Below are 1,144,284 nucleotides of genomic sequence, written 5' to 3'. Positions count from 1 at the left end.
CCATCAACATCTGCAGCTTTAGCAAGATTTTAACTCTTTTACTACCTGGATGAGACTTGCAGATTAATCCTTTTTTTCCAGAGAGAGAGAGAGAGAGGGAGTGATCAACCATCAACCCATCAAAGAGAGTGAAGAAAAAAATTAAATTTAGAGGGGGAAGAGAAATAAGGAGATGCTTTAATAAGCTGAAATAGTTTTCTGTTAAAGCTATGGAGATGGACAGTAGTGTTCTGAAGAAAACTCCTTTAATTCATGACAGAGAATATTGGGAGGAATGGAGTATTTCAAAGTGTGGATTTTGAGCAAATGATGAAGTAGTTGTGACACTGTGAGATGCTGGAACAGAGGGGGAGAAGTAATAGTTGAAGATTTGTGGCTTTTAAGAAGCAAAAAGAAAACTGCTGTTTCCAGGAGGGCTCACAAAAACAGATAATTTTTGCCTTTGAATAACTCATTCATAAAAATGACATCCCTAGACTCATGACCCATAACACACCTCAGAGTGATGTGAAATGGGAGGAGACAACTGATGGCAGATTTCCAGGCAGCTGGCATCAGAGAAATAGAAAGCTATGAAGAAAAAGAGTTTTCTTGTGAAAAACTCCATAGATAGCAGAAGAAGACTTCTGTTTCTCTACAAAGACTGATGAAAAGACTCTAGCAGGAATTGGGACTGTTGTAAACACCAAAGTTCCAAAGTTTTTTGTCTCCATGTTGTCATGTAAACAAGGGAATGGTTGGGTAGTGGGGGAGAAAAGGGTTGTTCTAGAAGTTTTATTCTGGTTTCTTATTCTTGTAGTTTTTGTTAATGAACTTTCTTTATTCCATTTAAATTTTAAGCCTGTTTTGCTCTTGTTCTAATCCATATCTCACAGCAAGAAATAAGTAAGTTTTCTAGTGATTTTTTAGTTGCTGCTTTAAACCACAACAGTCAAGCAGGACACCTTTGAAAATGTAGACTGGGAGATCTTCTAAAATGCTGTTCTAAATAGGCCACGGTTCTCTCCAGTTTTCTCAAAGAATTTGGTTCATTTTCCTTGCCCACTGCAGGTCATCTGACCCGTGTGTTCAGAGGTGCCGATCCTGAGGTGAGTCAGAAAGGAACATTTGATGTTCCTGGTGTTTCAGAATTGTGGAGGGAACTGTGAGCTTTGCCTGTGGCAGTGGAGTGCAGAGGACCAGCTGGGTGGGCTGAAAGAAGATCCATTTCCATGTTTACAACAGCAATAGCAAAGGCATTGTTGGCTATTTCCTAATTTTCCATTGCAGAGCTTTAAAAGAACTCAAAGCTCAGATTTGCAGAGAGAACATTGCTTGCTGATAGTAGCCAGGGTGAACTCTCTAATTCAGAACTATTTGCTGCCTGGCTGAATTAACCCATTTTGATTTAGTTGGAGAGACTTAGAATCCCATTGCTATCAAAGCTGATGATTTGTGCTTGGTAGAGATGGTTGTAGGAATAGAGCTGAATAGAAATGTTGTAAATGATAGGTAGCTGCCTGTCCCTAACTCCACCATCTGTCCACAGAGCCCAGAACCAAGAGCAGACCCTCCTGTGGCTCCCTCTGCTCCTGGAGAAGAGGCCAAAGAGGAGCAAAATGAGCAAAAGGAGCACGAGCCTCCAGCTGTGGTCACAGCCCAGCCTGACCATCCCCAGACAGTAAGTGCCAGTGCTGGGTGCTGCTGTCTTTAGTGCAAGGCAGAGCTGCAAGTTTCTGAGCAGCCAGCACTTGCTGTTGGTGGCTGAGGATGCTGAGTGCTGGAGTCCTGCCAGCACCCAGCCATTCCCCCATCCCGTGGCAGCTGGAAATTGGGCTTTGAGCCGTCGTGCTGAGGCCCCAAAGCGCTGCTGCCTGCGGGTGAGCAGCTGGCTGCTTGGCTCAGGGAAGCTCTGTCTCTTGGCTTCTGCCAAGCCATGGCCAAGGGCTCACACAGCATTTCTGGGGCTCACAGGGCTTGGTTTGTTTGCTTTCCTTTTTTGGAAACCTCTGGATGACCTGGAGAAGTGTTCTGCAGTTTTCTTGAGTAATTCTTCACTTCTGCAGAGTCTTTTAGGCCACCTGTCTTTTGGCTTTTGATAAGCTGCAAGGAGATGATTGTGTTGTCCATGAAGCTGTGGCCAGCCATTCTTGTCCTGTGTGGCCAAAGAAACAAACTGCGTAGTTCTGAACCCTTCTTCTGAGGCAAAATCCACAAGGGGCAAGTTTCTGTTGATACGTTTTGTGGTGAAGTCTGCAGCTTTGGAAACTGCATTGGAGCCTAGTGTGGGGGCAAAGCTGCAGGTCCTTGAGTGCTGTCTTGTGTTGCTAAGAACCCCTTTAGAGATGGTTGTTTTTTTCCCCTTAGAGCTGTTTTCCTCCTCCTGCCTCTTCTGTCCTGACAATCCCAGTTTAACCTATAAATTTCTGCCTGTCCTAGTGAGGTGGGACAATTCCATGTTTTAGGTGGTTTTTGGTGACTTTGGTCATACATGCATTACATGACACATGGCTTCCTTCACTGGCATCCCTAGGGGTGTGTCAATTAATTTGTTGATGGGGCCTTTTGAGGATCTCTGTCACTGCCGCTCAGAATTCTCAGCTGACAAAAGACGGAGGAGAAACACCTTGGTCCTCTTCCATATCCTGAGGTGGCCACAGAGGCTCTCTGACCTGCATCAGAGGATCCAATTGCACACATCCTTGTCTCCTGAATGAGCAGGATTTCTAACAAGAGTGTAGATGTCAGAAGGGCAGGAGTGGCAGTGCAGGCCTGAAAAGAACATGAACTCCAGCAGTGTCTCTCCCAAGGGATGAGCTCACCCAGGAAGGCCCTGCAGAGCCAGGATGGAGCTGTGGGACAGGGCTGGCTGTCAGTCACTATGGAGAGACAAGCAGGACACAGCAGAAGGGAAGGGAGACTCTTGAGAAATGCCCCACATTTCCTGTCAGCTGCCCAAGAGTCTGTTGGAGATTCAGTGCCAGATGGGCCCTGATTGCACTGCCAGGGTCACTTTGGAATCTGTGCTTCCCCACGGGCAGAGAACAAGGCAGGAGAGCAGCAGCACAGAGCTTTGGGAACGTGGGAGCCCATCAGTCTTTGAGTCTTGGCCCACAAATGTTGTATGAGAAGTTGAAGCCCATCTTCTCTTGCTTTCTCTGCAGGGCCTTCCAGAGAAAGAGCAGGAGCAGATTGTTTTATCAGGGAGGCCGTGCCAGACTGAGGGAGAGCTGTTCCCAGCCCAAGAGCAGGAAGAGCAGCTGGGGCAGCAGGTGGAAGAGCCACTGGAGAATGGCCAGGTAAGCCTGACTCAGCAGGGGACAGAGTGAAGGGCAGGAAGAGAGGCATAAAACGCAGCTCTTGGGACTGAGCAGGCCACGAGTGCCAGAGGCCCTGAAAGCAAAGAGCCTCTGCAGAGATCAGCAGCGGGACAGGAGGTTACAGTGGAAGCAGAGGTGGGTAGGGAAGCAGAAAGAAGTGACTGAATGAGTGTGATTTTGAGGCTGAAACTGAGGAAGAAGCTGAGCCTGATGGCAGCTCCCAGGCACTTGCTCTCCATTTGTGTGTGCAGAACATCAAGGCAGAGCCCCAAGCAGAGCTGCCCGAAGCTCAGAGTGCCATCATGGCAGTGAAGAGGAGGCACGAGGAAGACAGGAGAAACATCCAGGAGGAGATGAATCTCCATTGGCAGAGAGGCAGTCAACAAAACCAGGTGAGTGAAAGAGTGGCAGACACTCCACTCACAGAAATTCCTCTCTGTCGTTCTTCACAGGCCTCCGATGAGGAGCTGCTGGCAGAGCTGCAGGAAACTGAGGCTAGGATCAAGGAAAGGGAGAAGAGGCTGGAGGAAGAAAGGAAGATCATCCAAGAGAAATTTCATCTCCTCGTTCAGAAGCAAGAGGCTCTAGAAAATCGAGTGAGTGAAAGAGCGATAGGCACAGCAGTCACTGCAGTCTGGTGCTTTCTGCCCTTCTTGCCTTTCCTCTGCAGAGCAGCAGGGGGGTGGGCTGATGCCTCTCAGTGCCATCCTGCTGTAGTGTCTATCCCAGCTGCTTGGAAGGACATTTCCTGCTGTGCTCAATCTCAGCTGCTGCCCTGGACAGTGGGACCAGTCATTTGCCCCTTTTGCCAGCACTCATCTCAAGGGATTCCTGCTGGCCTGCTCCTGCTCTCCTTGTTTCTTCAGGGCTTTTTGCAAGTGAACAGAGTCCCCCAGATAGATTTGGAATACAAGCTGCAAGCTGTCTGTATCCCTTGGTGAATCTGCTGCTGTCCTGCTCTTTCCCTTTGCTCACAGTCAATGAGCCTTGGCACACAGGGACAAGCTGTGGTCTCTGACTGCTTTGTTCTGTTTGACTTGAGGTGGACGTGTTGATATCTCACCTGGCAGCCTGCGAAGGCTTCCAGCAAATGCCTGGTGATGAAGAGCCCCAAGGTCGGCGGGAGGCACAGGTACTGTCCCAAGCACAAGTGCTGCAGGCTGAGCACCTTCTGAAGATGGTGCAGGAAAAGAGGACTGAGGGGGAGGAGCTCCAACATTAGAACAAGGAGCTGCAAATGTGTCTGCAGCCCTTGGAGGGGGAAAGGGATCCTTGGGAGGAAGTGGAATGGTCATTGTTGCAGTCATCCTTCAGAAAATCCAGGAAAATGGAAAATAAAACTGGCCATGAACTTGATTAAATCCAACCTTGGGTTTTGACCATTTGGTTTCAGAAGTGGGCATCCAAAATAATCCAGTTGATGAGCTTTGCATGTGGCTAACAGCAACTTCCTAAGGGCTTGCATTTGAAAAGGGAACTTGGGGTAATCTCTGCCAGCCAGCTTTCTGACACAAACTCCTTTTTTCTCTCAGATCTACACAGGTTCTTCCATTGAATCTGCTGCTGCTGCAGCAGCAGCAGCATCTAAAGGAGCCTTTGTTCCCCAAGCTGAGCAGTGGAGCCCGGGCAGTTTCTCCATTTCCAGCAGTGACACATCTGCTGCTCAGCTACAGGAGAGCCAGGGAGACTTCCTGGAGCAACTGAGTACGTCTGCTGTATTTCTTGTCTGAGGGACAGTGTATTGTGTGCACGTGCCAGCAGAGCTGGAGCAAATGATCCTCCTCACTTTGGTGTCCCAGAGACATTTAGGACTCCCCACAGGAACTGCTGTGCTCTGAGGCAGCGAGAGAGCGCTCTGGGTGTTCCTGCTGCCTCTGAGGGCAGCTTGGACTGGCTCGGCTTTGCCTGGGATTCCCTTGCCACTAAAGGCAGAAGCAGGAATTGTTCTTGGATCAGCAGAAGGCTGTGGCCTAGCAAATTATCTATGCAAGTCCTGTGTGCTAGTGGCTAAACTCAGCAGAATATTTGATTCCTAAATTCTCCTTAGACTCCAGACTTCCCACCAGTCATCAGAACCAAAAGACTTCAGAGAAATTGATTGGTTTTGGGGTTTTGTCTTTTTGTTGTGGTTCTGTTTTTAGTTTTCAGTTTCTATCCATTTTTGGTTTCGGATTTGGGTTTTTTTTGAAGAGTTTGTTTTTTCTCCATTTTGAAAGACCTGTTCAGCCCCATGTGTCTTACTGCTGTCATTTTTAGGACTGTTTTTACTGCCTCTACTACATCTACAAGGTTTTTATGAGAATGCTGTATTTTTGTCAGTGAGGACTCCTTTGAAAGAACATCAGGTGACAGCAGAAACAGAGAGCAAGAGATGTTTTCATTGGGCCCACAATGAAGAAACAGATATTTGTATAACAATCTGTAATTAATATCCTAGTTTTATTCTTATAAAGATGTGTCCAAGAGACACATCCACGTGGTGTGATCAGATAAAACAGCACTGCAGGCATTTCTCAGGAGCGAGCCTGCAGCCCCTGTGCTGTGTATTCCTCAGATCCATGGCACTTTTTCATACCTGATTCCCAGTCATTCCCATGACTCTTAGAATCCTACCTATTGGCCCAAGCCCTGCTCAGATCAGTCTCTGGGAAAACACATCAAGCCCTTTGTGATTCTGCAGCACAACCCATTTAATCTGCTTCTTGCCCATAACAGCTGCCAGTGCTGTGCTCTCAGAAAAGACCTGGTGGGGCTGAGAAAAGATCCCAGCTGATTTGGTGTCTACCTTCACCTGCTGGGACAAAAAAGGGCCTTGATCTGCACCTGGGTGTGTCTGATCTCCAAGGCAATGCTGTTGTGTCCTGAACAGGGGCCACAGCTTGTCAGGGGCTCAGGCTGGCTGTGTCTTCTTGCCATTGCTTGTCAGTGCTCATGCTTGGCCTTTGCCAGCCTTGTGCTGTGCCCTGCTGTGCTCTCTGCGCTTCATTTCCTTCCAAGGACTGGACAAAATCAGTCTCTCTGCTGGCCATTTGTACTGCACAACTGCCTGTCTTGTTTCTGCTGTGGTTGCTGCCCAGCTGACCACAGAGGGTTCAGAGCCCCAGACAGCGGGGCTGCCTTTGGGATCTCCTGCAAGTTAGGATCTCTGCCTGAAAGTGAGCATCTTGCATTTTGTTTCCCTCAGGCAGAATGGTGAACAAGGAAAATCCCGTCACAAAATACATTGAACTGGAAAGTCTTGGCAGCGGGTGAGTCCAACCACAGTTACTTCTACACAGCCATGGGCCAGGTGTTTCCCTGGTGGAATATCCATCAAGTGGGAAGTCAGACAAGTTGTCCACATGTTTAGACACCGGGCTTAGTCTGCCCCATCTCTCAGTACTGGCCAGAATTTGTCAAGTGTGCTCAGAAGGCATTGTCAAAGACATCTCCATGCTGCCAAGGTCTTGCCTGCAGCAAGGAACAGAACCTGGTAAATCTGCTTGTCTCTCAAGTGTGGGACAGCTCAGGGTTCATTTCCTTCACATTTTTGGATGTCTCCAAATCATCTGGCCACACTAATGAAAGGAGAAGAATCTTGCTTGCCTGAAAGAGCAACCTACCCCCGATGAGAGCTGTCAGGTAACAGTTCTCAGGAACATTTCTTTCCAAGAGTTTGCTAAAGGAAATACTCCATGCTCAGGATTAGAATTGCACAGTTTAGAAACTGATACCTGGGATGAAGGAATAAGCTGCCTTTTGGAGCTGAGGCAGTAAAGCCCAATGCTTCAGGAACAGGCCCAGTGCCCATGCACTTGAGGGGAAAATGCATCATCTGCCTTCTGGCAGACCCCTCCTGCAACCTGCAGCTTTTAGGCATTTACAGCAGAGCTCTCCTGTCTGGACTGGCTTTCAGTGCAAGATCTAAATGGCTTCTCCTTTCTTTGCTGCTGTTTTGTTTCTAGGGGTTTTGGAGAGGTTTCCAGAGCACTTGACATTGCCACAGGAGGAGAGGTAAATGTCAACAGCCCCTGCAGCCTCTGCTGCTCTCCAGGCCTTTCCCCACTGCTGACAGCTGTGGCTGGAGCTTTGAGTAGAGCTGTGCTGAAAAGGCACAAGAAGCACAGACTGGTGCCAGCCTGCAAATTGCACTTGGAACAGGCTTTGTGGACAAGACAAATCGCCAGTGGCCACGTGTCCTGTAACTGGCCCCCAAGGGAGCAGAAAAATGGGCTGTTGGAATGTCACTTCCTAATTACTCCAATGATGAGGTCTAATCACAAGGCACTTTGGCACAGCTTGGCTGTGCCATTCCAAAATCACTTGCTCCATGTGTGTTGTGGTCTCATGCTACCAATTTCCTCAAATTACTCCTTTTCAATGTCCTTTGAGGTGGCCATAAAGAAAATAAGTGTGCAAGGAGTGAGGAGGAAGATACTAACCATGAATGAAATCAGGATCATGGAGAGTAATAGGAGTCCCAGGGTCGTGAATTACTTAGCCAGGTGAGTGGTCACGGTCTTATGCCATGAATGTTTGTTTACATACTACAAGCATGAGAGCTTAAAAACCCACTTTGGTCAGTGGCAGGAAATAGAGCTGTTAATTATTATTTCTCTACTTATCTCCAATGGATGGGAAGAGACTGCATTTTGTCTGCATGAATCCACCCTGGCAAATGCAGACTGAAAATTGTTCAAATACCTGCATCAGCCCTATCTTGAGAATTCAATACCTTGTAAGTTCATTGCCTCCACAGTTCTTTGGGATTGAGTTTTTCAAGTTTCTTAAATGCTGATGAACTGTCCAAGAGAGGATTGCCCTTGCATTGTTGCCCCTCTTTTCCACTGCTGTGCATGCCAGGAAGACTAGGTGCTTATTTGCAGAAATGCCATGCGTGACAGGTTTTTTATCTGGGCTCTTCCTAAACTGCCTTTCTCCTTGAGACAGCACAGACTGCAAACACTGCACAGCCTAGAGGCAATGTCTATTCCTTTTCTTCTGCCCTTGTCTCCAAGGGACCCAGAAACAAGACTCAAGCAAAAAACCAACCTAGCCGTGCATGTTCATCTGCATGGCCTTGTTTCCTTTTTTCAGCTACCTTGTGCATGAGGAACTCTGGCTGGTGATGGAGTACATGGACGGAGGCACTCTGAGAGATCTCATCGACGAGGCTCAAATGTCTGAAGAAGAGATTGCAGCTGTCAGTCGGGAGGTCAGGGATCCCATCTGTGCTTCCAAGGCCTTGAGCTGGATTGTCTGGGACACAGGGGCTCAGAACGGGAGTGATTTCATGGGCCAAGCTTGGTTTCTGTGTTGCTGCTAGGCTATGGGCAAGCAAGAGCATCTCAAGTGAACTGTCTGCCAGAGCCCCTACACTCACTGGACTCACTTCCTGTACTCTTATCCCCTGCTCTTGTATTCTAGCTCTGTCTCTTGCATTGGCATTTGCAGTTCTCCACCTTGCCTAGCTAAACTTTTGCCTGTCTGCACTACATTCCTTGTCTCTAAAGCAAAGGTGTGCTGGCAGGATTTGAAACAAACGGAAAGAAAAAAAGAGAGACCAATTTCTTTTAGTCCTCAGCTGAAAAGGACAGTAGTGCAGCCCAAATGCTCTTTGCTTCTGAGCACATGCACTGCAGCTGCAGTCACCCTGGCTGGTTTGCAGGGGACAGTCTACAACAGCAGTTGCTGGTGCTCTTTCAAAAGCTGACATGCCTTTCCTGAGAAAGGTGCTGCTCTGCTACTGTTGGAGCAGCAGGCTCTTGCTCTCAATGGCGCTGTGTTCTGCCATTCCTCCCCATTCCCCTGCAAAGGGAACCTTCCACAGCTGTTTCCTTCCTTGTGAGATGAACTCACATCACTACTTTTTGCCCCCCTGGTTCTGTTTTCTCTCTCAGTGCCTGCAAGGACTGGATTTTCTTCACTCCAACCACGTGATCCATCGCGATGTGAAGAGCAACAACATCCTGCTCAGAACCGACGGCTCTGTCAAGCTGGGTCAGTGTATTCTTGGTCAGCTTCAGCGTTCCAGGAATGGGGGGTGTGGGGCTGCTTTCAGTGACTGCCAGCTCCCCAAAAATGCTGCTGCTGGCAGTGCAGGGGTCCCCCCTGCTGTGGGCTGAAGGCACGGTTGCAGTGTGCACAGAGCTATGACAAGGAACCACAAGCAGCCAAGAGTGCTATTGCTCTGTGTGTGTCTGTGGGTGTTCCTTCCAGAGGGAGGGAGCTACAATCTAAACCTTCAGGGGAACAAAAGGCACTGCTGGAGGAAGTGTAAAAAATGGGGGGATGTTTGAAGTAGCCAATTCATATTTCCTTGGCTAAAGCCCCAAGGAAACAGAGCAGGGAGTGTTGTCCAGGAAATTCAACTGCACATTCTCAAACTTCTACTGGGGAATTCTTTGCCTTGGTTTCCTAATTGACAGTATTAAAATTAAAACAGTATTTTGCTTTCTCCTCAGCTGATTTTGGCCTTTCTGTTCAGCTCACCCCTGAGAAAAATCAACGGTGCTCAGTGATCGGGACTCCTTGGTGGATGGCACCTGAAGTGGTGAAGCGTCAACCATATGGCCCCAAAGTGGATGTGTGGTCTTTTGGAATTGTGGCAATTGAAATGGCTGAACAAAAAACTCCTTATGACAGTTTCACTGCTCGATCGGTAAGGAGCAAATACTCTCTGATCCCGCTGTCTTTCTCACCTGTCCCGTGTTCTCTGCTCACTGGACAAAATCCCATGGCCATCTGCTGGAAGTACTTCCACCAAGGCCCCTTCTACAAATGTCCCTGCAGCACATCAGCATCTGCTGTAGCTTTGGTTGCAGCAGTGGGGGAACTCAAGCCTTACCTCGCCCAAACCATCTCCATTCTCAGGCAGCATTTTGCTTTGCCTTAGAAGTCATTCCAGCTCTTTTGGCTGTGTAGATGGCCCGAAGAATAGGAAACAAGCATCTCAGAGCTGGTGTTATCTTTCCAGAAATGAAGCAAAGAAACTCAAACCGAACCAAGTTTCTAAAACAGTGCTTCTGAGAGAAGAAGTGCACCCCCATTCTTCTCACAGGGAAACTTGCCTGAAACTTGGAGATGAGGCTGTAAAGCCAGAGTCTCTTCTGCTTCTTGTGCAGTGCTGCTGAGACACTCAGTGACCACCTTCTTTCCTAACCCAAGCCACTTTCTCCATATCACCAAGCTGGAGCCTGGTGATGGGGAGAGCCTGCCAAAACCTCCTGTTTGTTTCCTGGCACCTTCTGGGATGGGCACAGCATTAATGCATTGACTTGAGAATCCAGCGAGCACAGGGTTACCACAGGGGTGACACTTCTGCTTTCACCATGAATATTTTCCTTTTGCCACATAAGGGAACCTGAAATTTTCAGAGTGCTGAGAGACAGAGCTGCAGGTGGTTCCTGTGTGCCCAAATAGGCATTTTCAAGCCAATACATTTGTGGAGGCATCTTAATGTGTCTGTGTTGAAAATGAGATTCCAAATGTTTGTTTCCTTCCCTGAGGAACACCTGCTGCATTTCCACTGCAGAGATGCTTTTCAGATAACAATCCTTGGAAATAGTAGAGTTAGTTAGAATAGCAAAATCCCTCTTCCAAAAAGGCTGCCAAGCTGGTGGGAATCCTCAGAGAAGGAAACATGTATTTGCTGACGTAGTTGCCACTAACTAGATCAGGCAATGAAATCAGCTGCCAAGGCAAGATCTGTTGGATGTTGGCAAAGCTGTGGCTTTGGGGCTTGGGTTTTTTCATGATACAGGAAAGTCGTCATCCAAATGATACAGGAAAGACATCTCTGCCACTGCAGAGTGGAGCTTAAACAATGGGCTCTGGGAGAGCAGTTCCAGATGGGAAAGAAGCAGGTGGAGCCTTGTGTTTCCTTTTTCTCCAGGCTAAATACCACATAGCCACAAAAGGGACCCCACAGCTGCGGCAGCCCGACCAATTCTCGCCTTTGCTGCGTGACTTCCTGAGCTGCTGCCTGCAGAAAGGCGAGGCGCAGCGCTGGTCTGCCAAGGAGCTGCTGCAGGTAAAATGCCAAAAGGGCTGCAGGTGAAACAGTGTCCGAGGGATGGGCTCCTCCTCCACTGAAATCCAAGGCATCAGATGAGCCCCCATCCTCCTCACTTCCAACCCTGGTGCTGTTCAGCTGACAATGGGGAGGAATCCTATACTGGGCTGGGCTGGCAGGGAGTGCTGGGTTTTAGCACTGGCTAAAATCACCAGGGCACTTACTCATTTCTTGCGGGGAGCTATGGATTAGGAGAAGGGCAAAACGGGCTTCAAACTTAATAAGGAATAACAAATTTTATTATCAGGCCCACAAGAATAAGAAAGGTCTCATCTGTGTAGTGAAAGGGTTCAATCTCACCCAGGTTATGGCAGTCACGGTGTTGGATTTCAGGCTGTGCTGGGCCCCTCTCTCTGCCCGGTAGCCGCTGGGAGGGGAGGCTCGGCCTGGAGCCGTCGCTGCACGCCGGGGAGAGGGTTTAGTGTGGGCAAGATGTCAGCAGCCGTGGCCTGGCCCAGCCTGGGGCCGGGGTCCCGCAGCCTCCATCCCCCGCCCGGGAGCCGCTGGGGTCTGGCCCGGCCTCCCCCAGGAGCACAGGCCGTGGGCGAGCAGGGCCGGCCTCACCAGAGCTCCGTTACCTTCGGGGGCCGGAAGCAAAGAGGGCCAGTTCCCGGGCTGGTGGTTTTCAAAATGTGGATCATCACAGAGGCACATCTCATTTCTAAATGGTGCAAAATGTTGTCAGTTCTCAGAACTAGCCAGCCACTGGCCTGTCTCAGGCACAGAGGAAGCTCCCAGCAGCTTCTCTCAAAGAAATCACTTCTGTGGGGGGGTTTCTTACTTCTTTCCCTAAATGTCAATTCATCTCAAACTAACACACAGGGACATGGAAAGGTCATCTAGTCTGTGTCCTGCAATGAGCAGGGACATCTTTCAAGAGATCAGGATACTCACACCTCAGATATTTCCAGGGGTGGGCCTCCTACCAGCTCTTGGGGCAACCTGTGCCACTCTTGCCCCATGCTCCTGACCTAATCTGATTCAATCCCCTTTTCATTTAAAAAGTATTCCCCTGCCTTTGAAGCTCTTAGCTTGGAAAATCATGCTTTCTTGTTGTTTTCTTTTCCTTTCTGCAGCATCAATTTATAACATCGGCCATGCCTGGGTCCAGCCTGGCACCACTCATCATGGCAGTGAAGAAGTGGAAGGAGGAGATATGAATGCACCAATCAATTTCAAACTGTTTTTTCCATGCTCAACTTAGAGTAGGACTGTAGAGTAGGATTGCAGAGTAGGATTGCAGAGTAGGATTGTAGTGTAGGATTGTAGTGTAGGATTGTAGTGCAGGATTGTAGAGTAGGATTATAAATAAAGTTACTGATACCTCAACTCCTTTGGAACTTTTCTCTCCTTCTGACCCTGTGAGAAAGCTCAACATTTCCTCCTGAATTGTCAGTTTTTTCTTAGAGGTGGAAAGTGACATTGATGGCTTCTTTGGTACTGTTTGTAAGGGGGGAAGGCTCCTCTTCATTCATCCTCTCCAGACCACACTGCCTTTGGAATATGGCCAACTGGCCAAGTTTTGCCCAGCTGTGGCATTTTTATTTGAGGCAGAAACAGCAATGGTATTTGCAGGAAAAACCAAAGGAGGAGCGGTGCAACGCAAACATCCTGTGCAGATGCAGGCTGTGCAGATGTGACTCGAGAACATTTGGGTTCCTGCCACTTGGATTTGTATCCCTAAGTGCAATCTCTTTGGCTGGAGGAGAGTCTGGCTGAAGAGAGAAAGCAGAAAGAGCAGTGAGGGTGCTGTGCAAGGTCTCCTGTGGTGCAGAGCTGTCAGCGACTGTGAGGTGAGAGCGGGCCCGGCCTTGGCCAGGCTGGAGCCCCAGCAGAGCCCTGGCAGAGCCCGGAGAAGCCTGAGCCTCGGCAGAGGCAGGCTGGAAGGAGGCCCTTGGAGCTGCAAGAGGCAGCAGCCTGGCCCTGGCTGCCTCTTGCTGGCACCAGGCAAATCCTCCGCTCTCAGAGCCAAGCTGGCAGCTGGCTGCTCCTGAGGGGAAGCGGCGCCGTGCTGGGCACAGCACACACTGGTGCCATGGGCTGTCTGGAGTCTGCACAGGAGGAGAGAAAGGCAAAGAGCAGCCCAGGGCTGGTGCCCTGCCTGACCATTCCTGCTCTTCTGCCGCCTGCCCTGGAACTCCTGGCAATGGTCAGCAGTGTGTGCAGCACTCTGGGCACAGGGGGAGGGAGCCGGGCTGCTCCGCAGGCTCCAGCACAGGGCAGTGTCCTTCAGGCACGGCATTTCTGCCAGGGGAACCGAGCCCAGCGTGAGGCAGTGACAGCAAGTCAGGGCACATCTGCACGAGCCAGTGCCTCACACAGCTCTGGGACCAAGCGCCTGCAATCCTGGAGCTCTGCACTGAGCCAGAGCAAAGGTGTGAAATGCAGAGGGTTTTGCAGAAATATTCAGGGGCACCAGGCCAGCCTGCTTTGTGCTCTCTGGGGCACAGCAAGCACTGTGCAATGCAGCTCAGAGCTGCTGGCAGAGAGGGACTATGGGCATGTGCCTGAGGCTTGTTCTTGAGTAGTGATTTGGGAGGGAGCAGAAGGGTCTCAGTAGGTAATTTGTGTTTGCTTCATTAATTGCTAAATGAAAGACACAATGTGGCCTCACGCAGCAAGAGCACTTGCAGAACTTATTGACTATAAGTTTGTGTCAAATTCCAGAAAAGGAAGGAGAGGTGTTGATGTGTAACAAATAGGGCTCGTGAGTTCCATTAGCTTTAACAGTTTTCTGGGATTGAAAGTCAACAAATCTGCTCTCCCAAAGGAATTCCCACTATTGGTCTGTGTCTCGATGGATGTTCCTGCCCCGGTGTTCATCCAGGTGCCCACAGGGAGCCGTGAAGATGTGGAGCCTCCCAGCCAGGTGTCTTCCCAACACGGATCACCAGGACCACGGATCACCAGGGCTCTGCCCAACGGGGGTCACTGGGGATCATCCAACGCCGATCCTCCCATGGGGGATGGAGCTGGAGCAGCGCACGAAGCTCTTCCCACACTCGGGGCACTCGCAGGGCTTCCCTTACTGGTGCCTCTGTTGGTGTTGGGTCAAGTTAGATCTCTGTGAGAAGCTCTTCCCACACTCAGGACACTCGTAGGGCCTCTCCCCACTGTGGATGCGCCGGTGCCTGACAAAAGTGGAGTTGCGGTTGAAGCTCTTCCCGCAGTCAGGGCAGCGGAAGGGCCTCTCGTCTGTGTGAATCCGCTCATGTCTGATGAGAGTGGAGCTGCGCTGAAACCTCTTCCCACACTCGGGACACTCGTAGGGCCTCTCCCCAGTGTGGATGAGCTGGTGTTTTCTCAGCTCACAGCTCCATCCAAAGCTCTTCCCACATTTCAAGCAGGTGTAGGGCCATTCCCCTGTGTGGCTCCTCTGGTGATTCCTCAGGTTGGAGCTGTACCTGAACCTCTTCCCACATTCCCCACACTCGTAGGGCTTTTCCCCAGTGTGGATGCTCTGGTGTGTCCTTAGGTTGGAGCTGCAGCTGAACCTATCCCCACATTCCCCACACTCGTAGGGGTTTTCCCCAGTGTGGATCATTTGGTGCCGCATGAGGCTGTAGCTGTGGCTGAAGCTCTTCCCACATTCCCCACACTCGTAGGGCATTTCCCCAGTGTGGATCACCTGGTGTCGGATCAGGTGGGAGCTCTTTCTGAAGCCCTTCCCACATTCCAAACACTTGTGGGACTTCTCCCCCTGCACTGAGCTCCGCCTGGATCTCCGGCCGCCCTCCTGGCACTGGTGGGATCTTTCCTCCTTGCAGCTCCCTGGACTGGGTTTGCAGACCCTCCTCGTGTGGGATCTCTGGGGCTTTTCCTCCTCTTCCATCTGGCAACGATGTGGGAATGAAAATCCTGGCTTGGGGAAAAAACAAGAGGAGAGCGCCTTGGGGTGAGGATTCCTCCTTGCCCAAGTTCATCTCAGAAAGTCACTGGGCATCTTGAGTCTGTAAGAATCTCTAAAACACCAAGATTCAGCCCAAACATCCTCCAAACATCAAGATGTTACTATGGAGTTAAATGTTTATGAAAATGTTTCTTAAAATCATGTAGAGGTAGGCCACAAGAATGTTTGGTATCAGGGATGGTCTAGCAAGCTGAAATGTTTACGGTAACGGGAACTGGTACTTGGGGTCTCCAAGATACCCACCCAGAGATAAGATTCGTACATATTTGTACAAGGATGAGCTAACTCTCATGAAGCAATATAGATAAAGTTAATGAAGCAAAATTAATGAAGCAATATTGATAAGGTTGTTACAGTGATTACTGCTACAGCTGAAATTGTAGAAATACGTGCACTTTGGACAAAGACGATGGAGCTAGATTTGGGTTGCTGATGCCCCTAGTTCCTGCACACTTCAGTAAAGCACCTGCACGTAATCAGTCTGTGATTATGTGTGTTCCTGAACACTGACATTTTGGTGACCCAGATGAGACCCTGTGAGTGCTGCTGAGTGAGCTCACGACCCGATCACACTCCAGCCGGCACCGAGGGATTCTCGGGGAGCCCATCCGGCCGCGACCGTCTCCGCCGCTCACAACGTCCCTCTGAGAGAGGTAAGGAGCTTTTCGCTCTGCTCTGGTGCCTGCCGAGAAGACACAGCCAAAGCTTTGCACGGTTGGGCTGGAGGAATTCCTGGTATTGCCCAGGCGCCGTCTGTCAGACAAGTGCAAAAGCGTTGCAGGTTGGGCAGCAGTGGTGTGTGGTGCACTGTAACTGTAACATGGAGAAGCTTAAAGGGATTTGAGGTGGCAATGCCCCTACACCATGTACTTCTCCTTTGGGGTGCTTATTAGCACATTGGAAACAGGGTAACTTTGGGCAAGATTTACGTAAAGTTGATTGATTATTGTAATACATGGTGGCCAGGATATGACCTGGACTGTGGGGAAAAGTGGCCGAGAAATGGATCTTTGCAGTACAACACCATTTTACAGTTGATGTTGTTCTGTAAGCCAGAGGGAAAGTCGGATGAATTTCCATATGTTAATTTCTTTTTCTATTTGTGAGACAAGCCAGAATGGCAGGCTGAGTGTGGACTGATGGCACTTAAGGCACGTGTGAGTGATAAATGTGAGCTTTGTGTAAAAGGAAAAAGTTGTTTAGAGCACCTGGCATTAAAAGAAAGTTTGCTTCAGGGGAAAGAGATGGATGTTGATTTACAAGTGGTTTCAGCAGAACCAAAAGAACCCGATTTTGTTTTGTCTACCTCCACTTCACCCAATCCTATTTCACCTAACCCTATCTCACCTAATCCCACTTCACCTTGCCCTCTTTATCCTCCTCTACTGCCTTCACCTGATCCTTCTTCTCCAAGAGATGATCAAAATCTAACCTTGATACAAGGAAATGTGAAAAATGCTGGGGAGGAAGATAGCAGTAGCGGGGGTGATGATAATAAATCAGCGACACCGGTATCCCATCGGACTCGGTCACAGCTTGCTCCGGTTCTGGGTAGAATGGGAAAAGATTTGGGCAGACAAAGGCAGACTGTGATTGCCCCCTTGAGACAAGGAGTAGGAGTAGAAGGGCTGGTGTTTGTGGAAGTTCCTTTTTCACCCACAGACTTGATAATTTGGAAACAATCAGCTGGAACTTAGAGAGAAAATCCTGATAAAGTAGCAGGGGTGGTAAAAATGATTATGAAAACTCAGATCCAGATTGGGATGATATACAAGTAATAGCGGAGAATTTAATGGACTCTACTGAGAAAGAGATGGTGCTTAGAGCAGCCAAGGAAAAGGTGAGAGAAGATCTCAGAACTGGGGTGGTGATGGCGACTTTAGATGAGAACTTTCCAACCGAGGATCCAGGGTGGGATCCCAATGCCTTTGGGGACATGTGGAGGCTGAAGAGGTATCAAGAGTGGCTCCAGACAGGGGTTTGGAATGCTGTACCTAAGGTTATGAATTGGTCTAAATTGTATGAGATAAGACAGGAAAAGAAAGAATCCCCTGCTGCATTTTTGGAAAGGCTTAAAGAGGCAGCAAGAAAGTATACAGATCTTCAACTAGAAACAGAACAAGCGAATGTTCAGCTTGCGTTCATTTTTCTTGGGCAGTCGCAGGATGATATTAGGAGAAAATTGCAGAAGTCAGAAGGAGAAGATTCAAGGAATTTGAATCAATTACTTGAAGTGGCTTGGAAAGTATACAATAACAGGGAAAAGGAAGCTAGTAAAAAGCAGCAGCAAAATCTTTTGGCAGTGATCCAAGGAAGAGAGAATCCAGGTTTCAGAGGACGAGGCAGAGGTGGTCATGGGCTGGGGAGGGGCGGACTTGGCATAGAACGAGGGGGATGGGTTTTGCCAAGATTGGGGTTAAATCAATGTGATTATTGTAGACAAGAGGGGCACTGAAAAAATGAATGCCCAAATTGGTCTAACCAGGGCAATCAGTTCAATCAGAATCAAGATGCTTCCAAATTAATGGTGCTGGGGGAGTACAGCAGCTGACTAGAATCGGAACAAAAACCAATACAAGAACCTTTAGTAACTATACAGTTGGGAGATAAAGAAGTAAAATTTCTGGTGGATACGGGGGCTACATATTCTGTGCTAAATGATCTAAAAGGGCAAACTGGAGACAAAACAGCAACAACTGTTGGAGCCACAGGGAAGGAGGAGAATTGACCATTCCTGCAACCCCTGGATTTGTGTTTTGGAAACAAAGTGTTAACACATGAATTTTTAGATATGCCTGAGTGTCCAATTCCACTTTGAGGATGAGATTTATTAGCAAAATTTGATGCAGTGATACCTTTTAAAAACAGGGAGCTTTTAATGAAAATACCTGAATCAAAGACAGGACAAATCTTAATGATAAAAGAAAAACCAGTCCCTACTATCCCTCGGGAAGTAGAGGATGCAGCAATTCCCTCTGTATGGGAAACAGACATACCAGGAAAATCTAAGCTGGCACAACCAGTACATGTAGAACGAAAAGAAGGAGCAAAAGCTGTCCAGGTTAAACAGTATCCCATAAAGCCAGAAGCACGGCAAGGAATAGTAAAGATTATTGAAAAGTTTTTGAAGTACCAAATTTTAGAAGAATGTGAATCAGAATTGAATACACCAATATTTCCAGTGAAGAAACCAAACGGTGAGTACAGACTAGTACAGGATTTGAGAGCAATAAATGGAATAACTAAAGATATTTACCCAGTGGTAGCTAATCCTTACACATTGTTGACATCTGTGAAAGGGAAATAGAAATGGTTTACTGTAAGTGATTTAAAGGATGCCTTTTTCTGCATATCCCTTGACAAAGAAAGTAGGAAACTGTTTGCCTTTGACTGGGAAAATCCAGACAATGGAAGGAAAACCCAGCTCACCTGGACACGACTCCCACAAGGATACAAGAACAGTCCAACACTATTTGGAAGCCAGCTGGTGAAGGAGCTGGAGATCTGGAACGAGAATGGGCAAGTACCATGAGAACAATACCTGCTGTTACAGTATGTTGATGATATACTGACAGCTACAGAAGAGAAAATAACCTGCATAAAGGTAACAATTGAAATTTTAAATCAGCTGGGAATGGGAGGATATAAGGTGTCTAAAGAAAAGGCACAAACTGCCTGGCAGACTGTGATTTACCTGGGATGTGAAATCTCACAAGGGCAATGTAAGCTGGGTACTAATCGTATTCAAGCTATTTGTGCTATTCCAGAACCCCAGAACATGCATGAGCTGTGAGTTTTCCTTGGGATGACTTCCCCCCGGGAGATGAAGTGTACATTAGAAGCTGGAAGGAAGAACCATTAAAAGAAAGGTGGAATGGACCCTATCAGGTACTGTTAACTACCTTGACAGCAGTCAAAGGAGCTGGACTGGATCCCTGCATACATTACACCAGAGTGAAGAAGGTTTCCCCTGCACTGTGGACTGCACAAACTGTAGGGCCAACAAAGCTGCAGATAAAGCGGGTTTGATTGTTTCAAATGTCTAGGTTGCTGGTGACTGTAATGGGGATTATTTTATGGCCTTTAGGGCCATCAGCTGGAATCAATGTTACCTTGGGATGTGAAATACAAAAGGATCAGCTGACAACTCTTCATTTTAGAATGAAGAGGGATGTGGGGGTGCAGCCAGAAACACAAGTGCTAAAAGTCTCTAATACTATTCAGGCAGAAAATGGGATGATTGCATTAATTAAAGATTTGGCCAACGTGCAAAACACCAGCAAAATAACTGCCTGTCTGCCAATACCAAAGGCAGCAGGAGACCAAATAAATTGGGGAATTATAACATCAAAATTTCCTGAAATACAAAAGAATAAAAATGAAAATGTGAGCTGTGTATTGCAAATAGATTACAAGTACCCAAATAAGACAGCGTTTGAAAATGCTGAGAAGCCAAAGTATTCATCTACATGGGATTGTCATGAAAATGGAGGAAAGTATGAACCAAAACTAGGCTGGGATGGGAGATCAGGGAATTATGGATGGTGTTATGAAAAGATAGCCAAGGTCATTGAAGACAAGATTCCAGTATCGAAGTGGAAGTGTGAAGGACAGGAAGGAAAAGATCGGGCTGAAGCTTGGGACAGTGCATGGTCAATGAGTGTGCTTCAGAAATTCCAATCTATGGCAGATAGCCCTTGGTGCATTAAGTGGGAAGGCTCTGAAAATGAAACAGATCCAGGGGTATGGAACAATGCAACCAGTAGTAGAATGGAGGCAGACAAAGTGAATTGGTGGGTATGGAACAAAGCTTATGACTGTACTTCTGATGATGAAGAAATAAAACAAATGCCACTGCTAGTGGTAGCTCTGCAAATTGGATGTGCCTGCAGAGGAATCAAACATAAACAAGGGGAAATAAATGACAAGACAGGACAAGTGATCCAAAAGGTAATATGGAGCACAAGTACAATTCAGAGTCCAGGCCAATTTGGATAGGCAGCAAGCAATGGCACCTGGACAACACATCTGCCTGTAGGTGAAAAAGTAAAAGAGATTACTTTAGGCCTCCCCACCTTATGCCCAATTTGGAAAAGGTCCCCATTCAAGGGAGAGCATGAACTTCTGCAAATAATGACGAGACAAGAAGTTCAGGAAAACAAAATTGAAGATAAAGAAAGATGGCAGCAACCCTCCAGTAGTGTAAAATTTAAGTGGGCTCTGGAATCCTTGTTTGGTCCAATAGCAAATTATAACAATAGAAAGATGTTGTACAAACTTACAGGTCAGGTAGAAAGAGATTGGCAAGAGTTACCAAAGAGGAATTTAGAGAGCTAAATGTACAATTACAAGCCACAACTAAAATGACCCTGCAAAACAGATTGGCTTTAGATATGTTATTGTTGAAAGAACACGGAGTATGCAGGTACCTAAAAGGACAAATTGATCACTGCTGCATCCACATCCCAAATGGAACTGCAAATGTAGAACATGACATTAATCAATTAAAACAAACAGAACATGAAGCACAGAAAGAGCAGGAAGATCTCACCACAAGTTGGGTAGATAAAAGTTTTGAGGCGTAAGGATGGAATGTGAGCTCTTGGATCAAATCTATTTTTGAGAGACTGATAATCCTACTAATTGTGTTCTTAGCAATCTGGTTAATCTGTGCAGTTCTGAAAGGAGAGATAAAGAAAAGAGTATCCTGGAACCAGAAGATAATAAAGGCACTGACACGGGACAGAGATCCACATCCACATTTGTCATCTCCAAGTCCTCCAGAGTGTAACAACGCTTACGACAACTGTGGATTCGAAGATGAACATCAAGTATAAACTCAGAAAAAGGACTGTATATAGTGAAAGCATTACACTTATTATAGTAAAGTGAAATACTTTCAAAGAGATGAAATATGTTACTATGGGGTTAAATGTTTCTGAAAATGTTTCTTAAAATCTTGTAGAGGTAGGCCACAAGAATGCTTGGTATTAGGGATGGTCTAGCAAGCTGCAATGTTTACGGTAATGGGAACTGGTACTTGGGGTCTCCAAGATACCCACCCAGAGATAAGATTCGGACATGTTCGTGCAAGGATGAGCTAACTCTCATGAAGCAATATAGATAAAGTTAATCAACCAATATTAATGAAGCAATATTGATAAGGTTGTTACAGTGATTATTGCTACAGCTAAAATTATAGAAATATGTGCACTTTGGACAAAGACAACGGAACTAGATTTGAGTTGCTGATACCCCTAGTTCACCCACGCTTCAATAAAGCACCTGCATATATTCAGTCTGTGATTCTGTGTGTTCCTGAACGCTAACAAAGACAGATCAAAAACTTCCAAAACACCAGAAATCTGATATCACCCCAAAATAGAAAGATTCTGCCCCCACAAAAAAACAAAACACCAACATTCAGCCCAATAAAGCTCAGAAACTCCAAGATTCAGCCCCGTGAAAATCGTCCATCTCCCTGCCCGGGCACTCGCTGCATGGGGGGGTGAGGGGGGCAATGAGGCCGGGCCGGAGCAGGGGGTGCCTGAGAGAGGCCCCGAGCCCGGGGGAAGCCCCTGCAGAGCCATGGAAGTGGCTCCTGGCCGGACTCGGGGATCCCCCTGGCGATCCCCGCTGGAGCAGCCTGCTCCTGAGGGACTCTGGCCCCTGGCAGGGACCCCAGGCTGCAGCAGGACAAGGATTCCTGTCCCTCAGGGGGAGGCACTGACATCACCTGACTGTGACCCCCATCCCTGTGCCTCTGGGCGGGGAGGGGGACGGAGAGGGGCACAAAGTTAAGCCCGGGAAGGAGGGACAGCTGGGGGGAAGATGGATTTCCGGAGGAATTACTTTGCTTCTCGTTTTCTTGTTCTGACATGTTGGATAATAAATTCAATTAATTTCCCCAAGTCAGGTGTGCTGTGCCCGTGACCAAGGACTGAACTGTCCCCACCCTCATCCAGACCCCCGAGCCTTTCCTTGTGTGTTCTGCTCCCCGCCCGGGACAGGAAGGAGAGTCACAGAGTTTTGGCCTCGCTCCGGCATAGCCCTGCTCCATCCCGGACTCACCCCCAGCTCGCAGCGCCCTCAGCTCCCGGGCACCCCGAGCTCCCGGCGCTTCAGCGCAGCGGCGCTTCCTTGGCCTCCTGCCCGGGCCGGGCCCAGCGCCGGGGCCGCTCCTCAGCCCAGGCTAACGAGAAATGGCGGAGCTCAGCCCAAGGCAGGCGAGGCCGTGCCGTGTGCAGAGCCCGCCGCTGGCTGCCATTGGCTGCTTCTGCCGTCACTCGTGGCTCTGGCGCGCGCTGATTGGGCAGAGCGGGGACAAGCCCGGCCCCGCTGGCGCCCCCAGGGCGGCCGTGGGGCAGGAGAGCCGCCATTGCCGGAGCGTCTGTGCGGGCCCGGCAGCGGCGGCAGCAGCGGCCGGAGCCCGGTGAGGCGGCGGCGGAGCTCGGAGGCGGCCCCGGCCATCGCAGGTGGGAGCCGCGCTCGGTTCTGCGGGGCTCGGGGCTCGCTGCGGGCCCGGGAGGTTGTGTAATAAATGGAATTGATTCATGCTGACTAAATTGTAACTATTCGGAATGTTATTATTAGAAGCAACCAATGGAATCAGTGTTATAAGGCAGATGTACCCCTTTGCAGATGTTACATGTTAAAATTTAGGTACAGGATGTAGTTTAGAAGATAAGTGATGTCTCATGACCAAAACGGCCTTGAGATGGACAAAATTAAAACCACTTTAAGCATTGGGCCTAAAAATCAGTAAATATCAGACTAATTAGTAGAGTAACATAACACAACGCTTAGTACGCACACACAAACCTGTAAGGTAATCCAAAGGACAATGAGGAAGAGGAGAAGCCTTCACCAAAAGACCCCCAAAAGAAGACTGAAGACCCCCTAACAACAAATGATGCATGTGCCTTGAAGGAAAGTGACGTAAAGTCAAAAAAATCGGAAATAGGAGGAAACATACGAGAAACATTAATGAATATGTGTAAGCACACAGTATATAAGTTTAGCTTGAAGTGCTTTGTTCTGTACGTGAGGTGGAGTGAGAAGCCCCCCCCCGTACCCCGGTCAGTTTTGCTTATGCCTTAACCATTTGTAACCACTGGCCAATTGTATTCACACATATATATGTATATATATATATATATATATATATATATATATATATATATATAATTGTATCTTTCTTACTAAATTGTATTCTTTTACTAAATTGTATTCTTTTATTATTTTGTATCCAATTTATTAAAGTATATTATCAATTAATTAGATTGATTGTTTGGAAATTTGAAAGTCATTTATAACAATTTGGTGCCAAAACCCAGGAACTCCGATCTAGGGGAGGAACGGCTAATGATGGGAAGGAGCTCCCCACCAATTTTTCAAGGTGGTGCCAAGGTTAGATCGTGCTCCCTTGGAAATAGAAGTTCCACTTAGGATAAAGCATAAGCAGAAGAAGCTGGCTGTAGGAAGCGTGCAGAAGAGCTCCCGTAGAGTGCCGGCCAGAGATAAAGGTGCCTGTAAAACGTCTTGTGCACAAGAAGCGCTGGGCAAACGGAGTGTGTGAGTCCCACGGGGCTGGGCAGGGGGGAGCTGTGTGCCTGTGTGTGTGTGTGCAGTGGCTGAGACGGGGCTGGGCAGCCCGGACCCACAAAGGGAGTGCAGACCTCCGGCCGTACCGCGTTTTCGGCTCTCCGCGAGGAGACCGGCCGGGAAAGGAGGGAAGGGAAAGAGAAGAACGAGTGAAAATCCCCGGCAGGGACGGGAGGGAGAGTCCCAATCTTAAAACCCACGGGAAAGTCCTCGGGGAGAAGGGAGTGATCTGATCGCTGAGTGAAGTGACTCAGGAGGAGAGTGATCGAGTCAGGTTCAACTTCCTTTAAAAAGAGAAAATAGTTGGGAACTTTAGTACGTAGCCAAGAGGGATTGGGAAGAGAAGTAGCCAGAAATGAGCAGTCAAAGAGGGGTAAAAGAAATTGAGAAAGAGAGGAAATTAGACAGGAAGCGAGTAGTTGGCAAAAGACGGGATAGAGCAACAGAGTAATATTGAGGGAGGGGGGAAGTTGAAGCACGGAGTGAGTGAGGGGGATCAAGATTCTCCTGGTACCGGAGATTTCTTGCTTGGTTGCTGCCAGAGATGGGTTCAAGGGACAGTAAGTCCTTGAACCCAGGGGCTGCGAATTATAAGGGGAATTCGCAGGAGCCCGCAATATCTGAGAACCGTGAGGGGGTTTCTCAGGAGGGGAGCATTCCTCAGGACAGTCCACTGAGGATGATGTTATGATTTTGGGATACAAGGGAATCCCGGAGAGGAAAAACAAGCAGAAAATGATTAATTATTGTATGTTTAAATAGACAAAGAAAATGATCTGAAAATATAATTTGAATTGGCCAAAGTTTGGATTGTTTAAAGATTGGATTTGTTAAGCTTTAAATCAGTATGTAAATTCAAAAGAACCTTTTTATCAAGAAGAGAGCGACTATGCTACCCTGCAGCTTCCCCGGGGTGGGGGGAAAGATAAAATTATTACTAAAACACAAGAAAGCAAGAGTTATCTGTTGTATCCTTTACAAACTAATAAGTAGCAGAAAAAAAAAAAAAAAAAAAAAAGGTAAAACTGTTCCTTCATCTAAAGATATTTTGCTGGAAATAGAAACAGCAGCACTACCTAAATCCCATTTAACTGAAAAGGGTGAAGTGCTGGCTGTGCCAAGTGAACTCTAACATATAACACAACTGACCATTTGTTACAACCTGGCATTAATTTGGTTTGGTTTATTATATTTAGACATTCAAAAGACAAATTCTGCCTTGCTTAGAGTCTGTGAAGCACAAACACATTTTATGAATATATAGTATCTAAATGGTGTGTTACAGTTGTGTTATGTGCATTATAAGTGTTAAAAACATGTAGCACAGGTTTTTTTCACAGAACCTTAAATTTTCGTATTTTTAAAATATGTTTGTTTTTCAATATTTTGTATAGTAAATATAAATGGTTTTGACTAAATGTTTTATTTATTTAACAGCAAAAAATGTGCTAAAAGAACCCCCTGTTAATTAAAGTTTTATTAATAAATTGCTAACTGAAGTTGTGGAAAAAGTAACTTTTATTGTAGTTGGCACATCTCTGAAGCTTCAGTAGTTTAAATTAAAAGAAAAAAAATATAACTGACTAAGAGAGAGAGAGAGAGGTAAGACAGTGCTGTGAAATCTGTGCCATCCTTGAAATAAGCAGAGTTGAAGTGGCTCATAGGAACCTTATGAGGCCAAGCAAGGGTAGCAGTGAGACCAAACGTGTCAGTGACCAGACCCCAGGGTATAAACTTTGCTACCAAGAAGAGCGGCACCTCGGCCCTTGGCTGCAGCCCAAGGGGCCTTGAGGAAGGTAGAGAGTGAAAACTCCTGAGGATTATTTTCACTGTGTTCATTAAGATACCCTTGGCAACTGGCCAAAACCATAAAGCAGGATGGGACAGAATGAAAAGAATAAGAAAGAAACAAGCGATATTAAAACAAGCAGTACAAAAGCAAACAATGAGCAAACAAACTATGCAAAAACAAAATCACAATAATTCTGATCCATGTGACAAATGCAAACAAATGTGACAAATACAAAAACAAGATAAAATCTGTGTTTGTGGCACATCCATATGTTAATGCTGCCTGTTACAATCACTGTAATTTTATAAAAGTATAAAAAAATCTCAGGGAAAGAATTAGACAAAATGAATAAGTAGTGTGAACAGTTGAAACAGCAGTATAGCAACTGAGATTGGCCAACCTTAACTAAAATATTTTTGTAAGTTAAATGCAAGAAGTAGTTACAGAACTAAAATTATTTAAATGTTAAATTTGTGAAAGACTTAAAATAGCTAAAAAATAGCTGTGGGAAAGTGAGAGTCTAGCTCCAGACCAATTTTTAAAATGAAATCTTACTCAAACTTCCAAGACATTAAAATGACCTGGAAGATAAATTTTGAATCATCAAATAATTAAAACAGTTTGTATCAGATAACAATACTAAAACCTGGCCACCAAAAACTCCTGCTGGATATTAGAGAATGACAAAAAGAAACTAATTGTAGGATAACCATGTTGATTTGTGCTGGTATAAAAGTTCTGGAGCTAACCCTTACCAATCCATAAGTGACCTAAAATTCTATTTGGAACAACCAGGTACAACAAGTAACAAATGGAAAGCCCCTGATGGAATATATTAAAATTGTGAGTAAAGAGCATACAGTGAATTACCTCAAAAGTGAAAAAGAACCTGTATCTTAAGAGTTATATGACCCTCCTTCTTCGTTATACCGAGGTCCAGGAGCAATATATTAAGAACACCACTTTATGAAACATTAAAGAACAATAAAAGGGACTTGAACCTTGACTTTCCAAAAGCAAGAAGAAACCAGAAATGAAGACAAATGGCCTGCAGAGAGATGACCCAGCCACTTGAGCTGCAGATGGATCTTAGAGATATAGAACCCAAATCTATCTATTGAATCAGTTCATAAAGCTGCAGACAGTAGTTAAAGTTGTTTCAAACCACACCTCTACTGCCCTAAAGCTGCTGGCCAAGCAACATTCACAAATGTGAGCATTTGTTTATGAAAACAGAATTGCCCTGGACTATTTGTTAGCTGAAGAAGGGGGAGTTTGTAGAAAGTTTAACAAATCTGAGTGTTGTATAAAGATAAATGATTATAGAAGAGCCATCACAAAAATTGCTAAAGATATATATACCAGTTCAAAAATAGAATTTTATTTTGAAGACTGATTAGTGAGATAACCTAAGAAGTACTTAGTGGAAAAAGTTAAAATTTATGGCATAATGTTTTATATTAAGATTATTGTTTCCATTTTGTATAATTTCATGCCTGATTAGACTAATCCATTCAGTAATTCAAGGAATACTGAACGAAAAGAAACTATAATAGCTCAAAAAAAAAGTTAACTAAATTTGAAAGAGAGTGCAAAAAGCTTGATACAGCATGAAAAATGTTAAAAAATTAGAAATGAAAATAAAGTAAATGCAAGAAATTAAATTATGGAGAAGATAAAAAAATAAGATCCAAGTTTATGTTTTTTTTTAAAAAAAGGCATGAATAAATGTAATCAAAAGGAGAAATGGGGTATTAAAATAAATGGAATTGATTCGTGCTGACTAAATTGTAACTATTCGGAAAGTTATTATTAGAAGCAACCAAAAGAATCAGTGTTACAAGGCAGATGTACCCCTTTGCAGATGTTACATGTTAAAATTGAGGTACAGGATGTAGTTTAGAAGATAAGTGATGTCTCAAGACCAAAACGTCCTTGAGATGGACAAAATTAGAACACCTTTAGGCATTGGGCCTAAAAATCAGTAAATATCAGACTAATGAGTAGAGTAACATAACACAACGCTTAGTACGCACACACAAACCTGTAAGGTTATCCAAAGGACAATGAGGAAGAGGAGAAGCCTTCACCAAAAGACCCCCAAAAGAAGACTGAAGACCCCCTAACAACAAGTGAAGCATGTGCCGTGAAGAAAAGTGACGTAAAGTCAGAAAAATTTGAAATAGGAGGAAATTTACAGGAAGCATTAATGAATATGTATAAGCATACACTATATCAGTTTAGCTTGAAGTGCTTTGCTCTGTACATGAGGCAGGGTGAGGAAGCCGTACCCCGGTCGGTTTTGCTTATGCTTTAATCATACTTAATTATTGGCAAATTATAGATATAAATTGTAATTTTTTGCTAAATGATATTCTTTTACCAAACTGCATTCTTTTATTATATCAAATTACTATTCAATTTACTAAATTGTATTCATTTTTAATTAAACTACCATTAACCCAAGGGACCTAGCTGTCAAAATTGTAATTTCATTGATAACAACCGGAGAGGCGGCGGCGGAGCTCGGAGGCGGCCCCGGCCATCGCAGGTGGGAGCCGCGCTCGGTTCTGCGGGGGCTCGGGGCTCGCTGCGGGCCCGGGAGGGGGCGGCAGGGGGCTGTGGCGGGTGGCTTGTGCCGTGGCCGGCCCGTGTTGGCCCTGGGCTGAGGGCGCTGCGGGAGCGGCTGCCCGCGGTCTCCTTGCCGCTGGGGCCTCGGCAGGAGGCGGTGGCGGAGCAGCGCTGGCTCGTCCCGCTTCGTGTCGGGAAGCCGGAGGTGGCTGCGCTGTGCCCGGGACGCTGCGCTGGGGCCGCCTCCGAGCTCCGCCGCCGCCTCACCGGGCTCCGGCCGCTGCTGCCGCCGCTGCCGGGCCCGCACAGACGCTCCGGCAATGGCGGCTCTCCCAAGCCACGGCCGCCCTGGGGGCGCCAGCGGGGCCGGGCTTGTCCCCGCTCTGCCCAATCAGCGCGCGCCAGAGCCACGAGTGACGGCAGAAGCAGCCAATCGCAGCCAGCGGCGGGCTCTGCACACGGCACGGACTCGCCTGCCTTGGGCTGAGCTCCGCCATTTCTCGGCAGCCTGGGCTGAGGAGCGGCCCCGGCGCTGGGCCCGGCCCGGGCAGGAGGCCAAGGAAGCGCCGCTGCGCTGAAGCGCCGGGAGCTCGGGGTGCCCGGGAGCTGAGGGCGCTGCGAGCTGGGGGTGAGTCCGGGATGGAGCAGGGTTATGCCGGAGCGAGGCCAAAACTCTGTGACTCTCCTTCCTGTCCCGGGCGGGGAGCAGAAGACACAAGGAAAGGCTCGGGGGTCTGGATGAGGGTGGGGACAGTTCAATCCTTGGTCACGGGCACAGCACACCTGACTTGGGGAACTTATTTGAATTTGTTTTCAAACATTTCAGAGGAAGAAAATGAGAAGTAAAGTAATTCCTCCGGAAATCCATCTTGCCCCCAGCTCTCCCTCCTTCCCGGGCTTAACTTTCTGCCCCTCTCCGTCGCCCTCCCCGCCCAGAGGCACAGGGATGGGGGTCACAGTCAGGTCATGTCAGTGCCTCCCCCTGAGGGACAGGAATCCTTGTCCTGCTGCAGCCTGGGGTCCCTGCCAGGGGCCAGAGTCCCTCAGGACCAGGCTGCTCCAGCGGGGATCGCCAGGGGGATCCCCGAGTCCGGCCAGGAGCCACTTCCATGGCTCTGCAGGGGCTTCCCCCGGGCTCGGGGCCTCTCTCAGGCACCCCCTGCTCCGGCCCGGCCTCATTGCCCCCCTCACCCCCCCATGCAGCGAGTGCCCGGGCAGGGAGATGCACGATTTTCACGGGGCTGAATCTTGGAGTTTCTGAGCTTTATTGGTCTAAACGTTGGTGTTTTGTTTTTTTGTGGGGGCAGAATCTTTGTATTTTGGGGGGATATCAGATTTTTGGTGTTTTGGAAGTTTTTGATCCGTCTTCGTTAGCATTCAGGAAAACACATAATTGTATATTGACTGTATGCAGGTGTTTTATTGAAGCGTGGGGGAACTAGAGGTATCAGCAACCCAAATCTAGTTCCGTTGTCTTTGTCCAAAGTGCACATATTTCTACAATTTCAGCTGTAGCAGTAATCACTGTAACAACCTTATCAATATTGTTTCATTAATATTGCTTCATTAACTTTGTCCATATTGCTTCATGAGAGTTAGCTCATCCTTGCACGAACATGTCCGAATCTTATCTCTGGGTGGGTATCTTGGAGACCCCAAGTACCAGTTCCCATTACCATAAACATTTCAGCTTGCTAGACCATCCCTAATACCAAGCATTCTTGTGGCCTACCTCTACATGATTTTAAGAAACATTTTCAGAAACATTTAACCCCATAGTAACATATTTCCCCCCTTTGAAAGTATTTCACTTTACTATAATAAGTGTAATGCTTTCACTATATACAGTCCTTTTTCTGAGTTTATACTTGATGTTCATCTTTGAATCCACAGTTGTCGTAAGCGTTGTTACACTATGGAGGACTTGGAGATGACAAATGTGGATGTGGATCTCTGTCCTGTGTCAGTGCCTTTATTATCTTCTGGTTCCAGGATACTCTTTTCTTTATCTCTCCTTTCAGAACTGCACAGATTAACCAGATTTCTAAGAACACAATTAGTAGGATTATCAGACTCTCAAGAATAGATTTGATCCAGGAGCTCACATTCCATCCCAACCCTTCAAAAATTTTATCTAATCAACTTGTTGTTAGATCTTCCCTCTCTTTCTGTGCTTCATGTTCTTTTTGTTTTAATGGGCTAATGTTGTGTTCTACATCTGCAGTTCCATTTGGGATGTGGATGCAGCAGTGATTATTGAGAGACCGCCAGCTCTTCACCGGTCTTCACAGAAGTAATTGTGAATGCCACTTTATTTCTATCTTTAGCACACTTTTATAGGGTTCTACAGGGTCTGCAGGCAGAGCAAGTTACTATTGGCTAACACACACAGTTTACATTTTTTCTCTTACACACAGGGATATTGTTTTGCTTTACTCTCTCTTCAGCATGAAGGTTTCAAGGACTTTAGCTCTTAATATCATGACTTATTTCAAAGGCTGGTTTGTGCATACAGGCCTTTACTAATATATAAAATATAGCAACAAGTGATCAATTTGTCCTTTTAGGTACCCGCATACTCCGTGTTCATTCAACAATAACATATCTAAAGCCAATCTGTTTTGCAGGGTCATTTTAGTCGTGGCTTGTAATTGTACATTTAGCTCTCTAAATCCCTCTTTGGTAACTCTTGCCAATCTTTCTACCTGACCTGTAAGTTTGTACAACATCTTTCTATTGTTATAATTTGCTATTGGACCAAACAAGGATTCCAGCGCCCACTCAAATTTTACACTGCTGGAGGTTTCCTGCCATCTTTCTTCATCTTCAGCTTTGTTTTCCTGAAATTCTTATCTTCTCCTTATTTGCAGAAGTTCATGCTCTCCCTTGAATGGGGACCTTTTCCAAGTTGGGCATAAGGTGGGGAGGCCTAAAGTAATCTCTTTTACTTTTTCACCTACAGGCAAATGTGTTGTCCAGGTGCCATCACTTGCTGCCCATCCAAATTGGCCTGGACTCTGAATTGTACTTGTGCTCCATATTACCTTTTGGATCACTTGTCCTATCTTGTCATTTATTTCCCCTTGTTTATGTTTGATTCCTCTGCAGGCACATCCAATTTGCAGAGCTACCACTAGTGGTGGCATTTGTTTTATTTATAAGTATTTGTTTTATTTCATAATAAATATATTTTATTATAAGTATTTGTTTTATTTTATAAGTACAGTCCTAAGTTTTGTTCCATACCCACCAATTGAGTTTGTCTGCCTCCATTCTACTACTGGTTGCAGTGTTCCATACCCCTGGATCTGTTTCATTTTCAGAGCCTTCCCACTTAATGCACCAAGGGCTATCTGCCATAGATTGGAATTTCTGAAGCACACTCACTGACCATGCACTGTCCCAAGCTTCAGCCCGATCTTTTCCTTCCTGTCCTTCACACTTCCACTTTGATACTGAAATCTTTTCTTTAATGACCTTTGCTATCTTTTCATAACACCATCCATAATTCCCTAATCCCCCATCCCAGCCTAGTTTTGGTTCATACTTTCCTCCATTTTCATGACAATCCCATGTAGATGAATACTTTGGCTTCACAGCATTTTCAAACACTGTCTTATTTGGGTACTCGTAATCTATTTGCAATACACAGCTCACATTTTCATTTTTATTCTTTTGTATTTCAGGAAATTTTGATGTTATAATTCTTTAATTTATTGGGTCTCCTGCTGCCTTTGGTATTGGCAGACAGGCAGTTATTTTGCTGCTGTTTTGCATGTTGGCAAAATCTTGAATTAATGCAATCATCCCATTTTCTGCCTGAATAGTATTAGAGACTTTTATCACTTGTGTTTCTGGCTGCACCCCCACATCCCTCTTCATTCTAAAACGAAGAGTTGTCAGCTGATCCTTTTGTATTTCACATCCCAAGGTAACTTTGATTCCAACTGATGGCAGTGAAGGCCATAAAAAAATCACCATTCCAGTCACTAGCAACCTAGACATTTGAAACAATCAAACCCGCTTTATCTGCAGCTTTGTTGTCCCCACAGTTTGTGCAGTCCACAGTGCAGGGGAAACCTTCTTCACTCTGGTGTAATGTATGCAGGGATCCAGTCCAGCTCCTTTGACTGCTGTCAAGGTAGTTAACAGTACCTGATAGGGTCCATTCCACCTTTCTTTTAATGGTTCTTCGTTCCAGCTTTTAACGTACACTTCATCTCCCGGGGGGATGTCATGAACTGGATTCTCAAGAGTCAGCGGCCTGTTCCACACAAGGGTGCTCCGAAGTCGAGCTCGAGCTTTTCCAAGAGGCAGAACATAATTCTACACCTCTTGCTTCCCTGTAACATGTACATTTGGATTAGGTTCAGGGGATTCATATGGTTTCCCATCCAATATCTCATAAGGACTGACTGACATCCCGCTTCTAGGCTTTATCCGAATCCTCAGCAGTGCTATTGGTAAAGCTTGTGGCTGCTGCAATTTAGCCTCTTGGCATATTTTTCTGATTTGCCTCTTCAATGTCTGATTCATCCTCTCCACCTGTCCACTGGATTGGGGTCTCCATGGTGTATGGAGATGCCAAGCTATTCCCAGTTACCTACTCACCTCCCTCACTACTGTGGCTGTGAAATGTGGGCCCCTATCTGATGATATTCCTAGAGGCACCCCAAATCTTGGAATGATTTCTTGCAGTAACCACTTGACTGTCTCTTTTGCTTGATTTGTGCAACAGGGAAGAGCTTCTGGCCATCCTGAAAATGTGTCAACCCCTACCAATAGATATTTGTATTCTCGTGTTCTTGGTAATTCTACAAAATCTACTTGCCAATAATCTCCTGGTTCTACTCCTACCCAAATTTTCCCTAATTGTGCCTGTCGTCTAGCCACTGGATTGTTCTTTAAGCAAATTTCACATTTTGACAGTACTGATTTTGCCATTGTTGACATCTGTACTGAAATTAAACTTTGTTTTAACAATTTCACCAGTGCCTCTGCACTCCAATGACATTTGTTATGTTTAATTTGTAGAACTTCTGTCATTATCGAGGGGGGTACCACTACTTGTCCCTGTGTAGTCACATACCACCCTTCTGAATTCTTCTGTGCATTCAGTGAGCATCCCAATTTCACATCTTTTATTGAACATTTTGGTTCTGGAGGTAAATTGAATTGAGATACATTAGTTTTTAAAGGTATCAATGCCATTGCAGTTTGTACTTCTCGAGCAGTTTGTTGGTCTGTCCAGTCTGCTTTCTGATTTCCCTCATGAATTTTGGAGCTTCCTGATTGGTGAGCTTTGCAGTGCATGATTGCTACTTGCTCAGGCTTTTATACTGCTTTTATTAATTGCAGGACTGCATCTTGATGTTTAATGTGTGTGCCTTGAGAAGACAGCAGTCCTCTTTCTTTCCACAGTGCCCTGTGTACATGCACCACTCCAAAAGCATGTTTTGAATCAGTTCAGATATTTACTTTGTTCCCTTCACTCATCTCTAATGCCCTGGTTAAAGCAACCAGTTCTGCTCGTTGGGCAGATGTGTTTGCTAGTAAGGAAGAAAGCTGGATTCAAAAGGTTAGCTGTCTTTAGTGTGACATCATCCTGCTCGGTTAGGATTACCTGGAATTTCATCATCCTGCTTGGAGATAGCCAATGGCCCCCCTTTTGTTCTAAAACAGTGGTCACCATGTGTGGCACATAGACATCTGTGTGTCTACCATCGAGTTTCCTGGCTTCTTGGATCAGCATCACAGTGGCTGCAACTGCCCGCAGGCATGAAGGCCATCCGGCACTCACGTGGTCAAGTTGTTTGGAAAAGCAACCTACCGGCCTTTTCCAGCTTCCCAAATGTTGGGTCAGCACTCCCAGTGCTGGGTGTGATCTTTCATGCACAAACAGCTGAAAATCTTTGGATAGATCAGGCAATCCTAACGCAGGAGCTGTTGTCAATGCCTCCTTCAGTCTGAGGAAGGTCTCCTTCTGTGGTCTGCCCCAGGTAAGCGGTTGTGTCTTCTGGGCTTCATACAGGGGCTCTGCAATTAGTCCATAGTCCATGATCCACAGGCGGCACCGCTCTGTCATCCCAAGGAAATCTCACAGCTCATGTAGGTTCTGGGGTTCTGGAATGGCACAAATGGCTTGAATACGATTAGTACCCAGCTTACACTGTCCTTGTGAGATTTCACACCCCAGGTAAATCACAGTCTGCTGGGAAATTTGTGCCTTTTCTTTAGACACCTTATATCCTCCCATTCCCAGCTGATTTAAAATTTCAATTGTTACCTTTATGCAGTCTGTTGAGATGTTAAACACATCTCTGCTGAGTGGTGGAAAAGAAACATTAAAATTCCTTTCCCCAAGGCAAAGGCAAACCTAGTGTGACCAGAGAAATAAGTTTTTAAGCCATTTTAAAGTTGGTCTGTTCTGCCAGCAGCTAATCCTGGGCAGGGCAGAGTGTGAGTGTAATTGAGAGGCAGAGTGGAATTGTCCCGGTCCCTTCCCCAGCAGCTGTGGCGAGGGCAGGCACAGAAAGGGCTGAAGCTGCAAGAGTGAGAGCAAGGATTGTCCCGCAGTGGCTGGAGATGGCAAAGGAGGGTGGCCAGGCCGAGGATTTGAGCAGAGGATCTGTGGGCAGGCCCAGGGGCTTCCCCCGCTGGGGAGCCCTGGCTGCTGCTGCGTTGCCTTCAGTGCAGGCTCAGGGGTGGCCTGTTTAATATTCCCTTCCAATTCAGATTTCTGAGTCTGGAAGAGCCATGGCTGGGGCATCAATTATTTTATTTTTTTCATTTTGTTAAGTTTTTTTCTCTTTCTTATGTCCACCCCGTAACATTGAGAATATCTGGGAGTAAAAAAGTCACACAGTGTTGTGGCTAGAAGAGAGAATCCTCAATCCAGCTCCTGCAATTCCCTGTTAATGATAAGAATAATTCCATCTCCATTTTAGTCCTGGGAAATGTTATTTCTGAGATTCCCTGGACCCTCTCAGGGTCAATATACCACAAGCCTTCAGTCAAAATAGGTCTCAAATATTTAATCATTTTCTCCACTATTTGAACTTTTCCGTCAGATACTCAAAGCTGCTTTTTTGCCTGCAAATGAAGCCATTTCACAGAGACTTCCTCTACCTCTTCTCCTTGTCCTCCTGACTGGATCAAGCCATCCACATCCTGCATTAAGCCAGTCCCTGGGGGTGAGGTCAATTCCTTTGATATTTCCTGCAAGGCTTGCCCCAGTCAGGCCGGTGCTTCCGTGCATCCCTGCAGAAGGACCGTCCATGTCTTGAGCATTTTCCCTTCTACCTCTTGTTGCCAGCCCAAGGCAGAATTGTGTTTGCATCCTCTGGAAGTGGGCAGATCCCCAGAAAGCATCTTTTGCATCAAATTGTGAATGGCAGCAGTGTGAGGAGGGCACCTGGTTGAGGATGGTGTAAGGATCTGAGAGTGTGGGGTGCCTCGGTTTCATCATCTCATTTCTTCTTCTTGGGTCCTGCAGCATTCTGTGGATTCCATTGGATTTCTTGTTTGGCAGGATAGGAGCATTCTAGGGAGCCATCCCTGGCTCCCCAAGCCGTGCCTTGAGCAGGACTCCCAGACAGGCTGTGAGCCCTTCCTTCCCTCCCTTGGAACAGGGGATTGCTTTTCGACACCTCTTGTCCTGGTTGCTTCAGGGAAGTTTGGAGAGGCTCCATATCTAATTTTGCCAATTTCCCTGGGGCTGCCCACACTTGTGGGTTCACTTCAGCCTAGGCTCTGCCAGACATTTGACACAGAGGTACAACAGAACCAGCCTCTGTATCACCTTTTGCAATATTAATTTGCATTCTCAATTTAGCCATCAAATCCCTTCCCAGTAAATTATAATCACAATTGTGAGCAAATAAAAGCTCCTGCATTTCAAACCCATGTCCCACATTTGCTAATAGTGGCTGAATAAAACACACCCACTCATCTTTCCCACTTAGTGCCTTAATTAAAATATTCCTTAATAATTTTCCTTCCTTAGGTCTAAGATTCTGAGTGGATGGAGAGGCCTCTGTGTCCATCAGGAAAGGTCTCCTCTGGATCCAGAGCCACCCTGGATGTTCCCAAGGGCTGCAGTGTGGTGGGTCCCTGGTGGAATGGGAGCTGTGAGAGCGCTAAGAATCCGTGTCCATCAAGGGCTGGACTTGCTGGTGCTGAGGGTGCTCCTGTCTGTGCTTGCAGTGTCCTTGTGCCCTGCAGCTGGAAGGCTGATTCCTTGCCAGGGGCTGTTTGGGTGGGCTGTCCCCTGGCCAGGAGGGCAATGCCTGTGCCAGGTGCTTGTGGCCGAGGGTGTCCCCTGGGTGCTGGGGCCCCCTTGGGCCCTGGGCTTGATCCCTCAGGGGCTGTAGGAACTGTGCCATGGCCTTTGCCTTCAGCTTGGCCTTTTGCTCATCCCTTGCTGCATTCAGCTGCTGAGCCTTTGGGAGCAAGTGCTGCAGGGGCTTCTTGTGGCCCTGCTGCAGCCCCCCTCAGTGCCTGTGGGTGCTCATCGTGTGGCAGCTGCTGAGCTTTCTGCAAAATCCTTCCTTTCTCCAGGGACCCAGCACAAAATGCTTTCAAGATCATGTGGATCCTTGCAGGTCTAATCCTCATTTCTGAGCTGTTCCTTCCTGGTGCTGGCTGTGCTGAGGCTCCCCTCCCCAGCCCGTATCCCAGAGCTGGTCCCTGTCCTGCCGCAGTGTCCAAAGGCGGCCCCCCCGGCGGGCAGGGCCGGCAGCTCCACGGGGCCGGGCAGCGGCCGGGGCGTCCCGCAGCCTCCTGGGGGCCGGGGGCCACTGCCGGCCCAGCACCCCCCGGCCCTGCCCGGGGGGTGCTGGGCTCAGGCAGCGCCCGGCGCTGAGCCCCGGCTGCCCCACAGCCCCGGCCCGGCCCCACAGCTCCCCACAGGCCCCCAGCCCGTGCTCCCGGTGCCGCAGCTCTGCGCCCGCTCCTGCCGCTCCCAGCTCAGAGAAACCCCCTGAAATCCTGACCTCCTTCTTTTCCTGTCCTGGAAAACTGGGATACAAAGGATCTGAGTCAGCTGGCAAATTCTGAGGATAAGACCCTTCTGAAAAACATCCCAATCCTCAGTATTTTTTTCTCTTCCTCCTCTTTTCCATCATCCTGTTTCTTACCCCATAGATTGCTCCTGGTGCTTCTTGCCTTAAGCACATTCCTGCACACTCCCCTTCAGCCAATCCCTTCCCAGCACACCAACACCATCCATCCCCTGTGGTCTAAATCCCTTCTGGACTTCCCTTATTGCCCCGCTGGGTGTCCATGTCCCTAGTTAGCTCTGGAAGAATGTGCAAACGACCTCCACATGCTCCCAAGGGACCCTTGAGAGATATTTTGGGGTCATCATCCCTTTGTCCAGGATGCCCCTCTGACATTCCATTTTCTCCCCTCAATGGTCCCAGCTGGAGCCCAGCTGCGCCCCTCCCCCCCGGGCCTTGGCGCCCCCCTTGAGGGGAATTTGGGGAGGTGGGAGGGGGGAGCGCCAAGGCCGGGCCCCCCCGCGCTGTGGTGGCGGGAGCGGCTGCAGTGGGGAGCGAGTGCGGGCGGAAGCGGCCGAGAGCCCAGCGCTGCCCCAGGCCGAGCTGGCCCAGCTCCATCCGTGCCCCTGCGGTGGGATGCTGTGGGACTGGGGGGGAAGAGGGAGGCGGCAGTGGGTGCTGGGCCTGGGGGCAGGAGGAGAAGGGAAGGAGAAGCAGGGTTGAAGACAAAAATGGTCAAAGATGCACATGAGAGGAGAAGGTGGGATTGTGCAGGAGGAGGTGGAAGAGGAGTGTGAGGAAGAGTTGGGACCCAGGAGGGGGAGGAGGAGCAGGAGGAGGAAGCAGCACAAGGTTCCACCGTCCCTGTATGGGCAATCCCAGGAGTGTTGCCCTGTCCACATTCAGTAGGTGACTGAGGAGCGAGATCCGCACTTTTCACAGGGCTGAATCTTGGTCTTTCTGAGCTTTATTGGGCTAAATGTTGGTGCTTTGTCTTTTTCAGGGGCTAAATCTTTCTGTTTTGGAGGGAGTTTTGCCTGATTTTGGTGTTTGGGTAGTTTTTGATCAGTGTTTTGATGTTTGGTGGGTGTTTGGGCTTAATCTTGGTGTTTTGGTTTGTTAAAGACACAAGATGCCCAATGACTTTCTGAGATGAACTTGGGCAAGGAGGAACCCTCAGCCCAAGGTGCTCTCCTCTCTTTTTTTCCTCCTAATCAGGATTTTTCATTCCCAAACTGTGTCCAGATGGAAGAGGAGGAGGAAAAGCCCTGGAGATGCTGCACAAGGAGGGGCTGCAAACCCAGCCCAGGGAGCTGCGAGGAGGAAAAATCCCCCCAGTGCCAGGAACACGGCCAGAGATCCAGCCAGAGCTCAGAGCTGGGGGAGAAGCCCCACAAGTGCTTGGAATGTGGGAAGGGCTTCAGAAGGAGCTCTGACCTGATCCAGCACCAGAGGATCCACACTGGGGAAAAGCCCTACGAGTGTGGGGAATGTGGGAAGAGCTTCAGCCAGAGATCCAGCCTGAGGAATCACCAGAGGATCCACACAGGGGAACGACCCTATGAGTGTGGGAAATATGGAAAGAGCTTCAGCCAGAGCTCCAACCTGAGGAGTCACCAGATGATCCACGCTGGGGAGCGGCCCTATGAGTGTGGGAAATGTGGAAAGAGCTTCAGAGATATCTCTCACCTGATGACACACCAGGTGATCCACACCAGGGAACGGCCCTACACCTGCTTGAAATGTGGGAAGAGATTTGGTCTGAGCTCCACCCTGAGAAAACACCAGCGCATCCACACTGGGGAGAGGCCCTACGAGTGTCCTGAGTGTGGGAAGAGGTTTCAGACCAGCTCCAGTGTCCTCAGACATGAGCGGATTCACACAGAGGAGAGGCCCTTCCGCTGCCCCGACTGCGGGAAGGGCTTCAAGCAGAACGGCCACCTCACCGTCCACCGGCGCATCCACAGTGGGGAGAGGCCCTACGAGTGTCCCCAGTGTGGGAAGAGCTTCTCCAGGAGCTCTCACTTGACCCAACACCAACGGAGGCACCAGTAAGGGAAGCCCTGCGAGTGCCCCGAGTGCGGGAAGAGCTTCGTGCGCTGCTCCAGCTCCATCCCCCATGGGAGGATCGGCGTTGGATGATCCCCAGTGACCCCCGTTGGGCAGAGCCCTGGTGATCCGTGGTCCTGGTGATCCGTGTTGGGAAGACACCTGGCTGGGAGGCTCCACATCTTCCTGGCTCCCTGTGGGCACCTGGGTGAACGCCAGGGCAGGACCATGCATTGGGACACAGACCAACAATGGGAATTCCTTGAGGAGAGTGGATTTGTTGACTTTCAATCCTAGAGAACCTTTTCCTGCTGCCTCAGGAGCTGTGTGGGGAGAGAAAAGGGGGTGACACCGGGCTTGGGGGGCCCGAGGGGAGCACACACGCTCTGTGTGGGGGGGAGGACACGACCCCCGGGACCCCCCCTCATGTTCCTGCGCAGGCAGAAGCCGAGCCCCAGTGCCAGGAAGACGAAGCCCAACATAGAGACTCCAATCCCCATCAGCCTCTTGCTGTGGGCAGCGTTTGACAGCATCCCTGGAGGGTCTGCAGGGGTCAGGACCCACAAAACCTCTCACAGACACCCCAAGCCCCTCCAAGGACCCTCCCAGTCTCCCCCAGCCCACCCAGGACCCTCTGAAACCTCCTTTGGAGTAATTAATTTTAAAAAATTAAGAATTTTAGAAAATTTGGAGATCTCAGCTAGAGACAGGCCTTGCTGGAACTAGTCAGAGTTAATGATTAAGTGAGAAGCAGGATTTGAGATAATCAACTTGGGAGTGAGGTAAAAAATTTCTTGTCATTGTATGTTTGTTCAGCTGTGCTTATAATGAGAAAAGAGAAACTGATCAACGGGTTCAGGAAGATCACAGACCTTACATCTGGAAACCCATTTCAAAGTCACAAGGGAGGAAACTGGAGTTGTACCAAATGTCATTTGTAATATCAACCATTGTAAAGGTAGAAAGGTGAGAGTGAGGAAGGGCGGTTTTCCTTCATCTCTTGATGACCACTCCTCACCAAAACGACCCACTCCTCAAATTAGGGAGCCAACCACGCAGGTGTAATGACATTTTAAACTGATTACAGTGCATTTTAATCCAAAGTGGGGAATGGGAAGTGTTAGCATTATGAGTATGTATTAGTATTTTGGAAATTGAAGACTTTTGTAAATAAATAGACACTGGAATCTTTTGTCAACTTGCAGTGTGTATTAAGGGGTGACTCCCGCACTGGCCCAGTGCTAGGATTAAACATACACTTTGTAACTTTAAACTGTTGGAGAGGTTTTTTGTCCATTAACAGATTGATGTTGATACTGGATCAATATCACTGTTTTGGTAAATCACTGCCAGTCTCTTCCCAGCCTCCCCAGGACACACCAGAGCCCCTCCTGTTCCTCTCAGGATCCCACAGCCCCCTCCCAATTTCCCCCCACTGCCCCAGGACCCCCAAACCCTCTCCCAGTCCCTTCCAGCACCACCAGGACTCATCAAGACTCCTCCCAGTCTCTTCCCAGCACAACCAACCTCATCCCAATCCCTGCTTTCCACTGCCCAATCTCCTTCCAGCTCCTCCAGGCTCACTCAAATCCCTCCCAGTGACACCCAGCACCCCCAAACTCCCTCCCATTGTCCACCAGCACCCCCAGAACCTCATCCCACCCTCCCCAACATCCTTCAAACCCCTTCCCAGCCATTCTTGACCCCCTAACCCCTCTCCGCAGTTTAAACCAGTCTATCTCAAACTCCCTCCCAGTTCCTTCCAGCACACCCCAATCCCCCTCTGGGCCCCCCCAGTGCCTCCCCCGCTGCCCCCGGCGCTGTGGGGGCCGGGCCGTGCCCCAGTGCCGGCTCAGGGGGTGCTCCAGGCTGACGTGCTCCACCTGGCAGCTGGAGCTGAGCCCGCATTGCCGGGGGCGGTTTCCAGCAGCACCAGGAGCTGCTGGCTCCAGTCCCCGCTGGGGAGCACGGCAGTGGCCAACACGTGGCCCGAGAGCTGCTGCTGGCCCTGGGAGCAGCTCAGCTGGATGTGGGCAGGGGAGAAATCCATCAGGGAGCAGAGCAGGCGGCCGGGACCGGGCTGGGAGCTCGAGGCCACCAGCGAGATGGACACGCTGGGGGCCCTGGGAGAGAGTGGAGAGGAGTGGTGTGGCATTGAGAGGGACTGGGAATGGACTGGGAGGGACTGGGGTGGCACTGAAGGAGATGAGAGTGGATACTGGGACACTGGAAGAGTGCGTGGACGTCTGGGAGTGGAGTGGGAATGAACTCGGAAGAGACTGGGAATGGCTAAAAAGGAGTGGGTGGGACTGTGGTGGCACTGGGCGGGACTGTGGTGGCACTGGGCGGGACTGTGGTGGCACTGGGAGGGACTGGGAATGAAGTGCGCGGCACTGGGAGGCCGAGTCCAGCGCGGGGCTCTCGGCTGTGTGGATCTGCCCGGCAACTGATGAGTCATCAGAGAGACGCGCTCTGATTGGCTGAGGGGCGGCAGATCCACGGAGGGGCGAGATGGAGAAGCGGGGTCACTGGGAGTGACTGGGATGGAGTGGGAGAGACTGGGATGGACTGGGAGAGCCATGGGAGCCACTGGGAGGCCCCGGGGATGGGCACATGGAATGCTGAGGGCTCTGGGATTATTCCCAGAGTGGTTTGGGGTGGGCCTCTCCCTGCCCTTGTCTCGACCCACGAGGATTTGGATTTGTTTCAGTTCAGTGGAATTCATGGTGATTTGGGAGGAGCTGGAGCAAAGCAGCTGGAAAGCACAGTGGGCTTGACAGGGACTGAACCAGGGCAGGAGTTGGGGCTGCCTTGAGTGAGCTCTCACAGTGTGAACCTTCATGGGGTCTTTCTAAGGGAATTTTGTTGAATTTTTACATTCATTATTAAAAAGCAGAGTCGCAAGTGGAGCTCCGCTGTCAGCTTGAAATGAGGGGATGGAACGTGGGCACTGGGACTTCTGTAACCTCAAGTTGTTCCTTGATACTGGACACTTTAGCTTTGGCAATCTGAAGCCCTTCAGCAGCAATGGCTCTGCCACCCCCTGGTTTCTGGCTCAGACCCAGCTCCGAGCTTGGACAAGGTCTGGGCTTTGTCCTCTTGAGCTTCGGGAGCCTCCTGGGAAGCACCAGCCCTCCCCAGCCCACCCTTGGTAGGACTTTTTCTTTTCTCTCTCCTGACCATTTTATCCCCAAAACTGCCGTGGGAACGTTGTATCCAAGCACATCCTCCAGCCCTGCACTTTCCTCCTGTGAATTCCCTGTGCAGGGAATGTGTCTGTGCTTTTCCCTGCTCTGTTGACTGACAAACAAACCTGAGCCCGTGGGACTGTCAGAGCTCCTTCATGCAATGAAATCAGGTTGTGTTTCTCATGGCATGTTCTGGAGGAGCTTTTCTTGGTGTGTCTTGTGCTGCTGGAAATGACACAAGAGCCAGGAGGGAACAGAAGCTGCTGCTGCCCGTTGGCTCAGGGCCAGGGAACCAAGTTGTGCTCCCGTGCAGTTGGGCCCTGCTGGAAGCAGAGCCGCCTTTCCCTTGAGCAGCTCAAGCTTGTGACAGCTCCAAACAGGAAACCTCAGCAGAAAACTCTTCCTCCAAACTCAGCTGCTTTCCCTCCTGCAGCTGTTTGGGAAAGAGCCTCAAAGCACAGACTCTGCTGGGAGCCATTGGTGCATTTCCTCCCTCCCGGCAGCAGCAGCAGCTCCTGAGCCCTTCACGGGCTCCTGTCCCTTCACAAACCCTTCAGCTCCCTTTGAACTCTCAGCAGTCACTAACATATGCATTTCTTTCATATTTAAGCTGCATTTAAACTTCTCTTTTTCTCTCCTCTCTATCTGTTTTAGTCTCCTCTTTACCTCCTTTAATCCCGTCAGCACCAGTAGGATGGGGATGGAGTCTTGGGGTGGGTGTGGGATGAACTGAGGATCCAGCAGAGAAGGGCAAGGCAGAGGGGAGAGGACTCAGCCAACCCTTCTCCTGCTCTCTCCTCCCCCAGGGTGCAGCTAAAGCAAGTCAGACTGGAAAGGATCCCACAAATGCTGTGTTCTCCTCCCTCTGAGCTTGGCTGGGGATCCTCAGCTTCAGCCTGGTGCAGTGGCTGAGATTCGCTAATTTGAGTTTTTTGGCTAAAGCACTAAATAATGTGGTGGGTTTAGCGCTGGCTGAAATCTCCAGGGCACTTACTCATTTCTCACTGTGAGATATGGATCAGGAGAAGGGCAAAACAGGCTTAAAACTTACAAGGAATAAAGAAACTTTATTAACAGGACTACAATAAATAAGAAACCAGAATAAGACTTTCAGAACGCCTTTCCTCTCCTGAATAACTTTTTTTTTTTTTAAACTGACAGCATAGAGATAGAACTTGGGATGTTTAAACAATATTCATTACACAATAGTTTTTTATTAGTTTTTGTAGGGAGAGTAGTTTTTTCTTGTTGAATCATGGAGACTTTTTTACAAGAAACAGGTTTTTTGTGGTTTTTTATTTTTACAAATAGCAGCCATCTGGGAAGAAATTTTTCTATTGTGACATTTTTCTCATTTTTACAGCCCTCCTAGAGGTGTGTCTATGGGTTATGAATTCATGGGGTGTTATTTTAAGGATGAGTTGTTTGAAGGCAAATGTTTTGCTTTGTTTGTTTTTGTGTCTTGGGAAACAGAAGTTTTCTTTTTTCTCTCCCTGGGGGCAACGGCCATTTTATTGTTTTGTTTTTTTTTTCTGTTCAAACTTTTTATGGGATTACAGTTACTTTAACATTTGTTTGGTTTCATTAATGGATGCTTTTGTTTAGATTTACAGTTTGAATACTTTATTTTTTTTTCATGAATTAAAGGAGATATTTTACTGCATCATTGTTTATTTCTATGTTTTTACTAAAAGAATATTTTTGTTTCAATTACCATTTTTTCATTACTTTTCGATCTAATGTTTGACTTCTTTTTTTTACTGACTTTGATGTTTTTATGATGTTTTATTGCGTGTTGTTACTCTGTCCTTTTCTGTCTCTGGAGAGATGAACAAGGTTTGTAGGTCTCATCTGTGTATTGAAAGGGTTAACATCTTGCCCAGGCTCATAATCTTCCTAGTGTTCCAAATAAATAGGTACTGTGAGGGATACATATCACAGGTGAGCACCCACTGCACAATCTGCTTTGGATTAAATCCCATCTCCGTCTTCATCAGCTCACAGTCACTGTGACACTATTCCTGCATGGAAGAAACAGGCTGGGGTGGCCCTTTCTGCTTTTGGTCCTTTTATTGGCAAATGAAATATTCTATTTGAAAACATTCAAAGCCTGGAGTTTCTTTGTATTTTCCCCTGCAAATGCTGCCAGCCGAGGTTCCCAAGTGTCTGGTTCGTGTTTGTGTGCACAGAGCAAAGGTGTCAGCCTGTGTCCGTGGCCCGGGTGTCTGTCAATGTCCATTGAAGCAGACGGCTGGAAGGGGGCTCTGCCCGCCCTGCGCTGCTCCGGGGCTGGGGCTGGGCTGGCAGAGGCTGCAGAGCGCTCTGAGAGGCACCGCCTCAGCCCCGGCCGGCATCTTGTGCATGGTGGCACCGCCTCAGCCCCGGCCGCCATCTTGTGCACGGTGGCACCGCCTCAGCCCCGGCCGCCATCTTGTGCATGGTGGCACAGCCTCAGCCCCGGCCGGCATCTTGTGCATGGTGGCACCGCCTGGCCCCGGCCGGCATCTTGTGCACGGTGGCACCGCCTCAGCCCCGGCCGGCATCTTGTGCATGGTGGCAGCTCTGAGGGCTGTGCGAGGGACGCTCTTCCCCAGCGCTGTTTCGCATCCTTTCCTTTCCCGGGATGGCATTTGGAAATGTTTCTTCGGCCCTATCAATACACAACTCACTGTCTTACTCACTTCATGCTTAGAAGGTTTGAAGAAAAAAATGAAAAGCATAGTGTGATTATGATGCAGAATTGTAGCCAAGAAAACAGTACTCCATAGTGTAGGGCCTACAGAGCAGGGATTTGTTTATTCAATGCCAGGAGTGAGGGGGAAAGCTCCACCACAAACTCACTTGTCCATTTTTGCACAGGACAAGCTTTTAAACTTTTTTAACTTAATGGGCACATTCTGCTTTCCTAAGCTTCATATTTTCTAATTCCATGATTATGGAAGCCCTTGTAGCAGGGCTCTGCGTGAGGAGGTTGTCAACGTCATGATGGTCATTTTGGATGAAGGCTCAGAAGCTAACTGAATTTAAAAGCCCTATTTGTTACACTTCAACACTTTCCTTTTCTGGGAATTCAACACAAACTTATAGTCAATAAGTTCTGCAAGTGCTCTTGCTGCGTGATGCCACATTGTGTCTTTCATTCAGCAATTAATGAAGAAAACACAAATTGTCTACTGAGACCCTTCTGCTCCCGTCCAAATCACTACTCAAGAACAAGCCTCAGGCACATGCCCATAGTCCCTCTCTGCCAGCAGCTCCGAGCTGCATTGCACAGTGCTTGCTGTGCCCCAGAGAGCACAAAGCAGGCTGGCCTGGTGCCCCTGAATATTTCTGCAAAACCCTCTGCATTTCACACCTTTGCTCTGGCTCAGTGCAGAGCTCCAGGATTGCAGGCGCTTGGTCCCAGAGCTGTGTGAGGCACTGGCTCGTGCAGATGTGCCCTGACTTGCTGTCACTGCCTCACGCTGGGCTCGGTTCCCCTGGCAGAAATGCCGTGCCTGAAGGACACTGCCCTGTGCTGGAGCCTGCGGAGCAGCCCGGCTCCCTCCCCCTGTGCCCAGAGTGCTGCACACACTGCTGACCATTGCCAGGAGTTCCAGGGCAGGCGGCAGAAGAGCAGGAATGGTCAGGCAGGGCACCAGCCCTGGGCTGCTCTTTGCCTTTCTCTCCTCCTGTGCAGACTCCAGACAGCCCATGGCACCAGTGTGTGCTGTGCCCAGCACGGCGCCGCTTCCCCTCAGGAGCAGCCAGCTGCCAGCTTGGTTCTGAGAGCGGAGGATTTGCCTGGTGCCAGCAAGAGGCAGCCAGGACCAGGCTGCTGCCTCTTGCAGCTCCAAGGGCCTCCTTCCAGCCTGCCTCTGCCGAGGCTCAGGCTTCTCCGGGCTCTGCCAGGGCTCTGCTGGGGCTCCAGCCTGGCCAAGGCCGGGCCCGCTCTCACCTCACAGTCGCTGACAGCTCTGCACCACAGGAGACCTTGCACAGCACCCTCACTGCTCTTTCTGCTTTCTCTCTTCAGCCAGACTCTCCTCCAGCCAAAGAGATTGCACTTAGGGATACAAATCCAAGTGGCAGGAACCCAAATGTTCTCGAGTCACATCTGCACAGCCTGCATCTGCACAGGATGTTTGCGTTGCACTGCTCCTCCTTTGGTTTTTCCTGCAAATGCCATTGCTGTTTCTGCCTCAAATAGAAATGCCAGAGCTGGGCAAAACTTGGCCAGTTGGCCATATTCCAAAGGCAGTGTGGCCTGGAGAGGATGAATGAAGAAGAGCCTTCCCCCCTTACAAACAGTACCAAAGAAGCCATCAATGTCACTTTCCACCTCTAAGAAAAAACTGACAATTCAGGAGGAAATGTTGAGCTTTCTCACAGGGTCAGAAGGAGAGAAATGTTCCAAAGGAGTTGAGGTATTAGTGACTTTATTTATAATCCTACTCTACAATCCTGCACTACAATCCTACACTGCAGTCCTACTTTACAATCCTACACTACAATCCTACACTGCAGTCCTACTCTACAATCCTACTCTACAATCCTACTCTAAGTTGGGCATGGAAAAAATAGTTTGAAATTGATTGGTGCATTCATATCTCCTCCTTCCACTTCTTCACTGCCATGATGAGTGGTGCCAGGCTGGACCCAGGCATGGCCGATGTTATAAATTGATGCTGCAGAAAGGAAAAGAAAACAACAAGAAAGCATGATTTTCCAAGATAAGAGCTTCAAAGGCAGGGGAATGCTTTTTAAATGAAAAGGGGATTGAGTCAGAGTAGGTCAGGAGCATGGGGCAAGAGTGGCACAGGTTGCCCCAAGAGCTGGTAGGTGGCCCACCCCTGGAAATATCTGAGGTGTGAGTATCCTGATCTCTTGAAAGATGTCCCTGCTCATTGCAGGACACAGACTAGAATGACCTTTCCATGTCCCTGTGTGTTAGTTTGAGATGAATTGACACAGAAGTGATTTCTTTGAGAGAAGCTGCTGGGAGCTTCCTCTGTGCCTGAGACAGGCCAATGGCTGGCTAGTTCTGAGAACTGACAACATTTTGCACCATTTAGAAATGAGATGTGCCTCTGTGATGATCCACATTTTGAAAACCACCAGCCCGGGAACTGGCCCTCTTTGCTTCCGGCCCCCAAAGGTAACGGAGCTCTGGTGAGGCCGGCCCTGCTCGCCCACGGCCTGTGCTCCTGGGGGAGGCCGGGCCAGACCCCAGCGGCTCCCGGGCGGGGGATGGAGGCTGCGGGACCCCGGCCCCAGGCTGGGCCAGGCCACGGCTGCTGACATCTTGCCCACACTAAACCCTCTCCCCGGCGTGCAGCGACGGCTCCAGGCCGAGCCTCCCCTCCCAGCGGCTGCCGGGCAGAGAGAGGGGCCCAGCACAGCCTGAAATCCAACACCGTGACTGCCATGACCTGGGTGAGATTGAACCCTTTCACTACACAGGTGAGACCTTTCTTATTCTTGTGGGCCTGATAATAAAATTTGTTATTCCTTTTAAGTTTGAAGCCTGTTTTGCCCTTCTCCTAATCCATAGCTCCCAGCAAGAAATGAGTAAGTGCCCTGGTGCTTTTAGCCAGTGCTAAAACCCAGCACTCCCTGCCAGCCCAGCCCAGTATAGGATTCGTCCCCATTGTCAGCTGAACAGCACCAGGGTTGGAAGTGAGGAGGATGGGGGCTCATCTGATGCCTTGGATTTCAGTGGAGGAGGAGCCCATCCCTCGGACACTGTTTCACCTGCAGCCCTTTTGGCATTTTACCTGCAGCAGCTCCTTGGCAGACCAGCGCTGCGCCTCGCCTTTCTGCAGGCAGCAGCTCAGGAAGTCACGCAGCAAAGGCGAGAATTGGTCGGGCTGCCGCAGCTGTGGGGTCCCTTTTGTGGCTATGTGGTATTTAGCCTGGAGAAAAAGGAAACACAAGGCTCCACCTGCTTCTTTCCCATCTGTAACTGCTCTCCAGAGCCCATTGTTTAAGCTCCACTCCGCAGTGGCAGTTTTTGCCCTGGCAGAGAGGCAGAGATGACTTTCCTGTATCATTTGGATGACGACTTTCCTGTATCATGAAAAAACCCAAGCCCCAAAGCCACAGCTTTGCCAACATCCAGCAGATCTTGCCCTGGCAGCTGATTTCATTGCCTGATCTAGTTAGTGGCAACTACATCAGCAAATACATGTTTCCTTCTCTGAGAAGTCCCACCGGTTTGGCAGCCTTTTTGGAAGAGGGATTTTGCTATTCTAACTAACTCTGCTGTTTCCAAGAATTCTTATATGAAAAGAATCTCTGCAGTGCTTGTTGGTCCCTTAAGCACAGCTGCCATAAAACAAAACTCATCAAGCTTTTTGTCCTGTTCTTGACAATGATGGTAATTGGAAGAAAAAGGAAATCCAGCAGGTGTTCCTCAGAGAAGGAAACAAAAATTTGGAATCTCATTTCCAACACAGACACATTAAGATGCCTCCACAAATGTATTGGCTTGAAAATGCCTGTTTGGGCACACAGGAGCCACCTGCAGCTCTGTCTCTCAGCACTCTGAAAATTTCAGGTTCCCTTATGTGGCAAAAGGAAAATATTCATGCTGAAATCAGAAGCGTCATCCCTGTGGTAACCCTGTGCTCGTTGGATTCTCAAGTCAATGCATTAACGCTGTGCCCATCCCAGAAGGTGCCAGGAAACAAACAGGAGGTTTTGGCAGGCTCTCCCCATCACCAGGCTCCAGCTTGGTGATATGGAGAAAGTGGCTTGGGTTATGAAAGGAGGTGGTCATTGAGTGTCTCAGCAGCACTGCACAAGAAGCAGAAGAGACTCTGGCTTTACAGCCTCATCTCCAGGTTTCAGACAAGTTTCCCTGTGAGAAGAATGGGGGTGCATTTCTTCTCTCAAAAGCACTGTTTTAGAAACTTGGTTCGGTTTGAGTTTCTTTGCTTCATTTCTGGAAAGATAACACCAGCTCTGAGATGCTTGTTTCCTATTCTTGGGGCCATCTACACAGCGACAAGAGCTGGAACGACTTCTAAGGCAAAGCAAAATGCTGCCTGAGAATGGAGATGGTTTGGGCGAGGTAAGGCTTGAGTTCCCCCACTGCTGCAACCAAAGCTACAGCAGATGCTGATGTGCTGCAGGGACATTTGTAGAAGGGGCCTTGGTGGAAGTACTTCCAGCAGATGGCCATGGGATTTTATCCAGTGAGCAGAGAACACGGGACAGGTGAGAAAGACAGCGGGATCAGAGAGTATTTGCTCCTTACCGACTGAGCAGTGAAACTGTCATAAGGAGTTTTTTGTTCGGCCATTTCAATTGCCACAATTCCAAAAGACCACACGTCCACTTTGGGGCCATATGGTTGACGCTTCACCACTTCAGGTGCCATCCACCAAGGAGTCCCGATCACTGAGCACCGTTGATTTTTCTCAGGGGTGAGCTGAACAGAAAGGCCAAAATCAGCTGAGGAGAAAGCAAAATACTGTTTTAATTTTAATACTGTCAATTAGGAAACCAAGGCAAAGAATTCCCCTGTAGAAGTTTGAGAATGTGCAGTTGAATTTCCTGGACAACAGTCCCTGCTCTGTTTCCTTGGGGCTTTAGCCAAGGAAATATGAATTGGCTACTTCAAACATCCCCCCATTTTTTACACTTCCTCCAGCAGTGCCTTTTGTTCCCCTGAAGGTTTAGATTGTAGCTCCCTCCCTCTGGAAGGAACACACACAGACACACACAGAGCAATAGCACTCTTGGCTGCTTGTGGTTCCTTGTCATAGCTCTGTGCACACTGCAACTGTGCCTTCAGCCTACAGCAGGGGGGACCCCTGCACTGCCAGCAGCAGCATTTTTGGGGAGCTGGCAGTCACTGAAAGCAGCCCCACACCCCCCATTCCTGGAACGCTGAAGCTGACCAAGAATACACTGACCCAGCTTGACAGAGCCGTCGGTTCTGAGAAGGATGTTGTTGCTCTTCACATCTCGATGGATCACGTGGTTGGAGTGAAGAAAATCCAGTCCTTGCAGGCACTGAGAGAGAAAACAGAAGCAGGGGGGCAAAAAGTAGTGATGTGAGTTCATCCCACAAGGAAGGAAACAGCTGTGGAAGGTTCCCTTTGCAGGGGAATGGGGAGGAATGGCAGAACACAGCGCCATTGAGAGCAAGAGCCTGCTGCTCCAACAGTAGCAGAGCAGCACCTTTCTCAGGAAAGGCATGTCAGCTTTTGAAAGAGCACCAGCAACTGCTGTTGTAGACTGTCCCCTGCAAACCAGCCAGGGTGACTGCAGCTGCAGTGCATGTGCTCAGAAGCAAAGAGCATTTGGGCTGCACTACTGTCCTTTTCAGCTGAGGACTAAAAGAAATTGGTCTCTCTTTTTTTCTTTCCGTTTGTTTCAAATCCTGCCACCACACCTTTGCTTTAGAGACAAGGAATGCAGTGCAGACAGGCAAAAGTTTAGCTAGGCAAGGTGGAGAACTGCAAATGCCAGTCTGAGAGACAGAGCTAGAATACAAGAGCAGGGGATAAGAGTACAGGAAGTGAGTCCAGTGAGTGTAGGGGCACTGACAGACAGTTCACTTGAGATGCTCTTGCTTGCCCATAGCCTTGCAGCAACACAGAAACCAAGCCTGGCCCATGAAATCACTCCCGTTCTGAGCCCCTGTTTCCCAGACAATCCAGCTCAAGGCCTTGGAAGCACAGATGGGATCCCTGACCTCCCGACTGACAGCTGCAATCTCTTCTTCAGACATTTGAGCCTCGTCGATGAGATCTCTCAGAGTGCCTCCGTCCATGTACTCCATCACCAGCCAGAGTTCCTCATGCACAAGGTAGCTGAAAAAAGGAAACAAGGCCATGCAGGTGAACATGCACGGCTAGGTTGGTTTTTTGCTTGAGTCTTGTTTCTGGGTCCCTTGGAGACAAGGGCAGAAGAAAAGGAATAGACATTGCCTCTAGGCTGTGCAGTGTTTGCAGTCTGTGCTGTCTCAAGGAGAAAGGCAGTTTAGGAAGAGCCCAGATAAAAAACCTGTCACACATGGCATTTCTGGAAATAAGCACCTAGTCTTCCTGGCATGCACAGCAGTGGAAAAGAAGGGCAACAATGCAAGGGCAATCCTCTCTTGGATGGTTCATCAGCATTTAAGAAACTTGAAAAACTCAATCCCAAAGAACTGTGGAGGCAATGAACTTACAAGGTATTGAATTATTAAGATAGGGCTGATGCAGGTATTTGAACAATTTTCAGTCTGCATTTGCCAGGGTAGATTCATGCAGACAAAATGCAGTCTCCTCCCATCCATTGGAGATAAGTAGAGAAATAATAATTAACAGCTCTATTTCCTGCCACTGACCAAAGTGGGTTTTTAAGCTCTCATGCTTGTAGTATGTAAACAAACATTCAAGGGATAGGACCGTGACCACTCACCTGGCTAAGTAATTCACGACCCTGGGACTCCTATTACTCTCCATGATCCTGATTTCATTCATGGTTAGTATCTTCCTCCTCACTCCTTGCACACTTATTTTCTTTATGGCCACCTCAAAGGACATTGAAAAGGAGTAATTTGAGGAAACTGGTAGCATGAGACCACAACACACATGGAGCAAGTGATTTTGGAATGGCAGAGCCAAGCTGTGCCAAAGTGCCTTGTGATTAGACCTCATCATTGGAGTAATTAGGAAGTGACATTGCAACAGCCCATTTCTCTGCTCCCTTGGGGCCAGTTACAGGACATGTGGCCACTGGCGATTTGTCTTGTCCACAAAGCCTGTTCCAAGTGCAATTTGCAGGCTGGCTCCAGTCTGTGCTTCTTGTGCCTTCTCAGCACAGCTCTACTCAAAGCTCCAGCCACAGCTGTCAGCAGTGGGGAAAGGCCTGGAGAGCAGCAGAGGCTGCAGGGGCTGTTGACATTTACCTCTCCTCCTGTGGCAGTGTCAAGTGCTCTGGAAACCTCTCCAAAACCCCTAGAAACAAAACAGCAGCAAAGAAAGGAGAAGCCATTTAGATCTTGCACTGAAAGCCAGTCCAGACAGGAGAGCTCTGCTGTAAATGCCTAAAAGCTGCAGGTTGCAGGAGGGGTCTGCCAGAAGGCAGATGATGCATTTTCCCCTCAAGTGCATGGGCACTGGGCCTGTTCCTGAAGCGCTGGGCTTTACTGCCTCAGCTCCAAAAGACAGCTTATTCCATCATCCCAGGTATCAGCTTCTAAACTGTGCAATTCTAATCCTGAGCATGGAGTATTTCCTTTAGCAAACTCTTGGAGAGAAATGTTCCTGTGAACTGTTATCTGACAGCTCTCATCGGGGGTAGGTTGTGCTTTCAAACAAGCAAGATTCTTCTCCTCTCATTAGTGAGGCCAGATGATTTGGAGACATCCAAAAATGCGAAGGAAATGAACCCTGAGCTGTCCCATACTTGAGAGACAAGCAGATTTACCAGCTTCTGTTCCTTGCTGCAGGCAAGACCTTGGCAGCATGGAGATGTCTTTGACAATGCCTTCTGAGCACACTTGACAAATTCTGGCCAGTACTGAGAGATGGGGCAGACTAAGCCTGGTGTCTAAACATGTGGACAACTTGTCTGACTTCCCACTTGATGGATATTCCACCAGGGAAACACCTGGCCCATGGCTGTGTAGAAGTAACTGTGGTTGGACTCACCCGCTGCCAAGACTTTCCAGTTCAATGTATTTTGTGACGGGATTTTCCTTGTTCACCATTCTGCCTGAGGGAAACAAAATGCAAGATGCTCACTTTCAGGCAGAGATCCTAACTTGCAGGAGATCCCAAAGGCAGCCCCGCTGTCTGGGGCTCTGAACCCTCTGTGGTCAGCTGGGCAGCAACCACAGCAGCAACAAGACAGGCAGTTGTGCAGTACAAATGGCCAGCAGAGAGACTGAGTTTGTCCAGTCCTTGGAAGGAAATGAAGCGCAGAGAGCACAGCAGGGCACAGCACAAGGCTGGCAAAGGCCAAGCATGAGCACTGACAAGCAATGGCAAGAAGACACAGCCAGCCTGAGCCCCTGACAAGCTGTGGCCCCCGTTCAGGACACAACAGCATTGCCTTGGAGATCAGACACACCCAGGTGCAGATCAAGGCCCTTTTTTGTCCCAGCAGGTGAAGGTAGACACCAAATCAGCTGGGATCTTTTCTCAGCCCCACCAGGTCTTTTCTGAGAGCACAGCACTGGCAGCTGTTATGGGCAAGAAGCAGATTAAATGGGTTGTGCTGCAGAATCACAAAGGGCTTGATGTGTTTTCCCAGAGACTGATCTGAGCAGGGCTTGGGCCAATAGGTAGGATTCTAAGAGTCATGGGAAGGACTGGGAATCAGATATGAAAAAGTGCCATGGATCTGAGGAATACACAGCACAGGGGCTGCAGGCTCGCTCCTGAGAAATGCCTGCAGTGCTGTTTTATCTGATCCCACCATGTCGATGTGTCTCTTGGACACATCTTTATAAGAATAAAACTAGGATATTACAGATTGTTATACAAATATCTGTTTCTTCATTGTGGGCCCAATGAAAACATCTCTTGCTCTCTGTTTCTGCTGTCACCTGATGTTCTTTCAAAGGAGTCCTCACTGACAAAAATACAGCATTCTCATAAAAACCTTGTAGATGTAGTAGAGGCAATAAAAACAGTCCTAGAAATGACACCAGTAAGACACATGGGGCAGAACAGGTCTTTCAGGATGGAGAAAAAACAAACTACCAAAAAATCCCAAATGCAAAACCAAAAAAGGATAAAAACTGAAAACTAAAACCAGAACCACAACAAAAAGACAAAACCCCAAAACCAATCAATTTCTCTGAAGTATTTTGGTGCTGACGACTGGTGGGAAGTCTGGAGTCTAAGGAGAATTTAGGAATCAAATATTCTGTTCAGTTTGGCCACTAGCACACAGGACTTGCATAGATAATTTGCTAGGCCACAGCCTTCTGCTGATCCAAGAACAATTCCTGCTTCTGCCTTTAGTGGCAAGGGAATCCCAGGCAAAGCCGAGCCAGCCCAAGCTGCCCTCAGAGGCAGCAGGAACACCCAGAGCGCTCTCTCGCTGCCACAGAGCACAGCAGTTCCTGTGGGGAGTCCTAAATGTCTCTGGGACACCAAAGTGAGGAGGATCATTTGCTCCAGCTCTGCTGGCACGTGCACACAATACACTGTCCCTCAGACAAGAAATACAGCAGACGTACTCAGTTGCTCCAGGAAGTCTCCCTGGCTCTCCTGTAGCTGAGCAGCAGATGTGTCACTGCTGGAAATGGACAAACTGCCCGGGCTCCACTGCTCAGCTTGGGGAACAAAGGCTCCTTTAGATGCTGCTGCTGCTGCTGCTGCTGCTGCTGCAGCAGATTCAATGGAAGAGCCTGTGTAGATCTGCGAGAAGAAAGGAGTTTGTGTCAGAAAGCTGGCTGGCAGAGATTACCCCAAGTTCCCTTTTCAAATGCAAGCCCTTAGGAAGTTGCTGTTAGCCACATGCAAAGCTCATCAACTGGATTATTTTGGATGCCCGCTTCTGAAACCAAATGGTCAAAACCCAAGGTTGGATTTAATCAAGTTCATGGCCAGTTTTATTTTCCATTTTCCTGGATTTTCTGAAGGATGACTGCAACAACGACCATTCCACTTCCTCCCAAGGATCCCTTTCCCCCTCCAAGGGCTGCAGACACATTTGCAGCTCCTTGTTCTAATGTTGGAGCTCCTCCCCCTCAGTCCTCTTTTCCTGCACCATCTTCAGAAGGTGCTCAGCCTGCAGCACTTGTGCTTGGGACAGTACCTGTGCCTCCCGCCGACCTTGGGGCTCTTCATCACCAGGCATTTGCTGGAAGCCTTCGCAGGCTGCCAGGTGAGATATCAACACGTCCACCTCAAGTCAAACAGAACAAAGCAGTCAGAGACCACAGCTTGTCCCTGTCTGCCAAGGCTCATTGACTGTGAGCAAAGGGAAAGAGCAGGACAGCAGCAGATTCACCAAGGGATACAGACAGCTTGCAGCTTGTATTCCAAATCTATCTGGGGGACTCTGTTCACTTGCAAAAAGCCCTGAAGAAACAAGGAGAGCAGGAGCAGGCCAGCAGGAATCCCTTGAGATGAGTGCTGGCAAAAGGGGCAAATGACTGGTCCCACTGTCCAGGGCAGCAGCTGAGATTGAGCACAGCAGGAAATGTCCTTCAAAGCAGCTGGGATAGACACTACAGCAGGATGGCACTGAGAGGCATCAGCCCACCCCCCTGCTGCTCTGCAGAGGAAAGGCAAGAAGGGCAGAAAGCACCAGACTGCAGTGACTGCTGTGCCTATCGCTCTTTCACTCACTCGATTTTCTAGAGCCTCTTGCTTCTGAACGAGGAGATGAAATTTCTCTTGGATGATCTTCCTTTCTTCCTCCAGCCTCTTCTCCCTTTCCTTGATCCTAGCCTCAGTTTCCTGCAGCTCTGCCAGCAGCTTCTCATCGGAGGCCTGTGAAGAACGACAGAGAGGAATTTCTGTGAGTGGAGTGTCTGCCACTCTTTCACTCACCTGATTTTGTTGATTTCCTCTCTGCCAATGGAGATTCATCTCCTCCTGGATGTTTCTCCTGTCTTCCTCGTGCCTCCTCTTCACTGCCATGATGGCCCTCTGAGCTTCGGGCAGCTCTGCTTGGGGCTCTGCCTTGATGTTCTGCACACACAAATGGAGAGCAAGTGCCTGGGAGCTGCCATCAGGCTCAGCTTCTTCCTCAGTTTCAGCCTCAAAATCACACTCATTCAGTCACTTCTTTCTGCTTCCCTACCCACCTCTGCTTCCACTGTAACCTCCTGTCCTGCTGCTGATCTCTGCAGAGGCTCTTTGTTTTCAGGGCCTCTGGCACTCGTGGCCTGCTCAGTCCCAAGAGCTGCGTTTTATGCCCCTCTTCCTGCCCTTCACTCTGTCACCTGCTGAGTCAGGCTTACCTGGCCATTCTCCAGTGGCTCTTCCACCTGCTGCCCCAGCTGCTCTTCCTGCTCTTGGGCTGGGAACAGCTCTCCCTCAGTCTGGCACGGCCTCCCTGATAAAACAATCTGCTCCTGCTCTTTCTCTGGAAGGACCTGCAGAGAAAGCAAGAGAAGATGGGCTTCAACTTCTCATACAACATTTGTGGGCCAAGACTCAAAGACTGATGGGCTCCCACGTTCCCAAAGCTCTGTGCTGCTGCTCTCCTGCCTTGTTCTCTGCCCGTGGGGAAGCACAGATTCCAAAGTGACCCTGGCAGTGCAGTCAGGGCCCATCTGGCACTGAATCTCCAACAGACTCTTGGGCAGCTGACAGGAAATGTGGGGCATTTCTCAAGGGCCTCCCTCCCCTTCTGCTGTGTCCTGCTTGTCTCTCCATAGTGACTGACAGCCAGCCCTGTCCCACAGCTCCATCCTGGCTCTGCAGGGGCTTCCTGGGTGAGCTCATCCTTTGGGAGAGACACTGCTGGAGTTCATGTTCTTTTCAGGCCTGCACTGCCACTCCTGCCCTTCTGACATCTACACTCTTGTTAGAAATCCTGCTCATTCAGGAGACAAGGATGTGTGCAATTGGATCCTCTGCTGCAGGTCAGAGAGCCTCTATGGCCACCTCAGGATATGGAAGAGGACCAAGGTGTTTCTCCTCCCTCTTTTGTCAGCTGAGAATTCTGAGCAGCAGTGACAGAGATCCTCAAAAGGCCCCATCAACAAATTAATTGACACACCCCTAGGGATGCCAATGAAGGAAGCCATGTGTCATGTAATGCATGTATGACCAAAGTCAGCAAAAACCACCTAAAACATGGAATTGTCCCACCTCACTAGGACAGGCAGAAATTTATAGGTTAAACAGGGATTGTCAGGACAGAAGAGGCAGGAGGAGGAAAACAGCTCTAAGGGGAAAAAAAGAACCATCTCTAAAGGGGTTCTTAGCAACACAGGACAGCACTCAAGGACCTGCAGCTTTGCCCCCACACACGGCTCCAATGCAGTTTCCAAAGCTGCAGACTTCACCACAAAACGTATCAACAGAAACTTGCCCCTTGTGGATTTTGCCTCAGAAGAAGGGTTCAGAACTACGCAGTTTGTTTCTTTGGCCACACAGGACAAGAATGGCTGGCCACAGCTTCATGGACAACACAATCATCTCCTTGCAGCTTATCAAAAGCCAAAAGACAGGTGGCCTAAAAGACTCTGCAGAAGTGAAGAATTACTCAAGAAAACTGCAGAACACTTCTCCAGGTCATCCAGAGGTTTCCAAAAAAGGAAAGCAAACAAACCAAGCCCTGTGAGCCCCAGAAATGCCGTGTGAGCCCTTGGCCATGGCTTGGCAGAAGCCAAGAGACAGAGCTTCACTGAGCCAAGCAGCCAGCTGCTCACCTGCAGGCAGCAGCGCTTTGGGGCCTCAGCACGACGGCTCAAAGCCCAATTTCCAGCTGCCACGGGATGGGGGAATGGCTGGGTGCTGTCAGGACTCCAGCACTCAGCATCCTCAGCCACCAACAGCAAGTGCTGGCTGCTCAGAAACTTGCAGCTCTGCCTTGCACTAAAGACAGCACCACCCAGCACTGGCACTTACTGTCTGGGGATGGTCAGGCTGGGCTGTGACCACAGCTGGAGGCTCGTGCTCCTTTTGCTCATTTTGCTCCTCTTTGGCCTCTTCTCCAGGAGCAGAGGGAGCCACAGGAGAGTCTGCTCTTGGTTCTGGGCTCTGTGGACAGATGGTGGAGTTAGGGACAGGCAGCTACCTATCATTTAGAACCTTATTTCTATTCAGCTCTATTCCTACAACCAGCTCTACCAAGCACAAATCATCAGCTTTGATAGCAATGGGATTCTAAGTCTCTCCAAGTAAATTAAAATGGGTTAATTCAGCCAGGCTGCAAATAGCTCTGAATTAGAGAGTTCACCCTGGCTACTATCAGCAAGCAACGTTCTCTCTGCAAAACTGAGCTCTGAGTTCTTTTAAAGCTCTGCAATGGAAAATTAGGAAATAGCCAACAATTCCTTTGCTATTGCTGTTGTAAACATGGAAATGGATCTTCTTTCAGCCCACCCAGCTGGCCCTCTGCGCTCCACTGCCACAGGCCAAGCTCACAGTTCCCTGCACAATTCTGAAACACCAGGAACATCAAATGTTCCTTTCTGACTCACCTCAGGATCGGCACCTCTGAACACACGGGTCAGATGACCTGCAGTGGGCAAGGAAAATGAACCAAATTCTTTGAGAAAACTGGAGAGAACCGTGGCCTATTTAGAACAGCATCTGAGAAGATCTCCCAGTCTACATTTTCAAAGGTGTCCTGCTTGACTGTTGTGGTTTAAAGCAGCAACTAAAAAATCACTAGAAAACTTACTTATTTCTTGCTGTGAGATATGGATTAGAACAAGAGCAAAACAGGCTTCAAACTTAAATGGAATAAAGAAAGTTTATTAACAAAAACTACAAGAATAAGAAACCAGAATAAAACTTCTAGAACAATCCTTTTCTCCCCCACTACCCAACCATTCCCTTGTTTACATGACAACATGGAGACAAAAACACTTTGGAACTTTGGTGTTTACAACAGTCCCAATTCCTGCTAGAGTCTTTTCATCAGTCTTTGTAGAGAAACAGAAGTCTTCTTCTGCAATCTATGGAGTTTTTCACAAGAAAACTCTTTTTCTTCATAGCTTTCTATTTCTCTGATGCCAGCTGCCCGGAAATCTGCCATCAGTTGTCTCCTCCCATTTCACATCACTCTGAGGTGTGTTATGGGTCATGAGTCTAGGGATGTCATTTTTATGAATGAGTTATTCAAAGGCAAAAATTATCTGTTTTTGTGAGCCCTCCTGGAAACAGCAGTTTTCTTTTTGCTTCTTAAAAGCCACAAATCTTCAACTATTACTTCTCCCCCTCTGTTCCAGCATCTCACAGTGTCACAACTACTTCATCATTTGCTCAAAATCCACACTTGGAAACACTCCATTCCTCCCAATATTCTCTGTCATGAATTAAAGGAGTTTTTTTTAGAACACTACTGTCCATCTCCATAGCTTTAACAGAAAAATATTTCAGCTTATTAAAGCATCTCCTTATTTCTCTTCCCCCTCTAAATTTAATTTTTTTCTTCACTCTCTTTGATGGGTTGATGGTTGATCACTCCCTCTCTCTCTCTGGAAACAAAGGATTAATCTGCAAGTCTCATGCAGGTAGTAAAAGAGTTAAAATCTTGCTAAAGCTGCAGATGTTGATGTTGTCAGGTTTGAGTTCAGTGGCAGAAACTGCAAACCAAGTCAGGCCAGGCTGGCTCCGTTTCTCCCCCCACCCCGCCCTCTGCAGCCTTGTCCGGCCTGGAGGGGGGGGAGGAGGCCGAGACAGAGCCCTGTGACCTCGTCAGAAGCCAGAAACCAAAGAGAGCAAGAAATTCCCAGCCTTACATCTTAAGGTGGTGTTCACAGGTTGATCTCACTTCTCAATTGTTAAAACTGCTGCCAATTCTCACAAATAGCCAGTAATTAGTCAGAGAAAAAACTCCCATCAGCCTCCAGCAGGTTCAACTTCCCAAGCTCTCAGAGCTGTCTTAAAAGTAAAGTCACCCCAAGACATTGAGCCAGCAAAGTGAGGAAATGACAGACTCTGCTGCCACAGGCTCTCCCGTGGAGGGAACAGAACCCCTGCAAATGCTGCCCGCAGCCCCCTGGCTACAGACACCCCGTGTTTTGCTGAAGGTGTTGACAGGAGCTTTACCAAACCAGTGGCATCCTCATGGTCTTTCTGTTTCAATAGCAACCCGGTCACTAAGAAAGAGCAGGGAGACCTACAAAAGCCAGCTCAGGTTCCAGCCAGGGAAAACCTCTACTTACGTGCCAGGTTGGTCAGGTAATAGCCGGAATAGCCAATGCCATAAAGGGTGCAAACGGCAGCAGCGAGCTGCTCAATCATTGTAGCACTGCTGTGCCAGTTTGCAGACTGTGCTCAACTCAAGGACAAACAAGGCTCCTGTCAGTGTGCAGCTGCCCACTGACAAACGCCTCAAGCAGGAGGATGCTCCTGCACTGAGCAAGCCCAAGAGCTGCTCTGACACTGAGGCCTTCCGTGCACCAAGGCAACCTTGGGATGTCACCACGACAATGTGGCACCCATGCCCTGACATCACAAAGCCAATGCTCTGCGGTGCTCTGGGAATTGATGCAGAGCAACCTGAGCTTCCCTACAGCAAACACAAAATTGCCTGGGAGGTTCTCCTCTGTCACAAAGTGTCACAAATGCTTTGGTGGGCTGTGGGAAAGGGAAAGACAGAAACTTCCACAGATACTGAAGGGTTTGATTTCCAGCCTTGGAAGGAGCTTGGGTTCATGCAATGCTAAAGGTTCACAGACGTTGAGTCGAGAATTCATAAGTTTATGTTCCTATAGCTGCAAGTAAGAATATGCCATAAGTAAATAAGAAACTGCATTAAGTGAAATGGTGGAGAGTTTTCAAGTGTAATTGTGTGATTTTATAGAGTAAGCTATGAATCTAAATATTATCATAAGAAGCACATGTGTGTACGTGAGCTAGCAGTCTATTGGGTGAAAAGCAGACACAGTGCAGCAGAACTTGGCAAAGGTGAAAGGTGATTAAGTAATAATAAACTCCATGTCAATTGTCCATTGTACCAAAATGTGATATATTGCTGTGTAACAAAGAAACTCATGACTACCTTTGAGCTATGGCCCACTTATACTCCTCCAAAATCTCATGCCTTCAGACTGAGACCTTTTTTGATGTATTTCAGCAATAAATCGACTTCACAGCACCAGTGGTCCCACCCCTGGTTATTTACAGCCTGACAATGGGCCAAACCCTGTTGTTGAAGAGATCCAAGAGTAACTCCAAGATTGCCCTGTGGAGAGAGAAAACAAAGAGAAGTTGTCATAAGACAACAAGGACCGCTCCTCAGTCAAGGCAGGATGGATGGAACAGAGTTTCTAAAATGTAACAAGTAGCAGAAGCAGAGGAGTTTGCAGAAGAAATTGTTTTACAAGTGCTTGCCCTAGGGAAATAAAACTGATGTGGCTAATAGGGAATTAATCATGTCTATTATTCATTAGCAGCCATCTGAACATTTATACTATTGGCTATCCAGGCTCACACTATTCTAACCCAATAGGAAAAAGAGCATGAAAGTTATGTGCACTTGTAATAAATGTTTCCAGATATACCACCTCTGGGGACCATGCATTGTTCATGTGCTGCAGTGCCCCAAGCACCCACATCCTGCACCGCAGCTGAGCTCTGAGATGGGACTAAACCAAAGAAAATTGGGTTTTTGGCCATTGATGCTTGTGACTAAACCCAAGAATGCCTGTTCCTGTACCAAAGGAACTGCACAGCCATCAGCCTGCTGCAGCAGTGCTGGGGCATCTCAAAGAAGCATGTGGGCCTGTGCCTCAGCCCTGGAGCCCCCCTGGGCACTTTTGTGAGCCACAGAGATGAGGCTGCAATGGTCATAAGGAAAGAGAAGAAGAAAGTCACAGAAGAATGGGGGAAGATGTAGAAGATGGTGGGAGGAGGAAGCCAGTGGGAGCAAATGGGTAACTTTCATCCAAATTGGGAGCTACGAGGCAGGGACCCAAGAGATGTGGGATAGAGACCCCATCACCTGTGACTTCCTCTCTCAGCTGAAAAGAAAAAGAACAGAGAAATAGCTGGGCTTTGGCTGTGTGTCTAGATATGAAGCCACGTTACATTTTTGAATGGCTCCACACGAGTTCTTCAAGTTTTCTCCCAGCCTGCAGGTTCCCCTGCCCCAGGACCACCAGTGGCCAGTTTTGTTGGTTTTGCATGGTTTAAATTTTGGTGAGGAGGGAAGAAGCCAGCCATGGGAATGCTATTTCTGCTAAAAGGAGCTGCTAAAAGCTTTCTCCATGCCTGGCAAAACCAATCACTGGCTGGCTCTGAGAACAGGCCCATTGCTAAGCCAATTAGAAAAGCTGGAAACACTTTGATGACAGCAGATTTAAGAGAGGAAAGAAACGTGGGAAGCTCTCTTTCTTTCTGCCCTCCGAGGGGTGGTGAGGGGGCACCGAACCCCTTCCCAGCAAGCCAGCTGTGGTGGTTTGGCATTTTAGAGAAAAAAGTAGAAAACACCCACAGAAGTGATTTCTCTGAGAGAGGCTGCTGGGAGTTTCTCTCTGCTTGAGATCAGGCCAATAGCTGGCCAGTTCTGAGAACTGACAGCATTTTGCAGCACTGAAAAGTGAGATCACCTTTGTGAATAGCACATTTAAAAACTCCAGCTGGGGAAGTTGTCTCTTTTTGTTTGCAGCCTTGAAAGGTATTGGAGCTGTGGTGTGGCTGGCCCCGCTCCCCGCAGCCTGTGTGGCCTGGGGGGGCTGGGCTGGAGCCCAGTGGCTCTGGGCTGGGGGGATGGAGACTGCGGGACTTCCCCCGGCCCCAGGCCAGGCCGGGCTCTGCTGTGGCCCCTCCCGGGAAGCCCTCCCAGTCCCATTCCATGGGGTGGCTGAAGCCCTCCCCAGGGGGACCCCGGCCCTGAGCTGGGCCGGGCCACGGCTGCTGACATCTCGCCGATCCCCACCATGGCCTGCACAGACCGCTCCAAGCTGGAAACCGTCCCCTGCCTTCCAGCAGCTGCTGAGCTGAAATCCCACACCAGGAATGCCTGCCACACCTTGGGCCACATTTAACCCTTCCACTACACAGATGAGACCTGCAGACTTCATCCCCTCTCCAGAGAGCGCAAAGTGGGAGCGATCGACACGTAAAAGACAACATCAAACATCAAGGTCAGTACGAGGAAGAGTCAAGCCTCAGATGGAAGGAGAATGAGGAGATGCTTTAATAAGCTGAAATAGTCTTTTGGTAGGGCCATGGAGATGGACAATAATGTTCTGAAAAATAACTCCTTTCATTAATGAAAGAGTATTGGGAGGAATGAAGGATTCAAAGTGAAAATCTGAGCAAAGGTATCCATTGATGAAGCCAAGCAGGTGGTGGAGTAGCTGTGACCCCATGAGACCCTTGAACAGAGGGAGAGAGAGATGAGAGAGATGAGAGCTGATGAAGACCCTTTGGCCCCAGGGAGAGAAGGAGAAAACTTCTGTTCCCAGAGATGATCACAGAGACAGATGAAGAGAATAACTCTTGAATAACTCATGCTTAAAATAATACCCATTGAGTTCATGGCCCATGAACACACCTCAGAGTGGTGTGGAAATGGGAGGAAGGCACGATGGCAGAGTTTTGCCCTGGGTGGCTGCTATTCATAGAAATGAAAAGGCACGAGAAAACTCTTTTCTTGTAGAGAACTCTCCATGGAATGACAAGAGAAAACTCCTCTCCCTACAGATACTGATGAAAAGACTGTTGTATAGTTGGTACTGCTTTAACATCCTAAGTTTTATCTTTACATTGTTAGTTGAGAAAGGAAAAAGTTGGGTGGGGAGAGAACAGGTTTCTGGAGGTTTTATTCTGGTTTCTTATTTCTTGAAGTCCTGTTAATAAAGTTTCTTTATTCTTTTAAGTTTTAAGCCTATTTTGCCCTTCTCCTAATCCATATCTCACAGTGAGAAATGAGTAAGTGCCCTGGAGATTTCAGCCAGTGCTAAACCCACCACATTATTTAGTGCATTAGCCAAAAACTCAAATTAGCCAATCTAAGCCACTGCACCAGGCTGAAGCTGAGGATCCCCAGCCAAGCTCAGAGGGAGGAGAACACAGCATTTGTGGGATCCTTTCCAGTCTGACTTGCTTTAGCTGCACCCTGGGGGAGGAGAGAGCAGGAGAAGGGTTGGCTGAGTCCTCTCCCCTCTGCCTTGCCCTTCTCTGCTGGATCCTCAGTTCATCCCACACCCACCCCAAGACTCCATCCCCATCCTACTGGTGCTGACGGGATTAAAGGAGATAAAGAGGAGATTAAAAAGATAGAGAGGAGAGAAAAAGAGAAGTTTAAATGCAGTTTAAATATGAAAGAAATGCATATGTTAGTGACTGCTGAGAGTTCAAAGGGAGCTGAAGGGTTTGTGAAGGGACAGGAGCCCGTGAAGGGCTCAGGAGCTGCTGCTGCTGCCGGGAGGGAGGAAATGCACCAATGGCTCCCAGCAGAGTCTGTGCTTTGAGGCTCTTTCCCAAACAGCTGCAGGAGGGAAAGCAGCTGAGTTTGGAGGAAGAGTTTTCTGCTGAGGTTTCCTGTTTGGAGCTGTCACAAGCTTGAGCTGCTCAAGGGAAAGGCGGCTCTGCTTCCAGCAGGGCCCAACTGCACGGGAGCACAACTTGGTTCCCTGGCCCTGAGCCAACGGGCAGCAGCAGCTTCTGTTCCCTCCTGGCTCTTGTGTCATTTCCAGCAGCACAAGACACACCAAGAAAAGCTCCTCCAGAACATGCCATGATCAACACAACCTGATTTCATTGCATGAAGGAGCTCTGACAGTCCCACGGGCTCAGGTTTGTTTGTCAGTGAACAGAGCAGGGAAAAGCACAGACACATTTCCTGCACAGGGAATTCACAGGAGGAAAGTGCAGGGCTGGAGGATGTGCTTGGATACAACGTTCCCACGGCAGTTTTGGGGATAAAATCGTCAGGAGAGAGAAAAGAAAAAGTCCTACCAAGGGTGGGCTGGGGAGGGCTGGTGCTTCCCGGGAGGCTCCTGAAGCTCAAGAGGACAAAGCCCAGACCTTGTCCAAGCTCCGAGCTGGGTCTGAGCCAGAAACCAGGGGGTGGCAGAGCCATTGCTGCTGAAGGGCTTCAGATTGCCAAAGCTAAAGTGTCCAGTATCAAGGAACAACTTGAGGTTACGGAAGTGACAGTGCCCACGTTCCATCCCCTCATTTCAAACTGAAAGCGGAGCTCCACTTGTGACTCTGCTTTTTAATAATGAATGTAAAAATTCAACAAAATTCCCTTAGAAAGTACCCATGAAGATTCACATTTTGAGAGCTCACTCGAGACAGCCACAACTCCTGCCCTGGTTCAGTCCTTGTCAAGCCCACTGTGCTTTCCAGCTGCTTTGCTCCAGCTCCCCCCAAATCACCAGGAATTCCACTGAACTGAAACAAATCCAAGTCCTCGTGGTTCGGGACAAGGGCAGGGAGAGGTCCCTCCAAACCTCCCTGGGAATCACCCCAGAGCCCTCAGCCTTCCTTGTGCCCATCCCTGAAACCTCCTAGTGGCTCCCGTGGCTCTCCCAGTCCATCCCAGCCTCTCCCAGTCCATCCCAGTCACCCCAAATGCCCCCCTGCTCCATCTCGCCTCTCGTGGATCCCCTCGCCCCTCAGCCAATCAGAGCGCGTCTCTCTGATGACTCATCAGTTGCCGGGCAGATCCACAGAGCCGAGAGCCCCGCGCTGGACTCGGCCTCCCAGTGCCGCGCACCTCATTCCCAGTCCCTCCCAGTGCCACCACAGTCCCGCCCAGTCCCACCACAGTCCCGCCCAGAGGCCCCAGAGTCACTCCCATTACTTTTTAGCCCATTCCCATTCTATTCCGAGTTCATTCTCACTTCACTCCCAGACCTACACATTCTCTTCCAGTGTCCCAGTATCTGCTCTCATCTCTTTCAGTGCCACCCCAGTCCCTCCCAGTCCATTCCCAGTCCCTCCCAATGCCACACCACTCCTCACCCATCTCTCCCAGTTGCCCCCAAGCTGATCCCACTCTGTCACCGTTTTCTCCCAATGTCCCCGGCGTGTCCATCTCGCTGGTGCCCTGGAGCTCCCAGCCCGGCCCCGGCCGCCTGCTCTGCTCCCTGATGGATTTCTCCCCTGCCCACATCCAGCTGAGCTGCTCCCAGGGCCAGCAGCAGCTCTCGGGCCACGTGCTGGCCACTGCCGTGCTCCCCAGCGGGGACTGGAGCCAGCAGCTCCTGGTGCTGCTGGAAACCGCCCCCGGCAATGCGGGCTCAGCTCCAGCTGCCAGGTGGAGCACGTCAGCCTGGAGCACCCCCTGAGCCGGCACTGGGGCACGGCCCGGCCCCCACAGCGCCGGGGGCAGCGGGGGAGGCACTGGGGGGGCCCAGAGGGGGATTGGGGTGTGCTGGGAGGAACTGGGAGGGAGTTTGAGATAGACTGGTTTAAACTGGGGAAGGGATTGAGGTGCTTAGGATGGCTGGGAAGGGGATTAAAGGATGTTGGGGAGAGTGGGATGGGGTTCTGGGGGTCCTGGTGGACACTGGGAGGGAGTTTGGGGGTGCTGGGAATCACTGGGAGGGATTTGAGTGAGCCTGGAGGAGCTGGAAGGAGATTGGGCATTGGAAAGGAGGGATTGGGATGAGGTTGGTTGCACTGGGAAGAGACTGGGAGGAGTCTTGATGAGTCCTGGTGGGGCTGGGAAGGGACTGGGAGAGGGTTTGGGGGTCCTGGGGCAGTGGGGGGAAATTGGGAGGGGGCTGTGGGATCCTGAGAGGAACAGGAGGGGCTCTGGTGGGTCCTGGGGAGCCTGGGAAGAGACTGGCAGTGATTTACCAAAATAGCAATATTGATCCAGTATCAATATCAATCTGTTAATGGACAAAAAACCTCTCCAACAGTTTAAAGTTACAAAGTGCATGTTTAATCACAGCACTGGGCGAGTGTGGGAGTCACCCCTTAATACACACTGCAAGTTGACAAAGAATTCCAGTGTCTATTTATTTACAAAAGTCTTGAATATCCAAAATACTAATACATATTTATAATGCTAACACTTCCCATTCCCCACTTCAGATAAAAATGAATGGTAATGTTTTTAAAATGTCATTATGCCTGCGTGGTGGGCTCCCTAATTTGAGGAGGGGGTCATTTTGGCAAGGAGGGGTCATCAAGAGATGAAGGAAAACCGCTCTTCCTCACTCTCACCTTTCTACCTTTACAATGGTTGACATTACAAGTGACATTTGGTACAACTCCAGTTTCCTCCCTTGTGACTTTGAAATGGGTTTCCAGATGTAAGGTCTGTGATCTTCCTGAACCCGTTGATCAGTTTCTCTTTTCTCATTATAAGCACAGCTGAACACACATACAATGAAAAGTAATTTTTTACCTAAGTCTAAGATTCATTATCTCAAATCCTGCTTCTCACTTAAATCATTAACTCTAACTACTTCCAGCAAGGCCTATCTCTAGCTAAGATCTCGAATTTTTCTAAAATTCTTCATTTTTTAAAATTAGTGACTACAAAGGAGGTTTCAGAGGGTCCTGGGCAGGCTGGGGGAGACTTGAAGGGTCTTTGAAGAGGCTTGGGGTGTCTGTGAGAGGTTTTGGGTGACCTGAATCCAGCAGATGCCCCAGGGATGCCGTGAAATGCTGCCCACAGCAAGATGCTGATGGGCATTGGGGGCTCCTTGTTGGGCTTTGTCTTCCTGGTGCTGGGGCTCGGCTTCTATCTGAGGAAGAAGGTGAGGGGGGTACTGGGGATTGTGTCCTCCCTCCCCCAGAGCTTGTGTGCTCCCCTCCAGGGCTCCCAAGCTCCATGTCACCCCATTTTCTCTGCCCACAGAGCTCCTGAGGTGATGGAAAAAGGTTCTCTAGGATTTAAAGTCAACAAATCCACTCTCCTCAAGGCATTCCCATTGTTTATCTGTATCCTGTTGGATTTTCATTCCTTCAATTTCATCCAGGTGCCCACAGGGAGCCAGGAAGATGTGGAGCCTCCCAGCCAGGTGTCTTCCCAACACGGATCACCAGGACCACGGATCACCAGGGCTCTGCCCAACGGGGGTCACTGGGGATCATCCAACGCCGATCCTCCCATGGGGGATGGAGCTGGAGCAGCGCACGAAGCTCTTCCCGCACTCAGGGCACTCGCAGGGCTTCCCTTACTGGTGCCTCCGTTGGTGCCGGGTCAAATGAAAGCTCCTGGAGAAGCTCTTCCCACACTGGGGACACTCGTAGGGCCTCTCCCCACTGTGGATGCGCCGGTGCCTGATGAGGTGGGAGTTACGGTTGAAGCCCTTCCCGCAGTCAGGGCAGCGGAAGGGCCTCTCCTCTGTGTGAATCCGCTCATGTCTGAGGACATCAGAGCTGGTCTGAAACCTCTTCCCACACTCAGGACACTCGTAGGGCCTCTCCCCAGTGTGGATGCGCTGGTGTGCTCTCAGATTGGAGCTCCACCCAAAGCTCTTCCCACATTCCAAGCAGGTGTAGGGCCGTTCCCCTGTGTGGATCACCTGGTGTGTCATCAGGTGAGAGATATCTCTGAAGCTCTTTCCACATTTCCCACACTCATAGGGCTTTTCCCCAGTGTGGATCATCTGGTGCTGGATCAGGTTGGAGCTCTGGCTGAAGCTCTTCCCACATTCCCCACACTCGTAGGGCTTTTCCCCAGTGTGGATCACCTGGTGCCGGATCAATTCAGAGCTCTTTCTGAAGCCCTTCCCACATTCCAAGCACTTGTGGGGCTTCTCCCCCAGCTCTGAGCTCCAGCTGGATCTCTGGCCGTGTTCCTGGAACTGGGGGGATCTTTCCTCCTCGCAGCTCCCTGGGCTGGGCTTGCAGCCCCTCCTTGTGCGGGATCTCTGGGGCTTTTCCTCTTCCTCTTCCATCTGGACACAGCTTGGGAATGAAAATTTCTGGTTAGGAGGAAAAAAAGAGAGGAGAGCGCCTTGGGCTGGGGGTTCCTCCTTGCCCAAGTTCATCTCAGAAAGTCATTTGGCATCTTGTGTCTGTAACAAACCAAAACACCAACATCCAGACCAAACATCCTCCAAACATCAAAACAAAGATCAAGAACTACCCAAACATCAAATTCAGGCAAAACCCGCTCCAGAATACAAAGATTCAGCCCCTGCAAAAAAGCAAACCAGCAACATTTAGCCCAATAAATCTCAGAAACACTAAGATTCAGCCCACTGAAAATTATGGATCACCCTGTCCAGTCACCAACTGACTGTGGGCATGGCAACACTCCTGGGACTGCACATACAGGGAGGGTGGAACCTTGTGTTTCTTCCTCTTCCTGCTCCTGCTCCTCCTACTGTGGCCGTACTCTTCCTCACACTCCTCTTCCTCCTACTTCTCCTTCTCCCGCATAATCCCACCTTCTCCCACGTGCATCCTATGCCCATTTTGTTCCTCAGCCCTGCTTCTCCTTCCCCTCCCCTCCTGCCCCCAGGCCCAGCACCCACTGCCGGCTCCCTCTTCCCCCCCAGTCCCACAGCATCCCACCGCAGGGGCACGGATGGAGCTGGGCCAGCTCGGCCTGGGGCAGCGCTGGGCTCTCGGCCGCTTCCGCCCGCACTCGCTCCCCACTGCAGCCGCTCCCGCCACCACAGCGCGGGGGGGCCCGGCCTTGGCGCTCCCCCCTCCCACCTCCCCAAATTCCCCTCAAGGGGGGCACCAAGGCCCGGGGGGGCACAAGTGGGATCCAGGTAGGACCATTGAGGGGAGAAAATGGAATGTTAGAAGGGCATCCTGGACAAAGGGATGATGACCCCAAAATATCTCTCGAGGGTCCATTGGGAGCATGTGGAGGTCGTTTGCACATTCTCCCAGAGGGAATTAAGGACATGGACACCCAGGGGGGCAATAAGAGAAGTCCAGAAGGGATTTAGACAACAGGGGATGGATGGTGTTGGTGTGCTGGGAAGGAATTGGCTGAAGGGGAGTGTGCAGGAATGTGCTTAAGGCAAGAAGCAGCAGGAGGAATCTATGGGGTAAGAAAAAAGATGATGGAAGAGAAGAGGAAGAGAAAAATACTGAGGATTGGGATGTTTTTCAGAAGGGTCTTATCCTCAGAATTTCCCAGTTTGTATCCCAGTTTTCCAGGACAGGAAAAGAAGGAGGTCAGGATTTCAGGGGGTTTCTCTGAGCTGGGAGTGGCAGGAGCGGGCGCAGAGCTGCGGCACCGGGAGCACGGGCTGGGGGCCTGTGGGGAGCTGTGGGGCCAGGCCGGGGCTGTGGGGCAGCCGGGGCTCAGCGCCGGGCGCTGCCTGACCCCAGCACCCCCCGGGCAGGGCCGGCAGTGGCCCCCGGCCCCCAGGAGGCTGCGGGACGCCCCGGCCGCTGCCCGGCCCCGTGGAGCTGCCGGCCCTGCCCGCCGGGGGGGCCGCCTTTGGACACTGCGGCAGGACAGGGACCGGCTCTGGGATACGGGCTGGGGAGGGGAGCCTCAGCACAGCCAGCACCAGGAAGGAACAGCTCAGAAATGGGGATTAGACCTGCAAGGATCCAGATCATCTTTTAAGCATTTTGTGCTGGGTCCCTGGAGAAAGGAAGGATTTTGCAGAAAGCTCAGCAGCTGCCACACGATGAGCACCCACAGGCACTGAGGGGGGCTGCAGCAGGGCCACAAGAAGCCCCTGCAGCACTTGCTCCCAAAGGCTCAGCAGCTGAATGCAGCAAGGGATGAGCAAAAGGCCAAGCTGAAGGCAAAGGCCATGGCACAGTTCCTACAGCCCCTGAGGGATCAAGCCCTGGGCCCAAGGGGGCCCCAGCACCCAGGGGACACCCTCGGCCACAAGCACCTGGCACAGGCATTGCCCTCCTGGCCAGGGGACAGCCCACCCAAACAGCCCCTGGCAAGGAATCAGCCTTCCAGCTGCAGGGCACAAGGACACTGCAAGCACAGACAGGAGCACCCTCAGCACCAGCAAGTCCAGCCCTTGATGGACACGGATTCTTAGCGCTCTCACAGCTCCCATTCCACCAGGGACCCACCACACTGCAGCCCTTGGGAACATCCAGGGTGGCTCTGGATCCAGAGGAGACCTTTCCTGATGGACACAGGGGCCTCTCCATCCACTCAGAATCTTACACCTAAGGGGGGAAAATTGTTAGGGAATATTTAAATTATTAAGGCACTAAGTGGGAAAGATGAGTGGGTGTGTTTTATTCAGCCACTATTAGCAGATGTTGGGGATGGGTTTGAAATGCAGGAGCATTTTTATTTGCTCACAATTGTGATTGTAATTTATTGGGAAGGGATTTGATGGCTAAATGGGAAATGCAAATTAATTTTGCAAAAGGAGAAACAGAGGCTGGTTCTGTTCTACCTCTGTGTCAAATGTCTGGCAGAGCCTAGACTGGAGTGAACCCACAAGTGTGGGCAGCCCCAGGGAAATTGGCAAAATTAGATATGGAGCCTCTCCAAATTTCCCTCAAGCAACCAGGACAAGAGGTGTCGAAAAGCAATCCCCTGTTCCAAGGGAGGGAAGGAAGGGCTCACAGCCTGTCTGGGAGTCCTGCTCAAGGCACAGCTTGGGGAGCCAGGGATGGCTCCCTAGAATGCTCCTATCCTGCCAAACAAGAAATCCAATGGAATCCACAGAATGCTGCAGGACCCAAGAAGAAGAAATGAGATGATGAAACCGAGGCACCCCACACTCTCAGATCCTTACACCATCCTCAACCAGGGGCCCTCCTCACACTGCTGCCATTCACAACTTGATGCAAAAGATGCTTTCTGGGGATCTGCCCACTTCCAGAGGATGCAAACACAATTCTGCCTTGGGCTGGCAACAAGAGGTAGAAGGGAAAATGCTCAAGACATGGACGGTCCTTCTGCAGGGATGCACGGAAGCACCGGCCTGACTGGGGCAAGCGTTGCAGGAAATATCAAAGGAATTGACCTCACCCCCAGGGACTGGGTTAATGCAGGATGTGGATGACTTGATCAAGTCAGAAAAACAAGAAGAAGAGGTAGAGGTAGCCTCTGTGAAATGGCTTCATTTTCAGGCGAAAAAGCAGCTTTGAGTATCTGAAAAAAAATAAGCAAATGGTGGAGAAAATGTTTAATATTTGGGAACTATTTTGATGGAAGTTTTGTCTTGTATTGACTCAGAGAGGGTTCAGGGAATCTCAGAAATAATATTTCCCTAGACTAAAATAGAGCTGGTACAATTCTTAAAATTAACAGGGAATTGTAGGAGCTGGATTGAGGATTCTCTCTTTTAGCCAGAACATTCTGTGAATTTTTTACCCCCAGATAGCCTCAATGTTATGGGTGGACATATGAAAGAAAACAAAACAAAATGAAAAAATAAAATGATTGATGCCCCAGCCATGGCTCTTCATGTGAAAGTCATGGCTTTCAGTGAAACGACTCAGAAATCTGAATTGGAAGGGAATATTAAACAGGCCACCCCTGAGCCTGCACTGAAGGCAACGCAGCAGCAGCCAGGGCTCCCCAGCGGGGGAAGCCCCTGGGCCTGCCCACAGATCCTCTGCTCAAATCCTCGGCCTGGCCACCCTCCTTTGCCATCTCCAGCCACTGCGGGACAATCCTTGCTCTCACTCTTGCAGCTTCAGCCCTTTCTGTGCCTGCCCTCGCCACAGCTGCTGGGGAAGGCACCAGGACAATTCCACTCTGCCTCTCAATTCCACTCACACTCTGCCCTGCCTGGGATTAGCTGCTGCCAAAATAGACCAACTTTAAAATGGCTTCAAATCTTATTTCTCTGGTCACACTAGGTTTGCCTTTTGTCTTGGGGAAAGGAATTTTAATGTTTCTTTACCAGCACTCAGCAGAGATGTATTTAACATCTCAACAGACTGGGAATAGCCCAAAAAATTCTCCCCAAGATAACGACCATCAACAAAACATCAACACCCAGCAGCAAAGGTCAACCAACATCCACCCCAGACACTGCCCCAGGCACAGCTGGAGACACCTGGTCTGGAAAAGGCTGAGCAGGAAATCCAGGAGTGCCCACCTAATTCACATCACAGGCACAGAAATCCAGCTGCAACAGGAAACCAAATCCTAACAATTCCACACCTTGAAACCAATGAACATTAAACCAAGGGATTTCTACAGGGTCAGAGTGTATAAATTTAGGAAAATCTCGTCAAACTCATGTGTCATGGAATCATTTTCTCTACACACCCAGCCTGAGTGTGCATGAAATTATTCCTGTTGCACATTCTGGCCAGAATTAAGTAATGCCTCATTTATATAAGACATCATTGGAGAGTTTTTGCTTTTCATAGTTTCAGTGAAAAGATTACACTGTTAGAACAATTTTTCGTAATACTTTTACTTCTATATTGTTGGTTCTATTTGGGTAGTGGTGTGAGAATCAGTTTTTAGTCCTAGGAGAAGAAAAAGAAAATATTTGATTGCTTTGTAGTTTTTCTTTTTATGTGTGTGTGGCTCGTAGTGATGGCAAAATGATGGTATGAGTCCTAGGTACCACAACTGAAGAAGGCCCACTGGAACACGATTGTGTGGCAGAGATAGAACACACCTGTTCAGCCAGAGCAGATTTGAAAGACGCCCCACTGGAACAGGCAGACTGGAGCTGTTTACAGATGGAAGCAGTTTTGTGGAGAACAGGACCAGTTACGTTGGATATGGGATAACAACAACAGGTGCAGTGGTGGAGGCAAAGGCCTTGCCAGCAAACACATCTGCCCAATGAGCAGAACTGGTTGCTTTAACCAGGGCATTAGAGATGAGTGAAGTGAACAAAGTAAATATCTGGACTGATTCAAAACATGCTTTTGGAGTAGTGCATGTACACAGGGCACTGGGGAAAGAAAGAGGACTGCTGTCTTCTCAAGGCACACACATTAAACATCAAGATGCAGTCCTGCAATTAATAAAAGCAGTACAAAAGCCTGAGCAAGTAGCAATCACGCACTGCAAAGCTCACCAATCAGGAAACTCCAAAATTCATGAGGGAAATCGGAAAGCAGACTGGACAGCCCGACAAGCTGCTCAAGAAGCGCAAACTGCAATGGCATTGATACCTTTAAAAACTAATGTATCTCAATTCAATTTACCCCCAGAACCAAAATATTCAATAGAGGATGAGAAATTGGGACGCTCACTGAATGCACAAAAGAATTCAGAAGGGTGGTATGTGACTACACAGGGACAAGCAGTGGTACCCCCCTTCATAATGAGAGAAGTTCTAGACATTAGGCATAACAAATGTCATTGGAGTGCAGAGGCATTGGTGAAATTGTTAAAACAAAGTTTAATTTCAGTACAGATGTTAACAATGGCAAAATCAGTAATGTCAAAATGTGAAATTTGCTTAAAGAACAATCCAGTGGCTAGATGACAGGCACAATTAGGGAAAACCAGGAGATTATTGGCAAGTAGATTTTGTAGAATTACCAAGAACTCGAGGATACAAATATCTATTGGTAGGGGTTGACACATTTTCAGGATGGCCAGAAGCTCTTCCCTGTCACACAAATCAAGCAAAGGAGACAGTCAAGTGGTTGCTGCAAGAAATCATTTCAAGATTTGGGGTGCCTCTAGGAATATCATCAGATAGGAGCCCACATTTCACAGCCACAGTAGTGAGGGAGGTGAGTAGGTTACTGGGAATAGCTTGGCATCTCCATACACCATGGAGACCCCAATCCAGTGGACAGGTACAGAGGATGAATCAGACATTGAAGAGGCAAATCAGCAAAATATGCCAAGAGGCTAAATTGCAGCAGCCACAAGCTTTACCAATAGCACTGCTGAGGATTTGGATAAAGCCTAGAAGCGGGATGTCAGTCAGTCCTTATGAGATATTGGATGGGAAACCATATGAATCCCCTGAACCTAATCCAAATGTACATGTTACAGGGAAGCAAGAGGTGTAGAATTATGTTCTGTCTCTTGGAAAAGCTCGAGCTCGACTTCGGAGCACCCTTGTGTGGAACAGGCCGCTGACTCTTGAGAATCCAGTTCATGACATCCCCCCGGAAGATGAAGTGTACGTTAAAAGCTGGAAGGAAGAACCATTAAAAGAAAGGTGGAATGGACCCTATCAGGTACTGTTAACTACCTTGACAGCAGTCAAAGGAGCTGGACTGTATCCCTGCATACATTACACCAGGGTGAAGAAGGTTTCCCCTGCACTGTGGACTGCACAAACTGTGGGGCCAACAAAGCTGCAGATAAAGCGGGTTTGATTGTTTCAAATGTCTAGGTTGCTGGTGACTGTAATGGTGATTATTTTATGGCCTTCACTGCCATCAGTTGGAATCAATGTTACCTTGGGATGTGAAATGCAAAAGGATCAGCTGACAACTCTTCATTTTAGAATGAAGAGGGATGTGGGGGTGCAGCCAGAAACACAAGTGATAAAAGTCTCTAATACTATTCAGGCAGAAAATGGGATGATTGCATTAATTAAAGATTTTGCCAACATGCACCAGCAAAATAACTGCCTGTCTGCCTATACCAAAGGCAGCAGGAGACCAAATAAATTGGGGAATTATAACATCAAAATTTCCTGAAATACAAAAGAATAAAAATGAAAATGTGAGCTGTGTATTGCAAATAGATTATGAGTACCAAAATAAGACAGTGTTTGAAAATGCTGTGAAGCCAAAGTATTCATCTATATGGGATTGTCATGAAAATGGAGGAAAGTATGAACCAAAACTAGGCTGGTATGGGGGATGACAGAATTATGGATGGTGTTATGAAAAGATAGCAAAGGTCATTAAAGAAAAGATTCCAGTATTGAAGTGGAAGTGTGAAGGACAGGAAGGAAAAGATCAGGCTGAAGCTTGGGACAGTGCATGGTCAATGAGTGTGCTTCAGAAATTCCAATCTATGGCAGATAGCCCTTGGTGCATTAAGTGGGAAGGCTCTGAAAATGAAACAGATCCAGGGGTATGGAACACTGCAACCAATAGTAGAATGGAGGCAGATAAAGTGAATTGGTGGGTATGGAACAAAACTTAAGACTGTACTTCTGACGATGAAGAAATAAAACAAATGCCACCACTAGTGATAGCTCTGTGAATTGGATGTGCCTGCAGAGGAATCAAACATAAACAAGGGGAAATAAATGACAAGACAGGACAAGTGATCCAAAAGGTAATATGGAGCACAAGTACAATTCAGAGTCCAGGCCAATTTGGATGGGCAGCAAGCGATGGCACCTGGACAACACATTTGCCTGTGGGTGAAAAAGTAAAAGAGATTACTTTAGGCCTCCCCACCTTATGCCCAATTTGGAAAAGGTCCCCATTCAAGGCAGAGCATGAACTTCTGCAAATAAGGACGAGACGAGAAGTTCAGGAAAACAAAATTGAAGATGAAGAAAGATGGCAGGAACCCTCCAGTAGTGTAAAATTTGAGTGGGCTCTGGAATCCTTGTTTGCTCCAATAGCAAATTATAACAATAGAAAGATGTTGTACAAACTTACAGGCCAGGTAGAAAGATTGGCAAGAGTTACCAAAGAGGGATTTAGAGAACTAAATGTACAATTACAAGCCACGACTAAAATGACCCTGCAAAACAGATTGGCTTTAGATATGTTATTGTTGAAAGAACACGGAGTATGTGGGTACCTAAAAGGACAAATTGATCACTGCTGCATCCACATCCCAAATGGAACTGCAGATGTAGAACACGACATTAATCCATTAAAACCCATAGAACATGAAGCACAGAAACAGAGAGAAGATCTGACCACAAGTTGGGTAGATAAAAGTTTTGAAGGGTTAGGATGGAATGTGAGATCCTGGATCAAATCTATTCTTGAGAGTCTGATAATCCTACTGATTGTGTTCTTAGCAATCTGGTTAATCTGTGCAGTTCTGAAAGGAGAGATAAAGAAAAGAGTATCCTGGAACCAGAAGATAATAAAGGCACTGACACGGGACAGAGATCCACATCCGCATTTGTTATCTCCAAGTCCTCCAGAGTGTAACAACGCTTACGACAACTGTGGATTCAAAGATGAACATCAAGTATAAACTCAGAAAAAGGACTGTATATAGCGAAAGCATTACACTTATTATAGCAAAGTGAAATATATTGAATGTGGGGAAATACATTACTAGAGGGTTAAATGTTTCTGAAAATGTTTCTTAAAATCATGTAGAGGTAGGCCACAAGAATGCTTGGTATTAGGGATGGTCTAGCAAGCTGAAATGTTTACGGTAATGGGAACTGGTACTTGGGGTCTCCAAGATACCCACCCAGAGATAAGATTCGTACATGTTCATACAAGGATGAGTTAAGTCTCATGAAGCAATATGGACAAAGTTAATGAAGCAATATTAATAAAGTAATATTGATAAGGTTGTTATAGTGATTACTGCTACAGCTGAAATTGTAGAAATATGTGCATTTTGGACAAAGATGATGGAGCTAGATTTGGGTTGCTGATAACCCCAGTTCCTGCATGCTTCAATAAAGCACCTGCACATAATCAGTCTGTGATTATGTGTGTTCCTGAACGCTAACAAAGACAGATCAAAAACGTCCAAAACACCAGAAATCTGATATCCCCCCAAAATACAAAGATTCTGCCCCCACAAAAAAAACAAAACTCCAACATTCAGCCCAATAAAGCTCAGAAACTCCAAGATTCAGCCCCGTGAAAATCGTGGATCTCCCTGCCCGGGCACTCGCTGCATGGGGGGGTGAGGGGGGCAATGAGGCCGGGCCGGAGCAGGGGGTGCCTGAGAGAGGCCCCGAGCCCGGGGGAAGCCCCTGCAGAGCCATGGAAGTGGCTCCTGGCCGGACTCGGGGATCCCCCTGGCGATCCCCGCTGGAGCAGCCTGGTCCTGAGGGACTCTGGCCCCTGGCAGGGACCCCAGGCTGCAGCAGGACAAGGATTCCTGTCCCTCAGGGGGAGGCACTGACATGACCTGACTGTGACCCCCATCCCTGTGCCTCTGGGCGGGGAGGGGGACGGAGAGGGGCACAAAGTTAAGCCCGGGAAGGAGGGACAGCTGGGGGGAAGATGGCTTTCCGGAGGAATTACTTTACTTCTCATTTTCTTGCTCTGACATGTTGGATATTAAATACAATTAATTTCCCCAAGTCAGGTGTGCTGTGCCCGTGACCAAGGATTGAACTGTCCCCACCCTCATCCAGACCCCCGAGCCTTTCCTTGTGTGTTCTGCTCCCCGCCCGGGACAGGAAGGAGAGTCACAGAGTTTTGGCCTCGCTCCGGCATAGCCCTGCTCCATCCCGGACTCACCCCCAGCTCGCAGCGCCCTCAGCTCCCGGGCACCCCGAGCTCCCGGCGCTTCAGCGCAGCGGCGCTTCCTTGGCCTCCTGCCCGGGCCGGGCCCAGCGCCGGGGCCGCTCCTCAGCCCAGGCTAACGAGAAATGGCGGAGCTCAGCCCAAGCCAGGCGAGTCCGTGCCGTGTGCAGAGCCCGCCGCTGGCTGCGATTGGCTGCTTCTGCCGTCACTCGTGGTTCTGGCGCGCGCTGATTGGGCAGAGCGGGGACAAGCCCGGCCCCGCTGGCGCCCCCAGGGCGGCCGTGGGGCAGGAGAGCCGCCGTTGCCGGAGCGTCTGTGCGGGCCCGGCAGCGGCGGCAGCAGCGGCCGGAGCCCGGTGAGGCGGCGGCGGAGCTCGGAGGCGGCCCCAGCGCAGCGTCCCGGGCACAGCGCAGCCACCTCCGGCCTCCCGACACGAAGCGGGACGAGCCAGCGCTGCTCCGCCACCGCCTCCTGCCGAGGCCCCAGCGGCAAGGAGACCGCGGGCAGCCGCTCCCGCAGCGCCCTCAGCCCAGGGCCAACACGGGCCGGCCACGGCACAAGCCACCCGCCACAGCCCCCTGCCGCCCCCTCCCGGGCCCGCAGCGAGCCCCGAGCCCCCGCAGAACCGAGCGCGGCTCCCACCTGCGATGGCCGGGGCCGCCTCCGAGCTCCGCCGCCGCCTCTCCGGTTGTTATAAAAGAAATTACAATTTTGACAACCAGGTCCCTTGGGTTAATGGCAGTTTAATTAAAAATGAATACAATTTAGTAAATTGAATAGTAATTTGATATAATAAAAGAATACAGTTTAGTAAAAGAATATAATTTAGGAAAAAATTACAATTTATATCTATAATTTGCCAGTAATTAAGTATGATTAAAGCATAAGCAAAACCGACCGGGGTACGGGTTCCTCACCCTGCCTCACGTACAGAGCAAATCACTTCAAGCTAAACTTATACATATTCATTAATGCTTCCCATAAGTTTCCTCCTATTTCCGATTTTGCTGACTTTACATCACTTTTCTTCACGGCACATGCTTCACTTGTTGTTAGGGGGTCTTCAGTCTTCTTTTGGGGGTCTTTTGGTGAAGGCTTCTCCTCTTCCTCATTGTCCTTTGGATAACCTTACAGGTTTGTGTGTGCGTACTAAGCGTTGTGTTAGGTTACTCTACTAATTAGTCTGATATTTACTGGTTTTTAGGCCCAATGCTTAAAGTCGTTCTAATTTTGTCCATCTCAAGGCCGTTTTGGTCTTGAGACATCACTTATCTTCTAAACTACATCCTGTACCTTAATTTTAATTTTAATGCAAAGGGGTACATCTGCCTCATAACACTGATTCTTTTGGTTGCTTCTAATAGTAACTTTCCAAATAGTTAAAATTTAGTCAGCACAAATCAATTCCATCTATTTTAATGCCCCATTTCTCTTTTTTATTACATTTATTCATGCTTTTTTTAAAAAAAAAAATAAACTTGAATTTTATTTTTTTATCTTCTCCATAATTTCATTTCTTGCATTTACTTTATTTTCATTTCTAATTTTTAAACTTTTTTCATGCTGTATCAAGCTTTTTGCACTCTCTTTCAAATTTAGTTAACTTTTTTTTTGAGCTATTATAGTTTCTTTTCATTCAGTATTCCTTGAATTACTGAATGGATTAGTCTAATAAGGCATGAAATTATACAAAATAGAAACAATAATCTTAATATAAAACACTATGCCATAAATTTTAACTTTTTCCACTAAGTACTTCTTAGGTTATCTCACTAATCAGTCTTCAAAATAAAATTCTATTTTTGAACTGGTATATATATCTTTAGCAATTTTTGTGATGGCTCTTCTATAATCATTTATCTTTATACAACACTCAGATTTGTTAAACTTTCTACAAACTCCCCCTTCTTCAGCTAACAAATAGTCCAGGGCAATTCTGTTTTCATAAACAAATGCTCACACTTGTGAATGTTGCTTGGCCAGCAGCTTTAGGGCAGTAGATGTTTGGTTTGAAACAACTTTAACTACTGTCTGCAGCTTTATGAACTGATTCAATAGATAGATTTGGGTTCTATATCTCTAAGATCCATCTGCAGCTCAAGTGGCTGGGTCATCTCTCTGCAGGCCATTTGTCTTCATTTCTGGTTTCTTCTTGCTTTTGGAAAGTCAAGGTTCAAGTCTCTTTTATTGTTCTTTAATGTTTCATAAAGTGATGTTCCTAACATATTGCTCCTGGACCTCGAAGAAGGAGGGTCATGTAACTCTTAAGATACAGGTTCTTCTCCACCTTTGAGGTAATTCACTATATGCTCTTTACTCACAAATTTAATATATTCTATCAGGGGCTTTCCATTTGTTACTTGTTGTACCTGGTTGTTCCAAATAGAATTTTAGGTCACTTATGGATTGGTAAGGGTTAGCTCCAGAACTTTTATACCAGCACAAATCAACATGGTTATCCTACAGTTAGTTTCTTTTTGTCATTCTCTAATATCCAGCAGGAGTTTTTGGTGGCCAGGTGTTAGTATTGTTATCTGATACAAACTGTTTTAATTATTTGATGATTCAAAATTTATCTTCCAGGTCATTTTAATGTCTTGGAAGTTTGAGTAAGATTTCATTTTAAAAATTGGTCTGGAGCTAGACTCTCACTTTCCCACAGCTATTTTTTTAGCTATTTTAAGTCTTTCACAAATCTAATATTTAAATAATTTTAATTCTGTAACTACTTCTTGCATTAAACCTACAAAAATATTTTAGTTATGGTTGGCCCATCTCAGTTGCTATACTGCTGTTTCAACTGTTCACACTACTTATTTATTTTGTCTAATTCTTTCTTTGGGATCTTTTTTATACTTTTATAAAATTACTGTGATTGTAACAGGCAGCATTAACATATGGATGTGCCACAAACACAGATTTTATCTTGTTTTTGCATTTTTCACTGTCTCATTTTGGACTTTCGGATTTGGGTTCTTTTTCCCTTTGAACTGAAGATTGATGAGAGGGAGGCTGGTTTTTTCTCTCGTTCGGTCTCAGTTGTCTATTTTTTCTTAGCAGCATTACAAGGTACAAGGAGTTATGTGCACTATGATAGAAAAGGGGTAAAATGGCTCACAAAGATCTTCTTCAAGGTCTTTTATATGTCCATTTACCCAATTAACAAATACCAACCAAGCTATTTTCCTTAGTGACCCAATGACCCAACACCTGTGTGCTGCACTGCGGCATTTTCTACCCAATCACCTACTACTACCCAAACACCCCTAGGAGAAGAACATGAAGAAGAAAGAAGAAGGACAAGAGACAACACCCTAAATCCTCCATCTTGTCTCTTGTTCTCTAAACTACTTTTTCACCCAGTGATTTAAGAAACTTTCTAATCTACACACCTACCTTTCCTATCTAACTTTAGCATTTCTTTTCATGTATCACCATGAAAACATGCACATGAATTTCATATTATATGAAATTCAGTGTTTCCTTGAATCCTAGAACTAAAAAAACCAAGGGCACACAGTCTGTATCTCAGACTCCAACACTGAAAGACATCCCACTCTAGAAACCAGAGTGAGAGCTATTCACAGATGGAAGCAGCTTCGTGGAGAACGGGACCAGATACGCTGGATATGCGGTAACAACAGTCAGTACAATAGTGGAGGCAAAAGCATTATCACCAAATACATCTGCCCAGAGGGCAGAACTGGTTGCCTTAACCAGAACACTAGAATTAAGTGAAGGGAAAAGGGTAAACATATGGACTGGCTCAAAGTATGCTTTTGGAGTAGTGCATGTACACAGAGCACTGTGGAAAGAAGGAAGACTGCTGTCTTCTCAAGGTATATACATTAAACATCAAGATGCAATTTTGCAATTGATAAAAGCAGTACAAAACCTGAACAAGTAGCAATTATACACTCTAAAGCACACCAATCAAGAAACTCCAAAATTTGTGAGGAAAATCGAAAAGCAGACTGGATAGCCCGACAAGCTGCTCGAGAAGTGCAAACAACAATGGCATTGATACCTTTAAAAACTAATGTATCTCAATTTAATTTGCCTCCAAAGCCAAAATATTCAATAGGAGATGAGAAACTGGGACATTTGCTAAATGCACAAAAGAATTCAGAAGGGTGGTATGTAACTGCACAAAGACAAATAGTGTTAACCCCCTTGTTAATGAGAGAAGTTCTACAAATTAAACATAACAAATATCATTGGGGTGCAGAGGCATTGGTGAAATTGATGAAACAAAAATTAATCTCGGTACGGATGCTAACAATGGCAAAATCAACTCAGTGGCTAGACACAGGAACAGCTAGGAAGGATTAGGATAGGAATAGAATCAAGATAACACTTGGCAAGAACCCTCTAGTGAAGTGAAATTTAGGTGGGCCCTGGAATCTTTGCTTGGTCCTATAGCAAACTATCAGAATAAAGAAACAGGTCAGGTAGATACATTAGCAAGAGTCACCCAGGAAAGATTTAAAGAACTAAACGTACAATGACAATTTACTACTCCTGAAAGAGCATGGAGTGTGTGAGTTTTTCTAAAGGGATGGATTGATCATTGTTGTGTCCACATCCCAAATGTGACTGCAGATGTAGAATATGACATCTATCAGTTGCAACAAATAGAGCACGAAGCACAGGAAGAGCAAAAGGATTTGTCTACAAGTTGGTCAGGCAAAATCTTCAAAGGGTTAGGGTGGAATGTGAGTTCATGGATTAAATCTATCATTGAGAATGTGATCATCTTACTAATTGTATTCTTAGCAATTTGGTTAGTTGACAGCATCTTCAAGGGAGAAATACAGAAGAAAACGTCCTGGAACCAGAAAATAATAAAGGCACTGACACAAGATCTACACCCACCATCTTCTGGTTCTCCAATTTGTGACAACATCCAGAACAGTGCTTACATCAATCAAGGATTCGAAGAACATCAAGTATAAACTCAGAAACAAAGGACTCTATCAAGTAAAAACATTTGCACTTATGGTGAAGTGAAAATGCTTTCAAAGGGGGGAATGATAGTAAAAGGTCTTAAAATCTTAGAAAATTCGGGGACATAGAAAGAAAGTTAGGTTTGGAAAGCCCAGGGAAAAGTAGGCCCTGGGAAATGTTAGGCCTTGTGCTTGCTAAAGATCAGGTGAAACTGCACCTGTGTAATCAGTAGATGATAAATGATACAATTGTTAGATGTGATTAGATATAATTATTGTTTAAAGAACATGAGGAACAATGTTAGGGGGCTGGGGAGAATCACGAAAAATCCATGCCTGGGTAAAAACAATGCATGCAATAGAACAATGGAAGTTTAATATGTAAGTTATATAACGATAGAGTATAAAACATGTTCAGCTCAAAACCAAGATGGGTCAGATTTGGGTATGTGTACCCCTGACACCCAGAGCTCTTCAATAAAGCACCTTCATATAATCATTCCGTGACTATGTGTGTTCCAGAACACTAACAGCTCTGTTCCTCTCTTCCAGCCCTTGAAGACATGGCACATAACATCAGCCCTGCCATCAGAAGCCTGGCAATTCAAAACCTTTGTATCCTCCAGGCAGTAGAGAGAACTCAATATTCCATCTTTGGAAACCTGCAAGATCAGCTCCACATGGCACAGAGGACACGGTCTCATCTCTCAGGCCTTGACTGGATGCGCTGCTGGAGCTCTGCTGAGAGCTGATCTGGGAGGCTCTGTCTGCTGGGGCCACCTGAGCCAGCCAGGATTTTATTTTTCTACAAAATTGTTCTTTCCTTATTTTTGTTTTTGTGTTAAGTATGTAAATATAGGATATGTTATAAATACACAGACTCCCAGGAGCTTTCTTTTGCTGCCCAAGGTCCACAGGATATCGGGGAAGAGAGGGAAAAGGGTGCTTGTGCTCAGCAACCTGCTGGGGTGTGCAGTGGTGAAGGGAAAATGGCCAGAAGCCCCTTGGCCTTTGGTGGTTTTGCTGAAGCCACAACCCCTGTCCCAGCCAGGAAGTGCCATCTGTGTCCTCGTGCCCGTGTGGTGCTGGCTGGGCTGCTGAGGGCTCCCAGGTGCCTCTTGATCCAGCTCCTCTGGAGCTCCTGTGGGGCTGCGGCGCTGCTGCCGGGCCACGCTGGGGGAGACCCTGAGCGAACAGGGTGCTGGGAGGCCATGAAGGGATGAGGGGCTGTGGAGGCCCTGACGGGACATGGCAGTGGGAAGGCACAAGGGGGATGTGTGAGGGAGTGGATGGCAGGAGGTTCCGAGTGGATAGGAGGCCCCTGAGGGGCCGGGGTGGTGGGAAGACCTGAGGAACTGGGTGTCAGAGGCCATAAGCAGCCCCTGGGCAGCCGCCTGGTTCCTGACACCCGGCTGATCTGGCGCTTCCCCAAAAAGTCTCCCAGGCCTGCAGCAGAAGCCCTCGAGGCTGGGACACCACCCCTCCAGGAGGGTGGGGACAGCCTGAGGTGTGCCCAGGCTGGGCTGGCTGGGGACATGGAGGGCAGGGTGGTGCTGCCAGGCCACGGCCACTGGGTGCCTGCGATAAGGGGCAGTGGGCAGAGGCAGGGCTGGCGGCCAGGCCGGGCCCTCACGGCTGCCCAGGCCACGGTGCTGTGACCAAGGCTCTCCTGACACAGAGCTCGGGGCCCACAGAGCTGCTGCCACCATGGGGAGGGCAGCGATGTCTCCTCCAGCAGGGCTGCCCAGTCACTGCTGCCCAAGCGGCTCTGGAGCCCACAGAAACAGCAGCAGAGTGTGCACAGGAACAGCAGCAGAGTGGGAACAGGAACAGCAGCAGAGTGGGCACAGAAACAGCAGCAGAGTGGGCACAGGAACAGCAGCAGAGTGGGCACAGGAACAGCAGCAGAGTGGGCACAGGAACAGCAGCAGAGTGTGCACAGGAACAGCAGCAGAGTGTGCACAGGAACAGCAGCAGAGTGGGAACAGGAACAGCAGCAGAGTGGGCACAGGAACAGCAGCAGAGTGGGAACAGGAACAGCAGCAGAGTGGGCACAGAAACAGCAGCAGAGTGGGCACAGGAACAGCAGCAGAGTGGGCACAGGAACAGCAGCAGAGTGGGCACAGGAACAGCAGCAGAGTGTGCACAGGAACAGCAGCAGAGTGTGCACAGGAACAGCAGCAGAGTGGGAACAGGAACAGCAGCAGAGTGGGCACAGGAACAGCAGCACCCCGAACGTTGGCACCTGTGCACTGAGGCGTCCGCAGCAGCCGGGTGCCAAACAGGGGGAGGCTGTGGGCACAGCTGCCTTTGGTTTGGCAAAAGGCTTCAGCAGAATTGGCCACAATGGCTTTCTCTTGACTTGCCAGCCTCACAGCAACGCTTGGCAGCTTCAGCTGCAGCCTGTGCCCGTGACTGACTTGGATGGCCGTGCTTGAGGGCGGGCTCGCCTTCCACACTCAGGTGTCCCAAGACAGCGGCCTTGGCGCCGTCGTGACACAGAGAGAGAGACTCAGAACATGAGAACACAGGAACAGCCTGTTTGGCTCTTTCTTGAGTTTGCTGCTCCTGCCTAAAATAATCATCAGGAGTATATGCTGATATAAAAGTATAGCTGAACACCAAGGACTTTTTCTGTACTGTCTAGAACTAAAACCTTCTGTGACTGTTCAGAGACTATAAAATGCAAGGCGAGAATGACAGCTCTGGTTTGTAAGAGTCCTAAAAATTTTGACATGTGATTTTTCTAGTCAAGGATTTTAATTCCAATGTGGAAACTACAAAAATATTAAAATTTGTTTTCATTGGCAACCGCTTTGAAATGGCATCAGCACACCTACAGGTGTACTAAGGACAGTACTTGGCAATTCATGGCTTCAGATGTGGGAGATAAATATTTTCCCCGGTTTCACCTTGAAGTTGAAGTTTTCCCAGGGCTTTGATTGACTGGTCATTGCAGGTAACTTTAATAAATGCAAAAGGATGTGAAAGCACAATTTCTGGAGAATGTGCACTGGGGACAGAGAGAAAACCTTGAAAACAGTCAGCAGGCTCTGGAAAACTTAAAAAAAATTAAAATTACTAATGTAAAAATTACTAATGTAAAAATAGATGTAGCTCTGTGACTGTTCAAGCAGGACTCTGTCTGTGGATGAAATGTTTGCCTTGCATCAGCTGTAACACAGACAGACACACAGCAACTGGAGCCTTGAACATCAGAGACTGGACTAATGTTTGTCCCATGAAAAGAAAGAGAAGATCCCACTGATACAGGACAGTGCCTCTGTACAATCTAGCCATCCTGGGAAACTCAGCAGCTGATGGTGTTTTTGTGCTACTGCAAACCCCTTCCATGAAAAACATCATTCCAGGAAGGAGCAACATCATCTGACAGATAGCAGGAGTGGCCAGCAATAGCTCCACGAGCTCCTGCCAAGACCCCGAAGGAAGGAGCCCAGCCCCCAATGCATGGGGCTTTGGCTTTGGCCCTCTGGCACAGAAGCTCCCCAGGGGCACAGGTCTCTGGGGCAGGAGAAGGGCACCAGCACTGCCAGGGCTCGGCTGGGGTGGCAGGTCTGCCTCGGTGGGGACTCTGCCACACCTGCTGATTTCAGTGCTGCCAGGCCCCTGTACAGATTCTGTGCAAGGCCCCGTGCCCTTCCTGCTGCAGCTGCCTCGGCAGCCCTGGGGGCTCCTTCTGCTGCCCTGAGCCTGCAGAGCAGGGCAGCGTTTGCTGATGGTTGGAGCTGTTCCTAAAGATCCTGTCAGGCTGTCTTAGACACTTTGGGCAAGGGATTCCTTCCATCCTGGGCCACTTTGGGGGGGATGGGGCGGAACCAGGGCAGGTGGCAGGGCATGCAAGGGCCGTTAGTGACACGGCGCAGCCTGGTAACCATGGAATGGAACGGTGGAATGGAGAAGAGCTGGCGGTGACAAGAGCACACCAGAGTGCCTGGTGCATGCGACGGGACAGGACACGCCAGAGTGGTGCTGTGAGGAGCCCCCACACAGCCCACTCGTTAGTGCCTGACCCGGAGCTTTTCTGAGGCGTAACTCCTACAGCTCACGTTGTGAGCAGACTGTGGGTCTTGGTGAGCCGGAGCTTTCCGTTGACATCTCTTTAGAAGGTGCTCCCAAGGCCCGATTTTGTCATGGCGGGCAGATTCTTCAGGCTATTCAGAGTGTTCCGACGGAACAGAAACACCGACCCTGGAGCTGCCCCAGCAGAACACCCTGAAGAGCCAGAGCAGTTCCAGCAAGGGCAGGATGGTGAGTGGCAGAGCTGGGCCGCAGGGCTGAAGCTGCAGCCAGCTGGGCCCTGCACCATCCCATCCCATCCCATCCCATCCCATCCCATCCCATCCCATCCCATCCCATCCCATCCCATCCCATCCCATCCCATCCCATCCCATCCCATCCCATCCCATCCCATCCCATCCCATCCCATGTGGACATTCCCAAGGGCAGGATGGAATATGGGCTGGGTCTGACCCCTGGCAGTGGCCGTGCTCCATCCCCTGAGCCACCCCAGGGCTGTCCCTGCCTGGGGAGTGCAGGGCTGGGCTGTGTTCTCCGGCCTCTCCCGCAGCCCCTCAGCTCTGGCTGCTCTTTGACAGATGCAGCCATGGACAGGACACAAGAGCAGGAGCCTGCCCGTGGCCGCTTCCACAAAATGCTGAAGGTACCTGCAGCCATCCCCACCTGGGCTGGGCCTGCTGTCACTGCTCAGCCCAGCTCTGCACATGGAGCACTCCTTGGAACATGCCTCTCTTCCCTGTCCTTTGTTCATTCTGCACAGAGGTTCCGCCGGTTCCTGCCAATTCGGCATAGAAAGATCAGCCCCATGGGAACTGAGGGCACAGCTGAGCCTGACTCCGGGCTGACCGAGCTCCAGGCAGAGCCTGATGTCAGCCCAGATTCAGCTGCGCCCTCACAAGACTCTGATGCTGCGGTGAGTGATGCCAGGGCAAACTCTGATGTGGCACTGACTGAGGACATGGCCATTCCAAACACTAGAGAGACTCAGGGCATCACAAATACTGACACTACGCCCCCTCCCACAGTGAGTCACGCACCTAATACAGATGTTTTTGAAAGGGGGGTGTTCCTTCTGACCAGCAGGTAGCCAGCCAGGGGCCAGAACTGGAGGTCTGCCACGATCGTGTGCCCCTTCAAGCCACATCCACAGGGCCCCCTCAGCTTTTGAGGCCAGCACAGTGTGGCAGGAAGGGAAGCACTTCTTGGGAGAAGCTGGGGAAGCTGCTGCCTTGGACAGCGCTCCAAGTCTTCCCCATTCCTACTCTAGGTGCCAGCTATTGTACGGAGCATTCACCAGTGTCTTATGTGCTCCGTTACGGTGGATGCCAGGCTGGCCACTAACATCGTGAGGCTGGCTGAAGAACACCCGGACGATGTGGTGCTGACCCTCCTGCGCTGTGCCCCATCGTGTGACAGGTATGGGGCCCACGTGCCTGGAGAGCTCAGGGCTCACCGGCCTTTAGGGCCCATTGCCCTGCACAGCCTGTCCAATGGGCTCTGCCCAACAGGCAGAGAGGTCCAGGAGCCTCGGGCCCCTCTGTTTCCTGAGGCTGCTGCCAATGCTCCCTCCCTGCCCCTCAGGGCACTGGGGCTTTGTCACCTGGGACCCCACAGCTACAGAGGGCATGGCTCTGTGACTCAGACACCCCTGACACAGAGCTCTGATCCCACAGAGCTGCTGCAGTGATGTGGCAAACCATAGCCTCATCAGGACCAGCAATGGAGAAGGTGCTGCCAACTCTGCTCCATGTGATGGAGAACTGGCCACTTTGCAGCATCTGCACCTCTGATGAGGACAACAAGGACGTTTTTGCTCTGGCTGTGAGTTTGTGGAACTGGCCTTGACTGTCCCCTAGGTCGCTTCTCCAGCAGCTCTTCATCCTCTCCTTGCCTCAGGCTGGGCTGAAACCTGGGCTAGGGGCAGGCCCAGGGGGCACCAGGCCCGCTGTTCCCCCTGCATCTCCCCTTGGGCTCTGCCCCATGGACGCCTTGGCACTGAGCGCTGTCTTGCTGTGCTTCTTTTGCAGGCAACTCTGGTGCTCTGGGTGATTCTGCAAGTGCCTCAGCGCCATGAGGCGATGATGCATTATTCCGACTCTCTCTTTACGGCTCTGCTGTTGCACGTTTTCACCACCACACAGCTGATGCCGGCAGAAGTTGATAACTTCTGGAGAGCATGCCAGCAGGAACACCACCTTCCCAAAAAACCCAACAGGTGCCAGTCCTCCTGTCCTTCCCATGCCCTTGTGGCTGACACCAATTCACCCAATGTGACCTGGGCTTTGCTCTGCACACAGGTTTGCAGTGCAGGCCATGAAGGCTCTGCTCTGCTTTCTGCACTATGACAATGAGTTGATGGCCATGGAGCGCAAGTGTGGCTGGGAAACGCTGCTCCGTGCTGACACCCAGCACTATGCCGTGGGTCTGTTGGCCAGGTGAGACCCCTTCTCACCACTGCCTCTGAAATGTGTGCCCTGTGCCCAGGGTGCCCTACCACAGTCCCTGTGGTCCTGGCCAGAGGGCTTTGCCATTGAGGGATGGCTGAGCAGACTGGAGAAGTCTGAGAAGAGGGTGCCCAGAAGGAGCCCCATGGTCCCAAAACACCCACAAGTCCCTCCAGGGATGCTGGGGAAAGGCCAGATCTCTGTGAGTCATTCCTGGGAAAGGTTTGCCCCCCCACCTCATTGTCTTGGTGCCATTTCCCCCCTTCCAGGGTGATGCGCCGTGACTTGATGCCCTTGTGTTACCATGTCGCACACCAATTTATCCGGAGGCTCATCAGGGAGGAGGCACCTTGGGATCTGTCCTCCCTGGCATTCCTTGTGGAGGTGAGCCTGATGGCCAGCACTACCTCGCTGAGCTGCCTGCCAGCCCTGTCCCCTTGCATAGCCACAGCTGCCTGGGACGGTGCCCATGCCCTGTGCTGCTGCCTGGGCCCAGCCCTGCACAGTTCCAGGCTCCTGCCGGCTGGTTCCCCTGTCACTGCCCTGTGCCCTTCAGGTCCTGGATTGCCTACACTTGAGTGACTGTGGGTACTGTGTCCTTGAGATCACGTCAAGGCAGCTGCAGAGCGAGTGCAGGCAGAGGCGTCGCCTGGCGCTCAGAGGCCTCGTGGTGCTCAGCAAGGAACCCTCGCTGGTGAGAACAGGGCAGCGGCTGAAGCTGTGCTGGGGAAAGCAGCCCCTTGGGCTGGCTGTGATTCAGGAGCTGAGGCAGCTGCTCCCAGCTCTCCTGCCTCACCTGCCTGAGTGCTTTGGGACAGGCCTTTGGCCTCTGGGCCCAGCAGCAGCAGGGTGGGGTTGCAGTGCCAGGGCGGTCTTGGCACTGCAGCCGTTCAGGGCTTCCCAGCACAGCCTTGTGTTCCACACAGGCCGCACATACACGCAGACTGTGTCGAAGCTTCCTGCAGCTGCTGAGTGACACAGACGGAGAAGTGGTCAGCATGTCTCTGTCTGTGTTCACAAATCTGCTCAAGAGAAAACATCTTCGTTTATCAAGGAATGCTGCCCCCAAGCTTGCTGAGCCACTTGTGCCTCTCTTTGACCATGTAAGGCTCTGTGCCCCGGCCACGGGCACTGGCTACTGCCCACACAAACTTTGGTCCTGTGGATTTTCAGGCCTTTGCCCAGGTGGGCTGGAGAAGTTGGCGCTGAGATCTTTTCCTCCTTCTTTCCTCCAGGACAAAAGCCACGTGCAGGTGCTCTCCATTCACCTCTTCTGCAAGACCATGAACCTGGTAGTGGAAGAGGGAAAAAAGGCAATGGAGGGAATTGTGAAGCAGAGCCTGCTCCCACTCATTTTGCACTGCCACGATGAGAACCTGCGCGTGGCTGATGTGAGGTTTTGTGTGATGCTGGTTGATCTCTGGCAGGGGGCTCGGCTGCTTCCTGCTCTGCTGCCTCCCAGGCTGCAGCTTCCTCCTGGCCTTGGCACAGGGATGCAACTCCTGTGCCCTGGGCAGCAATGCCATCTCTGCATCTCTCCAGGCCTCTCGGGAAACCCTGCACTGTGCTGCCACCTTCTTGAAGAACACAGAGCTCCTGTGTGTGCTGCCAACAGAGGATCTGTCGAAGATCGCCGAATGTGTGGTAAAGGACGGCCTGGAAACCCCAGCCTCAGCCTGGAGAAGCTCCCTGGCCCCAGTGCTCAGTGTGTGGGGCTGGCAGCTGTGGCCCAGTGCTGCACCCAGGGGAGCCAGCCTGTGCCCCACATGCTGCTCCCTTCCCTGGGCCACACGGGTTCCTCTCCAGGCTCCTGTGGCCCCGAGCCGGGTGTCGATAGAGCCCCAGCCCAGTGGGGCTGCTGGCCGGGCCTCAGGGCTGGGCGGGCACGGGAGGCCGGGGCTGGCCGCAGGCAGCGCCCGGCCGAGGGGCAGAGCCCGCACCAACCCTTCTCTCCTGCCGCTCTCTGCAGCTGGCACAGGACGAGAGGCGAGCGGCCGAGCAGGTGAGCCGGGCCCTGCCATATCTGGACAGCCCACAGGAGTCCCTGCGAGAGGCGGCCGTCAGCTTCATCGGTGAGCCACGAGCCCGGGCTCCCTCCCCGCCCCGCCGCAGCTCGGCCCCAGCCCCGGCTGCTGCCCCGGCAGCGGCACCCGGGCCCGGTGCCCTGGAGCCCCGGCTGCCCTCGGGGCTGCTGCTGCCGGCCTCTGGCAGCCGTGCCCTTGGGCTGAGTCAGGATGCGGCAAGGGCCCGGGCTGAGCCCTGCCGGGGCGGGAGGCCGTGTGGCCACAGGGCTGGCAGCGCCGCTGGCAGGGAGCTGTGCTGCTGGGGCCCTGACAGGCTCTGTGTTCCCAGGCACGGTCAGGATGTTCATGAACAAGGGCGCGCAAGGAAGAGCTGCAGACCCTCAGTGAGGGTGAGTGAGAGCAGCAGGCTGGCACTGGGGGCTGGCGGGGGGCACTTGCAATGCCTGGGCAGGGAGCTGCAATCCCTAGCCCAGCTGCAGAGTGCTTCGTTCCTTGTCTGGGTGAGGGCGGTGTGGGCAGAGAGCAGAGAGATTTCAGGGACATGGGTGGGAGCTGTGGCCAGCACCTTCTGGCTGATCCTGTTGTCTGGTCCACTCTTGTGGCCATTGCAAGAGCCAGGTGGAATGTCCTTGGGAGGAATGTCTCCTAGGATCCCTGCAGATGCATGCCCTGACCGTGCCTCTCCTCCTCTCTCCTCCAGCCACTCAAGCCCCGAGGAAAGACACCGCTCCATCCCACAGCAACCAGAATATCCAAGCTCAGTTTGCCAGTAAACAAGTGTCCCAAGAACAGCAGCAGGAGACACTGAAGAGGACACTACCTCCCAGTGCCACTGGAGACAACTGGCACAGCTGAGCCTGTGGGATTCTCACGGGGCTTCAGCCCTCTCCCAGCCTGTAGATAGCTCCCTCCAGCCCTCAGACTGTGCCCATCCCCTTTTTTCCCTCTATTCTTCCTCCCTTTTGACAGCTCCTTCCCTCCAGCCCTCAGTCCATGCCCATCCCCTTCTTTCCCTTTCCAGTTCATCCCTGTTAATAAACAGTTTGCCTTTTTCACTTAACCTGCATCTCTGTGGAGCTGAAGGGTCACAAATCCAGAGCGCTGTGACACACAGGCCCCTCCTGCCGTTCTCTCCTGCACCGTGTTTTGTGCAGAGACGCAGAGGAAGGAGCGCAGATCAGGCTGGAAAGGTCCCTGTGCTGAAGGCCTGGATCCACAGCATTGTGGAGTTAAAGGTGTTACTGAAGGCCAGTAGTGGGACAAGGAGCCTGTGTGTGTCAGGGAGCAAAGTTGTGTCTAAGGCCCTGCCGTATTTGGTCCTCTGTTGTGCACACCAACAGGATGACAAAGAACAGACTTTGAAGGAAACCTTATGGGTCGACTGCTGGGAATTTGACCCTTAAGAGGAACAATGGATTGATCAATTGATGGGAAGTTAGCCTGTGAAAGAGGAACAGTAACAATGAGGCTGTTATTGGCATGGTGACCTTACCTCCTGTACTGGCCAAGGGTGAGATGACATGGTAACTGGGAAAATTCCACTCCAGGGGAGAAGGTAGGAGGCTTGGTTCTGCAGAGGAGAGGCAAGAAGGACAAAATGCACGCCTTTTTGATGCAGGGCATGCCCTGAAGGTGCATGGCCTGCCTGCCCCTCCCATTGGAGCACCATGCTCCATCTCCTGCCGCTGCTCAGTGGCTTTTCACCAATCCAGAGGTTTGTATGTATTATTTGCAACAGCAACTAATAAAATAAGACTTGCTTTGCAATTTTGTGCACGGGCATCTTCCAGCACCCATGATGTTCTTGGCAACGAGGATGGGATGCCCAGAGCACAAAAACCCATGGTGTTTTGAGCACGTGTGAGTGAAAAATGGACGCATGTTTGAGTGTGGGTAAGCAAACAGGGACAGGGTTTGGGCAGTGGAGTGTATGGTTGTGTAATATATGTTGGTATAATTTGTGTCTTATTGTACACATATAAAATCATGTATAAAAGCATGTTTTATGTAAAACAAAAACCACAAGCAACTTAAGATTTCAAAAGCAGCTGCTGGAAAACCAGGAATTTGCAAGAGAATGACCCAGCAATTAAGATAACACTGAGAAGAGCTGGGTCCACCCAAGCAAGATAAGCGCTCTAACGACTCGGTGATTAACGCCTGATACCGACCTGATCTGATTCTCCAGGACCATACATCTCAATGTCGGTTTCCCAAAAAAAACTACACAGACTAAAAAGAAAACTCACCACGATTCTACATCTCAAAGCCTGCTTCCCGAAAAACCACTCAAACTTCATCTTCTTCTCAGAAAACTTGTTATAAATTTGTATTGTGATATTGGCTTTCGCAGATGAATATTATATGTTAAATACATTTTAGCTATGTATGTACTTTTTTCTTGTTAACAAGTTTTAAGCTTAAAAGAATTTCCTAGGTACAAGGCAAGGAAACCCCAGAGGGCAAGGACAGTTGAGCCAAAGCTGCTTATCAGGAGAACAATAGAGCCCAAACTGTTATCAGCAGAAGATATGAAGCCCAGCTGCCCTCAAAAGGAAGGATGAGAGGCCCAGATGGTTATCAACAAGTGACCATTTGCAAAAGAAAGGAAACCAAACTTCAAATAATGCTGACCAGCTAGAATAATGATGACCAGCAAAAAATATGCTGAACAACAGAAAATAAAAAAATTGTGGAAAAGCATGATCTAAGAAGGCGGAACCAGGGAGGGGACATGTTTGAATATGCATAAAATCCTCACAGCAGGGGGGGATAAAAAGAGTATTCCCAAGATACCAGGTGTGTTCCTGGCAACCCGCCAGGGCACCCGGCCGTTTTAACCCTTTGCTTTATTTCTTTTGTCTCCTAATTGTCTTTTTGTTTATATTAAATTCTTTTTTATAATTTATTAAGTGAATCTCGTTTTTAAGAATAGGGCTGAAGAAACATTTCCAAATGCCATCCTGGGAAAGGAAAGGATGTGAAACAGCGCTGGGGAAGAGCGTCCCTCGCACAGCCCTCAGAGCTGCCACCATGCACAAGATGGCGGCCGGGGCTGAGGCGGTGCCACCATGCACAAGATGGCGGCCGGGGCTGAGGCGGTGCCACCATGCACAAGATGGCGGCCGGGGCTGAGGCGGTGCCACCGTGCACAAGAGGCCGGCCGGGGCTGAGGCGGTGCCACCGTGCACAAGATGCCGGCCGGGGCTGAGGCGGTGCCTCTCAGAGCGCTCTGCAGCCTCTGCCAGCCCAGCCCCAGCCCCGGAGCAGCGCAGGGCGGGCAGAGCCCCCTTCCAGCCGTCTGCTTCAATGGACATTGACAGACACCCGGGCCACGGACACAGGCTGACACCTTTGCTCTGTGCACACAAACACGAACCAGACACTTGGGAACCTCGGCTGGCAGCATTTTCAGGGGAAAATAGAAAGAAACTCCAGGGTTTGAAGGTTTTCAAATAGAATATTTCATTTGCCAAAAAAAGGACCAAAAGCAGAAAGGGCCATCCCAGCCTGTTTCTTCCATGCAGGAATAGTGTCACAGTGACTGTGAGCTGATGAAGACGGAGATGGGATTTAATCCAAAGCAGATTGTGCAGTGGGTGCTCACCTGTGATATGTATCCCTCACAGTACCTATTTATTTGGAACACTAGGAAGATTATGAGCCTGGGTAAGATATTAACCCTTTCAATACAGAGATGAGACCTACAAACCTTGTTCTTCTCTCCAAGGACTGAAAAGGACAGAGTAACAACACAAAAAAGAACAACATAAAAACATCAAAGTCAGTAAAAAAAGTCAAATCTGAGACAGAAAAAAAAATGAAAAAATGACAATTGAAACTAAAATATTCTTAGTAAAGCCATAGAAATATACAATGATATACTAAAATATCTCCTTTAATTCATTAATAAAGTATAAAAAAATTTCAGACTGTAAATCTAAACAAAAGCATCCATTAAAGAAACCAAACAAATGTTAAAGTAACTGTAATCCCATAAAAAGTTTGAACAGAAAAACAAATAAAAACAATAAAATGCCCTTTGCCCTCAGGGAGAGAAGATGAAAACTTCTGTTCCCAGAGATGATCACAAAAACAGATGAAGAAAACCTTTGCCTTCAAACAACTCATCCTTAAAATAACACCCCATGAATTCAAAACCCATAGAAACACCTCTAGGAGGGCTGTAAAAATGAGAAAAATGTCACGATAGCAAAATTTCTTCCCAGACGGCTGCTATTTGTAAATATAAAAAAACACAAAAAAATCTGTTCCTCGTAAAAAATCCTCCATGACGTAACAAGAAAAACTTCTGTCCCTACAAAAACTAATAAAAAACTATCGTGTAATGAATACTGTGTTAACATCCCAAGTTCTATCTCTACGTTGTCAGGTAAAAAAAAAAAAAGGCAGGAGAGAAAAAGCGTTCTGAAAGTTTTATTCTAGTTTCTCATTCTTGTAGTCCTGTTAATAAAGTTTCTTTATTCCTTCTAAGTTTTAAGCCTGGTTTTCCCTTCTCCTAATCCACATCTCACAGTGAGAAATGAGTAAGTGCCCTGGAGATTTCAGACAGCGCTAAACCCACCACATTATTTAGTGCATTAGGCAAAAAACTCAAATTAGTGAATCTCAGCCACTGCACCAGGCTGAAGCTGAGGATCCCCAGCCAAGCTCAGAGGGAGGAGAACACAGCATTTGTGGGATCCTTTCCAGTCTGACTTGCTTTAGCTGCACCCTGGGGGAGGAGAGAGCAGGAGAAGGGTTGGCTGAGTCCTCTCCCCTCTGCCTTGCCCTTCTCTGCTGGATCCTCAGTTCATCCCACACCCACCCCAAGACTCCATCCCCATCCTACTGGTGCTGACGGGATTAAAGGAGATAAAGAGGAGATTAAAAAGATAGAGAGGAGAGAAAAAGAGAAGTTTAAATGCAGTTTAAATATGAAAGAAATGCATATGTTAGTGACTGCTGAGAGTTCAAAGGGAGCTGAAGGGTTTGTGAAGGGACAGGAGCCCGTGAAGGGCTCAGGAGCTGCTGCTGCTGCCGGGAGGGAGGAAATGCACCAATGGCTCCCAGCAGAGTCTGTGCTTTGAGGCTCTTTCCCAAACAGCTGCAGGAGGGAAAGCAGCTGAGTTTGGAGGAAGAGTTTTCTGCTGAGGTTTCCTGTTTGGAGCTGTCACAAGCTTGAGCTGCTCAAGGGAAAGGCGGCTCTGCTTCCAGCAGGGCCCAACTGCACGGGAGCACAACTTGGTTCCCTGGCCCTGAGCCAACGGGCAGCAGCAGCTTCTGTTCCCTCCTGGCTCTTGTGTCATTTCCAGCACCACAAGACACACCAAGAAAAGCTCCTCCAGAACATGCCATGATCAACACAACCTGATTTCATTGCATGAAGGAGCTCTGACAGTCCCACGGGCTCAGGTTTGTTTGTCAGTGAACAGAGCAGGGAAAAGCACAGACACATTCCCTGCACAGGGAATTCACAGGAGGAAAGTGCAGAGCTGGAGGATGTGCTTGGATACAACGTTCCCACGGCAGTTTTGGGGATAAAATCGTCAGCAGAGAGAAAAGAAAAAGTCCTACCAAGGGTGGGCTGGGGAGGGCTGGTGCTTCCCGGGAGGCTCCCGAAGCTCAAGAGGACAAAGCCCAGACCTTGTCCAAGCTCGGAGCTGGGTCTGAGCCAGAAACCAGGGGGTGGCAGAGCCATTGCTGCTGAAGGGCTTCAGATTGCCAAAGCTAAAGTGTCCAGTATCAAGGAACAACTTGAGGTTATGGAAGTCCCAGTGCCCACGTTCCATCCCCTCATTTCAAGCTGAAAGCGGAGCTCCACTTGTGACTCTGCTTTTTAATAATCAATGTCAAACTTCAACAAAATTCCCTTAGAAAGACCCCATGAAGGTTCACACTGTGAGAGCTCACTCGAGGCAGCCCCAACTCCTGCCCTGGTTCAGTCCCTGTCAACCCCACTGTGCTTTCCAGCTGCTTTGCTCCAGCTCCCCCCAAATCACCATGAATTCCACTGAACGGAACCAAATCCAAATCCTCGTGGGTCGGGACAAGGGCAGGGAGAGGCCACTCAGGGATCACCATCAGGGGCACAACAGCCCGACATGGGGAAATGAACTGAACTTAGGACTGAGCAAATCAGACCAGGAGAATGAGGATTGAAATCAATCTTGAGAAACACCTCCTCCCGCTCCTGAACTTTTCTGTCCGGGCCGCTGCTCGCGGGGCACAGAGAGGGACCCGGCCGTGCCCCTCCAAACCTCCCTGGGAATCAGCCCAGAGCCCTCAGCCTTCCTTGTACCCATCCCCGGGGCCCCTTGTCCCTCCCAATGGCTCCCGTGTCTCTCCCAGTCCATCCCAGCCTCTCCCAATCCATCCCAGTCACTCACAGTGACCCCGCCTGTCCATCTCGCTCCTCCGTGGAGCCCCTCGCCCCTCAGCCAATCAGAGCGCACCTCTCTGATGACTCATCAGTTGCCGGGCAGATCGACAGAGCCGAGAGCCCCGCGCTGGACTCGGCCTCCCAGTGCCGCGCACTTCATTCCCAGTCCCTCCCAGTGCCACCACAGTCCCGCCCAGTGCCACCACAGTCCCGCCCAGTGCCACCACAGTCCCGCCTAGAGGCCCCAGAGTCCCTCCCACTCCTTTTTAGCCCATTCCCAGTCTATTCCGAGTTCATTCCCCTTCACTCCCAGGCGCCCACACTCTCTTCCAGTGTCCCAGTATCCACTCTCATCTCTTTCAGTGCCACCCCAGTCCCTGCCAGTCCATTCCCCGTCCCTCTCAATGCCACACCAGTCCTCTCCACTCTCTCCCACTGCCCCGAGCGTGTCCATCTCGCTGGTGCCCTCCAGCTCCCAGCCCGGCCCCGGCCGCCTGCTCTGCTCCCTGATGGATTTCTCCCCTGCCCACATCCAGCTGAGCTGCTCCCAGGGCCAGCAGCAGCTCTCGGGCCACGTGCTGGCCACTGCCGTGCTCCCCAGCGGGGACTGGAGCCAGCAGCTCCTGGTGCTGCTGGAAACCGCCCCCGGCAATGCGGGCTCAGCTCCAGCTGCCAGGTGGAGCACGTCAGCCTGGAGCACCCCCTGAGCCGGCACTGGGGCACGGCCCGGCCCCCACAGCGCCGGGGGCAGCGGGGGAGGCACTGGGGGGGCCCAGAGGGGGATTGGGGTGTGCTGGGAGGAACTGGGAGGGAGTTTCAGATAGACTGGTTTAAACTGGGGAAGGGATTGAGGTGCTTAGGATGGCTGGGAAGGGGTTTGAAGGATGTTGGGGAGGGTGGGATGAGGTTCTGGGGGTCCTGGTGGACCCTGGGAGGGAGTTTGGGGGTGCTGGGTGTCACTGGGAGGGATTTGAGTGAGCCTGGAGGAGCTGGAAGGAGATTGGGGATTGGAAAGCAGGGATTGGGATGAGGTTGGTTGAGCTGGGAAGAGACTGGGAGGGTTCCTGATAAGTCCTGGTGGGCCTGGAAGGGACTGGGAGAGGGTTTGGGGGTCCTGGGGCAGTGGGGAGAAATTGGGAGGGGGCTGTGGGATCCTGAGAGGAACAGGAGGGGCTCTGGTGGGTCCTGGGGAGGCTGGGAAGAGACTGGCAGTGATTTAGCAAAATAGTAATATTGATCCAGTATCAACATCAATCTGTTATTGGACAAAAAACCTCTCCAACAGTTTAAAGTTACAAAGTGGATGTTTAATCACAGCACTGGGCAAGTGCGGGAGTCACCCCTTAATACACACTGCAAGTTGACAAAAGATTCCAGTGTCTATTTATTTAGAAAAGTCTTGAATATCCAAAATACTAATACATATTAATACTAATGCATGTGCATAATGCTAACACTTCCCATTCCCCACTTTGGATTAAAATGCACTGTAATCAGTTTAAAATGTCATTACACCTGCGTGATGGGCTCCCTAATTTGAGGAGGGGGTCGTTTTGGTGAGGAGGGGTCATCAAGAGATGAAGGAAAACCACCCTTCCTCACGCTCACCTTTCTACCTTTACAATGGTTGATATTACAAATGACATTTGGTACAACTCCAGTTTCCTCCCTTGTGACTTTGAAATGGGTTTCCAGATGTAAGGTCTGTGATCTTCCTGAACCCGTTGATCAGTTTCTCTTTTCTCATTATAAGCACAGCTGAACAAACATACAATGACAAGAAATTTTTTACCTCACTCCCAAGTTGATTATCTCAAATCCTGCTTCTCACTTAATCATTAACTCTGACTACTTCTAGCAAGGCCTGTCTCTAGCTGAGATCTCCAAATTTTCTAAAATACCTAATTTTTTAAAATTAGTTAGTCCAAAGGAGGTTTCAGAGGGTCCTGGGTGAGCTGGGGGAGACTGGGAGGGTCCTTGGAGGGGCTTGGGGTGTCTGTAAGAGGTTTTGGGGGTCCTGACCCCTGCAGACCCCCAGGGATGCTGTGAAATGCTGCCCACAGCAAGAGGCTGATGGGGATTAGAGTCTCTGTGTTGGGCTTCGCCTTTCTGGCACTGGGGCTCGGATTCTGCCTGTGCAGGAAGGTGACGGGGGGGGTCCCAGGGGTCGTGTCCTTCCCCCCCACAGAGCCTGTGTGCTCCCCTTGGGCCCCTCAAGTCTGGTGTCACCCCCTTTTCTCTGCCCACACAGCTCCTGAGGCAAAAGGTTCTCGAGGACTGAAAGTCAACAATTCCCATTGTCATTCTGTATCCTGTTGCATTTTCATTCCCCTGGCTTCATCCAGGTGCCCACAGGGAGCCAGGAAGATGTGGAGCCTCCCAGCCAGGTGTCTTCCCAACACGGATCACCAGGACCACGGATCACCAGGGCTCTGCCCAACGGGGGTCACTGGGGATCATCCAACGCTGATCCTCCCATGGGGGATGGAGCTGGAGCAGCGCACGAAGCTCTTCCTGCACTCGGGGCACTCGCAGGGCTTCCCTTACTGGTGCCTCCGTTGGTGTTTGGTCAAGGCTGAGCTCTGTGAGAAGCTCTTCCCACACTGGGGACACTCGTAGGGCCTCTCCCCAGTGTGGATGCGCCGGTGGACGGTGAGGTTGCCGTTCTGCTTGAAGCCCTTCCCGCAGTCGGGGCAGCGGAAGGGCCTCTCCTCTGTGTGAATCCGCTCATGTAGGAGGACATCAGAGCTGGTCCGAAACCTCTTCCCACACTCGGGACACTCGTAGGGCCTCTCCCCAGTGTGGATGCGCTGGTGTTTTCTCAGGGCAGTGCTCCACCCAAAGCTCTTCCCACATTCCAAGCAGGTGTAGGGCCGTTCCCCTGTGTGGATCACCTGGTGTTTCATCAGGTCAGAGATATCTCTGAAGCTCTTCCTACATTTTCCACACTCATAGGGCTTTTCCCCAGTGTGGATCATCTGGTGATTCCTCAGGCTGGAGCTCCGGCTGAAGCTCTTCCCACATTCCCCACACTCGTAGGGCTTTTCCCCAGTGTGGATCCTCTGGTGCCGGATCAGGTGGGAGCTCTTTCTGAAGCCCTTCCCACATTCCAAGCACTTGTGGGGCTTCTCCCCCAGCTCTGAGCTCTGGCTGGATCTCTGGCCGTGTTCCTGGCACTGGGGGGATCTTTCCTCCCTGCAGCTCCCTGGACTGGGTTTGCAGCTCCTCATGTGGGATCTCTGGGGCTTTTCCTCCTCCTCCATCTGGCCAGGGTGAGGGAATGAAAATCCTGGTTTGGGGAAAAAACAAGAGGACAGCGCTTTGGGGTGGGGATTCCTCCTTGCCCAAGTTCATCTCAGGAAGTCATTTGGCATCTTGTGTCTGTAAGAGCCTACTACACACCAAGATTCAGCCCAAACATCCTCCAAACATAAAAACACTGATCAAAAACTACCCAAAAACCAAATTCAGTCAAACCTCCTCCAGAATAAAAAGATTCAGCCCCTGCAAAAAAACAAACCACCAACATTTAGCCCAATAAAACTCAGAAACACCAAGATTCAGCCCAGTGAAAATCATGGATCCCCCTCTGCAGTCACCTGCTGACTGTGGGCAGGGCAACACTCCTGGGACTGCACATACAGGGAGGGAGGAACCTTCTGCTGTTTCCTCTTCCTGCTCCTCCTCCTCATGTCTCCCTATGCATCCTCACACTCCACTTCCTCCTACTACTACTCCTCCTGCACAATCCCACCTTGTCCTCCCACGTGAATTTTTTGACCATTCTGGTCTTCAACCCTGCTTCTCCTTCCCTTCTCCTCCTGCCCCCAGGCCCAGCACCCACTGCCGCCTCCCTCTTCCCCCCCAGTCCCACAGCATCCCACCGCAGGGGCACGGATGGAGCTGGGCCAGCTCGGCCTGGGGCAGCGCTGGGCTCTCGGCCGCTTCCGCCCGCACTCGCTCCCCACTGCAGCCGCTCCCGCCACCACAGCGCGGGGGGGCCCGGCCTTGGCGCTCCCCCCTCCCACCTCCCCAAATTCCCCTCAAGGGGGGCGCCAAGGCCCGGGGGGGAGGGGCGCAGCTGGGCTCCAGCTGGGGAACGCTGGCAGCTGCGCCTCTGCCTGGACACTGATGAGTCATCAGCGCCGCGCGCTCTGATTGCCTCAGCCCTGCCTGAGCCCTGCGCCTGCACCAAGGGGGGACACCCTGCTCCAGGGGGGATGGCCCCAAAACGGGGGAACCCCAGCAAAGGAACAACAACAAAGGCTCTTTACAAACTGATCCCGTCAACCTCATTGCACATAGGGCCAGGGACGTGGACATAAGGAAGTGACAGGAGGAGCCATCAGCTGCACAAAATGTTATTAATTGATGACACAGACTGCTGCTCAGCCAAGGTCCTGCTAAATTCATCAACTTCCAGAAGGACAACAAAGACTTAACACAGCCATCAATATCGTTACCTATACAAAAGTGGGGTGCATATTAAAGGGGTATGTAGGAGGTGCATTGGGAAGTCTGTACCTCTCCAGGACTTCAGCCAATGGGGAAAGGTAGATGTGACCAAGAAAATTAGGATGAAAAGGAGGCTTTGTTCTCCAACAATTGGAGAAATCTCATTAGAAATGTCCCACGGCCTCACCCATTGTTATGAATGAAATTACTCTTGCAGGACTCCTCTGTCTTCCTTGTGGACAGAAACCTCTGGGGATGTCAATTTTTCCACACACCTTGGGGCTCCTCCGCAATTCCTTCCACCGTCCGGGCCGGCGGGCACTGAGTGCAGCTGAAGGTGCCTCACCCAGTTTGGGGGATCGGCTCCCTCGGCTGGCGGCGGCACCGGGGATTGATTGGGTACCCGAGAGTGAGCAGGAGACAGACGAGGGACGGATCAGGGGGGCTCTCAAGAGTCGGCAGGGAGAGAGCACTGAAAATCTCAGCAGTGACTACAGCGGGATCTTCGGGGAGTAAACATGGCAGGGCACCCAGGGAGAGGACAAAAGGGAAAGCCAGAATGGGGTCCCAGCAAAAGGGATGAGGATCCCAAAATATCTCTCAAGGCTCCATTGGGAGCATGTGGAGGTAGTTTGCACATTCTCCCAGAGGGAATTAAGGAAGGACATGGACACCCAGGGGGGCAATAAGGGAAGTCCAGAAGGGATTTAGACAACAGGGGATGGATAGTGTTGGTGTGCTGGGAAGGGACTGGCTGAAGGGGAGTGTGCAGGAATGTGCTTAAGGCAAGAAGCACCAGGAGCAATCTATGGGGTGAGAAAAAGGATGATGGAAATGAAGAGGAAGAGAAAAATACCGAGGACTGGGATGTTTCACTGAAGGGTCTTATCCTCAGAATTTGCCAGCTGACTCAGATCCTTTGTATCCCAGTTTTCCAGGACAGGAAAAGAAGGAGGTGAGGATTTCAGGGGGTTTCTCTGAGCTGGGAGCGGCAGGAGCGGGCGCAGAGCTGCGGCACCGGGAGCACGGGCTGGGGGCCTGTGGGGAGCTGTGGGGCCGGGCCGGGGCTGTGGGGCAGCCGGGGCTCAGCGCCGGGCGCTGCCTGAGCCCAGCACCCCCCGGGCAGGGCCGGCAGTGGCCCCCGGCCCCCAGGAGGCTGCGGGACGCCCCGGCCGCTGCCCGGCCCCGTGGAGCTGCCGGCCCTGCCCGCCGGGGGGGCCGCCTTTGGACACTGCGGCAGGACAGGGACCGGCTCTGGGATACGGGCTGGGGAGGGGAGCCTCAGCACAGCCAGCACCAGGAAGGAACAGCTCAGAAATGGGGATTAGACCTGCAAGGATCCAGATCATCTTTTAAGCATTTTGTGCTGGGTCCCTGCAGAAAGGAAGGATTTTGCAGAAAGCTCAGCAGCTGCCACAGGATGAGCACCCACAGGCACTGAGGGGGGCTGCAGCAGGGCCACAAGAAGCCCCTGCAGCACTTGCTCCCAAAGGCTCAGCAGCTGAATGCAGCAAGGGATGAGCAAAAGGCCAAGCTGAAGGCAAAGGCCATGGCACAGTTCCTACAGCCCCTGAGGGATCAAGCCCAGGGCCCAAGGGGGCCCCAGCACCCAGGGGACACCCTCGGCCACAAGCACCTGGCACAGGCATTGCCCTCCTGGCCAGGGGACAGCCCACCCAAACAGCCCCTGGCAAGGAATCAGCCTTCCAGCTGCAGGGCACAAGGACACTGCAAGCACAGACAGGAGCACCCTCAGCACCAGCAAGTCCAGCCCTTGATGGACACGGATTCTTAGCGGTCTCACAGCTCCCATTCCACTAGGGACCCACCACACTGCAGCCCTTGGGAACATCCAGGGTGGCTCTGGATCCAGAGGAGACCTTTCCTGATGGACACAGGGGCCTCTCCATCCACTCAGAATCTTACACTTAAAGGTGCTAGGGAATATTTTAATTATTAAGGCACTAAGTGGGAAAGATCAGTGGGTGTGTTTTATTCAGCCACTATTAGCAGATGTGGGGGATGGGTTTGAAATGCAGGAATTTTTATTTGCTCACAATTGTGATTGTAATTTACTGGGAAGGGATTTGATGGCTAAATTGGGAAAGCAAATTAATGTTGCAAAAGGTGATACAGAGGCTGGTTCTGTTGTACCTCTGTGTCAAATGTCTGGCAGAGCCTAGGCTGAAGTGAACCCACAAGTGTGGGCAGCCCCGGGGAAATTGGCAAAATTAGATATGGAGTCTCTCCAAATTTCCCTGAAGCAACCAGGACAAGAGGTGTCAAAAAGCAATCCCCTGTTCCAAGGGAGGGAAGGAAGGGCTCACAGCCTGTCTCTGTGTCCTGCTCAAGGCACGGCTTGGGGAGCCAGGGATGGCTCCCTAGAATGCTCCTATCCTGCCAAACAAGAAATCCAATGGAATCCACACAATGCTGCAGGACCCAAGAAGAAGAAATGAGATGATGAAACCGAGGCACCCCACACTCTCAGATCCTTACACCATCCTCAACCAGGTGCCCTCCTCACACTGCTGCCATTCACAACTTGATGCAAAAGATGCTTTCTGGGGATCTGCCCACTCCCAGAGGATGCAAACACAATTCTGCCTTGGGCTGGCAACAAGAGGTAGAAGGGAAAATGCTCAAGACATGGACGGTCCTTCTGCAGGGATGCACGGAAGCACCGGCCTGATTGGGGCAAGCCTTGCAGGAAATATCAAAGGAATTGACCTCACCCCCAGGGACTGGCTTAATGCAGGATGTGGATGACTTGATCCAGTCAGGAGGACAAGGAGAAGAGGTAGAGGAAGCCTCTGTGAAATGGCTTCATTTTCAGGCAAAAAACCAGCTTTGAGTATCTGAAGGAAAAGTTCAAATAGTGGAGAAAATGTTTAAATATTTGAGACCTATTTTGACTGAAGGCTTGTGGTATATTGACCCTGAGAGGGTCCAGGGAATCTCAGAAATAGCATTTCCCAGGACTAAAATGGAGATGGAATTATTCTTATCATTAACAGGGAATTGCAGGAGCTGGATTGAGGATTCTCTCTTCTAGCCACAACACTGTGTGACTTTTTTACTCCCAAATATTCTCAATGTTACAGGGTGGACATAAGAAAGAGAACAAAACTTAACAAAATGAAAAAATAAAATGATTGATGCCCCAGCCATGGCTCTTCCAGACTCAGAAATCTGAATTGGAAGGGAATATTAAACAGGCCACCCCTGAGCCTGCACTGAAGGCAACGCAGCAGCAGCCAGGGCTCCCCAGCGGGGGAAGCCCCTGGGCCTGCCCACAGATCCTCTGCTCAAATCCTCGGCCTGGCCACCCTCCTTTGCCATCTCCAGCCACTGCGGGACAATCCTTGCTCTCACTCTTGCAGCTTCAGGCCTTTCTGTGCCTGCCCTCGCCACAGCTGCTGGGGAAGGCACCGGGACAATTCCACTCTGCCTCTCAATTCCACTCACACTCTGCCCTGCCTGGGATTAGCTGCTGCCAAAATAGACCAACTTTAAAATGGCTTAAAAACTTATTTCTCTGGTCACACTAGGTTTGTCTTTGCCTTGGGGAAAGGAATTTTAATGTTTCTTTTCCGCCACTCAGCAGAGATGTGTTTAACATCTCAACAGACTGCATAAAGGTAACAATTGAAATTTTAAATCAGCTGGGAATGAGAGGATATAAGGTGTCTAAAGAAAAGGCACAAATTGCCCAGCAGACTGTGATTTACCTGGGGTGTGAAATCTCACAAGGACAATGTAAGCTGGGTACTAATCGTATTCAAGCCATTTGTGCCATTCCAGAACCCCAGAACCTGCATGAGCTGTGAGTTTTCCTTGGGATGACAGAGTGGTACCACCAGTGGATCATGGACTATGGACTAATTGCAGAGCCCCTGTATGAAGCCCAGAAGACACAACCGCTTACCTGGGGCAAACCACAGAAGGAGGCCTTCCTCAGACTGAAGGAGGCATTGACAACAGCTCCGGTGTTAGGATTGCCTGATTTATCCAGAGATTTTCAGCTGTTTGTGCATGAAAGATCACACCCAGCACTGGGAGTGCTGACCCAACATTTGGGAAGCTGGAAAAGGCTGGTAGGCTGCTTTTCCAAACAACTTGATAACGTGAGTGCCGGATGGCCTTCATGCCTGCGGGCAGTTGCAGCCACTGTGATGCTGATCCAAGAAGCCAGGAAACTCATGATGGGTAGACACACAGATGTCTATGTGCCACACATGGTGACCACTGTTTTAGAACAAAAGGGGGCCATTGGCTATCTCCAAGCAGGATGATGAAATTCCAGCTAATCCGAACCAAGCAGGATGATGTCACACTAAAGACAGCTAACCTTTTGAATCCAGCTTTCTTCCTTACCAGCAAACACATCTGCCCAACGAGCAGAACTGGTTGCTTTAACCAGGGCATTAGAGATGAATGAAGGGAACAAAGTAAATATCTGGACTGATTCAAAACATGCTTTTGGAGTGGTGCATGTACACAGGGCACTGGGGAAAGAAAGAGGACTGCTGTCTCCTCAAGGCACACACATTAAACATCAAGATGCAGTCCTGCAATTAATAAAAGCAGTACAAAAGTCTGAGCAAGTAGCAATCATGCACTGAAAAGCTCACCAATCAGGAAACTCCAAAATTCATGAAGGAAATCGGAAAGCAGACTGGACAGCCCGACAAGCTGCTCGAGAAGTGCAAACTGCAATGGCATTGATACCTTTAAAAACTAATGTATCTCAATTCAATTTACCCCCAGAACCAAAATGTTCAATAAAAGATGAGAAATTGGGACGCTCACTGAATGCACAGAAGAATTCAGAAGGGTGGTATGTGACTACACAGGGACAAGTAGTGGTACCCTCCTCGATAATGAGAGAAGTTCTGCAAATTAAACATAACAAATGTCATTGGAGTGCAGAGGCATTGGTGAAATTGTTAAAACAAAGTTTAATTTCAGTACAGATGTCAACAATGGCAAAATCAGTAATGTCAAAATGTGAAATTTGCTTAAAGAACAATCCAGTGGCTAGATGACAGGCACAATTAGGGAAAATTTGGGTAGGAGTAGAACCAGGAGATTATTGGCAAGTACATTTTGTAGAATTACCAAGAACATGAGAATACAAATATCTATTGGTAGGGGTTGACACATTTTCAGGATGGCCAGAAGCTCTTCCCTGTAGCACAAATCAAGCAAAGGAGACAGTCAAGTGGTTACTGCAAGAAATCATTCCAAGATTTGGGGGGCCTCTAGGAATATCATCAGATAGGGACCCACATTTCACAGCCACAGTAGTGAGGGAGGTGAGTAGGTTACTGGGAATAGCTTGGCATCTCCATACACCATGGAGACCCCAATCCAGTGGACAGGTAGAGAGGATGAATCAGACATTGAAGAGGTAGATCAGCAAAATATGCCAAGAGGCTAAATTGCAGCAGCCACAAGCTTTACCAATAGCACTGCTGAGGATTCGGATAAAGCCTAGAAGCGGGATGTCAGTCAGTCCTTATGAGATATTGGATGGGAAACCATATGAATCCCCTGAACCTAATCCAAATGTACATGTTACAGGGAAGCAAGAGGTGTAGAATTATGTTCTGTCTCTTGGAAAAGCTCCAGCTCGACTTCGGAGCACCCTTGTGTGGAACAGGCTGCTGACTCTTGAGAATCCAGTTCATGACATCCCCCCGGGAGATGAAGTGTACGTTAAAAGCTGGAACGAAGAACCATTAAAAGAAAGGTGGAATGGACCCTATCAGGTACTGTTAACTACCTTGACAGCAGTCAAAGGAGCTGGACTGGATCCCTGCATACATTACACCAGAGTGAAGAAGGTTTCCCCTGCACTGTGGACTGCACAAACTGTAGGGCCAACAAAGCTGCAGATAAAGCGGGTTTGATTGTTTCAAATGTCTAGGTTGCTAGTGACTGGAATGGTGATTATTTTATGGCCTTTAGGGCCATCAGTTGGAATCAAAGTTACCTTGGGATGTGAAATGCAAAAGGATCAGCTGACAACTCTTCATTTTAGAATGAAGAGGGATGTGGGGGTGCAGCCAGAAACACAAGTGATAAAAGTCTCTAATACTATTCAGGCAGAAAATGGGATGATTGCATTAATTAAAGATTTTGCCAACATGCAAAACAGCAGCAAAATAACTGCCTGTCTGCCAATACCAAAGGCAGCAGGAGACCAAATAAATTGGGGAATTATAACATCAAAATTCCCTGAAATGCAAAAGAATAAAAATAAAAATGTGAGCTGTGTATTGCAAATAGATTACGAGTACCCAAATAAGACAGTGTTTGAAAATGCTGTGAAGCCAAAGTATTCATCTATATGGGACTGTCATGAAAATGCAGGAAAGTATGAACCAAAACTAGGCTGGGATGGGGGATTAGGGAATTATGGATGGTGTTATGAAAAGATAGCAAAGGTTATTAAAGAAAAGATTCCTGTGTTGAAGGGGAAGTGTGAAGGACAGGAAGAAAAAGATCGGGCTGAAGCTTGGGACAGTGCATGGTCAATGAGTGTGCTTCAGAAATTCCAATCTATGGCAGATAGCCCTTGGTGCATTAAGTGGGAAGGCTCTGAAAATGAAACAGATCCAGGGGTATGGAACACTGCAACCAGTAGTAGAATGGAGGCAGACAAAGTGAATTGGTGGGTATGGAACAAAACGTAGGACTGTACTTCTGATGATGAAGAAATAAAACAAATGCCACCACTAGTGGTAGCTCTGCAAATTGGATGTGCCTGCAGAGGAATCAAACATAAACAAGGTGAAATAAATGACAAGACAGGACAAGTGATCCAAAAGGTAATATGTAGCACAAGTACAATTCAGAGTCCAGGCCAATTTGGATGGGCAGCAAGCGATGGCAGCTGGACAACACATTTGCCTGTAGGTGAAAAAGTAAAAGAGATTACTTTAGGCCTCCCCACCTTATGCCCAATTTGGAAAAGGTCCCCATTCAAGGGAGAACATGAACTTATACAAATAAGGATGAAACTAAAAGTTCAGGTAAACAAAGCTGAAGATGAAGAAAGATGGCAGGAACCCTCCAGTAGTGTAAAATTTGAGTGGGCCCTGGAATCCTTGTTTGGTCCAATAGCAAATTATAACAATAGAAAGATCTTGTACAAACTTACAGGTCAGGTAGAAAGATTGGCAAGAGTTACCAAAGAGGGATTTAGAGAGCTAAATGTACAATTACAAGCCACAACTAAAATGACCCTGCAAAACAGATTGGCTTTAGATATGTTACTGTTGAAAGAACACGGAGTGTGCGCGTACCTAAAAGGACAAATTGATCACTTGTTGCTATATTTTATATATTAGTAAAGGCCTGTATGCACAAACCAGCCTTTGAAATAAGTCGTGATATTTAGAGCTAAAGTCCTTGAAACCTTCATGCTGAGGAGAAAGTAAAGCAAAACAATATCCCTGTGTGTAAGAGAAAAAATGTAAACTGTGTGTGTTAGCCAATAGTAACTTGCTCTGCCTGCAGACCCTGTAGAACCCTATAAAAGTGTGCTAAAGATAGAAATAAAGTGGCATTCACAATTACTTCTGTGAAGAGTGGTGAAGAGCTGGCGGTCTCTCAATAATCACTGCTGCATCCACATCCCAAATGGAACCGCAGATGCAGAACACAACATTAGCCCATTAAAACAAATAGAACATGAAGCACAGAAAGAGAGGGAAGATCTGACCACAAGTTAGTTAGATAAAATTTTTGAAGGGTTGGGATGGAATGTGAGCTCCTGGATCAAATCTATTCTTGAGAGTCTGATAATCCTACTAATTGTGTTCTTAGCAATCTGGTTAATCTGTGCAGTTCTGAAAGCAGAGATAAAGAAAAGAGTATCCTGGAACCAGAAGATAATAAAGGCACTGACACGGGACAGAGATCCACATCCGCATTTGTCATCTCCAAGTCCTCCAGAGTGTAACAACGCTTACGACAACTGTGGATTCGAAGATGAACATCAAGTATAAACTCAGAAAAAGGACTGTATATAGTGAAAGCCTTGCACTTACTATAGCAAAGTGAAATATATTGAATGTGGGGAAATATGTTACTATGGGGTTAAATGTTTCTGAAAATGTTTCTTAAAATCATGTAGAGGTAGGCCACAAGAATGCTTGGTATTAGGGATGGTCTAGCAAGCTGAAATGGTTACGGTAATGGGAACTGGTACTTGGGGTCTCCAAGATACCCACCCAGAGATAAGATTAGTACATGTTCGTGCAAGAATGAGTTAAGTCTCATGAAGCAATATGGACAAAGTTAATGGAGCAATATTAATGAAGCAATTTGATAAGGTTGTTACAGTGATTACTGCTACAGCTGAAATTGTAGAAATATGTGCACTTTGGACAAAGATGATTGAGCTAGATTTGGGTTGCTGGTATCCCCAGTTCCTGCACACTTCCATAAAGCACCTGCATATAACCAGTCTGTGATTATGTGTGTTCCTGAATGCTAACAAAGACAAATCAAAAACTTCCAAAACACCAAAATTCTGATATCCACTCAGAATAGTAAGATTCAGCCCCCACAAAAAAACAAAGCACCAACATTTAGCCCAATAAAGCTCAGAAACACCAAGATTCAGCCCCGTGAAAATCGTCCATCTCCCTGCCCTGGCACTCGCTGCATGCGGGGGTGAGGGGGGCAATGAGGCCGGGCCGGAGCAGGGGGTGCCTGAGAGAGACCCCGAGCCCGGGGGAAGCCCCTGCAGAGCCATGGAAGTGGCTCCTGGCCGGACTCGGGGATCCCCCTGGCGATCCCCGCTGGAGCAGCCTGGTCCTGAGGGACTCTGGCCCCTGGCAGGGACCCCAGGCTGCAGCAGGACAAGGATTCCTGTCCCTCAGGGGGAGGCACTGACATGACCTGACTGTGACCCCCATCCCTGTGCCTCTGGGCGGGGAGGGGGACGGAGAGGGGCACAAAGTTAAGCCCGGGAAGGAGGGAGAGCGGGGGGAAAGATGGATTTCCGTAGGAATTACTTTGCTTCTCATTTGCTTGTTCTGATACGTTTGGTAATAAATTCAATTAATTTCCCCAAGTCAGGTGTGCTGTGCCCGTGACCAAGGATTGAACTGTCCCCACCCTCATCCAGACCCCCGAGCCTTTCCTTGTGTGTTCTGCTCCCCGCCCGGGACAGGAAGCAGAGTCACAGAGTTTTGGCCTCGCTCCGGCATAGCCCTGCTCCATCCCGGACTCACCCCCAGCTCGCAGCGCCCTCAGCTCCCGGGCACCCCGAGCTCCCGGCGCTTCAGCGCAGCGGCGCTTCCTTGGCCTCCTGCCCGGGCCGGGCCCAGCGCCGGGGCCGCTCCTCAGCCCAGGCTGCCGAGAAATGGCGGAGCTCAGCCCAAGGCAGGCGAGTCCGTGCCGTGTGCAGAGCCCGCCGCTGGCTCCGATTGGCTGCTTCTGCCGTCACTCGTGGCTCTGGCGCGCGCTGATTGGGCAGAGCGGGGACAAGCCCGGCCCCGCTGGCGCCCCCAGGGCGGCCGTGGGGCAGGAGAGCCGCCATTGCCGGAGCGTCTGTGCGGGCCCGGCAGCGGCGGCAGCAGCGGCCGGAGCCCGGTGAGGCGGCGGCGGAGCTCGGAGGCGGCCCCGGCCATCGCAGGTGGGAGCCGCGCTCGGTTCTGCGGGGGCTCGGGGCTCGCTGCGGGCCCGGGAGGTTGTGTAATAAATGGAATTGATTCGTGCTGACTAAATTGTAACTATTTGGAAAATTATTATTAGAAGCAACCAATGGAATCAGTGTTATAAGGCAGATGTACCCCTTTGCAGATGTTACATGTTAAAATTGAGGTACAGGATGTAGTTTAGAAGATAAGTGATGTCTCATGACCAAAACGGCCTTGAGATGGACAAAATTAAAACCACTTTAAGCATTGGGCCTAAAAATCAGTAAATATCAGACTAATTAGTAGAGTAACCTAACACAACGCTTAGTACGCACATGCAAATCTGTAAGGTTATCCAAAGGACAATGAGGAAGAGGAGAAGCCTTCGCCAAAGACCCCCAAAAGAAGACTGAAGACCCCCTAACAACAAATGATGCATGTGCCTTGAAGGAAAATGACGTAAAATCAGAAAAATTCGAAATATGCGGAAACATACGGGAAACATTCATGAATATGTACAAGCACACAGTATATAAGGTTAGCTTGAAGTGCTTTGTTCTGTACGTGAGGTGGAGTGAGAAGCGCCCCCCGTACCCCGGTTGGTTTTGCTTATGCCTTAACCATTTGTAACCACTGGCCAATTATATTCAGACACACACACAAACATGTATGTATCTGAATATATCTACTAAATTCTATCTTTCTTACTAAATTGTATTCTTTTACTAAATTGTATTATTTTATTATTTTGTATCTAATTTATTAAAGTATATTATCAATTAATTAGATTGACTGTTTGGAAATTTGAAAGTAATTTATAACAGTTTGGTGCCAAAACCTGTGAACTCCAATCTAGGGGAAGAACGGCTAATGATGGGAAGGAGCTCCCCACCAATTTTTTAAGGTGGTGCCAAGGTTAGATCGTGCTCCCTTGGAAATAGAAGTTCCACTTAGGATAAAGCATAAGCAGAAGAAGCTGGCTGTAGGAAGCGTGCAGAAGAGCTCCCGTAGAGTGGCGGCCAGAGATAAAGGTGCCTGTAAAACGTCTTGTGCACAAGAAGCGCTGGGCAAACGGAGTGTGTGAGTCCCACGGGGCTGGGCAGGGGGGAGCTGTGTGCCTGTGTGTGTGTGTGCAGTGGCTGAGACGGGGCTGGGCAGCCCGGAGCCACAAAGGGAGTGCAGACCTCCGGCCGTACCGCGTTTTCGGCTCTCCGCGAGGAGACCGGCCGGGAAAGGAGGGAAGGGAAAGAGAAGAACGAGTGAAAATCCCCGGCAGGGACGGGAGGGAGAGTCCCAATCTTAAAACCCACGGGAAAGTCCTCGGGGAGAAGGGAGTGATCTGATCGCTGAGTGAAGTGACTCAGGAGGAGAGTGATCGAGTCAGGTTCAACTTCCTTTAAAAAGAGAAAATAGTTGGGAACTTTAGTACGTAGCTAAGAGGGATTGGGAAGAGAAGTAGCCAGAAATGAGTAGTCGAAGAGGGGTAAAAGAAATTGAGAAAGAGAGGAAATTAGACAGGAAGCGAGTAGTTGGCAAAAGACGGGATAGAGCAACAGAGTAATATTGAGGGAGGGGGGAAGTTGAAGCACGGAGTGAGTGAGGGGGATCAAGATTCTCCTGGTACCGGAGATTTCTTGCTTGGTTGCTGCCAGAGATGGGTTCAAGGGACAGTAAGTCCTTGAACCCAGGGGCTGCGAATTATAAGGGGAATTCGCAAGAGCCCGGAATATCTGAGAACCGTGAGGGGGTTTCTCAGGAGGGGAGCATTCCTCAGGACAGTCCACTGAGGATGATGTTATGATTTTGGAATACATGGGAATCCAGGAGAGGAAAAACAAGCAGAAAATGATTAATTATTATATGTTTAAATAGACAAAGAAATTGATCCGAAAATATAATTTGAATTGGCCAAAGTTTGGATCGTTTAAAGATTGGATTTGTTAAGCTTTAAATCAGTATGTAAATTCAAAAGAACCTTTTTATCAAGAAGAGAGCGACTATGCTACCCTGTAGCTTCCCCGGGGTGGGGGGAAAGATAAATTCATTACTAAAACACAAGAAAGCGAGAGTTATCTGTTGTATCCTTTACAAACTAAAAAGTAGGGGAAAAAAAAGAGGTAAAACTGTTCCTTCATCTAAAGATATTTTGCTGGAAATAGAAACAGCAGCATTACCTAAATCCCATTTAACTGAAAAGTGTGCAGTGCTGGCTGTGCCAAGTGAACTCTAACATATAACACAACTGACCATTTGTTACAACCTGGCATTAATTTGGTTTGGTTTATTATATTTAGACATTCAAAAGACAAATTCTGCCTTGCTTAGAGTCTGTGAAGCACAAACACATTTTATGAATATATAGTATCTAAATGGTGTGTTACAGTTGTGTTATGTGCATTATAAGTGTTAAAAACATGTAGCACAGGTTTTTTTCACAGAACCTTAAATTTCCGTATTTTTAAAATATGTTTGTTTTTCAATATTTTGTATAGTAAATATAAATGGTTTTGACTAAATGTTTTATTTATTTAACAGCAAAAATTTTGCTAAAAGAAGCCCCTGTTAATTAAAGTTTTATTAATAAATTGCTAACTGAAGTTGTGTTAAAAGTAACTTTTATTGTAGTTGGCACATCTCTGAAGCTTTAGTAGTTTAAATTAAAAGAAAAAAAAAAAATAACTAAGAGAGAGAGAGAGAGGTAAGACAGTGCTGTGAAATCTGTGCCATCCTTGAAACAAGCAGAGTTGAAGTGGCTCATAGGAACCTTATGAGGCCAAGGGTAGCAGTGAGACCAAACGTGTCAGTGACCAGACCCCAGGGTATAAACTTTGCTACCAAGAAGAGCGGCACCTCGGCCCTTGGCTGCAGCCCAAGGGGCCTTGAGGAAGGTAGAGAGTGAAAACTCCTGAGGATAATTTTCACTGTGTTCATTAAGATACCCTTGGCAACTGGCCAAAACCATAAAGCAGGATGGGACAGAATCCAAAAAAATAAGAAAGAAACAAGTGATATTAAAACAAGCAGCAAAAAAGCAAACAATGAGCAAACAAACTATGCAAAACCAAGAACACAATAATTCTGATCCATGTGGCAAATGCAAACAAATGTGACAAATGCAAAAACAAGATAAAATCTGTGTTTGTGGCACATCCATATGTCAATGGTGCCTGTTACAATCACAGTAATTTTATAGAAGTATAAAAAAGATCCCAAAGAAAGAATTAGACAAAATGAATAAATAGTGTGAACAGTTGAAACAGCAGTATAGCAACTGAGATTGGCCAACCTTAACTAAAATATTTTTGTAAGTTAAATGCAAGAAGTAGTTACAGAACTAAAATTATTTAAATGTTAAATTTGTGAAAGACTTAAAATAGCTAAAAAAATAGCTGTGGGAAAGTGAGAGTCTAGCTCCAGACCAATTTTTAAAATGAAATCTTACTCAAACTTCCAAGAGAATAAAATGACCTAGAAGATAAATTTTGAATCATCAAATAATTAAAACAGTTTGTATCAGATAACAATACTAACACTTGGCCACCAAAAACTCCTGCTGGATATTAGAGAATGACAAAAAGAAACTAATTGTAGGATAACCATGTTGATTTGTGCTGGTATAAAAGTTCCAGAGCTAACCCTTACCAATCCATAAGTGACCTAAAATTCTATTGGGAACAACCAGGTACAACAAGTAACAAATGGAAAGCCCCTGATAGAATATATTAAATTTGTGAGTAAAGAGCATAGAGTGAATTACCTCAAAGGTAGAGAAGAACCTGTATCTTAAGAGTTATATGACCCTCCTTCTTCGTTATACCGAGGTCCAGGAGCAATATGTTAAGAACACCACTTTATGAAACATTAAAAAACAATAAAAGAGACTTGAACCTTGACTTTCCAAAAGCAAGAAGAAACCAGAAATGAAGACAAATGGCCTGCAGAGAGATGACCCAGCCACTTGAGCTGCAGATGGATCTTAGAGATATAGAACCCAAATCTATCTATTGAATCAGTTCATGAAGCTGCAGACAGTAGTTAAAGTTGTTTCAAACCACACCTCTACTGCCTTAAAGCTGCTGGCCAAGCAACATTCACAAATGTGAGCATTTGTTTATCAAAACAGAATTGCCCTGGACTATTTGTTAGCTGAAGAAGGGGGAGTTTGTAGAAAGTTTAACAAATCTGAGTGTTGTATAAAGATAAATGATTATAGAAGAGCCATCACAAAAATTGCTAAAGATATATATACCAGTTCAAAAATAGAATTTTATTTTGAAGACTGATTAGTGAGATAACCTAAGAAGTACTTAGTGGAAAAAGTTAAAATTTATGGCATAGTGTTTTATATTAAGATTATTGTTTCTATTTTGTATAATTTCATGCCTGATTAGACTAATCCATTCAGTAATTCAAGGAATACTGAACGAAAAGAAACTATAATAGCTCAAAAAAAAAAGTTAACTAAATTTGAAAGAGAGTGCAAAAAGCTTGATACAGCATGAAAAATGTTAAAAAATTAGAAATGAAAATAAAGTAAATGCAAGAAATGAAATTATGGAGAAGATAAAAAAATAAGATTCAAGTTTATGTTTTTTTAAAAAAAGGCATGAATAAATGTAATCAAAAGGAGAAATGGGGTATTAAAATAAATGGAATTGATTCGTGCTGACTAAATTGTAACTATTTGGAAAGTTATTAGAAGCAACCAAAAGAATCAGTGTTACAAGGCAGATGTACCCCTTTGCAGATGTTACATGTTAAAATTTAGGTACAGGAGGTAGTTTAGAAGATAAGTGATGTCTCAAGACCAAAACGTCCTTGAGATGGACAAAATTAGAACACCTTTAGGCATTGGGCCTAAAAATCAGTAAATATCAGACTAATGAGTAGAGTAACATAACACAACGCTTAGTACGCACACACAAACCTGTAAGGTTATCCAAAGGACAATGAGGAAGAGGAGAAGCCTTCGCCAAAAGACCCCCAAAAGAAGACTGAAGACCCCCTAACAACAAGTGAAGCATGTGCCGTGAAGAAAAGTGACGTAGTCAGAAAAATTTGAAATAGGAGGAAATTTACAGGAAGCATTAATGAATATGTATAAGCATACACTATATCAGTTTAGCTTGAAGTGATTTGCTCTGTACATGAGGCAGGGTGAGGAACCCGTACCCCGGTCGGTTTTGCTTATGCTTTAATCATACTTAATTACTGGCAAATTATAGATATAAATTGTAATTTTTTCCTAAATGATATTCTTTTACTAAACTGTATTCTTTTATTATACCAAATTACTATTCAAATTACTAAATTGTATTCATTTTTAATTAAACTGCCATTAACCCAAGGGACCTAGTTGTCAAAATTGTAATTTCATTGATCACAACCGGTGAGGCGGCGGCGGAGCTCGGAGGCGGCCCCAGCCATCGCAGGTGGGAGCCGCGCTCGGTTCTGCGGGGGCTCGGGGCTCGCTGCGGGCCCGGGAGGGGGCGGCAGGGGGCTGTGGCGGGTGGCTTGTGCCGTGGCCGGCCCGTGTTGGCCCTGGGCTGAGGGCGCTGCGGGAGCGGCTGCCCGCGGTCTCCTTGCCGCTGGGGCCTCGGCAGGAGGCGGTGGCGGAGCAGCGCTGGCTCGTCCCGCTTCGTGTCGGGAGGCCGGAGGTGGCTGCGCTGTGCCCGGGACGCTGCGCTGGGGCCGCCTCCGAGCTCCGCCGCCGCCTCACCGGGCTCCGGCCGCTGCTGCCGCCGCTGCCGGGCCCGCACAGACGCTCCGGCAATGGCGGCTCTCCTGCCCCACGGCCGCCCTGGGGGCGCCAGCGGGGCCGGGCTTGTCCCCGCTCTGCCCAATCAGCGCGCGCCAGAACCACGAGTGACGGCAGAAGCAGCCAATCGCAGCCAGCGGCGGGCTCTGCACACGGCACGGACTCGCCTGCCTTGGGCTGAGCTCCGCCATTTCTCGGCAGCCTGGGCTGAGGAGCGGCCCCGGCGCTGGGCCCGGCCCGGGCAGGAGGCCAAGGAAGCGCCGCTGCGCTGAAGCGCCGGGAGCTCGGGGTGCCCGGGAGCTGAGGGCGCTGCGAGCTGGGGGTGAGTCCGGGATGGAGCAGGGCTATGCCGGAGCGAGGCCAAAACTCTGTGACTCTGCTTCCTGCCCTGGGCGGGGAGCAGAACACACAAGGAAAGGCTCGGGGGTCTGGATGAGGGTGGGGACAGTTCAATCCTTGGTCACGGGCACAGCACACCTGACTTGGGGAAATTAAATTGAATTTATTATCCAACATGTCAGAACAAGAAAACGAGAAGCAAAGTAATTCTTACGGAAATCCATCTTCCCCCCAGCTCTCCCTCCTTCCCGGGCTTAACTTTCTGCCCCTCTCCGTCCCCCTCCCCGCCCAGAGGCACAGGGATGGGGGTCACAGTCAGGTCATGTCAGTGCCTCCCCCTGAGGGACAGGAATCCTTGTCCTGCTGCAGCCTGGGGTCCCTGCCAGGGGCCAGAGTCCCTCAGGACCAGGCTGCTCCAGCGGGGATCGCCAGGGGGATCCCCGAGTCCGGCCAGGAGCCACTTCCATGGCTCTGCAGGGGCTTCCCCCGGGCTCGGGGCCTCTCTCAGGCACCCCCTGCTCCGGCCCGGCCTCATTGCCCCCCTCACCCCCGCATGCAGCGAGTGCCCGGGCAGGGAGATGGACGATTTTCACGGGGCTGAATCTTGGTGTTTCTGGGCTTTATTGGGCTAAATTTTGGTGATTTTTTTTTTTTTTTTTTTTTTTTTTTTTTTTTTTTGTGGGTGCAGAATCTTTCTATTTTGGGGGGATATCAGAGTTTTGGTGTTTTGGAATTTTTTGATCTGTCTTTTTTAGCGTTCAGGAACACACATAATCACAGACTTATTATATGCAGGTGCTTTATTGAAGCATGCAAGAACTAGGGGTATCAACAACCCAAATCTAGCTCCATTGTCTTTGTCCAAAATGCACATATTTATGCAATTTCAGCTGTAGCAGTAATCACTATAACCACGTTATAAATATTGCTTCATTAATATTGCTTCATTAACTTTGTCCATATTGCTTCATGAGAGTTAGCTCATCCTTGCACGAACATGTCCGAATCTTATCTCTGGGTGGGTATCTTGGAGACCCCAAGTACCAGTTCCCATTACCGTAAACATTTCAGCTTGCTACACCATCCCTAATACCAACCATTCTTGTGGCCTACCTCCACATGATTTTAAGAAACATTTTCAGAAACATTTAACCCTATAGTAACGTATTTCCCCACATTCAATATATTTCACTTTGCTATAATAAGTGTAATGCTTTCACTATATACAGTCCTTTTTCTGAGTTTATACTTGATGTTCATCTTCGAATCCACAGTTGTCGTAAGTGTTCTTACACTCTGGAGGACTTGGAGATGACAAATGCAGATGTGGATCTCTGTCCCGTGTCAGTGCCTTTATTATCTTCTGGTTCCAGGATACTCTTTTCTTTATCTCTGCTTTCAGAACTGCACAGATTAACCAGATTGCTAAGAACACAATTAGTAGGATTATCAGACTCTCAAGAATAGATTTGATCCAGGAGCTCACATTCCATCCCAACCCTTCAAAAATTTTATCTAACTAACTTGTGGTCAGATCTTCCCTCTCTTTCTGTGCTTCATGTTCTGTTTGTTTCAATGGATTAATGTCGTGTTCTACATCTGCAGTTCCATTTGGGATGTGGATGCAGCAGTGATCCATTTGTCCTTTTAGGTACCCGCATACTCCGTGTTCTTTCAACAATAACATATCTAAAGCCAATCTGTTTTGCAGGGTCATTTTAGTTGTGGCTTGTAATTGTACATTTAGCTCTCCAAATCCCTCTTTGGTAACTCTTGCCAATCTTTCTACCTGACCTGTAAGTTTGTACAACATCTCTCTATTGTTATAATTTGCTATTGGACCAAACAAGGATTCCAGAGCCCACTCAAATTTTACACTACTGGAGGGTTCCTGCCATCTTTCTTTATCTTCAATTTTGTTTTCCTGAACTTCTTGTCTCGTCCTTATTTGCAGAAGTTCATGCTCTCCCTTGAATGGGGACCTTTTCCAAATTGGGCATAAGGTGGGGAGGCCTAAAGTAATCTCTTTTACTTTTTCACCTCCAGGCAAATGTGTTGTCCAGGTGCCATCGCTTGCTGCCCATCCAAATTGGCCTGGACTCTGAATTGTACTTGTGCTCCATATTACCTTTTGGATCACTTGTCCTATCTTGTCATTTATTTCACCTTGTTTATGTTTGATTCTTCTGCAGGCACATCCAATTTGCAGAGCTACCACTAGTGGTGGCATTTGTTTTATTTCTTCATCATCAGAAGTACAGTCCTAAGTTTTGTTCCATACCCACCAATTCACTTTGTCTGCCTCCATTCTACTACTGGTTGCAGTGTTCCATACCCCTGGATCTGTTTCATTTTCAGAGCCTTCCCACTTAATGCACCAAGGGCTATCTGCCATAGATTGGAATTTCTGAAGCACACTCATTGACCATGCACTGTCCCAAGCTTCAGCCCGATCTTTTCCTTCCTGTCCTTCACACTTCTACTTCGATACTGGAATCTTTTCTTTAATGACCTTTGCTTTCTTCTCATAACACCATCCATAATTCCCTAATCCCCCATCCCAGCCTAGTTTTGGTTCATACTTTCCTCCATTTTCATGACAGTCCCATCTAGATGAATACTTTGGCTTCACAGCATTTTCAAACACTGTCTTATTTGGGTACTCGTAATCTATTTGCAATACACAGCTCACATTTTCATTTTTATTCTTTTGCATTTCAGGAAATTTTGATGTTATAATTCCCCAATTTATTTGGTTTCCTGCTGCCTTTGGTATTGGCAGACAGGCAGTTATTTTGCTGCTGTTTTGCACGTTGGCAAAATCTTTCATTAATGCAATCATTCCATTTTCTGCCTGAATGGTATTAAAGACTTTTATCACTTGTGTTTCTGGCTGCACCCCCACATCCCTCTTCATTCTAAAATGAAGAGTTGTCAGCTGATCCTTTTGCATTTCACATCCCAAGGTAACAGTGATTCCAGCTGATGGCACTAAAGGCCATAACATAATCCCCATTACAGTCACTAACAACCTAGACATTTGAAACAATCAAACCCGCTTTATCTGCAGCTTTGTTGGCTCTACAGTTTGTGCAGTATAACATAATTCTACACCTCTTGCTTCCCTGTAACATGTACATTTGGATTAGGTTCAGGGGATTCATATGGTTTCCCATCCAATATCTCATAAGGACTGACTGACATCCCGCTTCTAGGCTTTATCCGAATCCTCAGCAGTGCTATTGGTAAAGCTTGTGGCTGCTGCAATTTAGCCTCTTGGCATATTTTGCTGATTTGCCTCTTCAATGTCTGATTCATCCTCTCTACCTGTCCACTGGATTGGGGTCTCCATGGTGTATGGAGATGCCAAGCTATTCCCAGTAACCTACTCACCTCCCTCACTACTGTGGCTGTGAAATGTGGGCCCCTATCTGATGATATTCCTAGAGGCACCCCAAATCTTGGAATGATTTCTTGCAGTAACCACTTGACTGTCTCCTTTGCTTGATTTGTGCGACAGGGAAGAGCTTCTGGCCATCCTGAAAATGTGTCAACCCCTACCAATAGATATTTGTATCCTCGAGTTCTTGGTAATTCTACAAAATCTACTTGCCAATAATCTCCTGGTTTTCCCTAATTGTGCCTGTCATCTAGCCACTGGATTGTTCTTTAAGCAAATTTCACATTTTGACATTAATGAGTTTGGATTTTTAACATCCATACTGAAATTAAATTTTGTTTTATCAATTTCATCAGTGCCTCTGCACTCCAATGACATTTGTTATGTTTAATTTGTAGAATTTCCCTCATTATCAAGGAGGGTACCACTACTTGTCCCTGTGTAGTCACATACCACCCTTCTGAATTCTTCTGTGCATTCAGTGAGCGTCCCAATTTCTCATCCTCTATTGAATATTTTGGTTCTGGAGGTAAATTGAATTGAGATACATTAGTTTTTAAAGGTATCAATGCCATTGCAGTTTGCACTTCTCGAGCAGCTTGTCGGGCTGTCCAGTCTGCTTTCCGATTTCCCTCATGAATTTTGGAGTTTCCTGATTGGTGAGCTTTACAGTGCATGATTGCTACTTGCTCAGGCTTTTGTACTGCTTTTATTAATTGCAGGACTGCATCTTGATGTTTAATGTGTGTGCCTTGAGGAGACAGCAGTTCTCTTTCTTTCCACAGTGTCCCATGTATATGCACCACTCCAAAAGCATACTTTGAGCCAGTCCATATGTTTACCCTTTTCCCTTCACTTAATTCTAGTGTTCTGGTTAAAGACAACCAGTTCTGCCCTCTGGGCAGATGTATTTGGTGATAATGCTTTTGCCTCCACTATTGTACTGACTGTTGTTGCCTGGGGGTCCCAGAGCATCTTCCTCTCTGCCTCCTTCTCCTCCATTTGTCTAATGCTTGGGCATGAGAAGTCTGGTTTGGGGGGAAAAAACAAAGGGTGACCACCTAGGATTCAGGGTTCCTCCTGCCCAAGTCCATCTCTAGAAGTCATCGGGTGTCTTGTGTCCATGAAAATCTCCAAAGCATCAGGACTGAGAGGAAAAAATCCCTCCCTGAGGTTCCCCTTCTGTGGGGTCCCCACTTTGGTGTCCCAGGTCTTCCCCCTGTGCAGGCTCATCCCTTCTCCGGGCTGCCCCTTCTCCAGGCTCCCCTCCCTCCCGGCTCTCGGGGTTCCCCCTCTCCAGGTCCCCATTTCAGGCTCCGGGACTCCCGGGGCTCCCCCCTTTTCGCTGCTCCCCTCCCCCTGCCGGTACCGGGCATCTCAGGTCAGCTTTGGAGTCCTGCAAGATCCAAACATCGCTCTGCCCGGCCCGCCCCCAGAAAAAGGAATAGGGGTCCCCAAAGATACTTGGAGTGAGCTCCAAATATCCCTTCCCCTTCAAACAAATCCTGCCAGGACGGCCCAAGACCTTCGGGGCGAGGTTCCCGTCCCCGGTGAGCTGCGGGATGCGGGGCCCGATGCTCCCGGCGCGAAGGGGCTGCAGATCCAGAGAGCGATGGACGAACGTGGGGCCTCCTCTGCTGCTCCTCTTGCAGTTCCTGCTCCTCCTCTACCCCTCCTCTTCCTCCCGCTCCTCCTCCTCCTCCTTCCCCTCCTCCTCCATCTCTCGGCTGCTGGCGAGGAGCTCTGGGGTGAGCGGAGCGGGGCCGGGAGGCGGTGGGGAAGGGCTGGGAGAGGGGGATGAGGGGAGCTGGGACAGGAGGAGAGGGGTTCTCAAGGAGGGGCTGCCATTTAAGCCCAGGAGCCCCCAATGCCCTCCGTGTCCTGGCAGCCCCTGGCGGCGCTGTGGGGGCCGGGCCGTGCCCCAGTGCCGGCTCAGGGGGTGCTCCAGGCTGACGTGCTCCACCTGGCAGCTGGAGCTGAGCCCGCATTGCCGGGGGCGGTTTCCAGCAGCACCAGGAGCTGCTGGCTCCAGTCCCCGCTGGGGAGCACGGCAGTGGCCAGCACGTGGCCCGAGAGCTGCTGCTGGCCCTGGGAGCAGCTCAGCTGGATGTGGGCAGGGGAGAAATCCATCAGGGAGCAGAGCAGGCGGCCGGGGCCGGGCTGGGAGCTCGAGGGCACCAGCGAGATGGACACGCTGGGATGGGCAGGGGGCTTGGGGACCCCCCACTGCGGATCTTCCTCCCCACAAGCCGCAGGGAATCGCTCCAGGGATCGAGTGCTGCAGGACAGGGAACCACATTTCTTTCATCCCAAGCCCACCTTTCCCTCTCCTCTCTCCCCCTTTCTCATCCTTCCCCCAGTCCATTGACCCCTCTCAATGCAATTTGGGTTTCCCAGCACCTTGCCCCACGCTTTGGGGGTTTCAGCCCTCTCTTTTTCCTACTCTTCTTCCACATCCCTTCCCAATCGTCCCTCCAATCTCTAACCCCCTCCCCCGTGCTCAGATTTGGGGGTTCCAAGACCCGCTGCTCAGTCTGGGTGTCCCATCCCCCCTTTCACTCAATTTGGGGAGATCCTAGCAGATTTTTTTCTGGGAGGAATCCCTGAGTTACAGGATTTTTGGGGTGTAGGTTTGAAGGGGGACAGCTCTGTCTGGCATTTTTTTAACCCATGGTCAGCTGGGGAAGCACAAAAACGTTTCCCATTCCCATCCTTTCCTCATTTGGACTGGTTCATGAGCTGCTTTCTTGTTTCCTTTGGTATCTGTTCTGATCTATTTGTCAACAGCAGTTTGAATAATTTACTTTTCCACAAATTCTGCCTCCTTCTGCTAATAGATAATGTGATCCCATCCCATGGTGAAATGTTGTGTTCCTCATCTGAGTGGATTGGCTGGGAGGAAGGTCAGGAGCTGGAGCTGTGTGGTTGGTTATTATTTCAATGGCATCCTGTAATCTGATTATCCCATTGAAATGATAAATGGTTTCTCTGGTATCTGATATCAATTTGTTTGGGTTCCAGGGTCTGGTCCATGGTGTTGCAGGATTTGTTCTGGTGGTTGTTCATCTTTTCCCCATTTTTGGGTGCTCCCTCCAGCCAGGGCTGCATCAATTGTCAGCTTTTCTCTCATTAAATCATCACATACTTGGATTCCCAAGTGATTTCCCTGACCTTGTGGTAGCAAATAAACCCCACTGGTCTGATACACCTTATATAACATAGACAGAGACAGCACATGTTGGAGTGGGGACAGGGATGATTCCCCCCCACTTGTTTTAGTGAAGTTTTCACAACATTCCCTATTTTCTGTTTTCCTTTGCATCTTAACCAATTCCTCTAGCAGAGTCAGATATCCTCACAATGGGCTCTGCCTTTAACTGTGCAAATTCCATCTGTGCAAGCAGGCAGAGCTTGGGCTGAGGGGCAGAGAGAATCAGCCCAATTCCTCCTGCAGGCAGGAAGCCCCTGGGCCATTGTGCAGGCTTTGGGCCATCAGTGTTAATTTGCATTTCTAAAGCTCCTCTCCTGGCTGCCTGGAAGGAAACTTCTCTTCCAGGGCAGCCATGGGATGACTCACATGTGGCCACTCCAAAAGTGACATTTTTGAAGAAAAAAATACTATACTATCTCTTTACAAGTTAAGGAGGTTACCTTTAAAACTCTTAGATTTTAAAACTGAGGCGTAAAGGTGAACATTAAAAAATGCACACCAAAATTTTGCCATCGTAACAGCCACGCACACACATTCCCAAAAAAATCCAAAGCAATCAAGATTTTTTCTACTTCTTGCCCTAAGTCTAAAAACTGATTCTCCCAACCCTGGCCCAGCACTACCAGTCTGAGTAACAATATAGAAGTAGGATTATTAAAGAAAAGCATAATAATGGTGTAGTCTTGTCACCAAAACTGCGAGATGAATAAAAACTCTCCAACAATATAAAATCAAGGCATGACTTGAGTCTGGCCAGAATGTGCAACAGAAATCATTAATTCCTCACTTTGGATGGGTGTGCAGAGAAAATCATTCCAAGACATGTGAATTTAATAGATGTTTCCTAAACTATATACAGTCTGAACCCATAGAAATCCCTTGGTTTAATTGGTTTGAAGGTGTGGAGTTGTTAGAATTTGGTTTCCTGTGGCACCCGGATTTCTGTGCCTGTGATGTGAATTAGGTGGGCACTCCTGGATTTCCTGCTCAGCCTTTTCCAGACCAGGTGTCTCCAGCTGTGCCTGGGGCAGTGTCTGGGGTGAATGTTGGTTGATGTTTGCTGCTGGGTGTTGATGTTTTGATGGTTGTTATCTTGGTTGGAATCTTTTGGGCTATTCCCAGTCTGTTGCGGTGTTAAACACATCTCTGCAGAGTGGTGGAACATCCCTTAAAATAAACATTTAAAATTCCTTTCCCCAAGGCAAAGGCAAATCTAGTGTGACCAGAGAAATAAGATTTGAAGCCATTTTCAAGTTGGTCTATTTTGGCAGCAGCTAATCCCAGGCAGGGCAGAGTGTGAGTGTAATTGAGAGGCAGAGTGGAATTGTCCCGGTGCCTTCCCCAGCAGCTGTGGCGAGGGCAGGCACAGAAAGGGCTGAAGCTGCAAGAGTGAGAGCAAGGATTGTCCCGCAGTGGCTGGAGATGGCAAAGGAGGGTGGCCAGGCCGAGGATTTGAGCAGAGGATCTGTGGGCAGGCCCAGGGGCTTCCCCCGCTGGGGAGCCCTGGCTGCTGCTGCGTTGCCTTCAGTGCAGGCTCAGGGGTGGCCTGTTTAATATTCCCTTCCAATTCAGATTTCTGAGTCTGGAAGAGCCATGGCTGGGGCATCAATCATTTTATTTTTTCATTTTGTTAAGTTTTGTTCTCTTTCTTATATCTACACCATAACATTGAGACTGTCTGGGGCTAAAGAAGTCACAAAATGTGTTGTCTGCAAAAGAGAATCCTCAATCCAGCTCCTGCAATTCCCTGTTAATTGTATGAATTGCTGCAGCTCCATTTTAGTCGTGGGAAACATTATTTCTGAGATTCCCTGGACCCTCTCAGGGTTAATACAAGACAAAGCTTCAGTCAAAATAGGTCTCAAATATTTAACCATTTTCTCTACCATTTGCCCTTTCTTTTATTTTCAGACACTCAAAGCTGCGTTTTAACCTGAAAATGAAGCCATTTCACAGAGGCTTCCTCTACCTCTTCTCCTTCTTTTTCTGACTGGATCAAGTCATCCACATCCTGCATTGAGCCAGTCCCTGGGGGTGAGGTCAATTCCTTTGATATTTCCTGCAAGGCTTGCCCCAGTCAGGCCGGTGCTTCCGTGCATCCCTGCAGAAGGACCGTCCATGTCTTGAGAATTTTCCCTTCTACCTCTTGTTGCCAGCCCAAGGCAGAATTGTGTTTGCATCCTCTGGAAGTGGGCAGATCCCCAGAAAGCATCTTTTGCATCAAGTTGTGAATGGCAGCAGTGTGAGGAAGGCACCTGGTTCAGGATGGTGTAAGGATCTGAGAGTGTGGGGTGCCTCGGTTTCATCATCTCATTTCTTCTTCTTGGGTCCTGCAGCATTCTGTGGATTCCATTGGATTTCTTGTTTGGCAGGATAGGAGCATTCTAGGGAGCCATCCCTGGCTCCCCAAGCCGTGCCTTGAGCAGGACTCACAGACAGGCTGTGAGCCCTTCCTTCCCTCCCTTGGAGCAGGGGATTGCTTTTCGACACCTCTTGTCCTGGTTGCTTCAGGGAAATTTGGAGAGGCTCCATATCCAATTTTGCCAATTTCCCTGGGGCTGCCCACACTTGTGGGTTCACTCCAGTCTAGGCTCTGCCAGACATTTGACAGAGGTACAACAGAACCAGCCTCTGTTTCTCCTTTTGCAACATTAATTTGCATTCCCGATTTAGCCATCAAATCCCTTCCCAGTAAATTACAATCACAATTGTGAGCAAATAAAAATTCCTGCATTTCAAACCCATGTCCCACATCTGCTAATAGTGGCCGAATAAAACACACACGCTTATTTTTCCTGCTTATTGCCTTAATTATTAAAATATTCCTTAACAATTTTCCCCCCTTGGGTGTAAGATTCCGAGTGGATGGAGAAGCCCCTGTGTCCATCAGGAAAGGTCTCCTCTGGATCCAGAGCTACCCTGGATGTTCCCAAGGGCTGCAGTGTGGTGGGTCCCTGGTGGAATGGGAGCTGTGAGAGCGCTAAGAATCCGTGTCCATCAAGGGCTGGACTTGCTGGTGCTGAGGGTGCTCCTGTCTGTGCTTGCAGTGTCCTTGTGCCCTGCAGCTGGAAGGCTGATTCCTTGCCAGGGGCTGTTTGGGTGGGCTGTCCCCTGGCCAGGAGGGCAATGCCTGTGCCAGGTGCTTGTGGCTGAGGGTGTCCCCTGGGTGCTGGGGCCCCCTTGGGCCCTGGGCTTGATCCCTCAGGGGCTGTAGGAACTGTGCCATGGCCTTTGCCTTCAGCTTGGCCTTTTGCTCATCCCTTGCTGCATTCAGCTGCTGAGCCTTTGTGAGCAAGTGCTGCAGGGGCTTCTTGTGGCCCTGCTGCAGCCCCCCTCAGTGCCTGTGGGTGCTCATCGTGTGGCAGCTGCTGAGCTTTCTGCAAAATCCTTCCTTTCTGCAGGGACCCAGCACAAAATGCTTAAAAGTTCATCTGGATCCTTGCAGGTGTAATCCCCATTTGTGAGCTGTTCCTTCCTGGTGCTGGCTGTGCTGAGGCTCCCCTCCCCAGCCCGTATCCCAGAGCCGGTCCCTGTCCTGCCGCAGTGTCCAAAGGCGGCCCCCCCGGCGGGCAGGGCCGGCAGCTCCACGGGGCCGGGCAGCGGCCGGGGCGTCCCGCAGCCTCCTGGGGGCCGGGGGCCACTGCCGGCCCTGCCCGGGGGGTGCTGGGGTCAGGCAGCGCCCGGCGCTGAGCCCCGGCTGCCCCACAGCCCCGGCCCGGCCCCACAGCTCCCCACAGGCCCCCAGCCCGTGCTCCCGGTGCCGCAGCTCTGCGCCCGCTCCTGCCGCTCCCAGCTCAGAGAAACCCCCTGAAATCCTGACCTCCTTGTTTTCCTGTCCTGGAAAACTGGGATACAAAGCATCTGGGTCAGCTGGCAAATTCTGAGGATAAGACGTCTTATATGAAACACATCCCAATCCTCAGTATTGTTTATTTCCTCCTCTTTTCCATCATCATTTTTCTTACCCCATAGATTCCTCCTGCTGCTTCTTGCCTTAAGCACATTCCTGCACACTCCCCTTCAGCCAGTCCCTTCCCAGCACACCAACACCATCCATCCCCTGTTGTCTAAATCCTTTCTGGAGTTCCCTTATTGCCCCCATGCGTGTCCATGTCCTTAATTCCCTCTGGGAGAATGACCTCCACATGCTCCCAGGGGACCCTTGAGAGATATTTTGGGGTCTTCATCCCTTTTGTCCAGGATACCCTTCTAACATTCCATTTTCTCCCCTCAATGGTCCCAGCTGGAGCCCAGCTGCGCCCCTCCCCCCCGGGCCTTGGCGCCCCCCTTGAGGGGAATTTGGGGAGGTGGGAGGGGGGAGCGCCAAGGCCGGGCCCCCCCGCGCTGTGGTGGCGGGAGCGGCTGCAGTGGGGAGCGAGTGCGGGCGGAAGCGGCCGAGAGCCCAGCGCTGCCCCAGGCCGAGCTGGCCCAGCTCCATCCGTGCCCCTGCGGTGGGATGCTGTGGGAGTGGGGGGGAAGAGGGAGGCGGCAGTGGGTGCTGGGCCTGGGGGCAGGAGGAGAAGGGAAGGAGAAGCAGGCTTGAGGAACAAAATGGGCATAGGATGCACGTGGGAGGAGAAGGTGGGATTGTGCGGGAGAAGGAGAAGTAGGAGGAAGAGGAGTGTGAGGAAGAGTAGGGCCACAGTAGGAGGAGGAGGAGCAGGAAGAGGAAGAAACACAAGGTTCCACCCTCCCTGTATGTGCAGTCCCAGGAGTGTTTCCCTGCCCACAGTCAGTTGGTGACTGGACAGGGTCATCCACAATTTTCACTGGGCTGAATCTTAGTGTTTCTGAGATTTATTGGGCTAAATGTTGCTGGTTTGCTTTTTTGCAGGGGCTGAATCTTTGTATTCTGGAGCGGGTTTTGCCTGAATTTGATGTTTGGGTAGTTCTTGATCTTTGTTTTGATGTTTGGAGGATGTTTGGTCTGGATGTTGGTGTTTTGGTTTGTTACAGAAACAAGATGCCAAATGACTTTCTGAGATGAACTTGGGCAAGGAGGAACCCCCAGCCCAAGGCGTTCTCTTCTCTTTTTTTCCTCCTAACCAGGAATTTTCATTCCCAAACTGTGCCCAGATGGAAGAGGAAGAGGAAAAGCCCTGGAGATCCCGCACAAGGAGCGGCTGGAAACCCAGTCCAGGGAGCTGCGAGGAGGAAAGATCCCCCCAGTGCCAGGAACACGGCCAGAGATCCAGCCAGAGCTCAGAGCTGGGGGAGAAGCCCCACAAGTGCTTGGAATGTGGGAAGGGCTTCAGAAGGAGCTCTGACCTAATCCGGCACCAGGTGATCCACACTGGGGAAAAGCCCTACGAGTGTAGGGAATGTGGGAAGAGCTTCAGCCAGAGCTCCAACCTGAGGAGTCACCAGATGATCCACACTGGGGAACGGCCCTATCAGTGTGGGAAATGTGGGAAGAGCTTCAGAAGTATCACTGAACTGATGAGACACCAAGTGATCCACACAGGGGAACGGCCCTACACCTGCTTGGAATGTGGGAAGAGCTTTGGGTGGAGCTCCAACCTGAGTGCACACCAGCTCATCCACACTGGGGAGAGGCCCTACGAGTGTCCCGAATGTGGGAAGAGGTTTCAGACCAGCTCTGATGTCCTCAGACATGAGCGGATTCACACAGAGGAGAGGCCCTTCCGCTGCCCCGACTGCGGGAAGGGCTTCAACCGGAATTCCCACCTCATCAGGCACCGGCGCATCCACAGTGGGGAGAGGCCCTACGAGTGTCCCCAGTGTGGGAAGAGCTTCTCAGACAGCTCAGCCTTGACCCGACACCAATGGAGGCACCAGTAAGGGAAGCCCTGCGAGTGCCCCGAGTGCGGGAAGAGCTTCGTGCGCTGCTCCAGCTCCATCCCCCATGGGAGGATCGGCGTTGGATGATCCCCAGTGACCCCCGTTGGGCAGAGCCCTGGTGATCCGTGGTCCTGGTGATCCGTGTTGGGAAGACACCTGGCTGGGAGGCTCCACATCTTCCTGTGTCCTTGTGGGCACCTGGATGAAAGCAGGGGAATGAAAATCCAACAGGATACAGATAAACAATGGGAATTCCTTGTGGGGAGCAGATTTATTGACTTTCAATCCTAAAGAACCTTTTGTCGTCGCCTCAAGGAGTTCTTTGGACAGAGAAAACAGGGTGACATGGAGCTTGTGAGCCCTGGAGGGGAGCACACACGCTCTGGGGGAGGGAGGACACAATCCCCAGTACCACCCTCACCTTCTTCCTCAGGTAGAAGCTGAGCCCCAGCACCAGGAAGACAAAGCCCAACAAGGAGCCCCTGATGCCCATCAGCATCTTGCTGTGGGCAGTGTTTCACGGCATCCCTGGGGCATCTGCCAGATTTAGAACCCCCAAAACCTCTCACAGACACCCCAAGCCTCTTCAAAGACCCTTCAAGTCTCCCCCAGCCTGCCCAGGACTCTCTGAAACCTCTTTTGGAGTCACTAATTTTAAAAAATGAAGAATTTTAGAAAAATTGGAGATCTTAGCTAGAGATAGGCCTTGCTGGAACTAGTTAGAGTTAATGATTAAGTGAAAAGCAGGATTTGAGATAATGAAGCTTAGACTTAGGTAAAAAATTACTTTTCATTGTATGTGTGTTCAGCTGTGCTTATAATGAGAAAAGAGAAACTGATCAACAGGTTCAGGAAGATCACAGACCTTACATCTGGAAACCCATTTAAAAGTCACAAGGGAGAAAATTTGAGTTGTACCAAATGTCATTTGTAATGTCCACCATTGTAAAGGTAGAAAGGTGAGAGTGAGGAAGAGCAGTTTTTCTTCATCTCTTGATGACCTCTCCTCGCCAAAATGACTCCCTCCTCAAATTAGGGAGCCCACCACGTAGGCATAATGACATTTTAAAAACATTACCATTCATTTTTATCTGAAGTGGGGAATGGGAAGTGTTAGCATTATAAATATGTATTCATATTTTGGATATTCAAGACTTTTGTGAATAAAAACACACTGGAATCTTTTGTCAACTTGCAGTGCGTATTAAGGGGTGACTCCCACACTCGCCCAGTGCTGTGATTAAACATCCACTTTGTAACTTTAAACTGTTGGAGAGGTTTTTTCTCCATTAACAGATTGATATTGATACTGGATCAATATTGCTAGTTTGGTAAATCACTGCCAGTCTCTTCCCAGCCTCCCCAGGATCCACCAGAGCCCCTCCTGTTCCTCTCAGGATCCCACAGCCCCCTCCCAATTTCCCCCCACTGCCCCTGCACCCTAAACCCTCTCCCAGTCCCTTCTCAGTCCCACCAGGACTCATCAAGTCCCCTCCCAGTCTCTTCCCAGCACAACCAACCTCATCCCAATCCCTGCTTTCCAATCCCAAATCTCCTTCCATCCCTTCCAGACTCACTCAAATCCCTCCCAGTGACACTCAGCACCCCCAAACTCCCTCCCAGTGTCCACGGGGACCCCCAGAACCCCATCCCACCCTCCCCAACATCCTTCAAAACCCTTCTCAGCTATTCTTGACCTGCAAACCCCTCTTCCAGTTTAAACCAGTCTAGCTCCCAGTTCCTCCCAGCAGGAGCTGCTGGCTCCAGTCCCCGCTGGGGAACACGGCAGTGGCCAGCACGTGGCCCGAGAGCTGCTGCTGGCCCTGGGAGCAGCTCAGCTGGATGTGGGCAGGGGAGAAATCCATCAGGGAGCAGAGCAGGCGGCCGGGGCCGGGCTGGGAGCTCGAGGGCACCAGCGAGATGGCCACGATGGGGGCACTGGGAGAGAGTGGAGAGGAGTGGGATGAGCTGAGGGAGAACTGGGAGAGATGGGAGACGAGTGATGTTGTTTTGAGGGGGACCGGGAATGGACTGGGAGGGACTGGGGTGGCACTGAAAGAGATGAGAGTGGATACTGGGACACTGGAAAAGAGTGTGGAGGTTGGGGAGTGAAGTGGGAATGAACTCGGAAGAGACTGGGAACGGGCTAAAAAGGAGTGGGAGTGACTCTGGGGCCTCTGGGCGGGACTGTGGTGGCACTGGGAGGGACTGTGGTGGCACTGGGAGGGACTGTGGTGGCACTGGGAGGGACTGGGAATGAAGTGCGCGGCACTGGGAGGCCGAGTCCAGCGCGGGGCTCTCGGCTCTGTGGATCTGCCCGGCAACTGATGAGTCATCAGAGAGACGCGCTCTGATTGGCTGAGGAGCGGCAGATCCACGGAGGGGCGAGATGGACATGGAGGGTCACTGGGAGAGGCTGGGATGGACTGGGAGAGGCTGGGATGGACTGGGAGAGCCACGGGAGCCACTGGGAGGGACAAGGGGCCCCCGGGATGGGCAGAAGGAAAGCTGAGGGCTCTGGGGTGATTCCCAGGGAGGTTTGGAGGGGCACGGCCGGGTCCCTCTCTGTGCCCCGCGAGCAGCGGCCCGGACAGAAAAGTTCAGGAGCGGGAGGAGGTGTTTCTCAAGATTGATTTTAATCCTCATTCTCCTGGTCTGATTTGCTCAGTCCTAAGTTCAGTTCATTTCCCCATGTCGGGCTGTTGTGCCCCTGATGGTGATCCCTGAGTGACCTCTCCCTGCCCTTGTCCCGACCCACGAGGACTTGGATTTGTTTCATTTCAGTGGAATTCATGGTGATTTGGGGGGAGCTGGAGCAAAGCAGCTGGAAAGCACAGTGGGCTTGACAGGGACTGAACCAGGGCAGGAGTTGGGGCTGCCTCGAGTGAGCTCTCACAGTGTGATCCTTCATGGGGTCTTTCTAAGGGAATTTTGTTGAAGTTTGACATTCATTATTAAAAAGCAGAGTCACAAGTGAAGCTCCGCTTTCACCTTGAAATGAGGGGATGGAACGTGGGCGCTGGGACTTCCGTAACCTCAAGTTGTTCCTTGATACTGGACACTTTAGCTTTGGCAATCTGAAGCCCTTCAGCAGCAATGGCTCTGCCACCCCCTGGTTTCTGGCTCAGACCCAGCTCGGAGCTTGGACAAGGTCTGGGCTTTGTCCTCTTGAGCTTCGGGAGCCCCCTGGGAAGCACCAGCCCTCCCCAGCCCACCCTTGGTAGGACTTTTTCTTTTCTCTCTGCTGACGATTTTATCCCCAAAACTGCCGTGGGAACGTTGTATCCAAGCTCATCCTCCAGCGCTGCACTTTCCTCCTGTGAATTCCCTGTGCAGGGAATGTGTCTGTGCTTTTCCCTGCTCTGTTCACTGACAAACAAACCTGAGCCCGTGGGACTGTCAGAGCTCCTTCATGCAATGAAATCAGGTTGTGTTGATCATGGCATGTTCTGGAGGAGCTTTTCTTGGTGTGTCTTGTGCTGCTGGAAATGACACAAGAGCCAGGAGGGAACAGAAGCTGCTGCTGCCCGTTGGCTCAGGGCCAGGGAACCAAGTTGTGCTCCCGTGCAGTTGGGCCCTGCTGGAAGCAGAGCCGCCTTTCCCTTGAGCAGCTCAAGCTTGTGACAGCTCCAAACAGGAAACCTCAGCAGAAAACTCTTCCTCCAAACTCAGCTGCTTTCCCTCCTGCAGCTGTTTGGGAAAGAGCCTCAAAGCACAGACTCTGCTGGGAGCCATTGGTGCATTTCCTCCCTCCCGGCAGCAGCAGCAGTTCCTGAGCCCTTCACGGGCTCCTGTCCCTTCACAAACCCTTCAGCTCCCTTTGAACTCTCAGCAGTCACTAACATATGCATTTCTTTCATATTTAAGCTGCATTTAAACTTCTCTTTTTCTCTCCTCTCTATCCTTTTAATCTCCTCTTTATCTCCTTTAATCCCGTCAGCAAAAGTAGGATGGGGATGGAGTCTTGGGGTGGGTGTGGGATGAACTGAGGATCCAGCAGAGAAGGGCAAGGCAGAGGGGAGAGGACTCAGCCAACCCTTCTCCTGCTCTCTCCTCCCCCAGGGTGCAGCTAAAGCAAGTCAGACTGGAAAGGATCCCACAAATGCTGTGTTCTCCTCCCTCTGAGCCTGGCTGGGGATCCTCAGCTTCAGTCTGGTGCAGTGGCTGAGATTCGCTAATTTGAGTTTTTTGGCTAAAGCACTAAATAATGTGGTGGGTTTAGCGCTGGCTGAAATCTCCAGGGCACTTACTCATTTCTCACTGTGAGATATGGATTAGGAGAAGGGCAAACCAGGCTTAAAACTTAGAAGGAATAAAGAAACTTTATTAACCGGAGTACAAGAATGAGAAACTAGAATAAAACTTTCAGAACGCTTTTTCTCTCCTGACTTTTTTTTTTTTTTTACCTGACAACATAGAGATAGAACTTGGGATGTTAACACAGTATTCATTACACGATAGTTTTTTATTAGTTTTTGTAGGGACAGGAGTTTTTCTTGTTATGTCATGGAGGATTTTTTACGAGGAACAGATTTTTTGGTGGTTTTTTATTTTTACAAATAGCAGCCGTCTGGGAAGAAATTTTGCTATCATGACATTTTTCTCATTTTTACAGCCCTCCTAGAGGTGTTTCTATGGGTTATGAATTCATGGGGTGTTATTTTAAGGATGAGTTGTTTGAAGGCAAAGGTTTTCTGCATTTGTTTTTGTGATCATCTTTGGGAACAGAAGTTTTCTTCTTCTCTCCCTGAGGGTAAAGGGCATTTTATTGTTTTTATTTATTATTCTGTTCAAACTTTTTATGGGATTACAGTTACTTTAACACTTGTTTGGTTTCTTTAATGGATGCTTTTGTTTAGATTTACAGGTTGAATGTTTTTTATACTTTATTAATGAATTAAAGGAGATATTTTAGTATATCATTGTTTATTTCTATGGTTTTACTAAAAGAATATTTTAGTTTTAACTGGCATTTTATAATTTCTTTTCTATCTGAGATTTAACTCTTGTTTTTACTGACTTTGATGTTTTTATGTTGTTTTTTTTTGTGTTGTTACTCTTTCCTTTTCAGTCCTTGGAGAGAAGAACAAGGTTTGTAGGTCTCATCTGTGTATTGAAAGGGTTAATATCTTGCCCAGGCTCATAATCTTCCTAGTGTTCCAAATAAATAGGTACTGTGAGGGATACATATCACAGGTGAGCACCCACTGCACAATCTGTTTTGGATTAAATCCCATCTCCGTCTTCATCAGCTCACAGTCACTGTGACACTATTCCTGCATGGAAGAAACAGGCTGGGATGGCCCTTTCTGCTTTTGGTCCTTTTTTTGGCAAATGAAATATTCTATTTGAAAACCTTCAAACCCTCTAGTTTCTTTGTATTTTCCCCTGCAAATGCTGCCAGCCGAGGTTCCCAAGTGTCTGGTTCGTGTTTGTGTGCACAGAGCAAAGGTGTCAGCCTGTGTCCGTGGCCCGGGTGTCTGTCAATGTCCATTGAAGCAGACGGCTGGAAGGGGGCTCTGCCCGCCCTGCGCTGCTCCGGGGCTGGGGCTGGGCTGGCAGAGGCTGCAGAGCGCTCTGAGAGGCACCGCCTCAGCCCCGGCCGGCATCTTGTGCATGGTGGCACCGCCTCAGCCCCGGCCGGCATCTTGTGCATGGTGGCACCGCCTCAGCCTCGGCCGCCATCTTGTGCATGGTGGCACCGCCTCAGCCCCGGCCGCCATCTTGTGCATGGTGGCACCGCCTCAGCCCCGGCCGCCATCTTGTGCATGGTGGCAGCTCTGAGGGCTGTGCGAGGGACGCTCTTCCCCAGCGCTGTTTCGCGTCCTTTCCTTTCCCGGGATGGCATTTGGAAATGTTTCTTCAGCCCTATTCTTAAAAACGAGATTCACTTAATAAATTATAAAAAAGAATTTAATATAAACAAAAAGACAATTAGGAGACAAAAGAAATAAAGCAAAGGGTTAAAACGGCCGGGTGCCCTGGCGGGTTGCCAGGAACACTCCTGGTATCTTGGGAATACTCTTTTTATCCCCCCCTGCTGTGAGGATTTTATGCATATTCAAACATGTCCCCTCCCTGGTTCCGCCTTCTTAGATCATGCTTTTCCACAATTTTTTTATTTTCTGTTGTTCAGCATATTTTTTGCTGGTCATCATTATTCTAGCTGGTCAGCATTATTTGAAGTTTGGTTTCCTTTCTTTTGCAAATGGTCACTTGGTGATAACCATCTGGGCCTCTCATCCTTCCTTTTGAGGGCAGCTGGGCTTCATATCTTCTGCTGATAACAGTTTGGGCTCTATTGTTCTCCTGATAAGCAGCTTTGGCTCAACTGTCCTTGCCCTCTGGGGTTTCCTTGCCTTGTACCTAGGAAATTCTTTTAAGCTTAAAACTTGTTAACAAGAAAAAAGTACATACATAGCTAAAATGTATTTAACATATAATATTCATCTGCGAAAGCCAATATCACAATACAAATTTATAACAAGTTTTCTGAGAAGAAGATGAAGTTTGAGTGGTTTTTCGGGAAGCAGGCTTTGAGATGTAGAATCGTAGTGAGTTTTCTTTTTAGTCTGTGTAGTTTTTTTTGGGAAACTGACATTGAGATGTATGGTCCTGGAGAATCAGATCAGGTCGGTATCAGGCGTTAATCACCGGGTCCTTAGAGCGCTTATCTTGCTTGGGTGGACCCAGCTCTTCTCAGTGTTATCTTAATTGCTGGGTCATTCTCTTGCAAATTCCTGGTTTTCCAGCAGCTGCTTTTGAAATCTTAAGTTGCTTGTGGTTTTTGTTTTACATAAAACATGCTTTTATACATGATTTTATATGTGTACAATAAAACACAAATTATACCAACATATATTACACAACCATACACTTCACTGCCCAAACCCTGTCCCTGTTCGCTTACCCACACTCAAACATGCGTCCATTTTTCACTCACACGTGCTCAAAACACCATGGGTTTTTGTGCTCTGGGCATCCCATCCTCGTTGCCAAGAACATCATGGGTGCTGGAAGATGCCCGTGCACAAAATTGCAAAGCAAGTCTTATTTTATTAGTTGCTGTTGCAAATAATAGCTACAAACCCCTGGATTGGTGAAAAGCCACTGAGCAGCGGCAGGAGATGGAGCATGGTGCTCCAACGGGAGGGGCAGGCAGGCCATGCATCTTCAGGGCATGCCCTGCATCAAAAAGGCGTGCATTTTGTCCTTCTTGCCTCTCCTCTGCAGAACCAAGCCTCCTATCTTCTCCCCTGGAGTGGAATTTTCCCAGTTACCATGTCATCTCACCCTTGGCCAGTACAGGAGGTAAGGTCACCATGCCAATAACAGCCTCATTGTTACTGTTCCTCTTTCACAGGTTAACTTCCCATCAATTGGTCAATCCGTTGTTCCTCTTAAGGGTCAAATTCCCAGCAGTCGACCCATAAGGTTTCCTTCAAAGTCTGTTCTTTGTCATCCTGTTGGTGTGCACAACAGAGGACCAAATACGGCAGGGCCTTAGACACAACTTTGCTCCCTGACACACACAGGCTCCTTGTCCCACTACTGCCCTTCAGTAACACCTTTAACTCCACAATGCTGTGGATCCGGGCCTTCAGCACAGGGACCTTTCCAGCCTGATCTGCGCTCCTTCCTCTGCGTCTCTGCACAAAACACGGTGCAGGAGAGAACGGCAGGAGGGGCCTGTGTGTCACAGCGCTCCGGATTTGTGACCCTTCAGCTCCACAGAGATGCAGGTGAAAAAGGCAAACTGTTTATTAACAGGGATGAACTGGAAAGGGAAAGAAGGGGATGGGCATGGACTGAGGGCTGGAGGGAAGGAGCTGTCAAAAGGGAGGAAGAATAGAGGGAAAAAAGGGGATGGGCACAGTCTGAGGGCTGGAGGGAGCTATCTACAGGCTGGGAGAGGGCTGAAGCCCCGTGAGAATCCCACAGGCTCAGCTGTGCCAGTTGTCTCCAGTGGCACTGGGAGGTAGTGTCCTCTTCAGTGTCTCCTGCTGCTGTTCTTGGGACACTTGTTTACTGGCAAACTGAGCTTGGATATTCTGGTTGCTGTGGGATGGAGTGGTGTCTTTCCTCGGGGCTTCAGTGGCTGGAAGAGAGAGGAGGAGAGGCACGGTCAGGGCATGCATCTGCAGGGATCCTAGGAGACATTCCTCCCAAGGACATTCCACCTGGCTCTTGCAATGGCCACAAGAGTGGACCAGACAACAGGATCAGCCAGAAGGTGCTGGCCACAACTCCCACCCATGTCCCTGAAATCTCTCTGCTCTCTGCCCACACCGCCCTCACCCAGACAGGGAACGAAGCACTCTGCAGCTGGGCCAGGGATTGCAGCTCCCTGCCCAGGCATTGCAAGTGCCCCCCACCAGCCCCCAGTGCCAGCCTGCTGCTCTCACTCACCCTCACTGAGGGTCTGCAGCTCTTCCTTGTGCGCCCTTGTTCATGAACATCCTGACCGTGCCTGGGAACACAGAGCCTGTCAGGGCCCCAGCAGCACAGCTCCCTGCCAGCGGCGCTGCCAGCCCTGTGGCCACACGGCCTCCCGTCCCGGCAGGGCTCAGCCCGGGCCCTTGCCGCATCCTGACTCAGCCCAAGGGCACGGCTGCCAGAGGCCGGCAGCAGCAGCCCCGAGGGCAGCCGGGGCTCCAGGGCACCGGGCCCGGGTGCCGCTGCCGGGGCAGCAGCCGGGGCTGGGGCCGAGCTGCGGCGGGGCGGGGAGGGAGCCCGGGCTCGTGGCTCACCGATGAAGCTGACGGCCGCCTCTCGCAGGGACTCCTGCGGGCTGTCCAGATATGGCAGGGCCCGGCTCACCTGCTCGGCCGCTCGCCTCTCGTCCTGTGCCAGCTGCAGAGAGCGGCAGGAGGGAAGGGTTGGTGCGGGCTCTGCCCCTCGGCCGGGTGCTGCCTGCGGCCAGCCCCGGCCTCCCGTGCCCGCCCAGCCCTGAGGCCCGGCCAGCAGCCCCACTGGGCTGGGGCTCTATCGACACCCGGCTCGGGGCCACAGGAGCCTGGAGAGGAACCCGTGTGGCCCAGGGAAGGGAGCAGCATGTGGGGCACAGGCTGGCTCCCCTGGGTGCAGCACTGGGCCACAGCTGCCAGCCCCACACACTGAGCACTGGGGCCAGGGAGCTTCTCCAGGCTGAGGCTGGGGTTTCCAGGCCGTCCTTTACCACACATTCGGCGATCTTCGACAGATCCTCTGTTGGCAGCACACACAGGAGCTCTGTGTTCTTCAAGAAGGTGGCAGCACAGTGCAGGGTTTCCCGAGAGGCCTGGAGAGATGCAGAGATGGCATTGCTGCCCAGGGCACAGGAGTTGCATCCCTGTGCCAAGGCCAGGAGGAAGCTGCAGCCTGGGAGGCAGCAGAGCAGGAAGCAGCCGAGCCCCCTCCCAGAGATCAACCAGCATCACACAAAACCTCACATCAGCCACGCGCAGGTTCTCATCGTGGCAGTGCAAAATGAGTGGGAGCAGGCTCTGCTTCACAATTCCCTCCATTGCCTTTTTTCCCTCTTCCACTACCAGGTTCATGGCCTTGCAGAAGAGGTGAATGGAGAGCACCTGCACGTGGCTTTTGTCCTGGAGGAAAGAAGGAGGAAAAGATCTCAGCGCCAACTTCTCCAGCCCACCTGGGCAAAGGCCTGAAAATCCACAGGACCAAAGTTTGTGTGGGCAGTAGCCAGTGCCCGTGGCCGGGGCACAGAGCCTTACATGGTCAAAGAGAGGCACAAGTGGCTCAGCAAGCTTGGGGGCAGCAGTCCTTGATAAACGAAGATGTTTTCTCTTGAGCAGATTTGTGAACACAGACAGAGACATGCTGACCACTTCTCCGTCTGTGTCACTCAGCAGCTGCAGGAAGCTTCGACACAGTCTGCGTATATGTGCGGCCTGTGTGGAACACAAGGCTGTGCTGGGAAGCCCTGAACGGCTGCAGTGCCAAGACCACCCTGGCACTGCAACCCCACCCTGCTGCTGCTGGGCCCAGAGGCCAAAGGCCTGTCCCAAAGCACTCAGGCAGGTGAGGCAGGAGAGCTGGGAGCAGCTGCCTCAGCTCCTGAATCACAGCCAGCCCAAGGGGCTGCTTTGCCCAGCACAGCTTCAGCCGCTGCCCCGTTCTCACCAGCGAGGGTTCCTTGCTGAGCACCACGAGGCCTCTGAGCGCCAGGCGACGCCTCTGCCTGCACTCGCTCTGCAGCTGCCTTGACGTGATCTCAAGGACACAGTACCCACAGTCACTCAAGTGTAGGCAATCCAGGACCTGAAAGGCACAGGGCAGTGACAGGGGAACCAGCCAGCAGGAGCCTGGAACTGTGCAGGGCTGGGCCCAGGCAGCAGCACAGGGCGCGGGCACCGTCCCAGGCAGCTGTGGCTATGCAAGGGGACAGGGCTGGCAGGCAGCTCAGCGAGGTAGTGCTGGCCATCAGGCTCACCTCCACAAGGAATGCCAGGGAGGACAGATCCCAAGGTGCCTCCTCCCTGATGAGCCTCCGGATAAATTGGTGTGCGACATGGTAACACAAGGGCGTCAAGTCACGGCGCATCACCCTGGAAGGGGGGAAATGGCACCAAGACACTGAGGTGGGGGGTGGGGGGGCAAACCTCTCCCAGGGATGACTCACGGAGATCTGGCCTTTCCCCAGCATCCCTGGAGGGACTGTGGGTGTTTTGGGACCATGGGGCTCCTTCTGGGCACCCTCCTCTCAGACTTCTCCAGTCTGCTCAGCCATCCCTCAATGGCACAGCCCTCTGGCCAGGACCACAGGGACTGTGGTAGGGCACCCTGGGCACAGGGCACACATTTCAGAGGCAGTGGTGAGAAGGGGTCTCACCTGGCCAACAGACCCACGGCATAGTGCTGGGTGTCAGCACGGAGCAGCGTTTCCCAGCCACACTTGCGCTCCATGGCCATCAACTCATTGTCATAGTGCAGAAAGCAGAGCAGAGCCTTCATGGTCTGCACTGCAAACCTGTGTGCAGAGCAAAGCCCAGGTCACATTGGGTGAATTGGTGTCAGCCACAAGGGCATGGGAAGGACAGGAGGACTGGCACCTGTTGGGTTTTTTGGGAAGGTGGTGTTCCTGCTGGCATGCTCTCCAGAAGTTATCAACTTCTGCTGGCATCAGCTGTGTGGTGGTGAAAACGTGCAACAGCAGAGCCGTAAAGAGAGAGTCGGAATAATGCATCATCGCCTCATGGCGCTGAGGCACTTGCAGAATCACCCAGAGCACCAGAGTTGCCTGCAAAAGAAGCACACCAAGACAGCGCTCAGTGCCAAGGCGTCCATGGGGCAGAGCCCAAGGGGAGATGCAGGGGGAACAGCGGGCCCGGTGCCCCCTGGGCCTGCCCCTAGCCCAGGTTTCAGCCCAGCCTGAGGCAAGGAGAGGATGAAGAGCTGCTGGAGAAGCGACCTAGGGGACAGTCAAGGCCAGTTCCACAAACTCACAGCCAGAGCGAAAACGTCCTTGTTGTCCTCATCAGAGGTGCAGATGCTGCAAAGTGGCCAGTTCTCCATCACATGGAGCAGAGTTGGCAGCACCTTCTCCATTGCTGGTCCTGATGAGGCTATGGTTTGCCACATCACTGCAGCAGCTCTGTGGGATCAGAGCTCTGTGTCAGGGGTGTCTGAGTCACAGAGCCATGCCCTGTGTAGCTGTGGGGTCCCAGGTGACAAAGCCCCAGTGCCCTGAGGGGCAGGGAGGGAGCATTGGCAGCAGCCTCAGGAAACAGAGGGGCCCGAGGCTCCTGGACCTCTCTGCCTGTTGGGCAGAGCCCATTGGACAGGCTGTGCAGGGCAATGGGCCCTAAAGGCCGGTGAGCCCTGAGCTCTCAAGGCACGTGGGCCCCATACCTGTCACACGATGGGGCACAGCGCAGGAGGGTCAGCACCACATCGTCCGGGTATTCTTCAGCCAGCCTCATGATGTTAGTGGCCAGCCTGGCATCCACCGTAACGGAGCGCATAAGACACTGGTGAATGCTCCGTACAATAGCTGGCACCTAGAGTAGGAATGGGGAAGACTTGGAGCGCTGTCCAAGGCAGCAGCTTCCCCAGCTTCTCCCAAGAAGTGCTTCCCTTCCTGCCACACTGTGCTGGCCTCAAAAGCTGAGGGGGCCCTGTGGATGTGGCTTGAAGGGGCACACGATCGTGGCAGACCTCCAGTTCTGGCCCCTGGCTGGCTACCTGCTGGTCAGAAGGAACACCCCCCTTTCAAAAACATCCGTATTAGGTGCATGACTCACCGTGGGAGGGGGCGTAGTGTCAGTATTTGTGATGCCCTGAGTCTCTCTAGTGTTTGGAATGGCCATGTCCTCAGTCAGTGCCACATCAGAGTTTGCCCTGGCAGCACTCACCGCAGCATCAGAGTCTTGTGAGGGCACAGCTGAATCTGGGCTGACATCAGGCTCTGCCTGGAGCTCGGTCAGCCCCGAGTCAGGCTCAGCTGTGCCCTCAGTTCCCATGGGGCTGATCTTTCTATGCCGAATTGGCAGGAACCGGCGGAACCTCTGTGCAGAATGAACAAAGGACAGGGAAGAGAGGCATGTTCCAAGGAGTGCTCCATGTGCAGAGCTGGGCTGAGCAGTGACAGCAGGCCCAGCCCAGGTGGGGACGGCTGCAGGTACCTTCAGCATTTTGCGGAAGCGGCCACGGGCAGGCTCCTGCTCTTGTGTCCTGTCCATGGCTGCATCTGTCAAAGAGCAGCCAGAGCTGAGGGGCTGCAGGAGAGGCCGGAGAACACAGCCCAGCCCTGCACTCCCCAGGCAGGGACAGCCCTGGGGTGGCTCAGGGGATGGAGCACGGCCACTGCCAGGGGTCAGACCCAGCCCATATTCCGTCCTGCCCTTGGGAATGTCCACATGGGATGGGATGGGATGGGATGGGATGGGATGGGATGGGATGGGATGGGATGGGATGGGATGGGATGGGATGGGATGGGATGGTGCGGGGCCCAGCTGGCTGCAGCTTCAGCCCTGTGGCCCAGCTCTGCCACTCACCATCCTGCCCTTGCTGGAACTGCTCTGGCTCTTCAGGGTGTTCTGCTGGGGCAGCTCCAGGGTCGGTGTTTCTGTTCCGTTGGAACACTCTGAATAGCCTGAAGAATCTGCCCGCCATGACAAAATCGGGCCTTGGGAGCACCTTCTAAAGAGATGTCAACGGAAAGCTCCGGCTCACCAAGACCCACAGTCTGCTCACAACGTGAGCTGTAGGAGTTACGCCTCAGAAAAGCTCCGGGTCAGGCACTAACGAGTGGGCTGTGTGGGGGCTCCTCACAGCACCACTCTGGCGTGTCCTGTCCCGTCGCATGCACCAGGCACTCTGGTGTGCTCTTGTCACCGCCAGCTCTTGTCCATTCCACCGTTCCATTCCACGGTTACCAGGCTGCGCCGTGTCACTAACGGCCCTTGCACACTCTGCCACCTGCCCTGGTTCCGCCCCCATCCCCCCCAAAGTGGCCCAGGATGGAAGGAATCCCTTGCCCAAAGTGTCTAAGACAGCCTGACAGGATCTTTAGGAACAGCTCCAACCATCAGCAAACGCTGCCCTGCTCTGCAGGCTCAGGGCAGCAGAAGGAGCCCCCAGGGCTGCCGAGGCAGCTGCAGCAGGAAGGGCACGGGGCCTTGCACAGAATCTGTACAGGGGCCTGGCAGCACTGAAATCAGCAGGTGTGGCAGAGTCCCCACCGAGGCAGACCTGCCACCCCAGCCGAGCCCTGGCAGTGCTGGTGCCCTTCTCCTGCCCCAGAGACCTGTGCCCCTGGGGGGCTTCTGTGCCAGAGGGCCAAAGCCAAAGCCCCATGCACTGGGGGCTGGGCTCCTTCCTTTGGGGTCTTGGCAGGAGCTCGTGGAGCTATTGCTGGCCACTCCTGCTATCTGTCAGGTGATGTTGCTCCTTCCTGGAATGATGTTTTTCATGGAAGGGGTTTGCAGTAGCACAAAAACACCATCAGCTGCTGAGTTTCCCAGGATGGCTAGATTGTACAGAGGCACTGTCCTGTATCAGTGGGATCTTCTCTGTCTTTTTCTGGGACAAACATTAGCCCAGTCTCTGATGGTCAAGGCTCCAGTTGCTGTGTGTCTGTCTGTGGTACAGCTGATGCAAGGCAAACATTTCATCCACAGACAGAGTCCTGCTTGAACAGTCACAGAGCTACATCTATTTTTACATTAGTAATTTTTACATTAGTAATTTTAATTTTTTTTTAAGTTTTCCAGAGCCTGCTGACTGTTTTCAAGGTTTTCTCTGTGTCCCCAGTGCACATTCTCCAGAAACTGTGCTTTCACATCCTCTTGCATTTATTAAAGTTACCTGCAATGACCAGTCAATCAAAGCCCTGGGAAAACTTCAACTTCAAGGTGAAACCGGGCAAAATATTTATCTCCCACATCTGAAGCCATGAATTGCCAAGTACTGTCCTCAGTATACCTGTAGGTGTGCTGATGCCATTTCAAAGCGGTTGCCAATGAAAACAAATTTTAATAGTTTTGTAGTTTCCACATTGGAATTAAAATCCTTGACTAGAAAAATCACATGTCAAAATTTTTAGGACTTTTACAAACCAGAGCTGTCATTCTCGCCTTGCATTTTATAGTCTCTGAACAGTCACAGAAGGTTTTAGTTCTAGACAGTACAGAAAAAGTCCTTGGTGTTCAGCTATACTTTTATATCAGCATATACTCCTGATCATTATTTTAGGCAGGAGCAGCAAACTCAAGAATGAGCCAAACAGGCTGTTCCTGTCTTCTCATGTCCTGAGTCTCTCTCTCTCTGTGTCACGACCTGAGTGTGGAAGGCGAGCCCGCCCTCAAGCACGGCCATCCAAGTCAGTCACGGGCACAGGCTGCAGCTGAAGCTGCCAAGCGTTGCTGTGAGGCTGGCAAGTCAAGAGAAAGCCATTGTGGCCAATTCTGCTGAAGCCTTTTGCCAAACCAAAGGCAGCTGTGCCCACAGCCTCCCCCTGTTTGGCACCCGGCTGCTGCGGACGCCTCAGTGCACAGGTGCTGACGTTCGGGCTGCTGCTGTTCCTGTGCCCACTCTGCTGCTGTTCCTGTGCCCACTCTGCTGCTGTTCCTGTGCACACTCTGCTGCTGTTCCTGTGCCCACTGCTGCTGTTCCTGTGCACACTCTGCTGCTGTTCCTGTGCCCACTCTGCTGCTGTTCCTGTGCCCACTCTGCTGCTGTTCCTGTGCACACTCTGCTGCTGTTCCTGTGCCCACTCTGCTGCTGTTCCTGTGCCCACTCTGCTGCTGTTCCTGTGCACACTCTGCTGCTGTTCCTGTGCCCACTCTGCTGCTGTTCCTGTGCCCACTCTGCTGCTGTTCCTGTGCCCACTCTGCTGCTGTTCCTGTGCACACTCTGCTGCTGTTTCTGTGGGCTCCAGAGCCGCTTGGGCAGCAGTGACTGGGCAGCCCTGCTGGAGGAGACATCGCTGCCCTCCCCATGGTGGCAGCAGCTCTGTGGGCCCCGAGCTCTGTGTCAGGCGGGCCTCGGTCACAGCAGCGTGGCCTGGGCAGCCGTGAGGGCCCGGCCTGGCCGCCAGCCCTGCCTCTGCCCACTGCCCCTCATCGCAGGCACCCAGTGGCCATGGCCTGGCAGCACCCCCCTGCCCTCCATGTCCCCAGCCAGCCCAGCCTGGGCACCTTGGGCTGTCCCCACCCTCCTGGAGGGGTGGTGTCCCAGCCTCGAGGGCTTCTGCTGCAGGCCTGGGAGACTTTTTGGGGAAGCGCCAGATCAGCCGGGTGTCAGGAACCAGGCGGCTGCCCAGGGGCTGCTTATGGCCTCTGACACCCAGTTCCTCAGGTCTTCCCACCACCCCGGCCCCTCAGGGGCCTCCTATCCACTCGGAGCCTCCTGCCATCCACTCCCTCACACATCCCCCTTGTGCCTTCCCACTGCCTTGTCCCGTCAGGGCCTCCACAGCCCCTCATCCCTTCATGGCCTCCCAGCACCCTGTTCCCTCAGGGTCTCCCCCAGCGTGGCCCGGCAGCAGCGCCGCAGCCCCACAGGAGCTCCAGAGGAGCTGGATCAAGAGGCACCTGGGAGCCCTCAGCAGCCCAGCCAGCACCACACGGGCACGAGGACACAGATGGCACTTCCTGGCTGGGACAGGGGTTGTGCCCTCAGCAAAACCACCAAAGGCCAAGGGGCTTCTGGCCATTTTCCCTTCACCACTGCACACCCCAGCAGGTTGCTGAGCACAAGGACCCTTTTCCTTCTCTTCCCCGATATCCTGCGGACCTTGGGCAGCAAAAGAAAGCTCCTGGGAGTCTGTGTATTTATAACATATCCTATATTTACATACTAAACAAAAACAAAAATAAGGAAAGAACAATTTTGAAGAAAAATAAAATCCTGGCTGGCTCAGGTGGCCCCAGCAGACAGAGCCTCCCAGATCAGCTCTCAGCAGAGCTCCAGCAGCGCATCCAGTCAAGGCCTGAGAGATGAGACCGTGTCCTCTGTGCCATGTGGAGCTGATCTTGCAGGTTTCCAAAGATGGAATATTGAGTTCTCTCTACTGCCTGGAGGATACAAAGGTTTTGAATTGCCAGGCTTCTGATGGCGGGGCTGATGTTATGTGCCATGTCTTCAAGGGCTGGAAGAGACAAACAGAGCTGTTAGTGTTCTGGAACACACATAGTCACGGAATGATTATATGAAGGTGCTTTATTGAAGAGCTCTGGGTGTCAGGGGTACACATACCCAAAGCTGACCCATCTTGGTTTTGAGCTGAACATGTTTTATACTCTATCGTTATATAACTTACATATTAAACTTCCATTGTTCTATTGCATGCATTGTTTTTACCCAGGCATGGATTTTTCGTGATTCTCCCCAGCCCCCTAACATTGTTCCTCATGTTCTTTAAACAATAATTATATCTAATCACATCTAACAATTGTATCATTTATCATCTACTGATTACACAGGTGCAGTTTCACCTGATCTTTAGCAAGTACAAGGCCTAACATTTCCCAGGGCCTACTTTTCCCTGGGCTTTCCAAACCTAACTTTCTTTCTAAGTCCCCGAATTTTCTAAGATTTTAAGACCTTTTACTATCATTCCCCCCTTTGAAAGCATTTTCACTTCACCATAAGTGCAAATGTTTTTACTTGATAGAGTCCTTTGTTTCTGAGTTTATACTTGATGTTCTTCGAATCCTTGATTGATGTAAGCACTGTTCTGGATGTTGTCACAAATTGGAGAACCAGAAGATGGTGGGTGTAGATCTTGTGTCAGTGCCTTTATTATTTTCTGGTTCCAGGACGTTTTCTTCTGTATTTCTCCCTTGAAGATGCTGTCAACTAACCAAATTGCTAAGAATACAATTAGTAAGATGATCACATTCTCAATGATAGATTTAATCCATGAACTCACATTCCACCCTAACCCTTTGAAGATTTTGCCTGACCAACTTGTAGACAAATCCTTTTGCTCTTCCTGTGCTTCGTGCTCTATTTGTTGCAACTGATAGATGTCATATTCTACATCTGCAGTCACATTTGGGGTGTGGATGCAGCAATGATCAATCCGTCCCTTTAGAAAAACTCACACACTCCATGCTCTTTCAGGAGTAGTAAATTGTCATTGTACGTTTAGTTCTTTAAATCTTTCCTGGGTGACTCTTGCTAATGTATCTACCTGACCTGTTTCTTTATTCTGATAGTTTGCTATAGGACCAAGCAAAGATTCCAGGGCCCACCTAAATTTCACTTCACTAGAGCGTTCTTGCCAAGTGTTATCTTGATTCTATTCCTATCCTAATCCTTCCTAGCTGTTCCTGTGTCTAGCCACTGAGTTGATTTTGCCATTGTTAGCATCCGTACCGAGATTAATTTTTGTTTCATCAATTTCACCAATGCCTCTGCACCCCAATGATATTTGTTATGTTTAATTTGTAGAACTTCTCTCATTAACAAGGGGGTTAACACTATTTGTCTTTGTGCAGTTACATACCTGCCTTCTGAATTCTTTTGTGCATTTAGCAAATGTCCCAGTTTCTCATCTCCTATTGAATATTTCGGCTTTGGAGGCAAATTAAATTGAGATACATTAGTTTTTAAAGGTATCAATGCCATTGTTGTTTGCACTTCTCGAGCAGCTTGTCGGGCTATCCAGTCTGCTTTTCGATTTTCCTCACAAATTTTGGAGTTTCTTGATTGGTGTGCTTTAGAGTGTATAATTGCTACTTGTTCAGGTTTTGTACTGCTTTTATCAATTGCAAAATTGCATCTTGATGTTTAATGTATATACCTTGAGAAGACAGCAGTCTTCCTTCTTTCCACAGTGCTCTGTGTACATGCACTACTCCAAAAGCATACTTTGAGCCAGTCCATATGTTTACCCTTTTCCCTTCACTTAATTCTAGTGTTCTGGTTAAGGCAACCAGTTCTGCCCTCTGGGCAGATGGATTTGCTGATAATGCTTTTGCCTCCACTATTGTACTGACTGTTGTTACCGCATATCCAGCGTATCTGGTCCCGTTCTCCACGAAGCTGCTTCCATCTGTGAATAGCTCTCACTCTGGTTTCTAGAGTGGGATGTCTTTCAGTGTTGGAGTCTGAGATACAGACTGTGTGCCCTTGGTTTTTTTAGTTCTAGGATTCAAGGAAACACTGAATTTCATATAATATGAAATTCATGTGCATGTTTTCATGGTGATACATGAAAACAAATGCTAAAGTTAGATAGGAAAGGTAGGTGTGTAGATTAGAAAGTTTCTTAAATCACTGGGTGAAAAAGTAGTTTAGAGAACAAGAGACAAGATAGAGGATTTAGGGTGTTGTCTCTTGTCCTTCTTCTTTCTTCTTCATGTTCTTCTCCTAGGGGTGTTTGGGTAGTAGTAGGTGATTGGGTAGAAAATGCCGCAGTGCAGCACACAGGTGTTGGGTCATTGGGTCACTAAGGAAAATAGCTTGGTTGGTATTTGTTAATTGGGTAAATGGACATATAAAAGACCTTGAAGAAGATCTTTGTGAGCCATTTTACCCCTTTTCTATCATAGTGCACATAACTCCTTGTACCTTGTAATGCTGCTAAGAAAAAATAGACAACTGAGACCGAACGAGAGAAAAAACCAGCCTCCCTCTCATCAATCATCAGTTCAAAGGGAAAAAGAACCCAAATCCGAAAGTCCAAAATGAGACAGTGAAAAATGCAAAAACAAGATAAAATCTGTGTTTGTGGCACATCCATATGTTAATGCTGCCTGTTACAATCACAGTAATTTTATAAAAGTATAAAAAAGATCCCAAAGAAAGAATTAGACAAAATAAATAAGTAGTGTGAACAGTTGAAACAGCAGTATAGCAACTGAGATGGGCCAACCATAACTAAAATATTTTTGTAGGTTTAATGCAAGAAGTAGTTACAGAATTAAAATTATTTAAATATTAGATTTGTGAAAGACTTAAAATAGCTAAAAAAATAGCTGTGGGAAAGTGAGAGTCTAGCTCCAGACCAATTTTTAAAATGAAATCTTACTCAAACTTCCAAGACATTAAAATGACCTGGAAGATAAATTTTGAATCATCAAATAATTAAAACAGTTTGTATCAGATAACAATACTAACACCTGGCCACCAAAAACTCCTGCTGGATATTAGAGAATGACAAAAAGAAACTAATTGTAGGATAACCATGTTGATTTGTGCTGGTATAAAAGTTCTGGAGCTAACCCTTACCAATCCATAAGTGACCTAAAATTCTATTTGGAACAACCAGGTACAACAAGTAACAAATGGAAAGCCCCTGATAGAATATATTAAATTTGTGAGTAAAGAGCATATAGTGAATTATCTCAAAGGTGGAGAAGAACCTGTATCTTAAGAGTTACATGACCCTCCTTCTTCGAGGTCCAGGAGCAATATGTTAAGAACACCACTTTATGAAACATTAAAGAACAATAAAAGAGACTTGAACCTTGACTTTCCAAAAGCAAGAAGAAACCAGAAATGAAGACAAATGGCCTGCAGAGAGATGACCCAGCCACTTGAGCTGCAGATGGATCTTAGAGATATAGAACCCAAATCTATCTATTGAATCAGTTCATAAAGCTGCAGACAGTAGTTAAAGTTGTTTCAAACCACACCTCTACTGCCCTAAAGCTGCTGGCCAAGCAACATTCACAAATGTGAGCATTTGTTTATGAAAACAAAATTGCCCTGGACTATTTGTTAGCTGAAGAAGGGGGAGTTTGTAGAAAGTTTAACAAATCTGAGTGTTGTATAAAGATAAATGATTATAGAAGAGCCATCACAAAAATTGCTAAAGATATATATACCAGTTCAAAAATAGAATTTTATTTTGAAGACTGATTAGTGAGATAACCTTTTTAGAAGCACTTAGTGGAAAAAGTTAAAATTTATGGTATAGTGTTTTATATTAAGATTATTGTTTCTATTTTGTATAATTTCATGCCTTATTAGACTAATCCGTTCAGTAATTCAAGGAATACTGAATGAAAAGAAACTATAATAGCTCAAAAAAAAGTTAACTAAATTTGAAAGAGAGTGCAAAAAGCTTGATACAGCATGGAAAAAGTTTAAAAATTAGAAATGAAAATAAAGTAAATGCAAGAAATGAAATTATTGAGAAGATAAAAAAAATAAGATTCAAGTTTGTTTGTTTTTTTTTTTTTTTAAAGCATGAATAAATGTAATAAAAAAGAGAAATGGGGCATTAAAATAAATGGAATTGATTTGTGCTGACTAAATTTTAACTATTCGGAAAGTTATTATTAGAAGCATATTAGAAGCAATTATATTATTTTACTAAACTGTATTCTTTTATACCAAATTACTATTCAATTTACTAAACTGTATTTATTTTTAATTAAACTGCCATTAACCCAAGGGACCTAGTTGTCAAAATTGTAATTTCTTTTATAACAACCGGTGAGGCGGCGGCGGAGCTCGGAGGCGGCCCCGGCCATCGCAGGTGGGAGCCGCGCTCGGTTCTGCGGGGGCTCGGGGCTCGCTGCGGGCCCGGGAGGGGGCGGCAGGGGGCTGTGGCGGGTGGCTTGTGCCGTGGCCGGCCCGTGTTGGCCCTGGGCTGAGGGCGCTGCGGGAGCGGCTGCCCGCGGTCTCCTTGCCGCTGGGGCCTCGGCAGGAGGCGGTGGCGGAGCAGCGCTGGCTCGTCCCGCTTCGTGTCGGGAGGCCGGAGGTGGCTGCGCTGTGCCCGGGACGCTGCGCTGGGGCCGCCTCCGAGCTCCGCCGCCGCCTCACCGGGCTCCGGCCGCTGCTGCCGCCGCTGCCGGGCCCGCACAGACGCTCCGGCAATGGCGGCTCTCCTGCCCCACGGCCGCCCTGGGGGCGCCAGCGGGGCCGGGCTTGTCCCCGCTCTGCCCAATCAGCGCGCGCCAGAGCCACGAGTGACGGCAGAAGCAGCCAATCGCAGCCAGCGGCGGGCTCTGCACACGGCACGGCCTCACCTGCCTTGGGCTGAGCTCCGCCATTTCTCGTTCGCCTGGGCTGAGGAGCGGCCCCGGCGCTGGGCCCGGCCCGGGCAGGAGGCCAAGGAAGCGCCGCTGCGCTGAAGCGCCGGGAGCTCGGGGTGCCCGGGAGCTGAGGGCGCTGCGAGCTGGGGGTGAGTCCGGGATGGAACAGGGCATGCCGGAAAGAGGCCAAAACTCTGTGACTCTCCTTCCTGCCCCGAGCGGGGAGCAGAAGACACAAAGAAAGGCTCGGGGGTCTGGATGAGGGTGGGGACAGTTCAGTCCTTGGTCACGGGCACAGCACACCTGACTTGGGGAAATTAATTGAATTTATTATCCAACGTGTCAGAGGAAGAAAATGAGAAATTAAGTAATTCCTACGGAAATCCATCTTCCCCCCAGCTCTCCCTCCTTCCCGGGCTTAACTTTGTGCCCCTCTCCGTCCCCCTCCCCGCCCAGAGGCACAGGGATGGGGGTCACAGTCAGGTCATGTCAGTGCCTCCCCCTGAGGGACAGGAATCCTTGTCCTGCTGCAGCCTGGGGTCCCTGCCAGGGGCCAGAGTCCCTCAGGACCAGGCTGCTCCAGCGGGGATCGCCAGGGGGATCCCCGAGTCCGGCCAGGAGCCACTTCCATGGCTCTGCAGGGGCTTCCCCCGGGCTCGGGGCCTCTCTCAGGCACCCCCTGCTCCGGCCCGGCCTCATTGCCCCCCTCACCCCCCCATGCAGCGAGTGTCCGGGCAGGGAGATGCACGATTTTCACGGGGCTGAATCTTGGAGTTTCTGAGCTTTATTGGGCTGAATGTTGGTACTTTGGTTTCTTGTGAGGGCTGAACATTTCTGTTTTGGAGGGGATTTTGACTGAATCTTGTTTGATTAGTTTTTGATCTGTTTTGATGTTTGGAGGGTGTTTGGGCTGAATCTTGGTGTTCTGGAGATTCTTACAGGCACAAGATGCCCAGTGATTTTCTGAGATGAACTTGGAGAAGGAGGAACCCCCAGCCCAAGGCGCTCTCCTGTTGTTTTTTTCTCCCCAGCCAGGATTTTACATTCCCAAACCGTGTCCAGATGGAGGAGGAGGAGGAAAAGCCCTGGAGATGCCGCACAAGGAGGGGCTGCAAACCCAATCCACGGAGTTGTGAGGAGGAAAGATCCCCCCAGTGCCAGGGACACGGCCAGAGATCCAGCCAGAGCTCAGAGCTGGGGGAGAAGCCCCACAAGTGCTTGGAATGTGGGAAGGGCTTCAGAAAGAGCTCCCACCTGATCCTACACCAGAGGATCCACACTGGGGAAAAGCCCTACGAGTGTGGGAAATGTGGGAAGAGCTTCAGCCGGAGCTCTGACTTTTGGAAACACCAGACGATCCACACTGGGGAAAAGCCCTATGAGTGTGGGAAATGTGGGAAGAGCTTCAGAGATATCTCTGAACTGATGAGACACCAGGTGTCCACACAGGGGAACGGCCCTACACCTGCTTGGAATGTGGGAAAAGCTTTCGGTGGAGCTCCTACCTGAGGGCACACCAACGCATCCACACTGGGGAGAGGCCCTATGAGTGTCCTGAATGTGGGAAGAGGTTTCAGACCAGCTCTGATGTCCTCAAACATGAGCGGATTCACACAGAGGAGAGGCCCTTCCGCTGCCCCGACTGCGGGAAGGGCTTCCAGCAGAACGGCAACCTCACCGTCCACCGGCGCATCCACAGTGGGGAGAGGCCCTACGAGTGTCCCCAGTGTGGGAAGAGCTTCTCCACCAGCTCTAACTTGACCCGACACCAACGGAGGCACCAGTAAGGGAAGCCCTGCGAGTGCCCCGAGTGTGGGAAGAGCTTCGTGCGCTGCTCCAGCTCCATCCCCCATGGGAGGATCAGCGTTGGATGATCCCCAGTGACCCCCGTTGGGCAGAGCCCTGGTGATCCGTGGTCCTGGTGATCCGTGTTGGGAAGACACCTGGCTGGGAGGCTCCACATCTTCCTGGCTCCCTGTGGGCACCTGGATGAAAGCAGGGGAATGAAAATCCAACAGGATACAGAATGACAATGGGAATTGTTGACTTTCAGTCCTTGAGAACCTTTTGCCTCAGGAGCTGTGTGGGCAGAGATAAGGGGGTGACACCGGTCTTGGGGGGCCCAGGGGGAGCACACAGGCTCTGTGGAGGGGGAGGACACGACCCCTGGGACCCCCCCTCACCTTCCTGCACAGGCAGAAGCCGAGCCCCAGTGCCAGGAAGATGAAGCCCAACACAGAGACTCCAATCCCCATCAGCATCTTGCTGTGGGCAGCGTTTGATGGCATCCCTGGGCGGTCTGCAGAGGTCAGGACCCCCAAAACCTTTCACAGACACCTCAAGACCCTCCAAGGACCCTCCCAGTCTCTCCCAGCCCATCCAGGACCCTCTGAAACCTTCATTGGACTCACTAATTTTGAAAAAGGATGAATTAAAGAAAAACTAGAGATCTTAGCTAGAGACAGGTTTTGCTAGAACTAGAGTTAATGATTAAGTGAGAAGCAAGATTTGAGATAATGAATCTCGGACTTAGGTAAAAAATTACTTGTCATTGTATATTTGTTTAGATGTGCTTATAATGAGAAAAGAGAAACTGATAAACAGGTTCAGGAAGATCACAGACCTTACATCTGGAAACCCATTTCAAAGTCACAATGGAGGAAACTGGAGTTGTACCAAATGTGATTTGTAAAGTCAACCATTGTAAAGGTAGAAAGGTGAGAGTGAGGAAGAGCGGTTTTCCTTCATCTCTTGATGACTCCTCCTCACCAAAACCACCCCCTCCTCAAATTAGGGAGCCCATCACGTAGGCAGAATGACTTTTTAAACTCATTACTGTGAATTTTAATCCAAAGTGGGGAATGGGAGGTGTTAGAATTGTGAATATGTATTAGTAATAATATATATTCATCTTTTGGAAATTCAAGATTTTTTAAATAAATAGACGCTGGAAGCTTTTGTCAACTTGCAGTGTGTATTAAGGGGATGACTCCCGCACTCGCCCAGTGCTGTGATTAAACATCCACTTTGTAACTTTAAACTGTTGGAGAGGTTTTTTGTCCATTAACAGATTGATGTTGATACCAGATCAATATTGCTATTTTGGTAAATCACTGCCAGTCTCTTCCCAGCCTCCCCAGCACCCACCAGAGCCCCTCCTGTTCCTCTCAGGATCCCAGGAGAATTGGGCCCCCTCCCAATTTCTCCCCACTGCTCCAGGACCCCCAAACCCTCTCCCAGTCCCTTCCCAGCCCCACCAGGACTCATCAGGACTCTTCCCAGTCTCTTCCCAGCACAACCAACCTCATCCCAATCCCTCCTTTCCAATGCCCAATCTCCTTCCAGCTCCTCCAGGCTCACTCAAATCCCTCCCAGTGACACCCAGCACCCCCAAACTCCCTCCCAGTGTCCACCAGGACCCCCAGAACCCCATCCCACCCTCCCCAACATCCTTCAAACCCCTTCCCAGCCATCCTAAGCACCTCAATCCCTTCCCCAGTTTAAACCAGTCTATCTCAAACTCCCTCCCAGTTCCTCCCAGCACACCCCAATCCCCCTCTGGGCCCCCCCAGTGCCTCCCCCGCTGCCCCCGGCGCTGTGGGGGCCGGGCCGTGCCCCAGTGCCGGCTCAGGGGGTGCTCCAGGCTGACGTGCTCCACCTGGCAGCTGGAGCTGAGCCCGCATTGCCGGGGGCGGTTTCCAGCAGCACCAGGAGCTGCTGGCTCCAGTCCCCGCTGGGGAGCACGGCAGTGGCCAGCACGTGGCCCGAGAGCTGCTGCTGGCCCTGGGAGCAGCTCAGCTGGATGTGGGCAGGGGAGAAATCCATCAGGGAGCAGAGCAGGCGGCCGGGGCCGGGCTGGGAGCTCGAGGGCACCAGCGAGATGGACACACTGGGGGCACTGGGAGGGAGTGGGGACAGACTGGGATCAGCTGGAGGGAAACTGGGAGAGAGTGGAGATGAGTTGTGTAGCATTGGGAGGGACTGGGAATGGACTGGCAGGGACTGGGGTTGCGCTGAGAGACATGAGAGTGGATACTGGGACACTGGATGAGGGGGTAGAGGTATGGCATTGAAGTGAGAATGAACTAGGAATAGACTGGGAATGGGCTAAAAAAAAGTGGGAGGAACTGTGGTGGCACTGGGCGGGACTGGTGGCACTGGGAGGGACTGTGGTGGCACTGGGAGGGACTGTGATGGCACTGGGCGGGACTGTGGTGGCACTGGGAGGGACTGTGGTGGCACTGGGAGGGACTGGGAATGAAGAGCGCAGCACTGGGAGGCCGAGTCCAGCGCGGGGCTCTCGGCTCTGTGGATCTGCCCGGCAACTGATGAGTCATCAGGGAGACGCGCTCTGATTGGCTGAGGGGCGGCAGATCCGCGGACGAGTGAGATGGAGTAGAGGGGCATTAGGAGTGATTGGGATAGGCTGGGGTGGACTGGGAGAGCTAGAGGAGCCACTGGGAGGACCCGGAGATGGGCACATGGAAGGCTGAGGGCTCTGGGGTGATTCCCAGGGAGGTTTGGAGGGACCTCTCCCTGCCCTTGTCCCGACCCACAAGGACTTGGATTTGTTTCAGTTCAGTGGAATTCATGGTGATTTGGGGAGAGCTGGAGCAAAGCAGCTGGAAAGCACAGTGGGCTTGACAAGGACTGAACCAGGGCAGGAGTTGAGGCTGTCTCGAGTGGGCTCTCACAATGTGAATCTTCATGGGTACTTTCTAAGGGAATTTTGTTGAAGTTTGACATTCTTTATTAAAAAGCAGAGTCACAAGTGAAGCTCTGCTTTCAGCTTGAAATGAGGGGATGGAACGTGGGCACTGGGACTTCTGTACCCTCAAGTTGTTCCTTGATACTGGACACTTTAGCTTTGGCAATCTGAATCCCTTCAGCAGCAATGGCTCTGCCACCCCCTGGTTTCTGGCTCAGACCCAGCTCGGAGCTTGGACAAGGTCTGGGCTTTGTCCTCTTGAGCTTCGGGAGCCTCCTGGGAAGCACCAGCCCTCCCCAGCCCACCCTTGGTAGGACTTTTTCTTTTCTCTCTGCTGATGATTTTATCCCCAAAACTGCCGTGGGAACGTTGTATCCAAGCACATCCTTCAGTGCTGCACTTTCCTCCTGTGAATTCCCTGTGCAGGGAATGTGTCTGTGCTTTTCCCTGCTCTGTTGACTGACAAACAAACCTGAGCCCGTGGGACTGTCAGAGCTCCTTCATGCAATGAAATCAGGTTGTGTTTCTCATGGCATGTTCTGGAGGAGCTTTTCTTGGTGTGTCTTGTGCTGCTGGAAATGACACAAGAGCCAGGAGGGAACAGAAGCTGCTGCTGCCCGTTGGCTCAGGGCCAGGGAACCAAGTTGTGCTCCCGTGCAGTTGGGCCCTGCTGGAAGCAGAGCCGCCTTTCCCTTGAGCAGCTCAAGCTTGTGACAGCTCCAAACAGGAAACCTCAGCAGAAAACTCTTCCTCCAAACTCAGCTGCTTTCCCTCCTGCAGCTGTTTGGGAAAGAGCCTCAAAGCACAGACTCTGCTGGGAGCCATTGGTGCATTTCCTCCCTCCCGGCAGCAGCAGCAGCTCCTGAGCCCTTCACGGGCTCCTGTCCCTTCACAAACCCTTCAGCTCCCTTTGAACTCTCAGCAGTCACTAACATATGCATTTCTTTCATATTCAAGCTGCATTTAAACTTCTCTTTTTCTCTCCTCTCTATCCTTTTAATCTCCTCTTTATCTCCTTTAATCCCGTCAGCACCAGTAGGATGGGGATGGAGTCTTGGGGTGGGTGTGGGATGAACTGAGGATCCAGCAGAGAAGGGCAAGGCAGAGGGGAGAGGACTCAGCCAACCCTTCTCCTGCTCTCTCCTCCCCCAGGGTGCAGCTAAAGCAAGTCAGACTGGAAAGGATCCCACAAATGCTGTGTTCTCCTCCCTCTGAGCTTGGCTGGGGATCCTCAGCTTCAGCCTGGTGCAGTGGCTGAGATTGGCTAATTTGAGTTTTTTGGCTAAAGCACTAAATAATGTGGTGGGTTTAGCGCTGGCTGAAATCTCCAGGGCACTTACTCATTTCTGGCTGTGAGATATGGATTAGGAGAAGAGCAAAACAGGCTTAAAACTTAGAAGCAATAAAGAAACTTTATTAACTGGAGTACAAGAATAAGAAACCAGAATAAAACTTTCAGAACACCTTTCCTTTCCTGAATAACTTTTTTTTGTTTTATCTGACATTGTCGAGATAAAACTTGTGATTTTAAAACAGTATTAATTATGCAATAGTTTTTATTAGATTTTGTTATGTCATGGAGACTTTTTTACAAGGAACAGGTTTTTTGTGTTTTTTTATTTTTATAAATAGCAGCCGCCAGGGAAGAAATTTTGCTATTGTGACGTTTTTCTCAGTTTTACAGCCCTCTGAAAGGTGTTTCTATGGGTTATGAATTCATGGGGTATTATTTTAAGGATGAGTTGTTTGAAGGCAAATGTTTTCTTCATCTATTTTTGTGATCATCTCTGGGAACAGAAGTTTTCTTCTTCTCTCCCTGGGGGAAAAGGTTTTTTATTGTTTTTATTTATTTTTCTGTTCAAACTTTTTATGGGATTACAGTTATTTTAACATTTGGTTGGTGTCATTAATGGATGTTTTTGTTTAGATTTACAGTTTGAATATTTTTTTATACTTTTTTCATTAATTAAAGGAGATATTTTCATACATCATTTTTTATTTCTATGGCTTTACTAAAAGAATATTTTCGTTTTAATTTACATTTTTTAATTTTTTTTCTATCAGAGGTTTGACTTTTTTTTTACTGACTTTGATGTTTTTATGTTGTTTTTTTGCGTGATGTTACTCTGTCCTTTTCTGTCCCTGGAGAGATGAACAAGGTTTGTAGGTCTCATCTGTGTATTGAAAGGGTTAATATCTTGCCCAGGCCTGTGGCTGGTTACTCGCTCTGTGCTGGGGCAGCTGCCGGAGCTGTTCCTGCTGGATGATTTTCCCGTGGCTGCACTGGGATCTCAGCAGCCAGGCCAGCACTCAGAGGCCGCTTCCGCTCCCCCTGCCCGGCAGCTTCTGCAGAAACTCAGTGGCAGCAGAATTTCAGCCGAGCCGGGGGCTGGCCCGGCCCGGCAGCGCCGCTGGAAGGGGCTGGGCGGGTTCCCCGGGAAGGGCTCGGCCCCCCGGGAACGGGACCCAGAGGGATTCCCGGGAGGGGCCAGCGCTGCAGCAGAGCCCGGCCCGGCCCCGCCAGGGCCCAACAGGGGCCGGATCCCCGTTACCTGCTCAGGGACAGAAGAAAAACAGAAAGAGGTTCCCAGGCTTGGGTTTTTGAAATGTGGTACTCACACAAGCAGATCTAATTTTGAATGGTAAAAAATGTTGTCAGTTCTCAGAATGAGCCAAATATTCTCACCCTGCAGAATCTCAATAAGAAGAACCTAAAGCACAGTGGATATCCTGCTGCAGTTTGGTGGTTTTTTTCATTCCTACATAGTCTACATAATGTTTGAAATAAGTAGTGTTATAAATGACTTTCAAATTTCCAAATAATCAATCTAATTAATTGATAAAATACTTTAATAAATTGGAAACAAAATAATAAAAGAATACAATTTAGTAAAAGAATACAATTTAGTAAGAAAGATACAATTTAGTAAATATATTCAGGTATATCTATTTCTATATATATGTGCTGTTGAAGAATGGCTCTCTTCTCGAGGCCATAGCTCCTTGGAAGGCCTGCACAACCCTGACTTTGGGCTAGCATAAGTCCTTGGAAAAATATTGTATCAAAGAAATGAAGAAGACTAAGTGTTAATAAGACAATGAAGAATAAGAATTTAGGATGAGAAATCTGCTAAATGTATCTTAATAAGCTTTACTAAAAGGTATCTTATAGAGCTTGGGTGTTATGAGCTGGACCAATAGAAATGTAGAAATTAACATGTGAAAAACAGCAATTATTCAATCATAGTAGAATACAGATCGCAGGTTACCTTTTCAAAATACTATAAAAATGTAGCTAAGATTGTAATAAATTTGGAACAAGCTGCTAACTCACACTGGGTCGTCTCTTGATTCCCAAACCCGTCTCCTACATTTTGTCGCCCAAAACAGGGACCCAGGGATTACAAATAAAGCCAGCACGCAGCCTGAGGACCTTGTCAAGAGGCTCAGTATTGCAGAAATGCAGTAAAAGAATCCAGTGGATTCTGGAATAAGGAGAGAAGGCGATTCGGCACAAAGCGCCTGGAGAGGTTAAGAGGATCTGACGGCCGTCCTCCGAAGTGCCGGTAGCAGCGCTATCTCGGGAAATGGAGAGAGAAGCGGCATTATCGCTGCTGGCAGAATTTCTCGCTAAGTGAGAGCCCGGTGTAAGCACAAAAAAACTCCAAGAGCTATGTAAATGGGCAAAAGAGAAGGGATTTATGCAAGATTCCATGGAAATCTTTAACCGAACAGAGTGGCAAAAAATTGGAGATGCCTTATGGGATGCCACTATTGATGGCAGTAAATCTGCTAGAGACCTTGCTACCACTTGGAGAGAAATTATTCATGCCCTAAATCAATACCAAGCTGAAAAACGTATGGCATTAGCTGCACAAAAAATGTTAGGAGGGGAAGATATAGAAGTGTCAGCAAAATCAAGTTCTCATTTATTCACTGACCCTAGTCCTGCAAAAGGTATTAAAGTGCCTGTCAAAACAAGTGCAAAAGAAATTGCCAATCAAGAGACAGGACTGACCTCAGTAACTCCGAATGCATCCCCCTTATCTCCTGTGAACAAACAACACAACACAGAAACAGGAGGCAAAGACTGTACAATTTCCCAATTCCGTACAACTAGTGCAAAAAACTCTGGGGATGAAAGCTCAGCTGACAAAGCTGACGGAACACCCTCTGATATTACAGTTCCAAAACATAAGAGGCCATCAAGAAAAAGTAATCAAGAAAATGAGCAATCTAAATCCTCATGGTAGGCAGCCAGTAGGTGACATGATAATTATCACTTCAGGGGGAATGCAGATACGACCAGTTGAATCTCACAGTCGCTGGTCTGCAGTAATCAGGGATGCTATTTTAGAAGGACAATGCGAAGCTGCAGCTGCCTGTTCTCCACATGCCTATCCAGTACAGCAAGGAACTCTTGCTAATGGCCAGCCTGGAGCACAATATACACCTTTTGAATGGAAATTAATGCAGCAATTACAAAATACAGTTACTCAATATGGACTACATTCAGAGCCCTCTAAGCAAATGATTAATTATATTTTTGCATCTAATGTTTTGTCACCTGACGATTGTATGGCCATAGCAAAACTATTACTCACTCCCTCACAGTATGTATTGTGGGAGTGAGAATGGGAATCTGGCTGTAAGAGAATTATAAATACACCACGACAGCCAATTGATCCTCTTCATGGTGCCACTATCGATCTGTTAATGGGCAAAGGTATCTATGCATCAGCAGCACAGCAATTACAATTTCCAGCAGATTTGCATAATGCATCTGCTGAGGAAGCAAAGCAAGCCCTGTGGAGGATTCCAGCTGATAAAAGAGCACCAAGCTACACCACTATCAAACAGGGAATGAATGAGTCTTTTGACTCTTTTATTAACAGACTTGTCATTTCACTCGATCAGGCAACAGACCTAACTCCTGAAGTACGAGAACAATTGACAAGGACTTTTGCATTTGAGAATGCAAATCCAAAAGCTAAAATGATACTAGCTACTCTCCCAGGCACAGCTGACTTGGGAACAATGTTAGAACGTATGGCCAATGCAGTGTATCAACAGCAAGCTGCTTTTATGTCAGAGGCTGTAGCTAGTGCTGTGAAAACACAAAATGAAACAATGTTAAATGTAATAATCACCCAAAACCAAGCTTTTGCTGCGGCTTTAAAACCTCTTGTAAAAGGAGGACGCTCCTGACCGACAAATATTTGCTTTCGGTGTGGAAAAACTGGGCATTTACAAAAGCAATGTGTAGGCAATGTAAGGTGTAATAATTGCCAATCTAATACTCATGCTACCATGAGTATTAGATTGATGCCTACCATGACTGCGAAAGGCAGTCGCGTGCGGATAACAGCAACTGCCCCCGAGACCCAGAGTTATGCCCTGCAACCGCAGGAAGCCTGGGAATCGACTTGGAAACAGCAGTAGGAGTTACCCTTATAGACAATCAGCCGCAAAAGATACCTACAACTTTCAAAGGTCCAATTCATTCCTCTAAACACGATGTAGGAGCATTATTGCTAGAACGTTCATCGGCAGGCTTAAAAGGTATCTTGGTGATACCAGGACTCATTGATGCAGATTACACGGGAGTTATTCAAATTGTTGCATATACACTGCATCCGCCTTTGTTTATACCTCAAGGCAGTAAAATTGCACAATTAATTCCCTTTCAAAATCTTGTATCTGCAATGATGAAAGGATCCAAGCCTATGTGACCCATGAGAGGAGATGCTTGCTTTGGTTCAACAGGACCAGTTACATACCTAACACTACGAATGCATGATCGTCCTGTTCAAAACACAACCATCATAAATGGAAAAGAACAGATAAATATACAAGCACTGTTAGATACAGGTGCAGATATTACCATCATTTCTAGTAAAATTTGGCCACCCTGTTGGCCATTGCAAACAACCACAACTGCTGTGGATGGAGTTGGAGGAGTGTCTGCAGCTGCTTCAGTCACACCTAATCCTCTAACATTTGTGCTTGAAGAAAGGCCTGTGCAGTTGCAACAGTAATACCTTTGCCAGAAGGAACATTTGCCCTCATTGGTCGAGAATGTTTAACACAATGGGGAGTGGTACTAACTACCCCAGATTCGGTTTTCTCACCGCGGTCCCTGCAGTGCAGCCAGCCCCATGACAACTGACCTGGAAAAGTAATGATCCTGTGTGGGTGGAGCAGTGGCCGCTAAGTGAGGAACGGCTGCAAAAAGCACATGAATTGGTTAATGCAAAACATATTAAACCATCAGTAAGTCCATGGAGTACACCTATTTTTGTTATACCCAAGAAATCAGGAAAATGGAGACTTTTGCATGATTTACGAAAAGTTAATGAACAAATGCAGCCCATGGGAGCTTTACAACCGGGATTACCTTTACCTGCAATGTTACCACAAAAGTGGCCACTGTTAATTGTTGGTTTAAAAGACTGTTTTTTCACTATTCCACTACATCCAGATGATACAAAACGGTTTGCATTCACATTACCTGCAATTAATAAAGAGAAACCTAGTGAGAGATATGAATGGATTGTACTGCCTCAAGGAATGCGCAATAGTCCCACCATGTGTCAGCTGTTTGTGTCCACAGCTTTGCAGCCAATACATGAACAATGGCCACAAGCTATCATCTATCATTATATGGATGATATTCTCATTGCACAGGAACACCCTTTTACAGATGAACAATTAAAGGTGCTCACACAAGTATTGTCTAATGCTGGATTACAAATTGTTCCTGAGAAAACCTAAAAAACTGCCCCATGGAAATACTTAGGGTGGCAAATTAGTGACAGCATAATACATCTACTGAAAGCAACACTGAATTACAAAATACAAAATCTTACAGATGTACAAACTTTAAGGGGTGATTTACAATGGGTCCACACTGTTGTTGGAATTACTAATGAAGATCTTGCCCCCTTGTGACCTTTATTAAAAGGAACTAACCCTGCTGCTCCAATTGTTCTCACAGAAACACAGCAACAATGTATTTAATATCTTGCTTCTTTACTTGTTACCAGATGGCCATCACAGCGTGTAATAAATTTACCTCTTTGTTTGCTTGTTATTTCACAGCCTTCTTCAGTGTGTGCCATCATTGCTCAATGGCAAAAGAAAACCAGGGGAGAGTATCTGGTTTACATAATTGAGTGGGTCTTTGTATCAATGCAACCTAAGCGTAGCTTACAGACCCGGATGGAACAAGTGGGAGAGACAATTAAAAAAGGTTGTGATCATACAATTGCTTTTTCAGGAAATGGACCAGTGAGTATTCATATCCCAATGACTGCTGCTGATCTTGAACGGACAATGCGTCACTCTTATCCTCTTCAGCTTGCATTATTGGCATACAATGGGCAAGTAACTAATGAAATTCCAAAAAGTAAAATTATTCAAATATTGAAAGATCATAATTGGATTCAATTGCCTAAACATTCATTAATTCCTTTAAAAGAGGGACATACAGTTTTTACAGATGCTGGTAAAACAAGCAGACGAGCAGCAATTGTCTGGCAGCAACAGGGATCTTGGACTTACCATATTTTGCACACTGAGCAGGGAGACTCATTACAGATGCTTGAACTAGCAGCAGTTTGTTGGGCTATGTGTCGGTGGATAAAATGTCCCCTTCATGTGGTTACAGATTCATTGTATGTTGCAGGTATTTTGAAAAGGATTGAGGATGCTTTTATTAAGGAAACTCAAAATAAACAGTTAATGCAGTTGTTTCAACAAATACAACAAGCTACATGATTAAGATCAGCACCATATTGTCTAATACATATTAGAAGTCATACATTTCAAGAAGGCCTTGGTCTTGGCAATCATATTGCAGATCAATTAGTTAGTTGGGTGCAGGGGAGAGTTCCTCTCAATCAGCTTGAGTTTGCTCGTATGGCTCATGAAGTTTCATCAAAATGCAAAGGGCCTACAAAGACAGTTCTCATTATCAATTTCAGAAGCACAAGGAATTGTACAAGCATGTCCACAATGTAGTCATCATGGTCCTGGGTTAGGGATAGGAGTCAACCCTAGAGGGTTAAAAGCCCTAGAGATATGGCAGATGGATGTTACCCATGTTTCTGAATTTGGCAGATTAAAAGATGTACATGTTACTGTAGATACCTATTCAAAATTTGTATGGGCTACAGCCCAGACAGGAGAAAAGAGTTTGTAAAATGTAAAGAAACATTTAACCCAATGTTTTGCTATTATGGGGGTCCCAGAGTGAATTAAGACTGATAATGGCCCTGCATATGCCATTGACAATATTAGAAAATTCATGCAGCAATGGGGAGTTGAGCATATTGAAGGGATTCCAAACTCTCCTACAGGACAAGCCATAGTGGAACGAACTAAGAGAACCTTAAAGAAATATCTTAACAAATTCAAAGATATCTCTGACCCAAAAGAAAAATTAGATGAAGTTCTTTTTGTAATTAACCATTTGTGTGTTTTTGCAGATTGTCAAGATCCTCCAGCTGTCATACACAATGAATGTGTAAAATCAAGTGTTGTAACTAATGAAGTATTTGTTCCTTACAGAGAGCCTAAAACAGGACATTGGATAGGACCAGCTAAAGTCCTATTTAATGGCCGAGGCTACGTGTGTGTTGATACCCCTACAGGACTGTTATGGGTGCCGAGTAAATGGACACGAGCCACGATCAACCACATCAACAGTGGGATATCACAGCCAGACTGCAAGGAAGTAGATGGTGGCGAGAAAGTAAACAGTGGCAACTTGCCCTTGAGCCATTAGTGAGAGAAGTCAATTATCTATTAGGTGTACAAGTTGATTATAGAACTCCCTATATAGAAAGCGTTTATTTTTCTGTTTATCTACAATGGGTTAAAGAAAAATTAGAAGGTATAAGGTGTTGGTATTGTAAAACCACAGAAAAATTGTGGATAAGAATTGTGTGTGAAGGTTGTAAAAGAGATTTGTGAGAATATCAGAGATCAGAACCTCACAGAGGCTGTCTTAGGTGTTATAGAGAAATTCACCATTTAACTCCACTTGCTGCATTGACAAAATACTTACATTGTTCTTTAACACAGGCAGAAGCCGTATCATTATGGGAAAATGTGGGTGCATTAGATAGAGCCAATCTAATATTTAGAATTCAGAAAATAGCAACATTTACAAAACTTGCTCAGAAAACAAATATAATTGCAGCACAGTGCAAAAACTGTACTATTTCATGTAGACAGTGGGAAAGAGTTCAAAATGGCAACTGGCATTTTCATTCTCATAATTTTACCTTTAATAACAGGCATGTTAACTAGAGAGACCATAGATCCATGGGAAAATGTATGGGTTTCACTTGCTCGTAGTTTAAATACTACGACCTTCTGTGCTAGTCTGTCGACACCTCAGTCTCCTTTCATTATTTGTCTGATTGGTGTTCCAGTCAATGAATCAAGGTGGACTTTGTTAGACAAGGCAATGAAAGAGACTCAGGACATTTTTAAGACAAAGCATCTAAGGAATGGATATAAGAATTTTTCACAATGTATGGAGAATTATGATGTTTGGAATGATCATCTTCCAGAAGGCCCTGAGCCACAAGAAATTGATCTAGCAGATTCATTAGATGCTGCTTATTGTATTTATCTAAATGCTAGCAACAAATTGTGTGCAAAAGGTACTGATCAAAGATGTGAACAATCCAATATCATCACATTGACAAGTCCAACTGGCAATTTTTTGCAGTGGTGTGCTAAAATGGTGAGGAATGCATCAAACCCTGTATTTGGGACTCAATCCCCTCGTAGACTACCAACAGGTTATTTTCTAATTTGTGGTAACAGAGCATGGGCAGGTATCCCATCACAACCTGTTGGAGGTCTTTGCACAATTGGACAACTCAGCGTGGCGCTTCCACACCACCATCCTAATAGCACACATCGTGTCAGATGGAAAAGAGATCTTTGTCAAATTTTGAGTTCTGACTGTGATGATAATTTGGATTTATGGAACAGATGGCAAGTGGTTTTTGCTTCTACCTTCTACTTTTTTGCCAGGTGCTGCTGCTGCTAGAGCTCATCACAATTTAAAGAAACTTAGTTGTTGGGTTGTAAAACAAGCAAACGGTACTAGCAGAGTACTTTCTGAATTAGCAATTGATATGTCACAAGTTCAGCATGCAGTACTGCAAAATCGAGCAGGCATTGATTTTTTGTTGTTAGCACATGGTCATGGATGTGAAGACTTTGATGGTATGTGTTCTATGGACTTACAAGATCATTCAGAATCCATCCACAAGGAAATTCAAGAACTCATGCAACATACACAGAAGATCAAAGAAGATGTGGGATTCTTTGGGATTGATGAACTGGCTGATTGGCTTGGACTGACAGGATGGGTTAAGAGTTTATGTAAAACAGGATTATTAATTATCTGTGTTATGATCATTGGATTGTTATGTGTCAGTTGTGCAATATCCTTTGCAATTTTGTTGGATATTGCAATATCCTTTGCAATATCCAACAAAATCAAGTGTTTGTTTGTTAAGGTAACCAAAGTCATGGTTGTGCAGACGGAAAACGGGGGAATTGTTGAAGAATGGCTCGCTTCTCGAGGCCATAGCTCCTTGGAAGGCCTGCACAACCTTGACTTTGAGCTAGCATAAATCCTTGGCAAAATATTGTATCAAAGAAATGAAGAAGACTAAGTGTTAATAAGACAATGAAGAATAAGAATTTAGGATGAGAAATCTGCTAAATGTATTTTAATAAGTTTTACTAAAAAGTATCTTATAGAGCTTGGGTGTTATGAGCTGGTCCAATAGAAATGTAGAAATTAATGCGTGAAAAATAGCAATTATCCAATCATAGTAAAATACAGATCACATGTTAGCTTTTCAAAATACTATAAAAATGTAGCTAAGATTGTAATAAATTTGGAACAAGCAACTAACTCACATTGGGTCGTCTCTTGATTCCCGAACCTGTCTCTTACAATGTGCATACAATTGGGCAGTGGTTACAGATGGTTAAGGCATAAGCAAAACCGACGGGGGTACAGGGGGTGCTTCTCACCTCACCTCACGTACAAAATAAAGCACTTCAAGCTAAACTTATATACTGTATGCTTATAAATATTCATTCATATTTCCCGTAAGTTTCCTCCTATTTCTGATTTTGCTGACTTTACGTCACCTTTCTTCAATGGCGCATGCTTCACTTGTTGTTAGGGGGTCTTCAGTCTTCTTTTGGGGGTCTTTTGGCAAAGGCTTCTCCTCTTCCTCATTGTCCTTTGGATAACCTTACAGGTTTGCATGTGTTGCATTCCTAAGCATTGTGTTATGTTAGTCTACTAATTAGCCTTATATTTACTAATCTTTAGGCGCAATGCCTAGATTCATTATAATTTTGGTCCATCTCAAGGCCATTTGGGTCTCGAGACACCATTTATCTTCTAAACTACATCCTGTACCTTAATTTTGCTATGTAACATCTGCAAAGGGGTACATCTGCTTTAAAACACTGATTCTTGATAGTTTCCAATGATAACTTTAATAACAGTTACAATTTAAGTAGCACGAATCAGTTCCATTTATTACACTGGGAATGGGGAACCCCTGCACTTCCATTTCCGGGCGAACCCCCCTTCCTGGGCACAGAGACCCCCTTGAACGTTCATTTCAGGGCCCTGGGACCCCCTGGTACCCCCTTCCCCAACCCTGAAAACCCCTTGCACCCCCTTATCTGGAACCTGAAATCCCCTGAACCCCCATTCTCGGGAATGGAAACCTCCCAGAACCCCCATTCCTGGGCACCAGGACCCCCCTGAACCTCCATTTTCAGACACCGGGACCCCTTGAACCCCAGAACAGAGGAAGGGACCCCCCTGAACTCCCATTCCGCTGCAGCAGGACCCCCATGCACCCCTGTATCCAGGACTGGAACCCTCCCAAACCCTCCATCCTCACACCCTGGGACCCCCCTGCAGCTGAGCCAGGGACCTGCCAAAATGAGAATGGATCCCCCAAAACCACAGCTCTTCCTTTTAATCAGAAATGGGGGAGATGTTGTGGTGTGATTTTGTTTAATTTAAAGTTTGAAGCTGTTTCTATAAGTGGTTTGTTCTGTTACCCCCCTGCTTTGTTGGTTTAACCCAAAGTTATCTCCTCCCCTGCCCTGCCCATCATTGTATCCCAACCCCTTTTTCCAGCACCTTCCCTATCAATCTTGTCCACCCTGCCCCTTGTTCCTGAATGTTCCCTGTCAATCCTGCCTTATGCCAACCCCCTGCTTGGACGTCCCCTTTGGAAATCCCCTAATCCACAGCACCCCATTGGTCCATGTGTCCTATTCCCCTCCCCAGGATATCCCTCACTGGTTGAAGTTTTGTATCCACCCCTGGACCCTCCCCCTATATAAATTGCTGTACACTTGTATTGTGTGTCTTCTGCTCCTGGACCCTTGGGAGATTAAAGCTTTCACTGAAATACAATACCAAAACCCCCCCAAAAAAATACCATCCCCCCATTCTTTCCTCCACACTGTGTCTGACAGCTGTTAAGTGCTGTAGAGCATTGCTCTAAGCCACACCTCGGGTCATCCTGCTCCCGAGGTGTGTCCCACTCCTGGCGTGGAGCTGAGGAAGAGCTGAGCGGCCTTGGCACCACGTCACACCCAGCTGATCCCAGTGTGTCCCCACTCTCTCCCAGTGCCCATCCCTGCGTGTCCATCTCGCTGGTGCCCTTGAGATGGAGCCAGCAGCTCCTGGTGCTGCTGGAAACCGCCCCCGGCAATGCGGGCTCAGCTCCAGCTGCCAGGTGGAGCACGTCAGCCTGGAGCACCCCCTGAGCCGGCACTGGGGCACAGCCCGGCCCCCACAGCGCCGGGGGCAGCGGGGGAGGCACTGGGGGGGCCCAGAGGGGGATTGGGGTGTGCTGGGAGGAACTGGGAGGGAGTTTGAGATAGACTGGTTTAAACTGGGGAAGGGATTGAGGTGCTTAGGATGGCTGGGAAGGGGTTTGAAGGATGTTGGGGAGGGTGGGATGGGGTTCTGGGGGTTCTGGTGGACACTGGGAGGGAGTTTGGGGGTGCTGGGTGTCACTGGGAGGGATCTGAGTGAGCCTGGAGGAGCTGGAAGGAGATTGGGGATTGGAAAGCAGGGATTGGGATGAGGTTGGTTGAGCTGGGAAGAGACTGGGAAGAGTCTTGATGAGTCCTGGTGGGGCTGGGAAGGGACTGGGAGAGGGTGTGGGGGTCCTGGGGCAGTGGGGAGAAATTGGGAGGGGGCTGTGGGATCCTGAGAGGAACAGGAGGGGCTCTGGTGGGTCCTGGGGAGGCTGGGAAGAGACTGGGAGTGATTTAGCAAAATAGCAATATTGATCCAGTATCAATATCAATCTGTTAATGGAGAAAAAACCTCTCCAACAGTTTAAAGTTACAAACTGGATGTTTAATCACAGCACTGGGTGAGTGAGGGAGTCATCCCCTTAATACACACTGCAAGTTGACAAAAGATTCCAGTGTCTATTTATTTACAAAAGTCTTGAAATTCCAAAATACTAGTACATATTAATACTAATAGATATGCATAATGCTAAACACTTCCCATTCCCCACTTTGGATTAAAATGCACAGTAATGAGTTTAAAAAGTCATTATGCCTGCATGGTGGGCTCCCTAATTTGAGGAGGGGGTCGTTTTGGCAAGGAGGGGTCATCAAGAGATGAAGGAAAACCGCTCTTCCTCACTCTCACCTTTCTGCCTTTACAATGGTTGACTTTACAAATGACATTTAGTACAATTCCAATTTCCTCCCTTGTGACTTTGAAATGGGTTTCCAGATGTAAGGTCTGTGATCTTCCTGAACCCGTTTATCAGTTTCTCTTTTCTCATTATAAGCACAGCTGAACAAACATACAATGAAAAGGAATTTTTTACCTCAGTCCGAGATTCATTATCTCAAATCCTGCTTCTCACTTAATCATTAACTCTAACTAATTCCAGCAAGGCCTATCTCTAGCTAAGATCTCCAATTTTTCTAAAATACCTGATTTTTTAAAATTAGTGACTCCAAAGGAGGTTTCAGAGGGTCCTGGATAGGCTGGGAGGGACTGGGAGGGTGCTTGGAGGGGCTTGGGGTGTCTGTGAGAAGTTTTGGGGGTCCTGACCTCTGTAGACCCCCCAGGGATGCCATCAAACGCTGCCCACAGCAAGATGCCGAGGGGGATTGGAGTTTCCGTATTGGGCTTCATCTTCCTGGCACTGGGGCTCGGCTTCTGCCTGTGCAGGAAGGTGAGGGGGGGTCCCGGGGGTGGTGTCCTCCCCCCCCATAGAGGGTGTGTGCTCCCCTTGGCCCCCCAAGTCCGGTGTCACCCCCTTTTCTCTGCCCACACAGCTCCTGAGGCAAAAGGTTCTCAAGGACTGAAAGTCAACAATTCCCACTGTCGGTCTGTATCCTGTTGGATTTTCTTTCCCCTGCTTTCATCCAGGTGCCCACAGGGAGCCAGGAAGATGTGGAGCCTCCCAGCCAGGTGTCTTCCCAACACGGATCACCAGGACCACGGATCAGCAGGGCTCTGCCCAACGGGGGTCACTGGGGATCATCCAACGCCGATCCTCCCATGGGGGATGGAGCTGGAGCAGCGCACGAAGCTCTTCCTGCACTCGGGGCACTCGCAGGGCTTCCCTTACTGGTGCCTCCGTTGGTGTTGGGTCAAGTTAGAGCTCTGTGAGAAGCTCTTCCCACACTGGGGACACTCGTAGGGCCTCTCCCCACTGTGGATGCGCCGGTGGACGGCGAGGTTGCCGTTCTGCTTGAATCCCTTCCCGCAGTCGGGGCAGCGGAAGGGCCTCTCCTCTGTGTGAATCCGCTCATGTAGGAGGACATTGGAGCTGGTCTGAAACCTCTTCCCACACTCAGGACACTCGTAGGGCCTCTCCCCAGTGTGGATGCGCTGGTGTTTTCTCAGGCCAGAGCTCTGCCCAAAGCTCTTCCCACATTCCAAGCAGGTGTAGGGCCGTTCCCCAGTGTGGATCACCTGGTGTCTCATCAGTTCAGAGATATCTCTGAAGCTCTTCCCACATTTCCCACACTCATAGGGCTTTACCCCAGTGTGGATCATCTGGTGATTCCTCAGGTTGGAGCTGCGGCTGAAGCTCTTCCCACATTCCCCACACTCATAGGGCTTTTCCCCAGTGTGGATCCTCTGGTGCTCAAACAGGTGGGAGCTCTTTCTGAAGCCCTTCCCACATTCCAAGCACTTGTGGGGCTTCTTCCCCAGCTCTGAGCTCCGGTTGGATCTCTGGCCGTGTTCCTGGTGCTGGGGGGATCTTTCCTCCTCGCAGCTCCCTGGGCTGGGTTTGCAGCCCCTCCTTGTGCGGGATCTCTGGGGCTTTTCCTCCTCCTCTTCCATCTGGACACAGTTTGGGAATGAAAATTCCTGGTTAGGTGGAAAAGGAGAGGAGAGAGCCTTAGACTGGGGGTTCCTCCTTGCCCAAGTTCATCTCAGAAATTCATTGGGCATCTTGTGTCTGTAACAAAGCAAAGGACCAAGATTCAGCCCAGACATCAAAACAATGATGAAAAACTACCCAAGCACCAAATTCAGGCAAAACCCCCTCCAGAATAGAAAGATTCAGCCCCTGCAAAAAAATAAAGCACCAATATTTAGCTCAATGAAGTTCAGAAACACCAAGATTCAGCCCCATCAGAATCATGGGTCCCCTCCCCAGTCACCTCCAGGGCAACACTCTTGGGACTGCACATACAGGGAGAGTGGAACCTTGTCCTGCTTCCTCTTCCTGCTCCTCCTCCTCCTCCTGTAGCCCTATTCTTCCTCACACTCCTCTTCCTCCTACTATTTCTCCTTATCCTGCACAGTCCCACCTTGTCCTCCCATGTGCATCCTTTGACAATTTTGGTCTTCAGCCCTTCTTCTCCTTCCCCTCCCCTCCTGCCCCCAGGCCCAGCACCCACTGCCGCCTCCCTCTTCCCCCCCAGTCCCACAGCATCCCACCGCAGGGGCACGGATGGAGCTGGGCCAGCTCGGCCTGGGGCAGCGCTGGGCTCTCGGCCGCTTCCGCCCGCACTCGCTCCCCACTGCAGCCGCTCCCGCCACCACAGCGCGGGGGGGCCCGGCCTTGGCGCTCCCCCCTCCCACCTCCCCAAATTCCCCTCAAGGGGGGCGCCAAGGCCCGGGGGGGAGGGGCGCAGCTGGGCTCCAGCTGGGGAACGCTGGCAGCTGCGGCTCTGCCTGGACACTGATGAGTCATCAGCGCCGCGCGCTCTGATTGCCTCAGCCCTGCCTGAGCCCTGCGCCTGCACCAAGGGGGGACACCCTGCTCCAGGGGGGATGGCCCCAAAACGGGGGAACCCCAGCAAAGGAACAACAACAAAGGCTCTTTACAAACTGATCCCGTCAACCTCACTGCACATAGGGCCAGGGACGTGGACATAAGGAAGTGACAGGAGGAGCCATCAGCTGCACAAAATGTTATGAATTGATGACACAGACTGCTGCTCAGCCAAGGTCCTGCTAAATTCATGAACTTCCAGAAGAACAACAAAGACTTAACGCAGCCATCAATATCGTTAGCTATACAAAAGTGGGGTGCATATCAAGGGGGTATGTAGGAGGTGCATTGGGAAGTCTGTACCTCTCCAGTACTTCAGCCAATGGGGAAAGGGAGAGGGAGATGTGGCCAAGAAAATTAGGATGAAAAGGAGGCTCTGTCTGCCAACAACTGGAGAAATCTCATTAGAAATGTCTCATGGCCTCACCCTTTTTTATGAATGAAATGACTTTTACAGGACTCCTCTGTCTTACCTGTGGACAGAAACCTCTGGGGATGTCAATTTTTCCACACACCTTGGGGCTCCTCCGCAATTCCTTCCACCGTCCGGGCCGGCGGGCACTGAGTGCAGCTGAAGGTGCCTCACCCAGTTTGGGGGATCGGCTCCCTCGGCTGGCGGCGGCACCGGGGATTGATTGGGTACCCGAGAGTGAGCAGGAGACAGACGAGGGACGGATCAGGGGGGCTCTCAAGAGTCGGCAGGGAGAGAGCACTGAAAATCTCAGCAGTGACTCCAGTGGGATCTTCGGGGAGTAAACATGGCAGGGCACCCAGGGAGGGGACAAAAGGGAAAGCCACAATGGGGTCCCAGCAAAAGAGATGAGGATCCCAAAATATCTCTCAAGGGTCCCTTGGGAGCATGTGGAGGTCGTTTGCACATTCTCCCAGAGGGAATTAAGGACATGGACAGCCAGGGGGGCAAAAAGGGAAGGCCAGAAGGGATTTAGACAACAGGGGATGGATGGTGTTGGTGTGCTGGGAAGGGATTGGCTGAAGGGGAGTGTGCAGGAATGTGCTTAAGGCAAGAAGCAGCAGGAGGATTCTATGGGGGAAGAAAAAGGATGATGGAAAAGAGGAGGAAGAGAAAAAAATACTGAGGATTGGGATATTTTTCAGAAGGGTCTTATCCTCAGAATTTCCCACCTGACTCAGATGCTTTGTATCCCAGTTTTCCAGGACAGGAAAAGAAGGAGGTGAGGATTTCAGGGGGTTTCTCTGAGCTGGGAGCGGCAGGAGCGGGCGCAGAGCTGCGGCACCGGGAGCACGGGCTGGGGGCCTGTGGGGAGCTGTGGGGCCGGGCCGGGGCTGTGGGGCAGCCGGGGCTCAGCGCCGGGCGCTGCCTGACCCCAGCACCCCCCGGGCAGGGCCGGCAGTGGCCCCCGGCCCCCAGGAGGCTGCGGGACGCCCCGGCCGCTGCCCGGCCCCGTGGAGCTGCCGGCCCTGCCCGCCGGGGGGGCCGCCTTTGGACACTGCGGCAGGACAGGGACCGGCTCTGGGATACGGGCTGGGGAGGGGAGCCTCAGCACAGCCAGCACCAGGAAGGAACAGCTCAGAAATGGGGATTAGATCTGACAGGATCCAGATGAACTTTTAAGCATTTTGTGCTGGGTCCCTGCAGAAAGGAAGGATTTTGCAGAAAGCTCAGCAGCTGCCACACGATGAGCACCCACAGGCACTGAGGGGGGCTGCAGCAGGGCCACAAGAAGCCCCTGCAGCACTTGCTCCCAAAGGCTCAGCAGCTGAATGCAGCAAGGGATGAGCAAAAGGCCAAGCTGAAGGCAAAGGCCATGGCACAGTTCCTACAGCCCCTGAGGGATCAAGCCCAGGGCCCAAGGGGGTCCCAGCACCCAGGGGACACCCTCAGCCACAAGCACCTGGCACAGGCATTGCCCTCCTGGCCAGGGGACAGCCCACCCAAACAGCCCCTGGCAAGGAATCAGCCTTCCAGCTGCAGGGCACAAGGACACTGCAAGCACAGACAGGAGCACCCTCAGCACCAGCAAGTCCAGCCCTTGATGGACACGGATTCTTAGCGGTCTCACAGCTCCCATTCCACCAGGGACCCACCACACTGCAGCCCTTGGGAACATTCAGGGTGGCTCTGGATCCAGAGGAGACCTTTCCTGATGGACACAGGGGCCTCTCCATCCACTCGGAATCTTACACTTAAGGGGGGTAAATTGCTGGGAATATTTTAATAATTAAAGCACTAAGTGGGAAATATGAGTGGGTGTGTTTTATTCAGCCACTATTAGTAGATGTGGGGGATGGGTTTAAAATGCAGGAAGTTTTATTCGCTCACAATTGTGACTGCAATTTACTGGGAAGGGATTTGATGGCTAAATGGGAAATGCAAATTAATGTTGCAAAAGGTGATACAGAGGCTGGTTCTGTTGTACCTCTGTGTCAAATGTCTGGCAGAGCCACGGCTGAAGTGAACCCACAAGTGTGGGCAGCCCCAGGGAAATTGGCAAAATTAGATATGGAGCCTCTCCAAATTTCCCTGAAGCAACCAGGACAAGAGGTGTCGAAAAGCAATCCCCTGTTCCAAGGGAGGGAAGGAAGGGCTCACAGCCTGTCTGTGAGTCCTGCTCAAGGCACGGCTTGGGGAGCCAGGGATGGCTCCCTAGAATGCTCCTATCCTGCCAAACAAGAAATCCAATGGAATCCACAGAATGCTGCAGGACCCAAGAAGAAGAAATGAGATGATGAAACCAAGGCACCCCACAGTCTCAGATCCTTCCACCATCCTGAACCAGGTGCCCTCCTCACACTGTAGCCATTCAGAGCTTGATGCAAAAGATGCTTTCTGGGGATCTGCCCACTTCCACAGGATGCAAACAGAATTCTGCCTTGGGCTGGCAACAAGAGGTAGAAGGGAAAATGCTCAAGACATGGACGGTCCTTCTGCAGGGATGCACGGAAGCACCGGCCTGACTGGGGCAAGCCTTGCAGGAAATATCAAAGGAATTGACCTCACCCCCAGGGACTGGCTTAATGCAGGATGTGGATGACTTGATCCAGTCAGGAGGACAAGGAGAAGAGGTAGAGGAAGCCTCTGTGAAATGGCTTTATTTTCAGGCTAAAAACCAGCTTTGAGTATCTGAAAATAAAGAAAGGGCAAATGGTGGAGAAAATGCTTAAATATTTGGGACCTATTTTGACTGAAGGCTTGTGGTGAATTGACTCAGAGAGGGTCCAGGGAATACCAGAAATAATGTTTCCTAGGACTAAAAAGGTGCTGGAACAATTCTTACAATTAACAGGGAATTGCTGGAGCTGGACTGAGGATTCTTTGCTCTAGCCTGAGCATTGTATGAGTTTTTTAGCCCCAGATAGCCTCAATGTTATGGAGTGGACACAAGAAAGAAAACAAAACTTAACAAAATGAAAAAATAAAATGATTGATGCCCCAGCCATGGCTCTTGCAGACTCAGAAATCTGAATTGGAAGGGAATATTAAACAGGCCACCCCTGAGCCTGCACTGAAGGCAACGCAGCAGCAGCCAGGGCTCCCCAGCGGGGGAAGCCCCTGGGCCTGCCCACAGATCCTCTGCTCAAATCCTCGGCCTGGCCACCCTCCTTTGCCATCTCCAGCCACTGCGGGACAATCCTTGCTCTCACTCTTGCAGCTTCAGCCCTTTCTGTGCCTGCCCTCGCCACAGCTGCTGGGGAAGGCACTGGGACAATTCCACTCTGCCTCTCAATTACACTCACACTCTGCCCTGCCTGGGATTAGCTGCTGGGAAAGTAGACCAACTTTAAAATGGCTTCAAATCTTATTTCTCTGGTCACACTAGGTTTGCCTTTGCCTTGGGGAAAGGAATTTTAAAGGTGTCTTTTAAGGGATGTTCCACCACTCAGCAGAGATGTGTTTAACATCTCAACAGACTGGGAATAGCCCAAAAGATTCCCACCCAGATAACGACCATCAACAAAACATCCACACCCAGCAGCAAACATCAACCAACATCCACCCCAGACACTGCCCCAGGCACAGCTGGAGACACCTGGTCTGGAAAAGGCTGAGCAGGAAATCCAGGAGTGCCCACCTAATTCACATCACAGGCACATAAATCCGGCTGCAACAGGAAACCAAATCCTAACAACTCCACACCTTCAAACCAATGAACATTAAACCAATGGATTTCTATGGGGTCAGTCTGTATAAATTTAGAAAAATCTAGTCAAACTCACGTGTCATGGAATGATTTTCTCTGCACACCCAGCCTAAGTGTGCATGAAATTATTCCTGTTGCACATTCTGACCAGAATCAAGTAATGCCTTATTTCTCTAAGGACACTGTTGAAGAGTTTTTGCTTTTCACAGTTTCACTGAAAAGATTACACTCTTAGACTAATTTTTTGTAATAATTTTACTTCTATATGGTTGGTTCTGTTTGGGCCAGTGGTGTGAGAATCAGTTTTTAGTCCTAGGAGAAGAAAAAGAAACCACTTGACTGCTTTGTAATTTCTCTTTTTATGTTTGTGTGTGGCTCGTAGTGATGGCAAAATGATGGTATGGGTTATCTTATGTTCACCTCTAAGCTGCACTTTGAAAACTAGAAGAGCTTTAAAGTTGGAGCTTTTACACATAAACAATTAATAAAATATTGTTTAAAAAAAAATAAAATAGCAGACTCTGTGGCGGGGCACATGTGAGTCACGGGATGTCTGCCCTGGAAGAGAAGCTTTGTTCCAGGCAGCCAGGAGAGGAGCTTTAGAAATGCAAATTAACACTGATGGGACAAAGCCTGCACAATGGCCCAGGGGCTTCCTGCCTGCAGGAGGAATTGGGCTGATTCCCTCTGCCCCTCAGCCCAAGCTCTGCCTGCTTGCACAGATGGAATTTGCACAGATAAAGGCAGAGCCCATTGTGAAGATATCTGACTCTGCAAAAAAAAACCAGAAAATAGGGAATGTTGTGGAAACTTCACTAAAACATGTGGGAGAGAATCATCCCTGTCCCCACTCCAACGTGTGCTGTCACTATCTATGTTATATAGGGTGTATCAGACCATTGGGGTTTTCTGCTACCACAATTTGAGAAAAATCAGTTGGGAATTCAAGTATGTGATGATTTAATGAGAGAAAAGCTGACAATTGATGCAGCCCTGGCTGGAGGGAGCACCCAGAAATGGGGAAAAGATGAACAACCACCGGAACAAATCCTGCAATACCATGGACCAGACCCTGGGAACCCTGATGAATTCATATCAGATACCAGAGAAACCATTTATCATTTCAATGGGATAATTAGATTACAGGATGCCATTGAAATAATAACCAACCACACAGCTCCAGCTCCTGACTTTCCCCCCAGCCAATCTACTCAGATGAGGAACACAACATTTCACCATGGGATGGGATCACATTATCTATTAGCAGGAGGCAGAATTTGTGGAAGAGTAAATGATTCAAACTGCTGTTGGCAAATAGATGAGAACAGATACCAAAGGAAACAAGAAAGCAGCTCATGAACCAGTGCAAATGAGGAAAGGATGGGAATGGGAAACGTTTTTCTGCTTTCCCGGCAGACCATGGGTTAAACTAATGCCAGACAGAGCTGTCCCCCTTCAAACCTACACCCCAAAAATCCTGTAACTCAGGGATTCCTCCCAGAAAAAAATCTGCTAGGATCTTCCCAAACTTTGTGAAAGTAAGGATGAGACACCCAGACTGAGCAGGAGGGGCCTGGTAACCCCAAATCGAAGCATGGAGGAGGGGGTTGGAGATTGGAGGGATGATTGGGAAGGGGCAAAAGTGGGGAAAAAGAGAGGGCTGAAACCCCCAAAGTGTGGGGGAAGGTACTGGGAAACCCAAATTACATTGAGAGGGGTGAATGGATTGGGGGAACAATGAGAAAGGGGGAGAGAGGAGAGGGAAAGGTGGGATTGGGATGAAAGAAATATGGTTCCCTGTCCCGCAGCACTCGATCCCTGGAGCGATTCCCTGCGGCTTGTGGGGAGGAAGATCCACATTGGGGGGGTCCCCAAGCCCCCTGCCCATCCCAGCGTGTCCATCTCGCTGGAGCCCTGGAGCTCCCAGCCCGGCCCCGGCCGCCTGCTCTGCTCCCTGATGGATTTCTCCCCTGCCCACATCCAGCTGAGCTGCTCCCAGGGCCAGCAGCAGCTCTCGGGCCACGTGCTGGCCACTGCCGTGCTCCCCAGCGGGGACTGGAGCCAGCAGCTCCTGGTGCTGCTGGAAACCGCCCCCGGCAATGCGGGCTCAGCTCCAGCTGCCAGGTGGAGCACGTCAGCCTGGAGCACCCCCTGAGCCGGCACTGGGGCACGGCCCGGTCCCCACAGCATCGGCAGGGGCTGCCAGGACACGGAGGGCATCTGGGGCTCCTGGGCTTAACTGGCAGCCCCTCCTTGAGAACCCCTCTCCCCCTGTCCCAGCTCCCCTCATCCCCCTCTCCCAGCCCTTTCCCACCGCCTCCCGGCCCCGCTCCGCTCACCCCACAGCTCCTCGCCAGCAGCCGAGAGATGGAGGAGGAGGGGAAGGAGGAGAAGGAGGAGCGGGAGGAAGAGGAGGGGTAGAGGAGGAGCAGGAACTGCAAGAGGAGCAGCAGAGGAGGCCCCACGTGCGTCCATCGCTCTCTGGATCTGCAGCCCCTTCGCGCCGGGAGCATCGGGCCCCGCATCCCGCAGCTCACCGGGGACGGGAACCTCGCCCCGAAGGTCTTGGGCCGTCCTGGCAGGATTTGTTTGAAGGGGAAGGGATATTTGGAGCTCACTCGAAGTATCTTTGGGGACCCCTGTTCCTTTTTCTGGGCACGGGCCGGGCAGAGCGATGTTTGGATCTTGCAGGACTCCAAAGCTGACCTGAGATGCCCGGTACCGGCAGGGGGAGGGGAGCAGCGAAAAGGGGGGAGCCCCGGGAGTCCCGGAGCCTGAAATGGGGGCCTGGAGAGGGGGGACCCCGAGAGCCGGGAGGGAGGGGAGCCTGGAGAAGGGGCAGCCCGGAGAAGGGATGAGCCTGGAGAGGGGGAAGCCCTGGGACACCAAAGTGGGGACCCCACAGAAGGGGTACCTCAGGGAGGGATTTTTTCCTCTCAGTCCTGATGCTTTGGAGATTTTCATGGACACAAGACACTTGATGACTTCTAGAGATGGACTTGGGCAGGAGGAACCCTGAATCCTAGGTGGTCACCCCTTGTTTTTTCCCCCCAAACCAGACTTCCCATGACCAAGCATAAGACAAATGGAGAAGTCGGCAGAAAGGAAGATGCTCTGGGACCCCCAGGCAACAACAGTACAATAGTGAAAGCAAAAGCATTATCACCAAATCCATCTGCCCAGAGGGCAGAACTGGTTGTCCTTAACCAGAACACTAGAATTAAGTGAAGGGAAAAGGGTAAACATATGGACTGGCTCAAAACATGCTTTTGGAGTGGTGCATATACATGGGACACTGTGGAAAGAAAGAGGACTGCTGTCTCCTCAAGGTACACACATTAAACATCAAGATGCAGTCCTGCAATTAATAAAAGCAGTACAAAAGCCTGAGCAAGTAGCAATCATGCACTGCAAAGCTCACCAATCAGGAAGCTCCAAAATTCGTGACGGAAATCGGAAAGCAGACTGGACAGCCCGACAAGCTGCTCAAGAAGTGCAAACTGCAATGGCATTGATACCTTTAAAAACTAATGTATCTCAATTCAATTTACCCCCAGAACCAAAATATTCAATAGAAGATGAGAAATTGGGACGCTCACTGAATGCACAGAAGAATTCAGAAGGGTGGTATGTGACTACACAGGGACAAGAAGTGGTAGCCTCCTTGATAATGAGGGAAATTCTACAAATTAAACATAATGAATGTCATTGGGGTGCAGAGACATGGTGAAATTGTAAAAACAAAATTTAATTTTAGTATGGATGTTAAGAATGGCAAAATCAGTAATGTCAAAATGTGAAATTTGCTTAAAGAACAATCCAGTGGCTAGACGACAGGCACAATTAGGGAAAACCAGGAGATTATTAGCAAGTAGATTTTGTAGAATTACCAAGAACACGAAGATTCAAATATCTATTGGTAGGGGTTGACACATTTTCAGGATGGCCAGAAGCTCTACCCTGTTGCACAAATCAAGCAAAGGAGACAGTCAAGTGGTTACTGCAAGAAATCATTCCAAGATTTGGGGTGCCTCTAGGAATATCATCAGATAGGGGCCCACATTTCACAGCCACAGTAGTGAGGGAGGTGAGTAGGTTACTGGGAATAGCTTGGCATCTCCATACACCATGGAGACCCCAATCCAGTGGACAGGTGGAGAGGATGAATCAGACATTGAAGAGGCAAATCAGCAAAATATGCCAAGAGGCTAAATTGCAGTAGCCACAAGCTTTACCAATAGCACTGCTGAGGATTCAGATAAAGCCTAGAAGCGGAATGTGAGTCAGTCCTTATGAGATATTGGATGGGAAACCATATGAATCCCCTCAACCTAATCCAAATGTACATGTTACAGGGAAGCAAGAGGTGTAGAATTATGTTCTGTCTCTTGGAAAAGCTCGAGCTCGACTTCGGAGCACCCTTGTGTGGAACAGGCCGCTGACTCTTGAGAATCCAGTTCATGACATCCCCCCGGGAGATGAAGTGTACGTTAAAAGCTGGAAGGAAGAACCATTAAAAGAAAGGTGGAATGGACCCTATCAGGTACTGTTAACTACCTTGACAGCAGTCAAAGGAGCTGGACTGGATCCCTGCATACATTACACCAGAGTGAAGAAGGTTTCCCCTGCACTGTGGACTGCACAAACTGTAGGGCCAACAAAGCTGCAGATAGAGCGGGTTTGATTGTTTCAAATGTCTAGGTTGCTGGTGACTGCAATGGTGATTATTTTATGGCCTTCACTGCCATCAGTTGGAATCAATGTTACCTTGGGATGTGAAATGCAAAAGGATCAGCTGACAACTCTTCATTTTAGAATGAAGAGGGATGTGGGGGTGCAGCCAGAAACACAAGTGATAAAAGTCTCTAATACTATTCAGGCAGAAAATGGGATGATTGGATTAATTAAAGATTTTGCCAACATGCAAAACAGCAGCAAAATAACTGCCTGTCTGCCAATACCAAAGGCAGCAGGAGACCAAATAAATTGGGGAATTATAACATCAAAATTCCCTGAAATACAAAAGAATAAAAATGAAAATGTGAGCTGTGTATTGCAAATAGATTGCAAGTACCCAAATAAGACAGTGTTTGAAAATGCTGTGAAGACAAAGTATTCATCTATATGGGACTGTCATGAAAATGGAGGAAAGTACGAACCAAAACTAGGCTGGGATGGGGGATTAGGGAATTATGGATGGTGTTATGAAAAGATAGGAAAGGTCATTAAAGAAAAGATTCCAGTATCAAAGTGGAAGTGTGAAGAACAGGAAGGAAAAGATCGGGCTGAAGCTTGGGACAGTGCATGGTCAATGAGTGTGCTTCAGAAATTCCAATCTATGGCAGATAGCCCTTGGTGCATTAAGTGGGAAGGCTCTGAAAGTGAAACAGATCCAGGGGTATGGAACACTGCAACCAGTAGTAGAATGGAGGCAGACAAAGTGAATTGGTGGGTATGGAACAAAACTTAGGACTGTACTTCTGATGATGAAGAAATAAAACAAATGCCACCACTTGTGGTAGCTCTGCAAATTGGATGTGCCTGCAGAGGAATCAAACATAAACAAGGGGAAATAAATGACAAGATAGGACAAGTGATCCAAAAGGTAATATGTAGCACAAGTACAATTCAGAGTCCAGGCCAATTTGGATGGGCAGCAAGCAATGGCACCTGGACAACACATCTGCCTGTAGGTGAAAAAGTAAAAGAGATTACTTTAGGCCTCCCCACCTTATGCCCAATTTGGAAAAGGTCCCCATTCAAGGCAGAGCATGAACTTCTGCAAATAAGGATGAGACGAGAAGTTCAGGAGAAAAAAACTGAAGATGAAGAAAGATGGCAGGAACCCTCCAGTAGTGTAAAATTTGAGTGGGCCCTGGAATCCTTGTTTGGTCCAATAGCAAATTATAACAACAGAAAGATGTTGTACAAACTTACAGGTCAGGTAGAAAGATTGGCAAGAGTTACCAAAGAGGGATTTAGAGAGCTAAATGTACAATTACAAGCCACAACTAAAATGACCCTGCAAAACAGATTGGCTTTAGATATGTTATTGTTGAAAGAACACGGAGTGTGCGCGTACCTAAAAGGACAAATTGATCACTGCTGCATCCACATCCCAAATGGAACTGCAGATGTAGAAAATGACATTAATCAATTAAAACAAATAGAACATGAAGCACAGAAAGAGAGGGAAGATCTAACGACAAGATGGGTAGATAAAAGTTTTGAAGAGTTAGGATGGAATGTGAGCTCCTGGATCAAATCTATTCTTGAGAGTCTGATAATCCTACTAATTGTGTTCTTAGCAATCTGGTTAATCTGTGCAGTTCTGAAAGGAGAGATAAAGAAAAGAGAATCCTGGAACCAGAAGATAATAAAGGCGCTGACACGGGACAGAGATCCACATCCGCATTTGTCATCTCCAAGTCCTCCAGAGTGTAACAACGCTTACGACAACTGTGGATTCCAAGATGAACATCAAGTATAAACTCAGAAAAAGGACTGTATATAGTGAAAGCATTACACTTATTATAGTAAAGGGAAATACTTTCAAAGGGGGGAAATATGTTACTATGGGGTTAAATGTTTCTGAAAATGTTTCTTAAAATCATGTAGAGGTAGGCCACAAGAATGCTTGGTATTAGGGATGGTCTAGCAAGCTGAAATGTTTACGGTAACAGGAACTGGTACTTGAGGTCTCCAAGATACCCACCCAGAGATAAGATTCGTACACGTTCGTGCAAGGATGAGCTAACTCTCATGAAGCAATATAGATAAAGTTAATGAAGCAATATTAATGAAACAATATTGATAAGGTTGTTACAGTGATTACTGCTACAGCTGAAATTGTAGAAATATGTGCACTTTGGACAAAGACAATGGAGCTAGATTTCGGTTGCTGGTACCCCTAGTTCACCCACGCTTCAATAAAGCACCTGCATATATTCAGTCTGTGATTCTGTGTGTTCCTGAACGCTAACAAAGACAGATCAAAAACTTCCAAAACACCAAAATTCTGATATCCTCTCAGAATAGTAAGATTCAGCTCCCAAAAAAAACCAAAGCACCAACATTTAGCCCAATAAAGCTCAGAAACTCCAAGATTCAGCCCCGTGAAAATCGTCGATCTCCCTGCCCGGGCACTCGCTGCATGGGGGGGTGAGGGGGGCAATGAGGCCGGGCCGGAGCAGGGGGTGCCTGAGAGAGGCCCCGAGCCCGGGGGAAGCCCCTGCAGAGCCATGGAAGTGGCTCCTGGCCGGACTCGGGGATCCCCCTGGCGATCCCCGCTGGAGCAGCCTGGTCCTGAGGGACTCTGGCCCCTGGCAGGGACCCCAGGCTGCAGCAGGACAAGGATTCCTGTCCCTCAGGGGGAGGCACTGACATGACCTGACTGTGACCCCCATCCCTGTGCCTCTGGGCGGGGAGGGGGACGGAGAGGGGCAGAAAGTTAAGCCCGGGAAGGAGGGAGAGCGGGGGGAAAGATGGATTTCCGTAGGAATTACTTTACTTCTCATTTTCTTGCTCTGACATGTTGGATATTAAATACAATTTATTTCCCCAAATCAGGTGTGCTGTGCCCGTGACCAAGGATTGAACTGTCCCCACCCTCATCCAGACCCCCGAGCCTTTCCTTGTGTGTTCTGCTCCCCGCCCGGGGCAGGAAGGAGAGTCACAGAGTTTTAGCCTCGCTCCGGCATAACCCTGCTCCATCCCGGACTCACCCCCAGCTCGCAGCGCCCTCAGCTCCCGGGCACCCCGAGCTCCCGGCGCTTCAGCGCAGCGGCGCTTCCTTGGCCTCCTGCCCGGGCCGGGCCCAGCGCCGGGGCCGCTCCTCAGCCCAGGCGAACGAGAAATGGCGGAGCTCAGCCCAAGGCAGGCGAGGCCGTGCCGTGTGCAGAGCCCGCCGCTGGCTGCCATTGGCTGCTTCTGCCGTCACTCGTGGCTCTGGCGCGCGCTGATTGGGCAGAGCGGGGACAAGCCCGGCCCCGCTGGCGCCCCCAGGGCGGCCGTGGGGCAGGAGAGCCGCCATTGCCGGAGCGTCTGTGCGGGCCCGGCAGCGGCGGCAGCAGCGGCCGGAGCCCGGTGAGGCGGCGGCGGAGCTCGGAGGCGGCCCCAGCGCAGCGTCCCGGGCACAGCGCAGCCACCTCCGGCCTCCCGACACGAAGCGGGACGAGCCAGCGCTGCTCCGTCACCGCCTCCTGCCGAGGCCCCAGCGGCAAGGAGACCGCGGGCAGCCGCTCCCGCAGCGCCCTCAGCCCAGGGCCAACACGGGCCGGCCACGGCACAAGCCACCCGCCACAGCCCCCTGCCGCCCCCTCCCGGGCCCGCAGCGAGCCCCGAGCCCCCGCAGAACCGAGCGCGGCTCCCACCTGCGATGGCTGGGGCCGCCTCCGAGCTCCGCCGCCGCCGCCTCTCCGGTTGTTATAAAAGAAATTACAATTTTGACAACTAGGTCCCTTGGGTTAATGGCAGTTTAATTAAAAATGAATACAATTTAGTAAATGGAATAGTAATTTGGTATAATAAAAGAATACAGTTTAGTAAAATAATATAATTTAGGAAAAAATTACAAATTATATATATAATTTGCCAGGAATTAAGTATGATTAAAGCATAAGCAAAACCGACCGGGGTACGGGTTCCTCACCCTGCCTCATGTACAGAGCAAATCACTTCAAGCTAAACTTATAAACTGTGTGCTTATACATATTAATTACTACTTCCTGTAAATTTCCTCCTATTTCAAATTTTGCTGACTTTACGTCACTTTTCTTCACGGCACATGCTTCACTTGTTGTTAGGGGGTCTTCAGTCTTCTTTTGGGGGCCTTTTGGTGAAGGCTTCTCCTCTTCCTCATTGTCCTTTGGATAACCTTACAGGTTTGTGTGTGCGTACTAAGCTTGTGTTATGTTACTCTACTAATTAGTCTGATATTTACTGGTTTTTAGGCCCAGTGCTTAAAGTCGTTCTAATTTTGTCCATCTCAAGGCCGTTTTGGTCTTGAGACATCACTTATCTTCTAAACTACATCCTGTACCTTCATTTTAATTTTAATGCAAAGGGGTACATCTGCCTCATAACACTGATTCTTTTGGTTGCTTCTAATAATAACTTTCCGAATAGTTACAATTTAGTCAGCACAAATCAATTCCATTTATTATAATCCCCCATTTCTCTTTTTGATTACATTTATTCGTACTTTTAAAAAAAAAAAAAATAAACTTGAATCTTATTTTTTTTATCTTCTCAATAATTTCATTTCTTGCATTTACTTTATTTTCATTTCTAATTTTTTAACATTTTTCATGCTGTATCAAGCTTTTTGCACTCTCTTTCAAGTTTAGTTAACTTTTTTTTTTTGAGCTGTTATAGTTTCTTTTTGTTCAGTATTCCTTGAATTATTGAATGGATTAGTCTAATAAGGCATGAAATTATACAAAATAGAAACAATAATCTTAATATAAAACACTATACCATAAATTTTAACTTTTTCCACTAAGTACTTCTAAAAAGGTTATCTCACTAATCAGTCTTCAAAATAAAATTCTATTTTTGAACTGGTATATATATCTTTAGCAATTTTTGTGATGGCTCTTCTATAATCATTTATCTTTATACAACACTCAGATTTGTTAAACTTTCTACGAATTGCCTTTTCTTCAGCTAACAATTAGTCCAGGGCAATTCTGTTTCCATAAACAAATGCTCACATTTGTGAATGTTGCTTGGCCAGCAGCTTTAGGGCAGTAGAGGTGTGGTTTGAAACAACTTTAACTACTGTCTGCAGCTTTATGAACTGATTCAATAGATAGATTTGGGTTCTATATCTCTAAGATCCATCTGCAGCTCAAGTGGCTGGGTCATCTCTCTGCAGGCCATTTGTCTTCATTTCTGGTTTCTTCTTGCTTTTGGAAAGTCAAGGTTCAAGTCCCTTTTATTGTTCTTTAATGTTTCATAAAGTGGTGTTCTTAACATATTGCTCCTGGACCTTGGTATAACGAAGAAGGAGGGTCATGTAACTCTTAAGATACAGGCTCTTTTTCACTTTTGAGGTAATTCACTCTATGCTCTTTACTCACAAATTTAATATATTCTATCAGGGGCTTTCCATTTGTTACTTGTTGTACCTGGTTGTTCCAAATAGAATTTTAGGTCACTTATGGATTGGTAAGGTTGGCTCCAGAACTTTTATACCAGCACAAATCAACATGGTTATCCTACAATTAGTTTCTTTTTGTCATTCTCTAATATCCAGCAGGAGTTTTTGGTGGCCAGGTGTTAGTATTGTTATTTGATACAAACTGTTTTAATTATTTGATGATTCAAAATTTATATTCCAGGTCATTTTAATGTCTTGGAAGTTTGAGTAAGATTTCATTTTAAAATTTGGTCTGGAGCTAGACTCTCACTTTCCCACAGCTATTTTTTTAGCTATTTTAAATCTTTCACAAATTTAACATTTAAATAATTTTAGTTCTGTAACTACTTCTTGCATTAAACCTACAAAAATATTTTAGTTAAAGTTGGCCAATCTCAGTTGCTATACTGCTGTTTCAACTGTTCACACTATTTATTCATTTTGTCTAATTCTTTCTTTGGGATCTTTTTTATACTTCTATAAAATTACTGTGATTGTAACAGGCAGCATTAACATATGGATGTGCCACAAACACAGATTTTATCTTGTTTTTGCATTTGTCACATTTGTTTGTGCTTGTCACATGGGTCAGAATTATTGTGATTTTGTTTTTGCATAGTTTGTTTGCTCATTGTTTGCTTTTGTGCTGCTTGTTTTAATATCGCTTGTTTCTTTCCTTTTTTTTGGATTCTGTCCCATCCTGCTTTATGGTTTTGGCCAGTTGCCAAGGGTATCTTAATGAACACAGTGAAAATAATCCTCAGGAGTTTTCACTCTCTACCTTCCTCAAGGCCCCTTGGGCTGCAGCCAAGGGCCGAGGTGCCGCTCTTCTTGGTAGCAAAGTTTATACCCTGGGGTCTGGTCACTGACACGTTTGGTCTCACTGCTACCCTTGGCCTCATAAGGTTCCTATGAGCCACTTCAACTCTGCTTGTTTCAAGGATGGCACAGATTTCACAGCACTGTCTTATCTCTCTCTCTCTCTTAGTCAGTTATATTTTTTTTCTTTTAATTTAAACTACTAAAGCTCCAGAGATGTGCCAACTACAATAAAAGTTACTTTTTCCACAACTTCAGTTAGTAATTTATTAATAAAGCTTTAATTAACAGGGTGTTCTTTTAGCACAGTTTTTGCTGTTAAATAAATAAAACATTGAGTCAAAACCATTTATATTGACTATACAAAATACTGAAAAACAAACATATTTTAAAAATACGGAAATTTAAGGTTCTGTGAAAAAAAAACTGCTACATGTTTTTAACACTTATAATGCACATAACACAACTGTAACACACCATTTAGATACTATATATTAATAAAATGTGTTTGTGCTTCACAGACTCTGAGCAAGGCAGAATTTGTCTTTTGAATGTGTAAATATAGTAAACCAAACCAAATTAATGCCAGGTTGTAACAAATGGTCAGTTGTGTTATGTTAGAGTTCACTTGGCACAGCCAGCACTGCACACTTTTCAGTTAAATGGGATTTAGGTAGTGCTGCTGTTTCTATTTCCAGCAAAATATCTTTAGGTGAAGGAAGAGTTTTACCTCTTTTTTTTTTTTCCTACTGTTTAGTTTGTAAAGGATACAACAGATAACTCTCGCTTTCTTGTGTTTTAGTAATGAATTAATCTTTCCCCCCACCCCGGGGAAGCTACAGGGTAGCATAGTCGCTCTCTTCTTGATAAAAAGGTTCTTTTGAATTTACATACTGATTTAAAGCTTAACAAATCCAATCTTTAAACGATCCAAACTTTGGCCAATTCAAATTATATTTTTGGATCATTTTCTTTGTCTATTTAAACAAATAATAATTAATCATTTTCTGCTTGTTTTTCCTCTCCGGGATTCCCATGTATTCCCATGTATTCCCCTAGATTGGAGTTCCTGGGTTTTGGCATCGAATTGTTATAAATTACTTTCAAATTTCCAAATAATCAATCTAATTAATTGATAATATACTTTAATAAATTGGATACAAAATAATAAAAGAATATAATTTAGTAAAAGAATACAATTTAGTAAGAAAGACAAAATTTAGTAGATATATTCAGATATATATTTATATATATATATGTGTGAATATAATTGGCCAGTGGTTACAGATGGTTAAGGCATAAGCAAAACCGACCCGGGGTACGGAGGGGGTTCCCCACCCTGCCTCACGTACAGAACAAAGCACTTCAAGCTAACCTTATATACTGTATGCTTATACATATTCATTTATGTTTCCCGTATGTTTTCTCCTATTTCCGATTTTGCTGACTTTAGGTCACTTTTCATCACGGCACATGCTTCACTTGTTGTTAGGGGGTCTTCAGTTTTCTTTTGGGGGTCTTTTGGCGAAGGCTTCTCCTCTTCCTCATTGTCCTTTGGATAACCTTACAGGTTTGTGTGTGCGTACTAAGCGTTGTGTTATGTTACTCTACTAATTAATCTGATATTTACTGTTTTTTAGGCCCAATGCTTAAAGTCGTTTTAATTTTGTCCATCTCAAGGCCGTTTTGGTCTTGAGACACCATTTATCTTCTAAACTACATCCTGTACCTCAATTTTAACATGTAACATCTGCAAAGGGGTACATCTGCCTTATAACACTGATTCCATTGGTTGCTTCTAATAATAACATTCCGAATAGTTACAATTTAGTCAGCATGAATCAATTCCATTTATTACACAACCTCCCGGGCCCGCAGCGAGCCCCGAGCCCCCGCAGAACCGAGCGCGGCTCCCACCTGCGATGGCCGGGGCCGCCTCCGAGCTCCGCCGCCGCCTCACCGGGCTCCGGCCGCTGCTGCCGCCGCTGCCGGGCCCGCACAGACGCTCCGGCAATGGCGGCTCTCCTGCCCCACGGCCGCCCTGGGGGCGCCAGCGGGGCCGGGCTTGTCCCCGCTCTGCCCAATCAGCGCGCGCCAGAGCCACGAGTGACGGCAGAAGCAGCCAATGGCAGCCAGCGGCGGGCTCTGCACACGGCACGGCCTCGCCTGCCTTGGGCTGAGCTCCGCCATTTCTCGTTAGCCTGGGCTGAGGAGCGGCCCCGGCGCTGGGCCCGGCCCGGGCAGGAGGCCAAGGAAGCGCCGCTGCGCTGAAGCGCCGGGAGCTCGGGGTGCCTGGGAGCTGAGGGCGCTGCGAGCTGGGGGTGAGTCCGGGATGGAGCAGGGCTATGCCGGAAAGAGGCCAAAACTCTGTGACTCTCCTTCCTGCCCTGGGCGGGGAGCAGAACACACAAGGAAAGGCTCGGGGGTCTGGATGAGGGTGGGGACAGTTCAATCCTTGGTCACGGGCACAGCACACCTGACTTGGGGAAATTATTTGAATTTGTTTTCAAACGTGTCAGAGTGAAGCCATAAAATAGATAGCCTTCGAGAAATAATGGGTTAAAACATAGAATATGAAGGGAACATCTGGAAGTAATAAACACAACGACAGGAGGGAAAGAGAAGGATAAAAAAAATCACCGGACTAAGCGTAATTTAAGCCGAAGCTAAAGCATGCCTAATGTCAATATGATAAGTTGGCCCTAGGAGGTTGGGAACTCGGCCAACTACACCGGGAAAGGACCAAATTTGGAAAGAAGTTCAAAAGTTTAAGGAGGAAGACTCCTCGGAGACCCTCGCCCACGATGAAGGCCGACCGGAACGACCCCCGAAAAGATCCTCAAAATAGAAGTTTCCGCCCACGCCCCGCCTACGGCACGCCCCATATGAATATGCATGGATATGATGTAATTCCAAACCTAAAACTATATAAAAGGCACGCTTTTGTTGTAAGACTTTGGAAAACTCCCTTTAGAGATTTCCCCAACGTGCACGTTGCTAATAAAATACCTCCTGTCTATCTGACTTAAACTGCGTCTCTTAGACAGTTATTTATCGCCTTTTGGGGCAAAATTCGGCATCAGTTCTGGCGACCCAGATGGGACGAAACAGGAGACTCAGACTTTGAGGGGTTCCCTCCGAAGAGCCGGTCCGGGGCCGGGACCCTCTGGGGCCCCTGACGGATTTTTGTCAGAAGAGACTCCCCTCCCGGACCAGCGCTCTTCGGCAGAGGAAGGATTCCCTGCATCTCCTGCTCCAATTAAGAGGTATTTTTAATTGTTTATTTGTTTTGGTTTAAAGCGCTTTATTGGGACACGGGGGTCAGACGTGACCACCGAAGGGTAAACCAGGGGACGCCCTGGTAAAAATCCCTAATTGGTACCATTTGTGTTCGATATCTCGGACATCATAGGTTTTGGTACCATTGGTGTTTGTCCCTAATTGGTACCATTTGTGTTCGATATCTCGGACATCATAGGTTTTGGTACTATTGGTGTTTGTCCCTAATTGGTACCATTTGTGTTCGATATCTCGGACATCATAGGTTTTGGTACTATTGGTGTTTGTCCCTAATTGGTACCATTTGTGTTCGATATCTCGGACATCATAGGTTTTGGTACTATTGGTGTTTGTCCCTAATTGGTACCATTTGTGTTCGATATCTCGGACATCATAGGTTTTGGTACCATTGGTGTTTGTATGTGTTTTGTGTGTTCGTTTTATGTGTTTGTTGCAAAGTTTTATAGGAGACATCTTGTCACTCTTTATGTAATAGATTGAAACGCGCATTGTGCTGTCTACGTGCCTTGAATTTGGGAAGCCGGTACTTCACAGTTTGAGGGCGACTTTTTTTATGACCAAACCTGGTAAAACAATTTTATTTTATAAGTGTGTGTTGTATGTGAGGGTGAGTGAGACGCAGCGTAGCTGCGAAGCGAGAGGGAGTCCTGCTCCGCATTTCCTGTTCTTCGCGAGAAGCCAGGTCGGAAACGGACAAAGCGATTGAGATTGTGTGCATGAAGTGTTAAAATATATCAGCATATCGTGGTTGCGAGAGAGGGACTGTTTCGGTTAACAGAAAACGCAGATACAGGGGATAGTCATGGGAGGTCAACAGAGTAAGGACGTAAATATGAAAACCCCCTTAGGGTGCATCCTAAAGCATTGGAAGGACCTGGGAGGGAGTCCGGGGTTGGAAGGAGGGCAGCCCATTAAAATCAGAGATTGACGGGAGAAAAAACAGCCCTCAGGGACTAGATAGTCCACAGGGGTCAGGGAGCTACATGAATGCTGACAGCCCACCCACACTGGAGGTTGAGGGGGAGGAAGGCAGTGGGTCAGAAGCAGAGAGCCGAAGGGAGGCACGTAGCATACCCGAGCTCAGTCCATATGGAGATAGCAACACCTCCAGAAATGGAGGCGTCTGTAGAATGGAAACCAGTGCACCAAGGACTGGGGATAAAAGCAATTCACCGGGAGGCGACGTCCCTAAATTGAGATACAGCAAGAAGAATGATAATGAGGCATGCGAAAGGGAGGCAGAGAGTAACTCACAGAAACTGAACATAGTAATTCAGATAGAGGATAAGAGAAGTGGAGGGGGAGCAGAGGATGAGAGGAACCGCAGCCCGGGACAGGATAAGAGCTGGCAGATACAAAAGAGGCGACAGACGCAGGATGAGAATCGGATGGATTGTGTGATAGAGATAGGAGAGGAAAATGAAGAGCAGGAAGGGGGAAAGAAGAAAGAGAAGAGAAAGAATAGGGAAGGCATTGAGGCACAGGAAGAAGATCCCGGGGAGGGAACCATTCACTCGTATTACACCAGATCTGTGGCACGGGGGGAAGCAAAGCAAGAGGAGAAAGGGAATCACACGATAGCTCCTCTCCGACAAGTTATGCCAATAGTAGGGGAAAAGACTAGAGTAAAGGTGCCATTCTCGACGAGTGATTTGAACAATTGGAGGGATGAGGCAAGGAACTTCAGGAGGAATCCAGAGGGAGTAGCAAAGAGGTTTGAACTAATGGCAAAGAACTTAGATATTGATTGGGAGGATATAGAAGTGATGTTGTCAGAGTTGACAGATACGGAAAGGGAACTCGTATTGGAAACGGGGAGGCGACATGCCCAACTATTATCGGGGAGACTAGAAGATAATTTTCCCAGCAGTAAACCAGAGTGGGACCCGGGCAACGCGGAACACTATCAACGGCTAGTGCAGTATTGAGCTAGGGGAGGGTAAAAAGGAATTAGACTTTTTGATTGATACGGGAGCAACCTTTTCGGTTTTAAATCAAGAATTTGTACCTAAAAGTGATGAATTTGTGCAAGTTGTGGGAGCAACAGGCCAACCAGAAAAGGCTTACTTTTTGAAACCCATTAAATACAAAATTGGGAAGCAAATGGGAATTCATCAGTTCCTGTATTTACCAAATTCACCAAAACCCCTACTAGGGAGAGACTTATTGGAGAACTTGGGGGCCGTAATAAAGTTTAACAAAGACCAATTGGAGTTTCAAGTAAATGAAGAACAACTGATTACAGCTCTAAGCCTAACGATCAGTTGTGTAGAGCCTAAACCTGAAAGCCACAATTTCGAGCAAATCCTGAGCAAGACGTACCCATTGGTGTGGGCTACTGATATACCTGGAAAATCAAAGCAAACAGCACCGATTGTCGTTGAACTTAAAGCTGGGACAAAACCGGTGAGAAAGAAACAGTACCCTCTGAGGATAGAAGATAGGAAAGGGATTGAGCCCACAATCAGAAGGTTTATGGAACTGGGGTTATTGGTAGAATGCGAATCAGATTTTAATACACCAATCCTGCCAGTCAAGAAACCTAATGGAACCTATAGGTTAGTCCAGGATCTGAGAGCAGTAAATGAAATAACTAAGGCATTGCATCCGGTAGTTGCTAACCCATACACGCTTTTGACCAGACTGAAGGAGAATTTGGCCTGGTTCACCGTATTAGATTTAAAAGACGCGTTCTTTTGCCTCCCCTTAGCTCTCGAGAGTCAAAAGATTTTTGCCTTTGAGTGGGAATCTGTAGATAGTGGAAGAAAGACCCAACTCACCTGGACAGTGTTGCCCCAAGGGTGGTGCAATTCCCCTACGATTTTTGGGAATCAGTTAGCCAAGGAACTAGAACAGTGGGAAAGGCCGCTGGGAGATGGCACCCTTCTGCAGTACGTAGACGACCTCCTAATAGCAACAGTGACAGAGGAAGAATGCATTGAATGGACCATTTCCTTGCTGAATTTCCTGGGTTTAAATGGATATCGAGTCTCTCGACAGAAAGCACAGCTGGTACAGACACAAGTGGTGTACCTGGGATACGAAGTCTCCAGAGGACAGCGATCCCTGGGAGCAGCTAGGAAAGAGGCCATCTGCCAGATGCCCAAACCAGAGACGGTGAGAGATCTGCGCGCCTTTTTGGGGATGACAGGTTGGTGTCGGTTATGGATCTACCAGTACGGGATACTCGCTAAACCACTGTATGATTTGTTGAAGGAGGCTAAGAGCATCCTAGTTTGGACTCCCGAGGCAGAAGAAGCCTTCAAGAAGCTGAAGATGGAACTAATGAGAGCACCAGCCTTAGGTCTCCCAGACGTATCAAAACCATTCTGGCTGTTCTCCCACGAACGACAAGGGATGGCCTTAGGAGTCCTAGCACAGCAGCTGGGACCGCACAAGAGAGCTGTGGCCTACTTCTCTAAGCGATTGGATGAAGTAAGCAAAGGATGGCCAGGCTGTCTGAGGGCAGTGGCCGCAGTGATAATTAACATAGAAGAGGCCAGGAAGCTCACGCTGGGCCAAAAGGTGACTGTACTAGTATCCCACACCGTGTCAGCTGTGCTGGAACAGAAAGGCAACCATTGGTTGTCGCCTTCCAGATTCCTAAAATACCAGGCCGTTCTGGCTGAATCAGATGACGTAACCATTCAGGTAACTAACATTGTGAACCCAGCTTCATTTCTAGAAGGAAGAGCCCCGGCAGAACCCATCGAACACGACTACCTGGAGACAATTGAAGCTGTCTATTCCAGTCGCCCGGACCTCAAAGAAGAGCCGTTCGAAGATGCGGACAACTGGTTCTCAGATGGCAGCAGCTTCGTGAAGCAAGGAGTAAGAATGGCTGGTTATGCGGTCACTACTACAGAAAGGGTAATTGAGTCGAACCCCTTACCCACAGGAACTTCAGCCCAGAAGGCAGAACTGATAGCTCTGACTCGAGCTCTGGAATTGGCAGAGAATATGCAAATCAATATATGGACAGACTCTAAATATGCCTTTTCTGTTGTACATGCTCATGGGGCCATCTGGAAAGAAAGAGGACTGTTGACTACACAAGGAAAAACAGTCAAACATGCAGAAGAGGTTCTGCGATTGCTAGAGGCGGTCCAACTCCCAGCTCAAGTGGCCATAATGCATTGTAAGGGACATCTGAAAGGCAATACTATTCCAGAAATAAGAAATAGAAAGGCAGATACAGAGGCCAAATTGGCTGCCACAAAGTCTAGGGAAGTGGCCCTAATACCAGGAGACCTGGATATCAGTATCAAGCCAGATTACCAGGAATCAGACCATAAATGGATTCAAAGAAATAAGGGCAAAATATTAGAAAATGGTTAGGGTCAATTGGAAACAGGACAGTTAGTAGTACCAGGAAATGTGATGTGGCAGTTTGTAAAAGCAGAACATGAGAAGGCCCATTGGGGTTTAGATCCGCTTTACCAATATTTGCAAACCAGGATAGTAGGACCGAAATTATTTACTACTATAAAGCACGTAACATCCCAGTGCGAACGGTGCCTGAGAAATAACCCGAATACGAGAACCAAGATACACCAAGGAGCCATAAGTCGAGGTAAATTCCCAGGTGAAGTATGGCAAATTGATTTTTCTGAGCTCCCAAGAAAAGGGGGGCTCCGATATTTGTTGGTATTAACTGATACATTTTCTGGGTGGCCTGAAGCATTCCCTTGCGGGACAAACAAGGAAAGAGAAGTGACCGAAATACTGTTGAATGAAATCATTCCGCGGTTTGGGGTACCGAAGAGTATTTCCTCGGATAGGGGTACACACTTCGGTGCGAAAGTGGTGAGAGCAATAAGCAAAGCATTACAAATCAAATGGCAATTACATACACCTTATTATCCACAGGCCAGTGGACAAGTAGAAAAAAATGAATCATCTTATTAAGCAGCAAATTGCCAAAATATGCCAAGAGACTAATTTGCAATGGTATCAAGCCTTGCCTATTGCTCTGCTGAGGCTGAGAGTCAAACCAAGGTCAAAAGAGAAGCTAAGCCCATTCGAAATCCTGTATGGTAGACCTTATGCTATGCAAGTTGTAAACGGGGATGCCATAGGCCAAATCGGTAACCAGTACATTTATGATTATATAATTACAGTGGGGAAACAATTGGATAAGAATGCTACCGTGGTAATAGAGCACCAACCTAAACAACCTGATTGTAAATTGCATCCGTTTAACCCCGGTGATTGGGTGTATGTTAAGAATCTTTTAGGAAAACCCCTACAAGAGAAGTGGGAAGGACCTTTCCAAGTGCTGCTGACTACCTTCACCGCGTCCGGATCAAGGAGCGACCTACGTGGATTCATTACTCGCGGGTCAAGAAAGCTCCAGAGAGTAAACAAGAGGAACGGACATCATGACCTTGACTTCACCTCAAGCCCTTTCAACCCTGATCATTGGACTCTCGATAAGTATAGTTCTTCCCCGAGACTCTGACCCGATAGATCCATGGTCTCACGCACACCAGTGTATCCACCCGGAATGGGGAGCGAAGGGACCCTATTTCGAGGTATATGCCCTACGTAACAATCAGCCATACGCAAGTAAATTATGGCATCAACCTTCCATGGTAGCATACAAGGGAGACCAAATCCAAATTGAGTGTCGAGAGCTTAACTCAGTAGAAGGAAAAAACAAGGCAGCTAGTATTAACAATTCGATCCTTGAGGAAATCAGCATCCGAACATAACCTAATTACCTTTAGTCCAGTGAAAATGGGCAAGCCCACTATTTGGAGGCAGCAAAAGGGCCCAATTTCATGTCGGTGGAGTGATTTCCGGGAAGATCCAACCGGATCACAGCCCCAAAGACTTGCCCCAAGAAACCACTCCACCAGCGGAATGCAAACAATGTTTGGGCCAGTTATGATTATATCAAAAATAAGTGCAATCGGTTAGCACAGAGGCATGTATTCCTAGAGGACAGCTAGGTTATGTTTGCGAAAACGCTGTAGTAGAAGCAGAAGATTTATGCTTAGATGCTGAAAATAGAGTGTGCACCTTTGAAGTGCTTTTGCATAATAGAACACAGTCACAAGTTTACTATATAGGGAATGGGTGTGCTTGCGTACGGACAGCCTGTGACAATGTCACTATAGATAATTGCCAAGAGGAAACTAACAATACTAACTTTTGTGTACGCAACTTTACCAAAATAGTGGGTTGCGATTTTCATTATACTGTCCCAATAACTACTCAACAGCTAATTAACACAGATTTTAACCTGTATCGAGAAATACCAGAATTGCAAATAGGGATGGATGTCAAAATTCTCAAAGCAATGCTCGCACACCCTAAAGTAAAGGAACTGGTGCAAAGAGTGAATCAAACAACTACACGGATGGTATGGCAGGTAGAACATGATTCAGAAAGAATAAAGAATGTCCTCACCGAAGTAGAACAAGTAGGCCAGCATCATTGGTGGGATATCTTCACAGGATTTTCCCCAACAGCCACACAGGTTTTCAATTACCTGGTGCACCCAATGATATTGGTAGTTGGAGCCCTGTTGGTTTTAACTTTTACAAATATTTTTATGTGGTGGAAGCTAAGGATCATAATGAAAAGGACCCAAATGGTTTGGGGTATGGTACGAGCGCATCAGCGCTCTTAGGATTAGACATCAGCACTCTTAGGATCAGACCTTGACGAAAGAATTCGTAAGTCATAAGAAAAGGGGGGAATGAAGCCATAAAATAGATAGCCTTCGAGAAATAATGGGTTAAAACATAGAATATGAAGGGAACATCTGGAAGTAATAAACACAACGACAGGAGGGAAAGAGAAGGATAAAAAAAATCACCGGACTAAGCGTAATTTAAGCCGAAGCTAAAGCATGCCTAATGTCAATATGATAAGTTGGCCCTAGGAGGTTGGGAACTCGGCCAACTACACCGGGAAAGGACCAAATTTGGAAAGAAGTTCAAAAGTTTAAGGAGGAAGACTCCTCGGAGACCCTCGCCCACGATGAAGGCCGACCGGAACGACCCCCGAAAAGATCCTCAAAATAGAAGTTTCCGCCCACGCCCCGCCTACGGCACGCCCCATATGAATATGCATGGATATGATGTAATTCCAAACCTAAAACTATATAAAAGGCACGCTTTTGTTGTAAGACTTTGGAAAACTCCCTTTAGAGATTTCCCCAACGTGCACGTTGCTAATAAAATACCTCCTGTCTATCTGACTTAAACTGCGTCTCTTAGACAGTTATTTATCGCCTTTTGGGGCAAAATTCGGCATCAAGAGCAAGAAAATGAGAAGTAAAGTAATTCCTCCGGAAATCCATCTTCCCCCCAGCTGTCCCTCCTTCCCGGGCTTAACTTTGTGCCCCTCTCCGTCCCCCTCCCCGCCCAGAGGCACAGGGATGGGGGTCACAGTCAGGTCATGTCAGTGCCTCCCCCTGAGGGACAGGAATCCTTGTCCTGCTGCAGCCTGGGGTCCCTGCCAGGGGCCAGAGTCCCTCAGGAGCAGGCTGCTCCAGCGGGGATCGCCAGGGGGATCCCCGAGTCCGGCCAGGAGCCACTTCCATGGCTCTGCAGGGGCTTCCCCCGGGCTCGGGGCCTCTCTCAGGCACCCCCTGCTCCGGCCCGGCCTCATTGCCCCCCTCACCCCCCCATGCAGCGAGTGCCCGGGCAGGGAGATCCACGATTTTCACGGGGCTGAATCTTGGAGTTTCTGAGCTTTATTGGGCTAAATGTTGGTGTTTTGGTTTTTTGTGAGGGCTGGATCTTTCTATTTTGAGGGGATATCAGATTTTTGGTGTTTTGGAAGTTTTTGATCTGTCTTTGTTAGCGTTCAGGAACACAAATAATCACAGACTGATTTATATGCAGGTGCTTTACTGAATTGCGCAGGAACTAAGGGTATCAGCAACCCAAATCTAGCTCCATTGTCTTTGTCCAAAGTGCGCATATTTCAACAATTTCAGCTGTAGCAGTAATCACTATAACAGCCTTATCAATATTGTTTCATTAATATTGCTTCATTAACTTTGTCCATATTGCTTCATGAGACCTAGCTCATCCTTGTATGAACATGTCCGAATCTTATCTCTGGGTGGGTATCTTGGAGACCCCAAGTACCAGTTCCCATTACCGTAAACATTTCAGCTTGCTAGTCCATTCCTAATACCAAGCATTCTTGTGGCCTACCTCTACATGATTTTAAGAAACATTTTCAGAAACATTTAACCCCATAGTAACATATTTCCCCCCTTTGAAAGTATTTCACTTTTCTATAATAAGTGTAATGCTTTCACTATATACTGTCCTTTTTCTGAGTTTATACTTGATGTTCATCTTCGAATCCACAGTTGTCGTAAGCGTTGTTACACTCTGGAGGACTTGGAGATGACAAATGCGGATGTGGATCTCTGTCCCGTGTCAGCGCCTTTATTATCTTCTGGTTCCAGGATTCTCTTTTCTTTATCTCTCCTTTCAGAACTGCACAGATTAACCAGATTGCTAAGAACACAATCAGTAGGATTATCAGACTCTCAAGAATAGATTTGATCCAGGAGCTCACATTCCATCCTAACCCTTCAAAACTTTTATCTACCCATCTTGTGGTCAGATCTTCCCTCTCTTTCTGTGCTTCATGTTCTATGGGTTTTAATGGATTAATGTTGTGTTCTACATCTGCAGTTCCATTTGGGATGTGGATGCAGCAGTGATCAATTTGTCCTTTTAGGTACCTGCATACTCCGTGTTCTTTCAACAATAACATATCTAAAGCCAATCTGTTTTGCAGGGTCATTTTAGTTGTGGCTTGTAATTGTACATTTAGCTCTCTAAATCCCTCTTTGGTAACTCTTGCCAATCTTTCTACCTGACCTGTAAGTTTGTACAACATCTTTCTATTGTTATAATTTGCTATTGGACCAAACAAGGATTCCAGAGCCCACTCAAATTTTACACTACTGGAGGGTTCCTGCCATCTTTCTTCATCCTCAATTTTTTTTTCCTAAACTTCTTGTCTCGTCCTTATTTGCAGAAGTTCATGTTCTCCCTTAAATGGGGACCTTTTCCAAGTTGGGCATAAGGTGGGGAGGCCTAAAGTAATCTCTTTTACTTTTTCACCTACAGGCAAATGTGTTGTCCAGGTGCCATCGCTTGCTGCCCATCCAAATTGGCCTGGACTCTGAATTGTACTTGTGCTACATATTACCTTTTGGATCACTTGTCCTGTCTTGTCATTTATTTCACCTTGTTTATGTTTGATTCCTCTGCAGGCACATCCAATTTGCAGAGCTACCACTAGTGGTGGCATTTGTTTTATTTCTTCATCATCAGAAGTACAGTCCTAAGTTTTGTTCCATACCCACCAATTCACTTTGTCTGCCTCCATTCTACTACTGGTTGCAGTGTTCCATACCCCTGGATCTGTTTCATTTTCAGAGCCTTCCCACTTAATGCACCAAGGGCTATCTGCCATAGATTGGAATTTCTGAAGCACACTCATTGACCATGCACTGTCCCAAGCTTCAGCCCGATCTTTTCCTTCCTGTCCTTCACACTTCCACTTCGATACTGGAATCTTTTCTTTAATAACCTTTGCTATCTTTTCATAACACCATCCATAATTCCCTAATCCCCCATCCCAGCCTAGTTTTGGTTCATACTTTCCTCCATTTTCATGACAATCCCATCTAGATGAATACTTTGGCTTCACAGCATTTTCAAACACTGTCTTATTTTGGTACTCATAATCTATTTGCAATACACAGCTCACATTTTCATTTTTATTCTTTTGTATTTCAGGTAATTCTGATGTTATAATTCTTTAATTTATTTGGTCTCCTGCTGCCTTTGGTATTGGCAGACAGGCAGTTATTTTGCTGGTGTTTTGCATGTTGGCAAAATCGTGAATTAATCCAATCATCCCATTTTCTGCCTGAATAGTATTAGAGACTTTTATCACTTGTGTTTCTGGCTGCACCCCCACATCCCTCTTCATTCTCAAATGAAGAGTTGTCAGCTGATCCTTTTGCATTTCACATCCCAAGGTAACATTGATTCCAACTGATGGCAGTGAAGGCCATAAAATAATCCCCATTACAGTCACTAGCAACCTAGACATTTGAAACAATCAAACCCGCTTTATCTGCAGCTTTGTTGGCCCTACAGTTTGTGCAGTCCACAGTGCAGGGGAAACCTTCTTCACTGTGGTGTAATGTATGCAGGGATCCAGTCCAGCTCCTTTGACTGCTGTCAAGGTAGTTAACAGTACCTGATAGGGTCCATTCCACCTTTCTTTTAATGGTTCTTCGTTCCAGCTTTTAACGTACACTTCATCTCCCGGGGGGATGTCATGAACTGGATTCTCAAGAGTCAGCGGCCTATTCCACACAAGGGTGCTCCGAAGTCGAGCTCGAGCTTTTCCAAGAGACAGAACATAATTCTACACCTCTTGCTTCCCTGTAACATGTACATTTGGATTAGGTTGAGGGGATTCATATGGTTTCCCATCCAATATCTCATAAGGACTGACTGACATCCCGCTTCTAGGCTTTATCCGAGTCCTCAGCAGTGCTATTGGTAAAGCTTGTGGCTACTGCAATTTAGCCTCTTGGCATATTTTGCTGATTTGCCTCTTCAATGTCTGATTCATCCTCTCTACCTGTCCACTGGATTGGGGTCTCCATGGTGTATGGAGATGCCAAGCTATTCCCAGTAACCTACTCACCTCCCTCACTACTGTGGCTGTGAAATGTGGGCCCCTATCTGATGATATTCCTAGAGGCACCCCAAATCTTGGAATGATTTCTTGCAGTAACCACTTGACTGTCTCCTTTGCTTGATTTGTGCTACAGGGAAGAGCTTCTGGCCATTCTGAAAATGTGTCAACCCCTACCAATAGATATTTGTATTCTCATGTTCTTGGTAATTCTACAAAATGTACTTGCCAATAATCTCCTGGTTCTACTCCTACCCAAATTTTCCCTAATTGTGCCTGTCATCTAGCCACTGGATTGTTCTTTAAGCAAATTTCACATTTTGACATTACTGATTTTGCCATTGTTGACATCTGTACTGAAATTAAACTTTGTTTTAACAATTTCACCAATGCCTCTGCACTCCAATGACATTTGTTATGTTTAATTTGCAGAACTTCTCTCATTATCAAGGGGGGTACCACTACTTGTCCCTGTGTAGTCACATACCACCCTTCTGAATTCTTCTGTGCATTCAGTGAGCGTCCCAATTTCTCATCTTTTATTGAATATTTTGGTTCTGGGGGTAAATTGAATTAAGATACATTAGTTTTTAAAGGTATCAATGCCATTGCAGTTTGCACTTCTCGAGCAGCTTGTCGGGCTGTCCAGTCTGCTTTCCGATTTCCTTCATGAATTTTGGAGTTTCCTGATTGGTGAGCTTTTCAGTGCATGATTGCTACTTGCTCAGACTTCTGTACTGCTTTTATTAATTGCAGGACTGCATCTTGATGTTTAATGTGTGTACCTTGAGAAGACAGCAGTCCTCTTTCTTTCCCCAGTGCCCTGTGTACATGCACCACTCCAAAAGCATGTTTTGAATCAGTCCAGATATTTACTTTGTTCCCTTCATTCAGCTCTAATGCCCTGGTTAAAGCAACCAGTTCTGCTCGTTGGGCAGATGTGTTTGCTGGTAAGGAGCAAAGCTGGATTCAAAAGGTTAGCTGTCTTTAGTGTGACATCATCCTGCTTGGTTCGGATTACCTGGAATTTCATCATCCTGCTTGGAGATAGCCAATGGCCCCCCCTTTTGTTCTAAAACAGTGGTCACCATGTGTGGCACATAGACATCTGTGTGTCTACCCATCGTGAGTTTCCTGGCTTCTTGGATCAGCATCACAGTGGCTGCAACTGCCCGCAGGCATGAAGGCCATCCGGCACTCACGTGGTCAAGTTGTTTGGAAAAGCAGCCTACCAGCCTTTTCCAGCTTCCCAAATGTTGGGTCAGCACTCCCAGTGCTGGGTGTGATCTTTCATGCACAAACAGCTGAAAATCTTTGGATAGATCATGCAATCCTAACACCGGAGCTGTTGTCAATGCCTCCTTCAGTCTGAGGAAGGCCTCCTTCTGTAGTCTGCCCCAGGTAAGCGGTTGTGTCTTCTGGGCTTCATACAGGGGTTTTGGAATTAGTCCATAGTCCATGATCCACAGGCGGCACCGCTCTGTCATCCCAAGGAAATCTCACAGCTCATGTAGGTTCTGGGGTTCTGGAATGGCACAAATGGCTTGAATACGATTAGTACCCAGCTTACACTGTCCTTGTGAGATTTCACACCCCAGGTAAATCACAGTCTGCTGGGAAATTTGTGCCTTTTCTTTAGACACCTTATATCCTCCCATTCCCAGCTGATTTAAAATTTCAATTGTTACCTTTATGCAGTCTGTTGAGATGTTAAACACATCTCTGCTGAGTGGTGGAAAAGAAACATTAAAATTCCTTTCCCCAAGGCAAAGGCAAACCTAGTGTGACAAGAGAAATAAGTTTTTAAGCCATTTTAAAGTTGGTCTGTTCTGCCAGCAGCTAATCCTGGGCAGGGCAGAGTGTGAGTGTAATTGAGAGGCAGAGTGGAATTGTCCCGGTGCCTTCCCCAGCAGCTGTGGCGAGGGCAGGCACAGAAAGGGCTGAAGCTGCAAGAGTGAGAGCAAGGATTGTCCCGCAGTGGCTGGAGATGGCAAAGGAGGGTGGCCAGGCCGAGGATTTGAGCAGAGGATCTGTGGGCAGGCCCAGGGGCTTCCCCCGCTGGGGAGCCCTGGCTGCTGCTGCGTTGCCTTCAGTGCAGGCTCAGGGGTGGCCTGTTTAATATTCCCTTCCAATTCAGATTTCTGAGTCTGGAAGAGCCATGGCTGGGGCATCAAGCATTTTATTTTTTCATTTTGTTAAGTTTTATTCTCTTTCTTATGTGCACTCGATAACATTGAGGCTATCTGGGGCTAAAGAAGTGGCAAAATGTGTTGTCTGGAAAAGAGAATCCACAATCCAGCTCCTGCAATTCCCTGTTAATGATAAGAATAATTCCATCTCCATTTTAGTCCTGGGAAATGTTATTTCTGAGATTCCCTGGACCCTCTCAGGGTCAATATATCACAAGCCTTCAGTCAAAATAGGTCCCAAATATTTAAACATTTTCTCCACTATTTGAACTTTTCCGTCAGATACTCAAAGCTGCTTTTTTGCCTGCAAATGAAGCCATTTCACAGAGACTTCCTCTACCTCTTCTCCTTGTCCTCCTGACTGGATCAAGCCATCCACATCCTGCATTAAGCCAGTCCCTGGGGGTGAGGTCAATTCCTTTGATATTTCCTGCAAGGCTTGCCCCAATCAGGCCGGTGCTTCCGTGCATCCCTGCAGAAGGACCGTCCATGTCTTGAGCATTTTCCCTTCTACCTCTTGTTGCCAGCCCAAGGCAGAATTGTGTTTGCATCCTCTGGGAGTGGGCAGATCCCCAGAAAGCATCTTTTGCATCAAGTTGTGAATGGCAGCAGTGTGAGGAGGGCCCCTGGTTGAGGATGGTGTAAGGATCTGAGAGTGTGGGGTGCCTCGGTTTCATCATCTCATTTCTTCTTCTTGGGTCCTGCAGCATTGTGTGGATTCCATTGGATTTCTTGTTTGGCAGGATAGGAGCATTCTAGGGAGCCATCCCTGGCTCCCCAAGCCGTGCCTTGAGCAGGACTCCCAGACAGGCTGTGAGCCCTTCCTTCCCTCCCTTGGAACAGGGGATTGCTTTTCGACACCTCTTGTCCTGGTTGCTTCAGGGAAGTTTGGAGAGGCTCCATATCTAATTTTGCCAATTTCCCTGGGGCTGCCTACACTTGTGGGTTCACTTCAGCCTAGGCTCTGCCAGACATTTGACACAGAGGTACAACAGAACCAGCCTCTGTATCACCTTTTGCAATATTAATTTGCATTCTCAATTTAGCCATCAAATCCCTTCCCAGTAAATTATAATCACAATTGTGAGCAAATAAAAGCTCCTGCATTTCAAACCCATGTCCCACATCTGCTAATAGTGGCTGAATAAAACACTTCCACTCATCTTTCCCACTTAGTGCCTTAATTAAAATATTCCTTAATAATTTTCCTTCCTTAGGTCTAAGATTCTGAGTGGATGGAGAGGCCCCTGTGTCCATCAGGAAAGGTCTCCTCTGGATCCAGAGCCACCCTGGATGTTCCCAAGGGCTCCAGTGTGGTGGGTCCCTGGTGGAATGGGAGCTGTGAGACCGCTAAGAATCCGTGTCCATCAAGGGCTGGACTTGCTGGTGCTGAGGGTGCTCCTGTCTGTGCTTGCAGTGTCCTTGTGCCCTGCAGCTGGAAGGCTGATTCCTTGCCAGGGGCTGTTTGGGTGGGCTGTCCCCTGGCCAGGAGGGCAATGCCTGTGCCAGGTGCTTGTGGCCGAGGGTGTCCCCTGGGTGCTGGGGCCCCCTTGGGCCCTGGGCTTGATCCCTCAGGGCCTGTAGGAACTGTGCCATGGCCTTTGCCTTCAGCTTGGCCTTTTGCTCATCCCTTGCTGCATTCAGCTGCTGAGCCTTTGGGAGCAAGTGCTGCAGGGGCTTCTTGTGGCCCTGCTGCAGCCCCCCTCAGTGCCTGTGGGTGCTCATCGTGTGGCAGCTGCTGAGCTTTCTGCAAAATCCTTCCTTTCTGCAGGGACCCAGCACAAAATGCTTTCAAGATCATGTGGATCCTTGCAGGTCTAATCCTCATTTCTGAGCTGTTCCTTCCTGGTGCTGGCTGTGCTGAGGCTCCCCTCCCCAGCCCGTATCCCAGAGCCGGTCCCTGTCCTGCCGCAGTGTCCAAAGGCGGCCCCCCCGGCGGGCAGGGCCGGCAGCTCCACGGGGCCGGGCAGCGGCCGGGGCGTCCCGCAGCCTCCTGGGGGCCGGGGGCCACTGCCGGCCCTGCCCGGGGGGTGCTGGGGTCAGGCAGCGCCCGGCGCTGAGCCCCGGCTGCCCCACAGCCCCGGCCCGGCCCCACAGCTCCCCACAGGCCCCCAGCCCGTGCTCCCGGTGCCGCAGCTCTGCGCCCGCTCCTGCCGCTCCCAGCTCAGAGAAACCCCCTGAAATCCTGACCTCCTTCTTTTCCTGTCCTGGAAAACTGGCATACAAAGGATCTGAGTCAGCTGGCAAATTCTGAGGATAAGACCCTTCTGAAAAACATCCCAATCCTCAGTATTTTTTTCTCTTCCTCCTCTTTTCCATCATCCTGTTTCTTACCCCATAGATTGCTCCTGCTGCTTCTTGCCTTAAGCACATTCCTGCACACTCCCCTTCAGCCAATCCCTTCCCAGCACACCAACACCATCCATCCCCTGTGGTCTAAATCCCTTCTGGACTTCCCTTATTGCCCCGCTGGGTGTCCATGTCCCTAGTTAGCTCTGGAAGAATGTGCAAACGACCTCCACATGCTCCCAAGGGACCCTTGAGAGATATTTTGGGATCCTCATCCCTTTTGCTGGGACCCCATTCTGGCTTTCCCTTTTGTCCCCTCCCTGGGTGCCCTGCCATGTTTACTCCCCGAAGATGCCACTGGAGTCACTGCTGAGATTTTCAGTGCTCTCTCCCTGCTGACTCTTGAGAGCCCCCCTGATCCGTCCCTCGTCTGTCTCCTGCTCACTCTCGGGTACCCAATCAATCCCCGGTGCCGCCGCCAGCCGAGGGAGCCGATCCCCCAAACTGGGTGAGGCGCCTTCAGCTGCACTCAGTGCCCGCCGGTCCGGACGGTGGAAGGAATTGCGGAGGAGCCCCAAGGTGTGTGGAAAAATTGACATCCGCAGAGGTTTCTGTCCACAAGGAAGACAGAGGAGTCCTGTAAAAGTCATTTCATTCATAAAAAAGGGAGAGGCCATGGGACAATTTCCATAGTGTCTCTCCTGTTTTTGGCAGACAGAGCCTCCTTTTCATCCTAATTTTCTTGGCCACATCTCCCTCTCCCTTTCCCCATTGGCTGAAGTACTGGAGAGGTACAGACTTCCCAATGCACCTCCTACATACCCCCTTAATATGCACCCCACTTTTGTATAGCTAAGGATATTGATTGCTGTGTTAAGTCTTTGTTGTTCTTCTGGAAGTTGATGAATTTAGCAGGACCTTGGCTGAGCAGCAGTCTGTGTCATCAATTAATAACATTTTCTGCAGCTGATGGCTCCTCCTGTCACTTCCTTATGTCCAGGTCCCTGGCCCTCTGTCCAGTGAGGCTGACAGGATCAGTTTGTAAAGAGCCTTTGTTGTTGTTCCTTTGCTGGGGTTCCCCCGTTTTGGGGCCATCCCCCCTGGAGCAGGGTGTCCCCCCTTGGTGCAGGCGCAGGGCTCAGGCAGGGCTGAGGCAATCAGAGCGCGCGGCGCTGATGACTCATCAGTGTCCAGGCAGAGCCGCAGCTGCCAGCGTTCCCCAGCTGGAGCCCAGCTGCGCCCCTCCCCCCCGGGCCTTGGCGCCCCCCTTGAGGGGAATTTGGGGAGGTGGGAGGGGGGAGCGCCAAGGCCGGGCCCCCCCGCGCTGTGGTGGCGGGAGCGGCTGCAGTGGGGAGCGAGTGCGGGCGGAAGCGGCCGAGAGCCCAGCGCTGCCCCAGGCCGAGCTGGCCCAGCTCCATCCGTGCCCCTGCGGTGGGATGCTGTGGGACTGGGGGGGAAGAGGGAGGCGGCAGTGGGTGCTGGGCCTGGGGGCAGGAGGAGAAGGGAAGGAGAAGCAGGGTTGAAGACAAAAATGGTCAAAGATGCACATGAGAGGAGAAGGTGGGATTGTGCAGGAGGAGGAGGAAGAGGAGTGTGAGGAAGAGTTGGGACCCAGGAGGGGGAGGAGGAGCAGGAGGAGGAAGCAGCACAAGGTTCCACCGTCCCTGTATGGGCAATCCCAGGAGTGTTGCCCTGTCCACATTCAGTAGGTGACTGAGGAGCGAGATCCGCACTTTTCACAGGGCTGAATCTTGGTCTTTCTGAGCTTTATTGGGCTAAATGTTGGTGCTTTGTCTTTTTCAGGGGCTAAATCTTTCTGTTTTGGAGGGAGTTTTGCCTGATTTTGGTGTTTGGGTAGTTTTTGATCAGTGTTTTGATGTTTGGTGGGTGTTTGGGCTGAATCTTGGTGTTTTGGTTTGTTAAAGACACAAGATACCAATGACTTTCTGAGATGAACTTGGGCAAGGAGGAACCCTCAGCCCAAGGTGCTCTCCTCTCTTTTTTTCCTCCTAATCAGGATTTTTCATTCCCAAACTGTGTCCAGATGGAAGAGGAGGAGGAAAAGCCCCAGAGATGCCGAACAAGGAGGAGCTGCAAACCCAGCCCAGGGAGCTGCGAGGAGGAAAAATCCCCCCAGTGCCAGGAACACGGCCAGAGATCCAGCCAGAGCTCAGAGCTGGGGGAGAAGCCCCACAAGTGCTTGGAATGTGGGAAGGGCTTCAGAAGGAGCTCTGACCTGATCCAGCACCAGAGGATCCACACTGGGGAAAAGCCCTACGAGTGTGGGGAATGTGGGAAGAGCTTCAGCCAGAGATCCAGCCTGAGGAATCACCAGAGGATCCACACAGGGGAACGACCCTATGAGTGTGGGAAATGTGGAAAGAGCTTCAGCCAGAGCTCCAACCTGAGGAGTCACCAGATGATCCACGCTGGGGAGCGGCCCTATGAGTGTGGGAAATGTGGAAAGAGCTTCAGAGATATCTCTCACCTGATGACACACCAGGTGATCCACACCAGGGAACGGCCCTACACCTGCTTGAAATGTGGGAAGAGATTTGGTCTGAGCTCCACCCTGAGAAAACACCAGCGCATCCACACTGGGGAGAGGCCCTACGAGTGTCCCGAGTGTGGGAAGAGGTTTCGGACCAGCACCCATGTCCTCAGACATGAGCGGATTCACACAGAGGAGAGGCCCTTCCGCTGCCCCGACTGCGGGAAGGGCTTCAAGCAGAACGGCCACCTCACGGTCCACCGGCGCATCCACAGTGGGGAGAGGCCCTACGAGTGTCCCCAGTGTGGAAAGAGCTTCTCCAGGAGCTCTCACTTGACCCAACACCAACGGAGGCACCAGTAAGGGAAGCCCTGCGAGTGCCCCGAGTGCGGGAAGAGCTTCGTGCGCTGCTCCAGCTCCATCCCCCATGGGAGGATCGGCGTTGGATGATCCCCAGTGACCCCCGTTGGGCAGAGCCCTGGTGATCCGTGCTCCTGGTGATCCGTGTTGGGAAGACACCTGGCTGGGAGGCTCCACATCTTCCTGGCTCCCTGTGGGCACCTGGGTGAACGCCAGGGCAGGACCATGCATTGGGACACAGACCAACAATGGGAATTCCTTGAGGAGAGTGGATTTGTTGACTTTCAATCCTAGAGAACCTTTTCCTGCTGCCTCAGGAGCTGTGTGGGGAGAGAAAAGGGGGTGACACCGGGCTTGGGGGGCCCGAGGGGAGCACACACGCTCTGTGTGGGGGGGAGGACACGACCCCCGGGACCCCCCCTCATGTTCCTGCGCAGGCAGAAGCCGAGCCCCAGTGCCAGGAAGATGAAGCCCAACACAGAGACTCCAATCCCCATCAGCCTCTTGCTGTGGGCAGCGTTTGACAGCATCCCTGGAGGGTCTGCAGGGGTCAGGACCCACAAAACCTCTTACAGACACCCCAAGCCCCTCCAAGGACCCTCCCAGTCTCCCCCAGCCCACCCAGGACCCTCTGAAACCTCCTTTGGAGTAATTAATTTTAAAAAATTAAGAATTTTAGAAAATTTGGAGATCTCAGCTAGAGACAGGCCTTGCTGGAACTAGTCAGAGTTAATGATTAAGTGAGAAGCAGGATTTGAGATAATCAACTTGGGACTGAGGTAAAAAATTTCTTGTCATTGTATGTTTGTTCAGCTGTGCTTATAATGAGAAAAGAGAAACTGATCAACGGGTTCAGGAAGATCACAGACCTTACATCTGGAAACCCATTTCAAAGTCACAAGGGAGGAAACTGGAGTTGTACCAAATGTCATTTGTAATATCAACCATTGTAAAGGTAGAAAGGTGAGAGTGAGGAAGGGCGGTTTTCCTTCATCTCTTGATGACCACTCCTCACCAAAACGACCCCCTCCTCAAATTAGGGAGCCAACCACGCAGGTGTAATGACATTTTAAACTGATTACAGTGCATTTTAATCCAAAGTGGGGAATGGGAAGTGTTAGCATTATGAGTATGTATTAGTATTTTGGAAATTGAAGACTTTTGTAAATAAATAGACACTGGAATCTTTTGTCAACTTGCAGTGTGTATTAAGGGGTGACTCCCGCACTCGCCCAGTGCTGTGATTAAACATACACTTTGTAACTTTAAACTGTTGGAGAGGTTTTTTGTCCATTAACAGATTGATGTTGATACTGGCTCAATATCACTGTTTTGGTAAATCACTGCCAGTCTCTTCCCAGCCTCCCCAGGACACACCAGAGCCCCTCCTGTTCCTCTCAGGATCCCACAGCCCCCTCCCAATTTCCCCCCACTGCCCCAGGACCCCCAAACCCTCTCCCAGTCCCTTCCAGGCCCACCAGGACTCATCAAGACTCCTCCCAGTCTCTTCCCAGCTCAACCAACCTCATCCCAATCCCTGCTTTCCACTGCCCAATCTCCTTCCAGCTCCTCCAGGCTCACTCAAATCCCTCCCAGTGACACCCAGCACCCCCAAACTCCCTCCCATTGTCCACCAGCACCCCCAGAACCTCATCCCACCCTCCCCAACATCCTTCAAACCCCTTCCCAGCCATTCTTGACCCCCTAACCCCTCTCCGCAGTTTAAACCAGTCTATCTCAAACTCCCTCCCAGTTCCTCCCAGCACACCCCAATCCCCCTCTGGGCCCCCCCAGTGCCTCCCCCGCTGCCCCCGGCGCTGTGGGGGCCGGGCCGTGCCCCAGTGCCGGCTCAGGGGGTGCTCCAGGCTGACGTGCTCCACCTGGCAGCTGGAGCTGAGCCCGCATTGCCGGGGGCGGTTTCCAGCAGCACCAGGAGCTGCTGGCTCCAGTCCCCGCTGGGGAGCACGGCAGTGGCCAGCACGTGGCCCGAGAGCTGCTGCTGGCCCTGGGAGCAGCTCAGCTGGATGTGGGCAGGGGAGAAATCCATCAGGGAGCAGAGCAGGCGGCCGGGGCCGGGCTGGGAGCTCGAGGCCACCAGCGAGATGGACACGCTGGGGGCCCTGGGAGAGAGTGGAGAGGAGTGGTGTGGCATTGAGAGGGACTGGGAATGGACTGGGAGGGACTGGGGTGGCACTGAAGGAGATGAGAGTGGATACTGGGACACTGGAAGAGTGCGTGGACGTCTGGGAGTGGAGTGGGAATGAACTCGGAAGAGACTGGGAATGGCTAAAAAGGAGTGGGAGGGACTGTGGTGGCACTGGGCGGGACTGTGGTGGCACTGGGCGGGACTGTGGTGGCACTGGGAGGGACTGTGGTGGCACTGGTTGGGACTGGGAATGAAGTGCGCGGCACTGGGAGGCCGAGTCCAGCGCGGGGCTCTCGGCTCTGTGGATCTGCCCGGCAACTGATGAGTCATCAGAGAGACGCGCTCTGATTGGCTGAGGGGCGGCAGATCCACGGAGGGGCGAGATGGAGAAGCGGGGTCATTGGCAGTGACTGGGATGGAGTGGGAGAGGCTGGGATGGACTGGGAGAGCCATGGGAGCCACTGGGAGGCCCCGGGGATGGGCAGATGGAATGCTGAGGGCTCTGGGATTATTCCCAGAGTGGTTTGGGGTGGGCCTCTCCCTGCCCTTGTCTCGACCCACGAGGATTTGGATTTGTTTCAGTTCAGTGGAATTCATGGTGATTTGGGAGGAGCTGGAGCAAAGCAGCTGGAAAGCACAGTGGGCTTGACAAGGACTGAACCAGGGCAGGAGTTGGGGCTGCCTCGAGTGAGCTCTCACAGTGTGAACCTTCATGGGGTCTTTCTAAGGGAATTTTGTTGAATTTTTACATTCATTATTAAAAAGCAGAGTCGCAAGTGGAGCTCCGCTGTCAGCTTGAAATGAGGGGATGGAACGTGGGCACTGGGACTTCTGTAACCTCAAGTTGTTCCTTGATACTGGACACTTTAGCTTTGGCAATCTGAAGCCCTTCAGCAGCAATGGCTCTGCCACCCCCTGGTTTCTGGCTCAGACCCAGCTCGGAGCTTGGACAAGGTCTGGGCTTTGTCCTCTTGAGCTTCGGGAGCCTCCCGGGAAGCACCAGCCCTCCCCAGCCCACCCTTGGTAGGACTTTTTCTTTTCTCTCTCCTGACCATTTTATCCCCAAAACTGCCGTGGGAACGTTGTATCCAAGCACATCCTCCAGCCCTGCACTTTCCTCCTGTGAATTCCCTGTGCAGGGAATGTGTCTGTGCTTTTCCCTGCTCTGTTCACTGACAAACAAACCTGAGCCCGTGGGACTGTCAGAGCTCCTTCATGCAATGAAATCAGGTTGTGTTGATCATGGCATGTTCTGGAGGAGCTTTTCTTGGTGTGTCTTGTGCTGCTGGAAATGACACAAGAGCCAGGAGGGAACAGAAGCTGCTGCTGCCCGTTGGCTCAGGGCCAGGGAACCAAGTTGTGCTCCCGTGCAGTTGGGCCCTGCTGGAAGCAGAGCCGCCTTTCCCTTGAGCAGCTCAAGCTTGTGACAGCTCCAAACAGGAAACCTCAGCAGAAAACTCTTCCTCCAAACTCAGCTGCTTTCCCTCCTGCAGCTGTTTGGGAAAGAGCCTCAAAGCACAGACTCTGCTGGGAGCCATTGGTGCATTTCCTCCCTCCCGGCAGCAGCAGCAGCTCCTGAGCCCTTCACGGGCTCCTGTCCCTTCTCAAACCCTTCAGCTCCCTTTGAACTCTCAGCAGTCACTAATATATGCATTTCTTTCATATTTAAGCTGCATTTAAACTTCTCTTTTTCTCTCCTCTCTATCTGTTTTAGTCTCCTCTTTACCTCCTTTAATCCCATCAGCACCAGTAGGATGGGGATGGAGTCTTGGGGTGGGTGTGGGATGAACTGAGGATCCAGCAGAGAAGGGCAAGGCAGAGGGGAGAGGACTCAGCCAACCCTTCTCCTGCTCTCTCCTCCCCCAGGGTGCAGCTAAAGCAAGTCAGACTGGAAAGGATCCCACAAATGCTGTGTTCTCCTCCCTCTGAGCTTGGCTGGGGATCCTCAGCTTCAGCCTGGTGCAGTGGCTGAGATTCGCTAATTTGAGTTTTTTGGCTAAAGCACTAAATAATGTGGTGGGTTTAGCGCTGGCTGAAATCTCCAGGGCACTTACTCATTTCTCACTGTGAGATATGGATCAGGAGAAGGGCAAAACAGGCTTAAAACTTACAAGGAATAAAGAAACTTTATTAACAGGACTACAATAAATAAGAAACCAGAATAAGACTTTCAGAACGCCTTTCCTCTCCTGAATAACTTTTTTTTTTTTTAAACTGACAGCATAGAGATAGAACTTGGGATGTTTAAACAATATTCATTACACAATAGTTTTTTATTAGTTTTTGTAGGGAGAGTAGTTTTTTCTTGTTGAATCATGGAGACTTTTTTACAAGAAACAGGTTTTTTGTGGTTTTTTATTTTTACAAATAGCAGCCATCTGGGAAAAAATTTTTCTATTGTGACATTTTTCTTATTTTTACAGCCCTCCTAGAGGTGTGTCTATGGGTTATGAATTCATGGGGTGTTATTTTAAGGATGAGTTGTTTGAAGGCAAATGTTTTGCTTTGTTTGTTTTTGTGTCTTGGGAAACAGAAGTTTTCTTTTTTCTCTCCCTGGGGGCAACGGCCATTTTATTGTTTTGGTTTTTTTTTCTGTTCAAACTTTTTATGGGATTACAGTTACTTTAACATTTGTTTGGTTTCATTAATGGATGCTTTTGTTTAGATTTACAGTTTGAATACTTTATTTTTTTTTCATGAATTAAAGGAGATATTTTACTACATCATTGTTTATTTCTATGTTTTTACTAAAAGAATATTTTTGTTTCAATTACCATTTTTTCATTACTTTTCGATCTAATGTTTGACTTCTTTTTTTTACTGACTTTGATGTTTTTATGATGTTTTATTGCGTGTTGTTACTCTGTCCTTTTCTGTCTCTGGAGAGATGAACAAGGTTTGTAGGTCTCATCTGTGTATTGAAAGGGTTAACATCTTGCCCAGGCTCATAATCTTCCTAGTGTTCCAAATAAATAGGTACTGTGAGGGATACATATGACAGGTGAGCACCCACTGCACAATCTGCTTTGGATTAAATCCCATCTCCGTCTTCATCAGCTCACAGTCACTGTGACACTATTCCTGCATGGAAGAAACAGGCTGGGGTGGCCCTTTCTGCTTTTGGTCCTTTTTTTGGCAAATGAAATATTCTATTTGAAAACATTCAAAGCCTGGAGTTTCTTTGTATTTTCCCCTGCAAATGCTGCCAGCCGAGGTTCCCAAGCGTCTGGTTCGTGTTTGTGTGCACAGAGCAAAGGTGTCAGCCTGTGTCCGTGGCCCGGGTGTCTGTCAATGTCCATTGAAGCAGACGGCTGGAAGGGGGCTCTGCCCGCCCTGCGCTGCTCCGGGGCTGGGGCTGGGCTGGCAGAGGCTGCAGAGCGCTCTGAGAGGCACCGCCTCAGCCCCGGCCGGCATCTTGTGCATGGTGGCACCGCCTCAGCCCCGGCCGGCATCTTGTGCATGGTGGCACCGCCTCAGCCCCGGCCGCCATCTTGTGCATGGTGGCACCGCCTCAGCCCCGGCCGCCATCTTGTGCATGGTGGCACCGCCTCAGCCCCGGCCGCCATCTTGTGCATGGTGGCAGCTCTGAGGGCTGTGCGAGTGTGAAAAACGAAGTTCACTCCTGTAAAATTTTAAAACAGTTTAATAAAGACAATAAGAGACATAAAGTAAAGCAAAGAGTTACGGCCGGGTGCCTTGGCGCGCTGCCAAGAGCACACCTGGTATCTCAGGGACCCTCTTTTTATCTTCCCCTGCTGTGAGGGGTTAATGCATATTCATACATATCCCCTCCCTGGTTCTGCCTTCTTAGATCATGCTTTTGCACAACTTCATTTTCTGCTGGTCAGCACTATTTTTGCTGATCATCATTATTTTGGATTTTGGTTTCCTTTCTTCTGGAAATGGTCAATTATCGATAAGAGCATAAGCCCCTCATCCTTCCTTTGAGGGTAGCTGGTCTTCCTGTCTTCCCCCCTTGCCAGCGTCCTGGTACCGGCTTCTTGATAACCATTTGCTCTCCTTTTCCTGCTGTTGATAATAGCCTGTTTTCCACAGCTTGATCCTCCCATTGTCTTGCTTGTTTATCTTGCCTTGTCCAGATGAAACATATCCTTACCATTCAGAATTCCTATCTAAGCCTATAACTTGCTAAGAGAGAAAAGAATATAGTGAAAGCATATAATATATATTTATCAGAATAATTGTGAAAAGCCAATATTTACAACACGAATTCACAACAATCCCTCCTTTTATCTTTTTTATAAACCATTTGGCTTGAGCAATAATTCTTGTTTTCTAGCTTCTAGCACTCGTTCATTTTTTTCACAAATCAATTTAGCTTCTTCCAACGGATCTTTCACATTATTTTGTTTTCTTAATACCATGATTTTTTGTGCCGTTCCAGATGTAGCCAATTTTGGGTCTGTAGGCATTGCTACTATTTGCATGCCCTGCACCACTTTGGTGATTAGTTGGATGAAACAGGGGATTAGACAAGGAAGGAATATTAAACCAGCTGTAGCGCATAGGAGGAAGAAACCTAGCTTCTTCCACCATTCTGTCCCCAACAAGTTATTCCACCAATTAGTGGTCATCACTGACTCCCATTTTTGGACTGGTACATGGGCTATTTTTCTGATGTTCTTGGCGATATCTAGAACAGCATTTCCATTGTCATCAATTTGTAAACAACAATCTGATGTATTAAATTTCCCGCAAACACCCCCTTCTTCAGCCAATAGATAGTCCAAAGCGAGTCTATTCTGATATATTGCAGCTCTGGCTTGGCGTTGCTGGCTGACTATTAATTCCATAGCTCCAGCTGTTTCATTGGTTATGATTTCTACTACAGCTTGGAGTCTTATAATACGATTTAGCATGTAAATTGGGGTTCGATATCCCCAACTTCCATCTTGTGCCCAAGTAGCTGGCCCATATGTTTCCAGTATGCGTTCAGGGGGCCATTCCTCATCTCCCCATTTTTGGGGTCCTCCAAACAATTCCCTTTTGTTTCTTTTTAGGTCCTCATAAACCGGTACTCCCAATTGATCTCCATCTGGTCCTGGCAAAAGGAAGAATCCTGGTTGAATGATTCCCAGAGTACAACTCCCTTTCCATTGTGAAGGGAGCTTTGGGTATGCCCTTTTCCCACATATCCAAAATAAGCCATCTGGTGCCTTCCAATAGTCATTTTTCTGTTGATTTATATTTTCCCAAAATTTAGATATTTCTGGGATTCCAGAGTAAGGATTTTTCCCTTTACCATTACATCTGAACAGTCTGGTTCGATTATCATACACACAATTCTTTTCTTTTACTTTTCCTTGAGTCCAATACAGAGTTGGTTCCTCTGGGATCCACCATGTAGAAGTTCCATTGCTAACCTTATACCTTTTACAGGGAGTTTTCCCTATTTCTTTAAGAAACTCCTTACCAGTTCGCCATAAACATTCTTCCCCTATCACTGTTGAACTTAGAATCCATCCTTCTGGTCGAGTCCCCCCTCTTATATTGGTCCGGTTCCACTTAAGGAGTTCCACTGGGCCTATGCTACTACCTTTCCATGGCCATTCCTCCGTCATCAAGGCTCCTCCACAGACCCAACAGTTCGTTATATTAAGTTCTTTACTTATCCTCTCCCCTAAATCCACAAACAGGTTTTTCCCTAGTCTTGAGATATCTATTTCCCCTTTTAATTGCTCTTTGAGCCTTGCATACAGATCCTGACGTGAGGTTAAGATAGGTTTAGGTTGCTGTGTTGGTTTTGTGTTTTTTCTTATCACTTGCTCGTTTATCAAATCTTGGGTCTTTCCCTTGGCCGCCCCTGTGAAGCAAATCTATTTTTCCCCTTTTGGGCAAGTGCTTCCCAATCTAGTGCCACTGACTCCTAAGTTTTCTGTGATCCAGTATTTTTCCTCTTTATGTATACAGGTACTTAACTTGGATGGGTTATAGCAGTGACTATTGATATTGGTGTGGGTAATGAGAAAGAAACCCCGGCGTCTTTCCATGTAAAGTTTTCGATAGCATTTGTAACATGGCTTTGCTGGTGTCCCAAAAGGGAAAAGGATAAGTGACAGAAGAAGGAATAATAGGGGTCCAGTATGGCTTACACCCCCACCAATCCTGCCTATGAGGTTGCAGCTCACAGCAGGTGTTTATATTCTTCTTGGTGGCGAGTTGTAGTGGTCAGTCTGGTCTTGCCCCCTATTTCCTTGTCACTTCCTCTTTTGTAATTTCCAAGCAAATCTCTTTTGACACCTTTTAATAGTAGTATCCCTCCGTTCTTCAGGTATTTCCCACTCAACAGGCACTAGCAATTCCCATCCACAGAGCAGAGTTATTATTTCAGTTGCCTGCAATCTGTTTGGATAGAAGATCGATTATGTGTTCGACACTCCCTACAGCAAGAACGCCGGTTGTGTGAGCTGCAATACCAACTTTTCTAATTAATTTAATTTTCTAAGTTAATTAAACACTTATATTTAACCCAGCTAGCATGTCCTGTATTGGGATGGTTTATACAAGGTATATGGTGTGGCACTGATGGAAGTTGTGATTCTCCCCCTTCTTTATACAGATCACAGGCCAAAGCAAAAATATGAGGATTTCCCGACCGAAACAGCCCCGATCCTCCTGTTTGGAGTGGGAGTATCCCCCCTCAAGGTGGATATCGAAGGTGTCTCAGAACTTGTCCAGGCAGGACTTGAAACCACTGATACAGGCTTGGTCTCACTTCCCAATTAGTCGTGATTCTTTGCTCATTCCTTGGATCCTGTGGATTGTCCCAGTTCATTACCACCCGGCCCCCGCTTTAGAGTCAATTTGGTATCACCTGGTTCAGAAGTTACAGTCCACTCCTCAGGTTTTTTCACAGGTCCCTTGATTCTGCTGGCGTGGATCCAACCTCGCTCCCTGGTCCGGATTGCAGCCTCCGTTGTCAGCAATACCTGAAAAAGGACCTTCCCATTGAGGAGTTAAAGATTGTTCCTTCCATGTCTTTACCAGTACCCATTCTCCTGGATGAATATTATGAATTTTGAACTCTAAAGGGGTGGTTTGGGGGATCATTCCTTTTAGCCTTAAGTTTTCAAGTGTTTTAGCAATTGTGGTGACATACTTTCTGACACCTATTTCCCCTACTTCATAAGTGGCAGTTTCATGTCGGGTGGTAAGGAAGGGTAGTCTAAACATCATTTCATAGGGTGACACTCCCAGGTCTGACCTGGGTTGTGTTCGGACCCTTAATAGAGCCAGAGGTAAACATTTTACCCAGGACATCTGGGTTTCAATCATTAATTTTGTTAAGGTCTTCTTTAAAGTTTGATTCATTCTTTCCACCCGGCCTGAACTTTGTGGGTGCCAGGGGGTATGCAATTCCCATTTTATTCCCAAGGCTTGGGTTATTTGCTGTAAGACTTTAGATGTAAAATGTGTTCCTCTATCTGAGTCTATTTTATTAACCATTCCATACCTGGGAATAATCTGTTCTAAAAGAGTTTTACACACCACATTAGCTGTGGCCCTGGCAGCGGGAATAGCTTCCACCCAGTGAGTTAAGTGGTCTACTATTACCAATAGGAACTTCCATTTTTGCACTTGGGGAAGTTCAGTGAAATCCACTTGAATACTTTGGAATGGCCGTAAGGCTAATTCACGGCCACCTAATGGTGTTTTTCTCATTATTTTTCTATTTACCTTTTGGCAAGTTATGCAGTTTTCAGTTATTTGTTTTGCTACCCCAAAAATTCCAATGCATCCAAAATCCCTTAGAAAGTGATCACACAAAGCCTGAGTACCCCAATGAGTTTCCTGATGCATATCTTCTAATATTTTTCTGGTGAGTGGCTTATTAAGTAACTGTCTCCCATCAGGGAGTTTCCACTTTCCAGATTGATCCCATTCTCCCCCTATCTTAAGTAATTCTTTTTCTTCTTTCTCACTAAATTTAGGGATTTCCAATTCTTCCCTGCCTGGGGTTAAAATTGACATTACTCGTTTGTCCCCATTTTCTGCCGCCTCTTTAGCCTCCTGATCCGCCAAGTTATTCCCTCTTATTTCGGGTGTCATTCCCTTTTGGTGTCCTTTGATATGTACTACAGCTATCTCCTCAGGTAGTTTTAATGCTTCTAAAACTTCTAAAATAAGTCCCTCATGCACTAGCCCTTTCCCTTTTGAGTTTAGTAACCCCCTCTCTTCCCAAATTTTCCTAAAGGTATGAATTACTCCAAAGGCATACTTTGAGTCAGTGTAGATGGTCCCCTTTTTATGTGCTAGATGCTCCAGTGCTCTTTTTAGAGCATATAATTCACAAGATTGAGCAGACCAGTTTGAAGGTAGACTTCCTTTCTCAATGGTCTGCATATTTTCCCCATCAACTACAGCATATCCTGACATTCTTTTTCCTTGCAAGCATCTGGATGAACCATCAACGTATATTTTTTTTCCCTCCAAAAGGGCTTGTTCTGCTAAATCTTCCCGAACTTTAGTTTGGCATTGTATGATTTCCAGACAATTATGTGCCAAATCATCTTTTGGTTCCCCATACAGAAATTGGGCCGGATTGAGACTCCTGCTTGTTTCTATTGTCAAATCATTATTGTCAATTAAGATTGCTTCATATTTTAACATCCTGGAGTCTGTTAACCATTTCTCAGCTTTTTGATTTAGCACATTTCGGACAGCATGGGGTGTGCATACAATTAATTTACTTCCAAAGGTGAGCTTACGGCTTTCCTCCACTAAAATAGCAGTAGCTGCTATTGCCTGAATACATACTGGCCAGCCATGGCTCACCGGATCTAATAATTTGGATAAAAAGGCTATTGGTTTCTTCACCCCCCCCCATTCTTGAACTAAAACCCCGTGAGCTACTCCATTTTCCACATTCACATATAAATGAAAGGGTTTTTCTAAGGAGGGTAGGCTCAGGGCTGGTACTGAGGCTAGTTTCGATTTCAATTTTTCTAATTTATCATCATCATCTTTAGTCCATCTTATATTGTCTCCCCCTGTCAATTTCTCATACAAAAATTTTACTGCTTGTGTGTATCCTTCAATCCACAATCTGCAATATCCCAGCAGTCCTAGTAGTTTCCTAACCTCTTTCTTTGAAGAGGGAGGAGGAAGGGATAGGATCCCTGCAATTCTTTCAGGATTTAATTTCCTGCTACCCTTGCTTATCAGGTGACCAAGATATTTTACCTCTGATTCCACAAACTGTAATTTTCCTTTTGATACTCTGAGTCTCTTTTCCCCAAGAAAATTCAGAAGTTTTATAGTAGCTTCTCTTACTTCAGCTTCTATTTCTCCTGATATTAGGAGATCATCCACATATTGGATGATTTGTATTCCTACAGGAGTGGGGAAAGTTTGTAGTATCTCTTCTAAGGCTTGCCCGAATAGATTTGGGGATTCTGTGAATCCTTGTGGTAATTTTGTCCATCTTAATTGCTGTTTTCTCCCGGTATTTGGATCTTCCCATTCAAAGGCAAAAATATCTCGGCTTTCTTCCGCTAGTGGGCAGGCCCAGAAAGCATCTTTAGGGTCCACTACACTGAACCACTGATGTTGAGGTGGGACTTTACTTAAAAGAGTATAAGGATTAGGAACCACAGGGTAACGGGCCCGTGTTCTTTTATTTACCTCCCTTAAATCCTGCACTAATCTGTAATTTCCATCAGGTTTCTTTACTGGGAGTATAGGGGTGTTATGAGGAGATTTACACGGTTCCAATGTCCCATCCTTTATCAATTCTTCTATTACTGGCTTTAAGCCTTCTCTCCCCTCCAAAGAAATAGGATACTGACGTACACGTATGGGACATTCTTCCCTTTCAATAGTGACCCTTATGGGGTCAATATTCAATCCACCCCTATTTCCTTTTCCAGCCCAAACCTCTTTGTTAATTTTCTCTTCATCTTCTTGGCCAAGTTTTAACACTTTGGCTGTCATTTTCCCTTCTTCTGGGATAACCCCAATTCCTAATTGTATCTGTAAATCCCTTCCCAATAAATTGCTGCCCGCCCCAGGAACTAGTAAAACATCTCCTATTCCTACTTTTGTTTCTCCTTCTATGACCACATTTTTAATGACAGGAACTTTAAACCCTTCCCCTTTTGCCCCTGTTACTTTTACAGTATCATTACTTATATCACATCCCTTTGGAATATTAACAACACAAGTCCTTTCTGCCCCAGTATCAACTATGAATTCTAATGTCTCCTCTTGGGGGCCCACTTTTAAAGTTATCAAAGGCTCCAGATGGTATTTGTCCCCCAGAAAATAGAGCCCGTGACTTCCCTATTCTTCCTCTGGAGGGGTTTCTTGAAATATCTTTAGATCCCTCCTTAAGTGAGGGCATTCTCGTTTAAAATGCCCTTCCTTTTTGCAGTAAAAACAGGTATTCCTGGGTTGTCCCGGGAATCTTGATTGTGCTTGATTTTTATTTCTTCCCTTTTCCCCACTTCTAACCCCTGAGTGTTTAGGAGGAATTCCTGAGGGTTTTTGATTCATATTCTTCTGGAAAGTGTTTTCCCTCATAGTGGCTATCATGATTTTTGCTTCCACTTTAGCTTTTTCTTCATCTCTCCGTACATAAACCCTTTGAGCTTCTCTTAATAAGTCATTTAAGGGTTTGTCGTGCCAGTCCTCCAATTTTTCTAGTTTTTTCCTAATATCTGGCCATGCCCGGGTGACAAAATTGACCCTTAGCAGGGCTTGTCCTGCTAGGGACTCAGGGTCTATTCCAGAGTATTGTTTCATATTTTTTCGGAGCCTTTCCAGCCATTCAGTTGGGGTTTCCTCTTTTCCCTGTTGTCCCTCAAAGGCTTTTCTAACATTTTGCCCTCGGGGCGCTCCCTCCTTTATCCCTTTGATTATCAAATTACGATAATCATTCATACTTCCCCTCCCAGCTTCATCATTCTGGTTCCAGTCAGGAGCTGCAGTTGGCAATTTCTGTTCTCCTGGTGGGCCTTGTGGGTTTTCTTTTTCCCATATTTTTATCCCAGCAGTTCTAATCATATCTCTTTCCTCTTGGGAAAATATTATTTTCATTATTGATTGCATTTCTTCCCAAGTGAAAATATTGGGCTCTAGGAATTGATCCAATTGTTCAGCTGTACCTATAGGGTCTTCTAATAGCCCTTTAATTTCCTTTTTGAAATTCCTAACTTCTGTAGAAGTCAAAGGAGCATTCACAAATCCCGTTCCCCCTTGGACTCCTCCCATAGGTACTTCTCGTAATGGGAATAAATTGATTTCTTGGTTCCACTCTCCCTGTCTATCTGTTTTTACACCCCCCTTCCCTTGTTTTGTATTAGTGTTGGTAACATAGAGATTATCAGGCTGCTTTTGAGCTTTAATTGCTCCCCTTGTGTTCTGATATGGTGCCCCTTCATTAAGAAGAGATGTTATCTGGGCGGCAGGCGCTGAACCCTCCAAAGGAAAATAGTCAGGAACAGAGTCTAGCAGGGAAGCTGGGATCCCTAGCGCAGAAGGAGTGAGGGCGGGGCCTGGCAGTGAAGCCAGGGCCGCCTGTGCAGAGCTGCTGATGGTTGGCAGTGAAGCCTGAGCTGCTGCAGTTGGAGTTCTGGTGTCCGGCAGTGGAGCCGGGGCTGCTGCAGTTGGAGTTCTGGTGTCCGGCAGTGAAGCCGGGGCTGCCAGGGCAGGGATGCTGAAGCCCGGCAGTGAAGCCGGGGCCGCCAGGGCGGGTGGAGCAGAAGCCAAAGTCGGGACACCCAGCACACTCCCCGGTTCGAAGGGGGGGGCAGGAGTTCCCGGGATGGGTGGAATTCCCAGCATCAGAGGGGGTGGGAGGATTCCCGGCGCCATTGGAGGCGGAGGAATTCCCGGAGGCTGGGGAACCCCTGCTGCTGGCTGCAGCGGGGGAGCTCCCTGTGCCAGCGGTGGAGGTAAGACATTCAGGGGATCCCATTTTTTTTTGTTTTCTGTTTGCTCAACCTCTGGAGTTTTAGATACTTTAAAAACTCTGTCTCCCAGAGGTTCTGTGCTTCCTAACCAGCAAGAGGCATATTCTCTTTCTTCTGGATTAAATGGCTCTTTTGAATTCACAAATATATTCAGAGCCTGGCAGATCCAAGCCTCAGAGGACCCGTATTTTGGCCAGTAAACATGATCAAGTCTAATTTCCTTTTTTACCCACTCCTTCATGAAAAATTGGATCATTTTTACTTTGTCTTTCCCCTTTGTATCGGGATCTGTATCCCAATTTGCTAGCTTAATCCCTAGGGGACTATCTTGAGGTATATCCTCTGGTATTTTGTTAATTCTTTTTTCTCTTAAGGCCAGCTTACTGGTTCTCTGTCCCATTTTTCCAAGTGTTCTCTGTTTCAACCTACTCCTTTAAGCACCACTATTTAGAACACCAATTGTACTATTTTAGAATACCAATTCCACTCCTCTAGAACACCAGTTCACTTCTTTGAAATACCTATTTCAACTCCCTAAAAAAACCAAAAAAAACCCACGAGTTCACTTCTTTAAGACACTAATCACTCTTCACAGCACCACCAACAAAAACCACAAACCCCAAATCCCTCTCTCAGTGTTCTTGTTACAGTCCACCTTCCCCCCTTCAGGATACAGTTATACACGATCTCTCATTCACACATGCATTCTCATTTCTTTAATAGGTTTTCTTCACTCATTTTCACTCACACCAAGACAATACAATAATAAGGTACCTTCAATGTTGCTGGCCAACCCCCCAGATTCTCTTGGGTACTGTATCCCACACTTCCCGTGGTTTGCACCCTCAACCTGGCAATATTCCCGGGGATTTATTATTTTTTTCCCCTTTTTGTCCCGTCTCCTAGTGCACTGAACTTAGGAGAACTCCCGGCTCCTTCCCTTCCAGGGGTCCAACCCCTCCCTGAGACCCCAGTCCCAGTAACCCCGGGGGGATTCTTTCACTCCTTTTTCATTCGCTTCGTCCAATTCCCGGCCTATTTTCTCGCGAAATATAGGAAACGCGGTACTATGGACTCCGCTCTCACTCCGCAGGTCTGGGGTAACCAGCTTGCGTCTCATTCACACACATTCATCCCCCCGTTTCCACCCCCTTGGTCAGTTACTTACCAATTCCTGTTCAGGTCCTGAAAGATTAGGGGGTTTTGAAGGAGCGCTTTATGTCTTTATTTTTTTCTTTGCTTTACTTGTCTCTCTCTTGTCCTCCGGGTGTTGCCCTGCTACCACCGATGACACCAGAAGAGCCAAAGTGGATTACCAAAGCTGGCAGGGAGGCGCCTTCCTCCGCCTGGAATCTCCTGGTTTCCCCGGGGTGAGGTGCTTGATCCCGGACGAGAGCCCCCAATTTCTGTGAAAAACGAAGTTCACTCCTGTAAAATTTTAAAACAGTTGAATGAAGACAATAAGAGACATAAAGTAAAGCAAAGAGTTATGGCCGGGTGCCTTGGCGCGCTGCCAAGAGCACACCTGGTATCTCAGGGACCCTCCCTTTTATCTTCCCCTGCTGTGAGGGGTTAATGCATATTCAAAGCGTGTTCCCTCCCTGGTTCCGCCTTCTTAGGATATGTTCTTGTACAATTTTATTTTCTGCTGGTCAGTACTATTTTTGCTGGTCATCATGATTCATGCTGTTCAGCATTTTTTTGGTTTCTTTTCCTCTGGAAATGTTCGATAAGGGCATAGGCCCCTCATCCTTCTTTTGAGGGTAGCTGGTCTTCATATCTTCCCCCCCTGCCAGCGTCCTGGTACTTTTTGATAACCATTTGTTCTCCATAGCCTGTTTTCCACAGCTTGATCTTCCCATTGTCTTGCTTGTTTATCTTGCCTTGTCCAGATGAAACCTATCCTTACCATTCAGCATTCCTATCTATAACTTGCTAAGAGAAAAAAGAATATAGTGAAAGCATATAATATCTATATTTATCAGAATAATTGTGAAAAGCCAATATTTACAGCATGAATTCTCAACAGTGCTGGAAGATGCCCGTGCACAAAATTGCAAAGCAAGTCTTATTTTATTAGTTGCTGTTGCAAATAATACCTACAAACCCCTGGATTGGTGAAAAGCCACTGAGCAGTGGCAGGAGATGGAGCATGGTGCTCCAATGGGAGGGGCAGGCAGGCCATGCACCTTCAGGGCATGCCCTGCATCAAAAAGGCGTGCATTTTGTCCTTCTTGCCTCTCCTCTGCAGAACCAAGCCTCCTATCTTCTCCCCTGGACTGGAATTTTCCCAGTTACCATGTCATCTCACCCTTGGCCAGTACAGGAGGTAAGGTCACCATGCCAATAACAGCCTCATTGTTACTGTTCCTCTTTCACAGGTTAACTTCCCATCAATTGATCAATCCGTTGTTCCTCTTAAGGGTCAAATTCCCAGCAGTCGACCCATAAGGTTTCCTTCAAAATCTGCTCTTTGTCATCCTGTTGGTGTGCACAACAGAGGACCAAATACGGCAGGGCCTTAGACACAACTTTGCTCCCTGACACACACAGGCTCCTTGTCCCACTACTGGCCTTCAGTAACACCTTTAACTCCACAATGCTGTGGATCCAGGCCTTCAGCACAGGGACCTTTCCAGCCTGATCTGCGCTCCTTCCTCTGCGTCTCTGCACAAAACACGGTGCAGGAGAGAACGGCAGGAGGGGCCTGTGTGTCACAGCGCTCTGGATTTGTGACCCTTCAGCTCCACAGAGATGCAGGTTAAGTGAAAAAGGCAAACTGTTTATTAACAGGGATGAACTGGAAAGGGAAAGAAGGGGATGGGCATGGACTGAGGGCTGGAGGGAAGAAGCTGTCAAAAGGGAGGAAGACTAGAGGGAAAAAAGGGGATGGGCACAGTCTGAGGGCTGGAGGGAGCTATCTACAGGCTGGGAGAGGGCTGAAGCCCCGTGAGAATCCCACAGGCTCAGCTGTGCCAGTTGTCTCCAGTGGCACTGGGAGGTGGTGTCCTCTTCAGTGTCTCCTGCTGCTGTTCTTGGGACACTTGTTTACTGGCAAACTGAGCTTGGATATTCTGGTTGCTGTGGGATGTGTCTTTCCTCGGGGCTTCAGTGGCTGGAAGAGAGAGGAGGAGAGGCACGGTCAGGGCATGCATCTGCAGGGATCCTAGGAGACATTCCTCCCAAGGACATTCCACCTGGCTCTTGCAATGGCCACAAGAGAGGACCAGACAACAGGATCAGCCAGAAGGTGCTGGCCACAGCTCCCACCCATGTCCCTGAAATCTCTCTGCTCTCTGCCCACACTGCCCTCACCCAGACAGGGAACGAAGCACTCTGCAGCTGGGCTAGGGATTGCAGCTCCCTGCCCAGGCATTGCAAGTGCCCCCCGCCAGCCCCCAGTGCCAGCCTGCTGCTCTCACTCACCCTCACTGAGGGTCTGCAGCTCTTCCTTGTGCGCCCTTGTTCATGAACATCCTGACCGTGCCTGGGAACACAGAGCCTGTCAGGGCCCCAGCAGCACAGCTCCCTGCCAGCGGCGCTGCCAGCCCTGGGGCCACACGGCCTCCCGCCCCGGCAGGGCTCAGCCCGGGCCCTTGCCGCATCCTGACTCAGCCCAAGGGCACGGCTGCCAGAGGCCGGCAGCAGCAGCCCCGAGGGCAGCCGGGGCTCCAGGGCACCGGGCCCGGGTGTCGCTGCCGGGGCAGCAGCCGGGGCTGGGGCCGAGCTGCGGCGGGGCGGGGAGGGAGCCCGGGCTCGTGGCTCACCGATGAAGCTGACGGCCGCCTCTCGCAGGGACTCCTGTGGGCTGTCCAGATATGGCAGGGCCCGGCTCACCTGCTCGGCCGCTCGCCTCTCGTCCTGTGCCAGCTGCAGAGAGCGGCAGGAGGGAAGGGTTGGTGCGGGCTCTGCCCCTCGGCCGGGCACTGCCTGCGGCCAGCCCCGGCCTCCTGTGCCCGCCCAGCCCTGAGGCCCGGCCAGCAGCCCCACTGGGCTGGGGCTCTATCGACACCCGGCTCGGGGCCACAGGAGCCTGGAGAGGAACCCGTGTGGCCCAGGGAAGGGAGCAGCGTGTGGGGCACAGGCTGGCTCCCCTGGGTGCAGCACTGGGCCACAGCTGCCAGCCCCACACACTGAGCACTGGGGCCAGGGAGCTTCTCCAGGCTGAGGCTGGGGTTTCCAGGCCGTCCTTTACCACACATTCGGCGATCTTCGACAGATCCTCTGTTGGCAGCACACACAGGAGCTCTGTGTTCTTCAAGAAGGTGGCAGCACAGTGCAGGGCTTCCCGAGAGGCCTGGAGAGATGCAGAGATGGCATTGCTGCCCAGGGCACAGGATTTGCATCCCTGTGCCAAGGCCAGGAGGAAGCTGCAGCCTGGGAGGCAGCAGAGCAGGAAGCAGCCGAGCCCCCTCCCAGAGATCAACCAGCATCACACAAAACCTCACATCAGCCACGCGCAGGTTCTCATCGTGGCAGTGCAAAATGAGTGGGAGCAGGCTCTGCTTCACAATTCCCTCCATTGCCTTTTTTCCCTCTTCCACTACCAGGTTCATGGCCTTGCAGAAGAGGTGAATGGAGAGCATCTGCACGTGGCTTTTGTCCTGGAGGAAAGAAGGAGGAAAAGATCTCAGCACCAACTTCTCCAGCCCACCTGGGCAAAGGCCTGAAAATCCACAGGACCAAAGTTTGTGTGGGCAGTAGCCAGTGCCCATGTCCGGGGCACAGAGCCTTACATGGTCAAAGAGAGGCACAAGTGGCTCAGCAATCTTGGGGGCAGCATTCCTTGATAAACGAAGATGTTTTCTCTTGAGCAGATTTGTGAACACAGACAGAGACATGCTGACCACTTCTCCGTCTGTGTCACTCAGCAGCTGCAGGACGCTTTTGCACAGTCTGCGTATAGGTCTGGCCTGTGTGGAACACAAGGCTGTGCTGGGAAGCCCTGAACGGCTGCAGTGCCAAGACCGCCCTGGCACTGCAACCCCACCCTGCTGCTGCTGGGCCCAAAGGCCAAAGGCCTGTCCCAAAGCACTCAGGCAGGTGAGGCAGGAGAGCTGGGAGCAGCTGCCTCAGCTCCTGAATCACAGCCAGCCCAAGGGGCTGCTTTGCCCAGCACAGCTTCAGCCGCTGCCCCGTTCTCACCAGCGAGGGTTCCTTGCTGAGCACCACGAGGCCTCTGAGCGCCAGGCGACGCCTCAGCCTGCACTCGCTCTGCAGCTGCCTTGACGTGATCTCAAGGACACAGTACCCACAGTCACTCAAGTTTAGGCAATCCAGGACCTGAAAGGCACAGGGCAGTGACAGGGGAACCAGCCGGCAGGAGCCTGGAACTGCGCAGGGCTGGGCCCAGGCAGCAGCACAGGGCACGGGCACCGTCCCAGGCAGCTGCGGCTATGCAAGGGGACAGGGCTGGCAGGCAGCTCAGCGAGGTAGTGCTGGCCATCAGGCTCACCTCCACAAGGAATGCCAGGGAGGACAGATCCCAAGGTGCCTCCTCCCTGATGAGCCTCCGGATAAATTGGTGTGCGACATGGTAACACAAGGGCGTCAAGTCACGGCGCATCACCCTGGAAGGGGGGAAATGGCACCAAGACAATGAGGTGGGGGGTGGGGGGGCAAACCTCTCCCAGGGATGACTCACGGAGATCTGGCCTTTCCCCAGCATCCCTGGAGGGACTTGTGGGTGTTTTGGGACCATGGGGCTCCTTCTGGGCACCCTCCTCTCAGACTGCTCCAGTCTGCTCAGCCATCCCTCAATGGCAAAGCCCTCTGGCCAGGACCACAGGGACTGTGGTAGGGCACCCTGGGCACAGGGCACACATTTCAGAGGCAGTGGTGAGAAGGGGTCTCACCTGGCCAACAGACCCACGGCATAGTGCTGGGTGTCAGAACGGAGCAGCGTTTCCCAGCCACACTTGCGCTCCATGGCCATCAACTCATTGTCATAGTGCAGAAAGCAGAGCAGAGCCTTCATGGCCTGCACTGCAAACCTGTGTGCAGAGCAAAGCCCAGGTCACATTGGGTGAATTGGTGTCAGCCACAAGGGCATGGGAAGGACAGGAGGACTGGCACCTGTTGGGTTTTTTGGGAAGGTGGTGTTCCTGCTGGCATGCTCTCCAGAAGTTATCAACTTCTGCTGGCATCAGCTGTGTGGTGGTGAAAACGTGCAACAGCAGAGCCGTAAAGAGAGAGTTGGAATAATGCATCATCGCCTCATGGCGCTGAGGCACTTGCAGAATCACCCAGAGCACCAGAGTTGCCTGCAAAAGAAGCACACCAAGACAGCGCTCAGTGCCAAGGCGTCCATGGGGCAGAGCCCAAGGGGAGATGCAGGGGGAACAGCGGGCCTGGTGCCCCCTGGGCCTGCCCCTAGCCCAGGTTTCAGCCCAGCCTGAGGCAAGGAGAGGATGAAGAGCTGCTGGAGAAGCGACCTAGGGGACAGTCAAGGCCAGTTCCACAAACTCACAGCCAGAGCAAAAACGTCCTTGTTGTCCTCATCAGAGGTGCAGATGCTGCAAAGTGGCCGGTTCTCCATCACATGGAGCAGAGTTGGCAGCACCTTCTCCATTGCTGGTCCTGATGAGGCTATGGTTTGCCACATCACTGCAGCAGCTCTGTGGGATCAGAGCTCTGTGTCAGGGGTGTCTGAGTCACAGAGCCATGCCCTGTGTAGCTGTGGGGTCCCAGGTGACAAAGCCCCAGTGCCCTGAGGGGCAGGGAGGGAGCATTGGCAGCAGCCTCAGGAAACAGAGGGGCCCGAGGCTCCTGGACCTCTCTGCCTGTTGGGCAGAGCCCATTGGACAGGCTGTGCAGGGCAATGGGCCCTAAAGGCCAGTGAGCCCTGAGCTCTCAAGGCACGTGGGCCCCATACCTGTCACACGATGGGGCACAGCGCAGGAGGGTCAGCACCACATCGTCCGGGTGTTCTTCAGCCAGCCTCACGATGTTAGTGGCCAGCCTGGCATCCACCGTAACGGAGCGCATAAGACACTGGTGAATGCTCCGTACAATAGCTGGCACCTAGAGTAGGAATGGGGAAGACTTGGAGCGCTGTCCAAGGCAGCAGCTTCCCCAGCTTCTCCTAAGAAGTGCTTCCCTTCCTGCCACACTGTGCTGGCCTCAAAAGCTGAGGGGGCCCTGTGGATGTGGCTTGAAGGGGCACACGATCGTGGCAGACCTCCAGTTCTGGCCCCTGGCTGGCTACCTGCTGGTCAGAAGGAACACCCCCCTTTCAAAAACATCCGTATTAGGTGCGTGACTCACCATGGGAGGGGGCGTAGTGTCAGTATTTGTGATGCCCTGAGTCCCTCTGGTGTTTGGAATGGCCATGTCCTCAGTCAGTGCCACATCAGAGTTTGCCCTGGCATCACTCACCGCAGCATCAGAGTCTTGTGAGGGCGCAGCTGAATCTGGGCTGACATCAGGCTCTGCCTGGAGCTCGGTCAGCCCGGAGTCAGGCTCAGCTGTGCCCTCAGTTCCCTTGGGGCTGATCTTTCTATGCCGAATTGGCAGGAACCGGCGGAACCTCTGTGCAGAATGAACAAAGGACAGGGAAGAGAGGCATGTTCCAAGGAGTGCTCCATGTGCAGAGCTGGGCTGAGCAGTGACAGCAGGCCCAGCCCAGGTGGGGATGGCTGCAGGTACCTTCAGCATTTTGCGGAAGCGGCCACGGGCAGGCTCCTGCTCTTGTGTCCTGTCCATGGCTACATCTGTCAAAGAGCAGCCAGAGCTGAGGGGCTGCGGGAGAGGCCGGAGAACGCAGCCCAGCCCTGCAGTCCCCAGGCAGGGACAGCCCTGGGGTGGCTCAGGGGATGGAGCACGGCCACTGCCAGGGGTCAGACCCAGCCCATATTCCGTCCTGCCCTTGGGAATGTCCACATGGGATGGGATGGGATGGGATGGGATGGGATGGGATGGGATGGGATGGGATGGGATGGGATGGGATGGGATGGGATGGGATGGGATGGGATGGTGCGGGGCCCAGCTGGCTGCAGCTTCAGCCCTGCGGCCCAGCTCTGCCACTCACCATCCTGCCCTTGCTGGAACTGCTCTGGCTCTTCAGGGTGTTCTGCTGGGGCAGCTCCAGGGTTGGTGTTTCTGTTCCGTTGGAACACTCTGAATAGCCTGAAGAATCTGCCCGCCATGACAAAATCGGGCCTTGGGAGCACCTTCTAAAGAGATGTCAACGGAAAGCTCCGGCTCACCAAGACCCACAGTCTGCTCACAACGTGAGCTGTAGGAGTTACGCCTCAGAAAAGCTCCGGGTCAGGCACTAACGAGTGGGCTGTGTGGGGGCTCCTCACAGCACCACTCTGGCGTGTCCTGTCCCGTCGCATGCACCAGGCACTCTGGTGTGCTCTTGTCACCGCCAGCTCTTGTCCATTCCACCGTTCCATTCCACGGTTACCAGGCTGCGCCGTGTCACTAACGGCCCTTGCACGCCCTGCCACCTTCCTGGTTCTGCCCCCATCCCCCCCAAAGTGGCCCAGGATGGAAGGAATCCCTTGCCCAAAGTGTCTAAGACAGCCTGACAGGATCTTTAGGAACAGCTCCAACCATCAGCAAACGCTGCCCTGCTCTGCAGGCTCAGGGCAGCAGAAGGAGCCCCCAGGGCTGCCGAGGCAGCTGCAGCAGGAAGGGCACGGGGCCTTGCACAGAATCTGTACAGGGGCCTGGCAGCACTGAAATCAGCAGGTGTGGCAGAGTCCCCACCGAGGCAGACCTGCCACCCCAGCCGAGCCCTGGCAGTGCTGGTGCCCTTCTCCTGCCCCAGAGACCTGTGCCCCTGGGGGGCTTCTGTGCCAGAGGGCCAAAGCCAAAGCCCCGTGCATTGGGGGCTGGGCTCCTTCCTTCGGGGTCTTGGCAGGAGCTCGTGGAGCTATTGCTGGCCACTCCTGCTATCTGTCAGATGATGTTGCTCCTTCCTGGAATGATGTTTTTCATGGAAGGGGTTTGCAGTAGCACAAAAACACCATCAGCTGCTGAGTTTCCCAGGATGGCTAGATTGTACAGAGGCACTGTCCTGTATCAGTGGGATCTTCTCTGTCTTTTTCTGGGACAAACATTAGCCCAGTCTCTGATGGTCAAGGTTCCAGTTGCTGTGTGTCTGTCTGTGGTACAGCTGATGCAAGGCAAACATTTCCTCCAGAGTCCTGCTTGAACAGTCACAGAGCTACATCTATTTTTACATTAGTAATTTTTACATTAGTAATTTTCTTTTTTTTTACGTTTTCCAGAGCCTGCTGACTGTTTTCAAGGTTTTCTCTCTGTCCCCAGTGCACATTCTCCAGAAATTGTGCTTTCACATCCTTTTGCATTTATTAAAGTTACCTGCAATGACCAGTCAATCAAAGCCCTGGGAAAACTTCAACTTCAAGGTGAAACCGGGCAAAATATTTATCTCCCACATCTGAAGCCATGAATTGCCAAGTACTGTCCTCAGTACACCTGTAGGTGTGCTGATGCCATTTCAAAGCGGTTGCCAATGAAAACAAATTTTAATATTTTTGTAGTTTCCACATTGGAATTAAAATCCTTGACTAGAAAAATCACATGTCAAAATTTTTAGGACTCTTACAAACCAGAGCTGTCATTCTCGCCTTGCATTTTATAGTCTCTGAACAGTCACAGAAGGTTTTAGTTCTAGACAGTACAGAAAAAGTCCTTGGTGTTCAGCTATACTTTTATATCAGCATATACTCCTGATGATTATTTTAGGCAGGAGCAGCAAACTCAAGAATGAGCCAAACAGGCTGTTCCTGTGTTCTCATGTCCTGAGTCTCTCTCTCTCTGTGTCACGATGGCGCCAAGGCCGCTGTCTTGGGACACCTGAGTGTGGAAGGCGAGCCCGCCCTCAAGCACGGCCATCCAAGTCAGTCACGGGCACAGGCTGCAGCTGAAGCTGCCAAGCGTTGCTGTGAGGCTGGCAAGTCAAGAGAAAGCCATTGTGGCCAATTCTGCTGAAGCCTTTTGCCAAACCAAAGGCAGCTGTGCCCACAGCCTCCCCCTGTTTGGCACCCGGCTGCTGCGGACGCCTCAGTGCACAGGTGCCGATGTTCGGGGTGCTGCTGTTCCTGTGCACACTCTGCTGCTGTTCCTGTGCCCACTCTGCTGCTGTTCCTGTGCACACTCTGCTGCTGTTCCTGTGCCCACTCTGCTGCTGTTCCTGTGCCCACTCTGCTGCTGTTCCTGTGCACACTCTGCTGCTGTTCCTGTGGGCTCCAGAGCCGCTTGGGCAGCAGTGACTGGGCAGCCCTGCTGGAGGAGACATCGCTGCCCTCCCCATGGTGGCAGCAGCTCTGTGGGCCCCGAGCTCTGTGTCAGGAGAGCCTTGGTCACAGCAGCGTGGCCTGGGCAGCCGTGAGGGCCCGGCCTGGCCGCCAGCCCTGCCTCTGCCCACTGCCCCTTATCGCAGGCACCCAGTGGCCATGGCCTGGCAGCACCCCCCTGCCCTCCATGTCCCCAGCCAGCCCAGCCTGGGCACACCTCAGGCTGTCCCCACCCTCCTGGAGGGGTGGTGTCCCAGCCTCGAGGGCTTCTGCTGCAGGCCTGGGAGACTTTTTGGGGAAGCGCCAGATCAGCCGGGTGTCAGGAACCAGGCGGCTGCCCAGGGGCTGCTTATGGCCTCTGACACCCAGTTCCTCAGGTCTTCCCACCACCCCGGCCCCTCAGGGGCCTCCTATCCACTCGGAGCCTCCTGCCATCCACTCCCTCACACATCCCCCTTGTGCCTTCCCACTGCCATGTCCCGTCAGGGCCTCCACAGCCCCTCATCCCTTCATGGCCTCCCAGCACCCTGTTCCCTCAGGGTCTCCCCCAGCGCGGCCCGGCAGCAGCGCCGCAGCCCCACAGGAGCTCCAGAGGAGCTGGATCAAGAGGCACCTGGGAGCCCTCAGCAGCCCAGCCAGCACCACACGGGCACGAGGACACAGATGGCACTTCCTGGCTGGGACAGGGGTTGTGGCTTCAGCAAAACCACCAAAGGCCAAGGGGCTTCTGGCCATTTTCCCTTCACCACTGCACACCCCAGCAGGTTGCTGGGCACAAGCACCCTTTTCCCTCTCTTCCCCGATATCCTGCGGACCTTGGGCAGCAAAAGAAAGCTCCTGGGAGTCTGTGTATTTATAACATATCCTATATTTACATACTAAACAAAAACAAAAATAAGGAAAGAACAATTTTGAAGAAAAATAAAATCCTGGCTGGCTCAGGTGGCCCCAGCAGACAGAGCCTCCCAGATCAGCTCTCAGCAGAGCTCCAGCAGCGCATCCAGTCAAAGCCTGAGAGATGAGACCGTGTCCTCTGTGCCATGTGGAGCTGATCTTGCAGGTTTCCAAAGATGGAATATTGAGTTCTCTCTACTGCCTGCAGGATACAAAGTTTTTGAATTGCCAGGCTTCTGATGGTGGGGCTGATGTTATGTGCCATGTCTTCAAGGGCTGGAAGAGAGGAACAGAGCTGTTAGCGTTCTGGAACACACATAGTCATGGAATGATTATATGAAGGTGCTTTATTGAAGAGCTCTGGGTGTCAGGGTTACACATACCCAAAGCTGACCCATCTTGGTTTTGAGCTGAACATGTTTTATACTCTATCGTTATATAACTTACATATTAATTATTAAACTTCCATTGTTCTATTGCATGCATTGTTTTTACCCAGGCATGGATTTTTCGTGATTCTCCCCAGCCCCCTAACATTGTTCCTCATGTTCTTTAAACAATAATTATAGCTAATCACATCTAACAATTGTATCATTTATCATCTACTGATTACACAGGTGCAGTTTCACCTGATCTTTAGCAAGCACAAGGCCTAACATTTCCCAGGGCCTACTTTTCCCTGGGCTTTCCAAACCTAACTTTCTTTCTATGTCCCCGAATTTTCTAAGATTTTAAGACCTTTTACTATCATTCCCCCCTTTGAAAGCATTTTCACTTCACCATAAGTGCAAATGTTTTTACTTGATAGAGTCCTTTGTTTCTGAGTTTATACTTGATGTTCTTCGAATCCTTGATTGATGTAAGCACTGTTCTGGATGTTGTCACAAACTGGAGAACCAGAAGATGGTGGGGGTAGATCTTGTGTCAGTGCCTTTATTATTTTCTGGTTCCAGGACGTTTTCTTCTGTATTTCTCCCTTGAAGATGCTGTCAACTAACCAAATTGCTAAGAATACAATTAGTAAGATGATCACATTCTCAATGATAGATTTAATCCATGAACTCACATTCCACCCTAACCCTTTGAAGATTTTGCCTGACCAACTTGTAGACAAATCCTTTTGCTCTTCCTGTGCTCCATGCTCTATTTGTTGCAACTGATAGATGTCATATTCTACATCTGCAGTCACATTTGGGATGTGGACACAACAATGATCAATCTGTCCCTTTAGAAAAACTCACACACTCCATGCTCTTTCAGGAGTAGTAAATTGTAATTGTACGTTTAGATCTTTAAATCTTTCCTGGGTGACTCTTGCTAATGTATCTACCTGACCTGTTTCTTTATTCTGATAGTTTGCTATAGGACCAAGCAAAGACTCCAGCGCCCACCTAAATTTCACTTCACTAGAGGGTTCTTGCCAAGTGTTATCTTGATTCTATTCCTATCCTAATTTTCCCTAGCTGTTCCTGTGTCTAGCCACTGAGTTAATTTTGTCTTTGTTAGCATCCGTACCGAGATTAATTTTTGCTTTAGCAATTTCACCAATGCCTCTGCACCCCAATGACATTTGTTTTGTTTAATTTGTAGAACTTCTCTCATTATCAGTGGGGTTAACACTATTTGTCATTGTGCAGTTACATACCACTCTTCTGAATCCTTTTGTGCATTTAGCAAATGTCCCAATTTCTCATCTTCTATTGAATATTTCAGTTTTGGAGGCAAATTAAATTGAGATGCATTAGTTTTTAAAGGTATCAATGCCATTGTTGTTTGCACTTCTTGAGCAATCTGTCGAGATGTCCAATCTGCTTTTCAATTTTCCTCACAAATTTTGGAGTTTCTTGATTGGTGTGCTTTGCAGTGTATAATTGCTACTTCTTCAGGTTTTTGTATTGCTTTTATCAATTGCAAAATTGCATCTTGATGTTTAATGTGTGCCTTGAGAAGACAGTAGTCTTCCTTCTTTCCACAGTGCTCTGTGTACATGCACCACTCCAAAAGCATACTTTGAGCCAGTCCATATGTTTACCCTTTTCCCTTCACTTAATTTTAGTGCTCTGGTTAAGGCAACCAGTTCTGCCCTCTGGGCAGATGGATTTGGTGATAATGCTTTTGCCTCCACTATTGTACTGACTGTTGTTACCACATATCCAGCGTGTCTGGTCCTGTTCTCCACGAAGCTGCTTCCATCTGTGAATAGCTCTCACTCTGGTTGCTCCAGTGGGATGTCTCTCAGGTCTTCTCTTGCCGAATAGGTGTACTCTATTACCTCTACACAGTCATGCTCTAATGGGCCTTCTTCAGTTGTGGTACCTAGGAACAAAGCTGGATTCCAGAGGTTAGTTGTCTTTAGTGTGACATCATCTTGCTCAGTCAGGATTACCTGGAATTTCCTCATCCTGCTTGGAGATAGCGTATGGAGAATACGTATTCTGTCTCTGACTCGTGAGGCAGACGCCCGTACTCCTCCCCCTTTTTTTTTTCTTTTTTTTTTTCCCTTTTTTCTATTTTTAGTGGTTATGTGCGGATCAAGATTTTCATCATGGATATAATTATATTCTGTTTTAATTAGAGGTTTCAAACTAGGACAGCAGTGTTCCCCACAATTTTATCCAAGTTAGCTCTTTTTGAGGGTAAATTTGATTAATGAGAGGGGTTTCCCTCTCTTGTTTCTTTTAGCAAGACAGCATTTTGTGAATGTTATTATGGAGGGCTGCTTGCAACAGATTGATCTTACTTCTTTCTTCATCCAATTGTTTTTGCAAAGTTTTAACTAGGTTTTGGAGGGAGTCTGTTGATGTTTTTTCCTCACTTCTTTACTTACAGCGAGTTTCTATAGCTGCTGTAAGACAAGCTCCCAAAACTGAGCAGTGTACAGTTTTATTTTTGCCCCGTTTAAATTTTGTTTCATGTTGTAAAGAGCATACACTGTCAATCACATTTTCCAGATTAAACCAATTATTAAGCACCAACTTTTCCCTCCTGGAGAAGGTCTGGCATTGTGTTTTGCTAAGAGAGCATAACATGCATAAAATGCAGCTTTAACTTCTGCACTGCTGTTTTCAGTCATTTTACAAAGGGAAAAACCACTACAGGGAAGCATAAACTTAAATTATACACACACACACAGAGCTTTTTGCTTCCCTGTATGGGTGAGAAGACCAAATCTGCTTGGGAGGCACTCCTTCAGTTTAAAATTCTGGTTTTCTTTCTGCTACACCAAGCAGTCAAAATTCATACACACAACAAGAACAAAAACAGTCCCGCCCTTTTTCACTAAGAGATCTTTTGTGAAATTCTGCAGACAGAGCCCTCAAGTGAGTGTGGGGTGCTTTTCACCTCGGTGTGTGCAGTTTGTGGGAAATTCGAGTCGCCCCCCTTGCTTTCTAGACACCGCTCACTCTTTTGGGAGTGTCGGGCTGGGTGCGGCTGGAGCGAGACGTCCTTCCCCTAATACAGACTGCACAACAAACCTGCAGCCCCTTCTGTCTGTCAGAAATCCTGTCCGTGACTCCAGTTTAAATGTCAGGATTCAATTACGTGAGTGGGACTCATGAGAGGTTTGCTTGATCTCAGAGTGCAAAAAGGACACAAAGTGATTTCAGTTTAAATCATAACAACAATAATGTACTTTTATTTTAGTGCCAACAACAAGGGTTATATGATAGAGAAGAGGGGGAGAGAGAGAGAGAGAGATAAAGAAAACAAAGTAAAGAGAGAGAGAAGAGGGGGGTTATAGCTACCAACAGATGAGACGGGGTCGCTGGGGTCTTCTTCTGTGGGAGATCTTGCATAAATTAACTTAGTCTTATGTAATTCTTCCCCAAAGTTACCTTGTTTTCAATGTGCTAATAAGCACCCCAAAGGAGAAGTACCCGGTATGGGAGCATTGCAGCCCAGAACCCTGCTCCATGTCACAACTACAATACACCAAATGCCGAACCTGCGACGCTTTCGCAGTCGTCTGACAGACGGCGCCTGGGCAATACCAACAGGAATTCCTTTAGCCCAACCACGCGCAGCTTTCGCTGTGTCTAACTGGCAGGCACCCAAACCAAAGTAAAGCACCTTACCTTTCTCTCCCGGGGACGTTGTGAGCAGCGGAGACGGTCGCAGCCGGATGGGCTCCCCAAGAATCCCTCGGTGCCGGCTGGAGCGTGATCGGGTCATGAGCGAGCTCAGCAGCACTCACAGGGTCCCATCTGGGGTGCCAAAATATTAGAGCTCAGGAACACACATAATCACAGAATGATTATATGGAGGTGCTTTCTTGAAGAGCTCTGGGTGTCAGGGGTACACATACCCAAATCTGACCTGACTTGGTTTTGAGTTGAACATGTTTTTACACTCCATCCTTATATAACTTACATATTAATTATTAAACTTATATTGTTCTATTGTACGCATTGTTTTAATCCAAGCATGGATTTCTCGTGATCTCCCCCAGCCCCCTAACATTGTTCCTCATGTTCTTTAAACAATAATTATATCTAATCATATCTAACAATCGTATCATTTATCATATACTGATTACACAGGTGCAGTTTGACCTGATCTTTAGCGAGCACAAGGTCTAACATTTCCCAGGGCCTACTTTTCCCAGGGCTTGGCAAACTTAACTTTCTTTCTAAGTCTCCAAATTTTCTAAGATTTTAGAACCTTTTACTATCACCCCCATCGTGTCCATCTCGCTGGTGCCCTCGAGCTCCCAGCCCGGCCCCAGCCGCCTGCTCTGCTCCCTGATGGATTTCTCCCCTGCCCACATCCAGCTGAGCTGCTCCCAGGGCCAGCAGCAGCTCTCGGGCCACGTGCTGGCCACTGCCGTGCTCCCCAGCGGGGACTGGAGCCAGCAGCTCCTGGTGCTGCTGGAAACCGCCCCCGGCAATGCGGGCTCAGCTCCAGCTGCCAGGTGGAGCACGTCAGTCTGGAGCACCCCCTGAGCCGGCACTGGGGCACGGCCCGGCCCCCACAGCGCCGGGGGCAGCGGAGGAGGCACTGGGGGGGCCCAGAGGGGGCTGTGGGATCCTGAGAGGAACAGGAGGGGCTCTGGTGGGTCCTGGGGAGGCTGGGAAGAGACTGGCAGTGATTTAACAAAATAGCGATATTGATCCAGTATCAACATCGATCTGTTAATGGACAAAAAACCTCTCCAACAGTTTAAAGTTACAAAGTGGATGTTTAATCACAGCACTGGGCGAGTGCAGGAGTCACCCCTTAATACGCACTGCAAGTTGACAAAAGATTCCAGTGTCTATTTATTTACAAAAGTCTTAAATATCCAAAATACTAATACATATTAATACTAATACATATTCATAATGCTAACACCTCCCATGCTCTACTTCGGATTAAAATTCATGTTAATGATTTTAAAATGTCATTATGCCTGCATGGTGGGCTCCGTAATTTGAGGAGGGGGTTGTTTTGGTGAGGAGTCGTCATCAAGAGAAGAAGGAAAACCACTCTTCCTCACTCTCACCTTTCTACCTTTACAATGGTTGACACTACAAATGACATTTGGTACAATTCAAATTTCCTCCCTTGTGACTTTTAAATGGGTTTCCAGATGTAAGGTCTGTGATCTTCCTGAACCTGTTTATCAGTTTCTCTTTTCTCATTATATGCACAGCTGAACAAACATACAATGACAAGCAATTTTTTACCTCAGTCCAAGATTCATTATCTCAAATCCTGCTTCTCACTTAATCATTAACTCTAGTTCCAGCAAAACCTGTCTCTAGCTAAGATCTCTACTTTTTCTCTAATTCATCATTTTTCAAAATTAGTGAGTCCAAAGAAAGTTTCAGAGGGTCCTGGGTGGAGCTTGAGGTGTCTGTGAAAGGTTTTGGGGGTCCTGACCTCTGTAGACCCCCCAGGGACACTGTCAAATGCTGCCCACAGCAAGATGCTGACAGGGATTGGAGTCTCCGTGTTGGGCTTTGTCTTCCTGGTGCTGGGACTCAGCTTCTGCCTGTGCAGGAAGGTGAGGGGGGGTCCTGGGAGTCGTGTCCTCCCCCCACAGAGCATGTGTGCTCCCCTTGGGCCCCCCAAGCCCGGTGTCACCCCCTTTTCTCTGCCCACACAGCTCCTGACGCAAAATGTTCTGAAGGACTGAAAGTCAACAATTCCCATTGTCATTCTGTATCCTGTTGGATTTTCATTCCCCTGCCTTCATCCAGGTGCCTACAAGGAGCCAGGAAGATGTGGAGCCTCCCAGCCAGGTGTCTTCCCAACACGGATCACCAGGACCACGGATCACCAGGGCTCTGCCCAACGGGGGTCACTGGGGATCATCCAACGCCGATCCTCCCATGGGGGATGGAGCTGGAGCAGCGCACGAAGCTCTTCCCGCACTCGGGGCACTCGCAGGGCTTCTCTTACTGGTGCCTCCGTTGGTGTTTGGTCAAGTTAGATCTCTGTGAGAAGCTCTTCCCACACTGGGGACACTCGTAGGGCCTCTCCCCACTGTGGATGCGCCGGTGGAGAGTGAGGTTACCGTTGCGGTTGAAGCCCTTCCCGCAGTCGGGGCAGCGGAAGGGCCTCTCCTCTGTGTGAATCCGCTCATGTTGGAGGACATTGGAGCTGGTGTGAAACCTCTTCCCACACTGGGGACACTCGTAGGGCCTTATCCCAGTGTGGATGCGCTGGTGTGCCCTCAGGTAGGAGCTCCATCCAAAGCTCTTCCCACATTCCAAGCAGGTGTAGGGCCGTTCCCCAGTGTGGATCACCTGGTGTGTCAGCAGGTGAGAGATCTCTCTGAAGCTCTTCCCACATTTCCCACACTTGTAGGGCTTTTCCCCAGTGTGGGTCATCTGGTGCCGGAGCAGCTCAGAGCTCCACCTGAAGCCCTTCCCACATTCCAAGCACTTGTGGGGCTTCTCCCCCAGCTCTGAGCTCTGGCTGGATCTCTGGCCGTGTTCCTGGCACAGGGAGGGTCTTTTCTCCTCGCAGCTCTGTGAATTGGGTTTGCAGCCCCTCCTTGTGCGGCATCTCCGTGGCTTTTCCTCCTCCTCCTCCATCTGGACATGGTTTTGGGAACGTAAAATCCTGGCTGGGGAGAAAAAAACAACAGGAGAGCGCCTTGGGCTGGGGGTTCCTCCTTCTCCAAGTTCATCTCAGAAAGTCATTGGGCATCTTGTGTCTGTAAGAATCTCCAGAACACCAAGATTCAGCTCAAACACCCTCCAAACATCAAAACAGATCAAAAACTAATCAAACAAGATTCAGTCAAAATCCCCTCCAAAATAGAAATGTTCAGCCCTCACAAGAAACCAAAGTACCAACATTCAGCCCAATAAAGCTCAGAAACTCCAAGATTCAGCCCCGTGAAAATCGTGGATCTCCCTGCCCGGGCACTCGCTGCATGCGGGGGTGAGGGGGGCAATGAGGCCGGGCCGGAGCAGGGGGTGCCTGAGAGAGGCCCCGAGCCCGGGGGAAGCCCCTGCAGAGCCATGGAAGTGGCTCCTGGCCGGACTCGGGGATCCCCCTGGCGATCCCCGCTGGAGCAGCCTGGTCCTGAGGGACTCTGGCCCCTGCCAGGGACCCCAGGCTGCAGCAGGACAAGGATTCCTGTCCCTCAGGGGGAGGCACTGACATGACCTGACTGTGACCCCCATCCCTGTGCCTCTGGGCGGGGAGGGGGACGGAGAGGGGCACAAAGTTAAGCCCGGGAAGGAGGGAGAGCTGGGGGGAAGATGGATTTCCGTAGGAATTACTTACTTCTCGTTTTCTTGTTCTGACATGTTGGATAATAAATTCAATTAATTTCCCCAAGTCAGGTGTGCTGTGCCAGTGACCAAGGACTGAACTCTCCCCACCCTCAGCCAAACCCCCGAGCCTTTCCTTGTGTATTCTGCTCCCCGCCCAGGGCAGGACGCAGAGTCACAGAGTTTTGGCCTCGTTCCGGCATAGCCCTGCTCCATCCCGGACTCACCCCCAGCTCGCAGCGCCCTCAGCTCCCGGGCACCCCGAGCTCCCGGCGCTTCAGCGCAGCGGCGCTTCCTTGGCCTCCTGCCCGGGCCGGGCCCAGCGCCGGGGCCGCTCCTCAGCCCAGGCTGCCGAGAAATGGCGGAGCTCAGCCCAAGGCAGGTGAGGCCGTGCCGTGTGCAGAGCCCGCCGCTGGCTGCCATTGGCTGCTTCTGCCGTCACTCGTGGCTCTGGCGCGTGCTGATTGGGCAGAGCGGGGACAAGCCCGGCCCCGCTGGCGCCCCCAGGGCGGCCGTGGCTTGGGAGAGCCGCCATTGCCGGAGCGTCTGTGCGGGCCCGGCAGCGGCGGCAGCAGCGGCCGGAGCCCGGTGAGGCGGCGGCGGAGCTCGGAGGCGGCCCCAGCCATCGCAGGTGGGAGCCGCGCTCGGTTCTGCGGGGGCTCGGGGCTCGCTGCGGGCCCGGGAGGGGGCGGCAGGGGGCTGTGGCGGGTGGCTTGTGCCGTGGCCGGCCCGTGTTGGCCCTGGGCTGAGGGCGCTGCGGGAGCGGCTGCCCGCGGTCTCCTTGCCGCTGGGGCCTCGGCAGGAGGCGGTGGCGGAGCAGCGCTGGCTCGTCCCGCTTCGTGTCGGGAGGCCGGAGGTGGCTGCGCTGTGCCCGGGGCTGGGCGGGAAAATTCCCGGCGCCAGAGGTTTGTGTGGCCCAAGGAGCCAGAGGAGTGGTGTGCGAGTGACTTTATTGCTGCCCAAAGGGAGAGGCCATGGGCCATTTGCCGTGCGCTCTCTCCACTTGTTGGAGGACGCGGCCTCGTTTTTGTCCTGATTTTCCCGTCCGCATGTCCCTGTCCCTTTGCCCAACACTGGCGGAGGTGCTTGGAAGGTTCAGCCTTCCCGATCCGCCTGCTGCATGTCCTTTTTGTATAACACCCGATATTCCTGGCTCTGGGAAGTGTTTGTTCTTCTGGAAGTTCAGGAATATGTTGGGACTTGGTCTGAGCAGCAGTCCTTGTCAATTAGTAACATTTTCTGAAACTGGTGATTTCTCCCATTGTTGCCTTATGTACAAGTTCCTGGCCCTATCTCCAAGCAGATTCACTCATTGCCTGTGTTTTTTCTTCCTGAGTGTTCTTTGGTTTTGGGATTGCTCTCAGTGCCCTCATTCTCTGTCCTTTTGTAGCCCTTTGTGGCTCAGGAGGCCTGGCTGCCACCTGCATCCCCTTGCTCAGCTGCTGAATGAGCTGCACTCAGCAAGGTGTGGTGCATGGTAAAAAGATGAGAGTTGCTGTAGCACATGAGAGGAGAAACAGCATTTGTTTAACCCATGGTCTGCCAGGGAAGCACAAAACTGTGTCCCATTCCCATCCTTTCCACGTTTGGACAAGTACATGAGCTGCTTTGCTGTTTCCTTTGTTATCTGTTTTACTACTTTTCTATTGCTATCTATCTGCCAAGAGTAGTTTGAGTTACTTAACTTTTCCACAAACTCTGCCTCGATTTTCTGCTAAAAGATAATGTGATCCCATCTCATGGTGAAATGTTGTGTTCCTCACGTGGGTGGATTGGTTGGGAGGAAGGTCAGGAGCTGGAGCTGTCTGGTTGGTTATTATTTCAATGACATCCTGTTATCTAATTATGCTGTTGAAATGATAAACTGATTCTTTGGTACCTGATATGAATTCATCAGCGTTCCCAGGGTCTGGTCCATGGTGTTGCAGGATTTGTTCTGGTGATCGTTCGTCTTTTCCCCATTTTTGGGTGCTCCCTCCTGATATGCGAAATAAAAAGAGCTCTATAACTCGCAGAGTAGTTATAAGAGTAGGTATGAATTTATTCAGCACTGAGATGCATGGGGGATATCTCCTCCGAAAAGCACGCACACCTTTTTGATTTGGTTTTCTCTTTTTATCTTTTACAGACTAGGTTTACAAGATACACCTAAAACATATTCTTTTTGTAACTCTGCTTGTCCTCACTTCATATTACAATTAACTCCATGCCTCTTTCATTCCTCTGGCCACCTTTTGGAACTTTAAATCTGTTCTTTCCGGTTTAGGGTCTGAAGAATCTCCTTTGTCTTGTGGTGCCTTTGTCTTTGCACCTTGTTTGTGTATTCTGGCTCCTTATCTTACCTTGCAGTCTGACTCTTTTCTTGTTCTTGTGGATCAGACTGTCAGGGTATGGTTTTTGTCAAACCCCCCTTTTAGTCAAGCATTTCTTTGTGTTTATTTCCTACTTTTTAATTTCTGTTTCACTCCAGCCAGGGCTGCATCAATTGACAGCTTTTCTCTCATTAAATCATCACATACTTGGATTCCCAACTGTCAGGAAAATTAATCCACAAACACTAGAGGTTTATGTCCAAAAAGGAGACAGAGGAGTCCTTTTTCTTTATTCGAATAAAGGGAGAGGCCATGGGGCATTCCCCTGGGGTCTCTCAAATTTTTGGAGGGCGCAGCCTCCTTTTTATCCTAATTCCCGGCCGCTTGTCCCTTCTCTCTTTCCCCATAGGCTGAGGTACTTGAGAGGTACAGGCTTCCCGGAACGCCTGATACCGGCGGTGATACCTTTCTCCCCCCCCCCCCATGCATAATCCCTTCTTAACTTTTATGGAATTCATAGTGTTCTGTTAGTGCCCCTTTGATCTTCTACTGGAATCCATCCCATTGTTTCTGTCGTCTCTCACTGATAGTACATCTTATCAACTGACCCACAGCTTGTTTGTAAAGACAAACCCATCATTCCTCTCAGTTTGAAGGGGGAAAGGATATTTGGAGCTCACTCGAAGTATCTTTGGGGACCCCTGTTCCTTTTTGTGGGCACGGGCAGGGCAGAGCGATGTTTGGATCTTGCAGGACTCCAAAGCTGACCTGAGATGCCCGGTACCGGCAGGGGGAGGGGAGCAGCGAAAAGGGGGGAGCCCCGGGAGTCCCGGAGCCTGAAATGGGGACCTGGAGAGGGGGGACCCCGAGAGCCGGGAGGGAGGGAGGGGAGCCTGGAGAAGGGGCAGCCCGGAGAAGGGATGAGCCTGCACAGGGGGAAGCCCTGGGACACCAAAGTGGGGACCCCAGGGAAGGGGAACCTCAGGGAGGGATTTTTTCCTATGATGTTTTGATGTTTTCTGATGTTTTGGAGGTTTTCATGGACACAAGATACCTGATGACTTCTAGAGATGGACTTGGGCAGGAGGAACCCTGAATCCTAGGTGGTCACCCCTTGTTTTTCTCCCCAAGCCAGACTTCTCATTCCCAAGCATTAGACGAATTGAGGAGGAGGAGAAGGCAGAGAGGAAGATGCTCTGGGACCCCCAGGCAGGTGAGGTGGAAGTCACTGCCCCTTTCCCCCTCTCTTCTGCTCCATCTCCCAGCCCAGGATGGCCCCCGACTGAAGGACAACCCTGCTGCAGATGCCTTCCTGCCAGGGACAGACTGGGCAGAGCTCCTTCCCCTTCCCTGTGGCTTGGAGACAAATCCCATCCCCTCCTTTTCCTTCCTTCCTTCCTTCCTTCCTTCCTTCCTTCCTTCCTTCCTTCCTTCCTTCCTTCCTTCCTTCCTTCCTTCCTTCCTTCCTTCCTTCCTTCCTTCCTTCCTTCCTTCCTTCCTTCCTTCCTTCCTTCCTTCCTTCCTTCCTTCCTTCCTTCCTTCCTTCCTTCCTTCCTTCCTTCCTTCCTTCCTTCCTTCCTTCCTTCCTTCCTTCCTTCCTTCCTTCCTTCCTTCCTTCCTTCCTTCCTTCCTTCCTTCCTTCCTTCCTTCCTCCCTTCCTCCCTCCCTCCCTCCCTCCCTCCCTCCCTCCCTCCCTCCCTCCCTCCCTCCCTCCCTCCCTCCCTCCCTCCCTCCCTCCTTCCTTCCCTCCTTCCTTCCCTCCTTCCTTCCCTCCTTCCTTCCCTCCTTCCCTCCCCTTGTTCCTTCCTCTTCTTGTTTCTCTTCCTTCTTGATCCCTTTCTTTTTCCCTTTTTTCTTACTGTCCCTTCCTCTCCTTCATCCTTCTCTACCCTCCTTCTTCTCCTTGTTCTTCCCTTCTTCCTTCCTCACTCCTTCCTCCCCTTGTCCTTCCTCCCCCAGGCACTGAGCTGCAGAGGGAGACCAGGGAGGACAAATCCCCGCAGCAGAACCTCGTGGACGAGGCCGTTTTGAGCAGCTCCAAGGGGGAGGAAATGCCAAAGGGATCCCCCACAGGGAGGGGCTCCAAACCCATCCCAGGGTGCTCTGAGGAGAAAAGACCCCCCCTGTGCTTCATCCAGAGATCCAACCTGGTGGTCCATGAGCAGCTTCACGCCGGGGAGAAGCCCTACAGGTGCTTGGAATGTGGGAAGAGCTTCAGCCACACCTCCCACCTCTTCATCCACCACCAAGTACACACGGGGCAATGGCCCTACCAGTGCTTGGAATGTGGCAAGAGCTTCAACTGCACCTCCCATCTCATCCCCCACATGCGGCAGCACACAGGGGAACGGCCCTACGAGTGTGGGGAATGTGGGAAGAGCTTCAGCCTGAGCTCTGTCCTGGTCCAGCACCAGAAGCTCCACTCTGGGGAACGGCCCTACAAGTGCTTCAGGTGTGGCAAGAGCTTCTGCCAGAAATCCAGCCTGATCAGCCACCAGAAGAGCCACAGTGAGGAACGGCCCTACGAGTGTCCTGAGTGTGGGAAAGGATTTCAGACCAGGTCAAATCTCCTGAGGCATCAAAAAACACACACGGAGGAGAGGCCCTTGTGCTGCTGACTGCAGGAAGGGCTTCAAAGACAACTCCACCCTCACCGTCCACCAGCGCATCCACACTGGGGAGAGGCCCTACGAGTGTCCCCAGTTTGGGAAGAGCTTCTCCACCACATCTAACTTGACCCAGCACCAACCAGCAGTAAGGGTGGACTCACTGATTGCACAATTTTGATTTCCTATTGCCCAAGGGTGTCTTCCACAGCCAAATGGTGATGAAGTGGGGCAAAGATCAAGGTTTTGGAGACAGTGGGGTGGAAACGCCTCCAAAAAATCTTCTTTCCTCCCACTCAATCACAGGGATGCTCAGCCAGCAGAAAGAAATCCTTTTGTTTTGGCCTTGATTTGCTTATCATTTCTTTCCTTTAAAATATCTAATTTTGTGGTAGAAATAAAGACATTGAATCAAGACACGGGTGAGAACATTGTGGGACATGGAGAGTGACATGGTGACACATGGACATGGATGTGGCCTTTCATGAGGACATGGGGGGACACGGGCACAGATGGAGACGTGGGGGACAATTCCAGGGATGGAAACATGGTGGGGACACAGCCCTGGGTGAGGACATGGTGGGCCATGGCCAGTGACATGTGGGGACATGGCTGTGGCCGCTGCCATGGGGGGAACTGGCAGGGGCTGTGGGGGATGCTGGGTTTGAGGGAGTTGAGGGTTCCTGGCAGGGACTTGGGGCTTGCTGAGGGCTTTGGGGAGCCCAGGCCGAGCGGCTGCGGCTGCGCTGGGAGCCCCTGGCAGAGGTTCTGGGGCAGCTGCTCAAGGACCCCCTGGCCTGGAGCTCCAGCCGGGCATTGGGCTCCTGGAAGGGAATGAAGGTCCTTGTGCCCAGGAGGGAAATCCCAGCACCCCCAGGGTGTGGGGGGCAGCTGAGAGGCCACAGCAGACAGCACTGTCTTCCTCTGTGGGGCCCAAAGAACCGGCCAGCTCAGAGATTTTGGCTCTCCCCTGGAGAGCTTCTCCCTAGGTGAGACACTTTGCTCCCATGAATAGAAAAAGTGTCACTCCCAGAGGCCTTTGAGTTGAACATGTTAATTTGTTACACCCCATTGGTTTTCCTCCCTATCAATCCACCCCGATACATGTATCCCAGTTTCCCCCGCCCCTCTCCTCTATAAATACCCTGGTTTTTCCCCAGTTCAGGCAGCTGCTGTCACTGGCTCCCTTCACTGAGGGCCCTGCTATAATAAAGGCTGGTTCTCCATGGAATGCCATACAGCTCTCTAGTCTCTCTCTCCGTGTCGCCTGCACGCTGCCGCTGAGCTGAGATCACTCGCCGGGCAGAGGACGTGCCTGTTCCCCTGGACAGTCCTTTTCAGGACGGCTTCTTCAGGGTAGTCACGGAACCCCTGCCATCGACACTGCTGCGGCGCTCCTCCAGAACTGCACCTCAAAAATTCCCAAACTCTGGGATTCTGCCCAGGAAACGGCTGCCAGAAGCTGCCAGAATTGAGTGAAAGGGGGGATGGGAGCCCCAGATTGAGCAGGAGGGACCTGGAACACCCAAAACCAAGCAGAGGGGTGGGGTGGTGGATTGAGTGGCAGTGAGGCAGGGGTGGAAGTGCAGAGGACAAAGGGGCGCATGGGAGCTCCATATTGGGTTTGGATGAGTCTCGCTCCTCCTTCTTCTTCATCCTGCCTCCTTCTCCTCTCCGGCCCTTCTCCCGCTACTTCCTCTGCCCTCCTCCTCCTCATCCTCCATCTCTTCTGCTCCCCTGAGCCCAGCGCCCAGCCTTGGATCCCCATTTTTCCAATTCCTTCGCATCCCACGGGAGCAGCTGGGATGGAACCAGGGCAGATCGAGCTGGGGCAGTGCTGGGCTCTTGGCATGGTTTGGGCACCACCCATGCACCCCCTCCCCAAATTTCCCTGGTGGCTTCAGGGGTCCCAGTGCTTTTTAGGGTTTGCTGGGTGCCATGCTGGAGTTTGGTGTCTCCCAAGGAGTCCCCAGAACAGGATGACACATGGGGAGGACACACGGGGGTCCTGATCCATCACAGGGCAGGGTCTGTCCCTGCCACAGCCCCCCACAGGGTCTCCCTGAGTCCCTCCCCACTGCCCCCCATAAACGGGACAGGGGTGAACTGGGAAGCTTTACTGGGAACACTGGGAGCAGCCGGGTGAGGGCAGAGTGACAGCGGGGCTGGGGGGACACACGACCCCTCCAGAATCACTGCAGGGATGGAGTGGGGGTTCCTGGCCAGGCAGGAGGCCACAGGGAGGGGCTGCGACTACCAGCAGCTCAGGAGCTCTGTGGGCAGAAAAAAGGGGGTGACATCAGGCTGGGGGCCCTGGGGGAGCACACACATTCCAGGAGAGGGAGGATATGACCCCCAGGACCCCCCTCACCTTCTTGCACAGGTAGAAACTGAGCCCCCGATCCCCATCAGCATCTTGCTGTGGGCGGCGTCCGGTGGCATCTCTGGGGGGTCTGCAGGGGTCAGGATCCCCCCTAAAACCTCACACGGACACCCCAAGCCCTTCCAAGCACTCTCCCAGTTTCTCCAAGCCCACCCAAGACCCCCAAACCCTCTCCCAGTCCCTTCCCAGCCCCACCAGGACTCATCAGGAACCCTTTCAGTCTCTTCCCAGCACAATGAACCACATCCCAACCCCTGCTTTCCAATCCCCAATCTCCTTCCAGCCCCTCCAGTCTCACTCAAATCCCTCCCAGTGACACCCAGCACGCCCAAACTCCTTCCCAGTGTCCACCAGGACCCCCAGAACCCCATCCCACCCTCCCCAACAACCTTTAATCCCCTTCTTAGCCATTCTAAGCACCTCAATCCCTTCCCCAGTTTAAACCAGTCTATCTCAAACTCCCTCCCAGTTACTCCCAGTGTCGCTCTATTGGGAACAGCAAGAACGACACAGACTCTCTTGTGAGTTGAACAGGAGAGCTCTTAAGGTTTATTACCTAAGATCTTCTTTTATAGACCGCTACGTGAAAGTATAGAAAAGTAAAACTCTTACTGGTCAGTGAACTAACACATCACCATCATTGGTCAGTGGGGTACACCACCCCTCGACCTTCTCTTGCAAGAAAACAAGAAACTGACAAACAGCACCTGCAGGGCTGTTCTCTGCCTCTGAGGATTGTTTTAATTCCTCCTTATGATTTCCCAGGCCACTTTCTCAGGCGAGACTGAGAAAGTTATGCGGCCTGCTATTCCACAGGCACTGTGCTCCCTACTTTTGCTCATAGTTAACATCCATACTCCCAGCACACCCCAATCCTCCTCCCAGCCCCTCCAGTGCCTCCCCCGCTGCCCCCGGCGCTGTGGGGGCCGGGCCGTGCCCCAGTGCCGGCTCAGGGGGTGCTCCAGGCTGACGTGCTCCACCTGGCAGCTGGAGCTGAGCCCGCATTGCCGGGGGCGGTTTCCAGCAGCACCAGGAGCTGCTGGCTCCAGCTCAAGGGCACCAGCGAGATGGACATGCTGGAGGGCACTGGGAGAGAGTGGGGACACACTGGGATCAGCTGGGTGTGACACAGTGCCCGACCCGGTTAACTCTTCATCCACTCCACGCTGGAAGTGGGACACACCTCGGGAGCAGGATGACCTGAGGTGTGGCTTAGAGCAATGCTCTACAGCAATTAACAGCTGTCAGACACAGTGTGGAGGCAAGAATGGGGGGAAGGTATTTTATATTGGGTTTGAGGGAAAGTTTTAACCGCCCAAGGGTCCAGGGACAAAAGACACAGAATACAAGCGTACAGCAATTTATATATGGGGAGGGTCCAGGGGTGGATACAAAACTTCAACCAGTGAGGGATATCCTGGGGAGGGGAATAGGACACATGGACCAATGGGGTGCTGTGGATTAGGGGATTTCCAAAGGGGACGTCCAAGCAGGGGGTTGGCATAAGGCAGGATTGACAGGGAACATTTGGGAACAAGGGGCAGGGTGGACAAGATTGATAGGGAAGGTGCTGGAAAAAGGGGTTGGGATACAATGATGGGCAGGGCAGGGGAGGAGATAACTTTGGGTTAAACCAACAAAGCAGGGGGGTAACAGAACAAACCAATTATACAAACAGCTTCAAACTTTAAATTAAACAAAAACACAGCACAACATCTCCCCTTTTCTGTTTAAAAGGCAGAGCTGTGGTTTTGGGGGATCCATTCTCATTTTGGATACACGTCTCCCCAGCAGGGCTGGTCACTTGGCACTTCTCCCTGATTGACCTCTGCAGTGGGAGAGCCCTGGGAGGGCTCGCTGAGCCTTGTCCAGCGGGGCCTGCGGGGCCAGGCCGGTCCCTGGCTCGGCTGCAGGGGGGTCCCAGGGTGTGAGGATGGAGGGTTTGGGAGGGTTCCAGTCCTGGATACAGGGGTGCACGGGGGTCCTGCTGCAGCGGAATGGGAGTTCAGGGGGGTCCCTTCCTCTGTTCTGGAATTCAAGGGGTCCCAGTGCCTGAAAATGGAGGTTCAGTGGGGTCCCCGTGCCCAGGAATGGGGGTTCTGGGAGGTTTCCATTCCCAAGAATGGGGGTTCAGGGGGTTCCAGGTTCCAGATAAGGGGGTGCAGGGGTTTTTGGGGCTGGGGAAGGGGGTACCAGGGGGTCCCGGTGCCCCGAAATGAACGTTCAAGGGGGTCTCTGTGCCCAGGAAGGGGGATTCGCCCAGAAATGGAAGTGCAGGGGTTCCCCATTCCCAGTGTAATAAATGGAATTGATTCGTGCTAACTAAATTGTAACTGTTATTAAAGTTATTATTAGAAACGATCAAGAATCAGTGTTACAAAGCAGATGTTACACGTCAAAATTAAGGTACAGGATGTAGTTTAGAAAATAAATGGTCAGTAAAATCAGAAAAAGGAGGAAACTTACAGGAAACATTAATGAATATGTAATAGCATACAGTATATAAGTTTACCTTGAAGTGCTTTGTTCTGTACATGAGGTGAGGTGAGAAGCACCCCCGTCCCCCGGTTGGTTTTGCTTATGCCTTAACCATTTCTAACCACTGGCCAATTATATTCATATATATATATATATATATATAAAAATATGTATCTGAATATATCTACTAAATTGTATCTCTTTTTTACTAAATTGTATTCTTTTAATAGATTGTATTCTTTTATTATTTTGTATCCAATTTATTAAACTATATTATCAATTAATTACATTTGATAGTCTGGAAATTTGAAAGTCATTTATAACACTACTATCTCAAAAGAAGTTAAAAGTGATTACAAACTGTGCTATATCAAAATAGTTGTGATTATAATAATTTGGAAAAGCCAGCACATAATAGCAAAGGGCAACAACAACATAGTTATTTATCACAAACACAGGGCAGGTTTTTCCCTTGCATGGAGCACTTGGGCCTTCCCCGGGCCCCTTCTGCCCTCCCGCAGAACCAGAGGCATTTTCCAGCGCACACAGTTTGTAAGCAAGAGCCGGCTGCAGCCCAGAAGGCTCCAAGCGCCTCCTTCCAGGCTGACTCTGCAGATGCCCGAGGCTGCTCTGGGCTCTGCCAGGCTCTGCTGGGGCTCAGCTCTGGGCGAGGCTGGGCCCGCTCTCCCCTCGCAGTGCTCCGGGCAGCTGAGTCACAGCGGGAGAAGGACAGGACACCTCAAGGGACTTGAGATTTAACAGAGATTTTATTCAAATAACTGCCATAACAAACAGGCTGTCCTAACTACCCTAACTAACTAGCAGTGCTAACTACCATAACTAACTACTTTTCCTAACTACTATAACGAAAAGCTGGCCTCCTGTGCTTCATGTCCTCCTCTGCTCCCTCAGTTGCTTTGCTGCAGTGATCAGAGGGGTCAGGCTGGAGAGAGGCTTGGCTGATGACAAAAATGGGTGCTGCCCAAGGGATAAAAAAGAAAGAAATTAACTGTTACTTTCCAGACTCAAGTTCCTCACAGGCTCTGTTGCAACAGGACAAAGGGGAATGGTTTGAAAGTCAAGAGAGGGAAGCAGGCTCAGATTAGATCTAAAGAAGAATTGTTGTAGCAGGAGAGTGGGGAAACACTGACAGAGGGAGCCCAGAGATGTGGGAGGTGCCTCCTCCCTGGAAACATCCAGGCTCAGGTCAGGCAGGGCTCTGAGCCACCTGATGTGCTTGAAGATGTCCCCGCTCGTGGCGGGGCACCAGGTCCAGATGAGCTCGACAGGAGCCTGCCAAGCCAAAGCAGGCGAGGATTCTGCTTGCTTTGCGTGTGAAAAGCAGCGGGACTGGAGATGATGGGAGGGGGGCCCCACAAGAAAAGCCCTCCCTGGCGCTGCCGTTTCCCCCGCAGCCGCTTGGCATTCACCTGCAGCAGCTCCTGGGCAGAGTAGCGCCGCTCCTCGTCCGGCTCCAGGCTGCACTCGAGGAAGTCCCGCAGCAGAGCCGACAGGCGCCTGGGCTCCTGCAGCTGCGGGGTCCCGTTCTGCCGGATCAGAGCGCGAGCCTGCAGGAAAAGCAAACACAGCGCTCTGACAGCTTCCTCCACACCCACAAGTGCTCACATCCAGCCCGCTTGCTCTGCCCCAGCTCCCCGGGCACTTTCCTCCCTGGCAGAGATGCTGCTGCTCACAGCTCATTCTTCTGGGCCAGCCAAAAAACCCAAACCTTGGTGCAGCCACAGCCATTGCAACATCCAAATGATCTTGCCTTCAGAGCCGATTGCATTGGCTGACTTTGTCAGTAGCAACCTCCATCAGAAATAGCCCATTTTGCTTCTCCAAATACAGACACCAGCTTTACAGGCCATTTTCAAGAGTCAGGGTGGTCTGCCTGTGTTATTTCAAAGGATTCTTACATCAAATGCATCTCTGCAGTGCCACTGACACTCAAGTAAAAGCATTCCTGATGCCCCATGCCAGAAACTGCCAGGCAAGGAACAGCAGGTTTGTGTGGCTGAAAGCTCAGGCTTGGTGACACAGAGAAAGTAGCTTGGACTAGGAAAGAAATATGTTAGACTGTGGGGATGTTAAACAATCATCTTCATGTTTTAGACAAGTTTCCCAGTTAGAAGAGCCAGGGGGGAGTTCATCTCACAAAACCTCTTTTAGAAACTCCTTCAGAAAACTTGTTGGGTTTGGGTGTAGGTGTTGGGGTTGGTTTGGGGTTTTCTACAAGACAACATTAGAGCTGATGCACTTGCTTCATGTATTTGGGTCATCCTCACAAGAGCTGCAAGAACTTAAATCCCAAAGCAAACTGTTGCTGGAGACTGCAGAATATTTGTCTGTGTTCAGTCTCAGGTGCTGTGGGAATTCCCTTCGCGATGTGCAGAAACCTCCAGCTGCTCCTCCCAGTGCAGGGTCACCCTGTGCTCACAGGCCTCTGCAAAGCCTGGAGAATTTGCCTCTTACCATGGCCCCCGTTTGCTGGAAGTAAGGAGGTTCTCCTTCCACCATCTCGATGGTCACAATGCCAAAGGACCAGATGTCCACCTTGGGGCCGTAAGGAGAACTGGTCACAACTTCTGGGGCCATCCAGTGAGCAGTGCCCACCATGGAGCTGCACTGGTCCTGCTCAGGGCTGAGCTGAGCGCAGAGGCCAAAATCAGCTGAGGACAGAAACAAGCACTGTCAAAGGCAGCTGCAATGAGGAAACCAAGCACAAAGATTCCCCACTCTCAGTCTGAGAATGCAGTGCTGAATCCAGCTGGAAAAGTCCTCAGGGCTGGAGGCAAGGAAAGATGGAACTGGACCCTTAAAGAAGCCCTCAGCTTTCATGCTTGGCTTTTACTGATTTCCTTTGAAGCTTTAGATTGCAACTCCTGCCCCTCTGGGAGGGCCATACCCAGAGCAAAGGCACTCCTGACACCCTGCTCCTCTCCTGAGCTCTCTGCACGGGGCAGCCGCTCTCAGCTGGCAGCAGGGGCCGGGCAGTGCCACCAGCAGCACTTGTGGGGCTCTGGCCCTCACTGGGAAGCAGCCCCACAGCCGCACCCCGGGAGCGCCGTGCCTGGCCAGGAACACCCACCCAGCTTGACAGAGCCGTCCATTCCCAGAAGGATGTTGGAGCTCTTCAGATCTCTGTGGATCACCCGGATGGAATGGAGGAAATCCAGGCCCTGCAGACACTGAGAGACAACAAGAAACACGAGGGAAAAAATCAGTGTCTGGAATATATCACACAAGAAAGGACAGTTTAGAATTCTGCCAGCAGCAACTTTGCTGTGACAGCCCAGGAGTGCAGTGCAGACAAGCTCCAGGCAAAAGGTTCAAGACAAAGCTGAGAGCAGCAAAATCAGATCCAAAAAAGACAGAGTACAACAACAGCAGGAAAGGAGACAAGAACAGAGTAGAAATGCAGTGACATTTGCAGGCCATTCACTTCAGAGGCTCTTTCCTCTCCAGCTCATAAAAACAACACAGAAACAAAGGCCTGAGCATGGAGCCACCCTGTTCCCACACCCTCCTTGGAAGGACCATGGTGTCCCAGCCATGGGAAGCACAAGCAGGATCCCTCACCTCCTGACTGACAGCTGCCATCTCTCCTTCAGCCATGCGTGTCCGTCTGACAACGTCCTGCAAAGTTCCTCCATCCATGTATTCCATCACCAGCCAGAGATCTCCATCAACAAGGAAGCTGGAAGAGGAGAACAATGGCACAGAGATGAATGTGCATTGCTCAATTCCCCCAGGGAAAAGCCTGGAGTGGATTTTTGTTCCCAGGTCACTTGTCAATGAGGACAGAATCAGATGGAGAGACATTCCTGCCAGGCTGCACAGGCCTTGGAATCTGCACAGGCTAAAGGAGAAGGAGGCACCCGGGAGAAAGGAGAGGCCTTAGATGGCAAGCAGGTGAAAAATGCACTTCAGCAACAGCCCAGTTCAATGTGGAACCACAACACTTGCCCCCAGCTGCTTCAGCATCTGAACTCATCAGTTCCACCATTCCCTCCAGAACAAGGCAACACAACTTGCAGAGTTATCCAGGGGAGGAGGCCATGCAGCACTTGGGGCAAAAGCAGTCAAATGCTTGGAAAACCTTGCACAAAGTCCCTTCAGAAATAGGCAAGGCCATTGAAAAATGGGCAAATGAGGCATTTCTGGAAACAAGAACCTGGTCTTCCAGTCATCTGCAGCAATGGGAAAGGGCTGAGAAGAAGAAGCCAAGGAAAATAATTTCTACCAGGGTTTATCAGCACTTGCTGTAAAACACAGCAAATGAGGTCAACTTGAAGAAAAAGCCAAAGCAAAGCAACAAAAGCACATGGAAGGAGTGAAGTGCCAGGCTGTTGTTCTGGGAAGATATGGCTGGGTCAGGCATTTTCAGAACAGGCTTCAGACTGGGGATGCCAGGAAAGATGAATGCAGGGCCTGTGCACGGGAGAAGACCTGAAGCACTCACCTGTCCAGAGAGTTGACAATGTTGGGGTTCTTCTTGTCCTTCAGGACCACGACCTCATTCACAGCTCGTTCCCTGTTCTGCCCTCTCAGACTCATTTTCTTGATGGCCACCTGAAGGGACATTGCAGACCTTGAACTGGAGGAGTCTGTGGCAGGAGGCCACAGCAAACACGGAGCGAGTCTTTTTGGAGCGACCAAGCCGGGCTGTGCCAAACTGCCTTGGGATGGGACAGCAGAGCTCAGCAAGTGCCATTCCCACAGCCCATTGCTCTGCTCGCTGGGGGCTGTTACAGGACTCATGGCCAGAGACATTTGGCTCTGTAAGCTCTGCAGAAATGGTGCCTCAGCTGTCAGCCTCAGAGCTCTAACAACATTCTCTGCACCTACAGTCTTCTCAAATGACCTCAGCACTCTTAGGATTATTATTCCAGCACATTTTGCAAGCAGGAGGTAATTCTGTTTCTGTGCACACAGAGCAAAACAGCCGGGAACCCTTTAGCAATTCTATGGCATTTGGCCATGATTTCAAATGTCCCTGCTCTGTTTGGGATAGCACAACAAAGCAAACGTGCACATCCATTGCTCAGATAATCCCTGTCACAGCTGCCACTGACACCAGACCCAAACACAGCTGCAGGGTTTAGGAGAGAGCTTTGCTCTGGACATCCATCTTCTCATTTCTCTCCCTGTCTCTGTGGGAACAGCTGCAGTAGGACTAAAACCCCAAACTGAGCCCAAGCAGGATCTCTCCTTAATTAGGCCTTGAGGTATCCTGATGAAACTCAGGATGGTAAAACTGCTAAATAGTGTTCCTGTCCGAGGCTGGGATGAAGGTAAATTTGGCCTCAGTCTCCAGCAGCTGATGCATTCACACTTTCAGACATGAAGACCAAGCCAGCGTGTCCTGCTCTGACAGACACCACTGCCCTCCTTGCCTTCCTTTGGGCACTTCAGAAGGACCAAGTCTGTCCCAGCTGTGCTCTGCAGGCTGACACTGCTCTGCCTTCAGAGGAGCAGCCTGTGCAGGAAAGCTCTGCTGGGCCCCACAGCTCCAGCCACAGCTCCCAGCAGAGGGGAAAGGCCTCGAGAGCTGCCAGACGTGCTGGGCGTGTTGACACTGACCTCTCCTCCAGTGGCCCTGTCGAGTCCTTTGGAAACGGTTCCAAAAGCCCTGGAGACAAAACAGCAGAGAAGAAAGAAGCAGCGCTTTAGGCCCTGGCAGTGAAAGCCAGCCCAGACAGGAGATCTCTGCTGCCTGCAGCGTTCACAAAACACCCGAGTGCATCCACCCTTCAAACAACAGCACAGCAGCCACCAGCCCTCTGCCATGCAAGGTGTGCAAGAGAAAACTGAGGCCCAACATGAAGGAAAAGGGCTGGAGGAAATCCCAAATGTCCACATTGAATTCCTTCAGTTCAAAACCTGAGGTGGGTGGGTGGGTGTCTGAAAAACTGGAAAAGAATGTGTTTCATCCTTTATATATTTCCTGCCTTCACACCTGCAGGATCCCCAAGGGCCCTGCCAGCAGGCAGGTGATGCATTTTCCCCTCAAGTGCAGCAGCTCTGTGTCTGTTACTGAATGTATGGGCTCTGCTACCTGTGCTGAAAAGAGCACTTATTAGTTCATCTCTGGTTTCTGTTTCTAAACCATTATGTTGATAATCCTGACTGATGGATGTTTTTGGAAACAAAATATTTGAAAGAAATCTTCTTGAGAACTGTTTTCTGACAGTCACAGTCACCACATGGTGAGTTGCTCTTTTAGGCAATCCAATTCCAGGGACAGAAGATCTTCCACGTCCCACTCCTTGCTGCAGACAGGACACTGCCAGCCTCAGGGGCCTTTGACGGTGCCTTCTGACCACAGTTATCAATTCTGATCAGCACTGAGAGACAGCAGCATTGTACCCCAGTGTCTGAAGGTGTTTGGGGCTCTCCTGACTTCTCACAGGATCCTGCACCAGCAAAATACCTGGGCCCTGCTTGTGCAGAAGTAACTGCCTTGCACTTACCCTTGGCCAATCTGCTCCAGTTCCAGGTATTTCTCGGCAGGCTCCCCCACGCTCACGGTGTTCCCTGAAAGAAACCACGTGGAAGATGCTCCCTCTCAGATGAGAGCCAGAATGCAGCCCCATTCCCTGGGGCCAGGAGCCCCTTGCTCTCAGCTGGGGAAGGACAATAAATGACCCTGTGCCATTCAGCTGCAGAGCAACACTGGGTGCAGCTGATGCTGAGACACACACACAGCACCCTGCTCTGGCACACAGGAACAGAGCAGACGTACTCAGCTGCATCAGGCTCCACTCCCTGCTCCCCTCTGGCTGCAGGGCTGTGCTGCTGTCAGAATGTTCAGCCCAGGATCCTGCAGCACAGGGAGCTTCAGTGTCTTCTTCAAGAGCAGAGGGAGGTTCCTCGTCCTCATCCCAAAGCACTGCAGCTTCTCCGTCCTCTTCCCAAAATGCTGCAGGTTCATCATCATCTTTCCAAGCCACGGGACTTTCTCTGTCCGCTTCCCATGCTGGAAGATGTTCACCCTCCTCTTCCCAAGCCACAGGATGTCCTCTGTCCTCATCCCACACCGGGAGATGTCCACTGTCCTTGTCACACACCGCGGGAGCCTCGCCGTTGTATTCCCAAACCGCGGGGTGTTCGCCCTCATCTCCCAGAACAGCGGGAAGTTCACTGCTCTCTTCCTCCTCTTTGGCCTCCTCTTTGCAAGCAGAGGGAGCCAGAGGAGGTGCTGATGCTGCTTTGGTGCCCTGTGGACAGACGGGAGCGTGAGGGACGGGAAGTTCTATCTCAATTATCACCTTCTTTATCCTCAGCTACACATCCAGCTGCACTAAGCAGAAATAGGGTTCAGAGCTGTTCAAACTAACAATGGGCTCAAGTCGACATTGCCACTTATTGTTGGGAATTCCATATTCCACCATGGCTAAAGCCAGCAAGCAATCTTCTGCCTACAAAGCCAGTCCTGCAGCTCTTCAAAAGCTCTTCAGCAGAAACAGAGAAAACTGCCAGGGATCTCTTTGCTGCTGCTGCTGCTGCTGCTGCTTAAAAGACACTGACAGGAACTTTCCTTCAGCCTCCCAGGCTGGCACTCAGCTGCCACACGCTGAGCTCACAACTCGCTGCACAATTCTGAACACCAAAGCTTCCTTTGCCACTCACCGAAGGAGGAGCTGCTCGGGATCCACGCGTGAGGTGCCCTGCAACGGGAGAGGGAACATGAACCAGATGTTGTTAGGAAAACACTGCCTGTGGTGGGAAATGAGCAAGGCAAGCCTGAGAGAGCATTTTGCTTTCACAGCATCCCTCCAGGAGCCACAGGCCCTTCACACAGCAAGCAAGAGAGCAGCACAAAAGACTGGGCTGTGTCAGCTCTTGGCTGGAGCAGCAAACGGAGGGAGTTCCAGGCTCCGCTGCCACAGACTCCCCGCTTGAGGGAACAGAACCCCCCAGGCCTCATTGCAAATGCTGTGCACGCCCCGCTGGCTGCAGACACCCCCTTTTTCAGCTGCAGCTGCTGGCAGGAGCTCTCCCAAACCAACCGTGTCCTCATGGCAATTTGGTTACAGAGTCAACTCAGTCCCAGTGGAAGAACAGAAAGCACACAGCAAGCCCAAAGCCACAGATGCTGCACCGAGGGAAAACCTCAACTTACGTGCCAAGTGGGTTAAAAAATACCCCGAATAAGCCACAGAGAACAGAGTGCCAACTGCAGCAACCACTTGCTGCATCATTTTGGCTGCACTGCACACGTCTGCAGACTGTACCCCTGCAAGCACAGAAGGACACCCGTCAGGGGCTGGGCTGGCTGCTGAGAATGCCTCGGGCAGGAGGATCCTCTGGCAACGAGCAGGCGCCCAGAGCCGCTCTGGACACTGAGGCCTCCGTGTCCCACAGCAACGGGAACACCACGGGGACGTGGCAACGTTCCTGTGACACCACAGCAGCCGCTCACGCAAAAACCGCCTGGAAGCTTCTCCTGTGTCACAAAGGAGCACAAAGAATCCTCCCAGGGCACAGCCTATTGCCCAAAGGATCCAAGAGGAACTCTGAAAATGCAGCAAACAAGGACACCCCATAGGCCAGCCTGAGCACTGAGGAGGAACGAGGACAGGACCAAACCAAAGCAAACACGACCTGTAGTCACTGATACTGCTGAGTAAAACCAGCAAGGCTTGTTCCATCTGGAATCTTTGTTCTAGTTCTAAAAACAAGCAAGATTCTCCACTCTAAATATACAGAAGGCAGGAACTGGGGAGGAGGTGGGATTAGGAAGGAGGAGGAGCAGGAGGAGGGAGAAAGGAAAAGGAGGAGCAGGAACAGGAATAGAAGGAGAAGCTGGAGGTTCCAGTGCCCCCTGTGTCCGCAGCACCCCGGCCACGGGCCCATCGCCCCCACCTCATCCTGCAGGTGAGCAGGGAGGGGGAGCTGGTCCCAAATCTGTCAGGGGGTCCCTGAGAGGGTCTTTTTATTGGGGTGTGTTTGGAACTTGCAGATTGAGGAATTGAGCCCAAAATATTGCCTCGCGCCCCTGGGAGGTTTTTTTCTCTTTGTGTGTAGGTTTGGATCTTGCAGGACCCCAAAGCTGAGCCCCTTGGGGGATCTTTGGGGTCCACGTGGCCATTGCCCAGTATTGGCTGGGGGAGGACATTGGTCCAGGGGACCCCCAGGAGCGCAGAGGAGAGGAACCCCAGGGACCCCCAGAGTGGGGAGAGCAGAGAGGGACGATCCCAGAGCTGGGGGACCCTGGCAGCTTGGAGAGGTGGGAGCCTGGAGAGGAGAGACTCCTGGGATCCCTGGGATCTCAAAGCAGAGCATCAGGGGAGAAGGGACCCCATGGACCCCCAAAAGCCCCTGGATCATTGTTAAGGAGGACCCCAGAGAAGGGGGAACCCCTGGAGCCCTTGGACCCCCATCATCCCAGGGAACTGAAACCTCTGGAAGCCCAGAAGTGGAAAGACAAGAGATGGGGAACTCCTGGGAGATTTTTTGGGGCTGAATCTTGATATTTTGGAGATTATCATGGACACAAGACTCCTGCTGAGCTCTAGACATGGACTTGGGCAGGAGGAGCCTCTACTCCAAGGCACTCCCACTTTGGTTTTCCCCAAACCAGGATTTGTCATTCCCAAGCCATGGCCAGATGGAGGAGGAGGAAAATTCCCAGAGATCCTGCATGAGGAGGGGCTGCAAACCCAGCCCAGGGAGCTGTGAGGAGGAAAGATCCCCCCTGTGCCAGGAAGGTGGCCAGAGATCCTGCCGGAGCTCAGAGCTGGGGGAGAGAGTTCATGGCAGGGAGAAGCCCCACAAATGCTTGGAATGAGGGAAGAGCTTCAGCTGGAGCTTCCAGCTAAGGGAACACCAGAGGATCCACCCTGGGGAATGGCTCTGGGAGTGAGGGGAATGTGGGAAGGGCCTCAAGAATAGCTCCCATCTGATCTGGCACCAGGTGATTCACACTGGGGAGAGCCCCTAGGAGTGTCAGGAGTGCGGGAAGAGGTTCAGGAAGATCTCTGTCCTGATTAACCACCATAGGATCCACACAGGGGAAAAGCCTGGAAAGTGCTTGGAATGTGGGAAGAGCTTCAGTCACAACTCCCACGTGATCTGGTGCCAGAACATCCACACAGGAGAATGCCCCAGTGAGTGTGGGGAATGTGGGAAGAACTTCATTGAGATGTCCAATCTTATTTGTCACCAGAAGATCCACACAGGGGAGAAGCCCTACACATGTGGGGAGTGTGGAGAGGGCTGCAGCTGGAGCTCCAGCCTCGGGGCACACCAGTGCATCCTGAGTGTGGGAAGAGATTTCCAAGGAACTCAGGTCTCATCAAACATCAGTGGATTCACACAGACGAGAGGCTCTTCTGCTGCCCTGACTGCGGGAAGGGTTTCACAAAACTGCACCCTCATCAGGCACCGGCACATCCACAGTGGGGTGAGGCCCTACGAGTGTCCTCAGTGTGGGAAGAGCTTCTCACAGAGATAAACCTTGACCAAACAGATCTTCCTGACTCCCTGTGGGCACCTGGATGAACACAGGGGCAGGAACATGCATCAGAACACAGATGAACAATGGGAATTGCAGACTGACTGGCCCTGGAGAGCTGTTGGGGTGCAGATATAAACCTGCAGCCCCTGGAGAAGCCCATGCCTGAGCAGGGGAATGCCTGAGATGAGGCTGTGACCCTGGGGGACACCTGTGGGACAGAGGGGCCCCCGCTGGAGCCGCCTGTCCTGGAAGGACTGACCCCGTGGCAGAGTGACCCACGCTGCAGCACTGTGAGGGGGCTGCTCCCCATGGAATGGACTCAGGTGGGAGAAGATCCTGGAGACATCTCTGGTGGGAGAGATCCCAGAGTGCAGCAGGGGAATGACTCCTGTCCCTGAACAGAAGGAAAAGCCATGGGAGATAAACTGACCATGGCTCCATTCCCTGTATCCCTGCACTGCCAGGTTAGGATGCAGAGCTGGAAGGAGGGAGGGGTGGAAAGAAGGTGCTTTTAAGGGTCTTCTTATTCTCCTGCTCTGAGCTTATTGGCAATAAATTCAATTTATATCTCCTGTTTTGCCCATAACTGTGTTTGATGAGGAAAGGTCCAGGGTCCTTAACTCATGAACCCTTGGTTAAATTTTCTCTCCCTGTGTGGCTGTGGAGGGCAGTGAGAGAGCGGCTGTGGTGGGTGCCTGGACTCGGGCCAGCATCACCCCACTGCAGTGGGACATGTCCTTGTGTGGCCCTGTGCTATGGTGCCACAGCTGCTGTTGCTTTTGTCTCCCTTATGATTTTATATTTTGCATTAAATGCTTGTGAAGCGCCCCCGGTGTCCCTCGTGTTCCCTCGGCACCGGTAGCCCTGTCCCTTCCCCTGCTCCCTGTCCCACGTTCCATCCCAGCTGGCAGAGCCTTGGAGCTGCCGTGGGGGCCGTGGGGCTGCCCCGGGGGCTGCGCCCCGAGCCGGGGCCCCTTCCCAGTGCTCCCAGTGCTGGATCCAGCCTGGAGCAGCCAGCGAGGGCTTCAGCTGGGACGGCAGAGAGGCGCTGCTGGGGGGTCCCGGCTCACTTCGCTTTGGTTTTGGTATTTTTGGGAGTTTTGTGCAGGAAATCTCTCCTCCACTCAGCAGAAGGGGTTTGGTGCAGTTTTCCCTTTTGGGGGGAAATCAAAGCAATGCATCAGTTCTCCTAATTAGACGTAGGAGAAGTGAGGCTCCAGGGCTTCCCGCTGAGCCGGAGGCACCCAGCAGCCAGGGCTGGGCAAGGCGGGCCGGGAGCTGCGGAGAACTTTGTTTGTGTTGGGAGCTCAATGGCGGCTCGGGCCGGGCCCGTTCCAGGGCTGTTCCTCATCCCCGCCTTTCCCCTCACGCAGCCCGGGGCGGGCCCTGAGAGCGCGGGGCGGGGCTGTGCCGTGTGCAGAGCCCGCCGCTGGCTGCGATTGGCTGCTTCTGCCGTCACTCGTGGCTCTGGCGCGCGCTGATTGGGCAGAGCGGGGACAAGCCCGGCCCCGCTGGCGCCCCCAGGGCGGCCGTGGGGCAGGAGAGCCGCCATTGCCGGAGCGTCTGTGCGGGCCCGGCAGCGGCGGCAGCAGCGGCCGGAGTCCGGTGAGGCGGCGGCGGAGCTCGGAGGCGGCCCCGGCCATCGCAGGTGGGAGCCGCGCTCGGTTCTGCGGGGGCTCGGGGCTCGCTGCGGGCCCGGGAGGGGGCGGCAGGGGGCTGTGGCGGGTGGCTTGTGCCGTGGCCGGCCCGTGTTGGCCCTGGGCTGAGGGCGCTGCGGGAGCGGCTGCCCACGGTCTCCTTGCCGCTGGGGCCTCGGCAGGAGGCGGTGGCGGAGCAGCGCTGGCTCGTCCCGCTTCGTGTCGGGAGGCCGGAGGTGGCTGCGCTGTGCCCGGGGCTGGGCGGGAAAATTCCCGGCGCCAGAGGTTTGTGTGGCCAAAGGAGCCAGAGGAGTGGTGTGCGAGTGACTTTATTGCTGCCCAAAGGGAGAGGCCATGGGCCATTTGCCGTGCGCTCTCTCCGGTTGTTGGAGGACGCGGCCTCGTTTTTGTCCTGATTTTCCCGGCCGCATGTCCCTGTCCCTTTGCCCAACACTGGCGGAGGTGCTTGGAAGGTTCAGCCTTCCCGATCCGCCTGCTGCATGTCCTTTTTGTATAACACCCGATATTCCTGGCTCTGTTAATTGTTTGTTCTTTTGGAAGTTCAGGAATGTGTTGGGACTTGGTCTGAGCAGCAGTCCTTGTCAATTAGTAACATTTTCTGAAACTGGTGATTTCTCCCATTCCTTCCTTATGTACAAGTCCCTGGCCCTATCTCCAAGCAGATTCACTCATTGCCTCTGTTTTTTCTTCCTGGGTGTTCTTTGGTTTTGGGATTGCTCTCAGTGCCCTCATTCTCTGTCCTTTTGTAGCCGTTTGTGGCTCAGGAGGCCTGGCTGCCACCTGCATCCCCTTGCTCAGCTGCTGAATGAGCTGCACTCAGCAAGGTGTGGTGCATGGTAAAAAGATGAGAGTTGCTGTAGCACATGAGAGGAGAAACAGCATTTGTTTAACCCATGGTCTGTGAGGGAAGCACAAAACTGTGTCCTATTCCCATCCTTTCCACGTTTGGACAAGTACATGAGCTGCTTTGCTATTTCCTTTTTTATCTGTTTCTGCATCTTTTCCTATCTGATCTGTTTTCCAACAGCAGTTTGAGTCATTTAACTTTCCACAAACCACTACTTTTTCTGCTAAAACAACGTGATCCCATCCCATGGTGAAATGTTGTGTTCCTCATGTGAGAGGATTGGTGTGGGGGAAGGTCAGGAGCTGGAGCTGTCTGGTTGGGTGTTATTTCAAGGACATCCTGTAATGTAATTAGGCCATTGAAATGATAAATGGTTTCTCTGGTACCTGATATGAATTCATCAGGGTTCCCGGGGTCTGGTCCATGGTATTGCAGGATGTGTTCTGGTGGCCGTTCATCTTTTCCCCAGTTTTGGGTGCTCCCTCCTGATATGCGAAATAAAAAGAGCTCTATAACTCGCAGAGTAGTTATAAGAGTAGGTATGAATTTATTCAGCGCTGAGATGCATGGGGGATATCTCCTCTGAAAAGCATGCTCACCTTTTTGATTTGGTTTTCTCTTTTTATCTTTTTCAGACTAGGTTTACAAGATATGCCTAAAACGTATTCTTTTTGTAACTCTGCTTGTCCTCACTTCATATTACAATTAACTCCATGCCCCTTTCAGTCCTTTCGCCACCTTTTGTAACTTTAAATCTGTTCTTTCCGGCTTAGGATATGAAGAATCTCCTTTATCTTGTGGTGCCTTTGTCTTTGCATCTTGTTTGTGTATTCTGGCTCCTTATCTTAACTTGCAGTCTGACTCTTTTCTTGTTCTTGTGGATCAGCGTGTCAGGGTATGGTTTTGTCAAACCCCTCTTTTAGTCAAGCATTTCTTTGTGTTTATTTCCTAATTTTTAATTTCTGTTTCACTCCAGCCAGGGCTGCATCAATTGTCAGCTTTTCTCTCATTAAATCATCACATACTTGGATTCCCAACTGATTTCCCTGAACTTGTGGTAGCAAATAAACCCCAGTGGTCTGATACACCCTATATAACACAGACAGTGACAGCACATGTTGGAGTGGGGACAGGGATGATTCCCCCCAATTTGTTTTAGTGAAGTTTTCACAACATTCTCCATTTTCTGTTTTCCTTTGAAGTTTAACTAATTTCTGCTGCAGAGTCAGATATCCTCACAATGGGCTCTGCCTTTAGCTGTGCAAATTCCATCTGTGCAAGCAGGCAGAGCTTGGGCTGAGGGGCAGAGGGAATCAGGTCAATTCCTCCTGCAGGCAGGAAGCCCCTGGGCCATTGTGCAGGCTTTGTCCCATCAGTGTTAATTTGCATTTCTAAAGCTCCTCTGCTGGCTGCCTGGAACAAAGCTTCTCTTCCAGGGCAGACATCCCGTGACTCACATGTGGCCACCCCACAGAATCTGCTATTTATTTTTTTTTTTAACAATATTTTATTAACTGTTTATGTGTTAAAGCGCCAACTTTTAAGCTCTTCTAGATTTCAAAGTGCAGCTTAAAGGTGAACATTGAAAAACTCATACCATCATTTTGTCATGACTAAGAGTCAAGTACAAATATAAAACAAAAATGAGAAAGCAATCAAGTGTTTTCTTTTTATTCTCCTACGACTAAAATCTGATTCTCACACCACTGGCCCAAACAGAACCGACAATATAGAAATAAAATTATTACAAAAAATTATTCTCATGGTGTAATCTTTTTACTGAAACTGTGAAAAGCAAAACCTCTTTAACAGTGTCTTTAGAGAAATAAGCCATTAATTGATTCTGGCCAGAATGTGCAACAGGAATAATTTCATGCACACTTAAGCTGGGTGTGCAGAGAAAATCATTCCATGACACATGAGTTTGACTAGATTTTTCTAAATTTATACACTCTGACCGCATAGAAATCCCTTGGTTTAATGTTCATTGGTTTGAAGGTGTGGAGCTGTTAGGATTTGGTTTCCTGTTGCAGCCGGATTTCTGTGCCTGTGATGTGAATTAGGTGGGCACTCCTGGATTTCCTGCTCAGCCTTTTCCAGACCAGGTGTCTCCAGCTGTGCCTGGGGCAGTGACTGGGGTGGATGTTGGTTGATGTTTGCTGCTGGGTGTTGATGTTTTGTTGATGGTCGTTATCTTGGTTGGAATCTTTTGGGCTATTCCCAGTCTGTTGAGGTGTTAAACACATCTCTGCAGAGTGGTGGAACATCCCTTAAAAAAAACCCTTTAAAATTCCTTTCCCCAAGGCAAAGGCAAACCTAGTGTGAGCAGAGAAATAAGATTTGAAGCCATTTTAAAGTTGGTCTATTTTGGCAGCAGCTAATCCCAGGCAGAGCAGAGTGTGAGTGTAATTGAGAGGCAGAGTGGAATTGTCCCGGTGCCTTCCCCAGCAGCTGTGGCGAGGGCAGGCACAGAAAGGGCTGAAGCTGCAAGAGTGAGAGCAAGGATTGTCCCGCAGTGGCTGGAGATGGCAAAGGAGGGTGGCCAGGCCGAGGATTTGAGCAGAGGATCTGTGGGCAGGCCCAGGGGCTTCCCCCGCTGGGGAGCCCTGGCTGCTGCTGCGTTGCCTTCAGTGCAGGCTCAGGGGTGGCCTGTTTAATATTCCCTTGCAATTCAGATTTCTGAGTCTGGAAGAGCCATGGCTGGGGCATCAATCATTTTATTTTTTCATTTTGTTATATTTTGTTTTCTTTCTTATGTCCACTCCATACCATTGAGACTATCTGAGGTAAAAAAGCCTCACAATGTTCTGGGTGCAAAAGAGAATCTTCAGTTCAGGTCTTCTAATTCCTTAATTATCCTAAGAATTGCTGCAAATCCTTTATGGCCCTGGGAAAAATTATTTCTGAGATTCCCTTGACTTTGTCAGGGTCAATACACCACAAGCCTTCAGTCAAAATAGGTCCCAAATATTTAACCATTTTCTCTACCATTTGCTCTTCCTTTTTTTTTCAGGTACTGAAATATGCTTCTCTGCCTGAAAATGAAACCATTTCACAGAGGCTTCCTCTACCTCTTCTCCTTGTTTTTCTGACTGGATCAAGTCATCCACATCCTGCATTAAGCCAGTCCCTGGGGGTGAGGTCAATTCCTTTGATATTTCCTGCAGGGCTTGCCCCAGTCAGGCCGGTGCTTCCGTGCATCCCTGCAGAAGGACCGTCCATGTCTTGAGCATTTTCCCTTCTACCTCTTGTTGCCAGCCCAAGGCAGAATTGTGTTTGCATCCTCTGGAAGTGGGCAGATCCCCAGAAAGCATCTTTTGCATCAAGTTGTGAATGGCAGCAGTGTGAGGAGGGCACCTGGTTGAGGATGGTGTAAGGATCTGAGAGTGTGGGGTGCCTCGGTTTCATCATCTCATTTCTTCTTCTTGGGTCCTGCAGCATTGTGTGGATTCCATTGGATTTCTTGTTTGGCAGGATAGGAGCATTCTAGGGAGCCATCCCTGGCTCCCCAAGCCGTGCCTTGAGCAGGACTCCCAGACAGGCTGTGAGCCCTTCCTTCCCTCCCTTGGAACAGGGGATTGCTTTTCAACACCTCTTGTCCTGGTTGCTTGAGGGAAATTTGGAGAGGCTCCATATCTAATTTTGCCAATTTCCCTGGGGCTGCCCACACTTGTGGGTTCACTTCAGCCGTGGCTCTGCCAGACATTTGACACAGAGGCACAACGGAACCAGCCTCTGTATCACCTTTTGCAACATTAATTTGCATTCCTGATTTAGCCATCAAATCCCTTCCTAGTAAATTACAATCACAATTGTGAGCAAATAAAAATTCCTGCATTTTAAACCCATCCCCCATATCTGCTAATAGTGGCTGAATAAAACACACACGCTTATTTTTCCTGGTTATTACCTTAATAATTAAAATATTCCTTAAAAATTTTTCCCCCTTTAGGTGTACGATTCTGAGTGGATGGAGAGGCCCCTGTATCCATCAGGAAAGGTCTCCTCTTGACCCAGAGCCACCCTGAATGTTCCCAGGGGCTGCAGTGTGGTGGGTCCCTGGTGGAATGGGAGCTGTGAGAGCGCTAAGAATCCGTGTCCATCAAGGGCTGGACTTGCTGGTGCTGAGGGTGCTCCTGTCTGTGCTTGCAGTGTCCTTGTGCCCTGCAGCTGGAAGGCTGATTCCTTGCCAGGGGCTGTTTGGGTGGGCTGTCCCCTGGCCAGGAGGGCAATGCCTGTGCCAGGTGCTTGTGGCCGAGGGTGTCCCCTGGGTGCTGGGGCCCCCTTGGGCCCTGGGCTTGATCCCTCAGGGGCTGTAGGAAGTGTGCCATGGCCTTTGCCTTCAGCTTGGCCTTTTGCTCATCCCTTGCTGCATTCAGCTGCTGAGCCTTTGGGAGCAAGTGCTGCAGGGGCTTCTTGTGGCCCTGCTGCAGCCCCCCTCAGTGCCTGTGGGTGCTCATCGTGTGGCAGCTGCTGAGCTTTCTGCAAAATCCTTCCTTTCTGCAGGGACCCAGCACAAAATGCTTAAAAGATGATCTGGATCCTTGCAGGTCTAATCCCCGTTTCTGAGCTGTTCCTTCCTGGTGCTGGCTGTGCTGAGGCTCCCCTCCCCAGCCCGTATCCCAGAGCCGGTCCCTGTCCTGCCGCAGTGTCCAAAGGCGGCCCCCCCGGCGGGCAGGGCCGGCAGCTCCACGGGGCCGGGCAGCGGCCGGGGCGTCCCGCAGCCTCCTGGGGGCCGGGGGCCACTGCCGGCCCTGCCCGGGGGGTGCTGGGGTCAGGCAGCGCCCGGCGCTGAGCCCCGGCTGCCCCACAGCCCCGGCCCGGCCCCACAGCTCCCCACAGGCCCCCAGCCCGTGCTCCCGGTGCCGCAGCTCTGCGCCCGCTCCTGCCGCTCCCAGCTCAGAGAAACCCCCTGAAATCCTGACCTCCTTCTTTTCCTGTCCTGGAAAACTGGGATACAAAGGATCTGAGTCAGCTGGCAAATGCTGAGGATAATACCCTTCAGAGAAACATCGCAATCCTCAGTATTTTTTTGTCTTCCTCCTCTTTTCCATCATCCTGTTTCTTACACCATGGATTGCTCCTGCTGCTTCTTCCCTTAAGCACATTCCTGCACACTCCCCTTCAGCCAATCCCTTCCCAGCACACCAACACCATCCATCCCCTGTTGTCTAAATCCCTTCTGGACTTCCCTTATTGCCCCTCTGGGTGTCCATGTCCTTAATTCCCTCTGGGAGAATGAGCAAACGACCTCCACATGCTCCCAAGGGAGCCTTGAGACATATTTTGGGATCCTGATCCCTTTTGCTGGGACCCCATTCTGGCTTTCCCTTTTGTCCCCTCCCTGGGTGCCCTGCCGTGTTTACTCCCCGAAGATGCCACTGTAGTCACTGCTGAGATTTTCAGTGCTCTCTCCCTGCCGACTCTTGAGAGCCCCCCTGATCCGTCCCTCGTCTGTCTCCTGCTCACTCTCGGGTACCCAATCAATCCCCGGTGCCGCCGCCAGCCGAGGGAGCCGATCCCCCAAACTGGGTGAGGCACCTTCAGCTGCACTCAGTGCCCGCCGGCCCGGACGGTGGAAGGAATTGCGGAGGAGCCCCAAGGTGTGTGGAAAAATTGACATCCCCAGAGGTTTCTGTCCACAAGGAAGACAGAGGAGTCCTGTAACAGTAATTTCATTCATAAGAAAAGGGATGATGCCATGGGACATTTCCCATGGGGTCTCTCCAGTTGTTGGCAGACACAGCCCCCTTTTCATTCTAGTTTTCTTGGTCACATCTCCCTCTCCCTTTCCCCTTTGGCTGAAGTCCTGGAGAGGTACAGACTTCCCAATGCATCTACTACACACCCCCTTAATATGCACCCCACTTTTGTATAGCTAACGATATTGATGGCTGTGTTAAGTGTTTGTTGTTCTTCTGGAAGTTGATGAATTTAGCAGGACCTTGGCTGAGCAGCAGTCTGTGTCATCAATTAATAACATTTTGTGCAGCTGATGGCTCCTCCTGTCACTTCCTTATGTCCACGTCCCTGGCCCTATGTGCAGTGAGGTTGACGGGATCAGTTTGTAAAGAGCCTTTGTTGTTGTTCCTTTGCTGGGATTCCCCCGTTTTGGGGCCATCCCCCCTGGAGCAGGGTGTCCCCCCTTGGTGCAGGCGCAGGGCTCAGGCAGGGCTGAGGCAATCAGAGCGCGCGGCGCTGATGACTCATCAGTGTCCAGGCAGAGCCGCAGCTGCCAGCGTTCCCCAGCTGGAGCCCAGCTGCGCCCCTCCCCCCCGGGCCTTGGCGCCCCCCTTGAGGGGAATTTGGGGAGGTGGGAGGGGGGAGCGCCAAGGCCGGGCCCCCCCGCGCTGTGGTGGCGGGAGCGGCTGCAGTGGGGAGCGAGTGCGGGCGGAAGCGGCCGAGAGCCCAGCGCTGCCCCAGGCCGAGCTGGCCCAGCTCCATCCGTGCCCCTGCGGTGGGATGCTGTGGGACTGGGGGGGAAGAGGGAGGCGGCAGTGGGTGCTGGGCCTGGGGGCAGGAGGAGAAGGGAAGGAGAAGCAAGGCTGAGGAACAAAATAGTCAAAATATGTACCTGGGGTTGTGCAGAAGGACGAGGAGGAATGTGAGATAGAGTAGGGATGCCAGAGGAGGATAAGTAGGAAGAGGAAGCAGCACAAAGTTCATCCCTGAATCTGCATCTCACCCAGCCCCAGGAGCGTTGCCTCCTCACATGCAGCAGGTGACTGTGGAGGGGATCCACGATTGTCTTGGGGCTGAATGTTGGTGTTTTTGAGCTTTATTGGGCTAAATGTTGGAGCTTTGGTTTCTTGCAGGGGCTGAACCTTTATATTGTGCGGGGGGTTTTCTCCGAATCTTGCTGTTTGGTTACCTAGTGATCTATTTTGATGTTTGGAGGATGTTTGTGCTGGATGTTGGTGTTTTGGAGATTCTTACAGACACAAGATCCCCGATGACTTTCTGAGATGAACTTGGGCAAGGAGGAACCCCCAGCCCAAAGTGCTGTCCTCTTGATTTTTTTCCTCCCAACCAGGATTTTACATTCCCGAACTGTGTTGAGATGGAAGAGAAGAGAAAGCCCTGGAGATCCCTTACAAGGAGGGGCTGCAAACCCAGTCCAGGGAGCTGCGAGGAGGAAGGATCCCCCCTGTGCCGGAAACATGGCCAGAGATCCAACCGGAGCTCAGAGCAGGGGGAGAAGTCTCATGGTGGGGAGAAGCCCCACAAGTGCTTGGAATGTGGGAAGGGCTTCAGAAAGAGCTCCCACCTGATCCAGCACCAGATGACCCACACTGGGGAAAAGCCCTATGAGTGTGGGAAATGTGGGAAGAGCTTCAGAGGTATCTCTGACCTGATGAGACACCAGGTGATCCACACAGGGGAACGGCCCTACACCTGCTTGGAATGTGGGAAGAGCTTTGGATGGAGCTCCTACCTGAGAAAACACCAGCGCATCCACACTGGGGAGAGGCCCTACGAGTGTCCCCAGTGTGGGAAGAGGTTTCAGACCAGCTCCAATGTCCTCCTACATGAGCGGATTCACACAGAGGAGAGGCCCTTCCGCTGCCCCAACTGCGGGAAGGGCTTCAAGCAGAACGGCAACCTCACCGTCCACCGGCGCATCCACAGTGGGGAGAGGCCCTACGAGTGTCCCCAGTGTGGGAAGAGCTTCTCCAGGAGCTCTCACTTGTCCCGACACCAACAGAGTCACCAGTAAGTGAAGCCCTGCGAGTGCCCCGAGTGTGGGAAGAGCTTCGTGCGCTGCTCCAGCTCCATCCCCCATGGGAGGATCGGCGTTGGATGATCCCCAGTGACCCCGTTGGGCAGAGCCCTGGTGATCCGTGGTCCTGGTGATCCGTGTTGGGAAGACACCTGGCTGGGAGGCTCCACATCTTCCTGGCTCCCTGTGGACACCTGGATGAAAGCAGGGAAATGAAAATCCAACAGGATACAGAATGACAATGGGAATTGTTGTCGTTATATGCTCAAGAACCTTTTTCCTCAGGAGCTGTGTGGGCAGAGAAAAGGGGGTGACATCAGGATTGGGGGCCCAAGGGGAGCACACACGCTCTGTGGGAGAGAGGACACCACCCCCGGGACCCCCCCTCACCTTCCTGCACAGGCAGAAGCTGAGCCCCAGTGCCAGGAAGACAAAGCCCAACACGGAGACTCCAATCCCTGTCAGCCTCTTGCTGTGGGCAGCGTTCGACAGCATCCCTGGGGGGTCTGCAGAGGTCAAGACCCCCAAAACCTTTCACAGACACCTCAAGCCCCTCCAAAGTCCCTCCCAGTCTCCCCCAGCCCACCCAGGACCCTCTGAAACCTCCTTGGGAGTCACTAATTTTGAAAAATGATGAATTAGAGAAAAATTGGAGATCTTAGCTAGAGACAGGTTTTGCTTGAACTAGAGTTAATGATTAAGTGAGAAGCAGGATTTGAGAAAATCAGTCTTGGACTTAGGTAAAAAATTACTTGTCACTGTATGTTTGTTTAGATGTGCTTATAATGAGAAAAGAGAAACTGATAAAGGGGTTCAGAAAGATCACAGACCTTTCATCTGGAAACCCATTTAAACGTCACAAGGGAGGAAACTGGAGTTGTACCAAATGTCATTTGTAATGTCAACCATTGTAAAGGTAGAAAGGTGAGAGTGAGGAAGGGCAGTTGTCCTTCATCTCTTGATGACCTCTCCTCACCAAAACGACCCCCTCCTCAAATTACGGAGCCAACCACGCAGGCATAATGTCATTTTAAAATCATTACCATGAATTTTAATCCAAAGTGGGGAATGGGATCTGTTAGCATTATGAATATGTATTAGTACTTTGGATATTTAAGACTTTTGTAAGTAAATAGACACTGGAATCTTTTGTCAACTTGCAGTGCATATTAAGGGAATCACTCCCGCACTTGCCCAGTGCTGTGATTAAACATCCACTTTGTAACTTTAAACTGTTGGAGAAGTTTTTTGTCCATTAACAAACTGATGTTGATACTGGATCAATATTGCTATTTTGTTAAATCACTGCCAGTCTCTTCCCAGTCTCCCCAGGACCCACCAGAGCCCCTCCTGTTCCTCTCAGGATCCCACAGCCCCCTCCCAATTTCTCCCCACTGCCCCTGGACCCCGAAACCCTCTCCCAGTCCCTTCCAGCCCCAACAGGACTCATCAAGACTCTTCCCAGTCTCTTCCCAGTGCAACCAACCTCATCCCAATCCCTGCTTTCCAATGCCCAATCTCCTTCCAGCTCCTCCAGGCTCACTCAAATCCCTCCCAGTGACACCCAGCACCCCCAAACTCCCTCCCAGTGACACCCAGCACCCCCAAACTCCCTCCCAGTGTCCACCAGGACCCCCAGAACCCCATCCCACCCTCCCCAACATCCTTCAAACCCCTTCTCAGCCATCCTAAGCACCACAATCCCTCTCCCAGTTTAAACCGGTCTACCCCAAACTCCCTCCCAGTTCCTCCCAGCACACCCCAATCCCCCTCTGGGCCCCCCCAGTGCCTCCCCCGCTGCCCCCGGCGCTGTGGGGGCCGGGCCGTGCCCCAGTGCCGGCTCAGGGGGTGCTCCAGGCTGACGTGCTCCACCTGGCCGCTGGAGCTGAGCCCACATTGCCGGGGGCGGTTTCCAGCAGCACCAGGAGCTGCTGGCTCCAGTCCCCGCTGGGGAGCACGGCAGTGGCCAGCACGTGGCCCGAGAGCTGCTGCTGGCCCTGGGAGCAGCTCAGCTGGATGTGGGCAGGGGAGAAATCCATCAGGGAGCAGAGCAGGCGGCCGGGGCCGGGCTGGGAGCTCGAGGGCGCCAGAGAGAGGGACACGCTGGGGACACTGGGAGAGAGTGGAGAGGTGTGGTGTGGCATTGGGAGGGACTGGGGTGGCACTGAAAGAGATGAGAGTGGATACTGGGACACTGGAAGAGAGTGTGGAGGTCTGGGAGTGAAGCGGGAATTAACTCGGAATAGAGTGGGAATGGGCTAAAAAGGAGTGTGGGGGACTCTGGGGCCTCTGGGCGGGACTGTGGTGGCACTGGGAGGGACTGTGGTGGCACTGGGCGGGACTGTGGTGGCACTGGGAGGGACTGGGAATGATGTGCGCGGCACTGGGAGGCCGAGTCCAGCGCGGGGCTCTCGGCTCTGTGGATCTGCCCGGCAACTGATGAGTCATCAGAGAGGCGCGCTCTGATTGGCTGAGGGGCGGTGTTGGCGTTCAGGAATACACAATCATGGAATGATTATATGCAGGTGCTTTATTGAAGAGCTCTGCGTGTCAGGGGTACACATACCCAAATCTGACCCATCTTGGTTTTGGGCTGAACATGTTTTATGATCTATCATTATACAACTTTCCTATGAATTATTAAACTGACATTGTTCTATTGTATGCATTGTTTTTACCCAAGCATGGATTTCTCATGATCCCCCTCAACCCTCTAACATTGTTCCTCATGTTCTGTAAACAATAATTATATCTAATCACATCTAACAATTGTATCATTTATCATCTACTGATTACACAGGTGCAGTTTCACCTGATCTTTAGCAAGCACAAGGCCTAACATTTCCCAGGGCTTTCCAAACCTAACTTTCTTTCTATGTTCCCGAATTTTCTATGATTTCAAAACCTTTTACTATCATTCCCGCCTTTGAAAGCATTTTCACTTCACCATAAGTGCAAATGTTTTCACTTGATACAGTCCTTTGTTTCTGAGTTTATACTTGATGTTCTTTGAATCCTTGATTGATGTAAGTGTTGTCCTGGATGTTGTCACAAATTGCAGAACCAGAAGATGGTGGGTGTGGATCTCACATCAGTGCCTTTATTATTTTCTGGTTCCAGGACATTTTCTTCTGTATTTCTCCCTTGAAGAGGCTATAAACTAACCAAATTGCTAAGAATACAATTAGTACGATGATCACAACCTCAATGATAGATTTAATCCATGAACTCACATTCCACCCTAACCCTTTGAAGATTTTGCCTGACCAACTTGTGGTCAAATCCTTTTGCTCTTCCTGTGCTTTGTGCTCTATTTGTTGCAACTGATTGATGTCATATTCTACATCTGCAGTCACATTTGGGATATGGAGGCAGCAATGATCAATCCGTCCCTTTAAAAAAACTCACACACTCCATGCTCTTTCAGGAGCAGTAAATTGTAATTGTACGTTTAGTTCTTTAAATCTTTCTCAGGTCACTCTTGCTAATTTATCTACCTGACCTGTAAGTTTGTACAACATTTCTTTATTCTGATAGTTTGCTATAGGACCAAGCAAAGACTCCAGGGCCCACCTAAATTTCACTTCACTAGAGGGTTCTTGCCAAGTGTTATCTTGATTCTATTCCTATCCTAATCTTTCCTAGCTATGCCTGTGTCTAGCCACTGAGTGAATTTTGCAATTGTTAGCATCCGTACCGAGATTAATTTTTGCTTTAGCAATTTCACCAATGCCTCTGCACCCCAATGACATTTGTTTTGTTTAATTTGTAGAACTTCTCTCATTATCAAGGGGGTTAACACTATTTGTCTTTGTGCAGTTACATACCACTCTTCTGAATCCTTTTGTGCATTTAGCAAATGTCCCAATTTCTCATCTTCTATTGAATATTTCAGTTTTGGAGGCAAATTAAATTGAGATGCATTAACTTTTAAAGGTATCAATGCCATTGTTGTTTGCACTTCTCGAGCAATCTGTCGAGATGTCCAATCTGCTTTTCAATTTTCCTCACAAATTTTGGAGTTTCTTGATTGGTGTGCTTTACAGTGTATAATTGCTACTTCTTCAGGTTTTGTACTGCTTTTATCAATTGCAAAATTGCATCTTGATGTTTAATGTGTGCCTTGAGAAGACAGCAGTCTTCCTTCTTTCCACAGTGCTCTGTGTACATGCACTACTCCAAAAGCATACTTTGAGCCAGTCCATATGTTTACCCTTTTCCCTTCACTCAATTTTAGTGCTCTGGTTAAGGCAACCAGTTCTGCCCTCTGGGCAGATGTATTTGCTGATAATGCTTTTGCCTCCACTATTGTACTGACTGTTGTTACCACATATCCAGCCTATCTGGTCCCGTTCTCCACGAAGCTGCTTCCATCTGTGAATAGCTCTCACTCTGGTTGCTCCAGTGGGATGTCTTTCAGGTCTTCTCTTGCTGAATAGGTGTACTCTATTACCTCTACACAGTCGTGCTCTAATGGGCCTTCTTTAGTTGTGGTACCTAGGAACAAAGCTGGATTGAAGAGGTTAGTTGTCTTTAGTGTGACATCATCCTGCCCAGTCAGGATTACCTGGAATTTCCTCATCCTGCTTGGAGATAGCCAATGGCCCCCTTTTGTTCTAAAACAGTGGTCACCATGTGTGGCACATAGACATCTGTGTGTCTACCCATCGTGAGTTTCCTGGCTTCTTGGATCAGCATCACAGTGGCTGCAGCTGCCCACAGGCATGAAGGCCATCCGGCACTCACGTTGTCAAGTTGTTTGGAAAAGCAGCCTACCGGCCTTTTCCAGCTTCCCAAATGTTGGGTCAGCACTCCCAGTGCTGGGTGTGATCTTTCATGCACAAACAGCTGAAAATCTTTGGATAGATCAGGCAATCCTAACGCCGGAGCTGTTGTCAATGCCTCCTTCAGTCTGAGGAAGGTCTCCTTCTGTGGTTTGCCCCAGGTAAGTGGTTGTGTCTTCTGGGCTTCATACAGGGGCTCTGCAATTAGTCCATAGTCCATGATCCACAGGTGGTACCACTCTGTCATCCTGAGGAAAACTCACAGCTCATGCAGGTTCTGGGGTTCTGGAATGGCACAAATAGCTTGAATACGATTAGTACCCAGCTTACATTGCCCTTGTGAGATTTCACATCCCAGGTAAATCACAGTTTGCTGGGCAATTTGTGCCTTTTCCTTAGACACCTTATATCCTCCCATTCCCAGCTGATTTAAAATTTCAATTGTTACCTTTATGCAGGTTGTTTTCTCTTCTGTAGCTGTCAGTATATCATCAACATACTGTAACAGCAGGTATTGTTCTCTTGGTACTTGCCCATTCTCAGTTCAAATCTCCAGCTCCTTCGCCAGCTGGCTTCCAAATAGGGTTGGACTGTTCTTGTATCCTTGTGGGAGTCGTGTTCAGGTGAGCTGGGTTTTCCTTCCATTGTCTGGATTTTCCCTTTCAAAGGGAAAAGTTTCCTACTTTTTTTGTTAAGGGGTATGCAGAAAAAGGCATCTTTTAAATCAATTCCAGTAAACCATTTCTATTTCCCTTTCACAGATGTCAACAATGTGTAAGGATTAGCTATCACTGAGTAAATATCTTTAGTTATTCCATTTATTGCTCTTAAATGCTGTACTAGTCTGTACTCACCATTTGTTTTCTTCACTGGAAATATTGGTGTCTTAAATTCTGATTCACATTCTTCTAAAATTTGGTACTTCAAAAATTTTTCATGAATCTTTACTATTCCTTGCCGTGCTTCTGCCTTTATGGGATACTGTTTAACCTGGACAGCTTTTGCTCCTTCTTTTCGTTCTACATGTACTGGTTGTGCCAGCTTAGATTTTCCTGGTATGTCTGTTTCCCATACAGAGGGAATTACTGTATCCTCTACTTCCCGAGGGATAGTAGGGACTGGTTTTTCTTTTATCATTAAGATTTGTCCTGTCTTTGATTCAGGTATTTTCATTAAAAGCTCCCTGTTTTTAAAAGGTATCACTGCATCAAATTTTGCTAATAAATCTCATCCTCAAAGTGGAATTGGACACTCAGGCATATCTAAAAATTCATGTGTTAACACTTTGTTTCCAAAGCACAAATCCAGGGGTTGCAGGAATGGTCAATTTTCCTCCTTCCCTGTGGCTCCAACAGTTGTTGCTGTTTTGTCTCCAGTTTGCCCTTTTGGATCATTTAGCACAGAATATGTAGCCCCCGTATCCACCAGAAATTTTACTTCTTTATCTCCCAATTGTATAGTTACTAAAGGTTCTTGTGTTGGTTTTTGTTCCGATTCTAGTCAGCTGCTGTACTCCCCCAGCACCATTAATTTGGAAGCATCTTGATTCTGATTGAACTGATTGCCCTGGTTAAACCGATTTGGGCATTCATTTTTCCAGTGCCCCTCTTGTCTACAATAATCACATTGATTTAACCCCAATCTTGGCAAAACCCATCCCCCTCGTCCTCTGCCAAGTCCGCCCCTCCCCAGCCCATGACCACCTCTGCCGTGACCTCTGAAACCTGGATTCCCTCTTCCTTGGATCACTGCCAAAAGATTTTGCTGCTGCTTTTTACTAGCTTCCTTTTCCCTGTTATTGTATACTTTCCAAGCCACTTCAAGTAATTGATTCAAATTCCTTGAATCTTCATCCTTCTAACTTCTGCAGTTTTCTCCTAATATCATCCTGCAACTGCCCAAGAAAAATGAATGCAAGCTGAACATTTGCTTGTTCTGTTTCTAGTTGAAGATCTGTATACTTTCTTGCTGCCTCCTTAAGCCTTTCCAAAAATGCAGCAGGGGATTCTTTCTTTTCCTGTCTTACCTCATACAATTTAGACCAATTCATAGCCTTAGGTACAGCATTCCAAACCCCTGTCTGGAGCCACTCTTGATATCTCTTCAGCCTCCGCATGTCCCCAAAGGCATTGGGATCCCACCCTGGATCCTCGGTTGGAAAGTTCTCATCTAAAGTCGCCATCACCACCCCAGTTCTGAGATCTTCTCTCACCTTCTCCTTGGCTGCTCTAAGCACCATCTCTTTCTCAGTAGAGTCCATTAAATTCTCCACTATTACTTGTATATCATCCCACTCAGGATCTGAGTTTTCATAATAATTTTTACCACCCCTGCTACTTTATCAGGATTTTCTCTCTAAGTTCCAGCTGATTGTTTCCAAATTATCAGGTCTGTGGGTGAAAAAGGAACTTCCACAAACACCGGCCCTTCTACTCCTACTCCTTGTATTAAGGGGGCAATCACAGTCCGCCTTTGTCTGCCCAAATCTTTTCCCATTCTACCCAGAACCGGAGCAAGCTGTGACCGAGTCCGATGGGATACCGGTGTCGCTGATTTATTATCATCACCCCGCTACTGCTATCTTCCTCCCCAGCATTTTTCACATTTCCTTGTGTCAAGGTTAGATTTTGATCATCTCCTGGAGAAGAAGGATCAGGTGAAGGCGGTAGAGGAGGATAAAGAGGGCAAGGTGAAGTGGGATTAGGCGAGATAGGGTTAGGTGAAATAGGATTGGGTGAAGTGGGGGCAGACAAAACAAAATCGGGTTCTTTTGGTTCTGCTGAAACCACTTGTAAATCAACATCCATCTCTTTCCCCTGACACAAACTTTCTTTTAATGCCAGGTGCTCTAAACAACTTTTTCCTTTTACACAAAGCTCACATTTATCACTCACACGTGCCTTAACTGCCATCAATCCACACTCAGCCTGCCATTCTGGCTTGTCTCGCAAATAGAAAAACAAATCAACGTACGGAACTTCATCCGACTTTCCCTCTGGCTTACAGAACAACATCAACTGTAAAATGGTGCTCTACTGCAAAGATCCATTTCTCGGCCACTTTTCCCCACTGTCCAGGTCATATCCTGGCCACCATGTATTACAATAATCAATCAACTTTACGTAAATCTTGCCCAAAGTTTCTCTGTTTCCAATGTGCTAATAAGCACCCCAAAGGAGAAGTACGTGGTATAGGGGCATTGCCACCTCAAATCCCTTTAAGCTTCTCCATGTTACAGTTACAATGCACCACACACCACTGCTGCCCAACCTGCAACGCTTTCACACTTGTCTGACAGACGGCGCCTGGGCAATACCAGGAATTCCTCCAGCCCAACCGTGCAAAGCTTTCGCTGCGTCTTCTCGGCAGGCACCAGAGCAGAGCGAAAAGCACCTTACCTCTCTCAGAGGGATGTTGTGAGCGGCGGGGACGGTCGCGGCCGGATGGGCTTCTGGAGAATTCGTGGCTCTGTTAAGTCTTTGTTCTTCTGGAAGTTGAGGAATGTAGCGGGACTTGGTCTGAGCAGCAGTCCTTGTCAATTAGTAACATTTTCTGAAACTGGTGATTTCTCCCATTTTTTCCTTATGTACAAGTCCCTGGCCCTATCTCCAAGCAGATTCACTCATTGCCTGTGTTTTTTCTTCCTGGGTGTTCTTTGGTTTTGGGATTGCTCTCAGTGCCCTCATTCTCTGTCCTTTTGTAGCCCTTTGTGGCTCAGGAGGCCTGGCTGCCACCTGCATCCCCTTGCTCAGCTGCTGAATGAGCTGCACTCAGCAAGGTGTGGTGCATGGTAAAAAGATGAGAGTTGCTGTAGCACATGAGAGGAGAAACAGCATTTGTTTAACCCATGGTCTGTGAGGGAATCACAAAACCGTGTCCCATTCCCACCATTTCCACATTTGGACTGGTATATGAGCTGCTTTTTTATTTCTTTTGTTGTCTCTTTTACTAGTTCTTCATTAACATCTGTTTGCCATCAGCATTTTGAATAATTTAACTTTTCCCAATCCTCTCCTTTTTCTGCCAAAAGATAATGTAATCCCATCCCATGGTGAAATGTTGTGTTCTTCATCTCAGCGGATTGGTTGGGAGGAAGGTCAGGAGCTGGAGCTGTGTGGTTGGTTATTATTTCAATGACATCCTGTAATCTAATTATGCCACTGAAATGAGAAATGGTTCCTCTGGTATCTGATATGAATTCATCAGGGTTCCCAGGGTCTGGTCCATGGTATTGCAGGATTTGTTCTGGTGGTCGTTCATCTTTTCCCCATTTTTGGGTGCTCCCTCCAGCCAGGGCTGCATCAATTGTCAGCTTTTCTCTCATTAAATCATCACATACTTGGATTCCCAACTGATTTCTCTGAACTTGTGGTAGCAAATAATCTCCAGTGGTCTGATACACCCTATATAACATAGACAGTGACAGCACATGTTGGAGTGGGGACAGGGATGATTCTCCCCCACTTGTTTCAGTGAAGTTTTCACAACATTCTCCATTTTGTGTTTTCCTTTGCAGCTTAACCAATTTGTGTTGCAGAGTCAGATATCCTCACAATGGCTCTGCCTTTAGCTGTGCAAATTCCATCTGTGCAAGCAGGCAGAGCTTGGGCTGAGGGGCAGAGAGAATCAGCCCAATTCCTCCTGCAGGCAGGAAGCCCCTGGGCCATTGTGCAGGCTTTGTCTCATCAGTGTTAATTTGCATTTCTAAAGCTCCTCTCCTGGCTGCCTGGAACAAAGCTTCTCTTCCAGGGCAGCTGTGGGTGATTCAAGTGTTCTTCCCACTTCCCTGCTGGTGCCTTCTTTGCTGATCTTTTTTTGGCACAAAAAAATATTCTATTAAAGGTTTACAAGTTGTTATAAATGCAAAGGCAATTTTTGGATAAAATTAAAGAGAAATTTATTAATAAACAACATAGGAAAAAAAACAGAGAGAAAAACCACAATAAAAATGATCAGCGCAGCGCTGGGTGGACAGGGGTCTACACCAGAGGTATAGGTTTCCCAAATCCACGTCTGAGCGCTCTCAGGCTTGGGGTTTTATAGGATTTTTAAGTCCTCAGGCTAAAATTCCAGGCCGGTTCCATTCACCAAGTGTCCTTGATTGTCCAGTGAATGGATTTCCTGGCATAGAATAAAGACATTAACTACTGTCCGGCCAGAATCTCCTCATATGTAAAGGAGACTCTGTGTGTTGCAATGTTAGGTTTTTCATGACAGGGTGGTGGAATCCGGGCTGGTGCCGATGGGTATCTCGGCCGGGTTTTCTCCTTTGTCTCCCCTGATTGCTTTTTCAATACAGAAATGTTTAAGTCTGGCGAAGTCTTTCTTTTTGGAACTTGTCTTTTTCACTGATCAGTTTCTGTACCCACTGGAATCTGCAGGGCGTTGCTTGGGTCCGGAGGTAGATAATTTCCCGAGCCAGTTCCATTGTCTTCTTGATGGTCCGTGTCCTGTCTGTTTGTTTGAGTTGATGGGCCGGTTTGGGTTAGTTATCTTGGGCGTTGCTGGCAATCAGCAACTCCTTGGAGAAAAGCCTCATCCTACTTTGAGGAGAGGCTTTTCTATGCTTTATATTTTGTTTTGTTCCTACAAAACATATCTTTCTTATATACACTCCGAATTTTTAATACAACAATAATTTATTACAGTCCCCCACCTAATAATTTATCACATTTAAAAATTCGTTACTTTCACACTTTCTTTTAAAGAAAAGTATCCTTTTCTTACTCTTTTTCATTATCATTTTTTTTCTTTTATTTTACTTTCTGGGTCTAATCCTTCTTCATCTTTTTGAAAAACAGAACACTGGGTTAAATTGAAGACACGAGTTCTCGTCATCTGACTTCAATAGTTCCAAAATTATGGGTTCATTATTGAATGTCAGCTTTGCCTCGTGTTTCACATTCTTCCCTTCCCAGTACAATTTTCCCCCCATCATGCATGGTTTTAAGTTTGCTTTACTGTAGCAGGTAGGGTTATCTCGGTGGTAAGCCAGAAATGTCGAGTGTTTCTTTCCCCCAATTCAGACAGTTTTATTACACTGTTCACAGACTTCGATTGGGGGAGTTCCCTTTATTTCTCTTTTGTTTCGGAAGTGGGTCATTGCAACCCCTATTTCTTCCAAGTTCCGAATGGGTTTTTCCTTGATACTTGCTCTCGAATTCGAGCACCAGATTTTCTCTTTTGATTTACACAATTTGAACTGAGTGCCGTTTAACTAACAAATACCTGCGTGTAGTTCTAAAGGGCACTCGGTCAAGAGCTCGTTTTCTGTGGCAGTCTGACACTGCTCACACTTCCCCTGGGGAACCTCCCCTGGGGGTACCTCGGGCTCTATTTCCTTGATTGAGCACATGACTAGGCTCAGGGACATCAGGATTCCCCACAATTGCATCCCTCTGCCATTCCCTCCGCCCGTACAAAAGTATACGGCGGGGATAACCATCTTCCCGGCAGCAAGGACTGTCTTCAGGGGCCCTTGATGTCCTGATGGCAAACCTCCGCTTCAAGGTTGCCCACCGAGACGCTTTAACCGGTTCAAATCTGCACGGTACTTTCACGGTCTTACGGCACTCAATTTCCAAGGGTTCTGCTTTGCAATCAAGCTGACCCCCTAATCCTTTTTGATAAAACAAGAACCACTCCGGAGAGTCTAGTTCTAAAAGGCCCGCTCGAGTTGCAAGTATCAGGAATCTGTTTGTCTGGTCTAGTTCTTTCTCGTGGCACCTAGAGCACAATTCCCTCGGTTTATTACCCCTTATGCAATGAGCTACCCAAATCTGCTTACAGCAAGCACACTTAAAATGTATAATTTTGACAATTGTGATTTTAATGTTTGATTCATCCTTTCTACCTGTCCCGAGCTTTGAGGATGCCAGGGAGTGTGATATTGCTATCTGATTCCCAATGCTTCTGACAGTTGTTTAATGATTTTTGAGGTAAAGTGAGTACCTTGATCTGTCTTCCAATCTTCGGTAATTCTGTGAAATCCACCTGGATTCTCTCAAATGGCCTATACGAAAGCGGTCGGCCACCCCAATTTGTTTGTTTTGAATTTGAACGGTTTACTTTCTGGCATATCACATACCCCTGTACCTCTTGCTTGGCAAGTTCAAAAATTCCTTTACATCCGAAAAATTTTAAAAATTGTTCAGCCAGTGCTCTGGTTCCCCAGTGGGTTTGTTCATGCAATCTCCGGAGTATTCCTCTTGCTATACTTTTTGGAACCAGCTCCCTCCCGTCTGGCAACCATCATTTATTTTCTTTGAAATATCCACCTACCTTCTTGAAGTCTTCTCGCTCCTTCTCCGAAGGAAGCACGGATACTTCTGGGGGTTCCTTGGGACTAATCTCAGGAATACTTACCGCCAGCAATGCAGCTCGTTTCGCCTCTTTGTCCGCTAAGTTGTTTCCCCTGGTGTGAAACTGCCACCCAGTTTGGTGTCCTTTTACATGGACTACCGATATCTCCTGGGGCTCCCTGACAGCTTCTAAAATTTGTTTAATTATCTCTCCATGTATTAATCTTTTTCCCTTGGTATTTATTAAACTTCTTTCTTCCCATATTTTTCCGAAAGTATGCACTACTTCAAATGCATACTTTGAATCCGTGAAAATCGTTCCCCTTTTTCCCTTCAGGCTTTTGAGGGCTCTTAAGAGTGCAAATAGTTCACAGGCTTGAGCCGACCAGCATGCCTGCAAGGGACCTGATTCTATGATCTGTCCGGTCATACCATTTATGATGGCATAACCTGACTTTCTTTTTACTTCTACTATTTTTGATGAACTATCAATGAACCATTTCTCCCCCCCTTCTAACTCTTGATCTTCCAGGTCCGGTCTTACCTTAGTTTGCAATTCTACCGCTCCAATGCAATTATGAAGTAGCTCACCTGTTGGTTCCCCAAACAAAAACTGCGCCGGGTTTTGGGCAGTAGTTGTCCTTAACTTGAGGCCTGGCAAACTGATTAGCATGGCTTCGTATTTCAGAAGTCTTGAATCAGTTAGCCATTTCTCGGCCTTTTGTTGTAAGATATTCCTTACATCGTGTGGGGTGTAGACTGTTAGAGAGACTCCAAAAGTTATCTTTTTTTTGCTTCCTCAACTAACAGAGCTACTGCAACAATTGCTTGCAAGCAAGTAGGCCACCCTCGACTGACTGGCTCTAGGATTTTTGATAAAAATCCTATGGGCTTCTTCTTTTCTGCCCACTCCTGGGTCAGAACTCCTTGGGCTGTTTGTCCACTTACATCGACAAATAGCTGGAATTCTTTGCTAGTGTCTGGCAAGGTTAGAACAGGCGCAGTTATGAGTGCAGTTTTCAATTCCTGAAACTTGCTTTCATCCTGAGTAGTCCATTTCAATCTATCCGTGTTTAATCTTTCATACAAAAAAATTTTACTTTTTCGCTGTATCCTTCAATCCACTGTCTGCAATATCCCAGGAGCCCTAAAAATTGCCTGATTTGTCTTTTTGTTTTTGGGGCTGGGAGTACTAGAATCCCGGCCACTCTGTCAGGGTCTAACCTCTTTTTTCCCTGAGAAATCCAATGTCCCAGATATTTTACCTCGGGCTCTGTGAACTGCAGTTTGGATTTTGATACTTTCAAACCCTTTTTTCCCAAAAAATTCAGCAACGATATTGTACTCTTTCTGACCTGTTCTTCCATGGTTCCGGCAATTAGCAAATCATCTACGTATTGCAAGAGCTTTGTCCCTTCCTCTGGAATGAATTCAGTAAGTAATTGCTCCAATGCCTGTCCGAATAAATTTGGTGATTCTACGAATCCCTGGGGGAGGACCGTCCACCTTAACTGTTGATTTCTGTTCGTGTCAGGATCCTCCCACTGAAAGGCAAAGAAATTCCTACTCCCTTCATCCAAAGGACAAGTCCAGAATGCATCTTTTAGATCAATTACACTGTACCATACATCCTCAGGTGAGAGTCTGTTAAGTAAAGTATAAGGATTTGCCACCACCGGAAACCTGGTTCGGGTTCTAGCATTTACTGCCCTGAGATCCTGAACCAGTCGGAAGCTCCCATCCGCTTTCTTTACTGCCAGGATGGGGGTGTTATGTTGGGACATGCAGGGTTCGAGGGTACCCCCTCTAAGGAGGTCCTCAATTACTAATTTTAAACCTCTTCTCTCTTCTATTGGGATGGGATATTGTTTGATCCTTATCGGATCCTCTGGGTTTTCTATTTCAATTTTGATGGGGGTAATATCTAATTTCCTTACCTCCCCTTTCGAATGCCATACTTTGGGATCAATTTCCCTTTCATCTTTTGGAGTCAAATGGAATATCTTTATTACTAATTCAGAATTCTTTACAACAATGTTTATACTTAATGCAACAATCATATCTCTTCCCAATAAATTGTAATCAGCTTCTTCTACTAATAATAAATTTCTTAAACATATCTTATTTTGAGACTCAATTTCCACATCTTTTATTACAGAAACTTTGAAGGGATCTCCTTTAGCACTAATTACAACTACTTTTTCTTTACTTGCCACGCATCCCCTGGGTAATTTCTGCAGGGTGCTTCTCTCAGCTCCCGTGTCAACCAAAAATTCTATTTCTTGGTGATGGGGACCTACTTTTAATTTTATCAAGGGCTCTTTTGCTGTTACCATTCCCATCTGAAAGAGCCCAAGACTTCTCTAATCTTCTTGAAATACTTGTTTATCTTTTAATTTCTGACGGCAGTTCCGCTGAATGTGTCCTACTTTCTTACAGTAAAAACATTCTGGGGAATCCTTCCGCGGGGCGGAGCCGTCCTTTTGAGACTCCTGCGGCTTTTTCGGCGCTGTTTTAAATTTGCCCTGTGCCTGTTCCTGTTTCTGAGCCTCCTTTACTGCAGCCACTAGTATTTTGGCCTGGAGTTTCTGTTTCTCATCCTCTCTCCTCATGTAAATCTTTTGAGCTTCCCTTAGAAGCTCTTGGAGACTTTTCTCTTGCTACCCTTCAATCTTTTCTAATTTCTTTCTAATATTCTCTTATGACTTTGCCCCAAATTGGTTTTTGAGCAAAACTTCCCCCACTGAAGGGCTAGGATCAGTCCCAGAATATATCTGCAGACTTTGCCTTAATCTCTCTAACCACTCAGTGGGTGATTCCTCTTTTCTTTGGCATTCCCCAAATACTTTGCTAATATTCTGTCCTCGGGGGACTGCTTCTCTTATTCTTTGTACAATCATATTCTTTAGATTCACCATGCTTCTCCTACCTTCCTCTGTCTGGCCATTCCAGCTCGGGTTTACGCTAGGCCATTTTTGGCTGCCTGGCATCCCCTGTGGGTTACGCCGTTCCCAATCCCTGATACCAACTTGCTTAATCATCTCTCTCTCTTCCTGACTGAACAGCGATCTCAGGATAGCCATGAGATCTTCATACATATAAATACTACTTGCAAAAAATCATCCAACCTCTCAGCTACCTCAAACGGGTCATCTAACAATCGTCTCATCTCTTTCTTAAACGCTCGCACATCCCCTGAGTTTAGGGGTACATTCACAAACCCAATCACTCCTGGAGCGGTAGGCACCTCCCTGAGAGGGAACATTCTGTGCCTACTCTCATTCTCTTCCCATCCTTCACTCATCTGTCTAGACTTAAAACGAGTCCTGCTTGCGGGGGGGGGGAATTGGGGATTTTTGAGAGTCTGCTCCTTTATTATTGATGTAACCTGTTGCCACCAGGTTACTATGAAGGATTCCCTCTGCCAAATTCGAGGGGCCTGGCTGTGGCATTGGGACGGGCAATGGGGATAAGGAGATCCCCGACCTCGCACCACCATAGATTCTGGAGAAGCGGCGGCGGCTGCGGTCCCCACAGGAGGAGCCAGAGGGGGGGCCACCGGAACCACTGCTGGTGCCGGCTCCCCTGTTCGCGATGTGTGTGCTTCACCTGGTTGTGCCGGCGAGCCCGTGGGAGCTGATGGCACCACTTGATCCACCGCGGGAGGCCCTGCCGGCCCGTGGTATGGAGGGGGTAAATGATCAAGGGGTTCCCAGGTTTCTGTTTTTGTTTCACTTCTTAGTTTTATTGGAAATAGCCCTACTCTGGCCTTTAGCCAGAGCTTGGCATATTCCTTTTCCTCGGAGTCCGAGGAAACTCTGCTCTCTACATAAGAGAGTAATTCACTACACGTCCACCTTTCAAATGTTCCTAATATTGGCCAAATGAGATGGGGTCTCAATTCCTGCCCACCCCAATCCTCGGCACAATAGTAGATCATTTTTGCCTTGGACTTCTTTTTCCTTTCAGGGCAATTTTCCCAATATTTTAACAACCAACCTAAAGGACTTTCTGGTGGGATGTCTAACAATTCCTTCGTTGTTTTGGAAGGGTTTTTCTTATCAACTGGCTTTTGTATTTTACTCTTTCTCTGTCCCATGGTGAAAAGGGAGTCTTACCTGTTTCTCTGCGTTGTGTTCGTGTTTGGAGAGTCAAAAGTCTGCTAATACTCACCTTCGCGGTTTGCTGTACCGGGGTTTTTCTTAGCGCTTCGATCTCTCCTCCGGACCTCCCTCTGGGTCCTTGTTGCTGGAAGAGTTTACTAATTCCCGAGCTCAACTGGACGTCCTCTTCCTCTTCCAGCCCCTTGTGATCGGTCCCCCAGAGCACCCCTTTGGCCCCAGGCTTTACAAACGCATAGAGAGAGTCCTCTCACACCGACTCGCTTCCTCCGTGGCCGGCCAATTCCCTCGCGGGAGGATGGAACCGCGGCTTTGGAGTCCGCTCTCGCTCCGTGATCAGATCACGTCTCACACACACTCGCCCAATCACCCGCTCAACCTCGCAGTACTTACAGCAATTTTCTTGCGAGGATGTCTTCGTGCACGACTGACTTTTTATGAGCTACCAAGCCGCAGCTTCTCTTCCCGAGCTCCTTTTGGATCCGTGTTCCCTTTTATTGTGGTTTTTACCTCAGCCTAAATTTGGTTCGGATGTCGGAGTGAACTGCGGAGGTTCTCGGCTTCCCAGGCCGCTGAAATCAGCGGGGGTACCCCCCTGGACAGCGAGGTTCTCCCACAGTTTTCCGATCCGAGTCACGGCACCAATCTGTTATAAATGCAAAGGCAATTTTGGGATAAAATAAAAGAGAAATTTATTAATAAACAATAATAAGTAGAAACAGCGATAAAAACCCACAATAAAAAGAACAGCGCAGCGCTGGGTGGACAGGGGTCTACACCAGAGGTATAGGTCTCCCAAATCCACGTCTGAGCGTTCTCAGGATTGGGGTTTTATAGGATTTTTAAGTCCTCAGGCCAAAATTCCAAGCAGGTTCCATTCACCAAGTGTCCTTGATTGTCCAGTGAATGGATTTCCTGGCATAGAATAATGACATTAACTAGTGTCCGGACAGAATCTCCTCATATGTAAAGGAGATTCTGTATGTGTTGCAATGTTAGGTTTTTCATGGCAGGGTGGTGGAATCCGGGCTGGTGCCGATGGGTATCTCGGCCGGGCTTTCCCTTTTGTCTCTCCTGATTGCCTTTTCAACACCGAGATGTTCAGGTCTGGCGAAGTCTTTCTTTTGGAGCTTGTCTTTTTTCACCGATCAGTTTCTTTTCCCACTGAAATCTGCAGGGCGTTGCTCGGGTCCGGAGGTAGATAATTTCCCGAGCCAGCTCCATTGTCCTTCTGATGGTCCGTGTCCTGTCTGTTTGTTCGAGTTGATGGGCCAGCCTGAGTTCGTTATCTGGGCGTTGCTGGTAATCAGCGACTTTTTGGAGAAAAGCCTCGTCCTGCTCTGAGGAGAGGCTTTTATACATTTTATATTTTTATGTCCTTGCAAAACACATTTGTCCTGTTGATATACTTCGAATTTTTAATACAACAATAATTTATTACACTCTTAAGGGTCAAATTCCCAGCAGTCGACCCATAAGGTTTCCTTCAAAGTCTGTTCTTTGTCATCCTGTTGGTGTGCACAACAGAGGACCAAATACGGCAGGGCCTTAGACACAACTTTGCTCCCTGACACACACAGGCTCCTTGTCCCACTACTGGCCTTCAGTAACACCTTTAACTCCACAATGCTGTGGATCCGGGCCTTCAGCACAGGGACCTTTCCAGCCTGATCTGCGCTCCTTCCTCTGCGTCTCTGCACAAAACATGGTGCAGGAGAGAACGGCAGGAGGGGCCTGTGTGTCACAGTGCTCTGGATTTGTGACCCTTCAGCTCCACAGAGATGCAGGTTAAGTGAAAAAGGCAAACTGTTTATTAACAGGGATGAACTGGAAAGGGAAAGAAGGGGATGGGCATGGACTGAGGGCTGGAGGGAAGGAGCTGTCAAAAGGGAGGAAGAATAGAGGGAAAAAAGGGGATGGGCACAGTCTGAGGGCTGGAGGGAGCTATCTACAGGCTGGGAGAGGGCTGAAGCCCCGTGAGAATCCCACAGGCTCAGCTGTGCCAGTTGTCTCCAGTGGCACTGGGAGGTGGTGTCCTCTTCAGTGTCTCCTGCTGCTGTTCTTGGGACACTTGTTAACTGGCAAACTGAGCTTGGATATTCTGGTTGCTGTGGGATGGAGCGGTGTCTTTCCTCGGGGCTTCAGTGGCTGGAAGAGAGAGGAGGAGAGGCACGGTCAGGGCATGCATCTGCAGGGATCCTAGGAGACATTCCTCCCAAGGACATTCCACCTGGCTCTTGCAATGGCCACAAGAGTGGACCAGACAACAGGATCAGCCAGAAGGTGCTGGCCACAACTCCCACCCATGTCCCTGAAATCTCTCTGCTCTCTGCCCACACCGCCCTCACCCAGACAGGGAATGAAGCACTCTGCAGCTGGGCCAGGGATTGCAGCTCCCTGCCCAGGCATTGCAAGTGCCCCCCGCCAGCCCCCAGTGCCAGCCTGCTGCTCTCACTCACCCTCACTGAGGGTCTGCAGCTCTTCCTTGTGCGCCCTTGTTCATGAACATCCTGACCGTGCCTGGGAACACAGAGCCTGTCAGGGCCCCAGCAGCACAGCTCCCTGCCAGCGGCGCTGCCAGCCCTGTGGCCACACGGCCTCCCGCCCCGGCAGGGCTCAGCCCGGGCCCTTGCCGCATCCTGACTCAGCCCAAGGGCACGGCTGCCAGAGGCCGGCAGCAGCAGCCCCGAGGGCAGCCGGGGCTCCAGGGCGCCGGGCCCGGGTGCCGCTGCCGGGGCAGCAGCCGGGGCTGGGGCCGAGCTGCGGCGGGGCGGGGAGGGAGCCCGGGCTCGTGGCTCACCGATGAAGCTGACGGCCGCCTCTCGCAGGGACTCCTGTGGGCTGTCCAGATATGGCAGGGCCCGGCTCACCTGCTCGGCCGCTCGCCTCTCGTCCTGTGCCAGCTGCAGAGAGCGGCAGGAGGGAAGGGTTGGTGCGGGCTCTGCCCCTCGGCCGGGCGCTGCCTGCGGCCAGCCCCGGCCTCCCGTGCCCGCCCAGCCCTGAGGCCCGGCCAGCAGCCCCACTGGGCTGGGGCTCTATCGACACCCGGCTCGGGGCCACAGGAGCCTGGAGAGGAACCCGTGTGGCCCAGGGAAGGGAGCAGCATGTGGGGCACAGGCTGGCTCCCCTGGGTGCAGCACTGGGCCACAGCTGCCAGCCCCACACACTGAGCACTGGGGCCAGGGAGCTTCTCCAGGCTGAGGCTGGGGTTTCCAGGCCGTCCTTTACCACACATTCGGCGATCTTCGACAGATCCTCTGTTGGCAGCACACACAGGAGCTCTGTGTTCTTCAAGAAGGTGGCAGCACAGTGCAGGGCTTCCCGAGAGGCCTGGAGAGATGCAGAGATGGCATTGCTGCCCAGGGCACAGGAGTTGCATCCCTGTGCCAAGGCCAGGAGGAAGCTGCAGCCTGGGAGGCAGCAGAGCAGGAAGCAGCCGAGCCCCCTCCCAGAGATCAACCAGCATCACACAAAACCTCACATCAGCCACGCGCAGGTTCTCATCGTGGCAGTGCAAAATGAGTGGGAGCAGGCTCTGCTTCACAATTCCCTCCATTGCCTTTTTTCCCTCTTCCACTACCAGGTTCATGGCCTTGCAGAAGAGGTGAATGGAGAGCACCTGCACGTGGCTTTTGTCCTGGAGGAAAGAAGGAGGAAAAGATCTCAGCGCCAACTTCTCCAGCCCACCTGGGCAAAGGCCTGAAAATCCACAGGACCAAAGTTTGTGTGGGCAGTAGCCAGTGCCCGTGGCCGGGGCACAGAGCCTTACATGGTCAAAGAGAGGCACAAGTGGCTCAGCAAGCTTGGGGGCAGCAGTCCTTGATAAACGAAGATGTTTTCTCTTGAGCAGATTTGTGAACACAGACAGAGACATGCTGACCACTTCTCCGTCTGTGTCACTCAGCAGCTGCAGGAAGCTTCGACACAGTCTGCGTATATGTGCGGCCTGTGTGGAACACAAGGCTGTGCTGGGAAGCCCTGAACGGCTGCAGTGCCAAGACCGCCCTGGCACTGCAACCCCACCCTGCTGCTGCTGGGCCCAGAGGCCAAAGGCCTGTCCCAAAGCACTCAGGCAGGTGAGGCAGGAGAGCTGGGAGCAGCTGCCTCAGCTCCTGAATCACAGCCAGCCCAAGGGGCTGCTTTGCCCAGCACAGCTTCAGCCGCTGCCCCGTTCTCACCAGCGAGGGTTCCTTGCTGAGCACCACGAGGCCTCTGAGCGCCAGGCGACGCCTCTGCCTGCACTCGCTCTGCAGCTGCCTTGACGTGATCTCAAGGACACAGTACCCACAGTCACTCAAGTGTAGGCAATCCAGGACCTGAAAGGCACAGGACAGTGACAGAGGAACCAGCCGGCAGGAGCCTGGAACTGCGCAGGGCTGGGCCCAGGCAGCAGCACAGGGCACGGGCACCGTCCCAGGCAGCTGTGGCTATGCAAGGGGACAGGGCTGGCAGGCAGCTCAGCGAGGTAGTGCTGGCCATCAGGCTCACCTCCACAAGGAATGCCAGGGAGGACAGATCCCAAGGTGCCTCCTCCCTGATGAGCCTCCGGATAAATTGGTGTGCAACATGGTAACACAAGGGCATCAAGTCACGGCGCATCACCCTGGAAGGGGGGAAATGGCACCAAGACACTGAGGTGGGGGGTGGGGGGGCAAACCTCTCCCAGGGATGACTCACGGAGATCTGGCCTTTCCCCAGCATCCCTGGAGGGACTTGTGGGTGTTTTGGGACCATGGGGCTCCTTTTGGGCACCCTCCTCTCAGACTTCTCCAGTCTGCTCAGCCATCCCTCAATGGCAAAGCCCTCTGGCCAGGACCACAGGGACTGTGGTAGGGCACCCTGGGCACAGGGCACACATTTCAGAGGCAGTGGTGAGAAGGGGTCTCACCTGGCCAACAGACCCACGGCATAGTGCTGGGTGTCAGCACGGAGCAGCGTTTCCCAGCCACACTTGCGCTCCATGGCCATCAACTCATTGTCATAGTGCAGAAAGCAGAGCAGAGCCTTCATGGTCTGCACTGCAAACCTGTGTGCAGAGCAAAGCCCAGGTCACATTGGGTGAATTGGTGTCAGCCACAAGGGCATGGGAAGGACAGGAGGACTGGCACCTGTTGGGTTTTTTGGGAAGGTGGTGTTCCTGCTGGCATGCTCTCCAGAAGTTATCAACTTCTGCTGGCATCAGCTGTGTGGTGGTGAAAACGTGCAACAGCAGAGCCGTAAAGAGAGAGTCGGAATAATGCATCATCGCCTCATGGCGCTGAGGCACTTGCAGAATCACCCAGAGCACCAGAGTTGCCTGCAAAAGAAGCACACCAAGACAGCGCTCAGTGCCAAGGCGTCCATGGGGCAGAGCCCAAGGGGAGATGCAGGGGGAACAGCGGGCCTGGTGCCCCCTGGGCCTGCCCCTAGCCCAGGTTTCAGCCCAGCCTGAGGCAAGGAGAGGATGAAGAGCTGCTGGAGAAGCGACCTAGGGGACAGTCAAGGCCAGTTCCACAAACTCACAGCCAGAGCAAAAACGTCCTTGTTGTCCTCATCAGAGGTGCAGATGCTGCAAAGTGGCCAGTTCTCCATCACATGGAGCAGAGTTGGCAGCACCTTCTCCATTGCTGGTCCTGATGAGGCTATGGTTTGCCACATCACTGCAGCAGCTCTGTGGGATCAGAGCTCTGTGTCAGGGGTGTCTGAGTCACAGAGCCATGCCCTGTGTAGCTGTGGGGTCTCAGGTGACAAAGCCCCAGTGCCCTGAGGGGCAGGGAGGGAGCATTGGCAGCAGCCTCAGGAAACAGAGGGGCCCGAGGCTCCTGGAGCTCTCTGCCTGTTGGGCAGAGCCCATTGGACAGGCTGTGCAGGGCAATGGGCCCTAAAGGCCGGTGAGCCCTGAGTTCTCAAGGCACGTGGGCCCCATACCTGTCACACGATGGGGCACAGCGCAGGAGGGTCAGCACCACATCGTCCGGGTGTTCTTCAGCCAGCCTCACGATGTTAGTGGCCAGCCTGGCATCCACCGTAACGGAGCACATAAGACACTGGTGAATGCTCCGTACAATAGCTGGCACCTAGAGTAGGAATGGGGAAGACTTGGAGCGCTGTCCAAGGCAGCAGCTTCCCCAGCTTCTCCCAAGAAGTGCTTCCTTTCCTGCCACACTGTGCTGGCCTCAAAAGCTGAGGGGGCCCTGTGGATGTGGCTTGAAGGGGCACACGATCGTGGCAGACCTCCAGTTCTGGCCCCTGGCTGGCTACCTGCTGGTCAGAAGGAACACCCCCCTTTCAAAAACATCCGTATTAGGTGCGTGACTCACCGTGGGAGGGGGCGTAGTGTCAGTATTTGTGATGCCCTGAGTCTCTCTGGTGTTTGGAATGGCCATGTCATCAGTCAGTGCCACATCAGAGTTTGCCCTGGCATCACTCACCGCAGCATCAGAGTCTTGTGAGGGCACAGCTGAATCTGGGCTGACATCAGGCTCTGCCTGGAGCTCGGTCAGCCCCGAGTCAGGCTCAGCTGTGCCCTCAGTTCCCATGGGGCTGATCTTTCTATGCCGAATTGGCAGGAACCGGCGGAACCTCTGTGTAGAATGAACAAAGGACAGGGAAGAGAGGCATGTTCCAAGGAGTGCTCCATATGCAGAGCTGGGCTGAGCAGTGACAGCAGGCCCAGCCCAGGTGGGGATGGCTGCAGGTACCTTCAGCATTTTGTGAAAGCGGCCACGGGCAGGCTCCTGCTCTTGTGTCCTGTCCATGGCTGCATCTGTCAAAGAGCAGCCAGAGCTGAGGGGCTGCGGGAGAGGCCGGAGAACACAGCCCAGCCCTGCACTCCCCAGGCAGGGACAGCCCTGGGGTGGCTCAGGGGATGGAGCACGGCCACTGCCAGGGGTCAGACCCAGCCCATATTCCGTCCTGCCCTTGGGAATGTCCACATGGGATGGGATGGGATGGGATGGGATGGGATGGGATGGGATGGGATGGGATGGGATGGGATGGGATGGGATGGGATGGGATGGGATGGGATGGGATGGGATGGGATGGGATGGGATGGGATGGGATGGGATGGGATGGGATGGTGCAGGGCCCAGCTGGCTGCAGCTTCAGCCCTGCGGCCCAGCTCTGCCACTCACCATCCTGCCCTTGCTGGAACTGCTCTGGCTCTTCAGGGTGTTCTGCTGGGGCAGCTCCAGGGTTGGTGTTTCTGTTCCGTTGGAACACTCTGAATAGCCTGAAGAATCTGCCCGCCATGACAAAATCGGGCCTTGGGAGCACCTTCTAAAGAGATGTCAATGGAAAGCTCTGGCTCACCAAGACCCACAGTCTGCTCACAACGTGAGCTGTAGGAGTTACGCCTCAGAAAAGCTCCGGGTCAGGCACTAACGAGTGGGCTGTGTGGGGGCTCCTCACAGCACCACTCTGGCGTGTCCTGTCCCGTCGCATGCACCAGGCACTCTGGTGTGCTCTTGTCACCGCCAGCTCTTGTCCATTCCACCGTTCCATTCCACGGTTACCAGGCTGTGCCGTGTCACTAACGGCCCTTGCACGCCCTGCCACCTGCCCTGGTTCCGCCCCCATCCCCCCCAAAGTGGCCCAGGATGGAAGGAATCCCTTGCCCAAAGTGTCTAAGACAGCCTGACAGGATCTTTAGGAACAGCTCCAACCATCAGCAAACGCTGCCCTGCTCTGCAGGCTCAGGGCAGCAGAAGGAGCCCCCAGGGCTGCCGAGGCAGCTGCAGCAGGAAGGGCACGGGGCCTTGCACAGAATCTGTACAGGGGCCTGGCAGCACTGAAATCAGCAGGTGTGGCAGAGTCCCCACCGAGGCAGACCTGCCACCCCAGCCGAGCCCTGGCAGTGCTGGTGCCCTTCTCCTGCCTCAGAGACCTGTGCTCCTGGGGGGCTTCTGTGCCAGAGGGCCAAAGCCAAAGCCCCGTGAATTGGGGGCTGGGCTCCTTCCTTCGGGGTCTTGGCAGGAGCTCGTGGAGCTATTGCTGGCTACTCCTGCTATCTGTCAGGTGATGTTGCTCCTTCCTGGAATGATGTTTTTCATGGAAGGGGTTTGCAGTAGCACAAAAACACCATCAGCTGCTGAGTTTCCCAGGATGGCTAGATTGTACAGAGGCACTGTCCTGTATCAGTGGGATCTTCTCTGTCTTTTTCTGGGACAAACATTAGCCCAGTCTCTGATGGTCAAGGCTCCAGTTGCTGTGTGTCTGTCTGTGGTACAGCTGATGCAAGGCAAACATTTCCTCCAGAGTCCTGCTTGAACAGTCACAGAGCTACATCTATTTTTACATTAGTAATTTTTACATTAGTAATTTTAAATTTTTTTTAAGTTTTCCAGAGCCTGCTGACTGTTTTCAAGGTTTTCTCTCTGTCCCCAGTGCACATTCTCCAGAAATTGTGCTTTCACATCCTTTTGCATTTATTAAAGTTACCTGCAATGACCAGTCAATCAAAGCCCTGGGAAAACTTCAACTTCAAGGTGAAACCGGGCAAAATATTTATCTCCCACATCTGAAGCCATCAATTGCCAAGTACTGTCCTCAGTACACCTGTAGGTGTGCTAATGCCATTTCAAAGCGGTTGCCAATGAAAACAAATTTTAATAGTTTTGTAGTTTCCACATTGGAATTAAAATCCTTGACTAGAAAAATCACATGTCAAAATTTTTAAGACTCTTACAAACCAAAGCTGTCATTTTCGCCTTGCATTTTATAGTCTCTGAACAGTCACAGAAGGTTTTAGTTCTAGACAGTACAGAAAAAGTCCTTGGTGTTCAGCTATACTTTTATATCAGCATATACTCCTGATGATTATTTTAGGCAGGAGCAGCATACTCAAGAATGAGCCAAACAGGCTGTTCCTGTGTTCTCATGTCCTGAGTCTCTCTCTCTCTGTGTCACGACGGCGCCAAGGCCGCTGTCTTGGGACACCTGAGTGTGGAAGGCGAGCCCGCCCTCAAGCACAGCCATCCAAGTCAGTCACGGGCACAGGCTGCAGCTGAAGCTGCCAAGCGTTGCTGTGAGGCTGGCAAGTCAAGAGAAAGCCATTGTGGCCAATTCTGCTGAAGCCTTTTGCCAAACCAAAGGCAGCTGTGCCCACAGCCTCCCCCTGTTTGGCACCCGGCTGCTGCAGACGCCTCAGTGCACAGGTGCTGATGTTCGGGGTGCTGCTGTTCCTGTGCCCACTCTGCTGCTGTTCCTGTTCCCACTCTGCTGCTGTTCCTGTGCCCACTCTGCTGCTGTTCCTGTGCACACTCTGCTGCTGTTCCTGTGCCCACTCTGCTGCTGTTCCTGTGCACACTCTGCTGCTGTTCCTGTGCACACTCTGCTGCTGTTCCTGTGCACACTCTGCTGCTGTTCCTGTGCACACTCTGCTGCTGTTCCTGTGCCCACTCTGCTGCTGTTCCTGTGCACACTCTGCTGCTGTTCCTGTGCACACTCTGCTGCTGTTCCTGTGCCCACTCTGCTGCTGTTCCTGTGCACACTCTGCTGCTGTTCCTGTGCACACTCTGCTGCTGTTCCTGTGCCCACTCTGCTGCTGTTCCTGTGCCCACTCTGCTGCTGTTCCTGTGGGCTCCAGAGCCGCTTGGGCAGCAGTGACTGGGCAGCCCTGCTGGAGGAGACATCGCCACCCTCCCCATGGTGGCAGCAGCTCTGTGGGCCCCGAGCTCTGTGTCAGGGGGCCCTCGGTCACAGCAGCGTGGCCTGGGCAGCCGTGAGGGCCCGGCCTGGCCACCAGCCCTGCCTCTGCCCACTGCCCCTTATCGCAGGCACCCAGTGGCCATGGCCTGGCAGCACCCCCCTGCCCTCCATGTCCCCAGCCAGCCCTGCCTGGGCACACCTCAGGCTGTCCCCACCCTCCTGGAGGGGTGGTGTCCCAGCCTCGAGGGCTTCTGCTGCAGGCCTGGGAGACTTTTTGGGGAAGCGCCAGATCAGCCGGGTGTCAGGAACCAGGCGGCTGCCCAGGGGCTGCTTATGGCCTCTGACACCCAGTTCCTCAGGTCTTCCCACCACCCCGGCCCCTCAGGGGCCTCCTATCCACTCGGAGCCTCCTGCCATCCACTCCCTCACACATCCCCCTTGTGCCTTCCCACTGCCTTGTCCCGTCAGGGCCTCCACAGCCCCTCATCCCTTCATGGCCTCCCAGCACCCTGTTCCCTCAGGGTCTCCCCCAGCGTGGCCCGGCAGCAGCGCCGCAGCCCCACAGGAGCTCCAGAGGAGCTGGATCAAGAGGCACCTGGGAGCCCTCAGCAGCCCAGCCAGCACCACACGGGCACGAGGACACAGATGGCACTTCCTGGCTGGGACAGGGGTTGTGCCCTCAGCAAAACCACCAAAGGCCAAGGGGCTTCTGGCCATTTTCCCTTCACCACTGCACACCCCAGCAGGTTGCTGGGCACAAGCACCCTTTTCCTTCTCTTCCCCAATATCCTGCGGACCTTGGGCAGCAAAAGAAAGCTCCTGGGAGTCTGTGTATTTATAACATATCCTATATTTACATACTAAACAAAAAAAAAAATAAGGAAAGAACAATTTTGAATAAAAAAAAAATCCTGGCTGGCTCAGGTGGCCCCAGCAGACAGAGCCTCCCAGATCAGCTCTCAGCAGAGCTCCAGCAGCGCATCCAGTCAAGGCCTGAGAGATGAGACCGTGTCCTCTGTGCCATGTGGAGCTGATCTTGCAGGTTTCCAAAGATGGAATATTGAGTTCTCTCTACTGCCTGCAGGATACAAAGTTTTTGAATTGCCAGGCTTCTGATGGTGGGGCTGATGTTATGTGCCATGTCTTCAAGGGCTGGAAGAGAGGAACAGAGCTGTTAGTGTTCTGGAACACATATAGTCATGGAATGATTATATGCAGGTGCTTTATTGAAGAGCTCTGGATGTCAGGGGTACACATACCCAAAGCTGACCCATCTTGGTTTTGAGCTGAACATGTTTTATACTCTATCCTTATATAACTTACATATTAATTATTAAACTTCCATTGTTCTATTGCATGCATTGTTTTTACCCAGGCATGGATTTTTCGTGATTCTCCCCAGCCTCCTAACATTGTTCCTCATGTTCTTTAAACAATAATTATATCTAATCACATCTAACAATTGTATCATTTATCATCTACTGATTACACAGGTGCAGTTTCACCTGATCTTTAGCAAGTACAAGGCCTAACATTTCCCAGGGCCTACTTTTCCCTGGGCTTTCCAAACCTAACTTTCTTTCTAAGTCCCCGAATTTTCTAAGATTTTAAGACCTTTTACTATCATTCCCCCCTTTGAAAGCATTTTCACTTCACCATAAGTGCAAATGTTTTTACTTGATACAGTCCTTTGTTTCTGAGTTTATACTTGATGTTCTTCGAATCCTTGATTGATGTAAGCACTGTTCTGGATGTTGTCACAAACTAGAGAACCAGAAGATGGTGGGGGTAGATCTCGTGTCAGTGCCTTTATTATTTTCTGGTTCCAGGACATTTTCTTCTGTATTTCTCCCTTGAAGATGCTGTCAACTAACCAAATTGCTAAGAATACAATTAGTAAGATGATCACATTGTCAATGATAGATTTAATCCATGAACTCACATTCCACCCTAACCCTTTGAAGATTTTGCCTGACCAACTTGTAGACAAATCCTTTTGCTCTTCCTGTGCTTCATGCTCTATTTGTTGCAACTGATAGATGTCATATTCTACATCTGCAGTCACATTTGGGATGTGGACACAACAATGATCAATCTGTCCCTTTAGAAAAACTCACACACTCCATGCTCTTTCAGGAGTAGTAAATTGTAATTGTACCTTTAGTTCTTTAAATCTTTCTCAGGTCACTCTTGCTAATTTATCTACCTGACCTGTTTCTTTATTCTGATAGTTTGCTATAGGACCAAGCAAAGACTCCAGGGCCCACCTAAATTTCACTTCACTAGAGGGTTCTTGCCAAGTGTTATCTTGATTCTATTCCTATCCTAATCTTCCCTAGCTATGCCTGTGTCTAGCCACTGAGTTGATTTTGCCATTGTTAGCATCCGTACCGAGATTAATTTTTGTTTTAGCAATTTCACCAATGCCTCTGCACCCCAATGACATTTGTTTTGTTTAATTTGTAGAACTTCTCTCATTATCAGTGGGGTTAACACTATTTGTCTTTGTGCAGTTACATACCACTCTTCTGAATCCTTTTGTGCATTTAGCAAATGTCCCAATTTCTCATCTTCTATTGAATATTTCAGTTTTGGAGGCAAATTAAATTGAGATGCATTAGTTTTTAAAGGTATCAATGCCATTGTTGTTTGCACTTCTTGAGCAATCTGTCGAGATGTCCAATCTGCTTTTCAATTTTCCTCACAAATTTTGGAGTTTCTTGATTGGTGTGCTTTGCAGTGTATAATTGCTACTTCTTCAGGTTTTTGTATTGCTTTTATCAATTGCAAAATTGCATCTTGATGTTTAATGTGTGCCTTGAGAAGACAGCAGTCTTCCTTCTTTCCACAGTGCCCCATGTACATGCACCACTCCAAAAGCATACTTTGAGCCAGTCCATATGTTTACCCTTTTCCCTTCACTTAATTCTAGTGTTCTGGTTAAGGCAACCAGTTCTGCCGTCTGGGCAGATGGATTTGGTGATAATGCTTTTGCCTCCACTATTGTACTGACTGTTGTTACCACATATCCAGCGTATCTGGTCCCGTTCTCCATGAAGCTGCTTCCATCTGTGAATAGCTCTCACTCTGGTTGCTCCAGTGGGATGTCTTTCAGGTCTTCTCTTGCCGAATAGGTGTACTCTATTACCTCTACACAGTTGTGCTCTAATGAGCCTTCTTCAGTTGTGGTACCTAGGAACAAAGCTGGATTGAAGAGGTTAGTTGTCTTTAGTGTGACATCATCCTGCCCAGTCAGGATTACCTGGAATTTCCTCATCCTGCTTGGAGATAGCGTATGGAGAATACGTATTCTGTCTCTGACTCGTGAGGGAGACGCCCGTACTCCCCCCCCTTTTTTTTTTTCTTTTTTTTTTTTTCCTTTTTTCTATTTTTAGTGGTTATGTGCGGATCAAGATTTTTATCATTGATATAATTATATTCTGTTTTAATTAGAGGTTTCAAACTAGGACAGCAGTGTTCCCCACAATTTTATCCAAGTTAGCTCTTCTTGAGGGTAAATTTGAGAGGGGTTTCCCTCTCTTGTTTCTTTTAGCAAGTCAGCATTTTTTGAATTTTATTATGGAGGGCTGCTCGCAACAGATTGATCTTAATTCTTTCTTCATCCAATTGTTTTTGCAAAGTTTTAACTTGGTTTTGGAGGGAGTCTGTTGATGTTTTTTCCTCACTTCTTTACTTACAGCGAGTTTCTATAGCTGCTGTAAGACAAGCTCCCAAAACTGAGCAGTGTACAGTTTTATTTTTGCCCCGTTTAAATTTTGTTTCATGTTGTAAAGAGCATACTCTGTCAATCACATTTTCCAGATTAAACCAATTATTAAGCACCAACTTTTCCCTCCTGGAGAAGGTCTGACATTGTGTTTTGCTAACAGAGCATAACATGCATAAAATGCAGCTTTAACTTCTGCACTGCCGTTTTCAGTCATTTTACAAAGGGAAAAACCACTACAGGGAGGTATAAACTTTAATTATACACACACACACAGAGCTTTTTGCTTCCCTGTATGGGTGAAAAGACCAAATCTGCTTGGGAGGCACTCCTTCAGTTTAAAATTCTGGTTGTCTTTCTGCTACACCAAGCAGTCAAAATTCATACACACAACAACAACAAAAACATTCCCGCCCTTTTGCACTAAGAGATCTTTTGTGAAATTCTGCAGACAGAGCCCTCAAGTGAGTGTGGGGTGCTTTTCACCTCGGTGTGTGCAGTTTGTGGGAAATTCGAGTCGCCCCCCCTTGCTTTCTAGACACCGCTCACTCTTTTGGGAGTGTCGGGCTGGGTGCGGCTGGAGCGAGACGTCCTTCCCCTAATACAGACTGCACAACAAACCTGCAGCCCCTCCTGTCTGTCAGAAATCCTGTCCGTGACTCCAGTTTAAATGTCAGGATTCAATAACGCCAGTGGGACTCGTGAGAGGTTTGTTTGATCTCAGAGTGCAAAAAGGACACAAAGGGATTTCAGTTTAAATCACAACAGCAATAATGTACCTTTATTTTAGTAAAAACAACAAGGGTTATGTGATAGAGGAGAGAGAGAGAGAGAGAGAGAGATAAAGAAAACAAAGTAAAGAGAGAGAGAAGAGGGGGGTTATAGCTACCAACAGATGAGACGGGGTTGCTGGGGTCTTTTTCTGTGGGAGATCTCGCATAAATTAACTTAGTCTTATGTAATTCTTCCCCCAAAGTTACCTTGTTTCCAATGTGCTAATAAGCACCCCAAAGGAGAAGTACCCAGTATGGGAGCATTGCAGCCCAGAACCCTGCTCCATGTCACAACTACAATACACCAAATGCCGAACCTGCGACGCTTTCGCACTCGTCTGACAGACGGCGCCTGGGCAATACCAACAGGAATTCCTTTAGCCCAACCACGCGCAGCTTTCGCTGTGTCTAACTGGCAGGCACCCAAACCAAAGTAAAGCACCTTACCTTTCTCTCCCGGGGACGTTGTGAGCAGCGGAGACGGTCGCAGCCGGATGGGCTCCCCGAGAATCCCTCGGTGCCGGCTGGAGCGTGATCGGGTCGTGAGCGAGCTCAGCAGCACTCACAGGGTCCCATCTGGGGTGCCAAAATATTAGAGCTCAGGAACACACATAATCACAGAATGATTATATGGAGGTGCTTTATTGAAGAGCTCTGGGTGTCAGGGGTACACAGACCCAAACCTGACCCGACTTGGTTTTGAGTTGAACATGTTTTTACACTCCATCCTTATATAACTTACATATTAATTATTAAACTTATATTGTTCTATTGTACTCATTGTTTTTATCCAAGCATGGATTTCTCGTGATCTCCCCCAGCTTCCTAACATTGTTCCTCATGTTCTTTAAACAATAATTATATCTAATCATATCTAACAATCGTATCATTTATCATATACTGATTACACAGGTGCAGTGTGACCTGATCTTTAGTGAGCACAAGGTCTAACATTTCCCAGGGCCTACTTTTCCCAGGGCTTGGCAAACTTAACTTTCTTGCTAAGTCTCCAAATTTTCTAAGATTTTAGAACCTTTTACTATCACCCCCATCGTGTCCATCTCGCTGGTGCCCTGGAGCTCCCAGCCCGGCCCCGGCCGCCTGCTCTGCTCCCTGATGGATTTCTCCCCTGCCCACATCCAGCTGAGCTGCTCCCAGGGCCAGCAGCAGCTCTCGGGCCACGTGCTGGCCACTGCCGTGCTCCCCAGCGGGGACTGGAGCCAGCAGCTCCTGGTGCTGCTGGAAACCGCCCCCGGCAATGCGGGCTCAGCTCCAGCTGCCAGGTGGAGCACGTCAGCCTGGAGCACCCCCTGAGCCGGCACTGGGGCACGGCCCGGCCCCCACAGCGCCGGGGGCAGCGGGGGAGGCACTGGGGGGGCCCAGAGGGGGCTGTGGGATCCTGAGAGGAACAGGAGGGGCTCTGGTGGGTCCTGGGGAGGCTGGGAAGAGACTGGCAGTGATTTACCAAAATAGCGATATTGATCCAGTATCAACATCAATCTGTTAATGGACAAAAAACCTCTCCAACAGTTTAAAGTTACAAAGTGGATGTTTAATCACAGCACTGGGTGAGTGTGGGAGTCATCCCTTTAATACTCACTGCAAGTTGACAGAAGATTCCAGTGTCTATTTATTTACAAAAGTCTTAAATATCCAAAATACTAATACATATTAATACTAATACATATTCATAATGCTAACACCTCCCATGCTCCACTTCGGATTAAAATTCATGTTAATGATTTTAAAATGTCATTATGCCTGCATGGTGGGCTCTGTAATTTGAGGAGGGGGTTGTTTTGGTGAGGAGGGGTCATCAAGAGATGAAGGAAAACCGCTCTTCCTCACTCCCACCTTTCCACCTTTACAATGGTTGACATTACAAATGACATTTGGTACAATTCAAATTTCCTCCCTTGTGACTTTTAAATGGGTTTCCAGATGTAAGGTCTGTGATCTTCCTGAACCTGTTTATCAGTTTCTCTTTTCTCATTATATGCACAGCTGAACAAACATACAATGACAAGAAATTTTTTACCTCAGTCCAAGATTCATTATCTCAAATCCTGCTTCTCACTTAATCATTAACTCTAGTTCCAGCAAAACCTGTCTCTAGCTAAGATCTCTACTTTTTCTCTAATTCATCATTTTTCAAAATTAGTGAGTCCAAAGAAAGTTTCAGAGGGTCCTGGGTGGAGCTTGAGGTGTCTGTGAAAGGTTTTGGGGGTCCTGACCTCTGTATACCCCCCAGGGATGCTGTCGAATGCTGCCCACAGCAAGATGCTGACAGGGATTGGAGTCTCCGTGTTGGGCTTCGTCTTCCTGGTGCTGGGGCTCAGCTTCTGCCTGTGCAGGAAGGTGAGGGGGGGTCCTGGGAGTCGTGTCCTCCCCCCCCATAGAGCGTGTGTGCTCCCCTTGGGCCCCCCAAGCCCGGTGTCACCCCCTTTTCTCTGCCCACACAGCTCCTGACACAAAATGTTCTGAAGGACTGAAAATCAACAATTCCCATTGTCATTCTGTATCCTGTTGGATTTTCATTCCCCTGCTTTCATCCAGGTGTCCACAGGGAGCCAGGAAGATGTGGAGCCTCCCAGCCAGGTGTCTTCCCAACACGGATCACCAGGAGCACGGATCACCAGGGCTCTGCCCAACGGGGGTCACTGGGGATCATCCAACGCCGATCCTCCCATGGGGGATGGAGCTGGAGCAGCACACGAAGCTCTTCCCGCACTCGGGGCACTCGCAGGGCTTCTCTTAGTGGTGCCTCCGTTGGTGTTTGGTCAAGTGAGAGCTCTGTGAGAAGTTCTTCCCACACTGGGGACACTCGTAGGGCCTCTCCCCACTGTGGATGCGCCGGTGGACGGTGAGGTGGCCGTTGCGGTTGAAGCCCTTCCCGCAGTCGGGGCAGCGGAAGGGCCTCTCCTCTGTGTGAATCCGCTCATGTTGGAGGACATTGGAGCTGGTCTGAAACCTCTTCCCACACTCGGGACACTCGTAGGGCCTCTCCCCAGTGTGGATGCGCTGGTGTGTTCTCAGGTCAGAGCTCCACCCAAAGCTCTTCCCACATTCCAAGCAGGTGTAGGGCCGTTCCCCAGTGTGGATCACCTGGTGTGTCAGCAGGTGAGAGATCTCTCTGAAGCTCTTCCCACATTTCCCACACTTGTAGGGCTTTTCCTCAGTGTGGATCACCTGGTGCCGGAGCAGCTCAGAGCTCCACCTGAAGCCCTTCCCACATTCCAAGCACTTGTGGGGCTTCTCCCCTTGCTCTGAGCTCCAGCTGGATCTCTGGCCGTGTTCCTGGCACAGGGAGGGTCTTTTCTCCTCGCAGCTCTGTGAATTGGGTTTGCAGCCCCTCCTTGTGCGGCATCTCCGTGGCTTTTCCTCCTCCTCCTCCATCTGGACACAGTTTGGGAACGTAAAATCCTGGCTGGGGAGAAAAAAACAACAGGAGAGCTCCTTGGGCTGGGGGTTCCTCCTTGCCAAAGTTCATCTCAGAAAATCACTGGGCATCTTGTATCTGGAAGAATCTCCAGAACACCAAGATTCAGCCTAAACACCCTCCAAACATCAAAACAGATCAAAAACTAATCAAACAAGATTCAGTCAAAATCCCCTCCAAAATAGAAATGTTCAGCCCTCACAAGAAACCAAAGTACCAACATTCAGCCCAATAAAGCTCAGAAACTCCAAGATTCAGCCCCGTGAAAATCGTGCATCTCCCTGCCCGGGCACTCGCTGCATGGGGGGGTGAGGGGGGCAATGAGGCCGGGCCGGAGCAGGGGGTGCCTGAGAGAGGCCCCGAGCCCGGGGGAAGCCCCTGCAGAGCCATGGAAGTGGCTCCTGGCCGGACTCGGGGATCCCCCTGGCGATCCCCGCTGGAGCAGCCTGGTCCTGAGGGACTCTGGCCCCTGGCAGGGACGCCAGGCTGCAGCAGGACAAGGATTCCTGTCCCTCAGGGGGAGGCACTGACATGACCTGACTGTGACCCCCATCCCTGTGCCTCTGGGCGGGGAGGGGGACGGAGAGGGGCACAAAGTTAAGCCCGGGAAGGAGGGAGAGCTGGGGGGAAGATGGATTTCCGTAGGAATTACCTAATTTCTCATTTTCTTGTTCTGACACGTTGGACAATAAATTCAATTAATTTCCCCAAGTCAGGTGTGCTGTGCCCGTGACCAAGGACTGAACCGTCCCCACCCTCATCCAGACCCCCGAGCCTTTCCTTGTGTGTTCTGCTCCTAGCCCAGGGCAGGAAGGAGAGTCACAGAGTTTTGGCCTCGCTCCGGCATAACCCTGCTCCATCCCGGACTCACCCCCAGCTCGCAGCGCCCTCAGCTCCCGGGCACCCCGAGCTCCCGGCGCTTCAGCGCAGCGGCGCTTCCTTGGCCTCCTGCCCGGGCCGGGCCCAGCGCCGGGGCCGCTCCTCAGCCCAGGCTAACGAGAAATGGCGGAGCTCAGCCCAAGGCAGGCGAGGCCGTGCCGTGTGCAGAGCCCGCCGCTGGCTGCGATTGGCTGCTTCTGCCGTCACTCGTGGCTCTGGCGCGCGCTGATTGGGCAGAGCGGGGACAAGCCCGGCCCCGCTGGCGCCCCCAGGGCGGCCGTGGCTTGGGAGAGCCGCCATTGCCGGAGCGTCTGTGCGGGCCCGGCAGCGGCGGCAGCAGCGGCCGGAGCCCGGTGAGGCGGCGGCGGAGCTCGGAGGCGGCCCCGGCCATCGCAGGTGGGAGCCGCGCTCGGTTCTGCGGGGGCTCGGGGCTCGCTGCGGGCCCGGGAGGGGGCGGCAGGGGGCTGTGGCGGGTGGCTTGTGCCGTGGCCGGCCCGTGTTGGCCCTGGGCTGAGGGCGCTGCGGGAGCGGCTGCCCGCGGTCTCCTTGCCGCTGGGGCCTCGGCAGGAGGCGGTGGCGGAGCAGCGCTGGCTCGTCCCGCTTCGTGTCGGGAGGCCGGAGGTGGCTGCGCTGTGCCCGGGGCTGGGCGGGAAAATTCCCGGCGCCAGAGGTTTGTGTGGCCCAAGGAGCCAGAGGAGTGGTGTGCGAGTGACTTTATTGCTGCCCAAAGGGAGAGGCCATGGGCCATTTGCCGTGCGCTCTCTCCACTTGTTGGAGGACGCGGCCTCGTTTTTGTCCTGATTTTCCCGGCCGCATGTCCCTGTCCCTTTGCCCAGCACTGGCGGAGGTGCTTGGAAGGTTAAGCCTTCCCGATCCGCCTGCTGCATGTCCTTTTTGTATAACATCCTGTGAAAAACGAGGTTCACATAATTTTTATAGAATTTAAAAGTTTAATAAAAAAACGATTAGGAGGAAAAAATAAAGTAAAGTATACAGATACGGCCGGGTGTCTCTGCATTCAGCCAAGACTGCACCCCTTACTAACAAAGGATTGTCCCTTAAAAACAGAATCCTACTACATATCCATAAATTCTCATACATATTCATACATTCTTTTTAGGATCTTTGGTGTTCTTCTGTTTAGTTTTCTCTTGCCCCCTTCTCAATAGATCAATCTTCTTGGCACCATCGAGATTTACATTCCCTGATACCAGAAATGCAATAAATTCCTCCCCCCAGAGTTCTGGTCACTGCTGTCTTCATCTGGATAAGATAGTTTATAAAAGAAAAAAAGATCTCCAGCTATCTTTTTCAGTCTTTGGGTTACACAAACAAAAGTAGTTTTTGTTTTAATGCTATGTCATAGCTTAACATACATGTATTATACCACTATTTCTAAGTTTCATTAATAACAGAAATAAAGAAGACTGTATTATTACAGCGAAATTTTTTAATCTTATACGTATAATATTCATTATAATACTTGTGAAAAGCCAATAATATGATACGCATTTATAACAATATCCCCCTTTTTTCTTTTCATGAATCATTTGGCTTGAGCAATATTTCTTGTCCTCTAGCCTTCATTATTCGCTCGTTTTTTTTCCAAATTAATCTTGCTTCTTCAAGAGTATCTTCTATGTTGTTCTGTTTCTTTAACACCATAATTTTTTGTGCCACTCTAGATGTAGTCAATTTTGGATCTATAGGCATTGTTATCACTTGCATACTCTGAACTACTCTGGTGATTAGCTGAATAAAGCAGGGGATTAAACAAGGAAGAAATATCAAGCCAGTTGTAGCACACAAAAGGAAGAAGCCTGACTTTTTCCACCATTCTATTTCCAATAGATTATCCCACCAACTGCTTTTTAGTATTGGGTCCCATTTTTGAACTGGTACATGTGCTGTTTTTCTGATATCATTGACTATATCTAGAATGGCATCCCCATTGTCATCTATTTTTAAACAACAATCTGATGTATTAAATTTCTCACAAACACCTCCTTCTTCAGCTAACAAATAGTCTAAAGCCAACCTATTCTGATATATTGCAGCTCTGGCTTGACGTTGCTGAGTGGATATTAATTCTATTACCCGAGCAGTTTTATTTGTTATTACTTCTACAACTGCCTGGAGTCTTATGATGCGATTTAGTATAAATTGGGGTTCGGTATCCCCAACTCCCATCTTGTGCCCAGGTGGCTGGCCCATAGGTTTCCAATATGTGCTCAGGGGGCCATTTCTCATCTCCCCATTTTTGAAATCCTCCAATCTCCTCCCTTTTGCTTCTTTTTACGTCCTCATATACTGGCACTCCTAGTTTGTCTCCATTTGGTCCTGGCAGAAGAAAAAATCTTTGCTGTATAATTCCCAAAGTACAACTCCCTTTCCATCGTGGGGGGAGTTTTGGGTATGCTCTTTTTCCACATATCCAAAATAAGCCATCTGGTGCTTTCCAAAAATCAATTTTCTGTTGATTTAAGTTGTCCCAGAGTTTGGAGATTTCAGGTATACTAAAGTAAGGATTCTTGCCTTTATTCTTACATTGAAACAGTTTAGTTTCATTATTATATTTGCAATCCCCTTCCTTTATTTTTTTGGGAGCCCAGTACCAAGTTGGTTCATCTGGGATCCACCATGTGGAAGTTCCATTACTAACTTTATATCTCTTACAGGGAGTATTTCCTACTTCATTAAGGAAATTCCTCCCCGTGCGCCAGAGACATTCTTCTCCTATCACTGTTGAGCTTAAAATCCACCCTTCAGGACGGTTTTCTCCCTTTGTAATTGTCTGGTTCCATTTTAGGAGTTCATTTGGACCTAAGCTGCTGCCTTTCCGTGGCCATTCTTCTGATGTCAAAGCCCCTCCACATACCCAACAGTTAGTGATGTTAAGTTCCTTACTGATTCTCTCTCCCAACTCCACAAACTGTTTTTTTCCCAGTCTTGAGATATCTATTTCTTTTTCTAATTGTTGTTCCAGTTTTGTATACAAATCTTGAAGTGAAACTGACACAGGATTAGATTGCTGTGCTGGTTTTGCCTTTTTGCTTATCAGTTGTTCCTTTTCTATATCTTGGGTTTTGCTCTCAATAACATATGTAAAACAAATCCATCTCTCCCCTTTTGGACATTCACTTCCTAACCTATTACCACTTGCTCCCAAATTTTCTGTAACCCAATATTTTTTCCCATTATGCATACAGTTACCTAGTTTGGATGGGTTATAACAGTGACTGTTGATACGGGTATGAGTGACAAAAAAGGAACCTCGATGTCTTTGCATATACAGCTTTTGGTAGCATTTATGGCTCGTGTTTGCTGGTATTCCAAAAGAGAAAAGACAAAAAATGAGTGCAAAAAAAGGAGTAACAGAGGTCTGGTTTGGCTTGTATTCCCACCTCCCATGCCTATGGGGTTGCTACCCATAGCAGGTGTATTGTATCTTCTTGGTGGCGACTACAGCGGCCAAGCCGGTCTTGCCCTCTATTTCCTTATCAACTCCTTTTTGTCAGTTTCCAGGCAAATAGCTTTTGGCACTTCCTCTTTTTTAATTTCTCAGTAAATCCTTTTTGACACCTTTTAACAGTAGTTTCTCACCGTTTCTTAGGTATTTCCCACTCAACAGGCACTAGTAATCTCCCATCTGTAAAGCGAAAGTTATCATTTAAGTTATTCTTAATAGATTTGGTACACAGCACTTTCTGCAATGAGAGGCTTAACTTTGTGAACTACAATACTTATTTTTCTCTAATTTAAGTACTTATATTTAATCCAGCTAGCATGTCTCATACTGGGATGATTTAGACAAGGTATATGATGTGGCACTGATGGAAGTTGTGATTTTCTCCCCTCCTTTATACACATCACAGGCAAAAGCAAAAATAGATGAGGATTTCCCGACCAAAACAGCCCCAGTCCTCCTGTTTGGGGTGGGAATTTCCCCCCCCCCCCCCAAGGTGGATATCGAAGGTGTCCCAGAACTTGTCCAGGCAGGACTTGAAATTACTGATACAGGCTTGCTCTTACTTCCCAGTTAGGCGTAATTCTTAGCTCATCCCTTGGATCATTTGGATTGTTTCAGTTCACTACCGCCGGTCTCTGTTCAAGAGTCCATTTGGTATCACTCGGTTTCGGTGTTATAGTCCGATCTTATTGGTGTGAATCCAACTTTACTCTTTGGTCCAGATTGCAGCTTCGCTGCCTTAGTTATCAGTAGTACCTGAAAGGGATTTCTTAGCAACACAGGGAAAGTGAAAACATCACATCAAACAAAATTTAACAGTAAACATAGGAGCTAATCTCTTTCTGTGAGTTCAAATTAGTTAAACAAGAAAGGCTAGGTTAGTTTTGACTTCAAATCCTTTTAGCTCTTTTTTTAAAATCTCTGACTTCTGAGGAAGTCAAAGGGGCATTTACAAATCCCGTATTTCCCCCTCCCATTGGGACTTCTCGTAATGGGAATAAACTAGTAGCCTTTCTGTATTGTTTTGGGGAGGAGTCAGGGGAAACCTTCTTTTGAACTAAGCTTCTTGTATTTTGGTATGGTACCTCTCCGTTACGGGAGAAATTCTTTAGGACCTCTGCGTCCGTGGCAGAGGTTGATGGGATGGTGAAGGCAGGGATCCGTCCCGCCGCTGAGTCCTCCAAGGGGGGCCGTAGGCAGGAACTGGTACCGGAACCACCGAGAGAGCGGAGTCTCTCGGCAGAAACCAAAGCGGGGCGTGGACAGTCTGCAGGTGTCTGCTGGGGCAGGAGCAGCGGTGCCCAGCGCAGCCGGCACGGACACAGCCACCGGGGCCGGGATGGCCGGGGCAGCTGCGGGAAAAGTGACTGAGGATGGGACAGCGGGGGTGCCCAGTGCGGGCACAGCAGCCGGGGCTGGGGCAGATGGAACCCCCGGCAGGGCCGGCGGGGTGCCCAGTGCGAGCCACGCGGCTGCAGCCGGGGCAGGCGGGACCCCCAGCGGGACATCTGCAGCAGGCGGGGGCCAAGCAGGAGAGGAGGGGGGAACACTTCTAAAGGGTCCCAGCTTTTCTCTTTCTTTTTTTCTTCTTGTTTTATCTTTGAGATTTCTGATATTTCTAGAATTTTTACTCTCTCAGAGTTTGTGTCCCCCATCCAGCATGCTGCATATTCTTTCTCCTCTGCATTAAACGGTTCTTTTGAATTTACAAACACGTTTAAAGCCTGACAAATCCAAGTTTCAAAAGAACCATATCTAGGCCAACAAACGTGGTCAGATCTTACTTCCTTGTTTGCCCATTCAATCATGCAAAAATTAATCATCTTTACTCTATCCTTTTCTCTTGTACTTGGGGTAATATCCCAATTAGCTAACATAACTCCCAAAGGGCTATCTTGGGGTATTTCTTCTAGCAATTTCTTTTTACCTTTGTTTTTCCCCAAACCCGACTTACTGGTTTTCTGCCCCTTTTTTTTTTTTTTTTTTTTTTTTTTTTTTTTTTTTTTTAATCAATTTATTTCTACCAACCCAAACACTACCTTCTTCCCCACCTCTTCCCAGGCACTGAAAACCCTTTTTCTTAACAATACAATATTATACAATACCATACAACACAATAAACTTTTCCCCCCCCCCAAAAAAATAAAATTAAACATAGATTCAACAACATTTTCCTTCCTCCATTTCCACCCGCTCTTTTTATTTCTTTGTCTCTTCTCTGCTCTTCCTGAAATCTTACACTTTAAACCAGAAAAAAAACCAAAACAGCTCACTATCACAAATGCTTACTCACAATCTCACAAAAAAATTGTCTTGGGGCTTAACAAAACAAAAGCTATAACTACAGGGTGCCCCCCCCCATTCCCCTTTAATTGCGACTAACCCCAGCACCACTCTGCATTCTACTTGCACATCTGGCTTTAGAAAGAGCTCTCTGATAGCCTCACACCAGTCCTTAACCCCTCACCACAACACAAACAACCTAATACAGTCCACTTCCTTCTGAACAAACTAAAATCAACTATTTAAAATAACAATTACACATTTATTTACTCACATTCACTCACGTCTATTTTACTCACTCTCACTCATTTTTACTCAAAGCTAAACAACAATAAAATACGTTTTATTTTCAAGTTACTGATATCTTCCCATGGGTATTATAAGGCCTTGGATGTTTTAGGTTTCTTTGCTGTACCCCTCAATCCAGCACTGTTAACCCTGGATGCTCTTGGCTGTACCCCTCAATCCAGCACTGTTAACCCTGGATGCTCTTGGCTGTACCCCTCAATCCAGCACTGTTAACCCCGGATGCTCTTGGCTGTACCCCTCAATCCAGCACTGTGTTGGGGATCCCCGCTTTTATCCCGTTTTCCCAGTGGATTGTGCCAGGAAAACCCTCGGCTCCCTTTCCCGAGGGGCTCACCCCTCCCCTGAGACCCAGTCCCAGTGACCCCGGGGATATTTTGCAACCCCCCGCTTTCCGCTCCCCCAAAGATTACTTACAATCCCTTTTCTTCTTTGGGTCTTCGTGCACAAGAATTATGGAGCAAATACCGCGGTTTACGGAGCCTTTTCCCTTTCCTTTGCTTTATTTCTTCTCCTTCTTGTCCTCGGGGTATTTACCTGCAGCCACTGCTGACTCACACCAGGGGAAACGGAGCGGGGTCCGCTGAACTCAGCAGGGTGCGCGCTTTTTCCCACTCAGGATCCCTCGGTGCTCTTCAGAGGCGAGGTGTTTATCCCGGACAAAGAGCCCCCAGTTGTGAAAAACGAGGTTCACATAATTTTTATAGAATTTAAAAGTTTAATAAAAAAACAATTAGGAGAAAAAAATAAAGTATACAGATACGGCCGTGTGTCTCTGCATTCAGCTAAGAGAGCACACCTTACTAACAAAGGATTGTCCCTTAAAAACAGAACCCTACTACATATCCATAATTTCTCATACATATTCATACATTCTTCTTAGGATCTTTGGTGTTCTTCTGTTTAGTTTTCTCTTGCCCCCTTCCCAATAGATCAGTCTTCTTGGCAGCATTGAGATTTACATACTCTGATACCAGGAATGCAATAAATTCCTCCTCCTCAGACCTCTGGTCACTGCTGTCTTCATCTGGATAAGATAGTTTACAAATGCAGGAGTTCTCTAGCTATTTTTCCTCAGTCTTTGGGTTATACAAACAAAAGCAGTTTTTATTTTAATACTATGCCATAACCTAACATATATGTATTATACTACTATTTCTAAATTTCATCAATAACAGAAAAAAAGAAAACTATATTAATACAACAAAATTTCTCATTCTTATACACATAACATTCATTTTAATATTTGCGAAAAGCCAACAATATAAAATGTATCTATAACACTGGGCAAGATATTAACCCTTTCAATACAGAGATGAGACCTACAAACCTTGTTCATCTCTCCAGGGACAGAAAAGGACAGAGTAACAACATGCAAAAAAACCCAACATTAAAACATCAAAGTCAGTAAACAAAAAAGACAAACCTTAGATAGAAAAGAAATGAAAAAATGGCAAGTGAAACTAAAATATTATTATAGTAAAGCCATAGAAATAAACAATGATATACTAAAACATCTCCTTTAATTCATGAAAAAAAGTTGTCGTGGTTTTAAACCAGTAATTAACAAAAAGGGGAAAAAAAGGAATTATTTATTTCTTGCTGTGAGATATGGATTAAAATAAGAGCAAACTAGGCATAAAACTTAAAAGGAATAAAGAAGAGTTTATTGACAAACTACAAGAATAAGAACACCAGAATAAACTTTTAGAAAAACCTTTTCATTTCTCACTGCTCACTATTCTTTTGTTTACATGATAACAGAGACAAAAACTGTATAATTTTGATGGTTTAAACAGTTCTAATTCTTTCTATAGTCTTTTCCTCAGTTTCTGTAGAGAAACAGAAGTTCCTTTCTGTTAATTTATGGAGTTTGTCACAAGAAAACTATTTTTGTTATAGTTTCTCGTTTCTCTGATATCAGCTGCTCAGAGCTACTGTTATTAAAGCCCACCCCTCCCATTCTACATCACTGAAAATGTGTTATGGGTCATGAGTTTGAAGATAGCATTTTTAAGGATAAGTTAGTCAAAGGCAAAAAAGTATTCTTCATCTGCTTCTGTGAGCTTCACTAAGAAACAGTTTTTCTCATTGCCTCTCAAGGCTTCAAATTTCTCAGCACTTCACTATACCACAATTACTTCACTTATTACTTAAATTTACACTTTGAACACCTTATTCCTCTCCATACTCTATTATGAATTAAAGGGGTTTTTCTCAAGACTTCATTGTCCATTTCCATAGTTTTAACAGAAAGATATTTCAGCTTAATTAAAGCATCTCCTTAATTCTCTACCTTTCTTGAAGTCTCTTTTCTTTCTTGCCACTAGTAGTTTATAAAGTCTCTTTTCATGTTGATTACTTTCCTTTTCTCTCTCTGGATGAAAAGATTAATCTGCAAGTCTCATCTGGATAAGAAAGAGTTAAAATCTTGCCCAAGCTTTTTGTAGATGGTTCGGTGATCTCTGCTGAACAGGAGCTGGAGCCGTCTGCGCTGGAAAGTTCTTCATAGCTGCTTTTAGAGAGCGTGGTCTCTGTCTTTGCTTGCTGCAGGCTCAGAGTTTCTTTCCTCTTTCACTCAGCAGTTTTCTAGTGAATGTAGTTACAGCAAAACCTCCAGCTGAACCAGAGATCGGGCCGAGCCCGGCCCAGCCCGACCTAGCTCGGGGCAAGCCTCATCTCCCGGCCGGGAGACGAGAGACGCGGCGGGCCCGGCTCGGCCCCGGCCCGGCCCCTGCCCAGCCACATGGCTTGGGCAGGGAACCGGAGGCCAGCCGGAGCTCCGCCACGCTTTACAGTCAGGAAAACAAAGGAGCACCACAGACTTCTGGGTGTACACTTTAAGGTGGGGTTCACGAGTTGATTCTACTTTTCAATGGCTAAAACTGCTGTCAATTCTCAGCAATGACCGATAATTGGTCAAGAGAAAAGACTCCCAGGAGACCCCAGCAACTTTAACTTTCTTAAAGGTAAAGGAACTTTATGACAAAAGTATAAAAAAATAAAGTATACAAATTGTAAGGAAAAGCATCCATTAATGAAACCAAACAAATGTTAAAGTAACTGTAATCCCATAAAAAGTTTGAACAGAAAAATAACTAAAAACAATAAAATGTCCTTTGCCTCCAGGGAGAGAAGAAGAAACCTTCTGTTTCCAAAGATGATCACAAAAACAGAAGAAGAAAACATTTTCCTTCAAACAACTCATCCTTAAAATAACACCCCATGAATTCATAACCCATAGACACACCTCTAGGAGGGCTGTAAAAATGAGAAAAATGTCACGATAGAAAAATTTTTTCCCAGATGGCTACTCTTTGTAAAACTAAAAAACCACAAAAAACCTGTTTCTTGTAAAAAGGTCTCCATGATACAATAAGAAAAGACTCCTCTCCCTACAAAATCTAATAAAAAACTCTTGTGTAATGAATACTGTTTAAACATCCCAAGTTCTATCTCTATGCTGTCAGTTAAAAAAAAAAAACAACCACAAAAGTTATTCAGGAGAAGAAAGGCGTTCTGAAAGTTTTATTCTCGTATCTCATTCTTGTAGTCCTGTTAATAAAGTTTCTTTAATCCTTTTAACTTTTAAGCCTGTTTTGCCCTTCTCCTAATCCATATCTCACAGTGAGAAATGAGTAAGTGCCCTGGAGATTTCAGCCAGCGCTAAACCCACCACATTATTTAGTGCATTAACCAAAAACTCAAATTATCCAATCTAAGGCACTGCACCAGGCTGAAGCTGAGGATCCCCAGCCAAGCTCAGAGGGAGGAGAACACAGCATTTGTGGGATCCTTTCCAGTCTGACTTGCTTTAGCTGCACCCTGGGGGAGGAGAGAGCAGGAGAAGGGTTGGCTGAGTCCTCTCCCCTCTGCCTTGCCCTTCTCTGCTGGATCCTCAGTTCATCCCACACCCACCCCAAGACTCCATCCCCATCCTACTGGTGCTGACGGGATTAAAGGAGATAAAGAGGAGATTAAAAAGAGAGAGAGGAGAAGAAAGAAGTTTAAATGCAGTTTAAATATGAAAGAAATGCATATGTTAGTGACTGCTGAGAGTTCAAAGGGAGCTGAAGGGTTTGTGAAGGGACAGGAGCCCGTGAAGGGCTCAGGAGCTGCTGCTGCCGGGAGGGAGGAAATGCACCAATGGCTCCCAGCAGAGTCTGTGCTTTGAGGCTCTTTCCCAAACAGCTGCAGGAGGGAAAGCAGCTGAGTTTGGAGGAAGAGTTTTCTGCTGAGGTTTCCTGTTTGGAGCTGTCACAAGCTTGAGCTGCTCAAGGGAAAGGCGGCTCTGCTTCCAGCAGGGCCCAACTGCACGGGAGCACAACTTGGTTCCCTGGCCCTGAGCCAACGGGCAGCAGCAGCTTCTGTTCCCTCCTGGCTCTTGTGTCATTTCCAGCAGCACAAGACACACCAAGAAAAGCTCCTCCAGAACATGCCATGATCAACACAACCTGATTTCATTGCATGAAGGAGCTCTGACAGTCCCACGGGCTCAGGTTTGTTTGTCAGTGAACAGAGCAGGGAAAAGCACAGACACATTCCCTGCACAGGGAATTCACAGGAGGAAAGTGCAGCGCTGGAGGATGTGCTTGGATACAACGTTCCCACGGCAGTTTTGGGGATAAAATCGTCAGCAGAGAGAAAAGAAAAAGTCCTACCAAGGGTGGGCTGGGGAGGGCTGGTGCTTCCCGGGAGGCTCCCAAAGATCAAGAGGACAAACCCCAGACCTTGTCCAAGGTCCGAGCTGGGTCTGAGCCAGAAACCAGGGGGTGGCAGAGCCATTGCTGCTGAAGGGCTTCAGATTGCCAAAGCTAAAGTGTCCAGTATCAAGGAACAACTTGAGGTTACGGAATTCCCAGGGCCCACGTTCCATCCCCTCATTTCAAGCTGAAAGCAGAGCTCCACTTGTGACTCTGCTTTTTAATAATGAATGTAAAAATTCAACAAAATTCCCTTAGAAAGACCCCATGAAGGTTCACACTGTGAGAGCTCACTCGAGGCAGCCCCAACTCCTGCCCTGGTTCAGTCCTCGTCAAGCCCACTGTGCTTTCCAGCTGCTTTGCTCCAGTTCCTCCCAAATCACCATGAATTCCACTGAACTGAAACAAATCCAAGTCCTCGTGGTTCGGGTCAAGGGCAGGGAGAGGTCCCTCCAAACCTCCCTGGGAATCACCCCAGAGCCCTCAGCCTTCCTTGTGCCCATCCCTGAGACCTTCTAGTAGCTCCCGTGGCTCTCCCAGTCCATCCCAGCCTCTCCCAGTCCATCCCCGTCACCCCAAATGCCCCCCTGGTCCATCTCGCCTCTCGTGGAGTCCCTCGCCCCTCAGCCAATCAGAGCGCGTCTCTCTGATGACTCATCAGTTGCCGGGCAGATCCACAGAGCCGAGAGCCCCGCGCTGGACTCGGCCTCCCAGTGCCGCGCACTTCATTCCCAGTCCCTCCCAGTGCCACCACAGTCCCGCCCAGTGCCACCACAGTCCCGCCCAGTGCCACCACAGTCCCGCCCAGAGGCCCCAGAGTCACTCCCATTACTTTTTAGCCCATTCCCAGTCTATTCCGAGTTCATTCCCACTTCACTCCCAGACCTCCACACTCTCTTCCAGTGTCCCAGTATCTGCTCTCATCTCTTTCAGTGCCACCCCAGTCCCTCACAGTCCATTCCCAGTCCCTCCCAATGCCACACCACTCCTCACCCATCTCTCCCAGTTCCCCTCCAGCTGATCCCAGTCTGTCTCTGCTCTCTCCCAGTGCCCCCACAGTGTCCATCTCGCTGGTGCCCTCGAGCTCCCAGCCCGGCCCCGGCCGCCTGCTCTGCTCCCTGATGGATTTCTCCCCTGCCCACATCCAGCTGAGCTGCTCCCAGGGCCAGCAGCAGCTCTCGGGCCACGTGCTGGCCACTGCCGTGCTCCCCAGCGGGGACTGGAGCCAGCAGCTCCTGGTGCTGCTGGAAACCGCCCCCGGCAATGCGGGCTCAGCTCCAGCTGCCAGGTGGAGCACGTCAGCCTGGAGCACCCCCTGAGCCGGCACTGGGGCACGGCCCGGCCCCCACAGCGCCGGGGGCAACGGGGGAGGCATTGGGGGGGCCCAGAGGGGGATTGGGGTGTGCTGGAAGGAACTGGGAGGGAGTTTGAGATAGACTGGTTTAAACTGGGGAAGGGATTGAGGTGCTTAGGATGGCTGGGAAGGGGATTGGATGATGTTGGGGAGGGTGGGATGGGGTTCAGGAGGTCCTGGTGGACACTGGGAGGGAGTTTGGGGGTGCTGGGTGTCACTGGGAGGGATTTGAGTGAGCCTGGAGGAGCTGGAAGGAGATTGAAGATTGGAAAGCAGGGATTGGGATGAGGTTGGTTGAGCTGGGAAGAGACTGGGAGGAGCCTTGATGAGTCCTGGTGGGGCTGGAAGGGACTGGGAGAGGGTCTGGGTGTCCTGGGGCAGTGGGGGGAAATTGGGAGGGGGCTCTGGTGGGTCCTGGGGAGGCTGGGAAGAGACTGGGAGTGATTTACCAAAATAGCGATATTGATCCAGTATCAACATCAATCTGTTAATGGACAAAAAAACCTCTCCAACAGTTTAAAGTTACAAAGTGGATGTTTAATCACAGCACCGGGTGAGTGTGGAAGTCACCCCTTAATACGCACTGCAAGTTGACAAGATACTCCAGTTTCTATTTATTTACAAAAGTCTTGAATATCCAAAATATGAACACATATTCACAATGCTAACACTTGACATTCCCCACCTTGGATTAAAATGCACGGCAGTGATTTTAAAAAGTCATTACGCCTGCATGGTGGGCTCCCTAATTTGAGGAGGGGTTGCTTTGGCAAGAAGGGGTCATCAAGAGATGAAGGAAAACCGCTCTTCCTCACTCTCACCTTTCTATCTTTACAATGGTTGACGTTACAACTGATACTTGGTACAACTCCACTTTCCTCCTTTGTGACTTTGAAATGGGTTTCCAGATGTAAGGTCTGTGATCTTCCTGAACCTGTTTATCAGTTTCTCTTGTCTCACTATAAGCACAGCTGTACAAACATACAATGAAAAGTAATTTTTTACCTCAGTCCAGGATTGATTATCTCAAATTGTGCTTCTCACTTAATCATTAACTACTTCCAGCAAGGCCCATCTCTAGCCAAGATCTCTAATTTTTCTCTAATTCTTAATTGTTTAAAATTAGTGACTCCAAAGGAGGTTTTAGAGGGTCCTGGATGGGCTGGGAGAGACTGGGAGGGTCCTGGGTGGAGCTTGAGGTGTCTGTGAAAGGTTTTGGGGGTCCTGACCTCTGCAGACCCCCAGGGATGCCATCAAACGCTGCCCACAGCAAGATGCTGATGGGGATTGGAGTCTCCGTGTTGGGCTTCGTCTTCCTGGCACTGGGGCTCGGCTTCGGCCTGTGCAGGAAGGTGAGGGGGGGTCCCAGGGGTCGTGTCCATCCCCCCCACAGAGCGTGTGTGCTCCCCTCTGGGCCCCCAATCCTGATGTCACCCCCTTTTCTCTGCCCACACAGCTCCTGAGGCAAAAGGTTCTCTAGGATTTAAAGTCAACAATTCCCATTGTCATTCTGTATCCTGTTGGATTTTCATTCCCCTGCTTTCATCCAGGTGCCCACAGGGAGCCAGGAAGATGTGGAGCCTCCCAGCCAGGTGTCTTCCCAACACGGATCACCAGGACCACGGATCACCAGGGCTCTGCCCAACGGGGGTCACTGGGGATCATCCAACGCCGATCCTCCCATGGGGGATGGAGCTGGAGCAGCGCACGAAGCTCTTCCCGCACTCGGGGCACTCGCAGGGCTTCCCTTACTGGTGCCTCCGTTGGTGTCGGGTCAAGGCTGAGCTCTGTGAGAAGCTCTTCCCACACTGGGGACACTCGTAGGGCCTCTCCCCACTGTGGATGCGCCGGTGGACGGCGAGGTTGCCGTTCTGCTTGAAGCCCTTCCCGCAGTCGGGGCAGCGGAAGGGCCTCTCCTCTGTGTGAATCCGCTCATGTACGAGGACATGGGAGCTGCGCTGAAACCTCTTCCCACACTCGGGACACTCGTAGGGCCTCTCCCCAGTGTGGATGCGCTGGTGTGCCCTCAGGTTGGAGCTCTGACCAAAGCTCTTCCCACATTCCAAGCAGGTGTAGGGCCGTTCCCCTGTGTGGATCACCTGGTGTTTCATCAGGTCGGAGATCTCTCTGAAGCTCTTCCCACATTTCCCACACTCATAGGGTCGTTCCCCAGTGTGGATCCTCTGGTGATTCCAAAGGCTGGAGCTGTGGCTGAAGCTCTTCCCACATTCCCCACACTCGTAGGGCTTTTCCCCAGTGTGGGTCACCTGGTGCCGGATCAGGCTAGACCTGTAGCTGAAACCCTTCCCACATTCCAAGCACTTGTGGGGCTTCTCCCCCAGCTCTGAGCTCTGGCTGGATCTCTGGCTGTGTTCCTGGCACTGGGGGGATCTTTCCTCCTCGCAGCTCCTTGGACTGGGTTTGCAGCCCCGACTCGTGCGGCATCTCTGGGGCTTTTTCTCCTCCTCTTCCATCTGGACCGAGTTTGGGAATGAAAATTCCAGATTAGGAGGAAAAAAAGAGAGGAGAGTGCTTTGGGCTGGGGGTTCCTCCTTGCCCAAGGTCATCTAAGAAAGTCAATGGGCATCTTGTGTCTGTAACAAACCAAAACACCAAGATTCAGCCCAAACATCCTCCAAACATCAAAACAAAGATGAAAAACTACCCAAACACCAAATTCAGGCAAAACCCCCTGCAGAAGAGATAGATTCAGCCCCTGCAAAAAGACAAAGCACCAACATTTAGCCCAATAAAGCTCAGAAACACCAAGATTCAGACCTGTGAAAACTGCGGCGGATCCCCCTCCACAGTCACCTGCTGACTGTGGGCAGGGCAACGCTCCTGGGACTGCACACACAGAGAGGGTGGAAACTTGTGCTGCTTCCTCTTCCTGCTCCTCCTCCTCCTGTGTCCCAACTCTTCCTCACACTCCTCTTCCTCCTATGCCTGCACAATCCCACCTTCTCCTCCCAAGTGCAACCTTTGACCATTTTGTTCTTACTCTGCTTCTCCTTCCCTTCTCCTCCTGCCCCCAGGCCCAGCACCCACTGCCGCCTCCCTCTTCCCCCCCAGTCCCACAGCATCCCACCGCAGGGGCACGGATGGAGCTGGGCCAGCTCGGCCTGGGGCAGCGCTGGGCTCTCGGCCGCTTCCGCCCGCACTCGCTCCCCACTGCAGCCGCTCCCGCCACCACAGCGCGGGGGGGCCCGGCCTTGGCGCTCCCCCCTCCCACCTCCCCAAATTCCCCTCAAGGGGGGCGCCAAGGCCCGGGGGGGAGGGGCGCAGCTGGGCTCCAGCTGGGGAACGCTGGCAGCTGCGGCTCTGCCTGGACACTGATGAGTCATCAGCGCCGCGCGCTCTGATTGCCTCAGCCCTGCCTGAGCCCTGCGCCTGCACCAAGGGGGGACACCCTGCTCCAGGGGGGATGGCCCCAAAACGGGGGAACCCCAGCAAAGGAACAACAACAAAGGCTCTTTACAAACTGATCCCGTCAACCTCATTGCACATAGGGCCAGGGACGTGGACATAAGGAAGTGACAGGAGGAGCCATCAGCTGCACAAAATGTTATTAATTGATGACACAGACTGCTGCTCAGCCAAGGTCCTGCTAAATTCATGAACTTCCAGTAGAAAAACAAAGACTTAACACAGCCATCAATATCCTTAGCTATACAAAAGTGGTGTGCATATTAAGGGGGTATGTAGGAGGTGCATTGGGAAGTCTGTACCTCTCCAGTACTTCAGCCAATGGGGAAAGGGAGAGGGAGATGTGGCCAAGAAAATTAGGATGAAAAGGAGGCTGTGTCTGCCAAAAACAGGAGAGACACCATGGAAATTGTCCCATGGCCTCTCCCTTTTTTATGAATGAAATTACTGTTACAGGACTCCTCTGTCTTCCTTGTGGACAGAAACCTCTGGGGATGTCAATTTTTCCACACACCTTGGGGCTCCTCCGCAATTCCTTCCACCGTCCGGGCCTGCGGGCACTGAGTGCAGCTGAAGGTGCCTCACCCAGTTTGGGGGATCGGCTCCCTCGGCTGGCGGCGGCACCGGGGATTGATTGGGTACCCGAGAGTGAGCAGGAGACAGACGAGGGACGGATCAGGGGGGCTCTCAAGAGTCGGCAGGGAGAGAGCACTGAAAATCTCAGCAGTGACTACAGTGGGATCTTCGGGGAGTGAACATGGCAGGGCATCCAGGGAGGGGACAAAAGGGAAAGCCACAATGGGGTCCCAGCAAAAGGGATGAGGATCCCAAAATATCTCTGAAGGGTCCCTTGGGAGCATGTGGAGGTCGTCTGCACATTCTCCCAGAGGGAATTAAGGACATGGACACCCAGGCGGGCAAATAAGAGAAATTGAGAAAGGATTTAGACAACAGGGGATGGATGGTGTTGGTGTGCTGGGAAGGGATTGGCGGAAGGGGAGTGTGCAGGAATGTGCTTAAGGCAAGAAAGAGCAGAAGGAATCTATGGGGTAAGAAAAAGGATGATGGAAAGGAAAAGGAAGAGAAAAATACTGAGGATTGGGATATGTTTCAGAAGGGTCTTATCCTCAGAATTTGCCAGCTGACTCAGATCCTTTGTATCCCAGTTTTCCAGGACAGGAAAACAAGGAGGTGAGGATTTCAGGGGGTTTCTCTGAGCTGGGAGCGGCAGGAGCGGGCGCAGAGCTGCGGCACCGGGAGCACGGGCTGGGGGCCTGTGGGGAGCTGTGGGGCCGGGCCGGGGCTGTGGGGCAGCCGGGGCTCAGCGCCGGGCGCTGCCTGACCCCAGCACCCCCCGGGCAGGGCCGGCAGTGGCCCCCGGCCCCCAGGAGGCTGCGGGACGCCCCGGCCGCTGCCCGGCCCCGTGGAGCTGCCGGCCCTGCCCGCCGGGGGGGCCGCCTTTGGACACTGCGGCAGGACAGGGACCGGCTCTGGGATACGGGCTGGGGAGGGGAGCCTCAGCACAGCCAGCACCAGGAAGGAACAGCTCACAAATGGGGATTAGACCTGCAAGGATCCAGATGATCTTGAAAGCATTTTGTGCTGGGTCCCTGCAGAAAGGAAGGATTTTGCAGAAAGCTCAGCAGCTGCCACAGGATGAGCACCCACAGGCACTGAGGGGGGCTGCAGCAGGGCCACAAGAAGCCCCTGCAGCACTTGCTCCCAAAGGCTCAGCAGCTGAATGCAGCAAGGGATGAGCAAAAGGCCAAGCTGAAGGCAAAGGCCATGGCACAGTTCCTACAGCCCCTGAGGGATCAAGCCCAGGGCCCAAGGGGGCCCCAGCACCCAGGGGACACCTTCGGCCACAAGCACCTGGCACAGGCATTGCCCTCCTGGCCAGGGGACAGCCCACCCAAACTGCCCCTGGCAAGGAATCAGCCTTCCAGCTGCAGGGCACAAGGACACTGCAAGCACAGACAGGAGCACCCTCAGCACCAGCAAGTCCAGCCCTTGATGGACACGGATTCTTAGCGGTCTCACAGCTCCCATTCCACCAGGGACCCACCACACTGCAGCCCTTGGGAACATCCAGGGTGGCTCTGGATCCAGAGGAGACCTTTCCTGATGGACACAGGGGCCTCTCCATCCACTCGGAATCTTACACCTAAAGGTGTTAGGGAATATTTTAATTATTAAGGCACTAAGTGCGAAAGATGAGTGGGTGTGTTTTATTCAGACACTATTAGCAGATGTTGGGGATGGGTTTGAAATGCAGGAATTTTTATTTGCCCACAATTCTGATTGTAATTTACTGGGAAGGGATTTGATGGCTAAATTGGGAATGCAGATTAATGTTGCAAAAGATGATACAGAGGCTGGTTCTGTTGTACCTCTGGGTCAAATGTCTGGCAGAGCCACGGCTGAAGTGAGCCCAGAAGTGTGGGCAGCCTCAGGGAAATTGGCAAAATTAGATATGGAGCCTCTCCAAATTTCCCTCAAGCAACCAGGACAAGAGGTGTTGAAAAGCAATCCCCTGTTCCAAGGCAGGGAAGGAAGGGCTCACAGCCTGTCTCTGAGTCCTGCTCAAGGCACAGCTTGGGGAGCCAGGGATGGCTGCCTAGAATGCTCCTATCCTGCCAAACAAGAAATCCAATGGAATCCACAGAATGCTGCAGGACCCAAGAAGAAGAAATGAGATGATGAAACCGAGGCACCCCACACTCTCAGATCCTTACACCATCCTCAACCAGGTGCCCTCCTCACACTGCTGCCATTCAGAGCTTGATGCAAAAGATGCTTTCTGGGGATCTGCCCACTCCCAGAGGATGCAAACAGAATTCTGCCTTGGGCTGGCAACAAGAGATAGAAGGGAAAATGCTCAAGACATGGACGGTCCTTCTGCAGGGATGCACGGAAGCACCGGCCTGATTGGGGCAAGCCTTGCAGGAAATATCAAAGGAATTGATCTCACCCCCAGGGACTGGCTTAATGCAGGATGTGGATGACTTGATCCAGTCAGGAGGACAAGGAGAAGAGGTAGAGGAAGCCTCTGTGAAATGGCTTCATTGTCAGGCAAAAAAACAGCTCAGAGTATCTGAAAAAAAAGAAAGAGCAAATGGTAGAGAAAATGGTTAAATATTTGAGACCTATTTTGACTGAAAATTTGTCTTGTATTGACCCTGAGAGGGTTCAGGGAATCTCAGAAATAATGTTACCCAGGACTAAAATGCAGCTGGAACAATTCTTAGGATAATTAAGGAAATGCAGGAGCTGGACTGAGGATTCTCTCTTCTAGCCTGAACATTGTATGACTTTTCTAGCCCCAGATAGCCTCAATGTTATGGAGTGGACACAAGAAAGAAAACAAAACTTAACAAAATGAAAAATATAAAATGATTGATGCCCCAGCCATGGCTCTTCCAGACTCAGAAATCTGAATTGCAAGGGAATATTAAACAGGCCACCCCTGAGCCTGCACTGAAGGCAACGCAGCAGCAGCCAGGGCTCCCCAGCGGGGGAAGCCCCTGGGCCTGCCCACAGATCCTCTGCTCAAATCCTCGGCCTGGGCACCCTCCTTTGCCATCTCCAGCCACTGCGGGACAATCCTTGCTCTCACTCTTGCAGCTTCAGCCCTTTCTGTGCCTGCCCTCGCCACAGCTGCTGGGGAAGGCACCGGGACAATTCCACTCTGCCTCTCAATTCCACTCACACTCTGCCCTGCCTGGGATTAGCTGCTGCCAAAATAGACCAACTTGAAAATGGCATTAAATCTTATTTCTCTAAAGGGACATGGTTTGCCTTTGCCTTGGGGAAAGGAAATTTAAAGGTGTCTTTTAAGGGATGTTCCAGCACTCAGCAGAGATGAAATTAACATCTCAACAGACTGGGAATAGCCCAAAAGATTCCCACCAAGATAACGACCATCAACAAAACATCCACACCCAGCAGCAAACATCAACCAACATCCACCCCAGACACTGCCCCAGGCACAGCTGGAGACACCTGGGCTGGAAAAGGCTGAGCAGGAAATCCAGGAGTGCCCACCTAATTCACATCACAGGCACAGAAATCCGGCTGCAACAGGAAACCAAATCCTAACAACTCCACACCTTCAAACCAATGAACATTAAACCAAGGGATTTCTATGGGGTCAGACTGTATAAAGTTTTGGAAAAATCTAGTCAAACTCATGTGTCATGGAATGATTTTCTCTGCACACCCAGCCTATGTGTGCATGAAATTATTCCTGTTGCACATCCTGACCAGAATCAAGTAACACCTTATTTCTCTAAAGACACTGTTAAAGAGGTTTTGCTTTTCACAGTTTCAGTGAAAGGATTACACTGTTAGAATAATTTTTCATAATAATTTTACTTCTATATTGTTCGTTCTGTTTGGGACAATGTTGTGAGAATCACATTTTAATTTTAGCAGAAGAAAAAGAAAACACTTGATTGCTTTGTAATTTTTCTTTTTATGTTTGTGTGTGATTCGTAGTGATGGCAAAATGATGGTATGAGTTATCTTATGTTCACCTTTAAGCTGCACTTTGAAAAACTAGAAGAGCTTTAAAGGTGACCCTTTAACTCGTAAACCATTAATAGAATATTTTTTGTCACAAAAAGAAAAGGACTAAAAGCACCAGCAGGGAATTGGGGAGAACACTTGAATCACCCACAGCTGCCCTGGAAGAGAAGCTTTGTTCCAGGCAGCCAGGAGAGAAGCTTTAGAAATGCAAATTAACACTCCTGGGACAAAGCCTGCACAATGGCCCAGGGGCTTCCTGCCGGCAGGAGGAATTGGAACAATTCCCTCTGTCCCTCAGCCCAAGCTCTGCCTGCTTGCACAGATGGAATTTGCACAGCTAAAGGCACAGCCCATTGTGAGGATATCTGACTCTGCAACACAAATTGGTTAAGCTGCAAAGGAAAACAGAAAATAGAGAATGTTGTGAAAATTTCAGTAAAACAAGTGGGGGGGAATCATCCCTGTCCCCACTCCAACATGTGCTGTCTCTGTCTATGTTATATAGGCTGTATCAGACCACTGGGGTTTATTTGCCACCACAAGTTCAGGGAAATCAGTTGGGAATCCAAGTATGTGATGATTTAATGAGAGAAAAGCTGACAATTGATGCAGCTGTGGCTGGAGTGAAACAGAAATTAAAAATTAGGAAATAAACACAAAGAAATGCTTGACTAAAAGGGGGGTTGGACAAAAACCATACCCTGACAGTCTGATCCACAAGAACAAGAAAAGAGTCAGACTGCAAGTTAAGATAAGGAGCCAGAATACACAAACAAGATGCAAAGACAAAGGCACCACAAGATAAAGGAGATTCTTTAGACCCTGTGCAGGAAAGAAGGGATTTAAAGTTCCAAAAGGTGGCCAGAGGAATGAAAGCGGCATGGAGTTAATTGTAATATGAAGTGAGGACAAGCAGAGTTAAAAAATGAATATGTTTTAGGCATATCTTGTAAACCTAGTCTGTAAAAGATAAAAAGAGAAAACCAAATCAAAGAGGTGTGCATGCTTTTCAGAGGAGATATCCCCCATGCATCTCAGCGCTGAATAAATTCATACCTACTCTTATAACTACTCTGCGAGTTATAGAGCTCTTTTTATTTCGCATATCCGGAGGGAGCACCCAAAACTGGGGAAAAGACGAACGATCACCAGAACAAATCCTGCAACACCATGGATTAGACCCTGGGAACGCTGATGAATTCATATCAGGTACCAGAGAAACCATTTATCATTTCAATGGCATAATTAGATTACAGGATGTCATTGAAATAATAACCAACCAGACAGCTCCAGCTCCTGACCTTCCCCCACACCAATCCACTCAGATGAGGAACACAACATTTCACCATGAGATGGGATCACATTATCTTTTAGCAGAAAATCGAGGCAGAGTTTGTGGAAAAGTTAAGTAACTCAAACTACTCTTGGCAAATAGACAGCAATGGAAAAGTAGTAAAACAGATAACGAAGGAAACAGCAAAGCAGCTCATGTACTTGTCCAAACGTGGAAAGGATGGGAATGGGACACGGTTTTGTGCTTCCCTCACAGACCATGGGTTAAACAAATGCTGTTTCTCCTCTCATGTGCTACAGCAACTCTCATCTTTTTACCATGCACCACACCTTGCTGAGTGCAGCTCATTCAGCAGCTGAGCAAGGGGATGCAGGTGGCAGCCAGGCCTCCTGAGCCACAAACGGCTACAAAAGGACAGAGAATGAGGGCACTGAGAGCAATCCCAAAACCAAAGAACACCCAGGAAGAAAAAACACAGGCAATGAGTGAATCTGCTTGGAGACAGGGCCAGGGACTTGCACATAAGGAAGGAATGGGAGAAATAATCAGTTTCAGAAAATGTTACTAATTGACAAGGACTGCTGCTCAGACCATGTCCCAACACATTCCTGAACTTCCAGAAGAACAAACACTTCACAGAGCCAGGAATATCGGGTGTTATACAAAAAGGACATGCAGCAGGCGGATCGGGAAGGCGGAACCTTCCAAGCACCTCCGCCAGTGTTGGGCAAAGGGACAGGGACATGCGGCCGGGAAAATCAGGACAAAAACGAGGCCGCGTCCTCCAACAACTGGAGAGAGCGCACGGCAAATGGCCCATGGCCTCTCCCTTTGGGCAGCAATAAAGTCACTCGCACACCACTCCTCTGGCTCCTTGGGCCACACAAACCTCTGGCGCCGGGAATTTTCCCGCCCAGCCCCAGGCACAGCGCAGCCACCTCCGGCCTCCCGACACGAAGCGGGACGAGCCAGCGCTGCTCCGCCACCGCCTCCTGCCGAGGCCCCAGCGGCAAGGAGACCGCGGGCAGCCGCTCCCGCAGCGCCCTCAGCCCAGGGCCAACACGGGCCGGCCACGGCACAAGCCACCCGCCACAGCCCCCTGCCGCCCCCTGCCGCCCCCTCCCGGGCCCGCAGCGAGCCCCGAGCCCCCGCAGAACCGAGCGCGGCTCCCACCTGCGATGGCCGGGGCCGCCTCCGAGCTCCGCCGCCGCCTCACCGGGCTCCGGCCGCTGCTGCCGCCGCTGCCGGGCCCGCACAGACGCTCCGGCAATGGCGGCTCTCCTGCCCCACGGCCGCCCTGGGGGCGCCAGCGGGGCCGGGCTTGTCCCCGCTCTGCCCAATCAGCGCGCGCCAGAGACACGAGTGACGGCAGAAGCAGCCAATGGCAGCCAGCGGCGGGCTCTGCACACGGCACGGACTCGCCTGCCTTGGGCTGAGCTCCGCCATTTCTCGTTAGCCTGGGCTGAGGAGCGGCCCCGGCGCTGGGCCCGGCCCGGGCAGGAGGCCAAGGAAGCGCCGCTGCGCTGAAGCGCCGGGAGCTCGGGGTGCCTGGGAGCTGAGGGCGCTGCGAGCTGGGGGTGAGTCCGGGATGGAGCAGGGCTATGCCGGAGCGAGGCCAAAACTCTGTGACTCTCCTTCCTGCCCTGGGCGGGGAGCCGAACACACAAGGAAAGGCTCGGGGTTTGGATGAGGGTGGGGACAGTTCAATCCTTGGTCACGGGCACAGCACACCTGACTTGGGGAAATTAATTGAATTTATTGTCCGACATATCAGGACAAACAAATGAGAAGTAAAGTAATTCCTACGGAAATCCATCTTCCCCCCCGCTCTCCCTCCTTCCCGGGCTTAACTTTCTGCCCCTCTCCGTCCCCCTCCCCGCCCAGAGGCACAGGGATGGGGGTCACAGTCAGGTCATGTCAGTGCCTCCCCCTGAGGGACAGGAATCCTTGTCCTGCTGCAGCCTGGGGTCCCTGGCAGGGGCCAGAGTCCCTCAGGACCAGGCTGCTCCAGCGGGGATCGCCAGGGGGATCCCCGAGTCCGGCCAGGAGCCACTTGCATGGCTCTGCAGGGGCTTCCCCCGGGCTCGGGGCCTCTCTCAGGCACCCCCTGCTCCGGCCCGGCCTCATTGCCCCCCTCACCCCCCATGCAGCGAGTGCCCGGGCAGGGAGATCCACGATTTTCACGGGGCTGAATCTTGGTGTTTCTGAGCTTTATTGGGCTAAATGTTGGTACTTTGGTTTCTTGTGAGGGCTGAACATTTCTATTTTGGAGGGGATTTTGAGTGAATCTTGTTTGATGAGTTTTTGATCTGTTTTGATGTTTGGAGGGTGTTTGGGCTGAATCTTGGTGTTCTGGAGATTTTTCCAGATACAAGATGCCCAGTGATTTTCTGAGATGAACTTGGACAAGGAGGAATCCCCAGCCCAAGGCGCTCTCCTGTTGTTTTTTTCTCCCCAGCCAGGATTTTACGTTCCCATACTGTGTCCAGATGGAGGAGGAGGAGGAAAAGCCCCGGAGATGCTGCACAAGGAGGGGCTGCAAACCCAATCCAAGGAGCTGCGAGGAGGAAAGACCCTCCCTGTGCCACGAACACGGCCAGAGATCCAGCCGGAGCTCAGAGCTGGGGGAGAAGACCCACAAGTGCTTGGAATGTGGGAAGGGCTTTAGCTACAGCTCTGACCTGATCCAGCACCAGGTGATCCACACTGGGGAAAAGCCCTACAAGTGTGGGGAATGTGGGAAGAGCTTCAGCCAGAGCTCCACCCTGAGGAGTCATCAGGTGATCCACACAGGGGAACGGCCCTACACCTGCTTGGAATGTGGGAAGAGCTTTGGGTGGAGCTCTGGCCTGAGAAAACACCAGCGCATCCACACTGGGGAGAGGCCCTACGAGTGTCCCGAGTGTGGGAAGAGGTTTCAGACCAGCTCCAATGTCCTCATACATGAGCGGATTCACACAGAGGAGAGGCCCTTCCGCTGCCCCGACTGCGGGAAGGGCTTCAAGCAGAACGGCAACCTCGCCGTCCACCGGCGCATCCACACTGGGGAGAGGCCCTACGAGTGTCCCCAGTGTGGGAAGAGCTTCTCACAGAGATCTAACTTGACCCGACACCAACGGAGGCACCATTAAGGGAAGCCCTGCGAGTGCCCCGAGTGCGGGAAGAGCTTCGTGCGCTGCTCCAGCTCCATCCCCCATGGGAGGATCGGCGTTGGATGATCCCCAGTGACCCCCGTTGGGCAGAGCCCTGGTGATCCGTGGTCCTGGTGATCCGTGTTGGGAAGACACCTGGCTGGGAGGCTCCACATCTTCCTGGCTCCCTGTGGGCACCTGGGTGAAAGCAGGGGAATGAAAATCCAACAGGATACAGAATGACAATGGGAATTGTTGACTTTCAGTCCTTGAGAACCTTTTGCCTCAGGAGCTGTGTGGGCAGAGAAAATGGGGTGACACCGGGCTTGGGGGGCCCAGAGGGGAGCACACAGGCTCTGTGGGGGGGATGACACCACTCCCGGGACCCCCCCTCACCTTCCTGCACAGGCAGAAGCCGAGCCCCAGTGCCAGGAACACGGAGACTCCAATCGCCGTCAGCCTCGTGCTGTGGGCAGCGTTTGACAGCATCCCTGGGGGGTCTGCAGGGGTCAGGGGTCCCAAAACCTTTCACAGACACCCGAAGCCCCTCCAAGGACGCTCCCAGTCTCCCCCAGTCCACTCAGGACCCTCTGAAACCTCCTTTGGAGTCACTAATTTTAAACAATTAAGAATTAGAGAAACATTAGAGATCTTGGCTAGAGATAGGCCTTGCTGGAACTAGTTAGAGTTAATGATTAAGTGAGAAGCAGGATTTGAAATAATGAATCTCGGACTTAGGTAAAAAATTACTTGTCATTGTATGTTTGTTCAGCTGTGCTTATAATGAGAAAAGAGAAACTGATAAACGGGTTCAGGAAGATCACAGACCTTACATCTGGAAACCCATTTAAAAGCCTCCCCAACATCCTTCAAACCCCTTCCCAGCCATTCTTGAGCCCCCCAAACCACTCTACCAGTTTAAACCAGTCCATCTCAAACTCCCTCCCAGTTCCTCCCAGCACACCCCAATCCCCCTCTGGGCCCCCCAGTGCTTCCCCCGCTGCCCCTGGCGGCGCTGTGGGGGCCGGGCCGTGCCCCAGTGCCGGCTCAGGGGGTGCTCCAGGCTGACGTGCTCCACCTGGCAGCTGGAGCTGAGCCCGCATTGCCGGGGGCGGTTTCCAGCAGCACCAGGAGCTGCTGGCTCCAGTCCCCGCTGGGGAGCACGGCAGTGGCCAGCACGTGGCCCGAGAGCTGCTGCTGGCCCTGGGAGCAGCTCAGCTGGATGTGGGCAGGGGAGAAATCCATCAGGGAGCAGAGCAGGCGGCCGGGGCCGGGCTGGGAGCTCGAGGGCACCAGCGAGATGGACACGGTGGGATGGGCACTGGGAAAGAGTGGAGACACACTGGGATCAGCTGCGGGGGAACTGGGAGAGATGGGTGAAGAGTGGTGTGGCATTGGGAGGGACTGGGAATGGACTGGGAGGGCCTGGCGTGGCAGTGAAACAGATGGGAGTGGATACTGGGACACTGGATAAGGGCGTAGAGGTCTGGGAGTTGAAGTGGGTATGAATTCGAAATGGACTGGGAATGGGCTGAAAGGAGTGGGAGAGACTCCGGAGCGTCTGGGCGGGACTGTAGTGGCACTGGGAGGGACTGTGGTGGCACTGGGCGGGACTGTGGTGGCATTGGGCGGGACTGGTGGCACTGGGAGGGACTGGGAATGAAGTGCGCGGCACTGGGAGGCCGAGTCCAGCGCGGGGCTCTCGGCTCTGTGGATCTGCCCGGCAACTGATGAGTCATCAGAGAGACGCGCTGTGATTGGCTGAGGGGCGGCAGATCCACGGAGGGAAGAGATGGCCCGGATGGCATTTGGGGTGACTGGGATGGACTGGGAAAGCCACAGGAGCCATTGGGAGGCCCCGGGGATGGGCAGAAGGAAGGCTGAGGGCTCTGGGGTGAATCCCAGGGAGGTTTGGAGGGACACGGCTGGGCCCCTCTCTGTGCCCCGCGAGCAGCGGCCCGATTAGAAAAGTTCAGGAGCGGGAGGAGGTGTTTCTAAAGATTGATTTTAATCCTCATTCTCCTGGTCTGATTTGCTCAGTCCTAAATTCAGTTCATTTCCCCGTGTCGGGCTGTTGTTCCCCTGATGGTGATCCCTGAGTGACCTCTCCCTGCCCTTGTCCCGACTCACGAGGATTTGGATTTGTTTCACTTCAGTGGAATTTATGGTAATTTGGGAGGAGCTGGAGCAAAGCAGCTGGAAAGCACAGTGGGCTTGAGAGGGACTGAACCAGGGCAGGAGTTGGGGCTGCCTCGAGTGAGCTCTCACAGTGTGAACCTTCATGGGGTCTTTCTAAGGGAATTTTGTTGAAGTTTGACATTGATTATTAAAAAGCAGAGTCAGAAGTGGAGCTCTGCTTTCAGCTTGAAATGAGGGGATGGAACGTGGGCACTGGGACTTCCGTAACCTCAAGTTGTTCCTTGATACTGGACACTTTAGCTTTTGCAATCTGAAGCCCTTCAGCAGCAATGGCTCTGCCACCCCCTGGTTTCTGGCTCAGACCCAGCCCCGAGCTTGGACAAGGTCTGGGCTTTGTCCTCTTGAGCTTCGGGAGCCTCCCGGGAAGCACCAGCCCTCCCCAGCCCACCCTTGGTAGGACTTTTTCTTTTCTCTCTCCTGACGATTTTATCCCCAAAACTGCCGTGGGAACGTTGTATCCAAGCACATCCTCCAGCGCTGCACTTTCCTCCTGTGAATTCCCTGTGCAGGGAATGTGTCTGTGCTTTTCCCTGCTCTGTTCACTGACAAACAAACCTGAGCCCGTGGGACTGTCAGAGCTCCTTCATGCAATGAAATCAGGTTGTGTTGATCATGGCATGTTCTGGAGGAGCTTTTCTTGGTGTGTCTTGTGCTGCTGGAAATGACACAAGAGCCAGGAGGGAACAGAAGCTGCTGCTGCCCGTTGGCTCAGGGCCAGGGAACCAAGTTGTGCTCCCGTGCAGTTGGGCCCTGCTGGAAGCAGAGCCGCCTTTCCCTTGAGCAGCTCAAGCTTGTGACAGCTCCAAACAGGAAACCTCAGCAGAAAACTCTTCCTCCAAACTCAGCTGCTTTCCCTCCTGCAGCTGTTTGGGAAAGAGCCTCAAAGCACAGACTCTGCTGGGAGCCATTGGTGCATTTCCTCCCTCCCGGCAGCAGCAGCAGCTCCTGAGCCCTTCACGGGCTCCTGTCCCTTCACAAACCCTTCAGCTCCCTTTGAACTCTCAGAAGTCACTAACATATGTATTTCTTTCATATTTAAACTGCATTTAAACTTCTCTTTTTCTCTCCTCTCTATCCTTTTAATCTCCTCTTTATCTCCTTTAATCCCGTCAGCACCAGTAGGATGGGGATGGAGTCTTGGGGTGGGTGTGGGATGAACTGAGGATCCAGCAGAGAAGGGCAAGGCAGAGGGGAGAGGACTCAGCCAACCCTTCTCCTGCTCTCTCCTCCCCCAGGGTGCAGCTAAAGCAAGTCAGACTGGAAAGGATCCCACAAATGCTGTGTTCTCCTCCCTCTGAGCTTGGCTGGGGATCCTCAGCTTCAGCCTGGTGCAGTGGCTTAGATTGGCTAATTTGAGTTTTTTGGCTAAAGCACTAAATAATGTGGTGGGTTTAGCGCTGGCTGAAATCTCCAGGGCACTTACTCATTTCTCACTGTGAGATATGGATTAGGAGAAGGGCAAACCAGGCTTAAAACTTAGAAGGAATAAAGAAAGTTTATTAACAGGACTACAAGAATGAGAAACTAGAATAAAACTTTCAGAACGCTTTTTCTCTCCTGACTTTTTTTTTTTTTTTACCTGACAACATAGAGATAGAACTTGGGATGTTAACACAGTATTCATTACACGATAGTTTTTTATTAGTTTTTGTAGGGACAGGAGTTTTTCTTGTTATGTCATGGAGGATTTTTTACGAGGAACAGATTTTTTGGTGGTTTTTTATTTTTACAAATAGCAGCCGTCTGGGAAGAAATTTTGCTATCATGACATTTTTCTCATTTTTACAGCCCTCCTAGAGGTGTTTCTATGGGTTATGAATTCATGGGGTGTTATTTTAAGGATGAGTTGTTTGAAGGCAAAGGTTTTCTGCATTTGTTTTTGTGATCATCTTTGGGAACAGAAGTTTTCTTCTTCTCTCCCTGAGGGTAAAGGGCATTTTATTGTTTTTATTTATTATTCTGTTCAAACTTTTTATGGGATTACAGTTACTTTAACACTTGTTTGGTTTCTTTAATGGATGCTTTTGTTTAGATTTACAGGTTGAATGTTTTTTATACTTTATTAATGAATTAAAGGAGATATTTTAGTATATCATTGTTTATTTCTATGGTTTTACTAAAATAATATTTTAGTTTTAACTGGCATTTTATAATTTCTTTTCTATCTGAGATTTAACTCTTGTTTTTACTGACTTTGATGTTTTTATGTTGTTTTTTTGTGTGTTGTTACTCTGTCCTTTTCTGTCCCTGGAGAGATGAACAAGGTTTGTAGGTCTCATCTGTGTATTGAAAGGGTTAATATCTTGCCCAGGCTCATAATCTTCCTAGTGTTCCAAATAAATAGGTACTGTGAGGGATACATATCACAGGTGAGCACCCACTGCACAATCTGCTTTGGATTAAATCCCATCTCCATCTTCATCAGCTCACAGTCACTGTGACACTATTCCTGCATGGAAGAAACAGGCTGGGATGCCCCTTTCTGCTTTTGGTCCTTTTACTGGCAAATGAAATATTCTATTTGAAAACATTCAAACCCTGGAGTTTCTTTGTATTTTCCCCTGCAAATGCTGCCAGCCGAGGTTCCCAAGTGTCTGGTTCGTGTTTGTGTGCACAGAGCAAAGGTGTCAGCCTGTGTCCGTGGCCCGGGTGTCTGTCAATGTCCATTGAAGCAGACGGCTGGAAGGGGGCTCTGCCCGCCCTGCGCTGCTCCGGGGCTGGGGCTGGGCTGGCAGAGGCTGCAGAGCGCTCTGAGAGGCACCGCCTCAGCCCCGGCCGCCATCTTGTGCATGGTGGCACCGCCTCAGCCCCGGCCGGCATCTTGTGCATGGTGGCACCGCCTCAGCCCCGGCCGGCATCTTGTGCAGGGTGGCAGCTCTGAGGGCTGTGCGAGAGACGCTCTTCCCCAGCGCTGTTTCACGTCCTTTCCTTTCCCGGGATGGCATTTGGAAATGTTTCTTCAGCCCTATTCTTAAAAACGAGATTCACTTAATAAATTATAAAAAAGAATTTAATATAAACAAAAAGACAATTAGGAGACAAAGGAAATAAAGCAAAGGGTTAAAACGGCCGGGTGCCCTGGCGGGTTGCCAGGAACACTCCTGGTATCTTGGGAACACTCTTTTTATCCCCCCCTGCTGTGAGGATTTTATGCATATTCAAACATGTCCCCTCCCTGGTTCCGCCTTCTTAGATCATGCTTGAGAGGAATGACAGGTTTGTCTTTACAAACAAGCTGTGGGTCAGTTGATAAGGTGTACTATCAGTGAGAGACGACAGAAACAATGGGATGGATTCCAGTAGAAGATCAAAGGGACACTAAAAGAACACTATGAATTCTATAAAAGTTAAGAAGGGATTATGCATGGGGGGGGGGGGAGGAAAGGTATCACCGCCGGTATCAGGCGTTCCGGGAAGCCTGTACCTCTCAAGTACCTCAGCCTATGGGGAAAGAGAGAAGGGACAAGCGGCCGGGAATTAGGATAAAAAGGAGGCTGCGCCCTCCAAGAATTTGAGAGACCCCAGGGGAATGCCCCATGGCCTCTCCCTTTATTCGAATAAAGAAAAAGGACTCCTCTGTCTCCTTTTTGGACATAAACCTCTGGCGTTTGTGGATTTAATTTTCCTGACAATTTTGGGGGCTCGTCCGGGATATTTCCACCGTCCGGGGCGGCAGGCAGTGAGTGGAGCTGAAGGCGCGCCTCACCCAGTTTCGGTGATCAGCTCCCCTTGGTGGCGGCCGGCACCGGGCGATTGATTGGGTTCCCGAGACTGTCCAGGAGACAGATGAGTGGCGGACCAGGGGGGTCCGTGAAGAGTCCACAGGGAAGGACCACTGAAAATCTCACCGGTGAGTAAAATGGGATCTTCGGGGAGCAAGCCTGGGAGGGCACCCAGGGAGGGTAGCACAGGCAAGCCTGGGAGGGCACCCATGGAGGGTAGCACAGGCTAAACAGGGCACCCATGGAGGGTTGCAAAGGTACAGCCGGGAAGGGGTCTCGGCAAAAGGGATGACGATCCCACAATACCCCCGGAGAGTCCCTTGAGGAGAATGCTGAAATCTTGGGACAGATTATGCATTCACACAGAAGTAACTACAGAGATGATGGTGAAATATTGTTATTATGTATGGCCAGAGTATAAGTTGCCAAATGGACTTATATGGCCACCTTAGAAAACAGAATTCATTTGTGTTGAGTTCTGTGAAGGTGTCTAGAGGAGAGCTGGAAAAGATGGATTGAAAGAGAATGTGGATTAATGTGATTTGTACGGGCAGCAGGAGATGGATGAATTGTGTTAGTGTGCTGGAACAGAATTGGTTAATGAAGAGTGTAGAGAGATGTGGTTGAAGCAGGAACCAGGAGTGGAGGAGCAGGACCAGGAGCACAGGCTGGGGGCCTGTGAGGCTGCTGAGACTCAGCACTGGGCAGTGCCTGACCCCACCGGCCCCGGGCAGGGGCAGCAGCAGCTGCCGGCCCTTTGAGGCTGCAGGACGCCCCGGCCGCCTGTGGTGCTGCCGGCCGTGCCCGCCGGGAACACTGGAGTGGGGAGGAGCTGTTTGGACAATGTGGCAGGACAGGAACTGGCTCGGGTATTCGGTGTGTGGTAAATAGAGTGAGCACAAGGAGGAAAGGCGAAGGTGATGGCCTTTTTCAGGCCAAAGAGGGAAAAACCGAAAGGTCCAAGGGGTCCCCCGGGACAGAGAGGACGGGATCAGGCACAAGGAAGTAGCAGAAGCTTTCTCTCCCCAGCAGGGGAGACCCAAGCCAAACAGCGGCTGGGAAAAGATCAGCGTGCTGTCTTCAGGGCGTAAGACACTGAAAACGGCAATGTCTGCAAAATAGCCAAAAACAGCTGGACTGTCGAGAAAGTCCAGAAGATAAAATAAATGAATTGTTAAGAGTGTCAAAAGCTCTCATTATATCCACCAACCTAGAGCCGTTGTCAACTTTTAAAGTGAGTCTGGATCGAGGAGAGGTGTGTGTCTTAGTAAAAACAAAGACCTCTCGATTCACCTTAATTTTTATCCCCGAGGGGGAAAATTAAAGAATTTTTTTGATCATTCAAAAGAGTTGTGAGCATTGTGGTTTCTTCTGTGTGCTCAGAAGTTTGAACACATCTTTCTCTGAAAGAATTGTAAAAATTGTAGTAAATTAATTTGAAGATTTAATTAATTTGTCTACATGAAGTTTTGTGCAGAATGGCTCCAGTTTGGAGGGGATCACACCCCTCTGCTTTTTGTATGTTTTGTTGTAAAAAGCCAGAATTGGCAAATTTCAGTTATAAAGCCAATGCTGCAAGTCATACCTTGTGGGGAACACGCCCACCACTCTGTAGTTTGTTGTAGCCTTAAAGCAAATTCTGTAGCTACAACCTTGTGAAAATAGTGTCCTATGGAAGGCCTGGGTATTTGTCATGCACTTCCTCGGTGGAAGTTATGGGAAAACATTAAAGGAAAGTATCTTGTTTCTTTCCTTAATAAAAGTTTTAAATGTTAAAGGTTAAAAAATGTTATAAATATTAGAGTTTCCTTAATAGAAGTTAATTTGTTAGTCACCTCCATACACCTAGGATGAACTTGATGCAAAAAATTGAGATGGAGAGTGGTTAGTTACTAAAAAATAGAGAAATGTAATGTAATTAGCTTGAAACAGTGGCATTACTTGCTACTGAACTAAATCATGTTTATACAAAGTCACCTGTTTGCGCAAACTTCACAAAAGAAAAATGTTAAGAGAGTTTGCTCCACCCTCAGAAGTTAAGTTGTTGCGGTATGTAGATGATTTATTGTTATCAGGAGAACAAGAAGAAATGGTTGAAAGAGCTACTGTGAAACTGCTTAATTTTCTTGCTAAAAAAGGACTTAGAGTGTCTAAAAAGAAAGCACAGTTAGTAGAGAAACAGGTCAAATATTTAGGGCATATTTTAACTGGAGGGTTACGGTGTATTGATCCAGAAAGGATACAAGGAATTCTACAAGTACCATTACCCCAAACAAAAAGGGAATTGCGGCAGTTTTTAGGGTTGGTAGGATACTGCCGAGTGTGGATAGAAGATTTTTCTGTTGTGGCCAGACCTTTATATAGCTTTTTAACACAAGACAGTCCTAATGTTGTAGTATGGACACCAGAAGGAGAACAAAGTTTTAAAAAGTTAAAAGACAAATTGGTTAAAGCCCCAGTCCTAGCTCTTCCAGATATAGAAAAAGATTTTGAATTATATGTAGATGTTACACAAGGCCATGCAAAAGGAATTTTAGTTCAAGAGCATGGGGGAACACAAAGACCTGTTGCCTATTTTTCAAAAATGTTAGACCCGGTGGCCAGAGGCTGGCCCCATTGTTTGCAAAACTGTGCAGCCACAGCTCTGATGGTCGCTGAGGCTAGAAAGCTGACAAGGGGGGGTTATGTGATTGTTAAAGTTTCACACCAGATTAAAGCTTTGTTAACTGAAAGAGCCTCTAAGTGGATGACCAGCTCTCGGTTGTTACAATATGAGATGTGTCTATTAGAACAGGAGGATTTAAAATTTAAAAGCAGAGAAAGTTTTAACCCAGCCTCCTGTTTGAATGGCCCTGAGGAGAGGAGCCAAGGCAAATTCCATGATTGTATTCAAGTAATAGATCTACAAACTAGGGCAAGGAATAATTTGCGAGACATTCCATGGCCTGAAAGAGAAAACGTGTTTATTGATGAGTCTTCAAAAGTGATAGAAGGAAGACGCAGAGCTGTGTGCTCTTGTGAGTGGCTGTGAATTATACCGAGACAAGACAGTAAATGTTTTTACTGATTCTAAATATGTATATAAAGTGATACATGCATTTAAGAAACTGTGAGAAGAAAGAAGTTTATTAACCTGCAAAGGAAGGACGTTGGTTCGTGAGAGTTTAATCTCCTGCCTGTTAGAGGTGGTGAATTTGCCAAAAGAAGTAGCAATGATGCACATTAGAGGGCACCGGGCAGAGTGCTCGGGGGAGGCAAGGAGAAGCGGACTAGTTGATGGAGAGGCGGGGAGCTGCATTGTTGCTGGAGGTTTCTGAGATGTTTCCCTTGCTCCCGGTGACTGCCCCCTTGCCAGAAAGGTTGTCTTTTTCACTGAAGGACCTTGAGATAGTTGTGGAGAGTGAGGCAGAGAGAAAGAGAGGTGGTTAGTTTGCAAGGGATAGTGAGCGGATGCCGAGAGTTCCGACATCGCAGTTGTTAAAGCAGCTTCATGGGGGAGGTGCCGAGGCTCCCGAGGGATGGCAAAGACCTTCCTCAAGATGTATACTGCTGTGGGTCTTTTTGTTCTAGCAAAACGAGCTGTTGATAGTTGTTTGATTTGTGCTAAGACAAATAACAAAGCTACAAAGAAACTGGCCAGGGGTGGAAAGCCTTGGGCCGTACGTCCCTTCCAAAGATGCCAGGTAGATTTTACTGAGATGCCCCGGGTGGAGAAATTTAAATATCTTTTGGTAATAATATGTCAATTAACAGGATGGCCAGAAGCCTTCCCTGCTGTTTCAGCAACCACAGGGTCAGTTATTAAAGTATTCTTGGAACAAATAATTCCAAGATATGGGATGGTAGAAGCAATAGACTCAGATAGAGGAACTCATTTTACTGGAAAAATTCTTAAAAGAGTAATGACTGCTTTAGGGATACAATGGAACCTCCACACTCCCTGGCATCCCCAAAGCTCAGGCCAAGTTGAAAGGATGAATGGAGAGATAAAAAAACATCTTCTGAAGCTAGTGATAGAAACCAAAATGCCATGGCTGCGGCTCTTACCACTGGCTTTAGCAAGAATAAGAGCCAGACCTAGGGAAGATATTCAACTATCTCCCTTTGAATTGATGTTTGGAATTCCTTATCCTTGTAATTCTCAGCCTGGGGCGGGGGTAGAGATAAGTGATGTATATCTAAAACAGTATGTGGCTCGGATACTGTCTCTTGTGAAATCTCTTCGACAGGAAGCTCAGCTGACACAGACCCTGCCTTTGGACTTTGCTGTGCATAATATCCAACCAGGAGACTGGGTCCTAGTTAAGGAGTGGAAAGAAGCACCCCTGGTGCCTAAGTGGCGTGGACCTTTCCAGGTGTTACTGACTACAGAAACAGCCGTCAAGACAGCTGAACACGGGTGGACACATCACACTCGAGTCAAGGTCTCTAAAGCTCCAGAGATTTGGACATCTCAGCTGGAGGAGAAGGATGGGAAGCCGCGACTGACACTCCGCAGGAGTGGCCCGGAGCAGTAGCTGGTGCGTCGACATCGGGGGAAGCCCTGAGTGCCTACCCACAGACTGACTGCTGAAATAGTCTGTATGGGCATCCCTACTCTCAAATCTCCAGACACTAGGAGCCAATCCATGCTGTCATTGCTTTCTTTATGCTAAACTGTTTCTGTGCTTTCACTTGCCACAGGTGGTGTAGAAGACAACGTGAAATTGAAAATTAGAAATTAGATTGTAACACTATTAGAATGTCTCTCTTAATAATTTTACCTTTATATTTTCAGTTAAGTTGGAGTCTAAAGTGAGAAAATAATTTTTTTACTTTAGGAGAACAAGTAGCAAAAACCTTTAACCTTAAGAACTGTTGGGTCTGCGGGGGGCCGGGGGGATCTGAAAGCTGGCCATGGGTAGCCAGCCCAGTCGAGCCTAAATGGTGGGTTAGCACCCTGAGTGAAGTCCATAATGAAACAGGATTTTGGGACAAAGAAGGAAGTCCATGGCAGCTTCATTCTTCTGAAAGAGGCATTTATTGCCTAAACAGAACAGAGAGCACATATGTAGGAAAGAGCGTTTGTGACTGGACTTTATCTTTGGGTTTAGATTGTTAGACCCCCAACTGCCCTCCTTATGACTGTTCCAGATATCAAGGCAGATGGAATCAAACACGTTAAGCTCACTAATGGTAGCTGGGTAAGGTGTTCCTTCCATAATTACCAAAAAGATTTTGAAGGCTGTAAAGCAGTGGGGAAGGATAAGTTTTTTGACCCTTTATTTTTAAGCTGCCCCCGAGATAATTCCACAAGTCCGACACATGTTGTCCGAGACTATCAGTGGAAATGGCAACACCGGAATGGAACTCGAACCCTTTTCAGTAAGTTCTGGTCCAGATCTAATAAAACAAATCTGGGATGTGATTGCAAGTGGAAGCCTCATGTAGGAGCTTGGAAATGTAAATATTGTGATTCTTATGGCGAGGCAACTATTGTTGGTGGACCACTAGGCCCTGGAAGCAAGCTGTATTTTGACCCACCAGTTGATGATAAAAATTGGAAAGGTCCCTTCGCTAATGGGACCTGGGCTCTAAAGGGGCATTACTGGATTTGTGGCCAAAATGCTTACCGCAGGCTACCCCCAAACTGGTCAGGAATATGTTATGTAGGGTATATCAGACCATTGTTCTTTCTGCTACCACAAGTTCAGGGAAATCAGTTAGGAATCAAAGTATATGATGATCTAATTAGAGAAAAGCGGTCCATTGATACATCCCTGGTTGGAAAGAGCACCCAAAAGTGGGGAAAAGATGAATGGCCACCTGAACGAATCATACAACACTATGGACCAGCTACCTGGAACCCAAATGAATTAATATCAGGTGCCAGAGAACCCATTTATAATCTAAATCGGATAATTAGGTTGCAAGCTGTCTTTGAAATAATAATCAACCAGACAGCTACAGCTCTTGACCTTCTTGCTGACCAGTCTACTCAGATGAGAAATGCAATATTTCAACATCGGATGGTATTAGACTACTTATTAGCAGAAGAAGGGGGGGTGTGTAGAAAATTTAATGACTCAAACTGCTGTTTGCAAATAGATGACAATGGAAAGGTAGTGAAACAAATAACAAAAGAAATAAGAAAGTTAGCCCATGTACCGGTCCAAACATGGAAAGGATGGGAATGGGACATGTTTTCATAGTTACCTGGTGGCCTATGGGTCAAACAAATGCTTTTTTTCTCTTATGTGTTGTAGCAACTCTAATCTTTTTACCATGCATGATCCCTTGCTTCATACAACTCATTCAACATGTGATCAAAAGAATGCAGGTAGTAGCAGTGCCTACTGACCCAGAGATGGCTACAAAAGGGCACAGAGTGATGCCCCTGCAAATAATTGCAAAGCCAAAAAAGACTCAAGAACAAGAAATTAAGTCAATGATAACTAAAGTTTGTAAAGACAATTATTAACAAAAATTAAAAGAGGAGGGATTGAGAGGAATGACAGGTTTGTCTTTACAAACAAGCTGTGGGTCAGTTGATAAGGTGTACTATCAGTGAGAGACGACAGAAACAATGGGATGGATTCCAGTAGAAGATCAAAGGGACACTAAAAGAACACTATGAATTCTATAAAAGTTAAGAAAGGATTATGCATGGGGGGGGGGGGGAAGGTATCACCGCCGGTATCAGGCGTTCCGGGAAGCCTGTACCTCTCAAGTACCTCAGCCGATGGGGAAAGAGAGAAGGGACAAGCGGCCGGGAATTAGGATAAAAAGGAGGCTGCGCCCTCCAAAAATTTGAGAGACCCCAGGGGAATGCCCCATGGCCTCTCCCTTTATTCGAATAAAGAAAAAGGACTCCTCTGTCTCCTTTTTGGACATAAACCTCTGGCGTTTGTGGATTTAATTTTCCTGACACCCACACTCGTAGGGCCGTTCCCCTGTGTGCTACCGCATGTGGGGGATGAGATGGGAGGTGCAGTTGAAGCTCTTCACACATTCTAAGAACTTGTAGGGCCATTTCCCCGTGTGTACTTGGTGGTGGATGAAGAGGTGGGAGGTATGGCTGAAGCTCTTCCCACATTCCAAGCACCAGTAGGGCTTCTCCCCGGCGTGAAGCTGCTCATGGACCACCAGGTTGGATCTCTGGATGAAGCACAGGGGGGGTCTTTTCTCCTCAGAGCACCCTGGGATGGGTTTGGAGCCCCTCCCTGTGGGGGATCCCTTTGGCATTTCCTCCCCATTGGAGCTGCTCAAAACGGCCTCGTCCACGAGGTTCTGCTGCGGGGATTTGTCCTCCCTGGTCTCCCTCTGCAGCTCAGTGCCTGGGGGAGGAAGGACAAGGGGAGGAAGGAGTGAGGAAGGAAGAAGGGAAGAACAAGGAGAAGAAGGAGGGTAGAGAAGGATGAAGGAGAGGAAGGGACAGTAAGAAAAAAGGGAAAAAGAAAGGGATCAAGAAGGAAGAGAAACAAGAAGAGGAAGGAACAAGGGGAGGGAAGGAGGGAGGGAAGGAGGGAGGGAGGGAGGGAGGGAGGGAGGGAGGGAGGGAGGGAGGGAGGGAGGGAGGGAGGGAGGGAGGGAGGGAGGGAGGGAGGGAGGGAAGGAAGGAGGGAAGGAGGGAAGGAGGGAAGGAGGGAGGGAAGGAGGGAAGGAGGGAAGGAAGGAAGGAAGGAAGGAAGGAAGGAAGGAAGGAAGGAAGGAAGGAAGGAAGGAAGGAAGGAAGGAAGGAAGGAAGGAAGGAAGGAAGGAAGGAAGGAAGGAAGGAAGGAAGGAAGGAAGGAAGGAAGGAAGGAAGGAAGGAAGGAAGGAAGGAAGGAAGGAAGGAAGGAAGGAAGGAAGGAAGGAAGGAAGGAAGGAAGGAAGGAAGGAAGGAAGGAAGGAGAAGGAAGGGATGGGAATTGTCTCCAAGCCACAGGGAAGGGGAAGGAGCTGTGCCCAGTCTGTCCCTGGCAGGAAGGCATCTGCAGCAGGGTTGTCCTTCAGTCGGGGGCCATCCTGGGCTGGGAGATGGAGCAGAAGAGAGGGGGAAAGGGGCAGTGACTTCCACCTCACCTGCCTGGGGGTCCCAGAGCATCTTCCTCTCTGCCTTCTCCTCCTCCTCCATTCGTCTAATGCTTGGGAATGAGAAGTCTGGTTTGGGGAGAAAAACAAGGGGTGACCACCTAGGATTCAGGGTTCCTCCTGCCCAAGTCCATCTCTAGAAGTCATCAGGTATCTTGTGTCCATGAAAACCTCCAAAACATCAGAAAACATCAAAACATCATAGGAAAAAATCCCTCCCTGAGGTTCCCCTTCCCTGGGGTCCCCACTTTGGTGTCCCAGGGCTTCCCCCTGTGCAGGCTCATCCCTTCTCCGGGCTGCCCCTTCTCCAGGCTCCCCTCACTCCCGGCTCTCGGGGTCCCCCCTCTCCAGGCCCCCATTTCAGGCTCCGGGACTCCCGGGGCTCCCCCCTTTTCGCTGCTCCCCTCCCCCTGCCGGTACCGGGCATCTCAGGTCAGCTTTGGAGTCCTGCAAGATCCAAACATCGCTCTGCCCGGCCCGTGCCCAGAAAAAGGAACAGGGGTCCCCACAGATACTTCGAGTGAGCTCCAAATATCCCTTCCCCTTCAAACAAATCCTGCCAGGATGGCCCAAGACCTTCGGGGCGAGGTTCCCGTCCCCGGTGAGCTGCGGGATGCGGGGCCCGATGCTCCCGGCGCGAAGGGGCTGCAGATCCAGAGAGCGATGGACGCACGTGGGGCCTCCTCTGCTGCTCCTCTTGCAGTTCCTGCACCTCCTCTACCCCTCCTCTTCCTCCCGCTCCTCCTCCTCCTTCCCCTCCTCCTGCATCTCTCGGCTGCTGGCGAGGAGCTCTGGGGTGAGCGGAGCGGGGCCGGGAGGCGGTGGGAAAGGGCTGGGAGAGGGGGATGAGGGGAGCTGGGACAGGGGGAGAGGGGTTCTCAAGGAGGGGCTGCCAGTTAAGCCCAGGAGCCCCAAATGGCCTCCGTGTCCTGGCAGCCCCTGGCGGCGCTGTGGGGGCCGGGCCGTGCCCCAGTGCCGGCTCAGGGGGTGCTCCAGGCTGACGTGCTCCACCTGGCAGCTGGAGCTGAGCCCGCATTGCCGGGGGCGGTTTCCAGCAGCACCAGGAGCTGCTGGCTCCAGTCCCCGCTGGGGAGCACGGCAGTGGCCAGCACGTGGCCCGAGAGCTGCTGCTGGCCCTGGGAGCAGCTCAGCTGGATGTGGGCAGGGGAGAAATCCATCAGGGAGCAGAGCAGGCGGCCGGGGCCGGGCTGGGAGCTCGAGGGCACCAGCGAGATGGACACGATGGGGGTGATAGTAAAAGGTTCTAAAATCTTAGAAAATTTGGAGACTTAGCAAGAAAGTTAAGTTTGCCAAGCCCTGGGAAAAGTAGGCCCTGGGAAATGTTAGGCCTTGTGCTCACTAAAGATCAGGTCAAACTGCACCTGTGTAATCACTATATGATAAATGATACAATTGTTAGATATGATTTGATATAATTATTGTTTAAAGAACATGAGGAACAATGTTAGAAAGCTGGGGGAGATCACAAGAAATCCATGCTTGGATAAAAACAATGCTTACAATAGAACAATATAAGTTTAATAATTAATATGTAAGTTATATAAGGATGGAGTGTAAAAACATGTTCAACTCTAAACCAAGTCGGGTCAGATTTGGGTATGTGTACCCCTGATACCCAGAGCTCTTCAATAAAGCACCTCCATATAATCATTCTGTGATTATGTGTGTTCCTGAGCTCTAATATTTTGGCACCCCAGATGGGACCCTGTGAGTGCTGCTGAGCTCGCTCACGACCCGATCACGCTCCAGCCGGCACCGAGGGATTCTCGGGGAGCCCATCCGGCTGCGATCGTCTCCGCTGCTCACAACATCCCCGGGAGAGAAAGGTAAGGTGCTTTACTTTGGTTTGGGTGCCTGCCAGTTAGACACAGCGAAAGCTGTGCGTGGTTGGGCTAAAGGAATTCCTGTTGGTATTGCCCAGGCGCCGTCTGTCAGACGAGTGCGAAAGCGTCGCAGGTTCGGCATTTGGTGTATTGTAGTTGTGACATGGAGCAGGGTTCTGGGCTGCAATGCTCCCATACTGGGTACTTCTCCTTTGGGGTGCTTATTAGCACATTGGAAACAAGGTAACTTTGGGGAAGAATTACATAAGACTAAATTAATTTTGGTGAGATCTCCCACAGAAAAAGACCCCAGCGACCCCATTTCATCTGTTGGTAGCTATAACCCCCCTCTTCTCTCTCTCTTTACTTTGTTTTCTTTCTCTCTCTCTCTCTCTCTATCTCCTCTATCGTATAAGCCTTGTGGTTGGCACTAAAATAAAGGTACATTATTGTTGTTATTATTTAAACTGAAATCCCTTTGTGTCCTTTTTGCACTCTGAGATCAAACAAACCTCTCACGAGTCCCACTCACGTTATTGAATCCTGACATTTAAACTGGAGTCACGGACAGGATTTCTGACAGACAGAAGGGGCTGCAGGTTTGTTGTGCAGTCTGTATTAGGGGAAGGACGTCTCGCTCCAGCCGCACCCAGCCCGACACTCCCAAAAGAGTGAGCGGTGTCTAGAAAGCAAGGGGGGCAACTCGAATTTCCCACAAACTGCACACACTGAGGTGAAAAGCACCCCACACTCACTTGAAGGCTCTGTCTGCAGAATTTCACAAAAGATCTCTTAGTGCAAAAGGGCAGGACTGTTTTTGTTCTTGTTGTGTGTATGAATTTTGACTGCTTGGTGTAGCAAAGAGACAACCAGAATTTTAAACTGAAGGAGTGCCTCCCAAGCAGATTTGGTCTTTTCACCAATACAGGGAAGCAAAAAGTTGTGTGTGTGTGTGTATAATTTAAGTTTATACCTCCCTGTCGTGGTTTTTCCCTTTGTAAAATGACTGAAAACAGCAGTGCAAAAGTTAAAACTGCATTTTTTGCATGTTATGCTCTGTTAGCAAAACACAATGCCAGACCTTCTCCAGGAGGGAAAAGTTGGTGCTCAATAATTGGTTTAATTTGGAAAATGTGATTGACAGAGTATGTTCTTTACAACATGAAACAAAATTTAAACTGGGCAAAAATAAAATTGTACTCTGCTCAATTTTGGGAGCTTGTCTTACAGCAGCTATAGAAACTCGCTGTAAGTAAAGAAGTGAGGAAAAAACTACAATAGACTCCCTCCAAAACCTAGTTAAAACTTTGCAAAAACAATTGGATGAAGAAAGAAGTAAGATCAATCTGTTGCAAGCAGCCCTCCATAAAAAAATTCAAAAAATACTGACTTGCTAAAAGAAACAAGAGAGGGAAACCCCTCTCATTATTCAAATTTACCCTCAAAAAGAGCTAACTTGGATAAAATTGTGGGGAACACTGCTGTCCTAGTTTGAAACCTCTAATTAAAACAGAATATAATTATATCAATGATGAAAATCTTGATCCACACATAACTACTAAAAATAGAAAAAAGGAAAAAAAAGAAGAAAAAAGAAAAAAAAAGAGAAAAAAAAGGGAGTACGGGCGTCTCCCTGACGAGTCAGAGACAGAATACGTATTCCCAGTGTCTCTCACTAGAGGTGATCAAATTCGATTGAGGGAACTGGAATCCAGTGGGCACTGGGGACATGAAGTCTTCTTAACAGCAGGAGACAGACGTAACCCATGGTCCCCAACTCAGCACACAGCTTATTGGGCAGAGGGGCTTCACCCCTTGGAAAGGGGGGACCCTATAGCTATAGTGAGTACCCCAAACCAACTCCTGAAAACATTCACAAAGCTGCCTGCTTGCAAATGATACACAAAAGAAAATTAATTGCTGGCTATGAATCACCAATGTTGTTACCTGTGAAAACTGAAATTATGACCCCTTTCATTCAAGGCCTTCCAGAATCACTTAAACCTACAGCAATTTTCCTAAAAAACCAAACCAAACCGAACCAAAATAAAACATAGCAGCTATAACCTCTGTGGATAGACAGATTTCTTGGGAACCCGACTGCTCAACCTGGTTCCACTGATCCTGGGTTTACTCCCTTCACCACCCCCTCTCAGCCCACAGGTTCACAATTGTGTTCTCCTGCTAGGAACCATAAAATTTGGACATGGAGAAAAGTTGCAAAAGATCTAATTAATTACAGTAGCAATTATGGACCTGTAAAAATCCCAGAAGAAAAATCAGAGAAAGCAAAGGGTGTTAGATACATTGGTTCTGTTAATGAAAACCCAGAAAAGAGAAAACAAATCTCTAACCGCCCATATTGGTGGTCACTAGAGATAAAGAAAGGGGTCCCCAGAAACATAATGGATGGCTTATCACTTAAAAGTTGAGTAAAGTAGTTTTTAATTGGCACTGTCCCACTGTTCATTGTATCGAATGCCCCATTGTATAACCCAGCACAGCTCCACAGGCTCTGGGCTGGGAGCCAAAGCAGTCTCCTTCTCAGCCTCTGGGAGTGGAGCCCAAACAGCTTTAGAATCAGGGAAACTGGTAACTCTGCCTCTCATGGGTGAGCAGAGAGGCAGAGGTTGGTTGTATTTAAAATGCTCACTAGAAATAACAAAACTGGAGATGTACTGATTATAACAATAGTGGGTCCTAAACGTGCACCTATTGCTTCTGTAGTTAACACTCGAGCCCAAATTTCTGTGTTGACCAATACAGACTAGTACAGGATTTGAGAGCAATAATAGAATAACTAAAGGTATTTAGCCAGTGGTAGCTAATCCTTGCACATTGTTAACATCTGTAAAAGAGAAATAGAAATGGTTTACTGGAATTGATTTAAAAGATGCCTTTTTCTGCATACCCCTTGACAAAGAAAGTAGGAAACTGTTTGCCTTTGAATGGGAAAATCCAGACAATGGAAGGAAAACTCAGCTCACCTGGACACGACTCCCACAAGGATACAAGAACAGTCCAACCCTATTTGGAAGCCAGCTGGCGAAGGAGCTGGAGATTTGGACTGAGAACGGGCAAGTACCAGAGAACAATACCTGCTGTTACAGTATGTTGATGATATACTGACAACTTCAGAAGAGAAAACAACCTGCATAAAGGTAACAATTGAAATTTTAAATCAGCTAGGAATGGGAGGAGATAAGGTGTCTAAAGAAAAGGTACAAATTGTCCAACAGACTGTGATTTAGCTGGGATGTGAAATCTCACAAGGACAATGTAAGCTGGGTACTAATCGTATTCAAGCTATTTGTGCTATTCCAGAACCCCAGAACCTGCATGAGCTGTGAGTTTTCCTCGGGATGACAGAGTGGTACCACCTGTGGATCATGGACTATGGACTAATTGCAGAGCCCCTGTATGAAGCCCAGAAGACACAACCGCTTACCTGGGGCAAACCACAGAAGGAGGCCTTCCTCAAACTGAAGGAGGCATTGACAACAGCTCCAGTGTTAGGATTGCCTGATTTATCCAAAGATTTTCAGCTGTTTGTGCATGAAAGATCACACCCAGCACTGGGAGTGCTGACCCAACATTTGGGAAGCTGGAAAAGGCTGGTAGGCTGCTTTTCCAAACAACTTGACAACGTGAGTGCTGGATGGCCTTCATGCCTGCGGGCAGTTGCAGCCACTGTGATGCTGATCCAAGAAGCCAGGAAACTCACGATGGGGAGACACACAGATGTCTATGTGCCACACATGGTGACCACTGTTTTAGAACAAAAGGGGGCCATTGGCTATCTCCAAGCTGGATGATGAAATTCCAGGTAATCCTGACTGAGCAAGATGATGTCACACTAAAGACAACTAACCTTTTGAACCCAGCTTTGTTCCTAGGTACCACAACTGAAGAAGGCCCATTAGAGCACGACTGTGTAGAGGTAATAGAGTACACCTATTCGGCAAGAGAAGACCTGAGAGACATCCCACTGGAGCAACCAGAGTGAGAGCTATTCACAGATGGAAGCAGCTTCGTGGAGAACGGGACCAGATAGGCTGGATATGTGGTAACAACAGTCAGTACAATAGTGGAGGCAAAAGCATTATCACCAAATCCATCTGCCCAGAGGGCAGAACTGGTTGCCTTAACCAGAACACTAGAATTAAGTGAAGGGAAAAGGGTAAACATATGGACTGACTCAAAGTATGCTTTTGGAGTAGTGCATGTACACAGAGCACTGTGGAAAGAAGGAAGACTACTGTCTTCTCAAGGTACACACATTAAACATCAAGATGCAATTTTGCAATTGATAAAAGCAGTACAAAACCTGAAGAAGTAGCAATTATACACTGCAAAGCACACCAATCAAGAAACTCCAAAATTTGTGAGGAAAATTGAAAAGCAGATTGGACATCTCGACAGATTGCTCAAGAAGTGCAAACAACAATGGCATTGATACCTTTAAAAACTAATGCATCTCAATTTAATTTGCCTCCAAAACTGAAATATTCAATAGAAGATGAGAAATTGGGACATTTGCTAAATGCACAAAACGATTCAGAAGAGTGGTATGTAACTGCACAAAGACAAATAATGTTAACCCCCTTGATAATGAGAGAAGTTCTACGAATTAAACAAAACAAATGTCATTGGGGTGCAGAGGCATTGGTGAAATTGCTAAAGCAAAAATTAATCTCGGTACGGATGCTAACAATGGCAAAATCAACTCAGTGGCTGGACACAGGCATAGCTAGGGAAGATTAGGATAGGAATAGAATCAAGATAACACTTGGCAAGAACCCTCTAGTAGAGTGGAATTTGGGTGGGCCCTGGAGTCTTTGCTTGGTCCTATAGCAAACTATCAGAATAAAGGAATGTTGTACAAACTTACAGGTCATGTAGATAAATTGGCAAGAGTGACCTGAGAAAGATTTAAAGAACTAAAGGTACAATTACAATTTACTGCTCCTGAAAGAGCATGGAGTGTGTGAGTTTTTCTAAAGGGACAGATTGATCATTGCTGCATCCACACCCCAAATGTGACTGCAGATGTAGAATATGACATCAATCAATTGCAACAAATAGAGCACGAAGCACAGGAAGAGCAAAAGGATTTGACTACAAGTTGGTCAGGCAAAATCTTCAAAGGGTTAGGGTGGAATGTGAATTCATGGATTAAATCTATCATTGAGAGTGTGATAATCTTACTAACTGTATTCTTAGCAATTTGGTTAGTTGACAGCATCTTAAAAGGAGAAATACAGAAGAAAATGCCCTGGAACCAGAAAATAATAAAGGCACTGACACGAGATCTACCCCCACCATCTTCTGGTTCTCCAATTTGTGACAACATCCAGGACAATGCTTACATCAATCAAGGATTCGAAGAACATCAAGTATAAACTCAGAAACAAAGGACTGTATCAAGTGAAAACATTTGCACTTATGGTGAAGTGAAAATGCTTTCAAAGGGGGGAATGATAGTAAAAGGTTTTGAAATCATAGAAAATTCGGGGACATAGAAAGAAAGTTAGGTTTGGAAAGCCCTGGGAAATGTTAGGCCTTGTACTTGCTAAAGATCAGGTGAAACTGCACCTGTGTAATCAGTAGATGATAAATGATACAATTATTAGATGTGATTAGATATAATTATTGTTAAAAGAACATGAGGAACAATGTTAGGGGGTTGAGGATGATCACGAGAAATCCATGCTTGGGTAAAAACAATGCATACAATAGAACAATGTCAGTTTAATAATTCATATGTAAGTTGTATAATGACAGAGCATAAAACATGTTCAGCCCAAAACCAAAATGGGTCAGATTTAGGTATGTGTACCCCTGACACCCAGAGCTCTTCAATAAAGCACCTGCATATAATCATTCCAGGATTGTGTAATCCTGAACGCCAACACCGCCCCTCAGCCAATCAGAGCGCGCATCTCTGATGACTCATCAGTTGCCGGGCAGATCCACAGAGCCGAGAGCCCCGCGCTGGACTCGGCCTCCCAGTGCCGCGCACTTCATTCCCAGTCCCGCCCAGTGCCACCACAGTCCCGCCCAGTGCCACCACAGTCCCGCCCAGTGCCACCACAGTCCCTCCCAGTGTCACCAAAATCCCGCCCAGTGCCACCACAGTCCCGCCCAGAGGCCCCAGAGTCCCTCACACTCCTTTTTAGCCCATTCCCATTCTATTCCGAGTTAATTCCCGCTTCACTCCCAGACCTCCACACTCTCTTCCAGTGTCACAGTATCTGCTCTCATCTCTTTCAGTGCCACCCCAGTCCCTCCCAATGCCACACCACACCTCTCCACTCTCTCCCAGTGTCCCCAGCGTGTCCCTCTCTCTGGCGCCCTCCAGCTCCCAGCCCGGCCCCGGCCGCCTGCTCTGCTCCCTGATGGATTTCTCCCCTGCCCACATCCAGCTGAGCTGCTCCCAGGGCCAGCAGCAGCTCTCGGGCCACGTGCTGGCCACTGCCGTGCTCCCCAGCGGGGACTGGAGCCAGCAGCTCCTGGTGCTGCTGGAAACCGCCCCCGGCAATGCGGGCTCAGCTCCAGCTGCCAGGTGGAGCACGTCAGCCTGGAGCACCCCCTGAGCCGGCACTGGGGCACGGCCCGGCCCCCACAGCGCCGGGGGCAGCGGGGGAGGCACTGGGGGGGCCCAGAGGGGGATTGGGGTGTGCTGGGAGGAACTGGGAGGGAGTTTGAGATAGACTGGTTTAAGCTGGGAGAGGGATTGTGGTGCTTAGGATGGCTGGGAAGGGGGTTGAAGGATGTTGGGGAGGGTGGGATGGGGTTCTGGGGGTCCCCGTGGACACTGGGAGGGAGTTTGGGGGTGCTGGGTGTCACTGGGAGGGATTTGAGTGAGCCTGGAGGAGCTGGAAGGAGATTGGGCATTGGAAAGCAGGGATTGGGATGAGGTTGGTTGCACTGGGAAGAGACTGGGAAGAGTCTTGATGAGTCCTGTTGGGGCTGGAAGGGACTGGGAGAGGGTTTCGGGGTCCTGGGGCAGTGGGGAGAAATTGGGAGGGGCTGTGGGATGCTGAGAGGAACAGGAGGGGCTCTGGTGGGTCCTGGGGAGACTGGGAAGAGACTGGCAGTGATTTAACAAAATAGCAATATTGATCCAGTATCAACATCAGTTTGTTAATGGACAAAAAACTTCTCCAACAGTTTAAAGTTACAAAGTGGATGTTTAATCACAGCACTGGGCAAGTGCGGGAGTGATTCCCTTAATATGCACTGCAAGTTGACAAAAGATTCCAGTGTCTATTTACTTACAAAAGTCTTAAATATCCAAAGTACTAATACACATTCATAATGCTAACAGATCCCATTCCCCACTTTGGATTAAAATTCATGGTAATGATTTTAAAATGACATTATGCCTGCGTGGTTGGCTCCCTAATTTGAGGAGGGGGTCGTTTTGGTGAGGAGAGGTCATCAAGAGATGAAGGAAAACTGCCCTTCCTCACTCTCACCTTTCTACCTTTACAATGGTTGACATTACAAATGACATTTGGTACAACTCCAGTTTCCTCCCTTGTGACTTCTAAATGGGTTTCCAGATGTAAGGTCTGTGATCTTCCTGAACCCCTTTATCAGTTTCTCTTTTCTCATTATAAGCACATCTAAACAAACATACAGTGACAAGTAATTTTTTTACCTAAGTCCAAGACTGATTTTCTCAAATCCTGCTTCTCACTTAATCATTAACTCTAGTTCCAGCAAAACCTGTCTCTAGCTAAGATCTCCAATTTTTCTCTAATTCATCATTTTTCAAAATTAGTGACTCCCAAGGAGGTTTCAGAGGGTCCTGGGTGGGCTGGGGGAGACTGGGAGGGACTTTGGAGGGGCTTGAGGTGTCTGTGAAAGGTTTTGGGGGTCTTGACATCTGCAGACCCCCCAGGGACGCTGTCGAACGCTGCCCACAGCAAGATGCTGACAGGGATTGGAGTCTCCGTGTTGGGCTTTGTCTTCCTGGCACTGGGGCTCGGCTTCTGTCTGTGCAGGAAGGTGAGGGGGGGTCCCGGGGGTGGTGTCCTCTCTCCCATAGAGCGTGTGTGCTCCCCTTGGGCCCCCAATCCTGATGTCACCCCCTTTTCTCTGCCCACAGAGCTCCTGAGGAAAAAGGTTCTTGAGCATATAACGACAACAATTCCCATTGTCATTCTGTATCCTGTTGGATTTTCATTTCCCTGCTTTCATCCAGGTGCCCACAGGGAGCCAGGAAGATGTGGAGCCTCCCAGCCAGGTGTCTTCCCAACACGGATCACCAGGACCACGGATCACCAGGGCTCTGCCCAACGGGGGTCACTGGGGATCATCCAACGCCGATCCTCCCATGGGGGATGGAGCTGGAGCAGCGCACGAAGCTCTTCCCGCACTCGGGGCACTCGCAGGGCTTCCCTTACTGGTGACTCTGTTGGTGTCGGGACAAGTGAGAGCTCCTGGAGAAGCTCTTCCCACACTGGGGACACTCGTAGGGCCTCTCCCCAGTGTGGATGCGCCGGTGGACGGTGAGGTTGCCGTTCTGCTGGAAGCCCTTCCCGCAGTCGGGGCAGCGGAAGGGCCTCTCCTCTGTGTGAATCCGCTCATGTAGGAGGACATTGGAGCTGGTGTGAAACCTCTTCCCACACTCGGGACACTCGTAGGGCCTCTCCCCAGTGTGGATGCGCTGGTGTTTTCTCAGGTAGGAGCTCCATCCAAAGCTCTTCCCACATTCCAAGCAGGTGTAGGGCCGTTCCCCTGTGTGGATCACCTGGTGTCTCATCAGGTCAGAGATACCTCTGAAGCTCTTCCCACATTTCCCACACTCGTAGGGCTTTTCCCCAGTGTGGGTCATCTGGTGCTGGATCAGGTGGGAGCTCTTTCTGAAGCCCTTCCCACATTCCAAGCACTTGTGGGGCTTCTCCCCACCATGAGACTTCTCCCCCTGCTCTGAGCTCCGGTTGGATCTCTGGCCATGTTTCTGGCACAGGGGGGATCCTTCCTCCTCGCAGCTCCCTGGACTGGGTTTGCAGCCCCTCCTTGTAAGGGATCTCCAGGGCTTTCTCTTCTCTTCCATCTCAACACAGTTCGGGAATGTAAAATCCTGGTTGGGATGAAAAAAATCAAGAGGACAGCACTTTGGGCTGGGGGTTCCTCCTTGCCCAAGTTCATCTCAGAAAGTCATCGGGGATCTTGTGTCTGTAAGAATCTCCAAAACACCAACATCCAGCACAAACATCCTCCAAACATCAAAATAGATCACTAGGTAACCAAACAGCAAGATTCGGAGAAAACCCCCCGCACAATATAAAGGTTCAGCCCCTGCAAGAAACCAAAGCACCAACATTTAGCCCAATAAAGCTCAAAAACACCAACATTCAGCCCCAAGACAATCGTGGATCCCCTCCACAGTCACCTGCTGCATGTGAGGAGGCAACGCTCCTGGGGCTGGGCGAGATGCAGATTCAGGGATGAACTTGGTGCTGCTTACTCTTCCTACTCATCCTCCTCTGGCATCCCTACTCTACCTCACATTCCTCCTCGTCCTTCTGCACAACCCCAGGTACATATTTTGACTATTTTGTTCCTCAGCCTTGCTTCTCCTTCCCTTCTCCTCCTGCCCCCAGGCCCAGCACCCACTGCCGCCTCCCTCTTCCCCCCCAGTCCCACAGCATCCCACCGCAGGGGCACGGATGGAGCTGGGCCAGCTCGGCCTGGGGCAGCGCTGGGCTCTCGGCCGCTTCCGCCCGCACTCGCTCCCCACTGCAGCCGCTCCCGCCACCACAGCGCGGGGGGGCCCGGCCTTGGCGCTCCCCCCTCCCACCTCCCCAAATTCCCCTCAAGGGGGGCGCCAAGGCCCGGGGGGGAGGGGCGCAGCTGGGCTCCAGCTGGGGAACGCTGGCAGCTGCGGCTCTGCCTGGACACTGATGAGTCATCAGCGCCGCGCGCTCTGATTGCCTCAGCCCTGCCTGAGCCCTGCGCCTGCACCAAGGGGGGACACCCTGCTCCAGGGGGGATGGCCCCAAAATGGGGGAACCCCAGCAAAGGAACAACAACAAAGGCTCTTTACAAACTGATCCCGTCAACCTCACTGGACATAGGGCCAGGGACGTGGACATAAGGAAGTGACAGGAGGAGCCATCAGCTGCACAAAATGTTATTAATTGATGACACAGACTGCTGCTCAGCCAAGGTCCTGCTAAATTCATCAACTTCCAGAAGAACAACAAACACTTAGCACAGCCATCAATATCGTTAGCTATACAAAAGTGGGGTGCATATTAAGGGGGTGTGTAGTAGATGCATTGGGAAGTCTGTACCTCTCCAGGACTTCAGCCAAAGGGGAAAGGGAGAGGGAGATGTGACCAAGAAAATTAGGATGAAAAGGAGGCTGTGTCTGCCAACAACTGGAGAGACCCCATGGGAAATGTCCCATGGCATCATCCCTTTTCTTATGAATGAAATTACTGTTACAGGACTCTTCTGTCTTCCCTGTGGACAGAAACCTCTGGGGATGTCAATTTTTCCACACACCTTGGGGCTCCTCCGCAATTCCTTCCACCGTCCGGGCCGGCGGGCACTGAGTGCAGCTGAAGGTGCCTCACCCAGTTTGGGGGATCGGCTCCCTCGGCTGGCGGCGGCACCGGGGATTGATTGGGTACCCGAGAGTGAGCAGGAGACAGACGAGGGACGGATCAGGTCGGCTCTCAAGAGTCGGCAGGGAGAGAGCACTGAAAATCTCAGCAGTGACTCCAGTGGGATCTTCGGGGAGTAAACATGGCAGGGCACCCAGGGAGGGGACAAAAGGGAAAGCCACAATGGGGTCCCAGCAAAAGGGATGAGGATCCCAAAATATCTCTCAAGGCTCCCTTGGGAGCATGTGGAGGTCGTTTGCTCATTCTCCCAGAGGGAATTAAGGACATGGACACCCAGAGGGGCAATAAGGGAAGTCCAGAAGGGATTTAGACAACAGGGGATGGATGGTGTTGGTGTGCTGGGAAGGGACTGGCTGAAGGGGAGTGTGCAGGAATGTGCTTAAGGCAAGAAGCAAGAGGAGCAATCCATGGGGTAAGAAACAGGATGATGGAAAAGAGGAGGAAGACAAAAAAATACTGAGGATTGCGATGTTTCTCTGAAGGGTATTATCCTCAGCATTTGCCAGCTGACTCAGATCCTTTGTATCCCAGTTTTCCAGGACAGGAAAAGAAGGAGGTCAGGATTTCAGGGGGTTTCTCTGAGCTGGGAGCGGCAGGAGCGGGCGCAGAGCTGCGGCACCGGGAGCACGGGCTGGGGGCCTGTGGGGAGCTGTGGGGCCGGGCCGGGGCTGTGGGGCAGCCGGGGCTCAGCGCCGGGCGCTGCCTGACTCCAGCACACCCCGGGCAGGGCCGGCAGTGGCCCCCGGCCCCCAGGAGGCTGCGGGACGCCCCGGCCGCTGCCCGGCCCCGTGGAGCTGCCGGCCCTGCCCGCCGGGGGGGCCGCCTTTGGACACTGCGGCAGGACAGGGACCGGCTCTGGGATACGGGCTGGGGAGGGGAGCCTCAGCACAGCCAGCACCAGGAAGGAACAGCTCACAAATGGGGATTAGACCTGCAAGGATCCACATGATCTTTTAAGCATTTTGTGCTGGGTCCCTGCAGAAAGGAAGGATTTTGCAGAAAGCTCAGCAGCTGCCACACGATGAGCACCCACAGGCACTGAGGGGGGCTGCAGCAGGGCCACAAGAAGCCCCTGCAGCACTTGCTCCCAAAGGCTCAGCAGCTGAATGCAGCAAGGGATGAGCAAAAGGCCAAGCTGAAGGCAAAGGCCATGGCACAGTTCCTACAGCCCCTGAGGGATCAAGCCCAGAGCCCAAGGGGGCCCCAGCACCCAGGGGACACCCTCGGCCACAAGCACCTGGCACAGGCATTGCCCTCCTGGCCAGGGGACAGCCCACCCAAACAGCCCCTGGCAAGGAATCAGCCTTCCAGCTGCAGGGCACAAGGACACTGCAAGCACAGACAGGAGCACCCTCAGCACCAGCAAGTCCAGCCCTTGATGGACACGGATTCTTAGCGCTCTCACAGCTCCCATTCCACCAGGGACCCACCACACTGCAGCCCTTGGGAACATCCAGGGTGGCTCTGGATCCAGAGGAGACCTTTCCTGATGGACACAGGGGCCTCTCCATCCACTCACAATCTTACACCTAAATGGGGAAAAATTTTTAAGGAATATTTTAGTTATTAAGGTAATAAGCAGGAAAAATAAGCGTGTGTGTTGTATTCAGCCACTATTATCAGATATGGGGGATGGGTTTAAAATGCAGGAAGTTTTATTTGCTCACAATTGTGATTGTCATTTACTGGAAAGGGATTTGATGGCTAAATCAGGAATGCAAATTAATGTTGCAAAAGGTGATACAGAGGCTGGTTCTGTTCTACCTCTGTGTCAAATGTCTGGCAGAGCCTAGGCTGAAGTGAACCCACAAGTGTGGGCAGCCCCAGGGAAATTGGCAAAATTAGATATGGAGCCTCTCCAAATTTCCCTCAAGCAACCAGGACAAGAGGTGTCGAAAAGCAATCCCCTGTTCCAAGGGAGGGAAGGAAGGGCTCACAGCCTGTCTGGGAGTCCTGCTCAAGGCACGGCTTGGGGAGCCAGGGATGGCTCCCTAGAATGCTCCTATCCTGCCAAACAAGAAATCCAATGGAATCCACACAATGCTGCAGGACCCAAGAAGAAGAAATGAGATGATGAAACCGAGGCACCCCACACTCTCAGATCCTTACACCATCCTCAACCAGGTGCCCTCCTCACACTGCTGCCATTCACAACTTGATGCAAAAGATGCTTTCTGGGGACCTGCCCACTTCCAGAGGATGCAAACACAATTCTGCCTTGGGCTGGCAACAAGAGGTAGAAGGGAAAATGCTCAAGACATGGACGGTCCTTCTGCAGGGATGCACGGAAGCACCGGCCTTATTGGGGCAAGCCTTGCAGGAAATATCAAAAGAATTGACCTCATCCCCAGGGACTGGCTTAATGCAGGATGTGGATGACTTGATCCAGTCAGGAGGACAAGGAGAAGAGGTAGAGGAAACCTCTGTGAAATGGCTTCATTTTCAGGCTAAAAAGCATATTTCAGTACCTGAAAAAACAAAGAAAGAGCAAATGGTAGAGAAAATGGTTAAATATTTGGGACCTATTTTGACTGAAGGCTTGTGGTGTATTGACCCTGACAAAGTCAAGGGAATCTCAGAAATAATTTTTCCCAGGGCCATAAAGGATTTGCAGCAATTCTTAGGATAATTAAGGAATTAGAGGACCTGAACTGAAGATTCTCTTTTGCACCCAGAACATTGTGAGGCTTTTTTACCTCAGATAGTCTCAATGTTATGGAGTGGACATAAGAAAGAGAACAAAACTCAACAAAATGAAAAAATAAAATGATTGATGCCCCAGCCATGGCTCTTCCAGACTCAGAAATCTGAATTGGAAGGGAATATTAAACAGGCCACCCCTGAGCCTGCACTGAAGGCAACGCAGCAGCAGCCAGGGCTCCCCAGCGGGGGAAGCCCCTGGGCCTGCCCACAGATCCTCTGCTCAAATCCTCGGCCTGGCCACCCTCCTTTGCCATCTCCAGCCACTGCGGGACAATCCTTGCTCTCACTCTTGCAGCTTCAGCCCTTTCTGTGCCTGCCCTCGCCACAGCTGCTGGGGAAGGCACCGGGACAATTCCACTCTGCCTCTCAATTCCACTCACACTCTGCCCTGCCTGGGATTAGCTGCTGCCAAAATAGACCAACTTTAAAATGGCTTCAAATCTTATTTCTCTGGTCACACTAGGTTTGCCTTTGCCTTGGGGAAAGGAATTTTAAAGGGTTTTTTTTAAGGGATGTTCCAGCACTCAGCAGAGATGAAATTAACATCTCAACAGACTGGGAATAGCCCAAAAGATTCCCACCAAGATAACGACCATCAACAAAACATCAACACCCAGCAGCAAACATCAACCAACATCCACCCCAGACACTGCCCCAGGCACAGCTGGAGACACCTGGTCTGGAAAAGGCTGAGCAGGATATCCAGGAGTGCCCACCTAATTGACATCACAGGCACAGAAATCCAGGTGCAACAGGAAACCAAATCCTAACAACTCCACAGCTTCAAACCAATGAACATTAAACCAATGGATTTCTATGGGGTCAGACTATATAAATTTAGAAAAATCTAGTCAAACTCATGTGTCATGGAATGATTTTCTCTGCACACCCAGCCTAAGTGTGCATGAAATTATTCCTGTTGCACATTCTGGCCAGAATCAAGTCATGCCTTATTTCTCTAAAGACATCGTTGAAGAGCTTTTGCTTTTCTCAGTTTCAGTGAAAAGATTACACCATAAGAATAATTTTTTGTAATAATTTTATTTCTATATTGTCGGTTCTGTTTGGGCCAGTGGTGTGAGAATCAGATTTTAGTCGTAGGAGAATAAAAAGAAAACACTTGATTGCTTTCTCATTTTTGTTTTATATTTGTACTTGACTCTTAGTCATGACAAAATGATGGTATGAGTTTTTCAATGTTCACCTTTAAGCTGCACTTTGAAAACTAGAAGAGCTTTAAAGTTGGCGCTTTAACACATAAACAGTTAATAAAATATTGTTAAAAAAAAAAAAATAGCAGATTCTGTGGGGTGGCCACGTGTGAGTGATGGGATGTCTGCCCTGGAAGAGAAGCTTTGTTCCAGGCAGCCAGGAGAGGAGCTTTAGAAATGCAAATTAACACTGATGGGACAAAACCTGAAAAATGGACCAGGGGCTTCCTGCCTGCAGGAGGAATTGGAATGATTCCCTCTGCCCCTTGTTGTAGTTTAGGGCCTGGCGATGCGGAAGAATTCGGGATGTTACGGAAAGTTATCCGACCCCCTCTGTTAGGATAGCTAGGCCTCTAGCAATTAGCCAATAGCACTTAGGTGTGACGTATGCAGATGGGAGTAACACAGTGACCCCAGACTATAAAATGTTAAGTTTCCCTGCAATAAATCGCCATATTCGCCATCCATCACATTGATGCAGTGGGATATGGACCGCGCGGCTGAGGATAGCCGCCCGTGCTGGTTCCAGCCAGGGTATCAGCCTTGCTTGGACACCCACAAATGGTGCCCGAAACCCGGGAGGAAGAAAAGTGGGACAAGAAGAAAGCAAGGATACCCTGAGTCAAGGAACAGCGGTCAAGATAGTGAGTCTATTCTTGACGGGAGAGCCTGGGCCCAGAAGGATGATGGAATCATCGAAAAGGTTAGATTGTAAGTTGTAAATTAATTAAGTTGTAAACCTAATTCGCTTGTTATTGCAAGGTTTTGGGTTGTAGAAGTCGTAAATGAGTTTGTAAGGTTTATCCACCCTAAGGTGTGGGACAGATGTACTAAAACGCTTGCCAAAGAGATCTGGGGAACAACAAGGAACTGTATGCTGGCTACCCTGAAATTTAGGGTTAGACCTTTACAGCCCCCAGACGGGAGAAGCTCAACTGAGCCGGGAGAGGGGCCGGGAGTCCCCTCAGTCCCTAAATTCTTATCTGCTCTCAGAGAAACAGCGAAGAGCAGAAGATTTTTGGAAAAAGTTAACAGAAATAGCCAGAGGTGTGGCAGAAAAAATAAGAAGAAAACATCCCTCCAAAGACATAAAGATGGCGCAGAGAAAGAAGTTGTAGCGCGGGAAAAATATGTCTCTAACAAAGAAAGAGGAACGTGGTCGGGGGGATGGGAAAGAAAAAGAATGTGAAGAAGAAAGATAAGGAATGTGAAAGAGATAAGACGCGGGAGGATGGGCACCTCTGCACAGAGATTGGAATGCAAGAAAGGGGGGAGGGCAGGAGCCAGAACGGAGTGGAACCAGGGGCGGAGGGAAAGGTGGGATGGAAGCGGAGTGGAACCAGGGGGGAGGGAACAGCCTGCCCACGGGGGTGGTAGCGAGGCCGGGGCCCGAGAAAAGGCACGGCAAACAGGAAGCAACCGACCAGTTTTGACTTTGACTGAGATACGAGAGGTTCGCACACCCCCCCCCCCCCCCCCCCACTCCCTCTCTGAGAAGCGGCAGGACAATACCGAGTTTGTTACAAAGTCATAATTTACTGAGTTTTTAAAAGGTGTTTATGTACCCTTTTGGAGTTAATTTTGTGTTTTAAGTAATTATGAGTTTATGCAGTTGGAGTTTTCAGAGTTTTTCTCAGATTTAAAAAGTGGCCCGGCGCAGACGGCTTTAGAAAACACACGGCAGAACGCTGTTGCCATGGCAACCACCAGCGAAACAAGTAACAGCGACTTCAATGAAACCGCGGAAAGTAAAGCAATAAAACAACAATAAACAACAGAAAGCTGGACATTTTTGAGAAGGATAAGAAAAAGAGAGAGTTTTAATCAGACAATTTAAAAATTAGAAGTTTTGTAAATTGTATTGCTTATAAATTAGCAAATTGTTGTAATTAAAATTGAGATTTAAAAATAAGTTTCTATTGAATTAAGTGCCTTTAAAAATAGATTAAAAGGTTTAAATGTATTTTTGCATCCCAAGAAACTTAAAAGATTCTTGTTTTGTTTCAGTGATTTTAAAGTTATGTTAATTATATATTACCCATTTGTTGAGTTTTTGACAATTCTAATAAGGTAATTTTAATGTAAGTTCTTTTGTTATATAAAATACATATAACTGCATATATATCAATTTGGATTTTAGATTTTAATTTAAAAATTAGACTTGATGTTCCTGAAAAGTACTACAAAAGCTAAATGACAACTTGCCCAATCCTGTGTTGTGACTTTTTTTTAGAGAGGCTGCACTTTGGAATCTTAGCTAATTTGATCATATACTAGGCAAATTCTTGTTGTGAATGAGTGTTTTCAGTAACATTTGCAGTTATTATGGGTTATTCTCAAAGCTAGATGACATGGAATTGTGATGTATTTGTTAAATTTTTATAATTTTATAGTAAATCCATGTTACCGTTGGCTTAAATGTTTTCAAGTTAAGCTGTATAACTTGGATATTCTTTTAAAGTTAGGTTTTGTTATTTTCTTTTGTTATAAATAATTATTGTTAAGTTTAAATTTTGTTTAATTTGAATTGTTTTATGTTTTATTAGAAACACTTGTTTAAATTGCAAAGTATAGTTATTTTCCTAGAAATATGAAGACAGCTACAACTGAAGCAACTGTGATAAACCACTGATGAACACCTGCTTGTGGACAGAAATGAATGCAGACTGTGACACCCTAGACTTCATTGGGAGTTCTATTTAGTTGTTGTAATTTTTGCAGTTTTGTTTGCTATAACTTTTTATTTTTCAGTGTTTTCAGAATTTTAAAAAGATGTACCATTGCTGAAAATCAGCTGCCATAAAAGAAGCTTCAAATTAAACCAACTGCTGAATGATTTAATTAGTCTGGTACCTAAGGTTTTTAATCATTTGCTTTGTACAAATGCATTTTAACAGTTTGCTGTGCTGTAAGCATCTTATAGCCGCTACTATTGAGAACCTTGTTTTAGAAATGAGTTAAGAGGCATCTTTCCAGTTTAAAGCCAGGCCCTGGCCAAGCCTTGACTTTACCTGGGTGGAATGTTTGCCAACAGATCCAGATATTTTCTGTCCCAAATCAGTATTTGAGTCACTTTTTGACTTTGCAATTTAACCCTATTAATATGACAGCTGGATCAATTTTAAAGTGAGCTTGGAGAATCATTTCCGGAGATGATGATCCAATCCTTCACTGATAATTTTTGGTTTTGTTTGTTTATTAACTATGGGATGCTGGTGCAGTGTTTTAATAATTAACAGTACCTTCATATTAATTGATTTTTAACTGTTATAGGTTCTTACTAATTGTATATAAGGTTTTATGTTAATGTTGAACAGAAATACATCTCATTTTTATTTTTTAGAAAACGGGGGAAATTGATTCCCTAAAAGCAATTTGATTAGTGTATTTCATTAACTTCAAGGAGAGAAGTGCCTGTGTTTTGTTGACAGATTCAGAAAGGTCACCTGTTCATCTGACCAGACTGTCTGCCTCTGAACACATGAGATCCAGTGAACAGAGATGTCATCACACAGCCTTGGTACTCCAGACTTGGATCAGAAGTGGAGCTGTCAGGACACAGTTGTGACTGAACACTATACAGACAGCTGCCAACAGAAATTTTATACTGTTATTATGATGATTATATGTGTTATTATGATTTTTCAGTTATCCTTTGTTTTAAGATTTAAAGGGGTTTGAAGAACAACTTGAACATCAAAGCCCTCAGTCACCGATCAGCTGCCATTTGACATCACAGGAGCAGTGAACATTCCAGGACTGAATCGTGTTGGAGAAATTCTGTAGAAGATTTGGGAGGTGTAGAGACTCCATTTAACTATATATAAAGCAAATTGTAATTGTGTGTTTATCCTTTTAGCAAATTGCTTTCATGCTTAGACTATATATATATAGAGCACGTGTGTTAAAAGTAGTTAAATAATAGTTTAAGATAAAGTGTTTAGCCTGTGTAATAATTGTTATGTTAGTATAAAATATAAGTATTTTCCTTTAAGAGGTAGTGTAAGTATCTTTGAAAGTTCATTTAACGTTAAAGTTTTAGCTGTAAGTTTGTAAGTATAGTGTCATTTACATGGTAAACTGTTTATAGTAATTGTGCTATTTATAGTCATAACACCTGAAGCAGTGAGCCCCAATTTTGTGGTACAAGCTGAAAACCCATGATCTAATAGTCAAGCCCTTGCATTTATACCCAAAGCTTTAACTCCTCTGTTGACTTTTGTGTATTAGCTGTTATCATCCCCAGAGTCCTGTACCACCTGGATAAAGAGTGGAGCCTGCAAGTAGAGAGACTCACCCGACTTCAGAAAAGAGAAGTGGTGACAGGTGTAACCATAGCGATGCTGCTTAACCTGAGAGCAACAGGTGCTGCCACAGGTGTCTCTGCCATGGTGACCCAACAACAGAGACTGTTTTAGCTACAGATGACTGTAGATGAAGATCTACAGAAAATTGAGAAATCCATATCCTTTCTAGAAAAATCAGTCTCCTCACTCTCTGAAGTTGTTTTACAGAACAGGCGAGGTCTCGACCTTCTATTCATGCAGCAAGGAGGCCTCTGCATTGCCCTGAACAAATAGTGCTGCTTCTACGCTGACCACACCGGAGTAGTGAGAGACACGATGGCAGAGCTACAAGACAGGCTGTCTCAACGAAAAGCAGAGAGAGAAGCCCAGCAAAGCTGGTTCCAATCCTGGTTCGATCAATCTCCATGGCTAACCACCCTAGTGTCTATCCTGATTAGACCAGTTGTGATGATTTCACTTGTGTTAATCTTTGAACTCAATTTTATATTATCCATTTTCAATACTTTTATATTTTAGCAAATTAATTATTCATAGAGAGAGGGGAATATGTTGTAGTTTAGGGCCTGGCGATGCGGAAGAATTCGGGATGTTACGGAAAGTTATCCGACCCCCTCTGTTAGGATAGCTAGGCCTCTAGCAATTAGCCAATAGCACTTAGGTGTGACGTATGCAGATGGGAGTAACACAGTGACCCCAGACTATAAAATGTTAAGTTTCCCTGCAATAAATCGCCATATTCGCCATCCATCACATTGATGCAGTGGGATATGGACCGCGCGGCTGAGGATAGCCGCCCGTGCTGGTTCCAGCCAGGGTATCAGCCTTGCTTGGACACCCACAGCCCCTCAGCCCAAGCTCTGCCTGCTTGCACAGATGGAATTTGCACAGCTAAAGGCAGAGCCCATTGTGAGGATATCTGACTCTGCAGCAGAAATTGGTTGAGCTGCAAAGGAAAACAGAAAATGGAGAATGTTGTGAAAACTGCACTAAAACAAATTGGGGAGAATCATCCCTGTCCCCACTCCAACATGTGCTGTCACTGTCTATGTTATATAGGGTGTATCAGACCACTGAGGTTTATTTGCTACCACAAGTTCAGGGAAATCACTTGGGAATCCAAGTATGTGATGATTTAATGAGAGAAAAGCTGACAATAGATGCAGCCCTTGCTGGAGTGAAACAGAAATTAAAAATTAGGAAATAAACACAAAGAAATGCTTGACTAAAAGAGGGGTTTGACAAAAACCATACCCTGACACGCTGATCCACAAGAACAAGAAAAGAGTCAGACTGCAAGATAAGATAAGGAGCCAGAATACACAAACAAGATGCAAAGACAAAGGCACCACAAGATAAAGGAGATTCTTCAGACCCTAAGCCGGAAAGAACAGATTTAAAGTTCCAAAATGTGGCCAGAGGAATGAAAGAGGCATGGAGTTAATTGTAATATGAAGTGAGGACAAGCAGAGTTACAAAAAGAATATGTTTTAGGCATATCTTCTAAACCTAGTCTGTAAAAGATAAAAAGAGAAAACCAAATCAAAAAGGTGTGCATGCTTTTCGGAGGAGATATCCCCCATGCATCTCAGTGCTGAATAAATTCATACCTACTCTTATAACTACTCTGCGAGTTATAGAGCTCTTTTTATTTCGCATATCCGGAGGGAGCACCCAAAACTGGGGAAAAGATGAACGACCACCAGAACAAATCCTGCAACACCATGGACCAGACCCTGGCAACCCTGATGAATTCATATCAGGTACCAGAGAAACCATTTCTCACTTCAATGGCATAATTACATTACAGGATGTCCTTGAAATAACACCCAACCACACAGCTCCAGCTCCTGACCTTCCCCCACACCAATCCACTCAGATGAGGAACACAACATTTCACCATGGGATGGGATCACATTATGTTTTAGCAGAAAAAGTAGTGGTTTGTGGAAAGTTAAATGACTCAAACTGCTGTTGGAAAACAGATCAGATAGGAAAAGATGCAGAAACAGATAAAAAAGGAAATAGCAAAGCAGCTCACGTACTTGTCCAAACATGGAAAGGATGGGAATTGGACACAGTTTCCCTGCTTCCCTGGCAGACCATGGGTGACACAATTGCTGTTTCTCCTCTCATGTGCTACAGCAACTCTCATCTTTTTACCATGCACCACACCTTGCTGAGTGCAGCTCATTCAGCAGCTGAGCAAGGGGATGCAGGTGGCAGCCAGGCCTCCTGAGCCACAAACGGCTACAAAAGGACAGAGAATGAGGGCACTGAGAGCAATCCCAAAACCAAAGAACACCCAGGAAGAAAAAACACAGGCAATGAGCGAATCTGCTTGGAGATAGGGACAGGGACTTGTACATAAGGAAGGAATGGGAGAAATCACCAGTTTCAGAAAATGTTGCTAATTGACAAGGACTGCTGCTCAGACCAAGTCCCAACACATTCCTGAACTTCCAGAAGAACAAACACTTCACAGAGCCAGGAATATCGGGTGTTATACAAAAAGGACATGCAGCAGGCGGATCGGGAAGGCTGAACCTTCCAAGCACCTCCGCCAGTGTTGGGCAAAGGGACAGGGACATGCGGCCGGGAAAATCAGGACAAAAACGAGGCCGCGTCTTCCAACAACTGGAGAGAGCGCATGGCAAATGGCCCATGGCCTCTCCCTTTGGGCAGCCATAAAGTCACTCGCACACCACTCCTCTGGCTCCTTGGGCCACACAAACCTCTGGCGCCGGGAATTTTCCCGCCCAGCCCCGGGCACAGCGCAGCCACCTCCGGCCTCCCGACACGAAGCGGGACGAGCCAGCGCTGCTCCGCCACCGCCTCCTGCCGAGGCCCCAGCGGCAAGGAGACCGCGGGCAGCCGCTCCCGCAGCGCCCTCAGCCCAGGGCCAACACGGGCCGGCCACGGCACAAGCCACCCGCCACAGCCCCCTGCCGCCCCCTCCCGGGCCCGCAGCGAGCCCCGAGCCCCCGCAGAACCGAGCGCGGCTCCCACCTGCGATGGCTGGGGCCGCCTCCGAGCTCCGCCGCCGCCTCACCGGGCTCCGGCCGCTGCTGCCGCCGCTGCCGGGCCCGCACAGACGCTCCGGCAATGGCGGCTCTCCTGCCCCACGGCCGCCCTGGGGGCGCCAGCGGGGCCGGGCTTGTCCCCGCTCTGCCCAATCAGCGCGCGCCAGAGCCACGAGTGACGGCAGAAGCAGCCAATCGCAGCCAGCGGCGGGCTCTGCACACGGCACGGACTCGCCTGCCTTGGGCTGAGCTCCGCCATTTCTCGGCAGCCTGGGCTGAGGAGCGGCCCCGGCGCTGGGCCCGGCCCGGGCAGGAGGCCAAGGAAGCGCCGCTGCGCTGAAGCGCTGGGAGCTCGAGGTGCCCGGGAGCTGAGGGCGCTGCGAGCTGGGGGTGAGTCCGGGATAGAGCAGGGTTATGCCGGAGCGAGGCCAAAACTCTGTGACTCTCCTTCCTGTCCCGGGCTGGGAGCAGAACACACAAGGGAAGGCCCGGGGGTCTGGATGAGGGTGAGGACAGTTCAGTCCTTGGTCACGGGCACAGCACACCTGACTTGGGGAAATTAATTGAATTTATTATCCAACATGTCAGAACAAGAAAACGAGAAGCAAAGCAATTCTTACGGAAATCCATCTTTCCCCCAGCTCTCCCTCCTTCCCGGGCTTAACTTTCTGCCCCTCTCCGTCCCCCTCCCCGCCCAGAGGCACAGGGATGGGGGTCACAGTCAGGTCATGTCAGTGCCTCCCCCTGAGGGACAGGAATCCTTGTCCTGCTGCAGCCTGGGGTCCCTACCAGGGGCCAGAGTCCCTCAGGACCAGGCTGCTCCAGCGGGGATCGCCAGGGGGATCCCCGAGTCCGGCCAGGAGCCACTTCCATGGCTCTGCAGGGGCTTCCCCCGGGCTCGGGGCCTCTCTCAGGCACCCCCTGCTCCGGCCCGGCCTCATTGCCCCCCTCACCCCCCCATGCAGCGAGTGCCCGGGCAGGGAGATGGACGATTTTCACGGGGCTGAATCTTGGAGTTTCTGAGCTTTATTGGGCTGAATGTTTTTTTGTGGGGGCAGAATCTTTCCATTTTGGGTGATATCAGATTTTTGGTGTATTGGAAGTTTTGCATCTCTTTTGATGTTTGGAGGATGTTTGTGCTGAATCTTGGTGTCCTGGAGGTTCTTCCAGACACAAGATGCCCGGTGACTTCCTGAGAGCACCTTGGGCAAGGAGGAACCCCCAGCCCAAGGCACTCTCCTCTTGTTTTTTCCCCCAAACCAGGATTTTTCATTCCTAAGCCGGGGCTGGATGGAGGAGGAGGAAAAGCCCTGGAGGAGCCACACAAGGAGGGTCTGCAAACCCAGCCCAGGGAGCTGCGGGGAAGAAAGATCCCCCCAGTGCCAGGAACACGGCCAGAGATCCAGCTGGAGCTCGGAGCTGGAGGAGAAGCTCCACAAGTGCTTGGAATGTGGGAAGGGTTTCAGGTACAGGTGCGAGCTGATCCAGCACCTGGTGATTCACACTGGGGAAAAGCCCTATGAGTGTGGGGAATGTGGGAAGTGCTTCAGCAAGAGATCCCACCTGAGGGCACACCAGGTGATCCACACAGGGGAACGGCCCTACACCTGCTTGGAATGTGGGAAGAGCTTTGGGAGGAGCTCTGACCTGAGAAAACACCAGCGCATCCACACTGGGGAGAGGCCCTACGAGTGTCCCGAGTGTGGGAAGAGGTTCCAGCAGAGCTCCACTGTCATCAGACATGAGCGGATTCACACAGAGGAGAGGCCCTTCCGCTGCCCTGACTGCGGGAAGGGCTTCAAGCAGAACGGCCACCTCACCGTCCACCGGCGCATCCACAGTGGGGAGAGGCCCTACGAGTGTCCCCAGTGTGGGAAGAGCTTCTCACAGAGCTCTCACTTGACCCAACACCAACGGAGTCACCAGTAAGGGAAGCCCTGCGAATGCCCCGAGTGCGGGAAGAGCTTCGTGCGCTGCTCCAGCTCCATCCCCCATGGGAGGATCAGCGTTGGATGATCCCCAGTGACCTCCGTTGGGCAGAGCCCTGGTGATCCGTGGTCCTGGTGATCCGTGTTGGGAAGACACCTGGCTGGGAGGCTCCACATCTTCCTGGCTCCCTGTGGGCACCTGGATGAACACCGGAGCAGAAGCATCCACTGGGACACAGACCAACAATGGGAATTCCTTGAGGAGAGTGGATTTGTTGACTTTCAATCCTCAAGAACCTTTTGCCGCAGCCTCAGGAGCTCTGTGGGCAGAGAAAAGGGGGTGACACCGGGCTTGGGGGCCCCGAGGGGAGCACACACACTCTGGGTGAGGGAGACACAACCCCCAGAACCCCCCCCTCACCTTCCTGCGCAGGCAGAAGCTGAACCCCATTGCCAGGAAGATGAAGCCCAACACAGAGACTCCAATCCCCATCAGCCTCTTGCTGTGGGCAGCATTTGACAGCATCCCTGGGGGGTCTGCAGGGGTCAGGACCCCCAAAACCTCTCACAGACACCCCAAGCCCCTCCAAGCACCCTCTGAAACCTCCTTTGGAGTCACTAATTGTAAACAATTAAGAATTTTAGAAAAATTAGGGATCTTGGCTAGAGATCAGCCTTGCTGGAACTAGTTAGAGTTAATGATTAAGTGAGAAGCAGGATTTGAGATAATGAATCTCGGACTTAGGTAAGAAATTACTTTTCATTGTATGTTTGTTCAGCTGTGCTTATAATGAGAAAAGAGAAACTGATAAACAGGTTTAGGAAGATCACAGACCTTACATCTGGAAACCCATTTCAAAGTCACAAAGGAGGAAACTGGAGTTGTACCAAATGTCATTTGTAATGTCAACCATTGTAAAGGTAGAAAGGTGAGAGTGAGGAAGAGCGGTTTTCCTTCATCTCTTGATGACCCCTTATTGCCAAAACGACCCCCTCCTCAAATCACGGAGCCCACCATGCAGGCATAATGACTTTTTAAACTCATTACCATGCATTTTAATCCAAAGTGGAGCATGGGAGATGTTAGCATTATGAATATGTATTCATATTTTGGATATTCAAGACTTTTGTAAATAAATAGACACTGGAATCTTTTGTCAACTTGCAGTGCGTATTAAGGGGTGACTCCCGCACTCGCCCAGTGCTGTGATTAAACATCCACTTTGTAACTTTAAACTGTTGGAGAGGTTTTTTTGTCCATTAACAGATTGATATTGATACTGGATCAATATCACTGATTTGCTAAATCACTGCCAGTCTCTTCCCAGCCTCCCAGGACCCTCCAGAGCCCCTCCTGTTCCTCTCAGGATCCCACAGCCCCCTCCCAATTTCCCCCCACTGCCCCAGGACCCCCAAACCCTCTCCCAGTCCCTTCCCAGCCTTACCAGGACTCATCAGGAACCCTCTCAGTCTCTTCCCAGCACAATGAACCACATCCCAACCCCTGCTTTCCAATCCCCAATCTCCTTCCAGCCCCCCCAGTCTCACTCAAATCCCTCCCAGTGACACCCAGCACCCCCAAACTCCCTTCCAGTGTCCACCAGAACCCCCAGAAGCCCATCCCACCCTCCCCAACATCCTTTAATCCCCTTCCCAGTTATCCTAAGCACCTCAATCCCTTCCCCAGTTTAAACCAGTCTATCTCAAACTCCCTCCCAGTTCCTCCCAGCACACCCCAATCCCCCTCTGGGCCCCCCCAGTGCCTCCCCCGCTGCACCCTGCGCTGTGGGGGCCGGGCCGTGCCCCAGTGCCGGCTCAGGGGGTGCTCCAGGCTGACGTGCTCCACCTGGCAGCTGGAGCTGAGCCCGCATTGCCGGGGGCGGTTTCCAGCAGCACCAGGAGCTGCTGGCTCCAGCTCAAGGGCACCAGCGAGATGGACACGCTGGAGGGCACTGGGAGAGAGTGGGGACACTGGGATCAGCTGGGTGTGATGTGGTGCCAAGGCCGCTCAGCTCTTCCTCAGCTCCACACTGGGAGTGGGACACACCTCGGGAGCAGGATGACCTGAGGTGTGGCTTAGAGTAATGCTCTACAGCACTTAACAGCTGTCAGGCACAGTGTGGAGGCAAGAATGGGGGGAAGGTATTTTTTTGGGGGGGGGGTTTGGTATTGTATTTCAGGGAAAGCTTTAATCTCCCAAGGGTCCAGGAGCAGAAGACACAGAATACAAGTGTACAGCAATTTATATATGGGGAGGGTCCAGGGGTGGATACAAAACTTCAACCAGTGAGGGATATCCTGGGGAGAGGAATAGGACACATGGACCAATGGGGTGCTGTGGATTAGGGGATTTCCAAAGGGGACGTCCAAGCAGGGGGTTGGCATAAGGCAGGATTGACAGGGAACATTTGGGAACAAGGGGCAGGGTGGACAAGATTGATAGGGAAGGTGCTGGAAAAAGGGGTTGGGATACAATGATGGGCAGGGCAGGGGAGGAGATAACTTTGGGTTAAACCAACAAAGCAGGGGGGTAACAGAACAAACCACTTATACAAACAGCTTCAAACTTTAAATTAAACAAAACCACATCACAACATCTCCCCTTTTCTGATTAAAAGGAAGAGCTGTGGTTTTGGGGGATCCATTCTCATTTTGGCAGGTCCCTGGCTCGGCTGCAGGGGGGTCCCAGGGTGTGAGGATGGAGGGTTTGGGAGGGTTCCAGTCCTGGATACAGGGGTGCACGGGGGTCCTGCTGCAGCGGAATGGGAGTTCAGGGGGGTCCCTTCCTCTGTTCTGGGGTTCAAGGGGTCCCGGTGTATGAAAATGGAGGTTCAGGGGGGTCCCGGTTCCCAGAAATGGGGGTTCTGGGAGGTTTCCATTCCCGAGAATGGGGGTTCAGGGGATTCCAGGTTCCAGATAAGGGGGTGCAAGGGTTTTTGGGGCTGGGGAAGGGGGTACCAGGGGTTCCCAGTGCCCCGAAATGAACATTCAAGGGGGTCTCTGTGCTCAGGAAGGGGGGTTTACCTGGAAATGGAAGCACAGAGGTTCCCCATTCCCAGTGTAATAAATGGAATTGGTTTGTGCTAACTAAATTGCAGCTGTTATTAAAGTCATTATTAGAAACTATCAAGAATCAGTGTTATAAAGCAGATGTACCCCTTTGCAGATGTTGCATGTCAAAATTAAGGCACAGGATGTAGTTTAGAAGATAAATGGTGTCTCAAGACCAAAATGGCCTTGAGATGGACAAAATTAGGATGAATCTAGGCATTGGGCCTAAAGATTAGAAAATATAAGAGTAATTAGTAGACCAACATAACACAACGCTTAGTACACACAGGCAAACCTGTAAGGTTATCCAAAGGACAATGAGGAAGAGGAGAAACCTTCGCCAAAAGACCCCCAAAAGAAGACTGAAGACCCCCTAACAACAAGTGAAGCATGCGCCATTGAAGAAAGGTGACGTAAAGTCAGCAAAATCAGAAATAGGAGGAAACTTACGGGAAACATGAATGAATATTTATAAGCATACAGTATATAAGTTTAGTTTGAAGTGCTTTATTTTGTACGTGAGGTGAGGTGAGAAGCACCCCCTGTACCCCAGTCGGTTTTGCTTATGCCTTAACCATCTGTAACCACTGCCCAATTGTATGCACATTGTAAGAGACAGGTTCGGGAATCAAGAGACGACCCAATGTGAGTTAGTTGCTTGTTCCAAATTTATTACAATCTTAGCTACATTTTTATAGTATTTTGAAAAGCTAACATGTGATCTGTATTTTACTATGATTGGATAATTGCTATTTTTCATGCATTAATTTCTACATTTCTGTTGGACCAGCTCATAACACCCAAGCTCTATAAGATACTTTTTAGTAAAACTTATTAAGATACATTTAGCAGATTTCTCATCCTAAATTCTTATTCTTCATTGTCTTATTAACACTTAGTCTTCTTCATTTCTTTGATACAGTATTTTGCAAAGGATTTATGCTAGCTCAAAGTCAGGGTTGTGCAGGCCTTCCAAGGAGCTATGGCCTCGAGAAGCGAGCCATTCTTCAACAATTCCCCCGTTTTCCGTCTGCACAACCATGACTTTGGTTACCTTAACAAACAAACACTTGATTTTGTTGGATATTGCAAAGGATATTGCAATATCCAACAAAATTGCAAAGGATATTGCACAACTAACACATAACAATCCAATGATCATAACACAGATAATTAATAATCCTGTTTTACATAAACTCTTAACCCATCCTGTCAGTCCAAGCCAATCAGCCAGTTCATCAATCCCAAAGAATCCCACATCTTCTTTGATCTTCTGTGTATGTTGCATGAGTTCTTGAATTTCCTTGTGGATGGATTCTGAATGATCTTGTAAGTCCATACAACACATACCATCAAAGTCTTCACATCCATGACCATGTGCTAACAACAAAAAATCAGTGCCTGCTCGATTTTGCAGTACTGCATGCTGAACTTGTGACATATCAATTGCTAATTCAGAAAGTACTCTGCTAGTACCGTTTGCTTGTTTTACAACCCAACAACTAAGTTTCTTTAAATTGCGATGAGCTCTAGCAGCAGCAGCACCTGGCAAAAGGTAGAAACAAAAACCACTTGCCATCTGTTCCATAAATCCAAATTATCATCACAGTAAGAACTCAAAATTTGACAAAGATCTCTTTTCCATCTGACACGATGTGTGCTATTAGGATGATGGTGTGGAAGCGCCACGCTGAGTTGTCCAATTGTGCAAAGACCTCCAACAGGTTGTGATGGGATACCTGCCCATGCTCTGTTACCACAAATTAGAAAATAACCTGTTGGTAGTCTACGAGGGGATTGAGTCCCAAATACAGGGTTTGATGCATTCCTCACCATTTTAGCACACCACTGCAAAAAATTGCCAGTTGGACTTGTCAATGTGATGATATTGGATTGTTCACATCTTTGATCAGTACCTTTTGCACACAATTTGTTGCTAGCATTTAGATAAATACAATAAGCAGCATCTAATGAATCTGCTAGATCAATTTCTTGTGGCTCAGGGCCTTCTGGAAGATGATCATTCCAAACATCATAATTCTCCATACATTGTGAAAAATTCTTATATCCATTCCCTAGACACCTTGTCTTAAAAATGTCCTGAGTCTCTTTCATTGCCTTGTCTAACAAAGTCCACCTTGATTCATTGCCTGGAACACCAATCAGACAAATAATGAAAGGAGACTGAGGTGTCGACAGACTAGCACAGAAGGTCGTAGTATTTAAACTACGAGCAAGTGAAACCCATACATTTTCCCATGGATCTATGGTCTCTCTAGTTAACATGCCTGTTATTAAAGGTAAAATTACGAGAATGAAAATGCCAGTTGCCATTTTGAACTCTTTCTCACTGTCTACGTGAAATAGTCCATTTTTTGCACTGTGCTGCAATTATATTTGTTTTCTGAGCAAGTTTTGTAAAAGTTGCTATTTTCTGAATTCTAAATATTAGATTGGCTCTTTCTAATGCACCCACATTTTCCCATAATGATACGGCTTCTGCCTGTGTTAAAGAACAATGTAAGTATTTTGTCAATGCAGCAAGCGGAGTTAAATGGTGAATTTCTCTATAACACCTAAGACAACCTCTGTGAGGTTCTGATCTCTGATATCCCCACAAATCTCTTTTACAACCTTCACACACAATTCTTATCCACAATTTTTCTGTGGTTTTACAATACCAACACCTTATACCTTCTAATTTTTCTTTAACCCATTGTAGATAAACAGAAAAATAAACGCTTTCTATATAGGGAGTTCTATAATCAACTTGTACACCTAATAGATAATTGACTTCTCTCACTAATGGCTCAAGGGCAAGTTGCCACTGTTTACTTTCTCGCCACCATCTACTTCCTTGCAGTCTGGCTGTGATATCCCACTGTTGATGTGGTTGATCGTGGCTCGTGTCCATTTACTCGGCACCCATAACAGTCCTGTAGGGGTATCAACACACACGTAGCCTCGGCCATTAAATAGGACTTTAGCTGGTCCTGTACAATGTCCTGTTTTAGGCTCTCTGTAAGGAACAAATACTTCATTAGTTACAACACTTGATTTTACACATTCATTGTGTATGACAGCTGGAGGGTCTTGACAATCTGCGAAAACACACAAATGGTTAATTACAAAAAGAACTTCATCTAATTTTTCTTTTGGGTCAGAGATATCTTTGAATTTGTTAAGATATTTCTTTAAGGTTCTGTTAGTTCGTTCCACTATTGCTTGTCCTGTAGGAGAGTTTGGAATCCCTTCAATATGCTCAACTCCCCATTGCTGCATGAATTTTCTAATATTGTCAATGGCATATGCAGGGCCATTATCAGTCTTAATTCACTCTGGGACCCCCATAATAGCAAAACATTGGGTTAAATGTTTCTTTACATGCAAACTCTTTTCTCCTGTCTGGGCTGTAGCCCATACAAATTTTGAATAGGTATCTACAGTAACATGTACATATTTTAATCTGCCAAATTCAGAAACATGGGTAACATCCATCTGCCATATCTCTAGGGCTTTTAACCCTCTAGGGTTGACTCCTATCCCTAACCCAGGACCATGATGACTACATTGTGGACATGCTTGTACAATTCCTTGTGCTTCTGAAATTGATAATGAGAACTGTCTTTGTAGGCCCTTTGCATTTTGATGAAACTTCATGAGCCATACGAGCAAACTCAAGCTGATTGAGAGGAACTCTCCTCTGCACCCAACTAACTAATTGATCTGCAATATGATTGCCAAGACCAAGGCCTTCTTGAAATTTATGACTTCTAATATGTATTAGACAATATGGTGCTGATCTTAATCATGTAGCTTGTTGTATTTGTTGAAACAACTGCATTAACCGTTTATTTTGAGTTTCCTTAATAAAAGCATCCTCAATCCTTTTCAAAATACCTGCAACATACAATGAATCTGTAACCACATGAAGGGGACATTTTATCCACCGACACATAGCCCAACAAACTGCTGCTAGTTCAAGCATCTGTAATGAGTCTCCCTGCTCAGCGTGCAAAATATGGTAAGTCCAAGATCCCTGTTGCTGCCAGACAATTGCTGCTCGTCTGGTTGTTTTACCAGCATCTGTAAAAACTGTATGTCCCTCTTTTAAAGGAATTAATGAATGTTTAGGCAATTGAATCCAATTATGATCTTTCAATATTTGAATAACTTTACTTTTTGGAATTTCATTAGTTACTTGCCCATTGTATGCCAATAATGCAAGCTGAAGAGGATAAGAGTGATGCATTGTCCGTTCAAGATCAGCAGCAGTCATTGGGTTATGAGTACTCACTGGTCCATTTCCTGAAAAAGCAATTGTATGATCACAACCTTTTTTAATTGTCTCTCCCACTTGTTCCATCCGGGTCTGTAAGCTATGCTTAGGTTGCATTGATACAAAGACCCACTCAATTATGTAAACCAGATACTCTCCCCTGTTTTTCTTTTGCCATTGAGCAATGATGGCACACACTGAAGAAGGCTGTGAAATAACAAGCAAACAAAGAGGTAAATTTATTACACGCTGTGATGGCCATCTGGTAACAAGTAAAGAAGCAAGATATTAAATACATTGTTGCTGTGTTTCTGTGAGAACAATTGGAGCAGCAGGGTTAGTTCCTTTTAATAAAGGTCACAAGGGGGCAAGATCTTCATTAGTAATTCCAACAACAGTGTGGACCCATTGTAAATCACCCATTAAAGTTTGTACATCTGTAAGATTTTGTATTTTGTAATTCAGTGTTGCTTTCAGTAGATGTATTATGCTGTCACTAATTTGCCAGCCTAAGTATTTCCATGGGGCAGTTTTTTAGGTTTTCTCAGGAACAATTTGTAATCCAGCATTAGACAATACTTGTGTGAGCACCTTTAATTGTTCATCTGTAAAAGGGTGTTCCTGTGCAATGAGAATATCATCCATATAATGATAGATGATAGCTTGTGGCCATTGTTCATGTATTGGCTGCAAAGCTGTGGACACAAACAGCTGACACAATGTGGGACTACTGCGCATTCCTTGAGGCAGTACAATCCATTCATATCTCTCACTAGGTTTCTCTTTATTAATTGCAGGTAATGTGAATGCAAACCGTTTTGTATCATCTGGATGTAGTGGAATAGTGAAAAAACAGTCTTTTAAACCAACAATTAACAGTGGCCACTTTTGTGGTAACATTGCAGGTGAAGGTAATCCTGGTTGTAAAGCTCCCATGGGCTGCATTTGTTCATTAACTTTTCGTAAATCATGCAAAAGTCTCCATTTTCCTGATTTCTTGGGTATAACAAAAATAGGTGTACTCCATGGACTTACTGATGGTTTAATATGTTTTGCATTAACCAATTCATGTGCTTTTTGCAGCCGTTCCTCACTTAGCGGCCACTGCTCCACCCACACAGGATCATTACTTTTCCAGGTCAGTTGTCATGGGGCTGGCTGCACTGCAGGGACCGCGGTGAGAAAACCGAATCTGGGGTAGTTAGTACCACTCCCCATTGAGTTAAACATTCTCGACCAATGAGGGCAAATGTTCCTTCTGGCAAAGGTATTACTGTTGCAACTGCACAGGCCTTTCTTCAAGCACAAATGTTAGAGGATTAGGTGTGACTGAAGCAGCTGCAGACACTCCTGCAACTCCATCCACAGCAGTTGTGGTTGTTTGCAATGGCCAACAGGGTGGCCAAATTTTACTAGAAATGATGGTAATATCTGCACCTGTATCTAACAGTGCTTGTATATTTATCTGTTCTTTTCCATTTATGATGGTTGTTTTTTGAACAGGATGATCATGCATTCGTAGTGTTAGGTATGTAACTGGTCCTGTTGAACCAAAGCAAGCATCTCCTCTCATGGGTCACATAGGTTTGGATCCTTTCATCATTGCAGATACAAGATTTTGAAAGGGAATTATTTGTGCAATTTTACTGCCTTGAGGTATAAACAAAGGCGGATGCAGTGTATATGCAACAATTTGAATAACTCCCGTGTAATCTGCATCAATGAGTCCTGGTATCACCAAGATACCTTTTAAGCCTGCCGATGAACGTTCTAGCAATAATGCTCCTACATCGTGTTTAGAGGAATGAATTGGACCTTTGAAAGTTGTAGGTATCTTTTGCGGCTGATTGTCTATAAGGGTAACTCCTACTGCTGTTTCCAAGTCGATTCCCAGGCTTCCTGTGGTTGCAGGGCATAACTCTGGGTCTCGGGGGCAGTTGCTGTTATCCGCACACGACTGCCTTTCGCAGTCATGGTAGGCATCAATCTAATACTCATGGTAGCATGAGTATTAGAATGGCAATTATTACACCTTACATTGCCTACACATTGCTTTTGTAAATGCCCAGTTTTTCCACACCGAAAGCAAACATTTGTCGGTCAGAAGCGTCCTCCTTTTACAAGAGGTTTTAAAGCCGCAGCAAAAGCTTGGTTTTGGCTGGTTATTACATTTAACATTGTTTCATTTTGTGTTTTCACAACACTAGCTACAGCCTCTGACATAAAAGCAGCTTGCTGTTGATACACTGCATTGGCCATGTGTTCTAACATTGTTCCCAAGTCAGCTGTGCCTGGGAGAGTAGCTAGTATCATTTTAGCTTTTGGATTTGCATTCTCAAGTGCTAAAGTCCTTGTTAATTGTTCTCGTACTTCAGGAGTTAGGTCTGTTGCCTGATCGAGTGAAATGACAAGTCTTAATAAAAGAGTCAAAAGACTCATTCATTCCCTGTTTGATAGTGGTGTAGCTTGGTGCTCTTTTATCAGCTGGAATCCTCCACAGGGCTTGCTTTGCTTCCTCAGCAGATGCATTATGCAAATCTGCTGGAAATTGTAATTGCTGTGCCGCTGATGCATAGATACCTTTGCCCATTAACATATCGATAGTGGCACCATGAAGAGGATCAATTGGCTGTCGTGGTGTATTTATAATTCTCTTACAGCCAGATTCCCATTCTCACTCCCACAATACATACTGTGAGGGAGTGAGTAATAGTTTTGCTATGGCCATACAATCATCAGGTGACAAAACATTAGATGCAAAAATATAATTAATCATTTGCTTAGAGGGCTCTGAATGTAGTCCATATTGAGTAACTGTATTTCGTAATTGCTGCATTAATTTCCATTCAAAAGGTGTATATTGTGCTGCAGGCTGGCCATTAGCAAGAGTTCCTTGCTGTACTGGATAGGCATGTGGAGAACAGGCAGCTGCAACTTCCCATTGTCCTTCTAAAATAGCATCCCTGATTACTGCAGACCAGCGACTGTGAGATTCAACTGGTCATATCTGCATTCCCCCTGAAGTGGTAATTATCATGTCACCTACTGGCTGTCTTCCATGAGGATTTAGATTGCTCATTTTCTTGATTACTTTTTTTACAAGTTTATCTGATGGCCTCTTGTGTTTTGGAACTGTAATATCAGAGGGTGTTCCGTCAGCTTCATCAGCTGAGCTTTCATCCCCAGAGTTTTTTGCACTAGTTGTACGGAATTGGGAAATTGTACAGTCTTTGCCTCCTGTTTCTGTGTTGTGTTGTTTGTTCACAGGAGATAAGGGGGATGCATTCGGAGTTACTGAGGTCAGTCCTGTCTCTTGATTGGCAATTTCTTTTGCACTTGTTTTGACAGGCACTTTAATACCTTTTGCAGGACTAGGGTCAGTGAATAAAAAAGAACTTGATTTTGCTGACACTTCTATATCTTCCCCTCCTAACATTTTTTGTGCAGCTAATGCCATATGTTTTTCAGCTTGGTATTGATTTAGCGCATGAATAATTTCTCTCCAAGTGGTAGCAAGGTCTCTAGCAGATTTACTGCCATCAATAGTGGCATCCCATAAGGCATCTCCAATTTTTTGCCACTCTGTTTGGTTAAAGATTTCCATGGAATCTTGCATAAATCCCTTCTCTTTTGCCCATTTACATAGCTCTTGGAGTTTTTTTGTGCTTACACCGGGCTCTCACTTAGCGAGAAATTCTGCCAGCAGCGATAATGCCGCTTCTCTCTCCATTTCCCGAGATAGCGCTGCTACCGGCACTTCGGAGGACGGCCGTCAGATCCTCTTAACCTCTCCAGGCGCTTTGTGCCGAATCGCCTTCTCTCCTTATTCCAGAATCCACTGGATTCTTTTACTGCATTTCTGCAATACTGAGCCTCTTGACAAGGTCCTCAGGCAGCGTGCTGGCTTTATTTGTAATCCCTGGGTCCCTGTTTTGGGTGACAAAATGTAGGAGACGGGTTCGGGAATCAAGAGACGACCCAGTGTGAGTTAGCAGCTTGTTCCAAATTTATTACAATCTTAGCTACATTTTTATAGTATTTTGAAAAGCTAACATGCCATCTGTATTCTACTATGATTGAATAATTGCTGTTTTTCACACATTAATTTCTACATTTCTATTGGTCGAGCTCATAACACCCAAGCTCTATAAGATACTTTTTAGTAAAACTTATTAAGATACATTTAGCAGATTTCTCATCCTAAATTCTTATTCTTCATTGTCTTATTAACACTTAGTCTTCTTCATTTCTTTGATACAATATTTTGCCAAGGACTTATGCTAGCTCAAAGTCAGGGTTGTGCAGGCCTTCCAAGGAGCTATGGCTTCGAGAAGCGAGCCATTCTTCAACAGCACATATATATAGAAATAGATATACCTGAATATATTTACTAAATTGTATCTTTCTTACTAAATTGTATTCTTTTACTAAATTGTATTCTTTTTTTATTTTGTTTCCAATTTATTAAAGTATTTTATCAATTAATTAGATTGATTGTTTGGAAATTTGAAAGTCATTTATAACACTACTTATTTCAAACATTATGTAGACTATGTAGGAATGAAAAAACCACCAAACTGCAGCAGGATATCCACTGTGCTTTAGGTTCTTCTTATTGAGATTCTGCAGGGTGAGAATATTTGGCTCATTCTGAGAACTGACAACATTTTTTACTATTCAAAATTAGATCTGCTTGTGTGAGTGTTGCAGTCTGCAACCTCAGGATCTCGTCCAGAGAAGCAGCAGGGTTCTGGGGACCAGCATGAAACACCAACGAGACGGGCTCCTGTTCATGAAACCATTTATTCAGCATGAGAACAAACTCAGGTCCAGAACAGAGAGCCCCGAACAGAGGCACAGCAGGGGTTTTTGAGGGACAGAACCGAGGGTTTACACCTTTGAGGGTGGAGTTCAGGGTCAGGGACCATTAGAAACACACCAAGGGAGAACCCCCCAGGGACTCAAACCCAATCAGAACTCCTGGGCCGCCCTTAACAAGGGGTTTGGGGTGGGACAATATAACTCTTTGTCTCCCTGAGGCCGCTGCAACATCTGCTCCTTTTTTATTATTATTTTTTTTTTTTTTTCAAATTTTAATTAGGAGCTTAAAATGTTTCCAAACATACACTTTAAAATCTCACCTCTTCCACAGAGCACCCACTTTGCTTTGTGGGACACCAATAGCTCAATAACAAAACACATTAAGCAAACAGAAAAAACAAAATTGAAAACAAACACTCAAATCTCGGACTACGCCGGGCAAATTAAACTGTGATGGCACTTAATGCAAACATAATGATTTTTTAGTTCAGTCTCTTCCACTTTAGGATTCTCTTTTCGGAAGGGTGCAGCTCTTAGATCTCTTACGAGGGGCCGAATTCTTCGATCTCCAGCTTCGGCTCCGGCTCCCATGTGGGCGTCGCCTCTTTAGATGATCTCGGTGAAACACCGGCTTTCGGAGCTCGGTTACAGTTTCGATTTCCCCGGAGGAGGTGTTGCCCACGATGGAACAAGCACAGCCCCCAGGGGTGGAGCACCGAACAAAGGGATGGGGCCAAGCAGGAGTTACTGGGAGGTTCGGGAAGGGAAGGTTTGGGACCGGAAAAGAAGGAGCAAGGCGGGAAACAAGGGATCCCAGACCGCGTGGCCGGCGCCATCTTGGGATGGGGGGGGAGGCCGGGACAGGCTTTCCCGGACAGGGAACGGGGAATATGGAGAGACAGGGGGTGAAGGAGGACACGGAACGGCGGGCAGACGGCAGCAGACCCGCATCACTCTGGATGTTCTCCGTCCCTTGCCTGCCTTCAGGAAAACAGGGGATGGGATGGCAGAAAGACACTGGGGTGACGGGGAGTCGGCAGCAACCCCGAGCCATCTTAGCTTTTTTCACCCTTTGTCCTGCCCTTAGGAACAGAGGAAAGGGGAAGGTACAGGAAGGTATACACCAAAAAAGGAACTCCACAGAAGACAAAAACAGTCCACTGGAAGAGCCATACCGTACATAATCGTCCATAATGTTGATATCGTCCATAGTGTTGATATCGTCCATAATACGTCTCGTTGGGTGATGTTAGGTGCTTGTCCCAGCGTCTGGTCTCGGCTCCCACACCTCCGTAATCCCTTTTCTTCCCCATGCCTGAGGCACTCTCAACCCAGTCTCCCTGCCAGGTACTCTCGAGTCCTCCTTTCCAAGGCGGGGGTCTCGCCGGCTCTCAAGCCATCAGCCGGGGACTTACGAGGTGTCCATGGAGCTGGGTCCTGCTGTTCTCCTGGTGCTTCGCTGGATGCCCGCATTCTCTCACCATTTGTTGCAGTCAGCAACCTCAGGATCTCGTCCAGAGAAGCAGCAGGGTTCTGGGGACCAGCATGAAACACCAACAAGACGGGCTCCTGTTCATGAAACCATTTATTCAGCATGAGAACAAACTCAGGTCCAGAACAGAGAGCCCCGAACAGAGGCACAGCAGGGGTTTTTGAGGGACAGAACCGAGGGTTTACACCTTTGAGGGTGGAGTTCAGGGTCAGGGACCATTAGAAACACACCAAGGGAGAACCCCCCAGGGACTCAAACCCAATCAGAGCTCCTGGGCCGCCCTTAACAAGGGGTTTGGGGTGGGACAATGTAACTCTTTGTCTCCCTGAGGCCGCTGCAACATGTGAGTACCACATTTCAAAAACCCAAGCCTGGGAACCTCTTTCTGTTTTTCTTCTGTCCCTGAGCAGGTAACGGGGATCCGGCCCCTGTTGGGCCCTGGCGGGGCCGGGCCGGGCTCTGCTGCAGCGCTGGCCCCTCCCGGGAATCCCTCTGGGTCCCGTTCCCGGGGGGCCGAGCCCTTCCCGGGGAACCCGCCCAGCCCCTTCCAGCGGCGCTGCCGGGCCGGGCCAGCCCCCGGCTCGGCTGAAATTCTGCTGCCACTGAGTTTCTGCAGAAGCTGCCGGGCAGGGGGAGCGGAAGCGGCCTCTGAGTGCTGGCCTGGCTGCTGAGATCCCAGTGCAGCCACGGGAAAATCATCCAGCAGGAACAGCTCCGGCAGCTGCCCCAGCACAGAGCGAGTAACCAGCCACAGGCCTGGGCAAGATATTAACCCTTTCAATACACAGATGAGACCTACAAACCTTGTTCATCTCTACAGGGACAGAAAAGGACAGACTAACAACACGCAAAAAAACAACATAAAAACATCAAAGTCAGTAAAAAAAAAGTCAAACCTCTGATAGAAAAAAAAAAGAAAAAATTTAAATTAAAACAAAAATCCTTTAATTAATGAAAAAAGTATAAAAAAATATTCAAACTGTAAATCTAAACAAAAAAAAAAACATTAATGAAACCAACCAAATGTTAAAATAACTGTAATCCCATAAAAAGTTTGAACAGAAAAATAAATAAAAACAATAAAAAACCGTTGCCCCCAGGGAGAGAAGAAGAAAACTTCTGTTCCCAGAGATGATCACAAAAACAGATGAAGAAAACATTTGCCTTCAAACAACTCATCCTTAAAATAACACCCCATGAATTCATAACCCATAGACACACATCTCAGAGGGCTGTAAAAATGAGAAAAACGTCACAATAGCAAAATTTCTTCCCAGGCGGCTGCTATTTATAAAAATAAAAAAACACAAAAAACCTGTTCCTTGTAAAAAAGTCTCCATGACATAACAAAATCTAATAAAAACTATTGCATAATTAATATTGTTTTAAAATCACAAGTTTTATCTCGACAATGTCAGATAAAACAAAAAAAAGTTATTCAGGGGGAGGAAAGGTGTTCTGAAAGTTTTATTCTGGTTTCTTATTCTTGTACTCCAGTTAATAAAGTTTCTTTATTGCTTCTAAGTTTTAAGCCTGTTTTGCCCTTCTCCTAATCCATATCTCACAGCCAGAAATGAGTAAGTGCCCTGGAGATTTCAGCCAGTGCTAAACCCACCACATTATTTAGTGCATTAGCCAAAAAACTCAAATTAGCTAATCTAAGCCATCACTGCACCAGGCTGAAGCTGAGGATCCCCAGCCAAGCTCAGAGGGAGGAGAACACAGCATTTGTGGGATCCTTTCCAGTCTGACTTGCTTTAGCTGGAGCCTGGGGGAGGAGAGAGCAGGAGAAGGGTTGGCTGAGTCCTCTCCCCTCTGCCTTGCCCTTCTCTGTTGGATCCTCAGTTCATCCCACACCCACCCCAAGACTCCATCCCCATCCTACTGGTGCTGACGGGATTAAAGGAGATAAAGAGGAGATTAAAAGGATAGAGAGGAGAGAAAAAGAGAAGTTTAAATGCAGCTTAAATATGAAAGAAATGCATATGTTCGTGGCTGCTGAGAGTTCAAAGGGAGCTGAAGGGTTTGCGAAGGGACAGGAGCCCGTGAAGGGCTCAGGAGCTGCTGCTGCTGCCGGGAGGGAGGAAATGCACCAATGGCTCCCAGCAGAGTCTGTGCTTTGAGGCTCTTTCCCAAACAGCTGCAGGAGGGAAAGCAGCTGAGTTTGGAGGAAGAGTTTTCTGCTGAGGTTTCCTGTTTGGAGCTGTCACAAGCTTGAGCTGCTCAAGGGAAAGGCGGCTCTGCTTCCAGCAGGGCCCAACTGCACGGGAGCACAACTTGGTTCCCTGGCCCTGAGCCAACGGGCAGCAGCAGCTTCTGTTCCCTCCTGGCTCTTGTGTCATCTCCAGCAGCACAAGACACACCAAGAAAAGCTCCTCCAGAACATGCCATGAGAAACACAACCTGATTTCATTGCATGAAGGAGCTCTGACAGTCCCACGGGCTCAGGTTTGTTTGTCAGTGAACAGAGCAGGGAAAAGCACAGACACATTCCCTGCACAGGGAATTCACAGGAGGAAAGTGCAGCGCTGGAGGATGTGCTTGGATACAACGTTCCCACGGCAGTTTTGGCGATAAAATCGTCAGGAGAGAGAAAAGAAAAAGTCCTACCAAGGGTGGGCTGGGGAGGGCTGGTGCTTCCCGGGAGGCTCACGAAGCTCAAGAGGACAAAGCCCAGACCTTGTCCAAGCTGCGAGCTGGGTCTGAGCCAGAAACCAGGGGGTGGCAGAGACATTGCTGCTGAAGGGCTTCAGATTGCCAAAGCTAAAGTGTCCAGTATCAAGGAACAACTTGAGGTTACAGAAGTCCCAGCGCCCACGTTCCATCCCCTCATTTCAAGGTGAAAGCGGAGCTCCACTTGTGACTCTGCTTTTTAAGAATCAATGTCAAACTTCAACAAAATTCCCTTAGAAAGACCCCATGAAGGATCACACTGTGAGAGCTCACTCGAGGCAGCCCCAACTCCTGCCCTGGTTCAGTCCCTCTCAACCCCACTGTGCTTTCCAGCTGCTTTGCTCCAGCTCCCCCCAAATCACCATGAATTCCACTGAACTGAAACAAATCCAAGTCCTCGTGGTTCGGGACAAGGACAGGGAGAGGTCACTCAGGGATCACCATCAGGGGCACAACAGCCCGACATGGGGAAATGAACTTAACTTAGGACTGAGCAAATCAGACCAGGAGAATGAGGATTAAAATCAATCTTGAGAAACACCTCCTCCCGCTCCTGAACTTTTCTGTCCGGGACGCTGCTCGCGGGGCACAGAGAGGGACCCGGCCGTGCCCCTCCAAACCTCCCTGGGAATCACCCCAGAGCCCTCAGCTTTCCTTCTGCCCATCCCGGGGGCCCCTTGTCCCTCCCAGTGGCTCCCGTGGCTCTCCCAGTCCATCCCAGCCTCTCCCAGTGATCCTCCATGTCCATCTCGCCCCTCCGTGGATCTGCCGCTCCTCAGCCAATCAGAGCGCGTCTCTCTGATGACTCATCAGTTGCCGGGCAGATCCACAGAGCCGAGAGCCCCGCGCTGGACTCGGCCTCCCAGTGCCGCGCACTTCATTCCCAGTCCCTCCCAGTGCCACCACAGTCCCGCCCAGTGCCACCACAGTCCCTCCCAGTGCCACCACAGTCCCGCCCAGTGCCACCACAGTCCCGCCCAGTGCCACCACAGTCCGCGCCCAGAGGCCCCAGAGTCACTCCCACTCCTTTTTAGCCCGTTCCCAGTCTCTTCCGAGTTCATTCCCACTTCACTCCCAGACCTCCACACTCTCTTCCAGTGTCCCAGTATCCACTCTCATCCCTTTCAGTGCCACCCCAGTCCCTCCCAGTCCATTCCCGGTCCCCTCCAACACCACATCACTCGTCTCCCATCTCTCCCAGTTCTCCCTCAGCTCATCCCACTCATCTCCACTCTCTCCCACTGTCCCCATCGTGTCCATCTCGCTGGTGCCCTCGAGCTCCCAGCCCGGCCCCGGCCGCCTGCTCTGCTCCCTGATGGATTTCTCCCCTGCTCACATCCAGCTGAGCTGCTCCCAGGGCCAGCAGCAGCTCTCGGGCCACGTGCTGGCCACTGCCATGCTCCCCAGCGGGGACTGGAGCCAGCAGCTCCTGCTGGGAGGAACTGGGAGCTAGACTGGTTTAAACTGGAAGAGGGGTTTGCAGGTCAAGAATAGCTGAGAAGGGTTTTGAAGGATGTTGGGGAGGGTGGGATGGGGTTCTGGGGGTCCCCGTGGACACTGGGAGGGAGTTTGGGGGTGCTGAGTGTCACTGGGAGGGATTTGAGTGAGTCTGGAAGGGATGGAAGGAGATTTGGGATTGGAAAGCAGGGATTGGGATGAGGTTGGTTGTGCTGGGATAAGACTGGGAGGGGACTTGATGAGTCCTGGTGGGACTGAGAAGGGACTGGGAGAGGGTTTAGGGTGCAGGGGCAGTGGGGGGAAATTGGGAGGGGGCTGTGGGATCCTGAGAGGAACAGGAGGGGCTCTGGTGGGTCCTGGGGAGGCTGGGAAGAGACTGGCAGTGATTTACCAAACTAGCAATATTGATCCAGTATCAATATCAATCTGTTAATGGAGAAAAAACCTCTCCAACAGTTTAAAGTTACAGAGTGGATGTTTAATCACAGCACTGGGCGAGTGTGGGAGTCACCCCTTAATACGCACTGCAAGTTGACAAAAGATTCCAGTGTGTTTTTATTCACAAAAGTGTTGAATATCCAAAATATGAATACATATTTATAATGCTAACACTTCCCATTCCCCACTTCAGATAAAAATGAATGGTAATGTTTTTAAAATGTCATTATGCCTATGTGGTGGGCTCCCTAATTTGAGGACGGAGTCATTTTGGCGAGGAGAGGTCATCAAGAGATGAAGGAAAACCGCTCTTCCTCACTCTCACCTTTCTACCTTTACAATGGGTGACATTACAAATGACATTTGGTACAACTCAAATTTTCTCCCTTGTGACTTTTAAATGGGTTTCCAGATGTAAGGTCTGTGATCTTCCTGAACCCGTTGATCAGTTTCTCTTTTCTCATTATAAGCACAGCTGAACACACATACAATGAAAAGTAATTTTTTACCTAAGTCTAAGCTTCATTATCTCAAATCCTGCTTTTCACTTAATCATTAACTCTAACTAGTTCCAGCAAGGCCTATCTCTAGCTAAGATCTCCAATTTTTCTAAAATTCTTCATTTTTTAAAATTAGTGACTCCAAAAGAGGTTTCAGACGGTCCTGGGTGGGCTGGGGGAAACAGGGAGGGTCTTTGGAGGGGCTTGGGGTGTCTGTGAGAGGTTTTGGGGGTTCTAAATCTGGCAGTTGCCCCAGGGATGCCGTGAAACACTGCCCACAGCAAGATGCTGATGGGCATCAGGGGCTCCTTGTTGGGCTTTGTCTTCCTGGTGCTGGGGCTTGGCTTCTACCTGAGGAAGAAGGTGAGGGGGGTACTGGGGATTGTGTCCTCCCTCCCCCAGAGCGTGTGTGCTCCCCTCCAGGGCTCCCAAGCTCCATGTCACCCCATTTTCTCTGCCCGCAGAGCTCCTGAGGTGACGGAAAAAGGTTCTCTAGGATTTAAAGTCAACAAATCCACTCTCCTCAAGGCATTCCCATTGTTTATCTGTATCCTGTTGGATTTTCATTCCCTTGATTTCATCCAGGTGCCCACAGGGAGCCAGGAAGATGTGGAGCCTCCCAGCCAGGTGTCTTCCCAACACGGATCACCAGGACCACGGATCACCAGAGCTCTGCCCAACGGGGGTCACTGGGGATCATCCAACGCCGATCCTCCCATGGGGGATGGAGCTGGAGCAGCGCACGAAGCTCTTCCCGCACTCGGGGCACTCGCAGGGCTTCCCTTACTGGTTCCTCCGTTGGTGTCGGGTCAAGGCTGAGCTGTCTGAGAAGCTCTTCCCACACTGGGGACACTCGTAGGGCCTCTCCCCACTGTGGATGCGCCGGTGGATGGTGAGGTGGGAGTTGTACTTGAAGCCCTTCCCGCAGTCGGGGCAGCGGAAGGGCCTCTCCTCTGTGTGAATCCGCTCATGTACGAGGACACTGGAGCTGCGCTGAAACCTCTTCCCACACTCAGGACACTCGTAGGGCCTCTCCCCAGTGTGGATGAGCTGGTGTTTTCTCAGGTCAGAGCTCCACCCAAAGCTCTTCCCACATTCCAAGCAGGTGTAGGGCCGTTCCCCAGTGTGGATCACCTGGTGTGTCATCAGGTGAGAGATCTCTCTGAAGCTCTTCCCACATTTTCCACACTCATAGGGCTTTTCCCCAGTGTGGATCCTCTGGTGATTCCTCAGGCTGGAGCTCCGGCTGAAGCTCTTCCCACATTCCCCACACTCGTAGGGCTTTTCTCCAGTGTGGATCACCTGGTGGCGGAGCAGCTCAGAGCTCCACCTGAAGCCCTTCCCACATTCCAAGCACTTGTGGGGCTTCTCCCCCAGCTCTGAGCTCTGGCTGGATCTCTGGCCGTGTTCCTGGCACTGGGGGGATCTTTCCTCCTCGCAGCTCCCTGGACTGGGTTTCCAGCCTTTCATTGTGCGGGATCTCCAGGGCTTTTCCTCCTCCTCTTCCATCTGGACACAGTTTGGGAATGAAAATTCCTGGTTTGGGGGAAAAAACAAGAGGAGAGATCCTTGGGCTGGGGTTCCTCCTTGCCCAAGTTCATCTCAGGAAGTCATTGGGCATCTTGTGTCTGTAAGAATCTCTAAAACACCAAGATTCAGCCCAAATATCCTCCAAACATCAAAACACTGATCAAAAACTACCCAAACACCAAATCCAGGCAAAACCCCCTCCAAAATAGAAAGATTCAGCCCCTGCAAAAAAACAAAGCACCAACATTTAGCCCAATAAAGCTCAGAAACACCAAGATTCAGCCCAGTGAATATTGTGGATCACCCTCCCCAGTCACCTGCTGACTGTGGGCAGGGCAACACTCCTGGGACTGCACATACAGGGAGGGTGGAACCTTGTGCTGCTCCCTCTTCCTGCTCCTCCTCCTCCTCCATGTCCCTACTCTTCCTGACACTCCTCTTCCCCCTTCTCCTGCACAGTCCCACCTTCTCCTCCCACATACATCCTTTGAACATTTTGTTCTTCAGCCCTGCTTCTCCTTCCCTTCTCCTCCTGCCCCCAGGCCCAGCACCCACTGCCGCCTCCCTCTTCCCCCCCAGTCCCACAGCATCCCACCGCAGGGGCACGGATGGAGCTGGGCCAGCTCGGCCTGGGGCAGCGCTGGGCTCTCGGCCGCTTCCGCCCGCACTCGCTCCCCACTGCAGCCGCTCCCGCCACCACAGCGCGGGGGGGCCCGGCCTTGGCGCTCCCCCCTCCCACCTCCCCAAATTCCCCTCAAGGGGGGCACGGGGGCCTAGGGGAGCACAGGCAGTCTCCAGGTAGGACCAATGTGGGGAGAAAATGGAATGCCAGAGGGGCATCCTGGAGAAAGGGATAATGACCCCAAAATATCTCTCAAGGGTCCCTTGGGAGCCTGTGGAGGTAGTTTGCACATTCTCCCAGAGGGAATTAAGGACATGGACACCCAGGGGGGGTGGAGGCCGGGGAACCAGGCAGTTCAGAAATCTTGGCTCTCCCCTGGAGAGCTTCTCCCTAGGCAAGACACTTCTATGTCATGCAGAGAAAAAGTGTCACTCCCAGAGGCCCTAGAGTTGAACATGTTAATTTGTTACACCCCATTGGTTTCCCTCCCTATCAATCCACCCCGATACATGTATCCCAGTTTCCCCCGCCCCTCTCCTCCTCTATAAATACCCTGTTTTTTCCCCAGTTTGAGGAGCTACTGTCACTGGCTCCCTTCACTGAGGGCCCTGCTATAATAAAGGCTATTTCTCAGTGGAATGCCATACAGCTCTCTAGTCTCTCCGCGTCGCCTGCACGCTGCCGCTGAGCCCTGTTCAGGACGGCTTTTTCAGGGTAGTCGCGGCACCCCTGTCATCGACACCGCCGCGGCAAGGGGGGACAATAAGGGAAGTCCAGAAGGGATTTAGACAACAGGGGATGGATGGTGTTGGTGTGCTGGGAAGGGATTGGCTGAAGGGGAGTGTGCAGGAATGTGCTTAAGGCAAGAAGCAGCAGGAGCAATCTATGGGGTAAGAAAAGGGATGATAGAAAAGAGGGGGTAGAGAAAAATACTGAGCATTGGAAATGTTTTTCAGAAGGGTCTCATCCTCCAAATTTGCCAGCTCTGATGGGTTGGCATTTAAGAAAAAAAGTCGCAAACATCCACGAATACGATGGCTCTGAGAGAGGCTGCTGGGAGTTTCTTCTCTGCCTGAGACCTGGCCAATAGCTGGCCAGTTCTGGCAGTATTTTTGACCACTGAAAAGTGAGATTACCTTTGTGAATACCACCTTTTAACCCTAAAGCCAGGAGCTTTTGGGTCTTTTGTGTTTCTGGCTTTAAAACATAACAGAGCTCTGGTGCAGCCGGGCCCCCCCCTCCCCGCTTTCCCCACAGCCTGTACGGCCTCGGGGTGGGGGCGTGGGGCCAGAGCCCAGCAGCTCCCGGGAAGGGGATGGAGAATGGCAGGAGCCCTTTCCCAGAGTGGCTGAGCCCCTCGGGAAGCCCGCCGAGCCCTGAACAGCAGCACTGCCGGGCCAGGCCGGTCCCTGGCTCAGCTGAAATTTCTGCTGCCGCTGGATTTCACCAGAAACTGCCGAGTACGGGCAGGGGAAGCCATCGGCCTGCAGCGTGCTGAGATGCTGGCCACCCTCCCCCAGCACAGCCACTGAAAAATCACCCATCAAAAACAGCCCCAGCCTCTGCCCGTGAGCATCCACAAGACTTGGGCCAGATTTAAACCACTTCACTACCCAGATGAGACCTGCAGATTTAATCCTTTTCCAGAGAGAGGAAAGGGAGAGTGATCATCATGTAAAGAGACAACATAAACCATCCAAGTCAGTGAAGGAAGGAATCAAGCCTCAGATGGAAGGAGAATGAGGACATGCTTTAATAAGCTAAAATACTCTTTTGATAAGGCCATGGAGATGAACAATGTTTCTGAATAACTCCTTTAATTCATGAAAAGAGTATAAGGTGGAATGAACTATTCAAACCATGAACTCTGAGCAAAGGTATCCACTGATGAGCTAAGCAGATGGGAGAGTAGCTGTGATCCCATGATATGCTGGAACAGAGAATGAAAAGTGAGAGTTGATGGAGATACTTGAGCACCCAGGAAGAAAAAGAGAAAACCTCTGTTCCCAGAGATGATCACAGGGAGAAATGAAGAGAACCTTTGCCTTTGAATAACTCATCCTTAAAATAATACTCCTTGAGTTCATGGCCCATGAACGCACCTCTGAGTGGTGTGAAATGGGAAGGGGTTCATGAAGGCAGAGTTTTTTCTGGGCAGCTGCCAATCAAGAGACATGAAAAGCCACGAGAAACTGTTTTTCTTAAGGAAAACTCTCCATGGAATGACAAGAGAGAACTCTCTCTACAAAGACTGATGAAATGATGAATGATGAAATTGCATAGCTGGGACAGCTTTAAACATCAGATTTTCTCTCTATATTGTCAGTTGGGCAAGGCAAAAGGTGGGATGGAAAGAAAAGGTGTCTGGAGGTTTTATTCTGGTTTCTTAATTTTGCAGTTCTAGTAAAAAAATTTCTTTATTCCTTTTATGTTTTAAGCCTGCTTTGCCCTTCTGCAAATCCATAACTCATAGCAACAAATGACTAAGTATTCTAGTGATTTTTAGCTAGTGCTTAAAGCACCACACCAGCTGATCCAGATCCTCTGTACCTCCAGATTCCAGGAAGAGGAAAAACAAGGAGGTCAGGATTTCAGGGGGTTTCTCTGAGCTGGGAGCGGCAGGAGCGGGCACAGAGCTGCGGCACCCGGAGCACGGGCTGGGGGCCTGTGGGGAGCTGTGGGGCCGGGCCGGGGCTGTGGGGCAGCCGGGGCTCAGCGCCGGGCGCTGCCTGACCCCAGCACCCCCCGGGCAGGGCCGGCAGTGGCCCCCGGCCCCCAGGAGGCTGCGGGACGCCCCGGCCGCTGCCCGGCCCCGTGGAGCTGCCGGCCCTGCCCGCCGGGGGGGCCGCCTTTGGACACTGCGGCAGGACAGGGACCGGCTCTGGGATACGGGCTGGGGAGGGGAGCCTCAGCACAGCCAGCACCAGGAAGGAACAGCTCAGAAATGGGGATTAGACCTGCAAGGATCCAGATCATCTTTTAAGCATTTTGTGCTGGGTCCCTGCAGAAAGGAAGGATTTTGCAGAAAGCTCAGCAGCTGCCACACGATGAGCACCCACAGGCACTGAGGGGGGCTGCAGCAGGGCCACAAGAAGCCCCTGCAGCACTTGCTCCCAAAGGCTCAGCAGCTGAATGCAGCAAGGGATGAGCAAAAGGCCAAGCTGAAGGCAAAGGCCATGGCACAGTTCCTACAGCCCCTGAGGGATCAAGCCCAGGGCCCAAGGGGGCCCCAGCACCCAGGGGACACCCTCGGCCACAAGCACCTGGCACAGGCATTGCCCTCCTGGCCAGGGGACAGCCCACCCAAACAGCCCCTGGCAAGGAATCAGCCTTCCAGCTGCAGGGCACAAGGACACTGCAAGCACAGACAGGAGCACCCTCAGCACCAGCAAGTCCAGCCCTTGATGGACACGGATTCTTAGCGGTCTCACAGCTCCCATTCCACCAGGGACCCACCACACTGCAGCCCTTGGGAACATCCAGGGTGGCTCTGGATCCAGAGGAGACCTTTCCTGATGGACACAGGGGCCTCTCCATCCACTCGGGAATCTTACACCTAAAGGTGTTAGGGAATATTTTAATAATTAAGGCATTAAGTCGGATAGATGAGTGGGCGTGTTTTATTCAGCCACTATTAGAAGATGTGGGGGATGGGTTTGAAATGCAGGAATTTTTATTTGCTCACAATTGTGATTGTAATTTACTGGGAAGGGATTTGATGGCTAAATTGGGAATTCAGATTAATGTTGCAAAAGGTGATACAGAGGCTGGTTCTGTTGAACCTCTGTGTCAAATGTCTGGCAGAGCCTAGGCTGAAGTGAACCCACAAGTGTGGGCAGCCCCAGGGAAATTGGCAAAATTAGATATGGAGCCTCTCCAAATTTCCCTCAAGCCACCAGGACAAGAGGTGTCGAAAAGCAATCCCCTGTTCCAAGGGAGGGAAGGAAGGGCTCACAGCCTGTCTGGGAGTCCTGCTCAAGGCACGGCTTGGGGAGCCAGGGATGGCTCCCTAGAATGCTCCTATCCTGCCAAACAAGAAATCCAATGGAATCCACAGAATGCTGCAGGACCCAAGAAGAAGAAATGAGATGATGAAACCGAGGCACCCCACACTCTCAGATCCTTACACCAGCCTGAACCAGGTGCCCTCCTCACACTGCTGCCATTCACAACTTGATGCAAAAGATGCTTTCTGGGGATCTGCCCACTCCCAGAGGATGCAAACAGAATTCTGCCTTGGGCTAGCAACAAGAGGTAGAAGGGAAAATGCTCAAGACATGGACGGTCCTTCTGCAGGGACCCATGGAAGCACCGGCCTGATTGGGGCAAGCCTTGCAGGAAATATCAAAGGAATTGACCTCACCCCCAGGGACTGGCTTAATGCAGGATGTGGATGACTTGATCCAGTCAGGAGGACAAGGAGAAGAGGCAGAGGAAGCCTCTGTGAAATGGCTTCATTTTCAGGCTAAAAGGCAGCTTTCTGTACCTGGAAAAAAAGAAAGGGAAATGGTAGAGAAAATTTTTAAATATTTGAGACCTATTTTGACTGAAGCTTTGTCATGTATTGACCCTGAGAGGTTTCAGGGAATCTCAGAAATAATGTTACCCAGGACTAAAATGGAGCTGCAGCAATTCTTATGATTAACAGGGAATTGCAGGAGATGGACTGAGGATTGTCTTTTCTAGGCAGAAAATTGTGTGACTTCTTTAGCCCCAGATAGTCTCAATGTTATCGAGTGGACAAAAGAAAGAAAACAAAACTTAACAAAATGAAAAAAATAAAATGATTGATGCCCCAGCCATGGCTCTTCCAGACTCAGAAATCTGAATTGGAAGGGAATATTAAACAGGCCACCCCTGAGCCTGCACTGAAGGCAACGCAGCAGCAGCCAGGGCTCCCCAGCGGGGGAAGCCCCTGGGCCTGCCCACAGATCCTCTGCTCAAATCCTCGGCCTGGCCACCCTCCTTTGCCATCTCCAGCCACTGCGGGACAATCCTTGCTCTCACTCTTGCAGCTTCAGCCCTTTCTGTGCCTGCCCTCGCCACAGCTGCTGGGGAAGGCACCGGGACAATTCCACTCTGCCTCTCAATTACACTCACACTCTGCCCTGCCTGGGATTAGCTGCTGGCAAAATAGACCAACTTTAAAATGGCTTAAAAACTTATTTCTCTGGTCACACTAGGTTTGTCTTTGCCTTGGGGAAAGGAATTTTAATGTTTCTTTTCCGCCACTCAGCAGAGATGTGTTTAACATCTCAACAGACTGCATAAAGGTAACAATTGAAATTTTAAATCAGCTGGGAATGGGAGGATATAAGGTGTCTAAAGAAAAGGCACAAATTGCCCAACAGACTGTGATTTACCTGGGGTGTGAAATCTCACAAGGACAATGTAAGCTGGGTACTAATCGTATTCAAGCCATTTGTGCCATTCCAGAACCCCAGAACCTACATGAGCTGTGAGTTTTCCTTGGGATGACAGAGTGGTACCACCTATGGATCATGGACTATGGACTAATTGCAGAGCCCCTGTATGAAGCCCAGAAGACACAACCGCTTACCTGGGGCAAACCACAGAAGGAGACCTTCCTCAGACTGAAGGAGGCATTGACAACAGCTCCGGTGTTAGGATTGTCTGATTTTATTCAAAGATTTTCAGCTGTTTGTGCATGAAAGATCACACCCAGCACTGGGAGTGCTGACCCAACATTTGGGAAGCTGGAAAAGGCTGGTAGGCTGCTTTTCCAAACAACTTGACAACGTGAGTGCCGGATGGCCTTCATGCCTGCGGGCAGTTGCAGCCACTGTGATGCTGATCCAAGAAGCCAGGAAACTCACGATGGGTAGACACACAGATGTCTATGTGCCACACATGGTGACCACTGTTTTAGAACAAAAGGGGGGGCATTGGCTATCTCCAAGCAGGATGATGAAATTCCAGTTAATCCCAACTGTGCAGGATGATGTCACACTAAAGACAGCTAACCTTTTGAATCCAGCATTCTTCCTTACTAGCAAACACATCTGCCCAACGAGCAGAACTGGTTGCTTTAACCAGGGCATTAGAGATGAGTGAAGGGAACAAAGTAAATATCTGAACTGATTCAAAACATGCTTTTGGAGTGGTGCATGTACACAGGGCACTGTGGAAAGAAAGAGGACTGCTGTCTTCTCAAGGCACACACATTAAACATCAAGATGCAGTCCTGCAATTAATAAAAGCAGTATAAAAGCCTGAGCAAGTAGCAATCATGCACTGCAAAGCTCACCAATCAGGAAGCTCCAAAATTCATGAGGGAAATGGGAAAGCAGACTGGACAGCCCGACAAGCTGCTCGAGAAGTACAAACTGCAATGGCATTGATACCTTTAAAAACTAATGTATCTCAATTCAATTTACCCCCAGAACCAAAATGTTCAATAAAAGATGTGAAATTGGGATGCTCACTGAATGCACAGAAGAATTCAGAAGGGTGGTATGTGACTACACAGGGACAAGTAGTGGTACCCCCCTCAATAATGAGAGAAGTTCTACAAATTAAACATAACAAATGTCATTGGAGTGCAGAGGCACTGGTGAAATTGTTAAAACAAAGTTTAATTTCAGTACAGATGTCAACAATGGCAAAATCAGTAATGTCAAAATGTGAAATTTGCTTAAAGAACAATCCAGTGGCTAGACGACAGGCACAATTAGGGAAAATTTGGGTAGGAGTAGAACCAGGAGATTATTGGCAAGTAGATTTTGTAGAATTACCAAGAACACGAGAATACAAATATCTATTGGTAGGGCTTGACACATTTTCAGGATGGCCAGAAGCTCTTCCCTGTTGCACAAATCAAGCAAAAGAGACAGTCAAGTGGTTACTGCAAGAAATCATTCCAAGATTTGGGGTGCCTCTAGGAATATCATCAGATAGGGGCCCACATTTCACAGCCACAGTAGTGAGGGAGGTGAGTAGGTTACTGGGAATAGCTTGGCATCTCCATACACCATGGAGACCCCAATCCAGTGGACAGGTAGAGAGGATGAATCAGACATTGAAGAGGCAGATCAGCAAAATATGCCAAGAGGCTAAATTGCAGCAGCCACAAGCTTTACCAATAGCACTGCTGAGGATTTGGATAAAGCCTAGAAGCGGGATGTCAGTCAGTCCTTATGAGATATTGGATGGGAAACCATATGAATCCCCTGAACCTAATCCAAATGTACATGTTACAGGGAAGCAAGAGGTGTAGAATTATGTTCTGTCTCTTGGAAAAGCTTGAGCTCGACTTCAGAGCACCCTTGTGTGGAATAGGCCGCTGACTCTTGAGAATCCAGTTCATGACATCCCCCCGGGAGATGAAGTGTACGTTAAAAGCTGGAAGGAAGAACCATTAAAAGAAAGGTGGAATGGACCCTATCAGGTACTGTTAACTACCTTGACAGCAGTCAAAGGAGCTGGACTGGATCCCTGCATACATTACACCAGGGTGAAGAAGGTTTCCCCTGCACTGTGGACTCCACAAACTGTGGGGCCAACAAAGCTGCAGATAAAGTGGGTTTGATTGTTTCAAATGTCTAGGCTGCCAGTGACTGTAATGGTGATTTTTTTATGGCCTTCACTGCCATCAGTTGGAATCACTGTTAGCTTGGGATGTGAAATACAAAAGGATCAGCTGACAACTCTTCATTTGAGAATGAAGAGGGATGTGGGGGTGCAGCCAGAAACACAAGTGATAAAAGTCTCTAATACTATTCAGACAGAAAATGGGATGATTAGATTAATTAAAGATTTTGCCAACATGCAAAACAGCAGCAAAATAACTGCCTGTCTGCCAATACCAAAGGCAGCAGGAGACCCAATAAATTGGGGAATTATAACATCAAAATTCCCTGAAATACAAAAGAATAAAAATGAAAATGTGAGCTGTGTATTGCAAATAGATTACGAGTACCCAAATAAGACAGTGTTTGAAAATGCTGTGAAGCCAAAGTATTCATCTACATGGGATTGTCATGAAAATGGAGGAAAGTATGAACCAAAACTAGGCTGGGATGGGGGATTAGGGAATTATGGATGGTGTTATGAAAAGATAGCAAAGGTCATTAAAGAAAAGATTTCAGTATCAAAGTGGAAGTGTGAAGGACAGGAAGGAAAAGATCGGGCTGAAGCTTGGGACAGTGCATGGTCAGTGAGTGTGCTTCAGAAATTCCAATCTATGGCAGATAGCCCTTGGTGCATTAAGAGGGAAGGCTCTGAAAATGAAACAGATCCAGGGGTATGGAACACTGAAACCAGTAGTAGAATGGAGGCAGACAAAGTGAATTGGTGGGTATGGAACAAAACTTAGGACTGTACTTATAAAATAAAACAAATACTTATAATAAAATACATTTATTATAAAATAAAACAAATACTTATAAATAAAACAAATGCCACCACTAGTGGTAGCTCTGCAAATTGGATGTGCCTGCAGAGGAATCAAACATAAACAAGGGGAAATAAATGACAAGATAGGACAAGTGATCCAAAAGGTAATATGGAGCACAAGTACAATTCAGAGTCCAGGCCAATTTGGATGGGCAGCAAGCGATGGCACCTGGACAACACATTTGCCTGTAGGTGAAAAAGTAAAAGAGATTACTTTAGGCCTCCCCACCTTATGCCCAACTTGGAAAAGGTCCCCATTCAAGGAAGAGCATGAACTTCTGCAAATAAGGAGAAGATAAGAATTTCAGGAAAACAAAGCTGAAGATGAAGAAAGATGGCAGGAAACCTCCAGCAGTGTAAAATTTGAGTGGGCGCTGGAATCCTTGTTTGGTCCAATAGCAAATTATAACAACAGAAAGATGTTGTACAAACTTACAGGTCAGGTAGAAAGATTGGCAAGAGTTACCAAAGAGGAATTTAGAGAGCAAAATGTACAATTACAAGCCACGACTAAAATGACCCTGCAAAACAGATTGGCTTTAGATATGTTATTGTTGAAAGAACACGGAGTATGCGGGTACCTAAAAGGACAAATTGATCACTTGTTGCTATATTTTATATATTAGTAAAGGCCTGTATGCACAAACCAGCCTTTGAAATAAGTCATGATATTAAGAGCTAAAGTCCTTGAAACCTTCATGCTGAAGAGAGAGTAAAGCAAAACAATATCCCTGTGTGTAAGAGAAAAAATGTAAACTGTGTGTGTTAGCCAATAGTAACTTGCTCTGCCTGCAGACCCTGTAGAACCCTATAAAAGTGTGCTAAAGATAGAAATAAAGTGGCATTCACAATTACTTCTGTGAAGACTGGTGAAGAGCTGGCGGTCTCTCAATAATCACTGCTGCATCCACATCCCAAATGGAACTGCAGATGTAGAACACAACATTAGCCCATTAAAACAAATAGAACATGAAGCACAGAAAGAGAGGGAAGATCTAACAACAAGTTGATTAGATAAAATTTTTGAAGGGTTGGGATGGAATGTGAGCTCCTGGATCAAATCTATTCTTGAGAGTCTGATAATCCTACTAATTGTGTTCTTAGCAATCTGGTTAATCTGTGCAGTTCTGAAAGGAGAGATAAAGAAAAGAGTATCCTGGAACCAGAAGATAATAAAGGCACTGACACAGGACAGAGATCCACATCCACATTTGTCATCTCCAAGTCCTCCATAGTGTAACAACGCTTACGACAACTGTGGATTCCAAGATGAACATCAAGTATAAACTCAGAAAAAGGACTGTATATAGTGAAAGCATTACACTTATTATAGTAAAGTGAAATACTTTCAAAGGGGGGAAATATGTTACTATGGGGTTAAATGTTTCTGAAAATGTTTCTTAAAATCATGTAGAGGTAGGCCACAAGCATGCTTGGTATTAGGGATGGTCTAGCAAGCTGAAATGTTTACGGTAACGGGAACTGGTACTTGGGGTCTCCAAGATACCCACCCAGAGATAAGATTCGGACATGTTCGTGCAAGGATGAGCTAACTCTCATGAAGCAATATGGACAAAGTTAATGAAGCAATATTAATGAAACAATATTGATACGGTTGTTACAGTGATTACTGCTACAGCTGAAATTGTAGAAATATGTGCACTTTGGACAAAGACAACGGAACTAGATTTGGGTTGCTGATACCTCTAGTTCACCCACGCTTCAATAAAACACCTGCATACAGTCAATCTACAATTATGTGTTTTCCTGAATGCTAACGAAGACAGATCAAAAACTTCCAAAACACCAAAAATCTGATATCCCCCCAAAATACAAAGATTCTGCCCCCACAAAAAAACAAAACACCAACGTTTAGACCAATAAAGCTCAGAAACACCAAGATTCAGCTCCGTGAAAATCGTCCATCTCCCTGCCCGGGCACTCGCTGCATGGGGGGGTGAGGGGGGCAATGAGGCCGGGCCGGAGCAGGGGGTGCCTGAGAGAGGCCCCGAGCCCGGGGGAAGCCCCTGCAGAGCCATGCAAGTGGCTCCTGGCCGGACTCGGGGATCCCCCTGGCGATCCCCGCTGGAGCAGCCTGCTCCTGAGGGACTCTGGCCCCTGCCAGGGACCCCAGGCTGCAGCAGGACAAGGATTCCTGTCCCTCAGGGGGAGGCACTGACATGACCTGACTGTGACCCCCATCCCTGTGCCTCTGGGCGGGGAGGGGGACGGAGAGGGGCACAAAGTTAAGCCCGGGAAGGAGGGAGAGCTGGGGGAAAGATGGATTTCCGGAGGAATTACTTTGCTTCTCGTTTTCTTGTTCTGACATGATGGATAATAAATTCAATTAATTTCCCCAAGTCAGGTGTGCTGTGCCCGTGACCAAGGATTGAACTGTCCCCACCCTCATCCAGACCCCCGAGCCTTTCCTTGTGTGTTCTGCTCCCCGCCCAGGGCAGGAAGGAGAGTCACAGAGTTTTGGCCTCGCTCCGGCATAGCCCTGTTCCATCCCGGACTCACCCCCAGCTCGCAGCGCCCTCAGCTCCCGGGCACCCCGAGCTCCCGGCGCTTCAGCGCAGCGGCGCTTCCTTGGCCTCCTGCCCGGGCCGGGCCCAGCGCCGGGGCCGCTCCTCAGCCCAGGCTGCCGAGAAATGGCGGAGCTCAGCCCAAGGCAGGCGAGTCCGTGCCGTGTGCAGAGCCCGCCGCTGGCTGCGATTGGCTGCTTCTGCCGTCACTCGTGGCTCTGGCGCGCGCTGATTGGGCAGAGCGGGGACAAGCCCGGCCCCGCTGGCGCCCCCAGGGCGGCCGTGGGGCAGGAGAGCCGCCATTGCCGGAGCGTCTGTGCGGGCCCGGCAGCGGCGGCAGCAGCGGCCGGAGCCCGGTGAGGCGGCGGCGGAGCTCGGAGGCGGCCCCAGCGCAGCGTCCCGGGCACAGCGCAGCCACCTCCGGCCTCCCGACACGAAGCGGGACGAGCCAGCGCTGCTCCGCCACCGCCTCCTGCCGAGGCCCCAGCGGCAAGGAGACCGCGGGCAGCCGCTCCCGCAGCGCCCTCAGCCCAGGGCCAACACGGGCCGGCCACGGCACAAGCCACCCGCCACAGCCCCCTGCCGCCCCCTCCCGGGCCCGCAGCGAGCCCCGAGCCCCCGCAGAACCGAGCGCGGCTCCCACCTGCGATGGCTGGGGCCGCCTCCGAGCTCCGCCGCCGCCTCACCGGTTGTTATAAAAGAAATTACAATTTTGACAACTAGGTCCCTTGGGTTAATGGCAGTTTAATTAAAAATGAATACAATTTAGTAAATTGAATAGTAATTTTGGGTAATAAAAGAATACAGCTTAGTAAAAAAATATCATTTAGGAAAAAATTACAATTTATATCTATCATTTGCCAGGAATTAAGTATGATTAAAGCATAAGCAAAACCGACCGGGGTACGGGTTCCTCACCCTGCCTCATGTACAGAGCAAATCACTTCAAGCTAAACTGATATAGTGTATGCTTATACATATTCATTAATGCTTCCTGTAAATTTCCTCCTATTTCAAATTTTTCTGACTTTATGTCACTTTCCATCACAGCACATGCTTCACTTGTTGTTAGGGGGTCTTCAGTCTTCTTTTGGGGGTCTTTTGGCGATTGCTTCTCCTCTTCCTCATTGTCCTTTGGATAACCTTACAGGTTTGTGTGTGCGTACTAAGCTTGTGTTATGTTACTCTACTAATTAGTCTGATATTTACTGGTTTTTAGGCCCAATGCCTAAAGTTGTTCTAATTTTGTACATCTCAAGGCCATTTTGGTCATGAGACATCATTTATCTTCTAAACTACATCCTGTACCTTCCTCAAGGCCCCTTGGGCTGCAGCCAAGGGCCGAGGTGCCGCTCTTCTTGGTAGCAAAGTTTATACCCTGGGGTCTGGTCACTGACACGTTTGGTCTCACTGCTACCCTTGGCCTCATAAGGTTCCTATGAGCCACTTCAACTCTGCTTGTTTCAAGGATGGCACAGATTTCACAGCACTGTCTTATCTCTCTCTCTCTTAGTCAGTTATTTTTTTTTCTTTTAATTTAAACTACTAAAGCTTCAGAGATGTGCCAACTACAATAAAAGTTACTTTTTACACAATTTCAGTTAGTAATTTATTAATAAAGCTTTAATTAACAGGGGGTTCTTTTAGCACAATTTTTGCTGTTAAATAAATAAAACATTTAGTCAAAACCATTTATATTGACTATACAAAATATTGGAAAACAAACATATTTTAAAAATACGGAAATTTAAGTTTCTGTGAAAAAAAAAACTGCTACATGTTTTTAACACTTATAATGCACATAACACAACTGTAACACACTATTTAGATACTATATATTAATAAAATGTGTTTGTGCTTCACAGACTCTAAGCAAGGCAGAATTTGTCTTTTGAATGTCTAAATATAATAAACCAAACCAAATTAATGCCGGGTTGTAACAAATGGTCAGTTGTGTTATATGTTAGAGTTCACTTGGCACAGCCAGCACTGCACACTTTTCCAGTTAAATGGGATTTAGGTAGTGCTGCTGTTTCTATTTCCAGCAAAATATCTTTAGATGAAGGAACAGTTTTACCTCTTTTTTTTTTTTCTCCTACTTTTTAGTTTGTAAAGGATACAACAGATAACTCTCACTTTCTTGTGTTTTAGTAATGAATTTATCTTTCCCCCCACCCGGGGAAGCTACAGGGTAGCATAGTCGCTCTCTTCTTGATAAAAAGGTTCTTTTGAATTTACATACTGATTTAAAGCTTAACAAATCCAATCTTTAAACGATCCAAACTTTGGCCAATTCAAATTATATTTTCGGATCATTTTCTTTGTCTATTTAAACATACAATAATTAATCATTTTGTGCTTGTTTTTCCTCTCCGGGATTCCCATGTATTCCCATGTATTCCATGTATTCCCCTAGATTGGAGTTCCTGGGTTTTGGCATCGAATTGTTATAAATGACTTTCAAATTTCCAAATAATCAATCTAATTAATTGATAATATACTTTAATAAATTGGATACAAAATAATAAAAGAATACAATTTAGTAAAAGAATACAATTTAGTAAGAAAGATAAAATTTAGTAGATATATTCAGATATATATTTATATATACATATGTGTGAATATAATTGGCCAGTGGTTACAAATGGTTAAGGCATAAGCAAAACCGACCCGGGGTACGGAGGGGGTTCCCCACCCTGCCTCACGTACAGAACAAAGCACTTCAAGCTAACCTTATATACTGTATGCTTATATATATTCATTTATGTTTCCCATATGTTTTCTCCTATTTCCGATTTTGCTGACTTTAGGTCACTTTTCATCACGGCACATGCTTCACTTGTTGTTAGGGGGTCTTCAGTTTTCTTTTGGGGGTCTTTTGGTGAAGGCTTCTCCTCTTCCTCATTGTCCTTTGGATAACCTTACAGGTTTGCATGTGCGTACTAAGCGTTTTGTTAGGTTACTCTACTAATTAATCTGATATTTACTGGTTTTTAGGCCCAATGCTTAAAGTCGTTCTAATTTTGTCCGTCTCAATGCAGTTTTGGTCTTGAAACATCACTTATCTTCTAAACTACATCCTGTACCTTAATTTTAATTTTAATGCAAAGGGGTACATCTGCCTTATAACACTGATTCTTTTGGTTGCTTCTAATAGTAATTTTCCAAATAGTTACAATTTAGTCAGCACAAATCAATTCCATTTATTACACTTCCTCCCGGGCCCGCAGCGAGCCCCGAGCCCCCGCAGAACCGAGCGCGGCTCCCACCTGCGATGGCCGGGGCCGCCTCCGAGCTCCGCCGCCGCCTCACCGGGCTCCGGCCGCTGCTGCCGCCGCTGCCGGGCCCGCACAGACGCTCCGGCAATGGCGGCTCTCCTGCCCCACGGCCGCCCTGGGGGCGCCAGCGGGGCCGGGCTTGTCCCCGCTCTGCCCAATCAGCGCGCGCCAGAGCCACGAGTGACGGCAGAAGCAGCCAATCGCAGCCAGCGGCGGGCTCTGCACACGGCACGGACTTTCCTCCCTTGGGCTGAGCTCCGCCATTTCTCGTTCGCCTGGGCTGAGGAGCGGCCCCGGCGCTGGGCCCGGCCCGGGCAGGAGGCCAAGGAAGCGCCGCTGCGCTGAAGCGCCGGGAGCTCGGGGTGCCCGGGAGCTGAGGGCGCTGCGAGCTGGGGGTGAGTCCGGGATGGAGCAGGGCATGCCGGAGCGAGGCCAAAACTCTGTGACTCTCCTTCCTGTCCCGAGCGGGGAGCAGAACACACAAGGAAAGGCTCGGGGGTCTGGATGAGGGTGGGGACAGTTCAATCCTTGGTCACGGGCACAGCACACCTGACTTGGGGAAATTATTTGAATTTGTTTTCAAACGTGTCAGAGCAAGAAAATGAGAAGTAAAGTAATTCCTCCGGAAATCCATCTTCCCCCCAGCTGTTCCTCCTTCCCGGGCTTAACTTTGTGCCCCTCTCCGTCCCCCTCCCCGCCCAGAGGCACAGGGATGGGGGTCACAGTCAGGTCATGTCAGTGCCTCCCCCTGAGGGACAGGAATCCTTGTCCTGCTGCAGCCTGGGGTCCCTGCCAGGGGCCAGAGTCCCTCAGGAGCAGGCTGCTCCAGCGGGGATCGCCAGGGGGATCCCCGAGTCCGGCCAGGAGCCACTTGCATGGCTCTGCAGGGGCTTCCCCCGGGCTCGGGGCCTCTCTCAGGCACCCCCTGCTCCGGCCCGGCCTCATTGCCCACCTCACCCCCCCATGCAGCGAGTGCCCGGGCAGGGAGATCCACGATCTTCACGGGGCTGAATCTTGGTGTTTCTGAGTGTTATTGGGCTGAATGTTGGTGTTTTGTTTTTTTGTGGGGGCTGAATCTTTCTATGTTGGGGGGGATATCAGATTTTTGGTGTTTTGGAAGTTTTTGATCTGTTTGGAGGATTTTTTGGGCTGAATCTTGGTGTCCTGGAGGTCCTTCCAGACACTAGATGCCCAATGACTTCCTGAGATGAACTTGGGAAAGGAAAAACCCTCAGCCCAAGGCTTTTTCCTTTCTTTTTTTCCCCCAAACCAGGATTTTTCATTCCCAAGCTGTGGTCAGATGGAGGAGGAGGAGGAAAAGCCCTGGAGATCTCACACAAGGAGAGGCTGCAAACCCAGCCCAGGGAGCTGTGAGGAGGAAAGATCCTCCCTGTGCCGGGAAGGTGGTCGGAGATCCAGCCGGAGCTCAGAGCAGGGGGTGAAGCCCCACAGGTGTTTGGAATGTGGGAAAGATTTCAGCCGCAGCTCCAGCCTGCTCCGGCACCAGGTGATCCACACTGGGGAAAAGCCCTACGAGTGTGGGGAATGTGGGAAGAGCTTCAACCAGAGCTCCAACCTGAGGGCACACCAGGTGATCCACAGTGGGGAAAGACCCTATGAGTGTGGGAAATGTGGGAAGAGCTTCAGAGATACCTCTGACCTGATGAAACACCAGGTGATCCACACAGGGGAACGGCCCTACACCTGCTTGGAATGTGGGAAGAGCTTTGGGTGGAGTTCCAATCTGAGGAAACACCAGCGCATCCACACCAGGGAGAGGCCCTACAAGTGTCCCAAGTGCGGGAAGAGTTTTCGGACCAGCTCTGATGTCCTCCTACATGAGCGGATTCACACAGAGGAGAGGCCCTTCCGCTGCCCCGACTGCGGGAAGGGCTTCAAGCACAGTTCCCACCTCACTGTCCACCAGCGCATCCACAGTGGGGAGAGGCCCTACGAGTGTCCCCAGTGTGGGAAGAGCTTCTCACAGAGATCTGACTTGACCAAACACCAACGGAGGCACCAGTAAGGGAAGCCCTGCGAGTGCCCCGAGTGCGGGAAGAGCTTCGTGCGCTGCTCCAGCTCCATCCCCCATGGGAGGATCGGTGTTGGATGATCCCCAGTGACCCCCGTTGGGCAGAGCCCTGGTGATCCGTGCTCCTGGTGATCGGTGTTGGGAAGACACCTGGCTGGGAGGCTCCACATCTTCCTGGCTTCCTGTGGGCACCTGGATGAACACCTGGGCAGGAACAACATTGGGACACAGACCAACAATGGGAATTCCTTGTGGGGAGTGGATTTGTTGACTTTCAATCCCAGAAAATCTTTTGCATTCAATCCACCTATCTTCTGGTGGCATCAAGGAGGTCTTGGAGGTCTTGTCCAACCTCAGTGATTCCACAATTTTCATTTCCTATTGCCCAGAGGTGTCTTCCACAGCCAGATGTTGATGAAATGGGTCAAAGACCAAGGTTTTGGAGACAGTGGTCTGGAAAGCCTTCCAAAAAATGTTGTTCCCTTCCACCCAAGCACAGGGATCCTCAGCTGGCAGAAATCCTTTCAATATGGCCTGATGGGCTTTTCATTTTTCTTTATTCCTTCAAAATATCCAACTTTGGGGTGAAAATAATGACATTGAACTAAGACATGGGTGAGGACATTGAGACACATAGACATGGTGGGACATGGACAGTGATGTGGGGACACATGGACAGGGACATGGACATTCATGGGGACATGGGGGGACACAGGCATAGATGGAGACATGGGGGACAATGCCAGGGATGGAAACATCGTGGGGACACAGCCATGGGTGAGGACATGGTGGGCCATGGCCAGTGACATGTGGGGACATGGCTGTGGCCACTGCCATGGGGGGAACTTGCAGGGGCTGTGGGGGATGCTGGGTTTGAGGGAGTTGAGGGTTCCTGGCAGGGACTTGGGGCTTGCTGAGGGCTTTGGGGAGCCCAGGCCGAGCGGTTGTGGCTGCGCTGGGAGCCCCTGGCGGAGGTTCTGGGGCAGCTGCTCAAGGACCCCCTGGCCTGGAGCCCCAGCTGGGCATTGGGCTCCTGGAAGGGAATGAACATCCTTGTGCCCAGGAGGGAAATCCCAGCACCTCCAGGGTGTGGGGGGCAGCTGAGAGGCCACAGCGGGGAGGGGAAAGCCAGACAGAGCTGTCCTCCTCCAGAACTGCACCCCAAAAATCCCCAAACTCAGGAATTGCTCCCAGGAGAAAGCTGCCAGCATCTGCTTGAATTGAGTGAAAGGGGGGATAAGAGAGGTGGGGTGGTGGATTGGTTGGCAGTGGGGCAGGGGTGGAGGAGCAGGGGAAAAGAGGGGCATGGGAGCCCCATATTGGGTTTGGATGAGTCTCGCTCTTCCTTCATCCCGCCTCCTTCTCCTCTCTGGCCCTTTTTCTCTTCCTCCATCTCTTCTCCTGTTCACCCCCGGCCCAGTGCCCACCCTTGGACCCCCTTTTTTCCAATTCCTTCAGGCCCCACGGGAGGAGCCAGGATAGAGCCGGGGCAGGTTGGGCTGTGGCAGCGCTGGGCTCTTGGCATGGTCCAGGTACTACCCATTCACCCCCTCCCTAAATTTCCCTGGCAGCTTCAGGGGTCCCAGTGCTTTTTAGGGTTTGCTGGGTGCCATGCTGGAGTTTGGTGTCTCCCAAGGAGTCCCCAGAACAGGGTGACACATGGGGGGGACACACGGGGGTCCTGATCCATCACTGCACAGGGTCTGTCCCTGCCAGGGTCCCCCCACGGGGTCTCCCCATGTCCCTCCCCACTGCCCCCCATAAATGGGAGAGGGGCGAACTGGGAAGCTTTGCTGGGAACACTGGGAACAGCCGGGCGGGGGCAGAGTGACAGTGGGGCTGGGGGGACACACGACCCCTCCAAAATCAGGGTGGGGATGGAGCGGGGGGTCCCAGCCAGGCCTGAGGCCACGTGGAGGGGCTGCGACCGCCAGCAGCTCAGGAGCTCTGTGGGCAGAGAAAAGGGAGTGACACCGGGCTGGGGGTCATGGGGAAGCACACACGCTCCAGGGGAGGGGAGACATGACCTCCGGGACACCCCCTTACCTTCTTGTACAGGTAGAAGCCAATTTCCAGCACCAGGAAGACAAAGCCCAACAAGGAGCCCCCGATCCCTGTCAGCATCTTGCTGCGGGTAGAGTCTGGCGGCATCTCTGGGGGGTCTGCAGAGGTCAGGATCTCCCCCAAAAACTGTCTCAGACACCCCAAGCCCTTCCAAGCACCCTTCCACTCTCGTCCACCCCACCCAGGACCTCTGAAACCTCCTCCCAGTCCCTTCCCAGCCTCCCCAGGACCACGAAAGAACCTTCTGTCCCTATCAGGATCCCACAGCCCCCTCCCAGTTGCCCCCCACTGCCCCAGGACCCCCAAACCCTCTCCCAGTCTTTTCCCAGCCCCACCCGGACTCTCAGTCTCTTCCCAGCACAATGAACCTCATCCCAACCCCTGCTTTCCAATGCCCAGTCTCCTTCCAGCCTTTCCAGGCTCACTCAAATCCCTCCCAGTGACACCCAGCACCCCTAAACTCCCTCCCAGTTTCCACCAGGACCCCCAGAACCCCATCCCACCCTCCCCAACGTCCTTTAATCCCTTTCTCAGCCATTCTTGACTCTCAAACCCCTTCCCCAGTTTAAACCAGTCTATCTCAAACTCCCTCCCAGGTACTCCCAGCACACCCCAATCCCCCTCTGGGCCCCCCAGTGCCTCCCCCGCTGCCCCCGGTGCTGTGGGGGCCGGGCCGTGCCCCAGTGCCGGCTCAGGGGGTGCTCCAGGCTGACGTGCTCCACCTGGCAGCTGGAGCTGAGCCCGCATTGCCGGGGCCGGTTTCCAGCAGCACCAGGAGCAAAAAACACAGAATACAAGTGTACAGCAATTTACATATGGGGAGGGTCCAGGTGTGGATACAAAACTTCAACCAGTGAGGGATATCCTGGGGAGGGGAATAGGACACATGGACCAATGGGGTGCTGTGGATTAGGGGATTTCCAAAGGGGACGTCCAAGCAGGGGGTTGGCATAAGGCAGGATTGACAGGGAACATTTGGGAACAAGGGGCAGGGTGGAAAAGATTGATAGGGAAGGTGCTGGAAAAAGGGGTTGGGATACAATGATGGGCAGGGCAGGGGAGGAGATAACTTTGGGTTAAACCAACAAAGCAGGGGGGTAACAGAACAAACCAATTATACAAACAGCTTCAAACTTTAAATTAAACAAAAACACAGCACAACATCTCCCCTTTTCTGTTTAAAAGGCAGAGCTGTGGTTTTGGGGGATCCATTCTCATTTTGGATACACGTCTCCCCAGCAGGGCTGGTCACTTGGCACTTCTCCCTGATTGACCTCTGCAGTGGGAGAGCCCTGGGAGGGCTCGCTGAGCCTTGTCCTGCGGGGCCAGGCCGGTCCCTGGCTCGGCTGCAGGGGGGTCCCAGGGTGTGAGGATGGAGGGTTTGGGAGGGTTCCAGTCCTGGATACAGGGGTGCACGGGGGTCCTGCTGCAGCGGAATGGGAGTTCAGGGGGGTCCCTTCCTATGTTCTGGGGTTCAAGGGGTCCCGGTGTCTGAAAATGGAGGTTCAGGGGGGTCCCTGTGCCCAGAAATGGGGGTTCTGGGAGGTTTCCGTTCCCGAGAATGGGGGTTCAGGGGATTCCAGGTTCCAGATAAGGGGGTGCAGGGGTTTTTGGGGCTGGGAAGGGGGTACCAGGGGGTCCTGGTGTCCCGAAATGAACGTTCAAGGGGGTCTCTGTGCCCAGGAAGGGGGGTTTGCCCGGAAATGGAAGTGCAGGGGTTCCCCATTCCCAGTGTAATAAATAGAATTGATTCGTGCTACTTAAATTGTAACTGTTACTAAAGTTATCATTAGAAACTATCAAGAATCAGTGTTATAAAGCAGATGTACTCCTTTGCAGATGTTACATATCAAAATTAAGGTACAGGATGTAGTTTAGAAGATAAGTGGTGTCTCAAGACCAAAATGGCCTTGAGATGGACCAAAATTATAATGAATCTAGGCATTGGGCCTAAAGATTAGTAAATATAAGGCTAATTAGTAGACTAACATAACACAATGCTTAGGAATGCAACACGTGCAAACCTGTAAGGTTATCCAAAGGACAATGAGGAAGAGGAGAAGCCTTCGCCAAAAGACCCCCAAAAGAAGACTGAAGACCCCCTAACAACAAGTGAAGAAAGGTGACGTAAAGTCAGCAAAATCAGAAATAGGAGGAAACTTATGGGAAACATGAATGAATATTTATAAACATACAGTATATAAGTTTAGCTTGAAGTGCTTTATTTTGTACGTGAGGTGAGGTGAGAAGCACCCCCTGTACCCCCATTGGTTTTGCTTATGCCTTAACCATCTGTAACCACTGCCCAATTGTATGCACATTGTAAGAGACAGGTTCGGGAATCAAGAGACGACCCAGTGTGAGTTAGTTGCTTGTTCCAAATTTATTACAATCTTAGCTACATTTTTATAGTATTTTGAAAAGCTAACATGCCATCTGTATTTTACTATGATTGGATAATTGCTATTTTTCATGCATTAATTTCTACATTTCTATTGGACCAGCTCATAACACCCAAGCTCTATAAGATACTTTTTAGTAAAACTTATTAAGATACATTTACCAGATTTCTCATCCTAAATTCTTATTCTTCATTGTCTTATTAACAATTAGTCTTCTTCATTTCTTTGATACAGTATTTTGCCAAGGATTTATGCTAGCTCAAAGTCAGGGTTGTGCAGGCCTTCCAAGGAGCTATGGCCTCGAGAAGCGAGCCATTCTTCAACAGTTCCCCCATTTTCCGTCTGCACAACCATGACTTTGGTTACCTTAACAAACAAACACTTGATTTTGTTGGATATTGCAAAGGATATTGCAATATCCAACAAAATTGCAAAGGATATTGCGCAACTAACACATAACAATCCAATGATCATAACACAGATAATTAATAATCCTGTTTTACATAAACTCTTAACCCATCCTGTCAGTCCAAGCCAATCAGCCAGTTCATCAATCCCAAAGAATCCCACATCTTCTTTGATCTTCTGTGTATGTTGCATGAGTTCTTGAATTTCCTTGTGGATGGATTCTGAATGATCTTGTAAGTCCATACAACACATACCATCAAAGTCTTCACATCCATGACCATGTGCTAACAACAAAAAATCAATGCCTGCTCGATTTTGCAGTACTGCATGCTGAACTTGTGACATATCAATTGCTAATTCAGAAAGTACTCTGCTAGTACCGTTTGCTTGTTTTACAACCCAACAACTAAGTTTCTTTAAATTGCGATGAGCTCTAGCAGCAGCAGCACCTGGCAAAAAGGTAGAAACAAAAACCACTTGCCATCTGTTCCATAAATCCAAATTATCATCACAGTCAGAACTCAAAATTTGACAAGGATCTCTTTTCCATCTGACATGATGTGTGCTATTAGGATGATGGTGTGGAAGCGCCACGCTGAGTTGTCCAATTGTGCAAAGACCTCCAACAGGTTGTGATGGGATACCTGCCCATGCTCTGTTACCACAAATTAGAAAATAACCTGTTGGTAGTCTATGAGGGGATTGAGTCCCAAATACAGGGTTTGATGCATTCCTCACCATTTTAGCACACCACTGCAAAAAATTGCCAGTTGGACTTGTCAATGTGATGATATTGGATTGTTCACATCTTTGATCAGTACCTTTTGCACATAATTTGTTGCTAGCATTTAGATAAATACAATAACCAGCATCTAATGAATCTGCTAGATCAATTTCTTGTGGCTCAGGGCCTTCTGGAAGATGATCATTCCAAACATCATAATTCTCCATACATTGTGAAAAATTCTTATATCCATTCCCTAGACACCTTGTCTTAAAAATGTCCTGAGTCTCTTTCATTGCCTTGTCTAACAAAGTCCACCTTGATTCATTGCCTGGAACACCAATCAGACAAATAATGAAAGGAGACTGAGGTGTCGACAGACTAGCACAGAAGGTCGTAGTATTTAAACTACGAGCAAGTGAAACCCATACATTTTCCCATGGATCTATGGTCTCTCTAGTTAACATGCCTGTTATTAAAGGTAAAATTACGAGAATGAAAATGCCAGTTGCCATTTTGAACTCTTTCCCACTGTCTACATGAAATAGTATAGTTTTTGCACCGTGCTGCAATTATATTTGTTTTCTGAGCAAGTTTTGTAAATGTTGCTATTTTCTGAATTCTAAATATTAGATTGGCTCTTTCTAATGCACCCACATTTTCCCATAATGATACGGCTTCTGCCTGTGTTAAAGAACAATTTAAGTATTTTGTCAATGCAGCAAGCGGAGTTAAATGATGAATTTCTCTATAACACCTAAGACAACCTCTGTGAGGTTTTGATCTCTGATATTCCCACAAATCTCTTTTACAACCTTCACACACAATTCTTATCCACAATTTTTCTGTGGTTTTACAATACCAGCACCTTATACCTTCTAATTTTTCTTTAACCCATTGTAGATAAACAGAAAAATAAACGCTTTCTATATAGGGAGTTCTATAATCAACTTGTACACCTAATAGATAATTGACTTCTCTCACTAATGGCTCAAGGGCAAGTTGCCACTGTTTACTTTCTCACCACCATCTACTTCCTTGCAGTCTGGCTGTGATATCCCACTGTTGATGTGGTTGATTGTGGCTCGTGTCCATTTACTCGGCACCCATAACAGTCCTGTAGGGGTATCAACACACACGTAGCCTCGGCCATTAAATAGGACTTTAGCTGGTCCTATCCAATGTCCTGTTTTAGGCTCTCTGTAAGGAACAAATACTTCATTAGTTACAACACTTGATTTTACACATTCATTGTGTATGACAGCTGGAGGGTCTTGACAATCTGCAAAAACACACAAATGGTTAATTACAAAAAGAACTTCATCTAATTTTTCTTTTGGGTCAGAGATATCTTTGAATTTGTTAAGATATTTCTTTAAGGTTCTGTTAGTTCGTTCCACTATTGCTTGTCCTGTAGGAGAGTTTGGAATCCCTTCAATATGCTCAACTCCCCATTGCTGCATGAATTTTCTAATATTGTCAATGGCATATGCAGGGCCATTATCAGTCTTAATTCACTCTGGGACCCCCATAATAGCAAAACATTGGGTTAAATGTTTCTTTACGTGCAAACTCTTTTCTCCTGTCTGGGCTGTAGCCCATACAAATTTTGAATAGGTATCTACAGTAACATGTACATATTTTAATCTGCCAAATTCAGAAACATGGGTAACATCCATCTGCCATATCTCTAGGGCTTTTAACCCTCTAGGGTTGACTCCTATCCCTAACCCAGGACCATGATGACTACATTGTGGACATGCTTGTACAATTCCTTGTGCTTCTGAAATTGATAATGAGAACTGTCTTTGTAGGCCCTTTGCATTTTGATGAAACTTCATGAGCCATATGAGCAAACTCAAGCTGATTGAGAGGAACTCTCCTCTGCTCCCAACTAACTAATTGATCTGCAATATGATTGCCAAGACCAAGGCCTTCTTGAAATTTATGACTTCTAATATGTATTAGACAATATGGTGCTGATCTTAATTGTGTAGCTTGTTGTATTTGTTGAAACAACTGCATTAACCATTTATTTTGAGTTTCCTTAATAAAAGCATCCTCAATCCTTTTCAAAATACCTGCAACATACAATGAATCTGTAACCACATGAAGGGGACATTTTATCCACCGACACATAGCCCAACAAACTGCTGCTAGTTCAAGCATCTGTAATGAGTCTCCCTGCTCAGTGTGCAAAATATGGTAAGTCCAAGATCCCTGTTGCTGCCAGACAATTGCTGCTCGTCTGGTTGTTTTACCAGCATCTGTAAAAACTGTATGTCCCTCTTTTAAAGGAATGAATGAATGTTTAGGCAATTGAATCCAATTATGATCTTTCAATATTTGAATAACTTTACTTTTTGGAATTTCATTAGTTACTTGCCCATTGTATGCCAATAATGCAAGCTGAAGAGGATAAGAGTGACGCATTGTCCGTTCAAGATCAGCAGCAGTCATTGGGATATGAATACTCACTGGTCCATTTCCTGAAAAAGCAATTGTATGATCACAACCTTTTTTAATTGTCTCTCCCACTTGTTCCATCCGGGTCTGTAAGCTATGCTTAGGTTGCATTGATACAAAGACCCACTCAATTATGTAAACCAGATACTCTGCCCTGTTTTTCTTTTGCCATTGAGCAATGATGGCACACACTGAAGAAGGCTGTGAAATAACAAGCAAACAAAGAGGTAAATTTATTACACGCTGTGATGGCCATCTGGTAACAAGTAAAGAAGCAAGATATTAAATACATTGTTGCTGTGTTTCTGTGAGAACAATTGGAGCAGCAGGGTTAGTTCCTTTTAATAAAGGTCACAAGGGGGCAAGATCTTCATTAGTAATTCCAACAACAGTGTGGACCCATTGTAAATCACCCATTAAAGTTTGTACATCTGTAAGATTTTGTATTTTGTAATTCAGTGTTGCTTTCAGTAGATGTATTATGCTGTCACTAATTTGCCAGCCTAAGTATTTCCATGGGGCAGTTTTTCAGGTTTTCTCAGGAACAATTTGTAATCCAGCATTAGACAATACTTGTGTGAGCACCTTTAATTGTTCATCTGTAAAAGGGTGTTCCTGTGCAATGAGAATATCATCCATATAATGATAGATGATAGCTTGTGGCCATTGTTCATGTATTGGCTGCAAAGCTGTGGACACAAACAGCTGACACATGGTGGGACTACTGTGCATTCCTTGAGGCAGTACAATCCATTCATATCTCTCACTAGGTTTCTCTTTATTAATTGCAGGTAATGTGAATGCAAACCGTTTTGTATCATCTGGATGTAGTGGAATAGTGAAAAAACAGTCTTTTAAACCAACAATTAACAGTGGCCACTTTTGTGGTAACATTGCAGATGAAGGTAATCCTGGTTGTAAAGCTCCCATGGGCTGCATTTGTTCATTAACTTTTCGTAAATCATGCAAAAGTCTCCATTTTCCTGATTTCTTGGGTATAACAAAAATAGGTGTACTCCATGGACTTACTGATGGTTTAATATGTTTTGCATTAACCAATTCATGTGCTTTTTGCAGCTGTTCCTCACTTAGCGGCCACTGCTCCACCCACACAGGATCATTACTTTTCCAGGTCAGTTGTCATGGGGCTGGCTGCACTGCAGGGACCGCTGTGAGAAAACCGAATCTGGGGTAGTTAGTACCACTCCCCATTGAGTTAAACATTCTCGACCAATGAGGGCAAATGTTCCTTCTGGCAAAGGTATTACTGTTGCAACTGCACAGGCCTTTCTTCAAGCACAAATGTTAGAGGATTGGGTGTGACTGAAGCAGCTGCAGACACTCCTCCAACTCCATCCACAGCAGTTGTGGTTGTTTGCAATGGCCAACAGGGTGGCCAAATTTTACTAGAAATGATGGTAATATCTGCACCTGTATCTAACAGTGCTTGTATATTTATCTGTTCTTTTCCATTTATGATGGTTGTGTTTTGAACAGGACGATCATGCATTCGTAGTGTTAGGTATGTAACTGGTCCTGTTGAACCAAAGCCAGCATCTCCTCTCATGGGTCACATAGGTTTGGATCCTTTCATCATTGCAGATACAAGATTTTGAAAGGGAATTATTTGTGCAATTTTACTGCCTTGAGGTGTAAACAAAGGCGGATGCAGTGTATATGCAACAATTTGAATAACTCCCGTGTAATCTGCATCAATGAGTCCTGGTATCACCAAGATACCTTTTAAGCCTGCCGATGAACGTTCTAGCAATAATGCTCCTACATCGTGTTTAGAGGAATGAATTGGACCTTTGAAAGTTGTAGGTATCTTTTGCGGCTGATTGTCTATAAGGGTAACTCCTACTGCTGTTTCCAAGTCGATTCCCAGGCTTCCTGTGGTTGCAGGGCATAACTCTGGGTCTCGGGGGCAGTTGCTGTTATCCGCACGCGACTGCCTTTCGCAGTCATGGTAGGCATCAATCTAATACTCATGGTAGCATGAGTATTAGATTGGCAATTATTACACCTTACATTGCCTACACATTGCTTTTGTAAATGCCCAGTTTTTCCACACCGAAAGCAAACATTTGTCGGTCAGGAGCGTCCTCCTTTTACAAGAGGTTTTAAAGCCGCAGCAAAAGCTTGGGTTTGGGTGGTTATTACATTTAACATTGTTTCATTTTGTGTTTTCACAACACTAGCTACAGCCTCTGACATAAAAGCAGCTTGCTGTTGATACACTGCATTGGCCATACGTTCTAACATTGTTCCCAAGTCAGCTGTGCCTGGGAGAGTAGCTAGTATCATTTTAGCTTTTGGATTTGCATTCTCAAATGCAAAAGTCCTTGTTAATTGTTCTCGTACTTCAGGAGTTAGGTCTGTTGCCTGATCGAGTGAAATGACAAGTCTGTTAATAAAAGAGTCAAAAGACTCATTCATTCCCTGTTTGATAGCGGTGTAGCTTGGTGCTCTTTTATCAGCTGGAATCCTCCACAGGGCTTGCTTTGCTTCCTCAGCAGATGCATTATGCAAATCTGCTGGAAATTGTAATTGCTGTGCCGCTGATGCATAGATACCTTTGCCCATTAACATATCGATAGTGGCACCATGAAGAGGATCAATTGGCTGTCGTGGTGTATTTATAATTCTCTTACAGCCAGATTCCCATTCTCGCTCCCACAATACATACTGTGAGGGAGTGAGTAATAGTTTTGCTATGGCCATACAATCGTCAGGTGACAAAACATTAGATGCAAAAATATAATTAATCATTTGCTTAGAGGGCTCTGAATGTAGTCCATATTGAGTAACTGTATTTCGTAATTGCTGCATTAATTTCCATTCAAAAGGTGTATATTGTGCTCCAGGCTGGCCATTAGCAAGAGTTCCTTGCTGTACTGGATAGGCATGTGGAGAACAGGCAGCTGCAGCTTCCCATTGTCCTTCTAAAATAGCAGCCCTGATTACTCCAGACCAGCGACTGTGAGATTCAACTGGTCGTATCTGCATTCCCCCTGAAGTGGTAATTATCATGTCACCTACTGGCTGCCTTCCATGAGGATTTAGATTGCTCATTTTCTTGATTACTTTTTCTTGATGGCCTCTTATGTTTTGGAACTGTAATATCAGAGGGTGTTCCGTCAGCTTTGTCAGCTGAGCTTTCATCCCCAGAGTTTTTTGCACTAGTTGTACGGAATTGGGAAATTGTACAGTCTTTGCCTCCTGTTTCTGTGTTGTGTTGTTTGTTCACAGGAGATAAGGGGGATGCATTCGGAGTTACTGAGGTCAGTCCTGTCTCTTGATTGGCAATTTCTTTTGCACTTGTTTTGACAGGCACTTTAATACCTTTTGCAGGACTAGGGTCAGTGAATAAATGAGAACTTGATTTTGCTGACACTTCTATATCTTCCCCTCCTAACATTTTTTGTGCAGCTAATGCCATATGTTTTTCAGCTTGGTATTGATTTAGCGCATGAATAATTTCTCTCCAAGTGGTAGCAAGGTCTCTAGCAGATTTACTGCCATCAATAGTGGCATCCCATAAGGCATCTCCAATTTTTTGCCACTCTGTTTGGTTAAAGATTTCCATGGAATCCTGCATAAATCCCTTCTCTTTTGCCCATTTACATAGCTCTTGGAGTTTTTTTGTGCTTACACCGGGCTCTCACTTAGCGAGAAATTCTGCCAGCAGCGATAATGCCGCTTCTCTCTCCATTTCCCGAGATAGCGCTGCTACCGGCACTTCGGAGGACGGCCGTCAGATCCTCTCAACCTCTCCAGGCGCTTTGTGCCGAATCGCCTTCTCTCCTTATTCCAGAATCCACTGGATTCTTTTACTGCATTTCTGCAATACTGAGCCTCTTGACAAGGTCCTCAGGCTGCGTGCTGGCTTTATTTGTAATCCCTGGGTCCCTGTTTTGGGCAATTTTGTAGGAGACAGGTTCGGGAATCAAGAGACGACCCAGTGTGAGTTAGCAGCTTGTTCCAAATTTATTACAATCTTAGCTACATTTTTATAGTATTTTGAAAAGCTAACATGCGATCTGTATTCTACTATGATTGAATAATTGCTGTTTTTCACACATTAATTTATACATTTCTATTGGACCAGCTCATAACACCCGAGCTCTATAAGATACCTTTTAGTAAAGCTTATTAAGATACATTTAGCAGATTTCTCATCCTAAATTCTTATTCTTCATTGTCTTATTAACACTTAGTCTTCTTCATTTCTTTGATACAATATTTTGCCAAGGATTTATGCTAGCCCAAAGTCAGGGTTTTGCAGGCCTTCCAAGGAGCTATGGCCTCGAGAAGCGAGCCATTCTTCAACAGCACATATATATAGAAATATATATACCTGAATATATTTACTAAATTGTATCTTTCTTACTAAATTGTATTCTTTTACTAAATTGTATTCTTTTTTTATTTTGTTTCCAATTTATTAAAGTATTTTATCAATTAATTAGATTGATTGTTTGGAAATTTGAAAGTCATTTATAACACTACTTATTTCAAACATTATGTAGACTATGTAGGAATGAAAAAAACCACCAAACTGCAGCAGGATATCCACTGTGCTTTAGGTTCTTCTTATTGAGATTCTGCAGGGTGAGAATATTTGGCTCATTCTGAGAACGGACAACATTTTTTACCATTCAAAATTAGATCTGCTTGTGTGAGTACCACATTTCAAAAGCCCAAGCCTGGGAACCTCTTTCTGTTTTTCTTCTGTCCCTGAGCAGGTAACGGGGATCCGGCCCCTGTTGGGCCCTGGCGGGGCCGGGCCGGGCTCTGCTGCAGCGCTGGCCCCTCCCGGGAATCCCTCTGGGTCCCGTTCCCGGGGGGCCGAGCCCTTCCCGGGGAACCCGCCCAGCCCCTTCCAGCGGCGCTGCCGGGCCGGGCCAGCCCCCGGCTCGGCTGAAATTCTGCTGCCACTGAGTTTCTGCAGAAGCTGCCGGGCAGGGGGAGCGGAAGCGGCCTCTGAGTGCTGGCCTGGCTGCTGAGATCCCAGTGCAGCCACGGGAAAATCATCCAGCAGGAACAGCTCCGGCAGCTGCCCCAGCACAGAGCGAGTAACCAGCCACAGGCCTGGGCAAGATATTCACCCTTTCAATACACAGATGAGACCTACAAACCTTGTTCATCTCTCCAGGGACAGAAAAGGACAGAGTAACAACATGCAAAAAAACAACATAAAAACATCAAAATCAGTAAAAAAAAACCAAACCTCTGATAGAAAAAAAAATGAAAAAATGTAAATTAAAACGAAAATATTCTTTTAGTAAAGCCATAGAAATAAACAATGATGTATGAAAATATCTCCTTTAATTAATGAAAAAAGTATAAAAAAATATTCAAACTGTAAATCTAAACAAAAAAAAAACATTAATGAAACCAACCAAATGTTAAAATAACTGTAATCCCATAAAAAGTTTGAACAGAAAAATAAATAAAAACAATAAAAAACCTTTGCCCCCAGGGAGAGAAGAAGAAAACTTCTGTTCCCAGAGATGATCACAAAAACAAATGAAGAAAACATTTGCCTTCAAACAACTCATCCTTAAAATAACATCCCATGAATTCATAACCCATAGACACACCTCTCAGAGGGCTGTAAAAATGAGAAAAACGTCACAATAGCAAAATTTCTTCCCCGGCGGCTGCTATTTATAAAAATAAAAAAGCACAGAAAACCTGTTCCTTGTAAAAAAGTCTCCATGACATAACAAAATATAATAAAAACTATTGCATAATTAATACTGTTTTAAAATCACAAGTTTTATCTCAACAATGTCAGAAAAAACAAAAAAAAGTTATTCAGGGGGAAGAAAGGTGTTCTGAAAGTTTTATTCTGGTTTCTTATTCTTGTACTCCAGTTAATAAAGTTTCTTTATTGCTTCTAAGTTTTAAGCCTGTTTTGCCCTTCTCCTAATCCATATCTCACAGCCAGAAATGAGTAAGTGCCCTGGAGATTTCAGCCAGTGCTAAACCCACCACATTATTTAGTGCATTAGGCAAAAAACTCAAATTAGCGAATCTAAGCCACTGCACCAGGCTGAAGCTGAGGATCCCCAGCCAAGCTCAGAGGGAGGAGAACACAGCATTTGTGGGATCCTTTCCAGTCTGACTTGCTTTAGCTGCACCCTGGGGGAGGAGAGAGCAGGAGAAGGGTTGGCTGAGTCCTCTCCCCTCTGCCTTGCCCTTCTCTGCTGGATCCTCAGTTCATCCCACACCCACCCCAAGACTCCATCCCCATCCTACTGGTGCTGACGGGATTAAAGGAGATAAAGAGGAGATAAAAAGATAGAGAGGAGAGAAAAAGAGAAGTTTAAATGCAGTTTAAATATGAAAGAAATGCATATGTTAGTGACTGCTGAGAGTTCAAAGGGAGCTGAAGGGTTTGCGAAGGGACAGGAGCCCGTGAAGGGCTCAGGAGCTGCTGCTGCTGCCGGGAGGGAGGAAATGCACCAATGGCTCCCAGCAGAGTCTGTGCTTTGAGGCTCTTTCCCAAACAGCTGCAGGAGGGAAAGCAGCTGAGTTTGGAGGAAGAGTTTTCTGCTGAGGTTTCCTGTTTGGAGCTGTCACAAGCTTGAGCTGCTCAAGGGAAAGGCGGCTCTGCTTCCAGCAGGGCCCAACTGCACGGGAGCACAACTTGGTTCCCTGGCCCTGAGCCAACGGGCAGCAGCAGCTTCTGTTCCCTCCTGGCTCTTGTGTCATTTCCAGCAGCACAAGACACACCAAGAAAAGCTCCTCCAGAACATGCCATGATCAACACAACCTGATTTCATTGCATGAAGGAGCTCTGACAGTCCCACGGGCTCAGGTTTGTTTGTCAGTGAACAGAGCAGGGAAAAGCACAGACACATTCCCTGCACAGGGAATTCACAGGAGGAAAGTGCAGCGCTGGAGGATGTGCTTGGATACAACGTTCCCACGGCAGTTTTGGGGATAAAATCGTCAGCAGAGAGAAAAGAAAAAGTCCTACCAAGGGTGGGCTGGGGAGGGCTGGTGCTTCCCGGGAGGCTCCTGAAGCTCAAGAGGACAAAGCCCAGACCTTGTCCAAGCTCTGAGCTGGGTCTGAGCCAGAAACCAGGGGGTGGCAGAGACATTGCTGCTGAAGGGCTTCAGATTGCCAAAGCTAAAGTGTCCAGTATCAAGGAACAACTTGAGGTTACGGAAGTCCCAGTGCCCACGTTCCATCCCCTCATTTCAAGCTGAAAGCGGAGCTCCACTTGTGACTCTGCTTTTTAATAATGAATGTCAAACTTCAACAAAATTCCCTTAGAAAGACCCCATGAAGGTTCACACTGTGAGAGCTCACTCGAGGCAGCCCCAACTCCTGCCCTGGTTCAGTCCCTGTCAAGCCCACTGTGCTTTCCAGCTGCTTTGCTCCAGTTCCTCCCAAATCACCATGAATTCCACTGAACTGAAACAAATCCAAGTCCTCGTGGTTCGGGACAAGGGCAGGGAGAGGTCCCTCCAAACCTCCCTGGGAATCATCCCAGAGCCCTCAGCCTTCCTTGTGCCCATCCCTGAGACCTCCTAGTGGCTCCCGTGGCTCTCCCAGTCCATCCCAGCCTCTCCCAGTCCATCCCCGTCACCCCAAATGCCCCCCTGGTCCATCTCGCCTCTCGTGGATCCCCTCGCCCCTCAGCCAATCAGAGCGCGTCTCTCTGATGACTCATCAGTTGCCGGGCAGATCCACAGAGCCGAGAGCCCCGCACTGGACTCGGCCTCCCAGTGCCGCGCACTTCATTCCCAGTCCCTCCCAGTGCCACCACAGTCCCTCCCAGTGCCACCACAGTCCCGCCCAGTGCCACCACAGTCCCGCCCTGAGGCCCCAGAGTCACCACCACTACTTTTTAGCCCATTCCCAGACTATTCCGAGTTCATTCCCACTTCACTCCCAGACCTACAAACCCTCTTCCTGTCTCCCAGTGTCCACTCTCATCTCTTTCAGTGTCACCCCAGTCCCTCCCAGTCCATTCCCAGTCCCTCCCAATGCCACACCACTCCTCACCCATCTCTCCCAGTTCCCTTCCAGCTGATCCCAGTCTGTCTCTGCTCTCCCCCAGTGCCCCCATCGTGTCCATCTCGCTGGTGCCCTCGAGCTCCCAGCCCGGCCCCGGCCGCCTGCTCTGCTCCCTGATGGATTTCTCCCCTGCCCACATCCAGCTGAGCTGCTCCCAGGGCCAGCAGCAGCTCTCGGGCCACGTGCTGGCCACTGCCGTGCTCCCCAGCGGGGACTGGAGCCAGCAGCTCCTGGTGCTGCTGGAAACCGCCCCCGGCAATGCGGGCTCAGCTCCAGCTGCCAGGTGGAGCACGTCAGCCTGGAGCACCCCCTGAGCCGGCACTGGGGCACGGCCCGGCCCCCACAGCGCCGGGGGCAGCGGGGGAGGCACTGGGGGGGCCCAGAGGGGGATTGGGGTGTGCTGGGAGGAACTGGGAGGGAGTTACAGATAGACTGGTTTAAACTGGGGAAGGGATTGAGGTGCTTAGGATGGCTGGGAAGGGGTTTGAAGGATGTTGGGGAGGGTGGGATGGGGTTCTGGAGGTCCTGGTGGACCCTGGGAGGGAGTCTGGGGGTGCTGGGTGTCACTGGGAGGGATTTGAGTGAGCCTGGAGGAGCTGGAAGGAGATTGGGGATTGGAAAGCAGGGATTGGGATGAGGTTGGTTGTGCTGGGAAGAGACTGGGAGGAGTCTTGATGAGTCCTGGTGGGCCTGGAAGGGACTGGGAGAGGGTCTGGGGGTCCTGGGGCAGTGGGGAGAAATTGGGAGGGGGCTGTGGGATCCTGAGAGGAACAGGAGGGGCTCTGGTGGGTGCTGGGGAGGCTGGGAAGAGACTGGCAGTGATTTACCAAAATAGCAATATTGATCCAGTATCAACATCAATCTGTTAATGGACAAAAACCTCTCCAACAGTTTAAAGTTACAAAGTGGATGTTTAATCACAGCACTGGGCGAGTGCAGGAGTCACCCCTTAATACACACTGCAAGTTGACAAAAGGTTCCAGTGTCTATTTATTTACAAAAGTCTTAAATATCCAAAATACTAATACATGTGCATAATGCTAACACTTCCCATTCCCCACTTTGGATTAAAATGCACTGTAATGATTTTAAAATGTCATAACTTCTGCCTGGTTGGCTTCATAATTTGAGGTGGGGGTCGTTTTGGTGAGGAGTCATCAAGAGATGAAAAAAAATTGCTCTTCCTCACTGATCCTTTACAATGACCTTTACAATGGTTGACTTTACAAATGACATTTGGTACAACTCCAATTTCCTCCCTTGTGACATTTAAATGGGTTTCCAGATGTAAGGTCTGTGATCTTCCTGAACCTGTTTATCAGTTTCTCTTCTCTCATTATAAGCACAGCTGAACACACATACAATGAAAACAAATTTTTTACCTCAGTCTGAGATTCATTATCTCAAAGCCTGCTTCTCAATCATTAACTGTAGTTCCAGTAAGGCCTATCTCTAGCTAAGATCTCTAACTTTTCTCTAATTCTTAATTTTCTAAAATTAGTGACTTCAAAGAAGGTTTCAGAGGGTCCTGGGTGGTCTAGGGGAGACTGGGAGGGTACTTTGAGGTACCTGGGAGTTCAGTGAGAGGTTTTGGGGGTCCTGACATCTGCAGACCCCTCTGGGATGCAGTGAAATGTCACCTGCAGCAAGATGATGACGGGGATCGGGGGCTCCTTGTTGCGTTTTGTCTTCCTGGCACTGGGGCTTGGCTTCTACCTGAGGAAGAATGTGAGAGGGGGTCCCTAGGTTCAGATATCCCCTCCCCTAGAGTGTGTGTCTTCCCTCAGGGCCCCCAAGCCCGGTGTCACCCCATTTTCTCTGCCCACACAGCTCCTGAGGCAGTGAGGAAAGGTTCTCTATGATTGAACGTCAACAAATCCAATCTCCTCAAGGAATTCCCATTGTTGGTCTGTGTCCTGATGGACTTTGATTCCCTTGCTTTCATCCAGGTGCCCACAGGGAGCCAGGAAGATGTGGAGCCTCCCAGCCAGGTGTCTTCCCAACACGGATCACCAGGACCACGGATCACCAGGGCTCTGCCCAACGGGGGTCACTGGGGATCATCCAACGCCGATCCTCCCATGGGGGATGGAGCTGGAGCAGCGCACGAAGCTCTTCCTGCACTCGGGGCACTCGCAGGACTTCCCTTACTGGTGCCTCCGTTGGTGTTGGGTCAAGTGAGAGCCCCTGGAGAAGCTCTTCCCACACTGGGGACACTCGTAGGGCCTCTCCCCACTGTGGATGCGCCGGTGGACGGTGAGGTTGGAGTTTTGCTTGAAGCCCTTCCCGCAGTCGGGGCAGCGGAAGGGCCTCTCCTCTGTGTGAATCCACTCATGTACGAGGACATCGGAGCTGCGCTGAAACCTCTTCCCACACTCGGGACACTCGTAGGGCCTCTCCCCAGTGTGGATGAGCTGGTGGTCCCTCAGGTAGGAGCTCCACCCAAAGCTCTTCCCACATTCCAAGCAGGTGTAGGGCCGTTCCCCCGTGTGGATCACCTGGTGTCTCATCAGGCCAGAGACATCTCTGAAGCTCTTCCCACATTTTCCACACTCATAGGGCTTTTCCCCCGTGTGGATCCTCTCGTGATTCCTCAGGCTGGAGCTCCGGCTGAAGCTCCTCCCACATTCCCCACACTCGTAGGGCTTTTCCCCAGTGTGGATCCTCTGGTGTAGGATCAGGTGGGAGCTCTTTCTGAAGCCCTTCCCACATTCCAAGCACTTGTGGGGCTTCTCCCCCAGCTCTGAGCTCTGGCTGGATCTCTGGCCGTGTTCCTGGCACTGGGGGGATCTTTCCTCTCTGCAGCTCCCTGGACTGGGTTTGCAGCCCCTCCTTGTGCGGCATCTCCGGGGCTTTTCCTCCTCCTCTTCCATTTGGATAGTTTGGAAAGGAAAATTCCTGGTTAGGAGGAAAAAAAGAGAGGAGAGCGCCTTGGGCTGAGGGTTCCTCCTTGCCCAAATTCATCTCAGAAATTCATTGGGCATCTTGTGTCTGTAACAAAGCAAAGGACCAAGATTCAGCCCAAACATCAAAACAATGATGAAAAACTACCCAAACACCAAATTCAGGCAAAACCCCTCCAGAATACAAAGATTCAGCCCCTGCAAAAAAAACAAAGCACCAACATTTAGCCCAATAAAGTTCAGAAACACCAAGATTCAGCCCCATCAAAATCGTGGAGCCCCCTCCCCAGTCTCCTGCATGGCAACACTCCTGGGACTGCACATACAGGGAGGGTGGAACTTTCTCCTGCTTCCTCTTCCTGCTCCTCCTCCTGTGGCCCTACCGTTCCTCACACTCCTCTTCCTCCTACTATTTCTCTTGTTGCACAATCCAACCTTCTCCTCCCACGTGCAGCCTTTCACCATTTTGTTCTTCAACTCTGCTTCTCCTTCCCTTCTCCTCCTGCCCCCAGGCCCAGCACCCACTGCTGGCTCCCTCTTCCCCCCCAGTCCCACAGCATCTGTCATGGGGTTACTTTACCTTTAAGAAAGTTAAAGTTGCTGGGGACTGCCGGGAGTCTTTTCTCATGACCAATTATCGGTCATTGCTGAGAATTGACAGCAGTTTTAGCCATTGAAAAGTAGAATCAACTTGTGAACCCCACCTTAAAGTGTACAACCAGAACTCTGTGGTTCTCTTTGTTTTTCTGGCTGTGAAAGGTAGCAGAGCTTCGGCCTCTCGCTCTCTGCCCAGCCACGTGGCCGGGCGGGGGCCGGGCTGGGCCTGCCGTTCTCCCGGCCGGGAGATGGGGCCTGCGGGAGCTTGCTCCGAGCCAAGCCGGGCCAGGCCGGTTCCTGGCTTGGCTGCAGGTTTTGCCGTGATGGAATTTACCAGAAAACTGCCGAGTGAAGAAGAAGAGGAGCTCTGGGCCTGCAGCAAGCAGAGACACCGACTGCACTCTCTACAGCAGCTATGAGGAACTTTCTATCACAGACAGCTCCAGCTCCTGTTCAGCAGAGATCGCCAAACCATCTACAGAAGCTTGGGCAAGATTTTAACTCTTTCTTATCCAGATGAGACTTGCAGATTGGTCTTTTTGTCCAGAGAGAGAAAGGGAGAGTGATTATCATGAAGAGAGACTTTATAAACTATTAGTGGCAAGAAGGAAAAGGGGCATCAGGAAAGGTGGAGAATTAAGAAGATGCTTTGGTTGAGCTGAGGTGTCTTTCTGTTGGAACTATGGGGATGGACAGTGGGGTCCTGAGGGGAACTCCTTTAATTCATGATGGAGTATGGGGAGGAATGGAGTGTTCAAAGTGTAAATTTGGGTAAAGAGTCGAGTAATTGTGGTATAGTGAAGTGCTGAGAGATTTGAGGCCTTGCGAGGCAATGAGAAAAGTGTTTTCTGGTGAGGCTCACAGAAACAGATGAAGAATACTTTTTGCCTTTGACTAACTTATCCTTAAAAATACTATCCCTAAACATCATGACCCATAACACATTTCAGAGTGATGTGGAATGGGAGGAGTGGGCTTTGATAACAGCAGCTCTGGGCAGCTGATATCAAGGAAACAGAAAACTATAACAAAAATAGCTTTCTTGTGAGAAACTCCATAAATTAACAGAAAGGAACTTCTGTTTCTTTACAGAAACTGATGGAAAGACTGTAGAAAAAATTGAGATTATTTAAACCATCAAAATTATAAAGTTTTTATCTCTGTTGTCATGTGAACAAAAAAATGGTAGGCAGTGAGAAATGAAAAGGTTTTTCTAAAAGTTTACTCTGGTGTTCTTATTCTTGTAGTTTGTCAATAAACTTTCTTTATTCCTTTTAAGTTTTATGCCTGGTTTGCTCTTGTTTTAATCCATATCTCACAGCAAGAAATAAATAATTCATTTTTTCCCCTTTTTGTTAATTACTGGTTCAAAACCACGACAAAAAGGAAATAGCAAAGCAGCTCATGTACTTGTTCAAACGTGGAAAGGATGGGAAGGGGACACAGTTTTATGGTTCCCTCACAGACCGTGGGTTAAACAAATGCTGTTTCTCCTCTCATGTGCTACAGCAACTCTCATCTTTTTACCATGCACCACACCTTGCTGAGTGCAGCTCATTCAGCAGCTGAGCAAGGGGATGCAGGTGGCAGCCAGGCCTCCTGAGCCACAAACGGCTACAAAAGGACAGAGAATGAGGGCACTGAGAGCAATCCCAAAACCAAAGAACACCCAGGAAGAAAAAACAGAGGCAATGAGTGAATCTGCTTTGAGATGGGGCCAGGGACTTGTACATAAGGCAACAATGGGAGAAATGACCAGTTTCAGAAAATGTTACTAATTGACAAGGACTGCTGCTCAGACCAAGTCCCAACACATTCCTGAACTTCCAGAAGAACAAACACTTCACAGAGCCATGCATTCTCCAGAAGCCCATCCGGCTGCGACCGTCCCCGCCGCTCACAACATCCCTCTGAGAGAGGTAAGGTGCTTTTCACTCTGCTCTGGTGCCTGCCGAGAAGACGCAGCGAAAGCTTCGCACGGTTGGTCTGGAGGAATTTCTGGTATTGCCCAGGCGCCGTCTGTCAGACAAGTGTGAAAGCGTTGCAGGTTGGGCAGCAGTGGTGTGTGGTGCATTGTAACTGTAACATGGAGAAGCTTAAAGGGATTTGAGGTGGCAATGCCCCTGTACCACGTACTTCTCCTTTGGGGTGCTTATTAGCACATTGGAAACAGGGAAACTTTGGGCAGGATTTACGTAAAGTTGATTGATTATTGTAATACATGGTGGCCAGGATATGATCTGGACAGTGGGGAAAAGTGGCCGAGAAATGGATCTTTGCAGTACAACACCATTTTACAGTTGATGTTGTTCTGTAAGCCAGAGGGAAAGTGGGATGAAGTTCCATACGTTAATTTCTTTTTCTATTTGCGAGACAAACCAGAATGGCAGGCTGAGTGTGGACTGATGGCAGTTAAGGCACGTGTGAGTGATAAATGTGAGCTTTGTGTAAAAGGAAAAAGTTGTTTAGAGCACCTGGCATTAAAAGAAAGTTTGTGTCGGGGGAAAGAGAGGGATGTTGATTTACAAGTGGTTTCAGCAGAACCAAAAGAACCCGATTTTGTTTTGTCTGCCTCCACTTCACCCAATCCTATTTCACCTAACCCTATCTCGCCTAATCCCACTTCACCTTTCCCTCTTTATCCTCCTCTACCACCTTCACCTGATCCTTCTTCTCCAGGAGATGATCAAAATCTAACTGTGACACAAGGAAATGTGAAAAATGCTGGGAAGGAAGATAGCAGTAGCGGGGTGATGATAATAAATCAGCGACACCGCTATCCCATCGGACTCGGTCACAGCTTGCTCCGGTTCTGGGTAGAACAGGAAAAGATTTGGGCAGACAAAGGCGGACTGTGATTGCCCCCTTGAGACAAGGAGTAGGAGTAGAGGGGTTGGAGTTTGTGGAAGTTCCTTTTTCACCCGCAGACCTGATAATTTGGAAACAATCAGCTGGAACTTAGAGAGAAAATCCTGATAAAGTAGCAGGGGTGGTAAAAATGATTATGAAAACTCAGAATCCAGATTGGGATGATATACAAGTAATAGTGGAGAATTTAATGGACTCTGCTGAGAAAGAGATGGTGCTTAGAGCAGCCAAGGAAAAGGTGAGAGACGATCTCAGAACTGGGGTGGTGATGGCGACTTTAGATGAGAACTTTCCAACCGAGGATCCAGGGTGGGATCCCAATGCCTTTGGGGACATGCGGAGGCTGAAGAGATATCAAAAGTGGCTCCAGACAGGGGTTTGGAATGCTGTACCTAAGGCTGTGAATTGGTCTAAATTGTATGAGGTAAGGCAGGAAAAGAAAGAATCCCCTGCTGCATTTTTGGAAAGGCTTAAGGAGGCAGCAAGAAAGTATACAGATCTTCAACTAGAAACAGAACAAGCGAATGTTCAGCTTGCGTTCATTTTTCTTGGGCAGTCGCAGGATGATATTAGGAGAAAATTGCAGAAGTTAGAAGGAGAAGATTTAAGGAATTTGAATCAATTACGTGAAGTGGCTTGGAAAGTATACAATAACAGGGAAAAGGAAGCTAGTAAAAAGCAGCAGCAAAATCCTTTGGCAGTGATCCAAGGAAGAGAGAATCCAGGTTTCAGAGGTCACGGCAGAGGTGGTCATGGGCTGGGGAGGGGCGGACTTGGCAGAGGACGAGGGGGATGGGTTTTGCCAAGATTGGGGTTAAATCAATGTGATTATTGTAGACAAGAGGGGCACTGGAAAAATGAATGCCCAAATTGGTTTAACCAGGGCAAGCAGTTCAGCCAGAATCAAGATGCTTCCAAATTAATGGTGCTGGGGGAGTACAGCAGCTGACTAGAATCGGAACAAAAACCAACACAAGAACCTTTAGGAACTATACAATTGGGAGATAAAGAAGTAAAATTTCTTGTGGATACAGGGGCTACATATTCTGTGCTAAATGATCTAAAAGGGCAAACTGGATACAAAACAGCAACAATAGTTGGAGACACAGGGAAGGAAGAGAATCGACCATTCCTGCAACCCCTGGATTTGTGCTTTGGAAACCAAGTGTTAACACATGAATTTTTAAATATGCCTGAGTGTCCAATTCCACTTTGAGGATGAGATTTATTAGCAAAACTTGATGCAGTGATAACTTTTGAAAACGGGGAGCTTTTCATGACAAATCTTAATGATAAAAGAAAAACCAGTCCCTACTATCCCTCGGAAAGTAGAGGATGCAGTAATTCCCTCTGTATGGGAAACAGACATACCAGGAAAATCTAAGTTGGCACAACCAGTACATGTAGAACGAAAAGAAGGAGCAAAAGCTGTCCAGGTTAAACAGTATCCCATAAAGCCAGAAGCACGGCAAGGAATAGTAAAGATTATTGAAAAATTTTTGAAGTACCAAATTTTAGAAGAATGTGAATCAGAATTGAATACACCAATATTTCCAGGGAAGAAACCAAATGGTGAGTACAGACTAGTACAGGATTTGAGAGCAATAAATGGAATAACTAAAGATATTTACCCAGTGGTAGCTAATCCTTACACATTGTTGACATCTGTGAAAGAGAAATAGAAATGGTTTACTGGAATTGATTTAAAAGATGCCTTTTCTGCATATCCCTTGACAAACAAAGTAGGAAACTGTTTGCCTTTGAATGGGAAAACCAGACAATGGAAGGAAAACCCAGCTCACCTGGACACGACTCCCACAAGGATACAAGAACAGTCCAACCCTATTTGGAAGCCAGCTGGTGAAGGAGCTGGAGATTTGGACTGAGAATGGGCAAGTTCTGAGGGAGCAATACCTGCTGTTACAGTATGTTGATGATATACTGATAGCTACAGAAGAGAAAACAACCTGCATAAAGGTAACAATTGAAATTTTAAATCAACTAGGAATGGGAGGATATAAGGTGTCTAAGGAAAAGGCACAAATTGCCCAACAGACTGTGATTTACCTGGGGTGTGAAATCTCACAAGGGCAATCTAAGCTGGGTACTAATCGTATTCAAGCTATTTGTGCCATTCCAGAATCCCAGAACCTGCATGAGCTGTGAGTTTTCCTTGGGATGACAGAGTGGTACCACCTGTGGATCATGGACTATGGACTAATTGCAAAACCCCTGTATGAAGCCCAGAAGACACAACCGCTTACCTGGGGCAAACCACAGAAGGAGACCTTCCTCAAACTGAAGGAGGCTTTGACAACAGCTCCGGCATAAGGATTGCCCGATTTGTCCAAAGATTTTCAGCTGTTTGTGCATGAAAGATCACACCCAGCACTGGGAGTGCTGACCCAACATTTGGGAAGCTGGAAAAGGCCGGTAGGCTGCTTTTCCAAACAACTTGACAACGTGAGTGCCGGATGGCCTTCATGCCTGCGGGCAGTTGCAGCCACTGTGATGCTGATCCAAGAAGCCAGGAAACTCACGATGGGTAGACACACAGATGTCTATGTGCCACACATGGTGACCACTGTTTTAGAACAAAAGGGGGCCATTGGCTATCTCCAAGCAGGATGATGAAATCCCAGGTAATCCTGACTGGGCAGGATGATGTCACACTAAAGACAGCCAACCTTTCAAATCCAGCTTTGTTCCTTACCAGCAAACACATCTGCCCAACGAGCAGAACTGGTTGCTTTAACCAGGGCATTAGAGATGAGTGAAGGGAACAAAGTAAATATCTGGACTGATTCAAAACATGCTTTTGGAGTGGTGCAGGTACACAGGGTACTGTGGAAAGAAAGAGGACTGCTGTCTTCTCAAGGCACACACATTAAACATCAAGATGCAGTCCTGCAATTAATAAAGGCAGTATAAAAGCCTGAGCAAGTAACAATCATGCACTGTAAAGCTCACCAATCAGGAAACTCCAAAATTCATGAGGGAAATCAGAAAGCAGACTGGACAGCCCGACAAGCTGCTCGAGAAGTGCAAACTGCAATGGCATTGATACCTTTAAAAACTAATGTATCTCAATTCAATTTACCCCCAGAACCAAAATATTCAATAGAAGATGAGAAATTGGGACGCTCACTGAATGCACAGAAGAATTCAGAAGGGTGGTATGTGACCACACAGGGACAAGTAGTGGTAGCCTCCTTGATAATGAGGGAAATTCTACAAATTAAACATAATGAATGTCATTGGAGTGCAGAGACACGGTGAAATTGTAAAAACAAAATTTAATTTTAGTATGGATGTTAATAATGGCAAAATCAGTAATGTCAAAATGTGAAATTTGCTTAAAGAACAATCCAGTGGCTAGACAACAGGCACAATTAGGGAAAACCAGGAGATTATTAGCAAATAGATTTTGTAGAATTACCAAGAACACGAGGATTCAAATATCTATTGGTAGGGGTTGACACATTTTCAGGATGGCCAGAAGCTCTTCCCTGTCACACAAATCAAGCAAAGGAGACAGTCAAGTGGTTGCTGCAAGAAATCATTCCAAGATTTGGGGTGCCTCTAGGAATATCATCAGACAGGGGCCCACATTTCACAGCCACAGTAGTGAGGGAGGTGAGTAGGTTACTGGGAATAGCTTGGCATCTCCATACACCATGGAGACCCCAATCCAGTGGACAGGTAGAGAGGATGAATCAGACATTGAAGAGGCAAATCAGCAAAATATGCCAAGAGGCTAAATTGCAGCAGCCACAAGCTTTACCAATAGCACTGCTGAGGATTTGGATAAAGCCTAGAAGCGGGATGTCAGTCAGTCCTTATGAGATATTGGATGGGAAACCATATGAATCACCTGAACCTAATCCAAATGTACATGTTACAGGGAAGCAAGAGGTGTAGAATTATGTTCTGTCTCTTGGAAAAGCTCGAGCTCGACTTTGGAGCACCCTTGTGTGGAATAGGCCGCTGACTCTTGAGAATCCAGTTCATGACATCCCCCCGGGAGATGAAGTGTATGTTAAAAGCTGGAACGAAGAACCATTAAAAGAAAGGTGGAATGGACCCTATCAGGTACTGTTAACTACCTTGACAGCAGTCAAAGGAGCTGGACTGGATCCCTGCATACATTACACCAGAGTGAAGAAGGTTTCCCCTGCACTGTGGACTGCACAAACTGTGGGGCCAACAAAGCTGCAGATAAAGCGGGTTTGATTGTTTCAAATGTCTAGGTTGCTGCTGACTGTAATGGGGATTATTTTATGGCCTTCACTGCCATCAGTTGGAATCAATGTTACCTTGGGATGTGAAATGCAAAAGGATCAGCTGACAACTCTTCATTTTAGAATGAAGAGGGATGTGGGGGTGCAGCCAGAAACACAAGTGATAAAAGTCTCTAATCCTATTCAGGCAGAAAATGGGATGATTGGATTAATGAAAGATTTTGCCAACATGCAAAACAGCAGCAAAATAACTACCTGTCTGCCAATACCAAAGGCAGCAGGAGACCAAATAAATTGGGGAATTATAACATCAAAATTCCCTGAAATGCAAAAGAATAAAAATGAAAATGTGAGCTGTGTATTGCAAATAGATTACAAGTACCAAAATAAGACAGTGTTTGAAAATGCTGTGAAGCCAAAGTATTCATCTAGATGGGACTGTCATGAAAATGGAGGAAAGTATGAACCAAAACTAGGCTGGGATGGGGGATTAGGGAATTATGGATGGTGTTATGAAAAGATAGCAAAGATTATTAAAGAAAAGATTCCAGTATCGAAGTGGAAGTGTGAAGGACAGGAAGGAAAAGATCGGGCTGAAGCTTGGGACAGTGCATGGTCAAGGAGTGTGCTTCAGAAATTCCAATCTATGGCAGATAGCCCTTGGTGCATTAAGTGGGAAGGCTCTGAAAATGAAACAGATCCAGGGGTATGGAACACTGCAACCAGTAGTAGAATGGAGGCAGACAAAGTCAATTGGTGGGTATGGAACAAAACTTAGGACTGTACTTCTAATGATGAAGAAATAAAACAAATGCCACCACTAGTGGTAGCTCTGCAAATTGGATGTGCCTGCAGAGGAATCAAACATAAACAAGGGGAAATAAATGACAAGACAGGACAAGTGATCCAAAAGGTAATATGGAGCACAAGTACAATTCAGAGTCCAGGCCAATTTGGATGGGCAGCAAGCGATGGCACCTGGACAACACATTTGCCTGTAGGTGAAAAAGTAAAAGAGATTACTTTAGGCCTCCCCACCTTATGCCCAATTTGGAAAAGGCCCCCATTCAAGGGAGAACATGAACTTCTGCAAATAAGGACGAGATGAGAAGTTCAGGAAAACAAAATTGAAGATAAAGAAAGATGGCAGGAACCCTCCAGTAGTGTAAAACTTGAGTGGGCTCTGGAATCCTTGTTTGCTCCAATAGCAAATTATAACAATAGAAAGATGTTGTACAAACTTACAGGTCAGGTAGAAAGATTGGCAAGAGTTACCAAAGAGGGATTTAGAGAGCTAAATGTACAATTACAAGCCACGACTAAAATGACCCTGCAAAACAGATTGGCTTTAGATATGTTATTGTTTAAAGAACACGGAGTATGCAGGTACCTAAAAGGACAAATTGATCACTGCTGCATCCACATCCCAAATGGATCTGCAGATGTAGAACACGACATTAATCAGTTAAAACAAATAGAAAATGAAGCACAGGAAGAGAGGGAAGATCGGACCACAAGTTGGTCAGATAAAAGTTTTGAAGGGTTAGGATGGAATGGGAGCTCCTGGATCAAATCTATTCTTGAGAGTCTGATAATCCTACTGATTCTGTTCTTAGCAATCTGGCTAATCTGTGCAGTTCTGAAAGGAGAGATAAAGAAAAGAGTATCCTGGAACCAGAAGATAATAAAGGCACTGACACAGGACAGAGATCCACATCCACATTTGTCATCTCCAAGTCCTCCAGAGTGTAACAACGCTTACGACAACTGTGGATTCGAAGAAGAACATCAAGTATAAACTCAGAAAAAGGACTGTATATAGTGAAAGCATTACACTTATTATAGTAAAGTGAAATACTTTCAAAGGGGGGAAATATGTTACTATGGGGTTAAATGTTTCTGAAAATGTTTCTTAAAATCATGTAGAGGTAGGCCACAAAAATGCTTGGTATTAGGGATGGTCTAGCAAGCTGAAATGTTTACGGTAATGGGAACTGGTACTTGGGGTCTCCAAGATACCCACCCAGAGATAAGATTCGGACATGTTCATACAAGGATGAGCTAGCTCTCATGAAGCAATATGGACAAAGTTAATGAAGCAATATTGATAAGGTTGTTACAGTGATTACTGCTACAGCTGAAATTGTAGAAATATGTGCACTTTGGACAAAGACGATGGAGCTAGATTTGGGTTGCTGATACCCCTAGTTCCCCCACGCGCTTCAATAAAGCACCTGCATATAACCAGTCTGTGATTATGTGTGTTCCTGAACGCTAACAAAGACAGATCAAAAACTTCCAAAACACCAAAAATCTGATATCCCCCCAAAATAGAAATATTCTGCCCCAACAAAAAAAAAAAAAAAATCACCAAAATTTAGCCCAATAAAGGTCAGAAACACCAAGATTCAGCCCCGTGAAAATCGTGGATCTCCCTGCCCGGGCACTCGCTGCATGGGGGGGTGAGGGGGGCAATAAGGCCGGGCCGGAGCAGGGGGTGCCTGAGAGAGGCCCCGAGCCCGGGGGAAGCCCCTGCAGAGCCATGCAAGTGGCTCCTGGCCGGACTCGGGGATCCCCCTGGCGATCCCCGCTGGAGCAGCCTGGTCCTGAGGGACTCTGGCCCCTGGCAGGGACCCCAGGCTGCAGCAGGACAAGGATTCCTGTCCCTCAGGGGGAGGCACTGACATGACCTGACTGTGACCCCCATCCCTGTGCCTCTGGGCGGGGAGGGGGACGGAGAGGGGCACAAAGTTAAGCCCGGGAAGGAGGGAGAGCTGGGGGGAAGATGGATTTCCGGAGGAATTACTTAATTTCTCATTTTCTTCCTCTGACACGTTGGATAATAAATTCAATTAATTTCCCCAAATCAGGTGTGCTGTGCCCGTGACCAAGGACTGAACTGTCCCCACCCTCATCCAGACCCCCGAGCCTTTCCTTGTGTATTCTGCTCCCCGCCCAGGGCAGGAAGCAGAGTCACAGAGTTTTGGCCTCGCTCCGGCATAGCCCTGCTCCATCCCGGACTCACCCCCAGCTCGCAGCGCCCTCAGCTCCCGGGCACCCCGAGCTCCCGGCGCTTCAGCGCAGCGGCGCTTCCTTGGCCTCCTGCCCGGGCCGGGCCCAGCGCCGGGGCCGCTCCTCAGCCCAGGCTGCCGAGAAATGGCGGAGCTCAGCCCAAGGCAGGCGAGGCCGTGCCGTGTGCAGAGCCCGCCGCTGGCTGCGATTGGCTGCTTCTGCCGTCACTCGTGGCTCTGGCGCGCGCTGATTGGGCAGAGCGGGGACAAGCCCGGCCCCGCTGGCGCCCCCAGGGCGGCCGTGGGGCAGGAGAGCCGCCATTGCCGGAGCGTCTGTGCGGGCCCGGCAGCGGCGGCAGCAGCGGCCGGAGCCCGGTGAGGCGGCGGCGGAGCTCGGAGGCGGCCCCGGCCATCGCAGGTGGGAGCCGCGCTCGGTTCTGCGGGGGCTCGGGGCTCGCTGCGGGCCCGGGAGGGGGCGGCAGGGGGCTGTGGCGGGTGGCTTGTGCCGTGGCCGGCCCGTGTTGGCCCTGGGCTGAGGGCGCTGCGGGAGCGGCTGCCCGCGGTCTCCTTGCCGCTGGGGCCTCGGCAGGAGGCGGTGGCGGAGCAGCGCTGGCTCGTCCCGCTTCGTGTCGGGAGGCCGGAGGTGGCTGCGCTGTGCCCGGGGCTGGGCGGGAAAATTCCCGGCGCCAGAGGTTTGTGTGGCCCAAGGAGCCAGAGGAGTGGTGTGCGAGTGACTTTATTGCTGCCCAAAGGGAGAGGCCATGGGCCATTTGCCGTGCGCTCTCTCCAGTTGTTGGAGGACGCGGCCTCGTTTTTGTCCTGATTTTCCCGGCCGCATGTCCCTGTCCCTTTGCCCAACACTGGCGGAGGTGCTTGGAAGGTTCAGCCTTCCCGATCCGCCTGCTGCATGTCCTTTTTGTATAACATCCGATATTCCTGGCTCTGTGAAGTGTTTGTTCTTCTGGAAGTTCAGGAATGTGTTGGGACTTGGTCTGAGCAGCAGTCCTTGACAATTAGTAACATTTTCTGTAACTGATGGTTTCTCCCATTGTTGCCTTATGTACAAGTCCCTGGCCCTATCTCCAAGCAGATTCACTCATTGCCTGTGTTTTTTCTTCCTGGGTGTTCTTTGGTTCTGGGATTGCTCTCAGTGCCCTCATTCTCTGTCCTTTTGTAGCCGTTTGTGGCTCAGGAGGCCTGGCTGCCACCTGCATCCCCTTGCTCAGCTGCTGAATGAGCTGCACTCAGCAAGGTGTGGTGCATGGTAAAAAGATGAGAGTTGCTGTAGCACATGAGAGGAGAAACAGCATTTGTTTAACCCATGGTCTGCCAGGGAAGCACAAAACCGTGTCCCATTCCCATCCTTTCCACGTTTGGAGAAGTACATGAGCTGCTTTTTTATTTCCTTTTTAATCTGTTTTACTACTTTTCCATTGCTGTCTATTTGCCAAGAGTAGTTGGAGTTACTTAACTTTTCCACAAACTCTGCCTCGATTTTCTGCTAATAGATAATGTGATCCCATCCCATGGTGAAATGTTGTGTTCCTCATCTGAGTGGATTGGTTGGAGGGAAGGTCAGGAGCTGGAGCTGTGTGGTTGGTTATTATTTCAATGACATCCTGTAATCTAATTATGCCATTGAAATGATAAATGGTTTCTCTGGTACCTGATATGAATTCGTCAGGGTTCCCAGGGTCTGGTCCATGGTGTTGCAGGATTTGTTCTGGTGATCGTTCGTCTTTTCCCCATTTTTGGGTGCTCCCTCCGGATATGCGAAATAAAAAGAGCTCTATAACTCGCAGAGTAGTTATAAGAGTAGGTATGAATTTATTCAGCACTGAGATGCATGGGGGATATCTCCTCCGAAAAGCATGCACACCTTTTTGATTTGGTTTTCTCTTTTTTTCTTTTACAGACTAGGTTTACAAGATACGCCTAGTACATATTCATTTTTTAACTCTGCTTGTCCTCGCTTCATATTACAATTAACTCCATGCCCCTTTCATTCCTCTGGCCACCTTTTGGAACTTGAAATCTGTTCTTTCCGGCTTAGGGTCTGAAGAATCTCCTTTATCTTGTGGTGCCTTTGTCTTTGCATCTTGTTTGTGTATTCTGGCTCCTTATCTTATCTTGCAGTCTGACTCTTTTCTTGTTCTTGTGGATCAGAGTGTCAGGGTATGGTTTTTGTCCAACCCCCCTTTTAGTCAAGCATTTCTTTGTGTTTATTTCCTACTTTTTAATTTCTGTTTCCCTCCAGCCAGGGCTGCATCAATTGTCAGCTTTTCTCTCATTAAATCATCACATACTTGGATTCCCAACTGATTTCCCTGAACTTGTGGTAGCAAATAAACCCCAGTGGTCTGATACACCCTATATAACATAGACAGTGACAGCACATGTTGGAGTGGGGACAGGGATGATTCCCCCCCACTTGTTTTAATTAAGTTTTCACAACATTCTCCATTTTCTGTTTTCCTTTGCAGCTTAACCAATTTGTGTTGCAGAGTCAGATATCCTCACAATGGGCTGTGCCTTTATCTGTGCAAATTCCATCTGTGCAAGCAGGCAGAGCTTGGGCTGAGGGACAGAGGGAATTATTCCAATTCCTCCTGCAGGCAGGAAGCCCCTGGGCCATTGTGCAGGCTTTGTCCCAGGAGTGTTAATTTGCATTTCTAAAGCTCCTCTCCTGACTGCCTGGAACAAAGCTTCTCTTCCAGGGCAGCTGTGGGTGATTCAAGTGTTCTCCCCAATTCCCTGCTGGTGCCTTTGGTCCTTTTCTTTTTGTGACAAAAAATATTCTATTAATGGTTTACGAGTTAAAGGGTCACCTTTAAAGCTCTTCTAGTTTTCAAAATGCAGCTTAAAGGTGAACATAAGATAACCCATACCATCATTTTGCCATCACTACGAACCACACACAAACATAAAAAGAAAAATTACAAAGCAATCAAGTGTTTTCTTTTTCTTCTGCTAAAATTAAAAAGTGATTCTCACAACATTATCCCAAACAGAACGAACAATATAGAAGTAGAATTATTATGAAAAATTATTCTAACATTGTCATCTTTTCACTGAAACTGTGAAAAGCAAAACCTCTTTAACAGTGTCTTTAGAGAAATAAGGTGTTACTTGATTCTGGTCAGGATGTGCAACAGGAATAATTTCATGCACACATAGGCTGGGTGTGCAGAGAAAATCATTCCATGACACATGAGTTTGACTAAATTTTTCCAAAACTTTATACAGTCTGACCCCATAGAAATCCTTTGGTTTAATGTTCATTGGTTTGAAGGTGTGGAGTTGTTAGGATTTGGTTTCCTGTTGCAGCCGGATTTCTGTGCCTGTGATGTGAATTAGGTGGGCACTCCTGGATTTCCTGCTCAGCCTTTTCCAGACCAGGTGTCTCCAGCTGTGCCTGGGGCAGTGTCTGGGGTGGATGCTGGTTGATGTTTGCTGCTGGGTGTTGATGTTTTGTTGATGGTCGTTATCTTGGTTGGAATCTTTTGGGCTATTCCCAGTCTGTTGAGATGTATATTTCATCTCTGCTGAGTGGTGGAACATCCCTTAAAAGACACCTTTAAATTTCCTTTCCCCAAGGCAAATGCAAACCAAGTCCCTTTAGAGAAATAAGATTTGAAGCCATTTTAAAGTTGGTCTATTTTGGCAGCAGCTAATCCCAGGCAGGGCAGAGTGTGAGTGGAATTGAGAGGCAGAGTGGAATTGTCCCGGTGCCTTCCCCAGCAGCTGTGGCGAGGGCAGGCACAGAAAGGGCTGAAGCTGCAAGAGTGAGAGCAAGGATTGTCCCGCAGTGGCTGGAGATGGCAAAGGAGGGTGGCCAGGCCGAGGATTTGAGCAGAGGATCTGTGGGCAGGCCCAGGGGCTTCCCCCGCTGGGGAGCCCTGGCTGCTGCTGCGTTGCCTTCAGTGCAGGCTCAGGGGTGGCCTGTTTAATATTCCCTTCCAATTCAGATTTCTGAGTCTGGAAGAGCCATGGCTGGGGCATCAATCATTTTATTTTTTTCATTTTGTTAAGTTTTTTTCTCTTTCTTATGTCCACCCCGTAACATTGAGAATATCTGGGAGTAAAAAAGTCACACAGTGTTGTGGCTAGAAGAGAGAATCCTCAATCCAGCTCCTGCAATTCCCTGTTAATGATAAGAATAATTCCATCTCCATTTTAGTCCTGGGAAATGTTATTTCTGAGATTCCCTGGACCCTCTCAGGGTCAATATACCACAAGCCTTCAGTCAAAATAGTTCCCAAATATTTAACTATTTTCTCTACCATTTGCCCTTTTCCTTCAGATACTCAAAGCTGTTTTTTGCCTTAAAATGAAGCCATTTCACAGAGGCTTCCTCTACCTCTTCTCCTTGTCCTCCTGACTGGAGCAAGCCATCCACATCCTGCATTAAGCCAGTCCCTGGGGGTGAGGTCAATTCCTTTGATATTTCCTGCAAGGCTTGCCCCAATCAGGCCGGTGCTTCCGTGCATCCCTGCAGAAGGACCATCCATGTCTTGAGCATTTTCCCTTCTACCTCTTGTTGCCAGCCCAAGGCAGAATTGTGTTTGCATCCTCTGGAAGTGGGCAGATCCCCAGAAAGCATCTTTTGCATCAAGTTCTGAATGGCAGCAGTGTGAGGAGGGCACCTGGTTGAGGATGGTGTAAGGATCTGAGAGTGTGGGGTGCCTCGGTTTCATCATCTCATTTCTTCTTCTTGGGTCCTGCAGCATTCTGTGGATTCCATTGGATTTCTTGTTTGGCAGGATAGGAGCATTCTAGGGAGCCATCCCTGGCTCCCCAAGCCGTGCCTTGAGCAGGACTCCCAGACAGGCTGTGAGCCCTTCCTTCCCTCCCTTGGAACAGGGGATTGCTTTTCGACACCTCTTGTCCTGGTTGCTTCAGGGAAATTTGGAGAGGCTCCATATCTAATTTTGCCAATTTCCCTGGGGCTGCCCACACTTGTGGGTTCACTTCAGCCTAGGCTCTGCCAGACATTTGACACAGAGGTACAACAGAACCAGCCTCTGTATCCCCTTTTGCAACATTAATTTGTACTCCAAATTTAGCCATCAAATCCCTTCCCAGTAAATTACAATCACAATTGTGAGCAAATAAAAATTCCTGCATTTTAAACCCATCCCCCACATCTGCTCATAGTGGCTGAATAAAACACACCTGCTCATCTTTTCCACTTAGTGTTTTAATAATTATAATATTCCCTAGCACCTTTAGGTGTAGGATTCCGAGTGGATGGAGAGGCCCCTGTGTCCATCAGGAAAGGTCTCCTCTGGATCCAGAGCCACCCTGGATGTTCCCAAGGGCTGCAGTGTGGTGGGTCCCTGGTGGAATGGGAGCTGTGACAGCGCTAAGAATCTGTGTCCATCAAGGGCTGGACTTGCTGGTGCTGAGGGTGCTCCTGTCTGTGCTTGCAGTGTCCTTGTGCCCTGCAGCTGGAAGGCTGATTCCTTGCCAGGGGCTGTTTGGGTGGGCTGTCCCCTGGCCAGGAGGGCAATGCCTGTGCCAGGTGCTTGTGGCCGAGGGTGTCCCCTGGGTGCTGGGGCCCCCTTGGGCCCTGGGCTTGATCCCTCAGGGGCTGTAGGAACTGTGCCATGGCCTTTGCCTTCAGCTTGGCCTTTTGCTCATCCCTTGCTGCATTCAGCTGCTGAGCCTTTGTGAGCAAGTGCTGCAGGGGCTTCTTGTGGCCCTGCTGCAGCCCCCCTCAGTGCGTGTGGGTGCTCATCCTGTGGCAGCTGCTGAGCTTTCTGCAAAATCCTTCCTTTCTCCAGGGACCCAGCACAAAATGCTTAAAAGATCATCTGGATCCTTGCAGGTCTAATCCCCATTTCTGAGCTGTTCCTTCCTGGTGCTGGCTGTGCTGAGGCTCCCCTCCCCAGCCCGTATCCCAGAGCCGGTCCCTGTCCTGCCGCAGTGTCCAAAGGCGGCCCCCCCGGCGGGCAGGGCCGGCAGCTCCACGGGGCCGGGCAGCGGCCGGGGCGTCCCGCAGCCTCCTGGGGGCCGGGGGCCACTGCCGGCCCTGCCCGGGGGGTGCTGGGGTCAGGCAGCGCCCGGCGCTGAGCCCCGGCTGCCCCACAGCCCCGGCCCGGCCCCACAGCTCCCCACAGGCCCCCAGCCCGTGCTCCCAGTGCCGCAGCTCTGCGCCCGCTCCTGCCGCTCCCAGCTCAGAGAAACCCCCTGAAATCCTCACCTCCTTCTTTTCCTGTCCTGGAAAACTGGGATACAAAGGATCTGGGTCAGCTGGCAAATTCTGAGGAGAAGACCCTTCTGAAAATCATTCCAATCCTCAGTATTTTTTTCTATTCCTCTTCTTTTCCATCATCACTTTTTCTTACCCCATAGATTGCTCCTGCTGCTTCTTGCCTTAAGCACATTCCTGCACACTCCCCTTCAGCCAATCCCTTCCCAGTACACCAACACCATACATCCCCTCTTGTCTAAATCCCTTCTGGACTTCCCTTACTGCCTTGCTGGGTGTCCATGTCCTTAATTCCCTCTGGGAGAATGTGCAAACAACCTCCACATGCTCCCAAGGGACCCTTGAGAGATATTTTGGGATCCTCATCCCTTTGGCTGGGACCCCATTGTGGCTTTCCCTTTTGTCCCCTCCCTGGGTGCCCTGCCATGTTTACTCCCCGAAGATGCCACTGTAGTCACTGCTGAGATTTTCAGTGCTCTCTCCCTGCCGACTCTTGAGAGCCCCCCTGATCCGTCCCTCGTCTGTCTCCTGCTCGCTCTCGGGTACCCAATCAATCCCCGGTGCCGCCGCCAGCCGAGGGAGCCGATCCCCCAAACTGGGTGAGGCACCTTCAGCTGCACTCAGTGCCCGCCGGCCCGGACGGTGGAAGGAATTGCGGAGGAGCCCCAAGGTGTGTGGAAAAATTGACATCCCCAGAGGTTTCTGTCCACAAGGAAGACAGAGGAGTCCTGTAACAGTAATTTTATTCATAAAAAAGGATGAGGCCATGGGACATTTCTAATGAGATTTCTCCTGTCGTTGGAGGACACAGCCTCCTTTTCATCCTAATTTTCTTGGTCACATCTCCCTCTCCCCATTGGTTGATGTACTGTAATGGTACAGACTTCCCAATGCACCTCCTACACACCCCCTTAATATGCACCCCACTTTTGTATAGCTAAGGATATTGATGGCTGCGTTAAGTGTTTGTTGTTCTTCTGGAAGTTGATGAATTTAGCAGGACCTTGGCTGAGCAGCAGTCTGTGTCATCAATTAATAACATTTTGTGCAGCTGATGGCTCCTCCTGTCACTTCCTTATGTCCACGTCCCTGGCCCTATGTGCAGTGAGGTTGACGGGATCAGTTTGTAAAGAGCCTTTGTTGTTGTTCCTTTGCTGGGGTTCCCCCGTTTTGGGGCCATCCCCCCTGGAGCAGGGTGTCCCCCCTTGGTGCAGGCGCAGGGCTCAGGCAGGGCTGAGGCAATCAGAGCGCGCGGCGCTGATGACTCATCAGTGTCCAGGCAGAGCCGCAGCTGCCAGCGTTCCCCAGCTGGAGCCCAGCTGCGCCCCTCCCCCCCGGGCCTTGGCGCCCCCCTTGAGGGGAATTTGGGGAGGTGGGAGGGGGGAGCGCCAAGGCCGGGCCCCCCCGCGCTGTGGTGGCGGGAGCGGCTGCAGTGGGGAGCGAGTGCGGGCGGAAGCGGCCGAGAGCCCAGCGCTGCCCCAGGCCGAGCTGGCCCAGCTCCATCCGTGCCCCTGCGGTGGGATGCTGTGGGACTGGGGGGGAAGAGGGAGGCGGCAGTGGGTGCTGGGCCTGGGGGCTGGAGGAGAAGGGAAGGAGAAGCAGGGCTGAAGAGCAAAATGATCAAAATATGCACCTAGTAGGAGAAGGTGGGATTGTGCAGGAGGAGAAATAATAGGAGGAGTGGAGTGTGAGGAAGAGTAGGGCCACAAGAGGAGGAGGAGCAGGAAGAGGAAGCAGCACAAGGTTCCACCCTCTGTGTGTGTGCAGTCCCAGGAGCGTTGCCCTGCCCACAGTCAGCAGGGGACTGGGGAGGGGGATCCGCAGTTTTCACAGGTCTGAATCTTGGTGGTTCTTAGCTTTATTGGGCTAAATGTTGGTGCTTTGTCTTTTTGCAGGGGTTGAATCTATCTCTTTTGCAGGGGGTTTTGCCTGAATTTGGTGTTTGGGTAGTTTTTCATCTTTGTTTTGATGTTTGGAGGATGTTTGGGCTGAATCTTGGTGTTTTGGTTTGTTACAGACACAAGATGCCCAGTGACTTTCTGAGATGACCTTGGGCAAGGAGGAACCCGCAGCCCAAAGCACCCTCCTCTCTTTTTTTCCTCCTAACCAGGAATTTTCATTCCCAAACTCGGTCCAAATGGAAGAGGAGGAGGAAAAGCCCCGGAGATGCCGCACAAGGAGGGGCTGCAAACCCAGCCCAGGGAGCTGCGAGGAGGAAAGATCCCCCCAGTGCCAGGAACACGGCCAGAGATCCAGCCGGAGCTCAGAGCTGGGGGAGAAGCCCCACAAGTGCTTGGAATGTGGGAAGGGCTTCAGAAAGAGCTCCCACCTGATCCAGCACCAGAGGATCCACACTGGGGAAAAGCCCTACGAGTGTGGGGAATGTGGGAAGAGCTTCAGCCGGAGCTCCAACCTTTGGAAACACCAGATGATTCACACTGGGGAACGGCCCTATGAGTGTGGGAAATGTGGAAAGAGCTTCGGAACTATCTCTAACCTGATGACACACCAGGTGATCCACACAGGGGAACGGCCCTACACCTGCTTGGAATGTGGGAAGAGCTTTGGTCAGAGCTCCAACCTGAGGGCACACCAGCGCATCCACACTGGGGAGAGGCCCTACGAGTGTCCCCAGTGTGGGAAGAGCTTCTCACAGAGATCTACCTTGACCCAACACCAACGGAGGCACCAGTAAGGGAAGCCCTGCGAGTGCCCCGAGTGCGGGAAGAGCTTCGTGCGCTGCTCCAGCTCCATCCCCCATGGGAGGATCGGCGTTGGATGATCCCCAGTGACCCCCGTTGGGCAGAGCCCTGGTGATCCGTGGTCCTGGTGATCCGTGTTGGGAAGACACCTGGCTGGGAGGCTCCACATCTTCCTGGCTCCCTGTGGGCACCTGGATGAACACAGGGGAATGAAAATCCAACAGGATACAGAATGACAATGGGAATTGTTGACTTTCAATCCTCCAGAACCTTTTGCCCCTGCTTCAGGAGCTGTGTGGGCAGAGAAAAGGGGGTGACACCGGGCTTGGGGGGCCCGAGGGGAGCACACACGCTCTGTGGGGGGAGGACACCACCCCCAGGACCCCCCCTCACCTTCCTGCACAGGAAGAAGCCGAGCCCCAGTGCCAGGAAGACGAAGCCCAACACGGAAACTCCAATCCCCCTCGGCATCTTGCTGTGGGCAGCGTTTCACGGCATCCCTGCGGCATCTGCAGGGATCAGGACTCCCAAAACCTCTCACAGACGTCCCAAGCCCCTCCAAGGACCCTCCCAGTCTCTCCCAGCCCACCCAGGACCCTCTGAAACCTCCTTTGGAGTCATTAATTTTAAACAATTAGGTATTTTAATAAAATTAGAGATCTTAGCTAGAGGCAGGCCTTGCTGGAATTAGTTAATGATTAAGTGAGAAGCAGGATTTGAGATAATGAATCTTGGACTCAGGTAAAAAATTACTTGTCACTGTATGTTTGTTCAGCTGTGCTTATAATGAGAAGAGAAACTGATAAACGGGTTCAGGAAGATCACAGACCTTACATCTGGAAACCCATTTCAAAGTCACAAGGGAGGAAACTGGAGTTGTACCGAATGTCATTTGTAATGTCAACCATTGTAAAGGTAGAAAGGTGAGAGTGAGGAAGAGCGGTTTTCCTTCATCTCTTGATGACCCCTCCTCACCAAAACAACCCCCCTCTTCAAATTATGGAGCCAACCACAAAGGCATAATGACATTTTAAATTCATTACCATGAATTTTAATCCGAAGTGGAGCATGGGAAGTGTTAGCATTATGCATATGTATTAGTATTAATATGTATTAGTATTTTGGATATTTAAGACTTTTTTAAATAAATAGACACTGCAATCTTTTGTCAACTTGCAGTGAGTATTAAGGGGATGACTCCCAAACTCACCCAGTGCTGTGATTAAACATCCACTTTGTAACTTTAAACTGTTGGAGAGGTTTTTGTCCATTAACAGATTGATGTTGATACTGGATCAATATTGCTATTTTGGTAAATCACTGCCAGTCTCTTCCCAGCCTCCCCAGGACCCACCAAAGCCCCTCCTGTTCCTCTCAGGATCCCACAGCCCCCTTCCAATTTCTCCCCACTGCCCCAGGACCCCCAAACCCTCTCCCAGTCTCTTCCCAGCCCCACCAGGACTCATCAAGACTCTTCCCAGTCTCTTCCCAGCACAACCAACCTCATTCCCAATCTCCTTCCAGCTCCTCTAGGCTCACTCAAATACCTCCCAGTGACACCCAGCACCCCCAAACTCCCTCCCAGTGTTCACCAGGACCCCCAGAACCCCATCCCACCCTCCCCAACATCCTTTAAACCCTTTCCCTGCCATCCTAAGCACCTCAATCCCTTCCCCAGTTTAAACCAGGCCATCTCAAACTCCCTCCCAGTTCCTCCCAGCACACCCCAATCCCCCTCTGGGCCCCCCCAGTGCCTCCCCCGCTGCCCCCGGCGCTGTGGGGGCCGGGCCGTGCCCCAGTGCCGGCTCAGGGGGTGCTCCAGGCTGACGTGCTCCACCTGGCAGCTGGAGCTGAGCCCGCATTGCCGGGGGCGGTTTCCAGCAGCACCAGGAGCTGCTGGCTCCAGTCCCCGCTGGGGAGCACGGCAGTGGCCAGCACGTGGCCCGAGAGCTGCTGCTGGCCCTGGGAGCAGCTCAGCTGGATGTGGGCAGGGGAGAAATCCATCAGGGAGCAGAGCAGGCGGCCGGGGCCGGGCTGGGAGCTCCAGGGCACCAGCGAGATGGACACGCCGGGGACATTGGGAGAAAACGGTGACAGACTGGGATCAGCTTGGGGGCAACTGGGAGAGATGGGTGAGGAGTGGTGTGGCATTGGGAGGGACTGGGAATGGACTGGGAGGGACTGGGGTGGCACTGAAAGAGATGAGAGCAGATACTGGGACACTGGAAGAGAATGTGGAGGTCTGGGAGTGAAGTGAGAATGAACTCGGAATAGAATGGGAATGGGCTAAAAAGTAATGGGAGTGACTCTGGGGCCTCTGGGCGGGACTGTGGTGGGACTGGGAAGGACTGTGGTGGGACTGGGAAGGACTGTGGTGGCACTGGGCGGGACTGTGGTGGCACTGGGCGGGACTGTGGTGGCACTGGGCGGGACTGTGGTGGCACTGGTTGGGACTGGGAATGAAGTGCGCGGCACTGGGAGGCCGAGTCCAGTGCGGGGCTCTCGGCTCTGTGGATCTGCCCGGCAGCTGATGAGTCATCAGAGAGACGCGCTCTGATTGGCTGAGGGGCGAGGGGATCCACGAGAGGCGAGATGGACCAGGGGGGCATTTGGGGTGACGGGGATGGACTGGGAGAGCCACGGGAGCCACTAGGAGGTCTCAGAGATGGGCACAAGGAAGGCTGAGGGCTCTGGGGTGATTCCCAGGGAGGTTTGGAGGGACCTCTCCCTGCCCTTGTCCCGACCCACGAGGACTTGGATTTGGTTCAGTTCAGTGGAATTCATGGTGATTTGGGGAGAGCTGGAGCAAAGCAGCTGGAAAGCACAGTGGGCTTGACAAGGACTGAACCAGGGCAGGAGTTGGGGCTGTCTCGAGTGAGCTCTCACAATGTGAATCTTCATGGGTACTTTCTAAGGGAATTTTGTTGAATTTTTACATTGATTATTGAAAAGCAGAGTCACAACTGGAGCTCCACTTTCAGCTTGAAATGAGGGGATGGAACGTGGGCACTGAGAATTCCGTAACCTCAAATTGTTCCTTGATACTGGACACTTTAGCTTTGGCAATCGGAAGCCCTTCAGCAGCAATGTCTCTGCCACCCCCTGGTTTCTGGCTCAGACCCAGCTCGCAGCTTGGACAAGGTCTGGGCTTTGTCCTCTTGAGCTTCAGGAGCCTCCCGGGAAGCACCAGCCCTCCCCAGCCCACCCTTGGTAGGACTTTTTCTTTTCTCTCTCCTGACGATTTTATCCCCAAAACTGCCGTGGGAACGTTGTATCCAAGCACATCCTCCAGCGCTGCACTTTCCTCCTGTGAATTCCCTGTGCAGGGAATGTGTCTGTGCTTTTCCCTGCTCTGTTCACTGACAAACAAACCTGAGCCCGTGGGACTGTCAGAGCTCCTTCATGCAATGAAATCAGGTTGTGTTGATCATGGCATGTTCTGGAGGAGCTTTTCTTGGTGTGTCTTGTGCTGCTGGAAATGACACAAGAGCCAGGAGGGAACAGAAGCTGCTGCTGCCCGTTGGCTCAGGGCCAGGGAACCAAGTTGTGCTCCCGTGCAGTTGGGCCCTGCTGGAAGCAGAGCCGCCTTTCCCTTGAGCAGCTCAAGCTTGTGACAGCTCCAAACAGGAAACCTCAGCAGAAAACTCTTCCTCCAAACTCAGCTGCTTTCCCTCCTGCAGCTGTTTGGGAAAGAGCCTCAAAGCACAGACTCTGCTGGGAGCCATTGGTGCATTTCCTCCCTCCCGGCAGCAGCAGCAGCTCCTGAGCCCTTCACGGGCTCCTGTCCCTTCACAAACCCTTCAGCTCCCTTTGAACTCTCAGCAGTCACTAACATATGCATTTCTTTCATATTTTAGCTGCATTTAAACTTCTTTCTTCTCCTTTCTCTCTTTTTAATCTCCTCTTTATCTCCTTTAATCCCGTCAGCACCAGTAGGATGGGGATGGAGTCTTGGGGTGGGTGTGGGATGAACTGAGGATCCAGCAGAGAAGGGCAAGGCAGAGGGGAGAGGACTCAGCCAACCCTTCTCCTGCTCTCTCCTCCCCCAGGGTGCAGCTAAAGCAAGTCAGACTGGAAAGGATCCCACAAATGCTGTGTTCTCCTCCCTCTGAGCTTGGCTGGGGATCCTCAGCTTCAGCCTGGTGCAGTGCCTTAGATTGGATAATTTGAGTTTTTGGTTAATGCACTAAATAATGTGGTGGGTTTAGCGCTGGCTGAAATCTCCAGGGCACTTACTCATTTCTCACTGTGAGATATGGATTAGGAGAAGGGCAAAACAGGCTTAAAAGTTAAAAGGATTAAAGAAACTTTATTAACAGGACTACAAGAATGAGATACGAGAATAAAACTTTCAGAACGCCCTTCTTCTCCTGAATAACTTTTGTGGTTTTTTTTTTTTTTTTAACTGACAGCATAGAGATAGAACTTGGGATGTTTAAACAGTATTCATTACACAAGAGTTTTTTATTAGTTTTTGTAGGGAGAGGAGTCTTTTCTTATCCTATCATGGAGACCTTTTTACAAGAAACAGGTTTTTTGTGGTTTTTTATTTTTACAAAGAGTAGCCATCTGGGAAAAAATTTTTCTATCGTGACATTTTTCTCATTTTTACAGCCCTCCTAGAGGTGTGTCTATGGGTTATGAATTCATGGGGTGTTATTTTAAGGATGAGTTGTTTGAAGGAAAATGTTTTCTTCTTCTGTTTTTGTGATCATCTTTGGAAACAGAAGGTTTCTTCTTCTCTCCCTGGAGGGAAAGGGCATTTTATTGTTTTTAGTTATTTTTCTGTTCAAACTTTTTATGGGATTACAGTTACTTTAACATTTGTTTGGTTTCATTAATGGATGCTTTTCCTTACATTCATAATTTGTATACTTTATTTTTTTATACTTTTTTTTCATTAATTAAAGGAGATGTTTTAGTATATCATTGTTTATTTCTATGGCTTTACTATAATAATATTTTAGTTTCAGTTGCCATTTTTTCATTTCTTTTCCATCTAAGGTTTGTCTTTTTTGTTTACTGACTTTGATGTTTTAATGTTGGGTTTTTTTGCATGTTGTTACTCTGTCCTTTTCTGTCCCTGGAGAGATGAACAAGGTTTGTAGGTCTCATCTCTGTATTGAAAGGGTTAATATCTTGCCCAGTGTTATAGATACATTTTATATTGTTGGCTTTTCGCAAATATTAAAATGAATGTTATGTGTATAAGAATGAGAAATTTTGTTGTATTAATATAGTTTTCTTTTTTTCTGTTATTGATGAAATTTAGAAATAGTAGTATAATACATATATGTTAGGTTATGGCATAGTATTAAAATAAAAACTGCTTTTGTTTGTATAACCCAAAGACTGAGGAAAAATAGCTAGAGAACTCCTGCATTTGTAAACTATCTTATCCAGATGAAGACAGCAGTGACCAGAGGTCTGAGGAGGAGGAATTTATTGCATTCCTGGTATCAGAGAATGTAAATCTCAATGGTGCCAAGAAGATTGATCTATTGGGAAGGGGGCAAGAGAAAACTAAACAGAAGAACACCAAAGAGCCTAAGAAGAATGTATGAATATGTATGAGAAATTATGGATATGTAGTAGGGTTCTGTTTTTAAGGGACAATCCTTTGTTAGTAAGGTGTGCTCTCTTAGCTGAATGCAGAGACACCCGGCCGTATCTGTATACTTTACTTTATTTTTTTCTCCTAATTGTTTTTTTATTAAACTTTTAAATTCTATAAAAATTATGTGAACCTCGTTTTTCACAATTGGGGGCTCTTTGTCCAGGATAAACACCTCGCCTCTGAAGAGCACCGAGGGATCCTGAGTGGGAAAAAGCGCGCACCCTGCTGAGTTCAGCGGACCCCGCTCCGTTTCCCCTGGTGTGAGTCAGCAGTGGCTGCAGGTAAATACCCCGAGGACAAGAAGGAGAAGAAATAAAGCAAAGGAAAGGGAAAAGGCTCCCTAAACCGCGGTATTTGCTCCATAATTCTTGTGCATGAAGACCCAAAGAAGAAAACGGATTGTAAGTAATCTTTGGGGGAGCGGAAAGCGGGGGGTTGCAAAATATCCCCGGGGTCACTGGGACTGGGTCTCAGGGGAGGGGTGAGCCCCTCGGGAAAGGGAGCCGAGGGTTTTCCTGGCACAATCCACTGGGAAAACGGGATAAAAGCGGGGATCCCCAACACAGTGCTGGATTGAGGGGTACAGCCAAGAGCATCCGGGGTTAACAGTGCTGGATTGAGGGGTACAGCCAAGAGCATCCGGGGTTAACAGTGCTGGATTGAGGGGTACAGCAAAGAAACCTAAAACATCCAAGGCCTTATAATACCCATGGGAAGATATCAGTAACTTGAAAATAAAACGTATTTTATTGTTGTTTAGCTTTGAGTAAAAATGAGTAAGAGTGAATAAAATAGACATGAGTGAATGTGAGTAAATAAATGTGCAATTGTTATTTTAAATAGTTGATTTTGGTTTGTTCGGAAGGAAGTGGACTGTATTAAGTTGTGTTGTGGTGAGCGGTTAAGGACTGGTGTGAGGCTATCAGAGAGCTCTTTCTAAAGCCAGATGTGCAAGTAGAATGCAGAGTGGTGCTGGTGTTAGTCGCAATTAAAGGGGAATGGGGGGGGGGGCACCCTGTAGTTATAGCTTTTGTTTTGTTAAGCCCCAAGACAATTTTTTTGTGAGATTGTGAGTAAGCATTTGTGATAGTGAGCTGTTTTGGTTTTTTTCTGGTTTAAAGTGTAAGATTTCAGGAAGAGCAGAGAAGAGACAAAGAAATAAAAAGAGCGGGTGGAAATGGAGGAAGGAAAATGTTGTTGAATCTATGTTTAATTTTATTTTATTTTGGGGGGGGGAAGTTTATTGTGTTGTATGGTATTGTATAATATTGTATTGTTAAGAAAAAGGGTTTTCAGTGCCTGGGAAGAGGTGGGGAAGAAGGTAGTGTTTGGGTTGGTAGAAATAAATTGATTAAAAAAAAAAAAAATGGGGCAGAAAACCAGTAAGTCGGGTTTGGGGAAAAACAAAGGTAAAAAGAAATTGCTAGAAGAAATACCCCAAGATAGCCCTTTGGGAGTTATGTTAGCTAATTGGGATATTACCCCAAGTACAAGGGAAAAGGATAGAGTAAAGATGATTAATTTTTGCATGATTGAATGGGCAAACAAGGAAGTAAGATCTGACCACGTTTGTTGGCCTAGATATGGTTCTTTTGAAACTTGGATTTGTCAGGCCTTAAACGTGTTTGTAAATTCAAAAGAACCGTTTAATGCAGAGGAGAAAGAATATGCAGCATGCTGGATGGGGGACACAAACTCTGAGAGAGTAAAAATTCTAGAAATATCAGAAATCTCAAAGATAAAACAAGAAGAAAAAAAGAAAGAGAAAAGCTGGGACCCTTTAGAAGTGTTCCCCCCTCCTCTCCTGCTTGGCCCCCGCCTGCTGCAGATGTCCCGCTGGGGGTCCCGCCTGCCCCGGCTGCAGCCGCGTGGCTCGCACTGGGCACCCCGCCGGCCCTGCCGGGGGTTCCATCTGCCCCAGCCCCGGCTGCTGTGCCCGCACTGGGCACCCCCGCTGTCCCATCCTCAGTCACTTTTCCCGCAGCTGCCCCGGCCATCCCGGCCCCGGTGGCTGTGTCCGTGCCGGCTGCGCTGGGCACCGCTGCTCCTGCCCCAGCAGACACCTGCAGACTGTCCACGCCCCGCTTTGGTTTCTGCCGAGAGACTCCGCTCTCTCGGTGGTTCCGGTACCAATTCCTGCCTACGGTCCCCCTTGGAGGACTCAGCGGCGGGACGGATCCCTGCCTTCACCATCCCATCAACCTCTGCCATGGACGCAGCGGTCCTAAAGAATTTCTCCCGTAACGGAGAGGTACCATACCAAAATACAAGAAGCTTAGTTCAAAAGAAGGTTTCCCCTGACTCCTCCCCAAAACAATACAGAAAGGCTACTAGTTTATTCCCATTACGAGAAGTCCCAATGGGAGGGGGAAATATGGGATTTGTAAATGCCCCTTTGACTTCCTCAGAAGTCAGAGATTTTAAAAAAAGAGCTAAAAGGATTTGAAGTCAAAACTAACCTAGCCTTTCTTGTTTAACTAATTTGAACTCACAGAAAGAGATTAGCTCCTATGTTTACTGTTAAATTTTGTTTGATGTGATGTTTTCACTTTCCCTGTGTTGCTAAGAAATCCCTTTCAGGTACTACTGATAACTAAGGCAGCGAAGCTGCAATCTGGACCAAAGAGTAAAGTTGGATTCACACCAATAAGATCGGACTATAACACCGAAACCGAGTGATACCAAATGGACTCTTGAACAGAGACCGGCGGTAGTGAACTGAAACAATCCAAATGATCCAAGGGATGAGCTAAGAATTACGCCTAACTGGGAAGTAAGAGCAAGCCTGTATCAGTAATTTCAAGTCCTGCCTGGACAAGTTCTGGGACACCTTCGATATCCACCTTGGTGGGGGGGAAAATTCCCACCCCAAACAGGAGGACTGGGGCTGTTTTGGTCGGGAAATCCTCATCTATTTTTGCTTTTGCCTGTGATGTGTATAAAGGAGGGGAGAAAATCACAACTTCCATCAGTGCCACATCATATACCTTGTCTAAATCATCCCAGTATGAGACATGCTAGCTGGATTAAATATAAGTACTTAAATTAGAGAAAAATAAGTATTGTAGTTCACAAAGTTAAGCCTCTCATTGCAGAAAGTGCTGTGTACCAAATCTATTAAGAATAACTTAAATGATAACTTTCGCTTTACAGATGGGAGATTACTAGTGCCTGTTGGGTGGGAAATACCTAAGAAACAGTGAGAAACTACTGTTAAAAGGTGTCAAAAAGGATTTACTGAGAAATTAAAAAAGAGGAAGTGCCAAAAGCTATTTGCCTGGAAACTGACAAAAAGGAGTTGAGAAGGAAATAGAGGGCAAGACCGGCTTGGCCGCTGTAGTCGCCACCAAGAAGATACAATACACCTGCTATGGGTAGCAACCCCATAGGCATGGGAGGTGGGAATACAAGCCAAACCAGACCTCTGTTACTCCTTTTTTTGCACTCATTTTTTGTCTTTTCTCTTTTGGAATACCAGCAAACACGAGCCATAAATGCTACCAAAAGCTGTATATGCAAAGACATCGAGGTTCCTTTTTTGTCACTCATACCCGTATCAACAGTCACTGTTATAACCCATCCAAACTAGGTAACTGTATGCATAATGGGAAAAAATATTGGGTTACAGAAAATTTGGGAGCAAGTGGTAATAGGTTAGGAAGTGAATGTCCAAAAGGGGAGAGATGGATTTGTTTTACATATGTTATTGAGAGCAAAACCCAAGATTTAGAAAAAGAACAACTGATAAGCAAAAAGGCAAAACCAGCACAGCAATCTAATCCTGTGTCAGTTTCACTTCAAGATTTGTATACAAAACTAGAACAACAATTAGAAAAATAAATAGATATCTCAAGACTGGGAAAAAAACAGTTTGTGGAGTTGGGAGAGAGAATCAGTAAGGAACTTAACATCACTAACTGTTGGGTATGTGGAGGGGCTTTGACATCAGAAGAATGGCCACGGAAAGGCAGCAGCTTAGGTCCAACTGAACTCCTAAAATGGAACCAGACAATTACAAAGAGAGAAAACCGTCCTGAAGGGTGGATTTTAAGCTCAACAGTGATAGGAGAAGAATGTCTCTGGCGCACGGGGAGGAATTTCCTTAATGAAGTAGGAAATACTCCCTGTAAGAGATATAAAGTTAGTAATGGAACTTCCACATGGTGGATCCCAGATGAACCAACTTGGTACTGGGCTCCCAGAAAAACAAAGGAAGGAGATTGCAAATATAATAATGAAACTAAACTGTTTCAATGTAAGAATAAAGGCAAGAATCCTTACTTTAGTATACCTGAAATCTCCAGACTCTGGGACAACTTAAATCAACAGAAAATTGATTTTTGGAAAGCACCAGATGGCTTATTTTGGATATGTGGAAAAAGAGCATACCCAAAACTCCCCCCACGATGGAAAGGGAGTTGTACTTTGGGAATTATACAGCCAGGATTTTTTCTTCTGCCAGGACCAAATGGAGACAAACTAGGAGTGCCAGTATATGAGGACCTAAAAAGAAGCAAAAGGGAGGAGATTGGAGGATTTCAAAAATGGGGAGATGAGAAATGGCCCCCTGAGCACATATTGGAAACCTATGGGCCAGCCACCTGGGCACAAGATGGGAGTTGGGGATACCGAACCCCAATTTATACTAAATCGCATCATAAGACTCCAGGCAGTTGTAGAAGTAATAACAAATAAAACTGCTCGGGTAATAGAATTAATATCCACTCAGCAACGTCAAGCCAGAGCTGCAATATATCAGAATAGGTTGGCTTTAGACTATTTGTTAGCTGAAGAAGGAGGTGTTTGTGGGAAATTTAATACATCAGATTGTTGTTTAAAAATAGATGACAATGGGGATGCCATTCTAGATATAGTCAATGATATCAGAAAAACAGCACATGTACCAGTTCAAAAATGGGACCCAATGCTAAAAAGCAGTTGGTGGGATAATCTATTGGAAATAGAATGGTGGAAAAAGTCAGGCTTCTTCCTTTTGTGTCCTACAACTGGCTTGATATTTCTTCCTCGTTTAATCCCCTGCTTTATTCAGCTAATCACCAGAGTAGTTCAGAGTATGCAAGTGATAACAATGCCTATAGATCCAAAATTGACTACATCTAGAGTGGCACAAAAAATTATGGTGTTAAAGACACAGAACAACATAGAAGATCCTCTTGAAGAAGCAAGATTAATTTGGGAAAAAAACAAGCGAATAATGAAGGCTAAAGGACAAGAAATATTGCTCAAGCCAAATGATTCATTAAAAGAAAAAAGGGGGATATTGTTATAAATACATATCATATTATTGGCTTTTCGCAAGTATTATAATGAATATTATATGTATAAGATTGGAAAATTTAGCTGTAATAATATAGTCTTCTTTATTTCTGTTATTAATGAAACTTAGAAATAGTGGTATAATACATGTATGTTAAGCTATGACATAGCATTAAAACAAAAACTACTTTTGTTTGTGTAACCCAAAGACTGAAAAAGATAGCTGGAGATCTTTTTTTCTTTTATAAACTATCTTATCCAGATGAAGACAGCAGTGACCAGAACTCTGGGGGGGAGGAATTTATTGCATTTCTGGTATCAGGGAATGTAAATCTCGATGATGCCAAGAAGGGGCAATAGATCTCGATGATCTATTGAGAAGGGGGCAAGAGAAAACTAAACAGAAGAACACCAAAGATCCTAAGAAGAATGTATGAATATGTATGAGAATTTATGGATATGTAGTAGGATTCTGTTTTTAAGGGACAATCCTTTGTTAGTAAGGTGTGCTCTCTTAGCTGAATGCAGAGACACCCGGCCGTATCTGTATACTTTACTTTATTTTTTTCTCCTAATTGTTTTTTTATTAAACTTTTAAATTCTATAAAAATTATGTGAACCTCGTTTTTCACAGGATGTTATACAAAAAGGACATGCAGTAGGCGGATCGGGAAGGCTGAACCTTCCAAGCACCTCCGCCAGTGTTGGGCAAAGGGACAGGGACATGCGGCCGGGAAAATCAGGACAAAAACGAGGCCGCGTCCTCCAACAAGTGGAGAGAGCGCACGGCAAATGGCCCATGGCCTCTCCCTTTGGGCAGCAATAAAGTCACTCGCACACCACTCCTCTGGCTCCTTGGGCCACACAAACCTCTGGCGCCGGGAATTTTCCCGGCCAGCCCCGGGCACAGCGCAGCCACCTCCGGCCTCCCGACACGAAGCGGGACGAGCCAGCGCTGCTCCGCCACCGCCTCCTGCCGAGGCCCCAGCGGCAAGGAGACCGCGGGCAGCCGCTCCCGCAGCGCCCTCAGCCCAGGGCCAACACGGGCCGGCCACGGCACAAGCCACCCGCCACAGCCCCCTGCCGCCCCCTCCCGGGCCCGCAGCGAGCCCCGAGCCCCCGCAGAACCGAGCGCGGCTCCCACCTGCGATGGCCGGGGCCGCCTCCGAGCTCCGCCGCCGCCTCACCGGGCTCCGGCCGCTGCTGCCGCCGCTGCCGGGCCCGCACAGACGCTCCGGCAATGGCGGCTCTCCTGCCCCACGGCCGCCCTGGGGGCGCCAGCGGGGCCGGGCTTGTCCCCGCTCTGCCCAATCAGCGCGCGCCAGAGCCACGAGTGACGGCAGAAGCAGCCAATCGCAGCCAGCGGCGGGCTCTGCACACGGCACGGCCTCGCCTGCCTTCGGCTGAGCTCCGCCATTTCTCGTTAGCCTGGGCTGAGGAGTGGCCCCGGCGCTGGGCCCGGCCCGGGCAGGAGGCCAAGGAAGCGCCGCTGCGCTGAAGCGCCGGGAGCTCGGGGTGCCCGGGAGCTGAGGGCGCTGCGAGCTGGGGGTGAGTCCGGGATGGAGCAGGGCTGTGCCGGAGCGAGGCCAAAACTCTGTGACTCTGCTTCCTGCCCTGGGCGGGGAGCAAAACACACAAGGAAAGGCTCGGGGGTCTGGATGAGGGTGGGGACAGTTCAATCTTTGTTCACGGGCACAGCACACCTGACTTGGGGAAATTAATTGAATTTATTATCAAACATGTCAGAACAAGAAAATGAGAAGCCAAGTAATTCCTCCGGAAATCCATCTTCCCCCCGCTCTCCCTCCTTCCCGGGCTTAACTTTGTGCCCCTCTCCGTCCCCCTCCCCGCCCAGAGGCACAGGGATGGGGGTCACAGTCAGGTCATGTCAGTGCCTCCCCCTGAGGGACAGGAATCCTTGTCCTGCTGCAGCCTGGGGTCCCTGCCAGGGGCCAGAGTCCCTCAGGACCAGGCTGCTCCAGCGGGGATCGCCAGGGGGATCCCCGAGTCCGGCCAGGAGCCACTTCCATGGCTCTGCAGGGGCTTCCCCCGGGCTCGGGGCCTCTCTCAGGCACCCCCTGCTCCGGCCCGGCCTCATTGCCCCCCTCACCCCCCCATGCAGCGAGTGCCTGGGCAGGGAGATCCACAATCTTCACGGGGCTGAATCTTGGTGTTTCTGAGTGTTATTGGGCTGAATGTTGGAGTTTTGTTTTTTTGTGGGGGCTGAATCTTTCTATCTTGGGGGGGATATCAGATTTTTGGTGTTTTGGAAGTTTTTGATCTGTCTTGATGTTTGGAGGATATTTTGGGCTGAATCTTGGTGTCCTGGAGGTCCTTCCAGACACTAGATGCCCAATGACTTCCTGAGATGAACTTGGGAAAGGAGAAACCCTCAGCCCAAGGCTTTTTCCTTTCTTTTTTTCCCCCAAACCAGGATTTTTCATTCCCAAGCTGTGGTCAGATGGAGGAGGAGGAGGAAAAGCCCTGGAGATCTCACACAAGGAGAGGCTGCAAACCCAGCCCAGGGAGCTGTGAGGAGGAAAGATCGTCCCTGTGCCGGGAAGGTGGTCGGAGATCCAGCCGGAGCTCAGAGCAGGGGGAGAAGCCTCACAAGTGTTTGGAATGTGGGAAAGATTTCAGCCACAGCTCCAGCCTGCTCCGGCACCAGGTGATCCACACTAGGGAAAAGCTCTACGAGTGTGGGGAATGTGGGAAGAGCTTCAGCCAGAGCTCCAACCTGAGGGCACACCAGGTGATCCACAGTGGGGAAAGACCCTATGAGTGTGGGAAATGTGGGAAGAGCTTCAGAGATACCTCTGACCTGATGAAACACCAGGTGATCCACACAGGGGAACGGCCCTACACCTGCTTGGAATGTGGGAAGAGCTTTGGGTGGAGTTCCAATCTGAGGAAACACCAGCGCATCCACACCAGGGAGAGGCCCTACGAGTGTCCCGAGTGTGGGAAGAGTTTTCGGACCAGCTCCCATGTCCTCCTACACGAGCGGATTCACACAGAGGAGAGGCCCTTCCGCTGCCCCGACTGCGGGAAGGGCTTCAAGCACAGTTCCCACCTCACTGTCACCAGCGCATCCACAGTGGGGAGAGGCCCTACGAGTGTCCCCAGTGTGGGAAGAGCTTCTCCAGGGGCTATCACTTGACCCAACACCAACGGAGGCACCAGTAAGGGAAGCCCTGCGAGTGCCCCGAGTGCGGGAAGAGCTTCGTGCGCTGCTCCAGCTCCATCCCCCATGGGAGGATGGGCGTTGGATGATCCCCAGTGACCCCGTTGGGCAGAGCCCTGGTGATCGGTGGTCCTGGTGATCCGTGTTGGGAAGACACCTGGCTGGGAGGCTCCACATCTTCCTGGCTCCCTGTGGGCACCTGGATGAACACCGGGGCAGGAACATCCATTGGGACACAGACCAACAATGGGAATTCATTGTGGGGAGCAGATTTGTTGACTTTCAATCCCAGAAAATCTTTTGCATTCAATCCTATCTTCTGGTGGCATCAAGGAATACTGAATGGTCTTGGAGGTCTTTTCCAACCTCACTAAATGCACAATTTTGATTTCCTATTGCCCAAGGGTGTCTTCCACAGCCAAATGGTGATGAAGTGGGGCAAAGATCAAGGTTTTGGAGACAGTGGGGTGGAAACCCCTCCAAAAAAGCTTCTTCCCTCCCACTCAGTCACAGGAATGCTCAGCCAGCACAAAGAAATCCTTTTGTTTTGGCCTTGATTTGCTTATCATTTCTCTTCTTTCCTTTAAAATATCTAATTTTGGGGTAAAAATAAAGACACTGAATTAAGACACAGGTGAGAACACTGAGGGACATAGACATGGTGGGCCACAGACATGGGGAGTGACATGGTGAGACATGGACAGGGATGGGGATGTGGCCATTCATGGGGACATGGGGAGACACTGGCACAGATGGAGACGTGGGGGACATTGCCAGGGATGAAAACATGGTGGGGACACAGCCATGGGTGAGGACATGGTGGGCCATGGCCAGTGATATGTGGGGACATGGCTGTGGCCGCTGCCATGGGGGGAACTTGCAGGGGCTGTGGGGGATGCTGGGTTTGAGGGAGTTGAGGGTTCCTGGCAGGGACTTGGGGCTTGCTGAGGGCTTTGGGGAGCCCAGGCCGAGTGGCTGCGACTGCGCTGGGAGCCCCTGGCAGAGGTTCTGGGGCAGCTGCTCAAGGACCCCCTTGCCTGGAGCCCCAGCCGGGCATTGGGCTCCTGGAAGGGAATGAAGGTCCTTGTGCCCAGGAGGGAAATCCCAGCACCTCCAGGGTGTGGGGGGCAGCTGAGAGGCCACAGCAGGGAGGGGAAAGCCAGACAGAGCTGTCCCCCTCCAGAACTGCACCCCAAAAATCCCCAAACTCAGGACTTGCTCCCAGGAAAAAGGTGCCAGCATCTGCTTGAATTGAGTGAAAGGGGGGATAAGAGAGGTGGGGTGGTGGATTGGTTGGCAGTGGGGCAGGGGTGGAGGAGCAGGGGAAAAGAGGGGCATGGGAGCCCCATATTGGGTTTGGATGAGTCTCGCTCCTCCTTCTTCATCCCGCCTCCTTCTCTTCTCTGGCCGTTTTCCTCTTCCTCCATCTCTTCTGTTCACCCCCGGCCCAGTGCCCACCCTTGGACCCCCTTTTTTCCAATTCCTTCACGCCCCACGGGAGGAGCCAGGATAGAGCCGGGGCAGGTTAGGCTGTGGCAGCGCTGGGCTCTTGGCATGGTCCAGGTACCACCCATGCACCCCCTCCCCAAATTTCCCTGGTGGCTTCAGGGGTCCCAGTGCTTTTTAGGGTTTGCTGGGTGCCATGCTGGAGTTTGGTGTCTCCCAAGGAGTCCCCAGAACAGGATGACACATGGGGGGGGGCACATGGGGGTCCTGATCCATCACTGCACAGGGTCTGTCCCTGCCAGGGTCCCCCCACGGGGTCTCCCCATGTCCCTCCCCACTGCCCCCCATAAATGGGAGAGGGGCGAACTGGGAAGCTTTATTGGGAGCACTGGGAGCAGCCGGGTGGGAGCAGAGTGACAGCAGAGCTGTCCAAAATCACGACCACACAATCCCTCCAAAATCAGGGTGGGGATGGAGCGGGGGGTCCCAGCCAGGCCTGAGGCCATGTGGAGGGGCTGCGACCGCCAGCGGCTCAGGAGCTCTCTGGGCAGAGAAAAGGGAGTGACACCGGGCTGGGGGTCATGGGGAAGCACACACGCTCGAGGGGAGGGGAGACATGACCTCCGGGACACCCCCTTACCTTCTTGTACAGGTAGAAGCCAATTTCCAGCACCAGGAAGACAAAGCCCAACAAGGAGCCCCCGATCCCTGTCAGCATCTTGCTGCGGGTAGAGTCTGGCGGCATCTCTGGGGGGTCTGCAGAGGTCAGGATCTCCCCCAAAACCTGTCTCAGACACCCCAAGCCCTTCCAAGCACCCTTCCACTCTCGTCCACCCCACCCAGGACCTCTGAAACCTCCTCCCAGTCCCTTCCCAGCCTCCCCAGGACCACGAAAGAACCTTCTGTCCCTATCAGGATCCCACAGCCACCTCCCAGTTGCCCCCCACTGCCCCAGGACCCCCAAACCCTCTCCCAGTCCTTTCCCAGTCCCACCCGGACTCTCAGTCTCTTCCCAGCACAATGAACCTCATCCCAACCCCCGCTTTCCAATGCCCAGTCTCGTTCCAGCCTTTCCAGGCTCACTCAAATCCCTCCCAGTGACACCCAGCACCCCTAAACTCCCTCCCAGTTTCCACCAGGACCCCCAGAACCCCATCCCACCCTCCCCAACATCCTTTAATCCCTTTCTCAGCCATTCTTGACCCTCAAACCCCTTCCCCAGTTTAAACCAGTCTATCTCAAACTCCCTCCCAGTTCCTCCCAGCACACCCCAGTCCCCCTCCGGGCCCCCCCAGTGCCTCCCCCGCTGCCCCCGGCGCTGTGGGGGCCGGGCCGTGCCCCAGTGCCGGCTCAGGGGGTGCTCCAGGCTGACGTGCTCCACCTGGCAGCTGGAGCTGAGCCCGCATTGCCGGGGGCGGTTTCCAGCAGCACCAGGAGCTGCTGGCTCCAGTCCCCGCTGGGGAGCACGGCAGTGGCCAGCACGTGGCCCGAGAGCTGCTGCTGGCCCTGGGAGCAGCTCAGCTGGATGTGGGCAGGGGAGAAATCCATCAGGGAGCAGAGCAGGCGGCCGGGGCCGGGCTGGGAGCTGGAGGGCACCAGCGAGATGGACACGCTGGGATGGGCACTGGGAGAGAGTGGAGAGGAGTGGTGTGGCATTGAGAGGGACTGGGAATGGCCTGGGAGGGACTGGGTGGAACTGAAAGAGATGAGAGTGGATACTGGGACACTGGAAGAGAGTGTGGACGTCTGGGAGCGAAGTTGGAACGAACTCGGAAGAGACTGGGAATGGGCTAAAAAGGAGTGGGAGGAACTATGGTGGCACTGGGCGGGACTGTGGTGGCACTGGGAGGGACTGTGGTGGCACTGGGAGGGACTGTGGTGGCACTGGTTGGGACTGGGAATGAAGTGCGCGGCACTGGGAGGCCGAGTCCAGCGCGGGGCTCTCGGCTCTGTGGATCTGCCCGGCAACTGATGAGTCATCAGAGAGACGCGCTCTGATTGGCTGAGGAGCGGCAGATCCACGGAGGGGCGAGATGGACAGGCGGGGTCACTGGGAGTGACTGGGATGGACTGGGAGAGGCTGGGATGGACTGGGAGAGTCACGGGAGCCATTGGGAGGAACAAGGGGCCCCGGGGATGGGCACAAGGAAGGCTGAGGGCTCTGGGGTGATTCCCAGGGAGGTTTGGAGGGACACGGCCGGGCCCCTCTCTGTGCCCCGCGAGCAGCGGCCCGGACAGAAAAGTTCAGGAGCGGGAGGAGATGTTTCTCAAGATTGATTTTAATCCTCATTCTCCTGGTCTGATTTGCTCAATCCTAAATTCAGTTCAGTTCCCCATATCGGGCTGTTGTGCCCCTGATGGTGATCCCTGAGTGGCCTCTCCCTGCCCTTGTCCCGACCCACGAGGACTTGGATTTGGTTCAGTTCAGTGGAATTCATGGTGATTTGGGGGGAGCTGGAGCAAAGCAGCTGGAAAGCACAGTGGGGTTGAGAGGGACTGAACCAGGGCAGGAGTTGGGGCTGCCTCGAGTGAGTTCTCACAGTGTGAACCTTCATGGGGTCTTTCTAAGGGAATTTTGTTGAAGTTTGACATTCATTATTAAAAAGCAGAGTCACAAGTGGAGCTCCGCTTTCAGCTTGAAATGAGGGGATGGAACGTGGGCACTGGGAATTCCATAACCTCAAGTTGTTCCATGATACTGGACACTTTAGCTTTGGCAATCTGAAGCCCTTCAGCAGCAATGTCTCTGCCACCCCCTGGTTTCTGGCTCAGACCCAGCTCAGAGCTTGGACAAGGTCTGGGCTTTGTCCTCTTGAGCTTCGGGAGCCTCCCAGGAAGCACCAGCCCTCCCCAGCCCACCCTTGGTAGGACTTTTTCTTTTCTCTCTGCTGACGATTTTATCCCCAAAACTGCCGTGGGAACGTTGCATCCAAGCACATCCTCCAGTGCTGCACTTTCCTCCTGTGAATTCCCTGTGCAGGGAATGTGTCTGTGCTTTTCCCTGCTCTGTTCACTGACAAACAAACCTGAGCCCGTGGGACTGTCAGAGCTCCTTCATGCAATGAAATCAGGTTGTGTTGATCATGGCATGTTCTGGAGGAGCTTTTCTTGGTGTGTCTTGTGCTGCTGGAAATGACACAAGAGCCAGGAGGGAACAGAAGCTGCTGCTGCCCGTTGGCTCAGGGCCAGGGAACCAAGTTGTGCTCCCGTGCAGTTGGGCCCTGCTGGAAGCAGAGCCGCCTTTCCCTTGAGCAGCTCAAGCTTGTGATAGCTCCAAACAGGAAACCTCAGCAGAAAACTCTTCCTCCAAACTCAGCTGCTTTCCCTCCTGCAGCTGTTTGGGAAAGAGCCTCAAAGCACAGACTCTGCTGGGAGCCATTGGTGCATTTCCTCCCTCCCGGCAGCAGCAGCAGCTCCTGAGCCCTTCACGGGCTCCTGTCCCTTCACAAACCCTTCAGCTCCCTTTGAACTCTCAGCAGCCACGAACATATGCATTTCTTTTATATTTAAACTGCATTTAAACTTCTCTTTTTCTCTCCTCTCTATCTGTTTTAATCTCCTCTTTATCTCCTTTAATCCCATCAGCACCAGTAGGATGGGGATGGAGTCTTGGGGTGGGTGTGGGATGAACTGAGGATCCAGCAGAGAAGGGCAAGGCAGAGGGGAGAGGACTCAGCCAACCCTTCTCCTGCTCTCTCCTCCTCCAGGGTGCAGCTAAAGCAAGTCAGACTGGAAAGGATCCCACAAATGCTGTGTTCTCCTCCCTCTGAGCTTGGCTGGGGATCCTCAGCTTCAGCCTGGTGCAGTGGCTGAGATTCGCTAATTTGAGTTTTTTGGCTAAAGCACTAAATAATGTGGTGGGTTTAGCGCTGGCTGAAATCTCCAGGGCACTTACTCATTTCTCACTGTGAGATATGGATTAGGAGAAGGGCAAAACAGGCTTAAAACTTAGAAGGAATAAAGAAACTTTATTAACCGGAGTACAAGAATAAGAAACCAGAATTAAACTTTCAGAACACCTTTCCTTTCCTGAATAACTTTTTTTTGTTTTATCTGACATTGTCGAGATAAAACTTGTGATTTTAAAACAGTATTAATTATGCAATAGTTTTTATTATATTTTGTTATGTCATGGAGACTTTTTACAAGGAACAGGTTTTTTGTGTTTTTTTATTTTTACAAATATCAGCCGCCAGGGAAGAAATTTTGCTATTGTGACGTTTTTCTCATTTTTACAGCCCTCTGAAAGGTGTTTCCATGGGTTAAGAATTCATGGGGTATTATTTTAAGGATGAGTTGTTTGAAGGCAAATGTTTTCTTCATCTGTTTTTGTGATCATCTCTGGGAACAGAAGTTTTCTTCTTCTCTCCCTGGGGGCAACGGTTTTTTATTGTTTTTATTTATTTTTCTGTTCAAACTTTTTATGGGATTACAGTTATTTTAACATTTGTTTGGTGTCATTAATGGATGTTTTTGTTTAGATTTACAGTTTGAATATTTTTTTATACTTTTTTCATTAATTAAAGGAGATATTTTCATACATCATTGTTTATTTCTATGGCTTTACTAAAAGAATATTTTCGTTTTAATTTACATTTTTTCATTTTTTTTTCTATCAAAGGTTTGATATTTTTTTTACTGATTTTGATGTTTTTGTGTTGTTTTTTTGCATGTTGTTACTATGTCGTTTCTGTCCCTGTAGAGATGAACAAGGTTTGTAGGTCTCCTCTGTGTATTGAAAGGGTTAATATCTTGCCCAGGCCTGTGGCTGGTTACTCGCTCTGTGCTGGGGCAGCTGCCGGAGCTGTTCCTGCTGGATGATTTTCCCGTGGCTGCACTGGGATCTCAGCAGCCAGGCCAGCACTCAGAGGCCGCTTCCGCTCCCCCTGCCCGGCAGCTTCTGCAGAAACTCAGTGGCAGCAGAATTTCAGCCGAGCCGGGGGCTGGCCCGGCCCGGCAGCGCCGCTGGAAGGGGCTGGGCGGGTTCCCCGGGAAGGGCTCGGCCCCCCGGGAACGGGACCCAGAGGGATTCCCGGGAGGGGCCAGCGCTGCAGCAGAGCCCGGCCCGGCCCCGCCAGGGCCCAACAGGGGCCGGATCCCCGTTACCTGCTCAGGGACAGAAGAAAAACAGAAAGAGGTTCCCAGGCTTGGGTTTTTGAAATGTGGTACTCACACAAGCAGATCTAATTTTGAATGGTAAAAAATGTTGTCAGTTCTCAGAATGAGCCAAATATTCTCACCCTGCAGAATCTCAATAAGAAGAACCTAAAGCACAGTGGATATCCTGCTGCAGTTTGGTGGTTTTTTTCATTCCTACATAGTCTACATAATGTTTGAAATAAGTAGTGTTATAAATGACTTTCAAATTTCCAAACAATCAATCTAATTAATTGATAAAATACTTTAATAAATTGGAAACAAAATAATAAAAGAATACAATTTAGTAAAAGAATACAATTTAGTAAGAAAGATACAATTTAGTAAATATATTCAGGTATATCTATTTCTATATATATGTGCTGTTGAAGAATGGCTCGCTTCTTGAGGCCATAGCTCCTTGGAAGGCCTGCACAACCCTGACTTTGAGCTAGCGTAAGTCCTTGGCAAAATATTGTATCAAAGAAATGAAGAAGACTAAGTGTTAATAAGACAACGAAGAATAAGAATTTAGGATGAGAAATCTGCTAAATGTATCTTAATAAGCTTTACTAAAAGGTATCTTATAGAGCTCGGGTGTTATGAGCTGGACCAATAGAAATGTAGAAATTAACATGTGAAAAACAGCAATTATTCAATCATAGTAGAATACAGATCGCAGGTTACCTTTTCAAAATACTATAAAAATGTAGCTAAGATTGTAATAAATTTGGAACAAGCTGCTAACTCACACTGGGTCGTCTCTTGATTCCCGAACCTGTCTCCTACATTTTGTCGCCCAAAACAGGGACCCAGGGATTACAAATAAAGCCAGCACGCTGCCTGAGGACCTTGTCAAGAGGCTCAGTATTGTAAAAATGCAGTAAAATAATCCAGTGGATTCTGGAATAAGGAGAGAAGGCGATTCGGCACAAAGAGCCTGGAGAGGTTGAGAGGATCTGACGGCCGTCCTCCGAAGTGCCGGTAGCAGCGCTATCTCGGGAAATGGAGAGAGAAGCGGCATTATCGCTGCTGGCAGAATTTATTGCTAAGTGAGAGCCTGGTGTAAGCACAAAAAAACTCCAAGAGCTATGTAAATGGGCAAAAGAGAAGGGATTTATGCAAGATTTCATGGAAATCTTTAACCAAACAGAGTGGCAAAAAATTGGAGATGCCTTATGGGATGCCACTATTGATGGCAGTAAATCTGCTAGAGACCTTGCTACCACTTGGAGAGAAATTATTCATGCGCTAAATCAATACCAAGCTGAAAAACATATGGCATTAGCTGCACAGAAAATGTTAGGAGGGGAAGATATAGAAGTGTCAGCAAAATCAAGTTATTTTTTATTCACTGACCCTAGTCCTGCAAAAGGTATTAAAGTGCCTGTCAAAACAAGAGCAAAAGAAATTGCCAATCAAGAGACAGGACTGACCTCAGTAACTCCGAATGCATCCCCCTTATCTCCTGTGAACAAACAACACAACACAGAAACAGGAGGCAAAGACTGTACAATTTCCCAATTCCGTACAACTAGTGCAAAAAACTCTGGGGATGAAAGCTCAGCTGACAAAGCTGACGGAACACCCTCTGATTACAGTTCCAAAACATAAGAGGCCATCAAGAAAAAGTAATCAAGAAAATGAGCAATCTAAATCCTCATGGAAGGCAGCCAGTAGGTGACATGATAATTATCACTTCAGGGGGAATGCAGATACGACCAGTTGAATCTCACAGTCGCTGGTCTGCAGTAATCAGGGATGCTATTTTAGAAGGACAATGCGAAGCTGCAGCTGCCTGTTCTCCACATGCCTATCCAGTACAGCAAGGAACTCTTGCTAATGGCCAGCCTGGAGCACAATATACACCTTTTGAATGGAAATTAATGCAGCAATTACGAAATACAGTTACTCAATATGGACTACATTCAGAGCCCTCTAAGCAAATGATTAATTATATTTTTGCATCTAATGTTTTGTCACCTGACGATTGTATGGCCATAGCAAAACTATTACTCACTCCCTCACGGTATGTATTGTGGGAGCGAGAATGGGAATCTGGCTGTAAGAGAATTATAAATACACCACGACAGCCAATTGATCCTCTTCATGGTGCCACTATCGATATGTTAATGGGCAAAGGTATCTATGCATCAGCGGCACAGCAATTACAATTTCCAGCAGATTTGCATAATGCATCTGCTGAGGAAGCAAAGCAAGCCCTGTGGAGGATTCCAGCTGATAAAAGAGCACCAAGCTACACCACTATCAAACAGGTGTAATAAATTATGTGTAAATAAAAATTCGTAAAGATATAAATAAGATGTATATATTGAAATAATAAAAAACCAAAGATGTGTTTGCAAAAAGAAAGAAACCCTCCTCCCAAGCCTGGCTGGGAGCTCTTCTCCGAAAGCAAAGGATTGTAGCCAACACCCAGATAACAAACATTAACTCGAAAAATAGACAGGATGGGAGCCATCAAGGACAACAAAAGGACTAGCTCGGAGGAGGAACCCAACTCCGGACCTGACCAACGTCTCTGCAGACCTCGATTGTGAAACAATCAAAGTCGACAAAGATGGGCCTCAGAAAAGTATCCGCCGCTAGTCCTGAATCGCCCACCTGTCAGACCAGTGTTGGAGATACAATCACTGGAAACAAAGGGGGAGGCTCCGCCGAGATTTCCATCGGCACCAACCCCGGATCACGTCACTTCAGCCTTGATAACCCAAAATTAAAATACATACAGAGTCTCTTTGCATATGAGGAGACTCTGTCCGGACTCAAGTTAGGTCTATTCTTCCAAGCCAGGAAATCTATTCACCGAGCAATCAAGAACACTACAGGTGAATGTAGCCTGCTTGGAATTTTAGCCTGAGGACTCAAAAATCCTATAAAACTCCAATCCTGAGAGCGCTCGGACGTGGATTTGGGAACACCTATACCTTTGGTATAGACCCTGTCCACCCAGCGCTGCGCTGCTTATTTTATTGTGGTTTTTTTCTCGTTGCTGTTTCTTATCAAAATTGTTTTATAATAAATCTTTTATTTTTCATTTTAATCCAAAATTGCCTTTGCATTTATAACAGATTGGTGCCGTGGACTCGGATCGGGAAAACTGTGAGAGAGTCTCGCTGTCCAGGACGGGTACCCCCGCTGATTTTAGCGGCCTGGGGAGCCGAGAACCTCCGCAGTTCACTCCGACATCCGAACCAAATTTAGGCTGAGGTAAAAACCACAATAAAAGGAGGAACGGATCCAAAGAGTTCGGGAAGGCACGGAGCCTTCAAGACAGCCGCGGCTAGGTAGCTCGGAAAAAGTCAATCGTGCACGAAGACATCCTCGCAGGAAAATTGCTGTAAGTACTGTGAGGTTGAGCGGGCGATTGGGCAAGTGTGTGTGAGACGTGATCTGATCACGGGGCGAGTGCGGACTTCAAGGCCGCGGTTCCATCCTCCCGCGAGGGAATTGGCCGGCCGCGAAGGAAGCGATTCTGTGTGAGAAAGACTCTCTCTCCACGCTTGTAAAACCTGGGACTAAAGGGAGTCCCGGAGGACCGATCGCAAAGGGGTTGAAAGGGGAAGAGGACGTCCCATCGAGCTCGGGAATTAGTAAACCCTTTCAACCAAAGAACCTAGGGAAGGTTCAAAGGGAAAGGTCAAAGCGCTAAGAAAAACCCCGGTGCAGCAAACCGCGAAGGTGAGTATTAGCAGACTTTGACTTTCCAAATATAGTCAGACGAACACAACGCAGAAAACAGGTAAGATTTTTTCTTCACTATGGGGCAGAGAAAGAGTAAGATGCAAAAGAAAAATAACGAGAAAGACCCTTCTGAGAAAACGAAGGGATTGTTAGACATCCCACCAGAAAGCCCCTTGGGATGGATGTTGAAAAATTGGGAAAATTGTCCAGAAAGGAAAAAGAAATCAAAAGTGAAAATGATTTATTACTGTGCCGAAGTTTGGGGAGGTCAGGAACTGAGAAACCATCTCATTTGGCCAGTACTAGGGACATTTGAAAGGTGGACGTGTGGTGAATTAATCTCTCACGTAGAGCGTAAGGTTTCCTCGGACTCCGAGGAGAAAGAATATGCCAGGCTCTGGTTAACTACCAGAGTCGGGTTGTTCCTGGTAAAACAGAAAGGTGAAACAAAGACAGAAAACTGGGAACCCCTGGATCACTTACCCCCACCATACCACGGGCCGGCAGGACCTCCTGCAGCAGATCAGGTGGTGCCGTCAGCACCCGCAGGTTCCCCAGGGCAACCAGCCGAAGCACACACATCGCGAACAAGGGAATCCGCACCGGCAGAAGTTCCGGCAGCCCTCCCTGTGTCCCCGCCTGTGGAAACCCCGGCTGCCACAGCCTCCTCAGAGTCTAGGTTGATGCAAGGCTGGGGAACACCCTATCCCCCGTTGCCAGTCCGGCCACCACTGCCAGGACCCTCGAACGTAACAGAGGAGGTCTCGTTTGGTAATTTAGTTGCAGCGGAGTTTCCGCAAACAATAAAAGAACAGATTTTCAAAAACCCCAATTCCCCCCCTGCGAGCAGGACTCGTTTTAAGGCGAAATTAATGAATGAGAAGTGGGAAGAGAATGAGAGTAGACACAGAATGTTCCTTCTCAGGGAAGTGCCAACTGCCCCTGGAGTAATTGGGTTCGTGAATGTACCCCTTAACTCAGGGGATGTGCGAGCGTTCAAGAAAGAGATGGGTCGATTGTTAGATGATTCGTTTGAAGTAGCTGAGAGATTGGATGAGTTTTTAGGTAGCAGTATTTATACATATGAGGATCTCATGGCTATCCTGAGATCATTGTTTAGTCAAGAGGATGAGAAACAAAAACTCCAGGCCAAAATATTAGTGGCCGCAGTAAAAGAGGCTCAAAAACAAGAACAGGCACGGGGCAAATTTAAAACAGCGCCGAAAAAGCCGCAAGAGTCTCAAAAGGATGGCTCCGCCCCACGGAAGGATCCCCCAGAATGTTTTTACTATAAGAAAGTAGGACACATTCAGCGGAACTGCCGTCAGAAATTAAAAGATGAACAAGTATTTCAAGAAGATTAAGGAAGTCTTAGGCTCTTTCAGATGGAGATGGTAACAGCAAAAGAGCCCTTGATAAAATTAAAAGTAGGTCCCCATCACCAAGAAATAGAATTTTTGGTTGACACGGGAGCTGAGAGAAGCACCCTGCAGAAATTACCCAGGGGATGCGTGGCAAGTAAAGAAAAAGTAGTTGTAATTGGTGCTAAGGGAGATCCTTTCGATGTTTTTGTAATAAAAGATGTAGAAATTGAGTCTCAAAATAAGATATGTCTAGGAAATTTATTATTAGTAGAGGAAGCTGATTGCAATTTATTGGGAAGAAATATGATTGTTGCATTAGGTATAAACATTGTTGTAAAGAATTCTGAATTAGTAATAAAGATATTCCATTTGACTCCAAAAGATGAAAGGGAAATTGATCCCAAAGTATGGCATTCAAAAGGGGAGGTGGGGAAATTAGATATTACCCCCATCAAAATTGAAATAGAAAACCCAGAGGATCCGATAAGGGTCAAACAATATCCCATCCCGATAGAAGGGAGAAGGGGTTTGAAATTAGTAATTGATGACCTCCTTAGAGGGGGTACCCTCGAACCCTGCATGTCCCAACATAACACCCCCATCCTGGCAGTAAAGAAAGCGGATGGGAGCTTCCGACTGGTTCAGGATCTCAGAGCAGTAAATGCTAGAACCCGAACCAGGTTTCCGGTGATGACGAATCCTTATACTTTACTAAATAGACTCTCACTGGAGGATATATGGTATAGTGTAATCGATTTGAAAGATGCTTTCTGGACCTGCCCTTTAGATGAAAAGAGTAGAAACTTCTTTGCCTTCCAATGGGAAGATCCGGACACTAACAGAAAGCAACAGCTAAGGTGGACTGTCCTCCCTCAGGGGTTTGTAGAATCTCCAAAACCTGTTTGGGCAGGCTTTGGAGCAGCTACTCACCAAATTTATTCCAGAAGAGGGGACAAAATTATTGCAATATGTGGATGACTTACTGATTGCTGGGGCATTGGAAGAAAAGGTAAAAAGGAGTACAATTTCGTTGTTGAATTTTCTAGGAAAAAAGGGTTTGAAGGTATCCAAATCCAAACTGCAATTCACAGAGCCCAAGGTAAAATATCTTGGACGTTGGATATCTCAGGGGAAAAAGAGATTGGACCCTGACAGAGTGGCTGGGATCCTCGTGCTCCCGGCCCCAAAAACAAAAAGACAAATCAGGCAATTTTTAGGGCTCCTGGGATATTGCAGACAGTGGATTGAAGGATTCAGTGAAAAAGTAAAATTTTTGTATGAAAGATTAAACACTGACAGATTGAAATGGACAATGCAAGATGAAACAAAATTTCAAGAATTAAAGAATGCCCTCATAACAGCTCCGGTATTAACCTTACCGGACACAAATAAAGAATTTCAGCTGTTTGTGGATGTAAGCGGACAAACAGCACAGGGAGTCCTGACCTAGGAATGGGCAGGAAAAGAAAGCCTGTAGGATTTTTGTCAAAAATCCTAGACCCAGTCAGTCGAGGCTGGCCTACTTGCCTGCAAGCAATTGTGGCAGTAGCCTTACTGGTTGGTGAAGCCAAAAAGGTAACTTTTGGAGCCCCTGTGACAGTATCTACCCCACATGATGTAAGAAATATCTTACAACAAAAAGCAGAAAAATGGTTAACTGATTCCAGGCTTCTGAAGTATGAAGCCATGTTAATCAGCTCACCAGACTTGGAACTGAAAACAACTGCTGCACAGAATCCAGCACAATTTCTGTTTGGGGAACCCACAGGAGAGTTACTTCATAATTGCATTGAGACAGTAGAACTGCAAACGAAGGTAAGGCCTGATCTAGAGGATCAGGAATTGGAAGGAGGAGAAAAATGGTTCATTGATGGCTCCTCAAGAATGGCGGAAGGGAAACGAAAATCAGGTTATGCTATTATAGATGGCATAACGGGACAAATTATAGAATCAGGCCCTCTGAAAGCAAACTGGTCGGCTCAGGCCTGCGAGCTGTTTGCTCTCTTAAGAGCACTTCAGGGCCTGAAAGGGAGAAGGGGGACCATTTTCACAGACTCAAGGTATGCATTTGGAGTAGTGCATACCTTTGGAAAAATATGGGAAGAGAGGGGGTTGATCAACACAAAAGGAAAAGATTTAATACATGAAGAAATAATCAGGCAAATTTTAGAAGCAGTCAGAGAGCCAAAAGAGATATCAGTTGTTCATGTAAGGGGACACCAAACGGGGTGGCAGTTCCATACAAGGGGAAACAATTTAGCGGACAAAGAAGCTAAACGAGCTGCTTTGTTGATGGTAAGTATTCCTGAGATAACTCCGGGAAAACCACCAGAAGTCTCCCTGCTTCCGTCCGAGAAGGAGCTGGAAGATTTCAAAAAGGTAGGAGGTTACCAGAGAGAAGGGAAATGGTGGTTACCCGACGGGAGGGAGCTAGTCCCGAAGGGGGTAGCAAAGGGAATACTTAAAAGGCTACACGAACAAACGCATTGGGGGACCAGGGCATTGGCGGAACAATTTTTAAAATTTTTCGGGTGTAAAGGAATTTTCGAACTCGCAAAACAAGAGGTGCAGGGCTGTGTGATATGCCAGAAAGTAAATCGATCAAATTTTAAACAATCAAATTGGGGAGGTCGGCCACTCTCGTACCGACCATTCGAAAGAATTCAAGTAGACTTCACGGAATTGCCAAAAATTGGTAGGAATAAATTCTTATTAGTGATAGTGGATAAGCTGACACATTGGGTGGAAGCTTTTCCCAGGACAAAAGCAACGGCTCAAACAGTATCTAAGATTCTACTTGAAGAAATAATTCCAAGATATGGGATCGTAGACCATATCGACTCGGATCAAGGCACTCATTTTACCTCAAAAATTATTAAACAATTATCGGAAGCATTAGGAATTAGGTGGCAATATCACACTCCCTGGCATCCTCAAAGTTCGGGACAGGTGGAAAGAATGAATCAGACTCTAAAATCACAACTATCAAAATTAATTATTGAAACAAAAATGCCCTGGACCAAATGTCTCCCCTTGGCACTGCTGAATATCAGAACGATGCCACATTCTGAAACAGGTTTGTCCCCGTTCGAGATGCTATATGGAATGCCATATAAGCACGGGATGCCGGTGGCACATCCCCGAATTGAGGATGTGCAACTGCAACCCTATCTCATTTCTATAAATAAAGATTTACAGGAATTAAGGAAAAGAGGACTGATTCCTCAGAGCACCCCTCTCGGATTCCCCATCCACAAAATCCAACCAGGAGATCGGGTCCTGATCAAGACGTGGAGGGAGATCCCCCTGAGCCCTCATTGGGAAGGCCCGTTCCTCATCCTCCTGACAACAGACACCGCTGTGCGAACGGCCGAGAAAGGTTGGACTCACTTTTCTCGGGCAAAAAAGGTTCCGAATTGCAACGACACTGAGTGGAAGGTCACCACCCCGCCGGGAGAGTTGAAAATCAAGCTCCGGAGACAACACAAATGAACAGTGACGAAAGGATAAGTTGTAATATCCATGATTGTTACTGTTTTCCGTTTGTGCATTTTAAGTGTGCTTATTGCAAGCAGATCTGGGTGGCTCATTGTATAAGGGGGTATAAACCAAAGGGATTGTGCACTAGGTGCTACGAAAAGGAATTAGATCAGACCAACAGGTTCCTAATACTTGCAACCCGGGCGGGCCTTTTGGAACTTGACTCTCCGGAGTGGTTCCTGTTTTTTTAAAAAAGGATTGAGGGGTCAGCTTGATTGCAAAGCGGAACCCTTGGAAATTGAGTGTCGTAGAACCATAAAAGTACCGTGCAGGTTCGACCCGGTCAAAGCGTCTCGGTGGGCAACCTTTAAGCGAAGGTTTGCCATCAGGACTTCAAGGGCCCCTGAAGACAGTCCTTGCTGCCGAGAAGATGGTTATCCCCGCCGTATACTTTTATACGGGCGAAGGGAATGGCAGAGGGATGCAATTGTGGGGAATCCTGATGTTCCTGAACCCAGTCATGTGCTCGATCAAGGGAATGGAGCCCGAGGCGCCCCCAGGGGAGGGTCCCCTGGGGAAGTGTGAGCAGTGTCAGACTGCCACAGAAATCGAGCGTTTGACCGAGTGTCCTCCAGAATTACACACAGGGGTATGTTGGTTAAACGATACTCGGTTCAAATTGTGTAAATTAAAAGAAAAAATTTGGTGCTCAAGCCCAGGGGCAAGTATTAAGGAAAAACCCATTTGGACCTCGGAAGAATTACGGGTTACAATGGCCCACTTCCGGAATAAAAGAGAAATAAGGGGAATTTCCTCAATCTCGGTCTGTGAAAAGTGTGATAAAACTGTCTGGATTGGGGGAATGAAACAATCAACATTTTTGGCTTATCACCGAGTCAACCCGGTATGCTACAATAAGGCAAACTTAAAACCGTGTGTGATGGGTGGGAATGTACCGGGAAGAAAAAACTGGAAACATGAGACGAAACAGCCCTTCTCTCTAAATTAATAATATTAGAAGAAGAGAAAGAAAGTGAAAATGCATTAAAAGCCTTAGAGGAATTTGAAAGCAAACACATGTTGTCAACAGAAATTAATGATTGGGTGACAGATAAAGAAAAAGGTGAAAAAAGATAAGAAGAAATACCCTTCTTCCAAAAAGAAATTGGTTTTAAAATAACGAATTTTTAAATGTGATAAATTATTAGGTGGGGGACTGTAATAAATTATTGTTTGTATTAAAAATTCGAAGGTTATAACTAAGACAAATGTGTTTGCAATGACATAAAAATATGAAATGTAAAAAGCCTCTCCTTGCTGGGGGGGGGGAACGGGATTCTCTCCGGAAAATCACTGATTGCCACCAACACCCAGATAACGAACTCAGGCAGGCCCATCAACTCGGACAAACAGACAGGACACGGATCATCAAGACGACAATGGAGCTGGCTCGGGGAAATTACCTGCCTCCGGACCCGAGCAACGCCCTGCAGATTCCTGTAGGGAACAATCTGATCGACGAAAGAAAGACAAGCTCCAAAAGATAGGCCTTGCCAGACCTGAACATCCCGGTGTTGCAAAAGCAATCATTGGAAAACAAAGGGGAAGACTCCGCCGAGATTTCCATCGGCACCAACCCCGGATCACATCACTTCATCCTTGATAACTCAGAATTAAAATACATACAAGAGTCTCTTTGCATATGAGGAGACTCTGTCCGGACACAAGGTAGGTCTATTCTTCCAAGCCAGGAAATCTATTCACCAAACAATCAGAAACACTTGGTGAATGGAGCCTGCTCGGAATTTTAGCCTGAGGACTTAAAAATCCTATAAAACCCCAAGCCTGAGAGCGCTCAAACGTGGATTTGGGAAACCTACACCTCGGGTGTAGGCCCTGTCCACCCAGCGCTGCGCTGACCATTTTTATTGTGGTTTTTCTCTCTGTTTTTTTCTATGTTGTTTATTAATAAATTTCTCTTTGATTTTATCCCAAATTTGCCTTTGCATTTATAACACCCCTAACATTGTTCCTCATGTTCTTTAAACAATAATTATATCTAATCACATCTAACAATTGTATCATTTATCATCTACTGATTACACAGGTGCAGTTTCACCTGATCTTTAGCAAGCACAAGGCCTAACATTTCCCAGGGCCTACTTTTCCCTGGGCTTTCCAAACTTAACTTTCTTTCTATGTCCCCGAATTTTCTAAGATTTTAAGACCTTTTACTATCATTCCCCCCTTTGAAAGCATTTTCACTTCACCATAAGTGCAAATGTTTTTACTTGATACAGTCCTTTGTTTCTGAGTTTATACTTGATGTTCTTCGAATCCTTGATTGATGTAAGCATTGTCCTGGATGTTGTCACAAATTGGAGAACCAGAAGATGGTGGGTGTGGATCTCACATCAGTGCCTTTATTATTTTCTGGTTCCAGGACATTTTCTTCTGTATTTCTCCCTTGAAGATGCTGTCAACTAACCAAATTGCTAAGAATACAATTAGTAAGATGATCACATTCTCAATGATAGATTTAATCCATGAACTCACATTCCACCCTAACCCTTTGAAGATTTTGCCTGACCAACTTGTAGACAAATCCTTTTGCTCTTCCTATGCTTCGTGCTCTATTTGCTGCAACTGATAGATGTCATATTCTACATCTGCAGTCACATTTGGGATGTGGACACAACAATGATCAATCTGTCCCTTTAGAAAAACTCACACACTCCATGCTCTTTCAGGAGTAGTAAATTGTAATTGTACGTTTAGATCTTTAAATCTTTCCTGGGTGACTCTTGCTAATGTATCTACCTGACCTGTTTCTTTATTCTGATAGTTTGCTATAGGACCAAGCAAAGACTCCAGGGCCCACCTAAATTTCACTTCACTAGAGGGTTCTTGCCAAGTGTTATCTTGATTCTATTCCTATCCTAATCTTTCCTAGCTGTGCCTGTGTCTAGCCACTGAGTTAATTTTGCCATTGTTAGCATCCGTATCGAGATTAATTTTTGCTTTAGCAATTTCACCAATGCCTCTGCACCCCAATGACATTTGTTTTGTTTAATTTGTAGAACTTCTCTCATTATCAGTGGGGTTAACACTATTTGTCTTTGTGCAGTTACATACCACTCTTCTGAATCCTTTTGTGCATTTAGCAAATGTCCCAATTTCTCATCTTCAATTGAATATTTCAGTTTTGGAGGCAAATTAAATTGAGATGCATTAGTTTTTAAAGGTATCAATGCCATTGTTGTTTGCACTTCTCGAGCAATCTGTCGAGATGTCCAATCTGCTTTTCAATTTTCCTCACAAATTTTGGAGTTTCTTGATTGGTGTGCTTTGCAGTGTATAATTGCTACTTCTTCAGGTTTTTGTATTGCTTTTATCAATTGCAAAATTGCATCTTGATGTTTAATGTGTGCCTTGAGAAGACAGCAGTCTTCCTTCTTTCTACAGTGCTCTGTGTACATGGACCACTCCAAAAGCATACTTTAAGCCAGTCCATATGTTTACCCTTTTCCCTTCACTTAATTCTAGTGTTCTGGTTAAGGCAACCAGTTCTGCCCTCTGGGCAGATGTATTTGGTGATAATGCTTTTGACTCCACTATTGTACTGACTGTTGTTACCACATATCCAGCGTATCTGGTCCCGTTCTCCACGAAGCTGCTTCCATCTGTGAATCGCTCTCACTCTGGTTACTCCAGTGGGATGTCTTTCAGGTCTTCTCTTGCTGAATAGGTGTACTCTATTAACTCTACACAGTCGTGCTCTAATGAGCCTTCTTCAGTTGTGGTACCTAGGAACAAAGCTGGATTCAAGAGGTTAGTTGTCTTTAGTGTGACATCATCCTGCTCGGTTAGGATTACCTGGAATTTCCTCATCCTGCTTGGAGATAGCATATGGAGAATACGTATTCTGTCTCTGACTCGTGAGGAAGATGCCCGTACTCCCCCCCCTTTTTTTTTCTTTTTTTTTTTCCCTTTTTTCTATTTTTAGTGGTTATGTGCGGATCAAGATTTTTATCATTGATATAATTATATTCTGTTTTAATTAGAGGTTTCAAACTAGGACAGCAGCGCTCACCACAATTTTATCCAAGTTAGCTCTTTTTGAGGGTAAATTTGATTAATGAGAGGGGTTTCCCTCTCTTGTTTCTTTTAGCAAGTCAGCATTTTTTGAATTTTATTATGGAGCGCTGCTTGCAACAGATTGATCTTACTTCTTTCTTCATCCAATTGTTTTTGCAAAGTTTTAACTTGGTTTTGGAGGGAGTCTGTTGATGTTTTTTCTTCACTTCTTTACTTACAGCGAGTTTCTATAGCTGTTGTTTTTTTTTCTATCTGAGATTTGACTTTTTTTACTGACTTTGATGTTTTTATGTTGTTTTATTGTGTGCTGTTACTCTGTCGTTTTCTGTCCCTGGAGAGATGAACAAGGTTTGTAGGTCTCATCTGTGTATTGAAAGGGTTAATATCTTGCCCAGGCTCATAGTCTTCCTAGTGTTCCAAATAAATAGGTACTGTGAGGGATACATATCACAGGTGAGCACCCACTGCACAATCTGCTTTGGATTAAATCCCATCTCCGTCTTCATCAGCTCACAGTCACTGTGACACTATTCCTGCATGGAAGAAACAGGCTGGGATGCCCCTTTCTGCTTTTGGTCCTTTTTTTGGCAAATGAAATATTCTATTTGAAAACATTCAAACCCTGGAGTTTCTTTGTATTTTCACCTGCAAATGCTGCCAGCCGAGGTTCCCAAGTGTCTGGTTCGTGTTTGTGTGCACAGAGCAAAGGTGTCAGCCTGTGTCCGTGGCCCGGGTGTCTGTCAATGTCCATTGAAGCAGACGGCTGGAAGGGGGCTCTGCCCGCCCTGCGCTGCTCCGGGGCTGGGGCTGGGCTGGCAGAGGCTGCAGAGCGCTCTGAGAGGCACCGCCTCAGCCCCGGCCGGCATCTTGTGCACGGTGGCACCACCTCAGCCCCGGCCGGCATCTTGTGCACGGTGGCACCGCCTCAGCCCCGGCCGCCATCTTGTGCATGGTGGCACCGCCTCAGCCCCGGCCGCCATCTTGTGCATGGTGGCACCGCCTCAGCCCCGGCCGCCATCTTGTGCATGGTGGCAGCTCTGAGGGCTGTGCGAGGGACGCTCTTCCCCAGCGCTGTTTCGCATCCTTTCCTTTCCCAGGATGGCATTTGGAAATGTTTCTTCAGCCCTATTCTTAAAAACGAGATTCACTTAATAAATTATAACAAAGAATTTAATATAAACAAAAAGACAATTAGGAGACAAAGGAAATAAAGCAAAGGGTTAAAACGGCCGGGTGCCCTGGCGGGTTGCCAGGAACACACCTGGTATCTTGGGAATACTCTTTTTATCCCCCCCTGCTGTGAGGATTTTATGCATATTCAAACATGTCCCCTCCCTGGTTCCGCCTTCTTAGATCATGCTTTTCTACAATTTTTTTATTTTCTGCTGGTCAGCATATTTTTTGCTGGTCATCATTATTCTAGCTGGTCAGCATTATTTGAAGTTTGGTTTCCTTTCTTTTGCAAATGGTCACTTGTTGATAACCATCTGGGCCTCTCATCCTTCCTTTTGAGGGCAGCTGGCCTTCATATCTTCTGCTGATAAAAGTTTGGGCTCTATTGTTCTCCTGATAAGCAGCTTTGGCTCAACTGTCCTTGCCCTCTGGGGTTTCCTTGCCTTGTACCTAGGAAATTCTTTTAAGCTTAAAACTTGTTAACAAGAAAAAAAGTACATACATAGCTAAAAAGTATTTAATATATAATATTCATCTGCTAAAGCCAATATAAGAATACAAATTTATAACAAGTTTTCTGAGAAGAAGTTTGAGTGGTTTTTTGGGAAGCAGGCTTTGAGATGTAGAATCGTGGTGAGTTTTCTTTTTAGTCTGTGTAGTTTTTTTTGGGAAACCGACATTGAGATGTATGGTCCTGGAAAATCAGATCAGGTCGGTATCAGGCGTTAATCACCGGGTGGATAGAGCGCTTATCTTGCTTGGGTGGACCCAACTCTTCTCAGTGTTATCTTAATTGCTGGGTCATTCTCTTGCAAATTCCTGGTTTTCCAGCAGCTGCTTTTGCAATCTTAAGTTGCTTGTGGTTTTTGTTTTACATAAAACATGCTTTTATACATGATTTTATATGTGTACAATAAGACACAAATTATACCAACATATATTACACAACCATACACTCCACTGCCCAAACCCTGTCCCTGTTCTCTTACCCACACTCAAACATGCGTCCATTTTTCACTCACACATGCTCAAAACACCATGGGTTTTTGTGCTCTGGGCATCCCATCCTCGTTGCCAAGAACATCATGGGTGCTGGAAGATGCCCGTGCACAAAATTGCAAAGCAAGTCTTATTTTATTAGTTGCTGTTGCAAATAATACCTACAAACCCCTGGATTGGTGAAAAGCCACTGAGCAGCGGCAGGAGATGGAGCATGGTGCTCCAATGGGAGGGGCAGGCAGGCCATGCACCTTCAGGGCATGCCCTGCATCAAAAAGGCGTGCATTTTGTCCTTCTTGCCTCTCCTCTGCAGAACCAAGCCTCCTATCTTCTCCCCTGGAGTGGAATTTTCCCAGTTACCATGTCATCTCACCCTTGGCCAGTACAGGAGGTAAGGTCACCATGCCAATAACAGCCTCATTGTTACTGTTCCTCTTTCACAGGTTAACTTCCCATCAATTGATCAATCCGTTGTTCCTCTTAAGGGTCAAATTCCCAGCAGTCGACCCATAAGGTTTCCTTCAAAGTCTGCTCTTTGTCATCCTGTTGGTGTGCACAACAGAGGACCAAATACGGCAGGGCCTTAGACACAACTTTGCTCCCTGACACACACAGGCTCCTTGTCCCACTACTGGTCTTCAGTAACACCTTTAACTCCACAATGCTGTGGATCCAGGCCTTCAGCACAGGGACCTTTCCAGCCTGATCTGCGCTCCTTCCTCTGCGTCTCTGCACAAAACACGGTGCAGGAGAGAACGGCAGGAGGGGCCTGTGTGTCACAGCGCTCCGGATTTGTGACCCTTCAGCTCCACAGAGATGCAGGTTAAGTGAAAAAGGCAAACTGTTTATTAACAGGGATGAACTGGAAAGGGAAAGAAGGGGATGGGCATGGACTGAGGGCTGGAGGGAAGGAGCTGTCAAAAGGGAGGAAGAATAGAGGGAAAGAAGGGGATGGGCACAGTCTGAGGGCTGGAGGGAGCTATCTACAGGCTGGGAGAGGGCTGAAGCCCCGTGAGAATCCCACAGGCTCAGCTGTGCCAGTTGTCTCCAGTGGCACTGGGAGGTAGTGTCCTCTTCAGTGTCTCCTGCTGCTGTTCTTGGGACACTTGTTAACTGGCAAACTGAGCTTGGATATTCTGGTTGCTGTGGGATGGAGCGGTGTCTTTCCTCGGGGCTTCAGTGGCTGGAAGAGAGAGGAGAGGCACGGTCAGGGCATGCATCTGCAGGGATCCTAGGAGACATTCCTCCCAAGGACATTCCACCTGGCTCTTGCAATGGCCACAAGAGTGGACCAGACAACAGGATCAGCCAGAAGGTGCTGGCCACAACTCCCACCCATGTCCCTGAAATCTCTCTGCTCTCTGCCCACACCGCCCTCACCCAGACAGGGAACGAAGCACTCTGCAGCTGGGCCAGGGATTGCAGCTCCCTGCCCAGGCATTGCAAGTGCCCCCCGCCAGCCCCCAGTGCCAGCCTGCTGCTCTCACTCACCCTCACTGAGGGTCTGCAGCTCTTCCTTGTGCGCCCTTGTTCATGAACATCCTGACCGTGCCTGGGAACACAGAGCCTGTCAGGGCCCCAGCAGCACAGCTCCCTGCCAGCGGCGCTGCCAGCCCTGTGGCCACACGGCCTCCCGCCCCGGCAGGGCTCAGCCCGGGCCCTTGCCGCATCCTGACTCAGCCCAAGGGCACGGCTGCCAGAGGCCGGCAGCAGCAGCCCCGAGGGCAGCCGGGGCTCCAGGGCACCGGGCCCGGGTGTCGCTGCCGGGGCAGCAGCCGGGGCTGGGGCCGAGCTGCGGCGGGGCGGGGAGGGAGCCCGGGCTCGTGGCTCACCGATGAAGCTGACGGCCGCCTCTCGCAGGGACTCCTGTGGGCTGTCCAGATATGGCAGGGCCCGGCTCACCTGCTCGGCCGCTCGGCTCTCGTCCTGTGCCAGCTGCAGAGAGCGGCAGGAGGGAAGGGTTGGTGCGGGCTCTGCCCCTCGGCCGGGCGCTGCCTGCGGCCAGCCCCGGCCTCCTGTGCCCGCCCAGCCCTGAGGCCCGGCCAGCAGCCCCACTGGGCTGGGGCTCTATCGACACCCGGCTCGGGGCCACAGGAGCCTGGAGAGGAACCCGTGTGGCCCAGGGAAGGGAGCAGCATGTGGGGCACAGGCTGGCTCCCCTGGGTGCAGCACTGGGCCACAGCTGCCAGCCCCACACACTGAGCACTGGGGCCAGGGAGCTTCTCCAGGCTGAGGCTGGGGTTTCCAGGCCGTCCTTTACCACACATTCGGCGATGTTCGACAGATCCTCTGTTGGCAGCACACACAGGAGCTCTGTGTTCTTCAAGAAGGTGGCAGCACAGTGCAGGGTTTCCCGAGAGGCCTGGAGAGATGCAGAGATGGCATTGCTGCCCAGGGCACAGGAGTTGCATCCCTGTGCCAAGGCCAGGAGGAAGCTGCAGCCTGGGAGGCAGCAGAGCAGGAAGCAGCCGAGCCCCCTCCCAGAGATCAACCAGCATCACACAAAACCTCACATCAGCCACGCGCAGGTTCTCATCGTGGCAGTGCAAAATGAGTGGGAGCAGACTCTGCTTCACAATTCCCTCCATTGCCTTTTTTCCCTCTTCCACTACCAGGTTCATGGCCTTGCAGAAGAGGTGAATGGAGAGCACCTGCACGTGGCTTTTGTCCTGGAGGAAAGAAGGAGGAAAAGATCTCAGCGCCAACTTCTCCAGCCCACCTGGGCAAAGGCCTGAAAATCCACAGGACCAAAGTTTGTGTGGGCAGTAGCCAGTGCCCGTGGCCGGGGCACAGAGCCTTACATGGTCAAAGAGAGGCACAAGTGGCTCAGCAATCTTGGGGGCAGCATTCCTTGATAAACGAAGATGTTTTCTCTTGAGCAGATTTGTGAACACAGACAGAGACATGCTGACCACTTCTCCGTCTGTGTCACTCAGCAGCTGCAGGACGCTTTTACACAGTCTGCGTATAGGTCTGGCCTGTGTGGAACACAAGGCTGTGCTGGGAAGCCCTGAACGGCTGCAGTGCCAAGACCGCCCTGGCACTGCAACCCCACCCTGCTGCTGCTGGGCCCAGAGGCCAAAGGCCTGTCCCAAAGCACTCAGGCAGGTGAGGCAGGAGAGCTGGGAGCAGCTGCCTCAGCTCCTGAATCACAGCCAGCCCAAGGGGCTGCTTTGCCCAGCACAGCTTCAGCCGCTGCCCCGTTCTCACCAGCGAGGGTTCCGTGCTGAGCACCACGAGGCCTCTGAGCGCCAGGCGACGCCTCTGCCTGCACTCGCTCTGCAGCTGCCTTGACGTGATCTCAAGGACACAGTACCCACAGTCACTCAAGTTTAGGCAATCCAGGACCTGAAAGGCACAGGGCAGTGACAGGGGAACCAGCCAGCAGGAGCCTGGAACTGTGCAGGGCTGGGCCCAGGCAGCAGCACAGGGCATGGGCACCGTCCCAGGCAGCTGTGGCTATGCAAGGGGACAGGGCTGGCAGGCAGCTCAGCGAGGTAGTGCTGGCCATCAGGCTCACCTCCACAAGGAATGCCAGGGAGGACAGATCCCAAGGTGCCTCCTCCCTGATGAGCCTCCGGATAAATTGGTGTGCGACATGGTAACACAAGGGCGTCAAGTCACGGCACATCACCCTGGAAGGGGCGAAATGGCACCAAGACAATGAGGTGGGGGGTGGGGGGGCAAACCTCTCCCAGGGATGACTCACGGAGATCTGGCCTTTCCCCAGCATCCCTGGAGGGACTTGTGGGTGTTTTGGGACCATGGGGCTCCTTTTGGGCACCCTCCTCTCAGACTTCTCCAGTCTGCTCAGCCATCCCTCAATGGCAAAGCCCTCTGGCCAGGACCACAGGGACTGTGGTAGGGCACCCTGGGCACAGGGCACACATTTCAGAGGCAGTGGTGAGAAGGGGTCTCACCTGGCCAACAGACCCACGGCATAGTGCTGGGTGTCAGCACGGAGCAGCGTTTCCCAGCCACACTTGCGCTCCATGGCCATCAACTCATTGTCATAGTGCAGAAAGCAGAGCAGAGCCTTCATGGCCTGCGCTGCAAACCTGTGTGCAGAGCAAAGCCCAGGTCACATTGGGTGAATTGGTGTCAGCCACAAGGGCATGGGAAGGACAGGAGGACTGGCACCTGTTGGGTTTTTTGGGAAGGTGGTGTTCCTGCTGGCATGCTCTCCAGAAGTTATCAACTTCTGCTGGCATCAGCTGTGTGGTGGTGAAAACTTGCAACAGCAGAGCCGTAAAGAGAGAGCTGGAATAATGCATCATCGCCTCATGGCGCTGAGGCACTTGCAGAATCACCCAGAGCACCAGAGTTGCCTGCAAAAGAAGCACACCAAGACAGCGCTCAGTGCCAAGGCGTCCATGGGGCAGAGCCCAAGGGGAGATGCAGGGGGAACAGCGGGCCTGGTGCCCCCTGGGCCTGCCCCTAGCCCAGGTTTCAGCCCAGCCTGAGGCAAGGAGAGGATGAAGAGCTGCTGGAGAAGCGACCTAGGGGACAGTCAAGGCCAGTTCCACAAACTCACAGCCAGAGCAAAAACGTCCTTGTTGTCCTCATCAGAGGTGCAGATGCTGCAAAGTGGCCAGTTCTCCATCACATGGAGCAGAGTTGGCAGCACCTTCTCCATTGCTGGTCCTGATGAGGCTATGGTTTGCCACATCACTGCAGCAGCTCTGTGAGATCAGAGCTCTGTGTCAGGGGTGTCTGAGTCACAGAGCCATGCCCTGTGTAGCTGTGGGGTCCCAGGTGACAAAGCCCCAGTGCCCTGAGGGGCAGGGAGGGAGCATTGGCAGCAGCCTCAGGAAACAGAGGGGCCCGAGGCTCCTGGAGCTCTCTGCCTGTTGGGCAGAGCCCATTGGACAGGCTGTGCAGGGCAATGGGCCCTAAAGGCCAGTGAGCCCTGAGCTCTCAAGGCACGTGGGCCCCATACCTGTCACACGATGGGGCACAGCGCAGGAGGGTCAGCACCACATCGTCCGGGTGTTCTTCAGCCAGCCTCACGATGTTAGTGGCCAGCCTGGCATCCACCGTAACGGAGCGCATAAGACACTGGTGAATGCTCCGTACAATAGCTGGCACCTAGAGTAGGAATGGGGAAGACTTGGAGCGCTGTCCAAGGCAGCAGCTTCCCCAGCTTCTCCCAAGAAGTGCTTCCCTTCCTGCCACACTGTGCTGGCCTCAAAAGCTGAGGGGGCCCTGTGGATGTGGCTTGAAGGGGCACACGATCGTGGCAGACCTCCAGTTCTGGCCCCTGGCTGGCTACCTGCTGGTCAGAAGGAACACCCCCCCTTTCAAAAACATCCGTATTAGGTGCGTGACTCACCATGGGAGGGGGCGTAGTGTCAGTATTTGTGATGCCCTGAGTCCCTCTGGTGTTTGGAATGGCCATGTCCTCAGTCAGTGCCACATCAGAGTTTGCCCTGGCATCACTCACCGCAGCATCAGAGTCTTGTGAGGGCGCAGCTGAATCTGGGCTGACATCAGGCTCTGCCTGGAGCTCGGTCAGCCCCGAGTCAGACTCAGCTGTGCCCTCAGTTCCCTTGGGGCTGATCTTTCTATGCCGAATTGGCAGGAACCGGCGGAACCTCTGTGCAGAATGAACAAAGGACAGGGAAGAGAGGCATGTTCCAAGGAGTGCTCCATGTGCAGAGCTGGGCTGAGCAGTGACAGCAGGCCCAGCCCAGGTGGGGATGGCTGCAGGTACCTTCAGCATTTTGCGGAAGCGGCCACGGGCAGGCTCCTGCTCTTGTGTCCTGTCCATGGCTGCATCTGTCAAAGAGCAGCCAGAGCTGAGGGGCTGCGGGAGAGGCCGGAGAACGCAGCCCAGCCCTGCACTCCCCAGGCAGGGACAGCCCTGGGGTGGCTCAGGGGATGGAGCACGGCCACTGCCAGGGGTCAGACCCAGCCCATATTCCGTCCTGCCCTTGGGAATGTCCACATGGGATGGGATGGGATGGGATGGGATGGGATGGGATGGGATGGGATGGGATGGGATGGGATGGGATGGGATGGGATGGGATGGGATGGGATGGGATGGGATGGGATGGGATGGGATGGGATGGGATGGTGCAGGGCCCAGCTGGCTGCAGCTTCAGCCCTGCGGCCCAGCTCTGCCACTCACCATCCTGCCCTTGCTGGAACTGCTCTGGCTCTTCAGGGTGTTCTGCTGGGGCAGCTCCAGGGTTGGTGTTTCTGTTCCGTCGGAACACTCTGAATAGCCTGAAGAATCTGCCCGCCATGACAAAATCGGGCCTTGGGAGCACCTTCTAAAGAGATGTCAACGGAAAGCTCCGGCTCACCAAGACCCACAGTCTGCTCACAACGTGAGCTGTAGGAGTTACGCCTCAGAAAAGCTCCGGGTCAGGCACTAACGAGTGGGCTGTGTGGGGGCTCCTCACAGCACCACTCTGGCGTGTCCTGTCCCGTCGCATGCACCAGGCACTCTGGTGTGCTCTTGTCACCGCCAGCTCTTGTCCATTTCACCGTTCCATTCCACGGTTACCAGGCTGCGCCGTGTCACTAACGGCCCTTGCACGCCCTGCCACCTTCCTGGTTCCGCCCCCATCCCCCCCAAAGTGGCCCAGGATGGAAGGAATCCCTTGCCCAAAGTGTCTAAGACAGCCTGACAGGATCTTTAGGAACAGCAACCAAACGCTGCCCTGCTCTGCAGGCTCAGGGCAGCAGAAGGAGCCCCCAGGGCTGCCGAGGCAGCTGCAGCAGGAAGGGCACGGGGCCTTGCACAGAATCTGTACAGGGGCCTGGCAGCACTGAAATCAGCAGGTGTGGCAGAGTCCCCACCGAGGCAGACCTGCCACCCCAGCCGAGCTCTGGCAGTGCTGGTGCCCTTCTCCTGCCCCAGAGACCTGTGCCCCTGGGGGGCTTCTGTGCCAGAGGGCCAAAGCCAAAGCCCTGTGCATTGGGGGCTGGGCTCCTTCCTTTGGGGTCTTGGCAGGAGCTCGTGGAGCTATTGCTGCTATCTGTCAGATGATGTTGCTCCTTCCTGGAATGATGTTTTTCATGGAAGGGGTTTGCAGTAGCACAAAAACACCATCAGCTGCTGAGTTTCCCAGGATGGCTAGATTGTACAGAGGCACTGTCCTGTATCAGTGGGATCTTCTCTGTCTTTTTCTGGGACAAACATTAGCCCAGTCTCTGATGGTCAAGGCTCCAGTTGCTGTGTGTCTGTCTGTGGTACAGCTGATGCAAGGCAAACATTTCCTCCAGAGTCCTGCTTGAACAGTCACAGAGCTACATCTATTTTTACATTAGTAATTTTTACATTAGTAATTTTAATTTTTTTTTAAGTTTTCCAGAGCCTGCTGACTGTTTTCAAGGTTTTCTCTCTGTCCCCAGTGCACATTCTCCAGAAATTGTGCTTTCACATCCTTTTGCATTTATTAAAGTTACCTGCAATGACCAGTCAATCAAAGCCCTGGGAAAACTTCAACTTCAAGGTGAAACCGGGCAAAATATTTATCTCCCACATCTGAAGCCATCAATTGCCAAGTACTGTCCTCAGTACACCTGTAGGTGTGCTGATGCCATTTCAAAGCGGTTGCCAATGAAAACAAATTTTAATAGTTTTGTAGTTTCCACATTGGAATTAAAATCCTTGACTAGAAAAATCACGTCAAAATTTTTAGGACTCTTACAAACCAGAGCTGTCATTCTCGCCTTGCATTTTATAGTCTCTGAACAGTCACAGAAGGTTTTAGTTCTAGACAGTACAGAAAAAGTCCTTGGTGTTCAGCTATACTTTTATATCAGCATATACTCCCGATCATTATTTTAGGCAGGAGCAGCAAACTCAAGAAAGAGCCAAACAGGGTGTTCCTGTGTTCTCATGTCCTGAGTCTCTCTCTCTCTCTGTGTCACGACGGCGCCAAGGCCGCTGTCTTGGGACACCTGAGTGTGGAAGGCGAGCCCGCCCTCAAGCACGGCCATCCAAGTCAGTCACGGGCACAGGCTGCAGCTGAAGCTGCCCAGCGTTGCTGTGAGGCTGGCAAGTCAAGAGAAAGCCATTGTGGCCAATTCTGCTGAAGCCTTTTGCCAAACCAAAGGCAGCTGTGCCCACAGCCTCCCCCTGTTTGGCACCCGGCTGCTGCGGACGCCTCACTGCACAGGTGCCGACGTTCAGGGTGCTGCTGTTCCTGTGCACACTCTGCTGCTGTTCCTGTGCCCACTCTGCTGCTGTTCCTGTTCCCACTCTGCTGCTGTTCCTGTGCACACTCTGCTGCTGTTCCTGTGCACACTCTGCTGCTGTTCCTGTGCCCACTCTGCTGCTGTTCCTGTGCACACTCTGCTGCTGTTCCTGTGCCCACTCTGCTGCTGTTTCTGTGCACACTCTGCTGCTGTTCCTGTGCCCACTCTGCTGCTGTTTCTGTGGGCTCCAGAGCTGCTTGGGCAGCAGTGACTGGGCAGCCCTGCTGGAGGAGACATCGCTGCCCTCCCCATGGTGGCAGCAGCTCTGTGGGCCCCGAGCTCTGTGTCAGGAGAGCCTCGGTCACAGCAGCGTGGCCTGGGCAGCCGTGAGGGCCCGGCCTGGCCGCCAGCCCTGCCTCTGCCCACTGCCCCTTATCGCAGGCACCCAGTGGCCATGGCCTGGCAGCACCCCCCTGCCCTCCATGTCCCCAGCCAGCCCTGCCTGGGCACACCTCAGGCTGTCCCCACCCTCCTGGAGGGGTGGTGTCCCAGCCTCGAGGGCTTCTGCTGCAGGCCTGGGAGACTTTTTGGGGAAGCGCCAGATCAGCCGGGTGTCAGGAACCAGGCGGCTGCCCAGGGGCTGCTTATGGCCTCTGACACCCAGTTCCTCAGGTCTTCCCACCACCCCGGCCCCTCAGGGGCCTCCTATCCACTCGGAGCCTCCTGCCATCCACTCCCTCACACATCCCCCTTGTGCCTTCCCACTGCCTTGTCCCGTCAGGGCCTCCACAGCCCCTCATCCCTTCATGGCCTCCCAGCACCCTGTTCCCTCAGGGTCTCCCCCAGCGTGGCCCGGCAGCAGCGCCGCAGCCCCACAGGAGCTCCAGAGGAGCTGGATCAAGAGGCACCTGGGAGCCCTCAGCAGCCCAGCCAGCACCACACGGGCACGAGGACACAGATGGCACTTCCTGGCTGGGACAGGGGTTGTGCCCTCAGCAAAACCACCAAAGGCCAAGGGGCTTCTGGCCATTTTCCCTTCACCACTGCACACCCCAGCAGGTTGCTGAGCACAAGCACCCTTTTCCCTCTCTTCCCCGATATCCTGCGGACCTTGGGCAGCAAAAGAAAGCTCCTGGGAGTCTGTGTATTTATAACATATCCTATATTTACATACTAAACAAAAACAAAAATAAGGAAAGAACAATTTTGAAGAAAAATAAAATCCTGGCTGGCTCAGGTGGCCCCAGCAGACAGAGCCTCCCAGATCAGCTCTCAGCAGAGTTCCAGCAGCACATCCAGTCAAGGCCTGAGAGATGAGACCGTGTCCTCTGTGCCATGTGGAGCTGATCTTGCAGGTTTCCAAAGATGGAATATTGAGTTCTCTCTACTGCCTGGAGGATACAAAGTTTTTGAATTGCCAATTCTGATGGCGGGGCTGATGTTATGTGCCATGTCTTCAAGGGCTGGAAGAGAGGAACAGAGCTGTTAGCGTTCTGGAACACACATAGTCATGGAATGATTATATGAAGGTGCTTTATTGAAGAGCTCTGGGTGTCAGGGGTACACATACCCAAATCTGACCCATCTTGGTTTTGAGCTGAACATGTTTTATACTCTATCGTTATATAACTTACATATTAATTATTAAACTTCCATTGTTCTATTGCATGCATTGTTTTTACCCAGGCATGGATTTTTTGTGATTCTCCCCAGCCTCCTAACATTGTTCCTCATGTTCTTTAAACAATAATTATATCTAATCACATCTAACAATTGTATCATTTATCATCTACTGATTACACAGGTGCAGTTTCACCTGATCTTTAGCAAGCACAAGGCCTAACATTTCCCAGGGCCTACTTTTCCCTGGGCTTTCCAAACCTAACTTTCTTTCTATGTCCCCGAATTTTCTAAGATTTTAAGACCTTTTACTATCATTCCCCCCTTTGAAAGGATTTTCACTTCACCATAAGTGCAAATGTTTTTACTTGATAGAGTCCTTTGTTTCTGAGTTTATACTTGATGTTCTTCGAATCCTTGATTGATGTAAGCATTGTCCTGGATGTTGCCACAAACTGGAGAACCAGAAGATGGTGGGGGTAGATCTTGTGTCAGTGCCTTTATTATTTTCTGGTTCCGGGACGTTTTCTTCTGTATTTCTCCCTTGAAGTTGCTGTCAACTAACCAAATTGCTAAGAATACAATTAGTAAGATGATCACATTCTCAATGATAGATTTAATCCATGAACTCACATTCCACCCTAACCCTTTGAAGATTTTGCCTGACCAACTTGTAGACAAATCCTTTTGCTCTTCCTGTGCTTCGTGCTCTATTTATTGCAACTGATAGATGTCATATTCTACATCTGCAGTCACATTTGGGATGTGGACACAACAATGATCAATCCATCTCTTTAGAAAAACTCACACACTCCATGCTCTTTCAGGAGTTGTAAATTGTAATTGTACGTTTAGTTCTTTAAATCTTTCCCGGGTGACTCTTGCTAATGTATCTACCTGACCTGTAAGTTTGTACATTTCTCTCTTCTGATAGTTTGCTATAGGACCAAGCAAAGACTCCAGGGCCCACCTAAATTTCACTTCACTAGAGGGTTCTTGCCAAGTGTTATCTTGATTCTATTCCTATCCTAATCTTCCCTAGCTATGCCTGTGTCTAGCCACTGAGTTAATTTTGCCATTGTTAGCATCCGTACCGAGATTAATTTTTGCTTTAGCAATTTCACCAATGCCTCTGCACCCCAATGACATTTGTTTTGTTTAATTTGTAGAACTTCTCTCATTATCAAGGGGGTTAACACTATTTGTCTGTGCAGTTACATACCACTCTTCTGAATCCTTTTGTGCATTTAGCAAATGTCCCAATTTCTCATCTTCAATTGAATATTTCAGTTTTGGAGGCAAATTAAATTGAGATGCATTAGTTTTTAAAGGTATCAATGCCATTGTTGTTTGCACTTCTTGAGCAATCTGTCGAGATGTCCAATCTGCTTTTCAATTTTCCTCACAAATTTTGGAGTTTCTTGATTGGTGTGCTTTGCAGTGTATAATTGCTACTTCTTCAGGTTTTTGTATTGCTTTTATCAATTGCAAAATTGCATCTTGATGTTTAATGTGTGCCTTGAGAAGACAGCAGTCTTCCTTCTTTCTACAGTGCTCTGTGTACATGCACCACTCCAAAAGCATACTTTGAGTCAGTCCATATGTTTACCCTTTTCCCTTCACTTAATTTTAGTGCTCTGGTTAAGGCAACCAGTTCTGCCCTCTGGGCAGATGTATTTGCTGATAATGCTTTTGCCTCCACTATTGTACTGACTGTTGTTACCACATATCCAGCGTATCTGGTCCTGTTCTCCACGAAGCTGCTTCCATCTGTGAATAGCTCTCACTCTGGTTTCTAGAGTGGGATGTCTTTCAGTGTTGGAGTCTGAGATACAGACTGTGTGCCCTTGGTTTTTTTAGTTCTAGGATTCAAGGAAACACTGAATTTCATATAATATGAAATTCATGTGCATGTTTTCATGGTGATACATGAAAACAAATGCTAAAGTTAGATAGGAAAGGTAGGTGTGTAGATTAGAAAGTTTCTTAAATCACTGTGTGAAAAAGTAGTTTAGAGAACAAGAGACAAGATGGAGGATTTAGGGTGTTGTCTCTTGTCCTTCTTCTTTCTTCTTCATGTTCTTCTCCTGGGGGTTTTTGGGTAGTAGTAGGTTATTGGGTAGAAAATGCCGCAGTGCAGCACACAGGTGTTGGGTCATTGGGTCACTAAGGAAATTAGCTTGGTTGGCATCTGTTAATTGGGTAAATGGACATATAAAAGACCTTGAAGAAGATCTTTGTGAGCCATTTTACCCCTTTTCTATCATAGTGCACATAACTCCTTGTACCTTGTAATGCTGATAAGAAAAAATAAACAACTGAGACCGAATGAGAGAAAACCGCCTCCCTCTCATCAATCTTCAGTTGAAAGGGAAAAAGAACCCAAATCCAAAAGTCCAAAATGAGACAGTGAAAAATGCAAAAACAAGATAAAATCTGTGTTTGTGGCACATCCATATGTTAATGCTGCCTGTTACAATCACAGTAATTTTATAAAAGTATAAAAAAGATCCCAAAGAAAGAATTAGACAAAATAAATAAGTAGTGTGAACAGTTGAAACAGCAGTATAGCAACTGAGATTGGCCAACTTTAACTAAAATCATTCTGTAGGTTTAATGCAAGAAGTAGTTACAGAATTAAAATTATTTAAATATTTAATTTGTGAAAGACTTAAAATAGCTAAAAAAATAGCTGTGGGAAAGTGAGAGTCTAGCTCCAGACCAATTTTTAAAATGAAATCTTACTCAAACTTCCAAGACATTAAAATAACCTGGAAGATAAATTTTGAATCATCAAATAATTAAAACAGTTTGTATCAGATAATAATACTAACACCTGGCCACCAAAAACTCCTGCTGGATATTAGAGAATAACAAAAAGAAACTAATTGTAGGATAACCATGTTGATTTGTGCTGGTATAAAAGTTCTGGAGCTAACCCTTACCAATCCATAAGTGACCTAAAATTCTATTTGGAACAACCAGGTACAACAAGTAACAAATGGAAAGCCCCTGATAGAATATATTAAATTTGTGAGCAAAGAGCATATAGTGAATTACCTCAAAGGTGGAGAAGAGCCTGTATCTTAAGAGTTACATGACCCTCCTTCTTCGAGGTCCAAGAGCAATATGTTAAGTACACCACTTTATGAAACATTAAAAAACAATAAAAGAGACTTGAACCTTGACTTTCCAAAAGCAAGAAGAAACCAGAATTGAAGACAAATGGCCTGCAGAGAGATGACCCAGCCACTTGAGCTGCAGATGGATCTTAGAGATATAGAACCCAAATCTATCTATTGAATCAGTTCATAAAGCTGCAGACAGTAGTTAAAGTTGTTTCAAACCACACCTCTACTGCCCTAAAGCTGCTGGCCAAGCAACATTCACAAATGTGAGCATTTGTTTATGAAAACAGAATTGCCCTGGACTATTTGTTAGCTGAAGAAGGGGGAGTTTGTAGAAAGTTTAACAAATCTGAGTGTTGTATAAAGATAAATGATTATAGAAGAGCCGTCACAAAAATTGCTAAAGATATATATACCAGTTCAAAAATAGAATTTTATTTTGAAGACTGATTAGTGAGATAACCTTTTTAGAAGCACTTAGTGGAAAAAGTTAAAATTTATGGTATAGTGTTTTATATTAAGATTATTGTTTCTATTTTGTATAATTTCATGCCTGATTAGACTAATCCATTCAGTAATTCAAGGAATACTGAATGAAAAGAAACTATAATAGCTCAAAAAAAAAATAGTTAACTAAATTTGAAAGAGAGTGCAAAAAGCTTGATACAGCATGAAAAATGTTAAAAAATTAGAACTGAAAATAAAGTAAATGCAAGAAATGAAATTATTGAGAAGATAAAAAAATTAAAATTTAAGTTTATGTTTTTTTTAAAAAAAGCACCAATAAATGCAATAAAAAAGAGAAATGGGGGATTATAATAAATGGAATTGATTCGTGCTGACTAAATTGTAACTATTTGGAAAGTTATTATCAGAAGCAACCAAAAGAATCAGTGTTACGAGGCAGATGCATCCCTTTACAGATGTTACATGTTAAAATTGAGGTACAGGATGTAGTTTAGAAGATAAGTGATGTCTCATGACCAAAACGTCCTTGAAATGGACAAAATTAGAACGACTTTAAGCATTGGGCCTAAAAATCACTAAATATCAGGCTAATGAGTAGAGTAATGTAGCACAACGCTTAGTACGCACACACAAACCTGTAAGGTTATCCAAAGGACAATGAGGAAGAGGAGAAGCCTTCGCCAAAAGACCCCCAAAAGAAGACTGAAGACCCCCTAACAACAAGTGAAGCATGTGCCGTGAAGAAAAGTGACGTAGTCAGAAAAATTTGAAATAGGAGGAAATTTACCGGAAGCATTAATGAATATGTATAAGCATACACTATATCAGTTTAGCTTGAAGTGATTTGCTCTGTACATGAGGCAGGGTGAGGAACCCGGTTGGTTTTGCTTATGCTTTAATCATACTTAATTACTGGCAAATTATATATATAATTTGTAATTATTTCCTAAATGATATTCTTTTACTAAACTGTATTCTTTTATTATATCAAATTACTATTCAATTTACTAAATTGTATTCATTTTGAATTAAACTGCCATTAACCCAAGGGACCTAGCTGTCAAAATTGTAATTTCTTTTATAACAATCGGAGAGGCGGCGGCGGAGCTCGGAGGCGGCCCCGGCCATCGCAGGTGGGAGCCGCGCTCGGTTCTGCGGGGGCTCGGGGCTCGCTGCGGGCCCGGGAGGGGGCGGCAGGGGGCTGTGGCGGGTGGCTTGTGCCGTGGCCGGCCCGTGTTGGCCCTGGGCTGAGGGCGCTGCGGGAGCGGCTGCCCGCGGTCTCCTTGCCGCTGGGGCCTCGGCAGGAGGCGGTGGCGGAGCAGCGCTGGCTCGTCCCGCTTCGTGTCGGGAGGCCGGAGGTGGCTGCGCTGTGCCCGGGACGCTGCGCTGGGGCCGCCTCCGAGCTCCGCCGCCGCCTCACCGGGCTCCGGCCGCTGCTGCCGCCGCTGCCGGGCCCGCACAGACGCTCCGGCAATGGCGGCTCTCCTGCCCCACGGCCGCCCTGGGGGCGCCAGCGGGGCCGGGCTTGTCCCCGCTCTGCCCAATCAGCGCGCGTCAGAGCCACGAGTGACGGCAGAAGCAGCCAATCGCAGCCAGCGGCGGGCTCTGCACACGGCACGGCCTCGCCTGCCTTGGGCTGAGCTCCGCCATTTCTCGTTAGCCTGGGCTGAGGAGTGGCCCCGGCGCTGGGCCCGGCCCGGGCAGGAGGCCAAGGAAGCGCCGCTGTGCTGAAGCGCCGGGAGCTCGGGGTGCCCGGGAGCTGAGGGCGCTGCGAGCTGGGGGTGAGTCCGGGATGGAGCAGGGTTATGCCGGAGCGAGGCTAAAACTGTGTGACTCTCCTTCCTGTCCCCGGCGGGGAGCAGAACACACAAGGAAAGGCTCGGGGGTCTGGATGAGGGTGGGGACAGTTCAATCCTTGGTCACGGGCACAGCACACCTGATTTGGGGAAATAAATTGTATTTAATATCCAACATGTCAGAGCAAGAAAATGAGAAGTAAAGTAATTCCTACGGAAATCCATCTTCCCCCCAGCTCTCCCTCCTTCCCGGGCTTAACTTTGTGCCCCTCTCCGTCCCCCTCCCCGCCCAGAGGCACAGGGATGGGGGTCACAGTCAGGTCATGTCAGTGCCTCCCCCTGAGGGACAGGAATCCTTGTCCTGCTGCAGCCTGGGGTCCCTGCCAGGGGCCAGAGTCGCTCAGGACCAGGCTGCTCCAGCGGGGATCGCCAGGGGGATCCCCGAGTCCGGCCAGGAGCCACTTCCATGGCTCTGCAGGGGCTTCCCCCGGGCTCGGGGCCTCTCTCAGGCACCCCCTGCTCCGGCCCGGCCTCATTGCCCCCCTCACCCCCCCATGCAGCGAGTGCCCGGGCAGGGAGATGGACGATTTTCACGGGGCTGAATCTTGGAGTTTCTGAGCTTTATTGGGCTAAATGTTGGTGCTTTGTTTTTTTGTGGGGGCTGGATCTTTCTATTTTGAGGGGTAATCAGAATTTTGGTGTTTTGGAAGTTTTTGATCTGTCTTTGTTAGCATTCAGGAACACACATAATCACAGACTGAATATATGCAGGTGCTTTATTGAAGCGTGGGTGAACTAGGGGTACCAGCAACCGAAATCTAGCTCCATTGTCTTTGTCCAAAGTGCACATATTTCTACAATTTCAGCTGTAGCAGTAATCACTGTAACAACCTTATCAATATTGTTTCATTAATATTCCTTCATTAACTTTATCTATATTGCTTCATGAGAGTTAGCTCATCCTTGCACGAACGTGTACGAATCTTATCTCTGGGTGGGTATCTTGGAGACCCCAAGTACCAGTTCCCGTTACCGTAAACATTTCAGCTTGCTAGACCATCCCTAATACCAAGCATTCTTGTGGCCTACCTCTACATGATTTTAAGAAACATTTTCAGAAACATTTAACCCCATAGTAACATATTTCCCCCCTTTGAAAGTATTTCCCTTTACTATAATAAGTGTAATGCTTTCACTATATACAGTCCTTTTTCTGAGTTTATACTTGATGTTCATCTTTGAATCCACAGTTGTCGTAAGCGTTGTTACACTCTGGAGGACTTGGAGATGACAAATGCGGATGTGGATCTCTGTCCCGTGTCAGCGCCTTTATTATCTTCTGGTTCCAGGATTCTCTTTTCTTTATCTCTCCTTTCAGAACTGCACAGATTAACCAGATTGCTAAGAACACAATTAGTAGGATTATCAGACTCTCAAGAATAGATTTGATCCAGGAGCTCACATTCCATCCTAACCGTTCAAAACTTTTATCTACCCAACTTGTCGTTAGATCTTCCCTCTCTTTCTGTGCTTCATGTTCTATTTGTTTTAATTGATTAATGTCATTTTCTACATCTGCAGTTCCATTTGGGATGTGGATGCAGCAGTGATCAATTTGTCCTTTTAGGTACGCGCACACTCCGTGTTCTTTCAACAATAACATATCTAAAGCCAATCTGTTTTGCAGGGTCATTTTAGTTGTGGCTTGTAATTGTACATTTAGCTCTCTAAATCCCTCTTTGGTAACTCTTGCCAATCTTTCTACCTGACCTGTAAGTTTGTACAACATCTTTCTGTTGTTATAATTTGCTATTGGACCAAACAAGGATTCCAGGGCCCACTCAAATTTTACACTACAGGAGGGTTCCTGCCATCTTTCTTCATCTTCAGTTTTTTTCTCCTGAACTTCTCGTCTCATCCTTATTTGCAGAAGTTCATGCTCTGCCTTGAATGGGGACCTTTTCCAAATTGGGCATAAGGTGGGGAGGCCTAAAGTAATCTCTTTTACTTTTTCACCTACAGGCAGATGTGTTGTCCAGGTGCCATTGCTTGCTGCCCATCCAAATTGGCCTGGACTCTGAATTGTACTTGTGCTACATATTACCTTTTGGATCACTTGTCCTATCTTGTCATTTATTTCCCCTTGTTTATGTTTGATTCCTCTGCAGGCACATCCAATTTGCAGAGCTACCACAAGTGGTGGCATTTGTTTTATTTCTTCATCATCAGAAGTACAGTCCTAAGTTTTGTTCCATACCCACCAACTGACTTTGTCTGCCTCCATTCTACTACTGGTTGCAGTGTTCCATACCCCTGGATCTGTTTCATTTTCAGAGCCTTCCCACTTAATGCACCAAGGGCTATCTGCCATAGATTGGAATTTCTGAAGCACACTCATTGACCATGCACTGTCCCAAGCTTCAGCCCGATCTTTTCCTTCCTGTTCTTCACACTTCCACTTTGATACTGGAATCTTTTCTTTAATGACCTTTGCTATCTTTTCATAACACCATCCATAATTCCCTAATCCCCCATACCAGCCTAGTTTTGGTTCATACTTTCCTCCATTTTCATGACAGTCCCATATAGATGAATACTTTGGCTTCACAGCATTTTCAAACACTGTCTTATTTGGGTACTTGCAATCTATTTGCAATACACAGCTCACATTTTCATTTATATTCTTTTGTATTTCAGGGAATTTTGATGTTATAATTCCCCAATTTATTTGGTCTCCTGCTGCCTTTGGTATAGGCAGACAGGCAGTTATTTTGCTGCTGTTTTGCATGTTGGCAAAATCGTGAATTAATGCAATCATCCCATTTTCTGCCTGAATAGTATTAGAGACTTTTATCACTTGTGTTTCTGGCTGCACCCCCACATCCCTCTTCATTCTAAAATGAAGAGTTGTCAGCTGATCCTTTTGCATTTCACATCCCAAGGTAACATTGATTCCAACTGATGGCCCTAAAGGCCATAAAATAATCATCATTACAGTCACCAGCAACCTAGACTTTTGAAACAATCAAACCCGCTTTATCTGCAGCTTTGTTGGCCCTACAGTTTGTGCAGTCCACAGTGCAGGGGAAACCTTCTTCACTCTGGTGTAATGTATGCAGGGATCCAGTCCAGCTGCTTTGACTGCTGTCAAGGTAGTTAACAGTACCTGATAGGGTCCATTCCACCTTTCTTTTAATGGTTCTTCCTTCCAGCTTTTAACGTACACTTCATCTCCCGGGGGGATGTCATGAACTGGATTCTCAAGAGTCAGCGGCCTATTCCACACAAGGGTGCTCCGAAGTCGAGCTCAAGCTTTTCCAAGAGACAGAACATAATTCTACACCTCTTGCTTCCCTGTAACATGTACATTTGGATTAGGTTCAGGGGATTCATATGGTTTCCCATCCAATATCTCATAAGGACTGACTGACATTCCGCTTCTAGGCTTTATCCAAATCCTCAGCAGTGCTATTGGTAAAGCTTGTGGCTGCTGCAATTTAGCCTCTTGGCATATTTTGCTGATTTGCCTCTTCAATGTCTGATTCATCCTCTCTACCTGTCCACTGGATTGGGGTCTCCATGGTGTATGGAGATGCCAAGCTATTCCCAGTAACCTACTCACCTCCCTCACTACTGTGGCTGTGAAATGTGGGCCCCTGTCTGATGATATTCCTAGAGGCACCCCAAATCTTGGAATGATTTCTTGCAGTAACCACTTGACTGTCTCCTTTGCTTGATTTGTGTGACAGGGAAGAGCTTCTGGCCATCCTGAAAATGTGTCAACCCCTACCAATAGATATTTGAATCCTCGTGTTCTTGGTAATTCTACAAAATCTACTTGCCAATAATCTCCTGGTTTTCCCTAATTGTGCCTGTCGTCTAGCCACTGGATTGTTCTTTAAGCAAATTTCACATTTTGACATTACTGATTTTGCCATTATTAACATCCATACTAAAATTAAATTTTGTTTTTACAATTTCACCATGTCTCTGCACCCCAATGACATTCATTATGTTTAATTTGTAGAATTTCCCTCATTATCAAGGAGGCTACCACTTCTTGTCCCTGTGTAGTCACATACCACCCTTCTGAATTCTTCTGTGCATTCAGTGAGCGTCCCAATTTCTCATCTTCTATTGAATATTTTGGTTCTGGGGGTAAATTGAATTGAGATACATTAGTTTTTAAAGGTATCAATGCCATTGCAGTTTGCACTTCTTGAGCAACTTGTCGGGCTGTCCAGTCTGCTTTCCGATTTCCCTCATGAATTTTGGAGCTTCCTGATTGGTGATCTTTACAGTGCATGATTGCTACTTGCTCAGGCTTTTGTACTGCTTTTATTAATTGCAGTACTGCATCTTGATGTTTAATGTGTGTACCTTGAGAAGACAGCAGTCCTCTTTCTTTCCACACTGCCCCATGTATATGCACCACTCCAAAAGCGTGTTTTCAATCAGTCCAGATATTTACTTTGTTCCCTTCACTCATCTCTAATGCCCTGGTTAAAGCAACCAGTTCTGCTCGTTGGGCAGATGTGTTTGCTGGTAAGGAACAAAGCTGGATTCAAAAGGTTAGTTGTCTTTAGTGTGACATCATCCTGCTCGGTTAGGATTACCTGGGATTTCATCATCCTGCTTGGAGATAGCCAATGGCTCCCTTTTGTTCTAAAACAGTGGTCACCATGTGTGGCACATAGACATCTGTGTGTCTACCCATCGTGAGTTTCCTGGCTTCTTGGATCCGCATCACAGTGGCTGCAACTGCCCGCAGGCATGAAGGCCATCCAGCACTCACGTTGTCAAGTTGTTTGGAAAAGCAGCCTACCAGCCTTTTCCAGCTTCCCAAATGTTGGGTCAGCACTCCCAGTGCTGGGTGTGATCTTTCATGCACAAACAGCTGAAAATCTTTGGATAGATCAGGCAATCCTAACACCGGAGCTGTTGTCAATACCTTCTTCAGTTTGAGGAAGGCCTCCTTCTGTGGTCTGCCCCAGGTAAGCGGTTGTGTCTTCTGGGCTTCATACAGGGGCTCTGCAATTAGTCCATAGTCCATGATCCACAGGCGGCACCGCTCTGTCATCCCAAGGAAAACTCGCAGCTCATGCAGGTTCTGGGGTTCTGGAATGGCACAAATAGCTTGAATACGATTAGTACCCAGCTTACATTGCCCTTGTGAGATTTCACATCCCAGGTAAATCGCAGTCTACTGGGCAATTTGTGCCTTTTCCTTAGACACCTTATATCCTCCCATTCCTAGTTGTTTTAAAATTTCAATTGTTACCTTTATGCAGGTTGTTTTCTCTTCTGTAGCTGTCAGTATATCATCAACATACTGTAACAGCAGGTATTGTTCTCTTGGTACTTGCCCATTCTCAGTCCAAATCTCCAGCTCCTTCACCAGCTGGCTTCCAAATAGGGTTGGACTGTTCTTGTATCCTTGTGGGAGTCGTGTCCAGGTGAGCTGGGTTTTCCTTCCATTGTCTGGATTTTCCCAGTCAAAGGCAAACAGTTTCCTACTTTCTTTGTCAAGGGCTATGCAGAAAAAGGCATCTTTTAAATCAATTCCAGTAAACCATTTCTATTTCTCTTTCACAGATGTCAACAATGTGTAAGGATTAGCTACCACTGGGTAAATATCTTTAGTTATTCCATTTATTGCTCTCAAATCCTGTACTAGTCTGTACTCATCATATGGTTTCTTCCCTGGAAATATTGGTGTATTCAATTCTGATTCACATTCTTCTAAAATTTGGTACTTCAAAAATTTTTCAATAATCTTTACTATTCCTTGCCATGCTTCTGGCTTTATGGGGTAGTGTTTAACCTGTACAGCTTTTGCTCCTTCTTTTCATTCTACATGTACTGGTTGTGCCAACTTAGATTTTCCTGGTATGTCTGTTTCCCATACAGAGGGAATTACTGCATCCTCTACTTTCCGAGGGATAGTAGGGACTGGTTTTTCTTTTATCATTAAGATTTGTCCTGTCTTTGATTCAGGTATTTTCATGAAAAGCTCCCCGTTTTCAAAAGTTATCACTGCATCAAGTTTTGCTACTAAATCTCGTCCTCAAAGTGGAATTGGACACTCAGGCATATCTAAAAATTCATGTGTTAACACTTTGTTTCCAAAGCACAAATCCAGGGGTTGCAGGAATGGTCGATTCTCTTCCTTCCCTGTGTCTCCAACTATTGATGCTGTTTTGTCTCCAGTTTGCCCTTTTAGATCATTTAGCACAGAATATGTAGCCCCTGTATCCACCAGAAATTTTACTTCTTTATCTCCCAATTGTATAGTTACTAAAGGTTCTTGTATTGGTTTTTGTTCTGATTCTAGTCAGCTGCTGTACTCCCTCAGCACCATTAATTTGGAAGCATCTTGATTCTGATTGAACTGATTGCCCTGGTTAAACCAATTTGGGCATTCATTTTTCCAGTGCCCCTCTTGTCTACAATAATCACATTGATTTAACCCCAATCTTGGCAAAACCCATCCCCCTCGTCCTCTGCCAAGTCCGCCCCTCCCCAGTCCACGACCACCTCTGCCGTGACCTCTGAAACCTGGATTCTCTCTTCCTTGGATCACTGCCAAAAGATGTTGCTGCTGCTTTTTACTAGCTTCCTTTTCCCTGTTATTGTATACTTTCCAAGCCACTTCAAGTAATTGATTCAAATTCCTTGAATCTTCATCCTTCTAACTTCTGCAATTTTCTCCTAATATCATCCTGCGACTGCCCAAGAAAAAGGAACACAAGCTGAACATTTGCTTGTTCTGTTTCTAGTTGAAGATCTGTATACTTTCTTGCTGCCTCCTTAAGCCTTTCCAAAAATGCAGCAGGGGATTCTTTCTTTTCCTGTCTTACCTCATACAATTTAGACCAATTCACAGCCTTAGGTACAGCATTCCAAACCCCTGTCTGGAGCCACTTTTGATATCTCTTCAGCCTCCGCATGTCCCCAAAGGCATTGGGATCCCACCCTGGATCCTCGGTTGGAAAGTTCTCATCTAAAGTCCCCATCACCACCCCAGTTCTGAGATCTTCTCTCACCTTTTCCTTGGCTGCTCTAAGCACCATCTCTTTCTCAGTAGAGTCCATTAAATTCTCCACTATTACTTGTATATCATCCCAATCTGGATTCTGAGTTTTCATAATCATTTTTACCACCCCTGCTACTTTATCAGGATTTTCTCTCTAAGTTCCAGCTGATTGTTTCCAAATTATCAGGTCTGTGGGTGAAAAAGGAACTTCCACAAACACCGGCCCTTCTACTCCTACTCCTTGTCTCAAGGGGGCAATCACAGTCCGCCTTTGTCTGCCCAAATCTTTTCCCATTCTACCCAGAACCGGAGCAAGCTGTGACCGAGTCCGATGGGATACCGGTGTCTCTGATTTATTATCATCACTCCCGCTACTGCTATCTTCCTCCCCAGCATTTTTCACATTTCCTTGCATCACAGTTAGATTTTGATCATCTCTTGGAGAAGAAGGATCAGGTGAAGGCGGTAGAGGAGGATAAAGAGGGCAAGGTGAAGTGGGATTAGGCGAGATAGGGTTAGGTGAAATAGGATTGGGTGAAGCGGAGGCAGACAAAACAAAATTGGGTTCTTTTGGTTCTGCTGAAACCACTTGTAAATCAACATCCATCTCTTTCCCCTGAAGCAAACTTTCTTTTAATGCCAGGTGCTCTAAACAACTTTTTCCTTTTACACAAAGCTCACATTTATCACTCACACGTGCCTTAACTGCCATCAGTCCACACTCAGCCTGCCATTCTGGCTTGTCTCACAAATAGAAAAAGAAATTAACATATGGAAATTCATCCGACTTTCCCTCTGGCTTACAGAACAACATCAACTGTAAAATGGTGTTGTACTGCAAAGATCCATTTCTCGGCCACTTTTCCCCACTGTCCAGGTCATATCCTGGCCACCATGTATTACAATAATCAATCAACTTTACGTAAATCTTGCCCAAAGTTTCCCTGTTTCCAATGTGCTAATAAGCACCCCAAAGGAGAAGTACGTGGTATAGGGGCATTGCCACCTCAAATCCCTTTAAGCTTCTCCATGTTACAGTTACAATGCACCACACACCACTGCTGCCCAACCTGCAACGCTTTCACACTTGTCTGACAGACGGCGCCTGGGCAATACCAGGAATTCCTCCAGCCCAACCGTGCGAAGCTTTGGCTGCGTCTTCTCGGCAGGCACCAGAGCAGAGCGAAAAGCACCTTACCTCTCTCAGAGGGACATTGTGAGCGGTGGAGACGGTCGCACCCGGATGGGCTTCCAGAGAATTCGTGGCTCTGTTAAGTCTTTGTTCTTCTGGAAGTTGAGGAATGTAGCGGGACTTGGTCTGAGCAGCAGTCCTTGTCAATTAGTAACATTTTCTGAAACTGGTGATTTCTCCCATTGTTTCCTTATGTACAAGTCCCTGGCCCTATCTCCAAGCAGATTCACTCATTGCCTGTGTTTTTTCTTCCTGGGTGTTCTTTGGTTTTGGGATTGCTCTCAGTGCCCTCATTCTCTGTCCGTTTGTAGCCATTTGTGGCTCAGGAGGCCTGGCTGCCACCTGCATCCCCTTGCTCAGCTGCTGAATGAGCTGCACTCAGCAAGGTGTGGTGCATGGTAAAAAGATGAGAGTTGCTGTAGCACATGAGAGGAGAAACAGCATTTGTTTAACCCGTGGTCTGTGAGGGAAGCACAAAACCGTGTCTCATTCCCATCCTTTCCACGTTTGAACAAGTGCATGAGCTGCTTTGCTATTTCCTTTTTTGTCTGTTTCTGTACCTTTTCCTTGCTGATCTGTTTTCCATCAGCAGTTTGAATCATTTAACTTTCCCCAAACCTCTCCTTTTTCTGCTAAAAGGTAATCTGATCCCATCCCATGGTGAAACGTTGTGTTCCTCATCTGAGTGGATTGGTTGGGGGGAAGGTCAGGAGCTGGAGCTGTGTGGTTGGTTATTATTTCAGTGACATCCTGTATCTTATTATGCCATTGAAATGATAAATGGTTTCTCTGGTACCTGATATGAATTCATCAGGGTTCCCGGGGTCTGGTCCATGGTGTTGCAGGATTTGTTCTGGTGGCCGTTCATCTTTTCCTCATTTCTGGGCGCTCCCTTCAGCCAGGGCTGCATCAATTGTCAGCTTTTCTCTCATTAAATCATCACATACTTGGATTCCCAAGTGATTTCCCTGAACTTGTGGTAGCCAATAAACCCCAGTGGTCTGATACACCCTATATAACATAGACAGTGACAGCACATGTTGGAGTGGGGACAGGGATGATTCCCCCCCACTTGTTTTAGTGAAGTTTTCACGACATAGCCTATTTTCTGTTTTCCTTTGCAGCTCAACCAGTTTCTGCTGCAGAGTCAGATATCCTCACAATGGGCTGTGCCTTTAGCTGTGCAAATTCCATCTGTGCAAGCAGGCAGAGCTTGGGCTGAGGGGCAGAGGGAATCAGCCCAATTCCTCCTGCAGGCAGGAAACCCCTGGGCCATTGTGCAGGCTTTGGGTCATCAGTGTTAATCTGCATTTCTAAAGCTCCTCTCCTGGCTGCCTGGAACAAAGCTTCTCTTCCAGGGCAGCCATGGGATGACTCACATGGGGCCACTCCAAAAGTGACATTTTTGAAGAAAATAATAATATACTATCTTTTTACAAGTTAAGGGCGTCACCTTTAAAGCTCTTAGTTTTTAAAACTGAGGCATAAAGGTGAACATTAAAAAATGCATACCAAACTTTTGCCATCATAACAGCCATGCACAGACATTCCCAAAAAAATCCAAAGCAATAAAGATTTTTTCTACTTCTTGCCCTAAGTCTAAAAACTGATTCTCCCAACCCTGGCCCAGCACTACCAGTCTGAGTAACAATATAGAATTAGGATTATTAAGGAAAAGCATAATAATGGTGTAGTCTTGTCACCAAAACTGCGGGATGAATAAAAACTCTCCAACAATATAAAATCAAGGCATGACTTGAGTCTGGCCAGAATGTGCAACAGAAATCATTAATTCCTCACCTTGGCTGGGTGTGCAGAGAAAATCATTCCAAGACATGTGAATTTAATAGATGTTTCCTAACTGTATACAATCTGAACCCATGGAAATCCATTGGTTTAATGTTCATTGGTTTGAAGGTGTGGAGTTGTTAGGATTTGGTTTCCTGTGGCACCCGGATTTCTGTGCCTGTGATGTGAATTAGGTGGGCACTCCTGGATTTCCTGCTCAGCCTTTTCCAGACCAGGTGTCTCCAGCTGTGCCTGGGGCAGTGTCTCGGGGAGATGTTGGTTGATGTTTGCTGCTGGGTGTTGATGTTTTGTTGATGGTTGTTATCTTGGGGGGGAATCTTTTGGGATATTCCCAGTCTGTTGAGATATTAATTTCATCTCTGCTTAGTGGTGGAAAAGAAACATTAAAATTTCTTTAAAAGAAAGATTAAAATTCCTTCCTCCAAGGCAAAGGCAAACCTAGTGTGAGCAGAGAAATAAGATTTGAAGCCATTTTCAAGTTGGTCTATTTTGGCAGCAGCTAATCCCAGGCAGGGCAGAGTGTGAGTGTAATTGAGAGGCAGAGTGGAATTGTCCCGGTGCCTTCCCCAGCAGCTGTGGCGAGGGCAGGCACAGAAAGGGCTGAAGCTGCAAGAGTGAGAGCAAGGATTGTCTGGCAGTGGCTGGAGATGGCAAAGGAGGGTGGCCAGGCCGAGGATTTGAGCAGAGGATCTGTGGGCAGGCCCAGGGGCTTCCCCCGCTGGGGAGCCCTGGCTGCTGCTGCGTTGCCTTCAGTGCAGGCTCAGGGGTGGCCTGTTTAATATTCCCTTGCAATTCAGATTTCTGAGTCTGGAAGAGCCATGGCTGGGGAATCAATCATTTTATTTTGTTCATTTTGTTAAATTTTGGTTTTTTTCTCATGTCCACTCCATAACACTGACACTATCTGCAGCTAAAGAAGCACACAATGTTCTGGCTAGAAGAGAGAATCCTCAATCCAGCTCCTGCAATTCCCTGTTAATTGTAAGAATTGTACCTTTTTAGTAATGGAAAAGGTTATTTCTGAGATTCCCTGGACCCTCTCAGAGTCAATAAAACACAAAGATTCAGTGAAAAATGTCACAAATATTTAAACCACTTTCTCCACGATTTGCACGTTTTTTTCAGATACTCAAAGCTTCTTTTTAGCCTGAAAATGAAGCCATTTCACAGAGGCTTCCTCTACCTCTTCTCCTTGTCCTCCTGACTGGATCAAGTCACCCACATCCTGCATTAAGCCAGTCCCTGGGGGTGAGGTCAATTCCTTTGATATTTCCTGCAAGGCTTGCCCCAGTCAGGCCGGTGCTTCCGTGCATCCCTGCAGAAGGACCGTCCATGTCTTGAGCATTTTCCCTTCTACCTCTTGTTGCCAGCCCAAGGCAGAATTGTGTTTGCATCCTCTGGAAGTGGGCAGATCCCCAGAAAGCATCTTTTGCATCAAGTTCTGAATGGCAGCAGTGTGAGGAGGGCACCTGGTTGAGGATGGTGTAAGGATCTGAGAGTGTGGGGTGCCTCGGTTTCATCATCTCATTTCTTCTTCTTGGGTCCTGCAGCATTCTGTGGATTCCATTGGATTTCTTGTTTGGCAGGATAGGAGCATTCTAGGGAGCCATCCCTGGCTCCCCAAGCCGTGCCTTGAGCAGGACTCCCAGACAGGCTGTGAGCCCTTCCTTCCCTCCCTTGGAACAGGGGATTGCTTTTCGACACCTCTTGTCCTGGTTGCTTCAGGGAAATTTGGAGAGGCTCCATATCTAATTTTGCCAATTTCCCTGGGGCTGCCCACACTTGTGGGTTCACTTCAGCCTAGGATCTGCCAGACACTTGACACAGAGGTACAACAGAACCAGCCTCTGTATCACCTTTTGCAACATTAATTTGCATTCCCAATTTAGCCATCAAATCGCTTTCCAGTAAATTACAATCACAATTGTGAGCAAATAAAAATTCCTGCATTTCAAACCCATCCCCAACATCTGCTAATAGTGGCTGAATAAAACACTTCCACTCATCTTTCCCACTTAGTGCCTTAATTAAAATATTCCTTAATAATTTTCCTTCCTTAGGTCTAAGATTCTGAGTGGATGGAGAGGCCCCTGTGTCCATCAGGAAAGGTCTCCTCTGGATCCAGAGCCACCCTGGATGTTCCCAAGGGCTGCAGTGTGGTGGGTCCCTGGTGGAATGGGAGCTGTGAGAGCGCTAAGAATCCGTGTCCATCAAGGGCTGGACTTGCTGGTGCTGAGGGTGCTCCTGTCTGTGCTTGCAGTGTCCTTGTGCCCTGCAGCTGGAAGGCTGATTCCTTGCCAGGGGCTGTTTGGGTGGGCTGTCCCCTGGCCAGGAGGGCAATGCCTGTGCCAGGTGCTTGTGGCCGAGGGTGTCCCCTGGGTGCTGGGGCCCCCTTGGGCCCTGGGCTTGATCCCTCAGGGGCTGTAGGAAGTGTGCCATGGCCTTTGCCTTCAGCTTGGCCTTTTGCTCATCCCTTGCTGCATTCAGCTGCTGAGCCTTTGGGAGCAAGTGCTGCAGGGGCTTCTTGTGGCCCTGCTGCAGCCCCCCTCAGTGCCTGTGGGTGCTCATCGTGTGGCAGCTGCTGAGCTTTCTGCAAAATCCTTCCTTTCTCCAGGGACCCAGCACAAAATGCTTTCAAGATCATGTGGATCCTTGCAGGTCTAATCCCCATTTCTGAGCTGTTCCTTCCTGGTGCTGGCTGTGCTGAGGCTCCCCTCCCCAGCCCGTATCCCAGAGCCGGTCCCTGTCCTGCCGCAGTGTCCAAAGGCGGCCCCCCCGGCGGGCAGGGCCGGCAGCTCCACGGGGCCGGGCAGCGGCCGGGGCGTCCCGCAGCCTCCTGGGGGCCGGGGGCCACTGCCGGCCCTGCCCGGGGGGTGCTGGGGTCAGGCAGCGCCCGGCGCTGAGCCCCGGCTGCCCCACAGCCCCGGCCCGGCCCCACAGCTCCCCACAGGCCCCCAGCCCGTGCTCCCGGTGCCGCAGCTCTGCGCCCGCTCCTGCTGCTCCCAGCTCAGAGAAACCCCCGGAAATCCTGACCTCCTTCTTTTCCTGTCCTGGAAAACTGGGATACAAAGGATCTGAGTCAGCTGGCAAATTCTGAGGATAAGACCCTTCTGAAAAACATCCCAATCCTCAGTATTTTTTTCTCTTCCTCCTCTTTTCCATCATCCTGTTTCTTACCCCATAGATTGCTCCTGCTGCTTCTTGCCTTAACCACATTCCTGCACACTCCCCTTCAGCCAATCCCTTCCCAGCACACCAACACCATCCATCCCCTGTGGTCTAAATCCCTTCTGGACTTCCCTTATTGCCCCGCTGGGTGTCCATGTCCCTAGTTAGCTCTGGAAGAATGTGCAAACGACCTCCACATGCTCCCAAGGGACCCTTGAGAGATATTTTGGGATCCTCATCCCTTTTGCTGGGACCCCATTCTGGCTTTCCCTTTTGTCCCCTCCCTGGGTGCCCTGCCATGTTTACTCCCCGAAGATGCCACTGTAGTCACTGCTGAGATTTTCAGTGCTCTCTCCCTGCCGATTCTTGACAGCCCCCCTGATCCGTCACTCGTCTGTCTCCTGCTCACTCTCGGGTACCCAATCAATCCCCGGTGCCGCCGCCAGCCGAGGGAGCCGATCCCCCAAACTGGGTGAGGCACCTTCAGCTGCACTCAGTGCCCGCCGGCCCGGACGGTGGAAGGAATTGCGGAGGAGCCCCAAGGTGTGTGGAAAAATTGACATCCCCAGAGGTTTCTGTCCACAAGGAAGACAGAGGAGTCCTGTAACAGTAATTTCATTCATAAAAAAGGGTGAGGTCATGGGACATTTCTAATGAGATTTCTCCTGTTGTTGGAGGACGCAGTCTCCTTTTTATCCTAATTTACTTGGTCACATCTCCCTCTCCCCCATTGGTTGATGTACTGTAATGTTACAGACTTCCCAATGCACCTCCTACATACCCCCTTAATATGTACCCCACTTTTGTATAGCTAACGATATTGATGGCTGTGTTAAGTCTTTGTTGTTCTTCTGGAAGTTGATGAATTTAGCAGGAGCTTGGCTGAGCAGCAGTCTGTGTCATCAATTCATAACATTTTGTGCAGCTGATGGGTCCTCCTGTCACTTCCTTATGTCCACGTCCCTGGCCCTATGTGCAGTGAGGTTGACGGGATCAGTTTGTAAAGAGCCTTTGTTGTTGTTCCTTTGCTGGGGTTCCCCCGTTTTGGGGCCATCCCCCCTGGAGCAGGGTGTCCCCCCTTGGTGCAGGCGCAGGGCTCAGGCAGGGCTGAGGCAATCAGAGCGCGCGGCGCTGATGACTCATCAGTGTCCAGGCAGAGCCGCAGCTGCCAGCGTTCCCCAGCTGGAGCCCAGCTGCGCCCCTCCCCCCCGGGCCTTGGCGCCCCCCTTGAGGGGAATTTGGGGAGGTGGGAGGGGGGAGCGCCAAGGCCGGGCCCCCCCGCGCTGTGGTGGCGGGAGCGGCTGCAGTGGGGAGCGAGTGCGGGCGGAAGCGGCCGAGAGCCCAGCGCTGCCCCAGGCCGAGCTGGCCCAGCTCCATCCGTGCCCCTGCGGTGGGATGCTGTGGGACTGGGGGGAAGAGGGAGGCGGCAGTGGGTGCTGGGCCTGGGGGCAGGAGGAGAAGGGAAGGAGAAGCAGGGTTGATGAACAAAATGGTCAAAATATGTACCTGGGGTTGTGCAGAAGGAGGAGGAGGAATGTGAGGTAGAGTAGGGACACAGGAGGAGGAGGAGGAGGAGGAGGAGCAGGGAGAGGAAGCAGCACAAAGTTCATCCCTGAATCTGCATCTCCCCCAGCCCCAGGTTCGTTGCCTCCCCACATGCAGCGGGTGACCAGAGTGGGCGATCCACGATTTTGATGGGGCTGAATCTTGGTGTTTCTGAGCCTTATTGTGGTAAACGTTGGTGCTTTGGTTTCTTGCAGGGGCTGAACCTTTCTATTGTGCAGGGGGTTTTGGCTGAATCTTGTTGTTTGGTTAGTTTTTGATCTGTGTTTTGTTGTTTGGGCTGAATCTTGGTGTTTTTGAGGTTCTTACAGACGGAAGATGCCCATTGTCTTTCTGAGACGAACCTGGGCAAGGACGCATGTAGGAAACGCTTCGGGGGTGGATGGTCTGAGACACGGCAGAGACCTCTATAGTCGAGTTAGATGTTAGTAGTTTATTTCAGGGTGTGGGAGAGAGAGAGAGAGAGAGAGCCTGCTATGAGCCAACAGGGCACAAAGCAGGCTCAGAGAGAAGAATACAAAAGGGGGTAAAATATGAATACATGAGTTCAAGACTTTACGATTGTTAAGAAAGAGAGTAACAGAACAGAAGTGAGAGAGACGGGAAAAAGGGATAAAGAAGAGCAGGAAAAAGAGAGCAGCAAGAGTGTAGAAAGCCTGAGGCAAGAAGGCTAAGAGAAACAAGAGAGCAGAGAGAGAGCCAAGAGAGAGTAGCAAGAGAGCCAAGAGTTAAGAGAGACTAAGAGAGCCAAGAGAGCCAAGAGAGAGAACTCTCTTTTACAATTACTTATATAACCTATACATTGAATATTCTATTCCTTTACTAACCAATCTTTCTAAGTATACTAATACAGTAACATTTGTGTGCGACCTATAGAAATCGCTGTTTTATCTCAGGGTCCTTCAGACCTTTCCTTATACGGCTGGGAAGAGGGGTCTCAGCTTAGTTTTACTGGGGGAAAGAACGTGTTCTGGCACACCAGCCTGGTTTATTTGAATTATTCAAACCGTGCTTTCATTTGTATTTCTCCTTTAGCCTTTCTGGCTAAAGAGTCATATTTATAATTTCTTTCTAATTCTACCTTCCCAACAGAGGCACCCCCAGCCCAAGGTGCTCTCCTCTCTTTTTTTTTCTCCTAACCAGGAATTTTCATTCCCAAATTTTTTCCAGATGGAAGAGAAGGAGGAAAAGCCCTGGAGATGCCGCACAAGGAGGGGCTGCAAACCCAGTCCAGGGAGCTGCAAGGAGGAAAGATCCCCCCAGTGCCAGGAACACGGCCAGAGATCCAGCCAGAGCTCAGAGCTGGGGGAGAAGCCCCACAAGTGCTTGGAATGTGGGAAGGGCTTCAGAAAGAGCTCCCACCTGATCCAGCACCAGAGGATCCACACTGGGGAAAATCCCTATGAGTGTGGGAAATGTGGGAAGAGCTTCAGAGAGATCTCTGGCCTGATGACACACCAGGTGATCCACACAGGGGAACGGCCCTACACCTGCTTGGAATGTGGGAAGAATTTTGGTCAGAGCTCCAGTCTGAGAAACCACCAGCGCATCCACACTGGGGAGAGGCCCTACGAGTGTCCTGAGTGCGGGAAGAGGTTTCAGCGCAGCTCCCATGTCCTCCTACATGAGCGGATTCACACAGAGGAGAGGCCCTTCCGCTGCCCCGACTGCGGGAAGGGCTTCAAGCGCAACTCCACCCTCATCAGGCACCGGCGCATCCACAGTGGGGAGAGGCCCTACGAGTGTCCCCAGTGTGGGAAGAGCTTCTCACAGAGCTCTCACTTGTCCCAACACCAACGGAGGCACCAGTAAGGGAAGCCCTGCGAGTGCCCCGAGTGCAGGAAGAGCTTCGTGCGCTGCTCCAGCTCCATCCCCCATGGGAGGATCGGCGTTGGATGATCCCCAGTGACCCCCGTTGGGCAGAGCCCTGGTGATCCGTGCTCCTGGTGATCCGTGTTGGGAAGACACCTGGCTGGGAGGCTCCACATCTTCCTGGCTCCCTGTGGGCACCTGGATGAACACCGGGGCAGGAACAATATTGGGACATAGACCAACAATGGGAATTCCTTGGGGAGAGTGAATTTGTTGACTTTCAATCCTAGTGAACCTTTTCCTGCTGCCTCAGGAGCTCTGTGGGCAGAGAAAAGGGGGTGACACCAGAGTGGGGGTCCCTGGAGGGAACACACACGTTATGGGGGAGGGAGGACACGACCCCCGGGGCCCCCCCTCACCTTTTTGCTCAGGCAGAAGCCGAGCCACTAGCACCAGGAAAACAAATCCCAGCAAAAAGCCCCCGATCCCCATCAGCTGTGAGCGGTGTCCGACAGCATCCCTGGGGGGTCTGCAGAGGTCAGGACCCCCAAAAGCTTTCACAGACACCTCAAGCCCCTCCAAGCACCCTCCCAGTCTCCCCCAGCCCACCCAAGACCCTCTGAAACCTCCTTTGGAGTCACTAATTTTAAAAAATGAAGAATTTTAGAAAAGTTAGAGATCTTAGCTAGAGATTGGCCTTGCTGGAAGTAGTTAATGATGAAGTGAGAAACAGGATTTGAGATAATGAATCTTGGACTTAAGCAAAAAATTACTTTTCATTGTATGTTCAGCTGTGCTTGTAATGAGAAAAGAGAAACTGATAAACAGGTGCAGGAAGATCACAGACCTTACATCTGGAAACCCATTTAATAGTCACAAGGAAGGAAATTGGAATTGTACCAAATGTTATTTGTAATGTCAACCATTGTAAAGGTAGAAAGGTGAGAGTGAGGAAGAGCAGTTTTCCTTCATCTCTTGATGACCCCTCCTCACCAAAACCACCCCCTCCTCAAATTAGGGAGCAAACCACGCAGGCATAATGACATTTTAAATCATTACAGTGCATTTTAATCCAAAGTGGAGCATGGGAAGTGTTAGCATTATGAATATGTATTAATATTAATATGTATTAGTATTTTGGATATTTAAGATTTTTGTAAATAAATAGACACTGAAATCTTTTGTCAACTTGCAGTGTGTATTAAGGGGATGACTCCTGCACTCGCCCAGTGCTGTGATTAAACATCCACTTTGTAACTTTAAACTGTTGGAGAGGTTTTTTGTCCGTTAACAGATTGATATTGATACTGGATCAATATTGCTATTTTGGTAAATCACTGCCAGTCTCTTCCCAGCCTCCCCAGGACCCACCAGAGCCCCTCCTGTTCCTCTCAGGATCCCACAGCCCCCTCCCAATTTCTCCCCACTGCCCCAGGACCCCCAGACCCTCTCCCAGTCCCTTCCAGGCCCACCAGGACTCATCAAGACTCCTCCCAGTCTCTTCCCAGCACAACCAACCTCATCCCAATCCCTGCTTTCCAATCCCCAATCTCCTTCCAGCTCCTCCAGGCTCACTCAAATCCCTCCCAGTGACACCCAGCACCCCCAAACTCCCTCCCAGGGTCCACCAGGACCCCTGGGACCCCATCCCACCCTCCCCAACATCCTCTAATCCTTTTCTCAGCCATTTTGGACCCCCAAACCCCTTCCCCAGTTTAAACCAGTCCATCTCAAACTCCCTCCCAGTTCCTCCCAGCACACCCCAATCCCCCTCTGGGCCCCCCCAGTGCCTCCCCCGCTGCCCCCGGCGCTGTGGGGGCCGGGCCGTGCCCCAGTGCCGGCTCAGGGGGTGCTCCAGGCTGACGTGCTCCACCTGGCAGCTGGAGCTGAGCCCGCATTGCCGGGGGCGGTTTCCAGCAGCACCAGGAGCTGCTGGCTCCAGTCCCCGCTGGGGAGCACGGCAGTGGCCAGCACGTGGCCCGAGAGCTGCTGCTGGCCCTGGGAGCAGCTCAGCTGGATGTGGGCAGGGGAGAAATCCATCAGGGAGCAGAGCAGGCGGCCGGGGCCGGGCTGGGAGCTCCAGGGCACCAGCGAGATGGACACGGTGGGGGCACTGGGAGAGAGTGGGGACAGACTGGGATCAGCTGCGGAGGAACTGGGAGAGATGGGTGAAGATCGGTGTGGCATTGGGAGGGACTGGGAGTGGACTGGGAGGGACTGGGGTGGCACTGAAAGAGATGAGAGTGGATACTGGGACACTGGAAGAGAGTGGGGAGGTCTGGGAGTGAAGTGGGAATGGGCTAAAAAGGAGTGGGAGTGACTCTGGGGCCTCTCGGCGGGACTGTGGTGCCACCGGGAGGGTCTGTGGTGCCACCGGGAGGGACTGTGGTGGCACTGGGCGGGACTGTGGTGGCACTGGGCAGGACTGTGGTGGCACTGGGCGGGACTGTGGTGGCACTGGGAGGGACTGGGGGGCACTGGGAGGGACTGTGGTGGCACTGGGAGGGACTGTGGTGGCACTGGGAGGGACTGTGGTGGCACTGGGAGGGACTGGGAATGAAGTGCGCGGCACTGGGAGGCCGAGTCCAGCGCGGGGCTGTCGGCTCTGTGGATCTGCCCGGCAACTGATGCGTCATCAGAGAGGCGCGCTCTGATTGGCTGAGGGGCGGCAGATCCACGGAGGGGCGAGATGGACAGGCGGGGTCACTGGGAGTGACTGGGATGGACTGGGAGAGGCTGGGATGGACTGGGAGAGCCACGGGAGCCACTGGGAGGTCCCAGGGATGGGCACATGGAAGGCTGAGGGCTCTGGGATGATTCCCAGAGTGGTTTGGGGTGGATCTCTCCCTGCCCTTGTCCCGACCCACGAGGACTTGGATTTGGTTAGGTTCAGTGGAATTCATGGTGATTTGGGAGGAACTGGAGCAAAGCAGCTGGAAAGCACAGTGGGCTTGACAGGGACTGAACCAGGGCAGGAGTTGGGGCTGCCTCGAGTGAGCTCTCACAGTGTGAACCTTCATGGGGTCTTTCTAAGGGAATTTTGTGAAGTTTGACATTCATTATTAAAAAGCAGAGTCACAAGTGGAGCTCCGCTTTCAGTTTGAAATGAGGGGATGGAACGTGGGCACTGGGACTTCCGTAACCTCAAGCTGTTCCTTGATACTGGACACTTTAGCTTTGGCAATCTGAAGCCCTTCAGCAGCAATGGCTCTGCCACCCCCTGGTTTCTGGCTCAGACCCAGCTCAGAGCTTGAACAAGGTCTGGGCTTTGTCCCCTTGATCTTTGGGAGCCTCCCGGGAAGCACCAGCCCTCCCCAGCCCACCCTTGGTAGGACTTTTTCTTTTCTCTCTCCTGACGATTTTATCCCCAAAACTGCCGTGGGAACGTTGTATCCAAGCACATCCTCCAGCACTGCACTTTCCTCCTGTGAATTCCCTGTGCAGGGAATGTGTCTGTGCTTTTCCCTGCTCTGTTGACTGACAAACAAACCTGAGCCCGTGGGACTGTCAGAGCTCCTTCATGCAATGAAATCAGGTTGTGTTGATCATGGCATGTTCTGGAGGAGCTTTTCTTGGTGTGTCTTGTGTTGCTGGAAATGACACAAGAGCCAGGAGGGAACAGAAGCTGCTGCTGCCCGTTGGCTCAGGGCCAGGGAACCAAGTTGTGCTCCCGTGCAGTTGGGCCCTGCTGGAAGCAGAGCCGCCTTTCCCTTGAGCAGCTCAAGCTTGTGACAGCTCCAAACAGGAAACCTCAGCAGAAAACTCTTCCTCCAAACTCAGCTGCTTTCCCTCCTGCAGCTGTTTGGGAAAGAGCCTCAAAGCACAGACTCTGCTGGGAGCCATTGGTGCATTTCCTCCCTCCCGGCAGCAGCAGCAGCTCCTGAGCCCTTCACGGGCTCCTGTCCCTTCACAAACCCTTCAGCTCCCTTTGAACTCTCAGCAGTCACTAACATATGCATTTCTTTCATATTTAAACTGCATTTAAACTTCTCTTTTTCTCTCCTCTCTATCTTTTTAATTTCCTCTTTATCTCCTTTAATCCCATCAGCACCAGTAGGATGGGGATGGAGTCTTGGGGTGGGTGTGGGATGAACTGAGGATCCAGCAGAGAAGGGCAAGGCAGAGGGGAGAGGACTCAGCCAACCCTTCTCCTGCTCTCTCCTCCCCCAGGGTGCAGCTAAAGCAAGTCAGATGGAAAGGATCCCACAAATGCTGTGTTCTCCTCCCTCTGAGCTTGGCTGGGGATCCTCAGCTTCAGCCTGGTGCAGTGGCTTAGACTGGCTAATTTGACTTTTTTGGCTAAAGCACTACATTGAAGAGGTTTATTATTACTTAATCACCTTTCACCTTTGCCAAGTTCTGCTGCACTGTGTCTGCTTTTCACCCAATACACTGCTAGGTCACGTACACACATGTGCTTCTTATGATAATATTTAGATTCATAGCTTACTCTATAAAATCACACAATTACAGTTGAAAACTCTCCACCATCTCACTCAATGCAGTTTCTTATTTACTTCTGGCATATTCTTACTTGCAGCTATAGGAACATAAGTTTATGAATTCTTGACTCAGTGTCTGTGAACTTTTAGCATTGCATAAACCCAAGCTCCTTCCAAGGCTGCAAATCAAACCCTTCAGTATCTGTGGAAGTTTCTGTCTTTCCATTTCCCACAGCCCACCAAAGGATTTGTGACACTTTGTGACAGAGGAGAACCTCCCAGGCAATTTTGTGTTTGCTGTAGGGAAGGTTGGGTTGCTCTGCATCAATTCCCAGAGCACCACAGAGCATTGGCTTTGTGATGTCAGGGCATGGATGCCACATTGTCGTGGTGACATCCCAAGGTTGCCTTGGTGCACGGAAGGCCTCAGTGTCAGAGCAGCTCTTGGGCTTGCTCAGTGCAGGAGCATCCTCCTGCTTGAGGCGTTTGTCAGTGGGCAGCTGCACACTGACAGGAGCCTTGTTTGTCCTTGAGTTGAGCACAGTCTGCAAACTGGCACAGCAGTGCTACAATGATTGAGCAGCTCGCTGCTGCCGTTTGCACCCTTTATGGCATTGGCTATTCCGGCTATTACCTGACCAACCTGGCACGTAAGTATAGGTTTTCCCTGGCTGGAACCTGAGCTGGCTTTTGTAGGTCTCCCTGCTCTTTCTTAGTGACCGGGTTGCTATTGAAACAGAAAGACCATGAGGATGCCACTGGTTTGGTAAAGCTCCTGTCAACACCTTCAGCAAAACACGGGGTGTCTGTAGCCAGGGGGCTGCGGGCAGCATTTGCAGGGGTTCTGTTCCCTCCACGGGAGAGCCTGTGGCAGCAGAGTCTGGCATTTCCTCACTTTGCTGGCTCAATGTCTTGGGGTGACTTTACTTTTAAGACAGCTCTGAGAGCTCGGGAAGTTGAAACTGCTGGAGGCTGATGGGAGTTTTTTCTCCTGACTAATTACTGGCTATTTGTGAGAATTGGCAGCAGTTTTAACAATTGAGAAGTGAGATCAACCTGTGAACACCACCTTAAGATGTAAGGCCGGGAATTTCTCGCTCTCTTTGGTTTCTGGCTTCTGACGAGGTCACAGGGCTCTGTCTCAGCCTCCTCCCCCCCTCCAGGCCGGACAAGGCTGCAGAGGGCGGGGTGGGGGGAGAAACTGAGCCAGCCCAGCCTGACTTGGTTTGCAGTTTCTGCCACTGAACTGAAACCTGACACCATCAACATCTGCAGCTTTAGCAAGATTTTAACTCTTTTACTACCTGGATGAGACTTGCAGATTAATCCTTTTTTTCCAGAGAGAGAGAGGGAATGATCAACCATCAACCCATCAAAGAGAGTGAAGAAAACAATTAAATTTAGAGGGGGAAGAGAAATAAGGAGATGCTTTAATAAGCTGAAATAGTTTTCTGTTAAAGCTATGGAGATGGACAGTAGTGTTCCGAAAAAAACTCCTTTAAATCATGACAGAGTATATTGGGAGGAATGGAGTGTTTCAAAGTGTGGATTTTGAGCAAATGATGAAGTAGTTGTGACACTGTGAGATGCTGGAACAGAGGGGGAGAAATAATAGATGAAGATTTATGGCTTTTAAGAAGCAAAAAGAAAACTTCTGTTTCCAGGAGGGCTCACAAAAACAGATAAAGAGAACTTTTGCCTTTGAATAATTCATTCATAAAAATGACATCCCTAGACTCATGACCCATAACACACCTCAGAGTGATGGGAAATGGGAGGAGACAACTGATGGCAGATTTCCAGCCAGCTGGCATCAGAGAAATAGAAAGCTATGAAGAAAAATCATTTTCTTGTGAAAAACTCCATAGATAGCAGAAGAAGACTTCTGTTTCTCTACAAAGACTGATGAAAAGACTCCAGCAGGAATTGGGAGTGTTTGGAACACCAAAGTTCCCAAGTTTTTTGTCTCTATGTTGTCATGTAAACAAGGGAATGGTTGGGTAGTGGGGGAGAAAAGGATTGTTCTGGAAGTTTTATTCTGGTTTCTTATTCTTGTAGTTTTTGTTAACAAACTTTCTTTATTCCATTTAAGTTTGAAGCCTGTTTTGCTCTTGTTCTAATCCATATCTCACAGCAAGAAATAAGTAAGTTTTCTAGTGATTTTTCAGTTGCTGCTTTAAACCACACCAGTCAAGAGGGACACCTTTGAAAATGTAGACTGGGAGATCTTCTCAGATGCTGTTCTAAATAGGCCACGGTTCTCTCCAGTTTTCTCAAAGAATTTGGTTCATTTTCCTTGCCCACTGCAGGTCATCTGACCCGTGTGTTCAGAGGTGCCGATCCTGAGGTGAGTCAGAAAAGAACATTTGATGTTCCTCGTGTTTCAGAATTGTGGAGGGAACTGTGAGCTTGGCCTGTGGCAGTAGAGTGCAGAGGGCCAGCTGGGTGGGCTGAAAGAAGATCCATTTCCATGTTTACAACAGCAATAGCAAAGACATTGTTGGCTATTTCCTAATTTTCCATTGCAGAGCTTTAAAAGAACTCAAAGCTCAGATTTTTCAGAGAGAACATTGCTTGCTGATAGTAGCCAGGGTGAACTCTGTAATTCAGAACTATTTGAAGTATGGCTGAATTAACCCATTTTAATTTAGTTGGAGAGACTTAGAATCCCATTGCTATCAAAGCTGATGATTTGTGCTTGGTAGAGCTGGTTGTAGAAATCGAGCTGAATAGAAATAAGGTTCTAAATGATAGGTAGCTGCCTGTCCCTAACTCCACCATCTGTCCACAGAGCCCAGAACCAAGAGCAGACTCTCCTGTGGCTCCCTCTGCTCCTGGAGAAGAGGCCAAAGAGGAGCAAAATGAGCAAAAGGAGCACGAGCCTCCAGCTGTGGTCACAGCCCAGCCTGACCATCCCCAGACAGTAAGTGCCAGTGCTGGGTGCTGCTGTCTTTAGTGCAAGGCAGAGCTGCAAGTTTCTGAGCAGCCAGCACTTGCTGTTGGTGGCTGAGGATGCTGAGTGCTGGAGTCCTGACAGCACCCAGCCATTCCCCCATCCCGTGGCAGCTGGAAATTGGGCTTTGAGCCGTCGTGCTGAGGCCCCAAAGCGCTGCTGCCTGCGGGTGAGCAGCTGGCTGCTTGGCTCAGTGAAGCTCTGTCTCTTGGCTTCTGCCAAGCCATGGCCAAGGGCTCACACGGCATTTCTGGGGCTCACAGGGCTTGGTTTGTTTGCTTTCCCTTTTTGGAAACCTCTGGATGACCTGGAGAAGTGTTCTGCAGTTTTCTTGAGTAATTCTTCACTTCTACAGAGTCTTTTAGGCCACCTGTCTTTTGGCTTTTGATAAGCTGCAAGGAGATGATTGTGTTGTCCATGAAGCTGTGGCCGGCCATTCTTGTCCTGTGTGGCCAAAGAAACAAACTGCATAGTTCTGAACCCTTCTTCTGAGGCAAAATCCACAAGTGGCAAGTTTCTGTTGATACGTTTTGTGGTGAAGTCTGCAGCTTTGGAAACTGCATTGGAGCCGTGTGTGGGGGCAAAGCTGCAGGTCCTTGAGTGCTGTCTTGTGTTGCTAAGAACCCCTTTAGAGATGGTTGTTTTTTTCCCCTCAGAGCTGTTTTCCTCCTCCTGCCTCTTCTGTCCTGACACTCCCAGTTTAACATATAAATTTCTGCCTGTCCTAGTGAGGTGGGACAATTCCATGTTTTAGGTGGTTTTTGGTGACTTTCGTCATACATGCATTACATGACCCATGGCTTCCTTCATTGGCATCCCTAGTGGTGTGTCAGTTAATTTGCTGATGGGGCCTTTTGAGGATCTCTGTCACTGCTGCTCAGAATTCTCAGCTGACAAAAGACGGAGGAGAAACACCTTGGTCCTCTTCCATATCCTGAGGTGGCCATAGAGGCTCTCTGACCTGCATCAGAGGATCAAATTGCACACATCCTTGTCTCCTGAATGAGCAGGATTTCTAACAAGAGTGTAGATGTCAGAAGGGCAGGAGTGGCAGTGCAGGCCTGAAAAGAACATGAACTCCAGCAGTGTCTCTCCCAAGGGATGAGCTCACCCAGGAAGCCCCTGCAGAGCCAGGATGGAGCTGTGGGACAGGTCTGGCTGTCAGTCACTATGGAGAGACAAGCAGGACACAGCAGAAGGGAAGGGAGGCCCTTGAGAAATGCCCCACATTTCCTGTCAGCTGCCCAAGAGTCTGTTGGAGATTCAGTGCCAGATGGGCCCTGACTGCACTGCCAGGGTCACTTTGGAATCTGTGCTTCCCCACGGGCAGAGAACAAGGCAGGAGAGCAGCAGCACAGAGCTCTGGGAACGTGGGAGCCCATCAGTCTTTGAGTCTTGGCCCACAAATGTTGTATGAGAAGTTGAAGCCCATCTTCTCTTGCTTTCTCTGCAGGTCCTTCCAGAGAAAGAGCAGGAGCAGATTGTTTTATCAGGGAGGCCGTGCCAGACTGAGGGAGAGCTGTTCCCAGCCCAAGAGCAGGAAGAGCAGCTGGGGCAGCAGGTGGAAGAGCCACTGGAGAATGGCCAGGTAAGCCTGACTCAGCAGGGGACAGAGTGAAGGGCAGGAAGAGGGGCATAAAACGCAGCTCTTGGGACTGAGCAGGCCACGAGTGCCAGAGGCCCTGAAAGCAAAGAGCCTCTGCGGAGATCAGCAGCGGGACAGGAGGTTACAGTGGAAGCAGAGGTGGGTAGGGAAGCAGAAAGAAGTGACTGAATGAGTGTGATTTTGAGGCTGAAACTGAGGAAGAAGCTGAGCCTGATGGCAGCTCCCAGGCACTTGCTCTCCATTTGTGTGTACAGAACATCAAGGCAGAGCCCCAAGCAGAGCTGCCCGAAGCTCAGAGGGCCATCATGGCAGTGAAGAGGAGGCACGAGGAAGACAGGAGAAACATCCAGGAGGAGATGAATCTCCATCAGCAGAGAGGCAGTCAACAAAACCAGGTGAGTGAAAGAGTGGCAGACACTCCACTCACAGAAATTCCTCTCTGTCGTTCTTCACAGGCCTCCGATGAGGAGCTGCTGGCAGAGCTGCAGGAAACTGAGGCTAGGATCAGGGCAAGGGAGAAGAAGCTGGAGGAAGAAAGGAAAATCATCCAAGAGAAATTTCATCTCCTCGTTCAGAAGCAAGAGGCTCTAGAAAATCGAGTGAGTGATAGAGCGATAGGCACAGCAGTCACTGCAGTCTGGTGCTTTCTGCCCTTCTTGCCTTTCCTCTGCAGAGCAGCAGGGGGGTGGGCTGATGCCTCTCAGTGCCATCCTGCTGTAGTGTCTATCCCAGCTGCTTGGAAGGACATTTCCTGCTGTGCTCAATCTCAGCTGCTGCCCTGGACAGTGGGACCAGTCATTTGCCCCTTTTGCCAGCACTCATCTCAAGGGATTCCTGCTGGCCTGCTCCTGCTCTCCTTGTTTCCTCAGGGCTTTTTGCAAGTGAACAGAGTCCCCCAGATAGATTTGGAATACAAGCTGCAAGCTGTCTGTATCCCTTGGTGAATCTGCTGCTGTCCTGCTCTTTCCCTTTGCTCACAGTCAATGAGCCTTGGCACACAGGGACAAGCTGTGGTCTCTGACTGCTTTGTTCTGTTTGACTTGAGGTGGACGTGTTGATATCTCACCTGGCAGCCTGCGAAGGCTTCCAGCAAATGCCTGGTGATGAAGAGCCCCAAGGTCGGCGGGAGGCACAGGTACTGTCCCAAGCACCAGTGCTGCAGGCTGAGCACCTTCTGAAGATGGTGCAGGAAAAGAGGACTGAGGGGGAGGAGCTCCAACATTAGAACAAGGAGCTGCAAATGTGTCTGCAGCCCTTGGAGGGGGAAAGGGATCCTTGGGAGGAAGTGGAATGGTCGTTGTTGCAGTCATCCTTCAGAAAATCCAGGAAAATGGAATATGAAACTGGCCATGAACTTGATTAAAACCAACCTTGGGTTTTGACCATTTGGTTCCAGAAGCGGGCATCCAAAAAAATCCAGTTGATGAGCTTTGCATGTGGCTAACAGCAACTTCCTAAGGGCTTGCATTTGAAAAGGGAACTCGGGGTAATCTCGGCCAGCCAGCTTTCTGACACAAACTCCTTTCTTCTCTCAGATCTACACAGGCTCTTCCATTGAATCTGCTGCAGCAGCAGCAGCAGCAGCAGCAGCAGCAGCATCTAAAGGAGCCTTTGTTCCCCAAGCTGAGCAGTGGAGCCCGGGCAGTTTGTCCATTTCCAGCAGTGACACATCTGCTGCTCAGCTACAGGAGAGCCAGGGAGACTTCCTGGAGCAACTGAGTACGTCTGGTGTATTTCTTGTCTGAGGGACAGTGTATTGTGTGCACGTGCCAGCAGAGCTGGAGCAAATGATCCTCCTCACTTTGGTGTCCCAGAGACATTTAGGACTCCCCACAGGAACTGCTGTGCTCTGAGGCAGCGAGAGAGCGCTCTGGGTGTTCCTGCTGCCTCTGAGGGCAGCTTGGACTGGCTCGGCTTTGCCTGGGATTCCCTTGCCACTAAAGGCAGAAGCAGGAATTGTTCTTGGATCAGCAGAAGGCTGTGGCCTAGCAAATTATCTATGCAAGTCCTGTGTGCTAGTGGCCAAACTGAACAGAATATTTGATTCCTAAATTCTCCTTAGACTCCAGACTCCCCACCAGTCATCAGAACCAAAAGACTTCAGAGATATTGATTGGTTTTGGGGTTTTGTCTTTTTGTTGTGGTTCCGTTTTTAGTTTTCAGTTTTTATCCTTTTTTGGTTTTGGATTTGGGGTTTTTTGGAAGAGTTTGTTTTTTCTCCATCCTGGAAGACCTGTTCTGCCCCATGTGTCTTACTGCTGTCATTTTTAGGACTGTTTTTATTGCCTCTACTACATCTACCAGGTTTTTATGAGACTGCTGTATTTTTGTCAGTGAGGACTCCTTTGAAAGAACATCAGGTGACAGCAGAAACAGAGAGCAAGAGATGTTTTCATTGGGCCCACAATGAAGAAACAGATATTTGTATAACAATCTCTAATTAATATCCTAGTTTTATTTTTATAAAGATGTGTCCAAGAGACACATCAGTGTGGTGTGATCAGATAAAACAGCACTGCAGGCATTTCTCAGGAGCGAGCCTGCAGCCCCTCTGCTGTGTATTCCTCAGATCCATGGCACTTTTTCATACCTGATTCCCAGTCATTCCCATGACTCTTAGAATCCTACCTATTGGCCCAAGCCCTGCTCAGATCAGTCTCTGGGAAAACACATCAAGCCCTCTGCGATTCTGCAGCACAACCCATTTAATCTGCTTCTTGCCCATAACAGCTGCCAGTGCTGTGCTCTCAGAAAAGACCTGGTGGGGCTGAGACAAGATCCCAGCTGATTTGGTGTCTACCTTCACCTGCTGGGACAAAAAAGGGCCTTGATCTGCACCTGGGTGTGTCTGATCTCCAAGGCAATGCTGTTGTGTCCTGAACGGGGGCCACAGCTTGTCAGGGGCTCAGGCTGGCTGTGTCTTCTTGCCATTGCTTGTCAGTGCTCATGCTTGGCCTTTGCCAGCCTTGTGCTGTGCCCTGCTGTGCTCTCTGCGCTTCATTTCCTTCCAAGGACTGGACAAACTCAGTCTCTCTGCTGGCCATTTGTACTGCACAACTGCCTGTCTTGTTGCTGCTGTGGTTGCTGCCCAGCTGACCACAGAGGGTTCAGAGCCCCAGACAGTGGGGCTGCCTTTGGGATCTCCTGCAAGTTAGGATCTCTGCCTGAAAGTGAGCATCTTGCATTTTGTTTCCCTCAGGGAGAATGGTGAACAAGGAAAATCCCGTCACAAAATACATTGAACTGGAAAGTCTTGGCAGTGGGTGAGTCCAACCACAGTTACTTCTACACAGCCATGGGCCAGGTGTTTCCCTGGTGGAATATCCATCAAGTGGGAAGTCAGACAAGTTGTCCACATGTTTAGACACCGGGCTTAGTCTGCCCCATCTCTCAGTACTGGCCAGAATTTGTCAAGTGTGCTCAGAAGGCATTGTCAAAGACATCTCCATGCTGCCAAGGTCTTGCCTGCAGCAAGGAACAGAACCTGGTAAATCTGCTTGTCTCTCAAGTGTGGGACAGCTCAGGGTTCATTTCCTTCACATTTTTGGATGTCTCCAAATCATCTGGCCACACTAATGAGAGGAGAAGAATCTTGCTTGCCTGAAAGCACAACCTCCCCCTGATGAGAGCTGTCAGATAACAGTTCTCAGGAATGTTTCTTTCCAAGAGTTTGCTAAAGGAAATACTCCGTGCTCAGGATTAGAATTGCACAGTTTAGAAGCTGATACCCGAGATGAAGGAATAAGCTGCCTTTTGGAGCTGAGGCAGTAAAGCCCAACGCTTCAGGAACAGCCCCAGTGCCCATGCACTTGAGGGGAAAATGCATCATCTGCCTTCTGGCAGACCCCTCCTGCAACCTGCAGCTTTTAGGCATTTACAGCAGAGCTCTCCTGTCTGGACTGGCTTTCAGTGCAAGATCTAAATGGCTTCTCCTTTCTTTGCTGCTGTTTTGTTTCTAGGGGTTTTGGAGAGGTTTCCAGAGCACTTGACATTGCCACAGGAGGAGAGGTAAATGTCAACAGCCCCTGCAGCCTCTGCTGCTCTCCAGGCCTTTCCCCACTGCTGACAGCTGTGGCTGGAGCTTTGAGTAGAGCTGTGCTGAAAAGGCACAAGAAGCACAGACTGGTGCCAGCCTGCAAATTGCACTTGGAACAGGCTTTGTGGACAAGACAAATCGCCAGTGGCCACGTGTCCTGTAACTGGCCCCCAAGGGAGCAGAAAAATGGGCTGTTGGAATGTCACTTCCTAATTACTCCAATGATGAGGTCTAATCACAAGGCACTTTGGCACAGCTTGGCTGTGCCATTCCAAAATCACTTGCTCCATGTGTGTTGTGGTCTCATGCTACCAATTTCCTCAAATTACTCCTTTTCAATGTCCTTTGAGGTGGCCATAAAGAAAATAAGTGTGCAAGGAGTGAGGAGGAAGATACTAACCATGAATGAAATCAGGATCATGGAGAGTAATAGGAGTCCCAGGGTCGTGAATTACTTAGCCAGGTGAGTGGTCACGGTCTTATGCCATGAATGTTTGTTTACATACTACAAGCATGAGAGCTTAAAAACCCACTTTGGTCAGTGGCAGGAAATAGAGCTGTTAATTATTATTTCTCTACTTATCTCCAATGGATGGGAAGAGACTGCATTTTGTCTGCATGAATCCACCCTGGCAAATGCAGACTGAAAATTGTTCAAATACCTGCATCAGCCCTATCTTGAGAATTCAATACCTTGTAAGTTCATTGCCTCCACAGTTCTTTGGGATTGAGTTTTTCAAGTTTCTTAAATGCTGATGAACTGTCCAAGAGAGGATTGCCCTTGCATTGTTGCCCCTCTTTTCCACTGCTGTGCATGCCAGGAAGACTAGGTGCTTATTTGCAGAAATGCCATGCGTGACAGGTTTTTTATCTGGGCTCTTCCTAAACTGCCTTTCTCCTTGAGACAGCACAGACTGCAAACACTGCACAGCCTAGAGGCAATGTCTATTCCTTTTCTTCTGCCCTTGTCTCCAAGGGACCCAGAAACAAGACTCAAGCAAAAAACCAACCTAGCCGTGCATGTTCATCTGCATGGCCTTGTTTCCTTTTTTCAGCTACCTTGTGCATGAGGAACTCTGGCTGGTGATGGAGTACATGGACGGAGGCACTCTGAGAGATCTCATCGACGAGGCTCAAATGTCTGAAGAAGAGATTGCAGCTGTCAGTCGGGAGGTCAGGGATCCCATCTGTGCTTCCAAGGCCTTGAGCTGGATTGTCTGGGACACAGGGGCTCAGAACGGGAGTGATTTCATGGGCCAAGCTTGGTTTCTGTGTTGCTGCTAGGCTATGGGCAAGCAAGAGCATCTCAAGTGAACTGTCTGCCAGAGCCCCTACACTCACTGGACTCACTTCCTGTACTCTTATCCCCTGCTCTTGTATTCTAGCTCTGTCTCTTGCATTGGCATTTGCAGTTCTCCACCTTGCCTAGCTAAACTTTTGCCTGTCTGCACTACATTCCTTGTCTCTAAAGCAAAGGTGTGCTGGCAGGATTTGAAACAAACGGAAAGAAAAAAAGAGAGACCAATTTCTTTTAGTCCTCAGCTGAAAAGGACAGTAGTGCAGCCCAAATGCTCTTTGCTTCTGAGCACATGCACTGCAGCTGCAGTCACCCTGGCTGGTTTGCAGGGGACAGTCTACAACAGCAGTTGCTGGTGCTCTTTCAAAAGCTGACATGCCTTTCCTGAGAAAGGTGCTGCTCTGCTACTGTTGGAGCAGCAGGCTCTTGCTCTCAATGGCGCTGTGTTCTGCCATTCCTCCCCATTCCCCTGCAAAGGGAACCTTCCACAGCTGTTTCCTTCCTTGTGAGATGAACTCACATCACTACTTTTTGCCCCCCTGGTTCTGTTTTCTCTCTCAGTGCCTGCAAGGACTGGATTTTCTTCACTCCAACCACGTGATCCATCGCGATGTGAAGAGCAACAACATCCTGCTCAGAACCGACGGCTCTGTCAAGCTGGGTCAGTGTATTCTTGGTCAGCTTCAGCGTTCCAGGAATGGGGGGTGTGGGGCTGCTTTCAGTGACTGCCAGCTCCCCAAAAATGCTGCTGCTGGCAGTGCAGGGGTCCCCCCTGCTGTGGGCTGAAGGCACGGTTGCAGTGTGCACAGAGCTATGACAAGGAACCACAAGCAGCCAAGAGTGCTATTGCTCTGTGTGTGTCTGTGGGTGTTCCTTCCAGAGGGAGGGAGCTACAATCTAAACCTTCAGGGGAACAAAAGGCACTGCTGGAGGAAGTGTAAAAAATGGGGGGATGTTTGAAGTAGCCAATTCATATTTCCTTGGCTAAAGCCCCAAGGAAACAGAGCAGGGAGTGTTGTCCAGGAAATTCAACTGCACATTCTCAAACTTCTACTGGGGAATTCTTTGCCTTGGTTTCCTAATTGACAGTATTAAAATTAAAACAGTATTTTGCTTTCTCCTCAGCTGATTTTGGCCTTTCTGTTCAGCTCACCCCTGAGAAAAATCAACGGTGCTCAGTGATCGGGACTCCTTGGTGGATGGCACCTGAAGTGGTGAAGCGTCAACCATATGGCCCCAAAGTGGATGTGTGGTCTTTTGGAATTGTGGCAATTGAAATGGCTGAACAAAAAACTCCTTATGACAGTTTCACTGCTCGATCGGTAAGGAGCAAATACTCTCTGATCCCGCTGTCTTTCTCACCTGTCCCGTGTTCTCTGCTCACTGGACAAAATCCCATGGCCATCTGCTGGAAGTACTTCCACCAAGGCCCCTTCTACAAATGTCCCTGCAGCACATCAGCATCTGCTGTAGCTTTGGTTGCAGCAGTGGGGGAACTCAAGCCTTACCTCGCCCAAACCATCTCCATTCTCAGGCAGCATTTTGCTTTGCCTTAGAAGTCATTCCAGCTCTTTTGGCTGTGTAGATGGCCCGAAGAATAGGAAACAAGCATCTCAGAGCTGGTGTTATCTTTCCAGAAATGAAGCAAAGAAACTCAAACCGAACCAAGTTTCTAAAACAGTGCTTCTGAGAGAAGAAGTGCACCCCCATTCTTCTCACAGGGAAACTTGCCTGAAACTTGGAGATGAGGCTGTAAAGCCAGAGTCTCTTCTGCTTCTTGTGCAGTGCTGCTGAGACACTCAGTGACCACCTTCTTTCCTAACCCAAGCCACTTTCTCCATATCACCAAGCTGGAGCCTGGTGATGGGGAGAGCCTGCCAAAACCTCCTGTTTGTTTCCTGGCACCTTCTGGGATGGGCACAGCGTTAATGCATTGACTTGAGAATCCAGCGAGCACAGGGTTACCACAGGGGTGACACTTCTGCTTTCACCATGAATATTTTCCTTTTGCCACATAAGGGAACCTGAAATTTTCAGAGTGCTGAGAGACAGAGCTGCAGGTGGTTCCTGTGTGCCCAAATAGGCATTTTCAAGCCAATACATTTGTGGAGGCATCTTAATGTGTCTGTGTTGAAAATGAGATTCCAAATGTTTGTTTCCTTCCCTGAGGAACACCTGCTGCATTTCCACTGCAGAGATGCTTTTCAGATAACAATCCTTGGAAATAGTAGAGTTAGTTAGAATAGCAAAATCCCTCTTCCAAAAAGGCTGCCAAGCTGGTGGGAATCCTCAGAGAAGGAAACATGTATTTGCTGATGTAGTTGCCACTAACTAGATCAGGCAATGAAATCAGCTGCCAAGGCAAGATCTGTTGGATGTTGGCAAAGCTGTGGCTTTGGGGCTTGGGTTTTTTCATGATACAGGAAAGTCGTCATCCAAATGATACAGGAAAGACATCTCTGCCACTGCAGAGTGGAGCTTAAACAATGGGCTCTGGGAGAGCAGTTCCAGATGGGAAAGAAGCAGGTGGAGCCTTGTGTTTCCTTTTTCTCCAGGCTAAATACCACATAGCCACAAAAGGGACCCCACAGCTGCGGCAGCCCGACCAATTCTCGCCTTTGCTGCGTGACTTCCTGAGCTGCTGCCTGCAGAAAGGCGAGGCGCAGCGCTGGTCTGCCAAGGAGCTGCTGCAGGTAAAATGCCAAAAGGGCTGCAGGTGAAACAGTGTCCGAGGGATGGGCTCCTCCTCCACTGAAATCCAAGGCATCAGATGAGCCCCCATCCTCCTCACTTCCAACCCTGGTGCTGTTCAGCTGACAATGGGGAGGAATCCTATACTGGGCTGGGCTGGCAGGGAGTGCTGGGTTTTAGCACTGGCTAAAATCACCAGGGCACTTACTCATTTCTTGCGGGGAGCTATGGATTAGGAGAAGGGCAAAACGGGCTTCAAACTTAATAAGGAATAACAAATTTTATTATCAGGCCCACAAGAATAAGAAAGGTCTCATCTGTGTAGTGAAAGGGTTCAATCTCACCCAGGTTATGGCAGTCACGGTGTTGGATTTCAGGCTGTGCTGGGCCCCTCTCTCTGCCCGGTAGCCGCTGGGAGGGGAGGCTCGGCCTGGAGCCGTCGCTGCACGCCGGGGAGAGGGTTTAGTGTGGGCAAGATGTCAGCAGCCGTGGCCTGGCCCAGCCTGGGGCCGGGGTCCCGCAGCCTCCATCCCCCGCCCGGGAGCCGCTGGGGTCTGGCCCGGCCTCCCCCAGGAGCACAGGCCGTGGGCGAGCAGGGCCGGCCTCACCAGAGCTCCGTTACCTTCGGGGGCCGGAAGCAAAGAGGGCCAGTTCCCGGGCTGGTGGTTTTCAAAATGTGGATCATCACAGAGGCACATCTCATTTCTAAATGGTGCAAAATGTTGTCAGTTCTCAGAACTAGCCAGCCACTGGCCTGTCTCAGGCACAGAGGAAGCTCCCAGCAGCTTCTCTCAAAGAAATCACTTCTGTGGGGGGGTTTCTTACTTCTTTCCCTAAATGTCAATTCATCTCAAACTAACACACAGGGACATGGAAAGGTCATCTAGTCTGTGTCCTGCAATGAGCAGGGACATCTTTCAAGAGATCAGGATACTCACACCTCAGATATTTCCAGGGGTGGGCCTCCTACCAGCTCTTGGGGCAACCTGTGCCACTCTTGCCCCATGCTCCTGACCTAATCTGATTCAATCCCCTTTTCATTTAAAAAGTATTCCCCTGCCTTTGAAGCTCTTAGCTTGGAAAATCATGCTTTCTTGTTGTTTTCTTTTCCTTTCTGCAGCATCAATTTATAACATCGGCCATGCCTGGGTCCAGCCTGGCACCACTCATCATGGCAGTGAAGAAGTGGAAGGAGGAGATATGAATGCACCAATCAATTTCAAACTGTTTTTTCCATGCTCAACTTAGAGTAGGACTGTAGAGTAGGATTGCAGAGTAGGATTGCAGAGTAGGATTGTAGTGTAGGATTGTAGTGTAGGATTGTAGTGCAGGATTGTAGAGTAGGATTATAAATAAAGTTACTGATACCTCAACTCCTTTGGAACTTTTCTCTCCTTCTGACCCTGTGAGAAAGCTCAACATTTCCTCCTGAATTGTCAGTTTTTTCTTAGAGGTGGAAAGTGACATTGATGGCTTCTTTGGTACTGTTTGTAAGGGGGGAAGGCTCCTCTTCATTCATCCTCTCCAGACCACACTGCCTTTGGAATATGGCCAACTGGCCAAGTTTTGCCCAGCTGTGGCATTTTTATTTGAGGCAGAAACAGCAATGGTATTTGCAGGAAAAACCAAAGGAGGAGCGGTGCAACGCAAACATCCTGTGCAGATGCAGGCTGTGCAGATGTGACTCGAGAACATTTGGGTTCCTGCCACTTGGATTTGTATCCCTAAGTGCAATCTCTTTGGCTGGAGGAGAGTCTGGCTGAAGAGAGAAAGCAGAAAGAGCAGTGAGGGTGCTGTGCAAGGTCTCCTGTGGTGCAGAGCTGTCAGCGACTGTGAGGTGAGAGCGGGCCCGGCCTTGGCCAGGCTGGAGCCCCAGCAGAGCCCTGGCAGAGCCCGGAGAAGCCTGAGCCTCGGCAGAGGCAGGCTGGAAGGAGGCCCTTGGAGCTGCAAGAGGCAGCAGCCTGGCCCTGGCTGCCTCTTGCTGGCACCAGGCAAATCCTCCGCTCTCAGAGCCAAGCTGGCAGCTGGCTGCTCCTGAGGGGAAGCGGCGCCGTGCTGGGCACAGCACACACTGGTGCCATGGGCTGTCTGGAGTCTGCACAGGAGGAGAGAAAGGCAAAGAGCAGCCCAGGGCTGGTGCCCTGCCTGACCATTCCTGCTCTTCTGCCGCCTGCCCTGGAACTCCTGGCAATGGTCAGCAGTGTGTGCAGCACTCTGGGCACAGGGGGAGGGAGCCGGGCTGCTCCGCAGGCTCCAGCACAGGGCAGTGTCCTTCAGGCACGGCATTTCTGCCAGGGGAACCGAGCCCAGCGTGAGGCAGTGACAGCAAGTCAGGGCACATCTGCACGAGCCAGTGCCTCACACAGCTCTGGGACCAAGCGCCTGCAATCCTGGAGCTCTGCACTGAGCCAGAGCAAAGGTGTGAAATGCAGAGGGTTTTGCAGAAATATTCAGGGGCACCAGGCCAGCCTGCTTTGTGCTCTCTGGGGCACAGCAAGCACTGTGCAATGCAGCTCAGAGCTGCTGGCAGAGAGGGACTATGGGCATGTGCCTGAGGCTTGTTCTTGAGTAGTGATTTGGGAGGGAGCAGAAGGGTCTCAGTAGGTAATTTGTGTTTGCTTCATTAATTGCTAAATGAAAGACACAATGTGGCCTCACGCAGCAAGAGCACTTGCAGAACTTATTGACTATAAGTTTGTGTCAAATTCCAGAAAAGGAAGGAGAGGTGTTGATGTGTAACAAATAGGGCTCGTGAGTTCCATTAGCTTTAACAGTTTTCTGGGATTGAAAGTCAACAAATCTGCTCTCCCAAAGGAATTCCCACTATTGGTCTGTGTCTCGATGGATGTTCCTGCCCCGGTGTTCATCCAGGTGCCCACAGGGAGCCGTGAAGATGTGGAGCCTCCCAGCCAGGTGTCTTCCCAACACGGATCACCAGGACCACGGATCACCAGGGCTCTGCCCAACGGGGGTCACTGGGGATCATCCAACGCCGATCCTCCCATGGGGGATGGAGCTGGAGCAGCGCACGAAGCTCTTCCCACACTCGGGGCACTCGCAGGGCTTCCCTTACTGGTGCCTCTGTTGGTGTTGGGTCAAGTTAGATCTCTGTGAGAAGCTCTTCCCACACTCAGGACACTCGTAGGGCCTCTCCCCACTGTGGATGCGCCGGTGCCTGACAAAAGTGGAGTTGCGGTTGAAGCTCTTCCCGCAGTCAGGGCAGCGGAAGGGCCTCTCGTCTGTGTGAATCCGCTCATGTCTGATGAGAGTGGAGCTGCGCTGAAACCTCTTCCCACACTCGGGACACTCGTAGGGCCTCTCCCCAGTGTGGATGAGCTGGTGTTTTCTCAGCTCACAGCTCCATCCAAAGCTCTTCCCACATTTCAAGCAGGTGTAGGGCCATTCCCCTGTGTGGCTCCTCTGGTGATTCCTCAGGTTGGAGCTGTACCTGAACCTCTTCCCACATTCCCCACACTCGTAGGGCTTTTCCCCAGTGTGGATGCTCTGGTGTGTCCTTAGGTTGGAGCTGCAGCTGAACCTATCCCCACATTCCCCACACTCGTAGGGGTTTTCCCCAGTGTGGATCATTTGGTGCCGCATGAGGCTGTAGCTGTGGCTGAAGCTCTTCCCACATTCCCCACACTCGTAGGGCATTTCCCCAGTGTGGATCACCTGGTGTCGGATCAGGTGGGAGCTCTTTCTGAAGCCCTTCCCACATTCCAAACACTTGTGGGACTTCTCCCCCTGCACTGAGCTCCGCCTGGATCTCCGGCCGCCCTCCTGGCACTGGTGGGATCTTTCCTCCTTGCAGCTCCCTGGACTGGGTTTGCAGACCCTCCTCGTGTGGGATCTCTGGGGCTTTTCCTCCTCTTCCATCTGGCAACGATGTGGGAATGAAAATCCTGGCTTGGGGAAAAAACAAGAGGAGAGCGCCTTGGGGTGAGGATTCCTCCTTGCCCAAGTTCATCTCAGAAAGTCACTGGGCATCTTGAGTCTGTAAGAATCTCTAAAACACCAAGATTCAGCCCAAACATCCTCCAAACATCAAGATGTTACTATGGAGTTAAATGTTTATGAAAATGTTTCTTAAAATCATGTAGAGGTAGGCCACAAGAATGTTTGGTATCAGGGATGGTCTAGCAAGCTGAAATGTTTACGGTAACGGGAACTGGTACTTGGGGTCTCCAAGATACCCACCCAGAGATAAGATTCGTACATATTTGTACAAGGATGAGCTAACTCTCATGAAGCAATATAGATAAAGTTAATGAAGCAAAATTAATGAAGCAATATTGATAAGGTTGTTACAGTGATTACTGCTACAGCTGAAATTGTAGAAATACGTGCACTTTGGACAAAGACGATGGAGCTAGATTTGGGTTGCTGATGCCCCTAGTTCCTGCACACTTCAGTAAAGCACCTGCACGTAATCAGTCTGTGATTATGTGTGTTCCTGAACACTGACATTTTGGTGACCCAGATGAGACCCTGTGAGTGCTGCTGAGTGAGCTCACGACCCGATCACACTCCAGCCGGCACCGAGGGATTCTCGGGGAGCCCATCCGGCCGCGACCGTCTCCGCCGCTCACAACGTCCCTCTGAGAGAGGTAAGGAGCTTTTCGCTCTGCTCTGGTGCCTGCCGAGAAGACACAGCCAAAGCTTTGCACGGTTGGGCTGGAGGAATTCCTGGTATTGCCCAGGCGCCGTCTGTCAGACAAGTGCAAAAGCGTTGCAGGTTGGGCAGCAGTGGTGTGTGGTGCACTGTAACTGTAACATGGAGAAGCTTAAAGGGATTTGAGGTGGCAATGCCCCTACACCATGTACTTCTCCTTTGGGGTGCTTATTAGCACATTGGAAACAGGGTAACTTTGGGCAAGATTTACGTAAAGTTGATTGATTATTGTAATACATGGTGGCCAGGATATGACCTGGACTGTGGGGAAAAGTGGCCGAGAAATGGATCTTTGCAGTACAACACCATTTTACAGTTGATGTTGTTCTGTAAGCCAGAGGGAAAGTCGGATGAATTTCCATATGTTAATTTCTTTTTCTATTTGTGAGACAAGCCAGAATGGCAGGCTGAGTGTGGACTGATGGCACTTAAGGCACGTGTGAGTGATAAATGTGAGCTTTGTGTAAAAGGAAAAAGTTGTTTAGAGCACCTGGCATTAAAAGAAAGTTTGCTTCAGGGGAAAGAGATGGATGTTGATTTACAAGTGGTTTCAGCAGAACCAAAAGAACCCGATTTTGTTTTGTCTACCTCCACTTCACCCAATCCTATTTCACCTAACCCTATCTCACCTAATCCCACTTCACCTTGCCCTCTTTATCCTCCTCTACTGCCTTCACCTGATCCTTCTTCTCCAAGAGATGATCAAAATCTAACCTTGATACAAGGAAATGTGAAAAATGCTGGGGAGGAAGATAGCAGTAGCGGGGGTGATGATAATAAATCAGCGACACCGGTATCCCATCGGACTCGGTCACAGCTTGCTCCGGTTCTGGGTAGAATGGGAAAAGATTTGGGCAGACAAAGGCAGACTGTGATTGCCCCCTTGAGACAAGGAGTAGGAGTAGAAGGGCTGGTGTTTGTGGAAGTTCCTTTTTCACCCACAGACTTGATAATTTGGAAACAATCAGCTGGAACTTAGAGAGAAAATCCTGATAAAGTAGCAGGGGTGGTAAAAATGATTATGAAAACTCAGATCCAGATTGGGATGATATACAAGTAATATTGGAGAATTTAATGGACTCTACTGAGAAAGAGATGGTGCTTAGAGCAGCCAAGGAAAAGGTGAGAGAAGATCTCAGAACTGGGGTGGTGATGGCGACTTTAGATGAGAACTTTCCAACCGAGGATCCAGGGTGGGATCCCAATGCCTTTGGGGACATGTGGAGGCTGAAGAGGTATCAAGAGTGGCTCCAGACAGGGGTTTGGAATGCTGTACCTAAGGTTATGAATTGGTCTAAATTGTATGAGATAAGACAGGAAAAGAAAGAATCCCCTGCTGCATTTTTGGAAAGGCTTAAAGAGGCAGCAAGAAAGTATACAGATCTTCAACTAGAAACAGAACAAGCGAATGTTCAGCTTGCGTTCATTTTTCTTGGGCAGTCGCAGGATGATATTAGGAGAAAATTGCAGAAGTCAGAAGGAGAAGATTCAAGGAATTTGAATCAATTACTTGAAGTGGCTTGGAAAGTATACAATAACAGGGAAAAGGAAGCTAGTAAAAAGCAGCAGCAAAATCTTTTGGCAGTGATCCAAGGAAGAGAGAATCCAGGTTTCAGAGGACGAGGCAGAGGTGGTCATGGGCTGGGGAGGGGCGGACTTGGCATAGAACGAGGGGGATGGGTTTTGCCAAGATTGGGGTTAAATCAATGTGATTATTGTAGACAAGAGGGGCACTGAAAAAATGAATGCCCAAATTGGTCTAACCAGGGCAATCAGTTCAATCAGAATCAAGATGCTTCCAAATTAATGGTGCTGGGGGAGTACAGCAGCTGACTAGAATCGGAACAAAAACCAATACAAGAACCTTTAGTAACTATACAGTTGGGAGATAAAGAAGTAAAATTTCTGGTGGATACGGGGGCTACATATTCTGTGCTAAATGATCTAAAAGGGCAAACTGGAGACAAAACAGCAACAACTGTTGGAGCCACAGGGAAGGAGGAGAATTGACCATTCCTGCAACCCCTGGATTTGTGTTTTGGAAACAAAGTGTTAACACATGAATTTTTAGATATGCCTGAGTGTCCAATTCCACTTTGAGGATGAGATTTATTAGCAAAATTTGATGCAGTGATACCTTTTAAAAACAGGGAGCTTTTAATGAAAATACCTGAATCAAAGACAGGACAAATCTTAATGATAAAAGAAAAACCAGTCCCTACTATCCCTCGGGAAGTAGAGGATGCAGCAATTCCCTCTGTATGGGAAACAGACATACCAGGAAAATCTAAGCTGGCACAACCAGTACATGTAGAACGAAAAGAAGGAGCAAAAGCTCTCCAGGTTAAACAGTATCCCATAAAGCCAGAAGCACGGCAAGGAATAGTAAAGATTATTGAAAAGTTTTTGAAGTACCAAATTTTAGAAGAATGTGAATCAGAATTGAATACACCAATATTTCCAGTGAAGAAACCAAACGGTGAGTACAGACTAGTACAGGATTTGAGAGCAATAAATGGAATAACTAAAGATATTTACCCAGTGGTAGCTAATCCTTACACATTGTTGACATCTGTGAAAGGGAAATAGAAATGGTTTACTGTAATTGATTTAAAAGATGCCTTTTTCTGCATATCCCTTGACAAACAAAGTAGGAAACTGTTTGCCTTTGACTGGGAAAATCCAGACAATGGAAGGAAAACCCAGCTCACCTGGACACGACTCCCACAAGGATACAAGAACAGTCCAACACTATTTGGAAGCCAGCTGGTGAAGGAGCTGGAGATCTGGAACGAGAATGGGCAAGTACCATGAGAACAATACCTGCTGTTACAGTATGTTGATGATATACTGACAGCTACAGAAGAGAAAATAACCTGCATAAAGGTAACAATTGAAATTTTAAATCAGCTGGGAATGGGAGGATATAAGGTGTCTAAAGAAAAGGCACAAACTGCCTGGCAGACTGTGATTTACCTGGGATGTGAAATCTCACAAGGGCAATGTAAGCTGGGTACTAATCGTATTCAAGCTATTTGTGCTATTCCAGAACCCCAGAACATGCATGAGCTGTGAGTTTTCCTTGGGATGACTTCCCCCCGGGAGATGAAGTGTACATTAGAAGCTGGAAGGAAGAACCATTAAAAGAAAGGTGGAATGGACCCTATCAGGTACTGTTAACTACCTTGACAGCAGTCAAAGGAGCTGGACTGGATCCCTGCATACATTACACCAGAGTGAAGAAGGTTTCCCCTGCACTGTGGACTGCACAAACTGTAGGGCCAACAAAGCTGCAGATAAAGCGGGTTTGATTGTTTCAAATGTCTAGGTTGCTGGTGACTGTAATGGGGATTATTTTATGGCCTTTAGGGCCATCAGCTGGAATCAATGTTACCTTGGGATGTGAAATACAAAAGGATCAGCTGACAACTCTTCATTTTAGAATGAAGAGGGATGTGGGGGTGCAGCCAGAAACACAAGTGCTAAAAGTCTCTAATACTATTCAGGCAGAAAATGGGATGATTGCATTAATTAAAGATTTGGCCAACGTGCAAAACACCAGCAAAATAACTGCCTGTCTGCCAATACCAAAGGCAGCAGGAGACCAAATAAATTGGGGAATTATAACATCAAAATTTCCTGAAATACAAAAGAATAAAAATGAAAATGTGAGCTGTGTATTGCAAATAGATTACAAGTACCCAAATAAGACAGCGTTTGAAAATGCTGAGAAGCCAAAGTATTCATCTACATGGGATTGTCATGAAAATGGAGGAAAGTATGAACCAAAACTAGGCTGGGATGGGAGATCAGGGAATTATGGATGGTGTTATGAAAAGATAGCCAAGGTCATTGAAGACAAGATTCCAGTATCGAAGTGGAAGTGTGAAGGACAGGAAGGAAAAGATCGGGCTGAAGCTTGGGACAGTGCATGGTCAATGAGTGTGCTTCAGAAATTCCAATCTATGGCAGATAGCCCTTGGTGCATTAAGTGGGAAGGCTCTGAAAATGAAACAGATCCAGGGGTATGGAACAATGCAACCAGTAGTAGAATGGAGGCAGACAAAGTGAATTGGTGGGTATGGAACAAAGCTTATGACTGTACTTCTGATGATGAAGAAATAAAACAAATGCCACTGCTAGTGGTAGCTCTGCAAATTGGATGTGCCTGCAGAGGAATCAAACATAAACAAGGGGAAATAAATGACAAGACAGGACAAGTGATCCAAAAGGTAATATGGAGCACAAGTACAATTCAGAGTCCAGGCCAATTTGGATAGGCAGCAAGCAATGGCACCTGGACAACACATCTGCCTGTAGGTGAAAAAGTAAAAGAGATTACTTTAGGCCTCCCCACCTTATGCCCAATTTGGAAAAGGTCCCCATTCAAGGGAGAGCATGAACTTCTGCAAATAATGACGAGACAAGAAGTTCAGGAAAACAAAATTGAAGATAAAGAAAGATGGCAGCAACCCTCCAGTAGTGTAAAATTTAAGTGGGCTCTGGAATCCTTGTTTGGTCCAATAGCAAATTATAACAATAGAAAGATGTTGTACAAACTTACAGGTCAGGTAGAAAGAGATTGGCAAGAGTTACCAAAGAGGAATTTAGAGAGCTAAATGTACAATTACAAGCCACAACTAAAATGACCCTGCAAAACAGATTGGCTTTAGATATGTTATTGTTGAAAGAACACGGAGTATGCAGGTACCTAAAAGGACAAATTGATCACTGCTGCATCCACATCCCAAATGGAACTGCAAATGTAGAACATGACATTAATCAATTAAAACAAACAGAACATGAAGCACAGAAAGAGCAGGAAGATCTCACCACAAGTTGGGTAGATAAAAGTTTTGAGGCGTAAGGATGGAATGTGAGCTCTTGGATCAAATCTATTTTTGAGAGACTGATAATCCTACTAATTGTGTTCTTAGCAATCTGGTTAATCTGTGCAGTTCTGAAAGGAGAGATAAAGAAAAGAGTATCCTGGAACCAGAAGATAATAAAGGCACTGACACGGGACAGAGATCCACATCCACATTTGTCATCTCCAAGTCCTCCAGAGTGTAACAACGCTTACGACAACTGTGGATTCGAAGATGAACATCAAGTATAATCTCAGAAAAAGGACTGTATATAGTGAAAGCATTACACTTATTATAGTAAAGTGAAATACTTTCAAAGAGATGAAATATGTTACTATGGGGTTAAATGTTTCTGAAAATGTTTCTTAAAATCTTGTAGAGGTAGGCCACAAGAATGCTTGGTATTAGGGATGGACTAGCAAGCTGCAATGTTTACGGTAATGGGAACTGGTACTTGGGGTCTCCAAGATACCCACCCAGAGATAAGATTCGGACATGTTCGTGCAAGGATGAGCTAACTCTCATGAAGCAATATAGATAAAGTTAATCAACCAATATTAATGAAGCAATATTGATAAGGTTGTTACAGTGATTATTGCTACAGCTAAAATTGTAGAAATATGTGCACTTTGGACAAAGACAACGGAACTAGATTTGAGTTGCTGATACCCCTAGTTCACCCACGCTTCAATAAAGCACCTGCATATATTCAGTCTGTGATTCTGTGTGTTCCTGAACGCTAACAAAGACAGATCAAAAACTTCCAAAACACCAGAAATCTGATATCACCCCAAAATAGAAAGATTCTGCCCCCACAAAAAAACAAAACACCAACATTCAGCCCAATAAAGCTCAGAAACTCCAAGATTCAGCCCCGTGAAAATCGTCCATCTCCCTGCCCGGGCACTCGCTGCATGGGGGGGTGAGGGGGGCAATGAGGCCGGGCCGGAGCAGGGGGTGCCTGAGAGAGGCCCCGAGCCCGGGGGAAGCCCCTGCAGAGCCATGGAAGTGGCTCCTGGCCGGACTCGGGGATCCCCCTGGCGATCCCCGCTGGAGCAGCCTGCTCCTGAGGGACTCTGGCCCCTGGCAGGGACCCCAGGCTGCAGCAGGACAAGGATTCCTGTCCCTCAGGGGGAGGCACTGACATCACCTGACTGTGACCCCCATCCCTGTGCCTCTGGGCGGGGAGGGGGACGGAGAGGGGCACAAAGTTAAGCCCGGGAAGGAGGGACAGGTGGGGGGAAGATGGATTTCCGGAGGAATTACTTTGCTTCTCGTTTTCTTGTTCTGACATGTTGGATAATAAATTCAATTAATTTCCCCAAGTCAGGTGTGCTGTGCCCGTGACCAAGGACTGAACTGTCCCCACCCTCATCCAGACCCCCGAGCCTTTCCTTGTGTGTTCTGCTCCCCGCCCGGGACAGGAAGGAGAGTCACAGAGTTTTGGCCTCGCTCCGGCATAGCCCTGCTCCATCCCGGACTCACCCCCAGCTCGCAGCGCCCTCAGCTCCCGGGCACCCCGAGCTCCCGGCGCTTCAGCGCAGCGGCGCTTCCTTGGCCTCCTGCCCGGGCCGGGCCCAGCGCCGGGGCCGCTCCTCAGCCCAGGCTAACGAGAAATGGCGGAGCTCAGCCCAAGGCAGGCGAGGCCGTGCCGTGTGCAGAGCCCGCCGCTGGCTGCGATTGGCTGCTTCTGCCGTCACTCGTGGCTCTGGCGCGCGCTGATTGGGCAGAGCGGGGACAAGCCCGGCCCCGCTGGCGCCCCCAGGGCGGCCGTGGGGCAGGAGAGCCGCCATTGCCGGAGCGTCTGTGCGGGCCCGGCAGCGGCGGCAGCAGCGGCCGGAGCCCGGTGAGGCGGCGGCGGAGCTCGGAGGCGGCCCCGGCCATCGCAGGTGGGAGCCGCGCTCGGTTCTGCGGGGCTCGGGGCTCGCTGCGGGCCCGGGAGGTTGTGTAATAAATGGAATTGATTCATGCTGACTAAATTGTAACTATTCGGAATGTTATTATTAGAAGCAACCAATGGAATCAGTGTTATAAGGCAGATGTACCCCTTTGCAGATGTTACATGTTAAAATTGAGGTACAGGATGTAGTTTAGAAGATAAGTGATGTCTCATGACCAAAACGGCCTTGAGATGGACAAAATTAAAACCACTTTAAGCATTGGGCCTAAAAATCAGTAAATATCAGACTAATTAGTAGAGTAACATAACACAACGCTTAGTACGCACACACAAACCTGTAAGGTTATCCAAAGGACAATGAGGAAGAGGAGAAGCCTTCACCAAAAGACCCCCAAAAGAAGACTGAAGACCCCCTAACAACAAATGATGCATGTGCCTTGAAGGAAAGTGACGTAAAGTCAAAAAAATCGGAAATAGGAGGAAACATACGAGAAACATTAATGAATATGTGCAAGCACACAGTATATAAGTTTAGCTTGAAGTGCTTTGTTCTGTACGTGAGGTGGAGTGAGAAGCCCCCCCCGTACCCCGGTCAGTTTTGCTTATGCCTTAACCATTTGTAACCACTGGCCAATTGTATTCACACATATATATGTATATATATATATATATATATATATATATAATTGTATCTTTCTTACTAAATTGTATTCTTTTACTAAATTGTATTCTTTTATTATTTTGTATCCAATTTATTAAAGTATATTATCAATTAATTAGATTGATTGTTTGGAAATTTGAAAGTCATTTATAACAATTTGGTGCCAAAACCCAGGAACTCCGATCTAGGGGAGGAACGGCTAATGATGGGAAGGAGCTCCCCACCAATTTTTCAAGGTGGTGCCAAGGTTAGATCGTGCTCCCTTGGAAATAGAAGTTCCACTTAGGATAAAGTATAAGCAGAAGAAGCTGGCTGTAGGAAGCGCGCAGAAGAGCTCCCGTAGAGTGGCGGCCAGAGATAAAGGTGCCTGTAAAACGTCTTGTGCACAAGAAGCGCTGGGCAAACGGAGTGTGTGAGTCCCACGGGGCTGGGCAGGGGGGAGCTGTGTGCCTGTGTGTGTGTGTGCAGTGGCTGAGACGGGGCTGGGCAGCCCGGACCCACAAAGGGAGTGCAGACCTCCGGCCGTACCGCGTTTTCGGCTCTCCGCGAGGAGACCGGCCGGGAAAGGAGGGAAGGGAAAGAGAAGAACGAGTGAAAATCCCCGGCAGGGACGGGAGGGAGAGTCCCAATCTTAAAACCCACGGGAAAGTCCTCGGGGAGAAGGGAGTGATCTGATTGCTGAGTGAAGTGACTCAGGAGGAGAGTGATCGAGTCAGGTTCAACTTCCTTTAAAAAGAGAAAATAGTTGGGAACTTTAGTACGTAGCTAAGAGGGATTGGGAAGAGAAGTCGCCAGAAATGAGTAGTCGAAGAGGGGTAAAAGAAATTGAGAAAGAGAGGAAATTAGACAGGAAGCGAGTAGTTGGCAAAAGACGGGATAGAGCAACAGAGTAATATTGAGGGAGGGGGGAAGTTGAAGCACGGAGTGAGTGAGGGGGATCAAGATTCTCCTGGTACCGGAGATTTCTTGCTTGGTTGCTGCCAGAGATGGGTTCAAGGGACAGTAAGTCCTTGAACCCAGGGGCTGGGAATTATAAGGGGAATTCGCAGGAGCCCGGAATATCTGAGAACCGTGAGGGGGTTTCTCAGGAGGGGAGCATTCCTCAGGACAGTCCACTGAGGATGATGTTATGATTTTGGGATACATGGGAATCCCGGAGAGGAAAAACAAGCAGAAAATGATTAATTATTGTATGTTTAAATAGACAAAGAAAATGATCCGAAAATATAATTTGAATTGGCCAAAGTTTGGATCGTTTAAAACTGGATTTGTTAAGCTTTAAATCAGTATGTAAATTCAAAAGAACCTTTTAATCAAGAGAGCGACTATGCTACCCTGCAGCTTCCCCGGGGTGGGGGGAAAGATAAATTTATTACTAAAACACAAGAAAGCGAGAGTTATCTATTGTTGCTATATTTTATATATTAGTAAAGGCCTGTATGCACAAACCAGCCTTTGAAATAAGTCGTGATATTAAGGGCTAAAGTCCTTGAAACCTTCATGCAGAAGAGAGAGTAAAGCAAAACAATATCCCTGTGTGTAAGAGAAAAAATGTAAACTGTGTGTGTTAGCCAATAGTAGCTTGTTCTGCCTGCAGACCCTGTAGAACCCTATAAAAGTGTGCTAAAGATAGAAATAAACTGGCATTCACAATTACTTCTGTGAAGACTGGTGAACAGCTTGGGGTCTTTCAATAATCTGTTGTATCCTTTACAAACTAATAAGTAGCAGAAAAAAAAAAAAAAAAAAAAAAAAGAGGTAAAACTGTTCCTTCACCTAAAGATATTTTGCTGGAAATAGAAGCAGCAGCACTACCTAAATCCCATTTAACTGAAAAGTGTGCAGTGCTGGCTGTGCCAAGTGAACTCTAACATATAACACAACTGACCATTTGTTACAACCTGGCATTATTTTGGTTTGGTTTATTATATTTACACATTCAAAAGACAAATTCTGCCTTGCTCAGAGTCTGTGAAGCACAAACACATTTTATGAATATATAGTATCTAAATGGTGTGTTACAGTTGTGTTATGTGCATTATAAGTGTTAAAAACATGTAGCAGTTTTTTTTCACAGAAACTTATATTTCCGTATTTTTTAAATATGTTTGTTTTCCAATATTTTGTATAGTAAATATAAATGGTTTTGACTAAATGTTTTATTTATTTAACAGCAAAATTTTTTCTAGAAGAACCCCCTGTTAATTAAAGCTTTATTGATAAATTGCTAACTGAAGTTGTGTAAAAAGTAACTTTTATTGTAGTTGGCACATCTCTGGAGCTTTAGTAGTTTAAATTAAAAGAAAAAAAACATAACTGACTAAGAGAGAGAGAGATAAGACAGTGCTGTGAAATCTGTGCCATCCTTGAAACAAGCAGAGTTGAAGTGGCTCATAGGAACCTTATGAGGCCAAGGGTAGCAGTGAGACCAAACGTGTCAGTGACCAGACCCCAGGGTATAAACTTTGCTACCAAGAAGAGCGGCACCTCGGCCCTTGGCTGCAGCCCAAGGGGCCTTGAGGAAGGTAGAGAGTGATAACTCCTGAGGATTATTTTCACTGTGTTCATTAAGATACCCTTGGCAACTGGCCAAAACCATAAAGCAGGATGGGACAGAATCCAAAAAAATAAGAAAGAAACAAGCGATATTAAAACAAGCAGCACAAAAGCAAACAATGAGCAAACAAACTATGCAAAAACAAAATCACAATAATTCTGATCCATGTGACAAATGCAAACAAATTGACAAATACAAAAACAAGATAAAATCTATGTTTGTGGCACATCCATATGTTAATGCTGCCTGTTACAATCACAGTAATTTTATAAAAGTATAAAAAAAATCTCAGGGAAAGAATTAGAGAAAATTAATAAGTAGTGTGAACAGTTGAAACAGCAGTATAGCAACTGAGATTGGCCAACCTTAACTAAAATATTTTTGTAAGTTAAATGCAAGAAGTAGTTACAGAACTAAAATTATTTAAATGTTAAATTTGTGAAAGACTTAAAATAGCTAAAGTGAGAGTCTAGCTCCAGACCAATTTTTAAAATGAAATCTTACTCAAACTTCCAAGACATTAAAATAACCTGGAAGATAAATTTTGAATCATCAAATAATTAAAACGGTTTGTATCAGATAACAATACTAACACCTGGCCACCAAAAACTCCTGCTGGATATTAGAGAATGACAAAAAGAAACTAATTGTAGGATAACCATGTTGATTTGTGCTGGTATAAAAGTTCTGGAGCTAACCCTTACCAATCCATAAGTGACCTAAAATTCTATTTGGAACAACCAGGTACAACAAGTAACAAATGGAAAGCCCCTGATAGAATATATTAAATTTGTGAGTAAAGAGCATATAGTGAATTACCTCAAAGGTGGAGAAGAACCTGTATCTTAAGAGTTACATGACCCTCCTTCTTCATTATACCGAGGTCCAGGAGCAATATGTTAAGTACACCACTTTATGAAACATTAAAAAACAATAAAAGAGACTTGAACCTTGACTTTCCAAAAGCAAGAAGAAACCAGAAATGAAGACAAATGGCCTGCAGAGAGATGACCCAGCCACTTGAGCTGCAGATGGATCTTAGAGATACAGAAACCAAATCTATCTATTGAATCAGTTCATAAAGCTGCAGACAGTAGTTAAAGTTGTTTCAAACCACACCTCTACTGCCCTAAAGCTGCTGGCCAAGCAACATTCACAAATGTGAGCATTTGTTTATCAAAACAGAATTACCCTGGACTATTTGTTAGCTGAAGAAGGGGGAGTTTGTAGAAAGTTTAACAAATCTGAGTGTTGTATAAAGATAAATGATTATAGAAGAGCCATCACAAAAATTGCTAAAGATATATATACAAGTTCAAAAATAGAATTTTATTTTGAAGACTGATTAGTGAGATAACCTAAGAAGTACTTAGTGGAAAAAGTTAAAATTTATGGCATAGTGTTTTATATTAAGATTATTGTTTCTATTTTGTATAATTTCATGCCTGATTAGACTAATCCATTCAGTAATTCAAGGAATACTGAACGAAAAGAAACTATAATAGCTCAAAAAAAAAGTTAACTAAATTTGAAAGAGAGTGCAAAAAGCTTGATACAGCATGAAAAATGTTAAAAAATTAGAAATGAAAATAAAGTAAATGCAAGAAATGAAATTATGGAGAAAAAAAATAAGATTCAAGTTTATGTTTTTTTTTAAAAAAGGCATGAATAAATGTAATCAAAAGGAGAAATGGGGTATTAAAATAAATGGAATTGATTCGTGCTGACTAAATTGTAACTATTTGGAAAGTTATTATTAGAAGCAACCAAAAGAATCAGTGTTACAAGGCAGATGTACCCCTTTGCAGATGTTACATGTTAAAATTTAGGTACAGGAGGTAGTTTAGAAGATAAGTGATGTCTCAAGACCAAAACGTCCTTGAGATGGACAAAATTAGAACACCTTTAGGCATTGGGCCTAAAAATCAGTAAATATCAGACTAATGAGTAGAGTAACATAACACAACGCTTAGTACGCACACACAAACCTGTAAGGTTATCCAAAGGACAATGAGGAAGAGGAGAAGCCTTCACCAAAAGACCCCCAAAAGAAGACTGAAGACCCCCTAACAACAAGTGAAGCATGTGCCGTGAAGAAAAGTGACGTAAAGTCAGAAAAATTTGAAATAGGAGGAAATTTACAGGAAGCATTAATGAATATGTATAAGCATACACTATATCAGTTTAGCTTGAAGTGCTTTGCTCTGTACGTGAGGCAGGGTGAGGAAGCCGTACCCCGGTCGGTTTTGCTTATGCTTTAATCATACTTAATTACTGGCAAATTATAGATATAAATTGTAATTTTTTGCTAAATGATATTCTTTTACTAAACTGTATTCTTTTATTATATCAAATTACTATTCAATTTACTAAATTGTATTCATTTTTAATTAAACTACCATTAACCCAAGGGACCTAGCTGTCAAAATTGTAATTTCATTGATAACAACGGGAGAGGCGGCGGCGGAGCTCGGAGGCGGCCCCAGCCATCGCAGGTGGGAGCCGCGCTCGGTTCTGCGGGGGCTCGGGGCTCGCTGCGGGCCCGGGAGGGGGCGGCAGGGGGCTGTGGCGGGTGGCTTGTGCCGTGGCAGGCCCGTGTTGGCCCTGGGCTGAGGGCGCTGCGGGAGCGGCTGCCCGCGGTCTCCTTGCCGCTGGGGCCTCGGCAGGAGGCGGTGGCGGAGCAGCGCTGGCTCGTCCCGCTTCGTGTCGGGAGGCCGGAGGTGGCTGCGCTGTGCCCGGGACGCTGCGCTGGGGCCACCTCCGAGCTCCGCCGCCGCCTCACCGGGCTCCGGCCGCTGCTGCCGCCGCTGCCGGGCCCGCACAGACGCTCCGGCAATGGCGACTCTCCTGCCCCACGGCCGCCCTGGGGGCGCCAGCGGGGCCGGGCTTGTCCCCGCTCTGCCCAATCAGCGCGCGCCAGAGCCACGAGTGACGGCAGAAGCAGCCAATCGCAGCCAGCGGCGGGCTCTGCACACGGCACGGACTCTCCTTGGGGTGAGCTCCGCCATTTCTCGGCAGCCGGGGCTGAGGAGCGGCCCCGGCGCTGGGCCCGGCCCGGGCAGGAGGCCAAGGAAGCGCCGCTGCGCTGAAGCGCCGGGAGCTCGGGGTGCCCGGGAGCTGAGGGCGCTGCGAGCTGGGGGTGAGTCCGGGATGGAGCAGGGCTATGCCGGAGCGAGGCCAAAACTCTGTGACTCTCCTTCCTGTCCCGGGCGGGGAGCAGAACACACAAGGAAAGGCTCGGGGGTCTGGATGAGGGTGGGGACAGTTCAATCCTTGGTCACGGGCACAGCACACCTGATTTGGGGAAATTAATTGAATTTATTATCCAACATGTCAGAGCAAGAAAATGAGAAGTAATTCCTCCGGAAATCCATCTTCCCCCCAGCTGTCCCTCCTTCCCGGGCTTAACTTTGTGCCCCTCTCCGTCCCCCTCCCCGCCCAGAGGCACAGGGATGGGGGTCACAGTCAGGTCATGTCAGTGCCTCCCCCTGAGGGACAGGAATCCTTGTCCTGCTGCAGCCTGGGGTCCCTGCCAGGGGCCAGAGTCCCTCAGGACCAGGCTGCTCCAGCGGGGATCGCCAGGGGGATCCCCGAGTCCGGCCAGGAGCCACTTCCATGGCTCTGCAGGGGCTTCCCCCGGGCTCGGGGCCTCTCTCAGGCACCCCCTGCTCCGGCCCGGCCTCATTGCCCCCCTCACCCCCCCATGCAGCGAGTGCCCGGGCAGGGAGATCCACGATTTTCACGGGGCTGAATCTTGGAGTTTCTGAGCTTTATTGGTCTAAACGTTGGTGTTTTGTTTTTTTGTGGGGGCAGAATCTTTGTATTTTGGGGGGATATCAGATTTTTGGTGTTTTGGAAGTTTTTGATCTGTCTTCGTTAGCATTCAGGAAAACACATAATTGTAGATTGACTGTATGCAGGTGTTTTATTGAAGCGTGGGGGAACTAGAGGTATCAGCAACCCAAATCTAGTTCCGTTGTCTTTGTCCAAAGTGCACATATTTCTACAATTTCAGCTGTAGCAGTAATCACTGTAACAACCTTATCAATATTGTTTCATTAATATTGCTTCATTAACTTTGTCCATATTGCTTCATGAGAGTTAGCTCATCCTTGCACGAACATGTCCGAATCTTATCTCTGGGTGGGTATCTTGGAGACCCCAAGTACCAGTTCCCGTTACCGTAAACATTTCAGCTTGCTAGACCATCCCTAATACCAAGCATTCTTGTGGCCTACCTCTACATGATTTTAAGAAACATTTTCAGAAACATTTAACCCCATAGTAACATATTTCCCCCCTTTGAAAGTATTTCACTTTACTATAATAAGTGTAATGCTTTCACTATATACAGTCCTTTTTCTGAGATTATACTTGATGTTCATCTTGGAATCCACAGTTGTCGTAAGCGTTGTTACACTATGGAGGACTTGGAGATGACAAATGTGGATGTCGATCTCTGTCCTGTGTCAGTGCCTTTATTATCTTCTGGTTCCAGGATACTCTTTTCTTTATCTCTCCTTTCAGAACTGCACAGATTAACCAGATTTCTAAGAACACAATTAGTAGGATTATCAGACTCTCAAGAATAGATTTGATCCAGGAGCTCACATTCCATCCCAACCCTTCAAAAATTTTATCTAATCAACTTGTTGTTAGATCTTCCCTCTCTTTCTGTGCTTCATGTTCTTTTTGTTTTAATGGGCTAATGTTGTGTTCTACATCTGCAGTTCCATTTGGGATGTGGATGCAGCAGTGATTATTGAGAGACCGCCAGCTCTTCACCGGTCTTCACAGAAGTAATTGTGAATGCCACTTTATTTCTATCTTTAGCACACTTTTATAGGGTTCTACAGGGTCTGCAGGCAGAGCAAGTTACTATTGGCTAACACACACAGTTTACATTTTTTCTCTTACACACAGGGATATTGTTTTGCTTTACTCTCTCTTCAGCATGAAGGTTTCAAGGACTTTAGCTCTTAATATCATGACTTATTTCAAAGGCTGGTTTGTGCATACAGGCCTTTACTAATATATAAAATATAGCAACAAGTGATCAATTTGTCCTTTTAGGTACCCGCATACTCCGTCTTCATTCAACAATAACATATCTAAAGCCAATCTGTTTTGCAGGGTCATTTTAGTCGTGGCTTGTAATTGTACATTTTGCTCTCTAAATCCCTCTTTGGTAACTCTTGCCAATCTTTCTACCTGACCTGTAAGTTTGTACAAGATCTTTCTATTGTTATAATTTGCTATTGGACCAAACAAGGATTCCAGCGCCCACTCAAATTTTACACTGGTGGAGGTTTCCTGCCATCTTTCTTCATCTTCAGCTTTGTTTTCCTGAAATTCTTATCTTCTCCTTATTTGCAGAAGTTCATGCTCTCCCTTGAATGGGGACCTTTTCCAAGTTGGGCATAAGGTGGGGAGGCCTAAAGTAATCTCTTTTACTTTTTCACCTACAGGCAAATGTGTTGTCCAGGTGCCATCACTTGCTGCCCATCCAAATTGGCCTGGACTCTGAATTGTACTTGTGCTCCATATTACCTTTTGGATCACTTGTCCTATCTTGTCATTTATTTCCCCTTGTTTATGTTTGATTCCTCTGCAGGCACATCCAATTTGCAGAGCTACCACTAGTGGTGGCATTTGTTTTATTTATAAGTATTTGTTTTATTTCATAATAAATATATTTTATTATAAGTATTTGTTTTATTTTATAAGTACAGTCCTAAGTTTTGTTCCATACCCACCAATTCACTTTGTCTGCCTCCATTCTACTACTGGTTGCAGTGTTCCATACCCCTGGATCTGTTTCATTTTCAGAGCCTTCCCACTTAATGCACCAAGGGCTATCTGCCATAGATTGGAATTTCTGAAGCACACTCACTGACCATGCACTGTCCCAAGCTTCAGCCCGATCTTTTCCTTCCTGTCCTTCACACTTCCACTTTGATACTGAAATCTTTTCTTTAATGACCTTTGCTATCTTTTCATAACACCATCCATAATTCCCTAATCCCCCATCCCAGCCTAGTTTTGGTTCATACTTTCCTCCATTTTCATGACAATCCCATGTAGATGAATACTTTGGCTTCACAGCATTTTCAAACACTGTCTTATTTTGGTACTCGTAATCTATTTGCAATACACAGCTCACATTTTCATTTTTATTCTTTTGTATTTCAGGAAATTTTGATGTTATAATTCCCCAATTTATTGGGTCTCCTGCTGCCTTTGGTATTGGCAGACAGGCAGTTATTTTGCTGGTGTTTTGCATGTTGGCAAAATCTTTCATTAATGCAATCATCCCATTTTCTGTCTGAATAGTATTAGAGACTTTTATCACTTGTGTTTCTGGCTGCACCCCCACATCCCTCTTCATTCTAAAACGAAGAGTTGTCAGCTGATCCTTTTGTATTTCACATCCCAAGGTAACAGTGATTCCAACTGATGGCAGTGAAGGCCATAAAATAATCACCATTACAGTCACTAGCAACCTACACATTTGAAACAATCAAACCCGCTTTATCTGCAGCTTTGTTGGCCCTACAGTTTGTGCAGTCCACAGTGCAGGGGAAACCTTCTTCACTCTGGTGTAATGTATGCAGGGATCCAGTCCAGCTCCTTTGACTGCTGTCAAGGTAGTTAACAGTACCTGATAGGGTCCATTCCACCTTTCTTTTAATGGTTCTTCCTTCCAGCTTTTAACGTACACTTCATCTCCCGGGGGGATGTCATGAACTGGATTCTCAAGAGTCAGCGGCCTGTTCCACACAAGGGTGCTCCGAAGTCGAGCTCGAGCTTTTCCAAGAGACAGAACATAATTCTACACCTCTTGCTTCCCTGTAACATGTACATTTGGATTAGGTTGAGGGGATTCATATGGTTTCCCATCCAATATCTCATAAGGACTGACTGACATCCCGCTTCTAGGCTTTATCTGAATCCTCAGCAGTGCTATTGGTAAAGCTTGTGGCTGCTGCAATTTAGCCTCTTGGCATATTTTTCTGATTTGCCTCTTCAATGTCTGATTCATCCTCTCCACCTGTCCACTGGATTGGGGTCTCCATGGTGTATGGAGATGCCAAGCTATTCCCAGTAACCTACTCACCTCCCTCACTACTGTGGCTGTGAAATGTGGGCCCCTATCTGATGATATTCCTAGAGGCACCCCAAATCTTGGAATGATTTCTTGCAGTAACCACTTGACTGTCTCTTTTGCTTGATTTGTGCAACAGGGAAGAGCTTCTGGCCATCCTGAAAATGTGTCAACCCCTACTAATAGATATTTGTATTCTCGTGTTCTTGGTAATTCTACAAAATCTACTTGCCAATAATCTCCTGGTTCTACTCCTACCCGAATTTTCCCTAATTGTGCCTGTCGTCTAGCCACTGGATTGTTCTTTAAGCAAATTTCACATTTTGACATTACTGATTTTGCCATTGTTGACATCTGTACTGAAATTAAACTTTGTTTTAACAATTTCACCAGTGCCTCTGCACTCCAATGACATTTGTTATGTTTAATTTGTAGAACTTCTGTCATTATCGAGGGGGGTACCACTACTTGTCCCTGTGTAGTCACATACCACCCTTCTGAATTCTTCTGTGCATTCAGTGAGCATCCCAATTTCACATCTTTTATTGAACATTTTGGTTCTGGGGGTAAATTGAATTGAGATACATTAGTTTTTAAAGGTATCAATGCCATTGCAATTTGTACTTCTCGAGCAGTTTGTTGGGCTGTCCAGTCTGCTTTCTGATTTCCCTCATGAATTTTGGAGCTTCCTGATTGGTGAGCTTTGCAGTGCATGATTGCTACTTGCTCAGGCTTTTATACTGCTTTTATTAATTGCAGGACTGCATCTTGATGTTTAATGTGTGTGCCTTGAGAAGACAGCAGTCCTCTTTCTTTCCACAGTGCCCTGTGTACATGCACCACTCCAAAAGCATGTTTTGAATCAGTTCAGATATTTACTTTGTTCCCTTCACTCATCTCTAATGCCCTGGTTAAAGCAACCAGTTTTGGTTGGGCAGATGTGTTTGCTAGTAAGGAAGAAAGCTGGATTCAAAAGGTTAGCTGTCTTTAGTGTGACATCATCCTGCAAAGTTGGGATTAACTGGAATTTCATCATCCTGCTTGGAGATAGCCAATGGCCCCCCTTTTGTTCTAAAACAGTGGTCACCATGTGTGGCACATAGACATCTGTGTGTCTCCCCATCATGAGTTTCCTGGCTTCTTGGATCAGCATCACAGTGGCTGCAACTGCCCGCAGGCATGAAGGCCATCCGGCACTCACGTGGTCAAGTTGTTTGGAAAAGCAGCCTACCAGCCTTTTCCAGCTTCCCAAATGTTGGGTCAGCACTCCCAGTGCTGGGTGTGATCTTTCATGCACAAACAGCTGAAAATCTTTGGATAGATCAGGCAATCCTAACACCTGAGCTGTTGTCAATGCCTCCTTCAGTCTGAGGAAGGCCTCCTTCTGTGGTCTGCCCCAGGTAAGCGGTTGTGTCTTCTGGGCTTCATACAGGGGCTCTGCAATTAGTCCATAGTCCATGATCCACAGGCGGCACCGCTCTGTCATCCCAAGGAAATCTCACAGCTCATGTAGGTTCTGGGGTTCTGGAATGGCACAAATGGCTTGAATACGATTAGTACCCAGCTTACACTGTCCTTGTGAGATTTCACACCCCAGGTAAATCACAGTCTGCTGGGAAATTTGTGCCTTTTCTTTAGACACCTTATATCCTCCCATTCCCAGCTGATTTAAAATTTTCAATTGTTACCTTTATGCAGTCTGTTGAGATGTTAAACACATCTCTGCTGAGTGGTGGAAAAGAAACATTAAAATTCCTTTCCCCAAGGCAAAGGCAAACCTAGTGTGACGAGAGAAATAAGTTTTTAAGCCATTTTAAAGTTGGTCTGTTCTGCCAGCAGCTAATCCTGGGCAGGGCAGAGTGTGAGTGTAATTGAGAGGCAGAGTGGAATTGTCCCGGTGCCTTCCCCAGCAGCTGTGGCGAGGGCAGGCACAGAAAGGGCTGAAGCTGCAAGAGTGAGAGCAAGGATTGTCCCGCAGTGGCTGGAGATGGCAAAGGAGGGTGGCCAGGCCGAGGATTTGAGCAGAGGATCTGTGGGCAGGCCCAGGGGCTTCCCCCGCTGGGGAGCCCTGGCTGCTGCTGCGTTGCCTTCAGTGCAGGCTCAGGGCTGGCCTGTTTAATATTCCCTTGCAATTCAGATTTCTGAGTCTGGAAGAGCCATGGCTGGGGCATCAATTATTTTATTTTTTTCATTTTGTTAAGTTTTTTTCTCTTTCTTATGTCCACCCCGTAACATTGAGAATATCTGGGAGTAAAAAAGTCACACAGTGTCGTGGCTAGAAGAGAGAATCCTCAATCCAGCTCCTGCAATTCCCTGTTAATGATAAGAATAATTTCATCTCCATTTTAGTCCTGGGAAATGTTATTTCTGAGATTCCCTGGACCCTCTCAGGGTCAATATACCACAAGCCTTCAGTCAAAATAGGTCTCAAATATTTAAACATTTTCTCCACTATTTGAACTTTTCTGTCAGATACTCAAAGCTGCTTTTTTGCCTGCAAATGAAGCCATTTCACAGAGACTTCCTCTACCTCTTCTCCTTGTCCTCCTGACTGGATCAAGCCATCCACATCCTGCATTAAGCCAGTCCCTGGGGGTGAGGTCAATTCCTTTGATATTTCCTGCAAGGCTTGCCCCAATCAGGCCGGTGCTTCCGTGCATCCCTGCAGAAGGACCGTCCATGTCTTGAGCATTTTCCCTTCTACCTCTTGTTGCCAGCCCAAGGCAGAATTGTGTTTGCATCCTCTGGGAGTGGGCAGATCCCCAGAAAGCATCTTTTGCATCAAGTTCTGAATGGCAGCAGTGTGAGGAGGGCCCCTGGTTCAGGATGGTGTAAGGATCTGAGAGTGTGGGGTGCCTCAGTTTCATCATCTCATTTCTTCTTCTTGGGTCCTGCAGCATTCTGTGGATTCCATTGGATTTCTTGTTTGGCAGGATAGGAGCATTCTAGGGAGCCATCCCTGGCTCCCCAAGCCGTGCCTTGAGCAGGACTCACAGACAGGCTGTGAGCCCTTCCTTCCCTCCCTTGGAACAGGGGATTGCTTTTCGACACCTCTTGTCCTGGTTGCTTCAGGGAAGTTTGGAGAGGCTCCATATCTAATTTTGCCAATTTCCCTGGGGCTGCCCACACTTGTGGGTTCACTTCAGCCTAGGCTCTGCCAGACATTTGACACAGAGGTACAACAGAACCAGCCTCTGTATCACCTTTTGCAATATTAATTTGCATTCTCAATTTAGCCATCAAATCCCTTCCCAGTAAATTATAATCACAATTGTGAGCAAATAAAAGCTCCTGCATTTCAAACCCATGTCCCACATCTGCTAATAGTGGCTGAATAAAACATTTCCACTCATCTTTCCCACTTAGTGCCTTAATTAAAATATTCCTTAATAATTTTCCTTCCTTAGGTCTAAGATTCTGAGTGGATGGAGAGGCCTCTGTGTCCATCAGGAAAGGTCTCCTCTGGATCCAGAGCCACCCTGGATGTTCCCAAGGGCTGCAGTGTGGTGGGTCCCTGGTGGAATGGGAGCTGTGACAGCGCTAAGAATCCGTGTCCATCAAGGGCTGGACTTGCTGGTGCTGAGGGTGCTCCTGTCTGTGCTTGCAGTGTCCTTGTGCCCTGCAGCTGGAAGGCTGATTCCTTGCCAGGGGCTGTTTGGGTGGGCTGTCCCCTGGCCAGGAGGGCAATGCCTGTGCCAGGTGCTTGTGGCCGAGGGTGTCCCCTGGGTGCTGGGGCCCCCTTGGGCCCTGGGCTTGATCCCTCAGGGGCTGTAGGAAGTGTGCCATGGCCTTTGCCTTCAGCTTGGCCTTTTGCTCATCCCTTGCTGCATTCAGCTGCTGAGCCTTTGTGAGCAAGTGCTGCAGGGGCTTCTTGTGGCCCTGCTGCAGCCCCCCTCAGTGCCTGTGGGTGCTCATCGTGTGGCAGCTGCTGAGCTTTCTGCAAAATCCTTCCTTTCTCCAGGGACCCAGCACAAAATGCTTTCAAGATCATGTGGATCCTTGCAGGTCTAATCCTCATTTCTGAGCTGTTCCTTCCTGGTGCTGGCTGTGCTGAGGCTCCCCTCCCCAGCCCGTATCCCAGAGCCGGTCCCTGTCCTGCCGCAGTGTCCAAAGGCGGCCCCCCCGGCGGGCAGGGCCGGCAGCTCCACGGGGCCGGGCAGCGGCCGGGGCGTCCCGCAGCCTCCTGGGGGCCGGGGGCCACTGCCGGCCCTGCCCGGGGGGTGCTGGGGTCAGGCAGCGCCCGGCGCTGAGCCCCGGCTGCCCCACAGCCCCGGCCCGGCCCCACAGCTCCCCACAGGCCCCCAGCCCGTGCTCCCGGTGCCGCAGCTCTGCGCCCGCTCCTGCTGCTCCCAGCTCAGAGAAACCCCCTGAAATCCTGACCTCCTTCTTTTCCTGTCCTGGAAAACTGGGATACAAAGGATCTGAGTCAGCTGGCAAATTCTGAGGAGAAGACCCTTCTGAAAAACATCCCAATCCTCAGTATTTTTTTCTCTTCCTCCTCTTTTCCATCATCCTGTTTCTTACCCCATAGATTGCTCCTGCTGCTTCTTGCCTTAAGCACATTGCTGCACACTCCCCTTCAGCCAATCCCTTCCCAGCACACCAACACCATCCATCCCCTGTGGTCTAAATCCCTTCTGGACTTCCCTTATTGCCCCGCTGGGTGTCCATGTCCCTAGTTAGCTCTGGGAGAATGTGCAAACGACCTCCACATGCTCCCAAGGGACCCTTGAGAGATATTTTGGGATCCTCATCCCTTTTGCTGGGACCCCATTCTGGCTTTCCCTTTTGTCCCCTCCCTGGGTGCCCTGCCATGTTTACTCCCCGAAGATGCCACTGGAGTCACTGCTGAGATTTTCAGTGCTCTCTCCCTGCTGACTCTTGAGAGCCCCCCTGATCTGTCACTCGTCTGTCTCCTGCTCACTCTCGGGTACCCAATCAATCCCCGGTGCCGCCGCCAGCCGAGGGAGCCGATCCCCCAAACTGGGTGAGGCACCTTCAGCTGCACTCAGTGCCCGCCGGCCCGGACAGTGGAAGGAATTGCGGAGGAGCCCCAAGGTGTGTGGAAAAATTGACATCCCCAGAGGTTTCTGTCCACAAGGAAGACAGAGGAGTCCTGTAACAGTAATTTCATTCATAAAAAAGGATGAGGCCCTGGGACATTTCTAATGAGATTTCTCCAGTTGTTGGCAGACAGAGCCTCCTTTTCATCCTAATTTTCTTGGCCACATCTCCCTCTCCCTTTCCCCATTGGCTGAAGTACTGGAGAGGTACAGACTTCCCATTGCACCTCTTTCATACCCCCTTAATATGCACCCCACTTTTGTTTAGCCAACGATATTGATGGCTGTGTTAAGTCTTTGTTGTTCTTCTGGAAGTTCATGAATTTAGCAGGACCTTGGCTGAGCAGCAGTCTGTGTCATCAATTAATAACATTTTCTGCAGCTCATGGTTCCTCCTGTCCCTTCCTTATGTCCACGTCCCTGGCCCTATGTGCAATGAGGTTGACGGGATCAGTTTGTAAAGAGCCTTTGTTGTTGTTCCTTTGCTGGGGTTCCCCCGTTTTGGGGCCATCCCCCCTGGAGCAGGGTGTCCCCCCTTGGTGCAGGCGCAGGGCTCAGGCAGGGCTGAGGCAATCAGAGCGGCGCTGATGACTCATCAGTGTCCAGGCAGAGCCGCAGCTGCCAGCGTTCCCCAGCTGGAGCCCAGCTGCGCCCCTCCCCCCCGGGCCTTGGCGCCCCCCTTGAGGGGAATTTGGGGAGGTGGGAGGGGGGAGCGCCAAGGCCGGGCCCCCCCGCGCTGTGGTGGCGGGAGCGGCTGCAGTGGGGAGCGAGTGCGGGCGGAAGCGGCCGAGAGCCCAGCGCTGCCCCAGGCCGAGCTGGCCCAGCTCCATCCGTGCCCCTGCGGTGGGATGCTGTGGGACTGGGAGGGAAGAGGGAGGCGGCAGTGGGTGCTGGGCCTGGGGGCAGGAGGAGAAGGGAAGGAGAAGCAGGGTTGAAGACAAAAATGGTCAAAGATGCACATGAGAGGAGAAGGTGGGATTGTGCAGGAGGAGGAGGAAGAGGAGTGTGAGGAAGAGTTGGGACCCAGGAGGGGGAGGAGGAGCAGGAGGAGGAAGCAGCACAAGGTTCCACCGTCCCTGTATGGGCAATCCCAGGAGTGTTGCCCTGTCCACATTCAGTAGGTGACTGAGGAGCGAGATCCGCACTTTTCACAGGGCTGAATCTTGGTCTTTCTGAGCTTTATTGGGCTAAATGTTGGTGCTTTGTCTTTTTCAGGGGCTAAATCTTTCTGTTTTGGAGGGAGTTTTGCCTGATTTTGGTGTTTGGGTAGTTTTTGATCAGTGTTTTGATGTTTGGTGGGTGTTTGGGCTGAATCTTGGTGTTTTGGTTTGTTAAAGACACAAGATGCCCAATGACTTTCTGAGATGAACTTGGGCAAGGAGGAACCCTCAGCCCAAGGTGCTCTCCTCTCTTTTTTTCCTCCTAATCAGGATTTTTCATTCCCAAACTGTGTCCAGATGGAAGAGGAGGAGGAAAAGCCCTGGAGATGCTGCACAAGGAGGGGCTGCAAACCCAGCCCAGGGAGCTGCGAGGAGGAAAAATCCCCCCAGTGCCAGGAACACGGCCAGAGATCCAGCCAGAGCTCAGAGCTGGGGGAGAAGCCCCACAAGTGCTTGGAATGTGGGAAGGGCTTCAGAAGGAGCTCTGACCTGATCCAGCACCAGAGGATCCACACTGGGGAAAAGCCCTACGAGTGTGGGGAATGTGGGAAGAGCTTCAGCCAGAGATCCAGCCTGAGGAATCACCAGAGGATCCACACAGGGGAACGACCCTATGAGTGTGGGAAATGTGGAAAGAGCTTCAGCCAGAGCTCCAACCTGAGGAGTCACCAGATGATCCACGCTGGTGAGCGGCCCTATGAGTGTGGGAAATGTGGAAAGAGCTTCAGAGATATCTCTCACCTGATGACACACCAGGTGATCCACACCAGGGAACGGCCCTACACCTGCTTGAAATGTGGGAAGAGATTTGGTCTGAGCTCCACCCTGAGAAAACACCAGCGCATCCACACTGGGGAGAGGCCCTACGAGTGTCCCGAGTGTGGGAAGAGGTTTCGGACCAGCACCCATGTCCTCAGACATGAGCGGATTCACACAGAGGAGAGGCCCTTCCGCTGCCCCGACTGTGGGAAGGGCTTCAAGCAGAACGGCCACCTCACGGTCCACCGGCGCATCCACAGTGGGGAGAGGCCCTACGAGTGTCCCCAGTGTGGAAAGAGCTTCTCCAGGAGCTCTCACTTGACCCAACACCAACGGAGGCACCAGTAAGGGAAGCCCTGCGAGTGCCCCGAGTGTGGGAAGAGCTTCGTGCGCTGCTCCAGCTCCATCCCCCATGGGAGGATCGGCATTGGATGATCCCCAGTGACCCCCGTTGGGCAGAGCCCTGGTGATCCGTGGTCCTGGTGATCCGTGTTGGGAAGACACCTGGCTGGGAGGCTCCACATCTTCCTGGCTCCCTGTGGGCACCTGGGTGAACGCCAGGGCAGGACCATGCATTGGGACACAGACCAACAATGGGAATTCCTTAAGGAGAGTGGATTTGTTGACTTTCAATCCTAGAGAACCTTTTCCTGCTGCCTCAGGAGCTGTGTGGGGAGAGAAAAGGGGGTGACACCGGGCTTGGGGGGCCCGAGGGGAGCACACACGCTCTGTGTGGGGGGGAGGACACGACCCCCGGGACCCCCCCTCATGTTCCTGCGCAGGCAGAAGCCGAGCCCCAGTGCCAGGAAGACGAAGCCCAACACAGAGACTCCAATCCCCATCAGCCTCTTGCTGTGGGCAGCGTTTGACAGCATCCCTGGAGGGTCTGCAGGGGTCAGGACCCACAAAACCTCTCACAGACACCCCAAGCCCCTCCAAGCACCCTCCCAGTCTCCCCCAGCCCACCCAGGACCCTCTGAAACCTCCTTTGGAGTAATTAATTTTAAAAAATTAAGAATTTTAGAAAATTTGGAGATCTCAGCTAGAGACAGGCCTTGCTGGAACTAGTCAGAGTTAATGATTAAGTGAGAAGCAGGATTTGAGATAATCAACTTGGGACTGAGGTAAAAAATTTCTTGTCATTGTATGTTTGTTCAGCTGTGCTTATAATGAGAAAAGAGAAACTGATCAACGGGTTCAGGAAGATCACAGACCTTACATCTGGAAACCCATTTCAAAGTCACAAGGGAGGAAACTGGAGTTGTACCAAATGTCATTTGTAATATCAACCATTGTAAAGGTAGAAAGGTGAGAGTGAGGAAGGGCGGTTTTCCTTCATCTCTTGATGACCACTCCGCACCAAAACGACCCCCTCCTCAAATTAGGGAGCCAACCACGCAGGTGTAATGACATTTTAAACTGATTACAGTGCATTTTAATCCAAAGTGGGGAATGGGAAGTGTTAGCATTATGAGTATGTATTAGTATTTTGGAAATTGAAGACTTTTGTAAATAAATAGACACTGGAATCTTTTGTCAACTTGCAATGTGTATTAAGGGGTGACTCCCGCACTCGCCCAGTGCTGGGATTAAACATCCACTTTGTAACTTTAAACTGTTGGAGAGGTTTTTTGTCCATTAACAGATTGATGTTGATACTGGATCAATATCACTGTTTTGGTAAATCACTGCCAGTCTCTTCCCAGCCTCCCCAGGACACACCAGAGCCCCTCCTGTTCCTCTCAGGATCCCACAGCCCCCTCCCAATTTCCCCCCACTGCCCCAGGACCCCCAAACCCTCTCCCAGTCCCTTCCAGCACCACCAGGACTCATCAAGACTCCTCCCAGTCTCTTCCCAGCACAACCAACCTCATCCCAATCCCTGCTTTCCACTGCCCAATCTCCTTCCAGCTCCTCCAGGCTCACTCAAATCCCTCCCAGTGACACCCAGCACCCCCAAACTCCCTCCCATTGTCCACCAGCACCCCCAGAACCTCATCCCACCCTCCCCAACATCCTTCAAACCCCTTCCCAGCCATTCTTGACCCCCTAACCCCTCTCCGCAGTTTAAACCAGTCTATCTGAAACTCCCTCCCAGTTCCTCCCAGCACACCCCAATCCCCCTCTGGGCCCCCCCAGTGCCTCCCCCGCTGCCCCCGGCGCTGTGGGGGCCGGGCCGTGCCCCAGTGCCGGCTCAGGGGGTGCTCCAGGCTGACGTGCTCCACCTGGCAGCTGGAGCTGAGCCCGCATTGCCGGGGGCGGTTTCCAGCAGCACCAGGAGCTGCTGGCTCCAGTCCCCGCTGGGGAGCACGGCAGTGGTCAGCACGTGGCCCGAGAGCTGCTGCTGGCCCTGGGAGCAGCTCAGCTGGATGTGGGCAGGGGAGAAATCCATCAGGGAGCAGAGCAGGCGGCCGGGACCGGGCTGGGAGCTGGAGGCCACCAGCGAGATGGACACGCTGGGGGCCCTGGGAGAGAGTGGAGAGGAGTGGTGTGGCATTGAGAGGGACTGGGAATGGACTGGGAGGGACTGGGGTGGCACTGAAGGAGATGAGAGTGGATACTGGGACACTGGAAGAGTGCGTGGACGTCTGGGAGTGGAGTGGGAATGAACTCGGAAGAGACTGGGAATGGGCTAAAAAGGAGTGGGTGGGACTGTGGTGGCACTGGGCGGGACTGTGGTGGCACTGGGCGGGACTGTGGTGGCACTGGGCGGGACTGTGGTGGCACTGGGAGGGACTGTGGTGGCACTGGGAGGGACTGGGAATGAAGTGCGCGGCACTGGAAGGCCGAGTCCAGCGCGGGGCTCTCGGCTCTGTGGATCTGCCCGGCAACTGATGAGTCATCAGAGAGACGCGCTCTGATTGGCTGAGGAGCGGCAGATCCACGGAGGAGCGAGATGGAGAAGCGGGGTCACTGGGAGTGACTGGGATGGAGTGGGAGAGGCTGGGATGGACTGGGAGAGCCATGGGAGCCACTGGGAGGCCCCGGGGATGGGCAGATGGAATGCTGAGGGCTCTGGGATTATTCCCAGAGTGGTTTGGGGTGGGCCTCTCCCTGCCCTTGTCTCGACCCACGAGGATTTGGATTTGTTTCAGTTCAGTGGAATTCATGGTGATTTGGGAGGAGCTGGAGCAAAGCAGCTGGAAAGCACAGTGGGCTTGACAGGGACTGAACCAGGGCAGGAGTTGGGGCTGCCTCGAGTGAGCTCTCACAGTGTGAACCTTCATGGGGTCTTTCTAAGGGAATTTTGTTGAATTTTTACATTCATTATTAAAAAGCAGAGTCGCAAGTGGAGCTCCGCTGTCAGCTTGAAATGAGGGGATGGAACGTGGGCACTGGGACTTCTGTAACCTCAAGTTGTTCCTTGATACTGGACACTTTAGCTTTGGCAATCTGAAGCCCTTCAGCAGCAATGGCTCTGCCACCCCCTGGTTTCTGGCTCAGACCCAGCTCGGAGCTTGGACAAGGTCTGGGCTTTGTCCTCTTGAGCTTCAGGAGCCTCCCGGGAAGCACCAGCCCTCCCCAGCCCACCCTTGGTAGGACTTTTTCTTTTCTCTCTGCTGACGATTTTATCCCCAAAACTGCCGTGGGAACGTTGTATCCAAGCACATCCTCCAGCCCTGCACTTTCCTCCTGTGAATTCCCTGTGCAGGGAATGTGTCTGTGCTTTTCCCTGCTCTGTTCACTGACAAACAAACCTGAGCCTGTGGGACTGTCAGAGCTCCTTCATGCAATGAAATCAGGTTGTGTTGATCATGGCCTGTTCTGGAGGAGCTTTTCTTGGTGTGTCTTGTGCTGCTGGAAATGACACAAGAGCCAGGAGGGAACAGAAGCTGCTGCTGCCCGTTGGCTCAGGGCCAGGGAACCAAGTTGTGCTCCCGTGCAGTTGGGCCCTGCTGGAAGCAGAGCCGCCTTTCCCTTGAGCAGCTCAAGCTTGTGACAGCTCCAAACAGGAAACCTCAGCAGAAAACTCTTCCTCCAAACTCAGCTGCTTTCCCTCCTGCAGCTGTTTGGGAAAGAGCCTCAAAGCACAGACTCTGCTGGGAGCCATTGGTGCATTTCCTCCCTCCCGGCAGCAGCAGCAGCTCCTGAGCCCTTCACGGGCTCCTGTCCCTTCACAAACCCTTCAGCTCCCTTTGAACTCTCAGCAGTCACTAACATATGCATTTCTTTCATATTTAAGCTGCATTTAAACTTCTCTTTTTCTCTCCTCTCTATCTGTTTTAGTCTCCTCTTTACCTCCTTTAATCCCGTCAGCACCAGTAGGATGGGGATGGAGTCTTGGGGTGGGTGTGGGATGAACTGAGGATCCAGCAGAGAAGGGCAAGGCAGAGGGGAGAGGACTCAGCCAACCCTTCTCCTGCTCTCTCCTCCCCCAGGGTGCAGCTAAAGCAAGTCAGACTGGAAAGGATCCCACAAATGCTGTGTTCTCCTCCCTCTGAGCTTGGCTGGGGATCCTCAGCTTCAGCCTGGTGCAGTGCCTTAGATTCGCTAATTTGAGTTTTTTGGCTAAAGCACTAAATAATGTGGTGGGTTTAGCGCTGGCTGAAATCTCCAGGGCACTTACTCATTTCTCACTGTGAGATATGGATCAGGAGAAGGGCAAAACAGGCTTAAAACTTACAAGGAATAAAGAAACTTTATTAACAGGACTACAATAAATAAGAAACCAGAATAAGACTTTCAGAACGCCTTTCCTCTCCTGAATAACTTTTTTTTTTTTTAAACTGACAGCATAGAGATAGAACTTGGGATGTTTAAACAATATTCATTACACAATAGTTTTTTATTAGTTTTTGTAGGGAGAGTAGTTTTTTCTTGTTGAATCATGGAGACTTTTTTACAAGAAACAGGTTTTTTGTGTTTTTTTATTTTTACAAAGAGCAGCCATCTGGGAAAAAATTTTTCTATTGTGACATTTTTCTCATTTTTACAGCCCTCCTAGAGGTGTGTCTATGGGTTATGAATTCATGGGGTGTTATTTTAAGGATGAGTTGTTTGAAGGCAAATGTTTTGCTTTGTTTGTTTTTGTGTCTTGGGAAACAGAAGTTTTCTTTTTTCTCTCCCTGGGGGCAACGGCCATTTTATTGTTTTGTTTTTTTTTTCTGTTCAAACTTTTTATGGGATTACAGTTACTTTAACATTTGTTTGGTTTCATTAATGGATGCTTTTGTTTAGATTTACAGTTTGAATACTTTATTTTTTTTTTCATGAATTAAAGGAGATATTTTACTACATCATTGTTTATTTCTATGTTTTTACTAAAAGAATATTTTTGTTTCAATTACCATTTTTTCATTACTTTTCGATCTAATGTTTGACTTCTTTTTTTACTGACTTTGATGTTTTTATGATGTTTTATTGCGTGTTGTTACTCTGTCCTTTTCTGTCTCTGGAGAGATGAACAAGGTTTGTAGGTCTCATCTGTGTATTGAAAGGGTTAACATCTTGCCCAGGCTCATAATCTTCCTAGTGTTCCAAATAAATAGGTACTGTGAGGGATACATATCACAGGTGAGCACCCACTGCACAATCTGCTTTGGATTAAATCCCATCTCCGTCTTCATCAGCTCACAGTCACTGTGACACTATTCCTGCATGGAAGAAACAGGCTGGGATGGCCCTTTCTGCTTTTGGTCCTTTTATTGGCAAATGAAATATTCTATTTGAAAACATTCAAAGCCTGGAGTTTCTTTGTATTTTCCCCTGCAAATGCTGCCAGCCGAGGTTCCCAAGTGTCTGGTTCGTGTTTGTGTGCACAGAGCAAAGGTGTCAGCCTGTGTCCGTGGCCCGGGTGTCTGTCAATGTCCATTGAAGCAGACGGCTGGAAGGGGGCTCTGCCCGCCCTGCGCTGCTCCGGGGCTGGGGCTGGGCTGGCAGAGGCTGCAGAGCGCTCTGAGAGGCACCGCCTCAGCCCCGGCCGGCATCTTGTGCATGGTGGCACCGCCTCAGCCCCGGCCGCCATCTTGTGCATGGTGGCACCGCCTCAGCCCCGGCCGGCATCTTGTGCACGGTGGTGTTGCCATTTAATTCAATAAAATGCAATATTAAGATAGTAGCAAACGTTAACAGTTAGCATTAGTTGACATTAGTAGTAGTCATGCTAAGGCTTGGTAGGCCGCATGTAACCTGCAGATGAACTGTATAGCAGATATTGCAATGTAAGCAGTGTAACTAGGAGATAATCTAAGGAATGTACCTGTTGGCAGAATTTAAAGGTTAAAGAGATAATCGTACCAAGTAGTGAAAGTTTGTGATGATGAAGAAATCATGTAGAAAACATATAAAAACCCTGTGATTTTTCTGTGAAATGGGGCTCTGTCTTTGGACGCTAGTCCACAGGCTCCCGGGCCCTCAATAAAGCACCGCATAAACGACTTCGGTTGTTTGTGTTTTCTTCGGATCGGGCAACAGTTTTCTGGCGACCGCGGCAGGACTCCGAAGGTGACTGGGGCGGTTCGCGTTCTGATCCACTCCACGCCGGCACCGAGTGATTCTCGGGGAGTCATCGGTTCGTGCCCGGCCCCCGCACCTGGCGGACGACTGCGAAAGGTAAGCCCGAAGGTGCTTTATTTTCTGGTTCTGGTTTGGGTGCCTGCTCGTAAGACGAGGCTGCGATCCTCGCAGGGTTGGGCTAAGACGTCTGGGTGGTCTGGGGAGCCTAGGCGCCGGCTGTCAGACGCGGCGAAAGCTGCGCAGGTCCGGCACTTGCCCCTCGCGGCATCGGGTAGCGGCAAGTGGGATTGGTCTGGTATTTATCTGGTATTAAGTCTCTTTTGTCACTGTATGTGGTTTGCTTAAAATTTGTTAAACTGTAAATATTGATTGTGGTTTTGTATATTGCTGCTTGTTGGTTGATATGAGAGTGTGGTGTTGAATTATTGTTTAGGTGTCTGTAAGTTGTTGCTGCTAAAAGTGAAACTACCTCAGTATTGGAGAGATTGTGTGTGAGTGTGTGGTATGATAGATTTTGTTGGGCTGTCAGTATTGATTGTGGTTTTTATTATTTCGTATATTGCTGCATATTGGTTGTTGCTATTGGTTACCGAGTTTTTGTACGGCTGTAAGGTTTAAAATGGCATTTAAGGCACTTAAGTTTATGGTTCAGTCAGATAAGTCTATGGTTCAATCTGATAAAGGTATCCCAGAAAACACCCCTCTGGGATGTTTACTGAAGAGGTGGAAAAGTGAAGGGTTTTTCCAGGAGATGAGTAAAGATAAAATGATTGATTATTGTAATCATTGGTGGCCTGAATATAAGCGAGAAGGGCCGTCATGGCCAGAGAATGGTACTGTGGACTTTGACACCATAAATTCGTTAATGCGCTATTTGGAGGACAGTGAAAAATGGGATGAAATACAGTATTTAGACTTGTTCCATTTACTGCGTCGTAAAAAGGAGTGGCAAACCGAGTGCGGAATAATGGTACTGGAGATGAAAGAATCCGAGTGCGGGGGGGAGAGGTGCTGTAAAAAGGAATCTAAATGTGTGCGGTGTTTAGCTTTAAAATCCCGGACAGAAGAAGATTTGTCTTTTCTGGTGTCACCAGGCGCGCCTTCCACTGCACCCCTCCCTTCTGCTTCACCCCTTCCTACCGTTTCACCCCTCCCTTCTGCCTCACTTCGTCCCTCGTTGTATCCGCCGTTACCTGAAAGTAGTTCGGAGGAGGAGGATGGGGAGGATGAGGAGGCGACAAACATTACAGTGGCACCAGGGAATGCTAAAAAGGTTGCTATACGTCTTCCAATCCCTTCCCCGCGAAATACTCCCCTCGCAGCACGAACTAGACAGGGACGTAAAAATCATGGGGGACCCCAGTTAATCGCCCCTTTAAGGCAAGCGGTGGGACCCCAGAAAGAGAAAGTGCTTGTGAAAGTACCCTTCTCCCCAGGAGATTTGGTGATTTGGAAGCAGTCAGCAGGAAATTACCGTGAGAATCCTGAAAGAGTGGCACGGGTGGTTAAGATGATTGTTAGAACTCAGAACCCGGACTGGAATGACATGCAGGTTTTATTAGATACCCTAATGGATTCTACTGAGAAAGGGATGGTGTTGCGGGCCATGAAAGAGCGTGCTCGGGAAATGATTAGACTGTATCGAGTCGGGGAAACCGTGGATGACTTGGTTCCGAGTGATGATCCGGGATGGGACCCGGAAAAGGCTGAAGGGATGGAATCTATCAGGGCTTACCAGGAGTTGTTGGTGGACGGAATCAGGACCGGGATGCCTAAAACACTAAATTGGTCGAAGTTGTATTCGGTCAAGCAGGATAAGAATGAATCTCCTTCGGCATTTTTAGAACGCCTTAAGGAGACTGCTAGTCGCTTCACTGATTTGGATATCGACAGTGAAGCAGGAAAGTTGCAGCTTGCTTTAATCTTTTTGGGTCAGGCACAGGAAGATATACGTAAGAAACTGCAAAAATTAGAGGGTCAGGATACTCGGGACTTAGATAAAATACTAGAAGTGGCTTGGAAGGTTTATAATAACAGAGAAAAAGAAACGGCCAAGAAACAGCAGGCAAATCTATTAGCTATAATGCAGCAAGCCGGTAATAGAGGAAGAGGCAGAGGTGGTTTTGGGCGCGGTTGTAGCTCTGGATGTGGCAGGGCAGGATTCCAGAATGTCAATTTCGGGGGACGGGGGATGGCCCCTCCTGGTCCCCAGCAAGGAGGGATTGCTCCCAATCAATGCGCGTTCTGTCGTCAGATAGGACATTGGAAAAATGAGTGCCCAGTGAAAGCTGGACTGGGAGGAATGCCAGTGAATGGATCAACAGGTTACCCCGTGACTCCGGAAGGTGGTGCCCAAGCATTTGTGTTAGGGAATTATCAGAATCAAAGCTGACTAGACCAGGACTTAAAGGTCAGGATTGATATTGATGGGAAAGAACAAGAATTTATTGTGGATACGGGGGCAACACATTCAGTTCTAAACAAAAGGTTGGGACCTATTAGTGATACTACCATACAGGTGGTGGGGGCAACGGGACAATTAGAAGAAAGACCCTTCTTACAACCATTAAATTTGAGATTTGGAGGAAAAGAATTAGACCATCAGTTTTTGTATATGCCTAATTGCCCCAAGCCATTGCTTGGCCGAGATTTGTTGTCATCCTTAAATGTCAGAATTATATTTGAAAATGGGAGAGTAAAATTAGAGGTTCCGGGAGAAGAAATTGCTAAATTGTTTGTAATAAAAGAAATTGATCCTTCTCCTATTCCTATTGAAGTAGATCACGCTGTGGTACCTTGGGTATGGGAGTCGGGGAACCCGGGGAAATCAAAAGCTGCCCAGCCGGTGGTAGTAGAATTAAAAGAAGGTGCTCAGCCAGTGAGAATAAAACAATACCCAATCAAATTAGAAGCTAAACAGGGTGTCGCTCCTTTGATAACTCAGTTTTTAGTACAGGGAATTTTGCAGGAATGCGAATCAGATTTTAACACTCCTATTTTTCCAGTTAGGAAACCGAATGGTAAGTATCGGCTAGTGCAAGATTTAAGGGCAATTAATAATATTGTCAAAGACATTCACCCAGTGGTTGCCAATCCATATACTCTATTAACATCTGTGTCAGAAAAATTTAAATGGTTCTCTGTTATTGATTTGAAAGATGCTTTCTTCTGCATCCCTCTGGCATTGGAGAGTAGGAAATATTTCGCATTTGAATGGGAAAATCCTGACACTGGAAGGAAGAGACAGCTCACCTGGTCTCGACTGCCGCAAGGATTCAAAAACAGCCCTACAATATTTGGAAATCAATTAGCAAAGGAATTAGAAGAGTGGAAAACTGCTGAGGTAAGAGAGTTACCCTCCTCTTATGTTGTTCTCCAGTATGTGGATGATATCTTTTTGGCAACAGCAGAAAAAGGATTGTGCCTGAAATTGACTATTGCTCTGTTGAATATGTTGGGCCAGGCTGGCTACCGAGTGTCAAAAGAAAAGGCACAGCTGATAAAGGAGAGTGTAATATACTTGGGATGTGAGATCACCCAAGGTCAGAGACGATTGGGAGTCAATCGAGTGGAAGCTATTTGTGCTATTCCCCTTCCCAGGAACCATCAGGAACTAAGGTCTTTTCTGGGAATGGTAGGATGGTGCAGGCTGTGGATTCTGAATTTTGGACTTCTAGCTAAACCATTATATGAAGCTCTGAAGGAACCGCAGTTGAGCTGGGATCGACAGAGGAAAAAGGCCTTTGAAGACTTGAAACAAGCCTTGAGAGAAGCTCCGGCATTAGGCCTTCCCGATTTAAATAAAGACTTTCAGTTGTATGTAAATGAAAGACAGAAACTGGCACTGGGAGTGCTAGCTCAGAGACTTGGTTCATGGAAACGCCCGGTAGGGTATTTTTCGAAACAACTAGACACGGTAAGTGCTGGCTGGCCGTCATGCTTGCGGGCAGTTACGGCCACAGTGATCCTCATCCAGGAAGCCAGGAAATTAACTTTGGGCAGGAAAATAGAGGTATTTGTACCTCACATGGTACTGGCGGTCCTGGAACAAAAGGGGGGTCACTGGCTTTCATCCAGCAGGATGCTGCAATACCAAGCAATCCTGAGAGAACAAGATGATGTGGATCTAAAAGTGACTAATCATGTTAACCCAGCAGAATTTCTCCGCAGTGAGCAGGAAGAAGGAGAGTTAGCACATGACTGCATGGAGGTGATTGAACAAGTGTATGCCAGCCGAATGGATTTGAAAGACGTTCCAATGGAAGACCCGGATTGGGAACTGTTTACCGACGGGTCCAGCTACGTAGAAAACGGTACCAGGTATGCGGGATATGCAGTGGTAACAGTTGCCACTGTAGTGGAAGCAAAGGCCTTGGTCCCTGGAACGTCAGCTCAGCGAGCTGAGATCATTGGACTCACTAGAGCCCTAATATTAAGTTCCGGGAAGAAAGTGAATATTTGGACTGATTCTAAATATGCTTTCGGGGTTGTACACATTCATGGTGCCTTGTGGAAAGAACGAGGGTTATTGAACTCTCAGGGAACTACCATCAAATATAGAACTGAAATTCTAGCCTTGCTAGATGCAGTACACCGACCTGAAAAGGTTGCAATAATGCATGTGAGAGGTCACCAGAAGGAAGAAGGAAAAATATATCGAGGAAACAGATTGGCTGATGTTACAGCACGAGAAGTGGCCAGAGAAGTGTGGACCCAAATGGCCCTGATACCCACTAAGGTGAGTCCTGTAACTCCACATTTGGCTCAAGAACCGAAGTACTCCCCGGATGATGAAAAACTAGCATCACTGCTGAGAGCACAGAAGAATGCAACTGGATGGTATGTAACAGCCATGGGACAAGTTGTGATCCCCACCCGAATCATGAGAGCCATTTTAGAAACCGAACATAATAAATGCCATTGGGGAGCAGAAGCATTGGTAAAATTTCTAAAAAGAGAAGTAATTTCTAACCAGATGTTAACATTGGCAAAACGGGTGAATGCCATGTGTCCCACTTGTTTGAAGAATAATCCAATAGTTAGGAAGCAGATCCAGTTGGGGAAATTACAAGTGGGACCAGAACCAGGAGACTACTGGCAAGTAGATTTTTCAGAATTACCAAAAGCACAGAACTTCAAGTATCTTTTAGTGTATGTATGCACTTTCTCAGGATGGCCTGAAGCCTTTCCTTGTCGAACCAATCAGGCAAAGGAAGTAGTCAAAACACTGTTGAAAGAAATCATTCCAAGATTTGGGGTACCGCTAGGACTGTCATCAGATAGAGGCCCACACTTTGTAGCAGGAATAGTACAAGAGGTGGCCAAGATGTTAGGTATATCTTGGGACTTACACACCCCTTGGCGACCTCAGTCAAGTGGCCAGGTAGAGCGGATGAATCAAACAATTAAGGGACAAATCAAGAAAATTTGCCAAGAGGCAAAAATACAGTGGCCACAGGCACTGCCATTGGCATTGCTCAGAATCAGAATCAAACCCAGGGAGCGAGTGGGTGTCAGTCCATATGAAATTCTATATGGGAAACCGTACCATGCAAATGTGATGAAAGGAGATTTGCACGTGCAGGGTGATCAGACAATATTTGGTTATGTCATGTCGCTAAACAAAACTCTTAATGCTTTAAGGGGAACCTTGCAGTGGAACCGACCTTTACCACTGGAAAATCCGGTGCATGACATTCAACCAGGAGACCAAGTCTATGTGAAGAATTGGTCCACCCACCCTTTGAAGGAGACATGGGACGGGCCCCGCCAAGTGATCCTGACAACCTACACTGCAGTAAAGGTCGAAGGAATCGACTCATGGATCCACTACACCCGAGTCAAGAAAGTCCCTGTACAATGGGAGACTCAAATAGTCTCTCCAACACGGGTGATACTTCGCAAAAAGTAGCCCTCTTGATTAAAGCAGACCTCTTGATTGTATTGTTATTGGTAATAACGAAACCCATTCTTGTTAACAGCTCTATTGTAGTTGCAGTTACCAAACCAGTGGTTGGTGTTATGGAGAGAATGGATGTGAACCTGACCTGTTCTGTAATGAATGACCAGAAAACTGAAGTCCGGAATATACAGGCAACCTGGAAGAAAGGTCCTGATTATCCAGAAGCAAATATTGTCACAGTTTGGGATAAGGATGCACAGAAAGGAAAATTGGAATTGTACTAAAGTTATTACATGTGATACCCCTGAAAATCAAATTAGCCTGGCTCCTCTTAGAGTACTACTCAAGTGGGGATGTGAATGTAAAAAATTTAATCATACAATTACAGGAGAAGCACCCGGAAGCAGTGGAATCAGACGTGCGGTAAGTTGTAGAGTTACTACTGTCAAAAGTCCAGGGAATTTAGTCTGGGTAATGGGACATGGACAATGGACTACGCACATTCCTATAGATGGGCCTGTGACACAAATCACTCTGGGAGTCCCGACCCTCTGCCCCCTTTGGAAACAATCGAAATTAAAATCGAAACGAAAGAAAAGAGAAGTAGATGAATTTGCTGAATTAGAAGATGAATGGCATGAACCTGATGGTGGAGTTAAATTTGGGTGGGCTTTAGAATCACTATTTGCACCTATAGCTTCCTATAGGAACAGAGAAATGCTATACAAATTGCTAGGGCAAACCGAGAGATTGGCAGCAGCCACTAAGAAAGGATTTAAAGACATGAATCTGCAATTACAAGCCACATCCCGAATGACCTTACAAAACAGGATGGCACTAGATATGCTATTGTTAAAAGAGCATGGGGTGTGTCAGTATCTAAAAAGGAAAATTGACCATTGCTGCATCCATATTCCAAACGTGACCATTGAAGTAGAAAAAGACATTTCTCAATTGGAAGCGATTGAATCCAAAACAAAAGAAATTGAAAAAGAAGCACAACATAATTGGATCGGAGCAATATTTGAGTCTTTAGGACTTCAGGTTTCTGGATGGGTTTCGTCAGTGATACAGTATATTCTGTTATTTGCCGTCTTGTTACTAATCATTTGGTTAGTTTATAAGTGTGTTCTAGGAGTCATCGAAAAAGAAACAAGACGCACCAGAAGAGTGATAAAAGCCTTGGCAAGAACCAATGAGATACGTCTCAATGAAAGACGCCGACCTCCCCCGAAATATGAAGATGTCGTTGGGCAAGATAATCCAGCATTTGAGAGAACCCACGAAGACTAAGAGTTGAGCATTCTTGCAGAAGATTGAAGAATGCTCAAAAGGGGGGAAATTGTTGCCATTTAATTCAATAAAATGCAATATTAAGATAGTAGCAAACGTTAACAGTTAGCATTAGTTGACATTAGTAGTAGTCATGCTAAGGCTTGGTAGGCCGCATGTAACCTGCAGATGAACTGTATAGCAGATATTGCAATGTAAGCAGTGTAACTAGGAGATAATCTAAGGAATGTACCTGTTGGCAGAATTTAAAGGTTAAAGAGATAATCGTACCAAGTAGTGAAAGTTTGTGATGATGAAGAAATCATGTAGAAAACATATAAAAACCCTGTGATTTTTCTGTGAAATGGGGCTCTGTCTTTGGACGCTAGTCCACAGGCTCCCGGGCCCTCAATAAAGCACCGCATAAACGACTTCGGTTGTTTGTGTTTTCTTCGGATCGGGCAACAGTGGCACCGCCTCAGCCCCGCCCGGCATCTTGTGCACGGTGGCACCGCCTCAGCCCCGGCCGCCATCTTGTGCATGGTGGCACCGCCTCAGCCCCGGCCGCCATCTTGTGCATGGTGGCAGCTCTGAGGGCTGTGCGAGGGACGCTCTTCCCCAGCGCTGTTTCGCGTCCTTTCCTTTCCCAGGATGGCATTTGGAAATGTTTCTTCAGCCCTATTCTTAAAAACGAGATTCACTTAATAAATTATAAAAAAGAATTTAATATAAACAAAAAGACAATTAGGAGACAAAAGAAATAAAGCAAAGGGTTAAAACGGCCGGGTGCCCTGGCGGGTTGCCAGGAACACTCCTGGTATCTTGGGAATACTCTTTTTATCCCCCCCTGCTGTGAGGATTTTATGCATATTCAAACATGTCCCCTCCCTGGTTCCGCCTTCTTAGATCATGCTTTTCCACAATTTTTTTATTTTCTGTTGTTCAGCATATTTCTTGCTGGTCATCATTATTCTAGCTGGTCAGCATTATTTGAAGTTTGGTTTCCTTTCTTTTGCAAATGGTCACTTGGTGATAACCATCTGGGCCTCTCATCCTTCTTTTTGAGGGCAGCTGGCCTTCATATCTTCTGCTGATAACAGTTTGGGCTCTATTGTTCTCCTGATAAGCAGCTTTGGCTCAACTGTCCTTGCCCTCTGGGGTTTCCTTGCATTGTACCTAGGAAATTCTTTTAAGCTTAAAACTTGTTAACAAGAAAAAAGTACATACATAGCTAAAATGTATTTAACATATAATATTCATCTGCGAAAGCCAATATCACAATACAAATTTATAACAAGTTTTCTGAGAAGAAGATGAAGTTTGAGTGGTTTTTCGGGAAGCAGGCTTTGAGATGTAGAATCGTGGTGAGTTTTCTTTTTAGTCTGTGTAGGTTTTTTTGGGAAACCGACATTGAGATGTATGGTCCTGGAGAATCAGATCAGGTCGGTATCAGGCGTTAATCACCGAGTCGTTAGAGCGCTTATCTTGCTTGGGTGGACCCAGCTCTTCTCAGTGTTATCTTAATTGCTGGGTCATTCTCTTGCAAATTCCTGGTTTTCCAGCAGCTGCTTTTGAAATCTTAAGTTGCTTGTGGTTTTTGTTTTACATAAAACATGCTTTTATACATGATTTTATATGTGTACAATAAAACACAAATTATACCAACATATATTACACAACCATACACTCCACTGCCCAAACCCTGTCCCTGTTCGCTTACCCACTCTCAAACATGCGTCCATTTTTCACTCACACGTGCTCAAAACACCATGGGTTTTTGTGCTCTGGGTATCCCATCCTCGTTGCCAAGAACATCATGGGTGCTGGAAGATGCCCGTGCACAAAATTGCAAAGCAAGTCTTATTTTATTAGTTGCTGTTGCAAATAATACCTACAAACCCCTGGACTGGTGAAAAGCCACTGAGCAGCGGCAGGAGATGGAGCATGGTGCTCCAATGGGAGGGGCAGGCAGGCCATGCACCTTCAGGGCATGCCCTGCATCAAAAAGGCGTGCATTTTGTCCTTCTTGCCTCTCCTCTGCAGAACCAAGCCTCTGTCAGGAAAATTAATCCACAAACACCAGAGGTTTATGTCCAAAAAGGAGACAGAGGAGTCCTTTTTCTTTATTCGAATAAAGGGAGAGGCCATGGGGCATTCCCCTGGGGTCTCTCAAATTCTTGGAGGGCGCAGCCTCCTTTTTATCCTAATTCCCGGCCGCTTGTCCCTTCTCTCTTTCCCCATAGGCTGAGGTACTTGAGAGGTACAGACTTCCCGGAACGCCTGATACCGGCGGTGATACCTTTCCCACCCCCCCCCATGCATAATCCCTTCTTAACTTTTATAGAATTCATAGTGTTCTTTTAGTGTCCCTTTGATCTTCTACTGGAATCCATCCCATTGTTTCTGTCGTCTCTCACTGATAGTACACCTTATCAACTGACCCACAGCTTGTTTGTAAAGACAAACCTGTCATTCCTCTCAATCCCTCCTCTTTTAATTTTTGTTAATAATTGTCTTTACAAACTTTAGTTATCATTGACTTAATTTCTTGTTCTTGGGTCTTTTTTGGCTTTGCAATTATTTGCAGGGGCATCACTCTGTGCCCTTTTGTAGCCATCTCTGGGTCAGTAGGCACTGCTACTACCTGCATTCCTTTGATCACATGTTGAATGAGTTGTATGAAGCAAGGGATCATGCATGGTAAAAAGATTAGAGTTGCTACAACACATAAGAGGAAAAAAAGCATTTGTTTGACCCATAGGCCACCAGGTAACCATGAAAACATGTCCCATTCCCATCCTTTCCATGTTTGGACCAGTACATGGGCTAATTTTCTTATTCCTTTTGTTATTTGTTTCACTACCTTTCCATTGTCATCTATTTGCAAACAGCAGTTTGAGTCATTAAATTTTCCACACACCCCCCCCTTCTTCTGCTAATAAATAGTCTAATACCATCCGATGTTGAAATATTGCATTTCTCATCTGAGTAGACTGGTCAGCAAGAAGGTCAAGAGCTGTAGCTGTCTGGTTGATTATTATTTCAAAGACAGCTTGCAACCTAATTATCCGATTTAGATTATAAATGGGTTCTCTGGCACCTGATATTAATTCATTTGGGTTCCAGGTAGCTGGTCCATAGTGTTGTATGATTCGTTCAGGTGGCCATTCATCTTTTCCCCACTTTTGGGTGCTCTTTCTAACCAGGGATGTATCAATGGACCGCTTTTCTCTAATTAGATCATCATATACTTTGATTCCTAACTGATTTCCCTGAACTTGTGGTAGCAGAAAGAACAATGGTCTAATATACCCCACATAACATATTCCTGACCAGTTTGGGGGTAGCTTGCGGTAAGCATTTTGGCCACAAATCTAATAATGCCCCTTTAGAGCCCAGGTCCCATTAGCGAAGGGACCTTTCTAATTTTCATCATCAACTGGTGGGTCAAAATACAGCTTGCTTCCAGGGCCTAGTGGTCCACTAACAATAGTTGCCTCGCCATAAGAATCACAATATTTACATTTCCAAGCTCGTATATGAGGTTTCCACTTGCAATCACATCCCAGATCTGTTTTATTAGATCTGGACCAGAACTTACTGAAAAGGGTTCGAGTTCCATTCCGGTGTTGCCATTTTCACTGATAGTCTCGGACAACATGTATCGGACTTGTGGAATTATCCCGGGGGCAGCTTAAAAATAAAGGGTCAAAAAACTTATCCTTTCCCACTGCTTTACAGCCTTCAAAATCTTTTTGGTAATTATGGAAGGAACACCTTACCCAGCTACCATTAGTGAGTTTAACATGTGTTTGATTCCATCTGCCTTGATATCTGGAACAGTCATAAGGAGGGCAGTTGGGGGTCCAACAATCTAAACTCAAAGATAAAGTCCAGTCACAAACGCTCTTTCCCACATATGTGCTCCCTGTTCTGTTTAGGCAATAAATGCCTCTTTCAGAAGAATGAAGCTGCCATGGACTTCCTTCTTTGTCCCAAAATCCTGTTTCATTATGGACTTTACTCAGGGTGCTAACCCACCATTTAGGCTCAACTGGGCTGGCCACCCATGGCCAGCTTTCAGATCTCCCCGGCCCCCCGCAGACCCAACAGTTCTTAAGGTTAAAGGTCTTTGCTACTTGTTCTCCTAAAGTAAAAAAAATTATTTTCTCACTTTAGACTCCAACTTAACTGAAAATATAAAGGTAAAATTATTAAGAGAAACATTCTAATAGTGTTACAATCTAATTTCTAATTTTCAATTTCACGTTGTCTTCTACACCACCTGTGGCAAGTGAAAGCACAGAAACAGTTTAGCATATAGAAAGCAGTGACAGCCTGGATTGGCTCTCAGTGTCTGGAGATTTGAGAGTAGGGATGCCCATACAGACTATTTCAGCTGTCAGTTTGTGGGTAGGCACTCAGGGCTTCCCCCGATGTCGACGCACCAGCTACTGCTCCAGTCCACTCCTGCGGAGTGTCAGTCGCAGCTTCCCATCCTTCTCCTCCAGCTGAGATGTCCAAATCTCTGGAGCTTTAGAGACCTTGACCCGAGTGTGATGTGTCTACCCGTGTTCAGCTGTCTTGACGGCTGTTTCTGTAGTCAGTAACACCTGGAAAGGTCCACGCCACTTAGCCACCAGGGGTGCTTCTTTCCACTCCTTAACTAGGATCCAGTCTCCTGGTTGGATATTATGCACAGCAAAGTCCAAAGGCAGGGTCTGTGTCAGCTGAGCTTCCTGTCGAAGAGATTTCACAAGAGACAGTATCCGAGCCACATACTGTTTTAGATATACATCACTTATCTCTACCCCCGCCCCAGGCTGAGAATTACAAGGATAAGGAATTCCAAACATCAATTCAAAGGGAGATAGTTGAATATCTTCCCTAGGTCTGGCTCTTATTCTTGCTAAAGCCAGTGGTAAGAGCCGCAGCCATGGCATTTTGGTTTCTATCACTAGCTTCAGAAGATGTTTTTTTTATCTCTCTATTCATCCTTTCAACTTGGCCTGAGCTTTGGGGATGCCAGGGAGTGTGGAGGTTCCATTGTATCCCTAAAGCAGTCATTACTCCTTTAAGAATTTTTCCAGTAAAATGAGTTCCTCTATCTGAGTCTATTGCTTCTACTATCCCATATCTTGGAATTATTTGTTCTAAGAATACTTTAATAACTGACCCTGTGGTTGCTGAAACAGCAGGGAAGGCTTCTGGCCATCCTGTTAATTGACATATTATTACCAAGAGATATTTAAATTTCCTCACCCGGGGCATCTCAGTAAAATTTACCTGGCATCTTTGGAAGGGACGTAAGGCCCAAGGCCTTCCACCCCTGGCCAGTTTCTTTGTAGCTTTGTTATTTGTCTTAGCACAAATTAAACAACCATCAACAGCTCGTTTTGCTAGAACAAAAAGACCCACAGCAACATACATCTTGAGGAAGGTTTCTGCTATCCCTCGGGAGCCCCAATGACTCCCTTCGTGGAGCTGTTTTAGCAGTTGTAAGGCTAAAGCTTTCGGTATCCACTGCTTACCATCTCTTGTAAACCAATTACCCCCTCTTTCTTCTGCCCCACTCTTTTTGACTGTCTCAAGTTCTTCTGGTGGAAAAGACAGTTTTTCTGGCAAGGGGGTAATTACTGGGAGCAAGGGAAGTAACTTAGAGATTTCTGGCAACAGTGCAGCTTTTCGAGCTTCTTCATCAGCCAGTCTGTTTCCTATTGCCTCTTCCGAGCACCCTGCCTGGTGTCCCTTGATGTGTATTATTGCTACCTTTTTTTGGTAAATTCACCACCTCCAATAGGCGGGAGATTAAGTTCTCATGAGCTAACGTTTTTCCTCTGCAGGTTAATAAACCTCTCTCTTCTCACAGTTTCTCAAATGCATGTATCACACCATATGCATATTTAGAATCAGTAAAAACATTTACTGTCTTGTCTCGGTATAACTCACAGGCTCTCACGAGTGCATAGAGCTCGGCTGTCTGAGCTGACCAGGTGGGCGGTAGCCTCCCCCCTTCCTTTAATTGCTTTCCATTCACAACAGAGTACCCTGTAAACCGTCTTCCTTCTATTACTCTTGAAGACCCATCAATAAACACATTTTCTCCTTCAGGCCACGGAATGTCTCGCAAATCATTCCTTGCCCTAGTCTGCAGATCTATTACTTGAATACAATCATGGACTTTGCCTTGGCTCTCCTCCTCGGGGCCATTCAAACAGGAGGCTGGGTTAAAACTTTCCTTGCTTCTAAATTCTAAATCCTCCTGTTCTAATAAACACATCTCATATTGTAACAACCGAGAGCTGGTCATCCACTTAGAGGCTCTCTCAGTTAACAAAGCTTTAATCTGGTGTGAAACTTTAACAATCAGGTAACCCCCCCTTGTCAGCTTTCTAGCCTCAGCGACCATCAGCGCTGTGGCTGCACAGTTTTGCAAACAATGGGGCCAGCCTCTGGCCACCGGGTCTAACATTTTTGAAAAATAGGCAACAGGTCTTTGTGTTCCCCCATGCTCTTGAACTAAAATTCCTTTTGCATGGCCTTGTGTAACATCTACATATAATTCAAAATCTTTTTCTATATCTGGAAGAGCTAGGACTGGGGCTTTAACCAATTTGTCTTTTAACTTTTTAAAACTTTGTTCTCTTTCTGGTGTCCATACTACAACATTAGGACTGTCTTGTGTTAAAAAGCTATATAAAGGTCTGGCCACAACAGAAAAGTCTTCTATCCACACTCGGCAGTATCCTACCAACCCTAAAAACTGCCGCAATTCCCTTTTTGTTTGGGGTAATGGTACTTGTAGAATTCCTTGTATCCTTTCTGGATCAATACACCGTAACCCTCCAGTTAAAATATGCCCTAAATATTTGACCTGTTTCTCTACTAACTGTGCTTTCTTTTTAGACACTCTAAGTCCTTTTTTAGCAAGAAAATTAAGCAGTTTCACAGTAGCTCTTTCAACCATTTCTTCTTGTTCTCCTGATAACAATAAATCATCTACATACTGTAACAACTTAACTCCGGAGGGTGGAGTAAATTCTCTTAGTATTTTTTTTGCAAAGCTTGTCTAAACAATACAGGTGACTCTGTATAAACATGATTTAGTTCAGCAGCAAGTAATGCTACTGCTTCAAGCTAATTACATTACATTTCTCTATTTTTTTAGTAACTAACCACTCTCCATCTCAATTTTTTTTTGCATCAAGTCCATCTTAGGTGTATGGAGGTGACTAACAAATTAACTTCTATTAAGGAAACTTTAATATTTATAACATTTTATAACCTTTAACATTTAAAACTTTTATTAAGGAAAGAAACAAGATACTTTCCTTTAAAGTTTTCCCATAACTTCCACAGAGGAAGTGCATGACAAATACCCAGGCCTTCCATAGGACACTATTTTCACAAGGTTGTAGCTACAGAATTTGCTTTAAGGCTACAACAAACTACAGAGTGGTGGGCGTGTTCTCCACAAGGTATGACTTGCAGCATTGGCTTTATAACTGAAATTTGCCAATTTTGGCTTTTTACAACAAAACATACAAAAAGCAGAGGGGTGTGGTCCCCTCCAAACTGGAGCCATTCCGCACAAAACTTCATGTAGACAAATTAATTAAATCTTCAAATTAATTTACTACAATTTTTACAATTCTTTCAGAGAAAGATGTGTTCAAACTTCTGAGCACACAGAAGAAACCACAATTCTCACAACTCTTTTGAACGATCAAAAAAATTCTTTAGACAATTTTCCCCCTCAGGGATAAAAATTAAGGTGAATCGAGAGGTCTTTGTTTTTACTAAGACACACACCTCTCCTCGATCCAGACTCACTTTAAAAGTTGACAACGGCTCTAGGTTGGTGGATATAATGAGAGCCTTTGACACTCTTAACAATCCATTTATCTTATCTTCTGGACTTTCTCGACAATCCAGCTGTTTTTGGCTTTTTTGCAGACATTGCCGTTTTCAGTGTCTTACGCTCTGAAGACAGCACACTGATCTTTTCCCAACCGCTGTTTGGCTTGGGTCTCCCCTGCTGGGGAGAGAAATCCTCTGCCACTTCCTTGTGGCCGATCCCGTCCCCTCTGTCCCGGGGGACCCCTTGGACCTTGCGGTTTTTCCCTCTTTGGCCTGAAAAAGGCCATCACCTTCGCCTTTCCTTCTTGTGCTCACTCTATTTACCACACACCAAATACCAGAGCCAGTTCCTGTCCTGCCACATTGTCCAAACAGCTCCTCCCCACTCCAGTGTTCCCGGTGGGCACGGCCGGCAGCACCACAGGCGGCCAGGGCGTCCCGCAGCCTCAAAGGGCCGGCAGCTGCTGCTGCCCCTGCCCGGGGCTGGTGGGGTCAGGCACTGCCCAGTGCTGAGTCCCAGCAGCCACACAGGCCACCAGCCCGTGCTCCTGGTCCTGCACCTCCACTCCTGGTCCCTGCTTCAACCATATCTCTCCACACTCCTCATTAACCAATTCTGTTCCAGCACACCAACACAATCCATCCATCTCCTGCTGCCCGTACAAACCACATTAATCCACATTCTCTTTCAATCCATCTTTTCCAGCTCTCCTCTAGACACCTTCACAGAACTCAACACAAATGAATTCTGTTTTCTAAGGTGGCCATATAAGTCCATTTGGCAACTTATACTCTGGCCATACATAATAACAATATTTCACCATCATCTCTATAGTTACTTCTGTGTGAATGCATAATCTGTCCCAAGATCTCAGCATTCTCCCCAAGGGACTCTCCGGGGGTATTGTGGGATCGTCATCCCTTTTGCCGAGACCGCTTCCCGGCTGTACCCTTGCAACCCTCCCTGGGTGCCCTGTTTAGCCTGTGCTACCCTCCATGGGTGCCCTCCCAGGCTTGCCTGTGCTACCCTCCCTGGGTGCCCTCCCAGGCTTGCTCCCCGAAGATCCCATTTTACTCACCGGCGAGATTTTCAGTGGTCCTTCCCTGTGGACTCTTCACGGACCCCCCTGGTCCGCCACTCGTCTGTCTCCTGGACAGTCTCGGGAACCCAATCGATCGCCCGGTGCCGGCCGCCAACAAGGGGAGCTGATCACCGAAACTGGGTGAGGCGCGCCTTCAGCTCCACTCGCTGCCTGCCGCCCCGGACGGTGGAAATATCCCGGACCGAGCCCCCAAAATTGTCAGGAAAATTAATCCACAAACACCAGAGGTTTATGTCCAAAAAGGAGACAGAGGAGTCCTTTTTCTTTATTCGAATAAAGGGAGAGGCCATGGGGCATTCCCCTGGGGTCTCTCCAATTCTTGGAGGGCGCAGCCTCCTTTTTATCCTAATTCCCGGCCGCTCGTCCCTTCTCTCTTTCCCCATAGGCTGAGGTACTTGAGAGGTACAGACTTCCCGGAACGCCTGATACCGGCGGTGATACCTTTCCCCCCCCCCCCATGCATAATCCTTTCTTAACTTTTATAGAATTCATAGTGTTCTTTTAGTGTCCCTTTGATCTTCTACTGGAATCCATCCCATTGTTTCTGTCGTCTCTCACTGATAGTACACCTTATCAACTGACCCACAGCTTGTTTGTAAAGACAAACCTGTCATTCCTTTCACCTCCTTCCCTCCTTCCCTCCTTCCCTCCTTCCCTCCTTCCCTCCTTCCCTCCCTCCCTCCCTTCCCTCCTTCCCTCCTTCCCTCCCCTTGTTCCTTCCTCTTCTTGTTTCTCTTCCTTCTTGATCTCTTTCTTTTTCCCTTTTTTCTTACTGTCCCTTCCTCTCCTTCATCCTTCTCTACCTTCCTTCTTCTCCTTGTTCTTCCCTTCTTCCTTCCTCACTCCTTCCTCCCCTTGTCCTTCCTCCCCCAGGCACTGAGCTGCAGAGGGAGACCAGGGAGGACAAATCCCCGCAGCAGAACCTCGTGGACGAGGCCGTTTTGAGCAGCTCCAATGGGGAGGAAATGCCAAAGGGATCCCCCACAGGGAGGGGCTCCAAACCCATCCCAGGGTGCTCTGAGGAGAAAAGACCCCCCCTGTGCTTCATCCAGAGATCCAACCTGGTGGTCCATGAGCAGCTTCACGCCGGGGAGAAGCCCTACTGGTGCTTGGAATGTGGGAAGAGCTTCAGCCACACCTCCCACCTCTTCATCCACCACCAAGTACACACAGGGCAATGGCCCTACCAGTGCTTGGAATGTGGCAAGAGCTTCAACTGCACCTCCCATCTCATCCCCCACATGCGGCAGCACACAGGGGAACGGCCCTACGAGTGTGGGGAATGTGGGAAGAGCTTCAGCCTGAGCTCTGTCCTGGTCCAGCACCAGAAGCTCCACTCTGGGGAACGGCCCTACAAGTGCTTCAGGTGTGGCAAGAGCTTCTGCCAGAAATCCAGCCTGATCAGCCACCAGAGGAGCCATAGTGAGGAACGGCCCTACGAGTGTCCTGAGTGTGGGAAAGGATTTCGGACCAGGTCAAATCTCCTCAGGCATCAGAAAACACACACGGAGGAGAGGCCCTTGTGCTGCTGACTGTGGGAAGGGCTTCAAAGACAACTCCCACCTCACCGTCCACCAGCGCATCCACACTGGGGAGAGGCCCTACGAGTGTCCCCAGTGTGGGAAGAGCTTCTCCAGGAGCTCTAACTTGACCAAACACCAACGGAGGCACCAGTAAGGGAAGCCCTGTGAGTGCCCCGAGTGCAGGAAGAGCTTCGTGCGCTGCTCCAGCTCCATCCCCCATGGGAGGATCGGCGTTGGATGATCCCCAGTGACCCCCGTTGGGCAGAGCCCTGGTGATCCGTGGTCCTGGTGATCGGTGTTGGGAAGACACCTGGCTGGGAGGCTCCACATCTTCCTGGCTCCCTGTGGGCACCTGGATGAACACCGGGGCAGGAACATCCATTGGGACACAGACCAACAATGGGAATTCATTGTGGGGAGCAGATTTGTTAACTTTCAATCCCAGAAAATCTTTTGCATTCAATCCTATCTTCTGGTGGCATCAAGGAATACTGGATGGTCTTGGAGGTCTTTTCCAACCTCACTGAATGCACAATTTTGATTTCCTATTGCCCAAGGGTGTCTTCCACAGCCAAATGGTGATGAAGTGGGGCAAAGATCAAGGTTTTTGGAGACAGTGGGGTGGAAATCTCCAAAAAAGCTTCTTCCCTCCCACTCAGTCACAGGGATGCTCAGCCAGCAGAAAGAAATCCTTTTGTTTTGGCCTATATTTGCTTTTCATTTCTCTTCTTTCCTTTAAAATATCTAATTTTGGGGTAAAAATAAAGACACTGAATTAAGACATGGGTGAGAACATTGAGGGACATAGACATGGTGGGCCATAGACATGGAGAGTGACATGGGGACACATGGATAGGGATGGGGACGTGGCCATTCATGGGGACATGGGGAGACACTGGCACAGATGGAGACGTGGGGGACAATGCCAGGGATGGAAACATGGTGGGGACACAGCCCTGGGTGAGGACATGGTGGGACATGGCCAGTGACATGTGGGGACATGGCTGTAGCCACTGCCATGGGGGGAACTGGCAGGGGCTGTGGGGGATGCTGGGTTTGAGGGAGTTGAGGGTTCCTGGCAGGGACTTGGGGCTTGCTGAGGGCTTTGGGGAGCCCAGGCCGAGCGGCTGCGGCTGCGCTGGGAGCCCCTGGCAGAGGTTCTGGGGCAGCTGCTCAAGGATCCCCTGGCCTGGAGCCCCAGCCGGGCATTGGGCTCCTGGAAGGGAATGAACGTCCTTGTGCCCAGGTGGGAAATCCCAGCACCCCCAGGGTGTGGGGGGCAGCTGAGAGGCCACAGCAGGGAGGGGAAAGCCAGACAGAGCTGTCCTCCTCCAGAACTGCACCCCAAAAATCCCCAAACTCAGGAATTGCTCCCAGGAGAAAGCTGCCAGCATCTGCTTGAATTGAGTGAAAGGGGGGATGGGAGAGGTGGGGTGGTGGATTGGTCGGCAGTGGGGCAGGGGTGGAGGAGCAGGGGAAAAGAGGGTCATGGGAGCCCCATATTGGGTTTGGATGAGTCTCGCTCCTCCTTCTTCATCCCACCTCCTTCTCCTCTCTGGCCCTTTTTCTCTTCCTCCATCTCTTCTCCTGTTCACCCCCGGCCCAGTGCCCACCCTTGGACCCCCTTTTTTCCAATTCCTTCATGCCCCATGGGAGGAGCCAGGATGGAGCCAGGGCAGGTTGGGCTGTGGCAGCGCTGGGCTCTTGGCATGGTCCAGGTACCACCCATGCACCCCCTCCCCAAATTTCCCTGGCGGCTTCAGGGGTCCCAGTGCTTTTTAGGGTTTGCTGGGTGCCATGCTGGAGTTTGGTGTCTCCCAAGGAGTCCCCAGAACAGGATGACACATGGGGGGGACACACGGGGGTCCTGATCCATCACTGCACAGGGTCTGTCCCTGCCAGGGTCCCCCCACGGGGTCTCCCCATGTCCCTCCCCACTGCCCCCCATAAATGGGAGAGGGGCGAACTGGGAAGCTTTATTGGGAGCACTGGGAGCAGCTGGGTGGGGGCGGAGTGACAGCAGGGCTGGGGGGACACACGACCCCTCCAAAATCAGGGTGGGGATGGAGCGGGGGGTCCCAGCCAGGCCTGAGGCCACGTGGAGGGGCTGCGACCGCCAGCGGCTCAGGAGCTCTGTGGGCAGAGAAAAGGGAGTGACACCGGGCTGGGGGTCATGGGGAAGCAGACACGCTCCAGGGGAGGGGAGACACGACCTCCGGGACACCCCCTTACCTTCTTCTACAGGTAGAAGCCAATTTCCAGCACCAGGAAGACAAAGCCCAACAAGGAGCCCCCGATCCCTGTCAGCATCTTGCTGCGGGTAGAGTCTGGCGGCATTTCTGGGGGGTCTGCAGGGGTCAGGATCTCCCACAAAAACTCTCTCAGACACCCCAAGCCCTTCCAAGCACCCTTCCACTCTTGCCCACCCCACCCAGGACCTCTGAAACCTCCTCCCAGCCCCTTCCCAGCCTCCCCAGGACCACGAAAGAACCTTCTGTCCCTATCAGGATCCCACAGCCCCCTCCCAGTTGTCCCTCACCACCACAGGACCCCCAAACCCTCTCGCAGTTCTTTCCCAGCCCCACCCGGACTCTCAGTCTCTTCCCAGCACAATGAACCTCATCCCAATCCCTGCTTTCCAATGCCCAGTCTCCTTCCAGCCTTTCCAGGCTCACTCAAATCCCTCCCAGTGACACCCAGCACCCCCAAACTCCCTCCCAGTGACCCCATCCCACCCTCCCCAACATCCTCCAATCCTTTTCTCAGCCATTTTTGACCCCCAAACATCTCTCCCAGTTTTAAACCAGTCTATCTCAAACTCCCTCCCAGTTCCTCCCAGCACACCCCAATCCCCCTCTGGGCCCCCCCAGTGCCTCCCCCGCTGCCCCCGGCGCTGTGGGGGCCGGGCCGTGCCCCAGTGCCGGCTCAGGGGGTGCTCCAGGCTGACGTGCTCCACCTGGCAGCTGGAGCTGAGCCCGCATTGCCGGGGGCGGTTTCCAGCAGCACCAGGAGCTGCTGGCTCCAGTCCCCGCTGGGGAGCACGGCAGTGGCCAGCACGTGGCCCGAGAGCTGCTGCTGGCCCTGGGAGCAGCTCAGCTGGATGTGGGCAGGGGAGAAATCCATCAGGGAGCAGAGCAGGCGGCCGGGGCCGGGCTGGGAGCTGGAGGGCACCAGCGAGATGGACACGCTGGGGGCACTGGGAGAGAGTGGAGAGGAGTGGTGTAGCATTGAGAGAGACTGGGAATGGACTGGCAGGGACTGGGGTGGCACTGAAGGAGATGAGAGTGGATACTGGGACACTGGAAGAGAGTGTGGGCGCCTGGGAGTGTAGTGGGAATGAACTCGGAATAGACTGGGAATGGGCTAAAAAGGAATGGGAGGGACTCTGGGGCCTCTAGGCGGGACTGTGGTGGCACTGGGAGGGACTGTGGTGGCACTGGGCGGGACTGTGGTGGCACTGGGAGGGACTGGGAATGAAGTGCGCGGCACTGGGAGGCCGAGTCCAGCGCGGGGCTCTCGGCTCTGTGGATCTGCCCGGCAACTGATGAGTCATCAGAGAGACGCGCTCTGATTGGCTGAGGAGCGGCAGATCCACGGAGGGGCGAGATGGACAGGCGGGGTCACTGGGAGTGACTGGGATGGACTGGGAGAGGCTGGGATGGACTGGGAGAGCCACGGGAGCCATTGCGAGGGACAAGGGGCCCCGGGGATGGGCACAAGGAAGGCTGAGGGCTCTGGGGTGATTCCCAGGGAGGTTTGGAGGGACACGGCCGGGCCCCTCTCTGTGCCCCGCGAGCAGAGGCCCGGACAGAAAAGTTCAGGAGCGGGAGGAGGTGTTTCTCAAGATTGATTTTAATCCTCATTCTCCTGGTCTGATTAGCTCAGTCCTAAGTTCAGTTCATTTCCCCATTTCGGGCTGTTGTGCCCCTGATGGTGATCCCTGAGTGGCCTCTCCCTGCCCTTGTCCCGACCCACGAGGACTTGGATTTGGTTCAGTTCAGTGGAATTCATGGTGATCTGGGGGGAGCTGGAGCAAAGCAGCTGGAAAGCACAGTGGGCTTGACAGGGACTGAACCAGGGTCGGAGTTGGGGCTGCCTCGAGTGAGCTCTCACAGTGTGAACCTTCATGGGGTCTTTCTAATGGAATTTTGTTGAATTTTTACATTCATTATTAAAAAGCAGAGTCACAAGTGGAGCTCTGCTTTCAGCTTGAAATGAGGGGATGGAACGTGGGCACTGGGACTTCTGTAACCTCAAGTTGTTCCTTGATACTGGACACTTTAGCTTTGGCAATCTGAAGCCCTTCAGCAGCAATGTCTCTGCCACCCCCTGGTTTCTGGCTCAGACCCAGCTCGCAGCTTGGACAAGGTCTGGGCTTTGTCCTCTTGAGCTTCGGGAGCCTCCCGGGAAGCACCAGCCCTCCCCAGCCCACCCTTGGTAGGACTTTTTCTTTTCTCTCTGCTGACGATTTTATCCCCAAAACTGCCGTGGGAACGTTGTATCCAAGCACATCCTCCAGCGCTGCACTTTCCTCCTGTGAATTCCCTGTGCAGGGAATGTGTCTGTGCTTTTCCTTGCTCTGTTCACTGACAAACAAACCTGAGCCCGTGGGACTGTCAGAGCTCCTTCATGCAATGAAATCAGGTTGTGTTGATCATGGCATGTTCTGGAGGAGCTTTTCTTGGTGTGTCTTGTGCTGCTGGAAATGACACAAGAGCCAGGAGGGAACAGAAGCTGCTGCTGCCCGTTGGCTCAGGGCCAGGGAACCAAGTTGTGCTCCCGTGCAGTTGGGCCCTGCTGGAAGCAGAGCCGCCTTTCCCTTGAGCAGCTCAAGCTTGTGACAGCTCCAAACAGGAAACCTCAGCAGAAAACTCTTCCTCCAAACTCAGCTGCTTTCCCTCCTGCAGCTGTTTGGGAAAGAGCCTCAAAGCACAGACTCTGCTGGGAGCCATTGGTGCATTTCCTCCCTCCCGGCAGCAGCAGCAGCTCCTGAGCCCTTCACGGGCTCCTGTCCCTTCACAAACCCTTCAGCTCCCTTTGAACTCTCAGCAGTCACTAACATATGCATTTCTTTCATATTTAAACTGCATTTAAACTTCTCTTTTTCTCTCCTCTCTATCTTTTTAATCTCCTCTTTATCTCCTTTAATCCCATCAGCACCAGTAGGATGGGGATGGAGTCTTGGGGTGGGTGTGGGATGAACTGAGGATCCAGCAGAGAAGGGCAAGGCAGAGGGGAGAGGACTCAGCCAACCCTTCTCCTGCTCTCTCCTCCCCCAGGGTGCAGCTAAAGCAAGTCAGACTGGAAAGGATCCCACAAATGCTGTGTTCTCCTCCCTCTGAGCTTGGCTGGGGATCCTCAGCTTCAGCCTGGTGCAGTGATGGCTTAGATTGGATAATTTGAGTTTTTTGGCTAATGCACTACATAATGTGGTGGGTTTAGCGCTGGCTGAAATCTCCAGGGCACTTACTCATTTCTGGCTGTGAGATATGGATTAGGAGAAGGGCAAAACAGGCTTAAAACTTAGAAGGAATAAAGGAAATTTATTAACAGGACTACAAGAACTAGAATCTGGAATAAAACTTTCAGAATGCCTTTTCTCTCCTGAATAACTTTTTTTTTTGTTAAACTGACAATGTCGAGATAAAACTTGGGATGCTAAAACAGTATTCATTACGCAATAGTTTTTTATTAGTTTTAGTAGGGAGAGGAGTTTTTTCTTGTTGAATCATGGAGACGTTTTTACAAGAAACAGGTTTTTTGTGGGTTTTTATTTTTACAAATAGCAGTCGTCTGGTAAGAAATTTTTCTATTGTGACATTTTTCTCATTTTTACAGCGCTCCTAGAGGTGTGTCTATGGGTTATGAATTCATGGGGTGTTATTTTAAGGATGAGTTGTTTGAAGGCAAATGTTTTCTTCTTTTGTTTTTGTGATCATCTTTGGAAACAGAAGTTTTCTTTTTTGTCTCCCTGGGGGCAAAGGGCATTTAATTGTTTATATTTTTTTTTCTGTTCATACTTTTTATGGGATTACAGTTACTTTAACATTTGTTTGGTTTCATTAATGGATGCTTTTGTTTAGATTTACAGTTTGAATATTGTATTTTTTTTTTTCATGAATTAAAGGAGATATTTTACTCCATCATTGTTTATTTCTATGGTTTTACTAAAAGAATATTTTAGTTTTAACTGGCATTTTATAATTTCTTTTCTATCTGAGATCTAACTCTTGTTTTTACTGACTTTGATGTTTTTATGTTGTTTTTTTGCATGTTGTTACTCTGTCCTTTTCTGTCCCTGGAGAGATGAACAAGGTTTGTAGGTCTCCTCTCTGTATTGAAAGGGTTAATATCTTGCCCAGGCTCATAATCTTCCTAGTGTTCCAAATAAATAGGTACTGTGAGGGATACATATCACAGGTGAGCACCCACTGCACAATCTGCTTTGGATTAAATCCTGTTATAAATGCAAAGGCAAATTCGTGATACGAATTAAAAAAGAGAAATTTATTAACAAACAACAAAGAGAGAAACAACGATAAAAACCCACAATAAAAAGATCAGTGCAGCGCTGGGTGGACAGGGTCTACACCAGAGGTATAGGTTTCCCAGATCCACCCTTGAGGGTTCCCAAGCCTCGGTTTTTATAGGGATTTTATGTCCTTAGGCGAAATTTCCAAGCAGGTTCCATTCACCAAGTGTCCTTGATTTTCCAGTGAATGGATTTCCTGACATGGAATAATGAAGTTAACTGGTGTCCGGACAGAATCTCCTCATATGTAAAGGAGATTCTGTATGTATTTCAACTTGTGTCATCATGGCAGAGTGGTGGAATCCGGGCTGGTGCCGATGGGTATCTCGGCCGTGCTTTCCCCTTTGTCCTTCTTGATTACTTTTCCAACACCGGGATGTTCAGGTCTGGCAAGGCCTATCTTTTTGGAGCTTGTCTTTCTTTGTCGATCAGATTGTTCCCCACAGAAATCTGTAGGGCGTTGTTCAGGTCTGGAGGCAGATAATTTCCCCGAGCCAGCTCCATTGTTGCTCTGATGATCCTTGTCCTGTCTATTTGTCCGAGTTGATGGGCCTGCCTGAGTTCGTTATCTGGGTGTTGGTAGTAATCAGTGGTTTTCCGGAGGGAATCCCGACCAGACCCGAGGAGAGGTTTTTACATTTCATACTTTTTTATCATTGCAAACACATTTGTCTTATTTATAACCTTCAAATTTTTAATACCTACAATAATTTATTACAGTCCCCCACCTAATAATTTATCACATTAAAAATTCGTTATTTTAAAATCAATTATTCTTTGGAAGAGGAATATTTGCATTCCTCTTACCCTTTTTCACCTTTTTCTTTATCTGTCACTGAATCATCAATTTCTGTTGACAACATGTGTTTGCTTTCAAATTCCTCTAAGGCTTTTAATGCATTTTCACTTTCTTTCTCTTCCTCTAATATCATTAATTTAGAGAGAAGGGCTGTTTTATCTTGTGCCTTTTCTGGATCTATTGGGAGGGTGGCAATTTGCATTCCTTGGACCACAGAGTGTATTAATCTAATCAGGCAAGGAATCAGACAGGGTAGAAAGATGACCCCGGCAACTGAACATCCTATAAAGAATACTAGCTTTTTCCACCAAGCCCCCTGCCCAAAAATTTGGTCCCACCAGGAGGCTTGTATGATGGAATTCCATTTCTGGACTGGCACATGTGCTACCTTCTTTATCTCTGCGGCTAGTCCCTTTATAGTCTCCCCTGATGTGGGTAGACAGGGAACCCCGGTCGGAAGATCTCGCGTTGTACGCAAAGATAGGGTCCCTCCTTCTACAATGTTCTATAACCCATAATACTACGGTGATTACATCATCTTATCTCGGTGATATAAAACCTAGCTCACCGGAAATAAAGGCTTTTCACCGTCCACCACATTGGTGTTTGCACGTGATTTGCCCGACAGGCCTGTAAGTTCAGCCGTCGTGTCACCCACGAACCGGGTCGCTACGCCTCACCCCGAGGCGACAAGTGGTGCCGAAACCCGGGACCGCTCCCCGATACACGCGGGTTCGAGCGGCCGGAGTTCGGGAGTCTCGCCGGACGCTGAGTGACGGCTGGAGCGGCAGGACCGACTCCAGCGGGGAGGACGCTCCCGTACCGCCGAGATGCAGTCGATCGGCAAGGTAGTTATGCAGCTGCACAAGCAGTGAGATATAGACTGCAAATCAGGGGACTTTGAACGCGCGATTACTAGATTGCTAGAATTATGTATCATTGATGATCCGGTAGATATATTACACCCAGATTGCTGGGTCAGGAGTACCGAGGCGCTCACGAATGACGTGTTGCGCTTTAAGTCCAGCAAGTGCCTTAAAAGCTGGGCGAGAGTTATGGAAGCGCTGAGAAAAGCGCTTCACGAGCAGAAAGTTTGGAAGGCAGCTCAAAGCTTTTTAAGGGTTACACCACGGGTGGGGGTAGGAGCTGCCACTCAGACCACGTGTATTGATTGCCCCACCGATTCTAACGAGCCATCTAATGATGACGGGCGACCCGAGTCGCCATCCCGCCTGCCCGACTCTAACGCGGGTTTGGCCGCGGAACACACTTTGCCGCCGGGGCGTACCGATGCCGCGGAGCCGCGGGGCGCGCCCGACACCGCGGGCCCTGGAGATGTTGGGGAAAGGCCCCCACCGTACGCGCCGCGAAATGGCGCCGGGGACACGAGCAAGGGGCGGAGCGATGGGTGTCTAGCGTGCGCGGACATTCGCGATCGGGAGTCTAAGGGGAGGCGGGCGGACAGCGCCGAGAGTGAATGGGAGGAGAGCTCACGGTCCAGTCGGAGAGCGTGCTGTAGGTTGTCTCCTTGTAAGGAGAAGAACCTGCTGGAAAGAAGGCGGGGAAAGGGAGGAGAAAAACCAGTCCCTGGGAAAGGGAGAGGGCGGAGTCCCACCAAAAAGCACCGCAGCCCGGAAGCCCACTACCATTCGGCTTCCTCCTCCGACTCGGAGAGGGACTGGGGCCGCAGGCGGCACGCGCGGGTGGCAGAGCGGCGTGCATTTAGACATGCATCCGGCTCGAGCTCTGACTCGGACTCAAACTGTGAGAGCATGCAAATAAATTTCGTTAAGCCCGAAAGACCGGTGGCTTCATTCCCACAAAAATCCATGCCACTCACGGACTGGAAGGAGATCCAAATGGCATGTGCTGAATGGGCTTCTCCCACAGTGTTAGCTTTTCCTGTCCGAGAAGTGAATGGTCAAAGGACCTATTCCCCTGTTAACCCCAAGGATGTACAAGCAATTGTCAAAGCAATTTCTGAGAGAGGGATAAATTCTGCCATGGTTTCTACCTTGATTGATGGGCTCTTTGGTAACGACGACATGTTGCCCTTTGATATCAAACAGACTTGCAGGATGATTTTTGATGGTGCTGGAATGATTGTATTTAGGCAAGAATGGGAGGACAATTGCGCAAGAGAGCTAGCAAGAATAGCAGGGGACAACCATCCACTACAGGGGTCCAGCTTACAACGGCTGACAGGCAGGGATCCAACAATGGTCACTCCACAAGCTCAAGCACAGAACTTGAGAGCCCCAGAGGTCGCAGCCACAACTCGTGCGGCCCGAGAAGCCATTCGCACAGCCTGCAGGGTAGTTGCCAAACCTGCCTCATGGTCAACAATGAGGCAGAAACAGAGTGAAAGTTTTACTCAGTTTGTAGACAGGCTTCAAGCTGCTGTAGATGCTTCCAACCTGCCAGCAGAGGCCAAAGGCCCAGTCGTCGCCGACTGTCTGCGCCAGCAATGTAATCTAACAACTAAAGAAATTTTACGCTCACTGCCACCTGACTCGAGTATAGCGGCGATGATCAAACATGGGGCTAGGGAGGAATACCTAAGTTCAGTCCACGCTGCAGTCGCAGAGGTCATGGCTGTTCAGAGCCAGCACAGCCGCAGTGGAGAAAGATAACATCATTAAGTGGTGTCCATTGAAATCATTAAAGTCTGTGTTGTATAGCTTAACTAATGAAACCTCAGAGTTTCTTTTGGCAGGTTTACCACTATAGTCCTCCACATCGACCTCGCTTCTCGTTCTCAACATGAACATCGGCAGTTTCACAACGTCTGTGCCTTTGTGCTTTCCTGTTTCTAAGCCTGCCTCGCAGTGGACAGGGAGAACCGGATGTGCCCAACTTAGAGCGATCCCTCAACTCCCTTGCAGAGGTTGTGCTGCAAAACAGACGAGGACTGGACATTTTACTCATGCATCAAGGAGGTTTGTGTGCTGCCTTGGATGAGAAGTGTTGTTTCTATGCCAATTACTCAGGGCCAATCAAGCAGTCCATGGCAGAGCTACAACAGAGACTCGAACAATGTAGCCGGCAACGTTCCCAACAAAACTGGTTTAATTCAATGTTCAGCCAATCCCCTTGGATTATCACCCTTATTTCTACGTTAGCAGGACCAGTTATCGTTGTTGTGTTCGTACTTATTTTCGGTCCTTGTCTTCTTAATAAGTTAGCCCAGTTCATAAAAACCCGTTTAGATAAGATAGACATTTTATATTTAGAGCAGAGACAGTTAACCTAAGTTTGCATGACAGTTCATACTAACACACCGCGGTTTTGTTTCGCGTTTGTTACTAACAAGTTCACGGTTTATTGTTAATTATGTAAGTCATTTGTTATAAAGTTCTGTTCATGGAGAGGGGGGGAGATGATGTGGGTAGACAGGGAACCCCGGTCGGAAGATCTCGCGTTGTACGCAAAGATAGGGTCCCTCCTTCTACAATGTTCTATAACCCATAATACTACGGTGATTACATCATTTTATCTCGGTGATATAAAACCTAGCTCACCGGAAATAAAGGCTTTTCACCGTCCACCACATTGGTGTTCGCACGTGATTTGCCCGACAGGCCTGTAAGTTTAGCCGTCGTGTCACCCACGAACCGGGTCGCTACGCCTCACCCTGAGGCGACACTCCCCGTAATCATCTATCTCCATGCAACACTCAGATTCGTTATATCTTCCGCACACTCCTCCCTCCTCGGCTAGCAAGTAGTCGAGAGCTAATCTGTTTTGGTAAACAAAAGCTCTCATCTGGGAATGCTGCTTTGCTAGGAGTTCCAGGGCTTCTGAAGTGTGGTTTGAGACGACTTCCACTACCGCCTGCAGTCTGATGAGCCGATTAAGGAGGTAAATGGGGGTTCTATAACCCCAACTGCCATCATTTGCCCAAGTGGCTGGACCATAATATTGTATGATCCTTTCGGCAGGCCATTCCTCCTCTGTCCAATTTTGGCTCCCTCCTGCCATTGGTAGTACCTTTTTTAGATCCCTCTTTTGTCGAGCTAGAGTTTCAAAGAGGGGAGCACCTAAAGACTTACTTTCATCTTAAGGTAATGTAAAGAAAAACGGCCGAATTAATCCGAGTGTGCATGACCCTTTCCATTTCCGTGGTAATTCACTGTATGCTTTCTTTCCGCATACCCAGTAAATTCCATCGGGTGCTTCCCAACCTTTAATAGTTTTTTGCCGGATCCTCCCAATAGTCCCTCAGGCCTATGAATGAATGGAAGGGATTGGCCCCCGGTTTTTTGTTCCAACAAAGCCCAATAGTTTCTATCCACTCGCAGTTATTTTCCCGATAGGGAATCCAATACCCCTCGGGTGGTTCCGGTTGCCAGATTTTTGTTTTCTTATCTGAGTTTACCGTGAGGGTATTTATACACGGAGTGTACCCTACTAGATCAGTAAACTCCTTTCCCTCCCGGCTGATGCAGAAAGTTACAATTATTCTCTTGTCGATTACCCATCCCTCTGGTCTCCGGGTTGTTTCTGAAAATTTTAATCCTGTCCATTTTAGCAATTGTTCCGGGGTCAATCCCTCTCCTTTCCATGGCCACCTTTCCGCTGATTTCAAGCCACCGCATATCCAGCAGTTGGATAAACCCAATTCAGTGGCTATCTCTTGCATTAAATCTATAAATAGATTTTGATTTGGGCTAGGTAATTTCCAGTTGTCATATTGTTTTTCCAATAGTTCATATTGTTTACTGAGAGAGTTTAACCTCTCTTGCTCCAATCTTTTCTTTTTATTTTCCATTTCCTGCCGTTTCATTTCTATGGTTAGTTGTTTTATTTTACTCTCTGGGTCTAACCCTTCCTCATCCTTAGAGAAACAGAACACTGGGTCAAATTGAAGACACACTCTTTCGTCATCTGATTTCAATAGATCCAAAACTATTGGTTCATTATTGAATGTCAGTTTCGTTTCGTGTTTCAAATTTTTCCCTTCCCAATACATTTTCCCACCCATCATACACGGTTTTAAGTTTGCCTTATTGTAGCATACCGGGTTGACACTGTGATAAGCCAAAAATGTTGATTGTTTCATTCCCCCAATCCAGACAGTTTTATTACACTGTCCACAGACCGAGATTGGGGGAATTCCCCTTATTTCTCTTTTATTCCGGAAGTGGGTCATTGTAACCCGTAATTCTTCCGAGGTCCGAATGGGTTTTTCCTTAATACTCGCCCCTGAGCTTGAGCACCAGATTTTTTCTTTTAATCTACATAATTTGAACCGAGTATCGTTTAACCAACATACCCCTGTGTGTAATTCTGGAGGACACATGGTCAAATGCTCAATTTCTGCGGCAGTCTGACACTGCTCACACTTCCCCAGGGGACCCTCCCCTGGGGGCGCCTCGGGCTCCATTCCCTTGATCGAGCACATGACTAGGTTCAGGAACATCAGGATTCCCCACAATTGCATCCCTCTGCCATTCCCTTCGCCCGTATAAAAGTATACGGCGGGGGTAACCATCTTCTCGGCAGCAAGGACTGTCTTCAGGGGCCCTTGAAGTCCTGATGGCAAACCTTCGTTTAAAGGTTGCCCACCGAGACGCTTTGACCGGGTCGAACCTGCATGGTACTTTTACGGTTCTACGACACTCAATTTCCAAGGGTTCTGCTTTGCAATCAAGCTGACCCCCTAATCCTTTTTGAAAAAAAAGGAACCACTCCGGAGAGTCAAGTTCCAAAAGGCCCGCCCGGGTTGCAAGTATCAGGAATCTGTTGGTCTGGTCTAATTCTCTTTCGTAGCACCTAGTGCACAATCCCTTTGGTTTATACCCCCTTATACAATGAGCCACCCAGATCTGCTTACAATAAGCACACTTAAAATGCACAAACGGAAAACAGTAACAATCATGGATATTGCAACTTATCCTTTCGTCACTGTTCATTTGTGTTGTCTCCGGAGCTTGATTTTCAACTCTCCTGGCGGGGTGGTGACTTTCCACTCAGTGTCGTTGCAATCCGGAACTTTTTTTGCCCGAGAAGAGTGAGTCCAACCTTTCTCGGCCGTTCGCACAGCGGTGTCTGTTGTCAGAAGGACGAGGAACGGGCCTTCCCAGTGAGGGCTGAGGGGGAGTTCCCTCCACACTTTGATTAATACTTTGTCGCCTGGTTGAATTTTGTGGATGGGAAATCCCAATGACGTGCTTTGGGGGATCAATCCTCTTCTCCTGAGCTCCTGTAAATTTTTATTTACAGAAATAAGATACGGTTGTAATTGCACATCCTCTATTTGAGGATGTGACACAGGCATCCCATGCTTATATGGCATTCCATATAGCATTTCAAAGGGGGACAAGCCGGTTTCCGAATGAGGCATGGTCCTGATGTTTAACAGTGCCAAAGGAAGACATCGGACCCAAGTCATTTTTGTCTCTATTATTAATTTGGACAATTGTGATTTTAATGTTTGATTCATCCTTTCTACCTGCTCCGAACTCTGAGGATGCCAAGGAGTGTGATATTGCCATCTGATTCCCAATGCCTCTGACAATTGTTTAATGATTTTTGAGGTGAAGTGAGTGCCTTGGTCTGAATCGATATGGTCTACTATCCCATATCTAGGAATTATTTCTTCTAGTAGAATTTTAGACACCGTTTGGGCTGTAGCCTTTGCTCTCGGAAATGCCTCTACCCAATGTGTCAGTTTATCTACTATAACCAGTAAATATTTATTTCTCCCAATTTTTGGTAATTCAGTGAAATCCACTTGGATTCTTTCAAATGGCCTGTATGAAAGTGGCCGACCACCCCAATTTGTTTGTTTTGAATTTGATCGATTAACTTTCTGGCATATCACACACCCCTGCACCTCTTGTTTGGCAAGTTCAAAGATCCCTTTGCATCCGAAAAATTTTAAAAATTGCTCAGCCAATGCTCTGGTTCCCCAATGAGTTTGTTCATGCAGTCTCCGGAGTATTCCTTTTGCTAGACTTTTTGGAACTAGCTCCCTCCCGTCTGGCAACCACCATTTATTTTCTTTGAAATATCCACCTACCTTTCTGAAATCTTCCAGCTCCTTCTCCGAAGGAAGCACGGATACTTCTGGTGGTTCCTTGGGACTAATCTCAGGAATACTTACTGCCAGTAAAGCAGCTCGTTTCGCCTCTTTGTCTGCTAAATTGTTCCCCCTTGTGTGAAACTGCCACCCAGTTTGGTGTCCTTTTACATGGACAACCGATATCTCTTGTGGCCCTCTGACTGCTTCTAAGATTTGTCTAATGATTTCCCCATGTATTAATCCTTTTCCTTTTGTATTGATCAAACCCCTTTCTTCCCATATTTTTCCGAAAGTGTGCACTACCCCAAATGCATACTTTGAATCCGTGAAAATGGTTCCCCTTTTTCCCTTCAGGCCCTTGAGGGCTCTTAAGAGTGCAAATAGTTCACAGGCTTGAGCTGACCAGCTTGCCTGCAGGGGACCCGATTCTATGATTTGTCCGGTCATACCATTTATGATGGCATAACCTGATTTTCTTTTTCCTTCTACCATTTTTGATGAACCATCAATGAACCATTTTTCCCCACCCTCTAACTCTTGATCCTCCAGGTCCGGTCTTACCTTAGTTTGCAATTCTACTGCTTCAATGCAATTATGGAATAGCTCGCCTGTTGGTTCCCCAAACAAGAACTGCGCCGGGTTCTGGGCAGTCGTCGTTCTTAACTCGAGTCCTGGCGAACTGATTAGCATGGCTTCGTATTTCAGAAGTCTTGAATCAGTTAGCCATTTCTCGGCCTTTTGTTGTAAGATATTTCTTACATCATGTGGGGTGTAGACTGTTAAAGAGGCTCCAAAAGTTATCTTTTTTGCTTCCCCAACCAACAGAGCTACTGCAACAATTGCCTGTAAGCAAGTAGGCCAACCTCGACTGACTGGATCTAGGATTTTTGATAAAAATCCTATGGGCTTTTTCTTTTCTGCCCATTCCTGGGTCAGAACTCCTTGGGCTGTTTGTCCGCTTACATCGACAAACAGCTGGAATTCCTTGTTAGTGTCTGGCAAGGTTAGAACTGGGGCAGTTATGAGTGCATTTTTAAGTTCCTGGAACTTTCTTTCATCCTGAGTTGTCCACTTTAACCTGTCTGTATTTAATCTTTCGTATAGGAATTTTACTTTTTCGCTGAATCCTTCAATCCATTGCCTGCAATATCCCAGAAGCCCTAAAAACTGTCTGATTTGTCTTTTTGTTTTTGGGGCAGGAAGTATGAGAATTCCTGCCACCCTGTCAGGGTCCAATTTCTTCTTTCCCTGAGAAATCCAATGTCCAAGGTATTTTACTTCGGGCTCTGTGAACTGCAGCTTAGACTTTGATACTTTCAAACCTTTCTGTCCCAGAAAATTCAACAAGGAAATTGTACTCTTTTTCACCTGTTCTTCTGTTGTCCCGGCAATTAATAAATCGTCTACGTATTGTAATAGCTTTGTCCCTTCCTCCGGAATGAATTCAGTAAGTAATTGTTCCAATGCCTGTCCAAATAAGTTTGGTGATTCTACGAATCCCTGGGGGAGGACCGTCCACCTTAACTGTTGATTTCTGTTCGTGTCAGGATCCTCCCACTGAAAAGCAAAGAAATTCCTGCTCCCCTCATCCAAAGGACAAGTCCAGAATGCATCTTTTAGATCAATTACACTATACCATACATCCTCAGGTGAGAGTCTGTTAAGTAAAGTGTAAGGGTTTGCCACGACCGGGAACCTGGTTCGGGTCCTAGCATTTACTGCTCTCAGATCCTGAACCAGTCTGAAACTCCCATCTGCTTTCTTTACTGCAAGGATGGGGGTGTTATGTTGGGACATGCAAGGTTCAAGGGTACCTCCTTTGAGAAGATCATTGATTACCAATTTCAGACCCCTTCTCCCTTCTATCGGGATGGGATACTGTTTGATCCTAATTGGATCTTCCGGGTTTTCTATTTCAATTTCGATGGGGGTAATATTTAATTTCCCCACTTCTCCCTTTGAATGCCACACTCGCGGATCAATTTCCTTTTCATCCTTTGGAGTCAAATGGAATATCTTTATTACTAATTCAGAATTTTTCACGACAATGTCTATGCCCAATGCCACAATCATGTCTCTTCCTAATAAATTATAATCTGCTTCCTCCACTAACAACAAATTCCCTAAACAAACTTTATTCTGAGATTCAATTTCCACATCTTTTATTACAGAGACCTTGAAAGGATCTCCCTTAGCACCAATCACAACCACCTTTTCTTTGCTTGCCATACATCCCATGGGTAATTTCTGTAGGGTGCTTCTTTCAGCTCCCGTGTCAACCAGGAATTCTATTTCCTGGCGATGGGGACCCACTTTTAATTTTATCAAGGGCTCCTTAGCTGTTAATTTCCCCATCTGAAAGAGCCCAAGACTTCCCTAATCTTCCTGAAACACCTTTTCATCTTTTTGCTTCTGTCGGCAATCCCGTTGGATGTGCCCCACCTTTTTACAGTAAAAACATTCTGGCAGATTCTTTCGAGGAGCGGGACTGTCCTTCTGGGACCCCTGTTGCTTGTTCGGTATTGTTTTACCTTGTTTTTGTTCTTGTTTTTGTACTTCTTTTACTGCGGCCACTAGTATTTTGGCCTGAAGCTTTTGTTTTTCATCTTCTCTTCGCATATATACCTTTTGAGCTTCTCTTAGAAGCTCTTGTAAACTTTTCTCTTGCCACCCATCAATCTTTTCTAGTTTCTTTCTGATATCCTCCCAAGATTTTGCCACAAATTGTGTTTTGAGCAAAACTTCTCCCACTGGAGAGTTAAGATCAGTCCCAGAGTATATCTGCAGACTTCGCCTTAACCTCTCTAACCACTCAGTGGGTGATTCCTCTTTTCCTTGGCATTCCCCAAATGCTTTGCTAATATTTTGCCCCCGGGGAACTGCCTCCCTTATTCCTTGTACAATCATATTCCTTAGATCCACCATGTTTCTTCTACCTTCTTCCGTCTGAGCGTTCCAGCTCGGGTTTACACCAGGCCATTTTTGACTGCCTGGCATTCCCTGTGGGTTACGCCGTTCCCAATCCCTGATACCTGCTTGCTTAATCATCTCTCTCTCCTCCTGACTGAACAGCGATCTCAGGATAGCCATGAGATCCTCATATGTATAAATACTACTTCCTAAAAATTCATCCAATCTCTCAGCCACCCCGAACGGGTCATCCAACAATCGTCCCATCTCCTTCGTGAACGCCCGCACATCCCCTGAGTTAAGGGGTACGTTTACGAACCCAATAACTCCTGGGGCAGTTGGCACTTCCCTGAGGGGAAACATTCGATGCCCAGTCTCGTTTTCTCCCCATTCCTCATTCGTCAATCTTGCCTTATAGCGAGTTCGACTCGAGGGAGGGGAACTGGGATTCTTAGAAATTGAATCTTTTATTTGCGGATATTCCGCGGTAACTAAATTACCAAATGATGCCTCCTTAGTTTTGTTCGAGGGTCCCGGCAGTGGTGGCCGGACTGGCAACGGGGGATGAGGCATTCCCCAGCCTTGCATCCCCCTGGCCCTTAAAGAGGCCGTGACAGCCGGGGCTTCAGCCGGTGGAGACACAGGGGGGGCTGCCGGAACTTCTGCCGGCGCCGATTCCCTTGTTCGCGATGGGTGTGCTTCGGCTGGTTGCCCTGGGGAACCTGCGGGTGCTGACGGCACCACCTGATCTGCTGCAGGAGGTCCTGCCGGCCCGTGGTATGGTGGGGGTAAGTGATCCAGGGGTTCCCAGCTTTCTGCTTTTGTCTCACTTTTCTGTTTTACCGGGAACAACCCGACTCTGGTAGTTAACCAGAGCCTGGCGTATTCTTTCTCCTCAGGGTCTGAGGAAACTTTACGCTCCACATGGGCGATTAATTCACCACATGTCCATCTTTCAAATGTCCCTAGTACTGGCCAAATGAGATGGTCTCTCAGTTCCTGACCTCCCCAAACTTCGGCACAGTAATAAATCATTTTAGCTTTGGATTTTCCTTTCCTTTCGGGACAATTTTCCCAATTCCTCAACATCCATCCCAGAGGACTTTCTGGTGGGATGTCTAACAATCCCTTCGTTTTCTCGGAAGGGTTTTTCTCATCAACTGTCTTTTGCACTTTACTCTTTCTCTGTCCCATGGTGAAGAGAGAGTCTTACCTGTTTTTCTGCGTTGTGTTCGTCCGACTATATTTGGAGAGTCAAAAGTCGGCTAATACTCACCTTCGCGGTTTGCTGTACCGGGGTTTTTCTTAGCGCTTCGACCTCTCCCTTTGAACCCTTCCCAGGTTCTTTTGGTTGAAAGGGTTTACTTATTCCCGATCTCGCTGGGACGTCCTCTTCCCCTTTCAACCCCTTTGCAATCGGTCCTCCGGGACTCCCTTTAGTCCCAGGCTTGACAAACGTGGAAAGAGAGTCTCACACGGAATTGCTTCCTTCGTGGCCGGCCAATTCCCTCGCGGGAGGATGGAAACGCGGCCTTGAAGTCCACACTCGCTCCGTGATCAGATCACGTCTCACACACACTTGCCCAATCGCCCACTCAACCTCACAATACTTACAGCAATTTTCTTGCAAGGATGTCTTCGTGCACTTCAGACTTTTTACAAGCTACCAAGCCGCGGCTTTTCTCAAAGGCCCCTCACCTTCCCGAGCTCTCAGTATCCGTTTCTCTTTTATTGTGGTTTTTATCTTTTTGCCTAAATTTGGTTCGGATGTCGGAGTGAACTGCGGAGGCTCTCGGCTTCCCAGGCCGCCGAAATCGGCGGGGGTACCCCCCTGGACAGCGAGATTCTCCCACAGTTTTTCCCGATCCGAGTCACGGCACCAATCTGTTATAAATGCAAAGGCAAAATTGGGATAAAATCAAACAGAGAAATTTATTAATAAACAACAAAGAAAAACAGAGAGAAAAACAGAGAGAAAAACCACAATAAAAATGGTCAGCGCAGCGCTGGGTGGACAGGGTCTACACCCGAGGTGTAGGGTTCCCAAATCCACGTCTGAGCGCTCTCAGGCTTGGGGTTTTATAGGATTTTTAAGTCCTCAGGCTAAAATTCCAAGCAGGCTCCATTCACCAAGTGTTTCTGATTGTTTGGTGAATAGATTTCCTGGCTTGGAAGAATAGATCTAACTTGTGTCCAGACAGAGTCTCCTCATATGCAAAGAGACTCTGTATGTATTTTAATTCTGAGTTATCAAGGATGAAGTGATGTGATCCGGGGTTGGTGCCGATGGAAATCTCGGCGGAGTCTTCCCCTTTGTTTCCAATGATTGCTTTTTCAACACCGGGATGTTCAGGTCTGGCAAGGCCTATCTTTTGGAGCTTGTCTTTCTTTCGTCGATCAGATTGTTCCCTACAGGAATCTGCAGGGCGTTGCTCGGGTCCGGAGGCAGGTAATTTCCCCGAGCCAGCTCCATTGTCGTCTTGATGATCCGTGTCCTGTCTGTTTGTCCGAGTTGATGGGCCTGCCTGAGTTCGTTATCTGGGTGTTGGTGGCCATCAGTAGTTTTCCGGAGAGAATCCCGTTCCCCCCCCCAAGGAGAGGCTTTTTACATTCCATATTTTTATGTCATGGCAAACACATTTGTCTTAGTTATAACCTTCGAATTTTTAATACAAACAATAATTTATTACAATGGGGTTCTGGGAGTCCTGGTGGACACTGGGAGGGAGTTTGGGGGTGCTGAGTGTCACTGGGAGGGATTTGAGTAAGACTGGGGGGGCTGGAAGGAGATTGGGGATTGGAAAGCAGGGATTGGGATGTGGTTCATTGTGCTGGGAAGAGACTGGGAGGAGTCTTGATGACTCCTGGTGGGCCTGGAAGGGACTGGGAGAGGGTGTGGGGGTCCTGGGGCAGTGGGGAGAAATTGGGAGGGGGCTGTGGGATCCTGAGAGGAACAGGAGGGCTCTGAAGGGTCCTGGGAGGCTGGGAAGAGACTGGCAGTGATTTACCAAAATAGCAATATTGATCCAGTATCAACATCAATCTGTTAATGGACAAAAAACCTCTCCAACAGTTTAAAGTTACAAAGTGGATGTTTAATCACAGCACTGGGCGAGTGCAGGAGTCATCCCCTTAATACGCACTGCAAGCTGACAAAAGATTCCAGTGTCTATTTATTTACAAAAGTCTTAAATATCCAAAATACTAATACATATTAATACTAATACATATTCATAATGCTAACACCTCCCATGCTCCACTTTGGATTAAAATTCATGGTAATGAGTTTAAAAACTCATTATGCCTGAGTGGTGGGCTCCCTAATTTGAGGAGGGGGTCGTTTTGGTGAGGAGGGGTCATCAAGAGATGAAGGAAAACTGCTCTTCCTCACTCCCACCTTTCCACCTTTACAATGGTTGACATTACAAATGACATTTGGTACAACTCCAGTTTCCTCCCTTGTGACTTTGAAATGGGTTTCCAGATGTAAGGTCTGTGATCTTCCTGAACCTGTTTATCAGTTTCTCTTTTCTCATTATAAGCACAGCTGAACAAACATACAATGAAAAGGAATTTTTTACCTAAGTCCAAGATTCATTATCTCAAATCCTGCTTCTCACTTAATCATTAACTCTAACTAGTTCCAGCAAGGCCTATCTCTAGCTAAGATCTCCAATTTTTCTAAAATACCTGATTTTTTAAAATCAGTGACTCCAAAGGAGGTTTCAGAGGGTCCTGGGAGGGCTGAGAGATATTGGAAGGGTCCTTGGAGGGGCTTGGGAGGTCTGTGAGAAGTTTTGGGGGTCCTGACCTCTGCAGACCCCCTAGGGATGCTGTCAAACGCTGCCCACAGCAAGAGGCTGATGGGGATTGGAGTCTCCGTGTTGGGCTTCGTCTTCCTGGCGCTGGGGCTCGGCTTCTACCTGTGCAGGAAGGTGAGGGGGGGTCCCGGGGGTTGTGTTGTCTCTCCCACAGAGCGTGTGTACTCCCCTCGGGGCCCCCCAAGCCCGGTGTCATCCCCTTTTCTCTGCCCACACAGCTCCTGAAGCAGGGGCAAAAGGTTCTGGAGGATATAAAGTCAACAATTCCCATTGTCATTCTGTATCCTGTTGGATTTTCATTCCCCTGTGTTCATCCAGGTGCCCACAGGGAGCCAGGAAGATGTGGAGCCTCCCAGCCAGGTGTCTTCCCAACACCGATCACCAGGACCACGGATCACCAGGGCTCTGCCCAACGGGGGTCACTGGGGATCATCCAACGCCGATCCTCCCATGGGGGATGGAGCTGGAGCAGCGCACGAAGCTCTTCCTGCACTCGGGGCACTCGCAGGGCTTCCCTTACTGGTGCCTCCGTTGGTGTTGGGTCAAGTGAGAGCTGGTGAAGAAGCTCTTCCCACACTGGGGACACTTGTAGGGCCTCTCCCCAGTGTGGATGCGCCGGTGCCTGATGAGGTGGGAGTTACGGTTGAAACTCTTCCCGCAGTCGGGGCAGCAGAAGGGCCTCTCCTCTGTGTGAATCCGCTCATGTACGAGGACATCAGAGCTGGTCTGAAACCTCTTCCCACACTGGGGACACTCGTAGGGCCTCTCCCCAGTGTGGATGCGCTGGTGTTTTCTCAGGCCAGAGCTCCACCCAAAGCTCTTCCCACATTCCAAGCAGGTGTAGGGCCGTTCCCCTGTGTGGACCACCTGGTGTGTCATCAGGTCAGAGATATCTCTGAAGCCCTTCCCACATTTCCCACACTCATTGGGCTTTACCCCAGTGTGGATCATCTGGTGTTTGCACAGGCTGGAGCTGTGGCTGAAGCTCCTCCCACATTCCCCACACTCGTAGGGCTTTTCCCCAGTGTGGATCACCTGGTGCTGGATCAGGTGGGAGCTCTTTCTGAAGCCCTTCCCACATTCCAAGCACTTGTGGGGCTTCTCCCCCAGCTCTGAGCTCTGGCTGGATCTCTGGCCGGGTTCCTGGCACAGGGGGGATCTTTCCTCCTCGCAGCTCCCTGGGCTGGGTTTGCAGCCCCTCCTTGTTCGGCATCTCCAGGGCTTTTCCTCCTCCTCTTCCATCTGGACACAGTTTGGGAAGGAAAATTCCTGGTTAGGAGGAAAAAAAGAGAGGAGAGCGCCTTGGGCTGGGGGTGCCTCCTTACCCAAGTTCATCTCAGAAAGTCATTGGACATCTTGTGTCTCTAACAAAGCAAAGCACCAAGATTCAGCCCAAACATCAAAACAATGATGAAAAAGTACCCAAGCACCAAATTCAGGCAAAACCCCATCCAGAATACAAAGATTCAGACCCTGCAAAAAACCAAAGCACCAACATTTAGCCCAATGAAGTTAAGAAACACCAAGATTCAGCCTCATCAAAATCGTGGATCCCCTCCCCAGTCACCTCCAGGGAAACACTCCCGGGACTGCACATACAGGGAGGGTGGAACCTTGTCCTGCTTCCTCTTCCTGCTCCTCCTCCTCCTCCTGTGGCCCTACTCTTCCTCACACTCCTCTTCCTCCTACTATTTCTCCTTCTCCTGCACAGTCCCACCTTGTCCTCCCATGTGCATCCTTTGACAATTTTGGTCTTCAACCCTGCTTCTCCTTCCCTTCTCCTCCTGCCCCCAGGCCCAGCACCCACTGCCGCCTCCCTCTTCCCCCCCAGTCCCACAGCATCCCACCGCAGGGGCACGGATGGAGCTGGGCCAGCTCGGCCTGGGGCAGCGCTGGGCTCTCGGCCGCTTCCGCCCGCACTCGCTCCCCACTGCAGCCGCTCCCGCCACCACAGCGCGGGGGGGCCCGGCCTTGGCGCTCCCCCCTCCCACCTCCCCAAATTCCCCTCAAGGGGGGCGCCAAGGCCTGGGGGGGCACAGGTGGGAACCAGGTAAGACCATTGAGGGGAGAAAATGGAATGTTAGAAGGGCATCCTGGACAAAGGGATAATGACCCCAAAATATCTCTCAAGGGTCTCTTGGGAGCATGTGGAAGTCGTTTGCACATTCTCCCAGAGGGAATTAAGGACATGGACACCCAGAGGGGCAAGAAGGGAAGTCCAGAAGGGATTTAGACAACAGGGGATGGATGGTGTTGGTGTGCTGGGAAGGGATTGGCTGAAGGGGAGTGTGCAGGAATGTGCTTAAGGCAAGAAGCAGCAGGAGGAATCTATGGGGTAAAAAAAAGGATGATGGAAAAGAGGAGGAAGACAAAAAAATACTGAAGACTGGGATGTTTTCAGAAGGCTCTTATCATCAGATCCTTTGTATCTCAGTTTTCCAGGACAGGAAAACAAGGTGAGGATTTCAGGGGGTTTCTCTGAGCTGGGAGCGGCAGGAGCGGGCGCAGAGCTGCGGCACCAGGAGCACGGGCTAGGGGCCTGTGGGGAGCTGTGGGGCCGGGCCGGGGCTGTGGGGCAGCCGGGGCTCAGCGCCGGGCGCTGCCTGACCCCAGCACCCCCCGGGCAGGGCCGGCAGTGGCCCCCGGCCCCCAGGAGGCTGCGGGACGCCCCGGCCGCTGCCCGGCCCCGTGGAGCTGCCGGCCCTGCCCGCCGGGGGGGCCGCCTTTGGACACTGCGGCAGGACAGGGACCGGCTCTGGGATACGGGCTGGGGAGGGGAGCCTCAGCACAGCCAGCACCAGGAAGGAACAGCTCAGAAATGGAGATTAGACCTGCAAGGATCCACATGATCTTGAAAGCATTTTGTGCTGGGTCCCTGGAGAAAGGAAGGATTTTGCAGAAAGCTCAGCAGCTGCCACACGATGAGCACCCACAGGCACTGAGGGGGGCTGCAGCAGGGCCACAAGAAGCCCCTGCAGCACTTGCTCACAAAGGCTCAGCAGCTGAATGCAGCAAGGGATGAGCAAAAGGCCAAGCTGAAGGCAAAGGCCATGGCACAGTTCCTACAGCCCCTGAGGGATCAAGCCCAGGGCCCAAGGGGGCCCCAGCACCCAGGGGACACCCTCGGCCACAAGCACCTGGCACAGGCATTGCCCTCCTGGCCAGGGGACAGCCCACCCAAACAGCCCCTGGCAAGGAATCAGCCTTCCAGCTGCAGGGCACAAGGACACTGCAAGCACAGACAGGAGCACCCTCAGCACCAGCAAGTCCAGCCTTTGATGGACACGGATTCTTAGCGCTCTCACAGCTCCCATTCCACCAGGGACCCACCACACTGCAGCCCTTGGGAACATTCAGGGTGGGGCTGGATCCAGAGGAGACCTTTCCTGATGGACACAGGGGCCTCTCCATCCACTCGGAATCTTACACCTAAAGGTGCTACGGAGTATTTTAATAATTAAGGCACTAAGTGTGAAATATGAGTGGGTGTGTTTTATTCAGCCACTATTAGCAGATGTTTGGTATGGGTTTGAAATGAAGGAATTTTTATTTGCTTACAATTGTGATTGTAATTTATTGGGAAGGGATTTGATGGCTAAATTGGGAATGCAAATTCATGATACAGAGGCTGGTTTTGTTGTACCGCTGGGTCAAATGTCTGGCAGAGCCTAGGCTGAAGTGAACCCACAAGTGTGGGCAGCCCCAGGGAAATTGGCAAAATTAGATATGGAGCCTCTCCAAATTTCCCTCAAGCCACCAGGACAAGAGGTGTCGAAAAGCAATCCCCTGTTCCAAGGGAGGGAAGGAAGGGCTCACAGCCTGTCTGGGAGTCCTGCTCAAGGCACGGCTTGGGGAGCCAGGGATGGCTCCCTAGAATGCTCCTATCCTGCCAAACAAGAAATCCAATGGAATCCACAGAATGCTGCAGGATCCAAGAAGAAGAAATGAGATGATGAAACCGAGGCACCCCACAGGCTCAGATCCTTACACCATCCTCAACCAGGGGCCCTCCTCACACTGCTGCCATTCACAACTTGATGCAAAAGATGCTTTCTGGGGATCTGCCCACTTCCAGAGGATGCAAACACAATTCTGCCTTGGGCTGGCAACAAGAGGTAGAAGGGAAAATGCTCAAGACATGGACGGTCCTTCTGCAGGGATGCACGGAAGCACCGGCCTGATTGGGGCAAGCCCTGCAGGAAATATCAAAGGAATTGACCTCACCCCCAGGGACTGGCTTAATGCAGGATGTGGATGACTTGATCCAGTCAGGAGGACAAGGAGAAGAGGCAGAGGAAGCCTCTGTGAAATGGCTTCATTTTCAGGCTAAAAAAGCAGCTTAGAGTATCTGAAAAAAAAGTGCACATGGTAGAGAAAATGGTTAAATATTTGAGACCTATTTTGACTGAAGCTCTGGCTTGTATTGACCCTGAGAGAGTCCAGGGAATCTCAGAAATAATGTTACCCAGGACTAAAATGGAGCTGGTAAAATTCTTACAATTAGCAGGGAATTGTAGGAGCTGGATTGAGGATTCTCTTTTGCAGACAACACATTTTGCCACTTCTTTAGCCCCAGATAGTCTCAATGGTATGGAGTGGACAGAAGAAAGAAAACAAAACTTAACAAAATGAAAAAAATCAAATGATTGATGCCCCAGCCATGGCTCTTCCAGACTCAGAAATCTGAATTGGAAGGGAATATTAAACAGACCACCCCTGAGCCTGCACTGAAGGCAACGCAGCAGCAGCCAGGGCTCCCCAGCGGGGGAAGCCCCTGGGCCTGCCCACAGATCCTCTGCTCAAATCCTCGGCCTGGCCACCCTCCTTTGCCATCTCCAGCCACTGCGGGACAATCCTTGCTCTCACTCTTGCAGCTTCAGCCCTTTCTGTGCCTGCCCTCGCCACAGCTGCTGGGGAAGGCACCGGGACAATTCCACTCTGCCTCTCAATTACACTCACACTCTGCCCTGCCTGGGATTAGCTGCTGCCAAAATAGACCAACTTTAAAATGGCTTCAAATCTTATTTCTCTGGTCACACTAGATTTGCCTTTGCCTTGGGGAAAGGAATTTTAAAGGTTTTTTTTTAAGGGATGTTCCAGCACTCAGCAGAGATGAAATTAACATCTCAACAGACTGGGAATAGCCCAAAAGATTCTCTCCCAGATAACGACCATCAACAAAACATCAACAGCCAGCAGCAAACATCAACCAACATCAACCCCAGACACTGCCCCAGGCACAGCTGGAGACACCTGGTCTGGAAAAGGCTGAGCAGGAAATCCAGGAGTGCCCACCTAATTCACATCACAGGCACAGAAATCTGGGTGCCACAGGAAACCAAATCCTAACAACTCCACACCTTCAAACCAATGAACATTAAACCAATGGATTTCTATGGGGTCAGACTATATAAATTTAGAAAAATCTAGTCAAACTCATGTGTCATGGAATGATTTTCTCTGCACACCCAACCTAAGTGCATGAAATTATTCCTGTTGCACATTCTGGCCAGAATCAAGTAATGGCTTATTTCTCTAAAGACATTGTGGAGAGTTTTTGCTTTTCACAGTTTCAGTAAAAAGATTACACCATGAGAATAATTTTTTGTAATAATTTTATTTCTATATTGTCGGTTCTGTTTGGGCCAGTGGTGTGAGAATCAGATTTTAGTCGTAGGAGAATAAAAAGAAAACACTTGATTGCTTTCTCATTTTTGTTTTATATTTGTACGTGACTCTTAGTGATGACAAAATGATGGTATGAGTTTTTCAATGTTCACCTTTAAGCTGCACTTTGAAAACTAGAAGAGCTTTAAAGTTGGCGCTTCAACACATAAACAGTTAATAAAATACTGTTAAAAAAAAAAAAAAAAGCAGATTCTGTGGGGGCCACATGTGAGTCACGGGATGTCTGCCCTGGAAGAGAAGCTTTGTTCCAGGCAGCCAGGAGAGGAGCTTTAGGAATGCAAATTAACACTGATGGAACAAAACCTGAAAAATGGACCAGGTGCTTCCTGCCTGCAGGAGGAATTGACCTGATTCCCTCTGCCCCTCAGCCCAAGCTCTGCCTGCTTGCACAGATGGAATTTGCACAGCTAAAGGCAGAGCCCATTGTGAGGATATCTGACTCTGCAACAGAAACTGGTTAAGCTGCAAAGGAAAACAGAAAATGGAGAATGTGAAAAATGCACTAAAACAAGATGGGGGGGGAATCATCCCTGTCCCCACTCCAACATGTGCTGTCTCTGTCTATGTTATATAGGGTGTATCAGACCACTGGGGTTTATTTGCTACCACAAGTTCAGGGAAATCAGTTGGGAATCCAAGTATGTGATGATTTAATGAGAGAAAAGCTGACAATTGATGCAGCCCTGGCTGGAGTGAAACAGAAATTAAAAAGTAGGAAATAAACACAAAGAAATGCTTGACTAAAAGGGGGGTTTGACAAAAACCATACCCTGGCACGCTGATCCACAAGAACAAGAAAAGAGTCAGACTGCAAGTTAAGATAAGGAGCTGGAATACACAAACAAGATGCAAAGACAAAGGCACCACAAGATAAAGGAGATTCTTCAGACCCTAAGCCGGAAAGAACAGATTTAAAGTTACAAAAGGTGGCCAGAGGAATGAAAGGGGCATGGAGTTAATTGTAATATGAAGTGAGGACAAGCAGAGTTACAAAAAGAATATGTTTTAGGTGTATCTTGTAAACCTAGTCTGAAAAAGATAAAAAGAGAAAACCAAATCAAAAAGGTGTCCATGCTTTTCGGAGGAGATATCCCCCATGCATCTCAGTGCTGAATAAATTCATACCTACTCTTATAACTACTCTGCGAGTTATAGAGTTCTTTGTATTTCGCATATCAGGAGGGAGCACCCAAAACTGGGGAAAAGATGAACGATCACCAGAACAAATCCTGCAACACCATGGACCTGACCCTGGGAACGCTGATGAATTCATATCAGGTACCAAAGAATCAGTTTATCATTTCAACAGCATAATTAGATAACAGGATGTCATTGAAATAATAACCAACCAGACAGCTCCAGCTCCTGACCTTCCTCCCAACCAATCCACTCAGATGAGGAACACAACATTTCACCATGGGATGGGATCACATTATCTTTTAGCACAAAATCGAGGCAGAGTTTGTGGAAAAGTTAAGTAACTCAAACTACTCTTGGCAGATAGATGGCAATGGAAAAGTAGTAAAACAGATAACAAAGGAAACAGCAAAGCAGCTCATGTACTTGTCCAAACGTGGAAAGGATGGGAATGGGACACGGTTTTGTGCTTCCCTCACAGACCATGGGTTAAACAAATGCTGTTTCTCCTCTCATGTGCTACAGCAACTCTCATCTTTTTACCATGCACCACACCTTGCTGAGTGCAGCTCATTCAGCAGCTGAGCAAGGGGATGCAGGTGGCAGCCAGGCCTCCTGAGCCACAAACGGCTACAAAAGGACAGAGAATGAGGGCACTGAGAGCAATCCCAAAACCAAAGCACACCCAGGAAGAAAAAACACAGGCAATGAGTGAATCTGCTTGGAGATAGGGCCAGGGACTTGTACATAAGGAAACAATGGGAGAAATCACCAGTTACAGAAAATGTTACTAATTGACAAGGACTGCTGCTCAGACCAAGTCCCAACACATTCCTGAACTTCCAGAAGAACAAACACTTCACAGAGCCAGGAATATCGGGTGTTATACAAAAAGGACATGCAGCAGGCGGATCGGGAAGGCTGAACCTTCCAAGCACCTCCGCCAGTGTTGGGCAAAGGGACAGGGACATGCGGCCGGGAAAATCAGGACAAAAACGAGGCCGCGTCCTCCAACAACTGGAGAGAGCGCACGGCAAATGGCCCATGGCCTCTCCCTTTGGGCAGCAATAAAGTCACTCGCACACTGATAGTAAAAGGTCTTAAAACTTTAGAAAATTCGGGGACTTAAGTTTGGAAAGCCCTGGGAAAAGCAGGCCCTGGGAAACAGTAGGTCTTGTGCTTGCTAAAGACCAGGTCAAGCTGCACCTGTGTAGTCAGTATGTGATAAATGATACAATTGTTAGATGTGGTTAGATATAATTATTGTTTAGAGAACATGGGGAACCATGTTAGGGGGCTAAGGGGGAATCACGAGAAATTCATGCTTGGGTAAAAACAATGCATACAATAGAACAATGTAAGTTTAATAATTAATATGTAAGTTGCATAATGATAGAGTATAAAATATGTTCAACTCGAAAACTCAAATCGGGTCAGATTTGGGTATGTGTACCCCTGACACCCAGAGCTCTTTAAATAAAGCACCTTCATATAACCATTCGTGGTTGTGTGTGATCCTGAACGCTAACATTTTGGCGACCCAGATGGGACCTTGTGAGTGCTGCTGAGCTCGCTCGCGACCCGATCACGCTCCAGCCGGCACCGAGGGATTCTCGGGGAGCCCATCCGGCTGCGACCGTCTCCACTGCTCACAACGTCCCCGGGAGAGAAAGGTAAGGTGCTTTAATTTGGTTTTGGTGCCTGCCAGTTAGACACAGCGAAAGCTGCGCGTGGTTGGGCTAAAGGAATTCCTCTTGGTAAAGCCTAGGCGCCGTCTGTCAGACGACTGCGAAAGCGTCGCGGGTTCGGCATTTGTGGTATATTATAGTTATAGTTATAATATGGAGAAGCTTAAAGGGATTTTGGGCAGCAGTGCTCCCATACCAAGTACTTCTCCTTTGGGGTGCTTATTAGCACATTGGAAACAAGGTAATTTTGGGGAAGAATTACATAAGGCTAAGTTAATTGATTATTGTAATACATGGTGGCCAGGATATGTCCTGGATAGTGGAGAAAAGTGGCCAAAGAATGGATCTTTGCAATATAATACTATTTTACAGTTGATGTTGTTTTGTAAGCGAGAGGGAAAGTGGGATGAAGTTCCGTATGTTGACTTATTTTTCTATCTGCGAGACAAGCCAGAATGGCAAGCTGAGTGTGGATTGATGGTGGTTAAAGCGTGTGTGAGTGATAAATGTGAGGTTTGTGTAAAAGAGAAATGTTTAAAACACCTGGCATTAAAAGAAAGTTTGCGTCGGGGAAACGATATGGATGTTGATTTACAAGTGGCTTTATCAACACCAAAAGAACCTGACTCTGTCTTGTCTGCCCCCATTTCACCCAACCCCATTACACCTAATTCTAGTCCACTTAATCCTACCTCACCCTTCCCTCTTTACCCTCCTCTCCCGCCTTCACCAGATCCGTCTTCCCCAGGAGATGATCAAAATTTAACCGTAATACAAGGAAATGTGGAAAATGCTGGGGGGGAAAATAGTAGTAATGGATGTAATGATAATAAATCAGCGACACCGGTATCTCACCGGACACGGTCTAAGTTTGCCCCGGTCCCGTATAAAATGGAAAAAGACTTGGGCAGACAAAATCAGACTGTGATTGCCCCCTTGAGACAAGGAGTAGGAGTAGAGGGGCCGGTGTTTGTAAAGGTGCCTTTCTCTCCTGCAGATTTAGTAATTTGGAAACAGTCAGCTGGAACTTATAGAGAAAATCCTGATAAAGTGGCAAGGGTGGTAAAAATGGTTATGAAAACTCAGAACCCAGATTGGGATGATATACAAGTAATATTAGATACTTTAATGGATTCTACTGAAAAAGAGATGGTGCTTAAGGCAGCCAAGGAGAGAGCGAGAGAAGATCTCAGAACTGGGTTAATAACAGGGACTTTAGATGAGAACTTTCCTACCGAGGATTCAGGGTGGGACCCTAATGTATTTAGGGATATGCGGAGGCTGAAGAGATACCAAGAATGGGTTCAGATAGGGGTTCAGAATGCTGTGCCTAAAACTATGAATTGGTCTAAACTGTATGAGATAAGGCAGGAAAAGAAAGAATCCCCCACTGCATTTTTGGAAAGGCTTAAAGAAGCCGCAAGAAAATATACAGATCTGCAAATAGAAACAGAACCAGCAAAAGTTCAGCTCGCTCTTATTTTCCTTGGGCAGTCGCAGGATGATATCAGGAGAAAATTACAGAAGTTAGAAGGATAGGAATTAAGGAATTTGAATAAATTACTTGAAGTAGCTTGGAAGGTATACAATAACAGGGAAAGGGAAGCTAGTAAGAAGCAGCAGCAGAATCTTTTGGCAGTATTACAAGGGAGAGAAAATTCAGGACGTGGCAGGGGTGGTCGTGAATTTGGGAGGGGCGGACTTGGCAGAGGACGAGGGGGATCGGTTTTGCCAAGATCAGGGTTAAACCAATGTGCATATTGCAAGCAGGAGGGGCATTGGAAAAAAGCATGCCCAAACAACCCGAAGAACCAGTTTAACCAGGGCAATCAGTTCCAGCAGGAAGATGTTGCCAAGGCTATGGTATTGGGAGAGTACAGCAGCTGACTAGAATCGGAACAGAAGTTAGTACAGGAACCTTTAGTAACTATACAATTGGGAGATAAAGAAGTAAAATTCTTGGTGGATACGGGAGCTACATATTCTGTACTAAATTACCTGAATGGGACAATTGGGGACAAAACAACAACAATAGTTGGGGCCACAGGGAAGGAAGAGAATCGGCCATTCCTGCAACCCCTAGATTTGTGTTTTGGAAACAAAGTTTTAACACATGAATTTTTATATATGCCTGAGTGTCCAATTCCACTTTTAGGACGAGATTTATTGGCAAAACTTGATGCAGTAATAACTTTTGAGAATGGAGAACTATTAATGAAAATACCTGAATCAAAGACAGGACAAATTTTAATGATAAAAGAAAAACCTGTCCCTACTATCCCTAAGGAAGTAGAGGATGCAGTAATTCCCTCTGTATGGGAAACAGATATACCGGGAAAATCTAAACTAGCACAACCGATACATGTGGAATTAAAAGATGGGGTAAAACCTGTGCGGGTCAAACAGTATCCTATAAAACCAGAAGCACGGCAAGGAATAGTAAAGACCATTGATAAATTTTTGAAGTACCAAATTTTAGAAGAATGTGAATCAGAATTTAATACACCAATATTCCCAGTGAAGAAACCAAATGGTGAGTACAGACTAGTACAGGATTTAAGAGCAATAAATGAAATAACTAAAGATATTTACCCAGTAGTAGCTAACCCTTATACATTGTTGACATCAGTGAAAGAGAAATATAGATGGTTTACTGTAATTGATTTAAAAGATGCCTTTTTCTGCATACCTCTTGACAAAGAGAGTAGGAAACTGTTTGCCTTTGAATGGGAAAATCCAGAAAATGGAAGGAAAACTCAGCTCACCTGGACACGACTCCCACAAGGATACAAGAACAGTCCAACCCTATTTGGAAGCCAGCTGGCGAAGGAGCTGGAGATTTGGACCGAAAACGGGCAAGTACCAAGAGAACAATACCTGCTGTTACAGTATGTTGATGATATACTGACAGCTACAGAAGAAAAGGCAACCTGCATAAAGGTAACAATTGAAATTCTAAATCAGCTGGGAATGGGAGGATATAAGGTGTCTAAAGGAAAGGCACAAATTGGCCAGCAGACTGTGATTTACCTGGGGTGTGAAATCTCACGAGGGCAACGAAAGCTGGGTATTAATCGTATTCAAGCTATTTGTGCTATTCCAGAACCCCAGAACCTGCATGAGCTGCGAGTTTTTCTTGGGATGACAGGGTGGTGTCGCCTGTGGATCATGGACTATGGACTGATTGCAAAACCCCTGTACGAGGCCCAGAAGACGCAGCCATTTACCTGGGGCAAATCACAGAAGGAGACCTTCCTCAAACTGAAGAAAGCATTGACAACTGCTCCAGCATTAGGATTGCCTGATTTATCCAAAGATTTTCAGCTGTTTGTGCATGAAAGATCACACCCAGCACTGGGAGTGCTGACCCAACATTTGGGAAGCTGGAAAAGGCTGGTAGGCTGCTTTTCCAAACAACTTGACAACGTGAGTGCCGGATGGCCTTCATGCCTGTGGGCAGCTGCAGCCACTGTGATGCTGATCCAAGAAGCCAGGAAACTCAGGATGGGTAGACACACAGATGTCTATGTGCCACACATGGTGACCACTGTTTTAGAACAAAAGGGGGGCCATTGGCTATCTCCAAGCCGGATGATGAAATTCCAGGTAATCCTGACTGAGTAGGATGATGTCACACTAAAGATAACTAACCTTTTGAACCCAGCCTTGTTTTTAGGTACAACAACTGAAGAAGGCCCACTGGAACACGATTGTGTGGCAGTGATAGAACACACCTGTTCAGCTAGAGCAGATTTGAAAGATGTCCCACTGGAACAGGCAGACTGGAGCTGTTTCCAGATGGAAGCAGTTTTGTGGAGAACGGGACCAGATACGTTGGATATGCGGTAACAACAACAGGTGCAGTGGTGGAGGCAAAGGCCTTGCCAGCAAACACATCTGCCCAACGAGCAGAACTGGTTGCTTTAACCAGGGCATTAGAGCTGAGTGAAGGGAAGAAAGTAAATATCTGGACTGATTCAAAATACGCTTTTGGAGTGGTGCATGTACATGGGGCACTGTGGAAAGAAAGAGGACTGCTGTCTTCCCAAGGCACACACATTAAACATCAAGATGCAGTCCTGCAATTAATAAAAGCAGTGCAAAAGCCTGAGCAAGTGGCAATTATGCACTGCAAAGCACACCAATCAGGAAATTCCAAGATTTGTGAAGAGAATCGGAAGGCAGACTGGACAGCACGACAGGCTGCCCGGAAAATGCAAACCACAATGGCATTGATACCTTTAAAAGTTAATGTATCTCAATTTAATTTGCCCCTAAAACCAAAATATTCAGTAGAAGATGAGAAATTAGGACGTTTGCTAAATGCACAAAAGAATTCAGAAGGGTGGTATGTAACTGCACAAGGACAAATAGTGTTACCCCCCTTGATAATGAGAGAAGTTCTACAAATTAAACATAACTAATGTCATTGGGGTGCAGAGGCATTGGTAAAACTGCTAAAACAAAAGTTAATCTCAGTACGGATGCTAACAATGGCAAAATCAGTAATGTCAAAATGTGAAATCTGCCTGAAAAACAACCCGGTGGCTAGACGCCAAGCACAGCTAGGGAGGATTAGGATGGGAATAGAACCAGGAGACTATTCCAGGTAGATTTTGTAGAATTGCCAAGGACTCGAGGATACAAATATCTGTTAGTAGGGGTTGACACATTTTCAGGATGGCCAGAAGCCCTTCCCTGTCGCACAAATCAAGCAAAGGAAACGGTTAAGTGGTTATTACAGGAGATCATTCCCAGGTTTGGGGTACCCTTAGGGATATCATCAGATAGGGGGCCTCATTTTATATCAACAATAGTAAAAGAAATAAGTAGATGGCTGGGAGTAACCTGGGACCTCCACACGCCATGGAGACCCCAATCAAGTGGACAGGTAGAGAAAATGAATCAAACACTAAAGAGGCAAATCAGCAAAATATGCCAAGAAGCCAAATTGAAGTGGCCCCAGGCTTTGCCAATAGCATTGTTAAGGATTCGGATAAAACCAAGGAGTGGAATGTCAGTTAGTCCCTATGAGATATTGTATGGGAAACCATATGAATCTCCTGAACCCAACCCAAATGCACATGTCACAGCGAAACAAGAGGTGTAGAATTATGTTCTTTCTCTTGGGAAAACTTTAGCCCGGCTCCGGAGCACCCTCGTGTGGAACAGACCACTGACCCTCGAGAATCCAGTTCATGATATACATCCAGGAGACGAGGTGTACATTAAAAATTGGAATGAAGAACCACTGAAAGAAAAGTGGACTGGGCCCCATCAGGTACTGTTGACCACCTTCACAGCAGTGAAAGTAGCTGGTGTGGACCCCTGGATTCACTATACCCGAGTGAAGAAAATTCGTTCCAGATTACAGACTGTGTAAACTGTAGGACCAACAAAGCTGCAGATAAGATGCATTTAATTGCTTTAAGGGTGTTAATAGTAGTTGTGCCAACGCTCATTTTATGGTTATTGATGTCTTTGAGATGTGGAATGCAAAAAGGTCAAATAATCACTCTTCATTCTAGAATGAAGAGAGAAATGCAAGCAAAAACACAAGTGATAAGAATTTCCAATGAAATTCGGGCTGAGAATGTGATGATTGGATTAGTTAAAGACTTTGCCAAAATACAAAACACTAGCAGAATAACTGCCTGTCTGCCAATACCGAAGGCAGCAGGAGACCCAATAAGTTGGGGAATTATAACATCAAAATTACCTAAAGTACAAAAGAACAAAACAATTATTTGTAAACAAGTACCAGAATCAAGGCAAGTAGTCAAAGAGGCCTGGAAAATAACAGAAGAGTGGATGAGGCCTCTGAGGAAACGGGATTGCATCTTAAGTCATGGCAGAGTAGGACAAATCATAGAGTGGTGGGTTGAAAAACAAGACATCGCAAATTGGGAATGCTTTTTGCCACATTATGAAAAGATCAGAGAAAACATTACAGAAACCACTCTGATATGGAAATGTGAGGCCAAAAATAAGAAAGGTCAGATAGAGCCTTGGGACAGTGTTTGGTCCATGGGTATACTTCAAAAATTCCAATACATGGCAAGCAGCCCTTGGTGTATTAAGTGGGAAGCCTCTGAGAACGAAACAGATCCAGCAGTAATGAATACAGCCACTAGTAGCCGAACAAAGGCAGATAAGGTAAGCTGGTGGGCATGTAATAAAACTTATGATTGTACTTCGGATGCCCTAGAGGTAAAACAAATGCCAGCTCTGGTAACAGCTCTACAAATTGGTTGTGCTTGCAGAGGTATTAAACATAAACAAGGTAAAGTGGATTATCAAGTAATTGTAGGATGTACCAAGAGTACAATCCGAAGTCCAGGACCATTTGTATGGGCAACAAGTGATGGTACTTGGACAACACATTTGCCTGTAGATGGGAAAGAAATTACTTTGGGCCTCCCTACCTTATGTCCAATTTGGAAAAAGTCCCCATTTAATGGAAAGCATGAACTTCTGCAGATAAGAGCCAGACGAGAAGTTCTAGACAACGAGAATCAGGATGACATTTGGCAAGAACCCTCTAGTGGAGTGAAATTTGGGTGGGCCCTAGAGTCCTTTCTCGGTCCTATAGCGAACTATCGGAATAGGGAAATGTTGTATAAACTTACAGGTCAGGTAGATAGATTGGCAAGAGTCACTCGGGAAGGATTTAAAGAACTAAACATACAATTACAAGCCACCACAAAAATGACTTTACAAAATCGATTGGCATTAGATTTGCTACTCCTGAAAGAGCATGGAGTGTGTGGTTTTCTAAAGGGACAGATTGATCATTGTTGTGTCCACATCCCAAATGTAACAGAAGATGTAGAATATGACATCAATCAGTTGCAACAAATAGAGCACGAAGTACGAGAAGAGCAAAAGGATTTGATCACAAGTTGGTTAGACAAAGTCTTCAAAGGGTTAGGGTGGAATGTGAATTCATGGATTAAATCTATTATTGAGAATGTGATAATTTTACTAATTGTATTTTTAGTAATTTGGTTAGTTTACAGCATCTTAAAAAGAGAAATACAGAAGAAAACGTCCTGGAACCAGAAGATAATAAAGGCACTGACGCGAGACCCACACCCACCATCTTCCGGTTCTCAATTTTGTGACAACATCCAGGACAACGTTTACATCAATCGAGGATTTGAAGAACATCAAGTATAAACTCAGAAACAAAGGACTGTATCAAGTGAAAACATTTGCACTTATGGTGAAGTGAAAATGCTTTCAAAGGGGGGGAATGATAGTAAAAGGTCTTAAAACTTTAGAAAATTCGGGGACTTAAGTTTGGAAAGCCCTGGGAAAAGCAGGCCCTGGGAAACAGTAGGTCTTGTGCTTGCTAAAGACCAGGTCAAGCTGCACCTGTGTAGTCAGTATGTGATAAATGATACAATTGTTAGATGTGGTTAGATATAATTATTGTTTAGAGAACATGGGGAACCATGTTAGGGGGCTAAGGGGGAATCACGAGAAATTCATGCTTGGGTAAAAACAATGCATACAATAGAACAATGTAAGTTTAATAATTAATATGTAAGTTGCATAATGATAGAGTATAAAATATGTTCAACTCGAAAACTCAAATCGGGTCAGATTTGGGTATGTGTACCCCTGACACCCAGAGCTCTTTAAATAAAGCACCTTCATATAACCATTCGTGGTTGTGTGTGATCCTGAACGCTAACAACACCACTCTGGCTCCTTGGGCCACACAAACCTCTGGCGCCGGGAATTTTCCCGCCCAGCCCCGGGCACAGCGCAGCCACCTCCGGCCTCCCGACACGAAGCGGGACGAGCCAGCGCTGCTCCGCCACCGCCTCCTGCCGAGGCCCCAGCGGCAAGGAGACCGCGGGCAGCCGCTCCCGCAGCGCCCTCAGCCCAGGGCCAACACGGGCCGGCCACGGCACAAGCCACCCGCCACAGCCCCCTGCCGCCCCCTCCCGGGCCCGCAGCGAGCCCCGAGCCCCCGCAGAACCGAGCGCGGCTCCCACCTGCGATGGCCGGGGCCGCCTCCGAGCTCCGCCGCCGCCTCACCGGGCTCCGGCCGCTGCTGCCGCCGCTGCCGGGCCCGCACAGACGCTCCGGCAATGGCGGCTCTCCTGCCCCACGGCCGCCCTGGGGGCGCCAGCGGGGCCGGGCTTGTCCCCGCTCTGCCCAATCAGCGCGCGCCAGAGCCACGAGTGACGGCAGAAGCAGCCAATCGCAGCCAGCGGCGGGCTCTGCACACGGCACAGCCCCGCCCCGCGCTCTCAGGGCCCGCCCCGGGCTGCGTGAGGGGAAAGGCGGGGATGAGGAACAGCCCTGGAACGGGCCCGGCCCGAGCCGCCATTGAGCTCCCAACACAAAGTTCTCCGCAGCTCCCGGCCCGCCTTGCCCAGCCCTGGCTGCTGGGTGCCTCCGGCTCGGCGGGAAGCCCTGGAGCCTCACTTCTCCTACCTCTAATTAGGAGAATTGGTGCATTGCTTTGATTTCCCCCCAAAGGGGAAAACAGCCCCAAACCCCTTTAACTGAATGGAGAAGAGATTTCTTGCACAAAACTCCCAAAATCGTTTCTCCCCAGGTTGGGAAGAGCCAACCAAAACGAAGTGAGCCGGGACCCCCCAGCAGCGCCTCTCTGCCGTCCCAGCTGAAGCCCTCGCTGGCTGCTCCAGGCTGGATCCAGCACTGGGAGCACTGGGAAGGGGCCCCGGCTCGGGGCGCAGCCCCCGGGGCAGCCCCACGGCCCCCACGGCAGCTCCAAGGCTCCACCAGCTGGGATGGAGCCATGGTCAGTTCATCTCCCGTGGCTTTTCTCACTTCTCAGGGACAGGAGTCATTCCCCTGCTGCACTCGGATCTCTCCCACCAGAGAGGTCTCCAGGAACTTCTCCAACCTGAGTCCATTCCATGGGGAGCAGCCCCCTCACAGTGCTGCAGCGTGGGTCACTCTGCCACGGGGTCAGACCTTCCAGGACAGGCAGCTCCAGCAAGGTCCCCTCTGTCCACAGGTGTCCCCCAGGGTCACAGCCTCATCTCAGGCATTCCCCTGCTCAGGCATGGGCTTCTCCAGGGGCTGTGGGGGGATCTCTGCATCCTGGTGAATCTTCAGGGCCAGTCAATCTGCAATTCCCATTGTTGGTCTGTTCTGATGGATGTTCTGCCCCTGTGTTCATCCAGGTGCCCACAGGGAGCCAGGATGATCTGTTTGGTCAAGGTTTATCTCTGTGAGAAGCTCTTCCCACACTGAGGACACTCGTAGGGCCTCACCCCAGTGTGGATGTGCCGGTGCCTGATGAGGGTGCAGTTTTGTGAAGCCCTTCCCAGTCAGGGCAGTGGAAGGGCCTCCCCTCTGAGTGAATCCACTGACGTTTGATGAGACCTGAGCTCCTTGGAAATCTCTTCCCACACTCAGGATGCACTGGTATGCCCCAAGGCTGGAGTTCCAGCTGAAGCCCTTTCCACACTCCCCACACGTGTAGGGCTTTTCCCCTGTGTGGATCTTCTGGTGAAAAATCAGATTGGAAATCTCAATGAAGCTCTTCCCACATTCCCCACACTCATAGGGGCATTCTCCTGTGTGGATGTTCTGGTGCCAGATCAGGTGGGAGCTGTGACTGAAGCTCTTCCCACATTCCATTTGTGGGGCTTCTCCCCGCCATGAGGCTTCTCCTGTAGCTCTGAGCTCTGGCTGGATCTCCGGACGCCTTCCTGGCACAGGGGGGATCTTTCCTCCTCACAGCTCCCTGGGCTGGGTTTGCAACCCCTCCGCATGCAGGATCTCCAGGGCTTTTCCTCCTCCTCCTCCATCTGGCCATGGCTTGGGAATGACAAATCCTGCTTTGGGGGAAACCAAGGTTGGAGTGCCTTGGAGTAGAGGCTCCTCCTGCCCAAGTCCATGTCTAGAGCTCAGCAGGAGTCTTGTGTCCATTATAATCTCCAAAATATCAAGATTCAGCCCCAAAAAAGTCTCCCAGGATTTCCCCATCTCTCGTCTTTCCTATTTGGTCTTCCAGAGGTTGCACTTCCCTGGGATGATGGGGGTCCAAGGGCTCCAGGGGTTCCCCCTCCTCTGGGGTCCTCCTTAACAATGATCCAGGGGCTTTTGGGGGTCCATGGGGTCCCTTCTCCCCTGATGCTCTGCTTAGAGATCCTAGGCATCCCAGGAGTCTCTCCTTTTCAGGCTCCCACCTCTCCAAGCTGCCAGGGTCCCCCAGCTCTGGGATCACCCCTCTCTGCTCTCCCCACTCTGGGGGTCCTGGGGTTCCTCTCCTCTGCTCTCCCGGGGGTCCCCAGGACCAATGTCCTCCCCCAGCCAATACTGGGCAATGGCCACGTGGACCCCAAAGATCCCCCAAGGGGCTCGGCTTTGGGGTCCTGCAAGATCCAAACCTACACACCCAGAGGAAAAAAACCTCCCAGGGGCGCGAGGCAATATTTTGGGCTCAATTCCGCAATCTGCAAGTTCCAAACACACCCAATAAAAAGACCCTCTCAGGGCCTCCCCAACAGATTTGGGACCAGCTCCCCCTCCCTGCTCACCTGCAGGATGAGGTGGGGGCGATGGGCCCGTGGCCGGGAGTGCTGCGGACACAGGGGGCACTGGAACCTCCAGCTTCTCCTTCTATTCCTGTTCCTGCTCCTCCTTTTCCTTTCTCCCTCCTCCTGCTCCTCCTCCTTCCTAATCCCACCTCCTCCCCAGTTCCTGCCTTCTGTATATTTAGAGTGGAGAATCTTGCTTGTTTTTAGAACTAGAACAAAGATTCCAGATGGAACAAGCCTTGCTGGTTTTACTCAGCAGTATCAGTGACTACAGGTCGTGTTTGCTTTGGTTTGGTCCTGTCCTCGTTCCTCCTCAGTGCTCAGGCTGGCCTATGGGGTGTCCTTGTTTGCCGCATTTTCAGAGTTCCTCTTGGATCCTTTGGGCAATAGGCTGTGCCCTGGGAGGATTCTTTGTGCTCCTTTGTGACACAGGAGAAGCTTCCAGGCGGTTTTTGCGTGAGCGGCTGCTGTGGTGTCACAGGAACGTTGCCACGTCCCCGTGGTGTTCCCGTTGCTGTGGGACACGGAGGCCTCAGTGTCCAGAGCGGCTCTGGGCGCCTGCTCGTTGCCAGAGGATCCTCCTGCCCGAGGCATTCTCAGCAGCCAGCCCAGCCCCTGACGGGTGTCCTTCTGTGCTTGCAGGGGTACAGTCTGCAGACGTGGGCAGCGCAGCCAAAATGATGCAGCAAGTGGTTGCTGCAGTTGGCACTCTGTTCTCTGTGGCTTATTCGGGGTATTTTTTAACCCACTTGGCACGTAAGTTGAGGTTTTCCCTCGGTGCAGCATCTGTGGCTTTGGGCTTGCTGTGTGCTTTCTGTTCTTCCACTGGGACTGAGTTGACTCTGTAACCAAATTGCCATGAGGACACGGTTGGTTTGGGAGAGCTCCTGCCAGCAGCTGCAGCTGAAAAAGGGGGTGTCTGCAGCCAGCGGGGCGTGCACAGCATTTGCAATGAGGCCTGGGGGGGTTCTGTTCCCTCAAGCGGGGAGTCTGTGGCAGCGGAGCCTGGAACTCCCTCCGTTTGCTGCTCCAGCCAAGAGCTGACACAGCCCAGTCTTTTGTGCTGCTCTCTTGCTTGCTGTGTGAAGGGCCTGTGGCTCCTGGAGGGATGCTGTGAAAGCAAAATGCTCTCTCAGGGTTGCCTTGTTCATTTCCCACCACAGGCAGTTTTTTCCTAACAACATCTGGTTCATGTTCCCTCTCCCGTTGCAGGGCACCTCACGCGTGGATCCCGAGCAGCTCCTCCTTCGGTGAGTGGCAAAGGAAGCTTTGGTGTTCAGAATTGTGCAGCAAGTTGTGAGCTCAGAGTGTGGCAGCCGAGTGCCAGCCTGGGAGGCTGAAGGAAAGTTCCTGTCAGTGTCTTTGCAGCAGCAGCAGCAGCAGCAAAGAGATCCCTGGCAGTTTTCTCTGTTTCTGCTGAAGAGCTTTTGAAGAGCTGCAGGACTGGCTTTGCAGGCAGAAGATTGCTTGCTGGCTTTAGCCATGGTGGAATATGGAATTCCCAACAATAAGTGGCAATGTTGACTTTTGCCCGTTGTTAGTTTGAACAGCTCTGAACCCTATTTCTGCTTAGTGCAGCTGGATGTGTAGCTAAGGATAAAGAAGGTGATAACTGAGATAGAACTTCCCGTCCCTCACGCTCCCGTCTGTCCACAGGGCACCAAAGCAGCATCAGCTCCTCCTCTGGCTCCCTCTGCTTGCAAAGAGGAGGCCAAAGAGGAGGAAGAGAGCAGTGAACTTCCCGCTGTTCTGGGAGACGAGGGCGAACACCCCGCGGTTTGGGAATACAACGGCGAGGCTCCCGCGGTGTGTGACAAGGACAGTGGACATCTCCCAGTGTGGGATGAGGACGGTGGATGTCCCCTGGTGTGGGATGAGAATGGCCGAGCTCCCATGGCATGTGACGAGGATGACGGCAATCTCCCAGTGTGGGATGAGGACAGAGAACGTCCTGTGTCTTGGAAAGAGGAGGGAGAACATCTTCCAGCATGGGAAGCAGACAGAGAACCTGCAGAGTTTTGGGAAGAGGACAGGGAACCTGCAGTGCTTTGGGAAGAGGATGAGGAACCTCCCTCTGCTCCTGAAGAGGACACTGAAGCTCCCTGTGCTGCAGGATCCTGGGCTGAACATTCTGACAGCAGCACAGCCCTGCAGCCAGAGGGGAGCGGGGAGTGGAGCCTGATGCAGCTGAGTACGTCTGCTCTGTTCCTGTGTGCCAGAGCAGGGTGCTGTGTGTGTGTGTCTCAGCATCAGCTGCACCCAGTGTTGCTCTGCAGCTGAATGGCACAGGGTCATTTATTGTCCTTCCCCAGCTGAGAGCAAGGGGCTCCCAGCCCCAGGGAGTGGGGCTGCATTCTGGCTCTCATCTGAGAGGGAGCATCTTCCACGTGGTTTCTTTCAGGGAACACCGTGAGCGTGGGGGAGCCTGCCGAGAAATACCTGGAACTGGAGCAGATTGGCCAAGGGTAAGTGCAAGGCAGTTACTTCTGCACAAGCAGGGCCCAGGTATTTTGCTGGTGCAGGATCCTGTGAGAAGTCAGGAGAGCTCCAAACCCCTTCAGACACTGGGGTACGATGCTGCTGTCTCTCAGTGCTGATCAGAATTGATAACTGTGTTTTCTCTTGCACACCTTGCATAGCAGAGGGCTGGTGGCTGCTGTGCTGTTGTTTGAAGGGTGGATGCACTCGGGTGTTTTGTGAACGCTGCAGGCAGCAGAGATCTCCTGTCTGGGCTGGCTTTCACTGCCAGGGCCTAAAGCGCTGCTTCTTTCTTCTCTGCTGTTTTGTCTCCAGGGCTTTTGGAACCGTTTCCAAAGGACTCGACAGGGCCACTGGAGGAGAGGTCAGTGTCAACACGCCCAGCACGTCTGGCAGCTCTCGAGGCCTTTCCCCTCTGCTGGGAGCTGTGGCTGGAGCTGTGGGGCCCAGCAGAGCTTTCCTGCACAGGCTGCTCCTCTGAAGGCAGAGCAGTGTCAGCCTGCAGAGCACAGCTGGGACAGACTTGGTCCTTCTGAAGTGCCCAAAGGAAAGCAAGGAGGGCAGCGGTGTCTGTCAGAGCAGGACACGCTGGCTTGGTCTTCATGTCTGAAAGTGTGAATGCATCAGCTGCTGGAGACTGAGGCCCAATTTACCTTCATCCCAGCCTTGGACACGAACACTGTTTAGCAGTTTTACCATCCTGAGTTTCATCAGGTTACCTCAAGGCCTAATTAAGGAGAGATCCTGCTTGGGCTCAGTTTGGGGTTTTAGTCCTACTGCAGCTGTTCCCACAGAGACAGGGAGAGAAATGAGAAGATGGATGTCCAGAGCAAAGCTCTCTCCTAAACCCTGCAGCTGTGTTTGGGTCTGGTGTCAGTGGCAGCTGTGGCAGGGATTATCTGAGCAATGGATGTGCACGTTTGCTTTGTTGTGCTATCCCAAACAGAGCAGGGACATTTGAAATCATGGCCAAATGCCATAGAATTGCTAAAGGGTTCCCGGCTGTTTTGCTCTGTGTGCACAGAAACAGAATTACCTCCTGCTTGCAAAATGTGTTGGAATAATAATCCTAAGAGTGCTGAGGCCATTTGAGAAGGCTGTAGGTGCAGAGAATGTTGTTAGAGCTCTGAGGCTGACAGCTGAGGCACCATTTCTGCAGAGCTTACAGAGCCAAATGTCTCTGGCCATGAGTCCTGTAACAGCCCCCAGCGAGCAGAGCAATGGGCTGTGGGAATGGCACTTGCTGAGCTCTGGTGTCCCATCCCAAGGCAGTTTGGCACAGCCCGGCTCGGTCGCTCCAAAAAGACTCGCTCCGTGTTTGCTGTGGCCTCCTGCCACAGACTCCTCCAGTTCAAGGTCTGCAATGTCCCTTCAGGTGGCCATCAAGAAAATGAGTCTCAGAGGGCAGAACAGGGAACGAGCTGTGAATGAGGTCGTGGTCCTGAAGGACAAGAAGAACCCCAACATTGTCAATTCTTTGGACAGGTGAGTGCTTCAGGTCTTCTCCCGTGCACAGGCCCTGAGTTCATCTTTCCTGGCATCCCCAGTCTGTAGCCTGTTCTGAAAATGCCTGACCCAGCCATATCTTCCCAGAACAACAGCCTGGCACTTCACTCCTTCCATGTGCTTTTGTTGCTTTGCTTTGGCTTTTTCTTCAAGTTGACCCCATTTGCTGTGTTTTACAGCAAGTGCTGATAAACCCTGGTAGAAATTATTTTCCTTGGCTGCTTCTTCCCAGCCCTTTCCCATTGCTGCAGGTGCCTGGAAGACCAGGTTCTTGTTTCCAGAAATGCCTCATTTGCCCATTTTTCAATGGCCTTGCCTATTTCTCAAGGGACTTTGTGCAAGGTTTTCCAAGCATTTGACTGCTTTTGCCCCAAGTGCTGCACGGCCTTCTCCCCTGGATAACTCTGGAAGTTGTGTTGCCTTGTTCCAGAGGGAATGGTGGAAATGGTGAGTTCAGATGCTGAAGCAGCTGGGGGCAAGTGTTGTGGTTCCACATTGAGCTGGGCTGTTGCTAAAGTGCATTTTTCACCTGCTTGCCATCTAAGGCCTCTCCTTTCTCCCAGGTGCCTCCTTCTCCTTTAGACTGTGCAGATTCCAAGGCCTGTGCAGCCTGGCAGGAATGTCTCTCCATCTGATTCTGTCCTCATTGACAAGTGACCAGGGAACAAAACTCCACTCCAGGCTTTTCCCTGGGGGCATTGAGCAATGCACATTCATCTCAAGGGTGCCATTGTCTCCTCTTCCAGCTTCCTTGTTGATGGAGATCTCTGGCTGGTGATGGAATACATGGATGGAGGAACTTTGCAGGATGTTGTCAGACGGACACGCATGGCTGAAGGAGAGATGGCAGCTGTCAGTCAGGAGGTGAGGGATCCTGCTTGTGCTTCCCATGGCTGGGACACCACGGTCCTTCCAAAGAGGCTGTGAGAACAGGGTGGCTCCATGCTCAGGCCTTTGTTTCTGTGTTGTTTTTATGAGCTGGAGAGGAAAGAGCCTCTGAAGTGAATGGCCTGCAAATATCACTGCATTTCTACTCTGTTCTTGTCCCTCTTTCCAACTGTTGTGGTACTCTCTGTCTTTTTTGGATCTGATTTACTGTTCTCAGCTTTGCCTTGAACCTTTTGCCTGGAGCTTGTCTGCACTGCACTCCTGGGCTGTCACAGCAAAGTTGCTGCTGGCAGAATTCTAAACTGTCCTTTCTTGTGAGATATATTCCAGCTATTGATTTTTTCCCTTGTGTTTCTTGTTGTCTCTCAGTGTCTGCAGGGCCTGGATTTCCTCCATTCCATCCGGGTGATCCACCGAGATCTGAAGAGCTCCAACATCCTTCTGGGAATGGACGGCTCTGTCAAGCTGGGTGGGTGTTCCTGGCCAGGCACGGCGCTCCCGGGGTGCGGCTGTGGGGCTGCTTCCCAGTGAGGGCCAGAGCCCCACAAGTGCTGCTGGTGGCACTGCCCGGCCCCTGCTGCCAGCTGAGAGCGGCTGCCCCGTGCAGAGAGCTCAGGAGAGGAGCAGGGTGTCAGGAGTGCCTTTGCTCTGGGTATGGCCCTCCCAGAGGGGCAGGAGTTGCAATCTAAAGCTTCAAAGGAAATCAGTAAAAGCCAAGCATGAAAGCTGAGGGCTTCTTTAAGGGTCCAGTTCCATCTTTCCTTGCCTCCAGCCCTGAGGACTTTTCCAGCTGGATTCAGCACTGCATTCTCAGACTGAGAGTGGTTGGTTTCCTCATTGCAGCTGCCTTTGACAGTGCTTGTTTCTGTCCTCAGCTGATTTTGGCCTCTGTGCTCAGCTCAGCCCTGAGCAGGACCAGTGCAGCTCCATGGTGGGCACTGCTCACTGGATGGCCCCAGAAGTTGTGACCAGTTCTCCTTACGGCCCCAAGGTGGACATCTGGTCCTTTGGCATTGTGACCATCGAGATGGTGGAAGGAGAACCTCCTTACTTCCAGCAAACGGGGGCCATGGTAAGAGGCAAATTCTCCAGGCTTTGCAGAGGCCTGTGAGCACAGGGTGACCCTGCACTGGGAGGAGCAGCTGGAGGTTTCTGCACATCGCAAAGGGAATTCCCACAGCACCTGAGCCTGAACACAGACAAATATTCTGCAGTCTCCAGCAACAATTTCCTTTGGGATTTAAGTTGTTGCAGCTCTTGTGAGGATGACCCAAATACATGAAGCAAGTGCATCAGCTCTAATGTTGTCTTGCAGAAAACCCCAAACCAACCCCAACACCCAAACCCAAACCCATCAAGTTTTCTGAAGGAGTTTCTAAAAGAGGTTTTGTGAGATGAACTCCCCCCTGGCTCTTCTCACTGGGAAACTTGTCTACAACATGAAGATGATTGTTTAACATCCCCACAGTCTAATGTATTTCTTTCCTAGTCCAAGCTACTTTCTCTGTGTCACCAAGCCTGAGCTTTCAGCCACACAAACCTGCTGTTCCTTGCCTGGCAGTTTCTGGGATGGGGCATCAGGAATGCTTTTACTTGAGTGTCAGTGGCACTGCAGAGATGCATTTGATGTAAGAATCCCTTGAAATAACACAGGCAGACCACTCTGACTCTTGAAAATGGCCTGTAAAGCTGGTGCCTGTATTTGGAGAAGCAAAATGGGCTATTTCTGATGGAGGTTCCTACTGACAAAGTCAGCCAATGCAATCGGCTCTGAAGGCAAGATCATTTGGATGTTGCAATGGCTGTGGCTGCACCAGGGTTTGGGTTTTTTGGTTGGCCCAGAAGAATGAGCTGTGAGCAGCAGCATCTCTGCCAGGGAGGAAAGTGCCCGGGGAGCTGGGGCAGAGCAAGCGGGCTGGATGTGAGCACTTGTGGGTGTGGAGGAAGCTGTCAGAGCGCTGTGTTTGCTTTTCCTGCAGGCTCGCGCTCTGATCCGGCAGAACGGGACCCCGCAGCTGCAGGAGCCCAGGCGCCTGTCGGCTCTGCTGCGGGACTTCCTCGAGTGCAGCCTGGAGCCGGACGAGGAGCGGCGCTACTCTGCCCAGGAGCTGCTGCAGGTGAATGCCAAGCGGCTGCGGGGGAAACGGCAGCGCCAGGGGGGGCTTTTCTTGTGGGGCCCCCCTCCCATCATCTCCAGTCCCGCTGCTTTTCACACGCAAAGCAAGCAGAATCCTCGCCTGCTTTGGCTTGGCAGGCTCCTGTCGAGCTCATCTGGACCTGGTGCCCCGCCACGAGCGGGGACATCTTCAAGCACATCAGGTGGCTCAGAGCCCTGCCTGACCTGAGCCTGGATGTTTCCAGGGAGGAGGCACCTCCCACATCCCTGGGCTCCCTCTGTCAGTGTTTCCCCACTCTCCTGCTACAACAATTCTTCTTGAGATCTAATCTGAGCCTGCTTCCCTCTCTTGACTTTCAAACCATTCCCCTTTGTCCTGTTGCAACAGAGCCTGTGAGGAACTTGAGTCTGGAAAGTAACAGTTAATTTCTTTCTTTTTTATCCCTTGGGCAGCACCCATTTTTGTCATCAGCCAAGCCTCTCTCCAGCCTGACCCCTCTGATCACTGCAGCAAAGCAACTGAGGGAGCAGCGGAGGAGGAGATGAAGCCCTTGACGAGAGCTTTTTGTTATAGTATTTAGGAAAAGTAGTTAGTTATGGTAGTTAGCACTGTGAGTTAGTTAGGGTAAGTTAGGACAGCCTGTTTGTTATGGCAGTTATTTGAATAAAATCTCTGTTAAAGCTCAAGTCCCTTGAGGTGTCCTGTCCTTCTCCCGCTGTGACTCAGCTGCCCGGAGCACTGCGAGGGGAGAGCGGGCCCAGCCTCGCCCAGAGCTGAGCCCCAGCAGAGCCTGGCAGAGCCCAGAGCAGCCTCGGCATCTGCAGAGTCAGCCTGGAAGGAGGCGCTTGGAGCCTTCTGGGCTGCAGCCGGCTCTTGCTTACAAACTGTGTGCGCTGGAAAATGCCTCTGGTTCTGCGGGAGGGCAGAAGGGGCCCGGGGAAGGCCCAAGTGCTCCATGCAAGGGAAAAACCTGCCCTGTGTTTGTGATAAATAACTATGTTGTTGTTGGCCTTTGCTATTATGTGTTGGCTTTTGCAAATTATTATAATCACAACGATTTTGATATAGCACAGTTTGTAATCACTTTTAACTGCTTTTGATATAGTAATGTTATAAATGACTTTCAAATTTCCAAACAATCAAATTTAATTAATTGATAACATAGTTTAATAAATTGGATATTAAATGATGAACGAATACAGTTCAGTAAAAGAATACAATTTAGTAAAAAAGAGATACAATTTAGTAGATATATTCAGATACATATTTTTTATATATATATATATGTGAATATAATTGGCCAGTGGTTACAAAAGGTTAAGGCATAAGCAAAACTGACCGGGGAACGGGGGGCGCTTCTCACCTCACCTCACGTACGAAACAAAGCACTTCAAGCTGAAATTACATACTGTATGGTTATACGTATTCATTAATGTTTCCCATAAGTTTCCTCCTTTTTCTGATTTTGCTGACCATTTATTTTCTAAACAACATCCTGTACCTTAATTTTGACGTGTGACATCTGCAAAGGGGTACATGTGCTTTATAACACTTATTCTTGATCGTTTCTAATAATAACTTTAATAACAGTTACAATTTAGTTAGCACGAATCAATTCCATTTATTACACTGGGAATGGGGAACCCCTGCACTTCCATTTCTGGGCGAACCCCCCTTCCTGGGCACAGAGACCCCCTTGGATGTTCATTTCGGGGCACCGAGACCCCCTGGTACCCCCTTACCCAGCCCCAAAAACCCCTGCACCCCCTTATCTGGAACCTGGAACCCCCAGAACCCCCATTTCGGGACACCGGGACCCCACTGAACCTCCATTTTCAGGCACTGGGACCCCTTGAACCCCAGAACAGAGGAAGGGACCCCCTGAACTCCCATTCCGCTGCAGCAGGACCCCCGTGCACCCCTGTATCCAGGACTGGAACCCTCCCAAACCCTCCATCCTCACACCCTGGGACCCCCCTGCAGCCGAGCCAGGGACCAGCCAAAATGAGAATGGATCCCCCAAAACCACAGCTCTTCCTTTTAAACAGAAAAGGGGAGATGTTGTGGTGTATTTTTGTTTAAAGTTTGAAGCTGTTTGTATAAGTGGTTTGTTCTGTTACCCCCCTGCTTTGTTGGTTTAACCCAAAGTTATCTCCTCCCCTGCCCCGCCCATTATTGTATCCCAACCCCTTTTTCCAGCACCTTCCCTATCAATCTTGTCCACCCTGCCCCTTGTTCCCAAATGTTCCCTGTCAATCCTGCCTTATGCCAACCCCCTGCTTGGACGTCCCCTTTGGAAATCCCCTAATCCACAGCACCCCATTGGTCCATGTGTCCTATTCCCCTCCCCAGGATATCCCTCACTGGTTGAAGTTTTGTATCCACCCCTGGACCCTCCCCATATGTAAATTGCTGTACGCTTGTATTCTGTGTCTTTTGTCCCTGGACCCTTGGGCGGTTAAAACTTTCCCTCAAACCCAATATAAAAGACCTTCCCCCCACTATTGCCTCCACACTGTGTCTGACAGCTGTTAAGTGCTGTAGAGCATTGCTCTAAGCCACACCTCGAGTCATCCTGCTCCCGAGGTGTGTCCCACTTCCAGCGTGGAGCGGATGAAGAGTTAACCGGGTCGGGCACTGTGTCACACCCAGCTGATCCCAGTGTGTCCCCACTCTCTCCCAGTGCCCTCCAGCATGTCCATCTCGCTGGTGCCCTTGAGCTGCAGCCAGCAGCTCCTGGTGCTGCTGGAAACCGCCCCCGGCAATGCGGGCTCAGCTCCAGCTGCCAGGTGGAGCACGTCAGCCTGGAGCACCCCCTGAGCCGGCACTGGGGCACGGCCCGGCCCCCACAGCACCGGGGGCAGCGGGGGAGGCACTGGAGGGGCTGGGAGGAGGATTGGGGTGTGCTGGGAGTATGGATGTTAACTATGAGCAAAAGTAGGGAGCACAGTGCCTGTGGAATAGCAGGCCACATAACTTTCTCAGTCTCGCCTGAGAAAGTGGCCTGGGAAAACATAAGGAGGAATTAAAACAATCCTCAGAGACAGAGAACAGCCCTGCAGGTGCTGTTTGTCAGTTTCTTGTTTTCTTGCAAGAGAAGGTCGAGGGGTGGTGTACCCCACTGACCAATGATGGTGATGTGTTAGTTCACTGACCAGTAAGAGTTTTACTTTTCTATACTTTCACGTATCGGTCTATAAAAGAAGATCTTAGGTAATAAACCTTAAGAGCTCTCCTGTTCAACTCACAAGAGAGTCTGTGTCGTTCTTCTTGCTGTTCCCAATAGAGCAACACTGGGAGTAACTGGGAGGGAGTTTGAGATAGACTGGTTTAAACTGGGGAAGGGATTGAGGTGCTTAGGATGGCTAAGAAGGGGATTAAAGGTTGTTGGGGAGGGTGGGATGGGGTTCTGGGGGGTCCTGGTGGAAACTGGGAAGGAGTTTGGGCGTGCTGGGTGTCACTGGGAGGGATTTGAGTGAGTCTGGAGAGGCTGGAAGGAGACTGGGCATTGGAAAGCAGGGATTGGGATGTGGTTCATTGTGCTGGGAAGAGACTGAGAGGGTTCCTGATGAGTCCTGGTGGGGCTGGGAAGGGACTGGGAGAGGGTTTGGGGGTCTTGGGTGGGCTTGGAGAAACTTGGAGAGTGCTTGGAAGGGCTTGGGGTGTCCGTGTGAGGTTTTACGGGGGATCCTGACCCCTGCAGACCCCCCAGAGATGCCACCGGACACCGCCCACAGCAAGATGCTGATGGGGATCGGGGGCTCAGTTTCTACCTGTGCAAGAAGGTGAGGGGGGTCCTGGGGGTCATATCCTCCCTCTCCTGGAATGTGTGTGCTCCCCCAGGCCCCCCAGCCTGATGTCACCCCCTTTTCTCTGCCCAGAGAGCTCCTGAGCTGCTGGTGTTCGCAGCCCCTCCCTGTGGCCTTGCACCCGGCCAGGAGCCCCTGCTCCATCCCTGCAGTGATTCTGGAGGGGTCGTGTGTCCCCCCAGCCCCGCTGTCACTCTGCTCCCACCCAGCTGCTACCAGTGTTCCCAGTAAAGCTTCCCAGTTCACCCCTGTCCCGTTTATGGGGGTCAGTGGGGAGGGACATGGGGTGACCCCGCGGGGGGGCTGTGGCAGGGACAGACCCTGCCCCGTGATGGATCAGGACCCCCGTGTGTCCCCCCCATGTGTCATCCTGTTCTGGGGACTCCTTGGGAGACACCAAACTCCAGCATGGCACCCAGCAAACCCTAAAAAGCACTGGGACCCCTGAAGCCACCAGGGAAATTTGGGGAGGGGGTGCATGGGTGGTGCCCAAACCATGCCAAGAGCCCAGCACTGCCCCAGCTCGATCTGCCCTGGTTCCATCCCAGCTCCTTCCGTGGGATGCGAAGGAATTGGAAAAATGGGGATCCAAGGCTGGGCGCTGGGCTCAGGGGAGCAGAAGAGATGGAGGAGGAGGAGGAGGGCAGAGGAAGTAGCGGGAGAAGGGCTGGAGAGGAGAAGGAGGCAGGATGAAGAAGGAGGAGGAGCGAGACTCATCCAAACCCAATATGGAGCTCCCATGCGCCCCTTGTCCTCTGCACTTCCACCCCTGCCCCACTGCCACTCAATCCACCACCCCACCCCTCTGCTTGGTTTTGGGTGTTCCAGGTCCCTCCTGCTCAATCCGGGCCTCCCATCCCCCCTTTCACTCAATTCTGGCAGCTTCTGGCAGCCTTTTCCTGGGCAGAATCCCAGAGTTTGGGAATTTTTGAGGTGCAGTTCTGGAGGAGCGCCGCAGCAGTGTCGATGGCAGGGGTTCCGTGACTACCCTGAAGAAGCCATCCTGAAAAGGACTGTCCAGGGGAACAGGCACGTCCTCTGCCCGGCAAGTGATCTCAGCTCAGCAGCAGCGTGCAGGCGACGCAGAGAGAGAGACTAGAGAGCTGTATGGCATTCCATGGAGAACCAGCCTTTATTATAGCAGGGCCCTCGGTGAAGGGAGCCAGTGACAGCAGCTGCCTGAACTGGGGAAAAACCAGGGTATTTATAGAGGAGAGGGGCGGGGGAAACTGGGATACATGTATCAGGGTGGATTGATAGGGAGGAAAACCAATGGGGTGTAACAAATTAACATGTTCAACTCAAAGGCCTCTGGGAGTGACACTTTTTCTATTCATGGGAGCAAAGTGTCTCACCTAGGGAGAAGCTCTGCAGGGGAGAGCCAAAATCTCTGAGCTGGCCGGTTCTTTGGGCCCCACAGAGGAAGACAGTGCTGTCTGCTGTGGCCTCTCAGCTGCCCCACACACCCTGGGGGTGCTGGGATTTCCCTCCTGGGCACAAGGACCTTCATTCCCTTCCAGGAGCCCAATGCCCGGCTGGGGCTCCAGGCCAGGGGGTCCTTGAGCAGCGGCCCCAGAACCTCCGCCAGGGGCTCCCAGCGCAGCCGCAGCCGCTCAGGCTGGGCTCCCCAAAGCCCTCAGCAAGCCCCAAGTCCCTGCCAGGAACCCTCAACTCCCTCAAACCCAGCATCCCCCACAGCCCCTGCAAGTTCCCCCCATGGCAGTGGCCACAGCCATGTCCCCACATGTCACTGGCCACGGCCCACCATGTCCTCACCCAGGGCTGTGTCCCCACCATGTTTCCATCCCTGGCATTGTCCCCCACATCTCCATCTATGCCTGTGTCCCCCCATGTCCCCATGAATGTCCATGTCCCTGTCCATGTGTCCCCACATCACTGTCCATGTCCCACCATGTCTATGTGTCTCAATGTCCTCACCCATGTCTTAGTTCAATGTCTTTATTTTCACGCCAAAGTTGGATATTTTGAAGGAATAAAGAAAAATTAAAAGCCAATCAGGCCATATTGAAAGGATTTCTGCCAGCTGAGGATCCCTGTGCTTGGGTGGAAGAGAACAACATTTTTTGGAAGGCTTTCCAGACCACTGTCTCCAAAACCTTGGTCTTTGACCCATTTCATCAACATCTGGCTGTGGAAGACACCTCTGGGCAATAGGAAATGAAAATTGTGGAATCACTGAGGTTGGACAAGACCTCCAAGACCTCCTTGATGCCACCAGAAGATAGGTGGATTGAATGCAAAAGATTTTCTGGGATTGAAAGTCAAAAAATCCACTCCCCCCAATGAATTCCCATTGTTGGTCTGTGTCCCAATGGATGTTCCTGCCCAGGTGTTCATCCAGGTGCCCACAGGAAGCCAGGAAGATGTGGAGCCTCCCAGCCAGGTGTCTTCCCAACACGGATCACCAGGACCACGGATCACCAGGGCTCTGCCCAACGGGGGTCACTGGGGATCATCCAACGCCGATCCTCCCATGGGGGATGGAGCTGGAGCAGCGCACGAAGCTCTTCCCGCACTCGGGGCACTCGCAGCGCTTCCCTTACTGGTGCCTCCGTTGGTGTTGGGTCAAGTGATAGCCCCTGGAGAAGCTCTTCCCACACTGGGGACACTCGTAGGGCCTCTCCCCACTGTGGATGCGCCGGTGGACGGTGAGGTGGGAACTGTGCTTGAAGCCCTTCCCGCAGTCGGGGCAGCGGAAGGGCCTCTCCTCTGTGTGAATCCGCTCATGTAGGAGGACATGGGAGCTGGTCCGAAAACTCTTCCCACACTTGGGACACTTGTAGGGCCTCTCCCTGGTGTGGATGAGCTGGTGTTTCCTCAGATTGGAACTCCACCCAAAGCTCTTCCCACATTCGAAGCAGGTGTAGGGCCGTTCCCCCGTGTGGATCACCTGGTGTTTCATCAGGTCAGAGGTATCTCTGAAGCTCTTCCCACATTTCCCACACTCATAGGGTCTTTCCCCACTGTGGATCACCTGGTGTGCCCTCAGGTTGGAGCTCTGGTTGAAGCTCTTCCCACATTCCCCACACTCATAGGGCTTTTCCCCAGTGTGGATCACCTGGTGCCGGAGCAGGCTGGAGCTGCGGCTGAAATCTTTCCCACATTCCAAACACTTGTGGGGCTTCTCCCCCTGCTCTGAGCTCTGGCTGGATCTCCGACCACCTTCCCGGCACAGGGAGGATCTTTCCTCCTCACAGCTCCCTGGGCTGGGTTTGCAGCCTCTCCTTGTGTGAGATCTCCAGGGCTTTTCCTCCTCCTCCTCCATCTGACCACAGCTTGGGAATGAAAAATCCTGGTTTGGGGGAAAAAAAGAAAGGAAAAAGCCTTGGGCTGAGGGTTTCTCCTTTCCCAAGTTCATCTCAGGAAGTCATTGGGCATCTAGTGTCTGGAAGGACCTCCAGGACACCAAGATTCAGCCCAAAAAATCCTCCAAACATCAAAAGAGATGCAAAACTTCCAAAACACCAAAAATCTGATATCACCCCCAACATAGAAAGATTCAGCCCCCACAAAAAAACAAAACTCCAACATTCAGCCCAATAACACTCAGAAACACCAAGATTCAGCCCCGTGAAAATCGTCGATCTCCCTGCCCGGGCACTCGCTGCATGGGGGGGTGAGGGGGGCAATGAGGCCGGGCCGGAGCAGGGGGTGCCTGAGAGAGGCCCCGAGCCCGGGGGAAGCCCCTGCAGAGCCATGGAAGTGGCTCCTGGCCGGACTCGGGGATCCCCCTGGCGATCCCCGCTGGAGCAGCCTGGTCCTGAGGGACTCTGGCCCCTGGCAGGGACCCCAGGCTGCAGCAGGACAAGGATTCCTGTCCCTCAGGGGGAGGCACTGACATGACCTGACTGTGACCCCCATCCCTGTGCCTCTGGGCGGGGAGGGGGACGGAGAGGGGCACAAAGTTAAGCCCGGGAAGGAGGGAGAGCTGGGGGGAAGATGGATTTCCGGAGGAATTACTTTACTTCTCATTTTCTTGCTCTGACACGTTTGAAAACAAATTCAAATAATTTCCCCAAGTCAGGTGTGCTGTGCCCGTGACCAAGGATTGAACTGTCCCCACCCTCATCCAGACCCCCGAGCCTTTCCTTGTGTGTTCTGCTCCCCGCTCGGGACAGGAAGGAGAGTCACAGAGTTTTGGCCTCGCTCCGGCATGCCCTGCTCCATCCCGGACTCACCCCCAGCTCGCAGCGCCCTCAGCTCGCAGCGCCCTCAGCTCCCGGGCACCCCGAGCTCCCGGCGCTTCAGCGCAGCGGCGCTTCCCTGGCCTCCTGCCCGGGCCGGGCCCAGCGCCGGGGCCGCTCCTCAGCCCAGGCTGCCGAGAAATGGCGGAGCTCAGCCCAAGGCAGGCGAGTCCGTGCCGTGTGCAGAGCCCGCCGCTGGCTGCGATTGGCTGCTTCTGCCGTCACTCGTGGCTCTGGCGCGCGCTGATTGGGCAGAGCGGGGACAAGCCCGGCCCCGCTGACGCCCCCAGGGCGGCCGTGGGGCAGGAGAGCCGCCATTGCCGGAGCGTCTGTGCGGGCCCGGCAGCGGCGGCAGCAGCGGCCGGAGCCCGGTGAGGCGGCGGCGGAGCTCGGAGGCGGCCCCGGCCATCGCAGGTGGGAGCCGCGCTCGGTTCTGCGGGGGCTCGGGGCTCGCTGCGGGCCCGGGAGGGGGCGGCAGGGGGCTGTGGCGGGTGGCTTGTGCCGTGGCCGGCCCGTGTTGGCCCTGGGCTGAGGGCGCTGCGGGAGCGGCTGCCCGCGGTCTCCTTGCCGCTGGGGCCTCGGCAGGAGGCGGTGGCGGAGCAGCGCTGGCTCGTCCCGCTTCGTGTCGGGAGGCCGGAGGTGGCTGCGCTGTGCCCGGGACGCTGCGCTGGGGCCGCCTCCGAGCTCCGCCGCCGCCTCACCGGGCTCCGGCCGCTGCTGCCGCCGCTGCCGGGCCCGCACAGACGCTCCGGCAATGGCGGCTCTCCTGCCCCACGGCCGCCCTGGGGGCGCCAGCGGGGCCGGGCTTGTCCCCGCTCTGCCCAATCAGCGCGCGCCAGAGCCACGAGTGACGGCAGAAGCAGCCAATCGCAGCCAGCGGCGGGCTCTGCACACGGCACGGCCTCGCCTGCCTTGGGCTGAGCTCCGCCATTTCTCGTTAGCCTGGGCTGAGGAGCGGCCCCGGCGCTGGGCCCGGCCCGGGCAGGAGGCCAAGGAAGCGCCGCTGCGCTGAAGCGCCGGGAGCTCGGGGTGCCCGGGAGCTGAGGGCGCTGCGAGCTGGGGGTGAGTCCGGGATGGAGCAGGGCTATGCCGGAGCGAGGCCAAAACTCTGTGACTCTCCTTCCTGCCCTGGGCGGGGAGCAGAACACACAAGGGAGGGCTCGGGGGTCTGGATGAGGGTGGGGACAGTTCAATCCTTGGTCACGGGCACAGCACACCTGACTTGGGGAAATTAATTGAATTTATTACCAAACGTATCAGAACAAGAAAATGAGAAGCAAAGTAATTCCTCCGGAAATCCATCTTCCCCCCAGCTCTCCCTCCTTCCCGGGCTTAACTTTCTGCCCCTCTCCTTCCCCCTCCCCGCCCAGAGGCACAGGGATGGGGGTCACAGTCAGGTCATGTCAGTGCCTCCCCCTGAGGGACAGGAATCCTTGTCCTGCTGCAGCCTGGGGTCCCTGCCAGGGGCCAGAGTCCCTCAGGACCAGGCTGCTCCAGCGGGGATCGCCAGGGGGATCCCCGAGTCCGGCCAGGAGCCACTTCCATGGCTCTGCAGGGGCTTCCCCCGGGCTCGGGGCCTCTCTCAGGCACCCCCTGCTCCGGCCCGGCCTCATTGCCCCCCTCACCCCCCCATGCAGCGAGTGCCCGGGCAGGGAGATCGACGATTTTCACGGGGCTGAATCTTGGTGTTTCTGAGCTTTATTGGGCTAAATGTTGGTGCTTTGTTTTTTTGTGGGAGCTGAATCTTACTATTCTGAGTGGATATCAGAATTTTGGTGTTTTGGAAGTTTTTGATCTGTCTTTGTTAGCGTTCAGGAACACACAGAATCACAGACTGAATATATGCAGGTGCTTTATTGAAGTGTGTGGGAACTAGGGGTATCAGCAACCCAAATCTAGCTCCATTGTCTTTGTCCAAAATGCACATATTTCTACAATGTCAGCTGTAGCAGTAATCACTGTAACAACCTTATCAATATTGCTTCATTAATATTACTTCATTAACTTTATATTGCTTCATGAGAGTTAGCTCATCCTTGCACAAACATGTCCGAATCTTATCTCTGGGTGGGTATCTTGGAGACCCCAAGTACCAGTTCCCATTACCGTAAACATTTCAGCTTGCTAGACCATCCTTAATACCAAGCATTCTTGTGGCCTACCTCTACATGATTTTAAGAAACATTTTCAGATACATTTAACCCCATAGTAATGTATTTCCCCACTTTGAAAATATTTCACTTTACTATAATAAGTGTAATGCTTTCACTGTATACAGTCCTTTTTCTGTGTTTATACTTGATGTTCATCTTTGAATCCACAGTTGTCGTAAGCGTTGTTACACTCTGGAGGACTTGGAGATGACAAATGCGGATGTGGATCTCTGTCCCGTGTCAGTGCCTTTATTATCTTCTGGTTCCAGGATACTCTTTTCTTTATCTCTCCTTTCAGAACTGCACAGATTAACCAGATTGCTAAGAACACAATTAGTAGGATTATTAAATTCTCAAGAATAGTTTTGATCCATGCGCTCACGTTCCATCCTAACCCTTCAAAAATTTTATCTACCCAACTTGTGGTGAGATCTTCCCTCTCTTTCTGTGCTTCATGTTCTATGGGTTTTAATGGATTAATGTCGTGTTCTACATCTGCAGTTCCATTTGGGATGTGGATGCAGCAGTGATTATTGAGAGACCGCCAGCTCTTCACCAGTCTTCACAGAAGTAATCGTGAATGCCACTTTATTTCTATCTTTAGCACACTTTTATAGGGTTCTACAGGGTGTGCAGGCAGAGCAAGTTACTATTGGCTAACACACACAGTTTACATTTTTTCTCTTACACACAGGGATATTGTTTTGCTTTACTCTCTCTTCAGCATGAAGGTTTCAAGGACTTTAGCTCTTAATATCATGACTTATTTCAAAGGCTGGTTTGTGCATACAGGCCTTTACTAATATATAAAATATAGCAACAAGTGATCAATTTGTCCTTTTAGGTACCCGCATACTCCGTGTTCTTTCAACAATAACATATCTAAAGCCAATCTGTTTTGCAGGGTCATTTTAGTCGTGGCTTGTAATTGTACATTTTGCTCTCTAAATCCCTCTTTGGTAACTCTTGCCAATCTTTCTACCTGACCTGTAAGTTTGTACAAGATCTTTCTATTGTTATAATTTGCTATTGGACCAAACAAGGATTCCAGCGCCCACTCAAATTTTACACTGCTGGAGGGTTCCTGCCATCTTTCTTCATCTTCAGCTTTGTTTTCCTGAAATTCTCATCTTCTCCTTATTTGCAGAAGTTCATGCTCTCCCTTGAATGGGGACCTTTTCCAAATTTGGCATAAGGTGGGGAGGCCTAAAGTAATCTCTTTTACTTTTTCACCTACAGGCAAATGTGTTGTCCAGGTGCCATCGCTTGCTGCCCATCCAAATTGGCCTGGACTCTGAATTGTACTTGTGCTCCATATTACCTTTTGGATCACTTGTCCTATCTTGTCATTTATTTCCCCTTGTTTATGTTTGATTCCTCTGCAGGCACATCCAATTTGCAGAGCTACCACTAGTGGTGGCATTTGTTTTATTTCTTCATCATCAGAAGTACAGTCCTAAGTTTTGTTCCATACCCACCAATTCACTTTGTCTGCCTCCATTCTACTACTGGTTGCAGTGTTCCATACCCCTGGATCTGTTTCATTTTCAGAGCCTTCCCACTTAATGCACCAAGGGCTATCTGCCATAGATTGGAATTTCTGAAGCACACTCATTGACCATGCACTGTCCCAAGCTTCAGCCCGATCTTTTCCTTCCTGTCCTTCACACTTCCACTTTGATACTGGAATCTTTTCTTTAATGACCTTTGCTATCTTTTCATAACACCATCCATAATTCCCTAATCCCCCATCCCAGCCTAGTTTTGGTTCATACTTTCCTCCATTTTCATGACAGTCCCATATAGATGAATACTTTGGCTTCACAGCATTTTCAAACACTGTCTTATTTGGGTACTCGTAATCTATTTGCAATACACAGCTCACATTTTCATTTTTATTCTTTTGTATTTCAGGAAATTTTGATGTTATAATTCTTTAATTTATTGGGTCTCCTGCTGCCTTTGGTATTGGCAGACAGGCAGTTATTTTGCTGGTGTTTAGCACGTTGGCAAAATCTTTAATTAATCCAATCATCCCATTTTCTGCCTGAATAGTATTAGAGACTTTTATCACTTGTGTTTCTGGCTGCACCCCCACATCCCTCTTCATTCTCAAATGAGGAGTTGTCAGCTGATCCTTTTGCATTTCACATCCCAAGGTAACAGTGATTCCAACTGATGGTAGTGAAGGCCATAAAATAATCACCATTACAGTCACTAGCAACCTAGACATTTGAAACAATCAAACGCGCTTTATCTGCAGCTTTGTTGTCCCCACAGTTTGTGCAGTCCACAGTGCAGGGGAAACCTTCTTCACCCTGGTGTAATGTATGCAGGGATCCAGTCCAGCTCCTTTGACTGCTGTCAAGGTAGTTAACAGTACCTGATAGGGTCCATTCCACCTTTCTTTTAATGGTTCTTCGTTCCAGCTTTTAACGTACACTTCATCTCCCGGGGGGATGTCATGAACTGGATTCTCAAGAGTCAGCGGCCTGTTCCACACAAGGGTGCTCCGAAGTCGAGCTCGAGCTTTTCCAGGAGGCAGAACATAATTCTACACCTCTTGCTTCCCTGTAACATGTACATTTGGATTAGGTTCAGGGGATTCATATGGTTTCCCATCCAATATCTCATAAGGACTGACTGACATCCCGCTTCTAGACTTTATCCGAGTCCTCAGCAGTGCTATTGGTAAAGCTTGTGGCTACTGCAATTTAGACTCTTGGCATATTTTGCTGATTTGCCTCTTCAATGTCTGATTCATCCTCTCTACCTGTCCACTGGATTGGGGTCTCAATGGTGTATGGAGATGCCAAGCTATTCCCAGTAACCTACTCACCTCCCTCACTACTGTGGCTGTGAAATGTGGGCCCCTATCTGATGATATTCCTAGAGGCACCCCAAATCTTGGAATGATTTCTTGCAGCAACCACTTGACTGTCTCCTTTGCTTGATTTGTGTGACAGGGAAGAGCTTATGGCCATCCTGAAAATGTGTCAATCCCTACCAATAGATATTTGTATCCTCGAGTTCTTGGTAATTCTACAAAATCTACTTGCCAATAATCTCCTGGTTTTCCCTAATTGTGCCTGTCATCTAGCCACTGGATTGTTCTTCAAGCAGATTTCACATTTTGACATTACTGATTTTGCCATTGTTAACATCCGTACTGAAATTAAACTTTGTTTTAACAATTTCACCAATGCCTCTGCACTCCAATGACATTTGTTATGTTTTATTTGTAGAACTTCTCTCATTATCGAGGGGGGTACCACTACTTGTCCCTGTGTAGTCACATACCACCCTTCTGAATTCTTCTGTGCATTCAGTGAGTGTCCCAATTTCTCATCTTTTATTGAACATTTTGGTTCTGGAGATAAATTGAATTGAGATACATTAGTTTTTAAAGGTATCAATGCTATTGCAGTTTGCGCTTCTCGAGCAGCTTGTCGGGCTGTCCAGTCTGCTTTCTGATTTCCCTCATGAATTTTGGAGTTTCCTGATTGGTGAGCTTTGCAGTGCATGATTGTTACTTGCTCCGGCTTTTGTACTGGTTTTATTAATTGCAGGACTGCATCTTGATGTTTAATGTGTGTGCCTTGAGGAGACAGCAGTCCTCTTTCTTTCCACAGTGCCCTGTGTACATGCACCACTCCAAAAGCGTGTTTTGAATCAGTCCAGATATTTACTTTCTTCCCTTCACTCATCTCTAATGCCCTGGTTAAAGCAACCAGTTCTGCTCGTTGGGCAGATGTGTTTGCTGGTAAGGAACAAAGCTGGATTCAAAAGGTTAGCTGTCTTTAGTGTGACATCATGCTGCTCTGTTAGGATTACCTGGAATTTCATCATCCTGCTTGGGGATAGCCAATGGCCCCCTTTTGTTCTAAAACAGTGGTCACCATGTGTGGCACATAGACATCTGTGTGTCTACCCATCGTGAGTTTCCTGGCTTCTTGGATCAGCATCACAGTGGCTGCAACTGCCCGCAGGCATGAAGGCCATCCGGCACTCATGTGGTCAAGTTGTTTGGAAAAGCAGCCTACCAGCCTTTTCCAGCTTCCCAAATGTTGGGTCAGCACTCCCAGTGCTGGGTGTGATCTTTCATGCATAAACAGCTGAAAATCTTTGGATAGATCAGGCAATCCTAACGCAGGAGCTGTTGTCAATGCCTTCTTCAGTCTGAGGAAGGCCTCCTTCTGTGGTTTGCCCCAGGTAAGCGGTTGTGTCTTCTGGGCTTCATACAGGGGCTCTGCAATTAGTCCATAGTCCATGATCCACAGGCAGCACCGCTCTGTCATCCCGAGGAAAACTCGTAGCTCATGTAGATTCTGGGGTTCTGGAATAGCACAAATAGCTTGAATACGATTAGTACCCAGCTTACATTGCCCTTGTGAGATTTCACATCCCAGGTAGATCACAGACTGTTGGGCAATTTGTGCCTTTTCTTTAGACACTTTATATCCTCCCATTCCCAGCTGATTTAAAATTTCAATTGTTACCTTTCTGCAGGTTGTTTTCTCTTCTGTAGCTGTCAGTATATCATCAACCTACTGTAACAGCAGGTATTGTTCTCTTGGTACTTGCCCATTCTCAGTTCAAATCTCCAGCTCCTTCACCAGCTGGCTTCCAAATAGGGTTGGACTGTTCTTGTATCCCTGTGGGAGTCATGTCCAGGTGAGCTGGGTTTTCCTTCCATTGTCTGGATTTTTCCCTTTCAAAGGCAAACAGTTTCCTACTTTCTTTGTCAAGGGGTATGCAGAAAAAGGCATCTTTTAAATCAATTCCAGTAAACCATTTCTATTTCTCTTTCACAGATGTCAACAATGTGCAAGGATTAGCTACCACCGGGTAAATATCTTTAGTTATTCCATTTATTGCTCTCAAATCCTGTACTAGTCTGTACTCACCATTTGGTTTCTTCCCTGGAAATATTGGTGTATTCAATTCTGATTCACATTCTTCTAAAATTTGGTTCTTCAAGAATGTTTCAATAATCTTTACTATTCCTTGCCGTGCTTCTGGCTTTATGGGATACTGTTTAACCTGGACAGCTTTTGCTCCTTCTTTTCATTCTACATGTACTGGTTGTGTCAACTTATATTTTCCTGGTATGTCTGTTTCCCATACAGAGGGAATTACTGCATCCTCTACTTTCCGAGGGATAGTAGGGACTGGTTTTTCTTTTATCATTAAGATTTGTCCTGTCTTTGATTCAGGTATTTTAATTAAAAGCTCTCCATTTTCAAAAGTTATCACTGCATCAAGTTTTGCTAATCTCATCCTCAAAGTGGAATTGGACACTCAGGCATATCTAAAAATTAATGTGTTAACACTTTGTTTCCAAAGCACAAATCCAGGGGTTGCAGGAATGGTCAATTCTCCTCCTTCCCTGTGGCTCCAACTGTTGTTGCTGTTTTGTCTCCAGTTTGCCCTTTTAGATCATTTAGCAGAGAATATGTAGCCCCTGTATCCACCAGAAATTTTACTTCTTTGTCTCCCAACTGTATAGTTACTAAAGGTTCTTGTATTGGTTTTTGTTCTGATTCTAGTCAGCTGCTGTACTCCCCCAGCACCATTAATTTGGAAGCATCTTGATTCTGATTGAACTGATTGCCCTGGTTAAACCAATTTGGGCATTCATTTTTCCAGTGCCCCTCTTGTCTACAATAATCACATTGATTTAACCCCAATCTTGGCAAAACCCATCCCCCTCGTCCTCTGCCAAGTCCGCCCCTCCCCAGCCCATGACCACCTCTGCCGTGACCTCTGAAACCTGGATTCTCTCTTCCTTGGATCACTGCCAAAAGATTTTGCTGCTGCTTTTTATTAGCTTCCTTTTCCCTGTTATTATATACTTTCCAGGCCACTTCAATTCAAATTCCTTAAGTCTTCTCCTTCTAACTTCTGCAATTTTCTCCTAATATCATCCTGCGACTGCCAAAGAAAAATGAACACAAGCTGAACATTCGCTTGTTCTGTTTCTAGTTGAAGATCTGTATACTTTCTTGCTGCCTCCTTAAGCCTTTCCAAAAATGCAGCAGGGGATTCTTTCTTTTCCTGTCTTACCTCATACAATTTAGACCAATTCATAGCCTTAGGTACAGCATTCCAAACCCCTGTCTGGAGCCACTCTTGATATCTCTTCAGCCTCCGCATGTCCCCAAAGGCATTGGGATCCCACCCTGGATCCTCGGTTGGAAAGTTCTCATCTAAAGTCGCCGTCACCACCCCAGTTCTGAGATCTTCTCTCACCTTCTCCTTGGCTGCTCTAAGTACCGTCTCTTTCTCAGCAGGGTCCATTAAATTCTCCACTATTACTTGTATATCATCCCAATCTGGATTCTGAGTTTTCATAATCCTTTTTACCACCCCTGCTACTTTATCAGGATTTTCTCTCTAAGTTCCAGCTGATAGAGGTTCCAGGCGGTAGAGGAGGATAAAGAGGGCAAGGTGAAGTGGGATTAGGTGAGATAGGGTTAGGTGAAATAGGATTGGGTGAAGCGGAGGCAGACAAAACAAAATCGGGTTCTTTTGGGTCTGCTGAAACCACTTGTAAATCAACATCCATCTCTTTCCCCTGACGCAAACTTTCTTTTAATGCCAGGTGCTCTAAACAACTTTTTCCTTTTACACAAAGCTCACATTTATCACTCACACGTGCCTTAACTGCCATCAATCCACACTCAGCCTGCCATTCTGGCTTGTCTCTCAAATAGGAAAACAAATCAACATACGGAACTTCATCCCACTTTCCCTCTGGCTTACAGAACAACATCAACTGTAAAATGGTGTTGTACTGCAAAGATCCATTTCTCGGCCACTTTTCCCCACTGTCCAGGTCATATCCTGGCCACCATGTACTACAATAATCAATCAACTTTACGTAAATCTTGCCCAAAGTTTCCCTGTTTCCAATGTGCTAATAAGCACCCCAAAGGAGAAGTACGTGGTACAGGGGCATTGCCACCTCAAATCCCTTTAAGCTTCTCCATGTTACAGTTACAGTACACCACACACCACTGCTGCCGAACCTGCAACGCTTTCGCACTTGTCTGACAGACGGCGCCTGGGCAACACCAGGAATTCCTCCAGCCCAACCGTGCGAAGCTTTCGCTGCGTCTTCTCGGCAGGCACCAGAGCAGAGTGAAAAGCTCCTTACCTCTCTCAGAGGGATGTTGTGAGAGGCGGAGACGCTCGGGGCTGGATGGGCTTCTGGAGAATTCGTGGCTCTGTTAAGTCTTTGTTCTTCTGGAAGTTCAGGAATGTAACGGGACTTGGTCTGAGCAGGAGTCCTTGTCAATTAGTAACATTTTCTGTAACTGGTGATTTCTCCCATTGTTTCCTTATGTACAAGTCCCTGTCCCTATCTCCAAGCAGATTCACTCATTGCCTGTGTTTTTTCTTCCTGGGTGTTCTTTGGTTTTGGGATTGCTCTCAGTGCCCTCATTCTCTGTCCTTTTGTAGCCGTTTGTGGCTCAGGAGGCCTGGCTGCCACCTGCATCCCCTTGCTCAGCTGCTGAATGAGCTGCACTCAGCAAGGTGTGGTGCATGGTAAAAAGATGAGATTTGCTGTAGCACATGAGAGGAGAAACAGCATTAGTTTAACCCATGGTCTGCCAGGGAAGCACAAAACCGTGTCCTATTCCCATTGTAATAAATTATTGTTGTATTAAAAATTCGGAGTGTATATAAGAAAGATATGTTTTGTAGGAACATGAAAAAAAATATAAAGCATAGAAAAGCCTCTCCTCAAAGTAGGATGAGGCTTTTCTCCAAGAAGTTGCTGATTGCCAGCAACGCCCAAGATAACTAACCCAAACCGGCCCATCAACCCAAACAAACACACAGGACACGGACCATCAGGAAAACAATGAAACTGGCTCGGGAAATTATCTACCTCTGGACCCAAGCAACGCCCTGCGGATTCCAGTGGGTAGAGAAACCGATCAGTGAAAAAGACAGGTTCCAAAAGAAAGACTTCGCCAGACTTAAACATCTCTGTGTTGAAAAAGCAATCAGGGGAAACAAAGGAGAAAACCGGCCGAGATACCCATCGGCACCAGCCCGGATTCCACCACCCTGCCATGAAAAACCTAACATTGCAACACACACAGAATCTCCTTTACATATGAGGAGATTCTGGCCGGACACTAGTTAATGTCTTTATTCTATGTCAGGAAATCCATTCACTGGACAATCAAGGACACTTGGTGAATGGAACCTGCCTGGAATTTTGGCCTGAGGACTTAAAAATCCTATAAAACCCCAATCCTGAGGATGCTCAGACGTGGATTTGGGAAACCTATACCTCTGGTGTAGACCCCTGTCCACCCAGCGCTGCGCTGATCTTTTTATTGTGGGTTTTTATCGCTGTTTTTACTTACTATTGTTTATTAATAAATTTCTCTTTGATTTTATCCCAAAATTGCCTTTGCATTTATAACAGATTGGTGCCGTGACTCGGATCGGAAAAACTGTGGGAGAACCTCGCTATCCAGGGGGGTACCCCCGCTGATTTCAGCGGCCTGGGAAGCCGAGAACCTCCGCAGTTCACTCCGACATCCGAACCAAATTTAGGCTAAGGTAAAAACCACAATAAAAGAGGATACGGATCCAAGAAGAGCTCGGGAAAAGAAGCCGCGGCTTGGTAGCTCATAAAAAGTCAGTTGTGCACGAAGACATCCTCGCAAGAAAATTGCTGTAAGTACTGCGAGGTTGAGCGGGGTGATTGGGCGAGCGTGTGTGAGACGTGATCTGATCACGAAGCGAGTGCGGACTCCAAAAGCCGCGGTTCCATCCTCCCGCGAGGGAATTGGCCGGCCACGGAGGAAGCGAGTCGGGGTGAGAGGACTCTCTCTACGCGTTTGTAAAGCCTGGGGCCAAAGGGGTGCTCTGGGGGACCGATCACAAAGGGCTGGAAGAGGAAGAGGACGTCCAGTAGAGCTCGGGAAAGAGTAAACTCTTCTAGCAATTAGGATCCAGGAGAGGTCCGAAGGAGAGATCAAAGCGCTAAGAAAAACCCCGGAACAGCAAACCGCGAAGGTGAGTATTAGCAGACTTTTGACTCTCAAAACACAAACAGAACGCAGAGTACTAGGTAAGACTCCTTTTTTTCACCATGGGACAGAAAAAGAGTAAAATACAAAAGCCAGTAGATAAGAGAAACCCTTCCATAGAAACGAAGGAATTGTTAGACATCCCACCAGAAAGTCCTTTAGGTTGGTTGTTAAAATATTGGGAAAATTGCCCTGAGAGGAAAAAGAAGTCCAAGGCAAAAATGATCTACTATTGTGCCGAGGTTTGGGGTGGGCAGGAACTGAGACCCCATCTCACTTGGCCAATATTAGGAACGTTTGAAAAGTGGACGTGTAATGAGTTACTCTCTTATGTAGAAAGCAAGGTTTCCTCGGACTCCGAGGAAAAGGAATACGCCAGACTCTGGCTAAAGGCCAGAGTAGGACTATTTCCGATGAAACTAAAAAGTGAAATAAAAACAGAAACCTGGGAGCCCCTTGATCATTTACCCCCTCCATACCACGGGCCGGCAGGGTCTCCCGTGGTGGATCAAGTGGTGCCATCAGCTCCCACGAGCTCGCCAGCGCAACAAGGTGAAGCACACACATCGCGAACAGGGGAACCGGCGCCAGCAGTGGTTCCGGTGGCCCCCCCACTGGCTCCTCCTGTGGGGACCGCAGCCGCCGCTGTTTCCCCAGAAACCATGGTAGCGCAAAGTGGGGGATCTCCGTATCCCCCATTGCCCGTCCCGCTGCCCCAGCCAGGTTCCTCGAATTTGGCAAGGGGAATCCTTCATAATAACCTAGTGGCGACTGATTTTACATCAGCAATAAAGGAGCAAACTCTCAAAAACCCCTATCCCCCCCCCGCAAGCAGGACTCGGTTTAAGTCTAGGCAGATGAGTGAAGGATGGGAAGAGAATGAGAGTAGGCACAGAATGTTCCCTCTCAGGGAAGTGCCTACTGCTCCGGGAGTGATTGGGTTTGTGAATGTACCCCTAAATTCAGGGGATGTGCGAGCGTTTAAGAAAGAGATGGGACGATTGTTAGATGATCCGTTTGGAGTAGCAGAGAGATTGGATGAATTTTTAGGCAGTAGCATTTATACATATGAGGATCTCATGGCTATCCTGAGATCTCTGTTTAGTCAGGAGGAAAGAGAAATGATTAAACAGGCTGGTATCAGAGACTGGGAGCGGCGAAACCCTCAGGGAACGCCAGGCGACCAGAAGTGGCCGAGCGTAAGCCCGAGTTGGAGCGCCCAAACAGAGGATGGCAGAAGAAGTATGAATGATTTAAGGAATATAATTGTGCAAGGAATAAGGGAAGCGGTTCCCCGGGGCCAAAATATTAGTAAGGTGTTTGGGGAATGTCAGGGGAAGGAGGAATCCCCCACCGAGTGGTTGGAGAGATTGCGGCGAAGTCTGCAGATTTATTCTGGGACAGACCCTAGCTCTCCGGTGGGAGAAGTGTTACTCAAAACCCAATTCGTGGCAAAATCATGGGAGGATATTAGAAAGAAACTAGAAAAGATTGAAGGGTGGCAAGAGAAAGGTCTCCAAGAGCTTCTAAGGGAAGCTCAAAAGATTTACATGAGGAGAGAGGACGAGAAACAGAAACTTCAGGCCAAAATACTAGTGGCCGCAGTAAAAGAAGCTCAGAAACAAGAACAGGCGCACGGCAAGTTTAAAACGGCGCCGAAAAAGCCGCAGGAGCCACAGAAGGATGGCTCCGCCCCGCGGAAAGATCCCCCAGAATGTTTTTACTGTAAGAAAGTAGGACACTTACAACGGAATTGCCGCCAGAAAATAAAAGATGAACAAGTATTTCAAGAAGATTAGGGAAGTCTTGGGCTCTTTCAGATGGGGACGATAACAGCTAAAGAGCCCTTGATAAAGTTAAAAGTAGGTCCCCATCGCGAGGAAATAGAATTTTTGGTTGACACGGGAGCTGAGAGAAGCACCCTGCAAAAATTACCCAGGGGATGCGTAGCAAGTAAAGAAAAGGTAGTGGTAATCGGTGCGAAGGGAGATCTCTTCAAAGTTTCTGTAATAAAAGATGTGGAAATCGAATCTGAAAATAAAATATGCCTAGGAAATTTATTATTAGTAGAAGAAGCCGATTACAATTTATTAGGAAGAGATATGATTGTCACATTAGGTATAAACATTGTTGTAAAGAATTCTGAATTAGTAATAAAGATATTTCATTTAACTCCAAGAGATGAAAGGGAAATTGATCCCAAAGTGTGGCACTCAAAAGGGGAGGTGGGGAAATTAGATATTACCCCCATCAAAATTGAAATAGAAAACCCAGAGGACCCGATAAGGGTAAAACAATATCCCATCCCGATAGAAGGGAAAAGGGGTTTGAAACTAGTAATTGATGACCTCCTTAGAGGGGGTACCCTCGAACCCTGCATGTCCCAACATAACACCCCCATCCTGGCAGTAAAGAAAGCGGATGGGAGCTTCCGACTGGTTCAGGATCTCAGGGCAGTAAATGCTAGAACCCGAACCAGGTTTCCGGTAGTGGCAAATCCTTATACTTTACTTAACAGACTCTCACCCGAGGATGTATGGTACAGTGTAATTGACACCGCCCGCTCTCAGGCCACTGGTGTTCTGGCTAGCTGTTGGCCGATGGCAGTGCCAGGAGTGGGGAACCACGTGGGGACTATGTTTCCCAGCGTGGAACCTCCAGAGCTGTACATACACCAGGCTCTGTAGCTCTCAGGGTGTCAGCGGTCGTGGCGAAAGGATCTGAGAGGACTCAGTTTCTTCCAAATTCCCAGGAACAAGTTTATTATAAGGGCGAGGGAGTGATGACAAGGGACAGGGCTGGGACTGCAGGGAAGAGGTCTGAGCCGAGACTCCTCGAGCACCTCTGTGCGTCAGGTTATAAGGACAGTGGGCGGTCAGAACATCAACCAATGGGAAGATCGCGAGGGAGAAGTTGGGGGAGTGGAATACAATATTAAGGACCAATGGTAAGGACGCAGGGGAGGGGCGGCAATTGTACAAGCAATGGGGCATCGAGGAAAGGGTGATGAGCAGGGAAAGGACTAGAACAAAAGGTGGGGTTTACATTGACTGATAGGGCTTGGGGGTAGGATAAAGGTGATGGATGGGGAACACTCTGGAAAAAGGGGAGGGGCTTACAATGATTGAGAACTGGGGACAAACCATTCAGGGAAAACAGGGGAGCAACTGGGGCGAACCAACTTGAACTTAACAACATCAAACAAACATCAAACCAACAGGCGGCAACATGTAATTGATTTAAAAGATGCATTCTGGACTTGTCCTTTGGATGAAGGGAGTAGGAATTTCTTTGCCTTTCAGTGGGAGGATCCGGACACGAATAGAAATCAACAATTAAGGTGGACGGTCCTCCCCCAGGGGTTTGTAGAATCACCCAATTTATTTGGACAGGCATTGGAACAATTACTTACTGAATTCATTCCAGAGGAAGGGACAAAGCTCTTACAATACGTGGATGATTTATTGATTGCTGGAACCATGGAAGAACAAGTCAGAAAAAGTACAATTTCATTGTTGAATTTTTTGGGGAAAAAGGGTTTGAAAGTATCAAAATCCAAACTGCAGTTTACAGAGCCCGAGGTAAAATATCTGGGACATTGGATTTCTCAGGGGAAAAAGATGTTAGATCCTGACAGAGTGGCTGGGATTCTCGTGCTCCCAGCCCCAAAAACGAAAAGACAAATCAGGCAATTTTTAGGGCTCCTGGGATATTGCAGACAGTGGATTGAAGGATACAGCGAAAAAGTAAAATTTTTGTATGAGAGATTAAACACAGATAGATTGAAATGGACCACTCAGGATGAAAGCAAGTTTCAGGAACTGAAAACTGCACTCATAACGGCCCCTGTTCTAACCTTGCCAGACACAAGCAAAGAATTCCAGCTATTTGTCGATGTAAGTGGACAAACAGCCCAAGGAGTTCTGACCCAGGAGTGGGCAGAAAAGAAAAAGCCCATAGGATTTTTATCAAAAATCCTAGATCCAGTCAGTCGGGGGTGGCCTACTTGCTTGCAAGCAATTGTTGCAGTAGCTCTGTTAGTTGGGGAAGCAAAAAAGATAACTTTTGGAGCCTCTTTAACAGTCTACACCCCACACGATGTAAGAAATATCTTACAACAAAAAGCCGAGAAATGGCTAACTGATTCAAGACTTCTGAAATATGAAGCCATGCTAATCAGTTCACCAGGCCTCGAGTTAAGAACAACTACTGCCCAAAACCCGGCGCAGTTTTTGTTTGGGGAACCAACAGGTGAGCTATTGCATGATTGCATTGAAGCAGTAGAATTACAAACTAAGGTAAGACCGGACCTGGAAGATCAAGAGTTAGAAGGGGGGGAAAAATGGTTCATTGATGGTTCATCAAAAATGGTAGAAGGAAAAAGAAAGTCAGGTTATGCCATCATAAATGGTAAGACCGAACAAATCATAGAATCAGGTCCCTTGCAGGCATGCTGGTCGGCTCAAGCCTGTGAACTATTTGCACTCTTAAGAGCCCTCAAAGGCCTGAAGGGAAAAAGGGGAACTATTTTCACGGATTCAAAGTATGCATTTGGGGTAGTGCATACTTTCGGAAAAATATGGGAAGAGAGAGGTTTAATAAACACCAAGGGAAAAAGATTAATACATGGAGAGATAATTAAACAAATTTTAGAAGCTGTCAGAGAGCCCCAGGAGATATCCGTAGTCCATGTAAAAGGACACCAAACTGGGTGGCAGTTTCACACCAGGGGAAACAATCTAGCGGACAAAGAGGCGAAACGAGCTGCGTTACTGGCGGTAAGTATTCCCGAGATCAGTCCCAAAGAAACCCCAGAAGTGTCCGTGCTTCCTTCAGAGAAGGAGCGAGAAGATTTCAAGAAGGTAGGTGGATATTTTAAAGAAAATAAATGGTGGTTGCCAGACGGGAGGGAGCTGGTTCCAAAAAGTATAGCGAGAGGAATACTCAGGAGATTGCATGAACAAACCCACTGGGGGACCAGAGCACTGGCTGAACAATTTTTAAAATTTTTCGGATGTAAAGGAATCTTTGAACTTGCCAAGCAAGAGGTACAGGGGTGCGTGATATGCCAGAAAGTAAATCGTTCCAATTCAAAACAAACAAATTGGGGTGGCCGACCACTTTCGTATAGGCCATTCGAGAGAGTCCAGGTAGATTTCACGGAATTACCAAAGATTGGGAGAAATAAATATTTACTAGTGATAGTAGATAAACTGACACATTGGGTCGAGGCATTTCCCAGAGCAAAGGCTACGGCCCAAACTGTGTCTAAAATTCTACTAGAGGAAATAATTCCTAGATATGGGATAATAGACCATATCGATTCGGATCAAGGGACTCACTTCACCTCCAAAATCATTAAACAACTGTCAGAAGCATTGGGAATCAGATGGCAATATCACACTCCCTGGCACCCTCAAAGCTTGGGACAGGTAGAAAGGATGAATCAAACATTAAAATCGCAATTGTCCAAATTAATAATCGAAACAAAAATGACTTGGGTCCGATGTCTTCCTTTAGCTTTGTTAAACATCAGGACCATGCCTCATTCTGAAACCGGTTTATCCCCTTTTGAAATGCTATATGGAATGCCATATAGGCATGGGATGCCGGTGGCACACCCCCAAATAGAGGATGTGCAATTACAACCTTATCTCATTTCTATAAATAAAAATCTACAGGAACTCCGGAAGAAAGGACTGATTCCCCAAAGCACGACATTGGGATTTCCAATTCACAAAATCCAGCCGGGCGACAAAGTATTGATTAAAGTGTGGAGGGAACTTCCCCTCAGTCCTCATTGGGAAGGTCCCTTCCTCGTTCTCCTGACCACGGACACCGCTGTACGAACGGCCGAGAAAGGTTGGTCTCACTTTTCTCGGGCCAAGAAAGTTCCGGATTGCAAAGCCCCCGAGTGGAAGATCACCACCCCGCCAGGAGATTTGAAAATCAAGCTCCGGAGGCACCACAAATGAACAATAGCGAAAGGATAAGTTGCAATATCCGCGATTGTTATTGTTTCCCGTTTGTACATTTTAAGTGTGCTTATTGTAAGCAGATTTGGGTAACTCATTGCATAAGGGGTTATAAACTGAGGGGATTGTGCACTAGGTGCCACGAGAGGGAGTTAGACCAGACCAATCGATTCCTGATACTTGCAACTCGAGCGGGCCTTTTGGAACTTGACTCTCCGGAGTGGTTCCTGTTTTATCAAAAAGGATTAGGGGGTCAGCTTGATTGCAAAGCAGAACCCTTGGAAATTGAGTGTCGGAGGACCGTAAAAGTACCTTGCAGATTTGAACCAGTTAAAGCATCTCGGTGGGCAACCTTTAAGCGGAGGTTTGCCATCAGGACATCAAGGGCCCCTGAAGACAGTCCTTGCTGCCGAGAAGATGGTTATCCCCGCCGTATACTTTTGTACGGGCGGAGGGAATGGCAGAGGGATGCAATTGTGGGGAATCCTGATGTCCCTGAGCCTAGTCATGTGCTCGATCAAGAGAATAGAGGCCGAGGTCCCCCCAGGGGAGGTTCCCCAGGGGAAGTGTGAGCAGTGTCAGACTGCCACAAAAATCGAGCGCTTGACCGAGTGCCCTTTAGAACTACACGCAGGTATTTGTTGGTTAAACGGCACTCAGTTCGAATTGTGTAAATCAAAAAAGAAAATCTGGTGCTCGAATTCGAGAGTAAGTATCAAGGAAAAACCCATTCGGAACTTGGAAGAAATAGGGGTTGCAAGGACCCACTTCCGAAACAAAAGAGAAATAAAGGGAATTCCCCCAATCGAGGTCTGTGGACAGTGTAATAAGACTGTCTGGATTGGGGGAAAGAAGCACTCGACGTTTTTGGCATACCACCGAGTTAACCCTACATGCTACAATGAAGCAAACTTAAAACCATGCATGATGGGGGGAAAATTGTACTGGGAAGGGAAAAATGTGAAACACGAGGCAAAGCTGACATTCAATAATGAACCCATAATTTTGGAACTATTGAAGTCAGATGATGAGAACTCGTGTCTTCAATTTGACCCAGTGTTCTGCTTTTCAAAGGATGAAAAGGGATTAGATCCAGAGAGTAAAATAAAACAAATAGCTATAGACATAAAACGACAAGAAATGGAAAATAAAAAGAAAAGGCTGGAGCAAGAGAGATTAAACTCTCTCAGTGAACAATATGAACTATTAGAAAGACAATACGATAATTGGAAATTACCCAGCCCCGACCAAAACCTGTTTGTTGATCTAATGCAGGAAATAGCCACCGAATTAGGTATATCCAACTGCTGGATATGCGGTGGCTTAAAATCAGCCGAGAGATGGCCATGGAAAGGAGAGGGATTGACCCCGGAACAGATATTAAAAGGGACAGAATTAAAATTTTCAAAAACAACCCGGAGGCCAGAAGGATGGGTCATAGATGATCGAATAATTGGGACTTTTTGCATTAGCCGGGAGGGAAAAGAGTTTACCGATTTGGTAGGATACACTCCGTGTGTGAATACCCTCACGGTAAACTCTGAAAAGAAAACAAAAATCTGGCACCCAGAATCACCCGAAGGATATTGGATCTCCTATCGGGAAAACAATTGCGAGTGGATAGAGACTATCGGATTATGTTGGAACAAGAAACCGGGGGCCAATCCCTTCCATACTTTCATAGGCCTGAGGGATTATTGGGAGGATCCGGCAAAAACTAATAAAAACTGGGAAGCTCCCGATGGAATTTACTGGATATGCGGGAAAAAGGCATACAGTGAATTACCTCGGAAGTGGAAAGGGTCATGCACACTCGGACTAATTCGGCCATTTTTCTTTACACTACCAAAAGGTGAAAGTAAGTCCCTAGGGGCTCCCCTCTTTGAAACCTTAGCTCGACAAAAGAGGGACCTAAAAAAGATATTACCGATAGCAGGAGGGAGCCAGAAATGGAACGAGGAGGAATGGCCGGCCGAGAGAATCATACAATACTATGGTCCGGCCACTTGGGCGAATGATGGCAGTTGGGGTTATAGAACCCCCATTTATCTCCTCAATCGGCTCATTCGACTGCAAGCGGTAATGGAGGTAGTTTCAAATCACACCTCAGAAGCCCTGGAACTCCTAGCAAGGCAACATTCTCAAATGAGAGCCTTTGTTTACCAGAACAGACTGGCTCTCGACTACTTGCTAGCTGAGGAGGGAGGGGTGTGTGGAAGATTTAATGAATCAGAGTGTTGCATGGAAATAGATGATTATGGCGAGACTATAAAGGGACTAGCTGCGGAAATCAAGAAAGTGGCACATGTGCCAGTTCAAAAATGGAATTCTATTCTACAAGCCTCTTGGTGGGACCAAATTTTCGGGCAAGGGGCTTGGTGGAAAAAGCTAGTATTCTTTATAGGATGTTCAATAGCCGGAATCATCTTTTTGCCTTGTTTAATTCCTTGTCTGATTAGGCTAATACAATCTGTAGTGCAAGGAATGCAAATTGCCGCCCTCCCAATAGATCCGGAAAAATCACAAGATAAAAATGCCCTTCTTTCTAAATTACTGATTTTAGAAGAAGAGAAAGAGAGTGATAAGGCATTAAAGGCCTTAGAAAAATTTGAAAACGAACATATGCTGACCACTGAAATTGACAATTATAATGAAAAAGAGTAAGAAAAGGATACTTTCCTTTAAAGGAAAGTGTGAAAGTAACGAATTTTTAAATGTAATAAATTATTAGGTGGGGGACTGTAATAAATTATTGTTGTATTAAAAATTCGGAGTGTATATAAGAAAGATATGTTTTGTAGGAACAAAACAAAATATAAAGCATGGAAAAGCCTCTCCTCAAAGTAGGATGAGGCTTTTCTCCAAGGAGTTGCTGATTGCCAGCAACGCCCAAGATAACTAACCCAAACCGGCCCATCAACCCAAACAAACACACAGGACACGGACCATCAGGAAAACAATGAAACTAGCTCGGGAAATTATCTACCTCCGGACCCAAGCAACGCCCTGCGGATTCCAGTGGGTAGAGAAACCGATCAGTGGGAAAAGACAAGTTCCAAAAGAAAGACTTCGCCAGACTTAAACATTTCTGTGTTGAAAAAGCAATCAGGGGAGACAAAGGAGGAAACCGGCCGAGATACCCATCGGCACCAGCCCGGATTCCACCACCCTGTCATGAAAAACCTAACATTGCAACACACAGAGTCTCCTTTACATATGAGGAGATTCTGGCCGGACACGAGATAATGTCATCATTCTATGTCAGGAAATCCATTCACTGGACAATCAAGGACACTTGGTGAATGGAACCTGCCTGGAATTTTGGCCTGAGGACTTAAAAATCCTATAAAACCCCAATCCTGAGGATGCTCAGACGTGGATTTGGGAAACCTATACCTCTGGTGTAGACCCCTGTCCACCCAGCGCTGCGCTGATCTTTTTATTGTGGGTTTTTATCGCTGTTTTTACTTATTATTGTTTATTAATAAATTTCTCTTTGATTTTATCCCAAAATTGCCTTTGCATTTATAACAAGGGCAAACCAGGCTTAAAACTTAGAAGGAATAAAGAAACTTTATTAACCGGAGTACAAGAATGAGAAACTAGAATAAAACTTTCAGAACGCTTTTTCTCTCCTGACTTTTTTTTTTTTTTTACCTGACAACATAGAGATAGAACTTGGGATGTTAACACAGTATTCATTACACGATAGTTTTTTATTAGTTTTTGTAGGGACAGGAGTTTTTCTTGTTATGTCATGGAGGATTTTTTACGAGGAACAGATTTTTTGGTGGTTTTTTATTTTTACAAATAGCAGCCGTCTGGGAAGAAATTTTGCTATCATGACATTTTTCTCATTTTTACAGCCCTCCTAGAGGTGTTTCTATGGGTTATGAATTCATGGGGTGTTATTTTAAGGATGAGTTGTTTGAAGGCAAAGGTTTTCTGCATTTGTTTTTGTGATCATCTTTGGGAACAGAAGTTTTCTTCTTCTCTCCCTGAGGGTAAAGGGCATTTTATTGTTTTTATTTATTATTCTGTTCAAACTTTTTATGGGATTACAGTTACTTTAACACTTGTTTGGTTTCTTTAATGGATGCTTTTGTTTAGATTTACAGGTTGAATGTTTTTTATACTTTATTAATGAATTAAAGGAGATATTTTAGTATATCATTGTTTATTTCTATGGTTTTACTAAAAGAATATTTTAGTTTTAACTGGCATTTTATAATTTCTTTTCTATCTGAGATTTAACTCTTGTTTTTACTGACTTTGATGTTTTTATGTTGTTTTTTTGTGTGTTGTTACTCTGTCCTTTTCTGTCCCTGGAGAGATGAACAAGGTTTGTAGGTCTCATCTGTGTATTGAAAGGGTTAATATCTTGCCCAGGCTCATAATCTTCCTAGTGTTCCAAATAAATAGGTACTGTGAGGGATACATATCACAGGTGAGCACCCACTGCACAATCTGCTTTGGATTAAATCCCATCTCCATCTTCATCAGCTCACAGTCACTGTGACACTATTCCTGCATGGAAGAAACTGGCTGGGATGGCCCTTTCTGCTTTTGGTCCTTTTTTTGGCAAATGAAATATTCTATTTGAAAACATTCAAACCCTGGAGTTTCTTTGTATTTTCCCCTGCAAATGCTGCCAGCCGAGGTTCCCAAGTGTCTGGTTCGTGTTTGTGTGCACAGAGCAAAGGTGTCAGCCTGTGTCCGTGGCCCGGGTGTCTGTCAATGTCCATTGAAGCAGACGGCTGGAAGGGGGCTCTGCCCGCCCTGCGCTGCTCCGGGGCTGGGGCTGGGCTGGCAGAGGCTGCAGAGCGCTCTGAGAGGCACCGCCTCAGCCCCGGCCGGCATCTTGTGCACGGTGGCACCGCCTCAGCCCCGGCCGGCATCTTGTGCATGGTGGCACCGCCTCAGCCCCGGCCGCCATCTTGTGCATGGTGGCACCGCCTCAGCCCCGGCCGCCATCTTGTGCACGGTGGCACCGCCTCAGCCCCGGCCGGCATCTTGTGCATGGTGGCAGCTCTGAGGGCTGTGCGAGGGACGCTCTTCCCCAGCGCTGTTTCACGTCCTTTCCTTTCCCGGGATGGCATTTGGAAATGTTTCTTCAGCCCTATTCTTAAAAACGAGATTCACTTAATAAATTATAAAAAAGAATTTAATATAAACAAAAAGACAATTAGGAGACAAAGGAAATAAAGCAAAGGGTTAAAACGGCCGGGTGCCCTGGCGGGTTGCCAGGAACACACCTGGTATCTTGGGAACACTCTTTTTATCCCCCCCTGCTGTGAGGATTTTATGCATATTCAAACATGTCCCCTCCCTGGTTCCGCCTTCTTAGATCATGCTTTTCCACAATTTTTTTATTTTCTGCTGGTCAGCATATTTTTTGCTGGTCATCATTATTCTAGCTGGTCAGCATTATTTGAAGTTTGGTTTCCTTTCTTTTGCAAATGGTCACTTGTTGATAACCATCTGGGCCTCTCATCCTTCCTTTTGAGGGCAGCTGGGCTTCATATCTTCTGCTGATAACAGTTTGGGCTCTATTGTTCTCCTGATAAGCAGCTTTGGCTCAACTGTCCTTGCCCTCTGGGGTTTCCTTGCCTTGTACCTAGGAAATTCTTTTAAGCTTAAAACTTGTTAACAAGAAAAAAGTACATACATAGCTAAAAAGTATTTAACATATAATATTCATCTGCGAAAGCCAATATCACAATACAAATTTATAACAAGTTTTCTGAGAAGAAGATGAAGTTTGAGTGGTTTTTCGGGAAGCAGGCTTTGAGATGTAGAATCGTAGTGAGTTTTCTTTTTAGTCTGCGTAGTTTTTTTTGGGAAACCAACATTGAGATGTATGGTCCTGGAGAATCAGATCAGGTCGGTATCAGGCGTTAATCACAGGGTCCTTAGAGCGCTTATCTTGCTTGGGTGGACCCAGCTCTTCTCAGTGTTATCTTAATTGCTGGGTCATTCTCTTGCAAATTCCTGGTTTTCCAGCAGCTGCTTTTGCAATCTTAAGTTGCTTGTGGTTTTTGTTTTACATAAAACATGCTTTTATACTTGATTTTGTACAAGTATAAAATATGCTTTGATACTTGATTATATTTTTGTACAATAAAACACAAATTATACCAACATATATTACACAACCATACACTCCACTGCCCAAACCCTGTCCCTGTTCTCTTACCCACACTCAAACATGCGTCCATTTTTCACTCACACGTGCTCAAAACACCATGGGTTTTTGTGCTCTGGGCATCCCATCCTCGTTGCCAAGAACATCATGGGTGCTGGAAGATGCCCGTGCACAAAATTGCAAAGCAAGTCTTATTTTATTAGTTGCTGTTGCAAATAATACATACAAACCTCTGGATTGGTGAAAAGCCACTGAGCAGCGGCAGGAGATGGAGCATGGTGCTCCAATGGGAGGGGCAGGCAGGCCATGCACCTTCAGGGCATGCCCTGCATCAAAAAGGCGTGCATTTTGTCCTTCTTGCCTCTCCTCTGCAGAACCAAGCCTCCTATCTTCTCCCCTGGACTGGAATTTTCCCAGTTACCATGTCATCTCACCCTTGGCCAGTACAGGAGGTAAGGTCACCATGCCAATAACAGCCTCATTGTTACTGTTCCTCTTTCACAGGTTAACTTCCCATCAATTGATCAATCCGTTGTTCCTCTTAAGGGTCAAATTCCCAGCAGTCGACCCATAAGGTTTCCTTCAAAGTCTGCTCTTTGTCATCCTGTTGGTGTGCACAACAGAGGACCAAATACGGCAGGGCCTTAGACACAACTTTGCTCCCTGACACACACAGGCTCCTTGTCCCACTACTGGCCTTCAGTAACACCTTTAACTCCACAATGCTGTGGATCCAGGCCTTCAGCACAGGGACCTTTCCAGCCTGATCTGCGCTCCTTCCTCTGCGTCTCTGCACAAAACACGGTGCAGGAGAGAACGGCAGGAGGGGCCTGTGTGTCACAGCGCTCTGGATTTGTGACCCTTCAGCTCCACAGAGATGCAGGTTAAGTGAAAAAGGCAAACTGTTTATTAACAGGGATGAACTGGAAAGGGAAAGAAGGGGATGGGCATGGACTGAGGGCTGGAGGGAAGGAGCTGTCAAAAGGGAGGAAGAATAGAGGGAAAAAAGGGGATGGGCACAGTCTGAGGGCTGGAGGGAGCTATCTACAGGCTGGGAGAGGGCTGAAGCCCCGTGAGAATCCCACAGGCTCAGCTGTGCCAGTTGTCTCCAGTGGCACTGGGAGGTGGTGTCCTCTTCAGTGTCTCCTGCTGCTGTTCTTGGGACACTTGTTTACTGGCAAACTGAGCTTGGATATTCTGGTTGCTGTGGGATGGAGCGGTGTCTTTCCTCGGGGCTTCAGTGGCTGGAAGAGAGAGGAGGAGAGGCACGGTCAGGGCATGCATCTGCAGGGATCCTAGGAGACATTCCTCCCAAGGACATTCCACCTGGCTCTTGCAATGGCCACAAGAGAGGACCAGACAACAGGATCAGCCAGAAGGTGCTGGCCACAGCTCCCACCCATGTCCCTGAAATCTCTCTGCTCTCTGCCCACACCGCCCTCACCCAGACAGGGAACGAAGCACTCTGCAGCTGGGCCAGGGATTGCAGCTCCCTGCCCAGGCATTGCAAGTGCCCCCCGCCAGCCCCCAGTGCCAGCCTGCTGCTCTCACTCACCCTCACTGAGGGTCTGCAGCTCTTCCTTGTGCGCCCTTGTTCATGAACATCCTGACCGTGCCTGGGAACACAGAGCCTGTCAGGGCCCCAGCAGCACAGCTCCCTGCCAGCGGCGCTGCCAGCCCTGTGGCCACACGGCCTCCCGCCCCGGCAGGGCTCAGCCCGGGCCCTTGCCGCATCCTGACTCAGCCCAAGGGCACGGCTGCCAGAGGCCGGCAGCAGCAGCCCCGAGGGCAGCCGGGGCTCCAGGGCACCGGGCCCGGGTGCCGCTGCCGGGGCAGCAGCCGGAGCCGGGGCCGAGCTGCGGCGGGGCGGGGAGGGAGCCCGGGCTCGTGGCTCACCGATGAAGCTGACGGCCGCCTCTCGCAGGGACTCCTGTGGGCTGTCCAGATATGGCAGGGCCCGGCTCACCTGCTCGGCCGCTCGCCTCTCGTCCTGTGCCAGCTGCAGAGAGCGGCAGGAGGGAAGGGTTGGTGCGGGCTCTGCCCCTCGGCCGGGCGCTGCCTGCGGCCAGCCCCGGCCTCCCGTGCCCGCCCAGCCCTGAGGCCCGGCCAGCAGCCCCACTGGGCTGGGGCTCTATCGACACCCGGCTCGGGGCCACAGGAGCCTGGAGAGGAACCCGTGTGGCCCAGGGAAGGGAGCAGCATGTGGGGCACAGGCTGGAACCCCTGGGTGCAGCACTGGGCCACAGCTGCCAGCCCCACACACTGAGCACTGGGGCCAGGGAGCTTCTCCAGGCTGAGGCTGGGGTTTCCAGGCCGTCCTTTACCACACATTCGGCGATCTTCGACAGATCCTCTGTTGGCAGCACACACAGGAGCTCTGTGTTCTTCAAGAAGGTGGCAGCACAGTGCAGGGTTTCCCGAGAGGCCTGGAGAGATGCAGAGATGGCATTGCTGCCCAGGGCACAGGAGTTGCATCCCTGTGCCAAGGCCAGGAGGAAGCTGCAGCCTGGGAGGCAGCAGAGCAGGAAGCAGCCGAGCCCCCTGCCAGAGATCAACCAGCATCACACAAAACCTCACATCAGCCACGCGCAGGTTCTCATCGTGGCAGTGCAAAATGAGTGGGAGCAGACTCTGCTTCACAATTCCCTCCATTGCCTTTTTTCCCTCTTCCACTACCAGGTTCATGGCCTTGCAGAAGAGGTGAATGGAGAGCACCTGCACGTGGCTTTTGTCCTGGAGGAAAGAAGGAGGAAAAGATCTCAGCGCCAACTTCTCCAGCCCACCTGGGCAAAGGCCTGAAAATCCACAGGACCAAAGTTTGTGTGGGCAGTAGCCAGTGCCCGTGGCCGGGGCACAGAGCCTTACATGGTCAAAGAGAGGCACAAGTGGCTCAGCAATCTTGGGGGCAGCATTCCTTGATAAATGAAGATGTTTTCTCTTGAGCAGATTTGTGAACACAGACAGAGACATGCTGACCACTTCTCCGTCTGTGTCACTCAGCAGCTGCAGGACGCTTTTACACAGTCTGCGTATAGGTCTGGCCTGTGTGGAACACAAGGCTGTGCTGGGAAGCCCTGAACGGCTGCAGTGCCAAGACCGCCCTGGCACTGCAACCCCACCCTGCTGCTGCTGGGCCCAGAGGCCAAAGGCCTGTCCCAAAGCACTCAGGCAGGTGAGGCAGGAGAGCTGGGAGCAGCTGCCTCAGCTCCTGAATCACAGCCAGCCCAAGGGGCTGCTTTGCCCAGCACAGCTTCAGCCGCTGCCCCGTTCTCACCAGCGAGGGTTCCTTGCTGAGCACCACGAGGCCTCTGAGCGCCAGGCGACGCCTCTGCCTGCACTCGCTCTGCAGCTGCCTTGACGTGATCTCAAGGACACAGTACCCACAGTCACTCAAGTGTAGGCAATCCAGGACCTGAAAGGCACAGGGCAGTGACAGGGGAACCAGCCAGCAGGAGCCTGGAACTGTGCAGGGCTGGGCCCAGGCAGCAGCACAGGGCATGGGCACCGTCCCAGGCAGCTGTGGCTATGCAAGGGGACAGGGCTGGCAGGCAGCTCAGCGAGGTAGTGCTGGCCATCAGGCTCACCTCCACAAGGAATGCCAGGGAGGACAGATCCCAAGGTGCCTCCTCCCTAATGAGCCTCCGGATAAATTGGTGTGCGACATGGTAACACAAGGGCATCAAGTCACGGCGCATCACCCTGGAAGGGGGGAAATGGCACCAAGACAATGAGGTGGGGGGTGGGGGGGCAAACCTCTCCCAGGGATGACTCACAGAGATCTGGCCTTTCCCCAGCATCCCTGGAGGGACTTGTGGGTGTTTTGGGACCATGGGGCTCCTTTTGGGCACCCTCCTCTCAGACTTCTCCAGTCTGCTCAGCCATCCCTCAATGGCACAGCCCTCTGGCCAGGACCACAGGGACTGTGGTAGGGCACCCTGGGCACAGGGCACACATTTCAGAGGCAGTGGTGAGAAGGGGTCTCACCTGGCCAACAGACCCACGGCATAGTGCTGGGTGTCAGCACGGAGCAGCGTTTCCCAGCCACACTTGCGCTCCATGGCCATCAACTCATTGTCATAGTGCAGAAAGCAGAGCAGAGCCTTCATGGCCTGCGCTGCAAACCTGTGTGCAGAGCAAAGCCCAGGTCACATTGGGTGAATTGGTGTCAGCCACAAGGGCATGGGAAGGACAGGAGGACTGGCACCTGTTGGGTTTTTTGGGAAGGTGGTGTTCCTGCTGGCATGCTCTCCAGAAGTTATCAACTTCTGCTGGCATCAGCTGTGTGGTGGTGAAAACTTGCAACAGCAGAGCCGTAAAGAGAGAGCTGGAATAATGCATCATCGCCTCATGGCGCTGAGGCACTTGCAGAATCACCCAGAGCACCAGAGTTGCCTGCAAAAGAAGCACACCAAGACAGCACTCAGTGCCAAGGCGTCCATGGGGCAGAGCCCAAGGGGAGATGCAGGGGAAGCAGCAGGCCTGGTGCCCCCTGGGCCTGCCCCTAGCCCAGGTTTCAGCCCAGCCTGAGGCAAGGAGAGGATGAAGAGCTGCTGGAGAAGCGACCTAGGGGACAGTCAAGGCCAGTTCCACAAACTCACAGCCAGAGCAAAAACGTCCTTGTTGTCCTCATCAGAGGTGCAGATGCTGCAAAGTGGCCAGTTCTCCATCACATGGAGCAGAGTTGGCAGCACCTTCTCCATTGCTGGTCCTGATGAGGCTATGGTTTGCCACATCACTGCAGCAGCTCTGTGAGATCAGAGCTCTGTGTCAGGGGTGTCTGAGTCACAGAGCCATGCCCTGTGTAGCTGTGGGGTCCCAGGTGACAAAGCCCCAGTGCCCTGAGGGGCAGGGAGGGAGCATTGGCAGCAGCCTCAGGAAACAGAGGGGCCCGAGGCTCCTGGAGCTCTCTGCCTGTTGGGCAGAGCCCATTGGACAGGCTGTGCAGGGCAATGGGCCCTAAAGGCCGGTGAGCCCTGAGCTCTCAAGGCACGTGGGCCCCATACCTGTCACACGATGGGGCACAGCGCAGGAGGGTCAGCACAACTTCGTCCGGGTATTCTTCAGCCAGCCTCACGATGTTAGTGGCCAGCCTGGCATCCACCGTAACGGAGCGCATAAGACACTGGTGAATGCTCCGTACAATAGCTGGCACCTAGAGTAGGAATGGGGAAGACTTGGAGCGGTGTCCAAGGCAGCAGCTTCCCCAGCTTCTCCCAAGAAGTGCTTCCCTTCCTGCCACACTGTGCTGGCCTCAAAAGCTGAGGGGGCCCTGTGGATGTGGCTTGAAGGGGCACACGATCGTGCCAGACCTCCAGTTCTGGCCCCTGGCTGGCTACCTGCTGGTCAGAAGGAACACCCCCCTTTCAAAAACATCCGTATTAGGTGCGTGACTCACCATGGGAGGGGGCGTAGTGTCAGTATTTGTGATGCCCTGAGTCCCTCTGGTGTTTGGAATGGCCATGTCCTCAGTCAGTGCCACATCAGAGTTTGCCCTGGCATCACTCACCGCAGCATCAGAGTCTTGTGAGGGCGCAGCTGAATCTGGGCTGACATCAGGCTCTGCCTGGAGCTCGGTCAGCCCCGAGTCAGGCTCAGCTGTGCCCTCAGTTCCCTTGGGGCTGATCTTTCTATGCCGAATTGGCAGGAACCGGCGGAACCTCTGTGCAGAATGAACAAAGGACAGGGAAGAGAGGCATGTTCCAAGGAGTGCTCCATGTGCAGAGCTGGGCTGAGCAGTGACAGCAGGCCCAGCCCAGGTGGGGATGGCTGCAGGTACCTTCAGCATTTTGCGGAAGCGGCCATGGGCAGGCTCCTGCTCTTGTGTCCTGTCCATGGCTGCATCTGTCAAAGAGCAGCCAGAGCTGAGGGGCTGCGGGAGAGGCCGGAGAACGCAGCCCAGCCCTGCACTCCCCAGGCAGGGACAGCCCTGGGGTGGCTCAGGGGATGGAGCACGGCCACTGCCAGGGGTCAGACCCAGCCCATATTCCGTCCTGCCCTTGGGAATGTCCACATGGGATGGGATGGGATGGGATGGGATGGGATGGGATGGGATGGGATGGGATGGGATGGGATGGGATGGGATGGGATGGGATGGGATGGGATGGGATGGGATGGGATGGGATGGGATGGGATGGGATGGGATGGGATGGTGCAGGGCCCAGCTGGCTGCAGCTTCAGCCCTGCGGCCCAGCTCTGCCACTCACCATCCTGCCCTTGCTGGAACTGCTCTGGCTCTTCAGGGTGTTCTGCTGGGGCAGCTCCAGGGTCGGTGTTTCTGTTCCGTCGGAACACTCTGAATATCCTGAAGAATCTGCCCGCCATGACAAAATCGGGCCTTGGGAGCACCTTCTAAAGAGATGTCAACGGAAAGCTCCGGCTCACCAAGACCCACAGTCTGCTCACAACGTGAGCTGTAGGAGTTACGCCTCAGAAAAGCTCCGGGTCAGGCACTAACGAGTGGGCTGTGTGGGGGCTCCTCACAGCACCACTCTGGCGTGTCCTGTCCCGTCGCATGCACCAGGCACTCTGGTGTGCTCTTGTCACCGCCAGCTCTTGTCCATTTCACCGTTCCATTCCACGGTTACCAGGCTGCGCCGTGTCACTAACGGCCCTTGCACGCCCTGCCACCTTCCTGGTTCCGCCCCCATCCCCCCCAAAGTGGCCCAGGATGGAAGGAATCCCTTGCCCAAAGTGTCTAAGACAGCCTGACAGGATCTTTAGGAACAGCAACCAAACGCTGCCCTGCTCTGCAGGCTCAGGGCAGCAGAAGGAGCCCCCAGGGCTGCCGAGGCAGCTGCAGCAGGAAGGGCACGGGGCCTTGCACAGAATCTGTACAGGGGCCTGGCAGCACTGAAATCAGCAGGTGTGGCAGAGTCCCCACCGAGGCAGACCTGCCACCCCAGCCGAGCCCTGGCAGTGCTGGTGCCCTTCTCCTGCCCCAGAGACCTGTGCCCCTGGGGGGCTTCTGTGCCAGAGGGCCAAAGCCAAAGCCCCGTGAATTGGGGGCTGGGCTCCTTCCTTTGGAGTCTTGGCAGGAGCTCGTGGAGCTATTGCTGCTATCTGTCAGATGATGTTGCTCCTTCCTGGAATGATGTTTTTCATGGAAGGGGTTTGCAGTAGCACAAAAACACCATCAGCTGCTGAGTTTCCCAGGATGGCTAGATTGTACAGAGGCACTGTCCTGTATCAGTGGGATCTTCTCTGTCTTTTTCTGGGACAAACATTAGCCCAGTCTCTGATGGTCAAGGCTCCAGTTGCTGTGTGTCTGTCTGTGGTACAGCTGATGCAAGGCAAACATTTCATCCACAGACAGAGTCCTGCTTGAACAGTCACAGAGCTACATCTATTTTTACATTAGTAATTTTTACATTAGTAATTTTAATTTTTTTTTAAGTTTTCCAGAGCCTGCTGACTGTTTTCAAGGTTTTCTCTCTGTCCCCAGTGCACATTCTCCAGAAATTGTGCTTTCACATCCTTTTGCATTTATTAAAGTTACCTGCAATGACCAGTCAATCAAAGCCCTGGGAAAACTTCAACTTCAAGGTGAAACCGGGCAAAATATTTATCTCCCACATCTGAAGCCATGAATTGCCAAGTACTGTCCTCAGTACACCTGTAGGTGTGCTGATGCCATTTCAAAGCGGTTGCCAATGAAAACAAATTTTAATATTTTTGTAGTTTCCACATTGGAATTAAAATCCTTGACTAGAAAAATCACATGTCAAAATTTTTAGGACTCTTACAAACCAGAGCTGTCATTCTCGCCTTGCATTTTATAGTCTCTGAACAGTCACAGAAGGTTTTAGTTCTAGACAGTACAGAAAAAGTCCTTGGTGTTCAGCTATACTTTTATATCAGCATATACTCCTGATGATTATTTTAGGCAGGAGCAGCAAACTCAAGAATGAGCCAAACAGGCTGTTCCTGTGTTCTCATGTCCTGAGTCTCTCTCTCTCTGTGTCACGATGGTGCCAAGGCCGCTGTCTTGGGACACCTGAGTGTGGAAGGCGAGCCCGCCCTCAAGCACGGCCATCCAAGTCAGTCACGGGCACAGGCTGCAGCTGAAGCTGCCAAGCGTTGCTGTGAGGCTGGCAAGTCAAGAGAAAGCCATTGTGGCCAATTCTGCTGAAGCCTTTTGCCAAACCAAAGGCAGCTGTGCCCACAGCCTCCCCCTGTTTGGCACCCGGCTGCTGCGGACGCCTCAGTGCACAGGTGCCGACGTTCGGGCTGCTGCTGTTCCTGTGCCCACTCTGCTGCTGTTCCTGTGCCCACTCTGCTGCTGTTCCTGTGCCCACTCTGCTGCTGTTCCTGTGCACACTCTGCTGCTGTTCCTGTTCCCACTCTGCTGCTGTTCCTGTTCCCACTAGGCTGCTGTTCCTGTTCCCACTCTGCTGCTGTTCCTGTGCCCACTCTGCTGCTGTTCCTGTGCACACTCTGCTGCTGTTCCTGTGCCCACTCTGCTGCTGTTCCTGTGCCCACTCTGCTGCTGTTCCTGTGCCCACTCTGCTGCTGTTCCTGTGCACACTCTGCTGCTGTTTCTGTGGGCTCCAGAGCTGCTTGGGCAGCAGTGACTGGGCAGCCCTGCTGGAGGAGACATCGCTGCCCTCCCCATGGTGGCAGCAGCTCTGTGGGCCCCGAGCTCTGTGTCAGGGGGGCCTCGGTCACAGCACCGTGGCCTGGGCAGCCGTGAGGGCCCGGCCTGGCCGCCAGCCCTGCCTCTGCCCACTGCCCCTCATCGCAGGCACCCAGTGGCCGTGGCCTGGCAGCACCCCCCTGCCCTCCATGTCCCCAGCCAGCCCAGCCTGAGCACACCTCAGGCTGTCCCCACCCTCCTGGAGGGGTGGTGTCCCAGCCTCGAGGGCTTCTGCTGCAGGCCTGGGAGACTTTTTGGGGAAGCGCCAGATCAGCCGGGTGTCAGGAACCAGGCGGCTGCCCAGGGGCTGCTTATGGCCTCTGACACCCAGTTCCTCAGGTCTTCCCACCACCCCGGCCCCTCAGGGGCCTCCTATCCACTCGGAGCCTCCTGCCATCCACTCCCTCACACATCCCCCTTTTGCCTTCCCACTGCCTTGTCCCGTCAGGGCCTCCACAGCCCCTCATCCCTTCATGGCCTCCCAGCACCCTGTTCCCTCAGGGTCTCCCCCAGCGTGGCTCTGCTGCAGCGCCGCAGCCCCACAGGAGCTCCAGAGGAGCTGGATCAAGAGGCACCTGGGAGCCCTCAGCAGCCCAGCCAGCACCACACGGGCACGAGGACACAGATGGCACTTCCTGGCTGGGACAGGGGTTGTGGCTTCAGCAAAACCACCAAAGGCCAAGGGGCTTCTGGCCATTTTCCCTTCACCACTGCACACCCCGGCAGGTTGCTGAGCACAAGGACCCTTTTCCCTCTCTTCCCCGATATCCTGTGGACCTTGGGCAGCAAAAGAAAGCTCCTGGGAGTCTGTGTATTTATAACATATCCTATATTTACATACTAAACAAAAACAAAAATAAGGAAAGAACAATTTTGAAGAAAAATAAAATCCTGGCTGGCTCAGGTGGCCCCAGCAGACAGAGCCTCCCAGATCAGCTCTCAGCAGAGCTCCAGCAGCGCATCCAGTCAAGGCCTGAGAGATGAGACCGTGTCCTCTGTGCCATGTCGAGCTGATCTTGCAGGTTTCCAAAGATGGAATATTGAGTTCTCTCTACTGCCTAGAGGATACAAAGTTTTTGAATTGCCAGGCTTCTGATGGCGGGGCTGATGTTATGTGCCATGTCTTCAAGGGCTGGAAGAGAGGAACAGAGCTGTTAGCGTTCTGGAACACACATAGTCATGGAATGATTATATGAAGGTGCTTTATTGAAGAGCTCTGGGTGTCAGGGGTATACACACACAAATCTGACCCATCTTGGTTTTGAGCTGAACATGTTTTATACTCTATCATATAATATCTATTACATATTAAACTTCCATTGTTCTATTGCATGCATTGTTTTTACCCAGGCATGGATTTTTCGTGATTCTCCCCAGCCCCCTAACATTGTTCCTCATGTTCTTTAAACAATAATTATAGCTAATCACATCTAACAATTGTATCATTTATCATCTACTGATTACACAGGTGCAGTTTCACCTGATCTTTAGCAAGCACAAGGCCTAACATTTCCCAGGGCCTACTTTTCCCTGGGCTTTCCAAACCTAACTTTCTTTCTATGTCCCCAAATTTTCTAAGATTTCAAAACCTTTTACTATCATTCCCCCCTTTGAAAGCATTTTCACTTCACCATAAGTGCAAATGTTTTCACTTGATACAGTCCTTTGTTTCTGAGTTTATACTTGATGTTCTTCGAATCCTTGATTGATGTAAGCATTGTCCTGGATGTTGTCACAAATTGGAGAACCAGAAGATGGTGGGGGTAGATCTTGTGTCAGTGCCTTTATTATTTTCTGGTTCCAAGACGTTTTCTTCTGTATTTCTCCCTTGAAGATGCTGTCAGCTAACCAAATTGCTAAGAATACAATTAGTAAGATGATCACATTCTCAATGATAGATTTAATCCATGAACTCACATTCCACCCTAACCCTTTGAAGATTTTGCCTGACCAACTTGTAGACAAATCCTTTTGCTCTTCCTGTGCTCCATGCTCTATTTGTTGCGACTGATTGATGTCATATTCTACATCTGCAGTCACATTTGGGGTGTGGATGCAGCAATGATCAATCCATCCCTTTAAAAAAACTCACACACTCCATGCTCTTTCAGGAGTAGTAAATTGTAATTGTACCTTTAGTTCTTTAAATCTTTCTCAGGTCACTCTTGCTAATGTATCTACCTGACCTGTTTCTTTATTCTGATAGTTTGCTATAGGACCAAGCAAAGACTCCAGGGCCCACCTAAATTTCACTTCACTAGAGGGTTCTTGCCAAGTGTTATCTTGATTCTATTCCTATCCTAATCTTCCCTAGCTATGCCTGTGTCGAGCCACTGAGTTAATTTTGCCATTGTTAGCATCCGTACCGAGATTAATTTTTGTTTTAGCAATTTCACCAATGCCTCTGCACCCCAATGACATTTGTTTTGTTTAATTTGTAGAACTTCTCTCATTATCAGTGGGGTTAACACTATTTGTCTTTGTGCAGTTACATACCACTCTTCTGAATTCTTTTGTGCATTTAGCAAATGTCCCAATTTCTCATCTCCTATTGAATATTTCGGCTTTGGAGGCAAATTGAATTGACATCCATTAACTTTTAAAGGTGTCAATGCCATTGTTGTTTGCACTTCTCGAGCAGCTTGTCGGGCTGTCCAGTCTGCTTTTCGATTTTCCTCACAAAATTTTGGAGTTTCTTGATTGGTGTGCTTTAGAGTGTATAATTGCTAATTCTTCAGGTTTTTGTATTGCTTTTATCAATTGCAAAATTGCATCTTGATGTTTAATGTATATACCTTGAGAAGACAGTAGTCTTCCTTCTTTCCCCAGTGCCCCGTGTACATGCACTACTCCAAAAGCATACTTTGAGTCAGTCCATATGTTTACCCTTTTCCCTTCACTTAATTCTAGTGTTCTGGTTAAGGCAACCAGTTCTGCCCTCTGGGCAGATGGATTTGGTGATAATGCTTTTGCCTCCACTATTGTACTGACTGTTGTTACCGCATATCCAGCCTATCTGGTCCCGTTCTCCACGAAGCTGCTTCCATCTGTGAATAGCTCTCACTCTGGTTGCTCCAGTGGGATGTCTCTCAGGTCTTCTCTTGCTGAATAGGTGTACTCTATTAACTCTACACAGTCGTGCTCTAATGGGCCTTCTTCAGTTGTGGTACCTAGGAACAAAGCTGGATTCAAAAGGTTAGTTGTCTTTAGTGTGACATCATCCTGCCCAGTCAGGATTACCTGGAATTTCATCATCCTGCTTGGAGATAGCCAATGGCCCCCCTTTTGTTCTAGAACAGTGGTCACCATGTGTGGCACATAGACATCTGTGTGTCTACCCATCGTGAGTTTCCTGGCTTCTTGGATCAGCATCACAGTGGCTGCAACTGCTCGCAGGCATGAAGGCCATCCAGCACTCACGTTGTCAAGTTGTTTGGAAAAGCAGCCTACCAGCCTTTTCCAGCTTCCCAAATGTTGGGTCAGCACTCCCAGTGCTGGGTGTGATCTTTCATGCACAAACAGCTGAAAATCTTTGGATAGATCAGGCAATCCTAACACTGGAGCTGTTGTCAATGCCTCCTTCAGTTTGAGGAAGGCCTCCTTCTGTGGTCTGCCCCAGGTAAGCGGTTGTGTCTTCTGGGCTTCATACAGGGGCTCTGCAATTAGTCCATAGTCCATGATCCACAGGTGGTACCACTCTGTCATCTCAAGGAAAACTTGTAGCTCATGTAGGTTCTGGGGTTCTGGAATGGCACAAATAGCTTGAATACAGTTAGTACCCAGCTTACACTGCCCTTGTGAGATTTCACACCCCAGGTAAATCACAGTTTGCCAGGCAATTTGTGCCTTTTCTTTAGATACCTTATATCCTCCCATTCCCAGCTGACTTAAAATTTCAATTGTTACCTTTCTGCAGGTTGTTTTCTCTTCTGTAGCTGTCAGTATATCATCAACATACTGTAACAGCAGGTATTGCTCCCTCAGAACTTGCCCATTCTCAGTTCAAATCTCCAGCTCCTTCACCAGCTGGCTTCCAAATAGGGTTGGACTGTTCTTGTATCCTTGTGAGAGTCGTGTTCAGGTGAGCTGGGTTTTCCTTCCATTTTCTGGATTTTCCTACTCAAAAGCAGTTTCCTACTTTCTTTGTCAAGGGGTATGCAGAAAAAGGCATCTTTTAAATCAATTCCAGTAAACCATTTCTATTTCTCTTTTATGGATGTTAACAATGCGCAAGGATTAGCTACCACTGGCTAAATATCTTTAGTTATTCCATTTATTGCTCTCAAATCCTGTACTAGTCTGTATTGGTCAACACAGAAATTTGGGCTCGAGTGTTAACTACAGAAGTAATAGGTGTACGTTTAGGACCCACTATTGTTATAATCAGTACATCTCCAGTTTTGTTATTTCTAGTGAGCATTTTAAATACAACCAACCTCTGCCTCTCTGCTCACCCATGAGAGGCAGAGTTACCAGTTTCCCTGATTCTAAAGCTGTTTGGGCTCCACTCCCAGAAGCTGAGAAGGAGACTGCTTTGGCTCCCAGCCCAGAGCCTGTGGAGCTGTGCTGGGTTATACAATGGGGCATTTGATACAATGAACAGTGGGACAGTGCCAATTAGAAACTGCTTTACTCAACTTTTAAGTGATAAGCCATCCATTATGTTTCTGGGGACCCCTTTCTTTATCTCTAGTGACCACCAATATGGGCGGTTAGAGATTTGTTTTCTCTTTTCTGGGTTTTCATTAACAGAACCAATGTATCTAACACCCTTTGCTTTCTCTGATTTTTCTTCTGGGATTTTTACAGGTCCATAATTGCTACTGTAATTAATTAGATCTTTTGCAACTTTTCTCTGTGTCCAAATTTTATGGTTCCTAGCAGGAGAACACAATTGTGAACCTGTGGGCTGAGAGGGGGTGGTGAAGGGAGTAAACCCAGGATCAGTGGAACCAGGTTGAGCAGTCGGGTTCCCAAGAAATCTGTCTATCCACAGAGGTTATAGCTGCTATGTTTTATTTTGGTTCGGTTTGGTTTGGTTTTTTAGGAAAATTGCTGTAGGTTTAAGTGATTCTGGAAGGCCTTGAATGAAAGGGGTCATAATTTCAGTTTTCACAGGTAACAACATTGATGATTCACAGCCAGCCATTAATTTTCTTTTGTGTATCATTTGCAAGCAGGCAGCTTTGTGAATGTTTTCAGTAGTTGGTTTGGGGTACTCACTATAGCTATAGGGTCCCCCCTTTCCAAGGGGTGAAGCCCCTCTGCCCAATAAGCTGTGTGCTGAGTTGGGGACCATGGGTTACGTCTGTCTCCTGCTGTTAAGAAGACTTCATGTCCCCAGTGCCCACTGGATTCCAGTTCCCTCAATCGAATTTGATCACCTCTAGTGAGAGACACTGGGAATACGTATTCTGTCTCTGACTCGTCAGGGAGACGCCCGTACTCCCTTTTTTTTCTCTTTTTTTTTCTTTTTTCTTTTTTTTTTTCCTTTTTTCTATTTTTAGTAGTTATGTGTGGATCAAGATTTTCATCATTGATATAATTATATTCTGTTTTAATTAGAGGTTTCAAACTAGGACAGCAGTGTTCCCCACAATTTTATCCAAGTTAGCTCTTTTTGAGGGTAAATTTGAATAATGAGAGGGGTTTCCCTCTCTTGTTTCTTTTAGCAAGTCAGTATTTTTTGAATTTTTTTATGGAGGGCTGCTTGCAACAGATTGATCTTACTTCTTTCTTCATCCAATTGTTTTTGCAAAGTTTTAACTAGGTTTTGGAGGGAGTCTATTGTAGTTTTTTCCTCACTTCTTTACTTACAGCGAGTTTCTATAGCTGCTGTAAGACAAGCTCCCAAAATTGAGCAGAGTACAATTTTATTTTTGCCCAGTTTAAATTTTGTTTCATGTTGTAAAGAACATACTCTGTCAATCACATTTTCCAAATTAAACCAATTATTGAGCACCAACTTTCCCTCCTGGAGAAGGTCTGGCATTGTGTTTTGCTAACAGAGCATAACATGCATAAAATGCAGTTTTAACTTTTGCACTGCTGTTTTCAGTCATTTTACAAAGGGAAAAACCACGACAGGGAGGTATAAACTTAAATTATACACACACACACGCAACTTTTTGCTTCCCTGTTTGGGTGAGAAGACCAAATCTGCTTGGGAGGCACTCCTTCAGTTTAAAATTCTGGTTGTCTTTCTGCTACACCAAGCAGTCAAAATTCATACACACAACAAGAACAAAAACAGTCCTGCCCTTTTGCACTAAGAGATCTTTTGTGAAATTCTGCAGACAGAGCCCTCAAGTGAGTGTGGGGTGCTTTTCACCTCGGTGTGTGCAGTTTGTGGGAAATTCGAGTTGCCCCCCTTGCTTTCTAGACACCGCTCACTCTTTTGGGAGTGTCGGGCTGGGTGCGGCTGGAGCGAGACGTCCTTCCCCTAATACAGACTGCACAACAAACCTGCAGCCCCTTCTGTCTGTCAGAAATCCTGTCCGTGACTCCAGTTTAAATGTCAGGATTCAATAACGCCAGTGGGACTCGTGAGAGGTTTGTTTGATCTCAGAGTGCAAAAAGGACACAAAGGGATTTCAGTTTAAATCATAACAACAATAATGTACCTTTATTTTAGTGCCAACCACAAGGGTTGTGCAATAGAGGAGAGGGAGAGAGAGAGAGATAAAGAAAACAAAGTAAAGAGAGAGAGAAGAGGGGGGTTATAGCTACCAACAGATGAAATGGGGTCGCTGGGGTCTTTTTCTGTGGGAGATCTCACCAAAATTAACTTAGTCTTATGTAATTCTTCCCCAAAGTTACCTTGTTTCCAATGTCCTAATAAGCACCCCAAAGGAGAAGTACCCAGTATGGGAGCAGTGCAGCCCAGAACCCTGCTCCATGTCACAACTACAATACACCAAATGCCGAACCTGCGACGCTTTCGCAGTCGTCTGACAGACGGCGCCTGGGCAATACCAACAGGAATTCCTTTAGCCCAACCACGAGCAGCTTTCGCTGTGTCTAACTGGCAGGCACCCAAACCAAAGTAAAGCACCTTACCTTTCTCTCCCGGGGACGTTGTGAGCAGCGGAGACGGTCGCAGCCGGATGGGCTCCCCGAGAATCCCTCGGTGCCGGCTGGAGCGTGATCGGGTCGTGAGCGAGCTCAGCAGCACTCACAGGGTCCCACCTGGGGTGCCAAAATATTAGAGCTCAGGAACACACATAATCACAGAATGATTATATGAAGGTGCTTTATTGAAGAGCTCTGGGTGTCAGGGGTACACAGACCCAAATCTGACCCGATTTGGTTTTGAATTGAACATATTTTTATACTCTATCCTTATATAACTTACATATTAATCATTAAACTGACATCGTTCTATTGTAAGCATTATTTTTACCCAAGCATGGATTTCTCATGATCCCCCCCCAGCCCCCTAACATTGTTCCTCATGTTCTTTAAACAATAATTATATCTAATCACATCTAACAATTGTATCATTTATCATCTACTGATTACACAGGTGCAGATTGAACTGATCTTTAGCGAGCACAAGGTCTAACATTTCCCAGGGCCTACTTTTCCCAGGGCTTGGCAAACTTAACTTTCTTGCTAAGTCTCCAAATTTTCTAAGATTTTAAGACCTTTTACTATCACCCCCATCGTGTCCGTCTTGCTGGTGCCCTCGAGCTCCCAGCCCGGCCCCGGCCGCCTGCTCTGCTCCCTGATGGATTTCTCCCCTGCCCACATCCAGCTGAGCTGCTCCCAGGGCCAGCAGCAGCTCTCGGGCCACGTGCTGGCCACTGCCGTGCTCCCCAGCGGGGACTGGAGCCAGCAGCTCCTGGTGCTGCTGGAAACCGCCCCCGGCAATGCGGGCTCAGCTCCAGCTGCCAGGTGGAGCACGTCAGCCTGGAGCACCCCCTGAGCCGGCACTGGGGCACGGCCCGGCCCCCACAGCGCCGGGGGCAGTGGGGGAGGCACTGGGGGGGCCCAGAGGGGGATTGGGGTGTGCTGGGAGGAACTGGGAGGGAGTTTGAGATAGACTGGTTTAAACTGGGAGAGGGATTCAGGTGCTTAGGATGGCTGGGAAGGGGTTTGAAGGATGTTGGGGAGGGTGGGATGAGGTTCTGGGGGTCCTGGTGGACACTGGGAGGGAGTTTGGGGGTGCTGGGTGTCACTGGGAGGGATTTGAGTGAGCCTGGAGGAGCTGGAAGGAGATTGGGCATTGGAAAGCAGGGATTGGGATGAGGTTGGTTGTGCTGGGAAGAGACTGGGAAGAGTCTTGAGGAGTCCTGGTGGGGCTGGGAAGGGACTGGGAGAGGGTTTGGGGGTCCTGGGGCAGTGGGGGGAAATTGGGAGGGAGCTGTGGCATCCTGAGAGGAACAGGAGGGGCTCTGGTGGGTCCTGGGGAGGCTGGGAAGAGACTGGGAGTGATTTACCAAAATAGCGATATTGATCCAGTATCAATATCAATCTGTTAATGGAGAAAAAACCTCTCCAACAGTTTAAAGTTACAAAGTGGATGTTTAATCACAGCACTGGGCGAGTGTGGGAGTCACCCCTTAATACACACTGCAAGTTGACAAAAGATTCCAGTGTCTATTTATTTACAAGTCTTAAATTTCCAAAATACTAATACATATTAATATTAATAGATATGCATAATTCTAACACTTCCCATTCTCCAGGTTTGGTGAAAATGCACGGTAATGATTTAAAAAGTCATTATGCTTGCATGGTGGGCTCTGTAATTTGAGGAGGGGGTCATTTTGGCATGTAGGGGTCATCAAGAGATGAAGGAAAACCGCTCTTCCTCACTCTCACCTTTCTACCTTTACAATGGTGGACATTACAAATAACATTTGGTACAATTCCAATTTCCTTCCTTGTGACTTTTAAATGGGTTTCCAGATGTAAGGTCTGTGATCTTCCTGAACCCGTTTATCAATTTCTTTTTTCACATTATAAGCACAGCTGAAGAAACTTACACTGAAAAGTAATTTTTTACCTAAGTCTGAGATTCATTATCTCAAATCCTGCTTCTCACTTAAATCATTAGCTCTAACTAGTTCCAGCAAGGCCTATCTCTAGCCATAATCTATAATTTTTCTCTAATTCTTAATTGTTTAAAATTAGTGACTCCAAAAGAGGTTTCAAAGGGTCCTGGGTGGGCTGGGGGAGACTGGGAGGGTCCTTGGAGGAGGTTGGGGTGTCTGTGAGAGGTTTTGGGGGTCCTAACGCTGGCAGGTGCCCCAGGGATGCGTGAAATGCCACCTGCAGCAAGAGGCTGACGGGAATGGGCGGCTCCATGTTGGCCTTCATCTTCCTGGCACTGGGGCTCGGCTTCTGCCTGTGCAGGAAGGTGACGGGGGGTCGTGTCCTCCCCCCCCACAGAGCGTGTGTGCTCCCCTCTGGGCCCCAATGTCCGGTGTCACCCCCTTTTCTCTGCCCACACAGCTCCTGAGGCAAAATGTTCTGAAGGATTGAAAGTCAACACTTCCCATTGTCATTCTGTATCCTGTTGGATTTTCATTCCCCTGCTTTCATCCAGGTGCCCACAGGGAGCCAGGAAGATGTGGAGCCTCCCAGCCAGGTGTCTTCCCAACACGGATCACCAGGAGCACGGATCACCAGGGCTCTGCCCAACGGGGGTCACTGGGGATCATCCAACGCCGATCCTCCCATGGGGGATGGAGCTGGAGCAGCGCACGAAGCTCTTCCTGCACTCGGGACACTCGCAGGGCTTCCCTTACTGGTGCCTCCGTTGGTGTCGGGTCAAGGCTGAGCTGGTGGAGAAGCTCTTCCCACACTGGGGACACTCGTAGGGCCTCTCCCCACTGTGGATGCGCCGGTGGACGGTGAGGTGGGAGTTGTGCTTGAAGCCCTTCCCGCAGTCGGGGCAGCGGAAGGGCCTCTCCTCTGTGTGAATCCGCTCATGTTTGAGGACATGGGAGCTGGTCTGAAACCTCTTCCCACACTCAGGACACTCGTAGGGCCTCTCCCCAGTGTGGATGAGCTGGTGTGCCCTCAGGTAGGAGCTCCACCCAAAGCTCTTCCCACATTCCAAGCAGGTGTAGGGCCGTTCCCCTGTGTGGATCACCTGGTGTCTCATCAGGTCAGAGATACCTCTGAAGCTCTTCCCACACTTCCCACACTCATAGGGCTTTTCCCCAGTGTGGATCGTCTGGTGTTTCCAAAAGTCGGAGCTCCAGCTGAAGCTCTTCCCACATTCCCCACACTCGTAGGGCTTTTCCCCGGTATGAATCACCTGGTGCTGGATCAGCCTGGAGCTCCACCTGAAACCCTTCCCACATTCCAAGCACTTGTGGGGCTTCTCCCCCAGCTCTGAGCTCCGGCTGGATCTCTGGCCGTGTTCCTGGCACTGGGGGGATCTTTCCTCCTCAGAGCTCCCTGGACTGGGTTTGCAGCCCCTCTTCGTGTGGGATCTCTGGGCCTTTTTCTTCTCTTCCATCTCAACACAGTTTGGGAACGTAAAATCCTGGTTGGGGGGGAAAAAAAACAACAGGAGAGCGCCTTGGACTGGGGTTTCCTCCTTGCCCAAGTTCATCTCAGAAATTCATTGGGCATCTTGTGTCTATAATAACCTCCAGGACACAAAGATTCGGCCCAAACATCCTCCAAACATCACAACAGATCCATAGCTAATCAAACAAGTCAACAATTCCCATTGTCATTCTGTATCCTGTTGGATTTTCATTCCCGTGATTTCATCCAGGTGCCCACAAGGAGCACCTTGTGGCACAAGAGCAATCTTGTGGCACAAGATTCAGCCAAAAACCCCTGCAGAATAGAAAGGTTCAGCCCTCACAAGAAACCAAAGCACCAACATTTAGCCCAATAAAGCTCAGAAACACCAAGATTCAGCCCCATAAAAATCGTGGATGCCCCTCCCCAGTCACCTGCTGCATTTATCAGGAGGGAGAAATGCTACTGGGGCTGGGGCAGCTACAGATACAGGGAGGAACTTTGTGTTGCTTCCTCTTCCTACTCCTCCTCATCCTGTGGCCCTACTCTACACCTCACACTCCGCCTCCACCTTATGCACAACCCCAGGTACATATTTTGACCATTTTGTTCTTCAGCCCTGCTTCTCCTTCCCTTCTCCTCCAGCCCCCAGGCCCAGCACCCACTGCCGGCTCCCTCTTCCCCCCCAGTCCCACAGCATCCCACCGCAGGGGCACGGATGGAGCTGGGCCAGCTCGGCCTGGGGCAGCGCTGGGCTCTCGGCCGCTTCCGCCCGCACTCGCTCCCCACTGCAGCCGCTCCCGCCACCACAGCGCGGGGGGGCCCGGCCTTGGCGCTCCCCCCTCCCACCTCCCCAAATTCCCCTCAAGGGGGGCGCTGGGGCCTGGGGGGGGCACAGGCGGTCTCCAGGTAGGACCAATGTGGGGAGAAAATGGAATGCCAGAGGGGCATCCTGGAGAAAGGGATAATGACCCCAAAATATCTCTCAAGGGTCTCTTGGGAGCATGTGGAGGTTGTTTGCACATTCTCCCACAGGGAATTAAGGACATGAACACCCAGGGGGTGTGGAGACTGGGGAACCAGCCAGTTCAGAAATCTTGGCCCTCCCCTGGAGAGCTTCTCCCTAGGCAAGACACTTCTATGTCATGCAGAGAAAAAGTGTCACTCCCAGAGGCCCTAGAGTTGAGCATGTTAATTTGTTACACCCCATTGGTTTCCCTCCCTATCAATCCACCCCGATACATGTATCCCAGTTTCCCCCGCCCCTCTCCTCCTCTATAAATACCCTGGTTGTCCCCAGTTCAGGCAGCTGCTGTCACTGGCTCCCTTCACTGAGGGCCCTGCTATAATAAAGGCTGGTTCTCCATGGAATGCCATACAGCTCTCTAGTCTCTCTCTCCGCGTCGCCTGCACGCTGCCGCTGAGCTGAGATCACTCACCGGGCAGAGGACGTGCCTGTTCCCCTGGGCAGTCCTTTTCAGGATGGCTTCTTCAGGGTAGTCGTGGCACCCCTGTCATCGACACCGCCGCGGCAAGGGGGGACAATAAGGGAAGTCCAGAAGGGATTTAGACAAGAGGGGATGGATGGTGTTGGTGTGCTGGGAAGGGATTGGCTGAAGGGGAGTGTGCAGGAATGTGCTTAAGGCAAGAAGCAGCAGGAGCAATCCATGGGGTAAGAAAAGGGATGATAGAAAAGAGGGGGTAGAGAAAAATACTGAGCATTGGAAATGTTTTTCAGAAGGGTCTCATCCTCCAAATTTGCCAGCTCTGATGGGTTGGCATTTAAGAAAAAAAGTCAGAAACATCCACGAATACGATGGCTCTGAGGGAGGTTGCTGGGAGTTTCTTCTCTGCCTGAGACCTGGCCAATAGCTGGCCAGTTCTGACAGTATTTTTGACCACTGAAAAGTGAGATTACCTTTGTGAATACCACCTTTTAAACCTAAAGCCAGGAGCTTTTGGGTCTTTTGTGTTTCTGGCTTTAAAACATAACAGAGCTCTGGTGCAGCCGGGCCCCCCCCTCCCCGCTTTCCCCACAGCCTGTACGGCCTCGGGGTGGGGGCGTGGGGCCAGAGCCCAGCAGCTCCCAGGAAGGGGATGGAGACTGGCAGGAGCCCTTTCCCAGAGTGGCTGAGCCCCTCGGGAAGCCCGCCGAGCCCTGAACAGCAGCGCTGCCGGGCCAGGCCGGTCCCTGGCTCAGCTGAAATTTCTGCTGCCGCTGGATTTCACCAGAAACTGCCGAGTACGGGCAGGGGAAGCCATCGGCCTGCAGCGTGCTGAGATGCTGGCCACCCTCCCCCAGCACAGCCACTGAAAAATCACCCATCGAAAACAGCCCCAGCCTGTGCCCGTGAGCATCCACAAGACTTGGGCCAGATTTAAACCACTTCACTACCCAGATGAGACCTGCAGATTTAATCCTTTTCCAGAGAGAGGAAAGGGAGAGTGATCATCATGTAAAGAGACAACATAAATCATCCAAGTCAGTGAAGGAAGGAATCAAGCCTCAGATGGAAGGAGAATGAGGACATGCTTTAATAAGCTAAAATACTCTTTTGGTGAGGCCATGGAGATGAACAATGTTTCTGAATAACTCCTTTAATTCATGAAAAGAGTATAAGGTGGAATGAACTATTCAAACCATGAACTCTGAGCAAAGGTATCCACTGATGAGCTAAGCAGATGGGAGAGTAGCTGTGATCCCATGAGATGCTGGAACAGAGAATGAAAAGTGAGAGTTGATGGAGATACTTGGGCACCCAGGAAGAAAAAGAGAAAACCTCTGTTCCCAGAGATGATCACAGGGAGAGATGAAGAGAACCTTTGCCTTTGAATAACTCATCCTTAAAATAATACTCCTTGAGTTCATGGCCCATGAACGCACCTCTGAGTGGTGTGAAATGGGAAGAGAATGATGGCAGAGTTTTTTCCGGGCAGCTGCCAATCAAGAGAAAGGAAAAGCCACAAGAAACTGTTTTTCTTGTGGAAAACTCTCCATGGAATGACAAGAGAGAACTCACTCTACAAAGACTGATGAAATGACCATTGTATAGCTGGGACTGCTTTAACCACCAGATTTTGTCTCTATGCTGTCAGTCGGGCAAGGAAAAAGGTGAGATGGGAAGAAAAGGTGTCTGTAAGTTTTATTCTGGTTTCTTATTTTTGTAGTTTGAGTAATAAAATTTCTTTAATCCGTTTAAGTTTTAAGCCTGTTTTGCCTAATCCACAATTCACAACAAGAAATGGATAAGTATTCTAGTGATTTTTAGCTACTGCTAAAACCACCACACCAGCTGATCCTGATCCTCTGTACCTCCAGATTCCAGGAAGAGGAAAACGAGGAGGTCAGGATTTCAGGGGGTTTCTCTGAGCTGGGAGCGGCAGGAGCGGGCGCAGAGCTGCGGCACCGGGAGCACGGGCTGGGGGCCTGTGGGGAGCTGTGGGGCCGGGCCGGGGCTGTGGGGCAGCCGGGGCTCAGCGCCGGGCGCTGCCTGACCCCAGCACCCCCCGGGCAGGGCCGGCAGTGGCCCCCGGCCCCCAGGAGGCTGCGGGACGCCCCGGCCGCTGCCCGGCCCCGTGGAGCTGCCGGCCCTGCCCGCCGGGGGGGCCGCCTTTGGACACTGCGGCAGGACAGGGACCGGCTCTGGGATACGGGCTGGGGAGGGGAGCCTCAGCACAGCCAGCACCAGGAAGGAACAGCTCAGAAATGGGGATTAGACCTGCAAGGATCCAGATCATCTTTTAAGCATTTTGTGCTGGGTCTCTGGAGAAAGGAAGGATTTTGCAGAAAGCTCAGCAGCTGCCACACGATGAGCACCCACAGGCACTGAGGGGGGCTGCAGCAGGGCCACAAGAAGCCCCTGCAGCACTTGCTCACAAAGGCTCAGCAGCTGAATGCAGCAAGGGATGAGCAAAAGGCCAAGCTGAAGGCAAAGGCCATGGCACACTTCCTACAGCCCCTGAGGGATCAAGCCCAGGGCCCAAGGGGGCCCCAGCACCCAGGGGACACCCTCGGCCACAAGCACCTGGCACAGGCATTGCCCTCCTGGCCAGGGGACAGCCCACCCAAACAGCCCCTGGCAAGGAATCAGCCTTCCAGCTGCAGGGCACAAGGACACTGCAAGCACAGACAGGAGCACCCTCAGCACCAGCAAGTCCAGCCCTTGATGGACACAGATTCTTAGCGGTCTCACAGCTCCCATTCCACCAGGGACCCACCACACTGCAGCCCTTGGGAACATTCAGGGTGGCTCTGGATCCAGAGGAGACCTTTCCTGATGGACACAGGGGCCTCTCCATCCACTCACAATCTTACACCTAAGGGGAGTAAATTGTTAGGGAATATTTTAACTGTTAAAGCACTAAATGTGAAAGATGAGTGGCTGTGTTTTATTCAGCCACTATTAGCAGATGTGGGGGATGGGTTTAAAATGCAGGAATTTTGATTTGCTCACAATTGTGATTGTAATTTACTGGGAAGGGATTTGATGGCTAAATGGGGAATGCAAATTAATGTTGCATAAGTTGATACAGAGGCTGGTTCTGTTGTACCTCTGTCAAATGTCTGGCAGCGCCCAGGCTGAAGTGAACCCAGAAGTGTGGGCAGCCCCAGGGAAATGGGCAAAATTAGATATGGAGCCTCTCCAAATTTCCCTCAAGCAACCAGGACAAGAGGTGTCGAAAAGCAATCCCCTGTTCCAAGGGAGGGAAGGAAGGGCTCACAGCCTGTGTGGGAGTCCTGCTCAAGGCACGGCTTGGGGAGCCAGGGATGTCTCCCTAGAATGCTCCTATCCTGCCAAACAAGAAATCCAATGGAATCCACAGAATGCTGCAGGACCCAAGAAGAAGAAATGAGATGATGAAACCGAGGCACCTCACACTCTCAGATCCTTACACCATCCTGAACCAGGTGCCCTGCTCACAGAAGAAGAAGAGGTAGAGGAAGCCTCTGTGAAATGGCTTCATTTTCAGGTTAAAAAGCAGCTTTGAGTACCTGGGAAAAAATGAAAATAGTGGAGAAAATGGTTAAATACTTGGGACATTTTTTGACTGAAGCTTTGTGTTTTATTGACCCATAAATGGTCCAGGGAATCTCAGAAATATTGTAACCCAGGACTAAAAAGGACCTGCAGCAATTCTTAGGATTAACAGGGAACTGCAGGAGCTGAATTGAGGATTCTCTTTTCCAGCCAGAACATTGTACGACTTGTTGAGCCCCAGATAGCCTCAATTTTACGGAGTGGACATAAGAAAGAGAACAAAATTTAACAAAATGAAAAAAATAAAATGATTGATTCCCCAGCCATGGCTCTTGCAGACTCAGAAATCTGAATTGGAAGGGAATATTAAACAGGCCACCCCTTAGCCTGCACTGAAGGCAACGCAGCAGCAGCCAGGGCTCCCCAGCGGGGGAAGCCCCTGGGCCTGCCCACAGATCCTCTGCTCAAATCCTCGGCCTGGCCACCCTCCTTTGCCATCTCCAGCCACTGCGGGACAATCCTTGCTCTCACTCTTGCAGCTTCAGCCCTTTCTGTGCCTGCCCTCGCCACAGCTGCTGGGGAAGGCACCGGGACAATTCCACTCTGCCTCTCAATTCCACTCACACTCTGCCCTGCCTGGGATTAGCTGCTGCCAAAATAGACCAACTTTAAAATCACTTAAAATCTTATTTCTCTAAATGGACTTGGTTTGCCTTTGCCTTGGGGAAAGGAATTTTAAAGGGTTTTTTTTAAGGGATGTTCCAGCACTCAGTAGAGATGAAATTTACAACAGACTGGGAATAGCCCAAAAGATTCTCCCCCAGATAACAACCATCAAAACATCCACACCCAGCAGCAAACATCAACCAACATCTCCCCCAGACACTGCCCCAGGCACAGCTGGAGACACCTGGTCTGGAAAAGGCTGAGCAGGAAATCCAGGAGTGCCCACCTAATTCACATCACAGGCACAGAAATCCGGCTGCAACAGGAAACCAAATCCTAACAACTCCACACCTTCAAACCAATGAACATTAAACCAATGGATTTCTATGGGGTCAGACTGTATAAATTTAGAAAAATCTAGTCAAATTCATGTGTCATGGAATGATTTTCTCTGCACACCCAGCCTAAGTGTGCATGAAATTATTCCTGTTGCACATTCTGGCCAGAATCAAGTAACACCTTATTTCTCTAAAGACATTGTGGAGAGTTTTTACTTTTTACAGTTTCAATGAAAGGATTACACTGTTAGAATAAAGTTCCATAGTAATTTTACTTCTATATTGTCGCTTCTGTTTGGGCCAGTGGTGTGAGAATCAGTTTTTAGCCATAGGAGAATAAAAAGAAAACACTTGATTGCTTTCTCATTTTTGTTTTATATTTCTACGTGACTCTTAGTCATGACAAAATGATGGTATGGGTTATCTTATGTTCACCTTTAAGCTGCACTTTGAAAAATAGAAGAGCTTTAAAGTTGGCACTTTAACACATAAACAGTTAATAAAATATTGTTAAAAAAAAAAAACAAAACAAAAGCAGATTCTGTGGGGGCCACCTGTGAGTCAGGGGATGTCTGCCCTGGAAGAGAAGCTTTGTTCCAGGCAACCAGGAGAGGAGCTTTAGAAATGCAAATTAACACTGATGGGACAAAGCCTGCACAATTGCCCAAGGGCTTCCTGCCTGCAGGAGGAATTGGAATGATTCCCTCTGCCCCTCAGCCCAAGCTCTGCCTGCTTGCACAGATGGAATTTGCACAGCTAAAGGCAGAGCCCATTGTGAGGATATCTGACTCTGCAGCAGAAACTGGTTAAGCTGCAAAGGAAAACAGAAAATGGAGAATGTTGTGAAAACTTCACTAAAACAAATTGGGGGGAATCATCCCTGTCCCCACTCCAACATGTGCTGTCTCTGTCTATATTATATAGGGTGTACCATAAATAAATCCACTGTGCTTTATTTGCCACCACAAGTTCAGAGAAATCAGTTGGGAATTCCAAGAATGTGATGATTTAATATGAGAAAAACTGACAATTGATGGAGGTGTGGCTGGAGTGAAACAGAAATTAAAAATTAGGAAATAAACACAAAGAAATGCTTGACTAAAAGGGGGGTTTGACAAAAACCATACCCTGACACGCTGATCCACAAGAACAAGAAAAGAGTCAGACTGCAAGGTAAGATAAGGAGCTGGAATACACAAACAAGATGCAAAGACAAAGGCACCACAAGATAAAGGAGATTCTTCAGACCCTAAGCCGGAAAGAACAGATTTAAAGTTCCAAAAGGTGGCCAGAGGAATGAAAGAGGCATGGAGTTAATTGTAATATGAAGTGAGGACAAGCAGTTAAAAAATGAATATGTACTAGGCGTATCTTGTAAACCTAGTCTGTAAAAGATAAAAAGAGAAAACCAAATCACAAAGGTGTGCATGCTTTTCAGAGGAGATATCCCCCATCCACCTCAGCGCTGAATAAATTCATACCCACTCTTATAACTACTCTGCGAGTTATAGAGCTCTTTTTATTTCGCATATCCGGAGGGAGCACCCAAAAATGGGGAAAAGACGAACGATCACCAGAACAAATCCTGCAATACCATGGACCAGACCCCAGGAACCCTGATGAATTCATATCAGGTACCAGAGAAACCATTTATCATTTCAATGCGATAATTAGATTACAGGATGTCATTGAAATAATAACCAACCAGACAGCTCCAGCTCCTGACCTTCCCCCCAACCAATCCAGTCAGATGAGGAACACAACATTTCACCATGGGATGGGATCACATTATCTTTTAGCAGAAAATCGAGGCAGAGTTTGTGGAAAAGTTAAGTAACTCAAACTACTCTTGGCAAATAGACAGCAATGGAAAAGTAGTAAAACAGATTAAAAAGGAAATAAAAAAGCAGCTCATCTACTTGTCCAAACGTGGAAAGGATAGGAATGGGACACGGTTTTGTGCTTCCCTCACAGACCATGGGTTAAACAAATGCTGTTTCTCCTCTCATGTGCTACAGCAACTCTCATCTTTTTACCATGCACCACACCTTGCTGAGTGCAGCTCATTCAGCAGCTGAGCAAGGGGATGCAGGTGGCAGCCAGGCCTCCTGAGCCACAAACGGCTACAAAAGGACAGAGAATGAGGGCACTGAGAGCAATCCCAAAACCAAAGAACACCCAGGAAGAGAAAACACAGGCAATGAGTGAATCTGCTTGGAGATGGGGCCAGGGACTTGCACATAAGGAAGCAGTGGGAGAAATCACCAGTTTCAGAAAATGTTACTAATTGACAAGGACTGCTGCTCAGACCAAGTCCCGACACATTCCTGAACTTCCAGAAGAACAAACACTTCACAGAGCCAGGAATATCGGGTGTTATACAAAAAGGACATGCAGCAGGCGGATCGGGAAGGCTGAACCTTCCAAGCACCTCCGCCAGTGTTGGGCAAAGGGACAGGGACATGCGGCCGGGAAAATCAGGACAAAAACGAGGCCGCGTCCTCCAACAACCGGAGAGAGCGCACGGCAAATGCCCCATGGCCTCTCCCTTTGGGCAGCAATAAAGTCACTCGCACACCACTCCTCTGGCTCCTTGGGCCACACAAACCTCTGGCGCCGGGAATTTTCCCGCCCAGCCCCGGGCACAGCGCAGCCACCTCCGGCCTCCCGACACGAAGCGGGACGAGCCAGCGCTGCTCCGCCACCGCCTCCTGCCGAGGCCCCAGCGGCAAGGAGACCGCGGGCAGCCGCTCCCGCAGCGCCCTCAGCCCACGGCCAACACGGGCCGGCCACGGCACAAGCCACCCGCCACAGCCCCCTGCCGCCCCCTCCCGGGCCCGCAGCGAGCCCCGAGCCCCCGCAGAACCGAGCGCGGCTCCCACCTGCGATGGCCGGGGCCGCCTCCGAGCTCCGCCGCCGCCTCACCGGGCTCCGGCCGCTGCTGCCGCCGCTGCCGGGCCCGCACAGACGCTCCGGCAATGGCGGCTCTCCTGCCCCACGGCCGCCCTGGGGGCGCCAGCGGGGCCGGGCTTGTCCCCGCTCTGCCCAATCAGCGCGCGCCAGAGCCACGAGTGACGGCAGAAGCAGCCAATCGCAGCCAGCGGCGGGCTCTGCACACGGCACGGACTCGCCTGCCTTGGGCTGAGCTCCGCCATTTCTCGTTAGCCTGGGCTGAGGAGCGGCCCCGGCGCTGGGCCCGGCCCGGGCAGGAGGCCAAGGAAGCGCCGCTGCGCTGAAGCGCCGGGAGCTCGGGGTGCCCGGGAGCTGAGGGCGCTGCGAGCTGGGGGTGAGTCCGGGATGGAGCAGGGCTATGCCGGAGCGAGGCCAAAACTCTGTGACTCTCCTTCCTGTCCCGGGCGGGGAGCAGAACACACAAGGAAAGGCTCGGGGGTCGGGATGAGGGTGGGGACAGTTCAATCCTTGGTCACGGGCACAGCACACATGACTTGGGGAAATTAATTGAATTTATTATCAAACATGTCAGAACAAGAAAACGAGAAGCAATTTAATTCCTACGGGAATCCATCTTTCCCCCAGCTGTCCCTCCTTCCCGGGCTTAACTTTGTGCCCCTCTCCGTCCCCCTCCCCGCCCAGAGGCACAGGGATGGGGGTCACAGTCAGGTCATGTCAGTGCCTCCCCCTGAGGGACAGGAATCCTTGTCCTGCTGCAGCCTGGGGTCCCTGCCAGGGGCCAGAGTCCCTCAGGACCAGGCTGCTCCAGCGGGGATCGCCAGGGGGATCCCCGAGTCCGGCCAGGAGCCACTTCCATGGCTCTGCAGGGGCTTCCCCCGGGCTCGGGGCCTCTCTCAGGCACCCCCTGCTCCGGCCCGGCCTCATTGCCCCCCTCACCCCCCCATGCAGCGAGTGCCCGGGCAGGGAGATGGACGATTTTCACGGGGCTGAATCTTGGAGTTTCTGAGCTTTATTGGGCTGAATGTTGGTGCTTTGGTTTCTTGTGAGGGCTGAACATTTCTATTTTGGAGGGGATTTTTACTGAATCTTGTTTGATTAGTTTTTGATCTGTTTTGATGTTTGGAGGGTGTTTGGGCTGAATCTTGGTGTTCTGGAGATTCTTCCAGATACAAGATGCCCAGTGATTTTCTGAGATGAACTTGGAGAAGGAGGAACCCCCAGCCCAAGGCGCTCTCCTGTTGTTTTTTTTCTCCCCAGCCAGGATTTTCCTTCCCAAACTGTGTCCAGATGGAGGAGGAGGAGGAAAAGCCCTGGACATGCCGAACAATGAGGGGCTGCAAACCCAATCCAGGGAGCTGCGAGGAGGAAAGTTCCCCCCAGTGCCAGGAACACGGCCAGAGATCCAGCCGGAGCTCAGAGCTGGGGGAGAAGCCCCACAAGTGCCTGGAATGTGGGAAGGGCTTCAGGTGGAGCTCTGAGCTGCTCCGGCACCAGGTGATCCACACTGGGGAAAAGCCCTACGAGTGTGGGAAATGTGGGAAGAGCTTCACCAGCACATCTTACCTGATGAGACACCAGGTGATCCACACTGGGGAACGGCCCTACACCTGCTTGGAATGTGGGAAGAGCTTTGGGTGGAGCTCCTACCTGAGAAAACACCAGCGCATCCACACTGGGGAGAGGCCCTACGAGTGTCCCGAGTGTGGGAAGAGGTTTCAGACCAGCTCCCATGTCCTCCTACATGAGCGGATTCACACAGAGGAGAGGCCCTTCCGCTGCCCCGACTGCGGGAAGGGCTTCAAGCAGAACGGCCACCTCACGGTCCACCGGCGCATCCACACTGGGGAGAGGCCCTACGAGTGTCCCCAGTGTGGGAAGAGCTTCTCACAGAGATCTAACTTGACCCAACACCAACGGAGGCACCAGTAAGGGAAGCCCTGCGAGTGCCCCGAGTGCGGGAAGAGCTTCGTGCGCTGCTCCAGCTCCATCCCCCATGGGAGGATCGGCGTTGGATGATCCCCAGTGACCCCCGTTGGGCAGAGCCCTGGTGATCCGTGGTCCTGGTGATCCGTGTTGGGAAGACACCTGGCTGGGAGGCTCCACATCTTCCTGGCTCCCTGTGGGCACCTGGATGAAATCAGGGGAATGAAAATCCAACAGGATACAGAATGACAGTGGGAATTGTTGACTTTCAGTCCTTCAGAACCTTTTGCCTCAGGAGCTCTGTGGGCAGAGAAAAGGGGGTGACACCGGGCTTGGAGGTCCCGAGGGGAGCACACACGCTCTGTGGGGGGAGGACACCACCCCCGGGACCCCCCCTCACCTTCCTGCACAGGAAGAAGCTGAGCCCCAGTGCCAGGAAGACAAAGCCCAACATGGAGACTCCAATCCCTGTCAGCATCTTGCTGTGGGCAGCATTCGACAGCGTCCCTGGGGGGTCTACAGAGGTCAGGACCCCCAAAACCTTTCACAGACACCTCAAGCTCCGCCCAGGACCCTCTGAAACCTTCTTTGGACTCACTAATTATTGAAGAACCCCCGAGCAATTCACCAGTCTTCACAGAAGTAATTGTGAACGCCAGTTTATTTCTATTATCAGCACACTTTTATAGGGTTCTACAGGGTTTGCAGGCAGAGTGAGCTACTATTGGTTAACACACACAGTTTACATTCTTGTCTTATTACACAAGAACATTGTTTTACTTTCTGCAGGTAAGTTTCAAGGATTTTAGCCCTTAATATCACGACTTATTTCAAAGGCTGGTTTGTGCATACAGGCCTTTACTAATATATAAAATATAGCAACAAATCCCCCTTTCTCTTTTGCACAAACCAGGCTTTGGATAAGATAACATACAACCTAGACTGTCATCTCAATTAACATTATAAGTAAAGTCTGTCCCCCTTCTAGCATAAGAGACTTCAACCATCTAGTGATGCCTCAGCTGGCGAACCAACTTTCAATGGGATCACTATCTTCTTTCAGGGCATGTAACCCATCCTGTAGCTGTTGTAGTTGCTCATGGATGGAAGCTGAATGATCAGCAAGATCCAAGTAGCACATGCCTTCAAACTCTCCACAACCATGTCCTTGTGCTAAGAGCAAAAAGTCAATTGCAACTTGATTTCATAATACTGCATGATACACACTACTCACATCAGCTGAAAGCTCACTTAACATTGTGGATGTTAAGTTTAATTCTTTCCTAGTCCAGCAAGCGAGCCTTTTTAAAGTGGCTAAACTTTAATTCATTCAGGCTTCGCTTTGACTGTTTGATGTTCTTCATTTTGCTAGCTATATTCAACAATTGATGTAAGCTTGGGTGGAACAAAGTGAGTTTCCCAAGATAACAGGGTCTTCCATGTGGATTAGCAGGAATCTAATTCCATGCTCTATCTCCACAGATTAGGAATATGGAACTAGGTAATCGCTTTGGTAATTGTTCTGTGAGATTGCACCATGAATAAAGGCTTTACTTACAGTGGTAGTAACGAGATCAGCTATAGGGTTGACTGCAACCCAGTGCTGCATTACTTTGTTAGAATGACCTTTTGTCGGGGGTTCAAACATTATCCATCCACCTGAGGTATTGGTGGAACATAACAAATCTAATTCTTCTGAGGGTTGTAACATTAAGAACTTTGGTAATTTTTTTGTTTGCTAACAGGCTTCAAGTTGTCTTAATGTGAAGCCAACAGTGCGACTGCACTCTTGCAACACTGCCAATCGATTCATTTGAGTCTCATTACTAATTAAACTTTAAATGCTGGAGGATCCCATTTAGGGACTCCTACGAGACAGGTGCGAAAGGATCTCCAGGTGTGGCTGGGCTCAAACACATTGACCTTTGGCCAGTTCAATGTGCCAGAGTGACCCATATGTTCTGTCGCTTTTGGATGTTAGTTAGCAGACAGTTGGTCATGACTATACACAACACAATTACCATAAGCATTTTATCATGTAAATGACACCATATTTGCAAACTCATAGCTAGAACTTCAATCGTTAAATGAACTTTCAAAGATGCTTACACTACCTCTTGAAGAGGGAATGCTTATACTTTATACTAACATAACAATTATTACACAAGCTAAACACTTAAACTATTGTCTAACTACTTTTAACACACGTGCTCTGGTATATATGTAGTCTAAGCGTGAAAGCAATTTGCTGAAAGGATAAACACACAACTACAGTTTGCTTTATATACAGTTAAATGGAGTCTCTACATTTCTTAGATCTTCTACAAAATTTCTCCAGCACGATTTAGTCCTGGAACGTTCACTGCTTTCGTGATGTCAGCTGGCAGTTGATCGGTGACTGAGGGCTTTGATGTTCAAGTTGTTCTTCAGATCCTTCTAAATCTTAAAACAAAGGATACCTGAAAGATTAGTAGAGACACAACATCATAATAACAACACAAAATCTCTGTTGACAACTGTCTGTATAGTGTTCAGACACAACTGTGTCCTGACAGGTCCACTTCTGATCCATGGCTGGAGTACCACGGCTGTGTGATGACATCTCTGTTCACTGGATCTCATGTGTTCAGAGGCACACAGTCTGGTCAGATGGACAGGTGACCTTTTTGAACCTGCCAACAAAACACAGACACTTCTCTCCTTGAAGTTAATGAATTACACTAATTAAATGCTTTTAGGGCATCAATCTCCCCCGTTTTCTTAAAAAAAGATAAAAATGAGATGTACTTCTGTTATAAGCAACAACATCAACACAAAACCATATACACAATTAATAAAAACTTATACTAGTTAAAAATTAATTAAATTTTAAACATTATTAATAACATATATAATATAAAACTGCTATTAATTACTAAAACACTGCACTAGCATCCCATAGTTAGCAAACAAACAAAAACAAAAATCAGTAAAGGATTGGATAATCACCTCTAGAAAATGATTCTCCAAGCCCACTTCAGAATTGATCCAGCTGTCATATTAATAGGGTCAAATTGCTGAGTCAAAAAGTGACTCAAATACTGATTTGGGACAAAAAATATCTGGATCTGTTGGCAAACATTCTGTCCAGGTAAAGTCAAGGCTTGGCCAGGGCCTGGCTTTAAACTGGAAAGATGCCTCTTAACTCATTTCTAAAACAAGGTTCTCAACAGTAGCAGCTATGAGATGCTTACAGCACAGCAAACTGTTAAAATGCATTTATACAAAGTAAATGATCAGAAGCCTTAGGTACCAGACCAATTAAACCATGCAGCAGTTGGTTTAATCTGAAGCCTGTCCCATGGCAGCTGATCCTCAACAATGGCACATCTTCTTAAAATTCTGGAAACACTGTAAAATAAGAAAGCTATGACAAACAAAACTGCAGAAATTGCAACAACCAATAGAACTCCTGATAAAGTCAAGGGTGTCACAGACTGCATTCACTTTCATCCACAAGCAGGTGTTCACCAGTGTTCCATCACAGCTGTCTCAGCTGTGGCCGTCCTCTTCTCTCTAGGAAAACAACTATACTTTGCAGTTTAAACAAGTGTCTTTAACAAAACATAAACAATTTAAATTAAACAATATTTAAACTCAACAATAATTACATATAACAAAAGGAAATAACAAACTTAACCTTAAAAAAATATCTAAGTTAGAAAACTTAACTTAAAAACATTCAAGCCTAAACATTATAAAACTTGACTATCCTTAATTTTATTAACACTTAATCTATATTAAATGAAAACTTAACTTAATCTTATTCTGTTACTACAAAAAAGCAACTAAAAGTTTAATATATACCTTTTAAACACAATATAACAATAACATAAATTCACTATAATGATTATAAAAATGTACCAAACATGTCACAATTTTATGTTATCTAGCTTTAAAAATAACCTATAATAACTGCAAATGTTACTAATAATACTTATTCATAATAGAAATTTACCTAGTATATGCTTAAATTGGTTAGAATGTTAAAGTGCAGTTTTTCTAAAGAAAAACCACCACAACAACATGGGATTTGGCAAGTTGCCATCCAGCTTTTGTAGCACTTTTCAAAAACATTAAGTCCAGTTTTTAAACTAAAACCCAAAATCCAAATTGGTAAATATACAGTTATATGTGTTTTATATAGCAAAAAAAAACTTACATTAAAACTACCTTATTAAAATTGTGGAAAAAACCGAACAAATGGATAATATATACTTTAACTTAGCTTTGTCTTATACAGTAAAATTCTCTTAACTAATTATTGTTTAAACCACAAATCTCTTCTGTAAATAACATTAATTAAAAGGTTTTCCTAGAAGCTGTAAATCACACCATGTTTTAACCTTGGGTTCTAAAACCAATTATTGCAAGGCAACTTCTATTAGTATTTACCTTAAACACTTTTTTTTTTTTTTTTTTTCTTAACTTTTAAAAAACCACAATAATTTCTATAGTAAAATCCTAAAAACTGCAATTGCATAAACTCATAATTACTTAAAACACAAAATTAACTCTACAATGGTATATAAAAACATTTTAAAAACTCAATAAATCACGACTCTGCAACAAGCCAGGCACCATCCCAGTGCCCCCCCCGAGAGAGGGAGCGGGGGGGTGGACTGCCCGCCCCGCCGCTGCTGCAGCTCTGCTCTTATCTTTCTTCACATTCTCCACATACTCTTGTAGCGAGGAAAAACGGAGAGAAAGAAGAAAAAAAAACCTCACAAAGTTAACTTTAACAAATGCAGTTTTTCTCTCAATCTCTCTTGTTGTTTGCTGATAGAGGAAAAAGGCATACTTTTGCAAAAGCAGGCGATTTTACACGAAAAGTCTCTCACGGCCAGGTGCTAGCAACGGTGATCATTGCGGTTTATCAGCTTCTAATTACAAGGATGAATTTTGAACTAGATACCATTTAGTTTGAAATTTTTTGACTAGTTTGTCTCTTTTTGAAGCTGTCTGAGCCACCTGTTTTTGCTCAGTTGTTTCCATAATTGTTCAGAGTGGCCTTGGAACTTTTCTTGCGCTGCTTCTACCCCCAGGGTGCCTTTGTTCTTTGCGCTCACCTCGCTGCTCCCTCATTTCTTCCTGGTTCGGGTGGAAACCAATTTAAATTTGGCTTCTTTTCTTCCAGGGTGGTAAAGATGGAACTTAAATAAGGTTATAGTGCTAAAAGTGACTCCAAAAATGAAGCAAATAGTTCTGGATGTATCACATCCTGCCATAACTGAACAGATTCTGTTCGTTGTTTCAGCGTTCCCTGTGGAACTTTTTTCTCATTATTTTCTTTTCCCTAACTCTCTCTCCCTCTCTCCATGGGCAGTATAGATAGGAGAGCTTGCCCAGCAGTGGGAGGTAAAGGCATCTGCCGCTGTGACGCAGGTAGAACCACGGAGCTCACAGCTTCAGCATATCTCACTTTTCTGTTTTTTAGGGTATTAATTACAATCTGCCAAGTTCGACCGAGAAACACAGTGTCCTTGCTCTTTTCCGTAATTGCCGTTTCCCATATCAAAGCCGAGATATCAGTCCGTTCTTGCCCCGCAAGAAGCAGTGAGCACTGCAAATGCTCAAGACAATTAGCCCATATAATGAGCATATCCAGGTCCTTTTCCTGGGCTGCTTCGCCTCGTTTAACGAGGATGCAGAGAAGCAGTTTTTTAGCCGCCGCAAACTCTGTCTCCATGCCAACGGCTCACCGCAAGGCGGAAGGTCGCTATCCCTCTCACACGCACTTGCCTCCTGGGTCCCCCCCAGCAGCCCTACTTCCACGTCTAACCGCTCCGCGTCTCACCGCGCTCAGGCTGCCTATCTGGTGCCGATCCGAGCCCGCGACGATTAATGCCCAGATCCACTCCGCTGACTCCAAAGCCCCTCTGCCTGCAGGGGAGTCCTTGGTCGGAGCGCCAAATATTGAAGAACCCCCGAGCAATTCACCAGTCTTCACAGAAGTAATTGTGAACGCCAGTTTATTTCTATTATCAGCACACTTTTATAGGGTTCTACAGGGTTTGCAGGCAGAGTGAGCTACTATTGGTTAACACACACAGTTTACATTCTTGTCTTATTACACAAGAACATTGTTTTACTTTCTGCAGGTAAGTTTCAAGGATTTTAGCCCTTAATATCACGACTTATTTCAAAGGCTGGTTTGTGCATACAGGCCTTTACTAATATATAAAATATAGCAACAACTAATTTTGAAAAATGATGAATTAGAGAAAAAGTAGAGATCTTAGCTAGAGACAGGTTTTGCTGGAACTAGAGTTAATGATTAAGTGAGAAGCAAGATTTGAGATAATGAATCTCGGACTTAGGTAAAAAATTACTTATTGTATGTTTGTTCAGCTGTGCTTGTAATGAGAAAAGAGAAACTGATAAACGGGTTCAGGAAGATCATAGACCTTACATCTGGAAACCCATTTCAAAGTCACAAGGGAGGAAATTGGAGTTGTACCAAATGTCATTTGTAATATCAACCATTCTAAAGGTAGAAAGGTGAGAGTGAGGAAGAGCGGTTTTCTTTCATCTCTTGATGACGAATCCTCACCAAAACGACCTCCTCCTGAAATTACAGAGCCCACCATGCAGGCATAATGACATTTTAAAAACATTACCATGAATTTTAATCCGAAGTGGAGCATGGGAGATGTTAGCATTATGAATATGTATTAGTATTAATATGTATTAGTATTTTGGATATTTAAGACTTTTTTAAATAAACAGACACTCGAATCTTTTGTCAACTTGCAGTGAGTATTAAGGGGATGACTCCCACACTCACCCAGTGCTGTGACTAAACATCCACTTTGTAACTTTAAACTGTTGGAGAGGTTTTTTGTCCAGTAACAGATTGATATTGATACTGGATCAATATCGCTATTTTGGTAAATCACTGCCAGTCTCTTCCCAGCCTCCCCAGGACCCACAAGAGCCCCTCCTGTTCCTCTCAGGATCCCACAGCCCCCTCTGGGCCCCCCCAGTGCCTCCCCCGCTGCCCCCGGCGCTGTGGGGGCCGGGCCGTGCCCCAGTGCCGGCTCAGGGGGTGCTCCAGGCTGACGTGCTCCACCTGGCAGCTGGAGCTGAGCCCGCATTGCCGGGGGCGGTTTCCAGCAGCACCAGGAGCTGCTGGCTCCAGTCCCCGCTGGGGAGCACGGCAGTGGCCAGCACGTGGCCCGAGAGCTGCTGCTGGCCCTGGGAGCAGCTCAGCTGGATGTGGGCAGGGGAGAAATCCATCAGGGAGCAGAGCAGGCGGCCGGGGCCGGGCTGGGAGCTGGAGGGCACCAGCGAGATGGACACGCTGGGGACACTGGGAGAGGGTGGGGACAGACTGGGATGAGCTGGGAAGGAACTGGATGAGAGAGGAGTGGTGTGGCATTGAGAGGGTCTGGAAATGAAGTGGGAGGGACTGGGGTGGCACTGAAAGAGAATGGATCCTGGGACACTGGAAGAGAGTGTGGACGTCTGGGAGTGAACTGGGAATGAACTCGGAAGAGACTGGGAATGGGCTAAAAAAGGAGTGGGAGGGACTCTGGGGCTTCTGGGCGGGACTGTGGTGGCACTGGGCGGGACTGTGGTGGCACTGGGCGGGACTGTGGTGGCACTGGGAGGGACTGGGAATGAAGTGCGCGGCACTGGGAGGCCGAGTCCAGCGCGGGGCTCTCGGCTCTGTGGATCTGCCCGGCAACTGATGAGTCATCAGAGAGGCGCGCTCTGATTGGCTGAGGGGCGTTGTTAGCGTTCGGGAATACACAATCATGGAATGATTATATGAAGGTGCTTTATTGAAGAGCTCTGGATGTCAGGGGTACACATACCCAAATCTGACCCAGCTTGGTTTTGGGCTGAACATGTTTTATGCTCTATCATTATACAACTTACATATTAATTATTAAACTGACATTGTTCTATTGCATGCATTGTTTTTACCCAAGCATGGATTTCTCGTGATCATCCTCAACCCCCTAACATTGCTCCTCATGTTCTTTAAACAATAATTATATCTAATCACATCTAACAATTGTATCATTTATCATCTACTGATTACACAGGTGCAGTTTCACCTGATCTTTAGCAAGTACAAGGCCTAACATTTCGCAGGGCCTACTTTTCCCAGGGCTTTCCAAACCTAACTTTCTTTCTATGTCCCCGAATTTTCTATGATTTCAAAACCTTTTACTATCATTCCCCCCTTTGAAAGCATTTTCACTTCACTATAAGTGCAAATGTTTTCACTTGATACAGTCCTTTGTTTCTGAGTTTATACTTGATGCTCTTCGAATCCTTGATTGATGTGTTGTCCTGGATGTTGTCACAAATTGGAGAACCAGAAGATGGGTGTGGATCTCACATCAGTGCCTTTATTATTTTCTGGTTCCAGGACGTTTTCTTCTGTATTTCTCCCTTGAAGATGCTGTCAACTAACCAAATTGCTAAGAATACAATTAGAAAGATGATCACATTCTCAATGATAGATTTAATCCATGAACTCACATTTCACCCTAACCCTTTGAAGATTTTGCCTAACCAACTTGTAGACAAATCCTTTTGCTCTTCCTGTGCTTCGTGCTCTATTTGTTGCAACTGATAGATGTCATATTCTACATCTGCAGTCACATTTGGGATGTGGACACAACAATGATCAATCCGTCCCTTTAAAAAAACTCACACACTCCATGCTCTTTCAGGAGTAGTAAATTGTAATTGTACGTTTAGTTCTTTAAATCTTTCCTGGGTGACTCTTGCTAATGTATCTACCTGACCTGTTTCTTTATTCTGATAGTTTGCTATAGGACCAAGCAAAGACTCCAGCGCCCACCTAAATTTCACTTCACTAGAGGGTTCTTGCCAAGTGTTATCTTGATTCTATTCCTATCCTAATTTTCCCTAGCTGTTCCTGTGTCTAGCCACTGAGTTAATTTTGCCTTTGTTAGCATCCGTACCGAGATTAATTTTTGCTTTAGCAATTTCACCAATGCCTCTGCACCCCAATGACATTTGTTTTGTTTAATTTGTAGAACTTCTCTCATTATCAGTGGGGTTAACACTATTTGTCATTGTGCAGTTACATACCACTCTTCTGAATCCTTTTGTGCATTTAGCAAATGTCCCAATTTCTCATCTTCTATTGAATATTTCAGTTTTGGAGGCAAATTAAATTGAGATGCATTAGTTTTTAAAGGTATCAATGCCATTGTTGTTTGCACTTCTTGAGCAATCTGTCGAGATGTCCAATCTGCTTTTCAATTTTCCTCACAAATTTTGGAGTTTCTTGATTGGTGTGCTTTGCAGTGTATAATTGCTACTTCTTCAGGTTTTTGTATTGCTTTTATCAATTGCAAAATTGCATCTTGATGTTTAATGTGTGCCTTGAGAAGACAGTAGTCTTCCTTCTTTCCCCAGTGCCCCGTGTACATGCACTACTCCAAAAGCATACTTTGAGTCAGTCCATATGTTTACCCTTTTCCCTTCACTTAATTTTAGTGCTCTGGTTAAGGCAACCAGTTCTGCCCTCTGGGCAGATGTATTTGGTGATAATGCTTTTGCCTCCACTATTGTACTGACTGTTGTTACCGCATATCCAGCGTATCTGGTCCCGTTCTCCACGAAGCTGCTTCCATCTGTGAATAGCTCTCACTCTGGTTGCTCCAGTGGGATGTCTCTCAGGTCTTCTCTTGCTGAATAGGTGTACTCTATTACCTCTACACAGTCGTGCTCTAATGGGCCTTCTTCAGTTGTGGTACCTAGGAACAAAGCTGGATTCAAAAGCTTAGTTGTCTTTAGTGTGACATCATCCTGTTCGGTTAGGATTACCTGGAATTTCATCATCCTGCTTGGAGATAGCCAATGGCCCCCTTTTGTTCTAAAACAGTGGTCACCATGTGTGGCACATAGACATCTGTGTGTCTACCCATCGTGAGTTTCCTGGCTTCTTGGATCAGCATCACAGTGGCTGCAACTGCCCGCAGGCATGAAGGCCATCCAGCACTCACGTTGTCAAGTTGTTTGGAAAAGCAGCCTACCAGCCTTTTCCAGCTTCCCAAATGTTGGGTCAGCACTCCCAGTGCTGGGTGTGATCTTTCATGCACAAACAGCTGAAAATCTTTGGATAGATCAGGCAATCCTAACACTGGAGCTGTTGTCAATGCCTCCTTCAGTTTGAGGAAGGCCTCCTTCTGTGGTCTGCCCCAGGTAAGCGGTTGTGTCTTCTGGGCTTCATACAGGGGCTCTGCAATTAGTCCATAGTCCATGATCCACAGGTGGTACCACTCTGTCATCTCAAGGAAAACTTGTAGCTCATGCAGGTTCTGGGGTTCTGGAATAGCACAAATAGCTTGAATACGATTAGTACCCAGCTTACACTGCCCTTGTGAGATTTCACATCCCAGCTAAATCACAGTTTGCCAGGCAATTTGTGCCTTTTCTTTAGATACCTTATATCCTCCCATTCCCAGCTGACTTAAAATTTCAATTGTTACCTTTCTGCAGGTTGTTTTCTCTTCTGTAGCTGTCAGTATATCATCAACATACTGTAACAGCAGGTATTGCTCCCTCAGAACTTGCCCATTCTCAGTTCAAATCTCCAGCTCCTTCACCAGCTGGCTTCCAAATAGGGTTGGACTGTTCTTGTATCCTTGTGAGAGTCGTGTTCAGGTGAGCTGGGTTTTCCTTCCATTTTCTGGATTTTCCTACTCAAAAGCAGTTTCCTACTTTCTTTGTCAAGGGGTATGCAGAAAAAGGCATCTTTTAAATCAATTCCAGTAAACCATTTCTATTTCTCTTTTATGGATGTTAACAATGCGCAAGGATTAGCTACCACTGGCTAAATATCTTTAGTTATTCCATTTATTGCTCTCAAATCCTGTACTAGTCTGTATTGGTCAACACAGAAATTTGGGCTCGAGTGTTAACTACAGAAGTAATAGGTGTACGTTTAGGACCCACTATTGTTATAATCAGTACATCTCCAGTTTTGTTATTTCTAGTGAGCATTTTAAATACAACCAACCTCTGCCTCTCTGCTCACCCATGAGAGGCAGAGTTACCAGTTTCCCTGATTCTAAAGCTGTTTGGGCTCCACTCCCAGAAGCTGAGAAGGAGACTGCTTTGGCTCCCAGCCCAGAGCCTGTGGAGCTGTGCTGGGTTATACAATGGGGCATTTGATACAATGAACAGTGGGACAGTGCCAATTAGAGACTGCTTTACTCAACTTTTAAGTAATAAGCCATCCATTATGTTTCTGGGGACCCCTTTCTTTATCTCTAGTGACCACCAATATGGGCAGTTAGAGATTTGTTTTCTCTTTTCTGGGTTTTCCTTAAGAGAACCAATGTATCTAACACCCTTTGCTTTCTCTGATTTTTCTTCTGGGATTTTTACAGGTCCATAATTGCTACTGTAATTAATTAGCTCTTTTGCAACTTTTCTCCGTGTCCAAATTTTATGGTTCCTAGCAGGAGAACACAATTGTGAACCTGTGGGCTGAGAGGGGGTGGTGAAGGGAGTAAACCCAGGATCAGTGGAACCAGGTTGAGCAGTCGGGTTCCCAAGAAATCTACCTAGTGTATCCACAGAGTTTATAGCTGCTATGTTTTTGGAGGAAAATTGCTGTAGGTTTAAGTGATTCTGGAAGGCCTTGAATGAAAGGGGTCATAATTTCAGTTTTCACAGGTAACAACATTGGTGATTCAGAGCCAGCAATTAATTTGCTTTTGTGTATCATTTGCAAGCAGGCAGCTTTGTGAATGTTTTCAGTAGTTGGTTTGGGGTACTCACTATAGCTATAGGGTCCCCCCTTTCCAAGGGGTGAAGCCCCTCTGCCCAATAAGCTGTGTGCTGAGTTAGGGACCATGGGTTACGTCTGTCTCCTGCTGTTAAGAAGACTTCATGTCCCCAGTGCCCACTGGATTCCCGTTCCCTCAATCGAATTTGATCACCTCCAGTGAGAGACACTGGGAATACGTATTCTGTCTCTGACTCGTGAGGCAGACGCCCGTACTTCCTTTTTTTTCTTTTTTTTTTCTTTTTTCTTTTTTTTTTCCTTTTTTCTATTTTTAGTGGTTATATGCGGATCAAGATTTTTATCATTGATATAATTATATTCTGTTTTAATTAGAGGTTTCAAACTAGGACAGCAGTGTTCCCCACAATTTTATCCAAGTTAGCTCTTTTTGAGGGTAAATTTGAGAGGGGTTTCCCTCTCTTGTTTCTTTTAGCAAGTCAGCATTTTGTGAATTTTTTTTATGGAGGGCTGCTTGCAACAGATTGATCTTACTTCTCTCTTCATCCAATTGTTTTTGCAAAGTTTTAACTAGGTTTTGGAGGGAGTCTATTGTAGTTTTTTCCTCACTTCTTTACTTACAGCGAGTTTCTATAGCTGCTTTAAGACAAGCTCCCAAAACTGAGCAGTTTTATTTTTGCCCCGTTAAAATTTTGTTTCATGTTGTAAAGAACATACTCTGTCAATCACATTTTCCAAATTAAACCAATTATTAAGCACCAACTTTTCCCTCCTGGAGAAGGTCTGGCATTGTGTTTTGCTAATAGAGCATAACATGCATAAAATGCAGCTTTAACTTCTGCACTGCTGTTTTCAGTCATTTTACAAAGAGAAAAACCACTACAGGGAGGTATAAACTTAAATTATACACACACACAGAGCTTTTTGCTTCCCTGTTTGGGTGAGAAGACCAAATCTGCTTGGGAGGCACTCCTTCAGTTTGAAATTCTGGTTGCCTTTCTGCCACACCAAGCAGTCAAAATTCATACACACAACAACAACAAAAACAGTGCTGCCCTTTTGCACTAAGAGACCTTTTGTGAAATTCTGCAGACAGAGCCCTCAAGTGAGTGTGGGGTGCTTTTCACCTCGGCGTGTGCAGTTTGTGGGAAATTCGAGTCGCCCCCCTTGCTTTCTAGACACCGCTCACTCTTTTGGGAGTGTCGGGCTGGGTGCGGCTGGAGCGAGACGTCCTTCCCCTAATACAGACTGCACAACAAACCTGCAGCCCCTTCTGTCTGTCAGAAATCCTGTCCGTGACTCCAGTTTAAATGTCAGGATTCAATAACGTGAGTGGGACTCGTGAGAGGTTTGTTTGATCTCACAGTGCAAAAAGGACACAAAGGGATTTCAGTTTAAATCACAACAGCAATAATGTACCTTTATTTTAGTGCCAACAACAAGGCTTATACGATAGAGGAGATAGAGAGAGAGAGAGAGAAAGAAAACAAAGAGAGAAGAGGGGGGTTATAGCTACCAACAGATGAGACGGGGTTGCTGGGGTCTTTTTCTGTGGGAGATCTCGCATAAATTAACTTAGCCTTATGTAATTCTTCCCCAAAGTTACCTTGTTTCCAATGTGCTAATAAGCACCCCAAAGGAGAAGTACCCAGTATGGGAGCAGTGCAGCCCAGAACCCTGCTCCATGTCACAACTACAATACACCAAATGCCGAACCTGCGACGCTTTCGCAGTCGTCTGACAGACGGCGCCTGGGCAATACCAACAGGAATTCCTTTAGCCCAACCACGCGCAGCTTTCGCTGTGTCTAACTGGCAGGCACCCAAACCAAAGTAAAGCACCTTACCTTTCTCTCCCGGGGACGTTGTGAGCAGCGGAGACGGTCGCAGCCGGATGGGCTCCCCGAGAATCCCTCGGTGCCGGCTGGAGCGTGATCGGGTCGTGAGCGAGCTCAGCAGCACTCACAGGGTCCCATCTGGGGTGCCAAAATGTTAGAGCTCAGGAACACACATAATCACAGAATGATTATATGGAGGTGCTTTATTGAAGAGCTCTGGGTGTCAGGGGTACACATACCCAAATCTGACCCATCTTGGTTTTGAGTTGAACATGTTTTTACACTCCATCCTTATATAACTGACATATTAATTATTAAACTTATATTGTTCTATTGTACGCATTGTTTTTATCCAAGCATGGATTTCTCATGATCTCCCCCAGCTTCCTAACATTGTTCCTCATGTTCTTTAAACAATAATTATATCTAATCATATCTAACAATTGTATCATTTATCATATACTGATTACACAGGTGCAGTTTTTGACCTGATCTTTAGTGAGCACAAGGCCTAACATTTCCCAGGGCCTACTTTTCCCAGGGTTAGGCAAACTTAACTTTCTTGCTAAGTCTCCAAATTTTCTAAGATTTTAGAACCTTTTATTATCACCCCCATCGTGTCCATCTCGCTGGTGGCCTCCAGCTCCCAGCCCGGCCCCGACCGCCTGCTCTGCTCCCTGATGGATTTCTCCCCTGCCCACATCCAGCTGAGCTGCTCCCAGGGCCAGCAGCAGCTCTCGGGCCACGTGCTGGCCACTGCCGTGCTCCCCAGCGGGGACTGGAGCCAGCAGCTCCTGGTGCTGCTGGAAACCGCCCCCGGCAATGCGGGCTCAGCTCCAGCTGCCAGGTGGAGCACGTCAGCCTGGAGCACCCCCTGAGCCGGCACTGGGGCACGGCCCGGCCCCCACAGCGCCGGGGGCAACGGGGGAGGCACTGGGGGGGCCCAGAGGGGGATTGGGATGAGCTGGGAGGAACTGGGAGGGAGTTTGAGATGGCCTGGTTCACACTGGGGAAGGGATTCAGGTGCTTAGGATGGCGGGGAAGGGGTTTGAAGGATGTTGGGGAGGGTGGGATGGGGTTCTGGGGGTCCTGGTGGACACTGGGAGGGAGTTTGGGGGTGCTGGGTGTCACTCGGAGGGATCTGAGTGAGCCTGGAGGAGCTGGAAGGAGATTGGGGATTGGAAAGCAGGGATTGGGATGAGGTTGGTTGCGCTGGGAAGAGACTGGGAGGAGTCTTGATGAGTCCTGGTGGGCCTGGAAGGGACTGGGAGAGGGTTTGGGGGTCCTGGGGCAGTGGGGAGAAATTGGGAGGGGGCTGTGGGATCCTGAGAAGAACAGGAGGGGCTCTGGTGGGTCCTGGGGAGGCTGGGAAGAGACTGGCAGTGATTTACCAAAATAGCGATATTGATCCAGTATCAACATCAATCTGTTAATGGACAAAAAACCTCTCCAACAGTTTAAAGTTACAAAGTGGATGGTTAATCACAGCACTGGGTGAGTGCAGGAGTCACCCCTTAATACACACTGCAAGTTGACAAAAGGTTCCAGTGTCTACTTATTTACAAAAGTCTTAAATATCCAAAATACTAATACATGTGCATAATGCTAACACTTCCCATTCCCCACTTTGGATTAAAATGCACTGTAATGATTTTAAAATGTCATAACTCCTGCCTGGTTGGCTTCATAATTTGAGGAGGAGGTCGTTTTGGTGAGGAGTCATCAAGAGATGAAAAAAAATTGCTCTTCCTCACTGATCTTTCTACCTTTACAATGGTTGACTTTACAAATGACATTTGGTACAACTCCAATTTCCTCCCTTGTGACATTTAAATGGGTTTCCAGATGTAAGGTCTGTGATCTTCCTGAACCCGTTGATCAGTTTCTCTTTTCTCATTACAAGCACAGCTGAACAAACATACAATGAAAACAAATTTTTTACCTCAGTCTGAGATTCATTATCTCAAAGCCTGCTTCTCACTTAATCATTAACTCTAGTTCCAGTAAGGCCTATCTCTAGCTAAGGTCTCTAACTTTTCTCTAATTCTTAATTTTCTAAAATTAGTGACTTCAAAGGTTTCAGAGGGTCCTGGGTGGTCTAGGGGAGACTGGGAGGGTACTTTGAGGTACCTGGGAGTTCAGTGAGAGGTTTTGGGGGTCCTGACCACTGCAGACCCCCCAGGGATGCAGTGAAATGTCACCTGCAGCAAGATGATGACGGGGATCGGGGGCTCCTTGTTGCGTTTTGTCTTCCTGGCACTGGGGCTTGGCTTCTACCTGAGGAAGAATGTGAGAGGGGGTCCCTAGGTTCAGATATCCCCTCCCCTAGAGTGTGTGTCTTCCCTCAGGGCCCCCAAGCCCGGTGTCACCCCCTTTTCTCTGCCCACACAGCTCCTGAGGCAGTGAGGAAAGGTTCTCTATGATTGAACGTCAACAAATCCAATCTCCTCAAGGAATTCCCATTGTTGGTCTGTGTCCTGATGGACTTTGATTCCCTTGCTTTCATCCAGGTGCCCACAAGGACACAGGAAGATGTGGAGCCTCCCAGCCAGGTGTCTTCCCAACACGGATCACCAGGACCACGGATCACCAGGGCTCTGCCCAACGGGGGTCACTGGGGATCATCCAACGCCGATCCTCCCATGGGGGATGGAGCTGGAGCAGCGCACGAAGCTCTTCCCGCACTCGGGGCACTCGCAGGGCTTCCCTTACTGGTGCCTCCGTTGGTGTCGGGTCAAGTGAGAGCTGTCTGAGAAGCTCTTCCCACACTGGGGACACTCATAGGGCCTCTCCCCAGTGTGGATGCGCCGGTGGACGGTGAGGTTGGAGTTTTGCTTGAAGCCCTTCCCGCAGTCGGGGCAGCGGAAGGGCCTCTCCTCTGTGTGAATCCGCTCATGTTGGAGGACATCGGAGCTGCGCTGAAACCTCTTCCCACACTGGGGACACTCGTAGAGCCTCTCCCCAGTGTGGATAAGCTGGTGTTTTCTCAGGGTGGAGCTCCACCCAAAGCTCTTCCCACATTCCAAGCAGGTGTAGGGCCGTTCCCCTGTGTGGATCACCTGGTGTTTCATCAGGCCAGAGACATCTCTGAAGCTCTTCCCACATTTCCCACACTCATAGGGCCGTTCCCCAGTGTGGATCACCTGGTGATTCCTCAGGCTGGAGCTCCGGCTGAAGCTCCTCCCACATTCCCCACACTTGTAGGGCTTTTCCCCAGTGTGGATCCTTTGGTGCAGGAGCATGGTAGAGCTCTTTCTGAAGCCCTTCCCACATTCCAAGCACTTGTGGGGCTTCTCCCCCAGCTCTGAGCTCTGGCTGGATCTCTGGCCGTGTTCCTGGCACTGGGGGGATCTTTCCTCTCTGCAGCTCACTGGGCTGGGTTTGCAGCCCCTCCTTGTGCGGCATCTCCAGGGCTTTTCTACCTCCTCCTCCTCCATCTGGACACAGTTTGGAAGGGAAAATTCCTGGTTAGGAGGAAAAAAAGAGAGGAGAGCGCCTTGGGCTGAGGGCTCCTCCTTGCCCAAGTTCATCTCAGATATTCATTGGGCATCTTGTGTCTGTAACAAAGCAAAGGACCAAGATTCAGCCCAAACATCAAAACAATGATGAAAAACTACCCAAATACCAAATTCAGGCAAAACCCCTCCAGAATACAAAGATTCAGCCCCTGCAAAAAAAACAAAGCACCAACATTTAGTCCAATAAAGTTCAGAAACACCAAGATTCAGCCCCATCAAAATCGTGGAGCCCCCTCCCCAGTCCCCTGCAGGGCAACACTCCTGGGACTACACATACAGGGAGGGTGGAACCTTGTCCTGCTTCCTCTTCCTGCTCCTCCTCCTCCTGTAGCCCTACTCTTCCTCACACTCCTCTTCCTCCTACTATTTCTCCTTCTCCTGCACAGTCCCACCTTGTCCTCCCACGTGCATCCTTTGACAATTTTGTTCCTCAGCCCTGCTTCTCCTTCCCTTCTCCTCCTGCCCCCAGGCCCAGCACCCACTGCCGGCTCCCTCTTCCCCCCCAGTCCCACAGCATCCCACCGCAGGGGCACGGATGGAGCTGGGCCAGCTCGGCCTGGGGCAGCGCTGGGCTCTCGGCCGCTTCCGCCCGCACTCGCTCCCCACTGCAGCCGCTCCCGCCACCACAGCGCGGGGGGGGCCCGGCCTTGGCGCTCCCCCCTCCCACCTCCCCAAATTCCCCTCAAGGGGGGCGCCAAGGCCCGGGGGAGAGGGGCGCAGCTGGGCTCCAGCTGGGACCATTGAGGGGAGAAAATGGAATGTCAGAGGGGCATCCTGGACAAAGGGATGATGACCCCAAAATATCTCTCAAGGGTGCCTTGGGAGCATGTTGAGGTAATCTGCACATTCTCCCAGAGGGAATTAAGGACATGGACACCCAGGGGGGCAAGAAGGGAAGTCCAGAAGGGATTTAGACAACAGGGGATGGATGATGTTGGTGTGCTGGGAAGGGATTGGCTGAAGGGGAGGGTGCAGGAATGTGCTTAAGACAAGAAGCAACAAGACCAATCTATGGGGTAAGAAAAAGTGATGATGGAAAAGAAGAGAAAGAGAAAAATACTGAGGACTGGGATGTGTTTCAGAAGGGTCTTATCCTCAGAATTTGCCAGCTGACTCAGATCCTTTGTATCCCAGTTTTCCAGGACAGGAAAAGAAGGAGGTGAGGATTTCAGGGGGTTTCTCTGAGCTGGGAGCGGCAGGAGCGGGCGCAGAGCTGCGGCACCGGGAGCACGGGCTGGGGGCCTGTGGGGAGCTGTGGGGCCGGGCCGGGGCTGTGGGGCAGCCGGGGCTCAGCGCCGGGCGCTGCCTGACCCCAGCACCCCCCGGGCAGGGCCGGCAGTGGCCCCCGGCCCCCAGGAGGCTGCGGGACGCCCCGGCCGCTGCCCGGCCCCGTGGAGCTGCCGGCCCTGCCCGCCGGGGGGGCCGCCTTTGGACACTGCGGCAGGACAGGGACCGGCTCTGGGATACGGGCTGGGGAGGGGAGCCTCAGCACAGCCAGCACCAGGAAGGAACAGCTCAGAAATGGGGATTAGATCTGACAGGATCCAGATGATCTTTTAAGCATTTTGTGCTGGGTCCCTGGAGAAAGGAAGGATTTTGCAGAAAGCTCAGCAGCTGCCACACGATGAGCACCCACAGGCACTGAGGGGGGCTGCAGCAGGGCCACAAGAAGCCCCTGCAGCACTTGCTCACAAAGGCTCAGCAGCTGAATGCAGCAAGGGATGAGCAAAAGGCCAAGCTGAAGGCAAAGGCCATGGCACACTTCCTACAGCCCCTGAGGGATCAAGCCCAGGGCCCAAGGGGGTCCCAGCACCCAGGGGACACCCTCGGCCACAAGCACCTGGCACAGGCATTGCCCTCCTGGCCAGGGGACAGCCCACCCAAACAGCCCCTGGCAAGGAATCAGCCTTCCAGCTGCAGGGCACAAGGACACTGCAAGCACAGACAGGAGCACCCTCAGCACCAGCAAGTCCAGCCCTTGATGGACACGGATTCTTAGCGCTCTCACAGCTCCCATTCCACCAGGGACCCACCACACTGCAGCCCTTGGGAACATCCAGGGTGGCTCTGGATCCAGAGGAGACCTTTCCTGATGGACACAGGGGCCTCTCCATCCACTCACAATCTTACACCTAAAGGTGTTAGGGAATATTTTAATAATTAAGGAACTAAGTGGGAAAGATGAGTGGGAGTGTTTTATTCAGCCACTATTAATCAATGTGGGGGATGGGTTTGAAATGCAGGAATTTTTATTTGCTCACAATTGTGATTGTAATATACTGGGAAGGGATTCGATGGCTAAATTGGGTATGCAAATTAACAAAGCAAAAGGTGATACAGAGGCTGGTTCTCTGTGTCAAATGTCTGGCAGAGCCACGGCTGAAGTGAACCCACAAGTGTTGGCAGCCCCAGGGAAATTGGCAAAATTAGATATGGAGCCTCTCCAAATTTCCCTGAAGCAACCAGGACAAGAGGTGTCGAAAAGCAATCCCCTGTTCCAAGGGAGGGAAGGAAGGGCTCACAGCCTGTCTGGGAGTCCTGCTCAAGGCATGGCTTGGGGAGCCAGGAATGGCTCCCTAGAATGCTCCTATCCTGCCAAACAAGAAATCCAATGGAATCCACACAATGCTGCAGGACCCAAGAAGAAATGAGATGATGAAACCGAGGCACCCCACACTCTCAGATCCTTACACCATCCTCAACCAGGTGCCCTCCTCACACTGCTGCCATTCACAACTTGATGCAAAAGATGCTTTCTGGGGATCTGCCCACTTCCACAGGATGCAAACAGAATTCTGCCTTGGGCTGGCAACAAGAGGTAGAAGGGAAAATGCTCAAGACATGGACGGTCCTTCTGCAGGGATGCACGGAAGCACCGGCCTGATTGGGGCAAGCCTTGCAGGAAATATCAAAGGAATTGACCTCACCCCCAGGGACTGGCTTAATGCAGGATGTGGATGACTTGATCCAGTCAGAAAAACAAGGACAAGAGATAGAGGAAGCCTCTGTGAAATGGCTTCATTCTCAGGCAAAAAAGCAGCTTTGAGTACCTGGAAAAAAAGGAAGAGCAAATGGTAGAGAAAATGGTTAAATATTTGGGACATTTTTTGACTGAGGGACTGTGGTGTATTGATTCAGAGAGGGTCCAGGCAATCTCAGAAATAATGTTTCCCAGGACAAAAATGGAGTTGGAACAATTCGTAGGATAACTAAGGAACTGCAGAAGCTGGACTGAAGATTCTTTGTTCTAGCCTGAGCATTGTGTGACTTTCTTAGCCCCAGATAGCCTCAATGTTATGGAGTGGACATAAGAAAGAGAACAAAACTTAACAAAATGAAAAAAATAAAATGATTGATGCCCCAGCCATGGCTCTTCCAGACTCAGAAATCTGAATTGGAAGGGAATATTAAACAGGCCACCCCTGAGCCTGCACTGAAGGCAACGCAGCAGCAGCCAGGGCTCCCCAGCGGGGGAAGCCCCTGGGCCTGCCCACAGATCCTCTGCTCAAATCCTCGGCCTGGCCACCCTCCTTTGCCATCTCCAGCCACTGCGGGACAATCCTTGCTCTCACTCTTGCAGCTTCAGCCCTTTCTGTGCCTGCCCTCGCCACAGCTGCTGGGGAAGGCACCGGGACAATTCCACTCTGCCTCTCAATTCCACTCACACTCTGCCCTGCCTGGGATTAGCTGCTGCCAAAATAGACCAACTTTAAAATGGCTTCAAATCTTATTTATCTGGTCACACTAGGTTTGTCTTTGCCTTGGGGAAAGGAATTTTAATCTTTCTTTTCCACCACTCAGCAGAGATGTGTTTAACATCTAAACAAACTGCATAAAGGTAACAATTGAAAATTTAAATCGCTGGGAATGGGAGGATATAAAGTGTCTAAAGAAAAGGCACAAATTGCCTGGCAGACTGTGATTTACCTGGGGTGTGAAATCTCACAAGGGCAATGTAAGCTGGGTACTAATCGTATTCAAGCCATTTGTGCCATTCCAGAACCCCAGAACCTGCGTGAGCTGTGAGTTTTCCTTGGGATGACAGAGCGGTGCTGCCTGTGGATCATGGACTATGGACTAATTGCAAAACCCCTGTATGAAGCCCAGAAGACACAACCACTTACCTGGGGCAGACCACAGAAGGAGACCTTCCTCAGACTGAAGGAGGCATTGACAACAGCTCCGGTGTTAGGATTGCCTGATCTATCCAAAGATTTTCAGCTGTTTGTGCATGAAAGATCACAGCCAGCACTGGGAGTGCTGACCCAACATTTGGGAAGCTGGAAAAGGCTGGTAGGCTGCTTTTCCAAACAACTTGACAACGTGAGTGCCGGATGGCCTTCATGCCTGTGGGCAGTTGCAGCCACTGTGATGCTGATCCAAGAAGCCAGGAAACTCACGATGGGTAGACACACAGATGTCTATGTGCCACACATGGTGACCACTGTTTTAGAACAAAAGGGGGGCCATTGGCTATCTCCAAGCAGGATGATGAAATTCCAGGTAATCCTAACCAAGCAGGATGATGTCACACTAAAGACAGCTAACCTTTTGAATCCAGCTTTGTTCCTTACCAGCAAACACATCTGCCCAATGAGCAGAACTGTTTGCTTTAACCAGGGCATTAGAGATGAGTGAAGGGAACAAAGTAAATATCTGGACTGATTCAAAACATGCTTTTGGAGTGGTGCATGTACACAGGGCACTGGGGAAAGAAAGAGGACTGCTGTCTCCTCAAGGTACACACATTAAACATGAAGATGCAGTCCTGCAATTAATAAAAGCAGTACAAAAGCCTGAGCAAGTAACAATCATGCACTGTAAAGATTACCAATCAGGAAACTCCAAAATTCATGAGGGAAATTGGAAAGCAGACTGGACAGCCCGACAAGCTGCTCGAGAAGTACAAACTGCAATAGCATTGATACCTTTAAAGACTAATGTATCTCAATTCAATTTACACCCAGAACCAAAATGTTCAATAAAAGACGAGAAATTGTAACGCTCACTGAATGCACAGAAGAATTCAGAAGGGTGGTATGTGACTACACAGGGACAAGTAGTGGTACCCCCTCGATAATGAGAGAAGTTCTACAAATTAAACATAACAAATGTCATTGGAGTGCAGAGGCATTGGTGAAATTGTTAAAACAAAATTTAATTTCAGTACAGATGTCAACAATGGCAAAATCAGTAATGTCAAAATGTGAAATTTGCTTAAAGAACAATCCAGTGGCTAGACAACAGGCACAATTAGGGAAAATTTGGGTAGGAGTAGAACCAGGAGATTATTGGCAAATAGATTTTGTAGAATTACCAAGAACACGAGGATTCAAATATCTATTGGTAGGGCTTGACACATTTTCAGGATGGCCAGAAGCTCTACCCTGTAGCACAAATCAAGCTAAGGAGACAGTCAAGTGGTTACTGCAAGAAATCATTCCAAGATTTGGGGTGCCTCTAGGAATATCATCAGATAGGGGCCCACATTTCACAGCCACAGTAGTGAGGGAGGTGAGTAGGTTACTGGGAATAGCTTGGGATCTCCATACACCATGGAGACCCCAATCCAGTGGACAGGTAGAGAGGATGAATCAGACATTGAAGAGGCAAATCAGAAAAATATGCCAAGAGGCTAAATTGCAGCAGCCACAACCTTTACCAATAGCACTGCTGAGGATTTGGATAAAGCCTAGAAGCGGGATGTCAGTCAGTCCTTATGAGATATTGGATGGGAAACCATATGAATCCCCTGAACCTAATCCAAATGTACATGTTACAGGGAAGCAAGAGGTGTAGAATTATGTTCTGTCTCTTGGAAAAGCTCAAGCTCGACTTCGGAGCACCCTTGTGTGGAACAGGCCGCTGACTCTTGAGAATCCAGTTCATGACATCCCCCCGGGAGATGAAGTGTACGTTAAAAGCTGGAAGGAAGAACCATTAAAAGAAAGGTGGAATGGACCCTATCAGGTACTGTTAACTACCTTGACAGCAGTCAAAGGAGCTGGACTGGATCCCTGCATACATTACACCAGAGTGAAGAAGGTTTCCCCTGCACTGTGGACTGCACAAACTGTAGGGCCAACAAAGCTGCAGATAAAGCGGGTTTGATTGTTTCAAATGTCTAGGTTGCTGGTGACTGTAATGGGGATTATTTTATGGCCTTTAGTGCCATCAGCTGGAATCAATGTTACCTTGGGATGTGAAATGCAAAAGGATCAGCTGACAACTCTTCATTTTAGAATGAAGAGGGATGTGGGGGTGCAGCCAGAAACACAAGTGATAAAAGTCTCTAATACTATTCAGGCAGAAAATGGGATGATTGCATTAATTCAAGATTTTGCCAACATGCAAAACACCAGCAAAATAACTGCCTGTCTGCCAATACCAAAGGCAGCAGGAGACCAAATAAATTGGGGAATTATAACATCAAAATTTCCTGAAATACAAAAGAATAAAAATGAAAATGTGAGCTGTGTACTGCAAATAGATTACGAGTACCCAAATAAGACAGTGTTTGAAAATGCTGTGAAGCCAAAGTATTCATCTAGATGGGATTGTCATGAAAACGGAGGAAAGTATGAACCAAAACTAGGCTGGGATGGGGGATTAGGGAATTATGGATGGTGTTATGAAAAGATAGCAAAGGTCATTAAAGAAAAGATTCCAGTATCGAAGTGGAAGTGTGAAGGACAGGAAGGAAAAGATCGGGCTGAAGCTTGGGACAGTGCATGGTCAATGAGTGTGCTTCAGAAATTCCAATCTATGGCAGACAGCCCTTGGTGCATTAAGTGGGAAGGCTCTGAAAATGAAACAGATCCAGGGGTATGGAACACTGCAACCAGTAGTAGAATGGAGGCAGACAAAGTGAATTGGTGGGTATGGAACAAAACTTAGGACTGTACTTCTAATGATGAAGAAATAAAACAAATGCCAACACTAGTGGTAGCTCTGCAAATTGGATGTGCCTGCAGAGGAATCAAACATAAACAAGGTGAAATAAATGACAAGATAGGACAAGTGATCCAAAAAGTAATATGGAGCACAAGTACAATTCGAGTCCAGGCCAATTTGGATGGGCAGCAAGCGATGGCACCTGGACAACACATTTGCCTGTAGGTGAAAAAGTAAAAGAGATTACTTTAGGCCTCCCCACCTTATGCCCAATTTGGAAAACGTCCCCATTCAAGGGAGAACATGAACTTCTGCAAATAAGGATGAGACGAGAAGTTCAGGAAAACAAAATTGAAGATAAAGAAAGATGGCAGGAACCCTCCAGCAGTGTAAAATTTGAGTGGGCTCTGGAATCCTTGTTTGGTCCAATAGCAAATTATAACAATAGAAAGATGTTGTACAAACTTACAGGTCAGGTAGAAAGAGACTGGCAAGAGTTACCAAAGAGGGATTTAGAGAGCTAAATGTACAATTACAAGCCACAACTAAAATGACCCTGCAAAACAGATTGGCTTTAGATATGTTATTGTTGAAAGAACACGGAGTATGCGGGTACCTAAAAGGACAAATTGATCACTGCTGCATCCACATCCCAAATGGAACTGCAGATGTAGAACACGACATTAATCAGTTAAAACAAATAGACCATGAAGCACAGAAAGAGAGGGAAGGTCTCACCACAAGTTGGTCAGATAAAATTTTTGAAGGGTTAGGATGGAATGTGAGCTCCTGGATCAAATCTATTATTGAGAGTCTGATAATCCTACTAATTGTGTTCTTAGCAATCTGGTTAATCTGTGCAGTTCTGAAAGGAGAGATAAAGAAAAGAGTATCCTGGAACCAGAAGATAATAAAGGCACTGACACGGGACAGAGATCCACATCCGCATTTGTCACCTCCAAGTCCTCCAGAGTGTAACAACGCTCACGACAACTGTGGATTCAAAGATGAACATCAAGTATAAACTCAGAAAAAGGACTGTATAGAGTGAAAGCCTTGCACTTATTATAGCAAAGTGAAATATATTGAATGTGGGGAAATACGTTACTATAGGGTTAAATGTTTCTGAAAATGTTTCTTAAAATCATGTAGAGGTAGGCCACAAGAATGCTTGGTATTAGGGATGGTCTAGCAAGCTGAAATGTTTACGGTAACGGGAACTGGTACTTGGGATCTCCAAGATACCCACCCAGAGATAAGATTCAGACATGTTCATACAAGGATGAGTTAAGTCTCATGAAGCAATATGGAAAATGTTAATGAAGCAATATTAATGAAGCAATATTGATAAGGTCGTTATATTGATTACTGCCACAGCGGAAATTGTAGAAATATGTGCACTTTGGACAAAGACAATGGAGATAGATTTGGGTTGCTGATACCCCTAGTTCCTGTGCACTTCAATAAAGCACCTGCACATAATCAGTCTGTGATTATGTGTGTTCCTGAACGCTAACAAAGACAGATCAAAAACTTCCAAAACACCAAAAATTTGATATCACCCCAAAATAAAAAGATTCTGCCCCCACAAAAAAACAAAACTCCAACATTCACCCAATAAAGCTCAGAAACACCAAGATTCAGCCCCGTGAAAATCGTGGATCTCCCTGCCCGGGCACTCGCTGCATGGGGGGGTGAGGGGGGCAATGAGGCCGGGCCGGAGCAGGGGGTGCCTGAGAGAGGCCCCGAGCCCGGGGGAAGCCCCTGCAGAGCCATGGAAGTGGCTCCTGGCCGGACTCGGGGATCCCCCTGGCGATCCCCGCTGGAGCAGCCTGCTCCTGAGGGACTCTGGCCCCTGGCAGGGACCCCAGGCTGCAGCAGGACAAGGATTCCTGTCCCTCAGGGGGAGGCACTGACATGACCTGACTGTGACCCCCATCCCTGTGCCTCTGGGCGGGGAGGGGGACGGAGAGGGGCACAAAGTTAAGCCCGGGAAGGAGGAACAGCTGGGGGGAAGATGGATTTCCGTAGGAGTTACTTACTTCTCGTTTTCTTGTACTGACATGTTGGATAATAAATTAAATTAATTTCCCCAAGTCAGGTGTGCTGTGCCCGCGACCAAGGACTGAACTGTCCCCACCCTCATCCAGACCCCCGAGCCTTTCCTTGTGTGTTCTGCTCCCCGCCCGGGACAGGAAGGAGAGTCACAGAGTTTTGGCCTCGCTCCGGCATAGCCCTGCTCCATCCCGGACTCACCCCCAGCTCGCAGCGCCCTCAGCTCCCGGGCACCCCGAGCTCCCGGCGCTTCAGCGCAGCGGCGCTTCCTTGGCCTCCTGCCCGGGCCGGGCCCAGCGCCGGGGCCGCTCCTCAGCCCAGGCTAACGAGAAATGGCGGAGCTCAGCCCAAGGCAGGCGAGTCCGTGCCGTGTGCAGAGCCCGCCGCTGGCTGCGATTGGCTGCTTCTGCCGTCACTCGTGGCTCTGGCGCGCGCTGATTGGGCAGAGCGGGGACAAGCCCGGCCCCGCTGGCGCCCCCAGGGCGGCCGTGGGGCAGGAGAGCCGCCATTGCCGGAGCGTCTGTGCGGGCCCGGCAGCGGCGGCAGCAGCGGCCGGAGCCCGGTGAGGCGGCGGCGGAGCTCGGAGGCGGCCCCGGCCATCGCAGGTGGGAGCCGCGCTCGGTTCTGCGGGGGCTCGGGGCTCGCTGCGGGCCCGGGAGGGGGCGGCAGGGGGCTGTGGCGGGTGGCTTGTGCCGTGGCCGGCCCGTGTTGGCCCTGGGCTGAGGGCGCTGCGGGAGCGGCTGCCCGCGGTCTCCTTGCCGCTGGGGCCTCGGCAGGAGGCGGTGGCGGAGCAGCGCTGGCTCGTCCCGCTTCGTGTCGGGAGGCCGGAGGTGGCTGCGCTGTGCCCGGGGCTGGGCGGGAAAATTCCCGGCGCCAGAGGTTTGTGTGGCCCAAGGAGCCAGAGGAGTGGTGTGCAAGTGACTTTATTGCTGCCCAAAGGGAGAGGCCATGGGCCATTTGCCGTGCGCTCTCTCCAGTTGTTGGAGGACGCGGCCTCGTTTTTGTCCTGATTTTCCCGGCCGCATGTCCCTGTCCCTTTGCCCAACACTGGCGGAGGTGCTTGGAAGGTTCATCCTTCCCGATCCGCCTGCTGCATGTCCTTTTTGTATAACATCCTGTGAAAAACGAGGTTCACATAATTTTTATAGAATTTAAAAGTTTAATAAAAAAACAATTAGGAGAAAAAAATAAAGTAAAGTATACAGATACGGCCGTGTGTCTCTGCATTCAGCTAAGAGAGCACCCCTTACTACCAAAGGATTGTCCCTTAAAAACAGAATCCTACTACATATCCATAAATTCTCATACATATTCAGACATTCTTCTTAGGATCTTTGGTGTTCTTCTGTTTAGTTTTCTCTTGCCCCCTTCTCAATAGATCAATCTTCTTGGCATCATCGAGATTTACATTCCCTGATACCAGAAATGCAATAAATTCCTCCCCCCCAGAGTTCTGGTCACTGCTGTCTTCATCTGGATAAGATAGTTTATAAAAGAAAAAAAGATCTCCAGCTAGCTTTTTCAGTCTTTGGGTTACCCAAACAAAAGTAGTTTTTGTTTTAATGCTATGTCATAGCTTAACATACATGTATTATACCACTATTTCTAAGTTTCATTATTAACAGAAATAAAGAAGACTATATTATTACAGCTAAATTTTCCAATCTTATACATATAATATTCATTATAATACTTGCGAAAAGCCAATAATATGATATGTATTTATAACAATATCCCCCTTTTTTCTTTTAATGAATCATTTGGCTTGAGCAATATTTCTTGTCCTTTAGCCTTCATTATTCGCTTGTTTTTTTCCCAAATTAATCTTGCTTCTTCAAGAGGATCTTCTATGTTGTTCTGTTTCTTTAACACCATAATTTTTTGTGCCACTCTAGATGTAGTCAATTTTGGATCTATAGGCATTGTTATCACTTGCATACTCTGAACTACTCTGGTGATTAGCTGAATAAAGCAGGGGATTAAACAAGGAAGAAATATCAAGCCAGTTGTAGGACACAAAAGGAAGAAGCCTGACTTTTTCCACCATTCTATTTCCAATAGATTATCCCACCAACTGCTTTTTAGCATTGGGTCCCATTTTTGAACTGGTACATGTGCTGTTTTTCTGATATCATTGACTATATCTAGAATGGCATCCCCATTGTCATCTATTTTTAAACAACAATCTGATGTATTAAATTTCCCACAAACACCTCCTTCTTCAGCTAACAAATAGTCTAAAGCCAACCTATTCTGATATATTGCAGCTCTGGCTTGACGTTGCTGAGTGGATATTAATTCTATTACCCGAGCAGTTTTATTTGTTATTACTTCTACAACTGCCTGGAGTCTTATGATGCGATTTAGTATAAATTGGGGTTCGGTATCCCCAACTCCCATCTTGTGCCCAGGTGGCTGGCCCATAGGTTTCCAATATGTGCTCAGGAGGCCATTTCTCATCTCCCCATTTTTGAAATCCTCCAATCTCCTCCCTTTTGCTTCTTTTTAGGTCCTCATATATTGGCACTCCTAGTTTGTCTCCATTTGGTCCTGGCAGAAGAAAAAATCCTGGCTGTATAATTCCCAAAGTACAACTCCCTTTCCATCGTGGGGGGAGTTTTGGGTATGCTCTTTTTCCACATATCCAAAATAAGCCATCTGGTGCTTTCCAAAAATCAATTTTCTGTTGATTTAAGTTGTCCCAGAGTTTGGAGATTTCAGGTATACTAAAGTAAGGATTCTTGCCTTTATTCTTACATTGAAACAGTTTAGTTTCATTATTATATTTGCAATCCCCTTCCTTTGTTTTTCTGGGAGCCCAGTACCAAGTTGGTTCATCTGGGATCCACCATGTGGAAGTTCCATTACTAACTTTATATCTCTTACAGGGAGTATTTCCTACTTCATTAAGGAAATTCCTCCCCGTGCGCCAGAGACATTCTTCTCCTATCACTGTTGAGCTTAAAATCCACCCTTCAGGACGGTTTTCTCTCTTTGTAATTGTCTGGTTCCATTTTAGGAGTTCAATTGGACCTAAGCTGCTGCCTTTCCGTGGCCATTCTTCTGATGTCAAAGCCCCTCCACATACCCAACAGTTAGTGATGTTAAGTTCCTTACTGATTCTCTCTCCCAACTCCACAAACTGTTTTTTTCCCAGTCTTGAGATATCTATTTCTTTTCTTAATTGTTGTTCTAGTTTTGTATACAAATCTTGAAGTGAAACTGACACAGGATTAGATTGCTGTGGTGGTTTTGCCTTTTTGCTTATCAGTTGTTCTTTTTCTAAATCTTGGGTTTTGCTCTCAATAACATATGTAAAACAAATCCATCTCTCCCCTTTTGGACATTCACTTCCTAACCTATTACCACTTGCTCCCAAATTTTCTGTAACCCAATATTTTTTCCCATTATGCATACAGTGACCTAGTTTGGATGGGTTATAACAGTGACTGTTGATACGGGTATGAGTGACAAAAAAGGAACCTCGATGTCTTTGCATATACAGCTTTCGGTAGCATTTATGGCTCGTGTTTGCTGGTATTCCAAAAGAGAAAAGACAAAAAATGAGTGCAAAAAAAGGAGTAACAGAGGTCTGGTTTGGCTTGTATTCCCACCTCCCATGCCTATGGGGTTGCTACGCATAGCAGGTGTATTGTATCTTCTTGGTGGCGACTACAGCGGCCAACCCGGTCTTGCCCTCTATTTCCTTATCAACTCCTTTTTGTCAGTTTCCAGGCAAATAGCTTTTGGCACTTCCTCTTTTTTAATTTCTCAGTAAATCCTTTTTGACACCTTTTAACAGTAGTTTCTCACCGTTTCTTAGGTATTTCCCACTCAACAGGCACTAGTAATCTCCCATCTGTAAAGCGAAAGTTATCATTTAAGTTATTCTTAATAGATTTGGTACACAGCACTTTCTGCAATGAGAGGCTTAACTTTGTGAACTACAATACTTATTTTTCTCTAATTTAAGTACTTATATTTAATCCAGCTAGCATGTCTCATACTTGTTGCAGCGGCCTCAGGGAGACAAAGAGTTACATTGTCCCACCCCAAACCCCTTGTGAAGGGCGGCCCAGGAGTTCTGATTGGGTTTGAGTCCCTGGGGGGTTCTCCCTTGGTGTGTTTCTAGTGGTCCCTGACCCTGAACTCCACCCTCAAAGGTGTAAACCCTCGATTCTGTCCCTCAAAAACCCCTGCTGTGCCTCTGTTCGGGGCTCTCTGTTCTGGATCTGAGTTTGTTCTCATGCTGAATAAATGGTTTCATGAACGGGAGCCCGTCTCGTTGGTGTTTCATGCTGGTCCCCAGAATCCTGCTGCTTCCCTGGACGAGATCCTGAGGTTGCAGGCTGCAACAAATGGTGAGAGAATGCGGGCATCCAGTGAAGCACCAGGAGAACAGCAGGACCCGGCTCCATGGACACCTCGTAAGTCCCCGGCTGATGGCTTGAGAGCCGGCGAGACCCCCGCCTTGGAAAGGAGGACTCGAGAGTACCTGGCAGGGAGACTGGGTTGAGAGTGCCTCGGGCATGGGGAAAGAAAAGGGATTACGGAGGTGTGGGAGCTGAGACCAGACGCTGGGACAAGCACCTAACATCACCCAACGAGACGTATTATGGACGAGACGTATTATGGACGATATCAACACTATGGACGATATCAACATTATGGACGATTAACATTATGGACGATTATGGACGGTATGGATCTTCCGGTGGACTGTTTCTGTCTTCTGTGAAGTTCCTTTTTTTTTTTTTTTTTTTTTTTTTTTGGTGTATACCTCCCTGTACCTTCCCCTTTCCTCTGTTCCTAAGGGCAGGACAAAGGGTGAAAAAAGCTAAGATGGCTCGGGGTTGCTGCCGTCTGCCCGCCGTTCCGTGTCCTCCTTCACCCCCTGTCTTTCCATATTCCCCGTTCCCTGTCTGGGAAAGTCCATCCCGGACCCCCCCCCCATCCCAAGATGGCGCCGGCCACGCTGCCTGGGATCCCTGGTTTCCCGCCTCGCTCCTTCTTTTCCGGTCCCAAACCTTCCCTTCCCGAACCTCCCAGTAACTCCTGCTTGGCCCCATCCCTTTGTTCGGTGCTCCACCCCTGGGGGCTGTGCCTGTTCCATAGTGGGCAACACCTCCTCTGGGGAAATCGAAACTGTAACCGAGCTCCGAAAGCCAGTGTTTCACCCAGATCATCTAAAGGGCGACGCCCACATGGGAGCCGGAGCCGAAGCTGGAGATCGAAGAATTCTGCCCCTCGTCAGAGGAGATCTAAGAGCTGCACCCTTCCTAACAGAGAATCCTAAAGTGGAAGAGACTGAACAAAAGAAAAAAAAATTATGTTTGCATTAAGTACCATCACCGTTTAATTTGCCCGGCGTAGTCCGAGATTTAAGTGTTTGTTTTCAATTTTGTTTTTTCTGTTTGCTTAATGTGTTTTGTTATTGAGCTATTGGTGTCCCACAAAGCAAAGTGGGTGCTCTGTGGAAGAGGTGAGATTTTAAGGTGTATGTTTGGAAACATTTTAAGCTCCTAATTAAAATTTGAAAAAAAAAAAAAAAAAAAAAAAAAAGGAGCAGATGTTGCAGCGGCCTCAGGGAGACAAAGAGTTACATTGTCCCACCCCAAACCCCTTGTGAAGGGCGGCCCAGGAGTTCTGATTGGGTTTGAGTCCCTGGGGGGTTCTCCCTTGGTGTGTTTCTAGTGGTCCCTGACCCTGAACTCCACCCTCAAAGGTGTAAACCCTCGATTCTGTCCCTCAAAAACCCCTGCTGTGCCTCTGTTCGGGGCTCTCTGTTCTGGATCTGAGTTTGTTCTCATGCTGAATAAATGGTTTCATGAACGGGAGCCCGTCTTGTTGGTGTTTCATGCTGGTCCCCAGAATCCTGCTGCTTCCCTGGACGAGATCCTGAGGTTGCAGGCTGCAACACATACTGGGATGATTTAGACAAGGTATATGATGTGGCACTGATGGAAGTTGTGATTTTCTCCCCTCCTTTATACACATCACAGGCAAAAGCAAAAATAGATGAGGATTTCCCGACCAAAACAGCCCCAGTCCTCCTGTTTGGGGTGGGAATTTCCCCCCCCCCCAAGGTGGATATCGAAGGTGTCCCAGAACTTGTCCAGGCAGGACTTGAAATTACTGATACAGGCTTGCTCTTACTTCCCAGTTAGGCGTAATTCTTAGCTCATCCCTTGGATCATTTGGATTGTTTCAGTTCACTACCGCCGGTCTCTGTTCAAGAGTCCATTTGGTATCACTCGGTTTTGGTGTTATAGTCCGATCTTATTGGTGTGAATCCAACTTTACTCTTTGGTCCAGATTGCAGCTTCGCTGCCTTAGTTATCAGTAGTACCTGAAAGGGATTTCTTAGCAACACAGGAAAAGTGAAAACATCACATCAAACAAAATTTAAGAGTAAACATAGGAGCTAATCTCTTTCTGTGAGTTCAAATTAGTTAAACAAGAAAGGCTAGGTTAGTTTTGACTTCAAATCCTTTTAGCTCTTTTTGTAAAATCTCTGACTTCTGAGGAAGTCAAAGGGGCATTTACAAATCCCGTATTTCCCCCTCCCATTGGGACTTCTCGTAATGGGAATAAACTAGTAGCCTTTCTGTATTGTTTTGGGGAGGAGTCAGGGGAAACCTTCTTTTGAACTAAGCTTCTTGTATTTTGGTATGGTACCTCTCCGTTACGGGAGAAATTCTTTAGGAGCGCTGCGTCCATGGCAGAGGTTGATGGGATGGTGAAGGCAGGGATCCGTCCCGCCGCTGAGTCCTCCAAGGGGGGCCGTAGGCAGGAACTGGTACCGGAACCACCGAGAGAGCGGAGTCTCTCGGCAGAAACCAAAGCGGGGCGTGGACAGTCTGCAGGTGTCTGCTGGGGCAGGAGCAGCGGTGCCCAGCGCAGCCGGCACGGACACAGCCACCGGGGCCGGGATGGCCGGGGCAGCTGCGGGAAAAGTGACTGAGGATGGGACAGCGGGGGTGCCCAGTGCGGGCACAGCAGCCGGGGCTGGGGCAGATGGAACCCCCGGCAGGGCCGGCGGGGTGCCCAGTGCGAGCCACGCGGCTGCAGCCGGGGCAGGCGGGACCCCCAGCGGGACATCTGCAGCAGGCGGGGGCCAAGCAGGAGAGGAGGGGGGAACCCTTTTCTAAAGGGTCCCAGCTTTTCTCTTTCTTTTTTTCTTCTTGTTTTATCTTTGAGATTTCTGATATTTCTAGAATTTTTACTCTCTCAGAGTTTGTGTCCCCCATCCAGCATGCTGCATATTCTTTCTCCTCTGCATTAAACGGTTCTTTTGAATTTACAAACACGTTTAAGGCCTGACAAATCCAAGTTTCAAAAGAACCATATCTAGGCCAACAAACGTGGTCAGATCTTACTTCCTTGTTTGCCCATTCAATCATGCAAAAATTAATCATCTTTACTCTATCCTTTTCCCTTGTACTTGGGGTAATATCCCAATTAGCTAACATAACTCCCAAAGGGCTATCTTGGGGTATTTCTTCTAGCAATTTCTTTTTACCTTTGTTTTTCCCCAAACCCGACTTACTGGTTTTCTGCCCCTTTTTTATTTTTTTTTTTTTTAATCAATTTATTTCTACCAACCCAAACACTACCTTCTTCCCCACCTCTTCCCAGGCACTGAAAACCCTTTTTCTTAACAATACAATATTATACAATACCATACAACACAATAAACTTTCCCCCCCCCCAAAAAAAATAAAATTAAACATAGATTCAACAACATTTTCCTTCCTCCATTTCCACCCGCTCTTTTTATTTCTTTGTCTCTTCTCTGCTCTTCCTGAAATCTTACACTTTAAACCAGAAAAAAAACCAAAACAGCTCACTATCACAAATGCTTACTCACAATCTCACAAAAAAATTGTCTTGGGGCTTAACAAAACAAAAGCTATAACTACAGGGTGCCCCCCCCCATTCCCCTTTAATTGCGACTAACCCCAGCACCACTCTGCATTCTACTTGCACATCTGGCTTTAGAAAGAGCTCTCTGAGAGCCTCACACCAGTCCTTAACCCCTCACCACAACACAAACAACCTAATACAGTCCACTTCCTTCTGAACAAACTAAAATCAACTATTTATAATAACAATTACACATTTATTTACTCACGTTCACTCACGTCTATTTTACTCACTCACTCATTTTTACTCAAAGCTAAACAACAATAAAATACGTTTTATTTTCAAGTTACTGATATCTTCCCATGGGTATTATAAGGCCTTGGATGTTTTAGGTTTCTTTGCTGTACCCCTCAATCCAGCACTGTTAACCCCGGATGCTCTTGGCTGTACCCCTCAATCCAGCACTGTTAACCCCGGATGCTCTTGGCTGTACCCCTCAATCCAGCACTGTGTTGGGGATCCCCGCTTTTATCCCGTTTTCCCAGTGGATTGTGCCAGGAAAACCCTCGGCTCCCTTTCCCGAGGGGCTCACCCCTCCCCTGAGACCCAGTCCCAGTGACCCCGGGGATATTTTGCAACCCCCCGCTTTCCGCTCCCCCAAAGATTACTTACAATCCCTTTTCTTCTCTGGGTCTTCGTGCACAAGAATTATGGAGCAAATACCGCGGTTTAGGGAGCCTTTTTCCTTTCCTTTGCTTTATTTCTTCTCCTTCTTGTCCTCGGGGTATTTACCTGCAGCCACTGCTGACTCACACCAGGGGAAACGGAGCGGGGTCCGCTGAACTCAGCAGGGTGCGCGCTTTTTCCCACTCAGGATCCCTCGGTGCTCTTCAGAGGCGAGGTGTTTATCCTGGACAAAGAGCCCCCAATTGTGAAAAACGAGGTTCACATAATTTTTATAGAATTTAAAAGTTTAATAAAAAAACAATTAGGAGAAAAAATAAAGTAAAGTATACAGATACGGCCGGGTGTCTCTGCATTCAGCTAAGAGAGCACACCTTACTAACAAAGGATTGTTCCTTAAAAACAGAACCCTACTACATATCCATAATTTCTCATACATATTCATACATTCTTCTTAGGATCTTTGGTGTTCTTCTGTTTAGTTTTCTCTTGCCCCCTTCCCAATAGATCAATCTTCTTGGCAGCATTGAGATTTACATACTCTGATACCAGGAATGCAATAAATTCCTCCTCCTCAGACCTCTGGTCACTGCTGTCTTCATCTGGATAAGATAGTTTACAAATGCAGGAGTTCTCTAGCTATTTTTCCTCAGTCTTTGGGTTATACAAACAAAAGCAGTTTTTATTTTAATACTATGCCATAACCTAACATATATGTATTATACTACTATTTCTAAATTTCATCAATAACAGAAAAAAACAAAACTATATTAATACAACAAAATTTCTCATTCTTATACACATAACATTCATTTTAATATTTATGAAAAGCCAACAATATAAAATGTATCTATAACACTGGGCAAGATATTAACCCTTTCAATACAGAGATGAGACCTACAAACCTTGTTCATCTCTCCAGGGACAGAAAAGGACAGAGTAACAACATGCAAAAAAACCCAACATTAAAACATCAAAGTCAGTAAACAAAAAAGACAAACCTTAGATAGAAAAAAGATGAAAAAATGGCAACTGAAACTAAAATATTATTATAGTAAAGCCATAGAAATAAACAATGATATACTAAAACATCTCCTTTAATTCATGAAAAAAAAGTATAAAAAAATAAAGTATACAAATTGTAAATGTAAGGAAAAGCATCCATTAATGAAACCAAACAAATGTTAAAGTAACTGTAATCCCATAAAAAGTTTGAACAGAAAAATAAATAAAAACAATAAAATGCCCTTTGCCTCCAGGGAGAGAAGAAGAAACCTTCTGTTTCCAAAGATGATCACAAAAACAGAAGAAGAAAACAGTTTCCTTCAAACAACTCATCCTTAAAATAACACCCCATGAATTCATAACCCATAGACACACCTCTAGGAGGGCTGTAAAAATGAGAAAAATGTCACGATAGAAAAAATTTTTCCCAGATGGCTGCTCTTTGTAAAAATAAAAAACCACAAAAAACCTGTTTCTTGTAAAAAGGACTCCATGATACAATAAGAAAAGACTCCTCTCCCTACAAAAACTAATAAAAAACTCTTGTGTAATGAATACTGTTTAAACATCCCAAGTTCTATCTCTATGCTGTCAGTTTAAAAAAAAAAAAAAACCACAAAAGTTATTCAGGAGAAGAAAGGCGTTCTGAAAGTTTTATTCTCGTATCTCATTCTTGTAGTCCTGTTAATAAAGTTTCTTTAATCCTTTTAACTTTTAAGCCTGTTTTGCCCTTCTCCTAATCCATATCTCACAATAAGAAATGAGTAAGTGCCCTGGAGATTTCAGCCAGCGCTAAACCCACCACATTATTTAGTGCTTTAGCCAAAAAAGTCAAATTAGCCAATCTCAGCCACTGCACCAGACTGAAGCTGAGGATCCCCAGCCAAGCTCAGAGGGAGGAGAACACAGCATTTGTGGGATCCTTTCCAGTCTGACTTGCTTTAGCTGCACTCTGGGGGAGGAGAGAGCAGGAGAAGGGTTGGCTGAGTCCTCTCCCCTCTGCCTTGCCCTTCTCTGCTGGATCCTCAGTTCATCCCACACCCACCCCAAGACTCCATCCCCATCCTACTGGTGCTGACGGGATTAAAGGAGATAAAGAGGAAAAACCCAAAAATGTAGAGAGGAGAGAAAAAGAGAAGTTTAAATGCAGCTTAAATATGAAAGAAATACATGTGTTAGTGACTGCTGAGAGTTCAAAGGGAGCTGAAGGGTTTGCGAAGGGACAGGAGCCCGTGAAGGGCTCAGGAGCTGCTGCTGCTGCCGGGAGGGAGGAAATGCACCAATGGCTCCCAGCAGAGTCTGTGCTTTGAGGCTCTTTCCCAAACAGCTGCAGGAGGGAAAGCAGCTGAGTTTGGAGGAGGAGTTTTCTGCTGAGGTTTCCTGTTTGGAGCTGTCACAAGCTTGAGCTGCTCAAGGGAAAGGCGGCTCTGCTTCCAGCAGGGCCCAACTGCACGGGAGCACAACTTGGTTCCCTGGCCCTGAGCCAACGGGCAGCAGCAGCTTCTGTTCCCTCCTGGCTCTTGTGTCATTTCCAGCAGCACAAGATACACCAATAAAAGCTCCTCCAGAACATGCCATGATCAACACAACCTGATTTCATTGCATGAAGGAGCTCTGACAGTCCCACGGGCTCAGGTTTGTTTGTCAGTCAACAGAGCAGGGAAAAGCACAGACACATTCCCTGCACAGGGAATTCACAGGAGGAAAGTGCAGCGCTGGAGGATGTGCTTGGATACAACGTTCCCACGGCAGTTTTGGGGATAAAATCGTCAGGAGAGAGAAAAGAAAAAGTCCTACCAAGGGTGGGCTGGGGAGGGCTGGTGCTTCCCGGGAGGCTCCTGAAGCTCAAGAGGACAAAGCCCAGACCTTGTCCAAGCTCCGAGCTGGGTCTGAGCCAGAAACCAGGGGGTGGCAGAGCCATTGCTGCTGAAGGGCTTCAGATTGCCAAAGCTAAAGTGTCCAGTATCAAGGAACAACTTGAGGTTACGGAAGTCCCAGCGCCCACGTTCCATCCCCTCATTTCAAGCTGAAAGCAGAGCTCCACTTCTGACTCTGCTTTTTAATAATGAATGTAAAAATTCAACAAAATTCCATTAGAAAGACCCCATGAAGGTTCACACTGTGAGAGCTCACTCGAGACAGCCACAACTCCTGCCCTGGTTCAGTCCTCGTCAAGCCCACTGTGCTTGCCAGCTGCTTTGCTCCAGTTCCTCCCAAATCACCATGAATTCCACTGAACTGAAACAAATCCAAGTCCTCGTGGTTCGGGACAAGGGCAGGGAGAGGTCCCTCCAAACCTCCCTGGGAATCACCCCAGAGCCCTCAGCCTTCCTTCTGCCCATCCCTGAGACCTCCTAGTGGCTCCCGTGGCTCTCCCAGTCCATCCCAGCCTCTCCCAGTCCATCCCCGTCACCCCAAATGCCCCCCTGATCCATCTCGCCTCTCGTGGAGTCCCTCGCCTCTCAGCCAATCAGAGCGCGTCTCTCTGATGACTCATCAGTTGCCGGGCAGATCCACAGAGCCGAGAGCCCCGCGCTGGACTCGGCCTCCCAGTGCCGCGCACTTCATTCCCAGTCCCTCCCAGTGCCACCACAGTCCCTCCCAGTGCCACCACAGTCCCGCCCAGTGCCACCACAGTCCTTCCCAGTCCCACCACAGTGCCGCTCAGAGGCCCCAGAGTCACTCCCATTACTTTTTAGCCCATTCCCATTCTATTCCGAGTTCATTCTCACTTCACTCCCAGACCTACACACTCTCTTCCAGTGTCCCAGTATCTGCTCTCATCTCTTTCAGTGCCACCCCAGGCCCTCACAGTCCATTCCCAGTCCCTCACAATGCCACACCACTCCTCACCCATCTCTCACAGCTCCCCTCCAGCTGATCCCAGTCTGTCTCTGCTCTCTCCCAGTGCCCTCACCGTGTCCATCTCGCTGGTGCCCTCCAGCTCCCAGCCCGGCCCCGGCCGCCTGCTCTGCTCCCTGATGGATTTCTCCCCTGCCCACATCCAGCTGAGCTGCTCCCAGGGCCAGCAGCAGCTCTCGGGCCACGTGCTGGCCACTGCCGTGCTCCCCAGCGGGGACTGGAGCCAGCAGCTCCTGGTGCTGCTGGAAACCGCCCCCGGCAATGCGGGCTCAGCTCCAGCTGCCAGGTGGAGCACGTCAGCCTGGAGCACCCCCTGAGCCGGCACTGGGGCACGGCCCGGCCCCCACAGCGCCGGGGGCAGCGGGGGAGGCACTGGGGGGGCCCAGAGGGGGCTGTGGGACCCTGAGAGGAACAGGAGGGGCTCTTGTGGGTCCTGGGGAGGCTGGGAAGAGACTGGCAGTGATTTACCAAAATAGCGATATTGATCCAGTATCAATATCAATCTGTTATTGGATAAAAAACCTCTCCAACAGTTTAAAGTTACAAAGTGGATGTTTAATCACAGCACTGGGTGAGTGTGGGAGTCATCCCTTAATACTCACTGCAAGTTGACAAAAGATTCGAGTGTCTGTTTATTTAAAAAAGTCTTAAATATCCAAAATACTAATACATATTAATACTAATACATATTCATAATGCTAACACCTCCCATGCTCCACTTCGGATTAAAATTCATGGTAATGATTTTAAAATGTCATTACGCCTGCATGGTGGGCTCTGTAATTTGAGGAGGGGGTCATTTTGGTGAGGATTCGTCATCAAGAGATGAAAGAAAACCGCTCTTCCTCACTCTCACCTTTCTACCTTTAGAATGGTTGATATTACAAATGACATTTGGTACAACTCCAGTTTCCTCCATTGTGACTTTGAAATGGGTTTCCAGATGTAAGGTCTGTGATCTTCCTGAACCCGTTTATCAGTTTCTCTTTTCTCATTATAAGCACATCTAAACAAATATACAATGACAAGTAATTTTTTACCTAAGTCCGAGATTCATTATCTCAAATCTTGCTTCTCACTTAATCATTAACTCTAGTTCTAGCAAAACCTGTCTCTAGCTAAGATCTCTAGTTTTTCTTTAATTCATCCTTTTTCAAAATTAGTGAGTCCAATGAAGGTTTCAGAGGGTCCTGGATGGGCTGGGAGAGACTGGGAGGGTCCTTGGAGGGTCTTGAGGTGTCTGTGAAAGGTTTTGGGGGTCCTGACCTCTGCAGACCGCCCAGGGATGCCATCAAACGCTGCCCACAGCAAGATGCTGATGGGGATTGGAGTCTCTGTGTTGGGCTTCATCTTCCTGGCACTGGGGCTCGGCTTCTGCCTGTGCAGGAAGGTGAGGGGGGGTCCCAGGGGTCGTGTCCTCCCCCTCCACAGAGCGTGTGTGCTCCCCCTGGGCCCTCCACCCCTGGTGTCACCCCCTTTTCTCTGCCCACACAGCTCCTGAGGCAAAAGGTTCTCAAGGACTGAAAGTCAACAATTCCCATTGTCATTCTGTATCCTGTTGGATTTTCATTCCCCTGATTTCATCCAGGTGCCCACAGGGAGCCAGGAAGATGTGGAGCCTCCCAGCCAGGTGTCTTCCCAACACGGATCACCAGGACCACGGATCACCAGGGCTCTGCCCAACGGGGGTCACTGGGGATCATCCAACGCCGATCCTCCCATGGGGGATGGAGCTGGAGCAGCGCACGAAGCTCTTCCCACACTCGGGGCACTCGCAGGGCTTCCCTTACTGGTGCCTCCGTTGGTGTCGGGTCAAGTTAGAGCTGGTGGAGAAGCTCTTCCCACACTGGGGACACTCGTAGGGCCTCTCCCCACTGTGGATGCGCCGGTGGACGGTGAGGTTGCCGTTCTGCTGGAAGCCCTTCCCGCAGTCGGGGCAGCGGAAGGGCCTCTCCTCTGTGTGAATCCGCTCATGTTTGAGGACATCAGAGCTGGTCTGAAACCTCTTCCCACATTCAGGACACTCATAGGGCCTCTCCCCAGTGTGGATGCGTTGGTGTGCCCTCAGGTAGGAGCTCCACCGAAAGCTCTTCCCACATTCCAAGCAGGTGTAGGGCCGTTCCCCAGTGTGGATCACCTGGTGTCTCATCAGGTCAGAGATATCTCTGAAGCTCTTCCCACATTTCCCACACTCATAGGGCTTTTCCCCAGTGTGGATCGTCTGGTGTTTCCAAAAGTCAGAGCTCCGGCTGAAGCTCTTCCCACATTTCCCACACTCGTAGGGCTTTTCCCCAGTGTGGATCCTCTGGTGTAGGATCAGGTGGGAGCTCTTTCTGAAGCCCTTCCCACATTCCAAGCACTTGTGGGGCTTCTCCCCCAGCTCTGAGCTCTGGCTGGATCTCTGGCCGTGTCCCTGGCACTGGGGGGATCTTTCCTCCTCACAACTCCGTGGATTGGGTTTGCAGCCCCTCCTTGTGCGGCATCTCCAGGGCTTTTCCTCCTCCTCCTCCATCTGGACACGGTTTGGGAATGTAAAATCCTGGCTGGGGAGAAAAAAACAACAGGAGAGCGCCTTGGGCTGGGGGTTCCTCCTTCTCCAAGTTCATCTCAGAAAATCACTGGGCATCTTGTGCCTGTAAGAATCTCCAGAACACCAAGATTCAGCCCAAACACCCTCCAAACATCAAAACAGATCAAAAACTAATCAAACAAGATTCAGTCAAAATCCCCTCCAAAACAGAAATGTTCAGCCCTCACAAGAAACCAAAGTACCAACATTCAGCCCAATAAAGCTCAGAAACTCCAAGATTCAGCCCCGTGAAAATCGTGGATCTCCCTGCCCGGGCACTCGCTGCATGGGGGGGTGAGGGGGGCAATGAGGCCGGGCCGGAGCAGGGGGTGCCTGAGAGAGGCCCCGAGCCCGGGGGAAGCCCCTGCAGAGCCATGGAAGTGGCTCCTGGCCGGACTCGGGGATCCCCCTGGCGATCCCCGCTGGAGCAGCCTGGTCCTGAGGGACTCTGGCCCCTGGCAGGGACCCCAGGCTGCAGCAGGACAAGGATTCCTGTCCCTCAGGGGGAGGCACTGACATGACCTGACTGTGAACCCCCATCCCTGTGCCTCTGGGCGGGGAGGGGGACGGAGAGGGGCAGAAAGTTAAGCCCGGGAAGGAGGGACAGCTGGGGGGAAGATGGATTTCCGGAGGAATTACTTTACTTCTCGTTTTCTTGCTCTGACACGTTTGAAAACAAATTCAATTAATTTCCCCAAATCAGGTGTGCTGTGCCCGTGACCAAGGATTGAACTGTCCCCACCCTCATCCAGACCCCCGAGCCTTTCCTTGTGTGTTCTGCTCCCCGCCCGGGACAGGAAGGAGAGTCACAGAGTTTTGGCCTCGCTCCGGCATAGCCCTGCTCCATCCCGGACTCACCCCCAGCTCGCAGCGCCCTCAGCTCCCGGGCACCCCGAGCTCCCGGCGCTTCAGCGCAGCGGCGCTTCCTTGGCCTCCTGCCCGGGCCGGGCCCAGCGCCGGGGCCCCTCCTCAGCCCAGGCTAACGAGAAATGGCGGAGCTCAGCCCAAGGCAGGCGAGTCCGTGCCGTGTGCAGAGCCCGCCGCTGGCTGCGATTGGCTGCTTCTGCCGTCACTCGTGGCTCTGGCGCGCGCTGATTGGGCAGAGCGGGGACAAGCCCGGCCCCGCTGGCGCCCCCAGGGCGGCCGTGGGGCAGGAGAGCCGCCATTGCCGGAGCGTCTGTGCGGGCCCGGCAGCGGCGGCAGCAGCGGCCGGAGCCCGGTGAGGCGGCGGCGGAGCTCGGAGGCGGCCCCAGCGCAGCGTCCCGGGCACAGCGCAGCCACCTCCGGCCTCCCGACACGAAGCGGGACGAGCCAGCGCTGCTCCGCCACCGCCTCCTGCCGAGGCCCCAGCGGCAAGGAGACCGCGGGCAGCCGCTCCCGCAGCGCCCTCAGCCCAGGGCCAACACGGGCCGGCCACGGCACAAGCCACCCGCCACAGCCCCCTGCCGCCCCCTCCCGGGCCCGCAGCGAGCCCCGAGCCCCCGCAGAACCGAGCGCGGCTCCCACCTGCGATGGCCGGGGCCGCCTCCGAGCTCCGCCGCCGCCTCACCGGTTGTTATAAAAGAAATTACAATTTTGACAGCTAGGTCCCTTGGGTTAATGGCAGTTTAATTAAAATGAATACAATTTAGTAAATTGAATAGTAATTTGGTATAAAAGAATACAGTTTAGTAAAAGAATATCATTTAGCAAAAAGTTACAATTTATATATATATTTGCCAGTAATTAAGTAGGATTAAAGCATAAGCAAAACCAACCGGGTTCCTCACCCTGCCTCATGTACAGAGCAAATCACTTCAAGCTAAACTTATATACTGTATGCTTATACATATTCATTAATACTTCCCATAACTTTCCTCTTATTTCCGATTTTTCTGTCTTTATGTCACTTTTCTTCACGGTACATGCTTCACTTGTTGTTAGGGGGTCTTCAGTCTTCTTTTCATGGTCTTTTGGCGAAGGCTTCTCCTCTTCCTCATTGTCCTTTGGATAACCTTACAGGTTTGTGTGTGCGTACTAAGCGTTGTGTTATGTTACTCTACTCATTAGCCTGATATTTAGTGATTTTTAGGCCCAATGCTTAAAGTCGTTCTAATTTTGTCCATTTCAAGGCCGTTTTGGTCATGAGACATCACTTATCTTCTAAACTACATCCTGTACCTCAATTTTAACATGTAACATCTGTAAAGGGGTACATCTGCCTCGTAACACTGATTCTTTTGGTTGCTTCTGATAATAACTTTCCAAATAGTTACAATTTAGTCAGCACGAATCAATTCCATTTATTTTAATCCCCCATTTCTCTTTTTTATTGCATTTATTGGTGCTTTTTTAAAAAAAACCATAAACTTAAATTTTAATTTTTTTATCTTCTCAATAATTTCATTTCTTGCATTTACTTTATTTTCAGTTCTAATTTTTTAACATTTTTCATGCTGTATCAAGCTTTTTGCACTCTTTCAAATTTAGTTAACTTTTTTTTTTTGAGCTATTATAGTTTCTTTTCGTTCAGTATTCCTTGAATTACTGAATGGATTAGTCTAATAAGGCATGAAATTATACAAAATAGAAACAATAATCTTAATATAAAACACTATACCATAAATTTTAACTTTTTCCACTAAGTGCTTCTAAAAAGGTTATCTCACTAATCAGTCTTCAAAATAAAATTCTATTTTTGAACTGGTATATATATCTTTAGCAATTTTTGTGACGGCTCTTCTATAATCATTTATCTTTATACAACACTCAGATTTGTTAAACTCTCTACAAACTCCCCCTTCTTCAGCTAACAAATACTCCAGGGCAATTCTGTTTTCATAAACAAATGCTCACACTTGTGAATGTTGCTTGGCCAGCAGCTTTAGGGCAGTAGAGGTGTGGTTTGAAACAACTTTAACTACTGTCTGCAGCTTTATGAACTGATTCAATAGATAGATTTGGGTTCTATATCTCTAAGATCCATCTGCAGCTCAAGTGGCTGGGTCATCTCTCTGCAGGCCATTTGTCTTCATTTCTGGTTTCTTCTTGCTTTTGGAAAGTCAAGGTTCAAGTCCCTTTTATTGTTCTTTAATGTTTCATAAAGTGGTGTTCTTAACATATTGCTCCTGGACCTCGGTATAACGAAGAAGGAGGGTCATATAACTCTTCAGATACAGGTTCTTTTTCACTTTTGAGGTAATTCACTGTATGCTCTTTACTCACAAATTTAATATATTCTATCAGGGGCTTTCCATTTGTTACTTGTTGTACCTGGTTGTTCCCAATAGAATTTTAGGTCACTTATGGATTGGTAAGGGTTAGCTCCAGAACTTTTATACCAGCACAAATCAACATGGTTATCCTACAATTAGTTTCTTTTTGTCATTCTCTAATATCCAGCAGGAGTTTTTGGTGGCCAGGTGTTAGTATTGTTATCTGATACAAACTGTTTTAATTATTTGATGATTCAAAATTTATCTTCTAGGTCATTTTATTCTCTTGGAAGTTTGAGTAAGATTTCATTTTAAAAATTGGTCTGGAGCTAGACTCTCACTTTCCCACAGCTATTTTTTTAGCTATTTTAAGTCTTTCACAAATTTAACATTTAAATAATTTTAATTCTATAACTACTTCTTGCATTAAACCTACAGAATGATTTTAGTTTAAGTTGGCCAATCTCAGTTGCTATACTGCTGTTTCAACTGTTCACACTACTTATTCATTTTGTCTAATTCTTCCCCTGAGATTTTTTTATACTTTTATAAAATTACCGTGATTGTAACAGGCAGCATTAACATATGGATGTGCCACAAACACAGATTTTATCTTGTTTTTGCATTTGTCATATTTGTTTGCATTTGTCACATGGATCAGAATTATTGTGATTTTGTTTTTGCATAGTTTGTTTGCTCATTGTTTGCTTTTGTGCTGCTTGTTTTAATATCACTTGTTTCTTATTTTTTTGGATTCTGTCCCATCCTGCTTCATGGTTTTGGCCAGTTGCCAAGGGTATCTTAATGAACACAGTGAAAATAATCCTCAGGAGTTTTCACTCTCTGCCTTCCTCAAGGCCCCTTGGGCTGCAGCCAAGGGCCGAGGTGCCGCTCTTCTTGGTAGCAAAGTTTATACCCTGGGGTCTGGTCACTGACACGTTCGGTCTCACTGCTACCCTTGGCCTCATAAGGTTCCTATGAGCCACTTCAACTCTGCTTGTTTCAAGGATGGCACAGATTTCACAGCACTGTCTTATCTCTCTCTCTCTTAGGCAGTTTTTTTTTTTTTTTCTTTTAATTTAAACTATTAAAGCTCCAGAGATGTGCCAACTACAATAAAAGTTACTTTTTCCACAACTTCAGTTAGCAATTTATTAATAAAGCTTTAATTAACAGGGGGTTCTTTTAGCACAATTTTTGCTGTTAAATAAATAAAACATTTAGTCAAAACCATTTATATTGACTATACAAAATATTGGAAAACAAACATTTTAAAAATACGGACATATAAGTTTCTGTGAAAAAAAAACCTGCTACATGTTTTTAACACTTATAATGCACATAACACAACTGTAACACACCATTTAGATACTATATATTCATAAAATGTGTTTGTGCTTCACAGACTCTGAGCAAGGCAGAATTTGTCTTTTGAATGTCTAAATATAATAAACCAAACCAAATTAATGCCAGGTTGTAACAAATGGTCAGTCGTGTTATATGTTAGAGTTCACTTGGCACAGCCAGCACTGCACACTTTTCAGTTAAATGGGATTTAGGTAGTGCTGCTGTTTCTATTTCCAGCAAAATATCTTTAGATGAAGGAACAGTTTTACCTCTTTTTTTTTTTTCTTTCTTTTTTTTTTTTTTCTGCTACTTATTAGTTTGTAAAGGATACAACAGATAACTCTCGCTTTCTTGTGTTTTAGTAATGAATTTATCTTTCCCCCCACCCCGGGGAAGCTACAGGGTAGCATAGTCGCTCTCTTCTTGATAAAAAGGTTCTTTTGAATTTACATACTGATTTAAAGCTTAACAAATCTAATCTTTAAACGATCCAAACTTTGGCCAATTCAAATTATATTTTCGGATCATTTTCTTTGTCTATTTAAACATACAATAATTAATCATTTTCTGCTTGTTTTTCCTCTCCTGGATTCCCATGTATTCCAAAATCATAACATCATCCTCAGTGGACTGTCCTGAGGAATGCTCCCCTCCTGAGAAACCCCCTCACGGTTCTCAGATATTCCGGGCTCTTGCGAATTCCCCTTATAATTCCCAGCCCCTGGGTTCAAGGACTTACTGTCCCTTGAACCCATCTCTGGCAGCAACCAAGCAAGAAATCTCCGGTACCAGGAGAATCTTGATCCCCCTCACTCACTCCGTGCTTCAACTTCCCCCCTCCCTCAATATTACTCTGTTGCTCTATCCCGTCTTTTGCCAACTACTCGCTTCCTGTCTAATTTCCTCTCTTTCTCAATTTCTTTTACCCCTCTTCGACTACTCATTTCTGGCTACTTCTCTTCCCAATCCCTCTTAGCTACGTACTAAAGTTCCCAACTATTTTCTCTTTTTAAAGGAAGTTGAACCTGACTCGATCACTCTCCTCCTGAGTCACTTCACTCAGTGATCAGATCGCTCCCTTCTCCCCGAGGACTTTCCCGTGGGTTTTAAGATTGGGACTCTCCCTCCCGTCCCTGCCGGGGATTTTCACTCGTTCTTCTCTTTCCCTTCCCTCCTTTCCCGGCCGGTCTCCTCGCGGAGAGCCGAAAACGCGGTACGGCCGGAGGTCTGCACTCCCTTTGTGGGTCCGGGCTGCCCAGCCCCGTCTCAGCCACTGCACACACACACACAGGCACACAGCTCCCCCCTGCCCAGCCCCGTGGGACTCACACACTCCGTTTGCCCAGCGCTTCTTGTGCACAAGACGTTTTACAGGCACCTTTATCTCTGGCCGGCACTCTACGGGAGCTCTTCTGCACGCTTCTTTCAGCCAGCTTCTTCTGCTTATGCTTTATCCTAAGTGGAACTTCTATTTCCAAGGGAGCACGATCTAACCTTGGCACCACCTTGAAAAATTGGTGGGGAGCTCCTTCCCATCATTAGCCGTTCTTCTCCTAGATTGGAGTTCCCGGGTTTTGGCACCAAATTGTTATAAATGACTTTCAAATTTCCAAACAATCAATCTAATTAATTGATAATATACTTTAATAAATTGGATACAAAATAATAAAATAATACAATTTAGTAAAAGAATACAATTTAGTAAGAAAGATACAATTTAGTAGATATATTCAGACATATATTTTTATATATTTATATTTATATTTATATTTATAGATATAGATATAGATATAGATATATAGATATAGATATAGATATGTGTATGTGTGTGTTTGAATATAATTGGTCAGTGGTTACAAATGGTTAAGGCATAAGCAAAACCGACCGGAGTACGGGGGGCGCTTCTCACTCCACCTCACGTACAGAACAAAGCACTTCCAGCTAACCTTATATACTGTGTGCTTGTACATATTCATGAATGTTTCCCGTATGTTTCCTCCTATTTCCGATTTTGCCGGCTTTAGGTCACTATTCTTCACGGTACATGCTTCACTTGTTGTTAGGGGGTCTTCAGTCTTCTTTTGGGGGTCTTTTGGCGAAGGCTTCTCCTCTTCCTCATTGTCCTTTGGATAACCTTACAGGTTTGTGTGTGCGTACTAAGGGTTGTGTTATGTTACTCTACTCATTAGTCTGATATTTACTGATTTTTAGGCCCAATGCTTAAACTCGTTTTAATTTTGTCCATCTCAAGGCCGTTTTGGTCTTGAAACATCACTTATCTTCTAAACTACATCCTGTACCTCAATTTTAACATGTAACATCTGCAAAGGGGTACATCTGCCTTATAACACTGATTCCATTGGTTGCTTCTAATAATAACATTCCGAATAGTTACAATTTAGTCAGCATGAATCAATTCCATTTATTACACAACCTCCCGGGCCCGCAGCGAGCCCCGAGCCCCCGCAGAACCGAGCGCGGCTCCCACCTGCGATGGCCGGGGCCGCCTCCGAGCTCCGCCGCCGCCTCACCGGGCTCCGGCCGCTGCTGCCGCCGCTGCCGGGCCCGCACAGACGCTCCGGCAATGGCGGCTCTCCTGCCCCACGGCCGCCCTGGGGGCGCCAGCGGGGCCGGGCTTGTCCCCGCTCTGCCCAATCAGCGCGCGCCAGAGCCACGAGTGACGGCAGAAGCAGCCAATCGCAGCCAGCGGCGGGCTCTGCACACGGCACGGACTCGCCTGCCTTGGGCTGAGCTCCGCCATTTCTCGTTAGCCTGGGCTGAGGAGCGGCCCCGGCGCTGGGCCCGGCCCGGGCAGGAGGCCAAGGAAGCGCCGCTGCGCTGAAGCGCCGGGAGCTCGGGGTGCCCGGGAGCTGAGGGCGCTGCGAGCTGGGGGTAAGTCCGGGATGGAGCAGGGCTATGCCGGAAAGAGGCCAAAACTCTGTGACTCTGCTTCCTGTCCCGGGCGGGGAGCCGAACACACAAGGAAAGGCTCGGGGGTCTGGATGAGGGTGGGGACAGTTCAATCCTTGGTCACGGGCACAGCACACCTGACTTGAGGAAATTAATTGAATTTATTATCAAACATGTCAAAACAAGAAAACGAGAAGTAAAGTAATTCCTCCGGAAATCCATCTTCCCCCCAGCTGTTCCTCCTTCCCGGGCTTAACTTTCTGCCCCTCTCCGTCCCCCTCCCCGCCCAGAGGCACAGGGATGGGGGTCACAGTCAGGTCATGTCAGTGCCTCCCCCTGAGGGACAGGAATCCTTGTCCTGCTGCAGCCTGGGGTCCCTGCCAGGGGCCAGAGTCCCTCAGGACCAGGCTGCTCCAGCGGGGATCGCCAGGGGGATCCCCGAGTCCGGCCAGGAGCCACTTCCATGGCTCTGCAGGGGCTTCCCCCGGGCTCGGGGCCTCTCTCAGGCACCCCCTGCTCCGGCCCGGCCTCATTGCCCCCCTCACCCCCCCATGCAGTGAGTGCCTGGGCAGGGAGATCCACGATCTTCACGGGGCTGAATCTTGGTGTTTCTGAGTGTTATTGGGCTGAATGTTGGTGCTTTGTTTTTTTGTGGGGGCAGAATCTTTCTATGTTGAGGGGGATATCAGATTTTTGGTGTTTTGGAAGTTTTGCATCTCTTTTGATGTTTGGAGGATTTTTTGGGCTGAATCTTGGTGTCCTGGAGGTCCTTCCAGACACTAGATGCCCAATGACTTCCTGAGATGAACTTGGGAAAGGAGAAACCCTCAGCCCAAGGCTTTTTCCTTTCTTTTTTTCCCCCAAACCAGGATTTTTCATTCCCAAGCTGTGGTCAGATGGAGGAGGAGGAGGAAAAGCCCTGGAGATCTCACACAAGGAGAGGCTGCAAACCCAGCCCAGGGAGCTGTGAGGAGGAAAGATCGTCCCTGTGCCGGGAAGGGCGTCGGAGATCCAGCCGGAGCTCAGAGCAGGGGGAGAAGCCCCACAAGTGTTTGGAATGTGGGAAAGATTTCAGCCGCAGCTCCAGCCTGCTCCGGCACCAGATGATCCACACTGGGGAAAAGCTCTACGCGTGTGGGGAATGTGGGAAGAGCTTCAACCAGAGCTCCAACCTGAGGGCACACCAGCTGATCCACAGTGGGGAAAGACCCTATGAGTGTGGGAAATGTGGGAAGAGCTTCAGAGATACCTCTGACCTGATGAAACACCAGGTGATCCACACAGGGGAACGGCCCTACACCTGCTTGGAATGTGGGAAGAGCTTTGGGTGGAGTTCCAATCTGAGGAAACACCAGCTCATCCACACCAGGGAGAGGCCCTACGAGTGTCCCGAGTGTGGGAAGAGGTTTCGGACCAGCTCCCATGTCCTCCTGCATGAGCGGATTCACACAGAGGAGAGGCCCTTCCGCTGCCCCGACTGCGGGAAGGGCTTCAAGCACAGTTCCCACCTCACTGTCCACCGGCGCATCCACAGTGGGGAGAGGCCCTACGAGTGTCCCCAGTGTGGGAAGAGCTTCTCCAGGGGCTATCACTTGACCCAACACCAACGGAGGCACCAGTAAGGGAAGCCCTGCGAGTGCCCCGAGTGCGGGAAGAGCTTCGTGCGCTGCTCCAGCTCCATCCCCCATGGGAGGATCGGCGTTGGATGATCCCCAGTGACCCCCGTTGGGCAGAGCCCTGGTGATCCGTGGTCCTGGTGATCCGTGTTGGGAAGACACCTGGCTGGGAGGCTCCACATCTTCCTGGCTTCCTGTGGGCACCTGGATGAACACCTGGGCAGGAACATCCACTGGGACACAGACCAACAATGGGAATTCCTTGGGGGGAGTGGATTTTTTGACTTTCAATCCCAGAAAATCTTTTGCATTCAATCCACCTATCTTCTGGTGGCATCAAGGAGGTCTTGGAGGTCTTGTCCGACCTCAGTGATTCCACAATTTTCATTTCCTATTGCCCAGAGGTGTCTTCCACAGCCAGATGTTGATGAAATGGGTCAAAGACCAAGGTTTTGGAGACAGTGGTCTGGAAAGCCTTCCAAAAAATGTTGTTCTCTTCCACCCAAGCACAGGGATCCTCAGCTGGCAGAAATCCTTTCAATATGGCCTGATTGGCTTTTAATTTTTCTTTATTCCTTCAAAATATCCAACTTTGGCGTGAAAATAAAGACATTGAACTAAGACATGGGTGAGGACATTGAGACACATAGACATGGTGGGACTTGGACAGTGATGTGGGGACACATGGACAGGGACATGGACATTCATGGGGACATGGGGGGACACAGGCATAGATGGAGATGTGGGGGACAATGCCAGGGATGGAAACATGGTGGGGACACAGCCCTGGGTGAGGACATGGTGGGCCATGGCCAGTGACATGTGGGGACATGGCTGTGGCCGCTGCCATGGGGGGAACTTGCAGGGGCTGTGGGGGATGCTGGGTTTGAGGGAGTTGAGGGTTCCTGGCAGGGACTTGGGGCTTGCTGAGGGCTTTGGGGAGCCCAGGCCGAGCGGCTGCGGCTGCGCTGGGAGCCCCTGGTGGAGGTTCTGGGGCAGCTGCTCAAGGACCCCCTGGCCTGGAGCCCCAGCCGGGCATTGGGCTCCTGGAAGGGAATGAAGGTCCTTGTGCCCAGGAGGGAAATCCCAGCACCCCCAGGGTATGGGGGACAGCTGAGAGGCCACAGCAGACAGCACTGTCTTCCTCTGTGGGGCCCAAAGAACCGGCCAGCTCAGAGATTTTGGCTCTCCCCTGCAGAGCTTCTCCCTAGGTGAGACACTTTGCTCCCATGAATAGAAAAAGTGTCACTCCCAGAGGCCTTTGAGTTGAACATGTTAATTTGTTACACCCCATTGGTTTTCCTCCCTATCAATCCACCCTGATACATGTATCCCAGTTTCCCCCGCCCCTCTCCTCTATAAATACCCTGGTTTTTCCCCAGTTCAGGCAGCTGCTGTCACTGGCTCCCTTCACTGAGGGCCCTGCTACAATAAAGGCTGGTTCTCCATGGAATGCCATACAGCTCTCTAGTCTCTCTCTCCGCGTCGCCTGCACGCTGCCGCTGAGCTGAGATCACTCGCCGGGCAGAGGACGTGCCTGTTCCCCTGGACAGTCCTTTTCAGGATGGCTTCTTCAGGGTAGTCACGGAACCCCTGCCATCGACACTGCTGCGGCGCTCCTCCAGAACTGCACCTCAAAAATTCCCAAACTCTGGGATTCTGCCCAGGAAAAGGCTGCCAGAAGCTGCCAGAATTGAGTGAAAGGGGGGATGGGAGCCCCAGATTGAGCAGGAGGGACCTGGAACACCCAAAACCAAGCAGAGGGGTGGGGTGGTGGATTGAGTGGCAGTGAGGCAGGGGTGGAAGTGCAGAGGACAAGGGGCGCATGGGAGCTCCATATTGGGTTTGGATGAGTCTCGCTCCTCCTTCTTCATCCTGCCTCCTTCTCCTCTCTGGCCCTTCTCCCGCTACTTCCTCTGCCCTCCTCCTCCTCCTCCTCCATCTCTTCTGCTCCCCTGAGCCCAGCACCCAGCCTTGGATCCCCATTTTTCCAATTCCTTCGCATCCCACGGGAGCAGCCGGGATGGAACCAGGGCAGATCGAGCTGGGGCAGTGCTGGGCTCTTGGCATGGTTTGGGCACCACCCATGGGCCCCCTCCCCAAATTTCCCTGGTGGCTTCAGGGGTCCCAGTGCTTTTTAGGGTTTGCTGGGTGCCATGCTGGAGTTTGGTGTCTCCCAAGGAGTCCCCAGAACAGGGTGACACATGGGGGGGACACACGGGGGTCCTGATCCATCACGGGGCAGGGTCTGTCCCTGCCACAGCCCCCCCACAGGGTCTCCCCGAGTCCCTCCCCACTGCCCCCCATAAACGGGACAGGGGTGAACTGGGAAGCTTTACTGGGAACACTGGGAGCAGCCAGGTGAGGACAGAGTGACAGCGGGGCTGGGGGGACACACGACCCCTCCAGAATCACTGCAGGGATGGAGCGGGGGCTCCTGGCTGGGTGCAAGGCCACAGGGAGGGGCTGCGACTACCAGAGGCTCAGGAGCTCTCTGTGCAGAGAAAAGGGGGTGACATCAGGCTGGGGGCCCCGAGGGAGCACACACATTCCAGGAGAGGGAGGATATGACCCCCAGGGCCCCCCTCACCTTCTTGCACAGGTAGAAGCTGAGCCCCCGATCCCCATCAGCATCTTGCTGTGGGCGGCGTCCGGTGGCATCTCTGGGGGGTCTGCAGGGGTCAGGATCCCCCCTAAAACCTCACACGGACACCCCAAGCCCTTCCAAGCACTCTCCCAGTCTCTCGAAGCCCACCCAAGACCCCCAAACCCTCTCCCAGTCCCTTCCCAGCCCCACCAGGACTCATCAGGAACCCTCTCAGTCTCTTCCCAGCACAATGAACCACATCCCAATCCCTGCTTTCCAATCCCCAATCTCCTTCCAGCCCCTCCAGTCTCACTCAAATCCCTCCCAGTGACACCCAGCACGCCCAAACTCCTTCCCAGTGTCCACCAGGACCCCCAGAACCCCATCCCACCCTCCCCAACAACCTTTAATCCCCTTCTTAGCCATTCTAAGCACCTCAATCCCTTCCCCAGTTTAAACCAGTCTATCTCAAACTCCCAGTTACTCCCAGTGTCGCTCTATTGGGAACAGCAAGAAGAACGACACAGACTCTCTTGTGAGTTGAACAGGAGAGCTCTTAAGGTTTATTACCTAAGATCTTCTTTTATAGACCGATACGTGAAAGTATAGAAAAGTAAAACTCTTACTGGTCAGTGAACTAACACATCACCATCATTGGTCAGTGGGGTACACCACCCCTCGACCTTCTCTTGCAAGAAAACAAGAAACTGACAAACAGCACCTGCAGGGCTGTTCTCTGTCTCTGAGGATTGTTTTAATTCCTCCTTATGATTTCCCAGGCCACTTTCTCAGGCGAGACTGAGAAAGTTATGCGGCCTGCTATTCCACAGGCACTGTGCTCCCTACTTTTGCTCATAGTTAACATCCATACTCCCAGCACACCCCAATCCTCCTCCCAGCCCCTCCAGTGCCTCCCCCACTGCCCCCGGCGCTGTGGGGGCCGGGCCGTGCCCCAGTGCCGGCTCAGGGGGTGCTCCAGGCTGACGTGCTCCACCTGGCAGCTGGAGCTGAGCCCGCATTGCCGGGGGCGGTTTCCAGCAGCACCAGGAGCTGCTGGCTCCAATTCAAGGGCACCAGCGAGATGGACATGCTGGAGGGCACTGGGAGAGAGTGGGGACACTGGGATCAGCTGGGTGTGACACAGTGCCCGACCCGGTTAACTCTTCATCCGCTCCACGCCGGGAGTGGGACACACCTCGGGAGCAGGATGACCCAAGGTGTGGCTTAGAGCAATGCTCTACAGCAATTAACAGCTGTCAGACACAGTGTGGAGGCAAGAATGGGGGGAAGGTATTTTATATTGGGTTTGAGGGAAAGTTTTAACCGCCCAAGGGTCCAGGGACAAAAGACACAGAATACAAGCGTACAGCAATTTATATATGGGGAGAGACCAGGGGTGGATACAAAACTTCAACCAGTGAGGGATATCCTGGGGAGGGGAATAGGACACATGGACCAATGGGGTGCTGTGGATTAGGGGATTTCCAAAGGGGACGTCCAAGCAGGGGGTTGGCATAAGGCAGGATTGACAGGGAACATTGGGGAACAAGGGGCAGGGTGGACAAGATTGATAGGGAAGGTGCTGGAAAAAGGGGTTGGGATACAATGATGGGCGGGGCAGGGGAGGAGATAACTTTGGGTTAAACCAACAAAGCAGGGGGGTAACAGAACAAACCAATTATACAAACAGCTTCAAACTTTAAATTAAACAAAAACACACCACAACATCTCCCCTTTTCTGTTTAAAAGGAAGAGCTGTGGTTTTGGGGGATCCATTCTCATATTGGCAGGTCCCTGGCTCGGCTGCAGGGGGGTCCCAGGGTGTGAGGATGGAGGGTTTGGGAGGGTTCCAGTCCTGGATACAGGGGTGCACGGGGGTCCTGCTGCAGCAGAATGGGAGTTCAGGGGGGTCCCTTCCTCTGTTCTGGGGTTCAAGGGGTCCCAGTGTCTGAAAATGGAGGTTCAGGGGGGTCCTGGTTCCCAGAAATGGGGGTTCTGGGAGGTTTCCATTCCCGAGAATGGGGGTTCAGGGGATTCCAGGTTCCAGATAAGGGGGTGCAGGGGTTTTGGGGGCTTGGGAAGGGGGTACCAGGGGTTCCCGGTGCCCTGAAATGAACATTCAAGGGGGTCTCTGTGCCCAGGAAGGGGGGTTCGCCCAGAAATGGAAGTGCAGGGGTTCCCCATTCCCAGTGTAATAAATGGAATTGATTCGTGCTTACTAAATTATAACTGTTATTAAAGTTATTAACAGAAACGATCAAGAATCAGTGTTACAAAGCAGATGTACTCCTTTGCTGATGTTACATGTCAAAATTAAGGTACAGAATGTAGTTTAGAAGATAAATGGTCAGAAAAATCGGAAATAGGAGGAAACTTATGGGAAACATGAATGAATATGTATAAGCATACAGTATATAAGTTTAGCTTGAAGTGCTTTGTTTCGTACGTGAGGTGGGGTGAGAAGCTCCCCCCATACCCGGATCGTTTTTGCTTATGCCTTAACCATTTGTAACCACTGGCCAATTATATTCACATATATATAATTTATAAATATATATATATATAACTGAATATATCTACTAAATTGTATCTCTTTATACTAAATTGTATTCTTTTAATAAATTGTATTCTTTTATTATTTTGTATCCAATTTATTAAACTATATTATCAATTAATTAAATTTGATTGTTTGGAAATTTGAAAGTCATTTATAACACTACTATATCAAAAGCAGGTAAAAGTGATTACAAACTGTGCTATATCAAAATCGTAGTGATTATAATAATTGGCAAAAGCCAACACATAATAGCGAAGGTCAACAACAACACAGTTATTTATCACAAACACAGGGCAGGTTTTTCCCTTGCATGGAGCACTTGGGCCTTCCCCGGGCCCCTTCTGCCCTCCCGCAGAACCAGAGGCATTTTCCAGCGCACACAGTTTGTAAGCAAGAGCCGGCTGCAGCCCAGAAGGCTCCAAGCGCCTCCTTCCAGGCTGACTCTGCAGATGCCGAGGCTGCTCTGGGCTCTGCCAGGCTCTGCTGGGGCTCAGCTCTGGGCGAGGCTGGGCCCGCTCTCCCCTCGCAGTGCTCCGGGCAGCTGAGTCACAGCGGGAGAAGGACAGGACACCTCAAGGGACTTGAGCTTTAACAGAGATTTTATTCAAATAACTGCCATAACAAACAGGCTGTCCTAACTACCCTAACTAACTCACAGTGCTAACTACCATTGCTAACTACTTGTCCTAACTACTATAACAAAAAGCTGGCCTCCTGTGCTTCATCTCCTCCTCTGCTGCTCCCTCAGTTGCTTTGCTGCAGTGATCAGAGGGGTCAGGCTGGAGAGAGGCTTGGCTGATGACAAAAATGGGTGCTGCCCAAGGGATAAAAAAGAAAGAAATGAACTGTTACTTTCCAGAGTCAAGTTCCTCACAGGCTCTGTTGCAACAGGACAAAGGGGACTGGTTTGAAAGTCAAGAGAGGGAAGCAGGCTCAGATTAGATCTAAAGAAGAATTGCTGTAGCAAGAGAGTGGGGAAACACTGACAGAGGGAGCCCAGGGATGTGGGAGGTGCCTCCTCCCTGGAAACATCCAGGCTCAGGTCAGGCAGGGCTCTGAGCCACCTGATGTGCTTGAAGATGTCCCCGCTCGTGGCAGGGCACCAGGTCCAGATGAGCTCGACAGGAGCCTGCCAAGCCAAAGCAGGCGAGGATTCTGCTTGCTTTGCGTGTGAAAAGCAGCGGGACTGGAGATGATGGGAGGGGGGCCCCACAAGAAAAGCCCTCCCTGGCGCTGCCGTTTCCCCCGCAGCCGCTTGGCATTCACCTGCAGCAGCTCCTGGGCAGAGTAGCGCCGCTCCTCGTCCGGCTCCAGGCTGCACTCGAGGAAGTCCCGCAGCAGAGCCGACAGGCGCCTGGGCTCCTGCAGCTGCGGGGTCCCGTTCTGCCGGATCAGAGCGCGAGCCTGCAGGAAAAGCAAACACAGCGCTCTGACAGCTTCCTCCACACCCACAAGTGCTCACATCCAGCCCGCTTGCTCTGCCCCAGCTCCCCGGGCACTTTCCTCCCTGGCAGAGATGCTGCTGCTCACAGCTCATTCTTCTGGGCCAACCAAAAAACCCAAACCTTGGTGCAGCCACAGCCATTGCAACATCCAAATGATCTTGCCTTCAGAGCCGATTGCATTGGCTGACTTTGTTAGTAGGAACCTCCATCAGAAATAGCCCATTTTGCTTCTCCAAATATGGACACCAGCTTTACAGGCCATTTTCAAGAGTCACTGTGGTCTGCCTCTGTTATTTGAAGGGATTCTTACATCAAATGCATCTCTGCAGTGCCACTGACACTCAAGTAAAAGCATTCCTGATGCCCCATGCCAGAAACTGCCAGGCAAGGAACAGCAGGTTTGTGTGGCTGAAAGCTCAGGCTTGGTGACACAGAGAAAGTAGCTTGGACTAGGAAAGAAATATGTTAGACTGTGGGGATGTTAAACAGTCATCTTCATGTTGTAGACAAGTTTCCCAGTGAGAAGAGCCAGGGGGGAGTTCATCTCACAAAACCTATTTCAGAAACTTCTTCAGAAAACTTGTTGGGTTTGGGTTTGGGTGTTGGGATTGGTTTGTGGTTTTGTACAAGACAACATTAGAGCTGATGCACTTGCTTCATGTATTTGGGTCATCCTCACAAGAGCTGCAACAACTTAAATCCCAAAGCAAATTGTTGCTGGAGACTGCAGAATATTTGTCTGTGTTCAGGCTCAGGTGCTGTGGGAATTCCCTTTGTGATGTGCAGAAACCTCCAGCTGCTCCTCCCAGTGCAGGGTCACCCTGTGCTCACAGGCCTCTGCAAAGCCTGGAGAATTTGCCTCTTACCATGGCCCCCGTTTGCTGGAAGTAAGGAGGTTCTCCTTCCACCATCTCGATGGTCACAATGCCAAAGGACCAGATGTCCACCTTGGGGCCGTAAGGAGAACTGGTCACAACTTCTGGGGCCATCCAGTGAGCAGTGCCCACCATGGAGCTGCACTGGTCCTGCTCAGGGCTGAGCTGAGCACAGAGGCCAAAATCAGCTGAGGACAGAAACAAGCACTGTCAAAGGCAGCTGCAATGAGGAAACCAAGCACAAAGATTCCCCACTCTCAGTCTGAGAATGCAGTGCTGAATCCAGCTGGAAAAGTCCTCGGGGCTGGAGGCAAGGAAAGATGGAACTGGACCCTTAAAGAAGCCCTCAGCTTTCATGCTTGGCTTTTACTCATTTCCTTTGAAGCTTTAGATTCCAACTCTGGCCCCTCTGGGAGGGCCATACCCAGAGCAAAGGCACTCCTGACACCCTGCTCCTCTCCTGAGCTCTCTGCACGGGGCAGCCGCTCTCAGCTGGCAGCAGGGGCCGGGCAGTGCCACCAGCAGCACTTGTGGGGCTCTGGCCCTCACTGGGAAGCAGCCCCACAGCCGCACCCCGGGAGCGCCGTGCCTGGCCAGGAACACCCACCCAGCTTGACAGAGCCGTCCATTCCCAGAAGGATGTTGGAGCTCTTCAGATCTCTGTGGATCACCCGGATGGAATGGAGGAAATCCAGGCCCTGCAGACACTGAGAGACAACAAGAAACACGAGGGAATAAATCAATAGCTGGAATATATCACACAAGAAAGGACAGTTTAGAATTCTGCCAGCAGCAACTTTGCTGTGACAGCCCAGGAGTGTTATGCAGACAGGCTCCAGACAAAAGCTTCAAGGCAAAGCTGAGAACAGCAAATCAGAACCAAAAAAGACAGAGTACCACAACAGCAGGAAAGAAGACAAGAAAAGAGTAGAAATGCAGTGATACTTGCAGACCGTTCACTTCAGAGGCTCTTTGCTCTCCAGCTCATAAAAACAACACAGAAACAAAGGCCTGAGCATGGAGCCACTCTGTTCTCTCAGCCTCTTTGGAAGGACCATGGTGTCCCAGCCATGGGAAGCACAAGCAGGATCCCTCACCTCCTGACTGACAGCTGCCATCTCTCCTTCAGCCATGCGTGTCTGTCTGACAACGTCCTGCAAAGTTCCTCCATCCATGTATTCCATCACCAGCCAGAGATCTCCATCAACAAGGAAGCTGGAAGAGGAAAACAATGGCACAGAGATGAATGTGCATTGCTCAATTCCCCCAGGGAAAAGCCTGGAGTGGAGTTTTGTTCCCAGGTCACTTGTCAATGAGGACAGAATCAGATGGAGAGACATTCCTGCCAGGCTGCACAGGCCTTGGAATCTGCACAGTCTAAAGGAGAAGGAGGCACCTGGGAGAAAGGAGAGGCCTTAGATGGCAAGCAGGTGAAAAATGCACTTTAGCAGCAGCCCAGCTCAATGTGGAACCACAACACCTGCCCCCAGCTGCTTCAGCATCTGAACTCATCATTTCCACCATTCCCTCCGGAACAAGGCAACACAACTTCCAGAGTTATCCAGGGGAGGAGGCCGTGCAGCACTTGGGGCAAAAGCAGTCAAATGCTTGGAAAACCTTGCACAAAGGCCCTTCAGAAATAGGCAAGGCCATTGAAAAATGGGCAAATGAGGCATTTCTGGAAACAGGAACCTGGTCTTCCTGGCATCCGCAGCAATGGGAAAGGGCTGGGAAGAAGCAGCCAAGGAAAATAATTTCTACCAGGGTTTATCAGCACTTGCTGTAAAACACAGCAAATGGGGTCAACTTGAAGAAAAAGCCAAAGCAAAGCAACAAAAGCACATGGAAGGAGTGAAGTGCCAGGCTGTTGTTCTGGGAGATATGGCTGGGTCAGGCATTTTCAGAACAGGCTACAGACTGGGGATGCCAGGATAGATGAACTCAGGGCCAGTGCACGGGAGAAGACCTGAAGCACTCACCTGTCCAGAGAGTTGACAATGTTGGGGTTCTTCTTGTCCTTCAGGACCACGACCTCATTCACAGCTCGTTCCCTGTTCTGCCCTCTCAGACTCATTTTCTTGATGGCCACCTGAAGGGACATTGCAGACCTTGAACTGGAGGAGTCTGTGGCAGGAGGCCACAGCAAACACGGAGCGAATCTTTTTGGAGCGACCGAGCCGGGCTGTGCCAAACTGCCTTGGGATGGGACACCAGAGCTCAGCAAGTGCCATTCCCACAGCCCATTGCTCTGCTCGCTGGGGGCTGTTACAGGACTCATGGCCAGAGACATTTGGCTCTGTAAGCTCTGCAGAAATGGTGCCTCAGCTGTCAGCCTCAGAGCTCTAACAACATTCTCTGCACCTACAGTCTTCTCAAATGGCCTCAGCACTCTCAGGATTATTATTCCAACACATTTTGCAAGCAGGAGGTAATTCTGTTTCTGTGCACACAGAGCAAAACAGCCGGGAACCCTTTAGCAATTCTATGGCATTTGGCCATGATTTCAAATGTCACTGCTCTGTCTGGGATAGCACAACAAAGCAAACGTGCACATCCATTGCTCAGATAATCCCTGTCACAGCTGCCACTGACACCAGACCCAAACACAGCTGCAGGGTTTAGGAGAGAGCTTTGCTCTGGACATCCATCTTCTCATTTCTCTCCCTGTCTCTTTGGGGACAGCTGCAGTAGGACTAAAACCCCAAACTGAGCCCAAGCAGGATCTCTCCTTAATTAGGCCTTGAGGTATCCTGATGAAACTCAGGATGATAAAACTGCTAAATAGTGTTCCTGTCCAAGGCTGGGATGAAGGTAAATTGGGCCTCAGTCTCCAGCAGCTGATGCATTCACACTTTCAGACATGAAGACCAAGCCAGCGTGTCCTGCTCTGACAGACACCGCTGCCCTCCTTGCCTTCCTTTGGGCACTTCAGAAGGACCAAGTCTGTCCCAGCTGTGCTCTGCAGGCTGACACTGCTCTGCCTTCAGAGGAGCAGCCTGTGCAGGAAAGCTCTGCTGGGCCCCACAGCTCCAGCCACAGCTCCCAGCAGAGGGGAAAGGCCTCGAGAGCTGCCAGACGTGCTGGGCGTGTTGACACTGACCTCTCCTCCAGTGGCCCTGTCGAGTCCTTTGGAAACGGTTCCAAAAGCCCTGGAGACAAAACAGCAGAGAAGAAAGAAGCAGAGCTTTAGGGCCTGGCAGTGAAAGCCAGCCCAGACAGGAGATCTCTGCTGCCTGCAGCGTTCACAAAACACCCGAGTGCATCCACCCTTCAAACAACAGCACAGCAGCCACCAGCCCTCTGCCATGCAAGGTGTGCAAGAGAAAACTGAGGCCCAACACGAAGGAAAAGGGCTGGAGGAAATCCCAAATGTCCACACTGAATTCCTTCAGTTCAAAACCTGAGGTGGGGGGTGGGTGTGTAAAGAACTGGAAAAGAATGTATTTCATCCTTTATATATTTCCTGCCTGAGACCTGCAGGATCCCCAAGGGCCCTGCCAGCAGGCAGGTGATGCATTTTCCCCTCGAGTGCAGCAGCTCTGTGTCTGTTACTGAATGTATGGGCTCTGCTACCTGTGCTGAAAAGAACACTTATTAGTTCATCTCTGGTTTCTGTTTCTAAACCATTATGTTGATAATCCTGACTGATGGATAGTTTTTGAAACAAAATATTTGAAAGAAATCTTCTTGAGAACTGTTTTCTGACAGTCACAGTCACCTCATGGTGAGTTGCTCTTTTAGGCAATCCAATTCCAGGGACAGAAGATCTTCCACGTCCCACTCCTTGCTGCAGACAGGACACTGCCAGCCTCAGGGGCCTTTGACGGTGCCTTCTGACCACAGTTATCAATTCTGATCAGCACTGAGAGACAGCAGCATCGTACCCCAGTGTCTGAAGGTGTCTGGAGCTCTCCTGACTTCTCACAGGATCCTGCACCAGCAAAATCCCTGGGCCCTGCTTGTGCAGAAGTAACTGCCTTGCACTTACCCTTGGCCAATCTGCTCCAGTTCCAGGTATTTCTCGGCAGGCTCCCCCACGCTCACGGTGTTCCCTGAAAGAAACCACGTGGAAGATGCTCCCTCTCAGATGAGAGCCAGAATGCAGCCCCACTCCCTGGGGCCAGGAGCCCCTTGCTCTCAGCTGGGGAAGGACAATAAATGACCCTGTGCCATTCAGCTGCAGAGCAACACTGGGTGCAGCTGATGCTGAGACACACACACAGCACCCTGCTCTGGCACACAGGAACAGAGCAGACGTACTCAGCTGCATCAGGCTCCACTCCCTGCTCCCCTCTGGCTGCAGGGCTGTGCTGCTGTCAGAATGTTCAGCCCAGGATCCTGCAGCACAGGGAGCTTCAGTTTCCTCTTCAGGAGCAGAGGGAGGTTCCTCGTCCTCATCCCAAAGCACTGCAGCTTCTCCGTCCTCTTCCCAAAATGCTGCAGGTTCTCTGTCCACTTCCCATGCTGGAAGATCTTCACCCTCCTCTTCCCAAGCCACAGGATGTCCTCTGTCCTCATCCCACACTGGGAGATTGTCGTCATCCTCGTCACTTGCCATGGGAGCTTGGCCATTCTCATCCCACTTCAGGGGACATCCACTGTCCTCGTCCCACACCGGGAGATGTCCACTGTCCTTGTCACACACCGCGGGAGCCTCGCCGTTGTATTCCCAAACCGCGGGGTGTTCGCCCTCGTCTCCCAGAACAGCGGGAAGTTCACTGCTCTCTTCCTCCTCTTTGGCCTCCTCTTTGCAAGCAGAGGGAGCCAGAGGAGGAGCTGATGCTGCTTTGGTGCCCTGTGGACAGACGGGAGCGTGAGGGACGGGAAGTTCTATCTCAGTTATCACCTTCTTTATCCTCAGCTACACATCCAGCTGCACTAAGCAGAAATAGGGTTCAGAGCTGTTCAAACTAACAATGGGCTCAAGTCGACATTGCCACTTATTGTTGGGAATTCCATATTCCACCATGGCTAAAGCCAGCAAGCAATCTTCTGCCTGCAAAGCCAGTCCTGCAGCTCTTCAAAAGCTCTTCAGCAGAAACAGAGAAAACTGCCAGGGATCTCTTTGCTGCTGCTGCTGCTGCTGCAAAGACACTGACAGGAACTTTCCTTCAGCCTCCCAGGCTGGCACTCGGCTGCCACACGCTGAGCTCACAACTTGCTGCACAATTCTGAACACCAAAGCTTCCTTTGCCACTCACCGAAGGAGGAGCTGCTCGGGATCCACGCGTGAGGTGCCCTGCAATGGGAGAGGGAACGTGAACCAGATGTTGTTAGGAAAAAACTGCCTGTGGTGGGAAATGAGCAAAGCAACCCCAAGAGAGCATTTTGCTTTCACAGCATCCCTCCAGGAGCCACAGGCCCTTCACACTGACTCGATCTTCTCGAGTGGCCCGGCTAGCTCAGTGATGAGGTTTCTCTTCACTCGAGTTTCGAGCCAGCATATGTTTGTGGGGTTCACTGATTTTCTTCAAGAATTCAAGTCTATAGAGCGAGTAAAGAAATCAGGGGGGGGACTCTCTCTCTGGTTTGCATTCCACAGTTTATTTCTGTGAAGGGGAATCCAAAGGACGAGAGACAAAGGATTTGGGGTCTGGGGGGTTTCTTTTAACAGGGTTTCTCGGAGGGTGGGAACATCAGAGAAAGAACCAATTATTTTTCTCAGTTAGTACATCTTACAAACTTTCTACAAATCAAGGTTACACACACCAAGATAAGAAATAACAGACACCAACTTCTTCAAATGCCCACAAAGGTGTACGAGTATTCTCCACAGAGGGACAGAGGGGGAGAGAGGGGGGGCTTGGTTTCCTGGCAACACAGGGGGGAAAGAAAGGGAAGGTAAGCATGCCCTCTCAGCTTCCATAGCTCAGAGGCATTCTGGGACAGGAAAAACAGAGTTACAAACTTCCGTGTTGGAAAGAAGGGTCTCTCTTCTCCCAACCCCGTGCTTTCCTGGGCTAAAGAAACTTCAAGCAGCTGGAAATGCCAGCACGGTCTTCTCTTTATCCGGCCTCTCACCGTGGTGCTGAGGAGAGAAACTTCAGTAACCATGGTAACTTGACGCCAGGTAAACAATTAGGAGAAAGAGAAGCTGGGGGGGGAAATCACAACTAAAAGATGAGAAAAATGCATTTCAAGCTATCAACTACAACATCACACAGCAAGCAAGAGAGCAGCACAAAAGACTGGGCTGTGTCAGCTCTTGGCTGGAGCAGCAAACGGAGGGAGTTCCAGGCTCTGCTGCCACAGACTCCCCGCTTGAGGGAACAGAACCCCCCAGGCCTCATTGCAAATGCTGTGCACGCCCCGCTGGCTGCAGACACCCCCTTTTTCAGCTGCAGCTGCTGGCAGGAGCTCTCCCAAACCAACCGTGTCCTCATGGCAATTTGGTTACAGAGTCAACTCCATTCCAGTGGAAGAACAGAAAGCACACAGCAAGCCCAAAGCCACAGATGCTGCACCGAGGGAAAACCTCAACTTACGTGCCAAGTGGGTTAAAAAATACCCCGAATAAGCCACAGAGAACAGAGTGCCAACTGCAGCAACCACTTGCTGCATCATTTTGGCTGCGCTGCACACGTCTGCAGACTGTACCCCTGCAAGCACAGAAGGACACCCGTCAGGGGCTGGGCTGGCTGCTGAGAATGCCTCGGGCAGGAGGATCCTCTGGCAACGAGCAGGCGCCCAGAGCCGCTCTGGACACTGAGGCCTCCGTGTCCCACAGCAACGGGAACACCACGGGGACGTGGCAACGTTCCTGTGACACCACAGCAGCCGCTCACGCAAAAACCGCCTGGAAGCTTCTCCTGTGTCACAAAGGAGCACAAAGAATCCTCCCAGGGCACAGCCTATTGCCCAAAGGATCCAAGAGGAACTCTGAAAATGCAGCAAACAAGGACACCCCATAGCCCAGCCTGAGCACTGAGGAGGAACGAGGACAGGACCAAACCAAAGCAAACACGACCTGTAGTCACTGATACTGCTGAGTAAAACCAGCAAGGCTTGTTCCATCTGGAATCTTTCTTCTAGTTCTAAAAACAAGCAAGATTCTCCACTCTAAATATACAGAAGGCAGGAACTGGGGAGGAGGTGGGATTAGGAAGGAGGAGGAGCAGGAGGAGGGAGAAAGGAAAAGGAGGAGCAGGAACAGGAATAGAAGGAGAAGCTGGAGGTTCCAGTGCCCCCTGTGTCCGCAGCACCCTCGGCCACGGGCTCATTGCCCCCACCTCATCCTGCAGGTGAGCAGGGAGGGGGAGCTGGTCCCAAATCTGTTGGGGAGGCCCTGAGAGGGTCTTTTTATTGGGGTGTGTTTGGAACTTGCAGATTGAGGAACTGAGCCCAAAATATTGTCTGGTGTCCCTGTGAGGTTTTTTTCTCTGTGTGTGTAGGTTTGGATCTTGCAGGACCCCAAAGCTGAGCCCCTTGGGGGATCTTTGGGGTCCACGTGGCCATTGCCCGGTATTGGCTGGGGGAGGACATTGGTCCTGGGGACCCCCGGGAGAGCAGAGGAGAGGAACTCCTGGGACCCCCAGAGTGGGGAGAGCAGAGAGGGACGATCCCAGAGCTGGGGGACCCCGGCAGCTTGGAGAGGTGGGAGCCTGGAGAGGAGAGACTCCTGGGATCCCTGGGATCTCAAAGCAGAGCATCAGGAGAGAAGGGACCCCATGGACCCCCAAAAGCCCCTGGATCATCGCTAAGGTGATCCCCCAGAGAAGGGGGAACCCCTGGAGTCCTTGGACCCCCATCATCCCAGGGAACTGAAACCTCTGGAAGCCCAGAAGTGGAAAGACAAGAGATGGGGAACTCCTGGGAGATTTTTTTGGGCTGAATCTTGATATTTTGGAGATTATCATGGACACAAGACTCCTGCTGAGCTCTAGACATGGACTTGGGCAGGAGGAGCGTCTACTCCAAGGCACTCCCACTTTGGTTTCTCCCAAACCAGGATTTGTCATTCCCAAGCCATGGCCAGATGGAGGAGGAGGAAAATTCCCAGGGATCCTGCATGAGGAGGGGCTGCAAACCCAGCCCAGGGAGCTGTGAGGAGGAAAGATCCCCCCTGTGCCAGGAAGGTGGCCGGAGATCCAGCCGGAGCTCAGAGCTGGGGGAGAGAGTTCATGGCAGGGAGAAGCCCCACAAATGCTTGGAATGTGGGAAGGGCTTCAGCTGGAGCTTCCAGCTAAGGGAACACCAGAGGATCCACCCTGGGGAATTGCTCCGGGAGTGTGGGGGAGTGTGGGAAGGGCCTCAAGAATAGCTCCCATCTGATCTGGCACCAGGTGATTCACACTGGGGAGAGCCCCTAGGAGTGTCAGGAGTGCGGGAAGAGGTTCAGGAAGATCTCTGTCCTGATTAACCACCATAGGATCCACACAGGGGAAAAGCCTGGAAAGTGCTTAGAATGTGGGAAGAGCTTCAGTCACAACTCCCACGTGATCTGGTGCCAGAACATCCACACAGGAGAATGCCCCAGCGAGTGTGGGGAATGTGGGAAGAGCTTCATTGAGATGTCCAATCTGATTTGTCACCAGAAGATCCACACAGGGGAGAAGCCCTACACATGTGGGGAGTGTGGAGAGGGCTGCAGCTGGAGCTCCAGCCTCGGGGCACACCAGTGCATGCTGAGTGTGGGAAGAGATTTCCAAGGAGTTCAGGTCTCATCAAACATCAGTGGATTCACACAGACGAGAGGCTCTTCTGCTGCCCTGACTGTGGGAAGGGTTTCACAAAACTGCACCCTCATTAGGCACCTGCACATCCACACTGGGGTGAGGCCCTACGAGTGTCCTCAGTGTGGGAAGAGCGTCTCACAGAGATAAACCTTGACCAAACAGATCTTGCTGACTCCCTGTGGACACCTGGATGAACACAGGGGCAGGAACGTCCATCAGAACACAGATGAACAAAGGGAACTGCAGATTGACTGGCCCTGAAGATTCACCAGAATGCAGAGATACACCCACAGCCCCTAGAGAAGCCCATGCCTGAGCAGGGGAATGCCTGAGATGAGGCTGTGACCCTGGGGGACACCTGTGGACAGAGGGGCCCCTGCTGGAGTCGCCTGTCCTGGAAGGTCTGACCCTGTGGCAGAGTGACCCATGCTGCAGCACTGTGAGGGGGCTGCTCCCCATGGAATGGACTCAGGTTGGAGAAGTTCCTGGAGACCTCTCTGGTGGAAGAGATCCCAGAGTGCAGCAGGGGAATGACTCCTGTCCCTGATCAGCAAGAAAAGCCACGGGAGATAAACTGACCATGGCTCCATTCCCTGTATCCCTGCACTGCCAGGTTAGGATGCAGAGCTGGAAGGAGGGAGGGGTGGAAGGAAGGTGCTTTTAAGGGTCTTCTTATTCTCCTGCTCTGAGCTTATTGGCAATAAATTCAATTTATATCTCCTGTTTTGCCTGTGACTGTGTTTGATGAGGAAACGCTCCCGGGTCCTTAACTCATGAACCCTTGGTTAAATTATCTCTCCCTGTGTGGCTGTGGAGGCCAGTGAGAGAGCAGCTGTGGTGGGTGCCTGGACTCTGGCCAGCATCACCCCACTGCAGTGGGACATGTCCTTGTGTGGCCCTGTGCTATGGTGCCACAGTTGCTGTTGCTTTTGTCTCCCTTATGATTTTATATTTTGCATTAAATGCTTGTGAAGCGCCCCCGGTGTCCCTCGTGTTCCCTCGGCACCGGTATCCCTGTCCCTTCCCCTGCTCCCCGTCCCACGTTCCATCCCGGCTGGCAAAGCCTTGGAGCTGCCGTGGGAGCCGTGGGGCTGCCCCGGGGGCTGCGCCCCGAGCCGGGGCCCCTTCCCAGTGCTCCCAGTGCTGGATCCAGCCTGGAGCAGCCAGCGAGGGCTTCAGCTGGGACGGCAGAGAGGCGCTGCTGGGGGGTCCCGGCTCACTTCGCTTTGGTTTTGGTATTTTTGGGAGTTTTGTGCAGGAAATCTCTCCTCTCCTCCACTCAGCAGAAGGGGTTTGGTGCGGTTTTCCCTTTTGGGGGGAAATCAAAGCAATGCATCAGTTCTCCTAATTAGACGTAGGAGAAGTGAGGCTCCAGGGCTTCCCGCTGAGCCGGAGCCACCCAGCAGCCAGGGCTGGGCAAGGCGGGCCGGGAGCTGCGGAGAACTTTGTTTGTGTTGGGAGCTCTATGGCGGCTCGGGCCGGGCCCGTTCCAGGGCTGTTCCTCATCCCCGCCTTTCCCCTCACGCAGCCCGGGGCGAGCCCTGAGAGCGCGGGGCGGGGCTGTGCCGTGTGCAGAGCCCGCCGCTGGCTGCGATTGGCTGCTTCTGCCGTCACTCGTGGCTCTGGCGCGCGCTGATTGGGCAGAGCGGGGACAAGCCCGGCCCCGCTGGCGCCCCCAGGGCGGCCGTGGGGCAGGACAGCCGCCATTGCCGGAGCGTCTGTGCGGGCCCGGCAGCGGCGGCAGCAGCGGCCGGAGCCCGGTGAGGCGGCGGCGGAGCTCGGAGGCGGCCCCGGCCATCGCAGGTGGGAGCCGCGCTCGGTTCTGCGGGGGCTCGGGGCTCGCTGCGGGCCCGGGAGGGGGCGGCAGGGGGCTGTGGCGGGTGGCTTGTGCCGTGGCCGGCCCGTGTTGGCCCTGGGCTGAGGGCGCTGCGGGAGCGGCTGCCCGCGGTCTCCTTGCCGCTGGGGCCTCGGCAGGAGGCGGTGGCGGAGCAGCGCTGGCTCGTCCCGCTTCGTGTCGGGAGGCCGGAGGTGGCTGCGCTGTGCCCGGGGCTGGGCAGGAAAATTCCCGGCGCCAGAGGTTTGTGTGGCCAAAGGAGCCAGAGGAGTGGTGTGCGAGTGACTTTATTGCTGCCCAAAGGGAGAGGCCATGGGCCATTTGCCGTGCGCTCTCTCCAGTTGTTGGAGGACGCGGCCTCGTTTTTGTCCTGATTTTCCCGGCCGCATGTCCCTGTCCCTTTGCCCAACACTGGCGGAGGTGCTTGGAAGGTTCAGCCTTCCCGATCCGCCTGCTGCATGTCCTTTTTGTATAACACCCGATATTCCTGGCTCTGTGAAGTGTTTGTTCTCCTGGAAGTTCAGGAATGTGTTGGGACTTGGTCTGAGCAGCAGTCCTTGTCAATTAGTAACATTTTCTGAAACTGGTGATTTCTCCCATTCCTTCCTTATGTGCAAGTCCCTGGAACTATCTCCAAGCAGATTCACTCATTGCCTGTGTTTTTTCTTCCTGGGTGTTCTTTGGTTTTGGGATTGCTCTCAGTGCCCTCATTCTCTGTCCTTTTGTAGCCGTTTGTGGCTCAGGAGGCCTGGCTGCCACCTGCATCCCCTTGCTCAGCTGCTGAATGAGCTGCACTCAGCAAGGTGTGGTGCATGGTAAAAAGATGAGAGTTGCTGTAGCACATGAGAGGAGAAACAGCATTTGTTTAACCCATGGTCTGCCAGGGAAGCACAAAACTGTGTCCCATTCCCATCCTTTCCACGTTTGGACAAGTACATGAGCTGCTTTGCTATTTCCTTTGTTATCTGTTTTACTACTTTTCCATTGCCATCTATCTGCCAAGAGTAGTTTGAGTTACTTAACTTTTCCACAAACTCTTCCTCGATTTTCTGCTAAAAGATAATGTGATCCCATCTCATGGTGAAATGTTGTGTTCCTCATGTGGGTGGATTGGTTGGGGGGAAGGTCAGGAGCTGGAGCTGTCTGGTTGGTTATTATTTCAATGACATCCTGTAATCTAATTATGCCATTGAAATGATAAATGGTTTCTCTGGTACCTGCTATGAATTCATCAGGGTTCCCAGGGTCTGGTCCATGGTGTTGCAGGATTTGTTCTGGTGATCGTTCGTCTTTTCCCCAGTTTTGGGTGCTCCCTCCTGATATGCGAAATAAAAAGAGCTCTATAACTCGCAGAGTAGTTATAAGAGTAGGTATGAATTTATTCAGCACTGAGATGCATGGGGGATATCTCCTCCGAAAAGCATGCACACCTTTTTGATTTGGTTTTCTCTTTTTTTCTTTTACAGACTAGGTTTAAAAGATATGCCTAAAACATATTCATTTTTTAACTCTGCTTTTCCTCACTTCATATTACAATTAACTCCATGCCTCTTTCATTCCTCTGGCCACCTTTTGGAACTTTAAATCTGTTCTTTCCAGCTTAGGGCCTGAAGAATCTCCTTTATCTTGTGGTGCCATTGTCTTTGCATCTTGTTTGTGTATTCTGGCTCCTTATCTTATCTTGCAGTCTGACTCTTTTCTTGTTCTTGTGGATCAGAGTGTCAGGGTATGGTTTTTGTCCAACCCCCCTTTTAGTCAAGCATTTCTTTGTGTTTATTTCCTACTTTTTAATTTCTGTTTCACTCCAGCCAGGGCTCCATCAATTGTCAGCTTTTCTCTCATTAAATCATCACATACTTGGATTCCCAACTGATTTCCCTGAACTTGTGGTGGCAAATAAAGCACAGTGGATTTATTTATGGTACACCCTATATAACATAGACAGAGACAGCACATGTTGGAGTGGGGACAGGGATGATTCCCCCCAATTTGTTTTAGTGCAGTTTTCACAACATTCTCCATTTTCTGTTTTCCTTTGCAGCTTAACCAATTTCTGTTGCAGAGTCAGATATCCTCACAATGGGCTCTGCCTTTAGCTGTGCAAATTCCATCTGTGCAAGCAGGCAGAGCTTGGGCTGAGGGACAGAGGGAATCATTCCAATTCCTCCTGCAGGCAGGAAGCCCCATGGCCATTGTGCAGGCTTTGTCCCATCAGTGTTAATTTGCATTTCTAAAGCTCCTCTCCTGGCTGCCTGGATCAAAGCTTCTCTTCCAGGGCAGACATCCCAGGACTCACACGTGGCCCCCACTGATCTGCTATTTTTTTTTTTTTAAACAATATTTTATTAACTCTTTATGTGTTAAAGCGCCAACTTTAAAGCTCTTCTAGTTTTCAAAGTGCAGCTTAAACGTGAACATTGAAAACTCATACCATCATTTTGCCATCACTAAGAGTCACGTAGAAATATAAAACAAGAATGAGAAAGCAATCAAGTGTTTTCCTTCTCCTAGGACTAAAAAGTGATTCTCACACCACTGGCCCAAACAGAACCGACAATATAGTAGTAAAATTACTATGAAAATTTATTCTAACTGTGTAATCTTTTCACTGAAATTGTGAAAAAGAAAAACTCTCCACAATGTCTTTAGAGAAATAAGGCATTACTTGATTCTGGCCAGGATGTGCAACAGGAATAATTTCATGCACTCTTAGGCTGGGTGTGCAGAGAAAATCATTCCATGACACATGAGTTTGACTAGATTTTTCTAAATTTATACAGTCTGACCCCGTAGAAATCCTTTGGTTTAATGTTCATTGGTTTGAAGGTGGGGAGTTGTTTGGATTTGGTTTCCTGTTGCAGCCGGATTTCTGTGCCTGTGATGTGAATTAGGTGGGCACTCCTGGATTTCCTGCTCAGCCTTTTCCAGACCAGGTGTCTCCAGCTGTGCCTGGGGCAGTGTCTGGGGTAGATGTTGGTTGATGTTTGCTGCTGGGTGTTGATGTTTTGTTGATGGTCGTTATCTTGGTGGGAATCTTTTGGGCTATTCCCAGTCTGTTGAGGTGTTAATTTCATCTCTGCTGAGTGGTGGAAAAGAAACATTAAAATTCCTTTCCCCAAGGCAAAGGCAAACCTGGTGTGACCAGAGAAATAAGATTTGAAGCTATTTTAAAGTTGGTCTATTTTGGCAGCAGCTAATCCCAGGCAGGGCAGAGTGTGAGTGTAATTGAGAGGCAGAGTGGAATTGTCCCGGTGCCTTCCCCAGCAGCTGTGGCGAGGGCAGGCACAGAAAGGGCTGAAGCTGCAAGAGTGAGAGCAAGGATTGTCCCGCAGTGGCTGGAGATGGCAAAGGAGGGTGGCCAGGCCGAGGATTTGAGCAGAGGATCTGTGGGCAGGCCCAGGGGCTTCCCCCGCTGGGGAGCCCTGGCTGCTGCTGCGTTGCCTTCAGTGCAGGCTCAGGGGTGGCCTGTTTAATATTCCCTTCCAATTCAGATTTCTGAGTCTGCAAGAGCCGTGGCTGAAGCATCAATAATTTTTATTTTTTTCATTTTGTTAAGTTTTGTTCTCTTTCTTATGTCCACCCCGTAAAATTGAGAATACCTGGGAGTAAAATGTCACACAATGTTCTGGCGAGAGGAGAGAATCCTCAATCCAGCTCCTACAATTCCCTGTTAATCCTAAGAATTGCTGCAGTTCCTTCTTAGTCCAGGGAAACATTATTTCTGAGATTCCCTGAACCCTCTCATGGTTAATGCAAGACAAAGCTTCAGTCAAAATAGTTCCCAAATATTTAACTATTTTCTCTACCATTTGCCCTTTTTTTTCAGATACTCAAAGCCGCTTTTTAGACTGAAAATGAAGCCATTTCACAGAGGCTTCCTCTACCTCTTCTCCTTGTCCTCCTGACTGGAGCAAGTCATCCACATCCTGCATTAAGCCAGTCCCTGGGGGTGAGGTCAATTCCTTTGATATTTCCTGCAAGGCTTGCCCCAATCAGGCTGGTGCTTCCGTGCATCCCTGCAGAAGGACCGTCCATGTCTTGAGCATTTTCCCTTCTACCTCTTGTTGCCAGCCCAAGGCAGAATTGTGTTTGCATCCTCTGTGAGTGGGCAGATCCCCAGAAAGCATCTTTTGCATCAGGTTCTGAATGGCAGCAGTGTGAGGAGGGCACCTGGTTCAGGCTGGTGTAAGGATCTGAGAGTGTGGGGTGCCTCGGTTTCATCATCTCATTTCTTCTTCTTGGGTCCTGCAGCATTCTGTGGATTCCATTGGATTTCTTGTTTGGCAGGATAGGAGCATTCTAGGGAGCCATCCCTGGCTCCCCAAGCCGTGCCTTGAGCAGGACTCCCAGACAGGCTGTGAGCCCTTCCTTCCCTCCCTTGGAACAGGGGATTGCTTTTCGACACCTCTTTTCCTGGTTGCTTCAGGGAAATTTGGAGAGGCTCCATATCTAATTTTGCCAATTTCCCTGGGGCTGCCCACACTTGTGGGTTCACTTCAGCCTAGGCTCTGCCAGACATTTGACACAGAGGTAAAACAGAACCAGCCTCTGTATCACCTTTTGCAACATTAATTTGCATTTCCCATTTAGCCATCAAATCCCTTCCCAGTAAATTGCAGTCACAATTGTGAGCAAATAAAACTTCCTGCATTTTAAACCCATCCCTCACAACTGCTAATAGTGGCTGAATAGAGTACACCCACTCATATTTCCCACTTAGTACCTTAATTATTAAAATATTCCCAGCAATTTACCCCCCTTAGGTGTAAGATTCTGAGTGGATGGAGAGGCCCCTGTGTCCATCAGGAAAGGTCTCCTCTGGATCCAGAGCCACCCTGGATGTTCCCAAGGGCTGCAGTGTGGTGGGTCCCTGGTGGAATGGGAGCTGTGAGAGCGCTAAGAATCCGTGTCCATCAAGGGCTGGACTTGCTGGTGCTGAGGGTGCTCCTGTCTGTGCTTGCAGTGTCCTTGTGCCCTGCAGCTGGAAGGCTGATTCCTTGCCAGGGGCTGTTTGGGTGGGCTGTCCCCTGGCCAGGAGGGCAATGCCTGTGCCAGGTGCTTGTGGCCGAGGGTGTCCCCTGGGTGCTGGGGCCCCCTTGGGCCCTGGGCTTGATCCCTCAGGGGCTGTAGGAACTGTGCCATGGCCTTTGCCTTCAGCTTGGCCTTTTGCTCATCCCTTGCTGCATTCAGCTGCTGAGCCTTTGGGAGCAAGTGCTGCAGGGGCTTCTTGTGGCCCTGCTGCAGCCCCCCTCAGTGCCTGTGGGTGCTCATCGTGTGGCAGCTGCTGAGCTTTCTGCAAAATCCTTCCTTTCTGCAGGGACCCAGCACAAAATGCTTTCAAGATCATGTGGATCCTTGCAGGTCTAATCCCCATTTCTGAGCTGTTCCTTCCTGGTGCTGGCTGTGCTGAGGCTCCCCTCCCCAGCCCGTATCCCAGAGCCGGTGCCTGTCCTGCCGCAGTGTCCAAAGGCGGCCCCCCCGGCGGGCAGGGCCGGCAGCTCCACGGGGCCGGGCAGCGGCCGGGGCGTCCCGCAGCCTCCTGGGGGCCGGGGGCCACTGCCGGCCCTGCCCGGGGGGTGCTGGGGTCAGGCAGCGCCCGGCGCTGAGCCCCGGCTGCCCCACAGCCCCGGCCCGGCCCCACAGCTCCCCACAGGCCCCCAGCCCGTGCTCCCGGTGCCGCAGCTCTGCGCCCGCTCCTGCCGCTCCCAGCTCAGAGAAACCCCCTGAAATCCTCACCTCCTTGTTTTCCTGTCCTGGAAAACTGGCATACAAAGGATCTGAGTCAGCTGGGAAAATCTGAGGATAAGACCCTTCTGAAAAACATCCCAATCCTCAGTGGTTTTCTATTCCTCTTCTTTTCCATCATCTTTTTTCTTACCCCATAGATTGCTCCTGCTGCTTCTTGCCTTAAGCACATTCCTGCACACTCCCCTTCAGCCAATCCCTTCCCAGCACACCAACACCATCCATCCCCTTTTGTCTAAATCCTTTCTGGATTTCCCTTATTGCCTTCCTCGGTGTCCATGTCCTTAGTTAGCTCTGGGAGAATGTGCAAACGACCTCCACATGCTCCCAAGGGACTCTTCTGAGATATTTTGGGATCCTCATCCCTTTTGCTGGGACCCCATTGTGGCTTTCCCTTTTGTCCCCTCCCTGGGTGCCCTGCCATGTTTACTCCCCGAAGATCCCACTGGAGTCACTGCTGAGATTTTCAGTGCTCTCTCCCTGCCGACTCTTGAGAGCCCCCCTGATCCGTCCCTCGTCTGTCTCCTGCTCACTCTCGGGTACCCAATCAATCCCCGGTGCCGCCGCCAGCCGAGGGAGCCGATCCCCCAAACTGGGTGAGGCACCTTCAGCTGCACTCAGTGCCCACCGGCCCGGACGGTGGAAGGAATTGCGGAGGAGCCCCAAGGTCTGTGGAAAAATTGACATCCCCAGAGGTTTCTGTCCACAAGGAAGACAGTGGAGTCCTGTAACAGTAATTTCATTCATAAAAAGGGTGAGGCCATGGGACATTTCTAATGAGATTTCTCTAATTGTTGGAGGACACAGCCTCTTTTTCATCCTAATTTTCCCGGCCACATCTACCTCTTCTTTTTCCCATTGGCTAAAGTGCTGGAGAGGTACAGACTTACCAATGCAACTACTACCTACCCCCTTAATATGCACCTTACTTTTGTATACCTAACGATATTGATGGCTGTGTTAAGTCTTTGTTCTTCTGGAAGTTCTTGAATTTAGCAGGACCTTGGCTGAGCAGCAGTGTCTGTCATCAATTCATAACATTTTGTGCAGCTGATGGGTCCTCCTGTCACTTCGTTATGTCCACGTCCCTGGCCCTATGTGCCGTGAGGTTGACGGGATCAGTTTGTAAAGAGCCTTTGTTGTTGTTCCTTTGCTGGGGTTCCCCCGTTTTGGGGCCATCCCCCCTGGAGCAGGGTGTCCCCCCTTGGTGCAGGCGCAGGGCTCAGGCAGGGCTGAGGCAATCAGAGCGCGCGGCGCTGATGACTCATCAGTGTCCAGGCAGAGCCGCAGCTGCCAGCGTTCCCCAGCTGGAGCCCAGCTGCGCCCCTCCCCCCCGGGCCTTGGCGCCCCCCTTGAGGGGAATTTGGGGAGGTGGGAGGGGGGAGCGCCAAGGCCGGGCCCCCCCGCGCTGTGGTGGCGGGAGCGGCTGCAGTGGGGAGCGAGTGCGGGCGGAAGCGGCCGAGAGCCCAGCGCTGCCCCAGGCCGAGCTGGCCCAGCTCCATCCGTGCCCCTGCGGTCGGATGCTGTGGGACTGGGGGGGAAGAGGGAGGCGGCAGTGGGTGCTGGGCCTGGGGGCTGGAGGAGAAGGGAAGGAGGAGCAAGGTTGAAGAACAAAATGGTCAAAATATGTACCTAGGGTTTTGCAGAAGGAGGAAGAGGTGGAGTGTGAGGAAGAGTAGTGACACAGGAGAAGGAGGAGGAGCAGGGAGAGGAAGCAGCACAAAGTTCATCCCTGTATCTGCATCTCCCCCAGCCCCAGGTTCGTTGCCTCCCCACATGCAGCGGGTGACCAGAGTGGGCGATCCACGATTTTGATGGGGCTGAATCTTGGTGTTTCTGAGCCTTATTGTGGTAAACGTTGGTGCTTTGGTTTTTTGCAGGGGCTGAACCTTTCTGTTGTGCAGGGGGTTTTGGCTGAATATTGTTTGGTTAGTTTTTGATCTGTGTTTTGATGTTTGGGCTGAATCTTGTTGTTTTTGAGGTTCTTAAAGATGCAAGATGCCCAATGTCTTTCTGAGATGAACCCGGGCAAGGGGGTATGTAGGAGACGCTTTGGGGGTGGATGGTCTGAGACACGGCAGAGACCTCTATAGTCGAGTTAGATGTTAGCAGTTTATTTCAGGGTGTGGGGGAGAGAGAGAGCCTGCTATGAGCCAACAGAGCGCAAAGCAGGCTCGGAGAGAACAATACAAAAGGGGGTAAAATATGAATACATGAGTTCAAGACTTTGAGATTGCTAAGAAAGAGAGTAACAGATCAGAAGCGAGAGAGCCGGGAAAAAGGGATAAAGAAGAGCAGGAAAAAGAGAGCAGCAAGAGTGTAGAAAGCCTGAGGCAAGAAGGCTAAGAGAAACAAGAGAGCTAAGAGAGAGCCAAGAGAGAGTAGCAAGAGAGCCAAGAGTTAAGAGAGACTAAGAGAACCAAGAGAGCCAAGAGAGAGAACTCTCTTTTACAATTACTTATGTAACCTATACATTGAATATTCTATTCCTTTACTAACCAATCTTTCTAAGTATCCTAATACAGTAACATTTGTGTGTGACCTATAGAAATCACTGTTTTATCTCAGGGTCCTTCAGACCTTTCCTTATAAGGCGGGGAAGAGGGGTCTCAGCTTAGTTTTACTGGGGGAAAGAACGTGTTCTGGCACACCAGCCTGGTTTATTTGAATTATTCAAACCGTGCTTTCATTTGTATTTCTCCTTTAGCCTTTGTGGCCAAAGAGTCATATTTATAATTTCTTTCTAATTCTACCTTCCCAACAGAGGCACCCCCAGCCCAAGGCGCTCTCCTCTCTTTTTTTCCTCCTAACCAGAAATTTTCATTCCCAAATTTTGTCCAGATGGAAGAGGAGGAGGAAAAGCCCCAGAGATCCCGCACAAGGAGGGGCTGCAAACCCAGTCCAGGGAGCTGCGAGGAGGAAAGATCCCCCCAGTTCCAGGAACACGGCCAGAGATCCAGCCAGAGCTCAGAGCTGGGGGAGAAGCCCCACAAGTGCTTGGAATGTGGGAAGGGCTTCAGAAAGAGCTCCCAACTGATCGAGCACCAGAGGATCCACACTGGGGAAAAGCCCTACGAGTGTGGGGAATGTGGGAAGAGCTTCAGCCAGAGGTCCAGCCTGAGAAATCACCAGGTGATCCACACGGGGGAACGGCCCTACGAGTGTGGGAAATGTGGGAAGAGCTTCACCAGCACATCTTACCTGATGAGACACCAGGTGATCCACACAGGGGAACGGCCCTACACCTGCTTGGAATGTGGGAAGAGCTTTGGGTGGAGCTCCAACCTGAGAACACACCAGCGCATCCACACTGGGGAGAGGCCCTACGAGTGTCCGGAGTGTGGGAAGAGGTTTCAGACCAGCTCCAATGTCCTCAAACATGAGCGGATTCACACAGAGGAGAGGCCCTTCCGCTGCCCTGACTGCGGGAAGGGCTTCAAGCAGAACGGCCACCTCACGGTCCACCGGCGCATCCACAGTGGGGAGAGGCCCTACGAGTGTCCCCAGTGTGGGAAGAGCTTCTCAGACAGCTCAGCCTTGACCCGACACCAACGGAGTCACCAGTAAGGGAAGCCCTGCGAGTGCCCCGAGTGCGGGAAGAGCTTCGTGCGCTGCTCCAGCTCCATCCCCCATGGGAGGATCGGCGTTGGATGATCCCCAGTGACCCCCGTTGGGCAGAGCCCTGGTGATCCGTGTTCCTGGTGATCCGTGTTGGGAAGACACCTGGCTGGGAGGCTCCACATCTTCCTGGATCCCTGTGGGCACCTGGGTGAAAGCAGGGGAATGAAAATCCAACAGGATACAGACCGATAGTGGGAATTGTTGACTTTAAATCCTCAAGAACTGTTGCAGTCAGCAACCTCAGGATCGTCCAGGGAAGCAGCAGGATTCTGGGGACCAGCATGAAACACCTACGAGCCGGGCTCCCGGTTCATGAAACCATTTAATCAGCATGGGAACAAACTCAGGTCCAGGACAGAGAGCCCCAAACAGAGGCCGAGCAGGGGTTTTTGAGGGACAGAACCCCCGAGGGTCTCCACCCATGAGGGTGGAGTTCAGGGTCATGGACCAGTAAAAGCACAGCAAGGGAGAACCTCCCAGGGACACAAACCGAATCAGAACCTCTGGGCCGCCCTTCACAAGGGGTTTGGGGTGGGACAATGGAACCCTTTGTTGTTCCTGAGGCACACTGCCGCATCTGCTTCTTTTTTATTATCTTTTTTTTTTTTCAAATTTTGATTAGGAGCTTAAAATGTTTCCAAACGTATGCCTTAAAATCACCTCCTGCACAGAGCACCCGCTTTGCTTTGTTGGACACCAAAAACTCAGTAATAAAACACATTAAGCAAACAGAAAAAACAAAATTAAAAACAAACACTTAAATCTCGGACCACGCCAGACAAATTAAACGGTGATGGTACTTAATACAAACATAATGGTTTTTTAGTTCAGTCTCTTTGAGTTTAGGATTATCTTTTAGGAAGGGTGCAGCTCTTAGATCTTCTCTCACAAGGGGCAGAATTCTTCGATCTCCAGTTTCGGCTCTGATCTCCAGCTTCACCTTTGGCTCCAGCTCCCATGTGGGAGTCGCCCCTTTAGATGTTCTCAGTGAAATGCTGGCTTTGGGAGCTCAGGTTACAGTTTCGATTTCCCCGAGGGGGTGTTGCCCACGATGTCAAAGGCAGAGCCCCCAGGGTGGAGCAGCTGAACAAAGGGGTGGGACCGGAGCAGGAGTTACTGGGGGAAGGGAAGGTTCAGGACCGGAAAAGAAGGAGCAAGGCGGGAAACAAGAGATCCCAGACTGCATGGCTGGCGCCATCTTGGGATGTGGGGGGTCCGGGACGGACTTTCCCGGACTGGGAATGGGGAATATGGAAAGACAGGGGGTGAAGGAGGACACGGAACGGCGGGCAGATGGCAGCAGACCGGCATCACTCTGGATGTTCTCTGTCCCTTCCCTATCTTCAGGAAAACAGGGGATGGGATGGCAGAAAGACACTGGGGTGACGGGAGACGGCAGCAGCCCCGAGCCATCTTGGCTTTTTTCACCCTTTGTCCTGCCCTTAGGAACAGAGGAAAGGGGAAGGTACAGGGAGGTATACACCAAAAAAGAAAAGGGAACTTCACAGAAGACAAAAAACAGTCCACCGGAAGAGCCATACCGTCCATAATCATCCATAATGTTAATATAATCGCCCATAATGTTAATATCATCCATAATACGTCTCGTTGGGTGATGTCCCAACATCTCCTCATGGGCGTTTGTCCCAGCGTCTGGTCTTGGCTCCCACACCTCCGTAAGCCCTTTTCTTCCCCATGCCCGAGGCACTCTCAACCCAGCCTCCATGGAGCTGGTCCTGCTGTTCTCTTGCTTCACTGGATGCCACGCATGCTCCACCATTTGTTGCAGTCAGCAACCTCAGGGTCTCGTCCAGGGAAGCAGCAGGATTCTGGGGACCAGCATGAAACACCAACCGAGACGGGCTCCCATTCATGAAACCATTTATTCAACATGGGAACAAACTCGAGTCCAGAACAGAGAGCCCCGAACAGAGGCACAGCAGGGGTTTTTGAGGGACAGAACTCTCAAGGGTCCCCACCTTTGAGGGTGGAGTTCAGGGTCAGGGACCAGTAAAAGCACACCAAGGGAGAACCCCCCAGGGACTCGAACCCAATCAGAACACCTGGGCTGCCCTTCACAAGGGGTTTGGGGTGGGACAATGTAACTCTTTGTCTCACCTGAGGTTGCTGCCACAGTTTCTTATCATAAAACAAACAGTCCATTTCATTCTAAAATACAACATGATAAAATAATTAACCTCATAGTCACTATAGCCCGTTATTTATTGTAGTGCCTGTGTAGTTTGTCGCGTGTCAATAACCTTAGGGGCATGGACATCACGTGAAACACCAACCATGTTATGTGCATTCGTTATAGAAGTCAATTGTGTCAACCGCCTCATCATCCTCCAATTCATGATGTACAAAATTGCTGATAGAACAAAACTGTTGGAGTCTGGAATACAGACTGTGTGCCCTTGTTTCTGTTACTTAGTTAAAAGATCCAGAAAAACACTGAATTTCATATCATATGAAATTCATGAGCATGTTTTCATGGTGATACATGAAAACAAATGTTAAAGTTAGATAGAAAAAGCTAAAAGTCTAAGTGTGTAGATTAGAGAGTTTTCTTAAGTCACTGGGTGAAAAAGTTAGTTTAGAGAACAGGAGACAAGATGGAGGATTTAGGGTGTTGTCCCTTGTCCCTTCTTTCTTCTTCGTGTTCTTCTCCTAGAGGTTTTTGGGTAATAGTGAGTGATTGGTTAGAAAATGCCGCGGTACAGCACACAGGTGATGGGTCATTGGGTCATTGGGTCATTAAGAAAAATAATATATGTGTCTATTGTTAATTGGGTAAAAATAGGTATAAAGATAAAAGAACTGCGTAGTTCGGGGCCATTTTGTGCATCAGACACGAAGTGTGCCACAAGGCCTTGTTTGTACCATCAGAAGAAAGAAATGTACCAGATTGCAAAGATTAGCCTTGTGTAACCAGCCTAGAAAGACCTGTTAAGTTTTGTGATGGCCTTCTAATAAACACGAGAAACAAGATTCTAACGAGCTTGGGAGTTTTCTTCGAATCATAAGAACCGAGATAAGCAGGGCTCCCCACAAGGGAGGATCCCAAAAGAATTCAGTCCAAAGGAGGCTGAGAAATCCAAGAATAAAAAGAAAAATACAGAAGAAATGCAGCAGAAACAGAGAAACAGAAAAAGGATTTTTTAGAGAAAAGTTACAAAAACCAAGTAAAACTAAAACAAAGAGGATGATGATGGGATGACACAATTTGTTCAGAACACCTGTAGCAGTCAGTGACCATCCAAAAAGAGTGTCCCATCACTCATGTTCAGCATCTTTCCTTATTCTTTCCAAAACACGATGTATTCCTTTCACATTGTGGTGAACCGTAACTAAGGTCTTTTGTCCATCCTTTTTGATCTTTTCCAAAATTTCGATTAAATCCTGGTGAAGCAACAATTGCCTCACCAGAGTCAAGTTCATTCCAATTGGAGCAGGCACTAAATGATGAATCAAAGTGTGATTATACTGCAAAAGATAATATGAAGTAACTGGAGCTAAATAAGAAAAGTCACATCCAATAATTTCAGTAAAATTGCATACACAAAAATTTGAATGATTCTTAGTATCCACTACTATGTTTTCTACAAGCATACTCTCACAAGCAGTTCTCAAGCATACACATCCATTGCCTACATACACAAGCACTGTTTCAGAAGTCTCATTAGGATGGATTCCAAAATGACAGATATTCTGTTCTGTGTCTAAACAAATGTCTTGAGTTTTGATTGCATTACTTTCACAGATACACCCTTGTTGTTCCTGGACAATTCAATTTTCTAAACCAACAGTTTGTCATTTCCCACCAATCTGACAGGCCCATTCCCCATGCTCTAAAGGATAGAGAACAGCTCCATCATGATTCAGCCCCAGTGCAATGATAGGAAAAATTGAATGTACTGAAGCATTACGTATTGTCAGCACAAAAGCTGTGGCTCTGTTTGTGGTGGGATCGTAGGTGAAATTCACCAAATTCCACCAAGATTGAAATTATTTTTCAAAATCCTTGGCATTGTCCCAGACTATTTTCCGAATTTCAGTGGGAAAGGTGCCTTCTTCACCCTCTGATAATTGATGCAGCAACTGACTGCATCCACAACTGGGCTTGAATACAGCTAAGGGCCAGAGAAACATGTTTTGGGTAGCACTGAGTGCATCAATTATTAATTTGTGATCATTTACATTTACCAATATTACATATTGGTAAATGGTAATATTACATATTACCAATTTGGTAATATGTTTGATAGCACCCACTGTTGGGTTCCCAAAGCTGTTAAAGATGACCTCAGTGGTTGTTGTATTTTGGTCAAATCTTTAGTTGCCACAGCCAATTTATTCGTTCTGAACATTCTGAACACTTCTGAATCAATACTATTCAAAATTCCTAGTCCTGATCCCACAGCACCGGTTATATCTCTTGTCATCTGTTTGTGAAAAGAATTGCGCTTTCGCAACCAGGTTGTCCGCCCCTCAAAGGAAGTCTGTAAAAAAAGGTGAACAAGCTGGCTGAATCTCTGAGACATTGTTTTGCATTAGTAATTTGACCTGTTTGATAGACCATGCTGGATTAAATAGCATTTGTTGTTGGCCAGTTTTCCTGATTACATAGGGTCCAATTTCAGAAATTTTTGGAGTCAGTCTAATTGGTGGTTGTGTGGTAGGTAGTACAACCTGAACATTAAGCTCTCCCAATATTTGGTATTGTTTTTACCACACACAACTTTGGAGGACAATTGTACAGCCATTAAATTCAGCCAACAATCTTGATTCCGAGTTTCACAAGATATAACCTGGCCACGAGATCCGGTGACTTGACTGTGTACAGGCTCAGTGTGGGATCCGGTACCCAGTCTGCAGCGTGTTGAAACATCATCACCTTGAGTTAACAGGAAAGAAGGGAAAACGTTAGTTTTGCCATTCAGCACAAAAGGGGTGTTCACACCATGGTATGTGATTATTACACTTAATACAGGCCTTGCCACAGCATTTATCTTAAACCTGTGAATTAAACCTGTAAATCCTGATTGACCAGCTGGGTTATTTTGCCAATTGCAGGTCACGTGAACTGGTCTGGTTAAGGTAAAATTGTACCAGCAGTCATTGGGCTCCCTTCTACAGAGCTTTGTGCTTTCGACATTGTTGGTGCTAGGATCTAGTGTGTAGTTTCCAATGTTCTTTGGGTGGTAACACAATATGAGGGGATCATATTTGTCACATTTCCAATCTTCTGTGAAACAAAGTTTTGCTGAAATATTAGGGTGCAAACTGCTTGTTAAATTCAGTTCAAGAAGGTTACCAGCAATTGTAATGGTGGAGGCTTTCTCATAACGAGATTTTTCTATTTTCCTACATCCTAATTTCCTCTCCAATTGTTCCTGTTAGCATTCTAACCCAATCCTTTTGATCCCACTCCCAGTCACCCGGGCAGTACACTTCAGAGTTATGCAGTACTACGATTGCTAGATTCTGCTGATGGTCTCCTGTTGCTCTATTAGGAACGGCGAAAGAACGACACAGACTCTCTTGGGAGTCCATCAGGAGAATTTCCCTCTGGTTTATTACCTCAGGTCTTTTTTATAGACCGATATGTGAAAAGTACAGAAAAGAAAACTCTTACTGGTTAGTAAACTAACACATCACCATCATTGGTCAGTGGGGTTCACCACCCCTCAACCTTCTCTTGCCAGAAAACAAGGAACAGACAAATAGCACCTGCAAGGCTGTTCTCTATCTCTGAGGATTGTTTTAATTCCTCCTTATGAATTCTTAGGCCACTTTCCCAGGCAAGACTGAGAAAACTATGTGGCCTTCAATTTCCACAGGCACCGTGCTCTCTATTTCAGTTAGCATCCATGGTCTCCAGGGTAATGTCCTATGGCATAGTTGCTGGTGACTGCTTTGGACCACGGCCACTCAGTTGGGTTTTGGCCATGATATTGCGGCAGGATGAAAAGAAGGAAATGAAAGAAGGAATGAAAAGATGTTATCATGGCTTATTCAATTTTCATGTCCCTCGGAGTTCTTCTGTGAAAGTAAAAGAAACAACAGATTCTGCCACATTGGGGCAGGAGATTAAAATGAAGGAATTTTCCAGCGTGTGTTTATCCGATGCTCCTTCCCCAGGGCATCAGATGCTACCCACACATACTTGTTCAAGGGAACTTTCAGTATCAGTGGCACTTCCCCTACTGTGGGGAGGTCCATCAAAACTGGCTGACCAGGGTAGTGCGCTGGATTCTTAGAATCATCTGGCCCCCATGATGCAGGGATGATGCTAGGAGCTTTTGGGCAAAAGGCAGTGATTTTAGGACATCCATTCACCCCCCATCTATCATTTACAGTTTTGACAGCTTTCCATAATCGAACATCCCAATTCCCTTCATGTGGTTTCAGGAGTGGCTTAAGGAGACCATTGGTTCTCTCTACAATCCCGTTAGCTTGGGGGTAGTAAGGGGTGTGAAAGGTCCATTTAATTCCCTCATCCTTTGCCCAGTCTTGCACAACTTTAGCAGTAAAGTGAGAACCATTATCAGATTGAATTTCCTGTGGTTTTGGGAAAGTTCCAAACCATCCCTGCAAAGCCTTAACAGTGTTGTCACCAGTGGCTCTGTTAAAAGCATCAGCCTGAACTAACCTGGACACAATTTCTACCCCTACCAGCACAAAGTGTTTACCTCTTGACTGTTTGAAAGGGCCGATATAATCGACTTGCCATGCATCCCAAAGTCCTTTGCCTGTTCTTAAATGCAAAGGATCATCTTTTAGAGGGTGCCTTTCCAGCCGTTTGAGGCATTGCTCACAGGCTGATATACATGTTTTGCACATTTCTCTGGTAACAGGCACCCACGGGCAAAAGCTTCTTTATACAAATCCTTTACACCTGTGTGTTGTCTTTTTACATGTAGCCACTCTAATAAGTGATCCCAGTCATCTGTAACAAGTTCCTCCTTTAGAGAACTTATTCTTGCTAGTCCATCAACTGCATTGTTCAGGTTACCAGCTGAATCTCCATTTGTTTGATGTGAAGCCACCCATCCTACAGCAAAATTTCCTTGGGTTGCAATACTTAGAATTTCTTGCCATTTTTCCTTCTGCCACACTGGAATCCTATTTACTTCCCAATCATTTTGTTGCCAAAAAGAGAGCCACTCTGTACACCCTTTAAACACAGCATAGGAGTCAGTGTAAATATAAACTACAGAGGTATTCTGTGCTTCACGTTTGAAAACGCTCCAAACAGCTATTAATTCACCCACTTGAGCACTACCTTCTCCTTCAGTAACTATTTGTTCACCTGAGGAAGTGTGGAGAGCTACTGCCCGGTACCTCCATACCTTCCCCTCTCGCTTGGCAGAAGCATCAGTGAACCAAGAGTTTGTTGATTTTTTGGGGGAGAAAGGAGGGGCTACCTTAATTACAGAAACAGGTTTTTCATGGCCGTCAGCCAAGCTCTCGGTTTCTTGTATGGCCAGATTTTTTATAGCTCCTTCAGTGATTGAAAAGATGTTACAGTAATGTTCGATCTGGGCATACCATTTTCTTACTCAAGCCCTCTGTGCCACCCCGTCAGGGGGGGGAGTCCCAGTAGTGACTGTTTTTATAACTTTAAAAGGGCCTCTCAGCACTATGGGTTGTTGTCATGTAATTTTCTCCACTTCTATGAGAGCTATGCTAACCACAATCAGTCCCTTTTCCCAGGTGGTGTATCTCTTCTCAGCATCTTTAAAGCCACGGGAGAAAAACCCAACAGGTCTTGTAGGGCCCTCTGGACCCCGTTGCCATATGTGAACTGACAGTGCTGAAGCAGCAAACCCCCATTCTACTTGGAAAGGATCTGTGGGATGTATGGGGCCCAGTGCTTGATAGGCTATTGCTTCAAAGATTAATAATTGCAATGCCTCTTCCTGGGAAGGGGTCCATTCCCATTGCATCCCTTTTCTTAACAAATCATAAAGGGGTCTGGCAATTATTGAAAAATCTGGGATGTGTTTTCTCCAAAACACTAACAAGCCTAAAGCTTGTTGAAGCTCTTTCTTGGATTCAGGCATTTTAATCTGATCTAGAGTGGTTAGGGTATCAGGTGGTATACATGTCATACCTCCCTTCCACCAGATTCCCAAAAACTTCACTTCTTGTGATGGTCTCTGAATTTTTTCTGAGGGGATTTGTAGGTCAAGGCTTTCTAGGTGAGATATTATTTTTTGCTGAACCTCCCCCACTACTTCTTTTTCCTCTCCCCCCACAAGAATGTCATCAATGTATTGATAAACAGCTATATCCTCAGGCTTGGATATCTTGTCTAATTCTTGTGCCAAAGCATGGTGAGCTAAGGTGGGAGAGTGTTTGTACCCTTGTGGTAATCTGGTGAAGGTGTATTGCTGACCGTCCCAAGTAAAAGCAAAACGGTCCATGTCCTCTGGCTGTATAGGTATCATAAAGAACATGTCTTTGACATCTATAGTTGCCATCAATGGGTGAGCTTTTTCTTGAATTGATATTATTAATTCAGCTAAATTTGGAACGGCTGCAGTGAGGGAATCAGTGTTGGCATTTAGCCTGCGAAAGTCAATGGTAAGTCTCCACTTTCCATTAGGTTTCTGCAATGGCCACACTGGAGAGTTAAAAGGGGAATGAGTGTTAACTATTACCCCTTGATCTCGTAAATCCTGAATTACAGTTTTGATACCTTCCTTGGCACCAGAAGGGAGAGGATATTGTTTAACATTAGTGATTTTGCTGTACGGCAGGGAAGGTGCTACTTGGAGCAAGTTAATGTTAAGATGTGATGTGCCAAAAGACCACAATAGGCCGTCCTGATCTTCCCACTGCCTTCCAGCCAAAACATCCATGCCCAATAAATCATTTGGGATATCTCCAAGCACTACTTTGATAGTTAATTGTTCTTCCTCTCCAGGTAATAAGATTTTTACAAAAGCTATTTTCATAGCTTCTGAAGTTCCCAAAGCATTCAGGACACAATATCTTTTCTTTATTGGAACAATTCCACACTTTTGGGCAGTTGTATTTGTTAATGCAGAAATTTGGGCTCCAGTGTCTATTACAAAAGTGACCAGTGTTTGCTTGGGACCAACTATTGCTGTTATTAATAAATCTCCAGTTTGTCGATTGCGGGTGAGCTGTCCAAGATATATCCAATTGCTCCCCCCATCTCTATGCTCACCTTCAATTAGAGACGGGGGTTCAAGTTTCCCTGCTTCTGAAAATGTTTCAATTCCATTGCTAAACTTTGGGGTTGTTTCTGCTCCCTGTCCAGAGCTTGTGAGTGATTTTGCTTTGACCCACTGCTCAGAAACTGATTGTTTCTGCTCACTGTCCAGAACCTGTGAGTGATGTTGCTTTGGCCCACTACCCAGATACTGTGCATAAGGCTGTGTTGGCTCACTCTCTGGGGAAGGTGGAATGGGTACAATGTACATCTTGGTACAATGGGGCTGGAATCCTGCCACCGAGAAACCAGTTTACTTAATTTTTCAAATGGTAGGTTATCCATTAACCCCTTTGGTATCCCCTTTTTCAGCCCCAAGTTCCACCAATACTGTCGGCTAGAAATTTGCCTACCCTTTTCTGTTTTTATGTTGGGAGGGGCAATGTGCCTAACACCCTTTGTTCTTTCTAGCTTTTCCTCTGGGGTTTTTAGAGGACCATATTTTCTGTTATAATTTAGTAACTCTTCTGCAACTTCACTCCATGTCCAAATTTTGTGATTTCCAGCAACTAAACTGAGTTGTGAGTTCGTATGTGGTGAAGGATTCCTGTACGGAGAAAATCCAGGATCAACAGATCTACTTTTATTTTTTGGGTTTTCCAGAAGCCTGTCCAGTCTTTCTATTGGGCTTATGGCAGCTATCATTTTCTGGAGAAGGATAGCAGTGGGTTTAAGCGATTCTGGAAGGCCACAAATTAAAGGGGTCATAATTTCAGCCTTCACAGGTAACAACATTGGTGATTCAGAACCAGTAATTAATTTTCTTTCGTGAATCAGTTGTAGACAAGCTGCCTTATGAATGTTTTCTAGAATTTGATCTGGGGAGCCAGTCAGAGCTACAGGATCTCCCCTTTCCAGGGGGTTAAGTCCCCCTGCCCAATATGCAGCTCGCTGGGTTAGGGACCATGGGTTGTGGTTATCTCCCGTTGTTAAGAAAACACCATGTCCCCAGTAACCACTTGCTTCTTGTTCTGTTAATTGAATTTGATCTCCCCCTGTGAGAGACACTCGGAATACGTATTCTGTCTCTGACTCGTGAGGGAGACGCCCGTACTCCTTTTTTAACTTAGCCAATTCAGTAGCAGTGTACGGGATTTCTTTAGTGGTTATATGTGGATCAAAATCTTCATCATTGATGTAGTTATATTCTGTTTTAATCAAAGGTCTTATTTGGGAGCAACAGTTTTCACCACCATTTTTTACCAAATGTAATTCTGCTTGAGGATATATGTGATTTATCTGAGGAGTTTCTTTTTCCAGTGACTCCTTACAGGAATCAGCACACTGTGAATTTTTGGCACACTCCTCACTCAGAGCAGGTCATAAGAAATAAATTTCATTTTGCAAACTTTCAACTAAATTTTGTAAGGATTGTATAATTACATTCTCTTTTTGCCTTCATCTCGTGCGAGCCTCTACAGCTGATGTAAGGCAAGCTCCCAGTACAGAATAAATTATGGTTTTATTACGGCCAAATTTGAACTTTGACTCATGTTGCAGGGAGCAAATTCTATCAGTTACATTTTCCAGGTTGAACCAATTATTTTGAGCCCATTCTTCCCCAGCTGGGGAGGGCTTAGCATTGTGTTTTGCTAACAAAGCAAAGAATGCAGCTTTATCTTTTATACTAGAGTTTTCAGAGTGTTCACTCATCTTTGTGTGTGAAGGGTCCAGTACCACTACAGGGAGGTAAAACTTAAGTTACGCACAAACGCAGCCTTTGCCACGTCACCCTTCGCGTCCCTGTATGGATGAAGAGACCAAATCTGCTTGGGAGGCACTCCTTTAATTCAAAATTCAGGCTGTCTCTTCACTACACCAAGCAGTCAGAATTCATCAAAAACACACAACACTGCACAGAACCACTACAGGGAGGTAAAACTCAGTCACACTACATCAGACACAGCCAACGCTGTGTTCCTCCCTGCCGTGGGTGGAGAGACCAAATCTGCTTGGGAGGCATTCCTTTAGTTCAAAATTCAGGTTGTCTCTCCACTACACCAAGCAGTCAGCATATAAAAAATCAGTAAGTCCCACCTTTTGTACTCAAAGGTCCTGTGTAAAATTCTGCAGACAGAGCCCTCAAATGAGTAGGGGTGCTTTTCACCTGGGCGTGTGCAGTTTGTGAGAAATTCGAGTCACCTCCCTTGCTTTCTAGACACTGCTCACCAGCATGGCAGGCTAGGGGCGGCTGAAGCGAAATGTCCTTCCCCTGATCCAGACTGCACAACAACCTGCAACCCCTTCTGTCTCTCAGAATCCTGTCCGTGACGCCAATTTATGTCACGATCCGCAAGGTGGGATTCGTGATGTGGTTCTTTTAGTCGGTCTTAGAGTACAAAAGATTATCAGCAAACCAAGGACTTAAACAGCAAAACACACTTTATTGAGTGCTCATCAGCACTAATATGTGATAGAGAGAAAAGAGGAGAAAGCAAAGCATAAGGAAAAGAGAGTAAGGGGATTATAGCTACCAACATCGAAGTCCACTCAGCCGTCCAACGACGCAGAGTCTTCTGTCCGCTGGGGAGATCTCAAAGGAAGGTAAATTTGGGATATAATTTTATAGTCTTTTGCAAAGCGAGGGGCACAGGGCCAAAAACAGAGGAGATTAATGATCATTGTGATGAATTCCATTGCATAGGCAGCAGGTGTAGGGTACAGAGCGATCCATGTCTTGCAAGTCTTTGCTCACCAGCAGGAACGAGGGTAATGTGTCGTAGAAAACCCATTGCACTGGGTACCACGCAAAAACCTCTGCTCACCAGCAGGAACAAGGGCAGTGTACCATGCAACCATCTGCAAACAATCACTTAGCAAACATCCACCTCAGCTAGGCCCAAACCCCCAAGCCAAGTCCCTTGTGATATTCAGGGTCTCAGTCTCTGTCCTTGAGACGGCTGTGAGACAGATGAGAGAATCTTCAGACCGTTTCTTACAAGGTTACAGAAGTCCCAGTGCCCATGTTCCATCCCCTCATTTCAAGTTGAAAGCAGAGCTCCATTTGTGACTCTGCTGCTTAATAAAGAATGTAAAAATTCAACAAAATTCCCTTAGAAAGACCCCAGGAAGGTTCACACTGTGAGAGCTCACTCGAGGCAGCCCCAACTCCTGCCCTGGTTCAGTCCCTCCCAAGCCCACTGTGCTTTCTAGCTGCTTTGCTCCAGCTCCCCCCACATCACCATGAATTCCACTGAACTGAACAAAATCCAAATCCTCGTGGGTCAGGACAAGGGCAGGGAGAGGTCCCTCCAAACCTCCCTGGGAATCACCCCAGAGCCCTCAGCCCTCCATCTGCCGATCCCCAGGGCCTCCCAGTGGCTCCCGTGGCTCTCCCAGTCTATCCCAGCCTCTCCCAGTCCATCCCAGCCTGTTCTAGCTCATCCCAGTCACCCCAAATGCCCCCGGGTCCATCTCGTCCCTCCGTGGATCCCCTCGCCCCTCAGCCAATCAGAGCGCGTCTCTCTGATGACTCATCAGTTGCCGGGCAGATCCACAGAGCCGAGAGCCCCGCTCTGGACTCAGCCTCCCAGTGCCGCGCACTTCATTCCCAGTCCCTCCCAGTGCCACCACAGTCCCTCCCAGTGCCACCACAGTCCCGCCCAGTGCCACCACAGTCCCGCCCAGTGCCACCACAGTCCCGCCCAGAAGCCCCAGAGTCACTCCCACTCCTTTTTAGCCCATTCCCAGTCTCTTCCGAGTTCATTCCCACTTCACTCCCAGACCTCCACACTCTCTTCCAGTGTCCTAGCATCCACTCTCATCTCTTTCAGTGCCACCCCAGTCCCTGCCAGTCCACTCCCAGTCCCTCCCAATGCCACACCACTCTTCACCCATCTCTCCCAGTTCCCCTCCAGCTGATCCCACTCTGTCACCGTTTTCTCCCAATGTCCCCGGCGTGTACATCTCGCTGGTGCCCTCCAGCTCCCAGCCCGGCCCCGGCCGCCTGCTCTGCTCCCTGATGGATTTCTCCCCTGCCCACATCCAGCTGAGCTGCTCCCAGGGCCAGCAGCAGCTCTCGGGCCACGTGCTGGCCACTGCCGTGCTCCCCAGCGGGGACTGGAGCCAGCAGCTCCTGGTGCTGCTGGAAACCGCCCCCGGCAATGCGGGCTCAGCTCCAGCTGCCAGGTGGAGCACGTCAGCCTGGAGCACCCCCTGAGCCGGCACTGGGGCACGGCCCGGCCCCCACAGCGCCGGGGGCAGCGGGGGAGGCACTGGGGGGGCCCAGAGGGGGATTGGGGTGTGCTGGGAGGAACTGGGAGGGAGTTTGAGATAGACTGGTTTAAACTGGGGAAGGGATTGAGGTGCTTAGGATGGCTGGGAAGGGGTTTGAAGGATGTTGGAGAGGGTGGGATGAGGTTCTGGGGGTCCTGATGGACACTGGGAGGGAGTTTGGGGGTGCTGGGTGTCACTGGGAGGTATTTGAGTGAGCCTGGAGGAGCTGGAAGGAGATTGGGCATTGGAAAGGAGGGATTGGGATGAGGTTGGTTGTGCTGGGAAGAGACTGGGAGGAGTCTTGATGAGTCCTGGTGGGGCTGGGAAGGGACTGGGAGAGGGTTTGGGGGTCCTGGGGCAGTGGGGAGTAATCGGGAGGGGGCTGTGGGATCCTGAGAGGAACAGGAGGGGCTCTGGTGGGTCCTGGGGAGGCTGGGAAGAGACTGGCAGTGATTTAACCAAAAAATTGAGATATTGATCCAGTATCAGTATCAATCTGTAATTGGACAAAAAACCTCTCCAACAGTTTAAAGTTACAAAGTGGATGTTTAATCACAGCACTGGGTGAGTGCAGGAGTCACCCCTTAATACGCACTGCAAGCTGACAAAAGATTCCAGTGTCTATTTATTTACAAAAGTCTTAAATATCCAAAATACTAATACATATTAATACTAGTACATATTCATAATGCTAAAACCTCCCATGCTCCACTTTGGATTAAAATTCATGGTAATGAGTTTAAAAAGTCATTATGCCTGCGTGGTGGGCTCTCTAATTTGAGGAGGGCGTTGTTTTGGTGAGGAGGGGTCATCAAGAGATGAAGGAAAACTGCTCTTCCTCACTCTCACCTTTCTACCTTTACAGTGGTTGACATTACAAATGACATTTGGTACAACTCCAGTTTCCTCCCTTGTGACTTTTAAATGGGTTTCCAGATGTAAGGTCTGTGATCTTCCTGAACCTGTTGATCAGTTTCTCTTCTCTCATTATAAGCACAGCTGAACAAACATACAATGACAAGGAATTTTTTACCTAAGTCCGAGATTCATTATCTCAAATCCTGCTTCTCACTCAATCATTAACGCTAACTAGTTCCAGCAAGGCCTATCTCTAGCTAAGATCTCCAATTTTTCTAAAATACCTGATTTTTTAAAATCAGTGACTCCAAAGGAGGTTTCAGAGGGTCCTGGGAGGGCTGGGAGATATTGGAAGGGTCCTTGGAGGGGCTTGGGAGGTCTCTGTGAAAGGTTTTGGGGGTCCTGACCTCTGCAGACCCCCAGGGATGCTGTCAAACGCTGCCCACAGCAAGATGCTGATGGGGATTGGAGTCTCCGTGTTGGGCTTCGTCTTCCTGGAGATGGGGCTCAGCTTCTTCCTGTGCAGGAAGGTGAGGGGGGATCCCGGGGGCGGTGTCCTCTCTCCCAGAGAGCGTGTGTGCTCCCCTTGGGCCCCCCAAGCCTGGTGTCATCCCCTTTTCTCTGCCCACACAGCTCCTGAAGCAGGGGCAAAAGGTTCTGGAGGATTGAAAGTCAACAATTCCCATTGTCATTCTGTATCCTGTTGGATTTTCATTCCCCTGTGTTCATCCAGGTGCCCACAGGGAGCCAGGAAGATGTGGAGCCTCCCAGCCAGGTGTCTTCCCAACACGGATCACCAGGAACACGGATCACCAGGGCTCTGCCCAACGGGGGTCACTGGGGATCATCCAACGCCGATCCTCCCATGGGGGATGGAGCTGGAGCAGCGCACGAAGCTCTTCCCGCACTCGGGGCACTCGCAGGGCTTCCCTTACTGGTGCCTCCGTTGGTGTCGGGTCAAGTGAGAGCTCCTGGAGAAGCTCTTCCCACACTGGGGACACTCGTAGGGCCTCTCCCCACTGTGGATGCGCCGGTGGAGAGTGAGGGTGGAGTTACGGTTGAAGCCCTTCCCGCAGTCGGGGCAGCGGAAGGGCCTCTCCTCTGTGTGAATCTGCTCATGTAGGAGGACATGGGAGCTGCGCTGAAACCTCTTCCCACACTCGGGACACTCGTAGGGCCTCTCCCCAGTGTGGATGCGCTGGTGATTTCTCAGGTTGGAGCTCCGCCCAAAGCTCTTCCCACATTCCAAGCAGGTGTAGGGCCGTTCCCCTGTGTGGATCACCTGGTGTGTCATCAGGTGAGAGATCTCTCTGAAGCTCTTCCCACATTTCCCACACTCATAGGGCTTTTCCCCCGTGTGGATCCTCTGGTGTTTCCAAAGGTTGGAGCTCTGGCTGAAGCTCTTCCCACATTCCCCACACTCGTAGGGCTTTTCCCCAGTGTGGATCCTCTGGTGCCGGATCAATTCAAAGCTGTACCTGAAGCCCTTCCCACATTCCAAGCACTTGTGGGGCTTCTCCCCCAGCTCTGAGCTCTGGCTGGATCTCTGGCCGTGTTCCTGGCACTGGGGGGATCTTTCCTCCTCGCAGCTCCCTGGACTGGGTTTGCAGCCCCTCCTTGTTCGGCATCTCTGGGGCTTTTCCTCTTCCTCTTCCATCTGGGCACAGTTTGGGAATGAAAAATCCTGGTTGGGGGGAAAAAAACAACAGTAGAGCACCTTGGACTGGGGGCTCCTCCATGCCCAAGTTCATCTCAGAAAGTCATTGGGCATCTTGTGTCTGTAAGAATCTCCAAAACACCAACATTCACCCCAAACATCCTCCAAACATCAAACACAGATCAAAAACTAATCAAACAAGATTCAGCCAAAACCTCCTGAAGAACAGAAAGATTCATTCCTCACAAGAAACCAAAGCACCAACATTTAGGCCAATAAAGCTCAGAAACACCAAGATTCAGCCCCAAGAAAATCGTGGATCCCCCTCCCCAGTCACCTGCTGAAAGGGCAGGGGGGGACAACGTTCCTGGTGCTGGGGGAGCTGAAGATACAGGGATGAACTTTGTGCTGCTTCCTCTTCCTACTCCTCCTCCTCCTGTGCTCCTGCTCTACGTCACACTCCTCCTCCTCCTTCTGCAAAACCCCAGGTACATATTTTCACCGTTTTGTTCCTCAGCCCTGCTTCTCCTTCCCTTCTCCTCCTGCCCCCAGGCCCAGCACCCACTGCCGCCTCCCTCTTCCCCCCCAGTCCCACAGCATCCCACCGCAGGGGCACGGATGGAGCTGGGCCAGCTCGGCCTGGGGCAGCGCTGGGCTCTCGGCCGCTTCCGCCCGCACTCGCTCCCCACTGCAGCCGCTCCCGCCACCACAGCGCGGGGGGGCCCGGCCTTGGCGCTCCCCCCTCCCACCTCCCCAAATTCCCCTCAAGGGGGGCGCCAAGGCCCGGGGGGGAGGGGCGCAGCTGGGCTCCAGCTGGGGAACGCTGGCAGCTGCGGCTCTGCCTGGACACTGATGAGTCATCAGCGCCGCGCGCTCTGATTGCCTCAGCCCTGCCTGAGCCCTGCGCCTGCACCAAGGGGGGACACCCTGCTCCAGGGGGGATGGCCCCAAAACGGGGGAACCCCAGCAAAGGAACAACAACAAAGGCTCTTTACAAACTGATCCCATCAACCTCACTGCACATAGGGCCAGGGACGTGGACATAAGGAAGTGACAGGAGGAGCCATCAGCTGCACAAAATGTTATGAATTGATGACACAGACTGCTGCTCAGCCAAGGTCCTGCTAAATTCATGAACTTCCAGAAGAACAACAAAGACTTAACGCAGCCATCAATATCGTTAGCTATACAAAAGTGGGGTGCATATCAAGGGGGTATGTAGGAGGTGCATTGGGAAGTCTGTACCTCTCCAGTACTTCAGCCAATGGGGAAAGGGAGAGGGAGATGTGGCCAAGAAAATTAGGATGAAAAGGAGGCTCTGTCTGCCAACAACTGGAGAAATCTCATTAGAAATGTCTCATGGCCTCACCCTTTTTTATGAATGAAATGACTTTTACAGGACTCCTCTGTCTTACCTGTGGACAGAAACCTCTGCGGATGTCAATTTTTCCACACACCTTGGGGCTCCTCCGCAATTCCTTCCACCGTCCGGGCCGGCGGGCACTGAGTGCAGCTGAAGGTGCCTCACCCAGTTTGGGGGATCGGCTCCCTCGGCTGGCGGCGGCACCGGGGATTGATTGGGTACCCGAGAGTGAGCAGGAGACAGACGAGGGACGGATCAGGGCGGCTCTCAAGAGTCGGCAGGGAGAGAGCACTGAAAATCTCAGCAGTGACTCCAGTGGGATCTTCGGGGAGTAAACATGGCAGGGCACCCAGGGAGGGGACAAAAGGGAAAGCCACAATGGGGTCCCAGCAAAAGAGATGAGGATCCCAAAATATCTCTCAAGGGTCCCTTGGGAGCATGTGGAGGTCGTTTGCACATTCTCCCAGAGGGAATTAAGGACATGGACAGCCAGGGGGGCAAAAAGGGAAGGCCAGAAGGGATTTAGACAAAAGGGGATGGATGGTGTTGGTGTGCTGGGAAGGGATTGGCTGAAGGGGAGTGTGCAGGAATGTGCTTAAGGCAAGAAGCAGCAGGAGGATTCTATGGGGGAAGAAAAAGGATGATGGAAAAGAGGAGGAAGAGAAAAAAATACTGAGGATTGGGATATTTTTCAGAAGGGTCTTATCCTCAGAATTTCCCACCTGACTCAGATGCTTTGTATCCCAGTTTTCCAGGACAGGAAAAGAAGGAGGTGAGGATTTCAGGGGGTTTCTCTGAGCTGGGAGCGGCAGGAGCGGGCGCAGAGCTGCGGCACCGGGAGCACGGGCTGGGGGCCTGTGGGGAGCTGTGGGGCCGGGCCGGGGCTGTGGGGCAGCCAGGGCTCAGCGCCGGGCGCTGCCTGACCCCAGCACCCCCCGGGCAGGGCCGGCAGTGGCCCCCGGCCCCCAGGAGGCTGCGGGACGCCCCGGCCGCTGCCCGGCCCCATGGAGCTGCCGGCCCTGCCCGCCGGGGGGGCCGCCTTTGGACACTGCGGCAGGACAGGGACCGGCTCTGGGATACGGGCTGGGGAGGGGAGCCTCAGCACAGCCAGCACCAGGAAGGAACAGCTCAGAAATGGGGATTAGATCTGACAGGATCCAGATGAACTTTTAAGCATTTTGTGTTGGGTCCCTGGAGAAAGGAAGGATTTTGCAGAAAGCTCAGCAGCTGCCACACGATGAGCACCCACAGGCACTGAGGGGGGCTGCAGCAGGGCCACAAGAAGCCCCTGCAGCACTTGCTCACAAAGGCTCAGCAGCTGAATGCAGCAAGGGATGAGCAAAAGGCCAAGCTGAAGGCAAAGGCCATGGCACACTTCCTACAGCCCCTGAGGGATCAAGCCCAGGGCCCAAGGGGGTCCCAGCACCCAGGGGACACCCTCGGCCACAAGCACCTGGCACAGGCATTGCCCTCCTGGCCAGGGGACAGCCCACCCAAACAGCCCCTGGCAAGGAATCAGCCTTCCAGCTGCAGGGCACAAGGACACTGCAAGCACAGACAGGAGCACCCTCAGCACCAGCAAGTCCAGCCCTTGATGGACACGGATTCTTAGCGGTGTCACAGCTCCCATTCCACCAGGGACCCACCACACTGCAGCCCTTGGGAACATTCAGGGTGGCTCTGGATCCAGAGGAGACCTTTCCTGATGGACACAGGGGCCTCTCCATCCACTCGGAATCTTACACTTAAGGGGGGTAAATTGCTGGGAATATTTTAATAATTAAAGCACTAAGTGGGAAATATGAGTGGGTGTGTTTTATTCAGCCACTATTAGTAGATGTGGGGGATGGGTTTAAAATGCAGGAAGTTTTATTCGCTCACAATTGTGACTGCAATTTACTGGGAAGGGATTTGATGGCTAAATGGGAAATGCAAATTAATGTTGCAAAAGGTGATACAGAGGCTGGTTCTGTTGTACCTCTGTGTCAAATGTCTGGCAGAGCCACGGCTGAAGTGAACCCACAAGTGTGGGCAGCCCCAGGGAAATTGGCAAAATTAGATATGGAGCCTCTCCAAATTTCCCTGAAGCAACCAGGACAAGAGGTGTCGAAAAGCAATCCCCTGTTCCAAGGGAGGGAAGGAAGGGCTCACAGCCTGTCTGGGAGTCCTGCTCAAGGCACGGCTTGGGGAGCCAGGGATGGCTCCCTAGAATGCTCCTATCCTGCCAAGCAAGAAATCCAATGGAATCCACAGAATGCTGCAGGACCCAAGAAGAAGAAATGAGATGATGAAACCAAGGCACCCCACACTCTCAGATCCTTACACCATCCTGAACCAGGTGCCCTCCTCACACTGTTGCCATTCAGAGCTTGATGCAAAAGATGCTTTCTGGGGATCTGCCCACTTCCACAGGATGCAAACAGAATTCTGCCTTGGGCTGGCAACAAGAGGTAGAAGGGAAAATGCTCAAGACATGGACGGTCCTTCTGCAGGGATGCACGGAAGCACCGGCCTGACTGGGGCAAGCCTTGCAGGAAATATCAAAGGAATTGACCTCACCCCCAGGGACTGGCTTAATGCAGGATGTGGATGACTTGCTCCAGTCAGGAGGACAAGGAGAAGAGGTAGAGGAAGCCTCTGTGAAATGGCTTTATTTTCAGGCTAAAAACCAGCTTTGAGTATCTGAAAATAAAGAAAGGGCAAATGGTGGAGAAAATGCTTAAATATTTGGGACCTATTTTGACTGAAGGCTTGTGGTGAATTGACTCAGAGAGGGTCCAGGGAATACCAGAAATAATGTTTCCTAGGACTAAAAAGGTGCTGGAACAATTCTTACAATTAACAGGGAATTGCTGGAGCTGGACTGAGGATTCTTTGCTCTAGCCTGAGCATTGTATGAGTTTTTTAGCCCCAGATAGCCTCAATGTTATGGAGTGGACACAAGAAAGAAAACAAAACTTAACAAAATGAAAAAATAAAATGATTGATGCCCCAGCCATGGCTCTTGCAGACTCAGAAATCTGAATTGGAAGGGAATATTAAACAGGCCACCCCTGAGCCTGCACTGAAGGCAACGCAGCAGCAGCCAGGGCTCCCCAGCGGGGGAAGCCCCTGGGCCTGCCCACAGATCCTCTGCTCAAATCCTCGGCCTGGCCACCCTCCTTTGCCATCTCCAGCCACTGCGGGACAATCCTTGCTCTCACTCTTGCAGCTTCAGCCCTTTCTGTGCCTGCCCTCGCCACAGCTGCTGGGGAAGGCACTGGGACAATTCCACTCTGCCTCTCAATTACACTCACACTCTGCCCTGCCTGGGATTAGCTGCTGGGAAAGTAGACCAACTTTAAAATGGCTTCAAATCTTATTTCTCTGGTCACACTAGGTTTGCCTTTGCCTTGGGGAAAGGAATTTTAAAGGTGTCTTTTAAGGGATGTTCCACCACTCAGCAGAGATGTGTTTAACATCTCAACAGACTGGGAATAGCCCAAAAGATTCCCACCCAGATAACGACCATCAACAAAACATCCACACCCAGCAGCAAACATCAACCAACATCCACCCCAGACACTGCCCCAGGCACAGCTGGAGACACCTGGTCTGGAAAAGGCTGAGCAGGAAATCCAGGAGTGCCCACCTAATTCACATCACAGGCACAGAAATCCCCGTGCAACAGGAAACCAAATCCTAACAACTCCACACCTTCAAACCAATGAACATTAAACCAATGGATTTCTATGGGGTCAGACTATATAAATTTAGAAAAATCTAGTCAAACTCACGTGTCATGGAATGATTTTCTCTGCACACCCAGCCTAAGTGTGCATGAAATTATTCCTGTTGCACATTCTGACCAGAATCAAGTAATGCCTTATTTCTCTAAGGACACTGTTGAAGAGTTTTTGCTTTTCACAGTTTCACTGAAAAGATTACACTCTTAGACTAATTTTTTGTAATAATTTTACTTCTATATGGTTGGTTCTGTTTGGGCCAGTGGTGTGAGAATCAGTTTTTAGTCCTAGGAGAAGAAAAAGAAACCACTTGACTGCTTTGTAATTTCTCTTTTTATGTTTGTGTGTGGCTCGTAGTGATGGCAAAATGATGGTATGGGTTATCTTATGTTCACCTCTAAGCTGCACTTTGAAAACTAGAAGAGCTTTAAAGTTGGAGCTTTTACACATAAACAATTAATAAAATATTGTTTAAAAAAAAATAAAATAGCAGACTCTGTGGCGGGGCACATGTGAGTCACGGGATGTCTGCCCTGGAAGAGAAGCTTTGTTCCAGGCAGCCAGGAGAGGAGCTTTAGAAATGCAAATTAACACTGATGGGACAAAGCCTGCACAATGGCCCAGGGGCTTCCTGCCTGCAGGAGGAATTGGGCTGATTCCCTCTGCCCCTCAGCCCAAGCTCTGCCTGCTTGCACAGATGGAATTTGCACAGATAAAGGCAGAGCCCATTGTGAAGATATCTGACTCTGCAAAAAAAAACCAGAAAATAGGGAATGTTGTGGAAACTTCACTAAAACATGTGGGAGAGAATCATCCCTGTCCCCACTCCAACGTGTGCTGTCACTATCTATGTTATATAGGGTGTATCAGACCATTGGGGTTTTCTGCTACCACAATTTGAGAAAAATCAGTTGGGAATCCAAGTATGTGATGATTTAATGAGAGAAAAGCTGACAATTGATACAGCCCTGGCTGGAGGGAGCACCCAAAAATGGGGAAAAGATGAACAGCCACCAGAACAAATCCTGCAACACCATGGACCAGACCCTGGGAACCCCGATGAATTCATATCAGATACCAGAGAAACCATTTATCATTTCAATGGGATAATTAGATTACAGGATGCCATTGAAATAATAACCAACCACACAGCTCCAGCTCCTGACCTTCCCCCCAGCCAATCTACTCAGATGAGGAACACAACATTTCACCATGGGATGGGATCACATTATCTATTAGCAGGAGGCAGAATTTGTGGAAGAGTAAATGATTCAAACTGCTGTTGGCAAATAGATGAGAACAGATACCAAAGGAAACAAGAAAGCAGCTCATGAACCAGTGCAAATGAGGAAAGGATGGGAATGGGAAACGTTTTTCTGCTTTCCCGGCAGACCATGGGTTAAACTAATGCCAGACAGAGCTGTCCCCCTTCAAACCTACACCCCAAAAATCCTGTAACTCAGGGATTCCTCCCAGAAAAAAATCTGCTAGGATCTTCCCAAACTTTGTGAAAGTAAGGATGAGACACCCAGACTGAGCAGGAGGGGCCTGGTAACCCCAAATCGAAGCATGGAGGAGGGGGTTGGAGATTGGAGGGATGATTGGGAAGGGGCAAAAGTGGGGAAAAAGAGAGGGCTGAAACCCCCAAAGTGTGGGGGAAGGTACTGGGAAACCCAAATTACATTGAGAGGGGTGAATGGATTGGGGGAACAATGAGAAAGGGGGAGAGAGGAGAGGGAAAGGTGGGCTTGGGATGAAAGAAATATGCTTCCCTGTCCCGCAGCACTCGATCCCTGGAGCGATTCCCTGCGGCTTGTGGGGAGGAAGATCCACATTGGGGGGGTCCCCAAGCCCCCTGCCCATCCCAGCGTGTCCATCTCGCTGGAGCCCTGGAGCTCCCAGCCCGGCCCCGGCCGCCTGCTCTGCTCCCTGATGGATTTCTCCCCTGCCCACATCCAGCTGAGCTGCTCCCAGGGCCAGCAGCAGCTCTCGGGCCACGTGCTGGCCACTGCCGTGCTCCCCAGCGGGGACTGGAGCCAGCAGCTCCTGGTGCTGCTGGAAACCGCCCCCGGCAATGCGGGCTCAGCTCCAGCTGCCAGGTGGAGCACGTCAGCCTGGAGCACCCCCTGAGCCGGCACTGGGGCACGGCCCGGTCCCCACAGCATCGGCAGGGGCTGCCAGGACACGGAGGGCATCTGGGGCTCCTGGGCTTAACTGGCAGTCCCTCCTTGAGAACCCCTCTCCCCCTGTCCCAGCTCCCCTCATCCCCCTCTCCCAGCCCTTTCCCACCGCCTCCCGGCCCCGCTCCGCTCACCCCACAGCTCCTCGCCAGCAGCCGAGAGATGGAGGAGGAGGGGAAGGAGGAGAAGGAGGAGCGGGAGGAAGAGGAGGGGTAGAGGAGGAGCAGGAACTGCAAGAGGAGCAGCAGAGGAGGCCCCACGTGCGTCCATCGCTCTCTGGATCTGCAGCCCCTTCGCGCCGGGAGCATCGGGCCCCGCATCCCGCAGCTCACCGGGGACGGGAACCTCGCCCCGAAGGTCTTGGGCCGTCCTGGCAGGATTTGTTTGAAGGGGAAGGGATATTTGGAGCTCACTCGAAGTATCTTTGGGGACCCCTGTTCCTTTTTCTGGGCACGGGCAGGGCAGAGCGATGTTTGGATCTTGCAGGACTCCAAAGCTGACCTGAGATGCCCGGTACCGGCAGGGGGAGGGGAGCAGCGAAAAGGGGGGAGCCCCGGGAGTCCCGGAGCCTGAAATGGGGGCCTGGAGAGGGGGGACCCCGAGAGCCGGGAGGGAGGGGAGCCTGGAGAAGGGGCAGCCCGGAGAAGGGATGAGCCTGCACAGGGGGAAGACCTGGGACACCAAAGTGGGGACCCCACAGAAGGGGTACCTCAGGGAGGGATTTTTTCCTCTCAGTCCTAATGCTTTGGAGATTTTCATGGACACAAGACACTTGATGACTTCTAGAGATGGACTTGGGCAGGAGGAACCCTGAATCCTAGGTGGTCACCCCTTGTTTTTTCCCCCCAAACCAGACTTCCCATGACCAAGCATAAGACAAATGGAGGAGAAGTCGGCAGAAAGGAAGATGCTCTGGGACCCCCAGGCAACAACAGTCAGTACAATAGTGGAGGCAAAAGCATTATCACCAAATCCATCTGCCCAGAGGGCAGAACTGGTTGTCCTTAACCAGAACACTAGAATTAAGTGAAGGGAAAAGGGTAAACATATGGACTGGCTCAAAACATGCTTTTGGAGTGGTGCATATACATGGGACACTGTGGAAAGAAAGAGGACTGCTGTCTCCTCAAGGTACACACATTAAACATCAAGATGCAGTCCTGCAATTAATAAAAGCAGTACAAAAGCCTGAGCAAGTAGCAATCATGCACTGCAAAGCTCACCAATCAGGAAGCTCCAAAATTCATGACGGAAATCGGAAAGCAGACTGGACAGCCCGACAAGCTGCTCAAGAAGTGCAAACTGCAATGGCATTGATACCTTTAAAAACTAATATATCTCAATTCAATTTACCTCCAGGCCCAAAATATTCAATAGAGGATGAGAAATTGGGACGCTCACTGAATGCACAGAAGAATTCAGAAGGGTGGTATGTGACTACACAGGGACAAGTAGTGGTACCCCCTTGATAATGAGAGAAGTTCTACAAATTAAACATAACGAATGTCATTGCAGTGCAGAGGCACTGATTAAATTGATAAAACAAAATTTAATTTCAGTATGGATGTTAAAAATCCAAAATCATTAATGTCAAAATGTGAAATTTGCTTGAAGAACAATCCAGTGGCTAGATGACAGGCACAATTAGGGAAAACCAGGAGATTATTGGCAAGTAGATTTTGTAGAATTACCAAGAAGTCAAGGATACAAATATCTATTGGTAGGGGTTGACACATTTTCAGGATGGCCAGAAGCTCTTCCCTGTTGCACAAATCAAGCAAAGGAGACAGTCAAGTGGTTACTGCAAGAAATCATTCCAAGATTTGGGGTGCCTCTAGGAATATCATCAGATAGGGGCCCACATTTCACAGCCACAGTAGTGAGGGAGGTGAGTAGGTTGCTGGGAATAGCTTGGGATCTCCATACACCATGGAGACCCCAATCCAGTGGACAGGTAGAGAGGATGAATCAGACATTGAAGAGGCAAATCAGCAAAATATGCCAAGAGGCTAAATTGCAGCAGCCACAAGCTTTACCAATAGCACTGCTGAGGATTTGGATAAAGCCTAGAAGCGGGATGTCAGTCAGTCCTTATGAGATATTGGATGGGAAACCATATGAATCCCCTCAACCTAATCCAAATGTACATGTTACAGGGAAGCAAGAGGTGTAGAATTATGTTCTGTCTCTTGGAAAAGCTCGAGCTCGACTTCGGAGCACCCTTGTGTGGAACAGGCCGCTGACTCTTGAGAATCCAGTTCATGACATCCCCCCGGGAGATGAAGTGTACGTTAAAAGCTGGAACAAAGAACCATTAAAAGAAAGGTGGAATGGACCCTATCAGGTACTGTTAACTACCTTGACAGCAGTCAAAGGAGCTGGACTGGATCCCTGCATACATTACACCAGAGTGAAGAAGGTTTCCCCTGCACTGTGGACTGCACAAACTGTAGGGCCAACAAAGCTGCAGATAAAGCGGGTTTGATTGTTTCAAATGTCTAGGTTGCTGGTGACTGTAATGGTGATTATTTTATGGCCTTTAGGGCCATCAGTTGGAATCAATGTTACTTTGGGATGTGAAATGCAAAAGGATCAGCTGACAACTCTTCATTTTGGAATGAAGAGGGATGTGGGGGTGCAGCCAGAAACACAAGTGATAAAAGTCTCTAATACTATCCAGGCAGAAAATGGGATGATTGGATTAATTAAAGATTTTGCCAACATGCAAAACACCAGCAAAATAACTGCCTGTCTGCCTATACCAAAGGCAGCAGGAGACCAAATAAATTGGGGAATTATAACATCAACATTACCTGAAATACAAAAGAATAAAAATGAAAATGTGAGCTGTGTATTGCAAATAGATTACGAGTACCCAAATAAGACAGTGTTTGAAAATGCTGTGAAGCCAAAGTATTCATCTAGATGGGATTGTCATGAAAATGGAGGAAAGTATGAACCAAAACTAGGCTGGTATGGGAGATTAGGGAATTATGGATGGTGTTATGAAAAGATAGCAAAGGTCATTAAAGAAAATATTCCTGTGTTGAAGCGGAAGCGAGAAGGACAGGAAGGAAAAGATCGGGCTGAAGCTTGGGACAGTGCATGGTCAATGAGTGTGCTTCAGAAATTCCAATCTATGGCAGATAGCCCTTGGTGCATTAAGTGGGAAGGCTCTGAAAATGAAACAGATCCAGGGGTATGGAACAATGCAACCAGTAGTAGAATGGAGGCAGACAAAGTGAATTGGTGGGTATGGAACAAAACTTAGGACTGTACTTCTGATGATGAAGAAATAAAACAAATGCCACCACTAGTGGTAGCTCTGCAAATTGGATGTGCCTGCAGAGGAATCAAACATAAACAAGGTGAAATAAATGACAAGATAGGACAAGTGATCCAAAAGGTAATATGTAGCACAAGTACAATTCAGAGTCCAGGCCAATTTGGATGGGCAGCAAGCGATGGCACCTGGACAACACATTTGCCTGTAGGTGAAAAAGTAAAAGAGATTACTTTAGGCCTCCCCACCTTATGCCCAATTTGGAAAAGGTCCCCATCCAAGGGAGAACATGAACTTCTGCAAATAAGGATGAGATGAGAAGTTCAGGAAAACAAAGCTGAAGATGAAGAAAGATGGCAGGAACCCTCCAGTAGCGTAAAATTTAAGTGGGCTCTGGAATCCTTGTTTGGTCCAATAGCAAATTATAATAATAGAAAGATGTTGTACAAACTTACAGGTCAGGTAGAAAGAGACTGGCAAGAGTTACCAAAGAGGGATTTAGAGAGCTAAATGTACAATTACAAGCCACAACTAAAATGACCCTGCAAAACAGATTGGCTTTAGATATGTTATTGTTGAAAGAACACGGAGTATGCGGGTACCTAAAAGGACAAATTGATCACTGCTGCATCCACATCCCAAATGGAACTGCAGATGTAGAACACAACATTAGCCCATTAAAACCCATAGAACATGAAGCACAGAAAGAGAGGGAAGATCTAACAACAAGTTGATTAGATAAAATTTTTGAAGGGTTGGGATGGAATGTGAGCTCCTGGATCAAATCTATTCTTGAGAGTCTGATAATCCTACTGATTGTGTTCTTAGCAATCTGGTTAATCTGTGCAGTTCTGAAAGGAGAGATAAAGAAAACAGAATCCTGGAACCAGAAGATAATAAAGGCGCTGACACGGGACAGAGATCCACATCCGCATTTGTCATCTCCAAGTCCTCCAGAGTGTAACAACGCTTACGACAACTGTGGATTCCAAGATGAACATCAAGTATAAACTCAGAAAAAGGACAGTATATAGTGAAAGCATTACACTTATTATAGAAAAGTGAAATACTTTCAAAGGGGGGAAATATGTTACTATGGGGTTAAATGTTTCTGAAAATGTTTCTTAAAATCATGTAGAGGTAGGCCACAAGAATGCTTGGTATTAGGGATGGTCTAGCAAGCTGAAATGTTTACGGTAATGGGAACTGGTACTTGGGGTCTCCAAGATACCCACCAGAGGTAAGATTCGGACATGTTCATGCAAGGATGAGCTAACTCTCATGAAGCAATATAGATAAAGATAATGAAGATTTATTAATGAAGCAATATTGGTAAGGTTGTTATAGTGATTACTGCTACAGCTGAAATTGCAGAAATATGTGCACTTTGGACAAAGACAACAGAGATAGATTTGAGTTGCTGATACCCCCAGTTCCAGCGCGCTTCAATAAAGCACCTGCATATAATCAGTCTGTGATTATGTGTGTTCCTGAATGCTAACAAAGACAGATCAAAAACTTCCAAAACACCAAAAATCTGAAATCCCCCCAAAATAGAAAGATTCAGCTCCCACAAAAAACCAAAACACCAACATTTAGCCCAATAAAGCTCAGAAACTCCAAGATTCAGCCCCGTGAAAATCGTGCATCTCCCTGCCCGGGCACTCGCTGCATGGGGGGGTGAGGGGGGCAATGAGGCCGGGCCGGAGCAGGGGGTGCCTGAGAGAGGCCCCGAGCCCGGGGGAAGCCCCTGCAGAGCCATGGAAGTGGCTCCTGGCCGGACTCGGGGATCCCCCTGGCGATCCCCGCTGGAGCAGCCTGCTCCTGAGGGACTCTGGCCCCTGGCAGGGACCCCAGGCTGCAGCAGGACAAGGATTCCTGTCCCTCAGGGGGAGGCACTGACATGACCTGACTGTGACCCCCATCCCTGTGCCTCTGGGCGGGGAGGGGGACGGAGAGGGGCACAAAGTTAAGCCCGGGAAGGAGGGAGAGCTGGGGGGAAGATGGATTTCCGGAGGAATTACTTTACTTCTCATTTTCTTGCTCTGACACGTTCCATAATAAATTCGATTAATTTCCCCAAATCAGGTGTGCTGTGCCCGTGACCAAGGACTGAACTGTCCCCACCCTCATCCAGACCCCCGAGCCTTTCCTTGTGTGTTCTGCTCCCCGCCCGGGCCAGGAAGCAGAGTCACAGAGTTTTGGCCTCGCTCCGGCATAGCCCTGCTCCATCCCGGACTCACCCCCAGCTCGCAGCGCCCTCAGCTCCCGGGCACCCCGAGCTCCCGGCGCTTCAGCACAGCGGCGCTTCCTTGGCCTCCTGCCCGGGCCGGGCGCAGCGCCGGGGCCGCTCCTCAGCCCAGGCTAACGAGAAATGGCGGAGCTCAGCCCAAGGCAGGCGAGGCCGTGCCGTGTGCAGAGCCCGCCGCTGGCTGCGATTGGCTGCTTCTGCCGTCACTCGTGGCTCTGGCGCGCGCTGATTGGGCAGAGCGGGGACAAGCCCGGCCCCGCTGGCGCCCCCAGGGCGGCCGTGGGGCAGGAGAGCCGCCATTGCCGGAGCGTCTGTGCGGGCCCGGCAGCGGCGGCAGCAGCGGCCGGAGCCCGGTGAGGCGGCGGCGGAGCTCGGAGGCGGCCCCGGCCATCGCAGGTGGGAGCCGCGCTCGGTTCTGCGGGGGCTCGGGGCTCGCTGCGGGCCCGGGAGGTTGTGTAATAAATGGAATTGATTCGTGCTGACTAAATTGTAACTATTTGGCAAGTTATTATTAGAAGCAACCAAAAGAATCAGTGTCATAAGGCAGATGTACCCCTTTGCAGATGTTACATGTTAAAATTGAGGTACAGGACGTAGTTTCGAAGATAAATGGTGTCTCAAGACCAAAACGGCCTTGAGATGGACAAAATTAAAACGACTTTAAGCATTGGGCCTAAAAATCAGTAAATATCAGACTAATTAGTAGAGTAACATAACACAACGCTTAGTACGCACATGCAAACCTGTAAGGTTATCCAAAGGACAATGAGGAAGAGGAGAAGCCTTCGCCAAAGACCCCCAAAAGAAGACTGAAGACCCCCTAACAACAAGTGAAGCATGTGCCGTGATGAAAAGTGACCTAAAGTCAGCAAAATCAGAAATAGGAGAAAACATATGGGAAACATAAATGAATATGTATAAGCATACAGTATATAAGGTTAGCTTGAAGTGCTTTGTTCTGTACGTGAGGCAGGGTGGGGAACCCCCTCCGTACCCCGGGTCAGTTTTGCTTATGCCTTAACCATTTGTAACCACTGGCCAATTATATTCACACATGTGTATATATAAATATATATCTGAATATATCTACTAAATTTTATCTTTCTTACTAAATTGTATTCTTTTACTAAATTATATTCTTTTATTATTTTGTATCCAATTTATTAAAGTATATTATCAATTAATTAGATTGATTATTTGGAAATTTGAAAGTCATTTATAACAATTCGATGCCAAAACCCAGGAACTCCAATCTAGGGGAATACATGGAATACATGGGAATCCCGGAGAGGAAAAACAAGCAGAAAATGATTAATTATTATTAGTTTAAATAGACAAAGAAAATGATCCAAAAATATAATTTGAATTGGCCAAAGTTTGGATCATTTAAAGATTGGATTTGTTAAGCTTTAAATCAGTATGTAAATTCAAAAGAACCTTTTTATCAAGAAGAGAGAGACTATGCTACCCTGCAGCTTCCCCGGGGTGGGGGGAAAGATAAATTTATTACTAAAACACAAGAAAGCGAGAGTTATCTGTTGTATCCTTTACAAACTAAAAAGTAGGAAAAAAAAAAAAAAAAGAGGTAAAACTCTTCCTTCACCTAAAGATATTTTGCTGGAAATAGAAACAGCAGCACTACCTAAATCCCATTTAACTGAAAAGTGTGCAGTGCTGGCTGTGCCAAGTGAACTCTAACATATAACACAACTGACCATTTGTTACAACCTGGCATTAATTTGGTTTGGTTTATTATATTTACACATTCAAAAGACAAATTCTGCCTTGCTCAGAGTCTGTGAAGCACAAACACATTTTATGAATATATAGTATCTAAATGGCGTGTTACAGTTGTGTTATGTGCATTATAAGTTTTAAAAACATGTAGCAGGTTTTTTTTTCACAGAACCTTAAATTTCCGTATTTTTAAAATATGTTTGTTTTTCAATATTTTGTATAGTAAATATAAATGGTTTTGACTAAATGTTTTATTTATTTAACAGCAAAAATTGTGCTAAAAGAACCCCCTGTTAATTAAAGTTTTATTAATAAATTGCTAACTGAAGTTGTGTAAAAAGTAACTTTTATTGTAGTTGGCACATCTCTGGAGCTTTAGTAGTTTAAATTAAAAGAAAAAAAAAATAACTAAGAGAGAGAGAGAGAGAGGTAAGACAGTGCTGTGAAATCTGTGCCATCCTTGAAACAAGCAGAGTTGAAGTGGCTCATAGGAACCTTATGAGGCCAAGGGTAGCAGTGAGACCAAACGTGTCAGTGACCAGACCCCAGGGTATAAACTTTGCTACCAAGAAGAGCGGCACCTCGGCCCTTGGCTGCAGCCCAAGGGGCCTTGAGGAAGGTAGAGAGTGAAAACTCCTGAGGATTATTTTCACTGTGTTCATTAAGATACCCTTGGCAACTGGCCAAAACCATAAAGCAGGATGGGACAGAATCCAAAAAAATAAGAAAGAAACAAGCGATATTAAAACAAGCAGCACAAAAGCAAACAATGAGCAAACAAACTATGCAAAAACAAAATCACAATAATTCTGATCCATGTGACAAATGCAAACAAATGTGACAAATGCAAAAACAAGATAAAATCTGTGTTTGTGGCACATCCATATGTCAATGCTGCCTGTTACAATCACAGTAATTTTATAGAAGTATAAAAAAGATCCCAAAGAAAGAATTAGACAAAATGAATAAATAGTGTGAACAGTTGAAACAGCAGTATAGCAACTGAGATTGGCCAACCTTAACTAAAATATTTTTGTAAGTTAAATGCAAGAAGTAGTTACAGAACTAAAATTACTTAAATGTTAAATTTGTGAAAGACTTAAAATAGTTAAAAAAATAGCTGTGGGAAAGTGAGAGTCTAGCTCCAGACCAATTTTTAAAATGAAATCTTACTCAAACTTCCAAGACATTAAAATAACCTGGAAGATAAATTTTGAATCATCAAATAATTAAAACAGTTTGTATCAGATAACAATACTAACACCTGGCCACCAAAAACTCCTGCTGGATATTAGAGAATGACAAAAAGAAACTAATTGTAGGATAACCATGTTGATTTGTGCTGATATAAAAGTTCTGGAGCTAACCCTTACCAATCCATAAGTGACCTAAAATTCTATTTGGAACAACCAGGTACAACAAGTAACAAATGGAAAGCCCCTGATAGAATATATTAAATTTGTGAGTAAAGAGCATATAGTGAATTACCTCAAAGGTGGAGAAGAACCTGTATCTTAAGAGTTACATGACCCTCCTTCTTCGAGGTCCAGGAGCAATATGTTAAGTACACCACTTTATGAAACATTAAAGAACAATAAAAGAGACTTGAGCCTTGACTTTCCAAAAGCAAGAAGAAACCAGAAATGAAGACAAATGGCCTGCAGAGAGATGACCCAGCCACTTGAGCTGCAGATGGATCTTAGAGATATAGAACCCAAATCTATCTATTGAATCAGTTCATAAAGCTGCAGACAGTAGTTAAAGTTGTTTCAAACCACACCTCTACTGTCCTAAAGCTGCTGGCCAAGCAACATTCACAAATGTGAGCATTTGTTTATCAAAACAGAATTACCCTGGACTATTTGTTAGCTGAAGAAAAGGGAATTTGTAGAAAGTTTAACAAATCTGAGTGTTGTGTAAAGATAAATGATTATAGAAGAGCCGTCACAAAATCTGCTAAAGATATATATACCAGTTCAAAAATAGAATTTTATTTTGAAGACTGATTAGTGAGATAACCTTTTTAGAAGTACTTAGTGGAAAAAGTTAAAATTTATGGTATAGTGTTTTATATTAAGATTATTGTTTCTATTTTGTATAATTTCATGCCTTATTAGACTAATCCATTCAGTAATTCAAGGAATACTGAACAAAAAGAAACTATAACAGCTCAAAAAAAAAAGTTAACTAAACTTGAAAGAGAGTGCAAAAAGCTTGATACAGCATGAAAAATGTTAAAAAATTAGAAATGAAATAAACTAAATGCAAGAAATGAAATTATAGAGAAGATAAAAAAAATAAGATTCAAGTTTATTTTTTTTTTTTAAAAGTACGAATAAATGTAATCAAAAAGAGAAATGGGGTATTAAAATAAATGGAATTGATTCGTGCTGACTAAATTGTAACTATTTGGCAAGTTATTATTAGAAGCAACCAAAAGAATCAGTGTTATGAGGCAGATGTACCCCTTTGCATTAAAATTAAAATTAAGGTGCAGGATGTAGTTTAGAAGATAAGTGATGTCTCAAGACCAAAACGGCCTTGAGATGGACAAAATTAGAACGACTTTAAGCATTGGGCCTAAAACCCAGTAAATATCAGACTAATTAGTAGAGTAACCTAACACAACGCTTAGTACGCACATGCAAACCTGTAAGGTTATCCAAAGGACAATGAGGAAGAGGAGAAGCCTTTGCCAAAAGACCCCCAAAAGAAGACTGAAGACCCCCTAACAACAAGTGAAGCATGTGCCGTGAAGAAAAGTGACGTAAAGTCAGAAAAATTTGAAATAGGAGGAAATTTACAGGAAGCATTAATGAATATGTATAAGCATACACTATATCAGTTTAGCTTGAAGTGCTTTGCTCTGTACATGAGGCAGGGTGAGGAAGCCGTACCCCGGTCGGTTTTGCTTATGCTTTAATCATACTTAATTACTGGCAAATTATAGATATAAATTGTAATTTTTTGCTAAATGATATTCTTTTACTAAACTGTATTCTTTTATTATATCAAATTACTATTCAATTTACTAAATTGTATTCATTTTTAATTAAACTACCATTAACCCAAGGGACCTAGCTGTCAAAATTGTAATTTCATTGATAACAACGGGAGAGGCGGCGGCGGAGCTCGGAGGCGGCCCCGGCCATCGCAGGTGGGAGCCGCGCTCGGTTCTGCGGGGGCTCGGGGCTCGCTGCGGGCCCGGGAGGGGGCGGCAGGGGGCTGTGGCGGGTGGCTTGTGCCGTGGCCGGCCCGTGTTGGCCCTGGGCTGAGGGCGCTGCGGGAGCGGCTGCCCGCGGTCTCCTTGCCGCTGGGGCCTCGGCAGGAGGCGGTGGCGGAGCAGCGCTGGCTCGTCCCGCTTCTTGTCGGGAGGCCGGAGGTGGCTGCGCTGTGCCCGGGACGCTGCGCTGGGGCCGCCTCCGAGCTCCGCCGCCGCCTCACCGGGCTCCGGCCGCTGCTGCCGCCGCTGCCGGGCCCGCACAGACGCTCCGGCAATGGCGGCTCTCCTGCCCCACGGCCGCCCTGGGGGCGCCAGCGGGGCCGGGCTTGTCCCCGCTCTGCCCAATCAGCGCGCGCCAGAGCCACGAGTGACGGCAGAAGCAGCCAATCGCAGCCAGCGGCGGGCTCTGCACACGGCACGGACTCTCCTTGGGGTGAGCTCCGCCATTTCTCGTTAGCCTGGGCTGAGGAGCGGCCCCGGCGCTGGGCCCGGCCCGGGCAGGAGGCCAAGGAAGCGCCGCTGCGCTGAAGCGCCGGGAGCTCGGGGTGCCCGGGAGCTGAGGGCGCTGCGAGCTGGGGGTGAGTCCGGGATGGAGCAGGGCTATGCCGGAGCGAGGCCAAAACTCTGTGACTCTCCTTCCTGTCCCGGGCGTGGAGCAGAATACACAAGGAAAGGCTCGGGGGTCTGGATGAGTGTGGGGACAGTTCAATCCTTGGTCACGGGCACAGCACACCTGACTTGGGGAACTTATTTGAATTTGTTTTCAAACATTTCAGAGGAAGAAAATGAGAAGTAAAGTAATTCCTCCGGAAATCCATCTTCCCCCCAGCTGTCCCTCCTTCCCGGGCTTAACTTTGTGCCCCTCTCCGTCCCCCTCCCCGCCCAGAGGCACAGGGATGGGGGTCACAGTCAGGTCATGTCAGTGCCTCCCCCTGAGGGACAGGAATCCTTGTCCTGCTGCAGCCTGGGGTCCCTGCCAGGGGCCAGAGTCCCTCAGGAGCAGGCTGCTCCAGCGGGGATCGCCAGGGGGATCCCCGAGTCCGGCCAGGAGCCACTTCCATGGCTCTGCAGGGGCTTCCCCCGGGCTCGGGGCCTCTCTCAGGCACCCCCTGCTCCGGCCCGGCCTCATTGCCCCCCTCACCCCCCCATGCAGCGAGTGCCCGGGCAGGGAGATGCACGATTTTCACGGGGCTGAATCTTGGAGTTTCTGAGCTTTATTGGTCTAAACGTTGGTGTTTTGTTTTTTTGTGGGAGCAGAATCTTTGTATTTTAGGGGGATATCAGATTTTTGGTGTTTTGGAAGTTTTTGATCTGTCTTCGTTAGCATTCAGGAAAACACATAATTGTATATTGACTGTATGCAGGTGTTTTATTGAAGCGTGGGGGAACTAGAGGTATCAGCAACCCAAATCTAGTTCCGTTGTCTTTGTCCAAAGTGCACATATTTCTACAATTTCAGCTGTAGCAGTAATCACTGTAACAACCTTATCAATATTGTTTCATTAATATTGCTTCATTAACTTTGTCCATATTGCTTCATGAGAGTTAGCTCATCCTTGCACGAACATGTCCGAATCTTATCTCTGGGTGGGTATCTTGGAGACCCCAAGTACCAGTTCCCGTTACCGTAAACATTTCAGCTTGCTAGACCATCCCTAATACCAAGCATTCTTGTGGCCTACCTCTACATGATTTTAAGAAACATTTCAGAAACATTTTTAAGAAACATTTTCAGAAACATTTAACCCCATAGTAACATATTTCCCCCCTTTGAAAATATTTCACTTTACTATAATAAGTGTAATGCTTTCACTATATACAGTCCTTTTTCTGAGATTATACTTGATGTTCATCTTTGAATCCACACTTGTCGTAAGCGTTGTTACACTATGGAGGACTTGGAGGTGGCAAATGCGGATGTCGATCTCTGTCCTGTGTCAGTGCCTTTATTATCTTCTGGTTCCAGGATACTCTTTTCTTTATCTCTCCTTTCAGAACTGCACAGATTAACCAGATTGCTAAGAACACAATTAGTAGGATTATCAGACTCTCAAGAATAGATTTGATCCAGGAGCTCACATTCCATCCCAACCCTTCAAAAATTTTATCTAATCAACTTGTTGTTAGATCTTCCCTCTCTTTCTGTGCTTCATGTTCTTTTTGTTTTAATGGGCTAATGTTGTGTTCTACATCTGCAGTTCCATTTGGGATGTGGATGCAGCAGTGATTATTGAGAGACCGCCAGCTCTTCACCGGTCTTCACAGAAGTAATTGTGAATGCCACTTTATTTCTATCTTTAGCACACTTTTATAGGGTTCTACAGGGTCTGCAGGCAGAGCAAGCTACTATTGGCTAACACACACAGTTTACATTTTTTCTCTTACACACAGGGATATTGTTTTGCTTTACTCTCTCTTCAGCATGAAGGTTTCAAGGACTTTAGCTCTTAATTTCATGACTTATTTCAAAGGCTGGTTTGTGCATACAGGCCTTTACTAATATATAAAATATAGCAACAAGTGATCAATTTGTCCTTTTAGGTACCCGCATACTCCGTCTTCATTCAACAATAACATATCTAAAGCCAATCTGTTTTGCAGGGTCATTTTAGTCATGGCTTGTAATTGTACATTTTGCTCTCTAAATCCCTCTTTGGTAACTCTTGCCAATCTTTCTACCTGACCTGTAAGTTTGTACAACATCTTTCTATTGTTATAATTTGCTATTGGACCAAACAAGGATTCCAGCGCCCACTCAAATTTTACACTGCTGGAGGTTTCCTGCCATCTTTCTTCATCTTCAGCTTTGTTTTCCTGAAATTCTTATCTTCTCCTTATTTGCAGAAGTTCATGCTCTCCCTTGAATGGGGATCTTTTCCAAGTTGGGCATAAGGTGGGGAGGCCTAAAGTAATCTCTTTTACTTTTTCACCTACAGGCAAATGTGTTGTCCAGGTGCCATCGCTTGCTGCCCATCCAAATTGGCCTGGACTCTGAATTGTACTTGTGCTCCATATTACCTTTTGGATCACTTGTCCTGTCTTGTCATTTATTTCCCCTTGTTTATGTTTGATTCCTCTGCAGGCACATCCAATTTGCAGAGCTACCACTAGTGGTGGCATTTGTTTTATTTATAAGTATTTGTTTTATTTTATAATAAATATATTTTATTATAAGTATTTGTTTTATTTTATAAGTACAGTCCTAAGTTTTGTTCCATACCCACCAATTCACTTTGTCTGCCTCCATTCTACTACTGGTTGCAGTGTTCCATACCCCTGGATCTGTTTCATTTTCAGAGCCTTCCCACTTAATGCACCAAGGGCTATCTGCCATAGATTGGAATTTCTGAAGCACACTCATTGACCATGCACTGTCCCAAGCTTCAGCCCGATCTTTTCCTTCCTGTCCTTCTCACTTCCACTTTGATACTGAAATCTTTTCTTTAATGACCTTTGCTATCTTTTCATAACACCATCCATAATTCCCTAATCCCCCATCCCAGCCTAGTTTTGGTTCATACTTTCCTCCATTTTCATGACAATCCCATATAGATGAATACTTTGGCTTCACAGCATTTTCAAACACTGTCTTATTTTGGTACTCGTAATCTATTTGCAATACACAGCTCACATTTTCATTTTTATTCTTTTGTATTTCAGGAAATTTTGATGTTATAATTCTTTAATTTATTGGGTCTCCTGCTGCCTTTGGTATTGGCAGACAGGCAGTTATTTTGCTGCTGTTTTGCATGTTGGCAAAATCTTTAATTAATCTAATCATCCCATTTTCTGTCTGAATAGTATTAGAGACTTTTATCACTTGTGTTTCTGGCTGCACCCCCACATCCCTCTTCATTCTAAAACGAAGAGTTGTCAGCTGATCCTTTTGTATTTCACATCCCAAGGTAACAGTGATTCCAACTGATGGCAGTGAAGGCCATAAAATAATCACCATTACAGTCACTAGCAACCTAGACATTTGAAACAATCAAACCCGCTTTATCTGCAGCTTTGTTGGCCCTACAGTTTGTGCAGTCCACAGTGCAGGGGAAACCTTCTTCACTCTGGTGTAATGTATGCAGGGATCCAGTCCAGCTCCTTTGACTGCTGTCAAGGTAGTTAACAGTACCTGATAGGGTCCATTCCACCTTTCTTTTAATGGTTCTTCCTTCCAGCTTTTAACGTACACTTCATCTCCCGGGGGGATGTCATGAACTGGATTCTCAAGAGTCAGCGGCCTGTTCCACACAAGGGTGCTCCGAAGTCGAGCTCGAGCTTTTCCAAGAGACAGAACATAATTCTACACCTCTTGCTTCCCTGTAACATGTACATTTGGATTAGGTTGAGGGGATTCATATGGTTTCCCATCCAATATCTCATAAGGACTGACTGACATCCCGCTTCTAGGCTTTATCTGAATCCTCAGCAGTGCTATTGGTAAAGCTTGTGGCTGCTGCAATTTAGCCTCTTGGCATATTTTGCTGATCTGCCTCTTCAGTGTCTGATTCATCCTCTCTACCTGTCCACTGGATTGGGGTCTCCATGGTGTATGGAGATGCCAAGCTATTCCCAGTAACCTACTCACCTCCCTCACTACTGTGGCTGTGAAATGTGGGCCCCTATCTGATGATATTCCTAGAGGCACCCCAAATCTTGGAATGATTTCTTGCAGTAACCACTTGACTGTCTCTTTTGCTTGATTTGTGCAACAGGGAAGAGCTTCTGGCCATTGTGAAAATGTGTCAACCCCTACCAATAGATATTTGTATCCTCGAGTTCTTGGTAATTCTACAAAATCTACTTGCCAATAATCTCCTGGTTCTACTCCTACCCAAATTTTCCCTAATTGTGCCTGTCGTCTAGCCACTGGATTGTTCTTTAAGCAAATTTCACATTTTGACATTACTGATTTTGCCATTGTTGACATCTGTACTGAAATTAAACTTTGTTTTAACAATTTCACCAGTGCCTCTGCACTCCAATGACATTTGTTATGTTTAATTTGTAGAACTTCTGTCATTATCGAGGGGGGTACCACTACTTGTCCCTGTGTAGTCACATACCACCCTTCTGAATTCTTCTGTGCATTCAGTGAGCATCCCAATTTCACATCTTTTATTGAACATTTTGGTTCTGGGGGTAAATTGAATTGAGATACATTAGTTTTTAAAGGTATCAATGCCATTGCAGTTTGTACTTCTCGAGCAGTTTGTTGGGCTGTCCAGTCTGCTTTCTGATTTCCCTCATGAATTTTGGAGCTTCCTGATTGGTGAGCTTTGCAGTGCATGATTGCTACTTGCTCAGGCTTTTATACTGCTTTTATTAATTGCAGGACTGCATCTTGATGTTTAATGTGTGTGCCTTGAGAAGACAGCAGTCCTCTTTCTTTCCACAGTGCCCTGTGTACATGCACCACTCCAAAAGCATGTTTTGAATCAGTTCAGATATTTACTTTGTTCCCTTCACTCATCTCTAATGCCCTGGTTAAAGCAACCAGTTCTGCTCGTTGGGCAGATGTGTTTGCTAGTAAGGAAGAAAGCTGGATTCAAAAGGTTAGCTGTCTTTAGTGTGACATCATCCTGCAAAGTTGGGATTAACTGGAATTTCATCATCCTGCTTGGAGATAGCCAATGGCCCCCTTTTGTTCTAAAACAGTGGTCACCATGTATGGCACATAGACATCTGTGTGTCTCCCCATCGTGAGTTTCCTGGCTTCTTGGATCAGCATCACAGTGGCTGCAACTGCCTGCAGGCATGAAGGCCATCCGGCACTCATGTGGTCAAGTTGTTTGGAAAAGCAGCCTACCAGCCTTTTCCAGCTTCCCAAATGTTGGGTCAGCACTCCCAGTGCTGGGTGTGATCTTTCATGCACAAACAGCTGAAAATCTTTGGATAGATCAGGCAATCCTAACCCCGGAGCTGTTGTCAATGCCTCCTTCAGTCTGAGGAAGGCCTCCTTCTGTGGTCTGCCCCAGGTAAGCGGTTGTGTCTTCTGGGCTTCATACAGGGGTTTTGCAATTAGTCCATAGTCCATGATCCACAGGTGGTACCACTCTGTCATCCCAAGGAAATCTCACAGCTCATGTAGGTTCTGGGGTTCTGGAATGGCACAAATGGCTTGAATACGATTAGTACCCAGCTTACACTGTCCTTGTGAGATTTCACACCCCAGGTAAATCACAGTCTGCTGGGCAATTTGTGCCTTTTCTTTAGACACCTTATATCCTCCCATTCCCAGCTGATTTAAAATTTCAATTGTTACCTTTATGCAGTCTGTTGAGATGTTAAACACATCTCTGCTGAGTGGTGGAAAGGAAACATTAAAATTCCTTTCCCCAAGGCAAAGGCAAACCTAGTGTGAGCAGAGAAATAAGATTTTAAGTGATTTTAAAGTTGGTCTATTTTGGCAGCAGCTAATCCCAGGCAGGGCAGAGTGTGAGTGGAATTGAGAGGCAGAGTGGAATTGTCCTGGTGCCTTCCCCAGCAGCTGTGGCGAGGGCAGGCACAGAAAGGGCTGAAGCTGCAAGAGTGAGAGCAAGGATTGTCCCGCAGTGGCTGGAGATGGCAAAGGAGGGTGGCCAGGCCGAGGATTTGAGCAGAGGATCTGTGGGCAGGCCCAGGGGCTTCCCCTGCTGGGGAGCCCTGGCTGCTGCTGCGTTGCCTTCAGTGCAGGCTCAGGGGTGGCCTGTTTAATATTCCCTTGCAATTCAGATTTCTGAGTCTGCAAGAGCCATGGCTGGGGCATCAATCATTTTACTTTTTCATTTTGTTAAGTTTTGTTCTCTTTCTTCTGTCCACCCCGTAACATTGAGAATATCTGGGAGTAAAAAAGTCACACAGTGTTGTGGCTAGAAGAGAGAATCCTCAATCCAGCTCCTGCAATTCCCTGTTAATGATAAGAATAATTCCATCTCCATTTTAGTCCTGGGAAATGTTATTTCTGAGATTCCCTGGACCCTCTCAGGGTCAATATACCACAAGCCTTCAGTCAAAATAGGTCTCAAATATTTAAACATTTTCTCCACTATTTGAACTTTTCCTTCAGATACTCAAAGCTGCTTTTTTTGCCTGAAAATGAAGCCATTTCATAGAGGCTTCCTCTACCTCTTCTCCTTGTCCTCCTGACTGGATCAAGTCATCCACAACCTGCATTAAGCCAGTCCCTGGGGGTGAGGTCAATTCCTTTGATATTTCCTGCAAGGCTTGCCCCAGTCAGGCCGGTGCTTCCGTGCATCCCTGCAGAAGGACCGTCCATGTCTTGAGCATTTTCCCTTCTACCTCTTGTTGCCAGCCGAAGGCAGAATTGTGTTTGCATCCTGTGGAAGTGGGCAGATCCCCAGAAAGCATCTTTTGCATCAAGTTGTGAATGGCAGCAGTGTGAGGAGGGCACCTGGTTGAGGATGGTGTAAGGATCTGAGAGTGTGGGGTGCCTCGGTTTCATCATCTCATTTCTTCTTCTTGGGTCCTGCAGCATTCTGGGGATTCCATTGGATTTCTTGTTTGGCAGGATAGGAGCATTCTAGGGAGCCATCCCTGGCTCCCCAAGCCGTGCCTTGAGCAGGACTCCCAGACAGGCTGTGAGCCCTTCCTTCCCTCCCTTGGAACAGGGGATTGTTTTTTGACACCTCTTGTCCTAGTTGCTTCAGGGAAATTTGGAGAGGCTCCATATCTAATTTTGCCAATTTCCCTGGGTCTGCCCACACTTCTGGGTTCACTTCAGCCGTGGCTCTGCCAGACATTTGACACAGAGGTACAACAGAACCAGCCTCTATATCACCTTTTGCAACATTAATTTGCTTTCCCAATTTAGCCATCAAATCCCTTCCCAGTAAATTACAATCACAATTGTGAGCAAATAAAAATTCCTGCATTTCAAACCCATCCCCAACATCTGCTAATAGTGGCTGAATAAAACACACCCACTCATCTTTCCCACTTAGTGCCTTAATAATTAAAATATTCCCTAGCACCTTTAGGTGTAAGATTCCGAGTGGATGGAGAGGCCCCTGTGTCCATCAGGAAAGGTCTCCTCTGGATCCAGAGCCACCCTGAATGTTCCCAAGGGCTGCAGTGTGGTGGGTCCCTGGTGGAATGGGAGCTGTGACACCGCTAAGAATCCGTGTCCATCAAGGGCTGGACTTGCTGGTGCTGAGGGTGCTCCTGTCTGTGCTTGCAGTGTCCTTGTGCCCTGCAGCTGGAAGGCTGATTCCTTGCCAGGGGCTGTTTGGGTGGGCTGTCCCCTGGCCAGGAGGGCAATGCCTGTGCCAGGTGCTTGTGGCCGAGGGTGTCCCCTGGGTGCTGGGGCCCCCTTGGGCCCTGGGCTTGATCCCTCAGGGGCTGTAGGAAGTGTGCCATGGCCTTTGCCTTCAGCTTGGCCTTTTGCTCATCCCTTGCTGCATTCAGCTGCTGAGCCTTTGGGAGCAAGTGCTGCAGGGGCTTCTTGTGGCCCTGCTGCAGCCCCCCTCAGTGCGTGTGGGTGCTCATCCTGTGGCAGCTGCTAAACTTTCTGCAAAATCCTTCCTTTCTGCAGGGACCCAGCACAAAATGCTTAAAAGATCATGTGGATCCTTGCAGGTCTAATCCTCATTTCTGAGCTGTTCCTTCCTGGTGCTGGCTGTGCTGAGGCTCCCCTCCCCAGCCCGTATCCCAGAGCCGGTCCCTGTCCTGCCGCAGTGTCCAAAGGCGGCCCCCCCGGCGGGCAGGGCCGGCAGCTCCACGGGGCCGGGCAGCGGCCGGGGCGTCCCGCAGCCTCCTGGGGGCCGGGGGCCACTGCCGGCCCTGCCCGGGGGGTGCTGGGGTCAGGCAGCGCCCGGCGCTGAGCCCCGGCTGCCCCACAGCCCCGGCCCGGCCCCACAGCTCCCCACAGGCCCCCAGCCCGTGCTCCCGGTGCCGCAGCTCTGCGCCCGCTCCTGCTGCTCCCAGCTCAGAGAAACCCCCTGAAATCCTCACCTCCTTCTTTTCCTGTCCTGGAAAACTGGGATACAAAGCATCTGAGTCAGCTGGCAAATTCTGAGGATAAGACCCTTCAGTGAAACATCCCAGTCCTCGGTATTTTTCTCTTCCTCTTCATTTCCATCACCCTTTTTCTCACCCCATAGATTGCTCCTGGTGCTTCTTGCCTTAAGCACATTCCTGCACACTCCCCTTCAGCCAGTCCCTTCCCAGCACACCAACACCATCCATCCCCTGTTGTCTAAATCCCTTCTGGACTTCCCTTATTGTCCCCCTGGCTGTCCATGTCCTTCCTTAATTCCCTCTGGGAGAATGTGCAAACTACCTCCACATGCTCCCAATGGAGCCTTGAGAGATATTTTGGGATCCTCATCCCTTTTGCTGGGACCCCATTGTGGCTTTCCCTTTTGTCCTCTCCCTGGGTGCCCTGCCATGTTTACTCCCCGAAGATCCCACTGTAGTCACTGCTGAGATTTTCAGTGCTCTCTCCCTGCCGACTCTTGAGAGCCGCCCTGATCCGTCCCTCGTCTGTCTCCTGCTCACTCTCGGGTACCCAATCAATCCCCGGTGCCGCCGCCAGCCGAGGGAGCCGATCCCCCAAACTGGGTGAGGCACCTTCAGCTGCACTCAGTGCCCGCCGGCCCGGACGGTGGAAGGAATTGCGGAGGAGCCCCAAGGTGTGTGGAAAAATTGACATCCCCAGAGGTTTCTGTCCACAGGGAAGATAGAGGTGTCCTGTGAAAGTAATTTCATTCATAAAAAGGGATGATGCCGTGGGACATTTCCCATGGGGTCTCTCCTGTTGTTGGCAGACACATCCTCCTTTTCATCCTAATTTTCTTGGTCACATCTACCTTTCCCCATTGGCTGAAGTCCTGGAGAGGTACAGACTTCCCAATGCACCTCCTACATACCCCCTAATATGCACCCCACTTTTGTATAGGTAACAATATTGATGGCTGTGTTAAGTCTTTGTTGTCCTTCTGGAAGTTGATGAATTTAGCAGGACCTTGGCTGAGCAACAGTCTGTGTCATCAACTCATAACATTTTGTGCAGCTGATGGCTCCTCCTGTCACTTCCTTATGTCCACGTCCCTGGCCCTATGTGCAGTGAGGTTGACGGGATCAGTTTGTAAAGAGCCTTTGTTGTTGTTCCTTTGCTGGGGTTCCCCCGTTTTGGGGCCATCCCCCCTGGAGCAGGGTGTCCCCCCTTGGTGCATGCGCAGGGCTCAGGCAGGGCTGAGCCAATCAGAGCGCGCGGCGCTGATGACTCATCAGTGTCCAGGCAGAGCCGCAGCTGCCAGCGTTCCCCAGCTGGAGCCCAGCTGCGCCCCTCCCCCCCGGGCCTTGGCGCCCCCCTTGAGGGGAATTTGGGGAGGTGGGAGGGGGGAGCGCCAAGGCCGGGCCCCCCCGCGCTGTGGTGGCGGGAGCGGCTGCAGTGGGGAGCGAGTGCGGGCGGAAGCGGCCGAGAGCCCAGCGCTGCCCCAGGCCGAGCTGGCCCAGCTCCATCCGTGCCCCTGCGGTGGGATGCTGTGGGACTGGGGGGGAAGAGGGAGGCGGCAGTGGGTGCTGGGCCTGGGGGCAGGAGGAGAAGGGAAGGAGAAGCAGGGTTGAAGACCAGAATGGTCAAAAAATTCACGTGGGAGGACAAGGTGGGATTGTGCAGGAGGAGTAGTAGTAGGAGGAAGTGGAGTGTGAGGATGCATAGGGAGACATGAGGAGGAGGAGCAGGAAGAGGAAGCAGCAGAAGGTTCCTCCCTCCCTGTATGTGCAGTCCCAGGAGTGTTGCCTTGCCCACAGTCAGCAGGTGACTGGACAGGGTGATCCATAATTTTCACTGGGCTGAATCTTGGTGTTTCTGAGTTTTATTGGGCTAAATGTTGGTGGTTTGTTTTTTTGCAGGGGCTGAATCTTTTTATTCTGGAGGAGGTTTGACTGAATTTGGTTTTTGGGTAGTTTTTGATCAGTGTTTTTATGTTTGGAGCATGTTTGGGCTGAATCTTGGTGTGTAGTAGGCTCTTACAGACACAAGATGCCAAATGACTTCCTGAGATGAACTTGGGCAAGGAGGAATCCCCACCCCAAAGCGCTGTCCTCTTGTTTTTTCCCCAAACCAGGATTTTCATTCCCTCACCCTGGCCAGATATAGGAGGAGGAAAAGCCCCAGAGATCCCACATGAGGAGCTGCAAACCCAGTCCAGGGAGCTGCAGGGAGGAAAGATCCCCCCAGTGCCAGGAACACGGCCAGAGATCCAGCCAGAGCTCAGAGCTGGGGGAGAAGCCCCACAAGTGCTTGGAATGTGGGAAGGGCTTCAGGTGGAGCTCCCAACTGATCCTACACCAGAGGATCCACACTGGGGAAAAGCCCTACGAGTGTGGGGAATGTGGGAAGAGCTTCAGCCGGAGCTCCAGCCTGAGGAATCACCAGATGATCCACACTGGGGAACGACCCTATGAGTGTGGGAAATGTAGGAAGAGCTTCAGAGATATCTCTGACCTGATGAAACACCAGGTGATCCACACAGGGGAACGGCACTACACCTGCTTGGAATGTGGGAAGAGCTTTGGGTGGAGCTCCAACCTGAGAGCACACCAGCTCATCCACACTGGGGAGAGGCCCTACGAGTGTCCCCAGTGTGGGAAGAGGTTTCGGACCAGCTCCGATGTCCTCCTACATGAGCGGATTCACACAGAGGAGAGGCCCTTCCGCTGCCCCGACTGCGGGAAGGGCTTCAAGCAGAACGGCAACCTCACCGTCCACCGGCGCATCCACAGTGGGGAGAGGCCCTACGAGTGTCCCCAGTGTGGGAAGAGCTTCTCACAGAGCTCTTACTTGACCAAACACCAACGGAGGCACCAGTAAGGGAAGCCCTGCGAGTGCCCCGAGTGCAGGAAGAGCTTCGTGCGCTGCTCCAGCTCCATCCCCCATGGGAGGATCAGCGTTGGATGATCCCCAGTGACCCCCGTTGGGCAGAGCCCTGGTGATCCGTGGTCCTGGTGATCCGTGTTGGGAAGACACCTGGCTGGGAGGCTCCACATCTTCCTGGCTCCCTGTGGGCACCTGGATGAAGCCAGGGGAATGAAAATGCAACAGGATACAGAATGACAGTGGGAATTGTTGACTTTCAGTCCTCGAGAACCTTTTGCGTCAGGAGCTGTGTGGGCAGAGAAAAGGGGGTGACACCAGACTTGAGGGGCCCAAGGGGAGCACACAGGCTCTGTGGGGGGGAAGGACACGACCCCTGGGACCCCCCCTCACCTTCCTGCACAGGCAGAATCCGAGCCCCAGTGCCAGGAAGACGAAGCCCAACACAGAGACTCTAATCCCCATCAGCCTCTTGCTGTGGGCAGCATTTCACGGCATCCCTGGGGGGTCTGCAGGGGTCAGGACCCCCAAAACCTCTTACAGACACCCCAAGCCCCTCCAAGGACCCTCCCAGTCTCCCCCAGCCCACCCAGGACCCTCTGAAACCTCCTTTGGACTAACTAATTTTAAAAAATTAGGTATTTTAGAAAATTTGGAGATCTCAGCTAGAGACAGGCCTTGCTAGAAGTAGTCAGAGTTAATGATTAAGTGAGAAGCAGGATTTGAGATAATCAACTTGGGAGTGAGGTAAAAAATTTCTTGTCATTGTATGTTTGTTCAGCTGTGCTTATAATGAGAAAAGAGAAATTGATAAACGGGTTCAGGAAGATCACAGACCTTACATCTGGAAACCCATTTCAAAGTCACAAGGGAGGAAACTGGAGTTGTACCAAATGTCATTTGTAATATCAACCATTGTAAAGGTAGAAAGGTGAGCGTGAGGAAGGGTGGTTTTCCTTCATCTCTTGATGACCCCTCCTCACCAAAACGACCCCCTCCTCAAATTAGGGAGCCCATCACGCAGGTGTAATGACATTTTAAACTGATTACAGTGCATTTTAATCCAAAGTGGGGAATGGGAAGTGTTAGCATTATGCACATGCATTAGTATTAATATGTATTAGTATTTTGGATATTCATGACTTTTGTAAATAAATAGACACTGGAATCTTTTGTCAACTTGCAGTGTGTATTAAGGGGTGACTCCTGCACTTGCCCAGTGCTGTGATTAAACATCCACTTTGTAACTTTAAACTGTTGGAGAGGTTTTTTGTCCAATAACAGATTGATGTTGATACTGGATCAATATTACTATTTTGGTAAATGACTCCCAGTCTCTTCCCAGCCTCCCCAGGACCCACCAGAGTCCCTCCTGTTCCTCTCAGGATCCCACAGCCCCCTCCCAATTTCCCCTCACTGCCCCAGGACCCCCAAACCCTCTCCCAGTCCCTTCCCAGCCCCACCAGGACTCATCAGGAACCCTCCCAGTCTCTTCCCAGCACAACCAACCTCATCCCAATCCCTGCTTTCCAATGCCCAATCTCCTTCCAGCTCCTCCAGGCTCACTCAAATCCCTCCCAGTGACACCCAGCACCCCCAAACTCCCTCCCAGGGTCCACCAGGACCCCCAGAACCTCATCCCACCCTCCCCAACATCCTTCAAACCCCTTCCCCGCCATCCTAAGCACCTCAATCCCTTCCCCAGTTTAAACCAGTCTATCTGAAACTCCCTCCCAGTTCCTCCCAGCACACCCCAATCCCCCTCTGGGCCCCCCCAGTGTCTCCCCCGCTGCCCCCGGCGCTGTGGGGGCCGGGCCGTGCCCCAGTGCCGGCTCAGGGGGTGCTCCAGGCTGACGTGCTCCACCTGGCAGCTGGAGCTGAGCCCGCATTGCCGGGGGCGGTTTCCAGCAGCACCAGGAGCTGCTGGCTCCAGTCCCCGCTGGGGAGCACGGCAGTGGCCAGCACGTGGCCCGAGAGCTGCTGCTGGCCCTGGGAGCAGCTCAGCTGGATGTGGGCAGGGGAGAAATCCATCAGGGAGCAGAGCAGGCGGCCGGGGCCGGGCTGGGAGCTCCAGGGCACCAGCGAGATGGACACGCTCGGGGCACTGGGAGAGAGTGGAGAGGAGTGGTGTGGCATTGAGAGGGACGGGGAATGGACTGGCAGGGACTGGGGTGGCACTGAAAGAGATGAGAGTGGATACTGGGACACTGGAAGAGAGTGTGGGCGCCTGGGAGTGAAGGGGAATGAACTCGGAATAGACTGGGAGGGACTCTGGGGCCTCTAGGCGGGACTGTGGTGGCACTGGGCGGGACTGTGGTGGCACTGGGCGGGACTGTGGTGGCACTGGGAGGGACTGGGAATGAAGTGCGCGGCACTGGGAGGCCGAGTCCAGCGCGGGGCTCTCGGCTCTGTGGATCTGCCCGGCAACTGATGAGTCATCAGAGAGGCGCGCTCTGATTGGCTGAGGGGCGAGGGGATCCACGGAGGGGCGAGATGGACAGGCGGGGTCACTGGGAGTGACTGGGATGGATTGGGAGTGACTGGGATGGACTGGGAGAGCCACGGGAGCCATTGGGAGGGACAAGGGGCCCCGGGAATGGGCAGAAGGAAAGCTGAGGGCTCTGGGGTGATTCCCAGGGAGGTTTGGAGGGACACGGCCGGGCCCCTCTCTGTGCCCCGCGAGCAGCGGCCCGGACAGAAAAGTTCAGGAGCGGGAGGAGGTGTTTCTCAAGATTGATTTCAATCCTCATTCTCCTGGTCTGATTTGCTCAGTCCTAAGTTCAGTTCATTTCCCCATGTCGGGCTGTTGTGCCCCTGATGGTGATCCCTGAGTGACCTCTCCCTGCCCTTGTCCCGACCCACGAGGACTTGGATTTCGTTCAGTTCAGTGGAATTCATGGTGATTTGGGGGGAGCTGGAGCAAAGCAGCTGGAAAGCACAGTGGGCTTGACAGGGACTGAACCAGGGCAGGAGTTGGGGCTGCCTCGAGTGAGCTCTCACAGTGTGAACCTTCATGGGGTCTTTCTAAGGGAATTTTGTTGAAGTTTGACATTGATTATTAAAAAGCAGAGTCACAAGTGGAGCTCCACTTTCAGTTTGAAATGAGGGGATGGAACGTGGGCACTGGGACTTCCATAACCTCCAGTTGTTCCTTGATACTGGACACTTTAGCTTTGGCAATCTGAAGCCCTTCAGCAGCAATGGCTCTGCCACCCCCTGGTTTCTGGCTCAGACCCAGCTCGGAGCTTGGACAAGGTCTGGGCTTTGTCCTCTTGAGCTTCAGGAGCCTCCCGGGAAGCACCAGCCCTCCCCAGCCCACCCTTGGTAGGACTTTTTCTTTTCTCTCTGCTGACGATTTTATCCCCAAAACTGCCGTGGGAACGTTGTATCCAAGCACATCCTCCAGCTCTGCACTTTCCTCCTGTGAATTCCCTGTGCAGGGAATGTGTCTGTGCTTTTCCCTGCTCTGTTCACTGACAAACAAACCTGAGCCCGTGGGACTGTCAGAGCTCCTTCATGCAATGAAATCAGGTTGTGTTGATCATGGCATGTTCTGGAGGAGCTTTTCTTGGTGTGTCTTGTGCTGCTGGAAATGACACAAGAGCCAGGAGGGAACAGAAGCTGCTGCTGCCCGTTGGCTCAGGGCCAGGGAACCAAGTTGTGCTCCCGTGCAGTTGGGCCCTGCTGGAAGCAGAGCCGCCTTTCCCTTGAGCAGCTCAAGCTTGTGACAGCTCCAAACAGGAAACCTCAGCAGAAAACTCTTCCTCCAAACTCAGCTGCTTTCCCTCCTGCAGCTGTTTGGGAAAGAGCCTCAAAGCACAGACTCTGCTGGGAGCCACTGGTGCATTTCCTCCCTCCCGGCAGCAGCAGCTCCTGAGCCCTTCACGAGCTCCTGTCCCTTCGAAAACCCTTCAGCTCCCTTTGAACTCTCAGCAGTCACTAACATATGCATTTCTTTCATATTTAAACTGCATTTAAACTTCTCTTTTTCTCTCCTCTCTACCTTTTTTATCTCCTCTTTATCTCCTTTAATCCCATCAGCACCAGTAGGATGGGGATGGAGTCTTGGGGTGGGTGTGGGATGAACTGAGGATCCAGCAGAGAAGGGCAAGGCAGAGGGGAGAGGACTCAGCCAACCCTTCTCCTGCTCTCTCCTCCCCCAGGGTGCAGCTAAAGCAAGTCAGACTGGAAAGGATCCCACAAATGCTGTGTTCTCCTCCCTCTGAGCTTGGCTGGGGATCCTCAGCTTCAGCCTGGTGCAGTGATGGCTTAGATTTGCTAATTTGAGTTTTTTGGCTAATGCATTAAATTGAAGAGGTTTATTATTACTTAATCACCTTTCACCTTTGCCAAGTTCTGCTGCACTGCATCTGCTTTTCATCCAATAGACTGCTAGCTCATGTACACACATGTGCTTCTTAGGATAATATTTAGATTCATTGCTTACTCCAGAAACTCATGCAATTACAGTTGAAAACTCTCCACCATCTCACTCAATGCAGTTTCTTATTTACTTATGGCATATTCTTACTTGCAGCTATAGGAACATAAGCTTATGATTTCTCGACTCAATGTCTGTGAACCTTTAGCATTGCATGAACCCAAGCTCCTTCCAAGGCTGTAAATGAAACCCTTCAGTATCTGTGGAAGTTTCTGTCTTTCCCTTTCCCACAGCCCACCAAAGGATTTGTGTCACTTTGTGACAGAGGAGAACCTCCCAGGCAATTTTGTGTTTGCTGTAGGGAAGCTCAGGTTGCTCTGCATCAATTCCCAGAGCACCGCAGAGCGTTGGCTTTGTGATGTCAGGGCATGGATGCCACATTGTCGTGGTGACATCCCAAGGTTGCCTTGGTGCATGGAAGGCCTCAGTGTCAGAGCAGCTCTTGGGCTTGCTCAGTGCAGGAGCATCCTCCTGCTTGAGGCGTTTGTCAGTGGGCAGCTGCACACTGACAGGAGCCTTGTTTGTCCTTGAGTGGAGCACAGTCTGCAAACTGGCACAGCAGTGCTACAATGATTGAGCAGCTCGCTGCTGCCGTTTGCACCCTTTATGGCATTGGCTATTCCGGCTATTACCTGACCAACCTGGCACGTAAGTAGAGGTTTTCCCTGGCTGGAACCTGAGCTGGCTTTTGTAGGTCTCCCTGCTCTTTCTTAGTGACCGGGTTGCTATTGAAACAGAAAGACCATGAGGATGCCACTGGTTTGGTAAAGCTCCTGTCAACACCTTCAGCAAAACACGGGGTGTCTGTAGCCAGGGGGCTGCGGGCAGCATTTGCAGGGGTTCTGTTCCCTCCACGGGAGAGCCTGTGGCAGCAGAGTCTGTCATTTCCTCACTTTGCTGGCTCAGTGTCTTGGGGTGACTTTACTTTTAAGACAGCTCTGAGAGCTCGGGAAGTTGAAACTGCTGGAGGCTGATGGGAGTTTTTTCTCCTGACTAATTACTGCCATTTGTGAGAATTGGCAGCGGTTTGAACTATTGAGAAGTGAGATCAACCTGTGAACTCCACCTTAAGATGGAAGGCCGGGAATTTCTTGCTCTCTTTGGTTTCTGGCTTCTGACGAGGTCACAGGGCTCTGTCTCGGCCTCCTCCCCCCCCTCCAGGCCGGACAAGGCCGCAGAGGGCGGGGTGGGGGGAGAAACGGAGCCAGCCCAGCCTGACTTGGTTTGCAGTTTCTGCCACTGAACTGAAACCTGACACCATCAACATCTGCAGCTTTAGCAAGATTTTAACTCTTTTACTATCTGGATGAGACTTGCAGATTAATCCTTTTTTTCCAGAGAGAGAGAGAGAGGGGGAGTGATCAACCATCAACCCATCAAAGAGAGTGAAGAAAAAAATTAAATTTAGAGGGGGAAGAGAAATAAGGAGATGCTTTAATAAGCTGAAATAGTTTTCTGTTAAAGCTATGGAGATGGACAGTAGTGTTCTGAAGAAAACTCCTTTAATTCATGACAGAGTATATTGGGAGGAATGGAGTGTTTCAAAGTGTGGATTTTGAGCAAATGATGAAGTAGTTGTGACACTGTGAGATGCTGGAACAGAGCTGTGGCTTTTAAGAAGCAAAAAGAGAAAACTTGTGTTTCCAGGGAGGTCACAAAAACAGATAAAGAGAACTTTTGCCTTTGAATAGCTCATTCATAAAAATGACATCCCTAGACTCATTTGACCCATAACACACCTCAGAGTGATGTGAAATGGGAGGAGACAACTGATGGCAGATTTCCGGGCAGCTGGCATCAGAGAAATGGAAAGCTATGAAGAAAAATAGTTTTCTTGTGAAAAACTCCATAGATAGCAGAAGAAGACTTCTGTTTCTCTACAAAGACTGATGAAAAGACTCTAGCAGGAATTGGGACTGTTGTAAACACCAAAGTTCCAAAGTTTTTTGTCTCCATGTTGTCATGTAAACAAGGGAATGGTTGGGTAGTGGGGGAGAAAAGGGTTGTTCTAGAAGTTTTATTCTGGTTTCTTATTCTTGTAGTTTTTGTTAATGAACTTTCTTTATTCCATTTAAATTTTAAGCCTGTTTTGCTCTTGTTCTAATCCATATCTCACAGCAAGAAATAAGTAAGTTTTCTAGTGATTTTTTAGTTGCTGCTTTAAACCACAACAGTCAAGCAGGACACCTTTGAAAATGTAGACTGGGAGATCTTCTCAGATGCTGTTCTAAATAGGCCACGGTTCTCTCCAGTTTTCTCAAAGAATTTGGTTCATTTTCCTTGCCCACTGCAGGTCATCTGACCCGTGTGTTCAGAGGTGCCGATCCTGAGGTGAGTCAGAAAGGAACATTTGATGTTCCTGGTGTTTCAGAATTGTGGAGGGAACTGTGAGCTTTGCCTGTGGCAGTAGAGTGCAGAGGACCAGCTGGGTGGGCTGAAAGAAGATCCATTTCCATGTTTACAACAGCAATAGCAAAGGCATTGTTGGCTATTTCCTAATTTTCCATTGCAGAGCTTTAAAAGAACTCAAAGCTCAGATTTGCAGAGAGAACGTTGCTTGCTGATAGTAGCCAGGGTGAACTCTCTAATTCAGAACTATTTGCTGCCTGGCTGAATTAACCCATTTTGATTTAGTTGGAGAGACTTAGAATCCCATTGCTATCAAAGCTGATGATTTGTGCTTGGTAGAGCTGGTTGTAGAAATAGAGCTGAATAGAAATAAGGTTCTAAATGATAGGTAGCTGCCTGTCCCTAACTCCACCATCTGTCCACAGAGCCCAGAACCAAGAGCAGACTCTGCTGTGGCTCCCTCTGCTCCTGGAGAAGAGGCCAAAGAGGAGCAAAATGAGCAAAAGGAGCACGAGCCTCCAGCTGTGGTCACAGCCCAGCCTGACCATCCCCAGACAGTAAGTGCCAGTGCTGGGTGCTGCTGTCTTTAGTGCAAGGCAGAGCTGCAAGTTTCTGAGCAGCCAGCACTTGCTGTTGGTGGCTGAGGATGCTGAGTGCTGGAGTCCTGCCAGCACCCAGCCATTCCCCCATCCCGTGGCAGCTGGAAATTGGGCTTTGAGCCGTCGTGCTGAGGCCCCAAAGCGCTGCTGCCTGCGGGTGAGCAGCTGGCTGCTTGGCCCAGTGAAGCTCTGTCTCTTGGCTTCTGCCAAGCCATGGCCAAGGGCTCACACGGCATTTCTGGGGCTCACAGGGCTTGGTTTGTTTGCTTTCCCTTTTTGGAAACCTCTGGATGACCTGGAGAACTGTTCTGCAGTTTTCCTGAGTAATTCTTCACTTCTACAGAGTCTTTTAGGCCAGCTGTCTTTTGGCTTTTGATAAGCTGCAAGGAGATGATTGTGTTGTCCATGAAGCTGTGGCCGGCCATTCTCATCCTGTGTGGCCAAAGAAACAAACTGTGTAGTTCTGAACCCTTCTTCTGAGGCAAAATCCACAAGGGGCAAGTTTCTGTTGATACGTTTTGTGGTGAAGTCTGCAGCTTTGGAAACTGCATTGGAGCCGTGTGTGGGGGCAAAGCTGCAGGTCCTTGAGTGCTGTCTTGTGTTGCTAAGAACCCCTTTAGAGATGGTTGTTTTTTTCCCCTCAGAACTGTTTTCCTCCTCCTGCCTTTTCTGTCCTGACACTCCCAGTTTAACATATAAATTTCTGCCTGTCCTAGTGAGGTGGGACAATTCCATGGTTTAGGTGGTTTTTGCTGACTTTGGTCATACATGCATTACATGACACATGGCTTCCTTCACTGGCATCCCTAGGGGTGTGTCAATTAATTTGTTGATGGGGCCTTTTGAGGATCTCTGTCACTGCTGCTCAGAATTCTCAGCTGACAAAAGACGGAGGAGAAACACCTTGGTCCTCTTCCATATCCTGAGGTGGCCACAGAGGCTCTCTGACCTGCAGCAGAGGATCAAATTGCACACATCCTTGTCTCCTGAATGAGCAGGATTTCTAACAAGAGTGTAGATGTCAGAAGGGCAGGAGTGGCAGTGCAGGCCTGAAAAGAACATGAACTCCAGCAGTGTCTCTCACAAGGGGTGAGCTCACTCAGGAAGGCCCTGCAGAGCCAGGATGGAGCTGTGGGACAGGGCTGGCTGTCAGTCACTATGGAGAGACAAGCAGGACACAGCAGAAGGGGAGGGAGGCCCTTGAGAAATGCCCCACATTTCCTGTCAGCTGCCCAAGAGTCTGTTGGAGATTCAGTGCCAGATGGGTCCTGATTGCACTGCCAGGGTCACTTTGGAATCTGTGCTTCCCCACGGGCAGAGAACAAGGCAGGAGAGCAGCAGCACAGTGCTTTGGGAACGTGAGAGCCCATCAGTCTTTGAGTCTTGGCCCACAAATGTTGTATGAGAAGTTGAAGCCCATCTTCTCTTGCTTTCTCTGCAGGTCCTTCCAGAGAAAGAGCAGGAGCAGATTGTTTTATCAGGGAGGCCGTGCCAGACTGAGGGAGAGCTGTTCCCAGCCCAAGAGCAGGAAGAGCAGCTGGGGCAGCAGGTGGAAGAGCCACTGGAGAATGGCCAGGTAAGCCTGACTCAGCAGGTGACAGAGTGAAGGGCAGGAAGAGGGGCATAAAACGCAGCTCTTGGGACTGAGCAGGCCACAAGTGCCAGAGGCCCTGAAAGCAAAGAGCCTCTGCAGAGATCAGCAGCGGGACAGGAGGTTACAGTGGAAGCAGAGGTGGGTAGGGAAGCAGAAAGAAGTGACTGAATGAGTGTGATTTTGAGGCTGAAACTGAGGAAGAAGCTGAGCCTGATGGCAGCTCCCAGGCACTTGCTCTCCATTTGTGTGTACAGAACATCAAGGCAGAGCCCCAAGCAGAGCTGCCCAAAGCTCAGAGGGCCATCATGGCAGTGAAGAGGAGGCACGAGGAAGACAGGAGAAACATCCAGGAGGAGATGAATCTCCATCAGCAGAGAGGCAGTCAACAAAACCAGGTGAGTGAAAGAGTGGCAGACACTCCACTCATGGAAATTCCTCTCTCTGGTTCCTCACAGGCCTCCGATGAGAAGCTGCTGGCAGAGCTGCAGGAAACTGAGGCTAGGATCAAGGAAAGGGAGAAGAGGCTGGAGGAAGAAAGGAAGATCATCCAAGAGAAATTTAATCTCCTCGTTCAGAAGCAAGAGGCTCTAGAAAATCGAGTGAGTGAAAGAGCGATAGGCACAGCAGTCACTGCAGTCTGGTGCTTTCTGCCCTTCTTGCCTTTCCTCTGCAGAGCAGCAGGGGGGTGGGCTGATGCCTCTCAGTGCCATCCTGCTGTAGTGTCTATCCCAGCTGCTTGGAAGGACATTTCCTGCTGTGCTCAATCTCAGCTGCTGCCCTGGACAGTGGGACCAGTCATTTGCCCCTTTTGCCAGCACTCATCTCAAGGGATTCCTGCTGGCCTGCTCCTGCTCTCCTTGTTTCTTCAGGGCTTTTTGCAAGTGAACAGAGTCCCCCAGATAGATTTGGAATACAAGCTGCAAGCTGTCTGTATCCCTTGGTGAATCTGCTGCTGTCCTGCTCTTTCCCTTTGCTCACAGTCAATGAGCCTTGGCAGACAGGGACAAGCTGTGGTCTCTGACTGCTTTGTTCTGTTTGACTTGAGGTGGACGTGTTGATATCTCACCTGGCAGCCTGCGAAGGCTTCCAGCAAATGCCTGGTGATGAAGAGCCCCAAGGTCGGCGGGAGGCACAGGTACTGTCCCAAGCACAAGTGCTGCAAGCTGAGCACCTTCTGAAGATGGTGCAGGAAAAGAGGACTGAGGGGGAGGAGCTCCAACATTAGAACAAGGAGCTGCAAATGTGTCTGCAGCCCTTGGAGGGGGAAAGGGATCCTTGGGAGGAAGTGGAATGGTCGTTGTTGCAGTCATCCTTCAGAAAATCCAGGAAAATGAAACTGGCCATGAACTTGATTAAAACCAACCTTAGGTTTTGACCATTTGGTTTCAGAAGCGGGCATCCAAAATAATCCAGTTGATGAGCTTTGCATGTGGCTAACAGCAACTTCCTAAGGGCTTGCATTTGAAAAGGGAACTTGGGGTAATCTTGGCCAGCCAGCTTTATGACACAAACTCCTTTCTTCTCTCAGATCTACACAGGCTCTTCCATTGAATCTGCTGCAGCAGCAGCATCTAAAGGAGCCTTTGTTCCCCAAGCTGAGCAGTGGAGCCTGGGCAGTTTCTCCATTTCCAGCAGTGACACATCTGCTGCTCAGCTACAGGAGAGCCAGGGAGACTTCCTGGAGCAACTGAGTACGTCTGGTGTATTTCTTGTCTGAGGGACAGTGTATTGTGTGCACGTGCCAGCAGAGCTGGAGCAAATGATCCTCCTCACTTTGGTGTCCCAGAGACATTTAGGACTCCCCACAGGAACTGCTGTGCTCTGAGGCAGCGAGAGAGCGCTCTGGGTGTTCCTGCTGCCTCTGAGGGCAGCTTGGACTGGCTCGGCTTTGCCTGGGATTCCCTTGCCACTAAAGGCAGAAGCAGGAATTGTTCTTGGATCAGCAGAAGGCTGTGGCCTAGCAAATGATCTATGCAAGTCCTGTGTGCTAGTGGCCAAACTGAACAGAATATTTGATTCCTAAATTCTCCTTAGACTCCAGACTCCCCACCACTCATCAGAACCAAAAGACTTCAGAGATATTGATTGGTTTTGGGGTTTGTCTTTTTGTTGTGGTTCTGTGTTTAGTTTTCAGTTTTTATCCCTTTTTGGTTTCAGATTTGGGTTTTTTTGGTAGAGTTTGTTTTTCTCCATCCTGGAGGACCTGTTCTGCCCCATGTGTCTTACTGGTGTAATTTTTATTTTTTATGACTGTTTCATTTTTATGACTGTTCTTATTGCCTCTACTACATCTACAAGGTTTTTATGAGAATGCTGTATTTTTGTCAGTGAGGACTCCTTTGAAAGAACATCAGGTGACAGCAGAAACAGAGAGCAAGAGATGTTTTCATTGGGCCCACAGTGAAGAAACAGATACTTGTATAACAATCTGTAATTAATATCCTAGTTTTATTCTTATAAAGATGTGTCCAAGAGACACATCCACGTGGTGTGATCAGATAAAACAGCACTGCAGGCATTTCTCAGGAGCGAGCCTGCAGCCCCTCTGCTGTGTATTCCTCAGATCCATGGCACCTTTTCATACCTGATTCCCAGTCATTCCCATGACTCTTAGAATCCTACCTATTGGCCCAAGCCCTGCTCAGATCAGTCTCTGGGAAAACACATCAAGCCCTTTGTGATTCTGCAGCACAACCCATTTAATCTGCTTCTTGCCCATAACAGCTGCCAGTGCTGTGCTCAGCACCTTGTGGGGCTGAGAAAAGATCCCAGCTGATTTGGTGTCTACCTTCACCTGCTGGGACAAAAAAGGGCCTTGATCTGCACCTGGGTGTGTCTGATCTCCAAGGCAATGCTGTTGTGTCCTGAACGGGGGCCACAGCTTGTCAGGGGCTCAGGCTGGCTGTGTCTTCTTGCCATTGCTTGTCAGTGCTCATGCTTGGCCTTTGCCAGCCTTGTGCTGTGCCCTGCTGTGCTCTCTGCGCTTCATTTCCTTCCAAGGACTGGACAAACTCAGTCTCTCTGCTGGCCATTTGTACTGCACAACTGCCTGTCTTGTTGCTGCTGTGGTTGCTGCCCAGCTGACCACAGAGGGTTCAGAGCCCCAGACAGTGGGGCTGCCTTTGGGATCTCCTGCAAGTTAGGATCTCTGCCTGAAAGTGAGCATCTTGCATTTTGTTTCCCTCAGGCAGAATGGTGAACAAGGAAAATCCCGTCACAAAATACATTGAACTGGAAAGTCTTGGCAGCGGGTGAGTCCAACCACAGTTACTTCTACACAGCCATGGGCCAGGTGTTTCACTGGTGGAATATCCATCAAGTGGGAAGTCAGACAAGTTGTCCACATGTTTAGACACCGGGCTTAGTCTGCCCCATCTCTCAGTACTGGCCAGAATTTGTCAAGTGTGCTCAGAAGGCATTGTCAAAGACATCTCCATGCTGCCAAGGTCTTGCCTGCAGCAAGGAACAGAACCTGGTAAATCTGCTTGTCTCTCAAGTGTGGGACAGCTCAGGGTTCATTTCCTTCACATTTTTGGATGTCTCCAAAGCATCTGGCCACACTAATGAGAGGAGAAGAATCTTGCTTGCCTGAAAGCACAACCTACCCCCATGAGAGCTGTCAAATAACAGTTCTCAGGAACATTTCTTTCCAAGAGTTTGCTAAAGGAAATACTCCGTGCTCAGGATTAGAATTGCACAGTTTAGAAACTGATACCTGGGATGAAGGAATAAGCTGCCTTTTGGAGCTGAGGCAGTAAAGCCCAGCGCTTCAGGAACAGCCCCAGTGCCCATGCACTTGAGGGGAAAATGCATCATCTGCCTTCTGGCAGACCCCTCCTGCAACCTGCAGCTTTTAGGCATTTACAGCAGAGCTCTCCTGTCTGGACTGGCTCTCACTGCAAGATCTAAATGGCTTCTCCTTTCTTTGCTGCTGTTTTGTTTCTAGGGGTTTTGGAGAGGTTTCCAGAGCACTTGACATTGCCACAGGAGGAGAGGTAAATGTCAACAGCCCCTGCAGCCTCTGCTGCTCTCCAGGCCTTTCCCCACTGCTGAGAGCTGTGGCTGGAGCTTTGAGTAGAGCTGTGCTGAAAAGGCACAAGAAGCACAGACTGGAGCCAGCCTGCAAATTGCACTTGGAACAGGCTTTGTGGACAAGGCAAATCGCCAGTGGCCACGTGTCCTGTAACTGGCCCCCAAGGGAGCAGAGAAATGGGCTGTTGGAATGTCACTTCCTAATTACTCCAATGATGAGGTCTAATCACAAGGCACTTTGGCACAGCTTGGCTCTGCCATTCCAAAATCACTTGCTCCATGTGTGTTGTGGTCTCATGCTACCAATTTCCTCAAATTACTCCTTTTCAATGTCCTTTGAGGTGGCCATAAAGAAAATAAGTGTGCAAGGAGTGAGGAGGAAGATACTAACCATGAATGAAATCAGGATCATGGAGAGTAATAGGAGTCCCAGGGTCGTGAATTACTTAGCCAGGTGAGTGGTCACGGTCCTATCCCTTGAATGTTTGTTTACATACTACAAGCATGAGAGCTTAAAAACCCACTTTGGTCACTGGCAGGAAATAGAGCTGTTAATTATTATTTCTCTACTTATCTCCAATGGATGGGAAGAGACTGCATTTTGTCTGCATGAATCCACCCTGGCAAATGCAGACTGAAAATTGTTCAAATACCTGCATCAGCCCTATCTTAAGAATTCAATACCTTGTAAGTTCATTGCCTCCACAGTTCTTTGGGATTGAGTTTTTCAAGTTTCTTAAATGCTGATGAACCATCCAAGAGAGGATTGCCCTTGCATTGTTGCCCCTCTTTTCCACTGCTGTGCATGCCAGGAAGACTAGGTGCTTATTTCCAGAAATGCCATGTGTGACAGGTTTTTTATCTGGGCTCTTCCTAAACTGCCTTTCTCCTTGAGACAGCACAGACTGCAAACACTGCACAGCCTAGAGGCAATGTCTATTCCTTTTCTTCTGCCCTTGTCTCCAAGGGACCCAGAAACAAGACTCAAGCAAAAAACCAACCTAGCCGTGCATGTTCATCTGCATGGCCTTGTTTCCTTTTTTCAGCTACCTTGTGCATGAGGAACTCTGGCTGGTGATGGAGTACATGGACGGAGGCACTCTGAGAGATCTCATCGACGAGGCTCAAATGTCTGAAGAAGAGATTGCAGCTGTCAGTCGGGAGGTCAGGGATCCCCTCTGTGCTTCCAAGGCCTTGAGCTGGATTGTCTGGGAAACAGGGGCTCAGAATGGGAGTGATTTCATGGGCCAGGCTTGGTTTCTGTGTTGCTGCTAGGCTATGGGCAAGCAAGAGCATCTCAAGTGAACTGTCTGCCAGTGCCCCTGCACTCACTGGACTCACTTCCTGTACTCTTATCCCCTGCTCTTGTATTCTAGCTCTGTCTCTTGCATTGGCATTTGCAGTTCTCCACCTTGCCTAGCTAAACTTTTGCCTGTCTGCACTGCATTCCTTGTCTCTAAAGCAAAGGTGTGGTGGCAGGATTTGAAACAAACGGAAAGAAAAAAAGAGACCAATTTCTTTTAGTCCTCAGCTGAAAAGGACAGTAGTGCAGCCCAAATGCTCTTTGCTTCTGAGCACATGCACTGCAGCTGCAGTCACCCTGGCTGGTTTGCAGGGGACAGTCTACAACAGCAGTTGCTGGTGCTCTTTCAAAAGCTGACATGCCTCTCCTGAGAAAGGTGCTGCTCTGCTACTGTTGGAGCACCAGGCTCTTGCTCTCAATGGCGCTGTGTTCTGCCATTCCTCCCCATTCCCCTGCAAAGGGAACCTTCCACAGCTGTTTCCTTCCTTGTGGGATGAACTCACATCACTACTTTTTGCCCCCCTGGTTCTCTTTTCTCTCTCAGTGCCTGCAAGGACTGGATTTTCTTCACTCCAACCACGTGATCCATCGAGATGTGAAGAGCAACAACATCCTGCTCAGAACCGACGGCTCTGTCAAGCTGGGTCAGTGTATTCTTGGTCAGCTTCAGCGTTCCAGGAATGGGGGCTGTGGGGCTGCTTTCAGTGACTGCCAGCTCCCCAAAAATGCTGCTGCTGGCAGTGCAGGGGTCCCCCCTGCTGTGGGCTGAAGGCACAGTTGCAGTGTGCACAGAGCTATGACAAGGAGCCACAAGCAGCCAAGAGTGCTATTGCTCTGTGTGTGTCTGTGTGTGTTCCTGCCAGAGGGAGGGAGCTACAATCTAAACCTTCAGGGGAACAAAAGGCACTGCTGGAGGAAGTGTAAAAAATGGGGGGATGTTTGAAGTAGCCAATTCATATTTCCTTGGCTAAAGCCCCAAGGAAACAGAGCAGGGAGTGTTGTCCAGGAAATTCAACTGCACATTCTCAAACTTCTACAGGGGAATTCTTTGCCTTGGTTTCCTAATTGACAGTATTAAAATTAAAACAGTATTTTGCTTTCTCCTCAGCTGATTTTGGCCTTTCTGCTCAGCTCACCCCTGAGAAAAATCAACGGTGCTCAGTGATCGGGACTCCTTGGTGGATGGCACCTGAAGTGGTGAAGCGTCAACCATATGGCCCCAAAGTGGACGTGTGGTCTTTTGGAATTGTGGCAATTGAAATGGCCGAACAAAAAACTCCTTATGACAGTTTCACTGCTCGATCGGTAAGGAGCAAATACTCTCTGATCCCGCTGTCTTTCTCACCTGTCCCGTGTTCTCTGCTCACTGGACAAAATCCCATGGCCATCTGCTGGAAGTACTTCCACCAAGGCCCCTTCTACAAATGTCCCTGCAGCACATCAGCATCTTCTGTAGCTTTGGTTGCAGCAGTGGGGGAACTCAAGCCTTACCTCGCCCAAACCATCTCCATTCTCAGGCAGCATTTTGCTTTGCCTTAGAAGTCGTTCCAGCTCTTTTGGCTGTGTAGATGGCCCCAAGAATAGGAAACAAGCATCTCAGAGCTGGTGTTATCTTTCCAGAAATGAAGCAAAGAAACTCAAACCGAACCAAGTTTCTAAAACAGTGCTTTTGAGAGAAGAAGTGCACCCCCATTCTTCTCACAGGGAAACTTGCCTGAAACCTGGAGATGAGGCTGTAAAGCCAGAGTCTCTTCTGCTTCTTGTGCAGTGCTGCTGAGACACTCAATGACCACCTTCTTTCATAACCCAAGCCACTTTCTCCATATCACCAAGCTGGAGCCTGGTGACGGGGAGAGCCTGCCAAAACCTCCTGTTTGTTTCCTGGCACTTTCTGGGATGGGCACAGCGTTAATGCATTGACTTGAGAATCCAACGAGCACAGGGTTACCACAGGGGTGATGCTTCTGATTTCACAATGAATATTTTCCTTTTGCCACGTAAGGGAACCTGAAATTTTCAGAGTGCTGAGAGACAGAGCTGCAGGTGGCTCCTGTGTGCCCAAACAGGCATTTTCAAGCCAATACATTTGTGGAGGCATCTTAATGTGTCTGTGTTGGAAATGAGATTCCAAATTTTTGTTTCCTTCTCTGAGGAACACCTGCTGGATTTCCTTTCTTTTCTTCCAATTGCCATCATTGTCAAGAACAGGACAAAAAGCTTGATGAGTTTTCTTTTGTGGCAGCTGTGCTTAAGGGACCAACAAGCACTGCAGAGATGCTTTTCATATAAGAATCCTTGGAAATAGTAGAGTTAGTTAGAATAGCAAAATCCCTCTTCCAAAAAGGCTGCCAAGCTGGTGGGAATCCTCAGAGAAGGAAACATGTATTTGCTGATGTAGTTGCCACTAACTAGATCAGGCAATGAAATCAGCTGCCAAGGCAAGATCTGCTGGATGTTGGCAAAGCTGTGGCTTTGGGGCTTGGGTTTTTTCATGATACAGGAAAGTCGTCATCCAAATGATACAGGAAAGACATCTCTGCCTCTCTGCCAGGGCAAAAACTGCCACTGCAAAGTGGAGCTTAAACAATGGGCTCTGGGAGAGCAGTTCCAGATGGGAAAGAAGCAGGTGGAGCCTTGTGTTTCCTTTTTCTCCAGGCTAAATACCACATAGCCACAAAAGGGACCCCACAGCTGCGGCAGCCCGACCAATTCTCGCCTTTGCTGCGTGACTTCCTGAGCTGCTGCCTGCAGAAAGGCGAGGCGCAGCGCTGGTCTGCCAAGGAGCTGCTGCAGGTAAAATGCCAAAAGGGCTGCAGGTGAAACAGTGTCCGAGGGATGGGCTCCTCCTCCACTGAAATCCAAGGCATCAGATGAGCCCCCATCCTCCTCACTTCCAACCGTGGTGCTGTTCAGCTGACAATGGGGAGGAATCTGGGCTGGGCTGGCAGGGAGTGCTGGGATTTAGTGCTGGCGAAAATCACCAGGGCACTTCCTCATTTCTTGCTGGGAGCTATGGATTAGGAGAAGGGCAAAACAGGCTTCAAACTTAAAAGGAATAACAAATTTTATTATCAGGCCCACAAGAATAAGAAAGGTCTCACCTGTGTAGTGAAAGGGTTCAATCTCACCCAGGTCATGGCAGTCACGGTGTTGGATTTCAGGCTGTGCTGGGCCCCTCTCTCTGCCCGGTAGCCGCTGGGAGGGGAGGCTCGGCCTGGAGCCGTCGCTGCACGCCGGGGAGAGGGTTTAGTGTGGGCAAGATGTCAGCAGCCGTGGCCTGGCCCAGCCTGGGGCCGGGGTCCCGCAGCCTCCATCCCCCGCCCGGGAGCCGCTGGGGTCTGGCCCGGCCTCCCCCAGGAGCACAGGCCGTAGGTGAGCAGGGCCGGCCTCACCAGAGCTCCGTTACCTTCGGGGGCCGGAAGCAAAGAGGGCCAGTTCCCGGGCTGGTGGTTTTCAAAATGTGGATCATCACAGAGGCACATCTCATTTCTAAATGGTGCAAAATGTTGTCAGTTCTCAGAACTAGCCAGCCATTGGCCTGTCTCAGGCACAGAGGAAGCTCCCAGCAGCTTCTCTCAAAGAAATCACTTCTGTGTCAATTCATCTCAAACTAACACACAGGGACATGGAAAGGTCATCTAGTCTGTGTCCTGCAATGAGCAGGGACATCTTTCAAGAGATCAGGATACTCACACCTCAGATATTTCCAGGGGTGGGCCTCCTACCAGCTCTTGGGGCAGCCTGTGCCACTCTTGCCCCATGCTCCTGACCTAATCTGACTCAATCCCCTTTTCATTTAAAAAGCATTCCCCTGCCTTTGAAGCTCTTAGCTTGGAAAATCATGCTTTCTTGTTGTTTTCTTTTCCTTTCTGCAGCATCAATTTATAACATCGGCCATGCCTGGGTCCAGCCTGGCACCACTCATCATGGCAGTGAAGAAGTGGAAGGAGGAGATATGAATGCGCCAATCAATTTCAAACTGTTTTTTCCATGCCCAACTTAGAGTAGGATTGTAGAGTAGGATTGTAGAGTAGGATTGTAGAGTAGGACTGTAGTGTAGGATTGTAGTGTAGGATTGTAAAGTAGGACTGCAGTGTAGGATTGTAGTGCAGGATTGTAGAGTAGGATTATAAATAAAGTTACTGATACCTCAACTCCTTTGGAACATTTCTCTCCTTCTGACCCTGTGAGAAAGCTCAACATTTCCTCCTGAATTGTCAGTTTTTTCTTAGAGGTGGAAAGTGACATTGATGGCTTCTTTGGTACAGTTTGTAAGGGGGGAAGGCTCTTCTTCATTCATCCTCTCCAGACCACACTGCCTTTGGAATATGGCCAACTGGCCAAGTTTTGCCCAGCTCTGGCATTTCTATTTGAGGCAGAAACAGCAATGGCATTTGCAGGAAAAACCAAAGGAGGAACGGTGCAACACAAACATCCTGTGCAGATGCAGGCTGTGCAGATGCGACTCGAGAACATTTGGGTTCCTGCCACTTGGATTTGTATCCTTAAGTGCAATCTTTTTGGCTGGAGGAGAGTCTGGCTGAAGAGAGAAAGCAGAAAGAGCAGTGAGGGTGCTGTGCAAGGTCTCCTGTGGTGCAGAGCTGTCAGCGACTGTGAGGTGAGAGCGGGCCCGGCCTTGGCCAGGCTGGAGCCCCAGCAGAGCCCTGGCAGAGCCCGGAGAAGCCTGAGCCTCGGCAGAGGCAGGCTGGAAGGAGGCCCTTGGAGCTGCAAGAGGCAGCAGCCTGGCCCTGGCTGCCTCTTGCTGGCACCAGGCAAATCCTCCACTCTCAGAGCCAAGCTGGCAGCTGGCTGCTCCTGAGGGGAAGCGGCGCCGTGCTGGGCACAGCACACACTGGTGCCATGGGCTGTCTGGAGTCTGCACAGGAGGAGAGAAAGGCAAAGAGCAGCCCAGGGCTGGTGCCCTGCCTGACCATTCCTGCTCTTCTGCCGCCTGCCCTGGAACTCCTGGCAATGGTCAGCAGTGTGTGCAGCACTCTGGGCACAGGGGGAGGGAGCCGGGCTGCTCCGCAGGCTCCAGCACAGGGCAGTGTCCTTCAGGCACGGCATTTCTGCCAGGGGAACCCAGGCCAGCGTGAGGCAGTGACAGCAAGTCAGGGCACATCTGCACGAGCCAGTGCCTCACACAGCTCTGGGACCAAGCGCCTGCAATCCTGGAGCTCTGCACTGAGCCAGAGCAAAGGTGTGAAATGCAGAGGGTTTTGCAGAAATATTCAGGGGCACCAGGCCAGCCTGCTTTGTGCTCTCTGGGGCACAGCAAGCACTGTGCAATGCAGCTCAGAGCTGCTGGCAGAGAGGGACTATGGGCATGTGCCTGAGGCTTGTTCTTGAGTAGTGATTTGGACGGGAGCAGAAGGGTCTCAGTAGGCAATTTGTGTTTGCTTCATTAATTGCTAAATGAAAGACACAATGTGGCCTCATGAAGCAAGAGCACTTGCAGAACTTATTGACTATAAGTTTGTGTCAAATTCCAGAAAAGGAAGGAGAGGTGTTGATCTGTAACAAATAGGGCTCGTGAGTTCCATTAGCTTTAACAGCTTTCTAGGATTGAAAGTCAACAAACCTGCTCTCCCAAAGGAATTCCCACTATTGGTCTGTGTCCCGATGGATGTTCCTGCCCCGGTGTTCATCCAGGTGCCCACAGGGAGCCAGGAAGATGTGGAGCCTCCCAGCCAGGTGTCTCCCCAACACGGATCACCAGGACCACGGATCACCAGGGCTCTGCCCAACGGGGGTCACTGGAGATCATCCAATGCCGATCCTCCCATGGGGGATGGAGCTGGAGCAGCGCACGAAGCTCTTCCCGCACTCGGGGCACTCGCAGGGCTTCCCTTACTGGTGACTCCGTTGGTGTTGGGTCAAGTGAGATCTCTGTGAGAAGCTCTTCCCACACTGGGGACACTCGTAGGGTCTCTCCCCAGTGTGGATGCGCCGGTGGATGGTGAGGGTGGAGTTGCGGTTGAAGCTCTTCCCGCAGTCAGGGCAGTGGAAGGGCCTCTCGTCTGTGTGAATCCGCTCATGTCTGATGAGAGTGGAGCTGCGCTGAAACCTCTTCCCACACTCGGGACACTCGTAGGGCCTCTCCCCAGTGTGGATGACCTGGTGTTTTCTCAGGTCAGAGCTCCTCCCAAAGCTCTTCCCACATTTCAAGCAGGTGTAGGGCCATTCCCCTGTGTGGCTCCTCTGGTGTGCCCTTAGGTTGGAGCTGTAGCTGAACCTCTTCCCACATTCCCCACACTTGTAGGGCTTTTCCCCAGTGTGGATGCTCTGGTGTGCCCTCAGGTTGGAACTGTAGCTGAACCTATCCCCACATTCCCCACACTCGTAGGGCTTTTCCCCAGTGTGGATCATTTGGTGCCGCATGAGGCTGTAGCTGTGGCTGAAGCTCTTCCCACATTCCCCACACTCGTAGGGCTTTTCCCCAGTGTGGATCACCTGGTGCCGGATCAGGTGGGAGCTCTTTCTGAATCCCTTCCCACATTCCAAGCACTTGTAGGCCTTCTCACTCTGCTCTGAGCTTCGGCTGGATCTCCGGCCGCCTTCCTGGCACTGGGGGGATCTTTCCTCCTTGCAGCTCCCTGGGCTGGGTTTGCAGATCGTCCTTGTGTGGGATCTCTGGGGCTTTTCCTCCTCCTCCATCTGGCCACGGTGCAGGAATGAAAATCCTGGTTTGGGGAAAAAAAAAGAGGAGACTGCCTTAGGGTGGGGATTCCTCCTTGCCCAAGTTCATGTCAGGAAGTCATTGGGCATCTTGTGTCTGTAAGAACCTCCAGGACACCAAGATTCAGCACAAACATCCTCCAAACATCAAGATGTTACTATGGGGTTAAATGTTTCTGAAAATATTTCTTAAAATCATGTAGAGGTAGGCCACAAGAATGTTTGGCATTAGGGATGGTCTAGCAAGCTGAAATGTTTACGGTAATGGGAACTGGTACTTGGGGTCTCCAAGATACCCACCCAGAGATAAGATTCGGACATGTTCATACAAGGATGAGCTAACTCTCATGAAGCAAAACTGACAAAGTTAATGAAGCAATATTAATGAAGCAATATTGATAAGGTTGTTATAGTGATTACTGCTACAGCTGACATTGTAGAAATATGTGCACTTTGGACAAAGACAACGGAACTAGATTTGGGTTGCTGATACCCCTAGTACCCGCACACTTCAGTAAAGCACCTGAATATAATCAGTCTGTGATTATGTGTGTTCCTGAACTCTAACATTTTGGGGACCCAGATGGGACCCTGTGAGTGCTGCTGAACGAGCTCATGACCCGATCACACTCCAGCCGGCACCGAAGGATTCTCGGGGAGCCCATCCGGCCGCGACCGTCTCCGCCGCTCACAACGTCCCTCTGAGAGAGGTAAGGTGCTTTTCGCTCTGCTCTGGTGCCTGCCGAGAAGACGCAGCCAAAGCTTTACACGGTTGGGCTGGAGGAATTCCTGGTATTGCCCAGGCGCCGTCTGTCAGACAAGCGTGAAAGCGTTGCAGGTTGGGCAGCAGTGGTGTGTGGTGCATTGTAACTGTAACATGGAGAAGCTTAAAGGGATTTGAGGTGGCAATGCCCCTACACCATGTACTTCTCCTTTGGGGTGCTTATTAGCACATTGGAAACAGGGAAACTTTGGGCAAGATTTACGTAAAGTTGATTGATTATTGTAATACATGGTGGCCAGGATATGACCTGGACAGTGGGGAAAAGTGGCCGAGAAATGGATCTTTGCAGTATAACACCATTGTACAGTTGATGTTGTTCTGTAAGCCAGAGGGAAAGTGGGATGAAGTTCCATACGTTGATTTGTTTTTCTATTTGCGAGACAAGCCAGAATGGCAGGCTGAGTGTGGATTGATGGCAGTTAAGGCACGTCTGAGTGATAAATGTGAGCTTTGTGTAAAAGGAAAAAGTTGTTTAGAGTACCTGGCATTAAAAGAAAGTTTGTGTCGGGGGAAAGAGATGGATGTTGATTTACAAGTGGTTTCAGCAGAACCAAAAGAACCCGATTTTGTTTTGTCTGCCCCCACTTCACCCAATCCTATTTCACCTAACCCTATCTCACCTAATCCCACTTCACCTTTCCCTCTTTATCCTCCTCTACCGCCTTCACCTGATCCTTCTTCTCTGGGAGATGATCAAAATCTAACCGTGATGCAAGGAAATGTGAAAAATGCTGGGGAGGAAGATAGCAGTAGTGGGGTGATGATAATAAATCAGCGACACCGGTATCCCATCGGACTCGGTCACAGCTTGCTCCGGTTCTGGGTAGAACGGGAAAAGATTTGGGCAGACAAAGGCGGACTGTGATTGCCCCCTTGAGACAAGGAGTAGGAGTAGAAGGGCCGGTGTTTGTGAAAGTTCCTTTTTCACCCGCAGACTTGATAATTTGGAAACAATCAGCTGGAACTTAGAGAGAAAATCCTGATAAAGTAGCAGGGGTGGTAAAAATGATTATGAAAACTCAGAATCCAGATTGGGATGATATACAAGTAATATTGGAGAATTTAATGGACTCTACTGAGAAAGAGATGGTGCTTAGAGCAGCCAAGGAGAAGGTGAGAGAAGATCTCAGAACTGGGCTGGTGACGGCGACTTTAGATGAGAACTTTCCAACCGAGGATCCAGGGTGGGATCCCAATGCCTTTGGGGACATGCGGAGGCTGAAGAGATATCAAAAGTGGCTCCAGACAGGGGTTTGGAATGCTGTACCTAAGGCTATGAATTGGTCTAAATTGTATGAGGAAAGACAGGAAAAGAAAGAATCCCCTGCTGCATTTTTGGAAAGCCTTAAGGAGGCAGCAAGAAAGTATACAGATCTTCAACCAGAAACAGAACAAGCGAATGTTCAGCTTGCGTTCATTTTTCTTGGGCAGTCGCAGGATGATATTAGGAGAAAATTGCAGAAGTTAGAAGGAGAAGATTCAAGGAATTTGAATAAATTACTTGAAGTGGCTTGGAAAGTATACAATAACAGGGAAAAGGAAGCTAGTAAAAAGCAGCAGCAAAATCTTTTGGCAGTGATCCAAGGAAGAGAGAATCCAGGTTTCAGAGGTCACGGCAGAGGTGGTCGTGGGCTGGGGAGGGGCAGACTTGGCAGAGGACAAGGGGGATGGGTTTTGCCAAGATTGGGGTTAAATCAATGTGCTTCTTGTAGACAAGAGGGGCACTGGAAAAATGAATGCCCAAATCGGTTTAACCAGGGCAATCAGTTCAATCAGAATCAAGATGCTTCCAAATTAATGGTACTGGGGGAGTACAGCAGCTGACTAGAATCAGAACAAAAACCAATACAAGAACCTTTAGTAACTATACAATTGGGGGATAAAGAAGTAAAATATCTGGTGGATATGGGAGCTAAATATTCTGTGCCAAATGATCTAAAAGGGCAAACTGGAAACAAAACAGCAACAATAGTTGGAGCCACAGGGAAGGAGGAGAATCGACCATTCCTGCAACCCCTGGATCTGTGCTTTGGAAACAAAGTGTTAACACATGAATTTTTAGATATGCCTGAGAGTTCAATTCCACTCTGAGGATGAGATTTATTAGCAAAACTTGATGCAGTGATAACTTTTGAAAACAGGGAGCTTTTCATGAAAATACCTGAATCAAAGACAGGACAAATCTTAATGATAAAAGAAAAACCAGTCCCTACTATAACTCGGGAAGTAGAGGATGCAGTAATTCCCTCTGTATCGGAAACAGACATACCAGGAAAATCTAAGTTGGCACAACCAGTACATGTAGAATGAAAAGAAGGAGCAAAAGCTGTCCAGGTTAAACAGTATCCCATAAAGCCAGAAGCACGGCAAGGAATAGTAAAGATTATTGAAAAGTTTTTGAAGTACCAAATTTCAGAAGAATGTGAATCAGAATTTAATACACCGATATTTCCAGTGAAGAAACCAAATGGTGAGTACAGACTAGTACAGGATTTAAGAGCAATAAATGGAATAACTAAAGATATTTACCAGTGGTAGCTAATCCCTACACATTGTTGACATCTGTGAAAGAGAAATGGTTTACTGTAATTGATTTAAAGGATGCCTTTTTCTGCATACCCCTTGACAAAGAAAGTAGGAAACTGTTTGCCTTAGAATGGGAAAATCCAGACAATGGAAGGAAAACCCAGCTCACCTGGACACGACTCCCACAAGGATACAAGAACAGTCCAACCCTATTTGGAAATCAGCTGGTGAAGGAGCTGGAGATTTGGACTGAGAATGGGCAAGTACCAAGAGAACAATACCTGCTGTTACAGTATGTTGGTGATATACTGACAGCTACAGAAGAGAAAACAACCTGCAGAAAGGTAACAATTGAAATTTTAAATCAGCTGGGAATGGGAGGATAGAAGGTGTCTAAAGAAAAGGCACAAATTGCCTGGCAGACTGAGATTTACCTGGGGTGTGAAATCTCACAAGGGCAATGTAAGCTGGGTACTAATCGTATTCAAGCTATTTGTGCTATTCCAGAACCCCAGAACCTGCATGAGCTGTGAGTTTTCCTTGGGATGACAGAGTGGTACCACCTGTGGATCATGGACTATGGACTAATTGCAGAGCCCCTGTATGAAGCCCAGAAGACACAACCACTTACCTGGGGCAGACCACAGAAGGAGGCCTTCCTCAAACTGAAGGAGGCATTGACAACAGCTCCGGTGTTAGGATTGCCTGATCTATTCAAAGATTTTCAGCTGTTTGTGCATGAAAGATCACACCTAGCACTGGGAGTGCTGACCCTGCATTTGGGAAGCTGGAAAATGCTGGTAGGCTGCTTTTCCAAACAATCCAGTGGACAGGTAGAGAGGATGAATCAGACATTGAAGAGGCAAATCAGCAAAATATGCCAAGAGGCTAAATTGCAGTAGCCACAAGCTTTACCAATAGCACTGCTGAGGATTCGGATAAAGCCTAGAAGCGGGATGTCAGTCAGTCCTTATGAGATATTGGATGGGAAACCATATGAATCCCCTGAACCTAATCCAAATGTACATGTTACAGGGAAGCAAGAGGTGTATAATTATGATAATTATGTTCTGTCTCTTGGAAAAGCTCGAGCTCGACTTCGGAGCACCCTTGTGTGGAACAGGCCGCTGACTCTTGAGAATCCAGTTCATGACATCCCCCCGGGAGATGAAGTGTACGTTAAAAGCTGGAAGGAAGAACCATTAAAAGAAAGGTGGAATGGACCCTATCAGGTACTGTTAACTACCTTGACAGCAGTCAAAGGAGCTGGACTGGATCCCTGCATACATTACACCAGAGTGAAGAAGGTTTCCCCTGCACTGTGGACTGCACAAACTGTAGGGCCAACAAAGCTGCAGATAAAGCGGGTTTGATTGTTTCAAATGTCTAGGTTGCTAGTGACTGTAATGGTGATTATTTTATGGCCTTCACTGCCATCAGTTGGAATCACTGTTCCTTTCGGATGTGAAATGCAAAAGGATCAGCTGACAACTCCTCATTTTAGAATGAAGAGGGATGTGGGGGTGCAGCCAGAAACACAAGTGATAAAAGTCTCTAATACTATTCAGACAGAAAATGGGATGATTGCATTAATTAAAGATTTTACCAACACGCAAAACACCAGCAAAATAACTGCCTGTCTGCCAATACCAAAGGCAGCAGGAGACCAAATAAATTGGGGAATTATAACATCAAAATTTCCTGAAATACAAAAGAATAAAAATGAAAATGTGAGCTGTGTATTGCAAATAGATTACGAGTACCCAAATAAGACAGTGTTTGAAAATGCTGTGAAGCCAAAGTATTCATCTAGATGGGATTGTCATGAAAATGGAGGAAAGTATGAACCAAAACTAGGATGGTATGGGAGATCAGGGAATTATGGATGGTGTTATGAAAAGATAGCCAAGGTCATTGAAGACAAGATTCCAGTATCAAAGTGGAAGTGTGAAGGACAGGAAGGAAAAGATCGGGCTGAAGCTTGGGACAGTGCATGGTCAATGAGTGGGCTTCAGAAATTCCAATCTATGGCAGATAGCCCTTGGTGCATTAAGTGGGAAGGCTCTGAAAATGAAACAGATCCAGGGGTATGGAACACTGCAACCAGTAGTAGAATGGAGGCAGACAAAGTCAATTGGTGGGTATGGAACAAAGCTTAGGACTGTACTTCTGATGATGAAGAAATAAAACAAATGCCACCACTAGTGGTAGCTCTGCAAATTGGATGTGCCTGCAGAGGAATCAAACATAAACAAGGTGAAATAAATGACAAGACAGGACAAGTGATCCAAAAGGTAATATGCAGCACAAGTACAATTCAGAGTCCAGGCCAATTTGGATGGGCAGCAATCGATGGCACCTGGACAACACATTTGCCTGTAGGTGAAAAAGTAAAAGAGATTACTTTAGGCCTCCCCACCTTATGCCCAATTTGGAAAACGTCCCCATTCAAGGGAGAACATGAACTTCTGCAAATAAGAACAAGACGAGAAGTCCAGGAAAACAAAGCTGAGGATGAAGAAAGATGGCAGGAACCCTCCAGTAATGTAAAATTTGAGTGGGCGCTGGAATCCTTGTTTGCTCCAATAGCAAATTATAACAATAGAAAGATGTTGTACAAACTTACAGGACAGGTAGAAAGAGACTGGCAAGAGTTACCAAAGAGGGATTTAGAGAGCTAAATGTACAATTACAAGCCACAACTAAAATGACCCTGCAAAAGAGATTGGTTTTAGATATGTTATTGTTGAAAGAACACGGAGTATGCGGGTACCTAAAAGGACAAATTGATCACTGCTGCATCCACATCCCAAATGGAACTGCAGATGTAGAACACAACATTAGCCCATTAAAACAAATAGACCATGAAGCACAGAAAGAGAGGGAAGATCTAATGACAAGTCGGGTAGATAAAAGTTTTGAAGGCTTAGGATGGAATGTGAGCTCCTGGATCAAATCTATTCTTGAGAGTCTGATAATCCTACTAACTGTGTTCTTAGCAATCTGGTTAATCTATGCAGTTCTAAAAGGAGAGATAAAGAAAAGAGTATCCTGGAACCAGAAGATAATAAAGGCGCTGACACGGGACAGAGATCCACATCCGCATTTGTCATCTCCAAGTCCTCCAGAGTGTAACAACGTTTACGACAACTGTGGATTCGAAGATAAAAATCAAGTATAAACTCAGAAAAAGGACTGTATAGAGTGAAAGCATTACACTTATTATAGCAAAGTGCAATATATTGAATGTGGGGAAATACGTTACTATGGGGATAAATGTTTCTGAAAATGTTTCTTAAAATCATGTAGAGGTAGGCCACAAGAATGCTTCGTATTAGGGATGGTCTAGCAAGCTGAAATGTTTACGGTAACGGGAACTGGTACTTGGGGTCTCCAAGATACCCACCCAGAGATAAGATTCGGACATGTTCATGCAAGGATGAGTTAAGTCTCATGAAGCAATATGGACAAAGTTAATGAAGCAATATTAATAAAGCAATACTGATAAGGTTGTTATAGTGATTACTGCTACAGCTGAAATTGTAGAAATATGTGCACTTTGGACAAAGATGATTGAGCTAGATTTGGGTTGCTGGTACCTCTAGTTCCCCCACGCTTCAATAAAGTACCTGCATATAATCAGTCTGTGATTATGTGTGTTCCTGAACGCTAACAAAGACAGATCAAAAACTTCCAAAACACCAAAAATCTGATATCACCCCAAAATACAAAGATTCTGCCCCCACAAAAAAACAAAACACCAACATTTAGCCCAATAAAGCTCAGAAACACCAAGATTCAGCCCCGTGAAAATCGTGGATCTCCCTGCCCGGGCACTCGCTGCATGGGGGGGTGAGGGGGGCAATGAGGCCGGGCCGGAGCAGGGGGTGCCTGAGAGAGACCCCGAGCCCGGGGGAAGCCCCTGCAGAGCCATGGAAGTGGCTCCTGGCCGGACTCGGGGATCCCCCTGGCGATCCCCGCTGGAGCAGCCTGGTCCTGAGGGACTCTGGCCCCTGCCAGGGACCCCAGGCTGCAGCAGGACAAGGATTCCTGTCCCTCAGGGGGAGGCACTGACATGACCTGACTGTGACCCCCATCCCTGTGCCTCTGGGCGGGGAGGGGGACGGAGAGGGGCACAAAGTTAAGCCCGGGAAGGAGGAACAGCTGGGGGGAAGATGGATTTCCGGAGGAATTACTTTACTTCTCATTTTCTTGCTCTGACACGTTTGAAAACAAATTCAAATAATTTCCCCAAGTCAGGTGTGCTGTGCCCGTGACCAAGGATTGAACTGTCCCCACCCTCATCCAGACCCCCGAGCCTTTCCTTGTGTGTTCTGCTCCCCGCTCGGGACAGGAAGGAGAGTCACAGAGTTTTGGCCTCGCTCCGGCATGCCCTGCTCCATCCCGGACTCACCCCCAGCTCGCAGCGCCCTCAGCTCCCGGGCACCCCGAGCTCCCGGCGCTTCAGCGCAGCGGCGCTTCCTTGGCCTCCTGCCCGGGCCGGGCCCAGCGCCGGGGCCGCTCCTCAGCCCAGGCGAACGAGAAATGGCGGAGCTCAGCCCAAGGCAGGCGAGTCCGTGCCGTGTGCAGAGCCCGCCGCTGGCTGCGATTGGCTGCTTCTGCCGTCACTCGTGGCTCTGGCGCGCGCTGATTGGGCAGAGCGGGGACAAGCCCGGCCCCGCTGGCGCCCCCAGGGCGGCCGTGGGGCAGGAGAGCCGCCATTGCCGGAGCGTCTGTGCGGGCCCGGCAGCGGCGGCAGCAGCGGCCGGAGCCCGGTGAGGCGGCGGCGGAGCTCGGAGGCGGCCCCGGCCATCGCAGGTGGGAGCCGCGCTCGGTTCTGCGGGGGCTCGGGGCTCGCTGCGGGCCCGGGAGGTTGTGTAATAAATGGAATTGATTCATGCTGACTAAATTGTAACTATTCGGAATGTTATTATTAGAAGCAACCAATGGAATCAGTGTTATAAGGCAGATGTACCCCTTTGCAGATGTTACATGTTAAAATTGAGGTACAGGATGTAGTTTAGAAGATAAGTGATGTCTCATGACCAAAACGGCCTTGAGATGGACAAAATTAAAACCACTTTAAGCATTGGGCCTAAAAACCAGTAAATATCAGACTAATTAGTAGAGTAACATAACACAACCCTTAGTACGCACACACAAACCTGTAAGGTTATCCAAAGGACAATGAGGAAGAGGAGAAGCCCTCACCAAAAGACCCCCAAAAGAAGACTGAAGACCTCCTAACAACAAATGATGCATGTGCCTTGAAGGAAAGTGACGTAAAGTCAAAAAAATCGGAAATAGGAGGAAACATAGGAGAAACATTAATGAATATGTATAAGCACACAGTATATAAGTTTAGCTTGAAGTGCTTTGTTCTGTACGTGAGGTGGAGTGAGAAGCCCCCCCCCGTACCCCGGTCAGTTTTGCTTATGCCTTAACCATTTGTAACCACTGGCCAATTGTATTCACACATTATTCACACATATATATGTATATATATATATATATATATATATATATATAATTGTATCTTTCTTACTAAATTGTATTCTTTTACTAAATTGTATTCTTTTATTATTTTGTATCCAATTTATTAAAGTATATTATCAATTAATTAGATTGATTGTTTGGAAATTTGAAAGTCATTTATAACAATTTGGTGCCAAAACCCATGAACTCCGATCTAGGGGGAGAACGGCTAATGATGGGAAGGAGCTCCCCCCCAATTTTTCAAGGTGGTGCCAAGGTTAGATCGTGCTCCCTTGGAAATAGAAGTTCCACTTAGGATAAAGCATAAGCAGAAGAAGCTGGCTGTAGGAAGCGTGCAGAAGAGCTCCCGTAGAGTGCCGGCCAGAGATAAAGGTGCCTGTAAAACGTCTTGTGCACAAGAAGCGCTGGGCAAACGGAGCGTGTGAGTCCCACGGGGCTGGGCAGGGGGGAGCTGTGTGCCTGTGTGTGTGTGTGCAGTGGCTGAGACGGGGCTGGGCAGCCCGGACCCACAAAGGGAGTGCAGACCTCCGGCCGTACCGCGTTTTCGGCTCTCCGCGAGGAGACCGGCCGGGAAAGGAGGGAAGGGAAAGAGAAGAACGAGTGAAAATCCCCGGGAGGGACGGGAGGGAGAGTCCCAATCTTAAAACCCGCGGGAAAGTCCTCGGGGAGAAGGGAGTGATCTGATCGCTGAGTGAAGTGACTCAGGAGGAGAGTGATCGAGTCAGGTTCAACTTCCTTTAAAAAGAGAAAATTGTTGGGAACTTTAGTACGTAGCTAAGAGGGATTGGGAAGAGAAGTAGCCAGAAATGAGTAGTCGAACAGGGGTAAAAGAAATTGAGAAAGAGAGGAAATTAGACAGGAAGCGAGTAGTTGGCAAAAGACGGGATAGAGCAACAGAGTAATATTGAGGGAGGGGGGAAGTTGAAGCACGGAGTGAGTGAGGGGGATCAAGATTCTCCTGGTACCGGAGATTTCTTGCTTGGTTGCTGCCAGAGATGGGTTCAAGGGACAGTAAGTCCTTGAACCCAGGGGCTGAGAATTATAAGGGGAATTCGCAAGAGCCCGGAATGTCTGAGAACCGTGAGGGGGTTTCTCAGGAGGGGAGCATTCCTCAGGAAAGTCCACTGAGGATGATGTTATGATTTTGGGATACATGGGAATCCCGGAGAGGAAAAACAAGCAGAAAATGATTAATTATTGTATGTTTAAATAGACAAAGAAAATGATCCGAAAATATAATTTGAATTGGCCAAAGTTTGGATCGTTTAAAGATTGGATTTGTTAAGCTTTAAATCAGTATGTAAATTCAAAAGAACCTTTTAATCAAAAGAGTGACTATGTTACCCTGTAGTTTTGCGGGGTGGGGGGGGTCGGGGGGGGAAAGATAAATTTATTACTAAAACACAAGAAAGCGAGAGTTATCTGTTGTATCCTTTACAAACTAATAAGTAGCAGAAAAAAAAAAAAAAAAAAAAGAGGTAAAACTGTTCCTTCATCTAAAGATATTTTACTGGAAATAGAAACAGCAGCACTACCTAAATCCCATTTAACTGAAAAGTGTGCAGTGCTGGCTGTGCCAAGTGAACTCTAACATATAACACAACTGACCATTTGTTACAACCTGGCATTAATTTGGTTTGGTTTATTATATTTAGACATTCAAAAGACAAATTCTGCCTTGCTTAGAGTCTGTGAAGCACAAACACATTTTATGAATATATAGTATCTAAATGGCGTGTTACAGTTTTGTTATGTGCATTATAAGTGTTAAAAACATGTAGCACAGTTTTTTTTCACAGAACCTTAAATTTCCGTATTTTTAAAATATGTTTGTTTTCCAATATTTTGTATAGTCAATATAAATGGTTTTGACTAAATGTTTTATTTATTTAACAGCAAAAATTGTGCTAAAAGAACCCCCTGTTAATTAAAGCTTTATTAATAAATTACTAACTGAAGTTGTGGAAAAAGTAACTTTTATTGTAGTTGGCACATCTCTGGAGCTTTAGTAGTTTAAATTAAAAGAAAAAAAATATAACTGACTAAGAGAGAGAGAGATAAGACAGTGCTGTGAAATCTGTGCCATCCTTGAAACAAGCAGAGTTGAAGTGGCTCATAGGAACCTTATGAGGCCAAGGGTAGCAGTGAGACCAAACGTGTCAGTGACCAGACCCCAGGGTATAAACTTTGCTACCAAGAAGAGCGGCACCTCGGCCCTTGGCTGCAGCCCAAGGGGCCTTGAGGAAGGTAGAGAGTGAAAACTCCTGAGGATTATTTTCACTGTGTTCATTAAGATACCCTTGGCAACTGGCCAAAACCATAAAGCAGGATGGGACAGAATCCAAAAAAATAAGAAAGAAACAAGCGATATTAAAACAAGCAGCACAAAAGCAAACAATGAGCAAACAAACTATGCAAAAACAAAATCACAATAATTCTGATCCATGTGACAAATGCAAACAAATGTGACAAATACAAAAACAAGATAAAATCTATGTTTGTGGCACATCCATATGTTAATGCTGCCTGTTACAATCACAGTAATTTTATAAAAGTATAAAAAATCTCAGGGAAAGAATTAGAGAAAATTAATAAGTAGTGTGAACAGTTGAAACAGCAGTATAGCAACTGAGATTGGCCAACCTTAACTAAAATATTTTTGTAAGTTAAATGCAAGAAGTAGTTACAGAACTAAAATTATTTAAATGTTAAATTTGTGAAAGACTTAAAATAGCTAAAAAATAGCTGTGGGAAAGTGAGAGTCTAGCTCCAGACCAATTTTTAAAATGAAATCTTACTCAAACTTCCAAGACATTAAAATAACCTGGAAGATAAATTTTGAATCATCAAATAATTAAAACAGTTTGTATCAAATAACAATACTAACACCTGGCCACCAAAAACTCCTGCTGGATATTAGAGAATGACAAAAAGAAACTAATTGTAGGATAACCATGTTGATTTGTGCTGGTATAAAAGTTCTGGAGCTAACCCTTACCAATCCATAAGTGACCTAAAATTCTATTGGGAACAACCAGGTACAACAAGTAACAAATGGAAAGCCCCTGATAGAATATATTAAATTTGTGAGTAAAGAGCATATAGTGAATTACCTCAAAGGTGGAGAAGAACCTGTATCTTAAGAGTTACATGACCCTCCTTCTTCGAGGTCCAGGAGCAATATGTTAAATACACCACTTTATGAAACATTAAAAAACAATAAAAGAGACTTGAACCTTGACTTTCCAAAAGCAAGAAGAAACCAGAAATGAAGACAAATGGCCTGCAGAGAGATGACCCAGCCACTTGAGCTGCAGATGGATCTTAGAGATACAGAACCCAAATCTATCTATTGAATCAGTTCATAAAGCTGCAGACAGTAGTTAAAGTTGTTTCAAACCACACCTCTACTGCCCTAAAGCTGCTGGCCAAGCAACATTCACAAATGTGAGCATTTGTTTATCAAAACAGAATTGCCCTGAACTATTTGTTAGCTGAAGAAGGGGGAGTTTGTAGAAAGTTTAACAAATCTGAGTGTTGTATAAAGATAAATGATTACAGAAAAGCCATCACAAAAATTGCTAAAGATATTAAAAATGTAGCACATGTACCAGTTCAAAAATAGAATTTTATTTTGAAGACTGATTAGTGAGATAACCTTTTTAAAAGCACTTAGTGGAAAAAGTTAAAATTTATGGTATAGTGTTTTATATTAAGATTATTGTTTCTATTTTGTATAATTTCATGCCTTAATAGACTAATCCGTTCAGTAATTCAAGGAATACTGAATGAAAAGAAACTATAATAGGTCAAAAAAAAGTTAACTAAATTTGAAAGAGAGTGCAAAAAGCTTGATACAGCATGGAAAAAGTTTAAAAATTAGAAATGAAAATAAAGTAAATGCAAGAAATGAAATTATTGAGAAGATAAAAAAATAAGATTCAAGTTTATGTTTTTTTTAAAAAAAGGCATGAATAAATGTAATCAAAAAGAGAAATGGGGTATTAAAATAAATGGAATTGATTCGTGCTGACTAAATTGTAACTATTTGGAAAGTTATTATTAGAAGCAACCAAAAGAATCAGTGTTATAAGGCAGATGTACCCCTTTACAGATGTTACATGTTAAAATTGAGGTACAGGATGTAGTTTAGAAGATAAGTGATGTCTCAAGACCAAAACGGCCTTGAGATGGACAAAATTAGAACACCTTTAGGCATTGGGCCTAAAAATCAGTAAATATCAGACTAATTAGTAGAGTAACCTAACACAGCGCTTAGTACGCACATGCAAACCTGTAAGGTTATCCAAAGGACAATGAGGAAGAGGAGAAGCCTTCACCAAAAGACGCCCAAAAGAAGACTGAAGACCCCCTAACAACAAGTGAAGCATGTGCCGTGAAGAAAAGTGACGTAGTCAGAAAAATTTGAAATAGGAGGAAATTTACAGGAAGCATTAATGAATATGTATAAGCATACACTATATCAGTTTAGCTTGAAGTGCTTTGCTCTGTACATGAGGCAGGGTGAGGAACCCGTACCCCGGTCGGTTTTGCTTATGCTTTAATCATACTTAATTACTGGCAAATGATAGATATAAATTGTATTTTTTTGCTAAATGATATTCTTTTACTAAACTGTATTCTTTTATTATATCAAATTACTATTCAATTTACTAAATTGTATTCATTTTTAATTAAACTGCCATTAACCCAAGGGACCTAGTTGTCAAAATTGCAATTTCGTTGATCACAACCGGAGAGGCGGCGGCGGAGCTCGGAGGCGGCCCCGGCCATCGCAGGTGGGAGCCGCGCTCGGTTCTGCGGGGGCTCGGGGCTCGCTGCGGGCCCGGGAGGGGGCGGCAGGGGGCTGTGGCGGGTGGCTTGTGCCGTGGCCGGCCCGTGTTGGCCCTGGGCTGAGGGCGCTGCGGGAGCGGCTGCCCGCGGTCTCCTTGCCGCTGGGGCCTCGGCAGGAGGCGGTGGCGGAGCAGCGCTGGCTCGTCCCGCTTCGTGTCGGGAGGCCGGAGGTGGCTGCGCTGTGCCCGGGACGCTGCGCTGGGGCCGCCTCCGAGCTCCGCCGCCGCCTCACCGGGCTCCGGCCGCTGCTGCCGCCGCTGCCGGGCCCGCACAGACGCTCCGGCAATGGCGGCTCTCCTGCCCCACGGCCGCCCTGGGGGCGCCAGCGGGGCCGGGCTTGTCCCCGCTCTGCCCAATCAGCGCGCGCCAGAGCCACGAGTGACGGCAGAAGCAGCCAATGGCAGCCAGCGGCGGGCTCTGCACACGGCACGGACTCGCCTGCCTTGGGCTGAGCTCCGCCATTTCTCGTTAGCCTGGGCTGAGGAGCGGCCCCGGCGCTGGGCCCGGCCCGGGCAGGAGGCCAAGGAAGCGCCGCTGCGCTGAAGCGCCGGGAGCTCGGGGTGCCCGGGAGCTGAGGGCGCTGCGAGCTGGGGGTGAGTCCGGGATGGAGCAGGGCTATGCCGGAGCGAGGCCAAAACTCTGTGACTCTCCTTCCTGTCCCGGGCGGGGAGCAGAACACACAAGGAAAGGCTCGGGGGTCTGGATGAGGGTGGGGACAGTTCAATCCCTGGTCACGGGCACAGCACACCTGACTTGGGGAAATTAATTGAATTTATTATCCAACATGTCAGAACAAGAAAACGAGAAGCAAAGTAATTCCTCCGGAAATCCATCTTCCCCCCAGCTCTCCCTCCTTCCCGGGCTTAACTTTGTGCCCCTCTCCGTCCCCCTCCCCGCCCAGAGGCACAGGGATGGGGGTCACAGTCAGGTCATGTCAGTGCCTCCCCCTGAGGGACAGGAATCCTTGTCCTGCTGCAGCCTGGGGTCCCTGCCAGGGGCCAGAGTCCCTCAGGAGCAGGCTGCTCCAGCGGGGATCGCCAGGGGGATCCCCGAGTCCGGCCAGGAGCCACTTCCATGGCTCTGCAGGGGCTTCCCCCGGGCTCGGGGCCTCTCTCAGGCACCCCCTGCTCCGGCCCGGCCTCATTGCCCCCCTCACCCCCCCATGCAGCGAGTGCCCGGGCAGGGAGATGCACGATTTTCACGGGGCTGAATCTTGGTGTTTCTGAGCTTTATTGGGCTGAATGTTGGTGTTTTGTTTTTTTGTGGGGGCTGAATCTTTGTATTTTGGGGTGATATCAGATTTTTGGTGTTTTGGAAGTTTTTGATCTGTCTTTGTTAGCATTCAGGAACACAAATAATCACAGACTGATTATATGCAGGTGCTTTATTGAAGCATGCAAGAACTAGGGGTATCAACAACCCAAATCTAGCTCCATTGTCTTTGTCCAAATGGACATATTTATGCAATTTCAGCTGTAGCAGTAATCACTATAACCACCTTATAGATATTGCTTCATTAACTTTATCTATATTGCTTCATGAGACTTAACTCATCCTTGCACTAACATGTCTGAATCTTATCTCTGGGTGGGTATCTTGGAGACCCCAAGTACCAGTTCCCATTACCGTAAACATTTCAGCTTGCTAGTCCATCCCTAATACCAAGCATTCTTGTGGCCTACCTCTACATGATTTTAAGAAATATTTTCAGAAAGATTTAAACCCATAGTAACATATTTCCCCACATTCAATGTATTTCACTCTGCTATAATAAGTGTAATGCTTTCACTGTATACAGTCCTTTTTCTGAGTTTATACTTGATATTCATCTTTGAATCCACAGTTGTCGTAAGCGTTGTTACACTCTGGAGGACTTGGAGATGACAAATGCGGATGTGGATCTCTGTCCCGTGTCAGTGCCTTTATTATCTTCTGGTTCCAGGATACTCTTTTCTTTACCTCTCCTTTCAGAACTGCACAGATTAACCAGATTGCTAAGAACACAATTAGTAGGATTATCAGACTCTCAAGAATAGATTTGATCCAGGAGCTCACATTCCATCCCAACCCTTCAAAAATTGTATCTAACTAACTTGTGGTGAGATCTTCCCTCTCTTTCTGTGCTTCATGTTCTATTTGTTTTAACAGATTAATGTCATGTTCTACATCTGCAGTTCCATTTGGGATATGGATGCAGCAGTGATCAATTTGTCCTTTAGGTACCTGCACACTCCGTGTTCTTTCAACAATAACATATCTAAAGTCAATCTGTTTTGCAGGGTCATTTTAGTTGTGGCTTGTAATTGTACATTTAGCTCTCCAAATCCCTCTTTGGTCACTCTTGCCAATCTTTCTACCTGACCTGTAAGTTTGTACAACATCTTTCTATTATTATAATTTGGTATTGGACCAAACAAGGATTCCAGGGCCCACTCAAATTTTACACTGCTGGAGGTTTCCTGCCATCTTTCTTCATCTTCAGATTTGTTTTCCTGAACTTCTCGTCTTGTCCTTATTAGCAGAAGTTCATGTTCTCCCTTGAATGGGAACCTTTTCCAAATTGGGCATAAGGTGGGGAGGCCTAAAGTAATCTCTTTTACTTTTTCACCTACAGGCAAATGTGTTGTCCAGGTGCCATCGCTTGCTGCCCATCCAAATTGGCCTGGACTCTGAATTGTACTTGTGCTCCATATTACCTTTTGGATCACTTGTCCTGTCTTGTCATTTATTTCCCCTTGTTTATGTTTCATTCCTCTGCAGGCACACCCAATTTGCAGAGCTACCACTAGTGGTGGCATTTGTTTTATTTCTTCATCATCAGAAGTACAGTCCTAAGTTTTGTTCCATACCCACCAATTCACTTTGTCTGCCTCCATTCTACTACTGGTTGCAGTGTTCCATACCCCTGGATCTGTTTCATTTTCAGAGCCTTCCCACTTAATGCACCAAGGGCTATCTGCCATAGATTAGAATTTCTGAAGCACACTCATTGACCATGCACTGTCCCAAGCTTCAGCCCAATCTTTTCCTTCCTGTCCTTCACACTTCCACTTCAATACTGGAATCTTTTCTTTAATAACCTTTGCTATCTTTTCATAACACCATCCATAATTCCCTAATCTCCCATACCAGCCTAGTTTTGGTTCATACTTTCCTCCATTTTCATGATAATCCCATATAGATGAATACTTTGGCTTCACAGCATTTTCAAACACTGTCTTATTTCAGTACTCATAATCTATTTGCAATACACAGCTCACATTTTCATTTATATTCTTTTGTATTTCAGGAAATTTTGATGTTATAATTCCCCAATTTATTAGGTCTCCTGCTGCCTTTGGTATTGGCAGACAGGCAGTTATTTTGCTGCTGTTTTGCATCTTGGCAAAATCTTGAATTAATCTAATCATCCCATTTTCTGCCTGAGTAGTATTAGAGACTTTTATCACTTGTGTTTCTGGCTGCACCCCCACATCCCTCTTCATTCTAAAATGGAGAGTTGTCAGCTGATCCTTTTGCATTTCACATCCGAAGGTAACTTTGATTCCAACTGATGGCCCTAAAGGCCATAAAATAATCCCCATTACAGTCACTTGCAACCTAGACATTTGAAACAATCAAACCCGCTTTATCTGCAGCTTTGTTGGCCCTACAGTTTGTGCAGTCCACAGTGCAGGGGAAACCTTCTTCACTCTGGTGTAATGTATGCAGGGATCCAGTCCAGCTCCTTTGACTGCTGTCAAGGTAGTTAACAGTACCTGATAGGGTCCATTCCACCTTTCTTTTAATGGTTCTTCGTTCCAGCTTTTAACGTACACTTCATCTCCCGGGGGGATGTTATGAACTGGATTCTCAAGAGTCAGCGGCCTGTTCCACACAAGGGTGCTCCGAAGCCGAGCTCGAGCTTTTCCAAGAGACAGAACATAATTCTACACCTCTTGCTTCCCTGTAACATGTACATTTGGATTAGGTTCAGGGGATTCATATGGTTTCCCATCCAATATCTCATAAGGACTGACTGACATTCCGCTTCTAGGCTTTATCTGAATCCTTAGCAGTGCTATTGGTAAAGCTTGTGGCTACTGCAATTTAGCCTCTTGGCATATTTTGCTGATTTGCCTCTTCAATGTCTGATTCATCCTCTCTACCTGTCCACTGGATTGGGGTCTCCATGGTGTATGGAGATGCCAAGCTATTCCCAGTAACCTACTCACCTCCCTCACTACTGTGGCTGTGAAATGTGGGCCCCTATCTGATGATATTCCTAGAGGCACCCCAAATCTTGGAATGATTTCTTGCAGTAACCACTTGACTGTCTCCTTTGCTTGATTTGTGCAACAGGGAAGAGCTTCTGGCCATCCTGAAAATGTGTCAACCCCTACCAATAGATATTTGTATCCTCGAGTTCTTGGTAATTCTACAAAATCTACTTGCCAATAATCTCCTGGTTTTCCTTAATTGTGCCTGTCATCTAGCCACTGGATTGTTCTTTAAGCAAATTTCACATTTTGACATTAATGATTTTGCATTTTTAACATCCATACTGAAATTAAATTTTGTTTTATCAATTTAATCAGTGCCTCTGCACTCCAATGACATTCATTATGTTTAATTTGTAGAATTTCCCTCATTATCAAGGAGGATACCACTACTTGTCCCTGTGTAGTCACATACCACCCTTCTGAATTCTTCTGTGCATTCAGTGAGCGTCCCAATTTCTCATCCTCTATTGAATATTTTGGTTCTGGAGGTAAATTGAATTAAGATACATTAGTTTTTAAAGGTATCAATGCTAATGTAGTTTGCGCTTCTCGAGCAGCTTGTCGGGCTGTCCAGTCTGCTTTTCGATTTCCCTCATGAATTTTGGAGCTTCCTGATTGGTGAGCTTTGCAGTGCATGATTGCTACTTGCTCAGGCTTTTGTACTGCTTTTATTAATTGCAGGACTGCATCTTGATGTTTAATGTGTGTGCCTTGAGAAGACAGCAGTCCTCTTTCTTTCCACAGTGCTCTGTGTACATGCACCACTCCAAAAGCATACTTTGAGTCAGTCCATATGTTACCCTTTTCCCTTCACTTAATTCTGGTGTTCTGAATAAACCCTCTGGGCAGATGTATTTGGTGATAATGCTTTTGCCTCCACTATTGTACTGACTGTTGTTGCCTGGGGGTCCCAGAGCATCTTCCTCTCTGCCTTCTTCTCCTCCATTCATCTAATGCTTGGGCATGAGAAGTCTGGTTTGGGGAGAAAAACAAGGGGTGACCACCTAGGATTCAGGGTTCCTCCTGCCCAAGTCCATCTCTAGAAGTCATCAGGTGTCTTGTGTCCATGAAAATCTCCAAAGCATCAGGACTGAGAGGAAAAAATCCCTCCCTGAGGTTCCCCTTCTGTGGGGTCCCCACTTTGGTGTCCCAGGTCTTCCCCCTGTGCAGGCTCATCCCTTCTCCGGGCTGCCCCTTCTCCAGGCTCCCCTCACTCCCGGCTCTCGGGGTCCCCCCTCTCCAGGCCCCCATTTCAGGCTCCGGGACTCCCGGGGCTCCCCCCTTTTCGCTGCTCCCCTCCCCCTGCCGGTACCGGGCATCTCAGGTCAGCTTTGGAGTCCTGCAAGATCCAAACATGGCTCTGCCCGGCCCGGCCCCAGAAAAAGGAACAGGGGTCCCCAAAGATACTTCGAGTGAGCTCCAAATATCCCTTCCCCTTCAAACAAATCCTGCCAGGACGGCCCAAGACCTTCGGGGCGAGGTTCCCGTCCCCGGTGAGCTGCGGGATGCGGGGCCCGATGCTCCCGGCGCGAAGGGGCTGCAGATCCAGAGAGCGATGGACGCACGTGGGGCCTCCTCTGCTGCTCCTCTTGCAGTTCCTGCTCCTCCTCTACCCCTCCTCTTCCTCCCGCTCCTCCTCCTCCTCCTTCCCCTCCTGCTCCATCTCTCGGCTGCTGGCGAGGAGCTGTGGGGTGAGCGGAGCGGGGCCGGGAGGCGGTGGGAAAGGGCTGGGAGAGGGGGATGAGGGGAGCTGGGAGAGGGGGAGAGGGGTTCTCAAGGAGGGGCTGCCAGTTAAGCCCAGGAGCCCCAAATGCCCTCCGTGTCCTGCCAGCCCCTGCCGGTGCTGTGGGGGCCGGGCCGTGCCCCAGTGCCGGCTCAGGGGGTGCTCCAGGCTGACGTGCTCCACCTGGCAGCTGGAGCTGAGCCCGCATTGCCGGGGCCGGTTTCCAGCAGCACCAGGAGCTGCTGGCTCCAGTCCCCGCTGGGGAGCACGGCAGTGGCCAGCACGTGGCCCGAGAGCTGCTGCTGGCCCTGGGAGCAGCTCAGCTGGATGTGGGCAGGGGAGAAATCCATCAGGGAGCAGAGCAGGCGGCCGGGGCCGGGCTGGGAGCTCGAGGGCACCAGCGAGATGGACACGCTGGGATGGGCAGGGGGCTTGGGGACCCCCAATGCGGATCTTCCTCCCCACAAGCCGCAGGGAATCGCTCCAGGGATCGAGTGCTGCAGGACAGGGAACCACATTTCTTTCATCCCAAGCCCACCTTTCCATCTCCTCTCTCCCCCTTTCTCATCCTTCCCCCAATCCATTGACCCCTCTCAATGCAATTTGGGTTTCCCAGCACCTTCCCCCACGCTTTGGGGGTTTCAGCCCTCTCTTTTTCCTACTCTTCTTCCACATCCCTTCCCAATCGTCCCTCCAATCTCTAACCCCCTCCCCCGTGCTCGGATTTGGGGGTTCCAAGACCCCCTGCTCAGTCTGTGGGTCCCATCCCCCCTTTCACTCAATTTGGGGAGATCCTAGCAGATTTTTTTCTGGGAGGAATCCCTGAGTTACCGGATTTTTGGGGTGTAGGTTTGAAGGGGGACAGCTCTGTCTGGCATTTGTTTAACCCATGGTCAGCTGGGGAAGCACAAAAACGTTTCCCATTTCCATCCTTTCCTCATTTGGACTGGTTCATGAGCTGCTTTCTTGTTTCCTTTGGTATCTGTTCTCATCTATTTGTCAACAGCAGTTTGAATCATTTACTTTTCCACAAATTCTGCCTCCTTCTGCTAATAGATAATGTGATCCCATCCCATGATGAAATGTTGTGTTCCTCATCTGAGTGGATTGGCTGGGAGGAAGGTCAGGAGGTGGAGCTGTGTGGTTGATTATTATTTCAATGGCATCCTGTAATCTAATTATCCCATTGAAGTGATAAATGGTTTCTCTGGTATCTGATATCAATTTGTTTGGGTTCCAGGGTCTGGTCCATGGTGTTGCAGGATTTGTTCTGGTGGTTGTTCATCTTTTCCCCATTTTTGGGTGCTCCCTCCAGCCAGGGCTGCATCAATTGTCAGCTTTTCTCTCATTAAGTCATCACATACTTGGATTCCCAACTGATTTCCCTGAACTTGTGGTAGCAAATAAACCCCACTGGTCTGATACACCCTATATAACATAGACAGAGACAGCACATGTTGGAGTGGGGACAGGGATGATTCTCCCCACTTGTTTTAGTGAAGTTTTCACAACATTCCCTAATTTGTTTTCCTTTGCATCTTAACCAATTCCTCTAGCAGAGTCAGATATCCTCACAATGGGCTGTGCCTTTAGCTGTGCAAATTCCATCTGTGCAAGCAGGCAGAGCTTGGGCTGAGGGGCAGAGGGAATTATTCCAATTCCTCCTGCAGGCAGGAAGCCCCTGGGCCATTATACAGGCTTTGTCCCATCAGTGTTAATTTGCATTTCTAAAGCTCCTCTCCTGGCTGCCTGGAAGGAAACTTCTCTTCCAGGGCAGCCATGGGATGACTCACATGTGGCCACTCCAAAAGTGACATTTTTGAAGAAAAAAATACTATACTATCTCTTTACAAGTTAAGGAGGTCACCTTTAAAACTCTTAGTTTTTAAAACTGAGGCATAAAGGTGAACATTCAAAAATGCACACCAAAATTTTGCCATCGTAACAGCCACGCACACACATTCCCAAAAAAATCCAAAGCAATCAAGATTTTTTCTACTTCTTGCCCTAAGTCTAAAAACTGATTCTCCCAACCCTGGCCCAGCACTACCAGTCTGAGTAACAATATAGAAGTAGGATTAAAGAAAAGCATAATAATGGTGTAGTCTTGTCACCAAAACTGCGAGATGAATAAAAACTCTCCAACAATATAAAATCAAGGCATGACTTGAGTCTGGCCAGAATGTGCAACAGAAATCATTAATTCCTCACTTTGGCTGGGTGTGCAGAGAAAATCATTCCAAGACATGTGAATTTAATAGATGTTTCCTAAACTATATACAGTCTGAACCCATAGAAATCCCTTGGTTTAATGTTCATTGGTTTGAAGGTGTGGAGTTGTTAGGATTTGGTTTCCTGTTGCAGCCGGATTTCTGTGCCTGTGATGTGAATTAGGTGGGCACTCCTGGATTTCCTGCTCAGCCTTTTCCAGACCAGGTGTCTCCAGCTGTGCCTGGGGCAGTGTCTGGGGTGAATGTTGGTTGATGTTTGCTGCTGGGTGTTGATGTTTTGTTGATGGTCGTTATCTTGGGGGGACTCTTTTGGGCTATTCCCAGTCTGTTGAGGTGTTAAACACATCTCTGCAGAGTGGTGGAACATCCCTTAAAATAAACATTTAAAATTCCTTTCCCCAAGGCAAAGGCAAATCTAGTGTGACCAGAAAAATAAGATTTGAAGCCATTTTAAAGTTGGTCTATTTTGGCAGCAGCTAATCCCAGGCAGGGCAGAGTGTGAGTGTAATTGAGAGGCAGAGTGGAATTGTCCCGGTGCCTTCCCCAGCAGCTGTGGCGAGGGCAGGCACAGAAAGGGCTGAAGCTGCAAGAGTGAGAGCAAGGATTGTCCCGCAGTGGCTGGAGATGGCAAAGGAGGGTGGCCAGGCCGAGGATTTGAGCAGAGGATCTGTGGGCAGGCCCAGGGGCTTCCCCCGCTGGGGAGCCCTGGCTGCTGCTGCGTTGCCTTCAGTGCAGGCTCAGGGGTGGCCTGTTTAATATTCCCTTCCAATTCAGATTTCTGAGTCTGGAAGAGCCATGGCTGGGGCATCAATAATTTTATTTTTTCATTTTGTTAAGTTTTGTTTTCTTTCTTGTGTCCACTCCATAACATTGAGGCTATCTGGGGCTAAAAAACTCATACAATGCTCAGTCTAGAACAAAGAATCCTCAGTCCAGCTCCAGCAATTCCCTGTTAATTGTAAGAATTGTTCCAGCACCTTTTTAGTCCTAGGAAACATTATTTCTGGTATTCCCTGGACCCTCTCTGAGTCAATTCACCACAAGCCTTCAGTCAAAATAGGTCCCAAATATTTAAACATTTTCTCCACCATTTGCCCTTTCTTTATTTTCAGATACTCAAAGCTGAAAATGAAGCCATTTCACAGAGGCTTCCTCTATCTCTTCTCCTTGTTTTTCTGACTGGATCAAGTCATCCACATCCTGCATTAAGCCAGTCCCTGGGGGTGAGGTCAATTCCTTTGATGTTTCCTGCAAGGCTTGCCCCAGTCAGGCCGGTGCTTCCGTGCATCCCTGCAGAAGGACCGTCCATGTCTTGAGCATTTTCCCTTCTACCTCTTGTTGCCAGCCCAGGGCAGAATTGTGTTTGCATCCTGTGGAAGTGGGCAGATCCCCAGAAAGCATCTTTTGCATCAAGTTGTGAATGGCAGCAGTGTGAGGAGGGCCCCTGGTTCAGGCTGGTGTAAGGATCTGAGAGTGTGGGGTGCCTCGGTTTCATCATCTCATTTCTTCTTCTTGGGTCCTGCAGCATTGTGTGGATTCCATTGGATTTCTTGTTTGGCAGGATAGGAGCATTCTAGGGAGCCATCCCTGGCTCCCCAAGCCGTGCCTTGAGCAGGACTCCCAGACAGGCTGTGAGCCCTTCCTTCCCTCCCTTGGAACAGGGGATTGCTTTTCCACAGCTCTTGTCCTGGTTGCTTGAGGGAAATTTGGAGAGGCTCCATATCTAATTTTGCCAATTTCCCTGGGGCTGCCCACACTTGTGGGTTCACATGAGCCTAGACTCTGCCAGACATTTGACCCAGAGGTAAAACAGAACCAGCCTCTGTATCACCTTATGCAACATTAATTTGCATTCCCAATTTAGCCATCAAATCCCTTCCCAGTAAATTGCAGTCACAGTTGTGAGCAAATAAAACTTCCTGCATTTTAAACCCATCCCTCACAACTGCTAATAGTGGCTGAATAGAGTACACCCACTCATATTTCCCACTTAGTGCCTTAATTATTAAAATATTCCCAGCAATTTACCCCCCTTATGTGTAAGATTCTGAGTGGATGGAGAGGCCCCTGTGTCCATCAGGAAAGGTCTCCTCTGGATCCAGAGCCACCCTGGATGTTCCCAAGGGCAGCAGTGTGGTGGGTCCCTGGTGGAATGGGAGCTGTGAGAGCGCTAAGAATCCGTGTCCATCAAGGGCTGGACTTGCTCGTGCTGAGGGTGCTCCTGTCTGTGCTTGCAGTGTCCTTGTGCCCTGCAGCTGGAAGGCTGATTCCTTGCCAGGGGCTGTTTGGGTGGGCTGTCCCCTGGCCAGGAGGGCAATGCCTGTGCCAGGTGCTTGTGGCCGAGGGTGTCCCCTGGGTGCTGGGGCCCCCTTGGGCCCTGGGCTTGATCCCTCAGGGGCTGTAGGAACTGTGCCATGGCCTTTGCCTTCAGCTTGGCCTTTTGCTCATCCCTTGCTGCATTCAGCTGCTGAGCCTTTGTGAGCAAGTGCTGCAGGGGCTTCTTGTGGCCCTGCTGCAGCCCCCCTCAGTGCCTGTGGGTGCTCATCGTGTGGCAGCTGCTGAGCTTTCTGCAAAATCCTTCCTTTCTCCAGGGACCCAGCACAAAATGCTTAAAAGATCATCTGGATCCTTGCAGGTGTAATCCCCATTTGTGAGCTGTTCCTTCCTGGTGCTGGCTGTGCTGAGGCTCCCCTCCCCAGCCCGTATCCCAGAGCCGGTCCCTGTCCCGCCGCAGTGTCCAAAGGCGGCCCCTCCGGCGGGCAGGGCCGGCAGCTCCACGGGGCCGGGCAGCGGCCGGGGCGTCCCGCAGCCTCCTGGGGGCCGGGGGCCACTGCCGGCCCTGCCCGGGGGGTGCTGGGGTCAGGCAGCGCCCGGCGCTGAGCCCCGGCTGCCCCACAGCCCCGGCCCGGCCCCACAGCTCCCCACAGGCCCCCAGCCCGTGCTCCCGCTGCCGCAGCTCTGCGCCCGCTCCTGCCGCTCCCAGCTCAGAGAAACCTCCTGAAATCCTGACCTCCTTGTTTTCCTGTCCTGGAATCTGGATGTACAGAGGATCTGGATCAGCTGGTTTGGTGGTTTTAGCAGTAGCTAAAAATCACTAGAATACTTATTCATTTCTTGTTGTGAGTTGTGGATTTGGAGAAGGGCAAAACAGGATTAAAACTTAAAAGGAATAAAGAAATTTTATTACTCGAACTACAAAAGTAAGAAACCAGAATAAAACTTCCAGACACCTTTTCTTCCCATCTCACCTTTTTCCTTGCCCGACTGACAGCATAGAGACAAAATGTGGTGGTTAAAGCAGTCCCAGCTCTACAATGGTCATTTCATCAGTCTTTGTAGAGAGAGTTCTCTCTTGTCATTCCATGGAGAGTTTTCCACAAGAAAAACAGTTTCTTGTGGCTTTTCCTTTCTCTTGATTGGCAGCTGCCCGGAAAAAACTCTGCCATCATTCCCTCTTCCCATTTCACACCACTCAGAGGTGCGTTCATGGGCCATGAACTCAAGGAGTATTATTTTAAGGATGAGTTATTCAAAGGCAAAGGTTCTCTTCATTTCTCCCTGTGATCATCTCTGGGAACAGAGGTTTTCTCTTTTTCTTCCTGGGTGCCCAAGTATCTCCATCAACTCTCACTTTTCATTCTCTGTTCCAGCATCTCATGGGATCACAGCTACTCTCCCATCTGCTTAGCTCATCAGTGGATACCTTTGCTCAGAGTTCATGGTTTGAATAGTTCATTCCACCTTATACTCTTTTCATGAATTAAAGGAGTTATTCAGAAACATTGTTCATCTCCATGGCCTCACCAAAAGAGTACTTTAGCTTATTAAAGCATGTCCTCAATCTCCTTCCATCTGAGGCTTGATTCCTTCCTTCACTGACTTGGATGGTTTATGTTGTCTCTTTACATGATGATCACTCTCCCTTTCCTCTCTCTGGAAAAGGATTAAATCTGCAGGTCTCATCTGGGTAGTGAAGTGGTTTAAATCTGGCCCAAGTCTTGTGGATGCTCACGGGCAGAGGCTGGGGCTGTTTTCGATGGGTGATTTTTCAGTGGCTGTGCTGGGGGAGGGTGGCCAGCATCTCAGCACGCTGCAGGCCGATGGCTTCCCCTGCCCGTACTCGGCAGTTTCTGGTGAAATCCAGCGGCAGCAGAAATTTCAGCTGAGCCAGGGACCGGCCTGGCCCGGCAGTGCTGCTGTTCAGGGCTCGGCGGGCTTCCCGAGGGGCTCAGCCACTCTGGGAAAGGGCTCCTGCCATTCTCCATCCCCTTCCTGGGAGCTGCTGGGCTCTGGCCCCACGCCCCCACCCCGAGGCCGTACAGGCTGTGGGGAAAGCGGGGAGGGGGGGCCTGGCTGCACCAGAGCTCTGTTATGTTTTAAAGCCAGAAACACAAAAGACCCAAAAGCTCCTGGCTTTAGGTTTAAAAGGTGGTATTCAGAAAGGTAATCTCACTTTTCAGTGGTCAAAAATACTGTCAGAACTGGCCAGCTATTGGCCAGGTCTCAGGCAGAGAAGAAACTTCCAGCAGCCTCTCTCAGAGCCATCGTATTCGTGGATGTTTCCAACTTTTTTTCTTAAATGCCAACCCATCAGAGCTGGCAAATTTGGAGGATGAGACCCTTCTGAAAAACATTTCCAATGCTCAGTATTTTTCTCTACCCCCTCTTTTCTATCATCCCTTTTCTCACCCCATGGATTGCTCCTGCTGCTTCTTGCCTTAAGCACATTCCTGCACACTCCCCTTCAGCCAATCCCTTCCCAGCACACCAACACCATCCATCCCCTCTTGTCTAAATCCCTTCTGGACTTCCCTTCTTGTCCCCCCTTGCCGCGGCGGTGTCGATTACACGGGTGCCTCGACTACCCTGAAGAAGCCGTCCTGAAAAGGACTGTCCAGGGGAACAGGCACGTCCTCTGCCCAGCGAGTGATCTCAGCTCAGCGGCAGCGTGCAGGCGACGCGGAGAGACTAGAGAGCTGTATGGCATTCCACTGAGAAATAGCCTTTATTATAGCAGGGCCCTCAGTGAAGGGAGCCAGTGACAGCAGCTGCCTGAACTGGGGAAAACCGGGGTATTTATAGAGGAGGAGAGGGGCGGGGGAAACTTGGATACATGTATTGGGGTGGATTGATAGGGAGGGAAACCAATGGGGTGTAACAAATTAACATGCTCAACTCTAGGGCGTCTGGGAGTGACACTTTTTCTCTGCATGACATAGAAGTGTCTTGCCTAGGGAGAAGCTCTCCAGGGGAGAGCCAAGTTTTCTGAACTGGCTGGTTCCCTAGTCTCCACACCCCCTGGGTGTCCATGTCCTTAATTCCCTCTGGGAGAATGTGCAAACGACCTCCACAAGCTCGCAAGAGACCCTTGAGAGATATTTTGTGGTCATCATCCCTTTGTCCAGGATGCCCTTCTAACATTCCATTTTCTCCCCACATTGGTCCTACCTGGAGACCGCCTGTGCCCCCCCGGGCCTTGGCGCCCCCCTTGAGGGGAATTTGGGGAGGTGGGAGGGGGGAGCGCCAAGGCCGGGCCCCCCCGCGCTGTGGTGGCGGGAGCGGCTGCAGTGGGGAGCGAGTGCGGGCGGAAGCGGCCGAGAGCCCAGCGCTGCCCCAGGCCGAGCTGGCCCAGCTCCATCCGTGCCCCTGCGGTGGGATGCTGTGGGACTGGGGGGGAAGAGGGAGGCAGCAGTGGGTGCTGGGCCTGGGGGCAGGAGGAGAAGGGAAGGAGAAGCAGGGCTGAGGAACAAAATGTTCAAAGGATGCACGTGGAAGGAGAAGGTGGGATTGTGCAGGAGGAGGAGAAATAGTAGGAGAAAGAGGAGTGTGAGGAAGAGTAGGGCCACAGGAGGAGGAAGAGGAGCAGGAAGAGGAAGTAGCACAAGGTTCCACCCTCCCTGTATGTGCAGTCCCAGGAGCATTGACCTGCCCGCAGTCAGAAGGTGACTGGGGAGGGGAATCCACGATTTTCATGGGTCACAATCTTGGTGTTTCTGAGCTTTATTGGGCTAAATGTTGGTGCTTTGTTTTTGCAGGAGCTGAATCTTTGTATTCTGGAGGCGGTTTTACCTAAATTTGTTGTTTGATTAGTTTTTGATCAGTGTTTTAATGTTTGGAGGATGTTTGCGGTGAATGTTGGTGTTTTAGAGATTCTTAGAGACACAAGATGCCCAATGACTTTCTGAGATGAATTTGGGCAAGGAGGAACCCCCAGCCCAAGGCGCTCTCCTCTCTATTTTTCCTCCTAACCAGGAATTTTCATTCCCAAACTGTATCCAAATGGAAGAGGAGGAGGAAAAGCCCCAGAGATCCCGCACGAGGAGGGGCTGCAAACCCAGCCCAGAGAGCTGCGAGGAGGAAAGATCCCCCCAGTGCCAGGAACACGGCCAGAGATCCAGCCAGAGCTCAGAGCTGGGGGAGAAGCCCCACAAGTGCTTGGAATGTGGGAAGGGCTTCAGGTGGAGCTCCCAGCTGATCCAGCACCAGGTGACCCACACTGGGGAAAAGCCCTACCAGTGTGGGGAATGTGGGAAGAGCTTCAGCTGGAGCTCCAGCCTGAGGAATCACCAGGTGATTCACACTGGGGAACGGCCCTATGAGTGTGGGAAATGTGGGAAGAGTTTCAGAGATATCTCTGACCTGATGAGACACCAGGTGATCCACACAGGGGAACGGCCCTACACCTGCTTGGAATGTGGGAAGAGCTTTGGGTGGAGCACCGCCCTGAGGGCACACCAGCTCATCCACACTGGGGAGAGGCCCTACGAGTGTCCTGAGTGTGGGAAGAGGTTTCGGACCAGCTCCCATGTCCTCCTACATGAGCGGATTCACACAGAGGAGAGGCCCTTCCGCTGCCCCGACTGCGGGAAGGGCTTCAAGCACAACTCCACCCTCACCATCCACCGGCGCATCCACACTGGGGAGAGGCCCTACGAGTGTCCCCAGTGTGGGAAGAGCTTCTCACAGAGCTCAGCCTTGACCCAACACCAACGGAGGCACCAGTAAGGGAAGCCCTGCGAGTGCCCCGAGTGCGGGAAGAGCTTCGTGCGCTGCTCCAGCTCCATCCCCCATGGGAGGATCGGCGTTGGATGATCCCCAGTGACCCCCGTTGGGCAGAGCCCTGGTGATCCGTTCTCCTGGTGATCCGTGTTGGGAAGACACCTGGCTGGGAGGCTCCACATCTTCACGGCTCCCTGTGGGCACCTGGATGAACACCGGGGCAGGAACATCCATCGAGACACAGACCAATAGTGGGAATTCCTTTGGGAGAGCAGATTTGTTGACTTTCAATCCCAGAAAACTGTTAAAGCTAATGGAACTCACGAGCCCTATTTGTTACACATCAACACCTCTCCTTCCTTTTCTGGAATTTGACACAAACTTATAGTCAATAAGTTCTGCAAGTGCTCTTGCTGCGTGAGGCCACATTGTGTCTTTCATTTAGCAATTAATGAAGCAAACACAAATTGCCTACTGAGACCCTTCTGCTCCCTCCCAAATCACTACTCAAGAACAAGCCTCAGGCACATGCCCATAGTCCCTCTCTGCCAGCAGCTCTGAGCTGCATTGCACAGTGCTTGCTGTGTCCCAAAGAGCACAAAGCAGGCTGGCCTGGTGCCCCTGAATATTTCTGCAAAACCCTCTGCATTTCACACCTTTGCTCTGGCTCAGTGCAGAGCTCCAGGATTGCAGGCACTTGGTCCCAGAGCTGTGTGAGGCACTGGCTCGTGCAGATGTGCCCTGGCTTGCTGTCACTGCCTCACACTGGCCTGGGTTCCCCTGGCAGAAATGCCGTGCCTGAAGGACACTGCCCTGTGCTGGAGCCTGCGGAGCAGCCCGGCTCCCTCCCCCTGTGCCCAGAGTGCTGCACACACTGCTGACCATTGCCAGGAGTTCCAGGGCAGGCGGCAGAAGAGCAGGAATGGTCAGGCAGGGCACCAGCCCTGGGCTGCTCTTTGCCTTTCTCTCCTCCTGTGCAGACTCCAGACAGCCCATGGCACCAGTGTGTGCTGTGCCCAGCACGGCGCCGCTTCCCCTCAGGAGCAGCCAGCTGCCAGCTTGGCTCTGAGAGCGGAGGATTTGCCTGGTGCCAGCAAGAGGCAGCCAGGGCCAGGCTGCTGCCTCTTGCAGCTCCAAGGGCCTCCTTCCAGCCTGCCTCTGCCGAGGCTCAGGCTTCTCCGGGCTCTGCCAGGGCTCTGCTGGGGCTCCAGCCTGGCCAAGGCCGGGCCCGCTCTCACCTCACAGTCGCTGACAGCTCTGCACCACAGGAGACCTTGCACAGCACCCTCACTGCTCTTTCTGCTTTCTCTCTTCAGCCAGACTCTCCTCCAGCCAAAGAGATTTCTCTTAGGGATACAAATCCAAGTGGCAGGAACCCAAATGTTCTCGAGTCACATCTGCACAGCCTGCATCTGCACAGGATGTTTGCGTTGCACCGCTCCTCCTTTGATTTTTCCTGCAAATGCCATTGCTGTTTCTGCCTCAAATAAAAATGCCACAGCTGGGCAAAACTTGGCCAGTTGGCCATATTCCAAAGGCAGTGTGGCCTGGAGAGGATGAATGAAGAGGAGCCTTCCCCCCTTACAAACTGTACCAAAGAAGCCATCAATGTCACTTTCCACCTCTAAGAAAAAACTGACAATTCAGGAGGAAATGTTGAGCTTTCTCACAGGGTCAGAAGGAGAGAAATGTTCCAAAGGAGTTGAGGTATCAGTAACTTTATTTATAATCCTACTCTACAATCCTGCACTACAATCCTACACTGCAGTCCTACTCTACAATCCTACACTACAGTCCTACTCTACAATCCTACTCTAAGTTGGGCATGGAAAAAACAGTTTGAAATTGATTGACGCATTCATATCTCCTCCTTCCACTTCTTCACTGCCATGATGAGTGGTGCCAGGCTGGACCCAGGCATGGCCGATGTTATAAATTGATGCTGCAGAAAGGAAAAGAAAACAACAAGAAAGCATGATTTTCCAAGCTAAGAGCTTCAAAGGCAGGGGAATACTTTTTAAATGAAACAGGGATTGAGTCAGATTAGGTCAGGAGCATGGGGCAAGAGTGGCACAGGTTGCTCCAAGAGCTGGTAGGAGGCCCACCCCTGGAAATATCTGAGGTGTGAGTATCTTGATCTCTTGAAAGATGTCCCTGCTCATTGCAGGACACAGACTAGATGACCTTTCCATGTCCCTGTGTGTTAGTTTGAGATGAATTGACATTTAGGGAAAGAAGTAAGAAACCCCGCATGGAAGTGATTTTTTTGAGAAAAGCTGCTGGGAGCTTCCTCTGTGCCTGAGACAGGCCAGTGGCTGGCTAGTTCTGAGAACTGACAACATTTTGCACCATTTAGAAATAAGATGTGCCTCTGTGATGATCCACATTTTGAAAACCACCAGCCCAGGAACTGGCCCTCTTTGCTTCCGGCCCCCGAAGGTAACGGAGCTCTGGTGAGGCCGGCCCTGCTCGCCCACGGCCTGTGCTCCTGGGGGAGGCCGGGCCAGACCCCAGCGGCTCCCGGGCGGGGGATGGAGGCTGCGGGACCCCGGCCCCAGGCTGGGCCAGGCCACGGCTGCTGACATCTTGCCCACACTAAACCCTCTCCCCAGCGTGCAGCGACGGCTCCAGGCCGAGCCTCCCCTCCCAGCGGCTACCGGGCAGAGAGAGGGGCCCAGCACAGCCTGAAATCCAACACCGTGACTGCCATGACCTGGGTGAGATTGAACCCTTTCACTGCACAGATGAGACCTTTCTTATTCTTGTGGGCCTGATAATAAAATTTGTTATTCCTTTTAAGTTTGAAGCCTGTTTTGCCCTTCTTCTAATCCATAGCTCCCCGCAAGAAATGAGTAAGTGCCCTGGTGATTTTAGCCAGCGCTAAATCCCAGCACTCCCTGCCAGCCCAGCCCAGTCTAGGATTCCTCCCCATTGTCAGCTGAACAGCACCAGGGTTGGAAGTGAGGAGGATGGGGGCTCATCTGATGCCTTGGATTTCAGTGGAGGAGGTGATGAGTTCAGCAGGAGAATTGCAGCACTCAATATGAATGATCAGCAAGTCTCATTTATTGCTAACTCTAAAACCACTTATATAACATCAATAAGGCTCATACATAGTGCAAAAGCAAGCTCATTATTGGATATTTTCATTTAAGGTCAACTTCACCTAGTTTCACATTCCTGTGATCGCTCATCTATGCTGAATTCACATTCTTCTGATCACAGCATCCTGTTCTCAGTTAACAGTTATCACCAAGGTCTTCCTGACTTTGCAACATCTCACACTAACTGTACTCTATTGTCTAATTCTTTCTCAGCTAATTGCTGCATGGGAACATGACCTTTGCTAGCTAACCATTCCTCTGTAATTCCCCTCTTTTCTTTTTGTACTAACAAAACTGTAGAAGTAGCCTTTTTTACCATGTTTTGCAAGCATTGCAGTATTCAAGGAATAAACAGTAACATAATCACAATGATCTATATAACAACAACTGCCCTTTGTGCCAAAATTTTTAACCATCCTGTGAGACCTAGGGATTGAAACCATTCCTCTAATGGATTTGTTTCTATGGTTAATTTTTTCATATTGTTCTGTAGTTGTTGAAGACGAGCCTGAATAGACACTGAATGATCAGAAAGATTCATGCAGCACATTCCATCAAAGTCTTCACAGCCATGGCCCTGTGCTAATAGCAAAAAATCAATAGCAGCTCTATTCTGCAATACAGCATGCCTAACACTGTTCATATCCAAAAGCAAATCAGACAAAACCTTTGATGTAACATTAAACTGTTTTCCTGTCCAACATGCCAATCGTCGTAACTGTGTTAAGGCTTGAGCACTAGATACTCCAGGTGTAAAAATAGATGACACAATCACTGTAGGACGTTCCCAAAGTTCAACCTTATCTTTGCATTCTGGCCCTAACTGGAACACACTTCTCTTTGTTCGTAACCTGGTTCTCTTGGCTCCTAATAGCTGCTGTATAGTGGGTGCAAACAATGTCAATTTCCCAAAATAACAAGGCCCTCCATAAATGTTTGCTGGCAGTCCTTGCCATGCACGATCTCCACAAATTAGAAAAATACCAGGTGGTAATTGTAGAGGTGTACTGCTAGAATTTACTTTGTGAGACCAATTGCCACAGTATGCATCATTATTTTGCAAATATAGCAAATTTTGTGGAGAAATATTTGTACCATTTGGCCCATGAGACTTTTTTGCATGATTGTTCCTAGCCCAATTGACAAAAGTTAAACAATAATTGCTAGGGGCTGAACCTAACAGTCTTAACTCTTGTGGTTCTGACCCAGTACCGTTTAAACCTGTAGCAATGTACCAATTTTGAGCACCAATGAGATTTGCTGGAATTAAACCTGTGTCACAGATATTGATCATGAATTTACCTGATGGAATTTCACATAATGTTTTGTTTGCTTCCTTGGGTGTTTTCCAATTCTTTGTCCAATTTTTAAACATCGTGGCATTGAATGAATCATCTAAAGGTGCGCCCACTAAACAAGTTCGAAAAGGATCCGAAGGGGTAGCCATTGAAAGGCAAAAATTATCCTGTCCAGTTTGATTAGCCCACGTTACCCACATATTTTGTCTTTCATCCATGTCAATAAAAAACCCTTCATTTCCCTTTATACAACAACTTGATCAGAGATAGTCCTCTAAGGACTTTAAAAGGATTGTGGCAGTTCAGCCAGCATCTTGGCTGGATCCCATGCGAGATCTTGCTTCCCTTTTCTTTTACCCCTCTGCCTCGCCCGTCGATTTGGTTGCTTCGAACCACGGGGTGTTCCATCTTCTCGGCAGCAGGGATAACTTTCAAGGAAAGACCCTTTTTCTCGAGACTGCCGTTTTAAGAATTGCTCCCAATTTTTATTTTTTACCCCTGGAATATCATACCTGACTTGTGTCAGTGTCTTACGACAACGTATTGTGGTTATTTCAATAATATACGGTAAAGGGGTATTAGGATGGTAACAATAATTTTCTGGAATTATTCCAAAAGCAAAAATCTCCCACCATCTATCAGATCCTTTTTCAAATTGTCCTGTTTGCACACCTTCCTGTAATGCAATCTCAGTTAAATTTCTTTCAAAGTTGTAACACTCTGTACAAATCCCTCTTGGAGATCGACCCCACTTAGAATGTATCCACCACTTTTCTTTACACACTTCACAAATGTAACATACAAAAGGATAACATTCACAATTTGGTACTGTACACAAGATTTGCATGTGAGAGTTCATCAGATCCCGTCTCTATGTTGATGGTAGAGAGCGAGAAGTATCTGCTAAATTTTCTGGATCAGCTGAAGGTAAATCACTGGGATCAGCAGGTTTAGTCCATCGGCTCGGCACCCAGACAGGCCCTGTGGGGGTAGACACACAAAGATAACCACGTCCCCAATATAGTACCTTGCTAGGACCTCCCCACAGACCTGTTTTTGGATCCTTATAGCGAACCCATATTGGATTTTGAGTTTTCTCTGCTTCAGGTGCACTATGACGTATTGCTGCAGGCAAATCACTGTTTCCAAAAATACACAGAAAATTTAAAACAAATAAACAACGCAATAATCATTCTTGTGGATCTTTGATCTCCCTAAATTTATTCAGATATTGTTTTAGGGTACCATTTGCTCGTTCTACTATTGCCTGACTCGTGGGGGAATGTGGAATCCCTGTTATGTGTTTGATTCCCCATGATTGCATCACCTGCTTAATTCTACTACTACAATAAGCAGGTCCATTGTCTGTTTTAATAGAACGTGGAACTCCCATGACTGCAAAACAACTTACTAAATGTCGCTCAACATTCCATGCTTTCTCACCAGATTGAGCTGTAGCCCAGATGTAATGACTATAAGTATCGATGGTGACATGTACATATTTAACTCTCCCAAACTCTGCAACATGAGTAATATCCATTTGCCACAACTCATTAGCCTGTAATCCTCTAGGGTTTACCCCAAGACCCAATCCACTGCCTTGATTATGAAAACTACAAATAGGACATGCTTTGACAATAGCCCGAGCCTCCTCCAAAGGTATCTGAAACTCTCAATGGAGACCTTTTGCATTTTGATGAAAGATGGCATGAGCTTCTCTAGCTAATGTCTGTGGTGGGACAGGGCTATTTTGCGACAATGACACCAATCGGTCTGCCCTAGCATTTCCTTCTCCTAAACCCACATCCCATTTGTGGCTACGAATATGGATAATAGCAAAGGCTGCAGTCCTCAACTTTATTGCTCTTTGAAGCTGCAAAAACAGTTCATATAAACGAGGGTTTTTTACTTCCTTTATGTCTGCATTTTCAATACATTCACTCACTCCTGCAACATATAAAGAATCAGTTACGACATTAACAGGACCCTTAAACTGCACCAAAACCCAAACAACAGCAACTAATTCCAGAGTTTGTAATGTGTCCTCCTTTTGAGCTGGAATAATATGATGATTCCATTGTCCTTGTGAATCTTGCCATGTCGCAGCAGCTGTGCGAGACTTCTTTCCAGCATCAGTGAACACAGTTGATGCCCCTGGTAATGGCACAAATGATCGTTTGGGCTTTTCAATCCAATTCTGCTGGCCTATCCATCCTAGTGGTATTCGAGGCACTTCCTCAGTACTGACTACACTGCTGTTGTCAAGCAATGCTTCTTGCAGTGTGGAACTGTGAATTAAATACCAATCTAAAGTGTCCTTTTTTATTAGCATCTGAATTACAGCTGGATCTGCACCCATAATTTGCCACAATCGCTTCCGCCCTTGTTTTATCAAATTTGCTAAAATTTCAATTTTTTGAATTAAGGTATGTCTCTGTTGTAGCGGTGGCAACAACCACTCTAATACCCATATCTCCCCTGTTTTCTTTTGTTGCTGCGTTAAAGCACCGATGAGATGTTGAGGTCCGAACCATACAGTAAGGTTAATGTCCAAGTCTGGATCTCGCCTATGAACAACACCTGTCTGGATACAGTCCATTATTTTATTGAGAGCTTCTTGTTCACCGGTGACCTGTATGGGTGCTGTAGGATCAGTACCTTTTAACAAAGGTCGTAAGGATTGTAAAAGTTCATTAGGAATACCCACAACAGGTTTAAGCCATTGTAAATCTCCTAGCAATCGCTGAGCATCATGAACAGTATGAAGTGACATGTTTAATGACAGTTTCTGAGGGGCAACAGACTGCTCAGTTAAAGTCCACCCGAGATATTTCCATGGGGATGACTGCTGTATTTTCTCAGGTGCAACCACCAGTCCATTCTGAAGTAGTTGTGTTTGAATGTCTTTAACTTGTTTATCTGCAAAAGGTTGTGACTGAGCAAAAAGAATATCGTCCATATAATGATAAATAATGGTTGTAGGCCATCGAACACGTAGTGGCTGCAAAGCATTATCAACGTCAAGCTGGCACAAGGTAGGAGAATTACGCATACCCTGTGGTAAAACTGTCCATTCAAATCTTTTGTCTGGTTCTGCTTGATTTAATGAAGGCAAGGTAAAAGCAAATCTGCAAGTATCCTGTTCATGCAGTGAGATAGTGAAAAAACAGTCCTTTAAATCAATTATTAACAAGGGCCAATCTTTTGGTAACATTGCAGGATTGGGCAAACCAGGTTGTAGCGCCCCCATTGGTTCCATTTGTTCATTGACTGCACGTAAGTCATGCAGCAATCAATATTTCCCAGATTTCTTTTTTATAACAAAAATAGGAGTATTCCAAGGACTTGTTGACAACTTTGAATGTCCTTGTTGATATTGTTCCAGCACTAATTGATGAGCGTATTGCAGACTTTCCCTTTTTAAAGGCCACTGTTCAACCCATACTGGTTCCTGAATTATCCATTTAAGTGGGAGTGGGAAAGTCCAAACAATGGCCTCTATTCTAAAGGGTGTTCATTGGTCAAAATAACACCAAGTTGTGACAAAATATCTCGCCCAATTAGACATTGAACCTTGTCTGGTAATGGGACAATTGACAAAACAGAATTGATGACCTTCCCATCTAATTGAATCTGGATTTGTGGAGACCTTTTTGCTAAAGTTAAGCCTCCCATCCCTGTAACAGTAACCATACTAGGCAACAAAGGCCATTCCTGAGGCCAATACTGTGGAGCAACAATACTTGAGTCCCCCCCAGTATCCAATAGTCCTTCTAATTGGTGGGATTCTCCGTTATAATTGAGAACAACTGTTCGCCTGGGTCGAGTGTTTAAGTCCAGAGTAAGTAATGTAAGTTCTCCTGTAGAACCAAATCCACCCGTACCCCGTGATTGATTTTTCAATGGTGTCAATTGATGGGTATATTGCGGTAATGGCACCAATTGTGCAATTCGCTGTCCCTTATCAATTCTGGCTGGTGGTGCCAGTGTATATGCCATGATATATATTTCACCAGAATAGTCCACATCAATTACTCCAGGTAAAATAAACAGTCCCATTAGACTAGCAGATGAATGTCCCAACACTATTGCACCCATAGCTTTTCCATTTATCATCACTGGTCCAGTAATTCCCGTGGGAATCTTGTAGGGCTGTGATGTCAATAAATCCACAGTCACTGAGGCTGCCAGGTCCAGGCTGAGGCTCCCTGCTGTGGCAGGCTGGAGGGAAGTTGCACTGATGTTCCGGCAGCTGCTATTTGTGTCCTGGCGCGGCGGCTCCTCGCGCTGGCTTTCCCGTTTCCCGATCTCCAGCGGCAGACATTATCAGCGTGGGTATTGGACCAACACTGATTGCACCAAACAGATGGTACAGTACATTCCTTCCGAATATGTCCAAGGTTGCCACAGCGAAAACATTTGAGTCAGGAGGCTGGAATCCTGCCACTGTTGGTTGTAGCTGCTTGTAGGGGTGCAAGAGCTGCTAAAACCTGACTCTGATTAGATGCTAGTTCTTTAATTGCCTGGACTAACATTGCCTGTGAGCCCACTGGTATATTAGACATCCTCTCTAATGTCTCTTCAATAGTCCAGTTAGCATTTAGGGAATTTAAACCTGACCTGGTTGCTGGATTACAATTTTGTAATGCACACTGTTTTAATAATGCTCCCCTCATATATTCAGGAACACCTGCTTGCTCTATAGCTGCAGACGCTTTATCAATAAATGCTCCAAATAGCTCATCTCGCCCCTGTTTAATACCCATATAAGATGGAATACCTCCTGGCTCTTTAATCTGGTGAAATGCAGCTCGCACTAACCGCATTCCTTCCCTCAACTTATCTGGTCCCAAAATAGCTTGTGCTTCCACTTGACTATATGCCCCTAAGCCCATAAGTTCTTCCAAAGTTAGTCCATGCAGTGGATCACCTGACTGTCTTTGCACATTTACACTTTCTTGACAATAAGCTTGCCAGTGTGCATTAAACAACTGCTGATGCTGACTAAGAATCAATTTCATAATACTCCTACAATCTGCAGGCAACAAAATCTGTGTACCCCACAAATAACAAATCATCTGTCTAACCGGTTCACTGGTCACTCCAAACTGACTGTAGACCGCAACTGTGATAACCATTTCCAATCTAAAGCTGTAATTTGAGCTTGTATTCCTCCCCTTTGCATCGGTGCAAAGGTTATGGGACATGCTAATTCCAATACAGCGTCTGCTATTTCCTGATCTCTCTCTTGCAAAATATTCCGTGCCAACGCAGCCCATGTCTCCCTTCTTCCCGTGCAAGTCTCACCTAACTCACGCCCTTCCCCAGGGACAGATTTATTTCCTATAGGGGAGGATGGTAATGGTGCCGAAGGCTCCGTTCCAGAATCCAGGTTAGTAGGTGAAGGAATTGGAGATGGCACAAGAGGATTAATAGCTGTGGCAGGGGTCAGTGACTGCGTGGGGGGGGTCAAAATTACTGTATTCGTGGCGGGTGGCAATGGACACTCATTAATTCCCTCTAATAATCTATTTTTTGACGTAGCTGCAGATGCCTTTGTGGCAGCTGCCTGTTCAGCCTGATACTGCAAAAAAACATTATGAACTGTCCGCCACAGTTTTCCCAATTTTTTAGCAGTTTTATCATCATCTAAAGTAGCTTCCCAACAATTTATCTCCAAATTTTCACCACTCACTTAATTCATGGACTGTATGGGGATTCTGAAAACAACCCTGAGCATACCCATAAGCAAGAAGTCCAGGAAGCTCCTTGCGCAAATCAAAGTCTTTAACCTGTCGCTTTTCTAAAAAGCAGGTAAATAAATCATATGCTGCTTGCCTTTCCATCTTACCATCAGCACGCGCTGTTGCAGCCCCTACAAGGTTTCGGCAGCACGTTACGGCCAGGACTCTACTCCGAGGTTGCCTGGGGTGCGGCACCGTTGCTGTGTGATCAGGACTCTCCTCCGAGGTTGTCTGGAATGCAGCACAGCTGTTGCGTTTCGCCGTCCTTGCTGCAAAGGACCCGTCCCCTGTCGCCGACTCCCTTGGCCGACTCCGACTCCTTTTTAAGGTCCAAAAGGCTCCAAAGGTCCCAAAGGCTCTGAAGGTTCCAAAGGTTCCAAGGGTCCCTAGGGTCCCAAAGGTCCCCAGGGCCCCTGCTGTTCAGGCGCCATTTGTCGAGTTCGGCGGGAGAAATGCAGCACTCAATATGAATGATCAGCAAGTCTCATTTATTGGTAACTCTAAAACCACTTATATAACATCCATAATTGGGCTCATACATAGTGCAAAAGCAAGCTCATTTTTGGATATTTCATTTAAGGTCAACTCCACCTAATTCCACATTCCTGTGATCGCTCATTTATGCTGAATTCACATTCTTCTGATCACAGCATCCTGTTCTCAGTTAACAATTATCACTAAGGTCTTCCTAACTTTGCAACATCTCACACTGACTGTACTCTATTGTCTAATTCTTTCTCAGCTAACTGCTGCATGGGAACATGACCTTTGCTCTCTAGCCATTCCTCTATACTTCTCACTTCATCATTAACTCTAACTAGTTCCAGCAAGGCTTATCTCTAGATAAGATCCCTAATTTTTCTAAAATACCTAATTTTTTAAAATTAGTGACGCCAAAGGAGGTTTCAGAGGGTCCTTGGAAAGGCTTGGGGTGTCTGTGAGAGATTTTGGGGGTCCTGACCTGTGCAGACGCCCCTGGGATGCTGTCAGACGCCACCCACAGCAAGATGCTGATGGGGACTGAAGTTTCTGGGTTGGGCTTCATCTTCCTGGCACTGGGGCTCGGCTTCTGCCTGCGCAGGAAGGTGAGGGGGGGTCTCAGGGGTCGTGTCCTCCCCCCCCATAGAGCGTGTGTGCTACCCTGGGACCCCCCAAGCTCGGTGTCACCCCCTTTTCTCTGCCCACAGAGCTCCTGAGGCAAAAGGTTCTCTAGGATTTATACTCAACAATTCCCACTGTCATTCTGTATCCTGTTGGATTTTCATTCCCCTGTTTTCATCCAGGTGCCCACAGGGAGCCAGGAAGATGTGGGGCCTCCCAGCCAGGTGTCTTCCCAACACCGATCACCAGGACCACGGATCACCAGGGCTCTGCCCAACGGGGGTCACTGGGGATCATCCAACGCCGATCCTCCCATGGGGGATGGAGCTGGAGCAGCACACGAAGCTCTTCCCGCACTCGGGGCACTCGCAGGGCTTCCCTTACTGGTGACTCTGTTGGTGTTTGGTCAAGTGAGAGCTCCTGGAGAAGCTCTTCCCACACTGGGGACACTCGTAGGGCCTCTCCCCAGTGTGGATGCGCCGGTGGACAGTGAGGTGGGAGTTGCGGTTGAAGCCCTTCCCGCAGTCGGGGCAGCGGAAGGGCCTCTCCTCTGTGTGAATCCGCTCATGTTGGAGGACATGGGTGCTGGTCTGAAACCTCTTCCCACACTCAGGACACTCGTAGGGCCTCTCCCCAGTGTGGATGCGCTGGTGTGCCCTCAGGGCGGCGCTCCACCCAAAGCTCTTCCCACATTTCAAGCAGGTGTAGGGCCGTTCCCCTGTGTGGATCACCTGGTGTCTCATCAGTTCAGAGATATCTCTGAAACTCTTCCCACATTTCCCACACTCATAGGGCCGTTCCCCAGTGTGGATTCTCTGGTGTTTCCAAAGGTTGGAGTTCTGGCTGAATCTCTTCCCACATTCCCCACACTCGTAGTGCTTTTCCCCGGTATGAATCACCTGGTGCTGGATCAGGTGGGTGCTGTACCTGAAGCCCTTCCCACATTCCAAGCACTTGTGGGGCTTCTCCCCCAGCTCTGAGCTCTGGCTGGATCTCTGGCCGTGTTCCTGGCACTGGGGGGATCTTTCCTCCTCGCAGCTCCCTGGGCTAGGTTTGCAGCCCCTCCTCGTGCGGGATCTCTGGGGCTTTTCCTCCTCCTCTTCCATCTGGACACAGTTTGGGAATGAAAATTCCTGGTTAGGAGGAAAAAAAGACAGGAGAGCGCCTTGCGCTGGGAGTTCCTCCTTGCCCAAGTTCATCTCAGAAAGACACTGGGCATCTTGTGTCTGTAACAAACCAAAACAGCAAGATTCAGCAAAAACATCCTCCAAACATAAAAACACTGGTCAAAAACTACCCAAACACCAAATTCTGGCAAAACCCCCGCCAGAATAGAAAGATACAGCCCCTGCAAAAAGACAAAGCACCAACATTTAGCCCAATAAAGCTCAGAAACACCAAGATTCAGCCCAGTGAAAATTGTGGATCCCCTCCCCAGTCACCTCCAGGGCAACACTCCTGGGACTGCACATACAGGGAGGGTGGAACCTTGTCGTGCTTCCTCTTCCTGCTCCTCCACCTCCTGTGTCCCTACTCTTCTTCACACTCCTCTTCCTCCTACTATTTCTCCTCCTACACAATCCCATCTTCTCCTTCCACGTGAATTCTTTGACCATTTTGGTCCTCAGCCCTGCTTCTCCTTCCCTTCTCCTCCTGCCCCCAGGCCCAGCACCCACTGCTGCCTCCCTCTTCCCCCCCAGTCCCACAGCATCCCACCGCAGGGGCACGGATGGAGCTGGGCCAGCTCGGCCTGGGGCAGCGCTGGGCTCTCGGCCGCTTCTGCCCGCACTCGCTCCCCACTGCAGCCGCTCCCGCCACCACAGCGCGGGGGGGCCCGGCCTTGGCGCTCCCCCCTCCCACCTCCCCAAATTCCCCTCAAGGGGGGCGCCAAGGCCCGGGGGGGAGGGGCGCAGCTGGGCTCCAGCTGGGACCATTGAGGGGAGAAAATGGAATGTCAGAAGGGCATCCTGGACAAAGGGATGATGAACCCAAAATATCCAGGAAGGGTCCCTTGGGAGCATGTGGAGGTCGTTTGCACATTCTCCCGGAGGGAATTAAGAACATGGACAACAAGGGGGACAACAAGGGAAACTGAGAAAGGATTTAGACAACAGGGGATGGATGGGGTTGGTGTGCTGGGAAGGGATTGGCTGAAGGGGAGTGTGCAGGAAAGTGCTTAAGGCAAAAAGCAGCAGGAGGAATCTATGGGGTAAGAAAAAGGATGATAGAAAAGAAGAGGAAATAAAAAATACTGAGGATTGGGATGTGTTTCAGAAGGGTCTTATCCTCAGAATTTGCCAGCTGACTCAGATCCTTTGTATCCCAGTTTTCCAGGACAGGAAAAGAAGGAGGTGAGGATTTCAGGGGGTTTCTCTGAGCTGGGAGCGGCAGGAGCGGGCGCAGAGCTGCGGCACCGGGAGCACGGGCTGGGGGCCTGTGGGGAGCTGTGGGGCCGGGCCGGGGCTGTGGGGCAGCCGGGGCTCAGCGCCGGGCGCTGCCTGACCCCAGCACCCCCCGGGCAGGGCCGGCAGTGGCCCCCGGCCCCCAGGAGGCTGCGGGACGCCCCAGCCGCTGCCCGGCCCCGTGGAGCTGCCGGCCCTGCCCGCCGGGGGGGCCGCCTTTGGACACTGCGGCAGGACAGGGACCGGCTCTGGGATACGGGCTGGGGAGGGGAGCCTCAGCACAGCCAGCACCAGGAAGGAACAGCTCACAAATGGGGATTAGACCTGCAAGGATCCAGATGATCTTTTAAGCATTTTGTGCTGGCTCCCTGGAGAAAGGAAGGATTTTGCAGAAAGCTCAGCAGCTGCCACACGATGAGCACCCACAGGCACTGAGGGGGGCTGCAGCAGGGCCACAAGAAGCCCCTGCAGCACTTGCTCACAAAGGCTCAGCAGCTGAATGCAGCAAGGGATGAGCAAAAGGCCAAGCTGAAGGCAAAGGCCATGGCACACTTCCTACAGCCCCTGAGGGATCAAGCCCAGGGCCCAAGGGGGCCCCAGCACCCAGGGGACACCCTCGGCCACAAGCACCTGGCACAGGCATTGCCCTCCTGGCCAGGGGACAGCCCACCCAAACAGCCCCTGGCAAGGAATCAGCCTTCCAGCTGCAGGGCACAAGGACACTGCAAGCACAGACAGGAGCACCCTCAGCACGAGCAAGTCCAGCCCTTGATGGACATGGATTCTTAGCGGTCTCACAGCTCCCATTCCACCAGGGACCCACCACACTGCAGCCCTTGGGAACATCCAGGGTGGCTCTGGATCCAGAGGAGACCTTTCCTGATGGACACAGGGGCCTCTCCATCCACTCACAATCTTATGCCTAAAGGTGCTAGGGAATATTTTAATAATTAAGGCACTAAGTGGGAAAGATGAGTGGGTGTGTTTTATTCAGCCACTATTAACCAATGTGGGGGATGAGTTTGAAATGCAGGAATTTTTATTTGCTCACAATTGTGATTGTAATTTACTGGGAAGGGATTTGATGGCTAAATTGGGAATGCAAATTAATGCTGCAAAAGGTGAAACAGAGGCTGTTTCTGTTGTACCTCTGTGTCAAATGTCTGGCAGAGCCACGGCTGAAGTGAACCCACAAGTGTGGGCAGACCCAGGGAAATTGGCAAAATTAGATATGGAGCCTCTCCAAATTTCCCTCAAGCAACCAGGACAAGAGGTGTCGAAAAGCAATTCCCTGTTCCAAGGGAGGGAAGGAAGGGCTCACAGCCTGTCTGGGAGTCCTGCTCAAGGCACGGCTTGGGGAGCCAGGGATGGCTCCCTAGAATGCTCCTATCCTGCCAAACAAGAAATCCAATGGAATCCACAGAATGCTGCAGGACCCAAGAAGAAGAAATGAGATGATGAAACCGAGGCACCCCACACTCTCAGATCCTTACACCAGCCTGAACCAGGGGCCCTCCTCACACTGCTGCCATTCACAACTTGATGCAAAAGATGCTTTCTGGGGATCTGCCCACTTCCACAGGATGCAAACAGAATTCTGCATTGGGCTGGCAACAAGAGGTAGAAGGGAAAATGCTCAAGACATGGACGGTCCTTCTGCAGGGATGCACGGAAGCACCGGCCTGATTGGGGCAAGCCTTGCAGGAAATATCAAAGGAATTGACCTCACCCCCAGGGACTGGCTTAATGCAGGATGTGGATGACTTGATCCAGTCAGAAAAACAAGTAGAAGAGGTAGAGGAAGCCTCTGTGAAATGGCTTCATTTTCAGGCAAAAAAGCAGCTTTGAGTACCTGAAAAAAATACGCAAATGGTGGAGAAAATGGTTAAATATTTGTTACCTATTTTGACGGAAGTTTTGTCTTGTATTAACCCTGAGAGGGTTCAGGTAACCTCAGAAATAGTGCTGCCCAGGACTAAAAAGGAGCTGCAGCAATTCTTAGGATTAACAGGGAATTGTAGGAGCTGGATGGAGGATTCTCGCTTCTAGCCAGAACATTCTGTGAATTTTTTACCCCCAGATAGTCTCAATGTTATGGGTGGACATATGAAAAAAACAAAACAAAACGAAAACATAAAATGATTGATGCCCCAGCCATGGCTCTTCCAGACTCAGAAATCTGAACTGGAAGGGAATATTAAACAGGCCACCCCTGAGCCTGCACTGAAGGCAACGCAGCAGCAGCCAGGGCTCCCCAGCGGGGGAAGCCCCTGGGCCTGCCCACAGATCCTCTGCTCAAATCCTCGGCCTGGGCACCCTCCTTTGCCATCTCCAGCCACTGCGGGACAATCCTTGCTCTCACTCTTGCAGCTTCAGCCCTTTCTGTGCCTGCCCTCGCCACAGCTGCTGGGGAAGGCACCGGGACAATTCCACTCTGCCTCTCAATTCCACTCACACTCTGCCCTGCCTGGGATTAGCTGCTGGGAAAATAGAACAACTTTAAAATGGCTTCAAATCTTATTTCTCTAAATGGACTTGGTTTGCATTTGTCTTGGGGAAAGGAATTTTAATCTTTCTTTTAAAGGAATTTTAATATTTCTTTTCCACCACTCATTAGAGATGAAATTAACACCTCAACAGACTGGGAATAGTCCAATAGATTCCCACCAAGATAACGACCATCAACAAAACATCAACACCCAGCAGCAAACATCAACCAACATCTCCCCCAGACACTGCCCCAGGCACAGCTGGAGACACCTGGTCTGGAAAAGGCTGAGCAGGAAATCCAGGAGTGCCCACCTAATTCACATCACAGGCACAGAAATCCGGCTGCAACAGGAAACCAAATCCTAACAACTCCACACCTTCAAACCAATGAACATTAAACCAAGGGATTTCTATGCGGTCAGACTGTATAAATATAGAAAAATCTAGTCAAATTCATGTGTCATGGAATGATTTTCTCTGCACACCCAGCCTAAGTGTGCATGAAATTATTCCTGTTGCACATTCTGGCCAGAATCAAGTAATGCCTTATTTCTCTAAGACATCATTGGAGAGTTTTTCAGTTTCAGTGAAAACATTACACCATTAGAATAATTTTTCATAATAATTTTACTTCTATATTGTCAATTCTGTTTGGGCCAGTGGTGTGAGTATCAGATCTTAGTCCTAGGAGAATAAAAAGAAAACACATGATTGCTTTCTCATTTTTGTTTTATATTTGTACATAACTCTTAGTGATAACAAAATGATGGTATGAGTTTTTCGATGTTCACCTTTAATCTGCATTTTGAAAACTAGAAGAGCTTTAAAGTTGGCGCTTTAACACATAAACAGTTAATAAAATATTGTTAAAAAAAAAAATAACAGATTCTGTGGGGGACGCGTGTGAGTCACGGGATGTCTGCCCTGGAAGAGAAGCTTTGTTCCAGGCAGCCAGGAGAGGAGCTTTAGAAATGCAAATTAACACTGATGGCCCAAAGCCTGCACAATGGCCCAGGGGCTTCCTGCCTGCAGGAGGAATTGGAATAATTCCCTCTGCCCCTCAGCCCAAGCTCTGCCTGCTTGCACAGATGGAATTTGCACAGCTAAAGGCAGAGCCATTGTGAGGATATCTGACTCTGCAGCAGAAATTGGTTAAGCTGCAAAGGAAAACAGAAAATGGGGAATGTTGTGAAAACTTCACTAAAACAAGTGGGGGGGAATCATCCCTGTCCCCACTCCAACATGTGCTGTCTCTGTCTATGTTATATAGGGTGTATCAGACCACTGGGGTTTATTTGCCACCACAAGTTCAGGGAAATCAGTTGGGAATCCAAGTATGTGATGATTTAATGAGAGAAAAGCTGACAATTGATGCAGCCCTGGCTGGAGGGAGCACCCAAAAATGGGGAAAAGATGAACAACCACCAGAACAAATCCTGCAACACCATGGACCAGACCCTGGGAACCCTGATGAATTCATATCAGGTACCTGAGAAACCATTTCTCATTTCAATGGGATAATTAGATTACAGGATGTCATTGAAATAACACCTAACCACACAGCTCCACCTCCTGATCTTCCTCCCAACCAATCCAGTCAGATGAGGAACACAACATTTCACCATGGGATGGGATCACATTATCTATTAGCAGAAGGAAGCAGAATTTGTGGAAAAGTAAATGATTCAAACTGCTGTTGACAAATAGATGAGAACAGATACCAAAGGAAACAAGAAAGCAGCTCATGAACCAGTCCAAATGAGGAAAGGATGGGAATAGGAAACGTGTATGTGGGTCCCCGGCAGACCATGGGTTAAACAAATGCCACACAGAGCTATCCCCCTTCAAACCTACACCCCAAAAATCCCATAACTCAGGGGTTCCTCCCAGAAGAAATCTGCCAGGATCTCCCCGAATTAAGTGAAAGGGGGGATGGGACCCCCCAGACTGAGCAGGAGGGGCCTGGAACCCCCAAATCCAAGCACGGGTGAGGAGGCTGGAGATTGAAGGGACGATTGGGAAGGGGCAAGACTGGGAAAAGGAGAGGGCTGGGACCCCCAAAGCGTGGGGGAGGGTGCTGGGAAACCCAGATTGCATTGAGAGGGGTCAATGGACTGGGGGAAGGATGAGAAAGGGGAAGAGGAGAGGGAAAGGTGGGCTTGGAATGAAAGAAATGTGGTTCCCTGTCCCGCAGCACTCGATCCCTGGAGCGATTCCCTGCGGCTTGTGGGGAGGAAGATCCGCATTGGGGGGTCCCCAAGCCCCCTGCCCATCCCAGCGTGTCCATCTCGCTGGTGCCCTCGAGCTCCCAGCCCGGCCCCGGCCGCCTGCTCTGCTCCCTGATGGATTTCTCCCCTGCCCACATCCAGCTGAGCTGCTCCCAGGGCCAGCAGCAGCTCTCAGGCCACGTGCTGGCCACTGCCGTGCTCCCCAGCGGGGACTGGAGCCAGCAGCTCCTGGTGCTGCTGGAAACCGGCCCCGGCAATGCGGGCTCAGCTCCAGCTGCCAGGTGGAGCACGTCAGCCTGGAGCACCCCCTGAGCCGGCACTGGGGCACGGCCCGGCCCCCACAGCGCCGCCAGGGGCTGCCAGGACACGGAGGCCATTTGGGGCTCCTGGGCTTAACTGGCAGCCCCTCCTTGAGAACCCCTCTCCCCCTCTCCCAGCTCCCCTCATCCCCCTCTCCCAGCCCTTTCCCACCGCCTCCCGGCCCCGCTCCGCTCACCCCACAGCTCCTCGCCAGCAGCCGAGAGATGCAGGAGGAGGGGAAGGAGGAGGAGGAGGAGCGGGAGGAAGAGGAGGGGTAGAGGAGGAGCAGGAACTGCAAGAGGAGCAGCAGGGGAGGCCCCACATGCGTCCATCGCTCTCTGGATCTGCAGCCCCTTCGCGCCGGGAGCATCGGGCCCCGCATCCCGCAGCTCACCGGGGACGGGAACCTCGCCCCGAAGGTCTTGGGCCGTCCTGGCAGGATTTGTTTGAAGGGGAAGGGATATTTGGAGCTCACTCGAAGTATCTTTGGGGACCCCTGTTTCTTTTCCTGGGCACGGGCAGGGCAGAGCGATGTTTGGATCTTGCAGGACTCCAAAGCTGACCTGAGATGCCCGGTACCGGCAGGGGGAGGGGAGCAGTGAAAAGGGGGGAGCCCCGGGAGTCCCGGAGCCTGAAATGGGGGCCTGGAGAGGGGGGACCCCGAGAGCTGGGAGTGAGGGGAGCCTGGAGAAGGGGCAGCCCGGAGAAGGGATGAGCCTGCACAGGGGGAAGCCCTGGGACAGCAAAGTGGGGGCCCCACAGAAGGGGAACCTCAAGGAGTGATTTTCTGCTCTCAGTCCTGATGCTTTGGAGATTTTCATGGACACAAGACACCTGATGACTTCTAGAGATGGACTTGGGCAGGAGGAACCCTGAATCCTAGGTGGTCACCCCTTGTTTTTTCCCCCCAAACCAGACTTCTCATGCCCAAGCATAAGACAAATGGAGGAGAAGTCGGCAGAAAGGAAGATGCTCTGGGACCCCCAGGCAACAACAGTCAGTACAATAGTAAAGGCAAAAGCATTATCACCAAATACATCTGCCCAGAGGGCAGAACTGGTTGTCCTTAACCAGAACACTAGAATTAAGTGAAGGGAAAAGCGTAAACATATGGACTGGCTCAAAACATGCTTTTGGAGTGGCGCATATACATGGGACACTGTGGAAAGAAAGAGGACTGCTGTCTCCTCAAGGTACACACATTAAACATCAAGATGCAGTCCTGCAATTAATAAAAGCAGTACAAAAGCCTGAGCAAGTAGCAATCATGCACTGCAAAGCTCACCAATCAGGAAGCTCCAAAATTCATGACGGAAATCAGAAAGCAGACTGGACAGCCCGACAAGCTGCTCGAGAAGTGCAAACTGCAATGGCATTGATAAATTTAAAAACTAATATATCTCAATTCAATTTACCTCCAGGCCCAAAATATTCAATAGAGGATGAGAAATTGGGACGCTCACTGAATGCACAGAAGAATTCAGAAGGGTGGTATGTGACTACACAGGGACAAGTAGTGGTACCCCCTTGATAATGAGAGAAGTTCTACAAATTAAACATAACGAATGTCATTGCAGTGCAGAGGCACTGATTAAATTGATAAAACAAAATTTAATTTCAGTATGGATGTTAAAAATCCAAAATCATTAATGTCAAAATGTGAAATTTGCTTAAAGAACAATCCAGTGGCTAGATGACAGGCACAATTAGGGAAAACCAGGAGATTATTGGCAAGTAGATTTTGTAGAATTACCAAGAACACGAGAATACAAATATCTATTGGTAGGGGTTGACACATTTTCAGGATGGCCAGAAGCTCTTCCCTGTCACACAAATCAAGCAAAGGAGACAGTCAAGTGGTTACTGCAAGAAATCATTCCAAGATTTGGGGTGCCTCTAGGAATATCATCAGATAGGGGCCCACATTTCACAGCCACAGTAGTGAGGGAGGTGAGTAGGTTACTGGGAATAGCTTGGCATCTCCATACACCATGGAGACCCCAATCCAGTGGACAGGTAGAGAGGATGAATCAGACACTGAAGAGGCAAATCAGCAAAATATGCCAAGAGGCTAAATTGCAGCAGCCACAAGCTTTACCAATAGCACTGCTGAGGACTCGGATAAAGCCTAGAAGCGGGATGTCAGTCAGTCCTTATGAGATATTGGATGGGAAACCATATGAATCCCCTCAACCTAATCCAAATGTACATGTTACAGGGAAGCAAGAGGTGTAGAATTATGTTCTGTCTCTTGGAAAAGCTCGAGCTCGACTTCGGAGCACCCTTGTGTGGAACAGGCCGCTGACTCTTGAGAATCCAGTTCATGACATCCCCCCAGGAGATGAAGTGTACGTTAAAAGCTGGAACAAAGAACCATTAAAAGAAAGGTGGAATGGACCCTATCAGGTACTGTTAACTACCTTGACAGCAGTCAAAGGAGCTGGACTGGATCCCTGCATACATTACACCAGAGTGAAGAAGGTTTCCCCTGCACTGTGGACTGCACAAACTGTAGGGCCAACAAAGCTGCAGATAAAGCGGGTTTGATTGTTTCAAATGTCTAGGTTGCTAGTGACTGTAATGATGATTATTTTATGGCCTTTAGGGCCATCAGCTGGAATCAATGTTACTTTGGGATATGAAATGCAAAAGGATCAGCTGACAACTCTTCATCTTGGAATGAAGAGGGATGTGGGGGTGCAGCCAGAAACACAAGTGATAAAAGTCTCTAATACTATCCAGGCAGAAAATGGGATGATTGGATTAATTAAAGATTTTGCCAACATGCAAAACACCAGCAAAATAACTGCCTGTCTGCCTATACCAAAGGCAGCAGGAGACCAAATAAATTGGGGAATTATAACATCAACATTACCTGAAATACAAAAGAATAAAAATGAAAATGTGAGCTGTGTATTGCAAATAGATTACGAGTACCCAAATAAGACAGTGTTTGAAAATGCTGTGAAGCCAAAGTATTCATCTAGATGGGATTGTCATGAAAATGGAGGAAAGTATGAACCAAAACTAGGCTGGTATGGGAGATTAGGGAATTATGGATGGTGTTATGAAAAGATAGCAAAGTTTATTAAAGAAAAGATTCCTGTGTTGAAGCAGAAGCGAGAAGGACAGGAAGGAAAAGATCGGGCTGAAGCTTGGGACAGTGCATGGTCAATGAGAGTGCTTCAGAAATTCCAATCTATGGCAGATAGCCCTTGGTGCATTAAGTGGGAAGGCTCTGAAAATGAAACAGATCCAGGGGTATGGAACAATGCAACCAGTAGTAGAATGGAGGCAGACAAAGTGAATTGGTGGGTATGGAACAAAACTTAGGACTGTACTTCTGATGATGAAGAAATAAAACAAATGCCACCACTAGTGGTAGCTCTGCAAATTGGATGTGCCTGCAGAGGAATCAAACATAAACAAGGTGAAATAAATGACAAGATAGGACAAGTGATCCAAAAGGTAATATGTAGCACAAGTACAATTCAGAGTCCAGGCCAATTTGGATGGGCAGCAAGCGATGGCACCTGGACAACACATTTGCCTGGAGGTGAAAAAGTAAAAGAGATTACTTTAGGCCTCCCCACCTTATGCCCAATTTGGAAAAGGTCCCCATCCAAGGGAGAACATGAACTTCTGCAAATAAGGATGAGATGAGAAGTTCAGGAAAACAAATCTGAAGATGAAGAAAGATGGCAGGAACCTTCCAGTAGCGTAAAATTTAAGTGGGCTCTGGAATCCTTGTTTGGTCCAATACCAAATTATAATAATAGAAAGATGTTGTACAAACTTACAGGTCAGGTAGAAAGAGACTGGCAAGAGTTACCAAAGAGGGATTTAGAGAGCTAAATGTACAATTACAAGCCACAACTAAAATGACCCTGCAAAACAGATTGGCTTTAGATATGTTATTGTTGAAAGAACACGGAGTATGCGGGTACCTAAAAGGACAAATTGATCACTGCTGCATCCACATCCCAAATGGAACTGCAGATGTAGAACACAACATTAATCCATTAAAACCCATAGAACATGAAGCACAGAAAGAGCAGGAAGATCTGACCACAAGTTGGGTAGATAAAATTTTTGAAGGGTTAGGATGGAATGTGAGCTCCTGGATCAAATCTATTCTTGAGAGTCTGATAATCCTACTAATTGTGTTCTTAGCAATCTTGTTAATCTGTGCAGTTCTGAAAGGACAGATAAAGAAAAGAGTATCCTGGAACCAGAAGATAATAAAGGCGCTGACACGGGACAGAGATCCACATCCGCATTTGTCATCTCCAAGTCCTCCAGAGTGTAACAACGCTTACGACAACTGTGGATTCGAAGATGAACATCAAGTATAAACACAGAAAAAGGACTGTATATAGTGAAAGCATTACACTTATTAAAGTGAAATACTTCCAAAGAGGGGAAATACGTTACAATGGGGTTAAATGTTTCTGAAAATGTTTCTTAAAATCATGCAGAGGTAGGCCACAACAATGCTTGGTACTAGGGATGGTCTAGCAAACTGAAATGTTTACGGTAACAGGAACTGGTACTTGGGGTCTCCAAGATACCCACCAGAGGTAAGATTCGTACATGTTCATGCAAGGATGAGCTAACTCTCATGAAGCAATATAGATAAAGATAATGAAGATTTATTAATGAAGCAATATTGGTAAGGTTGTTATAGTGATTACTGCTACAGCTGAAATTGCAGAAATATGTGCACTTTGGACAAAGACGATGGAGCTAGATTTGAGTTGCTGATACCCCCAGTTCCAGCGCGCTTCAATAAAGCACCTGCATATAATCAGTCTGTGATTATGTGTGTTCCTGAATGCTAACAAAGACTGATCAAAAACTTCCAAAACACCAAAAATCTGAAATCCCCCCAAAATAGAAAGATTCAGCTCCCACAAAAAACCAAAACACCAACATTTAGCCCAATAAAGCTCAGAAACTCCAAGATTCAGCCCGGGCACTCGCTGCATGGGGGGGTGAGGGGGGCAATGAGGCCGGGCCGGAGCAGGGGGTGCCTGAGAGAGGCCCCGAGCCCGGGGGAAGCCCCTGCAGAGCCATGGAAGTGGCTCCTGGCCGGACTCGGGGATCCCCCTGGCGATCCCCGCTGGAGCAGCCTGGTCCTGAGGGACTCTGGCCCCTGGCAGGGACCCCAGGCTGCAGCAGGACAAGGATTCCTGTCCCTCAGGGGGAGGCACTGACATGACCTGACTGTGACCCCCATCCCTGTGCCTCTGGGCGGGGAGGGGGACGGAGAGGGGCACAAAGTTAAGCCCGGGAAGGAGGGAGAGCTGGGGGGAAGATGGATTTCCGGAGGAATTACTTTACTTCTCATTTTCTTGCTCTGACACGTTCCATAATAAATTCGATTAATTTCCCCAAATCAGGTGTGCTGTGCCCGTGACCAAGGACTGAACTGTCCCCACCCTCATCCAGACCCCCGAGCCTTTCCTTGTTTGTTCTGCTCCCCGCCCGGGCCAGGAAGCAGAGTCACAGAGTTTTGGCCTCGCTCCGACATAGCCCTGCTCCATCCCGGACTCACCCCCAGCTCGCAGCGCCCTCAGCTCCCGGGCACCCCGAGCTCCCGGCGCTTCAGCGCAGCGGCGCTTCCTTGGCCTCCTGCCCGGGCCGGGCCCAGCGCCGGGGCCGCTCCTCAGCCCAGGCTGCCGAGAAATGGCGGAGCTCAGCCCAAGGCAGGCGAGTCCGTGCCGTGTGCAGAGCCCGCCGCTGGCTGCCATTGGCTGCTTCTGCCGTCACTCGTGGCTCTGGCGCGCGCTGATTGGGCAGAGCGGGGACAAGCCCGGCCCCGCTGGCGCCCCCAGGGCGGCCGTGGGGCAGGAGAGCCGCCATTGCCGGAGCGTCTGTGCGGGCCCGGCAGCGGCGGCAGCAGCGGCCGGAGCCCGGTGAGGCGGCGGCGGAGCTCGGAGGCGGCCCCAGCGCAGCGTCCCGGGCACAGCGCAGCCACCTCCGGCCTCCCGACACGAAGCGGGACGAGCCAGCGCTGCTCCGCCACCGCCTCCTGCCGAGGCCCCAGCGGCAAGGAGACCGCGGGCAGCCGCTCCCGCAGCGCCCTCAGCCCAGGGCCAACACGGGCCGGCCACGGCACAAGCCACCCGCCACAGCCCCCTGCCGCCCCCTCCCGGGCCCGCAGCGAGCCCCGAGCCCCCGCAGAACCGAGCGCGGCTCCCACCTGCGATGGCCGGGGCCGCCTCCGAGCTCCGCCGCCGCCTCACCGGTTGTTATAAAAGAAATTACAATTTTGACAGCTAGGTCCCTTGGGTTAATGGCAGTTTAATTAAAAATGAATACAATTTAGTAAATTGAATAGTAATTTGATATAATAAAAGAATACAGTTTAGTAAAAGAATATCATTTAGCAAAAAATTACAAATTATATATATAATTTGCCAGGAATTAAGTATGATTAAAGCATAAGCAAAACCGACTGGGGTACGGGTTCCTCACCCTGCCTCATGTACAGAGCAAAGCACTTCAAGCTAAACTGATATAGTGTATGCTTATACATATTCATTAATGCTTCCTGTAAATTTCCTCCTATTTCAAATTTTGCTGACTTTACGTCACTTTTCTTCACGGCACATGCTTCACTTGTTGTTAGGGGGCCTTCAGTCTTCTTTTGGGGGTCTTTTGGTGAAGGCTTCTCCTCTTCCTCATTGTCCTTCGGATAACCTTACAGGTTTGTGTGTGCGTACTAAGCGTTGTGTTAGGTTACTCTACTAATTAGTCTGATATTTACTGATTTTTAGGCCCAATGCCTAAAGGTGTTCTAATTTTGTCCATCTCAAGGAAGTTTTGGTCTTGAGACATCACTTATCTTCTAAACTACCTCCTGTACCTAAATTTTAACATGTAACATCTGCAAAGGGGTACATCTGCCTTATAACACTGATTCTTTTGGTTGCTTCTAATAATAACTTTCCGAATAGTTACAATTTAGTCAGCACGAATCAATTCCATTTATTTTAATACCCCATTTCTCCTTTTGATTACATTTATTCATGCCTTTTTTTAAAAAAAACATAGACTTGAATCTTATTTTTTTATCTTCTCCATAATTTCATTTCTTGCATTTACTTTATTTTCATTTCTAATTTTTAAACTTTTTTCATGCTGTATCAAGCTTTTTGCACTCTCTTTCAAATTTAGTTAACTTTTTTTTTGAGCTATTATAGTTTCTTTTCGTTCAGTATTCCTTGAATTACTGAATGGAATAGTCTAATAAGGCATGAAATTATACAAAATAGAAACAATAATCTTAATATAAAACACTATACCATAAATTTTAACTTTTTCCACTAAGTACTTCTTAGGTTATCTCACTAATCAGTCTTCAAAATAAAATTCTATTTTTGAACTGGTATATATATCTTTAGCAATTTTTGTGATGGCTTTTCTATAATCATTTATCTTTGTACAACACTCAGATTTGTTAAACTTTCTACAAACTCCCCCTTCTTCAGCTAACTAATACTCCAGGGCAATTCTGTTTTGATAAACAAATGCACACATTTGTGAATGTTGCTTGGCCAGCAGCTTTAGGGTAGTAGAGGTGTGGTTTGAAACAACTTTAACTACTGTCTGCAGCTTCATGAACTGATTCAGTAGATAGATTTGGGTTCTGTATCTGTAAGATCCATCTGCAGCTCAAGTGGCTGGGTCATCTCTCTGCAGGCCATTTGTCTTCATTTCTGGTTTCTTCTTGCTTTTGGAAAGTCAAGGTTCAAGTCTCTTTTATTGTTTTTTAATGTTTCATAAAGTGGTGTACTTAACATATTGCTCCTGGACCTCGAAGAAGGAGGGTCATGTAACTCTTAAGATACAGGTTCTTCTCTACCTTTGAGGTAATTCACTATATGCTCTTTACTCACAAATTTAATATATTCCATCAGGGGCTTTCCATTTGTTACTTGTTGTACCTGGTTGTTCCAAATAGAATTTTAGGTCACTTATGGATTGGTAAGGGTTAGCTCCAGAACTTTTATACCAGCACAAATCAACATGGTTATCCTACAATTAGTTTCTTTTTGTCATTCTCTAATATCCAGCAGGAGTTTTTGGTGGCCAGGTGTTAGTATTGTTATCTGATACAAACTGTTTTAATTATTTGATGATTCAAAATTTATCTTCTAGGTCATTTTATTCTCTTGGAAGTTTGAGTAAGATTTCATTTTAAAAATTGGTCTTGAGCTAGACTCTCACTTTCCCACAGCTATTTTTTTAGCTATTTTAAGTCTTTCACAAATTTAACATTTAAATAATTTTAATTCTATAACTACTTCTTGCATTAAACCTACAGAATGATTTTAGTTAAAGTTGGCCAATCTCAGTTGCTATACTGCTGTTTCAACTGTTCACACTACTTATTCATTTTGTCTAATTCTTCCCCTGAGATTTTTTTATACTTTTATAAAATTACAGTGATTGTAACAGGCAGCATTAACATATGGATGTGCCACAAACACAGATTTTATCTTGTTTTTGCATTTGTCATATTTGTTTGCATTTGTCACATGGATCAGAATTATTGTGATTTTGTTTTTGCATAGTTTGTTTGCTCATTGTTTGCTTTTGTGCTGCTTGTTTTAATATCGCTTGTTTCTTTCTTATTTTTTTGGATTCTGTCCCATCCTGCTTCATGGTTTTGGCCAGTTGCCAAGGGTATCTTAATGAACACAGTGAAAATAATCCTCAGGAGTTTTCACTCTCTACCTTCCTCAAGGCCCCTTGGGCTGCAGCCAAGGGCCGAGGTGCCGCTCTTCTTGGTAGCAAAGTTTATACCCTGGGGTCTGGTCACTGACACGTTTGGTCTCACTGCTACCCTTGGCCTCATAAGGTTCCTATGAGCCACTTCAACTCTGCTTGTTTCAAGGATGGCACAGATTTCACAGCACTGTCTTATCTCTCTCTCTCTTAGGCAGTTTTTTTTTTTTTTCTTTTAATTTAAACTATTAAAGCTCCAGAGATGTGCCAACTACAATAAAAGTTACTTTTTCCACAACTTCAGTTAGCAATTTATTAATAAAGCTTTAATTAACAGGGGGTTCTTTTAGCACAATTTTTGCTGTTAAATAAATAAAACATTTAGTCAAAACCATTTATATTGACTATACAAAATATTGGAAAACAAACATTTTAAAAATACGGAAATATAAGTTTCTGTGAAAAAAAAACCTGCTACATGTTTTTAACACTTATAATGCACATAACACAACTGTAACACACCATTTAGATACTATATATTCATAAAATGTGTTTGTGCTTCACAGACTCTGAGCAAGGCAGAATTTGTCTTTTGAATGTGTAAATATAATAAACCAAACCAAATTAATGCCAGGTTGTAACAAATGGTCAGTCGTGTTATATGTTAGAGTTCACTTGGCACAGCCAGCACTGCACACTTTTCAGTTAAATGGGATTTAGGTAGTGCTGCTGTTTCTATTTCCAGCAAAATATCTTTAGATGAAGGAACAGTTTTACCTCTTTTTTTTTTTTCTTTCTTTTTTTTTTTTTCTGCTACTTATTAGTTTGTAAAGGATACAACAGATAACTCTCGCTTTCTTGTGTTTTAGTAATGAACTTATCTTTCCCCCCACCCCGGGGAAGCTACAGGGTAGCATAGTCGCTCTCTTCTTGATAAAAAGGTTCTTTTGAATTTACATACTGATTTAAAGCTTAACAAATCCAATCTTTAAACGATCCAAACTTTGGCCAATTCAAATTATATTTTTGGATCATTTTCTTTGTCTATTTAAACTAATAATAATTAATCATTTTCTGCTTGTTTTTCCTCTCCGGGATTCCCATGTATTCCCATGTATTCCATGTATTCCCCTAGATTGGAGTTCCTGGGTTTTGGCATCGAATTGTTATAAATGACTTTCAAATTTCCAAATAATCAATCTAATTAATTGATAATATACTTTAATAAATTGGATACAAAATAATAAAAGAATACAATTTAGTAAAAGAATACAATTTAGTAAGAAAGATAAAATTTAGTAGATATATTCAGATATATATTTATATATACATATGTGTGAATATAATTGGCCAGTGGTTACAAATGGTTAAGGCATAAGCAAAACCGACCCGGGGTACGGAGGGGGTTCCCCACCCTGCCTCACGTACAGAACAAAGCACTTCAAGCTAACCTTATATACTGTATGCTTATACATATTCATTTATGTTTCCCGTATGTTTTCTCCTATTTCCGATTTTGCTGACTTTAGGTCACTTTTCATCACGGCACATGCTTCACTTGTTGTTAGGGGGTCTTCAGTTTTCTTTTGGGGGTCTTTTGGTGAAGGCTTCTCCTCTTCCTCATTGTCCTTTGGATAACCTTACAGGTTTGCATGTGCGTACTAAGCTTGTGTTATGTTACTCTACTAATTAGTCTGATATTTACTGATTTTTAGGCCCAGTGCTTAAAGTCGTTTTAATTTTGTCCATCTCAAGGCCGTTTTGGTCTTGAGACACCATTTATCTTCGAAACTACATCCTGTACCTCAATTTTAACATGTAACATCTGCAAAGGGGTACATCTGCCTTATAACACTGATTCTTTTGGTTGCTTCTAATAGTAACTTTCCAAATAGTTACAATTTAGTCAGCAGGAATCAATTCCATTTATTACACAACCTCCCGGGCCCGCAGCGAGCCCCGAGCCCCCGCAGAACCGAGCGCGGCTCCCACCTGCGATGGCCGGGGCCGCCTCCGAGCTCCGCCGCCGCCTCACCGGGCTCCGGCCGCTGCTGCCGCCGCTGCCGGGCCCGCACAGACGCTCCGGCAATGGCGGCTCTCCTGCCCCACGGCCGCCCTGGGGGCGCCAGCGGGGCCGGGCTTGTCCCCGCTCTGCCCAATCAGCGCGCGTCAGAGCCACGAGTGACGGCAGAAGCAGCCAATGGCAGCCAGCGGCGGGCTCTGCACACGGCACGGCCTCGCCTGCCTTGGGCTGAGCTCCGCCATTTCTCGTTAGCCTGGGCTGAGGAGCGGCCCCGGCGCTGGGCCCGGCCCGGGCAGGAGGCCAAGGAAGCGCCGCTGCGCTGAAGCGCCGGGAGCTCGGGGTGCCCGGGAGCTGAGGGCGCTGCGAGCTGGGGGTGAGTCCGGGATGGAGCAGGGCTGTGCCGGAGCGAGGCCAAAACTCTGTGACGCTCCTTTCTGCCCCGGGCGGGGAGCAGAACACACAAGGAAAGGCTCGGGGGTCTGGATGAGGGTGGGGACAGTTCAATCCTTGGTCACGGGCACAGCACACCTGACTTGGGGAAATTAATTGAATTTATTATCAAACATGTCAGAACAAGAAAACGAGAAGCAAAGTAATTCTTACGGAAATCCATCTTCCCCCCAGCTCTCCCTCCTTCTCGTGCTTAACTTTGTGCCCCTCTCCGTCCCCCTCCCCGCCCAGAGGCACAGGGATGGGGGTCACAGTCAGGTCATGTCAGTGCCTCCCCCTGAGGGACAGGAATCCTTGTCCTGCTGCAGCCTGGGGTCCCTGCCAGGGGCCAGAGTCCCTCAGGACCAGGCTGCTCCAGCGGGGATCGCCAGGGGGATCCCCGAGTCCGGCCAGGAGCCACTTCCATGGCTCTGCAGGGGCTTCCCCCGGGCTCGGGGCCTCTCTCAGGCACCCCCTGCTCCGGCCCGGCCTCATTGCCCCCCTCACCCCCCCATGCAGCGAGTGCCCGGGCAGGGAGATGGACGATTTTCACGGGGCTGAATCTTGGTGTTTCTGAGCTTTATTGGGCTAAATGTTGGTGTTTTGTTTTTTTGTGGGAGCTGAATCTTACTATTCTGAGAGGATATCAGAATTTTGGTGTTTTGGAAGTTTTTGATCTGTCTTTGTTAGCGTTCAGGAACACACAGAATCACAGACTGAATATATGCAGGTGCTTTATTGAAGTGTGTGGGAACTAGGGGTATCAGCAACCCAAATCTAGCTCCATTGTCTTTGTCCAAAATGCACATATTTCTACAATGTCAGCTGTAGCAGTAATCACTGTAACAACCTTATCAATATTGCTTCATTAATATTGCTTCATTAACTTTATATTGCTTCATGAGAGTTAGCTCATCCTTGCACGAACATGTCCGAATCTTATCTCTGGGTGAGTATTTTGGAGACCCCAAGTACCAGTTCCCATTACCGTAAACATTTCAGCTTGCTAGTCCATTCCTAATACCAAGCATTCTTGTGGCCTACCTCTACATGATTTTAAGAAACATTTTCAGATACATTTAACCCCATAGTAACATATTTCCCCCCTTTGAAAGTATTTCACTTTACTATAATAAGTGTAATGCTTTCACTCTATACAGTCCTTTTTCTGAGTTTATACTTGATGTTCATCTTGGAATCCACAGTTGTCGTGAGCGTTGTTACACTCTGGAGGACTTGGAGATGACAAATGCGGATGTGGATCTCTGTCCCGTGTCAGCGCCTTTATTATCTTCTGGTTCCAGGATACTCTTTTCTTTATCTCTCCTTTCAGAACTGCACAGATTAACCAGATTGCTAAGAACACAATTAGTAGGATTATTAAATTCTCAAGAATAGTTTTGATCCATGCGCTCACGTTCCATCCCAACCCTTCAAAAATTGTAAGTACCCATCTTGTGGTCAGATCTTCCCTCTCTTTCTGTGCTTCATGTTCTATGGGATTTAATGGATTAATGTCGTGTTCTACATCTGCAGTTCCATTTGGGATGTGGATGCAGCAGTGATTATTGAGAGACCGCCAGGTCTTCACCAGTCTTCACAGAAGTAATTGTGAATGCCACTTTATTTCTATCTTTATCACACTTTTATAGGGTTCTACAGGGTGTGCAGGCAGAGCAAGTTACTATTGGCTAACACACACAGTTTACATTTTTTCTCTTACACACAGGGATATTGTTTTGCTTTACTCTCTCTTCAGCATGAAGGTTTCAAGGACTTTAGCTCTTAATATCATGACTTATTTCAAAGGCTGGTTTGTGCATACAGGCCTTTACTAATATATAAAATATAGCAACAAGTGATCAATTTGTCCTTTTAGGTACCCGCATACTCCGTGTTCTTTCAACAATAACATATCTAAAGCCAATCTGTTTTGCAGGGTCATTTTAGTCGTGGCTTGTAATTGTACATTCAGCTCTCCAAATCCCTCTTTGGTAACTCTTGCCAGTCTCTTTCTACCTGACCTGTAAGTTTGTACAAGATCTTTCTATTGTTATAATTTGCTATTGGACCAAACAAGGATTCCAGCGCCCACTCAAATTTTACACTGCTGGAGGTTTCCTGCCATCTTTCTTCATCTTCAGCTTTGTTTTCCTGAAATTCTCATCTTCTCCTTATTTGCAGAAGTTCATGCTCTCCCTTGAATGGGGACGTTTTCCAAATTTGGCATAAGGTGGGGAGGCCTAAAGTAATCTCTTTTACTTTTTCACCTACAGGCAGATGTGTTGTCCAGGTGCCATCGCTTGCTGCCCATCCAAATTGGCCTGGACTCTGAATTGTACTTGTGCTCCATATTACCTTTTGGATCACTTGTCCTGTCTTGTCATTTATTTCACCTTGTTTATGTTTGATTCCTCTGCAGGCACATCCAATTTGCAGAGCTACCACTAGTGGTGGCATTTGTTTTATTTCTTCATCATCATAAGTACAGTCCTAAGTTTTGTTCCATACCCACCAATTGACTTTGTCTGCCTCCATTCTACTACTGGTTGCAGTGTTCCATACCCCTGGATCTGTTTCATTTTCAGAGCCTTCCCACTTAATGCACCAAGGGCTATCTGCCATAGATTGGAATTTCTGAAGCACACTCATTGACCATGCACTGTCCCAAGCTTCAGCCCGATCTTTTCCTTCCTGTCCTTCACACTTCCACTTTGATACTGAAATCTTTTCTTTAATGACCTTTGCTATCTTTTCATAACACCATCCATAATTCCCTAATCCCCCATCCCAGCCTAGTTTTGGTTCATACTTTCCTCCATTTTCATGACAATCCCATGTAGATGAATACTTTGGCTTCACAGCATTTTCAAACACTGTCTTATTTGGGTACTCGTAATCTATTTGCAATACATAGCTCACATTTTCATTTTTATTCTTTTGTATTTCAGGAAATTTTGATGTTATAATTCCCCAATTTATTTGGTCTCCTGCTGCCTTTGGTATTGGCAGACAGGCAGTTATTTTGCTGCTGTTTTGCATCTTGGCAAAATCTTTAATTAATGCAATCATCCCATTTTCTGTCTGAATAGTATTAGAGACTTTTATCACTTGTGTTTCTGGCTGCACCCCCACATCCCTCTTCATTCTAAAACGAAGAGTTGTCAGCTGATCCTTTTGCATTTCACATCCCAAGGTAACATTGATTCCAGCTGATGGCACTAAAGGCCATAAAATAATCACCATTCCAGTCACTAGCAACCTAGACATTTGAAACAATCAAACCCGCTTTATCTGCAGCTTTGTTGGCCCCACAGTTTGTGCAGTCCACCGTGCAGGGGAAACCTTCTTCACCCTGGTGTAATGTATGCAGGGATCCAGTCCAGCTCCTTTGACTGCTGTCAAGGTAGTTAACAGTACCTGATAGGGTCCATTCCACCTTTCTTTTAATGGTTCTTCCTTCCAGCTTTTAACGTACACTTCATCTCCCGGGGGGATGTCATGAACTGGATTCTCAAGAGTCAGTGGCCTATTCCACACAAGGGTGCTCCGAAGTCGAGCTCGAGCTTTTCCAAGAGACAGAACATAATTCTACACCTCTTGCTTCCCTGTAACATGTACATTTGGATTAGGTTGAGGGGATTCATATGGTTTCCCATCCAATATCTCATAAGGACTGACTGACATCCCGCTTCTAGGCTTTATCCGAATCCTCAGCAGTGCTATTGGTAAAGCTTGTGGCTGCTGCAATTTAGCCTCTTGGCATATTTTGCTGATTTGCCTCTTCAATGTCTGATTCATCCTCTCCACCTGTCCACTGGATTGGGGTCTCCATGGTGTATGGAGATCCCAAGCTATTCCCAGCAACCTACTCACCTCCCTCACTACTGTGGCTGTGAAATGTGGGTCCCTATCTGATGATATTCCTAGAGGCACCCCAAATCTTGGAATGATTTCTTGCAGTAACCACTTGACTGTCTCCTTTGCTTGATTTGTGCGACAGGGAAGAGCTTCTGGCCATCCTGAAAATGTGTCAACCCCTACCAATAGATATTTGTATTCTCATGTTCTTGGTAATTCTACAAAATCTACTTGCCAATAATCTCCTGGTTCTACTCCTACCCAAATTTTCCCTAATTGTGCCTGTCATCTAGCCACTGGATTGTTCTTTAAGCAAATTTCACATTTTGACATTACTGATTTTGCCATTGTTGACATTTGTACTGAAATTAAACTTTGTTTTAACAATTTCACCAGTGCCTCTGCACTCCAATGACATTTGTTATGTTTAATTTGTAGAACTTCTGTCATTATCGAGGGGGGTACCACTACTTGTCCCTGTGTAGTCACATACCACCCTTCTGAATTCTTCTGTGCATTCAGTGAGCGTCCCAATTTCACATCTTTTATTGAACATTTTGGTTCTGGGGGTAAATTGAATTGAGATACATTAGTTTTTAAAGGTATCAATGCCATTGCAGTTTGTACTTCTCAAGCAGTTTGTTGGGCTGTCCAGTCTGCTTTCCGATTTCCCTCATGAATTTTGGAGTTTCCTGATTGGTGAGCTTTGCAGTGCATGATTGCTACTTGCTCAGGCTTTTATACTGCTTTTATTAATTGCAGGACTGCATCTTGATGTTTAATGTGTGTGCCTTGAGGAGACAGCAGTCCTCTTTCTTTCCACAGTGCCCTGTGTACATGCACCACTCCAAAAGCATGTTTTGAATCAGTCCAGATATTTACTTTGTTCCCTTCACTCAGCTCTAATGCCCTGGTTAAAGCAACCAGTTCTGCTCGTTGGGCAGATGTGTTTGCTGGTAAGGAAGAAAGCTGGATTCAAAAGGTTAGCTGTCTTTAGTGTGACATCATCCTGCAAAGTTGGGATTAACTGGAATTTCATCATCCAGCTTGGAGATAGCCAATGGCTCCCTTTTGTTCTAAAACAGTGGTCACCATGTGTGGCACATAGACATCTGTGTGTCTACCCATCGTGAGTTTCCTGGCTTCTTGGATCAGCATCACAGTGGCTGCAACTGCCCACAGGTATGAAGGCCATCCGGCACTCACGTTGTCAAGTTGTTTGGAAAAGCAGCCTACCAGCCTTTTCCAGCTTCCCAAATGTTGGGTCAGCGCTCCCAGTGCTGGGTGTGATCTTTCATGCACAAACAGCTGAAAATCTTTGGATAGATCAGGCAATCCTAACGCAGGAGCTGTTGTCAATGCCTCCTTCAGTTTGAGGAAGGTCTCCTTCTGTGGTTTGCCCCAGGTAAGCGGTTGTGTCTTCTGGGCTTCATACAGGGGTTTTGCAATTAGTCCATAGTCCATGATCCACAGGTGGTACCACTCTGTCATCCCAAGGAAAACTTGTAGCTCATGTAGGTTCTGGGGTTCTGGAATGGCACAAATGGCTTGAATACGATTAGTACCCAGCTTACACTGTCCTTGTGAGATTTCACACCCCAGGTAAATCACAGTCTGCTGGGAAATTTGTGCCTTTTCTTTAGACACCTTATATCCTCCCATTCCCAGCTGATTTAAAATTTCAATTGTTACCTTTATGCAGTCTGTTGAGATGTTAAACACATCTCTGCTGAGTGGTGGAAAAGAAACATTAAAATTCCTTTCCCCAAGGCAAAGGCAAACCTAGTGTGACCAGAAAAATAAGATTTGAAGCCATTTTAAAGTTGGTCTGTTCTGCCAGCAGCTAATCCTGGGCAGGGCAGAGTGTGAGTGTCATCGAGAGGCAGAGTGGAATTGTCCCGGTGCCCTCCCCAGCAGCTGTGGCGAGGGCAGGCACAGAAAGGGCTGAAGCTGCAAGAGTGAGAGCAAGGATTGTCCCGCAGTGGCTGGAGATGGCAAAGGAGGGTGGCCAGGCCGAGGATTTGAGCAGAGGATCTGTGGGCAGGCCCAGGGGCTTCCCCCGCTGGGGAGCCCTGGCTGCTGCTGCGTTGCCTTCAGTGCAGGCTCAGGGGTGGCCTGTTTAATATTCCCTTCCAATTCAGATTTCTGAGTCTGGAAGAGCCATGGCTGGGGCATCAATAATTTTATTTTTTTCATTTTGTTAAGTTTTTTTCTCTTTCTTATGTCCACCCCGTTACATTGAGAATATCTGGGAGTAAAAAAGTCACACAGTGTTGTGGCTAGAAGAGAGAATCCTCAATCCAGCTCCTGCAATTCCCTGTTAATGATAAGAATAATTCCATCTCCATTTTAGTCCTGGGAAATGTTATTTCTGAGATTCCCTGGACCCTCTCAGGGTCAATATACCACAAGCCTTCAGTCAAAATAGGTCTCAAATATTTAAACATTTTCTCCACTATTTGAACTTTTCCGTCAGATACTCAAAGCTGCTTTTTAGCCTGAAAATGAAGCCATTTCACAGAGGCTTCCTCTACCTCTTCTCCTTGTCCTCCTGACTGGATCAAGCCATCCACATCCTGCATTAAGCCAGTCCCTGGGGGTGAGGTCAATTCCTTTGATATTTCCTGCAAGGCTTGCCCCAATCAGGCCGGTGCTTCCGTGCATCCCTGCAGAAGGACTGTCCATGTCTTGAGCATTTTCCCTTCTACCTCTTGTTGCCAGCCCAAGGCAGAATTGTGTTTGCATCCTCTGGAAGTGGGCAGATCCCCAGAAAGCATCTTTTGCATCAAGTTGTGAATGGCAGCAGTGTGAGGAGGGCACCTGGTTCAGGCTGGTGTAAGGATCTGAGAGTGTGGGGTGCCTCGGTTTCATCATCTCATTTCTTCTTCTTGGGTCCTGCAGCATTGTGTGGATTCCATTGGATTTCTTGTTTGGCAGGATAGGAGCATTCTAGGGAGCCATCCCTGGCTCCCCAAGCCGTGCCTTGAGCAGGACTCCCAGACAGGCTGTGAGCCCTTCCTTCCCTCCCTTGGAACAGGGGATTGCTTTTCCACACCTCTTGTCCTGGTTGCTTGAGGGAAATTTGGAGAGGCTCCATATCTAATTCTGCCAATTTCCCTGGGGCTGCCCACACTTGTGGGTTCACTTAAGCCTAGGCTCTGCCAGACATTTGACTCAGAGGTACAACAGAACCAGCCTCTGTATCACCTTTTGCAACATTAATTTGCATTCCCCATTTAGCCATCAAATCCCTTCCTAGTAAATTACAATCACAATTGTGAGCAAATAAAAATTCCTGCATTTCAAACCCATCCCCCCCATCTCCTAATATTGGCTGAATAAAACACACCCACTCATCTTTCCCACTTAGTGCCTTAATTATTAAAATATTCCTTAACAATTTTCCCCCCTTAGGTGTAAGATTCTGAGTGGATGGAGAGGCCCCTGTGTCCATCAGGAAAGGTCTCCTCTGGATCCAGAGCCACCCTGGATGTTCCCAAGGGCTGCAGTGTGGTGGGTCCCTGGTGGAATGGGAGCTGTGAGAGCGCTAAGAATCCGTGTCCATCAAGGGCTGGACTTGCTGGTGCTGAGGGTGCTCCTGTCTGTGCTTGCAGTGTCCTTGTGCCCTGCAGCTGGAAGGCTGATTCCTTGCCAGGGGCTGTTTGGGTGGGCTGTCCCCTGGCCAGGAGGGCAATGCCTGTGCCAGGTGCTTGTGGCCGAGGGTGTCCCCTGGGTGCTGGGGCCCCCTTGGGCCCTGGGCTTGATCCCTCAGGGGCTGTAGGAACTGTGCCATGGCCTTTGCCTTCAGCTTGGCCTTTTGCTCATCCCTTGCTGCATTCAGCTGCTGAGCCTTTGGGAGCAAGTGCTGCAGGGGCTTCTTGTGGCCCTGCTGCAGCCCCCCTCAGTGCCTGTGGGTGCTCATCGTGTGGCAGCTGCTGAGCTTTCTGCAAAATCCTTCCTTTCTGCAGGGACCCAACACAAAAATGCTTAAAAGTTCATCTGGATCCTGTCAGATCTAATCCCCATTTGTGAGCTGTTCCTTCCTGGTGCTGGCTGTGCTGAGGCTCCCCTCCCCAGCCCGTATCCCAGAGCCGGTCCCTGTCCTGCCGCAGTGTCCAAAGGCGGCCCCCCCGGCGGGCAGGGCCGGCAGCTCCACGGGGCCGGGCAGCGGCCGGGGCGTCCCGCAGCCTCCTGGGGGCCGGGGGCCACTGCCGGCCCTGCCCGGGGGGTGCTGGGGTCAGGCAGCGCCCGGCGCTGAGCCCCGGCTGCCCCACAGCCCCGGCCCGGCCCCACAGCTCCCCACAGGCCCCCAGCCCGTGCTCCCGGTGCCGCAGCTCTGCGCCCGCTCCTGCTGCTCCCAGCTCAGAGAAACCCCCTGAAATCCTGACCTCCTTCTTTTCCTGTCCTGGAAAACTGGGATACAAAGGATCTGAGTCAGCTGGCAAATTCTGAGGATAAGACCCTTCTGAAAAACATCCCAATCCTCAGTATTTTTTTCTCTTCCCCCTCTTTTCCATCATCCTGTTTCTTACCCCATAGATTGCTCCTGCTGCTTCTTGCCTTAAGCACATTCCTGCACACTCCCCTTCAGCCAATCCCTTCCCAGCACACCAACACCATCCATCCCCTTTTGTCTAAATCCCTTCTGGACTTCCCTTATTGCCTTGCTGGGTGTCCATGTCCTTAATTCCCTCTGGGAGAATGTGCAAACGACCTCCACATGCTCCCAAGGGACCCTTGAGAGATATTTTGGGATCCTCATCTCTTTTGCTGGGACCCCATTGTGGCTTTCCCTTTTGTCCCCTCCCTGGGTGCCCTGCCATGTTTACTCCCCGAAGATCCCACTGGAGTCACTGCTGAGATTTTCAGTGCTCTCTCCCTGCCGACTCTTGAGAGCCCCCCTGATCCGTCCCTCGTCTGTCTCCTGCTCACTCTCGGGTACCCAATCAATCCCCGGTGCCGCCGCCAGCCGAGGGAGCCGATCCCCCAAACTGGGTGAGGCACCTTCAGCTGCACTCAGTGCCCGCCGGCCCGGACGGTGGAAGGAATTGCAGAGGAGCCCCAAGGTGTGTGGAAAAATTGACATCCCCAGAGGTTTCTGTCCACAGGTAAGACAGAGGAGTCCTGTAAAAGTAATTTCATTTATAAAAAAGGGAGAGGCCATGGGACAATTTCCATGGTGTCTCTCCTGTTTTTGGCAGACACAGCCTCCTTTTCATCCTAATTTTCTTGGTCACATCTCCCTCTCCCTTTCCCCATTGGCTGAAGTACTGGAGAGGTACAGACTTCCCAATGCACCTCCTACATACCCCCTTGATATGCACCCCACTTTTGTATAGCTAACGATATTGATGGCTGTGTTAAGTCTTTGTTGTTCTTCTGGAAGTTGATGAATTTAGCAGGACCTTGGCTGAGCAGCAGTCTGTGTCATCAATTAATAACATTTTGTGCAGCTGATGGCTCCTCCTGTCACTTCGTTATGTCCACGTCCCTGGCCCTATGTGCAATGAGGTTGACGGGATCAGTTTGTAAAGAGCCTTTGTTGTTGTTCCTTTGCTGGGGTTCCCCCGTTTTGGGGCCATCCCCCCTGGAGCAGGGTGTCCCCCCTTGGTGCAGGCGCAGGGCTCAGGCAGGGCTGAGGCAATCAGAGCGCGCGGCGCTGATGACTCATCAGTGTCCAGGCAGAGCCGCAGCTGCCAGCGTTCCCCAGCTGGAGCCCAGCTGCGCCCCTCCCCCCCGGGCCTTGGCGCCCCCCTTGAGGGGAATTTGGGGAGGTGGGAGGGGGGAGCGCCAAGGCCGGGCCCCCCCGCGCTGTGGTGGCGGGAGCGGCTGCAGTGGGGAGCGAGTGCGGGCGGAAGCGGCCGAGAGCCCAGCGCTGCCCCAGGCCGAGCTGGCCCAGCTCCATCCGTGCCCCTGCGGTGGGATGCTGTGGGACTGGGGGGGAAGAGGGAGGCGGCAGTGGGTGCTGGGCCTGGGGGCAGGAGGAGAAGGGAAGGAGAAGCAGGGCTGAAGAGCAAAATGTTCAAAGGATGCACCTGGTAGGAGAAGGTGGGATTGTGCAGGAGGAGAAATAGGAGGAAGAGGAGTGTGAGGAAGAGTAGGGCCACAAGAGGAGGAGGAGGAGCAGGAAGAGGAAGCAGGACAAGGTTCCACCCTCCCTGTATGTGCAGTCCCAGGAGCGTTGCCCTGCCCACAGTCAGCAGGTGACTGGGGAGGGGGATCCGCAGTTTTCACAGGTCTGAATCTTGGTGTTTCTGAGCTTTATTGGGCTAAATGTTGGTGCTTTGTCTTTTTTCAGGGGCTGAATCTATCTCTTCTGCAGGGGGTTTTGCCTGAATTTGGTGTTTGGGTAGTTTTTCATCTTTGTTTTGATGTTTGGAGGATGTTTGGGCTGAATCTTGGTGTTTTGGTTTTTTACAGACACAAGATGCCCAGTGACTTTCTGAGATGACCTTGGGCAAGGAGGAACCCCCAGCCCAAAGCACCCTCCTCTCTTTTTTTCCTCCTAATCCGGAATTTTCATTCCCAAACTCGGTCCAGATGGAGGAGGAGGAGAAAAAGCCCCAGAGATGCCGCACGAGGTGGGGCTGCAAACCCAGTCCAGGGAGCTGCGAGGAGGAAAGATCCCCCCAGTTCCAGGAACACGGCCAGAGATCCAGCCAGAGCTCAGAGCTGGGGGAGAAGCCCCACAAGTGCTTGGAATGTGGGAAGGGCTTCAGAAAGAGCTCTAGCCTGATCCAGCACCGGAGGATCCACACTGGGGAAAAGTCCTACGAGTGTGGGGAATGTGGGAAGAGCTTCAACCACGGCTCCAGCCTGTGGAAACACCAGAGGATCCACACTGGGGAACGACCTTATGAGTGTGGGAAATGTAGGAAGAGCTTCAGAGAGATCTCTCACCTGATGACACACCAGGTGATCCACACAGGGGAACGGCCCTACACCTGCTTGGAATGTGGGAAGAGCTTTGGGTGGAGCTCCTACCTGAGGGCACACCAGCGCATCCACACTGGGGAGAGGCCCTACGAGTGTCCCCAGTGTGGGAAGAGGTTTCAGACCAGCTCCCATGTCCTCCAACATGAGCGGATTCACACAGAGGAGAGGCCCTTCCGCTGCCCCGACTGCGGGAAGGGCTTCAAGCACAGTTCCCACCTCACTGTCCACCGGCGCATCCACAGTGGGGAGAGGCCCTACGAGTGTCCCCAGTGTGGGAAGAGCTTCTCACAGAGCTCAGCCTTGACCCAACACCAACGGAGGCACCAGTAAGGGAAGCCCTGCGAGTGCCCCGAGTGCAGGAAGAGCTTCGTGCGCTGCTCCAGCTCCATCCCCCATGGGAGGATCGGCGTTGGATGATCCCCAGTGACCCCCGTTGGGCAGAGCCCTGGTGATCCGTGGTCCTGGTGATCCGTGTTGGGAAGACACCTGGCTGGGAGGCTCCACATCTTCCTGGCTCCCTGTGGGCACCTGGATGAACACAGGGGAATGAAAATCCAACAGGATACAGAATGACAATGGGAATTGTTGACTTTCAATCCTCCAGAACCTTTTGCCCCTGCTTCAGGAGCTGTGTGGGCAGAGAAAAGGGGATGACACCGGGCTTGGGGGGCCCCGAGGGGAGCACACACGCTCTCTGGAAGAGAGGACACCACCCCCGGGACCCCCCCTCACCTTCCTGCACAGGCAGAAGCCGAGCCCCATCTCCAGGAAGATGAAGCCCAACACGGAGACTCCAATCCCCATCAGCCTCTTGCTGTGGGCAGCGTTTGACAGCATCCCTGGGGGGTCTGCAGAGGTCAGGACCCCCAAAACTTCTCACAGACACCCCAAGCCCCTCCAAGGACCCTTCCAATATCTCCCAGCCCTCCCAGGACCCTCTGAAACCTTCTTTGGAGTCACTGATTTTAAAAAAATCAGGTATTTTAGAAAAATTGGAGATCTTAGCTAGAGATAGGCCTTGCTGGAACTAGTTAGAGTTAATGATTGAGTGAGAAGCAGGATTTGAGATAATCAATCTCAGACTTAGGTAAAAAATTCCTTTTCATTGTATGTTTGTTCAGCTGTGCTTATAATGAGAAAAGAGAAACTGATAAACGGGTTCAGGAAGATCACAGACCTTACATCTGGAAACCCATTTCAAAGTCACAAGGAAGGAAACTGGAGTTGTACCAAATGTCATTTGTAATGTCAACCATTGTAAAGGTAGAAAGGTGAGAGTGAGGAAGAGCGGTTTTCCTTCATCTCTTGATGACCCCTCCTCACCAAAACAACCCCCTCTTCAAATTAGGGAGCCCACCACGCAGGCATAGTGACTTTTTAAAATCATTACCATGAATTTTAATCCAAAGTGGAGCATGGGAAGTGTTAGCATTATGAATATGTATTAGTATTAATATGTATTATTATTTTGGATATTTCAGACTTTTGTAAATAAATAGACACTGGAATCTTTTGTCAACTTGCAGTGCATATTAAGGGGATGACTCCTGCACTCACCCAGTGCTGTGATTAAACATCCACTTTGTAACTTTAAACTGTTGGAGAGGTTTTTTGTCCAATTACAGATTGATATTGATACTGAATCAATATCGCAATTTTTTTGTTAAATCACTCCCAGTCTCTTCCCAGCCTCCCCAGGACCCACCAGAGCCCCTCCTGTTCCTCTCAGGATCCCACAACCCCCTCCCAATTTCCCCCCACTGCCCCAGGACCCCCAAACCCTCTCCCAGTCCCTTCCCAGCCCCACCAGGACTCCTCAAGACTCCTCCCAGTCTCTTCCCAGCACAACCAACCTCATCCCAATCCCTGCTTTCCAATCCCCAGTCTCCTTCCACCTCCTCCAGGCTCACTCAAATCCCTCCCAGTGACACCCAGCACCCCCAAACTCCCTCCCAGTGTCCACCAGGACCCCCAGAACCTCATCCCACCCTCCCCAACATCCTTCAAACCCCTTCCCAGCCATCCTAAGCACCTCAATCCCTTCCCCAGTTTAAACCAGTCTATCTCAAACTCCCTCCCAGTTCCTCCCAGCACACCCCAATCCCCCTCTGGGCCCCCCCAGTGCCTCCCCCGCTGCCCCCGGCGCTGTGGGGGCCGGGCCGTGCCCCAGTGCCGGCTCAGGGGGTGCTCCAGGCTGACGTGCTCCACCTGGCAGCTGGAGCTGAGCCCGCATTGCCGGGGGCGGTTTCCAGCAGCACCAGGAGCTGCTGGCTCCAGTCCCCGCTGGGGAGCACGGCAGTGGCCAGCACGTGGCCCGAGAGCTGCTGCTGGCCCTGGGAGCAGCTCAGCTGGATGTGGGCAGGGGAGAAATCCATCAGGGAGCAGAGCAGGCGGCCGGGGCCGGGCTGGGAGCTCGAGGGCACCAGCGAGATGGACACGACGGGGGCACTGGGAGAGAGCAGAGACAGACTGGGATCAGCTGGAGGGGAACTGGGAGAGATGGGTGAGAAGTGGTGTGGCATTGAGAGGGACTGGGAATGGACTGGCAGGGCCTGGGGTGGCACTGAAAGAGATGAGAGTGGATACTGGGACACTGGAAGAGAGTGTGGAGGTCTGGGAGTGAAGTGGGAATGAACTCGGAAGAGACTGGGAATGGGCTAAAAAGGAGTGGGAGTGACTCTGGGGCCTCAGGGCGGGACTGTGGTGGCACTGGGCGGGACTGTGGTGGCACTGGGCGGGACTGTGGTGGCACTGGGAGGGACTGGGAATGAAGTGCGCGGCACTGGGAGGCCGAGTCCAGCGCGGGGCTCTCGGCTCTGTGGATCTGCCCGGCAACTGATGAGTCATCAGAGAGACGCGCTGTGATTGGCTGAGGGGCGGCAGATCCGCCGAGACGCGAAATGGACCCGGGTGTCATTTGGGGTGACTGGGATGGACTGGGAGAGCCACGGGAGCCATTGGGAGGCCCCGGGGATGGGCACAAGGAAGGCTTAGGGCTCTGGGGTGATTCCCAGGGAGGGTTGGAAGGACACGGCCGGGCCCCTCTCCGTGCCCCGCGAGCAGCGGCCCGGACAGAAAAGTTCAGGAGCGGGAGGAGGTGTTTCTCAAGATTGATTTCAATCCTCATTCTCCTGGTCTGATTTGCTCAGTCCTAAGTTCAGTTCATTTCCCCATGTCGGGCTGTTGTGCCCCTGATAGTGATCCCTGAGTGACCTCTCCCTGCCCTTGTCCCGACCCACGAGGACTTGGATTTGGTTCAGTTCAGTGGAATTCATGGTGATTTGGGGGGAGCTGGAGCAAAGCAGCTGGAAAGCACAGTGGGCTTGACAGGGACTGAACCAGGGTAGGAGTTGGGGCTGCCTTGAGTGAGCTCTCACAATGTGAACCTTCGTGGGGTCTTTCTAAGGGAATTTTGTTGAAGTTTGACATTCTTTATTAAAAAGCGGAGTCACAAGTGGAGCTCTGCTTTCAGCTTGAAATGAGGGGATGGAACGTGGGCACTGGGACTTCCGTAACCTCAAGCTGTTCCTTGATACTGGACACTTTAGCTTTGGCAATCTGAAGCCCTTCAGCAGCAATGGCTCTGCCACCCCCTGGTTTCTGGCTCAGACCCAGCTCGGAGCTTGGACAAGGTCTGGGCTTTGTCCTCTTGAGCTTTGGGAGCCTCCCGGGAAGCACCAGCCCTCCCCAGCCCACCCTTGGTAGGACTTTTTCTTTTCTCTCTGCTGACGATTTTATCCCCAAAACTGCCGTGGGAACGTTGTATCCAAGCACATCCTCCAGCGCTGCACTTTCCTCCTGTGAATTCCCTGTGCAGGGAATGTGTCTGTGCTTTTCCCTGCTCTGTTGACTGACAAACAAACCTGAGCCCGTGGGACTGTCAGAGCTCCTTCATGCAATGAAATCAGGTTGTGTTGATCATGGCATGTTCTGGAGGAGCTTTTCTTGGTGTGTCTTGTGGTGCTGGAAATGACACAAGAGCCAGGAGGGAACAGAAGCTGCTGCTGCCCGTTGGCTCAGGGCCAGGGAACCAAGTTGTGCTCCCGTGCAGTTGGGCCCTGCTGGAAGCAGAGCCGCCTTTCCCTTGAGCAGCTCAAGCTTGTGACAGCTCCAAACAGGAAACCTCAGCAGAAAACTCTTCCTCCAAACTCAGCTGCTTTCCCTCCTGCAGCTGTTTGGGAAAGAGCCTCAAAGCACAGACTCTGCTGGGAGCCATTGGTGCATTTCCTCCCTCCCGGCAGCAGCAGCAGCTCCTGAGCCCTTCACGGGCTCCTGTCCCTTCACAAACCCTTCAGCTCCCTTTGAACTCTCAGCAGTCACTAACATATGCATTTCTTTCATATTTAAATTCCATTTAAACTTCTCTTTTTCTCTCCCCTCTATCTTTTTAATCTCCTCTTTATCTCCTTTAATCCGGTCAGCACCAGTAGGATGGGGATGGAGTCTTGGGGTGGGTGTGGGATTGTTACTTCTGTCTCTCTTTACTTTGCCTCCTTTGGGCTCTGTTCTCTGTGGATATATCTTTTATTTAGTCTCTCAGCCTTCTGTGGGCTGAATTTTCTGTAGATACAGCTTTCTATAGTCTCCCAGCCTCCTCTGGGCTGAATTCTCTGTAAATACAGTTCTTCTTTAATTCCCCAGCCTCCTCTGGGCTGAATTCTCCCGGGGTCCTCCCTCGTGGGGAGTTCCACTTATCTCAATTCTCATTATTTGAAGTAAATTCTCGAGCTCGTTAGAATCTTGTTTCTCGTGTTTATTGTAGGATCCTTACAAAATTTAACAGGTCTCTCTAGGCTGGTTACAAGGTTAATCTTTGCAATTTGGTACATTTCTTTCTTCTGATGGTACAAACAAGGCCTTGTGGCACACTTCATGTCTGATACACAAAATGGCCCTGAACTACGTAGTTCTTTAATCTTTATACCTATTTTTATCCAATTAACAATAGACACGTATATTATTTTTCTTAATGACCCAATGACCCATCACCTGTGTGCTGTACTGCGGCATTTTCTGTCCAATCACTCACTATTACCCAAAAACCTCTAGGAGAAGGACATGAAGAAGAAAGAAGAAAGACAAGAGACAACACCCTAAATCCTCCATCTTGTCTCCTGTTCTTTAAACTACTTTTTCACCCAGTGATTTAAGAAACTTTCTAATCTACACACCTACCTTTCTTGTCTAACTTTAGCATTTGTTTTCATGTATCACTATGAAAACATGCTCATGAATTTCATATTATATGAAATTCAGTGTTTTCTTGAATCTCAGAACTAAATATTAAAAACAAGGGCACACAGTCTGTATTTCAGACTCCAACATCTGCCCCTCTCTTTAAAAAAAAAAAAAAAAAAAAAAAATCAACTCAAAGCTTTTCTTTGATTTCTTTTCAAGAAGGGTTATTTTTCCTTCACTCATGCTTTATGCACTAACAACAGAACTGCTGCTCTGTTCCACAGAGCGCTCTGCCTCCAGTTTTGAACATTAGTTAACTAACTACTCAAAACTAGAGGAATAGATCTAGGTTGCTTACTTGACCAGTAGCTTAATTTGTCTAATTGCTCTAAAGTTTCTGCTGAAGCTACTTGAATTGAAAGCTGAGTTGTTATAAATCTCTATCTAAAATTTCAAAAGTCAAACTCTTCACAATCAGGTGTAACTAAGATTGATATAAGATTACACTAAGATGTTGCTTCTTTGTATAGAGTATGATTTGGAATAACATTCATTATCTCATCTTCATTCTGTTTTAACACAGAAAAATTGGATGTTATACAAAAATCTATTTTCTGAGATAAGGTATACTTTCTTTTGAGTTAACTAAAAGAAGTGATGCAGGTGAAATTGCATCACAAAGTGATCAACAAAATGATACAGCTTAAGGGTGATACCTGATTCACCTTCATATTCAAGGACTTTATCTTTCGTGCAAGATTCTGAATCTTGACACTGTTCACACCATGCTTTAACAAATGAGGCTTTAAAATATTGACTTTCCCACTGTTTCACATGAAACCCAAAGTTCACTGTTCTTGCATGTTGGATCCAAGCTGTTCTGCTGTCAACTGTGATCTTGATACAGTTCACATCAGCGTACTCGCTCTTCTGCTCTCTGGGCTGTCTGCTTGTCTCTGCAGCTGATGAGTTTTCATGTTCTTTGCTAGGAAGTTATTTTTGTTTTGAACCTGTGAATACACAAACACACACTTTCTTCCAAATTATTAATTGAAATAGATTTTTTAATCTTTTTGCTTCTGAACTTTTGACTAGAACTTAAGAGATCTCTTTCAAATTTGCTTGAGTACTATTAGAACAATACCTAATAATTGATGGAACTGGCTTCGTAAAAGACTTGTTTAAAAAGGACTGTTCAAGAATTGTTTGCAATACATATAAGATCTTTATGCTTTTTTCAAAAATTTAAGATATATTAGGTTTTTATACTTCCGAGGCATAGCCTTGGTCCCCCCCTTTTTTTTTTATATAATTAAGGTATTTGGTTTTTTGTTATGACAATGAAAAACTATCAAATTAAAACACTTGCACATGTATACACATAGGAAATAACACTTTTACAGAAATCAAGAACTTATTAAGAAGATGCATAATTAATATTATGCGATATTAAACTTATTTAAATAATCTGTAATATGAATGGCTAAATGTACTAAATATATACTCTCATCCCAGAGTCTGCTACAGCTGATAAATCAATGGAAGATTGGAAAATCATGTCCGGATAACAATTTTCCAAGCTCAATGTAAAATCCAGCTGCTATATTAATTCACTAATTGCCAAGTCAAATTGACCTGAATATTGTTTCGATGCAGAAAACTTCTGGGTTTATTGGTAAATTCTCCATCCAGGTAAAGTCAAGGCTTGGCCAGAGCCTTAGGCTTCATCTGGAAAGATGTCTCCTAACTCATTCTCAAAGCAAGGGGTTTAAAAATAACAGCTATAAGATGGTTAAAACACAGCAAACTTTTAAAAAGCATTTGTATAAAGCAAATGACTAGAAGCTTTAGGTACCAGACCAATTAAACCATGCAGCAGTTGGTTTAATCTGAAGCTTCTCTCATGGCAGCTGACCTTTAGTAATGGTACATCTTAAAATTCTGAAAACACTGAAAAATAAGAAAGCTATAACAATAGCAATAATAATATATCAACAATATAACAATATAACAATAATAATATAACAACAAACAATAGAACTCTCAATGAAGTCAAAGGTGTCACAGACTGCATTCAATTCTGTCCACAAGCAGGTGTTCATCTTCATCTCTTTAGGAAAATAACTATACTTTGCAATTTAAACAAATATCTTCAATAAAACATAAAGCAATTTAATTTTAAACCTGTTAGAAATTAATTATGATAGGAGGAAGTAACAAAACTTAAAATCAAAAAATACCAAAGTTATAACTTAAGTTAAAAACACTCAAACTTAAACATAGTGAAATTTAACTTTGATTAATTCTATTAACACTTAATCTGTATTAGATGAAAATATGACTTAATCTTACTCTATTATTATAAAAAAAAAAAGCAACTAAAAGTTTGGTATACACTTCTTTGAACACAATATAATAGGAATATTGGTTCACTATAGAGATTATAGGGATGTAACAAATTTATTACTATTCTATGTTATCTGGTTTTGAAAATAATTCATAATAATTGTAGATGCTATTAAAAATACCAATTCATAACAAGAATTTGCTTGGTATATGCTTACATTTGTTAGGATTTTTAGAATGCAGTTTCACTAGAAAAAAAAATACAATACTACAGATTTGGTAATCTGCTATTCAGTTTTTGTAGTACTTTTCAGAAACATTAAGTCTAACTTTTTAACTAAAATTTAAAATTCAAATTGATATATATGCTGTTATACATGTTTTTTGTAACAAAAGGACTCACATTGAAATTGCTTAATTATAAAAAAATACCAAGCAAATGGGTAATATATGGTTAACATAATTTTGAAATTACTGAAAACTGTATTGAACTAACTCCACAATACAGTTACTCAAATGAAAGGAAAGGTTAAAAATGAAAGAAACTTGTCATTCAATCCTTTTTCTGTAGGGTTAATCATATGATCTTTCAACTCAATTTTAAAGAACTGCTTCTTGCAGAAACTGACTGTAACTACAGTAATAATGCTTGATGATCACTCCATATGATACAGTATTACATTATCAGTAGATGTATAGAGAAGATAACATTTTCAAAACCTTCATATATTAGAAATACTGAAACAGAATAAAAATCTTTTAAATTTCTTGGGATGTATAAATATCATTTTCTATGCTATTTTGTAAAAACAAAACCAGCAGATATTATTAGAAATACAACATCTATATATATTTTACTATAAAATATCTATAAACTTTTTGATCTATTTTTGAAGGCACTTTATTCAATAAAGACTTCTTTTTAAATGTTAATCATTATTACAACAATTTGCTGGTTTATCAACAATACAATTTGCAAAGTTTCAAATTTTTTAATTGTCCAATCAAAACACTCTCTTTTTTGTCCTTCTCTGGGATGTCCAGCTTTCTGTTCTTTCTCTTTTGTTTTGTTGCTTTCTGTAGCTTCATCGAAGTTGCTTGAGTTGTTTTACCGGTGGTTGCCATGGCGACAGCGTTTCTGGCTGCTGTGTGCTATCAAGCCCGTCCGCGCCGGGCTGCTTTTGAATCTGAGAAAAAAAAAACCTCTAAAAACTTATATTTAGGGAGAAACTCCTTTTCAGGAGATAAATCCCTTTTTGGGTGACTGCTGTTTGTCTCAGAAAACGGATCCACGACCCTGAGATTAAGAGTCTCAGGCTCTGCCGGCTGAGCCAGCCGGGCTGATTTCCCGAGCTCCACAGGCTCGGCTTCAGTGCCGGAACGCGCATGCGCGGCTCGACAGGGGCCCCGCCAATCTCCCCTCCGGAGGGCCGGGTCCTCCTCGTCTTGGATCGCGGCACTGCTTTCCCTGCGGGGTGTGCCTTTATAACCTTGGCCAGCCCCTTTTCTTTCGCTGTCTGTCTACGGCAGCGTTCTAATATTTTTTTTTTCTTTTTCTAATCTCTCCCCCCTCTGCTCGGGGTCACTCCGCGGCGCGGCCATCCCGCCGTTTCCCGCCGCTCTTTGAAGCCTCTCCTCTTTGGGCAGCTTCTAACTCCGCCTGATGGGCGGGTATTTTCGGGGTCGCCTGCTGAGCGAACACCCCCCTCCGTGCCCCCTCTTGGGCAGACACACCTTTACCAGCCTTTTCTAACATCTCTGTGTTATTAAATTCGTCAGAGGGCGGGGTAGGCTCCTTCCCTCGCTCTGGCTCCTCTGACGTGCATGGAGGGTGCAGGGTAGGGGGCTGTTCTAAAGGCGTGGTTTCAGAAACAGCGTGGAACTTTTCTAACTTTTTTTTTTTTTTCCATCCCCCCCCGCGATTTCTTCTAACTGTAATAATTCCAAAAAGACTCTATATAAACCATCATATCTCTCCATGCAATTTTTTTAACCTCTAACAATATAACAAACTGCTCACTCTGCTTTCTGAAGTAACACAAGCTTCCCGGTGTTCAGTTTTCCCTCGCATTCCTCCCTCATCCCCCCACGCTCTCTGAAGGGACAGGGACAGGGACACCACGCCGCTGGGGAATTATCTGGGTTTCCCGCGCTCTCAGAAAGGGCAGTTCATCTCCCCATATTCCCGGGGCTATTAACTCTTTAAACATCATATTTATATTTCCCCCATATCCTGGGTTTAAACAACCTCTCTTTATAAATATTCAACCCCATTATCTAGACTGTATACAGCTTACCAGACCTGGCTATCTTCAGATTACCGACCAGCAGAATCCAATGTTCCGAGTCCAGGGCCCTTGGAAATTCGGAATGTGATAGCAGATGTTTTTCTCCAGATGGATTTCTTTCAGGAACTGGTTGCTGTGATCCTGCAGGTGTTGATTGAAGCTTCTGTGAGTTTGTCCTCACACGGGGCACCACTTGTTACCTCTGTCTCTCTTTTCCTTGCCTCCTTTGGGCTCTGTTCTCTGTGGATATATCTTTTCTTTAGTCTCCCAGCCTTCTCTGGGCTGAATTCTCTGTGAATACAGTTCTTCTCTAATTCCCCAGCCTCCTCTGGGCTGAATTCTCCCGGGATCCTCCCTCGTGGGGAGTTCCACTTATCTCAATTCTCATTATTTGAAGTAAACTCTCGAGCTCGTTAGAATCTTGTTTCTCGTGTTTATTGTAGGATCCTTACAAAAGTTAACAGGTCTCTTCAGGCTGGTTACAAGGTTAATCTTTGCAATTTGGTACATTTCTTTCTTCTGATGGTACAAACAAGGCCTTGTGGCACACTTCATGTCTGATACACAAAATGGCCTCGAGCTACGCAGCTCTTTTATCTTTATACCTATTTTTATCCAATTAACAATAGACACGTGTATTATTTTTCTTAATGACCCAATGACCCATCACCTCTGTGATGCACTGCGGCATTTTTTATCCAATTACTATTACCCAAAAACCTCTAGGAAAAGAACATGAAGAAGAAAGAAGAAGGACAAGGGACAACACCCTAAATCCTCCATCTTGTCTCTTGTTCTCTAAACTACTTTTTCACCCAGTGATTTAAAAAACTTTCTAATCTACACACCTACCTTTCTTATCTAACTTCAGCATTTATTTTCATGTATTACTATGAAAACATGCTCATGAATTTCATATTATATGAAATTCAGTGTTCTCTTGAATCTCAGAACTAAAAATTAAAAACAAGGGCACACAGTCTGTATTTCAGACTCCAACAGAACTAACCCTGCTGCTCCAATTGTTCTCACAGAAACACAGCAACAATGTATTTAATATCTTGCTTCTTTACTTGTTACCAGATGGCCATCACAGCGTGTAATAAATTTACCTCTTCATTTGCTTGTTATTTCACAGCCTTCTTCAGTGTGTGCCATCATTGCTCAATGGCAAAAGAAAAACAGGGGAGAGTATCTGGTTTACATAATTGAGTGGGTCTTTGTATCAATGCAACCTAAGCGTAGCTTACAGACCCGGATGGAACAAGTGGAAGAGACAATTAAAAAAGGTTGTGATCATACAATTGCTTTTTCAGGAAATGGACCAGTGAGTATTCATATCCCAATGACTGCTGCTGATCTTGAACGGACAATGCGTCACTCTTATCCTCTTCAGCTTGCATTATTGGCATACAATGGGCAAGTAACTAATGAAATTCCAAAAAGTAAAGTTATTCAAATATTGAAAGATCATAATTGGATTCAATTGCCTAAACATTCATTCATTCCTTTAAAAGAGGGACATACAGTTTTTACAGATGCTGGTAAAACAAGCAGACGAGCAGCAATTGTCTGGCAGCAACAGGGATCTTGGACTTACCATATTTTGCACGCTGAGCAGGGAGACTCATTACAGATGCTTGAACTAGCAGCAGTTTGTTGGGCTATGTGTCGGTGGATAAAATGTCCCCTTCATGTGGTTACAGATTCATTGTATGTTGCAGGTATTTTGAAAAGGATTGAGGATGCTTTTATTAAGGAAACTCAAAATAAACGGTTAATGCAGTTGTTTCAACAAATACAACAAGCTACATGATTAAGATCAGCACCATATTGTCTAATACATATTAGAAGTCATAAATTTCAAGAAGGCCTTGGTCTTGGCAATCATATTGCAGATCAATTAGTTAGTTGGGTGCAGAGGAGAGTTCCTCTCAATCAGCTTGAGTTTGCTCATATGGCTCATGAAGTTTCATCAAAATGCAAAGGGCCTACAAAGACAGTTCTCATTATCAATTTCAGAAGCACAAGGAATTGTACAAGCATGTCCACAATGTAGTCATCATGGTCCTGGGTTAGGGATAGGAGTCAACCCTAGAGGGTTAAAAGCCCTAGAGATATGGCAGATGGATGTTACCCATGTTTCTGAATTTGGCAGATTAAAAGATGTACATGTTACTGTAGATACCTATTCAAAATTTGTATGGGCTACAGCCCAGACAGGAGAAAAGAGTTTGCATGTAAAGAAATATTTAACCCAATGTTTTGCTATTATGGGGGTCCCAGAGTGAATTAAGACTGATAATGGCCCTGCATATGCCATTGACAATATTAGAAAATTCATGCAACAATGGGGAGTTGAGCATATTGAAGGGATTCCAAACTCTCCTACAGGACAAGCAATAGTGGAACGAACTAACAGAACCTTAAAGAAATATCTTAACAAATTCAAAGATATCTCTGACCCAAAAGAAAAATTAGATGAAGTTCTTTTTGTAATTAACCATTTGTGTGTTTTTGCAGATTGTCAAGACCCTCCAGCTGTCATACACAATGAATGTGTAAAATCAAGTGTTGTAACTAATGAAGTATTTGTTCCTTACAGAGAGCCTAAAACAGGACATTGGATAGGACCAGCTAAAGTCCTATTTAATGGCCGAGGCTACGTGTGTGTTGATACCCCTACAGGACTGTTATGGGTGCCGAGTAAATGGACACGAGCCACAATCAACCACATCAACAGTGGGATATCACAGCCAGACTGCAAGGAAGTAGATGGTGGCGAGAAAGTAAACAGTGGCAACTTGCCCTTGAGCCATTAGTGAGAGAAGTCAATTATCTATTAGGTGTACAAGTTGATTATAGAACTCCCTATATAGAAAGCGTTTATTTTTCTGTTTATCTACAATGGGTTAAAGAAAAATTAGAAGGTATAAGGTGCTGGTATTGTAAAACCACAGAAAAATTGTGAATAAGAATTGTGTGTGAAGGTTGTAAAAGAGATTTGTGGGAATATCAGAGATCAAAACCTCACAGAGGTTGTCTTAGGTGTTACAGAGAAATTCACCATTTAACTCCACTTGCTGCATTGACAAAATACTTACATTGTTCTTTAACACAGGCAGAAGCCGTATCATTATGGGAAAATGTGGGTGCATTAGAAAGAGCCAATCTAATATTTAGAATTCAGAAAATAGCAACATTTACAAAACTTGCTCAGAAAACAAATATAATTGCAGCACAGTGCAAAAACTGTACTATTTCACATAGACAGTGGGAAAGAGCACAAAATGGCAACTGGCATTTTCATTCTCATAATTTTACCTTCAATAACAGGCATGTTAACTAGAGAGACCATAGATCCATGGGAAAATGTATGGGTTTCACTTGCTCGTAGTTTAAATACTACGACCTTCTGTGCTAGTCTGTCGACACCTCAGTCTCCTTTCATTATTTGTCTGATTGGTGTTCCAGTCAATGAATCAAGGTGGACTTTGTTAGACAAGGCAATGAAAGAGACTCAGGACATTTTTAAGACAAGGTGTCTAGGGAATGGATATAAGAATTTTTCACAATGTATGAAGAATTATGATGTTTGGAATGATCATCTTCCAGAAGGCCCTGAGCCACAAGAAATTGATCTAGCAGATTCATTAGATGCTGCTTATTGTATTTATCTAAATGCTAGCAAAAAAATTGTGTGCAAAAATTGTCTGAACAAAGATGTGAACAATCCAATATCATCACATTGACAAGTCCAACTGGCAATTTTTCGCAGTGGTGTGCTAAAATGGTGAGGAATGCATCAAACCCTGTATTTGGGACTCAATCCCCTCATAGACTACCAACAGGTTATTTTCTAATTTGTGGTAACAGAGCATGGGCAGGTATCCCATCACAACCTGTTGGAGGTCTTTGCACAATTGGACAACTCAGCGTGGCGCTTCCACACCATCATCCTAATAGCACACATCGTGTCAGATGGAAAAGAGATCCTTGTCAAATTTTGAGTTCTGACTGTGATGATAATTTGGATTTATGGAACAGATGGCAAGTGGTTTTTGCTTCTACCTTTTTGCCAGGTGCTGCTGCTGCTAGAGCTCATCACAATTTAAAGAAACTTAGTTGTTGGGTTGTAAAACAAGCAAACGGTACTAGCAGAGTACTTTCTGAATTAGCAATTGATATGTCACAAGTTCAGCATGCAGTACTGCAAAATCGAGCAGGCATTGATTTTTTGTTGTTAGCACATGGTCATGGATGTGAAGACTTTGATGGTATGTGTTCTATGGACTTACAAGATCATTCAGAATCCATCCACAAGGAAATTCAAGAACTCATGCAACATACACAGAAGATGAAAGAAGATGTGGGATTCTTTGGGATTGATGAACTGGCTGATTGGCTTGGACTGACAGGATGGGTTAAGAGTTTATGTAAAACAGGATTATTAATTATCTGTGTTATGATCATTGGATTGTTATGTGTTAGTTGTGCAATATCCTTTGCAATTTTGTTGGATATTGCAATATCCTTTGCAATATCCAACAAAATCAAGTGTTTGTTTGTTAAGGTAACCAAAGTCATGGTTGTGCAGATGGAAAACGGGGGAATTGTTGAAGAATGGCTCGCTTCTCGAGGCCATAGCTCCTTGGAAGGCCTGCACAACCCTGACTTTGAGCTAGCATAAATCCTTGGCAAAATACTGTATCAAAGAAATGAAGAAGACTAAGTGTTAATAAGACAATGAAGAATAAGAATTTAGGATGAGAAATCTGCTAAATGTATCTTAATAAGTTTTACTAAAAAGTATCTTATAGAGCTTGGGTGTTATGAGCTGGTCCAATAAAAATGTAGAAATTAATGCGTGAAAAATAGCAATTATTCAATCATAGTAGAATACAGATCGCATGTTAGCTTTTCAAAATACTATAAAAATGTAGCTAAGATTGTAATAAATTTGGAACAAGCTGCTAACTCACACTGGGTCGTCTCTTGATTCCCGAACCTGTCTCTTACAATGTGCATACAACTGGGCAGTGGTTACAGATGGTTAAGACATAAGCAAAACCAATGGGGGTACAGGGGGTGCTTCTCACCTCACCTCACGTACAAAATAAAGCACTTCAATCTAAACTTATATACTGTATGCTTATAAATATTCATTCATGTTTCCCATAAGTTTCCTCCTATTTCTGATTTTGCTGACTTTACGTCACCTTTCTTCACAGCACATGCTTCACTTGTTGTTAGGGGGTCTTCAGTCTTCTTTTGGGGGTCTTTTGGCAAAGGCTTCTCCTCTTCCTCATTGTCCTTTGGATAACCTTACAGGTTTGCATGTGTGTACTAAGCGTTGTGTTATGTTGGTCTACTAATTACTCTTATATTTTCTAATCTTTAGGCCCAATGCCTAGATTCATTATAATTTTGGTCCATCTCAAGGCCATTTTGGTCTTGAGACACCATTTATCTTCTAAACTACATCCTGTACCTTAATTTTGACATGTAACATCTGCAAAGGAGTACATCTGCTTTGTAACACTGATTCTTGATAGTTTCTAATGATAACTTTAATAACAGTTACAATTTAAGTAGCACGAATCAATTCTATTTATTACACTGGGAATGGGGAACCCCTGCACTTCCATTTCTGGGTGAACCCCCCTTCCTGAGCACAGAGACCCCCTTGAACGTTCATTTCAGGACACCAGGACCCCCTGGTACCCCCTTCCCAGCCCCAAAAACCCCTGCACTCCCTTATCTGGAACCTGGAATCCCCTGAACCCCCATTCTCGGGAATGGGAACCTCCCAGAACCCCCATTTCTGGGCACCAGGACCCCCCTGAACCTCCATTATCAGGCACCGGGACCCCTTGAACCCCAGAACAGAGGAAGGGACCCCCTGAACTCCCATTCCGCTGCAGCAGGACCCCCGTGCACCCCTGTATCCAGGACTGGAACCCTCCCAAACCCTCCATCCTCACACCCTGGGACCCCCCTGCAGCCGAGCCAGGGACCGGCCTGGCCCCGCAGGCCCCGCTGGACAAGGCTCAGCGAGCCCTCCCAGGGCTCTCCCACTGCAGAGGTCAATCAGGGAGAAGTGCCAAGTGACCAGCCCTGCTGGGGAGACGTGTATCCAAAATGAGAATGGATCCCCCAAAACCACAGCTCTTCCTTTTAAACAGAAAAGGGGAGATGTTGTGGTGTGTTTTTGTTTAATTTAAAGTTTGAAGCTGTTTGTATAATTGGTTTGTTCTGTTACCCCCCTGCTTTGTTGGTTTAACCCAAAGTTATCTCCTCCCCTGCCCTGCCCATCATTGTATCCCAACCCCTTTTTCCAGCACCTTCCCTATCAATCTTTTCCACCCTGCCCCTTGTTCCCAAATGTTCCCTGTCAATCCTGCCTTATGCCAACCCCCTGCTTGGACGTCCCCTTTGGAAATCCCCTAATCCACAGCACCCCATTGGTCCATGTGTCCTATTCCCCTCCCCAGGATATCCCTCACTGGTTGAAGTTTTGTATCCACACCTGGACCCTCCCCATATGTAAATTGCTGTACGCTTGTATTCTGTGTTTTTTGCTCCTGGTGCTGCTGGAAACCGCCCCCGGCAATGCGGGCTCAGCTCCAGCTGCCAGGTGGAGCACGTCAGCCTGGAGCACCCCCTGAGCCGGCACTGGGGCACGGCCCGGCCCCCACAGCGCCGGGGGCAGCGGGGGAGGCACTGGGGGGGCCCAGAGGGGGATTGGGGTGTGCTGGGAGGAACTGGGAGGGAGTTTGAGATAGACTGGTTTAAATTGGGGAAGGGGTTTGAGGGTCAAGAATGGCTGAGAAAGGGATTAAAGGATGTTGGGGAGGGTGGGATGGGGTTCTGGGGGTCCTGGTGGAAACTGGGAGGGAGTTTAGGGGTGCTGGGTGTCACTGGGAGGGATTTGAGTGAGCCTGGAAAGGCTGGAAGGAGACTGGGCATTGGAAAGCAGGGGTTGGGATGAGGTTCATTGTGCTGGGAAGAGACTGAGAGTCCGGGTGGGGCTGGGAAAGGACTGGGAGAGGGTTTGGGGGTCCTGGGGCAGTGGGGGGCAACTGGGAGGGGGCTGTGGGATCCTGATAGGGACAGAAGGTTCTTTCGTGGTCCTGGGGAGGCTGGGAAGGGACTGGGAGGAGGTTTCAGAGGTCCTGGGTGGGGTGGACGAGAGTGGAAGGGTGCTTGGAAGGGCTTGGGGTGTCTGAGACAGTTTTTGGGGGAGATCCTGACCTCTGCAGACCCCCCAGAGATGCCGCCAGACTCTACCCGCAGCAAGATGCTGACAGGGATCGGGGGCTCCTTGTTGGGCTTTGTCTTCCTGGTGCTGGAAATTGGCTTCTACCTGTACAAGAAGGTAAGGGGGTGTCCCGGAGGTCATGTCTCCCCTCCCCTGGAGCGTGTGTGCTTCCCCATGACCCCCAGCCCGGTGTCACTCCCTTTTCTCTGCCCACAGAGCTCCTGAGCCACTGGCGGTCGCAGCTCCTCCATGTGGCCTCAGGCCTGGCTGGGACCCCCCGCTCCATCCCCACCCTGATTTTGGAGGGGTCGTGTGTCCCCCCAGCCCTGCTGTCACTCTGCCCCCGCCCGGCTGCTCCCAGTGTTCCCAGCAAAGCTTCCCAGTTCGCCCCTCTCCCATTTATGGGGGGCAGTGGGGAGGGACATGGGGAGACCCCGTGGGGGGACCCTGGCAGGGACAGACCCTGTGCAGTGATGGATCAGGACCCCCGTGTGTCCCCCCCATGTGTCACCCTGTTCTGGGGACTCCTTGGGAGACACCAAACTCCAGCATGGCACCCAGCAAACCCTAAAAAGCACTGGGACCCCTGAAGCCGCCAGGGAAATTTGGGGAGGGGGTGCATGGGTGGTACCTGGACCATGCCAAGAGCCCAGCGCTGCCACAGCCCAACCTGCCCCGGCTCTATCCTGGCTCCTCCCATGGGGCCTGAAGGAATTGGAAAAAAGGGGGTCCAAGGGTGGGCACTGGGCCGGGGGTGAACAGGAGAAGAGATGGAGGAAGAGAAAAAGGGCCAGAGAGGAGAAGGAGGTGGGATGAAGGAGGAGCGAGACTCATCCAAACCCAATATGGGGCTCCCATGCCCCTCTTTTCCCCTGCTCCTCCACCCCTGCCCCACTGCCAACCAATCCACCACCCCACCTCTCTTATCCCCCCTTTCACTCAATTCAAGCAGATGCTGGCAGCTTTCTCCTGGGAGCAATTCCTGAGTTTGGGGATTTTTGGGGTGCAGTTCTGGAGGAGGACAGCTCTGTCTGGCTTTCCCCTCCCCGCAGTGGCCTCTCAGCTGCCCCCCACACCCTGGAGGTGCTGGGATTTCCCTCCTGGGCACAAGGATGTTCATTCCCTTCCAGGAGCCCAATGCCCAGCTGGGGCTCCAGGCCAGGGGGTCCTTGAGCAGCTGCCCCAGAACCTCCGCCAGGGGCTCCCAGTGCAGCCACAGCCGCTCGGCCTGGGCTCCCCAAAGCCCTCAGCAAGCCCCAAGTCCCTGCCAGGAACCCTCAACTCCCTCAAACCCAGCATCCCCCACAGCCCCTGCAAGTTCCCCCCATGGCAGTGGCCACAGCCATGTCCCCACATGTCACTGGCCATGGCCCACCATGTCCTCACCCATGGCTGTGTCCCCACGATGTTTCCATCCCTGGCATTGTCCCCCATGTCTCCATCTATGCCTGTGTCCCCCCATGTCCACATGAATGTCCATGTCCCTGTCCATGTGTCCCCACATCACTGTCCATGTCCCACCATGTCTATGTGTCTCAATGTCCTCACCCATGTCTTAGTTCAATGTCATTATTTTCACCCCAAAGTTGGATATTTTGAAGGAATAAAGAAAAATGAAAAGCCCATCAGGCCATACTGAAAGGATTTCTGCCAGCTGAGGATCCCTGTGCTTGGGTGGAAGGGAACAACATTTTTTGGAAGGCTTTCCAGACCACTGTCTCCAAAACCTTGGTCTTTGACCCATTTCATCAACATCTGGCTGTGGAAGACACCTCTGAGCAATAGGAAATGAAAATTGTGGAATCACTGAGGTTGGACAAGACCTCCAAGACCTCCTTGATGCCACCAGAAGATAGGTGGATTGAATGCAAAAGATTTTCTGGGATTGAAAGTCAACAAATCCACTCCCCACAAGGAATTCCCATTGTTGGTCTGTGTCCCAATGTTGTTCCTGCCCAGGTGTTCATCCAGGTGCCCACAGGGAGCCAGGAAGATGTGGAGCCTCCCAGCCAGGTGTCTTCCCAACACGGATCACCAGGACCACGGATCACCAGGGCTCTGCCCAACGGGGGTCACTGGGGATCATCCAACGCTGATCCTCCCATGGGGGATGGAGCTGGAGCAGCGCACGAAGCTCTTCCCGCACTCGGGGCACTCGCAGGGCTTCCCTTACTGGTGCCTCCGTTGGTGTTTGGTCAAGTCAGATCTCTGTGAGAAGCTCTTCCCACACTGGGGACACTCGTAGGGCCTCTCCCCACTGTGGATGCGCCGGTGGACGGTGAGGTGGGAACTGTGCTTGAAGCCCTTCCCGCAGTCGGGGCAGCGGAAGGGCCTCTCCTCTGTGTGAATCCGCTCATGTAGGAGGACATCAGAGCTGGTCCGAAAACTCTTCCCGCACTTGGGACACTTGTAGGGCCTCTCCCTGGTGTGGATGCGCTGGTGTTTCCTCAGATTGGAACTCCACCCAAAGCTCTTCCCACATTCCAAGCAGGTGTAGGGCCGTTCCCCCGTGTGGATCACCTGGTGTTTCATCAGGTCAGAGGTATCTCTGAAGCTCTTTCCACATTTCCCACACTCATAGGGTCTTTCCCCACTGTGGATCACCTGGTGTGCCCTCAGGTTGGAGCTCTGGTTGAAGCTCTTCCCACATTCCCCACACTCGTAGGGCTTTTCCCCAGTGTGGATCACCTGGTGCCGGAGCAGGCTGGAGCTGCGGCTGAAATCTTTCCCACATTCCAAACACCTGTGGGGCTTCACCCCCTGCTCTGAGCTCCGGCTGGATCTCCGACCACCTTCCCGGCACAGGGAGGATCTTTCCTCCTCACAGCTCCCTGGGCTGGGTTTGCAGCCTCTCCTTGTGTGAGATCTCCAGGGCTTTTCCTCCTCCTCCTCCATCTGACCACAGCTTGGGAATGAAAAATCCTGGTTTGGGGGAAAAAAAGAAAGGAAAAAGCCTTGGGCTGAGGGTTTCTCCTTTCCCAAGTTCATCTCAGGAAGTCATTGGGCATCTAGTGTCTGGAAGGACCTCCAGGACACCAAGATTCAGCCAAAAAAATCCTCCAAACATCAAGACAGATCAAAAACTTCCAAAACACCAAAAATCTGATATCCCCCCCAACATAGAAAGATTCAGCCCCCACAAAAAAACAAAACTCCAACATTCAGCCCAATAACACTCAGAAACACCAAGATTCAGCCCCGTGAAGATCGTGGATCTCCCTGCCCGGGCACTCGCTGCATGGGGGGGTGAGGGGGGCAATGAGGCCGGGCCGGAGCAGGGGGTGCCTGAGAGAGGCCCCGAGCCCGGGGGAAGCCCCTGCAGAGCCATGGAAGTGGCTCCTGGCCGGACTCGGGGATCCCCCTGGCGATCCCCGCTGGAGCAGCCTGGTCCTGAGGGACTCTGGCCCCTGGCAGGGACCCCAGGCTGCAGCAGGACAAGGATTCCTGTCCCTCAGGGGGAGGCACTGACATGACCTGACTGTGACCCCCATCCCTGTGCCTCTGGGCGGGGAGGGGGACGGAGAGGGGCAGAAAGTTAAGCCCGGGAAGGAGGAACAGCTGGGGGGAAGATGGATTTCCGGAGGAATTACTTTACTTCTCATTTTCTTGCTCTGACACGTTTGAAAACAAATTCAAATAATTTCCCCAAGTCAGGTGTGCTGTGCCCGTGACCAAGGATTGAACTGTCCCCACCCTCATCCAGACCCCCGAGCCTTTCTTTGTGTTTTCTGCTCCCCGCCCGGGACAGGAAGGAGAGTCACAGAGTTTTGGCCTCTTTCCGGCACAGCCCTGCTCCATCCCGGACTCACCCCCAGCTCGCAGCGCCCTCAGCTCCCGGGCACCCCGAGCTCCCGGCGCTTCAGCGCAGCGGCGCTTCCTTGGCCTCCTGCCCGGGCCGGGCCCAGCGCCGGGGCCGCTCCTCAGCCCAGGCTGCCGAGAAATGGCGGAGCTCAGCCCAAGGGAGGCGAGGCCGTGCCGTGTGCAGAGCCCGCCGCTGGCTGCGATTGGCTGCTTCTGCCGTCACTCGTGGCTCTGACGCGCGCTGACTGGGCAGAGCGGGGACAAGCCCGGCCCCGCTGGCGCCCCCAGGGCGGCCGTGGGGCAGGAGAGCCGCCATTGCCGGAGCGTCTGTGCGGGCCCGGCAGCGGCGGCAGCAGCGGCCGGAGCCCGGTGAGGCGGTGGCGGAGCTCGGAGGCGGCCCCGGCCATCGCAGGTGGGAGCCGCGCTCGGTTCTGCGGGGGCTCGGGGCTCGCTGCGGGCCCGGGAGGTAGTGGAATAAATGGAATTGATTTGTGCTGACTAAATTGTAACTATTTGGGAAGTTACTATTAGAAGCAACCAATGGAATCAGTGTTATAAGGCAGATGTACCCCTTTGCAGATGTTACATGTTAAAATTGAGGTACAGGATGTAGTTTAGAAGATAAGTGATGTCTCATGACCAAAACGGCCTTGAGATGGACAAAATTAGAACGACTTTAAGCATTGGGCCTAAAACCCAGTAAATATCAGACTAATTAGTAGAGTAACCTAACACAACGCTTAGTACGCACACACAAACCTGTAAGGTTATCCAAAGGACAATGAGGAAGAGGAGAAGCCTTCACCAAAAGACCCCCAAAAGAAAACTGAAGACCCCCTAACAACAAGTGAAGCATGTGCCGTGATGAAAAGTGACCTAAAGTCAGCAAAATCGGAAATAGGAGAAAACATATGGGAAACATAAATGAATATGTATAAGCATACAGTATATAAGGTTAGCTTGAAGTGCTTTGTTCTGTACGTGAGGCAGGGTGGGGAACCCCCTCCGTACCCCGGGTCGGTTTTGCTTATGCCTTAACCATTTGTAACCACTGGCCAATTATATTCACACATATATATATATAAATATATATCTGAATATATCTACTAAATTTTGTCTTTCTTACTAAATTGTATTCTTTTACTAAATTATATTCTTTTATTATTTTGTATCCAATTTATTAAAGTATATTATCAATTAATTAGATTGATTATTTGGAAATTTGAAAGTAATTTATAACAATTCGATGCCAAAACCCAGGAACTCCAATCTAGGGGAATACATGGGAATACATGGGAATCCCGGAGAGGAAAAACAAGCAGAAAATGATTAATTATTATTTGTTTAAATAGACAAAGAAAATGATCCAAAAATATAATTTGAATTGGCCAAAGTTTGGATCGTTTAAAGATTGGATTTGTTAAGCTTTAAATCAGTATGTAAATTCAAAAGAACCTTTTTATCAAGAAGAGAGCGACTATGCTACCCTGTAGCTTCCCCGGGGTGGGGGGAAAGATAAATTCATTACTAAAACACAAGAAAGCAAGAGTTATCTGTTGTATCCTTTACAAACTAAACAGTAGGAAAAAAAAAAAAAGAGGTAAAACTCTTCCTTCACCTAAAGATATTTTGCTGGAAATAGAAACAGCAGCACTACCTAAATCCCATTTAACTGAAAAGTGTGCAGTGCTGGCTGTGCCAAGTGAACTCTAACATATAACACAACTGACCATTTGTTACAACCTGGCATTAATTTGGTTTGGTTTACTATATTTACACATTCAAAAGACAAATTCTGCCTTGCTCAGAGTCTGTGAAGCACAAACACATTTTATTAATATATAGTATCTAAATGGTGTGTTACAGTTGTGTTATGTGCATTATAAGTGTTAAAAACATGTAGCAGTTTTTTTTTCACAGAACCTTAAATTTCCGTATTTTTAAAATATGTTTGTTTTTCAGTATTTTGTATAGTCAATATAAATGGTTTTGACTCAATGTTTTATTTATTTAACAGCAAAAACTGTGCTAAAAGAACACCCTGTTAATTAAAGCTTTATTAATAAATTACTAACTGAAGTTGTGTAAAAAGTAACTTTTATTGTAGTTGGCACATCTCTGGAGCTTTAGTAGTTTAAATTAAAAGAAAAAAAATATAACTGACTAAGAGAGAGAGAGATAAGACAGTGCTGTGAAATCTGTGCCATCCTTGAAACAAGCAGAGTTGAAGTGGCTCATAGGAACCTTATGAGGCCAAGGGTAGCAGTGAGACCAAACGTGTCAGTGACCAGACCCCAGGGTATAAACTTTGCTACCAAGAAGAGCGGCACCTCGGCCCTTGGCTGCAGCCCAAGGGGCCTTGAGGAAGGTAGAGAGTGAAAACTCCTGAGGATTATTTTCACTGTGTTCATTAAGACACCCTTGGCAACTGGCCAAAACCATAAAGCAGGATGGGACAGAATCCAAAAAAATAAGAAAGAAACAAGCGATATTAAAACAAGCAGCACAAAAGCAAACAATGAGCAAACAAACTATGCAAAAACAAAATCACAATAATTCTAATCCATGTGACAAATGCAAACAAATGTGACAAATGCAAAAACAAGATAAAATCTGTGTTTGTGGCACATCCATATGTTAATGCTGCCTGTTACAATCACTGTAATTTTATAAAAGTATAGAAAATATCTCAGGGAAAGAATTAGACAAAATGAATAAGTAGTGTGAACAGTTGAAACAGCAGTATAGCAACTGAGATTGGCCAACCTTAACTAAAGTATTTTTGTAGGTTTAATGCAAGAAGTAGGTATAGAATTAAAATTATTTAAATGTTAACTTTGTGAAAGACTTAAAATAGCTCAAAAAATAGCTGTGGAAAAGTGGGAGTCTGTAGCAGTGGCCTCAGGGAGACAAAGAGTTAACATTGTTCCACCCCAAACCCCTTGTGAAGGGCGGCCCAGGAGTTCTGATTGGGTTTGAGTCCCTGGGGGGTTCTCCCTTGGTGTGTTTCTAATGGTCCCTGACCCTGAACTCCACCCTCAAAGGTGGAAACCCTCGGTTCTGTCCCTCAAAAACCCGTGCTGTGCCTCTGTTCGGGGCTCTCTGTTCTGGACCTGAGTTAGTTCCCATGCTGAATAAATGGTTTCATGAACTGGGAGCCCATCTTGTTGGTGTTTGATGCTGGTCCCCAGAATCCTGCTGCTTCCCTGGATGAGATCCTGAGGTTGCTGACTGCAACAAATGGTGAGAGAATGCGTGGCATCCAGTGAAGCAAGAGAAGAGCAGGACCCGGCTCCATGGACACCTCGTAAGTCCCCGGCTGATGGCTTGAGAGCCGGCGAGACCCCCGCCTTGGAAAGGAGGACTCGAGAGACCTGGCAGGGAGGCTGGGTTGAGAGTGCCTCAGGCATGGGGAAGAAAAGGGCTTACGGAGGTGTGGGAGCCAAGACCAGACACTGGGACACCTTACATCACCCAACGAGACGTATTATGGACGATATTAACATTATGGACGATTATATTAATATTATGGACAATTATGGACGATATCGACATTATGGACGATTATATTAACATTATGGATGAATTTTTTATTTTTTTTTTTTGGTGTATACCTCCCTGTACCTTCCCCTTTCCTCTGTTCCTAAGGGCAGGACAAAGGGTGAAAAAAGCCAAGACGGCTTGGGGTTGCTGCCATCTCCCCATCACCCCGGTGTCTTTCTGCCATCCCATCCCCTGTTTTCCTGAAGGTAAGCAAGGGACGGAGAACATCCAGAGTGATGCCGGTCTGCTGCCGTCTGCCCGCCGTTCCGTGTCCTCCTTCACCCCCTGTCTTTCCATATTCCCCGTTCCCTGTCCGGGAAAGTCCGTCCCGGACCCCCTACATCCCAAGATGGCGCCAGCCATGCAGTCTGGGATCTCTTGTTTCCCGCCTTGCTCCTTCTTTTCCCGTCCCGAACCTTCCCTTCCCCCAGTAACTCCTGCTCCGGTCCCACCCCTTTGTTCAGCTGCTCCACCCTGGGGGCTCTGCCTTTGACATCGTGGGCAACACCCCCTCGGGGAAATCGAAACTGTAACCTGAGCTCCCAAAGCCAGCATTTCACTGAGAACATCTAAAGGGGCGACTCCCACATGGGAGCTGGAGCCAAAGGTGAAGCTGGAGATCAGAGCCGAAACTGGAGATCGAAGAATTCTGCCCCTTGTGAGAGAAGATCTAAGAGCTGCACCCTTCCTAAAAGATAATCCTAAACTCGAAGAGACTGAACTAAAAAACCATTATGTTTGTATTAAGTACCATCACCGTTTAATTTGTCTGGCGTGGTCTGAGATTTAAGTGTTTGTTTTTAATTTTGTTTTTTCTGTTTGCTTAATGTGTTTTGTTACTGAGTTTTTGGTGTCCCACAAAGCAAAGCGGGTGCTCTGTGCAGGAGGTGATTTTAAGGCATATGTTTGGAAACATTTTAAGCTCCTAATCAAAATTTGAAAAAAAAAAAAGATAATAAAAAAGAAGCAGATGCGGCAGTGTGCCTCAGGAACAACAAAGGGTTCCATTGTCCCACCCCAAACCCCATGTGAAGGGCGGCCCAGAGGTTCTGATTCAGTTTGTGTCCCTGGGAGGCTCTCCCTTGCTGTGCTTTTACTGGTCCATGACCCTGAACTCCACCCTCATGGGTGGAGACCCTCGGGGGTTCTGTCCCTCAAAAACCCCTGCTCAGCCTCTGTTCGGGGCTCTCTGTCCTGGACCTGAGTTCCTTCCCATGCTGATTAAATGGTTTCATGAACCGGGAGCCCATCTTGTTGGTGTTTGATGCTGGTCCCCAGAATCCTGCTGCTTCCCTGGAAGATCTTGAGGTTGCTGACTACAACAGTTCTCGAGGATTTAAAGTCAACAATTCCCATTGTCATTCTGTATCCTGTTAGATTTTCATTCCCCTACTTTCATCCAGGTGCCCACAGGGAGCCAGGAAGATGTGGAGCCTCCCAGCCAGGTGTCTTCCCAACACGGATCACCAGGAGCACGGATCACCAGGGCTCTGCCCAACGGGGGTCACTGGGGATCATCCAACGCCGATCCTCCCATGGGGGATGGAGCTGGAGCAGCGCACGAAGCTCTTCCCGCACTCGGGACACTCGCAGGGCTTCCCTTACTGGTGCCTCTGTTGGTGTCGGGTCAAATGAGAGCTCCATGAGAAGCTCTTCCCACACTGGGGACACTCGTAGGGCCTCTCCCCAGTGTGGATGCGCCGGTGGACGGTGAGGGTGGAGTTGCGTTTGAAGCCCTTCCCGCAGTCGGGGCAGCGGAAGGGCCTCTCCTCTGTGTGAATCCGCTCATGTTGGAGGACATGGGAGCTGTGCTGAAACCTCTTCCCACACTGGGGACACTCATAGGGCCTCTCCCCACTGTGGATGCGCCGGTGCCTGACAAGGTTGGAGTTTTGCTTGAAGCCCTTCCCGCAGTCAGGGCAGCGGAAGGGCCTCTCCTCTGTGTGAATCCGCTCATGTAGGAGGACATCAGAGCTGGTCCGAAACCTCTTCCCACACTCGGGACACTCGAAGGGCCTCTCCCCAGTGTGGATGCGCTGGTGTGCCCTCAGGTAGGAGCTCCACCCAAAGCTCTTCCCACATTCCAAGCAGGTGTAGGGCCGTTCCCCTGTGTGGATCACCTGGTGTGTCATCAGGTTAGAGATACCTCTGAAGCTCTTCCCACATTTCCCACACTCATAGGGCCGTTTCCCATTGTGAATCATCTGGTGATTCCTCAGGCTGGAGCTCTGGCTGAAGCTCTTCCCACATTCCCCACACTCGTAGGGCTTTTCCCCAGAGTGGATCCTGTAGTGCTCAATCAGGTGGGAGCTCTTTCTGAAGCCCTTCCCACATTCCAAGCACTTGTGGGGCTTCTCCCCCAGCTCTGAGCTCTGGCTGGATCTCTGGCCATGCTCCTGGCACTGGGGGGATCTTTCCTCCCCGCAGCTCCCTGGACTGGGTTTGCAGCCCCTCCTTGTGTGGGATCTCTGGGGCTTTTCCTCCTCCTCCATCTGAACACAGTTCAGGAATGTAAAATCCTGGTTGGGGGGAAAAAAACAACACTAGAGCACCTTGGACTGGGGTTTCGTCCTTGCCCAAGTTCATCTCAGAAAGTCACTGGGCATCTTGTGTCTGTAAGAACCTCCAGGACACCAAGATTCAGCCCAATCATCCTCCAAATATCAAAACAGATAAAAAACTAACCAAACTACAAGATTCAGCCAAAACCCCCTGCAAAATAGAAACGTTCAGCCCTCACAAGAAACTAAAGCACCAACATTTAGCCCAATAAAGCTCAGAAACACCACGATTTGAGACCCATCAAAATTGTGGATCCCCCTCCCTGGTCACCCGCTGCATGTGGGGGAGAGAGGGAAACACTCCTGGGGCTGGGTTAGCTGCAGATACAGGGATGAACCTTGTGCTGCTTCCTCTTCCTCCTCCTCCTCCTGTGTCCCTGGTCTACCTCACACTCCTCCTCCTCCTTCTGCAAAACCCCAGGTACATAATTTCACCGTTTTGCTCTTCAACCCTGCTTCTCCTTCCCTTCTCCTCCTGCCCCCAGGCCCAGCACCCACTGCCGCCTCCCTCTTCCCCCCCAGTCCCACAGCATCCCACCGCAGGGGCACGGATGGAGCTGGGCCAGCTCGGCCTGGGGCAGCGCTGGGCTCTCGGCCGCTTCCGCCCGCACTCGCTCCCCACTGCAGCCGCTCCCGCCACCACAGCGCGGGGGGGCCCGGCCTTGGCGCTCCCCCCTCCCACCTCCCCAAATTCCCCTCAAGGGGGGCGCCAAGGCCCGGGGGGGAGGGGCGCAGCTGGGCTCCAGCTGGGGAACGCTGGCAGCTGCGGCTCTGCCTGGACACTGATGAGTCATCAGCGCCGCGCGCTCTGATTGCCTCAGCCCTGCCTGAGCCCTGCGCCTGCACCAAGGGGGGACACCCTGCTCCAGGGGGGATGGCCCCAAAACGGGGGAACCCCAGCAAAGGAACAACAACAAAGGCTCTTTACAAACTGATCCCGTCAACCTCATTGCACATAGGGCCAGGGACGTGGACATAAGGAAGTGACAGGAGGAGCCATCAGCTGCACAAAATGTTATGAATTGATGACACAGACTGCTGCTCAGCCAAGGTCCTGCTAAATTCATCAACTTCCAGAAGAACAACAAACACTTAACACAGCCATCAATATTGTTAGCTATACAAAAGTGGGGTGCATATTAAGGGGGTATGTAGGAGGTGCATTGGGAAGTCTGTACCACTCCAGGACTTCAGCCAATGGGGAAAGGGAGAGGGAGATGTGACCAAGAAAATTAGGATGAAAAGGAGGCTCTGTCTGCCAACAATTGGAGAGGCCCCATGGGAAATGTCCCATGGCCTCTCCCTATTTTTATGAATGAAATTACTGTTACAGGACTCCTCTTTCTTCCTTGTGGACAGAAACCTCTGGGGATGTCAATTTTTCCACACACCTTGGGGCTCCTCCGCAATTCCTTCCACCGTCCGGGCCGGCGGGCACTGAGTGCAGCTGAAGGTGCCTCACCCAGTTTGGGGGATCGGCTCCCTCGGCTGGCGGCGGCACCGGGGATTGATTGGGTACCCGAGAGTGAGCAGGAGACAGACGAGGGATGGATCAGGGGGGCTCTCAAGAGTCGGCAGGGAGAGAGCACTGAAAATCTCAGCAGTGACTCCAGTGGGATCTTCGGGGAGTAAACATGGCAGGGCACCCAGGGAGGGGACAAAAGGGAAAGCCAGAATGGGGTCCCAGCAAAAGGGATGAGGATCCCAAAATATCTCTCAAGGGTCCCTTGGGAGCATGTGGAGGTCGTTTGCACATTCTTCCAGAGCTAACTAGGGACATGGACACCCAGCGGGGCAATAAGGGAAGTCCAGAAGGGATTTAGACCACAGGGGATGGATGGGGTTGGTGTGCTGGGAAGGGATTGGCTGAAGGGGAGTGTGCAGCAATGTGCTTAAGGCAAGAAGCAGCAGGAGCAATCTATGGGGTAAGAAACAGGATGATGGAAAAGAGGAGGAAGAGAAAAAAATACTGAGGATTGGGATGTTTTTCACAAGGGTCTTATCCTCAGAATTTGCCAGCTGACTCAGATCCTTTGTATCCCAGTTTTCCAGGACAGGAAAACAAGGAGGTGAGGATTTCAGGGGGTTTCTCTGAGCTGGGAGCGGCAGGAGCGGGCGCAGAGCTGCGGCACCGGGAGCACGGGCTGGGGGCCTGTGGGGAGCTGTGGGGCCGGGCCGGGGCTGTGGGGCAGCCGGGGCTCAGCGCCGGGCGCTGCCTGACCCCAGCACCCCCCGGGCAGGGCCGGCAGTGGCCCCCGGCCCCCAGGAGGCTGCGGGACGCCCCGGCCGCTGCCCGGCCCCGTGGAGCTGCCGGCCCTGCCCGCCGGGGGGGCCGCCTTTGGACACTGCGGCAGGACAGGGACCGGCTCTGGGATACGGGCTGGGGAGGGGAGCCTCAGCACAGCCAGCACCAGGAAGGAACAGCTCAGAAATGGGGATTACACCTGCAAGGATCCAGATCATCTTTTAAGCATTTTGTGCTGGGTCCCTGGAGAAAGGAAGGATTTTGCAGAAAGCTCAGCAGCTGCCACACGATGAGCACCCACAGGCACTGAGGGGGGCTGCAGCAGGGCCACAAGAAGCCCCTGCAGCACTTGCTCACAAAGGCTCAGCAGCTGAATGCAGCAAGGGATGAGCAAAAGGCCAAGCTGAAGGCAAAGGCCATGGCACACTTCCTACAGCCCCTGAGGGATCAAGCCCAGGGCCCAAGGGGGCCCCAGCACCCAGGGGACACCCTCGGCCACAAGCACCTGGCACAGGCATTGCCCTCCTGGCCAGGGGACAGCCCACCCAAACAGCCCCTGGCAAGGAATCAGCCTTCCAGCTGCAGGGCACAAGGACACTGCAAGCACAGACAGGAGCACCCTCAGCACCAGCAAGTCCAGCCCTTGATGGACACGGATTCTTAGTGGTCTCACAGCTCCCATTCCACCAGGGACCCACCACACTGCAGCCCTTGGGAACATCCAGGGTGGCTCTGGATCCAGAGGAGACCTTTCCTGATGGACACAGGGGCCTCTCCATCCACTCAGAATCTTAGACATAAGGAAGGAAAATTATTAAGGAATATTTTAATTAAGGCACTAAGTGGGAAAGATGAGTGGAAGTGTTTTATTCAGCCACTATTAGCAGATGTTGGGGATGGGTTTGAAATGCAGGAATTTTTATTTGCTCACAATTGTGATTGTAATTTACTGGGAAGGGATTTGATGGCTAAATTGGGAATGCAAATTAATGTTGCAAAAGGTGATACAGAGGCTGGTTCTGTTGTACCTCTGTGTCAAGTGTCTGGCAGATCCTAGGCTGAAGTGAACCCACAAGTGTGGGCAGCCCCAGGGAAATTGGCAAAATTAGATATGGAGCCTCTCCAAATTTCCCTCAAGCAACCAGGACAAGAGGTGTCGAAAAGCAATCCCCTGTTCCAAGGGAGGGAAGGAAGGGCTCACAGCCTGTCTGTGAGTCTTGCTCAAGGCACGGCTTGGGGAGCCAGGGATGGCTCCCTAGAATGCTCCTATCCTGCCAAACAAGAAATCCAATGGAATCCACACAATGCTGCAGGACCCAAGAAGAAGAAATGAGATGATGAAACCGAGGCACCCCACACTCTCAGATCCTTACACCATCCTCAACCAGGTGCCCTCCTCACACTGCTGCCATTCAGAGCTTGATGCAAAAGATGCTTTCTGGGGATCTGCCCACTTCCACAGGATGCAAACAGAATTCTGCCTTGGGCTGGCAACAAGAGGTAGAAGGGAAAATGCTCAAGACATGGACGGTCCTTCTGCAGGGATGCACGGAAGCACCGGCCTGACTGGGGCAAGCCTTGCAGGAAATATCAAAGGAATTGACCTCACCCCCAGGGACTGGCTTAATGCAGGATGTGGGTGACTTGATCCAGTCAGGAGGACAAGGAGAAGAGGTAGAGGAAGCCTCTGTGAAATGGCTTCATTTTCAGGCTAAAAAGCAGCTTTGAGTATCTGAAAAAAACGTGCAAATCGTGGAGAAAGTGGTTAAATATTTGTGACATTTTTCACTGAATCTTTGTGTTTTATTGACTCTGAGAGGGTCCAGGGAATCTCAGAAATAACCTTTTCCATTACTAAAAAGGTACAATTCTTACAATTAACAGGGAATTGCAGGAGCTGGATTGAGGATTCTCTCTTCTAGCCAGAACATTGTGTGCTTCTTTAGCTGCAGATAGTGTCAGTGTTATGGAGTGGACATGAGAAAAAAAACAAAATTTAACAAAATGAACAAAATAAAATGATTGATTCCCCAGCCATGGCTCTTCCAGACTCAGAAATCTGAATTGCAAGGGAATATTAAACAGGCCACCCCTGAGCCTGCACTGAAGGCAACGCAGCAGCAGCCAGGGCTCCCCAGCGGGGGAAGCCCCTGGGCCTGCCCACAGATCCTCTGCTCAAATCCTCGGCCTGGCCACCCTCCTTTGTCATCTCCAACCACTGTGGGACAATCCTTGCTCTCACTCTTGCAGCTTCAGCCCTTTCTGTGCCTGCCCTCGCCACAGCTGCTGGGGAAGGCACCGGGACAATTCCACTCTGCCTCTCAATTACACTCACACTCTGCCCTGCCCAGGATTAGCTGCTGGCAGAACAGACCAACTTTAAAATGGCTTCAAATCTTATTTCTCTGCTCACACTAGGTTTGCCTTTGCCTTGGAGGAAGGAATTTTAATCTTTCTTTTAAAGAAATTTTAATGTTTCTTTTCCACCACTAAGCAGAGATGAAATTAATATCTCAACAGACTGGGAATAGCCCAAAAGATTCCAACCAAGATAACAACCATCAACAAAACATCAACACCCAGCAGCAAACATCAACCAACATCTGACCCAGACACTGCCCCAGGCACAGCTGGAGACACCTGGTCTGGAAAAGGCTGAGCAGGAAATCCAGGAGTGCCCACCTAATTCACATCACAGGCACAGAAATCCGGCTGCAACAGGAAACCAAATCCTAACAACTCCACACCTTCAAACCAATGAACATTAAACCAATGGATTTCCATGGGTTCAGATTGTATACAGTTAGGAAACATCTATTAAATTCACATGTCTTGGAATGATTTTCTCTGCACACCCAGCCAAAGTGAGGAATTAATGATTTCTGTTGCACATTCTGGCCAGACTCAAGTCATGCCTTGATTTTATATTGTTGGAGAGTTTTTATTCATCCCGCAGTTTTGGTGACAAGACTACACCATTATTATGCTTTTCCTCAATAATCCTAATTCTATATTATTACTTAGACTGTTAGTGCTGGGCCAGGGTTGGGAGAATCAGTTTTTAGACTTAGGGCAAGAAGTAGAAAAAATCTTTATTACTTTGGATTTTTTTGGGAATGTCTGTGCATGGCTGTTATGATGGCAAAAGTTTGGTATGCATTTTTTAATGTTCACCTTTATGCCTCAGTTTTAAAAACTAAGAGCTTTAAAGGTGACGCCCTTAACTTGTAAAAAGATAGTATATTATTATTTTCTTCAAAAATGTCACTTTTGGAGTGGCCACATGTGAGTCATCCCATGGCTGCCCTGGAAGAGAAGCTTTGTTCCAGGCAGCCAGGAGAGGAGCTTTAGAAATGCAGATTAACACTGATGACCCAAAGCCTGCACAATGGCCCAGGGGTTTCCTGCCTGCAGGAGGAATTGGGCTGATTCCCTCTGCCCCTCAGCCCAAGCTCTGCCTGCTTGCACAGATGGAATTTGCACAGCTAAAGGCACAGCCCATTGTGAGGATATCTGACTCTGCAGCAGAAACTGGTTGAGGTGCAAAGGAAAACAGAAAATAGGCTATGTCGTGAAAACTTCACTAAAACAAGTGGGGGGGAATCATCCCTGTCCCCACTCCAACATGTGCTGTCACTGTCTATGTTATATAGGGTGTATCAGACCACTGGGGTTTATTGGCTACCACAAGTTCAGGGAAATCACTTGGGAATCCAAGTATGTGATGATTTAATGAGACAAAAGCTGACAATTGATGCAGCCCTGGCTGAAGGGAGCGCCCAGAAATGAGGAAAAGATGAACGGCCACCAGAACAAATCCTGCAATACCATGGACCAGACCCCGGGAACCCTGATGAATTCATATCAGGTACCAGAGAAACCATTTATCATTTCAATGGCATAATAAGATACAGGATGTCACTGAAATAATAACCAACCACACAGCTCCAGCTCCTGACCTTCCCCCCAACCAATCCACTCAGATGAGGAACACAACATTTCACCATGGGATGGGATCAGATTACCTTTTAGCAGAAAAAGGAGAGGTTTGGGGAAAGTTAAATGATTCAAACTGCTGATGGAAAAGAGATCAGCAAGGAAAAGGTACAGAAACAGATAAAAAAGGAAATAGCAAAGCAGCTCATGCACTTGTTCAAACGTGGAAAGGATGGGAATGAGACACGGTTTTGTGCTTCCCTCACAGACCACGGGTTAAACAAATGCTGTTTCTCCTCTCATGTGCTACAGCAACTCTCATCTTTTTACCATGCACCACACCTTGCTGAGTGCAGCTCATTCAGCAGCTGAGCAAGGGGATGCAGGTGGCAGCCAGGCCTCCTGAGCCACAAAGGGCTACAAATGGACAGAGAATGAGGGCACTGAGAACAATCCCAAAACCAAAGAACACCCAGGAAGAAAAAACACAGGCAATGAGTGAATCTGCTTGGAGATAGGGCCAGGGACTTGTACATAAGGAAACAATGGGAGAAATCACCAGTTTCAGAAAATGTTACTAATTGACAAGGACTGCTGCTCAGACCAAGTCCCGCTACATTCCTCAACTTCCAGAAGAACAAAGACTTAACAGAGCCACGAATTCTCTGGAAGCCCATCCGGGTGCGACCGTCTCCGCCGCTCACAATGTCCCTCTGAGAGACGTAAGGAGCTTTTCGCTCTGCTCTGGTGCCTGCCGAGAAGACGCAGCCAAAGCTTTGCACGGTTGGGCTGGAGGAATTCCTGGTATTGCCCAGGCGCCGTCTGTCAGACAAGTGTGAAAGCGTTGCAGGTTGGGCAGCAGTGGTGTGTGGTGCATTGTAACTGTAACATGGAGAAGCTTAAAGGGATTTGAGGGGGCAATGCCCCTGTACCACGTACTTCTCCTTTGGGGTGCTTATTAGCACATTGGAAACAGGGAAACTTTGGGCAAGATTTATGTAAAGTTGATTGATTATTGTAATACATGGTGGCCAGGATATGACCTGGACAGTGGGGAAAAGTGGCCGAGAAATGGATCTTTGCAGTACAACACCATTTTACAGTTGATGTTGTTCTGTAAGCCAGAGGGAAAGTCGGATGAATTTCCATATGTTAATTTCTTTTTCTATTTGTGAGACAAGCCAGAATGGCAGGCTGAGTGTGGACTGATGGCAGTTAAGGCACGTGTGAGTGATAAATGTGAGCTTTGTGTAAAAGGAAAAAGTTGTTTAGAGCACCTGGCATTAAAAGAAAGTTTGCTTCAGGGGAAAGAGATGGATGTTGATTTACAAGTGGTTTCAGCAGAACCAAAAGAACCCGATTTTGTTTTGTCTGCCTCCGCTTCACCCAATCCTATTTCACCTAACCCTATCTCGCCTAATCCCACTTCACCTTGCCCTCTTTATCCTCCTCTACCGCCTTCACCTGATCCTTCTTCTCCAAGAGATGATCAAAATCTAACTGTGATGCAAGGAAATGTGAAAAATGCTGGGGAGGAAGATAGCAGTAGCGGGGGTGATGATAATAAATCAGCGACACCGGTATCCCATCGGACTCGGTCACAGCTTGCTCCGGTTCTGGGTAGAACGGGAAAAGATTTGGGCAGACAAAGGCGGACTGTGATTGCCCCCTTGAGACAAGGAGTAGGAGTAGAAGGGCCGGTGTTTGTGGAAGTTCCTTTTTCACCCACAGACTTGATAATTTGGAAACAATCAGCTGGAACTTAGAGAGAAAATCCTGATAAAGTAGCAGGGGTGGTAAAAATTATTATGAAAACTCAGATCCAGATTGGGATGATATACAAGTAATAGTGGAGAATTTAATGGACTCTACTGAGAAAGAGATGGTGCTCAGAGCAGCCAAGGAAAAGGTGAGAGAAGATCTCAGAACTGGGGTGGTGATGGCGACTTTAGATGAGAACTTTCCAACCGAGGATCCAGGGTGGGATCCCAATGCCTTTGGGGACATGCGGAGGCTCAAGAGATATCAAAAGTGGCTCCAGACAGGGGTTTGGAATGCTGTACCTAAGGCTGTGAATTGGTCTAAATTGTATGAGGTAAGACAGGAAAAGAAAGAATCCCCTGCTGCATTTTTGGAAAGGCTTAAGGAGGCAGCAAGAAAGTATACAGATCTTCAACTAGAAACAGAACAAGCAAATGTTCAGCTTGCGTTCATTTTTCTTGGGCAGTTGCAGGATGATATTAGGAGAAAATTGCAGAAGTTAGAAGGATGAAGATTCAAGGAATTTGAATCAATTACTTGAAGTGGCTTGGAAAGTATACAATAACAGGGAAAAGGAAGCTAGTAAAAAGCAGCAGCAACATCTTTTGGCAGTGATCCAAGGAAGAGAGAATCCAGGTTTCAGAGGTCACAGCAGAGGTGGTCGTGGACTGGGGAGTGGCGGACTTGGCAGAGGACGAGGAGGATGGGTTTTGCCAAGATTGGGGTTAAATCAATGTGATTATTGTAGACAAGAGGGGCACTGGAAAAATGAATGCCCAAATTGGTTTAACCAGGGCAAGCAGTTCAATCAGAATCAAGATGCTTCCAAATTAATGGTGCTGAGGGAGTACAGCAGCTGACTAGAATCAGAACAAAAACCAATACAAGAACCTTTAGTAACTATACAATTGGGAGATAAAGAAGTAAAATTTCTGGTGGATACAGGGGCTACATATTCTGTGCTAAATGATCTAAAAGGGCAAACTGGAGACAAAACAGCATCAATAGTTGGAGACACAGGGAAGGAAGAGAATCGACCATTCCTGCAACCCCTGGATTTGTGCTTTGGAAACAAAGTGTTAACACATGAATTTTTAGATATGCCTGAGTGTCCAATTCCACTTTGAGGACGAGATTTAGTAGCAAAACTTGATGCAGTGATAACTTTTGAAAACGGGGAGCTTTTCATGAAAATACCTGAATCAAAGACAGGACAAATCTTAATGATAAAAGAAAAACCAGTCCCTACTATCCCTCGGAAAGTAGAGGATGCAGTAATTCCCTCTGTATGGGAAACAGACATACCAGGAAAATCTAAGTTGGCACAACCAGTACATGTAGAACGAAAAGAAGGAGCAAAAGCTGTCCAGGTTAAACAGTATCCCATAAAGCCAGAAGCACGGCAAGGAATAGTAAAGATTATTGAAAAATTTTTGAAGTACCAAATTTTAGAAGAATGTGAATCAGAATTGAATACACCAATATTTCCAGGGAAGAAACCAAATGATGAGTACAGACTAGTACAGGATTTGAGAGCAATAAATGGAATAACTAAAGATATTTACCCAGTGGTAGCTAATCCTTACACATTGTTGACATCTGTGAAAGAGAAATAGAAATGGTTTACTGGAATTGATTTAAAAGATGCCTTTTTCTGCATAGCCCTTGACAAAGAAAGTAGGAAACTGTTTGCCTTTGAATGGGAAAACCAGACAATGGAAGGAAAACCCAGCTCACCTGGACACGACTCCCACAAGGATACAAGAACAGTCCAACCCTATTTGGAAGCCAGCTGGTGAAGGAGCTGGAGATTTGGACTGAGAATGGGCAAGTACCAAGAGAACAATACCTGCTGTATGTATGTATGTATACATACTGTATACCAGTATGTTGATGATATACTGACAGCTACAGAAGAGAAAACAACCTGCATAAAGGTAACAATTGAAATTTTAAAACAACTAGGAATGGGAGGATATAAGGTGTCTAAGGAAAAGGCACAAATTGCCCAGTAGACTGCGATTTACCTGGGATGTGAAATCTCACAAGGGCAATGTAAGCTGGGTACTAATCGTATTCAAGCTATTTGTGCCATTCCAGAACCCTAGAACCTGCATGAGCTGCGAGTTTTCCTTGGGATGACAGAGTGGTACCACCTGTGGATCATGGACTATGGACTAATTGCACAACCCCTGTATGAAGCCCAGAAGACACAACCGCTTACCTGGGGCAAACCACAGAAGGAGGCCTTACTCAAACTGAAGAAGGTATTGACAACAGCTCCGGTGTTAGGATTGCCTGATTTATCCAAAGATTTTCAGCTGTTTGTGCATGGAAGATCACACCCAGCACTGGGAGTGCTGACCCAACATTTGGGAAGCTGGAAAAGGCTGGTAGGCTGCTTTTCCAAACAACTTGACCACGTGAGTGCCGGATGGCCTTCATGCCTGCGGGCAGTTGCAGCCACTGTGATGCGGATCCAAGAAGCCAGGAAACTCACGATGGGTAGACACACTGATGTCTATGTGCCACACATGGTGACCACTGTTTTAGAACAAAAGGGGGCCATTGGCTATCTCCAAGCAGGATGATGAAATCCCAGGTAATCCTAACCGAGCAGGATGATGTCACACTAAAGACAGCTAACCTCTTGAATCCAGCTTTGTTCCTTACCAGCAAACACATCTGCCCAAGGAGCAGAACTGGTTGCTTTAACCAGGGCATTAGAGATGAGTGAAGGGAACAAAGTAAATATCTGGACTGATTCAAAACATGCTTTTGGAGTGGTGCATGTACATGGGGCAGTGTGGAAAGAAAGAGGACTGCTGTCTTCTCAAGGTACACACATTAAACATCAAGATGCAGTCCTGCAATTAATAAAAGCAGTACAAAAGCCTGAGCAAGTAGCAATCATGCACTGTAAAGATCACCAATCAGGAAGCTCCAAAATTCATGAGGGAAATCGGAAAGCAGACTGGACAGCCCGACAAGCTGCTCAAGAAGTGCAAACTGCAATGGCATTGATACCTTTAAAAACTAATGTATCTCAATTCAATTTACCCCCAGAACCAAAATATTCAATAGAAGATGAGAAATTGGGACGCTCACTGAATGCACAGAAGAATTCAGAAGGGTGGTATGTGACTACACAGGGACAAGAAGTGGTAGCCTCCTTGATAATGAGGGAAATTCTACAAATTAAACATAATGAATGTCATTGGGGTGCAGAGACATGGTGAAATTGTAAAAACAAAATTTAATTTTAGTATGGATGTTAATAATGGCAAAATCAGTAATGTCAAAATGTGAAATTTGCTTAAAGAACAATCCAGTGGCTAGACGACAGGCACAATTAGGGAAAACCAGGAGATTATTAGCAAGTAGATTTTGTAGAATTACCAAGAACACGAGGATTCAAATATCTATTGGTAGGGGTTGACACATTTTCAGGATGGCCAGAAGCTCTACCCTGTTGCACAAATCAAGCAAAGGAGACAGTCAAGTGGTTACTGCAAGAAATCATTCCAAGATTTGGGGTGCCTCTAGGAATATCATCAGATAGGGGCCCACATTTCACAGCCACAGTAGTGAGGGAGGTGAGTAGGTTACTGGGAATAGCTTGGCATCTCCATACACCATGGAGACCCCAATCCAGTGGACAGGTGGAGAGGATGAATCAGACATTGAAGAGGCAAATCAGCAAAATATGCCAAGAGGCTAAATTGCAGTAGCCACAAGCTTTACCAATAGCACTGCTGAGGATTCAGATAAAGCCTAGAAGCGGAATGTGAGTCAGTCCTTATGAGATATTGGATGGGAAACCATATGAATCCCCTCAACCTAATCCAAATGTACATGTTACAGGGAAGCAAGAGGTGTAGAATTATGTTCTGTCTCTTGGAAAAGCTCGAGCTCGACTTCGGAGCACCCTTGTGTGGAACAGGCCGCTGACTCTTGAGAATCCAGTTCATGACATCCCCCCGGGAGATGAAGTGTACGTTAAAAGCTGGAAGGAAGAACCATTAAAAGAAAGGTGGAATGGACCCTATCAGGTACTGTTAACTACCTTGACAGCAGTCAAAGGAGCTGGACTGGATCCCTGCATACATTACACCAGAGTGAAGAAGGTTTCCCCTGCACTGTGGACTGCACAAACTGTAGGGCCAACAAAGCTGCAGATAGAGCGGGTTTGATTGTTTCAAATGTCTAGGTTGCTGGTGACTGCAATGGTGATTATTTTATGGCCTTTAGGGCCATCAGTTGGAATCAATGTTACCTTGGGATGTGAAATGCAAAAGGATCAGCTGACAACTCTTCATTTTAGAATGAAGAGGGATGTGGGGGTGCAGCCAGAAACACAAGTGATAAAAGTCTCTAATACTATTCAGGCAGAAAATGGGATGATTGGATTAATTAAAGATTTTGCCAACATGCAAAACAGCAGCAAAATAACTGCCTGTCTGCCAATACCAAAGGCAGCAGGAGACCAAATAAATTGGGGAATTATAACATCAAAATTCCCTGAAATACAAAAGAATAAAAATGAAAATGTGAGCTGTGTATTGCAAATAGATTGCAAGTACCCAAATAAGACAGTGTTTGAAAATGCTGTGAAGACAAAGTATTCATCTATATGGGACTGTCATGAAAATGGAGGAAAGTATGAACCAAAACTAGGCTGGTATGGGGGATTAGGGAATTATGGATGGTGTTATGAAAAGATAGGAAAGGTCATTAAAGAAAAGATTCCAGTATCAAAGTGGAAGTGTGAAGAACAGGAAGGAAAAGATCGGGCTGAAGCTTGGGACAGTGCATGGTCAATGAGTGTGCTTCAGAAATTCCAATCTATGGCAGATAGCCCTTGGTGCATTAAGTGGGAAGGCTCTGAAAGTGAAACAGATCCAGGGGTATGGAACACTGCAACCAGTAGTAGAATGGAGGCAGACAAAGTCAATTGGTGGGTATGGAACAAAACTTAGGACTGTACTTCTGATGATGAAGAAATAAAACAAATGCCACCACTTGTGGTAGCTCTGCAAATTGGATGTGCCTGCAGAGGAATCAAACATAAACAAGGGGAAATAAATGACAAGATAGGACAAGTGATCCAAAAGGTAATATGTAACACAAGTACAATTCAGAGTCCAGGCCAATTTGGATGGGCAGCAAGCAATGGCACCTGGACAACACATCTGCCTGTAGGTGAAAAAGTAAAAGAGATTACTTTAGGCCTCCCCACCTTATGCCCAATTTGGAAAAGGTCCCCATTCAAGGCAGAGCATGAACTTCTGCAAATAAGGATGAGACGAGAAGTTCAGGAGAAAAAAACTGAAGATGAAGAAAGATGGCAGGAACCCTCCAGTAGTGTAAAATTTGAGTGGGCCCTGGAATCCTTGTTTGGTCCAATAGCAAATTATAACAACAGAAAGATGTTGTACAAACTTACAGGTCAGGTAGAAAGATTGGCAAGAGTTACCAAAGAGGGATTTAGAGAGCTAAATGTACAATTACAAGCCACAACTAAAATGACCCTGCAAAACAGATTGGCTTTAGATATGTTATTGTTGAAAGAACACGGAGTGTGCGCGTACCTAAAAGGACAAATTGATCACTGCTGCATCCACATCCCAAATGGAACTGCAGATGTAGAAAATGACATTAATCAATTAAAACAAATAGAACATGAAGCACAGAAAGAGAGGGAAGATCTAACGACAAGTTGGGTAGATAAAAGTTTTGAAGGGTTAGGATGGAATGTGAGCTCCTGGATCAAATCTATTCTTGAGAGTCTGATAATCCTACTAATTGTGTTCTTAGCAATCTGGTTAATCTGTGCAGTTCTGAAAGGAGAGATAAAGAAAAGAGAATCCTGGAACCAGAAGATAATAAAGGCGCTGACACGGGACAGAGATCCACATCCGCATTTGTCATCTCCAAGTCCTCCAGAGTGTAACAACGCTTACGACAACTGTGGATTCCAAGATGAACATCAAGTATAAACTCAGAAAAAGGACTGTATATAGTGAAAGCATTACACTTATTATAGTAAAGGGAAATACTTTCAAAGGGGGGAAATATGTTACTATGGGGTTAAATGTTTCTGAAAATGTTTCTTAAAATCATGTAGAGGTAGGCCACAAGAATGCTTGGTATTAGGGATGGTCTAGGAAGCTGAAATGTTTACGGTAACAGGAACTGGTACTTGGGGTCTCCAAGATACCCACCCAGAGATAAGATTCGTACACGTTCGTGCAAGGATGAGCTAACTCTCATGAAGCAATATAGATAAAATTAATGAAGCAATATTAATGAAACAATATTGATAAGGTTGTTACAGTGATTACTGCTACAGCTGAAATTGTAGAAATATGTGCACTTTGGACAAAGACAATGGAGCTAGATTTCGGTTGCTGGTACCCCTAGTTCACCCACGCTTCAATAAAGCACCTGCATATATTCAGTCTGTGATTCTGTGTGTTCCTGAACGCTAACAAAGACAGATCAAAAACTTCCAAAACACCAAAATTCTGATATCCTCTCAGAATAGTAAGATTCAGCTCCCAAAAAAAACCAAAGCACCAACATTTAGCCCAATAAAGCTCAGAAACTCCAAGATTCAGCCCCGTGAAAATCGTCCATCTCCCTGCCCGGGCACTCGCTGCATGGGGGGGTGAGGGGGGCAATGAGGCCGGGCCGGAGCAGGGGGTGCCTGAGAGAGGCCCCGAGCCCGGGGGAAGCCCCTGCAGAGCCATGGAAGTGGCTCCTGGCCGGACTCGGGGATCCCCCTGGCGATCCCCGCTGGAGCAGCCTGCTCCTGAGGGACTCTGGCCCCTGGCAGGGACCCCAGGATGCAGCAGGACAAGGATTCCTGTCCCTCAGGGGGAGGCACTGACATGACCTGACTGTGACCCCCATCCCTGTGCCTCTGGGCGGGGAGGGGGACGGAGAGGGGCACAAAGTTAAGCCCGGGAAGGAGGGAGAGCGGGGGGAAAGATGGATTTCCGTAGGAATTACTTTACTTCTCATTTTCTTGCTCTGAAATGTTGGATATTAAATACAATTTATTTCCCCAAATCAGGTGTGCTGTGCCCGTGACCAAGGATTGAACTGTCCCCACCCTCATCCAGACCCCCGAGCCTTTCCTTGTGTGTTCGGCTCCCCGCCCGGGACAGGAAGGAGAGTCACAGAGTTTTAGCCTCGCTCCGGCATAGCCCTGCTCCATCCCAGACTCACCCCCAGCTCGCAGCGCCCTCAGCTCCCGGGCACCCCGAGCTCCCGGCGCTTCAGCGCAGCGGCGCTTCCTTGGCCTCCTGCCCGGGCCGGGCCCAGCGCCGGGGCCGCTCCTCAGCCCAGGCTAACGAGTAATGGCGGAGCTCAGCCCAAGGCAGGCGAGTCCGTGCCGTGTGCAGAGCCCGCCGCTGGCTGCGATTGGCTGCTTCTGCCGTCACTCGTGGCTCTGGCGCGCGCTGATTGGGCAGAGCGGGGACAAGCCCGGCCCCGCTGGCGCCCCCAGGGCGGCCGTGGGGCAGGAGAGCCGCCATTGCCGGAGCGTCTGTGCGGGCCCGGCAGCGGCGGCAGCAGCGGCCGGAGCCCGGTGAGGCGGCGGCGGAGCTCGGAGGCGGCCCCAGCGCAGCGTCCCGGGCACAGCGCAGCCACCTCCGGCCTCCCGACACGAAGCGGGACGAGCCAGCGCTGCTCCGCCACCGCCTCCTGCCGAGGCCCCAGCGGCAAGGAGACCGCGGGCAGCCGCTCCCGCAGCGCCCTCAGCCCAGGGCCAACACGGGCCGGCCACGGCACAAGCCACCCGCCACAGCCCCCTGCCGCCCCCTCCCGGGCCCGCAGCGAGCCCCGAGCCCCCGCAGAACCGAGCGCGGCTCCCACCTGCGATGGCCGGGGCCGCCTCCGAGCTCCGCCGCCGCCTCACCGGTTGTGATCAATGAAATTACAATTTTGACAGCTAGGTCCCTTGGGTTAATGGCAGTTTAATTAAAAATGAATACAATTTAGTAATTTGAATAGTAATTTGGTATAATAAAAGAATACAGTTTAGTAAAAGAATATCATTTAGGAAAAAATTACAATTTATATCTATAATTTGCCAGTAATTAAGTATGATTAAAGCATAAGCAAAACCGACCGGGGTACCTCACCCTGCCTCATGTACAGAGCAAAGCATTTCAAGCTAAACTGATATAGTGTATGCTTATACATATTCATTAATGCTTCCTGTAAATTTCCTCCTATTTCAAATTTTGCTGACTACGTCACTTTTCTTCACGGCACATGCTTCACTTGTTGTTAGGGGGTCTTCAGTCTTCTTTTGGGGGTCTTTTGGCGAAGGCTTCTCCTCTTCCTCATTGTCCTTTGGATAACCTTACAGGTTTGTGTGTGCGTACTAAGCGTTGTGTTATGTTACTCTACTCATTAGTCTGATATTTACTGATTTTTAGGTCCAATGCCTAAAGGTGTTCTAATTTTGTCCATCTCAAGGACGTTTTGGTCTTGAGACATCACTTATCTTCTAAACTACCTCCTGTACCTAAATTTTAACATGTAACATCTGCAAAGGGGTACATCTGCCTTGTAACACTGATTCTTTTGGTTGCTTCTAATAATAACTTTCCAAATAGTTACAATTTAGTCAGCACGAATCAATTCCATTTATTTTAATACCCCATTTCTCCTTTTGATTACATTTATTCATGCCTTTTTTTAAAAAAACATAAACTTGGATCTTATTTTTTTATCTTCTCCATAATTTAATTTCTTGCATTTACTTTATTTTCATTTCTAATTTTTTAACATTTTTCATGCTGTATCAAGCTTTTTGCACTCTCTTTCAAATTTAGTTAACTTTTTTTTTGAGCTATTATAGTTTCTTTTCGTTCAGTATTCCTTGAATTACTGAATGGATTAGTCTATTAAGGCATGAAATTATACAAAATAGAAACAATAATCTTAATATAAAACACTATGCCATAAATTTTAACTTTTTCCACTAAGTACTTCTTAGGTTATCTCACTAATCAGTCTTCAAAATAAAATTCTATTTTTGAACTGGTATATATATCTTTAGCAATTTTTGTGATGGCTTTTCTATAATCATTTATCTTTGTACAACACTCAGATTTGTTAAACTTTCTACAAACTCCCCCTTCTTCAGCTAACAAATAGTCCAGGGCAATTCTGTTTCCATAAACAAATGCTCACATTTGTGAATGTTGCTTGGCCAGCAGCTTTAGGGCAGTAGAGGTGTGGTTTGAAACAACTTTAACTACTGTCTGCAGCTTCATGAACTGATTCAATAGATAGATTTGGGTTCTATACCTCTAAGATCCATCTGCAGCTCAAGTGGCTGGGTCATCTCTCTGCAGGCCATTTGTCTTCATTTCTGGTTTCTTCTTGCTTTTGGAAAGTCAAGGTTCAAGTCTCTTTTATTGTTCTTTAATGTTTCATAAAATGGTGCACTTAACATATTGCTCCTGGACCTCGAAGAAGGAGGGTCATGTAACTCTTAAGATACAGGTTCTTCTCCACCTTTGAGGTAATTCACTCTATGCTCTTTACTCACAAATTTAATATATTCTATCAGGGGCTTTCCATTTGTTACTTGTTGTACCTGGTTGTTCCAAATAGAATTTTAGGTCACTTATGGATTGGTAAGGGTTAGCTCCAGAACTTTTATACCAGCACAAATCAACATGGTTATCCTACAATTAGTTTCTTTTTGTCATTCTCTAATATCCAGCAGGAGTTTTTGGTGGCCAGGTGTTAGTATTGTTATCTGATACAAACTGTTTTAATTATTTGATGATTCAAACTTTATCTTCCAGGTCATTTTAATGTCTTGGAAGTTTGAGTAAGATTTCATTTTAAAAATTGGTCTGGAGCTAGACTCTCACTTTCCCACAGCTATTTTTTAGCTATTTTAAGTCTTTCACAAATTTAACATTTAAATAATTTTAGTTCTGTAACTACTTCTTGCATTTAACTTACAAAAATATTTTAGTTATGGTTGGCCAATCTCAGTTGCTATACTGCTGTTTCAACTGTTCACACTACTTATTAATTTTCTCTAATTCTTTCCCTGAGATTTTTTTATACTTTTATAAAATTACTGTGATTGTAACAGGCAGCATTAACATATGGATGTGCCACAAACACAGATTTTATCTTGTTTTTGCATTTGTCATATTTGTTTGCATTTGTCACATGGATCAGAATTATTGTGATTTTGTTTTTGCATAGTTTGTTTGCTCATTGTTTGCTTTTGTGCTGCTTGTTTTAATATCGCTTGTTTCTTTCTTTTTTTTTGGATTCTGTCCCATCCTGCTTTATGGTTTTGGCCAGTTGCCAAGGGTATCTTAATGAACACAGTGAAAATAATCCTCAGGAGTTTTCACTCTCTACCTTCCTCAAGGCCCCTTGGGCTGCAGCCAAGGGCCGAGGTGCCGCTCTTCTTGGTAGCAAAGTTTATACCCTGGGGTCTGGTCACTGACACGTTTGGTCTCACTGCTACCCTTGGCCTCATAAGGTTCCTATGAGCCACTTCAACTCTGCTTGTTTCAAGGATGGCACAGATTTCACAGCACTGTCTTATCTCTCTCTCTCTTAGGCAGGTATTTTTTTTTTCTTTTAATTCAAACTACTAAAGCTCCAGAGATGTGCCAACTACAATAAAAGTTACTTTTTCCACAACTTCAGTTAGCAATTTATTAATAAAGCTTTAATTAACAGGGGCTTCTTCTAGAAAAAATTTTGCTGTTAAATAAATAAAACATTTAGTCAAAACCATTTATATTGACTATACAAAATATTGAAAAACAAACATATTTAAAAAATACGGAAATTTAAGGTTCTGTGAAAAATCCTGTGCTACATGTTTTTAACACTTATAATGCACATAACACAACTGTAACACACCATTTAGATACTATATATTCATAAAATGTGTTTGTGCTTCACAGACTCTAAGCAAGGCAGAATTTGTCTTTTGAATGTCTAAATATAATAAACCAAACCAAATTAATGCCAGGTTGTAACAAATGGTCAGTTGTGTTATATGTTAGAGTTCACTTGGCACAGCCAGCACTTCACCCTTTTCAGTTAAATGGGATTTAGGTAGTGCTGCTGTTTCTATTTCCAGCAAAATACCTTTAGGTGAAGGAACAGTTTTACCTCTTTTTTTTTTTTTCCTACTTTTTAGTTTGTAAAGGATACAACAGATAACTCTCGCTTTCTTGTGTTTTAGTAAGGAATTTATCTTTCCCCACACCCCGGGAAACTACAGGGTAGCAGAGTCGCTCTCTTCTTGATAAAAAGGTTCTTTTGAATTTACATACTGATTTAAAGCTTAACAAATCTAATCTTTAAACGATCCAAACTTTGGCCAATTCAAATGATATTTTCGGATCATTTTCTTTGTCTATTTAAACAAATAATAATTAATCATTTTCTGCTTGTTTTTCCTCTCTGGGATTCCCATGTATTCCCATGTATTCCATGTATTCCCCTAGATTGGAGTTCCTGGGTTTTGGCATCGAATTGTTATAAATGACTTTCAAATTTCCAAATAATCAATCTAATTAATTGATAATATACTTTATTAAATTGGATACAAAATAATAAAAGAATACAATTTAGTAAAAGAATACAATTTAGTAAGAAAGATAAAATTTAGTAGATATATTCAGATATATATTTATATATATATATATGTGTGAATATAATTGGCCAGTGGTTACAAATGGTTAAGGCATAAGCAAAACCGACCCGGGGTACGGAGGGAGTTCCCCACCCTGCCTCACGTACAGAACAAAGCACTTCAAGCTAACCTTATATACTGTATGCTTATACATATTCATTTATGTTTCCCATATGTTTTCTCCTATTTCCGATTTTGCTGACTTTAGGTCATTTTTCATCGAGGCACATGCTTCACTTGTTGTTAGGGGGTCTTCAGTTTTCTTTTGGGCGTCTTTTGGCGAAGGCTTCTCCTCTTCCTCATTGTCCTTTGGATAACCTTACAGGTTTGTGTGTGCGTACTAAGCGTTGTGTTATGTTACTCTACTAATTAATTTGATATTTACTGTTTTTTAGGCCCAATGCTTAAAGTCGTTTTAATTTTGTCCATCTCAAGGCCGTTTTGGTCTTGAGACACCATTTATCTTCTAAACTACATCCTGTACCTCAATTTTAACATGTAACATCTGCAAAGGGGTACATCTGCCTTATAACACTGATTCCATTGGTTGCTTCTAATAATAACATTCCGAATAGTTACAATTTAGTCAGCATGAATCAATTCCATTTATTACACAACCTCCCGGGCCCGCAGCGAGCCCCGAGCCCCCGCAGAACCGAGCGCGGCTCCCACCTGCGATGGCCGGGGCCGCCTCCGAGCTCCGCCGCCGCCTCACCGGGCTCCGGCCGCTGCTGCCGCCGCTGCCGGGCCCGCACAGACGCTCCGGCAATGGCGGCTCTCCTGCCCCACGGCCGCCCTGGGGGCGCCAGCGGGGCCGGGCTTGTCCCCGCTCTGCCCAATCAGCGCGCGCCAGAGCCACGAGTGACGGCAGAAGCAGCCAATCGCAGCCAGCGGCGGGCTCTGCACACGGCACGGCCTCGCCTGCCTTGGGCTGAGCTCCGCCATTTCTCGTTCGCCTGGGCTGAGGAGCGGCCCCGGCGCTGGGCCCGGCCCGGGCAGGAGGCCAAGGAAGCGCCGCTGCGCTGAAGCGCCGGGAGCTCGGGGTGCCTGGGAGCTGAGGGCGCTGCGAGCTGGGGGTGAGTCCGGGATGGAGCAGGGCTATGCCGGAAAGAGGCCAAAACTCTGTGACTCTCCTTCCTGCCCTGGGCGGGGAGCAGAACACACAAGGAAAGGCTCGGGGGTCTGGATGAGGGTGGGGACAGTTCAATCCTTGGTCACGGGCACAGCACACCTGACTTGGGGAAATTATTTGAATTTGTTTTCAAACGTGTCAGAGCAAGAAAATGAGAAGTAAAGTAATTCCTACGGAAATCCATCTTCCCCCCAGCTCTCCCTCCTTCCCGGGCTTAACTTTGTGCCCCTCTCCGTCCCCCTCCCCGCCCAGAGGCACAGGGATGGGGGTCACAGTCAGGTCATGTCAGTGCCTCCCCCTGAGGGACAGGAATCCTTGTCCTGCTGCAGCCTGGGGTCCCTGCCAGGGGCCAGAGTCCCTCAGGACCAGGCTGCTCCAGCGGGGATCGCCAGGGGGATCCCCGAGTCCGGCCAGGAGCCACTTCCATGGCTCTGCAGGGGCTTCCCCCGGGCTCGGGGCCTCTCTCAGGCACCCCCTGCTCCGGCCCGGCCTCATTGCCCCCCTCACCCCCCCATGCAGCGAGTGCCCGGGCAGGGAGATCCACGATTTTCACGGGGCTGAATCTTGGAGTTTCTGAGCTTTATTGGGCTAAATGTTGGTGTTTTGGTTTTTTGTGAGGGCTGGATCTTTCTATTTTGAGGGGATATCAGATTTTTGGTGTTTTGGAAGTTTTTGATCTGTCTTTGTTAGCGTTCAGGAACACAAATAATCACAGACTGATTTATATGCAGGTGCTTTACTGAATTGCGCAGGAACTAAGGGTATCAGCAACCCAAATCTAGCTCCATTGTCTTTGTCCAAAGTGCGCATATTTCAACAATTTCAGCTGTAGCAGTAATCACTATAACAGCCTTATCAATATTGTTTCATTAATATTGCTTCATTAACTTTGTCCATATTGCTTCATGAGACCTAGCTCATCCTTGTATGAACATGTCCGAATCTTATCTCTGGGTGGGTATCTTGGAGACCCCAAGTACCAGTTCCCATTACCGTAAACATTTCAGCTTGCTAGACCATCCCTAATACCAAGCATTCTTGTGGCCTACCTCTACATGATTTTAAGAAACATTTTCAGAAACATTTAACCCCATAGTAACATATTTCCCCCCTTTGAAAGTATTTCACTTTTCTATAATAAGTGTAATGCTTTCACTATATACTGTCCTTTTTCTGAGTTTATACTTGATGTTCATCTTCGAATCCACAGTTGTCGTAAGCGTTGTTACACTCTGGAGGACTTGGAGATGACAAATGCGGATGTGGATCTCTGTCCCGTGTCAGCGCCTTTATTATCTTCTGGTTCCAGGATTCTCTTTTCTTTATCTCTCCTTTCAGAACTGCACAGATTAACCAGATTGCTAAGAACACAATCAGTAGGATTATCAGACTCTCAAGAATAGATTTGATCCAGGAGCTCACATTCCATCCTAACCCTTCAAAACTTTTATCTACCCATCTTGTGGTCAGATCTTCCCTCTCTTTCTGTGCTTCATGTTCTATGGGTTTTAATGGATTAATGTTGTGTTCTACATCTGCAGTTCCATTTGGGATGTGGATGCAGCAGTGATCAATTTGTCCTTTTAGGTACCTGCATACTCCGTGTTCTTTCAACAATAACATATCTAAAGCCAATCTGTTTTGCAGGGTCATTTTAGTTGTGGCTTGTAATTGTACATTTAGCTCTCTAAATCCCTCTTTGGTAACTCTTGCCAATCTTTCTACCTGACCTGTAAGTTTGTACAACATCTTTCTATTGTTATAATTTGCTATTGGACCAAACAAGGATTCCAGAGCCCACTCAAATTTTACACTACTGGAGGGTTCCTGCCATCTTTCTTCATCCTCAATTTTTTTTTCCTAAACTTCTTGTCTCGTCCTTATTTGCAGAAGTTCATGTTCTCCCTTAAATGGGGACCTTTTCCAAGTTGGGCATAAGGTGGGGAGGCCTAAAGTAATCTCTTTTACTTTTTCACCTACAGGCAAATGTGTTGTCCAGGTGCCATCGCTTGCTGCCCATCCAAATTGGCCTGGACTCTGAATTGTACTTGTGCTACATATTACCTTTTGGATCACTTGTCCTATCTTGTCATTTATTTCACCTTGTTTATGTTTGATTCCTCTGCAGGCACATCCAATTTGCAGAGCTACCACTAGTGGTGGCATTTGTTTTATTTCTTCATCATCAGAAGTACAGTCCTAAGTTTTGTTCCATACCCACCAATTCACTTTGTCTGCCTCCATTCTACTACTGGTTGCAGTGTTCCATACCCCTGGATCTGTTTCATTTTCAGAGCCTTCCCACTTAATGCACCAAGGGCTATCTGCCATAGATTGGAATTTCTGAAGCACACTCATTGACCATGCACTGTCCCAAGCTTCAGCCCGATCTTTTCCTTCCTGTCCTTCACACTTCCACTTCGATACTGGAATCTTTTCTTTAATAACCTTTGCTATCTTTTCATAACACCATCCATAATTCCCTAATCCCCCATCCCAGCCTAGTTTTGGTTCATACTTTCCTCCATTTTCATGACAATCCCATCTAGATGAATACTTTGGCTTCACAGCATTTTCAAACACTGTCTTATTTTGGTACTCATAATCTATTTGCAATACACAGCTCACATTTTCATTTTTATTCTTTTGTATTTCAGGTAATTCTGATGTTATAATTCTTTAATTTATTTGGTCTCCTGCTGCCTTTGGTATTGGCAGACAGGCAGTTATTTTGCTGGTGTTTTGCATGTTGGCAAAATCGTGAATTAATCCAATCATCCCATTTTCTGCCTGAATAGTATTAGAGACTTTTATCACTTGTGTTTCTGGCTGCACCCCCACATCCCTCTTCATTCTAAAATGAAGAGTTGTCAGCTGATCCTTTTGCATTTCACATCCCAAGGTAACATTGATTCCTACTGCTGGCACGAAAGGCCATAAAATAATCCCCATTACAGTCACTAGCAACCTAGACATTTGAAACAATCAAACCCGCTTTATCTGCAGCTTTGTTGGCCCTACAGTTTGTGCAGTCCACAGTGCAGGGGAAACCTTCTTCACTCTGGTGTAATGTATGCAGGGATCCAGTCCAGCTCCTTTGACTGCTGTCAAGGTAGTTAACAGTACCTGATAGGGTCCATTCCACCTTTCTTTTAATGGTTCTTCGTTCCAGCTTTTAACGTACACTTCATCTCCCGGGGGGATGTCATGAACTGGATTCTCAAGAGTCAGCGGCCTATTCCACACAAGGGTGCTCCGAAGTCGAGCTCGAGCTTTTCCAAGAGACAGAACATAATTCTACACCTCTTGCTTCCCTGTAACATGTACATTTGGATTAGGTTGAGGGGATTCATATGGTTTCCCATCCAATATCTCATAAGGACTGACTGACATCCCGCTTCTAGGCTTTATCCGAGTCCTCAGCAGTGCTATTGGTAAAGCTTGTGGCTACTGCAATTTAGCCTCTTGGCATATTTTTCTGATTTGCCTCTTCAATGTCTGATTCATCCTCTCTACCTGTCCACTGGATTGGGGTCTCCATGGTGTATGGAGATGCCAAGCTATTCCCAGTAACCTACTCACCTCCCTCACTACTGTGGCTGTGAAATGTGGGTCCCTATCTGATGATATTCCTAGAGGCACCCCAAATCTTGGAATGATTTCTTACAGTAACCACTTGACTGTCTCCTTTGCTTGATTTGTGTGACAGGGAAGAGCTTCTGGCCATCCTGAAAATGTGTCAACCCCTACCAATAGATATTTGTATTCTCATGTTCTTGGTAATTCTACAAAATGTACTTGCCAATAATCTCCTGGTTCTACTCCTACCCAAATTTTCCCTAATTGTGCCTGTCATCTAGCCACTGGATTGTTCTTTAAGCAAATTTCACATTTTGACATTACTGATTTTGCCATTGTTGACATCTGTACTGAAATTAAACTTTGTTTTAACAATTTCACCAATGCCTCTGCACTCCAATGACATTTGTTATGTTTAATTTGCAGAACTTCTCTCATTATCAAGGGGGGTACCACTACTTGTCCCTGTGTAGTCACATACCACCCTTCTGAATTCTTCTGTGCATTCAGTGAGCGTCCCAATTTCTCATCTTTTATTGAATATTTTGGTTCTGGGGGTAAATTGAATTAAGATACATTAGTTTTTAAAGGTATCAATGCCATTGCAGTTTGCACTTCTCGAGCAGCTTGTCGGGCTGTCCAGTCTGCTTTCCGATTTCCTTCATGAATTTTGGAGTTTCCTGATTGGTGAGCTTTTCAGTGCATGATTGCTACTTGCTCAGACTTCTGTACTGCTTTTATTAATTGCAGGACTGCATCTTGATGTTTAATGTGTGTGCCTTGAGGAGACAGCAGTCCTCTTTCTTTCCCCAGTGCCCTGTGTACATGCACCACTCCAAAAGCATGTTTTGAATCAGTCCAGATATTTACTTTGTTCCCTTCATTCAGCTCTAATGCCCTGGTTAAAGCAGCCAGTTCTGCTCGTTGGGCAGATGTGTTTGCTGGTAAGGAGCAAAGCTGGATTCAAAAGGTTAGCTGTCTTTAGTGTGACATCATCCTGCTCGGTTAGGATTACCTGGAATTTCATCATCCTGCTTGGAGATAGCCAATGGCCCCCCCTTTTGTTCTAAAACAGTGGTCACCATGTGTGGCACATAGACATCTGTGTGTCTACCCATCGTGAGTTTCCTGGCTTCTTGGATCAGCATCACAGTGGCTGCAACTGCCAGCAGGCATGAAGGCCATCCGGCACTCACGGTGTCAAGTTGTTTGGAAAAGCAGCCTACCGGCCTTTTCCAGCTTCCCAAATGTTGGGTCAGCACTCCCAGTGCTGGGTGTGATCTTTCATGCACAAACAGCTGAAAATCTTTGGATAGATCATGCAATCCTAACACCGGAGCTGTTGTCAATGCCTCCTTCAGTCTGAGGAAGGCCTCCTTCTGTGGTTTGCCCCAGGTAAGCGGTTGTGTCTTCTGGGCTTCATACAGGGGCTCTGCAATTAGTCCATAGTCCATGATCCACAGGTGGTACCACTCTGTCATCCCAAGGAAATCTCACAGCTCATGCAGGTTCTGGGGTTCTGGAATAGCACAAATATCTTGAATATGATTAGTACCCAGCTTACATTGCCCTTGTGAGATTTCACACCCCAGGTAAATCACAGTCTGCTGGGAAATTTGTGCCTTTTCTTTAGACACCTTATATCCTCCCTTTCCCAGCTGATTTAAAATTTCAATTGTTACCTTTATGCAGTCTGTTGAGATTTTAAACACATCTCTGCTGAGTGGTGGAAAAGAAACATTAAAATTCCTTTCCCCAAAGCAAAGGCAAACCAGGTCCATTTAGAGGAATAAGATTTGAAGCCATTTTAAAGTTGGTCTATTTTGGCAGCAGCTAATCCTGGGCAGGGCAGAGTGTGAGTGTAATTGAGAGGCAGAGTGGAATTGTCCCGGTGCCTTCCCCAGCAGCTGTGGCGAGGGCAGGCACAGAAAGGGCTGAAGCTGCAAGAGTGAGAGCAAGGATTGTCCCGCAGTGGCTGGAGATGGCAAAGGAGGGTGCCCAGGCCGAGGATTTGAGCAGAGGATCTGTGGGCAGGCCCAGGGGCTTCCCCCGCTGGGGAGCCCTGGCTGCTGCTGCGTTGCCTTCAGTGCAGGCTCAGGGGTGGCCTGTTTAATATTCCCTTGCAATTCAGATTTCTGAGTCTGGAAGAGCCATGGCTGGGGCATCAATTATTTTATTTTTTTCATTTTGTTAAGTTTTTTTCTCTTTCTTATGTCCACCCCGTAACATTGAGAATATCTGGGAGTAAAAAAGTCACACAGTGTTGTGGCTAGAAGAGAGAATCCTCAATCCAGCTCCTGCAATTCCCTGTTAATGATAAGAATAATTCCATCTCCATTTTAGTCCTGGGAAATGTTATTTCTGAGATTCCCTGGACCCTCTCAGGGTCAATATACCACAAGCCTTCAGTCAAAATAGGTCTCAAATATTTAAACATTTTCTCCACTATTTGAACTTTTCCGTCAGATACTCAAAGCTGCTTTTTTGCCTGCAAATGAAGCCATTTCACAGAGGCTTCCTCTACCTCTTCTCCTTGTCCTCCTGACTGGATCAAGCCATCCACATCCTGCATTAAGCCAGTCCCTGGGGGTGAGGTCAATTCCTTTGATATTTCCTGCAAGGCTTGCCCCAGTCAGGCCGGTGCTTCCGTGCATCCCTGCAGAAGGACCGTCCATGTCTTGAGCATTTTCCCTTCTACCTCTTGTTGCCAGCCCAAGGCAGAATTGTGTTTGCATCCTGTGGAAGTGGGCAGATCCCCAGAAAGCATCTTTTGCATCAAGTTGTGAATGGCAGCAGTGTGAGGAGGGCACCTGGTTCAGGATGGTGTAAGGATCTGAGCCTGTGCGGTGCCTCGGTTTCATCATCTCATTTCTTATTCTTGGGTCCTGCAGCATTCTGTGGATTCCATTGGATTTCTTGTTTGGCAGGATAGGTGACTCGATCTTCTCGAGTGGCCCGGCTAGCTCAGTGATGAGGTTTCTCTTCACTCGAGTTTCGAGCCAGCATATGTTTGTGGGGTTCACTGATTTTCTTCAAGAATTCAAGTCTATAGAGCGAGTGAAGAAATCAGGGGGGGACTCTCTCTCTGGTTTGCATTCCACAGTTTATTTCTGTGAAGGGGAATCCAAAGGACGAGAGACAAAGGATTTGGGGTCTGGGGGGTTTCTTTTAACAGGGTTTCTCGGAGGGTGGGAACATCAGAGAAAGAACCAATTATTTTTCTCAGTTAGTACATCTTACAAACTTTCTACAAATCAAGGTTACACACATCAAGATAAGAAATAACAGACACCAACTTCTTCAAATGCTCACAAAGGTGTAGGAGTATTCTCCACAGAGGGACAGAGGGGGAGAGAGGGGGGGGCTTGGTTTCCTGGCAACACAGGGGGGAAAGAAAGGGAAGGCAAGGTAAGCATGCCCTCTCAGCTTCCATAGCTCAGAGGCATTCTGGGACAGGAAAACAAAGTTACAAACTTCCGTGTTGGAAAGAAGGGTCTCTCTTCTCTCAACCCCGTGCTTTCCTGGGCTAAAGAAACTTCAAGCAGCTGGAAATGCCAGCACGGTCTTCTCTTTACTCTATCCGGCCTCTCGCCGTGGGGCTGAGGAAAGAAACTTCAGTAACCATGGTAACTTGACGCCAGGTAAACAATTAGGAGAAAGAGAAGCTGGGGGGGGGAAATCACAACTAAAAAATGAGAAAAATACATTTCAGGCTATCAACTACAACATCTCCCCCTAATTTTTTCTAAAAGAAGGAAGGGAACTCGGTTTTACTTCTTCAAACCAAGGGAAAGGGGTTTGGGTTGTATTGGGATTTGGGAATTCCACAGCATTTATCTGAGGTGCAGGAGAAATTAACTTGGTGGTGGTGGTAACACACCAACGTTACAAAACAGAAAACATAATCAAAACAACAACAACAATTGCAAAAAACCCTAAAACAGTCCAAAAAACAGAAGACAGCCATCCCGAAAATCCCCGCTGGGGATGGTTTCTTCCTAAAATACAGGTAAACAAGGAACAAAAAACATTAGCTGAATTCATCAATGTTGGAGTCTGAGATACAGACTGTGTGCCCTTGCTTTTAATATTTAGTTCCAAGATTCAAAGAAACACTGAATTTCATATAATATGAAATTCATGTGCATGTTTTCATGGTGATACATGAAAACAAATGTAAAAGTTAGATTAGAAAGTTTCTTAAATCACTGGGTGAAAAAGTAGTTTAGAGAACAGGAGACAAGATGGAGGATTTAGGGTGTTGTCTCTTGTCCTTCTTCTTTCTTCTTCATGTTCTTCTCCTAGGGGTGTTTGGGTAGTAGTAAGTGATTGGGTAGAGGATGCCGCAGTGCAGCACACAGGTGTTGGGTCATTGGGTCACTAAGAAAAATAGCTTAGTTGGCGTCTGTTAATTGGGTAAATGGACATATAAAAGACCTTGAAGAAGATCTTTGTTAGCCATTTTACCCCTTTTCTATCATAGTGCACATAGCTCCTTGTACCTTGTAATACTGATAAGAAAAAATAAACAACTGAGACCGAACGAAAGAAAAAAAAAATCGCCTCCCTCTCATCAATCTTCAGTTCAAAGAGAAAAAGAACCCAAATCTAAAAGTCCCCTAAACGGACACATCAATAAACAGATTCAACAGAGGAAAATCAGGGTAAAATGGAGAATCCGGATTTCCTTCTCCACCCAAATACCTGTTTGTTCTTTTAACTTCTGCCACTGAAATATCAGGGGGTCTTGTGGGATGTTTTTCAATGTACGGTTTTACCCACCTCTGTGGGACCCACCGTAAACCCAGGGGTGTTGATACACAAGCGTATCCTCTTCCCCATGTCACTAATTTGTAAGGACCTTCAATTTTTCCACTCTCAGGGTCTCTCATCAACACTGGTGGATGTTCCTTGAGCTTGTGTTTGCTATGAGGGGAGAAATGCTTAACTACTGGGGGGTTTTGATCTTCCATAGAACAATTTAAAAAATTGAGAGTGAACAGGACTTTGCATAATCTTTCCTGTGGTGTTAACTTTACTTTGTCTTTCCATTGATTTTTCAAAACTGTTTTGAGTGACTGGTGTGCTCTCTCTACTATTGCTTGACCTGTTGGAGAGTGGGGGATTCCTGTCTTGTGTCTCACTCCCCATTCTTGCAAAAATTCCTTAAACACTTTCGAAATATATGCTGGTCCATTATCTGTTTTAATTTCTTTAGGGATTCCTAGCACAGAAAAAGTTTGCAACAGGTGCTTTGTGGCATGCACACCTTTTTCTCCTGCATGGGCTGAGGCAAAAATTGCTCCTGAGAAGGTATCAATAGATACATGTACATATTTTACCTGTCCAAATTCAGGAATGTGTGTTACATCAGTTTGCCACACTTCACAGCTTTCAAGTCCTCTTGGATTGACTCCAGCACCCAGGGATGGCAGAGCTGTGTGCTGACAGTGGGGACATATGGCCACAATGGCTTTGGCTTGATCTCGTTTCAGATTAAACTGTCGAATCAAACCTGGTACATTTTGATGAAACATTTCATGGCTTAATTTTGCCTGTTGAAACAGGTCAGGGAGTCTGGCCAGCCCAACAGGGGCAGCAGCCAGGGAATCAGCTCTGTCATTCCCTTCTGCTATGAAACCAGGTAATTCCGTGTGCGACCGGGTATGCATAACAAAATAAGGATGTTCTCGATGGGACACTGCATAAATCAATTTTGAGAGTAATTCAAACAAAGTTCTGTTTGAGATCTCCTTGAGGACTGCATTCTCTGCTCTGGAAACCACTCCTGCTACATAAGCTGAATCAGTGACCAAATTGAATGGTTCTGAAAATCTCTCAAATGCTCTAACCACTGCTGCTAACTCAGCAATTTGAGGGGATCCTTCTACATAATCAATATCTGATTCCCACTGCTGCGTCTGAGGATCCTTCCAGGTCATTACTGACCTTCCGGATGCTCCAGAAGCATCAGTAAAAACAGTCAAAGCCTCAAGGGGCTTCTGACTCCTCTTATCTTTTGGTACCAAATTAAATTTTGAATTAAACAATTTGTGTGCAGGGGCATGAACTGAAATCTGCCCAGTAAAATTCTCCAGAGCAATTTGCAGGGTCTCTTGATTCCTCAAGAGGTGCTCAAACATTTCCCTGGTCATCTTCACTGAGGAGGTTTCTTCCTCAGAGAGACTTAGGGGCAAATGTATACATGAAAAATCACAACCAGCAAGTTCTCTTATTCTCAGCCTGGCCTTTCCAACCAGCTGGGCCATTAATTCCTGTGGCCTTGTAATATTTTTGGATCGATGGTGACTGAGAAAGACCCACTCTATGATAATCAAATGGTCTTTCTGGTCCTTGTCCCACTGAAAAATCAACCCCTGAAGGTGTGGCAATTTCCCCATTACAATAAATTTGAAAGGCAGCTCTGGATGGCATCTATGTGCCTGTCTCTTCTCCATCATGCCGCTTACCTTCTCTAAAGCATCCTTGGCTTCTGGAGTCAGTGTCCTTGGAGCACTCAGCTCATCTCCCCCTTTCAATAAATTGAAAAGAGGGGCTAGGTCATCAGTGGCAATGCCTAGCCAAGGCCTAACCCAATTCAGTGTTCCACATAGAGAGTGCAAGTCGGCTAAGGTTTTGGGATTGCTGTTAAAAGCCAATTTCTGAGGAACAATTGTTTTTGCAGTGATTTCCAGACCTAGGTATTTCCAAGGAGGTATCTTTTGTACTTTTTCCTCCTGAAGGGTGAGTCCTGCAGTTGTTAAAACTTCGGTCACCCGGTCCAGTGTGGACTGGAGCAGTTTTTCCTGGGGGGCACACACTAGCACATCATCCATATAATGCAGGATGATGGCTTCCCCCATCTCAGCTCGCACAGGGGATAACAAGGCAGCAACATACCATTGACAAATCACAGGTGAATTTTTCATCCCTTGAGGGAGGGATTTCCAATGAAACCTTCTCATTGGGGCTTCTCTGTTGAGGGAAGGCACAGAAAAAGCAAACCTGGGGGCATCGATAGAGTCTAGAGGAATTTTGAAAAAGCAATCTTTGATGTCAATCACAGCCAATTCCCAATCTTGAGGAAGCATGGCAGGAGACGGCATTCCTGGTTGAAGAGGTCCCATGTCCACAATGACTTTGTTAATTTCTCTCAGATCATGAACCAATCTCCACTTGTCTTTCCCTGGCTTTTTAATGACAAACACAGGGAAGTTCCAAGGGCTAAAAGTAGGTTCAATATTGCCTTGGGCTAATTGCTCATCTACTAACTCGTTTAGCGCCTTTAATTTCTCTTTACTCAGCGGCCACTGGGGTATCCAAATTGGGGAATCTGTGGTCCATTCTAGTTTTTGGGTCTGGCGCTTCTCAGTGGCCGCAATCAAAAATCCCGAGGTGTTTTCGGAATTTCAATGCGGACTCCCCATTGGGACATGACATCTCTTCCCCACAGGGGAACCTGGAAGTCCGTGACAATGGGGCGAATAGATGCTATTTTCCCATCAGGTCCTCTAATCTGAATGGGTTCCTTAGATATCTTGGCCAATTGGGCTCCCCCTATACCTTGGATGTGATTAACCATCGGTTGCAGTTCCCATTGCGGTGGCCATCTCCTTTCAGGGATGACAGTCACATCTGCTCCTGTGTCTATCATGCCTGTCATTCCCATGCCTTCACTACCTTTTTTCAAATGGCATGAGATGATGGGTTTGTTTTCTCCCACTGCTTGAGCCCAGTAGATCTGAGGTGCTACATCATCTACTGGGATCCCTGATGGAATGGGAATAGCTTGAGCAATTACTTGCCCTTGTGCCAGGTAGAATGGTGGGTTGATGCACTGTGCCAAAAGGATGAGTGCATCCAAGTCAGCTGAAAGAGTGACAGGAGAAATTTCAATCTCTGGGGGTGTGTTTTTTGTGTCCCCAATAACAAGAAACTTACAATTCAGGTCGGGGGTCAGTTTTTCCCTCAGCGGGTCAACGGAAACAACCGTCCAGTGGCGAGATCTAAAAAAATGATCTTTCACAGTAAACAATTTGAGAGGTAATTTTGGCTTCCAAACCTCACAACCCTTGGTGTTATTTCGGTGGCAGAAGTCAGACCTGTGAGAAATGTCACATTTAAGAGTGTTATCACATTCAATTTTCCCTCCACCTGTGACTTCTATTCCACTTGTGTCTCTGCGCGGAATAGACTCGCGCTGTGTATCTAGTTTTTTTGGTTCTGAGGACCCCCTCCCTTTTCCCAGTTTCCCTGCCCTTGCTTGTTAGGATATGGCACTTGGCAGAACTTTGCAAAATGTCCTGGCTGTCCACACCGATGACAGGTGAATGGTCCCTTCGGCTTGGCTGGCGATGGCAGAGTAGGTACAGCTGTGGCTGCAATCCTTCCTGGGGTTCTCTGGGAATCCTCAGTCCTTGGCATTGAAGTGCTGATTACATCCGTACACATCTCAATCAAAGTTGTCAAGGTCGGTGGTGGATCCTTCGGCAGCACCCGAATCAGTGCTTTTCAGGCTTCATTCGCATTCACTCGAGCCATTTCCAACAGCAAGTCAGAGTGCAGGGTGGTATTCTGCACTTGTCTTTCAATCTGTACCTTTAATCTATTCACAAAATCTACAAATCTTTCATCAAAACGTTGTTTAACTTGAGCATAGGGAACAACAGATTCAGAAAGAGGAATATTAAAAAATGCTTTCTCTGCAGCCTTCTGTATTTTCTCTCTAACTCCTTTTGGCAAATTTTGGGCCTGGTCAATAGGTTCGCTCCAATCACCTTCCCCACATAAATGATTCATGGTAATTATTTTACCCCTTTCATCTAAAGCTTCAAAATCACTGCTCAGTAATTCTCCCAAAAGGGTTTTCAACAATCTTTTCCAAGCCCCTTCCCAGAGCAAATATTCTCCTGGGGATAGAAGGCAGGAAAACAAATCCTTCAAATCATGGGGGACGAACTGGTTGGAGGAGAGGGTTGCCTTTAAAAGACTTTTAAAAAATTGGCTTTCCTTTCCAAACTCTTTTGCTGCTTTACATAATTCCATTTTCAACCGAAATGACATTGCATTCCATTCTGGTAATGCTCCTCCCCTCCCAGAAGTTACAGGTGCTGCAAAGAAGGCAGGCCTTTGTTCCTGGTTTGTCCCTTCACCCCCTCCCTTCTCCACACTGTGTGAGCTGGAGGGAGTGACCTGGGAGCCAGCAGCAGAGAGAGGGCAGGCAGGGTTGCAGGGGGGATAGGAGGGGTCAGGGGTGGGGTGCCTTGGGAGGGAGACACCCCTGAGGGGTGGGGCGGAGGCAGAGGAGGGAGGGTCTGGAGGACCAGGAGGGGGGAGGTCTTGAGGGAGGAAAGGGTTGAAGGGGGGAGGGGAAACAAAGGGATTGTGGGAAGAAGAAGCAACCTGGGGGTCGACCATGTGCTCACCACCATTTTGAAGTTCCTGGGCCCTTTGTGTAACACTTGGGGGGAGACTCACCATGTGGTCTCCTCCATCTTGTGTACCCAAAAGATCACCAGGAACAAAAGGAGAGGGATGCTTAGGATAAAGAGGGGTAGGAGAGGGAGCTGGGATGGGTTTTAGGGAAAGGTTTCCAACAGCTTGGCCAGAGCTCCTGGAACAGGGGTGCTGAGAGGACTCCCCCAGCTTAGGGTAACAGGGTTGAGGTAAAGAAACAGGGTTATCAGGGTTAGGATTGGGTAACCTTTTTTCTTCTTTCTCAATAAGGGTTAGTCTAATCAAAACAAACAAATGGATTACTTTCTCTGCTGAACTATCTCCAGCATTCACAGATTCAGTCAATTTTGTCCCCACTCTGTTCCAAAAGGAAACAGAAGTTACATCTGCAGGAGACACTTGAGGAAAATTTAAAAAAACCCAATTCACTAATTTTTTCACTTTTTTCTTAGAAAATGGTTTCTCTCCAATTTGCAAAATGCCAATCACTTGATTAAAAATCCCCCTTTGTGCTACAGACAGTCTTGCACCCATCTCTGTGATCTCACCTGTCCATCGCAGCTATTTCACCAACGGCTCCAAACTGCTCTGCATCCAGAAGTTTCACCTGGGATGGGACTCTTCTCTCACCCACTCCCTCTTCACCACTTCCCCCCTTTGGGGAATTCAGTCTTCAGAATGCTCCTGCCGTTGTCTCGCTCTCAAAAGCAGCCCCTCGGTGCACAGGGGTTCTTGCTTTTCTCCCCAACACGTCTTCCACTTAGAACAGCGAAGAGACGCTTCTGGGGTAGATGTCGTCCCAGCGGTGGTCAGAATCTCACCTTCCGTGGCTCTTCTGTCCCCTTTATTGAGGGACAGGCCAGCCTCACGTTCTGGGCGTCATCTGACTCGATCTTCTCGAGAGTGGCCCGGCTAGCTCAGTGATGAGGTTTCTCTTCACTCGAGTTTCGAGCCAGCATATGTTTGTGGGGTTCACTGATTTTCTTCAAGAATTCAAGTCTATAGAGCGAGTAAAGAAATCAGGGGGGGACTCTCTCTCTGGTTTGCATTCCACAGTTTATTTCTGTGAAGGGGAATCCAAAGGACGAGAGACAAAGGATTTGGGGTCTGGGGGGTTTCTTTTAACAGGGTTTCTCGGAGGGTGGGAACATCAGAGAAAGAACCAATTATTTTTCTCAGTTAGTACATCTTACAAACTTTCTACAAATCAAGGTTACACACATCAAGATAAGAAATAACAGACACCAACTTCTTCAAATGCTCACAAAGGTGTAGGAGTATTCTCCACAGAGGGACAGAGGGGGAGGGGGGGGGGGGGCTTGGTTTCCTGGCAACACAGGGGGGAAAGAAAGGGAAGGGAAGGTAAGCATGCTCTCTCAGCTTCCATAGCTCAGAGGCATTCTGGGACAGGAAAAACAGAGTTACAAACTTCCGTGTTGGAAAGAAGGGTCTCTCTTCTCCTAACCCCGTGCTTTCCTGGGCTAAAGAAACTTCAAGCAGCTGGAAATGCCAGCAGGGTCTTCTCTTTACTCTATCCGGCCTCTCACCGTGGTGCTGAGGAGAGAAACTTCAGTAACCATGGTAACTTGACGCCAGGTAAACAATTAGGAGAAAGTGAAGCTGGGGGGGGGAAAATCACAACTAAAAAATGAGAAAAATACATTTCAAGCTATCAACTACAACATCTATGCATTCAGTGAGCGTCCCAATTTCACATCTTTTATTGAACATTTTGGTTCTGGGGGTAAATTGAATTGAGATACATTAGTTTTTAAAGGTATCAATGCCATTGCAGTTTGTACTTCTCGAACAGCTTGTCGGGCTGTCCAGTCTGCTTTCCGATTTCCCTCATGAATTTTGGAGCTTCCTGATTGGTGAGCTTTGCACTGCATGATTGCTACTTGCTCCGGCTTTTATACTGCTTTTATTAATTGCAGGACTGCATCTTGATGTTTAATGTGTGTGCCTTGAGGAGACAGCAGTCCTCTTTCTTTCCACAGTGCCCTGTGTACATGCACCACTCCAAAAGCATGTTTTGAATCACTCCAGATATTTACTTTGTTCCCTTCACTCAGCTCTAATGCCCTGGTTAAAGCAACCAGTTCTGCTCGTTGGGCAGATGTGTTTGCTGGTAAGGAACAAAGCTGGATTCAAAAGGTTAGCTGTCTTTAGTGTGACATCATCCTGCAAAGTTGGGATTAACTGGAATTTCATCATTCTGCTTGGAGATAGCCAATGGCCCCCTTTTGTTCTAAAACAGTGGTCACCATGTGTGGCACATAGACATCTGTGTGTCTACCCATCGTGAGTTTCCTGGCTTCTTGGATCAGCATCACAGTGGCTGGAACTGCCCGCAGGCATGAAGGCCATCCGGCACTCACGTTGTCAAGTTGTTTGGAAAAGCAGCCTACCAGCCTTTTCCAGCTTCCCAAATGTTGGGTCAGCACTCCCAGTGCTGGGTGTGATCTTTCATGCACAAACAGGTGAAAATCTTTGGATAGATCAGGCAATCCTAACGCCGGAGCTGTCGTCAATGCCTCCTTCAGTCTGAGGAAGGCCTCCTTCTGTGGTCTGCCCCAGGTAAGCGGTTGTGTCTTCTGGGCTTCATACAGGGGTTTTGCAATTAGTCCACAGTCCATGATCCACAGGCGGCACCGCTCTGTCATCCCAAGGAAAACTTGTAGCTCATGCAGGTTCTGGGATTCTGGAATGGCACAAATGGCTTGAATACGATTAGTACCGAGCTTAGATTGCCCTTGTGAGATTTCACACCCCAGGTAAATCACAGTCTGCCAGGCAATTTGTGCCTTTTCTTTAGACACTTTATATCCTCCCATTCCCAGCGATTTAAAATTTCAATTGTTACCTTTATGCAGTCTGTTGAAATGTTAAACACATCTCTGCTGAGTGGTGGAAAAGAAAGATTAAAATTCCTTTCCCCAAGGCAAAGAGAAACCTAGTGTGACCAGGTAAATAAGATTTGAAGCCATTTTAAAGTTGGTCTATTTTGGCAGCAGCTAATCCCAGGCAGGGCAGAGTGTGAGTGTAATTGAGAGGCAGAGTGGAATTGTCCCGGTGCCTTCCCCAGCAGCTGTGGCGAGGGCAGGCACAGAAAGGGCTGAAGCTGCAAGAGTGAGAGCAAGGATTGTCCCGCAGTGGCTGGAGATGGCAAAGGAGGGTGGCCAGGCCGAGGATTTGAGCAGAGGATCTGTGGGCAGGCCCAGGGGCTTCCCCCGCTGGGGAGCCCTGGCTGCTGCTGCGTTGCCTTCAGTGCAGGCTCAGGGGTGGCCTGTTTAATATTCCCTTCCAATTCAGATTTCTGAGTCTGGAAGAGCCATGGCTGGGGCATCAATCATTTTATTTTTTTAATTTTGCTAAGTTTTTTTCTCTTTCTTATGTCCACTGCATAACATTGAGGCTATCTGGGGCTAAGAAAGTCACACAATGCTCAGGCTAGAACAAAGAATCTTCAGTCGAGCTTCTGCAGTTCCTTAGTTATCCTAAGAATTGTTCCAGCTCCATTTTTGTCCTGGGAAACATTATTTCTGAGATTGCCTGAACCCTCTCTGAATCAATACACCACAGTCCCTCAGTCAAAAAATGTCCCAAATATTTAACCATTTTCTCTACCATTTGCCCTTTCTTTTTTTTCAGATACTCAAAGCTGCTTTTTCGCCTGAAAATGAAGCCATTTCACAGAGGCTTCCTCTCCCTCTTCTCCTTGTTTTTCTGACTTGATCAAGTCATCCACATCCTGCATTAAGCCAGTCCCTGGGGGTGAGGTCAATTCCTTTGATGTTTCCTGCAAGGCTTGCCCCAGTCAGGCCGGTGCTTCCATGCATCCCTGCAGAAGGACCGTCCATGTCTTGAGCATTTTCCCTTCTACCTCTTGTTGCCAGCCCAAGGCAGAATTCTGTTTGCATCCTCTGGAAGTGGGCAGATCCCCAGAAAGCATCTTTTGCATCAAGTTGTGAATGGCAGCAGTGTGAGGAGGGCCCCTGGTTGAGGATGGTGTAAGGATCTGAGAGTGTGGGGTGCCTCGGTTTCATCATCTCATTTCTTCTTCTTGGGTCCTGCAGCATTCTGTGGATTCCATTGGATTTCTTGTTTGGCAGGATAGGAGCATTCTAGGGAGCCATCCCTGGCTCCCCAAGCCGTGCCTTGAGCAGGACTCACAGACAGGCTGTGAGCCCTTCCTTCCCTCCCTTGGAACAGGGGATTGCTTTTGGACACCTCTTGTCCTGGTTGCTTGAGGGAAATTTGGAGAGGCTCCATATCTAATTTTGCCAATTTCCCTGGGGCTGCCGACACTTGTGGGTTCACTTCAGCCTAGGCTCTGCCAGACATTTGACACAGAGGTACAACAGAACCAGCCTCTGTATCACCTTTTGCAACATTAATTTGCATTCCCAATTTAGCCATCGAATCCCTTCCCAGTAAATTACAATCACAATTGTGAGCAAATAAAGATTCCTGCATTTCAAACCTATGCCCCACATCTGCTAATAGTGGCTGAATAAAACACACCCACTCATCTTTCCCACTTAGTGCCTTAATAACTTAAATATTCCCTAGCACCTTTAGGCATAAGATTCTGAGTGGATGGAGAGGCCCCTGTGTCCATCAGGAAAGGTCTCCTCTGGATCCAGAGCCACCCTGGATGTTCCCAAGGGCTGCAGTGTGGTGGGTCCCTGGTGGAATGGGAGCTGTGAGACCGCTGAGAATCCGTGTCCATCAAGGGCTGGACTTGCTGGTGCTGAGGGTGCTCCTGTCTGTGCTTGCAGTGTCCTTGTGCCCTGCAGCTGGAAGGCTGATTCCTTGCCAGGGGCTGTTTGGGTGGGCTGTCCCCTGGCCAGGAGGGCAATGCCTGTGCCAGGTGCTTGTGATCCTTAAAAGATCATCTGGATCCTTGCAGGTCTAATCCCCATTTCTGAGCTGTTCCTTCCTGGTGCTGGCTGTGCTGAGGCTCCCCTCCCCAGCCCGTATCCCAGAGCCGGTCCCTGTCCTGCCGCAGTGTCCAAAGGCGGCCCCCCCGGCGGGCAGGGCCGGCAGCTCCACGGGGCCGGGCAGCGGCCGGGGCGTCCCGCAGCCTCCTGGGGGCCGGGGGCCACTGCCGGCCCTGCCCGGGGGGTGCTGGGGTCAGGCAGCGCCCGGCGCTGAGCCCCGGCTGCCCCACAGCCCCGGCCCGGCCCCACAGCTCCCCACAGGCCCCCAGCCCGTGCTCCCGGTGCCGCAGCTCTGCGCCCGCTCCTGCCGCTCCCAGCTCAGAGAAACCCCCTGAAATCCTCACCTCCTTCTTTTCCTGTCCTGGAAAACTGGGATACAAAGGATCCGATGATAAGAGCCTTCTGAAAAACATCCCAATCCTCAGTGGTTTTCTCTTCCTCTTCTTTTCCATCATCCTGTTTCTTACCCCATAGATTGCTCCTGCTGCTTCTTGCCTTAAGCACATTCCTGCACACTCCCCTTCAGCCAATCCCTTCCCAGCACACCAACACCATCCATCCCCTCTTGTCTAAATCCCTTCTGGACTTCGCTTATTGCCCCCCTGGGTGTCCGTGTCCTTAATTCCCTCTGGGAGAACGTGCAAACGACCTCCACATGCTCCCAAGGGAGCCTTGAGAGATATTTTGGGATCCTCATCCCTTTTGCTGGGACCCCATTCTGGCTTTCCCTTTTGTCCCCTCCCTGGGTGCCCTGCCATGTTTACTCCCCGAAGATGCCACTGGAGTCACTGCTGAGATTTTCAGTGCTCTCTCCCTGCCGACTCTTGAGAGCCCCCCTGATCCGTCCCTCGTCTGTCTCCTGCTCACTCTCGGGTACCCAATCAATCCCCGGTGCCGCCGCCAGCCGAGGGAGCCGATCCCCCAAACTGGGTGAGGCACCTTCAGCTGCACTCAGTGCCCGCCGGCCCGGACGGTGGAAGGAATTGCGGAGGAGCCCCAAGGTGTGTGGAAAAATTGACATCCCCAGAGGTTTCTGTCCACAAGGAAGACAGAGGAGTCCTGTAACAGTAATTTCATTTATAAAAAAGGGAGAGGCCATGGGATAATTTCCATGGTGTCTCTCCTGTTTTTGGCAGACACAGCCTCCTTTTCATCCTAATTTTCTTGGTCACATCTCCCTCTCCCTTTCCCCTTTGGCTGAAGTCCTGGAGAGGTACAGACTTCCCAATGCACCTCCTACATACCCCCTTAATATGCACCCCACTTTTGTATAGCTAACGATATTGATGGCTGCGTTAAGTCTTTGTTGTTCTTCTGGAAGTTGATGAATTTAGCAGGACCTTGGCTGAGCAGCAGTCTGTGTCATCAATTCATAACATTTATGCAACTGATGGCTCCTCCTGTCACTTCCTTATGTCCACGTCCCTGGCCCTATGTGCCGTGAGGTTGACGGGATCAGTTTGTAAAGAGCCTTTGTTGTTGTTCCTTTGCTGGGGTTCCCCCGTTTTGGGGCCATCCCCCCTGGAGCAGGGTGTCCCCCCTTGGTGCAGGCGCAGGGCTCAGGCAGGGCTGAGGCAATCAGAGCGCGCGGCGCTGATGACTCATCAGTGTCCAGGCAGAGCCGCAGCTGCCAGCGTTCCCCAGCTGGAGCCCAGCTGCGCCCCTCCCCCCCGGGCCTTGGCGCCCCCCTTGAGGGGAATTTGGGGAGGTGGGAGGGGGGAGCGCCAAGGCCGGGCCCCCCCGCGCTGTGGTGGCGGGAGCGGCTGCAGTGGGGAGCGAGTGCGGGCGGAAGCGGCCGAGAGCCCAGCGCTGCCCCAGGCCAAGCTGGCCCAGCTCCATCCGTGCCCCTGCGGTGGGATGCTGTGGGACTGGGGGGGAAGAGGGAGGCGGCAGTGGGTGCTGGGCCTGGGGGCAGGAGGAGAAGGGAAGGAGAAGCAGGGCTGATGAACAAAATGGTCAAAATATCTATCTCGGGTTTTACAGAAGAAGGAGGAAGAGGAGTGTGAGCAAGAGTTGGGACACAGGAGGAGAAGGAGGAGCAGGAAGAGGAAGCAGCACAAGGTTCCACCCTCCCTGTATGTGCAGTTCCAGGAGTGTTGCCCTGCCCACCGTCAGCAGGTGACTGGACAGAGAGATCCATGATTTTGATGGGGCTGAATCTTGGTGTTTCTGAGATTTATTGGGATAAATGTTGCTGGTTTGCTTTTTTGCAGGGGCTGAATCTTTCTGTTCTGGAGGGAGTTTTGCCTGAATTTGGTGTTTGGGTAGCTTTTGATCTTTGTTTTGATGTTTGGAGGATGTTTGGGCTTGGTGTTTTAGAGATTCTTACATACACAAGATCCCCAATGACTTTCTGAGATGAACTTGGGCAAGGAGCAAACCCCAGCCCAAGGCGCTCTCCTCTCTTTTTTTCCTCCTAACCAGGAATTTTCCTTCCCAAACCGTGTCCAGATGGAAGAGAAGGAGGAAAAGCCCTGGAGATCCCGCACGAGGAGGGGCTGCAAACCCAGCCCAGGGAGCTGCAAGGAGGAAAAATCCCCCCAGTGCCAGGAACACGGCCAGAGATCCAGCCAGAGCTCAGAGGTGGGGGAGAAGCCCCACAAGTGCTTGGAATGTGGGAAGGGCTTCAGGTGGAACTCTGAGCTGCTCCAGCACCAGAGGATCCACACTGGGGAAAAGCCCTATGAGTGTGGGGAATGTGGGAAGAGCTTCAGCCGGAGCTCCAGCCTTTGGAAACACCAGAGGATCCACATGGGGGAACGACCCTATGAGTGTGGGAAATGTGGGAAGGGCTTCAGAGAGATCTCTAACTTGATGACACACCAGGTGATCCACACAGGGGAACGGCCCTACACCTGCTTGGAATGTGGGAAGAGCTTTGGGCAGAGCTCTGGCCTGAGAACACACCAGCTCATCCACACTGGGGAGAGGCCCTACGAGTGTCCCGAGTGTGGGAAGAGGTTTCAGACCAGCTCCAATGTCCTCAGACATGAGCGGATTCACACAGAGGAGAGGCCCTTCCGCTGCCCCGACTGCGGGAAGAGCTTCAAGCACAACTCCCACCTCACCGTCCACCGGCGCATCCACACTGGGGAGAGGCCCTACGAGTGTCCCCAGTGTGGGAAGAGCTTCCCCAGGAGATCTAACTTAGCCCGACACCAACGGAGGCACCAGTAAGGGAAGCCCTGCGAGTGCCCCGAGTGCGGGAAGAGCTTCGTGCGCTGCTCCAGCTCCATCCCCCATGGGAGGATCGGCGTTGGATGATCCCCAGTGACCCCCGTTGGGCAGAGCCCTGGTGATCCGTGGTCCTGGTGATCCGTGTTGGGAAGACACCTGGCTGGGAGGCTCCACATCTTCCTGGCTCCCTGTGGGCACCTGGATGAAATCAGGGGAATGAAAATCCAACAGGATACAGAATGACAATGGGAATTGTTGACTTTCAGTCCTCAAGAACCTTTTGCCTCAGGAGCTGTGTGGGCAGAGAAAAGGGGGTGACACCGAGCTTGGGGGGCCCAGAGGGGAGCACACAGGCTCTGTGGCGGGGGAGGAAATGACCCCTGGGATCCCCCCTTCTACCTTCCTGCACAGGCAGAATCCGAGCCCCAGCACCAGGAAGACAAAGCCCAACATGGATTCCCCGATCCCCTCGGCATCTTGCTGTGGGTGGCGTTTCATGGCATCCCTGGGGCATCTGCAAAATACAGGACCTCCAAAACCTTTCACAGACACCCCAAGCCCCTCCAAGCACCCTCCCAGTCTCCCCCAGTCCACCCAGGACCCTCTGAAACCTCCTTTGGAGTCACTAATTTTAAACAATTAAGAATTTTAGAAAAATTGGAGATCTTAGCTAGAGATAGGCCTTGCTGGAATTAGTTAGAGTTAATGATTAAGTGAGAAGCAGGATTTGAGATAATGAATCTCGGACTCAGGTAAAAAATTACTTGTCACTGTATGTTTGTTCAGCTGTGCTTATAATGAGAAAAGAGAAACTGATCAATGGGTTCAGGAAGATCACAGACCTTACATCTGGAAACCCATTTAAACGTCACAAGGGAGGAAACTGGAGTTGTACCAAATGTCATTTGTAATGTCAACCATTGTAAAGGTAGACAGGTGAGAGTGAGGAAGAGGGGTTTTCCTTCATCTCTTGATGACCCTGCCTCACCAAAACGACCCCCTCTTCAAATTACACAGCCAACAACGCAGGTGTAATGACATTTTAAACTGATTACCATGCATTTTAATCCAAAGTGGAGCACGGGAGGTGTTAACATTATACTTATGTATTAGTATTTTGGATATTTAAGACTTTTGTAAATAAATAGACACTGGAATCTTTTGTCAACTTGCAGTGTGTATTAAGGGGTGACTCCTGCACTCGCCCAGTGCTGTGATTAAACATCCACTTTGTAACTTTAAACTGTTGGAGAGGTTTTTTGTCCATTAACAGATTGATGTTGATACTGGATCAATATCACTATTTTGGTAAATCACTGCCAGTCTCTTCCCAGGCTCCCCAGGACCCACCAGAGTCCCTCCTGTTCCTCTCAGGATCCCACAGCCCCCTCCCAATTTCTCCCCACTGCCCCAGGACCCCCAAACCCTCTCCCAGTCCCTTCCCAGCCCCACCAGGACTCATCAGGAACCCTCCCAGTCTCTTCCCAGCACAACCAACCTCATCCCAATCCCTGCTTTCCAATGCCCAATCTCCTTCCAGCTCCTCCTGTTACCTCTGTCTCTCTTTTCTTTGCCTCCTTTGGGCTCTGTTCTCTGTGGATATATCTTTTCTCTAGTCACTCAGCCTTCTCTGGGCTGAATTCGCTGTAGATACAGCTTTCTATAGTCTCCCAGCCTCCTCTGGGCTGAACTTTCTGTGAATACAGCTTTCTATAGTTCCCCAGCCTTCTCTGGGCTGAATTTTCTGTGAATACAGTTCTCTAATTCCCCAGCCTCCTCTGGGCTGAATTCTTCTGGGATCCTCCCTCGTGGGGAGTTCCACTTATCTCAATTCTCATTATTTGAAGTAAACTCTCGAGCTCGTTAGAATCTTGTTTCTCGTGTTTATTGTAGGATCCTTACAAAACTTAACAGGTCTCTCTAGGCTGGTTACAAGGTTAATCTTTGCAATTTGGTACATTTCTTTCTTCTGATGGTACAAACAAGGCCTTGTGGCACACTTCATGTCTGATACACAAAATGGCCCCGAACTACGCAGCTCTTTTATCTTTATACCTATTTTTATCCAATTAACAATAGGCACGTATATTATTTTTCTTAATGACCCAATGACCCATCACCTTTGTGATGCACTGCGGCATTTTCTATCCAATTACTAACTACTACCCAAAAACCTCTAGGAAAAGAACATGAAGAAGAAAGAAGAAGGACAAGAGACAACACCTTAAATCCTCCATCTTGTCTCCTGTTCTCTAAACTACTTTTTCACCCAGTGATTTAAGAAGCTTTCTAATCTACACACCTACCTTTCTTATCTAACTTTAACATTTGTTTTCATGTATCACTATGAAAACATGCTCATGAATTTCATATAATATGAAATTCAGTGTTCTCTTGAATCCCAGAACTAAACATTAAAAGCAAGGGCACACAGTCTGTATTTCAGACTCCAACACCGGGAACACCCTAAACCTCCATTCCCGGGCAGGGGAACCCCCCTGAGTCCCATTTTGGGTCCTGTGACCCCCCTCAATCCCCTTTCCCAGCACCGGGACCCACGTGTACCCCCTCATCTGGAACCGGCACCCCCCTGAACCCCGATTCCCGGGCATTCGGCTTTTCCCAGACCCGAGACCCGCCCTTTTCCTCGGCTTTTGGATCCCCGGATCTCCCAAATTTCGGTCTCCACCCCGTTTTCCACTCCCGCCGCTTCCAGAAACGGGGTCCTAGAGGGTCCCAGGGGTCTCGGGGGTCTCAGCAGGGATCATATGGGATCCGGATGAACTCCCTGGAATTCCCCTTTCCCCGCGTCCCGTCCCCCCACCGCGTTCCCTCGGTCACTTTCTCTTTCCCGTCTCCCAAACTGCGTCCCCGGGATCCGCCCGCCTCTCCCCGCCCCAGCCCCCCTTTCCCGTCACCCAGGGACCCCCTGGACCCCCATTCCTGCCTTTCCCAGCTGCCAGACCCCGCTCTCCTCAACCCCAGGGACCCCTGGGCCCCCTTTCGTAGTCACAGGGACTCCCTGGATCCCCCATCGCGCCTCTCCCAGCCCCTTCCTTGAACATTGGACCATTCCCGGCTCTCCTGGTTCCGCTTCCTGACCTTTGGACGCCCCCAGACCCCCAAATCTCTGCGTCCCCCCAGTTCTCCACCCCCTGCGCGTCCTGTGGGGGGGTCCTGGGTGATCCCAGGGGGGATTCAAGGGAATTCCCAGGGTTTCCTCTGTCCCCTCCCCGCGCTCTCCCGGTCACTTTCGCATCTCTCAAGCTGCGGCCCTGGGATCTGCTCGGGGACCGGGGATTGCCCCCGGCACCGGGACCCCCCTGAGCCGCAATTCCTGGGCACCGGGAACCCCTGCACTTCCATTTCCGGGCGAACCCCCCTTCCTGGGCACAGAGACCCCCTTGAACGTTCATTTCGGGGCACCGGGCCCCCTGTACCCCCTTCCCCGGCCCCGAAAACCCTGCACCCCCTTATCTGGAACCTGGAACCCCCTGAACCCCCATTCTCGGGCACGGAAACCTCCCGGAACCCCCATTTCTGGGCACCGGGACCCCCCATTTTCAGGCACCGGGACCCCTTGAACACCAGAACATAGGAGAGACCGCCCTCAACCCCATTTCCTGGGCACCGGGACCCCCTGAACCCCCATTCTGCTGCATCAGGACCCCCTAAGGCCCCCATTCCTGGCAAAGGGAACCCCCCCTGCACCCCCTTTCCCAGCACCGGATCCCCACCACGCCATTATCTGGTACCGGGACCCCCTGAACCCCGATGACCAGGAAGGGACCTCCACCCGAACCCCATTTCCTGGGCACCGGGATCCCTCTGCATCTCCTTATGCAGCAGCGGGACACCCCTGTACCCCCATATCCAGCACGGGGATCCCCCTGCAGCCCCATATCCAGCACCCCCCACCCCCTTTCCCGCCCCTCCCCCTCTCGGAGACCCCAGCCCCCACTTTTCCTTGACCCCGGGACCCCCTGAACCTCCGTTCCTGGGCATGGGGACCCCCTGCACCCCCTTCTCCGGGACTGAAACCCCCCTCCTGGACCCCCTTCCCGTGTTCTGGGACCCCCCGCCCCCCGTTCCCGGCCATTCCGCCCTTCCCAGACCCCCGAGCCGCCCTTTTCCTTCACCTTTGCACCCCCAGATACCCAAATTTCCGTCTCCACCCCGTTTTCCACTCCCACCGCTTCCCGAAACGGGGTCCCAGTGGGTCCCAGGGGTCTCGGGGAGTCTCAGCAGGGATCCAATGGGATCCAGATGAACTCCCTGGAATTCCCCTTTCCCCCCGTCCCCTCCCCCCACCGCGTTCCCTCGGTCACTTTCTCTTTCCCGTCTCCCAAACTGCGTCCCCGGGATCCGCCCGCCTCTCCCAGCCCCAGCCCCCCTTTCCCGTCACCCAGGGACCCCCTGGACCCCCATTCCTGCCTTTCCCAGCTCCCAGACCCCGCTCTCCTCAACCCCAGGGACCCCTGGACCCCCTTTCGTGGGCACAGGGACCCCCTGGATCCCCCATCGCGCCTCTCCCAGCCCCTTCCTTGAACATTGGACCATTCCCGGCTCTCCTGGTTCCGCTTCCTGACCTTTGGACGCCCCCAGACCCCCAAATCTCTGCATCTCCCCAGTTCTCCACCCCCTGCGCGTCCTGTGGGGGGGTCCTGGGTGATCCCAGGGGGGATTCAAGGGAATTCCCAGGGTTTCCTCTGTCCCCTCCCTGCGCTCTCCCGGTCACTTTCGCGTCTCCCAAGCTGCGGCCCCGGGATCTGCCCGTGGACCGGGGACTGCCCCCTGCACCGGGACCCCCCTGAGCCGCAATTCCTGGGCACCGGGAACCCCTGCACTTCCATTTCCGGGCGAACCCCCCTTCCTGGGCACAGAGACCCCCTTGAACGTTCATTTCGGGGCACCGAGACCCCCCTGTACCTCCATCTCCAGCCCCGAAAACCCCTGCACCCCCTTATCTGGAACTTGGAACCCCCTGAACCCCCATTCTCGGGCACGGAAACCTCCCGGAACCCCCATTTCTGGGCACCAGGACCCCCCTGAACCTCCATTTTCAGGCACTGGGACCCCTTGAACCCCGGAGCATGGGAAGGGACACCCCTGAACCCCATTTCCTGGGCACCGGGACCCCCTGAACCCCCATTCTGCTGCACCAGGACCCCCTAAGGCCCCCATTCCTGTGAACCGGAACCCCCTGCACCCCTTTCCCAGCACTGGATCCCCACCACGCCACTATCTGGCACCGGGACCCCCTGAACCCCGATGACCAGGAAGGGACCCCACTCCCCGAACCCCATTTCCTGGGCATCGGGACCCCTCTGCATCCCCTTATGCAGCACCGAGACCCCGTGAACCCCCATTCCGCTGCACCAGGACCCCCGTGCACCCTTGTACCCGGGACTGGAGCCCTCCCAAACCCTCCATCCTCGCACACCGGGACCCCCCTGTACCCCCATATCCAGCACGGGGATCCCCCTGCAGCCCCATCTCCAGCACCCCCCACCCCCTTTCCCGCCCCTCCCCCTCTCGGAGACCCCAGCCCCCACTTTTCCTTGACCCTGGCACCCCCTGAACCTCCGTTCCTGGGCATGGGGACCCCCTGCACCCCCTTCTCCGGGACTGGAACCCCCTCCTGGACCCCCTTCCCGTGTTCTGGGACCCCCCCGCCCCCCGTTCCCGGCCATCCCGCCCTTCCCAGACCCCCGAGCCGCCCTTTTCCTTCACCTTTGCACCCCCAGATCTCCCAAATTTCTGGGTCCCCCCAGTTCTCCACACCCAGCGCTTTCTCAAGCGGGGTCCCAGGGGGCCCCAGGTGGTTCCCAGAGGGCTCCAGGGCGGCCGCAGCGGGGATCCAGAGGGATCCAGTGGGATCCAAAGGGATTCTCTGGAATTCCCCCGTCCCCTCCCCCCAGCCCCGCCTCGGGCTCGTCCTCTTCCGCGTCCTAACCTGAGAACCCGGGATCTGCCCGGCGCCCGGTGACGTCACTGACACACCGGGCTGCCATTGGCGAGCAGTAAATAGCGGCGCCAATGGCGGGGCAGGAGGCGGCTCTGTGGGCGGGGCCAAAGCTGTGGGCGGGAGGGACCAGAGCTGTGCCCGGGGCCGCAGCGGAGCAGCGCGATGGGTCCAGCGCTGCCTCTGGGGCTCCTTTTGGGGCTCCTCTTGGGGCTGCAGGGGATCCTGGGGGACCCGGGCGGCCCGCCGAGAGGTGAGTGGGACCCCCCGAATCCGGGACCACCCTGAACCGCAATTCCCGGACACCGGGACCCCCCTGAACTTCGCTTTCCGGGCACCGGTTACACCCTAAACTTCCATTCCCGGGCAGGGGAACCCCCCTGAACCCCATTTTGGGTCCTGTGACCCCCTTCAATCCCCTTTCCCAGCACCGGGACCCCCGTGTACCCCCTCATCTGGAACCGGTACCCCCCTGAACCCCCATTCCCGGGCACTGGGAACCCCCTGAATTCCCTTATCCGGGACTGGGACCCCCTCGAACCCCCTCCAATGCACTGGGACCCCCCTGCACCCCATTCCCGGCCATCCCGCCTTTCCCAGACCCCAGACCCGCCCTTTTCCTCGGCTTTTGGACCCCCCGGTCTCCCAAATTTCCGTCTCCACCCCGTTTTCCACTCCCGCCGCTTCCCAAAACGGGGTCCCAGAGGGTCCCAGGGGTCTCGGGGGGTCTCAGCAGGGATCCAATGGGATCCAGATGAGCTCCCTGGAATTCCCCTTTCCCCGCGTCCCCTCCCCCCACCGCGTTCCCTCGGTCACTTTCTCTTTCCCTTCTCCCAAACTGCGTCCCCGGGATCCGCCCGCCTCTCCCCGTCCCAGCCCCCCTTTCCCGTCACCCAGGGACCCCCTGGACCCCCATTCCTGCCTTTCCCAGCTCCCAGACCCCGCTCTCCTCAACCCCAGGGACCCCTGGAGCCCCTTTCGTGGTCACAGGGACTCCCTGGATCCCCCATCGCGCCTCTCCCAGCCCCTTCCTTGAACCTTGGACCATTCCCGGCTCTCCCGGTTCCGCTTCCTGAACCCCAAATCTCTGCGTCCCCCCAGTTCTCCACCCCCTGCGCGTCCTGTGGGGGGGTCCTGGGTGATCCCAGGGGGGATTCAGGGGAATTCCCAGGGTTTCCTCTGTCCCCTCCCCGCGCTCTCCCGGTCACTTTCGCGTCTCCCAAGCTGCGGCCCCGGGATCTGCCCGGGGACCGGGGACTGCCCCCGGCTCCGGGACCCCCCTGAGCCGCAATTCCTGGGCACCGGGAACCCCTGCACTTCCATTTCCGGGCGAACCCCCCTTCCTGGGCACAGAGACCCCCTTGAACGTTCATTTCGGGGCACCGGGACCCCCCTGTACCCCCTTCCCCGGCCCCGAAAATCCCTGAACCCCCTTATCTGGCACCTGGAACCCCCTGAACCCCCATTCTCAGGCACGGAAACCTCCCTGAACCCCCATTTCTCGGAATCGGGACTTCCCTGAACCCCCATTTTCAGGCAGCGTGACCTCTTGAACCCCGAAACATAGGAAGGGACACCCCTGTACCCCATTTCCTGGGCACCGGGAACCCCCTGAACCCCCATTCTGCTGCACCAGGACCCCCTAAGGCCCCCATTCCTGGCAAAGGGAACCCCCCTGCACCCCCTTTCCCAGCACCGGATCCCTGCCACGCCATTATCTGGCACCGGGACCCCCTGACCCCCGATGACCAGGAAGGGACCCCCCCCCCCCACCGAACCCCATTTCCTGGGAATCGGAACACCTCTGCATCCCCTTATGCAGCACCGAGACCCCGTGAACCCCCATTCCGCTGTACCCCGTGCACCCCCGAACCCGGGACTGGAGCCCTCCCAAACCCTCCATCCTCACACACCGGGACCCCCCTGTACCCCCATATCCAGCACAGGGATCCCCCTGTACCCCCATATCCAGCACGGGGATCCCCCTGCAGCCCCATATCCAGCACCCCCCACCCCCTTTCCCGCCCCTCCCCCTCTCGGAGACCTCAGCCCCCACTTTTCCTTCAGCCCGGGACCCCCTGAATCTCCGTTCCTGGGCATGGGGACCCCCTGCACCCCCTTCTCCGGGACTGGAACCCCCTCCTGGACCCCCTTCCCGTGTTCTGGGACCCCCTGCCCCCCGTTCCCGGCCATCCCGCCCTTCCCAGACCCCCGAGCCGCCCTTTTCCTTCACCTTTGCACCCCCAGATCTCCCAAATTTCCGTTTCCCCCCAGTTCTCCACACCCGGCGCTTTCTCAAGCGGGGTCCCAGGGGGCCCCAGGTGGTTCCCAGAGGGCTCCAGGGCGGCCGCAGCGGGGATCCAGAGGGATCCAGTGGGATCCAAAGGGATTCTCTGGAATTCCCCCGTCCCCTCCCCCCAGCCCCGCCTCGGGCTCGTCCTCTTCCGCGTCCTAACCTGAGAACCCGGGATCTGCCCGGCGCCCGGTGACGTCACTGACACACCGGGCTGCCATTGGCGAGCAGTAAATAGCGGCGCCAATGGCGGGGCAGGAGGCGGCTCTGTGGGCGGGGCCAGAGCTGTGGGCGGGAGGGACCAGAGCTGTGCCCGGGGCCGCAGCGGAGCAGCGCGATGGGTCCAGCGCTGCCTCTGGGGCTCCTTTTGGGGCTCCTCTTGGGGCTGCAGGGGATCCTGGGGGACCCGGGCGGCCCTCCGAGAGGTGAGTGGGACCCCCCGAAACAGGGACCACCCTGAGCCGCAATTCCCGGACACCGGGACCCTTTTGAACTTCTCTTTCCGGGCACCGGGAACACCCTAAACCTCAATTCCCGGGCAGGGGAACCCCCCTGAGCCCCATTTTGAGTCCTGTGACCCCCCTCAATCCCCTTTCCGAGCACCGGGACCCCCGTGTACCCCCTCATCTGGCACCGACACCCCCCTGAACCACCATTCCCGGGCACTGGGAACCCCCGGAATTCCCTTATCCGGGACTGGGAACCCCCGCACCCCCTCCAATGCACTGGGACCCCCCTGCACCCCATTCCCGGGAATCTCGCTTTTCCCAGACCCCCGAGCCGCCCTTTTCCTCGGCTTTTGGACAACCCGGATCTCCCAAATTTCCGTCTCCACCCCGTTTTCCACTCCCGCCGCTTCCCGAAACGGGGTCCCAGAGGGTCCCAGGGGTCTCGGGGGGTCTCAGCAGGGATCCAATGGGATCCAGATGAGCTCCCTGGAATTCCCCTTTCCCCGCGTCCCCTCCCCCCACCGCGTTCCCTCGGTCACTTTCTCTTTCCCTTCTCCCAAACTGCGTCCCCGGGATCCGCCCGCCTCTCCCCGCCCCAGCCCCCCTTTCCCGTCACCCAGGGACCCCCTGGACCCCCATTCCTGCCTTTCCCAGCTCCCACACCCCGCTCTCCTCAACCCCAGGTACCCCTGGACCCCCTTTCGTGGTCACAGGGACTCCCTGGATCCCCCATCGCGTCTCTCCCAGCCCCTTCCTTGAACCTTGGACCATTCCCGGCTCTCCCGGTTCTGCTTCCTGACCTTTGGACGCCCCCAGACCCCCAAATCTCTGCATCTCCCCAGTTCTCCACCCCCTGCGCATCCTGTGGGGAGGTCCTGGGTGATCCCAAGGGGGATTCAGGGGAATTCCCAGGGTTTCCTCTGTCCCCTCCCCGCGCTCCCCCGGTCACTTTCGCGTCTCCCAAGCTGCGGCCCCGGGATCTGCCCAGGGACCGGGGACTGCCCCCGGCACCGGGACCCCCCTGAGCCGCAATTCCTGGGCACCGGGAACCCCTGCACTTCCATTTCCGGGCGAACCCCCCTTCCTGGGCACAGAGACCCCCTTGAACGTTCATTTTGGGGCACTGGGACCCCCTGGTACCCTCTTCCCCAGTCCCGAAAACCCCTGCACCCCCTTATCGAGAACCTGGAACCCCCTGAACCCCCATTCTCGGGCACGGAAACCTCCCGGAACCCCCATTTCTGGGCACCGGGACCCCCCATTTTCAGGCACCGGGACCCCTTGAATCCCGGAATCTAGGAAGGGACCCCCCTGAAACCTATTTCCCGGGCACCGGGACCCCCTGAACTTTCATTTTTGGGCACCAGGAACCTCCCTGAGCCTTATTTTGGGTCCTGTGACCCCCCTGTACCCCCTTTCCCAGCACCGGGACCCCCATGTACACCCTCGTCTGGCAGGGGCACCCCCCTGAACCCCCATTCCCGGGCACTGGGAACCCCCTGAATTCCCTTATTCGGGCCTGGGACTCCCCCACAACCCCGCCAGTGCTCTTGGACCCCCCTGCACCCCATTCCCGGCCATCCCGCCTTTCCCAGACCCCAGACCCGCCCTTTTCCTCGGCTTTTGGACAACCCGGATCTCCCAAATTTCCGTCTCCACCCCATTTTCCAGTCCCGCCGCTTCCCGAAACGGGGTCCCAGAGGGTCCCAGGGGTCTCGGGGGGTCTCAGCAGGGATCCAATGGGATCCAGATGAACTCCCTGGAATTCCCCTTTCCCCGCGTCCCCTCCCCCCACCGCGTTCCCTCGGTCACTTTCTCTTTCCATTCTCCCAAACTGCGTCCCCGGGATCCGCCCGCCTCTCCCCGCCCCAGCCCCCCTTTCCCGTCACCCAGGGACCCCCTGGACCCCCATTCCTGCCTTTCCCAGCTCTCAGACCCCGCTCTCCTCAACCCCACGGACCCCTGTACCCCCTTTCGTGGTCACAGGATCCCCCTGGATCCTCCATCGCGCCTCTTCCAGCCCCGTCCTTGAACCTTGGACCATTCCCGGCTCTCCCGGTTCTGCTTCCTGACCCATGGACGCCCCCAGACCCCCAAATCTCTTCATCCCCCCAGTTCTCCACCCCCTGCGCGTCCTGTGGGTGGATCCTGGGTGATCCCAGGGGGGATTCAGGGGAATTCCCAGGGTTTCCTCTGTCCCCTCCCTGCGCTCTCCCGGTCACTTTCGCGTCTCCCAAGCTGCGGCCCCGGGATCTGCCCGGGGACCGGGGACTGCCCCCGGCACCGGGACCCCCCTGAGCCGCAATTCCTGGGCACCGGGAACCCCTGCACTTCCATTTCCGGGCGAACCCCCCTTCCTGGGCACAGAGACCCCCTTGAACGTTCATTTCGGGGCACCGGGACCCCCCTGTACCCCCTTCTCCAGCCCCGAAAACCCCTGCACCCCTTTATCTGGAACCTGGAACGCCCTGAACCCCCATTCTCAGGCACGGAAACCTCCCGGAACCCCCATTTCTGGGCACCGGGACACCCCTGAACCTCCATTTTCAGGCACTGGGATCCCTTGAACCCCGGGACATAGGAAGGGACCCCCTGAACCCCATTTCCTGGGCACCGGGACCCCCTGAACCCCATTTCCTGGGCACCGGGACCCCCTGAACCCCCATTCCGCTGCACCAGGACCCCCTAAGCCCCCCATTCCTGGCAAAGGGAACCCCCCCTGCACCCCCTTTCCCAGCACCGGATCCCCACCAAGCCATTATCTGGCACCGGGACCCCCTGAACCCCGATGAGCAGGAAGGAATCCCCCCTCGAACCCCATTTCCTGGGCACCGGGACCCCTCTGCATCCCCTTATGCAGCACCGGGACCCCCCTGTACCCCCATATCCAGCACGGGGATCCCCCTGCAGCCCCATATCCAGCACCCCCCACCTCCTTTCCCGCGCCTCCCCCTCTCGGAGACCCCAGCCCCCACTTTTTCTTGACCCCGGGACCCCCTGAACCTCCGTTCCTGGGCATGGGGACCCCCTGCACCCCCTTCTCCGGGACTGAAACCCCCCTCCTGGACCCCCTTCCCGTGTTCTGGGACCCCCCGCCCCCCGTTCCCGGCCATCCCGCCCTTCCCAGACCCCCGAGCCGCCCTTTTCCTTCACCTTTGCACCCCCAGATCCACAAATTTCCGTTTCCACCCCGTTTTCCACTCCCGCCGCTTCCCGAAACGGGGTCCCAGAGGGTCCCAGGGGTCTCGGGGGTCTCAGCAGGGATCCAGTGGGGTCCGGATGAACTCCCTGGAATTCCCCTTTCCCCGCGTCCCGTCCCCCCACCGCGTTCCCTCGGTCACTTTCTCTTTCCCGTCTCCCAAACTGCGTCCCCGGGACCCCCTGGACCCCCATTCCTGCCTTTCCCAGCTCCCACACCCCGCTCTCCTCAACCCCAGGGACCCCTGGACCCCCTTTCGTTGTCACAGGGACCCCCTGGATCCCCCATCGCGCCTCTCCCAGCCCCTTCCTTGAACCTTGGACCATTCCCGGCTCTCCCGGTTCCGCTTCCCGACCTTTGGACGTCCCCAGACCCCAAATCTCTGCGTCCCCCCAGTTCTCCACCCCCTGCGCGTCCTGTGGGGGGGTCCTGGGTGATCCCAAGGGGGATTCAGGGGAATTCCCAGGGTTTCCTCTGTCCCCTCCCCGCGCTCTCCCGGTCACTTTCGCGTCTCCCAAGCTGTGGCCCCGGGATCTGCCCGGGGACCGGGGACTGCCCCCGGCACCGGGACCCCCCTGAGCCGCAATTCCTGGGCACCGGGAACCCCTGCACTTCCATTTCCGGGCGAACCCCCCTTCCTGGGCACAGAGACCCCCTTGAACGTTCATTTCGGGGCGCCGGGACCCCCCTGTACCCCCTTACCCGGCCCCAAAATCCCCTGCACCCCCTTATCTGGCACCTGGAACCCCCTGAACCCCCATTCTCGGGCACGGAAACCTCCCGGAACCCCCATTTCTTCGGCACCGGGACCCCCCTGAACCTCCATTTTCAGGCACTGGGACCCCTTGAACGCCGGACCATAGGAAGGGACCCCCTGAACCCCATTTCCTGGGCACCGGGACCCCCTGAACCCCCATTCCGCTGCACCGGGACCCCCTAAGGCCCCCATTCCTGTGAACGGGAACCCCCCTGCACCCCCTTTCCCAGCACCGGATCCCCACCACGCCATTATCTGGCACCGGGACCCCCTGAACCCCGATGACCAGGAAGGGATCCCCCCCCCCTCCGAACCCCATTTCCTGGGCATCGGGACCCCTCTGCATCCCCTCATGCAGCACCGGGGCCCCCTGAACCCCCATTCCGCTGCACCAGGACCCCCGTGCACCCCCGTACCCGGGACTGGAGCCGTCCCAAACCCTCCATCCTCGCACACCGGGACCCCCCTGTACCCCCATATCCAGCACGGGGATCCCCCTGCAGCCCCATATCCAGCACCCCCCACCCCCTTTCCCACCCCTCCCCCTCTCGGAGACCCCAGCCCCCACTTTTCCTTCACCCCGGGACCCCCTGAACCTCCGTTCCTGGGCATGGGGACCCTCTGCACCTCCTTATCCGGGACTGGAACCCCCTCCTGGACCCCCTTCCCGTGTTCTGGGACCCCCCGTCCCCCGTTCCTGGGCACCCCGCCCTTCCCAGACCCCCGAGCCGCCCTTTTCCTTCACCTTTGCACCCCCAGATCCCCAAATTTCCTGGTCCCCCCAGTTCTCCACACCCGGCGCTTTCTCAAGCGGGGTCCCAGGGGGCCCCAGGTGGTTCCCAGAGGGCTCCAGGGCGGCCGCAGCGGGGATCCAGAGGGATCCAGAGGGATCCAGGGGGATCCAGAGGGATCCAGAGGGATTCTCTGGAATTCCCCCGTCCCCTCCCCCCAGCCCCGCCTCGGGCTCGTCCTCTTCCGCGTCCTAACCTGAGAACCCGGGATCTGCCTGGCGCCCGGTGACGTCACTGACACACCGGGCTGCCATTGGCGAGCAGGAAATAGCGGCGCCAATGGCGGGGCAGGAGGCGGCTCTGTGGGCGGGGCCAGAGCTGTGGGCGGGAGGGACCAGAGCTGTGCCCGGGGCCGCAGCGGAGCAGCGCGATGGGTCCAGCGCTGCCTCTGGGGCTCCTTTTGGGGCTCCTCTTGGGGCTGCAGGGCATCCTGGGGGACCCGGGCGGCCCTCCGAGAGGTGAGTGGGACCCCCCGAATCCGGGACCACCCTGAACCGCAATTCCCGGACACCGGGACCCCCCTGAACTTCTCTTTCCGGGCACCGGGAACACCCTAAACTTCCATTCCCGGGCAGGGGAACCCCCCTGAGCCCCATTTTGGGTCCTGTGACCCCCCCTCAATCCCCTTTCCCAGCACCGGGACCCCCGTGTACCCCCTCATCTGGAACCGGTACCCCCCTGAACCCCCATTCCCGGGCACTGGGAACCCCCTGAATTCCCTTATCCGGGACTGGGAACCCCCGCACCCCCTCCAATGCACTGGGACCCCCCTGCACCCTATTCCCGGGTATCCCGCCTTTCTCAGACCCCAGACCCGCCCTTTTCCTCGGCTTTTAGACCCCAAATTTCCGTCGCCACCCCGTTTTCCACTCCCGCCGCTTCCCGAAACGGGGTCCCAGAGGGTCCCAGGGGTCTCGGGGGTCTCAGCAGGGATCCAATGGGATCCGGATGAACTCCCTGGAATTCCCCTTTCCCCGCGTCCCCTCCCCCCACCGCGTTCCCTCGGTCACTTTCTCTTTCCATTCTCCCAAACTGCGTCCCCGGGATCCGTCCGCCTCTCCCCACCCCAGCCCCCCTTTCCCGTCTCCCAGGGACCCCCTGGACCCCCATTCCTGCCTTTCCCAGCTCTCAGACCCCGCTCTCCTCAACCCCAGGGACCCCTGGACCCCTTTCGTGGTCACAGGGACCCCCTGGATCCCCCATCGCGCCTCTCCCAGCCCCGTCCTTGAACCTTGGACCATTCCCGGCTCTCCCGGTTCCGCTTCCTGACCTTTGGACGCCCCCAGACCCCCAAATCTCTGCGTCCCCCCAGTTCTCCACCCCTTGCGCGTCCTGTGGGGGGGTCCTGGGTGATCCCAGGGGGGATTCAGGGGAATTCCCAGGGTTTCCTCTGTCCCCTCCCTGCGCTCTCCCGGTCACTTTCGCGTCTCCCAAGCTGCGGCCCCGGGATCTGCCCGGGGACCGGGGACTGTCCCCGGCACCGGGACCCCCCTGAGCCGCAATTCCTGGGCACCGGGAACCCCTGCACTTCCATTTCCGGGCGAATCCCCCTTCCTGGGCACAGAGACCCCCTTGAACGTTCATTTCGGGACCCCCTGTACCCCCTTTCCCAGCCCCGAAAACCCCTGCACCCCCTTATCTGGAACCTGGAACCCACTGAACCCCCATTCTCGGGCACGGAAACCTCCCGGAACCCCCATTTCTGGGCACCGGGACCCCCCTGAACCTCCATTTTCAGGCACTGGGACCCCTTGAACCCTGGAACATAGGATGGGCCCGCCTCTGAACCCCGTTTACTGGGCATTTGGACCCCCTGAATCCCCATTCCGCTGCACCAGGACCCCCTGAGGCCCCCATTCCTGTGAACAGGAACCCCCCTGCACCCCCTTTCCCAGAACCGGATCCCAGCCACGCCATTATCTGGCACCGGGACCCCCTGAACCCCGATGACCAGGAAGGGACCCCCACCCGAACCCCATTTCCTGGACACCGGGACCCCTCTGCATCCCCTTATGCAGCAGCGGGACCCCCTGAACCCCCATTCCGCTGCACCAGGACCCCCGTGCACCCCCGTACCCGGGACTGGAACCCTCCCAAACCCTCCATCCTCACACACCGGGGCCCCCCTGTACCCCCATATCCAGCACGGGGATCCCCCTGCAGCCCCATCTCCAGCACCCCCCACCCCCTTTCCCGCCCCTCCCCCTCTCGGAGACCCCAGCCCCCACTTTTCCTTGACCCCGGGACCCCCTGAACCTCCGTTCCTGGGCATGGGGACCCCCTGCACCTCCTTATCCAGGACTGGAACCCCCTCCTGGACCCCCTTCCCGTGTTCTGGGAACCCCCGCCCCCTGTTCCCGGCCATCTCGCCCTTCCCAGACCCCCGAGCCGCCCTTTTCCTTCACCTTTGCACCCCCAGATCCCCAAATTTCCGGGTCCCCCCAGTTCTCCACACCCGGCGCTTTTATAACCGTGGTCTCAGAGGGCCCCAGGTGGTTCCCAGAGGGCTCCAGGGTGGCCGCAGCGGGGATCCAGAGGGATCCAGAGGGATCCAGGGGGATCCAGAGGGATTCTCTGGAATTCCCCCGTCCCCTCCCCCCAGCCCCGCCTCGGGCTCGTCCTCTTCCGCGTCCTAACCTGAGAACCCGGGATCTGCCCGGCGCCTGGTGACGTCACTGACACACCGGGCTGCCATTGGCGAGCAGGAAATAGCGGCGCCAATGGCGGGGCAGGAGGCGGCTCTGTGGGCGGGGCCAGAGCTGTGGGCGGGAGGGACCAGAGCTGTGCCCGGGGCCGCAGCGGAGCAGCGCGATGGGTCCAGCGCTGCCTCTGGGGCTCCTTTTGGGGCTCCTTTTGGGGCTGCAGGGGATCCTGGGGGACTCGAGCGGCCCGCCGAGAGGTGAGTGGGACCCCCCGAATCCGAGACCACCCTGAACCGCAATTCCCGGACACCGGGAACCCACTGAACTTCGCTTTCCGGGCACCGGGAGCACCTTAAACTTCCATTCCCGGCCAGGGGAACCCCCACTGAGCCCCATTTTGAGTCCTGTGACCCCCCTCAATCCCCTTTCCCAGCACCGGGACCCCCGTGTACCCCCTCATCTGGCACCGGTACCCCTCTGAACCCCCATTCCCGGGCACTGGGAACCCCCTGAATTCCCTTATCCGGGACTGGGACCCCCCCGCACCCCCTCCAATGCACTGGGCCCCCCCTGCACCCCATTCCCGGGCATTCGGCTTTTCCCAGATCCCCGAGCCGCCCTTTTCCTCGGCTTTTGGACCCCCCGGATCTCCCAAATTTCCGTCTCCACCCCGTTTTCCACTCCCGCCGCTTCCCGAAACGGGGTCCCAGAGGGTCCCAGGGGTCTCGGGGGGTCTCAGCAGGGATCCAATGGGATCCAGATGAGCTCCCTGGAATTCCCCTTTCCCCGCGTCCCGTCCCCCCACCGCGTTCCCTCGGTCACTTTCTCTTTCCCTTCTCCCAAACTGCGTCCCCGGGATCCGTCCGCCTCTCCCCACCCCAGCCCCCCTTTCCCGTCACCCAGGGACCCCCTGGACCCCCATTCCTGCCTTTCCAAGCTCCCAGACCCCGCTCTCCTCAACCCCACGGACCCCTGGACCCCCTTTCGTGGTCACAGGGACTCCCTGGATCCCCCATTGCGCCTCTCCCAGCCCCGTCCTTGAACCTTGCACCATTCCCGGCTCTCCCGGTTCCACTTCCTGACCTTTGGACGCCCCCAGACCCCCAAATCTCTGCGTCCCCCCAGTTCTCCACTCCCTGCGCGTCCTGTGGGGGGTCCTGGGTGATCCCAGGGGGGATTCAGGGGAATTCTCAGGGTTTCCTCTGTCCCCTCCCCGCGCTCTCCCGGTCACTTTCGCGTCTCCCAAGCTGCGGCCCCGGGATCTGCCCGGGGACCGGGGACTGCCCCCGGCACCGGGACCCCCCTGAGCCGCAATTCCTGGGCACCGGGAACCCCTGCACTTCCATTTCCGGGCGAACCCCCCTTCCTGGGCACAGAGACCCCCTTGAACGTTCATTTCGGGACCCCCCTGTATCCCCTTTCCCAGCCCCGAAAACCCCTGCACCCCCTTATCTGGCACCTGGAACCCCCTGAACCCCCATTCTCGGGCACGGAAATCTCCCGGAACCCCCATTTCTCGGAATCGGGACTTCCCTGAACCCCCATTTTCAGTCACCGGGGCCTCTTGAACCCAGAAACATAGGAAGGGACACCCCTGAACCCCATTTCCTGGGCACCGGGACCCCCTGAACCCCCATTCTGCTGCACCAGGACCCCCTAAGCCCCCATTCCTGTGAACCGGAACCCCCTGCACCCCCTTTCCCAGCACTAGATCCCCACCACGCCATTATCTGTCACCGGGACCCCCTGAACCCCGATGACCAGGAAGGGACCCCCCGAACCCCATTTTGTGGGCATCGGGACCCCTCTGCATCCCCTTATGCAGCAGCGGGACCCCCTGAACCCCCATTCCGCTGCACCAGGACCCCCGTGCACCCCCGTACCCGGGACTGGAGCCCTCCCAAACCCTCCATCCTCGCACACCGGGACCCCCCTGTACCCCCATATCCAGCACGGGGATCCCCCTGCAGCCCCATCTCCAGCACCCCCCACCCCCTTTCCCGCCCCTCCCCCTCTCGGAGACCCCAGCCCCCACTTTTCCTTCACCCCGAGACCCCCTGAACCTCCGTTCCTGGACATGGGGACCCCCTGCACCCCCTTCTCCGGGACTGAAATCCCCTCCTGGACCCCCTTCCCGTGTTCTGGGACCCCCCGCCCCCCGTTCCCGGGCACCCCGCCCTTCCCAGACCCCCGAGCCGTCCTTTTCCTTCACCTTTGCACGCCCAGATCCCCAAATTTCCTGGTCCCCCCAGTTCTCCACACCCGGCGCTTTCTCAAGCGGGGTCCCAGGGGGCCCCAGGTGGTTCCCAGAAGGCTCCAGGGCGGCCGTAGCGGGGATCCAGAGGGATCCAGAGGGATCCAGGGGGATCCAGAGGGATCCAGAGGGATTCTCTGGAATTCCCCCGTCCCCTCCCCCCAGCCCCGCCTCGGGCTCGTCCTCTTCCGCGTCCTAACCTGAGAACCCGGGATCTGCCCGGCGCCCGGTGACGTCACTGACATACCGGGCTGCCATTGGCGAGCAGGAAATAGCGGCGCCAATGGCGGGGCAGGAGGCGGCTCTGTGGGCGGGGCCAGAGCTGTGGGCGGGAGGGACCAGAGCTGTGCCCGGGGCCGCAGCGGAGCAGCGCGATGGGTCCAGCGCTGCCTCTGGGGCTCCTTTTGGGGCTCCTCTTGGGGCTGCAGGGCATCCTGGGGGACCCGGGCGGCCCGCCGAGAGGTGAGTGGGACCACCCGAATCCGGGACCACCCTGAACCGCAATTCCCGGACACCGGGATCCCCCTGAACTTCACTTTCCGGGCACCGGGAACACCCTAAACTTCCATTCCCGGGCAGGGGAACCCCCCTGAGTCCCATTTTGGGTCCTGTGACCCCCCTCAATCCCCTTTCCCAGCACCGGGACCCCCGTGTACCCCGTCATCTGGAACCGGTACCCCCCTGAACCCCCATTCCCGGGCACTGGGAACCCCCTGAATTCCCTTATCCGGGACTGGGACCCCCCCGCACCCCCTCCAATGCACTGGGACCCCCCTGCACCCCATTCCCGGGCATTCGGCTTTTCCCAGACCCCAGACCCGCCCTTTTCCTCGGCTTTTGGACCCCCCGGATCTCCCAAATTTCCGTCTCCACCCCGTTTTCCACTCCCGCCGCTTCCCGAAACGGGGTCCCAGAGGGTCCCAGGGGTCTCGGGGGTCTCAGCAGGGATCCAGTGGGATCCAGATGAACTCCCTGGAATTCCCCTTTCCCCGCGTCCCCTCCCCCCACCGCGTTCCCTCGGTCACTTTCTCTTTCCATTCTCCCAAACTGCGTCCCCGGGATCCGCCCGCCTCTCCCCGCCCCAGCCCCCCTTTCCCGTCACCCAGGGACCCCCTGGACCCCCATTCCTGCCTTTCCCAGCTCCCAGACCCCGCTCTCCTCAACCCCAGGTACCCCTGGACCCCCTTTCGTGGTCACAGGGACTCCCTGGATCCCCCATCGCGCCTCTCCCAGCCCCGTCCTTGAACCTTGGACCATTCCCGGCTCTCCCGGTTCTGCTTCCTGACCTTTGGACGCCCCCAGACCCCCAAATCTCTGCATCTCCCCAGTTCTCCACCCCCTGCGCATCCTGTGGGGAGGTCCTGGGTGATCCCAAGGGGGATTCAGGGGAATTCCCAGGGTTTCCTCTGTCCCCTCCCCGCGCTCCCCCGGTCACTTTCGCGTCTCCCAAGCTGCGGCCCCGGGATCTGCCCAGGGACCGGGGACTGCCCCCGGCACCGGGACCCCCCTGAGCCGCAATTCCTGGGTACCGGGAACCCCTGCACTTCCATTTCCGGGCGAACCCCCCTTCCTGGGCACAGAGACCCCCTTGAACGTTCATTTCGGGGCACCGGGACCCCCTGTATCCCCTTCCCCAGCCCCGAAAACCCCTGCACCCCCTTATCGAGAACCTGGAACCCCCTGAACCCCCATTCTCGGGCACGGAAACCTCCCGGAACCCCCATTTCTGGGCACCGGGACCCCCCATTTTCAGGCACCGGGACCCCTTGAATCCCGGAACATAGGAAGGGACCCCCCTGAAACCTATTTCCCGGGCACCGGGACCCCCTGAACTTTCATTTTTGGGCACCAGGAACCCCCCTGAGCCTCATTTTGGGTCCTGTGACCCCCCTCAATCCCCTTTCCCAGCACCGGGACCCCCATGTACACCCTCGTCTGGCAGGGGCACCCCCCTGAACCCCCATTCCCGGGCACTGGGAACCCCCTGAATTCCCTTATTCGGGCCTGGGACTCCCCCACAACCCCGCCAGTGCTCTTGGACCCCCCTGCACCCCATTCCCGGCCATCCCGCCTTTCCCAGACCCCAGACCCGCCCTTTTCCTCGGCTTTTGGACAACCCGGATCTCCCAAATTTCCGTCTCCACCCCATTTTCCAGTCCCGCCGCTTCCCGAAACGGGGTCCCAGAGGGTCCCAGGGGTCTCGGGGGGTCTCAGCAGGGATCCAATGGGATCCAGATGAACTCCCTGGAATTCCCCTTTCCCCGCGTCCCCTCCCCCCACCGCGTTCCCTCGGTCACTTTCTCTTTCCATTCTCCCAAACTGCGTCCCCGGGATCCGCCCGCCTCTCCCCGCCCCAGCCCCCCTTTCCCGTCACCCAGGGACCCCCTGGACCCCCATTCCTGCCTTTCCCAGCTCTCAGACCCCGCTCTCCTCAACCCCACGGACCCCTGTACCCCCTTTCGTGGTCACAGGATCCCCCTGGATCCTCCATCGCGCCTCTTCCAGCCCCGTCCTTGAACCTTGGACCATTCCCGGCTCTCCCGGTTCTGCTTCCTGACCCATGGACGCCCCCAGACCCCCAAATCTCTTCATCCCCCCAGTTCTCCACCCCCTGCGCGTCCTGTGGGTGGATCCTGGGTGATCCCAGGGGGGATTCAGGGGAATTCCCAGGGTTTCCTCTGTCCCCTCCCTGCGCTCTCCCGGTCACTTTCGCGTCTCCCAAGCTGCGGCCCCGGGATCTGCCCGGGGACCGGGGACTGCCCCCGGCACCGGGACCCCCCTGAGCCGCAATTCCTGGGCACCGGGAACCCCTGCACTTCCATTTCCGGGCGAACCCCCCTTCCTGGGCACAGAGACCCCCTTGAACGTTCATTTCGGGGCACCGGGACCCCCCTGTACCCCCTTCTCCAGCCCCGAAAACCCCTGCACCCCTTTATCTGGAACCTGGAACGCCCTGAACCCCCATTCTCAGGCACGGAAACCTCCCGGAACCCCCATTTCTGGGCACCGGGACACCCCTGAACCTCCATTTTCAGGCACTGGGATCCCTTGAACCCCGGGACATAGGAAGGGACCCCCTGAACCCCATTTCCTGGGCACCGGGACCCCCTGAACCCCCATTCCGCTGCACCAGGACCCCCTAAGCCCCCCATTCCTGGCAAAGGGAACCCCCCCTGCACCCCCTTTCCCAGCACCGGATCCCCACCAAGCCATTATCTGGCACCGGGACCCCCTGAACCCCGATGAGCAGGAAGGAATCCCCCCTCGAACCCCATTTCCTGGGCACCGGGACCCCTCTGCATCCCCTTATGCAGCACCGGGACCCCCCTGTACCCCCATATCCAGCACGGGGATCCCCCTGCAGCCCCATCTCCAGCACCCCCCACCTCCTTTCCCGCGCCTCCCCCTCTCGGAGACCCCAGCCCCCACTTTTTCTTGACCCCGGGACCCCCTGAACCTCCGTTCCTGGGCATGGGGACCCCCTGCACCCCCTTCTCCGGGACTGGAACCCCCTCCTGGACCCCCTTCCCGTGTTCTGGGACCCCCCGCCCCCCGTTCCCGGCCATCCCGCCCTTCCCAGACCCCCGAGCCGCCCTTTTCCTTCACCTTTGCACCCCCAGATCCACAAATTTCCGTTTCCACCCCGTTTTCCACTCCCGCCGCTTCCCGAAACGGGGTCCCAGAGATTCCCAGGGGTCTCGGGGGTCTCAGCAGGGATCCAGTGGGGTCCGGATGAACTCCCTGGAATTCCCCTTTCCCCGCGTCCCCTCCCCCCACCGCGTTCCCTCGGTCACTTTCTCTTTCCCGTCTCCCAAACTGCGTCCCCGGGACCCCCTGGACCCCCATTCCTGCCTTTCCCAGCTCCCACACCCCGCTCTCCTCAACCCCAGGGACCCCTGGACCCTCTTTCGTTGTCACAGGGACCCCCTGGATCCCCCATCGCGCCTCTCCCAGCCCCTTCCTTGAACCTTGGACCATTCCCGGCTCTCCCGGTTCCGCTTCCCGACCTTTGGACGTCCCCAGACCCCAAATCTCTGCGTCCCCCCAGTTCTCCACCCCCTGCGCGTCCTGTGGGGGGGTCCTGGGTGATCCCAAGGGGGATTCAGGGGAATTCCCAGGGTTTCCTCTGTCCCCTCCCCGCGCTCTCCCGGTCACTTTCGCGTCTCCCAAGCTGTGGCCCCGGGATCTGCCCGGGGACCGGGGACTGCCCCCGGCACCGGGACCCCCCTGAGCCGCAATTCCTGGGCACCGGGAACCCCTGCACTTGCATTTCCGGGCGAACCCCCCTTCCTGGGCACAGAGACCCCCTTGAACGTTCATTTCGGGGCACCGGGACCCCCCTGTACCCCCTTCCCCGGCCCCAAAATCCCCTGCACCCCCTTATCTGGCACCTGGAACCCCCTGAACCCCCATTCTCGGGCACGGAAACCTCCCGGAACCCCCATTTCTTCGGCACCGGGACCCCCCTGAACCTCCATTTTCAGGCACTGGGACCCCTTGAACGCCGGACCATAGGAAGGGACACCCCTGAACCCCATTTCCTGGGCACCGGGACCCCCTGAACCCCCATTCCGCTGCACCGGGACCCCCTAAGGCCCCCACTCCTGTGAACGGGAACCCCCCTGCACCCCCTTTCCCAGCACCGGATCCCCACCACGCCATTATCTGCCACCGGGACCCCCTGAACCCCGATGACCAGGAAGGGATCCCCCCCCCCTCCGAACCCCATTTCCTGGGCATCGGGACCCCTCTGCATCCCCTCATGCAGCACCGGGGCCCCCTGAACCCCCATTCCGCTGCACCAGGACCCCCGTGCACCCCCGTACCCGGGACTGGAGCCGTCCCAAACCCTCCATCCTCACACACCGGGACCCCCCTGTACCCCCATATCCAGCACGGGGATCCCCCTGCAGCCCCATATCCAGCACCCCCCACCCCCTTTCCCACCCCTCCCCCTCTCGGAGACCCCAGCCCCCACTTTTCCTTCTTCCCGGGACCCCCTGAACCTCCGTTCCTGGGCATGGGGACCCTCTGCACCTCCTTATCCGGGACTGGAACCCCCTCCTGGACCCCCTTCCCGTGTTCTGGGACCCCCCGTCCCCCTGTTCCTGGGCACCCCGCCCTTCCCAGACCCCCGAGCCGCCCTTTTCCTTCACCTTTGCACCCCCAGATCCCCAAATTTCCTGGTCCCCCCAGTTCTCCACACCCGGCGCTTTCTCAAGCGGGGTCCCAGGGGGCCCCAGGTGGTTCCCAGAGGGCTCCAGGGCGGCCGCAGCGGGGATCCAGAGGGATCCAGAGGGATCCAGGGGGATCCAGAGGGATCCAGAGGGATTCTCTGGAATTCCCCCGTCCCCTCCCCCCAGCCCCGCCTCGGGCTCGTCCTCTTCCGCGTCCTAACCTGAGAACCCGGGATCTGCCCGGCGCCCGGTGACGTCACTGACATACCGGGCTGCCATTGGCGAGCAGGAAATAGCGGCGCCAATGGCGGGGCAGGAGGCGGCTCTGTGGGCGGGGCCAGAGCTGTGGGCGGGAGGGACCAGAGCTGTGCCCGGGGCCGCAGCGGAGCAGCGCGATGGGTCCAGCGCTGCCTCTGGGGCTCCTTTTGGGGCTCCTCTTGGGGTTGCAGGGGATCCTGGGGGACCCGGGCGGCCCGCCGAGAGGTGAGTGGGACCACCCGAATCCGGGACCACCCTGAACCGCAATTCCTGGACACCGGGACCCCCCTGAACTTCGCTTTCCGGGCACCGGGAACACCCTAAACTTCCATTCCCGGGCAGGGGAACCCCCCTGAGTCCCATTTTGGGTCCTGTGACCCCCCTCAATCCCCTTTCCCAGCACCGGGACCCCCGTGTACCCCGTCATCTGGAACCGGTACCCCCCTGAACCCCCATTCCCGGGCACTGGGAACCCCCTGAATTCCCTTATCCGGGACTGGGACCCCCCCGCACCCCCTCCAATGCACTGGGACCCCCCTGCACCCCATTCCCGGGCATTCGGCTTTTCCCAGACCCCAGACCCGCCCTTTTCCTCGGCTTTTGGACCCCCCGGATCTCCCAAATTTCCGTCTCCACCCCGTTTTCCACTCCCGCCGCTTCCCGAAACGGGGTCCCAGAGGGTCCCAGGGGTCTCGGGGGGTCTCAGCAGGGATCCAATGGGATCCAGATGAACTCCCTGGAATTCCCCTTTCCCCGCGTCCCCTCCCCCCACCGCGTTCCCTCGGTCACTTTCTCTTTCCATTCTCCCAAACTGCGTCCCCGGGATCCGCCCGCCTCTCCCCGCCCCAGCCCCCCTTTCCCGTCACCCAGGGACCCCCTGGACCCCCATTCCTGCCTTTCCCAGCTCCCAGACCCCGCTCTCCTCAACCCCAGGCACCCCTGGACCCCCTTTCGTGGGCACAGGGACTCCCTGGATCCCCCATCGCGCCTCTCCCAGCCCCTTCCTTGAACCTTGGACCATTCCCGGCTCTCCCGGTTCCGCTTCCCGACCTTTGGACGCCCCCAGACCCCCAAATCTCTGCGTCCCCCCAGTTCTCCACCCCCTGCGCGTCCTGTGGGGGGGTCCTGGGTGATCCGAGGGGGGATTCAGGGGAATTCCCAGGGTTTCCTCTGTCCCCTCCCCGCGCTCTCCCGGTCACTTTCGCGTCTCCCAAGCTGCGGCCCCGGGATCTGCCCGGGGACCGGGGACTGCCCCCGGCACCGGGACCCCCCTGAGCCGCAATTCCTGGGCACCGGGAACCCCTGCACTTGCATTTCCGGGCGAACCCCCCTTCCTGGGCACAGAGACCCCCTTGAACGTTCATTTCGGGGCACCGGGACCCCCCTGTACCCCCTTCCCCAGCCCCGGAAACCCCTGCACCCCCTTATCTGGCACCTGGAACCCCCTGAACCCCCATTCTCGGGCACGGAAACCTCCCAGAACCCCCATTTCTGGGCACCGGGACCCCCCTGAACCTCCATTTTCAGGCACTGGGACCCCTTGAACCCACGGACATGGGAAGGGACCCCCCATGAACCCAATTTCCTGGGCACCGGGACCCCCTGAATCCCCATTCCGCTGCACCAGGACCCCCTAAGGCCCCATTTTTTGGGAACGGGAACCCCCCTGCACCCCCTTTCCCAGCACCGGATCCCAGCCACGCCATTATCTGGCACCGGGACCCCCTGAACCCCGATGACCAGGAAGGGACCCCCCCCCCCCGAACCCCATTTCCTGGGCACCGGGACTCCTCTGCATCCCCTTATGCAGCACCGGGACACCCCTGTACCCCCATATCCAGCACGGGGATCCCCCTGCAGCCCCATCTCCAGCACCCTCCACCCCCTTTCCCGCCCCTCCCCCTCTCGGAGACCCCAGCCCCCACTTTTCCTTCACCCCGGGACCCCCTGAACCTCCGTTCCTGGGCATGGGGACCCCCTGCACCCCCTTCTCCGGGACTGGAACCCCCTCCTGGACCCCCTTCCCGTGTTCTGGGACCCCCCGCCCCCCGTTTCCGGCCATCCCGCCCTTCCCAGACCCCCGAGCCGCCCTTTTCCTTCACCTTTGCACCCCCAGATTTCCCAAATTTCCGTGTCCCCCCAGTTCTCCTCACCCGGCGCTTTTATAACCGTGGTCCCAGAGGGTCCCAGGGGTCTCGGGGGGTCTCAGCAGGGATCCAATGGGATCCAGATGAACTCCCTGGAATTCCCCTTTCCCCGCGTCCTCTCCCCCCACCGCGTTCCCTCGGTCACTTTCTCTTTCCATTCTCCCAAACTGCGTCCCCGGGATCCGCCCGCCTCTCCCCGCCCCAGCCCCCCTTTCCCGTCACCCAGGGACCCCCTGGACCCCCATTCCTGCCTTTCCCAGCTCTCAGACCCCGCTCTCCTCAACCCCAGGGACCCCTGGAGCCCCTTTTGTGGGCACAGGGACCCCCTGGATCCCCCATCGCGCCTCTCCCAGCCCCGTCCTTGAACCTTGGACCATTCCCGACTCTCCCGGTTCAGCTTCCCGACCTTTGGACGCCCCCAGACCCCCAAATCTCTGTGTCACCCCAGTTCTTCACCCCCCGCTCGTCCTATATGGGGCTCCCAGGGGGTCCGGGACGGTCCCTGGGGGGTCGTGGAGTGTTGGGGAGGGTGAAACAGGGAAACCTTATGAATGTGATTGTTTAGCAGAAGATTCTGAAAATATGAAAGTTAGATCGAAGTAGAAATGAAAGCCTGCTTTGAGTCATGAAGCTGAGTACGAGTTAATGTATAACCAAAGAGCAATAGCCTAGCGAGCTAAAGGAGAATCCCTGCTGATAAAACAATGTCCTTCTGCTGATAGAAAGTCCAAAGGTCAAGGAAAAACTTGTAAAGCTTTGTAGAGTTTAAAATGCAACACTGTATGTTAATATGAGGATGCTCAGAGGCTGTATGTAAATTCTTTAGTATCTTGTAGTGATTGGTTACTGAGAATTAGAATATTGACTATAGGAATGCATATATTTTATTGTAACAAGAACCTCTCGCTCTTAACTCTTACTCCTCTCTTATTGATGTGTAAAAACTCTCGCTCGCGGTGAGAGACTTCTCCAGGGTCAAGCCCTTCAAGTATAAGCAATTTATTATAAGGGTAAAAGGAGGGGAGACCCGTGTCCGCCACCAGCCTCGGCGTCCACGTGGTCCGGGGGAGGAGGGAGAGAGCGGGGAGAGCAGAGGAGGAGAGGCTGGAAAAGGGGAGGGAGGGAGTAAAAGCAACAGGGGGAAAAAGCAGAGGGAGAGAGCAGGGAAGACGAGAGGGGTAGGAGCAGGGAGAGAGGGCTGAGGGTTAGGAGTGGGGGAGAGGGGTAAAGGGGTAAGAGGTAAGGGAGAAGGGTTCAGAGGTGAGAGAGAAAAGCTAAGAGAGCGTTCTTGTTACAATCCAATATATGCATTCCTATAGTGAATATTCTAATTCCCAGTAACCAATCACCATGAGACACACCCACTAAAGAATTTACATACAGCCTATGCGCTTCCCTCTATTAACATACAGCGCTGCATTTTAGATTCTACAAAGCTTCACAATTTCTTTCCTTGCTTCTTGACCTTTGGACTTTCTATCAGCAGAAGGACATTGTTTTATCAGCAGGGATTCTCCTTTAGCTGGCTAGGCTATTGCTCTTTGGTTATACAGTAACCAGTACTCAGCTTCGTGACTCAAAGCAGGCTTTCATTTCTACTTCGATCATATTTCATATCTTCATATTTTTAGAATCTTCTGCCAAACAACCACATTCATAAGGTTTCCCTGTTTCACCCTTCTCAGCTCTTCTCTCTCCTCTCTTAACTCTTCACTCTTAGCTCTCACCTCTGAGCTCTTAGCCCTTACGCCCCTCTTAGCCCTTACCCCTTTCCCCACCTCTTAACTCCTACCCCTCTCTTACTTCTTACCCCTCTCCCTGCTCCTGCCCCTCTCTAGTTTTCCCTGATCTCTAACCTCTTTTCTCCCTCTCACTCCGTGCTCTCTCCCCTCCCCCGGGACCACGGGCACGCCGAGGCTGGTGGTGGACACGGATCTCTCCCTCTCTTTACCCTCACAATAAATTGCTTATACCTGAACAGCTTGACCCAGGAGAAGCCTCTCACCGCGAGCGAGCATTTTTAGACACCAATAGTGGAGGGTCCCAGGGAGGATTCTGAGCCCTGAATTTCCAGTCTCAGGCACTGGGACCTCCCCTGCACTCCCTTATCCTGTACCAGTCTCCCCCTGCACCCCCTTTCCCATCCATCCTGCCTTTCCCAGTCCCCAGACCCCCCCCTTTTCCTTCACCCTGAGACCCCCCAGACCCCCATTCCTGCTTTTCTCAGCTCTCACCCCCCCTTTCCTCTGCATCAAGGACCCCCAAGCCCCCCATTCCAGCCATCCCCACCTCGTGACCCCTTTCCTTGACACTGGGGTCCCCTGGACCCCCTTTCCTGGGCACAGGGACCTGCTGGACACCCCACCCCACCTCTTCCAGTCCCTGCACCCCCCCTTTCATAACCCTGGAACCCCCTGAGCCCCTGGACACCAGGACCCCCCTGCACGCCCTTTCCTGTCCACCCCACCTCTCCCACCCCTGGATCCCCTTTCCTTGGCCCCAGGATCCCCAAACCCCTTCCCGGCTCTCCCAGTTCCCCTTTCATTGATCCATGACCCCCTCAGCCCCCCAAATCTCCGTGTCCCCCCAGTTCTCCATTCCCTGCGTTACCTGGATGTGGCGGTGTCAGAGCCCAGCCCGGGGGTCCCCCAGTACATGATCTTGGGGTTCGTGGATGGGATCCCCTTCACACGCTACGACAGCGAGCGGGGCCGGATGGAGCCACAGACGCGGTGGATGGAGGATGGAGCTGAGCCGGGATATTGGGAGAGCCAGACCCAGATCGCTGTGAGGAACCAGCACGTGGGTGCGGAGGACCTGAAGACACTGCGGCACCGGTACAACCAGAGCGAGGGTGAGTGGGGGGATCTGTGGGGCTGGGATGGGATCCGTGGGGCTGGGATGGGATCTGTGGGGCTGGGATAGAGATCTGTGGGGCTGGAATGGGATTTGTGGGGCTGAGAGGGGACCTGTGGGGCCGAGATGGGATCTGTGGGGCTGGGATGGGATCCATGGGGCCGAGATGGGATCCATGGGGCCGAGATGGGATCCGTGGGGCTGGGATGGGATCAGTGGGGCTGAGATGGGATCTGTGGGGCTGGGATGGGATCTGTGGGGCTGAGATGGAGATCTGTGGGGCTGGGATGGGATCTGTGGGTTGGAATGGAGATCCATGGGGCTGGAATGGGAATTGTGGGGCTGGGATGGAGATCCGTGGGGCTGGAATGGGATCTGTGGGGCTGAGATGGAGATCCATGTGGCTGGGATGGGAATTGTGGGGCTCCGACGGGATCCGTGGGGCTGGAATGGAATCTGTGGGGCTGGGATGTGAATTGTGGGGCTGGGATGGAGATCTGTGGGGCTGGGATGGGATCTGTGGGGCTGGGATGGGAATTGTGGGGCTGAGATGGGATCTGTGGGGCTGAGATGGGATCTGTGGGGCTGGGATGGGATCTGTGGGGCTGGGATGGGATCTGTGGGGCTGGGATGGGATCAGTGGGGCTGGGATGGGATTTGTGGGGCTGGAATGGGATTTGTGGGGCTGAGATGGGATCTGTGGGGCTGGGATGGAGATCTGTGTGGCTGGGATGGGAATTCTGGGGCTGGGACGGGATCCATGGGGCTGGGATGGGATCTGTGGGGCTGGGATGGGAATTGTGGGGCTGGGATGGGATCCATGGGGCTGGGATGGGAATTGTGTGGCTGAGATGGGGATCCGTGGGGCTGGGATGGGATCCGTGGAGCTGGGATGGAGATCTGTGGGGCTGGGATGGAGATCTGTGGGGCTGGGATGGGAATTGTGGGGCTGGGATGGGATCCATGGGGCTGGGATGGGATCTGTGGGGCTGGGATGGGAATTGTGGGGCTGGGATGGGATCCATGGGGCTGGGATGGGATCTGTGGGGCTGGGATGGGAATTGTGGGGCTGGGATGGGATCCATGGGGCTGGGATGGGATCTGTGGGGCTGGGATGGGATCTGTGGGGCTGAGATGGGATCTGTGGGGCTGGGATGGGATCCGTGGGGCTGGGACGCAATTCCATGGGTCTCTGTGGTTACAATCCCCCCCAGGTCTCCACACAGCACAGTGGCTTTACGGCTGTGACCTCCTGTCCGATGGGAGCGTCCGCGGATCCCGGCGGGAGGGCTACGACGGGCGGGATTTCATCTCCTTCGAGCTGGGATCCAAGAGCTTCGTGGCGGCCGACGACGCTGCTGAGATCACCCGGAGGCGCTGGGAAGATGAGAACGTGGCTGAGAGGCTGGAGAATTACCTGGAACACGTCTGCCCGGAATGGCTCCGGAAATACGTCGGATACGGGCGGAAAGAGCTGGAGCGCAAAGGTGGGTGGGGATTTGGGATTTGGGAATGGAGGACTTGGGAGCACTGTAATTCCTGTGGGAATTCCATGGGCGGATATCTTCATCATCCCATTCCAGTGGGAATTCCATGGGCGGATATCTCCAGCATCCCATTCCCATGGAATTCCATGGGCAGATCTCACCCCCATCCTATTCCCATGGAATTCCATGGGCAGATCTCACCCCCATTCCCATTCCCATTCCCATTCCCATTCCCATTCCTATGGAATTCCATGGTCAGATCTCGCCCCCATCCCATTCCAATGGAATTCCATGGGCAGATCTCACCCATTCGCATTCCTATGGAATTCCATGGGCAGATCTTGCTCCCATCCCATTCCCATGGAATTCCATGTGCAGATCTCACCCCCATCCCATTCCCATTCCCATTCCCATTCCCGTTCCCGTTCCCATTCCCATTCCCATTCTCATTCCCGTGGAATTCCATGGTCAGATCTCACCCCCATCCTATTCCCATGGAATTCCATGGGCAGATCTCACCCAATCCCATTCCCATGGAATTCCATGGGCAGATCTCACCCCCATTCCCATTCCCATTCCCATTCCCATTCCTATGGAATTCCATGGTCAGATCTCACCCCCATCCCATTCCAATGGAATTCCATGGGCAGATCTCACCCATTCGCATTCCTATGGAATTCCATGGGCAGATCTTGCTCCCATCCCATTCCCATGGAATTCCATGTGCAGATCTCACCCCCATCCCATTCCCATTCCCATTCCCATTCCCATTCCCGTTCCCGTTCCCATTCCCATTCTCATTCCCGTGGAATTCCATGGTCAGATCTCACCCCCAGCCTATTCCCATGGAATTCCATGGGCAGATCTCACCCAATCCCATTCCCATGGAATTCCATGGGCAGATCTCACCCCCATTCCCATTCCCATTCCCATTCCCATTCCCATTCCCATTCCCATTCCCATTCCTATGGAATTCCATGGTCAGATCTCGCCCCCATCCCATTCCAATGGAATTCCATGGGCAGATCTCACCCATCCCATTCCCATGGAATTCCATGGGCAGATCTCACCCCCATTCCCATTCCCATTCCCATTCCCATTCCCATTCCCATTCCCATTCTCATTTCCATGGAATTCCATGGTCAGATCTCACCCCCATCCCTTTCCCATGGAATTCCATGGGCAGATCACCCAATCCCATTCCCATGGAATTCCATGGGCAGATCTCACCTAATCCCATTCCCATGGAATTGCATGGGCATCTCACCCCCATCCCATTCCTATGGAATTCCATGCATGAGTTCCACCATTATCCCATTCCCATGGAATTCCATGGGCAGACCTCACCCCCATCCCATTCCCATGAAATTCCATGGTCAGATCACCCAATCCCCTTCCCATGGAATTCCATGGGCAGATCTCACCCCCATCCCATTCCCATGGAATTCCATGCATGAGTTCCACCATTATCCCATTCCAGTGGTCCCTGACGTCCATGTGTCCGGAAAAGAGGAACACGGGACACTGATCCTATCCTGCCACGTGTACGGATTCTATCCCAACACCATCGCAGTCAACTGGATGAAGGGGGGTGAAATCTGGGATCAGGAGACGGAGTGGGGCGGGATCGTTCCCAACAGCGACGGCACCTTCCACACCTGGGCCAGGATCGAGGCGCTGCCGGAGGAGTGGGAGCAGTACCGGTGCCGGGTGGAGCATCCCGGAATGCTGGAACCCGGGATCTTCGCTTGGGGTGAGGCTGGGAATGTGGGAATTGGGGATTTTGGAATTCTGGAATGGGGATTCCGCTTCCCCTCCTCACTATCCCGCGTTTCCCAGAGCCGACATCTGGCATGAATCTCGCCGTGGTGATCGCTGTGTCCGTCATCGCTGCCATCCTCGTCCTTGTCCTCATTGGATTCGGTGTCTGGAGACTCCAATCCGGTAACACACGGGATGGGGGTCGGGAAGGGGCACGGATCCACTTGGCACCGTTCTGGGAATGCAGCACCCACACTGATCCCACTGTTTTTCCACAGGGAGGAGGGACAGGAATGGATACAACCCACCAGCTGGTGAGTTCCAGTGGTGGATCCAGCTTTGGATCCCCTCTTTGTGCATCCCAGGGTGGATCCTGGGGTTAATCCCGGTGTGTGATCCATGCTGGAATCTCACGGATCTTCTCTTTCTGCAGGAAATAACACGGAAGTCAAGATCTGAATCACACGTATGGAGCGGGATTGGGGTGGGATTCCAGAGGGGGATCAGGGCAGGATGGATGGACTGGGATCAGGGAGGGATTCTGGATCAGAGCAGGGATCCAGAGCAGGATCAGATGGAATTGTTGAGTGGGATCGGTGCTGGATTCTGGATCAGGATCAGGTGGGATGGATGGAGCAGGATTGGTGTGGAATGGATGGAGAGGGATCAGGGCAGGATTCCAGACAAGAATCAGGTGGGATGGAATGGAGCAGGATTGGGGCAGGAGGGATGGGGTGGGATCAGGTGGGATTCTGGATCAAGGCAGGATTCCAGTGTGGGATTAGTTGGGATGGATGGAGCAGGATCAGGTTGGGATTCCCGAGAGGGATTGGGGCAGGGTGGATGTGGCTGGATCGGGGGGGATGGATGGATGGATGATGGATGGATGGATGATGGATGATGGATGGATGATGGATGGATGGATGGATGGATGGATGGATGGATGGATGATGGATGGATGGATGGATGATGGATGGATGGATGGATGAATGGATGGATGGATGGATGATGGATGGATGATGGATGGATGAATGGATGGATGGATGATGGATGGATGGATGATGGATGGATGGATGGATGATGGATGGATGGATGATGGATGGATGGATGATGGATGATGGATGATGGATGGATGACGGATGGATGGATGGATGATGGATGGATGATGGATGATGGATGATGGATGGATGACGGATGGATGGATGGATGATGGATGGATGATGGATGATGGATGATGGATGGATGATGGATGGATGAATGATGGATGATGGATGATGGATAGATGGATGGATGATGGATGGATGGATGATGGATGATGGATGGATGATGGATGATGGATGGATGAACGATGGATGATGGATGGATGATGGATGATGGATGGATGGATGATGGATGGATGGATGGATGGATGGATGGATGGATGGATGGATGGATGTCATTCTATTAGGAACAGCGAGGAGAACGACACAGACTCTGGGAGTCAATCAGGAGAATTCCTCTCAGTTTATTGCTTCAGGTCTTTTTTATAGACCGATACATGGAAAGTACAGAAAGGAAACTCTTATTGGTTAGCAAACTACTACATCACCATCATTGGTCAGTGGGGCACACACCCCTCGACCTTCTCCTGCAAAGAAAACAAGGGACAGGAAAACAACACCTGCAAGGCTGTTTTCTGTCTCTGAGGATTGTTTTGAATCCTCCCCATGAATTCTCAGGCCACGTTCTCAGGCAAGACTGAGAAGCTATGCGGCCTGCAACTTCTACAGCTCTCTGTTTCAGAGTTAGCATCCACAATTCACCTTTTTTGTTTAGAAAAAAAAAAATAAAAAGGCACAGTGTTTGTAATCTCCTGCTGGGCCCTTGCAGGAAAGAGAACAAGCACAGCACAAGAGGTTTCTTTTACTAGAATTTGGAATGGATACTGATTTAGAATTTTGGTTTATGTTTTTGATGTTTAAGGATTGTTTTCTTTGGAAGGATTTGATGGTTGACTCTAATACAACTAGTTCAGTGAACTAACACACTCAGCAAATAAAACATTGTTAGTCTGCTTGAAACTGACAGTCTAACTTGTCGACAGGTAAGAATGTTCACTCTCTGCTTGTAGAAGGACCATCTGAGTGATGATCGGTATCTTGATCATCATCTGAGGGTCGCCTGTTGGCTGCTTTCTGCTTTTGGTGTCGCAGATCAGGGCGAACGCACCTTGCGGGTACTCACCGTACCCCAGTGTCCGTGGAAACGCATGCATACCCACGACCCCAAGTGATGAGCTCGCATGGGTCTTGCCACTTGTTGGTGGTTAGGTCTCTCACCCAAACTTTCGCTGGAGGCAGGAGCACCTCGCCTGAGGACTGCAATGAAAGAAAATGATTCAAAATGACAGGGTTAGTACTCAATTCTACTACGTAAAATCTAAAAAATTTTTTACAGATCAATCAGCAATGCAATTTAATTCACAATGCTTTGATTCCTTTTTTTTTTTTTTTTTTTTCCCCATTGGATTTTCTCGTCCAGTATAATTGAGGGACTTTTGAGGGACTTATAGAGTTTACATGGCTGCTGTTGTTGTTCGTCGGGTTTTGCAGCTGCGCTGCTGACTGGTTTGAAGCTTGTATGTTCGGTGTAGAGTTGGTTTTGTTGTTGGCTGCTGCTGTTCTCAGCGTTGGTTGCCGTGGTAACAAGGTTGCAATAGGCAGCACTTTAGGGCAGCGGCTCTGCTTGTGGCTTTGTTTTTCCTCTCGTGCCGGGCTGGGCACGGAGAGAGGAGTCTCTGCCCGCCTCTGCCGTGATGGGCGGTGTCGCCGCTGCTAGGAGGCGGTGCAGGGGCGGTGCAGAGGCTGGAGACGACACCCCCGATGAGGGAGGCAGCGATGGGTGCCCCAGCGAGGTTCGCGCATGCGCGGGCCCCGCGGGGGGGCTGAAAGCTCCCCCCCCCCGCGGCGCCGCCGGGTTTCACGGCTGGACGCGGGGCGGGCGCTCCTCCCACCGCGCCGGCAGGTTTCGCTGCTGGACGCAGAGCGGCCCCTCCCCCCACCGCTGCAGCGGGTTGCAGCGCGGAGGGTGTGGGGGGGCTGGAGAAAGGGTCCCCCGCGGCCGCGCCGGCAGGTTTCGGCGAGGGCGTCCGCGCTGTTCCCCACGGCACGGAAGAAGGGAGCGCAGAGGGCGCAGGGGGGCTGGAGAAAGGGCCTCCCGCGGCCGCCCGCGGTGGCGCTCTCGGCGCCGGTGGAGGCGCGGGCGGGGACACGCGATCTCTGCTCCTCTGCCGCCTCTCCGTTGGCAAAGCTCGTGCGCCCAGCTCCGCGGGTGACGGGCATCCAAACTTTCTTGGAGAGGGAGATCTCTGGCGTACAGACTGCTTCTGCCCGCGGCTAAAGTCCTCTAAGGGTCCAGGCAGAGCCGAGGGAGCGCTACGCTGCTCGTCTACGGTTTCATCCCCCAGTCTCTCATGGCGTACCAAAGAGGCACTCCTGGCATCTAAGTCTTCCATCCCGGCCTCACTGTTCTCAGACTGGCACCATTCCAGCGCTTTAAAAAACACGCCCCAGGTGGCTGCTACGCTGCACACGCTGGTATTTCCTGCAGCTAGCTCAGACCACAAGTGGTCTCCTACTGTCAGCCAAATCTAGAGGTTAAATGCATTATTCACAGTCACAGTAAAATCTTGCGCTTTTCCCCACTGGAATAAAGCACGCATAGCTTCTTTAGAAATACTGAGTCCCATGCGCGGCAAGGTGTCCTGCCACGCAAAGTAGACAAGCTGTTCATTAGCTGAATCGCAGTTCCCCATTGTGAGAACTGTCTATCTTGACGGCTCGCGAGTGCGGTAGTGCAGACGCTATCGGCTTAGACCCGGGACTTTAAGCTCTGCTTCTTCAAGATAAGCTGTTCCAAGCCCGCTCACTGGCAGGGCTCCACCATCCCGTTGGTTTAAAAACCCAGCCCCCTCCAGGGGAGCCCGGGAGACTCTCACTTACCCCTCTGTGGGGGAAGTGGCTGGTTCTTGTTCACTGGCTGCACTGACCCCCAAAGGTTCAGCAGATGCACATCACATCGGGGTCACCAGATGTTGTTCTATTAGGAACAGCGAGGAGAGCAACACAGACTCTAGGAGTCAATCAGGAGAATTCCTCTCAGTTTATTGCTTCAGGTCTGTTTTATAGACCGATACATGGAAAGTACAGAAAGAAAACTCTTATTGGTTAGCAAACTACTACATCACCATCATTGGTCAGTGGGGCACACACCCCTTGACCTTCTCCTGCAAAGAAAACAAGGGACAGGAACACAACGCCTGCAAGGCTGTTTTCTGTCTCTGAGGATTGTTTTGAATCCTCCCCATGAATTCTCAGGCCACGTTCTCAGGCAAGACTGAGAAGCTATGCGGCCTGCAACTTCTACAGCTCTCTGTTTCAGAGTTAGCATCCACAGATGGATGATGCATGGATGGATGGATGGATGGATGGATGGATGGATGATGGATGGTGAATGATTGATGGATGATGGATGGATGATGGATGATGGATGATGGATGGATGATGGATGGATGGATGGATGATGGATGATGGATGGATGGATGGATGGATGGATGGATGGATGGATGGATGGATGATGGATGATGGATGATGGATAGATGGATGATGGATGGATGATGGATGGATGGATGGATGGATGGATGATGGATGGATGATGGATGGATGGATGGATGATGGATGGATGATGGATGGATGATGGATGGGATCCAGGATCAGGTTGAGATTCCAGAGAGGAACTGGGGCAGAATGGATGGAGCAGGATCAGGTGGGATGGATGGAGTGGAATCAGGTGGGATGGATGGAGCAGGATTGGGTTGGGATCAGGTGGGATTCTGGAGCAGCTCCTGCTCCCCATCGGCTCCAGCCAGGTCCATCCTGTGGAATGGGGACAGGGTGACACCGTGACCCTCTCTCATCCCGGCAGGAATCACCGCTGGAGCGATCCACGGAGCTGGATCCGCCCCTTTCCCTCTTCCCGGGAATGCTGAGAGCTGCCAGCAGAGCTCATCCCACTGCTGCCACCCACCCCACAGCTCTTGCTAACGGATCAGTTTCCCGTTTTCCAATGTTTTAGAGCCAAAACCCACAAATATTCCTGATGCTTTACTTCTGGTGTGAAATTATCCTGCTTGGGGCAAGAAATCCTGCTTGGGGCAAGAAATCCTGCTTGGGGCAATAAATCCTGCTTGAGGCAATAAATCCTGCTTGAGGCAAGAAATCCGGGTTCCTCCTCCAGTGTCTGGCAGTTCCTCTCTGGGAGCCTGGAGTGGGAGTGGGGACACTGGGGACAGGGATGGGGACACTGGGGACAGGGATGGGAACAGCAGGAATGGGAATGGGGACACCAGGAACTGGGGTGGGGACACTGGGGACAGGCTGGGGACACCAGGACTGGGACAGGGACACCAGGAGCAGGCTGGGGACACCAGAAGGATGGGGACAGGAGGAGTGGGTTGGGGACACCAGGAGTGGGTTATGGACACCAGGAACAGGCTGGGGACACCAGGAGCAGTGTGGGGACACCAGGAGTGGGTTGGAGACACCAGGAGCAGGCTGGGGACACAAGAAGGATGGGGACAGGAGGAGTGGGTTGGGGACAGCAGGACTGGGTTGGGGACACCAGGAGCAGAATTGGGATACCAGGAGCAGGCTGAGAACACCAGGAGCGGGTTGGGAACACCAGGACTGGGATGGGGAGACCAGGAGCAAGGTGGGGAGACCAGGAGCAGGATGGGGACACCAGGAGCAGGGTGGGGACACCAGGACTGGGATGGGGACAGCAGGAGGAGTGTGGGGACTTGCCAGCCATGCCCAGCTCCATTCCCCAGGATTCATTTCCTGCTCCGTGTCCCATGTCCAAGGTGTCCCCAGGAGGGTTTGGCCACACTGGGCTCCTGGAGGGGCAGTGGGGTGGGGGGAGGGGTCAGACCAGGCCTCGCTGTCCCCAGGTGTCCTTGAGTGTCCCAAAATCGGTGCTTGGGATCACAGAGAGGTTCCCTGGCCATGACCATGGCCATGACACGAGCACAAGATGGCCGTGAGGTGAGAGTGACCATGAGTGACACAACCCTGAGATGACCATGACCATGGGATGACCATGACTGTGACCATGACCATGACCATGACCATGGCTGTGACCATGACCATGACCATGGCTGTGACCATGACCAGGAGATGACCATGACACAACCACAACCCTGACCATGAGATGATTTTGACCAAGAGATGACCATGGGTTGGCCATGGGACACCTGTGGCCTTGAGGTGATGCTGATGTGATTGTGGCCATGAGAGAACCATTAGGTGACAATGACATGATCATGAGATGACCATTACAGTGAGATGACCATGAGCATAAGATGACGGTGATCAGGAAATGACCGTGACCATGAGATGACCACAAGATGATTGTGACAATGAGATGACCACGAGATAACCATGACACCACCATGGCCATGAAATGATGGAAGGCCTTGAGATGACCATGACTGTGACCATGACATGATCTTGACCAAGAGGTGACCAAGAGATGACCACAGCACACCATGACTGTGTGGTGATCAAAACCATGAGATCATCATGACACAACTGATAGTAAAAGGTCTTAAAACTTTAGAAAATTCGGGGACTTAAGTTTGGAAAGCCCTGGGAAAAGCAGGCCCTGGGAAACAGTAGGTCTTGTGCTTGCTAAAGACCAGGTCAAGCTGCACCTGTGTAGTCAGTATGTGATAAATGATACAATTGTTAGATGTGGTTAGATATAATTCTTGTTTAGAGAACATGGGGAACCATGTTAGGGGGCTAAGGGGGAATCACGAGAAATTCATGCTTGGGTAAAAACAATGCATACAATAGAACAATGTAAGTTTAATAATTAATATGTAAGTTGCATAATGATAGAGTATAAAATATGTTCAACTCGAAAACTCAAATCGGGTCAGATTTGGGTATGTGTACCCCTGACACCCAGAGCTCTTTAAATAAAGCACCTTCATATAACCATTCGTGGTTGTGTGTGATCCTGAACGCTAACATTTTGGCGACCCAGATGGGACCTTGTGAGTGCTGCTGAGCGAACTCGCGACCCGATCACGCTCCAGCCGGCACCGAGGGATTCTCGGGGAGCCCATCCAGCCGCGACCATCTCCGCTGCTCACAACATCCCCGGGAGAAAAGGTAAGGTGCTTTAATTTGGTTTTGGTGCCTGCCAGTTAGACACAGCGAAAGCTGCGCGTGGTTGGGCTAAAGGAATTCCTCTTGGTAAAGCCTAGGCGCCGTCCGTAAGACGACTGCGAAAGCGTCGCGGGTTCGGCATTTGTGGTATATTATAGTTATAGTTATAATATGGAGAAGCTTAAAGGGATTTTGGGCAGCAGTGCTCCCATACCAAGTACTTCTCCTTTGGGGTGCTTATTAGCACATTGGAAACAAGGTAATTTTGGGGAAGAATTACATAAGGCTAAGTTAATTGATTATTGTAATACATGGTGGCCAGGATATGTCCTGGATAGTGGAGAAAAGTGGCCAAAGAATGGATCTTTGCAATATAATACTATTTTACAGTTGATGTTGTTTTGTAAGCGAGAGGGAAAGTGGGATGAAGTTCCGTATGTTGACTTATTTTTCTATCTGCGAGACAAGCCAGAATGGCAAGCTGAGTGTGGATTGATGGTGGTTAAAGCGTGTGTGAGTGATAAATGTGAGGTTTGTGTAAAAGAGAAATGTTTAAAACACCTGGCATTAAAAGAAAGTTTGCGTCGGGGAAACGATATGGATGTTGATTTACAAGTGGCTTTAACAACACCAAAAGAACCTGACTCTGTCTTGTCTGCCCCCATTTCACCCAACCCCATTACACCTAATTCTAGTCCACTTAATCCTACCTCACCCTTCCCTCTTTACCCTCCTCTCCCGCCTTCACCAGATCCGTCTTCCCCAGGAGATGATCAAAATTTAACCGTAATACAAGGAAATGTGGAAAATGCTGGGGGGGAAAATAGTAGTAATGGATGTAATGATAATAAATCAGCGACACCGGTATCTCACCGGACACGGTCTAAGTTTGCCCCGGTCCCGTATAAAATGGAAAAAGACTTGGGCAGACAAAATCAGACTGTGATTGCCCCCTTGAGACAAGGAGTAGGAGTAGAGAGGCCGGTGTTTGTAAAGGTGCCTTTCTCTCCTGCAGATTTAGTAATTTGGAAACAGTCAGCTGGAACTTATAGAGAAAATCCTGATAAAGTGGCAAGGGTGGTAAAAATGGTTATGAAAACTCAGAACCCAGATTGGGATGATATACAAGTAATATTAGATACTTTAATGGATTCTACTGAAAAAGAGATGGTGCTTAAGGCAGCCAAGGAGAGAGCGAGAGAAGATCTCAGAACTGGGTTAATAACAGGGACTTTAGATGAGAACTTTCCTACCGAGGATCCAGGGTGGGACCCTAATGTATTTAGGGATATGCGGAGGCTGAAGAGATACCAAGAATGGGTTCAGATAGGGGTTCAGAATGCTGTGCCTAAAACTATGAATTGGTCTAAACTGTATGAGATAAGGCAGGAAAAGAAAGAATCCCCCACTGCATTTTTGGAAAGGCTTAAAGAAGCCGCAAGAAAATATACAGATCTGTAAATAGAAACAGAAACAGCAAAAGTTCAGCTCGCTCTTATTTTCCTTGGGCAGTCGCAGGATGATATCAGGAGAAAATTACAGAAGTTAGAAGGAGAGGAATTAAGGAATTTAGATAAATTACTTGAAGTAGCTTGGAAGGTATACAATAGCAGGGAAAGGGAAGCTAGTAAGAAGCAGCAGCAGAATCTTTTGGCAGTATTACAAGGGAGAGAAAATTCAGGACGTGGCAGGGGTGGTCGTGAATTTGGGAGGGGCAGACTTGGCAGAGGACGAGGGGGATCAGTTTTGCCAAGGTTAGGGTTAAACCAATGTGCATATTGCAAGCAGGAGGGGCATTGGAAAAAAGCATGCCCAAACAACCCGAAGAACCAGTTTAACCAGGGCAATCAGTTCCAGCAGGAAGATGTTGCCAAGGCTATGGTATTGGGAGAGTACAGCAGCTGACTAGAATCGGAACAGAAGTTAGTACAGGAACCTTTAGTAACTATACAATTGGGAGATAAAGAAGTAAAATTCTTGGTGGATACGGGAGCTACATATTCTGTACTAAATTACCTGAATGGGACAATTGGGGACAAAACAACAACAATAGTTGGGGCCACAGGGAAGGAAGAGAATCGGCCATTCCTGCAACCCCTAGATTTGTGTTTTGGAAACAAAGTTTTAACACATGAATTTTTAGATATGCCTGAGTGTTCAATTCCACTTTGAGGATGAGATTTATTAGCAAAACTTGATGCAGTGATAACTTTTGAAAATGGGGAGCTTTTCATGAAAATACCTGAATCAAAGACAGGATAAATCTTAATGATAAAAGAAAAACCAGTCCCTACTATCCCTCGGGAAGTAGAGGATGCAGTAATTCCCTCTGTATGGGAAACAGACATACCAGGAAAATCTAAGTTGGCACAACCAGTACATGTAGAATGAAAAGAAGGAGCAAAAGCTGTCCAGGTTAAACAGTATCCCATAAAGCCAGAAGCACAGCAAGGAATAGTAAAGATTATTGAAAAGTTTTTGAAGTACCAAATTTTAGAAGGATCTGAATCAGAAATTAATACATCAATATTTCCAGTGAAGAAACCAAATGGTGAGTACAGACTAGAACAGGATTTGAGAGCAATAAATGGAATAACTAAAGATATTTACCCAGTGGTAGCTAATCCTTACACATTGTTGACATCTGTGAAAGAGAAATAGAAATGGTTTACTGTAAGTGATTTAAAAGATGCCTTTTTCTGCATACACCTTGACAAAGAAAGTAGGAAACTGTTTGCCTTTGAATGGGAAAATCCAGACAATGGAAGGAAAACCCAGCTCACCTGGACACGACTCCCACAAGGATACAAGAACAGTCCAACCCTATTTGGAAGCCAGCTGGCGAAGGAGCTGGAGATTTGGAACGAGAATGGACAAGTACCAAGTGAACAATACCTGCTGTTACAGTATGTTGATGATATACTGACAGCTACAGAAGAGAAAACAACCTGCATAAAGGTAACAATTGAAATTTTAAATCAACTAGGAATGGGAGGATATAAAGTGTCTAAAGGAAAGGCACAAATTGCCCAACAGTCTGTGATCTACCTGGGATGTGAAATCTCACAAGGGCAATGTAAGCTGGGTACAAACCGTATTCAAGCTATTTGTGCTATTCCAGAACCCCAGAACCTACATGAGCTGTGAGCTTTCCTTGGGATGACAGAGCGGTGCCGCCTGTGGATCATGGATTATGGACTAATTGCAGAACCCCTGTATGAAGCCCAGAAGACACAACTGCTTACCTGGGGCAAACCACAGAAGGAGGCCTTCCTCAGACTGAAGGAGGCTTTGACAACAGCTCCGGCGTTAGGATTGCCCGATTTGTCCAAAGATTTTCAGCTGTTTGTGCATGAAAGATCACACCCAGCACTGGGAGTGCTGACCCAACATTTGGGAAGCTGGAAAAGGCTGGTAGGCTACTTTTCCAAACAACTTGACCACGTGAGTGCTGGATGGCCTTCATGCCTGCAGGCAGTTGCAGCCACTGTGATGCTGATCCAAGAAGCCAGGAAACTCACGATGGGTAGACACACAGATGTCTATGTGCCACACATGGTGACCACTGTTCTAGAACAAAAGGGGGCCATTGGCTATCTCCACGCAGGATGAAGAAATTCCAGGTAATCCTGACTGAGCAGGATGATGTCACACTAAAGACAGCTAACCTTTTGAATCCAGCTTTGTTCCTAGGTACCACAACTGAAGAAGGCCCACTGGAACACGATTGTGTGGCAGAGATAGAACACACCTGTTCAGCCAGAGCAGATTTGAAAGATGTCCCACTGGAACAGGCAGACTGGAGCTGTTTACAGATGGAAGCAGTTTTGTGGAGAACAGGACCAGTTACGTTGGATATGCGGTAACAACAACAGGTGCAGTGGTGGAGGCAAAGGCCTTGCCAGCAAACACATCTGCCCAACGAGCAGAATTGGTTGCTTTAACCAGGGCATTAGAGATGAGTGAACAAAGTAAATATCTAGACTGATTCAAAACATGCTTTTGGAGTGGTGCATGTACACAGAGCACTGTGGAAAGAAAGAGGACTGCTGTCTTCTCAAGGTACACACATTAAACATCAAGATGCAGTCCTGCAATTAATAAAAGCAGTATAAAAGCCTGAGCAAGCAACAATCATGCACTGTAAAGATTACCAATCAGGAAACTCCAAAATTCATGAGGGAAATCGGAAAGCAGACTGGACAGCCCGACAAGCTGCTCGAGAAGTGCAAACTGCAATAGCATTGATACCTTTAAAAACTAATGTATCTCAATTCAATTTACCTCCAGAACCAAAATATTCAATAGAGGATGAGAAATTGGGACGCTCACTGAATGCACAGAAGAATTCAGAAGGGTATGTGACTACACAGGGACAAGTAGTGGTACCCTCCTTGATAATGAGGGAAATTCTACAAATTAAACATAAAGAATGTCACTGGAGTGCAGAGGCACTGATGAAATTGATAAAACAAAATTTAATTTCAGTATGGATGTTAAAAATCCAAAATCATTAATGTCAAAATGTGAAATTTGCTTAAAGAACAATCCAGTGGCTAGACGACAGGCACAATTAGGGAAAACCAGGAGATTATTGGCAAGTAGATTTTGTAGAATTACCAAGAACTCGAGGATACAAATTGGTAGGGGCTTGACACATTTTCAGGATGGCCAGAAGCTCTTCCCTGTCACACAAATCAAGCAAAGGAGACAGTCAAGTGGTTACTGCAAGAAATCATTCCAAGATTTGGGGTGTCTCTAGGAATATCATCAGATAGGGGCCCACATTTCACAGCCACCGTAGTGAGGGAGGTGAGTAGGTTGCTGGGAATAGCTTGGGATCTCCATACACCATGGAGACCCCAATCCACTGGACAGGTAGAGAGGATGAATCAGACATTGAAGAGGCAAATCAGCAAAATATGCCAAGAGGTTAAATTGCAGCAGCCACAAGCTTTACCAATAGCACTGCTGAGGATTTGGATAAAGCCTAGAAGCGGGATGTCAGTCAGTCCTTATGAGATATTGGATGGGAAACCATATGAATCCCCTCAACCTAATCCAAATGTACATGTTACAGGGAAGCAAGAGGTGTAGAATTATGTTCTGTCTCTTGGAAAAGCTCGAGCTCGACTTCGGAGCACCCTTGTGTGGAACAGGCCGCTGACTCTTGAGAATCCAGCTCATGACATCCCCCCGGGAGATGAAGTGTACGTTAAAAGCTGGAACGAAGAACCATTAAAAGAAAGGTGGAATGGACCCTATCAGGTACTGTTAACTACCTTGACAGCAGTCAAAGGAGCTGGACTGGATCCCTGCATACATTACACCAGAGTGAAGAAGGTTTCCCCTGCACTGTGGACTGCACAAACTGTAGGGCCAACAAAGCTGCAGATAAAGCGGGTTTGATTGTTTCAAATGTCTAGGTTGCTAGTGACTGTAATGGTGATTATTTTATGGCCTTTAGTGCCACCAGTAGGAATCAACGTTACCCTGGGATGTGAAATGCAAAAGGATCAGCTGACAACTCTTCATTTTAGAATGAAGAGGGATGTGGGGGTGTAGCCAGAAACACAAGTGATAAAAGTCTCTAATCCTATTCAGGTAGAAAATGGGATGATTGGATTAATGAAAGATTTTGCCAACATGCAAAACAGCAGCAAAATAACTGCCTGTCTGCCAATATCAAGGCAGCAGGAGACCAAATAAATTGGGGAATTATAACATCAAAATTTCCTGAAATACAAAAGAATAAAAATGAAAATGTGAGCTGTGTATTGCAAATAGATTACGAGTACCAAAATAAGACAGTGTTTGAAAATGCTGTGAAGCCAAAGTATTCATCTAGATGGGATTGTCATGAAAATGGAGGAAAGTATGAACCAAAACTAGGCTGGGATGAAAGATTAGGGAATTATGGATGGTGTTATGAAAAGATAGCAAAGGTTATTAAAGAAAAGATTCCAGTATCGAAGTGGAAGTGAGAAGGACAGGAAGGAAAAGATCAGGCTGAAGCTTGGGACAGTGCATGGTCAATGAATGTGCTTCAGAAATTCCAATCTATGGCAGACAGCCCTTGGTGCATTAAGTGGGAAGGCTCTGAAAGTGAAACAGATCCAGGGGTATGGAACACTGCAACCAGTAGTAGAATGGAGGCAGACAAAGTCAATTGGTGGGTATGGAACAAAATGTAGGACTGTACTTCTGATGATGAAGAAATAAAACAAATGCCACCACTAGTGGTAGCTCTGCAAATTGGATGTGCCTGCAGAAGAATCAAACATAAACAAGGGGAAATAAATGACAAGACAGGACAAGTGATCCAAAAGGTAATATGGAGCACAAGTACAATTCAGAGTCCAGGCCAATCTGGATGGGCAGCAAGCGATGGCACCTGGACAACACATCTGCCTGTAGGTGAAAAAGTAAAAGAGATTACTTTAGGCCTCCCCACCTTATGCCAAATTTAGAAAACGTCACCATTTAAGGGAGAACATGAACTTCTGCAAATAAGGACGAGATGAGAAGTTCAGGAAAACAAAATTGAAGATAAAGAAAGATGGCAGGAACCCTCCAGCAGTGTAAAATTTGAGTGGGCTCCGGAATCCTTGTTTGCTCCAATAGCAAATTATAACAATAGAAAGATGTTGTACAAACTTACAGGTCAGGTAGAAAGATCGGCAAGAGCTACCTAAGAGGGATTTAGAGAGCTAAATGTACAATTACAAGCCACAACTAAAATGACCCTGCAAAACAGATTGGCTTTAGATATGTTATTGTTGAAAGAACACGGAGTATGCGCGTACCTAAAAGGACAAATTGATCACTGCTGCATCCACATCCCAAATGGAACTGCAGATGTAGAACACGACATTACTCAATTAAAACAAACAGAACATGAAGCACAGAAAGAGAGAGAAGATCTGACCACAAGTTGGGTAGATAAAAATTTTGAAGGGTTAGGATGGAATGTGAGCTCCTGGATCAAATCTATTCTTGAGAGTCTGATAATCCTACTAACTGTGTTCTTAGCAATCTGGTTAATCTGTGCAGTTCTGAAAGGAGAGATAAAGAAAAGAGTATCCTGGAACCAGAAGATAATAAAGGCACTGACACGGGACAGAGATCCACATCCGCATTTGTTATCTCCAAGTCCTCCAGAGTGTAACAACACTTACGACAACTGTGGATTCAAAGATGAACATCAAGTATAAACTCAGAAAAAGGACTGTATATAGTGAAAGCCTTGCACTTATTATAGCAAAGTGAAATATATAGAATGTGGGGAAATATGTTACTATGGGGTTAAATGCTTCTGAAAATGTTTCTCAAAATCATGTAGAGGTAGGCCACAAGAATGCTTGGTATTAGGGATGGACTAGCAAGCTGAAATGTTTACGGTGATGGCAACTGGTACTTGGGGTCTCCAAGATACCCACCCAGAGATAAGATTCGGACATGTTCGAGCAAGGATGAGCTAACTCTCATGAAGCAATATAGATAAAGTTAATGGAGCAATATTAATGAAACAATATTGATAAGGTTGTTACAGTGATTACCGGTACAGCTGAAATTGTAGAAATATGTGCACTTTGGACAAAGACAACAGAACTAGATTTGGGTTGCTGATACCTCTAGTTCACCCACGCTTCAATAAAACACCTGCATACAGTCAATATACAATTATGTGTTTTCCTGAATGCTAACGAAGACAGATCAAAAACTTCCAAAACACCAAAAATCTGATATCCCCCCAAAATACAAAGATTCTGCCCCCACGAAAAAACAAAACACCAACGTTTAGACCAATAAAGCTCAGAAACTCCAAGATTCAGCCCCGTGGAAATCGTGCATCTCCCTGCCCGGGCACTCGCTGCATGGGGGGGTGAGGGGGGCAATGAGGCCGGGTCGGAGCAGGGGGTGCCTGAGAGAGGCCCCGAGCCCGGGGGAAGCCCCTGCAGAGCCATGGAAGTGGCTCCTGGCCGGACTCGGGGATCCCCCTGGCGATCCCCGCTGGAGCAGCCTGGTCCTGAGGGACTCTGGCCCCTGGCAGGGACCCCAGGCTGCAGCAGGACAAGGATTCCTGTCCCTCAGGGGGAGGCACTGACATGACCTGACTGTGACCCCCATCCCTGTGCCTCTGGGCGGGCAGGGGGACGGAGAGGGGCAGAAAGTTAAGCCCGGGAAGGAGAGAGAGCTGGGGGAAAGATGGATTTCCGGAGGAATTACTTTACTTCTCATTTTCTTCCTCTGAAATGTTTGAAAACAAATTCAATTAATTTCCCCAAGTCAGGTGTGCTGTGCCCGTGACCAAGGATTGAACTGTCCCCACCCTCATCCAGACCCCCGAGCCTTTCCTTGTGTGTTCTGCTCCCCGCCCGGGACAGGAAGGAGAGTCACAGAGTTTTGGCCTCGCTCCGGCATGCCCTGCTCCATCCCGGACTCACCCCCAGCTCGCAGCGCCCTCAGCTCCCGGGCACCCCGAGCTCCCGGCGCTTCAGCGCAGCGGCGCTTCCTTGGCCTCCTGCCCGGGCCGGGCGCAGCGCCGGGGCCGCTCCTCAGCCCAGGCTGCCGAGAAATGGCGGAGCTCAGCCCAAGGCAGGCGAGTCCGTGCCGTGTGCAGAGCCCGCCGCTGGCTGCGATTGGCTGCTTCTGCCGTCACTCGTGGCTCTGGCGCGCGCTGATTGGGCAGAGCGGGGACAAGCCCGGCCCCGCTGGCGCCCCCAGGGCGGCCGTGGGGCAGGAGAGCCGCCATTGCCGGAGCGTCTGTGCGGGCCCGGTAGCGGCGGCAGCAGCGGCCGGAGCCCGGTGAGGCGGCGGCGGAGCTCGGAGGCGGCCCCAGCGCAGCGTCCCGGGCACAGCGCAGCCACCTCCGACACGAAGCGGGACGAGCCAGCGCTGCTCCGCCACCGCCTCCTGCCGAGGCCCCAGCGGCAAGGAGACCGCGGGCAGCCGCTCCCGCAGCGCCCTCAGCCCAGGGCCAACACGGGCCGGCCACGGCACAAGCCACCCGCCACAGCCCCCTGCCGCCCCCTCCCGGGCCCGCAGCGAGCCCCGAGCCCCCGCAGAACCGAGCGCGGCTCCCACCTGCGATGGCCGGGGCCGCCTCCGAGCTCCGCCGCCGCCTCACCGGTTGTTATAAAAGAAATTACAATTTTGACAGCTAGGTCCCTTGGGTTAATGGCAGTTTAATTAAAAATGAATACAATTTAGTAAATTGAATAGTAATTTGATATAATAAAAGAATACAGTTTAGTAAAAGAATATCATTTAGGAAATAATTACAAATTATATGTATAATTTGCCAGTAATTAAGTATGATTAAAGCATAAGCAAAACCGACCGGGGTACGGGTTCCTCACCCTGCCTCACGTACAGAGCAAATCACTTCAAGCTAAACTTATACATATTCATTAATGCTTCCCATAGGTTTCCTCCTATTTCCGATTTTGCTGACTTTACATCACTTTTCTTCACGGCACATGCTTCACTTGTTGTTAGGGGGTCTTCAGTCTTCTTTTGGGGGTCTTTTGGTGAAGGCTTCTCCTCTTCCTCATTGTCCTTTGGATAACCTTACAGGTTTGTGTGTGCGTACTAAGCGTTGTGTTATGTTACTCGACTAATTAGTCTGATATTTACTGGTTTTTAGGCCCAATGCTTAAAGTCGTTCTAATTTTGTCCATCTCAAGGCCGTTTTGGTCTTGAGACATCACTTATCTTCTAAACTACATCCTGTACCTTAATTTTAATTTTAATGCAAAGGGGTACATCTGCCTCATAACACTGATTCTTTTGGTTGCTTCTAATAGTAACTTTCCAAATAGTTAAAATTTAGTCAGCACAAATCAATTCCATCTATTTTAATGCCCCATTTCTCTTTTTTATTACATTTATTGGTGCTTTTTTTTTTAAAAAAAATAAACTTGAATTTTATTTTTTTATCTTCTCAATAATTTCATTTCTTGCATTTACTTTATTTTCATTTCTAATTTTTAAACTTTTTTCATGCTGTATCAAGCTTTTTGCACTCTCTTTCAAATTTAGTTAACTTTTTTTTTGAGCTATTATAGTTTCTTTTCATTCAGTATTCCTTGAATTACTGAATGGATTAGTCTAATAAGGCATGAAATTATACAAAATAGAAACAATAATCTAAATATAAAACACTATGCCATAAATTTTAACTTTTTCCACTAAGTACTTCTTAGGTTATCTCACTAATCAGTCTTCAAAATAAAATTCTATTTTTGAACTTGTATATATATCTTTAGCAATTTTTGTGATGGCTCTTCTATAATCATTTATCTTTATACAACTCTCAGATTTGTTAAACTTTCTACAAACTCCCCCTTCTTCAGCTAACAAATAGTCCAGGGCAATTCTGTTTTCATAAACAAATGCTCACACTTGTGAATGTTGCTTGGCCAGCAGCTTTAGGGCAGTAGATGTTTGGTTTGAAACAACTTTAACTACTGTCTGCAGCTTTATGAACTGATTCAATAGATAGATTTGGGTTCTATATCTCTAAGATCCATCTGCAGCTCAAGTGGCTGGGTCATCTCTCTGCAGGCCATTTGTCTTCATTTCTGGTTTCTTCTTGCTTTTGGAAAGTCAAGGTTCAAGTCTCTTTTATTGTTCTTTAATGTTTCATAAAGTGATGTTCTTAATATATTGCTCCTGGACCTCGGTATAATGAAGAAGGAGGGTCATATAACTCTTAAGATACAGGTTCTTCTCCACCTTTGAGGTAATTCACTATATGCTCTTTACTCACAAATTTAATATATTCCATCAGGGGCTTTCCATTTGTTACTTGTTGTACCTGGTTGTTCCAAATAGAATTTTAGGTCACTTATGGATTGGTAAGGGTTAGCTCCAGAACTTTTATACCAGCACAAATCAACATGGTTATCCTACAATTAGTTTCTTTTTGTCATTCTCTAATATCCAGCAGGAGTTTTTGGTGGCCAGGTGTTAGTATTGTTATCTGATACAAACTGTTTTAATTATTTGATGATTCAAAATTTATCTTCTAGGTCATTTTATTCTCTTGGAAGTTTGAGTAAGATTTCATTTTAAAAATTGGTCTGGAGCTAGACTCTCACTTTCCCACAGCTATTTTTTTAGCTATTTTAAGTCTTTCACAAATTTAACATTTAAATAATTTTAATTCTATAACTACTTCTTGCATTAAACCTACAGAATGATTTTAGTTAAAGTTGGCCAATCTCAGTTGCTATACTGCTGTTTCAACTGTTCACACTACTTATTCATTTTGTCTAATTCTTCCCCTGAGATTTTTTTATACTTTTATAAAATTACAGTGATTGTAACAGGCAGCATTAACATATGGATGTGCCACAAACACAGATTTTATCTTGTTTTTGCATTTGTCATATTTGTTTGCATTTGTCACATGGATCAGAATTATTGTGATTTTGTTTTTGCATAGTTTGTTTGCTCATTGTTTGCTTTTGTGCTGCTTGTTTTAATATCGCTTGTTTCTTTCTTATTTTTTTGGATTCTGTCCCATCCTGCTTTATGGTTTTGGCCAGTTGCCAAGGGTGTCTTAATGAACACAGTGAAAATAATCCTCAGGAGTTTTCACTCTCTACCTTCCTCAAGGCCCCTTGGGCTGCAGCCAAGGGCCGAGGTGCCGCTCTTCTTGGTAGCAAAGTTTATACCCTGGGGTCTGGTCACTGACACGTTTAGTCTCACTGCTACCCTTGGCCTCATAAGGTTCCTATGAGCCACTTCAACTCTGCTTGTTTCAAGGATGGCACAGATTTCACAGCACTGTCTTATCTCTCTCTCTCTTAGTCAGTTATATTTTTTTTCTTTTAATTTAAACTACTAAAGCTCCAGAGATGTGCCAACTACAATAAAAGTTACTTTTTCCACAACTTCAGTTAGCAATTTATTAATAAAACTTTAATTAACAGGGGGTTCTTTTAGCACAATTTTTGCTGTTAAATAAATAAAACATTTAGTCAAAACCATTTATATTGACTATACAAAATATTGAAAAACAAACATATTTTAAAAATACGGAAATTTAAGGTTCTGTGAAAAAAACCTGTGCTACATGTTTTTAACACTTATAATGCACATAACACAACTGTAACACACCATTTAGATACTATATATTCATAAAATGTGTTTGTGCTTCACAGACTCTAAGCAAGGCAGAATTTGTCTTTTGAATGTCTAAATATAATAAACCAAACCAAATTAATGCCAGGTTGTAACAAATGGTCAGTTGTGTTATATGTTAGAGTTCACTTGGCACAGCCAGCACTTCACCCTTTTCAGTTAAATGGGATTTAGGTAGTGCTGCTGTTTCTATTTCCAGCAAAATATCTTTAGATGAAGGAACAGTTTTACCTTTTTTTTTTTTTTTTTTTTTTTTTTCCTGCTACTTATTAGTTTGTAAAGGATACAACAGATAACTCTTGCTTTCTTGTGTTTTAGTAATAAATTTATCTTTCCCCCCCCCACCCCCCCCACCCCGGGAAACTACAGGGTAGCATAGTCGCTCTCTTGATTAAAAGGTTCTTTACATACTGATTTAAAGCTTAACAAATCCAATCTTTAAACGATCCAAACTTTGGCCAATTCAAATTATATTTTCAGATCATTTTCTTTGTCTATTTAAACATATAATAATTAATCATTTTCTGCTTGTTTTTCCTCTCCGGGATTCCCATGTATCCCAAAATCATAACATCATCCTCAGTGGACTGTCCTGAGGAATGCTCCCCTCCTGAGAAACCCCCTCACGGTTCTCAGATATTCCGGGCTCCTGCGAATTCCCCTTATAATTCCCAGCCCCTGGGTTCAAGGACTTACTGTCCCTTGAACCCATCTCTGGCAGCAACCAAGCAAGAAATCTCCGGTACCAGGAGAATCTTGATCCCCCTCACTCACTCCGTGCTTCAACTTCCCCCCTCCCTCAATATTACTCTTGCTCTATCCCGTCTTTTGCCAACTACTCGCTTCCTGTCTAATTTCCTCTCTTTCTCAATTTCTTTTACCCCTCTTTGACTGCTCATTTCTGGCTACTTCTCTTCCCAATCCCTCTTAGCTACGTACTAAAGTTCCCAACTATTTTCTCTTTTTAAAGGAAGTTGAACCTGACTCGATCACTCTCCTCCTGAGTCACTTCACTCAGCGATCAGATCACTCCCTTCTCCCCGAGGACTTTCCCGTGGGTTTTAAGATTGGGACTCTCCCTCCCGTCCCTGCCGGGGATTTTCACTCGTTCTTCTCTTTCCCTTCCCTCCTTTCCCGGCCGGTCTCCTCGCGGAGAGCCGAAAACGCGGTACGGCCGGAGGTCTGCACTCCCTTTGTGGGTCCGGGCTGCCCAGCCCCGTCTCAGCCACTGCACACACACACACAGGCACACAGCTCCCCCCTGCCCAGCCCCGTGGGACTCACACACTCCGTTTGCCCGGCGCTTCTTGTGCACAAGACGTTTTACAGGCACCTTTATCTCTGGCCGGCACTCTACGGGAGCTCTTCTGCACGCTTCCTACAGCCAGCTTCTTCTGCTTATGCTTTATCCTAAGTGGAACTTCTATTTCCAAGGGAGCACGATCTAACCTTGGCACCACCTTAAAAAATTGGTGGGGAACTCCTTCCCATCATTAGCCGTTCTCCCCCTAGATCGGAGTTCATGGGTTTTGGCACCAAATTGTTATAAATGACTTTCAAATTTCCAAACAATCAATCTAATTAATTGATAATATAGTTTAATAAATTGGATACAAAATAATAAAATAATACAATTTAGTAATAAAGATACAATTTAGAAGATATATTCTGATATATATATATATATATATATATGTGTGTGTGAATATAATTGGCCAGTGGTTACAAATGGTTAAGGCATAAGCAAAACCATTTGGGGTACGGGGGGGACTTCTCACTCCACCTCACGTACAGAACAAAGCACTTCATGCTAAACTTATATACTGTGTGCTTACACATATTCATTAATGTTTCTCGTATGATTCCTCCTATTTCTGATTTTTTTGACTTTACGTCACTTTCCTTCAAGGCACATGCATCATTTGTTGTTAGGGGGTCTTCAGTCTTCTTTTGGGGGTCTTTTGGTGAAGGCTTCTCCTCTTCCTCATTGTCCTTTGGATAACCTTACAGGTTTGTGTGTGCGTACTAAGCTTGTGTTATGTTACTCTACTAATTAGTCTGATATTTACTGGTTTTTAGGCCCAATGCCTAAAGTCGTTCTAATTTTGTCCATCTCAAGGCCGTTTTGGTCATGAGACATCACTTATCTTCTTTTGGTCATGAGACATCACTTATCTTCTAAACTACATCCTGTACCTCAATTTTAACACATAACATCTGCCTCGTAACACTGATTCCATTGGTTGCTTCTAATAATAACATTCCGAATAGTTACAATTTAGTCAGCACGAAACAATTCCATTTATTCCACTACCTCCCGGGCCCGCAGCGAGCGCCGAGCCCCCGCAGAACCGAGCGCGGCTCCCACCTGCGATGGCCGGGGCCGCCTCCGAGCTCCGCCGCCGCCTCACCGGGCTCCGGCCGCTGCTGCCGCCGCTACCGGGCCCGCACAGACGCTCCGGCAATGGCGGCTCTCCTGCCCCACGGCCGCCCTGGGGGCGCCAGCGGGGCCGGGCTTGTCCCCGCTCTGCCCAATCAGCGCGCGCCAGAGCCACGAGTGACGGCAGAAGCAGCCAATCGCAGCCAGCGGCGGGCTCTGCACACGGCACGGACTCGCCTGCCTTGGGCTGAGCTCCGCCATTTCTCGGCAGCCTGGGCTGAGGAGTGGCCCCGGCGCTGGGCCCGGCCCGGGCAGGAGGCCAAGGAAGCGCCGCTGCGCTGAAGCGCCGGGAGCTCGGGGTGCCCGGGAGCTGAGGACGCTGCGAGCTGGGGGTGAGTCCGGGATGGAGCAGGGCTATGCCGGAGCGAGGCCAAAACTCTGTGACTCTCCTTCCTGCCCTGGGCGGGGAGCAGAACACACAAGGAAAGGCTCGGGGGTCTGGATGAGGGTGGGGACAGGTCAGTCCTTGGTCACGGGCACAGCACACCTGACTTGGGGAAATTAATTGAATTTATTATCCAACATGTCAGAACAAGCAAATGAGAAGCAAAGTAATTCCTCCGGAAATCCATCTTCCCCCCAGCTGTCCCTCCTTCCCGGGCTTAACTTTCTGCCCCTCTCCGTCCCCCTCCCCGCCCAGAGGCACAGGGATGGGGGTCACAGTCAGGTCATGTCAGTGCCTCCCCCTGAGGGACAGGAATCCTTGTCCTGCTGCAGCCTGGGGTCCCTGCCAGGGGCCAGAGTCCCTCAGGACCAGGCTGCTCCAGCGGGGATCGCCAGGGGGATCCCCGAGTCCGGCCAGGAGCCACTTCCATGGCTCTGCAGGGGCTTCCCCCGGGCTCGGGGCCTCTCTCAGGCACCCCCTGCTCCGGCTCGGCCTCATTGCCCCCCTCACCCCCCCATGCAGCGAGTGCCCGGGCAGGGAGATCCACGATTTTCACGGGGCTGAATCTTGGAGTTTCTGAGCTTTATTCGGCTGAATGTTGGTGTTTTGTTTTTTTGTGGGGGCAGAATCTTTCTATTTTGGGATGATATCAGATTTTTGGTGTTTTGGAAGTTTTTGATCTGTCTTTGTTAGCGTTCAGGAACACACATAATCACAGACTGAATATATGCAGGTGCTTTATTGAAGCATGGGTGAACTAGGGGTATCAGCAACCCAAATCCAGTTCCGTTGTCTTTGTCCAAAGTGCACATATTTCTACAATTTTAGCTGTAGCAATAATCACTGTAACAACCTTATCAATATTGCTTCATTAATATTGGTTGATTAACTTTATCTATATTGCTTTATGAGAGTTAGCTCATCCTTGCACGAACATGGAACATGTACAAATCTTATCTCTGGGTGGGTATCTTGGAGACCCCAAGTACCAGTTCCCGTTACCGTAAACATTTCAGCTTGCTAGTCCATTCCTAATACCAAGCATTCTTGTGGCCTACCTCTACAAGATTTTAAGAAACATTTTCAGAAACATTTAACCACATGGTAACATATTTCATCTCTTTGAAAGTATTTCACTTTACTATAATAAGTGTAATGCTTTCACTATATACAGTCCTTTTTCTGTGTTTATACTTGATGTTCATCTTTGAATCCACAGTTGTCGTAAGCATTGTTACACTCTGGAGGACTTGGAGATGACAAATGCGGATGTGGATCTCTGTCCCGTGTCAGTGCCTTTATTATCTTCTGGTTCCAGGATACTCTTTCCTTTATCTCTCCTTTCAGAACTGCACAGATTAACCAGATTGCTAAGAACACAATTAGTAGGATTATCAGACTCTCAAAAATAGATTTGATCCAGGAGCTCACATTCCATCCTTACGCCTCAAAACTTTTATCTACCCAACTTGTGGTCAGATCTTCCTGCTCTTTCTGTGCTTCATGTTCTGTTTGTTTTAATTGAGTAATGTCGTGTTCTACATCTGCAGTTCCATTTGGGATGTGGATGCAGCAGTGATCAATTTGTCCTTTTAGGTACCCGCATACTCCGTGTTCTTTCAAGAATAACATATCTAAAGCCAATCTGTTTTGCAGGGTCATTTTAGTTGTGTCTTGTAATTGTACATTTAGCTCTCTAAATCCCTCTTTGGTAACTCTTGCCAATCTCTTTCTACCTGACCTGTAAGTTTGTACAACATCTTTCTATTATTATAATTTGCTATTGGACCAAACAAGGATTCCAGAGCCCACTCAAATTTTACACTACTGGAGGGTTCCTGCCATCTTTCTTTATCTTCAGTTTTGTTTTCCTGAACATCTTGTCTCGTCATTATTTGCAGAAGTTCATGCTCTCCCTTGAATGGGGACCTTCTCCAAATTGGGCATAAGGTGGGGAGGCCTAAAGTAATCTCTTTTACTTTTTCACCTACAGGCAAATGTGTTGTCCAGGTGCCATCGCTTGCTGCCCATCCAAATTGGCCTGGACTCTGAATTGTACTTGTGCTCCATATTACCTTGTGGATCACTTGTCCTATCTTGTCATTTATTTCACCTTGTTTATGTTTGATTCCTCTGCAGGCACATCCAATTTGCAGAGCTACCACTAGCGGTGGCATTTGTTTTATTTCTTCATCATCAGAAGTACAGTCCTAAGTTTTGTTTCATACCCACCAATTCACGTTGTCTGCCTCCATTCTACTACTGGTTGCAGTGTTCCATACCCCTGGATCTGTTTCATTTTCAGAGCCTTCCCCCTTAATGCACCAAGGGCTATCTGCCATAGATTGGAATTTCTGAAGCACACTCATTGACCATGCACTGTCCCAAGCTTCAGCCCGATCTTTTGCTTCCTGTCCTTCACACTTCCACTTTGATACTGAAATCTTTTCTTTAATGACCTTTGCTACCTTTTCATAACACCATCCATAATTCCCTGATCCCCCATACCAGCCTAGTTTTGGTTCATACTTTCCTCCATTTTCATGACAATCCCATCTAGATGAATACTTTGGCTTCTCAGCATTTTCAAGCACTGTCTTATTTGGGTACTCGTAATCTATTTGCAATACACAGCTCACATTTTCATTTTTATTCTTTTGTATTTCAGGTAATTTTGATGTTATAATTCCCCCATTTATTTGGTCTCCTGCTGCCATTGGTATAGGAAGACAGGCAGTTATTTTGCTGGTGTTTTGCATGTTGGCCAAATCTTGAATTAATGCAATCATCCCATTTTCTGCCTGAATAGTATTAGAGACTTTTATCACTTGTGTTTCTGGCTGCACCCCCACATGCCTCTTCATTCTAAAATGAAGAGTTGTCAGCTGATCCTTTTGCATTTCACATCCCAAGGTAACATTGATTCCAGCTGATGGCCCTAAAGGCCATAAAATAATCCCCATTACAGTCACTAGCAACCTAGACATTTGAAACAATCAAACCCGCTTTATCTGCAGCTTTGTTGGCCCTACAGTTTGTGCAGTATAACATAATTCTACACCTCTTGCTTCCCTGTAACATGTACATTTGGATTAGGTTCAGGGGATTCATATGGTTTCCCATACAATATCTCATAAGGACTGACTGACATCCCGCTTCTAGACTTTATCCGAATCCTCAGCAGTGCTATTGGTAAAGCTTGTGGCTGCTGCAGTTTAGCCTCTTGGCATATTTTGCTGATTTGCCTCTTCAATGTCTGATTCATCCTCTCTACCTGTCCACTGGATTGGGGTCTCCATGGTGTATGGAGATCCCAAGCTATTCCCAGTAACCTACTCACTTCCCTCACTACTGTGGCTGTGAAATGTGGGCCCCTATCTGATGATATTCCTAGAGGCACCGCAAATCTTGGAATGATTTCTTGCAGTAACCACTTGACTGTCTCCTTTGCTTGATTTGTGCAACAGGGAAGAGCTTCTGGCCATCCTGAAATGTGTCAACCCCTACCAATAGATATTTGTATCTTTGAGTTCTTGGTAATTCTAGAAAATCTACTTGCCAATAATCTCCTGGTTCTACTCCTTCCCGAATTCATCCTAATTGTGCCTGTTGTCGAGCCACTGGATTGTTCTTTAAGCAAATTTCACATTTTGACATTACTGATTTTGCCATTGTTGACATCTGTACTGAAATTAAACTTTGTTTTATCAATTTCACCAATGCCTCTGCACCCCAATGACATTTGTTATGTTTAATTTGTAGAACTTCTGTCATTATCGAGGGGGGTACCACTGCTTGTCCCTGTGTAGTCACATACCACCCTTCTGAGTTCTTCTATGCATTCAGTGAGCGTCCCAATTTCTCATCTTTTATTGAACATTTTGGTTCTGGGGGTAAATTGAATTGAGATACATTAGTTTTTAAAGGTATCAATGCCATTGCAGTTTGCACTTCTCGAGCAGCTTGTTGGGCTGTCCAGTCTGCTTTCCGATTTCCCTCATGAATTTTGGAGCTTCCTGATTGGTGAGCTTTGCAGTGCATGATTGCTACTTGCTCAGGCTTTTGTACTGCTTTTATTAATTGCAGGACTGCATCTTGATGTTTAATGTGTGTGCCTTGAGAAGACAGCAGTCCTCTTTCTTTCCCCAGTGCCCTGTGTACATGCACCACTCCAAAAGCATGTTTTGAATCAGTCCAGATATTTACTTTGTTCCCTTCATTCATCTCTAATGCCCTGGTTAAAGCAACCAGTTCTGCTCGTTGGGCAGATGTGTTTGCTGGTAAGGAACAAAGTTGGATTCAAAAGGTTAGCTGTCTTTAGTGTGACATCATCCTGCTCGGTTAGGATTACCTGGAATTTCATCATCCTGCTTGGAGATAGCCAATGGCCCCCTTTTGTTCTAGAACAGTGGTCACCATGTGTGGCACATAGACATCTGTGTGTCTACCCATCGTGAGTTTCCTGGCTTCTTGGATCAGCATCACAGTGGCTGCAACTGCCCGCAGGCATGAAGGCCATCCAGCACTCACGTTGTCAAGTTGTTTGGAAAAGCAGCCTACCAGCCTTTTCCAGCTTCCCAAATGTTGGGTCAGCACTCCCAGTGCTGGGTGTGATCTTTCATGCACAAACAGCTGAAAATCTTTGGATAGATCAGGCAATCCTAACGCCGGAGCTGTTGTCAATGCCTCCTTCAGTCTGAGGAAGGCCTCCTTCTGTGGTCTGCCCCAGGTAAGCGGTTGTGTCTTCTGGGCTTCATACAGGGGCTCTGCAATTAGTCCATAGTCCATGATCCACAGGTGGTACCACTCTGTCATCCTGAGGAAAACTTGCAGCTCACGCAGGTTCTGGGGTTCTGGAATAGCACAAATAGCTTGAATACGATTAGTACCCAGCTTACATTGCCCTTGTGAGATTTCACATCCCAGCTAAATCACAGTCTGCCAGGCAGTTTGTGCCTTTTCTTTAGACACTTTATATCCTCCCATTCCCAGCTGATTTAAAATTTCAATTGTTACCTTTATGCAGGTTGTTTTCTCTTCTGTAGCTATCAGTATATCATCAACATACTGTAACAGCAGGTATTGTTCACTTGGTACTTGCCCATTCTCAGTCCAAATCTCCAGCTCCTTCACCAGCTGGCTTCCAAATAGGGTTGGACTGTTCTTGTATCCTTGTGGGAGTCGTGTCCAGGTGAGCTGGGTTTTCCTTCCATTGTCTGGTTTTCCAATTCAAAGGCAAACAGTTTCCTACTTTCTTTGTCAAGGGATATGCAGATAAAGGCATCTTTTAAATCAATTCCAGTAAACCATTTCTATTTCCCTTTCACAGATGTCAACAATGTGTAAGGATTAGCTACCACTGGGTAAATATCTTTAGTTATTCCATTTATTGCTCTCAAATCCTGTACTAGACTGTACTCACCATTTGGTTTCTTCCCTGGAAATATTGGTGTATTCAATTCTGATTCACATTCTTCCAAAATTTGATACTTCAAAAACTTTTCAATAATCTTTATTATTCCTTGCCGTGCTTCTGGCTTTATGGGATACTGTTTAACCTGGACAGCTTTTGCTCCTTCTTTTCATTCTACATGTACTGGTTGTGCCAACTTAGATTTTCCTGGTATGTCTGTTTCCCATACAGAGGGAATTACTGCATCCTCTACTTTCCGAGGCATAGTAGGGACTGGTTTTTCTTTTATCATTAAGATTTGTCCTGTCTTTGATTCAGGTATTTTCATGAAAAGCTCCCCATTTTCAAAAGTTATCACTGCATCAAGTTTTGCTAATAAATCTCATCCTCAAAGTGGAATTGAACACTCAGGCATATCTAAAAATTCATGTGTTAACACTTTGTTTCCAAAGCACAAATCCAGCGGTTGCAGGAATGGTCAATTCTCCTCCTTCCCTGTGGCTCCAACTATTGTTGCTGTTTTGTCTCCAGTTTGCCCTTTTAGATCATTTAGCACAGAATATGTAGCCCCTGTATCCACCAGAAATTTTACTTCTTTATCTCCCAACTGTATAGTTACTAAAGGTTCTTGTATTGGTTTTTGTTCTGATTCTAGTCAGCTGCTGTACTCCCCCAGCACCATTAATTTGGAAGCATCTTGATTCTGATTGAACTGCTTGCCCTGGTTAAACCGATTCAGGCATTCATTTTTCCAGTGCCCCTCTTGTCTACAATAATCACATTGATTTAACCCCAATCTTGGCAAAACCCATCCCCCTCGTCCTCTGCCAAGTCCGCCCCTCCCCAGTCCACAACCACCTCTGCCGTGACCTCTGAAACCTGGATTCTCTCTTCCTTGGATCACTGCCAAAAGATTTTGCTGCTGCTTTTACTAGCTTCCTTTTCCCTGTTATTGTATACTTTCCAAGCCACTTCAAGTAATTTATTCAAATTCCTTGAATCTTCTCCTTCTAACTTCTGCAGTTTTCTCCTAATATCATCCTGTGACTGCCCAAGAAAAATGAACACAAGCTGAACATTTGCTTGTTCTGTTTCTAGTTGAAGATCTGTATACTTTCTTGCTGCCTCCTTAAGCCTTTCCAAAAATGCAGCAGGGGATTCTTTCTTTTCCTGTCTTACCTCATACAATTTAGACCAATTCATAGCCTTAGGTACAGCATTCCGAACCCCTGTCTGGAGCCACTCTTGATATCTCTTCAGCCTCCGCATGTCCCCAAAGGCATTGGGATCCCACCCTGGATCCTCGGTTGGAAAGTTCTCATCTAAAGTCCCCATCACCAGCCCAGTTCTGAGATCTTCTCTCACCTTCTCCTTGGCTGCTCTGAGCACCATCTCTTTCTCAGTAGAGTCCATTAAATTCTCCACTATTACTTGTATGTCATCCCAATCTGGATTCTGAGTTTTCATAATCCTTTTTACCACCCCTGCTACTTTATCAGGATTTTCTCTCTAAGTTCCAGCTGATAGAGGTTCCAGGCGGTAGAGGAGGATAAAGAGGGAAAGGTGAAGTGGGATTAGGCGAGATAGGGTTAGGTGAAATAGGATTGGGTGAAGCGGAGGCAGACAAAACAAAATCGGGTTCTTTTGGTTCTGCTGAAACCACTTGTAAATCAACATCCATCTGTTTTCCCCAACACAAACTTTCTTTTAATGCCAGGTGCTCTAAACAACTTTTTCCTTTTACACAAACCTCACATTTATCACTCACACGTGCCTTAACTGCCATCAATCCACACTCAGCCTGCCATTCTGGCTTGTCTCACAAATAGAAAAACAAATCAACGTACGGAACTTCATCCCACTTTCCCTCTGGCTTACAGCACAACATCAACTGTAAAATGGTGTTGTACTGCAAAGATCCATTTCTCGGCCACTTTTCCCCACTGTCCAGGTCATATCCTGGCCACCATGTATTACAATAATCAATCAACTTTACGTAAATCTTGCCCAAAGTTTCCCTGTTTCCAGTGTGCTAATAAGCACCCCAAAGGAGAAGTACGTGGTACAGGGGCATTGCCACCTCAAATCCCTTTAAGCTTCTCCATGTTACAGTTACAATACACCACACACCACTGCTGCCCAACCTGCAACGCTTTCACACTTGTCTGACAGACGGCGCCTGGGCAATACCAGGAATTCCTCCAGCCCAACCATGCGAAGCTTTGGCTGCATCTTCTCGGCAGGCACCAGAGCAGAGCGAAAAGCACCTTACCTCTCTCAGAGGGACGTTGTGAGCAGCGGAGACTCTCGGGGCTGGATGGGCTTCTGGAGAATTCGTGGCTCTGTTAAGTCTTTGTTCTTCTGGAAGTTCAGGAATGTAGCGGGACTTGGTCTGAGCAGCAGTCCTTGTCAATTAGTTAACATTTTTTGAAACTGGTTATTTCTCCCATTGTTTCCTTATGTACAAGTCCCTGGCCCTATCTCCAAGCAGATTCACTCATTGCCTCTGTTTTTTCTTCCTGGGTGTTCTTTGGTTTTGGGATTGCTCTCAGTGCCCTCATTCTCTGTCCTTTTGTAGCCGTTTGTGGCTCAGGAGGCCTGGCTGCCACCTGCATCCCCTTGCTCAGCTGCTGAATGAGCTGCACTCAGCAAGGTGTGGTGCATGGTAAAAAGATGAGAGTTGCTGTAGCACATGAGAGGAGAAACAGCATTTGTTTAACCCATGGTCTGTGAGGGAATCACAAAACCGTGTCCCATTCCCACCTTTTCCACGTTTGGACTGGTATATGAGCTGCTTTTTTATTTCTTTTGTTGTCTCTTTTACTAGTTCTTCATTAACATCTGTTTGCCATCAGCATTTTGAATAATTTAACTTTTCCCAATCCTCTCCTTTTTCTGCCAAAAGATAATGTAATCCCATGTGATATAAAAGATATTTCATCCCATGGTGAAATATTGTGTTCTTCATCTCAGCGGATTGGTTGGGAGGAAGGTCAGGAGCTGGAGCTGTGTGGTTGGTTATTATTTCAATGACATCCTGTAATCTAATTATGTCACTGAAATGAGAAATGGTTCCTCTGGTATCTGATATGAATTCATCAGGGTTGCCAGGGTCTGGTCCATGGTGTTGCAGGATTTGTTCTGGTGGTCGTTCATCTTTTCCCCATTTTTGGGTGCTCCCTCCAGCCAGGGCTGCATCAATTGTCAGCTTTTCTCTCATTAAATCATCACATACTTGGATTCCCAACTGATTTCTCTGAACTTGTGGTAGCAAATAATCTCCAGTGGTCTGATACACCCTATATAACATAGACAGTGACAGCACATGTTGGAGTGGGGACAGGGATGATTCTCCCCCACTTGTTTCAGTGAAGTTTTCACAACATTCCCCATCTTTTGTTTTCCTTTGCAGTTTAACCAATTTGTGTTGCAGAGTCAGCTATCCTCACAATGGCTCTGCCTTTAGCTGTGCAAATTCCATCTGTGCAAGCAGGCAGAGCTTGGGCTGAGGGGCAGAGGGAATCAGCCCAATTCCTCCTGCAGGCAGGAAGCCCCTGGGCCATTGTGCAGGCTTTGGGGCATCAGTGTTAATTTGCATTTCTAAAGCTCCTCTCCTGGCTGCCTGGAACAAAGCTTCTCTTCCAGGGCAGCTGTGGGTGATTCAAGTGTTCTTCCCACTTCCCTGCTGGTGCCTTCTTTGCTGATCTTTTTTTGGCACAAAAAAATATTCTATTAAAGGTTTACAAGTTAAAGGGTCACCTTTAAAGCTCTTCTAGTTTTTCAAAATACATCTTAAATGTGAACATAAGATAACCCATACCCATATCATTTTGCCATCACTATGGGCCACACACAAACATAAAAAGAGAAATTACAAAGCAATCAAGTATTTTCTTTTTATTTTCCTAGGACTAAAAACTGATTCTCACAACGCTGGCCCAAACAGAATTGACAATATAGAAGTAAAATTATTATGAAAAATTATTCTAATAGTGTAATCTTTTCACTGAAACTGTGAGAAGCAAAACCTCTTCAACAATGTCTTTAGAGAAATAAGGTGTTACTTGATTCTGGCCAGAATGTGCAACGGAAATCATTAAACCCACACTTAGGCTGGGTGTGCAGAGAAAATCATTCCATGACACATGAGTTTGACTAGATTTTTCTAAATTTATACAGTCTGAACCCATAGAAATCCATTGGTTTAATGGTCATTGGTTTGAAGGTGTGGAGTTGTTAGGATTTGGTTTCCTGTTGCAGCCGGATTTCTGTGCCTGTGATGTGAATTAGGTGGGCACTCCTGGATTTCCTGCTCAGCCTTTTCCAGACCAGGTGTCTCCAGCTGTGCCTGGGGCAGTGTCTGGGGTGGATGTTTGCTGCTGGGTGTTGATGTTTTGTTGATGGTTGTTATCTTGGTGGGAATATTTTGGGCTATTCCCAGTCTGTTGAGATGTTAATTTCATCTCTGCTGAGTGGTGGAAAAGAAACATTAAAATTCCTTTCCCCAAGGCAAAGGCAAACCTAGTGTGACCAGAGAAATAAGATTTGAAGCCATGTTAAAGTTGGTCTGTTTTCCCAGAATTGAATCCCAGGCCGAGCAGAGTGTGAGTGTAATTGAGAGGCAGAGTGGAATTGTCCCGGTGCCTTCCCCAGCAGCTGTGGCGAGGGCAGGCACAGAAAGGGCTGAAGCTGCAAGAGTGAGAGCAAGGATTGTCCCGCAGTGGCTGGAGATGGCAAAGGAGGGTGGCCAGGCCGAGGATTTGAGCAGAGGATCTGTGGGCAGGCCCAGGGGCTTCCCCCGCTGGGGAGCCCTGGCTGCTGCTGCGTTGCCTTCAGTGCAGGCTCAGGGGTGGCCTGTTTAATATTCCCTTCCAATTCAGATTTCTGAGTCTGGAAGAGCCATGGCTGGGGCATCAATCATTTTATTTTTTTCATTTTGTTGAGTTTTGTTCTCTTTCTTATGTCCATCCCATAACATTGAGACTATCTGGGGCTAAAGAAGTCAGAAAATGTGTTGGCTGCAACAGAGAATCCTCAATCCAGCTCCTGCAATTCCCTGTTAATCCTAAAAATTGCTGCAGGTCCTTTTTAGTCCGGGGAAACATTATTTCTGAGATTCCCTGGACCCTCTCAGAGTCAATACAAGACAAAGCTTCTGTCAAAATAGGTCCCAAATATTTAACCATTTTCTCTACCATTTGCCCTTTCTTTTATTTTAGATAATCGAAGCTGCTTTTTAGCCTGAAAATGAAGCCATTTCACAGAGGCTTCCTCTACCTCTTCTCCTCATTTTTCTGACTGGATCAAGTCATCCACATCCTGCATTAAGCCAGTCCCTGGGGGTGAGGTCAATTCCTTTGATATTTCCTGCAAGGCTTGCCCCAGTCAGGCCGGTGCTTCCGTGCATCCCTGCAGAAGGACCGTCCATGTCTTGAGCATTTTCCCTTCTACCTCTTGTTGCCAGCCCAAGGCAGAATTGTGTTTGCATCCTGTGGAAGTGGGCAGATCCCCAGAAAGCATCTTTTGCATCAAGTTGTGAATGGCAGCAGTGTGAGGAGGGCACCTGGTTCAGGCTGGTGTAAGGATCTGAGCCTGTGGGGTGCCTCGGTTTCATCATCTCATTTCTTCTTCTTGGGTCCTGCAGCATTGTGTGGATTCCATTGGATTTCTTGTTTGGCAGGATAGGAGCATTCTAGGGAGCCATCCCTGGCTCCCCAAGCCGTGCCTTGAGCAGGACTCACAGACAGGCTGTGAGCCCTTCCTTCCCTCCCTTGGAACAGGGGATTGCTTTTCGACACCTCTTGTCCTGGCTGCTTCAGGGAAATTTGGAGAGGCTCCATATCTAATTTTGCCGATTTCCCTTGGGTTGCCCACACTTCTGGGTTCAGCTCAGCATAGGTCTTGTGTGCTGGTGTCCCACTCTTTGATATTTAGTGAGAAGGAAAAAACCATCCATGGAAATTATTTTTTTGAGATAAGCTGCTGAGAGCTTCCTCTGTGCCTGGGAAAAAAGCCAGCAGCTGGCTAGCTCTGAGATAGACAACTGATTGAACCATTTAGGAGTTGGATCCCTCTCTGTGAGATCCAAATTTTAAAATCAGCAATCCTGGGAAATCTTTCTCTTTGCTTCTGGCCTAAGAAGGTAACAGAGCTCTGCTGGGGCCGGCCCCGCTCCTTTGTGGTCTGTGGGAGGCTGGGCCAGACCCCAGCGGCTCCCGGGCGGGGGATGGAGGCTGCGGGACCCCGGCCCCAAGCTGGGCCAGGTCACGGCTGCTGACATCTTTCCAACACTGACCCCGCCGTGTCCCGCACTGAGCCGGGGTCCGCTGGGCCCCAGGCTGAGCCCCCCAAACACCGGGACTGCTGCCCACTGCCCACGGCCGTCTCCAGGCCTGGGCAGGATATTAACCCTTTCACTCCACAGAGGAGACCTGCAGACCTTGATCCTCTCTCCCAGAGAGAGAAAAAGAGTGTGGACACGTAGAAAGACAACATGAAAACACCAAGGTCAGTAGAGAGAGTCAAGCCTCAGATGGAAGGAGGATGAGGTGATGCCCCTATGGGGCTGAAAGCTCTTTTAATACTGCCATAGAGATAAAGAATAACACACTAAAATATCCCCTCTAATTCATGAGAGAGTATGGGGAGGTAAAGTATTCAAACTGTTGATGTGAGCAGAAGTATCCACGATGAAACAAAATAAATACTAAAGAAATTGTGATCCCATGAGAAGCTTGAACAGAGGGAGAGTGATGAAGACCCTTTGTCCCCAGGGAGAGGAGACCTCAGTTCTCAGAGATAATTACAGGGATATATAAAGAAAACCTTTACTTTTGAACAGCTCATCCTTAAAATAATACCCAATAATAAAAATAAAACCATAAAAAAAAAAATATATATATATAAAACCCCAACATAAAAAGCCCATAAATGCAGCTGTAAGAAGGCTATGACAATGAGACAAGTTTCATGATTGTAATTGCTTTTGCAGGCAGCTGGTATTCATAAATTAAATGCCAGAAATAAAAGCCACAAGAGAAATGTTTCTCGTAAAAAGGTTTCCATAGCATGGCAAGAGAAAGCTCCTGTCCCTACAAAAACTAACAAAATGTTATTGTAGAGTTAGAAACTAATTTAAAATCCCAGGTTTTGTCTCTATGTTGTCACTTAAGAAAAAAATGAAGTGAGGCAGGGAGAGGAAGAGGGTTCTAAGTTTTAGAAGCTTTATTCTTTCAGTCCTGTTAATAAATTTTTCTTCATACCTTTTAAGTTTTAAGCCTGTTTTCCCCTTCTCTGAATCCACATCTCACAGCAAGAAATTAGTAAGTGCACAAGTAATTTTAGCCAACGCTAAACCCTCCACATTATTTAGTTCGTTAGCCGGGAAACTCAAATTGGCAAATGTAAACCACTGCACCCGTCCCTCAGGCAGTGCTCAGCCAATCAGGGGGCGCGGCGTTGATGACTCACCGGTTGCCAGGCAGATCTGCAGCTCGGCTGGCCGAGAGCCCAGCGCTGCCCCAGGCCGAGCTGGCCCAGCTCCATCCGTGCCCCTGCGGTGGGATGCTGTGGGAGTGGGGGGGAAGAGGGAGGCGGCAGTGGGTGCTGGGCCTGGGGGCAGGAGGAGAAGGTAAGGAGAAGCAGGATTGAAGAACAAAATGGTCAAACAATGCCCATGGAGGGAAGTGGTTTTCCCCTTTATGTGAGGAGATTGTGCAGGAAAAGAAGGAAGAGTAGGAGGAAGAGGAGTGGGAGGAAGAGTAAGAACACAGGAGGAGATGGAGGAGCAAGAAGAGGAAGCAGCACAAGGTTCCACCCTTCCCTGTACCTACAGCCCCCCCAGCCCCAGGAGCGCTGCCCACCCTGACATGCAGCAGGTGACCAGGAGGGTCACCTTTTCCATGACCTTCACGGGACTGAATCTTGGTATTTCTGCGCTTTATTAGGATAAATGTTGGTGCTTTGGTTTCTTGCAGGGGCTGAATCTTTCTATTTTGGAGGATGTTTTGGGCTGAATCTTGGTGTTTTGGAAATTCTTACAGACACAAGATGCCCAATGACTTCCTGAGATGAACTTGGGCAAAGAAGAACCCACAGCCCAAGGCGCTCTCCTCTTGTTTTTTTCCCCCAAACCAGGATTTTAGATTCCCAAACTGGCTGGATGGAGGAGAAGAAAAAGCCCCAAAGATGCCTCACAAGGAGGGGCTGCAAACCCAACCCAGGGAGCTGCGAGGAGGAAAGATCCCCCCAGTGCCAGCAACACGGCCAGAGATCCAACCAGAGCTCAAAGCTGAGGGAGAAGCCCCACAAGTGCTTGGAATGTGGGAAGGGTTTCAGGTACAACTCCAGGCTGAGCCGGCACCAGGTGATCCACACTGGGGAAAAGCCCTACGAGTGTGGGAAATGTGGGAAGAGTTTCAGAGATACCTCTGACCTGATGACACACCAGGTGGTCCACACAGGGGAACGGCCCTACACCTGCTTGGAATGTGGGAAGAATTTTGGTCAGAGCTCCACCCTGAGAAAACACCAGCGCATCCACACTGGGGAGAGGCCCTACGAGTGTCCCCAGTGTGGGAAGAGGTTTCAGACCAGCTCCAATGTCCTCCTACATGAGCGGATTCACACAGAGGAGAGGCCCTTCCGCTGCCCCAACTGCGGGAAGGGCTTCAATCGCAACTCCCACCTCATCAGGCACCAGCGCATCCACAGTGGGGAGAGGCCCTACGAGTGTCCCCAGTGTGGGAAGAGCTTCTCCAGGGGCTATCACTTGACCCAACACCAACGGAGGCACCAGTAAGGGAAGCCCTGCGAGTGCCCCGAGTGCGGGAAGAGCTTCGTGCCCTGCTCCAGCTCCATCCCCCATGGGAGGATCGGCGTTGGATGATCCCCAGTGACCCCCGTTGGGCAGAGCCCTGGTGATCCGTGGTCCTGGTGATCCGTGTTGGGAAGACACCTGGCTGGGAGGCTCCACATCTTCCTGGCTCCCTGTGGGCACCTGGATGAAATCAGGGGAATGAAAGTCCATTAGGACACAGACCAACAATGGGAATTCCTTGTGGGGAGTAGATTTGTTGACTTTCAATCCCAGAAAATCTTTTAAATTCAATCCTATCTTCTGGTGGCATCAAGGAATACTGTATGGTCTTGGAGGTCTTTTCTAACATCAGTGATTCCACAAGTTTAATTTCCTTCCGCCCAAGGGTGTCTTTCTCAGCAAAATGTTGATGGTTTTGGGCAAAGATCAGTATTTTGGAGACAGTGGGGTGGAAATCCCCCGAAAAAGTTCTTTCCTCCCACCCAACTACGTGGATCATCAGCTGGCATGGACACAGAAATCTTTTACTTTGGGCCTTCTTTGGCTTTTCCTTTCTCTTCATCCTTTGAAAACGCCTGAAACTGGGGAAAAATAAAGACATTGACAAAGACATGTGTAGGGAGCTTGAGGGACATGGACATGGTAAGACATGGACATGGAGAGTGACATGGGAACACATGGACATGGACAGGGATGTAGCCATTCATGGGGACATGCGGGGACACTGGCACAGATGTGGGGGACAATGCCAGGGATGGAAACATGGTGGGGACACAGCCCTGGGTGAGGACATGGGGGGACATGGCCAGTGACATGTGGGGCCATGGCCATGGCCGCTGCCATGGGGGGAACTTGCAGGGGCTGTGGGGGATGCTGGGTTTGAGGGAGTTGAGGGTTCCTGGCAGGGACTTGGGGCTTGCTGAGGGCTTTGGGGAACCCAGGCCGAGCGGCTGCGGCTGCGCTGGGAGCCCCTGGCAGAGGTTCTGGGGCAGCTGCTCAAGGACCCCCTGGCCTGGAGCCCCAGCCGGGCATTGGGCTCCTGGAAGGGAATGAACGTCCTTGTGCCCAGGAGGGAAATCCCAGCACCCCCAGGGTGTGGGGGGCAGCTGAGAGGCCACAGCAGGGAGGGGAAAGACAGACAGAGCTGTCCCCCTCCAGAACTGCACCCCAAAAATCCCCAAACTCAGGAATTGCTCCCAGGAAAAAGCTGCCAGCATCTGCTTGAATTGAGTGAAAGGGGGGATAGGAGAGGTGGGGTGGTGGATTGGGCGGCAGTGGGGCAGGGGTGGAGGAGCAGGGGAAAAGAGGGGCATGGGAGCCCCATATTGGGTTTGGATGAGTCTCGCTCCTCCTTCTTCATCCTGCCTCCTTCTCCTCTCTGGCCCTTTTTCTCTTCCTCCATCTCTTCTGTTCACCCCCGGCCCAGTGCCCACCCCTGGACCCCCTTTTTTCCAATTCCTTCACGCCCCACGGGAGGAGCCAGGATAGAGCTGGGGCAGGTTGGGCTGTGGCAGCGCTGGGCTCCTGGCATGGTCCAGGTACCACCCATTCACCCCCTCCCCAAATTTCCCTGGCGGCTTCAGGGGTCCCAGTGCTTTTTAGGGTTTGCTGGGTGCCATGCTGGAATTTGGTGTCTCCCAAGGAGTCCCCAGAACAGGATGACACATGGGGAGGACACACGGGGGTCCTGATCCATCACTGCACAGGGTCTGTCCCTGCCAGGGTCTCCCCATGTCCCTCCCCACTGCCCCCCATAAATGGGAGAGGGGCGAACTGGGAAGCTTTGCTGGGAACACTGGGAACAGCCGGGCGGGGGCAGAGTGACAGCAGAGCTGGGGGGACACACGACCCCTCCAAAATCAGGGTGGGGATGGAGCGGGGGGTCCCAGCCAGGCCTGAGGCCACATGGAGGGGCTGCGACCGCCAGCGGCTCAGGAGCTCTGTGGGCAGAGAAAAGGGAGTGACACCGGGCTGGGGGTCATGGGGAAGCACACACGCTCCAGGGGAGGGGAGACATGACCTCCGGGACACCCCCTTACCTTCTTGTACAGGTAGAAGCCAATTTCCAGCACCAGGAAGACAAAGCCCAACAAGGAGCCCCCGATCCCTGTCAGCATCTTGCTGCGGGTAGAGTCTGGCGGCATCTCTGGGGGGTCTGCAGAGGTCAGAATCTCCCCCAAAAACTGTCTCAGACACCCCAAGCCCTTCCAAGCACCCTTCCACTCTCGTCCACCCCATCCAGGACCTCTGAAACCTCCTCCCAGTCCCTTCCCAGCCTCCCCAGGACCACGAAAGAACCTTCTGTCCCTATCAGGATCCCACAGCCCCCTCCCAGTTGCCCCCCACTGCCCCAGGACCCCCAAACCCTCTCCCAGTCCTTTCCCAGCCCCACCCGGACTCTCAGTCTCTTCCCAGCACAATGAACCTCATCCCAACCCCTGCTTTCCAATGCCCAGTCTCCTTCCAGCCTTTCCAGGCTCACTCAAATCCCTCCCAGTGACACCCAGCACCCCTAAACTCCCTCCCAGTTTCCACCAGGACCCCCAGAACCCCATCCCACCCTCCCCAACATCCTTTAATCCCCTTCTCAGCCATTCTTGACCCTCAAACCCCTTTCCCAGTTTAAACCAGTCTATCTCAAACTCCCTCCCAGTTCCTCCCAGCACACCCCAATCCCCCTCTGGGCCCCCCAGTGCCTCCCCCGCTGCCCCCGGCGCTGTGGGGGCCGGGCCGTGCCCCAGTGCCGGCTCAGGGGGTGCTCCAGGCTGACGTGCTCCACCTGGCAGCTGGAGCTGAGCCCGCATTGCCGGGGGCTGTTTCCAGCAGCACCAGGACCAGAAGACACAGAATACAAGTGTACAGCAATTTATATATGGGGAGAGTCCAGGGGTGGATACAAAACTTCAACCAGTGAGGGATATCCTGGGGAGGGGAATAGGACACATGGACCAATGGGGTGCTGTGGATTAGGGGATTTCCAAAGGGGACGTCCAAGCAGGGGGTTGGCATAAGGCAGGATTGACAGGGAACATTTGGGAACAAGGGGCAGGGTGGACAAGATTGATAGGGAAGGTGCTGGAAAAAGGGGTTGGGATACAATGATGGGCAGGGCAGGGGAGGAGATAACTTTGGGTCAAACCAACAAAGCAGGGGGGTAACAGAACAAACCACTTATACAAACAGCTTCAAACTTTAAACAAAAACACACCACAACATCTCCCCCTTTTCTGTTTAAAAGGCAGAGCTGTGGTTTTGGGGGATCCATTATTCTCATTTTGGCAGGTCCCTGGCTCGGCTGCAGGGGGGTCCCAGGGTGTGAGGATGGAGGGTTTGGGAGGGTTCCAGTCCTGGATACAGGGGTGCACGGGGGTCCTGCTGCAGCAGAATGGGAGTTCAGGGGGGTCCCTTCCTCTGTTCTGGGGTTCAAGGGGTCCTGGTGCCTGAAAATGGAGGTTCAGGGGGGTCCTGGTGCCCAGAAATGGGGGTTCTGGCAGGTTTCCATTCCCGAGAATGGGGGTTCAGGGGGTTCCAGGTTCCAGATAAGGGGGTGCAGGGGTTTTTAGGGCTGGGGAAGGGGGTACCAGGGGGTCCCGGTGCCCCGAAATGAACGTTCAAGGGGGTCTCTGTGCCCAGGAAGGGGGGTTTTCCTGGAAATGGAAGCACAGAGGTTCCCCATTCCCAGTGTAATAAATGGAATTGGTTTGTGCTAACTAAATTGCAGCTGTTATTAAAGTCGTTATTAGAAACTATCAAGAATCAGTGTTTTAAAGCAGATGTACCCCTTTGCAGATGTTGCATGTCAAAATTAAGGCACAGGATGTAGTTTAGAAGATAAATGGTGTCTCAAGACCAAAATGGCCTTGAGATGGACAAAATTAGGATGAATCTAGGCATTGGGCCTAAAGATTAGAAAATATAAGAGTAATTAGTAGACCAACATAACACAACGCTTAGTACACACATGCAAACCTGTAAGGTTATCCAAAGGACAATGAGGAAGAGGAGAAGCCTTTGCCAAAAGACACCCAAAAGAAGACTGAAGACCCCCTAACAACAAGTGAAGCATGCGCCATTGAAGAAAGGTGATGTAAAATCAGCAAAATCAGAAATAGGAGGAAACTTACGGGAAACATGAATGAATATTTATAAGCATACAGTATATAAGTTTAGCTTGAAGTGCTTTATTTTGTACGTGAGGTGAGGTGAGAAGCACCCCCTGTACCCCAGTCGGTTTTGCTTATGCCTTAACCATCTGTAACCACTGCCCAATTGTATGCACATTGTAAGAGACAGGTTCGGGAATCAAGAGACGACCCAGTGTGAGTTAGTTGCTTTTTCCAAATTTATTACAATCTTAGCTACATTTTTATAGTATTTTGAAAAGGTAACCTGCGATCTGTATTCTACTATGATTGGATAATTGCTATTTTTCACGCATTAATTTCTACATTTCTATTGGACCAGCTCATAACACCCAAGCTCTATAAGATACTTTTTAGTAAAACTTGTTAAGATACATTTATCAGATTTCTCATCCTAAATTCTTATTCTTCATTGTCTTATTAACACTTAGTCTTCTTCATTTCTTTGATACAGTATTTTGCCAAGGACTTACGCTAGCTCAAAGTCAGGGTTGTGCAGGCCTTCCAAGGAGCTATGGCTTCGAGAAGCGAGCCATTCTTGAACAGCACATATATATAGAAATAGATATACCTGAATATATTTTCTAAATTGTATCTTTCTTATTAAATTGTATTCTTTTACTAAATTGTATTCTTTTATTATTTTGTTTCCAATTTATTAAAGTATTTTATCAATTAATTAGATTGATTGTTTGGAAATTTGAAAGTCATTTATAACACTACTTATTTCAAACATTATGTAGACTATGTAGGAATGAAAAAAACCACCAAACTGCAGCAGGATATCCACTGTGCTTTAGGTTCTTCTTATTGAGATTCTGCAGGGTGAGAATATTTGGCTCATTCTGAGAACTGACAACATTTTTTACCATTCAAAATTAGATCTGCTTGTGTGAGTACCACATTTCAAAAACCCAAGCCTGGGAACCTCTTTCTGTTTTTCTTCTGTCCCTGAGCAGGTAACGGGGATCCGGCCCCTGTTGGGCCCTGGCGGGGCCGGGCCGGGCTCTGCTGCAGCGCTGGCCCCTCCCGGGAATCCCTCTGGGTCCCGTTCCCGGGGGGCCGAGCCCTTCCCGGGGAACCCGCCCAGCCCCTTCCAGCGGCGCTGCCGGGCCGGGCCAGCCCCCGGCTCGGCTGAAATTCTGCTGCCACTGAGTTTCTGCAGAAGCTGCCGGGCAGGGGGAGCGGAAGCGGCCTCTGAGTGCTGGCCTGGCTGCTGAGATCCCAGTGCAGCCACGGGAAAATCATCCAGCAGGAACAGCTCCGGCAGCTGCCCCAGCACAGAGCGAGTAACCAGCCACAGGCCTGGGCAAGATATTAACCCTTTCAATACACAGATGAGACCTACAAACCTTGTTCATCTCTCCAGGGACAGAAAAGGACAGAGTAACAACATGCAAAAAAACAACATAAAAAAAATCAAAGTCAGTAAAAAAAAGTCAAACCTCTGATAGAAAAAAAATGAAAAAATGTAAATTAAAACGAAAATATTCTTTTAGTAAAGCCATAGAAATAAACAATGATGTATGAAAATATCTCCTTTAATTAATGAAAAAACTATAAAAAAATATTCAAACTGTAAATCTAAACAAAAACATCCATTAATGAAACCAACCTAATGTTAAAATAACTGTAATCCCATAAAAAGTTTGAACAGAAAAATAAATAAAAACAATAAAAAACCTTTTCCCCCAGGGAGAGAAGAAGAAAACTTCTGTTCCCAGAGATGATCACAAAAACAGATGAAGAAAACATTTGCCTTCAGACAACTCATCCTTAAAATAACATCCCATGAATTCATAACCCATAGACACACCTCTCAGAGGGCTGTAAAAATGAGAAAAACGTCACAATAGCAAAATTGTAAAATTGTATTTGTAAAAATAAAAAACCACAAAAAACCTGTTCCTTGTAAAAAAGTCTCCATGACATAACAAAATCTAATAAAAACTATTGCATAATTAATATTGTTTTAAAATCACAAGTTTTATCTCGACAATGTCAGATAAAACAAAAAAAAGTTATTCAGGGGGAGGAAAGGTGTTCTGAAAGTTTTATTCTGGTTTCTTATTCTTGTACTCCAGTTAATAAAGTTTCTTTATTCCTTCTAAGTTTTAAGCCTGTTTTGCCCTTCTCCTAATCCATATCTCACAGACAGAAATGAGTAAGTGCCCTGGAGATTTCAGCCAGCGCTAAACCCACCACATTATTTAGTGCATTAGCCAAAAAACTCAAATTAGCGAATCTCAGCCACTGCACCAGGCTGAAGCTGAGGATCCCCAGCCAAGCTCAGAGGGAGGAGAACACAGCATTTGTGGGATCCTTTCCAGTCTGACTTGCTTTAGCTGGAGCCTGGGGGAGGAGAGAGCAGGAGAAGGGTTGGCTGAGTCCTCTCCCCTCTGCCTTGCCCTTCTCTGCTGGATCCTCAGTTCATCCCACACCCACCCCAAGACTCCATCCCCATCCTACTGGTGCTGACGGGATTAAAGGAGATAAAGAGGAGATTAAAACAGATAGAGAGGAGAGAAAAAGAGAAGTTTAAATGCAGATTAAATATGAAAGAAATGCATATGTTCGTGGCTGCTGAGAGTTCAAAGGGAGCTGAAGGGTTTGCGAAGGGACAGGAGCCCGTGAAGGGCTCAGGAGCTGCTGCTGCCGGGAGGGAGGAAATGCACCAATGGCTCCCAGCAGAGTCTGTGCTTTGAGGCTCTTTCCCAAACAGCTGCAGGAGGGAAAGCAGCTGAGTTTGGAGGAAGAGTTTTCTGCTGAGGTTTCCTGTTTGGAGCTGTCACAAGCTTGAGCTGCTCAAGGGAAAGGCGGCTCTGCTTCCAGCAGGGCCCAAGTGCACGGGAGCACAACTTGGTTCCCTGGCCCTGAGCCAACGGGCAGCAGCAGCTTCTGTTCCCTCCTGGCTCTTGTGTCATTTCCAGCAACACAAGATACACCAAGAAAAGCTCCTCCAGAACATGCCATGATCAACACAACCTGATTTCATTGCATGAAGGAGCTCTGACAGTCCCACGGGCTCAGGTTTGTTTGTCAGTCAACAGAGCAGGGAAAAGCACAGACACATTCCCTGCACAGGGAATTCACAGGAGGAAAGTGCAGCGCTGGAGGATGTGCTTGGATACAACGTTCCCACGGCAGTTTTGGGGATAAAATCATCAGCAGAGAGAAAAGAAAAAGTCCTACCAAGGGTGGGCTGGGGAGGGCTGGTGCTTCCCGGGAGGCTCCCGAAGCTCAAGAGGACAAAGCCCAGACCTTGTCCAAGCTGCGAGCTGGGTCTGAGCCAGAAACCAGGGGGTGGCAGAGCCATTGCTACTGAAGGGCTTCAGATTGCCAAAGCTAAAGTGTCCAGTATCAAGGAACAACTTGAGGTTACAGAAGTCCCAGCGCCCACGTTCCATCCCCTCATTTCAAGGTGAAAGTGGAGCTTCACTTGTGACTCTGCTTTTTAAGAATCAATGTCAAACTTCAACAAAATTCCCTTAGAAAGACCCCATGAAGGTTCACACTGTGAGAGCTCACTCGAGGCAGCCCCAACTCCTTTCCTGGTTCAGTCCCTGTCAAGCCCACTGTGCTTCCCAGCTGCTTTGCTCCAGCTCCCCCCAAATCACCATGAATTCCACTGAACTGAAACAAATCCAAGTCCTCGTGGGTCGGGACAAGGGCAGGGAGAGGTCACTCAGGGATCACCATCAGGGGCACAACAGCCCGACATGGGGAAATGAACTGAACTTAGGACTGAGCAAATCAGACCAGGAGAATGAGGATTAAAATCAATCTTGAGAAACACCTCCTCCCGCTCCTGAACTTTTCTGTCCGGGCCGCTGCTCGCGGGGCACAGAGAGGGACCCGGCCCTGTCCCTCCAAACCTCCCTGGGAATCACCCCAGAGCCCTCAGCTTTCCTTCTGCCCATCCCGGGGGCCCCTTGTCCCTCCCAGTGGCTCCCGTGGCTCTCCCAGTCCATCCCAGCCTCTCCCAGTGACCCTCCATGTCCATCTCGCCCCTCCGTGGATCTGCCGCTCCTCAGCCAATCAGATCGCGTCTCTCTGATGACTCATCAGTTGCCGGGCAGATCCACAGAGCCGAGAGCCCCGCGCTGGACTCGGCCTCCCAGTGCCGCGCACTTCATTCCCAGTCCCTCCCAGTGCCACCACAGTCCCTCCCAGTGCCACCACAGTCCCGCCCAGTGCCAACACAGTCCCGCCCAGTGCCAACACAGTCCCGCCCAGAGGCCCCAGAGTCACTCCCACTCCTTTTTAGCCCGTTCCCAGTCTCTTCCGAGTTCATTCCCATTTCACTCCCCAACCTCCACACTCTCTTCCAGTGTCCCAGTATCCACTCTCATCTCTTTCAGTGCCACCCCAGTCCCTCCCAGTCCATTCCCGGTCCCCCCCAACACCACATCACTCGTCTCCCATCTCTCCCAGTTCTCCCTCAGCTCATCCCACTCATCTCCACTCTCTCCCAGTGCCCCCATCGTGGCCATCTCGCTGGTGCCCTCGAGCTCCCAGCCCGGCCCCGGCCGCCTGCTCTGCTCCCTGATGGATTTCTCCCCTGCCCACATCCAGCTGAGCTGCTCCCAGGGCCAGCAGCAGCTCTCGGGCCACGTGCTGGCCACTGCCGTGCTCCCCAGCGGGGACTGGAGCCAGCAGCTCCTGGTGTTGCTGGGAGGAACTGGGAGCTAGACTGGTTTAAACTGGAAGAGGGGTTTGCAGGTCAAGAATAGCTGAGAAGGGTTTTGAAGGATGTTGGGGTGGGTGGGATGGGGTTCTGGGGGTCCCCGTGGACACTGGGAGGGAGTTTGGGGGTGCTGAGTGTCACTGGGAGGGATTTGAGTGAGTCTGGAAGGGATGGAAGGAGATTTGGGATTGGAAAGCAGGGATTGGGATGAGGTTGGTTGTGCTGGGAAGAGACTGGGAGGGGACTTGATGAGTCCTGGTGGGACTGAGAAGGGACTGGGAGAGGGTTTAGGGTGCAGGGGCAGTGGGGGGAAATTGGGAGGGGGCTGTGGGATCCTGAGAGGAACAGGAGGGGCTCTGGTGGGTCCTGGGGAGGCTGGGAAGAGACTGGCAGTGATTTACCAAACTAGCAATATTGATCCAGTATCAATATCAATCTGTTAATGGAGAAAAAACCTCTCCAACAGTTTAAAGTTACAAAGTGGATGTTTAATCACAGCACTGGGCGAGTGTGGGAGTCACCCCTTAATACACACTGCAAGTTGACAAAAGATTCCAGTGTGTTTTTATTCACAAAAGTCTTGAATATCCAAAATATGAATACATATTTATAATGCTAACACTTCCCATTCCCCACTTCAGATAAAAATGAATGGTAATGTTTTTAAAATGTCATTATGCCTATGTGGTGGGCTCCCTAATTTGAGGACGGAGTCATTTTGGCGAGGAGAGGTCATCAAGAGATGAAGGAAAACTGCTCTTCCTCACTCTCACCTTTCTACCTTTACAATGGGTGACATTACAAATGACATTTGGTACAACTCAAATTTTCTCCCTTGTGACTTTTAAATGGGTTTCCAGATGTAAGGTCTGTGATCTTCCTGAACCCGTTGATCAGTTTCTCTTTTGTCATTACAAGCACAGCTGAACACACATACAATGACAAGTAATTTTTTACCTAAGTCTAAGCTTCATTATCTCAAATCCTGCTTTTCACTTAATCATTAACTCTAACTAGTTCCAGCAAGGCCTATCTCTAGCTAAGATCTCCAATTTTTCTAAAATTCTTCATTTTTTAAAATTAGTGACTCCAAAAGAGGTTTCAGACGGTCCTGGGCAGGCTGGGGGAAACAGGGAGGGTCTTTGGAGGGGCTTGGGGTGTCTGTGAGAGGTTTTGGGGGTTCTAAATCTGGCAGATGCCCCAGGGATGCCGTGAAACACTGCCCACAGCAAGATGCTGATGGGCATCAGGGGCTCCTTGTTGGGCTTTGTCTTCCTGGTGCTGGGGCTCAGCTTCTATCTGAGGAAGAAGGTGAGGGGGGTACTGGGGATTGTGTCCTCCCTCCCCCAGAGCGTGTGTGCTCCCCTCCAGGGCTCCCAAGCTCCATGTCACCCCATTTTCTCTGCCCGCAGAGCTCCTGAGGTGACGGAAAAAGGTTCTCTAGGATTGAAAGTCAACAAATCCACTCTCCTCAAGTCATTCCCATTGTTTATCTGTATCCTGTTGGATTTTCATTCCCTTGATTTCATCCAGGTGCCCACAGGGAGCCAGGAAGATGTGGAGCCTCCCAGCCAGGTGTCTTCCCAACACGGATCACCAGGACCACGGATCACCAGGGCTCTGCCCAACGGGGGTCACTGGGGATCATCCAACGCCGATCCTCCCATGGGGGATGGAGCTGGAGCAGCGCACGAAGCTCTTCCCGCACTCGGGGCACTCGCAGGGCTTCCCTTACTGGTGCCTCCGTTGGTGTCGGGTCAAGGCTGAGCTGTCTGAGAAGCTCTTCCCACACTGGGGACACTCGTAGGGCCTCTCCCCACTGTGGATGCGCCGGTGGATGGTGAGGTGGGAGTTGTACTTGAAGCCCTTCCCGCAGTCGGGGCAGCGGAAGGGCCTCTCCTCTGTGTGAATCCGCTCATGTACGAGGACATCAGAGCTGGTCCGAAACCTCTTCCCACACTCGGGACACTCGTAGGGCCTCTCCCCAGTGTGGATGCGCTGGTGTTTTCTCAGGTCAGAGCTCCACCCAAAGCTCTTCCCACATTCCAAGCAGGTGTAGGGCCGTTCCCCCGTGTGGATCACCTGGTGTTGCATCAGGTTAGAGATATCTCTGAAGCTCTTCCCACATTTTCCACACTCATAGGGCTTTTCCCCAGTGTGGATCCTCTGGTGATTCCTCAGGCTGGAGCTCCGGCTGAAGCTCTTCCCACATTCCCCACACTCGTAGGGCTTTTCTCCAGTGTGGATGCGCTGGTGCCGGAGCAGCTCAGAGCTCCACCTGAAGCCCTTCCCACATTCCAAGCACTTGTGAGGCTTCTCCCCCAGCTCTGAGCTCTGGCTGGATCTCTGGCCGTGTTCCTGGCACTGGGGGGATCTTTCCTCCTCGCAGCTCCCTGGACTGGGTTTCCAGCCTTTCATTGTGCGGGATCTCCAGGGCTTTTCCTCCTCCTCTTCCATCTGGACGCAGTTTGGGAATGAAAATTCCTGGTTTGGGGGAAAAAACAAGAGGAGTGATCCTTGGGCTGGGGTTCCTCCTTGCCCAAGTTCGTCTCAGGAAGTCATTGGGCATCTTGTGTCTGTAAGAATCTCTAAAACACCAAGATTCAGCCCAAACATCCTCCAAACATCAAAACACTGATCAAAAACTACCCAAACACCAAATCCAGGCAAAACCCCCTCCAAAATAGAAAGATTCAGCCCCTGCAAAAAAACAAAGCACCAACATTTAGCCCAATAAAGCTCAGAAACACCAAGATTCAGCCCAGTGAATATTTTGGATCACCCTCCCCAGTCACCTGCTGACTGTGGGCAGGGCAACACTCCTGGGACTGCACATACAGGGAGGGTGGAACCTTGTGCTGCTCCCTCTTCCTGCTCCTCCTCCTCCTCCATGTCCCTACTCTTCCTCACACTCCTCTTCCCCCTTCTCCTGCACAATCCCACCTTCTCCTCCCACATACATCCTTTGAACATTTTGTTCTTCAACCCTGCTTCTCCTTCACTTCTCCTCCTGCCCCCAGGCCCAGCACCCACTGCCGCCTCCCTCTTCCCCCCCAGTCCCACAGCATCCCACCGCAGGGGCACGGATGGAGCTGGGCCAGCTCGGCCTGGGGCAGCGCTGGGCTCTCGGCCGCTTCCGCCCGCACTCGCTCCCCACTGCAGCCGCTCCCGCCACCACAGCGCGGGGGGGCGCGGCCTTGGCGCTCCCCCCTCCCACCTCCCCAAATTCCCCTCAAGGGGGGCACGGGGGCCTAGGGGGGCACAGGCGGTCTCCAGGTAGGACCAATGTGGGGAGAAAATGGAATGCCAGAGGGGCATCCTGGAGAAAGGGATAATGACCCCAAAATATCTCTCAAGGGTCCCTTGGGAGCCTGTGGAGGTCGTTTGCACATTCTCCCAGAGGGAATTAAGGACATGGACACCCAGGGGGGGTGGAGGCCGGGGAACCAGGCAGTTCAGAAATCTTGGCTCTCCCCTGGAGAGCTTCTCCCTAGGCAAGACACTTCTATGTCATGCAGAGAAAAAGTGTCACTCCCAGAGGCCCTAGAGTTGAACATGTTAATTTGTTACACCCCATTGGTTTCCCTCCCTATCAATCCACCCCAATACATGTATCCCAGTTTCCCCCGCCCCTCTCCTCCTCTATAAATACCCTGTTTTTTCCCCAGTTTGAGGAGCTGCTGTCACTGGCTCCCTTCACTGAGGGCCCAGCTATAATAAAGGCTATTTCTCAGTGGAATGCCATACAGCTCTCTAGTCTCTCCGCGTCGCCTGCACGCTGCCGCTGAGCCCTGTTCAGGATGGCTTCTTCAGGGTAGTCGCGGCACCCCTGTCATCGACACCGCCGCGGCAAGGGGGGACAATAAGGGAAGTCCAGAAGGGATTTAGACAAGAGGGGATGGATGGTGTTGGTGTGCTGGGAAGGGATTGGCTGAAGGGGAGTGTGCAGGAATGTGCTTAAGGCAAGAAGCAGCAAGAGCAATCCATGGGGTGAGAAAAGGGATGATAGAAAAGAGGGGGTAGAGAAAAATACTGAGCATTGGAAATGTTTTTCAGAAGGGTCTCATCCTCCAAATTTGCCAGCTCTGATGGGTTGGCATTTAAGAAAAAAAGTTGGAAACATCCACGAATACGATGGCTCTGAGAGAGGCTGCTGGGAGTTTCTTCTCTGCCTGAGACCTGGCCAATAGCTGGCCAGTTCTGACAGTATTTTTGACCACTGAAAAGTGAGATTACCTTTGTGAATACCACCTTTTAAACCTAAATCCAGGAGCTTTTGGGTCTTTTGTGTTTCTGGCTTTAAAACATAACAGAGCTCTGGTGCAGCCGGGCCCCCCCTCCCCGCTTTCCCCACAGCCTGTACGGCCTCGGGGTGGGGGCGTGGGGCCAGAGCCCAGCAGCTCCCAGGAAGGGGATGGAGACTGGCAGGAGCCCTTTCCCAGAGTGGCTGAGCCCCTCGGGAAGCCCGCCGAGCCCTGAACAGCAGCACTGCCGGGCCAGGCCGGTCCCTGGCTCAGCTGAAATTTCTGCTGCCGCTGGATTTCACCAGAAACTGCCGAGTACGGGCAGGGGAAGCCATCGGCCTGCAGCGTGCTGAGATGCTGGCCACCCTCCCCCAGCACAGCCACTGAAAAATCACCCATCAAAAACAGCCCCAGCCTCTGCCCGTGAGCATCCACAAGACTTGGGCCAGATTTAAACCACTTCACTACCCAGATGAGACCTGCAGGTTTAATCCTTTCCCAGAGAGAGGAAAGGGAGAGTGATCATCATGTAAAGAGACAACATAAACCATCCAAGTCAGTGAAGGAAGGAATCAAGCCTCAGATGGAAGGAGAATGAGGACATGCTTTAATAAGCTAAAATACTCTTTTGGTAAGGCCATGGAGATGAACAATGTTTCTGAATAACTCCTTTAATTCATGAAAAGAGTATAAGGTGGAATGAACTATTCAAACCATGAACTCTGAGCAAAGGTATCCACTGATGAGCTAAGCAGATGGGAGAGTAGTTGTGATCCCATGAGATGCTGGAACAGAGAATGAAAAGTGAGAGTTGATGGAGATACTTGGGCACCCAGGAAGAAAAAGAGAAAACCTCTGTTCCCAGACATGATCACAGGGAGAAATGAAGAGAATATTTGCCTTTGAATAACTCATCCTTAAAATAATACTCCTTGAGTTCATGGCCCATGAATGCACCTCAGAGTGGTGTGAAATGGGAAGAGGGAATGATGGCAGAGTTTTTTCCGGGCAGCTGCCAATCAAGAGAAAGGAAAAGCCACAAGAAACTGGTTTTCTTGTGGAAAACTCTCCATGGAATGACAAGAGAGAACTCTCTCTACAAAGACTGATGAAATGACCATTGTAGAGCTGGGACTGCTTTAACCACCAGATTTTGTCTCTATGCTGTCAGTCGGGCAAGGAAAAAGGTGAGATGGGAAGAAAAGGTGTCTGGAAGTTTTATTCTGGTTTCTTATTTTTGTAGTTCGAGTAATAAAATTTCTTTATTCCTTTTAAGTTTTAATCCTGTTTTGCCCTTCTCCAAATCCACAACTCACAACAAAAAATGAATAAGTATTCTAGTGATTTTTAGCTACTGCTAAAACCACCAAACCAGCTGATCCAGATCCTCTGTACCTCCAGATTCCAGGACAGGAAAAGAAGGAGGTCAGGATTTCAGGGGGTTTCTCTGAGCTGGGAGCGGCAGGAGCGGGCGCAGAGCTGCGGCACCAGGAGCACGGGCTGGGGGCCTGTGGGGAGCTGTGGGGCCGGGCCGGGGCTGTGGGGCAGCCGGGGCTCAGCGCCGGGCGCTGCCTGACCCCAGCACCCCCCGGGCAGGGCCGGCAGTGGCCCCCGGCCCCCAGGAGGCTGCGGGACGCCCCGGCCGCTGCCCGGCCCCGTGGAGCTGCCGGCCCTGCCCGCCAGGGGGGCCGCCTTTGGACACTGCGGCAGGACAGGGACCGGCTCTGGGATACGGGCTGGGGAGGGGAGCCTCAGCACAGCCAGCACCAGGAAGGAACAGCTCAGAAATGGGGATTAGACCTGCAAGGATCCAGATCATCTTTTAAGGATCACAAGCACCTGGCACAGGCATTGCCCTCCTGGCCAGGGGACAGCCCACCCAAACAGCCCCTGGCAAGGAATCAGCCTTCCAGCTGCAGGGCACAAGGACACTGCAAGCACAGACAGGAGCACCCTCAGCACCAGCAAGTCCAGCCCTTGATGGACACGGATTCTTAGCGCTCTCACAGCTCCCATTTCACCAGGGACCCACCACACTGCAGCCCTTGGGAACATTCAGGGTGGCTCTGGATCCAGAGGAGACCTTTCCTGATGGACACAGGGGCCTCTCCATCCACTCAGAATCTTACATCTAAAGGGAGTAAATTGTTAGGGAACATTTTAATAATTAAGGCATTAAGTCGGATAGATGAGTGGGTGTGTTTTATTCAGCCACTATCAGTAGATGTGGGGGATGGGTTTGAAATGCAGAAATTATTATTTGCTCACAATTGTGGTTGTAATTTACTGGGAAGGGATTTGATGGCTAAATTGGGAATGCAAATTAATATAGCAATAGGTGATATAGAGGCTGGTTCTGTTGTACCTCTGTGTCAAATGTCTGGCAGAGCCCAGGCTGAAGTGAACCCACAAGTGTGGGCAGCCCCAGGGAAATTGGCAAAATTGGATATGGAGCCTCTCCAAATTTCCCTGAAGCAACCAGGACAAGAGGTGTCGAAAAGCAATCCCCTGTTCCAAGGGAGGGAAGGAAGGGCTCACAGCCTGTCTGGGAGTCCTGCTCAAGGCACGGCTTGGGGAGCCAGGGATGGCTCCCTAGAATGCTCCTATCCTGCCAAACAAGAAATCCAATGGAATCCACAGAATGCTGCAGGACCCAAGAAGAAGAAATGAGATGATGAAACCGAGGCACCCCACACTCTCAGATCCTTACACCATCCTCAACCAGGTGCCCTCCTCACACTGCTGCCATTCAGAACCTGATGCAAAAGATGCTTTCTGGGGATCTGCCCACTTCCAGAGGATGCAAACACAATTCTGCCTTGGGCTGGCAACAAGAGGTAGAAGGGAAAATGCTCAAGACATGGACGGTCCTTCTGCAGGGATGCACGGAAGCACCGGCCTGATTGGGGCAAGCCTTGCAGGAAATATCAAAGGAATTGACCTCACCCCCAGGGACTGGCTTAATGCAGGATGTGGATGACTTGATCCAGTCAGGAGGACAAGGAGAAGAGGTAGAGGAAGCCTCTGTGAAATGGCTTCATTTTCAGGCTAAAAAGCAGCTTTGAGTATCTGCAAAAAAAGAAAGGGCAAACGGTAGAGAAAATGTTTAAATATTTGGGACAATTTTGACTGAAGTTTTGTCTTGTATTGACTCTGAGAGGATCCAGGGAATCTCAGAAATAATGCTACCCAGCCCTAAAATTAAACTGGAACAATTCTTAAAATTAACAGCAGGAGCTGGATTGAGGATTGTCTTCTCTAGGCAGAACACTGCATGAATTTTTTAGCCCTAGATAGCCTCAATGTTATGGTGTAGATATAAGAAAGAAAACAAAACTTAACAAAATGAAAAAAATAAAATGATTGATGCCCCAGCCATGGCTCTTGCAGACTCAGAAATCTGAATTGCAAGGGAATATTAAACAGGCCACCCCTGAGCCTGCACTGAAGGCAACGCAGCAGCAGCCAGGGCTCCCCAGCGGGGGAAGCCCCTGGGCCTGCCCACAGATCCTCTGCTCAAATCCTCGGCCTGGCCACCCTCCTTTGCCATCTCCAGCCACTGCGGGACAATCCTTGCTCTCACTCTTGCAGCTTCAGCCCTTTCTGTGCCTGCCCTCGCCACAGCTGCTGGGGAAGGCACCGGGACAATTCCACTCTGCCTCTCAATTCCACTCACACTCTGCCCTGCCTGGGATTAGCTGCTGCCAAAATAGACCAACTTTAAAATGGCTTCAAATCTTATTTCTCTGGTCACATGAGGTTTGCCTTTGCCTTGGGGAAAGGAATTTTAATGTTTCTTTTCCAGCACTCAGCAGAGATGAAATTAACATCTCAACAGACTGGGAATAGCCCAAAAGATTCCCACCAAGATAACGACCATCAACAAAACATCAACACCCAGCAGCAAACATCAACCAACATCCACCACAGACACTGCCCCAGGCACAGCTGGAGACACCTGGTCTGGAAAAGGCTGAGCAGGAAATCCAGGAGTGCCCACCTAATTCACATCACAGGCACAGAAATCCGGCTGCAACAGGAAACCAAATCCTAACAACTCCACACCTTCAAACCAATGACCATTAAACCAAGGGATTTCTATGGGGTCAGACTGTATAAAGTTTTGGAAAAATCTAGTCAAACTCATGTGTCATGGAATGATTCTCTCTGCACACCCAGCCTAAGTGTGCATGAAATTATTCCTGTTGCACATCCTGGCCAGAATCAAGTAATGCCTTATTTCTCTAAAGACATTGTTAAAGAGTTTTTGCTTTTCACAGTTTCAGTGAAAAGATTACACCGTTAGAATAAATTTTCATAATAATTTTACTACTATTTTGTCGATTCTGTTTGGACCAGTGGTGTGAGAATCAGTTTTTACTCCTAGGAGAAGGAAAACACTTGATTGCTTTCTCATTCTTGTTTTATATTTCTATGTGACTCTTAGTGATGACAAAGTGATGGTATGAGTTTTTCAATGTTCACGTTTAAGCTGCACTTTGAAAACTAGAAGAGCTTTAAAGTTGACGGTTTAACACATAAACAGTTAATAAAATACTGTATAAAAAAAAAAAAAGCAGATCAGTGGGGGCCACGTGTGAGTGATGGGATGTCTGCCCTGGAAGAGAAGCTTTGTTCCAGGTAGCCAAGAGAGGAGCTTTAGAAATGCAAATTAACACTGATAGCCCAAAGCCTGCACAATTGCCCAGGGGTTTCCTGCCTGCAGGAGGAATTGGAATGATTCCCTCTGCCCCTCAGCCCAAGCTCTGCCTGCTTGCACAGATGGAATTTGCACAGATAAAGGCAGAGCCCATTGTGAGGATATCAGACTCTGCAGCAGAAATTGGTTAAGCTGCAAAGGAAAACAGAAAATGGAGAATGTTGTGAAAACTGCACTAAAACAAACTGGGGGGAATCATCCCTGTCCCCACTCCAACATGTGCTGTCTCTGTCTATGTTATATAGGGTGTACCATAAATAAATCCACTGTGCTTTATTTGCCACCACAAGTTCAGAGAAATCAGTTGGGAATTCCAAGAATGTGATGATTTAATGAGAGAAAAGCTGACAATTGATGCAGCCCTGGCTGGAGTGAAACAGAAATTAAAAATTAGGAAATAAACACAAAGAAATGCTTGACTAAAAGGGGGGTTTGACAAAAACCATACCCTGACACCCTGATCCACAAGAACAAGAAAAGAGTCAGACTGCAAGATAAGATAAGGAGCCAGAATACACAAACAAGATGCAAAGACAATAGCACCACAAGATAAAGGAGATTCTTCAGACCCTATGCCGGAAAGAACAGATTTAAAGTTCCAAAAGGTGGCCAGAGGAACGAAAGGGGCATGGAGTTAAATGTAATATGAAGTGAGGACAAGCAGAGTTACAAAAAGATTATGTTTTAGGCATATCTTGTAAACCTAGTCTATAAAAGATAAAAAGAGAAAACCAAATCACAAAGGTGTGCATGCTTTTCGGAGGAGATATCCTCCATGCATGTCAGCGCTGAATAAATTCATACCTACTCTTATAACTACTCTGCGAGTTATAGAGCTCTTTTTATTTTGCATATCAGGAGGGAGCACCCAAAAATGGGGGAAAGATGAACGATCACCAGAACAAATCCTGCAATACCATGGACCAGACCCCGGGAACCCTGATGAATTCATATCAGGTACCAGAGAAACCATTTCTCACTTCAATGGCATAATTAGATAACAATATGTCATTGAAATAATAACCAACCACACAGCTCCAGCTCCTGACCTTCCCCCACACCAATCCTCTCACATGAGGAACACAACATTTCACCATGGGATGGGATCACTTTATCTTTTAGCAGAAAATCGAGGCAGAGTTTGTGGAAAAGTTAAGTAACTCAAACTACTCTTGGCAAATAGACAGCAATGGAAAAGTAGTAAAATAGATTAAAAAGGAAATAAAAAAGCAGCTCATCTACTTGTCCAAACGTGGTAAGGATGGGAATGGGACACAGTTTTGTGCTTCCCCGGCAGACCATGGGTTAAACAAATGCTGTTTCTCCTCTCATGTGCTACAGCAACTCTCATCTTTTTACCATGCACCACACCTTGCTGAGTGCAGCTCATTCAGCAGCTGAGCAAGGGGATGCAGGTGGCAGCCAGGCCTCCTGAGCCACAAACGGCTACAAAAGGACAGAGAATGAGGGCACTGAGAGCAATCCCAAAACCAAAGAACACCCAGGAAGAGAAAACACAGGCAATGAGTGAATCTGCTTGGAGATAGAGCCAGGGACTTGTACATAAGGAAGGAATGGGAGAAATCACCAGTTACAAAAAATGTTACTAATTGACAAGGACTGCTGCTCAGAGCAAGTCCCAACACATTCCTGAACTTCCAGAAGAACAAACACTTCACAGAGCCAGGAATATCGGGTGTTATACAAAAAGGACATGCAGCAGGCGGATCGGGAAGGCTGAACCTTCCAAGCACCTCCGCCAGTGTTGGGCAAAGGGACAGGGACATGCGGCCGGGAAAATCAGGACAAAAACGAGGCCGCGTCCTCCAACAACTGGAGAGAGCGCACGGCAAATGGCCCATGGCCTCTCCCTTTGGGCAGCAATAAAGTCACTCGCACACCACTCCTCTGGCTCCTTGGGCCACACAAACCTCTGGCGCCGGGAATTTTCCCGCCCAGCCCCGGGCACAGCGCAGCCACCTCCGGCCTCCCGACACGAAGCGGGACGAGCCAGCGCTGCTCCGCCACCGCCTCCTGCCGAGGCCCCAGCGGCAAGGAGACCGCGGGCAGCCGCTCCCGCAGCGCCCTCAGCCCAGGGCCAACACGGGCCGGCCACGGCACAAGCCACCCGCCACAGCCCCCTGCCGCCCCCTCCCGGGCCCGCAGCGAGCCCCGAGCCCCCGCAGAACCGAGCGCGGCTCCCACCTGCGATGGCCGGGGCCGCCTCCGAGCTCCGCCGCCGCCTCACCGGGCTCCGGCCGCTGCTGCCGCCGCTGCCGGGCCCGCACAGACGCTCCGGCAATGGCGGCTCTCCTGCCCCACGGCCGCCCTGGGGGCGCCAGCGGGGCCGGGCTTGTCCCCGCTCTGCCCAATCAGCGCGCGCCAGAGCCACGAGTGACGGCAGAAGCAGCCAATCGCAGCCAGCGGCGGGCTCTGCACACGGCACAGCCCCGCCCCGCGCTCTCAGGGCCCGCCCCCGGCTGCGTGAGGGGAAAGGCGGGGATGAGGAACAGCCCTGGAACGGGCCCGGCCCGAGCCGCCATTGAGCTCCCAACACAAACAAAGTTCTCCGCAGCTCCCGGCCCGCCTTGCCCAGCCCTGGCTGCTGGGTGCCTCCGGCTCAGCGGGAAGCCCTGGAGCCTCACTTCTCCCACGTCTAATTAGGAGAACTGATGCATTGCTTTGATTTTCCCCCAAAAGGGAAAACCGCACCAAACCCCTTCTGCTGAGTGGAGGAGAGATTTCCTGCACAAAACTCCCAAAAATACCAAAACCAAAGCGAAGTGAGCCGGGACCCCCCAGCAGTGCCTCTCTGCCGTCCCAGCTGAAGCCCTCGCTGGCTGCTCCAGGCTGGATCCAGCACTGGGAGCACTGGGAAGGGGCCCCGGCTCGGGGCGCAGCCCCCGGGGCAGCCCCACGGCCCCCACGGCAGCTCCAAGGCTCCGCCAGCCGGGATGGAACGTGGGACGGGGAGCAGGGGAAGGGACAGGGCTACCGGCACCGAGGGAACACGGGGGACACCAGGGGCAGTTCACAAGCATTTAATGCAAAAGATAAAATCATAAGGGAGACAAAAGCAACAGCAGCTGTAGCACCATAGCACAGGGCCACACAAGGACATGTCCCACTGCAGTGGGGTGATGCTGGCCAGAGTCCAGGCACCCACCACAGCCGCTCTCTCACTGCCCTCCACAGCTACACAGGGAGAGAAAATTTAACCAAGGGTTCATGAGTTAAGGACCCGGGAGCGTTTCCTCATCAAACACAGTCACAGGCAAAACAGGAGATATAAATTGAATTTATTGCCAATAAGCTCAGAGCAGGAGAATAAGAAGACCCTTAAAAGCACCTTCCTTCCACCCCCTCCCTTCTTCCAGCTCTGCATCCTAAGCTAGCAGTGCAGGGATACAAGGAATGGAGCCATGGTCAGTTTATCTCCTGTGGCTTTTCCTGCTGATCAGGGACAGGAGTCCTTCCCCTGCTGCACTCTGGGATCTCTCCCACCAGAGAGGTCTCCTGGAACTTTTCCAACCTGAGTCCATTCCATGGGGAGCAGCCCCCTCACAGTGCTGCAGCGTGGGTCACTCTGCCACGGGGTCAGACCTTCCAGGACAGGCAACTCCAGCAAGGGCCCCTCTGTCCCACAGGTGTCCCCCGGGGACACAGCCTCATCTCAGGCATTCCCCTGCTCAGGCATGGGCATCTCCAGGGGCTGTGGGTGTATCTCTGCATTCTGGTGAATCTTCAGGGGCAGTCAATCTGCAATTCCCATTGTTGGTCTGTGTTCTGATGGATGTTCCTGCCCCAGTGTTCATCCAGGTGCCCACAGGGAGTCAGGAAGATCTGTTTGGTCAAGGTTGAGCTCTGAGAGAAGCTCTTCCCACACTGAGGACACTCGTAGGGCCTCACCCCAGTGTGGATATGCCGGTGCCTGATGAGGGTGCAGTTTTGTGCAGGGCAGCGGAAGAGCCTCTCTATGTGAATCCACTGATGTTTGATGAGACCTGAGCTCCTTGGAAATCTCTTCCCACACTCAGCATGCACTGGTGTGCCCTGAGGCTGGAGCTCCAGCTGAAGCCCTTTCCAAACTCCCCACACGTGTAGGGCTTTTCCCCTGTGTGGATCTTCTGGTGAGAAATCAGACTGGACATCTCAATGAAGCTCTTCCCACATTCCCCACACTCACTGGGGCATTCTCCTGTGTGGATGTTCTGGCACCAAATCACGTGGGAGTTGTGACTGAAGCTCTTCCCACATTCCAAGCACTTTCCAGGCTTTTCCCCTGTGTGGATCCTATGGTGGTTAATCAGGACAGAGATCTTCCTGAATCTCTTCCCACACTCCCCACACTCCTAGGGGCTCTCCCCAGTGTGAATCACCTGGTGCCAGATCAGATGGGAGCTATTCTTGAAGCCCTTCCCACACTCCCCACACTCCCAGAGCCATTCCCCAGGGTGGATCCTCTGGTGTTGCTTCAGCTTGAAGCTCCAGCTGAAGCTCTTCCCACATTCCAAGCATTTGTGGGGCTTCTCCCTGCCATGAGCTCTCACCCCCAGCTCTGAGCTCTGGCTGGATCTCTGGACACCTTCCTGGCACAGGGGGGATCTTTCCTCCTTGCAGCTCCCTGGGCTGGGTTTGCAGCCCCTCCTCATGCAGGATCTCTGGGGATTTTCCTCCTCCTTCATCTGGCCATGGCTTGGGAATGACAAATCCTGGTTTGGGGGTAACCAAGGTTGGAGTGCCTTGGAGTAGAGGCTCCTCCTGCCCAAGTCCATGTCTAGAGCTCAGCAGGAGTCTTGTGTCCATGAAAAGCACCAAAATATCAAGATTCAGCCCCAAAAAAGTCTCCCAGGATTTCCCCATCTCTCGTCTTTCCTATTTGGTCTTCCAGAGGTTTCCCTTCCCTGGGATGATGGGGATCCAAGGGCTCCAAAGGTTCCCCCTTCTCTGGGGGATCACCTTAGCAATGATCCAGGGGCTTTTGGGGGTCCATGGGGTCCCTTCTCCCCTGATGCTCTGCTTAGAGATCCCAGGCATCCCAGGAGTCTCTCCTTTTCAGGCTCCCACCTCTCCAAGCTGCCAGGGTCCCCCAGCTCCGGGATCGCTCCTCTCTGCTCTCCCCACTCTGGGAGGTTCTGAGAGGGGTTCCTCTCCTCTGCTCTCCCGGGGGTCCCCAGGACCAATGTCCTCGACCAGCCAATACTGGGCAATGGCCACGTGGACCCCAAAGATCCCCCAAGGGGCTCAGCTTTGGGGTCCTGCAAGATCCAAACCTACACACAAAGAGAAAAAAACCTCCCAGGGACACCAGACAATATTTGGGGCTCAATTCCGCAATCTGCAAGTTCCAAACACACCCCAATAAAAAGACCCTCTCAAGGACCCCCTGACAGATTTGGGACCAGCTCCCCCTCCCTGCTCACCTGCAGGATGAGGTGGGGGCGATGGGCCCGTGGCCGGGGGTGCTGCGGACACAGGGGGCACTGGAACCTCCAGCTTCTCCTTCTATTCCTGTTCCTGCTCCTCATTTTCCTTTCTCCCTCCTCCTCCTCCTCCTCCTTCCTAATCCCACCTCCTCCCCAGTTCCTGCCTTCTGTATATTTAGAGTGGAGAATCTTGCTTGTTTTTAGAACTAGAACAAAGATTCCAGATGGAACAAGCCTTGCTGGTTTTACTCAGCAGTATCAGTGGCTACAGGTCGTGTTTGCTTTGGTTTTGTCCTGTCCTCGTTCCTCCTCAGTGCTCAGGCTGGCCTATGGGGTGTTTGCTTGTTTGCTGCATTTTCAGAGTTCCTCTTGGATCCTTTGGGCAATAGGCTGTGCCCTGGGAGGATTCTTTGTGCTCCTTTGTGACACAGGAGAAGCTTCCAGGCGGTTTTTGCGTGAGCGGCTGCTGTGGTGTCACAGGAACGTTGCCACGTCCCCGTGGTGTTCCCGTTGCTGTGGGACACGGAGGCCTCAGTGTCCAGAGCGGCTCTGGGCGCCTGCTCGTTGCCAGAGGATCCTCCTGCCCGAGGCATTCTCAGCAGCCAGCCCAGCCCCTGACGGGTGTCCTTCTGTGCTTGCAGGGGTACAGTCTGCAGACGTGTGCAGCGCAGCCAAAATGATGCAGCAAGTGGTTGCTGCAGTTGGCACTCTGTTCTCTGTGGCTTATTCGGGGTATTTTTTAACCCACTTGGCACGTAAGTTGAGGTTTTCCCTCGGTGCAGCATCTGTGGCTTTGGGCTTGCTGTGTGCTTTCTGTTCTTCCACTGGGACTGAGTTGACTCTGTAACCAAATTGCCATGAGGACACGGTTGGTTTGGGAGAGCTCCTGCCAGCAGCTGCAGCTGAAAAAAGGGGGTGTCTGCAGCCAGCGGGGCGTGCACAGCATTTGCAATGAGGCCTGGGGGGTTCTGTTCCCTCAAGCGGGGAGTCTGTGGCAGCGGAGCCTGGAACTCCCTCCGTTTGCTGCTCCAGCCAAGAGCTGACACAGCCCAGTCTTTTGCGCTGCTCTCTTGCTTGCTGTGTGAAGGGCCTGTGGCTCCTGGAGGGATGCTGTGAAAGCAAAATGCTCTCTCAGGCTTGCCTTGTTTATTTCCCACCACAGGCAGCTTTTTCCTAACAACATCTGGTTCATGTTCCCTCTCCTGTTGCAGGGCACCTCACGCGTGGATCCCGAGCAGCTCCTCCTTCGGTGAGTGGCAAAGGAAGCTCTGGTGTTCAGAATTGTGCAGCAAGTTGTGAGCTCAGCGTGTGGCAGCCCAGTGCCAGCCTGGGAGGCTGAAGGAAAGTTCCTGTCAGTGTCTTTTAAGCAGCAGCAGCAGCAGCAGCAGCAAAGAGATCCCTGGCAATTTTCTCTGTTTCTGCTGAAGAGCTTTTAAAGAGCTGCAGGACTGGTTTTGCAGGCAGAAGATTGCTTGCTGGCTTTAGCCATGGTGGAATATGGAATTCCCAGCAATAAGTGGCAATGTCAACTTTTGCCCATTGTTAGTCTGAACAGCTCTGAACCCTATTTCTGCTTAGTGCAGCTGGATGTGTAGCTGAGGATAAAGAAGGTGATAACTGAGATAGAACTTCCCGTCCCTCACGCTCCCGTCTGTCCACAGGGCACCAAAGCAGCATCATCTCCTCCTCTGGCTCCCTCTGCTTGCAAAGAGGAGGCCAAAGAGGAGGAAGAGAGCAGTGAACTTCCCGCTGTTCTGGGAGACGAGGGCGAACACCCCGCGGTTTGGGAATACAACGGCGAGGCTCCCGCGGTGTGTGACAAGGACAGTGGACATCTCCCAGAGTGGGACGAGGATGGTGGACATCCTGTGGCTTGGGAAGAGGAGGGTGAACATCTTCCAGCATGGGAAGCGGACAGAGAATGTCCCATGGCTTGGAAAGATGATGATGAACCTGCAGCTTTTTGGGAAGAGGACAGAGAAGCTGCAGAGTTTTGGGAAGAGGAAAGAGAAGCTGCTGTGCTTTGGAAAGAGGATGAAGAACCTCCCTCTGCTCCTGAAGAGGACACTGAAGCTCCCTGTGCTGCAGGATCCTGGGCTGAACATTCTGACAGCAGCACAGCCCTGCAGCCAGAGGGGAGCGGGGAGTGGAGCCTGATGCAGCTGAGTACGTCTGCTCTGTTCCTGTGTGCCAGAGCAGGGTGCTGTGTGTGTGTCTCAGCATCAGCTGCACCCAGTGTTGCTCTGCAGCTGAATGGCACAGGGTCATTTATTGTCCTTCCCCAGCTGAGAGCAAGGGGCTCCCGGCCCCAGGGAGTGGGGCTGCATTCTGGCTCTCATCTGAGAGGGAGCATCTTCCACCTGGTTTCTTTCAGGGAACACCGTGAGTGTGGGGGAGCCTGCTGAGAAATACCTGGAACTGGAGCAGATTGGCCAAGGGTAAGTGCAAGGCAGTTACTTCTGCACAAGCAGGGCCCAGGTATTTTGCTGGTGCAGGATCCTGTGAGAAGTCAGGAGAGCCCCAAACCCCTTCAGACACTGGGGTACGATGCTGCTGTCTCTCAGTGCTGATCAGAATTGATAACTGTGGTCAGAAGGCACCGTCAAAGGCCCCTGAGGCTGGCAGTGTCCTGTCTGCAGCAAGGAGCGGGACCTGGAAGATCTTCTGTCCCTGGAATTGGAGTGCCTAAAAGAGCAACTCACCATGTGGTGACTGTGACTGTCAGAAAACAGTTCTCAAGAAGATTTCTTTCAAATATTTTGTTTCAAAAACTATCCATCAGTCAGGATTATCAACATAATGGTTTAGAAACAGAAGCCAGAGATGAACTAATGAGTGCTCTTTTCAGCACAGGTAGCAGACCCCATACATTCAGTAACAGACACAGAGCTGCTGCACTCGAGGGGAAAATGCATCACCTGCCTGCTGGCAGGGCCCTTGGGGATCCTGCAGGTCTCAGGCGGGAAATATATAAAGGATGAAATACATTCTTTTCCAGTTCTTCAGAAACCCACCCCCCACCTCAGGTTTTGAACTTAAGGAATTCAATGTGGACATTTGGGATTTCCTCCAGCCCTTTTCCTTCGTGTTGGGCCTCAGTTTTCTCTTGCACACCTTGCATGGCAGAGGGCTGGTGGCTGCTGTGCTGTTGTTTGAAGGGTGGATGCACTCGGGTGTTTTGTGAACGCTGCAGGCAGCAGAGATCTCCTGTCTGGGCTGGCTTTCACTGCCAGGGCCTAAAGCGCTGCTTCTTTCTTCTCTGCTGTTTTGTCTCCAGGGCTTTTGGAACCGTTTCCAAAGGACTCGACAGGGCCACTGGAGGAGAGGTCAGTGTCAACACGCCCAGCACGTCTGGCAGCTCTCGAGGCCTTTCCCCTCTGCTGGGAGCTGTGGCTGGAGCTGTGGGGCCCAGCAGAGCTTTCCTGCACAGGCTGCTCCTCTGAAGGCAGAGCAGTGTCAGCCTGCAGAGCACAGCTGGGACAGACTTGGTCCTTCTGAAGTGCCCAAAGGAAGGCAAGGAGGGCAGCGGTGGCTGTCAGAGCAGGACACGCTGGCTTGGTCTTCATGTCTGAAAGTGTGAATGCATCAGCTGGTGGAGACTGAGGCCCAATTTACCTTCATCCCAGCCTCGGACAGGAACACTATTTAGCAGTTTTACCATCCTGAGTTTCATCAGGTTACCTCAAGGCCTAATTAAGGAGAGATCCTGCTTGGGCTCAGTTTGGGGTTTTAGTCCTACTGCAGCTGGTCCCACAGAGACAGGGAGAGAAATGAGAAGATGGATGTCCAGAGCAAAGCTCTCTCCTAAACCCTGCAGCTGTGTTTGGGTCTGGTGTCAGTGGCAGCTGTGGCAGGGATTATCTGAGCAATGGATGTGCACGTTTGCTTTGTTGTGCTATCCCAAACAGAGCAGGGACATTTGAAATCATGGCCAAATGCCATAGAATTGCTAAAGGGTTCCCGGCTGTTTTGCTCTGTGTGCACAGAAACAGAATTACCTCCTGCTTGCAAAATGTGCTGGAATAATAATCCTAAGAGTGCTGAGGCCATTTGAGAAGGCTGTAGGTGCAGAGAATGTTGTTAGAGCTCTGAGGCTGACAGCTGAGGCACCATTTCTGCAGAGCTTACAGAGCCAAATGTCTCTGGCCATGAGTCCTGTAACAGCCCCCAGCGAGCAGAGCAATGGGCTGTGGGAATGGCACTTGCCGAGCTCTGCTGTCCCATCCCAAGGCAGTTTGGCACAGCCTGGCTCGGTCGCTCCAAAAAGACTCGCTCCGTGTTTGCTGTGGCCTCCTGCCACAGACTCCTCCAGTTCAAGGTCTGCAATGTCCCTTCAGGTGGCCATCAAGAAAATGAGTCTCAGAGGGCAGAACAGGGAACGAGCTGTGAATGAGGTCGTGGTCCTGAAGGACAAGAAGAACCCCAACATTGTCAATTCTTTGGACAGGTGAGTGCTTCAGGTCTTCTCCCGTGCACGGGCCCTGCGTTCATCTTTCCTGGCATCCCCAGTCTGTAGCCTGTTCTGAAAATGCCTGACCCGGCCATATCTTCCCAGAACAACAGCCTGGCACTTCACTCCTTCCATGTGCTTTTGTTGCTTTGCTTTGGCTTTTTCTTCAAGTTGACCCCATTTGCTGTGTTTTACAGCAAGTGCTGATAAACCCTGGTAGAAATTATTTTCCTTGGCTTCTTCTTCTCAGCCCTTTCCCATTGCTACAGGTGCCAGGAAGACCAGGTTCCTGTTTCCAGAAATGCCTCATTTGCCCATTTTTCAATGGCCTTGCCTATTTCTGAAGGGACTTTGTGCAAGGTTTTCCAAGCATTTGACTGCTTTTGCCCCAAGTGCTGCACGGCCTCCTCCCCTGGATAACTCTGGAAGTTGTGTTGCCTTGTTCCAGAGGGAATGGTGGAACTGATGAGTTCAGATGCTGAAGCAGCTGTGGGCAAGTGTTGTGGTTCCACATTGAGCTGGGCTGCTGCTAAAGTGCATTTTTCACCTGCTTGCCATCTAAGGCCTCTCCTTTCTCCCAGGTGCCTCCTTCTCCTTTAGACTGTGCAGATTCCAAGGCCTGTGCAGCCTGGCAGGAATGTCTCTCCATCTGATTCTGTCCTCATTAACAAGTGACCTGGGAACAAAACTCCACTCCAGACTTTTCCCTGGGGGAATTGAGCAATGCACATTCATCTCAAGGGTGCCATTGTTCTCCTCTTCCAGCTTCCTTGTTGATGGAGATCTCTGTCTGGTGATGGAATACATGGATGGAGGAACTTTGCAGGACGTTGTCAGACGGACACGCATGGCTGAAGGAGAGATGGCAGCTGTCAGTCAGGAGGTGAGGGATCCTGCTTGTGCTTCCCATGGCTGGGACACCATGGTCCTTCCAAAGAGGCTGTGAGAACAGGGTGGCTCCATGCTTAGGCCTTTGTTTCTGTGTTGTTTTTATGAGCTGGAGAGGAAAGAGCCTCTGAAGTGAATGGCCTGCAAATATCACTGCATTTCTACTCTGTTCTTGTCTCCTTTCCTGCTGTTGTGGTACTCTCTGTCTTTTTTGGATCTGATTTACTGTTCTCAGCTTTGTCTTGAACCTTTTGCCTGGAGCTTGTCTGCACTGCACTCCTGGGCTGTCACAGCAAAGTTGCTGCTGGCAGAATTCTAAACTGTCCTTTCTTGTGTGATATATTCCAGACACTGATTTTTCCCTCATGTTTCTTGTTGTCTCTCAGTGTCTGCAGGGCCTGGATTTCCTCCATTCCATCCGGGTGATCCACAGAGATCTGAAGAGCTCCAACATCCTTCTGGGAATGGACGGCTCTGTCAAGCTGGGTGGGTGTTCCTGGCCAGGCACGGCGCTCCCGGGGTGCGGCTGTGGGGCTGCTTCCCAGTGAGGGCCAGAGCCCCACAAGTGCTGCTGGTGGCACTGCCCGGCCCCTGCTGCCAGCTGAGAGCGGCTGCCCCGTGCAGAGAGCTCAGGAGAGGAGCAGGGTGTCAGGAGTGCCTTTGCTCTGGGTATGGCCCTCCCAGAGGGGCAGGAGTTGCAATCTAAAGCTTCAAAGGAAATCAGTAAAAGCCAAGCATGAAAGCTGAGGGCTTCTTTAAGGGTCCAGTTCCATCTTTCCTTGCCTCCAGCCCTGAGGACGTTTCCAGCTGGATTCAGCACTGCATTCTCAGAGAGTGGGGAATCTTTGTGCTTGGTTTCCTCATTGCAGCTGCCTTTGACAGTGCTTGTTTCTGTCCTCAGCTGATTTTGGCCTCTGCGCTCAGCTCAGCCCTGAGCAGGACCAGTGCAGCTCCATGGTGGGCACTGCTCACTGGATGGCCCCAGAAGTTGTGACCAGTTCTCCTTACGGCCCCAAGGTGGACATCTGGTCCTTTGGCATTGTGACCATCGAGATGGTGGAAGGAGAACCTCCTTACTTCCAGCAAACGGGGGCCATGGTAAGAGGCAAATTCTCCAGGCTTTGCAGAGGCCTGTGAGCACAGGGTGACCCTGCACTGGGAGGAGCAGCTGGAGGTTTCTGCACATCGCAAAGGGAATTCCCACAGCACCTGAGCCTGAACACAGACAAATATTCTGCAGTCTCCAGCAACAATTTGCTTTGGGATTTAAGTTGTTGCAGCTCTTGTGAGGATGACCCAAATACATGAAGCAAGTGCATCAGCTCTAATGTTGTCTTGTAGAAAACCCCAAACCAACCCCAACACTCAAACCCAAACCCAACAAGTTTTCTGAAGGAGTTTCTAAAAGAGGTTTTGTGAGATGAACTCCCCCCTGGCTCTTCTCACTGGGAAACTTGTCTAAAACATGAAGATGATTGTTTAACATCCCCACAATCTAACATATTTCTTTCCTAGTCCAAGCTACTTTCTCTGTGTCACCAAGCCTGAGCTTTCAGCCACACAAACCTGCTGTTCCTTGCCTGGCAGTTTCTGGCATGGGGCATCAGGAATGCTTTTACTTGAGTGTCAGTGGCACTGCAGAGATGCATTTGATGTAAGAATCCCTTGAAATAACACAGGCACACCACACTCACTCTTGAAAATGCCCTGTAAAGCTGGTGTCCGTATTTGGAGAAGCAAAATGGGCTATTTCTGATGGAGGTTCCTACTGACAAAGTCAGCCAATGCAATCGGCTCTGAAGGCAAGATCATTTGGATGTTGCAATGGCTGTGGCTGCACCAGGGTTTGGGTTTTTTGGCTGGCCCAGAAGAATGAGCTGTGAGCAGCAGCATCTCTGCCAGGGAGGAAAGTGCCCGGGGAGCTGGGGCAGAGCAAGCGGGCTGGATGTGAGCACTTGTGGGTGTGGAGGAAGCTGTCAGAGCGCTGTGTTTGCTTTTCCTGCAGGCTCGCGCTCTGATCCGGCAGAACGGGACCCCGCAGCTGCAGGAGCCCAGGCGCCTGTCGGCTCTGCTGCGGGACTTCCTCGAGTGCAGCCTGGAGCCGGACGAGGAGCGGCGCTACTCTGCCCAGGAGCTGCTGCAGGTGAATGCCAAGCGGCTGCGGGGGAAACGGCAGCGCCAGGGAGGGCTTTTCTTGTGGGGCCCCCCTCCCATCATCTCCAGTCCCGCTGCTTTTCACACGCAAAGCAAGCAGAATCCTCGCCTGCTTTGGCTTGGCAGGCTCCTGTCGAGCTCATCTGGACCTGGTGCCCCGCCACGAGCGGGGACATCTTCAAGCACATCAGGTGGCTCAGAGCCCTGCCTGACCTGAGCCTGGATGTTTCCAGGGAGGAGGCACCTCCCACATCCCTGGGCTCCCTCTGTCAGGGTTTCCCCACTCTCCTGCTACAGCAATTCTTCTTGAGATCTAATCTGAGCCTGCTCCCCTCTCTTGACTTTCAAACCATTCCCCTTTGTCCTGTTGCAACAGAGCCTGTGAGGAACTTGACTCTGGAAAGTAACAGTTCATTTCTTTCTTTTTTATCCCTTGGGCAGCACCCATTTTTATCATCAGCCAAGCCTCTCTCCAGCCTGACCCCTCTGATCACTGCAGCAAAGCAACTGAGGGAGCAGCAGAGGAGGAGATGAAGCACAGGAGGCCAGCTTTTCGTTTTAGTAGTTAGAACAAGTAGTTAGTTATGGTAGTTAACACTGTGAGTTAGTTAGGGTAGTTAGGACACCCTGTTTGTTATGTCAGTTATTTGAATAAAATCTCTGTTAAAGCTCAAGTCCCTTGAGGTGTCCTGTCCTTCTCCCGCTGTGACTCAGCTGCCCGGAGCACTGCGAGGGGAGAGCGGGCCCAGCCTCGCCCAGAGCTGAGCCCCAGCAGAGCCTGGCAGAGCCCAGAGCAGCCTCGGCATCTGCAGAGTCAGCCTGGAAGGAGGCGCTTGGAGCCTTCTGGGCTGCAGCCGGCTCTTGCTTACAAACTGTGTGCGCTGGAAAATGCCTCTGGTTCTGCGGGAGGGCAGAAGGGGCCCGGGGAAGGCCCAAGTGCTCCATGCAAGGGAAAAACCTGCCCTGTGTTTGTGATAAATAACTATGTTGTTGTTGACCTTCGCTATTATGTGCTGGCTTTTCCAAAATATTATGATCACAACGATTTTGATATAGCACAGTTTGTAATCACTTTTAACTGCTTTTGAGATAGTAGAGTTATAAATGACTTTCAAATTTCCAAACAATCACATGTAATTAATTCATAATATACTTTAATAAATTGGATACAAAATAATAATAGAATACAATCTAGTAAAAGAATATAATTTAGTAAAAAAGAGATACAATTTAGTAGATATATTCAGTTACATATATATATATATATATATATATATATATATATATATATGTGTGTGAATATAATTGGCCAGTGGTTAGAAATGGTTAAGGCATAAGCAAAAGCAACCGGGGGACAGGGGTGCTTCTCACCTCACCTCATGTACAGAACAGAACACTTCAAGCTAAACTTATATACTGTATGCTATTACATATTCATTAATGTTTCCTGTAAGTTTCCTCCTTTTTCTGATTTTACTGATGTTATAAATGCAAAGGCAATTTTGGGATAAAATCAAAGAGAAATTTATTAATAAACAATAATAAGTAGAAACAGCGATAAAAACCCACAATAAAAAGAACAGCGCAGCGCTGGGTGGACAGGGGTCTACACCAGAGGTATAGGTTTCCCAAATCCACGTCTGAGCATCCTCAGGATTGGGGTTTTATAGGATTTTTAAGTCCTCAGGCCAAAATTCCAGGCAGGTTCCATTCACCAAGTGTCCTTGATTGTCCAGTGAATGGATTTCCTGACATAGAATGATGACATTATTTCGTGTCCGGCCAGAATCTCCTCATATGCAAAGGAGACTCTGTGTGTTGCAATGTTAGGTTTTTCATGACAGGGTGGTGGAATCCGGGCTGGTGCCGATGGGTATCTCGGCCGGGTTTCCTCCTTTGTCTCCCCTGATTGCTTTTTCAACACAGAAATGTTTAAGTCTGGCGAAGTCTTTCTTTTGGAACTTGTCTTTTTCCCACTGATCGGTTTCTCTACCCACTGGAATCCGCAGGGCGTTGCTTGGAGGTAGATAATTTCCCGAGCTAGTTTCATTGTTTTCCTGATGGTCCGTGTCCTGTGTGTTTGTTTGGGTTGATGGGCCGGTTTTGGTTAGTTATCTTGGGCGTTGCTGGCAATCAGCAACTCCTTGGAGAAAAGCCTCATCCTACTTTGAGGAGAGGCTTTTCCATGCTTTATATTTTGTTTTGTCCCTACAAAACATATCTTTCTTATATACACTCCGAATTTTTAATACAACCATAATTTATTACAGTCCCCCACCTAATAATTTATCACATTTAAAAATTCGTTATTTTCACACTTTCTTTTAAAGAAAAGTATCCTTTTCTTACTCCTTTTCCATCATCATTTTTTTCTTTGTTTAATTGTCAATTTTAGTGGTCAGCATATGTTCGTTTTCAAATTTTTCTAAGGCCCTTAATGCCTTATTACTCTCTTTCTCTTCTTCTAAAACCAGTAATTTAGAAAGAAGGGCATTTTTATCTTGTGATTTTTCCGGATCTATTGGGAGGGCGGCAATTTGCATTCCTTGCACTACAGATTGTATTAGCCTAACCAGACAAGGAATTAAACAAGGCACAAAGATGATTCCGGCTATTGAACATCCTATAAAGAACACTAGCTTTTTCCACCAAGCCCCTTGACCGAAAATTTGGTCCCACCAAGAGGCTTGTAGAATAGAATTCCATTTTTGAACTGGCACATGTGCCACTTTCTTGATTTCCGCAGCTAGTCCCTTTATAGTCTCGCCATAATCATCTATTTCCATGCAACACTCTGATTCATTGAATCTCCCGCACACCCCTCCCTCCTCAGCTAGCAAGTAATCGAGAGCCAGTCTGTTCTGGTAAACAAAGGCCCTCATTTGAGAATGTTGCCTTGCTAGGAGTTCCAGGGCTTCTGAGGTGTGATTTGAAACTACCTCCATTACCGCTTGCAGTCGAATGAGCCGATTCAGAAGATAAATGGGGGTTCTATAACCCCAACTGCCATCATTCGCCCAAGTGGCCGGACCATAGTATTGTATGATTCTCTCGGCCGGCCATTCCTCCTCGTTCCATTTCTGGCTCCCTCCTGCTATCGGTAATATCTTTTTTAGGTCCCTCTTTTGTCGAGCTAATGTTTCAAAGAGGGGAGCCCCTAGGGACTTACTTTCATCTTTTGGTAGTGTGAAGAAAAATGGCCGAATTAGTCCGAGTGTGCATGACCCTTTCCACTTCCGAGGTAATTCACTGTATGCCTTTTTCCCGCATATCCAGTAAATTCCATCGGGAGCTTCCCAGTTTTTATTAGTTTTTGCCGGATCCTCCCAATAATCCCTCAGGCCTATGAAAGTATGGAAGGGATTGGCCCCTGGTTTCTTGTTCCAACATAATCCGATAGTCTCTATCCACTCGCAATTGTTTTCCCGATAGGAGATCCAATATCCTTCGGGTGATTCCGGGTGCCAGATTTTTGTTTTCTTTTCTGAGTTTACTGTGAGGGTATTCACACACGGAGTGTATCCTACCAAATCGGTAAACTCTTTTCCCTCCCGGCTAATGCAAAAAGTCCCAATTATTCGGTCATCTATGACCCATCCTTCTGGCCTCCGGGTTGTTTTTGAGAATTTTAATTCTGTCCCTTTTAATATTTGTTCCGGGGTCAATCCCTCTCCTTTCCATGGCCACCTCTCGGCTGATTTTAAACCACCGCATATCCAGCAGTTGGATATACCTAATTCAGTGGCTATTTCCTGCATTAGATCAACAAACAAGTTTTGGTTAGGGCTGGGTAATTTCCAATTATCGTATTGTCTTTCTAATAATTCATATTGTTCACTGAGAGAGTTTAACCTCTCTTGCTCCAGCCTTTTCTTTTTATTTTCCATTTCTTTTCGTTTTAAGTCTATAGCTATTTGCTTTATTTTACTCTCTGGATCTAATCCCTTTTCATCCTTTGAAAAGCAGAACACTGGGTCAAATTGAAGACACGAGTTCTCATCATCTGACTTCAATAGTTCCAAAATTATGGGTTCATTATTGAACGTCAGCCTTGTCTCGTGTTTCACATTTTTCCCTTCCCAGTACAATTTTCCCCCCATCATGCACGGTTTTAAGCTTGCTTCATTGTAGCATGTAGGGTTAACTCGGTGGTATGCCAAAAACGTCGAATGCTTCTTTCCCCCAATCCAGACAGTCTTATTACACTGTCCACAGACCTCGATTGGGGGAATTCCCTTTATTTCTCTTTTTGTTTCGGAAGCGGGTCCTAACAACCCCTATTCCTTCCAAGTTCCGAATGGGTTTTTCCTTGATACTTACTCTCGAATTCGAGCACCAGATTTTCTTTTTTGATTTACACAATTCGAACTGAGTGCCGTTTAACCAACAAATACCTGCATGTAGTTCTGAAGGGCACTTGGTCAAGAGCTCGTTTTCTGGGGCAGTCTGACACTGCTCACACTTCCCCTGGGGAGCCTCCCCTGGGGGGACCTCGGCCTCTATTTTCTTGATCGAGTACATGACTAGGCTCAGGGACATCAGGATTCCCCACAATTGCATCCCTCTGCCATTCCCTCCGCCCGTACAAAAGTATACGGCGGGGATAACCATCTTCCCGGCAGCAAGGACTGTCTTCAGGGGCCCTTGATGTCCTGATGGCAAACCTCCGCTTGAAGGTTGCCCACCGAGATGCTTTAACTGGTTCAAATCTACAAGGTACTTTTACGGTCCTCCGACACTCAATTTCCAAGGGGTCTGCTTTGCAATCAAGCTGACCCCCTAATCCTTTTTGATAAAACAGGAACCACTCCGGAGAGTCAAGTTCCAAAAGGCCCGCTCGAGTTGCAAGTATCAGGAATCGATTGGTCTGGTCTAACTCCCTCTCGTAGCACCTAGTGCACAATCCCCTCGGTTTATAACCCCTTATGCAATGAGTTACCCAAATCTGCTTACAATAAGCGCACTTAAAATGTACAAACGGGAAACAATAACAATCGCGGATATTGCAACTTATCCTTTCGCTATTGTTCATTTGTGGTGCCTTCGGAGCTTGATTTTCAAATCTCCTGGCGGGGTGGTGATCTTCCACTCGGGAGCTTGGCAATCCGGAACCTTCTTGGCCCGAGAGAAGTGAGTCCACCCTTTCTCGGCCGTTCGCACAGCAGTGTCCGTGGTCAGGAGAACGAGGAAGGGACCTTCCCAATGAGGACTGAGGGGAAGTTCCCTCCACACCTTAATCAATACTTTGTCGCCCGGCTGGATTTTGTGAATTGGAAATCCCAATGTTGTGCTCTGAGGAATCAATCCTTTTTTCCGGAGTTCCTGTAGATTTTTATTTATAGAAATGAGATAAGGTTGTAATTGCACATCCTCTATTTGAGGGTGTGCCACCGGCATCCCATGCCTATATGGCATTCCATATAGCATTTCAAAAGGGGATAAACCGGTTTCAGAATGAGGCATGGTCCGGATGTTTAACAAAGCTAAAGGAAGACATCGGACCCAAGTCATTTTTGTTTCGATTATTAATTTGGACAATTGCGATTTTAATGTTTGATTCATCCTTTCTACCTGTCCCGAGCTTTGAGGGTGCCAGGGGGTGTGATATTGCCATCTGATTCCCAATGCTTCTGACAGTTGTTTAATGATTTTGGAGGTGAAGTGAGTCCCTTGATCAGAATCGATATGGTCTATTATCCCATATCTAGGAATTATTTCCTCTAGTAGAATTTGAGACACGGTTTGGGCCGTAGCCTTTGCTCTGGGAAATGCCTCGACCCAATGTGTCAGTTTATCCACTATCACTAATAAATATTTATTTCTCCCAATCTTTGGTAGTTCCGTGAAATCTACCTGGATTCTCTCGAATGGCCTATACGAAAGTGGCCGGCCACCCCAATTTGTTTGTTTTGAATTGGCACGATTTACTTTCTGGCATATCACGCACCCCTGTACCTCTTGCTTGGCAAGTTCAAAGATTCCTTTACATCCGAAAAATTTTAAAAATTGTTCAGCCAGTGCTCTGGTTCCCCAGTGGGTTTGTTCATGCAATCTCCTGAGTATTCCTCTCGCTATACTTTTTGGAACCAGCTCCCTCCCGTCTGGCAACCACCATTTATTTTCTTTAAAATATCCACCTACCTTCTGGAAATCTTCTTGCTCCTTCTCTGAAGGAAGCACGGACACTTCTGGGGTTTCTTTGGGACTGATCTCGGGAATACTTACCGCCAGTAACGCAGCTCGTTTCGCCTCTTTGTCCGCTAGATTGTTTCCCCTGGTGTGAAACCGCCACCCAGTTTGGTGTCCTTTTACATGGACTACTGATATCTCCTGGGGCTCTCTGATAGCTTCTAAAATTTGTTTAATTATTTCTCCATGTATTAATCTTTTTCCCTTGGTGTTTATTAAACCTCTTTCTTCCCATATTTTTCCGAAAGTATGCACTACCCCAAATGCATACTTTGAATCCGTGAAAATAGTTCCCCTTTTTCCCTTCAGGCCTTTGAGGGCTCTTAAGAGTGCAAACAGTTCACAGGCTTGAGCCGACCAGCATGCCTGCAAGGGACCTGATTCTATGATTTGTTCGGTCTTACCATTTATGATGGCATAACCTGACTTCCTTTTTCCTTCTACCATTTTTGATGAACCATCAATGAACCATTTTTCCCCCCCTTCTAACTCTTGATCTTCCAGGTCCGGTCTTACCTTAGTTTGCAATTCCACTGCTTCAATGCAATTATGCAACAGCTCACCTGTTGGTTCCCCAAACAAAAACTGCGCCGGGTTTTGGGCAGTAGTTGTCCTCAACTCGAGGCCTGGTGAACTAATTAGCATGGCTTCATATTTCAGAAGTCTTGAATCAGTTAGCCATTTCTCGGCTTTTTGTTGTAAGATATTTCTTACATCGTGTGGGGTGTAGACTGTTAAAGAGGCTCCAAAAGTTATCTTTTTTGCTTCCCCAACTAACAGAGCTACTGCAACAATTGCTTGCAAGCAAGTAGGCCACCCTCGACTGACTGGATCTAGGATTTTTGATAAAAATCCTATGGGCTTTTTCTTTTCTGCCCACTCCTGGGTCAGAACTCCTTGGGCTGTTTGTCCACTTACATCAACAAATAGCTGGAATTCTTTATTTGTGTCTGGCAAGGTTAGAACAGGGGCAGTTATAAGTGCAGTTTTCAATTCCTGAAACTTGCTTTCATCCTGAGTGGTCCATTTCACTCTATCTGTGTTTAATCTCTCATACAAAAATTTTACTTTTTCACTGTATCCTTCAATCCACTGTCTGCAATATCCCAGGAGCCCTAAAAATTGCCTGATTTGTCTTTTCGTTTTTGGGGCTGGGAGCACCAGAATCCCGGCCACTCTGTCAGGATCTAGCATCTTTTTCCCCTGAGAAATCCAATGTCCCAGATATTTTACCTCGGGCTCCGTGAACTGCAGTTTGGATTTTGATACTTTCAAACCCTTTTTTCCCAAAAAATTCAACAATGAAATTGTACTTTTTCTGACTTTTTCCTCCATGGTTCCAGCAATTAACAAATCATCTACATATTGTAAGAGCTTTGTCCCTTCCTCTGGAATGAATTCAGTAAGTAATTGTTCCAATGCCTGTCCAAATAAATTGGGTGATTCCACAAACCCCTGGGGGAGGACCATCCACCTTAATTGTTGATTTCTGTTCGTGTCCGGATCCTCCCATTGAAAGGCAAAGAAGTTCCTACTCCCTTCATCCAAAGGACAAGTCCAAAATGCGTCTTTTAAATCAATTACACTGTACCATACATCCTCGGGTGAGAGTCTGTTAAGTAAAGTATAAGGATTTGCCACTACCGGAAACCTGGTTCGGGTTCTAGCATTTACTGCCCTGAGATCCTGAACCAGTCGGAAGCTCCCATCCGCTTTCTTCACTGCCAGGATGGGGGTGTTATGTTGGGACATGCAGGGTTCGAGGGTACCTCCTCTAAGGAGGTCATCAATTACTAGTTTCAAACCCCTTTTCCCTTCTATCGGGATGGGATATTGTTTTACCCTTATCGGGTCCTCTGGGTTTTCTATTTCAATTTTGATGGGGGTGATATCTAATTTCCCCACCTCCCCTTTTGAATGCCACACTTTGGGATCGATTTCCCTTTCATCTTTCGGAGTTAAATGAAATATCTTTATTACTAATTCAGAATTCTTTACAACAATGTTTATACCCAACGAGACAATCATATCTCTTCCTAACAAATTGTAATCGGCTTCTTCTACTAATAACAAATTTCCTAGGCATATTTTATTTTCAGACTCTATTTCCACATTTTTAATTACAGAAACTTTGAAGGGATCTCCCTTCGCACCGATTACCACTACCTTTTCTTTACTTGCTATGCATCCCCTGGGTAATTTTTGCAGGGTGCTTCTCTCAGCTCCCGTGTCAACCAAAAATTCCATTTCCTCGCGATGGGGACCCACTTTTAATTTTATCAAGGGCTCTTTAGCTGTTATCGTCCCCATCTGAAAGAGCCCAAGACTTCCCTAATCTTCTTGAAATACCTTTTCATCTTTTATTTTCTGGCGGCAATTCCGTTGTATGTGTCCTACTTTCTTACAGTAAAAACATTCCGGGGGATCTTTCCGCGGGGCGGAGCCATCCTTCTGTGGCTCCTGCGGCTTTTTCGGCGCTGTTTTAAACTTGCCGTGCGTCTGTTCTTGTTTCTGAGCTTCTTTTACTGCGGCCACTAGTATTTTGGCCTGAAGTTTCTGTTTCTCGTCCTCTCTCCTCATGTAAATCTTTTGAGCTTCCCTCAGAAGCTCTTGGAGACCTTTCTCCTGCCACCCTTCAATCTTATCTAATTTCTTTCTAATATCCTCCCATGATTTCGCCACGAATTGCGTTTTAAGTAACACTTCTCCTACCGGAGAACTAGGGTCTGTCCCAGAATAGATCTGCAGACTTCGCCGCAATCTCTCCAACCACTCGGTGAGGGATTCCTCCTTCCCCTGACATTCTCCAAACACCTTACTAATATTTTGGCCCCGGGGAACCGCTTCCCTTATTCCTTGCACAATTATATTCCTTAAATCATTCATGCTCCTTCTGCCATCCTCTGTTTGGGCGCTCCAACTCGGGCTTACGCTCGGCCACTTTTGGTCGCCTGGCGTTCCCTGAGGGTTTCGCCGCTCCCAGTCCCTGATACCAGCCTGTTTAATCATTTCTCTTTCCTCTTGACTAAACAGAGATCTCAAGATAGCCATGAGATCCTCATATGTATAAATGCTACTGCCTAAAAATTCATCCAATCTCTCTGCTACTCCAAACGGATCATCCAACAATCTTCCCATCTCTTTCTTAAACGCTCGCACATCCCCTGAATTTAGGGGTACATTCACAAATCCAATCACTCCCGGAGCAGTAGGCACTTCCCTGAGAGGGAACATTCTGTGCCTATTCTCATTCTCTTCCCATTCTTCACTCATCTGTCTAGACTTAAACCGAGTCCTGCTTGCGGGGGGGGAATAGGGGTTTTTGAGAGTTTGTTCTTTTATTGCTGATGAACAATCAGTCGCCACTAGGTTATTATGAAGGATTCCCCTTGCCAAAGTCGGGGAACCTGGCTGGGGCAGCGGGACGGGCAATGGGGGATACGGAGATCCCCTACTTTGCGCTACCATGGTTTCTGGGGAAACCGCGGCGGTTGCGGTTCCCACAGGAGGAGCCAGAGGAGGGGCCACCGGAACCACTGCTGGCGCCAGTTCCCCTATTCGCGATGTGTGTGCTTCACCTGGTTGTGCCAGCGAGCTCGTGGGAGCTGATGGCACCACTTGATCCACCACGGGAGACCCTGCCGGCCCGTGGTATGGAGGAGGTAAATGATCAAGGGGCTCCCAGGTTTCTGTTTTTGTTTCACTTTTTAGTTTCATCGGAAATAGTCCTACTCTGGCCTTTAGCCAGAGTCGGGCATATTCCTGTTCCTCGGAGTCCGAGGAAACCTTGCTCTCTACATACGAGAGTAACTCATTGCACGTCCACTTTTCAAATGTTCCTAATATTGGCCAAGTGAGATGGGGCCTCAGTTCCTGTCCACCCCAAACCTCGGCACAATAGTAGATCATTTTTGCCTTGGACTTCTTTTTCCTTTCAGGGCAATTTTCCCAATCTTTTAACAACCAACCTAAAGGACTTTCTGGTGGGATGTCTAACAATTCCTTCGTTTCTATGGAAGGGTTTTTCGTATCTACTGGCTTTTGCATTTTACTCTTTTTCTGTCCCATGGTGAAGAAAAAAAACAAGAGTCTTACCTAGTACTCTGCGTTGTGTTTGTGGTTTGAGAGTCAAAAGGTCTGCTAATACTCACCTTCGCGGTTTGCTGTTCCGGGGTTTTTCTTAGCGCTTTGATCTCTCCTTCGGACCTCTCCTGGATCCTAATTGCTAGAAGAGTTTACTCTTTCCCGAGCTCTACTGGACGTCCTCTTCCTCTTCCAGCCCTTTTTTGATCGGTCCCCCAGAGCACCCCTTTGGCCCCAGGTTTTACAAACGCGTATAGAGACCTCTCACACCGATTCGCTTCCTCCGTAGCCGGCCAATTCCCTCGCGGGAGGATGGAACCGCGACTTTTGGAGTCCGCACTCGCTCCGTGATCAGATCACGTCTCACACACGCTTGCCCAATCACCCCGCTCAACCTCGCAGTACTTACAGCAATTTTCTTGCGAGGATGTCTTCGTGCACAACTGACTTTTTATGAGCTACCAAGCCGCGGCTTCTTTTCCCGAGCTCTTCTTGGATCCGTATTCTCTTTTATTGTGGTTTTTACCTCAGCCTAAATTTGGTTCGGATGTCGGAGTGAACTGCGGAGGTTCTCGGCTTCCCAGGCCGCTGAAATCAGCGGGGGTACCCCCCTGGATAGCGAGGTTCTCCCACAGTTTTTCCGATCCGAGTCACGGCACCAATCTGTTATAAATGCAAAGGCAATTTTGGGATAAAATCAAAGAGAAATTTATTAATAAACAATAATAAGTAGAAACAGCGATAAAAACCCACAATAAAAAGAACAGCGCAGCGCTGGGTGGACAGGGGTCTACACCAGAGGTATAGGTTTCCCAAATCCACGTCTGAGCATCCTCAGGATTGGGGTTTTATAGGATTTTTAAGTCCTCAGGCCAAAATTCCAGGCAGGTTCCATTCACCAAGTGTCCTTGATTGTCCAGTGAATGGATTTCCTGACATAGAATGATGACATTATTTCGTGTCCGGCCAGAATCTCCTCATATGCAAAGGAGACTCTGTGTGTTGCAATGTTAGGTTTTTCATGACAGGGTGGTGGAATCCGGGCTGGTGCCGATGGGTATCTCGGCCGGGTTTCCTCCTTTGTCTCCCCTGATTGCTTTTTCAACACAGAAATGTTTAAGTCTGGCGAAGTCTTTCTTTTGGAACTTGTCTTTTTCCCACTGATCGGTTTCTCTACCCACTGGAATCCGCAGGGCGTTGCTTGGGTCCGGAGGTAGATAATTTCCCGAGCTAGTTTCATTGTTTTCCTGATGGTCCGTGTCCTGTGTGTTTGTTTGGGTTGATGGGCCGGTTTTGGTTAGTTATCTTGGGCGTTGCTGGCAATCAGCAACTCCTTGGAGAAAAGCCTCATCCTACTTTGAGGAGAGGCTTTTCCATGCTTTATATTTTGTTTTGTCCCTACAAAACATATCTTTCTTATATACACTCCGAATTTTTAATACAACCATAATTTATTACACTGACCATTTATCTTCTAAACTACATTCTGTACCTTAATTTTGACGTGTAACATCTGCTTTGTAACACTGATTCTTGATCGTTTCTAATAATAACTTTAATAACAGTTACAATTTAGTTAGCACGAATCAATTCCATTTATTACACTGGGAATGGGGAACCCCTGCACTTCCATTTCTGGGCGAACCCCCCTTCCTGGGCACAGAGACCCCCTTGGATGTTCATTTCGGGGCACCGGGACCCCCTGGTACCCCCTTCCCCAGCTCCAAAAACCCCTGCACCCCCTTATCTGGAACCTGGAATCCCCTGAACCCCCATTCTCGGGAATGGAAACCTCCCAGAACCCCCATTTCTGGGCACCGGGACCCCCCTGAACCTCCATTTTCAGGCACTGGGACCCCTTGAATTCCAGAACATAGGAAGGGACCCCCCTGAACTCCCATTCCGCTGCAGCAGGACCCCCGTGCACCCCTGTATCCAGGACTGGAACCCTCCCAAACCCTCCATCCTCACACCCTGGGACCCCCCTGCAGCCGAGCCAGGGACCGGCCTGGCCCCGCAGGCCCCGCTGGACAAGGCTCAGCGAGCCCTCCCAGGGCTCTCCCACTGCAGAGGTCAATCAGGGAGAAGTGCCAAGTGACCAGCCCTGCTGGGGAGACGTGTATCCAAAATGAGAATGGATCCCCCAAAACCACAGCTCTGCCTTTTAAACAGAAAAGGGGGAGATGCTGTGCTGTGTTTTTGTTTAATTTAAAGTTTGAAGCTGTTTGTATAATTGGTTTGTTCTGTTACCCCCCTGCTTTGTTGGTTTAACCCAAAGTTATCTCCTCCCCTGCCCCGCCCATCATTGTATCCCAACCCCTTTTTCCAGCACCTTCCCTATCAATCTTGTCCACCCTGCCCCTTGTTCCCGAATGTTCCCTGTCAATCCTGCCTTATGCCAACCCCCTGCTTGGACGTCCCCTTTGGAAATCCCCTAATCCACAGCACCCCATTGGTCCATGTGTCCTATTCCCCTCCCCAGGATATCCCTCACTGGTTGAAGTTTTGTATCCACCCCTGGACCCTCCCCATATGTAAATTGCTGTACGCTTGTATTCTGTGTTTTTTGCTCCTGGTGCTGCTGGAAACTGCCCCCGGCAATGCGGGCTCAGCTCCAGCTGCCAGGTGGAGCACGTCAGCCTGGAGCACCCCCTGAGCCGGCACTGGGGCACGGCCCGGCCCCCACAGCGCCGGGGGCAGCGGGGGAGGCACTGGGGGGGCCCAGAGGGGGATTGGGGTGTGCTGGGAGGAACTGGGAGGGAGTTTGAGATAGACTGGTTTAAACTAGGAAAGGGATTTGAGGGTCAAGAATGGCTGAGAAAGGGATTAAAGGATGTTGGGGAGGGTGGGATGGGGTTCTGGGGGTCCTGGTGGAAACTGGGAGGGAGTTTAGGGGTGCTGGGTGTCACTGGGAGGGATTTGAGTGAGCCTGGAAAGGCTGGAAGGAGACTGGGCATTGGAAAGCAGGGGTTGGGATGAGGTTCATTGTGCTGGGAAGAGACTGAGAGTCCGGGTGGGGCTGGGAAAGGACTGGGAGAGGGTTTGGGGGTCCTGGGGCAGTGGGGGGCAACTGGGAGGGGGCTGTGGGATCCTGATAGGGACAGAAGGTTCTTTCGTGGTCCTGGGGAGGCTGGGAAGGGACTGGGAGGAGGTTTCAGAGGTCCTGGGTGGGGTGGACGAGAGTGGAAGGGTGCTTGGAAGGGCTTGGGGTGTCTGAGACAGTTTTTGGGGGAGATCCTGACCTCTGCAGACCCCCCCAGAGATGCCGCCAGACTCTACCCACAGCAAGATGCTGACAGGGATCGGGGGCTCCTTGTTGGGCTTTGTCTTCCTGGTGCTGGAAATTGGCTTCTACCTGTACAAGAAGGTAAGGGGGTGTCCCGGAGGTCGTGTCTCCCCTCCCCTGGAGCGTGTGTGCTTCCCCATGACCCCCAGCCCGGTGTCACTCCCTTTTCTCTGCCCACAGAGCTCCTGAGCCGCTGGCGGTCGCAGCCCCTCCACGTGGCCTCAGGCCTGGCTGGGACCCCCCCGCTCCATCCCCACCCTGATTTTGGAGGGGTCGTGTGTCCCCCCAGCCCTGCTGTCACTCTGCCCCCGCCTGGCTGTTCCCAGTGTTCCCAGCAAAGCTTCCCAGTTCGCCCCTCTCCCATTTATGGGGGGCAGAGGGGAGACCCCGTGGGGGGACCCTGGCAGGGACAGACCCTGTGCAGTGATGGATCAGGACCCCCGTGTGTCCCCCCCATGTGTCACCCTGTTCTGGGGACTCCTTGGGAGACACCAAACTCCAGCATGGCACCCAGCAAACCCTAAAAAGCACTGGGACCCCTGAAGCCGCCAGGGAAATTTGGGGAGGGGGTGCATGGGTGGTACCTGGACCATGCCAAGAGCCCAGCGCTGCCACAGCCCAACCTGCCCCGGCTCTATCCTGGCTCCTCCCATGGGGCCTGAAGGAATTGGAAAAAAGGGGGTCCAAGGGTGGGCACTGGGCCGGGGGTGAACAGGAGAAGAGATGGAGGAAGAGAAAAAGGGCCAGAGAGGAGAAGGAGGCGGGATGAAGGAAGAGCGAGACTCATCCAAACCCAATATGGGGCTCCCATGCCCCTCTTTTCCCCTGCTCCTCCACCCCTGCCCCACTGCCAACCAATCCACCACCCCACCTCTCTTATCCCCCCTTTCACTCAATTCAAGCAGATGCTGGCAGCTTTCTCCTGGGAGCAATTCCTGAGTTTGGGGATTTTTGGGGTGCAGTTCTGGAGGAGGACAGCTCTGTCTGGCTTTCCCCTCCCCGCAGTGGCCTCTCAGCTGCCCCCCACACCCTGGAGGTGCTGGGATTTCCCTCCTGGGCACAAGGATGTTCATTCCCTTCCAGGAGCCCAATGCCCAGCTGGGGCTCCAGGCCAGGGGGTCCTTGAGCAGCTGCCCCAGAACCTCCGCCAGGGGCTCCCAGTGCAGCCACAGCCGCTCGGCCTGGGCTCCCCAAAGCCCTCAGCAAGCCCCAAGTCCCTGCCAGGAACCCTCAACTCCCTCAAACCCAGCATCCCCCACAGCCCCTGCAAGTTCCCCCCATGGCAGTGGCCACAGCCATGTCCCCACATGTCACTGGCCATGGCCCACCATGTCCTCACCCATGGCTGTGTCCCCACGATGTTTCCATCCCTGGCATTGTCCCCCATGTCTCCATCTATGCCTGTGTCCCCCCATGTCCCCATGAATGTCCATGTCCCTGTCCATGTGTCCCCACATCACTGTCCATGTCCCACCATGTCTATGTGTCTCAATGTCACCCATGTCTTAGTTCAATGTCATTATTTTCACCCCAAAGTTGGATATTTTGAAGGAATAAAGAAAAATGAAAAGCCCATCAGGCCATACTGAAAGGATTTCTGCCAGCTGAGGATCCCTGTGCTTGGGTGGAAGGGAACAACATTTTTTGGAAGGCTTTCCAGACCACTGTCTCCAAAACCTTGGTCTTTGACCCATTTCATCAACATCTGGCTGTGGAAGACACCTCTGGGCAATAGGAAATGAAAATTGTGGAATCACTGAGGTTGGACAAGACCTCCAAGACCTCCTTGATGCCACCAGAAGATAGGTGGATTGAATGCAAAAGATTTTCTGGGATTGAAAGTCAACAAATCCACTCCCCACAATGAATTCCCATTGTTGGTCTGTGTCCCAATGTTGTTCCTGCCCAGGTGTTCATCCAGGTGCCCACAGGGAGCCAGGAAGATGTGGAGCCTCCCAGCCAGGTGTCTTCCCAACACGGATCACCAGGACCACGGATCACCAGGGCTCTGCCCAACGGGGGTCACTGGGGATCATCCAACGCTGATCCTCCCATGGGGGATGGAGCTGGAGCAGCGCACGAAGCTCTTCCCGCACTCGGGGCACTCGCAGGGCTTCCCTTACTGGTGCCTCCGTTGGTGTTTGGTCAAGTCAGATCTCTGTGAGAAGCTCTTCCCACACTGGGGACACTCGTAGGGCCTCTCCCCACTGTGGATGCGCTGGTGGACAGTGAGGTGGGAACTGTGCTTGAAGCCCTTCCCGCAGTCGGGGCAGCGGAAGGGCCTCTCCTCTGTGTGAATCCGCTCATGTAGGAGGACATCAGAGCTGGTCCGAAAACTCTTCCCGCACTTGGGACACTTGTAGGGCCTCTCCCTGGTGTGGATGCGCTGGTGTTTCCTCAGATTGGAACTCCACCCAAAGCTCTTCCCACATTCCAAGCAGGTGTAGGGCCGTTCCCCCGTGTGGATCACCTGGTGTTTCATCAGGTCAGAGGTATCTCTGAAGCTCTTTCCACATTTCCCACACTCATAGGGTCTTTCCCCACTGTGGATCACCTGGTGTGCCCTCAGGTTGGAGCTCTGGTTGAAGCTCTTCCCACATTCCCCACACTCGTAGGGCTTTTCCCCAGTGTGGATCACCTGGTGCCGGAGCAGGCTGGAGCTGCGGCTGAAATCTTTCCCACATTCCAAACACCTGTGGGGCTTCACCCCCTGCTCTGAGCTCCGGCTGGATCTCCGACCACCTTCCCGGCACAGGGAGGATCTTTCCTCCTCACAGCTCCCTGGGCTGGGTTTGCAGCCTCTCCTTGTGTGAGATCTCCAGGGCTTTTCCTCCTCCTCCTCCATCTGACCACAGCTTGGGAATGAAAAATCCTGGTTTGGGGGAAAAAAAGAAAGGAAAAAGCCTTGGGCTGAGGGTTTCTCCTTTCCCAAGTTCATCTCAGGAAGTCATTGGGCATCTAGTGTCTGGAAGGACCTCCAGGACACCAAGATTCAGCCAAAAAAATCCTCCAAACATCAAGACAGATCAAAAACTTCCAAAACACCAAAAATCTGATATCCCCCCCAACATAGAAAGATTCAGCCCCCACAAAAAAACAAAACTCCAACATTCAGCCCAATAACACTCAGAAACACCAAGATTCAGCCCCGTGAAAATCGTGGATCTCCCTGCCCGGGCACTCGCTGCATGGGGGGGTGAGGGGGGCAATGAGGCCGGGCCGGAGCAGGGGGTGCCTGAGAGAGGCCCCGAGCCCGGGGGAAGCCCCTGCAGAGCCATGGAAGTGGCTCCTGGCCGGACTCGGGGATCCCCCTGGCGATCCCCGCTGGAGCAGCCTGGTCCTGAGGGACTCTGGCCCCTGGCAGGGACCCCAGGCTGCAGCAGGACAAGGATTCCTGTCCCTCAGGGGGAGGCACTGACATGACCTGACTGTGACCCCCATCCCTGTGCCTCTGGGCGGGGAGGGGGACGGAGAGGGGCAGAAAGTTAAGCCCGGGAAGGAGGAACAGCTGGGGGGAAGATGGATTTCCGGAGGAATTACTTTACTTCTCATTTTCTTGCTCTGACACGTTTGAAAACAAATTCAAATAATTTCCCCAAGTCAGGTGTGCTGTGCCCGTGACCAAGGATTGAACTGTCCCCACCCTCATCCAGACCCCCGAGCCTTTCTTTGTGTTTTCTGATCCCCGCTCGGGACAGGAAGGAGAGTCACAGAGTTTTGGCCTCTTTCCGGCACAGCCCTGCTCCATCCCGGACTCACCCCCAGCTCGCAGCGCCCTCAGCTCCCGGGCACCCCGAGCTCCCGGCGCTTCAGCGCAGCGGCGCTTCCTTGGCCTCCTGCCCGGGCCGGGCCCAGCGCCGGGGCCGCTCCTCAGCCCAGGCTAACGAGAAATGGCGGAGCTCAGCCCAAGGCAGGCGAGTCCGTGCCGTGTGCAGAGCCCGCCGCTGGCTGCAATTGGCTGCTTCTGCCGTCACTCGTGGCTCTGGCGCGCGCTGATTGGGCAGAGCGGGGACAAGCCCGGCCCCGCTGGCGCCCCCAGGGCGGCCGTGGGGCAGGAGAGCCGCCATTGCCGGAGCGTCTGTGCGGGCCCGGCAGCGGCGGCAGCAGCGGCCGGAGCCCGGTGAGGCGGCGGCGGAGCTCGGAGGCGGCCCCGGCCATCGCAGGTGGGAGCCGCGCTCGGTTCTGCGGGGGCTCGGGGCTCGCTGCGGGCCCGGGAGGTTGTGTAATAAATGGAATTGATTTGTGCTGACTAAATTGTAACTATTTGGGAAGTTACTATTAGAAGCAACCAATGGAATCAGTGTTATAAGGCAGATGTACCCCTTTGCAGATGTTACATGTTAAAATTGAGGTACAGGATGTAGTTTAGAAGATAAGTGATGTCTCATGACCAAAACGGCCTTGAGATGGACAAAATTAGAACGACTTTAAGCATTGGGCCTAAAACCCAGTAAATATCAGACTAATTAGTAGAGTAACATAACACAACGCTTAGTACGCACACACAAACCTGTAAGGTTATCCAAAGGACAATGAGGAAGAGGAGAAGCCTTCACCAAAAGACCCCCAAAAGAAAACTGAAGACCCCCTAACAACAAGTGAAGCATGTGCCGTGATGAAAAGTGACCTAAAGTCAGCAAAATCGGAAATAGGAGAAAACATATGGGAAACATAAATGAATATGTATAAGCATACAGTATATAAGGTTAGCTTGAAGTGCTTTGTTCTGTACGTGAGGCAGGGTGGGGAACCCCCTCCGTACCCCGGGTCGGTTTTGCTTATGCCTTAACCATTTGTAACCACTGGCCAATTATATTCACACACATATATATATAAATATATATCTGAATATATCACCTAAATTTTGTCTTTCTTACTAAATTGTATTCTTTTACTAAATTATATTCTTTTATTATTTTGTATCCAATTTATTAAAGTATATTATCAATTAATTAGATTGATTATTTGGAAATTTGAAAGTAATTTATAACAATTCGATGCCAAAACCCAGGAACTCCAATCTAGGGGAATACATGGGAATACATGGGAATCCCGGAGAGGAAAAACAAGCAGAAAATGATTAATTATTATTTGTTTAAATAGACAAAGAAAATGATCCAAAAATATAATTTGAATTGGCCAAAGTTTGGATCGTTTAAAGATTGGATTTGTTAAGCTTTAAATCAGTATGTAAATTCAAAAGAACCTTTTTATCAAGAAGAGAGCGACTATGCTACCCTGTAGCTTCCCCGGGGTGGGGGGAAAGATAAATTCATTACTAAAACACAAGAAAGCAAGAGTTATCTGTTGTATCCTTTACAAACTAAACAGTAGGAAAAAAAAAAAAGAGGTAAAACTCTTCCTTCACCTAAAGATATTTTGCTGGAAATAGAAACAGCAGCACTACCTAAATCCCATTTAACTGAAAAGTGTGCAGTGCTGGCTGTGCCAAGTGAACTCTAACATATAACACAACAGACCATTTGTTACAACCTGGCATTAATTTGGTTTGGTTTACTATATTTACACATTCAAAAGACAAATTCTGCCTTGCTCAGAGTCTGTGAAGCACAAACACATTTTATTAATATATAGTATCTAAATGGTGTGTTACAGTTGTGTTATGTGCATTATAAGTGTTAAAAACATGTAGCAGTTTTTTTTTCACAGAACCTTAAATTTCCGTATTTTTAAAATATGTTTGTTTTTCAGTATTTTGTATAGTCAATATAAATGGTTTTGACTCAATGTTTTATTTATTTAACAGCAAAAACTGTGCTAAAAGAACACCCTGTTAATTAAAGCTTTATTAATAAATTACTAACTGAAGTTGTGTAAAAAGTAACTTTTATTGTAGTTGGCACATCTCTGGAGCTTTAGTAGTTTAAAAGAAAAAAAATATAACTGACTAAGAGAGAGAGAGAGATAAGACAGTGCTGTGAAATCTGTGCCATCCTTGAAACAAGCAGAGTTGAAGTGGCTCATAGGAACCTTATGAGGCCAAGGGTAGCAGTGAGACCAAACGTGTCAGTGACCAGACCCCAGGGTATAAACTTTGCTACCAAGAAGAGCAGCACCTCGGCCCTTGGCTGCAGCCCAAGGGGCCTTGAGGAAGGTAGAGAGTGAAAACTCCTGAGGATTATTTTCACTGTGTTCATTAAGACACCCTTGGCAACTGGCCAAAACCATAAAGCAGGATGGGACAGAATCCAAAAAAATAAGAAAGAAACAAGCGATATTAAAACAAGCAGCACAAAAGCAAACAATGAGCAAACAAACTATGCAAAAACAAAATCACAATAATTCTAATCCATGTGACAAATGCAAACAAATGTGACAAATGCAAAAACAAGATAAAATCTGTGTTTGTGGCACATCCATATGTTAATGCTGCCTGTTACAATCACTGTAATTTTATAAAAGTATAGAAAATATCTCAGGGAAAGAATTAGACAAAATGAATAAGTAGTGTGAACAGTTGAAACAGCAGTATAGCAACTGAGATTGGCCAACCTTAACTAAAGTATTTTTGTAGGTTTAATGCAAGAAGTAGGTATAGAATTAAAATTATTTAAATGTTAACTTTGTGAAAGACTTAAAATAGCTCAAAAAATAGCTGTGGAAAAGTGGGAGTCTGTAGCAGTGGCCTCAGGGAGACAAAGAGTTAACATTGTTCCACCCCAAACCCCTTGTGAAGGGCGGCCCAGGAGTTCTGATTGGGTTTGAGTCCCTGGGGGGTTCTCCCTTGGTGTGTTTCTAATGGTCCCTGACCCTGAACTCCACCCTCAAAGGTGGAAACCCTCGGTTCTGTCCCTCAAAAACCCCTGCTGTGCCTCTGTTCGGGGCTCTCTGTTCTGGACCTGAGTTAGTTCCCATGCTGAATAAATGGTTTCATGAACTGGGAGCCCATCTTGTTGGTGTTTGATGCTGGTCCCCAGAATCCTGCTGCTTCCCTGGATGAGATCCTGAGGTTGCTGACTGCAACAAATGGTGAGAGAATGCGTGGCATCCAGTGAAGCAAGAGAAGAGCAGGACCCGGCTCCATGGACACCTCGTAAGTCCCCGGCTGATGGCTTGAGAGCCGGCGAGACCCCCGCCTTGGAAAGGAGGACTCGAGAGACCTGGCAGGGAGGCTGGGTTGAGAGTGCCTCAGGCATGGGGAAGAAAAGGGCTTACGGAGGTGTGGGAGCCAAGACCAGACACTGGGACACCTTACATCACCCAACGAGACGTATTATGGACGATATTAACATTATGGACGATTATATTAATATTATGGACAATTATGGACGATATCGACATTATGGACGATTATATTAACATTATGGATGAATTTTTTTTTTTTTTTTTTTGGTGTATACCTCCCTGTACCTTCCCCTTTCCTCTGTTCCTAAGGGCAGGACAAAGGGTGAAAAAAGCCAAGACGGCTTGGGGTTGCTGCCATCTCCCCATCACCCCGGTGTCTTTCTGCCATCCCATCCCCTGTTTTCCTGAAGGTAAGCAAGGGACGGAGAACATCCAGAGTGATGCCGGTCTGCTGCCGTCTGCCCGCCGTTCCATGTCCTCCTTCACCCCCTGTCTTTCCATATTCCCCGTTCCCTGTCCGGGAAAGTCCGTCCCGGACCCCCTACATCCCAAGATGGCGCCAGCCATGCAGTCTGGGATCTCTTGTTTCCCGCCTTGCTCCTTCTTTTCCCGTCCCGAACCTTCCCTTCCCCCAGTAACTCCTGCTCCGGTCCCACCCCTTTGTTCAGCTGCTCCACCCTGGGGGCTCTGCCTTTGACATCGTGGGCAACACCCCCTCGGGGAAATCGAAACTGTAACCTGAGCTCCCAAAGCCAGCATTTCACTGAGAACATCTAAAGGGGCGACTCCCACATGGGAGCTGGAGCCAAAGGTGAAGCTGGAGATCAGAGCCGAAACTGGAGATCGAAGAATTCTGCCCCTTGTGAGAGAAGATCTAAGAGCTGCACCCTTCCTAAAAGATAATCCTAAACTCGAAGAGACTGAACTAAAAAACCATTATGTTTGTATTAAGTACCATCACCGTTTAATTTGTCTGGCGTGGTCTGAGATTTAAGTGTTTGTTTTTAATTTTGTTTTTTCTGTTTGCTTAATGTGTTTTGTTACTGAGTTTTTGGTGTCCCACAAAGCAAAGCGGGTGCTCTGTGCAGGAGGTGATTTTAAGGCATATGTTTGGAAACATTTTAAGCTCCTAATCAAAATTTGAAAAAAAAAAAAGATAATAAAAAAGAAGCAGATGCGGCAGTGTGCCTCAGGAACAAATAAGGGTTCCATTGTCCCACCCCAAACCCCATGTGAAGGGCGGCCCAGAGGTTCTGATTCAGTTTGTGTCCCTGGGAGGCTCTCCCTTGCTGTGCTTTTACTGGTCCATGACCCTGAACTCCACCCTCATGGGTGGAGACCCTCGGGGGTTCTGTCCCTCAAAAACCCCTGCTCAGCCTCTGTTCGGGGCTCTCTGTCCTGGACCTGAGTTCCTTCCCATGCTGATTAAATGGTTTCATGAACCGGGAGCCCATCTTGTTGGTGTTTGATGCTGGTCCCCAGAATCCTGCTGCTTCCCTGGACGATCTTGAGGTTGCTGACTACAACAGTTCTCGAGGATTTAAAGTCAACAATTCCCATTGTCATTCTGTATCCTGTTAGATTTTCATTCCCCTACTTTCATCCAGGTGCCCACAGGGAGCCAGGAAGATGTGGAGCCTCCCAGCCAGGTGTCTTCCCAACACGGATCACCAGGAGCACGGATCACCAGGGCTCTGCCCAACGGGGGTCACTGGGGATCATCCAACGCCGATCCTCCCATGGGGGATGGAGCTGGAGCAGCGCACGAAGCTCTTCCCGCACTCGGGGCACTCGCAGGGCTTCCCTTACTGGTGCCTCTGTTGGTGTCGGGTCAAATGAGAGCTCCATGAGAAGCTCTTCCCACACTGGGGACACTCGTAGGGCCTCTCCCCAGTGTGGATGCGCCGGTGGACGGTGAGGGTGGAGTTGCGTTTGAAGCCCTTCCCGCAGTCGGGGCAGCGGAAGGGCCTCTCCTCTGTGTGAATCCGCTCATGTTGGAGGACATGGGAGCTGTGCTGAAACCTCTTCCCACACTGGGGACACTCATAGGGCCTCTCCCCACTGTGGATGCGCCGGTGCCTGACAAGGTTGGAGTTTTGCTTGAAGCCCTTCCCGCAGTCAGGGCAGCGGAAGGGCCTCTCCTCTGTGTGAATCCGCTCATGTAGGAGGACATCAGAGCTGGTCCGAAACCTCTTCCCACACTCGGGACACTCGAAGGGCCTCTCCCCAGTGTGGATGCGCTGGTGTGCCCTCAGGTAGGAGCTCCACCCAAAGCTCTTCCCACATTCCAAGCAGGTGTAGGGCCGTTCCCCTGTGTGGATCACCTGGTGTGTCATCAGGTTAGAGATACCTCTGAAGCTCTTCCCACATTTCCCACACTCATAGGGCCGTTTCCCAGTGTGAATCATCTGGTGATTCCTCAGGCTGGAGCTCTGGCTGAAGCTCTTCCCACATTCCCCACACTCGTAGGGCTTTTCCCCAGAGTGGATCCTGTAGTGCTCAATCAGGTGGGAGCTCTTTCTGAAGCCCTTCCCACATTCCAAGCACTTGTGGGGCTTCTCCCCCAGCTCTGAGCTCCGGCTGGATCTCTGGCCATGCTCCTGGCACTGGGGGGATCTTTCCTCCCCGCAGCTCCCTGGACTGGGTTTGCAGCCCCTCCTTGTGTGGGATCTCTGGGGCTTTTCCTCCTCCTCCATCTGAACACAGTTCAGGAATGTAAAATCCTGGTTGGGGGGAAAAAAACAACACCAGAGCACCTTGGACTGGGGTTTCGTCCTTGCCCAAGTTCATCTCAGAAAGTCACTGGGCATCTTGTGTCTGTAAGAACCTCCAGGACACCAAGATTCAGCCCAATCATCCTCCAAATATCAAAACAGATAAAAAACTAACCAAACTACAAGATTCAGCCAAAACCCCCTGCAAAATAGAAACGTTCAGCCCTCACAAGAAACTAAAGCACCAACATTTAGCCCAATAAAGCTCAGAAACACCACGATTTGAGACCCATCAAAATTGTGGATCCCCCTCCCTGGTCACCTGCTGCATGTGGGGGAGAGAGGGAAACACTCCTGGGGCTGGGTTAGCTGCAGATACAGGGATGAACCTTGTGCTGCTTCCTCTTCCTCCTCCTCCTCCTGTGTCCCTGGTCTACCTCACACTCCTCCTCCTCCTTCTGCAAAACCCCAGGTACATAATTTCACCGTTTTGCTCTTCAACCCTGCTTCTCCTTCCCTTCTCCTCCTGCCCCCAGGCCCAGCACCCACTGCCGCCTCCCTCTTCCCCCCCAGTCCCACAGCATCCCACCGCAGGGGCACGGATGGAGCTGGGCCAGCTCGGCCTGGGGCAGCGCTGGGCTCTCGGCCGCTTCCGCCCGCACTCGCTCCCCACTGCAGCCGCTCCCGCCACCACAGCGCGGGGGGGCCCGGCCTTGGCGCTCCCCCCTCCCACCTCCCCAAATTCCCCTCAAGGGGGGCGCCAAGGCCCGGGGGGGAGGGGCGCAGCTGGGCTCCAGCTGGGGAACGCTGGCAGCTGCGGCTCTGCCTGGACACTGATGAGTCATCAGCGCCGCGCGCTCTGATTGCCTCAGCCCTGCCTGAGCCCTGCGCCTGCACCAAGGGGGGACACCCTGCTCCAGGGGGGATGGCCCCAAAACGGGGGAACCCCAGCAAAGGAACAACAACAAAGGCTCTTTACAAACTGATCCCGTCAACCTCATTGCACATAGGGCCAGGGACGTGGACATAACGAAGTGACAGGAGGAGCCATCAGCTGCACAAAATGTTATGAATTGATGACACAGACTGCTGCTCAGCCAAGCTCCTGCTAAATTCATCAACTTCCAGAAGAACAACAAACACTTAACACAGCCATCAATATTGTTAGCTATACAAAAGTGGGGTGCATATTAAGGGGGTATGTAGGAGGTGCATTGGGAAGTCTGTACCACTCCAGGACTTCAGCCAATGGGGAAAGGGAGAGGGAGATGTGACCAAGAAAATTAGGATGAAAAGGAGGCTCTGTCTGCCAACAATTGGAGAGGCCCCATGGGAAATGTCCCATGGCCTCTCCCTATTTTTATGAATGAAATTACTGTTACAGGACTCCTCTTTCTTCCTTGTGGACAGAAACCTCTGGGGATGTCAATTTTTCCACACACCTTGGGGCTCCTCCGCAATTCCTTCCACCGTCCGGGCCGGCGGGCACTGAGTGCAGCTGAAGGTGCCTCACCCAGTTTGGGGGATCGGCTCCCTCGGCTGGCGGCGGCACCGGGGATTGATTGGGTACCCGAGAGTGAGCAGGAGACAGACGAGGGACGGATCAGGGGGGCTCTCAAGAGTCGGCAGGGAGAGAGCACTGAAAATCTCAGCAGTGACTCCAGTGGGATCTTCGGGGAGTAAACATGGCAGGGCACCCAGGGAGGGGACAAAAGGGAAAGCCAGAATGGGGTCCCAGCAAAAGGGATGAGGATCCCAAAATATCTCTCAAGGGTCCCTTGGGAGCATGTGGAGGTCGTTTGCACATTCTTCCAGAGCTAACTAGGGACATGGACACCCAGCGGGGCAATAAGGGAAGTCCAGAAGGGATTTAGACCACAGGGGATGGATGGGGTTGGTGTGCTGGGAAGGGATTGGCTGAAGGGGAGTGTGCAGCAATGTGCTTAAGGCAAGAAGCAGCAGGAGCAATCTATGGGGTAAGAAACAGGATGATGGAAAAGAGGAGGAAGAGAAAAAAATACTGAGGATTGGGATGTTTTTCACAAGGGTCTTATCCTCAGAATTTGCCAGCTGACTCAGATCCTTTGTATCCCAGTTTTCCAGGACAGGAAAAGAAGGAGGTCAGGATTTCAGGGGGTTTCTCTGAGCTGGGAGCGGCAGGAGCGGGCGCAGAGCTGCGGCACCGGGAGCACGGGCTGGGGGCCTGTGGGGAGCTGTGGGGCCGGGCCGGGGCTGTGGGGCAGCCGGGGCTCAGCGCCGGGCGCTGCCTGACCCCAGCACCCCCCGGGCAGGGCCGGCAGTGGCCCCCGGCCCCCAGGAGGCTGCGGGACGCCCCGGCCGCTGCCCGGCCCCGTGGAGCTGCCGGCCCTGCCCGCCGGGGGGGCCGCCTTTGGACACTGCGGCAGGACAGGGACCGGCTCTGGGATACGGGCTGGGGAGGGGAGCCTCAGCACAGCCAGCACCAGGAAGGAACAGCTCAGAAATGGGGATTAGACCTGCAAGGATCCAGATGATCTTTTAAGCATTTTGTGCTGGGTCCCTGCAGAAAGGAAGGATTTTGCAGAAAGCTCAGCAGCTGCCACACGATGAGCACCCACAGGCACTGAGGGGGGCTGCAGCAGGGCCACAAGAAGCCCCTGCAGCACTTGCTCCCAAAGGCTCAGCAGCTGAATGCAGCAAGGGATGAGCAAAAGGCCAAGCTGAAGGCAAAGGCCATGGCACACTTCCTACAGCCCCTGAGGGATCAAGCCCAGGGCCCAAGGGGGCCCCAGCACCCAGGGGACACCCTCGGCCACAAGCACCTGGCACAGGCATTGCCCTCCTGGCCAGGGGACAGCCCACCCAAACAGCCCCTGGCAAGGAATCAGCCTTCCAGCTGCAGGGCACAAGGACACTGCAAGCACAGACAGGAGCACCCTCAGCACCAGCAAGTCCAGCCCTTGATGGACACGGATTCTTAGCGGTCTCACAGCTCCCATTCCACCAGGGACCCACCACACTGCAGCCCTTGGGAACATCCAGGGTGGCTCTGGATCCAGAGGAGACCTTTCCTGATGGACACAGGGGCCTCTCCATCCAGTCAGAATCTTAGACATAAGGAAGGAAAATTATTAAGGAATATTTTAATTAAGGCATTAAGTGGGAAAGATGAGTGGAAGTGTTTTATTCAGCCACTATTATCAGATGTTGGGGATGGGTTTGAAATGCAGGAATTTTTATTTGCTCACAATTGTGATTGTAATTTACTGGAAAGCGATTTGATGGCTAAATTGGGAATGCAAATTAATGTTGCAAAAGGTGATACAGAGGCTGGTTCTGTTGTACCTCTGTGTCAAGTGTCTGGCAGATCCTAGGCTGAAGTGAACCCACAAGTGTGGGCAACCCCAGGGAAATTGGCAAAATTAGATATGGAGCCTCTCCAAATTTCCCTCAAGCAACCAGGACAAGAGGTGTCGAAAAGCAATCCCCTGTTCCAAGGGAGGGAAGGAAGGGCTCACAGCCTGTCTGTGAGTCTTGCTCAAGGCACGGCTTGGGGAGCCAGGGATGGCTCCCTAGAATGCTCCTATCCTGCCAAACAAGAAATCCAATGGAATCCACAGAATGCTGCAGGACCCAAGAAGAAGAAATGAGATGATGAAACCGAGGCACCCCACACTCTCAGATCCTTACACCATCCTCAACCAGGTGCCCTCCTCACACTGCTGCCATTCAGAGCTTGATGCAAAAGATGCTTTCTGGGGATCTGCCCACTTCCACAGGATGCAAACAGAATTCTGCCTTGGGCTGGCAACAAGAGGTAGAAGGGAAAATGCTCAAGACATGGACGGTCCTTCTGCAGGGATGCACGGAAGCACCGGCCTGACTGGGGCAAGCCTTGCAGGAAATATCAAAGGAATTGACCTCACCCCCAGGGACTGGCTTAATGCAGGATGTGGGTGACTTGATCCAGTCAGGAGGACAAGGAGAAGAGGTAGAGGAAGCCTCTGTGAAATGGCTTCATTTTCAGGCTAAAAAGCAGCTTTGAGTATCTGAAAAAAACGTGCAAATCGTGGAGAAAGTGGTTAAATATTTGTGACATTTTTCACTGAATCTTTGTGTTTTATTGACTCTGAGAGGGTCCAGGGAATCTCAGAAATAACCTTTTCCATTACTAAAAAGGTACAATTCTTACAATTAACAGGGAATTGCAGGAGCTGGATTGAGGATTCTCTCTTCTAGCCAGAACATTGTGTGCTTCTTTAGCTGCAGATAGTGTCAGTGTTATGGAGTGGACATGAGAAAAAAAACAAAATTTAACAAAATGAACAAAATAAAATGATTGATTCCCCAGCCATGGCTCTTCCAGACTCAGAAATCTGAATTGCAAGGGAATATTAAACAGGCCACCCCTGAGCCTGCACTGAAGGCAACGCAGCAGCAGCCAGGGCTCCCCAGCGGGGGAAGCCCCTGGGCCTGCCCACAGATCCTCTGCTCAAATCCTCGGCCTGGCCACCCTCCTTTGTCATCTCCAGCCACTGCGGGACAATCCTTGCTCTCACTCTTGCAGCTTCAGCCCTTTCTGTGCCTGCCCTCGCCACAGCTGCTGGGGAAGGCACCGGGACAATTCCACTCTGCCTCTCAATTACACTCACACTCTGCCCTGCCCAGGATTAGCTGCTGGCAGAACAGACCAACTTTAAAATGGCTTCAAATCTTATTTCTCTGCTCACACTAGGTTTGCCTTTGCCTTGGAGGAAGGAATTTTAATCTTTCTTTTAAAGAAATTTTAATGTTTCTTTTCCACCACTAAGCAGAGATGAAATTAATATCTCAACAGACTGGGAATAGCCCAAAAGATTCCAACCAAGATAACAACCATCAACAAAACATCAACACCCAGCAGCAAACATCAACCAACATCTGACCCAGACACTGCCCCAGGCACAGCTGGAGACACCTGGTCTGGAAAAGGCTGAGCAGGAAATCCAGGAGTGCCCACCTAATTCACATCACAGGCACAGAAATCCGGCTGCAACAGGAAACCAAATCCTAACAACTCCACACCTTCAAACCAATGAACATTAAACCAATGGATTTCCATGGGTTCAGATTGTATACAGTTAGGAAACATCTATTAAATTCACATGTCTTGGAATGATTTTCTCTGCACACCCAGCCAAAGTGAGGAATTAATGATTTCTGTTGCACATTCTGGCCAGACTCAAGTCATGCCTTGATTTTATATTGTTGGAGAGTTTTTATTCATCCCGCAGTTTTGGTGACAAGACTACACCATTATTATGCTTTTCCTCAATAATCCTAATTCTATATTATTACTTAGACTGGTAGTGCTGGGCCAGGGTTGGGAGAATCAGTTTTTAGACTTAGGGCAAGAAGTAGAAAAAATCTTTATTGCTTTGGATTTTTTTGGGAATGTCTGTGCATGGCTGTTATGATGGCAAAAGTTTGGTATGCATTTTTTAATGTTCACCTTTATGCCTCAGTTTTAAAAACTAAGAGCTTTAAAGGTGACGCCCTTAACTTGTAAAAAGATAGTATATTATTATTTTCTTCAAAAATGTCACTTTTGGAGTGGCCACATGTGAGTCATCCCATGGCTGCCCTGGAAGAGAAGCTTTGTTCCAGGCAGCCAGGAGAGGAGCTTTAGAAATGCAAATTAACACTGATGACCCAAAGCCTGCACAATGGCCCAGGGGTTTCCTGCCTGCAGGAGGAATTGGGCTGATTCCCTCTGCCCCTCAGCCCAAGCTCTGCCTGCTTGCACAGATGGAATTTGCACAGCTAAAGGCACAGCCCATTGTGAGGATATCTGACTCTGCAGCAGAAACTGGTTGAGGTGCAAAGGAAAACAGAAAATAGGCTATGTCGTGAAAACTTCACTAAAACAAGTGGGGGGGAATCATCCCTGTCCCCACTCCAACATGTGCTGTCACTCTCTATGTTATATAGGGTGTATCAGACCACTGGGGTTTATTGGCTACCACAAGTTCAGGGAAATCACTTGGGAATCCAAGTATGTGATGATTTAATGAGACAAAAGCTGACAATTGATGCAGCCCTGGCTGAAGGCAGCGCCCAGAAATGAGGAAAAGATGAACGGCCACCAGAACAAATCCTGCAATACCATGGACCAGACCCCGGGAACCCTGATGAATTCATATCAGGTACCAGAGAAACCATTTATCATTTCAATGGCATAATAAGATACAGGATGTCACTGAAATAATAACCAACCACACAGCTCCAGCTCCTGACCTTCCCCCCAACCAATCCACTCAGATGAGGAACACAACATTTCACCATGGGATGGGATCAGATTACCTTTTAGCAGAAAAAGGAGAGGTTTGGGGAAAGTTAAATGATTCAAACTGCTGATGAAAAAGAGATCAGCAAGGAAAAGGTACAGAAACAGATAAAAAAGGAAATAGCAAAGCAGCTCATGCACTTGTTCAAACGTGGAAAGGATGGGAATGAGACACGGTTTTGTGCTTCCCTCACAGACCACGGGTTAAACAAATGCTGTTTCTCCTCTCATGTGCTACAGCAACTCTCATCTTTTTACCATGCACCACACCTTGCTGAGTGCAGCTCATTCAGCAGCTGAGCAAGGGGATGCAGGTGGCAGCCAGGCCTCCTGAGCCACAAATGGCTACAAATGGACAGAGAATGAGGGCACTGAGAACAATCCCAAAACCAAAGAACACCCAGGAAGAAAAAACACAGGCAATGAGTGAATCTGCTTGGAGATAGGGCCAGGGACTTGTACATATGGAAACAATGGGAGAAATCACCAGTTTCAGAAAATGTTACTAATTGACAAGGACTGCTGCTCAGACCAAGTCCCGCTACATTCCTCAACTTCCAGAAGAACAAACACTTCACAGAGCCACGAATTCTCTGGAAGCCCATCCGGGTGCGACCGTCTCCGCCGCTCACAATGTCCCTCTGAGAGACGTAAGGAGCTTTTCGCTCTGCTCTGGTGCCTGCCGAGAAGACGCAGCCAAAGCTTTGCACGGTTGGGCTGGAGGAATTCCTGGTATTGCCCAGGCGCCGTCTGTCAGACAAGTGTGAAAGCGTTGCAGGTTGGGCAGCAGTGGTGTGTGGTGCATTGTAACTGTAACATGGAGAAGCTTAAAGGGATTTGAGGTGGCAATGCCCCTGTACCACGTACTTCTCCTTTGGGGTGCTTATTAGCACATTGGAAACAGGGAAACTTTGGGCAAGATTTATGTAAAGTTGATTGATTATTGTAATACATGGTGGCCAGGATATGACCTGGACAGTGGGGAAAAGTGGCCGAGAAATGGATCTTTGCAGTACAACACCATTTTACAGTTGATGTTGTTCTGTAAGCCAGAGGGAAAGTCGGATGAATTTCCATATGTTAATTTCTTTTTCTATTTGTGAGACAAGCCAGAATGGCAGGCTGAGTGTGGACTGATGGCAGTTAAGGCACGTGTGAGTGATAAATGTGAGCTTTGTGTAAAAGGAAAAAGTTGTTTAGAGCACCTGGCATTAAAAGAAAGTTTGCTTCAGGGGAAAGAGATGGATGTTGATTTACAAGTGGTTTCAGCAGAACCAAAAGAACCCGATTTTGTTTTGTCTGCCTCCGCTTCACCCAATCCTATTTCACCTAACCCTATCTCGCCTAATCCCACTTCACCTTGCCCTCTTTATCCTCCTCTACCGCCTTCACCTGATCCTTCTTCTCCAAGAGATGATCAAAATCTAACTGTGATGCAAGGAAATGTGAAAAATGCTGGGGAGGAAGATAGCAGTAGCGGGGGTGATGATAATAAATCAGCGACACCGGTATCCCATCGGACTCGGTCACAGCTTGCTCCGGTTCTGGGTAGAACGGGAAAAGATTTGGGCAGACAAAGGCGGACTGTGATTGCCCCCTTGAGACAAGGAGTAGGAGTAGAAGGGCCGGTGTTTGTGGAAGTTCCTTTTTCACCCACAGACTTGATAATTTGGAAACAATCAGCTGGAACTTAGAGAGAAAATCCTGATAAAGTAGCAGGGGTGGTAAAAATTATTATGAAAACTCAGATCCAGATTGGGATGATATACAAGTAATAGTGGAGAATTTAATGGACTCTACTGAGAAAGAGATGGTGCTCAGAGCAGCCAAGGAAAAGGTGAGAGAAGATCTCAGAACTGGGGTGGTGATGGCGACTTTAGATGAGAACTTTCCAACCGAGGATCCAGGGTGGGATCCCAATGCCTTTGGGGACATGCGGAGGCTGAAGAGATATCAAGAGTGGCTCCAGACAGGGGTTTGGAATGCTGTACCTAAGGCTGTGAATTGGTCTAAATTGTATGAGGTAAGACAGGAAAAGAAAGAATCCCCTGCTGCATTTTTGGAAAGGCTTAAGGAGGCAGCAAGAAAGTATACAGATCTTCAACCAGAAACAGAACAAGCGAATGTTCAGCTTGCATTCATTTTTCTTGGGCAGTTGCAGGATGATATTAGGAGAAAATTGCAGAAGTTAGAAGGATGAAGATTCAAGGAATTTGAATCAATTACTTGAAGTGGCTTGGAAAGTATACAATAACAGGGAAAAGGAAGCTAGTAAAAAGCAGCAGCAACATCTTTTGGCAGTGATCCAAGGAAGAGAGAATCCAGGTTTCAGAGGTCACAGCAGAGGTGGTCGTGGACTGGGGAGTGGCGGACTTGGCAGAGGACGAGGAGGATGGGTTTTGCCAAGATTGGGGTTAAATCAATGTGATTATTGTAGACAAGAGGGGCACTGGAAAAATGAATGCCCAAATTGGTTTAACCAGGGCAAGCAGTTCAATCAGAATCAAGATGCTTCCAAATTAATGGTGCTGAGGGAGTACAGCAGCTGACTAGAATCAGAACAAAAACCAATACAAGAACCTTTAGTAACTATACAATTGGGAGATAAAGAAGTAAAATTTCTGGTGGATACAGGGGCTACATATTCTGTGCTAAATGATCTAAAAGGGCAAACTGGAGACAAAACAGCATCAATAGTTGGAGACACAGGGAAGGAAGAGAATCGACCATTCCTGCAACCCCTGGATTTGTGCTTTGGAAACAAAGTGTTAACACATGAATTTTTAGATATGCCTGAGTGTCCAATTCCACTTTGAGGACGAGATTTATTAGCAAAACTTGATGCAGTGATAACTTTTGAAAACAGGGAGCTTTTCATGAAAATACCTGAATCAAAGACAGGACAAATCTTAATGATAAAAGAAAAACCAGTCCCTACTATCCCTCGGAAAGTAGAGGATGCAGTAATTCCCTCTGTATGGGAAACAGACATACCAGGAAAATCTAAGTTGGCACAACCAGTACATGTAGAACGAAAAGAAGGAGCAAAAGCTGTCCAGGTTAAACAGTATCCCATAAAGGCAGAAGCACGGCAAGGAATAGTAAAGATTATTGAAAAATTTTTGAAGTACCAAATTTTAGAAGAATGTGAATCAGAATTGAATACACCAATATTTCCAGGGAAGAAACCAAATGATGAGTACAGACTAGTACAGGATTTGAGAGCAATAAATGGAATAACTAAAGATATTTACCCAGTGGTAGCTAATCCTTACACATTGTTGACATCTGTGAAAGAGAAATAGAAATGGTTTACTGGAATTGATTTAAAAGATGCCTTTTTCTGCATAGCCCTTGACAAAGAAAGTAGGAAACTGTTTGCCTTTGAATGGGAAAACCAGACAATGGAAGGAAAACCCAGCTCACCTGGACACGACTCCCACAAGGATACAAGAACAGTCCAACCCTATTTGGAAGCCAGCTGGTGAAGGAGCTGGAGATTTGGACTGAGAATGGGCAAGTACCAAGAGAACAATACCTGCTGTATGTATGTATGTATACATACTGTATACCAGTATGTTGATGATATACTGACAGCTACAGAAGAGAAAACAACCTGCATAAAGGTAACAATTGAAATTTTAAAACAACTAGGAATGGGAGGATATAAGGTGTCTAAGGAAAAGGCACAAATTGCCCAGTAGACTGCGATTTACCTGGGATGTGAAATCTCACAAGGGCAATGTAAGCTGGGTACTAATCGTATTCAAGCCATTTGTGCTATTCCAGAACCCCAGAACCTGCATGAGCTGCGAGTTTTCCTTGGGATGACAGAGTGGTACCACCTGTGGATCATGGACTATGGACTAATTGCACAACCCCTGTATGAAGCCCAGAAGACACAACCGCTTACCTGGGGCAAACCACAGAAGGAGGCCTTACTCAAACTGAAGAAGGTATTGACAACAGCTCCGGTGTTAGGATTGCCTGATTTATCCAAAGATTTTCAGCTGTTTGTGCATGGAAGATCACACCCAGCACTGGGAGTGCTGACCCAACATTTGGGAAGCTGGAAAAGGCTGGTAGGCTGCTTTTCCAAACAACTTGACCACGTGAGTGCCGGATGGCCTTCATGCCTGCGGGCAGTTGCAGCCACTGTGATGCGGATCCAAGAAGCCAGGAAACTCACGATGGGTAGACACACAGATGTCTATGTGCCACACATGGTGACCACTGTTTTAGAACAAAAGGGGGCCATTGGCTATCTCCAAGCAGGATGATGAAATCCCAGGTAATCCTAACCGAGCAGGATGATGTCACACTAAAGACAGCTAACCTCTTGAATCCAGCTTTGTTCCTTACCAGCAAACACATCTGCCCAAGGAGCAGAACTGGTTGCTTTAACCAGGGCATTAGAGATGAGTGAAGGGAACAAAGTAAATATCTGGACTGATTCAAAACATGCTTTTGGAGTGGTGCATGTACATGGGGCAGTGTGGAAAGAAAGAGGACTGCTGTCTTCTCAAGGTACACACATTAAACATCAAGATGCAGTCCTGCAATTAATAAAAGCAGTACAAAAGCCTGAGCAAGTAGCAATCATGCACTGTAAAGATCACCAATCAGGAAGCTCCAAAATTCATGAGGGAAATCGGAAAGCAGACTGGACAGCCCGACAAGCTGCTCAAGAAGTGCAAACTGCAATGGCATTGATACCTTTAAAAACTAATGTATCTCAATTCAATTTACCCCCAGAACCAAAATATTCAATAGAAGATGAGAAATTGGGACGCTCACTGAATGCACAGAAGAATTCAGAAGGGTGGTATGTGACTACACAGGGACAAGAAGTGGTAGCCTCCTTGATAATGAGGGAAATTCTACAAATTAAACATAATGAATGTCATTGGGGTGCAGAGACATGGTGAAATTGTAAAAACAAAATTTAATTTTAGTATGGATGTTAATAATGGCAAAATCAGTAATGTCAAAATGTGAAATTTGCTTAAAGAACAATCCAGTGGCTAGACGACAGGCACAATTAGGGAAAACCAGGAGATTATTAGCAAGTAGATTTTGTAGAATTACCAAGAACACGAGGATTCAAATATCTATTGGTAGGGGTTGACACATTTTCAGGATGGCCAGAAGCTCTACCCTGTTGCACAAATCAAGCAAAGGAGACAGTCAAGTGGTTACTGCAAGAAATCATTCCAAGATTTGGGGTGCCTCTAGGAATATCATCAGATAGGGGCCCACATTTCACAGCCACAGTAGTGAGGGAGGTGAGTAGGTTACTGGGAATAGCTTGGCATCTCCATACACCATGGAGACCCCAATCCAGTGGACAGGTGGAGAGGATGAATCAGACATTGAAGAGGCAAATCAGCAAAATATGCCAAGAGGCTAAATTGCAGTAGCCACAAGCTTTACCAATAGCACTGCTGAGGATTCAGATAAAGCCTAGAAGCGGAATGTGAGTCAGTCCTTATGAGATATTGGATGGGAAACCATATGAATCCCCTGAACCTAATCCAAATGTACATGTTACAGGGAAGCAAGAGGTGTAGAATTATGTTCTGTCTCTTGGAAAAGCTCGAGCTCGACTTCGGAGCACCCTTGTGTGGAACAGGCCGCTGACTCTTGAGAATCCAGTTCATGACATCCCCCCGGGAGATGAAGTGTACGTTAAAAGCTGGAAGGAAGAACCATTAAAAGAAAGGTGGAATGGACCCTATCAGGTACTGTTAACTACCTTGACAGCAGTCAAAGGAGCTGGACTGGATCCCTGCATACATTACACCAGAGTGAAGAAGGTTTCCCCTGCACTGTGGACTGCACAAACTGTAGGGCCAACAAAGCTGCAGATAGAGCGGGTTTGATTGTTTCAAATGTCTAGGTTGCTGGTGACTGCAATGGTGATTATTTTATGGCCTTTAGGGCCATCAGTTGGAATCAATGTTACCTTGGGATGTGAAATGCAAAAGGATCAGCTGACAACTCTTCATTTGAGAATGAAGAGGGATGTGGGGGTGCAGCCAGAAACACAAGTGATAAAAGTCTCTAATACTATTCAGGCAGAAAATGGGATGATTGCATTAATTAAAGATTTTGCCAACATGCAAAACAGCAGCAAAATAACTGCCTGTCTGCCAATACCAAAGGCAGCAGGAGACCAAATAAATTGGGGAATTATAACATCAAAATTCCCTGAAATACAAAAGAATAAAAATGAAAATGTGAGCTGTGTATTGCAAATAGATTGCAAGTACCCAAATAAGACAGTGTTTGAAAATGCTGTGAAGACAAAGTATTCATCTATATGGGACTGTCATGAAAATGGAGGAAAGTATGAACCAAAACTAGGCTGGTATGGGGGATTAGGGAATTATGGATGGTGTTATGAAAAGATAGGAAAGGTCATTAAAGAAAAGATTCCAGTATCAAAGTGGAAGTGTGAAGAACAGGAAGGAAAAGATCGGGCTGAAGCTTGGGACAGTGCATGGTCAATGAGTGTGCTTCAGAAATTCCAATCTATGGCAGATAGCCCTTGGTGCATTAAGTGGGAAGGCTCTGAAAGTGAAACAGATCCAGGGGTATGGAACACTGCAACCAGTAGTAGAATGGAGGCAGACAAAGTGAATTGGTGGGTATGGAACAAAACTTAGGACTGTACTTCTGATGATGAAGAAATAAAACAAATGCCACCACTTGTGGTAGCTCTGCAAATTGGATGTGCCTGCAGAGGAATCAAACATAAACAAGGGGAAATAAATGACAAGATAGGACAAGTGATCCAAAAGGTAATATGTAGCACAAGTACAATTCAGAGTCCAGGCCAATTTGGATGGGCAGCAAGCGATGGCACCTGGACAACACATCTGCCTGTAGGTGAAAAAGTAAAAGAGATTACTTTAGGCCTCCCCACCTTATGCCCAATTTGGAAAAGGTCCCCATTCAAGGCAGAGCATGAACTTCTGCAAATAAGGATGAGACGAGAAGTTCAGGAGAAAAAAACTGAAGATGAAGAAAGATGGCAGGAACCCTCCAGTAGTGTAAAATTTGAGTGGGCCCTGGAATCCTTGTTTGGTCCAATAGCAAATTATAACAATAGAAAGATGTTGTACAAACTTACAGGTCAGGTAGAAAGATTGGCAAGAGTTACCAAAGAGGGATTTAGAGAGCTAAATGTACAATTACAAGCCACAACTAAAATGACCCTGCAAAACAGATTGGCTTTAGATATGTTATTGTTGAAAGAACACGGAGTGTGCGCGTACCTAAAAGGACAAATTGATCACTGCTGCATCCACATCCCAAATGGAACTGCAGATGTAGAAAATGACATTAATCAATTAAAACAAATAGAACATGAAGCACAGAAAGAGAGGGAAGATCTAACGACAAGTTGGGTAGATAAAAGTTTTGAAGGGTTAGGATGGAATGTGAGCTCCTGGATCAAATCTATTTTTGAGAGTCTGATAATCCTACTAATTGTGTTCTTAGCAATCTGGTTAATCTGTGCAGTTCTGAAAGGAGAGATAAAGAAAAGAGTATCCTGGAACCAGAAGATAATAAAGGCGCTGACACGGGACAGAGATCCACATCCGCATTTGTCATCTCCAAGTCCTCCAGAGTGTAACAACGCTTACGACAACTGTGGATTCCAAGATGAACATCAAGTATAAACTCAGAAAAAGGACTGTATATAGTGAAAGCATTACACTTATTATAGTAAAGGGAAATACTTTCAAAGGGGGGAAATATGTTACTATGGGGTTAAATGTTTCTGAAAATGTTTCTTAAAATCATGTAGAGGTAGGCCACAAGAATGCTTGGTATTAGGGATGGTCTAGCAAGCTGAAATGTTTACGGTAACAGGAACTGGTACTTGGGGTCTCCAAGATACCCACCCAGAGATAAGATTCGTACACGTTCGTGCAAGGATGAGCTAACTCTCATGAAGCAATATAGATAAAGTTAATGAAGCAATATTAATGAAACAATATTGATAAGGTTGTTACAGTGATTACTGCTACAGCTGAAATTGTAGAAATATGTGCACTTTGGACAAAGACAATGGAGCTAGATTTCGGTTGCTGGTACCCCTAGTTCACCCACGCTTCAATAAAGCACCTGCATATATTGAGTCTGTGATTCTGTGTGTTCCTGAACGCTAACAAAGACAGATCAAAAACTTCCAAAACACCAAAATTCTGATATCCTCTCAGAATAGTAAGATTCAGCTCCCAAAAAAAACCAAAGCACCAACATTTAGCCCAATAAAGCTCAGAAACTCCAAGATTCAGCCCCGTGAAAATCGTCCATCTCCCTGCCCGGGCACTCGCTGCATGGGGGGGTGAGGGGGGCAATGAGGCCGGGCCGGAGCAGGGGGTGCCTGAGAGAGGCCCCGAGCCCGGGGGAAGCCCCTGCAGAGCCATGGAAGTGGCTCCTGGCCGGACTCGGGGATCCCCCTGGCGATCCCCGCTGGAGCAGCCTGGTCCTGAGGGACTCTGGCCCCTGGCAGGGACCCCAGGATGCAGCAGGACAAGGATTCCTGTCCCTCAGGGGGAGGCACTGACATGACCTGACTGTGACCCCCATCCCTGTGCCTCTGGGCGGGGAGGGGGACGGAGAGGGGCAGAAAGTTAAGCCCGGGAAGGAGGGAGAGCGGGGGGAAAGATGGATTTCCGTAGGAATTACTTTACTTCTCATTTTCTTGCTCTGACATGTTGGATATTAAATACAATTTATTTCCCCAAATCAGGTGTGCTGTGCCCGTGACCAAGGATTGAACTGTCCCCACCCTCATCCAGACCCCCGAGCCTTTCCTTGTGTGTTCGGCTCCCCGCCCGGGACAGGAAGGAGAGTCACACAGTTTTAGCCTCGCTCCGGCATAACCCTGCTCCATCCCGGACTCACCCCCAGCTCGCAGCGCCCTCAGCTCCCGGGCACCCCGAGCTCCCGGCGCTTCAGCGCAGCGGCGCTTCCTTGGCCTCCTGCCCGGGCCGGGCCCAGCGCCGGGGCCGCTCCTCAGCCCAGGCTAACGAGTAATGGCGGAGCTCAGCCCAAGGCAGGCGAGGCCGTGCCGTGTGCAGAGCCCGCCGCTGGCTGCCATTGGCTGCTTCTGCCGTCACTCGTGGCTCTGGCGCGCGCTGATTGGGCAGAGCGGGGACAAGCCCGGCCCCGCTGGCGCCCCCAGGGCGGCCGTGGGGCAGGAGAGCCGCCATTGCCGGAGCGTCTGTGCGGGCCCGGCAGCGGCGGCAGCAGCGGCCGGAGCCCGGTGAGGCGGCGGCGGAGCTCGGAGGCGGCCCCAGCGCAGCGTCCCGGGCACAGCGCAGCCACCTCCGGCCTCCCGACACGAAGCGGGACGAGCCAGCGCTGCTCCGCCACCGCCTCCTGCCGAGGCCCCAGCGGCAAGGAGACCGCGGGCAGCCGCTCCCGCAGCGCCCTCAGCCCAGGGCCAACACGGGCCGGCCACGGCACAAGCCACCCGCCACAGCCCCCTGCCGCCCCCTCCCGGGCCCGCAGCGAGCCCCGAGCCCCCGCAGAACCGAGCGCGACTCCCACCTGCGATGGCCGGGGCCGCGTCCGAGCTCCGCCGCCGCCGCCTCTCCGGTTGTTATAAAAGAAATTACAATTTTGACAACTAGGTCCCTTGGGTTAATGGCAGTTTAATTAAAAATGAATACAATTTAGTAAATGGAATAGTAATTTGGTATAATAAAAGAATACAGTTTAGTAAAATAATATAATTTAGGAAAAAATTACAAATTATATATATAATTTGCCAGGAATTAAGTATGATTAAAGCATAAGCAAAACCGACCGGGGTACGGGTTCCTCACCCTGCCTCATGTACAGAGCAAATCACTTCAAGCTAAACTTATAAACTGTGTGCTTATACATATTAATTACTACTTCCTGTAAATTTCCTCCTATTTCAAATTTTGCTGACTTTACGTCACTTTTCTTCACGGCACATGCTTCACTTGTTGTTAGGGGGTCTTCAGTCTTCTTTTGGGGGCCTTTTGGTGAAGGCTTCTCCTCTTCCTCATTGTCCTTTGGATAACCTTACAGGTTTGTGTGTGCGTACTAAGCTTGTGTTATGTTACTCTACTAATTAGTCTGATATTTACTGGTTTTTAGGCCCAGTGCTTAAAGTCGTTCTAATTTTGTCCATCTCAAGGCCGTTTTGGTCTTGAGACATCACTTATCTTCTAAACTACATCCTGTACCTTCATTTTAATTTTAATGCAAAGGGGTACATCTGCCTCATAACACTGATTCTTTTGGTTGCTTCTAATAATAACTTTCCGAATAGTTACAATTTAGTCAGCACAAATCAATTCCATTTATTATAATCCCCCATTTCTCTTTTTGATTACATTTATTCGTACTTTTAAAAAAAAAAAAAATAAACTTGAATCTTATTTTTTTTATCTTCTCAATAATTTCATTTCTTGCATTTACTTTATTTTCATTTCTAATTTTTTAACATTTTTCATGCTGTATCAAGCTTTTTGCACTCTCTTTCAAGTTTAGTTAACTTTTTTTTTTTGAGCTGTTATAGTTTCTTTTTGTTCAGTATTCCTTGAATTATTGAATGGATTAGTCTAATAAGGCATGAAATTATACAAAATAGAAACAATAATCTTAATATAAAACACTATACCATAAATTTTAACTTTTTCCACTAAGTACTTGTAAAAAGGTTATCTCACTAATCAGTCTTCAAAATAAAATTCTATTTTTGAACTGGTATATATATCTTTAGCAATTTTTGTGATGGCTCTTCTATAATCATTTATCTTTATACAACACTCAGATTTGTTAAACTTTCTACGAATTGCCTTTTCTTCAGCTAACAATTAGTCCAGGGCAATTCTGTTTCCATAAACAAATGCTCACATTTGTGAATGTTGCTTGGCCAGCAGCTTTAGGGCAGTAGAGGTGTGGTTTGAAACAACTTTAACTACTGTCTGCAGCTTTATGAACTGATTCAATAGATAGATTTGGGTTCTGTATCTCTAAGATCCATCTGCAGCTCAAGTGGCTGGGTCATCTCTCTGCAGGCCATTTGTCTTCATTTCTGGTTTCTTCTTGCTTTTGGAAAGTCAAGGTTCAAGTCCCTTTTATTGTTCTTTAATGTTTCATAAAGTGGTGTTCTTAACATATTGCTCCTGGACCTTGGTATAACGAAGAAGGAGGGTCATGTAACTCTTAAGATACAGGCTCTTTTTCACTTTTGAGGTAATTCACTCTATGCTCTTTACTCACAAATTTAATATATTCTATCAGGGGCTTTCCATTTGTTACTTGTTGTACCTGGTTGTTCCAAATAGAATTTTAGGTCACTTATGGATTGGTAAGGTTGGCTCCAGAACTTTTATACCAGCACAAATCAACATGGTTATCCTACAATTAGTTTCTTTTTGTCATTCTCTAATATCCAGCAGGAGTTTTTGGTGGCCAGGTGTTAGTATTGTTATTTGATACAAACTGTTTTAATTATTTGATGATTCAAAATTTATATTCCAGGTCATTTTAATGTCTTGGAAGTTTGAGTAAGATTTCATTTTAAAATTTGGTCTGGAGCTAGACTCCCACTTTCCCACAGCTATTTTTTTAGCTATTTTAAGTCTTTCACAAATTTAACATTTAAATAATTTTAGTTCTGTAACTACTTCTTGCATTAAACCTACAAAAATATTTTAGTTAAAGTTGGCCAATCTCAGTTGCTATACTGCTGTTTCAACTGTTCACACTATTTATTCATTTTGTCTAATTCTTTCTTTGGGATCTTTTTTATACTTCTATAAAATTACTGTGATTGTAACAGGCAGCATTAACATATGGATGTGCCACAAACACAGATTTTATCTTGTTTTTGCATTTGTCACATTTGTTTGTGCTTGTCACATGGGTCAGAATTATTGTGATTTTGTTTTTGCATAGTTTGTTTGCTCATTGTTTGCTTTTGTGCTGCTTGTTTTAATATCGCTTGTTTCTTTCCTTTTTTTTGGATTCTGTCCCATCCTGCTTTATGGTTTTGGCCAGTTGCCAAGGGTATCTTAATGAACACAGTGAAAATAATCCTCAGGAGTTTTCACTCTCTACCTTCCTCAAGGCCCCTTGGGCTGCAGCCAAGGGCCGAGGTGCTGCTCTTCTTGGTAGCAAAGTTTATACCCTGGGGTCTGGTCACTGACACGTTTGGTCTCACTGCTACCCTTGGCCTCATAAGGTTCCTATGAGCCACTTCAACTCTGCTTGTTTCAAGGATGGCACAGATTTCACAGCACTGTCTTATCTCTCTCTCTCTCTTAGTCAGTTATATTTTTTTTCTTTTAATTTAAACTACTAAAGCTCCAGAGATGTGCCAACTACAATAAAAGTTACTTTTTACACAACTTCAGTTAGCAATTTATTAATAAAACTTTAATTAACAGGGGCTTCTTTTAGCAAAATTTTTGCTGTTAAATAAATAAAACATTTAGTCAAAACCATTTATATTTACTATACAAAATATTGAAAAACAAACATATTTTAAAAATAAGGAAATTTAAGTTTCTGTGAAAAAAAAACCTGCTACATGTTTTTAACACTTATAATGCACATAACACAACTGTAACACACTATTTAGATACTATATATTCATAAAATGTGTTTGTGCTTCACAGACTCTGAGCAAGGCAGAATTTGTCTTTTGAATGTCTAAATATAATAAACCAAACCAAATTAATGCCAGGTTGTAACAAATGGTCAGTTGTGTTATATGTTAGAGTTCACTTGGCACAGCCAGCACTGCACACTTTTCAGTTAAATGGGATTTAAGTAATGCTGCTGTTTCTATTTCCAGCAAAATATCTTTAGGTGAAGAAACAGTTTTACCTCTTTTTTTTTTTTTCCTACTTTTTAGTTTGTAAAGGATACAACAGATAACTCTCGCTTTCTTGTGTTTTAGTAATAAATTTATCTTTCCCCCCACCCCGGGGAAGCTGCAGGGTAGCATAGTCGCTCTCTTCTTGATAAAAAGGTTCTTTTGAATTTACATACTGATTTAAAGCTTAACAAATCCAATCTTTAAACGATCCAAACTTTGGCCAATTCAAATTATATTTTCGGATCATTTTCTTTGTCTATTTAAACATATAATAATTTATAATTTTCTGCTTGTTTTTCCTCTCTGGGATTCCCATGTATTCCCATGTATTCCATGTATTCCCCTAGATTGGAGTTCCTGGGTTTTGGCATCAAATTGTTATAAATGACTTTCAAATTTCCAAATAATCAATCTAATTAATTGATAATATACTTTAATAAATTGGATACAAAATAATAAAAGAATACAATTTAGTAAAAGAATACAATTTAGTAAGAAAGACAAAATTTAGTAGATATATTCAGATATATATTTATATATATATATGTGTGAATATAATTGGCCAGTGGTTACAAATGGTTAAGGCATAAGCAAAACCGACCCGGGGTACGGAGGGGGTTCCCCACCCTGCCTCACGTACAGAACAAAGCACTTCAAGCTAACCTTATATACTGTATGCTTATACATATTCATTTATGTTTCCCATATGTTTTCTCCTATTTCCGATTTTGCTGGCTTTAGGTCACTTTTCATCACAGCACATGCTTCACTTGTTGTTAGGGGGTCTTCAGTTTTCTTTTGGGGGTCTTTTGGTGAAGGCTTCTCCTCTTCCTCATTGTCCTTTGGATAACCTTACAGGTTTGTGTGTGCGTACTAAGCGTTGTGTTATGTTACTCTACTAATTAGTCTGATATTTACTGATTTTTAGGCCCAATGCTTAAAGTCGTTCTAATTTTGTCCATCTCAAGGCCGTTTTGGTCTTGAGACACCATTTATCTTCTAAACTACATCCTGTACCTCAATTTTAACATGTAACATCTGCAAAGGGGTACATCTGCCTTATAACACTGATTCTTTTGGTTGCTTCTAATAGTAACTTTCCAAATAGTTACAATTTAGTCAGCAGGAATCAATTCCATTTATTACACAACCTCCCGGGCCCGCAGCGAGCCCCGAGCCCCCGCAGAACCGAGCGCGGCTCCCACCTGCGATGGCCGGGGCCGCCTCCGAGCTCCGCCGCCGCCTCACCGGGCTCCGGCCGCTGCTGCCGCCGCTGCCGGGCCCGCACAGACGCTCCGGCAATGGCGGCTCTCCTGCCCCACGGCCGCCCTGGGGGCGCCAGCGGGGCCGGGCTTGTCCCCGCTCTGCCCAATCAGCGCGCGCCAGAGCCACGAGTGACGGCAGAAGCAGCCAATTGCAGCCAGCGGCGGGCTCTGCACACGGCACGGACTCTCCTTGGGGTGAGCTCCGCCATTTCTCGTTAGCCTGGGCTGAGGAGCGGCCCCGGCGCTGGGCCCGGCCCGGGCAGGAGGCCAAGGAAGCGCCGCTGCGCTGAAGCGCCGGGAGCTCGGGGTGCCCGGGAGCTGAGGGCGCTGCGAGCTGGGGGTGAGTCCGGGATGGAGCAGGGCTGTGCCGGAAAGAGGCCAAAACTCTGTGACTCTCCTTCCTGTCCCGAGCGGGGATCAGAAAACACAAAGAAAGGCTCGGGGGTCTGGATGAGGGTGGGGACAGTTCAGTCCTTGGTCACGGGCACAGCACACCTGACTTGGGGAAATTAAATTGAATTTATTATCCAACATGTCAGAACAATAAAACGAGAAGCAAAGTAATTCTTACGGAAATCCATCTTCCCCCCAGCTGTCCCTCCTTCCCGGGCTTAACTTTGTGCCCCTCTCCGTCCCCCTCCCCGCCCAGAGGCACAGGGATGGGGGTCACAGTCAGGTCATGTCAGTGCCTCCCCCTGAGGGACAGGAATCCTTGTCCTGCTGCAGCCTGGGGTCCCTGCCAGGGGCCAGAGTCCCTCAGGAGCAGGCTGCTCCAGCGGGGATCGCCAGGGGGATCCCCGAGTCCGGCCAGGAGCCACTTCCATGGCTCTGCAGGGGCTTCCCCCGGGCTCGGGGCCTCTCTCAGGCACCCCCTGCTCCGGCCCGGCCTCATTGCCCCCCTCACCCCCCCATGCAGCGAGTGCCCGGGCAGGGAGATGGACGATTTTCACGGGGCTGAATCTTGGAGTTTCTGAGCTTTATTGGGCTAAATGTTGATGCTTTGTTTTTTTGTGGGGGCTGAATATTTCTGTTTTGGGAGGATATCAGATTTTTGGTGTTTTGGAAGTTTTTGATCTGTCTTTGTTAGCGTTCAGGAAAACACATAATTGTAGATTGACTGTATGCAGGTGTTTTATTGAATTGTGTGGGAACTGGGGGTATCAGCAACCCAAATCTAGTTCCGTTGTCTTTGTCCAAAGTGCACATATTTCTCTTATTTCAGCTGTACCAGTAATCATTGTAACAACCTTATCAATATTGCTTCATTAATAAATCTTCATTAACTTTATCTATATTGCTTCATGAGAATTAGCTCATCTTTGCACGAACATGTCCGAATCTTATCTCTGGGTGGGTATCTTGGAGACCCCAAGTACCAGTTCCCATTACCGTAAACATTTCAGCTTGCTAGTCCATTCCTAATACCAAGCATTCTTGTGGCCTACCTCTACATGATTTTAATAAACATTTTCAGAAACATTTAACCCCATAGTAATGTATTTCCCCACTTTGAAAATATTTCACTTTACTATAATAAGTGTAATGCTTTCACTATATACAGTCCTTTTTCTGAGTTTATACTTGATGTTCATCTTTGAATCCACAGTTGTCGTAAGCGTTGTTACACTCTGGAGGACTTGGAGATGACAAATGTGGATGTGGATCTCTGTCCCGTGTCAGTGCCTTTATTATCTTCTGGTTCCAGGATACTCTTTTCTTTATCTCTCCTTTCAGAACTGCACAGATTAACCAGATTGCTAAGAACACAATCAGTAGGATTATCAGACTCTCAAGAATAGATTTGATCCAGGAGCTCACATTCCATCCTAACCCTTCAAAACTTTTATCTACCCAACTTGTGGTCTTATCTTCCCTCTCTTTCTGTGCTTCATGGTCCATGGGTTTTAATGGATTAATGTTGTGTTCTACATCTGCAGTTCCATTTGGGATGTGGATGCAGCAGTGATCAATTTGTCCTTTTAGGTACCCGCACACTCCGTGTTCTTTCAACAATAACATATCTAAAGCCAATCTGTTTTGCAGGGTCATTTTAGTTGTGGCTTGTAATTGTACATTTTGCTCTCTAAATCCCTCTTTGGTAGCTCTTGCCAATCTTTCTACCTGGCCTGTAAGTTTGTACAACATCTTTCTATTGTTGTAATTTGCTATTGGACCAAACAAGGATTCCAGGGCCCACTCAAATTTTACACTACTGGAGGGTTCCTGCCATCTTTCTTCATCTTCAATTTTGTTTTCCTGAACTTCTCGTCTCGTCCTTATTTGCAGAAGTTCATGCTCTGCCTTGAATGGGGACCTTTTCCAAATTGGGCATAAGGTGGGGAGGCCTAAAGTAATCTCTTTTACTTTTTCACCTACAGGCAGATGTGTTGTCCAGGTGCCATCACTTGCTGCCCATCCAAATTGGCCTGGACTCTGAATTGTACTTGTGCTACATATTACCTTTTGGATCACTTGTCCTGTCTTGTCATTTATTTCCCCTTGTTTATGTTTGATTCTTCTGCAGGCACATCCAATTTGCAGAGCTGCCACTAGTGGTGGCATTTGTTTTATTTCTTCATCGTCAGAAGTGCAGTCGTAAGTTTTGTTCCATACCCACCAATTCACTTTGTCTGCCTCCATTCTACTACTGGTTGCAGTGTTCCATACCCCTGGATCTGTTTCATTTTCAGAGCCTTCCCACTTAATGCACCAAGGGCTATCTGCCATAGATTGGAATTTCTGAAGCACACTCATTGACCATGCACTGTCCCAAGCTTCAGCCCGATCTTTTCCTTCCTGTCCTTCACACTTCCACTTCGATACTGGAATCTTTTCTTTAATAACCTTCCCTATCTTTTCATAACACCATCCATAATTCCGTCATCCCCCATCCCAGCCTAGTTTTGGTTCATACTTTCCTCCATTTTCATGACAATCCCATATAGATGAATACTTTGGCTTCACAGTATTTTCAAACACTGTCCTATTTGGGTACTCATAATCTATTTGCAATACACAGCTCACATTTTCATTTATATTCTTTTGTATTTCAGGAAATTTTGATGTTATAATTCCCCAATTTATTTGGTCTCCTGCTGCCTTTGGTATAGGCAGACAGGCAGTTATTTTGCTGGTGCATGTTGGCAAAATCTTTAATTAATCCAATCATCCCATTTTCTGCCTGAATAGTATTAGAGACTTTTATCACTTGTGGTTCTGGCTGCACCCCCACATCCCTCTTCATTCTAAAATGAAGAGTTGTCAGCTGATCCTTTTGCATTTCACATCCCAAGGTAACATTGATTCCAACTGATGGCAGTGAAGGCCATAAAATAATCACCATTACAGTCACCAGCAACCTAGACATTTGAAACAATCAAACCCGCTTTATCTGCAGCTTTGTTGTCCCCACAGTTTGTGCAGTCCACAGTGCAGGGGAAACCTTCTTCACCCTGGTGTAATGTATGCAGGGATCCAGTCCAGCTCCTTTGACTGCTGTCAAGGTAGTTAACAGTACCTGATAGGGTCCATTCCACCTTTCTTTTAATGGTTCTTCCTTCCAGCTTTTAACGTACACTTCATCTCCCGGGGGGATGTCATGAACTGGATTCTCAAGAGTCAGCGGCCTGTTCCACACAAGGGTGCTCCGAAGTCGAGCTCGAGCTTTTCCAAGAGACAGAACATAATTCTACACCTCTTGCTTCCCTGTAACATGTACATTTGGATTAGGTTGAGGGGATTCATATGGTTTCCCATCCAATATCTCATAAGGACTGACTGACATCCTGCTTCTAGGCTTTATCTGAATCCTCAGCAGTGCTATTGGTAAAGCTTGTGGCTGCTGCAATTTAGCCTCTTGGCATATTTTGCTGATTTGCCTCTTCAATGTCTTATTCATCCTCTGTACCTGTCCACTGGATTGGGGTCTCCATGGTGTATGGAGATGCCAAGCTATTCCCAGTAACCTACTCACCTCCCTCACTACTGTGGCTGTGAAATGTGGGCCCCTATCTGATGATATTCCTAGAGGCACCCCAAATCTTGGAATGATTTCTTGCAGCAACCACTTGACTGTCTCCTTTGCTTGATTTGTGTGACAGGGAAGAGCTTCTGGCCATCCTGAAAATGTGTCAACCCCTACCAATAGATATTTGTATTCTCGTGTTCTTGGTAATTCTACAAAATCTACTTGCCAATAATCTCCTGGTTTTCCCTAATTGTGCCTGTCATCTAGCCACTGGATTGTTCTTTAAGCAAATTTCACATTTTGACATTACTGATTTTGCCATTGTTAACATCTGTACTGAAATTAAACTTTGTTTTAACAATTTCACCAATGCCTCTGCACTCCAATGACATTTGTTATGCTTAATTTGTAGAACTTCTCTCATTATCAAGGGGGGTACCACTGCTTGTCCCTGTGTAGTCACATACCACCCTTCTGAATTCTTCTGTGCATTCAGTGAGCGTCCCAATTTCTCATCCTCTATTGAATATTTTGGTTCTGGGGGTAAATTGAATTGAGATACATTAGTTTTTAAAGGTATCAGTGCCATTGCAGTTTGCACTTCTCGAGCAGCTTGTCGGGCTGTCCAGTCTGCTTTCCGATTTCCCTCATGAATTTTGGAGCTTCCTGATTGGTGAGCTTTACAGTGCATGATTGCTACTTGCTCAGGCTTTTGTACTGCTTTTATTAATTGCAGGACTGCATCTTGATGTTTAATGTGTGTGCCTTGAGGAGACAGCAGTCCTCTTTCTTTCCCCAGTGCCCTGTGTACATGCACCACTCCAAAAGCATGTTTTGAATCAGTCCAGATATTTACTTTGTTCCCTTCACTCATCTCTAATGCCCTGGTTAAAGCAGCCAGTTCTGCTCATTGGGCAGATGTGTTTGCTGGCAAGGCCTTTGCCTCCACCACTGCACCTGTTGTTGTTATCGCATATCCAACGTAACTGGTCCTGTTCTCCACAAAACTGCTTCCATCTGGAAACAGCTCCAGTCTGCCTGTTCCAGTGGGGCGTCTTTCAAATCTGCTCTGGCTGAACAGGTGTGTTCTATCACTGCCACACAATCGTGTTCCAGTGGGCCTTCTTCAGTTGTGGTACCTAGGACTCATACCATCATTTTGCCATCACTACGACCCACACACACATAAAAAGAAAAACTACAAAGCAATCAAATATTTTCTTTTTCTTCTCCTAGGACTAAAAACTGATTCTCACACCACTGCCCAAATAGAACCAACAATATAGAAGTAAAAGTATTACGAAAAATTGTTCTAACAGTGTCATCTTTTCACTGAAACTATGAAAAGCAAAAACTCTCCAATGATGTCTTATATAAATGAGGCATTACTTAATTCTGGCCAGAATGTGCAACAGGAATAATTTCATGCACACTCAGGCTGGGTGTGTAGAGAAAATGATTCCATGACACATGAGTTTGACTAGATTTTCCTAAATTTATACACTCTGACCCCGTAGAAATCCCTTGGTTTAATGTTCATTGGTTTCAAGGTGTGGAGTTGTTAGGATTTGGTTTCCTGTTGCAGCCGGATTTCTGTGCCTGTGATGTGAATTAGGTGGGCACTCCTGGATTTCCTGCTCAGCCTTTTCCAGACCAGGTGTCTCCAGCTGTGCCTGGGGCAGTGTCTGGGGTGGATGTTGGTTGATGTTTGCTGCTGGGTGTGGATGTTTTGTTGATGGTCGTTATCTTGGGGAGAATCTTTTGGGCTATTCCCAGTCTATTGAGATGTTAAATACATCTCTGCTGAGTGCTGGCAAAGAAACATTAAAATTCCTTTCCCGAAGACAAAAGGCAAACCTAGTGTGACCAGAGAAATAAGATTTGAAGCCATTTTAAAGTTGGTCTATTTTGGCAGCAGCTAATCCCAGGCAGGGCAGAGTGTGAGTGTAATTGAGAGGCAGAGTGGAATTGTCCCGGTGCCTTCCCCAGCAGCTGTGGCGAGGGCAGGCACAGAAAGGGCTGAAGCTGCAAGAGTGAGAGCAAGGATTGTCCCGCAGTGGCTGGAGATGGCAAAGGAGGGTGGCCAGGCCGAGGATTTGAGCAGAGGATCTGTGGGCAGGCCCAGGGGCTTCCCCCGCTGGGGAGCCCTGGCTGCTGCTGCGTTGCCTTCAGTGCAGGCTCAGGGGTGGCCTGTTTAATATTCCCTTGCAATTCAGATTTCTGAGTCTGGAAGAGCCATGGCTGAAGCATCAATAATTTTATTTTTTTCATTTTGTTAAGTTTTGTTCTCTTTCTTATGTCCACCCCGTAAAATTGAGAATACCTGGGAGTAAAATGTCACACAATGTTCTGGCGAGAGGAGAGAATCCTCAATCCAGCTCCAGCAATTCCCTGTTAATCCTAAGAATTGCTGCAGTTCCTTCTTAGTCCTAGGGTACATTATTTCTGAGATTCCCTGAACCCTCTCATGATCAATGCAAGACAAAGCTTCAGTCAAAATAGTTCCCAAATATTTAACTATTTTCTCTACCATTTGCCCTTTTTTTTCAGATACTCAAAGCTGCTTTTTAGCCTGAAAATGAAGCCCTTTCACAGAGGCTTCCTCTACCTCTTCTCCTTGTCCTCCTGACTGGATCAAGTCACCCACATCCTGCATTAAGCCAGTCCCTGGGGGTGAGGTCAATTCCTTTGATATTTCCTGCAAGGCTTGCCCCAATCAGGCCGGTGCTTCCGTGCATCCCTGCAGAAGGACCGTCCATGTCTTGAGCATTTTCCCTTCTACCTCTTGTTGCCAGCCCAAGGCAGAATTGTGTTTGCATCCTCTGGAAGTGGGCAGATCCCCAGAAAGCATCTTTTGCATCAAGTTGTGAATGGCAGCAGTGTGAGGAGGGCACCTGGTTCAGGCTGGTGTAAGGATCTGAGAGTGTGGGGTGCCTCGGTTTCATCATCTCATTTCTTCTTCTTGGGTCCTGCAGCATTCTGTGGATTCCATTGGATTTCTTGTTTGGCAGGATAGGAGCATTCTAGGGAGCCATCCCTGGCTCCCCAAGCCGTGCCTTGAGCAGGACTCCCAGACAGGCTGTGAGCCCTTCCTTCCCTCCCTTGGAACAGGGGATTGCTTTTCCACACCTCTTGTCCTGGTTGCTTGAGGGAAATTTGGAGAGGCTCCATATCTAATTCTGCCAATTTCCCTGGGGCTGCCCACACTTGTGGGTTCACTTAAGCCTAGGCTCTGCCAGACATTTGACTCAGAGGTACAACAGAACCAGCCTCTGTATCACCTTTTGCAACATTAATTTGCATTCCCCATTTAGCCATCAAATCCCTTCCTAGTAAATTACAATCACAATTGTGAGCAAATAAAAATTCCTGCATTTCAAACCCATCCCCCCCATCTCCTAATATTGGCTGAATAAAACACACCCACTCATCTTTCCCACTTAGTGCCTTAATTATTAAAATATTCCTTAACAATTTTCCCCCCTTAGGTGTAAGATTCTGAGTGGATGGAGAGGCCCCTGTGTCCATCAGGAAAGGTCTCCTCTGGATCCAGAGCCACCCTGGATGTTCCCAAGGGCTGCAGTGTGGTGGGTCCCTGGTGGAATGGGAGCTGTGAGACCGCTAAGAATCCGTGTCCATCAAGGGCTGGACTTGCTGGTGCTGAGGGTGCTCCTGTCTGTGCTTGCAGTGTCCTTGTACCCTGCAGCTGGAAGGCTGATTCCTTGCCAGGGGCTGTTTGGGTGGGCTGTCCCCTGGCCAGGAGGGCAATGCCTGTGCCAGGTGCTTGTGGCCGAGGGTGTCCCCTGGGTGCTGGGGCCCCCTTGGGCCCTGGGCTTGATCCCTCAGGGGCTGTAGGAACTGTGCCATGGCCTTTGCCTTCAGCTTGGCCTTTTGCTCATCCCTTGCTGCATTCAGCTGCTGAGCCTTTGTGAGCAAGTGCTGCAGGGGCTTCTTGTGGCCCTGCTGCAGCCCCCCTCAGTGCCTGTGGGTGCTCATCGTGTGGCAGCTGCTGAGCTTTCTGCAAAATCCTTCCTTTCTCCAGGGACCCAACACAAAAATGCTTAAAAGTTCATCTGGATCCTGTCAGATCTAATCCCCATTTGTGAGCTGTTCCTTCCTGGTGCTGGCTGTGCTGAGGCTCCCCTCCCCAGCCCGTATCCCAGAGCCGGTCCCTGTCCTGCCGCAGTGTCCAAAGGCGGCCCCCCCGGCGGGCAGGGCCGGCAGCTCCACGGGGCCGGGCAGCGGCCGGGGCGTCCCGCAGCCTCCTGGGGGCCGGGGGCCACTGCCGGCCCTGCCCGGGGGGTGCTGGGGTCAGGCAGCGCCCGGCGCTGAGCCCCGGCTGCCCCACAGCCCCGGCCCGGCCCCACAGCTCCCCACAGGCCCCCAGCCCGTGCTCCCGGTGCCGCAGCTCTGCGCCCGCTCCTGCCGCTCCCAGCTCAGAGAAACCCCCTGAAATCCTGACCTCCTTCTTTTCCTGTCCTGGAAAACTGGGATACAAAGGATCTGAGTCAGCTGGCAAATTCTGAGGATAAGACCCTTCTGAAAAACATCCCAATCCTCAGTATTTTTTTCTCTTCCCCCTCTTTTCCATCATCCTGTTTCTTACCCCATAGATTGCTCCTGCTGCTTCTTGCCTTAAGCACATTCCTGCACACTCCCCTTCAGCCAATCCCTTCCCAGCACACCAACACCATCCATCCTTTTTTGTCTAAATCCCTTCTGGACTTCCCTTATTGCCTTGCTGGGTGTCCATGTCCTTAATTCCCTCTGGGAGAATGTGCAAACGACCTCCACATGCTCCCAAGGGACCCTTGAGAGATATTTTGGGATCCTCATCTCTTTTGCTGGGACCCCATTGTGGCTTTCCCTTTTGTCCCCTCCCTGGGTGCCCTGCCATGTTTACTCCCCGAAGATCCCACTGGAGTCACTGCTGAGATTTTCAGTGCTCTCTCCCTGCCGACTCTTGAGAGCCCCCCTGATCCGTCCCTCGTCTGTCTCCTGCTCACTCTCGGGTACCCAATCAATCCCCGGTGCCGCCGCCAGCCGAGGGAGCCGATCCCCCAAACTGGGTGAGGCACCTTCAGCTGCACTCAGTGCCCGCCGGCCCGGACGGTGGAAGGAATTGCAGAGGAGCCCCAAGGTGTGTGGAAAAATTGACATCCCCAGAGGTTTCTGTCCACAGGTAAGACAGAGGAGTCCTGTAAAAGTAATTTCATTTATAAAAAAGGGAGAGGCCATGGGACAATTTCCATGGTGTCTCTCCTGTTTTTGGCAGACACAGCCTCCTTTTCATCCTAATTTTCTTGGTCACATCTCCCTCTCCCTTTCCCCATTGGCTGAAGTACTGGAGAGGTACAGACTTCCCAATGCACCTCCTACATACCCCCTTGATATGCACCCCACTTTTGTATAGCTAACGATATTGATGGCTGTGTTAAGTCTTTGTTGTTCTTCTGGAAGTTGATGAATTTAGCAGGAGCTTGGCTGAGCAGCAGTCTGTGTCATCAATTAATAACATTTTGTGCAGCTGATGGCTCCTCCTGTCACTTCGTTATGTCCACGTCCCTGGCCCTATGTGCAATGAGGTTGACGGGATCAGTTTGTAAAGAGCCTTTGTTGTTGTTCCTTTGCTGGGGTTCCCCCGTTTTGGGGCCATCCCCCCTGGAGCAGGGTGTCCCCCCTTGGTGCAGGCGCAGGGCTCAGGCAGGGCTGAGGCAATCAGAGCGCGCGGCGCTGATGACTCATCAGTGTCCAGGCAGAGCCGCAGCTGCCAGCGTTCCCCAGCTGGAGCCCAGCTGCGCCCCTCCCCCCCGGGCCTTGGCGCCCCCCTTGAGGGGAATTTGGGGAGGTGGGAGGGGGGAGCGCCAAGGCCGGGCCCCCCCGCGCTGTGGTGGCGGGAGCGGCTGCAGTGGGGAGCGAGTGCGGGCGGAAGCGGCCGAGAGCCCAGCGCTGCCCCAGGCCGAGCTGGCCCAGCTCCATCCGTGCCCCTGCGGTGGGATGCTGTGGGACTGGGGGGGAAGAGGGAGGCGGCAGTGGGTGCTGGGCCTGGGGGCAGGAGGAGAAGGGAAGGAGAAGCAGGGCTGAAGAGCAAAATGTTCAAAGGATGCACCTGGTAGGAGAAGGTGGGATTGTGCAGGAGGAGAAATAGGAGGAAGAGGAGTGTGAGGAAGAGTAGGGCCACAAGAGGAGGAGGAGGAGCAGGAAGAGGAAGCAGGACAAGGTTCCACCCTCCCTGTATGTGCAGTCCCAGGAGCGTTGCCCTGCCCACAGTCAGCAGGTGACTGGGGAGGGGGATCCGCAGTTTTCACAGGTCTGAATCTTGGTGTTTCTGAGCTTTATTGGGCTAAATGTTGGTGCTTTGTCTTTTTTCAGGGGCTGAATCTATCTCTTCTGCAGGGGGTTTTGCCTGAATTTGGTGTTTGGGTAGTTTTTCATCTTTGTTTTGATGTTTGGAGGATGTTTGGGCTGAATCTTGGTGTTTTGGTTTTTTACAGACACAAGATGCCCAGTGACTTTCTGAGATGACCTTGGGCAAGGAGGAACCCCCAGCCCAAAGCACCCTCCTCTCTTTTTTTCCTCCTAATCCGGAATTTTCATTCCCAAACTCGGTCCAGATGGAGGAGGAGGAGAAAAAGCCCCAGAGATGCCGCACGAGGTGGGGCTGCAAACCCAGTCCAGGGAGCTGCGAGGAGGAAAGATCCCCCCAGTTCCAGGAACACGGCCAGAGATCCAGCCAGAGCTCAGAGCTGGGGGAGAAGCCCCACAAGTGCTTGGAATGTGGGAAGGGCTTCAGAAAGAGCTCTAGCCTGATCCAGCACCGGAGGATCCACACTGGGGAAAAGTCCTACGAGTGTGGGGAATGTGGGAAGAGCTTCAACCACGGCTCCAGCCTGTGGAAACACCAGAGGATCCACACTGGGGAACGACCTTATGAGTGTGGGAAATGTAGGAAGAGCTTCAGAGAGATCTCTCACCTGATGACACACCAGGTGATCCACACAGGGGAACGGCCCTACACCTGCTTGGAATGTGGGAAGAGCTTTGGGTGGAGCTCCTACCTGAGGGCACACCAGCGCATCCACACTGGGGAGAGGCCCTACGAGTGTCCCCAGTGTGGGAAGAGGTTTCAGACCAGCTCCCATGTCCTCCAACATGAGCGGATTCACACAGAGGAGAGGCCCTTCCGCTGCCCCGACTGCGGGAAGGGCTTCAAGCACAGTTCCCACCTCACTGTCCACCGGCGCATCCACAGTGGGGAGAGGCCCTACGAGTGTCCCCAGTGTGGGAAGAGCTTCTCACAGAGCTCAGCCTTGACCCAACACCAACGGAGGCACCAGTAAGGGAAGCCCTGCGAGTGCCCCGAGTGCAGGAAGAGCTTCGTGCGCTGCTCCAGCTCCATCCCCCATGGGAGGATCGGCGTTGGATGATCCCCAGTGACCCCCGTTGGGCAGAGCCCTGGTGATCCGTGGTCCTGGTGATCCGTGTTGGGAAGACACCTGGCTGGGAGGCTCCACATCTTCCTGGCTCCCTGTGGGCACCTGGATGAACACAGGGGAATGAAAATCTAACAGGATACAGAATGACAATGGGAATTGTTGACTTTCAATCCTCCAGAACCTTTTGCCCCTGCTTCAGGAGCTGTGTGGGCAGAGAAAAGGGGATGACACCGGGCTTGGGGGGCCCCGAGGGGAGCACACACGCTCTCTGGAAGAGAGGACACCACCCCCGGGACCCCCCCTCACCTTCCTGCACAGGCAGAAGCCGAGCCCCATCTCCAGGAAGATGAAGCCCAACACGGAGACTCCAATCCCCATCAGCCTCTTGCTGTGGGCAGCGTTTGACAGCATCCCTGGGGGGTCTGCAGAGGTCAGGACCCCCAAAACTTCTCACAGACACCCCAAGCCCCTCCAAGGACCCTTCCAATATCTCCCAGCCCTCCCAGGACCCTCTGAAACCTTCTTTGGAGTCACTGATTTTAAAAAAATCAGGTATTTTAGAAAAATTGGAGATCTTAGCTAGAGATAGGCCTTGCTGGAACTAGTTAGAGTTAATGATTGAGTGAGAAGCAGGATTTGAGATAATCAATCTCAGACTTAGGTAAAAAATTCCTTTTCATTGTATGTTTGTTCAGCTGTGCTTATAATGAGAAAAGAGAAACTGATAAAGGGGTTCAGGAAGATCACAGACCTTACATCTGGAAACCCATTTCAAAGTCACAAGGAAGGAAACTGGAGTTGTACCAAATGTCATTTGTAATGTCAACCATTGTAAAGGTAGAAAGGTGAGAGTGAGGAAGAGCGGTTTTCCTTCATCTCTTGATGACCCCTCCTCACCAAAACAACCCCCTCTTCAAATTAGGGAGCCCACCACGCAGGCATAGTGACTTTTTAAAATCATTACCATGAATTTTAATCCAAAGTGGAGCATGGGAAGTGTTAGCATTATGAATATGTATTAGTATTAATATGTATTATTATTTTGGATATTTCAGACTTTTGTAAATAAATAGACACTGGAATCTTTTGTCAACTTGCAGTGCATATTAAGGGGATGACTCCTGCACTCGCCCAGTGCTGTGATTAAACATCCACTTTGTAACTTTAAACTGTTGGAGAGGTTTTTTGTCCAATTACAGATTGATATTGATACTGAATCAATATCGCAATTTTTTTGTTAAATCACTCCCAGTCTCTTCCCAGCCTCCCCAGGACCCACCAGAGCCCCTCCTGTTCCTCTCAGAATCCCACAACCCCCTCCCAATTTCCCCCCACTGCCCCAGGACCCCCAAACCCTCTCCCAGTCCCTTCCCAGCCCCACCAGGACTCCTCAAGACTCCTCCCAGTCTCTTCCCAGCACAACCAACCTCATCCCAATCCCTGCTTTCCAATCCCCAGTCTCCTTCCACCTCCTCCAGGCTCACTCAAATCCCTCCCAGTGACACCCAGCACCCCCAAACTCCCTCCCAGTGTCCACCAGGACCCCCAGAACCTCATCCCACCCTCCCCAACATCCTTCAAACCCCTTCCCAGCCATCCTAAGCACCTCAATCCCTTCCCCAGTTTAAACCAGTCTATCTCAAACTCCCTCCCAGTTCCTCCCAGCACACCCCAATCCCCCTCTGGGCCCCCCCAGTGCCTCCCCCGCTGCCCCCGGCGCTGTGGGGGCCGGGCCGTGCCCCAGTGCCGGCTCAGGGGGTGCTCCAGGCTGACGTGCTCCACCTGGCAGCTGGAGCTGAGCCCGCATTGCCGGGGGCGGTTTCCAGCAGCACCAGGAGCTGCTGGCTCCAGTCCCCGCTGGGGAGCACGGCAGTGGCCAGCACGTGGCCCGAGAGCTGCTGCTGGCCCTGGGAGCAGCTCAGCTGGATGTGGGCAGGGGAGAAATCCATCAGGGAGCAGAGCAGGCGGCCGGGGCCGGGCTGGGAGCTCGAGGGCACCAGCGAGATGGACACGACGGGGGCACTGGGAGAGAGCAGAGACAGACTGGGATCAGCTGGAGGGGAACTGGGAGAGATGGGTGAGAAGTGGTGTGGCATTGAGAGGGACTGGGAATGGACTGGCAGGGCCTGGGGTGGCACTGAAAGAGATGAGAGTGGATACTGGGACACTGGAAGAGAGTGTGGAGGTCTGGGAGTGAAGTGGGAATGAACTCGGAAGAGACTGGGAATGGGCTAAAAAGGAGTGGGAGGGACTCTGGGGCCTCAGGGCGGGACTGTGGTGGCACTGGGCGGGACTGTGGTGGCACTGGGCGGGACTGTGGTGGCACTGGGAGGGACTGGGAATGAAGTGCGCGGCACTGGGAGGCCGAGTCCAGCGCGGGGCTCTCGGCTCTGTGGATCTGCCCGGCAACTGATGAGTCATCAGAGAGACGCGCTGTGATTGGCTGAGGGGCGGCAGATCCGCCGAGACGCGAAATGGACCCGGGTGTCATTTGGGGTGACTGGGATGGACTGGGAGAGCCACGGGAGCCATTGGGAGGCCCCGGGGATGGGCACAAGGAAGGCTTAGGGCTCTGGGGTGATTCCCAGGGAGGGTTGGAAGGACACGGCCGGGCCCCTCTCCGTGCCCCGCGAGCAGCGGCCCGGACAGAAAAGTTCAGGAGCGGGAGGAGGTGTTTCTCAAGATTGATTTCAATCCTCATTCTCCTGGTCTGATTTGCTCAGTCCTAAGTTCAGTTCATTTCCCCATGTCGGGCTGTTGTGCCCCTGATAGTGATCCCTGAGTGACCTCTCCCTGCCCTTGTCCCGACCCACGAGGACTTGGATTTGGTTCAGTTCAGTGGAATTCATGGTGATTTGGGGGGAGCTGGAGCAAAGCAGCTGGAAAGCACAGTGGGCTTGACAGGGACTGAACCAGGGTAGGAGTTGGGGCTGCCTTGAGTGAGCTCTCACAATGTGAACCTTCGTGGGGTCTTTCTAAGGGAATTTTGTTGAAGTTTGACATTCTTTATTAAAAAGCGGAGTCACAAGTGGAGCTCTGCTTTCAGCTTGAAATGAGGGGATGGAACGTGGGCACTGGGACTTCCGTAACCTCAAGCTGTTCCTTGATACTGGACACTTTAGCTTTGGCAATCTGAAGCCCTTCAGCAGCAATGGCTCTGCCACCCCCTGGTTTCTGGCTCAGACCCAGCTCGGAGCTTGGACAAGGTCTGGGCTTTGTCCTCTTGAGCTTTGGGAGCCTCCCGGGAAGCACCAGCCCTCCCCAGCCCACCCTTGGTAGGACTTTTTCTTTTCTCTCTGCTGACGATTTTATCCCCAAAACTGCCGTGGGAACGTTGTATCCAAGCACATCCTCCAGCTCTGCACTTTCCTCCTGTGAATTCCCTGTGCAGGGAATGTGTCTGTGCTTTTCCCTGCTCTGTTCACTGACAAACAAACCTGAGCCCGTGGGACTGTCAGAGCTCCTTCATGCAATGAAATCAGGTTGTGTTGATCATGGCATGTTCTGGAGGAGCTTTTCTTGGTGTGTCTTGTGCTGCTGGAAATGACACAAGAGCCAGGAGGGAACAGAAGCTGCTGCTGCCCGTTGGCTCAGGGCCAGGGAACCAAGTTGTGCTCCCGTGCAGTTGGGCCCTGCTGGAAGCAGAGCCGCCTTTCCCTTGAGCAGCTCAAGCTTGTGACAGCTCCAAACAGGAAACCTCAGCAGAAAACTCTTCCTCCAAACTCAGCTGCTTTCCCTCCTGCAGCTGTTTGGGAAAGAGCCTCAAAGCACAGACTCTGCTGGGAGCCATTGGTGCATTTCCTCCCTCCCGGCAGCAGCAGCAGCTCCTGAGCCCTTCACGGGCTCCTGTCCCTTCACAAACCCTTCAGCTCCCTTTGAACTCTCAGCAGTCACTAACATATGCATTTCTTTCATATTTAAGCTGCATTTAAACTTCTCTTTTTCTCTCCCCTCTATCTTTTTAATCTCCTCTTTATCTCCTTTAATCCGGTCAGCACCAGTAGGATGGGGATGGAGTCTTGGGGTGGGTGTGGGATTGTTACTTCTGTCTCTCTTTACTTTGCCTCCTTTGGGCTCTGTTCTCTGTGGATATATCTTTTATTTAGTCTCTCAGCCTTCTGTGGGCTGAATTTTCTGTAGATACAGCTTTCTATAGTCTCCCAGCCTCCTCTGGGCTGAATTCTCTGTAAATACAGTTCTTCTTTAATTCCCCAGCCTCCTCTGGGCTGAATTCTCCCGGGGTCCTCCCTCGTGGGGAGTTCCACTTATCTCAATTCTCATTATTTGAAGTAAATTCTCGAGCTCGTTAGAATCTTGTTTCTCGTGTTTATTGTAGGATCCTTACAAAATTTAACAGGTCTCTCTAGGCTGGTTACAAGGTTAATCTTTGCAATTTGGTACATTTCTTTCTTCTGATGGTACAAACAAGGCCTTGTGGCACACTTCATGTCTGATACACAAAATGGCCCTGAACTACGTAGTTCTTTAATCTTTATACCTATTTTTATCCAATTAACAATAGACACGTATATTATTTTTCTTAATGACCCAATGACCCATCACCTGTGTGCTGTACTGCGGCATTTTCTGTCCAATCACTCACTATTACCCAAAAACCTCTAGGAGAAGGACATGAAGAAGAAAGAAGAAAGACAAGAGACAACACCCTAAATCCTCCATCTTGTCTCCTGTTCTTTAAACTACTTTTTCACCCAGTGATTTAAGAAACTTTCTAATCTACACACCTACCTTTCTTGTCTAACTTTAGCATTTGTTTTCATGTATCACTATGAAAACATGCTCATGAATTTCATATTATATGAAATTCAGTGTTTTCTTGAATCTCAGAACTAAATATTAAAAACAAGGGCACACAGTCTGTATTTCAGACTCCAACATCTGCCCCTCTCTTTAAAAAAAAAAAAAAAAAAAAAAAATCAACTCAAAGCTTTTCTTTGATTTCTTTTCAAGAAGGGTTATTTTTCCTTCACTCATGCTTTATGCACTAACAACAGAACTGCTGCTCTGTTCCACAGAGCGCTCTGCCTCCAGTTTTGAACATTAGTTAACTAACTACTCAAAACTAGAGGAATAGATCTAGGTTGCTTACTTGACCAGTAGCTTAATTTGTCTAATTGCTCTAAAGTTTCTGCTGAAGCTACTTGAATTGAAAGCTGAGTTGTTATAAATCTCTATCTAAAATTTCAAAAGTCAAACTCTTCACAATCAGGTGTAACTAAGATTGATATAAGATTACACTAAGATGTTGCTTCTTTGTATAGAGTATGATTTGGAATAACATTCATTATCTCATCTTCATTCTGTTTTAACACAGAAAAATTGGATGTTATACAAAAATCTATTTTCTGAGATAAGGTATACTTTCTTTTGAGTTAACTAAAAGAAGTGATGCAGGTGAAATTGCATCACAAAGTGATCAACAAAATGATACAGCTTAAGGGTGATACCTGATTCACCTTCATATTCAAGGACTTTATCTTTCGTGCAAGATTCTGAATCTTGACACTGTTCACACCATGCTTTAACAAATGAGGCTTTAAAATATTGACTTTCCCACTGTTTCACATGAAACCCAAAGTTCACTGTTCTTGCATGTTGGATCCAAGCTGTTCTGCTGTCAACTGTGATCTTGATACAGTTCACATCAGCGTACTCGCTCTTCTGCTCTCTGGGCTGTCTGCTTGTCTCTGCAGCTGATGAGTTTTCATGTTCTTTGCTAGGAAGTTATTTTTGTTTTGAACCTGTGAATACACAAACACACACTTTCTTCCAAATTATTAATTGAAATAGATTTTTTAATCTTTTTGCTTCTGAACTTTTGACCAGAACTTAAGAGATCTCTTTCAAATTTGCTTGAGTACTATTAGAACAATACCTAATAATTGATGGAACTGGCTTCGTAAAAGACTTGTTTAAAAAGGACTGTTCAAGAATTGTTTGCAATACATATAAGATCTTTATGCTTTTTTCAAAAATTTAAGATATATTAGGTTTTTATACTTCCGAGGCATAGCCTTGGTCCCCCCCTTTTTTTTTTATATAATTAAGGTATTTGGTTTTTTGTTATGACAATGAAAAACTATCAAATTAAAACACTTGCACATGTATACACATAGGAAATAACACTTTTACAGAAATCAAGAACTTATTAAGAAGATGCATAATTAATATTATGCGATATTAAACTTATTTAAATAATCTGTAATATGAATGGCTAAATGTACTAAATATATACTCTCATCCCAGAGTCTGCTACAGCTGATAAATCAATGGAAGATTGGAAAATCATGTCCGGATAACAATTTTCCAAGCTCAATGTAAAATCCAGCTGCTATATTAATTCACTAATTGCCAAGTCAAATTGACCTGAATATTGTTTCGATGCAGAAAACTTCTGGGTTTATTGGTAAATTCTCCATCCAGGTAAAGTCAAGGCTTGGCCAGAGCCTTAGGCTTCATCTGGAAAGATGTCTCCTAACTCATTCTCAAAGCAAGGGGTTTAAAAATAACAGCTATAAGATGGTTAAAACACAGCAAACTTTTAAAAAGCATTTGTATAAAGCAAATGACTAGAAGCTTTAGGTACCAGACCAATTAAACCATGCAGCAGTTGGTTTAATCTGAAGCTTCTCTCATGGCAGCTGACCTTTAGTAATGGTACATCTTAAAATTCTGAAAACACTGAAAAATAAGAAAGCTATAACAATAGCAATAATAATATATCAACAATATAACAATATAACAATAATAATATAACAACAAACAATAGAACTCTCAATGAAGTCAAAGGTGTCACAGACTGCATTCAATTCTGTCCACAAGCAGGTGTTCATCTTCATCTCTTTAGGAAAATAACTATACTTTGCAATTTAAACAAATATCTTCAATAAAACATAAAGCAATTTAATTTTAAACCTGTTAGAAATTAATTATGATAGGAGGAAGTAACAAAACTTAAAATCAAAAAATACCAAAGTTATAACTTAAGTTAAAAACACTCAAACTTAAACATAGTGAAATTTAACTTTGATTAATTCTATTAACACTTAATCTGTATTAGATGAAAATATGACTTAATCTTACTCTATTATTATAAAAAAAAAAAGCAACTAAAAGTTTGGTATACACTTCTTTGAACACAATATAATAGGAATATTGGTTCACTATAGAGATTATAGGGATGTAACAAATTTATTACTATTCTATGTTATCTGGTTTTGAAAATAATTCATAATAATTGTAGATGCTATTAAAAATACCAATTCATAACAAGAATTTGCTTGGTATATGCTTACATTTGTTAGGATTTTTAGAATGCAGTTTCACTAGAAAAAAAAATACAATACTACAGATTTGGTAATCTGCTATTCAGTTTTTGTAGTACTTTTCAGAAACATTAAGTCTAACTTTTTAACTAAAATTTAAAATTCAAATTGATATATATGCTGTTATACATGTTTTTTGTAACAAAAGGACTCACATTGAAATTGCTTAATTATAAAAAAATACCAAGCAAATGGGTAATATATGGTTAACATAATTTTGAAATTACTGAAAACTGTATTGAACTAACTCCACAATACAGTTACTCAAATGAAAGGAAAGGTTAAAAATGAAAGAAACTTGTCATTCAATCCTTTTTCTGTAGGGTTAATCATATGATCTTTCAACTCAATTTTAAAGAACTGCTTCTTGCAGAAACTGACTGTAACTACAGTAATAATGCTTGATGATCACTCCATATGATACAGTATTACATTATCAGTAGATGTATAGAGAAGATAACATTTTCAAAACCTTCATATATTAGAAATACTGAAACAGAATAAAAATCTTTTAAATTTCTTGGGATGTATAAATATCATTTTCTATGCTATTTTGTAAAAACAAAACCAGCAGATATTATTAGAAATACAACATCTATATATATTTTACTATAAAATATCTATAAACTTTTTGATCTATTTTTGAAGGCACTTTATTCAATAAAGACTTCTTTTTAAATGTTAATCATTATTACAACAATTTGCTGGTTTATCAACAATACAATTTGCAAAGTTTCAAATTTTTTAATTGTCCAATCAAAACACTCTCTTTTTTGTCCTTCTCTGGGATGTCCAGCTTTCTGTTCTTTCTCTTTTGTTTTGTTGCTTTCTGTAGCTTCATCGAAGTTGCTTGAGTTGTTTTACCGGTGGTTGTCATGGCGACAGCGTTTCTGGCTGCTGTGTGCTATCAAGCCCGTCCGCGCCGGGCTGCTTTTGAATCTGAGAAAAAAAAAACCTCTAAAAACTTATATTTAGGGAGAAACTCCTTTTCAGGAGATAAATCCCTTTTTGGGTGACTGCTGTTTGTCTCAGAAAACGGATCCACGACCCTGAGATTAAGAGTCTCAGGCTCTGCCGGCTGAGCCAGCCGGGCTGATTTCCCGAGCTCCACAGGCTCGGCTTCAGTGCCGGAACGCGCATGCGCGGCTCGACAAGGGACCCCGCCAATCTCCCCTCCGGAGTGCCGGGTCCTCCTCGTCTTGGATCGCGGCACTGCTTTCCCTGCGGGGTGTGCCTTTATAACCTTGGCCAGCCCCTTTTCTTTCGCTGTCTGTCTACGGCAGCGTTCTAATATTTTTTTTTTCTTTTTCTAATCTCTCCCCCCTCTGCTCGGGGTCACTCCGCGGCGCGGCCATCCCGCCGTTTCCCGCCGCTCTTTGAAGCCTCTCCTCTTTGGGCAGCTTCTAACTCCGCCTGATGGGCGGGTATTTTCGGGGTTGCCTGCTGAGCAAATACCCCCCTCCGTGCCCCCTCTTGGGCAGACACACCTTTACCAGCCTTTTCTAACATCTCTGTGTTATTAAATTCGTCAGAGGGCGGGGTAGGCTCCCTCCCTCGCTCTGGCTCCTCTGACGTGCATGGAGGGTGCAGGGTAGGGGGCTGTTCTAAAGGCGTGGTTTCAGAAACAGCGTGGAACTTTTCTAACTTTTTTTTTTTTTTCCATCCCCCCCCGCGATTTCTTCTAACTGTAATAATTCCAAAAAGACTCTATATAAACCATCATATCTCTCCATGCAATTTTTTTAACCTCTAACAATATAACAAACTGCTCACTCTGCTTTCTGAAGTAACACAAGCTTCCCGGTGTTCAGTTTTCCCTCGCATTCCTCCCTCGTCCCCCCACGCTCTCTGAAGGGACAGGGACAGGGGTACCACGCCGCTGGGGAATTATCTGGGTTTCCCGCGCTCTCAGAAAGGGCAGTTCATCTCCCCATATTCCCGGGGCTATTAACTCTTTAAACATCATATTTATATTTCCCCCATATCCTGGGTTTAAACAATCTCTCTTTATAAATATTCAACCCCATTATCTAGACTGTATACAGCTTACCAGACCTGGCTATCTTCAGATTACCGACCAGCAGAATCCAATGTTCCGAGTCCAGGGCCCTTGGAAATTCGGAATGTGATAGCAGATGTTTTTCTCCAGATGGATTTCTTTCAGGAACTGGTTGCTGTGATCCTGCAGGTGTTGATTGAAGCTTCTGTGAGTTTGTCCTCACACGGGGCACCACTTGTTACCTCTGTCTCTCTTTTCCTTGCCTCCTTTGGGCTCTGTTCTCTGTGGATATATCTTTTCTTTAGTCTCCCAGCCTTCTCTGGGCTGAATTCACTGTGAATACAGTTCTTCTCTAATTCCCCAGCCTCCTCTGGGCTGAATTCTCCCGGGATCCTCCCTCGTGGGGAGTTCCACTTATCTCAATTCTCATTATTTGAAGTAAACTCTCGAGCTCGTTAGAATCTTGTTTCTCGTGTTTATTGAAGGATCCTTACAAAACTTAACAGGTCTCTTCAGGCTGGTTACAAGGTTAATCTTTGCAATTTGGTACATTTCTTTCTTCTGATGGTACAAACAAGGCCTTGTGGCACACTTCATGTCTGATACACAAAATGGCCTCGAGCTACGCAGCTCTTTTATCTTTATACCTATTTTTATCCAATTAACAATAGGCACGTATATTATTTTTCTTAATGACCCAATGACCCATCACCTCTGTGATGCACTGCGGCATTTTCTATCCAATTACTAACTATTACCCAAAAACCTCTAGGAAAAGAACATGAAGAAGAAAGAAGAAGGACAAGGGACAACACCCTAAATCCTCCATCTTGTCTCTTGTTCTCTAAACTACTTTTTCACCCAGTGATTTAAAAAACTTTCTAATCTACACACCTACCTTTCTTATCTAACTTCAGCATTTATTTTCATGTATTACTATGAAAACATGCTCATGAATTTCATATTATATGAAATTCAGTGTTCTCTTGAATCTCAGAACTAAAAATTAAAAACAAGGGCACACAGTCTGTATTTCAGACTCCAACAGAACTAACCCTGCTGCTCCAATTGTTCTCACAGAAACACAGCAACAATGTATTTAATATCTTGCTTCTTTACTTGTTACCAGATGGCCATCACAGCGTGTAATAAATTTACCTCTTCGTTTGCTTGTTATTTCACAGCCTTCTTCAGTGTGTGCCATCATTGCTCAATGGCAAAAGAAAAACAGGGGAGAGTATCTGGTTTACATAATTGAGTGGGTCTTTGTATCAATGCAACCTAAGCGTAGCTTACAGACCCGGATGGAACAAGTGGAAGAGACAATTAAAAAAGGTTGTGATCATACAATTGCTTTTTCAGGAAATGGACCTGTAGGAGACCCTTTCTGGGGACGGTGTGAGACACGACAAAGACCTCTATAAGCGAGTTAGGGGTTAGAAGTTTATTTCAGGGCGTGGGATAGGGAGAGAGAGGGAGCCTGCTATGAGCCAGCAGATAGAGCTCAAAGCGGGCTCAGAGAGAGCAATACAAAATAGGGTAAGATACGAATACATGAGTTCAAGACTTAAGATTGCTAAGAAATAGAGTAACAGAACAGAACAGAAGTGAGAGAGCCGGGAGAAAGAGAGAGCTAAGAAAGACCAAGAGCTAAGAGAAACTAAGAGCTAAGAGTTAAGAGAGACTAAGAGTTAAGAGTGAAGAGTGAAGAGTTACCAAGAGAGAGCGAACTCTCTTTTACAATTACTTATATAACCTATACATATGAATATTCTATTCCTTTACTAACCAATCTTTCTAAGTATACTAATACAGTAACATTTGTATACAACCTATAGAAAACGCTATTTTTGCATATTTTTAGTTATCTCAGGGTCTTTCAGACCTTTCCTTATAAGGCTAGGAAGAGGGGTCTCAGCTTGGTTTTATTGCAGGAAAGAATGTGTTCTGGCATACCAGCCCGGTTTCTTTGAATTATTCAAACCATGCTATCATTTGTATTTCTTCCTTAGCCTTTCTGGCTACAGAGTCATATTTACAATTTCTTTCTAATTCTACCTTCCCAACATCTGCCCCTTTTTGTTTATGAGGTCAGAAATAGGTCTACCTCTCAATTTCTGCACACATTGGAGTATACAAGGTATAGCTACAAAAACTACAATTATCACTATTAAAATTATTAAGCTTATTTTACAGAGTTCCTTAAGCCAAGGTGCAAAGCTTCAACTTTTAAAACAAATTGTCTAGCTTCTTTAACTTTTGAAGGTCAGATTGAATCTCTTTAGAATTATTAATATGAATTTGGTTGGCTAAATTTTTCAAATTTTGCAGCTCTCTGTGAATAGAAACAGAATGCTTAGGTATCAAAGCTTGCAGTTTTTGGCTAAGGTAACTCAGGCATTTATCTTCAGTTGATTCACAGTTTAGGTTTTACTACAGAAATTTTAAACTAAAGGGTAAAAATAACATGCATTCATGCAAATAATGTAATTTCATTTTTTTTCTTGAACTGTCTCTAGCAGATCACTTTCTCTTGGTGACTTTGCATAGTTCAGGTGCTTGCTTCTTGGTTTCTCTCTGCAGTCTGCAAACTTGCTGGGGGTTCAGGTGTATGACAGTGGTCTCATACTTCTGCTTGAGCTTTAAGAGCTCTTTGAATTTTTCTCTCAAAGTCTTTCCAAGTTTCTTTGCTTGGATTGTCACTGTTTGCTGTTTTGCGGTGTCGGGCGGTGTTGCTGTCACAGTGGATGCAGACGGGAGTTGTGTTGGTGTTAGCAGTGGTGCAGAGACCGGCGGGCGCTGTGTGCCGGGGTCGGGTGGTTTTGGTGGTGGACGCAGCTTCGTGAAGACGCGTGACGGGAGCTGGACAGTGGCTAGGCTAGGCGGTGGGATAGATGATGCTGATGGCTGCAGCTGTAGAGTCGGGGTTCCGTGCCCGTCCTTTCTCTCCCCCTCCGCGGTTTGAGAGGCTGGTACGGAGGGTTGTAGAAAGGCTGTGGTTGAGGGGCGGCACGGGGGACCCGTGGCCGGCGGCAGCAGCATCGGCGATAGAAGCTGTGACTGCGCATGCGTGGATGACGTCAGCACTGCAGGGCAGCATGGGGGAGTGGTGTGGAGGAGCGGGAGGTGTGAATCGGGCTGGGCAGCACCGCTCAGGATGGTGTTGCTGAATGGCGGTGGGGCTGTTGGCTCCACGGGTGCTGCGAAGGCACCGCTTGTCGGGAACGAAGGCGGCACGGGGGGGTTGAGAGGGGGGCCCGTAGCGGGGGGTAGGAGGTCAGCGGACTTGTGGAGTGCCGTCGGAGCGGCGGCTGCAGTAACAAGCTGCGGATTTTTAGGAGGGACAGGTGAAGGGGGGACCGCTGGAACGAGCGGCTTGGCGGCAGGGGTGTTGGGGGCTAGGGCACGGGGGCGGCGGGGGGCAGGGAGCGGAGCCGCGGGAACTACAATGCTGAGGGTGGGCGGGGTGGCGGGGCCCGAAACCTCGGGGGCGGCGAGGGAAGGGGTGGAAGCAGAGTTTGTTGGCACTGGGGAAGAGGGAGCGGGGGCCGCTGAGTGCGGGGGGACAGCAGAGAGGGCCGCGTGGTCGGGGAGTGGGGGCACGCTGGTCTCGGCGGGCAGAAGGGGAACAACTCCGGGTGAGGTGGGGGGAGCTGATGGGGTTGGGTTGGACCGGGCAGCGTAGGTTGGAACTTCGGCAGGGAGCGGAGAAACGGGAGATGGAGGGAAATGGAACAGTGAGATAGGGGTTTTTCGGACTGGTGCCGGTTCTGGGAGTTGTGCAGCTTGAGCAGTGGTGTCAGGAGGTGCTGCGGGAAGAGAGGATACAGGCACAGCGGCCGCCGCGCGTGGCGGCGGGGACGCCGTGGGTACAGCAGGGTTAGAGCCAGCAGCGGCTCGTGTCGGCGCAGGAGCCGAGGCGGGACCCGCTGCTGACGGTGGGGCAGACTCCGTGGTGGCAGGAGGCAGCGGAGGGGTCAGGGAGAGGGGTGCAACGTGGCTTTGTAATGCAGTTAAAATATGAGCGGTAGTCGCAATGACGGCAGCATGGAGCAACGCGGGAGGAGCGGGGGGAGTGGGGGTTGCGACACTGGAGATAAGGCTCGTGGGGGGAGTGGAACACGGAGCAGGGTGCTCGCTGCTTGCGACACTGGAGACGGGAGAGGGATGAGGATGGGGAGGGGGCGCCGCAGGATTCACCGAGGGGGATGGGGTTACAGGAACAGATTGCGAAATCACGAGGGCTGGGGGAGGTGGTGCAGAGACAAGGGGGACCGGGGACGCTGGAGTTAGTAACTTTCGGGGGGCGGGAATGGGCCTGGCCACGTTTCGGGTCTCCGCGGCAAGGGAGAAACGCGTGGCCGGAGTTGGATCCGACATGACAGCCCTTAATGGTTGTTGCTTATTATGAAAGAGCTCTATAAGGGCACCACATGCCGGGATCAGGCCCGCGGCGGTCTTATCGTGGTGGGAGATGCTATTAAAGAGTTTAATACCAACTATGTCCCAGAAATTTTTAGTAAATACAGCCGAACGGTCAGCGTTGGGGAAGTTAAGCAGAGTCCATTCTAAAAGATCTTTTAGCTCTTGTTTCGGTAAATTATTGGACTCAGAGCGTAATAAATGTTTTAGTCGCTTATAGAGATCTATGTCACGACTGGAGTAAGATTGTCCCATGGTTAAAACTCGTGCGCACTAACCTCAGTACCGGAGAAAACAGCGTATCCAATCCCAGCTTTCCATGGGGGTTGGCCAGACTCCCCTGCTGCGGCTCCAGACGCTGCTTTTCGGGTTCCTTCACCAAGCTCCGCTTCTAGCCGTCGCTTTGCAACACTGTAGCGAGCTCAGAACCCCTTTCCAGCACAGCACCAAACGGTGCCAGGCACCTCGCTGTGCTCCACTCATGGGCTGAGTCTCCCAGAGCTCCAAAAGACACCGATCCTCAGCGTCTCTGGACTCAGGAACTCCCCTCACAACTTTAAAGAGCTTCGGCCCAAC

General features: G+C 49.0%; 22 protein-coding genes, 2 long non-coding RNA genes and 10 pseudogenes across 34 annotated transcripts in view; 20 read left to right on the top strand and 14 right to left on the bottom strand.

The window, feature by feature from the left end:
• The window catches only part of LOC131588446 (serine/threonine-protein kinase PAK 3-like), a 13,276-nt gene extending 687 nt beyond the window's left edge, over positions 1–12,589 (top strand). Inside the window, exons 2-15 of the mRNA XM_058857320.1 lie at positions 1,051–1,088; positions 1,529–1,660; positions 3,144–3,278; positions 3,551–3,895; positions 4,342–4,431; positions 4,832–5,003; positions 6,484–6,547; positions 7,244–7,292; positions 7,671–7,783; positions 8,376–8,493; positions 9,179–9,278; positions 9,743–9,939; positions 11,173–11,310; positions 12,429–12,589. Of these exons, the coding sequence (XP_058713303.1) occupies positions 1,051–1,088; positions 1,529–1,660; positions 3,144–3,278; positions 3,551–3,895; positions 4,342–4,431; positions 4,832–5,003; positions 6,484–6,547; positions 7,244–7,292; positions 7,671–7,783; positions 8,376–8,493; positions 9,179–9,278; positions 9,743–9,939; positions 11,173–11,310; positions 12,429–12,512 (1,775 nt within the window). The 3' untranslated portion in view covers positions 12,513–12,589. The remainder of the gene's footprint in view (positions 1–1,050; positions 1,089–1,528; positions 1,661–3,143; positions 3,279–3,550; positions 3,896–4,341; positions 4,432–4,831; positions 5,004–6,483; positions 6,548–7,243; positions 7,293–7,670; positions 7,784–8,375; positions 8,494–9,178; positions 9,279–9,742; positions 9,940–11,172; positions 11,311–12,428) is intronic.
• A 1,356-nt stretch (positions 12,590–13,945) lies between these two features.
• On the bottom strand, positions 13,946–22,422 carry LOC131588594 (zinc finger protein 239-like). The gene is made up of 2 exons (XM_058857545.1): positions 22,334–22,422; positions 13,946–15,210 (listed from the first exon to the last, which is right to left on the bottom strand). Exon 2 carries the CDS (start codon positions 15,182–15,184, stop codon positions 14,378–14,380), a length of 807 nt encoding a protein of 268 aa, XP_058713528.1. The 5' UTR covers positions 15,185–15,210; positions 22,334–22,422; the 3' UTR covers positions 13,946–14,377.
• A 6,093-nt stretch (positions 22,423–28,515) lies between these two features.
• LOC131588512 (zinc finger protein 91-like) lies at positions 28,516–210,856 on the top strand (annotated as a pseudogene).
• On the bottom strand, positions 67,997–69,351 carry LOC131588586 (zinc finger protein 70-like). The gene has a single exon (XM_058857539.1). It carries the CDS (start codon positions 68,999–69,001, stop codon positions 68,183–68,185), a length of 819 nt encoding a protein of 272 aa, XP_058713522.1. The 5' UTR covers positions 69,002–69,351; the 3' UTR covers positions 67,997–68,182.
• On the bottom strand, positions 100,363–101,542 carry LOC131588593 (zinc finger protein 239-like; annotated as a pseudogene).
• On the bottom strand, positions 171,255–242,945 carry LOC131588541 (zinc finger protein 135-like; annotated as a pseudogene).
• Positions 191,517–198,504, top strand: LOC131588659 (uncharacterized). The gene is made up of 3 exons (XR_009279631.1): positions 191,517–191,562; positions 192,072–192,162; positions 196,824–198,504. It is a non-coding gene; the product is annotated as an uncharacterized LOC131588659 (long non-coding RNA).
• Positions 242,946–243,163: 218 nt separating the features above from the next.
• LOC131588575 (zinc finger protein 239-like) lies at positions 243,164–248,294 on the top strand (annotated as a pseudogene).
• A 4,830-nt stretch (positions 248,295–253,124) lies between these two features.
• On the bottom strand, positions 253,125–261,220 carry LOC131588445 (serine/threonine-protein kinase PAK 3-like). Its single transcript, XM_058857319.1, has 12 exons — positions 261,217–261,220; positions 260,487–260,600; positions 259,994–260,031; positions 259,107–259,581; positions 258,835–258,898; positions 257,945–257,993; positions 256,824–256,933; positions 255,941–256,058; positions 255,450–255,549; positions 254,834–255,030; positions 253,789–253,926; positions 253,125–253,336 (listed from the first exon to the last, which is right to left on the bottom strand). The coding sequence occupies exons 1-12, from the start codon at positions 261,218–261,220 to the stop codon at positions 253,247–253,249; spliced, it is 1,497 nt and encodes a 498-aa protein (XP_058713302.1). The 3' UTR covers positions 253,125–253,246.
• A 10,732-nt stretch (positions 261,221–271,952) lies between these two features.
• LOC131588515 (zinc finger protein 850-like) lies at positions 271,953–408,939 on the top strand (annotated as a pseudogene).
• On the bottom strand, positions 321,081–719,603 carry LOC131588506 (zinc finger protein 850-like; annotated as a pseudogene).
• Positions 443,043–461,740, top strand: LOC131588548 (zinc finger protein 239-like; annotated as a pseudogene).
• LOC131588536 (serine/threonine-protein kinase PAK 3-like) lies at positions 521,467–533,104 on the top strand. The gene is made up of 14 exons (XM_058857447.1): positions 521,467–521,587; positions 522,032–522,163; positions 523,647–523,781; positions 524,054–524,398; positions 524,845–524,934; positions 525,335–525,518; positions 526,999–527,062; positions 527,759–527,807; positions 528,186–528,298; positions 528,891–529,008; positions 529,694–529,793; positions 530,258–530,454; positions 531,688–531,825; positions 532,944–533,104. The coding sequence occupies exons 4-14, from the start codon at positions 524,105–524,107 to the stop codon at positions 533,025–533,027; spliced, it is 1,431 nt and encodes a 476-aa protein (XP_058713430.1). The 5' UTR covers positions 521,467–521,587; positions 522,032–522,163; positions 523,647–523,781; positions 524,054–524,104; the 3' UTR covers positions 533,028–533,104.
• LOC131588572 (zinc finger protein 239-like) lies at positions 549,504–561,166 on the top strand. 3 transcript variants are annotated; one of them, XM_058857521.1, is made up of 2 exons: positions 549,504–549,620; positions 560,107–561,166. In XM_058857521.1, exon 2 carries the CDS (start codon positions 560,107–560,109, stop codon positions 560,914–560,916), a length of 810 nt encoding a protein of 269 aa, XP_058713504.1. In that variant the 5' UTR covers positions 549,504–549,620; the 3' UTR covers positions 560,917–561,166. The 3 variants fall into 3 exon arrangements, with proteins under 3 accessions (XP_058713504.1, XP_058713503.1, XP_058713502.1); XM_058857520.1 differs by having other exon boundaries at positions 549,506–549,620; positions 560,080–561,166; XM_058857519.1 differs by having other exon boundaries at positions 549,508–549,620; positions 559,987–561,166.
• On the top strand, positions 605,791–632,367 carry LOC131588530 (serine/threonine-protein kinase PAK 3-like). The gene is made up of 12 exons (XM_058857425.1): positions 605,791–606,271; positions 617,147–617,168; positions 624,019–624,127; positions 626,470–627,048; positions 627,220–627,283; positions 627,612–627,660; positions 628,672–628,781; positions 629,549–629,666; positions 630,060–630,159; positions 630,566–630,762; positions 631,670–631,807; positions 632,260–632,367. The coding sequence occupies exons 1-12, from the start codon at positions 606,114–606,116 to the stop codon at positions 632,350–632,352; spliced, it is 1,737 nt and encodes a 578-aa protein (XP_058713408.1). The 5' UTR covers positions 605,791–606,113; the 3' UTR covers positions 632,353–632,367.
• On the top strand, positions 692,340–693,456 carry LOC131588444 (zinc finger protein 70-like). The gene is made up of 2 exons (XM_058857318.1): positions 692,340–692,346; positions 692,548–693,456. The coding sequence occupies exons 1-2, from the start codon at positions 692,340–692,342 to the stop codon at positions 693,093–693,095; spliced, it is 555 nt and encodes a 184-aa protein (XP_058713301.1). The 3' UTR covers positions 693,096–693,456.
• LOC131588529 (zinc finger protein 850-like) lies at positions 708,919–786,995 on the bottom strand. Its single transcript, XM_058857424.1, has 6 exons — positions 786,882–786,995; positions 786,066–786,571; positions 785,823–785,981; positions 739,853–739,862; positions 733,383–733,960; positions 708,919–709,933 (listed from the first exon to the last, which is right to left on the bottom strand). Exons 2-6 carry the CDS (start codon positions 786,542–786,544, stop codon positions 709,417–709,419), a joined length of 1,743 nt encoding a protein of 580 aa, XP_058713407.1. The 5' UTR covers positions 786,545–786,571; positions 786,882–786,995; the 3' UTR covers positions 708,919–709,416.
• On the top strand, positions 741,396–908,181 carry LOC131588581 (zinc finger protein 239-like). 4 transcript variants are annotated; one of them, XM_058857530.1, is made up of 4 exons: positions 741,396–741,594; positions 902,188–902,310; positions 904,608–904,819; positions 906,132–908,181. In XM_058857530.1, the coding sequence occupies exon 4, from the start codon at positions 906,159–906,161 to the stop codon at positions 906,975–906,977; it is 819 nt and encodes a 272-aa protein (XP_058713513.1). In that variant the 5' UTR covers positions 741,396–741,594; positions 902,188–902,310; positions 904,608–904,819; positions 906,132–906,158; the 3' UTR covers positions 906,978–908,181. The 4 variants fall into 4 exon arrangements, with proteins under 4 accessions (XP_058713513.1, XP_058713516.1, XP_058713515.1 ...); XM_058857533.1 differs by lacking the exons at positions 741,396–741,594; positions 902,188–902,310; positions 904,608–904,819 and adding an exon at positions 895,736–895,794; XM_058857532.1 differs by lacking the exons at positions 741,396–741,594; positions 902,188–902,310; positions 904,608–904,819 and adding an exon at positions 902,848–903,224.
• LOC131588587 (zinc finger protein 239-like) lies at positions 742,320–743,830 on the top strand. Its single transcript, XM_058857540.1, has one exon. The coding sequence runs from the start codon at positions 742,416–742,418 to the stop codon at positions 743,232–743,234; it is 819 nt and encodes a 272-aa protein (XP_058713523.1). The 5' UTR covers positions 742,320–742,415; the 3' UTR covers positions 743,235–743,830.
• On the bottom strand, positions 748,673–783,720 carry LOC131588407 (serine/threonine-protein kinase PAK 3-like). Its single transcript, XM_058857280.1, has 12 exons — positions 783,690–783,720; positions 757,178–757,291; positions 755,894–755,931; positions 754,953–755,487; positions 754,681–754,777; positions 753,793–753,841; positions 752,672–752,781; positions 751,790–751,907; positions 751,300–751,399; positions 750,684–750,880; positions 749,639–749,776; positions 748,673–749,186 (listed from the first exon to the last, which is right to left on the bottom strand). The coding sequence occupies exons 1-12, from the start codon at positions 783,718–783,720 to the stop codon at positions 749,094–749,096; spliced, it is 1,620 nt and encodes a 539-aa protein (XP_058713263.1). The 3' UTR covers positions 748,673–749,093.
• On the top strand, positions 828,317–834,890 carry LOC131588616 (serine/threonine-protein kinase PAK 1-like). The gene is made up of 8 exons (XM_058857567.1): positions 828,317–828,358; positions 829,054–829,102; positions 829,481–829,593; positions 830,186–830,303; positions 830,987–831,086; positions 831,551–831,747; positions 833,098–833,235; positions 834,318–834,890. Exons 3-8 carry the CDS (start codon positions 829,532–829,534, stop codon positions 834,399–834,401), a joined length of 699 nt encoding a protein of 232 aa, XP_058713550.1. The 5' UTR covers positions 828,317–828,358; positions 829,054–829,102; positions 829,481–829,531; the 3' UTR covers positions 834,402–834,890.
• LOC131588578 (zinc finger protein 239-like) lies at positions 836,260–935,435 on the bottom strand (annotated as a pseudogene).
• On the top strand, positions 860,202–866,527 carry LOC131588605 (zinc finger protein 239-like). The gene is made up of 2 exons (XM_058857556.1): positions 860,202–860,219; positions 865,249–866,527. The coding sequence occupies exon 2, from the start codon at positions 865,276–865,278 to the stop codon at positions 865,999–866,001; it is 726 nt and encodes a 241-aa protein (XP_058713539.1). The 5' UTR covers positions 860,202–860,219; positions 865,249–865,275; the 3' UTR covers positions 866,002–866,527.
• LOC131588584 (zinc finger protein 239-like) lies at positions 870,880–880,543 on the bottom strand. Its single transcript, XM_058857537.1, has 3 exons — positions 880,468–880,543; positions 876,249–878,468; positions 870,880–871,378 (listed from the first exon to the last, which is right to left on the bottom strand). Exon 2 carries the CDS (start codon positions 878,439–878,441, stop codon positions 877,623–877,625), a length of 819 nt encoding a protein of 272 aa, XP_058713520.1. The 5' UTR covers positions 878,442–878,468; positions 880,468–880,543; the 3' UTR covers positions 870,880–871,378; positions 876,249–877,622.
• On the top strand, positions 884,244–925,393 carry LOC131588443 (class II histocompatibility antigen, B-L beta chain-like). Its single transcript, XM_058857316.1, has 6 exons — positions 884,244–884,287; positions 884,329–884,609; positions 908,770–908,794; positions 923,084–923,139; positions 923,731–923,837; positions 925,307–925,393. Exons 1-6 carry the CDS (start codon positions 884,244–884,246, stop codon positions 925,325–925,327), a joined length of 534 nt encoding a protein of 177 aa, XP_058713299.1. The 3' UTR covers positions 925,328–925,393.
• Positions 925,803–954,001, bottom strand: LOC131588641 (zinc finger protein 665-like; annotated as a pseudogene).
• A 19,033-nt stretch (positions 954,002–973,034) lies between these two features.
• On the top strand, positions 973,035–976,782 carry LOC131588561 (zinc finger protein 239-like). The gene is made up of 3 exons (XM_058857500.1): positions 973,035–973,385; positions 974,598–974,648; positions 974,836–976,782. Exons 1-3 carry the CDS (start codon positions 973,158–973,160, stop codon positions 975,559–975,561), a joined length of 1,005 nt encoding a protein of 334 aa, XP_058713483.1. The 5' UTR covers positions 973,035–973,157; the 3' UTR covers positions 975,562–976,782.
• Positions 974,353–1,131,088, top strand: LOC131588634 (zinc finger protein 239-like). Its single transcript, XM_058857593.1, has 3 exons — positions 974,353–974,502; positions 974,598–974,648; positions 1,129,120–1,131,088. The coding sequence occupies exon 3, from the start codon at positions 1,129,120–1,129,122 to the stop codon at positions 1,129,843–1,129,845; it is 726 nt and encodes a 241-aa protein (XP_058713576.1). The 5' UTR covers positions 974,353–974,502; positions 974,598–974,648; the 3' UTR covers positions 1,129,846–1,131,088.
• Positions 981,669–1,012,853, top strand: LOC131588553 (class I histocompatibility antigen, F10 alpha chain-like). Of its 6 annotated transcripts, none has more exons than XM_058857485.1 (8): positions 981,669–981,779; positions 1,004,084–1,004,347; positions 1,005,564–1,005,836; positions 1,007,317–1,007,589; positions 1,007,676–1,007,780; positions 1,007,876–1,007,911; positions 1,008,031–1,008,063; positions 1,012,560–1,012,853. In XM_058857485.1, the coding sequence occupies exons 1-7, from the start codon at positions 981,692–981,694 to the stop codon at positions 1,008,054–1,008,056; spliced, it is 1,065 nt and encodes a 354-aa protein (XP_058713468.1). In that variant the 5' UTR covers positions 981,669–981,691; the 3' UTR covers positions 1,008,057–1,008,063; positions 1,012,560–1,012,853. The 6 variants fall into 6 exon arrangements, with proteins under 6 accessions (XP_058713468.1, XP_058713469.1, XP_058713470.1 ...); XM_058857486.1 differs by lacking the exon at positions 981,669–981,779 and adding an exon at positions 984,124–984,244; XM_058857487.1 differs by lacking the exon at positions 981,669–981,779 and adding an exon at positions 989,358–989,473.
• Positions 992,716–1,003,907, bottom strand: LOC131588653 (uncharacterized). The gene is made up of 3 exons (XR_009279626.1): positions 1,003,170–1,003,907; positions 1,001,918–1,002,415; positions 992,716–992,740 (listed from the first exon to the last, which is right to left on the bottom strand). It is a non-coding gene; the product is annotated as an uncharacterized LOC131588653 (long non-coding RNA).
• Positions 1,042,390–1,044,540, top strand: LOC131588622 (gastrula zinc finger protein XlCGF9.1-like). Its single transcript, XM_058857581.1, has one exon. It carries the CDS (start codon positions 1,043,361–1,043,363, stop codon positions 1,043,997–1,043,999), a length of 639 nt encoding a protein of 212 aa, XP_058713564.1. The 5' UTR covers positions 1,042,390–1,043,360; the 3' UTR covers positions 1,044,000–1,044,540.
• Positions 1,053,654–1,118,546, bottom strand: LOC131588640 (zinc finger protein 850-like; annotated as a pseudogene).
• Positions 1,067,255–1,075,262, top strand: LOC131588663 (serine/threonine-protein kinase PAK 3-like). Its single transcript, XM_058857603.1, has 12 exons — positions 1,067,255–1,067,258; positions 1,067,878–1,067,991; positions 1,068,448–1,068,485; positions 1,068,898–1,069,441; positions 1,069,611–1,069,674; positions 1,070,514–1,070,562; positions 1,071,574–1,071,683; positions 1,072,452–1,072,569; positions 1,072,961–1,073,060; positions 1,073,476–1,073,672; positions 1,074,580–1,074,717; positions 1,075,170–1,075,262. Exons 1-12 carry the CDS (start codon positions 1,067,255–1,067,257, stop codon positions 1,075,260–1,075,262), a joined length of 1,569 nt encoding a protein of 522 aa, XP_058713586.1.
• Positions 1,131,089–1,141,809: 10,721 nt separating the features above from the next.
• LOC131588442 (uncharacterized) lies at positions 1,141,810–1,143,666 on the bottom strand. Its single transcript, XM_058857315.1, has one exon. It carries the CDS (start codon positions 1,143,664–1,143,666, stop codon positions 1,141,810–1,141,812), a length of 1,857 nt encoding a protein of 618 aa, XP_058713298.1.
• Positions 1,143,667–1,144,284: the final 618 nt, after the last annotated feature.

The sequence above is a fragment of the Poecile atricapillus genome, chromosome 26 (genome assembly GCF_030490865.1).
Source record: "Poecile atricapillus isolate bPoeAtr1 chromosome 26, bPoeAtr1.hap1, whole genome shotgun sequence".
Classification (NCBI taxonomy): domain Eukaryota; kingdom Metazoa; phylum Chordata; class Aves; order Passeriformes; family Paridae; genus Poecile; species Poecile atricapillus.
Note: the sequence above shows the minus strand (reverse complement) of the source record. Positions and strands in the feature narration are given on the sequence as shown.

Bases quoted from the DNA above. Each gene is read 5' to 3' on its own strand.
- LOC131588594 (XM_058857545.1), bottom strand. From the start codon at position 15,184: ATGGAAGAGGAGGAAAAGCCCCAGAGATCCCACACGAGGAGGGTCTGC.
- LOC131588586 (XM_058857539.1), bottom strand. From the start codon at position 69,001: ATGAACTTGGGCAAGGAGGAACCCCCAGCCCAAGGCGCTCTCCTCTCT.
- LOC131588445 (XM_058857319.1), bottom strand. The intron at 259,582-259,993 runs GTGAGTGGCAAA...GTCTGTCCACAG, and splicing joins CCCGAGCAGCTCCTCCTTCG to GGCACCAAAGCAGCATCAGC. The intron at 253,927-254,833 runs GTAAGAGGCAAA...CTTTTCCTGCAG, and splicing joins TCCAGCAAACGGGGGCCATG to GCTCGCGCTCTGATCCGGCA.
- LOC131588536 (XM_058857447.1), top strand. From the start codon at position 524,105: ATGGCAGTGAAGAGGAGGCACGAGGAAGACAGGAGAAACATCCAGGAG. The intron at 530,455-531,687 runs GTAAGGAGCAAA...CTTTTTCTCCAG, and splicing joins ACAGTTTCACTGCTCGATCG to GCTAAATACCACATAGCCAC. The intron at 531,826-532,943 runs GTAAAATGCCAA...TCCTTTCTGCAG, and splicing joins CTGCCAAGGAGCTGCTGCAG to CATCAATTTATAACATCGGC.
- LOC131588572 (XM_058857519.1), top strand. From the start codon at position 560,014: ATGAACTTGGGCAAGGAGGAACCCTCAGCCCAAGGTGCTCTCCTCTCT.
- LOC131588530 (XM_058857425.1), top strand. From the start codon at position 606,114: ATGTGGAGCCTCCCAGCCAGGTGTCTTCCCAACACCGATCACCAGGAC. The intron at 629,667-630,059 runs GTGAGGGATCCT...GTTGTCTCTCAG, and splicing joins TGGCAGCTGTCAGTCAGGAG to TGTCTGCAGGGCCTGGATTT. The intron at 631,808-632,259 runs GTGAATGCCAAG...TCCCTTGGGCAG, and splicing joins CTGCCCAGGAGCTGCTGCAG to CACCCATTTTTGTCATCAGC.
- LOC131588587 (XM_058857540.1), top strand. From the start codon at position 742,416: ATGAACTTGGGAAAGGAGAAACCCTCAGCCCAAGGCTTTTTCCTTTCT.
- LOC131588407 (XM_058857280.1), bottom strand. From the start codon at position 783,720: ATGTACACGCCGGGGACATTGGGAGAAAACG. The intron at 753,842-754,680 runs GTAAGTGCAAGG...TTTTGTCTCCAG, and splicing joins CTGGAGCAGATTGGCCAAGG to GGCTTTTGGAACCGTTTCCA. The intron at 752,782-753,792 runs GTCAGTGTCAAC...ATGTCCCTTCAG, and splicing joins ACAGGGCCACTGGAGGAGAG to GTGGCCATCAAGAAAATGAG.
- LOC131588529 (XM_058857424.1), bottom strand. From the start codon at position 786,544: ATGGAAGAGGAAGAGGAAAAGCCCCAGAGATGCCGAACAAGGAGGGGC. The intron at 785,982-786,065 runs GCCCTACGAGTG...CACAGAGGAGAG, and splicing joins CGCATCCACACTGGGGAGAG to GCCCTTCCGCTGCCCCGACT. The intron at 709,934-733,382 runs GTAAGGGAAGCC...CCTGCACCAAAG, and splicing joins CGACACCAACGGAGGCACCA to GATCCACACTGGGGAAAAGC.
- LOC131588616 (XM_058857567.1), top strand. From the start codon at position 829,532: ATGAATGAAATCAGGATCATGGAGAGTAATAGGAGTCCCAGGGTCGTG. The intron at 830,304-830,986 runs GTCAGGGATCCC...TTTCTCTCTCAG, and splicing joins TTGCAGCTGTCAGTCGGGAG to TGCCTGCAAGGACTGGATTT. The intron at 833,236-834,317 runs GTAAAATGCCAA...TCCTTTCTGCAG, and splicing joins CTGCCAAGGAGCTGCTGCAG to CATCAATTTATAACATCGGC.
- LOC131588605 (XM_058857556.1), top strand. From the start codon at position 865,276: ATGGAAGAGGAGGAGGAAAAGCCCCAGAGATCCCGCACGAGGAGGGGC.
- LOC131588584 (XM_058857537.1), bottom strand. From the start codon at position 878,441: ATGAACTTGGGCAAGGAGGAACTCCCAGCGCAAGGCGCTCTCCTGTCT.
- LOC131588443 (XM_058857316.1), top strand. From the start codon at position 884,244: ATGGACTGGGGGAAGGATGAGAAAGGGGAAGAGGAGAGGGAAAG. The intron at 884,610-908,769 runs GCCCCGGCAATG...GGGCCCCCCCAG, and splicing joins CCTGGTGCTGCTGGAAACCG to TGCCTCCCCCGCTGCCCCCG. The intron at 923,838-925,306 runs GTAAGGGGGTGT...TTCACCCCAAAG, and splicing joins GCTTCTACCTGTACAAGAAG to TTGGATATTTTGAAGGAATA.
- LOC131588581 (XM_058857530.1), top strand. From the start codon at position 906,159: ATGACCTTGGGCAAGGAGGAACCCCCAGCCCAAAGCACCCTCCTCTCT.
- LOC131588561 (XM_058857500.1), top strand. From the start codon at position 973,158: ATGCCACTGGAGTCACTGCTGAGATTTTCAGTGCTCTCTCCCTGCCGA. The intron at 973,386-974,597 runs GTGTGTGGAAAA...GCTTTTTTGCAG, and splicing joins AATTGCGGAGGAGCCCCAAG to GGGCTGAATCTTTCTGTTCT. The intron at 974,649-974,835 runs GTAGCTTTTGAT...AACCGTGTCCAG, and splicing joins TGCCTGAATTTGGTGTTTGG to ATGGAAGAGAAGGAGGAAAA.
- LOC131588553 (XM_058857485.1), top strand. From the start codon at position 981,692: ATGGGTCCAGCGCTGCCTCTGGGGCTCCTTTTGGGGCTCCTCTTGGGG. The intron at 1,007,781-1,007,875 runs GTAACACACGGG...GTTTTTCCACAG, and splicing joins TGTCTGGAGACTCCAATCCG to GGAGGAGGGACAGGAATGGA. The intron at 1,007,912-1,008,030 runs GTGAGTTCCAGT...CTCTTTCTGCAG, and splicing joins TGGATACAACCCACCAGCTG to GAAATAACACGGAAGTCAAG.
- LOC131588622 (XM_058857581.1), top strand. From the start codon at position 1,043,361: ATGGAGGAGAAGAAAAAGCCCCAAAGATGCCTCACAAGGAGGGGCTGC.
- LOC131588663 (XM_058857603.1), top strand. The intron at 1,067,992-1,068,447 runs GTAAGTTGAGGT...CTCCTGTTGCAG, and splicing joins TTTTTTAACCCACTTGGCAC to GGCACCTCACGCGTGGATCC. The intron at 1,073,061-1,073,475 runs GTGGGTGTTCCT...TTCTGTCCTCAG, and splicing joins GGACGGCTCTGTCAAGCTGG to CTGATTTTGGCCTCTGCGCT.
- LOC131588634 (XM_058857593.1), top strand. From the start codon at position 1,129,120: ATGGAGGAGGAGGAGAAAAAGCCCCAGAGATGCCGCACGAGGTGGGGC.
- LOC131588442 (XM_058857315.1), bottom strand. From the start codon at position 1,143,666: ATGTCGGATCCAACTCCGGCCACGCGTTTCTCCCTTGCCGCGGAGACC.